This window comes from Puma concolor, chromosome A1 (genome assembly GCF_028749965.1).
Source record: "Puma concolor isolate L17-30 chromosome A1, mPumCon1.1.hap2, whole genome shotgun sequence".
Classification (NCBI taxonomy): Eukaryota; Metazoa; Chordata; class Mammalia; order Carnivora; family Felidae; genus Puma; species Puma concolor.
Window position 1 is genome coordinate 115,513,092 of NC_141667.1, and position 1,153,433 is coordinate 116,666,524.

General features: G+C 39.1%; 7 protein-coding genes, 2 long non-coding RNA genes, 1 other non-coding gene and 4 pseudogenes across 34 annotated transcripts; 6 read left to right on the forward strand and 8 right to left on the reverse strand.

The window, feature by feature from the left end:
* The first annotated feature begins 15,264 nt into the window (after positions 1-15,264).
* MIER3 (MIER family member 3) lies at positions 15,265-49,963 on the forward strand. 4 transcript variants are annotated; one of them, XM_086700604.1, is made up of 13 exons: positions 15,265-15,386; positions 16,829-16,853; positions 19,877-20,022; positions 29,176-29,310; positions 30,826-30,946; positions 32,538-32,623; positions 32,819-32,891; positions 34,871-35,022; positions 38,291-38,372; positions 39,847-39,941; positions 45,510-45,637; positions 45,715-45,857; positions 45,962-49,963. In XM_086700604.1, the coding sequence occupies exons 1-13, from the start codon at positions 15,378-15,380 to the stop codon at positions 46,417-46,419; spliced, it is 1,653 nt and encodes a 550-aa protein (XP_086556730.1). In that variant the 5' UTR covers positions 15,265-15,377; the 3' UTR covers positions 46,420-49,963. The 4 variants fall into 4 exon arrangements, with proteins under 4 accessions (XP_086556730.1, XP_086556734.1, XP_086556745.1 ...); XM_086700608.1 differs by having other exon boundaries at positions 39,850-39,941; XM_086700621.1 differs by lacking the exon at positions 15,265-15,386 and adding an exon at positions 15,458-15,995.
* Positions 49,964-54,256: 4,293 nt separating this feature from the next.
* Positions 54,257-61,516, reverse strand: SETD9 (SET domain containing 9). 4 transcript variants are annotated; one of them, XM_086700653.1, is made up of 6 exons: positions 61,382-61,516; positions 59,563-59,930; positions 58,069-58,192; positions 57,466-57,581; positions 56,647-56,748; positions 54,257-54,624 (listed from the first exon to the last, which is right to left on the reverse strand). In XM_086700653.1, exons 1-5 carry the CDS (start codon positions 61,477-61,479, stop codon positions 56,696-56,698), a joined length of 759 nt encoding a protein of 252 aa, XP_086556779.1. In that variant the 5' UTR covers positions 61,480-61,516; the 3' UTR covers positions 54,257-54,624; positions 56,647-56,695. The 4 variants fall into 4 exon arrangements, with proteins under 4 accessions (XP_086556779.1, XP_025780136.2, XP_086556788.1 ...); XM_025924351.2 differs by having other exon boundaries at positions 56,647-56,752; XM_086700662.1 differs by lacking the exon at positions 54,257-54,624 and adding an exon at positions 54,660-55,025.
* On the forward strand, positions 61,382-100,654 carry LOC147584381 (uncharacterized). The gene is made up of 3 exons (XR_015249076.1): positions 61,382-61,519; positions 87,870-87,966; positions 100,502-100,654. It is a non-coding gene; the product is annotated as an uncharacterized LOC147584381 (long non-coding RNA).
* LOC112861077 (homeobox protein NANOG-like) lies at positions 70,433-71,514 on the reverse strand (annotated as a pseudogene).
* On the reverse strand, positions 89,841-167,383 carry MAP3K1 (mitogen-activated protein kinase kinase kinase 1). 5 transcript variants are annotated; one of them, XM_086700569.1, is made up of 20 exons: positions 166,862-167,383; positions 122,090-122,240; positions 119,034-119,234; positions 114,944-115,144; positions 114,463-114,579; positions 113,994-114,142; positions 110,107-110,228; positions 109,421-109,502; positions 109,123-109,306; positions 106,307-106,585; positions 103,239-103,360; positions 101,564-101,655; positions 101,118-101,307; positions 99,528-100,812; positions 99,002-99,154; positions 98,091-98,253; positions 95,578-95,709; positions 94,598-94,740; positions 93,739-93,870; positions 89,841-92,504 (listed from the first exon to the last, which is right to left on the reverse strand). In XM_086700569.1, exons 1-20 carry the CDS (start codon positions 167,341-167,343, stop codon positions 92,355-92,357), a joined length of 4,530 nt encoding a protein of 1,509 aa, XP_086556695.1. In that variant the 5' UTR covers positions 167,344-167,383; the 3' UTR covers positions 89,841-92,354. The 5 variants fall into 5 exon arrangements, with proteins under 5 accessions (XP_086556695.1, XP_086556717.1, XP_086556703.1 ...); XM_086700591.1 differs by lacking the exon at positions 166,862-167,383 and adding an exon at positions 165,803-166,352; XM_086700577.1 differs by lacking the exon at positions 166,862-167,383 and adding an exon at positions 155,170-159,053.
* A 2,972-nt stretch (positions 167,384-170,355) lies between these two features.
* LOC147584382 (uncharacterized) lies at positions 170,356-186,553 on the forward strand. The gene is made up of 3 exons (XR_015249085.1): positions 170,356-170,544; positions 179,321-179,441; positions 185,491-186,553. It is a non-coding gene; the product is annotated as an uncharacterized LOC147584382 (long non-coding RNA).
* A 90,901-nt stretch (positions 186,554-277,454) lies between these two features.
* On the forward strand, positions 277,455-812,131 carry ANKRD55 (ankyrin repeat domain 55). Of its 4 annotated transcripts, XM_086700691.1 has the most exons (16): positions 277,455-277,561; positions 547,134-547,252; positions 548,516-548,605; positions 565,480-565,517; positions 635,142-635,251; positions 715,900-715,990; positions 744,128-744,250; positions 754,699-754,829; positions 759,012-759,121; positions 768,897-768,957; positions 780,259-780,387; positions 792,370-792,554; positions 796,696-796,863; positions 800,160-800,821; positions 809,056-809,148; positions 811,090-812,129. In XM_086700691.1, the coding sequence occupies exons 6-16, from the start codon at positions 715,933-715,935 to the stop codon at positions 811,209-811,211; spliced, it is 1,842 nt and encodes a 613-aa protein (XP_086556817.1). In that variant the 5' UTR covers positions 277,455-277,561; positions 547,134-547,252; positions 548,516-548,605; positions 565,480-565,517; positions 635,142-635,251; positions 715,900-715,932; the 3' UTR covers positions 811,212-812,129. The 4 variants fall into 4 exon arrangements, with proteins under 4 accessions (XP_086556817.1, XP_086556825.1, XP_086556836.1 ...); XM_086700699.1 differs by lacking the exons at positions 277,455-277,561; positions 547,134-547,252; positions 548,516-548,605; positions 565,480-565,517 and adding an exon at positions 614,139-614,376; XM_086700710.1 differs by lacking the exons at positions 277,455-277,561; positions 547,134-547,252; positions 548,516-548,605; positions 565,480-565,517; positions 796,696-796,863 and adding an exon at positions 614,243-614,376 and having other exon boundaries at positions 811,090-812,131.
* Positions 543,090-543,191, reverse strand: LOC112861857 (U6 spliceosomal RNA). Its single transcript, XR_003223736.1, has one exon. It is a non-coding gene; the product is annotated as a U6 spliceosomal RNA (small nuclear RNA).
* LOC112860933 (heterogeneous nuclear ribonucleoprotein F-like) lies at positions 612,923-614,267 on the reverse strand (annotated as a pseudogene).
* Positions 812,132-820,989: 8,858 nt separating the features above from the next.
* On the reverse strand, positions 820,990-824,497 carry LOC112860597 (succinate dehydrogenase [ubiquinone] cytochrome b small subunit, mitochondrial pseudogene; annotated as a pseudogene).
* Positions 824,498-884,949: 60,452 nt separating this feature from the next.
* Positions 884,950-886,600, forward strand: LOC112860599 (tubulin alpha-1A chain-like; annotated as a pseudogene).
* Positions 886,601-887,435: 835 nt separating this feature from the next.
* IL6ST (interleukin 6 cytokine family signal transducer) lies at positions 887,436-942,845 on the forward strand. Of its 5 annotated transcripts, XM_086700739.1 has the most exons (18): positions 887,436-887,577; positions 902,453-902,537; positions 906,808-906,902; positions 908,198-908,277; positions 912,760-913,065; positions 913,934-914,054; positions 920,783-920,949; positions 921,482-921,636; positions 923,363-923,522; positions 926,525-926,607; positions 927,260-927,470; positions 928,005-928,187; positions 930,516-930,617; positions 930,800-930,946; positions 931,259-931,399; positions 934,241-934,337; positions 938,028-938,109; positions 938,761-942,845. In XM_086700739.1, the coding sequence occupies exons 4-18, from the start codon at positions 908,214-908,216 to the stop codon at positions 939,496-939,498; spliced, it is 2,757 nt and encodes a 918-aa protein (XP_086556865.1). In that variant the 5' UTR covers positions 887,436-887,577; positions 902,453-902,537; positions 906,808-906,902; positions 908,198-908,213; the 3' UTR covers positions 939,499-942,845. The 5 variants fall into 5 exon arrangements, with proteins under 5 accessions (XP_086556865.1, XP_086556870.1, XP_025779875.1 ...); XM_086700744.1 differs by lacking the exon at positions 906,808-906,902; XM_086700747.1 differs by lacking the exons at positions 887,436-887,577; positions 902,453-902,537 and adding an exon at positions 905,442-905,652.
* A 23,710-nt stretch (positions 942,846-966,555) lies between these two features.
* Positions 966,556-1,028,165, reverse strand: IL31RA (interleukin 31 receptor A). Its single transcript, XM_086700775.1, has 15 exons — positions 1,028,154-1,028,165; positions 1,021,823-1,021,913; positions 1,006,611-1,006,728; positions 1,003,097-1,003,278; positions 1,000,450-1,000,601; positions 994,882-995,047; positions 986,323-986,402; positions 983,827-984,043; positions 976,764-976,946; positions 975,850-975,951; positions 974,878-975,024; positions 972,731-972,871; positions 970,762-970,855; positions 969,540-969,621; positions 966,556-968,343 (listed from the first exon to the last, which is right to left on the reverse strand). The coding sequence occupies exons 2-15, from the start codon at positions 1,021,878-1,021,880 to the stop codon at positions 967,894-967,896; spliced, it is 2,172 nt and encodes a 723-aa protein (XP_086556901.1). The 5' UTR covers positions 1,021,881-1,021,913; positions 1,028,154-1,028,165; the 3' UTR covers positions 966,556-967,893.
* Positions 1,028,166-1,057,335: 29,170 nt separating this feature from the next.
* On the reverse strand, positions 1,057,336-1,146,735 carry DDX4 (DEAD-box helicase 4). 8 transcript variants are annotated; one of them, XM_086700801.1, is made up of 22 exons: positions 1,146,585-1,146,735; positions 1,145,727-1,145,822; positions 1,131,153-1,131,213; positions 1,114,375-1,114,452; positions 1,110,140-1,110,190; positions 1,108,554-1,108,604; positions 1,104,360-1,104,419; positions 1,095,281-1,095,382; positions 1,094,044-1,094,124; positions 1,093,008-1,093,070; positions 1,085,192-1,085,239; positions 1,084,786-1,084,833; positions 1,084,420-1,084,562; positions 1,083,606-1,083,758; positions 1,082,188-1,082,342; positions 1,076,905-1,077,034; positions 1,075,468-1,075,634; positions 1,071,278-1,071,423; positions 1,060,457-1,060,556; positions 1,058,997-1,059,267; positions 1,058,737-1,058,847; positions 1,057,336-1,058,042 (listed from the first exon to the last, which is right to left on the reverse strand). In XM_086700801.1, the coding sequence occupies exons 2-22, from the start codon at positions 1,145,796-1,145,798 to the stop codon at positions 1,057,956-1,057,958; spliced, it is 2,178 nt and encodes a 725-aa protein (XP_086556927.1). In that variant the 5' UTR covers positions 1,145,799-1,145,822; positions 1,146,585-1,146,735; the 3' UTR covers positions 1,057,336-1,057,955. The 8 variants fall into 8 exon arrangements, with proteins under 8 accessions (XP_086556927.1, XP_086556921.1, XP_086556913.1 ...); XM_086700795.1 differs by lacking the exon at positions 1,110,140-1,110,190 and adding an exon at positions 1,110,260-1,110,337 and having other exon boundaries at positions 1,093,008-1,093,055; XM_086700787.1 differs by lacking the exon at positions 1,110,140-1,110,190 and adding an exon at positions 1,110,260-1,110,337.
* Between the last annotated feature and the right edge of the window lie 6,698 nt (positions 1,146,736-1,153,433).

Below are 1,153,433 nucleotides of genomic sequence, written 5' to 3' on the forward strand. Positions count from 1 at the left end.
CCAAATAGATAAAATCATGAATGAAAATGGAATTATTACAACCAATCCCTCAGAGATACAAGCAATTATCAGGGAATACTATGAAAAATTATATGCCAACAAACTGGACAACCTGGAAGAAACTGACAAATTCCTAAACACTCACACGCTTCCAAAACTCAATCAGGAGGAAATAGAAAGCTTGAACAGACCCATCACCAGCGAAGAAATTGAATCGGTTAACAAAAATCTCCCAACAAATAAGAGTCCAGGACCAGATGGCTTCCCAGGGGAGTTCTACCAGACGTCTAAAGCAGAGATAATACCTATCCTTCTCAAGCTATTCCAAGAAATAGAAAGGGAAGGAAAACTTCCAGACTCATTCTATGAAGCCAGTATTACTTTGATTCCTAAACCAGACAGAGACCCAGTAAAAAAAGAGAACTACAGGCCAATGTCCCTGATGAATATGGATGCAAAAATTCTCAATAAGATACTAGCAAATCGAATTCAACGGCATATAAAAAGAATTATTCACCATGATCAAGTGGGATTCATTCCTGGGATGCAGGGCTGGTTCAACATTCGCAAATCAATCAACGTGATACATCACATTAACAAAAAAAGAGAGAAAAACCATATGATCCTGTCAATCGATGCAGAAAAGGCCTTTGACAAAATCCAGCACCCTTTCTTAATAAAAACCCTTGAGAAAGTCGGGATAGAAGGGACATACTTACAGATCATAAAAGCCATTTATGAAAAGCCCACAGCTAACATCATCCTCAACGGGGAAAAACTGAGAGCTTTTTCCCTGAGATCAGGAACACGACAGGGATGCCCACTCTCACCGCTGCTGTTTAACATAGTGCTGGAAGTTCTAGCATCAGCAATCAGACAACAAAAGGAAATCAAAGGCATCAAAATTGGCAAAGATGAAGTCAAGCTTTCACTTTTTGCAGATGACATGATATTATACATGGAAAATCCGATAGACTCCACCAAAAGTCTGCTAGAACTGATACATGAATTCAGCAAAGTTGCAGGATACAAAATCAATGTACAGAAATCAGTTGCATTCTTATACACTAACAATGAAGCAACAGAAAGACAAATAAAGAAACTGATCCCATTCACAATTGCACCAAGAAGCATAAAATACCTAGGAATAAATCTAACCAAAGATGTAAATGATCTGTATGCTGAAAACTATAGAAAGCTTATGAAGGTAATTAAAGAAGATTTAAAGAAATGGAAAGACATTCCCTGCTCATGGATTGGAAGAATAAATACTGTCAAAATGTCAATACTACCCAAAGCTATCTACACATTCAATGCAATCCCAATCAAAATTGCACCAGCATTCTTCTCGAAACTAGAACAAGCAATGCTAAAATTCATATGGAACCACAAAAGGCCCCGAATAGCCAAAGTAATTTTGAAGAAGAAGACCAAAGCAGGAGGCATCACAATCCCAGACTTTAGCCTCTACTACAAAGCTGTCATCATCAAGACAGCATGGTATTAGCACAAAAACAGACACATAGACCAATGGAATAGAATAGAAACCCCAGAACTAGACCCACAAACGTATGGCCAACTCATCTTTGACAAAGCAGGAAAGAACATCCAATGGAAAAAAGACAGTCTCTTTAACAAGTGGTGCTGGGAGAACTGGACAGCAACATGCAGAAGGTTGAAACTAGACCACTTTCTCACACCATTCACAAAAATAAACTCAAAATGGATAAAGGACCTGAATGTGAGACAGGAAACCATCAAAACCTTAGAGGAGAAAGCAGGAAAAGACCTCTCTGACCTCAGCCGTAGCAATCTCTTACTCGACACATCCCCAAAGGCAAGGGAATTAAAAGCAAAAGTGAATTACTGGGACCTTATGAAGATAAAAAGCTTCTGCACAGCAAAGGAAACAACCAACAAAACTAAAAGGCAACCAACGGAATGGGAAAAGATATTTGCAAATGACATATCGGACAAAGGGCTAGTATCCAAAATCTATAAAGAGCTCACCAAACTCCACACCCGAAAAGCAAATAACCCAGTGAAGAAATGGGCAGAAAACATAAATAGACACTTCTCTAAAGAAGACATCCGGATGGTCAACAGGCACATGAAAAGATGTTCAGCGTCGCTCCTTATCAGGGAAATACAAATCAAAACCACACTCAGGTATCACCTCACGCCAGTCAGAGTGGCCAAAATGAACAAATCAGGAGACTATAGATGCTGGAGAGGATGTGGAGAAACGGGAACCCTCTTGCACTGTTGGTGGGAATGCAAATTGGTGCAGCCGCTCTGGAAAGCAGTGTGGAGGTTCCTCAGAAAATTAAAACTAGACCTACCCTATGACCCAGCAATAGCACTGCTAGGAATTTATCCAAGGGACACAGGAGTACTGATGCATAGGGGCACTTGTACCCCAATGTTCATAGCAGCACTCTCAACAATAGCCAAATTATGGAAAGAGCCTAAATGTCCATCAACTGATGAATGGATAAAGAAATTGTGGTTTATATACACAATGGAGTACTACGTGGCAATGAGAAAAAATGAAATATGGCCTTTTGTAGCAACGTGGATGGAACTGGAGAGTGTGATGCTAAGTGAAATAAGCCATACAGAGAAAGACAGATACCATATGGTTTCACTCTTATGTGGATCCTGAGAAACTTAACAGGAACTCATGGGGGAGGGGAAGGAAAAAAAAAAAAAAAGAGGTTAGAGTGGGAGAGAGCCAAAGCATAAGAGACTGTTGAGAACTGAGAACAAACTAAGGGTTGATGGGGGGTGGGAGGGAGGAGAGGGTGGGTGATGGGTATTGAGGAGGGCACCTTTTGGGATGAGCACTGGGTGTTGTATGGAAACCAATTTGACAATAAATTTCATATATAAATAAAAAAAAAAAAAGAAAACTTTTTTTTTTTTGCTTTAATAAAATATCAATCAACATACTGCTTCCTTCACTGAGAACGTCGTGCTATGAAAGAAATGTCAGCTGAATTTAGTGTTTAATGACTTTAGTGTATAGTGACATAGTTTATTTGCATTCTGGCTCCAGTTCCTTGTCATGGCAGCATTCCACACTTTGTGTGGCTAGGATATGAACCGAGGGTCTTTAGAGGGTCATGAAATCAATTCAAGACTTGCAACCTTGTTAAAGAAAAATAATGAAATGGAAAAAAAATCAGAGTATGTGCTATTTAGAATGAGTATAATTGTATGAATCTTTTGTTTCAGTTATATACATGTATATATACCTACACACGTGTACTGAGTCACAATGTCAAAATACCTTTCCAAGTGTGGGTATTGGTCAGAAAAGTGTAAAAAGCACTGGTATAGGAAAACGTCAAAGTGCAGCTGTGCTCATTTAAGGCTGGATTCTGGTCCATTATGATTTTCAGAGCTTTTTTAGCTATCCGTCAGCAGTAGATACTGCCATCGCTTGATCCATATTTTTCAGTCCACCTGGAGTCACCTTCAGACAGCACCTTATACACCTAGTTCCTGCGTTTCTCTGCCTATGAGAGTTATCTGGCTGAGACAGCAGGCTGGGCCTTCCCGAAGGTCAGGACGAAAGTGCCTGAGAGTTAATGCCAAGAATTAGATGCAAATGGGGATGGGAATTGGTGGATATAATTCCAACTTCCTTATCCCTCTGTGGAACGCTTCTAAAGAGTTACACACTATAAGAGGGGTACAACACAGACTAAAAAAGAGAAACTGAGGTACAGATACATTAAATGACTTATCCAAGTTCACATGCCAGTAACATTTAAATTCAGGTCTGTTTTATTCCAACGTTCACTGTTGTATCTGTGTTATATTTTTCCTCCCAAGATACACTTCCCTGGTCCATAAAGTTATTGACCTTATTTTTTCGTTTGTTTTTTTTTCAAAGTTTTTAAATTTATTTAAGTAATCTTTACATCCAACGTGGGGCTCAAACCCATAACCATGAGATCAAAAGTAGCATGTTCTTCCATGTTCAGCGAGGCACCCCTAAAGTTACTGACCTTCTAACAATTTCTCCAAGTTGACCAATCTTGTTTTCTGGGTCAGTCCTTAGCCTATGTCATTAATTCTCTTGAACCCCTCCATATGACAGGGGCAACAATTCCTACAAGCTCCATTTCCCAGGCTCCTGGGTTAGCTGGCTTCTTCTTGGGTTCAGGTAATGGAAGGCACTGGTAATAAATCACAGAGAGAAGGAGAGAAGCCAGGATATTTGTCCCTCTTTCTCTGTCTCTGGTTACATCTCCAATACAGCTCTAGCTAGGTAAGTATACCATAGTTCTGGCTTCCCCTACTGACTGGCCCCCGGGCTGTGGTAACATTGATTATGCTTTTTGTCCCTCCAGCTTAAGAGTGGTGGCACTTTCTGCAAATCTCTGAATAACTTCACAGTACTCTGTTTTGAATCTTAGATTTGTGTAACCCATTCATGGATTAATTTCCTCTGTTTATTTATTTGAATTTCTTCTGTTTTATTTATTTAAAAAATTTTTAATGTTTGTTTATTTTTAAGAGAGAGAGACAGAGAGACAAAATGCAAGTGGGGGAGGTACAGACAGAGAGGGAGACATAGAATCTGAAGCAGGCTCCAGGCTCCCAGCTGTCAGCACAGAGCCCGATGCGGGGCTCAAACCCACGTGAGATCATGACCTGAGCCAAAGTCAGACGCTTAACTGACTGAGCTACTCTCAGGCGCCCTGAATTTCTTCTGTTTTAAATCTTAGAATGGTTTTTCTCATTTTCTATTTGGAACTGGCTGATATACTTCCTAATCTTCTATTTCATTAAGAGTGATGATGAGTCCTCTGAGCTCAACATGTATAGTGTAGGGCCACATTATTGATTAAATGATACTCTACTCAGAATCATCCCCAAGATTCCTTGTCAGTGTTTGTCTCTAATTAACAGGATTTTTTTTTTCAGTCTCATTTTCTCTTTGTCAAGTATGCCAGTGTTCTAGCTCAGGTTTCCTAGAAAACAGAACCTGAGGCAAGGATTAAGTGATGATGTACTTGTGAGTATTTGGGAGATGGAAAACCATGGCAGCAAGAGGATGGAAAAAGGGAAATTAAACAGGGAAGAATGGAAAGCACTGCAAAGTGGTGCATAATCATGTTGCTCACTGCTCTGTGACAAAGCCACAGGAGGCCCAGCAGGTCACTCAGCAGATGCATCTTCTCAGTCACACTGGACATCTCAGGACAGGTTGCAGGAGGAACCAGCACCCCAGAGTCATCCATCCAAGGGAAGGAGGAGAGCAAATTTAACTGCCAGATACCCTTCAGTCTCTCATGTCCCCATTCATCAAAATTTGTCTCCCATGTCCCCATTCATGAAAGTTTGATATAGAATCAAAACTTCCATGTTTCTGCCTTACACCATCTAGCCCCTCCAGCAGTTACTCAAAAAGCCAGATTCTGTGCTCTGCAGCTGGTGTGTTGTCCAAGTGCAGAAGTGGCAAGAAGACTCCAGACACCAGAATGCAGTTCCTTGCGTGGAGTTGATCATCCAGGGCAGAAGCTACAAGTGTGAGAGGCAGATTGGGTTGAAAGAATCTGAGGGGACACCTGTTATGGATTGAATTGTGTCCCCTCAAGTTTCTATGTTGAAATCTGTAGTACCTCACAATGTGACTATACTTGAAGATAGGGCCTTTACAGGTGTGATTAAGTTAAAATGAGGCCATTAGGATAGGCCCGAATCCAGTCTGATTGATGTCCTCATAAGAGGACATTTGGATACACTGACGCCAGGGATATGTGCACACAGAAGGAAGGCCATGTGAGGAGAATCTAAAAGCCAAGGAGAAAGGCTTCAGGAGAAACCAGTCCTTCTGACACCCTGGTCTTGGACTTCCACTCTCCAGAACTGTGAGAAAATAAATTTCTGCTGTTGAACTCACCCAGTCTGTGGTACTTTATTATGGTGGCCCAGCAGACTAATACAGCACATAAATGCTTCTGATAGAAAGTTCTTTCTATGTCGAAAAGTCCTCCCCCAAATAGGCTTGTTCTTGCACAACTTTGACATGGTAATTTTGGATAGAAATCCACTCAGTGATGGGGGGTATTCATTTGTGTGTAAAATTAAGTGTTGGCATGTAAGTATTTCAAAAGCTGAAATACAAGTTGGTGAATGATTATAGTTTTGTGGTGAATCCACTTAGAGAGCCTAGCACAGGGAGCTCATTATGTCCCTTCCTCTCCGAGATAGAGGGCCAGGTAGAGCGCTGACGTGGCTTGTGTGGACCAGGAAAAACCTGCAGTTATGGGTGAGTGGAGGTCCCAGAGGGAACACAGTGGGTGAAAGCCAAGGGAACATGTTCCAGTGAGTCATACAAAAAAGGGGGCCCTTAGGAACATTACTCTGTGTGTGACATCAAGGGGAGTTAGTTATCTGAGGTGGGGGAGGGAGCTGGACTGCAACAAGTCAGAACAAGTGAACAATAGGGCTGCCTGACTGCACAGTGAAGTCAGACAGCTCCTGTCCCTGACTTGTCTTCCTGGTACACTTATTGCATGGGGAGGCCCTATCCAACCAAAGGCCAGGGATGGAAGTGATTTGTAAATGAATTAATAAGTGAATGACTGCTGCCTCTAAAATACCCTTCCAGTGATGCACTAGGACACATTGCCTGTTATCGTCATTACTGTATACCTTGGGTTATTTGGAAGTGGCTGTAGTCGAACTGGATCCTGATTTACTCATTCATCCAACTTATATTTACTGAGTGTGTGTGCTAGGCCAAGTGTATGCAAAGAGGGACTCAAATGGTCACAGTCTGTGTTCTCTCAGCTTATTATCTTTTAAGTACAATATAACTCAGATTATTTTACCTAATTGTATGAGCATTACAATAAGTTGATATGATACATATTTTTTTCTATTATCCAGTTTCATAGGTTATTTCTAAAGCTGGTCCCTTAGTTTAAGCATGTTTTTTCCTTCAACAGAGTTTGCTCAGTCTCTTAATTACCAAGGTTTCACCTAAATGCTTTTTGTTTTTTAATAGTTCTTGGTTTACTCATTAATATTTTGATATGAAGAAAACAGCTTAGGCAGATTTGGGCCCAAATTTAACTGTCATTCACAAGCTGGGTAAGTTTCAATTTCTCTATTAGTTTCTTTATCTATAATACAGAGACAATACCAACCTCCAAGGTGGTTGATACACACTGAATAGGTACTCAATAAATGCTTATCATGTGGAATCAACACTGTATTTACATTTAGTTTGTGCAAGCTAAATGAAGAGAAAGGAAGATAAAAAGCTATTTAAATGGCATACTTTTTGATATTCCTAAAACATTTCATAATAATTATTTTACCTTTTAAAGATTTTATTTTATTTTTAAGTTTATTTATTTATTTATTTATTTATTTATTTATTTATTTATTTATATAGAGACCAGGAGCAGAGGAGGAGCAAAGAGATATAGGGAGAGAGAGAATCCCAAGCAGGCTCTGGCATGGGGCTAGATCTCACAAAGTGTGAGAACATAACCTGAGCCGAAATTAAGAGCTGGAGACTAAACTGACTGAGCCACTTGAGGACCCCCAGATTTTATTTTTGTAAAGTAATTTCTATACCAAACATGGGGCTCCAACTCACAACCCTGAGATCAAGAGTTGCATGTTCCACCAAGTAAGCCAGCCAGGTGCCCTATAATAATAATTTGAAAAGAAATTGAAATGAAAAAAAAAAAAAAGTTAGGAAACTTCCACATTGAAGGTGGACATACAGCCTCTCAAAAAAATCCAGTGAAGTGAATTTTCCTTCTATATTAACTTGGTATCTCTTTAGTTTAACACCAGACAATGAAGGAGTGTTGTATTTACAGGCCATGCTGTACCAAAAAAAAAAAAAAAAAAAAAAAAAAGTATCTTTAAACACCAGAATTACAGTCAGTGCAGCAAGATGCTTACACTGTGAGAAGCCAACCAAGAGTATGGAAAATTCAAGTCTTTTCATCTCAAGATAAAACCAGAATATTTTCATCAGGGGGATGGAGAGCAAAGTCACTGGCATTCCTTGAATTTTTCATTCTTTCTTCAAGATAATTTATAAGTCTATTAAATAAGTCTAGTTCTGTTAATACCCTGCTAATGATCCTGCATCAGCAGAAGTCCCTGTTTTTCCATGCCCTGTGCATTCCATCACAAACCCAGTTCTCCAAACGGGTTGCCCGTTACTTAGTGCTAAAATTCTGAAATTGTCAGTTAAGCTTTTTTAATACTCTTTCTAGCTTCTATTCTAATACAGCACAACAGAATTATGAAGCACTTGTCAGTACTTGAACAGTTGTTTTGTTCAGCCTGTTTTGGTCAGTCTTAGAGAAGTGAATTTTTTTTTTACAATTAGAGTGACCAAGGTATAAGAAGATATCTTCACCGTATAGTTTTAGAAATGCACATTAAAATGAAGGATATATAATAAGCTTGAGGAAATTATTTAATGCATGTTAAATCTTCCTGTCTTATATACTTTTTAAGTTAAATATGGTGTGAAGAATGGAGTATTTTGGTCCTTGTTGGGATTTTCTGATAACAGAGACAGTATGTTGTGGAGTAGTGAGAGGCAGAATAATTTTCATTTAAAGACTTTCTTTTCTGACCACTGTCAAAAAAATAGAATGCTTTTGAAGGAGAGTTCTAGAAAGAACAAAGTACAGAAGCAAGCATTGATAGGAAATAGTAAACACTATTTAAGCAAGTATTTTCAATTTTTTTTTTTTTTTTTTAAATTTTTTTTTTCAACGTTTATTTATTTTTGGGACAGAGAGAGACGGAGCATGAACGGGGGAGGGGCAGAGAGAGAGGGAGACACAGAATCGGAAACAGGCTCCAGGCTCCGAGCCATCAGCCCAGAGCCCAACGCGGGGCTCGAACTCACGGACCGCGAGATCGTGACCTGGCTGAAGTCGGACGCTTAACCGACTGCGCCACCCAGGCGCCCCTTAAGCAAGTATTTTCAATTAGTCTCAATAAACATGACTCCAAGAGGAAACAAATTTTTTCAGATTTCTACATTTCTAGGAACACTAGATAAAAGTCACAGATAAAAATCCTTATATAATTTCATCTAAGATTTTCCCACTTTCTATTAAAAATAAAAAGAAAGGCTAACTCCTGGACTGATTATTTTTAGCAGCACATACCTTTGTATATCATCAAATATATAAGAAAAGTTTGAACACAAATGAAATTAGTGGAGTATTTCTGATTTTTTACTCATAATTCTTTATTTCCAAAGCAAATACCAAAGTTCAGTACACACACATGCACATTTGCCAAAGGATTACTGTGCCTTTTACCACATCCTTTGCAAAATAAATAACTTATCAATTTTAGCTACACATTACATTGAATGAAAACAAACTAAGTAATCAGGAACTGTGTATTGATTACTCTTGTTTTTATAACATGATAAAATGAATACATTCTATTAAATCTTACCTCATTTTAATTTTGAATTGCCTTTTAGTAATCTATTTTATAGCACATGGTTTGTAATTTATTTCTCAATGATTTTTAATATGCTTCAAAATAAGATTTAACATGCTCATTAGGATTGGCAGTGAAATTAGAAAGTGAAGTCAGATTTTCTTTGAAAGAAAGCAAATCTGACCTGGCAGTGTGGTTTGACAAAGGGGACAGTTTTTGCTGGTTGAGTTGTATGGCAAATATTTTCCACAATCTGAAAGGGCTGAATATGAAGCTCCATGGTTTTGACAAAAATGTATTTAAAATGTGTGATAAGATGTAAGCGTCCGATTCTTGATTTTGGCTCAGGTCATGGTCTCACGGTTCATGGGAGCACAGAGCCTGCTTGAGATTCTCCCTCTCCCTCTTTACTGCCCCTCCTCTGCTCAGGAGCGCACATGCTCTCCTCTCAAAATAAATAAACTTTAAAAATGTGACCAATATAAATAAAATAAAAGAAAAAGGTTTTATTTAAAAATACTATATTGACAAGAAAGTATTAAAATTAAGAATATGTCCATTTGCCCTCCCTTTTCTGAGGGTGTTGGCTTAAATGTGTGCCTCTAAGAGAAAAAAATAACCAGTACAATCGTTCATGTGATAAGTTTTGGCAGTCTTTTTTTGGTATTCATCAAGATTGATGTGAATTATAGTGAAGGATCGTGAGGACTGGGTAACAAATCCTTTTGTTAAGTCAGGTAGCTTTTAATTATTTGCTTTCAACACAAGTGAAGATGATCAAAATAACAGTGTAAGATTATAAACAATAACGTTTGAAGGAAGATCACTACATGATATATTACTAAGGAGTTCAAAGAATTCAGTGATGGTTTAGCAACAAAACCCTGTTGTGTGAATATGGTTTCTCAGAGTTTACTTCCATACACATAAAGAATAAGAATGGAACTGATGCTAAACTCATTCTCATTCTAGTGTTATATAAAATTTATCCACAGGTACAGGACCTAATTTTTTCAAGTCCCATCCATCTTATTAAGAGATTGATATCTAGTTCAATTTTGATTTTTGTTCAATAAGCTTTAATCAAAATTTGTAATACATGTATATTGTTTTGATCGAGAATTAATAATAATTGGACTGATAATGTAATCTAGAGGGAAATTATTAATTTTGAGTGTCAATTTATAGAGATCTTTTTGTTGCAGAAAAAGATAGTAGGGCATCACCAAAAGACTTTTGGGCTTAAACATATTACACTGGGATAAAGTTCTTTGGATGAAATAGAATGGGAATTTGAGATCAGAGAGAAAAAGAAATCATAAAATTTCCTGTTAAAGAAGAAACATATTCTTTATTTATAAAAAAAGAATGATGGACATATCAAATTGCTGTGGTATTTAGATTCCATTGCATGCATTTTAAAGTGTTAAATGAAGGCTTTCTTTTTAAAGGGCCACCATTACAATATTTTGGGAAGTATATCCTTTGCAACTCTTTAAACTTATAATGGAAAAATTAGATGTCAGCTTGGATATGTGGAAAGGGGTATAGGTATTCACAATTCTTTTGAGAAGATCCCTTAAATTTAAAGTTACTGAGTTTGAAGATCTAATTGTGTCACCTTACAAAGGTGTGTTAGCCTGATGCATCTATCATATTTTCTTTAATTTTTTTTAATGTTTATTTTTGAGAGAGCGTGGGGATGGGCAGAGAGAGAGAGAGGGAGACAGAGAACCTGAAGCAGGCTCTGCACTGACAGCAGAGAGCCTGATGTGGGGCTTGAACCTGCCAACCGTGAGATCATGACCTGAGCCAAAGTCAGGCACTTAACCAACTGAGCCACCTGGGTGCCCCAAATCTATCATATTTGAAGGATGGCCGTAACTCATGGGTCAGATAGATAGATTCTCATGTCTGTGGACCAGATTTTCTTCTTCTTTGTAATGAACTGAGGATTCGCTGTCTTTTTTCATCTCTGTGAATGTTCTTTTCTTTTTTTCTGAAGACCATCCCCCTTCCGTTAACAGTGTTTGTTTAGGCAAAACTTATAATGAATTAGTCTTCTCAGAGACTAGTCATTCATTCCAACAAAAAATATTTGAGTATCTCTCAGGAGAAGTGGATATATTTACAAAAAATGCAAGTAGTTCAATCCGATGGAGAGCTGAATTGCTGGCATTACAGTCTTATCTGAAGCCATACTGAGAACTAATACTAATTGGATGTTCTACTTTAGGGTCTGCAAACTGGAAGTTCACACCATGATTTACTTAATGTGATATATATGGCCTACCCTGTGTTTAAAAATTTAATTAGTTGGCAAGTTTAAAAAAACAGATTTCACATAAAAATCCAACTTTCTAGCTGTTTTTGGAAAATTCAAATATCTGGAAGCACTGGGCCTACATTCTTACAATGCAAAGGCCAGTCTGAGACTAAGTTAGTGGCTGCCCCTTTTAGGCAGGGTTATTATCTCTTGGTTTGCTATGGCCCCCACTTTTGTCTTCATATTAGCCTACTTCACCTATTCATCATACCTGCCTGACTACCATAGACTTTAACATTGGATAGCCTATTATTTTCCCTTGGGTTAGATGGAATCTGTAGAAAGCTAAATATTTGCATTGCATTGCTGTCTTCCCATTAAAACTGCTTTTGGTAGGTCATATACCCATAATGTCCCCTCAACTTTCATGGATGGTCACTAAAAGAAACAGTGTTGTAAAACAAGCTAGTGAATTTGAAGAGGTGGTAAAGGGTATTTCCCTCTACATTACTATGTTGCTGTGTAGTGCAGGCAAGACATTTCTTTTAAAGTGTCCTGAAAAGCTTTGTTGCCATTGAAGAATTTGTGTATTTCTCCTCCAAGACAATGAGAATCAAGCAACTGATAGCCATTATTTATTTGCTTTGTCTCCAGAAAGCTGCAAACCACATCTATGGCTTAACTTTCATATTGTATTACATCTCATTACTTGAATATTCTTGTTTTGTAACTTTTTCTCTGGTGTTGACCTCCTAGTGCATTTTGTTTTACTGGTCTTTTTTTATATTTACATTTTCTTTTTTTTTATGTATTTATTGTAAAACATCTCAAAGCACACATTTATAAAGTATTCTTGATTTATCTCATTTCTAAAGATGGCTAGAGCATCTATTACATTTTGGTTCTCTTTAGAGGGTTACCATCATTTTAGTTTTGAGTCTTCTTGCTCTTGGTCCCATCCACCACATATAAGAATTATTCAGTTACAAGGACTGAAATACCGGAGAGAAAAGGACTTTTGTGGTGATCCTGTATTGCCTAGTGTCCAGCATAGGACTTGTTCTCTATATAATGCCACCTGTTGTGTAGTGACAGGATAATAAAAACAACAGTAAAATATAATTTTTTATTCCATTCCCTGGAACAGGGGACTTTATATCTATACCAACTCCTGGAAGTCTTGTCGTCAAAGAGAATGAAAGATCCATGTACATAAGTAGACTTTACACACTTTATCATAAAAGGAATGTGTTATGTAAGACTGGGCAGTAAACTTTTTCTCTAGTGATTGGAAGGTGAGAAAGTAGCTGTGCTTCCTTACACTGCAAATTTATTTAGTTTCACTATTTTTCTGTGAATCCTTATTTAATATGTGGCAAAGGCTACATAAACAGTGTACTCTGATAGAGAGAATATAAGCAGTCAAAATTATAAATGCCTATATGTAATCTTTGCAGTTTAATGAAAAAAGAATTTGCAGACGCTCTACTAGGTTCATCCAAGTACATGAGTCTCTGTATTTCTCAGACATGGCAAAATGGAACCTAAGACCACAGGTAGTTTGGATTAGCCAAATTTTGCTATGAAGAAAACGTTTCTCCTAGTGTTAAGTACAAGGCAGGTTGTTGGAGACACTTCATGATTCAGATCCCTGACCTAGTCTATGGGGGCTCATGCTGTGGTCAAGCAGATCAGGGCACTGTTTAATGGCTCTGTCCACAGGGCGTGCTTGCTGCAACATTTCTGAAGTTAATCACTTGCACTTAATTTCAAGCAACTTTTTTTTTTTTTTACTTTGAAAACTCTAAACGCCTCATTGAGGACAGCACATACAACGTGTGCCAAGCCTCTGGTTTCAAAGTTCAGCTTTGACTGGACAAAAGGTCGAAAGATATCTTTCGCAGCAGGGAAAGTGTAATTTTCCATGTCTTTATGATGTTTTGAAACGGTTGAAGTGATTTTTCCCTAAAATTTCCATAAATAAATAACTTTTGCCAGGGGAGTAACTGTAATTCTAAGATGCCTTGGCAAAAATGTTAAAAGTAACCCTTTGCTCTCCTATCCATAATCATATCTTCAGCTTCATCGTCCGTGTATTCTCTTGGAGGGGAGAATCAAAGGTGATCCCAGCATAAAAGCAAACCTGTCATGTTTGGACTAAAAGTATGGCAAGTTTTAGAATTCAAAAAAGGCTTTCAATTTCTTAGCAAAAACCTCAACTCTATCATTTAATACTACATGTGTTAGTAACAACTGGGAGAAGAGCTCTATGTCTGAGATCACTCTCCTGTGCATGTCTCTCTGTGGGTGTCCTGCCATACTTTTGATTGTATTTATATCTGACTTACCCATGGATGTGCCAAAATTTTCTCTTCCACATTCTAAACTTTCTTTTCCATATGTATTGTTATTTCTCGCTTCCTGCTTTAAGACAATGGTGTGCCAAGGCAATTTGGCATGATGGCTTGAAGCTTGCAGGATTTACCTCTGTGGGCTACCCATGAACTGTTAATGAATATTTCTGTGTACTTTGCTTAAAGTTGTTCAGGTGGATATGAATCTGCCAGGAGTTAGATTTACCTCTTCCAATGAAGAGGAAGGCACGTGCAGGAGTATGTGTATCTGTTAAGCCTTGTCCTCCCTTCTCCATCCATCCACTTGCCCACAGCACTAGTTTTCTTTTTGACCTAGTTTTCATTTTAAGCAAATGTTTGGCTTTCTGGGATGGAGGTAGAATTTTTGAGACCCGACTCAGGGCCTTGATTCTACTATTTTCGCTTTTCCACTGTTCTATCAAGTGTGTGCCCTGGACTATTTGGTGACTCAAAACCTCTTAAGATCTAATTTTTGGGGGTACGTGCACAGTTTATATTTTGAGTGTCTTCTCTGAATTGTGCAAGTCTACTCATCATTCTTTGCCTTTTTGATCTTTTGCCTGTTCTGTTATTGTCACTACCTTCCAAAGCCTGTCTGGCAAACGATCACTTCCATCGTCCACTCCACGAGCCAGTGCATGTTGACCTGTATCCCCCATTTCTCAGGTCTCTTCGGGAAAACCGCAAGGTGCCCGGTCGCCGCCTCTCATTCTAGACTGACCCTGCCGTCCATCAGTCACTTCTCCCATTTCCCGGGGTTTTCTCGTGTCCATCAGTCTACTCCATCGGTCACCTTCTTTCTTTTTACTTAGGGAAGTCTGTCGAGTTGTCCCTCCACGTCTCCTGCCGGCCTCCCCCAACGTCCTACCGGACTAGAGTGTCGGTCAGTCGGTCGATTCTCCGCTGCCCCGGCCAGCTCTTCGGCCTCGGCTGCCTGGACGTGGGTCTGTCCCACGCCCGAGTTGCCATCCGTCCCCCACTTGCCTACAATTCGGCAGGAACTTTACTCCGACCAAGAAGGGGAGGGCGGGCGAGCGCGGGTGTGCAGCGGCCCGTCCGCAGCGAGCGCGGGGTGCGGCGTGGGGCGCCGGGCGGGGTGGGCGTGCGAGCGGGCCGGGGGCGTCGCGGGCCGCCCTGCCCTATAAGGGGCCGAGCCGCCTCCGCCGCCGGGCGGGTGCCGGGCGGACCGCGGCGGCGGCGGCGGCGGCTGCGATTGGCTCAGGCGCCCCATCCGGGGACTGGGCTCGGCGCTGCTCGTTCGCCCTAAAGGTACCAATATGGCGGAGGTGAGCAGGGAAACCGGGCAGGAGCGGCCGGGCTAGAGCGGGCGCCCGGCGGTGCCCCGCGGCCCCGGAGACGGCCTGGGGGATCCGGGGCCCTTCCCCCGGCCCAACGTGGGGGCGGCGCGGCGGTGCGGGGGCTACGGGGCGGCAACGGGCCGTGGCGGGGCCGGCCGGGGGGCGGGAGCGGGCGCGGGAGCGGTCTCCCTCCGGGACTAGGCCGCGGCGGCTCCGGCCCCGACCCGGCCGGGCGACGGGGCCGGACGGGAGGTGGCGACCGGCGGCAGCGAGCCCTGGCCTGGGGACAGCGCCGTGCCGTGCCCCCCAGGCAGCTGACGCGGGCCGCCGGAGCCTCGGCGCCGCTTTCTAGGGCCAGAGTGGGTGGAAACCGGCCGAGCCCCCCCCCTCCCCATCCCCGGCCGAATTGCAAAGCGGGGAGCGGGCTGCGCCACTGTCCTGCGGGAGGAGTGCTCTGTGCCCCCGGCCCAGCGGGTTAGGGCTGCGGCGCCAAGGAACCTCACGCTCCACTTTGCTCCGAGCTCGGAGGCAAGCGGGATGCGCGGCCGCGGGGCTTCGCGGGAGGCGAGCGGGACTCCTCGCCCCGCAGCCCTGGAGGTGCGGGAGCCCCTGGGTGTGAGGCGGCTGTCCAAGACTCTCGACGTTTTTTCCGGGGGGCTCTCGGTAGCCCCACTTTCTTCTGGCCTGGAGGAAGGAGGCAGGGCGAGCAAACCTGCCCTGGTCATGTCCCCCGGGACTGGTGAGCTGGGGGGAGGGGGTAGCGCAGCAGGAGCCCCTTGGACTGGAGCTCGCTAGGGCGAGGGGCTCTATGTAGGGCCTAAACACCCTGGAGGGAACTAGCATCTCTGGGACTGAGGGGCCGCGTTTCCAGTTTTGGGAGAGAGAATGGGGGGCTTGCGCTTTGGTTTGGGGGCGAGTGTCCTGTTTCGAGCTGGCCTACGCTCGGGTTAGAGGACAGCCTCAGAATTGGGGCTCCCGGGCCCCAGGGGGTAGACTAGGTGCTCCGAGGGCGATTCCCTTCCAGGAAACGGTGTTGCTTTGCGAGGTGGTGTTTGGTTCCGTGGGGAGCCAGGTGGGATTTGGGAGACCCCGAGATGTCGGAGACGGGACTGCGAGGCGACGGCTCTGGGTTTTGGTTCTTCGCTTTGTAACTTGCTGAGCTCCAAAGGACGGCTTGGGGGCTTGGAGTTGCCTGTTAGACTCTGGGCTTCGTCCCGGGTCTGCGAGTTTGCACACTGGGGACTCCGGGAGGAAGGCGAGGCAGCCAAGAGGGGCCCGAAAGGGGCTGGGAGCGATTGGAGCGAAGCTACGTCTTGTACTTTTGGCAGCTGCGGAGGAGCGCTGGGCTCCGCCTCCTCTGCGCCCTGTTGCCGGCGCTGCCTCTTCCCCGGGCTGCGCGATCTAACCTCACGTTTTCTTCTCTCTCCTAGGCTTCTTTTGGAAGTTCGAGCCCAGGTTTGTCCTATTTTCTTACCTCTTCAGTGGCTCCCACAGGGTAATGGGGGGCTCAGAGATCTATTGCTACAGGTTTTCCCACAAAAATTTGTCCTGCGAGTTTTTCATCACTTTGGTAATTGAGTTGTTCGAGGAAGGAACTGTTACACTTCTCTTTTTTTTTCTTGCGTGTTGAAAAAATAACTTGTTACAAAGCTGCTAACTGACAGGTGTTCTTTTTAAGTACTATATCTTTAATTCTCACATGTCTTTTTTTGTCCAAGCCCAAAACAGTTAATCCCAAACAACTTTCCACTAACTTTTGCAATTTAGTGTAGATAATAATTTTTTCCCCGAGAAACCGACTCTTTAATTTGTCGAAACTTTGGGATTACTTATATGGATTATTAACCATGACTCCCTATCTCCCCTTATTTTCTCTTCTAAATTTTTCATAATTGAGAAATGTCTATGGGCTCTATTAAAATTGGAATATGAGAGTTAGGTAAAGCTACCTTAAAAGAAACATAGAATTTCCAAGTTTGACACAGAAAAGTGCTAATACAGACTTTTTGAGGTCAGAGGACCCTAGATCATCTAGTACAGTGTTTAACCTTTTTGGAATCAGAAACTTCTGTCAGGATATGATGACAGCAAGAGACGGTCTCCAGAAGTCTGCACATATGCATAATTGCATACATTTTGGGGCTTTTGGAGCCCCTGAATCCCATCAGGGAGAGGACAGCTTTGTTTAATTTCTCACCCCCTTTCCAGCCCCATTTTGGCTGCCTCTTTCCCCTCTAATAGTCTCCAGGAAAAGTACCTCTGAACTACGCCAACTCTCTTATTTTACACTTGAGAAGACTTTTAAATAACTCCACTGAGAGTCACCTAGTTAATAGAGCCTGGAAAAGTTCGGAAATCTTCCCTTACAACATGTTGCCTTAGAGTGAAGAGCCTGTTTCCTTGTGTATTATTTTGTACAATATTTAGGTGTCTTTTAAGGTCTCACTTGATTATCATTGAAAGTATAAAATAATTGGTCACTGAGTAGAAGAAATTTGTGGTTGTTTTTAAAATAGCTATCTGTTTTTATGTTTAAAAATTGTTTTAAAAAGTTTTTCTAATTTTGAGACAAGCATTTCCTTGTCATAACTGATTTCAGGAAGGAATATTTATATACATGATGCCAAACATCTGGATGATAATGGAATTTTTCCATTTTGCATCACTGTCTGCCTTTAAGAAGTTGCAATCTAAATAGCAAGAAGATTGTGTAGTTTTGGTGTTTAAACAAACTTTTATAACCTGTTTTTAATCATTTACCCAATTTTAAAGAAGATTTTAAAGCTTAGAAGAGACTCTTGGTCATCTAAGCCAGCACTATGCATTTTACAAATGAAAAACTGGACTCGGCCCAGAAAGTTGAAATGACTTGCCTCAGGTCCTCAGCAAGCCAGGGACAAAGCCTAGAGTAGACCTCAGGCCCTTTGCTTTCTGGCCCTTATTGAATACCTTCTAGTTTAAGAAGGAAGAGTGCTGTGACAAGTGATATGGGGATTACAAAAGAGGACAGAGCTGTGCCTGAAAGAGGTGGAAAAGTTACCATCTATTTCAAACCTGACCCTTAGTAATATTACAGAGGTTTCCAGGAATTCCTCAAAATAGAAAATTCATAATGGTGGATGTTCTGCTTTTGAGCTCTTTAATAAATATTCATCTTTCTCCTTAAAATTAAGCTCTGTACTTAAAATCTGTACTTCGACAGGTTTTAAAATGCACAGATAATCTTTTAACATTAAAAACATAACATCATATAATGAATGTAAGCTTCCTAAAGAATTAAGTGCCATAGAAATTGTGTTATTTTTAGAACTGATGATTATAGTTCTCCAAACTCAGAATCAAAATCACTGAATTATGTCTGTGGTTTTTTTTTCATAGTGAAAAATCTTTGGTGTTGTTCAGCATTTTGGTAATGATTTCACACTGTCCTTAAATGTTTGAAATTTAAAATGTTAAATAGCTTGACGAAAAACAGACCAAACTTTTTATGTTGACTCTGCTTCCTTCCACTTCTCTTTCCCTCTACCCAAAGATTCTGGTACTTCTTTCCTTCTATGCTCTGAGAGTCACTGGTCTGATTGAATTAGATATGAGAGTAAAATGGAGAAAATTCCAGTTTTCATAAATTTGGTTTCATTCTCTTGGGATTGTGGATCTTATTCATTTCTCAACTTGGTTTTAAGAGTATCCTGTTGACTTCATATTTGCTATTAAAAAGCATTACAATTTTATAAACAAATATGAATTGGCCAAAACAGCTTGCAACTGGATACATCTCCCAGAAACTTTTAGATGTGATTTTCTGTTATTTCCTTCACATACCCTTAAAAACTAATTATTAGTAGTCCAAAGAAAAGTGTGCTCTTACAGTTTAATGCCTGTCTGGTTAATGCTGGGGAGCTTGAAATACAGGGGACATGAAAAGTGACAGTAGTTTTAGAGATTGATTTGCTGTATAGCTGCTTCAAAAAAACTTTTATTTGTTCTGGGAACCAGATTTCTATTGTTCCTATTGTTTTGTATCTTTGAGGGTTATAATTGGGCAGAATTTATATTCTCTTTGCCTGAAGTGTTGAGCTTTAGTGTATAATAGATTCTTGTGAAATCTTCCATTCATAGTCCTTGTAACATTTTTCTTTTGCTTTTAGACAAATGTATTAAACTGATAAACAGGTTCAACTTTTAGATCATTTTTTAAGGACTGCTCCATTTAAATCACTTTGCTACTATTATAAGTTGTGTTCTCATGGACTAGACTTCTTATTAAAGTGTTGTTAAATTACTCTGCCTTGTTCTTTTGCTGATTTAGATATCTTTTCAGAACTGTTGGTCTTTATAACCTGTTGAGTGTATGTAGTAAATGCATTTAATAAACCTTACTTATAAACATTAAAAGGGACTGGCAGAAGAACACAAATTATTTTCTTTTGTAAGTAGCATTGTGAATGTGTAAAGTGATGTAGTTTGTTTCATTCCAGTTGGGTCTTTGTCTTCTGAGGATCATGATTTTGACCCCACTGCTGAGATGTTGGTCCATGACTATGATGATGAAAGAACTCTTGAAGAAGAGGAAATGATGGATGAGGGTAAAAACTTCAGTTCTGAAATTGAAGACTTAGAAAAGGTAAAGGATTTTACTTTCATATCTTAATAACGTAAAGATTTTGAAACTGTACTATAAATTATTTTACAGTCTATCTGAAATAAAATTAGGTTCAGCATCCTTGTTTTTGACCTAACTTTTAAAGATTTTCACTGATTTTCTCATTATTTTGAGGGAGAGTCTAATAAATGAGTAAATTCTCATTTAATTTTTCAAAATTGTTTTATATGTCTTAATCTAGTTTTTAAGTTCTGGAAGCACAGTAAAATATGTACATCTGGTCACCTCACAGATGAGAATATTGGGATATAGAGAACTATCAGCCCTAAACTTGGTTCTGAGTCCTAGCCCAGCCCAGTGCATTATACCACACTATTCTACTTAGGGTCACACTTGAGTTTAACTAAACACTGCAGTAGATACAGGGAGAAGTACTATAGGAACATTGAAAGATAAAAAGTTTTAATTCTATTTTTAAATGTAATAGTGTCCCATTTTTCTACCCTTTTTAGTCATCTTTTTAAAAGTTGGCAAGAGTAAATGTAGTTTATAACTCTTTAAATCCCAAATCAGTATAATTTGAACTGAACTGGATTTTAAACAAGTATTTATACCTGGACTGCAGAGAGAGGTCTCCATAGGGGTCACTTGAAAAAAATAGGATTATGCTTACTAAAAGTTAACCTTATCTCTAATCAGACCAGAATAACAAAAGCTTTCAGGAATAATATTGAATAATAATAATCCTTTGAATTTTTATACTTCTTTTTCTTGAAGAAGACAAGACCCTTTCTTAAATAATCTCTTCTGCTATCTTTGTGAGACAGAGATGAGCTCTTATTGCATTTCTCCCTTTGCATTAATATACAGGGAAACTGAAGGCATTCTTCAGGGTCTCGACCCTAGGCTTACTCTGGTGGACCTGAAAATTTCTAAACGTGTTTATTTACTTGGCAGAGTAATCCAACTCAATTGTTATTAGATTTAATCATTAAACCCCCACCAACTTATAGCCAAACATTTGGGAATATAGAGATAAGATGGTTGTGAAATACTTAAGAAGAAAAGTTTTGCTATTGCTCCTTTCAGGGGTGATAATAAAATGTTGCCTTTTGATTAAAAAAAAGGTGCCCAGAAGTCTCGAGCTCTGCCTTGGCTTTTTGCAGGCATTTGCTTCCTACCTCTTATGAATGGGTCTAGAATAACAGAATTATAATTCAGCTACTGTTATCATTAAGTCAGGACTGTGGTAGGCTCTGGGAATGCAAAAATGAGCAATTTGACAGTGCCTCTGAACTCAAGCAGCTTACAGTTTAATGTGGAGTGACAAAGGGGAACAAAGAATTTTAATATGATATGCTAAGAACTATGGAGGTAGACAGGCGCCTGGGTGGCTCAGTTGGTTAAGCATCTGACTTTTGATTTCTGCTTAGGTGATGATCTTGTGGTTTGTGAGTTTGAGCCCCATGTCAGGTTCTGGATGACTGCGCAGAGCCTGCTTGGGATTCTGTGTTTCCCTGTCTGTTTCTGCCCCTCCCCTTCCCTTGCTCGCTCGCTCTCTCTCTCTCTCTCTCAAAAATAAGTAAATATTAAAAAAAACAAAAAACTAAAAAACTATGGAGGTAATAAGCATTGAGAGCTGTGGAAGAATGTGTATAGTAAATGGTGTTTAGCCTAATGTGGAAGTTCATGGAATGCTTGTTAGAATAGAGAGTTCTCTCTTGTACAGTTTTAAGTGAAGACACCGCTTTGGGCCTGTGGCAAAAGTTTCAGGTGGTCTCATAATGTGTCTTCCTTGTTCATGTGTTGTTAAACATGGGAAGACAGCATAGTTAACACCATGACATAGGAAAATGGTATAAATGAATTGGACTGCATTTTAGACATGCAAATAGTCTTTTTGTCAGTAAAGTAGTAAGAATTTAAAATTTCATTTAATGTGATAACTCAGTTACTACTTGAGTGTGAGTAATCTGGTAGAGATTTTTATGGGCTCTTAAGATTTTGTTTTTCAGATGTGTAGGTTTTATTCTTCTAGAGATTGTAGTAATAGCTGCTTTGATCTGTGTTTAGTGGGTTTTAAAAGGACATTGGGGAAGATATGGAGAAATAATGAACAGCAAAGAATTACGGAGCTATTCACAAAAATACCTAGTCCTTTTCCTATGATTTTCATTTTGTTTAATAAACACGGGTAATTAATTTTTTTGCTTTGTAATGATATCTGTCACTGAATTTGTAGATTGAGAAAAATTATAGGTCTTTAGATATTTCAACTTCTTTCTACTTGGACAGTTTGGCTTCTTGGTATTCTATCACATTCTTAGAAATTGGGACAGAAAAAAAAAAAGAAATTGGGACAGAAAGATAAAGGTTATCTTTAATTTATTTTTTTATTAAAACTGTTTTTAATGTTTATTTTGAGAGAGAGAGAGAGAGAGAGAGACAGAGCACAGGTGGTGGAGGGGTAGAGAGAGAGAGGGAGACACAGAGTCCATTGCAGGCTCCAGGCTCTGAGCTGTCAACACTGAGCCCGATTCAGAGGTCAAGCCCACACACCACAAGATCATGACCTGAACTGAAGTCAGACACTTAACTGACTGAGCCACCCATGTGCCCTGATACAGGTGATCTTGAAACAGCTTCTAGTGAAGACCAAAGAACTGTGTCTCCATCTAGAAGCCTAATCTTCTCTCATTGAACAATGGATAAGAGGAGCTATTTCTTTTTTTTTTTTAATTTTTTTAAATGTTTTTATTTATATTAGAGAGAGTTTGCGTGAGTGAGGGAGGGGCGGAGAGTCAGAGACAGAATCTGAAGCAGACTTCAGGCTCTGAGCCATCAACACAGAGCCTGACGTGGGGCTCGAACCCACGAACTGTGAGATCATGACCTGACCTGAAGTCAGACGCCCAACCAACTGAGCCACCCAGGTGCCCCAAGAGGAGCTATTTCTTTTTTTTTTTTTTTTTAATTTTTTTTTTTCAACGTTTATTTATTTTTGGGACAGAGAGAGACAGAGCATGAACGGGGGAGGGGCAGAGAGAGAGGGAGACACAGAATCGGAAACAGGCTCCAGGCTCTGAGCCATCAGCCCAGAGCCCGACGCGGGGCTCGAACCCACGGACCGCGAGATCGTGACCTGGCTGAAGTCGGACGCTTAACCGACTGCGCCACCCAGGCGCCCCAGAGGAGCTATTTCTAAGAGTGACTGACAGCCCAGTTTCTCTGAACTATAATTCTTATGTGTAGTAAAGCATAACTATGTAAATGTAGTCCCTGTTCTTTATTGATGTTTAATGAAACATGAAAATGAATAAAAGAAACAGTAGATAGAGATACCAGTGTAAAGAGTAAAGATTATTTTTAGAATAAATTTAAAATTATTTCTATATCATTTAATGTATTTTATTAGTCTTTTATTATTGGAACATTGTTTTAGCTATTATTACATGTTCACAGTCTTAGGGGCTTGATGTTAATGTTTGTTTTTAAAAATTACAGTAAGGGGCGCCTGGGTGGCTCAGCTGGTTAAGCATCCAACTCTGGATTTTGGTTCAGGTTATGATCTCACAGTTCGTGAGTTCAAGTCCCACATCAGCCTCCACACTGACAACGTAGTGCCTGCTTGGAATTCTTTCCCCCTGCTTTCTCTACCCTTCACCAGCTCTAGCTTGCACTCCCTCTCAAAATAAATAAACTTTTTTTAAAAAAATACAAAAATTACAGTAAATTTTTATTCTGCAAGTAAACAAACTCGGTAGCTTGTAGTCTGTAAATATGACCTGTATTTTAGTGCTTATAAATTTTTAGTTACATTAGATATTACGGAAAATAAGAGACAAAAAAAACCCCACTTTGTATAGTAGCACTTAGAAGTAGAGAATACATTATGTGACTACATTTATGTCTTTGAACATATAAGGTTTACATCATGTCTTTATATTTTAATTTATTCATGTTAATTTTTGCTAAGGTTTTAATAGTCTAGAACCATCACTTTTAGAAAAGTTCTATACATTATTATGTAGATTTCCCCCTTGATATTCACTGTGAAATGAGAAAGTGAAAATCACCTTTTCTACCACTTAAAGTGTGGTATAGATCCTTCCTGTTTTGTGGGGTTTTTTTTAATTATTTAAAAAAGCTATGTGTATTTTGCATGTTTTATGATATCAGACTGGTATTATATGAAAAGTGATCTACATTTCACTTAGACCATTTCTGTTGACCAATCTAGCAGCACCATGAGATGGATTGGATGAGTATTAGCATTATTTTCTTGGTTAAGAGGACTTGTTGATTGTGAAATGTACCATAGATTTAGAAATTATATAGATGGGGGCAGAGATGAACAGTACTATGGGAAATCTGTATGTTGGTAATGGAATGCATCCTGATTTGTGGTATGTGAAGTTATGTATCATAGGATCAAGGAAATTATGATACTCTTTATTTACAGATAAAGAAATGGAGGTGAGGGATTTTAGGTGATTTGTCTATGGTAATGACACTGAGTCCTCTGCCTCTAAATTTTATGTTCTTTCTGATATAAAACCTTTGCATTAAAAAACAGTTAGTTCCCTTAGGAGTAGACTCAATGTGCTCCTTAAAATTTAAATAGGGTCAACAAAATACCCGAGAAAAATCCTCCTACCTGGAATAAGGTGCTAGATCAAACTTTTAAGATGTTGATAGGCTCTAATAGAAACTTCATTTGTAAAGTGCTTCAGAGATTAGATTCACCTTTTCTGTATTTTAACATCAGCTCCCTTTTAGTACTAGTGCCATTCCTTGACTATATTAGTGAAGTTTCCACTAAGATACCCACCTTCTTTCTCAACAGATGATCATAATTATTTTTATAGAGAAAGTAGGGTTTTCATGAATGACTACCTAGAATCTCCTCTTTGCCCCACACATACAAATATAACTTTTGTACTCATTCTTTCTTCTTTCTTTACTGTCCCTAGAGTATATGCCACATCCCAGGCTAACTCTTAATTCTATCCCTCATGCTCTGAGTCTGTTCTTCCCACTTATTTTTTTTTTTTTATTTCAGCATAGCAAGTCCTACTCATATGTTTCCTACATTTGGAAGAACTTTTTTTAAAATGCCTTATTAAAATTTTTTTTCATGTTCATGTTTTTTGAGAATGAAAGTGAGTGAGACTGTGTGAGAGAGTGGGAGAGAGAATCCCAAGCAGGCTCCATGCTGTCAGCACAGAGCCTGATGCAGGGGTCAATCTCATGGTGAGATCATGGCCAGAGCCAAAATCAAGTCAGACACTTAACAGACTAAGTCACCCAGGAGCCCTAGAAGAAATTCTTTTTAACCTGTGTTATCTTTAGTGATTCTTTTTTTATAGTGTATGCACTTTTCCCCCCTCTATTCAGTCCTCAACTTTGTTTCTCCCAATAGTCTGTAGGGTCACCAATAATTCCTGATTGATAGGTACAGAGAATTCATGTCTCTCTATATCTCAATTGATTTCTCTTTGATATTTGACTTAAGTGACTATCTCTAGTCTCTCCATAGTTGTTTCTTCCTTAACTTATGTAATTCTGCTTTCACCTAGTTCTGCTCTCCAGTATCTCCCTCTGTTGTATTTATGAGCTTTTCTTCCTTTGCCCATGTTTTAACTGATGGCATTCCCCAGGCCTCTAGATTTTGTCTTCGCACTCTGTATGGCCTTTCTGGATGATCTCATTCAGGCCCACTGCTTCAACTTTTGCCTTGAATTATCATTTACCATCCTACCCTCCACCCTCAAGTTCATTTGTCTGATATTTCTGTTTCATAATGGTGCTATAAGTATTTAGCCTTTTTGGGCCAGAAACGGGCAGTTCATGTAGACTTCACTGTCACTTACTTTCACTTTATCATGTAGACCAAGAAACAGATTCTTTTTTCTTAATTTCACTCAGATAATTCCCTTCCTTAGTTGAGGTTCTCATTCTTGGACTCCCCCCAGAATGTTACTTTCAAAATGCATATTTTGTTTAAAATTTTTTAGATGTGTCCCATTGCCTTTAGGGTAATATATCTGAAAGTTCTTCTAATAAACTATATATTCCTTTCTCTTTTCTGTCTACCCTGTCAACTTCTGTGGCTTTAAATATCATCTAGATGCTAATGAATGCCAGATTTATATCTTTAGCCCAGCTTGATCCTCTAAGCACCAGGCTCCTGGCCAACTTGACTCTTTTGCTTAGATGTTTCATAGTCCTCTCAAATTTAACTCGTGTCTTCTGCAGGACTCTTAATTTTTTTCCTTCACAAACCTTTCCTTCAGTCCTTTCTATCTCAGTAAAAGTTATCACCATGCAGGCAGTTGCCCAAATAGAAATCTGGGGAATCCTCCTTGTCTCCCCCTTTCACTCTCACATCCCGGAACTCATTTGATTCCACCTCCGGATGTATATCATCTATTTACTTCTCTCCATGTCTGTATCACTACCTTAATCAGCATGAGGCTCTTAGGTGGTCTCCCTGCTTTTTTCTTACCTCTCCATCTTCTCACACTTTTCTTTATGTAGCTGCCCAGCATTGAAGAAGAAATGAAGTTATGGCACTCCCCACCTGCCTTTTTTTTTTTTTAAGTCTCCATTTACTTCCCACTGTCCTGGGAGTAAAGGACACTGTCTTTCCTTTGACCTGGTGAAAGTAGATTCTCTACATTATTCTGTATTTCAGGACCCTGTTTATTTCATTGCATTCATCATAATTGGCAATTCTGTATTTGTGTATTGTCACTATCTCTGCGCCCCCACCCCCCCCACCCCCACCCTTTGCACTGACTGTAAACTGTAGAAGGGCAAGACCTGTTTTCATACCAGCACTTGGCACACTGGCCTACTGGCACACAGTAACTGCTCAGTCAGTGTTTCTTATGATATACCACGAGTCCCTAGTATACAGCGCTCATCTGTCAAATCCCTCTTCATCTTTCAAGACTTAGCTCAGTCTTTCCATCCTATGTGGTACCTCCCTAACCTCATGTATTCCCATGAGGAAATGCCATTATTCCCAGACTGTAGTTCTTCCCTTCTCTGTACTCAACAGTGTATGGTGCTATTTCCAGAATTGATTAATGCAGCCAACACATTGTATTATAGTTGTTAACTTACCAGTTTCTTCCATCAGGAGTACAGTCATTGAGAGCAGGGATTTTTCTATAAATTTTCTTTTCTCTATCCATAGCTAGTAGCCTCTGCACAGTATCTAGAATGCAGTAAATTCTGTATTGATGGAAAAGTGGACCTGCCTGTGTATGATGAGTGAAAATTGACATCTCCTCAGGTCACGGAGAGAATCTGAAACTTCTGAGGTTTTGGAGAAATACTGATGACAGATGGTTTGCAAAGGCTGCAACCTAGTCTCCTCTTAAAACCAATATGAGCCAAAGGGAATAGGCTGCATGGAGTCTGCAAGGAGCAGGGCTAAGGAGACTCTAAATCTGGTTCTGGGCACATTTGAGGGGTTCTGTTCATCGATTCAGGAGAAGAATAATTCACGAGGTTTCCTCATGGCATGGGTGAACTTCTGTCCATCCTGACCATCCAACTCAATTTGTGCTGACTCCATGCTACCAAAGCAGCTTTTTAACTCATTTCAATCCCAAGCTGAAAGGATTTCATGAGTGACATGATTGGTATGGTCACTGCAAAAGGCACATGTCTCCTACAGCAAATTTACAAAGTAGCATTCTGTCCTAAACCTTATTCCAAATTCATTTCGCTTGAATCTGTTTTAATAAGGCACAGTGAAAAATAAGTTCTAGTAGACCTATAAAGGTGAAGGTCAGGTTCTTGGGCACCCCCAGAGCCTGAATTCCCTGTGGGGCCTGGTGGGCAATCAGTGGCTTTCCAGAATCATCACTGGCTTCTCTCAGCTCACTTTGTGATATGCTGAGGATATATTTTACATACTCTGCTTTAGCATTTCATGCTTTTTGCATCATGACTTAGGCATTTTGCCTTAAAAAGAAAACTAAACCCATAAGCAAGCTTAATGAATCTCTTAATAGATGGGCATAAACATCTTTACAATATTGAAAAAATTAGTCTATAGATACATTGTTTTGTGTTTATATATTTGAATAATTATAAATAGTTCTATACACTTTAGTAGTTGAATTAAGATATTTTAAAAAGGAAATACAATCCTTATTTTCTGATGGATTAGTTGGGGGAAGAGGGTGCCAGTATGTGGCACGGCATAGGTACTCATTACACAGGAAGCACTGCAGCCAAAGTATGTGGTTTTATCAAAGCAGTGCTGCCAGTAAGTGGTACTAGGATTTGAACCCAGAACTGCGCCTTCTGTTTTGTCACCTGTAAAATGGTGGTAATGATACAAACTTCAGTAGATGGTTATGGAAGAGAAACCTAAAACAACTGTACAGAATATAGCTATGATAGTAGTAATATAAAAGGATAATTTCTAACAGTAATATATAAATATTGTTCGTGTTAGTGAATGCTCAGCAGTGGTTTCCCTTCAGGTATCATTTCATTAATATGAAGAATAAACCAAGTGGTCAACTGTTAATTGTGAAGAAACAAGCTAAAAATTACATGAAGTTATTGATTGATTAATTGTGAATGCTTTCAAGGCAAATCATTATACCAATGTGAATGCTAAAAAAATAAAAGTCACTAAAGCAAATATTTGAGGAATTTTTTAAAGGGTGAAATGATAGGGGGGGCCTGTGTGGCTCAGTTGGTTAAGCATCTGACTTCATCTCAGGTCGTGATCTCCTGGTTCGTGGGTTCGAGCCCTGCACCAGGCTCTGTGCTGATAGCTCAGAGCCTGGAGCATGCTTTGGATTCTGTGTCTCCCTCTCTCTCTCTCTGCCTCTCCCCTGCTCACGCTCGCTCTCTCTCTCTCTCTCTCTCTCTCTCTCAAAAATAAATAAACATTAAAAAAAATAGTGAAATGATGCTGGAAAATAAAAATGAAGATGTTAATTTTTAAGGCTTTTTTTAATACGTTAATAAAAGCTCTAAGTCTTTAAGCCTATTTTCTAGCAGTAGTACAAAAAGAAAAACTAAAACTTGGCTTTGATTTGATACTGCTGTTTTGTTAATCTGTTTTATGAACATTAAGTTTATCTGTACTTCTGTATTGTGGCATTTACTGAGTTTATGTTTGTGCCTTGGCTTGACTAGGAAGGAAACATGCCTCTAGAAGATTTACTGGCATTCTATGGCTATGAACCTACAATTCCAGCAGTTGCAAATTCCAGTGCAAATAGCTCCCCAAGTGAACTTGCTGATGAACTACCAGACATGACACTAGACAAAGTAAGTAACAAACATTTAAAAGAAAAATTCCAGATCCAAAAATAGCCATTATCATTGGTTGTTTTTTATTAGTTTCCTTTTAATTGAAAGCATTTTATAATTCTGAAATGTAAACTTCTTATTGGCCCCCATTGCTCTTGTCATTTTGGTGACCCAATTTAAATATTGTTTGGATTTGATCACACTACTTTAAAAGTACTAATAGCTTCCTGCTGCTTTGTATGTTTGAATGTTCTCCCCCAGTTTTTTCTTCCCTATGTTGATATATTGTGTCTAAACTTAGATTTTGCCCTCACTTCTTTTGATGCTCTGACTACTTGAACGCATTGATTAATAAATCCCTCAGAAGCCTTCAAACCAAGCTGACTTAGATGTGGAGTGGTTAGAGAGAAGTTCTGTTTTGTTGGGCTCTGTGAGTGACAGCAGCCACAGTAGACAAGGCCATTGTGATGTATCTGTAACATTGTTGGTTGTTGGGAAGGCATAGTTCCTGCTGAGGAAAGTTCACACAACCATGGTCTCTGCTAACTTTCTTTGGTCTTTGGAAAGCTTTCCTTGCCTTTCAGATAACAGGCAGGGAGAGGAATCCACATCTTGGAACCTCTTCCTGTGAGTTTTGTTGTTCCCCCTTTCCAGTCAAATGTGATACTACTACTGTACCATACCTTAATGACTATAGTCACCTAGCGAATATTGAGTGCCTACTAGGTACCAGGCACAAGATAACTATATACTTAAATAATAAATTCAAATCTGTTCTTTTAAAGTTATATCACTAGTCAGAGCTTTTCATTAGTTAGATTTTTTAAATTATTGGAAGAGAAGAGTTTGGAGAAGTTTTTGGTTTTGTTTTATTTATGTTGGCAGAAAATTTAATTGTTAAAAAATTTTTTTTTAATGTTTATTTATTTTTGAGAGAGAGAGAGAACAAGCACTAGTGGGGAAGGGGCAGAGAGACAGAGCGGGGACACAGAATCTGAAGCAGGCTGTAGGTTCTGAGCTGTCAGCACAGAGCCCGACACGGGGCTCGAACTCACAAACTGCGAGATTGTGACCTGAGCTGAAGTCGGACACTTAACCGACTGAGCCACCCAGAAGCCCCGAGTTTAATTATTAATCATTTAGAAGTAAGATTATTTTTGTTGTAAAGTCACTAAAACTTAGCCTGCAGCTTCATATGAGCTTTCTGTTTATCCATAAGTTAAGCAAAATTGTTTGTTAAAAGTGTGTAAGCATTAAAGTTATTAAGTATTATATGTAATTAAATATTAAGTGTTACCACTATTTATGTATATGAAGTAAATTATAAGAGCATTTCAGACTTACTTCTCTCAAAACTAAGGGGGCTTCAACAGATTCTTACTTGTATCATAATACCATAGTAATACATTTATGAATAATATCATGAAGACTTTTTCTTAAATTCTTAAATTGATGAGTTGTAATAATTTTTTTTATTAAATTTTTTTTAATTCTTAAATATTTTTATCTAACACTGCATTCCTATTCTTATAGGAGGAAATTGCTAAAGACCTGCTGTCCGGTGATGATGAGGAAACTCAGTCTTCTGCAGATGACCTGACACCATCTGTGACATCCCATGAAACTTCCGATTTCTTTCCTAGGCCTTTACGATGTAAGAAACCCAATCGTTACTGATTAATAGTAGCATTGATACTCTAGCTCAGGTACACTTTTTTTTTTTTTTTTTTTTTTATTTAAAATTTTTTTTTTCAACGTTTATTTATTTTTGGGACAGAGAGAGACAGAGCATGAACGGGGGAGGGGCAGAGAGAGAGGGAGACACAGAATGTGAAACAGGCTCCAGGCTCTGAGCCATCAGCCCAGAGCCTGATGCGGGGCTCGAACTCACGGACCGCGAGATCGTGACCTAGCTCAGGTACACTTAATGGCATTCAATAGTTTGTCAGAATATTCTAAGTGTTTTCTTTAATTGACGTGCAGTCCTTTAATAATCCAAATAAGATTATCACTTTTTTGATTGGGATAGAGGTAAACTAATATGTCCTTTAAAAACCTGAAGTATTTGTATAGTTTTGCAAGGCTGTATATTTTCTTTCCCAAGATTCATCTGTTACTATGGGAAACAGTTCTTCAGCCATGAAATTTCATGGACATTTTTTGGACTCTCTTAAAAGGCTCTTTACTCTCCTGGTTTTGAAAACTATCAGATGCTCAAAAAGTATTTTTTAGCGATTTATTTCTTTATTTTTTCGTTTTAGTTCTTGGTGTTATCTCTTAATGTATATCAGTAATATTGAAAGGTTTTTGAAGTGAAGTAATTTCTTATCTGCATACTTGCTTATTTTTTAAGGTATTTTGATTGTAGAAGAACTGTTCACTTAACAAATGCAAATACATACACGCTTGTATGTGCACAAAAATATAATTTTGATGGACTTAATGTGCATCTTGGTCTATGTCCCATTCTGGGTTAGTATATAATAAGACCTCCAGTGCTTTCTGTTCTTTTTTTTTTTTTTAATTTTTTTTTTCATTGTTTATTTATTTTTGGGACAGAGAGAGACAGAGCATGAACAGGGGAGGGGCAGAGAGAGAGGGAGACACAGAATCGGAAACAGGCTCCAGGCTCTGAGCCATCAGCCCAGAGCCTGATGCGGGGCTCGAACTCACAGACCGCGAGATCGTGACCTGGCTGAAGTCGGACGCTTAACCGACTGCGCCACCCAGGCGCCCCTCTGTTCTTTTTTAAGGTGACCGTAGTGGTTTTCCTTTTACCTTCCCAAACTCTTTGACATGACCAAAAATTTTTAATCTTTATTTTTGAGAGAGAGAGAGAGAGAGAGAGAGACAGAGCACGAGCAGGGGAGGAGCAGAAAGAGAGAGAGGGAAACACAGATTCTGAAGCAAGCTCTAGGTTCTGAGCTGTCAGCACAGAGCCCAGTGGGGGGCTCGAACCCACAAAAGCAAGTTCATGACCTCAGCCGAAGTTGGACACTTAACTGACTGAGCCACCCAGGTGCCCCATGACTAGACGAAAAATTTTTAAGGATATATACACTTTCTTAGTATTTTCAGTGTCTTGTTTTGACTGGTGTTAAGATCTGAGAATAGTACAAGAAGTTGAGTATATTTGTGCTACTCTCATGTATTCAGACTTTTATAATGTACCATGTGCCAGCTGTTCTTCCGGGTGCTGCAAAAGTAGGCAAAAAAACCTTTTTAAAATTTACTTTTCTTTTAAGCAAATACTACATGTGATGGAGATAAGGAATCAGAAGCTGAAGATGTTGAAACAGACAGTGGTAACTCACCTGAAGATTTGAGGAAAGTAAGTTGAGTTACCATCAGAAGTTAATGGACTGTTTGGACTAACATAACTTTTAAAGACATTTCTGAAGTAACTTAAGATAATTTTGTTGTTACAAGATGAAATTTCTTTTGACTTGTAACTGATTAATAAGTTGGAACTTGTTTTTCAGAATTTATTTTTATAGGGTGTTTTTACTTCTGAATTTTCTTGTAGGAAATAATGATTGGTTTACAATATCAGGCAGAGATTCCTCCGTACCTTGGAGAGTACGATGGTGATGAGAAAGGTAAGGAGGCTTTTGATTTTGATATTGATAATATTTGGTAGGCTGTTACCCCTTAATGTGTTTGTTTAGTTATCTGATTATATACCAGCCTTGGCAGTATAAAGATAGATTTGGAGTCAGTGAAAGTTTGGGACTGACTTAGGAATAATATATCGAAATGAACTTCGGAGCTTGGAGAACCACTCTCTTCTCTGTACAGTGCTTCTTAGCCTTACAGGTATGCGAAGGCAACTGCTAAAGTAGTGGAATGTCTCTGAGGGTGCAGCTGCTTGGCCCACATCCCACTTTAGTAGAAGTGGGTAGAATCTTACCACTTGAGATAATGAGTATTTGAGAGATAAAATCCTCTTGGAAAGACAACTCTTAATGAATAAAGAATATAGATGAAATTTTGTGTGAGGCCTGAAAGAGAAGGTGGTAGAATACAAGGATTCTTCTTGTTTTGTACACCCCTACTTAAGTGTAATCAGTTTTTTCTTCACAATTTTGCTAGATCCTAGTTAACAGTTGGTTCTGAAAATGTGGTGGAAAATAAAGATACAGGTACATTTCTCTAGCCGAAATTGGGAAGCCTGTAGATTTGGCCATGTGCATTTGACCTTTTCCCTAATGAGTTTATTTGTTCTTATGACATGATGGGGCCAAAGTGTCACAGTGATACAACCCTTCCTGAGTCTTTCTTCCTTTTCTTTGTTAGCTCATCCTCTATTTAAAGGAAGGAAGGAAGGACTGGCTACTCTAGGGTTCTTAGCCTTTTCAGTCCCTACCAACAACATTTTCCTAAACTGCTTTCAAAGTGATATTCTCCCAGGGAAGCAAACAGTAGTTGATCACCTTCAGATGCCCCAGTTGCCCACCTAAATGCCACACAAACCCTGGAAGTCAAATACATGCTTAGCAGCTGTCAGTTCTTAGATTAGATGTAATGGAGGTAGTCATCTCTCAGTTCTACACATTCAGAAGGAAAGATATACCTTCTCTATACTTAGAGGGAATAAACCCAAACTATTTTACCTATTTCAGTTTTGACCGAAGAGGAAAGAAACTGGTTCCAGAAATTTACATGAAAAGTCAGTCTTATTATTTCACAGGCATATTTTATTTTTAACTTTCCTGCTCACTGGGAGTGGTGATTCCTGTGGTGATTGCCAACAGTTGTGAATGTAAAGCACTTATCACGGTCCTTGGTACATAGTGAGATTTCAGCAAATTATTTTATTACACACTTGAAGAATGCATTGCACTTGAAGCAATGGGATAAGTACTTGGGCCTCTGTGTTACTTAATTTTGTGAAGTAGAAGCTTTAATTATGGTGGCAATGTGGACATTGATAGAATATATACCTTATTTGAGTGACATGTCACTCATTAGTATATCAGCCTCTTGAAGAGATTTTGGAAAGTTTACGTCTCTTACTGTTAATCATTCATTTTTGATTAATTTGCTTCCTCCTTTAAATAAAATTCACCTTTTGGGAGGAAATCAGTAAAGTAAAAACCTACCTTTCTTAGGTATTTCATTATTGGCAGATATTTTGGTTTTTATTGATCTTTGTTTGCTTGTTTTATTTCTTTACAGTTTTTAACCTGTATATAATCATCATAAAGACAGGGAGTTCAGTGAGGTTATTAAAGAATTTTCACAGGTTATTTTTATTCCCTCATTAGGGAGAGTATAAAACCTCTCCTCTGAGTTTTACATTAGATTTTACAGGGCATAGAAAGCCTTCTGATTGGATAGTAAATCCAACCAGCGAGAAAGCTACTTGCTCTAGCCACTGGAACACTTGGCCCTTAATAAAGTTAAAAAAATTTTTTTTAAACCTTTACCAATGAAGGACTCACCTTGCCAGACAATCAAATTGCTTGTGTCCTCAAATAGTCCCAGTGTGTAGCATATCAAAGAAGAGGAAGAACAGTTTGTATACATCTATGAGCATGTTCATTATTTAGTATGTTAATGGGATTTTCTTTATCAGTGTATGAAAATGAAGACCAGCTACTTTGGCGTCCTGGTGTGGTTTTGGAGAGCAAAGTTAAGGAGTACCTTGTTGAGACCTCATTAAGAACTGGAAATGAAAAAATAATGGATAGGATATCTGCAGGAACACACACAAGGGACAATGAACAGGTATTCTTCAAATTTTGTCGAAATAGCAGCTAACTAGTCTCTGCTTGATTTTCTTATATTCGATTAAAATATTTCTTACGTGTGAACTGGATATCTCTTTTTCTGATAGATTTTAATTTTTTTAAAATGTTTTTATTTATTTTTGAAGGAGAGAGAGACAGAGCATGAGTGGGGGAGGAGCAGAGAGAGAGAGGGAGACACAGAATCTGAAGCAGGCTCCAGGCTCTGAGCCATCAGCACAGAGCCCGATGCGGGGCTCGAACCCACAAACTGTGAGATCATGACCTGAGCCGAAGCCGGACGCTCAACCGACTGAGCCACCCAGGCGCCCCAATTTGTTTTTTTTTTAATGTTTAGTTCTTGAGAGACAGAGAGAAACAGAGCACGAGTGGGGAAGGGGCAGGGAGAGAGAGGGAGACACAGAATGTGAAGCAGGCTTCAGGCTCTGGGCCGTCAGCACAGAGCCCAGCACGGGGCTTGAACTCATGAATCATGAGATCATGACCTAGGCCGAAATTGGACGCTTAACCAACTGAGCCACCCAGGTGCCCCCTGATAGATTTTTGAAACTTGGAAAATACTGGCTTATAAAAAGTCCCAAGAGCTGGTAGTGATAACCATTCCATATTGTTTGATGTCTTCTGGTCTTTTCTTCTATGTATATGTGCACATCTTAATTTGAGTCACTTACTTTCCTTTGCCATTGAAAATTCTTTAGTATCTCATTCCTGATGATTTTATATATTCCATCTGTAGCTATAATGTCACTTAACTTAAACATTCTCTATGCTTAGACTTGTAGGTTTTATAATAAAGATATTCTTTGGATTACTCTCGAACTTTATTCAGGAAATGTTTGAAAGTATTTTGTATTAAGGTTGTATAAATTTGCTTTAGGAGCATTTGTTAAGCACTGTGTACCTATAGATGCAGAATACTCCTGATTGTATGTGGGATGGGGCTGGGAGTAATACCTATTAGGGCTTTTTTTTTTTTTTTTTTGGATGCCCCTAGTTTTGCCCTCTGATACCATTTTGCCCCTCTTGTATTACTCTTCACCCTGTATCTTTAGCCTAGGTGATCCTAACTGAAATGAATATCCAGTGATAGTTGGACTCAGCCTTGAATTCCCAAGTAACATAGAGAAGTTATAGAAACTGAATTTCAGAGTATCTTTCACCTGTCAAAAAGAAATCCCATTGGGTTTTTGTACTGATAATCCATGAAACTATAAATTAATTTTGCAAGAATTAGTGCCTTTAAAACATTAAACCTTCCAGTTCAAGAACATGGTCTGACTTTCCATTTATTTTACTTTTTTAATCACTCAAATGTTTTTGTTTGTTTGGGTATCACATCCATCTAATTAACTTAATTCTTCAGTATTTGAAATACGTGATTTTAATACTTTTGTAAATGGGATCTCTATTATAATGGTATGTTGTTAATATAGAGAAATACCAATTTTTAAAAATTTATTTTTTCTCAAGCTGTTGAAACATAATTTTTCAGTTGTTTTTATCAGGCTTTCTAGTCTTTAAGTAGCCATAACTCAGAGATGTCTGGTAGTGATAGTGATTTGAGGCCTGCTTTTGATGGAAAGTAATCATCTAAGGTTTTTACATTAGGAATAATACCAGTGTGGGGCACCTGGGTGGCTCAGTCAGTTAAGCGACCGACTTTGGCTCAGGTCATGATCTCATGGTTTGTGAGTTCAAGTCCTGTGTTGGGCTGTCCGCTGTCAGCACAGAGCCGGCTTTGGATCATCTGTCTGTCTCTCTCACTACCCTTTGCACCCACGCCTGCTCTCTGTCTCTCTCCTTCTCTCCCTGTCTCTCAAAAATAAATAAACATTAAAAAAAAAAGAAGAATATTGGTGCTTGGTTTGATATAGGTTGTCTTTATTATAATAAGGTAGTAACATTCTGCTTACACATAAAATAGTTTTTGTCTTTGCGGCGCCTGGGTGGCTCAGTCAGTGATGCGTCTGACTTCGGCTCAGGTCATGATATCACAGTTCGTGAGTTCAGTCCCTGCGTCGCGCTCTGTGCTGACAGCTCAGAGCCTGGAGCCTGCTTCGTATTCTGTGTCTCTGTCTCTCTCTGCCCTTCCCCTGCTCACACTCTGTCTCTCTCTCTCTGTCTCAAAAATAAACATGAAGAAAAAAGTTTTTGTCTTTTTTTTTCCATGTTTTTTTTAAAATTTTTTTTTAATTTTTTTAAATGTTTTTGTTTATTTTTGAGACAGAGAGAGGCAGAGCATGAGCAGGGGAGGGGCAGAGAGAGGGGGAGACACGGAATCTGAAGCAGGCTCCAGACTCTGATCTGTCAGCACAGAGCCTGACGCGAGGCTTAAACTCACAGACTGTGAGATCATGACCTGAGCTGAAATCAGATGCTTAACTGACTCAGCCAGCCCCTTTTCATGTTTATTTTTGAGAGAGAGAGAGAGACAGACAGACACATACATAGTGTGAGCGGGGAAGGGGCAGAGAGAGGGAGACACAGAATCTGAAGCAGGCTCCAGGCTCCGAGCTGTCAGCACAGAGCCCGACACGGGGCTTGAACTCACAGACCATGAGATCATGACCTGAGCTGAAGTTGGACGCTTAACCAACTGAGCCACCCAAGTGCCCCTGTCTTTTTTAAATTAGAAATGGATATTGATTTACCAGATGCTCTTTTAGCAGCTAGATTGGTTTTTTTTTAAGGTTTTATTTATTTATTTTGAGAGCACGTGGGGGAGGGGCAGAGAGGGGAAGAATCTTAAACAGTATTAAAAAATGATATGTTTCATAGTAGACAATGAGACTGTTATAAACCCAAGTCACTAAAATACGCATCCTCTTCCAGGCTAGCTGCTGTTTCCTTATATTGACACTCTAAAAGGCAGGGAGTAGGTGATGTGAAGAACAAGACCATATTTATACTAATTTTTCCCAACTGGAAAAATCATCTAAAATAGGGAAATTTCCCCAGCTCAGATGGCCTGACAATAAAAAATAAAGTCAAGAGTGATACCAGTGGGTGACTTCTGAGAGGTAGAGTGAAAATGAACAAACTTCTAAGATACTTGAGTCTATCATCAGGATAGGTATGTATACTAAATGTTTGGACAAACATACCCTCAAATGTCTTACATATTTAGAGAGCATTTCAGACAGTATTTGTCAGGACTGTTACTGGTCCTGGTTGTTTGTCTGTTTTAATGCTATTAAGTATGAATTTCTGATAATTTTTATTGAATAGTTTTTTTCTTTCTCTTGTAGGCATTATATGAACTTCTCAAGTGTAACCATAATATAAAGGAAGCAATTGAAAGGTACTGCTGCAATGGAAAGGCATCTCAAGGTAAGCAAAGCTTGGGATCAAGAGAGGGAAATGACAGGGGATCCTCATTTGGGGAGTAGAATAAGCAAAGTATTATAAAGGAAGGAGCAGTCCTGTAACACTTTTGTAAGATCGGTGTTCATCTTCATAGCGAATAATTGTTTCCTTTTCTTGCCCTCTATTTTTAGACGTACCAGAGATTTTTCAAATACACATTAGTTACCCCCTGTCACCTCCACTTTCTTGAAGAAATAGTTACAGAACAAAGCAGACCCCAGAGATGACAATATATCCAAAGTAATTAAAAAGAATGATTTTTATGATTTCACTGAACAAAAAGTTGTTTTTTTAAACCAAACAGGAAATGGAAAGGAGATTAAAGATAAAAAAGAAACATGTATAAAATATTCCATTGAATTTATTACAAGAAGGGTGTTTTTAGTAATCATGTAATAAAATTTTTACAGCGCTTAGGTTTTGCTTTGTGTATGTCAAGGAAAATGGTTAACTTTAATTTCAGTAGTTTTGTTATTATATAAGTGAATTGCATGCACCATGGCTTTCATTAAGTAAGTAGGTAAAGAAATAATACTCTAATATTATATAAATGGCTTGGCAAAAACAGAAAAGCTGAAAAGAGTATGTTTAAACTTGTAGGTTGAGACAGTCTTTTGGAATGTTTCCTTATAAAAGTTGTTTTTTTAAAAAACTTATTTTAAGCTCTCCTAATGTTGAGAACTAAATACTGGGTTTTTTTCTTGAGTTCAAACTATGTTTTATCTTTATGGTGGACTATTCTTCATGGGGATGTAGTCTCCCATGTCTTTGAGGAAAAAACTCCCAAGTCTTTTCTGCCCCAAATAGATTTGAGTTTATTGTTAGTGTCTTCTGGGAAGTTGAATGGGATTTAGTGTTTTGAGAACATGGGCTGTTTCTTATTCCTGTTAGATTTCCAGAGTGTAGCACTCTGCAAAAAGACTTTAAATAAATGTATATTGATTACTCATGGTCTCTACTTAAAGCACTATGGTTTTGATATAATAGCAAAATAAGGAACTTTTTTTCCCATAAAGGAAATAACCTTTTTTTCTAATTAAAAAAAAATACATGCTTATAGTTTAAAAAAAATTAGAAAAACAATGAGCATAAGTTAAAAAAATTACATCCTTATCCTTTCATGCAGAGAAAAAAAACCTAGTTTTTATATTTTGGTATTGTAGATTTTTAAGTAATATTTATCATGTGTATACTTCAGGTAATCCTAACTGAAATCATTGGATTACAGAACTGTGTGTGTGTGTGTGTGTGTGTGTGAGAGAGAGAGAGAGAGAGAGGGAGGGAGGGAGGGAGGTACAGGGAGAGGGAGAGGGAAGGAGTTAGTTAATGGCCTTTTATAGGGGGAAACATACTGAAAGTAAACTAGCAATTCGCATAAAAGATGTGAGGTCAATCAATACATCTTTTTTTTTTTTTTTTTTTTTTAACATTTCTTTAGAAGGAATGACTGCATGGACAGAAGAAGAATGCCGGAGCTTTGAACATGCACTCATGCTTTTTGGAAAAGATTTTCATCTTATACAGAAGAATAAGGTAAATTAGGCAGATTAGTACAGATTGCTTAGTAATTACAATGAATATAAACAAATAAGTTTTAAGTCACTTAGGACAAAAGAAAGGAAGAACTTGTTAATGCTCTCCTGACATTAACATTTCTCATATTACTCTAAACATGACTGGGATTTGCCAACACCTACTCCTGGGAATGCTGATAGTGTACTCACCTATCTTTTGACACATATAGTTGTCATATTCATAGAATATGGATTCACTTGGGATGCCTGGGTGGCTCATTCCCGTTAAGTGTGTGCCTTTGGCTCAGGTCATGATCTCGTGATTCATGAGTTTGAGCCCTGCGTCGGACTCTGTGCTGACAGCTCAGAGCCTGGAGCCTGCTTCAGATTCTGTGTCTCCCTCTCTCTGCCCCTCCCCCACTTGCACTCTGTCTCTCTCTCTCTCTCTCTCTCTCAAAAATAAACATTAAAACAGAAAAGAAAATGGATTTACTGTATTTTCCAGGTAGTCTTAGTCTTTTACCATTTTCCTTGACTTTGATTTCTTTCTAAGCTATTCAGAGGTTTGTGGCCTCAGAAATGTTTCCCTTTAGTGGCCAGAACTGCAGTTGCTGAAAGAAGAAACATTGGTTACTAAAAGCAACTATAAATGTTACCACAGCATGAAATGCTGGTGAGGTTGTGGAGCAACAGGAATTCTCATTCATTGCTGATGAGAGTGTAAAATAGTATGGCCACCTTAAAAAGACAGTTGACAGTTTCTTGAAAGACAGTTTGGTGTTTTTTTACAAAGCTAACCATACTCTTCCCATATGATCCAGCAATTGTACTCAGTGGTCTTTACCTGAAGGAGTTGAAAACTTAAGTCCACACAGAAACCTCCACACAAATATTAATAGCAGCTTTAGTCATAATTGCCAGAACTTGGACATAATTAAGATGTCCTTTGAATAGATGAATTAACACACTTTGAGAGGAAGATGGATAAATACACTGACAGATCCATTCCATGGAATATTATTCAGTGCTAAAAAAGAATGAGCTATCAAGCCACAAAGACATGGGGGGACCTTTAAACGTGTATTGCTAAGGCAAAGAAACCAATCTGGAAAGACTATATACTGTATGATCTCAATTATATGACATTCTGGAAAAGGTAAAACTATGAGGGCAATAAATAGATTAGTGGTTTCAAAATTTTTCGTGGAGGGAGGAATGAATAGGTGCAGTACAGAGGATTTTTAAGGCAGTGAAATTATTTTGTATCATGTTATATTCGATAGATGTATGTCATTATATATTTTTCAATACCTATGTAATAAGTAATGACTGAGTGAACCCTAATGTAAATGATTTTGGGTAATAAACCCGTGCTGGTATAGATTCATTGATTGTATCAAGTGCCACTGAGGTGGGGAATTGATAGTGAAGGGAATTATGCATGTTTGGGAGCAGGAGATGTATGTGGGAACTTGGACTTTCTGCTCAAATCAGCTGTGAACTGAAAACTGCTCTAAAAAATAAAGTACTTTTAAAAAAGTGTATGTGTGTGTATATTCTAGTAGTTTGTAATAATTTTCATTAAAGTATGCTTTGTTTATTATTATCTCTCTTTATCCTAAAGGAACATAAGATTCTGAAGTGTTTAGATGGGTAGGTCAATATTTTCTGCCTTTTTCATTAATAGACTTTGTTTTTTCGGGCATTTTGGTTTACAGAAAAATTGATCAGAAAGTACACAGGGTTCCCGTGTATCCCCTTACCCCCACATACACAGCTTCCATTATTATTAATATCTTACATTAGTGTGATATATGTTATAATTAATGAATGAATATTGATATATTATTATTAACTGAAGTCCATGGTTTACATTTGGGTTCACTTTTTGTGTTGTATGGGTTCTGACAAATGTGTAATGACATGTACCATTACATGTATAATGATATCCACCATTATAGTGTCATACAGCATAGTTTCCCAGCCCTAAAAATCCGTGTAGTCTAACCTCTTCCACCCTATTCTTTCCCTCCCTGCAGCCCTACTCCTAACACCTGGCTTTTTACTGTCTGTATACTTTTGCCATTTCAGAATGTCATATGGTCGGAATCATATAGTATGTAGCCTTTTCGGATTGGCTTCTTTGACATAGTAATAACGCATTTAAGGGTTTCTCTATTTTTTTTCATGGCTTGAAAGTGCATTTCTTTTTATCACATTTCTTTCTATCCCATTGTATGGATATACCATCTTATGCATTCACCTATTGGAGCACATCTTGGTTGCATCCAAGTTTTGATAGTTATAAGCTGCTATAAACATCTGGTTGAAGGTTTTTGACTTCTTTGGCTAAATGCCAGTGAGTGGGATTATATGGTAAGAGTATGTTTGGTTTTGTAGAAAACCTTCCAAATGTCTGCTAAATTGGCTTTACCATTTTGTATTCCCAGCAGCAATGAGAGTTCCTGTTGCTCCACATCCTTGTCAGCATTTGTTGTTGTCAGTGTTTTAGATTTTGGGTGTTGTAATAGGTGTGTAATGTATCTTGTTTTCTGCATTTTTCTGATGACATATGATGTGGAGCGTCTTTTCATTTGCTTATTTGCCATCTGTATTTCTTTTTTGTAAGGAGGTGTCTTCTGTTAAGGTGTTTAGCCTTTTTTTTTTTTTTTTTAGCTTATTTTTTAACTGAGTGGTTTGTTGTCTTATCATTGAGTTGTAAGTGATCTTTACATAATTCCAATAACAGTCCTTTATCACATAGGTGTTTTACATATATTTTCTCCCAGTCTTTGGCTGTCTTTTCATGCTCTTTTGCAAAGTAGAAGTGTTTAAATTAATTTTTTTTTTTAATTTTTTTTTTTTCAACGTTTATTCATTTTTGGGACAGAGAGAGACAGAGCATGAACGGGGGAGGGGCAGGGAGAGAGGGAGACAAAGAATCGGAAACAGGCTCCAGGCTCCGAGCCATCAGCCCAGAGCCCGACGCGGGGCTCGAACTCACGGACCGCGAGATCGTGACCTGGCTGAAGTCGGACGCTCAACCGACTGCGCCACCCAGGCGCCCCTAGAAGTGTTTAATTTTAATGAACTTCAACCTAACAAATTTTTTTTTTTTTTAATTTTTTTTTTTCAACGTTTATTTATTTTTGGGACAGAGAGAGACAGAGCATGAACGGGGGAGGGGCAGAGAGAGGGAGACACAGAATCGGAAACAGGCTCCAGGCTCTGAGCCATCAGCCCAGAGCCTGACGCGGGGCTCGAACTCACGGACCGCGAGATCGTGACCTGGCTGAAGTCGGACGCTTAACCGACTGCGCCACCCAGGCGCCCCACAAATTTTCTTTTATAGATAATGCTGTTAGTATTACATCTTAAAAGTCATGTCATCCCCAAAGTCATCTAGATTTTCTCCTATGTTATGTTCTAGGAGCTTTATAGTTGTGCACATTACACATTTACATCTGTATTCCATTTTTAGTTAATTATTGTGAAAGTTTTTAAGAACTGTGTCTTTTCTTCCTTTCTTCCTTGTTTTTTTATTTGTTTTTACATGTGGCTATTCAGTTGTTCTAGCACCATTTGTTTAGAAGATGACTTCATTGTGTTGCCTTTACTCTTTGTTAAGGATTAGTTGACTGCATTTGTGTGTCTTTTTCTGGGCTCTCTATTCTGTTGCATTAATGTGGGTATCTGTTTTTTCACTAGTATCACACTGTCTTGACTCCTGTAGCTTTATAGTAAGCTTGAAGTTGGGTACTATCAGTCCTCCAGCTTTGTTTTCTTTCAGTATTGTGTTGGTTATTCTATTTTTGTTTTGTATTGTTTTGCTCTTCCCATATAAACTTTAGAATTAGTTTGTCAGTATTTACCAAATAACTTGCTGGGACTTTGATTAGAATTGCACTGAATCTATAGGTTAAGTTGGGAAGAGCTGACATCTTAACAGTAATGAGTCTTCTTATCCATGAATGTGGGATATCACTCCATTTATTTATAGTTCTCATTTCTTTAATCATATTACAATGTTCCTTACATAGGTCTTGCATGTATTTTGTTAGATTTATACCTAAATATTTCATTTTGGGTGTGCTAATGTAAATGTTGTGTTTTTAAATTTCAAATATCATTTGTTCATTGCTGGTATATAGGCAAGCAATTGACTTTTGTGTGTTAACTGTGTATGCTACAATCTTGCTATAATCGTTTATTAGTTCCATGAGTTTTTTGTGGATTCTTTGGATTTTTCTTTGTATGGTCATGTCATCTGTAAACAGAGACAGTTTTATTTCTTCTCAATGTGTATACCTTTTATTTTTCTTATTGCTTTTGCTAGATATTCCAGTATGATGTTGAATTGTTTAATGCCTTTTTGTATGTATGAAAATCTTATGTTTTCTCAAATATGAGATGAAGTATTTAGTGAATAGATAAAACTTTTTTAAAGAAGGCTGGGTTGTTGAAGTCAAAATAAAACATAAGTTTTACAGTGACTTAGGAAATTTATTCGTTTATTCCATAAATAATGAAGTTCTACAATTTACTGGACGTTGTTTTAAGCACTAGGAATACATCAGTGAATAAGACAGGAAAGTTTTCTGTTCCCAAGAAGCCTATGTTCTTGGGACCACAAAGACTTCTAGTTAATGATGTTTATTGAAATGTACACTTTATTTCTTGGCTTAGAAAGCTTGTTCCCTGGAAACCAATTTGACAATAAACTTCATATATTGAAAAAAAAAAAAAAAAAGAAAGAAAGCTTGTTCCTTATGTTATGCACTTATGTCATGATCAGTAATCAGGATAGAGATGCTAAAAGTTCCTCATAGGATACTGATTAAGCAGTGGAGAAAGTATTTATTAGAGAAGGACACAGAATTTTGTCTGTATGTTTGAACTCATACCTTTAGCTGCATATAGTTTGAACAGCCCTAGTCTGGATGTGGAGACACGTTGGTGAGGCTCAAATTTTATTGTTTTTGTTGTTGTTGTTACCAAAGTCCTGTAGCTGTGAACCAAACCCACGTTGAAGGAAAACACCCTGCCTTTAGCTAGAAAATCATCTTAAATTGCAGATGCAGTAGAGTGCTGATCCCTTTTCTAAGAGTTTTTAGTCTCTTTTGCATTATGGAACCCTTTGATAATCTGATGAAGCTGCAGCCCTTTACCCCAGAAAAGTGTACCTACATATAATTTTCGGATTTATTAGATGCCCATTAATCCCATTCATGGACCCCTCAGGGTTAAGGACTCCTGCTGCAGTCAGAATCACAATGAGTGTTCAGTGAGGGAAGAAGTAAAGGTTGCCAGTGTTTAAGGATTTTCAGCATCACATCTGGGTACACATTTATTTTATAAACTAATACATTCTGATTGAAATAACAAACCTTGGCCTTTTGAAGGTATCCTTATTATTAAATAGTATAAATATAAAGACATTTTTTTCTAATAAAATGTTCAGAATTTCATAATTCGGGAGATAGAAAATAAGACCCATGGATTAAAGCTATAGTTGTATTAAAAAAATTACTAAAAAATGGATTGGGTTTGTTGGTTTCTACTGAAAAATTCAACTGTCTTTTGTTAGGTGAGAACTAGAACAGTTGCTGAATGTGTAGCATTCTACTATATGTGGAAGAAATCTGAACGTTATGATTACTTTGCTCAACAGACAAGATTTGGAAAGAAACGATATAACCATCACCCTGGAGTTACGTAAGTACCGTGGGCTTTAGAGACTTTTGTTTTAACTCTGATATGCAGTCATGAAATTATTGGGGTATGTTTTTCAGGGACTATATGGATCGTTTGGTAGATGAAACAGAAGCTCTGGGAGGGACAGTAAATTCTTCAGCCTTAACTTCTAATCGACCTGAGCCTCTTCCTGATCAACAGCTGAACATTCTCAACTCTTTCACTGCCAGTGACTTGACAGGTAAAATGAGCATCTTTTTGTGTTCTTCAGCTTAGGGCAAAATTGTGTCTTCTTTGTTTCATGACACAGGACAACTTACTTAAACATTTTCCATTTCTTTTTAGCTTTGACCAACAGCGTAGCAACCGTCTGCAACCCCACGGATGTTAATTGTTTGGATGATAGCTTTCCTCCATTGGGCAACACACCCCGTGGACAAGTAAATCATGTGCCTGTCGTAACGGAAGAGTTACTCACCTTGCCTAGCAACGGGGAAAGTGATTGTTTTAATTTATTTGAGACTGGATTTTATCACTCGGAGCTAAACCCCATGAACATGTGCAGTGAAGAGTCAGAAAGACCAGCAAAGAGATTGAAAATGGGCATTGCTGTTCCTGAATCCTTTATGAATGAGGTTTCTGTAAATAATTTGGGTGTGGACTTTGAAAATCACACACATCACATCACCAGTGCCAAAATGGCTGTCTCTGTGGCTGACTTTGGCAGTCTGTCTGCCAGTGAGACCAATGGCTTCATCAGTGCCCATGCTCTACATCAGCATGCCGCCCTTCACTCTGAGTGACACGAGTGAGGAGCCCAGAAACAGTGGGTGTGCGGAACCAGTAAACTTGAGGAAAGGATCAGGTTTGCTTAGTCTTTCACTGGAAGTTTGAACCTTTTTCACTATGACATCAGTGATGTCAGTATGTATAGAACTATATCTTGATTTATCAAGAGTATTTTCATTTTTCAATCCATAAATGTGGAAATGAACTATGATCAGCAGAGTTGGGAACTAAGATTGAACTCTGTGGTGCAGCTTTAAGCTCTGCTTATCTCTTCCTCATCCCCCAGTACCTCTTCTCCACTCCCTTTTTTTCTATTCTTTTCTGTTCCCCACTGCCCTCACTCCCAATTTTAAAACCTGTAGACAGAGGCCACCGGCTCAAAACCAGCACAGATGTTCTGAACTGAATGGAGTGGCTTCTTTTCGTGTAAATTCCTTTTGCCGTAATGGATGCAGTGGAATAACAATGTTTACAGGTACCGATCCCAATCCCTGCTCAATGTAGCATTTTTTGGTTTTATTTTCTTAATTAAATAAAAGCAGGGGTAGGTTTCTTTAAACTGCACAAACATGCAAGGATTTTTTTAAAATGGAAACTTCTCTCATGTTATTCAACTAGAGCACTTCAGTTTACAAAACAGCAAGTCCATCTTTATGGAAGCCAGCACGAGGAACTGCGTGCAAATTATGAAGACACTTGCTTGGATCCTGTTTCAGAATTCTAGACCAGGGCTACCTTACACAGAATCTGTCATTTTACTGTGGGAAGAGTTCTGTGTACCTTCATTGATTGGCTAAAAATTTGGCTTTTGAAGATGTGGTATTTAGATGGGGTTTTGTCCACCATTGTCAAGATTATAATTCTAAAAATCATACTGGTATTGATAATTTAGTTTATCCTGAGGCAACTGACTTGCAGGACACAGTCTACAGAGCCTAGGATGTTGCCACTCAATGGTTTACATTTGGGACACTTCTTATGTTGTTTGTAGCACTGCAGTTCAAAGTGTTCATATTTTGGAGGGACTTCTAGATTTTACACTTAATGCAGTAGAACCTTGAAGTATATTTAAACTTTTTTTGTTTAGCTTGAACAGTTGGCAAGAAAAATGTGAGTTTCTGTCTATTGACATAGAATGGTACTTTACCACTTTAAGTTTTAAAAAGTGATAGACGTTCAGATGCATCTCACACTCAGTTTTATTTCTATTCCAGACATTGTGAATGAGAAGCCATTGTCATAAACTTTGGCCATTTTTGCTCTATAGATATGCATCTTTAAGTTAAAAGGTGAATTCACATGATACACAATACAGTATTAGGATGTAATAAGCTTTGCTTTTATAGTTCAGTTACAATGGAATTTTGCTTTTTTTTTTTTTTTTGCACCATCTTAGTTGAAATTTTCAATTTCTGCTAGTTGTTGTGCTTTGCAAAAAACTTAAATGTTTGGCTGCATTGCTGATATTTGTAAGTATAAGTCGCTTCAAGGTTGTGCTGATGAGTAGATAGGTTGTAGTGACCTTAGTAGTGATGGAAAGGGAGGGTATTTATTATACAAACTGTGAACTGCAATGACATCCTTAGTTTTGGATGATGTGTATTCTTATTTTTGTTTGCAGCATTTTAATGAAGATTGCTTTGAAGTGTTTACGCAGTAGCATATTTACTATAAAATTTAGTTTAGCACAGTGGACAAAAGTAGTTAAATTAATAACTTAAAATCAGTCTCTAATTTATACATCTAAAGTCTAGCATTCCTGTATGCACACAGTAAATAATGGGTAGCCTGGGCTCTATGTTGCTTTCAGATATTTTTATCCAAGTTATCAGCTTCTTATTGCTGTGGTGTTGTGCTAAACTTTGAACCTTATTTCTTTTGTTAAAAATCAGTATACCTTTTATAATTTAGTAAGATACTGGCCATAATCTTCCATTGTTATAACTTTAATTTTCACTCTGGGTTTACAGTGGCTGGTTTGTATAAAATAATTTACACAAAGATGACTGAATGCTAATACCAGTTGCACTTAAATGAACATGCCCATTCTCAGTAGCTGATGCAGTAACATAGTCAGTTTATCTATGCATTGCTGGGATCTTGATATAAGATGGAAACAGTGTTTCTTATCTAAAGTTTTGATTATCAGCAAGTTGAATGGACACTTTAGTTATTTAAATAAAGATTTTTGACCAAAATCCAGAAAATGATATGAGAGAAAAATAAATTCCAGCTAGTTTAATAGATTTTTAAATGTCAATCTGATTTTAGCCTCTTAGAGAGTGCTAACTAGCTGGTAACGTTTACTTTTAATTCCTTGTTAAAATGAGGCAATAATTTGCAAGATTTTTGTATATATATGTAAATTCTTCATATCTTTTTAGATCTAATTCAATATTTTCTGACTGCTTCCGCCATGTATAATACCATTTTTGTGCATGCTTGATGTGACATTCATAAATTGTACCACTATGACTTTATCCATGTAAAATAGCTATTTATTGAATTTTCTTTTAAAAGCTGGATTTACTGGGTTTTGTTTCCTCCAGTTAAGCATCTTAACAGAGAATTTGTTACTGTTTATTAGAAGAATTGCGTTTGAGAGCATGAAAATAACTGATTTGCAATTTTATGAAGAAACAATAATGCCTTTATTATCAAGTGTGAAGCACAATTCTTATAACAAACTGTGATAAATTCTTTTGTTTTCTTTTGCCGCATTATTTTCTTATGAACAAACCAAAAATCCATGGTGAGCAGTTGCATTGTTGGCTGATGTATCTTTTATGTACAGGGAATTTGAAGAGGACAACGGATCCATTTAGGAGTGTAACTGGTGCTGTGATTATAGCAATACTTTTGTTAGTCGTACGTCATCTTTTCCATGCTAGCATTTTAAATGTTTAGTTTTCCTCTTGTCACGGTCAACTGCTGAATTTACTTGAAGGATGTAGAATACTGTTTAAACAATACTAAAGTGTGTACAATTAGGTCAAAGAATTGTGCAATTGTTTCCTTTTTAATTTTTAAAATTGAGGGTCATAAATATTTGAGAACGTCAGATTTAATAGAGCATAGTGATACTATTTAATTTAACCAAAGTCTCTAGTGAATATTTCAACTTTGAATGTAAACTAATGAATAAACCTGACCACCAAGGAGATTGTTTGCCCAGAGTTTCAAAGCACATTGTCTACAAATGGAAATTGAAATAATTTATAAAAATATTGACATTACTATGTTTTTTAAAAAGTTCTTAATTTTTTCACTAAAAGGAGGAAACTATTAGTTTTATTGTTAAATATGGTAGATATTAAAATTCCTCTTAGATGACCAGTGATTCCAATTGTCCCACTTTGAAATAAGTATCCTGTGAATATGAGATTAATTAGTGACAATCACAACAAGTTTTAGTATCAGATGTTCAAGAGGAAGTTGCTATTGTTGCATTGATTTTAATATTTGTACATAAACACTGATTTTTTTGAGCATTATTTTGTATTTGTTGTACTTTAATACCTGGTGTACAGTTCCAGAAATAAACATCTGGAAATCTTTTTTTTTTCTTGGTTCGTGTGAGTATTTGCCACAATTAGATTTTTGTTTAATGAATCATAAGCTATAACTCATGGGACATGGGTAGATATTTAACCACTGTTCGGTTGGTTTTTGAGGCAGTAAATAAGATATTTGATAGTGACAAATGGCAGATAAAATACTTTTTCTTTAAATCCTCTATAACAAATTTCCATATGGAATAAAACAGCCATCCCAAAATGAGGCTAGCTTATACTTTCAATGTAATTCAGGAAATATTTGTTGAATGTCTGTTTTGTTTCAAACACTGTTCTAGGTAAGTATGTCTTTTAGGAAGACGTGATGTCTATTAATTGTGTTGTTATTTGACAATGTATTTATGGTAAACTAGTCTTTCTTATCCTAGTATACATAGTTTAGTAGCCTCGTAGAAATATCTTTTCAAAACCTTCATCTTTCAAGCTGAAGATCTCAGTCTAATTTCACAAATTTGTTCGCATATTTCATTTCCTCTGAGCAGAGCTTTATCTAGTTCTTTTTTTTTTTTTTTTTGAGAGAGAGAGAGAGAGAGAGAAGGGGGTGTTGGGGAGGGGAGGGCAGGGAGAGAGGGAGGGAGAGAGAATCCCAAGCAGGCTCCGCACTGCTAGTGGGGAGCCTGATGTGGGGCTTGATCCCACAAACTGCAAGGTCATGACCTGAGCCGACATCAAGAATCAGATGTTCAACTGACTGAGCCACCCAGGCGCCCCTAGTCCATTCTTAATATGCAGTGATCAGATAGCACATAGGGTCCAGATTTTGTACAAGGACACAAAGAGGATAAAATGAAAGCAAACGCTCTTGACTCCTCTGCTTTGGTTACTTTTCTAAAATCACATTCCTTGCACAGATGCCACAGAGCATAAATGTTCAGGGGTCTGTGGTGGACACAACACAGTAGTGCCTTCAGGTGGGGACAAGTACAGATGTTTTCAATCCAGCCAAGCACGTGGCCAAGTACCATGTGAGAGCTACAAAGTACTTAAGGCTTTTAGGGGAGAGAGGAGAGCCTTGTGGGAGCAGAATAATCTCTCCTGACTTGTAGACTTTATCTTTCTTGGCCATAATTTTCATCAATGATAGGCTTTGAGCCTGCAGCTTCTCTGACTTCTCAAAGGCCTCAGGGTATCTGTAAGTTACCTATTTCATTATGTACACTTTGAATTTATTTATTTTTAAATTTTTTTATGTTTGTTTATTTCTGAGACAGAGACAGAGCATGAGTGGGGGGAGGGGCAGAGAGAGAGGGAGACACAGAATCTGAAGCAGGCCCCAGGCTCTGAGCTGTCAGCACAGAGCCCGACGTAGGGTTTGAACTCACAAACCATGAGATCATGACCTGAGCCAAAGTCGGTCACTCAACCGACTGAGCCACCCAGGCGCCCCTACGCTTTGAATTTAAACTAGCCCCTGGTACATAGCACTGTTTACCATTTCCCATCCAGGTAGGCGTTCTTTAATCCTCACGGTCTATTTCTGTGTCTCTGTGGATTCTCTGGCAAAATTGTATACTAGGGGACTGAATTCATGGTTCTAGACCAGGAGTGCTCACGTTTTTCTACGTTTAATACATTAGTTGACATTCACTTTCGAGAGACACACAGGCTGTTGTGTAACTCAATTTTGATGAGATGCTTACGCAAAGGTAAAGGCAATACTGCTACAAAGTTGTTTTCTGGTATAGAACTCAAAAGCATTTTGTAAGCATGTCAGAAATGAAATTAGCCATTTATAAATCTAAAAAAATTTTTAGTAAGAAAAAAGATAACATGGTTTTTCTATGTTTTAAAATGTCAGTGTTACATTAAAAAATAAATTCACCCCTCCAGTGCAAACCAAGTCATGATACTAGGCAAGCTTTATACTCTCACCGTGAGCATTTTATGAGGAACCATGTTTTATTCTTTGTATATCCCAGGACCCTTCACCTAGTAGGTATCACTGAATGCTTGATGGCCTATATTACTCTTAAACTAATGGTGACTTGTCCCCTAGCTTTGAAAGAAAGACTTTTTAAGACAAAAATTAGAATAATATAATGAACAAACCAGATTGAACTGACATTTTGCCATATTTGATCTTTTTTCTATATAACATATTTTTTCCCTGCACTAGTTAAGTTATTGACATTTCAAGAGTTCACTCCTAAAAACTCCAGCCCATCCTACAGCCCCTCCTAATATGTCCACAGGAGTTAGTATTTCTGTATTTTATATAAGGTTCTGGGTAACAGGATCTTCTTGGTCAAGTAGATTGTTTTGGGTTTTTTTTCCAAATAAGATTAGTTTCTCCTGGTTTTAAGGATCTTACTGACACAAATAGAAGATAAAGGAGGCTAAGAAAAAGAATCAGCTGCTGTCGCAAATGTACATTTACTATTTATACATGATACATATGATAGAGAAAAAAAGTGTAATAGGAAGTTTCAGGGCTGGCACTTAGGGATTGTGAATTGTGATTGTACGATGGTTGGCAAGGTGACAAAAAAGGGGAAGACCTTTGCAGGCACAAAAAACTAGTGCAGAAGCCCTGAAAGTGTGCGTGTGTCCAACAGGTTCAAGGTGTGGGAAGGAGGCAGATGTGCCTGGGGTAGAACGAGCAAGAGGTGAGATCAGAGGTAGTGAATGGCTACATCATTTATGTGAAGGACTTTAGCATTTATTCCAGTATATGAGGAGTAATGAGAGGATTTTGAGCAGAGGTAGGTCAAGATCTGAGTTACATTTACAAGAACCTCTCTGGGTGATCAATTCTGTAAAAGTGGCAGGAGTGGAAACAAGGGAAGGCAATTACAATGCTATTGAAATTGCAATAAACTGAAGAAAGTTGTTGATGTAGCAGTTAAGGTGGTTAAAATGTGGTTCCATGTTAGGATTTGAGGTGTCCTCTCCACCCAAGATTGGAACTTCTTGAGAAATGTGGGAGTCAGGTTGATGGAGATCAAGTTAAGATTACGAATGAAACTCACTGGAGAATGTGGCTTCAGAGCTGTGGCCAGGTGAGCTCACTAATACTCCACCTCCGAACTACTAGACTCACTCTATCACTGGCTGAGCAGAGAGAAGACCAGGACACCCTCTCTGCTGGCAGAGTCCACAGAAAAAAAAAATACAGGGGTCTGGGCCATGGGTGCCTCGTTCTCCTCCAAAGATAATTTCAGAAAATCATTCTTCCTCCAATGGGTATAGAGAGAGGCCAGGAGCATCACTATTGGAAGTGCTCCCCCTTGGAATAAGAGAATGGGGAGGGGCACCTGAGTGGCTCAGTCGGTAAGTGTCTGATTCTTGGTTTCAGCTCAGGTCATGTACTCAAAAGTTTGTGAGTTTGAACCCTGCATTGGATTCTGTGCTGACAGCAAGGAGCCTGCTTGCTTGCTCGCTCGCTCTCTCTCAAAATAAATAAATAAACTTAAAAAAAAAAAAGAGAATGGGGAATACATGTTCCTCCCATCACCACTATCTTATGACTTTATTTCCATGCTAAAAGATAAAACAATCCTTAAATCACACACACACACACACACACACACACACACACACACACACACACACACACACACAGCTCATGGCAACAACATATATTTTTGGCTTTAGTTTATAATATAAAAATAGAGTATTTTTATTTTATTTTATTTTTTATGAAATTTATTGTCAAATGGTTTCCATACAACACCCAGTGCTCATCCCCAAAAAATGCCTTCTTCAATACCCATCACCCACCCTCCCACCCCCCATCAACCCTCAGTTTGTTCTCAATTTTTAACAGTCTCTTATGCTTTGGCTCTCTCCCACTCTAACCTCTTTTTTTTTTTTTTTTTCCTTCCCCTCCCCCATGGGTTTCTGTTAAGTTTCTCAGGATCCACATAAGAGTGAACACATATGGTATCTGTCTTTCTCTGCATGGCTTATTTCACTTAGCATCACACTCTCCAGTTGCATCCACGTTGCTACAAAGGGCCATATTTCATTCTTTCTCATTGCCACGTAGTACTCCATTGTGTATATAAACCACAATTTCTTTATCCATTCATCAGTTGATGGACATTTAGGCTCTTTGCATAATTTGGCTATTATTGAGAGTGCTGCTATAAACATTGGGGTACAAGTGTCCCTATGCATCAGTACTCCTGTATCCCTTGGGTAAATTCCTAGCAGTGCTACTGCTGGGTCATAGGGTAGGTCTAAAAATAGAGTTTTTAAAGAAGTTTGTACACATCAACAGTGCAAGAAATGGTGATGATTTGGTTAAAATTTTATAAACCACAGAGATACAAAATAAAAGAAAAATTGAAATTTTAATGTCAGGCAGTAGGTTTTAATTTAATAAGCTACTGTGTTTTTAGGTGAAAACCAATTAAAATTATAATTGCATTATAAATTTGAAATTGTAATGAAGGAAATAGCTTTTAATATAAACACATTAACATCAATAAAAAAAAAATTCCCACTCCAATTAGGCCTCAAAATATTTGTTCTATAGGTGGAACTCAGAGATACAATTAACAAAAACATTTAGAATAAATAGCTGAATAGAAAACCTAATTTCTAATTCATAGTTAGCTGACAATTGTATAGTAGTTTGAAAAAAGCTCTTCTCCTTGTTTGATGTCCCTGAGTGCTACAAGAATGACACATCGAAGTGGGCTGAGGACAAAAAGAATACACAAAAGTTAGAAGTATTAACAAATCCAAGCTCATATTTTTAATACAACCAATTTAGCTGTTATAGACATAATTTTATTCAAATTTTTTACTACTGTCTTAGCTATTTGATTTCCATGAAGAAATAGTTCTTATCCCTGATGGAGACCACAAATCAGTAAGTTTAAAAAAAACATTTTTTTTTAACATTTATTTTTGAGAGACAGAGCATGAGCAGGGGGGAGGCAGAGAGAGAAGGAGACACAATCCAAAGCAGGCTCCAGGCTTTGAGGTGTCAGCATTGAGCCCAATGCTGGGTTGGAACCCACGAACTGTGAGATCATGACCTGAGCCGACGTCAGACGCTTAACTGTCACTTAACCGACTGAGCCACCCAGTTGCCCCTGTGGTTTAACATTTTAAAATTAATTTGTATCTTTGTATTCTGCAAAGATGAAAACATTACTTAAAATTAATTGGGATTAAAAAAATACTTTTATGAACACCGTAAGACATAAGTAACCTTCAATGTTCCTACTCAGTTAACTTTTCCTGTACTTGTTGAACAGTAGTGATATTATGCTCCAGAGCATATAGCTAAAAAAAAAAACCCAAATGTTACATACACACACATAGAGACAGAGTATGTATCAAGTACAGAGAATAGTCAAAGTTTGTTGTGTTTTTAGACAGAGTAGGAGTCGGGGAGAAGGGAAGGGGGGAGGGGGGGGGGAAGAGAGAGAGAGAGAGAGAGAGAGAGAGAGAGAGAGAGAGAGAGAATCTTAAGCAGGCTCTATACTCAGTGTGAAGCCCAACGAGGGGCTTGATTCCATAACCCTGGGATCATGACCTGAGCTGAAACTGAAAGTTGGACGCTCAACCAACTGAGCCACCCAGGTGCCCCCAAAGAACAGTCTAAGTTTTAAATCTCTTTCATCTTAAAAGGACAATTTAATGGGGCCCATAAAAAATAAAGTTTGCTAGCACCTGGCAGCTCAGTGACATGACATAAAGATTATATTTTCCTATAGCACTGTTGATAAAGAACTCTACAGAATTACTTACATTTAGAAATTGTTACTTGAACACTTTCAGACTTTCCACTTATTGAATAGAAATGTTACATTAATAATATGTATTTTCTGAATATTTCCTCTTTTTTTTTAATGTTTATTTTTTTGAGAGAGAAAGAGAGAGAGACAGTGTGAGTCGGGGAGGAGCAGGGAGAGAGGTAGACACAGAATCCAAAGCAGGCTCCACGCTCTGAGCTGTCAGCACAGAGTCTAACACGGGGCCCAAACCCATGAACTGTGAGCCAAAAGTCAGGCACTTAACTGACTGAGCCACCCAGGTGCCCCTGAATATTTCATTTTTCATTAAGTTTCCAAACGGAATAGTGAAATGAGCAAAAGAAAGAATAGTGTAATTTAGCCTTTTTCTTCAACTGGGTGTTCTCAAGTGAGATGAAGAACATAATGCTTAAAATGATTAAAAAATGTATTTGAAGATTTTGTAAGTAGAAAAGTAACAATGAATCACTTGAAAAAAATTTTAAGGTTGATACTTATAAAGGACTACATAGAACGAAAATGGGTAATAAGAAGCAGAATGAGCTAAGTTAATGAAAAATATTAAACTTCAAATGAGCCTACATTAATACATTAAGGTATGATGAAAATCAAAATTTAAGTTATAATTTTTTCCTAAGAGAAATTATTCCAAGTTCTGTATAGCTTTTTCTTGGAATATATATATATTTAAAAAAAATTTTTTTTAAGTTTATGTATTTATTTTGAGAGAGGACACACAAGAGAGGCAGGGGTGGGGGGCGGTGAGAGAGAGAATCCCAAGCAGGTCCACATTGTCAGTGCAGAGCCCTATGTGGGGCTCGAACCCACAAACCGTGAGATCATGACCTGAGCTGAGATCAAGAGCCAGATGCTCAACCAACTGAGCCACCCAGGCACCCTCGAATATACATGTTTTTTGAGTACAGCAGAACACAAGGGATAGGAAAAGACTAACCTTTGTTTGTCACAGCTGTAGGCAATGTTTGGAAGATACTGTTTTAGCTCTATAGGAAAAACTGCAGGCACATCAAATTCCTGGTAACAGACATTAGCGGCTCTGTCTAGGAACAAGTATATAATTTTTAGAAATAGCCATTTTAAAAAAGGTCATGGAAAACAGAACTGAATTTTAACACTTGATGCATGTTTTTCTAAATTATTAGAACATTTTCAAATTAATAATCACTATTACCTTCCAGGCATTACTAGATTATGTATGTTTTATTATTTACTTTTTGAAGATCAGAAAACAGAGACCCAGAAAGATTGAAGGTTACGTAGAAAAGTCAGGTTTCAAGTTCATATCTCCCTAACACCAAAATCTATGCTAAATGTAGGCGAGATCAAACTTATATTTTTAGGAAAGTCAAGCCTTAGAGAAGGTAAGTGATTCACAAAAGTAGCAACAGAAAGGGGATACCAGTCTAGTTTAACCTACAAGGTTCTACTGAGGCTCTGACAAAATGATCTCTAATGCTCTCTTTTTTTAACTATTAAAAAATGCTAAAATAATAATGATCAAAGGAGCATTTATCAGTTACCTATATTTACTGAAAAACCAGAAGAAAAATAGTAAATTAAAGAATTCCAATTAATGTATATCATTATTTCCCCAACTTCTTTAATATCTGCCTTCTCAGCATTACAATTTACAGGCTTTGAAAAGCTGAGATGTTAAATTTAACTGCCTCTGGCACTCAGTCATATAGCAAAGGAGGAAAATTACTACTGCTATATTTATATCTTGTCTCACAGACCCATAATGTCAACTTACCATTTGAACAATTGTTGACATACTGTCCTACAGCAAGTGGATTACAAATTTCTGATGTTAGCCATGTACTGTCACTCATTTTTAAAGGACCAAGTTGATCCCTCCCATTGCAAGATCTGAAACAGGTGAAAGCATTAGGTAAGAGATTGTTCTTTTATGTCTTACAGTAAAATCCAAAAGTACAAAATTAATCCTAGAACTGAACAAATCCAATTTCTCTTAAAAAGTTTTGTCTAGTCTGGGATGCCTGGGTGGTTCAGTTAAGCGTCCAATTTCGGCTCAGGTCATGATCTCACAGTCCCTGAGTTCGAGCCCCGGGTCGGGCTCTGTGCTGACAGACAGCTTGGAGCCTGGAGCCTGCTTCAGATTCTGTGTCTCCCTCTCTCTGACCCTCCCCCGTTCATGCTCTGTCCTTCTCTGTCTCAAAAATAAATAAAAAAAAAAAAAATTAAAAAAAAGTTTTGTCTAGTCAATAGGGCAGCTGAGTTGCCACTTAGCAGCTGTCTAAAGAGATTTTTATTTAAAGTGAAAAGGCCAGGGTCATGGTCATTTTCCTGTGGCTCTGTGTCCTATCGTTATGTTTGAACATGGGCACTAACTTACCTGTATACGACTTTTGATATTCCTTTGTCATTTCCATCAATAAGTACCCCATCCAGGCATCTAAAAATAAATGGATTTCCAATGGATTGGAAAAAGATTGGCTCATACTTCTGATATACTGTACCTATTATATGATAAGGACATAGCAATATGTAAAAATTATTAACATCATGATAAGCACCTCTCTCTGGAAAATAAACATAACATGAAATGAACTATTTTATTTTCTCTACCTTTTTCTAATATTTTACTCCAGTCTAGATTATCACATTCTCTTTGGCTACTTCTTCCCTTTAAAGAGTGTCCAAAAGTAAATGGAGCAGAGAATCAACTTGTTCACATAGCCAAATAAAATGTGACTATTTTGATTAATTAAAATGTGAACACCATATTTGAGATTCAGCTTTACAAAATTATAGGGGCTTTTTGTTTTGTTTTGTTTTTGCTTTTTAAAGTAGAGTGTTATTTGACATCCATTAAAAAGTCTTTTGGGTTCCTGGGTGGCTCAGTGGTTAAGCATCGAGCTTCAGCCCAGGTCATGATCTCACAGTAGTGAGTTCGAGTTCCACATCGGTCAACTCGAGCCCTGCTTTGCCTCAGGGTGAGCTCGAGCCCTGCTTCAGGTGAGCTTGGTTTCTCTCTGCCCCTCACTGACTTGCGCCCTCTCTCTCTCAAAAAAAAAAAAAAAAAAAAGTCTTTTAAGAAATGTATTTGTTAATAACCAGTTAAATAATGTAGACAAAATGGGAATAAATGAATCTGATATTCAGGTTGTTTCCCCTTTCGCTAGCAGTAGAGGAAAGGAGAAAATTAGTATTTACTGAGTGTGTCCTATGTTACTGGCATCCTAATCTATTAAATTTATTCTAGTATTAATTTGTTGCCAGCTTGTTCTATTTAGCCTTTACAGAGGTTACTTGTGTAGGAGGAAACCAACTCTTTTGCTTAGGGATGTAAAATTAGAAAACAGAATGACTTTTTGAAAACATGTCTGAATTAAACATTTACAAATAATGTAATCTTAGTTTAACAAATAACATACCCTACTAAGCATTCTAGTCAATGATCTTTTTGCAAAGAAGCTGCTTTACTTTCAAAGTGTAGAAATGGCAGGAAGGTATTTATTGATTTACAGGTTTAAACTGTCATACCTGTTTTAACCCGTACTATTTTTACCTGCCAACTGACTTATTCTCTAGTGCTTTCTAAGTAATTCATCTTATCAAAGTAGGCCATACTATATTCTACATTTAAACACTGACTACAAAAATTTTCTTAAAAGAAAAGTGCTTTTATTCAAATAAATACTCAAGGATGCTTTCTAGCACATAAAATAATTTGTAGTTATTTTCGAAATCAGGATTTACAAATGTGTGGAAATCTCAATTTCTAATTCAACTCCTTACTCAAAGGATTATAAGAGTAAGTATTTTGTTGGACTTATATTAACTGATAAATAGGAAACTCTTGGCAAAGCACTAATTGTGTCATTACCAGGATACATAGCTACAACCGCGCCTTTTGGTACCAATCCTCTGGTAACGAAGACACCTTTTCCAGCAGAAATCAATGAGCTAGTTGCTTGGGCAACACTGAAACCCAGTGTCTTATAAAGAATTTCTTCTGGTTTAAAGATATTTTGCTGTTGATGTCTGTATTCAAGCAGTTTCACCCTTGGATGTTGAACTGACAGTAGGTCATGATATTTTGATTTAACGGTTTCTGGAAACATAGTCAAGATATCTGATTGCTTATTGAAATCATTAATGAACAGAGCCTGGAAAACTTTCAGTAATGTTCCTAGGACATCTTCATCTGAGATAACTTTGTCTTTGGATTCCTCTGGAACATATCGGACGGTCCTGAAAACAGGAAAAGTTTCCATTCACTACCCTTCAAGTGATAAAAGTCAGGCTTCATGCCTTCATGCCTTCTAAGTTACTGGGCTTAATGATGATTATTCTCATGTGTTTGAAGGGCATAAAACTAAAAAGTTCAAGAAAGAATTGTTTGGGGATAGTTCTAGTTCGCTAACTCCTGGCAATCCCTACCCAAGTTACAAATAGCCGGTTATCTGTGAAAAGTCTATCTGTACCAAATGCTGTTGGGTCCTTACATTCATTATCTCATCTTTGCAGACAGGGAAACTGAGGCTTGACGTTGGGGTGCTTGCCCAAGATCCTAAAGCTGTTAAGCTGGAAAGCCACAGCTCAAACAGAACTAGTTCTTCTTCCTACTACATCCATGGCCATTATGTGAATATCGCATAAGAATCCTCATATATTTTATAGGCATTTAATTACAAAGACAAATTTAACATATACTTTGTCACATTCTCTCCCGGGAATACTTACTTCTTTAATGGCTGCATCATTTTTACTCGCATAATGGTATTATTTTTTACTTCTTGACAAAAAGAAAGCCATTCCGCCTCACAATTCTATAGCAACGGTGGCCCTGAATTCACGTTTCCGCGGAATCAAACTTTGGAAAAGCTCTTCGGTTATTAACTGGCCTTCAGTGGAGCTAGCTTTGCCTATTTAAGTGAGCATTATTACGTGAGCTTCTTCACGATGGCTACTATGCCACTTACTAGAGCCGGAATTAACAGTGACTCCACCGCCACCCACTCAACTAGATCCCTTTCTTCAGGCATGGACTATTCTAAACCCCACATTCGGACGTGTTTTTAGTGACATTTTGCCCGTTTTTCTACGTCAGCAAGTTGTTATCCTCACATCCAAGCCGGGCTGCTTTCACCATATAAACTATGGAGCTATGAAAATAAACCTCAGTTTGGCTTTTCTAAGGAACTTTGAAGTATGCCCTGGCGGAGAGAAGGCCATGCACCCTCACGCTGTATACACTTTGCTCTTTTTCAAAAGTTTCTATTTTTTGCCCGGACAGAAACGCCCGTCAGCGAAGACCTCTAAAGAAGAGCACGAGCCGCACTGCCCGTGAGGGACGCCCGCCTCACAGACCTCACAGCGCGGGGTACTCTGGGAGAGTAGGCCTCAGGTCCCACCCTCCTAAGGCTCCCCACGGTCTTCGGTATCCCAGCTGTCCTCCGACTCCACCAGCCTCGGCTTCGCCCACTTCAGGCCCCGCCCCACCTCAGGTTCTGCTCGCTACGGGCCCGCCCACCTCGGGCCCCAGGGTCGCCTGAGGCTCCGCCCACCAGAGACCGCCGTTTAAAGCGCTTTTCGCCGGAGGTTCCGCCCACTTAGGGCCCACATGCCTCCAGTTCAGCGGCTCTGGTGGCGTCGTGGGGCTGAAAGAAGACGTCCCTGGTCTGTCGGCCTCGCCCTCTCACCTCGGGTTGTGGTTTAGGTTCAGCGCGATCCAAGGAACGAAGCGGTACTTGTAACGACGCCATCGCTGCCACAGGCCCCGCAGCAGGCGGCCCGGCATGGCCGTCCCGCGGCGCTGTAACGAGGACAGCGCCGGAGAGGTGGGTCACAGTCTCGGGCCCGCCCTGGTCCGGGGAGGAGCGGAGGCCACGCCGTCCCGCCCCTCTTGGGTCTCCGCCTTCAGTGCCTTGCTCCTTTGCCCTGGACTCCCTTGGATCTGGTGGCCTCAGTCCCTCTCCTTTATTGACCTCAGCTGGCTGAATCGTAGGTTCGTGTAGCTGAGAGAAGCCCTCTATTCCCCTTTTCTTTCTCCATTCGCTCGTGTATTTACACACACGCGCGCGCACACACACACACCCAATTCGGAGAAGTTCAGACCACGCTTAGTTCCAGTGGATGCAAACTACAAGAATCTCTGAAATCAGTACGTGTTTGTTAAGAATTTATGGGGTGCCTGGGTGGCTCAGTCGGTTAAGCTTGGTGGGTTCAAGCGCGATGTAGGGCTCTGCGCTGACGGCTCGCAGCCTGGAGCTTGCTTCGGATTGTGCGTCTCCCTCTATCTCTGCCCTTCCCCCGCTCACACTCTGTCTCTGTCTCTCTCAAAAATAAATAAATAAACATAAAAAAAGTTATCAGACTGATGTGTTTTCTACCAGTCTTATTTCTATGTGTTTGTCTTATTTCAGTCTTATTTCTATGTGTTCTGTATTCCTACAGAAAATCATAGATATATGTGTGAATGTTTTCAAGCTATTACAAATATCCACAACTTCTTTTATTTATTCAAAAATGTATTTTGGAGTTTCTCCATATTAGTTTGTATAATTACACTTTATTATTCTGTTTCTACGGTTTTAACATCGTTTATTACTATTTAATTTTCTGGTTAAGTGTACTTCGAATCTAAAAAGTTCTCTTCTAGTTTTGGTTTGTCAAGAATTTTTGTTTTAAGTTGATGAGTATCACATGCTTTTCTTTGCTATTTACTGAGGTGATCACATAATTTCTCTATGTTTTTTTGTTAATGTATGAATTATACATTCTCAGATGTTACACCATCCTTGGATTGAGATAGCTAGATAGTTATGAGTAACACATTGGTCATACTCTATAGGTTTTTATATGCTTTTGTTGTCTCAAATTTATTTCGAAGTGTGTTATAAAATTTTCAGTGTCGTGGCTTGTTTGTAGTTTTGTTTTCAGGTTTTGGTGTTAGACTTTAGCTGACCTCATAAAATGGATTGAGAAGTATTCTCTTTTCCTCTACTTATGAAAAAAGACCAAAACATTTGTATAGGAATGGTGTTATTCCTTCCTTGAATGTTGATAGAATTCACCAGTGAAATCATTTGGGTTTGTAGTTTTCTTTGATAATGAATTCAGTTTTTAAAATTGAAGTACAGTTGTCATACAATATTAGTTTCAGGTGTACATAGTGATTCAACATTTATATACATTAGTAAGTGATCTCCATCAGAAGTCTGGCTACCATCTGTCACCATACAAAGTTGTTACAGGTTTTGAAATAGCAAGAATTCTTTTTTTATGGCTGAGTAATATTCCATTGTATATATTTATACCACATATTCTTTTTAAAAAATTTTTTTGTAATGTTTGTTTATTTTTGAGACAGAGCATGAGCAGGGGAGGGGCAGAGAGAGAGGGAGACACAGAATCCGAAACAGGCTCCAGGCTCTGAGGTGTTAGCACAGAGCCCAGTGCGGGGCTTGGACCCATTAACTGTGAGATCATGACCTGAGCCGATGTTGGACGCTTAACTGACTGAGCCACCCAGGTGCCCCACCACATATTCTTTATTCATGTTTTGATAATGGACACTTAGGTTGTTTACATATCTTGGCTATTGTAAATAATGTTGCAGTGAACATGGCGGTGCATATATCTTTTCCAGTTAGTGATTTTGTTTGCTTCGCAGCTGTGAAATTGTTGAAATGTATGGTATTTCTATTTTTAATTTTTTGGGGTAACTCCAGACTATTTCCCATTGAAGCTGCACCATTTTGCATTCCCACCAACAGTACACAAGGTTTCCCTTTTCTCTGCATCTTTGCTGACACTTGTTATTCCTGGTCTTTTTGATACTAACCATTCTGACAGGTGTGAGGTGATATCTCATTGTGGTTTTGATTGGCATTTACTGAAGATTAGTAACGAGTATCTTTTCATGTGTCTCTTGGCCATCTGTATGTCTTTGGAGAAATGTCTATTCAGGTTCTCTACCCACTTTTTAATTGGATTTTTTTTTTTATTGAGTTGTATCAGTTCTTTATATATTTTGGATATTAACCCTTTATTGTTTTATTAGTTGCAAATGTCTTCTTCCATTTAGTAGGTTGCCTCTCATTTTGTTGATGTTTTCCTTCACTGTGCAAAAGTTTTTTAGTTTCATGTAGTCCCATTTATTTTTGCTCATGGTGTCCTTGCCTGAGGATGCAGATCCAAAAAAATACTGCTAACACTGATGTCCAGGAGCTTACTGCCTATGTTTTCTTCTAAGAGTTTTATGGTTTCACATTTAAGTCTTTAACCCATTTTAGTTTAATTTCGTATGTGGTGTAAGAAAGTGGTCTAGTTTCGTTGTTTTGCAAGTAGCTCTCCAGTTTTCTCAGGACCAAATTATTGAATAGAATGTCTCTTCCTCATTGTATATTCTTATTTTCTTTGTTGAAAATTAATTGACTGCATAAGTGTAAGGTTTTTCCTGGACTCTAGTCTATTCTGTTGATCTATATGTCTGGGTTTGTGCCAGATCACACTGTTTTGATTATTATAGCTTTATAGCATAGTTTGAGATCAGGGAGTATGATGCCTTCTTAAAAATTATTTATTTATTTTTTTAATGTACATCCAAGTTAGCATATAGTGCAACAGTGATTTCAGGAGTAGATTCCTTAATGCCCCTTACCCATTTAGCCCATCCCCCCACCCACAACCCCTCCAGCAAATCCTCTGTTTGTTCTCCATATTTAAGAGTCTCTTACGTTTTGTCCCCCTCCCTGTTTTTATATTATTTTTGCTTCCTTTCCCTTATGTTCATCTTTTTTGTACCTTAAGTTCCTCATGAGTGAAGTCATATGATATATTTGTCTTTCTCTGACTAATTTCGCTTAGCATAATATCCTCTAGTTCCATCCATGTAATTGCAAATGGCAAGATTTCAGTCTTCTTGATTGCTGAGTAATACTCCATTGTGTGTGTGTGTGTGTGTGTGTGTGTGTGTGTGTGTGTACACACACACACACAACATTTTCTTTATCCATTCATCCATCGATGGACATTTGGGCTCTTTCCATGCTTTGATGTTGTTGATAGCTCTGCTATAAACATTGGGGTGCATGTGTCCCTTTGAAACAGCACACCTGTATCCCTTGGATACATACCTAGTAGTGCAATTTCTGGGTCATTGGGTAGTTCTGGTTTTAATTTTTTGAGGAACCTCCATACTTGGCTGCACCAGTTTGCATTCCCACCAGCAGTGCGAAGGAGATCCTCTTTCTCCGCATCCTGGCCAGTGTCTGTTGTTGCCTGAGTTGTTAATGTTAGCCCATTCTGACAGGTGTGAGGTGGTATCTCAGTGTGGTTTTAATTTGTATTTCCCTGATGATGAGTGATGTGGAACATTTTTTCATGTGTTGGTTGTCATCTGGATGTCTTCTTTGGAGAAGTGTCTATTCATGTCTTTTGCTCGTTTCTTCACTGGATTATTTTTTTGGGGGGTGTTGAGTTTGATAAGTTCTTTATAGATTTTGGATACTAACCCTTTATCTGATATGTCATGGTCTTGGATTCTTGTGTATTGAGAGTTTTTTGATTACTGATTCAACTTCATTACTAGTTATAGGTTTGATCAGATTTTCTATTCTTGATTCAATCTTGGAAGATTGTATGTTTGTAATTTACCTATGTCTTCTGGTTTTTCCTATTTGTTAGCCTATAATTGCAGGATTTTTCTTATAATCCTTTATATTTCTGTGGTGTTCATTGTAACTTCTCTCTCATTTCTGATTTTATTTATTTGGGCCCTCTTTGTTTTTTTCTTGTAAGTCTGCATAATGATTTGTTGATTTTGTTTATGTTTTCAAACAACCAGCTCTGTATTTCATTAATATCCTCTGTGATCTTTATTTCCTTTCTTCTACAACATTAGTATTAGTTTGTTCTTTTTCTAGTTCTTTTAGGTGTAAGTTTATTTGAGATTTTTCTTGTTTCTTGAGATTGGCCTGTATTGCTATAAGCTTTCCTCTTAGAACTGTGTTGTCTGCATTCTGCAGGTTGTGGACCATTGTGTTTCCATTTTCATTTGTCTTAAGGTGTTTAAAAACATTTTTTTTAATGTTTTTAATTTATTTTTGAAAGACAGAGACAGAGAATGAGTGGGGGAGAGCAGAGAGAGAGACACACACAGAATCCAAAGCAGGCTCCAGGCTCTGAGCTGTCAGCACAGAGCCCAATGCGGGGCTCGAACTCATGAACCATGAGATCATAATCTGACCGAAGTCAGATGCTTAACTGACTGAGCCACTCAGGCACCCCTGTCTTAAGGTATTTTTTAAATTTCCCCTTTGATTTTTTTATTAGCCCATTGGTTATTAAGTAGAATGTTGTTTGGCCTTCATGTGTTTTTTGTTTGTTTGTTTGTTTTTTCCCCATTTTTTTTCTTGCAAGTGATTTCTAGTTTCATACTGTGTGGTCAGAAAAAATGTTTGATATTATTTAGTTCTTCTTAAATTTATTGAGACTTGTTTTGTGGCCTAACATGTGATCTATTGGGAGAGTATTCCCTGTACACTTGAAAAGAATGTGTAGTCTGCTGTTTGGGGATGGAATGCTCTGTATATCTATTAAGTCCACCTGGTGTAACGTGTCGTTTAAAACCACTGTTTCCTTGTTGATTTTCTGTCTGGATGATCTATCCACCAATGTCACTGCTATTATTTCATTTACTGTCAATTCTCACCTTTATGTCTGTTAATATTGCTTTATATGTTAGGTGCCCCTGTGTTGGGTGCATAGATGTTTATAGGTGTTATATTCTTTGGTTTGGTTGATCCTTTTATCTTTTGTAATGCCATTCTTTGTCTTCAGTTACAGTCTGTGTGTGACTGTGTTTTTGTCTGATATAAGTATTACTCCAGCTTTCTTTTTACTTCTATTTGCATGGGCTGTCTTTTTCCATCTCTTCACTTTCAGTCTGTGTATGTCTTTATATCTGAAGTGAGTCTCGTGTAGGCAGCTTATAGATGGGTCTTGTTTTTTATGTTTCTTTTTTTTCTTTTTTTTTTTTTTTTAACCCATTTATACACCTTACGCCTTTTCTTTGGAGCATTTGGTTCATTTAATTTAATGTAGTTATTGATAGATAGGTACTTACTGCTGTTTTGTCAGTTGTTTTCTGTTTGTTTTTGCTGTTCTTCTCTGTTCCTTCTCTTGCTCTCTTTCTTTGTGATTTGGTGACTTTCCTTTGTGTTATGTTTGTATTCCTTTTTTGTGTATCTGTTATTTATAGGATTTAGTTTTGTGGTTTATATATAACATGAGGTTCATTCTGTTTTAAGTTGATGGTCATTTAAGTTCAAGTTAAAAGCACCATAGTTTAACCACCCTTACCACATTTTATGTTGTTGATATTATATTTTACATATTAATATGTTGTGTATCCTTTAATTATTGTGGGTCTAGATGATTTTACTACTTTTGTCTTTCAGTCTTCATAACTCACTCTGGTTGATCATTTATCTTTACTATGTGTTTACCTTTACCAGTTACATTTTATTTTTTTTCACAATTTTCTTATTTCTAGTTATGGCCTTTTCTTTTTTCATGTAAAGAAGTTTCCTAAAGGTTTCTTGTAAGGCTGGTTTGATGTTAATGAACTCCATTAGCTTTTGCTTATCTGAGAAGCTCTGATCTGTTGTTCAATTCTGAGTGATAACTTTGTCAGGTAGAATATTCTTGTTTTAAATGTTTTCCTTTCAACACTTTGAATATATTGTACTGCTTCCTTCTGGCCTATGAAATCTGAAAAATCAGCTGATAGTTTTTTGAGGGTCCCCTTATACATAACTAGTTGCTTTTCTGTTGCTACCTTAAAGATTTTGCCTTTAACTGTTGACACTGATTATTATGTGTCTTGGTGTGGGTCTCTTTAGGTTCATCTTGTTTGAGACTCTGTGCTTCCTGGCATGGGATGTCTGTTTCCTTCACCACGTCAGGGAAATTTCTGTCAATATTTCTTCAGATAGGTCTTCGACCCCTTTATGTCTCTCTTCTTCTGGTACCCATTATGCAAATGTTTCTCTGCTTCCCACATGTTGCTGAGAATGTTGCCCCAGAGGTCCCTTAAGCTATCCTCATTGTGTTTGATTCTTTTTTCCTTTTGCTGTTCCAGTTGGGTAGTTTCCACTATTCTGTCATCCAGGTTTCTGATCCATTCTTGTGCATCATCTCATCGACTGGTATTTTCTTCTAGTGTGTTTTTTCGTTTCAGTTTTTCTTGGGCTCTCATTGATTCTTTTTATATGTTGTTTGTCTTTGTTGAAGTTCTCAGTGTGTTCATCCATTCTCCCGAGTTTGGTGAACATCTTATGAAAATTAATTTGAACCTTTATCAGGTATATTGCTTCTCTCTCTTTTCTTTAGTTCTTTTTCTGAGGTTTTGTCTTGTTCTCTTGTCTTGAGCATATTCCTCTGTCTCTTTCTTGTGCCTGTTTGTGTTTGTTTCTGTGTATTAGGTAAATCAATTATATCTTTCAGTTTTGAAAGATTGGCTTTATGCAGAAAGTGTCCTGTCAGGCCCAGTTGTGCAACCCCTCTCCCACCTCCTCATTCTTGAGCCAGGTGCCTTAGAGGGCTCTCCTGTGTGGTCTGCACGTACCCTTCTTTTATAGCTGGGTTGCACTTGGTGTGAACTCCCTGGTGTGCAGGGCAGTTGTGCAGCTTTTTGTGAGGGCTACCCATGTCGACTCTGGATGTCCTGGTGAGTGGGGCTGGTCCTTGGTCTGTCTGGCTGAGAGTACAAGCCATAACCACTATGGGTATGCTTGTGTCAGAGTTGGCTCCTTGTGCAGCTGGCTGTGAAGTCCTGCTGCAGCAGCTGTGGCCATGTGTGTGGGTGGAATAGGCTTCCACTGTGGCTGGCTGTGACCTCCAGGTGTGACTATTGCAGGTGCCCTAGTATTTGGCTCTTTTCCCCTGGGGTGGAGGTTGCTTGCTGGGGATGGGAGTAGTGGGAGGCCAGGGCTCCAGTACAGCTGCCTCCACCCCCAGGTGTGGCAGGGTGGGAGCTGCTTTGGAGGCGTGCTGGGCTGGGCTGGCACAATCTGCAGAGAAAGGCTGGGGCCAGGTGATTGGTGTTAGCACAGTAGGTAGAGTGTCAGAAATGGCTCCTGCCAGGCTGGACCAGCTAGGTAGAAGGGAAATGAAAAAAAAAAAAAAAAAAAAAGAAGAAGAAAAAGGTGTCTGGTAACACACCCGTCTCTGGAGAATGTTCTAACAGATCCCTGCCCCTCTGGCACATGTCCTGAAATTGGTCAGTGAATCTCTTTTCAGCACCCAGGTGCTTTTCCAACTGCTGCCTCTGCTCTGGAACTTGGGATGAATGAGGTTATGCACCTGCCCTAAAGCATGGAACATAGGTTTCCTATTGCCTTCTGGGTCTCCCACACATAAGTCCACTGGTTTTCAAAGCCAGATATTATGGGCACTCATCTTTCCCGTGCTTAGCATAATGCTCTCTAGCTCCCAGTCTCTTAACTGGGGATCCAGATGTGGTGCTTGGACTCCTTGTTTCTCTTGGAGGGCCTGTATGTTTGATACCCTCCTGCAGGGGATCATTGTGCAGGAGGTGTGGGTACTAATTAGATAATGTCTTCACCCCCTCCCACCCATGTTAATGTGGCTTTTTCTTTTTTTCCTTAGTTGTGTAGGACATGTTCTGGTAGTCTTCAGTTTGTTTTCAAAGATAGTTGTTCTTTACATAGTTGTAGGTTTTGGTATGTCCATGGGAGGAAGTGAGCTCAGGATCTTCTTACTTTGCCATCTTGATCCCTCCTCCTGAATTCAATTTCCTTGAAAGATGAAGCACTCTTGAAAATTTCTGTTTCATTTTGTTTCAAGTTTGATAAAAAGTTCTTCGTGAAATTTATTTATTTATGCTGTCAAACTTTTGACATAAAGTTGTTCATAAATATAGTCTTATATATGATCTGTAGTGAGAACCCCACTTTGATTCCTGGTTTTTGTGATTTTTTTTTTTTTTCCTTTTTCTTCATCTTTGTAACTCAGGTTTTTTCTCCAAAGAAACAGCTTTTGTCTTAATGTTCTCTTTTGTTTGTCTATTTTCCATTTTATTAATTTCTGTTCTCTATTATACATTCTACTTACTTTGGTTTTACTCTTCTTTTTCTAGCTTGATTAGTAGAACATCAATGATTTGAGACCTTCTGTTCTTTTTGTTTCTATGTATGTGTGTATGTATTTTAAAGATAAAGTGGGTATTTATTTGTACTTAAACCTATAAACCACCAGCCAAGCTGGCCCTCAGCTTTCTACAAATACTGGAATAATGAACAAGTTAGGAGTTGTAATTAAACCAGTACAGGGGGCAGAGTAAATCAGTGATGCACATTATAACTTAACCCATCATCATAACAGTTGAAGTTGTTAACAAGCCTCACAATCTCAGAAAATACAAATAATCCTTCATCACATTTCTTTGTATTTTTACTTCCCATTCTTGAGGTTGAATTCTGGAGCCGAAAGATGTCCAATTTAGTATTGTATCTAGTTATATATAGCCAGAAACATCTTTTAGCATGTTGTCTATAGCAGCCAAAGCTACGGAATCCTCTTTGATTAGACTGCAACCATACCCCCTTGATTGACAGAATAAGCATAATGAAAAACAATATCAAGGAAGAGATACAGACCGTAAAAGACAAATCCTAGGAGAAGTAATACAGCCATCACCCACATTGAGATTGATATATTCATCGTCACACATCTGTAGGCTGTATGTTCAGAGTAATTTGGGATTAAATCTATTGTTTCCTGAGTACTAAAATACTTAGTGGTTTGCTGTATTACACTATGGCTTTCCCTAGCAGTTAGTTTTTGTCTTTCTGTCTGTCTTAATGTTTATTTATTTTTGAGAGGGAGAGACAGAGTGTGAGTGGGGGAGGAGCAGAGAGAGAGGGAGACACAGAATCCGAAGCAGGCTCCAGGCTCCGAGCTGTCCGCACAGAACCCGACACAAGGCTCCAACCCATGAACTGTGAGATCATGATCTGAGCCGAAATTGGATGCTTAACCTACTGAACCACCCAGCTGCCCCTCTCCAGCAGTTTCTAAGATGGACTCCAAATTGCTGACAGAATTTTGCTGGAACTGGATCTGGGCTGCAGGGATTCCTCTCCACAGTTGTGGAGCTGATTGTTCCAGGCCTGGCTGTTGCAGGCTTGGGGGTACCACGTCTGACTGTTCCAGTAATGGTTGCTCCATATTGGAAGGTTTCCGGAAGTGTTCATCAGGTATCCCTGGTGATAGGAATAGAAGTCTGGGTATTCTGGAGAGCTGAGTCACCCTGTTGTTATTCTTTGGCCAGTTGTTTTTCTGCCATCTCTTACATTTCATTCTCTGGTTTTGGAACCAGGTCTTAAACTGCTTATAGCTAAGGTTCAGAATGTTGGAAAGTTCTTGCATCTGCTAGAGACTGAGGTATTTCTGTGTCTGAAATCTCTCATTGAGTACATACAGCTGGGTTTGAGATAAGATGGTTCTGATCTTCTGTTTGTTGCCCTGAGCTGTATCTTCCTTCTTCCCTGTGATCTTCTCTGTAAAAGTGGGTAGTACTTTTACTCTGGGACTGGTGGAAGTATTGGGCCTGTACTGAACAAGCAGATCCATGGAGGAAGGAAGAGGAGCGATGGTCTCTGTGTGTGGGGTCTCAGCAGATGACATTTGCAAGGATGCATAATTTCCTTCAGGCCCATAAACCTCATGCATTGGAGAAGAGTCCCTAGAATTGGGTGCTTTGGGGGCAAAGTGGGCATTGGGGCTGAGCTGGATCCACACTCATGTTGCTGAGTAGAGGGTAGAGAGAAAAAAAAGAGGGAGATACAGGCTTATGTATTTAGATGGAAGAACTTAGAGAAATATGAAGATCTCCAGAGGTAAGAGTATCAGAAAGAATGAAGTGGTGTCACCACTGAAATAGCTAAGCGTCAACCAACCCAATTTACCAAAACACTCAATTTTTTATTGAAATTCCATCTAGTTACCTTATAGTGTAATATTAGTTTCAGGCATAGAATTTAGTGATTCACCACTTCCCAGTGCTCATCACAAGTGCCCTGCTTAATACCTATCATCCATTTGACCCATACCCCCGCCTACCTCCCCTCCACCAACCCTCAGTTTGTTGTCTATAGTTAAGAATCTGTTTTATGATTCTTAAACAGAATCTTTGCCTCTCTCTCTTCTCCCCACCCCACATTCATCTGTTTCGTTTTTTAAATTACACATGAGTGAAATCGTATGGGATTTGTCTTTCTTTGATGGACTTATTTTGCTTAGCATAATACTCTGTAGCTCCATCCACGTTGTTGCAAATGGCAAGATTTCATTCTTTTTTAATGGCTGATAATCTTCCATTGCATATATATGACTTCTTTATCCATTCTTCTATCAATGGACACTTGGGCTCCTTCCATAATTTGGCTATTGTAAATAATGCTGCAATAAACATAGGGGTGCATATATCCTTTCAAATTAGTGTTTTCATTGTTTTTATAATATATTTTTATCACTATATTTTGCCATTTTTATTACAATATGTCTTGGTGTGCATCTGCTTTTGTAATTTTTGGGAGTTCTCTGTGTCTTCTGGATCTGGATGTCAATTTCCTTCCCCAGGTTAGGGAATTTTTCAGCTATTATTTCTTCAAATAAATTCTGTGCCCCCTTTTCCCTTTCTTCTTCTTTTCTCTTCTTCTGTAATATGAGTGCTACTCTGTTTGATGGAGTCACTGAGTTCCGTAAGTGAATTCTTGTTTTGCATAATTCTTCCTCTTTCTTTTGTTCAGCTTGATTACTTTAATTACTGTGTCTTTTAGGTCACTAATTTGTTTCTCTGCTTCTTCCAGCCTGCTGTTTATTCCGTCAAGCATGTTTCTCTTTTTTATTGAGCCCTTTATCTGTGCTATGTTATTCCATATCTGTATGTTAATGGTCTCGCTGGTGTCCTCCACTCTTTTCTCAAGTCAAGTGAGTATTCTTATGATCATTGCTTTAAATTCTCCATCAGGTGTGTACTTATATCTGTTTCGCTTAGATCCCTGGCCATGGCCTTGTCTTGTTCTTTGATTTAGGTGAAATTCTTCTGGTGCCTGAGTGGCTCAATCATTGAACATCGGATTTCAGCTCAGGTCATGATCTCACCATTTGTGAGTTCGAGTCTCACATTGGGTGAGCACAAGCCCCGCTTCAGGTGAACACGAGCCCTGGTTCTGGCAAGCCCCGCTTCTCTCTCTCTCTGTCTCTCTCTCTGTCTCTCTCTCTCGCTCTCTCTGCTTTTCCTGGGATTCCCTCTCTTTCTCTGCCCCTTGCTTACTTTCGCCCTCTCCCCCTGCCCCCCAAAAAAGAAATTCCTCTCTCTTCTCATTTTGTCTAAGTCTTTGTGCCTGCTTCTGTATGCTAGGAAAGTCAGCTATACCTCTTGTTCTTGAGAGTAATGGTTTTATGAAGAGGAGGTGCCTAAGTATAGTATCACCTATTCCCCGGGCCTGGTGGTTTCTAGACTATCTCCATTGTATGCAGCGTGTGCTTGCTTTGCTGTTGTGTCCTGGCTGCTTTATCTCTCAGGCCAGTAGTCTGCAGAGGCTCTCTTTGTTGTGGGCAGTGTTTGGTCCTTGGCCTGGATGTGGTGAGTTTTACCTAGGTGTCTTCTGGTCTGCTTGTGATGTGAGACCTGTCACCACTGTGCCACTGCTGCCAGAACCAAGGGTCCCCCAAACTCCCTTGTCAGGAGATGAGGTGTGAGCATGGGTTTGGGCTGGTCTGGGAAGGGCCTGCCATGTTGGGACTGAGGCAAGCGTGACAGGAAAGGCCACCTCCACCAGAGTGTGGGGGTGTGGGCCTTGGTGTAAGCAAGTTAGGTAGCAAATGTCTGTGCTGGTTCCTACAGGTGGTCCCATGCTTATGGTGAGGGACAGGGTGGGAAATGGTGCCTGTGAGTTCTTTTCTTCCAGAAGGGGACTGTGAATACTCCCTCTCTGTGACATGCTCTGAGATGAGCAGCTACTAACCTCACCATGTGTGCCCCAGGTTCTTTTCAGATAACTGTTTCCATGTCCTAAGTCTACAGAGTATTTGACCTGCCTTTTCTTCAAGAGTAGCCCGATATCCTCCAAGCTCTCCCAGAACCAAGCTGACCTTTAAAACTGTAGGCTTTAAGCACAACTGGGTGCAAGAACTCAAGCAATTTGGGCCCTCTTGCTTTCCTAGCCAGTTGCTCTGGGGATTTGTTTTCCCTGTGTGCTCCCCTCTGTGTTTGTCTCTTGCTTTTCTCTGTGGCCACAGCTCCCTCCTCACTGCAGTGGCCACAATGTTTTTCTCTCCCAGACCTGTCTCGGTACTTGCTGTGTTCTTCGATATGGCCTCTCCCTTTAGTTGTGGAGTTTGTTTTGCCAGTCTTCAGGTTGATTTCTGGGGTATTTAGGATCATTTGATAGTTATCTAGATTTGTTCGTGAGGAAAGGTGAGCTTAGGTCCCCCCTACTCTGCTAGCTTCCCCTGTCTCAAGAATCCAGTTCTTTTATTAAGCCAGAAAGAAAATACCTTTGCAAAAATAGAAAAAATGTCATTCTTCTCACTACTTATGGGGGAAATGGATTAACTGTTTTTTATAAAGGTATGTCATCCACATTAAGATGTAATAGATTTTGAATTTTTATTTTTAATTAATTAATAAGTAAATATTTTAAAACATCAGTTTTCATGTGATACAGGAAATATCAATGGATATATCCCATATAAACGAAAGCTCCTTGGGGACTCTTGGTAATTTTCAAAAGTGTAGTAGAGTCTGAAGACAAAAATGTTTTAGAATCGAGTGTTAGAACTACAAACTGTGATGCAAAATTTTGAGGAAGGACATTTCATTGGAGTTAATGCCCATTCTATGAATTACAGTAGTGTATGGCATATTGATAAAGTTAGACACAGAATATTTCGAAGTTATTTTGTGCCATAGGACCTAAAATATTTCATTAAAAGCGGAAGAAAAAAATGATCTCTGCTAGTCTTTGTGTGGATTAGCAAAAGCCACTTTTTTTTTAAGCAAAAGCCACTTCTTCCTTCAGCCACTTTACTGCCATCTAGTGGAAAGTAATTGTAATAAATACACAACTCTTTTAGGACTGTAGTGTGAATGATGCCCCATAGAATTGTGTAGTACACAGTTGGTTGTGGCAGCTTTGAATATTGGTTCTCAACCACTTCTCAGACAAAACTATGAGTTCAAGAAGTTTGAGAACCACTGGCATGAGCAAAGGTACAGAGATGGGATTGAACACAATGGGTTCACAGAGCAAGACTACAGTGATCTGAGTACAGCAAACAATTGCATTAGGAATGGTAGGAAGTAAAGTTTTTAGGCAGACTAAGATCATTGGAAATGTTGAGATTTGAGGCATTAGGTGGTTGGTGGTCATTGAAGGTTCAGAGCATTAGCATGTAGAAGTAGTTTAGGAAGCTAGATCGGTGGGTAAATAGATGGTGGATGGATGGGTGGGAGCTTGAATGGCCAGCTAGGAGCTGGGTGGTCTTCAGAACAGGAGATCAGCAAAGAAGTTACCAAGTGTCTTGATACACCTTCTCCTTGGTTGTAGCTGTCTGTCAGAATGGGAAAATAGGAATGTCCTGTCAGACAATAAACATTGACTCTAGATTTTAGATAGAAAAAATAGAAGTCCCAGTGATTGCCTTTTGAGCTTTTTAATTTTCTCAGAGGCACACTGACACAACTGCTTTATTCATGAGAGAGAGGTGACCTAGAGGCAAATGTTCAAATAATTGGTAAAGTTAACACCAAGATCATCCTTTATTAAAGAAAATTTTTACTTTGCTGCCCTCTTCTGGAAATTACATAATTGCTTAAATAATTCTTAACACTGTTGGTCAATTAGTGTGGGCTGAATTGCCATTGAAAGGCTGGAACGAACTGCAAAAGAAGGAAATCAAGGTAAAATATAAAAAAGAAATGAAGCCAAACCAAAAAATATACAAATTTAGAAATATTTTACCACCTTATATTTGAAAATTTCTAATCTGTGGAAAAGTACAATGAACAGCCATCTATCTTTTTTGTAGTTTCACCAATTGTTAATATTTTGCAGTATTGCCTCCCTTTCTCTTTTTTTTTCCTTTCCATTTGAACACGAATTCTCCATATCGGCTTTACAAGAACAACATTTTTCTAAGTAATCCCAATATCCTGTCTTTTAAAATGAACATTAATTCAGTATCATGACTATATAGTCCATACTCAAATTTCTGTCATCTCAAAAATGACTTTGCTAGCTATTTTTTCTTTTGTTATTTGTTTTTTAAATTGGATCAGAGTTTACGTATTGCTTTTAGTCTGTTTTAATCTGGTCTAATTTAGTCTACCCCTGCTTTTGTTTTTCATGACCTAAAACTTTTACGAAGAGATCAAACCTGCTGTCTTACATAACTGTTTTATGTTCACCATTTGGTGAGAGGGATATTTATGATGTATGTTATATATAATGTGTGCTTCTTACTGCATCACATCAGGAGGGACATCATTTCAGGCTGTCCTAGTATTGTTGATACTACATGTGATCACTTTTTTAAAAATGACAACAGACCTTCACTGGAAGATAATGGTTTCCCTTTGTATTTATGAGTAATCTCTAGAGTGATGCTCTGTGACCATGAGAGTATCCTTTTCCCCAACATTTCACAGTGGTTTCAGCATCAATGAGGATTTTTTGCCTGGTCTGTTATTACACTAGGGTTCATGAAGTGATGTGTTTTTAATTTTTTTTTAATGTTTACTGATTTTTGAGAGAGAGGGAGAGAGCATGAGTGGGGGAGGGGCAGAGAAAGAGGGAGACACAGAATCTGAAGCAGGCTCCAGGTTCTGAGATGCCAGCACAGAGCCTGACGCAGGGCTTGAACTCATGAATTGTGAGATCATGACCTGAGCTCAAGTTGGACCCTCAACCAACTGAACCACCCAGGTGTCCCAAAATGATGTGTTTTAATTGATCCCCATGTCTATATTTATTAGTTTATTAGCTGATATTCGTTTGTAAAAAGCAGCTTTCCTTTTCTCATTCTCTGCCCTCTTGTAATCACTGTGGATTCATGGGTCTTTTTTTATTCAGCATGATAACGTCGTTATCCCACTTACTGATCAAATTGCTCCAAATTTATTCTGTAGGAGCCCAGTTAAGCTGCATCCTTTATTTAATTAATTTATTTTATTTTGTTTTGTTTTGTTTTATTATTTATTTTATCTTTTTAATGTAATTTTTCTAAATTTACATCAAAATTAGCATATAGTGCAACAATGATTTCAGGAGCAGATTCCTTAGTGCCCTTACCCTTTTAGCCCATCCCCCCTCCCACACCGCTTCCAGTAACCCTCTGTTTGTTCTCCATATTTAAGAGTCTCTTATGTTCTGTCCTCCTCCCTGTTTTTATATTATTTTTGTTTCCCTTCCCTTGTGTTCATGTGTTTTGTCTCTTGAAGTCCTCATATGAGTAAAGTCATGTGATATTTGTCTCTCTCTGACTGACTAATTTCACTTAGCATAATACCCTCCAGTTCCATCCATGTAGTTGCAAATGGCAAGACTTCATTCTTTTTGATTGCTGAGTAATACTCCGTTGTATATATACACCACATCTTCTTTATCCATTCATCCAATGATGGACAGTTGGGCCCTTTCCATACTTTGGCTATTGTTGATAGTGATGCTATAAACATGGGGGTGCATGTGTCCCTTCGAAACAGCATACCTGTATCCCTTGGATAAATACCTAGTAGTATAATTTCTGGGTTGTAGGGTAGTTCTGTTTTTAGTTTTTTGAGTAACCTCCCTACTGTTTTCCAGAGTGGCTGCACCAGCTTGCATTCCCATAAGTTGCATCCTTTAAAAAAAAAAAAAAAAAGTTTACTTATTTATTTGGGGAGAGAGCACGAGTAGGGGAGGAGCAGAGAGAGGGGGAGAGAGAGAATCCCAAGCAGGCTCTGTGCTGTCATCTCAGAACCCAAAGCTGGACTCAATATCATGAACTGTGAGATCATGACCTGAGCCGAAATCAAGAGTCAGATGCTTAACTGACTGAGCCACCCTGGCACCTGAGCTGCATCCTTTTGACATGTCCCATTAGGCTTATATACTAGGCTCACTTCTTATTTTATTGTGCCAGATCTGAAAGTAGCTGTTTATATGAGGATCCCTGTTTTGTTTTGTTTTTCATTTAGGTTTTCAGCCTTAGAAACCAAGATTGAGAAGCTAGGTGTGCTCAGTGTTACTAAAAACTATATTTTAAAAACCATGCGTTCATATCCAGTTGAAATTTACTAACATTTGATTTTTCCCCACCTCCTCCATTCATATTTGTATCTTCCTTCTCGCACACTGAAAACCCTCTTCCTTGGTGGCATCAATATATTTGTTTTTTTTTTTTTTTAACATTTATTTATTATTGAGAGACAGAGAGAGACAGAGCGTGAACAGGGGAGGGGCAGAGAGAGAGGGAGACACAGAATCTGAATCAGGCTCCAGGCCCCGAGCTGTCAGCACAGAGCCCGATGCGGGTCTTGAACTCAGAAACCGCGAGATCATGACCTGAGCCGAAGCGGGACACTTAACCAACTGAGTCACCCAGGCGCCCCAATATTTCTTATTCACTGTATCCTATAAAATGCAAAATGCTTTGAGAATTACAACATCACTACTGAAACCAAATATGTATTTGCTTTCTTTGTTCTTGAATATATCCCACCAAGAATATACAGTCAGAAAACTGGTCTCATTAAACTATAAATATATTTTAAAAAATTTAAGTTTATTTATTATGAGAGAGAGAGAGAAGAGAGCGCATGCATAAGCAGGGGAGGGGCAGAGGGAAGGAGATAGAATCCCAAGTAGGCTCCACACCATCAGGGCAGAGCCTGATAATGGGGCTCCAACTCACTAACTGTGAGATCATGACCTGAACCAAGATCAAGTATCAGATGCTTAACCGACTGTGCCACCCAGGTGCCCCATTCAGCTATAAATATTTTAATTAAGTTAGAAATCAACTGTATTTTTTTAGTCAATAATTTCTCCTTGCCATTTAGTTCAACAAACCTGAGTCTGTTTCAGTCTCTGTATTAGTCAGTGAAGGCACAGTTATAAGATACTGTTCTTACAGCTGCAAAACTCACAGTCTCATACAGAAGAAAGGTAATTCAAAGAGTATAGGCAAGTAGGGAGAGGACCAAAAAGTTAAGTTAGGGATGCCAAAGCATTACAGAAGAGAATCATCTGACTCAGCATGGGTAGGGGTGACCTTTAGAGGAATTAAGAGTAAGTCTTGAAGGACAAGTTGGAGTGAATCAAGTGAAGAGAGGGGCAGGGGTAGAAGAGTGTGATGACAAGAGAGACCATATCATATGTTGGGAAATAGCAATAGCAGGGAAGGTATCTTGGTCATGAGAAGGTGATAGTTTAGAAGGTGATGGAGTAAAGCAGAGGTCAGACCATGAAAAGAACCTCTTAAGCATCTAGACTACTTCGCTTTGCTTTTACTCCTACATAAGTTTTTTTTTTTTTTTTTAATGACATACAGTATTGTATTAGTTTTACAGGTACAACAATGATATGTGTGTATTTTGCAAAATGATCACCACCACAATAAGTCAACATCCATCACCACACGGTTATAATTTTTTTCTTGTGATGATAATTTGTAAGATACTCTCTCGAATATACAATATAGCTGTCACCATGTTGTGCTCATTACTGTACATCCCTAGGACTTACAGCTGGAAGTTTGTACCCTTTAACCACCTTTACCCATTTTTTTTTTTCAACGTTTTTATTTATTTTTGGGACAGAGAGAGACAGAGCATGAACGGGGGAGGGGCAGAGAGAGAGGGAGACACAGAATCGGAAACAGGCTCCAGGCTCCGAGCCATCAGCCCAGAGCCTGACGCGGGGCTCGAACTCACGGACCGCGAGATTGTGACCTGGCTGAAGTCGGACGCTTAACCGACTGCGCCACCCAGGCGCCCCACCACCTTTACCCATTTTGACCTCCTACTAACCCCCCTGCCCTGCAAACTGGCAACCACCAATCTGTTCTCTGTATCTAGGTTTTTTTTTTTTTTTTTTTTTTTTTTAAGTTCTACATATTTGTGGATCATACGGTCTTTGTCTATTTCTGATGTAATTATTTCACTTAGCTTAACATCTTCAAGGTCCATCCATGTTGTTAAAAATGGTAGGATTTCTTTCTTTTTTACAGCTGAATAATATTTATACACACACACACACACTGACACACATGCATCTTTAACCATTCATCCATTCGATGGACGGTTAGGTTTTTTTCATGTCTTGGCTACTGAAAATAATGCTGCAGTGAACATAGGGATGCAGATATCTTGTTGAGAAACTAATTTCATTTCCTTTGGATAAATACCCAGCAGTGGAATTGATGGATCATGTGGAAGTTTTGTTTCTATTTTTTTGAGGAAACTTCATACTGTTTTCCATAGTGGCTGCCCCATTTTACATTCCCTGAGGTGATGTCTCATTGTGATTTTGATTTGCGTTTTCCTGATTAGTGATGTTGAGCACCTGTTCATATGTCTAGCCATTTGTATGTTACCTTTAGAAAACTATTCAGATCCTCTGTGCATCTTTTAATCAGATTGGTTTTTGCTACTGAGTTGTGAGTTCTTTGCATATTTGGGGTATTAACCCCTTATGAGACACATGATTTGCAAATATTTTCTACCATTTAGTAGGTTGACTTTTCATTTTGTTGATTTTTTTTTCTGTATAGAAGTTTTTAGTTTCGTATTCCACTTACTAATTTTTGCTTTTGTCGCTTCCACTTTGGTGTCCTATCCAGAAGATTGTTGCCAAGAATTTTTATCCCTGTGTTTTCTTCTAGGACTTTTACATTTTCAAGTCATATGTTTAAGTCTTTAATCCATTTTGAGTTAATTTTTATGAGTAATGTAAGATCAGGGTCAGTTTCATTATTCTGAATACAGTTATCCAGGTTTTCCCAGCACCATTTTGAAGAGACTTTTTTCCCCCTTACTGAATATTCTTGACTCCCTTGTCAAATATTAGTTGCCTCTATATGCGAGGTGTATGCCTAGACTCTTCATTTAGTTCCATTTGTCAATGTGTCTATTTTCATGCCAATACCATCCCATTTTGGTTACTATCGCTCTGTAGTATAGTTTGAAATCAGGAAGTGGGAACTCTCTAGCTTTGTCTTGTCAGGTTTGCTTTGGCTTTTAGGTGTCTTTAGTGGTTCCATACAAATTTTAGAATTGCCTTTTCTTTTTCTGTGATAATTATCGCTGGAATTCTGATAGAGACTGCATTGACTCTATGGCTTTGGGTAGTATGGACATTTTGACAGTATTCTTCCAGTCTATGAACACAGATTATCTTTTCATTCATTTGTGTTTAATTAAGTTTCTTTCATCATAGTTTTATAGTTTTCAGTGTCTAGATCTTACACCTCCATGGTTACAGTTATTCCTTTGTCTTTTATTGGTTTTGATGCACTTGTAAATGAGATTGTTTTCTTTTTTAAAAATTTTTTGTAATATTTTTAAGCTTTTAAAATTTATTTTGATAGAGATAGAGAGCAAGTGGGGGAGGGGCAGAGAGAGAGGGAGACAAAGAATCCCAAGCAGGCTCTGTGCTATCAGCCCAGAGCCTGATGTGGGGCTTGAACTCATGAACCCTGAGGTCATGACCCGAGCTGAAACCAAGAGTCGGAAGCCCAACTGATTGAGCCACCCAGGCTCCCCTCTTTATTCTTTATCTATTTTTTAGATATTTCATTGTTAGTGTAGAGAAACAGCTGATTTCTGTTCTTTTGTTGTTAGTTTTGTATCTACAACTTAAAAACTTTTTTTAAATTGAAGTATAGTTGACATGCAATCTTGTATTAGTTTGAAGTGTACCAAGTAATGATTCAATATTTAAATATATTATGAAATGGTGAACCAAACAGTTACTTTGGTATTATTTTGTTTTTAATTTTTTAAAGTGTTTACTTATTTTTGAGAGAGAGAGAGAGAGACAGAGCATGGGCAGGGGAAGGGCAGAGAGAGAGATAGAGAGGGAGGCACAGAATCTGAAGCAGGTTCCAGGCTCTGAGCTGTCAGCACAGAGCCTGATGTGGAGCTCGAACCCACAAATGGTGAGATTATGACCTGAGCTGAAGTCAGACGCTTAACTGACTGAGCCATCCGTGCACCCCTGTTTTGGTATTGACTGTATTCCTTATGCTGTACTTTTGATCCCATTACTTACTTTATAACTGGAAGTTTGTACCTCTTAGTCCCCTTCAGCTTTTTCCTCATCACCCCTCTCACCCTCTTGCCATTCCACTCCCCTCTGGCAACCACAAGTTCTTTGTATTTATGAGTCCATTTGTTCACGTGTTTTGTTTTTTACATTCTACACATAAGTGGAATCATGTGGTATTTGTCTTTCTCTGACGTTTTTCACTTAGCATAATATACCTGCTACGTCTATCCATGTTATGACAAGTGGTTAAGATTTCATTCTTTATTTTTTTATGGCTGAATAATATTTCATTATGGATGTATATATACACATACACATACCCCACACACACCACATCTTCTATTTCCATTCATCTATTGATGGACACTTGGGTTGTTTCTATATTTTAGCTTTTGAAAATAATGCTGCAGTAGACATAGGGGGAAGCATATATATTTGTGATTTAGTGTTTTTATTTTCTCTGGATAAATACTGAGAAGTGGAATCACTGGATCATATGGTAATTCTAATTTTAATTTTTTGAGGAACTTCCATACTGTTTTTCATAATGGCTGCGCCATTTTGCATTCCCTCCAGTAGTGCATAAGGGTTCTCTTTTCTCCACGTCTTTGCCAGCATTTGGCATTTCTTATCTTTTTAATAGTAGCCATTCTGATCAGTGTGAAGTGATTCTTCACTGTGGTCTTGATTTGCATTTCCCTGATGATTGGTGATGTTGAGCATCTTTTCATGTGTATGTTGGCTTTCTGTAGATGTCATTTGGAAAAATAACTATTCAGGTCCTCTGAATAGTTTTTTAATCACATTGTTTGCTTTTCAGTGTTCAGTTGTATGAGTTCTTTATATATTTGGATATTAACCCCTCATTGGATATATCATTTGCAGTTATCTTCTCCTATTCAGTAGGCTGCCTTATTGTTTTGTTGATGGCTTCTTTCTCTGTGCAAAAGGGTTTTTTTTGTTTGATGTAGTCTCAGTAGTTTATTTTTGCTCTTGTTGCCCTTGCCAAAGGAGAGAGAGCCAAAAAATATTGATAAGAATGATGGCTAAGAGTTTATTTCCTATGTTTTCTTTTAAGATTTTCATGATTTTGTCTCCTGTGTTTAGGTCTTTAATCCATTTTGAGCTTATTTTGGTAAGTGGTATGAGAAAATGGTTGTTTTAGTTTTTTTACTTGTAGCTGTCCAGTTTTTCTAACACCATTTATTGGAGACACTGTCTTTTCCCCATTGTATATCCTTGCTTCGTTTGTCATAGATTAATTGGCCATATACGTGTTGGCCTATTTCTGGGCTCTCTATTCTCTTACATTGATGTTTCTGTGTTTAGGCCAGTACCATAATGTTTTTATTATTACAGCTTTGTAGTATAGTTTAAAATCTGGGATTGTGATACCTCCAGCTTTGTTATTCTTTCTCAGGATTGCTTTGGCTACCTGGAATCTTTTGTGGTTTCAGAAAAAGGTTAGGATTCTTTGTTCTTGTTCTGTGAAATAGGCTGTTGGCATTTTGATAGGGATTGCCTTGAATCTACAGACTGCTTTGGATAGTATGGACATCTTAACAACATTAATTTTTCCAGAGGAGGAGCACGGTTTATCTTTTCATTTACTTGTGTCATCGTCCGTTTCTTTCATTAGTGTTTTACAGTTGACAGAGTCCAGGTCTTTCACCTCCGTGGTCAAATTTACTCCCAGGTATTTTATTCTTTTTAATGCAGTTGTAAATGGAATGATTTTCTTATTTTTCTCTTTCTGCTGGTTTGTTCTCAGTGAATAGAAATGCAACATATTTCTATATATTGATTTTTGTATCCTGCAGCTTCACTGAATTAATTTATTAGTTCTAACAGTTTTTGGTGGAGTCTTTGGTATTTTCTATATGTAAGATGATATCATCTGCAGACAAAGACATTTTACTTCCTCCTTTCTGATTTAGATGCCTTTTAGTTCTTTTTCTTATTAATTGATTAATTATTTTAGAGAGAGAGCATGCGAGCAGGGGAGAGGGGCAGAGGGAAAGGGAGGGAGGGTGAGAGAGAGAGAGAGAGAGAGAGAAAGAGAGAGAGAAAGAAAGAATATTAAGCAGGTTCCATGCTTAGCACCAAGCCCGATGTGGGACTTGTTCCACAACCCTGGGATTATGTCTTGAGTTGAAATCAAGAGTTAGATGCTCAACCGACTGAGCCACCCAGGTACCCCAGTTCTTTTTCTTATCTAATTGTTCTGGCCAGGAAATTCTAGTACTTTGTTGAATAAGATTGGTGAGAGAAGGCACCCCTGATTGTTCTGGGGGGAGGGATCTGATCTTGGAGGGAGAGCTTTCTACTTTTCATCTCCATAACAAAGTTATGTACAACCCTCATTCTGTCAGCATATTATGTAAATGTTGAGAAATCTCCTTGAATAAATTGACTTTAAGTTACAGATATGAAAACTTAGTTGAGTATGTTAGTGTGCTTGTCATATATAGCCTTTATTATGTTGACATATGTTCCTTCTGTACCCAAATTATTGAGCATTTGTATCATAAAATGATGTTGTCATTTTGTCAAAAGCTTTCTGCATCTATCTGGTGTATCACATTTATTGATTTGTAGATGTTGAACCGTGCTTGTATCCCAAGAATTAATTCCTCTTGTTCATGGTATATGATCCCTTTCCTGTGCTGTTGAATTGGTTTGATAATGTTTTGATTTTTTCCATCTCTATTTATCAGGGATTTTGGCCTATAGTTTTCTTACAGAGTCCTTAGGGCTATGTTATCAGGGTAATGGTGGCCTCATGAAATGAGTTTGGGACTGTTCCTTTGTCTTCATTTTTTGGGAAAAGTTTGAGAAGGATATTAACTCTTTAAATGTTTGATAGAATTCACCTGTGCAAAAATCTAGTCCTGGGCTTTTCTTTTTGGGGAGTTGATTACTGATTCAGTCCCCTTACTTTTATCAGTCTGTTCACTTTTGCTTTTTCCTCATGATTCAGTTTTTTTTTTTTTCAATTTTTTAAAATGTTTTTATTTATTTTTGAGAGAGACAGAGACAGAATGAGAGTGGGTTAGGGGCAGAGAGAGAGGGAGACACAGAATCCGAAGCAGGTTCCAGGCTCTGAGCTGTCAGCACAAAGCCCGATGCGGGGCTTGAACTCACAAACCATGAGATCGTGACCTGAGCTGAAGTGGGACGCTAAACCAACTGAGCCACCCAGGCTCCCCTCCTCATGATTCAGTTTTGATAGGGACCTTTTTATGCTGCCGTGATGTCACTCTCCCTTCTTAATTTCTTATCTGGACACTGCAGTTATCTTCTGACTTTGTACCTGCCTCTGCTACTAACTGGTTTGATTCTTTAAGATGCTACTAGAGTGATCTTTACAAAATACAAATGCAGTCATGCCACTTGGTGCCAAGGATTTTTCAGTATCTCTCATACCATGTTTTTTCTCCCTCTTCTCTTTCTCCCCCTTTCACCCTAGTCACACCCTCATCCTCAGTATGCCTTTATACGCGTTGAGAAATCTCCTTCAGCAAATTAACTTCAAGGGGAAATAGCATTTAGTAATCTCAAAAATAAATTGGGGCGCCTGGGTGGCGCAGTCGGTTAAGCGTCCGACTTCAGCCAGGTCACGATCTCGCGGTCCGTGAGTTCGAGCCCCGCGTCGGGCTCTGGGCTGATGGCTCGGAGCCTGGAGCCTGTTTCCAATTCTGTGTCTCTCTCTCTCTCTGCCCCTCCCCCGTTCATGCTCTGTCTCTCTCTGTCCCAAAAATAAATAAATGTTGAGGGAAAAAAAAAAATTTTTTTTTTAAATAAAAAAAAAAAAAAAAACTCTGACAGGAATTTCAGTACTGTGGGAAAAGGAACTTGGTGCATGATGCCTTTGCCTCTTACATCATCAGGTTAGCCCAAGTTTATTTCTACATGGCTGGCAAAGTAGGAGGGCCATGAGGCCTGGGCTATGGTGATTCTGGGTTAATTACAAAGTGGTAAGACTGGCTTCAGTCATGGATGGAGTCCTTTAGTCACAGATAATGCCTATCTATTGTCAAATAAATTCACAAAGTTATCTAGATCACAGTAATGGTATATTTGAATGCTCCATATGCAGAATTTGCTACCTGCTAATCACGCTTTAGTGGTAAACATTTCACATCAGCGCATATAATTAGACATTGATTTTCTCTTCAGAGGTTAGTTTTCTAGCATCTATAATCAGCATCTCCACTTTCTCCCCATCTCATAGCTCTTTGAAGACAAAAGTCCTAGACCCACTTTTCCAAAGTGGCGATTCTACTCCTGTTTTCTACCTTCTTTTGTTTTATAAGCCTGGACCAAAATCAGAGATTAATAAGTGGCTAGCCACAGGTCAAATCTAGCATATGAATTTTGGTTAGCCTACAGTTCCTAATCCAAATTTTAAATTAGTTTCTAATGTTTAAAAACCAGGAAATTACAGATAAAATCCAGATTTCCAGCTTCTTTTGAAAATTTAAAGGCTTTGGCAGTACTTTTTGTTTTGTTCTGTTTTTTTCCCCCATTTCAGTGTGGTGAGTTCTGACCCCTTTCTTGGATGTGAATTTGGCATGAACTCTCAGGTTGGCCACAAGCCCTGCTAAAGACCCTTCTAGCCACAAAGAAGTATTTGAGTCTATGCCCTTGGGGTCACTCATTCATTCATACAAACATATATTGTGTATCCAATGTACCTGGCAATTCTTGGTCACTTACATAGGTTCTTCTCCTTCAGATAACATTGTCACTTTGATTTCATAGAAGCAGAAATGGGGGTTCAGAGAGTCAAATGGCAATTGGCAGAGCCAGATGTGATCTAGGTTATGTTTCATGCTCTCTGGTTTCTAGGTCCATCCTAATGACCTACTTTAAAAGGCTCATACTTTCCTCCCTTACATCATTTTAACCTGAGATTTTTGCTTACAGCTTAAAATTAAGAAAGGACAAACCTAGGGGTAGCTTAGTCGGTTAAGCATCCAATTTCGGCTCTGGTCATGATCTTGTGGTTTATGAGTTCAAGCCCGAGTCAGGCTCTGTGCTGACAGCTTAGAGCCTGGAGCCTGTTTTGGATTGTGTCTCCCTCTCTCTCTGCCCCTCCCTCACTCATTCTCTGTCTCTGTCTCTCAAAAATGAATAAACGTTAAAAAAAATAAAGGACAAACCTAAAAATTGTCATGACACATAAAGATAGTTTGCAAAAGTTTCTGTTAGTCACTGTTTTCCCCAGTGGCTTCAGTATTTCCTGCATTTTATTCTGTAACAAGTGTATTACTGTATTAGTTCATGTATGCATTCATTGGCTTTTCTGTGTAAGCATGATACACCCAACATTTTTCTAGATTATCTCTAACCTGACAGTATCATCCTTTTACACAATTATTAACATCACTTAAGTAGAATCAAAGAACAATAGAATTAAAAAAATTTTTTTTTAACATTTATTCATTTTTTGAGAGACAGAACATGAGTATGGGAGGGGCAGAGAGAGAGGAAAGACACAGAATCCAAAGCTGGCTCTAGGCTGTGAGCTGTCAGCACAGAGCCCGACGCGAGGCTCGAACTCACAGACTGTGAGATCATGACCTGAGCTGAAGTCGGACGCTTCACCGACTGAGCCACCCAGGCGCCCCACAATAGAATTTATTTTAATTCCTGAGGCAAAAACCTGTTCTCAAAAGTAATGTTTTCTGAAAATGACACAAGTGTACCCTTCAGCAGTAATATCTAGAGGCTATATAAAAGACACACATTTTCAAATAATACAGAAGCTTTAAAAGAGATGTAGACACAAAATGCCCTCTGAACCCACACTTACTCAGTGACATTACCTGTTTTGCAGGGTTGATTCATCTTGTTTCTGATAAGTTTGGTCCTGTGAGAAATGACTGCTGGCAGAAAAATGAAGGATAAAAGTGGAAATGAGTACATAACCACAGGTACAATCTAAGACTAAAACTGTGGGGCAGGCCACGTGAGCTCACTGGCTGGTGTAGCTTGAATTGCAGAATGATTGAAATTGCCCCATTTCTGCATTTGTGAAATGGAGTATAATCACTGTGTTCCAGGGTGTGACTGACAAATACTAGCTGGTGAGTAAATCTTCATTCCCATTCTCAGCAGGTTAATGTAAGAGGACAGTTTTTGTTTTTTTTTTTTTAAACACCATACGATTTAAACAGTTGTGTGAACAGAATCAATTAACAGAATCAATTAAGTTTTATCTATGCTGCCTGGGAACAGTAGTAGTATTTATGTGAAAGTACATAACTTGTAAAGCCACATAAGGTAGATTATGTTAAAAAGAGTTAGAATTTTCACTTAAAATATATTAAAAAAAATTTTTTTAAAGAGTTCCTCTTCTTGTCAAAAAACCCTTAGATGTTGATAGTGGGGGGGGGGGCTGTGAATAAATGGGGCCAGGAGGAATATTGGAAATCTCATACACACACATACACACACACACACACACACACACGCTATAATATATATGACTTTTATGTATACATGTAAGATAGCTTAAAAAAAAAAATATATATATATATATATATAAAACATATATACTAAAGCCCATAGGTAAGCTGGAACAAAGGCAGTCCAGCAGGGGTTGGGCCCCAGGGAGAGAAGGTAGCCTCAAGGGGATTAGGAAGATTGGAGATTGGTTACATGGGTGGAGGACTTGAACAAGATATATTGAGGTAAATGGGAGTCAGAGTTTTTACTGTCCAGGAAAGGAGTTAAAAATATGTAAAGAGGGACCCTGTTTTTATTTATTGATTTATTTAAAGTTTATCCATTTATTTTGAGAGAGAGAGGGAGAAAGAGAGATTCCCAAGCTGGCTCTGTACTGCCAGTGCAGAACCCGACATGGGGCTTGAACTCATGACCTGCAAGATTATGACCTGAGCCAAAATCAAGAGTCAGACGCTTAAACAACTGAGCCACCCAGGCACCCCCCACTTTTTAAATAAAGTGTATTTTGAGAGAGAGAGGCAGAAAGAGAGAGAGAGTACCATCCTGTTTTTAAATACCAGTTTCCATCAAAGAAATCTTTGGAAAATGGCTTATCTCCAGGCTGAAGTGGAAGACACACAAGATAGGTCTGAAAGTATGGAAGTGTTCAGAGAAGAATGGTGGCTTGCCAGTGGACAGAGAAGCTAGCTTTCAGAGGCACCCAGTGGCTAAGGATGACAATTTGAACAAATACATGATGACAATAATGGATTTGCTCTCACTGAATAGGAATCTGCAAATCCATTTTGTTATAAATAATAAGTCATTATAGCAAAATGCCCATTAATAAAATACAGAAGGAATGCAGGAACTAGAAAATCACCATCTGGCAACTAACAGAGTAATAATTCAGAATTCAAGAAAGCAAAGAGCAGAGAGTTAATGGTGAATGAAGAACAAACTATGTAGGCTCAAAATATTACCTCTGCAAAATACTTAACATAAAGCTACATATTAATTATAAAGGGAAAGGATAACTTTATATTGGTGAAGCCTACTCAGATGATCAGTTAATTAATATCACCAGCATCCGGACAGACTGACTTCGTAAGCGCCTCCTGGTAAGACACACTAAGAAGAGCATAGCATCACCTCTGTGATATTCCTGTCACAAAGGCATACATGAATCCAGTCATGAAGAAGCATGAAATTCCCAATGGAAGGACCTCTATAAAACAGTCACCTTGTTCTGGATTTGAATGAGTCTTGACAACTACTAGGAACATGTGATGGTGGTTTGAATACTTCAACCATAAAAGACATAATGGGGCAGCTGGCAAAATAAATAAAATTACCAACCTTTGTTCAAAAACTTTTATTTACTATAAAGACAAAACACCAAAATAGGTACAAATACTATAAAATTGGTTCAATGGGGTAAAAATTTTAATTAAAATATCTCGATATATTTAAAATAACAAAGGATACATTTAAGCCAAATTTTCTTAACCCAGAGATTTTTTTTTTTTTTTTTTTTTTTTTTTTTTTTTGTAACATTTGCTTACATAGTAAGGTGCTAATAGAAGTTAGCCCTTAAGCCCTGGAAGTCTTAGGAATCATAGTCACACAGCAAATATAATTTCATTGTGAAAGTGAACTTTGGTAGAAGAAAAATCTATAGGACACCTGAGGTAGTAGAACCTGGAATAAACAGCAGTAGACATTATTTACAACTTGAGTACCAAATAACATTAAGAACACAAAAATAATTACACAATACAATTTTCAGTCCAGCTTTGATCCAAAGAAAATAAGAATATTATATCACATTTGCATTGAAAACAAAACAAAAAACAAAACACCACAATTACCAGCAAGCTGAGGGAACTGCAAACAAACTCAAACAATGGATTTGGACATCTAGAGGCAGTTTGAGTTTGAAATGTGGTGGGCATGTGATCTACAAAGTAATACTGATTAGCTGAGGTTCCTCAGTTTATACAGTTTACATTTCTGTCAGACACAGTATTGATCTGACCAGTGATCTTCCAGTACATCAAATGGCAAGAGTGCATCCGTTAAAGCTTGCACATGAGAAACTTGGAAACAATCTTATTAGAGTTGTGAAAATTCTAAGTAGTCACACACAAAAGATAGAAAATAAAAAAGAAAGTCAAGTACAACACATGTAGAGCTACCAAACTTCACATTTCGGTACTATTTTTAACTCTTCAAATATTGCCAATCTTCCAAAACAAAGGAATGTAAAATTTCACTAAGAGACACATTCACATAGAAAAAAAACCAAAAAAAACAAAAACCCAAAAAACCAAAACTGTCTTCTAAAAATTATATGCAATATATCCCTGTAAACTTAACTTGTAACTTATTTTACTTCCAATTTGTGTTGTACATTTAAAATGTACTCTATATAGCTTATTTAGTTTATCCTGAGTCTTTGAGAATAACCAATTCTGTTTCATTCTGCAACAATTCAACTGGCGTCTGAAGAGTTAAAATTTAACATCTCAAAAAGCTGTATTAAATATTTAATCAGTACTTGATTTTAAAAGACTCACAAAAAAAGGATAAAAGAGCTGCCATTTTCCTTCTAGATTCCATGTATCTGAATTCCACTCAGATGAAAACCATTAGATAATTGTGCAAAATTCAAGGATTAGTAAGTGGAATCCATTTGACTTTTCTTTCTGAACACATTTTCAAAGTCCCAAGCAGATTTATTTTGTACAAACGCTATTATTAATAGTTGGGTCATTAGTTAATTTTTCTTTAATGGTCAGCCAGGCCTAGTGGAAAGAGATGATGCATGGTAGAAGGAAAATAGCAGTTTCATGTTATTATTAGTAGTGATGACGAATGATGGATTGTTACATACAAAGTAAGACTTCAATGGTGTGAAGTTTCCTACAAAAGAAACCAATACATTAAAAGAACTCAAATAAATTTCAAGGTAATCTTGATCTTGGTTGTGAGCTGCATCACAGAGAATAGTTGATTTTCACTGAATTTATATTTAACCTGCATGAAAAGAGCAGTGACTGACTCAATGAAGGTAGTATTTTATTATATTCCAATTTAAAAAAACAAAATTAATCTGTATTAAAAAAAAACACTTGCAATAGCAAGATATTTAATAAACTCTAGTTCACATCTAGTTCTATTTTTTTTTTTCTGGTTTGAAAAGATCACCTTTCCCTGAATATTAAACAAAAGTGAAGGTGAAATGAAAATACAGAACCATAATTTCCAAAAACGAAATGAATGGGCCAACAGTAAAATGCACAGTGAACCACAACTGCCCAGGCATTTAAAAAATAAAGGTCAACTGTGGTTCATAAAGAAGTCATCAACTTTTAAAAATATATTTATTTACTGCTACTTATAGCATATTCCGATCTAAAAGAGGCAGATACTGATTTATAGCCAGTGACAAAAAACTGAACGGAATTGCAGAACCCCCTGCCTGTGATCATGATATGAAATGGAAGAATAATTGAAACATTAAAATAGATCCTGAGCCCCTCAGCTGCTAATATTGCTGAAAAAGTGCTCCAAAAAAACCCCAAAATATGCTGCTGTTCATTAGTCATGCAAACTTCATTGCTTTTCTGTTTACCTATGGCCAGTTCTTTGAAAGGCACAGTTTATAGTGTCTGCACAAACTGTGGACTTTTGCATACTAAGCTTAGGTACAGATCATGATTTGTCAATCACATACTTAGGTAAGGGTTCCCACTGGTCTTGTTCATAGCTGTTCGTTGGCATGAAGGCCAGCAGATTATCAACGTGGTTCCCCACAAAAGTTTTTTTCTCTTGATGAGCATCCTGTCCCCATTATAGTTTGTGTAAATGGCTACCATGTAGTACGGAAGACTGGATGCTTCAGTAGCTCTCTTGACGGAGGTCTATCCTGAGGTTGAAGTTCCAAACACCGAAGAGCCACATCCCGTAAACCAGGAGACAAATGTGAAGGGATCGATGGAGCAGTAGTTGCACTTGCAATCTGTAAGAAAACCACCTGTGCTGAAACTTGCCACGATTGGAACTTCTGATGTATTAGTACATGTGCATAGATTTCAAAGCCTCTGTATGTGCATCCTGTACACAGGGACTGAGGCTACAGTGGATGGACTTCCTTCTGACAATCTGTGCAAAAACTCACCCGCTGGATGGGAGGCTTCCTTCAAGAACCTTCAAATTTTACGATTTTAGATTGATCAACTACATCCGGATCAGGTCGATCTATGGTTTTCCTTACTGTCTCAAATGAACAAGACTAAGTGCATCAAAATGGTCAGACAGGAAGAGTATTCAGTTTACTATATGCTTTACTCATATTCATTCTCCAGTATGGCTTTTGTGATCTTTGCTTCATCATGCATTTTCTAATATTCAGCACAGCGAGCTATTCCAAGTGAGCAAGACCAAACCTGGCCAGTACATTAGAAACACACCTGCACTGAATGAGGAAGTTCTAGGAGTGTGAAAAGGGCTGGAAGAAGTTATGGCAGGTGTGAGGTGCTGGGGAGCCAGTGCACAGGACTGATACTAGTCACTGTGCCCACAGATAGCTGTGTGCTAAGGGCTTCACTAAGACCCAGAGGTAATTTTGTTTGTTCCCATAATAATCCCATGAAGTAGGTGCTGTTATTATACCTATTTTATAACCAAGAAAACAGAGGGTAGACAGAAATCATTTCCCTAGTCACACGGCTTTATGGAACCAGGGTTTGAAACCAGGTCTGTATGGCTGCAAAGCCCTAGCTTTTACCTAGCACATGTCTGGATCAAAAGCTAAAAATCTCAACTATTCTACTATTCTTTGATGGAAATGGACAGACAGGATTTGGCACCTGACTTGGGTGTACATTTTTTAAATACAGAAAATAGTAAATCAGATTGTAAAACTTTGTGGATTATATACAGGAAGGAAGAGCTTTACATTTTTACACTTGAAAGTCTGAGATATACACATATTTCACCTAGGAACAATGACTCATTATTTGCTAACTCATTGTTCACAATGACTTTATGGAGCCTAACTACTGTGAAAAATGAGAACCAACTGTACATGCTGCCAGCATTCACCGCACCATATGAATTCCTGCATATGTATACATACATATTTATTTCAAGGAAGATCTACCTGGACATTAGATTGAGAGTTAAGGAGAACCCATGAAAATCTTCCTCCTGCCAATTTTAGTGGAAAGAAGTAATTTTTATATCATAAATACCTTAAATATCAAAGCAAGATGATTGGAGTGTTTTTCTGCATTCCAGGGTGGTTTAGCACAAGCCATTTCTATAATAGCACAGCCAACACTCCATACATCACAGCTCCTACCATATTGCTGACCTCTTAGTACCTAAAATAAAAAAGAGAGTTAATTTGGAAAGAGGATCCATTAAAAAAAGACAAAGACATTCTGTAGTTACGGATTCTAGTTTTTTTATTTCAAACCAGAACAATGGTACAAACAGCAATTCCATGGACTAGTCTGATGTCTCATTTATTTCATCAACAAACTTAATCTGTGTGGTACAAAAAATATTTTGGAGAACTGGGAGATTCTGAAGAAGGATCACATCACAGAATTTCAAAGCAGCCCCAGTGCACTTAAAAGTTAACTATGGGGCCAAAGGACAACCAGTTATCATTACATATGAACACGAAGAGTTCTGAACACAAAAGAAGCCTAATTCAGAATTGTAATGTTTACTTAAACTTCTACTAAGTCCTGCTTCTGTGTCATCTGCCTTTTGAATAGAGAGAGAACAGTTGTTAAGATTTCTAATTATGTGCACTTTGGGCTTACTACAAAACAAGTAGTATAAATTACCCCAAAATTCTTTGTTAGAAATAGCTTTTAAGCAAATCTACGAAAACCCATCTTTTAAAATTTTGTCAAGACCAAGATAGAAAGGCAGGGATTAAGAGTCTGAAATCAAGGATACCATTAAAACCTTATTTTTAGACTCATGGACTTCTAAGTGGTAAGCATATACTGAATAACACCGCAAACTAATTTGCTATAATTCTGTCACATAGAACTCCAGATATTTTCTTTCATCACACTCAAAGCTGCTTCTCACCTCAGGTGCCATAAATGCAATTGTCCCCAATAACTGTCCCTGAAACTCTCCTGCACCAGTTCCTTTTGATGCCAACCTGGCTGCAGCTCCAAAATCTGCAATTCTCAGTCTCTGACCTGTGCTGTCAATTAGCAAATTGGCACCTGTCAACAAAAACAGCAAATAACCTTGTATGTTAAAAAACAAAAGGATTCAAATCTCAGTAAAATACTACTAATAGGACAATCACAGAAGAAATGGGTATGTCAGAGGTTCAGAGAACTCTCCCCTCTCAATTCAAAGGCACACAGATATCGACATGTAAAACAAATAAAATCCCAAATCCTCAAAGGGAAGATGAAAGTAAGAAGGCATAAAGAAATACAAAGGCAGACATTTAGTGAAATGTCACTAAGTGTTGAAAATCTTTAATATAATGAATCCCAACAAAAACCTTCCCTCAACATTAAAGTTTTAGTGTAGCTTACATTTTAAGACAAAATTTGTTGAAATATACCTAAGACCAATTCAAAATACACACTGTCAAATACTAGCCAAAGACTTTCATGTCAGGAAACCAAAGCTGCTCTTAAACAAAATAAACTGCAAAAGATCTGAAAGGCTTTTTCTCAAAAAAGTTCATAATATCCCAGTTATTTTAAATAAAACCAGGAATGGGAACTTTTGGGGAGGCAGTAGAAATCAGGAGACCAAGTAAGGTAATCAGAGACCTAAATTTTATACTTGGTTTGCCATTAGTTATCAGACTGAAAAAAAAAAAAAAAAAAGCAGTAAGAATGGAAAAGTCACAGCCTAAGGAAGGCAGATTATATGATTCCAAAGGTTCCTTTCGCTTAGAATAATTCTCGTGATTTGAGTTACTCAGGGGAAACAGTCCCATAGATAATCTCAAGTTAGAAATTATCAACAAAGGTCTGAGTTTTAAAACTACATTTGATGTCTACCTCTTGCTAATAGGTAGTAATGAAAAGAATTCTTACCTTTGACATCTCTGTGAATGATCTGGTTTTCATGGAGATATGAAAGGCCACGAAGTAATTGTTCAGTATAGTTAATAACTACTGATTCTTTGAAGGCTCCATATTTACTGAGCAAATGAGCCACAGATCCCCCTTTAAGACAAACATGTAATGATAGTTATCATAAATTTAAGCCAAATTAAAACCATTGATTACATTTTGGTTACATTAGCTTGCACCACATGAACTCACATTCATGTATGGAATGTTATATTTATACACTGCATCAGAAGTGAAACTGATTTAAAAACTAACACATTCCTAACAATTAGACATTTTCATCAAACTTTCATGAACTAGTTTTTTGGGAGGTCAAGATTTCAGAAAGCTTTAAAACTTAATAGTTTTACATGGAGCCATTTCTGAAATGTACCATTCACCTCTCTTTTTGATAGATACATAAAACACTTTTTTTTTTTTTTTTTTTGAGAGAGAGCATTAGGGGGGAGAGGGAGAGAGATTCTTAAGCAGGCTTCACCCCCCAGTGTGGAGCCCAATGTGGGGCCTGATCTCATGACCGTGAGATAAGCCAAAATCAAGAATCTAATGCTCAATCAACTGAGCCATCCAGGTACCCCCAAAATACCTTTAAAAAAACTTTTTTTTTTTTTTCAACGTTTTATTTATTTTTGGGACAGAGAGAGACAGAGCATGAACGGGGGAGGGGCAGAGAGAGAGGGAGACACAGAATCGGAAACAGGCTCCAGGCTCTGAGCCATCAGCCCAGAGCCCGATGCGGGGCTCGAACTCACGGAGCGCGAGATCGTGACCTGGCTGAAGTCGGACGCTTAACCGACTGCGCCACCCAGGCGCCCCTAAAAAAACTTTTTTAATGTTTGTTTGTTTTTGAGAGAGAGTACGCGAGCAGGGGAGGGGCAGAGAGGGAGATAGAGAATCTGAAGCAGCTCCAGGCTCTGAGCTGTCAGCACAGAGCCCGAGGTGGGGCTCAACTCACAAACTGCGACATCATGACCTGAGGACATCATGACCTGCGACATCATGTCCAAAGTCAGACACTTAACCAAATGAGCCACCCAGGCACCCCCAAAATACCTTTCTTAATAATAAGACTTAAATAAACAGTGCTAACATGTTACTTAGCAGAAGGTAAAGAGAATAGGAGGAGCCAGAAGATCGAGCATTAGGCTTCATGTTCTATTATCTACTAGTTGTGACCTGGTACAAGTCAAACTCAGTAAACCTCACTGAGAAGTATTTGTAATAGTCAACCTGAAAACAACCATCAACCTAGCTATGACCAACATCAGAGAACATATTAAAAATAAAAACTCTTCAAACACAAAAAATCTAAAAAGTTAAACCACTTATTCATTCATTACATCCCAAGTTACTTGTTTTACTGTATATATGGTATATTTTGTCATTATTTTTCACATAGATAAGGTTCAATTTTATGCTTCATTGCTTAATTTTTCCAAGTTGTATCTTGTTTCTTATTTATTTATTTATTTTTAACACTTATTCATTTTTGAGAGAGAGCACGAGCTGGGGAGGGGCAGAGAGAGAGGGAGACACAGCATCTGAAGCAGGCTCAAGGCTCTGAGCTGTCAGCACAGGGCCCAATGTGGGGCTTGAACTCAAGAACCATGAGATCGTGACCTGAGCCCAAGTCGGATGCCTAACCACCTGAGCCACCCAGGTGCCCCTCCAAGTTATATCTTAATTTCACTTTTATATTGTCATGTTAAAACATCTCAAATCTGTCCAACTAATGACAGCCACCTGGAAAAATATGGGTCTTATACATAGCAGTTTAAAAAAAATTATTCTTATAAAAGAATGCTGTATAATCATTTAAAAAGAAACACAGAGGGGCGCCTGGGTGGCTCAGTTGGTGAAGTGTCCGACTTGCGCTCAGGTCATGATCTCGAGGTTTGTAAGGTTCAGCCCCGTGTTGGGCTCTGTGCTGACAGCTCAGAGCCTGGAGCCTGCTTCGGATTCTGTGTTTGCCTCTTTCTCTGCCCCTCCCCTGCTCACACTCTGTCTCTGTCTCTCTCAAAAATAAACCACTGAAAAAGTTTAAAAGTTAGAGACAATATTTTATTTGTATTTAAAGACAAGTTATTTATAGTTTATATTATTAGGGTGATTTGCTTTTAGAAATTCAAGCTATTTAATAAAAATATGTATTCATCGGGGTGCCTGGGTGGCTCAGTCGGTTAAGCGGCCGACTTCGGCTCAGGTCACGATCTCACACTCCGTGAGTTCGAGCCCCGCGTTGGGCTCTGTGCTGACCGCTCAGAGCCTGGAGCCTGTTTCAGATTCTGTGTCTCCCTCTCTCTCTGACCCTCCCCCGTTCATGCTCTGTCTCTCTCTGTCTCAAAAATAAATAAACGTTAAAAAAAAAAATTAAAAAAAAAATATGTATTCATCAAAATGTTTTTCCTAAATTTAACGTCAACCAGAAAGTTAAATTCATGTACTACTATTGGTAATTTAAAACATGAACATACCTGCCATCCATTCGATGAAGAGATTATAATTGCTCTTCTCACATGTGGCTCCCAACATCCTAATGATGTTGGGATGATTCAAATGGCTCATCATTCTGATCTCTTCTCTTAATGCTTCCACTACTTCTTCTTGCTCAGAAGATGTATTTCTGACATATGTCACCTGTTTCAGTAACCACGTTTACAAGGTTTTTAATTCTGATGAATTTCTATTTACAGTTTTCACTGACAATCTGATCTAAAATGGGCAAATTCATATTAGCTTATATAATAGGAATTGGCATTTATGCTCATGGATGCAATGTAGATACTTCATGAAAAGCCAATTCAAACACTTTTAGACAGGGTGTGGCTTAAGCAGTGAAATATCAGAAAAGTGACAAAAAGATGGGACATAGCCAATCCTCCCAAACCGAAGACAGAAGGAGAAAAGCCAATTCATGGAAGAACCAATGTGATTTAAAAATGAAAACTTCATTATTTTCTTATCTTGATAAGCATGCTCATCATAAAAAGTAAACTACCAGAGCCCCCGAGATGATGGTACATTGGTAACATTGCTACAAGGAGTATGAAACCATACCTCTGTTAATAAAAAGCACAACCAAAAACCAAAAACAGCCACTATGAGGCCGACCTTGATGTTGCATCTTAGAATCGTCATGCATAGTCACACTTAAAGACTGTATTTTGAGGGATCGTTTCTATAATTTGTTAAAATAATCATGCTTCAGCTTTTCAATAGAATTCATGATGCTTTTGGTGCTTTGGCAGTATTTACTTTGAAATTTAGGTTTGTGATAATCAAAGAACAAAAGCATATACACAAAGGGACCTAGCCTTTACTTTTCTTATTTGCTCATGCTTCATTTTTATAATTTAAATCATTTATGTGCTCACCAGATATTTACCTGTTTAACAGCCATTAAAGTTCCAGTTCCCACATCTTGAGCCTGATAACAAGAAGAAAATGCTCCAAGGCCTATCTGCTGACCTTTTAGCCATTCAGTGTCTTCTCTGTAAGGTTGCTTTGCTTTGGTATGTCCTGGTAGAGTTTCGGGTGTCTACATATTAAATGAAAGCAATCTTTTTACTATTAAGTTAAAAGAGGAAGGATCTTTTAAAAGAGGAAATTAGCCTCGCAAAATATTATTCTTATTCAGTCTGGCTTCCCAAACTACCTATAAAGTTGACCTCTGAATGGGCAGTGTTGGTGACCAATGTCAAATGCAGAAGTGATCACCATTATAGAACAAACCAGAAATGCCTTTGAAATAGTCAAGGAGTGTGTGTTTAAGCAATGACACGATATTATATACAATGTGTAATTCTATGTGAAAAACTGCTTCTAATGATTAACTTGTGTAAAAAACATCATTTCTGAATTAGATTTTAGCGGTACAAAGAAACTCTAATCTCTTTAAGACTTGTACTTACATCCTGTTGAATAATGATGATATCCTCTCCATTTTCAACCTGTAGTTGAGGAACTATGGGGAGGGCATCCTGAGACGCTGACATTGCCATGGCAATTGCTAAAGCTTCTTCTTCTTCAGCTTCCATCTTTTCTTTGCACTTCTGATTATGATTCACATCATCTTTGTAGGTATCATCATTTTCATCCTTTTCAGGAGACAGGACAGCAACTTCTGACTTAAAAGTTACTGTTGTGTCACTTGAAGGCATAGATGCTTCAAGAAGGTCCTCAATGCTGGAATTGAGTTCTGTATTGACGTCTAATCTGCATTTCTCTTCTACTGGGGTGAATACTGTCTCATCACTGGGTATAACAGCACTACTGCTATTGCTGCTGCCACCAAAGCTGTCATCACATCTGGAAGTACTACTTTTCAGATCAAGTGTCATGCTATTCTTTGAGACATCTCCTTGTTTACTTGTGTTACCTGGGGTAGGTCGAGACGGCTTTGGCCTGTGTATAGTACTAGAAGGCAGGGGTCTTGACTGAGTAAAGATGGGGGAAAGTTTATCTGAGTCTCTGTTTTCAGAACAGTTTCTCTGGAACTGTAGAGAAAACTTACGCTGTGTTTGAGGAGATGCAGAAGGTATTTTGCAGGGAATGAATCCTTGAGGTCTATGCTTAGCGATATCTGTTCCGGTACCAACTGGTGCAGATGGGGCAGATGAAGAAGGAGTTGACAAGGATGGAAACACTAACTGGGAATGATGAGATAAAGGAGAGGAGTTCAAACACTGACTGTGGGGTCTGCCTTTAGTTTGAACCACTGGCTTTGGTTGCTCCATTGTTGTTGAACTAGGAAGTCCTACTGAAATGCTACCCAGTCTGTCAGTAATGTCTTCTGAATTGGCACTCAGTTTTGTGGCACACAGTACTTTTCCAGTTTTCTCCAAATGGTCTGTGTGCTCAAGGGAGCTGTTCTCTGTGGTTTCAGGAAAGCTGTTAGAGACAGATGCCTGCAAAAAGCTGCCATGTTGACCATCCAAATTGTCTTCTACGCCCAGCTGGATGGCCTCAGCGATTTCCACCTCATCTGCAATAGCCATCAGACGACGACGCATCCTGGTAAAATGAGTGGAACTGGAAACATTCAGCATTTCTAACAGTTTTGAAAATACATGGGGTACTGCAGTAACCATTCTTGCAGAACTCAAATAGATCCTTCGGGAGAGTTTGCCAACCATTGAGTGGGAATTATCAATGGACTGCAAAGCAAAGGTTAAAAGGGACAGCAGCTTTTTATACCTGAAAGAAAAAAACACATTCAATTACAAGTTAAAACTACTGCAAAATATACACAAATAAAAAGAAGCTTATACATTTAAAAACAGTCCTTTCAGTACAAAGGATCTATATATTTTCAATTAAATAGCCCAGGCTTGAGGTTTTTATGTCAATCAAATATTAAGGTATTAGTAGTAACCTGTATATGTTCTGTAGTTTCTAAGTCTTTCTAAAATGTGTCCTTCTTTGGGGAGGGGGGGGCGGGGTAAGGTAGGGATGGGGTAGGAGGGAAGAACAAAGTAATATATTTGCAGAAGAAAAATTACCTGACTTCAACAGGCTCAGCTTGTGAAACATCAGTACTGGCGATATGAGGGTAAAATTCAGCAGGAAATTCCAACAGCAGTCTGTCCATAAGACAAAGGCGGCCCAGAAGTTCTTGCCAGTTGTTTGATTCAGTTTGGTTTCCAAGAATACAACTTAAGACATAATCAACACCACCAATACCAATGGATCCTACAAAAAGGAAATAACAAATAACTGAAAAATAGTGATACTAAAATCTAAAACATGATCAAAATAGCATAAAGACCAAGAAAAATACTCTAATTATATTCATTTTAAGTATTGTTTAGATTAATTCCTATTTCTAATGTTAGCTGACTGAATCAATTTACACAATTACTTCAAAATCCTGTATACAGCTGCCCTATCAGAGATTATGGGATTATGATAAGACCTGCTACATTTATTTTAAGTAAAAAGATTTTACCAGCTTTAAGTATTTCTCTGCCAACTGCCAACTCTCCTGCTTGGCCTTTGCACAATTCCAACAGGGTTGATATAGACAGCTGACTTGTGCGACTAAAAATGAAAGAAGCAACATCAGACTTGGATCTTATCCTGGATAAAATACACATTAAAAGGACAAAAGGACAACAGTAATGTAATGCCATATGAAAAGGTGGCAAAAAATAGTTTCACAAGTGTTTGCTTTTCCACCACTAAAATCAATTTACAGTGTTGCTACAGATAATATTCATTATTTAAGGTCTAATTTCATAAGCTTTACCTCATCTATGTTAAGCACAGAATCTTTACTAGTGGCTCTTAGCAAATGTTGATTTAAATAGCAAACCAGATAAAAGGCATATTTTGATTACTTCATTAAAAAAGACAGAAGACTCACTTTGATTTCTGAATTTTCACTAAGAATCTCTTGAATTAAAAACAAAACCTTCCCCTCCAAAACCTTCATGTTCTCTTATATAGCCAGAGTGAGTTCCAAGTATCTTAAAACCTCTACTGTATTTTTTATAATGTCCATCATCTAAGCAACCAGGTAAACAATCTAACTTTAGAATTCTGGAAAGCACACAACTGCCACAAAAGCAATGAAGTTTTCAGAAAAATAATGATTCTCATACTGAAAAACCATGTGATTTTTCTGTGCATTTTGCTAATGATTTGTTAATTTGCCTGTTAATGTTCTTGAGATATTATAGGACTCTCCTTAATAAGAAAATCTCTAATACTTTCAATCCATAGGCTTGGGTAGAGAAAACAATGGAGGAAAAGACGTAATGAAATGTGAAGCAAATCAAATCTAAGCACCTAATTTTTGAGACCAGTTACAAATGACAGCATGCGATGGAAGGAGGAAGACAAAGGCTGGGCTGAAAGAGCTCCAAATGGGTGTAATGGCAGAGGCACAAGGGTGAGTCCATGCTTCCTTACCACCTGAGACCGGCTGGATGTGAAGAGGTGAGAACCACCAAACAACTCTTCCCAGCTATGCTCACTAAGTGAAAAGTCATCTTTTCCTCCCACTCCACAGAACGGGAAAATAAAAGTGAACCAGTGGTCTCATAAAGGCACAGCCTGAGCTTATTTTACTATGATCATGCCTCACTTCTCTACCTTACTATCTCTACTCTCCCAGTTAGCATTACTCTTGCTCCTTGTCAGTTTTTAGGGATATTGCAACGATATATGCAATTTGTTATTGTTGTTTTAAACATAAACTGTCAGAGTAAAATTCCATTACACAGCAAATATGGAATGGTTGGGTTTTTTCAACCAGGTATAATGATTTTATAGGTTATATCCTGTGTAACTCATTCTCTAAAGTGAGATTATATTTGTATCAGCTACTATTCTTACCAACTGGCCTTGAGATTAAGGACATTGCTTTATAATAAAAGAAAATCACAACACAATAATGTGGTTATCCATGCAGTTTGTTAGCCTGGTTTTTACTTGCCATTAGCCCTTCTCCCTAGTGCTGAAAATCTTTCAGTGTTACATTTTAATTTCAAATCTCATTTTAGAAAACAATATTCAAAGCCTCATTTAATAAATATGTATCAAATACTCACCAGGTATGAGGCTTGTTGCTAGGCTTTTAATATAAGAGGGTTTGAAGCAGTTCATCAATAGGGCCTTACCTATTGGCATCTGCACACTTGACTAGGATGGTGTCTACAACTGGCCGGAGAAGTCTCTGCAGTTTGATTCTTTCTGCCAAACTATGGCAAGGAGTATATACCAGCATGGCTCTCAATGTTTTCTGGGGGGGGGGGGAGGGGAAACCTGAAGGTCAGTTTAACTGCATTTGAAAAGCATCAGAGACTCTGGTATAATCTGAGACAATTTAATAAACAATACATAATGACAGGAATAGATTTATAACCCATAAATAAAATAATCCATGAATCCATATTGATACAAATAAAAAACTGAATAAATAAATATATGGGGTAGAAAGAAATGCTCTGAACTATTTCTATAATTTTTAAAGTATGTATTTCAAAATGAAAAGAGTTTCCAGTGCCCAAAACTGGAATAATATGAGCAACAATTTAAATGATGACAGGATTGCATTATAACCCACAGACTAAAATACTCATCAGCCTATATTGATAAAATTTAAAAACTGAATAAATACACAATGAGGCAGAAGAGACAGCTCCTCTTTATAGAAGAATTCCTATTAATGTAGAAGGAATGAGAGAAATAGGAAGTCACCATTAGAATACCACAATAATAACTGCTATAGACAAGATCCACTGAAAAATGCTAAACCAGTGAGCGAAATTCTGAAGAGAAACAGGGTCTTTGCATAGTCTCAAAGTATCTGCCTCAAAACATTTATTGTCATTTTATAGCAAGGAACCCCATAAACATCACCTTTACCAAGTGATGAAGGACAGCATCACCAGTACTTGGCACATCATGTACCCCTTGATACAGTGCACTAAGAATGCACATAAATCTCTGATATTCTTGTAAAAAATGCATAAACTGAACCTAATCATGAGGAAATATCATAAACCCAAAATGAGGGACATTGTTCAAAATAAGTGGTCAGCACACTTTCAAAGTGTCAAGATCTATGCGAGACAAGGAAAGACTGAGGAGCTGTCACAGATGGGAAGAGATTAAGGGAGCATGATAACTAAATGCTATGTGAGTTTCTGGACTGGATCCTAAAACAGAAAAAAAGACATTATGGAAAAACTGGTGAAAACTGAAGAAAGTCTGCAGCTTAGCTGTAAAGAACATTGCTGGAACAGAAGAATGTATTTGTTCTCAAGAGATATATGCTAAAGTATATGAGGTGAAATACCATGTCATGATGCCTACAAATTAACTCTCCAAAGGTTCAGCAAAGAATTAGGTATGGCGAGGGAGAGGAAGAAAAAAGAGGACAGAGGGGAGGGAGAGCTTTAAGGGAAGGAACCACTTCTGCCTGCCTTATGCTTGGTGCACTAAGTAATTATAGAGGAATCAGAATATAGTATGATTCTGAGTCCCTTCCCTCTACAGCTAACTAGATGGGAAACCATCTGAACTTAAGCAACAACCAGACAGGCAGTCTATTGAATAGTCAAGTATGTCTGAAGGTTTGTGTTAGATAACAGTAAGAAGAAGGAGGTTAAAAGTTGGGCCAAGAACATTGTTATGCTGGTCCCTGAATATTCTACTTGAAAAAATAGACCAAGGTAAGAAATATTTGGGAAATAATGCATCCTACTCCTTGATCTCATAGATTTCCAATGTACATTAGCTTACTGAAGGTTCCTAGAAGACTTCAGTGAACAACTCATTTAATTTGTGTAATTCATTGCTTATCAATTTTAACTGAACAAAGAACTCTGTCTTCAAGGGAAGTTTTCATAATCCTGCCAAACTTCCATGGAATATACTTTTGGAAATGCTGCTAAAGCAACAGAAACACCTAAAGGTTTCTAAGCTGGGGAGTAATCAAAGTGGTCTTTAAGGAATACCAATGGCTACTGTATAGTCAATGTTCAGTGTTCCAGACGTTATGATTAGAGGTTTTACATAATCTCATTTCAAACTTAAGAGGTAGTATTTTCCTTATAGGTGAGAAACCTGAAATTAAAGAGTCCTAAAATCACAATGCTAGCCAGTGGAAGAACCAGAATTTGAATCAAAGTCTCTATAATCTTAACCTTATGTCCAGATTACCTATGCTAGTCCCAGTTGAACTAGCAGATTATTTAAGTATCCTAGTTAGGATGATAAATTATGAGGTCACTCAGTTCTGACTTCAAATTCATGTTCATAACCATCAGGCTATACTACCTCTCAAAAAGAAGATTTATTAGGCATAGGTGTTATAGGATGATTAAAAAAAAGTGAAAGCAGAGGGATTAATGAGTTTTGAAACTGGCTAGGTAAGAATTATTCTGAAGCAGTGGTTGTGAATTGGGGCAACTGCATCCCTCCGGGGACACTCAGCAATGCCTGGAGACATTCTGGGTTGTCATGATGGGGAGGAGGGGTAAGAGAAGTGTGTTATGGGTATCCAGTAGAGAGAGGTCAGGGTTGCTCCTACACCTCCTACAGTGCACAAGACAGCACCCTTGCCCCCAACAAATAATTATCTGGCTCAGTGTCAATAGTGCTGAGGTTGAGAAACTGTTCTGAAGTTATGTATACTCAGAATGAAAAAAGTCAAATAGCCTCCAAAATTACAAATGAAACAAGCTCTTTATTCCATCTCATTTATGAAACACAACTTCCAATAGGTTAAATTAGAAAAACTGAATCATCTGTGTCCTAGAACCTTCCTCTGTGAAAAGAATCCTGAATTTACATACAACAATATTAACAATCAGTTCTCCTTAATGTGTAACTAATGGCAAAATAAGTAGCTTTGATCACTTGCTATCCATTAAGAACATTTTTAATCTGATCATATGTAAGGTGTAAGGAAAATGTAAAGATATGAAGAGCAAGACACTGTTGTCTTAGGGGAGAAAAGGCAACAGTATATAATAAAACTTGAATAGATTAAAACAAGTAAAATCCAAATGAAGAGATTAAATGGAAAATTGTAATTCCTGGGATTATGGAATAAAAACTTGAATTTTCCAAAATTAAATCAGGTAAAGTAGTTTTACTGGATTTTAAGGATGATACCTACAAGCTTAAAAAAAAAAACACCACAACCATAATGCTTTGGTTATATAATAAAGCTACTTACTAAAGCAGCAACGTACACTTTGTAGACAGGGTCAGCACAGACCATTGATAAAACGTTGCAGCATGCCTCTACCACGTCTCCTGAGATACTGGTCTGGGAAGACCCACTGGTGGCTCCAGCACTCGGGCTGCTTCTACCATTGCTCCCAGAATTTCCAGTGCTCTCCCCATTTGCCAATAGCAGAGCCCCACTAACATCATGGGAAAGACGCCTGAGAGCCATCTCTCTTACATTCCAGTTTCTAGAAAATAAGCAGCCAACGAGTTCCATTCCAAATACCTATAATCAAAAAAACACAATGAATTTAATGTGAAGAAAAACCAATAAACCTAAAGTATTTGGAAATAAGCATGATTTTTGAAAAATTGCGGACATTTCTTAAGTCTCTATCAATCTACGCAGGTTCAAATATGTCTAGCCACTTAAAAATCCTAAGGAGGAATTTAATACTCAAGTTTAACTGGTAATTATCAAAAGCCCTTAATATTTATTAGCTCAAATAAAATTAAGAGTGAACTCCATTAAGTAATTAGATGGAGGGGCGCCTGGGTGGCGCAGTCGGTTGAACGTCCGACTTCAGCCAGGTCACGATCTCGCGGTCCGTGAGTTCGAGCCCCGCGTCAGGCTCTGGGCTGATGGCTCAGAGCCTGGAGCCTGTTTCCGATTCTGTGTCTCCCTCTCTCTCTGCCCCTCCCCCGTTCATGCTCTGTCTCTCTCTGTCCCAAAAATAAATAAATGTTGAAAAAAAAAATTAAAAAAAAAAAAGTAATTAAATGGATAGTTATACATTTCTGTACTCTTATGCTTACCAAAGAAAAAAAACCTGTGAAGAACCCCAACTCTGAATTCTTATTATGGTAGTTACAGAGAAAAAACTGAAGATAAAGCCAAATCAAAACAGGCACTGGACTGTCCAAGGGATACAGAGTATTTCTCCTACAGATGACAGTGGTAAGTCAAAAGCTTTTAATGCGATTTCTGTCTTGTAGAAAAAGGTAAAAGAAAAAAAACACTCAGCAAAATTAGATGGAACTATAACGAATGGAGTGGAAAAATCTAAAGCTAAAAGAAAAAACAAAACTCTTGTGTTCAAATCAGCAAAGGATAATGATATGCCTATAATTAAAGTGCATGTTGGGGCGTCTGGGTGGCTCAGTCAATTAAGCTGCTGACTCTTGATATTGGCTCAGGTCATGATCTCACGGTGGTGAGATAGAGCCCCATGTCAGGCTCTGCACTGGGTGTGGAGCTCGCTTAGGATTCTCTGTCCTTCTTCCTCTGCCCCTTCCCTGCTTGCATTCTTGCTCTCTCTCTCTCTCAAAAAAAAAAAAAAAACAGCAACAACAACAACACATCATTACCATGTCTGTAAAGCCAGAGTCCCTAAATAACGGAAAGAGTACATGGTCTTGACATTATGGGACAATTAACTAAAAGTAAACTTAATACCTAAGAAAATTTATCATATGAAAATTTTTGAAATTTTAGAGATGAATAAACACCATTTTGGGGAAAACAAATGACTTATTTATAGATGTTTTAAGTTAATAAAGGAGAATAAATTAGAATATAGTTAAATTATTATATGCCTGGCACTCACTGTTAAAAAGCATACTATGATCAAAGTCTTAATTCTGTCTTATATTCTTAGTAAAAAACTAGGAATAGATAACATTAAGTGCAACCTAAAGCTTAAACAAAACACACTTGACCACTGCCTTGAAAGAATAGCATCCAATAGCTCAGTATCAATTTGAGAGTTCTCCTGAGGATTTATAGGTGAGGGCCTATGTTAAATATCATTAATGAACCAGTTAAAATAAGGTATGTGTATTAAGTTTGGAAATTTTATTAGATTCATGATAGGTTGATTATATGCTGAGAAGAGTTTCAAAAGCTGCAGGACTATAGTGGTCATAAAAAGAAAAAGGAAATAAATCCTAATGACATATAAACTGAATGAGTTAGTGTGTCCATTGACAAATTTAACAGTTAAACAGAACTTAACAGATTATTGAAAATATTTTACTTCACTTATCTACTGGAGATATTGGTTTGGGATTCATTCGTTCATTCATTCATTCATATTTTACAGAGAGAGTGAACGAGGTGGGGAGAGGGGCAGAGGGAAAGACAATCTTAAGCAGGCTCCATGCTTTGCGTGGAATTCAACATGGGGCCGGATCCCATGAACCATGAGGTCATGACCTGCGCCAAAATCAAGAGTTGGACACTTACCTGACTGAGCCACCCAGGCATCACTGGGATTCTACATTTTTAAATATCATGGACTAAAATAACAAAGAAAAATCACTAGAATCCAAGCAAACAACCAGTAGAAATTCTGATTAAGGAAGAAAAAAATATTTCATCCAAAGAGAAAATAAAGGACTAGGAACTGCCCTTACAAATAAAAATGACTAATATAAGGCAAATATCATACATTTTTTTTCAACCACTCAGCAATTATTAAGCAGCTATTATATATATGCCATGAAGATACAGAAATGAGAAATAGTAGGAATGGGATTAAACATTTGAATAAGTTAGCACTGAAGGGGTCTAGTGTCTATCCTTGGATAATCCTTAATGTCTGATGGTTCTAGAGATGGGCGGTGAGGCTCCAAAAATTTTTGAAATTTAAGCTTTATAATAAGCAGCATAGTATTAACACCAAAGGTAGAAATTTCCATCGAGTAAGAGTCATGATGGAGGCAAAGTAAAAGTATTTTCTTAAACTATCAACAACTGGGAGACAACTACATTAAGTGGTCTATAAAGGTTTATTTGAGAAATGAAGAACAAGAACCATTTACCTGAATCCATGGCTCAGCTAAATCTTTGTAAGCAGGAGGAATCTGCTGAGTTCCATAATGAGTAAGGTTAAAATTGCTCTCCTGACTCCTTCGTTGTGATCCAGCCAAAGGCTGCTGCTGTATGGTTTGCTGCTGTGCAGCTCGCAGGGAAGAAGGGGAATCCACAGGGCTTGACAACTCATGGCTAATTGAAAATTAACAAAATCTTGTTAAAAATAATTAACAGATTTAAATAACATTTAGGGAACATTTTAACTTTTTATTAGATACGTCCAAATCATTAATTCAAAACTGTTACCTGTAGAAATCGTGAGATCTCCATTTAGACCTACAAAGGGGACATATTAAAGGTTCTCTATTTCTTCTACATTCTTCTGCCCCTGAAAAATTAAAGGGAAGAACTTTACAAAAATATAAATGCTTAACATTAAGTAGTTATATATAATAATTGTTGCTAGTGGCTAGTATAGGTTTATATTGAAAGAACCTCAAAAAACAACCTGATCTATTTACCTAGAAGCAGGCAAACACAGTAGGTTAAATTTTATTCTGATGCACATACCTCTTGCAAATGCTGTTTTTTTAGTTACAACATGTATTTTGCTAACTATTTTTCAAAACATTCTGCCCACTGATTACCTGATAATGTTATTTCAAACCTGCTTTGATGTTACCCTGTCATGCCTGCCCAGGTCTTCTACCTCTTCACCTCCATGTACACTTCAAGACCAGAATCATGTTTCTAATTCTGTGCACTCCTTCCATTACTACATGTATCACACTATGTTACATTTCTTTGCTCACACAGCTCATCTCTTAAAGGATCCTAAACTCCAATTCATTGAAAACTTTACCTAAGGGCCTAGATATACTTGTTTTCTTCTCTCCCTAGTCTCCACAAAAGTCATGTTAAAATCCTAAATAATATAGTTGGATCATAGAGCAACTATTCTGAGTGAGCAGGGGGAGGAAAGAGCCACATACAGATTGACATGCAGTGGTGATGCAGCTTGTTCCTGCAGCCGTCTTCACACACAGTAAGACTTTCTTCATCAAGCATGCCCAACAAGCAAATAGGACACATCTGTTCCTCCTCATCTTTGATACTGTAAGGAAGGGGAAATGAAAGCATTAAACAGAAAAGAATATAATACAGAATTAATGGCATAGCTAAAAACAGTTTTGGATTCTTTGCAATATGAAAAAATAGAAATTCTTGTTAGGAAATCTTACATACAACTATTTGAGAAATTTATTTTTCCTATTAATTAGTAGAGTAACTTTAAATAAGATTTTGAGTTAAGCTTTCCTTGCTATGAGTACAATTCAGTATATAAACTATAATCTTAGAGACCCATATAGCCCCCAGATTCTGCTGTTCCTGAAAAACTGGTCTGAATGAGTGATAGTAAAGTAACAGTTTCCTAAAAAACGTTCCTGAAAGCTAAACAGGTCTAGCAAAGTCAGGATGCATGATTCCTCAGGTGAAGGCATACTTACTAGTCTCTCTCCCTCCTGACTATCTGCCCCTTTTCTTTATCTCTTTTCATAATTATGGAGCTACATGGAGTGGGGAAATGCTGTCAAAATATGCATGCAGCAATGACAAAAATTAACAAATACTGGAGAAATTATTTATACAACAATCTATAATAAAAATATTAATGGCAAAGATGATCCCAGCTCAAGTAACTTTTCAAATTACACCAAAATTAGCTTACTCAAAAGATTTAGAAAAAAAAAAATTCCACAATTCAGTCCCACTGCAAGTATAACTTACTACTGAAATGCTTTTCTGACTTAAAAAAAAATTCCATCCTGGAATTTTTCTGCTCATCTTTTTACAGTATATATTTTGTAAACATTATTTAGATCATTTATCTATAGAGATGTACAATTTCATATTCTACTTGTTACTAAACTCTTCATATACATAGTAAAAATTTAATGGTGGCATCATTTTCCACTGAGTAGATAGATCTAACTACATAAGCATTTATTTATTGTTGGACAAAAGTTGTTTCCGTATTTTCACATTTTAAGAAATAAGTAGAAACCTCTTTGTGCCCACTTCTACATTTCTGATTTTCTTTTCTTTAGCAGTTTTTTCAGGAGTCAAGTCATGTGAGTAGAGAGCAGATATTAGCATACTACAAGGGGATCAAATTAGCCTGTGCCAGCTTTTGTAAACAAAGTTTTTTTTTGAACACAGCCATCCCCATTCATTCACATATCTTCTATGGGTTTTTCAGCTACAAGGGCAGAGATGAGTAGTTGTGACAGAGACCCAGTGAACCTTAAAGCCCAAAGTATTTAAAGTATAAAAAAGTGTAATAATGCCACTTATTGATAACCATTAAACTTTCTGGTCATGTATGTATGTACCCATAATACCCTTTATATATATAAAAATTGGGTTCATGCATGACATACAGCATTACAACCTAGATTTTGTTTCATGCCATTCAGTATTCTTCAGAAGCATAATTTTAACGGCTGCATGAACTATTCCTAATATGGGTATACTTTAACCACTCCCTTGCTCCATGTTTAAGCTATTCTCAATTTTTCACAATACTGTGACAGTCATATATATAAATCTTGTGCATTTCTCAGATTAAACTTTTTTTCTTAAAAAAAGGTACATTTACCGGATCAACAAATACAAACATTTAAAAAAATCACATTTTTTTTTTTTTTTTTCCAGAAAGGCTATATAGCACTTGACATACAGTGATGCAAATCCTTACACAAGAACTGAATGGTCTTCATTACAAAGTCTCTAAATAAATTTGATACCTTTTTTTTTTAATGACCATTTTCTTAGTTATCAGGTTAACTAAACCATTTTCATGTTTGTTTCAATTTTTTTTTTAAGTTTATTTACTTATTTTGAAAAAAGAGAGAGAATCCCAAGCATGCTCCACACTGTCAGTGCAGATCCCAACATGGGGCCTGACCTCAAGAACTATGAGATCATGAACTGAGCTGAAATCAAGAGTCAGGACGCTTAACCAACTGAGCCACCCAGGCGCCCTATGGAATTCTTGTGTCAATACTGTCTTCATGCCCTTTGCCCACTTATGTACTGGGACCTTAGGTTCCTGTTTGCAGCTTTAATTTTTTTGGTAAAGTTTTTAAAGTATATTCCAATTGTCCTAATTGTTTTTTTACTCTTTCTTATATAATTTAAAATTAATACAATGCAATCAGGTTTCCAGATAAGTTTCTTTTTATTTTAGTCTTTAGATATAAAAATTTGTGATTACGTGAAACATAACCTACTTAGCAACACAGTATAATCTCAGTAAAATCTAGATTATAGCTTCTGTGGTTCCTCTCCATGTATACATTAATCCAAATGAATTAATATCCATAGTATAGCCAGCCCATATTTGGAAGGTACCTTTGTTTATTTTAGAGAGAAACTTTCTAACTTAACTTTGGCTACCTGGTTTTAAACATTTTTTATTTTTTCCAAAATAAAAAGCTACAGGAATGTCAACCAAAAGGAGAAAGGGTCCAGAATAAGTTTGGGTCAGGAAGCTTGAGAAATAAAATTCATTCTTTTCATCTATTTAGAAGAGATAAGTAGTAAGAGAAAGAGTTCTGAACTAAAAGTCAAGATGCTGAGGTTCTGGTTCTGCCTTTGCTCACCTGAGTGGCATGACCTCTTTTGGCTTCACTTATCATGGAACCACATAAACTAGAAATCTCTAATTCCCAAAAAGCTTGTAAAACTCTATGATTCTAAAACAAATTCATTTAACCAAAAATAAGGAAATTCAAACATTTACTTTTCCTATAGGTGAAAAAACTGGTCTCTCCATTTTTCACAAATCCCTTGATCTGATTACTTTCTATTTGTGAATTTTGAAGTAGTTTACAATACATAAAAAACTGATGGATGAAGATGGGATTTAATCACTTAGACCCGTGCTTCTCAAACAGGTGCCTCAGGAACACATAGGAGGTGCCCTTTTAAGAAAAGCAGCACTCTTTTCTGGAGTGATTTAAAAAACTCATTTTTACATTAAACCCAATAAGGAACTTGGAAAAGAAAGATAACTGACAATAATTTTTATAATACTAGAGACTTGAAAAATTTTTCACACTGGTCATTTTAGGCTATATCCTTCAGTATTGTATGTTCATTCTTATCAGCTAGGCAATGAAAAAGTTTGAGAAGTGCCGTAGATTTTAAATAATAATTGTGATTAATGGCTACTGCATCTCTTAATTACAATTGATTAGTCTGTTTCCAAGAGTATCCTTGGGCTCTCACAAGTAAAACAGCCTGTAATGAGGATTCCCTGAAAAGATCTATGAAAGAAGTAGTGATGTCATACAATTTAGAGATCCTGCATTTCAAAGTGATTTTGGAAAACCATTTGCCTTGTATATAATTTGTTAATAAAATTATAGACATATTTTTTACACACTGCTGCACCTTCATTATCTGCAAAAGAGTGATAAAACCTACCTAATGAGGTTGGCCTATGAACAGAATAAGACAACGTATTAGATGCTTGGCACAAAGTAATGACTGATAAACAGTAGCCACTTATATTTATACTTGCCACTTGATTTTTCTTGTGAAATGACTCTACTATATTCTGATATTTAAGGTGCCATTTTTCAACAGTGTGGTTTTTCAGGACGAGAAGTCCACATAAATATATGCATATATATGTGTGTATACACACACATGCTCAGATGATCTATGTTGTTTACCCTTGATTTTAACTTCAAAGCCAAGGTTCAATAGGTCAATTACTTTAGAGCAGCTTAACAAGTAGGTATAAAAAATTACCTCTAAAATTAAAAAGTAACACTAGATTAATGCTTTTAATTCCTTAAATAGTACTAACCTGTTTTCTGAACTAGATGTAGAAGTACTAGATGATGACAATGTATGAGAATTTGACATGCGTGAAACAAACTTCTGGATGGTGTTACGAGATGGAGCTTTGATCCTTGAGCTACGCCTACTGTGATATTTCTGGAACAAACTTTCAACCTAACATTGAAAAAAAAACAGTAACAATGATATTCATGCCATAATAACATATAAAGAATTCTATAGAGGTTGAATTATTTGTCTTTTATTTCATAAGTTTTTCACAAAGCCAATTTAAGAGCTTCAAAATAATAGCAGGTCAGTGTTCACATTCTTTTCAGTCTGGAGGAAAAAGTCAATAGATTATAAGAGATAAGGCTCAAATAATTCTTCTGTGTCTTTATAACTCTGTGTCAAAATGACTCCTCATGGAGAAGTGTCAGGAATGAGCCGTAAAAATTTATTAACAATTTTACTCTAAGGTACTTATTAAAAATTACCTCAAAATTCTTTAAAGTTTTTCTCCATAACATTGGGTCTGAAGGTTCTAGTTGAAACACCCGGAGCATAACAAATAACAGATGGATACAAAATGTTCCACGTCCACAGCTGCAGTTCTAGAGAGTTAAAAGAGAATTTATGGGTTAACAAATCTCTAGCTCTATTAGAATTCCTAAGATGATCACTTTTTTTTATATTTCCAAGTTTAACAAAGTTTCTATTTGCTTCATTATTCTTATGTAAGATATATAAGGATATGCAAGAAAAATCTATGTATGAACTAATCTCTTATTTTTGGTTAATTTATTAAATAGATCAAATCTGTATTCTCAAGTAGAAACCTTCACAAATACATTAAATAAAAATGTTTATCAGCCCAAAATATTTTTTAAACTCACTTTAGTTTACTGAAGAGAAATAAGTCATCTAAACTTAAGAAGAACAAATACTAATAAACTGTAGAATGGTGAAAGATCCTACCTGAGGCCCAATAAACACCCGGTATTTATTGTCTGGGCTGTCTCCTCCAATCAGGAAAGAGTTGGGTCCTATTTGTTGCAGTAAGTACAGCCTGGCCCGCATGACTTTGTTTACACGGCGGTTTGTCTCCTCAGGGCTGTATGGTGAGAAGCCATCCGGGGAAGGGGCTCTTCTAGGTGGTGTGATTCTCCCGCTCTGAAACTTCACAACATTGTTTTTGTATTAGGTAAATTGCTTACTTCTTGATAAGAAACACTTACCTTAAAAAAAAGGTCGTATCAGATGGCCATGTGGCATTTTATATTCTGAAAAAATGCCCCCAAATATAATGGGACAAAATGCATATTGCAAATGCTTTTATTTGACATACTCATCACAAAGAAACTTCTAAAATCACAGTCATCCCTATAAATAATGATAAATATCTGGCCAAGTGAGACAACCATGTGATAATTTTACAAATTGTAAATATTTTAGTTCTTTGAAGAGTATTATGTAAACCAAGATGGAAAGCATAAAAATTCACTTAGAAGCAAGCACAATGACTTGTTTCTAGTGATAAAAATTAAATATCCAGTTTCCTCACTTCCACTTAAGGTGTTACCAAATGCTCTTTTGCAAGAGCATATAAATGCTGCCATGCAATTCCTCCCATGGTGCAGTCTGTAGAGAACTAATGGCAAGTGACTTTCCCCAGATTAAGACATCTCACCAAAGGCTGATAAAACTTCTCCTGTGGTGAGGGTGACATATACCACTCTCATTCTACCTCACTGATTCCCCTAGAACTTGGTCTTTCCATCAGTGGTCAGTGGGAATTCTAATTCTTTTTGACACCTAATTTAATCGTTAAAGATAATAAATGTTGGTAAGAACACGAAGCATTAGAACCGTGCTGGTAGGGAAATAAAATGGTACAGCTCCTATGGAAAACATGACCCGGCAATTCCACTTCTAGGTATAAACCCAAGAGAAGTGAAAAGTTATGTCCACCCAAAGATTCATATACACATGTTCACAACAGCATTATATATAATAACCAAAGAGTGGAAATAACCCAAATGTCCATCAACTGATGAATGGTTAAGCCAAATGTGTATATCCACACAAAAGAATGTTATCTTCTATAACTTAAAAGTATAGTACTTCTGGGGTGCCTGGTGGCTCAGTTAAGCGTCTGACTCTTCATTTCAGCTCAGGTCATCATCTTGTAGTTCGTGAATTTGAGCCCTGTAACCACAGTGACAGTGTGGAGCCTGCTTGGGGTTCTCTCTCTTTCCTTCTCTCTCCGCCCTTTCCCAGCTCTTTCTTGCTCTTTCTCAAAATAAATAAACTTAAAAAAAAATGGAGTACTTTTAAACATAAAGAGAAGTGGGTGTATCAGAAATTAGTTTTGAATGTTAAACAACAAAAAAGAGGAAGAATGATATGGCACAACTAATACTTTGTGTTAAAATATGAATGCACATGGCAAAAATTCACACACTGATAATTTAAAAAAAAAATTTTAATGTTTATTTATTTTTGAGAGTGGTAGCAGGGGAGGGCAAGAGTGAGTGGGGAATAGAGGATCTGAAGCAGGCTCCATGCTGCTGACAGCAGAGAGACCAATGTGGGGCCTGAACTCATGAATAGTGAGATCATGGCCTGAGCTGAAGTCGGATGCTTAACTGACTGAGCCACCCAGGTGCCCAATGCACACACTGATAAGTAAACACAGTTTGTGGGGGAAAACAAAACTAAAACAAAGAGAGTATGGATACAACTTATATGATGCTGTGTGAAAGAAGCCAGTCACAAAAGACCACATATACTGCATGATTCCATTTACTGTATATGTAATGACCAGAAAAGGCAAATTATATATAGAGTCAGAAAGTACATTAATGGTTGCCTAGGGCTGAGGATAGACTGCTCTTTGGTCTGGGGTTTCTGGGGTGATGAAAATGTTTTAAAGTTGACTGCTGTGATGGCTATAACTCTGAGTAGACCAAAACCAAGGAACTATATAACTTAAACAGGTAAACTGTACTGTATAGGAATTATATCTCAATACAGCCATTATTTTTTAATAGGCAGTTATTAAAAAAAAACACAAGTACACGTATACATGTTATGTGACCTAAGTATTCATACTATGGATTTGCTCACAGATGTGCAAAATGATGTATAACTAAAAAGTATGTTTGCATACTTTTTCTTAGTCATGAAAGTGAAGAAGGAATATAAATGTCCATTAGTATGAAGTTCATTAAACTATGATTTATCCAGATAATGAAATGCTAAGTTGCTGTTAAATGAGGGGTAACTTTGACATCTATCCTAAAGTGGGAGAGGGCAAGGAAAATGTAATTTGTATGTACTCGTGGTAGACTTTTACTTTGATGGCTCCTATGAACCACACTGCCCAGTACTTGCACCCTTGTGGAGTCCCCCACCACACTGATTCTGGGTTTGCAACTGGCATGTAACTACTTTTGGGCAATAAGGCATTAGGAAATAAGGCAGCTTTATAAGAACTTCCACACTGGACTTGCCCTCCTGATACACTTTTTTTTTTGGCTTAACAGAAATTTGTTTCACAGTTTCAGAGGTTAGAAGTCCAAGAGCAGATGTCAGCAGGGTGGATTCCCTCTTAGGACTGTGAGAGAAAATATGTTTCATGTTCTCTCTTACCTTGCAACACTTGGTGTTGTGCTGTGAGAACGAAAGAGATGTCAGCAGCCCCCAACTGTTCTAGCATCCCAGCTGAAACACCAGATATGGGAGTAAGGAAGCATTTTGGATATTCTAACTTCCACAGATGCCATGAGGAACAGACAGAAGTCACTCTTGCCGAGCTCCACCTAATTTGCAGATTCATGATTGTTCTTATTTTAAGTTTTGTTTTTTTTTTAATAGCTCATTTAAAGGTGTGTCAACATAAAGCCAATAAATACTGGTAGGTAGCTTGGGCTTTAATGTGAAAAGATTCACTTAAAATTTACTTCTGGAAGGATTTATATGCAAATCTCCCCTTGGTAGGCATGACCTTAATCATTCTACCATTCACTCATTTGCTCTTCAAGTTTAGAAAGTCAATTTTAACTTGCATTTTGCCACTAGAGGTCTCATTCTTTCATTTTCTCTCTGGAAGTTAGCACCTATCATTTTGTAAATCTCTGATGTCTGATTTAAAATAGAAGACAGCTGGATTCTCATTGATGCTTCTGCATTCAGTCTGCTGTGATACTATGTTCTGGTTAAAGTACATGAAGAAAATGTGGCTTTACAAATATATGTAGCTGGGAAAGGTATTGTAAAAGACAATAATTATGAACACTCTTTTTTGATACTACTCCAAAGAAGTGGTTTCTTAAAGGAGACTGATATGGAATCTGAAACCACACCAACAAACTTTTCCTACTGTTACACATTAAAATCCAGATGGTATATCTCACACAATTTGAATGGATCATTTACCTAAGGATGGTTTTGTTTCATCATGCACTGGTCATCGGGAAAATACTGGTTCACTAAGTTATGCAGATCTCTCAAATGTTCACACATTTCACTGTGCGATATATATGGAAAAAAAAAATCACAGTTGATAAAATCACTGATCTCATTAGAAAATTCTTTTAAGGATTGGGAAACTGTCAAGCTGACAGTGGTAGATAGTTTTCCAAAATTCTAATTTTTGCTTGAAATCTCAAATTTTACCACTGGTGAAAAAACATTTCCGTTGCATTCCTTCAAGTTCCTTCCTTCACTTAACTAGTCTTAAAGAAAATGCCAAATACCCAAGTGAAGAATACATTTTCTATTGTCACAGTTTTAATTCAGGTGAATGCACCAGCAGCTTTACCCACCAATTTAAATGTTAATGCAGTGAAAGGGGCAAATAACATCTCAGTTTTATTACCGAATTTGCTTTGAATTAACGGATCCACAGAAAAGGTCCCAGGACCTTCCCTCTTCCCCCAACGTAGGGCTTGTGGACCACACTTTGAGAAGTGCTGCTTTATCAGATGTCTAGCAATATTTTCTGTGTTACAGATGAATCTAAAAATTGTAGAAACTTAACATGCTTGTTGAAACATTAACTTACAGGTACGGGGGAGACTCTCTTTCTCCTTACTCCTGGAGATTCAGATTTCACTGTGCGGCCCGCCGGGGAGCTGCCGGGAGAAGGACTGCGGCGGCCCTTGGGAGCTGGTGAAGCGGTGCTTGCCTGGCTTTCTCCTGGAGACTCAGCTGCCAAGCTGTGAGTTTCAGAACCGTCTCCTTTAATAGGGATTGGTTTTACCACCTAAATTAAAATTCCAATATTCTCATTACTTAAAAATATAAAAAATAAGTAAATTTGAACACAACAAAGAGATGAACTCGTTTTTCATCACACAATATTATACAAATATAACAGACAACATATCAACTTTTGTTTAGTCTTACTTCAAATGATATAAATGTAAGACTTTTTACCCACAGATTTCATTAACGTAGGCTTTATCATTACTTAAAATGTTATTATGTAATTTTAGAAATTTAGCGTTATCTGTTATTATGTGCCCTAAATCACTTAACATTAAAAATCAACAACCACAGGTTAGTAAACAAATGTGAAAAATAAGCACTTATACCTTCTACAGTTAACTTATTCAACTAGATTAAAGTAGATGTTTTTTCATTTCTATTGAGAAAATGCAGGATCTTGAAAACAATAATGGGAGTAATTTATGTGCCCAAATAGTCTAATCGATACAAAGCCATTTTGCCTTTTTTTTTTTTTGCAATGTTATGTTACAATAGTTTAGACATATATTTCAGAATCACCAAAAGAAGCTAGATATTTAAAAGATCAATCTCTCAAGCACAAATGCAGGCTATAAAACCTGCTATTTCTCAACAGACCTAATCTAGCTATGACCAAAAGGCCATACACTGTAGCCTTAGCCAACCATCCCCACCTTCCTTCCACTACTCTTCTACTGTTCTACTAGCCAGCTGCTGTGCCTACCACACACGCCTAACCTGGCCTTGTCCTGCACTCTCACTCCCACTCTCCCTTCTAATCCACATCTCTAGCCTGCAGCATACCAGGTAGCATACCTTCACCTGGTGAAAACACCCATCTTTTAAGGCTCGGTTAAAATCCTACCTTTAACAAAAGTGCCCTTAACTCTGTCAGCCTGACATTTTTCTTCTAAGTCATCATTGCTTTCTGCCCACTCCACACATCTGGTGTATACTCACAAACTGTTCTGTGGTATTTCATGCCTTTATTTTTATTTATAAGTTGCATTTTCACTACTGGAGATATTTATACCTCACTTATATTTCAAGAAGGATCTGATGTAATTTATATAAGTCACAATAAACACAATCAGATTTCCCAAGTAGACTATAAACTTCTTAAGGGTAATATGAAATCTGTAAACTGTAACATACAGGGTAGTATAATTGAGCTAAGGACTACGTGTCACATGTCTTACTCCACACATCTCTTCCCTCTTTAGCTCTGTCTTGTATTTAAGGATTTGCCAGAAAGGGGACAGTGAGAAAAACCAAAATTTCGTCTTAGAAAATGGAATGTCCTTAGTTTATATGTAATAAAGGATTGGCTTTATTGGCTTCTTTTTAAAAAGTTGTGGGGCGCCTGGGTGGCGCAGTCGGTTAAGCGGCCGACTTCAGCCAGGTCACGATCTCGCGGTCCGTGAGTTCGAGCCCCGCGTCGGGCTCTGGGCTGGTGGCTCGGAGCCTGGAGCCTGTTTCTGATTCTGTGTCTCCCTCTCTCTCTGCCCCTCCCCCGTTCATGCTCTGTCTCTCTCTGTCCCAAAAAAATAAATAAACGTTAAAAAAAAAAAAATTTAAAAAGTTGTAATTTCTGCTTTATGGTATTCTCAAAAGATTTAGACTCTCCACTAGCACAAGGAGCTCCAGAAAGCAACACATTCAAATGGCTTTACCTACTCAAAAGTTCTTTGTAGTAACTGGGTAGAAATTTACTCCCTTCTATAAGTTATTTCAATAGAACTTTCGCTTTTCTAAGATAAATTCCTGATTTCTTCATCTTTATCCTCTGACATGATTACTAAAACAGTGAGGGGTTCTCGCCATACTACTTCCTATGAAAAACAAATGGAAGAAATGTGGAAGCTCAGCTGGAAAGGAAAGGACTCATGAGTAACACAGCTTAAAAAGCTGGTAGATAAAGGAACAATTAAATATATTCTATATTGGCTCCATGGGTAAACACCAGTAGGTAGAACATGCAAGACAACACAATGATGAGGGATGTCTATGTGGCTATCAAGCACTTGAAATATGGCTATGTGGCTGAGGAACTAAATTTTTACTTTATTTACATTTAATTAATTTCAATCTGAACTTAAATAGGCAAGTGGGATGAATGGAGAGCTAGCTGGTCATTTGGCAAGGGTAAAGGTCAAGGGTTTCAAATGTCAGGTGAGTAGCTTGCCCAATAACTTTTATGATTATGTCCACCATCCCTTTGCCTACCCCAAACCTAATCAATCTTAACTTATCTTTGTTTATAAAGGACAAAAAACTTGCCGATACAAGCTGATACGGGATCACTTAACAACTGAGGTCTACCTCCTTTGTAAGAATGAGAAGCACATTTCATAGTATTTGTATACCTTAAAAGAGAATAACCACGGCAAAAGATGGGGTATGACGTTCTCTCCTAATCCTAGTAATCTAGGTTTCTTTCCTCAAACCCTGGGCATCTTTTAAATTTACCTCAAACTCTATGAGGCTATTCAGTTTTTGCTTTCCTGGATGATTTCTGGAACTCAGATCTTTGGATCCTATCTTAGAGAGAGAACATTAGAAAATTGCTTTTCTTTCTTAAAATACAGTATAAATCTCTACCAAAAGGATTTTAGACACTGACAGTAGGGGGCAGTGTTGCTTTAAGCATTAGCTACCCAATCCAACCAGTTCAGTTTCTAGAACAATTTAAGGTGCTTAATGAGCATAGTTTTAGCTATGTTTTATTCCAAGTGGCTAGAATGGTAAGCAAATCAAATAACTGCACTTAAAATCAAGAAGAAAAAAAAAGCTTACAAGAGGATCTACTTATGCTTAATTTCCCATCTCTTCCTATGCTTTCTTCCTTATGGCAGGTAAACAGACACTTACCACAGGGCCCCTCCTATTTCTTCTCTCCAGCCACTCGTGTTTCCAGGCTGGCATACAGGTTGCCTTCAGTTTCTCCCTGATCATTCGTTCTTCTGGGCGATCGTCCATCTTATGCAACCCCTTGAGAGTTTCTTTATTCTCCATCTCGCGACTAAAATGGAGGGAGCAATAAGAAGGAGATTAGTATATAAAAAATTTCCAAGAATAAATAGTATTTTATATTTTCAGTGGACATGTAACTAAAAAGGTAACTCCTAAAACCTCAAACGATTTAAGCCAAGTATGAAAGAAAGTGTCACTGTGAATCGTATATACTCTGTTTTTCAATGTTGTATGGTAATGTGAGTGTAATAATGCCTTTAAAAAGAAAAGTTCTATTTAGAAGGTGCAGGCTTACTAATACTACTAACACAGACCTTTGTTTACAGGTAGTTAACAAAATGGATCCCAAGACATTAAGTACTGCATTAAGAAACACATTCATGAAGACTGCACTGCTTCCATTTATACCACTCTCACATACTTGAAGTATTTAACAAATATTTAGAAGAGCATTTTACTACTCTAGGATTTCCAATAACTTAAGGATTTCCAATAATTTAAGTAAATATAGATAGAATCTGGTGGATATTCTCATTTTCCGAAAAAAGCTAAATCAATATTTAATAAGCTAAGTGAAACCTAACCACATCTTCTATGATCTCACAATATTTGTTCAAAGCCTAAATGATTAGATTTGTATTCTTGTAACATTATTTCCACATCAAAGTATTGGGGACACTCCATATATAAAATGTAAAAATTGGCAGAAACATGTGACCTTTACTCCATAATATACTGTGGAGTTATCAGAATAAAATAATCTGTAAGCTAGTAATTTTTGAAAATTAATCCTAAAAGCCTCCTAAAATTATTTAGCCTTTAGTAGGTAAAGCATCCACTAATTTCAAATACACTTATATCCACATGCAGATATACACAACAGATACAATATACATATGCATGGATTTTAAAACCTGATTCATAAGGAAACAGTTAAAGCATTTGCACTCTGGGAGAAGTAACAATTTAAAAAATACTAATAAGCTAAGTTCAATAACTATTTTGGAAATTCTATAAAGCTACAGAACTGATTTTTCTACATAGATAGGAAAAGGAAATACTCAAGGAAATACCAGAGATGATAACTGCAAGCTTACTAAAAAGTGAAATGCAAACTCCTCTAGGAATTTTCCAGATAATTACAACCAAAGAGCACCAGTATCTTCAGAGAACCACCAAAACTTAAAACTAAATATGCACTAGAAAGTAAATGGTTAACTGGTTTTCCTAAAGCATCAATTCTGGAGGGGAGTGAAAATCAACAAGTTAAACATCCCTGTGCAGAGATTGGTCTAGAGAGTTTTAGGAATGCAAAGAGTACAAAACGTTTGAAAACTTGCAAATCGGCATTAAGAGCATGTAGTAGAGTATTTCCATCACATGGTATAAAAAAGCTGTCAAAAAAAAAAAAAAAGAGGCTACCTGAGAAGAAAAAAGGCGAAGGAAGGAAGGAAAGGAAGGAGATTCTTTTATTTACTTAGAAGTGCCTGGCTGTTTTTCCTGCTCTGATTATAGTATAAAATATAACTTTTGGGGTATATAAGAGAAGACTAGAGAAGGAGGGAGGAGAGGGAAAGGAAGAGAGGAAAGAAAGGGAAGGAACAAGAAAGAAGAAAAGGAGAGGAGAGTGAGAGAGTAGGGGGTGGGGAGGGCTAAGGGAAGGAAAAGGCAGGGATAGAGAAACGTTTTCACAAAATTTCATCCTGTTCAGTTAGTACTTACCCAGGGAAGCTCAGATTTACAGGCAACTGAATTTATGGGCTGACTGCATACCAAAAATTCACTTACAATTCTCTAGTTTGAAAAGCAAACACTTTCCCCTCCAGTAACAACGTTGCAAGGCGTGGCTAGGTTCCCAGGCTAGTTCTCAAAAAATAAGTCACATGGCAGAACTGCAGTACATTTTACACCAGAAGCTCCTGCACTCCCAGACAAGAGAGCTTATCTTCCCTTTGGTCCTAAATATCTCTCCTCCCCCACATTTGTTTTAGGAGTATCTCTTCTCCATTCTGTATTTTCAGTGTCTCTCTCCCAGGAACCCACCAGAAGACTCTCCCTGTCTAAACACCTCTTCCGGGAAGATGTGGCCTCCTTAAAGTTGACATGAGTTGCCTCTTTCCTTTTTGCTTGTTTGAAAATACTGTAATTATTTACTTTTTTTTTTTTTTAACACTGCTGTTTTTTTTTTTTTTTTTTTCCCAACGTTTATTTATTTTTGGGACAGAGAGAGACAGAACATGAACGGGGGAGGGGCAGAGAGAGAGGGAGACACAGAATCGGAAACAGGCTCCAGGCTCTGAGCCATCAGCCCAGAGCCTGACGCGGGGCTCGAACTCACGGACCGCGAGATCGTGACCTGGCTGAAGTCGGACGCTTAACCGACTGCGCCACCCAGGCGCCCCGAAAATACTGTAATTATTTAAACCAATTTCTCAATAAATAATAGGGAATGAGCAAACTAGTAGTTCAACTTTTACATACATCTGTTTCTTCAGAACAAGGGAGTGAAATGGAAGTGCTGGGTCAGACCGTACACAAATTTAAGATTCCTGATAATACTGGCAAATTATCTTCAAGAAAATGTATCTTCCATTCACAATCCCTCAGGTCAAGTTGCCATCTTAGCTGGTCTGTACTAACAGACTCCTAAGGGGGCTTCTTCACTTTGAATCTTACTCCAGTCCAGGTTTCACAGAGCAGCCAGGGTCACTTCCTCTATTAAAACCCTCCAGTGGTTTGCCCCTGGGCTTAGACTAAAATGTTTAAAAGGTCCACTGTGGCTATGCACCATGTGGTCTTATCTCAACTGAAAATCACCTAGACCTCTACCCGACCCTTGTGTTTCTTTCACTGTCTAAAGAATTCCAACATCTTTCCTGCTCAAGACTTTTGCACAGACAGACTTTTGCAGAGCCGTTAGCACAAAGGCTGATGCAGGGCTTGAACCCATGAATCCGAGATCATGACCTGAGCCAAAGTTGGACACTCAACCCACTGAGCCACCCCGGCTGCCCCTTAATGTTTATTTAACTTTGAGACAAGAGAATGTGAGTGGGGAAAGGGCAAAAAGAGAGGGGGACAGAAGATCTGAAGCTGGGTCTGTGCTGACAGCAGAAAGCCCGATGTGGGGCTCAAACTCACCAATCAGGAGATCATGACCTAAGCCGAAGCTGGATGCTCAACTGACTAGGCCACCCAGGCACCGCCCCCACCTTGTTCCATTCTTTGACAGCACTGTACTTTTCCTTTAAAGTACTCATTGCAATTTGCAAACCTATTTCCCGACCCCCCATCAAGAACTATAAACTCTATGAAGGCAGGGACCAGTGTTTTATCCATCATTATATATACAACATCTAACAATGTCTGGCTTATGATAGGTATCAAAGCATATATTAAATGAATAATCATGTATTAACATCTTTGACAGCCCTAAGAACCTTCCTAGTTTTAAAATTTAATGACTACTCATGTTATTCTTTTTATAGTTCTGTTTTTAATTAAGACTACAGTTGCAGTTTAGATGTTATTTAGTAGAGCAATTTTTGTTGTTCCTAAATTAATCTGTAAATATAAACCAAAATATTCTAATGTCTTCATAAATAATAATCATATATCATTAATTATAAAATGTGTATTTTTCACATTTTAGTATCTCTGAAATCTGAATGCCTCTTACAATCAAATGTTGTAATTTATGGCAGGGTTTATATAAAATAATGGTTCCATTTACAACCAATGGGATCTTAGCTTCACTGAAATATACAGTAAATCCTAATGCTACTGACTAGGAAAAAAATCATGTGTGTATGGATAGAGAAGTCATGTGTCATCTTATCCAATTAACATTATAGCTATAATAATATTAATATTAAATCTTAATCTTAAACCCACAAACTAATCTAAACAGATAGTTGCTAAATCACCAGGAGATTAGAGGGCCTCTAATTCATTTTGGTTAAACAAGAGTGTTCTGGAGAGTTATTTTTGACCTAGTACCTACAACCAATACCTGTTATTTTATCTAAAGTAATAGCTTGTATATTTCTGACTCTTTGACAAAACAAACATAATGTATTTTGGGAAAGTATTTTGAAGACTTTAAAAATAAATGAAATTTTAGCCAGACAAATATGAGAAACTTAAACACTGCTACAGATTAAGCTTTATCTTCCTTTCCTGTTTATTTAGAAAACATGAGGTTTCTTGCTTTTTTTGGTTCTAAACATTCCTCAGAATAAATTTGTGATCAATCTAGAGTGTCAGAGAACCTTTCTCTTCTGAGGTTAGGCTTCTTGTTCTAGTCTCTTTCTAGAGACAGAATTTACCTGCTAACATATGAAATGGTTCAGTGGCCCCTTCTTAATGAAGCCATTTGGTCCTTTCTTTATCTGACCTCCCACGGTACCAGCTATTTTAAATGGACTGTCACTCTTATAGATGTCCTCTCCCTTAAATTCTAGATGATTTTTTCCTATTTCTGCTTCTGACTCTCTGACCTCACTGGTATCATATATAGACCCTCTTCCAGGAGCCCCTTAAATACTAGTCACTGCCCTCTTCTCAATACTCTCTTAAGTACACCAAGATATTTCATAACCTCTCTGCTACTGCAGATGTTTTTTTTCTCCTGACAGAACCACCCTATCATCTTACATGCCTTCATCAAGAACTTCCTACTCCCACTCTACAGCAGTTGCCACTCCCTCCCACCATGTTAATATTAATTATAATACAGCATAAAGTCCAGTATTGGTTTAAGTATCTGCTTCCCTCACCACACTAGGAGCTCTTCTGGGACAGACCGCAACATCATACTCATTTTTGTATCCAGGCAAATGTCCTGGACAAGCCACAAAAGGCACCCAACTCGAAGCCAGGGCACCTATCTAGTCATAGCCACCTCCCCTTCTGAAGGTAGTGTCTGATGCTCAGGGGCACTATGGTTTATAAACGTGAATCCCTCCAGCAGTCACAGTTGGCCAGTGCAATAATTTGCCCTCATCCAAAGACCCTCTATACTAGATGGTATTGTTATATTTTAACCAGATCTGCCCACTGTGGGAGTTTGCAAGATACATGGATGTGTCACTGTAGGAAGAATGGCACCAAAATAGAGAAAAAAAGCAGTAACTAGGAACAGTGAGACAAAATAAGGGAGAGCAAAGAGAAATTAGAAGGAAGATGAGGTCAGCGGTGGAAAGACAGAAAGAAGCAATGAAAATAAACATGAGAGTTGTACCTGGGTCCCCTGATATGCTGTTACCCGATAAGAGCTACTTTTACACTTCCCTGGGTGGTGAATAACCAAGTTCTCCAGAGACTGCATGTGTTCACTGCAATGGAGGAAACTTCATGGGTCCTTTTTACATTGTACTGAAATAAACCCCATAATCTCTCTCTTCCCTGCATCTCCAAAGAGTCTGACTACAGCACTAACACAGCTCATTGCTCTGGCACACAGAGGATATTCGAAAAACACTCAAAAATAGAATCCTACCAAGTTAACTATAATTTTTAAAAGCTATTTCTTAAATAGTTCATTTTTAGCATGGAAATATGTTAGTCAACTAGTAATATGGAGAAGTAATGGCCAGACTTACGTCATAATAGAAAAAGTTAATGTTACATGACAGGCAAGGTGTTAGGTGCTTTATATATATTTACAGGTACTTCACCCTCCCAATAACCACATGAGGTCATTACCATCTGAGGCTTGGAGAGGCAGGCTTACAAGCCTGGGGTCAGACAATATATAAGGAGCAGGACCAGGATTCAGACCTTGGTCAATCTAACTCTGACTGCTATGGCAGGTCACTGTCAATTCTGATTTTGTTTTTACAATGAGTCAACGCCAGGTATCTGTGCTATTTATCTATTTGATAAGAATACAAAGAAGTTTAAACAAGTTTTTACAATGGTGACTAATAATTTAAAAGCTCATTAATTCTCTTCATTAATAGAGCATTTCACTGTAATAGGAGTGTATAATGATCATATGAAACCTTTCTGGAAATTAAGTGGTTTAACTTTAGTATATATGAAGACTGTCAAACAGTTCACATTATGGATAACTTTATATAGAAAGAATCTTCATTCTTTCAGTATCCAAGGAATCTCACAGAACCCTGGAAATACACTGAATTATTTGGGACAGGCACAATTAAGAGCCACACAACTGAGGTCTGCTTGGGAAGTTCCCATAAGAGTAGGAATTCTTATGCTAAAACCCACAGATTTTGTTACCAAGGGGAGAGGAGAGTAAGGGAAGAACCCCCTTCCAAAACAAAACTAGTCTGTTGTGGGACCCTTAAAATTTAAGTTTCCAAGTAAAGGTCAAGAGAAGGAATGACTTAGGTAAGACTTGGGAGAGAGTCTGGTGAAGCATATGGCTAACAAAAGAGGCTAACAATCCCTTAACATCGACAGGGCACTGCGCTAACAGTTCCACATGGGTCACCTCAGTCAATTCCCAAGACATGGAACTTTTATTATCCCATTGGCAAAAAAACAAAAACAAAAACAAAAACAAAAGCCAAGGAGGTTAAGTAACATCTCCAAGGTGATAAAGTCTATATGTGAAGAATACAGGATTTAAAGCCACATATGAATGATTCCACAGTCTCTTATATCCTATAGGGCAAAAAGAAAGTGATTACAAGTGCTTAAAATTTGTTGACCAAGATATGAGGCCAAAATATCTGTAACAGCTCTATTTTCCCATGAGATAATTTCTAGAGAGATGTGGGCTGCTACTGAGCAGGAAAGATCAAAATCAATGGCCAGTCCAACCTTTCTTTTTTTTTTTTTCCATCTTCCAGCATTTATAACATATCTAATTTTACATAAGAAATAATATATAAAAATGGCTCATGTTATGAAAATTAGTCCCCAAAAGATTTTACTCAAGTTATGTTCAGTAATATATGAATGACGGCACAAGTCCTACTGATTTACAACAAGAAATAGGCAATTGCTTTTTTTTTTTCTATACAGAGTAAACCTTTGTCACAACAAAGGTCTACTGATTTATTTATTTTTTTTGGTTTATTTATTTATTTTGAGAGAGAGAGGGAGCAGGAGAGAGGCAGGGAGAGGGGGAGAGAGAGAATCCTAAATAGGCTCTGCATGGTCAATGCAGAGGCCAACGTGGGGCTGGAACTCATGAACCACAAGATCATGACCTGAGCCAAAATCAAGAGTTGGATGCTTGGGGCACTTGGGTGGCTCAGTCAGTTAAGTGTCTGACTTCGGCTCCAGTCATGACCTCATGATTCGTGAGTTCGAGCTCCATGTCCGGGCTCTGTGCTCACAGCTCAGAGCCTGGAGCCTGCTTCGGATTCTGTGTCTCCATCTCTCTCTGACCCTTCCCTACTCAGTTGCATGCACTCGCTCACTCTCTCTCTCAAAAATAAGTAAACATTAAAAAAAAAAGAGTTGGATGCTTAACCAACTGAGCCACCCAGGCACCAACCCCCCCTACTGATTTGTTAATGTGGGTATGGCCATGATATAACCAGTTTTATATTATGTAGACGTTCTATCAGAAGTCTTTGTGGGGGAGGGGGGCCCCACCTGGGTGGCTCAGTTAAGCATCTGACTCTGATTTCAGCTCAGGTCATGATCTCGCTGTTCGTGGGTTCAAGTCCCACAACAGGTTCTGTGCTGATAGCATGAAGCCTGCTTGGGATTCTCTCCTTCTCTCTCTGCCCCTCCCCTGCTTGTGCTCTTTCTCTCAAAATAAATAAATAAATATTAAAAAAGAAAGTCTTTATGGGGGGAGACAGCTATTTGTAGTATTGTAGAAATCTTATATAATCCTTTGAGTGATACAGGCACAGAATCTCACTTTCAAAAAGCCCGTATTCTGGTCAATAACATCAAGAGTTAAATAATATGGAGGCCAAAGATCAAAGACAGTAATACAACTTATTGTCAACAATGATTATAAGCAGTTTAATACCACCTTAGTGATTCTGATGGATTCATATTTATAAATTATTCCAAAAATGCTAAAAATATATGCTAAATATATGCTAAAAATAAACTAAAAATCAGTTTATCTGACCTCATGGATTAGTTTCAACCAAACTGTCACTCCATTTGAATTTTAAGATTAAATTTAATTAAGCAAAATTGACGAGATTTGGAAAAGTTGAAAGTGGTATAGACACATGAAGAGTATGTATGAAATTAACCAAAATTAAACCAATAGAATATATTAATGGGTAATCATACTGCAGTCATTTGTTCAGTAGCTAACTTAGGCCAACCTAGACAAGAAAAGTGCAAGTGCTTTGATGGCAGGGCCTTTCTCTGGCACCTCCTATAGCTACGAACAGAGCGCTCAGAGCAACGTATGTCATGGGCTCCATAAACAATTGCTGATTTAGAGTCAGAGTAGCTGGTTATCACTTCTAATAAACAAATACCTAGGAAATAACACTGTGCAGATATTGTACCCAGCAGATACACACAGCCTATTTAACTCATAACTTCTAGCATAAATTAGTGCCTCTGGGACATAAAAACAATTTCAAAGAGAACAAGAATATTCAAAAGCTTTTTTAAAAAACTTATTTACTGTTTAATTTCCATCCAAGTTAGTTAGCATATTTTGCAACAATGATTTCAGGAGTAGATTCCTTAATGCCCCTTACCCATTTAGATCATCCCCCCTCCCACAACCCTTCCAGTAACCCTCTGTTTGTTCTCCATATTTAAAGAGTATTTTATGTTTTGTCCCCCTCCCTGTTTTTATATTATTTTTGCTTCCCTTCCCTTATGTTCATCTGTTTTGTATCTTAAATTCCTCATGAGTGAAGTCATATGATATTTGTCTTTTTTTTTTTAATTTTTTTTAAACGTTTATTTATTTTTGAGACAGAGACAGAGCATGAATGGGGGAGGGGCAGAGAGAGAGGGAGACACAGAATCAGAAGCAGGCTCCAGGCTCTGAGCCATCAACCCAGAGGCCGATGCGGGGCTCGAACTCACGGACCACAAGATCGTGACCTGAGCTGAAGTTGGACGCTTAACCGACTGAGCCACCCAGGCACCCCAATATTTGTCTTTCTTTAACTAATTTCACTTAGCTTAATGCCCTCCAGTTCCATCCATATAGTTGCAAATGGCAAGATTTCATTCTTTTTGATTGCCAAGTAATACTCCATTGTGTGTGTGTGTGTGTGTGTGTGTGTGTGTGTCTGTATACCACATCTTCTTTATCCATTCATCCATCCATAGACATTTGGGCTCTTTCCATACTTTGGCTACTGTCAATAGCGCTGCTATAAACCTTGGGGTGCATGTGTCCCTTCGAAACAGCACACCTGTATCCCTTGGATAAATACCTAGTAGTGTGATTGCTGGGTTGTAGGGTAGCTCTATATTTAATTTTTTGAGGAACGTCCATACTGTTTTCCAGAGCGACTGCATCAGTTTTCATTACTACCAGCAGGCAAAAGAGATCCTCTTTCTCTACATCCTCACCAATAATGTTGGCGAGGTGTGAGGTAGTATCTCATTGTGGTTTTGATCAAAAGGTTTTCTGACTTCTAAATCAGTAATTTTTAAATACTGAATGAACAATCATTGTGCAAATATAACAATGGAGTTTACAAAAGGCAGAGAGCCACTAGACAGTATCAAAGCATTCTTCAAGGTAGCAACTCCATATGGAATTTTTTTGGCAGTCAATTACCCATGACCGAGTCTATGGAGTAAACTATATGCCTGAAGGTCTCCTTTTAGAGAATTCAAGTGAATCAAAAAGAAAAGCGTACTGTGGGGCATCTGACTGTCTCAGTCAGTGGAGCATGGGACTCTTGATCTTGAGGCTATAAGTTTGAACCCCATGTTGGGAGTACAGATTTACTTAAAATAAAATCTTAGGGGTGCCTGGATGGCTCAGTCAGTTGAGCACCTGATTCCTGATTTTGGCTCAGGTCATGATCTCATGGTTGTGAGATCAAATCTCACACAGAGCTCTGTGCTGGGTGTGGAGCCTGCTTACGATTCTCTCTCAAAAACAAATAAATAAAATTTAAAAAGTGTATTTTAGCTACATTGTTCTGTACCATATGTTCTTAGATATGTAGTAAAAATATATAAATATATTTAAAGCAAGACTACAGAATAATGAATAAACACTAACGGATTGATAAGTGAATTACTGGTAGTTGTAACTGTTATAAATTCAAACACCATTAAAATGTTTTTAAATGTAAATAACATATTGATAACTACCAACTAGGACAATATTATGATGAATGGAGAATATTCTTTTAATTTTTATTTATTTTGAGAAAGGTACAGAGAGCAAGTGGGGGTAGGGGTAGAGAGAGGAGACAGAATCCCAAGCAGGCTCCATGCTGTCAGTGCAGAGCCCGATGCAGGACTTGAATTCACAAACTGTGAAATCATAACCTGAGCTGAGACCAAGAGTTGGACGCTCAAACGACTGAGCCACCCAGGTGCCCCAAGTGAAGAAAGAAAAGATTCTAGATTGTTTTATGAGCTGCATTTTTATTTAACTCTACTCAACAGTATTTTATGATTAAAAGGCACCTTTCTTGGTCACATATTCATACCAATATTCAAATATGAGTCTGATAAAACTACTTTGCAGGAAAAGTAAATATTGTATAATTAACACATGAGGCTAATGGATGGACTTCAGGAGCTTCCAAAGTTACTGACACAATGAACGTAAAACACCAAGGCTAGTCTTTCAGGTAGACACACTTATACATGAGTAAATATCAAACTAAAGGGGCTGTTTTTCCTGTGCCTACATAAATCAAGAAAAAGATACAATGAAAAATGAATGTTCAAAAATACCTCTTAGTCCCAGGAATAATATAAAGCAGCAATGCAAAAACTTGATTAGTAAGTTTCCTTGGTACATCCCTATCTCTCAGCTGACACATTCCATTAAGAACTACTATGTTTAAGTTAATTAATTTACCACAAACAGATCAGTCTAAATGCATTACTGGTAACATCACACAGTAATGGAACTATGATATGCTATCCAAATCTGGGGTAAAAAAAATCACTCTGCCTTCTAAATGTGCTAATAGATGAATTTGAAAATCAATAAATGTGTATCAAACGAGAATAATTATATATACTTTATCAAGCCAGAGGACATATAACCGTCATATGTAATGACAAGTATGTGACGGACCAGTCAAGAAAATGTCTACAACAGAAGTTAAAACTTGCCAGGAGGCAATAAGAATTTATTTATTTTTGTTGTTTATTTTTAGAGAGAGAAAGAATACAAGCAGAGGAGGTACAGAAAGAGAGGACAGAGGGAATCCCAAGCTGGCTCTGTGCTATCAGCGCAAAGCCCGATGCAGGGCTTGATTTCACTAACTGTGAGATCATGACCTGAAGCTGAGATGAAGAATTGGACACAAACGACTGAGCCACGCAGGCTCAGAATTTAAAGAAAATTAAAGGAAGTAAGATGAATCAAGGTAGTAATCAAGTTAGGTTAGTAAGGAAATAAAAATCCTAGAAGAAGATTAGCGATTTGAAATCGAAAACGTTTTTAAAAAGGCACTCAGAGAAAAACAAGACGGTGAAGGCAGACATCTTTTCAAGGTCACACCCCTCATGTATGTGCATAAAAGAAAACAAATCAGACTAAAGTGAACCAACAATGATTCAAGTTCAGTGAAATTCACGGACTTGTCACAAATTATGAACTAAAATTAAATGGCAATATTTATGGTAGATGAGTGAAAACTATAAAAACTGTCGGAATTGAATAGAAATGAGTTTTGTGATTTAAAAAAAATTTTTTACTGTTTATTTATTTTTTGAGAGAGACAGAAAGGGAGGGAGGGAGAGAAAGTCTGACATAGGGCTCGAACTCACAAACTGTGAGATCATAACCTGAGCCAAAACAGTTAGATGCTTAACCGACTGAGCCACCCAGGCACCCTCAGTTTCATGATTTTGTAAGATTGATCAACTCACAAAATACATGAAAATCCTTGTGACAGAAAAACAATGCTATTCTGCTAACAATGACAGACAAATGGACTGAAAAGTTGCTGCCAAGGGAATGTTTATTACTTAAACTAAGTATTTTTCAAAAATACTTGTTTTACTCATCACAGTAATGACCTTTGTAACAATATTTCTAACTACTACTATTCTTCCACCCATCTTTCCAGAGAGAAGATTCATACTATTCTTTTCTTCACACCCACGAACTTGGGAGATCTACCAGGCCTAATGTAAACTAGTTTCTGAGAACCACTGTTTACAGAGGGAGTTTAAGACCAATATGGTCCCATTTCTCATTTCTTCTGCTCCAAAAAAAACCCACGGAAGCTTCAAAAACTTTTAATCCTGAGGCTTGTATTCTTTTGATAGTCACTGCTAAAAATTCCAGTTTATCCCCCACTTTGTTGTGTCCTTGATACCTGATGAAGAACCTTTAGAAACCTTTGAGAAAAATGGGACATATGAGCATCCTCTTCCTGAACTGTTGATCACAGATTAGTAAGCAAGGAAAAGGATACTAATACTTTATAGTATCGGGTAAATGTCTATTTCCTTTTAAGAATTCCCCTTTGTGCTACACGACAAATCTAGGGTTGTGTCTAAATGACAACCAATGGATAAGTATAGGGGGCTTTTACAATACGTTACAGAAGTAGACTGGAACTCCCTACACCACTACTGGGGACAGCTTCCCACAAAGCACTGTCTCCTGTCCTCAGTCTAAGAGCACTAGTACATAGTCCATGGCACAAAGCAGGTATTGGGGGGTGGGGGGAGGGATGGCTGTTCCTTAACCATTTTGCTTTTCATCAAAAAGATCCCAAATCAGTGTTATATGGAGGCTCTGGTGTATGCTTTTCTTTGGAACTTTCTCCAATGGGTGTGTTAACGACATTTTTACTAAGTCAATTATTTTTCAAAAAGCATGGCAGTTCAGTCTGAGTATTCTTTTAAGAGATCAAATGAGTACAGCTAGTAATTGGAAGACTGGACTGTTACTGTATATATTCCTCTCTTTTAAGAAAAGTTGGTTTACAGTTAAAAATGTAACAATTTGAGTGAATACCATCTATGTTGATAAAAAACCCTTGGGCTATTTTCACTGTTCCCAGATTAATGGAGGAGAGTATGATATAGCACCAAATTAGAGCACAAAGCCCTCTTACATCCTTTGCTAGGAGAATGATTTCTTTCAAATGCCGCAGAACAGCTGATACTATTTCTATAGTACTACTTCCTTCTAGCTGGTGGAAAGGCATGTTAACTGGGATGCTCAAAATGAGGAAAAATGACTTCCTAATAAATGTTACTTTTCTTCTTTATGCTTTTAATGCTAGAAACCCACTCTGTTCAATGAATGTTGGCATGTCTACTACATGTAAGCTCTGGTCTAAGCATCAGATATACAAAGTGGGATAAAGAAACAAAGGATAAATAAGACAGGACCTCTATCCCTCCAGGTGCTTAGTCTAGCACTTCTCTATGGTAAAGAAAATATGAGGCCATCTCTGCAACAATAGAAGTATTTTAACATACCATAAATAGTTGCAAGGATGGAGTGGATCTCCATCCCTTAAATTTATCTAGGGGAATCCTGAAAAGATCCACAGAGAAGGTAACACCTGAATAATTTTAAAGGAAAGAGAAGGACTGGCATGGAGTTGATTAAGGCTGAAAGATTTTCTAGACAAAAGATCTAACTTTGGTGAAAATAATGTTCTATAAAATACTAAACAGTTTATAACCCTACTGTTAGGAAATATTAGATAAAATGAAATTAAATGAGTTTATTTAAAGACCTGTGTGCATCTTAATTTTCTAAGAGGGGTGAAAAAAGAAGATACACAGCATTCCTCACATTGGCACAGAAGCCCCTTTTAGCAGAACACCTTTGGTAGAGTAGTGGTTCTTGGTATATATTGTGAGAAATCTGTACTGAATCATCTATATAGTCCCTTTTGGCTCAAATAAGTCAATATATCTAAGAAGAAAAATCTAGAGAAGAAACTAAAACTAGCTGTCTTACTATCTTAATGTAAGACTTCTCAAGCTATCATAAAATTCAGCATGTCTTTAGAGCAACTAAGGCTCTAAGATTTCAAAATATGGGGAAAAAGATTATTTGACAGCCAGCTAGAGAGATGGGTAAAATCACCTGATGTGAACCCATCCTAAGAGAAGTGGGTGTCAGACATGCAAACTTGGACTAATCTAACTACTAGCAGAGGCCAGAGTTTGTCACTAAGATTTGCCCCTGTCTACTCACTCTCTGCCAAGGACTTAGGTCTTGGGTAAACGTAAGACACCAGACAAAGGGGGAAAAAAAAAAAACAAAAAACAAAAACAAAACCTGGACAAGCCATTTTCTCTAATCTCTATATGCCTAAGGAAAGCCCCAGAATATGAAATAAAAAAGGCTCCTGGGGCACAGTCTTCACTTTACTGCAAACACCCAAAGCTCTGGCCCAGTGGTAGCACTCTCATGTTTTTGGCACTGATGGCCACATTCCTGGTTTTTATCTTGACGAAGTCCCAGTTGTTCGTTTTTGCTTTTGTTTCCCTTGCCTCTGGAGACACGTCTAGTAAGAAGTTGCTATGACTGAGGTCAAAGAGGTTGCTGCCTGTGTTCTCCTCTAGAATTTTTGATGTTTTCCTGTCTTACATTTAGGTCTTTTACCCGTTTTGCGTTTGTGTATGGTGTAAGAAAGTGATCCAGGTTCATTCTTCTGCATGTCACTATCCAGTTTTCCCAGCACCATATGCTGAAGAGATTGTCTTTTTCCACTGGATGCTCTTTCCTGCTTTGTCAAAGATTAGTTGGCCATACATCTGTGAGCCCATTCCTGGGTTCTCTATTCTGTTCCATTGACCTATGTGTCTGTTTTTGTGTCAGTACCATACAGTGTTGATGATTACAGCTTGGTAATACAGCTTGAAGTCTGGAATTGTGATGCCTCCAGCTTCGGTTTGCTTTTTCAGGACTGCTTTGGCTATTTGGGGTCTTTTCTGGTTCCATACAAATTTTAGAATTGTTTGTTCTAGCTCTGTGAAGAATGTTCTAGTTCTGTGTTTTGATAGGGATTGCATCAAATGTGTAGATTTGGGTAGTATTGACATTTTAACAGTATTTGTTCTTCCAACCCACGGGCATGGAATGTTTTTCCATTTCTTTGTGTTTGTTCAATTTATTTCAAAATCTTTCTATAACTTTCAGTGTATGAATCTCTTACCTCTTTGGTTAGGTTTATTCCTAGGTATTTTATGGTTTTGGGTGCAATTATAAATGCAATAGATTCCTTTATTTCTCTTTCTGCTGCTTCATTATTGGTGTACAGAAATGCAACCAATTTCTGTACATTGATTTTATATCCTGCAACTTGCTGAATTCATGTATCATTTCTAGCAGTTTTTTGGTGGAGTATTTCGGGTTTTCCATGTAGAATATCATGTCATCTGCGAAGAGTGAAAATCTGACTTTTTCCAGGCTGATTTAGATGTCTTTTATTTCTTTGTGTTATCTGATTGCTGAGGCTAGAGCTTCCAACACTATGCTGAACAACAGTGGTGAGTGGACATCCCTGTTGTGTTCCTGATCTCAGGGAGAAAGCTCTCTATTTTTCCCCACTGAGGATGATATTAGCTATAGGTCTTTCATAAATGGTCTTTATGATCTTGAGGTATGTTCCTTCTATCCCTGCTTGAGGGTTTTTATCAAGAAATGATGCTGTATTTGTCAAATGTTTTTTCTGCATCTATTAAGAGGATTGTCTGTTTATATATATATATACACACACATACATATACATACATACAGAGAGAGCACATGCATGTGAGTGGGGGAGGGGCAGAGAGCGAGGGAGAGAGAGAATCCCAAGCAGGCTCCATGCTCAGCATGGAGCCCAATAAGGGGTTCGATTTGTGCGAGACCATGACCTGAGCCGAAACCAAGAGTCATATGCTTAACTGACTGAGCCACCCAGGCACCCCTGATTCGTTTATTAATGCCACTATATAAATGCTTTAGTCCTACCAGGGAGATATAATATAAACAAAAATATAAAGCTCAACATGACCCATAAACTCCCTTATTTGTTAAATCTGGAGAGTACCTTCTAATAGTTTATTTGTGTAAAATATTCTTTGCTACTCCTATAATCCTGTGGCTCCCAGTATTTTAAAATCTGAGAAGCCTTTCTTACCATCAGCAAGTTACACATGTGAATCCATAGACCCTATGAAAACTCAGGCTAGGAAATACTAAACTTACAGACTCTGTACACTTGATAGTCATTACATAAAAGCAATTTAAACCTCATTACAAAAAGAGGTGAGTATTATATTTAAGAGTCTATCAAAGCTCTCTCGGAAATGTCAAACACCTATTAGGAAGAACATTCAAGAAAGGAGAGACCACGAAACATGGACTTTCAGTTGTTTTACATTAAAAACTCTTCTAGTTTTTTTTTTTTTTAATTAAACACAAATTTCTCTTTCTTAAAAGAACAGCCATTTTTGCATATTTAAGTGCTACAAGTCAAAAAGATGTAAAGTAGTACCTACCCTGAAATGAGAAATGAAGCATGGCTGGTTTCTGGTCAAGTCTTGGCTGCAATGGTGACAATGGTCCAATTTGAATTCTGACTCCCCTGGTCCAGAGCTCTCTGCAGACATACAGCCTGCTTTTATCCTAATCTGGTGTCATCATTTCAGAAATGCTTAATATGGAGGCATTTGGGTGGCTCAGTCAGTTGAGTGTCCATTTGGCTCAGGTCATGATCTCATGGTTGATGAGTTTGAGCCCCACATCAGGCTCACTACTGTCAGCCTGTTACCACAGAGCCTGCTTCAGATGCTCTGCCCCTTCTCTCTCTGCCCCTCCCCAACTTGTGCTCTCCTCCAAAATAAACGTTTAAAAAAAAAAAAAAAAGAAATGCTTAATCTGTGTCACAGAAGTGATGGTTTGCTTTTTGTAAATGAAGAAAAGCTGAGATGTTAATATTTAATGTGTCATTTTGAGTGCTAACCTGAAAACACAATTACTGTAAAATCTTTTTGATTCTGTATTATTAAATATTATGCTTTTTATATTTAGAATGCTTATCATTCATTCAGCCAATTATTACTGCTTATTTAAATAATAAAAGTAGATATCACTGCAACTTTTTTTTTAAGATCTGCTGTCTTAGATACAATTCATTCCTCAAACTGAAAAAGTGACTAACCTTTGGTTAATTACATCTGGTATTTAGGACACAAACTTGACATATTTGAATAAAAAACATAAACATTTTATATGGAATAAATTCTAATCCCTTACACAATGTATATATGATTTTTTAGTTCCAGATTTTAATACAAAATGTCATTCCTCTGTGAGCTGTACAATTACTCTGTCTATAACAGCAAGTATAAATCAATCTAGTGTACTGTCTAGCTCTTCTGGTAAGAAAAAAAATTCTCTACTTATATAGTCCAATAAACAAGTGGAAAAAGCTGCAAATGACTGACGCCTAACAATAAATTAAGCCAAAACACCACAAATGTGTCAATAAACTACAAGTAATGGCCATGTAAAATTCTCAAATAAAATATTTTAATTCTATTACTGCTGTGTTTGCTAGTGTTCACGTTCTCAACCTGTCACTGATGAGATAACATCTTGTTAATAACTATAAAAGTACCTTATGGATTATTGTGAAATAGGTATTTAGATTTCCAACTTGACTTCAGGAATCTCTCAAATGACCTACAGCCAAGTTGTGATCAAACTACTTCTGTACTAACATTCTAGGTGACTGAGGTCTCCCCCAGTAGATGTTGACCAATTTCGTATGTTCCTTATTCCCCTTCAGTTATTCCTTGGCATAATTTCTTCCCAGACATTTGCTCACCTATTCCTACTCAATGAGTGTCCACATACCCATCTTGAAACAAAACAAAAACTTTGGGCCAGTGAGTACATTACAATCATGGGAAGGTTTTGAAACTTGCAAAGTGCTGAATCGTGTTTAGGTTAAGGTTTTATTTTCCGCAACTGGTTTTGATGGCACAAACCTCCTCTAAGAATACTAGGCACACCTTATTTAATCCACTGGAAGATGAGATCAGGAGTGAACCTAACTTCTTTGTTCTTTGGCTGGCATAAGCTATCTATATACAGTTGAAAAAACTAAGAATTCAAAGTGAAACAGAACATTCTAGAATGGAATGAGAAGAAAAAAACTTCATTCAGCAGGTGGCACTCTTTCCTTAAAAATGTAACCTAAGTGATTATTACTATCAAAGATGTCATTTGCCCCACTAATCACTTTAAAGAGAAGGTACATTAATTCTGATATCCGGTCCCAAATATAGTCTGAATCATTACTGTCTGTCTACCTAAATAACGTCTTCCTTATTTCAACAGAATTCTGGAGGTTTTCCTGAATATGCCAATTCCTTTTCACTATAGCAAAAGGTACAATTTAGTAGAATCCAATAATTGCATTAATTTTAAAATGGCAGGTTTTGACTTATGACAGCCTAGTACATTCTTCAAAAGACAGTCATTTTAACCATCTCTAATTTTAATTAACTCAGTTATAAAAGAATGATCTGAATGAAAATGGTGCAAAAGATTATACATATATAAATTGTATTATTGTGTTATTCCTGTTTTATTATTTTTTTATTATTTATTTATTTTTAAAAAATATTTATTTATCTTTGAGAGACAGAGAGAGACAGAGCGTGAGTGGGGGAGGACAGAGAGAGAGGGAGACACAGAATCCGAAACAGGCTCCAGGCGCCGAGCCGTCAGCCCAGAGCCCGATGTGGGGCTCGAACCCACGGACTGTGAGATCATGACCTGAGTCGAAGCCTGACGCTCAACCGACTGAGCCACCCAGGTGCCCCATGTTATTCCTGTTTTAAATCATGGCAGGCACCAACTCTTTTTCCTAAGCATGTATATGAATATTCTTTTTACCTGGAATAACTTTGACTCAATTCATTACCATTCTGGCTGATATCCAACCTCGAAACTTTTAGGTTGAAAAATGGAAACAAAGCTGACAATAAAATGTGAGTTTATCTAGTACACAGAAGAAGGAAGAAATAAAAATAAAATTTGTCTAGTTTTCCTTGGCGTATCTCTTGGTCTCAATGCCCTGTAGTTGTCACCTTACCACTCAAGTTCTAGGGTCATCTCTACCTTAGAGAAACTGTCCCAAAGGCTGGCTTTCAGTCTGAGTTTGGAGGGATAGATTCTTCCATCCCCTCTCAGCAAATTGCACTATTAAAATGGACACTTATCTGTCTCCAACACTTGACTGTGCAATCCTTGAGGGCAGAAAGTGGGGGGGGGGGTGTCTCAACATTATGTCCCCACCCTAGCAAAAAGCTTGGCATATGGGAGATACTTAATAAATACACGCTGAATAAAGGAAAAGACTGATCTTTCCCCTTGTGCTATATTTTACTTGAGGGTAAGACCAGGTCTTACTCATTTTCCATTCTAACATTATGGACCTTCAAATGCTTGGTACCTATACACGGCAGGCTGGGAGGAAGGAATGCCTTTCCAATATGAGCCTCCAGACCATATCTCTATGACCACACTTTGTGGAAAGAATGAAAAGTGGAAGATTTCATCCCAGTAGAACACTAAGAGATGGCCGGTAAAAGAAGCCAAGAACCACAAATTTAGACATCTGTATTTCAGTGAAAAAAACTTTCCCAAAGTTTGGGAACTTGAGCATGACTCTCATTTTGTTAATGCCTGATGATTTTCCTGTGGTTAGTAAGAATAAAAAGTCTTGAAGGAGAACCCAACAGGATTTGTGCATGGGAGGGGAGAGGCAGAAGTCATGAGACTACTATCTTACTAGGAAGGAACCTCAGAGGGAATTAGCCAAGGGGGTTGATGAATGGGGGTATGTCCAGGGAAGCGGTAGTGTTGGAAGCCCAAATCTAGACTCCTCAAACATGGACTCTCCTAGTTTAGGGGAAAACAGCTGGTGGGATGCATTAGAAGCCATAGCATAAGCATGAAAAATAGACCATCAATTTCTAGAAGACCAATTTTATTCTAAGATTTGGGAGTGAGTTGCAATGAAAGTCTTTCATTGAATATACAAATGTGACTAGGGGCTCCTGAGTGTCTCTGTCGGTGAAGCATCCAACTTTGGCTCAGGTCATGATCTCACGGTCCGTGAGTTTGAGTCCCATGTCGGGCTCCGTGCTGATGGCTCAGAGCCTGGAGCCTGCTTCGGATTCTGTGTCTCCCTCTCTCTCTGCCCCTCCCCCACTCATGCTCTGTCTCTGTCTCTGTCTCTCTCTCTCTCAAAAATATAAAAAAAAAATTAATTAAAAAAAATACAAATATGACTAAAAAATAAAATTCAAATGAATTCAATGTTAGCCAATGACACAAAGATGTTCATTGTTCCAAACAAGCATTCTCAGGATGGCAGACTGCATGGGACACTCCTGGGTCCTTCAGCAGAACTGAATGGATGTCCAAAGTGTTCACAAATAAGCTAAAGCAGCTGTTCTCAACCGTGTTCCCATCAGTTTGATGTTTACATAAAGATATGACAAAACTTCAAAAAACTGTTCAGAGAACATAATTTATCAAGGCCACAGCAACTAGCCATATATAAGCAATAAGTCACCCTCTACCTGAGGCAGAGAGAAGATAAACTGCATAACTGCCAAGCATACACCATATCTCTACCACTTTCCACCCAAGAAAGCCTATCAGTTATATCTGTTATACAACAGAGTAAGTAATATTTATAGGGATATTTCTAAATATGTCCTAAACTATTTTTCTAAAAATATTTTAAATCTTTGATACTTTATTACCAAGAAAGTACTATGGGATCATACCCCTACATGCATCACCACACCACACCTTCGGCATCAAAATGTGACTGGCTACCAGTTAGGTATGCATGCTGACCAAGTTAAAACAGGACCAGGTTACTATTTCTAAGAGGCAACTGTTAAGTGACAATTAGGAAGAGGGTAGAGAACTATCAGAGCCACCAAGACGGCTTGGACAGAAAGCAATCTTCTGAACACTTGGGGCAGGGAAAGTCACTTAAAAAAAAAAGTGTTCCTTGTCACCCTCAGGGAAGTCTGTAAGACATGAACAAACTGTGCATGTAGAAACCATGAAATGGGTTCCAAGTACAATCACAACCGTGCTTTGTTAGAACATAATGTCTGTAAGAGCAGGGATTTTTGTCTGTTCCCTCACTGCTGTATTCCTAGCGCCTGGCACATAGCCAGTTCTTAATAAATTTGTTGAGTGAGCGAATGTTTTGTTACACCATGAGCTATAATAATTTAAACACAGAAAAAAATGCCTATCTACATATTTCATAACCATGGCAAACTTTTAATCACAGACTGGCTTCCTATTCACCATTCAGTCAAGTGCCCTCCTAGCCTCCTCCTCAAGAAACGTCTGTTTCAGAAAAGCACGCTCACTACTTGAACAACAAAACCTCCTCTCTTTGCTCCATCTTTTCAGTCTATAAGCATTCTCCCCTCTCCTAGCCTTAAAATAAAGACCAATCACATCAATCCTAAATGCTTCTTTGCCTTTGCTAACCCTTAGGCTTTCTCCTCTCTCCCCTTCCATCTTCTGCTCCTCACCGCCCTGTTACTCCTTAACGAAGCACAGGTGCTCCGATGCCCACCACCCCACTAAAACTGCTGGTCAGAAGACAGTCACTACCACCTTCACATTCCTTGCCCAATGGCACTGCCACTGCTGACCATTTTCTCCATGGACAATGTCCTCTCCCCTGCCTTTTGGGTGTCATCTGTCCTGTAACATCTCCTTTGCAGGTTCTCCTCTGCTCTCTTCCGTGAAATCCTGGCACTCCTCAGAAGGAGGAATCTGAGCTAGGATTTCCCCACTACTCTTTCAGAGGTCCGGAAATGAACCGGGGCTGATCTATCAAGGAATTAAAATTGCCCACAGCAACTCCCCATTCATTCTTCAATCTTCAGCAATTGTGAAAGATTCTGAGCAACCCAGGGTTCAAGTGAGCAAAGGTATCCTTACAAACATTCATAAGAAGCCATGAAACTTCAATCCCAAAGGAGGAATTATTATCACTGTAATAAGATATGTAAGATTAAGCATATCTTACTTTCCACAAGTTATTTTCTTAAAAGATGTATATAAGTAAAATACACATAATAAAATCATTTTCAGGAGTTTGGCACTGCATCATTTTTGATTGTTTTCTTAGGAGAGTGTGTGTGTGTCAGCTTACATTTTTTATTAAGAGGCCTTTCTTACAGCACAACGGTATTTCTTTCTTCATCTTTTTTCTTCAATGCCTACATCATCTGTACCCTAAAAAGATAATCAGTAGGCAGCATTTATGAAGTTGTCCTCATATCCAGTATATACATGAATACTGTCAAATCCAGGCAGAATGGACAACTACCCCTATTTTCTCCAAGAGTTTCTCCTGAACCTAGCTACCAGTAGTGCTATAACCAGTCAGAGGACACAAGAAGTCAATCATCTTTTTACCTCCCCAAATGAGTTCCTAGCACAGTAGTATGCACACAGTATGCCAGTAAACATGGCCTGAGTTGAGGTGACAGTTTAAGTTTCTACAAGGAGCACGTATGTAAGTTTTATAGGACAGCAAAAACATTACTATGATTTTTAAGAAAACAAAATAAGGGAATAAAAGACAGTTAAGGGCAAAGATATTTATCTTGCCCTGAAGGAGATTTCATTTTTACCTGAGTGGACTTTCTATAGTTAAAGATAATCGCCTTTGTTAGGGAGGCATAGGGTCAGGGAGATTACTGAATTTTCTCAAAGCCACTAAGCTCTTCTAATTATCAAAGAAGATGTCTGCTGAACACAAAATAAAGATTCCACATTTGGGAGGCAGGCATTTGTTAACTTACATTACTAGTAGAGAACAAACATCAATAAGAGAATAAATGGACTAGAATTCACTTAGGCATACTTCTATATTGGATGTTAGCCTTAGATATTAATATCTTTACTCAAATTAGTAAACAGGCATAACCAACAATTAAATTACACCAACCAAAAAAAATGCTGAAGTCTGAATTGAATCTTTATTTAAAACCACTGGACATGAAAAATATTTTTTTAAGACCCACTTACACAAAGAGTTCTAATAACTACATTTAGGTGTAAAGAAATAAATTTCAAAATGCCTGAAATACCCAAGGCAGCTACTTTGGAGCATGCACTAGGACACTCAGGTGCAAGATGAGGAGAGGCGGCACAGGAGGGAGTGGGTGTAAATACAGAACAGAGGATTACTACTCTGTCTCTTACTACTTCATTTGCCTGGAGAGGCTGCCTAACTCTTGCGAGGTATCTCCACCAACTATATAATGGGAATAATGGCAGTGTCACAGGGTGCAGGGGAGACCAAGTCTGTGCATGCACTCTGTGAAGGGTGAAGGCTCCACGGTGTTAACAATGACTACTTCTTTTTTTTTTTTTTTTTTTTTTAATTTTTTTTTTTTCAACGTTTATTTATTTTTGGGACAGAGAGAGACAGAGCATGAACGGGGGAGGGGCAGAGAGAGAGGGAGACACAGAATCGGAAACAGGCTCCAGGCTCTGAGCCATCAGCCCAGAGCCTGACGCGGGGCTCGAACTCACGGACCGCGAGATCGTGACCTGGCTGAAGTCGGACGCTTAACCGACTGCGCCACCCAGGCGCCCCAACAATGACTACTTCTAATGCACGTGCATTCCAAGCACATCTCCCATTCTGTTGGCAAAGGTCTGTGCATTAAGAATCCAACCATATTTTGGGAATGCAAACTGGTGCAGCCACTCTGGAAAACAGTATGGAGGTTCCTCAAAAAACTAAAAATAGAACTACCCTAAGACCCAGCAATTGCACTACTAAGTATTTATCCAAGGGATACAGGTGTGCTGTTTTGAAGGGACACATGCACCCCCATGTTTATAGCAGCACTATCAACAATAGCCAAAGTATGGAAAGAGCCCAAATGTCCACTGATGTATGAATGGATAAAGAAGATGTGGGGTGTATGTATATATATAAGATGATGTGGGGTGTATGTGTGTGTATATATATATATATATATATATATATAAAGAAGATGTAGGGTGTATACACACACACACACACACACACACTGGAGTATTTCTCGGCAATCCAAAAGAATGAAATCTTGCCGTGTGCAACTACATGGATGGAATTGGAGGGTATTATGCTAAGTGAAATTAGTCAGAGAAAGAAAAAAATCCTATGACTTCACTCCTATGAGGACTTTAAGAGACAAAACAGATGAACGTAAGAGAAGGGAAACAAAAATAATATAAAAACAGGGAGGGGGACAAAACAGAAGAGACTCATAAATATGGAGAACAAACTGAGGGCTACTGGAGGGATTGTGGGAGGGGGGATGGGCTAAATGGGTAAGGGGCACTAAGTGATCTCCTGAAATCATTGTTGCACTATATACTAATTTGGATGTAAATATAAAAAAATTAAAAAAAAAAAAAAGAATCCGACCATATTTGCACCCTAGAGCCTACTCTCTTCTCTGGCACAGTAAACACAATGAAGTCTAAATTTATTTGTGTTTACAATTGGCTTTATTTTATACCAACTTCACATCACAATGAAAAATGTTAACATGGTTCAGTGATGCTTCCTGTGTATTCTGGAAGACTTAACCATAATTTAAAAAGTCATAATCAGATATGATTTTTACTCCAATAAAAGGCAAGAAAAGGAAATAAATAAAAGATAATAAAATGTATGTGCTGGGGTGCCTGGGTGGCTCAGTTGGTTAAGTGTCCAAATCTTGCTTTCACTTCAGATCACGATCTCATGGTTTATGACATTAAGACCCGCATTGGCTCTGCCTGTCCTCCACTCATGCTCTCTAAAAATAAATAAACTTTAAAAAAATGTGCTGATGTAACTCAAACCTATCTCCTGATTTAAAATATATGTATAATGTATATAAACCATATATTTATATATATATTGTGTATATATATGTATACGTATATATATGTATATATATGTGTGTGTGTGTGTATATATATGTGTGTGTGTGTGTATATATATGTGTATGTGTGTATATATATGTGTATGTGTGTGTATATATATATGTATATATATATATATATAAATAAAAGATTATCAAAAAGGTTAAGAGCACACAGTCTTGGAGTCAGACTACCAGGGTTCACATCCAGGCTTCAAGGTCAACTAGCTGCCAAGTTACCTCAACTCTCAGAGTGTCTGCTTTCTCAGTTGTAAAATGGGAATAAAACTTCACAAGGATGGTGTAAGTCTTAAATGAGAGAAGCTATAGGATGCACCCAGTGGACCAGGCACAGAGGAAGTGAGCTATTACTGCTCTTTCCAATAAGAGCAGCACAGCAGGAGTACGCTGCTGAACTAGGATGAGCTGATGGGAACTCAGCACTGGCCAGCCCCAGCCGCCTCAGCCCAGGACTCCACTGCTCCAGATCTCTAATGCCACTGTGATACTTAGAGAGGCAGGTGCTTGCACTTTGGAATTCTGAAGTGCTGGGACCATAAATCCTAGTGCTGTATTGTTACCCTTTGAAAGCACTTTCATAGCCAGCATTTCATTCAATTTTCTCAAATGCTTCAAGTATGAAAGACATTATTTCCCATTCATAGATGAGGACAAACTCAAAGTGGTTCAAGTACTTTACTCAATGGTCTGCACAGGTGGGAAGACAGTACTGGGTACAGGCCTGTTGGTGTGAGCTGATGCTAACACGCCGTCTACCACAATCAGCTCCTGGAGAGCAGGTTTGATGTTTTTCAACTAAAGACACAGAAAATTCCCTATACAATAGCTGAAAGGGGAAAGAAGGAATCAGATGTGTCCATAAAGAACTCTTGAATTTGAAATGCAATTTGATTAGGCTTTTCATTTTAAATGAAACAGGAAAGAAAACTTCAATTTTCTATCAGAATAGTTTTAATTTTCAAAGTATTATCCACATTTTCTCACCTTTAAGTTGGGCTACTTGACTCTTCAGAGGTCAAAGAAAAATTCCTGTGGAATTCATTTGTTCCTAATTTTTTTCATTAGTCATACATAAGCAATAATAAACATCTTGAAATAGACTAAAATATTCACGTTTTTAAAGAATGTTTAAAGTTCTAAGAGAAAGTAACAGGTAATGATTCAAAATATCATTTAATAAGTGAAGTGAACATGCTACCAATTTTTTGAAAGGGCAGTCTAAAGGCCCCACTTGTAGTTAGTCTGATTAAACTTGAATCACAAAATGAATAATTAGAAACACATCAAGTTACAAATCAGAGGCTAAAAAAAATTTAGGCCTAGGTGTTTTGTGGTCCATCTGCCTCTGTCCAGAGTCTAGCTATCCCGTAAGAAGCTGATCAGGTTTTGCAGTTCACTGGCCGTAAAGATCGATTTCAGTTGCTCCTGCCACTGCCATCACTGCCACCACCAGCAGCCCCTCTGTTCTCCATCTCATTCCTGATCTAGTCGCCTCTAAAAGTCTCAATGGCTGCTTCTGTGCTCCAGCAAGGGAGAACAGGTCAATATCCTGAGCAAGTCTTATCCAGAAGCAGTTCTCTGGTACCTGAACTGATATAAGCCAGGGATTCCACCCTGGCTTCAGCTGCAGCATAGCAGTGGACCCCTCTGATGTCCAGGATACAGGGTGAGACCCAGTGATATTTTGCTTCTCAGACTTATACAGGGGAGACCACAAAATAACTACTAGGCAGCAGGGCAGAAACTGAAAGCCACAGCAGCCAAGAGCGCTAACTTCACCATTTCCTCACAACAATCACAGGTGACATAATCCTGGAGGGGAGGTGGTGATGGCTGTCATGTCTTCACAGTGACCACAGTGTCCAAACCCCAAATTCTTACACATCATCTTAAGAAAACAAGATCTTATCCCATTTTCACAGGTAAAAGAGCTGTGGAAGAAAGGGCTGAAATTCTGAAATTATAACATTTCCAGGATATTTTAACGGTTTATGGAAAAAAACACTGTATTTAGAAAGATTTGATGCACACGGCTAACTAAGCATATGGGGGAAAAATGAACACTTAAAATATATCCCTTAAGCAGAAACTTTTTATGAAATGTAAATACTTTTATCAATGTTTTTAATGCAATTTCTCACAGTACACTTAAAATCAGTCCCAGATTAGCTATTTAAAAAATCAATAATTGATAGCATATTATTTTTCTAGGTCTTTGGGCTAATATCTGTGACAGATTTAAAAACAATACGGCTTCAGCCAATATAAAATGTAGCTCCTGTGCTCTGTATTCCCATGAAATAATATATTGGGGCAAAAGTAACCCAAAGCATGAGAATAGAAATCAGCCTATGAAGAGAAGGATGGTATAACTATCCAAAGTGTACAGCAAATTGATCACAAGGGCAAACCCTATCAATGCTTAATAAATAATTTATAAAGTAATATTTATTTATTTATTTTTTTTTTAGTAATTTTTTTTTTCAACGTTTATTTATTTTTTTTGGGACAGAGAGAGACAGAGCATGAACGGGGGAGGGGCAGAGAGAGAGGGAGACACAGAATCGGAAACACGCTCCAGGCTCTGAGCCATCAGCCCAGAGCCTGACGCGGGGCTCGAACTCACGGACCGTGAGATCGTGACCTGGCTGAAGTCGGACGCTCAACCGACTGCGCCACCCAGGCGCCCCAGTAATATTTATTTTTAATAAAGGACTAAGAAATAGAGAAAAAATGTGATTGCAATGGCATTATAGGAAACTTGCTAAGGCAAAGAATTCAGTGCAGGTGGCTTACTAACAGCAAGTCTTAGAGCCACTGTCCAGCACAAGTGAAAAGTCAAGACCTGTCTGTGTTTTGGGGGGTCAGGGGGCAGGGGACAGGACATGTGTATGTGTTGTAGGCAGGGAATATTAAACAGAGAGAGAACTCAGAAACAAAAATTTCATCTTGGCTCGGTATATGGCCAACCATATTCTCTACTCATATAAGAAACTTCTACTCACTTGCTTTTAGTAATTAAAATCTGTGACATTCAGTATTTTGGGGAACCTTCAATAAGAATAAAGCATTATATTACACAATTTAATTCTTAGCAAGTTGCTGTATTTAGAGATAAGATGACTTTCAGACACTGATGGTTTTAGATTTTATCACCAAAACTTGGCCCAGGAAGTAAGAGGGAGAAGAGAAATCAAGAAGTTTGCAACATAAACCTTTTCTCTTGGATGCCCAAAGTGTCTTTATGGATCTAATCCCCAGAACGGAAGGCTCTGTTCTCACACATCTCTGGCATTATTTAAAACTCCTAGAGAATCCTCTTGCAGTGGAGGAAATGTTCTACCATGCATTTATAAAACTGCAGGATGATTTCAGTTTGCATTGTGCAAATTGACAGTCTACCTGCCTTATTCAGTGGTAACAAAAACTTTTGCTAGTTATCAGTCACAATAAGCTAAAGGAATAGTGCTAATTGCAACTGAGACTCAAAAGAACTTTGCTCTATTTCTCATCACAGCTGTGTCTGTGGATAAATCAGGTGCTAGCAGCATGTAGTAAGTGCTCCCAAATATCTGAATAGCTGATCCCAACATTCAAAATCCAGGAACTGTATGGGTTGTGATGGAAGCAGAAAAGGTCAAGTATTCTTCAGTACCAGGAATCCAAAGACAAACAGTGATTAGTACTGGATGTGCTCAGCAATGAATTAGAAGCAGCTTCAGTTCTGTACATGATGAATAGCAATGGGCAAGAGATTTTCTGTGACTATGCTTCAAGTTGGTACAATCACAGTGATTAAGTCAGTTAAAAAGCCTTATTCCAAACCTACCTGAAAGTCATATTCTTCTAGAACTTGAGCACCAAGCTATTAGATTAAAAAGAAAAAAAATTCATAATGAAATTCATACTTTCTAGGAATTGCCAACTCTGTCCAAATTATGTGAAAAGAACCCCCGCAATACAGTTAAATCTGAATTTTCAATATCAGGAAGCAATACAACTAAGTGTCACTGAACAATGCATTTTAAAGTTTTAAGTAAAAAAGAATGTATACATATGGGCATTTATGGAAAAACTTTACAAATTTAGGAAAAAGACAAAAGAGGGCTTTGTTCGTTAGAAGATATCCCTGGGGATATCCTTTCCTTATACAATTAAAGCTAAACCAAAAAAACCCAAAAAACAAAACAGCTTTTAACAGTATAGTTACCAAAAATTAGATTCAAAGTTACTTTCAAAACTCTTCTCTAACCATAGCTGTTAAACACGAACATGCTAATTACTCAGTCCTAATTTTTCTCCACTTTGCAAAATACTATACTCCCAGTACAGTTACAGGCTTTAAAAAAAAGTAAGGATTTTCTCATCATTTAATGTCAGTTAATAAACATGATTCCACTTTTCTAGGCCTTCATTGATTTTCATTTGTATGTCTTGTTAGGGCTGATATCCAGGTTTAAAATTTCAAGAGTATGTAAGTTCACAAAAGTAATCATTTCAGTAATTAGAACTAAATACAGCCACAAGCAGTAATTTTCAAATTAAATTTTTGTAAAGTTGTTAGATCTTTAAGGGAACCAAGAGATTATGTAAGTTACCTCTTCTTTTCACAGATGAGAAAACCAAACCCAGAAAACCAGCCCTATGTCCTCACAAAGTGATGAGAACCTTGATCTATGTACTACCAGTGATATGCTTAATCCCATATCACATAATTCTGAAAGTTGTGTTTTCCATTATTCTAGTAAATAATTTCAAAATAATAAAAAATAAATTCCTCTCAAGATGACACATAATCTATATACATTACCTTTCCTAAACTAATGGTAATTAGTAAGGTAACCTTAACCTTGAGTGTCTTAACCTCATCTTCATTTGTACAAAGTTTTAACTGGTCTTCATAGTTATTTGCAGCAATATTACTGACAGTTAATGAGTACTTAAAAAATTTTTTTTAATGTTTACTTTTATTTATTTTGAGAAAGACAGAGCACAAATGGGGAAGGGGCCGAAAGAGAGACAAGACAGACAGACAGACACAATCCGAAGCAGGCTCTACGCTCTGAGCGGTCAGAATTAAGCCTGACGTGGGCCTTGAGCTCACAGGCTGTGAGATCATGACCTGAGCCGAAGTCGGATTCTTAACTGACTGAGCCACCCAGGCGCCCCTACTGAGTACTTTACTGGGTCAAGAATCATGCTTTATTATTTCATCTCATCACCCCACTCACACCATTTTTGAGGTGAGAAATATGAGGGTCAGAGAAGTTAAGTGACTTTCCCTGAGTCCAACGGTATTAGGTGGCTAGCAAGTCTGACTCTTAGGGCCCAGGTTCCTAATCACTACAGCCCAGTGTAGTGCAGTTCCAAAACCACATTCAGGTTCAAAGTGGATGGAATTTGTTTTGCAGGTAAACACCTCCCAATCTGTGGACCTCTGCAACTGTGGGAGCTGCTGGCCATGCAAGAGTCGTAGCTTCCAGAAAGACTTGTGGCTGCAGACTACCTTGCACCAGCTCTGATGTAACTCCTTCTTTGGGCCTCCTGTTCCACTTCCTAGCACACTGTGGTTACCTGTAAAACTACAAAAGCTTTTTATTTTGCCCTAAGCACAGAGATCTAAGGATTGACCAGTGGGAGCAATAATGAAGCAGAGAGCTCTGCACGGCTCTCTGGGCAGAGACAGAAATCTTGTCCACAGGTTGGTTCCTGAGCCCGATGTACACTCTACTCTCCACCCATTTAGAGCTATTTGAACTATACTTGCAGTTCACTTATCAGCAGAGGGCCTGTGTCTGTTCCTCCTGCACCTCATGAAGTCTCCCTGTAAGCTCCTTTTACCTGTTTCACAACTCTGCATTCTTCAGAACTTGGCATGGACCTCCCATTTCCCTGAAAACCCTCCCTACACCAGTCTCACTCCCAGATGCCTAAGAGCTGCACAACCCTTGTCATCAGTAGACTGTTACCTTGTTAAACTCCTTTACACGCATCATCCCTCCTGGGTCCCTAGCACCTTGGAGCCTGGTTCACAGAAGTCACTCAGAGTGCTCTTGAAGACACGGATGGTGGCGGTGTAAGGGGAGATGACAGCACTGGTAATGGACATTCACCCTGGCATGTTTACTACTCTAGCCTTTGGTTTTTCTGGAAAGAGTATACAAAGACTAGACAAAAAGATATTTCAAATGACCCCACATCTGACAGGCCTGTCTTCCTACAGCCCATCAGCTTCCTGGGACCTTGCCTGAGGAGGCCAGGCAGCTGATATAAACCTTGTGATGATGTGCCCAGGACACAGTCAAGCCCTGTGATTGCAGCATTTCAGCATGTTTGTTCTCCTACGGGAGATGGTCTTGGATTATTCCCAAAGACAGCAATACATTGTGTGGCACCAAAATATTCTCCCAACATTGCACCTATGAAATTTTCACATAACCTGAAAAATCCGACTCACTTTATAATAACGTACACTTTACAAACAACTCTTCGTAAACACCATTGTTCAGTTAAGACGTGACTACATACGCAATCACAGAGGAAAAACTGAAGAGGTTTAAAAGCGGCAAATCTAATTCAGATACTGAGGAACTTTAAATCAGAGTTCAGCAGAATTCACAATACAGTATTGACTTCTGCAAAAAGCCACACTTATATTTAGTAGAATACCAGTAATTCATTATTGCAAAGGGAGTAAAAACATATTGAAAACCATTTCATAGTGGAGATGAGGAGTATTCCAGATGGAGGAAACAGCACATTGAAAATAAAGACGGTGTCCTGAAAGGGGGAGCTAAGAGGGGAGCAGACCTGGTCACCAGGGGCTTCTGAGCTAGATTAAGGAGTCTGGACTTTATTCTGAGGATGAAGGAAAGTTCCGTGGACAGAAGTGTCAGGGTCATACCCTCACTGTAGAAGCCTCACTCTAACTACAGTGTAGGGAAAAGACAGGAAGACATGTCTAAAAGCAGGAGGCTGGTTAGGAAGGAGGGTTTGCAAGATCGGGATGAGGTGACAATAATGTGACCCTGGATTAGCAGCCGTAGGGTGAATTCCAAGGCTAGCAGGGAACTGGCAACAGTACAACTGGAGCTTGCTTGGATGCTGAGGATAAGAAAGCCAGAAGAATAAGAGCGCAGCAATGAGGGAGATGATAGCAGGAGTTACCAACAGGCACCCAAAACAAGCAGGAGAACTGAGGGAGAGGATAGAGAAGCTGGGGGGCAGGGTGACAGGGATTCAGTGTGGACACAGGGCTACAGCACCTGCCGGAGCTGTACCTTCTAGAGAAACTATCCCAGAGGCAGTAGGATGCAGGGTTCTGTCAATGAAGCCAAGACATTTCAAGGACCAAAATCAATAAGAATGAGTCAGCAAAGATATAGTTAATAATCTCCTGATATATCCTTTCTCTCTAGTTAATGTCTTTCTTTTAATTTTGAAATGTGGCTATTTAGGAGTTTAGGCCCTTAGTGCAAGAAAAAGATCTGGAATAAAGAAATGTATCTGGGAACTTCCAAATATCTGAGAATTTAGTATGTGATAAAGGGAATACTTTTAATCAATAAACAGTGCTGGGACACCTAGTTAGTCATTTGTAGACAATGAAGTTAGACCCTGTACCATTCCTTACAACTTCAGATGGATCAGAAATTAAAGTTGTTTTTTTTTTTTTTAAATACATAAAAATATTAGAAAATGCTGGTGAATTTGTATAACTTTACAATAGGGAATAGTAAGAACCATTACTTATACGGTGTTTACTGTGCACCAAGCACTCACTGTCTGAAGAGCTATATAAACACTCAGTCCTCATTGTAACTATGAAATGGTATCTTCATCTTACAGTTAAGAAAAGTGAAATGCAAAGAAGGTAAGTAACTGCCCAGTTACACTACCTGGCAGTGGTGACACTCTGACTATAATTCATGCATCTGCACTCTTCAGTACTACACAGCACTGCATCTCTAGAAGGCCATGCTATAAGACCTAAATGCAAAAATAATGAAAAGAAAAAACTGAAATCTGAAAAGACAAACTTCCTTTGTGGAAAAACACTCTTAACTGAAATTCATAACATAACACAAAAGTGGAGAAAAACAATTGCAATACATGTCAGAGCTATTCTAACATACAAAGGGTGATCACAAACCAACAGGAAAAAATAAACAGTTCTTACCCATGTATGAAAGAAAATATACCAAAGAAATATGAAACTGTTAATAAATATGACAACTTGTCCAATAAATTATTATGACAGCTTGTCCATAATAAATATGGCAAGTTGTACAATGATGTTAAAAAGCTAAAAAATGCAAATTAAAATAAGAAACCATCTTTCATCCAGACTGGCAAAAAATGAAAGATGGATGATGTCCAATGATAGCCAAAATGTGGGGCCACGGGCACTCTCACATACTGTGAAATAAACAGAAATAAATATAAACTGGTACAATGTTTGATGATGCAATTCAGCTATACAATCAAATTTTAAATATCCATGTCCTTTGACTCAGCAATTCCACTTCTGAATATTTCTTTTATAGAAATAAATTCTCTAATACATAAAAATGCATATACGATGGCAGTCACTAAAGGTTAACATAACAATCCAAACACAAACAATATAAATGTCTAAAAACAGGAAACTGAGAAAAAAATAGAAAACTGGCTAATGAGACATTCATATAACAGAATATTATTCAGTCATTAAAAAGATAGCTCAGGGACGCCTGGGTGGCTCAGTCAGTTAAGTGACTGACTTCGGCTCAGGTCATGATCTCTCAGTTAGTGGGTTTGAGTCCTACATTGGGCTCTGTGCTGACAGCTTAGACCCTGCAGCCTGCTTCAGATTCTGTGTCTCCCTCTCTCTCTCTCTGCCCCTTCCCCGCTTACACTTGGTTTCTCTCAAAAATAAATAAACATTAAAAAAAACGAAAAAGATAGCTCCATGTTTATCAACACAACTAACAAAATACTGTCACGAAAAAGGCAAATTTATGGGGCGCCTGGGTGGCTCAGTCGGTTAAGCGTCTAACTTCGGCTCGGGTCATGATCTCACGGCTCGTGAGTTCAAGCCTCACGTCAGGCTCTGTGGTGACAGCTCAGAGCCTGGAGCCTGCTTTGGATTCTATGTCTCCCTCTCTCTCTGCCACTGCCCTGTTCACACCCTCTCAAAAATGAATGTTAAAAAAAATTTAAAAAAAAGAAAAAAGAAAATTTTGTAGTCTCCAATGTACAGTCCTTTTTGTTAAATGATAAAGATACACATTAAAAAAATAATTGTTCTATTGCTTTCAAAAGGGCTGTCCAATCATTTTAATAATGAAGTTTAATTCTATAAGTCCTGAATCCCAAAAACATTATTAGGACCTCATAAAACAGCACGGAGATGTCATTGTATCAGAAGATTGAAACATATTTTCATAATTCAAAATAAATTTAGATTAAAAAACCTAAAACTTTTTCAGGAATATTAATATCTACATTAGTCTGTCACATCTTTTATAAAATCTAAGTTTCAATTAAAATTATCTTATTTACTACCCAAGCAGAATTTAAGAATATTAATAGAAATCCAGAAGATAAAGAGATGCAGCCAATTAACCTCAAAGGAGAAAAAAGGAAGAAATGTAAATGTCTGTTTCAAAACACTTATCACCTTAAAGCATACAGACTTTTCCAAGTAATTAAACCAAAAACCTTGCAGTCATTAAGTAACTTGATCAGTGTTAAAAAGTCAGAGCTTACTGCTTCACTCTTCACAGTCTAACTAGGAGAAAGGTCAGGATATATCCCTAGTGGTAGTGATTAAGAAGTATCATAAAGAAACTGCAGGGTAGAATATGATTCAAGCCAACAAATAGAACAAAAAAGATTTTCCCACAGAGACAATCCACACGACATTTCTAATGAGTGGCATACAATTTTACAGAATTCTAACGGACTCTTCAATTATTTAGTATCATCAGGGCTATGTAACTACCTATTCTATATAATTTAGAAGCTTACCACTTTAAGGATCAAATACTTGCTACAACTATCTTGAATGAAAATCTTACTCAATATATTATAAACATTCTAATTTCCGTTCGCTGAATAGAAAGAAACACCACAACTTTGTTATGATGAGCCACACTCACCATTATAAAAAACAATCTTCTTCATAGTCATTCTACAAATAAGGAAATTGGTGCTCAAGAAGTAATGTGGAAAGTTTTGTCATTCAAAAAATTCATAATCTGAGAAGCTATCCAGGTATGTGGAACAGAATGTTCCCACACCAGGTGTCCCCCAACAGCAATGCTGTGACATCCTCCTCTCCCTCCCTCTCTCCTCTCTGGCTGTCAAATATCTCTGCCAGTATTGCTGCCATCAGGGAACCTGTCCCTCATACTCCTAGTCCTTCTAATTGGCTGCTTTTGATTGCTGTGTTTTAGGGACACCAAATGGACAAGAAAACAAGAATATCTTAAGTAAGTGTCTGTGAATCCTGAGCCAATGCCCTTGGAACTCTCATAAGTGTAAAATCAAAGAACTTCAAAGGACAGATTTTGTTACAGGCTCTTTGGCGGCTGAAAGCCTTTTTTCCCTACATCTTAGTGCTAAACCATGTTCTAGATAAGGGAGGCTGCTGGGTTTAGTTACCATCAGTAAACTTTAAAATGTTTTCTTTCTGTTACGTGGGCTCTTGGTTCCTGAAATCTCATACAGTATTTGCCTAGCAAATCTCTTTAGTGCAAATGTGAACTTCTATTTACAAGTTGAATTACTATCAAAAACAGTTTAATAAATTTTACATGAAGTAGGGTTATATTGGGACAAGAATCCTGGAAATGGTATTTTAAGTTTACATTACATTACTAGTTTGTGAAAAAGGAACAATTACATTAATGCATAACATCTTTATGAGTATATTTATTCATATGAATACATTGGCACAAGAACCTTAAAACGGTATCTTAAGTTTACATAACATTTTGAGAACTTGAAAAAAAAGGAATCATTATATTAATGCGTGGCACCTTTATGTGTATATTTATTCATATATACATAAATATACATACACACACATTTTCAGTACTCTAGTAAGTGCAAAAGAATTACATACACACAGTAAGCTCTTCTTACCTACAACAGATTACCATGCAGTAGAGCAGTCTCCCCTTATCCACTAGGAACACATTCCAAGACCCCCAGTGGATGTCTAAAACCAGAGATAGTACTGAACCCTACATAAATTATGGTTTTTCCTATATGTACATACCTACGATAAATTTATAAATTAGGCACTGTAAGAGTAACAGTAACTGATAGAATAGAACAATTATTACAATATAATTTTATAAAAGTTATGTGAACGTGGTCACTTTCTCTCCAAGTCTTATTGTACTGTACTCACCCTTCTTGTGATGATGTAACATGATAAAATGCCCATCTGATGAGATGAAGTGAGGTGAATGATATAGACTTGGCGACATAGTGTTAAGCTACTACTGAACTTTTTTTAAAAAAATTTTTAACGTTTTTTAGTTTTGAGAGAGGGAGCATGAGTGGAGGGTGGAGGGAGGAAGAGAGAGTGAGAAAGAGAGAAAGACAGACACACAGACACAGAATGTGAAGCAGGCTCCAGGCTCTGAGCTGTCAGCACAGAGCCCAACGCGGGACTTGAACGCATGAACCGTGAGATCATAACCTGAGCCAAGTTTGGATGCTTAACCCACTGACTGAACCATCCAAGGCCCGCCCCCCACCCTTTAAAAAAATTTTTTTAATGTTTTTCTTTATTTTTGAGAGAAAGAGAGAGAGAGACAGAGCATGAGTGGGGAAGGGGTAGCACTACTGAACTTGTGATGACAGTGTCAGAAGGAGGAAGGAGGATCATCAGACTGCGGCCGGCCGACTGAAACCTCGGAAAGTGAAACCATGGGAAAGGGGGTAAGGGACTACTATATAGCTATTTCCCCCACACCACATTAAGCTGTCCTACCTCAGTCAAGGCACTTGGCATGTCTAATAGTCCATATACCTCCCAATGAATCTATCACAAACTGAGAACTTGGAAACAACAATCATCTAGGCTTTTGCTGTTTATTCGTGTCTCAGCTAGGTCCAAGGGTACTGTGACCAAAGGCGACAAACAGATGATCCACTAGGTTAAACTTGCCATTATTATCCTTACTCATTTATTCCACAAATATTTACTCTGGGGGTCTACTCTGGGCCAGGCATTTGCTAGGTGCCGGGTCCCCATCCAGGCACAGGCACTGCCCACACAGGTCTTATAATCTTCCGGAGAAGGCAGCAATTCATCAAATGAGATAACAAATGTAAAATCACAACATTGACAGTAGAGAGACACAGTGCTACAAGCCAGTCTGAGAGACCAGGGAAGAAAAGCTTCCCTGAGGAAGTATCAGTGAGCTAAGGTTTGAACAAGGAAGTACTGACTTGGGACTGGGGAAGAGTGTTCCCGGCAGAGGGAGCATGCAGTACATGCCAAAGCCCTATGGCGAGAGGTGGAATGCTGAGTTTGAGGAAATGAAAGAAGGCAAGCCAGCAAAGAACAAGGGCAAGTGTGATCTGAGACAGCCTGGAGAGGCGCAGGGCCAGACAGGGCAGGGACTGGGTAGAGCATGTTAAGGATTCTCTGTTTTTAACCAAATAGAAAGCTTCTGAGAGTTTTTATATTTAATCTTATTTACTTTTCTAGAGGAAAATTGTTATAATCAGATTAACATTTTAAAGTCATCACTCTGTGGGCACCTGGGTGGCTCAGTCAGTTAAGGGCGTGAGTCTTGATCTCAGCCAGTCTTGACCTCAAGGTCCTGAGTTCAAGTTCTGCATTGGGCTCCACACTGGGCATGGAGCCTACTAACATAACATAACATAACATAACATAACATAACATAACATAACATAACATAAAAATAAAAATAAAAATAAAAATAAAATAATCACTCTGGCCATATAATAAGGAGAACAGATTAGAAGGGAGAAAGCAGGATACAGGGGCAAGTCAGGAAGCTACTACATTAGTCTAAATAAGGGATCATGGAAGCCTGGCTTAAGGATGTGGTAACAGTCAAATCCTCAGCCTCTGATGGTGGACTATACACAAGGAGCTGTCAAGGGTAACTCCTAGGTTCTGGTTCTGCCATTCCATAAGCTGAGAACGTATTAGTAGAACAAGGTATAGGGAAAGTCCTGAATTTGATTTTAGATATCTGAGTATGGCTCTGTTACACAGACAGTTAGATGATAAGTCTGGAGTTCAGGAGAGGTCATGGTTAGGAAATTCGGCAATCATTTGTGAACACTCAATAATTGATCTCAAGGCATTAATGAGGGTAGGGATGGAGAAGACAAAATGAAAGAAGCCCTGATCAACCTGAAGATCTTCTAATATTAATGTTCAAGAGAGTGATGATGGGCCACCAAGCAAGAACTGTCAGGGTGAAGAAGATAATCAGGAGGATTACCCATCAGTCCAAATAACTAGCCACCTGAAATATCAGAAACTCATTTTCTCACTATTTGATACTTTGAGCATGGCTCTAATTACTTTGCAACTACACTGAGCTATTAAACTAATTATTTTGTTATACATAATATGAAATCAATCAATATGGTCAGTAATTGCTAAACACCAGCTATTGCTACTAAATATCAAGCCTAAGAGACAGTTCTTGACTTCAAAACTTGCCTTAAGCTAGACCATGATTAAAATCACATCAAAGTAAATTATTGTAATCTTCAGATACACTAATTTAAAAATAACCACTTTGAGAAAATTAATCCATCCTAACATTTATGAGCACCTAACATTCATGGGTAGCAGACACTAGTCTAGGTACTGGGCAATGGTATAAATAATAAGACAGAGTTCCGCATTTGTTAACAACTGATATTTACTATTCAGAATGCTGTTAGACCAGTTTGAAGGTTAGTTGATAATATATCAGTTAAATGACTTATTTAGGCAACAACAAAAAAGTAACGATCAAGTCTATTTGTCAAGAGTAAAGTCTCCACCCAGTGTCTACTCTCTCCTTACTCCACATACACTCAATATATTTCATGTGATAAACTTAGTTAATGCACTAACTACAGCACTGTGGAAGCTCCAGGGACTTCCTCCATTCTTCAAGAGGTCTGATGGCCTCATTAATGATTTCCAGGTGACAGACTGTATTCTCAGAAATATATGCTTGGTGGTTATTAAGAACTTAACAGTTCTTGGCACTCTATGACATGTCAATCTATTAAACTAAACTAACCAGACTGGTATTCCAAAGGACTCTGTCACTAATAAAACTCCCTTCCATACCAAACATACCTAAACCAACTGTGATATGCCATAGAATATATAAAGACAAGGATATTTTCTTGATTATCTTATGCCATAGAGCATAATTTACATTTCCCAATATTGTTTTCTTAACTAGCAGAGTTGCTGTTACTAATAAGAGTAAAGTTTAAAAGCACCATTGGCATATATTGAGTTTCTTGTTCCCCATACCTCCATTTTCTCTTTCAAGAAAAAAAAATCACATCTGAACTTGCAGTTCTGTATATATTCCTCTTAAGAATATAGCCAGAAACAGTTTGAAACTCATCTGTATCTAGATTTCCTTTTTCCATTACTGTAGAAATGGAAAAACTACAGCATATACCTGTCCTAAGAAAGGGGAAAAAGACCAAATGCCCCGCAGAAAGTAAAACAAAGCTACCACCCTTAACTACTAATCTGGAAGGCCAACTAATTCCTGAGAAAGTTAGGGAGGTACCATCATATTCACTGCATGAATAAGGTGTGGAATGCTGTGGATGAGATTCAGAACACTAATTTTTAATCTGGGTGTCTCTCTGAATTCACATCTCTCTTAAAGCACTTAACATGGTACTGCTAACACATGCATACTAGAACCCACCAAGAGAAAGAGAGACCATGCATTAATGATCTTTTTCTCTAATACAAAGACTATCATCTTGTAGAGATTCTTAAATGTTGGATGAATGAAATAAAAAAAGAACAACAACAAAGGAGCAAGGTCCAGCTAGACAGGAAGTTTCTCTCCATGTATGATGATTTAGATAAATGAGTGATTTTAATTTCAGCTTCACTTCCCTCCACTTCCGATTTAATACAGCACAAATCAAGAAATCTAAGAAAAACTCAACATGAATCAATTATTTTTCGTGCCTAACACAATAAAGTGATCTAGTACAGTCTACTTATATTACATATACAAGGCCAGGTTACAGAAAACTATGCAGTATATACATATAAAGAGACAAATACATTGGCAATGGCACTCAGTGGAGACCTATTATGTTTACTATGACTCCTGCAGAGTAACTTCCTCCTTAAATTTATCAATTAATTTAATTATTAATTTGAAAAAATAAAAGCAGCATAGATGGTGGAAAGAAATGAACTGTGGAGTCAGACTGACGGAGCTCTGTCTTCTAGTTATGGGATCAAAGGGCTTTAGCATCACCTATAAGTTTCCACCTCTTGAAAACAAAAATTACAAAGCCTTGGAGGGCTGTAACTTGTCTGACCCGCAGAAGAGAAGAAAGGTGACTACATAAAATGAATCCAAACATATCTGTATGCTCAATGAACATGTTTTAGCCACAGCTAAAATCCTCTTACATATCACCTGACTAACCTCACTGTTTTGCAACAAACCATTTACTTTAATTCTGTTCCTGGTTACTTCTTTCATGTTAAAAATGTTCTTCAATTATTTGTTAGAGACAATGTGGATCTATTCCTAATACTGAACATTTGCTTACATTTATCTTCTACCCATTAACATTTTTAAGTAGCTCTAACTTTTGACTTAGGATATAAAAAGAGGCCAGGATTGAGGAAAACCACCAAGTCTAAGGACTATACTTGGTATGTGATATAATCAAAACATTACCAAGGTTAGAGGTGCAATATAGTATAGTTCGTAAGCAGCCTCTGGAGACTATTACTTTTCCATACCACGTTTTTCTACTGCCTTTATAGAGAAAGACCCCTCAACCCAAGAAAATGGGTTACAAATGCAAAATCGTGCTTTCTAACTCAGAGCACTTCTGAATGCCTCATATTTTCCCTCAGGGGAATCCATTCACCATTAACTGCCTTGCCACCCCATTATTTCTTCTTCTGGAATGTTCACAGCCAGTGTCAAGGACTGATGAGCAGACAGCCTAGGCAAGCTGTAGCTGGTTATTTTGCACTCGATGAAAACAAAGAACACTCCTTTCTTTCTATATTTTGAAATCTTCAAGTCAGTAAGTCAATGACCATTTTTCTAAGACAAGCAACATAGACTTGAGGCACTATGAGGAGGTGAAACAGTACCAATGAACAGGGCTACTTCCTGGTTTTTGTATCTAACAAAATGGAGTTATTAAAGAGTATTGGAAATCATACATTAAGGAATGTTGGTTAACCAGTTACCCCTGCCAAAATCAGATATGAAAAGAAAACAAAAGTTGGCAACAACTATAACTGATATTTTTCTTTCAGAATTGTATTTAATAAGGATAATCTTTGAAGAATGCATTAATTTTCTTACTTGATTTAATAGAGGATTTGGAGATAATTCATAACTACAAAACTTACAAATTCAAATATGTTAGCTTATGTAACTCCCTCTACTGTTTTGTAAAATCGTCAACTTAATTTTTTAAAACTTATTTTTAGGTAATAATGTTCCTGTATCTCCTCTAGTAAAAAAATCACTAAATTATATTTTTAACCCAGTAGCTTCTAAAAGGAAGTGAAAGCTGAGGGCTATATGAGGATATAAAAGCAGCCTATGAAATAGCTTTAGTTTTAACAAAAACTAACATTAACAAGTACAGCATATCTTGTTCTTTCATGGGGCCAGCAAATTGATAGTTAGGGTTTTTTCAGTTACAAAAATAGGATAGAGTAATTATAACTACCAAACTCACAATAGCCTGTTCAATGGAGGATAACACTGCAATTTTTCTTCAAAGACAATAAATAGGAAGAAAAAGTTCCTAATTCTGTAATGTAAGTTAAAATCCCAAACCTTTACGTGCCACTTTCAGGCACAAAACTTTCATGGTTTCAATTATTACCCTAAAGGAGAGGGTGAGACTTAAACTTTTCTATTTTTAATATGAGTATAACTTACATAATTTATACTGCACAAATATATTTTCTACATTTCCAGTTTCTACATCCAAAGGTCAAAAACCTGAAGGAAATTCTGAAATTAAAAATCATAGGATTCTCTTTAAAACATACAATAGGTCTTTAGACAGAAGGGGTCTCCAGACCCTTACTACTACTAAAACATAAAAATATTTCAAAATCTCAAGGCTAAATTTTCCTCCAGAAAGTACAAATGAAACTGTCAAAAAAGAGTTCAATGAACTCTTTATACTCAAAGTATTTATACCAACAAATGCAAATGAATTTCAATCCCACTGAGAAGGAAACTGAAAGGAAAAATCACTATATTTCAAAAGTTTAGGGAATCAACATTTTGGTGTAAATGAAATTTGCAGGGATGACTTAGGGTGAACAAACAGCATTCTGGCTAGTGAAATTCATTTTTAAAAAGTGATTATGCTGATTAGCCCATTATTTCACACATTGCACAATTATAATCCACTCCTTAAACAAAGAGGGGAAAAATACCTACGTTATGAAATGCAAAAATTAAGCATAAATTACCGTTTCTGAATTCTACCTGCCTCCATCTTAGTCCTCTTATTTTGTGTGGAGACAACACTAAACAACTTCTACACATTATTTTTTACAGTGGTTGCTCTTCTATATTCATGGCTCTTTAATGACCAGAATGCTGGTACTAAATTATTTACTGTATTCAAAAGTTGCTTTCGTCAGAACAGATAAAATTAACTTCTCAAACTTAAGGTTTAATATTTTTATCTGGAGCTCATTTGTAGTATCAACTGCCTTCAAAGAATTATCCTACTGAGTTTTTACTCCAATCTGCACGGAAGCAGGAAAGTGTAGAGGAACTTAATTCTCGTAAAACTAAGTTATATTTACAAGTGCACGCAGAAAACTATCACAGCCATCTCCTTTCCTTTCAAGACTGCCATGGCACAGTGTTGACCATAATTTTTACGGTAATTTTGGGGGGGGGGGGCGCGACTTCCTGGTAATAAATGAACTGTGGCTTTAAATAAATAATCAAGCTCAAAAAAGTGCCAAAGAACTTTAGATAACCGAAACCAAGGATTCCTACTGTCAGATTCGTCTCACAAGGAAAAAAATCTAAGACAGTCTTTAAAATACTCAGAATAAAGGTCAGGAAACTCTACAGGGCAATGGGTAACTATCACAAAAACATTTCCAGCAACTCAAAATACTCATCAAGACTGTGCTGTGCAAACACTAGTCAGATTTTCTAAAAACATGGATTACGGCTGTCACACTTAAAATAATTTCCTTTAACATAAAGATTTCCAGTAGCCAAAGAAAGGGTCAGGCCAAGAACGTCTAGTCTGTTACCTTACACATACCGTAATGCATTGGCACTACAGGACTATGTGAGCCGAAGCCCACCGCACTGTGACCCCTGGAATCCCTCAGTCAGGCGGGCGGCCCGCGCAGCTGCACCGAGCAGGAAGCACCGCACCCGAGCCGCGGTCCCCAGCCACGCCAGAGAGGCTGCGGGGAGCAGTCACCACTGCTTTGAAACTGAATGGCTGACACATCCGGTCCTGGCTCTTACACCACTCCGCCAAATGCAAACTTCAAAGGCCAATTTCAAACTCCAAACAGAAGTCACTCAAGTCTCAGTGGCGCTGTCCGCATTCCCAAGAACATGTGGAGCCCCTTGAGGGACGCAATGAGAAAAACCAACTCCAAAAATATTACAAGTCCCCGAATGTGCAGTCTGCCCGCCCACAACGCTTTGACAGGCGTTACAGCGCCTTCCACCAGGAGCCCCTGTGGTCGTTCTGCCTCCGTCCGGGCCGGGCCCCGGGTACCTGCTAAGGGTCTCTGCCTGTCAAGGCCGGGAGGACCTCACCGCGTTCTCCTCCGTCCCGGGCCCCCCACCCGGCCTCGGGCTGGGCTTCCCACCCACCCCGCCCCTTTTTTTGACCACCGCTTGTTTGCAGGCTCTGGCCTCACCCCAGAAATCCCGGGACTCTCGTCTGGGGGCGCCGCCAACAGGCTCCTGCCCTCCCCCCAGCCCCGAGGGCAACGCCAGGGTCCCACGCCGGGGGTCCTCCCAGAGTCCCGATTCCGGAGCCCCACAAAGCCAGCCCGGGGCCCCACACCTTATCTCAACGGGTCCCTGCAGCGCGGCTCGCACGCCTGTCACATGTCTACAAACAATAACAAACTCTCCGGCACGTCCCCGCCCCGGGCCCCCGTTTCGTCCCGCAGGCCAGGTCCGGGGCGCCGCCCGACGCCGGAGGGGTCAAAGGGGGTGCCCGAGGGCTCAGATCCCGGCGAGCGGCGCGCAGCTTAGCTGCGCTGAGCGCCGGGACGCAGTGCGCGGTGTCCGGGGTTCATTCATTGCCCTCGCCCGCCCCCCAAGTCCCCGCCGCATCCCCGGCCGCGCAGCTCACCCGGCTGGGGCCGCTGCAGGAGGCGGCTCGGCGGCGGTCGTCCGCTTCTCCCCGGACTCGGCCCCCGCGGGGCTCGGAGCGCCGCTGTCCGGTGCGGCCGCGGGCTCCGGAGGGTGGGCGCCGCCACGGCTCGCGGCTCCGTGGGGTTGCGGCACGGCCACAGGCTGGAAACCGCTCCCGCCCGCCGCTGTGTCCGAGGGCTCCGGCGACGGGGAAGTGGAGGAGGACGGCGGTGAGGCGGCGAGGAAGAGCTGCGGCTCCGGCAGCTGGTCTAGCTCCACACTCCGCACTTTGCGCAGCTGCCGCCGCCGCCAGTCAGCCCGCTCGCGGCCCCCGCTGCCCGCCTCCCGAAGTAGCCCCGCGGCTGCTGCGGGCGCGCTACTAGCCTTGAGAGCACCTCCACCGCCACCCGCCTCGGGGCTCGCCGCCCGGGCGCCCGGGAATCCCGACGACGAGGCGCGATTCCCCGCCGCCGCCGCCATTTTCTCTCGCGGGCTACATTCGCTCGGCCCCTGCGAGGGAGGGAGGGGGCGGGGAGAGTGCAGGGGGCGGGCGGACCGGCGGGCGCTGCGCCGCTAGCGTAGGGCCGCCTGCGCCAACTGCGTGAGCACGGCCCGCCGGGTGCTTGGCCTGGACGGTCTGGCAGGCTCACCGGGCACGGCCAGGGAAGGGGGAGGGTACGGCATGGAGCAGGTGGAAGGAATAGGCTGTGCGCCCGGCGTCCCGCGCTGGCCTGCGAAGTGGGCTGGAACGTTGCAGTCTCGATGGTGCCCTGAGCTTTGCGTGCTGCACCCAACCCCCGCCCCTGCCCGAGCCGCCAGGTAGTCGCGGGCTGCACCGGCGAGAGGAGGAGCCTCCGTGGCGGCAGCGCGCAGCTTCCTCTCCGCCGCAATCTCGGCCTGGCTCGGTGGGAGGTCGGCCAACGGGAGTTTCAATTCGAACTTAGGTGTGTGGTGCGTTGAAGGGAATGCCGGCGAGACAGTTTGCGGTTTGTCATTCTCGCTGCCCTTTGCAGTGGTCGTCGGGGAACCCGGGCGAGGACCAACCCCCTCCCCCACCCCGCGCGGGACGCGCAGGTGGCGGCCAGGGTTCTCGGCTTGATGGAAAGCGAAAGAAACTCAATTTTCAGCAGACGTGCAGCCGCGGACCAAAAAGAATAAGTTTTTTTTTTTTTTAAACGTTTTTCTCTTCTTTTGTCCTCCTCCCCCACCCCCCGCAACACGAACTACAAATAAAACTTCAGCGTTTTCCTGGAATATCTTGTTCACGACCTGACATAACCGATTTGGGATACCCCTCTCACCTAGAGAGAGACACGGAGGGCGGGTGTCCCCTTATACATCTTTATTTTTTCTTCCGCTGTTTTGGGGAAGGGCAGCGGTTTACGGGACCACATAGAGCGAGTTTGGGGAAGGAAGCTAGGCTGTGCAGGAAAGTGCTTGATAATATCATCCTCGGCCAGTCCCTCCTTCTCCCCCCCGCCCCCCCCCCCCCCCGGCCCTGCCCTGCCCCGCCCCGCCTCTAAATCCGATGCCTCTAGCCGCACGTCCTTCCAAGGAGGGTCTGGCCACGGTCTGGGTTCTCTCCGCTCCGACCCCTGCAGTCCCCAAGTTGCCTAACTTGGCGTTCCGAACCCTTCCAGTCCCTGGGGCAGTCTCGGCGTTAAGGTGACTTGGAATGGAAAAAGTACCATTTACATGTTAATGATTTTCGACCTTTCTTCTGGCGAGTAGATCTTCTGTGTGGCGTTTCTTTCTCCCCTCCCTTCTTTTCCTTGAGCATGTTTGTGAGGGGAAACGTCCCACAACCCGGGACCTGCACCTCTATATTTCTTTTGTGAAACGTTAATTAAAACATAGCGTGGGGGGATGGGAGGGAGAGGGTTCCTCACTAACACAAAGTAGAGCGCTGTCTTGTCAGTCTTCATAGAGTTACAAGTCTGAACTGTCTACAAAACAATTCATTTGACTTCTCCAAACTAGAAAAAATGAAAGCCCCATTCCCGAGTATAAACGTTAACTTAGGAGTGTGGTGATATTGGAGGGATTTTTAAAATGGCAGTGTAAATTAGCTCGGTTTTGAATACTACTGCAACATCTACCATAGGATGGTTTTAGATAGTTACATTTAACGGTACAAATTTTGAAAGTTTAGATAAATCTGTTAAAATTTAAAGTCTACATTTAGGCTATAATTATATGCTCTTTTAATGGTAGCCAGGTGTATCATCCAAACTAAACACTAGTTGTTTCCCAGATCTTCCCAGATTGCCACACCCACCAAATCCCAAATTGAAAGGATAAACTATCCTCTTTCCTATTTAGACAGAAAAACCTTAAAATTGTATACACACACACACACACACACACACACACACACACACACACACAGAGTTACCTGTAATTAGCCTTTCAAAATCGTTCCAATTTTAAAGTTTGGCCATAGTAGCAAAGTAGAAGAGGATTCCAGTAAAACTCTTTATTTGTAGCAAATGCAACACTATCAACTAGCCCCACTTCTCTGACCTCGTCCATTCACCACACACCACCACCGAGAAACCCAAGTACTGGTCTTTTGCCTAGTTTTTGGTGCTTTGAGGAATTTTGCCCTTGATCTTTTATGTAAATATTTGGGTTGTCATTATGCACTGACAAATGGATTTTTTTTTTTTTTTTTTTTAGAGAGGGGAGGAGAGAGAAATAAGCAAAGGACATGCTTGACTGCAAAGGATGTTCTTTGTCTGCAATATGTTAATACAAAGTCTTCTTTAAGGACAATTTAACCCATGGGATTGCTACCGTAGTTTCTCAATCTTAAACATGGTAGGACTCTAGCTCTGGTTTTGGTACTGTTGGATCCTGATGTTGAAGTGCCTTAATTTGATTACTTTAATGACATAAAGGAGTCTTGTGTCTCTTCGAAGTTTGCTTGTGCATTGAAAACTTCAGGTACTATTTCCAAGTCCTTTAGTTCTATGCTTTCCCAGATAGAAGTATTGCAATGATTTCACTCATCCCATGACAACTTTGGTAACCTTTATCACACTTTGGTTGCTACACACATTCATTTGGAGAATCTAGCTTAATATTGGTGTGTTTCTTGATTGTGCATAAATATCACTGACATCAGAATGAGCTGATTTAGTATGCACTGGCAGAAATATTTCAGCCTGTATGTCATTCATCACATATTTATTGAGCACCTAGCTTCTACTATGCATATGCAGGGAGTTTTCCTCTTCTCTGGAGATATTGTTTGTTATTTTTCTTATTTACAAAATTAAATAAAAAATTCCCATCTGCAAATATTTTTATTAGTTATTTTTCAGGCTGACTCTGAGAGAATTTTCAGATCTGTGTGTGTGTTTCCCTACTTTTTTTGTAAGATCTATTTTTATGTAGACATAAAGAGCAAGAATATAATGTGCAGCATAGAACGAAAAGCTTGTGTTCTATGAGGTTTATATATATTTATATATTTAGTACAGAGTACTTTCAGGAGAGCTGGGCTAGAATTTGGTTTCTCCATGTTCTTTCCAGATACCATACTTCCCAGTTGTTTCCAGATGTTCCAAGTGAGGAAATCTTGTCATTTATGGGATAACTGGCCCCCTAAAAGGACATTTTCAAAGGGATGCCAGAGCACAACGAATGCTCATGGTGCCTGTATGCTTCTCCTTCCAGGTGAGTTGTGGGCCCGAAGAAAATCTGTCATACTTGTTCCCAAACCTGATTATACTGTTATAAGTGTCCTTATGAAATTTAAATACTGTCAAATTGATTGTTAATAAAACATGGGTATGCAAATGCAAAAGGAACGTTGTTCCAATGAAAACTAAGTTAAATGCTTTGGAAAAATGCAAGAAGGTAAGACCCTGAAAAAAGTCTTTATGAAATTAGTACTGGATGTGTTAACTGTAAAAGATTGGAAAAGCAGGTATCTATCAGTTCTCACTCGGCTTTAAAAAAGTAAAAGTGAAAATTGTAGGCAGTGAGATAAGTGACATAGATAGATACATGGAACTCTAAATAGTGAACCCACACTCAACAAACCAGGGCTCCACAGCCACATACTGGTTAAGAAATCCCAAATCATACAAAACAAAATACTGTTATTTATGTTTAAGCTAAAATAAGATATTTAAGGGGTGCCTGGGTGGCTTAGTTAAGCATTTGACTCTTCAGGTCATGATCTTATGGTTTGTGAGTTCAAGTTCGGCATTGAGCTCTCTGCCAGCAGGGTGGAGCCTGCTTGGGATTCTCTTTCTCCCTCTCTCTCTGCCTCTCCCCAGCTCTCTCTCTCTCTCTCAAAATAAATAAATAAACTTTAAACAGTAAGATATTAAGATATATGTATCTTATAAAGATAAACATATACATTTTTATGATTCCTTTTTATTAACCAGCCATCTAAATGTTTTACATAAATTTGCATGTACTTAAAATCAGACACTAAATTTTGTAGTAAATAATGAAAAACAGATAATTTGGGTTTTCCTATTTAAAAATAAAACTACAACTTATGAAACTAATCTATCTCACAGTTAGGAAAATTATACTACATTTGCAACACAACTGATTCTTTGAATTCTTTGAATGAGCTATATTGGTTATTGTTTTTGATGTATGATGAGATATTCTTTTTTCATTTGACCTTTGTGGTTTATTTATGACTATTAGTTTTGCAAAAAATATTTGAAGACTTCATACATTTTCTCAAGGTCCTCCTGTAATATTCAGTTGCTTTCTTTGAATTGTTGTCCCTGTTCCTTTTCTCTTCCTTTGTGGTCTGCTGGTTCAACTCTGCTGAATCCTACACTGGTAAGGCTTCACATGTGAGCTAAGAAGTTCACTGCCACTTCCGATGGGTTAGTTAACTTCTGCATCTTTTGCAACATTTGCACCTTCACTTTGCAATTGATTTGCATTATTTTGGGACAAAAACTGCTAAATAGGTATACAAAATTGATATCTACTAGAGCAGTGCTGTCTAATAAAATATAACGCAAGCCACAAATGCCAAGTCATATATGTAATTTAATTTTCTAGTAGCCACATTAAAAAAAAATTAAAAGAAACAAGTGAAATTAATTACAATAATGTGTTATTTTACGTAATATATATAAGGTGTTACTCTTTCAATATTTAACCAATACATAGAATATTACTAATGATAACTTTTACCATTTGTTTTTGTACTAGATTTTTCAAATCTGATGTGTATTTTATACTTCAGAGCATCTTAAACATCATTTTGGACTAGCTATAATTCAAGTGCTCAAAAAGCCCGCGTAGCTAGCGGCTAGTGCATTGCACTGCACAGTCCCAGTGCCATTGTACCTAACACTTATGAGTTTTATGGATTATTAAATCCCTGGTGAGGCCAGGTTGGTGTATAATAAAAAAAAATTATGCTAAGTGATATTAGTTGGTCAGAGAAAGACAAATATGACTTCACTCATATGAGGACTTTAAGAGACAAAACAGATGAACATAAGGGAAGGGAAACAAAAATGATATAAAAACAGGGAGGGGGAGAAAACAGAAGAGACTCATAAATATGGAGAACAAACTGAGGGTTACTGGAGGGGTTGTGGGAGGGGGGATGGGCTAAATGGGTAAGGGACATTAAGGAATCTACTCCCGAAATCATTGTTTCACTATATGCTAACTAATTTGGATGTAAATTTTAAAAAAATAAAAAAATAGAATAAATCCACATTTATATGTTCTGTAAAGAAAAAGTCACAACAGATGGAAATTAGTAACATATAACTAAGTAAATTATTTTCTACTTCCAGTAGTTAACCTTTCAAATAAATTTCAGGTGCTATTGTCAGTTATCTTACTAAACTACAGTTCTGATTCTGTCCCTTCTCCTCAAACTCTTTAATGTTTCCACATTACATAGAGCATAGAATCCAAATTTCTTCTTTCATTCATTCAACAAATGTTAAGTGCATTAACTCCTTTTAAAAAAAAAGATTTGTAGTTTTAGTGTTTTATTTATTTTATTTATTTTTGAGAGACACAGAGACGTCGTGAGTGGGGGAGGGCAGAGAAACAAGGAGAGAGAATCCCAAGCAGCCTCCACACTGTCAGTGCAGAGCCCACGGCGTGGCTCAATTCACTAAACTGCAAGATCATGACCTGAGGTGAAACCAAGATCAACGCTTAACTGACTGAGCTACTTAGGCACCCCTAAGTGCATTAACTCCTATGCGTTAGATACCATGCAAGGCCCAAGAATATCATAGGATCAAAGTAGACATGCTTTCTACCCTCCTGGAACTCTCAATCTATCTCCTCCTTCATACTTTCCACCATTAATTATTTTGGTCTCACCATTTACTCTATCCTGAGGCCTGAGCTCCAGTGACAAATAACTGTTCCTCGCATCACCCTGTATAGCTGTAGCTGGGAAACAGCTGCCCAGTGAGGGACTCTTTCCCAGCCATCCCTGCAGTTACATATGGCCATGTGAGTTGTTTCTCCAATAGAATGGGAACCATGGCTTTAAAGAAATGGCCCTGGCTGGGTATTGATAACTACAATACCCCCATGGGATGTCAGAGTCACAGAATAAAAAGGGTCTTTAAGTGACTAGGTAGAGGACAGCCCTTCTAGAAAACCTGAATTCATTCCCAGGGATAACAATTTATCGTTTTATGCCATTACTTATTTAGATTTAGTTGTTATGGTAATTTAATCTACCATAAATAATACGATATAATTTTCTTTGTTCACTAATGCATTGTAGATACCACTTGCTTTAGGAGAAGCGGCAATACACAGATACAAGAGGGCTTCGGTATCAGCTAAGTTGGTGTTGGAATCTCAGTTCTTCCATTATTAGTGACATGACCTTTGACAAGTTGTACATACTTTAGTCATCATTAACATGGGGATTTTCTGTTGGAGCCTCCCCTTCTCCTCCTACCGTTACCACATTTCCATGCCACCAACTACATCTCTCTGGCCTCTAACGCTCACTTTGCTGACTATATAGCCTGGTGGAAGTGGACCCTGCTCCCTGATTCAGAGCAGTCTTTAACCAATGACAAGGGTTACAGTGGTGTACTACAGATGCTTTGCACACATTTGTAAGAACCTATAGTGCACATCCCAAATGCTACAAATCAGAACTTGGGGGGCATGGGTGGTCCAGTAGGTTGGGTGTCTGACTCTTGATCTTGGCTCAGGTCGTGAACCCACATGGGTTCTGTACTGACAGCTTGAAATTCTCACTCTCCCTCTCTCCCTGCCCCCCACCCCCACCATGCTCTCTTTCTTAAACTTAAAAAAAAAAAAAAGAACTCTCCCATCGTCTACCAGAGCTGTTTGTTAAACACTGACCAACATACCAGAATGTCTTACCCTTAGGGTGGGATCATTCAGGAGCGTGGTTGGCAATAATTTCCAGATTTTTTCCCCAGCAGGACTAATCTCCAGTTACCCATAGTGGTAGCTAGCTTGGAAATACAAACTTTATTAGCTGTCTTTCCTGTCCCAGGTCTCTACTCCCCTGCCTTCCCCTCTCAAACAACTATTTGCGTTAGAATCCTGTCTAAAGGTCTGGTTTTAGGGCAACTCAAACTAGGACAGGGACTAGCGATAAATAAAGTTGAAATTATGTAAAGTGCATAGAGCTTAGCAGGTGTTCCACAAATATTAGCAGTTCCCTGTACTGAAATAATATATGGGTAAACCCAACTCAGCAGAATTTAAGGGTTAATTAGCCATAATAGGAATTAAAAGTATGCATTTAAAACTCAATTGTCCTGGGGCGCCTGGGTGGCGCAGTTGGTTAAGCGTCCGACTTCAGCCAGGTCACGATCTCGCGGTCCGTGAGTTCGAGCCCCGCGTCAGGCTCTGGGCTGATGGCTCAGAGCCTGGAGCCTGCTTCCAATTCTGTGTCTCCCTCTCTCTCTGCCCCTCCCCCGTTCATGCTCTGTCTCTCTCTGTCCCAAAAATAAATAAACGTTGAAAAAAAAAATTAAAAAAAAAAACTCAATTGTCTAAATACATAAATCACCTCTGTGGACTTTTTAAAACTTTCATTATTTTAAATAAATTTTTATCATAAAAAATGCAAACTATACATATGAAAACTTAAGGTAAATCTCTAACATAACCAAAGAGACAAAATTAATTCAGGAATGTAGTCTTGTGAGATGTAGATCTCCAGGCTCTCTTCACACTGCTAGTAGCTGTAGCCTTCTAATAAATTTAAAGTCTCTAATGCCTTTATTCATTGATACTGATTTTTCACTAGCAACTGTCAGTTTTGTCTTATTTTGGTTTTAATTTTAGATTCTTGTCTTGACCTCATATTGTATGTCACCTTTGAATAGTGATGTATGCCAGGATCTGAATATTCTAGGATTTGCAGTTGTAATTGTGGAGCCATTAGAAAGCTCTTTCATGAGGTCACTATTAAAAAGCTATAACCTCCCTAGATATTTCTCTTTAAAAACATTGGTATCCCCAGCTTTTTGAAAGTTTTCCTCTTTGCTTTTATGAAAGACCTGCACTGGTTCCTGTTTTTGCTAACCAAAAGAAATATGAACTCAGGAACCACACTCAGCATCAAGCTGCCATAGCTTTGAACTCTGTCTGTGAGCATCTGTGCTTTATCTCGATTTATTTTGGCATCCGTTAGCAAGATATGTCCTATGGTATCAGAAAAGGCTGAGAGTTTTGTTTTGTTTTGTTTTGTTATTTTTTGCAGGGGGTCTGGGAATGCTCAAAAACTTTTCTATATAAATATATTTTTTTCATTTTCTCCATATTCTTGCCAACATTGTTGTTTCCTGTATTTTTTAATAATTTTTTTATTTAAAAATTTTTTAGTAATTTACATCCAAATTACTTGACATATAGTGCAACAATGATTTCAGGAGTAGATTCCTTAATGCCCCTTACCCATTTAGCCCATCCCCACTCCCACAACCCCTCCAGTAACCATCAGTTTGTTCTCCATATTTATGAGTCTCTTCTGTTTTGTCTCCTTCCTTGTTTTTATATTATTTTTGTTTCCCTTCCCTCATGTTCATCTGTTTTGTCTCTTAAAGTTCTCTTGTGAGTGAAGTCATATGATATTTGCCTTTATCTGACTGACTAATTTCATTTAGCATAATACCCTCCAGGTCCATCCACATAGTTGCAAATGGCAAGATTTCATTCTTTTGGATTGCCAAGTAATACTCCGTTTGTGTGTGTGTGTGTGTGTGTGTGTGTGTGTGCGCGTGTGTGTGGTATATATATATATATATATATATATATATATATATATATATATACCACATACCACATCTTCTTTATCCATTCATCCATTAATGGACGTTTGGGCTTTTTCCATACTTTGGCTATTGTTGATAGTGATGCTATAAACATTGGGGTGCATGTGTCCCTTCAAAACAGCACACCTGTATCCCTTGGATAAATGCCTAGTAGTGCAATTTCTGGGTCGTAGGGTAGTTCTATTTTTAGTTTTTGTTTGTTTTTTTTTTTAATTTTTTTTTAACATTTATTTATTTTTTTTTATTTTTTTTTTATTTTTTTTTCAACGTTTATTTATTTATGGGACAGAGAGAGACAGAGCATGAACAGGGGAGGGGCAGAGAGAGGGAGACATAGAATCGGAAACAGGCTCCAGGCTCTGAGCCATCAGCCCAGAGCCTGACGCGGGGCTCGAACTCACGGACCGCGAGACCGTGACCTGGCTGAAGTCGGACGCTTAACCGCCTGCGCCACCCAGGCGCCCCAACATTTATTTATTTTTGAGGCAGAGAGAGACAGAGCATGAACGGGGGAGGGTCAGAGAGAGGGAGACACAGAATCTGAAACAGGCTCTGGGCTCTGAGCTGTCAGCACAGGGGCCCGATGCGGGGCTCGAACTCACGGACCGCAAGATCGTGACCTGAGCCGAAGTTGGCGCTCAACCGACTGAGCCACCCAGGCGCCCCTATTTTTAGTTTTTTTGAGGAAACTCCATACTGTTTTCCAGAGACGCTGCACCAGCTTGCATTCCCACCCATATAAATTAATTTTAAGTGCTTCTTTGCTTTATGCCATTTTGGCTTACAAAGTTTTCATAGGAAAGCTCTACTTTTAGAGGGGAAACCTGTAGTCCTTTGTAATGTCTCTATGGTGAAATTATGAATAGCATTATTTACCTTATTATATTTCAAGAGTAAATGGGCTCTTACCAGACACAAGGGCTGAGGACATTTTGGAGAAGCCGAATTATTAGTTTCTGAAAGGAGAACATAATTTATTAAGAAAAACACCGAACCCAGAGTCAGGAGTCCCAGATTATTGCTCTCTCCGTCTGTGTCATATTGGGTGAGTCATTCAGTCACTTCCCTTCCCTGGGTTTTAGTGTCCCCATTTTCAAAGTAAGGACACTGAACAAGATGGAATTTAATGTCTATTTCAGCTCTAACATTTTATGGATGGATAGGTGTGTTTACACCATAGGAATTATTAACAAATAGCATTTTATCAGAGTGTGACACATGTGGACAAAGGACCCAGTTCAAATTATGTAGCCATCATTTGCTAGTCCTATCTTAATATGTCAAGGTCTGTAAGACAGTAAGAAAAGACTTCTGGTCATGTTGTATCCTTGTTATTATCTTTGTCGTGTCAGTTACTGTGTGAAAATCAGAAAGTACTACCTTCATCTGGGGGAAAAAGGCAACAAAGTATTTTTCCTTAGGGTTTTAATGTTGGAAGAAATGACAGACTCTTGATCATGGTTTACTTGCTGATGTTTTAAAGTTTGTTTGTTTTTTTTAAATATGTAACTTACTATTATTCAGACTTGCAAATTAAAACAGTGAGATTTTATTTATTTCCTATAAGACTGACAACATTTAAAAAGGTGGACAATGTCTGATGTGGCTGAGGATGAGAAGAAACAGTCACCTTTGGTCGGGTTTAATCTGTACCTGTCTTAACTGAGATCCCCCCAAAAGCAGAGCCTGAGACCATGGAATAGGAGTGGGGGAATGAAAAGGGAATGGTAAAGCCCATCCACGGGGAGCTTTTTCCAGTTGGTCACCACCCTTGTAGGCAGTCAAGGGCTGGATCTCTCAGGGACCTTCTGAAGGGTTGTGTGAATTGTGACTCATAATTGCCCACCTAAAGAATGGGAGAGGGCAGGGGAGCATTTACCCACCAGCTCCTGTCCTCATTGGATAAGAGTCACACCAAGAAGTGTTAGCCTTTCGTATTTCAAGGTGTACGCACTGGTGAAAGCTGATTAGTGTCCCCAGGCATTGGTCAGACAGCTTGATAGACCCTGAGGAGAAGTGAGAGATAATGAGGTCAGGCTGGAGTGAGATGCTGTCGTGCTGCAGACAGCAGCACAAAGCTGCAGCAATAATGGAAATAAAAGATGTGCAAGATGCAGGTGGACACAAGAGGTATCGAATACAGAACCAAAGAGGGCAATGTGAAATTGCTTTTAAAAATTTAAACAAAACTATGCTTTGATTTCTTTTTTTTATGTTTATTTATTTGTTTTGAGAGAGAACTAGTGAGCAGGGGAGGGGCAGAGAGAGAGAAAGGGAGAGAGAGAGAGAGAGAGAGACAGAGAGACAGAGAGAGAGAGACAGAGACAGAGACAGAGAATCCCAAGCAGGCTCCACACTGCCAGTGCACAGAGCCTGTTGTGGGGCTCGAACTCATGCACTGTGAGATCATGACCTGAGTCAAAATCAAGAGTCAGGTGCTTAACCAACTGAGCCAACCAGGTGCCCTTGCTTTGATTTCTATTCTACAGAGCAGTGTTGATAGTCATGAAAGAGTAACAGTTAACTTGATCCCATTGGTAGTGTTTAGATTGTTAAAAATTATGCTACTTAAATGAATATTTAGTCACAGGGAAGAGTGAAATAGCTTGTTCTACTTATTTCTTGTACTGACAAAGAAAGATGTCTAAAGTGTAGTAAAGTGGAAAAGCAAGTAGCACATTATAATACAATTACATTTTTGTAAAGTCTATACTTATTTTATATATGTTATATATAATGCTAATGTGACAAATTTTTATATATTTCAAATACATGTAAGATAGTTAATACTAACTCTTGGGAGTTGGGTGAAGGAACTTTCACTTTTTACTTCTATGTTGTTTATACACCTTATAACAGACATGGATCTTTCTTCAATAATAAATTTAAATAATACATACAAATATGAAGGAATAAATCTTTCCCAAAAAAGTATGCCTTATTACCAGTGATTTTGCTTTGGTTAAGTTTTCATTAGACTCCTATAACTTTCCTAACTTTTGAAAATAAAGATGTTTCTATAACAAGGGCACTAATTTATATACATTATGAAGTTTAAATTTTAGGTAGAGGAATAGTCAGGGTGAAATTAAATGCTAGAATGCCAGGTTTTCTTTTGGAAACATAAAATTTATTGACTTATTTTCCCCAAACTTTAGTGTTAAAACTGAGTTGGTTGGTTATGAAGCCTTTGCACTTCAGTCTGAAATTACAACACTGAAGAGTAATTCTCGCAATATATTCAGTGTATGCTGTGGACACAGCATATTTTTCAGCACAGTAAGTAACTAAATAAAGTGTTTTTTGCTAACTTAAAAAAAAGCAAAAAAGAAATACAACTCACGTGATGGGGGAAACAATCTTCACTTTTGGACTTAAGTTTAGTACCTCTCTGCATTTCTTAAGAGGACACCTATCACTGACTTCCAGCTTTAATTAAATTACAAAGAAAAATAATTTCTAAGATGAGAAAGTAAGTGTCATTGTATCAACAACTCTAAAACACAGCCCATCTCTCTAGAGCGCCCTCCCCTTCACACATATTTATTGGCAATTGCAGTATACATCTGTTGCTTCAGATGATTTTTGGCAGAGAATCTGCTGGGCCAACCTCTAGGAAAACATGGCAAGATGAGGAAGCTAAGCAGAAGCATTTACTCTCCTCAACTTGCAGACTATAAAGCAAGTCGGGTCATAACCCAGTCTGAGAGAGGCAAAGGTAAACTAACAACGGCTTTTCTTTGAGAAGTACTCCAAAGGGTGGCAAAAATCACGGAACTATCTTCTTTATCAGTGTAAAGTGGGTGGGCATTGTTGTTATAGCTTACCAGTATATATGAAAACATTGGAATGCCAACTTAAGATAAGAAAACACTGGACTAGGCAGGGTCAGACCATGGAAACAAACTTTTCATTTCATTTCATTTTGTTTTATTTATTAATTTTTAGATGTTTATTTTTGAGAGAGAGAGCGAGGGAGGGGCAGAGAAAGAAAGAGAGTGAGAATCTTTTTTAAAAAATATTTTTAAGGTTTATTCACTTTTGAGACAGAGAGACAGAGAGACAGAGAGATAGAGAGTGTGAGTGGGGGAGGGGCAGAGATAGAGAGGGACAGACAGAATCCAAAGAAGGCTCCAGGTTATGAGCTGTCAGTATAGAGCCCTACCTGCGGTTCAAACTCACAAGCCGTGAGATCATGACCTGATCCGAAGTCAGACCCTTGTCTGAGCCACCCAGGTGCCCCAAGAGAGTAAGAATCCCAAGCAGGCTCCTCACTGTCAGCACAGAGCTTGACTCAGGCCTCGAACTCATGAACCGTGAGACCATGACCTGAGCCGAAATCAACAGTTGGATTCTTAACTGACTGAGACATCCAGGTGCCCCTTTTTCATCTTATTTTAAACCACTTTTCATATTGCAGAGGGTCTCAAAATTACGTTTTAAGATTCATGTCCTTCTTTAGAAATAGGATATTGCAACGTGAATTGAAGAAATCCAAAGAGCTAGGTTTTTAAAAAATTTTTCAAATATTAAAATGATCAGTGATGAAAATTATACAGAAATATCATTGAGATCAAAAGCTTTTGAAATAGGGGTGCCTGGGTGGCTCAGTCAGTTAAGCATCCAACTCTTGATTTCCCCTCAGGTCATGATCTCCCGGTATGTTGGACTCTGTGCTGACAGCGTGGATCCTCTTGGGATCCTCTCTGTCCCTCCCTCTCTCTCTCCCTGCTCCTCCCCAGCTCTCTCTCTCTCTCTCTCAAAATAAATAAATAAACTTTAAAAAGCTTCTGAACTGTTAGAACTTTTCCAAGCTGATTTTCAAATGGCCAGATTTTCCTAAAAGCAATTCTTTACCTTTCTAAAACAGTTGACCATACGTTGCAACTTAGATTGTGTATTGAGGGTTGAGGAAACCCAGAACATTAGCATTTTTCTATTCTCCAACTGCTTTGCAGCCTTGTTGGCTGGGCCAGTGCTCCTCACTGCAGTTTCAGGGCCAGGCCCAGCTCTGCCTATTCATGTGACAGTTACTGATCATCACGTGTGGCAGAGGACAAGGGGCAGCTCCCGAACAGCCTGGCCTGTCTCATACTGGAGTTGTCAGCCTCCTTAGAAGCTGAGCATATGTTCAAAATGGCCTCTTCTAACTCAGGTGATTTTTGGCTCTTTCAGTTGTATCTTTTTCTCTTTCCTTGGATTCTATTTTCATTTTATTTGAAGCAAAGTACCCCAGCAGCTGTCATAACTCTTCATATTAGTCTAATCAACAACAATAACATCAGCTTAGGTAACTGCCAAGAGGCCATCATTGATCAGAGGATGGCATAAAATCATAATCGACTGAGTTCTGTCTGAAATGCTGCGGTTGTACTTAGCCAGGGAATTTACTATTGGATTCCCTGCCTTCTTTACCCACATACACTCAGGAGCCTGGCGGTACTCTGTGGTCTTACTAATACCTCAAAGTTGGTCTTAATCCCTTCTATTGGCATTGTAATATTTAATATTCCTATTATTTTTGCTTCCATCTGTACTTTGCCAAAAATGAGTTGATTATTTTTAAGGGAGGAAGAATACTACATAATCCAGAGAACAAAATAAATAGATTAAAATTATTGGTGGAAAGACTAAAATTGAAGACAAACTCATTCACGACAACAGAAAATTTAGGATTTGATTCATCCAACATTTGATAAGGGCCCCAGTCTGTCAGGTGTTCTTGCATACTGTTACCCACGTAATTCTTCCACAGGTCATTTTGGAGACAAAGTTTCCCCGTTCTACAGACTTGGAAATGGAGCCATAGGGAGTTTTTTTGTTCTTGTTTTGTTTGTTTGTTTGTTTGTTTGTTTTAATCCTGCTGCAAATCACTTAGCTGGAAAATTGGCAGGATAGGCTGCTAACTCTAAGTTTGGTCTTCTTCCCATTATACATCACTGCTTCCAGGAAGAATAAATGTATTCTTTGTGTAACAATCAGACATCTCTAATCAGTCAACAAATGTTTATCAAGTGCCTATCAGGTACCAGGCATTTGAAGGTTTTCTGAGTAACGATAGTATAATCACTCATGGTCCTCAACCAGTCCTATTTTGAGCAGTAGCAGAGAATTTTCCAGCAGGTCACTGGGGTTAGAAGTTTAGTGGGGGGTAAAAGTAACAAAATTTCTTTTAATGACTCCCAGTAACTCAAACAAGGACCATGATTGTCATCTCAGCTCATTAGCATTATGTTCTAACTCACTGAGTTATCAGCCTCTCCAATGTAGGCCTGGAATTCCAAAACAGATTCTTAGGCATTTCGGTAGAATTATCCAACACACACCCTAGGCTTTCAGAATCCTCAAATACTCATATAACACCCTCAGTTTTGTATTTTCTTAGTTTTTCAAATTGAGTGCTTCACATTTACCTTCTCAGTAAGTCCATTTCAAAGTTCAGTTCTTTCATCATCTTCTTCTAAAGATGCTCACATGGATAAGGAAGAAAATAAATCTAACAAAGATGCCAAGAAAACACTGTGCTTTGTAAAGGCCTCATAACTGAAGGAATGCTAATCAAACATTCTCCCTAAATTAAGTTTTGGGTTGACTTCAATATGGAAAGCTCCAGCGACAAAGGATGAGTCCCAGAAATTTGAAAAAACTGAAAATAGGTGAGGTTTTATTTATTCTTCATCTTTGATTCTAATCTTTCCTATCAGCATCCAGTATGGCTGATACAAGTCCATTGGGGATGGACATATGGAGATGGTTAAATACAAAAACAGACAAACAAATAGACTGGCTGGTCATCAGTGAACAATAGCAGATAAAAATATCATTGTTCTTCAACTCTTAATTTTACAAAAGCTTTTCGGTGAAATGTCACCTCTCTTTCCTGAAGTGCTTCCCTTTACCAAGTAATTAAAAATTTAATTGAACTCAAAAGGGCAGAAGAGGCCCTCAGCATTTTACACTTGAAGTATAATCAGCATGTAATTTGTTTAAATTCATGGCTAAATGATGAGACATTATACAATAGCACATGGCGTATGTTTTTATCATTTTCCCCTCTAATATTCATATGTCACCGAATTAGAAATAGTATCATAAAATATTGGTTTCAGGCAGATGACGTGAAGGCCCCATCAGAGCAACCCAAGTCTGTTTTTTCTTAAAATGATGGTAAATCAACGCTGCTGCACTTGAAAACTCACCACAAGAATCTATGTGCAATTCTGTTTTTTCTTACCCAGCACAAGAGAGAAAGAAAAGGCATGAGGTTTTTCTACCCAATAAGTGCATTCTCATTGCCAGCACTCTACCCTTTAGGAAACCTCATATGGTTGCTGACTTGATTGCAGGACAGAAGAAGTGAAAAGGTTGAGATGGTGTTTGTTTTAGCAGAGCAAGGGAAAGAGCAATTCCTGTGGACAGCAGATAGCCAGCCAGTTTTGGCAGTGCAAAGTGAAACAGGTTTGGTAGAGGAAAAGAAAGGGCTCCATTAGTGAGGCATCTGGTGACCAAGGCATTTCTCTGCCCTCAGCCTTTTAATTAGCTCCTCGGTGACCCATCAGGCCAGAGCAGCCACAACAGCAATGTGGAGCTTCAAGGTCTCCCTATGGTCCCACAATAGGATTTAGAGTAGATAGAATGTTCCTTTGCAGTGGGGAATTGTATCCTGGAACACTCAGTTGGAACCATATCCATTATTTTCTCCAAAACAGTATTAAACATGTTAGTTTGGTGCTATGGGACTATTAACCTTGTACTATAGATTCAAAATTACAACAGGTTTTCTGTTACAAGGTTTTCTAAACTGCAGGTCAAAACCAATTGAATGATTAAGAAATCACGTTATTGGGTTGTAACTATTATTTAAAAAAAATAAAATAAATAGGATAGAAAATATCAGAGTGCATTGCCTGGAGTGAAGGCAATGTGAATCTTTTGTGTGTGTTGTGTGTATGCATGTGTGTGCATGTAGTCTTGCTGCAAAGTGTATTCCTTACCACAGGTTGCAGTAAAGTAGGATTCAAGATCATTGTGGTGGAGACTGTAGGACCTAACCTACATTTATACATTCCAGTTCTACGTGTTGCATCAGGCCCATGCAGCAAAAGTCAATTCATTGATAATGAGTGAATTTGCCACAAGCTAGTTCACCAAAAATCGATTCCACAAATTATTTATTCACTGACCCATTACTTCATTGCTTTACTGGGGACTTTTCCCACATTCTAGTGTCCTTAAAGCTTTGCTATAGTCCTGTAGCTAGAGATTTGCTAGACTTGTCAAATTATCAATGTTGGTTATTACACATCTCACAATTTAGATACCTCTGTCCCTTATGCCCCTGGCCATGTGGGTGGCTCATATGGTGACATAGCTGCGATGAATTTTCTGATAAATTTCAGCACATTTGTGGGGCTCAGTTGGTTAAGCATCCAACTTTAGCTCAGGTCATGGTCTCATGGTCTGTGAGTTCAAGCCCTGCTTCAGGCTTTGTGCTGGAGCTTGGAGACTGCTTCAGATTCTGTGTCTGCCTCTATCTATGCCCCTCCCCTGCTCGTGATTTGTCTCTCTCTCTCTCTCAGAAGTAAATAAACATTAAAAAAAAAAAAGCCAACAGAGCTGGCTTAATGCCTGGTAAGGGAGGGTATTTTTTTTTTAAAGTGTTTATTTATGTTGAGAGAGAGAGAGAGAATGTGAGCAGGAAGAGGGACAGAGAGAGAGGAGAGAGAGAATCCCAAGCAGGTTCTGCCTACACAGGGCTAGATCCCAGGAATCATGTGATCATAACCTGAACTGAAATCAAGAGTCTGATGCTTAACTGACTTAGCCACCCAGGTGCCCCTGTTTGTTTGTTTTTAAATTAAAATTTATGGGGCATGTGGGTGGCACAGTTGGTTGATTTTCCGACTTTCGTTCAAGTCATGATCTCACAGTTTGTGAGTTCAAGCACCAAGCCTGCTTTGGATCCCCTATCTCTTTCTCTCTCTGCCCTTCTCCCACTCATTCTCTCTCTCTCAAAAATAAATAAAACATTAAAAAAACTTTTAAATTAAAATTTATACTCTATTCTGGTGAGGGAGTGAAACCATTTTGTTTACATTTTGTCAATTATGAAGGTTGTGTATAGAAACTTATGTGAAAAAAATAAGATATATCTCTATATTTCTACATCTATCACAATGTCATTTGCATAAATTAAAAATAAATGTACACTCCTGTACTATTATGACTTATGCTTATCTCTATGTGAATGCTTTATATACACGTGCTTTAAAAAATATACCCCCCAAAGCCTATTATTAAGACATTCACTCGGTTTCAATTTGAGCAGCTCAACTGGAATCATCAGAGATAGAGCAGTTGTTCAAAAAGTCTCAAGAGTTAAAAACAACAACAACAATACAAAGAGATGAGACCTGGTCTGAGGAACTTTGAGGAAGAAGGAAGAATTGCCAACCTCACAGAAGGGCTTTGTTTGGAAACTGCCTTAGTCAGTTTGAGCCAGAGGAGCCTTGACTTTTAACCAACCCAGAGAAGGGAAGGCCAGAGCACCTCCATAAAGAGGAAAAAGCAGTTTTACATGGAATTATCATTAGGACTTTGTTTCAAAATCAGCTATAAAAAGGATATGTGGATAAAAATGAAACATGCTATAAATTTAAAAATATATGCACCAAAACAATCTTGAAAAAGAACAAAATTGAAAGACTCCTGCCTTCTGGTTTCAAAACTAACCATAAAGCAACAATAATCAAGATATTATGGTACTGGTATATGGAACAGACATATAGGTCAGTGGAGATAATCCAGACAGCCACATGTGAAAGAATGAAGTTGGATCCAAACCTCACAGCAGATACAAAAATTACCCAAAATGGATCAAAGGCCAAGTGTAAAAGGTAGAATTATAAAACTTTTGGAAGATACCGTAGGAGTAAATCTTTGTGATCTTGTATTTCATAATCGTTTTCTTAGATATCACACCGAAAGCACAAGCAGCAAAAGAAGAAACAGACAAATTAGACTTTATAAAAATGAATAACCTTTTTGTTTCACAGGATACTATCAAGAAATTGAAGGGACAGCCCCGACAAGGAACTTGTATCTAGAATATGTAAAGAATTTTTACAGCACAATAATAAAAAGACAACCCAATTTGGAAAGAGGCTAAGGATTGGAATAAACATTTCTCCAAGGAAGATATACAAGTGGTTACTGAGCACATGAAAAGATGCCTAACAGTAACTATGAGGAAAAGACAAATCAAAAGCACAGTGAGGAGGTGTTTGTCTGGCTCAGACATTAGGGCATGCGATTCTTGACCTCGGGGTTGTGAGTGTGTGCCCCATGCTGGGTGTAGAGATTACTTAAAAATAAAATCTTTTTTTTTTTTTTTTTAAAAAGCACAATGAAATACCACTTATTACCTACTGATGGTTATAATAAAAAAGACAGAAAATGGCAAGTGTTGGTGAGGTTGTGGAGACATTGCTGTGCAAATGTAAAATGGAGCAGCCACCCTGAAAGTGTGGCAACTCCTCAAAATGTTACACATGGAGTTACCATACGACCCTGCAATTCCACTCCCAGCTGTATATCTGAAAGAACCAAAAACATAGTCTACAGAAAGACTTGTACATGGGTGATCTTAGCAGTATTATTTGTAAGAGCCCAAATGTTCATCAACTGATGAATGGCTAAAACAAAATATGACCATACAATGAAATATTAGCCAGCCATAAAAAGGAATGGAGTACTGATTTGTGTTACAACATGGGTAAACCTTGAAAACATTATGCTTAGTGACAGAAGCCAGACACAAACGGCCACACATTTTAATTCCACTTATATGAAATGTCTACACATTTTTATGATTCCACTTATATGAAATGTCTAGAAGAGGAAAATCTGTAGAGAAAGAAAGCTGATGAGTGGATGCCAGGGGCTGGGCAGAAGGGGATGAGGATTACTTCTTTAATGGGTGCAGAGTTTCTTTTGAGGATGATAAAACTGGTGTAAAATTGATTGTAGTGATGGTTGCACAACTCTATGAGGATACTAAAAACCATATAGCTGTACACTTTAAATGGGTGAATTCTATGGTATGTGAATTATATCTTGATAAAGCTGTAACAAATACATGCAGACAAAAGAATAATATCCATTTTGTAAGAACACCAGCAAATGTGACCATACACGTTAAACAGGTCAAATATGTCAAATATTTTCTATGAGGGAAAAGGGAAAAGGGAAAAGGGAGTGAAACATGGAGACAAGAGGGAAAAAATAAATAAACTAAAACAAAATGAGCAAGGGACATTGCCTGGTGCACGATATTGGGCATGAACCAAGGTGTGTGATGAACTCAGCCCTCTACAACTGTGTTTAAAAAAGAGAAAAGAGAATTTTAAGAATTGAGTTTAATGGCACCGTATTTCCAATATTTCAAGTGGTAGATGTTTTTGGTCTTCCTGAGATTGACCCACTAGCCCTCCCCTTTATCTGCAAATAGTTTTGACCTGACGGTTTGTTTCAACATTGGAGCAAGGGAACCAACCCTCTTGCCTAACTGATCTGTGACTTGCCTGTCCTTCAGTGTTTCTTGGCTAAATAACAACATGTTCACATACAAAATTTTGTTGTATAATGATTTCTTCCATTTACTAATGCATTACTTTTATTTGGAGTTTATACCACTGATTGGACCACTGGCCATAAACTGCCTCTGTCTGCTTTCATGTTATTTTCATATATTGTAATTTATGTTTCAATGTACTTAAATCTTTTCTTCCTGACCTAATTATAAATCTCTTAAAGGCAAAACTTACACTTCATGCTCTTTTATAGTTCATACAACAATATCATGATTCTTTTCATGTAATAGGTACTCAATAACACTGATTAATTGACAGATTGATAGTGTTCTTGGATTTACCAAACCATAGTCTTAAAAAGAAAAGAAAAGAAAAGAAAAGAAAAGAAAAGAAAAGAAAAGAAAAGAAAAGAAAAAGACAAAAAAGGTCCCAAGTGGTATTTCCTACTATACTATTGTGTATGATTCCTTTGGTGAATTTCTTTTTAAAAATCAGTATATTGACCTATTTAGATTTTTTTAAGTTTATTCATTTTGAGAGAGAGAGAGAGAGAGAGAGCAAGAAAGGGGAGGGGCAGAGAGAAAGGGACAGAGAGAGAATCCCAAGCAGCCTCCACACTGTCATCAGCACAGAGCCTGATGTGGGGCTCAAACTCACAAACCTTGAGATCATGACCTGAGCTGAAACCAAAAGTCAGATGCTTAACCAACTGAGCCACCCAAGCACCCCTGTTTAGAATTTTTGTGAATTTTAACATATATACTTTTTTATGTCTTTAGAAAACTGGAAAACAAGTGACTTACTATGATTTGCAATGTAACAAATGAACACTTCCTCCATCACCTAATTGGGAATTGTATAGAAAATCATAGAGTTCCTGACCTCATTGAGTTTGCTAAATAAGTTTATAAAAATGTAAAGCCCTTTGGCAAGATTGCATGGGCTTAAAATTAATTGGGTTAAAGCCATGCCCACTTCTTACAATTAACCTTATTTTTGAAACTTGGGTGTGCATATTCCTGAATGACCTTTATTTCCAGAGATCTGTAGCACTGGCTGGAAAGGCATTTCAGCCATCTTGTTTTAGTAATTGCACTGTAGCAAACACAACAAAAGCTGTCCAGAAGCTGAAGAGCATGGTCTCTTCAAAAAGTGTTCATGTAGCATATCCAGAAGGTTGTAAGTCCAAATTCCACCGATGTCTTACAGTCTAGTTTTGTGGGAGAGAATGAGAAATAGAAATTTCTATCTTAGGCTTCAGTCGCATGGTACTACTCATTCAATTATGTGAGCTTTTGCTGTGTCAGACTAGAATCTGAGTCCTGAAACCAGTGAGAAAACTTAAAACCTATAGTAGTTTTCCTAGTTACTTAGGAGGTTTGGAATAATGGGTTGCCATAAAGAACCCTTTAGTCTATTGGTAACTGAGACAGTACAGGACTAACCAACAGATTATGACGTGTTCAGGGCACCAGCAATGCAAGGGCACCTTCTCTTCTAAAAATAAACAAGTTAATTTCGACATTTTTGTCCAGAACTTCACATTCAAAAATGTAGAAAAGAATTCTTAATTTTTTTAATTTATTTTTTATCTTTAAAAAAATTTTTATTGAAGTATAGTTGACACACAGTTACATTAGTTTCAGGTATACAACACAGTGATTTGACAAGTTTATACATTATGCTGTGCTCACCAGAAAAGAATTTGTAATTTTGGCATGCATGGAAGTTTTGTGCCATAATGAAATTTTGAATTACCAGTGGAGTGGGATGGGAGGACTCCATAATCTTTTCAATGTTTAGAATCTCCAAAGGGCACTGGCTGTAAGAAGTCACACACTGTATGTACAAAGTCAAATAAAAATTCTCTAACACCTCATATGTAAATCAGATAATCTAATTTTTGCAGGTGAAATTGAGATAATGTTTTAGCAGCTGGGCATATGGCAACTTTACCTACCAAAGAAATATCTATTGGAATGAAGTCTAAATGTGCCTCCAAGTGTGCTATCTTGCTTCATATACCCAAGTAAGTCACTCAAGTCCTCTAAAAAAACCCCCCGAAGCACTGAACAATCATTTCTAGCTTCATTTAAGCAGTGCATTCTATCTAGATGGGTTCATGAGGATAAATTACAGTCCTCTTTTCTTCCTTATAGTCTTCATGTTTATTCTGGACACAGAAAATTCTCTTTGCCATTCATCCCACTTCAATAAAAACATTTTATTTATACATAATAAATACATTTATACATAATAAATTTATACAAAATAAAAACATTTTATTTACACATTTAAATATTTTTCTTCACAATTTTATAGATACCTGATATCATAGTGACAATTGAGAAAAATAAAGTTTGCTACTTTTTTGTCATTTTTTAGAGAAGAATACTTTTCTCATACATACTTGTAAATTTAGTTGTTGGTTACTATTTGGAACAAAATTTTAGGAATACAAATAAATGAAGCTTGTAGTATTTCATTTCTTAAATTATTAAACCATATAAGACTACAAAATTGGTGGCAATAGTAGAGTTAGATACTGTGTAATATGTGCTAATATTTTGTTACTTTTGCTTCAAAAATTTCTTTTTGAAGTAATAAAACCTAACAAATAGGGGCACCTGGGTGGCTCAGTCAGTTAAGCATCTCTTGATTTTGGTTCAGGTCATTATCTCACAGTTTGTGAATTCGAATGCCAGTTGGGCTCTGCACTGACAGCACAGGAGCCTGCTTGGGATTCTCTCTCTCTCTCCCTCTCTCTCCCTGTCCCTTCCCTGCTTGCGAGCATGCACACACACTCTCTCTGTCTCAAAATAAATAAGTGTTAAAAAACCCTAACAGATAAAGATAAAGGCCTGCTTTTCTTATTCCCTTCCCTGAACCCCAAAAGTAATCACCATCCTGCAGTTGGTCTATTTTTTTATGCTCTTAATACATGTGTTTGTATCCATAAACAAAATATAATATTGTTTCATGGTTTGTAAAAATTTCCGTACATGTGTCTTGAAATGTTTTGAGATTTGGTTTTTTTTTTTGAGATTTAAATATGTTGATGCATGTGGAAATATTCATAGGTTTTAAGACTCTATAGCATTCTGCTGTATAAATATACTTCAATTTTTTAACCTATTGATCTTTCAGTGAATATTTTCTTGAGATAAAGGATGCTAGCTGAAATATCCTCATATAGATTTCCAGTGAAGTCTTGAAAGAGGGACTCCAGATCAATTCTTAGAAGTAGAATTGCTAGTTTGTATAATATGTGCATTTTCAGTTTCACTAGATATTTACTAAAATTTAGTAGCAAATTTTATAGAGTGCATTGAGGGTGCTTGCGTCCCCTCATGCTCCTTATTTACATTATTAGACTTTTAATGTTCTGCTAATCTTTTGTATATAAAATATTTTTCTGTTTGCTGATTGAGAAAGATAATTTTTTTTTTACATATTTATTGATCATTCTTGTGTAAATTCTATTCCTATCCGTTGCCCATTTGAAAAAACTGGATAGCCCTTTTTAAGTTGATTTGTATGATTCTAAGAAATTTACTCTAGGGATATTGGATTTTAAATACATTGTATGTATCTTAGTGTGTGATTTGTCATTTAATTTTGGTGTGTGATATCCTTGTTGCCTAAACACCTAATTTTAATTTTTTTGAAGTTTTAAAAGTCTTATTTTTCATACGTATGCCTCTAATCAGCATAGATTTAAATATGTGGTTTTGTGAGGTGAGGCCTAATTTATTGATCCTAATTTATTGAGGCCTAATTTACTGTTCCATATGGAGAGCTAATTAGAATACTACACTATTTCTTCCACAGATTTGTAATCGTTCTCTGTCTACATAAAGTTCTCATAGACACGACTTGTTGATCTGCTCCATTAATGTATTTATCTGCCATAGTGGTTTATATTATCACAGAGGATCATCTTGCTCTTTTTGCTTCTTCAAAATCTTAGATATTCTTTTTTTTTTTAATGCTTATTTATTTTTGAGAGAGAGAGAGACAGAGTGCGAGTGGGGTAGGGGCAGAGAGACAGAGAGAGAGGGAGACACAGAATCCAAAGCAGGCTCCAGGCTCTGAGCTGTCAGCACAGAGCTGGATGCGGGGCTCCAACTCACAAACCATGAGATCATGACCTGAGCTGAAGTTGGATGCCCAACCGACTGAGCCACCCAGGTGCCCCCCAAATTTTAGATATTGTTTTTATTCTTGCTTATCCTCTTCTATATGTGTTTTAGGATCCGCTACGAGTTCGATGATTTTTCAATGGGGATTTTGATTGGAGTTTGCACTGAATTTGTAGATTAATTTTGGGGGAGGATTGACCTATTTTATTGGGTCTTTATATCCATGAGATGATGTATCCTTTCATTTACTTAGTTTGACTCACTCTCCTCATATGCAAAATGAAGATTAATAATACTTACCTCAGAGGTTTTTTTGGGGGGGTTGAGAGTGTTAATTCACAAAGTGTAACTTAGAATAGTGTGCAGCACATAGTAAGCACTCACAATTATGAAGTGCTGGGGTTTTAGGAGATAATTAAATAATTCTTTTTCCCTCCCAAATTGCTCTATTGCACATATAAATGGTGATCAAAATATCACCTTTACTATAGGTGAAATGGGTCAGGGAATGTTGCTTTAGATTAGTGAAGGCTTTTTTTTTTTTTAATGTTTATTTATTTTTGAGAGACAGAGTGCAAGTGAGGGAGGGGCGGAGAGAGAGGGAGACACAGAATCCAAAGCAGGGTCCAGGCTCTGAGCTGTCATAAGGATTGAACTCACGGACCATGAAATCATGACCTGAGCTGAAGTCAGATGCTTAACTGACTGAGCCACTCAGGATACCCTGGTGAAGGTATTTTTTACAATGCTATTAGGTGATGTTGAGGCTGCTCTCCTGGTCCACCAAACCACACTTAAGTAGGACTCTACTCGCTTTCTACTCATTAAAACGAATCATATCTTTGACAGATGTTACCTTTGCTAAGTAGTTTAATAGTGATCCAATTAAGCAAAGATTTAGCAACACTGTTGTGGACATTGTCCTGAAGAGGAAAAATAAAGACAAGACAGTCACAACTCTCAGAGTGAAGTAACAACTTTGAGAGGCAGTATTACAGAACAGTGGTAATTGCATTTGATTGCTAAAAGAAGCACCAAAGAACAACACTAATCAGCTCAAATAAAAAAATTATATATAATGTAATTATATATAGTTAATATTATTACATATGTAATTATAGCAAAGAAAGTCCAGAATTCAACTTCTATAAAATCATCTTTTATTTGAAAGAATATAAAGCAATGAAAAACAGACACAATTATATAGTATTTAGATGAGGCCCATTACATTACATTAAGTACATCATTAGATTTGTTAAACAGTCATTGTTTTATTAGAGGCTTTTGTATTTTAAGCTACATACAGTAGTAACTGGGGTGAAAATAGCACACATTTATTACAGTGTGTGTTTGGGTCAGAGTGCCTTGCAGTTTTTCCAGCTTCAAATACAGGAAGGAATATTTCAAGATTTGGTTAACATCCTGGTGCTGGTTTCTGTCACTCAAAATGAAGAAAAGGAAACATGAAATGTCATGTTTTGGGGATATCAGTCTTGCAGTCTGGGTAAATTGTGTTGTAGTGAATCATATTGCTAATGGAAGTGTAACCACATATGCTTGATTAAGACTGGAATGAGACCTGGATATCTGGATTCCACTTCATGGAAGGCAAGTCCACCATTCATTCATTCATCCATCTTTTTTTTTTTCCTGTAGGTATCCAGGCTAAGGTTGTAATGAAATAGATTTCCTGTTGACTCCAGAGCATGAGAGCAGATTCTCTTTTTGTTTTGTTTTAAATTTTTTAAATGTTTATTTACTTATTTGAGTGAGAGAGAGGGAGGAGAGAAAGTATACATATGTGGGGGAGGGGCAGAGAGCAAGAGAGAGAGAGAGGGGGAGAGAGAGAGAGAGAGAGAGAGAGAGAGAGAGAGAGAGAGAGAAATAGAATCCCAAGCAGGCTCCACACTGGCAGTAGAGAGCCTGACATGGGGCTCAAACCCACGAACTGTGAGATCATGACCTGAGCCTAAATCAAGAGTCTTAACTGACTGAGCCAACCAGGTACCTCTGGTTTTTGTTTTTCTTTTTTTATGAGATAAAATATGAATAAGGTTCCCAAGAGACATTATTTCTATAAACAATATTCCTATCTTTCTACTTTCACCTTTTTGGTTTCTCTAGGATCAAAAGATTGGAAGGCCCATGGGTAGGACAGTATTCCTACCTGAAAGATCTCGGATAACATCAAGTTATTTTTCTATGTGTTTGCTTAGCAGTGGAACAATATCCCATTAAGAAGAAAGTCTGTGTAGGGGTGCTTGGGTGGCTCAGGGGGTTGGGCATCTGACTTCAGCTCAGGTCATGATCTCATGGTCCATGAGTTCGAGCCCCGCGTTGGGCTTTGTGCTCGTAGCTCAGAACCTGGAGCCTGCTTCAGATTCTGTCTCCCTCTCTGTCTGCCCCTTCCCTGCTCATGCTCTGTCTCTCTCTGTATCAAAAATAAATAAAAACATTAAAAAAAGAAGAAGACAGTCTGGGTCAATCCATCCATATGCCCATTTTTAAAATCTGTTTTCTCCTTCATCTAGCCATTTATTCAACAGATGCTTTCCAGATACCAGGCACTGTGATTCAAATATAAAAGTACTCAGTCCTCGAGCTCAAGGAGTTTTCATTCTTGTGGGAGAGACAAATATTCAAAACAACAGTTATAATATGGTAAGATACATGCCATTGTGAAGGTGTTATGGAAACTAATGCATAGAAGCCCCTATTTCTTACTGGTATAGTATAATAATAATGTGCCAGGCATTCAGAGTTTCAGATTAGCTAAAGTCTAACTCTAAGTTGCCTGGATTTAAGTCCCATCCCTTCTCCTTTGTAATTGTGTGGCCACAGACAAGTTAGGTAACTAGTGTGTGACTTGATTTCATCATTTGTGAAGTGCAGATAATAATTATTGCTTCTTGCATAAGGCTGATACCAAGATAAAACAAGTTAATAAATGTAAAGCACTAGAATTAGTAATATTTAGCAGTATTTACGTATATTCTAAAAATTAATTATAATTGTCACTCCTTATTTTGAAAATAGATTTACATTCCATTACAGCAATAGTCTCGAAAGGTAATCTATTGGTAGGAGGAAGAAAATACTAGAAATTATTTTCTATTTATCTTTCTTAACCATTTTCAATTTCTATTTTTGTGTGTCTTATAATATGTATACTGTATTAGTAGAGAAGTACACATATATAGTTTATTAATGAATAAAATATATATACAGATATTGGGGTAAATGTTAATTTCTTTTAACTGATATTCATTCAAAAGCTTAGATATGATCACATTACCGAAATATATGACACTTTTGTATACAGAAGGGACTTATAATTTGTAATTTACCAAGCACCTTTACATACATCATCTCAAGTGTCAAGAATATACTGAGTATATTAGTAACTATGTATTTTTTCTTTTTTTTTTAAACTTTAAGTTTCTTAATGTTTATTTATTTTTGAGGGAGAGAAACAGTGTGTGGGGGGGAGGGGCAGAGAGATGGAGACACAGAATCCAAAGCAGGCTCCAGGCTCTGAGCTGTCAGCACAGAGCCCAATGTGGGACTCCCACTCACGAACTGAGATCATGACCTGAGCCTTAGTTGGATGCTTAATTGACTGAACTACCCTGGCACCCCAGTAACTATGTGCTTTTCATCAGCTCCTGATTCTTGCCACATCCAAGGGGACAAAAGTGAATGGTAAGGACAGGCATACCAGAGTAAAACACTTGAAAAGTCAATTCTTACACCCTTGATGAGGCATGTGCTAGGCTTTGCAGGGCCTCAGAGAAGCTCTTTTGTATTTGCTAGTCTATTTGCTTATCGCACACACTCAGCTATTGCATGTCAATCTATATGAAACATAAAAATCGATTGGAGTATAAGTTGAACATATCATTGGTTAACATTTTCTCCTGTGTGATGGTTAATGAATGATCTTTTCTGGTATTTACTTTCCTGAGACTTTAAAAATTCTAAGAGGCAAGCATACCAAAACATTTACCATGTAAAGCAATCTGGTCTTCCTGTCCACATGACTCATTTTCAGATTTTTTTTGTGTGTAAAAGAAACTGAAGATGCCACCAAAACAACAGCTGCTTAGCTATAAATTACAAAAACAAGCCTCTCCTACAAAATTATTATTGAAGGTCTTTATTTAAAGCAATTTAGAAATTCATGAAGGATTTCACTTACTATATTCACACTTGATATAGCTTTTGAAGGCATTTAGAGAAGGTGTAGGGATTACACTGGATTAACCCCTTTTTCTTTCACTGATAATTTGAAGATTAATTTATGTAAACAAAAAGAAAAACTATATTTGATAGAAATTCCATAAGTTCACTGCATATTTAACTACGGTTCCATAAGAGCCTGTTCATTAAAAGGTAAAGTTTCTCTGGTCAAAAGAGAGAGTTATCATCAACTTCTCACTTAGAAAGATAAAACAGAGGAGATGGTGGTAATTAGCGGGAAACTTTGGGACATACAAATTATTAGGTTTGGAAATTCTGTTCTTAGTTTAAAAAAACCCATTCCCTTTACTAAAACTCATTTTTCTAAACTGAATTATTTTCTCCTTTGGTTTTGTTTTGTTTTCTTGGTTTTTAAGAGACAAAAATCCAAAGCAATTGTCTCAACATAGAGTCTACTCTGCATTTGATGCTGACTCATGCTTGCCTTGGGCCAGTCATTACCTCCTCCTTCCTCAGTTTCTCCATCTGCAAAACAAGGATAATAACACCTACCTCACAAGCTTGTTGTGTGAGTTCATTAGCTAACGTTGGTGAAGCATTCTAAAGATGGAATGTGCTTATTATCGTTACTTGTGTTATATTTATTTATATAATTTTGCAAATATAGTCTGAATTTTTTTTTTTTGATGAGAGTAAACAAATGTCAAGTTTCTCTTCTTTTGATTGTATAGGTGTGCCAGTGTGATTTGGTCTTTTAAGAAAAACAAATTTTATGAACTGCTGGTTAATTTGTTAATGAAGTATGACTTACCATGAATGTTTAATTGACAGACTTTTCTTATGATATTCATAAAAGTGTTGGGATGCATAAAAAGGACTGTACTGTCTTCTTTTTTAATATCTATTTTTGAGAGAGAGGTGGGGGGAGGGGCAGAGAGAGAGGAGAGAGAGAGAGAGAGAAAGAATTCGAAGCAGGTTCCAGGCTCTGAGCTGTCAGCGCAGAGCCTGATGCGGGGCTCCAACTCACAGACCTCGAGATCATGACCTGAGCCAAAGTCAGATGCTTAACAGACAGAGCCACCCAGGTGCCCACACCCGTGCAGAAAGATAGTTGAAGGCTGTGAGGAAGGCAGCCCAGCTTCATAGCGCAAGCCTCATGTGGAGTGGTGGCCATAGGAAGCAGTGGCCCTTGGTTTGTTCTTGTGCTTTTGGCTCTCTTTTTTTCTCTTTTTACTTTTTTTGACTTTACACTATAAACAATAACAACAACAATAACCAGTAACCTATTGCTCTTCTTCATATTCATATGGATTTTAGGGAACTACTGTTTTTTTCTCTTGAAGAAATCTATAAAATTCCAGAAGTCAACAGCTTGAAGACAACCTCCAGGGGCAGGGAAGAAAACACATGTTGTAAAAGACGAGACAAGCACATACAAGGACAACTAGCTGGGGCAAATGGCTGTTTCAATGCCACCTGACCTAAACAGTAGGTATTCTTTTTCTCCTCCCATCTCCTGCCACCACCTCAAAGGCCTGATTTGGTCTAAGTTCTGCAGAACTCTTTTCAAATGACACAAGAGACAGTTTGTGGAGAGATGCAATAAGAAAAATTGAAGTATGAATAAGAATCATGCAAACTCAAAAGTCAGGGAAGAATACACAGGGGACAGGACACTCAGAAAGGTTGATGTCTCACTACTTCAACTAATTGCCTCCATTGGACTCATGACAGAATCTCAAAAAAAAAAAACAAAAAACAAATTGAGGTTTCAAATCAGCATATAGACTATGTCCTTACAAACCCTGTTGGGTTATTTTTCTGACTGGATGATGATAAGCTTATGTCCTGAAGGAACGGAGAGAGATTCTGAGATTGCCAATGTTAAAATAAGGTGGAAATTGTGCTTCCTTCAAAATGAATTGGCTTAACTGCTTTTTCTCTTGATCTAGCACCTACTTTCTTTCATTTTGCTATAGGTTATCTATTGCCTTAAGCTTGAAAGGAAAAGGCGAATTAGGAGGTGTACAGACTGTGCAGTCCTGAGAGGTCACCAGATCTGGAAGTACAGTAGTCAGATGCTGTTTTCTTAACGGCTTGAACTTCCTTTAGTTCCAAAAACCTATCCCTAAGTTTGGTCTGAAGTTCATTTGCAATCCCGGTGGCCATTTACTATCACCTACAGTGGGAAAGAGTGAGGTTTTTAGTATTGCACAGGTATGAAGTATCTGAGTTTAAAAAATAAAATCACAGGGGCGCTTGGGTGGCTCAGTCGGTTGGGCATCCGACTTCAGCTCAGGTCATGATCTCACAGTCCGTGAGTTCAAGCCCCACGTTGGACTCTGTGCTGACAGCTCTGAGCCTGGAGCATACTTTGGATTCTGTGTCTCCCTCTCCCTGTGCCCCTTCCCTGCTCGCACTGTGTCTCTGTCTCTCTCTCTGTCTCAAAAATAAAGATTAAAAAAATAAAAAAAAATTAAAATCATAGTTTTTTGGGGTTGGGCTGATTCTCCCAGCCATATTTGTAGGCTGTAGATATGGCCGTGGGGCTTCTACTGAGGTCTGAGACTGTTGAATGGGTGGGCACTGGAGCCAGCAGTGAGGTAGGAAATGTGCAGTAGGAACCCTACGTATCAGGGCTCAGTGTCTGCAAATGGGCTATGAATGAAGAGCTGGTTGCCTCTCATTGGAAGGAGGGAGTCTGGGTGTGTGGAAGGCAGGATCTCAGACTCCTATTGCAGGAGCTGCTAGCCCATGAAGCCAAAGCTGGGAGTGACCACCACACTCCTCCTCTGCCTGATGTAATTGAAGGCATCCTTCATGCAGAATTGCTTGCTTTTCATGAGGTAAACCATGCAGATGGTGGGTGAATGACAGATCCCAGCCTCACAGTAGACCAGGACCTTGCCTCCCCTTTCCCTGACATAGTCATTGAAGCCCATTTGCTTCTTGAAGTGAGAGCTAAGGTCAGCCACGTGGCTGTCTTACACAGGATCCATTTGTACTGCAGGTGGGTCATGCAGGACTCCAAGGTCCATTGTGAGGCATTTAGCAGAGCTGTGATGTGCAGATTGGCCAAGAACTCCCACTTGGAGGCACTTCCAAGGTGGAGCAGCTGAAGGATTTCAACTGGGCTGCTCTGGTCCTGGTCATAAGCTGGCACTGATTTCCCACACTGGCTCTTGAGGGCTTTTTTGGTTTCAAACATCTGTAGTGAAATGAATTTTACACCTATGCAACACTCAGGATATTCCCATTAGAAAGCCTCCCATCCTGGGGCACCTGGGTGGCTCAGTCGGTTAAGCGTCCGACTTTGGCTCAGGTCACGATCTCACAGTTCTTGAGTTCGAGCCCCATGTCGGCCTGTGGGCTGACAGCTTAAAGCCTGGGGCATGTTTTGGATTCAGTGTCTTCCTCTCTTTCTCTACCCCTCTCCCACTCATGCTCCGTCTCTCAAAAATAAATAAAAAATTAAAAAAAAAAAAAAGAAAGAAAGCCTCCCAAAGGAGGAGGTACACCGGCGGGCCGACGGGAAGCCAGGTGACAAGTGAGGAGCGCAGCACGCCCACATCGTCTCTCTCCTCAAGCAGGTCCTGGTCTAGCACAACGTTGGGCGCTGCAGCAGCCGCGCATGCGTAAGCCGCCTTCGCAGGCAGCACGCAGTGTCGCGTCTGCGCTGACGTGTCTGAAGCAGCAGCACGCAATGGAGGTTGACCGTGAGCGACTGACTCTGGGTTTTTGGTTATGCATTTTTGCTGGGTAGAGCCGTTGGATGATCCCAGCTGGAGTCTGCCTTCACACGTGAATGAGATCTTTTCTGTCAGGTGACATGGCTTTACTCTCAGGTGCACAAGTAAGTAGCTGGTGCTCTGGTTCCTGTCAGGGAAGGAATGTTCCAGAAGCGTTCTGGTAGCATTTCGTGAGGGTGGGGGTGGGAAATCGTGGAAACAAGCACCTAAGTCTACTGATGCCCGTAAGTATGGGCTGTGGCTATCAGTGTCCGCCCTCCTGGTCTGTGTTCCTTCAAGGGCTGCTTCTACCTGCTCCTGGCTCCTCCAGGCCTGTCATCCCTTAACTCAGACTTTTCTCCTTGATGGTCCAGGATGATAAACTCAAGATGTGTGTGTAACACGTGAACACATCCCTGATAGAAAAGTGTGGCTGCTTTGGAAATACTCTGGAGGCTCCTGCTGGCCCCGCAGCCACTCAAGTCTCAGGACTCCAGTGAGGGATCGGCATTAGTTCTGACAGTGACAAGAGAGCGTTGGAGGGAGGGTGAAATTTGGTTTCTGTTTCTCAAAGCAGTCAGAAGGATGGGTTTATGGGAGTGATGCTTGTCTCACACGATGGCGGCCCCTCTACCGCTATTCTCATCATCCTCCTCACGGAGGGGAGCTGGGCCTTGTTCTGTCTGAATGTCTGAATACTGCTGTGCCCTAGATTGTTTGTTGGCCAGGATTAGTGCCACCTTCGAGGTCACTTAAGTGAGGAAGGGGGAGCTGGAATGGGCGTATGTTTGCCCTTGGGCAAACTTGTATTGTTGAACAGGTCTCTGGTTGGGATACAACCTATTCCCCTGTTGTTGACCTTCTTTGTATCATCTGCCTTAGGGCTGTTCCAAAGCTGACCTGGACGTTGGGATGTCAGTTCATCACCCTTAGCATTCCCAGCCTCTTTGGAATATTCTGTCACCGGCTAGCTTGGGTATAGGACACTAAGGCCTTAGCTACTGGTCAGTGTCAGGTGAGAGCCTGGGAATCCCCAGGTTTGGAGGACATTGCTAGAGAATGACCACTGGTTGAGGGGTGGACCTTTGGTCTCACAGAAAGGTTAAGTTTCTCATCATTTAAGGAGCTTTCTGACTAATGACTGCTTAACTTCTATTATTAGCTATTTAATTATTTAATATTATTTATATTAGCTATTTTAATTTTATTTGTTGAATGAAACTGATGAGGTATGGAAAACATGTCAGCATCATTTACTAAGATTTTTAATTATCATTAATAACATTCTTTAACCGTAGTACCAAGGTTGTAGTCCCTTATGTTGGATATGTATCTCCTAGGCAAAACTGGCATAAATAATGTATTATTCCACTTATATGAGGTACCTAGAATAGTCAGATTCATAGACATGGAAAATATAATTGTCATTGATAGGGCCTGGGCAAGGAAGGGAGTGGGGAGAGACTGTTTAATTGGAAGTAGAGTTTCAGTTTGGGATGATGAAGAGTTCTGGAGATGGAAGCTGGTAGTATTAGCACAGTAATGTGAACATACTTCTGTGCCACAGAACTGTACACTTAAAAATGGTTAAGATGGTAAATTTACTTTGTCTATTTAGCAAAAATAAAAATATATATCTTCAAAAAAGCAAAACTGATACTATTAGGATAGTAGTTACTGTGAGCTGGCAGGTTGGTCAATAGTGACCACAGTGGAGCATGAAGGGAGCTCCTTTAGGTGTGCGGAATGTTCTTAATTTGGGTGGTGGTCCTATTGGTATGTTCAGTTCATGAAAATTCATCAAGCTGTATACTGACATGCACTTGTGTCTGTATACTACAGTGCAAAGTTACCGTGGAAGAAAAAGAAAGCAACGTCAAGTTATGAAGTGCTTTAATTTGTGCTAGAGTAAACTACTGAGTGCCATGTGTAAGGCAACTCCCACTCACTTAGCTCTATTACAACACTCTGAGGGAGGTGCTGCTTTATGAAAGGATATTGAGGAACAGCAGTTTCCAAGGAAAAAGTAATTATTTACAAGTTTGTAGTAGGAGATCTCAAATATCTCAAATCTTCTGGGTGTACATCTCTAAGGGTACATTTTCTTGTCTACTCAGTTTAAAGTGTTTCAGTCTTTAAAATAGAACTTGTAATTCTTAAATAAGACTCGGTGTTAAATTACATGTGTCTCAACCAGAAGGAAAAAAAAATCTCCAATTTAAACTAAACATAAACTTTCTCACTCATGTAAATTTCAGGGTGAGTTGGGATCATAGGATTATCTGCTAGCTCTGGATAGTTCAAAAGCAATCATGGTAGTCTTTATTATTATTTTTTTTAATCTAAGTGATTTTAGAAAATTATAATCCTCTTAAAATTTTTTAGAGGGTGGGGATCAAACTAGGAACCCATTTGGAAAGGAAAATCATCCTCAGAGCATATTTCAGAGATATTTGGGAAGATGTACATTTAAAAAAGTACACAGTATACTATTTTGTATTAAAATATCCTATTCTTTTTCATCCCTATTTATTTTAGTAGAGGGAGAAACATTCTGATATGTCTTTCCTTCTAGATTCTGGTTTCCTTTGTCTGTCTTTTGTCCTCACCCTTCTATTTCCATATTTCTCTGAGGCATGTTTGTCCTTCCCTGAGTTGTTTTACTGAGCTTTGCAACAGTAGCACATCTACCTTTAGTCTCAGCCACATCCAATTATCTCTGGCTGGCTGGTTAGAACTCACAGCAGCCGTGGGTGGGATCCTTCTGCAGTACAGAGAGGCATGTGCCCTGGCTGGCTGCTCTGGGCCTTGTTCTCTGTCATACCCCATCAGATTTTTGAGACTGCATCTTGCCCCAGGGATTGGATCTGGTTAAAATAAACTGTTCAAAACACTTGCTCATAGAGTCGTTATCTGGGGAGGTTGAGAAAGAAGGCAAGGAAGGAGAATTATTTTGAAAACGATAAAGAAAACAGTACAGGAAATGGGTAAGAGACAGGGACAGAGGTTAGTTCTTATCACAGCCAAACTGGTGCATCTTGCTCTGTATCTTCTAAAATATCTTCTCTGACCAGCACTTTGTAGGATGTCTGCTGGTAACTGCTACTTATTTCACAATCCTGAATTCAAGGGTGCCCATCAGAAAAGAATACAGTCTCTATTGAAAAGACTCCCACATGAAGCCCTTTGTGCTATCCCCTAATTTTAGTTTGAATTCAGGCATGCTAACATGTTTTAAATGGGGAATCTGTGTGCAACCTCACTCACTGCAGACAGGCTATTCTCCTGCTATGTGGAAACATCCCATTTCTCTTCCCAACTGTGTCTTTGGTCAACAGTTATAAACTTTCTGAGACAGCTGGTTGTATATTAAAGTCTATTTATAACAGTCAACGGACAACTGCTTATTTATGGGGAATCATGGCAATTTTTGCTTAGGAAGGACAATTGGGGCATTTCTTCTGTTGTGGAGCGGGTTCAGCCACTGGACTCCACAAACATTGCCTCACTTGTCTTCTTACATTCTGTGGACTGAGGTTACCCTGGGTGCTAATGATGAATTCAAACCCAGCACAGAATGCTGGTTCTTCAGTCAAGGTTCTTGGGGACTGGACAATGGAAAACATGAAACAATTATACTTTGTGAGGAATAAGGAAGTACAAAAGTACCCATAGTTGTGAGGAACAGCATACTATACTCAAAATCTGAGTACAGTTCATGAAAATGTAGATCCCCTCCCCCCCAAACCCTTGACACTTTCATGGCTCTACTTAAAATAAGACCATATAATAACTTGTTAGCATTGGAAACAAAAGAAAAGAAGATAAAAACTGTGTATTCTGGTGGGTCTTGGGGTGCTTTTTTCAGATTTTTTTTTAATAGAATATAATACAAAACTAAAATCTGGTCATGAATGAGTGGTGAAATAAATATGTGAACAGGAAAAAATCTGTTTGAATTCCTAGAGAATATCTTGCATAATGCTTTTTAAAACCAGCTCTAACTTTAATGTGATGACTTTGTCTCCTTCTCCAATTAAAAAAAAATTTTTTTAAATGTTTATTGTTGAGAGAGAGAGAAAGAGAGAGAGGATGAGCAGGGGAGGGGCAGTGAGCAAGGGAGACACAGAATCCAAAGCAGGCTCCAGGCTCTGAGCTGTCAGCACAGAGCCTGATGTGGGGCTCAAACTCATGAATTGCGAGATCATGACCTGAGCTGAAGTCAGATGCTTAACTGACTGAGCCTCCCAGGAGCCCCCCAATTTTTAAAAATAGAACAGGTAATGATATTTAATTTTAGAATAGCATATATTCAGTTTTTAATATAAGAAAACAGAAAAAAAATTAGAATGGGCTATATCCTCACTGCCCAGGTGACACTTGTTTTATTAAAAATAAACTTTCGTCGGGTGCCTGGGTCGCCAGTAGGTTGAGAGTCTGACTTGGGCTCAGGCCATGATCTCACAGTCTGTGGGTTCGGACCCCATGTCGGGCTGTGTGCTGACAGCTCAGAGCCTGGAGCCTGCTTTGGATTCTGTGTCTCCCTCTCTCTCTGCCTCTCCCCTGCTCACACTCTCTCTCTCTGTCTCTCTCTCTCTCTCAAAAATAAACATTAAAAAAAATTTTTAAAAAGAAACTGTCACTAGTATATGGTTAGAAACTCAATTGGACAGCTTTAAACTGAACGTGAAATTAAAACTAAGCATAATTGTTCATGATTATCAATCAGTCCAGGAAAAATTTGTGCATGTGTATCTTACACACATGCAGATTTTTAAACAAGTGTATTAAAATACTGAAACAGACCTTGTCTACCTTTTTATTGTCTGATTCTGATTTCACTTTATTCCACCTCATCTGTAAAACTGAGTACATCTCACTCATTTTATTGTATCTTTTCCAGAAGGTGATAATAATTATAATAAGCATCATTTTGATGACTTTTTATGGTTAATAATTTATATAACTTATAAATTAGGATTTCAGAATTCTCAGTCAGTAAGTTATCCCTAAATGACTAATTATCCCAGTTTAGATGCTTTTGTTTAATTTAGTAACTTTGTGAACTGTTTAACTCATTTTTATGTGTATATTTATTGATTTTTTTTGAAGACCACTTTGGATAAGAAGCAGCCTTGTGTTGCTGAAACAATTTGTTCTTAATTCTGTACTCTTCTGGGATTCCTTTTGAGAAACAGCAGGGTAAACCATGTCCATTTCATTCAGTAAGGCCTCTTTTTTTAGATTTGGTTCTTGTGCATTTTTCTTTCCATCTCGGCAGCAAAAGGTAAATTAATAATGAGGTGCTCATGAATCAAGCCAAAGTCCTTTCAAGAGGAGACTGTACAGCAATATCATGGTTTCAGTTCTTACATTCTGCTTAAAGTCTCAGATTCTTTTTGGGTGTAAAACTGCAAAAGTAGACGTTGGAATTGGTTTCAGGTAGTTCAGACAAGATCATTAGTCTCATTCTTGATTCTCACCAGAAACAGAGGTGAAGGTTGAGCTACTTAAAGCTTTTTCTTGTGGCCACATAATTGTTCAACTCAAATATGGGGAGAGAGAACAGTCATTTCATCTCAAAAGTCCTTTTCTGTGGATTTATCAGTGAAAACTAGTGCAAGTTTTACATTGACTCATGTCTCTGTGAACTATTTGCAGTGGAGATAAACAACTAACATGGAAAGATAAAGATTTAAATAGTTTAAAAGAAGTATTTTCAGAATTGTATTCCATATGTGAGTATACAACAAGAATAAGGGAGTAGTCAGTAGAAAGAACAGTGGTATATCATTTTAAGCAAAAACCCTAGATATGTCTGTTTGGGGCCATATGTTAATATGTTTTTGCTGGTGAACAAAATCAGTGTGGTTTTCCTTTTAGCAGTTAGAAGGTCTGAGATTTTTAAGAACTGAGCACTCTTTGAACAGTAAGATCCATGTAATAAAAGTCTTCCACAGACTATGTAATGTAACTTTTAGAAAACAGAAGCTGCAACTTCTTGTGGTCATTTGGTCCCCAAGATACAGATGACCCTGTATTCAGAAGAACACACTCAGCAAAATTCCTCTCAGGCAGTTTTGGGGCAGGAGGGGTCTGACAAGTCTTCCTTACTTTATTCTTTTTTTTTTTTTTTAATTTATTTTTGAGAGAAAGGAAATGTGAGTTGGGGATGGGCAGCAAGAGAGGGAAAGAGAGAGAATCCCAAGCGGGCTCCACACTGCTAGTGTGTGGAGCCTGATGTGGGGCTCAGACCCACAGACTGTGAGATCATGACCTAAGCTGAAGTCAGTCGCTTAACCAACTGAGCCACCAAGGTGCCCCTCATTTCTTAATTCTTAAAAATCAAAGGATTGGTTCCCAGGAACAATGAATGGTAATTTGTGAGCATCCTTTTTCTTGTTGTTTTTGTTTTTTGTTTGTTGTTGTTGTTGTTTATCCCCCTCCTCCCTTTTTTGTTGAAACCACAGAAAGAGTGGTTTCCCAGACTCACTGAAAGGAAAGAATAGATCATGCTTTCACCAAAGCTTTCTAGGAAACTTTGAAAGGGTGAGGGCAGGGGAGGTGGATCATCCAGGAGTGACTTAAGGTCTTTCGTGACAGAGCAGAGAATGAATGAGAGAGGGAGAAGAGCAAACCTAGGAAAAGAGCTGTAGGTGCTGCTGGATGGAGTAGAAATTCTGGGGAACTGAGAGGATGGAGAAACCACTTGAGAGTCCTTTCGGAAGCAGTGGGTGCTCCCAGCACCATTTAGTGCAATGCTTCTCCATGCTGGTTGAATTGGACTGAGTTGGGCTTGAAGCTGCTCAGATGCAGTACATTAGAATCTCTGTAGGGAGGTTTGCTGTATTTAAAAGCCTGTTCTGGTAATTTTAATGTGCAAACATGAAATCAGCTTCTGATCATGGAAATAACATGTAGGGTTTGAGGGAGTGACTATTCCAGAAAAGATTTTGTAAATTCCAGCATGGAAAGACTCTTAGGTGTTAACCTTGGGTAACACTTGAGGTAATGCCTACTTTGTGGAATTGTTGGGAAGATTATCCTTGTGGTTAAGCTCAGAAGTTTGTAATTAAATACACTGGATTCAAGTCTAATTACCAGGTGTGTATTCTTAGGCAAATTGTTTAATTTCCTTAAGCCTCAGTTTCCCTATTTGTAAAATGGGGACAAAAAATACTTGTTGGTAACATTTAGTTCTGTAACCACCCTGAGCATGCTACTTGACATATGGAAAGGGTGCAAAAATTGTAGCTATTCTTTTCCTTCCCTCCACCTCTTATTGTTACTCTTATTATATCTAATGCCTAACAAAATGTATAAAAACCTAAATGTTAAACTTTCTTTCCATTTCTAAACTCTATTAGTTAATGCTAATTATGGGATAGTAAAAGACTGTGGAACATTATTTTATTATGATATCCATATATGTGATATGCATATAAGGTATAATGTCTGCTGCCTATTGATTTTTTTTCTTTTTCTTGATGTGGACAGAATAGTGTAAGGACTAAATGCTGTTTGTCTGGGTGTGGTTTAAGCCAGATGAAGTGTGACAGCCTTTTCTGGGAAGAAAGAATAATGACATCACCACCACTTAGATAATAACTGACTATGCTAAGCACCTCACATGGACTGCCCAATTCAATCTTTACAGCATCCCTTTGAGGTCATTAATAGAATTGCCTCTGTTTTTTTTCGATAAGGAAATGAAGGTTTACAGAAGTCAAGTCATTTGCCCAAGGTCAGGGAGCCCGCGTGAGATGGAGGAGGAGGAATTTTAACTAACTCAGACATAACTCTGCCTGTAACTTCTTTGCTAAATAGGCCTCACTTGCTATGGGTCACTGTCAGGTTCAAGGTCCTCCAAGGCAACTCTAAGGGAAGGGGGAGTACCAAGAAGCCCTTTTCTCCAAGTTGCTAAATATAAATTTTCCTCATACATTAATTATTGGTACACTTTTTACACTGTTATTTTTGGGCATGGTATGTTATGTTCCTGTGGCTACATTATTTATGTATATCTTCACATTTCTGCAAACCTGTATGAAAGAAGAAGGATAAAAAGGCAGTGAGAAGTCCTGAGAAAAATAATATCAATTTTATGTTTTGAGATTTGTTTTCTTAGTATAAAACTGGCACAAAAATCAGAGTATAAGACACCATGTATAATATCATTGCCTATTTTAAAATGGACATTTATACATGGAAATGTACAGAGGAAAACAAATCCTAAATGTTAACACCAAAATGTTGACAGTGGTTATCTTCTATAAAGTGGGCTTGGGTTGACTATCACTTTATTTTGATGATTTTTTTGTATTGTTTACAAGATAGGCATTAGTTACTCTCATAATCATGTCCAACATAGAAAACTTGGAAAATCCAGAGAAGCATAAAGAAGAAAGTAACAATCATCCAATAGCTACCACTCAGCTAAAAATGCTAACATTTTGGCCAGTCATCTTTCTATATGTCTATTAAGTGAATATATATACATATATATATATATACATATACATATATATATATGTATATATATATATATATATATACACTATTTATAATTTGGGGCACTCAGTTTCTTTCCTTTTTTTTGGATAAATATATTTTAAGCATTTTGCGATACTAAAAACCCTTCTTAGGCATTATTTAAATGGCTACATAATAAATTGTATATATAGTTTACTTGACCATTGTATTATACTTTTTCTACTCTTTTATAGCAAGCATCAATGGCAAATTGAGAGAGAGAGAGAGAGAGAGGGAAAGAGAGAGAATCCCAAGTGGGCTCTGTGCTCTCAGTGCTGTTGTCAGCACAGAGCACAGTGCAGGGCCCAAATTCACAAATCGTGAGATCATGACTGAGCCGAAGTTGTATGTTTAACCGCTTAACCTACTGAGCCACCCAGGCTCTCTAGTTTGATACAGTTTTAAGCAAACTTGTGAAATGGTTGAATACTTTGAATACTTACAAAATTCCACAGAAAGAAATTTCTGTCAGAAAGAAATCTTAGTAATGCCCCTTCAGGAAGGATGAGGGAGAGAAACAGGCCTATCAAGATTGGCTCTCCTCAGCAGGCCTAAATATACAGGACAGTGAGGGCACAGCTGGGATGGAGTACTAACTAGTATGAGATTGTCTTGAATGACTTGTCATGCTTCAGGCAAACATGGAACTTTCTCATTATCTGAAGTTTGTTTCAGGCTGTTCCTGGCCAGTGTAGACCTCCAGGGCCAAACCACAACCTGAGCAGATTTGCCAGGAGAGAGGGTGGGGTAATGCTGGCAGGGCAGTGTCCTGGGGCAGCCCTAGAGGGACAAGGGCAAACTGTCACTGGGAAGAGATTTGAGATAGAGAGGGCTGTGAGGGGAGGGAGGAGGGAGGTATAGGGCAGGGTGACAGAGATACTTTACTCTGGCCTGAAGATGCAATTTATCTACAGTGCTTAGTAGTGCTGGGCATATATCCACTATGACTGTCTTTCTGGAAATGGTGGTCATTTTGCTTGGTGTGAACCCTCCACAGAAGGATCAGAAATCTAGCATTCTGCATTGGTGGAAATGCACCCACAAGATGTTCGGAGGCTCTGAAATACTTCAGGAACAGGAGAAATGAGGACTCCTTCATCTGCCTCAAATGTTCCTCTTCCCTGCTCGTATCCCTCTAGAGCTCCCCCGTTCCCTTCACCCCTGCCCTTCACCGAAGCAATCCTACCGTCCTTAGCTGTCTCAAACCTTCATGAAGACAGGGGACAATAGTGATTAGGAGCTTCTGGAGCTCACTGCTCAGATTCAAAGTCTGCCTCTGCCACTTAATAGCTATGAGTTTTGGTAACTTGGGTAGTGTCTCTGCACCTTGGCTCCCTCATCTATAAGAAGGCTATTTAAGGATAGTCTCATCAATTTAGTTATAGTGAGGACTGAACGAGGTAATTCATGTAGCTTCTTAGAACTATGTGTGGCACACAATAAATACCATGCCTTAGTTATTTTAACTTTGTATCAATTTTTCAAACTTATTTTTTTTTTTTAATTTTAAATAGACTTTATTGTTTTAGAGCAGTTTTAGGTTTCCAACAGAATTGAGCAGAAGGTACAGAGATTTCCAGGTATGTATGGCCTCCCTCACTATCACCCTCCCTCTCTGGAGTGGCACATTTGTTATAATTGATGAATCTACAATTGGTATATCATTATCACCCAGAGTTCATAGTTTACATTAGGGTTCATGCTTGGTATTGCACATTCTGAGGGTTTTAATAAATGTCTAGTATAGTATCATGCAGCCTAGTTTTGCTGCCTTAAAACCCTTGGTGCTTCATCACTTTTAATAACAACTTGCCTAAAATTGTAGATAACGGACATTTCTTAGGTATGTTTTGTTTCTTCTTGTAAACCAAAGCTGAGTTGGTTTATATGATGTGTATAATTGCTTCACAGAACCAGGTACAGCACAGTGCAAAAGTATACTGAATAATTGATAGGACACTTGGGCAGATGAACAAGATCTGTGGATGGGTATAAAAGACTCAAACTGACATGAGATTTTAATTAAAAAATTTTTTTTTAATGTTTATTTATTTCTGAGAGAGCATGAGCATGAGCATGAGCAGGGGAGGCGCAGAGAGAGAGGGAGACATAGAATCCCAAGCAGACTCCAGGCTCCAAGCTGTCAGCATAGAGCCTGATGTGGGACTTGAACTACCAAGGCATGAGATCATGACCTGAACCGAAGTTGGATGCTTAACCGATTGAGCCACCCAGGAGCCCTGAGATTTTAATTTTTTAAATACTTAATATTTCCCACATTTTCTCCTGTGAACATATTAATTTTATTTTTGTTTATTTTTCAAAGTTTATTTATTTTGAGAGAGAAAAAGACTGTGTGAGTGCACACACACAATCGGGGGAGGGGCAGAGAGCAAGACGGAGAGAGAGAATCCCAAGCAGGCTCCACACTGTCAGCGCAGAGCCCTACATGGGGCTTGAACTCATGAACCGTGAGGTCATGACCTGAGCTGAGGTCAAGAGTTGGACGTTTAACCGACTAAGCCATCCAGGCGCCCCAAACATATTATTTTTATAGTCAGTAAATACATTTTTTTAAAGTTTATTTTATTTTTGAGAGAAAGAAAGAGCATGGGCAGAGGAGGGGCAGAGAGAGAGGGAGACAGAATCTGGAACAGGCTCTAGGCTCTGAGCTGTCAGCACAGAGCCTAATGCAGGGCTTGAACTCATGACCCATGAGATCATGACCTGAGCTGAAGTCTGATGCTCAACCAACTGAGCCACCCAGACGCCCCTATAGTTAGTAAATAACACCAAAGGTAACTTGTGTGTGTGTGTGTGTGTGTGTGTGTGTGTGTGTGTGTGTGTGTGTCTTAAAGGCCTTAAATTTGTTCTTTGTTCATCGGCCCCTCACTAATTCTTAGCCCTGACTCATCTTTGGCAGTGAGCACCAACCATGTTATCTGTGGCGCGAAGTACTGAGTTTTTATTTAATATTCACTTGTATAATTGTTAAGGGCACAGACTCCAGACCCAAATGCTTAGGTCTGTATCTCAGTTCCTCACATCGTAGCTTGTGAATTTGTACAAGTTATTTACTTCTCTGTGCCTGCTTTGCCTCATCTGTAAAATGGGTGAAATGATGGTAACATACTCACTGGGATTTGTGAGGATTATCTGAGTTAGAGCATGTTAAGCGCTTAGACAGTGACCAGCTCGTAATATCTGCTTGTAAGTGATAACTCTACAGCTTGTTAGGGTACCCAGGATTATCCCAGAGAAGTTTCTCTTCCAGTTAAGCACTGTCAAGGATACCTTTGTGCCCTGTCCTACACACTGCCACAGCATACAGTGGCCTCAGGAAGTACATTTCTGACAAACGAAGCTGCATTTTCCATTTTAATACAAATTTAACTGTAGGCTTCTGTTACCTTTTGAACTAAATCTCTTAAAATATAATAAAGACGTTAAGTGTAATTATTTTATTAGAGTTACAGATTGCTCCTTCCATCCCCCCTTTGCCCTTTAATGGCAACAGCAAGATGTAATAAAACCAGAATGTGAGTTGAGCCATTGCTGAAATTGTCTAGTCAGAGAAGGTCCAGGCAGGTCTTATCAACCTATATCCCAGCTTATCTTGGCATGGTGTATGAGAATTTCTATGATTGGAGGTTATCACTCTCATAGCCAAAATGTCAGTCACTAGATCCTTCATTGTTAGAGAAATGTCCAGTGTTGTGACTTATTCCAATTGCAGTCAAACCTGAAGTTAAGTCCTCTTTGGTTATTATAATGCTTCTCTTAGCCTGGGGTTTCCTCTAAGTTCCTACACTGAGCAATGCTTAATTTGGTCAGGATAAAGCTCAAAACAAAATGGTCCTATTTGCAAATAATGACCGATGTGTTCCTTTACAAAAATGACTTCATTCAACAAACAGTTTTGAGTAGTTGCTGTCTCTAGGCACTAGGATAGGTCCAAGGGTACAGTGTTGAACAGGCCAATGAACATTTCTCTCTTCATGGAGCTTGCAGTCTGACCAAGAGTCAAAGACTGACCCTGAATCAATAATGTTCAGTGCCTCAACAGTAAGAGATAAAATAAAAGCCCCATACCCTAAATATTTTTTTGTAAAGCCCCTGGGTTATTTCCTATGATTCTAAGTCATATCTCAACTAAGAAGGTCTAATCAACTCTCTTTTCCTCCCCCTTCTCTTCATCAGTCCCTATTTCTGTATCCCTTCTTTGCCACATCCTTCTTTTGACATCCTGTTCAAAATCTGGGGATAGTGCCTTTGATTGGTGGATGTTTTAGTCTGGATTCTCCAGAGAAACAGAATTAGTAGGATATATAGGATTTATTGTAAGAATTACATAATAAGCAATAAGATTTATTATGAGGAATGTGTCATATAGTTGTAGAAGTTGAGAAGTCTCAAGATCTGCATTTGGCAAGTCTGGAGACCGAAGAATGCTGATGGTATAGTTTCATTCCAAGTCAAAGTCCTAAGAACCAGGAAAGCCAATGGCATAAGTTCCAGTCTGAGTCTAAAGGTGGGAGAAGACAGATATCTCAGCTTGAGGAAGGTTAGGCACAAAGAACACATTTTTTCTACTCTGCCTTTTTTTTTTTTTTTTTTATTTAGTCCTTCCATGGATTGTACAAGAGCCACCACATTGGAAAGGGCAATCTGTTTTACTCAGTTCATAGATTGAAATGTTAATCACATCTAGAAACATCCTCACAGGCACACTATCACACACATACCCAGAATATTGTTTAACCAAATATCTGGCAGCCTGTGACTCGGTAAGTTAACACATCAAATAAGCCATTACAGTGAGCCATCAAGTACCCAAATTCTAGCTGCAAGGGAGCCTGGAATAATAAATATCTGGCCTTTTAAGCTGATACAATGAAGGATGGGCTCTGTGTCTTAAAATGAGAGATTCCTCTAACCTGTAAAGGAAGGGTTAGATGCTGGGTCACTAAAAAGAATGGCATCTGTTTCCTAAAATCTAGAATCCAGTTTTCCTGATTCCAAGTCCAGTGCTTTCTTCACTACATCTTGGTTGTTTCTTTTTTTCCCTTATTTATTTTCAGAAAACAGACTGATACAGTGAGAGAGCATGGAGAATTCCATTCTTGAGTGTGTGTTTAATTATCTCTACACTGGAGCAAATGCCATCAATTGATTTTTTTTTTTTTTCATGGGAATTCAAACCCCACTCTCTTTGGCAGAAAGTCCTAACTATTTTTGGAAGTTGGAAAAAAATTCAGAGAATCTGGTTCACTTTTGGTCATGTACAGTAATGTTATTTTTATGTATCTAGGACAGTGACATGGTCAGTGCTTATTTTTAATTGGCTTTCTGGGGACACAAGGGTGGGGTATGAGGTCAGGAACAAGGCAGGGAAGTCACTCACAATTGGCTGGAATCCTATCCCTTTGGTCTGTACTCTATCACAAATCCTCTTGTCCCTGAGTGCCTGAGATTGCTTCCCCTCAGAGCCTACCAGGCCTCTCTCTGGTCTTCCTACTTCCTTTTGATTCCAACTAGAATGTTCTCCAAGGGTTGGCAGAAAGTGCTTTAGTCCAATAATCAGGACATCTGCATTTGAGTTGTAGCTCTTTCACTTAATCACTGTAAGTGTTGAACAAGTTACTTACTTGGACTCTCAGTTTCTTTATCTGTGAAACAAAGTTACTGGATTAGAAAATGCTTGAACACAGTACTTTTGGCTGAAAATCATAATATCCAAGTAAAAATGACCTTAAAAATAAGGGGCACATTATGTCAAAATAAAAATTTTGGACTTAAGGTTATTTCATGAATTGGTTCAACAGCTCCATGTTATTATCAAGGACACAAGCTCTTTTGTCTTACTCTGCTGTCATCTTTAGTTTGATGTGTCTCCTAATGGTTGCATATGGGTGCCATGGTTTGAGGCCTCAAGAGCATTACTTCCTTGTGAGGTTGGTTTTTTTTGTTTTGTTTTTTTTTTTTTTTTTTTTTTAAATCAGGTAGGAAACCTTTCATAGAAGACTTCAGCAGACTTCTCTTTAGGTTCCATGCCATAGTCCCAAAGGAAGGTAGGAAAGTGACTGTCAGACATTTGAAGCCTCCATAGAATGATGTCAGGCTCTATCAATGAGGGTAAAGACCTGAAAAATCCTTTCAATTTCCAACATTTCTTGATGTTATTCTTCAGTGAATACAAGGATCAGACTCTGACACTGCTACTTGAGTGTTGGGTCTTGCATGACTTTGGAAGGACAGTGGCCTCTTCCTCCTATGAAAGGTACATGGAGTGGATCTTGGCAGTACTCTTCAGAAAATTTTTCATGGAGGACATAATGAATTGCCTGTTTGGGGGGCTAATTTCCCTTTGTAAAAATATAGAAACATACAGATACACTCAGTATATGCTTCCCATGAAGTTCATATTTTTTCCTTATTTCCTTCTGTAATGCATCCTCATCATGTGGCAAAGTTGGAAATATCCAATTTACCCGATCATAGATTGGTTCTCTGGAAGCAGACACTGAGACAGGTACTAAAACCTGTAGTTTTCCATAGTATATAATTCTTTTACTGAGACTTGCAATCAATTCCAAATGGCATGTTTTCTTATTACTGATAGTTTAAAAACCATAGTGTCTGCAGATCATATGGCCTTAGTGGCAGGACTATTTTTACCATAACTTGGACCTGCTTTACAGTCTTTTCTATTCTAGGCCACCCAGAAATCTAGCAGCCTTTTTTTTTTTTTAATTTTAATTTTAATTTTTTTCAATATATGAAATTCATTGTCAAATTGGTTTCCATACAACACCCAGTGCTCATCCCAAAAGTGCCCTCCTCACTACCCGTCACCCACTCTCCCTCCTTCCCACCCCCCATCAACCCTCAGTTTGTTCTCAGTTTTTAAGAGTTTCTTATGCTTTGGCTCTCTTCCACTCTAACCTCTTTTCTTTTTTTTTTTTTTTTTTTTCCTTCCCCTCCCCCATGGGTTTCTGTTAAGTTTCTCAGGATCCACATAAGAGTGAATACATATGGTATCTGTCTTTCTCTGTATGGCTTATTTCACTTAGCATCACACTCTCCAGTTGCATCCACGTTGCTACACAGGGCCATATTTCATTCTTTCTCATTGCTATGTAGTACTCCATTGTGTATATAAACCAGAATTTCTTTATCCATTCATCAGTTGATGGACATTTAGGCTCTTTCCATAATTTGGCTATTGTTCAGAGTGCTGCTATAAACATTGGGGTACAAGTGCTCCTATGCATCAGTGCTCCTGTATCTCTTGGGTAAATTCCTAGCAGTGCTATTGTTGGGTCATAGGGTAGATCTATCTTAATTTTTTGAGGAACCTCCACACTGTTTTCCAGAGTGGCTCTAGCAGCCTTTTGTATCACCCAGTATGTGGGCTGGCAAAGTATCCTTGCATGTGGATATGTTGTCTCTAGAACCTCAAGAGGCTCACCAGGTTTGTGCTTCCTTATTAATGGTGTAGTATAGTCCTTTCTCCTAGGAATTTGTCTACATCTTCAGGCAATGGGTTTGGAGCCGAAAACTGGCTCAGGTCCAAAAATTGGGCAAGAACTATGACAATTTATTGGGAGGAGTGCTCTCAACCTGCCAGGTATCTGTAACTTTCTACTAGTACAAGTTGAATAGTATTTTTGTCTGCCATTTATTATTTTGGCAGCATCCTTTGGATGCTGTGCTTTGAGTTAGGCAGTCTAGACTGCCACATCAGTTCTGCTGATCCCTGTAATGACTGTAAACTGCTGGGTTTTGGACTGTGTGTTCTGGAGCCCTATTATTTCCTTTGCTGTCAGTCAGTCCAGTTCTGTAATGGTATCTCTTACCCTGGTCTGCCCTGGCCTACAAAGGGGAGCCAACACTGTGTTTGTTTGTTTATTTATTTATTTATTTACTCTTCTCACTGGTGTATACCTTCTGGCTTTACAAATGGTGCGTCCTTTGGGTTTCCTATGGAGCACTATCTTCTGATGGTCTTCTGGCCATAAATAGTATATCTATTCCAGTATGGCCACTTCCCTGAGCTCTTAATCCCTTTGTCCACTATCCACCATGGTAATTCTGTCATTTCAACTTCACTCAGCATGTCCATCCCTTTTTCCAAACTTCTGGGAGTTATTGGAGTAGTGAGTTTACCATTTCCTAGGATCTTCTCCAAGGTGTTAAATCCTAGATCTGAGAAAAACAACCCCAAGTGCACACACTATTTACTACCCATTTTTATGTTTCAGGCCCTTGATCAAGTACCCTCAGAATCCAGTCCTACATATCTTCCCCCAGACCTGTTGGTACATATAGCTAGTTTTTGGCAGTCTTTTGTGGTATGGTTCCTATAGTCCCTTTCCTCCTTTATTAGTTTGTCACCAAGGAATATTTGGATGGCACAACTACTTGTTTCCCATAATCCCTAACCTGTTGTTTGTTATCCTAAATATCAAACACAGTGATATCCCTGGGGGGAGGAAAATTTGCTGATATATACTAAGAGTCCTGGAGCTTCCACTCAGGGGTCATGTCAGTGAAGATAGATTAAGTCATGCCTAGGTAACATAACCCTCCAAATCTCCTTGCTTAACGGAACACAGATTTATTTGTTGCTCATATCAGTGTCTGACTCAGGTCAGGTAGTTTTTTTTTAGCAGCTCATCTTAAAGCTATGACTTAAGGATGCAGTTGGACTTTCCTCATCTAACTATGTTATCTGGATACATGATTTCCCAGGTCACCACGAAGTGGGAAGAGAATGCTAGACTATTGAGGGAGATGTTTTTTTTTTTAAAAAATTTTTTTTTCAATGTTTATTTATTTTGGGGACAGAGAGAGACAGAGCATGAACGGGGGAGGGGCAGAGAGAGAGGGAGACACAGATTCAGAAACAGGCTCCAGGCTCTGAGCCATCAGCCCAGAGCCCGACGCGGGGCTCGAACTCCCGGACCGCGAGATCGTGACCTGGCTGAAGTCGGACGCTCAACCGACTGCGCCACCCAGGCGCCCCGAGGGAGATGTTTTTGATGACCATTGTAACAAGTGGTTTCAGTACATTCATCTATATTCCACTAATTCCCAACCTATGTGCAGAGAAAGCTGGGCCATATATTCTGTGTGCTCACAAAAAATGGTGTAGTGAGCATATAATACTGTCTTTGTAACAGAAATCAAACCCCAAATTCCCTGTCCCCCTCTCCCAAAAGCGACTTCTTCAAGTCCACATTTGCATATGCTTGTTTTTGATTCAAGCTCCAGACATGACCCTTTGAATGCCCTTAATAATGACTGAGAGATTTGGGGGACCAGGTTCAATCTGTGAGTGTATATGTGGGTGACCATCTCTGAGGGATCCCAAAACTAAGTACAGATTAAAAGAATTATTTGTGTGTTCTCTAAACACCACTGTGGTAGCCAGTTGAGACTGTTTCCTCCATTCTACTTAGGGTAAGACTCTGTGTCTACAAAGTCTAGTGCTAACTCTTCATGTTCCATAAACCCTCACTTAGGTGCCTCCTGAGGACTGTAGCTGAAAAAATTGTTTGTGAGAACATATGAGACTGTACCTCCTTTGTGGTTTCCCCAAAATAACTGGAGAGGGATGTGTATTTCACAAAGGCAACCAAATACTCCATGGGAACAGATGAAGCAAAAGCAGGATTTGTGTATTATTCTTGACTTTTCTGTGACTTTTTTTTTGTATCAGTGGTTTGGTTAAGTGTAGTAACATTTGAACTACATTAAATTTTTTTTTGGTGTCTTGTTTTATCATTTTAAGTCTTTGTACTTTATAGTATTGTAGTTAACTGTTAAGATTTTGGAATCAAAGAGGCATGAGTTGAATCATAGCTCAGGCACTTAATGTCTTTCGGTAAATGATTTACCCTTCCTGAGCCTAGTTTCTTTGTTAGCAAAATGGGGATAATAATACCTACCTAAATGGTTGGGGAGAAAATAAGGTAATATATATACAGTACTTAGAACATTACCTTCAACGTAACTGTTTAATAATGACATACACATTATAATTACCTTCTCACCTCTATTTTAGGCTATAATAAGGTAGGGACAAGGCCTTTTTTTAATCACTCACCATGGCTAGCATAATGTCATGAACATTATAGACACTGAATCTTTGTTAAGATAATTTAAAGTAACTTCAGTAATACTTCAGTTTCCATTAGTCAAAATGCCTTGTACAAATTCAGGATGTAATAAGAATTACGTACGTACTAATTTAAATCATGCTTTTTATTCCCTATCAGTAGAATAAGCATTTTGAACGTTATTTGGCAGCATTGTTGGTTTTTTATTGACTCAACTCTTGACTGCTTGCTAAGTCTCCTTTGTGAACTTGGTAGAAAGCATGATGCAAGATAGTGAGCTGAGGTTGGGGCGAATGGAGTGAAACCAATGACAGCCACAGACACGCAGCTGCAATTTGGCCTCATTAGCACAGTGCCCTAATTAAGTGCCAAGTAGTTATTATCAATAATTCAAGTATCCATAATGAGCTAATTGCCTGAGCCAGAGATGGAGGGTCCAGTGACAAAAGTAGAAATACGCAATAGCAGAAACTATCACTGTTCTAATAAAATGGTTCACTCAATGTGAATGCTCTCTGTACTGCAGAAAGTTTTTAAATTTCATTTCTACCTATAATTGAATGAAGCCTTAATAACAGTGGGGCTTGCCCCATACTTCTGTCAGAGTATATTTAGTTCTATAAATCAAAATCCAACAGAAGTTTTTCTTATAGAACAAAGACAAGGAAAACAAGGCAACTGAGGTTACAAATCAATTCAAAGTAGCACATTTAAAAAAGTAAGTATTAAACTATAGAGTACTTTCTATAATATAAATACAGACCTAACAATCAAATTGAAAGAAGTTAAGAGTTCTACTTGCAGACATTAATTATAGGTGAAATGAGTATACTGCTGGGTAGGGTAAAATGGGCAAGTGAATCAGTATTCAAAATTTATTTTAAAAAACCAACCAAGTGGGGCACCTGGGTGGCTCAGGTGGTTAAGTGTCCGACTTTGGCTCAGATTATGATCTCATGGTTTGTGGGTTTGAGCCCCGCATCGGGGTCTGAGCTGACAGCTCGGAGCTTGGAGCCTGCTTCAGATTCTGTGTCTCCCCCTCTCTCTGGTCCTCCCCTGCTCATACTTTGTCTCTGTCTCTCTCAAAAATAAAAAAAAAAAAAAAATTTAAAAATTTAAAAAAGTAAAAAAGCAATGAAACACATGTTAAGAACATATTTTTATAAGTAAAAGCCACCATGGAAAAGCTTTTCTAGTAAACTTTTCTTGCTAGCTGCTGATATTTACTTAATATTCACTGTCACTTAATATTCACTTAATATTCACTGTCATTATCACTCTCCTAATTAACTCTTCAGATATATCAACAATATGGATAACAAATTGGAATGAAAAAAAAATTTTTTTTTGGTGGGGGTAGAGTGCAAGGTTAGTGGTGGGTACAGAGATGGAATATGAGCCTGGATCCTGAAATCCCCCAGAACCACTGGCCTAGAAAACACATCAGGTTAAGAGTATTCAAATCTTAAATTTGTCTACTGATTTAACTAAATTAGCTAAACCTTGGGTACCTCCATTTCTCCATCTGTAAAGTAGAATTACTTAGAGATATTACTAATACCACAGGAATTGCTGGTAGATAAATCATGTAGGGTATGTGGGGAAACTATTACAGTGCCTCTTCAGTATTTTCTGTACACAACAAGAAAAGACCTTGTGTATATACCCTTTACCCCAGTTGTTCCTTCTTATTACCCAAACAGCACCAATAATCTCATCAGCATCAGTGGAATGAGAGATGCCACTTCTGAGTAATAAGAACGAGGGTTTTAAAAATACAAGATAACAAAAAAAATTCATACCAAAAATGAAAAGTGCAAAGTTATATATACTACAAACATGAATTCTTGGAGCCATACCATGAGATATTTATTCAAGATATAGGGGTCCAATTTTGGAATGTGGGGAGGTAAGGAGCTACTCAGCTCCTCTCTTGAAACTTCCTTGTAAATATGGGACTAGAGCATGGAAATATGTGCTCCAAAGAAGTCTTGCCAAGTAAGCCACAGGGACAAGGAGGGGACCCCCTGTGATATCTGGCATTGCAGTGTCTTCATTGGAAAAACCTAACTCACAGATGCCAGCAATATTTTGCCCAAGTTCCCTTTCACCTGAGGCTATCTGGAATGCAAGATACCAGGCCTCTCTTTCTTCTTGGGGCTTCTGGCATTTCCACTGCCTGCCAGATGTGGTAATTGGGCGATTGGGTGATTAAGCACCGGCTGTGAATCAACTAGGTCAGGGTAGTCATTGGGATTCCTGGGTTCTTCCAGTCTCATTTTCCTAACCTTCTTCTGCAACTACCCCCTCTCCATTCTCATGGCTACTATCAACCACCATATGATGATGTACAAAGCGAAATATTTTCAAATGAAAATGGCATTTAAACACATAACATTTGATCCTCAGTCAAGAGTCTTCATTCTGGTAGGCCTTCTGCTCAGTAACCACACTACAGAATTGCATAGCTATTGTCTCCTAGAGAACACAGTTTACAGATGATGTTTTTATGTGAGCTGTAGTATCCTCCATTGGTTCTCAAGGTGTGAGCCACAGACTACTGGGGTCTCTAAGACTTTTTCTGCGGCCAGCAAGGTGAAAACAATGTTTATTATAGTAAGAGCTTACTTTTTATCTGTGTTGACATTTGCACAGATGGCACAAAAGCTGCTAGTGCCTCAACAGAAATAAAGGCAGTAGTACCAAATTGGACTAGTTGTAATGGTATTTATTCTTCACCACTCTGCAGTTGGCACAATTTTTAAATATTCTTTGTGATGAAATGGATGTCTGCTTCATGAAACCCTTCTGCTATAAATTGAAGTATGTCATCTTGAAAAGAGGAAGTTACATAAGTTTTAAAATTTTGAACCCTGTTTTTACCTAAGGAATGACTGGCAAATAATAGATATTTAAGTTTAGGTATTTGGCAGACATTTTCTTTCTTTGTTAATTAACCAAATTAACAAAAAGGAGGACTGCTACTTTCGGAAAAACAACTGGCAGTATCTTTGCCAGTGTTAAAACCTGAGATTTCAAACAAAAATTGAAATTCTAAAATACTTGTGTCTATCACTGTGAGTTTGATAGTTTCCCAATGTTTAATGGGATTTTTTTATGAGATTTTTTTGGAGATTTTTTATGAGATTAGTGTTACCTTAATAAATATTTTATGCTAGCATTATTATAATCAACAAACTTCCAAACAAACTTCTGTTGTTTGGAAGATTTTCATAACTAGTGAACTAACCGTTTCCAAATGATAGTGCATGGTTTTACATTATAACATGGGTAAAAGATCCATTAAAATGCAAAAAATCAATGGATTGTAGTGTAACTATGAAAAATTTGTTGTTAGGGTTTTGTTTTAGATTCCACATTGCAACTAATTTTTAAAAACCTATTTATTGTGTTTTGGTATAGCATCAAAAAAGAATATTCACAATTATCCGCAAAGTTTATTAAAATGCTCCTCTCTTTTCAACTGCATATGTGTCTGAGAGTGGATCTTTTTCATATACTTTAACCAAAACAACATATCAGAATAGATTGAATGCAAAAGGAAGACTCCGTTATCTTCTATTAAGGCAGACATTAAAAAGATTGACGAAATTTAAACAGTGCCACTCTTCTCACTAATTTTTGTTTGTTTTGGAAAATATAGTTACTTTTTGTTAAAATACATTAACATATGGTTTTTAATGAATAAATATTTTAAAATTTTCTCATTTTTTAAGTTTCCAATACAGTAAATATTGATAGATATAACCTACATAAAAAAAGTTATTTAAGGTCTTCATTAGTTTTTAACAGTGTGAAAATCTCCCAAGACTGAAATATTTCAAAGGCACTAGTTGAATTCTGTAGGGTAATCATAAAGTTGGACATATGTCAAGTATACATAATAAATGATGTTTGTATTATATTATGATACGTGATGTGTTCTTTGTGTTCTCGTCAGCAACACATAGTTTAGTGCTCTGTGCAAAATTAAAAAGAACCTATGCATTAACCAAATACTTACATAAATCTTTGCACATGCATCTCAGATAAGTAGTCTCAAATGATTTGTGACTCTGCTTTTCACTAAGTACACCTGTGCCTTTAGCACAACCCAAAAGAAGTAATCGAGGGGGTTCAACCTATGGGGGAAAGAAGTATGTTTCATACTTAATTGGCCATCCTGTAGTTCTGACCCCACTCATGATGCAACCTTTAGCTTTGCCATAACTCCCTATGTTTGTGAGGTGAAAGAAGATAAATAAAAGAAATGTATTTTAGGTCCTTTATAAGTAATCGCCTTGATTGATGTAATAATTGCTTTTCTTCTCTTCCATTCTTTGGTAGTTTGATTTGCAATTATTAATTTTGAAAGAACCATCACTCATTCTTCTGTATCTTTAGGAAGCCTCATGGTCTCTTGATTTCCTCTCTCAAGTTAAATATATCTTAAATGCCTTCAGGTCCTGAGGTAAATATGCTATGCCAATCTGGAAGAAAAAGATAGCCATTTGGCTTCTGGCAAACAAATTACCTTTGAATTATATTTTATTGAGAAATGTCTGTCTTAAATACTGACTTTGTCAGTAAAAGTCGTGATTTAAGACTGCAAATGGGATTGAAATAGATTGGGCTTTCTGTTTTCTGACTGATACTGTCAGTATCCTCAGCCTTTCCTTCATCTGACCCACCCAGAGTGTGAGCTCTCTGACACTGGCACAGTAAATAGATAATTCTTGAATCAATGTGACCTCCTTTGGGGCTATTAATATTTTGTACGTATATATAGTCTTTCTATCCCTGATGAAATATCAAGCCTAGGAATTAAGAGCCTAGTTTTTGTGGAGGGAAATAAGTCATTTGGGAGGGAATTCAATTGCGTTAGAAATGAAAATGTGCTGATATTTTCCCAAACGCAGCTTTTTATTTTTCAGGCTTGTATTACAACTAGCCATCCTTCAGAATGAAATCTCAGGACACCCCTAGGTTTTAGCTCTGCTGCTAACTACTCTAAGTGGGCAAACTGAACTGAGTGATTTATTAGAGGCATTAGTGATCTTCCACTTAAATATTGCAGACATTCTGCCAAGTATAATGATACCTTGTCTTGACAGTATTAGCCAGTAGGCCCATATGTTTCTAATGACTCCTCTAAATGAGATTGAGTAAAGACATAGAGGAGGATACTTGCTATAAGCAAGAGACATTCTTTGAATTTACTGTAGTTTTACGAAGCAGTTTGGAATAGCCCTGTTTGATGCCATTTACAATGGGGAGTAGTAGTAACAAAGTTAGCAAGTGAGCATCATGGTGAAGAACAGTATTCTGGAGTCAGAAACTGCCACTTACTTTGTGACTTTGGACCTGTTAATTTTCTGAGTCTGTTTTCTTAACTGTGAGTTGGAGATGATAATATGTGTCTCATAGGGTTGTTACAAGGATTCAAGGAGATAATCCATGTAAATACAGCATGTAGAATGGGCCTTGACACAGAGTTAAGGCACCATAAAAGTTAGCGCTATCTGTGTATGTATTATTGATGTAACTATTACTCTGGAAGAGTATTATACAGATTCTAAACAACCATTGACCTAGAAAATGTGTCAAAATTTTCTGTTTGGACTGAAGACAATTCATGCCTCTGAAATGATAGACTGGTGAAAGATTAGTGAATCATGTGAATTCTGTAGTATTATGTTATTTAAAACAAGCTCAGCAGTGGGATAATTATGCCTGAAGTCTGCTTATTCTTAATCAACTATACTTATTTAGGGAACCATACTGTTTGAGTCCAAGGAGGAATTTGATGATTTGGTGGTTAACTGGGGGATATAGAGGATTTCTTACTTTTTGGCAATGGGGTGGATCACATTTATACCAATTCTGGGAGCACTATATCTCCTGAAGCTTTTTTTTTTTTTTTAATTTATTTATTTTGAGACAGAGAGAGGGGCAGAGAGTGGATCCCAGGCAGGTTCCATGCTCAGTGAGGGGCTCGACCCCATGACCCTGGAATCATGACCTGAGCTGAAATCAAAAGTTGGATGCACAACTGACTGAGCCATCCAGATGCCCCTGTATCTCCTGAAGCTTTAATTCAGTTAACTAGAATGGCCCCTTGAGGCCCACCAGACAGACCAGATTCTAAACCATTCTGGCAAGAAATCTTGTCCTAGAGGCTTTTTTTAATTTTAGGCAATTAATCAGTGATTTTATAGTAGGTGAAATTATTAGCTCCCAACCTAGGATTATCCTGGAATTTACAAAGTAAAAAGAGACTATTTAAGGACTGTATAATTAAGTGAAATAACTTGCCATCAGTGGAAAATTGTGCTATAGCAATTCCTATTTCACAACTCATTTGGGGAAGAGGCATTAATATGTCTTAAACTAGGCATTTTTTATATTTTTTGATAGCTGAGTCAAAGTTTCTAATTTAGGATTTTCAAAAGAGGTGTAGTCTTTGTGAAATATTTTCTTTTTTTTTTTTTAACATTTATTTATTTATTTATTTATTTATTTATTTATTTATTTTTTAATTTTTTTTTAACGTTTATTTATTTTTGAGACAGAAGGAGACAGAGCATGAACAGGGGAGGAGCAGAGAGAGAGGGAGACACAGAATCTGAAACGGGCTCCAGGCTCTGAGCTGTCAGCACAGAGCCCGATGCGGGGCTCGAACTCACAGACCGTGAGATCATGACCTGAGCCGAAGTCGGACGCTTAACTGACCAAGCCACCCAGGTGCCCCAACATTTATTTATTTTTGAGACAGAGAGAGACAGAGCATGAATGGGGGAGGGTCAGAGAGAGGGAGACACAGAATCTGAAACAGGCTCCAGGCTCCGAGCTGTCAGCACAGAACCCGACACGGGGCTCGAACTCACGGACCGCGAGATCGTGACCTGAGCCGAAGTCGGCCGCTCAACCGACTGAGCCACCCAGGTGCCCCTTTGTGAAATATTTTCAATAATGGTTAGGCTTTAATTGTTATTTTGCTTTATGATAGTTTTTATCAAACAAATTGTAAGATGATGAATTTTTCATTTAAGAGTACTCAAGACTGGCTTTAGCCCTTTATCATCTAGAAATACACATTTAAGACAATTTCAGATGAAAGATAGTATATGTAGAATGCTGTCATTCTTCAGATCCTTGTTACTCAAAGTGTGTCTGTGGCCTGGCAGCATAGGCATCACCTGGGAGCCTGTTAGAAATGGAGACTCTCAGGCTCTCTCTAGACCAACTGAATCAGAATCTGCTTTTTAAATAAGATCTCTGGGTAATTTGTATTCACTTTATATTTGAGGAGCTCTGTTATAGAGCAGGAGAAACTAATCAAATAATGTGAAAGGTGCTTCAGCCTTCAGTATCTTATCCCAGAGTCTCATCATTCTGCTTGACAGGGTCAGAATAATTTTATGAAAACTTTTCTTCAAAACTTACCATAAATTAACAAAATTAAGCTGAGGTATTTCAAAAACACAAAAAAATGCAGAAACTAATAGACTATCTGTAAACCTACCACTGGGTTTAAAGAGATAGCAATTTTGGCATTTTGCCAATTTTGATTCACCTCCTTCTCCCCCTACTGAAGAAACATTTTTATTGAGATGGAAGCTACATAACGTAAAAATTACCATTTTAACTCCTTTTGAGTGTACAATTCAGTAAGATTAAATACACCCATGTTGTACAACACCACCACTATTCATCAGCAGAGCTTTTTCATCATTCCAAACTGAGATCCTGTATCCATTAAACAATAACTCTTTTTTTTTTTTTAATTTTTTTTTTTCAACGTTTTATTTATTTTTGGGACAGAGAGAGACAGAGCATGAACGGGGGAGGGGCAGAGAGAGAGGGAGACACAGAATCGGAAACAGGCTCCAGGCTCTGAGCCATCAGCCCAGAGCCCGACGCAGAGCTCCAACTCCCGGACCGCGAGATCGTGACCTGGCTGAAGTCGGACGCTTAACCGACTGCGCCACCCAGGCGCCCCTAAACAATAACTCTTAATTCCCCCTTTCACCAGACCTTGGTAACCACTATTCTACTTTATGATTTGGCTATTCTAGGTAACTTGTATAAGTGAAACCATACAATATTTGTCATTTTGTGTCTGGCTTATTTCACTTAGCATAAAGTTTTCAAGAGTCTGCCTTTAGCCATGACTGTAGCGTGCATCAGAATTTCATTCCTTTTTTAAGACTTACATTGCATGTATATATTACATTTTGTTTATTCATTTGTCTGTCAACAGACATGGGGTTGTTTCTGTCTTTTGGCTATTGTGAATAATGCTGCTATTTGTTGGTCTACAAATATCTGTTTAAGTCCCTCCTTTAACTTTTTTTGAGTATATACATAAAAGTGGAATTGCTGGATCAGATAGTAACTTCATGTTTAATTTTTTCAGAAACCATCATATTGTCTTCCACAGTGGCTGCACCATTTTATATTCCCAATAGCATTGCCCAAGAGTTCCAGTTTCTCCACATACTTAATAATACATATTTTTGTTTGTTTGTTTTATATAATAACCATCCTGATGGATGTGGTGTCTCATTGTGGTTTTGATTTGCATTTCTTTAACAATTAGTGATGTTGAACATCTTTTCATGTGATTGTTGCCCATTTGTGTATCTTCTTTGGGAAATTATCTGTTCAAGTCCTTTACCCATTTTTAAGTTTTTTTTTAAATATATTTATTTTTAAAGTTTATTTATTTTTTGAAAGAAAGAGAGAGAGAGAGCATACATGCCAGCAGGGGAGGGGCAGAGAGAGGGAGAGAGAGAATCCTAACCAGTCTCTGACTGTTAGCACAGAGCCTGATGTGGGGCTCAATCCCACAAACTGTGAGATCATGACCAGAATGGAGATCCAGAGTGGGATGCTTAACTGACTGAGCCAATCAGGTGCCCTGGGTTGTTTTTTTCTTTTTTTGTTTTTTGTTATTGAGTTATAGGTGTTCTGTATATATTTTGGATATTAATCCCTTATCAGATATATGACTTGCAAATATTTTCTTCCATTCTATGGGTTGTCTTTTTACTCTGTCAATAGTGTTAGATACACAAAATGTAAATTTTCTAATCTGATTTATCTATTTTTTCTTTTGTTGCCTATGTCTTTGGAGTCATATTTAAGAAATCCTTACCAAATCCAATGCCATGAAGCTTTTCCCTTATATTTTCTTCTGAGAGTTTTAGGATTTTAGTTTTTATGTTTATGTCTTTGGTCCATTTTGAACTAATTTTAATATGTGGTATAAGGTACGAGTCCAACTTTATGAGTCATTCCTTTCCATGTGGATATTCAGTTTTCCCAGCATTATTTGCTGAAAAGACTGTCTTTTCCCCTGTTGGGTGGTTTTGTCACCCTTGTCAAAAATCACTTGACAATGTATGCAAAGGTTGTTTCTGGGCTCCCTGTTCTACTCTACTGGTCTGTATGCCTGTTTTAATGTGAGTGCTATACTATTTTGATAACTGAAAGAAAACATAAATCTATCTAAAGGTTTAAAAGAATTACAGGTAGAGCAAAGCTCTTTTTTCTGTCTCTTTCCATCTCTAGAGGTAACCATTTGTGAAGTTGATATGTGTAATTTCCATGAATATTTTCATACGTTTATTTATTATATCTTTGTATGGACCCATTTATAACTTATTTTGTATGTTTAAAGTTTTTACTTAAATACTGGTGCTATGATTAGAATGTATGCGCCCCCCCTTCCATTTATATGTTGAAATTCTAACCCCTAGGGTGATTGTATTAGGAAGTGGGGCCTTTAGAGGTAATTAAGTCATGAGGGCTCTCATGAATGAGATTAGAAGAGACCCCGGAGAGATCACCTGCTCCTCTACCAAATGAGAACACAGCAAGAGGTTTGTAGTCTGTACTGGAAAGAATGCCTTCACCAGAACCTGACCATGATGTTGGGCTTTCCAGCTTCCAGAACTGCAAGAAATTTCTGTTTATAAGCTACCCAGTCTGTGGTAGCAGACCAAACAGACTTAGACAATTAGCGTACTAAATAAACTTTTGCAGTTTGCTTTTCTCTTTCAACAATATATTTTGAGATTTATCCATCTTAAAATATGTACATTCAATTCATTCATTTTATTTGTTGTATAGCATTTTGCTGTATTTACATTGATTGTAAGTACTTAAACCCATTTCTCCGGTGAGGGGCAGTTATTTGTAACTTTTGAAAAATGTCAAACAGCATTGCCACAAACATTTTTGTACATGTGTAAGAATTTTTCTAGGGTAAAGGGATACAGGAGTACTGATGCATAGGGGCACTTGTACCCCAATGTTTATAGCAGCACTCTGAACAATAGCCAAATTATGGAAAGAGCCTAAATGTCCATCAACTGATGAATGGATAAAGAAATTGTGGTTTATATACACAATGGAGTACTACGTGGCAATGAGAAAGAATGAAATATGGCCTTTTGTAGCAACGTGGATGGAACTGGAGAGTGTGATGCTAAGTGAAATAAGCCATACAGAGAAAGACAGATACCATATGGTTTCACTCTTATGTGGATCCTGAGAAACTTAACAGAAACCCATGGGGGAGGGGAAGGAAAAAAAAAAAGAAAAGAGGTTAGAGTGGAAGAGAGCCAAATCATAAGAGACTCTTAAAAACTGAGAACAAACTGAGGGTTGATGGGGGTGGGAGGGAGGGGAGGGTGGGTGATGGGTAGTGAGGAGGGCACCTTTTGGGATGAGCACTGGGTGTTGTATGGAAACCAATTTGACAATAAATTTCATATATTGAAAAAAAAAGAATTTTTCTAGGGTAGAAAACTAGAAGTAGAATTTTTGGTGTTATAGAATATGTTGGGAAATGATAACTTTTACCAGTATAACCTAAACATTTAGGACTTAGGTGGATATAAGCCATTAGAGGCTATTTTTTTAACTATCACTAGTTAATTGGTTAGATTATATGTGTTATTTCCAATAAGTTTATTCTAAGGGTTGCTGTTTTTATTGTAAAAATGTGATGATGGATGAGTTTGACCATCTGGTGTCATCACTTGGTCACATGGCTGAAGTCTTTTAGGAAGCAGGTCTTCTAATGGATCACTGCCAGCTTTGACCTTAAAACCTCCCAAATTATTTTGTCACTGTTAGACAACTTGAAAACCTGATACTCTGAAGCTAATCAAGTTGGTTTCAGAAACATACAATTATAAGTACAAAGACATCCTTAATTTTTAAAAATAGTTTCTCATTTTTAATCAGGAATCTGCATTAGAATTGAGAGAGAGTGTTATAAAAGCAGATAATGCAGAGGCTGTTATTAACTGAAATCAGTTAACATTCTAACTTCTCCAAAAATGTGTTTGGCAGAGGGAGTGCATGAAGAAAAAATCTTTTGAAAGTAAAATAGATATTAAAAAGCTAAGTCACTCAGATTGCTAGAATAAATAATGGCAGATCTCATCACCTCTCAGGCTGTTTGTCAACCTAGAAATAGGTAGACCTATCCATTATACAAAAAGCTATCAGGAGATGTCTCCATTTGAACCAGAGAACCAGTATACTAGTAAGGTCCTTGCTTTGAGCCAGAAGGCTTGGGATTGAGTCTTGGTTCTGTCACTTACTATTTTGGTTGGTCTTGAGTAAGTCTCTCAGCCTGTCTGATTTGCAATTTTTTCACCTACCCAAAGGTGATGACAAAACCATACTTACTTGTAAGGATTCTGAGGATTTGATGAGATGATGCATGTAACAGTTGTTGAAGAACTGTAAAACCTGTACATTGTTATAAATGTTAATTGTTCCCTCATAGTCACTGAATGCCCAGGTCCTGAGCAAAAGCAAGAGTGGTACCATTTCTTACATACTGGTTGTGTTTTAATAATAGGTATGTAATGTCATGTTTTACTCTTTCTTCTCTTGATTCTCTCTTTTCTGTGCGATTATGATTTTTGCCCATTTTAGTTTTGCTGACTGATGCAACTCATGGACCTAACTCAAGCAGATTGATAAAAGATTATATTACAAACTAAGGCCATGACCTTGAAAAAACAATCTGTCTGAGTGGTGGGGATTATTTTATTTTTTATTTTGGCTGAAGTTTAACGAGTTGTTTCAATAAAACATTCAAGAACTTTGAGATAAAGGCAATTAAGAATCCCCAATGGTTCATCCTATGAGCTGTGCTCAGATTATAACTAGTTCTAGAATTTTGTGTCTAGGCACAGATTGTGATCCTGACAAATATAGTGATGTGATGAACAAAAAGCTCTCTTAGGGGCGCCTGGGTGGCTCAGGTCATGATGTCAAGGTTCGTGGGTTCCAGCCCTGCATTGGGCTCTGTGGTGACAGGTCAGATCCTGGGGCCTGCTTCGAATTCTGTGTCTTACTTTCTCTCTGCCCCTCCTCTGCTTGCTCTCTCTCTCTTCCTCTCTCTCAAAAATAAATAAACATTAAAAAAAATTAAACCCCAAAAAACCCAAAAAGCTCTCATAAAATGAACAATACAGGGTGCCTGGATGGCTCAGTCAGTTGAGTGTCCACTCTTAATTTTGGCTCAGGTCATGATCTTGCGGTTCATGGGTTTGAGCCGCGTGTCAGGCTCCGTGCTGATGGTGTGGAACCTGCTTAGGATTCTGTGTCTCCCTCTCTCTGCCCTTCCCCTGTTTGCACTCTTTTTCTCTCTCAAAAATAAATAAATGTTTTTTAAAAAATGAACAAATACATGCATCATATGAAACATGACAAAAGATAAAATGTTCCATTGGGATGTTTTGATATAGCTAGTTTGGAGAAATAAATTTTTCCAGCTATCCTCCACCAACCTCAGTCACCAGCAAAATTCTTTGATTCAAAACAGGATTTCCTGTATGCTACCATAAGCATCTGTGACTTTTTTTTTTTGACAGTTTATCTAAAGTTCCCCATTTGAGACTTTCAGTCTCTTGCCTGCATTTTTCACAAACCCCAGGTGTGGTATGGTGTACGCTGTGCCTTGCAGAAGGGCATCTGATCAAAGGGAAGAGTGAGAGCTGAAATCAAGCCATGCACCTTCGCATCAGTTTGTGTGTGCTCACAAGGGGTGCCTTTTCCTTATTTGCATAAGGTGTTGCATGGCTAGAGGAGACTCTGCCATCTTCCTCAGTGTCTTGTTTCTCTCTGTTCTCCTTCATATCGTGTTTTCTATCCCTTGGCCTTTAAGCTGCTTATCACCACACATCTGCCAGATCTCCTTCTAGTAACCCTGTCAGCCTCTGTGCCTCTCCAGTTGTCCCACAGGCCTCTTTAAAGCATCCTCACTGTCTTGTTTCCAGAAAACCTCTTCTAACTCGAAAACCTTTTATAAGATAGATTCAAGTGTATATTTTATAGTGTCATAAAACAAATTTCACTGGTTTGGTGCATTGATTTTTGTGACTATAAAAAAATTAAAAGGATGAAACCCAGGTTGAGTTGAAATGTAAAATTGTCAAAAGCAAAACAGGAAACAAGTGTTTCTTGGTCAGCCATTTCCTACTGAGGCTCTCTGTGTAATGTGGTCTATGAAGAGTTCTCTGTTCAGCCTTAAACAGATTGAAGTGATCGTGGGGGGAAATCACACCAAACCCAGGGGCTGTGTGGAAGTGATGTGCAGCGCCAGGCCCCTGAGCCGCTGTAGAAAGGCGGGTTGTGAAGGCCCATGTGTCTGTGTTAAAGGGAAGTCTTTGAAAGCTATCTTTCTAACAGGATAAATGTGAAAGCCACTGGGGAGGGGGGAAAAAAAGAAGCACAAAACGGCCACTTGAGCATTGCTTCCTGCCCATGGAGCTCTAACTCTTTGCTGACAGTTATTCTTAGGCCTTCTTTGGCTTCAAAGGTTTCCTCTTTTCTATTTTTGGTAGCAGAATATGGATTTAGATCTGCATAGTCCCTCTCAACTGCTAATCCATGCCCTGAAGAGAGTAGGGCTGCTGTGTTCTGTTAGCTATCAGTTCTCTTTTCAGCACCTCCAAATGATTTTTAATATTAAGGACACAGATTTATGGGAAGGAGTCATTGAGTTTTCAAACTGATTTGTAGTCTCCTAATTTGCACATTCCTTTCTCCAGCAGGGGCATCTCAGAGATCATCTCAAGTAATGGGGCCTGACTTCTGTGATGAGTGAAAGAATCCAGGTTGGTAAAACAGATGGCCATCAAATGACCAAAAAGTAAGCAAAGATGATTTGCACTGGAGTAACATGTAACGGATTAAACACAGTTCCATTTTGGAAAGAAATAATGGATGCGTATGTAATCTAAGATTAGCTTAATCTGTATAAACTCCAACAAAAAGCTATAAACTATCCCAGACTGGAATGCTGAAGCCCTGGCCCCTGCAAAGGATAACCCATAGCTGAGAGCAAGCATTTTTAATTTTATAGGTGTTTAATTCCATGCTCTCTGATTCTATTTCTTGAGTCGCTTCTGTTTTGCCCAATCTCGTGACTGCCTAACTTTACTGGCCCACTAATAACAATTACCTTACAAAGACTGTCTTCTGTCTCCAAATACCTCAACATTTTTCAAAAAGAAATATTAAATGCTCAAGTCCTCCAGTAAAAATATGTGGCTACCCCCTTGGCTGAATGCAGAGCTGGAGATGAGAAATGCCACCCCCTCACACCAGCGGCCTCTGCCACGTGCTCTTAATTAGGGTCTCCCTCTGTGGCTTAAAAAAAAAAGTGACAGTTTTATGCTTGAGAAGGATTATTGAGGGAAGGTGTAAACTGAAGCATCAAGGGGTCACCACACCTCCTGGAGGTTACCCACACAGTTCTGTCTACCACAGCATCTAGTGTGAACTTCATAATTCTCTAGAAACCATGAACCCTCACTTCAAAAATATTATATGTATGCCATTGATTTTATTTTGTTTTGCAAAGAATAAAATGAACGGAAGCGTACTGGGATTGGAGGAGGGATGGAATTTTGAGAATTAATTCTAGGCACTTTGCAAATGGATAATTGGCAAGAAAAAACCCAAATCTAGGTCATATGTAGGGTTTTCAGCCCTGGGAAGGTGTCTTTAAATACATTTTACATAATGGTTTTGAGCAGCAGACAGCATTGTCTGCTAAGTGGAAGTATTGACAGTGAGCTAAAAAGCTACATAATAGAGTTAAAAAGAAAGCCTCCCTTAACTTTCCCCCAGAGCATTTGTACCCTGCTGAATTTTTTCGGGGTTATTTTAAATGTGTCCCAATGTCAGACTTGTTCAGAAAGAGAGCATTGTGTCTCCCAAGAGAATGATGATTTTCTTTCTTTTTCTTTTCTTTCTTTCTTTTTTTTAAAAGTGGAGCAGAATGCTAACTTATAATAGACTAGCTTTTTCCGTATAGAATATGTCCTCCCTCAGAATTCCTAGGCAAATATTCAAACTCCTGGGTTGGGAAAGGTTAAAAGGAACTGGAAAAGTCTATAGTGGTTCTTTCTGAGATGCACTCCAACACTTGGCAGGATGAGGTGTTCATAGCAGGTGCTGGATTTGCTATAAATGGACAATTTATAAACAGATCTGACAACTGGGAAAACAGAGCAGTGGGGAATGCTGGCATTCCAGGGGCCCATGGTTGATTTCCTATCAGATGGTCCTCAGCATGGAATTATTGATAGCTGCTGCTCTGAAAGAAGGCCAGTTGGCTGATGCATAAAAGGGCTGTACCTCAATTCATGCCTGATCTGCTGCTAGATATTTTAAATAGGTCAGTACAAATTAGCTTCTTCAGGTTGGTACTTCCTTAATTAGCAATTTAATTGCAAAGTCTTCTTCTCCCTCCTCAACATTGACTGAACTTAACTCTCTTGTCTGAAATGTAGGAGGACAGAGACCTGTGAGAAGTATGATCGAAACAAAAGAGGAGCCTGAGGGCAGTGGGGGAGGATTCAGAGCAGCATTTAGTGCCCATGGCCAACACAGAACCTAGCTAAAGCAAGTCTGGTGTGCCACTGAGACTAGCATTTTCGGCTGTGTGTCTTAGGGGAGAAAGGAGCAGGGTCTTTGTGCACTGAGCCCTGGGGGAGAATCCATAATATGCAGCAAATGAATCTCATTTTTCTTTTGCTGTTTGTCAAGGGCTGCCAGTACCCTAGGACATTTCTAAGACCCCTAGGCAAAGTCTACTTTTGGAGTAATCTCATGGTCCATTGTAATGATCACATCCATAGTTTTCATTGTTTTTATTTATTTTTTGGACAGGATTCCCCCCTCCCCCCCCACCCAGACTAGAAAAGTTTAATGGTTCCTGTATGGATGGTATTGGATAGCATTCCTTCATATGTATCTGCTGTCTTGCATTGGCATAGTTCTGCTCAGAGCTAGTGGAGTGGCCATACCTGTTTGTTGTAGCTATTACGAGTAGTTTTTCCAGGAGACAGTTTGGCTAGGTCTCTACTTTTCTCCTGACCACACCCTATTGTTTTTCTCTTCAGAGGAACAGACTGAGAGCCTGATCCTGAAAGGAATTTTGACTTCCATACAAGGACTGAAAACTGGACAGGCCTAAAGATTATGTTATGGAATTGAATGCTCACCCTAGCACAAGGGTTGGCTGGGTGTGAGGGCTCTTGGAGTATAAAGCATTGGGCTTTGCAGGAATCCAGAACAGGGACTGTTTGGTGCCACATAATGGCAAACATAACTGGAGTAGAAAGGGATCTGAGGCATTGAAGCAACTGACACTTTTGTTAGTTGTGGGAAGTCTTGTCTGTGAGTGGAAACTCCTGAGAATCTTGCCTCTGGGAATCTCAGTTTCATCAGCTGTGGTGAGCTCTCTGGTAAATGTGTGACAACTCTTGCTGTAGCATCTATTATTTACATAGAACCATACTGGGTACAGGAGGTACAAGAAAGTATAGGTATAGTACTGCCAGCTAAAAGTTTATGATGTGGTTAGAAAGACACACTATATTCTTGTGAAAAAATAGTAAGTCTGGGAGTAGCAGGGTAAGTAAAATTCATGGACTACAAGGGAAAGCTCTAGAAGTGCCCACGAAGGTGTGGTGGCTGGAGGGTGAGAGAAGCCTTGACGAGAAAGATAGGGCTGGAACTGGGCCTTGAGAAGAGCAGGAGAATTTCAGTAACAGGAAATGTGCAAAGGAGGGTATTCCAGGTGGGGAAATGTCATGCTGATAGCCCTGACGAAGAGATGGCCTCTGTGTTTGGGAGGAGAGAAAAGAAGAATGTCTTGGCAGGTAAGGCTGAGGAATTACACAGATTAGAGGTCACACAGAGTTTGGAGTTCATCTTGCTGGACATTTCTGATTAGGGAAGGGAGATGAGGAAAGCAGTATATCAGGAAAGTGAAGACAGAAGAGAGTGGCAGTCACTGCAAGAGGACCTCACAGGGTACAATCTCACAGTGACCAAAGCTTAGGTCTGTGGAATTTAGTGGACTGTGTGGTGTGTTCTGTTAAGCCACCCTGTGTAAACAGAGCCCTCCTTCCTTGATGTCTCTCTTCCTCCTTTACAGCCCCTGCTTGCCATGTGGCTAAAGTAGGGTCACATAAGCTTCTGCTTATGGAGTTTCCCTGCAAACACAGAGCCAAAGTGAAACAAAGGCAGATTCATTTTTTTAAAGTTCACTGCTTTGACTCCTATTTGCTCACTCTGGGATTCCCATTAGTGTTGTCCTGGTTGATTTGAGGCCTTTTCTGGACATTTGGATAATTGCTTATTTTCATAACTCAGAAGGTCATCTCTGAGCTCTGGGAACATCTGCTCAACTTGACGGTTAAGGCAGAGTGGGGGTGTGTTTTGCCTTGGTTAAGGAGGGCTCACCTACTAACACTCCTGGGAGGACACGAGTGTGGACTCTCTTTCCTCATACTTTTCCATCCGTTTTTTTAACATCTCAATGTGTGGCCTGCAAACACCTTAGGTATCACCTGGAAAGCTCCACACCAGACCTACTGGATCAAGATCTGCTGGTTTTGCCACATATTGTGGGATTCATATGCCCATTAGTTTGAGAAGAGCTGCTTTTAACCTTGCTGGATGGAAGGATCACCTTTGGAGCTTTTAAAACATTCCCTAGCATATTGTATAGCGAAGATAAATTAAGTCAGAATCTCTAGGGGTGGAGCCCTAGCACTGTTTTAGTTTTTGTTTTTGTTAAGTTTCTAGGAGCACCTGGGTAGCTCAGTTAAATGTCCGACTTTGGGTCAGGTCATGATCTTGTGGTTTGTGAGTTCAAGTGCCACATTGGGCTCTGTGCTGACAGCTCAGAGCTTGGAGCCTGCTTTTGATTCTGTGTCTCCCTTTCACTTTCTGCCCCACCCCTGTTCACGCTCTGTCTCTCTGTCTCTCTCTCTCTCTCTCAAAAATATATAAACATTAAAAAAAAAAAGTTTCCAGATGATTCTGTGTGCTGCCTGAGTTGAAAACCACTGGATTATGGTCTGGGTTAGCCATTCTGTTTCCAAGGCACCAAATTCCCCTCATGTTGTAAAACAAAACATGACTAACCTTTTAGCCACAGATGTAGACAAAGTTAAAATAATGTTAATTAAGCATTTATCCAGAAGCTGGTTAGAAATCCTGGCCAAGACCAGATGTAACCATTGGATTCACTTGTAAGTGTTAAGAAGACAGATTGTTAAAATTCCTAGTCGTAAGTATTTTTTTCTGGCTTTGGAGGGTGCCTCCAGGTAGAACTGGGAAGATGGTTGACCTTGCCCCTAATCTTTTTGATGTCCAAGTAGAGGTACCCAGGCCTGTACCCTGAAGAGTCATGTTCCTTGTATTTTAGAGCAGAAATGCACTGAGGAATTCATAGTATTGATTGTCACACAAATGCTCACTTTTAGGAAAGACAAAAGGGTTTAAAAGCAGTGTCCACCAATCCTTAGGCTAGGGTAGATGTCGGATTTTGATAACTATTTTATAGTTATTTCAACACATTTTTTTCCCCATTAGGGCCTTTTAAGTCAATACCAGAGTGCTGAGAAACTTCACCCATGAATTTAAGTGAGTCTCAAGATAGTCTCTGATTTCCCTTAGTCCTCCAACTCTGCTATAATACCAGGAAATTTCTATGAACAGATTCCAGTCTTGAGCCAATCTCGGTCAAGTCTTCGAGGGTATTCGCAACTAGGGTTCTTCTTGCCTTGCACCTGACTTACCCTGTCCTTGCTATGGCCATGAGCCTAAGCACTGCTGTATGAGTGTAGCCTTTCTTCCCATTCCTGATTTTTTGTCCTCTTAGAACTAGGTTTGAAGTGTAGCCTACTCAGCTGGAGTGTACACATGCTCCTTAACGCTTTCTAGTGACTTTTTTCCTGGACTGGATCCTGCTTTGAACTAAGGTATTCTAGATTTAGTGTGTTGATACTTGTCTGTCTGGGGTTTCCTGGTGCTCTGTCCACTCAGCATCTCAGACTGCCGTACATATTGCTCTGCACTGAGCTTGAGATCACCTGGTCCTTTTGCACACTGTGGTTTAGACTGCTGGCCACTCTCTTTAAGGGCTCACATCTTACTTGGTCATGTTCCCTAAGCATTGGCTCCCTCACTTTTTTGGTTTTCTTTCTTTTCCCTTTGGTTTGGCATTAGGGTCTCAGCACAACTCCCTACTTCTACCCTCGCTCAAGGTACTGTAGTAGCAGTACCCACTCAAATATGACTATGGAGACAGTGTTGCCAGGACCATCACCATTCTCAATAACAATAGTAACATTATTTTTTGATGATGAGGAAATGGATTTGGAGATGAACTAGACAGTGGTTGTGAGAAGGCCTAACTGTCTCACTTACAGCTTGAAACATCTAAGACTTTAGTTCTGTATCATAACTTTTCAAGTCAAGATGACCCACAGAAAAAAATCTGAATAACTAAATGGAAATTCAGCACTGATGCTAACCTGAAGTGACATTTATGTTGGCTTGCTCATTGGTTCATGTATTTGTATTTGTGTGTATTGTATGTATATACAGCATATATATAACATGTATATAATACATATATAAATTATATATATAAGTAAATACATATGTACGTAAATTATATATGTTTACTGAAAACACAACAGGGGTGTTTGTGAAGTGGGCGCCAACTCCAGAAATAAAATGTTGTTTTACTGAAGGTAAAAGACTATCTGCTAAGTGCCCTGTGAGTTTCCTAGGCTGCCAGTCCTGGCGGCTCTTTCAGGAACAGCAGACCACTTGCTTCTCTCTGGAATAAGATTCATGAGGAAGATCAGAGGATTTTCGAAATTGTTGCTGTCTGTAAAAGAATTTATAATTTGCACCTTCCTGTGCCCAGGTTGCTCCCAGGCACCCTCACTCTGGTTCTTGAAGTTGGTATGCTTTCTGTTCAGACAAGTAGCTTCTTGGGCTATTAATTATATAATTAAAAGTCTAAACCTTTTCATTTTAAATGATAATAAAATGTCTAAAGGTATGTTGCTTGTAAACCTATATTATTTTTTGTCTTTCCATTTTATTGCCTTTTATTGAGGGCTGCTAACTGGCCAAGCCAAGCTAATTACTGCCCTGTTGTTTGTGGAAGACTAGGTGACACCAAGACCATTAATGACTCAATAAATTGGGGCTACAGAAAAGCCTGACTACTTTCTTCTTGCTCCTTCTCTTGTTAGTCACATTGTTCTGCTTTGGCCAAATCTGAGAGGATGGGCACTGTGAAGTCAGCTGTTGATATGGCTGAGAGCACTGGTGGATAAAAAATAAAATATCAGAGTGAGCAGAGACTCCAGGGACTAGGAGAATGAGAAGGTCAGGGGGACCACCAAAATGTGAAAAAAGAAAGGGGAAAGATTCCAAACTGAGAATTTCACCCGATATTAGAAAGATGTCCACCTTCTGATTAAGATCCATGACTTTCTCTAGCACTGAATCAATATTAAGTTGATTCTTAACATGAATTAGATTCCATTGACTCACCTGAATTAGAATGAAACTTGAGGCAGTTCTAGGGTGTCTATGCAAAGGTAAATGTTAAAGGATCAGAGTAGGTGGCCAAGTCTCTCTTCTTCCTATCTTCTCATTAAATCTAACAGAGTGAAAAAAAAAAAATCTAACAAAATCTTTTTGTAAAGTGAAAAAAAAATCTAACAAAATCTTTTATCCTGGAATCTTGCTGTTACTAAACTTTATAAAATAAAGCCTGATAGTCATTTTTTGGAGGAATAATATATTGCCTATCCCATAATGGTACTTAATAAATTATGGAATAAATGAATTGTTACATCCTTGATAAAGCTACTTGTCTTACAAGTTATACTGGATATACCTTTATTTTGTTTTTAGATTTATTTTTAAAATAAGGTATATTAACTGCTGTTAATATTTTTTACATTTTCTTGTAGACTTTTCTATCAAGATTTTTTAAAAAAATTTGTTTATTTTTTGGCACAGAGGGGTTTGGGCAGGCAGAATGTGGATATAATACACACAGTTATTTTAAAATTTTAATTCAATAAAATTAATTTGGATTAGGAGGCTTCTGCCATCATTTGGAGTCACTGGGGATTCTTTAGCACATTGTAAGTATTTTATTCTAAGAATTTAGAATAATAGAGTTAGAGCTCAAGCAGAAAGAATACTCCTTGTTGATGAAGAAATGAGATATAGAAAGATTCAGTAACCAGTTAGCTGGGCAAAAACTGTCCTCTAGGACCCTCAGCCCATGTGTCCTCTTTCCTTCAAATAAATATCCTAATAGCATAGCCACAGTGAGGTGAGGGAGGTAACCAGAGAAAATTAAAGATGGCCTGGAACTCCTGCAAAATATCTTACTGTGAAGTAAGCTGATTGCTTAGAGTAAGAGCAAAATGGTTAAAAGTGTGTGCTTCAGAGTTACAGTTTTGGGCCCAAATTCTGGCTCTACTGGTTACTAGTTCTGTGGCCTTGGGCAGTTTTCTTTAATAACTTTTTACTCACCCATATTTATTGACTACCAACTATGTTCCAGGTACTCTCTGTGCTATGGATATAGCAGTGAACAAAGCAAAGCCTACTCCCAGTGAGGCTTAAGTTCTAGAAGGGCATATAGACAATTGAAAATGTAAATGTATTGGTTGGAAATAAGTGACAGGGAGAAAAATAAATCTGAGAGGGAGAGGGAGTGCCACAGAAAGATTGCTGTTTTACAAAAGGAGCGCTTCCCTGATAAGATGACACTTGAGTGGAAATCCAAAGGAAGCCCTTAGTTTTTCCCAGCCATAGTTTCCTCATCTACAAAGGGGTAATGATAGTATCTCTAGTCTCAGATAATGATATTCTCACAAGGTAGCATTGAAAATTCAATGAGAGAATGCACTAAAGCAAAATGCTCCACTGATGATAGCTATAGTTATTATAATTTGTTTCCTTCTTTGTCAAATGGAAAAAATTAGGTCGATCTGTAAGGACCTCTGCAGGAATAACACTCCTGTGATGAGCAGTCTGACTTGTATAATGACACATGCTTTTTTTTTTTTTTTTTTTAATTTTTTTTTTCAACGTTTATTTATTTTTGGGACAGAGAGAGACAGAGCATGAACGGGGGAGGGGCAGAGAGAGAGGGAGACACAGAATCGGAAACAGGCTCCAGGTTCTGAGCCATCAGCCCAGAGCCTGACGCGGGGCTCGAACTCACGGACTGCGAGATCGTGACCTGGCTGAAGTCGGACGCTTAACCGACTGCGCCACCCAGGCGCCCCAAATGACACATGCTTTTGATGGAATCTTGGACCTAATTTTTACTCCCTGTTTATACTTAGCTATATCTGCCAAAACTGCCAACCCATTTGACATCAGGTGGAGATCTTATGCACAACTGAGAACAGCTAAGCCATGTTGAAGGGATGAGAACTCAAGGTTGAAATCCCTATGCAATACAACTTTTCACCGTCACCTTTGAACCAAGATGCTCTCTAGTGGGCGGGCGAAAGTAAATGAGAGACTTCTGTTCAGATTCATAAGGATATTTCTGTGGATATAAGACTTGCCCTTGCTTGAAGGGATAGTATTAAAACTCATTAAAGTTTGAGTACAGTGGTGCTTAATATGGCAGAACTGTAAAAAACAGCTAAGAGCTTTGCCTTGTTGGCATTTCTACAGTTAATGCATCTTACTTAAAAAACAGGGATTTTGCATATCCATGGTCCTGCAAGGTTCTGAAGTCTGTGTTCATAGACACAGGTCTGAGAAATGACTTTGACTACATTTGCAAATTGAATAAAGTACTTAAATCTGTATGCAAATGTTTCATGTACCAGGAAATATGTTTTTTCTTTTTTTAAGTGATGGGAAATAATCTTCTAAAACAAGCATTTAGAGAATTGCTCCCATGATTTCTGAATGCGTTTCTTTCTTTTGATAAGAACTGCTTTCTCTAAATCCTGTGCGTTGGGGATTTGCTTAGAAACATGGATCTAAACCTCTCTGAAAGACATTGATATCCACGAATGTTTTGACTTGCCCATTGACATGATAGATCTGTTTTGTTTTGTTTTTTAGCGGGTTTGATTCAAAGTGAAGAGTGGTTCTCTGTGAGGCCTTGTCAGATAGGCCAGACTCTTGTATGCTTCTGAGTCCTCTTGATACTCTGGAGAGGAGCTGGCAGATCATTCCAAGAGTCAAATTTTACCCTAGTGCTTTAGCTTAGTGTTGCATAACTTCCTTCTGTCTAATTGCAGATCTATAAATGGATTTGTATTTATGGGAGAATTTGACCTTTCCATTTTAAAGACATTTCCCATTTTATTTTATTTTTTTAAGTTTATTTATTTTTGAGAGAGAGAGCGAGAGAGCACATGTGGGAGGGGCAGAGTGGGAGAGAGAAGGCATGAGAGAATCCCAAGCAGGCTCCACACTGTCAGCGAGGAGCTCCATGTAGGGCTCGAACTCATGAATCATGAGATCATGATCTGAGATGAGGCTTAATCAACTGAATCACCCAGACACTCTGGCATTTCCCATTTTAAAAGTATGTGTTGGCCAGGATTCCTTTTATACTCGTGACAAAGGTGCATTGATAGTGGTCTGAAAAACTTTATTGGAATGAGGGAGCCTGAACCCGTTTGTTAGCAGTGAGTATACATAGGCTCATGTATTGCTGTTTCACAGCAATGTCTGATTGTTTAAGGCTGTGCATTTCTTCTGTTGTGCTTTCTTGGGCCTCTTTACCATGAGCCCTCCTGGAGTATCAACGAATCTTTAGTAGCTACAAAATATTTGAAACTAAAGGTTTTCAACCTGTATTTGTAAGAATTTTTCCCAGAAGGAGAGCCAGATTTCAATAGGTTTGGGCTACCCACCCCTTTTTTAAACAAAAACTTCAAGAAGCTAAGGGAAAAACAAGATAGGTGCTGTGTTTTCAGTAGTAAGAGAAATACCCAGCATGCCTAACCCACATCAGGTAACAAGAATCTCCAAAGACATAAGAAATATATGTATTTTTTTGGTTGTTTGATCTTTGCAATTGGTCCATTTTATCGCTTGATGTGCAAGTAAACACAGCTTTCACAGTAAAGGCCTCTGATATATTACCTTTCTTACATTAGCATGTGTGGCAATGGCAGGTGCATATGACACTTTCTCACTTAATGTACACCTCATTGTCATCTACTGGCCTTAGTCATGGATTTGACACATCCAGGATTTACCGGTTCACAATAATGCCATATTCACAATAATGCATAATGCTATGCTACCAGCATAGCCATTATTACTTAAAAGAGGCATGTGGCTAAGGACAGATATCCCCAGTTATGTGATTGTGAGGCCCATCATACTTCAACAGTTTTCATTAACATATATCTTTTAGTGTCTGTTGATTGAGAAATTACAAAATGTAAATAAAAAAAAAAGCTATTGAGAAATGAGGTACATGGTATTTGTTTAAATGCATTTAAATATAACTTTATTAATTTTTAGTTATATAATTAACATATGTCTATATTTTCATTGAATAAATTAGATACAACCCACAAAACTGTACCTTCTTTCTCATTTCTTGACCTGAGCCCCAATTCCAGGCCTCTCCCTGGAGGAAACTGCTATTAGCTCTATAGTTTGTATTCATCCATGCCTTTTCTCTGCTATCTTATTAATATATAAAAATCTCTATATTTGGTGCTGCTTTTTATGTATGGTACATGTGTTCTCTAACACACACTGTACCGTACTGTATGTATTATGCTGCAACTCAACCCTATGTCTTGGAAGTTATTTCATGTCAGTTCATAAAGAACCCCACTTATTCTTTTTAACCCATGTGTACTACCATTGTTTTTTTTTTTAATTTTTAAAAAAGGTTTATTCATCTTTGAGAGACAGAGAGAGACAGAACATGAGTGGGGAAGGGGCAGAGAGAGGGAGACACAGAATCGGAAGCAGGCTCCAGGCTCAGAGCTGTCAGCACAGAACCTGACGCGGGGCTTGAACTCACGAACTGTGAGATCATTACCTGAGCCGAAGTCGGACGCTCAACTGACTGAGCCACCCAGGCGTCCCAATACCATTGTTTATTTATCCGTTCCCCAGCTGTTGATCATTTCTATCTTTCCTCACATTTTGTTACTATGAAAACTGTTGCAAAAAAAAATCCTTGTGTATATATGCCACCTTAGGACTGTGTAGTCCGCGGTTCTTTGGGGGTAGGTACCAAGAAATGGACTTGCTGGGAGTTTTCCTTTTAAATGAAGTTATATTTGGGGCGCCTGGGTGGCGCAGTCGGTTAAGCGTCCGACTTCAGCCAGGTCACGATCTCGCGGTCCGTGAGTTCGAGCCCCGCGTCAGGCTCTGGGCTGATGGTTCAGAGCCTGGAGCCTGTTTCCGATTCTGTGTCTCCCTCTCTCTCTGCCCCTCCCCCGTTCATGCTCTGTCTCTCTCTGTCCCAAAAATAAATAAACGTTAAAAAAAAAAATTAAAAAAAAAATGAATGAAGTTATATTTATTAATTACAAAATCTAGGTATATTTGAAGTGTAGTAGAATATATATGTTAGGCATTGTTTTTTCAGCCAGAAAACAATGCCTAGACCCAAAAGGATTGAAGGACCCCTGTTGAGGAATCTCTAGCAGAGTGGAAAGAATATAAGTCTAGCTGTAGTAGATTTTGATTCGTGCACTGGCTATGTGACTTAATAGATCTGAGTATCTTTTTATTCCCTCATGTGTAAAACTGTGAAAAAAAATTCTGTTAATCTCAGTGTCATGATGAGCAAATGAGAAAATTACATAAAAGTTCTTTGGATTTTTGGTCCCAGGATCATGACAGTCGATTGTAGCAGCCCTACATGCAAGAAACACATAAGAATAATTTAAAAAAACCTCATAAAATATTAAAAATAGAAAGTTGTGGGGCGCCTGGGTGGCTCGGTCGGTTAAGCATCCGACTTCGGCTCAGGTCATGATCTCACGGTCCGTGAGTTCGAGCCCCGCGTCGGGCTCTGTGCTGACAGCTCAGAGTCTGGAGCCTGTTTTGGATTCTGTGTCTCCCTCTCTCTCTGCCCCTCCCCTGTTCATGCTCTGTCTCTCTCTGTCTCAAAAATAAATAAACGTTTAAAAAAAATTTAAAAAAAATAATAAAAATAGAAAGTTGTACTCAAAAGGAAGAAAGTGAAATCTCCAAGTCCCAGAAACAAAGAGGGAACACAAACCCAGAATGGTAAGCTAATGAACAGATGTCTCCATGGCCCAGAAGAGAATTAGACTTTGATATATGCCTCAAATGCCTCGGTAGATGGTGGGGTTTTAATGCCCAAAGATCTGTCCTTGGCTTACTCAAGGCTCCTGAGATCCTAGCTTAAGGCTAGGACAATGTCTGCTCTTTCAATAAAAGGTGAACTTTAAAAACTCTCCACTGGTCCAGCAAAGCTCTGAAAAAGCTCATGAGTACCTGGGTTCTGGTGGAAAAAATAACATCACCATGAGTGTGCTGTGCATGGGTATAGAATCCAAATTTAGTTTACCTGCATCTTGAGGAATGTCAAACTGAATTAATATGGAAACTGATTGTGGAGTAATGAAATCTCTGGGGTTTCCTTTATAGAAGAACTCATTCTCTAAGTACATTTCTTCAGTTCACAGCATACAAAATTCACACACACTTAGACTGACACACAGACACCCCCCCCCCCCACCGCCTCGTGTGAAGATTTATATCCCCGGAACTTAAAGCAATATGAAATTTAGGATACTATAAAAGAAGTATGTTTAAAAGAGTGAAAGATTGAGCATGTGACTTTGGCTCAGGTCATGATCTTTTAGTTGGTGAGTTCGAGCCCCAGGTTGGGCTCTGTGCTGACAGCTTAGTGCTTGGAGCCTGCTTCTGATTCTATGTCTCCCTCCCTCTCTCTGCCCTTCCCCTGTTTGTTCTCTCTCTCTCTTTCTGTCAGAAATAAATAAACATTAAAAAAATGTAAAAGAATGAAAGAAATGGGAAGTGGGGGCTGGGTAACATGGGTGAAGGGCGGTGGAACATACAGACTTCCAGTTATGGAATGAGTAAGTCATGGGGATAAATGTACAGCATAGGGAATATAGTCAATGGTATTGTAATACCATTGTATGGTAACAGATGGTAGCTACACTTACTGTGGTGAACATAGCATATGCATAGACTTGTCAAATCACTATTTCAGGGGCGCCTGGGTGGCGCAGTCGGTTAAGCGTCCGACTTCAGCCAGGTAACGATCTCGCGGTCCGTGAGTTCGAGCCCCGCGTCAGGCTCTGGGCTGATGGCTCGGAGCCTGGAGCCTGTTTCCGATTCTGTGTCTCCCTCTCTCTCTGCCCCTCCCCCGTTCATGCTCTGTCTCTCTCTATCCCAAAAATAAATAAACGTTGAAAAAAAAAATCACTATTTCATACATCTGCAACTAATGTAACATTGTGTTTCAATATATTTCAATAAAAAAAGTTATCAAAAAATCTATGGCGTAAGAAAGAAATAAAATAATGAAAAATAAAATAAGGGGAAAATCATAAAAATGGAATGAACGCTAATAGAGAGCAGGTTCTTTTGAAAAATATCACATAAAACTTTAGAAGGGAAAACTATAGTTATTGAAATTGAAATTGTGCTTTGTAAATAACATACATGATGTAAGGTTGGATTTATTATTTTAAGATATAATTATTAGTGATTAAATAGTGAAACTAAAGCAATGGTCCATATTAGGCTATTACTAGTATGCTATAAATACTTGTAAGATTTCCTGTTCACCTAATTATTTATGTATTTTTTTATTGAAGTATAGTTAACATACAGTGTTCTGTTAGTTTCGGGTGTACAACATAGTGATTAAACAATTATGCACATTATGAAATGCTCACTGCATTAAGTATAGTTACCGTCTGGCACCATACAAAGTTATTACAATATTATTGCCTATATTCCTATGCTGTACATTTCATCACTACTTACTTATTTTATAACTAGAATTTTGTACCTCTTAATCTCCTTCACCTATTTTGCCATTCCCCCACTCCCTGTGCTCTGGTTTGTTCTCTATATTTATGTCTGTTTCTGTTTGCTTGTTCATTTTTTTTTTAATTCCACATATAAATGAAATCATAGGGTATTTGACAGGTAAATACAAACTAGTTCTGAAGGCAAAAGGGAAGTGCCTGTAAAAGTTGAACTCTAACCTCAGAAACATCTTGTGTCTCATCAGAACAATGAAGAAAATCTTGTTTTGCTTCTGAGATTTGGCATGGCTATTACCAGGGACCTAGATCCCGCTTCTCTTCAGCAGTAAAGTCGTCCACTGCACTTAGATTGCCAAGAACCTCTAACTGATGGTGGTGCTAATGAAGTACTTGCTTATATTCCACACCGAGCGGACTGTTAGGCACAAGAAGAGGCCCAAAAAATTTTTGCTTTATATTAGTCCAAGGACTCTTCTGAGGTATCCTTTGTTGTTGGCTTTGCTGCTGGTAATTCACCCTCCTCCTGTTTCACTGCTGAAGGCTCTAGACCTTTCCTGCTTGGTTGTCACATGTTTTCTTGTGCTTTTAAAATAGGATTCTCTTGGAGTCCCTGGGTGGCTCAGTTGGTTAAGCATCTGACTTTGGCTCAGGACATGATCTCACAGTTTGTGAGTTCAAGCCCCAGGTACAGCTTTGTGCTGACAGCTCAGAGTCTTGAGCCGGTTTCAGATTCTGTGCCTCCCTCTCTGTGCCCCTCCCCTGCTCATGCTCTGTCTCTCTCTCTCTCTCTCTTTCTCTCTCTCCTGCAAAAATAAATAAACATTAAGAAGAATTTTTTTTTTAAACAAGATTCTCCCAGGAATGCTTATGTATTCTGTGTCTCCCTCGCTCTGCCCCTTCCCCACTCATGTTCTGTCTCTCTCTCCTGCAAAAATAAATAAACATTAAAAAAAATTTTTTTTAAACAAGAGTCTCCCAGGAATGCTTATATTTTTGTTTCCACAACGTTTGCAATGCCACATTCTGAACTGAGCAGTCACATGAAATTTGCTAAGTATGAGAGGATATTATCAATTCTTGCCTGAAGTTTCTAATCCATCTCCTTTACTTAGGAATGGTTTTATGGTTGCTGTCTTTGTTGCTAATATTATTCGTCCCTGAGAATAACAACAAATGCTAAGAGATTTAGTAAAATGAAAAGATTAACTTCTAAATTACTGTGGGAAAGACTGCTTTTTCACAGATCATATAGAAAGTGTCTCTAACTTTGATTTATTGGAAAGCTTTAGGTTAAAACATTGAAATAGGTTAAAACATTGAAAAAACTGATATAACCGACTAAAGAGAAAAGAAAGAAGAAATTTAGAATTGAATGATCTGCAAAAAGGAAATAAAATCCTGTTCATGTAAGAACAGTTGAAAGTAAGCCAAGCACCATCCTATTTGAAAATGATAGAATTCATGCTTAAATTGCAATTTATTTTCAGCATTGAAGACTGTTAGACTAGAATAGGGTCTTGGAACCAAATTCAGAGCTTGACAGTGCAGGCTGGAAAGGGAGGCGTGGCTCTCTGGTTGGAAACATTAAACTGTAAATAATTTCTTCTGAGTCTCTTTTGTTTTGGTAGAAACTGAAACATGCCATGGTGGTGTGTACATGATGCCAGAACATCTAAATGAAAATTAGAATACAGATGCATGCCTTACATCCATATGTAGGAATAGTCTTCAGAGTGGCAGCCTCATTCCAGTCAGGGATCAGGAAATGGCACTCAGGGTACAGAGGGCTATTTTTCCCTCCCAGTTGACACTCTTTGGGACTTCCATTGGCCTTCCCTATCTTTTGTTGGCTTTGCTTCTGCTAAAAACTGCACCCTCTTCCTGCTTCCCTTTGTTCTTATTTCTCAAGTAACTTCCCTGAGTCTCAGTTTTCTCATTTGTAAAATTGTCCAGTGCCTGAACCCTGATAAGAATTTAAGAAATGCTCATTCCTTGTTTAATACACCCTATTCCCACACAAGTGGTGGAAATGAAAATAGCAAAAAGGAGGAAAAGAAGACTGGAAGCTGATTCTTTTGTAGGTGTTCTCCCTTTGCTATTCACATATAGGAATCCTTACCTCTACCTAATCCTCTAAGTCTCCCTCCTCACTCTGGTGGTGGGGGTGGGGGTGGGGGTGGGAAGAGGCAGGGGCAGTGATCAAGGGAGTCATTAGCATGGAATGTTACTCTGAAATGTAGATGTCTGTTTTTCTATTAGGCTTCTGTGTACTCTGATGCCACCCTATTCCCTATATAGTCTTTCACTATAGAATATAAAAATTATGGGGTAAATTTAGGAGAGAGCTTTTAACTTTCTTAGTAGCCCTAGCAACACATACTCTTAGAAAACCTCAAAAAGGATTTTGAACTTGCTATAGGAAAAGGAAGGCTTGAGAGAATTTGGGAAGTGGGCAAAACTTGAGGGTGTCAAAAGATGGTGATGGTAGAAAGTTGAAGCAGGTGCACAGTGCAGAGTGTCTGAAACCTGACACACACTGAGAAAGAGTGGAGGCCTCTTTCCCTGGAGCCCTTGAGCCTTCCTGTCACCACTCTGCTTCTTTGAGTGCCCCAAAGTTGCCCTTTGGAATCTTTACTCCTGCTTCTGGGTAGCGGAGGTGAAAGGTGAGAACAAAAGGCACTGATCCCACAACTGTAACCTGAATTCATCCTCCCCCAGTATCACTGTGATAGTGTTACCTGTGCTCCTGGCAGGGCCTACTGTGCCTCAGGTCCTTGTCAGCTATTTACCACTTAGAGCTTGTCTTTTTGGGAGAATATTTTCTGAGAGCTCCAGACAACCAGTTTGAAACCAGATGTTGGGAAGAATAGCTATTAAAACAAAGTTAAGTCCTACTGATAATACAGTCAGTTATCCAAATTTTTCTGAACAACTGGATGGTGTGATGCTAATAATGAGCCACCTAATGAGATAAAAGGGTTCAGATACTTGCAAATGAATAGCCGATAGCTGGGGATACAGTGCCATCACAAGTCACAACACAACTAAGCCAGCCATTGTAACACTTAAAATCAGAAGAAACAAACAGTTCATAGGAGATAAACTTTATTTGACTGTAAAATACAGAGCTGTTGTGAGAAATACTGATGGCTTAGGTATCTTTAGTATTATACTGTCAATAAATCTTTCCTGATGTTGTTAAGTGTTTTCAACTTAATTGGCTGCACTTAAAGTGTCTGATCTTGAAAAACAATGGAGAAGTGCGTTAAAAGTGAGTGCAATCAAATACAAATGGTTCAAAGTTACATTAAAAAGGGGGAAATCTATATATTATTCTACTTAATGTACTGCATTCAGAATGTCAAAGCCTGAAAAAGAGTAATAATTATGTAGTCATTAAAAAAAATGTGTTTTCAGAGAGTATTTAATGGCTTGAGAATAGGCTGCCCATTATAATTTGAAAAAAATACAAACTGTATTTTGGAATGATCCCAGTTTTGTAAATTAACTGAATATATGTACAAACATATATATGTATATACATACATATACAAACACGAAGAAAAATTAAAAGATTTGGAATTAATAAAGAAAAACCTTATGATCAGCCAGGTGATAGGATTAGATGTGATTTTTTTTTTTTGTATCTTTGTATTTTTCTGTATATCCTATAGTAGACAACTTTTAACTTACTTTCATAGAATTTTTTTTAAGAAAACATTAGAGGAGAAAACGAAATTAAAATGAATATAATCTAACTCTAAGGGAAAAAATACATTGCAATGGAGAAAAATACTTAGAATTAAGGAAAGCGCCTCCTGAACAGTGGGTAGGGGAAAAGAAAAAGGAAGATTGTAACTGGGTCAAGTACATGTACAACTTTCTCTCCAAAGCTTAGGCAATTCTCTTTCTATGACTCTCCAGAGCTGATTTCTTCTAATCTTCAGGCAAGTTTCTAAACTAATTGCAGGAAAGATCACATTTGTTCTTGGTGAAGTGGTCCGACTGGTATTGCATTTGTAAACAGTATTTGTTTCAGACTTGCTGACTGTACAGGTTGCTTTGTGGGCCACTTTTTGGGCAGCTGGTGTTGTGTGGTGCTGCCATAGGCTTTCCAGGTTTTCCCAGTACACCAGTGGGCATGTTGGAAAACCCTGGTGTGATTCCGTCATGATCCATGCTGTCATGCTATGATGCTCTTGCCTCCCTGCAGCCTGAACTGGCCTGCAGAATTGACAGTTGTTTCCCACTAACCTGTGGTCATGTTCCCTTTTTTGTTGTTCTGAGATGTTCTCTTATTCAGCTTATTCAGCACCTCAGCTTTCATCCTGAGATTTGGATGATAGCCAAGTAGTGACACTGCTCTGAGGTTGCCCCAAATGCTGATCCCCAAAGAGAAATGTGCACATCTCCTGTGTGGGCATGCCAGCCACACCCGCTGAAGTTGGCCTTTTATGTAAAGGCAGAGTTTGCAAAAAAGAGCATGAGATTGAGACAAGGACAACTTCAAGGTTGGGTTTAGGGTACTGTGTTTGTTATTTTGGCTTGTTTCTAAGCCAAGATTTAAAAAAAAAAATCGGGGCTTACAAAGTAACTGATAAAGTGGCTATAATTATTTTGGTGAAATAATTATAACCATAGATTCTGTGCTCTAGGTGTGAAAGTAACAAATTTTTGTTGCAAATACGATTTTCGAAAGAGATATCAGCAAAAATTTGTTGCAAATACGATTTTCGAAAGAGATAACGCTCAGCCTCTGTAGTGAACACTCAATAAATGTTAACTCCTTATGGTTAGCTGTAGCACTTAGGGCTGTAAGTTGGCAGCACAGGACCATGTTTCCTCTGTGTTAAAAAACAATTTTAATTACAGCAGTGGTGTTTTTGTTTCTAGATTAAAAATCTGTGTCAACTCCAAATGTTATTCACATTTTTAGGTCCTTACAAAGCACATTTTCTCTTGGAGGAATGGGGCATGGGGAAAGGATGGTGATGCATTACATGTCTCATCATTATAGCCTACTTTTTATGCTGTCCTCCTACCGCCATTATGGAATGACTCAGCTATGCACCTACCTCTCTATTAAGAGATAGGCTTAATTCAGATCTCTTCTGGATGGAGAGGGATGTGGCAAATGACCTGGTGAGATGGGTGTTTTATTTCAACAACAATCTTCTTTCCCACTCAGTGGGTTATTTATTCAACTTTTTTTTTTTTTTTTTTTTTTTTTTTTTTTTTTTTTTTTTTTTTTTTTTATATCTGGAGACTTGGATGTGATCCACTGTAGACAGGATCTGAGCACTGGGAAGATTTGGAGGATGCCTATCTCTTTTGGAAAAAAGACATTCATTCCATTCTGTGTTGGGTGGATGGGGGATTAACATGATTAAGTTTGGTAAATTCCTTCATTATTGTGGTTGTTATCTAGCAATTGAAAAGCAAAACTCAAAGAACCATATATCCTTGGCAAAGCTGCTTCTCAGGGCCGCTGCTTCTCAGAGCCTCTCCTTCAGAGCATGAGGAATCTGCTCAGGGAGCCTCTTCCAACCCATTAGAAGTAGAGAAATGAAAAGACTCTCCCTTTTTAGGTCTCCCATTATTATATCATGCTCTTTCTTGAAATCAATCCTCTTTCATCCTTTCCTCTTACAATGCTGTTCTCCAGTGAATGGAAGTAGAGACTTCTTTGTTACTCTTTTCTTCAACCTCTTTCCTTCTGTTTCTTTCTTCTATACTTTGTTTTCTATTTTCTTTTGAAGGAAAACACTTTTCATTTATTCATTGTCCCCCCCCTTTTTTAATATCCATTCTGTGATAGTACTTTATTTCTTATAGAACAAAAGCATTCTACCTCCTTTAAACCCCTTTAGTCTTGTATCTTAGAATAAGCTCACCTATTGCTGGAAAAGGCATGTGCAAGAGGCCAGTGAACATTCCACAGTATAAAGTTTCTTTTGGGAAGGTCTTCCCATCAAATTCTCTGCAAATTCTTTGGAATAGCATACCATCCAGGAGGAAAATCCACCTAAATGTCACTATTATTATAATTATCAAAGTATTTTTATTTTCACCAAAAAAGCTTATACTTGCCCATAACAGTATTTGTGTGATCACTTACATTTTTTTTAGAACACCCATCTTTTCAGTAAAACATGTTCTCCTTGGCATGAACTTTTTGTTCTCCATTAAATAAGGTGGTTTTGTTATTTCTAGTTCAGAGGAGAGCATTTTTCCATTGAGCAGAACCCTGGGTCCCATGGCTATAAGAGAGGCAGTCTTTATGGTGTCTCCCTTCTTTATAGGAAAGGCAGAAATTTGAGGTTTGGTAAAAGTAGTGGGAAATGTGGAAAGGAGGTGAGGGGTGAAGGGATATTGTTTTCTAAATATAAAATGTATATTAACTGCCCGGGACATAGAAAGAGATGATTGTGTTCACAAAGAAAAGCGTAGCGAAACCAGAGGATCAGGTAGTTATAGGTGGTAATAGACTTCTGAGTCAGAGCACAAGGTAGCAGGCTCAGGAATCAAGATGCTTCTTTTGGGCGGTAGATTCAAAGTAATCTTGTAACTTGGTGGAGCCTGAGCCTACTTAATTGCTTCTGCAGATCCTCACAGTCCAATCCTATTTGCCATTTAGTCTTAATTCGTGGGTCCTGAGTGGTGGTTCTTGTACTTGAGTATGTATAAGAATTGCCTGTGGGGTTTATGAAACATGCAGCTTTAGGGGCTCCACCTTTGGAGTCTTACTTCAGCAGGGCTGGAGGAAGGCCCAGGAAGTTGTATTTATGACAGACCCTCTGGTTAGTCCAGATTCAGGGGTCCATAGAATGAATTTTGAGAAATGATGATTTAGTGGTGCTTGGGATCCATGTAGTTTTGATGGGGGAAGAAATATATGAGGAACAACTGGGAAGGGGTTGGAATGGGTTGTCATAATCCCATAGAAAAAAATCACTTAAAAATTAATTCGCTGATTTATCATCTCACTAAAGCAAGATTATACACATCTTATCATTGTATTCAACAAATGTTAGATAAGTCGCCAAGGGTCTTATCCTAATTATTATTGAAATAGTTTTTAGTAATGGTTGGCAGATTGCTTCCTGGGAATTTCTAGAATAGTGATGACTCTGAAAACTTTGTTACAGCAATAGCATTCAAAATTTGCTTGGAGGCTTTGAAATGAATAGATCTGTAGAGAGACCCCTATCTCGCTTTAATGAACATTTACTACATTTTCACCATGTCCTGGGCCAGTATCCAGGTTAATACCTGGTCCAGGACATAATACCGTCATGTCTGGTGGTAGGAGACAGAAAGAAAACGTCCCTGCTAATTAGCAATGGGATGTAACTAGCTCTATAATAGATGAATTTGTAAAGAGCATGGGAAGCAAGATGAAGAAGCTAGTTTTAGAGGTAATTCTTCATCAAAAACTTCTTTCACAAGGAGAAAATTGGGACTCAGAATTAGAAAATTAGAAAATTAGAAAATTGGGACTCATGAAATGTTCATTTCATGAAAGGCCTTCAGAGTTTACATCATGCTTTCTGTCCCATGTACATGGACTCCATAAATGATACTCTAGGGTGTGTGTGTGTGTTTTGTATCCCCATGAAAGAAAACTGTAAATATCACTTTAATACATTGTTTTCCTTAATCATTTATCTTACATAGTCCTTTGGACCTTCCAAAATATCATGGTCACTGGGATTGTCATATCCATCTTGTTTTAACTTGGATTGTTTATATACTTGTGTTGATCAGCACACACGTGTTTCCCTAAAACATGATTTTCCAGCTACTGGGGACCAGCTCTGTAGAGCTATGGAGTTAGTGTCAGAGTTTAGATGTCAGATTTCACTTTCTGAAACTTCAATCCTTAATGAAAATAAATGCATTTAGAGAAAGGATTTGGTAATACTTTGACCTGTGTCATGTTTCAAACCTAAGTACCAAAAGCAAAATAACAAAAACAAACAAACAGAATGAACAAAAGAAAGAAATGTCTACACTTCCCATTTCTTATAAGTCTAGAAACAGGCCAGGAAAAGTCTTTTGAACTGCTTATTTCTACAGATAGAGCCCCAGGTGATTTGTGACTAGGAAGCTACCTGAATAAATTTACACTAGAGAGGGACAGAAGGCTTCCATTAGTGGCAAAGTTGGAGCAGTTACCAATTGTGAAATCTCTTTTCTGGCAAGCTTTAATCTGGGGCTGACAGGGGGAATAAAAGGCTTTAATGTTTTACAGCAGAGCCATTGGCCATATTGTTTTTAAAACACAGACCAGCTAACAAAATTTAGACAAGGTAAAATAGGCAACATCATGATTTTGCTTAATTTAAGTGTTAATGTTTAATTTGTGGCTTAATGACAGTGCAGAAATGTGATAAATATTGATAATTTACCTCCCCAGGAGCCTCTTTATTTAAGCTCAACAGAGACCAGCTAGCTTTGCCTCTATACTTTCAAAAGCAAAAAGGGGAAATGCTAATTTCCTAAATATTTTCTGAGAGATTCCCAACTTCATTTTGCAGCTAGGCCAATCATGAACTATTTAGAGAACATCTCATAGAACAGCAGATAGAATAAAACATCAGAATATTCCATCTATAATTTAGCAATTATGGAATGGGCCCAGGAGTTAGGAGGCCTGGGTTCAAATTCCTGCAGTATGAGGGTGGGTAAGGCTTCAACACAAAGCTTTTAGAATTAGATCTGGCTTTAACTAATACTTGTTACTTTCACCTGCATAAACTTGAAGTTACTTAGCTTTTGAAACTGCAGATTTCTTACTTACAGAATGGCAGGTAGAGAATATTTGGAAAGTATTTTTTGTGAGTGAATGCTTACCTGGTTAAGAGAATTAAAGGAATGAATTCACATGTAGCATTTAGGACATTGTTCAAAAGGTTAGTTATTTTTCCTGTTTGTAGCCACTGGTTTTGTACAAACCACCTGTTCTGTCTTTACCTCTTTTTCTTGTATCTGAATCCTATATTTCATGGATTTTTTGGTGAGAATGAGTGGAAAAAATTTTATGAAAGTGCCTGTCTCACAGTAACCCCTCAATACAGAAAAAGAAAGAGAGAGAAATGGAATCTGCCCCTGGGTGTCTGGGGTGCTCAGAGATTCTAATCATGGAACTTTGAATTACTCTTTGTGCAGTCCTTCAGTTGTCACTACTTGAAAATGGACAATGCACAGCATGAAACACTTTAAGATGCAACACAAGGATGTGACCAAGAAAAGGAAGATCAAATGTATTTGAAGAGAATAGGTGAAGCCACTTAGAGTGAGTAGATCAGGAAGGAGGCCTTAAAGCCTCTGGTTTAGTTACTTGGCAGGGCCTAACAGAAGTAGCCTTCACTCTAAAGATGCCAAGTAAACAGGACTTCAAGGGCAAAGAAAATATCATTTGTTCTTTTGATAGATCTTTCTTTCTTTCTTTCTTTCTTTCTTTCTTTCTTTCTTTCTTTCTTTCCCTCCCTCCCTCCCTCCCTCCCTCCCTCCCTCCCTCCCTCCCTTCCTTCCTTCCTTCCTTCCTTCCTTCCTTCCTTCCTTCCTTCCTTCCCACCCAGCATGGAGCCCAACACAGGGGTTGAACTCAAGACCCTGAGATCAAGACCTGAACTGAGATCGAAAGTCAGATGCTTAACTGACTAAGCCACCCAGGCACCCTCTGATGGTTCCTAGAGTTTTATTGGGAGCACTAGTTGAGCATATTGTAGGCAAAAAATGAATGCTTGTTGATGACACATAGTATTGTTTGCATACCCAAGTGACTCTTCTCTTCTTTTCCTTGGGGATAGAAACCTGGTTTTGTTCATGCAACTAAAGTCCCAGCCTCGGGGCGCCTGGGTGGCGCAGTCGGTTAAGGGTTCAACTTCAGCCAGGTCACGATCTCGCGGTCCGTGAGTTCGAGCCCCGCGTCGGGCTCTGGGCTGATGGCTCAGAGCCTGGAGCCTGTTTCCAATTCTGTGTCTCCCTCTCTCTCTGCCCCTCGCCCGTTCATGCTCTGTCTCTCTCTGTCCCCCAAAAAATAAATAAACGTTGAAAAAAAAAAAAAAAGTCCCCGCCTCAGAAAATGGCTCATGCTTGGTCTAAGTCAATCATAGTAATTCTGTTCTTTCTCAGTGATTGGTCTAGAAGTGGTCATGTGATCCAGTTCTGGACATTAAGACGTAAGATATTTCTTGACCATTTCTGGGAAATATTTTTCTTCTGAAAAGATGAATATTTATCCAAAGAAAGGTCTCCCCCCCACCCCTTTTTAGTTTTGCCCTCATCCCCTTACTTTACTGTTGTCAGAAGAACTTGTAGTTGAGTGGCCATCCTGTAACTCATGAGAAACTTTGCCAATACAATGGGAATGACAAAGCAGAGGGTGGGAGGAGCCTGAGTCTTTTATGACATCTTTGATTTTAATTTTTGTTTTATTTATTTTTTTTTTAATTTTTTTTTAACGTTTATTTATTTTTGAGACAAGGAGAGACAGAGCATGAACGGGGGAGGGTCAGAGAGAGAGGGAGACACAGAATCTGAAACAGGCTCCAGGCTCTGAGCTGTCAGCACAGAGACGGACGCGGGGCTCGAACTCATGGACCGCGAGATCATGACCTGAGCGGAAGTCAGACGCTTAACCGACTGAGCCACCCAGGAGCCCCTTAATTTTTGTTTTAAATCTTTATATATTTTTGAGAGACAGAGAGACAGAGTGTGAGTGGGAGAGGAGCAGAGGGAGAGGGAGACACAGAATCCAAAGCAGGTTCCAGGCTCTGACCTGTCAGCACAGGGCCAGATGTGGGGCTCAAACTCACGAACCACAAGTTCATGACCTGAGCTGAAATTGGACGCTCTACCGACTGAGCCACCCAGGTGCCCCTTTGATTTTAATTTTTTTAAGCTTTCTTTATTTTGAGATAGAGAGAGGAGTGGGGGAGGGGCAGAGAGAGAGGGAGAGAGAGAGAGAATCCCAAGTAGGCTCTGCAGTATGAGTGCAGAGCCCAATATGGGGCTTGAACTCACAAACCGTGAGATCTTGACCTGAGCCGAAGTCATATGGTTAACTGACTGAACCACCCAGGCTCGACCTTTATGACATCTTTGAGCTATGAACCAACCCTAGGGCCAACAAATGTTGTATTAAGTAAGCAACATATGTTCTCATGGTCTAAGCCACTGTTAATCAAGTTAATTACCAGCTAACCTTGGTAATAACAATAAGAATAATAATATTCAGACTTCTTAACTGAGTCCTGAGATCTTTTCAGGTGCTTCATATGTATTGGTTTATTTAATCCTCACAATAGCTGTAAAAGATAGTTATTAGTATTATCCCTATTTTACATGTGAGGAAACGGAGGCACAAATGCTAACTTGCCCAATGTTACAAAGATGATAAATTACAGTGGTAGCATTTACATATTGACATCTGGTTCTGCAACTGTATTAAACTACCTCACTATAACTGAATTATTTATAATAATATGTAAAATTGTTAAATTAATTTGCTTTATTTTTGGCCAGAGAGCACTAAGAAAATACCTGAATAGTAATTTAATATAATATTAAAACTGTAATGGCCAAGAGCCTCTGTAATGGCTATTTCAAAGAGCCTGGAGCCTGTTTCCGATTCTGTGTCTCCCTCTCTCTCTGCCCCTCCCCCGTTCATGCTCTGTCTCTCTCTGTCCCAAAAATAAATAAACGTTGAAAAAAAAAAAAAATTTTAATAAAAAAAAAAAAAATTTTCCCTACATTTCCAAAACTATGTAGGCATAAAACCAGGGTACCAGGAAGCATGGTTGAATAGTGAGCAATAATTTCAAATGGTCCAAAAGTTAAAATCATATAAATATAAATTATGATAGAACTAAAGATTGGATTTAATTTGATAACCATGCAGTCGCCAAGTCCTGGGATGAGAAATGGAGGATCTAAGATTGCTTCAGCAAATAATAGTCCTAAGTGAAATTATACAGGCTTGGAAAAGACTATTTATCCATCTTTCTGATAGGGCTTATACTGAAAACTTATTTTCATTTGTTACACTTATTTACAAGGTTGATTTTTCATGAATCAAACAAGATTATAGTAAGGTATTTTAATAATAAACCTAATAGATGAGAATGAGGAGTTTCCCCTTCTGCTTCCTTTTTTTAATTCATAGTAAAGGAGAAGAAAAACTCACAGGAACTAGGAAGGGAAGAACTGCAATAGTATGTATGGCAGTTATATACTCTTTTGCTGTCTTTGCATTCATGCTCAAATGTGGTTCTAAAGAGAAGAGGACAGATTAATTGGAGTATTGGTTCAGATGTTTGTAGTGACAGTTTGTAGTTCAGATGTTTGTAGAAAATCCAAATCAAAATGACTTAAAGCATGAAACAGATGAATTATCTTATATTTCAAGAAGACATGATGTAGGGACAACATTGATTGTACCTTGCAGAGTTGTAGTGAAGGAAAAAAAGGATGAGTTCTTGTAAAATCCTTAGAACATGGTACGTGGTTAGCTTTCAGTGATTAGCTACCATGATGGCATTGGCTAGATTTATGTCACATGTTCATGCCTCTACCAATCATTGACAAAGGGAATGACGTTGTCATGATTATCCTAAATTAATCTGGATTTTCTTCTGAGCTAATGAGCTGAGGATAGGGTCACTTTTCCTGAGAAATGGATAATCAGGGTTCTGTCAACAAAGAGTTAAGAGAATGGCTGCTGGTTGAAAATAATGGTAATACAATTGTGTTTAATGCTATTGGGAGAAGTCCTTTGAAAATGTTTTGTTGATTTAGGTATAGTGATTGTCTTGGGTCTATAGGAAACCAATAAAACCAGTAGTAAATTGGAAGAGTCCCTATTGAATTAAGGTTTTGACCTATCCCCAAAAGGTAGAAGTAGCAGAGAGCTCAGAAGGACTGTAAGTTTGTGATCAGAAGAGTAGCTTGTGGGAAAGGGAATATGCCCTTTCATGTTCCAAAATTAGGTTCCTTTGTTTCTCTGGTCTAGATCCACCATGGCAAGTCCAAAATAGGAGAGGGGACAGGAAACTTCTGATTCAAAACCCATACATTTATAATATCAAGGGACTGCTCCTAAATTGGCTTAAGAAGTTAGAGAGGGGGATCTTAGCCTCTTTTCCCCATACAATGACATTCTTTAACCACAGCTGGCATTTGACTAAACTTGTTCTTCTGCTTTATTCCAGTTCTTCATGCTGATTCCAATGGCTATTTTTATTATCCCATTATTCAACACCCATTTTCTTTTTATAGTTGCTTAGTTAATAACAAGAAGAGGCAAGAGTCTTCTCCCTAGACACTTTGGTTATAGGGAAGAGAAATCTACTTAAAGTAATTCAAGTGGATTGGTTGAGGGTTATTGCTTAAAAATATAAATAAGCTTCATGAGGCTTTAAATACTGCCAGGCCTTAGAAGAACTGTTCTGGGAGAGTGAGACTCAGGCTACTCTCTCTTGGGGGTTCTGTGGTGATTTACGTTATGTTATTGCATATACATAACGTGGCAGCCGATGTTAATTTTGTACTATTTAGCATGACCTCTCAGTTCAAGTACTCTTCCCTGACTTAGTCTCCCATTATCCTAATTCTAAAATCCTGAGACATAAATTTGATTAGTTTCACTTATCTGTTTCAAACCAGGTGTTGTTTATCATGGGGATGAACCAGTGACTCAATGTAGAAGGATACTTTATTGTGATTGGGGTGGAATGTGAATTATTCAGAATATGTTACAGATTATGGTAAACCAGCTAAGCTCTGAACTGAGAGTTAAGACACCTGGCTGTATTTCTCATTATATCGCTGCTTAGTTATAAAGTTTTATGCAAAAGATGAAATTGAAAGATGGGGACACCTGGGTGGCTCAGTTGGTTAAGTGTCCAACTCTTGATTTCAGTTCAGGTCATGATATCATGATTTTTCAGTTCAAGCCCCACTTGAACTGTCAATGCAGAGCCTGCGTTGGGTCCTCTGTGTCCCTCTCTCTGCCCCTCCCCTGGTTTTGCTTTCTTTCTCTCAAAAATAGAAACATAATAAACATTAAAAAAAGATGAAATTGAAAGATGAATTGTTCTCTAAGATGCCTCTTGCCCTAAAATTTTAAAAAGTTTTATTTCATAATCTATTTATAATAAGTTGCAGTTCCTGAGGTTATCAGTCATTTTACTTTGGATATGTTGTACCCCAATTGATTGTATACACCAATCAAGAACCTTAAACTCATCAACAATATGTTTTGCATATCTCATTGTGGAGTGACTTACTTCTGGGAATGTTTTCTTTAGACAATTTATGATCCTTGAAGTTTTATTTTATAGCGGACATAGAAGATTCTAGAGAAAGAAGTATGTTAGAGATACCTCTGGATGAGGGTATAATTGAGCGATGTAAGACGAGTCTATTAGAGTTTGTTATTTTGTTAATGAATACATAGTGGATGTTTAATATTTATATTTTGCTAAATTAATAAGCACTTACTAACAATTATTACTTATATTGTAATATTTAATAAGATTCATTGTAACCAATTCAATAAAATTTTTAATTTTGTGTATGGATGCTATTTTGAACAGAGAAATAATTCTAGGAATTTTTTTCATTAAAATAAGGTTAAAATTGAATAGCTTAGTATACTGTATTCTGAATTCTCTGCTTGTATAATGACACAAGATTAAGAAACAGATGGATGGAATTATGAAAGGTTTAAAGCAGAACAATTTCATATGTTTAGTTTTAAGTGGAAAATTAGAAGCTAGATAGAGTTCCTCAAGAGGGGGTGATGGGTATGGAAACCGTCATGGTAGAAGGAGTAGGAGATGCTTTGGCTGTCTTCATGTATTTGTGTGTAGAGGAAGGAGAAGATGGTATTTCTTACTCTAGTGGGAAAGCTGGATAAGGATATACTACAGGGTAGTGGAGATAAATATGGGCTCTGGGGTGGAGATACCACCCTGGGTATGTCCCTGTATTTCTGTGCCTTTGCTTCCTTGTCTTTGTTAGTTTTCTCTAGACAGAAATCCAGAGACCAGGTTTTAAGTGCAGATATTGGGAGGTGATGCCAGGAAACATTAGTGGGGAGGGAGGAAGTGAGCTGATGAAGAGCAGCCAATTAAGTGTGAGTTATCAAGCATGTTATAATTGTGGGCAATGGAAGCTCCACCTCACTGGGAACCTCTGGCACTTAGTGTAGGCCATATACCACAGATCCAACCTACTTGAGGGGAAGCTCTCTCAGTCATTGGTAGAGGTATGTTTCTAAGGAGTATTAATTCTCTGGCTCTTCTGGCTAACTGTACTGCAGAAAGGTGTGCTCTGGTACCAGAGAATGGTCTCTGGCCCAGAGAAGCAGGTACAGGCATTGGAGAGTCCTGCCCGCATGCACTAATATGGGGGACCTAAGGGGCGTTGGTGGGGGGGAGGCGGAAGGTCAGGGAACTGGCAGCATTTGCTATAGTCTTTACCTAGAAACTGGAGGTGATGATGATTGTATTTACCGTATAAATCACTTATGAAGATTGAATGGTATGTGCTGAACTCTTAATATAGTACTTGGCATATAATAAGCACTTGATAATATTATTTAAGTTTAAATAATATTATTAAAATCAGATCAATTTATCTTTGACAGAAATGCCAAGCAGCGAACTATGTAGTGATATCATTTGCCCATGTCAAGGGGTGGGTGGGTGGGGGATCTGTCAGTGATCTGTAAAAGCATCCTTGCATTGAGTGGGAAGTTGGACCAAAGGGCCTCTGAGGTGCTTCCCCACTCTGAATTCCCAGGGTTATTCAAATCTGTGAGCCTATAGCAGACACATTTTGTGCCCTAAGCTGCATCCCCTGAGCCCACCTAATTTCTGCTACCACTTTGGTTGACAGGTCTTGGTGTTGCTGCTGGAGGTGCATCTCAAGCACCTGTTACAACATCTTTCAGCTTTCTTCTTCGGGTTTTTATTTTTTTTCCAAGGCAAGGCTGACTGGGTGTGTAGTGGAGTTAATGCTCCCCAGTATGGTATATTAAAGATATATTAAAGGTATATTAAAGAGAGTGAAGACCTAGTTCTTATTCTCTAAGTGTTAGTGGGGCCTGTGAGGAGTTAAAAAAAACACACACACACACTGAGATACCACCTGACGCCAGTCAGAGTGGCTAAAATGAACAAATCTGGAGACTATAGATGCTGGTGAGGATGTGGAGAAACGGGAACCCTCTTGCACTGTTGGTGGGAATGCAAACTGGTGCAGCCACTCTGGAAAACAGGGTGGAGGTTCCTCAAAAAATTAAGAATAGATCTACCCTATGACCCAACAATAGCACTGCTAGGAATTTACCCAAGGGATACAGGCATGCTGATGCATAGGGACACTTGTACCCCAATGTTTATAGCAGCACTTTCAACAATAGCCAAATTATGGAAAGAGCCTAAATGTCCATCAACTGATGACTGGATAAAGAAATTGTGGTTTATATACACAATGGAATACTACTTGGCAATGAGAAAGAATGAAATATGGCCTTTTGTAGCAACGTAGATGGACCTGGAGAGTGTTATGCTAAGTGAAATAAGTCATACTGAGAAAGATACCATATGTTTTCACTCTTATGTGGATCCTGAGAAACTTAACAGAAGACCATGGGGGAGGCGAAGGAAAAAAAGAGTTAGAGAGGGAGAGAGCCAAAGCATAAGAGACTCTTAAAAACTGAGAATAAACTGAGGGTTGATGGGGGGTGGGAGGGAGGGGTGGGTAGGTGATGGGTATTGAGGAGGGCACCTTTTGGGATGAGCACCGGGTGTTGTATGGAAACCAATTTGACAATAAATTTCATATTCAAAAAAAGCCAAATAATTGAAATATACTTGCTAAATGTTTGAGAGAGGACAGCTTAATCATGAAGGAAAAATAGAAGTCATGCAGAGAGAAGGGAAAGCTTTTCCATTTGTAGATGCCAGCAGGTACACAGGCATGGTGAAGAAGAGCAAGGCCTAGAGTACAAGGGGCAGTGAATTACCAGGGAGAGAAAGGGAGGCTGAGAGTCTCCAAGACTTTTTAGTCAGGTGAGGGATGGGACCAGATCTGTGCTTTACTAAATTTGCTCTGATGGCAGTGGGAAGGATAGAGGGAGGAGATGCCAGAGGTAGGCAGATGAATTAGGAGGCCATTCCAGAAATGGAGGAGAAATAATGACAGCCTGACCTAGGCATTTGAACAAGTGGGCACTTGCAGAGTGATTCGCATAATCAGTACTTCTAAGAGACAGAATTAAGGAGGACAGAAGAGAAGGGAGGGAAATGGTGGCTTTTCCTCTCATAGACCACAACAGAGTGTTTAAAGGAGAACTACCCTGTCAGATGCTTCCTCAAATGGCTTGTACATGAAATGAGACTTTTTCCCCTCTCCCTTGACACGGGCCCTGGAAAGACAATCTGTATTCTTTTTTAAAGTCTCTTGCCAACTCACACCCAGATTTATTTCTAGAAGTATCTAGAAATAAGTATCTAGTATCTTTGGTTCATTATTTCCACAGAACTTTGGAGATTATTAGATTCCTTGGGTTTCTCTTCTTTTTTGTTGTGGAGCTTTTTTCCTACATGGTACATGAAAAGATGTCTTGGGACAACATGCGTTGGAATGTGAGGGAAATAGTGTGGACTCATGCCAGCCATTTGCAAGAGTGAGAAATGATTTGAGCAAAGATGCTTGCCAAGTTCATCCTTATCCTTAGAGATTGGTAAAATACCATGTGCAATATAAATATAGTTCCTTAGGGAAAAGTCATGGAAGAGAATCTCTCCATTATAGATGAGCCAAAAACTCATAAGTAGCCAACACTTGCAATTATATAAAGACTGAAAGGCAAGGCAAGGTAGAGTAAATTCACCCTGTAGATACCCCAGAAACGCATCTGTAACAGCTTATAATTAGAAGAGTACAGAGACACCAACCCTTGGAAACATCTATGTGATACATTCCTGTAACATTGTTATTTTTTATCCTTAATGAAATAATGAATTATTATGCAGTGAAGGAAAACTTGTCTTAGCAATTCACTGATTTGTGCCTAATGACTATAACTTTAATTTTGGATCTTACCATCCTTAGTTTTCTTGGATTGTGCTATTTTATCTACAGATGAGCACAACATCTTTCAAATTACACTAAAGTAAATAAAATGAATGACATTTGAACATCATTTTGTAATACATGCTGGCCTGTGTTTGAAATATAGAAAGTATTTTAATCACTTTTATATATCTCAGTAATTATGCATTTGATGTAGAATATTGTGGTCTGTCACACTGCTGTGTCTTTAATTCCATACTGGCTCTGGTTCTGGTAGTTTGCTAGTGAAATTCTGCAGACCTCTAGCATTTTTTTCAAAACTAGGGTACTCACTGCATTTGGAGGGATAGCAAGAAAACTTGGGCAATAGATGTAACACATCTTCCTTTAGTGTGTTTCTTTGATCAAAATTGAAAAAATACAGATATATTATGGAATAAATGTATGCAATTCAATATAACATAAAATCATGAATTTTTTTTTTATCGACAGCTGATTGCTTGGGAATATTTCTGGACTTCTAAACTTCAGTACTCCCTCACTTCCTTCTCCCAGGTTTGCTTTCACCTTTTCTTGTTGCAGGTGCTTCAGAAGAAGTTATTAAAGGACTACCTTGGAAAGACCCTAGGACTGGAGTCAGGATAGCTTTGTCTCATCTTTGCTACTTGATAGCCATATTGTTGTAAACAAGGACATAGCCATTCTGAGCTCTACTCGTCTATCTGTAGAATGGAAATTTTCTTACCTATCCCTTGAGGTCACTAATATTGAAATATAATTAGATTAACTTCATCTTTGCCAATTTTGATGCCTTTGATTTCCTTTTGTTGTCTGATTGCTGATGCTAGAACTTCCAACACTATGTTAAACAACAGCAGTGAGAGTGGACATCCCTGTTGTGTTCCTGATCTCAGGGAGAAAGCTCTCAGTTTTTCCCCATTGAGGATGATATTAGCTGTGGGCTTTTCATAAATGGCTTTTATGATGTTTAAGTATGTTCCTTCTATCCTGACTTTCACTTCTTGCAGATGACATGATATTATACATGGAAAATCTGATAGACTACACCAAAAGTCTGCTAGAACTGATACATGAATTCAGCAAAGTCACAGGATACAAAATCAATGTACAGAAATCAGTTGCATTCTTATACACCAATAATGAAGCAACAGAAAGACAAATAAAGAAACTGATCCCCTTCACAACTGCACCAAGAATCATAAAATACCTAGGAATAAACCTAACCAAAGATTTAAAAGATCTGTATGCTGAAAACTATAGAAAGCTTATGAAGGAAATTGAAGAAGATACAAAGAAATGGAAAAACATTCCGTGCTCATGGATTGGAAGAATAAATATTGCTAAAATGTCAATAGTACCCAAAGCTATCTACACATTCAGTGCAATCCCAATCAAAATTGCACCAGCATTCTTCTCGAAGCTAGAACAAGCAATCCTAAAATTTGTATGGAACCACAAAAGACCCCGAATAGCCAAAGTAATATTGAAGAAGAAGACCAAAGCGGGAGACATCACAATCCCAGACTTTAGCCTCTACTACAAAGCTGTAATCATCAAGAGAGCATGGTATTGGCACAAAAACAGACACATAGACCAATGGAATAGAATAGAGACTCCAGAATTGAACCCACAAAAGTATGGTCAACTCATCTTTGACAAAGCAGGAAAGAATATCCAATGGAAAAAAGACAATCTCTTTAACAAATGGTGCTGGGACAACTGGACAGCAACATGCAGAAGGTTGAAACTAGATCACTTTCTCACACCATTCACAAAAACAAACTCAAAATGGATAAAGGACCTGAACGTGAGACAGGCCACCATCAAAACCCTAGAGGCGAAAGCAGGAAAAAACCTCTCTGACCTCAGCCACAGCAATTTCTTACTTGACACATCTCCAAAGGCAAGGGAATTAAAAGCAAAACTGAACTATTGGGACCTCATGAAGATAAAAAGCTTCTGCACAGCAAAGGAAACAATCAATAAAACTAAAAGGCAACCAACAGAATGGGAAAAGATATTTGCAAATGACATATCAGACAAAGTCTGATGTCCCCATAGTATCCAAAATCTATAAAGAGCTCACCAAACTCCACACCCGAAAAACAAATAATGGGCAGAAAACATGAATAGACACTTCTCTCAAGAAGACATCCGGATGGCCAACAGGCACATGAAAAGATGCTCAATGTCGCTCCTCATCAGGGAAATACAAATCAAAACCACACTCAGATATCAACTCATGCCAGAATGGCTAAAATGAACAAATCAGGAGACTATAGATGCTGGTGAGGATGTGGAGAAACGGGAACCCTCTTGCACTGTTGGTGGGAATGCAAAGTGGTGCAGCTACTCTGGAAAACAGTGTGGAGGTTCCTCAAAAAATTAAAAATAGACCTACCCTATGACCCAGCAATAGCACTGCTAGGAATTTACCCAAGGGATACAGGAGCACTGATGCAGAGGGGCACTTGTACCCTAGTGTTTATAGCAGCACTCTCAACAATAGCCAAGTTATGGAAAGAGCCTAAATGTCCATCAACTGATGAATGGATAAAGAAATTGCGGTTTATATACACAATGGAATATGTGGCAATGAGAAAGAATGAAATATGGCCTTTTGTAGCAATGTGGATGGAACTGGAGAGTATTATACTAAGTGAAATAAGTCATACAGAGAAAGACAGATACCATATGTTTTCACTCTTATGTGGATCCTGAGAAGCTTAACAGAAGTCCATGGGGGGAGGGGAAGAAAAAAAAAAAGAGAGAGGGAGAGAGCCAAAGCATAAGAGACTCTTAAAAACTGAGAATAAACTGAGGGTTGATGGGGGGTGGGAGGGAGGGGAGGGTGGTGTGTGATGGGTATTGAGGAGGGCACCTTTTGGGATGAGCACTGGGTGTTGTATGGAAACCAATTTGACAATAAATTTCATATTAAAAAAATAAATAAAATAAATAAGAAACCAAATTGAAAAAAAAAGAAATATAATTAGATTGCTAATATTAAACTGGATTTTGGTCTTCTCTCCAGTGAAATGATTATACAAATATAAAATATAGATATTTAAAAGCTTCTTCAAGACTGGACCTCAATTTGTCTGTGTGCTGTTCCATAATTTTTACCTTGATTTATTTCATATTGGTGTCTTAGGTTCTTTTGACACAAATTCCCCTTGCATACTAAATATGTTGGAAGGAAAAAATATGTTTTTTCCTCCCACAAAGACATATACCTTCTCAGTGCTCACTCCTTCAGATCATTCAGGTTTCTGTTCAAATGCTGCCTCATCAGAGTGGCCTTCCCTGACCAATTTATGTGCCTCTTTACCCCATCTCTACACACTCTACCCTTAACCCTACCCTGCTTTTTTTTATTCTCATATTACATATAATTCCTTGAAGGTTTATTGTATATTTGTTTATTATCTATCTCTAAGAAACAGGAAAGAGCTTCACAAGGGTAGGAACATGCTTTCCCCTCCTCCCATCCCTGCTGTATCTGTAATGTTTAAAATAGTATGTGGCTCCTAGTAAGCTGTCAATTAAAACACATAGAATGAAGGAAAGAATGATTTTTTTCTTGAAAGGTATATAGTCCCTCAGGTCTTTCATGTCCCCATATTTAAAAATGACATGGGAAGAAGTTATTTCTTGACTATAAAATATCAACATTGTAATTGTCATAAAAACGTCAACTGGCCGGTATGTTTATATTAGGGTAGGCCACAGGAAGTGGTGAGGACTGTGCGTGTGTGGGTGTAAGGCCCATCTACTGAGAAGGGTGGGGTGGGGGTCAAAAAGCTCTCCAGCTCTGGCCTCTTACTATATTTCAGTAGTGTAGGCCAAGTGTTGCCATATCTTCTTTTTTCTTTTAAAGAAGCTGCAGATCACCATTTTAACATGGGATGTGTTTTGATATTTAAATGTTGGGTCAAAAAATTATTTTTTTCAAGTAATTTGCAGGCCAAACAAAATACTTCTTTGGGTTACTTTGTGACCTCTGAGGCACGTACTTTTCAGTCCTTAAGAAAGCCTGAAATACAGAGTGAGTCACAAACACATGTCTAAAATGTCCTGATAGCCTTTACACCCTACTTTTAGCCACTTGGACTCCGGACTTGATGGGTTATGGCCTTCAGTCAATGCTCTGATTGGGTCCAACAGGAATTTGTAGGTTATGACAGGGATCTGGTACTAAGAGCCCTAAATTCCTGATTCAAAAGTAGTTTAATCTTCCTGAGATGGCCTCACCTTACCATACTCCCTTCTGTAACTCCTTAGCACTTCCTAGTTTGGGCTAGTTTGGTTTTACTCATGCAAGTTTATTAGTCTCATACCACTTCACATGGATACATACTTCCTTTGAGCCCTGAGAGTATCCTTATAAAGCTCTTAATGTGGCATTGGTATCTCCCTCACTAGATGTGAGAGAAGTGAGGATTATTAGTGGCTGTGAATTATTGATCCTTGTGCCCCAACAATGCCTAGTGAGGAACTTTGCCTGTATGGCCAGTATAAGAAATGTCACTTGAATGTGAGCTCTACCAGGGCAAGGATCTGGTTTGTTTAATTCCTAGAACAATGTCTAACACTAGAATAGTGTCTTATAGTGGCATATAGATGGCATTCAATAAATAGCTCTTGGTTGATAGTTTTGATTGAATGACTGCTTTCCTCACTCACATTTTCTAGGTCTTCTGTCAACTGAACAGCATTTATTGGCACTGAATTTCCATCACCCGTTGCCTCTTCCACACAGTATCAACTTGTCCATAGTAATGTGGAGGACACCAGTTAACAGTGATAGATAAGAACAATGCCTTGAAATTCTTCCAGTAGGAGTTCAGCTCAAAGGACCAGTTTCTATTAGGATATGGTTTTTAATATTGATATTTATTAGATAGTATATAATTTTATGCAATGCTGATGTCTTATGAACCAAGTTAGAAGAAAGTCTTCAGAGAAGATGACATGTCTTTTTTTTTTTTTTTTTTTAATTTTTTTTTTTTCAACGTTTATTTATTTTTGGGACAGAGAGAGACAGAGCATGAACGGGGGAGGGGCAGAGAGAGAGGGAGACACAGAATCGGAAACAGGCTCCAGGCTCTGAGCCATCAGCCCAGAGCCTGACGCGGGGCTCGAACTCACGGACCGCGAGATCGTGACCTGGCTGAAGTCGGACGCTTAACCGACTGCGCCACCCAGGCGCCCCGAAGATGACATGTCTTAATTTAATACCATCCATTATCTCCAGGGGGATTCAACCCAACATTAAAGAAGAATTAATGCCTATTCTTTTGAAGCTGTTCCAAAAAATAGAAATGGAAGAAAAACTTCCAAACTTATTCTACAAGGGCTGCATTACCTTGATTCCAAAACCAGACAAAGACCCCAGTAAAAAGGAGAATTACAGACCAGTTTACCTGATGGACATGGATATAAAAATTCTCAATAAGATACTAGCAAACCAGATTCAACAATACATTAAAAGAATTATTCACCACAGTCAAGTGGGATTTATTCCTGGGATGCGATGCTGGTTCAATACCTGCAAATCAATCAATGTGATACATCCAACAGGAATTTGTAGGTTATGACAGGGATCTGACCTGATATGACAGGAACATTAATAAAAAAAAGGATAAGAACCACATGATCGTCTCATTAGATGCAGAGAAAGCATTTGACAAAATACAGCATCCTTTCTTGATAAAAACTCTCAAGAAAGTAGGGATAGGGGGATCATACCTCAAGATAATAAAGGCCATATTTGAAAGATCCATAGCTAATATCATCCTCAATGGAGAGAAAATGAGAACTTTCCCCCTTATGTCAGGAACACCATGGAATCTTGCCATTTGCAACAACATGGATGGAACTAGAGTGTATTATGTTAAGTGAAATAAGTCATTCAGAGAAAGACAAGTATATGATTTCACTCATATGTGGAATTTAAGATACAAAACAGATGAACATAAGGGAAGGGAAGCAAAAATAATATAAAAACAGGGAGACAAACTGTCAGAGACTCTTAAATACAAAGAATAAACTGAGGGTTGCTGGAGGGGTGTTGGGTGGGAGGATGGGCTAAATGGGCATGGGGCAGTAAGGACACTTGTTGGGATGAGCCCTGGATGTTATATGTAAGTGATGAATCAGTAAATTCCATTCCTGAAAAAAAAAATACCATCCATTCTCATGACAGGAAAGCATCAGCAGTTCCCAAACTTTGTTGGTGTGATGGCTTGATTGAGGTAGTCATACTCCTGAGTTACCATCTACGGTAGCAGGTCATACACAGCACCTGGAGGAGCCACAGAACAGTTGTGCATGTGAGGTGATTCACCCAGTAGTTTACTTAGCTTGTGGACACTTCCTCTGCCCTTAACAAGATTTCCTCGTTTTCTGCCTTTTCCTCCACAGCTTCCCACACAAATGCATTTAGCTGTGACTTTCAATATCAATTAAACTGGGGGGAAGGAAGTTTTCCCGTAATGAAAAATAATCAGTTTACATAGTTACAATGACCTGCCTCGATGAAGAAAGGCTACCTGGATGCCTACAACAGAACCCAGTTTTGCACAATAACTTTGTGCTGCAGTGTGAGGCTCTTGGTAATGTGATCTGTTTTCACATAGCCTAGTGTTGGGGTGCTGCTGCTACTTGCTGTAAAGGTTACTATCTCTCTTTTATTGTATTCACAAAAGCTAACTGCAAAACCCGAAACCTTGCTGGGAAATTGCCTACCTACACAAAGAACACGAAGACCCTATCGTTTCAGAGTTCAGTTCTTTCCGAGCTTCTTTATAAAGGAGTTTTTGTCTGCCTTGCAAGGCTCTAAATACGGAGGAACTCCAAATCCAGGTTAGCCAATGACTTGGAGTGTTTTAATGGAGGGAGAAGCTCTTTAGAGATTTGCATATAGGTGCTTTACAGTTAGCTCACAAAAGTTAAGTAAAACTGCAGCTCTGATACATCTTAGGTACGGGAAGGGGGAGGGAGTCAAAGAGAGACAGAGACACACAGATAGCCCCTCCCCCCCCACAACGGGGGGGGGGGGGAGGTGGTTGTGAAGAGGCTGAGAGAGAGAGAGAGAGAGAGGCTGAGAGAGTTTTCTATTAAATGTTGTCTCTAGTTTTTTTCAGACCCTATCAGCTTTCCTTCAGGGAGGTGTTACAGTGAGTTCATTTTCCTGCTGTTTGCTTTCACCACCCTTGCACTTAAGGTTTGAATACTATAATCACAATGTGGAGAGTTTTGGGAGGTATTTATTTTTATCCCAACTGCCAGCATCATCACAGTGTGTGTGATCCAGATTTACACTCTGCATATACACACCATGTGGCCCTGCTGTCTGGCCAGCTGCTTTCTCCAACCAAGGCTGAGATATGGTTAAGTTTCATGTTTTGCCTCATCAAAAATGTGATAGCAAAAATGTGTGAATAACGTCTACTCAAAGTAGCTTACTTAACACATATTGAAATGTATTCCAAACGTGTGCTTTGTTGTTCAGTGGGAGTCAAGAAAAAGGGGGTGTAGGGGATAGGGAGTGTGTGTGTGTGTGTGTGTGTGTGTGTGTGTGTGTGTGTGTGTGTTTGCGCGTGTAGTCCCTTGTTGGCAGACATAGATAATGCTCTTCCTCTCTCCTTAACCAACAGATGCTTGGTTTTCCCAGGACAACAATGTGCTCAGCAAAGATGGGGTTTCTCTTAAGATAGGTGTGGCCATGTGACCAGGCTTTGGCTGACTAGACGTGGGCAGTATTCTATGGGACTTCCAGAAAGGTGGCTTCCCCTTCTTTCTTCTTTCCTCTTCCTCTTCCTCTTCCTCTCCTCCTCCTCCTCCCCCTCCTCCTCCTCCTCCTTCTCTTCTTCTTCTTCTTCTTCTTCTTCTTCTTCTTCTTCTTCTTCTCTTTCTCCTTCTTCTTCTTCTTTAAGATTTTATTTTTAAGTAATCTTCATATCCAACATGGGGCTTGAACCCACAACCCCAAGATCAAGACTTTCATGCTCCACTGACTGAGCCAGCCAGGTACCCCTAGAAAGGATTTTTAATTTTTTTTTTTTCAACGTTTATTTATTTTTGGGACAGAGAGAGACAGAGCATGAACGGGGGAGGGGCAGAGAGAGAGGGACACAGAATCGGAAATAGGCTCCAGGCTCTGAGCCATCAGCCCAGAGCCCGACGCGGGGCTCGAACCCACGGACCGCGAGATCGCGACCTGGCTGAAGTCGGACGCTTAACCGACTGCGCCACCCAGGCGCCCCTTTTTTTTTTTTTTTTTAATTTTTTTTTTTCAACGTTTATTTATTTTTGGGACAGAGAGAGACAGAGCATGAACGGGGGAGGGGCAGAGAGAGAGGGACACAGAATCGGAAATAGGCTCCAGGCTCTGAGCCATCAGCCCAGAGCCCGTAGAAAGGATTTTTAAAAAGGAGGGAGGACACTTGTACCCTTAGTCCTTCCTGTCTCCTTGCTAGCTGGAAAGCTGATATGAGCTAGTACCCCAATTAGCCATCCTGGACATGGAGGTGACCTTGAAAACAGAGTTGTTTGTTGAGATATGAAGCAGGTAGAAGGACTCTTGGTCCTTGGAGACTTTGCTGAATCATCACACCGACCTTGACTTGCCTCCTCCATATTTCTTTTTCACATGACAGAAAATACCTTTGTGTCTTTAGGTCACTATTTTTGGATTCTCTATCATGAGTAGCCAAGTGCACCTTCTAACTGATAGATTAGCCTGAGGTTTAACACTAACTGAGGACTGATTCAGTGGGTGAGTACACAGCGCAGAGCCTGACACAGGGTTCAATCTCACAAACTGTGAGATCATGACCTGAGCTGAAATCAAGAGCTGGGTGCTTAACCAACTGAACCACCCTGGGCGCCCCTGCCCTAGATGTTTCATACACATTATTTAATACGATTGAGGGTGATGTAAAGAAAGAGAACTTCAGGCCCTGAAGGGAGTATAGAAGGAAATGGGCCCTAAAACTGAAGATGGGCTGAAAAACAAAGATGGAAGATGGCTTGGATTTATCTAAAGAGGATCTTATTTGGGGCAAGGGCAGATGGGCAGCAGGTATGGAACAGCATTGTTATGCAGTGACAGTGTTTATGAATTTTCTGTTTGTTTATCCACAATGCACGTCTCATAAAGGAGCTTCCTTCCAGAGGATTTGTAAACTGAGATAAGACTATTAATCGTTGAGATGTCAACTTCCAACCCTGTGTTGTATATAGCACTGTAGGGGACAAGAGGAAAGATTGATCAATTCTGTCTCTAGAATTTACATTTCTCCCCTGACAATTTTTTTCCTGCTCTATCTCAAATGTGATGGCAGTCTGAGGACTGGTGTGTTGGTGGATGCTGTGTGTAATGATGTGGCTTACCTAGAAGTCAAACTGGAGATTTCAGAATGGCTCTCTTATTTATTTTGTGAAAGTCAAATTAAGTTCATATTTGTGAGATAGAACCATAATAAAAGCACACGCACAAAAAATCATTAATGAACCCTTAAGCCCTCATATCGTACTGAAGATGTGACTGGCCCTTTAAGAATTTTTTTCATATCTTGATTCCAGATGGCAATGAACACATTTCTTTACCACCGCTGTGGGGAAGGCACTCAACTTCAATGAAAAGTTACTTAAGAAGAAAGGTGGGACTCAATCTACAGAATCAGAATTTCTTGTTCCTTGGCATCTAAAAAACAAAACACCTTTTTAAGCTGTATTTTAGGCCCATACTTTAAAAATGACAGCAAACATTTTTAACTCTTTCTCTGGGGAGATTTAGTGATGGGGAAATCATCAGATGCTATTTCGACAGTTTGACCTTCCCCTCTCCCATCCCAGGAACCAGACTGCTGGGCTTGGCCAAGAATAAATGGAACTTAAATTTCAAAACTTTACTAAAGTTCCAAATTTATAGCCTTTGAAGACTGAGAAGATATGAAATGTAGCAAATTAAATTGAACATTTACCAAGAGTTGTTTGGAAAGTTCTCTTGTCTTCTTGAGTAAGAAAGTACTCACAGCCATAGTTGCAAGAACCCTCTTTTTTATTCTTCTCAGTAACTGGGACTGCTCAGTATCTGAAGCTCTCTTATCTGCCTAGACATTCTTTGATCCACCCACCTTAAACAGAACAGGAAAAAGGTTTTGTTTGGTTTTGTTTTTAAGTATTGTTACACCCTAAATGGAAAATTTTAGGTTGCGTATTAGACCAGACAAATTAAAAACATCTAAAAATAACACCTCAGAATGTGTTGTTTATAATTCAATGTGGACACCAGTAAAAAGTGAATTCAGTCTGGATTTAAAAAAAGTTTCACAAGACTTGTCTTGATGAGGAAACTTTTTTTGGCAATTTGATGTTCTTCTTGTCAGGAGTTTAAAAAATGATATCACTCAGTTATTTTGATATTATAGTATTTTTTGGGAAGGAAGGATTTGGAAGTGACTTGTAGACAAAAAGAAACTTTATAAGAGATCACTTAAATTCATTTCCATCTGTATTATAATCATAAATGAAAGCAAAATGTGTCTCCTGAAGAAGTTATTGTGATATGTCCAGCCAGTTTCCTTGGAATAGAATAAACTAGGAAAGGAATCAGAACTTTTAATCAGTTCTTGAGCATTTCTCCAATGTAGCTGTCTAGTGGTATATTCTTAATAGAGGAGTTATGAGAATTTTTGGAGCTACGTTGTACTGAAAATATGATCAAACTTAAGTACATAACAGTAAGGGAATTGAAACTGAGTATGTACTAAGACTTCTGAAACCTAATCAGAGTTGAAATGAGGAAGAAAAATAAATTATTGTTACTAGGTGAGAACTCACATTGCCTTACTTTGAATTGGGGACATAAACTCTTGATACGATCTTCTTTGTATCACTTCAACAAATTAAAGAAATTCCCACCTTGATCACTCTTTGATTGACTGAAACCCAAGTTCAAGGTCATATAATGCTTGCAAATAATTGTTCTGGCCCAAAGTAAAGGTTAGTAGAATAGGGCATGTCCAGGCTATGATGTTAGAAGCATACTCTGATGTGCCAATGTTATTTTTCATATGTAGCTGTAAGAAAAGGTTTTATCTCTGCACCGTAACCTGTGTGACTGTTTCCAATGGAAAGGAAGCCATGACCTAGTTGTTAGATGGATTTTGGTGTCAATCCTGAAAAGGATCTTAGCTTTATTACATTTTAGTTTTTTGACTATAGGCAGGTTAACTTCTTTGAGACATAGTTTCTCATCTGTAACATGGGTGTAATAATAACCTCTCATGGGATTTTTGTGAGGATTGAATGGAGAATATGTAAACCACCTGCTTAACAAGTCATTTCCCCATTGTCCTTTCCATCTCTGACTTTAAGAATTCTCACGGTTTGCCATTCACAGTACTTTCTCAGGATTCTCTGGGGTGTTTCTTCTGTCCTGATCTCTCATATCCTTCCATGGATGTCCTTTTTCAGCCCAGTTCTTCCCTCCTCGATCTTGTACTCAATCTCAGTACTATTTAAACTTCTCATCTTGATTTTTTCCATCCCACTTGACTTTCTTCTTTTTTTTCTTTTCTGCAACGAAATGACTTGTTTTATCCTTAGTACTTTATCATTCTCTAAGAATAATTCAGGTATGTATGTTGTAAAAATATTATGACAATACAAATACTTTTCAAAGGAAAAATCCATTCTTATGTTTCAGTGCCTGTCATATGTTTACATTTAAAAAATGCATTTTGTAAATAGCCGAGATGGAGATGTTGATGGAATAGTGTGGTGCAATGGATACAGTACAGGAAGGGGGAAGCTACTTCCTGTTCTGTTCTGGTGACTGTTGGTGGGTCCATTTACTTCTCAAGATCTCAATCTCTTCATCTCTAGAATGAAGCAGTTAAAGAGATTATTCCTGACATCCCTGAAAATAGTCAAAGAGTTGGTATCTTTATAAAATAGGAATGTTTTTCCAGTACTGGCTAACCTGACAGTGCAGCTAACCACAATATCATCATTCAATTTTCTCCCTCAGTTCCTCTGCACAAGTGCAGCAAATAAGCAGAAGATAGTACCCTGTAGGCACAGATAGGATTACTTTCTGCCAAATGGATAATTACATCTTGGCCTTCTTCTACCAGGCCCTGCCACTTGGGCATGTTGATCTTTAGCCACACTGATGCCTGTGGATGGCTTCATGCCCTTGATTCCTCTTATGATAGATCTGTAACTAATCTATAACTGAGTTTATAAAATGTCTGGATAGGGTTAAAGTTTAAACTTTGGCCCTGGAAGGCAACAAATAATGTTTTCTGTGCTGGAAACAGATTCCAAATCTCTCTTTGCTGCAGTGAGAAACAGCAACAGAATTTCATGAGTGTTGGTCCAATCTGATGAGTTTATCAGCTTTATGGGGGTGGGGTTGGGGAGGGAAGATCAGAAACAAACACATTTAGAGAAATGTCCCTCTTTATCTGCTTCTCCATTTGGTTTCTTTTCAGGGTATGGTCAGATGCTTCCCTTCCCCCTATTGAGAGTGAGCTGAAATGCCAACAGGACAGAGGTTTCCGTGGTAAGATGTTAATGTGGAGTCTTACTGTATTTTCAGTGTTTGAGGAAAAGCTAATGAGAACTTTCCAGGGAAGATGGTGGGTGTTATTAACATAAAAATATGTATGAGAATTCTTAAATGAAGGCTTTATGGGATGGATTAGAGGCTAATAAGACCCTTGCTGATTGGTGGTGGGCAGAGTGTGGAGACCTGATGGGGTAGGGGAGAAAGGGTGGGGAAGAAAGACTTCTTTTGGACTCTGGGGACTCGGCCTAGAGTGAAGGCTGGAGGGGAGACTAAATAAAACAGGGGAAGTATGAGAGGAAACAAAGTGACTGAGGGTAGAGAACAGGTGGGAAGCCACTGGCCAGAGGAAGAATGGGGACCTGAAACTGGAGGTAAAAAATACTAGGAGTTATAAAAAAAAAAAAGTAATTTTTGAAGTAAGGGCCACACTGAGAAGAACCTGTTGAGTGCAAGGAAAGTGGACCCTTTGAATCCCAGGGATGAACTTGACTTTGAACCTGTGCCAGGCCAATCAGTGTAGTAGTTGGCTTGGTGCCCTCAGCCTCCAGGCCTCTAACCTTTGCAGCTAAGGCCACAGCTGCCCAGTTTGCCCAAGACTCTGGAGGTAAGCCTGTTGTTATAAAGAAACTAGAACCAAGAGTTCTGGTTCATTGGTGCATGTTGAACTGGGTTCTCAGCTCTGTTGGGCCTGCTTTGATGTGTAACTGGCCTTTTTGCCTTATTTCCTTTTGACTAAACCTCTGTTTAGATCCTGGGAACTACTTCTTTATCTCATAATAATATGGCTAACATTTGATTGAGCCCCAGGATTTGTACTGAGGCTGCTGTTTTGTTTGTTTTGTTTTGTTTTCCCTTGCTCCAAATCATAATCAGAGCCAGGGTTCATTTGTATTATGCCACACTGCTTCTCTGCCCTGCTTCTATATTCAGTCTCTGCCTTGGTTCTCTGTCTGAAGCTCTGACTGTACAGGGACAGGCCACTTGCATGTTCTTCTGTTTTCAGTCCTGCTATTGAATACCCTCAGCACATGTGCCTTTATCTGTTGTTGATGACACATAGCTCGTGGTCTGCCTGCTTTCTGGGTCTTGACAGTTTCACATTTACTGATCCTGCTGCTTAGAGGGAATGCTGCTGGTGGCCCCTGAGATCTCCTGTGGAGCCCTGACTGTATAGGGTTCCGTCCAACTTTGCTTACTCTGCAGTGTAGTTGAGTTGTGCATGTATAGTCTCTGCAGAAAGGCTAGGAGCACAGTTCAGCCAGATAAGATGAGCACTCAGGGTGTGATGTTGGCTAGAGTGGGGGAGCCGACACTCAGTAGCCCCAGGTAGAAATGGTTTTGCAGGTTTGATTTCTAGGTGTGCTGAGGAAGGACCTCTTTCCTTTTTAGTAGTGAATTGGGGTTACTAATTGGAATCTTCGGTGTGGCTGAAGGATTCTGCCAACCTTCATCCTTCATCTTGAGCAAGGCCTACTTGGAGTTCAGTTCCTGACAATGTGCTCTGACTTCCGACTTCCTGTTTTGGTTACAGCAGAGGTTCTCAACTTCACTATACATCAGAGTCACCTGCAGAGCTCCCAAGAACTGCTGAACTCTGTACTCTATCCTCAGAACTTCAGTTTCAGGTGCTCTGGAGTGACATGTAGGCATCCACAGTTTTATAAAAAGTGATCTGGTGATTATGATGCATAGCCAGCATTGCTTCCCACTCATGTGCAGGGTGGTTCTTGGGTTGAGTGTATCAACAGTGAGCAGGAGCAAAGCAGGGTGGCATGATATGAAAGGAAAATTGTTAATTCTGCTTTGCATTGTGAACCCTAGATATTGTGGACTATGTCTGATCAAAGGAGGAGGGCCATGTAGGTTCTTTAAATTGTCCAAGACTGCTAGAGGAAACGTACTGTGTACTTGACTGGTGCTATGGTCCAGAGGCTTAGAGAGGACACTGGAGCTAGGAAGCCTTTTTCTGGGACTGGAAGTTGTTCAGTGGCAGGGTGTTTGAAGGGCAAGTGTTTGGTGGGCAGGCTGATAGTTCTGCATTCTATCTGAATGTGGCCAGCTCCCAAGTTGCCTTGAAGCTTTGAACTGCCCAAAGGTGTTAAACTCTAAGTAAATCAGTATTGCAAAAGCAGAAATGCTGAGGTAAGAGATAAATAGCCTGTTAAAAGGCCAACATTGACGGATCCTTATTTAAAATGTAGTGGTCTTTGTGTGATGGCTGTGATGGCCCACATTTAATCGCAAAGCAGTAGAAAATCAAATTATTTTTGATGATTTAAGATACTTACAGGGTCAGGAATTTTCTTAGCAGAAACACATCTGTGAGGTTTACTTGATTTTGCTCAGATTTTATGTTTTAACATTTTCACTTCCCATTTCTTAACTCTTGTTTTTAAGCATGTAAGGCTGAAAAGGGTCAACCTTAGGTTAAGTGATATAATTTTTTAATCAAAGTTTGAAATAAACAAGACTTTTATGATTAAAAGATGGTAAATCCCTTATCACTGTGATTTTCATGTTAAACAAGGGGTCTCTGCCTGGATATCCAGAGCTCTTTGCCTATAATGGCAGGAGTGTGTGCTCATTCATCTTGTTGGGTCTGATTTGTAATTGAGGTAGTTGGAACTGGTGACCTATAACCATAGAATAAAAGCTAACAACCATTGGACACTTAACTCTCTGCCAGGCACTATGCTAAATTCTTTACATGGATTATTTCATTTGTTCCTTACTATGACTTTAGGATGTAAGAACTATTATTATCACCTCTTTTTTTAGAGATTAAGAGTTGAGGCTTAGAGGGTTAAGTAACTTTCTCAAGATCACACAGCTAGTAAGTGCTAGAACTAAATTCTGATCCCAGACCCATGTTTATAATTACTAAGCTTATATGGTTTCCCTAATTTGTCACTTTGTCACTACTTCATGAAATGGGTTTTCCAAGGCCAGCTTTTGGTGAGCCTATCCTCCTAGGCATATTGCCTTTTCCTCTGTGCTGAGATAAATGACTACACTTGGCCATGACTCTTTGGCCAATAGGCTAAGCTTATTCCCAAATGTGAATAACTGAATAAAAGGGACTGAGGTTAGCTTTTCTTAAGAACAGGAATCTAAGACTATGAGGTGGAAGGAACACTACTGAATATAATCAATTTATTTTAAATAGCAATTTGATAGTACACCCATGTTCACAGTGGTATTATTCACAGTAGCCAAGTGATAGAAGGAACCCAAGTGTCTATTGATGGGTGAATGGATTAACAAAATATGGTATATACACAAAATGGAATATTGTTCAACCTTAAACAGGAAAGAAATTCTGACTTGGGCTACAGCATGAATAAACCTGAGGACATTATGCTACATGAAATAAGCCAGTCACAAAAAGACAAATACTGTGTGACTCTGTTTATAAGAGATATCTAAAGTAGTTAGAGTCATAGGAACAGAAAGTAGAATAGTTGTTGCCAAGGGTTGGGGGAGGGGAAAGAAGGGAGGTGTTTAATGGGTACAGAGTTTCAGTTTTTCCAAGATGCAGTTCTAGAATTGGTTTGCACAACAATGTAAATATACTTAACACTACTTAACTGTACTCTTAGAAATGGTTAAGATGGTAAATTTTATATTATGTATATTTTACCACAACAAACAAGTAGATAAGTAACATTCCCCAACAATGATCAATGTACTGAAAATGTAAGCGAAAACAACATTGTTACAGAACTCTAAAGGAATATTTACATTGTCTTTTTATGTAGGGGATTGCAAACCTAGAAATTGTTATTTTTTTTAATGTTGTCATTACTCTGAGTTTATGGCACATTTATAGAAGCTAAAGGGGATGATAATTGTACCTACAATATAAGGAATATATGATACACATAAAGCAGTTAGTATAGTAATCACACAATCTTAATTATTATTGTTATTGCTCTCTGGAAAAAGAAAGTATTGGAGAAACTAAAAAAAAAAAAAAGCCATTTGCCAGTTCTTAGAAATACATGGTTTTTTCCAAATTAATGACACCTCACTGTGAACAACCATCAACTAGACTTCTTTTAGTTCTAAAGCTCTGCAAATCTTTGATTATTGTACAACTGTTATCTCTACCACTGACAGCATGGAATATTTCTGAGGAACTCCAGCTTTTTCATTACTATTCACACAGGCATGATGGGAGTCTTTATGATGTTTGCAAAAGGTGGTATACCATTTTGATACTAGAGCAACTGGAGACAGGGACTATGAAGAATTTTTTAGGCTGCATTTTCCACATTTGGCTTTCCATGGAGGAGGCAGCACAGGTGGAGAGGCCTAGGCTGTCCTTCCAGTTCTTACTGAATTGTGGGGCATTGTGCACACGTCAGCAATTTCCTGAGCAATTACCTTTTCTCATCTGTGAAAAGATAGGGCTGGACTAGTTGAATCTTGTGTCTCTTCTCATCCTGTCCCTACTCCTTCTTTATACTTACTCCTAGGGGTTTCTGGAGACTGTCCCTAGGGCCATCGTTATACCCTCAGGCTCAGATAATTAGAACGGGTTTGGCCTTAGAAAATTATACTTGGATGAGGAGAACCTGTTAATTGTGCTTTAAGATCTGTCTGTATTAGATACATGTCAATTAAAATATGAGCCCCAGAACTGCCTTTCTGGATAACTTAATACAGAATTATGCCATGCCTTCTGTACAGACTAGTGAGTAGAATGAGCCTTTCTAGATAAACAGCCACTTCTGTCCAAATCTAGGTGGAAATGTATATCCAGCTGTTCACATCCTGGTAAATTGTAACAAGGGGGAACTGTCCCACGATTGTGTCTCAACATTCCTACAATATTAGTAGCTTCTTCTGGAATGTTTGCCTTGATGGACTCCATTCAGGGCTGAGTGTAAGATTTTTGAAATTTTGTGTATGATTTAAAGCCACCGAGTAATAGATTAGGAAGGAGCTGTAAGAAACTGTCCAGTTAATCATGCCACAAAGGTGGGATGTTTTAGTTTAGTTCCCCCAAAAACAAGCCTGAGAGAAAACCTTGGGTGTAAGTAGTTTATTTGGGAAATGAACCTAAGAAGTATGAGTGAAGTAATGGAGAGAGAGTAACAGGAAAGGGAAAAAGCCAGTACAAGGGTGTATTGCTGTGGGCAACAGGAGCCCAATTATACTGGTTTTCTGAGAAGCATCTGGGATGTCTCTGGAATTGTTTTTTGGAAGGCTGGAAAGCTGAGACATTTTTCCTGTTTCCCATGCCCCAATGGTTGAAGACTTTGAAGCCATCTTGAATATGGGCTGAATGGGCTCTTGCACTTTCAGAAGAGATCCTGAGGCAGGAAAACAAAAAATCTACCTGAGATTAATGGAACTTTATGTTCTTAAGCCTTAGTTTCCTCATCTGTGAAATGAGGCTTTTGAAGTCTTTCTTGAAATGTTTTAAGGAAGGACTGTATCATTAGGTAGAGCCCTTAGAATCCAAGTTTGACTTTATTAGAGCCTCAGAAAAACTTCGAATGAGTTTATCAGAAAACTTGTATAAGCTTTGTAGTCAAAGTCCCCAGTGAACTCATACTGATGTCAGTTCTGGAAGGGATTAATGGTCTTAATTGGTGATATAGAAGTAAGACTTTTCACCCACTCATCCAGGATGGATTTGGTTGATTCTGTAGAAGAACCAGATGAGAATTTTAAGAGAGAGAAGAGGAAGATGGCGGCGTAGGAGGACGCTGGGCTCACCGCGCGTCCTGCTGATCACTTAGATTCCACCTACACCTGCCTAAATAACCCAGAAAACCACCAGAGGATTAGCAGAACGGAGTCGCCGGAGCCAAGCGCAGACGAGAGGCCCACGGAAGAGGGTAGGAAGGGCGGCGAGGCGGTGCGCGCTCCACGGACTGGCGGGAGGGAGCCGGGGCGGAGGGGCGGCTCGCCGGCCAAGCAGAGCCCCCGAGTCTGGCTTGCAAAAAGCGGAGGGGCCTGACGGACTGTGTTCCGACAGCAAGCGCGACTTAGCGTCTGGGAAGTCATAAGTTAACAGCTCTGCTCAGAAAGCGGGAAGGCTGGAGGACAAAGGGAAGGAGAGCTGCTGAGCCCCCGGACGACAGAGCTCAGTTTGGTGGGGAACAAAGGCGCTCGCCAGCGCCATCTTCCCCGCCCATCCCCCAGCCAAAATCCCAAAGAGAACCAGTTCCTGCCAGGGAACTTGCTCGCTCCGCGCAAACACCCAACGCTGCGCTTCTGCGGAGCCAAACCTCCGGCAGCGGATCTGACTCCCTCCTGCTGCCACAGGGCCCCTCCTGAAGTGGATCACCTAAGGAGAAGCAAGCTAAGCCTGCCCCTCCTGCCCCTGTGCACCTTGCCTACCCACCCCAGCTAAGACGCCAGATCCCCAGCATCACAAGCCTGGCAGTGTGCAAGTAGCCCAGACAGACCACCCCACCCCACAGTGAATCCCGCCCCTAGGAGAGGGGAAGAGAAGGCACGCACCAGTCTGACTGTGGCCCCAGCGGTGGGCTGGGAGCAGACATCAGGTCTGACTGCGGCTCCGCCCACCAACTCCAGTTATACACCACAGCACAGGGGAAGTGCCCTGCAGGTCCTCACCACGCCAGGGACTATCCAAAATGACCAAGCGGAAGAATTCCCCTCAGAAGAATCTCCAGGAAATAACAACAGCTAATGAGCTGATCAAAAAGGATTTAGATAATATAACAGAAAGTGAATTTAGAATAATAGTCATAAAATTAATCGCTGGGCTTGAAAACAGTATAGCTGACAGCAGAGAATCTCTTGCTACAGAGATCAAGGGACTAAGGAACAGTCACGAGGAGCTGAAAAACGCTTTAAACGAAATGCATAACAAAATGGAAACCACCACGGCTCGGATTGAAGAGGCAGAGGAGAGAATAGGTGAACTAGAAGATAAAGTTATGGAAAAAGAGGAAGCTGAGAAAAAGAGGGATAAAAAAATCCAGGAATATGAGGGGAAAATTAGAGAACTAAGTGATACACTAAAAAGAAATAATATACGCATCATTGGTATCCCAGAGGAGGAAGAGAGAGGGAAAGGTGCTGAAGGGGTACTTGAAGAAATAATAGCTGAGAACTTCCCTGAAGTGGGGAAGGAAAAAGGCATTGAAATCCAAGAGGCACAGAGAACTCCCTTCAGACGTAACTTGAATCGATCTTCTGCACGACATATCATAGTGAAACTGGCAAAATACAAGGATAAAGAGAAAATTCTGAAAGCAGCAAGGGGTAAACGTGCCCTCACATATAAAGGGAGACCTATAAGACTGGTGACTGATCTCTCTTTTGAAACTTGGCAGGCCAGAAAGAATTGGCACGAGATTTTCAGTGTGCTAGACAGAAAAAATATGCAGCCGAGAATCCTTTATCCAGCAAGTCTGTCATTTAGAATCGAAGGAGAGATAAAGGTCTTCCCAAACAAACAAAAACTGAAGGAATTTGTCACCACTAAACCAGCCCTACAAGAGATCCTAAGGGGGACCCTGTGAGACAAAGTACCAGAGACATCACTACAAGCATAAAACATACAGACATCACAATGACTCTAAACCCATATCTTTCTATAATAACACTGAATGTAAATGGATTAAATGCGCCAACCAAAAGACATAGGGTATCAGAATGGATAAAAAAACAAGACCCATCTATTTGCTGTCTACAAGAGACTCATTTTAGACCTGAGGACACCTTTAGATTGAGAGTGAGGGGATGGAGAACTATTTATCATGCTACTGGAAGCCAAAAGAAAGCTGGAGTAGCCATCCTTATATCAGACAAACTAGACTTTAAATTAAAGGCTGTAACAAGAGATGAAGAAGGACATTATATAATAGTGACAGGGTCTATCCATCAGGAAGAGCTAACAATTATAAATGTCTATGCGCCGAATACCGGAGCGCCCAAATATATAAAACAATTACTCATAAACACAAGCAACCTTATTGATAAGAATGTGGTAATTGCAGGGGACTTTAACACCCCACTTACAGAAATGGATAGATCATCTAGACACACGATCAATAAAGAAACAAGGGCCCTGAATGAGACATTGGATCAGATGGACTTGACAGATATATTTAGAACTCTGCATCCCAAAGCAACAGAATATACTTTCTTCTCGAGTGCACATGGAACATTCTCCAAGATAGATCATATACTGGGTCACAAAACAGCCCTTCATAAGTTTACAAGAATTGAAATCATACCATGCATACTTTCAGACCACAACGCTATGAAGCTTGAAATCAACCACAGAAAAAAGTCTGGAAAACCTCCAAAAGCATGGAGGTTAAAGAACACCCTACTCACGAATGAGTGGGTCAACCAGGCAATTAGAGAAGAAATTAAAAAATATATGGAAACAAACGAAAATGAAAATACAACAATCCAAACGCTTTGGGACGCAGCAAAGGCAGTCCTGAGAGGAAAATACATTGCAATCCAGGCCTATCTCCAGAAACAAGAAAAATCCCAAATACAAAATCTAACAGCACACCTAAAGGAAATAGAAGCAGAACAGCAAAGGCAGCCTAAACCCAGCAGAAGAAGAGAAATAATAAAGATCAGAGCAGAAATAAACAATATAGAATCTAAAAAAACTGTAGAGCAGATCAACGAAACCAAGAGTTGGTTTTTTGAAAAAATAAACAAAATTGACAAACCTCTAGCCAGGCTTCTCAAAAAGAAAAGGGAGATGACCCAAATAGATAAAATCATGAATGAAAATGGAATGATTACAACCAATCCCTCAGAGATACAAACAATTATCAGGGAATACTATGAAAAATTATACGCCAACAAATTGGACAACCTGGAAGAAATGGACAAATTCCTGAACACCCACACTCTTCCAAAACTCAATCAGGAGGAAATAGAAAGCTTGAACAGACCCATAACCAGCGAAGAAATTGAATCGGTTATCAAAAATCTCCCAACAAATAAGAGTCCAGGACCAGATGGCTTCCCAGGGGAGTTCTACCAGACGTTTAAAGCAGAGATAATACCTATCCTTCTCAAGCTATTCCAAGAAATAGAAAGGGAAGGAAAACTTCCAGACTCATTCTATGAAGCCAGTATTACTTTGATTCCTAAACCAGACAGAGACCCAGTAAAAAAAGAGAACTACAGGCCAATATCCCTGATGAATATGGATGCCAAAATTCTCAATAAGATACTAGCAAATCGAATTCAACGGCATATAAAAAGAATTATTCACCATGATCAAGTGGGATTCATTCCTGGGATGCAGGGCTGGTTCAACATTCGCAAATCAATCAACGTGATACATCACATTAACAAAAAAAAAGAGAAAAACCATATGATCCTGTCAATCGATGCAGAAAAGGCCTTTGACAAAATCCAGCACCCTTTCTTAATAAAAACCCTTGAGAAAGTCGGGATAGAAGGAACATACTTAAAGATCATAAAAGCCATTTATGAAAAGCCCACAGCTAACATCATCCTCAACGGGGAAAAACTGAGAGCTTTTTCCCTGAGATCAGGAACACGACAGGGATGCCCACTCTCACCGCTGTTGTTTAACATAGTGCTGGAAGTTCTAGCATCAGCAATCAGACAACAAAAGGAAATCAAAGGCGTCAAAATTGGCAAAGATGAAGTCAAGCTTTCGCTCTTTGCAGACGACATGATATTATACATGGAAAATCCGATAGACTCCACCAAAAGTCTGCTAGAACTGATACATGAATTCAGCAAAGTTGCAGGATACAAAATCAATGTACAGAAATCAGTTGCATTCTTATACACTAACAATGAAGCAACAGAAAGACAAATAAAGAAACTGATCCCATTCACAATTGCACCAAGAAGCATAAAATACCTAGGAATCAATCTAACCAAAGATGTAAAGGATCTGTATGCTGAAAACTATAGAAAGCTTATGAAGGTAATTGAAGAAGATTTAAAGAAATGGAAAGACATTCCCTGCTCATGGATTGGAAGAATAAATATTGTCAAAATGTCAATACTACCCAAAGCTATCTACACATTCAATGCAATCCCAATCAAAATTGCACCAGCATTCTTCTCGAAACTAGAACAAGCAATCCTAAAATTCATATGGAACCACAAAAGGCCCCGAATAGCCAAAGTAATTTTGAAGAAGAAGACCAAAGCAGGAGGCATCACAATCCCAGACTTTAGCCTCTACTACAAAGCTGTCATCATCAAGACAGCATGGTATTGGCACCAAAACAGACACATAGACCAGTGGAATAGAATAGAAACCCCAGAACTAGACCCACAAACGTACGGCCAACTCATCTTTGACAAAGCAGGAAAGAACATCCAATGGAAAAAAGACAGTCTCTTTAACAAATGGTGCTGGGAGAACTGGACAGCAACATGCAGAAGGTTGAAACTAGACCACTTTCTCACACCATTCACAAAAATAAACTCAGAATGGATAAAGGACCTGAATGTGAGACAGGAAACCATCAAAACCTTAGAGGAGAAAGCAGGAAAAGACCTCTCTGACCTCAGCCGTAGCAATCTCTTCCTCGACACATCCCCAAAGGCAAGGGAATTAAAAGCAAAAGTGAATTACTGGGACCTTATGAAGATAAAAAGCTTCTGCACAGCAAAGGAAACAACCAACAAAACTAAAAGGCAACCAACGGAATGGGAAAAGATATTTGCAAATGACATATCGGACAAAGGGCTAGTATCCAAAATCTATAAAGAGCTCACCAAACTCCACACCCGAAAAGCAAATAACCCAGTGAAGAAATGGGCAGAAAACATGAATAGACACTTCTCTAAAGAAGACATCCGGATGGCCAACAGGCACATGAAAAGATGTTCAGCGTCGCTCCTTATCAGGGAAATACAAATCAAAACCACACTCAGATATCACCTCACGCCAGTCAGAGTGGCCAAAATGAACAAATCAGGAGACTATAGATGCTGGAGAGGATGTGGAGAAACGGGAACCCTCTTGCACTGTTGGTGGGAATGCAAATTGGTGCAGCCACTCTGGAAAGCAGTGTGGAGGTTCCTCAGAAAATTAAAAATAGACCTACCCTATGACCCAGCAATAGCACTGCTAGGAATTTATCCAAGGGACACAGGAGTACTGATGCATAGGGGCACTTGTACCCCAATGTTCATAGCAGCACTCTCAACAATAGCCAAATTATGGAAAGAGCCTAAATGTCCATCAACTGATGAATGGATAAAGAAATTGTGGTTTATATACACAATGGAGTACTACGTGGCAATGAGAAAAAATGAAATATGGCCTTTTGTAGCAACGTGGATGGAACTGGAGAGTGTGATGCTAAGTGAAATAAGCCATACAGAGAAAGACAGATACCATATGGTTTCACTCTTATGTGGATCCTGAGAAACTTAAGAGAAACCCATGGGGGAGGGGAACAAAAAAAAAAAAAAAAAAAAAAAGAGGTTAGAGTGGGAGAGAGCCAAAGCATAAGAGACTGTTGAGAACTGAGAACAAACTAAGGGTTGATGGGGGGTGGGAGGGAGGAGAGGGTGGGTGATGGGTACTGAGGAGGGCACCTTTTGGGATGAGCACTGGGTGTTGTATGGAAACCAATTTGACAATAAATTTCATATATAAAAAAAAAAAAAAAAAAAAAAAAAAAAAAAAAAAAAAGAAGAACCAGATGATTTGTTTTTTGTCATATTTTCATTCTCAGTTTCCTTAAGAATCTGTTGATTTTCACTGTTGATGATACCTCAGTGAGAAATATGACATGAAGAGTTGTCTTGAAGATATGGCTACAGGGCTCTTCTCATCTCCAAAATCATTGTCCCTATGGAGAGGAGACTGTACCTTAAGAAGATGCACCTGAATTTCTCTACTGAGTTTTTGGTTTTGTTTCTTGGGCGGTAACCATTGTTCTGTATTGGTGGGGAAAAGTCAGTCTCGGGCTGGTTGGGAATGAGCAAAGTTAATGTCTCTGTGGCCGTAAACCCCTTGCAGAAACATCACAGATATGGCCCTAGGAAGTCAGTGATTGATATGAAAACTCAAATTTAGTTTTAAGCCTGGAGTTCAACCATTTTTCCTGCATTGGGAGTTTTCATAATGGAAAAGAAATATGAGATGTTCTATTAAGAAACACCTTTGCATTATGCAACTCCTTTTGATCACAATAAGTTTCTGAAGGACTAGGACTCCAAGAAGGAGGAGAAAAGTCACAGCTTTGCAAAGCCTGTGAATATGCCGCTGTGTGTATTCTTGGTGAGCTGTTCTGAAGATTGGTTTTTATTTTTTTATTCTTTGTTTTAAGGTTAGTGGTTCAGAAAACTGAATCATAAAATAAAAGCCAAAGGATTTGGAAAAGACTACAAAATTCCTGAGTTAATGGAATGAAACATTTGGGTTTGCTTTGTCCACTTTGATCGGTGAATCTATACATTTTATATTATGATAATATATACTTATAACTGAAATTCCTCTATTGTTGGTTATCATGTCTGAAATGCTCTCATAATAATCCCAAAATGTTCCCCTTTCACTAAAACAACTTTTTTAATATCACAATTATTGACAAACCAGGTTACTTTTTAAGAATCTACATACCCCATTATAGCAGAACAAACAGTATTGTTAAAATCTTTGAGAGTCCTATTCCAAATTACTATGAAAGCTTCAATCTGTTCCCTGCATTTGTATGTTATTCACAGTGATCCTGCCAATGTTTATCACCCATTTATGAACTTGGTTACCATCATGGCATATTAAAATTCAGTGGTAACCTGAACTGTATTCTGGAGTGGAGAGAGCCATTGTTTTCCATAAATACACACTCGCTGACCTGGATTTGTTTTTAGTTTATGTCCATCATCTGCTTAAAGAAAAATAAAGAAAAGGCACTGAAGTCACAGAGGTAGGGGAAGCTTTGGCTGCCATGATGCGTAATGGTGTAAGGGAGTTTATTTCTGGTGACAATCTTGAGCTCTGGAGAGGAAGGCAGCATGGATTGAATGAACCCCTCGGGAAGGTTTGAGCACCTCCTATGAGTATAGCACTGTGATAGAGGATGGATAAGAAAGTACTAGAGATCTGTCTTGCATGACCTTAGAATCTGAGTGGGGAAAGGAACCATGCAGTTTAAGCCCCTATGCAGTGCTCTATGAAATTTAGTCTGAATGAGCGATGCATTGCTGGTGCCCTCGGAATTCAAAGACCAGAGACTCTTGCTGTGGGCTGCTGTGCTTGACCAGCACCATGAAGGGTAGAGTACACCTAAACACAGATAGAAGACTAGAAAGCAAATTTTGGGGAATGAGTTGGAAAGAAGTGATGTGGTCTGGAATTTTAGCTAAATGAGTTCATGCCACTGATGATGCACACCAGAAGGCAAAACAAATCTTTGTGCATGGGATTGTTTCAAAGAAAAAAATAATCACCCTTCTTTCTTTTATAGGCTACTGGCATAATATCAGTATGACACAGAGGGTTTTTACTTCTTCAGGTGTTTTGGTTACATTGGCCTCCTACAGATAAGGTGGGAGATTGGGCATATTGCTGTTTTTCTGACAAAAGCATTTTCCCCCATGGCTAGTTCTTCTTGAAATGATACTTCTTTCTTATTTTTCCATGGCTGGAAAATTCATACATGGATATGGGCTTCTTTGAGAATGACAACAAGGTTATTTGGAGGGAAGTTGTTTGTGAGTTAAGAACTCTGTCCTTTTATTTGGATTTCCTTAAGTAATATTTTTCTTTTGTTTCCTACATTTTTACTTGTTCTTCCCTTTTGTTCTCTTGCTCTGCTTGGTAGTATAGGCTATCTTAGATTTTTGGCTTCTTTTATAATTTTATTTTTATGAGAATTATCTCAGAATTGCTTACAAATGGGACATAGATACACTTTTCTACCTTTCCCTTGTCAAGTCTGAAATTTCTGGTCCAATGCAAAAAGGTACAGCCACTCTGGAAGATAATTTGGTGGTTTCATTAAGAACTGAATATATTCTTAACATAAAATCAGCAGTCATGCTCCTTGGTGTTTACCCAACGGAGTTGACTTACGTCCACACAAAAATCTGCATGTGGACATTTATAGCAGCTTTATTCATAATTTCCCAAAGTTGGGAGCAACTAAGGTATCCTTTAGTAAGTGAATGGATAAATAAACCATGGCACATCTAGACAATAGAATATAATTCAGCATTAAAAAGAATTAAATATCAAGCTATGAAAAGACATGGAGGAAACTGAAATTAATATAACTAAGGGAAAGAAGCCAATCTGAGAAGGCTACATACTGTATGATTCCAACTGTATGGAATTCTGGAGAAGGCAAAAATATGAAGACAGTAAAAAGATCAGTAATTTCCAGGCACTGAAGAAGGGGGAAGAAATGAATAGGCAGAGCACAGAGGAGTTTTAGAGCAGTGAAAACACTCTGAATGATAAAATGATGATACGTGTCATTACACATTTTCTGGATCCATAGAATGTACAACACCAAGAGTGGACCACAATGTAAATCATGGATTTTGGATGATAATGATGTATCAACAGAGGTTCATCAGTGGTAACAGATGTGTACCATTTTGGAGGGGGATGTCCGTAATATGGAAAGCTGTGGATATGTGGGCATAGGGGGGAGGTGGGAATGGTGACTTTGTCTCCATTTTGCTGAAAGCCTAAAGTTGCTGCCCCAAATAAAGTTTTTAAATAGGAAAAAATCCAAGAATGCCCCTGAATTGGAGAAATCTAGTAAATAGACTGCTTTATAAACTTAGAAAATCATGCTGTGGTAGGGAAGATGGCGGCGTAGGAGGACGCTGGGCTCACCGCGCGTCCTGCTGATCACTTAGATTCCACCTACACCTGCCTAAATAACCCAGAAAACCGCCAGAGGATTAGCAGAACGGAGTCGCCGGAGCCAAGCGCAGACGAGAGGACCACGGAAGAGGGTAGGAAGGGCGGCGAGGCGGTGCGCGCTCCACGGACTGGCGGGAGGGAGCCGGGGCGGAGGGGCGGCTCGCCGGCCAAGCAGAGCCCCCGAGTCTGGCTTGCAAAAAAGCGGAGGGGCCTGACGGACTGTGTTCCGACAGCAAGCGGGACTTAGCGTCTGGGAAGTCATAAGCTAACAGCTCTGCTCAGAAAGCGGGAAGGCTGGAGGACAAAGGGAAGGAGAGCTGCTGAGCCCCCGGTCGACAGAGCTCAGTTTGGTGGGGAACAAAGGCGCTCGCCAACGCCATCTCCCCCGCCCATTCCCCAGCCAAAATCCCAAAGAGAACCAGTTCCTGCCAGGGAACTTGCTCGCTCAGTGCAAACACCCAACTCTGCGCTTCTGCGGAGCCAAACCTCCGGCAGCGGATCTGACTCCCTCCTGCTGCCACAGGGCCCCTCCTGAAGTGGATCACCTAAGGAGAAGCAAGCTAAGCCTGCCCCTCCTGCCCCTGTGCACCTTGCCTACCCACCCCAGCTAAGACGCCAGATCCCCAGCATCACAAGCCTGGCAGTGTGCAAGTAGCCCAGACAGGCCACCCCACCCCACAGTGAATCCCGCCCCTAGGAGAGGGGAAGAGAAGGCACGCACCAGTCTGACTGTGGCCCCAGCGGTGGGCTCGGGGCAGACATCAGGTCTGACTGCGGCTCCGCCCACCAACTCCAGTTATACACCACAGCACAGGGGAAGTGCCCTGCAGGTCCTCCCCACGCCAGGGACTATCCAAAATGACCAAGCGGAAGAATTCCCCTCAGAAGAATCTCCAGGAAATAACAACAGCTAATGAGCTGATCAAAAAGGATTTAAATAATATAACAGAAAGTGAATTTAGAATAATAGTCATAAAATTAATCGCTGGGCTTGAAAACAGTATAGCTGACAGCAGAGAATCTCTTGCTACAGAGATCAAGGGACTAAGGAACAGTCACGAGGAGCTGAAAAACGCTTTAAACGAAATGCATAACAAAATGGAAACCACCACGGCTCGGATTGAAGAGGCAGAGGAGAGAATAGGTGAACTAGAAGATAAAGTTATGGAAAAAGAGGAAGCTGAGAAAAAGAGAGATTAAAAAAATCCAGGAATATGAGGGGAAAATTAGAGAACTAAGTGATACACTAAGGAGAAATAATATACGCATAATTGGTATCCCAGAGGAGGAAGAGAGAGGGAAAGGTGCTGACGGGGTACTTGAAGAAATAATAGCTGAGAACTTCCCTGAACTGGGGAAGGAAAAAGGCATTGAAATCCAAGAGGCACAGAGAACTCCCTTCAGACGGAACTTGAATCGATCTTCTGCACGACGTATCATAGTGAAACTGGCAAAATACAAGGATAAAGAGAAAATTCTGAAAGCAGCAAGGGGTAAACGTGCCCTCACATATAAAGGGAGACCTATAAGACTCGTGACTGATCTCTCTTTTGAAACTTGGCAGGCCAGAAAGAATTGGCACGAGATTTTCAGTGTGCTCGACAGAAAAAATATGCAGCCGAGAATCCTTTATCCAGCAAGTCTGTCATTTAGAATAGAAGGAGAGATAAAGGTCTTCCCAAACAAACAAAAACTGAAGGAATTTGTCACCACTAAACCAGCCCTACAAGAGATCCTAAGGGGGACCCTGTGAGACAAAGTACCAGAGACATCACTACAAGCATAAAACATACAGACATCACAATGACTCTAAACCCATATCTTTCTATAATAACACTGAATGTAAATGGATTAAATGCGCCAACCAAAAGACATAGGGTATCAGAATGGATAAAAAAACAAGACCCATCTATTTGCTGTCTACAAGAGACTCATTTTAGACCTGAGGACACCTTTAGATTGAGAGTGAGGGGATGGAGATCTATTTATCATGCTACTGGAAGCCAAAAGAAAGCTGGAGTAGCCATACTTCTATCAGACAAACTAGACTTTAAATTAAAGGCTGTAACAAGAGATGAAGAAGGACATTATATAATAGTGACAGGGTCTATCCATCAGGAAGAGCTAACAATTATAAATGTCTATGCGCCGAATACCGGAGCGCCCAAATATATAAAACAATTACTCATAAACATAAGCAACCTTATTGATAAGAATGTGGTAATTGCAGGGGACTTTAACACCCCACTTACAGAAATGGATAGATCATCTAGACACACGGTCAATAAAGAAACAAGGGCCCTGAATGAGACATTGGATCAGATGGACTTGACAGATATATTTAGAACTCTGCATCCCAAAGCAACAGAATATACTTTCTTCTCGAGTGCACATGGAACATTCTCCAAGATAGATCATATACTGGGTCACAAAACAGCCCTTCATAAGTTTACAAGAATTGAAATCATACCATGCATACTTTCAGACCACAATGCTATGAAGCTTGAAATCAACCACAGAAAAAAGTCTGGAAAACCTCCAAAAGCGTGGAGGTTAAAGAACACCCTACTAACGAATGAGTGGGTCAACCAGGCAATTAGAGAAGAAATTAAAAAATATATGGAAACAAACGAAAATGAAAATACAACAATCCAAACGCTTTGGGACGCAGCAAAGGCAGTCCTGAGAGGAAAATACATTGCAATCCAGGCCTATCTCAAGAAACAAGAAAAATCCCAAATACAAAATCTAACAGCACACCTAAAGGAAATAGAAGCAGAACAGCAAAGACAGCCTAAACCCAGCAGAAGAAGAGAAATAATAAAGATCAGAGCAGAATTAAACAATATAGAATCTAAAAAAACTGTAGAGCAGATCAATGAAACCAAGAGTTGGTTTTTTGAAAAAATAAACAAAATTGATAAACCTTTAGCCAGGCTTCTCAAAAAGAAAAGGGAGATGACCCAAATAGATAAAATCATGAATGAAAATGGAATTATTACAACCAATCCCTCAGAGATACAAACAATTATCAGGGAATACTATGAAAAATTATATGCCAACAAATTGGACAACCTGGAAGAAATGGACAAATTCCTGAACACCCACACTCTTCCAAAACTCAATCAGGAGGAAATAGAAAGCTTGAACAGACCCATCACCAGCGAAGAAATTGAATCGGTTATCAAAAATCTCCCAACAAATAAGAGTCCAGGACCAGATGGCTTCCCAGGGGAGTTCTACCAGACGTTTAAAGCAGAGATAATACCTATCCTTCTCAAGCTATTCCAAGAAATAGAAAGGGAAGGAAAACTTCCAGACTCATTCTATGAAGCCAATATTACTTTGATTCCTAAACCAGACAGAGACCCAGTAAAAAAAGAGAACTACAGGCCAATCTCCCTGATGAATATGGATGCAAAAATTCTCAATAAGATACTAGCAAATCGAATTCAACAGCATATAAACAGAATTATTCACCATGATCAAGTGGGATTCATTCCTGGGATGCAGGGCTGGTTCAACATTCGCAAATCAATCAACGTGATACATCACATTAACAAAAAAAAAGAGAAGAACCATATGATCCTGTCAATCGATGCAGAAAAGGCCTTTGACAAAATCCAGCACCCTTTCTTAATAAAAACCCTTGAGAAAGTCGGGATAGAAGGAACATACTTAAAGATCATAAAAGCCATTTATGAAAAGCCCACAGCTAACATCATCCTCAACGGGGAAAAACTGAGAGCTTTTTCCCTGAGATCGGGAACACGACAGGGATGCCCACTCTCACCGCTGTTGTTTAACATAGTGCTGGAAGTTCTAGCATCAGCAATCAGACAACAAAAGGAAATCAAAGGCGTCAAAATTGGCAAAGATGAAGTCAAGCTTTCGCTCTTTGCAGATGACATGATATTATACATGGAAAATCCGATAGACTCCACCAAAAGTCTGCTAGAACTGATACATGAATTCAGCAAAGTTGCAGGATACAAAATCAATGTACAGAAATCAGTTGCATTCTTATACACTAACAATGAAGCAACAGAAAGACAAATAAAGAAACTGATCCCATTCACAATTGCACCAAGAAGCATAAAATACCTAGGAATAAATCTAACCAAAGATGTAAAGGATCTGTATGCTGAAAACTATAGAAAGCTTATGAAGGTAATTGAAGAAGATTTAAAGAAATGGAAAGACATTCCCTGCTCATGGATTGGAAGAATAAATATTATCAAAATGTCAATACTACCCAAAGCTATCTACACATTCAATGCAATCCCAATCAAAATTGCACCAGCATTCTTCTCGAAACTAGAACAAGCAATCCTAAAATTCATATGGAACCACAAAAGGCCCCGAATAGCCAAAGTAATTTTGAAGAAGAAGACCAAAGCAGGAGGCATCACAATCCCAGACTTTAGCCTCTACTACAAAGCTGTCATCATCAAGACAGCATGGTATTGGCACAAAAACAGACACATAGACCAATGGAATAGAATAGAAACCCCAGAACTAGACCCACAAACGTATGGCCAACTCATCTTTGACAAAGCAGGAAAGAACATCCAATGGAAAAAAGACAGTCTCTTTAACAAATGGTGCTGGGAGAACTGGACAGCAACATGCAGAAGGTTGAAACTAGACCACTTTCTCACACCATTCACAAAAATAAACTCAAAATGGATAAAGGACCTGAATGTGAGACAGGAAACCATCAAAACCTTAGAGGAGAAAGCAGGAAAAGACCTCTCTGACCTCAGCCGTAGCAATCTCTTCCTCGACACATCCCCAAAGGCAAGGGAATTAAAAGCAAAAGTGAATTACTGGGACCTTATGAAGATAAAAAGCTTCTGCACAGCAAAGGAAACAACCAACAAAACTAAAAGGCAACCAACGGAATGGGAAAGATATTTGCAAATGACATATCGGACAAAGGGCTAGTATCCAAAATCTATAAAGAGCTCACCAAACTCCACACCCGAAAAGCAAATAACCCAGTGAAGAAATGGGCAGAAGACATGAATAGACACTTCTCTAAAGAAGACATCCGGATGGCCAACAGGCACATGAAAAGATGTTCAGCGTCGCTCCTTATCAGGGAAATACAAATCAAAACCACACTCAGGTATCACCTCACGCCAGTCAGAGTGGCCAAAATGAACAAATCAGGAGACTATAGATGCTGGAGAGGATGTGGAGAAACGGGAACCCTCTTGCACTGTTGGTGGGAATGCAAATTGGTGCAGCCGCTCTGGAAAGCAGTGTGGAGGTTCCTCAGAAAATTAAAAATAGACCTACCCTATGACCCAGCAATAGCACTGCTAGGAATTTATCCAAGGGACACAGGAGTACTGATGCATAGGGGCACTTGTACCCCAATGTTCATAGCAGCACTCTCAACAATAGCCAAATTATGGAAAGAGCCTAAATGCCCATCAACTGATGAATGGATAAAGAAATTGTGGTTTATATACACAATGGAATACTACGTGGCAATGAGAAAAAATGAAATATGGCCTTTTGTAGCAACGTGGATGGAACTGGAGAGTGTGATGCTAAGTGAAATAAGCCATACAGAGAAAGACAGATACCATATGGTTTCACTCTTATGTGGATCCTGAGAAACTTAAGAGAAACCCATGTGGGAGGGGAACAAAAAAAAAAAAGAGGTTAGAGTGGGAGAGAGCCAAAGCATAAGAGACTGTTGAGAACTGAGAACAAACTAAGGGTTGATGGGGGGTGGGAGGGAGGAGAGGGTGGGTGATGGGTACTGAGGAGGGCACCTTTTGGGATGAGCACTGGGGGTTGTATGGAAACCAATTTGACAATAAATTTCATATATAAATAAAAAAAAAAAAAAAAGAAAATCATGCTGTTATTCATATCTGCCTGTGATGCCTTTCCCAAATGTCTCATGGAATTTCTTAAATCATACTTTTACTTTCTAAACAAAGTTCTGGTTAGATGTTGTCTCAGCAACTGATTTTTTAAAATTTATTTTATTTTATTTCATTTATTTTAAGTTTATTTATTTAATCCAGGAGACAGAGAGTGTGGGTGGAATAGGGGCAGAGAGAGAGGGAAGAGAGAATCCCAAGGAGGCTCTGCACTCAGCACAGAGTTTGAAGTGGGGCTCAAACTCATGAACCGAGAGATCATGGCCTGAGCTGAGATCAAGAGTCGGATGCTTTACTATCTTTACCCAGGGATGCTTTACCCAGGTGCTCCTGATTTTGTTTTTAAAGGAAGGGGATAGTAAAGATATTTTTTAAAAACTCCATTATAAAAGCAATATATTCTGTGCAGCTCAAAGAGTAGTAGTAGTTCGGGAAGAGACACCCTGTCCCCTCATGAGTGACAAGTCTATAATTCACACTGCTACCTCTACTTTTTATTGGAAGGATGGTTGAAAAGTGTCTGTAGAGCATTGGATTTAATATTTGCAGTTAATAAACTTAATTTTGGTTTTTAACATCTGTAAAATGCAAAACATAGTAGGTTTTAGGGTATAGATTAAATATTAGTTATTGTTTACCTAGGATTGGCAAGCCAGATAGACATGTGATCAAGAGAGGGTACAGGGTGCAAGTGTGCATGTGCAGTATGTGCATCTGTCCAAGGGTCCTCAAAGGAGGACCTTGGCTGCGAACCCGCAGGGAGACATACTGGGGGCTGGCCTGTGGGTGGGGATGGTGGGTGAAGGAGGGAGAGGAATGGGTCAGTTTGCAAGTTGGACTGAAGAGCCTTGTGGGAACAATGACAGGCATTCTGAGCCTCTAGACTTAGACCCCTTAGAAGAAGCTCTGTGATAACTCCAGACCCAGAAACTGCACATTAGGGTGATAGGAGAAATGGGCAATTGATGTAGTCTCCCTGCCCTCCAGTTCCTTGCCTTTACCATGAAGAAATTGAATTGAGGCAGTGAGTTTTCAAATTTTTCTTTTTTTAGGAATTTTTTTTGTTTGCAATTTTTAAAAATTTTTTATTTTTAAAAATTACATCCAAATTAGTTAGCATATAGTGCAACAATGATTTCAGGAGTAGATTCCTTAGTGCCCCTTACCCATTTAGCCCATCCCCCCTCCCACAACCCCTCCAGTAACCTTCAGTTTGTTCTCCATATTTATGTGTCTCTTCTGTTTTGCCCCCTCCCGGTTTTTGTATTATTTTTGTTTCCCTTCTCTTATGTTCATCTGTTTTGTCTCATAAAGTCCTCATATGAGTGAAGTCATATGATTTTTGTCTTTCTCTGACTGATTAATTTCACTTAGCATAATACCCTGCATTCCATCCATGTAGTTGCAAATGGCAAGATTTCATTCTTTTTGATTGCCAAGTAATACTGAATTGTATATATATGCCACATCTTCTTTATCCGTTCATCTGATGGACATTTGGATTCTTTCCATACTTTGGCTATTGTTGATAGTGCTGCTATTTTTTATTTCTTGTTTTTTTTTTCAATATGTGAAATTTATTGTCAAATTGGTTTCCAGACAACACCGAGTGCTCGTACCAAAAGGTGCCCTCCTCAATACCCATCACCCACCCACCCCTGCCTCACACTCCCCATCAACCCTCAGTTTGTTCTCAATTTTTAAGAGTCTCTTATGCTCTGGCTCTCTCCCACTCTAACCTCTTTTCTTTTTTTTTTTTTTTCCTTCCCCTCCCCCATGGGTTTCTGTTAAGTTTCTCAGGATCCACATAAGAGTGAAAACATATGGTATCTGTCTTTCTCTGTATGACTTATTTCACTTAGCATAACACTCTCCAGTTGCATCCACGTTGCTACAAAGGGCCATATTTCATTTTTCTCATTGCCATGTAGTACTCCATTGTGTATATAAACCAGAATTTCTTTATCCATTCATCAGTTGATGGACATTTAGGCTCTTTCCATAACTTGGCTATTGTTGAGAGTGCTGCTATAAACATTGGGGTACAAGTGCCCCTATGCATCAGTGCTCCTGTATCCCTTGGGTAAATTCCTAGCAGTGCTATTGCTGGGTCATAGGGTAGGTCTATTTTTAATTTTTTGAGGAACCTCCACACTGTTTTCCAGAGTGGCTGCACCAATTTGCATTCCCACCAACAGTGCAAGAGGGTTCCCGTTTCTCCACATCCTCTCCAGCATGTATAGTCTCCTGATTTGTTCATTTTGGCCACTCTGACTGGTGTGAGGTGATATCTGAGTGTAGTTTTGATTTGTATTTCCCTGATGAGGAGCGACATTGAGCATCTTTTCATGTGCCTGTTGGCCATCTGGATGTCTTCTTTAGAGAAGTGTCTATTCATGTTTTCTGCCCATTTCTTCACTGGATTGTTTTTCGGGTGTGGAGTTTGTTGAGCTCTTTATAGATTTTGGATACTAGCCCTTTGTCTGATATGTCATTTGCAAATATCGTTTTCCATTCCGTTGGTTGCCTTTTAGTTTTGTTGATTGTTTCCTTTGCTGTGCAGAAGCTTTTTATCTTCATGAGGTCCCAATAGTTCATTTTTGCTTTAATTCCCTTGCCTTTGGGGATGTGTCAAGTAAGAGATTGCTACGACTGAGGTCAGAGAGGTCTTTTCCTGCTTTCTCCTCTAGGGTTTTGATGGTTTCCTGTCTCACATTCAGGTCCTTTATCCATTTTGAATTTGTTTTTGTGAATGGTGTGAGAAACCGGTCTAGTTTCAATCTTCTGCATGTTGCTTTCCAGTTCTCCCAGCACCATTTGTTAAAGAGACTGTCTTTTTTTCCATTGGATGTTCTTTCCTGCTTTGTCAAAGATTTAGTTGGCCATACGTATTCCATTGGCCATACATATTCTATTCCATTGGTCTATGTGTCTGTTTTTGTGCCAATACCATGCTGTCTTGATGATGACAGCTTTGTAGTAGAGGCAAAAGTCTGGGATTGTGATGCCTCCTGCTTTGGTCTTCTTCTTCAAAACTACTTTGGCTATTCGGGGCCTTTTGTGGTTCCACAAGAATTTTAGGATTGCTTGTTCTCGTTTCGAGAAGAATGCTGGTGCAATTTTGATTGGGATTGCATCGAATGTGTAGATAGCTTTGGGTACTATTGACATTTTGACAATATTTATTCTTCCAATCCATGAGCATCAAATGTTTTTCCATTTCTTTATATCTTCTTCAATTTCCTTCATAAGCTTTCTATAGTTTTCAGCATACAGATCTTGTACATCTTTGGTTAGGTTTATTCCTAGGTATTTTATGCTTCTTGCTGCAATTGTGAATGGGATCAGTTTCTTCATTTGTCTTTCTGTTGCTTCATTATTAGTGTATAAGAATGCAACTGATTTCTGTACATTGATTTTGTATCCTGCAACTTTGCTGAATTCATGTATCAGTTCTAGCAGACATTTGGTGGAGTCTATTGGGTTTTCCATGTATAATATCATGTCATCTGCAAAAAGTGAAAGCTTAACTTCATCTTTGCCAATTTCGATGCCTTTGATTTCCTTTTGTTTGATTGCTGACGCTAGAACTTCCAACACTATGTTAAACAACAGCGGTGAAAGTGGACATCCCTGTCGTGTTCCTGATCTCAGGGAAATAGCTCTCAGTTTTTCCCCGTTGAGGATGATGTTAGCTGTGGGCTTTTCATAAATGGCTTTTATGATCTTTAAGTATGTTCCTTCTATCCCGACTTTCTCGAGGGTTTTTATTAAGAAAGGTTGCTGAATTTTGTCCGATGCCTTTTCTGCATCGATGGACAGGATCATATGGTTCTTATCTTTTCTTTTATTAATGTGATGTATCATGTTGATTGATTTGCGAATGTTGAACCAGCCCTGCATCCCAGGAATGAATCCCACTTGATCATGGTGAATAATTCTTTTTATATGCTGTTGAATTCGATTTGCTAGTATCTTATTGAGAATTTTTGCATCCATATTCATCAGGAATATTGGCCTGTAGTTCTCTTTTTTTACTGGGTCTCTGTCTGGTTTAGGAATCAAAATAATACTGGCTTCATAGAATGAGTCTGGAAGTTTTCCTTCCCTTTCTATTTCTTGGAATAGCTTGAGAAGGATAGGTATTATCTCTGCTTTAAACGTCTGGTAGAACTCCCCTGGGAAGCCATCTGGTCCTGGACTCTTATTTGTTGGGAGATTTTTAATAACTGATTCAATTTCTTCACTGGTTATGGGTCTGTTCAAGCTTTCTATTTCCTCCTGATTGAGTTTTGGAAGTGTGTGGGTGTTTAGGAATTTGTCCATTTGTTCCAGGTTGTCCAGTTTGTTGGCATATAATTTTTCACAGTATTCCCTGATAATTGCTTGTATCTCTGAGGGATTGGTTGTAATAATTCCATTTTCATTCATGATTTTATCTATTTGGGTCATCTCCCTTTTCTTTTTGAGAAGCCTGGCTAGAGGTTTATCAATTTTGTTTATTTTTTCAAAAAACCAACTCTTGGTTTCATTGATCTGCTCTACAGTTTTTTTAGATTCTCTATCATTTATTTCTGCTCTGATCTTTATTATTTCTCTTCTTCTGCTGGGTTTAGGCTGTCTTTGCTGTTCTGCTTCTATTTCCTTTAGGTGTGCTGTTAGATTTTGTATTTGGGATTTTTCTTGTTTCTTGAGATAGGCCTGGATTGCAATGTATTTTCCTCTCAGGACTGCCTTCGCTGCGTCCCAAAGCGTTTGGATTGTATTTTCCTTTTCGTTTGTTTCCATATATTTTTTAATTTCTGCTCTAATTACCTGGTTGATCCATTCATTCTTTAGTAGGGTGTTCTTTAACCTCCATGCTTTTGGAGGTTTTCCAGACTTTTTTCTGTGGTTGATTTCAAGCTTCATAGCATTGTGGTCCGAAAGTATGCATGGTATGATCTCAATTCTTGTATACTTATGAAGGGCTGTTTTGTGACCCAGTATGTGATCTATCTTGGAGAATGTTCCATGTGCCCTCGAGAAGAAAGTATATTCTGTTGCTTTGGGATGCAGAGTTCTAAATATATCTGTCAGGTCCATCTGATCCAATGTATCATTCAGGGACCTTGCTTCTCTATTGACCGTGTGGCTAGATGATCTATCCATTTCTGTAAGTGGAGTGTTAAAGTCCCCTGCAATTACCAGCAATTACCGCATTCTTGTCAATAAGGTTTTTTGTGTTTGTGAGTAATTGTTTTATATATTTGGGGGCTCCCGTATTCGGCACATAGACATTTATAATTGTTAGTTCTTCTTGATGGATAGACCCTGTAATTATTCTATAATGCCCTTCTTCATCTCTTGTTACAGCCTTTAATTTAAAGTCTAGTTTGTCTGATAGAAGTATGGCTACTCCAGCTTTCTTTTGACTTCCAGTGGCATGATAAATAGTTCTCCATGCCCTCACTTTCAATCTGAAGGTGTCCTCTGGTCTAAAAGGAGTCTCTTGTAGACAGCAAATAGATGGGTCTTGTTTTTTTTTTATCCATTTTGATACCCTATGTCTTTTGGTTGGCACATTTAGTCCATTTACGTTCAGTGTTATTATAGAAAGATATGGGTTTAGAGTCATTGTGATGTCTGTAGGTTTCATTCTTGTAGTGGTGTCTCTGGTATTTTGTGGTCCTTGCAACATTTCACTCACAGGATCCCCCTTAGGATCTCTTGTAGGGCTGGTTTAGTGGTGATGAATTCCTTCAGTTTTTGTTTGTTTGGGAAGACCTTTATCTCTCCTTCTATTCTGACAGACTTGCTGGATAAAGGATTCTCGGCTGCATATTTTTCTGTTCATCACATTGAAGATCTCCTGCCATTCCTTTCTGGCCTGCCAAGTTTCAGTAGAGAGATCGGTCACGAGTCTTATAGGTCTCCCTTTATATGTTAGAGCACGTTTATCCCTAGCTGCTTTCAGAATTTTCTCTTTATCCTTGTATTTTGCCAGTTTCACTATGATATGTCGTGCAGAAGGTCGATTCAAGTTACGTCTGAAGGGAGTTCTCTGTGCCTCTTGGATTTCAATGCCTTTTTCCTTCCCCAGATCAGGGAAGTTCTCAGCTATTATTTCTTCAAGTACCCCTTCAGCACCTTTCCCTCTCTCTTCCTCCTCTGGAATACCAATTATGCGTAGATTATTTCTCTTTAGTGCATCACTTAGTTCTCTAATTTTCCCCTCATACTTCTGGATTTTTTTATCTCTCTTTTTCTCAGCTTCCTCTTTTTCAATAATTTTATCTTCTAGTTCACCTATTCTCTCCTCTGCCTCTTCAATCCGAGCTGTGGTCATCTCCATTTTATTTTGCAGTTCATTTATAGCATTTTTTTTAGCTCCTCCTGACTGTTCCTTAGTCCCTTGATCTCTGTAGGAATAGATTCTCTGCTGTCCTCTATACTGTTTTCAAGCCCAGCAATTAATTTTATGACTATTATTCTAAATTCACTTTCTGTTATATTGTTTAAATCCTTTTTGATCAGTTAGTTAGCTGTTGTTATTTCCTGGAGATTCTTTTGAGGGGAATTCTTCCATTTCATAATTTTGTATAGAACTGCAGGGCACTTCCCCTGTGCTGCCTTGAATAACTTGCGTTGGTGGGTGGGGCCGCAGTCAGACCTGATGTCTCCCCCCAGCCCACTGCTGGGGCCACTGCAGACTGGTGTGTACCTTCTCTTCCCCTCTCCTAGGGGCGGGATTCACTGTGGGGTGGTGTGGCCCATCTGAGCTACTTGCACACTGCCAGGCTTGTGGTCCTGGGGATCTGGCATATTAGCTGGGGTGGATCAGCCAGGTGCACAGGGGCAGCATGGGCAGGCTCAGCTTGCTAATCCTTCGGTGATCTGCTTCGGGAGGGGCCCTGTGGCACCAGGAGGGAGTCAGACCCGCTGCCGGAGGGATGGATCCGCAGAAGCACAGTGTTGGGTGTTTGCGTGGTGCAAGCAAGTTCCCTGGCAGGAACTGGTTCCCTTTGGGATTTTGGCTGGAGGATGAGCAAGGGAGATGGCACTGGCGAACGCCTTTGTTCCCTGCCAAGCTGAGCTCTGTTGTCCGGGGCTCAACAACTCTCCCTCCTGTTGTCCCTCCAGCCCTCCCGCTCTCCAAGCAGAGCTGTACTTATAACCTTCCAGATGTTAAGTCCCGCTTGCTGTCAGAACACACTCCATCTGGCCCCTCCGCTTTTGCAAGCCAGGCTCGGGGGCTCTGCTTGGCTGGTGGGCTGCCCCTCCGTCCCGGCTCCCTCCTGCCAGTCTGTGTAGCGTGCACCGCCTCTCCGCCCTTCCTACCCTCTTCCGTGGGCCTCTCATCTGCGCTTGGCTGCAGAGAATCTGTTCTGCTAGTCTTCTGGCAGTTTTCTGGGTTATTTAGGCAGGTGTAGGTGGAATCTAAGTGATCAGCAGGACGCGGTGAGCCCAGAGTCCTCCTACGCTGCCATCTTCCTCCAGGACCAATAGTGCTGCTATAAACCTGGGGGTGCATGTGTCCCTTCGAAACAGCACACCTGTATCCCGTAGATAAATGCCTAGTAGTGCAATTGGTGGGTTGTAGGGTAGTTCTAGTTTTAGTTTTTTGAGGAACCTCCATACTGTTTTCCAGAGTGGCTGCACCAGCTTGCCTTCCCACCAGCAATGCAAAAGAGATCCTCTTTCTCCGCATCCTCATCAACATCTGTTGCCTGAGTTGTTAATGTTAGCCATTCTGACAGGTGTAAGGTGGTATCTCATGGTGGTTTAGATTTGTATTTTCCTGGTGATGAATGATGTGGAGCATTTTTTCATGTGTCAGTTGGCCATCTGGATGTCTTCTTTGGAGAAGTGTCTATTCATGTCTTTTGCCCATTTCTTCAGTGGATTATTTGTTTTTTGGGTGTTGAGTTTGATGAGTTCTTTATAGATTTTAGATACTAACCCTTTATCTGATATGTCATTTGCAAATATCTTCTCCCGTTCTGTCGGTTGCCTTTTAGTTTTGCCAATTTTTTCCTTCGCTGAGCAGAAGATTTTTATTTTGATGAGGTCCCAATAGTTCATTTTTGCTTTTGTTTCCCTTGCCTCCAGAGATGTGTTGAGTAAGAAGTTGCTGCAGCCAAGATCAAAAAGTTTTTTGCCTGCTTTCTCCTTGAGGATTTTGATGGCTTCCTGTCTTACATTGAGGTCTTTCATGCATTTTGAGTTTATTTTTGTCTATGGTGTAAGAAAGTGGTCCAGGTTCATTCTTCTGCATGTCGCTGTCCAGTTTTCCCAGCACCATTTGCTGAAGAGACTGTCTATTCCTTTGGATATTCTTTCCTGCTTTGTCAAAGGTTAGTTGGCCATATGTTTGTAGGTCCATTTCTGGGTTCTCTATTCTGTTCCATGTTTGTAATTTTTAAATAAAATATAAAATATTAGTTTAAAGGTTGGAAAAACAGAACATTAACAGTACCCCAGAAGTTTTGTCTAGTTTCCATCTTGATTATTGATTACAACCTTCTCTCACCCCGCAAAGGAAACATTCTTCAGGCTTTTGTGAAAATCATATACTTGCTTTCCTTCCTAGATTTATTGCCTATATGTGCATCTCTAAATAATATAGTTTAATGTTGCCTATTTTTAGGTTTATATAAATAGAATAATTCTGCTTTCTTTTGTGTCTTTCTTTTTATTTTTTTATTTTTTATTTTTATTTTTTCAACATTTATTTATTTTTGGGACAGAGAGAGACAGAGCATGAACGGGGGAGGGGCAGAGAGAGAGGGAGACACAGAATCGGAAACAGGCTCCAGGCTCTGAGCCATCAGCCCAGAGCCTGACGCGGGGCTTGAACTCACGGACCGCGAGATCGTGACCTGGCTGAAGTCGGACGCTCAACCGACTGCGCCACCCAGGCGCCCCTGTGTCTTTCTTTTTACATAAGATATTATGTTTGCAATATTCATCTATGTTGTGACACAAACCTCTGGTTTATTCATTTCTACTGTGATACAGTTTCCCATTGTATGAATTCACCACAATGTATAGATCCATTGTATTAAGGATGGGCATTGGGTTGCTTCTGGTTTGGAACCGTTATGGACAACAGTGCTGTGATTCATATACAATCAATCTTGGACACATATGTACAAATTACTCCAGGATACATATCTAGGAGCAGAATTGCTGGTTGCAGTGCATGCACACCTCAAACTGTTGTCCACTGTAGTTATAGTAATTCTTTTCCTCCATAAACAAAACCTGATACCAGGAAATAAAGTAGAGGACAGAGCTGCTCTGTTTGAAACAGAGGTGGTATTCCTAGTGTTGACTTGCTTTGTATCCTCTCTTGGTGCTTTTTGGTGGGTCTAACACACCTGTTCTCCAACATTCTGTTAGCTTCTCTCTTCTCTATGTTGCTTTGGAAGATAATGGGTTCCAGTAGTTTTCCATTTCAAGGGCAAAAAGAGATCTTGACCTTCCGACCCCCAAATAGTATCTCTACTTAGGATTACTTTCATTAGGAAACCCAAGATTCTACTTTTAAAGTAGGTATTTCCTTAGACCCTCCCTAAGGAAATTCCTATTCCATGAAGAGCTAGAAAAAATTTTTAAAAATGCACACTCCCTCTTGGGCCTATCTATCCTCATTATGATTCTGAATTAGCTTGACTTGAATCTTGGCTAGAAGTAGAAAAATTATATCCAATAGTTATGTTTAAAAAATAGCTGAAAGCAATTGGATGAAAATATTCAGTTTAAAGTGAGAGAGGATGAATCAAACTATTGAGTATTGCTGGAGGTATAAGGAGAATATTTGTACAGCATCTAGTATACTTGGATGTCACTTGTCTTGTTGTCATGAAACTGTGGTGGTGGTTTAAGGTTTAGAGGGAATTCATGCTGTTAAGAATTATTATTCCAATCAAAATGACAAAATATCGAAATGGAGACTTTCCCCATGTTGTCCTTTGCCAAAAAGCATAACAGTAAAGCAGGATTGATGCTGGAGCAGTCTGGGCAGTAGACAGGCCAATGCATGTAATGCATATCATTAAAAATAGTTAGCACAAAGAAATGGTTGTTATTGTGCTTCGTCCAAGTCGGACTTAGTAACTAATTAAGTATAAGCTCCTTTTTTATTCCCATGGCCATATGCAGTTTTTGAATTCTTACAACACAAACTGTTTTAAAGAAGAAGTTAAATACAGAATGCATTGAGTTTGGTAGAAAAAGTTTAAAGGTCTGCATTTTCCCACCAAAGCTATTTAATATCAGCTGCAGAGTGGGTGTGTGTGTGTGTGGAAAGGTTGTGACCTCCCTTATTTTTACAACCATTGCCATGATTTCATAATACTGGCAGCAGTCACCCAGAGTGAAGAAGTAGACTTTATTACAGTAATTATATGCCAGAATGTGGGTATTAAAACAGAAAACTTTTCTACTGATAATAAATGTCAAGGGAAAAATGACTCTACCCAACAAATAGCCTTTCATCAGTGTTTTTAATATATTAATGGCCTCAATGAAGACCAAGATGTGTCCATAAGGTAGAAGCTCAGACTCTATATACCCTTTTTGCCTCATTTGCGGAATGGTAAGTAGGGCAGTTGAAGAATAGAAGCGTGTCTTAGCAAGTTGGGTTTATTTTTCTCTGTGGCATAAAGTCACATGTATTTTCACTTGAGCAGATATACCTATTTTTTTTTTTTTTTTTTTTTTTTGCAGAGAGGTTACTTGTGACCATAACTGAGTTATTCTATTGTTTCTGGATCACTTCACTGCTTTTCTCTGATTTTTTGGGGGGTGGGGAGGTTGGGAGCTGGGAGAAGTAAAGCAGCATGAGAACTTTATCTTGAAATATGTTAGTTTTCTGACTATTAAAAAGAAAAAGCTCAAATAAGGACAATAAAAGACACAAATAAGTACCAGAAAGTGTAACTTTTTAAAATAGACATATTCTGAGCTATAGGCTTACAGGTACTAAATTATACTCATCAAGTATTAATTGTGGGATTTATCAGTACATCTCTGAAATAATAAATGTGGTCTAAATTTTGAACATTTACATCAGGAAAACATTTAATTCACTATGCAATTTGAATTTAGTGACAGGTTGATTCATCCCAAGAAATGCTAAAATTATAGACCTTTTTATTTTTGATTTCAGCAGACTTTGAAGTATACACCTGGACTTCTCTCCAAAGTGACCTGTTAGTATGCAGAAACTCAGTAGCAAAAATCAGAGCAAGATTTGGGTTCCCATTCTTCATTATATACAAATCTAGAGAACACACTTTTTCTTTTTGGATGTTTGGCTAGTTGCTAAAGCCATCCACATGATTTGAAGCTGACCTTAGACTTTTCACTGAAATCCAGTGTTTTACTCCTACATACAATTAGTGCTTAACAGATGCTTGGATAATGAAATTGATTTTCAGTTTAGGGCCTGCTCTGCTTTGTCACATAAAGGACTTGGGTTCAGAATCTCCTGAAGTGAGTTGACTAGTGATGGTGACCCAGCCAGCATCTCAGAGGAGACTTGCTCTGGAAGGCATCAATCACTGATTCATAACAGCCTTAGGTGCTTGCCACTCCCACTCAGTTTCATTGCTCAAAATCCAGACCAGTCCTCAGGACATGACACTGATTGCTCTTCTGTGTTTTCTCTGTTCTCTGCAGTGGGTTTGTCTTTAACAATGAGCCATTCATGGGCACCCAGGGAGCTACCCAGGACCAGGGAGACGGCTGCAGGCCCTGCAGGCAGCTGGCTATGCTCCAGTCTAGATATTCTTGGGAATGTGGAATTATTTGAATCAAAGGGAAATAAATCTTTTGCAAATGTTAATACAAATGACTCTGGGAAGGGCTTGGTGCTAAAAGAGAGACTGAGAATTCTTGGTGCCTACAGAGTTATTTTTTGGCAGGGATTAATACTTGGTTGCCATGGGAATGATGAAGACAAAATAGTAGTCATATTTTTAATGGTTGTTCTTACTGTGTCATCTTCAACTGCCCTAGGTTGAAAAAACTTTTGTTTGAATCATTTGACTACTCTTGTCTCATGTTCTGTTTCTTTTTCTCTTATATTTAAGTTTGCAAACATACCTCTCTAAATCAGTTTGTGAATCAGTTATATCATATTTTCTTTGAGCATAAAGCAACAATTACTTTTAAAGTTTATACTTTAATTATATGCTTTCTCTGTCACAGGTTTAAATTAGAAGCGGTATACCCTGGGGATCTGAAATTCTGTGCACTTTTTTGATGGGATGGGGAGAGAAACTGTACAGTATAGGGCACAGTCCAGTGGGCCTGTGTCGAGTCTCCCCTTCACCACATCTAGCTAATGCCGCTTTAGGGTGATTAGTAAACATCCCTGAACTAGGTTTCTCCATTTGTAAAATGAGGCTAATTAAATGACCACTGAGGTGCTATGAACCCTACAGAAAATGTATGTTCTATTACAGAGATGATGAATACCCAGCAAATATGAGGCCAGTTCTCATTCTGTGTCCTTAACAGAAATCACACACAACTCAATCATTTTCCTTAAGCTACAGACTCCTTCTCAACATAATGCTCCAGGTAGCCACTTTCAACCTATAAGAGTTAGCATGTGAGATTTGTCAAATCACAATCCTTGGGACTTGAAAGACACTCAGTAGGTGGTAGTTCTTAATTATTGCTATTCTTGCTAGTATTAACAGGAAGCTGTAGATAGAATAACAGGAGACACAGGAAGCTGTTTTTTGCTTTTGCCATTATAATTCAGTTTGTATCTAGAATTTTGAAGCTTATGTGCAGCAGTGGATATAGCTGATTACTTGCCTGACTTGGGAATACTGGTCTCTCATCTTCGTACATCTCTATGGTCCCTTACTCCACTTTCTTTGTTGGTTCCTTCTCCTCTCACTGACCTCCAAACATTGGAGTGTCTGAGGGTTCTTTTCTTTTATTTTCTAACTTACCTTTACTAGGTGACCTCATTTGGTCTCATGGCTTTTAATACCATCCATATGCTGACAATACCAACATTCATATCTCCAGACTGGATCTCTGTTCTGAATCTTGTTGTATATTCAGTTGCATTCTTGGGATACATCTCTAATACCATGTGTCTGTAACAGAATGTGTCTATTAATTGGATATCTAACATAGGCATCTTCAGCTCAACCATTAAGGGTTAAACCCCTGATTTATAACCTCTTCACCTGCAACCCAAATCTGCTCCTCCCATATTCTTCTTCATTCTTGCAAATGGCAATTCCACCCCATAGTCGCTCAAGTGGAAAACCTAGATGTCATCAATTCTTCTCTTTTCTTCACACCCCATGTCCAATTCACCAAAAAATCCTTTGGTTTCTGCCTCCAAGAATATTACTAATTCCTACCACTTCTACCACTGCTCTCATAATCCAAGCCACCATCATCTCTCATCTGTATTATTGAAATAGCCAGTAATAGGCTAAAATTCTTTTTCAGCACACAGGCAGTGTGATTCCTTATGTGGAAATGAGAACATGTTACTCCTCTGTTCCATACCACCCATTGCCTTTCCATTTCACCTTGAGTAGAAGTCACAGCCCCTACAATGCATTGTAAGACTCCACACAGTTGACTTCAGCCACCTTTGAGACATCATTTTCTTTTTCCTTCCACTGTCTCCTTGACTTGTTCTGCTCTAGCCACACTGGCCTTCTTGCCATTCCAAGAATATGCTACTCCTGATTCAGGCCTTTACCCTTGTTGGCTTTCTTTAGAAAGCACTTCCTCCAGGTGTACACAAAGCTTGCTTTCTCATTTCTTTTGTTTCTGTTTATCAGCAAGGCCATCTTAAATATAATACATAGCACCCAACCCTCCCTACCTCTTCTGCCTGGCACCCATTCTCCTACCTCCCTTGCTTTCTATTTCCTCCATGGCACGTATCAACATCTAACATATTATGGCTTTACTTGTTTGTTTATTAGAATGTAAGATTTAAGAGGGCAGGAACTTTGTTTTCTGTTGTATCTCTGGCACCTGAAAAATTCTAGGTACATGATAAGCAGTTTGTTTTTTTTTTTTTTTTTTGTCAATCTATTAAATGAATGAAACAAATGGATCTAAAGCATGAGTTTTTCTGCAGTATGAATAAAATAGTTGTCTACAGGGCCACGTAGAATTTATACAACTTGCTACATTTGATTAAGTTTTAGTAATCTTATTATCTCAGTATATTTAATACTGAGAGAAGAAAATCAACACAACCACTGTAACTGAGGATAAAAATATATTTGTTTACTGTAATTTTTTAGTACCCTAATTTGTTTACTGTAATTTTTTAGTACCCGAATTTGTTTATTTTGGTAAATAGAGATGGAATACAACATGGGAAAGTGTTGATCTCATAGTTGATCTCCTTGAGGCTGACCAACTTTGGGTGGCTGTAAAACATATTTAAAATTGCTTGGATGCCACCTGACCATGTTTGCCCTGGGCGGGGCTTAACTAGTGACTCTTGAATTTCTACAAGGGAGTGCTAACCTCGTTGGGAAGGAGATGTGGGTCTTTAAACCTTATTGTGTGAAAAATATCTGTTGTCCATCTCATAGAATGAAAGAGTGGGTGAAGGCTGTTGAATGAGGTTTGGGATAGGGAAGGGAAGGGAAGGTATCAAACCTCTCTCTCTGAGAAGCATAAACATAGGGGATTTGGTCCTACTAAGTAACCGTATGACCTCAAAGTAGTCATTTCATTTCTTTGGGCCTCAGTTTCCTCACCAGAGAAGTGAGGAACTTAGCATACATTATTTATCAAGTTAATTCCAACCCTGTCTTTGGGTGGTACCATGGAAGTTTCAGATTCAGACTCTCAGATGTAATTTCCATTTAAATTGGAAATCTTTCTGAGGTCCAGTTTATTTTCTATAAAATAAAGAAGTTTGGTTGAAACAGACTGTCAGATTTTTCCTAAGTCTAGCATTCTTTGCTCCCATTGTGCTTTTGGATTTTATTCCTCATTTTTACTTTCTTTTACTTTAAAACATTTTTTGGGGGGGAATTTTTTTATTTTTTGAGATTGTGGTCACACACACACACACACACACAATGTGGAGCTGTGTCATATACATTTGTATATGTAGTGTATGTATTTTGCTGTTTATGTACTCACTGCCTAGAGACAGAGTATGGAGCAGAAATGTATCCTTGTGGCTTGTTTTATGCTCTAAACTTGACAGTGAGAGGACAGGAAATGGCCCATTTTTTGTGACATAACATACTGAAATCTGTCTTTAACCTCATTTCTGGTCACTTCACATTGGAAACTGAAGTATTTGTATCTATCTATCTATCTATCTATCTATCTATCTATCTATTTATATTTTGAGAAAGACAGAGAGCGGGGGAGGGGCAGAGAGAGATTGAGGGACAGAAGATCTGAGGTGGGCTCCATGCTGACGGCAGAGAGCCTGATGCGGGGCTCGAACTCGTGAGTTGTGAAACCATGACCTGAGCCAAAGTCAGATGGTCAACCAACTGTGTCACTCAGGTGTCCTGAAAGTGCAGTATTTTTAAACTGCATTTACACTTCTCTTACTTCTCATTCCTGTGGCTTGTTTTTAAGGTATCTAGGTGAATGATTCTGGCCCAGAAGCAGTTCAGTCAGCTGAACTTCTCAAAAGGCCTGGTCACACCTGTATCTTAACTTTGTGCCTCAGTTTCTACAAGTACAGAGAAATGGAGGAAATAAAAACTACTACCTGCATTCAGCACCATGTTTGAGATTTCCTAATAAAAGTTTCACAAAAGGGGCTGAGTGTTTATTTTTAACAAACGTGTGTGTTGGGGTTGGGAGAGGGCTTTTGAAAGATTGCTTATCAAATCTGTAATCCTTTCTAACAAGCATCTATAGGTGGAAACTCCGAGAGGAATTACTGGAGTGGGAAAAACAATGGCATAGCTGATTAATTATGGGTTCAAATCCAATTTTTTACCGATTTATCTTGATTCTCTCTTCACAGAACAGGTTCTTCTAAATTCATTTTAACAGAATATATATAGAGCATCTGCTGTGGGTCAACATCCTCTCCCTGGGTCCTTTACACCCACTGTTCTCTTTCATTCTCACATCAACCCTTTGACGTAGCTATTTTTTTCCCCAACCTATGTCTGAAGAAATAGAGGCTCAGAGGGCACCTGAGTGGCTCAGTAGTTTAGCATCTGACTTTGGCTTCAGGTCATGATCTCACTGTGAGTTCGAGACCCACAGCAGGTGAGGTTGAGCCCCACAGTGGGTGAACTCAAGTCCCGCTTCGGGTGAGCATGAGCCCAGCTTTGGGTAAAAATACAAGTCCCGCTTTGGGTGAGCCCTGCTTCTCTCTCTCTTTCTCTCTTTCTCTCTCTCTGCTCCTCTCTCACTTGTGCCCTTTCTCTCTCTCTCTCTCTCTGTCTTCCCCTCCCCCTAAAAAGAAATAGAGGCTCAGAAATGTTGTGAGACTGTCCCAAAGTCACAGAGAACAAAGTTGGAAATGAAACGCCTGTGTTATGTCTCCATCTCCTTTGCTCATTCTCCAATATGAGAGTTGTATAGTGCAGTGGGGATATGGGGGGGAAGATATGAATTAAAAAATAACCCAATAATAACATTTTAATCATCATTTTGTATGCCCTAAACTTATACAATGTTAAATTTTAATTGTATCTCAATAAAGCTGGAAAAATTATTATATTTATTTGAATATATATTGACTTCTACCTATGCAGATTTAATTTGGCTTTTTATCCAAGTATAAATCATCTGCTGTCACAACAAAATTTGTGAGAAATCAAAGTAGTGGAAACTTTGTGATTGCTTAGAATGGTTTTATAATTTAATTTTTTGTGGTGTGGCTTGTGGAAGTCTAGTATTATTCTGAAGATAAGCATTAATGTAAAGGAATTGACCATGACTGTGAACAGTCCTAGGCCTCATCTTTCCTGGATATGACCTGGCTAAATGAAAAATGGCTCATAGGCCTCTTGTCAGTGCTGGATAAGGGCACATGTGTGTTTTTTGGGAGTACTCTTGCAATTGAGATGACCCTTCTGAGTGGTGAGATCCTGCTAATGTCTCAGTGGTCCAGTTTGTTGAAGTGATCTGTCTTCATTTGCTTTGAGACATTAAGGCAGACCGAGGTTGAGTTTTTAAAGAATAGTAGAGAATTTGTGCACCAGCTCCTTCAAAGAAATCAGAGTTACAGAGGCCTTTTACAAATGTAGTGCTGCTTTGCTGTTGAAACATTGTGAACAAAAGTACTTCTTTAACCACCTGGTTTTACCTGCCCAATGTGGTCTCTCCCCTTCTTGCATTCCTCAAATTCTGTATATTCTTCCAGACATAGCTGAAATCCCACCTTGTGAGGTCTCTACCCCCACTCCTTTTAGAGGTTATATGTCCTTTCTTAAGTGCTTAGAGCTCCCCCCATTCATCTGTCAGTCCATCGTTCATGGAGCTTGGACACCTCTTCCACTGACGTATGAAACAATTATCTGGATATTTTATTGTTTAACTTTGCATAAGCTTATATTTTATCTCCTTCACTAGATTAGATTATGTATTAGTTTAAAGAAACTAATCTAATTCTTTGAATAACTCAAGGCTTTGAAGATATTTGGAACTCAGTAAATGAGTGTTTCTATTAGATTTGATTAACTTACCATGAGAAAAATGGACAAGAGTCATGAATTCTACCCCCTAGGAAATCACTTTACTCTGCTTTCTTAGTAATTGCTTCTTCCCTTTTAATTTTTCCTCCAAAAGACGTTAGCTGTGAATTAGGTGTCTGCTAGTTCAGTGTAGACCATAGTAACATGTGCTTTTGTGTGTGTGTGTATGGCTTAAAGATTTTTAGGGAGAAGAAATCAACTTGGAGAGGAACAAAGAATATGTTTTTAGAGTCCTAAAGGAAAGTGGTTAAGAAAATCAATATTGTAGGGACATATTTATGATATTTATATTTGTCATGGGTAACAGGGTAGTGAGTCCAGTGAAAGATTCACTTGTAATCTGTCCCTGAGTAATTGATTTACTCCCAGAGGGGGTCCAAAAATGGATTTCCGATTATATTTGGGATTGGAATACTTGTCTTAATTGGAACCTTCTCATTGTAAAGCTATTAAGAATATTAACAATCAGAGAGCAGAGGTGTACACAGTGTGATGAGAGACCAACCCTCGAAGTGGGAAGGTAGCCAGCCTCCCAAGAAACTTGTTTCTGATAACTTTGTGGAGGACGATGAGGTCAAAGGGTGGGTTCTGGACGTGCAGAACTTGTGTCCTCTTCCCTTGAAGGCCTCAGTCAGTGATAAAGTAATTAGTCACCACAGAGCATCATTGACTTCTCTGCTCGAATCAATGAATATTCCCATTGACACTGACTTACTTAGTGGGAAAAAAGGTTACATGTCTAGAAAGAGGGAGGGAGTATTATTACAGTGTATTTTTCCTCCAATACTTGATTATGAAGGTATTTAAGTATAGAGGAAAGTAGAAAGAGTTACACAGAGAACACATATATACCCACTTAGTTTCTACAATGAATATTTTGCTGTAATTATTTTATTACCTATTTCTCCAGGCTTCTATCAATCCATCTAAAGAGTAGCATTTTATGAGTTTTGACAGGGGCTTTCACCTGTGTGATCCAAACTCCTATCTAGATACAAAATATAATATTTATCCCCTCAAGTTCCTTTATGCTCCTTTCCAAATAATCCCTGCTCCCCCCACCCCCAGAGACAGCCACTTTCTTATTTCTTTTATTGTAGATTAGCTTTGCCTATTTTAGAACTTCGTATGAGGTTTCTTTTGCTCGAATAATATTTTTGAGATTATCCATGTTGTTGTGTGTATCCATTTATTTTTAAACCAAAATAATATATGTTAGTATTTAGAAATTCTCAGGTTAGCAGCTTCTTTGTAAAGTGGTAGCGAAAATAAAGGATTTTGTTTTTTGGTTTGTCTCTTTGATATTTAAAAAATGCTAGTTGAGGGGCACCTGGGTGGCTCAGTCGGTTAAGTGTCCGACTTCGGTTCAGGTCATGATCTCACGGCTCGTGGGTTCCAGCCCCATGTGGAGCTCTGTGCTGACAGCTCAGAGCCTGGAGCCTGCTTCAGATTCTGTGTTTCCCTCTCTCTGTGCATCACCCCCCTCTCAAAAGTAAATAAATGTTAAAAAAATAAAAATAAAAAATGCAGGTTGAAATGGGTTCTAGTGACAGCTAGGTTGGCCCCTAATTTTCCCTAAGTAGTGGTTGAGGACCAGTGATTGTTCAGGTTCATGTAGACTAAGCTAAAACTGGAACCTAGATCTCCTGACTCACTGCTCAAAACAGTTTGAAAGGCAGCTGAGTGGGGTGGTTTGCCAAAGCCATGTGAGACTAGAGAGTTTCGACAGAGCTTTGCTTTAGAGGATGTGAAACTACACTAACCTCATGTGACAAGGAATCCTCGGAGGCCTTGGTGTGAAGCCAGGGGAAAAAGTTTGATGCAGCTTCTGGTTACAGCTCCAAATCAGATCTCACTGCCCCTGTGTGACTTATGGTGAGCTTTCTGATTTGCAGTAAAACAAGACATGGGTTGGGGAAGGCTTTTATACACCAGCATGCATAGACAGGATAACATTAAAGGAATAAAAAAAAGTCAAGAAAGGCACCTTCAACACGGCCCTCCCATAGGAAGAGACCTGGAGCTGAAAATAAAATATGGAGGGAACAGACAGAGCCTTTGTCTCCAATTCAGTCCAGGATGACAATGACCTGGCGGTGCCTGCTTGCCAGCTGTTGGCTGGCCTTTGTGAAAGTCCCTGATCTCTGGGCCAATGCTTAGTGGGCAGGTATCCATTTCATGAAGCCAACTGGCACTGCTGGCACCTTTGTTGGTGAAATGAGCCCAGTGACAGGGAACTAAGGCTGCTGGGCCACTTTTGCTACCAGCTGGCAGGTGCAAACTCCAAGGGCAGGTACCCTGCAGAGAGAGGGTTGGCGTTGTCTTGGTAACTAGTTAGAAAAGGACATTTCTTCTTCAAGGTCAGTTTGACCTCTTTTCTGCCAGGGGAATATTGTAAGAAGTGATTCTGTGACAGTTCTGACTTGTGTGTGAATGTGTACCTCGCCTGTTTTGAATGCATAACTCTTAATTGGTTCTTATTAATGTCATCTGTTAGACAAATCTGGGGTTGGTAGACTTGTTGGGGAAGTCGTCGTTGATGAAGATCAGGTCATCAGAGAAGTCCCAGAAATGAGAAGATCCAGTGTAAACCGAGGAGAACTGAACAAAGAATTCCAAAGGTGTTTCTAAAAGGCAGCCAGTCAGGTTAGACAGGTTTGTTGGGCTATTCCGGGATAAGAGATTAGTGCTGACTGAGGCATGTCACCCTAGATGTCATTTGGCCAAACTGTCCTGGGCACAAGGGTGAGAGACCCTTGTCAGCTTGCTGGGTGCCTTACAAGTTTGACACAATGAGTTCATTGTTAAGAAGCAAGCTTTCCTAATCACTGTTGTCCTCTCTGTAAATCTTGCACTCATGCCTTTACTTGAGCAAATACATTTTTTCTGGCTTTGATTTAAAACTGTAGTTTCTCCTTGGTGTTAGTGTTACTGTATCTGGCTGTGATAAAAGCTGTTCTGACTCAAGTCGTTGGTTGGGTGTCAGTATTTTTTTCCCTATTTTGCATCTCTTGTGTATGTTTACATGGTGAGTCTGAGATTTCTGTTGGGAGAAATAATAGCATTGTAACAATATGGGGAATTTTACTCCGTTTTGTCCACTGGGATGCTATCAAAATTATTCAGATGGGATAGCACCCTAACCATGGGAAATATTAATTATACTGGATAAATGCTGAGCAACTTGCTTGCAAATAATACCATGGAAATAGTCCTTAGTCTCCTAATGTGTAAAATGAAAAGATTGTAGATTAGACGAATTCTTCATTTCCTTGCTAGCTAGTTTTCTAGGACTTTAGATTTGAATTAAAAAAAAAGAAAGCTCTAAATAGATTCAATATTTACAAAATGACCTTATGAATTTTTACACTAGACCCTTATATTCAGCAAAGGTTTATAATTCATCCTCTAAGTCTAGGCACTTGGGGATATAGAAATAGATTAAGCATCATTTTCTATTCTGAAGGATCTCATGGTCCAATGGAGGATGGTTGGCAAGAAAAAATTCTCAAAATTGGCAAGAGTTTAAAGGCAAAATTCTGCTTGAAAAAAAGAAGTTATCTTTTGGTTTGGAAAAGCACCTCAATGGGCATATTTAATGTAGAGAGATGAGCCTCTGCCTCCTCCCCTCTAATCCCTCCTGCCCCCATTGGCAGGGCCAGGACTAGGGGGGTGTGAAGCACATGCCTTGGGTGCATGTGTGTGATCTTGCCTCACTTTCCTCACCCTAATTCTGGCCTGGTTCCAATAAAACAATAAAATTTGCCAATTTTGATTGTTTTAAATACTAATGCACTAAAATATCTAAAGGTTTAGACCAAAAATTGTATAACTGAGTTTAGGGTTTGGAGGGTTGTCATTGGAGAAAGACCTTGAGGGAGATGGAGTCCCTGGAAGATGATGGTGAGCACAGTCAAGAAATTCTTCATGGCAGAGAATGGTTAATAAATATTTATAAGAGAGATGACTAATAAAAGTTATGCTATGCTGCAGTTACCCCCTCTACCCTCCACCCTTCAGTTAAAAGTAAGATACATACAATAATCCTTGAATTTGTGCTGATGTGAGAAAAAGGAAGGAAGAAGGGTGGTGTCCAGCATGGGAGGAAGTGGTCTAGTGAGAGGAACCACGCACGATGTAGCAAGGCCTAGCTCAAGAGAAGCCTCACTCTCTGAAATCCTTTGGAAAGAAGATGGAAAGGGTGGTGGGTCTGGAGTTTGCAAGGCATGGGATGTAACCATGAGCTCAGGCAACAGACATTGAAGCCACACCTGTAAATCAATAATTATGTTCTTTAGTGGATCTTTGGTTTGTTCCTCCATTCACCATTCTCCCTGCTTTCCTCTTGGGAAGCTGCCCTCTATGGGCCATATCAAAGGGCTCTCTTGTCCCCTGGCTTCCAGCTGGAATGGCCAGTATTGAGCACCAGTAGGTAATTGGAAGGAAGGAGGAGAAAGCATTGACTTTTTTCCTGGGGGTTTGCTTTAGGCCAGTGGTATCCCTTTATTGATGGTTGCAGCTTTGTCTCATTCCTTATCCATGCTCAGGGAACCATTTTCTCGTGTTACCATTTTCAGGCTAAGGGTGGTAACAGAGCCCCCTGTTATTTTCTCTGGGGTATGCACTATCTTTTGTGATTTCCTTGTACTTTGCTTCTTTGTAAAGAGTCTCTGTAATAAACTCTCTCCAGTGTCAGAGTGCTATTTGTCACTATTAAGACCCTATTGATACAGACATGAGAAATACTAAGAAAGATTGTTCAGATTGTTATAGGTTGATAGTAGGGGAAGCAGCCAATTGCCCAATGGGATGGGAAGATGGGTGGATATATAGGGCTTCATGGGTGATATTTGGGCTGAATCTTGTAGAATAAGATATTTCTCTGGGAGTAGGGTGAGCTGCAGCATGATAACATCCAGGCAGGTACTCATGTAGGTAAGCTCAATGGTCTGATTACCTACATGGTCATACCTAAATGGTCATAAAAGACAGTGATTATCCAGTGGGCTTTAAGAAGCACAGGAAAGCTTAAACAATAAAATAGCAATCACCCATACTCCTGTAACCCCTGTCGATAATCTGGCATACTTTCCTCCAGAGTTTTTACAGTTGAGATCATACTCTGCCTATAATTTGGGATCCGTTTTTTTCTTTAACATTACACATAATAAGTGATTTTCCCATAACTGAAAGAAGCTACAAATATCTGCTCCTTTTAGAGGTAGCAGAATAACTTTAAGGAACCAAGTGCTGGGGCACCTGGGTGGCTCAGTCAGTTGAGCATCCGACTCCTGATATCCACTCAGGTCATGAGCTCATGGTCATGGGATTCAGCCCCACGTCACCTACGCTTTGGGCATGGAGCCTGCTTAAGGTTCTCTCTCTCCCTCTCCCTTTGCCCCTCCTCCCTCCCAAAAAAGAACCAGGTGCTATTACATCATGTAGAGGTACTATAATTTTGTGCTTGCTGAATTTAAAAAATTACTACTAAAAAACCTGAGTACAGATGTATTTGTGCTTCAGGATTGCTGAATTATTGTAGAGTTTTTGTTGTTTTGTTTTGTTTGTATTTTTTAATGTTAAGGAAGATTGAGTTTTCCCTTGCTGGGTGAGAAAAAGGAAATGGTGCCTGGGACTCCATTCTGAGGGCTGGCCTGGTAACTTGGCCAGGAAGGGACTCTTTATGGATGGACATTAGCAACAGTGATAGCTGAATTAAATTTTATCCTGTTCTGGAATTACTTTCCAAAGTTTCCAGTCCTTCAATGTAAGCCTGAGAAATAGGGCCTTATGTTGGTAGTGCCTTGTGTAAGGGAGGGGCAAGAATAGAGTATGTGTGAAGGACAAAGGGCTGTGAGGAGTGGACAAGAGGGGCACATGGATTCAGAGGGATCTGGGGAGAGAGGTGACTGGCACTCTCCCAGGAGAAGCATCCTGTGCTGATCCTCTGAAATACTGAGATGGGTATTAGACTTCTTGTGGTTCTAAGACTGCTATTTGGGTATTAATGTCAGAGGTAATCCTGAAGCTTGAAGGACTCAGGTTATAGTTCCTTCTAGTGGGAAGAAATAAGGGAAAACAAAGGAGGAAATGAATGAAGAGGCATTATGAAGGAAGGATTTGGTGACATTGTGTGGGAAGGTGCTAGGTATTAGCACTGGGTAATGGAAGTGATATTTCATCACAACAGAACTGCAAAATGATTGAGAAGAGTAAAAGATAATTTGCACAATGTTTTTGGACCTGGAGAGAGGTAAATTTCTGGAGAGAAGTAAACTTCCTTTTGTAGGGCTGAAATGTGGCAAGGTAAGCTATGATTCAACTTAGTATTTGTAATAGGACCTTGTAGGAAAGGGATTGCTATGACCTCAAAAAGTAACAGAATTACCTGGGTTTTCCTTCTGATTGTTCATCCTATGATGAGACAAGTTCAAAACCTGAACTTAGCTGTGACTTTTTTTTTCAGTGAAATTTTTTTTCCATTAGAATCCTGAAGTAAGTGACTTATTTATCCTCATGTTGTTACCCCGTTCATTTTTCAGCTCACGCTCTACCTCTGTGAGACATGAAGCTAGGGAATGGCTTAGGGAAAATATCTGATTTGAGACATGATTGCATTTTTCACATGACTTTGCCAGATGGGGTGTCTGCATTAAAACTGAGGTTTCCCACCCTACAGCTGCCTTAGCTGAGTATTCAGACCTGCTTTGCAAGAGTTTGGATATGATATTCATGCAATTATCTGCAAATAATTTATAGAATGGTTCTATTTTTCCCTGGGTAATGAAAATATAGTGCCTCTTTGGGGAGGCTTTGGAGAACCCCAGGACAATAAGGGGTAAGATTTTGGTGTCGCTTTTATTGTCATATTGATTAGATTAGCTTTGGTATAGAAATCTTAGAAAAGAAGACATAGGATTTTGGCAAGAAGGCTGTTTTAATAACAATCTTTTTAAAAGATCAGGGACCCATTACCTAATGCATAAGGTAGGTTAAAAGGCCACTGCTTCTGCTATCTCCATAGAATTTTGTATTTGTATAGTATGAAAAGCAATACTGACCACCCCTATCCAAAATCAATTTAAAGAAAACATAAAAATATTACCTTATGTCCAACAGTAAGATATTATTTTATGTGAGGTGTCTCTGGGCTAGAAAGAAAGACTGAGCTCTCAGGGTTCTGGCATCTGTTTTTGTTATATAGACATGGTTTTGAACATGGCATTGAAAGATCTCTAACATTAGGTTTCAGGGCTCTTTATCTGAGCTTCTCAGTTTTGCCTTCACTTATTTATTCTGAATGAAAATATAGAAGATATATTTGAGTATTTTTATAAATTTGAGAGGTTCTAATAACCGAGTTCATATTCTTAAAAGATCTCTATATGTTAAATTGATGGGTTGAAATGAAGGGGATAAAGTTTAATGAGAAATTAAGATTAGATCTTAGATTAAAAAAATGAATTGACTGGAGATGACTGGCTTAATAGAAGTTCATGTGAAAAGTCTCATGAGTTTTATCACTAGGAAGTTCAATGAGAGTCCTGTGTCCCATGACAAGCATCGACCCAAGAGTGCATTCGTGTAGGTAGGATCCTCCTATCAAGGATTGGTAATGGTCCTGTATTTTAATTTCGGCCAAATATCAGATAAGTTCCTTATCTTAAAGGGTCCAGGGAGTTTATCTAGACACAGTCAACCAGGTGGTAAAAATTAGGCAGCGGATCACATAGGAAACTTGCAGGATTCCCAGAAGCTACGATTTAGCCTGCAGAATAGCTCAGGAGGAGGCATGAGTGATTGCTGTGTAGAAATAGTTATTGGAAGGGTTGGGGATTTCACGGATTAGAGAATGTAGCATTGGGGCAAGACCTGGGTCAATGTCTGGACATTGTAAGGAAATTGTGTGATATTGGAAATTATCTGATGAGTAAGATTTGTTCAAAAGTGGAATGGACTGGCATGGGAAGAGAGGAGTCCCCTGACCCTGAAAAATGAGGCCAGATATCAGCCTTCTGGCTGGGAGGTTGTGGAGGGATTGAAGAGTAAAGCTGTACTAGATCACTCTTCAGATTCTGTTCATTGACAAGTAGTCAAAATTTGTCTCTGGAGCTGACTCTCTTCCTTTTATCCCAGCTATTCCTCTGGGAAAGGCACGATCACCTACATGCCATCATGGTATTTATCACTTATAGGGTTTAATGTCTAGAGCCCAGAGAAATTTATGCTTTGGTAAATTTCTTTTTTTTTTTAATGTTTATGTATTTTTGAGAGAGAGAGAGCGTGTGAGTGAGCGCACAAGTGGGGAAGGAGCAGAGAGGGGGATGGGACACAGAATCCAAAGCAGACTAGGCTCTGAGCTGTCAGCACAGAGCCTGATACAGGGCTTGAACCCATGAACTGTGAGATCATGACGCAAGCCGAAGTTGGATGCTCAACCAGCTGAGCCACCCAAGCGCCCCTATGCTTTGGTAAATTTCCACCAAATAGGCATGCTTCTATTCATGCAGACCACCACTTACATCACCCTACAAACAATAGGAATGTTATAAGGATGGGAAATTTTCGTGTGCAATAACAAGCTTCTAGAGGGAGAGATTTTTGTAGGGCTCAACATGTACCCCTTAAATGAAAACATATAGGCATGCTTCTATATCCTCTGGAAGTAGGAAGTCAGAGATAATAATGCATTCTCATCTGTCTCTTCTGGCCAGTATGCTTATCTCTTTCCCCAGGGCAGTAGCAATCATTACCTAACGGGCACAGAAAAATTAGAATCTGTCTGCTGTCCTTTGGCATTGTTGTGGGATTAAATCAATAAGAACAGAAGCTTGATCTTGGTATTTGATAAGAATTTTTAGCTACCACTTCCTATTCTACTTGAGGTCACTTTGTCTCAGCATTGGAAGTGGGCAGTAAAGATGTAGTATTTGAACATGGCTGCAGTCATAAACTCTCTGCTTATTTCTTCTCTGTATTCTCTCTCCCAGCTAGCAAGGAAGGTAGAACAGAGAAGGTATCTGTGCCATGAAAAAGGCAAGATAGCAAATATTTTTGGGGTACAGAACTGCCATCTCAGAAGATAAGAGAAAAGCCCGGAAAGGAGAAGAGAACTGGGGAGTATTTTTCTCTCTCATCCAGGAGGCTTTTGGGGACCCCTTTCTGAATCTGGCATTCCTCCTGTTAGTCTCTTTACAGACATGTACAGGGACCCTGTGGAGTTCCTGAGGATTCCTGCAGCTGCTGGGGTCTTGTAGGAGATGGGCAGTGTGTCTCCCGGTCCTTGTTAGTCCCACAAATAGCCCATTGAGGGGAGCAGGAGAAGGGAGAGGCATCCAGGGCTGTCCCTGGGGTACCTCAATGGGGGCACTGTTCAGGCTTGGGTGGAAGCCAGCCCTGACACCATGCTAGTTGTTAAAGCCTCATTCTTCCCAAGGAGACGGCTGGAAAGGCAGCAGAGCAGCTGAGGCTCCAGAAAAGGTACTTCTCTTGTTCTTCACAAGGCCCAACTGACACACGAGAGGAAGCCACTTCCTTTTCAATTATTTTCTGTTGTTCATTACATTTACATCCCAAGCATTTTTCCTCTTCCTTCTCACTCTGGTTTTATTACTCAAGACCCGAAACTGATGGGTTTTTCCTTTCTCTCCCCAGTCTCAACTGAAACTTAGAAATGATGTCAGATTTTTCTGTTTTGTACCAGTCTCCTCGGGCAGCCCATCACAGAAGCACCCTGAGAAAGGCTGCAGTTTTGCTGTTGCTCTTGATACCCTGAATAGTTCAAAGTCTCTTTTAAAATGAAGAGTGGGGCTTTGGAGATTGCAAAGTACTAGATGCCCACTGCAGGAAATGTGTTATTTTTCCTACCCACCGTTCATACTCTTTTTTTTCTCATAACACCACCTCAACTTTTTTTATAGGCCACCACTTTCCAAGCTCAGCCTATAGGCTTTTATGGGGTTAACCAGACCATAGAAGCCCCCTCATTTCAGGTTGGGCACAGCACCCTGGCCTACCTACACCTTCTGTCTTCCTAGCTTTTGGTCCAGGATAGTTGGGACCCGGACTGGGCTACATGAAAGATTTTGTGGAAGTATTGGGTAAGAGACTCTCTGTTTTCACTGAGGCTGCCTGCTGGGTACTGTATAAGTTGGGAGCTTTGCTATCACATGGGAAGAGTCAATGTTAGAATATAAGTCACAGCGGAAAACTGAGCCAGAGTGACAGTGATGATATAGGATGTAGACTGGATCCAACTATGCCTGAAGCTAGCACACTGACCTTTCAGTTATGCTGGTGAGTACATTCCCCCTCCCCTTTTTTAAATCTAATTTGAGCTGAGTTTCTGCTAGTTAAACCAGTTTCTGTTAGCTTAACTCTTTTAATTGCAATGAAAAGAATCCTAACAGATACTAAGTATTTTTCTGTTTCCTAGTCTCTGCTCAAGCCATCCCAGTGCCTTGCAATTGCCCCAAACTGTACCAGAGCTAAGATGTACTAACTTTGTTCAAAATTTTAGCATCTGTGAAAACAGGGGACTCACTCACTCAGTTCTCTGACCCAATAGGGGAACAGGTGGAATCACCACCTACATTTTGAGTTTGTGGTAAGGACCCCAGCCTTGGCTATTCATTCAGCAGTCATTAATTCTGTATCTGTTATGTGCCACAGAATTGCTTTAAAGAGCTGACAGTTAAGCAGAAAAACTGGTATGAGTGGAAATAAGTTTAGCAAACACCATGATGAAAGTCTGTGTCTGCTTCCATGGGAAAGAGAGAGTAGCCCAAGGAGAGAGTAGCCAGTTCTTATCTTAGCAGCATGAAGAAAGACCTCATGGAAGAGGTGGTGCTTGAGCTGTATCTTCAAAGATGAGTAGAGGTTTTTCAGCTAAAAAGAAGTGTAGGAACCATTTTATCCCAAGAGAGAAATGTGAAGTATTGTCTGAGTTAAAAATCTATCATCTGCAGAATGGAGTAGGCAGTTCAGTCTTGTGTGTTTAGTACTGACTGGTGTGCTGTACTGTCCAGAATACATCAGTCTGTGGCCACACTTGTCTTTCCCTTCTTCTCTTTCTAAAATTTGGAAGATATCTATAAAGTTCTTTTCCAGGTAACCAAGGCTCTGTAGACATTAGAGTTGATTGTGGTGGGTAGACTAAGCATTCCATGTCTAGCCCCCAGCTTTATGGGCAAATCACTTGTGGGGAGATAGCAGTGTCAGTAGCTGCAGAATCTGTCCTACTTCAAGGTCATAGAACTCTATGGTTTCAAAATAAGTTGTCCAGCAGTAGCCCCTTAACTTCCTCTTTAGCACGTCCAGTGGTTTTGTAAGCACTCCAATCCCTATGCTAACTGCCTTGCAGTTGGAAATAACTAGAGTGAGTTCTGTTGTCTGCACTGAATTCTGACTGATGATTCCCCACTGTGAGGTCTGGAAGGGCCAAGACCTGATTATCTTGTTCTCCATTGCATCCCCAGTCACAGCTTGGGTTTGGCAATAGTAGGTCCTCAGTAAACCAATTTTGAATAAGTGCATTAAAAGTTGTCTTATGTGTATGTATACACATGTGTATGTATATGCAAATAAAGCAACTCAAAAGATGCTGTAAGGCTTCACATGGTCAAAAGCCACCTTACTAGCAATAAGTGTAATGTTGTCATAGGCTAGTGGTTACCATGGAAGTAGAGTGTTCATAGAAGACTTACTAGAAGAGTCTTGGTGGAAAGGAACTGGATTCTGACAGATTAGCAGAAGTTGGATAAGAAAAAAAGAGAGGGACATTTCAGACATTAGTGCTTAGTGCTAATATTACTGCACACTAATGATACATGTGCACTTATTCCTGAAATAAGGACTGAATTCCCTTTGAAATGCATATGGGCTCAAAAGTGAAGGGAAAAGGTCTTGGCATGATGTTCTTGGGTTTTGCCAAACCCTAATGTTGTGTTTGGAACCCTTCTCTGCCCTGTAGGCCACAAGAATTCCCCTGTCCCCATCTCATACCCACATCAAGCATGTTTCTGAATCTTCTGGGAAGCCACACAATGAGCAGTCAGATGTTTGATCCAGCTTCAGAACAAGCAAGGCAAGTTCTAAGTTAGAGCAGCAGAAATTTCCATGGGGAGCCTTTGCCCAGGCTGACAGCCTCTGGTCCTCCTGAGCTCCAGGACTGGGTGAAAGGTTTGATGGACAAATCTCTCTTCATTATACTGTGATTACAAGGGAAGTAGTGTGATTGAAGACTTCTCTACCGGCCAGTCAAGTTGATCAGTATCAACAGAGGGCAATAGGCTTATGAGCCCTTCTTTACATGGGAACCAACCCAGCCAATGCTGGTGTTATGTATTGTAAGAAAGAGAGCAAATGTTCACAGAACCTTTGCAAGCCTGCAAAATCTCTTCTCACACTGCATTCAGGTTAATAAAAGGGGGTGGATGGGTAAGACAAAAGCTGTGTGGTGTCCATATATATTGTGTAAGAAGGGAAGTGAACACCTGCAAAGATGAATACCTGAAAGCTGGGCTGTTGCTCTGGACCTTCAGACTTCACCTGATTGATGTGAGTCCTCTTTCTCATATGTTTAAATGAAATACTTTGGGTATTAGGAGTTTAAAATTAGGAGACTCCTAATGATGATAGAGGAATATGGGCCTCTAAAGCTTCCATATTTGATATGCTCTGAGACGTTATTGTTTTTTATTTAACCTGACCTCCCATTCTATAGAGCTATTGATTAAATTTATTAATCTCTCTAAACTTCAGTTTCCTCATCTGTAAAGTACTTGTTGTGAGGGTTAAATGATAAAATGCATGTATACTCTTTAGCCCAGAGCCTGACACAAAGTAGACCTCAGTAGCCACACTAACTGTTATTTTCAGTGTATATAAGGCCATCAATTCAAAGATTGTGGACAGATTAATTGTTGAACCATGCTGTGTTAGAAATAATAAATCTTGAGATGTCTCCTGGTCTCTGCCCTTGGCTTGTTGGGTAGCTTCAGTGACTTGCATTAAGTCTGGGGTGGAGAGAGATGGGACTTAGCATGATATCAGGTCCTATGATAAAGACTTGAAGGGGGGCACCTGGGTGGTTCAGTTGGTTGGGCGACTGACTTTGGCTTAGGTCATGATCTCACAGTTTGTGAGTTCAAGCCCTGCATCGGGCTCTGTGCTGACAGCTCAGAGCCTGGAACCTATTTCAGATTCTGTGTCTCCCCCTCTCTCTGCCCCTCCCCTGCTCACACTCTGTGTCTCTCTGTTTCTCAATAATAAATAAACGTTAAAAAAAAAAAAAAAAGGACTTGGAGGGGGTGTGGTTGCCCAGAAGCTCATAGGACCTAGGTAGGTGGCTCACTTGAGTGACTCAGTCTGAGACTGTATAAGTTTGTAGGATCCATAATCAGGAAGGTGGTGGTGGTTAGACTCACATTTGAGCACTAGGCTTTGAGAAAAATAGGGATAAACTAGAGGATATTATGGGATGATGAATGTGTTCTGAACCACACCTCCTGAAGTCAAGTGAAGGGGCTGGAGAGATAAATTTGAAGAAGTGGTGGTGAGGGTGACTGACTCAAGCTTCCAGTAATTTGAACATTGTTCCACGGTAAAAGCTGTGACGGGTGGGTGGGAATTCTGGGGAGGCATTTTCAGTTCTCTTGCTGAAAGGATGAGTGGGGATGAAGTTGGGATGAAGATGGTAGAACCTTTTAGAAATTAGTGGAATGGGCTGCCTTGCAATGCACAGTCTCTAGAGCTGTTAAGCTAGATAGGTTGGGAAGATTTCTGTGCAAGGTTGAGGAAGGTTTCTGTACAGGAGTATTTGGGAGAGAGTTCAGCCTTGTGGGGGAGAAGTGATGGCCAAGGAAGATTTTCCTGAGGAAGAAGTAGACAAGATTGGAAGAATAAATGGGGAGAAGAGGAACAGGGAAAGATAGAATTTGATGGGTGCTGAGAACTGAAAGTGGTTTGGTATGGCAGGAGCATAGGTGTGATGGGGAGTGAGTGGTTTGGAGAACAGAGAGATTTTAAGGGCCTTTTGTATTATCCTTAGGAGACAGGATTTTATTCTAAGGGTTTATGGAGGAGCCACAGAAAGGCTTTAAGCAGGGGAGTAACATGGCCAGATGTTATTATAGAAGGATTACCGTCACTCCATCAAGAATTGAATGAAGGAAGAAGAGAGTCAGCATTTTCTGAGAACCCACTGTGAAGTGGATGCTTCAGGTAAATGAGAGCATCCTGGGATGCCTGGGTAGCTCAGTTGGTTAAGTGTTCAACTCTTGGTTTTGGCTCAGGTCATGATCCCATGGTTTGTGGGTTTGAACCCTACTCGGGCTCTGTGCTGACAGTGTGGAGCCTGCTTGAGATTCTCTGTGTCCCTCTCTCTGCCCCTCTCCTACTTGCTGTCTATCTCTTTGTCTCAAAATAAATAAATAAACATTTATTTTAAAAAATGAGAGTACCCCACACTCACAGCCACTCTCTCTGGATGGATAATTATCTTAATTTCATAGACAAGACAATTAAGGACCCAAGAGGTGCCTAGCCCTAATCCATCTTTCATGTGACCTAATGCTATAAGACCCTTTTCCTCCTGGCTGGAGATAATAGGCAAGGACCTTTCTGACACTTTTTCCCAGGAATTTGGGATTGGTGTTCTAAAGCAGCCAGTTTATTTTTCTATGTAGCTGGACACTTGGTAACTAGGGTGCAGCCACATACCCCTATGTGGATGGAGAAGCAGAGAAAAGGCATTATAGGGAGAGAAGAAAGCAGCACATAGATAAGCAGAGAGGAGAGATACAAAGACAGTCCTGCCCAGGGCTTTTTGGTTCTTCTTACAGCCCATCTGAATTTCCTGAGATTTCCTATATCCTTATCACACAGTTCTTTTGGTTTAAATTAGCTAGAACTCGTTTGTGTTAAAATGGAAAGAAATGGATTCATCAGTGTTCCTAAGGGGGACTGAGGAAGGCAGGCAGTGAGATAATGTGAACTCCACTCCCCAATGTGCTGAAAATGGTGGGGATCAGGTATTGGGAAATGGAACCATGCTATGCTTCTCATAACTCCCCAGAGAATTACTAAACTGACAAAGTGCTGAGTGAGCCTGGGTTTCTTGTGGGAACAGAGAAGGGGATGGACTCTGAGGACATCCTCATGTGGGTTCTATTGAGACAACACATGAGAAGGCAGCAGGGCAAAGGCAAAGAGGAAGATAAATGAAGGCAGGAAAATTGTGGGAAGGGGATAGAACTATATCAAGCCTCAGAAGGGGGATTCAGGCCAAATTTAACAAATCCAAGAGAGTAGAAAGGTTTGAGCACACATCTGCCTTACAACTGACATCAGAGGCTTAATTTATATAATACTACAAAGTTCTATTTATTTTATTTTTATAGAAGCAGTGCGTGATGATCTTCTTGTAAAATTCCAAGTTATAAATGTATGTGGAGTATGTAAAGTCCCCACTTTATCCCCAAATATTTACAAGTGAAATTATGGGTGAAACCTGGCCAAGCCCTGAAGAGTACAATCAAGGGTGAAAAGGGTCCTGGACTATGTAGGAAGTAGGTGAGAGATGAGAGCACAGCACTGTCCTTCATCCTAGTGGATGTGGTAACAATGCCTGGGGCAGGATTTGCTTTTATTTAGCCTATAACAAGCATACATTAAACAATATCTGTTCTGTAATTTTTTGTTTTGTTTTTTGAGAGGAAGGTACAGAGGTTTCCTATATACCAATTGTGCCCATACCTCCGTAGCCATCTCTGTTGTCAACACCCCCCACCAGAGCGGTACCTTTGTTACATTCCATGAACCTACATCCGTACTTCATAATTACCCATAGTCCATAGTTTACATTAAGTTTACTCTTGGTACTGTTGATTCTGTGGGTTTGTGAATGTATAATGACAACTAGCTACCATTATAGGGTCATACAAAATTATCCTAAAAACCCTTTGTGTTCTACCTATTCATCCCCCCCTACTCCCTCTTCTGGCAACCACTGATCTTTTTACTGTCCAGAATGTCATATAGTTGGAATCATACCCCGGGGCACGATTCTAAGCCTTCCTGAATGTTTCTGACAGTGGGTACAGTAGACAGAGCCGGGCCAGTTGGTGTCAAAGTGGTAGGTGCCCATGGGACTACCCACCTCCCTGAGCTGTTCCCAGTCCCCATCATGAAGAAGCAGGATGAAGCTAGAGTTGCTTGCTCCAAAATCTCACTTGATTGCCTGTGCTATATAGCCTTTGTCAACTGTTTCTGAACCAGTCATTGAGAAAGAGACCATCAATAAATTAATTTTTTTTGTCTTTTGTCAACTATCCTGATGCAGAGCATTTCAATCAAAGGTTTTGCTCAATTTGAAGTGTTGGTTAATTGGAACTGAGTAGGTGAATCATATGTTTGTCTTGGGGAATTATTGGGCACCAGCAAGGAGTTAGCGACCAGAAACAGCATGTATAGCTGGAGGGTTTTTTTGTTTGTTTTTTATTGATTTGAAAAGGAATTTTTTTAATACACTTGGTAAAAAATTAAGACAAACAGAAAAATTTTAGATAAAAAATAAAAAGCCTCTCTTCTTACCTTCATTCCTAATGGTTTGGTCTGAATATTTCTCGCCACCTCAAAACATATATTTTGAGGTCATAACGCCCAAAGATGATAGTATTAGATGATGATCTTTGAGTGCTGATTAGATCATGAGGGCAGAGGCCTCATGAATGGGATTAGTGCTTTGTAAAAGAGGCTCCAGAGAGACCCCGGTCTTTCACCATGTGAGGACACAGTGAGAAGTTGCTGTCCTATGAACCAGAAAAGGGGCTCTCACCAGAAGGTGATTATACTGGTACCTTCACCTTAGATTTTCCAGCCTCCAGAACTGTGAGCAATAAATTTCTTTTGTTTTAAGCATCCAGTCTGTAGTATTTTGTCATAGCAGTTTGAATGGACTAAGACACCTACCTTTACCATTTTCTTTCCTAGAATTAAAAAAAAAACACAATGTACTAATGGCCTATTTGTGGAAAATTTTAAAAATTTCAAATAAAGTTTCATTGACCACCTTTGTACATGTATTTTTGGGTACTTTAAAACATATTTATTTATTTTTGAGAGACAGAGACATAGTATGAGCAGGGGAGGGGCAGAAAGTGAGAGGGAGACAGAATGTGAAGCAGGCTCCAGGCACAGAGCCTGATGTGGGGCTCAAACCCACGAACTGCAAGATCATGACCTGAGCCAAGTTGGATGCTTAACTGATAGAGCCACCCAGGTACCCCTATTTTTGGGTACTTTTATATCTATAGAATACATTTCTCATAATGTAATTTCTGAGTCAAAATATATGTACATTGGGGCGCCTGTGTGGCGCAGTTGGTTGAGCGTCCGACTTCAGCCAGGTCACGATCTCGCGGTCCGGGAGTTTGAGCCCCGCGTCGGGCTCTGGGCTGATGGCTCAGAGCCTGGAGCCTGTTTCCGATTCTGTGTCTCCCTCTCTCTCTGCCCCTCCCCTGTTCATGCTCTGTCTCTCTCTGTCCCAAAAATAAATAAACGTTGAAAAAAAAAATTAAAAAAAAATATATGTACATTTTTTAACTTTGCTAGATGTTGCCAAATTTACTTTTGCAAAACTATACTTACGGAGACTTCTACCAACAGTATGTGACTGTTTCTCCACATTGTCACCAATATGGAGGATTACCAAACTTTTAGTAATTTCCAACCTGATAGGGAAAAACAGTGACTTGTTTTGATTTTTTTTACCTTTTTAATGTTGACTAATGTTGTACACCTATTATCTCTCTTTTTTTTTTACTGAGCAGTTAATTTCCTTTGTTCTTTTGTCTTACTGAATTATAAAGATTCTTTGTTTATTAAGAAACCATACCTTTCTCAGATATATTTCAAGAAATTTTCTTCAGTTTTTGTCTTTGGACTTCGTTTATGATGTCCACCATATTTGCCATATGGAGGTTAATTATTATTATTATTATTATTATTATTATTATTATTACTGAGAGAGAGAGTAAGCTGAGGAGGGGCAGAGAGAGGGGAGAGAGAGAATCTTAAGCAGGCTTCATGCCCAGCATGGCACCCAACTTAGTGCTTGAACCCACCACTGTGAGACCGTGACCTGAACTGAAATTAAGAGGCAAATGGTTAAACTACTGAGCCACCCAGATGCCACTGGAAGTTTATTTCTTAATCTAATTTTTATTTTTGGTAGATACATTCATCAGTCTTTTCCTTCTTGATGGCCTGAGTATAATGGCCCATGCTGGGAGAAAGAACACAAAGACAGCCTTCAAGAAGAGGGAGAGCTACAGCTGAGACACCATTCATTCTAATGGAAACACTGGATCATCTGAGATTTCTCTATAGTCATTAGGAAAAGCAGTGCAAAGAAACTTCTTTTTTCTGTATTGGGGTGAGAGTGAGGGTATGTTAGAATTAAGGAAGGTGAAGAGTTGAGAGGAAGAACATCTCCAAATGCAGCCTGGTAAAGAAACAGGAAAATAGAGGCTAAGTTACAAGTGAAAAAGGTAGCCTGTTTTTATGTTCTGAGGCTTATTTAGGGTGTGAAGATAACTGTGGGTGGGTGGGTGCAATAAGAAGGTAACTGCAGGTCTGGCTTAACCACCTCTTCTGGTTCCACTATCTCTGGTAAGTTGACCTTTCCTCTCTTCTCCATCTCCATCCCCTTTTCTCTGCAGCTTAACTCTAGTCTGGACAACAAAAATAATCACATCCCACAGAAGACACATTGCCTATGTCCTGGGGTGAATCTTATTCTGAGGACCAGTGACCTTGGGGTCCTTGGGGATGGAGGTTAATGATCCTTGAGGATGGAGGTTGATATTGCTGTGGCTCTTCCATTCTGGTCTTACCAGATGACACTTCTCACTGAAATGCCCAAAAAGGGAAGGAGAAATTTGTAAGGTATCAATACTGTGAGAAGGAGCCATTTGGAACCCTGACAATTTGACCCTTGTCCTTTCCTATTTAGAAATTGACTTCCTAAATTGGACATCCCCCTTTGCTGTTTGTTTTTTCCTAGATTTCTGATCTTTGGGCATTTTGTATCTCCGGCTCACTCTACTAGAGGAAAGAGAGAAGGTACATTTTACACCAAGCACACTTGCCACTTTATTAATCACTCAGCAAGACAAAGTGTGGCAACTAACCAATGCTAATGTCTCAATTGAGGTTTGGGATTGTGCTAATGTGAGGTCAAACTAACAACTGAGGATAGAGGGGGGAATAAAGGCAGAAGGGGAGGAGATGGGTGTGGCAAAGCTGTGGTGAACGTGGTGGATGAAAATGAACAGAGGAGGTTGGGAGGTGGCAGCCTTTCTTGTTTCAATCACTGGAATTTACACCCACCACAGCAGCAGTGAGGTTCCTTAAGTTGACTTGCACTTGACTTGCAGAGAACTTTGGGGGCAGTTCGTTATCCATGTTGGAAGTAGGGGTTAAAAAGTAAGGATGCAGTGAATGAGAGAAAATCCTGCCCTGCTGAAGGAGTGCTCAGCAGGTTCCAGGGATTGTTGTGAATACAGACTTTCTCCAGGCTGATTAAATGGAATTAACTCCATGGTCTGGGATTGTACAACCTCCCGTTGCTCTCATCACTCCAAACCCTTGTTTTACCTCTTCAGAGCCTCCTGGAACCCTGAGGAATTTATTAATGAGGTCCAATTACAGGAAATTTCAGGTTTTTAATCAACTCTGGATGCATGACTGTAGAGTTCAGCTCAACCCCCTTGAGAAAATGTATATTAAACAAGATTTCACTTGATTTCCCTGCTGTTTTTCCATGTCTCGCCTTCTCCCTCTTTCCAATCATCTGTAGCTTCCCCACCTCTGCTCCCCCATTTCTCTTCTGCCCTCATCGTTCCACCCCCCAGCTTTCACACAGAGGAGTGGACTTCAGCTGCACCCCCCCCCCCTTTTTAAAATGCAGGACAAGCAGAGCACAGCAGACTGGTAGACAGCTGGTTTCTGTCCAAGCCCTCCCCAAACCTAATTTGTGGCTTTCATCTAGGTGTGCTGGAAAGACTTTTCCTGGTCATTTCTACCCAGTCCACTGTTCGCAAACAACCTTTGTTTCCTCTTCAAGGATATTTTTGAAGACAGATCAGAGGCTTGAAAACACTTGGAATAACTCTTTAAACAGGTTTTCCAAACACTGGTGGCCGGAAACAAAGGAGGTGGGTGGGAGCATCAGCCCTGAATAATGTTCTATTTATCATCCAGTGTTGCCTCAGGCCCTGCACAGCTTTGGGTTCTCCTGGCAAGTCTGTGGAAATTTTGTAGACTTCCGGGGCTTGGTCTCTGCGGAGGCTGCTCCTTACCCTGGGAGAGATGGGCCCTCCACCAGCTGCTGTGGGAATGGCACATCTGGCATTTCAGCAGCCACTTCCTCCCCAGGGAAAAGCCAGGACTCCACCCTGTGCAGTTTCACAAAGTGATGCTGGGGCTCCTGGGAATGCAGGAGTGGTTGTGAGCTGTTAACATCCTCCCAACTGAGTCTGTGGGGCCTGCAGGCTCTGCTCAGCTGATTAAACATTCTTCATGTGGGGAAGACATTTAAAGTGACCATTGCATGGCATGCCCAGGCTTTTCATAGTTGGAAATTTTATTTAACAAGGTGGGAAGTCCAGTTAAAAAAAAAAATCTAAGTTGGCTGGAAGATTCTCCTTCATAAGTGTTAGCTGTAACCTTGCCTCTTAGATGAAGCCATCTTCATCTGCTTTAGCTGGCAGGGATCTCTTTAATAAGCCAAGATTCTTTTGGTTGAAGGTGACCAGAAAGCAACTGGATCTATATAGACTGGACAAATGAGGGCATTTGTCAGCTCCTGAAATCAGGATGGGAATATAGGTAGGTCTTAGGAATGAATGGAATCCATGTTGTGTTAGATCTGGCTCATACTGGTTCTTGAGAACTGATAGTTCAGTTTTTAGGAGTTATGTGAGCCCTGTTATATACAGCCATTATTAAAAGTTAAGTTGTATAAACTCATGACTAAAAAATTATATTAAACATGAAGATAATAGCATCCTAAAAACTCATCACTTCCTAATTATTTTACTGCATTTAGATATTTCTGTGTTCTTGAGATTGCTTATATCTATTGTATCTGTGTGTTAGAAACACTGTATAATGGTGGGCTGTTGTTCATCCCTTTCCAACTCTGTTTTCAGTAATGTTATATTGGAAGCTTGAAACTGACTATGGTGGAAGTATTTAAACCATAGACACTCACAAATGTTGCACATTGCGGCTTGATCCAATGTTGATTGTCTAGAGTCTAGACTTTAAAAAGTGATGGAGAAAACATTGATAATGCCAATCGAATGGAAAAGTATGTCATATTTGTGAATGTTACATTGTGAATGGCATCAAAGAAAATGAGAAAATATTCTTTCATTTTTTGGAGGACTGTTCTCTGCTATCTTTGATCTAGGACAGATTTGCAAATGGCCACTTACCTGGAATATATGTCACTAGTTGTATCTGGCTGGTAGGAACTTTATTGTTTTTATTGCCTGTGTTTTACTTGGGGGAGAAATAACCATTATCCTCTATTCACCCTACTGCATTGCTTTTCTTGTGGATGGGAAAGAGATTTAATTGGGGGTTATCTTGGTGCCCTTTAAATCCAGGCCAGCATCTGTCACCAAGTAATCAGGCAGCAAGTTTGGTGTGTGCACATTTGTTCTCCTTCAGATTCTTTGGCCCATGGTCTTTATCATCATTGTTGTCCACTGATGCTGGCAGATAGACTTGGCCCTTTTTGCCAACTTGGGGGTGAGTAGCAGTTCATGAAGTTCTTATTCAGAATCCTGATTACAGATTAAAATCTCTGTGAAACTCGTGAAGGAGAGCCATTTCTGCTGGGAAGGTGTCAGTGATCCTATGGATTGGCAGAGCTGGTAGAGTGGGGCAGGGGTGGATGACCTTACACAGGTCATGCAACCAGTACTACTGAATGGTCATTGCACCTATTACTCTGCCTCCATGCAGTTGCACTGAAACCGTTTATTTATTTGTTTAAAAAAAATTTTTTAAGGGGTACCTGGGTGGTGGCTCAGTTGGTTAAGCATCTGACTTCAGCTCAGGTCATGCTCTCACAATTCATGAGTTCAAGTCCCATGTTGAGCTCTGCACTGATAGCTCAGAGCCTGTAGCCTGCTTCGGGTTCTGTGTCTCCCAGTCTCTCTCTGCTCCTCCCTGGCTTGTTCTCTTTCTCTCTCAAAAATAAATAAATAAAAATTTTTTAAAAATAAATTAATTAATTAAATTTTTTTTTTTTTAAATTTATTTAAGCCATCTCCACACCCAACATGGGGCTCGAACTTTTGGCCCTGAGATCAAGAGTTGTGTGCTCTTCCGACTGAGCCAGCCAGGAGCCCCTCACTAAAACCAATGAAAGAGCAGTATATAAAAGGAAAACTTTAAAAAAACATGATTATATTTAAAAATACATTCCAATGCCTTAGTGCAGTCTTTGCTTCTGCACTGTAAGCTGATTTCTCCTTATTTGGTTTTCCAGATATACACAAAGAAATCACTGTATTTGATACTTGACGCTACCTAATTGTCCCTGTTCATTTTCTCTTCTGAGAAAAACTTTTTTTTAAACTTTTAAGTGTCTCCCACAATGATTATAAGGCATCACCCTTCACACATATGTTTTTTTTTAAGTCTTCAGACACAGGGCTTGCTCTAATATTTTGTTTGTATCCTTTTTTAAAAAATTAAAAAAAAAGATTTGGCCTCAATGAAATATTTTGTATTCTCTCCTATGCTGATTTCTCTTTTCTCTGAAGTTTTTAAAGCTATGGTCAGTGGTATGTAATTTATTTGTTTCTATTTGTTTCCTGTGTGGAGCTCTTTTGTATCCTCAACAGAAGTATTAAGCTATGGAGGGCAAGGATAATAACTTACACTTTTCTGTCCCTTAGTACCTACTAAAGTGCTAGAAAATAGTTACCATTCAAAAAGGGATTGTTAATTTGCTGGCTTATTGGATGACAGCTGTAAGAAGTCTTCTTCCTCCTAATGTCTACATACTTCTGATTTGCTGCTTTTAAACTACTGACAGTGGGAGAAATCAAATGAAAACTTGTTAGAATTGTGGACAAAGTAAGGGTAACTTAGCTCTGAGTGATATGCTAAAGTATCTCTTATGAATGAAATTCATGACTGTTAGACATAAATGTTCCTAATACCTATTTTGCCTACTCAGAAGCTCCTCCTAACTCTTGTCCTTACTGTTTGATCATTACCATGTTTTGAATTGATTGAGGTTGCTAAAACAGTTCTGGGTAAGTGATGTCACTGTCATGGCCTAACAAGTAAGTTAATAATTAAAACATTTTTAAATTAATTTTTAAAATTCAAGTATAATTAGCATACAGTGTTATGTTAGTTTTAGGTGTACAATATAATGGTTCAACAATTCTGTACATTACTTAGTGCTCATATGATAGTATACTCTTAATCCCCTTCACCTATTTCACCTATCCTCTGTCCCTCTCCCCTCTGGTGACAGTCTGTACTCTGTATTTAATAATCTGTTTTTTTGTTGTTGTTGTTGTTGTTGTTTATCTCTTTTTTCCCTTATTTATTTTGTTTCTTAAATTCCACATATGAGTGAAATCATATGGTATTTGTCTTTCTCTGATTTATTTCACTTAGCGTTATACCCTCTAGAATTTTTTTTAACACTTTCAAATCCAGGGAATAGGGACTCCTTTTGACTCTATAGCTCTTGGCTAATAAATGATTTGGCTGCATTTTTGGTGAACTATGAAAAATCTAATGAAAATGTGATATTTATAATGGGAGGTATACAATTTTGTCTTCAGATAGCTGAAAGGACTAAGTTTTTGCCTTCTAAAAATAACCCAAATGAATCCATAAACCATAGTAATACATTTAAGTTTATATAACATAAGATTTTCTTCAACAGATCTCTGTAACTAATAACTTATTATTTGGTATTTTAAAAAGGTAAAATTCGGGGCGCCTGGGTGGCGCAGTCGGTTAAGCGTCCGACTTCAGCCAGGTCACGATCTCGCGGTCCGTGAGTTCGAGCCCCGCGTCAGGCTCTGGGCTGATGGCTCAGAGCCTGGAGCCTGTTTCCGATTCTGTGTCTCCCTCTCTCTCTGCCCCTCCCCCGTTCATGCTCTGTCTCTCTCTGTCCCAAAAAAAATAAATAAACGTTGAAAAAAAAATTAAAAAAAAAAAGTGGTAAAATTCCTAACAATATTCACCTTTGTTTATAAATACAGGACATAAGGGATTTGGAAAATCACCTCAAGTATACTAAAAAGGGTTACAATTGTACTAGTATAAATCATTCATATCCAGGGGTTAGGAATTATTGAAAAAATATGGGACTTATTTTTATGGGTAACCCAAGATAGTATGGTTTTCGTGGGCATTGGATATACACTTCTTCTATACCAGTGCAACTTCACTAACATTTATTTAGTCCCTACCACGGTCAGTATTCCCATGCAGACTCTCAGCCAATATTAAACAGATAAAACATTGCTTGGTTTAAAAAATCTAGTGGGGGGGCGCCTGGATGGCGCAGTCGGTTAAGCGTCCGACTTCAACCAGGTCACGATCTCGCGGTCCGTGAGTTCGAGCCCCGCGTCAGGCTCTGGGCTGATGGCTCAGAGCCTGGAGCCTGTTTCCGATTCTGTGTCTCCCTCTCTCTCTGCCCCTCCCCCGTTCATGCTCTGTCTCTCTCTGTCCCAAAAATAAATAAAAAACGATGAAAAAAAAAATCTAGTGGGAAAAAAAAAAATCCAGTGAAATTAGTGATAGGAAGGATGATATGGTTTTATAGTCTCAAGCAGGTATTTATTGAGTGCCTACGGTGTGCCAAGAACTGTAGTATTATTTTATATTCTTGGTTATAAATGAGCAAATTGAAGCTCAGAGAGGTTAAGATGATTTGTTTAAAGCTATGTTGTGTAGTCAGGTCTAATTCCAAAGGCTGACCTCTTCTTTTCCTCCCATTGCCTCTAATGTGGCTAAAACCAGTATTTCTTGCCCTGATAGGATCCCTTCTCCCCTTAATTGGGCTGGGAGTGGGGCTGTGATCTGGGGAAAGAGTGTTACCCACAACAACATGGGATGGAGACAGAAGGGCTCAGATCCCAGCAATGACCAAAATGCCTTGTGGATGGAAATTCTAGCTCCCTGACTTACAAAAAGTTTGAGATAATTGGCACTGGTATTAGCAAGAAGTGCTTTGAGCTTTTCAGATGAAAGGCTCTAGGTGAGTATAAAGTATGGCTATTAAAGGCTGTCATGGAATTTTATATAAAGGAGAGTGCTTGCTAATTATAAGATGGCTACTCATTTGTAGATTTACTTTCTAGTTTAATCTCTCATTGGTGTTATTACAAGAGCTAGAAAAGTGCCTAAAGGTTTACGACCAAGACTCAAAAGCTAAGTTTGCATGTCCTGGATAAACCTATCTGCTTAAAATAATAAAAATAATAGTAGTCATTAAAATGAATTCTGTTTATACCTTGTTTTTGCTTGAATGGCTTTAGAGTCTCTGCAAACTTTAGCCTTTAGCAACTATATTAATTCACTGGCCTGTGACTTATCTGAGAATCTGAGAACATTTTAGCAATAATAGGAACTGATAGGACTACAGAATTAATTAGGCATCTCTCTGGAGCATACCTGTTGGGGAGGAGGAGAGGCGAAAGCTGAATATTATTTTTATGTAGCCTGGATGGCCACAAATTTTTAACTCCTTTTATCATCTTAGCCAATCCTAGATCAGCCCTGAAGGTTGTTATTATAAAGTCCCCCCACCCTCCCTGCAAGTTAATGTTTCCCTTTGTTTTGTCTATTGTTTAGTTTTAAATGACCCAGGCAGTGGCTCAGAAAGGAATGCAATTCCCATAAAACATTTTCCCACATTAAACAATTAAAAATTATTTGGAGGAAAAAGAGAGAGAGGGAAAGCAAGAGAAGGAACTTGGAGTTTTTTAAAAACCTGTATTGGAAACTTGGTTGATATTTTTTCTTGTGGCTATAAATAGAAAGCTTAGGACAGGGTATGTGCCATGGCCAAGGTCATAGAGTAGAGGAGAGCCAATAAATAGGGATGGATATGGACTGACTGGATCATGATGTGTAATAGCACATGCTTTATTAACAACATTTGTTAAAAGCCACATTTTGTTATTCTTTTTTTTCTTGTATCCTGGTTTCAAAGACTATCCATAGATACCCTCTGCCTTTATTTTCTTTCTCCCAGCCTTTTCCACTTTCTCTTCTTATAATTCTCACTTGATTGTTCAAAAATGCAGCCAGTGGGCTCCTTAGTCACCTCCCCAGCCTCCCCAGTTAATGATAACTCTTATAATGAATTCACCTCCAACTGTATATTGGCTTGGACACAATAGACTTGTTTTTTCTTGCTGATGTTATGTCTAAAATAGATGTCTTGATAGTTAAAATAGATGTCCTGATCGATACAGTTCTATCCTTCAAGCAGTGATGCAGGGGTCTGAACTCCTTTTGTCTTGCGGCTTCATTGTCTTCAACATGTGGCTTCCAAAGTTGCCCTGGCCATGAGCACCCACATTTCAGAAGGAAAACAGCATGGAGAAACACAGGTGGAAGATTTTTGTGTACCTGGTTTGTGGAAGTGGCCTACAACATTCTGTTAATGTTAGTTTGGCTAAAACTTGGCCACCTGGCCACACCCAACTGCAGAGGAATCTGGAAAATGTAGTGGGTTGCATTTCTAGGAAGAAGACAGCCTGGCTTGGACATTTTCTCCACTTTTGGTTTCTGTGGTCCCTTTTCCTTTCATCAATTCTTCAGGGATTCCTTTACTGCTCCTGTTCTTATATTCTCTTAGTAGAGAGTACAACTGACTCTTTTTAAGTTTCTTTCTTTCTTTCTTTCTTTCTTTCTTTCTTTCTTTCTTTCCTTCTTTCCTTCAAAAATTGTGGTAAGATATACGTAACATAAAACTTCCCATTTTAACCATTTTTAATTATACAGTTCAGTGGCATTAAGCACATTCACATTGTTGTACTGCTGTCACCACCATCCATATCCAGAACTTTTTTCATCTTGCAAAAACCCAAACTCTCCATATCTATTAAATACTTACTTCCTATTCCCTCCCTTCTCCCAGCCCTCAGCAACCACCATTTTCCTTTCCACCTCTATGAATTTATCTTTTTTATCTTATTCCACAAAACATCACACTGGCTTGCCATGTTATGTTGATTGGATCTGATAAGCAGGAAGTAGGTAGTCCTTTTTTTTTTTCCTCCCAAACTTTATTGAGATGTAATTGACATATCACATTGTGAAAGATTAAGATGTAGGGGTCTACTTTTTGTGGGAGCCCCTTGGCTCCCAGCCTTTTTCCATGATGCCAAATCTATGGGATCCTGGATTCCCTCTCTTCAATCTCTTCTCATTGTATGTTATCTTATATCTCATAGAAGAAATACTGAGGTCCCTGTCCTGTCCAGCTCTCCTCTTTCCTTGGGTGTCCCCCTTTTACCTTCTCCTAAGACTCTTTTAGTCTTACCCCCTGTGTACTTTATGCCTCATTCATATTCTGTGTAGTTGCTCTATCTGCCCCATCCCCCCACATTCCTTCCTCAAATTCTGACTACCTCCTCCTTATTTAACTTTTTAATTCCCATTTACTCTAGGGCCTTAAGGGTGATGGTCCTTTTACTCTCCTGATGAAACATAAGCTTCTGCTTTGTGGTCTCCTAGACCATCTGAGCTGTCTCACTCCAGTTCTTAGTCCTAACCACCATTTAGGTGATCCCAGTTACATAACCCTTTTGGGCTGATAAGAACAATTTCTCACTTTTTATTGTACGAATTACATAAACAATCTGAAATATAAGCATCATTTGTGTCATTTCACTCATGGGGAAACAGATTCAGGGAGAAAAGTGATTTTAGCAAGGTGACACAGTATATTCAGGATGAAGACCTTAGCTCAAGTTTATAAACAATAAAGGCTTAAGCTCAAAACCCGTCACTCTTTTGAGTTTCTTGAAGCATACATTTTTTTCCACCTAAATCATCTGTTGCAAATACTTATTCCTGCTCTCTTCATTTTCCTGCTGCTTCAGGCTCTTAACCTCCTCTGTTGTCTCTGGCCCAAAACTTAGAACTTCTTCATGCCCTGCCTTCACAGCTTTAAACTCAAGACTTCTCAGAACACAATGGAATGCCCCTGGAAGGAGCATATGCTACATACATAGTTAAAACTCTGAAATGCTGAAAAGATATGTCAACTGGTTATTTATTTATTTAACTTCTGTTGTAGGTAGGGTAGTGTGTTTGCCTAATGTGAGACTATAGACATTAAGCAAACAAGGGAATACATAAAAGATTTATCCATCATTCAGACAACAGGTTTTGAGTCCCATTTAGGTAACTTTTGTGATTAAAGTTGTGAATGATATAAAGAATGAATGAGAGTCCCTTCTGTCAAGGAGCCTTAGAATAACAGAGGAGATAAGACTAAGATCCTGATAATGCTGACAAAACATGGAGAATGATAGTGCCAGCATGAAGCACAAAGTTCACCTGCTACTTCAGATGATGACTAACAAGAATATACTCAGCTGGAAAAGTTGAAGGTCCATCTTATGAAGGAAGTGGAAATTTGAACTGGTGTTCATCACCATTAATATAGTTATTAACTTGACAATCTAAGCACCTATTACCAGTTTGCTGTTAGATATGTGTCACAGAACATAATACATGTTGTCCCTATCTTTAGAGATCTCATTGTGTAGTGAGGAAGAAAGTAGCCCCACTGATGACTATACATATAAGCATTTTATGGCCGTAGGGATAAGTGTTATGAAGGAAAAGGACAAGGTGTGTGAGAATGTATAATAGGGAGATACTACAAGGTTTGCAGCAGAGGAACATGATTTAAATGGAGAGGGAGTGAGTAGAAGGAGACATCTAGTTAGGCAGAAGAAAGGATGGAGCAACACAATAAAGCAGTGTTAAGTTGAAGTGGAAGGGAAGGTAGGGAAAGTAGTAGGAGAGCCTTCTCAGGTGTCAGGAATCTGAACTTGATTTATTGGACAATGAAGAAACCAATGAAAGTTAAGGTAATCAGGGAGAACACTTGTAACCCAGATCAGAACAAGACCACATGAGAATAAATTACACTTGTTTTTGTACATCAAACCATCTTGGTCCTTGCAAGAGGCAAGATGAGACAAGATCAGCACCATAGCAGTGGATTCATCGTACGTTTCCACGGAAATCCTTTCTATAGTTCATGACTGAAAGTCTTGGTCTGTTTGCCTATGTCACATTATGAAGAGCAAGAGGCAAGAACTTAGAAAGTGGATCAGGAAACAGTAAGGAGGAATGTCTTTTCACATCCCTGCAAATCTGAGACATGAAACAAACATGAAAGATGAGTACTTCCCAGCACATCCCAGGTCAGTGCAAGAACAGCCAAGGGAACACTCCACCACTACTACTACTACTACTACTACTACTACTACTTCTTCTTCTTCTTCTTCTTCTTCTTCTTCTTCTTCTTCTTCTTCTTCTTCTCCTTCTCCTTCTCCTCCTCCTCCTCCTCCTCCTCTTCCTCCTCCTCCTCCTCCTTCTTCTTCTTTTTTACAGCTTGGATAGGACAGAAATGAGAACTTTTTCTGGATCATGAGAGTTTTCCTTTCTTTGTCTTTTTCAAGTGGAGCCCAGCATAGCTCTGTTCTGCCACAACTCACATAGCAGTTTTGAAGTGAGACTATTTACCAAGAGCAGAGAGACACACCCCACCACTGGGAACATCACCAGGTCTCCCCATGCACTTCCTCCTGAACGTCTTCTTCAGCTAGGTTACACCTGGCATGTAGACCCTGGCATGCAGCTACTCACTGCATTCCTTACAAACTCAAAGCCCCTGGTGGGCAGAGTGATGACTGGCCACCATCCAGACAGTAAACAATAGAGGCAATTATTATGCAGTCATTAAGCTTGTCAATTACATAGTAACCCAGGCAGTGTGTAAATGGGAGCACTATCCACTATTTTTTCCTTCTCTTTCTCTGCCTTGTTTTCCCCTAGAAAATAAAAACAGACTGCATTCTACCACTTTCTCAACATCATCACTGCTTCCAGTATTTCATTTGTGGAAGCAATCATATCAATTTGGAAATTTCTTTTTTTTTTTTTTTTTTAATTTTTTTTTTTTAACGTTTATTTATTTTTTTTGGGACAGAGAGAGACAGAGCATGAACGGGGGAGGGGCAGAGAGAGAGGGAGACACAGAATCGGAAACAGGCTCCAGGCTCTGAGCCATCAGCCCAGAGCCTGACGCGGGGCTCTAACTCACGGACCGCGAGATCGTGACCTGGCTGAAGTCCGACGCTTAACCGACTGCGCCACCCAGGCGCCCCTGGAAATTTCTTTAACATGAATGTTTATCTTTCATTTTTTTTGTGACTTCTAATACAGACAACACTTTAATGGGAATACAGGGAGCTGATTTTTCTGCTTTCTATAAATCTGTGATTCCTTTTCCACTTTGAGTTCCTTATTTGAAAGGACCATGTTAATAGAAAATATCATCCTGATTAAGTAATACAATTAGGTATAAAAGGATATTATATGTTTTAAAATCTCTTTCTAGTACACCTATAAGACTCTATTTCCCACTCATCTTCATCTAGATAGATGCCACCCAAAGATATTCTTGTCCATTTGAAGACCAGTAACAGTTGCCTTTGTGGTCAAAGTTGATTTTAAAAAAAAAAAAATGAGGGGGCTCAGGTCACAATCTCACGGCTCGTGGGTTTGAGCCCTGCATCAGGCTCTGAGCTGTCAGCACAGCTGTCATACTTTCTGTCTTTCTGCTTGCTCTCTCTCTCAAATATAAATAAATATTAAAAATAAATAAATAAATAAATAAATAAATAAATAAATAAATAAATAAATAAAATGAGGAGTAGACCTGGAAGCAATTACACATAGCATTTTTCAGGGCAGATGGTGAAGTGGGCAGACTTTCTCTTCAATGCCTCCAGCCTTTCTTTTTTCCTGTGTTCACTGTCCCTTCAGTGCCCTTGACCTCTCCTTTTCCTCTTGTTTTCCAAAACTAGATCTAAGAATTGAGCCAAGTCAGTCTCTATCCCTTTATGTGCTTTAGTGAATCCAGGGAATGCTTAGTTCTGCTATGTTTACCCTGAAAGCCTTATCTTTAATTGTGGAATGAAAGGAATTTCAGGTATCAAATCACAACTCAAAGCTCAAGTTTTCAAGTTCTATTCACATAGAGGTCAGAAAAAACAATTTATTATTGGAAGGGAAGGCATTTTTTAGCAGGCTCCTTTCCTAGACTCTAGAAGTAACTGGTCTCTACTCTCTTTTTTGTGGAGCCATCCTTATGAGGCTGGAATGGGTAGGAAAAATAGCAGAGAGAGATTTCTTAATATTGCTTGATAAGATGTTTGAGACCTATTCCAGTTAATCCTAATAAAAGTAGGAATAAGAGGATATGTGGATCAGAAGTGTGAAAAGGATCTGTCAAAATAAGGCAATGACCCTCTCCTTTCTTGTAATTTAGCAGAAATTACCCAGGAGGCATCAATGTTCAGGGCAGCCCTGGTATTTCATTTTGGGGGAAATCTGGAGTGAGGTCTTGCTTGCTTAAATTATCACATTGCTTCTAGAGACTTGGGAACATTTTCATGTTGCTGGGCATGAACTCATGAGATCATTTTCTCAGATTTGGTTTATGCATAGAGGGTAGTACAGTGTCTTCACTAGAAAGACTGCAGACTTGATTTTTCATCTTGAATCTGTCTATAGATATAGGCTAATGCATTTATTCTGGAGCTCAATTTTAGTACAATGGAATTGACTAGTCAGTCATTGAGGTTCCTTCTAGCTCCAAAATTCTGATGATCTCTGAGATCTATGAAGTAAAATTAGTTGGTGCAACTTGATATAATGCCATTTAAGCCAAAATGCTTTGAGTCAGAGCACTGGTAAAAGGTAAAAACCAAGAATATAAGGAATGGTGGCCATTTTCCAAGGATCGTTGCCTCCCAAATTGGAACAATTTTAAGGTCAATACTAACTGCATCCCCAGTAAGATTGTTCAGGGAAATATGCTTATAAAAGGTGGGAAGGAACAGACTGGGTCTTGAAGAGTAAAGGGAGAGGCCAGTTTCTCCTAATGATCGTGTTTTGAGCTTACAAATGGCACAGCCTCTTCTTTGATATAATGATTAAACTGAGCCATAGGAGAGTTCCCTGAAAAACCAAGTCACAAGTCAGCTATCAGATGATCAAGAGTATTTATTTCACAATTGACTGACTGTTTCAAAAGTACTCTTAGCAGCCCAGATCTTCAGGTTAAAGGCATCCAGTAAGCACTGGGCCTCGTATATAAATGGAAGGACAATAGAAAATGTAAAGAAAGGTGATAATTTCAGAGATTTTTTAGGATTTCTATTTTGGCAGAGTATTTCTGTCTTCAGTGCCATTGTGGGTACTTTCTTCAGTAGCACACCTGGTTAAATAATGGTGTTAGTGAAGTCAAGGTCCAGTGTTGAGACACATGGGCCAGTCATATCTAATTCAATAATAATTGACCAGATCTCTTGTGTCCTTGGTACTTTGCCAGGAAAGACAGAACAAAAGACAAGACATATTCATAGACCTGGAGGAATGTAGAGTTTAGCAGAGAATGCAAAAACATTTTACATTAGTTGACAAACTTGGAAATTTTTCAGTCTTGCAGATAAAGACTATGTCACCAGTCTTTCAAGCCATCTCAAGAATGGGGGTCACAAGAGGAACTGAATGAGTTATTTGGAGCAGGGTAAACTCATCATTCCAGAGCTTGTGTATTTGGGGGGTTTTGGTGTCTTTATTCCATACGTGAAGATTAATGTATTTTCTAGTTACAATGTTGATGGCTATTTCTCATTAATAAATACAAGTACTGTATTTAGTGATGGAATGACTGGCAATTGGGGTCAAGCTCCTCCAACTTTTAAAGGAACAAGGAAAGATGAGGAAGATGTTCTGTGACACAAATTGATAAACATCTGTGAATCTGTCAATATTAAAGGCTTTATGCCAGTTTGTGGATTCCTTTTATATTCCCTACTCTCATAATCCTATGGGATTGATGAGCCACGTGTTTTGATCCTCAGAAAGGCTCTGCCTATGGGTTGCAGCATAGAGTTTTAATGGCTCTTCAAGCAAAAGCTGGTTTTAGAAGCCTGAAGATTGATGGGTACTTGCAGACCCTCTCATTCCACCCTTGCCTGCAGGCAGGACTCTTCCTTTTGCAGAGCTGGTACAGACTCCTTGAATAAGAAATGTGCCAGTATTCCTCATGCTGTTAGCAGCTTTGGAAGATTTAAATATATTTGGGTTTTCTCTTGCTGCTCCCTGCTTAGTCTCAATGAGTTTTTCTCCCTTTAATCTTTATGGAAGAACTCTTGTAAAAGAGAAAAAAAAGAAAAAGAAAATCTTGCTTTTTACAATTTGAAAAGTTTTAATAGATTAAGAAGTTATTTAAAAAAATTATGACCAAGTTACATTTATTCTAAGAATTCTGAATTACTATACAAAAGCTATTATATTAACCAAATAAAGGAGAAAAATCACGTGATCATATAAATAAATGTAGATTATTATTATTATTTTTTTTTTTTTACAGAAAATCGCATCCATTCTTGATATAAACTCCTAGGAAACAAGGTATAGAGGAAATTTCTTAATCTGAAAAACAACATGTAGAAAAACCTATGGCTAAGATCACTGTTTGTGGTAAAACGTTGAGTGTCTTTATCAGAGTCCTCAGAGATTGAGAAATCGAATCTTGAGGGAGAGCTCTCAGGTGAAATCTGTAATAAAGGGAAGGAAGCAGGCTAGGACAGGAGAAAAGGTAAGGCAAAGATGTAGATTCAGGGAACTCTAAAACATGAATAGTACTACAGAGTTACTCCCCATTGAGACAAGGCAGTGGGTCTTTATGGTACTCCATATCTGTTAGTTATTGGCTGGAGGCCTTCCTCAGGGGCAGGGCACAACATCCCATATATTCTATCTCCAAGTGGCTGCCACTGGCCAAGGGCAATTCTGAAGGGTGGAATGCATCTATGAGCTGATAGAAGCCCTCCCCACACCCCTTCCCTCTTGGGCAACCAGGAGAATCCTTGCACCAGTACAATAAAGGAGGGCTGGGCAGGGCACCAATAGAGTCGACTAGATTGAGTTTTTTATATTAAAAAGAATTTCATTCACCCAAAGCTAGGAAAATCTTTATTTTAATCATTTCTGGGGCTCTGACTGGTTCACATTCCAAGTTTTGATCTGGTATCATTTCCCTTCTACCTGTGGAGCCTCCTCTAACATTTTTTTTTTTTTTTTTTTTTTTTTGTAGTGTAAGTCGGCTAGTAACAAATTCTCTGTTTCTACTTGTCTGAAAAAGTCTTTTCTTTCTTTTTTGATATGTATTTTCACCAGGCATAAATTCTGGATTAATAGTTCCTCCCCACCCCAGCATTTTAAAGGTATCATTCTATCTTGTTTGATATGGTTTCACATGAGAAGCTTACTGTCAGTCTTAGCTTTGTTTCTCTGTATGTAATATTTCCTTTTTATTTGAGTGTCTTAAAGATTTTCTCTTTAAGTTTTAAGCCACTTAAGTATTATGGGTCTACTTATATGTTTGTCGTGTGAGTTTTGTTTCTCTCCCTTCTCCTCTTTTACTGTTATCTGTTTGGGGGTCCTCTGAGCTTCTTGGACCTGTGGCTTAATATATTTCATTATTTTTGTGGGGAAATACTCAGCTTTTATATCTTCAAATATTTATTCCACCCTACACATATGTTATACCCATAGTTCTAATGGTTCTATTTAGTATTTGCTTTTCTTCACTTGTCTTTCTCTGTTTCAGTTTGCATAATTTCTATTGACCTAGTTTCAAGTTCACGAATTTTTTCTCACTTATTTTTTTCCTGTTGGCTTGTTGAATCTTTTGATCAGCCAGTTGAAGGCATTCTTTATTTGTTATGATTTTTTAAAAATTTATATAGCATTTTTGTTTTTTTTCCCTAAAGTGTTTATTTCTTTGGTGAAATTTTCCATCTGGGTTTGCATGCTGTTCACCTTTTCCACTAGAGTGTTTAAGATATGTTATTTTATCTATTTTTTTTACTTGGTCATTTTATTTTATTAAATTTAAAAAAAATTTTTTTTTTTTCAATGTTTATTTATTTTTGGGACAGAGAGAGACAGAGCATGAATGGGCGAGGGGCAGAGAGAGAGGGAGACACAGCATCGGAAACAGGCTCCAGGCTCTGAGCCATCAGCCCAGAGCCTGACGCGGGGCTCGAACTCACGGACCGCGAGATCGTGACCTGGCTGAAGTCGGATGCTTAACCGACTGCGCCACCCAGGTGCCCCATTAAATTTTTTTAAATATTATTTTAATTCCAGTAGACTTAACATACAGTGTTGTATTGCTTTCAGGTATGCAATATAGTGACTCAACAATTCTATACATTATTCAGTGCTCATCATGATAAATTTACTCTCAATTCCCTCTCCTATTTCACCCATTTACCACCATAATAGTAAATGGTAGCCATTTACTATTAGTAAATAGTAAATGGTAGCCATTTACTATTAGTAAATAGTAAATGGTAGCCATAATAGTCTGTTTTTTGGTTTGTCTCTTTTTTTCTTTGTTCATTTGCTTTGTTTCTTAAATTACACATATGAGTGAAATCATATAGTATTTGTCTTTCTCTGACTGACTTATTTCACTAAGCATTATACTCTCTAGGTCTATCCATGTTGTTGAAAATGGCAAGATGTCACTCTATTTTAGTGGATGAGTAATATTCCATTGTGCATATGTATATCACATCTTCTTTATCTATTCATTTATTGGTGGACCCTTGAATTTCTTCCTTAGTTTGGCTATTGTAAATAATGCTGTTATAAACATAGGGGTGCATATATATCCCCCAGTGTGATTGCTGGATCATAGGGCAGTTCTATTTTTAACTTTTTTAAGAATCTCTGTTCTGTTTTCCACAGTGGCTGCACCATTTTGCAATCCCACCAATAGTGCGTGCAGTTTCCTTTTTCTCCATATTCTCGCCAGCACCTGTTGTTTGTTGTGTTTTAGATTTTAGCCATTCTGATGGGTATGAGGTGATATCTCATTGTGGTTTTAATTTGCATTTTTCTGATGATGAGTAATGTTGAGCATCTTTTCATGTATCTCTTGGCCATCTTTATGTCATCTTTAGAGAAATGTCTGTTTATGTCTTCTGCCCATATTTTAAATGGACTGTTTGGGTTTTTTTTTTTTTTTTTCATGTTCAGTTGTGTAAGGTCTTTATATGTTTTGGATACTAACCCTTTATCTGATAGGTCATTTGCAAATATCTTCTCCCATTCAGTAGGCTTTTAGCTTTATTGATTGTTTCCTTTGCCATGCAGAAGCTTTTTATTTTGATGTAATCCCAATAGTTCATTTTTGCTTTTATGTCCCTTGCCTCAGGAGACATATCTAGAAAAATGTTGCTAAGGCTAATGTCAGAAAAATTACTGCTTGTGCTCTCTTCTAGGATTTTTATGGTTTCAGGTCTTGAATTTAAGTCCTTAATTCATTTTGAGTTAATTTTTATGTGTGGTGTAAGAAGTGGTCCAGTGTAAAGGTGGTCCAGTTTCATTTTTTTGCCCATAGCTGTCCAGTTTTCCCAACACTATTTGCTGAAGAGACTATCTTTTTCTTATATATTCTTGTTGATGATTCATTGGCCATATAATTGTGGGTTCATTTCTGGGCTCTCTATTCTGTTCTGTTAATCTGTGTGTCTGTTTTGTGCAAGTACCATACTGTTTTGATTACAACAGCTTTGTAGTATACCTTGAAACCTGGGATTGTGATACCTTCAGTTTTGTTCTTCTTTTTCAAGATTGTTTTGGCTATTCAGGATCTTTTGTGGTTCCAAACAGATTTTAGGATTGTTTGTTCAAGCTCTATGAAAATGCTGTTGGTGTCATGATAGGAATTGCATTAAATCTGTAGATTGTTTTTGGTAGAAATGGATATTTCAATAGTATTAGTTCTTCCAGTTCATGAACATGGAATATCTTTTTATTTATTTGTGTCATCTTCAGTTTTTTCATTAGTGTTTCATATTTTTTAGAATACAGGTCTTTCACCTTCTTGTTTAAATTTATTCATAGGTATTTCATTATTTTTGGTGCAATTGTAAATGGGATTGTTTTCTTAATTTCTCCTTCTGTACTTCATTATTAGTGTAGAGAAATGTAACAGAGTTCTGTATATTGATTTTGTATCCTATAGCCTTACTGAATTCATTTATCAGTTCTAGTATTTTTTTGGTGGAGTCTTTTGGGTTTTCTATATGTAGTTATCATGTCACCTGCAAATAGTGCAAGTTTTACTTCTTCCTTAGCAATTTGGATGTCTTTTATTTCTATTTGTTGTCTGATTGCTGTGGCTAGGACTCCAGTATTATGTTGAATAAAAGTGGTGAGTGGACTCCTTGTCTTGTTCCTGATCTTAGGGGAAAAGCTTTCAGTTTTTCAGAGTAATGCCTCATGAATGAATTTGGAAGAGTTTGAGAAGAACAGGTATTAATATTTCTTTAAATGTTTGTTATAATTAACCTGTAAAGCCATCTGGTCCTCAACTTTTGTTTGTTGGGAGTTCTTTGATTACTGATTCAATTTAATTTTTGGTAATCAGTCTGTTCAAGTTTTCTATTTCTTCCTTATTCAGTTTTGGATTATATGTTTGTAGGAATTTATTCATTTCTTCCAGGTTGTCTAGTTTGTTGGTATATAATTTTTCATAATATTCTCTTATAGTCCTTTGTATTTCTGTGGTATTGGTTGTTATTGCTCCTCTTCACTTCTGATTTTGTTTGAGTCTCCATTCTCTCTCTCTCTCTTTGATGATTCTGGCTAAAGATTTATCAATTTTGTTGATCTATTCAAAGAACTAGCTCGTAGTTTGATTGCTGTGTTCTGTTGTGGTGTTTTTGGGGAGTGTTTCAATTTTGTTTATTTCTGCTTATATTTTTATTGTTTACTTCCTTTCACTGGTTTTGGGTTTTGTTTGTTCTTTTCCTAGCTCCTATAGATCTAGTATTAGGTTGTTTGTTTGAGATTTTCTTTCTTCTTGAGGTATGCTTCTTGAGGTATGTGTTTTCATTTTCTTTTTTTTAAATTTTTTTTTTTTCAACGTTTATTTATTTTTGGGACAGAGAGAGACAGAGCATGAACGGGGGAAGGGCAGAGAGAGAGGGAGACACAGAATCGGAAACAGGCTCCAGGCTCCGAGCCATCAGCCCAGAGCCTGACGCGGGGCTCGAACTCACGGAGCGCGAGATCGTGACCTGGCTGAAGTCGGACGCTTAACCGACTGCGCCACCCAGGCGCCCTGTGTTTTCATTTTTGTTTGTCGCTATGTATTTTTTTTTTTATTTCCTCTTTGATTTCTTAGTTGACCCACTCATTGTTTAGTAGCATATTTTTTAACTTCCATGTATTTGTGTTCTTCCAACATTTTCTTCTGTGATTGCTTTCTAGTTTCATAGTATTGTGGTCAGAAAAGATGCACGGTATGACTTCCATCTTTTGAAATTGTTGAGACTTGTTTTGTGGCCTAATATGTAATCTATTCTGGAGAATGTTCCATGTGCACTTGAAAAGAATGTATATTCTGCTGTTTTAGGATGGAATGTTCTGAAGGTATCTGTTAGATTTATCTGGTTCAATGTGTCATTCAAAGCCACTGTTTCCTTGTTGATTTTCTGTTTGGATAATCTATCCATTGATGTAATGGTATTAAAGCCTCCTACTGTATTATATTACTAATGATTACTTCCTTTATGTTTGTTATTACTTGCCTTATTTATTTGGGTGCTTTCTTGTTGGGTGCATACATATTTATAATTGTTATATCATTTGGTTGGATTATTCTCTCTATGATTGTATGGCGTTTTTCTTTGTCTCTTGTTACAGTCTTTGTTTTAAAGTATATTTTGCCCAATGTAAGTATTGCTACCCCATCTTTCTTTCACTTCCATGTGCATGATAAATGCTTTTCCATCCCTTCACTTTTAGTTTCCATGTGTATTTAGGTCTGAAATGAGTCTCTTGTAGGGAGCATATAGTTGGGTCTTGCTTTTTTTTTTTTTTCATCCATTCTATCACATGTCTTTTGACTGGAGCGTTTAGTCCATTTACATTCAAAATAATTATTTATAGGTATTTACTTACTGACATTTTGTTACTTGTTTTATGGTTGTTTTTGTAGTTCTTTGTTTTTTTCTTCTCTTGTTCTTGGCTTTCTTTAGTAATATACTTGGATTCCTTTCTCTTTAATCTTTGCATATCTATTACTGGTTTTTGATTTGTGGTTACCATTAGGTTTATTTTTATTTATATATTTATTTTTAAATGTTTACTTATTTTGAGAGAGAGAGGAAGAACACAAATGGGGAGTGGGCAGAGAGAGAGGGAGAGAGAGAATCCCAAGCAGGCTTTAAGCAGTCAGCACAGAGCCTGATGTGGTACTTGAATTCACGAATCATGAGATCATGACCTGAGCCAAAATCAAGAGTTGGGTGCTTGAGTGACTGAGCCACCTAGGCACCCCTCATTAGGTTTATATATAACATCTTAAGCATATAGCAGTTTGTGTTAAGTTGATGGTCAATGAAGTTTGAACCCATTCTTTACTCTTCTCCCCTCTACCCCCTTGTTTTAGATATATGGTGTCATCCTTTACATCTTTTCATTTTGTGAATCCTTTGAATGATTTTGTAGATATACTTAATTTTACTGCTTTTATGATTCCTATTTTTCTTATTCTTATGGTCTTTCCTTTCCACTCAAAGGGTCCCCTTTAACATTTCGTATTGGGCTGGTTAGATGGTGATAAATTCTTTTAGCTTTTGTTTACCTAGGAAACTCTTCATCTCTCCTTCTTTTCTGAGTGATAGCATTGCTACATAGAGTATTCTTGGCTATAGGGTCCCCTCTCCCCACCCCCGCACCCCCACCCAGCACTTTGAATATATTATTCCACTCCTTTATGGCCTGCAACTTTTTACTGGGAAAACAGCTGATAACTTTATGGGTTTTTCTTTATATATAATTGTTTTCTCTTGAATTTTAAAAATTCTTTAGCACTGCTTTTTGCCATCTTAATTACTTTGTGTCTTGGTGTGGACCCTCTGTGTTGATTTTGTTAGGAATTCCCTATGTCTTTTAGATCTGGATTTCTGTTTCCTTCCCCAGATTTGGGAAGTTTCTAGGTAATATTTCTTCAAAAAAATTTTCTGCCCCTTTTTCTCTCTCCTCTCCTGCAGGGATCCCTATAAGGCACATGTTATTATGCTTGATGGTATTGCTGAGTTCCCTTAGTTTTCATTTCTTGTTATTTCTCTCTCCTGTTCAGCTTGATTGCTTTCCATTACTCTGTCAGGAGTAATGCTTTCCAGGTTGCTAATCTGTTTTCTGCTTCCTCTAGTCCACTATCTATTTTATCTGGTGTATTTTTTTTAAGTAGGCTTTGCTCCCAGTGCCGATCCCAATGCGGGACTCAAACTCATGACCCCAAGATGAAGACCTGAGCTGAGATCTAGAGTCGCCTAACTAACTGAGTGACCCAGGTGCCCCTCCATCCAGTGTATTTTTAATTTCAGTTATTGAGTTCTTCATCTCTGATTGGTTCTTTTATTATTATTATTATTTATCTATTTTATCTATTATTTTTATCTATTTTACCCTTAAAATAGATAAAAATAGCTGATATCCTCTGCTCTTTTCTCAAGTCTAGTGGGTATTTTTATGATGATTACTTTAAATTCTCTATCAGGCATATTTCTTATCTCTGTTTCATTTAGCTCTCTTGTTGTGATTTTGTCCTGTGCTTTCATTTGGGACATATTCCTCTGTCTTCTCATTTTGTCTAACTCTCTGTGGCTGTTTCCTTGTGTTGGGAAAGTCATGTATGTCTCCTGTTGTTGAAAATAGTGGCCTTATAAATAAGAGGTCCTATAGTACTCAGCAGTGCAATGTCCCCTGTTCACCAGAACCTCGCATGTGACAGGTGTCTCCTGGGTGTGTTGCATAAGCCCTGCTGTTGTGGCTGAGCTGTGTTTGTCAGTCTAGTCATCTGCCATGGCTCTCTTTGCCTGTCATAGGCAGCATTTAGTCCCCATATTATTAGTGGGCCAGTCTGGGGCTGCCTTGGGCTCGAGTTGAGTTAGAACAATTGCTTATTAGAGATGCAGTAGAGATGCAGTAACACCAAACTGCTGGGTGCTTTTCCTGCATTGTCCCCTGAGAAGCTTTCTTTGGTAGGCAGGTCCTGAAGTTAGACCAGATGTCTGACCCCAGCCCATTGTAGGGGCTACATTTGGACTAGTATGTGTGGTTTTCTATATCTGTTTCCCTGGGTAGGAATTAAATTGGAGAGATGCTCTACCCTGGTTGTGGACTGCTCACACTCTGCCAGGTTTGTGACACTGCTTTGGATGGACTCCAGTCATGGATGTATTCGAGGGGATAGAGCCACTGGAGAATTGCGGGGAGAGTCCAGGGAGGGAGCACATGGTGTTAGCAAGATTTGCTAGGTCTGCTGTGGGAGGCCTGGCTGGAGGGGGTGTGTCCACAGGAGAATTCGGGGGTGGGATATGCTGTGGCAGGTTGTGTAAGGAGTGTCGGTGTGGTGCTAGTTCAGGAGGTGTCCATGTGTCTAGAGTGGAGGACAGTGGAGAGAAATGGCAGCCACCAGCTCCTTTGTTCCTGGAGAAGTTTCCCTACAATCCCTGCCCCTCCAGCACATGCTCTGGCATTGGTAAACAAATCTGCTTCTTGTATACCCCAGGCATTCCTCAAACTGCTGTTTCTATACTTTATCTCCGCAGGGCTATTTGTTAAGCTATTTCTTTAAGGTCAGGGGCTCAGTTTCCTGTTGGACTCCAGGCCACCCTGCTGACCTTCAAAGTTCGAGGTGTTAAGTCCTGCTGATTGTAAGAACAAGAGGAATTATGTCCCTTCAGTTTTCATGCAGGTTTCCCATGCTTGGAATGGTTGGTATAAGGATATGCTCTCCCTTCTCCACACCTGGAGCATCCTTCCCTCCCTCAGTCAGTCTCACAGTTCCTTTAAACTCCTGACTGCATCTCTGCCCTCTTCAGTGTGGCCTCTTCTCTCCATTTAGTAGTGGAAAGTCTGTCCTGACAGTCTTTGAGTCATTTTCTGGGTTACTTACACTGATGTGGGTGTTGCCTAGTTGTATCTGGGGGATGAGATACAACTCGGGTCCTCTTACTCTACCATCTTCTCTGTAAGATAGCTAATCAGTAATTTTAAATTTTCTGATAGTTATACATCTGGTTAATCTCTGAGTCTTTTTGTTCATTTCTCTGTCTTTTGAAAATGAATTGTTTTCCCTTGACTTTTTATGTATCTTCTAATTTTTGATTGAGTGCCTAATCTAATGTGTAAAACAGTAGAGACTAGTAAATAATATTTATGCCTACAAAAAGACATGTTCCTTCTTTTCCTAGGCCAGTAGTGGGGGGAAGAGGGTGGTAGTGTTGAGTCAGTCTAATCAAAAGTAAAATTGTGTTTGTTTTTTATTTTTGCTATAGTCACCTTCAGTATATCACTGGCTTCAAATTCCTCCAATATTACCTTGTGCATAGAGTGGAGGTTGAATAACTGGAGGGTTTTTTCAATGTTTTTGCTCCATCTTCAACTTCATATCTTTCTTGTGCTCCTGTGCCACAAATATGGTTTCTCTCTGAGCTCCTGACCCTCAACCAACAGTAGACTCCTGCTTCTTGTTACTTGGTGCTTGCCAGCGTGGTAGTGGGAGCAGGGGGTTTCTCTGTTGTCCTGGTTCAATTTTTGTTATAGAGAGGCCCTATGTCCTTATATCTGGAAGAGTCTTTATTTTTAATTTTTAAAAAATTTTAATTAATTTTTTTTGGGGGGGAGAATAACAAGTGGGGGAGGTGCAGAGAGAGAGGGAAACACAGGCTCTGAAGCAGGCTCCAGGTTCTGAGCTGTCAGCACAGGGCCCAAGGTGAGGCTTCAACCCGCAAACTTGGAGATCATGACTTGAGTCGAAGTCAGACACTCAACTGAGTGGGCCCCCTAGGTGCCTCATGAGAGAGTCTTTTAAAAAGACTTTCTGTGTGGAAAATATGTCCAAACTGATTGAACAAGTGGAGCCTTGGGCACTAAAGCTAAAGGATACTCTAACAGCATTGGGGTGAGATCAACAAAAGACTTAAGAAAAGCACGAGAGAATACCTCTGTCTTCTGTTTTTCATTTTGCTCTTGTATAAATGTGAAGAAACAGTCTGGGGCAATGCTGAAAAACTTGAGGGGAGAACTTTACACAGAAAATAATACGAATTTTACCTCTGGGGTTGTGCATCCCAGTAAGTCCTGGGCAAGCACATATTCTCTGTGTTGGGACTTCAGGGGAAGTTGATTGGTGGTTCTAGTACACAGAAATATTTCTGTATATTCAACAGACCTTTCTGGCTAGTAGACTTTGGATTTTCTTAGAGAGGTGGGAAATGATAGTTGATAGTGAAATGGGCAAAAAGAAGTACTTGACAACTTTCATGTTGCTCTGAGTTCTTCTACCCTGTTAATCAATATGCTGTACCTAGGGAGATTTCTCTGGTTTATCCTTTCAGTTGCTTTAGACCCAGATTGGGGGATAAAAGATTGGGAGAAGAATACCACTTCTGCTTGCTTATTCATGGCATAGGAGCTATTATACTTTTTTTTTTTTTAAGCTCTGTTGTGATATCATTAATATTACATTTTCAGTGCTTTTTTTTATAATAGGAAAAGGAAGCAGACTATTCCAAAACAGAGGCTTAGTTAGAAATGTAATATTTTATAACTCTTAATATTTATGAAGAATTTTTAATGACATAGGAAAATACTTAGTAGTATAAGTCTATGTGGAAAAAAGCAAGTTTAAAAAAGTATACATATCATTGTTTCTTAACTATGTAAAAATGTAAAGTTTGGGAAAAAAGCTGGAATGGAATCTCCAAAAAAAATATTAAGGCCATTAATTCTGGATAGTGGGATAATGGGTAATTTCTCTTTTTATCTTCTTAACCTTAATTTCCCAGATTTTCTTTAATGAACAAATTCTACTTTTAAAATCAGAAAAGAGAAAAGGTAATAATGTAAACGTGACATTTAACAGTTACTAAGGACTAGAGCAAGTGGCATTTTTTTTTTAAGATTACCTTCATGTGAAAACCCTTAATTTTTGTATAAATATTGAGAGAAAACATACTGTTGTTGCTTTGAATGTATTCATAGCTTCCTTACATAATAGCTTTGGCCACATGATTCATCAATTCTGGATCCTTGCTATGTTCAAAGTACACCATTAATCCCATTTACATATGCATAGAAGGAATTAAACGCTTTCTGTATTAATATATATATATATATATATATATTTTTTTTTTTTTTTCCTTGTCTTTTTTGATTAGAGGCCAAATCTATGTGACTTAAATGATATATGTGTTTTATTTTTTAATACTTTTGGCATTAGGAAGTTCTTCTTTCTATCCAGACTAAATGTCTCCACCTTTTTTTGGGTAGAGAAGTAGAAAAAAATCATTTTTTTTTAATATTTATAATTTTTTTCCTGGACTGTTTGTTTGTTTGTTTATTTTTAACATGAAATTTATTGTCAAATTGGTTTCCATACAACACCCAGTGCTCATCCCAACAGGTGTCCTCCTCAATGCCCATCACCCACTTTCCCCTCCCTCTCACCCCCTATCAACCCTCAGTTTATTCTTAGTCTTTAAGAGTCTCTTATGGTTTGTCTCCCTCCCTCTCTATTTTTTTTCCCCTTCCCCTCCCCCATGGTCTTTTGTCAAGTTTCTCAGGATCCACATAAGAGTGAAAACATACGGTATCTGTCTTCTTTCTATCCAGACTAAATGTCTTCAACTTTTTGTTGGGTAGAGAAGTAGAAAAAATCTTTTTTTGTTTAAATGTTTAAAAAACTTTTAATGTATATTTATTTCTGAGAGAGACAGAGTGTGAGCAGGTGAGGGGCAGAGACAGAGGGAGACAGAATCCAAGGCATACTCCAGGCTCTGAGCTGTCAGCACAGAGCCTGACACGGGGCTCGAACTCACGGACCGTGAGATCATGACCTGAGCTGAAGTTGGAAGCTTAACCGACTGAGCCACCCACCCAGGCGCCCTGAGAAGTAGAAAAAAATCTTAAGAACAATTTTTGTTTAACAAGTTTCCCAAATGGGAAAATATTTCTAGTGAGTTCCAAAGAATATTGCAGAAATTTCTTTCAGTTCTGGGGACACATGTCACCAGTAGATCTAGAAGCATCTTTATCTTTAGGAAAAGATCTGGAAGCAATTGATATGCATGCCTGATCTGTAGGATGCCCTCAACAAATATTGTTATTATTGTTGATATTTTTATTTTTTATTACTGACAAATCACTGTGTCTGCAGACCATAACGATGTCCTGTAGTAGATGTGATTTGGGCAGCCTATTTGTTGCAAGAAACGGATTAAGTATTTCTATATTCCTTTTTTTCTTTTTTAAGTCATTGAAGTTCAGGATTTTATTTACTTGTGTTTTTCTAGCATCTTGCAAATTACTTATCTCCAGTTCATTATGGTTCCCCACCCTGAGGTTTCATCTTGTTCTATCATTTGGAACATATTCCTCTGTTTCTTCCTTTTGCTTGACTCTCTTGTTAGTTTTATGCATTAGGTAAAACAGCCACCTGTCCCAGTCTTGAAGGTGTGGCCTCCTATAGATGAACCTTATTGTTTAATCCTGCCCTAGCTCTTGGTTGTCTCTCAAACCTTTGTGATTTTCTATACAGCATATTTTATTTTTAATAGCTCCCAATAGTTGAGGGTGTGTCCTCAGTGTCCTTGAGGGAAGGATCTTGGTCAGCACCTGGGTGCAGGCTGATTGGAAGCCAGATGCCCCCCCCCCCCCCCCCCCCCCGCCGGCAGCAGCTTTTAAAGTATGCAAATATATACAGTCCTGTGGGACCACAAGTGTAAGCCTCACAAGGATGAGCCCCATTAGCCACCAAATCAGGTTATCTAGAGATGTACCCTGGGCAGCATTCCCACAAATTGGGGCTTCAGACAAGTGTATAAGCTCCTTCCTGGGAGATATTGGTGAGCTGTAGTGAGGCAGAGGGAGAGCATGAAGATGGCATCCCTCGGCCTGTGTTCCCTGTGAGTACCTCCACATGCACCTCATTGTGTGCCAAATCTGAAGCCTGCCCTTCAAGCTGAAGCTCCAGCAGAAGTGAATAGGTCTCTTTCACAGAAAGATGGGGTATATTTGAGCTTTCTGTCTTTGTAGTTCCCTGGGGGTGGTAGATTGCCAAGAACTCTCTCTCCAGTTGTTACAATTATGTGTGACCCAAGAATGCAAGTGCTGTCTCCCCAATCCCCACTCCCTGGCCCAGCCCCAGCCAGACAATCAAGGGGCATCTCCTGGGTGGCAGTCACAAGAACGAAGCACCATAAACATGTAAAACCTCTCTTCTACTCTAGAAAAAAAGATGGCACACATTGGTTAGAGTGAGGGAGAGGAAGAGTATGAAGGTGGTATCCGCCAGCCAGCAGGTACTTAGCTGTGTGCTAATTTAGATACCTCCCTCTCAGGTCAGCACTTTTAAGATTAGAAAATGAGCCTCTTTCAAATAAATCTGGGTATCTCTCTATTGGCTGTCTCTATGGTGGGCCCTGGTACATGTGGGTTCCAGTGTGAGCCCTTTAGGAGGTGGTTCTCAGAGAGAACAAGAGAGTTGTTGTCTCTCTAACAAGAGAGTCAAGCAGATTATTATAGCTTTGTGGGTCTGGTGGACATGCGCCCCATTGGTTTATAAAGCTAGATGTTCTGGGAGCTTGTCCCTCATGTGCTTGTCTTAAAAATTGGGCTGTCTGATGTGAGGCTCAAGTCCTTTGCTCCTCAGGGAGCAGCTCCAGGTTTTGAGTTCCCTTTTGACTGTGGGTCACTGCACTAGGGGTGCTGTTTATGGCAAGACTGTGTCCCAGTCTCTACTACCTGCTTTAATGTGGGTTTCTCTTGTTTGCTCAGAAAGTTTTTCGTTTTTTTTTTTTTTTTTCAGAGGAAGTTGTTCCATATGTAGCTGTAGAATGGGTATGTCTATGGGAGAAAGTGAGCCCAAGATCCTCTTACATCACCCTCTTGAACTAGAATCTGTTTTTCTAATATCTGTTTCACATGTTGGCCATAGATATTAAACATCATTGATTTGACTTGAGCATATTGTAGAAGGAAGATGAGAGATGCATGTAGATGATTTCCTGATGGACACATCAATGTGCATGATTCCTTTGATCTTTTACCCTTCATCAAGGGACTAATAATATATGCCACATTGTTAATTTCCCATTATGTGATGAAATTTGAGGAATAACCTAATCAAAACATTTTTTAAAGTATCTTTTAAAAAGGTTTGTGTGTGTGTGTGTGTGTGTGTGTGTGTGTGTGTATGTGTGTTTATTTGCTTGTTTGTTTGTTTTTAGAGAGAGTGAGAATCTTAAGTAGGCTCCATGCTCAGTGCAGAGCCTGATGCAGGGCTCAATCCTACAACCCTGGGATGATGATCTGGACCAAAATCAAGAGTCAGATGCTCAACTAACTGAGCCACCCATGTGCCCCTACCTTTTTTTTTTTTTTTAACAATAACTTTGGCAGGCTGGATTTCCCCAGTATCATGAGGGAATTCCTGTACATTAATTCTTCTTGGATATACAATAAAGACAGGAAAAAGATTTTCTGGGTAGGGTCAGCCTTGCATTACAGATAAGAGTTGGCCCCAGTCAGTTATATTCCATTAAAGTCAGACACATTTTAGGACACTTCCACCTGACTAAAGACAGTAAAAAAAAAAAAAAAAAAAAAGGAATTTTTTTCACTTTGTTTGCCTTTTGGGGGTGGTAGGAATTATGTTGGTAGGTAAGTCAACTGCTGCAAAGACTTAAAAACAAGGAAGACAGTATCAGCTGGAAAGTTTTATAGCAGATTGGTGCTCTTATGACACTGTCTAACCACTGTAGAGTGGGAGAATTTAAAGTTTATTTATTTTGAGATAGAGAAAAATAGAACCAGCAGAGAAGGGGCAGAGAGAGAGGGAGACAGAGGATCTGCAGTGGGCTCTGTGCTGACAGAAGTGAGCCTGATATGGGGCTCCAGGTCACAAACCATGAGATCATGACCTGAGCTGAAGTTGGACGCTTAACCAACTGAGCCACCCAGACAACCCTGGAGTGGGAGAATTTAACAAGACTCTAGCTATGACCAAATTATAGAGCAGATAAGTGACCAGGTCCCCTCCTGCATCCATTTTCCTGGGAGAAGCTTTTCTCCACTTCCAAGGAAAGGCTTAATGATCTCTCTGCTTCCATTCTTGTCTTTCCACAGTCCATCTCTGTACAGAAGCCAGAATGATGCTTAAAAAAGATATCTAATTATTTCACTCTGATATATAAGACTCTCCCAGGACATCCCAAAATACTTGGAATAAAATCCAGAATCTTTACCTTAACCCTCAGTAAGCCCCACGACCTGTTCTCTAACCTTCCCTTGACTGTCTTCTTGTGCTGTTTTCCTGTTTCTGTTGTGCTCCAGTCATAGTGGCCTTTTATCTTCCACAAGTGGTTAAATTTGTTTCTGCCTTTGGTCCTTGTCTCTACTTGCTCTCTCTGTCACCAGTGTTCTTGCCACTTTCCTTTTCCTATCTGGCTCCTTCCTGTCAATCAGATCTTACCATCTCAGAGATACCTTCTCTGATTGCCTAATTTGCCCAGTGACTGTCTTACCCCTCTAGTTTTAATTCTCTGTGTAATAACTTTCCACCCTAAGTTACTTTTCTTATTTATTAATTTAATTTATTTATTTATTGTCATTCTCCTCCCCATTAGAATAAAAGCTTCATAAATCCAGGGACTTTGTCTAGACTTATGAACTTTTAATCCTGCAGCCTAAGGACAGTGGCCTAGAGGGCACTAGAAAGAATTGTTTAATAAATAAATGTTCAATGGATGTAACAATACTTATCATAGGATATTATTATGAGGGTTAAATAAGATAAAGTCTACAAAGTGCTTAACATATAAACTGACATAATATACTAAATAATTGATAAGTATTATTAGTGTTATTATTTTGTCATTTCTTTGGTGATTTTTTCTTCAATCATTGTAATTGGGAGGCTGTTGTTGTTGTTGTTGTTGTTGTTGTTGTTGTTTTGATGTAAGCCAACTTTCTGCCACAGTTATCTAATTTTCCTCTTTATGGGCTATAGAGAGTTGTACTTCTTCTGAGGTACTTGGAAATAATAAATTTAGCCCTTAGCATTCTCACTTCTTAAGTTGAATAATTCTTCCTTATTAAGTTAAAGAATTCTAATTCTGTTCACTTTTTTTATACTTGGAGAAATGACTTTAAAAAATTCTTGTGTTATCCTCATTGGAGCCTTTTGCCAGGGCTACTGAAAAGAGTCATCACCACATACTAATTAGAAAATTTCTGCACAGCTCTAATTTGTCCATACATAAAGGAAGCTGCCCACTTAATTTTCCCTAGAAAATGACAATGTTGCAATAGTAGTTCCACCTACTCTTAAGGTGCAGGAGTATCCTTGCATGCACATTTCCATATGCACTTTAAAAATACATTGACAAATAAGGAGTCTGGTCTTTATTCAACTCAGTTTGCTAGCTATTTTTAGAGCACTGCCTCCATTGCACTTTAGCTTCCCAATTCATAAAAAAGAACATAATAATTGAAATTAGAATCTGTGAAATTATTTCATATCTGAAGTGCTATTCTATTCCAAAGGAATGGGAAAAGTGATCTGGTCTGGTTGTTTGAGCCTATGTAGAAGGTACTTATTTCTGGGATAGAAAGACTGCCATATCTTTCTTTTGATATTTTGGACAGGATCCAATTGGGAGGTGCTCTTGACTTTAATAGAAAACAGTGGTTATTTCATTAAAAAAGAAAAAAATTATTTACAAATAACCTTGATATATCAGAGGAATTGATGAGACGTCTTAATCTGAACCGTGTATGTTACCGAATTGTAGAAAGGGAAGGGAGTTTGTCAGCTCACTCTGGGTGTGGCCAAACTTACTCATGTTTGGCTATTTTCCTAAATTCTTTGTCAAAATGGAATGTGTATTTGGAGAAAAACAAAATAAAAGCATGTAAAGACATTACACATTCCAAATTATCCTTTTATATTTACACTTCCCCTCCCACTTTTACAATAAAGCCAGTTATACTTCTTCTTTTCACTCCTCAAAGAAGTTTTTAAAAATTGTAAGGTTTTAGGGCATTTTATTTTATTTTTTAAAAATTTTTTTTTCAACGTTTTTATTTATTTTTTTCGGGGGGGGACAGAGAGAGACAGAGCATGAACAGGGGAGGGGCAGAGAGAGAGGGAGACACAGAATCGGAAACAGGCTCCAGGCTCTGAGCCATCAGCCCAGAGCCTGATGCGGGGCTCGAACTCACGGACCGCGAGATCGTGACCTGGCTGAAGTCGGAGGCTTAACCGACTGCGCCACCCAGGCGCCCCTGTGGGCATTTTAAATTTGAAATACTGTAGAGTATTCATGACTGTAGTTTGATGACCACTGCCATTTTGTTACAGAAATTTAAATTACATTAGAAGCAGTAAAAGAACAATATTGACACTGTGAAGCACCAAAATCAGTGAAATAAAGGATAGAGTTGAGAAAAACCACAAAAATGGCTAAGGAAAAGGACTGACAAGAGATTAGAAAGGAAATTATGGATACAAGGAATAGCCATTGGAGATCTGAGACACAGGAAATACCAATTCATGGACAAAAAAATAGAAAAAAAACCGTTCAGAGAAGTAATAGAAGAAAACTTAACTAAAATGAAAAAAGATCTGAATACTCAGATTGAAGGGGTTTATGGTGGCCCAAGAAAATTTAATAAATAACATCTCACACCGAGATACATTTTGGTGAAGTTAATAACATCAAAAAAGAAAACAAAATTCTACATCATCCACAAATAGAAACAGGTCACTCTCACTCCATTTCTCCCTCTACCTCCATGAACCTCTACTCATAAAAACAAAAATAGGTAAATAGTTCAGACTGATGTCAGACTCTTCAGAAGCATTTTTGAATAAAAGATGACAGAATAACATCTATAGGATACCAAGGGGGAAAGAGTGCCACTCAACTAAGTTGTCTTTCTTATGTGAGGCCAATAGTAAATTTTCAGGAAAGAGATTATTCATGAACTTTTCCTGGAAAATTTCTTGAAAACGTAACTCAGTCCATCAGAATAAAAGTGAAAGATAATAATAAGAATGTAAAAATACAGAAATACAGTTTGTTAGTGTAATCAATATTACTGGAAAAAAGCATAGAATTGATTTAGATTTAAAGTTAGGGGCGATATTTTATGGGGCACTTGAGTGGCTTAGTCCATTAAGCGTTTGACTCTTGGTTTCAGCTCAGGTTATGATCTCATGGTTTGTGGGTTTGAGCCCTGTGTTGGGCTCTGTGCTGGCAGCACAGAGCCTACTTAGGATTCTCTCTCTCCCCCTCTCTCTGCCCCTCCCCTGCTTGCTCTCCATCTCTCTTTCAAAATAAATAAACATTAAAAAATATAAAGGGTAACATTTTAAATTGAAGGTGTGGAGAAATCTGTTATACTGATACCTGAAACAAATATTTATAAAAGTATGACTGAGCTGGTAATAAAATAAGGAAAATAATTAGAGGCCATAAATAGAAGAAAGAGTGATTCTACAGGGGGATGTGACCTCAGAGTGGTGTCTGTCTTGTGCAACATCTGATGCTTTTCCCTGGTAGATTTTGCTTGGATTTTAATGGGCCAAGTGTTCTGAAGGGATAGGAGCAACAACTGGAGCTTAATCAAGGAGAGGGTGCGTTGAAGAGTTCTGCATAAATTTGAGATCCTAAAATGTCACTTTCATTGGGTACCAGATTAATGAGGCAAGGAAGGACTATTCAGTTAAAATTAGGGGGACAACTGGTTGTCTTTGTGAAGGATACAAAATGGAAAATACTTTCCTCTTCACGTCTAATACAAAAGTAAATTCCAGATGGGTTCATGACTTAAAAGTTGAAAGGCAAAATTTAAAACCTTTTAGAAAAAGTAGAGAGTATCTCTGGGACTTTGGGGTAGGGAAAGATTTACTACATAAGACACCAAAAGAAATTAATGATAAAGGAAAAGATTAATATATTTGACTACATTAAGATCAAGAATTTCAGCTCATTAGAAGATGCTATAAAGAAAGCAAATAAAATTCATAAAGAAAGGGAAGACATTTGCCACATGGAACCATTTGGCACTAACCAAAGATTAGTATCCAGAATACAAAAGTAACTCATTTGAATCATTAAGAAAAAGATGATTAAGCCAATAGAAAATTGGCAATTGTAATGAACAGTCATTTTTCAGAAGAGGAAAAAACAAATGGCCAATAAACACATGAAAATGTTAATTTCATTATGTGTCAAGACAGTGTAAATAAAAACCACAATGGCATTCTTTTCATATCTACCAGATTAACAAAAATTAAAAAGTTATTTAATATCAAGTGTGGCAAGGATGTGGAGTAATAAGAACTTTCAAAGACTGAGGGAATATAATTTGGTACACTTTGTAAAACAAACTATCATTAACTAGTAAAATTGAATATATGCATAACCTATGATCTAGCACTTTCTCTCCTGTATATAAATCTTAGAGAAACTTTCACATACAAACCAGAAGATGTTCAGGGAAACATTATTCCTATTAAAAAAAATCTGGAAGTAATACAAATATCCATCAATAACATAAAGGATTAAAAAATAGAACAGAATAGAATACTACAAAAAGTAAAAATGAAGTGACTACACTGTGCACATCAACATATGTAAACAAACACACATACAGACATACAATGTAGAACCACAAAAGGAAGTTACAGAAAAATACATATGAAATGATTCCGTTTAGAAAAAGTTAAAACCCAAGCAAAACTAAAAACCATATTGCTTAGGAAAATACACAGGTAGTAAAATAATAAAGAAAAGCAAGAGAATGCTTAATGCTAATTCAGGACAGGATTACCTCAAGAATGTGAAAGAGGGATAGTCTAGGAAAGGAGCACATGGGAGCTTCAAAGGTCAGAGCTTGGTGGTGTGTGCATACCATTTTATTATTTTTCATTCAGTGAAATATACTATGTAAATTCAGTACATATATTACGTTCACTTATAGCACAAATTTTTGAAAAATAATAAACATTTAAAAAGTTAAAATAAAAACTATGAAATATTATTACAAAGTGATTACAACCCCCCCTAGAATGACAATAATACAAGTGCATATCAAGAAAAATAATTTAGAGTAAAAAGCATCCATAGGAAAAAAAAGAATAGTCTTACATCTTGGCCCAGTATGAAATTAAAAGACCAATTATAAGGAGAATACCTATGAGACAAAAAGAGGCAGATGTGTAAAACAGGAAACAGGATATAGAACATAAAACCAGCTTCAAATACACATAGAAATCCAGTATGTAAAAATAATAGTTCAAATTTACATCATATTGCCTATGTACACTATTACTTGAACTTGAATGCATCAAAGAATTAGATATAAAATTAAACTATATATATATATATAGTTATATATATATATATATATATATATATAGTTATATATATATATATATATATATATATATATATGTACACACACATATATATTTTATACTTCTTATAGGAAACTTTTCTTGAGCTCCCTAGAAACCCTTGTTATTGGCTTCCATGGCGACCTATATCTTACCCATCATTACAGATAACATTCTTTTTTTTTTTTTTAAATGTTTGTTTATTTTTGAGAGTAAGAGCTTGAGCAGCGGAAGGGTAGAGAGAGAGGAGGACAGGGCAGTCTCTGCCCTGACAGCAGAAAGCCTGATGTGGACCCAAACTCCTGAACTGTGAGATCATGACCTGACGCTCAACTGACTGAGCCACCCAGGTGCCTCAGGATAACATTTTTTATAACAGTTCTATATTCAGATTCTTCTCCCCATCCCTTAGAAGACTGTGAGCTTAGAACAGGCATGGTCCTACTCTATTTTATTAATACTGTATACCTGGCAACACAGAGAGTGCCTGGCATAGGCTATGTGCTCAATGAATATTCATTAAATTAATATTTAAATAGCTAAATAATATAGTTTTGGTGTGTGAGGTAGGCCTATGAAATAGCATGTGGAAGCAGACATCATACGAGCAAATAATTGAAATATTTGACTAAATCAAAGTAAAAAACTAACCTCTGTGCAGCAGATGAAGGGCAAACAGCAAAAGGGGGAAATGATATTGAAATGTCAAGCAATGTCCTGAGTTAATATTGGAGTTAATATCCCTAATTTACGAAATCTCTTATACATTGATAAGCAAAAGATGAACAAAGGAATTTCACACTTGATACACACACGCACACCCACACACACAATTTATTGTTCTCTTTCACCAGTCTGTGGGTTAACTGGGCTCAACTAGGCAATTCTTGCTTAGGGTCCTTCATACAGTTGTAGGCAGATGTTGGCTACAGCTGCACCTCCAAGATGGCTCACTCTCATGGGCAGCAGGTGCAACTGACTATTGGTTGGCATTACAGCTGCATCTGTCCACCAGGGTGTCCACTAATGGCTTCTCATGATCTTTGAACTTCTGCTAGCATGGAGGCTGCATTCAAGAGGAAGCATCCCACCAGTGAGTGTCCCAAAATACCCAGGAGATGCTGCAAGGCTCTAATGAAGTGGCTTCAAAATCATGCAGCTTTATTTCTGCCATGTTTATTATTTAGCTAGTCACTAAGGCCAGCTCAAATTCAAAGATGGAATTAGACTGCATATCTTGATGGAAGAAGCAGCGTGAGTGTGTAGAAAGGGAAGGCATTGATGGTAGCCATCTTTGGAGAATACCTACCTGTTGCCTGTTTACTGAGCTTCTCCAGGGACAGCAGGGCTCAGATTTCAGATTGTGAAAGGTGCCCATCTGTTCTACTGGATCTTGGTTTTAAACTACTTGGTGTTTTGTGGCCATGTAATTTGTGCTCCTGATCATTTTTTAGATCATAATTCCTTTCTTAAAACCAGCTTACTTTTGGAAATCTATACTGATTTGCCTTTTGCAAATGACTGGTTTTGGTATTCATCCTTAAACTTATCTGGATAGTGGAGGTGGTGTGTGAGAAATGACAGCTAGTGCCCCCACCCCCAACCCCCTTTGAACCTTTCAGTTCTTCAATTACAGGAACTTGCATGGTGTGTGTATATGTATGTAGGGTTTGATACTGTGGTGGGAAAAACTCCTCAAATTTGACAGTTTTTGCATTTATTTGAAAGCTTGTATTTGTGAGTTTGAGCAGTCCAAAGTGCCCTTGTGTACACGCCCTACCTTTGCTTAACTCCTATTATTATCTTGCTACAGAAGGTCATGCCAACTGCTTAATTACATGGAGAGTTATGAAACAGCCAGGGCACCAGAACATTATTCAACTGTGGGTTCCTAAAGGAAAATAAACTCTTCTTGCACTGAGCACAGCTGCCAATAAACCAGGCATGTTTGTTTATTTGTGGCCACATGTATAGCTCCCTTGTAGGAAGGGATTCTATGGCTGGGCAAAAATCTTGGATTCCCTTTTCCTAACAGTACTAGCAGCTATAGTACAATAGAACCATTTTAATTCAGAGAGAGATTAAATCTGAGTACTTCAAGTCAGACTCTTCCTTTCACTGAATGTAAACAATAAAACCTCTCTATGAAAGCTTTCCTGCTTCACTTAGGAGTAGGGTAATATATTTCATGGTTTACCCGTAATCAAACATCAGGCTCAATACAAATGCATTTATTAAAGAGATGATTATGTAGCTTAAGGTTCCCACCTGCCCCTCAACTATCTGCCTTCAGGAGGGAAGAATTTGTGCTAAGAAAATTCATGTTCAGGGAGGTGAGGGCTTTGTTTAGTTCAACCTGTCAGGTTGTTTCAGTCTGGCTCCACCTTGAAAACCCGTAGACTTTAACATTTCATACATTACCTTCACTTTACCTTCCCTTATGCAGAAGAATGTGCTAATTTTAAACAAGCTCTTTGCAATTTAGATGCTAAAAGAGAAACAAAAACAGATGAGAAAGAGGTGCTTTCCTGAAGAAGTGTTTTTCATAAGGCAGTAACTGAGGTAGTCACTAAACTCTTCTATAGGAAACAATGTTGCCATCTTTTATTTCTCTAAAGACTTTGGAGAAAAAAAAATCAGACTCAAATGCCAAAAGACAACTTTAACCCTCAAATCCCAGAACCCGAGGTCAACCAAAGGTCACACATGCTGTGCCTAAACCAGAAGATTGACAGGTTCTCTCTCCAAGCAGTGTCTGTTCCTTCTGAAATCTATAGCAAGAACTGAAGCCATGGAAACACTGCTCACTTGTTGTAAGTCAGAGGTACCTGTGATTTATTAAGTGGTATGAGGTGCTGGTCAGGGCATGAAATTAAAAATTGAAAAAGACTCCCATGGCTGCCCTCCTTCTTGAAACCTAATTTAGACCATATCAAAGTTTTTATAAAGACATTCCTATTACCATTGTGCTATATAACCTGTCTGATCCAACCTTCAAATGTTTATGTAAACTGAAATATATCCGGAAAGAAGTCAAAACAAAACAAATATACCATACCATCTCTATCCAACAGTTCCCTTCTCATTTACATTCAAGCATAAACCTCTCCAAGTGGCTCCAGGTTGTTAGGGCTGGTTAATTAGTGATAATTGCAGAGACTATTTCTTTGAATGCACTGATGGCTTTATGCCTTGCAACCAATTTAGCCTGGAGCTTTAGCACTTGTGAAGTGTGTTGGTGGCTTTTTTTTTTTTTTTAAATCATAACAGATAAGTGCAGTTGGTTTAGTCTCCCTATGACCTGCTGTAGCAATAATGAATGCTTTTAAAACATCTACAGGTTGGTCATGATGTGTTCCTTAATCTGTGAACTCAGCCTTTATTGTCATTAGAGTAGGTGGTTTCTCCTGGGATCTTTTTGGGTGAAGTGCTCTCAGTTTCAGATGCAGTTTGCTAATGATAATTTGCGTCACTTGCAAGTTGTAGCAACATCAGGATCTCATGGTCTATCTTTTGGCTCATGATACCATGTAATTAGAGAGAGTGGAAATGGGAAAGAGTTTTAAAGTGACTGTGTACTCATATTACAATTCTGAAACCCAAAGGAAGAAAAGAGGAACCATTATTTGTGTTAATAATGGAAAAACTCTTATGCTCTGTGGAAGGTACTTTGTAACCTTTTCATTTTGGAATAGAAAATGGAAGTAAATGGGCTTTGCCCTCACAAAGTTGATGTGTTGATGTTATAGTGGTTTTTGGTTTCTCTTCATTCATCCAACATTTATTGGATACTTACCATGTGCTGCATTTAGAGAGATAAGAATGAAGAAGAGTGAAGGGGGCACAGGTCCTGCTGTAAGAGTTTTATATACCTTATCTTATTTGAGACTATTGTAATCTTGTGCAGCAGGCAGGGCAGTTGTTCATTATCCCATTTAACAAGTGAGGGAACTGAAGCTTGGAGAAATGATTGCTCTGGGTCAAGTAGCAGTGAGAGCCAGGGTGAGGAATCAAGACTCTAAGCTTAATCTTTCTTCCTAACATCTTGAGGTCTCAATGGGGGGGAAATGGGGCAAACACAAATGAGCTTGTAAAAACAAAATGGCAGCCATAGTCACAGTTCACCTACCTGTTCAGAGCTATACACACCAGAGCTATATCTTTTGGGCAGTGGGAAGTGCAAATAAATAGAACACTTGGATGATGGGAGTCCCTCAGGACAGGACCTGAAAGCTTCACCCATAAGCACATTCCATGCCTCTGCTACATCCTTATCTCACTTCACACCTCTAGTATCCTCTCATAAGCAGGAAGAGTAGCCCCTTCTGCCGTTGGCATGCTCCATCTAAGCTGCATTGAGCAGAACTTTGAAAAGAGTGAGGTTTAGGTGACCAGGACACTGGAGATAAAGTGAATGGCATGTGAGACTTTAGTGGAGGATGATGACAAAATAATTTTCTTGGCTTGAGCAAGCAGCACTGTAGTGAGAGATGGGAGCAGTTTTAGGAGTATTGGTCCAGGATGGTCATGGTGGTGGTGACAGCTCTGTGACCAGGAGCAGAACTGGCTTCATGAGCATGCAGCCTGTGCAGCCAGCACCTGGTTTAATGATCTGCTGTCACCGTTTTGAAATTATTAATGTTTGAAGAAGGGAACCCACGTTTTTATTTTACACTGAGCCCTGAAAATTATGTAGCCTGTCCTGACCAGATATTTTATGTTGTTGTTTATGCTGCTTCAGTATTTGAGTATTAGTATTAGTATTGAGTATTAGTAATAGAGAATAGTATTAAGTATTAGTATTATTGGGTGTTCAACCAGTTTAAGTATTGATTGGATCAGTGTTGAAAATTAGCATTAGACCTCTGATACTCTTGAAGCTGCATGTTGGGTTGACTGAAGCAGCCAAGGGCTGAAAGAAGAGAGATGTATTTTTCTTACATGTCAGTTGACATAAAATAACCTTAGCTTGGTGGAACAAGAGGAGGGAAAAAACAATAAAAACACTCCAATTTGAGGTTTGTTTAAAGCTAAGATGCAGAAGCAGTGAGTCTCTGTATAGGGAGAGAAGCACCGAAATGATTTATTTGACATATACTATCCTTATTGTGTGTTCAGTATCCAATATAAACTTTCTTACCCTGAATCTCTTGAATTTCTGGGGCATTAGAGGAGTTGCATAGTATGGCATGTAGGAGATATTTGTCTTCAGAGTTTTATAGAATAGACTTACAGACCAATATATATACATGTATACATACATATAGAGAAAATCTGTGAGGTATATTCACATATTGGAGAAGTAGAGGGTAGGGCAGATGTTTCTTTATGTTCAGTTGATAGACATTGCTTCAAATTTGTAACTTTGTCAGGAAAGGGTTGGCTGATGACAATGACAGTGACGATGGGTGATGATATAAATAACAGCAGCAATTGCAACAACAGTCATGGTATTTTTGGTGGGTATTTACCATGTGTTAGATACTTGTCTAAGTAGTTTTCAAGAATTAACTCCTTTAATGCTCACAGTAACCTTATGAGGTAGGTACTCTTATTGACATCCTCCTAATTTGACAAATGAGGAAATAGATGTAGTTGAAGAACTTCACTCAATGGGGCAGACATGGTGTGCACTGGTGTTGGACTTGAACTGGCTGTCTGTCTGGCTCCAGAATCTAACCTTTTAACTGAATTATTTTGCCTCCCAATAAATGTTCTTCCATTGATGCTTTTCCCAATAGATGAATACATTTAAAAGACATTTTCCTGTGGCTTTGACTCTTAGATCTGAAGTCTTCATCAGCACTTGTCCCCACCACTACTTTTAACTCAGATGGTGCAGGGAAGGAGTGAAAAAAGTAAATTTGGGTATTTCCTGGTATGGACTCTGGTCGTATACTCTCCCGAGCAATTTGGGAGAAAAAGGCCAGGGCTAAATGGAGAGCTGTGAGTTGTGGTTATCATTTTTTCTTTTTATTTCTTTTTTAATTTTTTAAAATGTTTATTTATTTTTGAGGCAGAGAGAGAGAGACAGAGCACAAGCAGGGGAGGGGCAGAGAGAAGAGAGATACAGATTCCGAGGCAGACTCCAGGCTTCACACTGTCAGCACAGAGCCAGATGTGGGGCTCGAACTCATGAACCATGAGCCGAAGTGTGATGCTTAACCAACTGAGCCACCCAGACACACAGGTCATCAATCTCTAATTGATGTTCTTCTTCTTACAAAGTTGTTTGGGGTGGTGAGGGTCGCATTGCCCTTCTGCAAAGTCAGAAGATAGTCATGGCTTACTTGTCCCAGATGGTCAAGGAGGGGCCTGTTGAAGTCTTTTTGACTCATCACTGTTCTTTAAGTGGGGCATCAGGAAGTAGCAGGTGCATTCAAATTGGTGAGGCCTACCTAGGAATCAGAGCCCTCCACTTCTAGATTTCTAAGAAGCTGCCCTTTCCCCTTTGTTTTAGGACCCCTTTGCTTTGCTTCATAGGTCTTTAAAAAGACCTATGTTCTTTAATGTTCTTTAAGTGGGTACAGTGGGTTAATGTTATTTAAGTGGGTACACTGTGTTCATCTATTGATTTTTCTGTTGAGGATTACTCTAACATCCAGTTCAATCAATTTAGCTTTGCACCATTCCATATAAAGAAACAAGTTTTGAATTTCACTGTGAGTTCCATTTTAGCCTCATCTTGAACTTTATCTGTATGGTCTCTTAACTTTGAATTCACCAATAAAATGCTTTTAAGTGAAATGTTTACTCAGTCTCCTCAGGTATTAAAGGAAAGATTGGCAATCAAAACAGAATTGAAAACAAAGAGGTAGAGTCAAAACAAATTCAGATAAATATTTGTTTGTGACTAACGTCTTTGAGTTTAGGCCTTGTGAAGAAGTCATTCTGACTTCTTAAGAGGTTTGCTGTTTGAGGTTGGGGGTGCTTGCAGGTAAAATGGTGCTCCAGCTCACCAACCTACTCCTACCTGGGACCTACTTTTTTGTCCTCTTCCAGCACTGTTTGGAGATCAGTTTGTTTGCAGTATTAAGTTAGTGGGTGTGTCAATCTGATTAAACTGAGTGGGTCTAGCCCCTTGTCTTATGTCAGTTGTTGAAGTAGATCGTGAGAAGTGGATTGAAGTGCAAATGGTTTAGTAATAAACTGTTCTGAGGAGAAACCAGGAAAGAAGGGCAGGAGGCGGGACAGGGAGGGGAAAAAAAGCAAATCTAGGACTTCAGGTTAGGTCCCATCCTTAGGCTGATCCCTAGAGGAGCCCTGAAGTGTAAATTATACTACGGTTTGTCCTAGTTTGGGGCAAGAGAGCTAGGCCTTCACCCTCTTGTACCATGTAGTCATTAGCCATGTGTGGTGGGAATGTAAACCTGCTCAGCCAATTCTGGCTCTGGCTGCTCCAGGCTATGTGACACTGACAGCTCAAAGTAGGCCTCTTGACAAGAGTGAGAATGAGGGCATTTAGGAGTGTAGCATGCAGAGCTGAGGAGGAGCATATAGATCTGTGTAGAGCAGAGCAGAATTTGTTACACACCTTATTCCTCCAAGTGCAGAACCTGGGAGAAGAGGGTAGGTTTGTCCCTAAGAGCTCATGGAGTGGACATCAGTGAGAGAGTTCTGGAAGGGGAAGAATAGGCAAGTGTGCTTGGAAGCAAGAAAGTAGGTAAAAGTTTCCTCAAACCATAAAGGCAACACAATTTGGGAAGCATCTCTGAAGTAGGAGGACCTGTGCTCTGGTGATTCCTGGCAGCTCAGAGAGTGGTAAGACCACTAAGGGAAATGGCTACTTGCTTTCATCAAGGCTTCCAGCCTTGGCATGGAAGCAGGATAGCCACTTGTTTTCAGTGGCTCATGAGTATCTCAGAACTGACCACAATGAGGAAAAACTAGAGGATCTTCCAACATTTTCTGTGAACAATTCAAACCCTTGATTGACCTGGATGGAGACTATAGATGGAGAGGGAGAGATCTAAAAGAGGGCTCCTGGTCTGTTTCTAGATCTGAGAATTTTTGATGAGCTCAGGATATGTCTTAGAGAATCTCAGTTGAACCCCTACAACTATTACCATTTCCTCTCAGCAAGTGAGACTCACAGAGTTTACACAGAACATAGCTAATTTAATTTTTTCCTACTGTTTCTTCAAGCCCATTCTGGAGGCTGGACCCTCTCATACAAGTACTGTGGTCACTCCTAGTTAGAAAATCAGTCTGAGTTTAATAATGGTCATGCCTAGTTCAATGTAATAATGAAAAATATATATTTACTTCAAAGTTAAAATTTTTCCTTATCACTGCCACCCCACTCCAAACTGAGACATACAGTGGAGAAGGGGGACACCTGGCTTCTTCGCGGTGCTGCCTTAGGTTTCTCATCCCGTCTCATCTACTCTCTAGACTGCCCCTGGCTCCTTCTGTGTTGAAGCAAGGGGAAGGAGAAGAGGGAAGGAAGTAGCAAAGTTCTTACTTAACTAATATTGCCAGGTGTATCAGAACCTGTGGGTGGTTAAAGCCAGCTCTTCTGGAGGGATCGTTTTGAGTTTTGCAGGGATAGTCTACACATGCTGATGATGGCTCATGCAGTTCTCTTGCTGGTAGCTTAGAGTTTCTCTCCTTGGGACTCTGGTGACCCACCTTCCTATGGCATCATTTTGTCCTACCAGACGGTCCTCTTGTTTAAGATGTAAGGTAATCTCGGTTCAGATGTCCTATGTGGCTGACACCTGACCCCCTGGAAATACTCAGGCTTCTTCTAATCTGTCTGCAAGCATTATCTTGTCATGATGTAGCCATCCCTCTTTTATTCTATTGTGATAGTAGCCACCTTAGTACTCTCCTTTTACATATCTCAACCAGAAGAAATACCAGTCCACTGTGGCTTCTATATTCAGGCCATGTATATCAGTCTCTTAGAGTGGACAGTTTATACCCCCTTAACTTGACTTCAGGTAAGGGAGAAGCAACCACAACCTCTCCTCCTTGGGGCAGGAATGGCACACCTGTAGTTCCCTCCAAAAACCCTCCTCTCTGAAATGCCCAATTCACCTTTTAATTTGGTAGAGTGTGCTCTTAATGTGGTAAGGGGCTAATACTTTTATTTATTTTTATTTTTATTTTGGGGGGAAGGCTAATGCTTTTTAAAAGGTGGTTTGTAGATAATGCCTTTGCAAACCAGGTATTGTAGTCTCACACCTCTTTTGAAGTGTGGTGTCAATTGTCTGGTTGCTCAGCCCAAATGAGACTGAAAGATTTCTGTCTTAACTGATGTGGGAAACAAAGGCAGAAGGAAATGGCAGAATTAAATTTCCTTATAACCTGCAGCCCATTGGCAAATACTTGAGGCAGGCAGAGTGAAACTTTTCTCCAGGAACTCCCTCCTGTCTTACCTCATGCTTTGCCAGAGGGAAAAACAACCTTAGCTTGATAATAGCTAGGCCTCCAGTATCCTGTGAATCTTCTTTAGCATATGAAAATCTCAATGGAAACTTCCCCTGGACTTTACCTCCCACAACTTCATACTATATAACCAGTGTCTCTTCAGGTCCTGGGCAGCTCTTCCTGGCCATGGATCCTGTCCTCGTGCTTTAATAAAATCACCTTTTTGCACCAAAGATGTCTTCAAGAATTCTTTCTTGGCTCCGGACCCCACGAACCCCACTATCACCCCAAAACCTCATCATTAATACTTGGTCACTAAATAAATAAATAAATAAATAAATAAATAAATAAATAAAGGGGCGGCTGTGTGGCTCAATTGGTAGAGAACACAACTCTCTTTTTATGTTTATTTATTTTTTTTTTAATTTTTTTTTCAACGTTTATTTATTTTTGGGACAGAGAGAGACAGAGCATGAACGGGGGAGGGGCAGAGAGAGAGGGAGACACAGAATCGGAAACAGGCTCCAGGCTCTGAGCCATCAGCCCAGAGCCTGATGCGGGGCTCGAACTCACGGACCGTGAGATCGTGACCTGGCTGAAGTCGGACCGACTGCGCCACCCAGGCGCCCCATATGTTTATTTTTAAGAGAGAGAGATACAGAGTGTGAGCAAGGGAGGGGCAGAGAGAGAGAGGGAGATACAGAATCCCAAGCAGGCTCCAGGATCTGAACTGTCAGCATTGACCCTGACACAGGGCTCGAACCCACAAACTGTGAGATCATGACCTGAGTCAAAGTCAGATGCTCAACCGACTGAGCTACCCAGGTGCCTGGAGAACACAACTCTTTTTTTTTTTTTTTTTAATTTTTTTTTCAACGTTTTATTTATTTTTGGGGGGACCGAGAGAGACAGAGCATGAACGGGGGAGGGGCAGAGAGAGAGGGAGACACAGAATTGGAAACAGGCTCCAGGCTCTGAGCCATCAGCCCAGAGCCTGACGCGGGGCTCGAACTCACGGACCGCGAGATCGTGACCTGGCTGAAGTTGGACGCTTAACCGACTGCGCCACCCAGGCGCCCCTGGAGAACACAACTCTTAATCCCAGGGTCACGAGTTTGAGCCCCATGTTTGGCGTGGAGCCTACTTAAAAATAAATAAATAAATAAATAAATAAATAAAATTAAAATATTTGGTTACCTTGTACAAAAGATAAGTGAAGAAATATTGCATGTATTGATTCTTTCATCTATTCAGTGAACGTCAAATACTTTCAATATGCTATTATGTTTAGAAGATGGTATGGAGTGTCTGTAAGGATACATATTGTATAAATATGAAATTCTTTGTATATATAAAATGTATGTTATTGTGAATGGTATAGTTCTCATGTTGAGTAGTAGCTTTGTGGGTATTTAGTATAAAATAAATACCTTAATTAATGAAGAGGGCCGTGCATGGATTAATGGTTTTAATGTACCATAAACCAAAGATTATAATTAATCTCATTTTGTGCATCCAAGTTGAAAATAAGTAAAAGTGCTCTTGGGGGTCCTCTGAGTCCAGACCTAAAAACAATAATTACTGATGATGTGGGAAACAAAGGCAGAAGGAAATAGCAGATAAAATTAAATTTTCTTATAACCTGCAGCCCATTGACAAATATTTGAGGCAGGCGGAGTAGAACATTTCTCCAGAACTCCCTACTGTCTTAATGTTAATGCTTTGCTAGAAAGGAAAACAACATTACCCTGACAATAACTAGGCTTCCAGTATCCTGTGAGTCTTCTTGAGTATATGAAAATCCCTTTGGAAACTTCCCCTTGACTTTACCTCTCTCAACTCTCTATTATATAACCAGTCTCTTCTCACGGGTTCCAGGCAGTCTTTCTGCCCATAGGTCCTGTCCCTGCACTTTAATAAAATCACCTTTTTCGTGCCGATGACATCTCAAGAATCCTTTCTTGGCTGTTGGCTCCAGATCCCACCAGGGCTCCAAAAACCCCATCAAATGACATTTATTAAGTACGGCTTAAATATTAGGCTAAGTATTTTATAAAAGAGTAAATTCTTTAAACCTTTTAACATATGAGGTAAGAAGTCATATTTTATTTCCTATTTAGAGATGAGAATACTGAGGTCTGAGGGCCCAAATTCCCATTGCAGACTATGGAAAGAGATGCCAGTCTGCCTGACAACTAGCCTTGGCTCTTCTCAGACATAAATGTCCAAATATCTGGTAGTGTGTGCTCCAAGTCAGGGAAGAGCTGGTGTGTTGGAGCAGGAAGAGCACAGGCTTTGCAGTCAGTCAGAACTTGCTTCAGAGCTGGCTCTACTATTTATTAGCTGTGTGGTTTGGGGTAAATTCATTATTCTTGATCTCTTGAGCCCACCTGTAAGGTAGAGGATGGTAATATTTACTTTTCAGAGTCTGTTGTGATCCCAGGTACTGACTTCGAAGAAGCTGGCACATTAGAGGTCCTCAAAAATCATACATATTATTGTTGTCATTCCTACTCTTTACCACAAAATATTTTGTAAGTGCAGAAAAGGAGACGGGTCAGGCTTGGATCATAAATTTCAGTAATCTAGAACTTTTCTGTTTTGGGAATCAAGCTCCGATGTCCTAGAACTTGTCTCCAGTGTAGATGATTCTGTTGTGGTTGTTAATAACAGTGGTCATTTAAGTCACACAACAACCTTGGGGAAGTGCTCAAGACCCCACATTTCTTTCTGACTTGGATTTCCCATATATGGCCTTCTTTTTCCCTCCAGAATACATACATTCCTTCCCAGGACCTCAGCACCCCTGGACAATACATGATGGTATTTGGCAAAATCTCCTTTTGGCAGTAGAGTGCTTGGTTGTGGCTGGTTTGGACATGATAATGCTATTAAGTCACTCTGCAGGGGATCAAAGGAGAGAAGCTCAAGTATCCCTCTGAATGTTCACAGCTGATAGCTGAAGGAGTAACAGTAAGTGATGGCGGTTTAAGTCTGCCATTTTCCCATAGACCCACACAACTCTATCCTACCTGTTGTCCACTGGCATCTCCGTTCTGGGCTAGTGGCAAGGGCATGTCACTTAGAACTTGAGTTGTGACTTGGAGGTATAGTTGCTGCTTTTAGCTCTGTCCCCAAACCTCCAGCTGCATGTCCAAATCTGTAGTTTGGAGCCAGGTGCCAGAAGAGTCAGGGAAGCAGGACGTGGGCAAAAAGAACAAGAAGGCCCTACCCTGCCCCTCCATTTCCATTCTTTTCTGTCTGTAGTCCTCCAGTATTGGAACGAGGCTGTGAAATCCCTGGAACCAAATCAGCTGGCAGCTTTCTCAGGCCCAAGATGCTCACTTCTCCTATTCCTTCTCCACAGTTCTCCCCTTCTTTCCATTTAAAAGTTGTTCATAGAACCCCTTCCAGGTCTAAGGAATTGTGAAATACCATCATGATGACAGTTTATACATTTAATTAGAAGGTGGGAATTAAGCTCACCATAACCACAAAATGAAAGCTTGAGATTCTCCCAATAAAATCCCGGCTTTCCATGAATGTGGGCTGACTCATCCATCTGTCTTCTACTCCCCACCCCTACCTCTTCTCCAGAGCCCTTGTCTTTCATGCTGAAGTCATCCACTTTCTTCACCTGGGTTTGGAAAACTGCTGAATTTTGTTTAGCCTCATTCCAAAGTTGTCCATCAAAAGCAGGGACATGGAAAGTAACTGCTTGTTGCCCAGGAAACAGGAGAAGAGCATACTGGTTGAGTTTGGGAGTCTCACAAAGACTGTTAATAACTCATTTGAGAACAGACTAAAAATTAACAATTAAACATTGCTCTTCTGATTTGATTTCAAATGTTACATCTGGAAGAATGGGGGATATTGAAATATGTGACTTATTTCCCTCTATGAGTTGAGATAAAGTGGTCCTAATTTTCTTGCTGTTTTCTGGCTTTAAAGCTGTGTGAAAGAATGTTTCTTCTTCTGCTTTTGGTGAGAATTAGATGTTTGTCGATTTAACATATGCTTAAAATATTTTGGCTTTGGAAAACTTCTTTGCTAGCCTTTTCCTTTTAGTCAAAATTAATCTCATCTTCCTCCAGCTCTCATGTCATGTGCCTCTAATACAGTGCTTAGTATATTCTGCTTTATTCTGTTGTGACTTTTATTTATGGTTGTCTTCTATATCAGATCTCAAGTTCTACATGGGGAAGAACTATGTCTTATATGTGTTTTTATTTACCTGAGTTTAGTCTAGTATGTTATATATTGTAAGCATTCAATACATGTTAAATTAGATTGAAATCAGAAAGATTACACTGGGGTGGGTGGACTCTGAGTGATAAGCAGCCACCACCTTTGCAAAAGGTGCCTCATTCAGGGTTCAACTGTAGATATAAACTGACACCCTCTTGCTTCTGAGAGCATTCTCTGACCATGCACATGAGCTTGGAAGCACACAGGTTAGACTTCAAGTGCCAGAGAGTTATTATCTGAGGAGCAACTTTTTGGCCAAGGAGGGACAGGCTTGGCTGGACAAATAACTCAGCCTCTTTGCCCTTACTCTGTTCTACACAGTTTCTTAGAGGGTTCCTATAGCGGTAAGTTCTAGTCTCCTGCAGCTTCTTTTTTTTTTTTTTTTTTTCTTTTAATTGGTACATAACAGACATACAACATTATATTTGTTTGAGGTATACAACATAATGATGTAATGTCTGTATATATTGTGAAATGATCACCATAATAAGTCTAGTTAACATCCATCGCCATAGACTCTTAAAAACTGAGAACAGACTGAGGGTTGATGGGGGGTGGGAGGGAGAGGAGGGTGAGTGATGGGTATTGAGGAGGGCACCTGTTGGGATGAGCACTGGGTGTTTTATGGAAACCAATTTGACAATAAATTTCATGTAAAAAAAAATCCATCACCATACATAGTTACAGAACTTTTTTCTGTGATTAGAACTTTTAAGATTTATTCTCTTAGCAACTTTCCCATATGCAATATAGTAGTAAGTATAATTGCTGTGCTATACATTACCTCCCCATGACTTATTTATTTTATAATTGGAAGTTTGTATTTGACTCCCTTCACTCATTTTGCCTACCCACTGACCTCCTGCCAGTGACAATCACCAATCTGTTCCCTTTATGTGTGAGCTTGGAATTTTGTTTTAGTTTTAGATCACACAAATAAGTGAAATCATATAGTTTTTGTTTTTCTCTGTCTGATTTACCTCACTTAGCATAGTACTCTTAAGGGCTATCCATGTAAATGCAAATGGCAAGATTTCATTCTTTTTTAGGGCCAAATAATATTCCACTGTATATATATACCATGTTTCTTTATCCACTCATCCATCTGTGGACACTTAAATTGTTTCCATATCTTAGATATTATAAATAATGCTGCAGCGAACATAGAAGTACATATATATTTTTGAGTTGGTGTTTACTTTTTTTTTGGCTTAAGTATCTAGAAGTGGAACTGCTAGATTGTATAGTAGTTCAGTTTTTATTTTTTTAAAGGAAACTCTGTACTGTTTTCCATAATGGCTGCACTAATTTACATTTCCACCGACAGTGCACTGGGGGTTCCATTTTCTCCACATCCTTGCCAACATTTATGTCTTCTCTTTTTGAGAATAGCCATTCTAACATGTGTGAGGTGGCATTTCATTGTGGTTTTGATTTGCATTTCCCTGATTAGTGATGATGACCATTTTTCATGTACCTGTTGGCCATCTGCCTTCTTCTTTGGAAAAATGTCCATCCATATATTCTGCACAATTTTTTATTAGATTTTTTTTTGCTATTGAGTTATAGGAGTTCTTTATATATTTTAGGTATTAACTCCTTATCAGAAGAGTGATTTGCATATTTTTATTCCATTCAGGAAGGTGCCTTTTTATCTTGTTGATTGTTCCTTTGTTGTATAGTAGTGTTTTAGTTTGATGTCATTTCACTTGTTTATTTTTACTTTTGTTGCTTTTGTTTCTGGTGTTAGATCCAAAAAATCATCGCCAAGATATAAAGGGACTCACTGCCTATATTTTCTAATAGGAGTTTTATGGTTTCAGTCTTATGTTCTTTAATCCATTTTGAGTTCATGTATATTTATGGTATAAGATAGTTATTCAGTTTCATTCTTTTGCATGTTGCTTTCCAATTTTCGCACCACCATTTATTGAAGAGACACCTTTCCTCATTGTATATTCTTGGTTCCTTTGTCATAAATTGACCATGTATACATGTTTTTTTGTTTGTTTTTTTCTGGGCTCTCTGTTCTGTTCCATTGATCTGTATGTCTGTTTTTGTGTCAATACCATACCATTTTGATTACTGTAGCTTTGTAATATAGTTTAAAATCAGGGAGCATGATTCTTCTAGCTTAGCTCCTTTTTCTCAAGATTTCTTTGGCTTTTGGGGAGTACCTACAGTTTCTTAACACTCTCTTTATTGGGTTTCCTCCCTTCCCTGTTTCACATTCCCTCTGTATGTTTTCTTGGGATCAACAGCCAAATAAACTACTTCACCCATATCCTTCCCTTAGAGAAGTGCTACAGGGGAACACAAACAATGACTCTGAAGCATTCAAAAGTGTAGGAGATGATGACTAGGCCACCAGTGAGAATGAGGATCAGTTAACAAAACCTGTCACCTCTCCTCTTCAAATGAATAATCTGGAGAGGTACATAAGAAATGAAACAGGATTCTGTGGGTGATCCAGAAGCTCTATGGAGTTTTGAATTGGGAGAGGGTGAGATTCTACTTCTGGCTAGGAAATGGAGCTGATGCCTTATAGAAAGGCTCAAAGTAGAGAAGTAGAAATGCAAGCTTAGACCCATAGGTAATGGAACTCATTGAGCACTAGAAATTGCCATGTTTCAGACAGGCCAAATTACCAGAGTAGGAATGTGGTGTTGCAGAAGAAAGGCCTTCCAGATTTACATCCACAGAAACCTTCAGGAGAGGGATGAGGAAGAGGCATTGATCACCTGGTACAGGAGGGTCTAAAGCCTGGATCTATTGGGGCATGTGGGCCATATCTGGGAAGGATCCAAAAGAGTTGAGGGGCAGAGTGTAGGAGAGGAGCTTGAGGCCTCAGGCCAATGTAGCCTGAGGAATACAATCTTAGGTTTGAATCTCAAGCCCTAGTGATCTAGAACTTGTCTGGTTTTAGCTGCTTTATATTCATTTCTTGTTTGAAGTGTGTGTGTGTGCGCGCGCGTGTGTGCGCATGCACATGTGCATTCATGTGCGTTAGTTGTCACAACAAACGCAGTGCAAAAACACTAGATGAAACTAGTGCTTTTCTACGTATCTGTCAACACAAAGTCTAAACACATCCTTAGTCTTATGACTGAGTGTGGCAGTCTCCCAGAGCCCGAGGGCTGGTGATAAAGAGAGGAGAGAAGGCAGATAGAAGGGATCTGCTATTTGCACACGTGTCCGTTTCTGAATAGGTTTTATTTGGTTATACAATCTATTCCTGGGATGAATTTTAAGGTATTCTGTTAGGTGCTGTAACAGAGATATTTTTGGTATACAGATATGAAAAATAATGGCAAATCCCTTTTCTGGGTTTGATAACTTGGTTATTGGAGAAATTTCTTTTGAAGATGAAGCCAGCTCCCTCAGCAGACAAAAATAAAATAAAACATTGTCTGCTGACTTTTGTCTGTAGGAGTAGGTAGAAGGTATTGGAAGATCTCCGCTCTAACTCACTAGCTCTGAGACCTTGGGCAAGTCATTTAACCGCTCACCTCTGTCCTCACCTATAAAACAAGGTCTGAAGCCATTTCAAATAGTCCTGGAATTCTGTCATTTAAGGTGAGATGATTGGGTTTGGGTGTGGAAGGCTGGATTCAGGAGCTAGTCAAGTGGGGCCTGCCTATATGATCATATTCTAGAAGGCAGAGCTTGGATTCAGCACATTTGGTTGTCTTGGCCTCCATAGAGGTGAGGATGTGAGAACTTTTCTGTAAATACATTTGATTGAAACTTTGGAGGTCTGAATTTATTTCTCTTTTCCTTTCCCTTCTCTTAAACCGTTTTTCTTCATACCCCAACCCCATGATCATCTTTGTTCAAGTCTAAATGAATGTGTTTGGTTTCAAGATAATCCCCCCTTTTTAAATAATTTCCCTCTTTTAAAGCAGTTTCCCAATACTCTGTCCTGTGGACAGTGGCAGAGGAGAAAAGTAAAAGCTGTTTTGTGTAAGGACAGTCAGGGGCCTATGTGGGCCAAGTGTTTTATTACCAATGTCCCAGTTTTCTGCACTTTGAGAGTTCTTCTCAGACACTGTCATCAATTTTAGTGCTAAGATGGCAGGGCAGAGAAAAAGGGGTTCAAGGTTGATCTGTTCACACAAGTAACTGGGTTTCTCTTTGGCGGTAGTAGTGTGGGAACATTTATTATAAGGAGCACTTTGTCTGTTCAGAGCTCAATCCCCTAATTACAGGTATATGTTTCACAGTTACATGGAGAACTGTTTCACAGTACTATTTCTCCAGGTCAGTAACTTACCCTTCCTCCTTGTCAATTTCAGTATCAACCTACATGATCTTTTTTTTAACCCTCACCCCCTCTTTTTTAATGGCCTCTAAGGATGTTTGCTATTGTTTTGTTTGTGGTATATTGAGAAAGGTGGTATGTGCATTTTACAGATTTAGAAAATGTAGATGAAAAGATTTAAGCTATTTGCCCAAGGATCAAAAGTGGAAGTATATTAACTACAACTCCACTTATCATTATCTTCTTCAGAAATCAGTGCCCCACCATTTGGTGTGTGTCTCAAGTCTTTTGCTAGATCCTATACCATCTAGACTCTGACACTGAATACCCTTCCTACTCACACTTCATACCTTCGAAGTTGGCTTCCAATGATTCCATAATTCATGGTTCCATAGCTTTGTCAAACATTTTCTCTAGGCTAACTACTGTGATTTTACAGTCTTCCTGAAATTCAAGCAACAATCAAAGCTCCACACAAGAAGTCTTGTGGTGGTGAGAAAGGAGGAGAGGAATCTCTTATGGTTGGTATATGGTAAACTATTACTACTGACATATTTGCATGATTACATAAGAAGAGAAGTTGATGAATTGGGACCATTAAGATGTATGGTTCTTGAGCCCAGTTTTCCTATTAGCAGTAGCCACATTAGCCCCTTTGGTTTCCTTTTCTTTAATCTGACTGTGGAGCCACATAGCAATAGCAATTCTGTTTTTTCAACATTTTTTGAGCACTTATTGTGCTCTTGGCACCAGGATGACACAAATGTCTATAATAAATCCTTGCCTTTGAAGGAAAGCAGACCTGCCTTTCTCATGTGCTGTTTTTTAGGGGATTTAGAAAATGGGAGTTTCTGGATAGGGTTATTGTTTATGCAGCTGGTGCCATTGTTTTTAGCATTCTAATAGCTCTTTCGCTGTAATCCATAATTATAATAATACTCATATTTGCATAATTATTGCACTTTATAAAGAGATTTCATGCTTAATTTCATAACAGTCCTGTGAGATAGATTGTCAGAATATCATTACCCTCAATTTATAGAGGAAAAAACTGAGGCATAGAAAAGTCAGTGACCTGCCCAAGGTCAATAGCTAGCAAGTTGTACAACCAAATCTCAAACTCTGATCCTGTGACTATGTATGTATGTATGTATGTATGTATGTATGTATGTATGTGTGTATTTAGTGAGCAGGAGAGAGAGAATGAGATCAAGTGTGTGGGAAGGGCAGAGAAAGAGGGAGAGAAAGAATCCCAAACAGGCTTTGCGTTGACAGGCTCTGCATTGAGCCCCAGTGCGGGGCTCAATCTCACAAACCATGAGATCATGACCTGAGCTGAAATCAAGAGTCAAATGCTTAACGGACCGAGCCACCCAGGTGCTCTGATCCTGTGACACTTCTAATTCAGAAGTCTTGTTGCAATTTGTCTCCTTTAGAAAAGAATTGGGATTACACTCAGAACTCATTGAGAGCAGAGAGTTTATCTTGGTTACCTCAGGTTCCTTCCTACCCACACAGCCCCTAGCACAATGTCTGGTACCCATCAAGCCTTAATGCATGTTTATTGGGTGAAATTAAAGGCTTTCAATGTGAGAAGATAAAGAAATGGCCACCTTCCCACCTTCACATTAACAGATTGTAAAGATTCGTATAGTCTATTCTGCCTTGTTCTTGCCCACTAACCTGTATAGGATTAATTGTCCATAAATATTTGTTTGTATGCAACATTTCATTTCTTAGCAGTGTAGGGAATTCCTGGGTAGACAGTATCCTGAAAGTGACACTATTAAATTTGTAGCATTCTACCCTGTCTTGTCTTCAGTTTTATGATAACTTTGAGGACTCCCTTGGAGAATTTGGACTTTGTGGCTGCTCCAGAGACCAGCCAAGTAAACGATTTTAAAAACTAACCTGTGAATGTCATAAAGGCAGAGAGCAGGAGGGTAGGAGTTGTTAGTGCTGTCTCTTTCATAACTGCCCTAGAGATAAGCCAAGTACTTGTGTCAAAGTTCAAGGCTCCAGAAAATGCTCTTCTTGTTTCCATCTTCTAAAAACATTGTCAGCAGAAAAGAATAATTTTAGGCTAAGATAAGCACTTATTCTAGTCTGAAACCACAGTTTCTCAACTTCAAGAAATCTGGTTAACCTTAAGCGGGTGACGTTTAATGCTTTTCCCTTTTGTATAAGATGAATTTTAATTTTTCTGTAAGGTCTACAGGCATGAGTTGAAATCCTTCAGTGGATGCCCACTGACCTGAGCTATCCAACTTGTAGTCAGCCAAGTACAGAATCTATTTTAGATGAGTCTCTGTTCCCTTTCTGCCCTGTCAGCAGGGAAGAAAGGGGACAATTATTTGGTGATAATTACTCTGATGGCAGTAATCTCTGGCAGCTGCTAGCGAAGAGACATAATTGCCTCCTACCACCCCCTAACCTTTTAAAGTAGAGCCTTGAAACCTTGATAAGAGGGGCTGAAGATATGTGAACAACCTCAAAATAACTTTCTTTCCACTTCTTTCACCCAGGCTTTAATTAAACACAATTCATAATTCTTCAGAATATTGGGATGATGCCTATTAAAAGAGCTTTATAAAGGGGAAAGGCCATAGAAATCGTGTATATTATTATACATTGTTCAGTTCCTTTTATCAAGTCAGGAACCTTTTGGGGCTGTTGCCCTAGGAGTCTGGCTTTTCTTCCTGTGGGGATGAGGCAGACTTGGAGAAATGAATTTTCTTTGGGAAATTTTGGGACAAGATTTTGAAGTGAAAGATATGTGAGTATATATGGACAATAAAATTTGGATAAGTACCACTGAAAGGCAATCTTAAACCTTAACATCATTTTTCCCATGTACATGGACTCCTCCAAAAGTAAGAAACCACCATCAGCCTTTCTAAAAGGTAGTTTTCAGTTCTTTCCCAGTTTTCTGTGAAGTTTAGTTATCTTTATTATTGTAGGGTTTGGAAGTAGAATGATGTTAATGCCGTTGACTATTGTAATTTTTCTGGCTGTTCTCAGAGAGACAGAAAAAAATGGTGGCAAACAAGCACAGTTGGAGGTGGGCTGTTGGTAACTCACACTGAGTTAGTTTGCTATCACATGAGTAAATATGCCTATTTTTATTTGTTACATATAGAACTTGGGTGCGCTTAAAAATATGATAATGTTCTGGTATAGACAATTTTTTGCTCAGTTTAAACTATTTTATCAAACATTCTGATCACAAATTGTGAGACATTTTCAGAAAGTCAAGGGGCCTTAAGAACACACTTAAATTTATTAAATAAAAACCAGAAACCAGTTTTTGTTGTGAACCCCTCTCTACTTTTCTCCATCCCCACTCCAAGCCCAAAACCACACATCATACTGGTCATGGCACAGTTCTTACAGAAATTATAAAATACTCCTCCTAATTCCCTCCTCGTTCTTTACCCCATGCTTCGTTCCATGAGGATAATCCGTTATCGTTCATTGTGTTTTCTAGCATGTCTGTGTTATGATATGGCTGCTGGTTGAAGGTTAATGAGTGTAGCTGTAAATAACAAGGAGAAGAATAAGACCAGCCTACCACCTAGGCCTTGTAAGCCCTTGAACACAATTGTAGACTTCTTGTAGGGGCCATGTGGATCCTTAGGTATATTGACATGTGAATTGATTGCTCCTGTCTCAGGAATCCACCACTGAGTTGGGACCATTAATTTATCTGAGTAGGAGTGTGTCAGGGGATCTCTAAACAGAAGTGCAATTCTCCTGCCCTGGTGAGTAATGCCACAAAAAAATACTGTCCCTTTATAGTTATGTCATGGCTGTGACAGAATGAATCTGCCTTCCCCTGAGTACCTGCAGAGAGTAACCTAATGGAATTACCCCTTACATTTTTGGTATTTTAAAACATCCCTTCTCAAACTGTAATGAGCACTTGGATCCTATGCAAATCTTATTAAAATGCAGATTCTGATTCTGTAGCTCTGGGCTGGGGCCTTAGATTCTGTATTTATGACAAGCTCTCCATGATGTCAACCTTTCCACTCCATGGGCCATACTTTGAGTAGCTCTATGAGATGCAGCTATGAGAGGTCCTCTTTCTGGGACCTCCATTAAATCCTTTGGTAGCCCATCCTTAGTCCTGGATGTAGAAATTGGGCTTCCTCCAAGTACTTTAGGAAACTGAGAATTGTTGCTAAATTTTAAAAATCATTTGTTGGCTATTTAAAGTATAGTTATTTTTAGAGCATATTTCAGAAAAGATCTTACTGTACATTTTGCCACTTAATGCATTTAAGCATGATTTGGTCTTTAGAAATACCAATTATCTTCAGCTTGTTAGTATTGCTAATTTGTGTGCTCTGTGTCCATAGAAAAAGTTATGTCATCTGGGAAACACTCATATCTGTGATGATTAACAATAATATTCCTTTGGTAGTGACAGTGAGCCCACAAGTGGATCTGGAAAAAGCATCAGTCAGTGACCTGTGGTCTTTTTTGACCTCAGTGCATATGTCACTTGGAATCTGGTTATCTAATGGTCATATCTCTGTCTCTTCCTTATAAGGGATGGGTAACTTACAAATAATTTTCCTTTTTCCTCCCTAAAAGGATTGCACTTTCTGTTGTGTGTGCATGTGTGTGTATGTGTGCATGTGTGTGTGTGTGTGTGGGGGGGGATTCCCCATACTACCAAGCAATTCTTAGACACCAGCTGGGTGTTCTGCCATTCAACTCAATTCTAACAGATTGTAATTGGAAATAGCATCAGATCCGTCAGATTAAGGGCTCAGTCCTGCAAGATTGTCCTTCACTCCAGTCACAATCCCAGCACAATCCCTGTGCTTCTAATTGACTATAGATTGGATATTCCAATGACCCTGCCTTGGGTTCAATTAATTTGGTAGAGTGGCTCACAGAACTCAGAGAAACAGCTAAATGGAAGAGATGCATAGGTCAAGGAATGAGGGAAAGGCACAGGGTTTCTGTTCCCTCTCAGAGTGCCACTCTCCCCGTATCTCCACCTGTTGGTCAACCCAGAAGGTCTCTGAACAATGTCCTTTTGGGTTTTTATAAAGGCTTCATTACAAGGCATGATTGATTAAATCATTGGCCCTTGGGAGATTGATTCAATCTCTAGCCCCTCTCCTCTCCCTAGAGCCCTGGTGGTAGGGGGACTGAAAGTTGTAACCCTCTATCATGTAATTGGTTCTCCTAGCAACCAGCTCCCATCCTTAGGTTACCTAGGGGGGCTTTCTGCCTAGCCTATGTTTGTTAACAAAAGATACCCTTGAGGCTCTTATCACCTAGAAAATTTCAAGGTTTTAAGAGCTCTGAACCAGTAACAGTGGAAGAAGAACAAATGTATTTTTCTTATTATAGATCACAATATACCCTGCAAAGATTGAATCTGTATCCATGTGTGGAAATTGGTTAATAGAATTGACTTGTACTAGCTCCAAGTTTAAACAGAAGAAAGCGGGCTCATTATTTACTTTATCCCTGTGGCTTAAGAAGAAAGCATGCCAAATTTTCCTTTTTCTTCTTTATTTCTCAGAAACAGGAGGGATGAACCCCAGATTGTAGGTCCTGGAGGAAGGAATCCCTCAGTGCTTCCTCTCCCATTTCCTCCCCTGCTCCCTTCCTTTGCCTCCCTCCCCAGACCTTTCCAAGGTTAGGAGAGACCCTCAAGGTTGCTGAGGAGATAAAAAGAAATTGCATTCTGTGGAGCTTGTGGTGTGTGGCAAGTGGGAAGGTAAAGGTGGGGTGTTAGGGGAGTGAGGGAGGATGTAGGTGGTCATTTCCTTAGCTTGCAGGGCTGGGAGGGTAGTCATCTGACTGGAGGCTGGAGGCCTGTGGGCTAGGAAGTTCTGAGCTGATGCTTGGCCTGGGCTTGGAGGGCATGTGAGGGTCTAATGGGGTTGGAGCTCTTACTGAAGCAAACCACTGTGCTGGTGCTTCTCACACCTACCTGATGGAATCCTCATTAGAACAGCTCTGGGAAGTTTGTCCTCACACTCCATTTGACATGGATGAATCCACAGCTAAGGGAGGTAAAGTAAAATGGTTGGTGCCACTAAATTAGTAAGTAGTAGAGCCAGTATTTGAACCTAGGTTTCTCTCACTCCAAATCCCTTGAAAGCCTATGGTGCAAAGCAGGGCATTATGGGAATTAGTAAGACCTTTTGTAACCTAAGGCACGTGAATGAGATGGCAGACAGACTGAGGTCCAGATGCTAAAACTGGTTTGTTTACAGTTTACATTTTTTAAAACTCTGTCATATTTAAAAAAAATCATTTTTAGCATTTATTCACTTTTGAGAGTGAGAGAGACAGAGCGCGAGCAAGGGAGGAGTGGAGAGGGAGACACAGAATCCGAAGCAGGCTCCAGGCTCCAAACTGTCAGCACCGAACCTGACACGGGGCTTGAACCCACGGACTGTGAGATCATGACCTGTGCCGAAGTTGGATGCCCAACCAACTGAGCCACCCAGGCACCCCAAAACTCTGCCATATTTTAACACACATGTTGGTGTTTGAGAGATTCTAGTTTTTGCAGAAAACTACTTAAGTTCCTCTTTAGAATTCCTTTTGTACTTGGCAGAATTGGGTTTCTAAATGCTACCAAGCTTAAAGGTAGTTAGGTAACCAAACTCCAGGAGCTCGCTGCTAGAGTAATTAAATTTGAATACAATCCAAGCAAGTGTTGAAAGCAAAAGACATTATTACTTGTGACAAGTAAGGAGATCGGAAGCACTGCTTCCCTATGGTGTTAGTACAAGAAGTGTTTATTTAGTGTACTGGGGGTGGAGGCAGAGAGCTCACATATACATTAAGGAACTTATATCTATTCTCTTTCTTAGGCACTGAGTTCTATTGTGCATGCCTAGCATGTCAATATGCTAGTGCATAGATCCCATGTTCAAAAATGGTGGAAAACCCTGCCAATAAGAGGAGATCTTAGTATTATAGTGAGCTAAAGGTAACCTCTGGGCAACTCAGGGGGGCTTCTGTACAGCTCTTCAGCTCCAGTGTGGCTCAAATTGGCTCATGTAAGGGGCTATCAGGTGAAACACCTAGTTGGCTAAAACTGTTGTTTCCGCAAAACAAAACACATTTCTTCCCTGCTTTTGTCTCTTCCCTTCTTCCCTTCTAACTGATAGCTTTTAGCTCTCTGATTTGAGTAACTTCCTTAGTTGCATCCTGTCTAACCAGTTATAGTAGTATCTCTTGGGTGTACAAGGAGACAGAGGTATAGACAACACATCCTTCAGTGCAGGGGGTCAGGGGCTTCCACAGGATGTTTTAAAGAAGATCATAGAATTCAGCTCAGCTTCTCTGTGGCCAAACCACAAAATGCTTAGGTTTCCTTAATGTTCCAGAATCCCAGAGGCCCTCCCCGTGAAGGAATGCTGAGCTCTGTAAAATCTTAAGGGGAAAGAGACCAAATCCCCTGGGAGTATAGACAAATTTATCTGGTTGAGGGAATTTGGGTGTGAATTGAATTCCTTAAATATTTATTACCGGGAATTGTAGTATGTAGGCATAGAAATTATCTATGCCAGTGTGGGTCAAACTCCATTGTGTCTAGGAATCACCTGGGGATCTTGGTAAAATGCAGATTTTGGTTTTCCGAGAACCAGAAAACCTGGGGTAGGGCCTGAGATCCTCCATTTTTCCTAAGTTCCTGGGTGATGGAACACACTTTGAATAGCAAGGATCTTGCGTTCTGCCTCCCCTGCATTGTTCTTGTTCCCCTTCTCCAAGCCCAGTCAAGATTCCCTTACTTTGGGATAATTTTATTTAGGGATGCAGGACAGAGAAGAAGAAGAGAGTATGAAAAATCTTTTGAGTAGATCTTGTGGAATCTCTTTTGTAGCATATTTTAGTTCTGAAAAGGTGTCAGTGTTATGAAGACAATCATAAAAATGTGGTAGTGTTTGTAGTCAAATAAGCTTTAGGGGTTTTTGGGTTGGAAAGTTCAGGTTTCTTTATTTCATTGACTTCTCAGAATCTTTCATTGGCTAATGTGCATTGTGTCTCTTATAAAGGAATTTTTTCTCAAATTTGACCAAAGAATACTTTTTTTTGAGGACCATATTAAGAACATAATGTTCACCAAAACTGGCCATTTCAGACATTGACAGAGGTGACCACACAAGAGAAAGAACTTTTCTCTAAAATACTATGTAAACATAAAATTTAGAGAATGAAAACAATTTCATATTTATTTTAGAGATATTTTAGATCAACTGGAATATGGGGCAGGAACGAGTCACCTAGAAAATGCTTGTATGTGGGGAGAGGTAGTTAGGGGGCTTAGTCCACAAGGCTAGCAAGGGTATGGTGTGGAGAAACCCAGGAGATAGGAATTTGCCTGGGCAAATTCAGGCAATTATCATTCCTTTTGGATCACAGTGACTGAGTCCTTCTCCTTTTTAGGGGAATTCCCTACCTGATTAGGCAAAGCCTCCTCTCATGGAGAAGCTGAACATGGCACATTTGTGTTTTCTCAGACTATTTTGCACCTAGGTTCTGGGCATATTGATCCAGGGTCCATCAGTCAGAATTGCCTTTCCTCAATTTTGAGTCAGAGCAAAAACAGACACCCTGTGGATACCGTTCTGGTGAGGGTGGGTAGCAGTGACACTACATTTAGTTTCTAGAGGCTACAGGGGCTGTGGTTTCATAGCCAACATCCAATGCCCAGTGCCAGCTATGCACATAGTACCTGTTACAGGGTCTGTGCTCAGTAGTGATGATAGCAGTGGCTCACTGGGACAGCCTCATGGCCTAATTTGGGGCATTGTTCTTGGTGGACAGACTCTGAGCCTGGTTCCTCACTATCCTAGGAACTCTTGAGTTTCTGTGCTTTTTATAACCACCTTTTCTGCTTAAATGAATAAGAGTTGGTTTCTGTTGCTTATAGCTTAGAATCCTGACAGACATAGAGAGTGAATGGAACCTCTTGACTCAGCTTCATATAGCCCCAGAGAGAATTTCTAATCTTTAATTATAGGGTGGGCTTTGGGGTTTATGAAGGAAGGTGTGTGTGACCCAAGGGTCAAGGTCAGATATACCCTAGGAGCCATGGTGTTCCGGTTCAGTTGTGATAAAGCAGGTGAAGAAATTAGTATCATTGTGTGAGCACTCACAAGGTTCTAACTAGATTCTCATATATATCTTTCTCATAATAATCATGTGAAATATGTGTTGTTGTCCTCATTTTGTAGAAGGGGAAGCTGAGACATGTGGAGCATAATTAATTGTCTAAATAGTAAGTGTTGGAGGTGGCATTCCAGCAAAGGTCTGTCTGACTTCATTTATCACTATGTCAGGTTGCCACTCAGTGGTTTGGTCCACAATTATTTTTTTATTATTTTTTTTTTAAATTTTTTTTTTCAACGTTTTTATTTATTTATGGGACAGACAGAGACAGAGCATGAACGGGGGAGGGGCAGAGAGAGAGGGAGACACAGAATTGGAAACAGGCTCCAGGCTCCGAGCCATCAGCCCAGAGCCTGACGCGGGGCTCGAACTCACGGACCGTGAGATCGTGACCTGGCTGAAGTCGGACGCTTAACCGACTGCGCCACCCAGGCGCCCCTGGTCCACAATTATTAGAAGAGTTCCTTCCATCTGTCCGACACGATGATAATCTTAGGTAATACTTGCCTTCATGGAGATTAAGATTTAATGTAAGAGACACACACTAACCTATAACTACAAAGTAGGAAAGAGGGCTAAAATGAGAAGATGTAACAGGGAAACCTGACCTAGACATAGATGTGTGGAGGGGAAATGGTTTTCCTGAAAGGGTACTCTTTCAGCTGGAGTTCAATGGCTGGGTAGGAGGTAATTAGGTTGAATGGAGAAAGGGAGAAGGGCTTTCGTAGGGAGAACTAAATACAAACCAGACACATCCCATGCTCAGTTGCTACCCTGAGATTTCCTCAAGTGTAGCAAACTGGTTTTCTGGATTAAATGGTCATCTGCTCTGTTAGTGACAGATACAGAACAATGAAAGAAAAAGAATCAGAGCTGCAAAGTCACAGTAGAAGATGAGACAAAAACCTTTCTCTTTGGGGTAAATGGTCCTGGAATCAATCACCTGTCTGTACAAGGCCTGTCTTACTCTATCTTAAGAAATGAGCACTCTGCTGGTTTCTAAATGGAGAATGAGAAACAGTGTTGAATATAGCCCTCTTCAGCAGTTCTAAGCTTTTTACTGGCTGCTGTAGGCAGGCAGACACCAGACAGTGAAGGAAGAGAGGATGGTACAACGTGAGGGGAAGCTTGTCACCCATGCAAAAATGGATAGAGACAGATGAAATGGGCTACTGGGTTGTGTTTTTCTGGGTACTGATACCTGTTTCTTCTGGGAGATGCTCCTTGTCAGGGGACATGTTGCAGAATGATATTGGAAATACTATTATTATTTATATCAAAATTTGGGGAGGTGGTGTAAAAATCTGAATGTAAGGTCCAATTTGATGATTTTTTAAAGTGAAAATCCTCAATCTCAATGAAAATTCCATGTGACAGTTAAAGCTCAGCTTCAAAGTCACCCCTCCAGGAATCCTTCCTTGATTATGTCAGACAGAATTGATGTCTCACTCCTTGGACCTCTCAGTACCCTAGAGGGCACCGTTCTCTCAGGGCTCAAACCATATCTGCTTGGTATAGTCTTCTTTGGGTCCATTTCTTGTCTTCCCAGCCTCACTGCAAGTTTGATGAGAAGAGGAGCTATGTATCATGGCATTGTAATGGCCAAAGTGTTCTGTATGTAATAGATGCTCTCTGCAAAAATTTGCAAGAATGGAAACTGAAAGTTGATTTTCAGTAAAAGCTGTCTTTTATTTTGTCACGCATGTAAATGCCTATTAAAGTGAAGAGCACATTATATAGAGAGCTGAAAAAAGAATTTAGAAGGTAGGGCTTAGCAGATATGCCTTAGTTTATTGTGTAGGATAATCAAGAAAAAGAGCTCCTTATTTAAGCCCTTCAGCAAACCTCTGGAGTATAATGTGGATTAGGAAATCTAGATTTAAGTCATGGTCCTGCTACTTGCTTGCTGTGATCTCAGGCAAGTCGCTTAATCTCTCTGAACTTTGTTTTTCTCATTTGTAATATGAAGGAAATGATATCTCTAACTTGTAGGATTTCAAAGAGAACTAAAGAAATAGCACAGAGGTACCCTTCTCCCTTACCCTCAAGGATAATTCCTGTGGTGGATCGTAATAGAATGGAGGGAAGAACTCTGGTATTCAGTCTTTTGATGCAGCATGAGATGCTCTGCTGCAGCCTGAGAGAGGAAATTCAAGCACACGGTACACTATGATTTTGAGGCTGGGGCTGTATACTTTGCTTCAGGGCAAGTATGTCTCTGGCTTATGATGCCCATTTGTGAATTAATGGGCAGGACAAGTTGTTCATTTCCTAGGCACTTTCAAAGCAATAGGTTGGTATCATAAATTACCATAAATCACTTGTCCTCTCAAAGTAGGACCTTTTTTGTATGGGATGAAGGCACTAATTCCCTCAATAAAGGGGTGGACCTACAGCCTCAGTGCCTCTCATGAGATGGGATTTGTTAATAAGGAAAGTAGCCAGACCCATGTATGTTGGGGTACAAACTCTGGGGTCTGCAGCCATGACCATACCTAAGGGGACTACACATTCTGCTTGGGTTTAGAATAAAGTAGCCTGTGCAACGGTTCCAAAGAGGAGCCTCCAGGGAGCCCTCCCCCAGATGGACATTCTGCTCCATGCCTGGATCCAGGCTTCCACCCTCTCCCTGGGGTCTGGGAATCAGAGAAAACCAAGAGTACCAGGAAGAGCACAGCTGATCAAGCTTTAAGAACAGTTTCAGCTCAGTGTAAGAACTGGGTAAGTTCTTGGTGTCAGAGCAGATACTTATCGGTGGGTGGAAGAACAAGGAAGGGACCAGGATGCAGAGTTGGCTTCCGTTGGTCAGGGTCAGCCTGAGCTGTGGTGTTAAGGGGGTTTCAGTAGCCACTGTTGTTTCTGTCACTCTGGCAACCAGAGGAGAAATACACTACGCCCAGTGCAGGTGCACTCAGATTGAGTGGGCCCATTTCCTCCAAACAGCCCTGGCTGGCCTTTAGACAGCCTCTGGGTTCCTCCCAGGATAGTTAGCTGAAAGTTTTTGGGGTGTGGAGACAGAAACGTGGAAAATCTGAATTTCAGGTCAGTTTGCCTACAGGGGCTGCTGGCAGCAGCCGGGTGGTGCCGTCCTAGGCTGCACAAGAAAGCTGTGCTTAGGTTTAGAAGGGTCACCAAGATCTCTTTCCTTTGCCCAGTAGGCTTTCCTGCTTCTGGCAACTGCAGCCTTAACAATCGCATCCTGGATCCTCTTGAGGAAGGTCAGGGCTGGGTCAGACCCTGGACTTGTATCTCCACCCTGGAGTTCTGATGAGAAGCTGTAGCAGCCATGGAGGATGTCAGTGCCTACCCCTGCTGAGCTCACGGACACTCACCAAGCCCTCTGCTCTGCACACCCTCAGGGGTTGTCTCTCTATAAGGAGCTCAGGGTGATGGGCTCTGGGTTTTGGCTTACAGTGGCTCAGATCTCTATCCCTTTCCTGATCTGTGAAATGGAAATAGTTAAACCTACTGTAGACTTAGAAGGAGGAAGTCTCTGTGAAAATAACTAAGACTGCATTTGGCACATAGCAGGTGCTCAGTAAATGGAGCCTTTTTTGCCCCTGGCCTAAGCTCCAGAATTCAAGAGGCCCCCATTTCTGATGTTTCAGTATCAAAAACATGCAGTCAACCCAGTACATCAGTAAATCCTGTAGCTCTGTCTTCTCAATATATCCAGAAACTCTCCTCTTTTGCCATCTCCACTATTACCACCTTTTCCCAGCACCATCACCTTTTGTCTGGATTACTGCAGTTGCCTCTGAACTTGGCTCACTGTTACTGTCCCTGAACACTCAGTCTCTCCCCACACAAAGAGATCTTTCTAGACCATTAATTATATGGTATCTATACTCTGCTCAGGACTTGCCAGAGTCTGCCAGTCTCGTTCTGAGCCTATGCCATCGTGGTTCCCTCATCTGTGACCTTGTTTCCTATTCATCTCTCCTTGTTCCTTCTACTCCAGCCATAAGGGCCCCATTACTGTTCTGTGAAAGTACCAAGCTCACTCCCACCCCAGGACATTTGTACTTGATTTCTCCTCTGCCTAGTGTGGTTTTCTCTCAGATATCTTTATGGCTCATGTCTCACTTCCTTGAGGTCTCTGCTCAGCTGTCACCTTCTCAAGTGGGCCTCCATGACTGCTTATCTAAAACACATTATTCCCAGTCCCCATCTCTTTATTTCCTCCTCCTTACTTACTTATTCTTCATATCCCTATCATAACCTGAAATATATATATGTGTGCGTGTGTGTGTGTGTGTGTGTGTGTGTGTGGTGTGTGTGTGTGTGTGTGTGTTTCACTCTACCACAATGTCTGCTCCACAGGGCAGGGAATTTAGTTTCTTTCCTGCTAAATCTCCAGTGCCTGGAATAGTGCTTGGCATATAGTATGCTCTAAATGGATATAAAATTAAGTGAATGAATTAATGGGTTGAAGGAAAGGATATGTACACATATATTTAAGTAGTCTGTCTTAAGTGGAAGATTTATATGTTTAGTCATCTTTTTAACAAACTTTCTCTAGAGATAATTTCTTTGCAGAGGATTTTTTTTCTTTACCTTTTTTTTTCTTTTTGCATGATCAGTGTGGGAGCGTCTGTACATCCTTGTAATATTTAAGGTACCCCCACCTTGGTCCTAGCCTCAGGTGATGATGAGAACACTCTCAGGGCAGTGGCCTAGCTGCAGGGATTGGAGTGTGGTTCGTGCAGACTGTTTATGGAGACCTGTCTTTTAGATGCAGGAACACCATTGAGAGCTATATTTGTATTTGTTGCTGATGGGTGGCTGAGGCAGAGCTGTGGGAGGAAGGGAAGGAGACATACAGGCTGTGGAAATAGGCAGGAAGATGGAAGGGAAGTAGTTGAAGTAATTTCCTCCATCAAGCCCCACCATGGTTATGAAAATTAATATCTGCCTATAGAGAGGTAAATTAGAGGCACCCAGTGGGGAAGGGACATGTTTCCAATTAGGAAACACTCGTGTGGTTTGGCAGCTTCCACCTAGATGCCAGCTGCCCCTGGTAACTCTCTGAGTCTTTTCTCCACTGCCTTATATTTTTTGTGAAGACCTGGTGTAAGATAAGGGTAAGATTTCCTTAAAGTAATATGAGAAAACTGTGAGGAAAGGAGGAGAGTGAAAATCCTGCCAATGGCAAGGAGGCTACAAACTTTAATCTTCTCAAACTAAATAGACTCAGGGTTGCATCTGGAATTGTGTGTGCTTGGCAAACCTAGGGTGGAACCCCTCTGAAAAACATCTGACAGGAATCGCCTCTTTGTCAAATGTGAAAAGAAGCTCCCACCCAATTATTAAGAGGCTGCATAAGAGGAAAGGAAAAGTTTGTGCAGCTAACATAACACGAGGCTTGCCAAAATCATCCTGCCCTAATTCTCTTGTTAACAGAACTGCTTTTCTAAAGAGCAAGTAACTCGTGATTAGGTTTCTTGATTCTGTCTGCCACTCCTGCTGTACACCCCCCACCCCACCCGGGACCCCTGGCCCAGAGCTCAGCCTTGCTCTGTGTTTTCACTGGTGGGGTATTCTTTAAAGCTTGAAACTCCAGATATTCCGTTGAGAGCACAGTGATGTACACTCAGGATGCAGTGTATATGGCCACAAATGTCATATTGCTTATCTTGGTCTGTGCAACACCCAGCAGCTGCTGGTGTTTAACGAGGAGGCTGTACAGGGGCTTTGAGAATCATACTGTGTGTGCTTTGTTCATGCATTTTGCAGCTGATTTAAGAGCAAGAAAGGAACAAAACCAATCCGATGTCTTTACTCCAGAGATCATCCACATCCTTCCTAGGGCAGGAAGAGCAGGTGACTGGGACACTGGACATTTGGCAAGCTGGTGGTTTTCCTGCATTGGCATGCTTTACCGGGGTTTTCATGAAAAGACAATGACCTTTACAGAAAACAATGACCTTTGCAGAGATCTCTAAACCCTGGCAACTTAGCAGCAAGCTCAGTTCTGAAAGCATTCCTTTTGCCTTTCCCAACAGAGTTGAACAACTGGAAAGAAAGTAAGGAACTTTAAAAAAAATCACCGAAGTTATTTGGCAAACTTTAGACGCTCTTTCCCCCCACCCTGTAATTAAGGCACAAGTAAACAGTAAGAGAATATCAAATTGCAGCTTGCTTCAGTAATAGGTACCCAGGTGGAGCTGCTGCTTGTATGGACCTGTGCCTTGACACAGAGGGCAGACTCTCTGGGGAGCACTCCAATGGGTCCCCAGATCTGACACATCAATATTAAGATTTGAGGATTTGAAGCTGAGTGATAGGAAAGGGTGAGTCCTCTGGGGACATTATCTGTAAAAAGAAAAAGTTTCTTCCTCCTTCACAGTTACCCTCTCCCCACAAACTCTGAACCCCTTCTAATTTTTGGAAGTCATCTCCTGGATGGTACAGCTTTACCTTGAAGAGGTTGGTGAGTCGAAGGAACCCAAAGCACTCTTCTGAGTAAAGTGTGTGTGAACAGTCTCTGGCCAAGTCAGACTGGCTTGCTTGGTCTGTGCCCACCTGTATGAGCCCAGACAAGTTGTTCACTTCCCTTAGCTTTAGTTTTCTCAACTCTAAAAAGAGAGTAGTACTTAGCTTATAGGGTCCGCATGAAGCTAAAATGAAACAATGTAAAGTGCCTGGCCTATAATAACCACTAACCACTGATACTGCATGTATTGATAGTTCCTTTCTATTTAGTGTTGAGGAGTACTCCATGGTATGACTCTACTGCAATTGGTTTATCCATTCAATTGTTGATTTGATGTCTGGGTTGCTCCCAGTTTTTAGCTATTACAAATAAAACTGCTACTGTTTGTGCATCAGTCTTTATGGATAGTTTCCCTTTGCTGTTGAGTGAATACTTAGGAGTAGAATGGATAGATCATATGGTAGGTATATGTATAATTTTTAAAGAAACTGTCAAATTGTCTTCTGAAGTGATTGCATCATTTTATAGTCTTACCAGGAATGTATGAGAGTTCCAATTCCTCCACACCCTTACCAGTACTTGGTATGGTCCAGTCTTTGTAATTTTATCCAGTCTAATAGAGGTGTAGTGGTAGGTGATTCACATTTGCTTTGGGTTGCAGTGAGGGTACTTAGGTGAATATTTTGTGCAACTGTACTATTCATTTGTTATGTAGTGCATAGGACTCAAAGTTCAAACATTATCTGAAGACAAATACTCATGAAATTAATTTTTTAAGTGTTTATTTATTTATTGAGAAACAGAGAGACAGACAGAGCATGAGTGGGGGAGGGGAAGAGAGAGAGGGAGACACAGAATCGGAAGCAGGCTCCAGGCTCTGAAGTGTCAGCACAGAGCCCAGTACAGCCCTTGAACTCATAAACTGCAAGATCGTGACCTGAGCCAAAAGTTGGACACTCAATCGACTGAACCACCCAGGTGCCCCATTGTGAAATTCAGTCTTTGGCACACGGTTGGCTGCATCCAAGTCAAAAGAGTAAGTGAATTTCAAGCAACGGCCTAATGATTCAGTGCTGTAGACTCCTTAGTTTTCTTCCTGTTGCTCCTACTAAAGCCAGATAATTGCTATGATTTCATTACTTCACCTATGAAGCCAGTAATGATCCCTGGTTCATATCACCTTTAGTTCTTATTACTAATAATAACTAATACCATAAGATTGGCAACTCTATGAAGTTTCCCCCTGTTTATAATAATGAGGTTAGTGAAAATGTTGACTCCTTTTTAGGATCCAAAAGAGAGGACCCATAGGAGAAATTTAGTTCTAATCTTAGTTGTAGGAATAGCATTGCTTTTCCTAAATAAATGGTTTGTTTTCCCCTGATGGATACTGGGAACTGTGGTGTTCCTTTCTTCATACTGGTAGCCAAGAACTTAGAGCCAAATTTGCCTTCATAGCAAGTTGATGAGACTGTGCGATACACTTTACAAACTAACTCATACCTGACTTCAGCTTACTTTCCTGTTTGATTTTGTTTGCTTTATTTTTCTTATTAGTTAAAGGATTTTAACTTTAAATGATTTAATTGTTAATTTTTTAATGTTTTATTTTTGAGAGAGAGACAGAAAGAGTGTGAGTGGAGAAGGGACAGAGAGGGAGACACAGAATCTGAAGCAGGCTCCAGACTCTGAGCTGTCAGCATAGAGCCCAAAGTGGGGTTCAGACCCACAAACAATGAGATCATGAACCAAGCTGAAGTCGGATGCTTAGTCGACTGAGCCACCCAGTTGCCCCTAAATGATTTTATTTTTAAATAAATTTTTAAGTGTTTATTTTTGAGAGAAAGAGCAAGTGTGAGCAGGGAAGGGGTAGAGGGAGACAGAGGATCTGAAGTGGCTCTGTGCTGACAGCAGAGAGCCCGATGTGGGGTTCAAACTCATGAACCATGAAGTCATAACTTGAGCTGAAGTTGGATGCTCAAGCGACTAAGCCACTCGGCGCCCTTTAAATAAATTTTTGACTGCTTCAAAGTCACCTGGTCCCCTTCCCCAGGGGCAACTGCTGTTACCAGTTTGTTGCCTCCCCTGCCCCCCACCCAGATCTAACCTATGTGAATATAATCAAATTAATGGGGTATGTAGCACATATATGTAAGCAGTTTGTTAAATGAGTTGGAGTTTATAAACAAGTAACTTTATTTCTGCTCATGACCAAATTTACTTAAAATTTACCTCTGTTGTTTCCTTGCCCACCCATGGATGAATTCTCTGGTACTTCCCTTAGTTTTTCTAGTCACTTTCAGTTATTTATGGAGAGTCTCATTTTCATTTAAAGAGTGTGAATTAATATAGAATCAAAATATCAATCTCTCTTCCCAGTGGAAACATCTCCCCTTACTTAGCTACCTGGGACCTGGCTCTGGCTCAGATGTGCTTTGGGGCTTAGCCTGCCTTCTGATGTTTCCCATCCTTGCTCGTTTGCTGCTCCTCTCCACTCCCTTTGTTTTCTCTGGCTCTTCCAGGTTTGGTGGGCTGCGGGAACTTGCCCCTGCCACTTTCTTTAGAGGAACTCCCTTGGGCTACTGCAACCTCTTCACTTATAAGTGTAGAGATCTAAGTGTGCCTGGTAGTCTGGGAGTTTATGTCTTCCTTCATTCCTTCATTCGAAGCAATGACTGACTGGAACAGGAAAATGAAAGCCTTATGCCTTTGCCACAAAAAGGGACGAACTCTTGAGGTGTAATTTATGCCCCAGAGCTCCCTTTGAGATCAGCCTGAGGCTGGAACTATGCTGGAAATCTCATCTTTCCTTGGCTTCTTCTCCTTCCTTGTCCTGTCTCCCACCTTCTTACCAGATTCTCTGAACATACTTCCTTAATAAGTCACTTATTACACATTAACCCTCATTTCAGAGTTTGCTTCTTAGTAACCCAACCTAAGACAGCAGATATCCAAATACTGACACTCTCCTGGGATACTGTTGAAGGTTCCTTAGAGTTCCTTCACTGAGGCCCTCTAACCACAGTTTTCTTGTCATGGCTGGGGTCTGCCGGGGAAAGGCCTATTTACAACTCTCCTCTTGTTTTTTTTTTTATTTATTTTTATTTTTTTAATGTTTATTTATTTCTGAGACAGACAGAGACAGAGCATGAGCAGGCGAGGGTCAGAGAGAGAGGGAGACACAGAATCTGACGTAGGCTCCAGGCTCTGAGCTGTCAGCAGAGAGCCCAATGTGGGGCTCAAACTCACAAACCGTGAGATTATGACCTGACCCGAAGTCGGTCGCTCAAATGACTGAGCCACCCAGGCGCCCCTACAACTCTCCTCTTGTGTCCTGGCTTCCAGGGTCCACCCTTTAGACTCAGGATTGGAGTCTTTAATTCTAACTGTACAGTAGTCAAACTCAGTTGTACTTAAGTCACCACACAGCTTCCCTCTCTTTCACTTTAAAAATGTTATTAATTATATATACATCCCCAGGATTTATAACATTTACCTTCTGTTGTATAAATAAATACCTATAGTTGTTCTACTTACTCTCCTTTGATTGAGTGGATGAAATACACAAAATAACCAGCAATTATTTTAAGGAGGCCTTTCAGTTGTTTTGTTTAGGTAATAATTTTAGTAGCTTCCACAAGTGAAAAACTATAGTCACTGAACTCTTGCATTTTCAGAATTATGTACCTATTGTTTTTACACTTCTGTTGGTAGATAATAAAATTCTTGGGTTACAGTTTTCATTTTATGTGGACTTTGTTAGCATTGCTTTACTGTTTATTTTTTTTCATTTTTTGTGGACTTTGTTAGTATGCTTTACTGCATGACTTTTTTCACCCTCTGTAAGTGACCTGATATTTTTTTTCAGTATACTAAAAGGATTCTTTTTTTTTTTTTTAATGTTTATTTATTTATTTTGAGAGAGAGAGAGAGAGAGTGATAGAGAGCAACCAGGGGAAGGGCAGAGAGAGAGAGAGAGAGAGAGAGAGAGAGAGAGACAGAATCCCAAGCAGGCTCTGTACTGCCATTTTGGAGTCTGATCTCAAACTCATGAACCATGAGATCATGACCTGAGCCAAAATCAAGAGCTGGACACTTAACCAGCTGAGCCACCCAGGAGCCCCTAAAAGGATTCTTTTTTTATCTTTGAAGTTGGACAATTATTCTGTGATTTTGTTTTCCTAGGGATGAGATGTATGTTTTAATTTTAATTTGTAGATCAGTCTTTCTTTCTTTTTGGAAAAAAAGTATAGCTTTTATATCTGAGAACTCAATTTTATTATTCAAAACATCACACTCCTGGGATTGGCTGGTAGAGCTGGAGTTGAAGAGCCTGATTTGATGTATGTAACTCTGTAGAGAATGTCAGAATGCCCTTGCAAGAACTAACTTGTCCTGGAGAGCTGCTACCTGAGATAGCAAGCAGAAGTCATTTTGAATTATATCTTGAAATATTTTACTGTTTCTTTATTTGGGTTTTCTTCAGAAATGTCACTTTGACTCATGTTGTCTTACTTAGTTTTTTCTGTATTTGTCATCTTTTGCTCTGATTTTTTTAACAGGTTTTTGTTTTTTTTTTTTTTTTTTTTGTACTTCCATCTTATTTTACTCACTTTTTAAACTACATCCTCCATGTCTTTTACTATATTTGTGTCAGGGTTTACTCTCCTTACTGCTCATTGAATGTAAACTTCATTTTTGTGGTGCCGTACTTTTCCCCCCTACTTCTTTTCTAAATTCTTGCAGTTCTTGTTTCATCTACTTCTGTCTGTTCATATTTCCTTTTTATATTTCATGTTTCATACAAGCACTTTCCTCAGTCCTTTTATCTGTACTCCATGTTGTTTTTAAGTTTATTTATTTATTTTGTGAGAGAGAGAGAGAGAGAGAGAGAGAGCACGAGCATAAGCACGGGAGGGGCAGAGAGAAGGAGAGACAGAATGCCAAGCAGGCTCTGCACTGTCAGCACAGAACCGGATATGGGGCTCAAACTCATGGACTATGAGATTATGACCTGAGCCAAGATCAAGAGTCAGACAGTTAACTGACTGCAACACTCAGGTGCCCTCCACGATTTTTGTTTACAGGGGCAACTTTGGACATTTTCTCTGCTAAGGAGCACATCACTGTATCATTTCTGCTCTCTGCCAGTTCCCAGGAACTCCCATAATAATTGAACTTTCCCAGGATATTGGAGTACATTTGTACTTGGGAGACAACAAAGACCAGTGGGCTTGGGGAATTAGATAGTTTAAAAAAAAATTTTTTTTAATATTTATTTATTTTTGAGAGAGAGACAGAGTGTGAGCAGCGGAGGAGCAGAGAGAGAGGGAGACACAGAATCTGAAGAAGGCTCCAGGCCCCAAGCTGTCAGCCCAGAGCCTGATGCAGGGCTCGAACTCATGAACCGTGAGATCATGACTTGAGCCAAAGTCGGACGCTCAACCGACTGAGCCACCCAGGCGCCCCTAAAGGTTTTTATTCAAATCCTGATTCTGCTACTTAAAAGATGGGTTATCTTAAAGAGATTGGTCTCTCTGAGCTTTAGTCACCTCATTTGTGAAGCAATTATGATGTCACTTCATTGTGTTTGTGTGAATTAGATGAAATACATAAAGCAAAGTGTCTAGCTCCATGGATGGCTTACAGAATGTGCTTAATACATTTTCCCTTTCTGTTTTATTTTTCCTAATTAAACTGATGGGTAGATGTAAGCAATTTTGCCATAGCAAGAAAAGACTTTGTTTTAAATGCTGTTTCACCTAACTGTGACTCTGAAGCACTCACCACAATAATCGTATTAGAAAATATTTATTGAAGATTTTCTATATTCTAGGAACTTTGCTGAAGTTATTAAATTTAATACTCATTTAATTGTTTGGGGTATGCCATATCATTATATCCATTTTATAGTTGAGGAAATTGAGCCATGAGTAACTTCTTGCTTAAGGTAGTAAGAGGCAAATCCACAATTTTGTCCAAACTCTAACTTCAGTGGGCATGTATTAATCACTAAAAAATATTATTTATGCAATGTGATCCTTCCCTTTGCTTGGAGCAGCAAAAAAGTGTGAGTTATCATGCTTGGCCTTAAGAAGCTCACAGCACATATGTATATACATATTATATAAACAGATTCATAAAAACACAATTGTGTTCACAGGCCTGGTGTTTAAAGTAAGGACCCTCATTCTCAGTTAGATAGAATGAGATTTGGAGATAGTACTTAGAGGTTGCTTTCTTCCTTAGGAATTAGAGCACTGAACTAGAATTTTTCATCCATGTCCCTCTATTTTTATGTGGCCTAGTAACAGTGAATGATTTCTAAAGCACTTAGGTTATTGGTTTTTTTCAGAATATGGATGTGTTAAAAATGTACCCAAGATTTGTTCTTATCAGGTATGGAAGACACACAAACACAGAAATGAATTGTCACAGAGGAAGAATTTTACACTTACAGATACCTGGAAACACATGGCATAGCATACCAGGATGTGCAGAGCCATACAGGGAAATAACAGGATGAATCAGGAGGCTGAAGAGGGGAGGGCAGAGCATGGCTTACCATAGCCTTTACTGGGATTTTTGTGGGAAGAAATGGGTGAGGCAGGGAAGATACACTGAGTAAGTTTAGGATTAAATACTTTGTATAATTTGGGTGGGCTCAGGAATATAGGGATGGTCCCTAGTTGTTTGGTATCTGAGCCTGAGGTGATTTAAGGCAAGGGGAATATTGGCTTGGTGTTTGAGAATTTGATAAAGAAGAATTTGATAAAGGACCCTGGATTGGTTGGCTTATTTATTAAAGGCTTACTCGCAGGGAAGTAATTTGTTATCTCTAGAAATTAGTTAGCCCTGGGAGGGGCAGTCTTTCTAGGATCAACACTCCAAATGCCGGAGTTTCAAGAATATGGAACATAAGAAAGTGTAGTCAGCACAGTGGGTATCTGTGCTTGTATGTGTGTATGTATGAATGCTGTAAAGAAATGGGTTGGTTTTTAATGCGTTTCTTGGAGGGGAGGGCCAGGAAGGTAAGTGGAGGGAAAATTGGACAGGTAATGAGGACTCCATAAAAAAGAATAGGCTATGCTATGCCATTTATGAAAATAAGTACCCAGAAAATTAATGTTGTATTCAGAAGGAACTGCAGAAAAGCAACACACTATTTTAATTAATTGTTTTGTATGGGCTGACTTTAGGTTGCTCTAGAAATGAGTTTTGTACTTTGACAGTTTTTGGTGTACGTAACATACACAAACAAAGCCAAAATGATAAAGTACAGAATCTTAAGAACTGTTCCAGGTATGGCTAGATAAAAAGATTTTTTTCTGAACTTCCCTATCCCTCACACCACCTTCCAATTAGAGAATCGAATTTGTAACACAGTGTGAGTGTTGGATCGAGGGTCTTAAATTATTTCTAATTCATAGTACATCTTTTGGTTTTGGGCAGAGTGTGAAAACTCAGCCATATCATGGAATAGGTTTGTTGGAATTCAGACAATGAGTGTTTCCTATAGATTACACTTGATTCTTTCCATAAAAAAAATATTTTTCTGGGAAAGTAGTTCTATAATTTATTAGCTTCAAGGACCTACAAAATCAAATGGAGATAAACTTTGGTTGGGAGAAAATAAATAAGAGTTTTTAGATGATGCAGACCACAGCCAGGTGGGGAGCTAGCATTTACCACCTTTGTGGAGAATTCACCATCAGGGCAGCAAGAATGCCTTGTGAACCAGCTCCATTCTGCCCTCCCTTTGTCACCTCACAGTCCTATCTCCTGCAAGCCAGTGTACCAGGATAAATGGAAAATTGTAAACACGTAATTATTTGGCTGCTACCAAGTCTTTTGTACGTTCTTTTTAGTATCGGGCCAGCTGAATTCCTAAGGTGTATTTTATTGCTTTTCCGTTCAGCAGCCTAAAGAACCAAGGAAGATGTCTTCACTTCAGAAGCCTTGACTTTACTAAGTTTCCATTATTTTTTTGTTGTTGTATATCCAGAAACATTGTGTACTCTGAATGGGAGTAAGGCTCCTCATCTCTGCTCTGGAGGCTGATCCCCTAGAGTTGACTTGAGTTTCCTCATCAGTGAATTCAAATGCATTCAAATGCTCCATATCCAAGCTTCTTGCCATGTTTCTTCCGGTTCAGAGCCTGACCTGGTCACCATAGTTCTAAGTTTATAACAAGCAGGCTGGGCAGGGAATCCTTGGGGAAGTATTACCTCTGGCTGGATATCTCCTTCCTGTCTTCCTAGTTCCACTTCCTCCATTCCATTTTTTCCTTCATCTCTACTTTTATAGTTTTCTTCTTTTCTCTCTTCTGTAGGTATCAGTTAAGCATCTGCTGGGTGCTAAAGAAGACCCAAAGATAAAAAAGACAAAGTTCTTGCCATTGAGATATTAAAAATAAAGGAGATTTTTATAAAAAATAATGATAATATAGTATGCATTCAAAATGCAGATACCATTGTGCATGCCTCTGTTCCTTGTCCCCTACTTTTTGTCAGTCACTGTGTCCTGCCAGACTTTAACAGTTCCTCAGATCTCCATCTTGGTCTTTTCCTCTTTTTACTCTACATACTCTTCATTGGATTGTGATCTAGTCCTATTACTTCAGCCTTCACTGTATGCTGGTATCTCTGAGGTCTGCCTCTCCAACCCATACTGGTCCTCACTTTGTTCCAGATTCATAGTGTCAGCCCTCAGCCCAATGACTGAGACACAGGGAAAGAGCATCACCATGGCCAAAGGAATACAGAAATATGATAAAGAGGAAATGCTCATTCAGTTGGTTTTATGTGGACTTATAGTAATATAGATGGAGGAATTCAGGTGCCATATACCTTTGTTGGCTTATAATTACAATAATTAATAGTAAACTTAGGTTTAGACTTGAGGGCTGTAGAAACTATTTGTTAAGAATGCTTTCTTCCTTACCTTGGTCCTCATAGGTAAACTTTGGGGCCCTTGGGAAGAGTAGAGCCTTTTGTTTCTGGAGTCCAGGTGTTGGCAGGATTGTTTGGATTTGACCATGGCCAGTGGATGAAAGGTTTCAGTGGCTCTAATTGTATTGGAAAAGCTAATAGTACTTCCTATTCTGTCTTACTGAACCCAATTTGCTTGGAAAGACAAACACCCCTTGGTTTGCTGCATTCTGTGGCACAAAACTCTCTGAGGTGGAAAAGGCACTACTGCTTCAGATAAAAGGCTAAGAATCTGTAACACCTAAGGCACTTATATGCTTTGCATTGATTAGTTGAGGTCTGACTTCTAGAGAGAATGTTGTAACTTGATTTTCTCCCCCAGTGTTCATTTTTTTACAAGATCAATGCAAATTTTCCTGAATATTATTTCTCAAACAGCTGGGTCATCTCAGCTTCATCATAATTCTTTTTAAGGTAATATAGAAAACTCACCTTTAAAATGATCAGTCTCTCATGGTGGAATAATAGGTGATTATATTTTCTTTATACTTTTCTCTCTTTCCCGAACTCTTTGCTAATTTATATTAATTTATTAATAGGAAAATTTTATATGAATTTTATTTAAAAAAACTAAAGAGGTTTATTCATAGAGTGATGGTGAGATACATGGTGTAAATGTTCTCATTGATAGAGGAATGGTAACACTAGAATGAGATTGGGTGGGTTTCTCTCTTTTTAAAAAAATTCACAAAAGGTCTTATTATCAAAAATGGCAGTTCCGTCTTTTAAAGAATGACTTGGGAGGCTTGTCACATATTTCTATAATACTGCCATTGCTTACCATACTTTTAAAAAATTATGCTTTTGAATTATGGATATTTTAAAATTGCCTCAGTTATGGGGTATCATCTTCTTTAAGGGTGGTTTTGATTTTTATTGTAAGCTGGGCCAACATCTTTCCTAGTTGAAGAAAATTGTAATTATAAAATAATGAGTTTCATTTTATCTGTCACTGTGTTATGTGCCACTGACAAACTAGTTCTAGGAACAAAGAGGAGTTTTTGTCAGAATAAGTATCTTCCTAGGTATTATTTTAAAGGAGTCAATGTTTATCTAAAATTTATATGAGTTTATTTAACCTCATACTTTTACATACTCTAGGGTGTTCTGTCTACATGCAGACTTCTAACAGTTTGTGTTGTAAGCTGATCAGAACAATTGTGTGTGTGTGTGTGTGTGTGTGTGTGTGTGTGTGTGTGTGTGTGTATGTGTGTGTGTTTGCTCCTAAAAGTCTTAAACAGCAAAGTGCATTATTATAAAATGCCACAAACATGTAATAGTTTAGAAGTCAGGGGCACCTGGGTGGCTCAGTTGGTTAAGCATCCAACTCTTGATTTTGGCTCAGGTCATGATCTTGTGATTCATGGGTTTGGGCCCTGAGTTGGGCTCTGTGCTGACAGTGTGGAGGGTGCTTGGGATTCTTTATCCCTCCCTCTCTCTCTGCCCCTCCTCTGCTTGCATATGCATGATCTCTCTCTCAAAATAAGTAAATAAGCATTACAAAAATAAAAGTCATTGGTATTTCTGGTGTAAGGTTATAAATGTTTAAGGTAAGAGCAGGTATCAACATCCTTAGAAGTTGAGGACAATGAGACAGTGAACAAGGAACAATAGAATAGGATTCACTCACCTTTTGTACATAACATTGCTTCTTTGCATTAAAGCTTGTAATTACTGAAAAAAAAACCTTAGTTGTTGGCTCATTTAGAAAAAATGAGTATAATCCATGTTGAACACCTATGAAATGCTGATTGTGCCTTTAGCAACAGAGCCTGGTCTAATTCTGTCTCAAAAAATAGGAACTTGGAAGATATTTAGGAGAATTTCCCTGAAGAATATGGTACCAGATACCCTCAGCTGGCATGGACTCTGGAAACATATCAAGCCACCTCCCCACCCCATGTTCCCATGTGTTTGGAAAGCCTATCTTACTAACCTCCTTCGCTTTATCTACAATGCTAGCTCTGACTCCACCCTTAACTAGACAACCACCTTAGATGCCATCAGTTCCTTGGTACTCCTCAGGGAACAAACAATTCCTGTTGAATTATCTCAGCTCTTTTGAAGGTGGTTTAGCAACCTTTTATTTGTCAAGATGAGCCCTCTCTCTTAATCCGCCATCATATGTTTTGTCAAGCAGGCTCCTGAGAAAAAGGACAAGGGATTAAATGGAGGCAAGGAGCTCCCATCTCTGTACTCAGTCACCTGTCTGTATGTGAGGCTCCTACCCCTGAATTTCTAGTTGAGCCAGAAATTTGTGTGTTTGGTTAGGAGTTGGCTGTCATCCTGTTCCACTCAGGAGCCCAGGCTGCCTGCCCTGAGCCAATCACTGGGGAAAATGTACTCTAGGATAAAGTAGTTGTTCCCTCATCTGTGGCTCCACAAATCCAGTTCTGCTCTTTAAGAAGATACAGTGAATACTGCATAAATAGGAGTTCACTAAAGGAATTACTTAGTAATTCCAAGCAGGGAAAGATGGGAGGATATACTTCTCCAAACAGGACATGGTAGAATATTAAAAATTTTCTGGGTGTTCTATGGAAGTGCAGTAGAAGGTGGTGCCTAATTAGAAAAACACATTTTCAGGGGTGCCTGGGTGGCTCAGTTGGTTAAGCATCCGACTTCGGCTCTGGTCATGATCTCATGGTTTGTGTGTTTGAGTCCCGTGTTGGGCTCTGTTCTGACAGCACAGAGCCTGGAGCCTGCTTCAGATTCTGTGTCTCCCTCTCACTTTCTGCTCCTCCCCTGCTCGTATTCTGTCTGTCTCTCTCTCTGAAAAATAAATAAACATAAAAAAAAGAAAAAAGCATTTTCAATATTTTAATTTTTTCAGTGTTTATTGAGGTATAATTTCCACATTATAAATTTCAGGCATCTTAAGTGTATAGGTCAAATATTTTTTTGCATATTTATATACTAATGTGGCTATCATCTAGATCAAGATCTAAAACATTTCCATCACTCCAGAAAGTTACCTCATGCCCATTTCCACTCTTTAGTATCCCACATCCCCTCCCATGGTATCAGTTATTCTATCTCCATGAACTAGTTTTGCCTATTCTTTTTTTTAATGTTTATTTATTTTGAGAGAGAGAGAGAGAGAGAGAGAGAGAGAGAGAGAGAGAATGTGAGCAGGGGAGGGACAGAGAGAGAGGAAGAGAGAATCCCAAGCAGGATTCATACTGTCAGCCCAAAGCCTGACATGGGGCTCCATCTCATGGACCATGACCTGAGCCGAAATCAAGAGTTAGGCATTTAACCAACTGAGCCATCCAGGTACTCCAACTTTTGCCTATTCTTGAAAGTCATATAAAATTCTAAAGTTGTACTCTTTAGTGGCTGTCTTCTTTCACTCAACATAATTTTTTTGAAAACATATCCATGTTGTTGCAGTCCATTGAGTTTCTTTTCACTGCTGTATATAGTATTCCACATATGGAAGGCCATCCCATTGTAATAGTACAATTTATTTATCCATTCTTCTCTTGAAAAACATTTGTATTATTTATAGCTTTTTACCTCCATGAGCATTTTTTTCTGCAATTTGTGAGCATATGTAGTCATTTCTTATCTGTATAAACCTAATAGTAGAATTTTCATGGGGTAGTTAATGTTTATTTTGGTTAGAAATTACCACTTTTCTAAAGTAGTTGTAACATTTTCATTTCCACTAGCCATGTATGAGATTTCCAGTTACTCTACATTTTTGACAACATTTGGTATTGTAGGTCTTTTTTCCCCTCTCACCATTATGATGAGTATATTGTGATATATTATTGTAATTTTAATTTGTATTTCATTCATGACTAATGATTTTGAGAATGTTTTTTTATGCTTATTGGCCATTTAGATGCTATTTTTTGTGAAATGCTGTGCTTGTTCAGGTATTTTGCACATTTTTAATTTGTGTTGTCTGTCTTTTTATTATTAATTGTTTATATATTCCAGATATGAGTACTTTGTTAGATATTATATTGCACATACTTTCTTACACTATGGTTTATCTTGTCACTTAACAGTATCTTTTGATAAGTAGAAATTTTATTTGTATGAAATACAATTTATCAATTTTTATTTTATAACTAATGCTTTTAGCATCTAAGAACTTTTTGCCTGTTTCAAGTCGTTGCGATATTTTCATGTTTTTTTATTTAGAAGCTTTATCATTCGTCATTTTTAGCTTCCATGCTAATGTCCATCTCAAATTAATTTTTGTTATTGTGTGAGGTAGAGGTCAAGGTTTATAGTTTTTCATTTGATATCCAGTTGTTCTTAACATCATTTGTAAGATCCTCCTATTTCTTACTTATCTTCATTGATGCCTTTGTTGAAAATAAGGTGTCTACAAATATGTGATTCTGTTTCTGGTCTCTATTCTTTTACACATATTCTTTAGTCTATCTTAGTGGCAATACTACATCATCTTAATTTTATTAAATGTATATTTATTATTTTTTAGAGAGAGAGAGACAGAGTGAAGGCAGGGAAAGGACAGAGAAGAGAGGCAGGCACAGAATCTGAAGCAGGCTCCAGGCTCTCAGCTGTCAGCACAGAGCCCCATGTGGGGCTTTAACCCATGAACCATGACCTGAGCCAAAGTTGGGTGCTTAACCAACTGAGCCACCCAGGGGCCTTAACACTACATCATCCTAATTACTACTTATTAACTTATAGTAAGTCCTGAAATCTGGATGTTCAAATTCTCCAACTTTCTCTTTCTTCTTTAAAGATTATCTTGATTATTCTAGTTTTTGTATTTCTCTCCATATATTTAGAATTATCTTGTCATTATCTCTTTTAGAAGAGCTTACTAAGTATTTAATTGACATTGCATTGAATCTAATAAATCAAATGAAAGAGAAATTAACTGTTCCTAACCCATAAATATTATATATATATATAATATATATATTATATATATATATATATCAATTTTTTTTAGGTCATTGTAAAAGGAAGAAAACTAATATAAAAATATAATTTGTATGATGAGAAAGAGCATCACACAATTTCAAAAGCTAGCTGTGTTTCTCAGAGAATAGAATTCCATTTAAGGAAAGGATTGCTTTGTTTTCAATTTTGTAATATACAGTATGATCTGGAAAGAGAATTGAAAGACCCAAGAAGAACTGCAGTGCTCTTTTAAGTCAAGTAACAAAGTCTCTTTGGTGCATTCAGGACTGAAGAAAATGGGTACTCCCAACCTGGGGTGAATTGTGAAGATAAAACTTCAGCTCCAGGACCATTAGGTACCAGAAGGCATAAGAGGTGGGCTGTGACTTAGATGGACTCTGAGTGTGGGAGCACCTTTCTTTGCTGTAAGAGGAAAGTGACCTCAAGAGCTGAGGTGGTGTCTAATCTCTTTAAAAGTTGTCAAGGAGTATCTTAGAGGGAAGAGAGCTGGGTTATATTTGGAAAACAAACAGAAAAAAGCTGTTTTGTTTTTGTAATCGATATACGTACTCTTTCCCTTATCATAGGAGCTGTCTGTGAACTACCCTATTGCTATGTTAACATAGATAAAAGCTCAGACAGAATGATTCATTAACTCTAATTGGATACTTTGAAATATGTCTGGGTTTGTAGAAGTCTACTAATATGCAATATACTTCTCAGAAGTTAGTATTTTCTTGGAAAAACTTGAAAAATGATGTGGTAGGCTATTTCTAAAATGATTCCCAATGATCCCCACCTCCTTGTTTTCACTACCTTGTATAACTCCTTCCCCTTGTTTGTAGGCTGGGACTAGTGACTTACTTATAAGGAATAGAAAATGACAAAAGTGATGGGCTGTCACATCCAATATTGGGTTATCAAAGGCTGTGAATTCCATCTTGCTTGCACTTTCCCTCATACTGGCACTCCCTCTTTCCCTTTCACTGATTCTCTCTGATGAAGCATCCTGTTCTTAGGTGGCCTACTGAGAGGCTTATGTGGCAAAGAATTGAGGGCCACCTCACAGAGAAATAGGACCTCAGTCCAGCATCCCACAAGGAGCTAAATCTTGCCAATTCAGTACCTTGAGTGAGTTTGGAAGTGAATCCTAACCCCCGTTTATCAGTAAGATGACTGCAGTTCCAGCTGACACTTGACTGCAGCCTTAGGCAAGATCCAGAGCCTGACACCCAGCCAAGTCTCCTTCAGATGCCTCACCCACAGAAACTGGATTAAGTACACAACAACAGAGAATTAGGACAAATGATGATATTAATGACCAGCATCCATGAGTGTTAACTACTTGTCAGGTACTGTGCTGAGTGTTACGCATGTGATTTCTCTTTTCATCTTCATGACCATCCTATGAAGAAGATATTCATAAACTCATTGTACAGGTGGGGATTCTGAGATTTAGCATAATTTGTCAAACTTACAGAGATAGTAAGTAAAATGAAAATTTAAATTTGTGAAACCTAGTTCTAGAACCACAGTATACCCCATTTGCTGTGCTATATCAACTAATCTCTAGTCCTGAATACATTTTTTTTTTCACTGAACTAGCTGATCTTTTAATACAACTATAAACTGAGGGTTGATGAGGGGTAGGAGGGAGGGGAAAGTGGGTGATGGGTATTGAGGAGGGCACCTGTTGGGATGAGCACTGGGTGTTGTATGGAAACCAATTTGGCAATAAATTTCATATTAAAAAATTAATTAATTAATTAATTAATTAATTAAAAAAAAGAACTACACTGCTATTCTTGAATAAAGTAATCCAGGCCTGGGCCCTTGGTCACTTCAGAGATAGGCAAGCAAAAGCCAGAGAAGGGACCAACAGCCTTGTGTGAATAGGCTATTCCATGCAGTTGGGTTCCTTGATTTGTCCTAGCAGTAGAAAAGTAGGAAAGGAGGAAACAATTACTCGTGGGGATTGGGGAGAAAGAGCCTGATTCATTATTTTAGCTTTTATGTCAGCATATCAAACTGTGAGGATGAAAAGAAATCATGCTCTCCTAGAGAGACTATTGTGTTGGAATGGTCTCAAATATGTCTCAGTTGGGACCTCCAAGAGGAAAGGAAGTCATACTTAAAATATTGTGATATAAAACAATTATTGTAAAAATAGGTTTATTGCTTTGTAAAAAAAAAACATTTTGGAAATAGCTTTTATCTCTTTTAATATAACAGTAGTTGTAATTACATGCTTGATATAATAAAAACATGAATGAAACAATTGAGAAAATTATAGACGGTAAATATGAACCCTGATTTCACTCAGTGACAATAACCAGATTGATAGTTCCCTAATTGCACCCACAGACAATAACCAGATTGATATTTTTTACTGTTTTGTCTCTTGATTACAGATATCTTTTTCACATCAATAACTAGATTGACATTATTGTTTGTAATATTCCACTATATGTATGTTTCATCATTTATTCAAAATAATTGCCTAGATATTTAAGTTGCTTCCAGTTTTATGTCATAAACAATTGTATGAAAGATAACTTTGTACAGACATCTTGTGCATTTGTCTTATGATTTCTTTAGAATAAATATTTAGATATGGAAGAGTTAGGTCAAAGGGTTTACATATTTTAGATTTTTATAGGCCTTGCCAAATTGCCCTTCAGTAAAGTTGTACTGAAATTAATTCCCACCGACAGTTGATGAGAGTGCCCACATCCTACACCCTGTCCAACAATGGATATTACCATTCTTTTAAGCCTTTGCCCATCTGATAAGTGAAAAATAGTATCTTGTTGTTTTACTTTATACTCCTTTAATTCCTAGGGAGATCAGGTATTCTTATTGGTCATTTGTGTTTCTTCCCTTATGAATTATCTTTCTATGCCATTTGGCAATTTTTTCCCATTGTATTGCTTGTAATTTTTGTATTAAAAATTTATAAATACACAAATTTAACACTTTCTATTTTCTGTATGCTATGTTTTACCCCACTCTGTAGACTTTCTGTCAACTGTGCTTTAATTTATTTGTTTGGTTTCTTGCTCTTTTGACATTTAGAATTTTTATGTCATCAATTCTATCAATTTTTGTGTTTATAGTTTCTGACCTTGTTATGCCTAGAAGGACCTTAATTTTCTGGCCAGATAAAATTTTACAGTGTGTGAATGGCCATAAGGAACAAATATTTTGAGGTGGATTTGGAAAGCAGAATATGAAAGACAGTGAATTACAAAAATACTCTTTACTCTTAGAGCCTTCCTGTTACTCCCAGGGTTCCTTTATTTATTTTATTTATTTTACCCCCCCCCCCCCTCCCAGGGGCTCCTTTATTTCCCAAAACTATGATTAATGACATTAAAGAAAATATCTCAAGAATTTTCATATATGTTGATTAGAATATACATACCTGCCTAAAATTTGTTGTCATTCCTTAGCTATATTATTTAGTTATAACAATAAAGTAAATAGGTTGTATATATACTGGTTCATCCCAATTATAATTGTAATAACAGAAATATATTCCAAAATGACATATTCATATTGAGTTCAGTACTTTACAAAGTTATTTCATATGCATCATTTTGTTTAGTCTTCACAGCAACACTACAAGTTAACTATTATTATCTTCCCTTTACCTGTGAGGATACCAAATTTCAGAATGGTTAAAGGATTCGGCCAGTGTCACACAGATGAATGAGGGCAGAGTCAGGACTCAAACTCATGTCTTTTAAACAACCCCAATGTTTTCCCCAGTTATTAAAACAGCAGTTGTGATCTTTTTAACTGCTGAATCAGAGTCAGTGGGAAGTTCAAAATTTTGTTGCCTTTCTGGAATTTCAGCAACTTTGGTCTTACACAAGAAACTTCTTGGGTTTTAACCTCAATTTAATCATGAGAAGCAGCAGATTACCATTTGTTAGGCTGTGATTGGTGTCTTCTTCCTGGGTTGCCCCTGTCCATAATGCAGGTCACAGCTACTTTATTTAACATAACTCATTCAATGGAAATACATATTCTTTAGTGGATGACTGTCTACTGGTGAATTGAGTTGTTTCTATAGGAGTGGAACAGCATGTCTTGTATAAATGATATAGGAAGACCTCTTGTCAAGATCAAAGTTGTATATGGTTTCACAGGTGAAGCACTTGCCTTTATAGACTCAAGAAAGTGTAGAAAGCACACAACTCTGGTCTGAACACATGCTTTCCCATATAGCCAATTTTGCCTGTCTTTCTCCCTCTTTCCCCTCCCCTCCTTCATCTCCTTTCTGCTTCCATATTTACCCACTCATCTGTATGTTCAGTGTACATCTATTGAGCATCCACTAAGTCCCAGGCACCTTGATAGTTGCAGGAGAAAATAGATGGATAACATGTCTTCTCTGTTCCAAAAGAATGAGGCAGAGAAGCTAAAAATGACATAACCTGTGAGCCTAGTCTTGCAGGTTTTGGGTGCTATTGATGTTATCCACATCAGTGGCCTAAAGTTAAACAATCCTAAACCTCTATTTGTCCCTCACAGTGGGAACTCCAATCTTCCCCAGTTTTCCTCCTCCATAGATGCCCAAGAATCTCCAAGGTATTTATTCTATCAAAAGGGTTAGAACATACTGGATACTCTCAAGTCTTTCCAATGAATCTAGTGCTTAGTTTCCCTACATACGAAAAAAAATTTGTGAATGTTGGATTAGAAGTTACACACCCAAGAAAAAGGCCACTTTATGTGCTTTATTACTGCTGTTGGGGGGGAAAAACAGCTGGAACAAACAGGCATCCAGTTCTGCTTTCTCTGTTTTGCTCATTGATAGAGTAATAGCCCTCCCCACAATCCTCACCTAGGGGAGCAGAAACTTTGTTCTTTTCACCAATTCACTCTAGCAGGACAGAACTTGCATACAAACTCAGATGCACCTTGGACCATGTTCCACACTAGAGTGGACTAGCCCAATTTCCCCAGTCCTTAAGAAACGCTTTCCCCTCTGATTTGTCTCTTCCTACCCCAGATGTGACTTCCTCTCTGATAAAGGACAGTAGGAGCACATCTTCCCTTCAGGGTGGCCTATCTCTTCTACCACAGTGGTGTGGTACCTCTGCCACCCAAGCAAGTAAGAATGTCATCTTTTGAAGTTGGTGTGTTTTCCCCCATCAAATCTGGATACTTAATTCTTATCCATGGTCACCTGTTCATATTCAAATACAGTGTAATCCATGTTAACAGAAACACAATGTATCCTTCACAGAAGAAATACTATCTAAGCTGACTCTTAAAGGGTGAGTGGGTGTTTCCTCAGGCATATGAGGTAGAGAATGTCACTTGTGGCAGAATAATGGGCACATTCTAAACATAGAGGCTTAACATAGTTGAGGAGGACACATAATTCGCTATGACAGGAGATTGGGGTGCATGTGGAAATAGCAGTTGATGGAAATGGGAATTTGGGCACAGGCCACATGTGCATGCAAGAGAGGGACCTGTGGCTAGTCAGGGTACTGATTTGATGAACCCAGAATTTCTCCAGATCCCAACAGTAGCAACTGGGTCATTCTAAAGAGAAGGGCAGAGGATAGGAGATTGTATCAAAGAATCCTCATGGTCTTGCTGTCATACCTGAGTTTTGATCACTGGAACAGCTGTGGCATTATGTCTTTTTCTTTTCCTCACTGGATGTATATTCTCCAGCTAGAACTTTGGTCCTCAGTCTTACTCTGTGATTGAGTGGGGCCACTGAGAGTCACAAAGTTTAGCAATAAAGATCATATCGCAGCCATGCTCAGATGACTTCCCTTTCCCCTAGAATGAAATGCAAAGTCTTTACCTGAGTCTTCATGTGATTACGCACTTGCCTTCCTCTGTGATACTGATACCATCTTTTGTTATTTCCCCCTTGCTTCTTGTATTCTAGCCATACTTGTCTGCTTGCTGTAGCTCCTGCATGCCAAGCATGTTTCCACCTTTGTACTTTCTATTCCTGTTACCATGCTATTCCTCGACCATGTTTCTTCCAGGAGTCCACATGGCTTGCTTACATCCTTAGGTTTCTACTCAAATGCCATCTCCTGACCACCCTATCTACAATAACTCTATGTCTCTTTGGCTTGCTTTTTTTCCCTGCATGCTGCTTATCACTGCCTAATATTAAATGATTCATTTACTTACTTTTTTGTCTTTCATCTTTTCTCTCATTAGAATATAATTTCTTTTAAGGGAGCATGTCTTAGATGTGGTGTATCCTCAGCACATAGAAAGTGCCTAACACAGAGTAGGTGCTCAACAAATACTTGAGGAATGAATTAATGAATAGAAGCATCAAGCTCCCAACCCCTTGAAGAAAAGAACAGGGTGCAGAGTAAAGAGATTTTGGCCATGGGAAGAGAAAACCAAGAGGATACTCCTTTAGAACACCATCTCTCAGCCAAAGAGGGAGAAATTATCATTTGCAGGCCCTGGAACTTCCCAACCAGTATTCAATTGCTACTTTACAAAGTAGCCTTGGGTGTGCTCCACATAGGCTAAAGATGAAGCATTAGTTTTTGCATTATGGTTTGTCAAGGCACAAGACTCAAGTGGGAAGATTGCCAGGTCCCATTGTATTCAAGCTAAAATCAATGCAAGGAGAGATTACAAGTTATGGATTTAGAAGTCCAAACATTTTCTGTTTGGAAGTGTGACTTTTCTCTTGTTCAGACTTTTCTTTGAATCAGAACTTCCTGAGCCATGCAGTGTAGAATTCTTTTCTTAATCCTGTCTGCTCCTCATTGGTACCACAAAGCTCCTGGGAGTCTGCCTGTTGCTCATTTATAGGAAAGAACCTGGGGCCATCCTTTCAGTTCATTGCACACTAGCTTCTCTCTCTGGACTTAGGTTTCACTGCAAGCTCTCTGCACATCCCCAATCAGCTTTTAGTGGTGGGATGTCCTGTTTACTGCTGACTCCCACTCACTGTTTATAATAAATAGACTGGGGCCCTCAGGGCCAGTCATATTCCATTAGCTGTGTGGATTTGATGCAAGGATGGGTAAGATTGGTTGGATAGCATGGAGTTGGATAACAGGAGATAATGCACCCCTTCTCCTCCCCCGAGATGCAATTTCAGTTGTTCCCACAGTATGTTTTCATTGTACAGTAGATGCAAGAGCTCCAGCTAGTGTGAGAACGGAGCTTGGATTAAAAAAAAAAAAAACAACAACACAGTGATGGCACAGTTCCTGCAGGGCTCCCATGCTATTTTCTCAGCATTAAGAAAACCCAACAGTGTCTAAACAGCTGACCTTGTGGTGTGTTGGTAGGTTTGCACAATTCCCCAGAGTCATATTAGCATATACATTTCAAGGGGGAGATCAAATTGACTTTGGAAAAAGGAAGACGGATGTGTTTAAGAGTCAACTTCCATGTACATTCTCCCTGAGCCAGAGGAGAACAGTGGCTGAAGTGTCCCCAGGCATACTTACACATGCCCAAGTCACAGCTCAACTCTTAGTAACACATGGAAACTGGTTTTTTGTTTCGTTTTGTTTTATTTTGTTTTAACTATCACTGGTCCTTTTGCGTGTGGATATCCTAGGATATGTTTGTTGGAAATACCCCTCTTCATTGTCTTGCATCAGCCCCTTTCTTGGTCTGGAAAATATTAGTGAGAGTTGCTCAGTTTCTTGTCATTGTAGAGCAATCATGCCTCATCAGCTGGAGTGGAATTCCCTGGTGCCCCCCCTTTTTTTTTTTCTGTTCACACAATATTCCCACATTTCTCATCTCATGTTGTAATCTCTCTGGTTACATTAAGCCTGCAGACTTTTCTTAGGTTTTTTCCTATAAAGACAGTATTTAGAAATTGTTTATAAAGTTATTTTTAGTGGGAAGCCATGCAATGAGCTCTAGTTGTCACCTTTCCAAAATTCCAGGAGGCTCGAAGGACATTCTGCTTGAATTCTAGGGACTAAAGCCAGGGAAACTCTTCTCTGAAGTGCTGGCACTACCATTGGCACTGCCACTGAGCCTGTCAGCTACTACTAAGGCCACTGAGTAAGCCGCTCTGTTCTAAATTGACTGTTAGTTGATGAGTTGGACCAAGGACTAAATGCTGTATGAGGCAGGACCCTATCTGTTTTGATCAGTGTTGAATACTTAGTGCTGACTTAGCCCAGTGCTTGCCATATAGTAGGTGCTCAAAAACAAAAACCAACCAACAAACAAAAAACCAAAAACCAAAACCAAAAAACCCCCATATTGAAGGAATGAGTGGCTTTCCTATGTGTGAATTGTCCATTTTACTACTGATGGATCTGAGATCACCAAGTAGCTATTGCTTTTGCTCTATGTGTGCGTGTGTGGTTTTTTCCTTGGTTTGATCTTTTAATACTGTATTCAGGGATAAACAAAGTCCTAGTTGAAGTATAAGTTCCACTTAACTAGTGTTAGAAATCAGCATAGTGGGTATCCTTAGCTCGGGTAGGGTGAGCAGTGACTGAATGGGACCGTGTTCTGAAAATGATCTGGGTATGCTTGCTTTGAGGAAATTTATCAAGTGTGTACTTTTTAAAAATTTTCATTCAAGTGTGAACTTTTGATTTGAACATTGTTCTGTATGCTATGCTGTTCTTCATTAAGAAGTTTGTTTTCATGGGGCACCTGGGTAGTTCACTTGGTTGAGTGTCCAGCTCTTGACTTTGACTCAGGTCATGATCTCACGGTTCGTGGGTTCAACCCCCATACTGGGCTCTGAGCTGGCATTGAGGAGCTTGCTTGGGATTCTCTCTCTTGGCCTCTCCACCACTTGTGCTCTCTCTCTCTCTCAAAATAAATAAATAAACTTAAAAAAAAAGGAAGTTTGTTTTCATTTTTACAAAGACAGGCTCTGGAGTTAATTGGGTTCATTTCCTGGTGCACCCATTTATTTCTAGCTGGATAGCTTGGGACAAGTCCCTTAATGTTTCTTTGCATCGCTTTCTTCATCTGTAAGTCAATAATAATAATAATAATAATAATAATAATAATGGTAATAATATATCTGTTTCACAGGCTTACAGCAAATTGTTTTTCAGTAAGACTTTCAAGCTGGGTACAAAGACTTGGAAAATATCCTGGAGGGTCATGAGAGTACTCCACTCTCCCCAGGCAGAACTACTCTTACTTTGTCAAAATCTGTATTCTTAAAGGTCCCTTTTTAGGGGCGCCTGGGTGGTTCAGTCAAGCGTCCAACTTTGGCTCAGGTCATGATCTCATGGCTCGTGGGTTAGAGACCCGCGTCGGGCTCTGTGTTGATTCTGTGTGTGTCTCTCTCTGCTCTTCCCCTGCTTGCACTCTCTCTTTCTCTCAAAAATAAGTAAACATTAACAAAATTTTTAAAAAAGGTCCCTTTTTATATATTTGCTTTTAGCCACCTTCCAAAGTATACAGACCCTAGAGACTGAATAAGTTTTAAGATCCACTATAATAATACTTACTCCCCCCACCTTTTTTTTTGTTTTTAGCTAAAGAAGTTCTATGAATCACAGAATGCTAGAACCAGAAAAGATCTTAGAAAATACACTATCTGTACTGTCTAATATGGTAGCCACTAGCCATATATGGCTGTGTAAAACTAAATATAAATTAATTGGAAATAAATAAAATGAAGATTAAAAATGCAGCTCCTCAGTTGCATCCACTACACTTTACGTGTTCAGTAGCCACATGTGGCGAGTGGCTACCATACCTGAAAGTGCAGTTACAGAACATTTTCATCACAGCAGAAAGTTCAACTGGATAGCACTGCTAGATCAGATTTCTCATTATATGTATGAAAGCATTTAAATACAGAGAGGTAACATGATTATACCAAAGTCACACAGGTAGTTAAGGATAGAACTATTCTACAATTTGAGTTTCTTTATTTATACATCAATGTATTTTCCATTTGGTCACCAAGACCTGCAGATCCGCAGGGCATCCCTTCTAGTGGTTAGATTGCAGGAGATATAACATATCTATTGATTATTTCTGAGGACACAACTTTGATGGTTCTAGATTATCCATGCTCAGATACAATGTCCTGAGTTTGAAGAAAGGCTGTGTCTCTATTACTGATTGAAAACTGCATTTCCATTCTAGAGTTTCTTCTTCTAGGAACTAATCAGTGGGTCATGGATTAACAGAGGTTAACCAGTTGTAGTTAGTTAATGATAATTGCCAGTATTTACTGAGCATTTACTATCACCAATCATTTCCTCTAAGTGCTTTACATTTAATTAAGGAATGTAAGACACAGAGAAGTTATTTGGTATGCCCATCTCACAGCTATCAAGTGTTAGGCTTGGGATTTGAACCGTGGGCAATCTGGCTTGCTCTTACCTTCTACACTATACTGCATTTACTAAGAAGCTGCCTGTGTAAAGTATTATATCAGTAAAGTCTCAGTGAAAAGTGAGCATGATGGCAAAGAATGAGAAGCAATGTCCTAGCTCTCAAATTAATAATCTAGTAATGGGCTGGGAGTGGATGAAGAGTAGCATATCTATGTACTTGATTTATGTATAGATTTTAGTATTTATAATCATGCAAATACTACACATTTGGCTTTCTGGATCTCTAAATCCACTCTCTTCCTTTTCTTTCTTTTTATGAGCAAACAACCCCCCAGTGCAAACATCTTTAATGATAAATGTAACTGACAGCTGTTTCCCAGGCAGTCTACCTTTACTTAGGTCTCCTTTCAGGGTCTCAGATTCATCTGAATGTGCTCCTCAGAATGTGTCTTGTTGGCTTGCCAGGGCTGTAGGTGAATGAAGGAAGGGGAGTGGAGAGATTACTTATTGTTTTGATTATAGTTCTAAGCTTCCCACCATGAGATTTCTCAGTAAGGCCCTGGAGTTAAGTGTGTTTGTGACAAGAATGATTTTTACACAGAATCACTATATATGAATAGAGGTGTTATTTTTGTTTATTTGTTTGTTCTAAGAGTTGATAGATTTAGCAGTTGTTCCATGGTTTGGCAGAAATCATTTTCAGTTTCTAAAAAATATCCTTGCCCATACTTGCTAGTGAAACCACATTGGCACCCAGCTAGCAACAGCAGTGTTTAAACATGCTGTGGCTGGCACTATTGAAACAACAGAAAGGGCTCCAGGCTTTCAAAGCCTCCTGACTGTGCTGTGCGGAGTCTTCCAAAATTTCAAATAGATGTACGAATAACATACCAAGTTGCAATTACTACTGTGAATTGGCCTAATCAAATGATGCTATTATTGGGTTCCTAGTGAAACATGATTTTTATTATTCATATTCCATCTGTGTTGAGATTTGAATTTGAATTGTTTGTACTTACTGTCTTCTACATTTGGCAGAAATTCTCAATCAGAGTGACTGACAATTTTTAGAAGATGTTCTGGGTCACAAGTAAGGGGAACAGAGATTGTGAAGAGGCCACTTACTTGGACCTGCAGCTTCAGGAAATGTCATAATAAGATTAAATTGTTTGTAGGTTTTTTTGTTTGTTTTTTTAGGTTAGGAGGTAAATTTTGGTGGGTATAATAGAGAAATTGAGGATTAAAGTGGTGGCTTTATCAACTGACCTCCATTTAATCAGCTCACTAGTTTACCTGCTACTTGTCATTCCCTCTATGTGATACTATCTCTTACTTTCTAGCAGCCAGATGCTCCGTACTTGTTTCCTCTGAGTTTTAATTGACAAATTACCTGATCCTGGTTGTGCTAAATAACAGAGCCCCAACTGTTCCTTTGTAACTTCATAATCCCTTAATTTTCTTCCTCTGTTTCATTTGCTATATCAGGGAGAAATATGTTGGACCTAGAAAGTGGGTCTAACCTAGGAAGGTACCAAGCTGCCCGGAGAAGCAAGCCAAACTGTGTGGCTGAGGAAAAACCAACCTAATTGTTGGGTTGAGCCAGTGTTATAGTTAAGAAGGTGGTACTGTGCATTAATTCTAAAGGATAGATGGAGGATACAAATAAGAACATGTGTAGAAAGGATGGTGGTTGCAAAAATCCAGAGAAAATAGAATGGATAACTAAAGTTGGCTTAAGGCAAGTGATTTGGAACTAAGCTTATAACTGAAGTGTCTAAGTTGGAATGCTCTTTGTGGGGACTGCTCCACATGGAAAAGACTGAGCAGTGTAAGCTAGCACATTGACTTCAAGGACCCATGTTAGGCTGTCATTTAGGCTGTGCTGGTTGGAATGTCTCTAACAGGCTTATGGTTTGGGGTGTGTCCACTGTTTTTGGAGTTAGGCCATAGAGAGTACTATGGTGGGGCGTGTGGTTGGCTCAGTTGGTTAAGTGTCCAACTTCGGCTCAGGTCATGATCTCATGGTTTGTGAGTTCAAGCCCCATATCCGGGTCTGTGCTGACAGCTCTGAGGCTGGAGCCTCTTGCGGATTCTGTATCTTCCTCTCTCTTTCCCCCACCCCCAACTTTGACTTTGTCTCTCTCTCTTTCAAAAATAAATAAACATTAACAAAATTATTTTTAAAAAAAGGAAGTACCATGGTGAAGGTGCATATAGTGTTCACAGTACAAATGTTCAGAAGAGACAGAATCTTCAAGAACATGGAGTACAGGAGTCATTGTTTCCAGGGAAGGAAATAGAGGGCAGGGAAAAATGATTATGTAGAGATAAAAGAACCAAAGTTTTGTTCTTCACCTTTGATAAGGTTTGGATTTAATAATAAGTCAGGAAGCACACACATAATGGAGAAATTGTTCCAGAAAGAAAATCTGTCCAAGGGTCTTGAAAAGACTTGAGTTAAAATCCCATAGATAAGTCTCCAGAGAGATAAGAAAGCCAGCAGTGCCTTTGGAAAGAGCATTAAGTAGAGGCCAGATGGAATTCAGCCCAAGGACATTCCCCTCTTCTTAGCCTCCCCAGTGAGAAAGCAGAGGCACCAATATGTGTTCAGTATCTTCTTCTGATCCACTTCTGCACTTCACCCACTATCAAAGTCATTGGTTATTCTCATTTGTATTTCTCTAGCTAACATTAAGCATTAGATAATCAAGCTTTATCAAAATCATTAGTTTCTCAAGTAAATAAAGTTTCTCAAGTAAACCTGGAGACCCAGGTTCAAAAAATGCTATTTCTCTACTGACGCCTGTAAAAAAGCATAATTTAAGTCAATGATTAGCTTTTTCAATACAAGTACAAACAAAGTTATTTATTATTTTATCAACTGTTTTTTGCCTTGGTTGTTAAGGAGTTCTCATGATTTTTCTGAGGACATGGAAAATCTGAAGAACTTGCTTTAGGACTTATCCATTAAAAATATAATTAAAATTTTGAAGACCCATCTCTACAGATGATTCTGGCCCTCTGCTGTTAGTCTTCTACCAGCCATATTGTTTAGCAAACTGGGTGCCTCTATTTGCTTATCATCTTATCTCATATATTATTAAAGAGGTAACCTATAGGGATGTTAAAGATTCATGTTTTAACCTCCAGTCTTTGATTGGAATAATGGAATTCTTCTGGAAGAGAGAACCACAAGGAAAACACTTATCTTAAGAGAATGGAAAACAAGACTTCAAGCTTGCAAGGTTGACCCATTACAGAAAAGAGCAGCCTTAACTGGAGTGAGAGTGGGAGAAACTGAAGGGGAAAGATGAAATAGGCCTGAAGGAGGAATGGACATGTTTTCCTTGCTCAGATGGAGGGTGTGATGAGGAAAAGCAGCAGAAATGTAGGTGAAGAAAAGAAGGCACTATATGGGCTCCTGAGCTGAAAATGAAGCCTAGAAGTAAAGCAGTTGCAGAAGCTGATGCTAATGCTGGTGCCTTGGCAGGATGTGAAAATCCTTGGCCCTCTCTGTTTTGCAGTGTTAATTAAGGATGACGTTTTTGTAGGCACAGTACAGGCTTGATGTTTGTTCATGGGATTTTCTGTTTATTAAACCTCTTTCCACAATGCTTTATTAGTTCCTGGGCTGACCTGGTAGAAGTGCTTTAGTGAATGAAGGTCCACCCATGGTTTTGAGGGAGAAAGGAGTGGTTTCAGCTCCTTTGCCTTGATGGCTTTCTGAGAACTGGGGCTTCATCAAATATTCCACTAATTGCTTCTGAGTCTTTCACATGACCTTTCCAAGGGCATAATTTTAACTAAACATGAGACTAAAGCTAATTGGACCGTTTTAAAGTAATTACTCTGCAATATCACTAAGGTTCATCTGGCCATTATGTCATTCATACAATATGGCTCATGAGCAACTGCTCAGAATCCTGAGAAATGGGAGAGGGACTGTGTCTTCACTGAGGCCACTTTATGAACTTAGACCACCCAGACACTCAAGCACACAGAGAATTAAAATATTTAAGGCAGATTTTGACATAGTAAACCACATTTAAGTATCACAGTCTTACTTGTGTTTTTATACTGACCAAAGACCTCTTTTTTATTTCATTTTCCCCTTATTTTCTAAAATGCATCATTAAAATGACAGAACTTGGCTTAGCTTGAAACCAAGGCTAGACCTTTAGAATCTTTGATTTTGAATCAAAGTTGAATAAAGCATTTTTAACTTCCACTTAATATAAACATGACGTTTAGCCTCTACTCAAACCCAGACCTTTTCTCCTTTTTAAAAGTCTTCGTGAACTAACTCTCATTAACCTTATCCACAAATATTGAACATGTGGGTATCTCAGAAAGCTGTGTCCTGTTGTATTTGTGGATACAGGCTTTTAAGGCATCATTGCACAAACTGAGATTTGTTTTGTTAGAATGTCACTCTGTAGAGGACTGGAGTCCTTCCTTTTTTGTGTGTGTCTACCAAAAGTTATCTTAATGAGAAAGGAGGGGGAAATGGAAAAAGAAAAAGGCAGTTGAGTATGATACTCCAGGTTTTTGACAGCTTTTATTGCTCTTCTGCTCCCTAGACAGATAAAGATCAACTTTCCCATGATTCTTCTCCTTCCATGCTTTCCAAGGTTGGAGATTGTCAGGGAACAGAGGGAGTCAGAGTTTCAAGATGGGGGTATGAGTTGGTTAGAAGAGCCTTCTGGTTCCTCCCCCACTATCCCAACTCTAGCTTTATTATTATTTTTTAAATCAAGACTGAAGAGTTGCTGTATAGATTTGGAGACTAATAATTCCCTCTGTATTTCTTGAATGAAAAGTGTTTGTTCAAACACTTTTGTCCCATCCTGGCTCAGATTGTTCCTATCACCACTTTCCAGATAAAACATACACCAGTGAGAAGGAAGATGATTCAGTAAAAACCTCCTTGTCTTTGTCCCTCCATTGGTGATGATGGTACAGGTTCCCACCCTTATTAAGAGGAGTCTGTTGAGGATATATATGAATATGTAGGTAAAGTAAGTCCTTTTAGAATCTCGAAAGGTATTCTAAATATATTGCAAAACACTGTAAAAGCAAAATATTCTCATGGCTACAGATTATTGTAGATCCCAGGTACTAGACAAAAATGTTTCCCTGAACAAAGTGGATTGTTTTTATGCAGATATCTAGGCATTGACAAAAAACATTGCCATCTAAAGGGTGTCTGAATTAGTTTCTTACTTCTCTACATTCTCACATCATTTTCCCAGTTACCTCCACTAGAGCCATTAGAATACCTGTGTTGAATTATGATCACTCATGTCTCACCCACATAATATTGAGGGCTAGAATCATGTCTACTTACTTCTATAGTCTCAGTAGCTGCTAGTCCAGTCCAATTTAGGTACAGTAGATGCTTGTCGAAGTTTACTAAACTAAAGCAATAACTTCTGCAATAATACTGTGGCTGGCTAACTCAGGTGGACAGTGTAGTCTGCTCCTGATGCCAAATAATCAGACTTGTTATTCCAGCCATGTTGATTCTGAAGAACAGATGTTCCCTTCACTCACACATTTTTCATGAATTCAATAAAATAAATGTAGAATCAAGAAGCAATAGCCCTGACCCAACATTGCATACTTTTATCATTCATTTGGGTTTACTCTTTTCTTTCATTTTTAAACTGAAAATTATTTTTATTTATAGGAATATAACACTCTAATGGTAGAATATTTAGAAAATATAGAAATTTATAAAGAAAATAAAGATTAAAGGAATCCTACCTATAAATATTTTTGTTTGTATTTTCTCTGTTGTATTTTCTTCAAGTCTCTTGATATGCCCATGCCATAGATTTTTTGCACTCTGCTCTTTTTACTTAATGTTTTATCAAAAACATTTTTACATGTCATTACAAATCTTGTAAACATCATGTTTAATGAAAACCATTGAGTGTTTTTACCATAATTTACTAGCATTTCCCTATTAGTGTAACATTGAGATTATTTATAATCTTTGTCTATTATAAATAATGCTGTCTTGAAAAGCTTTGTGCTTAAAACTACTTATATTTTGCTTAATTTCCTAAGGATAGTTTCTCAGAAGTAGAATTGCTGAGTCAGGTTACGTGAATATTTTTAGGGCACTTGATACTTAATTTCCAAAATGCTTTCAAAAATGTTTGTACCAGTTTTGTTGCTGCTAACTAGATTGTATTGTAAAACTCCCATAATACTTAGAGGTTTTTAAAAAATCATGTTAGACTTTTATTATGGAATTATACAGTGCAATTTCATATGCAGGAACTCTGTCCTGAATCCTTCAAATAAGGATCCTGTAATGGAGCTTTTTAGTTAGCTTTTTAAAAAAAAATTTTTTAATGTTTATTTATTTTTGAAACAGAGAGAGACACAGCATGAGCAGGGAAGGGGCAGAGAGAGAGGGAGACACAGAATGTGAAGCAGGCTCCAGGCTCTGAGCTGTCAGCATAGAGCCCAGTGCGGGGCTCGAACTCATGAACTGTGAGATCATGACCTTAGCCGAAGTCGGACGCTTAACCGACTGAGCCACCCAGGCGCCCCTAGTTAGCTATTTAGTAAATAATCCATCAACGTTTTTTTCATACATTGTATTGAATTTGAAAGGAAGGAGTTTCCCATATTGTATAAAGGTTTATAAAATACTTAAGTTTTAAAAGAAAAAATACTCTTTTAACGAAGCTGTTTCTTACACTATACAGTACTAGGCATGTTGCAGGCCTATTTGTTTCTCCCCCTTTAATCATTATGGAGATGCAATTAGCCCCTAAAATTAAAAGTCTAGAAAAAAATTCTCCCCTTAATAACATTCCACTTTGAGATCCTTGGAAGAACAATGCATTCACACAAATAATGGTTTTTATTTACTCTTGTTGTGATCAATTTAAGTGTTGAAACTTTCCCTCAGAGCATGAGAAAAGGCCTAGAATTTTTTTAATCTCCACATTTTTGCCAAAGTGGTTAAGTCCATTAAACATGAATAGCCAATTCCAAACATTCTCACCGGAGATTTTACTCAAGTTCCTTTCAGGAAGACTTCAGTATCATCATCTCTAAGATGAAGTTGATGGACAAGATGAATCTTTGGGTTCCTCCCAACTTAACAATATTCTAGATTTTTGATCACTTTTCTGAAGGAGATGTTTCTGGAGATTTCAGATTTGAGATTTAGACATATGATATCTAAGAGGACAGTGCAGTTCAAATCTGGAAAACACTTGGTTTAACTAGCATTTTGACCATCAAGAACAGGAGCATCTGGGCTCTGTGCTAGGGACCAAGCATTCAAAGTGGTAGAAGAACTGGACTGTTTTCTCTAAAGTTGGGAAGGTTGATTTATCTCTCCAGTCTGGTTGGAGATGGAGGACATCCATGCAAAAGACAAATGACAATACAAGGCATTATGAGGTCTGTGGTGTTTTGAACAGGACTGTAAAATCTATAACATTTATATCTATGCACAGCAAAGAGGCAGATGAGGGCAGAACATAGGAGCTCAGTATCAATGGCATTATCAAGACTGTTGAATAATGTCTTATTAGTCTTATTAGGTAAAAAATGGCCTTTGATACTCAAAGTGTCAGTAAAAGAGCATACTCTGAATACATAGTGAAAGAATAGTCTGTATCATCTGACAGGTTCAAATAGTGTGTACATGGACAGCTTCATCAATATTCTCTTGAAGCTTGAAAGAGAATTGACTCTGGACAGTTAAAGAAAGTGCTGTTTCATATATGAACCGCCAATTGTTGAGGTGTAACAGGGCAAAATTAATAGATTCAAAATAGGATGATAAAAACATACGGTACTCTAAAGAGAAATGAGGAAACTGAGTTTTTGTTCTTTCTCTGAGAATAACATCTCTAAGGTCATCCCTGCACATCCCTCAGCCCCACTCTTCACCCAACACCCTTTGTCCCTTTGGTGGTACCATTAGAGACAGAGAACTTGCTTATTAGAAAGACTTTTATCCCAAAAGATAAAATTTTGTTTTAAAACTCTAAGCAAAGGTCTCACACATACTAGGTGCCTAATATTGATGTAATCTGGGGAAGGAAAACACAAGGAAGGTCATTTATCATGGCTTAAACTCAAAACACAACAAAACACAACAAAATTGCCTATCAAAAATGAACATCAGGAGGCACCTTGGTGGCTCAGTCATTTAAGCATAGGACTTCGGCTCTCATGGTCTGTGGGTTCAAGCCCCGTGTCGGGCTCTGTGCTGACAGCTCAGAGCCTGGACCCTGCTTCCGATTCTGTGTCTCAACTCTCACTCTATCCCTATACCACTCATGCTCTGTCTGTCTCTCTCAAAAATAAATAAACATTAAAAAATTTATTTAAAATAAATGAACATTAGTAAAAATAACCTACAAGAACTTCAAGTCTGGTATTTAAAGAGTTTGGTTTCAGATCCAAAATGATATGCCTTCTCTTAAGGTTATGAAAATTCCATTAGCTAAAAGAACCAGCTCCCCTCCTTCCTGATGTGCCTCTTCCTTGTCTCCCAGAGAACACCTCTTTGAACACGATTTGAGAGAAAAACCCCAACGTTCACACTCCAGTAGAAATGATTTGAGTGGACTAGGAGCAGGGCCACTTTAGAGTCTTAGAGACCACTGCACGAGCTGACTTTTCACCGGATGACTCTGAATAGATCCCAAAAGGCTTTGACTTGAGTGAATGTGCTGTAACTGGAGGCAAGGCATAGAGTTCACATGCGATGGCTTGGTTCAGGTGTCAGTGCCAACTTCACTGAGTGCGTTGTGGATCTGGTAACAGAAATGGATTCATGCTACAAAGTTTGACAGCTGTGGCGCCAGAAGATAAAAACAAAACTACAAGATCATTTATGAAAGTTGGTCTTGCTGGAAAAACAGGAGAAGAACGTGTGGCTGGCCAAGATCTTTCAAGATCAGGCACGTACTGACAATGGCTTCATCTTCGATGTTCAGGCCCCTCCAAAATAGTAGTCAGGTACAATCACAGCAGCAGATGTCTGCATGCTTGATTTCTGGGTGCCTTTCAGGGCTAGCTCTTCAGAAAGCTGATGGCTCATCAGCAAGACAGCATACTCATGAGAAACAGATGCCACTGAGGGTAGTGAGACCTATTCTTGGTCTACTCTTTGAGAGAGGGGAGTGTTGGCAGTGAACTAGATTGAGAAATATGTTTGCTAATAGGAGGAAATTTGTTAAAGTAAGACTCATCCAACGTTGGCACAGTTACCAAGAAAGGCAATTCTGGGTCAACCTAAGAAAGGTTTAAATTGGACAGAATTTCATAAAAAAAGATTTAAATATTTGAAGCTTGAGAAAAAATCTTTCTTTTCTTCTGGATAATCTGTGCAGCTATTGCTTTTTCAGGTTTATGAAGCTATTAATTTCACATTTACACATGAGTAATTTGGTTCTCTTTTTTCTTTTGTTGCTATCAGTCTGTAAAGAAGAGTAATTATATGTGTGTGTTGGTGTCATAAATGTCTTTTTCTGATTAGTTTGAGAAGTCAGAATTTGAAAACCATTATTTTTTCTCTAGATTTGTTTATATGGAAATAGGAGGGCTCTAATTTCTGAAAACTTGGGTTCTTGGGTTTTCTTGACTATAGTTTTTTTTTTTAATTTTTAAATTTTAAAGTTTATTTACGTGAGAGAGTGAGAGAGGGACAGACAATCCAAAGCAGGCTCCACGCTGTCAGCACAGAGCCTGATGTGGGGCTTGAACCCATGAACTGCGAGCTCATGACCTGAGCCAAAGTCGGACACTGAAATGAATGAGCCACCCAGGCGCCCCGTGGGTTTTCTTGACAATAGTTGATCAACTTCATCCATGTAGTAGCTAATGAAGCCAAGGTCACATGGTCAGAACCACTTCTTCCTGACATCTCAGTGACCAGTTCAATGGCCCATGACCTGACTGTGTGCACAGTAAATCATGACCCCAGAAGAGCAAGACCGGACCGATGTGTGGAGCATCTCAGGCAAGTCTGCACTTAGGTTCCTTGTCCGCACTGCCCCTGCCCATCCCTGGGCAGCCTCTTGTCTATTCTCAGCGAGTGTATAGGCTCTTTTCTTACCTCTTTGTAAAGAGGTAGTCTAGGGGAATCAAAAGAGCAGAGGAACCAGGGCTCAAGTTTCAGCCAACACTGGCTCGATTATATGACTCTGAGCAAATCAGTTCTTGACTTGGAGGCTTATTTCTCTTGTATGTGAAACCAGAAGACCTAACACTATATTTTCTAAGGAGCTTCAAGTGCAAAATTTCTCTGATCTAACGCTTCCAAATTTGTCTATGTTCATGGAGTCTAGCCTGCTTCTTCTTCCTGTCCCTCTCCCTATTGTAGAACTGACTTAACTTCAAAGATGGGATTTTGGAGGCAGGAAAGGAAAAGGTGCGAAGCCGGTGAGGTGTGCCAGAGATGACTGGACATGTAGATGTAAAATTGATTAAAATTTCTGCCATTACACAGCTCAGAGGCTGGCAGGGATGCTCTGCCCTTTCACATCCATGGTGTATGCTTCCATTTGTGACTTCTCCCCTTATAAACTGTCCTCAATGGTCATTCTAATTTGATTCCACATGGATAAAAAAATGTTGCTAAGGGGCGCCTGGGTGGCTGAGTCGGTTAAGCGGCCGACTTCGGCTCAGGTCATGATCTCACAGTCCGTGAGTTCGAGCCCCGCGTTGGGCTCTGTGCTGACAGCTCAGAGCCTGGAGCCCGTTTGAGATTCTGTGTCTCCCTCTCTCTGACCCTCCCCCATTCGTGCTCTGTCTCTCTCTGACTCAAAAATAAATAAACGTTAAAAAATAAATGTTGCTAAAAGGCCAAGTTAACAGCAGGAGTTTACTCAGCCCTGGAACCCTTCTCAAGAATGACACATATTTCTGCTTAAGCTTGTTGATTAATGCAAGATGTATAATGCATAATTCTATTTTCAGGGGCATACAATCAAGTTAGGGAGATAAGATAGGTACATATGTGTTAGTTTTCCCTTCAGGTTTCAAAAAATTTATGAATCACTAAGTCTAGTTTTTTCAGGTTGATTAAAAAAATCCATAGCAATTTGGGGAGAAGGCTGCTCTTCCCTAGGTGGATTTATTCCTTACTATGGTTTGGAAGAAATCAGTAAGAGCTGTTAGGAATTATAGGGGTGATATGGATGCTAACTTCCAGCTCTTCTGCTTTTCTTCTAGAGGAAACAACTTTGTTCATAAGACATTAGGGTGTACCATAAGCCCAACACTTAAAAAAAATTTTTTTTTAATGTTTGTTTATTTTTGAGAGAGAGAGTACAAGCAGGGGAGGGGCAGAGAGAGAGGGAGACACAGAACTCAAAGCAGGCTCCAGGCTCTGAGTTGTCAGCACAGAACCCAGTGCAGGGCTCGAATTCATGAACTGTGGGATCATGACCTGAGCCAAAGTCAGACGCTCAACCAAGTGAGCGACCCAGATGCCCCTATGCCCAGTACTTTTTAAAGCCTGAGGTATAGGGGCGCCTGGGTGGTGCAGTCGGTTAAGCGTCCGACTTCAGCCAGGTCACGATCTCGCGGTCCGTGAGTTCGAGCCCCGCGTCGGGCTCTGGGCTGATGGCTCAGAGCCTGGAGCCTGTTTCTGATTCTGTGTCTCCCTCTCTCTCTGCCCCTCCCCCGTTCATGCTCTGTCTCTCTCTCTCTGTCCCAAAAATAAATAAAAAAAAATAAAAAAGCTATTAAAAAAAATAAAAAATAAAAAATAAAGCCTGAGGTATAATATCTTTAGAGCCAGACACGGACTCATATTAAAGTTGTCTGTTTTCAAGATTTATGTGAACATGGGCAAGTTACTCATCTTCTTAAGCCTTAGGTTTCTCCTTTTCATAGTGGGGGGCAGCAGTGCCTCTGTTAAATGTTGTGAATACTAAATATAATAAATTATATGTATATCTGTATATATATGCCTCGTACTTGGAAGGCTTTCAGTAAGGGGTAGCTATTATTTAAAAATTTTTTAAATGTTTATTTATTTTTGAGAGAGAGACTGAGTGCAAGCAGGGGAGGGGCATAGAGAGAGGGAGACACAGAATCCAAAGCAGTTTCCATGCCCTGAGAGCCCAATGTGGGGCTTGAACTCACAAGCTGTGAGATCATGACCTGAGCCAAAGTCGGATGCTCGACCTACTGAGCCACCCAGGTGTGCCAGGGGTAGCTGTTATTTAAAAAATACTGTCCCTCCCTGGTTCCCAGGGATCCTAAGTATGGTGGAGATAGACACACAAAGGTATAATCTCATGGAAATCCTAGCCTGTTGTCAGTGGCACCTCACTGGTGCTTGGTGCCAGGTGAATATTGGTCCTTCTTGCTTTTCTGTATCTTTCATGTCAGGAGTCACCTCCATGGCTGTTTACTGCCTGTAAAAATTTGTGACAGGCTGGCCAAGGTCCAGAGCAGAATGTGGTAGAACTTTCATCATCTTGTATAACTGCCAGTAGGGAGAAGAAAAGGAGAAGAAATTATTTTGCCTCAATGTGTAATTGTTTCTAATGCAGTCATTTAAAGTGGCTATTTCAGGACACTTGCTTTCTTCCAGGAATTCACAAACTCGTTTGATGGGCAAGATAGTAGAAAGTGGCACTTTCTCTTCCCAATGAATTTCCCCAGAACTCTGCTGTACCTACTGTTTTTTTCTGCCAGTGCAACCTCCCTCTGCAGAGGAATAAAGTGACAGTCCCATGTTAGGGAGGATGGACCTGACATGACCTATCAAGTTTTAGGCTAAGTTCTTTACATGCATCATTTAGTCTATTATACTATTGTAACCCCCTCTTTACAGAAAAGGAGACTGAGGCCTAGAGAGAAAATAATGTGTCCATGGTCACATAATTAAGATTTGGGAATTCAGGATTTAACTCTGGGCCTACTTCAGTGAATTCTCACCCCTGGACTTAGTTAGAAAAGCTTAGAAAACTCATATACACACGAATAAATACCTATCTACTTTCATATGCTTAATCCCAGTCCCAGAGATTCTGATTTAACTGTTACCTCGGGTAGGGTCCCTGGTATCAGCATTTTAGGCAAAACTTCTTGTATGATCCTACAGTTCAGCTGGGATAAGAACTTGGTCTTGACTCTAAAGTCATACTATACCACATTTCTACCCAAGTGGTAGATTTTCTCTTATTGAAGAGTCAGGAAGTACTTCCCAAATCACATTTTAAAAACAAAGTTTTTGGACAGGTTTGAACTTTGGGGAAATTTTTAATCACTTCCTTACTCCTTTCAGGGGACAAGCATTTTTATGCTTCTGTGGTCCATCAAGCTCAGAGGGAATAGTTGTTATTACAAATTCTAAGGGAAGAAAGAGAAAAGAACTTCCTGGACTCTCACTTTTCTGAATCTCAGTCAGTCAGAAATGTTCCCTGACTGCCTGTCACTTCTGGAGGAAATTTTGCCTGGCGGTTAGCCTCTTCTTACTCACGCTGCTTAGTGATTTCTTTTTGGGTCCCTGAACTTTCGTTAATTTCTGTGCCCCACTTGGTTACCACAGGACCCTTAGTGGATAAGAGCTACAACCTGTGTCCCGATGATCATTTGACTTAGTGTGACATTCTTTTCGAAACAGATCCATAAAATTGCTACAGTCCCATATAGTAAGTGCCACTCTGCTTCCACAAATACTGTAGAACTCAGTAATCCCCTATCAAAAACCCCCTGTCAGGGCAATCAGGCTCTGGCTCTTAATGTGCATGAGGGCAGGCTATGCTGGTTATTTATGTCCTTTGACATGTCTAAGTATGTTTTTTTTTTTTTTTCTTCTGCATTTAAAAGGAGGATTTTGAAAAGCCAAGTGTTTTTTTGCACTAAGGCAATATTTCCAAATCTTTGGGAGAGTATTAAGTGAAGCACACTTTTTGGGATTAGAGGTAATTTTCATCTGAGTTGGTAAATTACTATGGGCACTGATTTATCCATTAGGAAATCTCTTGGAATTGAAAAAAAGTATAGTATTTTATTTTTGTTTTTTTATTTTTTAAATTTCTTTTTAGTGTTTATTTATTTTTGAGAGAGACAGAGAGAGAGAGTGAGTGAAGGGAGAGCAGAGAGACAAGGAGAGACAGAATCCAAAGCAGGCTCCAAACTCTGAGCTGTCAGCACAGAGCCTAATGTGGTGCTCAAACCCATGAACCACTAGATCATGACCTGAGCCAAAGTCAGATAGATGCTTAACCTACTGAGCCACCCAGGTGCCCCTATTTTTGTTTTTTTAAAAAGTGACCTAAGGATATACTAGAAAGTATTAACCATTTTTTGTCACTACAGAAAAAAATGTGGAAATATTGGAGATATTTATTTTCACTTTATGTTCAATGATAATACCAATAATAATAATAATAATAATAATAATAATAATATACAACAATATTGAAAGTAGTATTTATTATTTTTTTGGTACTTGATTGTGTATACTATTTCTCTCACTGCATTTATCATTTACTATTCACAGTAACATATATCATAAGTACTACTGTGCCAATTTGGATGCATTCAACTATATAACACAAAACTGCTTAAACAACAAAGAAATTTATTACTTTATGTTGCAAGAACTTTCATTGTAGAATAGTCATAGGGTGATAAATACAGAGACATCAGGATCTGATATTTCATCTTTTTGCTCTGTCATTGTTAACATGGCAGGTGATCCTCAAGTAAGCTCCCCTCATGGTCCTTAGATGGTTGCTGCATCAGATCGACACGCGGCAAAAACTGGTTTCTTCCCTAATGGGAAAAATGGGCATCTTGTTATAAATCTTTGCCTGAAGCCCCTCACTTCCCAAGATAGTACACATAGTTGCTTTACATGCCCATGCCTAAACCAACCATCCATTGCAAGTAGAAAGGGACCACCATGGTTGGCTTCCAGGCCAGTCAAGCTTCATTGTTTCCCTGAAGCTTATGGAGGAAGAAGGTAAAAAACTAGAAAAAAAATCATTTAGTGTTATGAGAACAGTTTTGAGCCAGAGGAAAAACATTTTCAAAAACAACATGTACCCAGACACAGCTACTGACTGAGAGTATTTATGAGGAATTTGCATGGATACACGTCAAAATTGCCTCATCCCCCATTAAGGACATAGGTGGGGAATTGTCCCCCTTTTCTCAGCAGCAGGATCAGAGTTCTGTTACAAATAATGAAGGGATGGGTTATATTACTAATTGTGTGCTCTACTGTTTTTTTTTTTTTTATTTTTTTTAATTTTTTTTAAATTTTTTTTTTTCAACGTTTTTTATTTATTTTTGGGACAGAGAGAGACAGAGCATGAATGGGGTAGGGGCAGAGAGAGAGGGAGACACAGAATCGGAAACAGGCTCCAGGCTCCGAGCCATCAGCCCAGAGCCCGACGCGGGGCTCGAACTCACGGACCGCGAGATCGTGACCTGGCTGAAGTCGGACGCTTAACCGACTGCGCCACCCAGGCGCCCCTGCTCTACTGTTATCCAAATGTTTACAGATGAGGAAACAAGGTAAAAGAGGTTTGGTAAATTCCTCTAAGGAGATGTGGTTAATACATAGTAGAGCTGAGCCTCAAAATTATATCTGCTTACCCCCAAAGCCCATCTATGCTTTAACCATGGTTAAAAAATGAAATTCAACTGAGTAAATATTAAGGATCTTACCGGATTTATTCAGTGATTCATGAATTGGGCAGGATCCAATCTAGCAGATAGAAAGAGAAGCTACACAAAATGGAAGACTTTCATTGGTAGAAGGGAGCAGGAACAAGGAAGTTGTATTAGGTACAAAATGGGTTGGTTATTGCAAAGTTACTTCCATTTAGAGGATGGTAGTGGTCTACCAGTCAGATTACTTAATTAGTGGTGATCAGGAGATTCCTCATTGACTGACTGGTTTAAAATTCCATGTGTGGGACAGTGGAAACTGTTTAAGTCTTGGCTTGGTGACTTAGCATAAACATAAGGGATTTAGTATGAAGGACTCTATTTTGGGCTTGCTGTCTTGTTTTTAACACTGCTATGATATTCTGCCTTCATTGTATACTATCATTTATTACCTCTCTTTCAATATGTGTTGCCTTATTAATAATTAAAATGATTTTTTTTTTTTAAGTTGTGCTTTGTAAGTTAGTTGTAGTTAATTGTAACTACAGCTCCTCTAGTCTGGGAACTTGGGAAAACCATTTAAGCTTTTTGGATTTAGTTTCCCATATTGTTAAAATGCAAGTGCTCAGCTGGATGAGAGCTAACATCTTTAGTAGCCCTAAATTCTGTCAGTACATGGTTCTCACATAAAAGTCATTGAGAGTAGAGATTTAAAAAAAAAAAAAAAGCTTCACTTGTACAAATAATGTTGTCCTTGAAAAAACCAGTAGAATTTTTAGAAACAAATGTCACTCTTTCTGTAAAATGCACCTGCTTATTTGCCACCAGTGCAGATGGTGGTATGTAACCCTTTACCACTAGGGGTTTAGCCCTGATATCCTGGGGTGGTTTTTCTTTCCTCTCTTCTTTATCATGGTACCATCTCTTCCAAGGATTCTGCTCCTCAGGCATGAATATGCCAGAAAGCCCATCTGCTGGTGGCTGTGAGCTGACAGCTGCTCCACAATACCTACCAGAAACCTTGGTTTCCAGACTGCATAAGGAAGGGCAGACAGCCCAAGTGAGCAGACAAGGGTACTTGTATCTAGGAAATCTGTCCTATCGAGTAAATGTATACTGCTTGCCCTCCCTGAGACTTCCAGCTGGCATCAGCTTTCCCAAACTGCTTTCTAGGGACTTGGATTAAGAAGAGAGTAAAGACAGCTTGCCCACCTGGCATTAATGGGTAGAGTAATGGACACAGAAAGTAGGAGAGAAAAAGGAAGAGGGTTGAGATATGTGCATGTGTGTGTTTTATTTTTTTCTCTTTTGTAGAAAACAAGGAGGAATATTTATGTAAGAGGAGAGAAAGATTTTACAGTTTTATTCAGACCGATACGAGAATTCAAAATTGAAATGCTGGGCATCACCAAAGCAATAGTAGGATTTGCTAAGGAACTTTTGATGTTGAAATATCTGCAGACTTTACCATTAAACAAACAATAGTGTTCAATCTCTCGCCTCAAAATGTGGAAAATCTGAAGCACGTTAATTGATAGCAGAGATATTTTCAGAATTGCCATTAATTGCAGACTTAGATACACATTGCCTCTATCCCAAAATTAATCATAAAATTGAAGTTAATAGCAGATAACATGCAAGACTTAGTGTTATTTTAATTGAATTTATTTGCCTCCCTCCTGTTAGAACCAACAGGAGTCAGAGACATATTGCAGAATTAAAGAGGAAAATCATCCATGTTTGTTCATTATGCCAATTATTATTGTGGAGGAAGAAACCCTGTGTATGGAGAGAAGATTTTTAAAAATATATAAACAGTAGCAGCTAGCAATAAAATAAGTATTGAAAATTCAATTTAGGGAGATGGTTCTCTCACTGTCTCTGACAAAGAAGGGGCTGGGGGATTCTTTACTCTAGGCAACTGAGAAGGTTCTGGTTACATTGGGTGAGAGTTGCAGGTAGGCTTCCAAACTGGTACCCTGAGGCAAGCACAACTCCCATGAGATTCATTTCACAGTTACTGAATTGATTACTGAATAGTTATTCCAGGAGACTAAAGCAAGCATGTGCTTTTGGATTAAGTTATCCAGGTAGTGCTTTGATTTCCATTTTTCTTCCCCATAAAGTTAAAGACAAAATTCTGTAGGTGATGGAAGAAATAAGATATGCACCACATTGTCACCAAATCCTGTCTCAGATTTGTCCATGTTCCCATGGACTGGTCAAGACTTTGAATTTTGGCCCTCTTTGAAAGTCATGTCCCATGACACATGCAAAGTCTTCCTTCAGTCATACCAGGGTGGTCCTTCAAAGACTCTGAGAAGGCAGCTGCCACCCAGAAGGCCCTTTTGAATTGTAGAATTCCAGGCGCTCACACCTCTTAATACAACACCAAAGACAGCTTGGCTGCCTCATAGCCTCCGATGTGCTGGTACAGCTGTGAAGGAGCTAACTTTGGCAGCCATAGATCATGGACGCTTTGTCTCAGTTTCTCTCAGAATAGCTTTTCATCAGGAGACTCTTAACATCTCTCAAAACAAATCCGGGAAGAAAGGAAGCAAACATAAATAGGTACTTTAAAGGAAGATATTGCTTTGAATCTTTGGATTTTAATATATAGCTACAGTGTGTGGAATTGATCATTTTTGGTTTATGAACAGTTTGATATGGGAGAAATTTCAAGCAATATATTGGAGTCAGAGCAATTTGGATTCTAGGTCTGGCCTTGTCTACAGCCTTTCTACACTTAGTTTAGCTTCTTTGACCTTGGTTTCCTCATCTGTAAAATAAGAGCATTTGGCCAGATGATCTTTGACCTAATGATTCTATGAAAAGTGAATGTTGGAAGCACATGTTCACCTTCTCCAGTTACCAGCTGTGAGTGTGTGACTGGACCAAATGGCACTAACTGTCGAAACGTTTCAGGCTGAAGGGAAAGCATTCTGAAATGGGACAAGGGCACCTCGTGTTGAAACCTGGAGCTGGTTAACTCTCCATGGTGTGGACCAACCTTTGCTTCTGTCTCCCACCCCTACTTGTTTTAGGTGGACCAGGAGGCACTCATCTAAAAGTAAAAATATTTGAATCAATAGCTTTCAGTAAGTAGCCTTATATGGACAGCTATAAATCAGATGCTTGCCAAAAAATTTTAACATTCTTTCTTATAACTGATCTAAAATTGCTGTCTAGGTTACAGCCTCACAGATAACCCAATCTCTTCCACCAGTTTACAACTGTCTCTTTTGGGTAAATGTTGGATTGTGTCAGAGCTTAAACTCCCTATCAGGACAATATCTCTTTTCTCAAGGAAACCCCCTTTTAGCTTTCCTTCCCCCGAACAGCCTCTGGTAGAAGGAAGCTTACTTTTCTTGAATATGGCCCTTGGGAGATGGGTCCTTGGTTTGAGCAGTCCTCTGGGTCCTTTCTGACCTCTACTTAGATGTGCTTTGTCCTTCCTAGTCACCTGGCAACTGCATTGGTTTCTACCAGATGTGGTTCATTCCACTTGGACTTTTGAGACCTCATGTTAATATCTGTCTCTTTGTCATTAATTCTGGATTTTTGTGAATTCCAGGTACTGGAAATTTGTGAATTTATTTCTTTGAACTCCAGGCTTTGTTTGGTCCACCAGTTTTTCAGTGCATGTCCCCCCTTGAAGCAGTAGGAAATTTTGAATCTTCTACATGCCACCTAAGACCTGGGGAATCAGTGACACTCGGTTGGGTTCTTGTTCTCTGCCAAATTCTTCCATGTTACAATTTCTAATCTACTTTAGCCTTTCTCACCCAGTCTCATATTAGTAGAGGGTATCTGGTGAAACCGTCTCCTTCCAGATTTCTAAATAGGAAGACAAACCCAAGGTCCCTACTACCCTGACTCATTGTGAGAGTGCAGTCATTGATCAATGGTGACCGGCTTAGATGGGAAAGACAGAAATGGTTCCCACATGCTCCGTATTTGCCATAACTTCTGTATTCATAACTCTGCAGCTCTTGTCTTGAAATGACATGTTTACCAAGTGAGGCTGGTAAATATGCATAGGACATGATCTAGGGCAGTAGTTCTCAAACATTAACGTGTAAATAATCACTTGGAAGGCTTGTTAAAACATAATTTCTGGGCCCCACCCTTGGTTTCTGATTCTGTAAATCTAGAGTGAAGCCTAAGATTTTGTATTTCTAACAAGTTCTCAGGTGATACTAATGCTTCTAGTCCTAGGACCATAGTGACCTAGAATCTTCAGGTTTTGGTGCTGTATACAGATTGTGGTAAAAGCAATGCAATTTCTGTGTGCAATTTTCTGCTTGGAAACCTGAAGATACATAGGTTTTCAATCTGAGAAATGTTACTGGGATATGAATAGAGGATAAGTATTTAAAAATAATGGATAAGCCATTGATTTATATTATTACATTAATTATTTTCCAATGTTTTCTTTTTCCTTGATGCATTTCCAGATGACTACTTTGACCAACACTTCAGTGAAGGTAGTTATAAACAAGGTATGATTTGGGGTCATTAAAAGGACTTTATTTAGCTATGTGTGTGTCTAAAATACCAAGGTTACCTGTGAGCTCAGGTTCAAGTCCCTCCATACTTGCTACAAGACAGAGCAGAGGCCAGCCTGTCTGTGGGCACAGGCTTATCATATTAGTTTTTTCTTGTATTGTTTCTTGTCTGTTATCTTCTATGCTTCAAACACAAATTTCTCTATTAAAATTTTTTAAATTAATAGCTTTATTTGCATACCATAAAATTCACTTATTTTAAGACACAATTCAATTATTTTTAGTATTTTTACTAAGTTGTACAATTATCACCACTATCTAATTTTGGAACATTTTTATCAGCTGCTAATAAACCTCATGCCCATGTGCAGTCGTTTCTCTTCCACTCTTTGTCCTAGGCAATTACTAATTTACTCTCTGTCTCTATGTATTTGCTTTTACTGGACATTTCATATAAGTGGAATCATATAATATGTGTTCTTTTGTTTCTGGCTTCTTTTTGAACACAATTTTTGGGAGGTTCATCCATTTTGTAGCCTGTGTCAAATGCTAACATCTGTCAAAACTTCCTTTGATGTGTGCATCTCTTTCTCTCCATTTCTGCTGTGACTTTTCTAGTTTAGGTCCTGGTTACTCCAAATGTAGTCCCTAACCAGTCGTATCAGCATCTCCTGGGAGATACTCAATGCAAACATTCAATCAGGATCTTCATTTTTACCAGATCCCCAGGGAGTTTGAGTGCATGTTGCAGTTTGAGGAGCTCTGCCCTAGAAAAGTTCTTCACTTATGTTGAAAGGCATTTAAGAGCAGCCTCCCACTATCTCCTTGCCTCCAGCGTCCCCACCAGAGCACCCAGCATGCTGCTGACTAGTCCTAAGATTAGTCATCAAACAAGAATCCTCACCTGCCATGCTCTATTTCTTCTACAATATAAGTGGCTTCCTGTTAACTGTTTTATGTGCTGAGTTCCTTTCACTCAACTGTGATGCTCAAGACTTTCTAAAGCAGCCTCTCTTTACCTATAAAAGCTTCTCAACCCCAATGCTCCAACAAAGCCTTTAAGTTCTTGACTTGCCAGAGAATTATTGCTAGTGAATAAGAGATATTTTTTATATGTCATTGACATTGGTTACTAGGAGAGTCCTGGCCATATTGTAGGTATTCTGTAAATTCTGCATGAATGAGTACAAGGCCAGAGGCAGAATGATCAAGTTTTCCTAAAAGGGAAGAAGTGATTCCAGTAGATTTTACATATAGAAACTGTCAAAGGAAAATTTATAATAAAAATATAACTACCAGTACTAACTATATTGATATTTATTGACTACTTTATGAGATATTTTGTGTATGTTATATTGTGCAATTTTCAATAGAACTCTATGAAGTGAGCATTATTATTTAGTGAAGCACTCTTATTCATTCCTGTGGATGAGGAAAATGAGGCTCAAAGATGTTGTGTAAATTATGTAGGACATACAGCTAGTTAAATGCAGAGCTAAGATTGAAACCCAAGTTTCTGTCCCTGTCTATTACACTGTCCATATGGATAAAGGGGAGTTCCACCAACAGAGTACTGAGACATGATGGGGATAACTAAGGTCTTAGAGGTCATAACTATTTTTCCAAGTCAGGAAGTGTTTCCACAGGCAATATTCCTGTTTTCATTGGAACACCGATGAGATTTAAAGTCTCTCATGAATTTCCTCCTTTGCGTCAGAGAACATTCAAAGGGAACAACCCAACGGATACAGATGGACTCCACCAGCTTCCTAGGCCAAGTTTTTCCTCATTCTTGTTGTGAGTCGCCTAGGTGGGCCAACTCTTCTCTCTGAATGTAATACCTTCATGAGGTGACCAGGATAACAAAGGAAAAACTCCTCTGGCATTCTAAGATTAGAGATTTAAGTAGAAGGTAAACTATCTCATCCAGTCAGCTGCCTGCTCAGGTGTGATATGTAACTTGCTTGTGTGGAGTATCAATGTTTTCAATATCATCAGACTATACAAATCCTGAAAAATGTTTATTTCCCTGCTCCATGTTTATACAGTTACTGCTTAGCAATTCACATTTTCTAATGGCTCCTAAGTCACCAGACCAAAAAATACTAAGACTTCCCAAAGTTCACAGCTTCAGATGTGATTTCCATAAAACTGCCCTCAGAGTGAAGTAGAATGAGGTATTGTAGGAACTTGGAGTCAGGAGAGATGGCAGGGACAGTCCAGTTCAGAGGTCTCTAAGACTCCTAAAAAGATGGCCTTCTGTGGAGAAGCTAGCCACCACAGGCTAAGGGTAGTGTATAGAATTCTCTTGTCATGTGACACATTACCGTACATTTAGCAGCTAAAATAATGTCCTTTATATTAGCTCACAGTTCTGTAGGTCACAAGTCTGGCATAGCATGAGTGAGTTCTCTGTTTAGGGTATCAGAGGCTAAATGAAGGTGTTGACTGGGCTGAGTTCTGTAGAGGCTCTGGGAAAAAGTCTACTTCCAAATTCTCTCTGGTTATAGTCATAGGCTGAGCTCCCTGTTCCTTTGCTTGCAGGGTAGGGCTGGTCTTTGCTCCTAGAGGCACCAGTATTTCTTGCCATGTGGTCCCCTCCATCTTCAAGCCATCAGAGATGTGTTGAACTTTTCTTGTGCTTCAGGTCTCTGTCTTCCTCTTTGGGCATCAGCCAGAACAAACTCACACTTGAAGAGCTCATATCATTAGAGGTCAGGCCTACCCAAAGAATCTCCCTATCTTGAGTTCAGTGGATTTAGAATCTTAAATACATCTCCAAAATTCCTTTACAGCAGTAGTCAGATTAGTGTTTGACTGAATAACTAGGAGAAAGTATATGTACACGGGGGCTGGGAATCTTGGGGGCCAACTTAGAATTTTGCGCAACATAGAATTAATCTAGGTAAGGTTAGACTCCCATTTTTGTTTTAGTCAGAGTTGCCTCATTTTAATGGGTTTTCTATTCTGTGCCTTCATGTAAATTTTTCAGTGAATAAACAGTTAATTTGGGTTAAATAATGATTTGGCTGTGCCCTCTCTTCACTCTGGCCCATGACCTATATGAATTCCTTCATTTTACACATGAGGACACTGAAGCTCAGAGGGGTTATGGTGTGTCAGAGAGACCACGTTGGTTAGTGGTGGAGTTGGGACTGCATGGTAGGCCTTCTGACTTCTGGGCCATTGCTATTTCCACTGACCCCTACTGCGTTACCCTAAGAAAGCTACTTTCATCTTTTCTCATCATCAAACTACCCTGAATTTCACATCAACTTAATTAGTCTTCTTTATGATCCCAGAAAGGTGGGTATTATTATTTCCTTAGGTTCTGTCTAATGAAAACCAGCATGAATACTTATCTGTGAGCTAGGGTACTGCATGGAAGAGTTATGGACATTACCAGAAGAGGTAATTAATTCCCTCAAGGGGATGGGTAATCACCCGATGCTTGCATGCTTCCTAGCTCAGCCACAAGGTTCCTCTTCCTGCTCTGAGCCTTTCCTTGTGCACAGTGAGCACTCCTACATAGCACAGGAAATGCCAGGAGCTGAGTTAGAGATACGATTTACAGGGTAAGAAATGTAAGAGAACATTGTGTTCTGTGATCTTTCTCTGAAGGTCAACCTGTGCCATACATATGGGCAATGGCAGTGTTAACAAGCAGTCATTGACATATCTCCACTGACTTTAATTTCCCAGGCATCAGTCACTCAGTGGTTCCCCTAGTTAAAATGTACCATTAACTCTGCTCCCTGAAGAACAGATGTGGTAACTAACCTTGACAGGTAGCTTGAAAACATGAATCTTCCCCAAACTCTAGGTTCTCGTATTCACTCACACTCACTGTTGCTGTTTCCTCTTGTCAAAGTACACAATTAAAAAGTCAGGAAAACAGACAATCAGTAGTAACTATTTCTCTATGAAGATTGCACTAAGGTATGACCATACCAAAAATAGTCTCTCAAAGTTTTTAGATTACAACCCACAGTAGGAACTAAGTGGCATTAAATTCAGTATGTTCAGTATGCTATATGCATGCATGTATATGAACACACATAAATATACAAAAGTACATTAGAAGGAAACAAAATTTTCATAATGTAATATTATTACTACTGGTATTTTTTATTCAAAACTTTAAAAAAATTTTTTTGATGTTTATTTACTTTAGAGAGAGAAAGAGAGAGCAAGAGCGAGCATGAGTGGGGGAGGGAGAGAGAGAAGGAGACACAGAATCTAAAGCAGGATCCAAGCTCTGAGCTGTCAGCACAGAGCCTGATGTGGGGCTTTAACCCACGAACAGTGAGATCATGACCCGAGCCAAAGTTAGATGCTTAACCTACTGAGCGACCTAGGTGCCCCAAAACCATTTTTTTAATACTGATTTGTATCTATTAATGGTTGTAGCCTGGTCAGGAAAAGGCCTCCTGGATCCTCCTGGAGGCTTTGTGAGTCTGATTGCTAATCCACATTATCCCCACAGTTAGCATTATACCTGGGTCCTGAAGTTCAAAGTTATCCCTGAGAAAGGAGGGAAGAATGCCAGGACTTGAGTTCCAAACCTCTGGTTCATGTGTGCAATGTAGATTACATGACTTATCCTGACTTTACGTATCATTCATTTAATTATTGAACAAATATCTAGTGAGCATTACTATATTCAAGAATCGTGGGGATGATGAACTCAGTAATAACTCAGCTTTTTGAGAAACTGCTCTGAATTACACAATATCTTAACTAATCTTCCTTATGATCTCTGAAGGTGAATATTTTTATTATTCCAATCACGCAGATGAAAAAAATAAGGCCTTGGAAAGTTTTTGACCTGCCCAAGATGGTGTAGGGGTTGGAGCCTGTTGGTCAGAGAGCAGAGTTCATGCTCCCCTCTATGATCTGGGCATTGGAAACAGAAAACATAGCATTTGGCTACTGGCACAAGTTTTAAAGTTTACATTCAGGCACGCTTTAAAATGTTTTAGGAAAGCCTGTTCCATTGAAAACCTTGGAAGAAGAGCCTCTGTTCTTGCCTTCCACCCTTTGGCATTCCAGGGACTACCTGGGCAAGATTAATCAAAGGCCCTCAGAAGGGCTATCAGAACTGGGTGAGCATGGAAAAAAAGGTGGTTTCAAGAACAATTTTGCCCTTCCCATTTCCCAGTGGCCACAGCTGCTGCTTTCTGACCTCAGGGTCAGAGTGGGGAATCAGAGAGGAAGTAGGTAAACTGACAGGAAGGGAGCAGGGCACATATGGGCAGAAAGCAGTAGGTCAAGTAGGCTGGGATTCTCTGGGAAGTTCTCACCTTCTTATTTATGCCTCCTTCAGCCTACAATGATAAATGTATGTATATATGTGTGTGTATATATGTACACATATATATATAATTCGTTGTGTTTAGTTGTATTTAATTACCACCCAATTAACAACAGCAAGTTTGTGCTGATAATCTTTTTATGGACCTTTCTATTTGCTTGTGTCCTTTACAGTATGCCCTATCAACTTATCTTCAAGCCTCTAAGCTCAACACATAGAGGGAAGAACAGTTTGAGTGAGAAAGACTGGGTTCTGTCTTGGGACTGTCATTTAAAAGTGGTTTGACTTTCTTTTTTTTAGATCTCTCCCCATCTATAATGTGAAGATAATATTAACCACTTTCTGGCCACACACAGTGTGTTGGATAATGATGCAAAAGCAATTTTGCAAGATACATATTAGTGTTTGAAGGACAAAGACATTCTATTGGTCTCTAGCTACAACTTGAGTGGCTTAAAGGTATTAGTTTATATACATATATATTTTTAATTCTGTTAGGGGGCTGGTTGTTAAGATAAGATTTCTGTTTTCAAGGAAAGCCTATGCATTATAGAAACCACAACTGTAATGTGAATTGACTAATTGAGCCACTTGCAGACACGTGTTATCAGCAAGCAGTACCAGAAAAAACAGTGGCTGGCTCTGCTGAAATCATGAACATTCCCTTTTGTCAACCATGCCACTGTGGCTGGGACACAGTGGATGAGAGGGGAGTGGCATGAATTGAGGTGGGAAATGTGGGCAGAAGTTTCATCTTTCAGGGCTTTGTGTAGATCATGGAAGGAAACTGGACACTGTCCCAGTGCAATGGGACACTAAGCAGATAAAGCAAATAGGTGCTCTTTTTCCTGGTCAGAGTATGAGAGTGGAGGGCAGTTTGGAGGGAATGGGGCCTTCTCCTTGTGAGAAGTGTTACCAGGTTGACAAAGATAATATATCAAATCCTCAGGCCACCAGCTGCTTGATGATACTGACCTTGCACTCTCTGGCCACCTCCTCCCTAGGGGGAATGTGGTACACAGGGGCAATAAGAGGCCTGGGTGCAGTACTCACAGCCACTATACGAGGGCCTTTTCCTCTTATCCCCTCATGGCCCTTTGGATCTCTGTTCACTTGCTTCCCACCCAAGGGAAGGAGAAAAGGGCTGAGCAGAGTTGAAGGAGGAAACCCAAAAGTTCTTCCAGCAACTGTTTCCAGTTCTCAACGTAAATGAAGAATCCTCTGTGGTAGTGAATAAATCCCCCCCACCGAACATGTCCACATCTTAATCCCTAGAACCTGTGAATATGTTCCCTTATCTGACAAAAGAGACTTTGGAGATATGATTAAATTAAGGACTTTGATACAAAGAGATTATCTCAGATTATCTGAGTGACCCTTAAATGTAACCACAGGGGTCCTTATAAGAGGGCAGCAACATGGTCAAACAAGTAAGTAGGAGATGTTGAGGACTGAAGCATTAGGTTAGAGTGACGTAAGGAAGGAATGCGGGTGGTCTTTAGAATCTAGAAAAGGCAGAGAAATGGATTCTCCTCTCCAGCCTCCAGAAGAAACAACTCTGTTGATACCTTGACTTTATTTTTTTTAATTTTTTTTTAAATTTTTTTTTTCAACATTTATTTATTTTTGGGACAGAGAGAGACAGAGCATGAATGGGGTAGGGGCAGAGAGAGAGGGAGACACAGAATCGGAAACAGGCTCTAGGCTCTGAGCCATCAGCCCAGAGCCTGACGTGGGGCTCGAACTCACGGAGCGCGAGATCGTGACCTGGCTGAAGTCGGACGCTTAACCGACTGCGCCACCCAGACGCCCCGATACCTTGACTTTAATACAGCAAAACTGATTTCAGGCTTCTAGCTTCTAAAACTCTAAGGGAGGGGCGCCTGGGTGGCTCAGTTGGTTGAGCATCCGACTTCGGCTCAGGTCACGATCTCACGGTCCGTGAGTTCAAGCCCCGCGTCGGGCTCTGTGCTGACTGCTCAGAGCCTGGAACCTATTTTGGATTCTGTGTCTCCCTCTCTCTCTGACCTTCCCCCGTTCATGCTCTGTCTCTCTCTGTCTTAAAAATAAATAAACGTTAAAAAAAAATTAAAAAAAAAAACTCTAAGGGAATAAATTTGTATTAAGTCACTAAATTTGTATAATTCATTAAAACAGCCACAAGAGACTATTATATTCCTTTCCTAGGCTTTTCCTCAAACCTTCCAAAGGCTAGATATTACACTTATTTGTTCTTAGCAGGGCTCCAGTCTTTTGGGAACCAGATCATGGGTATTGAAGCCTCAGAACTGTCTCTAGTCTAAGCTCAGCCATTGTCTGCTTGAGTAGCCTTGGGCCAGTTATTGACCCTCATCTCATCTGTAAAGTAGGGAAGGTAATAATACCTACCTTGCGGGGCAGTTTATAGGCTTAGAGACAGTGTGGTAAGAAACCTAACATGACCCTGACACATAACTGGCCCTTACACCCGATACGGAGAAACACTCTCACCTTCATAATGGTCTCTTCTCAGAGAACATGAGCCTATTTATGGGAGGGAAGGGGACCCTAGCTTTGGTCCCTGAATCTGAGTGACTTTTTTGGTATTAGGAGTTGTGGCAGCTGGACCTGTCCAGAAAGAAACTTCCAGTGAAAAGGCTATTTGTGAAACAAAATAAAACAAGACAAAAATTTTCTGAATGTCACCTGAAGAACTGACTTAAAATAAGCTCCATGTCCAGGAACATGTCACCTGTCAGAAAAACAAGTACCATATAAGGAATTGCATTAACCAGACACGGCAGGCAGGCACCCAACACACCTTTTCCGCCATGTGACTCATCACCAGTAGGGAGCTCAACCAGAAACAAGGGCAGATTGTTCTGTTCTACTTAGCCTAAGGCTCAGGAAGGAGAATACCCCTCTTTTACCTCTCCCTATTTCTCCATGGGGAGAAATCCCCTAGCTAATCCCTCCAAAGGCCAATGCACACTTTTCCTCTTGCCTTCAAAATGGACCTTCCACACAGACCTGTTGTTCTTGTTTGGAAAATCTAATGCTATAGTCTAGAATCTTGGAGTCAGGAATGTCCTTGGAATCCATAGACTTATATAATGTTATACATAAGAAAATTGTGTCCTGTCGCATGACTTGCCAAAAGATACATAGACAGGCAGTGACAGATCAAGGGTTAGCTCTGAGCTCTGCTAAATACTGCCTTTTGCTCAGGCCCTGCAGCATGTGAGCAGTGACTTTGGACTCTTTAGGCATCAATGCTAAAATGCAGTGGTATTTAGTTGATCAGATTAGCCAGCTGTCTGTTAGCAGAGAGCAGACCCAAAGAGCTGCACTAATTTTTGAAGCTGAGGATGGGTTTGAGAGAGGTGCATAGCTGCAAGGCACTGTGCCAAAGCCAACTTCCCCACTTTCCCCAAATCTTACCCTGAGGTTGTTGGATGGTTAAACTTCTTTTGTCCTTATTCTCAGGCCATTTTTCTGTTTTATTCAGTAGTAAACCAGTTGCATTCCAGAGCTTTAAAGGAAACAGGCATAGATTCTAGACTTTCCAAAAATTTCAGAAGAAAGAACTCCAGGTGCCATCTAGTCTCACTGATTTACTACTCACAAATGAGCAAATTGAGGCACCAGAGAGGTTACATGACTTGTCTGTGGCAGTATTGTCCAATACAATCTTCAGCAACGTTGGAAACATTCTCATTGGTCTGTCCATTATGGAAACCACTAACCTCATGTGGCTATTGAGCACCGAAATGTGACTAGTGCTTCTGAGGAAGTAAATTTTTAATTTTCTCTAACTTTAATTAATTTACATTTGAATAATTACATGTATCTGGTGGCTGCCATATTGGGCAATTATAGGTCTAAGATCACAGAACTGGAATGCAACACTAGGTTGTTTTTATTTTAAATCTTTTTCTTTTTTCATTACCCCCATACAGAACTCTAGGTTGAGGTAGACTTTTTCTTGGAGCAGGAGCCTTATAATGTCAGGTCTCTGGACAAAGCTTCTGAGTGGGCTGTAGTGACTGCAGGTAGAGTGTCACTAATGGGGAAACAATAGATATCTTTCTATTATTAGAGTATATGGACTTCCCCAGGTGGGAGGTGAATAGAGAAGATCATTCATTCATTCCTTCTTCAAGGAAATATTGAGTGTCCACTATTTGTCAGGTGAGTGCTAGCCATTAGGGACTACAGTGGCTTACTTGACATGTACTTTGGTTAAGTTTCCTAAAGATGAATGGTAAAAAGAGCCACATGAGTTCAGAGGTGAGAGAACCAATTATTGCTGGTGAAAGTCCCCAGCTTCCTTTGGCAAACACTCCATGTCATGTTGCAGAAACACCTGCCTATTCAACCTCACTGGCTCAGTACTGATGAAGCCTATGCTCACTCAGGATTTGTATCTAACCTCTTAAGTAAACAGTGTGATTTCTTCTAGATCTAGACTGGTTTATTTCCATAAATTTTCATCCCAGGAGGATGTAGTAAAATCATTGTTTGGAGGGTGACTACATGGGCTTTTTAGTTTTAGTTTAGTTTAGTATTAGAGGTCTAAATTCTATAGAGAATAAGCCACAGCATTACTATGACATCTGTATAATGTAAACTTGCACCAGCCTTTTTTGTGTGACAAAAAGTTCTCTATAGACTATTTTAAGGACAGTTATTATTTACAGTTCTTATTAAGGATGCTTAACATACCTCCATATGTGTGTGTGTGTGTGTGTGTGTGTGTGTGTGTGTGCGCGCGCGCGCGCGCACATGTGCATTAGGGGAGTGATGGTGGTTAAGACATAGTTTTTTTTTTTAGTGATCATAAAATTTAAATACAGCCTGAAAGAGAGACAGGTATACAAATAACTAAAATGTACATAAAAGTGGCATAAAAGGTAGCCATGCTAGTCAGGAGGAGGAAGCAGTCACTCCTGCTGGACAGAAGCAGGAAAAAAATTGTTACTGACAAGGTAGCCTTGGATATGGCCTCTGAAATAGTCTGTCAGAGGAAGGTGGAGGAGGGCAATTCAGATGAAGAAAATGGGAGAAGCAAAGAATCAGAGGTGGGAGAGTTCAGGGACGGAATGAGAAATAGAAATGGGAAGCTACTCTATTTAATTAGTATAAGGAAACTGCAGATAAGGCAGTCATAGCTAGTGAGAAAGGGAACCTGGGGCCTAATTGTCAGCCTAAAGAGTTTGGACTTCACTGTAGTCAGTAGGGAGCCATTGAAAGTGTTTGAGCCTCAGAGTCATACAGTGAAGCTGAGTTCATGTTGATTAGTCCAGTGACAGAGGGATTAATCATAGTGGGGAGAAGCTGATGTTGGGAATCAATTCAGTGGTGATTTCTGTAGTCCAAGGAATAGGTGATATGGGTCTGAATAGTAGCAGTGGCAGAAATAAACGGGTATCTATTGTGTAGCTCTTTATCTGATTGAATGAAAGGAGAGGGTTAGAGTCAGAAACGATGCTGAGATTCCAAGCCTAATGACCAAAAAGATGGAGATAGCATGAAGGGAAATAAGGAAGTCAGGAGAAAAACTGGCTTAGGGAAAAAGCTGACCACCCTGATATAAATGTTCAGCACAACTACATAGAGACCTTGAGAGCTGGATGTCAGCCACTAGGGAGTAGTGAGATGGAGAAGTAGTTCTCAGAGCTAAAGAGGAGGTTTTTTATGAATGAACCAAGTTCCTGAGAAGAGTGGGGGCTGATAATAACTCTTAAGAAATTGTGAAGGAGATAAATGAAGGGAAGGAAATTTAGGGGAAGAGCAGAAAGACAAAACACCTCAGAGCCAAGGGAAAAGTGATAGAGTGGGCTAGTCAATAAGTCTATATATTCAGCTCCTATTGATAGATCCTCTTTGATGAACAAGACAGATATGTTCCTTACCCTCATGGAGCTCAGTATCCACTGGAAAAAATGGATGAAGCAAGTAGGCAAATAAACTAATCAGTAATTTCTTTTTTTTTTTTAATGTTTATTTTTGAGACAGAGAGAGACAGACCATGAACGGGGGAGGGGCAGAGAGAGAGGGAGACACAGAATCGGAAGCAGGCTCCAGGCTCTGAGCCATCAGCCCAGAGCCCGATGTGGGGCTCAAACTCACGGACCGTGAGATCGTGACCTGAGCTGAAGTCGGACGCTTAACCGACTGAGCCACCCAGGCCCCCCTAATCAGTAATTTCAAGTAATACAAGTGATGAAGAAAATAAGCTGGATGCTGTGATAGAGGATATTAAGACTGGATGACATGTCCATTTAGAGGGGTGGTTAGGGAAGACCTCTTTCACCACGTGTCATTTCAGCTGAGATGAGCAGTGAGAAGAACCTGGCCATGTTAGAAAGGGTGGGGTAAGCTTCCCAGCAGAGGGAAGAGCATTTCAGACTGGAGGTGTTGGCAGATGGCCAGGGAGACTGGAGACTGGGGACTGTGAGATAAAACCAGAAGGGTAGACAGAGACCAGATGATATAGGCCCTGGGAATGAAATTTGGACTTTATTGTAGAAGCAAAAGTCAATAGCATGAAACTGAAAACAGAAAGAGAATGCAGACAGATTCTGCAAAATAGATAATGGGTGTCAGCAACAAGGATGGGATTGGTGATTTTCAACGGAGTAGAGAAGAGGATGGTGGCTAAAGTTAGTCTACAGTGTTGTGGGATTTGAAGCATCTGGAGACCCTATCTTAAAGAGGTTTGGTGGTAATAGGGGGCTCAGAGATGAGATATTCTAAGGATGTCCGCCAAGACCATATTCATCCCAGACTCTTAGGTAGTCATGCTGAGAGTCACAAACAAAGGCTTGTTTTTATCACTGTAGCTGAAGTCATAAAGGAGAAATGGAACACCTGGCCACTGTTCAAAGCTATTCCTGAAGTCTGCCAGGAAGGCATAGTAGACAGCCAGCATTCCTGTCGGATATGAAGACTAGAGCAGAAGTCACAAGCAGAGCCAGCCCAATTTCTGATAGAGAGGCTGGCCTTAGCAGCTTGTAGTTGATGGCAAGGCCCTTGGGCTTTAGAGATGGATTAGGAAAGCCCTGAGCCTGGTTAGCTAGCTAAGGAACAGACTGTGCGATCCTGACTATCACTTCACATAGTGTGCTTGACTCATGGGTGTTGACAATTGCAGTGTAATTTTAATTACATGAGGCAGTATTTCATAATACCTCTGTCAACTGATATTTTGTAAAAGGCTATGAAGTTTTAATAGTTAGCTGCTTTAAGAGAGTTCTTAGCTTTTAAGCCCTAGCTGAAGAGACTGAGTGAGATCTGGGTTATAATTATAAGGGTTGAGAAGTGGCTGGGAATACTATAAATGCCAAATTAAAAAAATAAAACCTCACCAAGACACAAGACCTGTTTAGGGTAAAGCACTGAATCAACAAGGCCCATGCATGTGGTCCTGGGTCCTTATTTCCTGGGACAAAGGACAGGAATCTGGTTTCTAGTTGTGAAGGCCCCCTAAGAAAGAAGAATAATGAAAATTTGCCTTCCTTGCCCTTCCTTCCAGGCCCCAGTTTGGGTGCCAGGGTCTTTGAGTGGAAATCCAGGGAGAAATCAGTGACAAAGGGTGATGGGAGACCCAGCACCAGTGCAACCTCGTCTACCTTGAACAGTGTTTATCAAGACACCTGTGCATCACCTTCACCTTGGAACTTTAAGGGCTTATGCCCTGGCCTCATCCCTACACCAGAAACATGAGAATCTTTACTATGGGATCCACACTTCAAAATTAAAAAAAAAATTTGTGATAGGCTGAATAATGCCCTCACCCCCAAAAGATGACCACTACTAATCCCCGGAATCTGTGAATTTGTTTTTAATTTAATATAAAGTTTAGTTTAGTTTTTCTTTAAATTCCAGTTAGTTAATATACAATGTAATGTTAGTTTCATGTGTACAATATAGTGATTCAACAATTCTATACATCACCTGGTGCTCTTCACAAAAGTACTCTCCTTAATCCCCATCCCCCATGTAACCCATCCCCCATCCACCTTCCCCCCTGGTAACTACAAGTTTGTTCTCTATAGTTAGTCTGTTTCTTGGTTTGCCTCTCTTTTTTTCACTTTGCTCATTTGTTTTGCTTCTTAAATTCCATATATGAGTGAAATCATATGGTATTTGTATTTCTCTGACTTATTTCACTTAGCATAGTATTCTCTAGCTTCATCCATGTTGTTGCAAATGGCAAGATTTCATTCTTTTTTTATGGCTGAGTAATATTCCATTTTTCACCCATTCATCAGTTGATGGACACTTATGCTCTTCCCAAAATTTTTCTATTGTAGATAATGCTACTATAAACATTAGGGTGCATATATCCCTTCAAAGTAGTATTTTTGTATGCATTGAGTGAATACCTAGTAGTGTAATTGCTGGATTGAGGGTAGTTCTATTTTTAACTTTTTGAGGAACCTCCATACTGTTTTCCACAGTGGCTGCACCAGTTTGCAGTCCCACCAATAGTGTAAAAGGGTTCTTCTTTCTCCACATCCTCACCAACACCTCTTGTTTCTTGTGCTATTAATTTTAACCATTCTGACAGGTGTGAGGTGGTACCTCATTGTAGTTTTGATTTGTATTTCCCTGATGATCAGTGATGTTGAACACCTTTTCATGTATCTTTTGGTCATCTGGATGTCTTCTTTGCAAAAATGTCTCTTCACGTCTTCTGCCCATTTTTGAATTGGATTATTCAGTTTTTTGAGTGTTGAGTTTTATAAGTTCTTTATATATTTGGATACTAACCCTTTACCAGATGTGTCGTGTGCAAATATTTTCTCCCATTTCATATATGACCTTTTAGTTTTATTGTTTACTTCAGTATGCAGAAGATTATTATTTTGATGAAGTCCCAATAGTTCATTTTTGCTTTTATTTCCCTTGCCTCAGGAGACATATCTGGAAAGAAGTTGCTATGACTAATGTTAAAGTCATTACTACCTGTGTTCTCTTCTAGGATTTTTATTGTTTCATGTCTTACATTTAGGTCTTTAATCCATTTTGAATTTATTTTTGCATATGGTGTAAAAAAAGTGGTCCTGTTTCATTCTTTTGCCTGTGGCTGTCCATTTTCCCCAACACTGTTTGTTGAAGAGACTGTCTTTTTCCTCTTGGATATTCTTTACTGCTTTGTCAAAGATTAGTTGACCATATAGTTGTGGGTTCCTTTCTGGATTTTCTGTTCTGTTCTATGTGTCTATTTTTGTACTACCATACTGTTTTGATCACTTCAGCTTTGTAATATAACTTGAAATCCAGAATTGTGTTGCCTCCAGCTTTGCTTTTCTTTTTCAAGTTTGCTTTGGGTTACTGAGGGTCTTTTGTGGTTCCATACAAATTTTCGGATTGTCTGTTCTAGCTCTGTGAAAAATGGTATCGGTATTTTGATAGGGATTGCATTAAATCTGTAGATGACTTTGGGTAATATAGACATTTTAACAATATTTGTTCTTCCAATCCACAAGCATGGAATGTCTTTCCATTTGTGTGTGTCATCTTCAATTTCTTTCATCAGTGTTTTATAGTTTTCAGAGTACAGGTCTTTCACCTCTTTGATTAGGTTTATTCTTAGGTATCTTATGATTTTTGGTGCAATTGTAAATGGGATTGATTTCTTAATTTCTATTTTTACTATGTCATTTTTGGTGTTTAGAAATGCAACAGATTTCTGTATGTTGATTTTGTATCCTGAAACTTTACTGAATTTGTCTATCAGTTCTAGCAAACTTTTTTGTGGAGTCTTTCAGGCTTTCTATATAGAGTATCATGTCATCTGCAAATAGTGAAAGTTTTATTTATTCCTTGCTGATTTGGATATCTTTTTTAAATTTGTTTTTGTTGTCTGATTGCTGTGGATAGGACTTCCAGTACTAGGTTACATAACAGTGGTGAGAGTGGACATCCCTGTCTTGTTCCTGAACATAGAGGAAAAGCTCTCAGTTTTTTCCCATTGAGGATGATATTAGCTGTGGGTTTTTCATAGATGGCCTTTATTATGTTGAGGTATGTTCCATCTAAATCTACTTTGTTGGAAGGTTTTTGTTATGAATGGATGTTGTACCTTGTCAATGCTTTTTCTACATCTAATGACATGACCATATGGTTCTTATCCTTTATTATTGTTATTATTATTAATGTGGTATATCATGTTGAGTGATTTGTGAATATCAAACCAGTTTTGTGACAGAGTAATAAATCCCATTTGATCTTGGTGAATGTTTTTTTTTAATGTATTGTTGGCTTCAATTTGCTAGTATTTTATTGGGGATTTTTGCATCCATGTTCATCAGGGATCCACGTTCTCTTTTTTAGTGGAGTCTTCATCAGGTTTTCGTATCAAAGCTATGGTGGCCTCTAGAATGAGTTTGGAAGTTTCCTTCCTTTTCTAGTTTTGGCATAGTCTGAGAAGATAGGTATGTGAATGTTGTTTTATATGACAGAAGAGACCTTGCATTTGTGATCAAGAATCTTGAGATCAGGAGATTGCCCTGGATTATCTGATACAATAACAAAATTCCTTATAGGAGGAAATATCAGAGGCAGAGGGAATGGCAATGAAAACAGATTGAAAATGGAGGAAAGGGCCACAAGCTGAAGAAAACAGGCAGCCTCTAGAGGCTGGAAAAGGCAAGGAAACATATTTTTCCCTACAACCTCCAGGTGGAAAACAGCCCTGCAGATATTCATTTGACCAAGTGAAACTGATTTTGGACTTCTGACCTCCAGGACTATAAGAGAATAAATTTGTGTTGTTGTAAGCCAGCAAGTTTGTGACAATTTGTTACAGCAGTCATGGAACTTAATACAATCTGCAAAAGTGATGCTAATGATCAGCCAAAGTGAAGAGTCAGTAATGGAGAATTTTGGGTGTCGAGGACTAGCAGCATCTGCATCACCAGGGACTTTATTAGAAATGCAGAGTCTCAGGACCCCTCCAGACCTGCTGCAGCAAAAGCTGCATTTTAACAAGATTCCCAGATGCTTTGAATGCACACTCAAATTTGAGAAGTGTCAAATTTTAAAACAATGTTTTTTTTTTTTTTCCATCCTAGTTTTACTTTAGAATCTCCTGGGAAACTTAAAAAATGCAGATCCCTGGCCAGGGCATGCTATTTTGAAAAGTGCCCAGGTAATTTGAATGTGAAGGCAGGTAAGAACTAGCGATTTGAGGCAAAATGTTTTCAGACTGAGTGAGCAGGAGGGGTTGTTAAAAATTGAGGACTCTTGAGCTCCATCCCAGAGTTTCTGATTAGTAAGTCTGGATGGGGCCCAGGAGAATGCATTCTAACAAGTGTCTAAAGGAACTCTAAAAATAGAAGTGACCATCCAGAAGAATTTGCCAGCCCGGTGTCTGCCTGGACCCATGTGGTTCTTGTGTGATAGAAACTGCCTTTTCCCTCTGTCTCATCCAGCTTTTGTTCATTGCTTAAGTGTTCCTTTACTCACTCTAAGCAGAAAAACTATATTATGGGCCCTTGGGGACCTCTTCCTGAGGAAGTGGTTGGCTATCAGGCAGGAAGTACTCCTCCAGGAGTTAGGATCGATCTCAATTAGAGTATTCATCTCAGGTCCTTAGAAATAGGGGTGGTGGCAGAGGAGCTGAACCAGGGACACAACCAGGAGCAAGGAGGCAGCTAGAGATGGAGATTGTGTGAGCATACCTTGCCTTACCCAGCCCTATTAAGGCTTCTTGAGTCTGATATGCCAGTTCCCTTTGTGGCAGTATGCCCTAATGTCTGTTCCCTAAGCATTGCTCTCTCCATGCTTACTCATTTTCTGTCAAGTGTTATTTTATTTTTGACATGAGTTCTAAGTCCAATGCCTTTACCTAAAGGGTCAGGTTTAATGCTAGCAATTTTATGCACTGTGGAAAAAATCTTTCAAATCACATTGCTCCCAAAGCCAACCTACTCTTATCTAGCAAGATAGCTTCACATTTGTTTTCTAAATACTTATTGTTTTGCTAATAATATTATTGTATTTGAACCCTAGTTCTGCCACCAGTTGAGTGTCTCTGGACAAATCATCTAACCTCCCTGAGATGATTTCTTCAATGTCAAGAAGGGATAGTTCTTCTTACCTCAAGGGCTGGTGTGAAAATTGAGAGAGATAATGTACCCAAAACACGCAGACTGTGACCTCAGTAAATTGTAGATACTGGTATTAATGTAGATCATTTTATCTGGGAATGAGATCCAATCAGGTAAACTGGAGGAAGTTTCAGATCCTGGAGCAATTAGAAGTGGTTGAGATGAAGGGAGAGCTTCTCTCCCTTGTTAATTTTTGAAAGGCTGAGTATGCAATCAGAAATTTTATCTGAAACTTGAAAATAAGCAAAAGAGAATACCAAGGATTCTTTCAGAGCTGGGCTTGGCTTTATATTTTCTGAGCTATTTTACATCTTTAGAGTAGACGCTAAGTAGCAGGTTTTTATCTGCTGTAGATACAAGTAATTTCTGTATAATAGAACAAGTAACCTAAAATCTTACAGTTATTGGCTCTGTTGGACATTGACCAATTTTTTATCTGACCCAGAAATCTTATCCTAACATTGCTTATAAGTGCATAGCTTCTCAAATGCTTTTTGAGCAATGTTAATTTGCTAAGATATTTGAAAAATACTAATTTTGTATTTGCGAGACTTAAGATTTTGCCTTCTTGAAAATTACAGGTTTGAAAGTGTCTGCTTATATTCAGTTTGTTAAAATCTTGGCCACTTGGGAATATCATTCCCAAGGGTCTTATCTGGGTTTTATGTTACAGATCTGTTTCTCCTGTTGAATCGTGAAGAGGCAAAAAATAAAGGGAGATCCATGGAGATAGGAGCTATTTATGCATTGATTGTAGTCATAAGTTTATTTCTCACTCTCTTTGACTTCTGGAGTACTTTATTCATATTTTAACTATAACATATATCATAGCGAGATATTTATGTATTTGTCTCCTCCACTAAATCGTGAGTTCTTTGAGAAAGGTGATTGTGTCCCACACATCTTTGTGTTCCCAGTACAGAGCACAGAATTTGGCACTAAGAAGCAAATAAACATCTAATTGAAATGAAAAGAGCTCTCTAGGTCCTTTCTACTCTAAAAGTAGTTATAGACCAGGAATGTAGACATCAGCTAGGAGCAGTTAGAATGCAAAAATCTCAGGCCTCCTTCCAGACCCAATTAATAAGAATGAGCATTTCAATATGATCTCTAGGTGATTATGTGCACTGTTCCAAGCCATTGTCACTTCTAGAGTGGCAACTCTGCTATTAATGATGAATGAGATTCAGGCAAAGAAAGTTGAGATAACTGTCCCCAATTTCCAGCAGTTAACACAAAATTGAAATCATTGCTTCAAGAGTATTATTTTTGAGATTAAGATGGGGCAGATTGTGCCGTTAAGGTAGAATTCCAGTTGCGTCAGTAAAATCTGTGACTTCTGGATGGCAGAGCCATTAAACTTGGTTTGGTTTGGCAAGAAGGGTATTGAATTATTTGAGAGAAAACACTAGTGAAGACCTTTCTGACCTTCTTAGTTCTAGCTTGGGCACTCAAGCTTTTATTTGAAAGGAGGGTCTAGCTCACTTTCTGTTGGCTGTAAGGCCAAAGCAACTAGAAGCTCAGGTTATCCCTTTGTGGAATGAGGATGGTTAATCATACAATTTAAATCTCTACTTGTCAAATTCAGAGCTTAACTTGTCAGGGATATTTGTCCAATAGCCTTAATGAGACAGCCAAAGACAAAGGTAGAAAGACAAACAGAGACTTAGATACAAAATATTTAAAAGGAGAGGTAGTTGTTGCCTGGCCGAAATATAAGATACCTTGCAGATAAGAATATAGAGTTCTTATAGAGAAAGCATCTTCAAAAATATTTGCAAAGAGATTTAACTTCAATTTCCTATCAGAAAATTATGATTTTCCTTTTTGTCTGAGCCATGCTTCAATTGTTTCTGATAAATTCACAAGCATAACTATAAAAGAATGAGGATTTTATTTACTCTTTAGACAAAGAGATTAAACAATTCAGCAACTTGATAGAATCAGCATAGTAGAGTCTCATAGCTAGAGGAAGCCCTCTGGATCATCTCATCCAGGGTCTGCAGTCCACATGCTTTCAGGAGCTGATCAAGTGAAGCAAATGTGAAAAGGCAGTCAGCTGGACCATGTTAGGGGTGGTTTAAGCTGTGGGAACGGGAGAGTGAATGCTTAGAAAAGTCATTCACATGTCTAAAATAATGTTGGCCAAATAAAACACATCTGTGGATCTAAGTTGGTCTATTTATTTATATTTCGGAAACCTGATATCCAGAAAAGCTAAATTTTCTGCCTAAGATCACATACCTATAACTTGAGCATTAAAACAAATACTCGAACTGTGACAGCTTCTCCTGTTTACTCATGGAGGGACATTCAGATTATATTTGTATACACAACTCTATGTGCATGTGTAGTAAACCAGACAGGTTCAATTCTAATCCATGGAGGGACATTCAGATTGTATTTGTATACATGACTCTGTGTGCATGTGTATCAAACCAAACAGGTTCAATTCCAATAATTGGTTATTTGGAAAATACTTAGCTGCTAACAATAGAAAGTAAGCAAAAGCTCTAAACCACACAAGTTACCACAGTGAGAGTAAAACTAAACCAGCAGTCTTTTCCATTCATCTGGCACACGTTTTTACAAGACTATAAATAATTGTATTTATACATCTGGGATGTTTTTGAAAGTGTAATAAAATCTATATGTTTTAATAAAAAGACTCCCTGGTTTAAAATTTAATTGGCCAATTACTTAGAAAAAGTATATTCCTCTGAGGAGGTGACAATTAGTAGCTGGAGCCATTATCGTGGTCAGCTTGCTTTGCCCTAGTCAAGGCCAGAGTGCACCACCAAACTTGCCTCAAAGCAGAGTCTAGAGAATGTACAAGGATCACTGTTTCCAGCTTCTTGGTTGGTTGTGTCTAGAGGTCCTCTTTGACAGCTTTCTATAAGACTCACACTGCTTTTCTCTGAGAAGGTAGAGAAAGGCAGCAACAAAGCCAGTCAGAGCCCTTTGGAGTTAGCCTCACATAGTAAGTACCACATTCATTTGGTGGACACAGCAGTTCTCTGTTGAGCAGTGTTCTTTGTGTATGCAATATGGTTTTATTACTTTCCTTGTGGCAGGTACTTTCCATGCATTTTTTCCATTTAATCCTCACAACAAATCAAATATTAATGCAGTTGACTTCCCCATTTTTCAGGTGAGGACAATGAATTTTAAAGAGTTCAAGTAATTTGCTTATGTGTTCTATTTGGGATCTGAACACTGACCTGTCTCCCCCCAGAGCCCAATATTTTAGTAACTATATTTCCTTCTCTAGACCAGGTACCCAAAGGCAAACTTGACTTCCATGGTTTCTGCTTGTCTGTGTGCTTGCCTCTATGCCTTCTGTCAATGTGACCCTTATCCATGAATGAATCAGAACAGTCTTCAGCCAGGGCTTTGAGCTCCAAATATGTAAGGTGCCTTGGTTCTGGTTATGGAGGGGAGGTTAGGTGTATTTATTTACCAAGAACCCAGTAGTTTTTGTTTTTGTTTTTGTTTTTAAACAATATTTTAAGAGCTCCACTGAAATGTTTTGGGAGGCAGTAAAAATAGGTGTTTTTGCAGCACTGGTCTCTAAAAAGCAGATTTTCAAAAAGCAAATCCCATTGTTCTACTGACTTCTGTTATAAAATCAGAGTCGCATTGCCACAGGCTGGAACGGAAAAGGCCAGTCCTTGATTCATTGGGTTGAAAACATTTGGCAAGAACTGACCAGACCTGGCCAGGCAGGGCATGGCTCAGAAAGTTACACAGTTCTCTCTTGATCCTGGAATCTCTGTTGTAGGCTGAGCCCCCTTCCTTCTCTTTCCCTGTCCCTTGCCTTTCATCAAATTTATAAGGGTCTCTGATGATAGTAGCTCTTGGCACTTATTTCTGTGATTTCCTTTGCACAAGATCTAGGGCTACAACATTACACTTTAATGTGGGTATAATTGTCCAATACAGGTATATTCTGTCAGGAAGAGTTTAGATTCATGACTTAATGCCTTGTGTTATGAATTCTGTAATCTCAAACTCCTATATATCAAATTGGCCCCAAATATGTCTTTGAAACAAATGGAGAATTTTTAATAATGAGTTAGAATTTTTCATTTCATTAATTGCATTCAAAGGCCATTTTCCTCAATGAAAATTTTTTGGGATTAATTCTAAGCATGTTTTTGGGTCCCAGCAATTAATAGTAATCTAAATAGCAAACACCCAAAGATTTAGGGTATCTTTTCCTTAGTCTGTTATGTCCCCATAATTTCATTTGAACACTCCCACTCTTTCCACCATTTCACCTCCCAGGACAAATAATTACCTTTTTTTTTTTTTTTTTAAGGTGGGGGGGGGTAGAGATTTTGTCCTTGCCTGTTCTGCCTATAATGACAGTCATTATAATGAAGGGATTGTATGGAGGACTGAATCTCTCTGTTGTTCCAGAGGTCTGCAGAACAAAATTGGGAGAAATATTGTACAGTGTACAAGGTACAGGTTTCAAAGCTGACAGTCTCATCACTTACTCATCTCTGGGCCTTAGTGTCCATAGCTTAGAGTTAGGGCAGTAGTGCCTGTTTATAGGGTGACTGTGTACATTAGAAACTGTTGGCACACAGCAATTGCTTGGTGATTACTATATTTTTAGAAGTTAAGCAGGTAATAGGGATAAATCTCAAAGCTGACGTGGAGGCAAAAAACAGGGTGATGCATTAATGGTTATATTTGAGCTCTTCAGTGTATTTTTTACTTTTCCCTTCTGATCGTTGTCATGCTTCTAGGGCAAAGTGGGCCTGGTTCCTTTTTTTCTCTTTCACCCTACTCATAAGAGATTCATGTGGTGGGCTGGCTCAAGGCCGTGTGTGATGGTGAAATAAAAGGGCTGAGGGGAATTTCCTTTAAATGGTGATGCATTGTCAAATGCCAGAAGTATGTTCACACTCTCTAGCGCGTATCTGTAGACTGTCACAGCAATGCATGTGACTAAAGATCCTTTAGCATTCAATATGCTTATTAAAAGTGGAAAGAAGTTTTTATTTCTGTTGCCAGTCTCTGGAGAGTCAGCATTCCGACACTTGAACCCCATCATAAATGCTTGATTCTGAGAGCCACAGAGAGCTGTGGATCTGACCAGATGCAAGAGAAAGCCCTTCAAATACCAGAGCAGTAGCCATCCAGGGCTGCTAAGCATGGCCTTGCCTCATCTCAGAGTTGGCATGACCTCTTATAGGAAGGACAAGTGGCGGTTACCAAGATGGAGTGGGTGGGGTGTTGTAACCCAACGCCAAGAGTTTCTAAAACCCAAACAGTTGTCAAATAAAAATGACAAGCACCACAAAATGCAGCTGTCTCACCTTCCACCCACATCTAGCGTTGGTACCATGTCACAGCAGAGCTCCCTGGCAGAAGCAGCCAGGAGCAGTTCTTTGCCTTGGGCACTTCAGGCAGCAGAACACTGTTCTTCTTTCTCTCTCTTAGTGGCTAGATGCTCCTCTGGGTGAACCACAACAACAGACTGAGATGAGTAAAACACACTAAAATTAGGATAGACATCTCTATAGCTAAAGGCCTTATAACCACAGTCCATGGAGGAATTAGAATAAAGAATGAAGTTTCTTTCTTGGTCTCACTATTGCATCTCCCAAAGAAATGACTGATGCTATTTGGTGTATGTATTGGTAAACACACATCCAGTTAACTCCTTTTGTGCCTTTTTAGTCTCAAAAACATTTTGATTTGAATGATAAATTATACATTATTTATGGGTCATAAAACATGAAGTATATCCTCTGCTGGCTGGTGGGGAGATGGAAATAAGGTGGAAGTGGGCAGAACCTGAGATTAAGAGCTAAGACAACAGCTTAGGTGAGTAGTAACCAAGTCAAAAGTATACTCAAAGGATGCAGTAAGCTCACCTACAGTAGTAGTGTTAACATCTGCCTCCAAGCAGGGGCTGGTGTGATGGTGGAGATGGTGGATCCTCCAGTGGCAGGGTACAGTTGGTCATTGGCAGCATTGTGTTTTCAGGGGATCCCCTGAGTTTGGTGTAGGACAGTGGCTGGGGCTTGAGGGAACAGGATCTCCCTTGGAATGAAGAATATCAACAAGAACCAGACTGTGGTCAGAGCAAAGGAGTAAAGTACACTTCAAGTATGTAAAATGGGCAAGCTCAACTGGCATTACTTATAGGAAAGGCTGCAGTTGAAAGGACATAGGAATCCAGAGGGCTTAGTCCAAGAGGAGCCTGCTGTATTTATGCAGACACTTTCCTATGTTACTGCATTTAATATTCACAGTAGTCTTGGAAAATGAGTGTTATGTCCATAAAAGAGGCAAGGCAGCCAAGGCTCAGAGAATTTAAATGACCCGCCCAATATTGTGGAGTCAGGGAGTGGCTTTCTACCCTGATCAATCTGGATATAAAGTCTGTGTTCTTTTCTCGACACTTTGCCCCTGGAAAGATGAGCAGTTGTTCAGGCCAACAAGTTGGGGAAGGGCTTGGATGCAAAGTAATCAGAGATCTTGGTGCCTTCTGGATAGGGCAAGTCATTGGGTATATCTATGATAGAAGGAGCATGTAGGAAAGTGATGTGAGATTAGATTGGGAGGGCAGGCAGGGGTAGGACATAAAGGGCCTTGGAAACTGCCCTGAAGAGTTAGGACTCTAACCTATAGGCAATAGGAAGAAGCAGAAGAGTGACAGCATCCAAAATGTACTTTTTCCTTTTTGTTTTTGTTTTTGGTGTGTGTGTGTGTGTGTGTGTGTGTGTGTGTGTGTGTGTGTGTGTGTTCTCGTTGTTGTTGTTATTGTTTTGTTTTGTTTTGTTTTGTTTTGTTTTCGGAGAGAGAGTGTGAGTAGAGGTGAGGGGCAGAGGGAGAGTGAGAGAGAGAATCTCAAGTAGGCTCCACGCTCAGGGCAGAGCCCAAAGTGGGGCTCAATCCCACGACCCTAGGATCATGACCTGAACCGAAATCAAGAGTTGGATACTCAACCAACTGAGTCACGCAGGCGCCCTTCCAAAAAGTATTTTAGAAGGATCATTTTGGCAACAGGGTGGTAGATGAATTCTCAAGCAAGAGTAGAGGAGGGGGAGAAAAGGAAACACCATTAAGAGGCTGGTCTAGAGAATAAATCTTTCGAATGTGAGGACAGGACCATATCAGTCCCCTGCCTGAAATCCTTACATTCCCTTGTACCTTCTGGATAATGTAAAAAGCTCCTTGGTAAATACCTTTCGTGACACTCCTTGCTACCTTTCCAGGCATCTCCCCACCCTTGTTCCCAGCTCACTCAGTACACATTATTTCTTGAATACTTGCTGTTTTCTTTGCTGTAGTGGCTTCCTCAAGCTTGGAAAATTTATTCTCAAGCTTTGATTTCCCATTCAAATGTTATCCCAAGTGGGAAGGCTTCCCACATTATCTGGCAGGGTTTGACTATCTCTCCTCACACAACTCTTTAAATATGCTTTTAGTAAAATGGACTTCATCTAGTTTTATAATATCCCCCTTCTTTTATGTTTCTGAGCTTCTTGAAGGCAGTGATTATATTTGGTTCATCTTAGATTCTCATCATTTAGCTTGATATTTGGTATGTAAAACATGCTTCATAACCAGTACCCTCCTCCCAACATTTGTGGGACTGAGGTGAAAGTATAATTAGAGCCCTCAGGGTCCTATCCCACCACTATTCTCCCTTAGCCTAAGAAAGAAGCCTAAGGAAGGAAGTTCCTTTCTTAACAAGGAATTTTGCACATATGTGTATGTAGACAGTCCAGCCTCTATGTACAGCCTCTATCTACTCCTCTACCCCACTGTAGGCAGCTATGTCTTAACCACCTTCAAGTCTTCATATGTGTGGTATAGTGATACAATATATTCTTGGGAAGATGGGTCTACAGAAGAATCCTTCATGGGCAGGCTTGGGTCGTTTGCACAGGGAATCTACAGTCCTTGGTACAGAAACATGGCCTAGAATTAGGGTATGTGGACCCATGGTGGCAATGTCTCTTTGTCCCTATATACTCCTTGCATGTGGCTAGGGATGTGACCAGAGAAAGGATAAAGCAGAGCCATTTAAAGTGTGGAGCCTGGGCTTTGAAGCTTCCACATAGGTTCATCATTTTGTGAAATATGTGAGATAGTAAAGGTTTGAAATAAAATAACAAAATGGGAGAAACTGCTTTTAAGAATTCACTAAGAAAAAGAAACCAGTGATAAGCAGTGGCAGCATGGAATAGAAAGAAGAGTGGAGGATCATTACAGTCTCTGTTGGTGAGAAGAATGGTATTGTGCTATTAGCTCAGGAAGGAAGAACATGTGTAAGGGTGAGTTCATGTCAGAAAAGGCAAGAAATTCATGGAGAAATATACAGTAGCTGGAAATATGGAGTTTAGAGCACAAGACATAGGTAGAGTTTGGAAATATGGATTTGGGAATCATCAGCACATAGGTGGTAGCTGGAACTATGAGTATGATCAGATTGCCACAGGAGAGAGTACAGACTGAGAAGAGACTTCAGTCACTGACAGAGGAAGTCCGTGAAGAAGACTGAAAGGGAAAAGCCAAAGAGATACACAGATGTCCAGGGCAGAGGGAGTCATGGAGGATATTGGAGCTGGGCAATAGTTTCAAAAAAGGATGGAGAGGGTCACATTATCAACAGTCAAGTCAAGTATGGGAAGGCTGAAGAGTGCCCATGGTATTTTAATAAATAGGAAGTCACTGGTGACCTTAGTAAAATATATTTTAGAGGAAGAATGAAGCACATTGTGTTGTATAGAAAGCAAAGTGGAAACATGTCAATTTAGTTCTTCAAGAAGTTTGGATATAGGAAAAAAAAAAACAGCCATAACTTGAGGATGACACAGAATTTAGGAATGGTTATTATGTTTATTGGTTGTGTTTCCTTTTAAACATGGGAGAGCCCAGAATATGTATGTGATGAGGGGAAGGAGAGAAATGAAAATTCAAAGATGTAAGAAATAAAAGGGAACTCCAGGAAAAAGGTCCCTGTACAAGTGGGAAGTAGACAGGGATTGACAGGCTGGAGGTTATTAGGCAATGCTCTTGGAGTTGGTACCTAAGTAAGGGGGCTGGGGTGGAGGAAGAAGTTGTCTGTGATGCAGCTGCCCTGAAAGCCTCAACTAAGCGCATGGGTAGCTGTAAACTTGGGCAGCCCTTCAGGGTTATCCAGAGTCAGAGCAGGGGAACTAGGTTTTTATACCTGACATCAACCTATCATTAGATGCACCATTCCTTGGGAAGGGAATGTAACCTAGGGCAAGGTGGCTGTTTTCAGTCAAAGAATCCCTGAAGATGGCTGACAGCCAAGGGCTTCTACTAGCAGCTCTCCCAATAGCTGAAACAACAAATCCTTCAGTCTTGAACGGGCATCTAGGCTGCATACATATATCAGTCAGGGTTCAGCTAGAGAAGCAGAACCAGTAGGAGATATAAATTCAGAGGTTTATTGCAAGCAGTTGGCTTACACAATTATGACCACTGGCTAGGTGAGTCCGAAATACATAGAGCAGGCCATCAGGAAGGACAGGCTGGAAATCTTAGGGCTGAAACAGCAGTCTACAGGCAGAATTTCTTCTTTGGGGAAGCCTTAGTTCATCTCTTAAAGCCTTTCAAGTGATTGGGTCAAGACCACTAGATTATCTAGATTAATCACCCTTACTTAAAATAAACTGATTCTGGGCTTTAATCACATCTATAGAACACCTTCACAGTGACACTGATATTGCTGTTTGATTAAATAACTGGGGATAACAGGCTGGTCAAGTTGACATATTAAAAGACCATCACACCATTAAAGTATTTGCTACAGTTCCCAAAGGCAGAAGTGAGTAAATATAATTTTTTAAATATGAAATTTATTGTCAAATTGGTTTCCATACAACACCCAGTGCCCATCCCAACAGGTGCCCTCCTCAATACCCATCACCCATCCTCTCCCTCCCATCCCCCATAAACCCTCAGTTTGTTCTCAGTTTTTAAGAGTCTCTTATGTTTTGGCTCCCTCCCTCTCTAACCTCTTATTTTAATTTTCTTCCTCTCCCCCTTGGTCTTCTGTTAAGTTTCTCAGGATCCACATAAGAGTGAAAACATATGGTATCTGTCTTTCTCTGTATGACTTATTTCACTTAGCATAACACTCTCCAGTTCCATCCATGTTGCTACCAAAGGCCATATTTCATTCTTTCTCACTGCCACATAGTATTCCATTGTGTGTACAAACCACAATTTCTTTATCCATTCATCAGTTGATGGACATTTAGGCTCTTTCCATAATTTGGCTATTGTTGAAAGTGCTGCTATAAACATTGGGGTACAAGTGCCCCTATGCATCAGTACTCCTGTATCCCTTGGGTAAATTCCTAGCAGTGCTATTGCTGGGTCATAGGGTAGGTCTATTTTTAATTTTTTGAGGAACCTCTACACTGTTTTCCAGAGTGGCTGCACCAGTTTGCATTCCCACCAACAGTGCAAGAGGGTTCCCATTTCTCCACATCCTCACCAGCATGTATAGTCTCCTGATTTGTTCATTTTAGCCACTCTGGCTGGAGTGAGGTGGTATCTGAGTGTGGTTTTGATTTATATTTCCCTGATGAGAAGCGATGTTGAGCATCTTTTCATGTGCCTGTTGGCCATCTGAATGTCTTCTTGAGAGAAGTGTCTATTCATGTTTTCTGCCCATTTCTTCACTGGATTATTTGTTTTGCGGGTGTGGAGTTTGGTGAGCTCTTTATAGATTTTGGATACTAGCCCTTTGTCCGATATGTCATTTGCAAATGTCTTTTCCCATTCCGTTGGTTGCCTTTTAGTTTTGTTGGTTGTTTCCTTTGCTGTGGAGAAGCTTTTTATCTTCATGAGGTCCCAATAGTTCAGTTTTGCTTTTAATTCCCTTGCCTTTAGGGATGTGTCAGGTAAGAAATTGCTGCGGCTGAGGTCAGAGAGGTCTTTTCCTGCTTTCTCCTCTAGGGTTTTGATGGTTTCCGGTCTCACATTCAGGTCCTTTATCCGTTTTGAGTTTATTTTTGTGAGTGGTGTAAGAAAGTGGTCTAGTTTCATCCTTCTGCATGTTGCTGTCCAGTTCTCCCAGCACCATTTGTTAAAGAGACTGTCTTTTTTCCATTGGATATTCTTTCCTGCTTTGTCAAAGATTAGTTGGCCATACTTTTGTGGGTCTAATTCTGGGGTTTCTATTTTCTATTCCATTGGTCTATGTGTCTGTTTTTGTGCCAATATCATGCTGTCTTGATGATTACAGCTTTGTAGTAGAGGCTAAAGTCTGGGATTGTGATGCCTCCTGCTTTGGTCTTCTTCTTCAATATTACTTTGGCTATTCGGGGTCTTTCGCGATTCCATACAAATTTTAGGATTGCTTGTCCTAGCTTCGAGAACAATGCTGGTGCAATTTTGATTGGGATTGCATTGAATGTGTAGATAGCTTTGGGTACTATTGACATTTTGACAATATTTATTCTTCCAATCCATGAGCACTGAATGTTTTTCCATTTCTTTATATCTTCTTCAATTTCCTTCATAAGCTTTCTATAGTTTTCAGCATACAGATCTTGTACATCTTTGGTTAGGTTTATTCCTAGGTATTTTATGCTTCTTGCTGCAATTGTGAATGGGATCAGTTTCTTTATTTGTCTTTCTGTTGCTTCATTATTAGTGTATAAGAATGCAACTGATTTCTGTACATTGATTTTGTATCCTGCAACTTTGCTGAATTCATGTATCAGTTCTAGCAGACTTTTGGTGGAGTCTATCGGGTTTTCCATGTATAATATCATGTCATCTGCAAAAAGTGAAAGCTTGACTTCATCTTTGCCATTTTGATGCCTTTGATTTCCTTTTGTTGTCTGATTGCTGATGCTAGCACTTCCAACACCATGTTAAACAACAGCGGTGAGAGTGGACATCCCTGTCATGTTCCTGATCTCAGGGAAAAAGCTCTCAGTTTTTCCCCATTGAGGATGAAATTAGCTGTGGGCTTTTCATAAATGGCTTTTATGATGTTCAAGTATACTTGAACTTTCTTGAGGGTTTTTATTAAGAAAGAATGCTGAATTTTGTCAAATGCTTTTTCTGCATCGATTGATAGGATCCTATAGTTCTTATCTTTTCTTTTATTAATGTGATGTATCACATTGATTGATTTGTGAATGTTGAACCAGCCCTGCATCCCAGGAATGAATCCCACTTGATCATGGTGAATAATTCTTTTTATATGCTGTTGAATTCAATTTGCTAGTATCTTATTGAGAATTTTTGCATCCATATTCATCAGGGATATTGGTCTGTAGTTCTCTTTTTTAGCTGGGTCTTTGTCTGGTTTAGGAATCAAAGTAATGCTGGCTTCATAGAATGAGTCTGGAAGTTTTCCTTCCCTTTCTATTTTTTTGGAACAGCTTGAGAACGATAGGTATTATCTCTGCTTCAAATTTCTGGTAGAATTCCCCTGGGAAGCCATCTGGTCCTGGACTCTTATTTGTTGGGAGATTTTTGATAACTGATTCAATTTCTTTGCTGGTTATGGGTTTGTTCAAGTTTTCTATTTCCTCCTGATTGAGTTTTGGAAGCGTGTGGGTGCTTAGGAATTTTTCCATTTCTTCCAGGTTGTCCAGTTTGTTGGCATATAATTTTTCATAGTATTCCCTGATAATTGCTTGTATTTCTGAGGGATTGGTTGTAATAATTTCATTTTCACTCATGATTTTATCTATTTGGGTCATCTCCCTTTTCTTTTTGAGAAGCCTGGCTAGAGGTTTATCAACTTTGTTTATTTTTTCAAAAAACCAACTCTTGGTTTCATTGATCTGCTCTACAGTTTTTTTTTAGATTCTATATTGTTTATTTCTGCTCTGATCTTTATTATTTCTCTTCTTCTGCTGGGTTTAGGCTGTCTTTGCTGTTCTGCTTCTATTTCCTTTAGGTGTGCTGTTAGATTTTGTATTTGGGATTTTTCTTGTTTCTTGAGATAGGCCTGGATTGCAATGTATTTTCCTCTCAGGACTGCCTTCGCTGCATCCCAAAGCATTTGGATTGTTGTATTTTCATTTTCATTTGTTTCCGTATATTTTTAAATTTCTTCTCTAATTTCCTGGTTGTCCCATTCATTCTTTAGTAGGGTGTCCTTTAGCCTCCATGCTTTTGGAGGTTTTCCAGACTTTTTCCTATGGTTGATTTCAAGCTTCATAGCATTGTGGTCTGAAAGTGTGCATGGTATGATCTCAATTCTTGTATACTTATGAAGGGCTGTTTTGTGACCCCGTATGTGATCTATCTTGGAGAATGTTCCATGTGCACTTGAGAAGAAAGTATGTTCTGTTGCTTTGGGATGCAGAGTTCTAAATATATCTGTCAAGTCCATCTGATCCAATGTATCATTCAGGGCCCTTGCTTCTTTATTGATCCTGTGTCTAGATGATCTATCCATTGCTTTAAGTGGAGTATTAAAGTCCCCTGCAATTACCACATTCTTTGAGTAAATATAATTTAATTTCTCTTACACACATAAGTGTAGTTTAGTGGGACTTACTAATTTGTTTTGGTGTTTCTTTGAATTTGGTGTTTCTGTAACTAAGCACTGACTTTCAAATATGTGACAATCACCATTTATACATGAAATGACCAAAATATAAATACCATATCCTGATTTTTACATCTCAATGAGGTATGATATTCATAGTATTCAGCCACACGTGTTGCTCTAATCCTAACCAATGAGAACAGATACCAGCCATGAACAATTGCTGAAGTGACAAAATTACATACTGCAGAAATCAATCCCGCTCCCAACCACCTGGGAGCCAGCTCTGTCTGAATCCTTACTCCCACATGGTCAGTTCACCCTAGGTGGTGAGTGTATAGTATCAACAAGGCAACCAATCTTGGGTTCAAGTCCCTTCGCAGGCATGGGGTGACCTCAATCTGGGAAAACTGAGTGGTTTCTCAAACATCTGCTGGGTGAGAGGGAAAACCAAAGCTATGTTTTTCATACTTTTGGTGCCAAGGCTGTCTGGCAATTTTAGGAAATTTCTCTTTAAGTTTCATCAAAAAGTTAAAATCTTCTTTTTGTATCAGCAAGATACTATCTTTCACTAAAATGTCTCTATTTGGCCTCATGATTGTTGAAGCCATAGGTCAAACTCTGCATCTAGACTAAGCTTCTCTTCTCAGTGGCAGTGTTACTCCCCAAGCTCAAATGTGCAGTGCCTGTCTGCCCTCAAGGAGCGATGTCCTTTACTTCCACTTCTGTGTTTTCTCCTCCAGAGCAGAGGATACATTTAGTTGTTCTCATTCTGTCTCCTTCCAGTCCTCCTAACTTCCCTATGTCCACGGATCCCAGCCTGCTAGGCTTCCCTCCCCTGCTTAGGGTCATCTACCTCAACCACCCAGAACAAAAGGGTCCTATTCTCCTACTGGAACTGCTCTTCTAGAACTCCAGGCCCCTTTCCTTCTGCCCTCAGCCACCCTCAGAGCCTCTGAGGGGAAATGAGAGAGACCTGAGCTGCCAGCCAGCCTCCACTTAGTCTGAATGGCTGACACAGTGAGAATCCAGCTTTAACTGGAGATATATGAGGAACAGAGCAATGTTCATTTTACCTCCGGGGCAAATGTAATTAAGAGCCTATTGAATTTCTGCTTCAGACTTCATTTTAAGAGGTTTAAAATTTGTCAAACTGAATCTGCTACAGGCTTGGATTTGAAGTATCAGAAAAGGTCACTGTGTAGCAAAGTTTGCCCTGTTGTTGGGCAAAATCACAGATTTTGAGGTTCTATCTATTTTGCTGATTCTTAGATGAAAAAGTAAGCTGCTGGTACCACATGCTTAAGAGGCAAAGTGCTCCCCCAACCCTTAAGTATTAAAATGGCAAGCAAGCCAGACTGTGGATGATTTACTTACTTTGGGCAGTTTTCCAAGATCAAAAGTAAAAACTGCTGAGATGCCAAATTTTAAATGTCATCATCTTTATAAGCAACTTCCCATACAGATGATGATTCTGCATGCAGGAGCATGTTTGTATCATACGTGCTATCACTGGCATGAACATACTTGTGGCAGCTTCATGAAATGGGTCCTTTTTTCCTTCCTCATGACCCCTTTCCTGATTCTCCTTCCATCTAAGAAAAACCCGCCTCTAGCCCCAGAGTTTACAGAAAAGGGATTAAGCAAAATTAGCTCTAATGGATTAGGGATCAGGATTTGGGAAGCAAAGAGTGAAACCTAATCTTGATGATCTCTGGCTTGTTCTTGATTTTAAAACAATGTTTCCTTAGAGAGCCAAGTTCCCCAGAGTGGTTGAGGAGTTGGAAGTTTTCTCTCTACTGGTAGAGTTTCCTAGAGTCACATATTAACAGGACTTAAAAGTTCTTCTTTTAACAGGTAAATTATAACAAGTATAATGTGAAAAGAGCCAGTAGAATGGAACAAGTAAAAAATCTAGAGGTTATGTGGACAGATAACAAATTTAATTGTTAACATGGTTTGGACCGTCTTACTTTTTGAAGCTGTGCTCTTGTCTACCAGTATTTTCTTTCTTGGAGTAATGGTGATTTTTTTCTTAATTAAATACAAACTTGGCTACCCTTTTTCTCCATCTTTCTCCCCCACACCTCTCTTTCTTCATTTTTCTATATTAGTGCATCTGTGGTAAATAAGATACAGAGTCAAATGGAATCGGAGTAGGGGACTATTCCCTATCTAATCTACCAATTTGTCTGGGCTTGAAGTTAATATGTACTACTGTATCAAGGGCATAAATGCAACCAGCAGCTTCTCCATAGCAGCCTACTTCTGGAGGAGTGGCATGTGGGGACAGAGTCTCCGAAGCATAAACCCTAGAAGCTGGAGGAGGTGGCAAAGGGCGCCATCTAATAGGAGTACAGGCCTGTGAGTAAGCCACTTCCAGAAAGGGGATGATCTCTTGGTATCTTACATGTTGCTGGAGCCAGGAACAAGTGGGCGAGGAGGCCTGGCCCTGCCTTGAACAGCTTTAATAATTACTTAATTATATTCTTGCCTACACTATTCTGCCCATGAATCTAGTCTGCTTTAAAGGGCCCCAGCACTGAGGCACTTGCGGTGGAGCTGGATATGACACTGCTTCAGCCACAGGTAGGGGTGGAGGGGAATCTGGAGATAAGGGCTGCACCTGCCTCTGTTCCATTGAACTAGTTGTGGGACATGCAGGAGGTTATGGGCCCATTTTGAGCCTCTATTTCCTCCCAGTGAAATGGGCTGTTACAAGGACTAAGTGGGATAACACCTCACTCAAATGTTGTTTGAGAAAGTGCCATACTTAATGTTGTACCTCTTCCCCTGTCATGCTGACCTCCATGGTGGTCCTGGGCCGTGTGGAGCCTGGGCACATAAGAATATTTCAGGGACCACAGGGGAGGTCATCACTATGGAAACACAGACCTCAAACCTTATTCATAATTATGCTATGACAGTCTTACTCTATGTTCTTCTGCATACAGGAAGTTACAACTAAGTTGTTAAAGAAAAACCATCTGCAGAAGCTTGTCAGAACCAGAATAACCAAATGAGGGTTGGGAAATGCAGTTTTCCTGTGATACTGAATTATTTTTAAGAAACATTTTAGAACTTTTCTCTGGGGACTGTCTCCAGGGTCAATTTACCAGACACCTAAGAGCATTAACCACACCTTATTTTTAGTTCAAAACATTATGACCCAGTTGGGCCATTCACCTTAACAATAAATGACTTTTGAAAGATTCTGATAACTTATTTTTCAAAAGAAGTTTTTCCAGTGCTAAGGAAATTTGAAACAAGGTCATTGATCTCTGAAGGAAATTCCCAAAGAGGAATTCTGAGTATTTTCAGTAATGGTGGCAGCTCCCCAGGGGAGAGAAAACATGCAATGTTGGGGTTTAGGGACCAGAAGACCTGGGTTTGAATCTCAACTCCCTACTTTCTAGCTCTTGGACATCTTACTTAACCTTTCTGACTATCAGTCAGAGTAATAGTACCAAACTTGAAATTTAAGGACTCAGTAAAACCATGTTTATGTAGCTCCTGGCACACATGTACACAGTAACTTTTCCTTTTGTTTTTTTGATGTTTATTTTATTTGTGTGCGTGTGTGTGTGTGTGTGTGTGTGTGAGAGAGAGAGAGAGAGAGAGAGAGAGAAAGAGAGAGAGAGAGAGAGAGAGAGAGAGAGAGAGAGAGAACGATCAGGGGAGGGGCAGAGAGAGACAGAGGATTTGAAGCAGGCTGTGTGCTGACAGCAGAGAGCCTGATGCGGGGCTCAAACTCACGAACCATGAGATCATGACCTGAGGTGAAGTCAGACTCTTAACCGACTGAGCCACCCAGGTGCCCCTATATACAACTATGTTCATTTAGAACTATGTTCTAAAACTATGTTCATTTAAATATATGAACATAATAATATTAGGTAATGATGTAAAATAAAAGCTTTGTGCTGGGTCCTGTTCTATGTGCTTTATGTGTGTTAATTTATTTATTCCCACAATAGCCCTATATGTTAGATCTATTATGATTCTATTCTGTAGATGTTGGCACAACTGAGGCACTGAAAGTTCAAGTAATGTACGTTAGAATACTAGGTATTACTTAAAAAAATTTTTTTAATGTTTATTTATTATTGAAAGAGCATGAATAAGGGAGGAGCAGAGAGAGTGGGAGACACAGAATTGGAAGCAGGCTCCAGGCTCTGAGCTTTCAGCACAGAGCCCAACGTGGGGCTTGAACTCACAAACCACAAGATCATGACCTGAGCCGAAGTTGGTCACTTAACCGATTGAGCCACCCAGGCACCCCTATTAGGTATTACTTTATCAGCATATATCCCTCAGGGATGAGTGGGTGGGAGTGTGTGTGTGTGTGTGTGTGTGTGTGTGTGTGTGTGTGTGATGTGGAAAAGAGGGAATCCAAACATGTGGAGTAGAAGTGGAGACTATAGGATGGCTCCTTTTGCTGCCTGTGCTCTGGCTGTGCTCTGGCCACAACCTCTAACCTGAGCATAGAAGAACTTGTCCTTAAGAACTGTCAAGGGTACAAATAAAGCCAAGAGCCAGAGCAAAAGGCCATCAACTATTCAACACCAGCAGCTTAAGCTGCAATCACTCCCAAGTGTCGTTTAGTACAGAAGAACATAAATAGTATTTGAACTAACCTAGTTGTAGGTAGAGGGATAACTAGTGCTCTTTACATTTGGTTGTAATATTATACTAGTTGTCTCACATAATCCTGTTTTCCTGATGTTGCAATGGAGAAAGAGCAACTTGCCATATGTTACCCAGCTAGTAACTGGAGAAAGCTGTTGAGTCAATTTTCTTTCTGTCATATTGCACAAGCCTTCCCCTTTTGAAGGAGTGAAGGTGTCACCTAATTCCTTATCTCTGTTTTTGTTTTCACTTTCACCCTCTTTCTGAAAGCCAGATTGACTCCTAGGAAAGTGAAGGATGTGAGGTAGAGAGGGCTGCATGGCATCAAAAAGAAAAGTGGAAGAGCAGCAAGCCCTGGGGACTGGGTAGCTGCTGTGGGTGGAGGCCCTGACTACTGCTTTTGGATGTCCCATAAGCAGTTAAATGGCCCATTCCCCCTCACCCCCCAGTTCTGCCCACATGGCTTCCATTGTTAATTCGGAGTGGCCATTGGCTAACTGCTAGAACAGAGCTCCAAATGCTCTGTACAGCAGTGACCTTGACCCAGCACTAGAAAAACACTCAACTCTGGGCTCTGCATGGCAGTTTTTCCCCAGTGCAGCCTAGCACTGCCCTTCCTTAGGAAAGGAGGTAAAAGCACAATGCAGAAGAGTGCTGTTGGATTTCTCAGGACTCGAGGCACATTTTCATCCTGTCTAACTACAGGTCAAGAACCTACATCCATTTCCAAGTTTATGCCACTGTTTTCTTCTTCTTCTCCTTCTTCTTCTCCTCCCCCTCCTCGTCCTCCTCCTTCTCCTCCTCCTCTTGCTGTTTCTTCTTCTCCTTCTTCTTCTTCTTCTTCTTCTTCTCCTTCTTTTTAATGTTTATTTATTTATTTTGAGAGAGAGAGAGAGAGAGAGAGAGAGAGAGAGAGAAGGAGAGAGAGAGAATCCCAAGCAGACTCTGTGCTTTCAATGCAGACCCTGATGCAGGGCTCAATGTCATGGTTTGTGAGATCATGACCTGAGCTGAAATAAAGAGTCGGATGCTTAACCAATTGAGCCACCCAGGTGCTCCTCTGCCACTGTTTTCTGATTCATCAGCTTAAGGTCTGTCTTCTCAGGGGAGGGAAATAGAGTTGGTATTTCTGCTTAACCCAATATATATATTTATAAAGGGTTCAGTTATGAGAATCATGCATCCTGTTGGTGACCAAGGAGCTCGTCTTTGTGCAGATACACTTGGAAAATGGAGCTGGGAGGATGTGTGGAAATATTCCAGGTGGAAACAGAGCTTGTTTACATAAATTTTGCTCTAGAAAAATATCTGTTGGGAAAACAAGGGCCTGGAGCTATAAAGTACAAACATACGTTTCTCAAATTCTATTGGTTAATGTTCAGTATCATCTTAGTATTTCTTAATTAAGCAGTCCAATTTATTATGTTTTTTTAAATCATGTGATTTTCTGATCATCTCATATTTTTCTTGTCCACTTAGGTAAACTCCTTTAGAGCGTATGGGAAGAAACTCTTTCTTTGGTGTTTCCCAGTAATCCATCATATAACAATAGCTAAATTGTCATTGTTTTTGACCACCCAGCATCTACAGATTCTTCCTCTCTTTGGGGAATCCCTTATCTTATAAGGCAGAGCTCAGGTCCTCCTATTGAAGATGAAAATTCCAGACATCAGATTTTCCAGTCTTCTTTGCGGTTAGGACATGGACAAATGTCCAGGTTCCATTCATCAGATGGTCCTTGAATCTGCTGTTGGTTGGAAGAAGAGAACATGCAAAACCCATGCTGGCAATGGGTGTTGGACACAGAAGCAGCTACTCCAGTCCCCAGAGGTGGCAGAGTCATTGACTCTAGCATTGACATCCATCAACCAGTGCTGCTGGTGCTGGTAGTGCAAGCTGTAGTGTCTGGGCACAGGGTAGCAAGTATGCTATCTTCCCTGGATGTATTATGCAGTGGATTTACAGGAGTGTTCCTGGCTACACAGTTTCCAAGCCTTATTCCCTAGACCCCCTAGGAATTCTTTGAGTTACCCAATGTCCTTTCAATAAATTCTTCTTCTTAAATTAGCTAGGGCCTATTTCTGTTGCTTGCAACAAAGCATCCCAGGAGATACAATGTTAAAGCAAACAGTCAATAAATATTTGTTAAATGACTAATTAAGAACGTCTGACATCTCCTCCAGTTCTAATGAAATTCAAGACCCTCCTAAAGAATATGTATATAAATAGGGAGGCAGAATTGGACACAGACTATTTAGGGAACAAAGAATAAGAGAGTTTTGTTAGAGCGGAAAATTCATGTAGAGGCATAATGGGAAATGCGGTTGCAAAACTAGATGGGAAAATATTGTGGAGAATCTTAAAAAGCCAGACTAAGGGGTTTGGAATTAGACTCCAGGATTGGGTGTATGTGTGCAAAATTAGAGAAGTTGGAATTGTGGCTGTCAGTTACTCAAAAGTGCCTTTAGTATAATATTCCCAAAATATGATGTATAGAACCTGCATATACAGAATGTTAACAAAGAATAAAGGATCTATAATCATATATGTTTGGTAACTAGTAGGTCAATTGAAATTCAAAAGGTTTCTTTACTCTCTTAACAGGATGAATTTCTAAGAGGTGGTATTCAGTAAGCAGCACTTCTCAAACTTACTGGATATGAATTTCACCCAACTAAAAATGTTGGAAGGAAAGAGGCCTGGTTTCCATTCTGGATCAAATCACTTATTTGAATGAACTTTTAGTAAGTCCAGATGAAGAACATTTGAGCTGAATGGATAAAACTGTATAAGTCCTGATTATTGCTGCTCTTTGTGGCCACATCCTGGCCTCATGCTGAGTTCCTCTTTTGCTTTTATGTAAGTGTTCCCAAGCACTGTATGACCTTAAGGCTGACATCCTATTACAGTGACTATCTTAGGGATTTATAGTGGTCAGCTAATAGCTTTAACAAAGGAAGAAACTTGGCAAGGCTCTGAGTATTAATTATATATATTTTTAAAGGTTTATTTTTTGGTCAGTTTTTAGGTTTGTAAGATTGAGAAATGTACAGAGATTGCCATATATCCCTGTCCCCCAGGATGCATAATCTACCCTATTATGGATATCCCTTGCCAGAGTGGTATATTTGTTACAATTGATGAACCTACACTGGTACATCGTAATCAACCAAAGTCTGTAGTTTATATTGTATTTCCCTTTTGCCATTGTCATTCTATGGAATTGGATGTTTAATGACATGTATACATCTTTATAGTATCAAATAGATTATTTCCACAGTGCTAAAAATTCTTTGTGCTCTGTTCTTCTCTTCCCTCATTCCTATCCTCTGATCTTTTTACCATCTCCATGGTTTTGCCTTTTCCAGAATGTCATATAGTTGGAATCATATATTTGCCTTTTCTAATTGGCTTCTATTTAGTAATATGCACTTAAGTTTTCTCCATGTCTTCAGGGTTGATAGATAATTTCTTCTTATGCTGAATAATTCTCCATTTTCTGGATGTACCACAGTTATTTATCCATTTCCTTCCTGAAGGACATCTTGGTTGCTTTCAACTTTTGACCATTACTAATAAATATGCCATAAAAATCTGTGTGCAGATTTTGTGTGAACATAAATTTTCAACTTCCTTTAGGTAAATACCAAGGAGTGCAATTGCTGGATTGTATGGGAAGGGTCTGTTCAGTTTTCTTAGAAACTGGCAAACTGTCTTCCAAAGTAGCTATATCATTTGACATTCCCACAAGCAATGAATGAGACTTGAATTAATTTTTTTAAAGAGTTTAAGTTCTGTCTCTACATTAATTGTTTTTAACACGTGCATATTCACTTGTGCCAGCATCGTTTGTTGAAAAGACCTATCTTTTCTCCTTTATCAAAGATTAGTTGACTATATTTATGTAGGTCTATTTTTAGGCTCTCTATTATATTACAGTGATCTATTTGTCTAATCTTTTACCAGTACCACAGTATCTCGATTGCTGTTCCTTTATAATTTGTGTTGAAGTCAGGTAGTACCAATCTTCCAGTTTTGTTCCTCTTTTTCAATATTGTGTTGTCTATTATGGGTCTTTTGCCTCTCCATAGAAATCTTAGATTCACTTTTTCAATATTTATAAAAGAATTTTCTGGGATTTTGATTGTGATTGTATTGAATTTATAGATCAAGTTATGAACAAATGATATCTTGACAGTATTGAATCTTCCTGTCCATGAACATGGAATATATCTACATTTAGTTACTTATTTTATTTTTATTAGGTTTATATCTAAACATTTCATTTTGGGGGATGCTAATGTAAATGGTATCATGTTTTTCATTTTAATATCCACTTTTTCATTGGTGGTCTATAAGAAAGCATTCGACTTTTGTATATTAACCTTGTATCCTGCAACCTTGCTATCATTTCTTTTAGTTCCAGCAGGGTTTTATTTTATGTTTTTGTGGGGGTTTTTTTGTCAGTTCTTTCAGATTTTCTATATAGACTATTGTGTCACCTGTGTATAATTTTTTTCTGCCTTCCCAATCTGTACCTTTCAGTTCTTTTTATTGTGTTATTGCATTAGCTAGGACTTCTAGTTCAATATTGAAAAGCAGTGGTGAAAGGGGACATTCTTATCTTCATCCTAATGTTAGTGAGAAAGCTTTGAGTTTCTCACCATTAAGTATAATATTAGTTGAAGGGTTTTCTGTGAATATTCTTTATCAAGTTGAGAAAGTTACTCACTATTCCTAGTTTACTGAGAGTTTTTATCACGAATGGGTATTGGGTATTGTCAAGTGCTTTTTCTTTATCTATTGATATTATCATATGATTTTTCTTTTTTAGTCTGTTGACATTATGGATGATATTAATTGATTTTGTAATGTTGAATCAGTCCTGAATACTTGGGCTATGTCCTACTTGGTTGTGGTATATAATTCCTTTATATATTTTTTTGTATTTGATTAACTAACAATTTGTTGAGTATTTTTACATCTTTGTTCATGAGAAATAATGTTCTGTAATTTTTTTTCTTATAATGCCTTTGTCTGATTCTGGCATTAGGGTAATTGTGGCCTTATAGAATGAGTTCAGAAGTATTCTTTCTGCTTTTATCCTCTGAAAGAGATTGTAGAGAATTGGTATAATCTTTTCCTTAAATATGTGGTAGAATTTACTAGTGAATCCATCTTGTCCTAGTGCTTTCTGTGTTGGGAGTTGATTAATTATTGATTCAATTTCTTTAATAGATATAGGTTTATATGGATTGTCTCCTTCTTATGTGAGTTTTGGCAAATTGTGTCTTTCAAGGAATTGTTCAATTTCATCTAGGTTATCAAATCTGTTGACATAACTTGTTTTCTTATTAGTCTAGTAGAAAACCAAGGAACATGGATAGATTGGATCAGAGGGCCTGAGAAGGGTGTCAACCTTTGATCAGTTAACAAAATCTATAAAAAAGAAAGAAAGAAAGAAAGAAAGAAAGAAAGAAAGAAAGAAAGAAAGAAAGAAAGAAAGAGAGAACAGGAAGAAACACATTACAGTAGCAGTTTGTCAGTATAACACTTTAGTCACTTCTTTGAAATTTATTTTAGATGGCTCAAATAAGAAAATGACTATTCTTATTTCAGAAGAATAACTGGACATTAATCTTGGACAATTCAGGGCTCAATAGTGCCTGGATACTTGAAAAGAAAGGGGGAAAGTGACAGGGTGTCTCAAAAAGTACCTAATCTTGGCCCTGTGACTGACAGATATGACTGACCTATCAAGATGAGAGTGTGATCAAGGCACTAAGTGATGCATTAGAGAATATCTAATGTCAGCAAGGTTTTAGACAAGGATTTCTAGCATATGATTGTGGCTTAAATGTGAGGCATCTGAATGCAGAAGAACAGTTCTCCAAGTTAGAACATTATAGTCATGTTCTGATTTTGTCAATCCTGCAACTCTAACTTTGCTGAACCTCATTTTCCTTAACCAACCACATAGAGGATGTATAATGCATATCTCACAGGCTGATCTTATGAGGGATGATCGTATGAGGGATGATTGTTGACAAGAGCAAGACGAGGATGATTGTGGCCTCCATTTACTAATTATAAAATGGTGGTAATAATGTTACCTACCTTTGAAGGTTAGTATGAGAAATAAATGAGTGAATAAAGTGCTTAGAATAGTAAAAGGCACACATAAGTACTCAGAAATGTTAGCTTCATTCTTCTTCTTATTATTATTACCATGTATTTAAAAAAATTTTCTTTTGTTTATTTATTTTTGAGAGAGAGAGAGAGACAGAGCACAAGCGGGGGAGGGACAGAAAGACAGAGGGAAACACAGAATCCGAAGCAGGCTCCAGGCTCTGAGATGTCAGCACAGAGCCCAATGCGGAGCCAGAGCCCATGGACCACGAGATCATGATCTGAGCTGAAGTCAGATGCCCAACTGACCGAGCCACCCACGCACCCCTATTATTATCATGTATTAACTCATAATTTTTTTTTTTTTTTGATCAGGAGACATGTTTCTCCAGCATCTTTCTGGTAATCCCTCCAAATTTTTTTAAGATCCATAATTCAACATTCAGAACAGTATTACATTTAAAATTGTTTAGGTTTACATATTGATTAAATAGAAGATTGCTACCTCCTTCTATACCCATTTGTTAAATCTTTCCCGGGGCATATATTTGGAAAAATATTAGAAGAAAGCATAAACTCCCCCCTCAATGGAATTATACATATATTTCTCATAGTCACCCAAACATGGATATTAAGTGTGTAAATAGTGTAGTATATTGAAATCCAAGGATGGGTCTTGTCCTTTCCTGTGTAAGCAATAGCAAGTATTGGTTGTAACTACACCTACTGTGGACTCACTAGAGGCACCTTTGAAAGAATGCTCTGTTGCCCTTGCTTTTCTGTAATGGCTATAGTGCTAATCAGCCTTCATATATTACTGAACTATCTTTTATCCTTATTTTTGGTGATTTTGCCAGGATCAAAGATTACTTGTTCCACTTCACATATCAAAAAATAAGAGACAAAGATAGTAAGGTCATAAGTGATTTGTCTAAGGTCATACATTTTGGTTCAGTCGTGGAGTTTGGACTAAAGCCGATTCTAGTGACCAGTTCTCTCAAGTACACTGGACAGTCAACACGAAGGGACTCCTCTTTGAATTTTGTCCTCTTACGTTTCAGGAGGTAAATCTATAGTCTGCATTGAGGCTAGTCCAAGGGGGAGAGTCATGCTTTGCCTTAAAACAGGAGGTCTTTAGACCTATGCAAAAATGACACAGGCCATTCATACCTGGCTTAGAGTGTAATACACAGACTTTCAGAAGCATAGAAAAATTTTTTAGGTAAAAATCTTGGACGGAATGACAGTATATTAGAAGATTCCTTAGCATTTGGCATATGTGAGTTTTCATCTGAAATTATTTGGCACCTGCCATTTATTCTGTTTCCCATTAGTAAATGGTAACCTCATAGGGATGGCATTTTTCTCTGCTGCTGCTAGGAATGGCCAAGGTCACATTCCAGAAAAAGATGCTTGCCTTGCAAAGCATACCATTCCTGGGAGAGATAAAGAGAGAGTTAATGTTTGAAGATATTGTCAACGTCATTAACAGCTAACAAACTTACCTATCTTTTACTATTGCTGTAACTTTTTTCCTTTTCCCAGAAAGTGATAATAAGAAGTAGAATAAGTCTGCTCAGACAATTAAAGAACAATGGTTTTATAGAACTCAGTAGTGTTTTCAAGACTACTGTTTATATTTTGGAGCTTTATATGCCATCTATTGAGTGTCTATTTTTAAAATTCAGTGTGATTTATTCAAATCCTGGACATTCTTTGTGCTTGACAATGCTGGAGGCTAAGGGAGATGGTAAAAAAGAAAGAATGAGGAAGGATATCACTTTTGGATTCCTTCTAGTTTTGCTGGCACTGCTTAAGTCAAGGAATTCTTGAATTTCAGAACCAGATGGGAAGTTGAGATGCCGTCATCCAACCCACCCTCTCCTTTATGCAATCCATTGTACAACAATTATAACAGTTAGCTACATAACTTTGCTCAGATGTCTCCAATTATAAGGCACTCAATATTGCAGGTGACTATGATGTCATTATTAGACTAATGTAATTGTTAAAAACAGTTATGTTTTATGTTGATGCAACTTGACTCTGCAACACCTCCCCCACTGGCTCTTGTTCTTCCTGTTTATTATATATGATCAATTCAACCCAAGGTAGATGAACACTTTAAGAGATCAATGATCATGGGTCTGGAACCACATGGCCTGGGTTCAAATGCCAGTTCCTCACCATCTTCACTGAATGCCTGTGCTTCAGTGTCCTCATCTAAAAAATGTGAATTCTGTCAGTGCCTATCTCATAGGGTGGTTATCAGGAAGAAATGGGTTTATATGTGAAAAAATTTAGAGCAATGTCTGGTATTTGGTAGGCACTCAATGAATGTTAGCTGTTGGCAATGTTATTTTTACTATTTCACCTTACATACCAATTCTTTTTATTTTTATTTACCTATTTTTTTAATGTTCATTTATTTTTGAGAGAGGGAGAGAGAGAACAAATGAGGAGGGGAGGGGCAGAGAGGGGGAGACACCGAATCCGAAGCAGGCTCCAGGCCGTGTGCTGATGCAGGGCGTGAGATCATGACCAGAGCCAATGTCAGATGCTTAACTGACTGAGCCACCCAGGCACCCCTATACAAATTCTTTTTTGTTTTTAAAAGTGTTGATTGGGGGCGCCTGAGTGGCTCAGTTGGTTAAGTTTCCGACTCTTGATTTCGGCTAGGTCATGATCTCACAGTTCGTGGGATTGAGCCCTGCATTGGGCTCTGCATGGAAGGCATGGAGCCTACTTGGGATCTCTCTCTGCCTCTCTCTCTCTCTGTATATGTATATATAAATATATAAACCTTGAAAAAAACAAGTGCTGTTTGTACTGTGTGTATTCTGAGGCTTTGTTTGGTGAGTGCCATGATTGATAAGTAATGTCTGCCAAGGGTAGAAGAAGGGGAAATAATATCACATGCCAAATATTTGTGATTTGCAATCCAATTTTGATTTCTCATGACAGTGCTTAAAATATTTAATGAAATAGGGGTTTTTCTATCTTAGCCTCTTCTCTTCCAGGCTAAAGTAACTCATAGAAACATTGAAATCTATTAATTCTCTAAACTTCCAAAAGATGGGGCCCTGAGGCATCCTTAAGATGGACTTAAAACCAGAACAAGGGAGAATATTTTCATCTTTTCACTTATTACCTTTTGTTAAATGCTTCTGAATACTCAAGACTATCATAATTATTTGAAATCTCTACAAAAAGAATGATGCACCATTTTTCACAATTTAATAATGCAATTAGTTTTCTCTTCCCTACACTCACACCACTCTTGCATTGTTTTTGTTGTTGGCATGCAGTGTGTTGTTATGGAAGGAATCTTAGACTGAGAGTTAGAGTATCTCATGGACTGAATTGTGTCCAAATCTCTATGTTGAAGCCCTAATTTCCAATGTGACTGTATTTTGAGATAAGGCCTTAAAGAGGTAATTAGGTTAAATGAGTTCCTAAGGATAGGACCCTAATCCAATGGGACTGTGATCCCCAAGAGAATGCTAATTCCCCAGAGAATATAAGTTTTAAAAATGAGGGGGGAAAAAGAAAGAGAAACAAAGACAGTTTTCTTAAAGACCCTTAACCTTACCTTATTTACATTTTCCCTAGGAGAATACTGCGGTCATGGAGAATTTTGGTTAGAAAGAGCCTCAAAGATGACCTGATCCAACCATCCATTCAATTCATTGCCCATAACATTTACTGGGGTTCTATTGATAATAGGGTATTTATACCCACTGAGGGTTCAGTAAAGATTTAGGGTGGCTGTAATCACATTAACAATAGCTCCAAATTCATGATCTACTATTTAATTCTCTACAACATCTCCCAGTCCAGTGGTCTTATAGTCTAAACAAACACCTCAGCATTAAATCTCCTTCCATCTGGACCTCTCTGATTAGAGTCAGAACTTTGGACCTGGAGGATCTTTCCAAAATTATCCAGCCCATTGGTGCTACTCTGAAAGCGAGAAACTGTAGTCTAGAACAATGCATTTGTTGCATCAGGTGTCACAACTAGTGAGTAGCAGAGTTTGTATCTAAGCTCCCATCACCTGACATTCACCCTAGGGACCTGTGTAGGCTTCTACTTGGTCAGGTCAGCCAGCCCCTCATTACCCACAGGTTGCATCCACACATTCTCATCTGGTTTTCTCAGATCTTGTATTTGCAGCCATATTGAACAGCCTGAACTAGCCCATTTGCTCAAAGACACCCCAGTATAAGTGATAGAAAGTGTGTCCAGTTCATAATCTTTGGTCCTCTTATTAATGCAGGAAGTAGTTTGTTTCATGACTTTGTTCCCAGTCCCCTGATACTATAAAGGCCCCTCACCTGGCAGTCTTGGAAATGAATAGGACTCAGCCATCCATGAAAGGTTGGCTTAAGACGTAAGGAATGAGTTGGTGTGAGGAAAAAGCGATACCATCCTTCATCCACTGGCAGAATACTGAGTAACTTTTAGTCTAGGATTAGATCTGTTTTAATACACTCTCCACCTGTGTGTTCTCATAAACCACCAAAGCATTTCAAATCTAAAGATTATTCGGGGACTGATTGTCTACTTAACTAATTTATAAAAATATTTTCCCAAAAGAACAAGAGTGATTTTGATCCAAAATAAAAATGGACCTTATTTAGAAATCAGCCAGTTTCCAAAACAGGATTCATATCAAATAATGCCTCTAACTTTGAGACCTGGCTACTTCCTTGATTCTCTGACATTCTCCCCCCACCTCACCCCCACCCCACTAGGCACTCCCATTGGTTCTTCCTGCTGATAGCATCTTTAAAAGAATCAGCCACACTATTGTTACCAGCCCCATAGTTTCATTTCTCATTTGTGTCTATATTTAGATTGGAGGGGAAAACCTCTTTCCATTGCCCAGGAAAGAGACTGTTTTTAAGTGAGTTAATGAACCTCTTACAGGGAAATACCAAATGTAGTTGATATCTTGTTGCTATTAAGGAAAACGTGTTAGAGCTTAGGAAGTATGAAAGTTGTTAGCTGACAGAATGACCATGCCTTTGATGGTCAGGTCACAGGCATATGAACACTTACATACTCTTCTATGTATTAGGTCAAGCTGTAGGAGTGGGGCAGGAACAGGTGCTTGGGTGCTTGTATGTGGGAGCAGGCACCACTGTTGTGTGCTATTAAGAACACAGGTCCATTTTAGTCAGGAAGAGTGGTGATAAACGTAGTTCTAAAGAGCAGGTGCTAAAGAATTATCTTTTCTAGATAAAAATCGAAGTCTGATATCAGATATAGAAAAAGAAAAGTCCATGAATTAGGAAAAATCATGGATTCTAATAGATACCTAACCAAAATGTGTTATTTTTTATGTTTTTTCCTTTCTGGCTTTAAGGAATTCATTTTTTTCCTCTTTCTACCATTTTCACTGAGTAAGATTCCTCCAAGATCCTTCCAGTCTCACCCAGTCTTATGTAGAAGGGAAAGGACATCTCTTTGTCTAACCTTATGAATGGGAAGGTCCGTGTAATGATTCAGAGTAGAATAAAGCAAAATATAGGATAGGGAAGAAGCATCTATAAAATGTTTTCAGGGCCATTCATTAGCCAGCAGGCAAAGAATGGAATTTGTCCTTTCTTTTGTTCCCCACCCACCACCTCACCCCCAACTGAGGCCTCCATGCTCTTAATTTACCTAATGACTGTCCAAGGCTCTGTAGTGAGAGCCTTGTTAACCCTCCTCTTCCTAAACCTCCAGGACACCATAGTGTAACTGGAAGAACTCTGGAAAAGACTCCTTGTCCAGTCTCCACAAATTTCCCCCCCTTCAGTATTGGTGATACCTACAATCACTTCTTAGGGGAGGATTCCATTCAGTTGGGTTGTCTATTGTCAAAAAGTAATCTCTTAGAAGTCCAGAGCGTTGAGTCATAAGCAGTAAACTTTTTTTTAGATGACAAGGTGATAAGATCTAGAAAAAGTAGTGGGGCCTTTCTTAAAATGTATATGTATAGACCTTGCTTCAGACTTGAGCTACTGATTGCTGGTTCCTTGACCTGATTCACCTTTCAGATATTCTGGCTGTGAGGGTCTCTAATGCATCTTGATTCTCAGAGGCAATGAAGCTTATACTTTAATGCCCCTCACTTGCTAGGGCCCTTTCCACAGGCCCCAAAGGTTGCCCTGCTAGTGTGTTCCCATGTTTGTGTGCTTTACAAGATATCTTATGTGAGACATTTCTACTTCAGTTGGCTGATACGGCTTCTACGTCCACTCCAATATTCCCTCTCTTATAATTGTCCTCTGACAGAAGTTAAGGTAGGAATGAGGATAGGGAGCTTTAAATCAATATTCACTTGTAATTGAATTGACTTCTAAATACATATTTACTTTGGTACCTAGCTATATATTTGCAATTCGAAATTATTTTTCTCATTGGAAGCCACCATATTCATCAGGCCCTGCAAAACCTGGGCAGGTATCCCTGGATTCTAGGGCTCCTAAAATTACTTCTCACATAATTCTTAATCTCATTTAAAATTTCCCTTCTATCCAGATTTTCAGCAATTTCTAGGTTTCATACAAAAACCTAGTTTTCCTGGTGCTTCATCACAGCCTGACACAAATCCAATCCTGAAAAGGAATGGGAAATGGGGAAAATGATAAAATAATCAATTAAGTGAACAGGAAGAGAAAAGAGATTGAGAAGGTAGATAAATTGCCAAGTTATCTCATGCATCTTAGTACTGCTCTTCATGCCTAGGGGCTCACAGGAGCAGATCCCTAATTTGTTTGTTTTAACAGCTGAAATAAAGCATTGCCATGCTGGTTGGGAAGCTAAGTGATGTTCCATCCTGAGAGGAAAGTGGGGTAAAGTAAAGGGAGGTGACAGGATGGTGAGTTGAAATGAATTAAGGAAAACACATGGTCTTCCGAAAAGGAAATGGAGTTATGAAAAGAGATGGGAAAACCAGTTCTTCCAGGATAATGCCTTTTGTTGGGCCCTAGTGGGAAGCTCATTTGAGGAAGCTGGAAGCATACAATGGGTGCCCAGGTTACCTGACAAGAGGAAAGAGGGCAGAAGGGAAAGGCAACAGTGTGGGAGAAGGACCAGGGGTCACGTTTTTCTTGGCATTGAAATGTCAAATGAGTTATTTTTCAAAAGTTTCCAAGGAGGATCCTCTACCAGTTTCCAACCTCCATTTGGGATTTGAAACCTACAGGAAACTGGGTCCCTTCCCATGACCTCTTTATTCCTCCCTAAATTAAATTTGGATGCAGACAGCTAGTGAAGCAAAGGCTGGAGCCTTTTACTGTGCCTAGAAGTGTGGCCTTTCCCTCATGCAGTCTTAGGGGCTGGTTGTGCTCCCAATTAATTGTTACTTTGGCAAGTTCAAGGAAGTTGTTTTGGTTTTTGGCAGGTTGTTTAAAGATTGGCTTTCAAGTTCTTCCATCTGTAAAACAAAGAGTTTGGACTAGAATCATTGGTCCTTAACTTTGGTGGTGATGGGGGTGGTGGGCGCTGGTGAGGGCTTGGTGGTCAAAGTGCCTTGTCAGAATAGGATGAAAGCTAAAGAACCACCCTCCAGAAGTAGGCACATGTGCCTGTTCACCTATAATTACATGTATAATTTCAAAGGTTCATGGACACATCAGTAAACAGTTCTCCAAGGTAGTTTTACTCTTTGCAGGAGGATTACACTTCTTCACCCCAATTAACTCAGTCACGGATCAATCAAATGTGAATAGAAGTTCTGGGTGACATTTCTGGGCTAAGATTTGAGTGGTGTTTCTTTTCTTTGTGCACTAAAGCCAGCCATGATCCTGATAGTGTCTTCTCCATTGGGTCCAGGATTGACAATAGTAATGGTGCAGGAGTTAAGTCTCCAGCCAACCTTGGATTATCATGTGACGTGAGAGAAAATTAAACCTTTGTTGCTTTCAGCCACTGAGATTCTTGGAATTGTTTGTTGCCACAGCATTATTTAGCACATTCTGATTGATACAACCCCTGAATCCATCCATGGATGACCGAGCTTTCTGTGGATGCCAGATCATCAGTCCCAAATGTGAAAATACTAAAATCTTTCCATTTCTGAAAATTCATGAGTCTCTGAGGTGAACTTACTAATACAATTAATGAATCCTGAATCATAAGAATTCCTATCCTGGTTCATAGAGAATACCCATTTGGGCCAATAGAGTATTTTGTTTTGGGGTTCAGTTATAAAATCCATGACTGTGTGATGAAATGAAAGGCTCACCAGGCCCAGTTTCAAAAGGCAGTGAAAAGTTGACTGTAGTCTCACAGGGCATCTGCCTGCAGGAGGGAAGTAAGAGATTACTCCAGCCCTCAGTGTGCTGTGGACACTCCTTGGCTACAGTCTAATGTACAGAAGAAAAGAATCAAGAAAACAAATAAGAAACATACATCTGAAAGCTTCAAATGACTAAAGAAGTCAAGAGGCAGGATGTCTGCACTTTGTTTCTATTTATGGAATGCAGAGTTTAAACAGAGCTCTCCATTCAGAACTCATCTGGCTATGAAAATTGCTTTGCAAGTTATTATCTCAAGGAAATGGACAGCATTCAAATCTTTCCCTACAGTGGGTTTGTATTTAGAGATGTTTCACATGTGTTTAATTCAGTGATCAGTTTTACCTTGTCAAAACAGAATGGTCTGTCAAAAACAGGATGAAGCTCATTAGTGAGACACAGGAGATAGTACAATGGAGGAGAGAATAAACAGACTACCAGAAATAAGGAAACAAGAGTCTATTCAGGAAGCAAGGGGGGATAGTAGAAAATGATACAGTAGTCATAGTAGACCATAAACTAGTGCGATAGCTATATGGTACTGCTACTTAGTAAGTGATACTGCCAAGAAAAAAAAAGTGTGAGGAGAGTTTAGGGGATAAAGGTTTTTAGCCTGGAAAAGAGAGTAGGGATTTAACAACTTTTTATGTGTAAGAACCCCCTAGCATAGTTGTGAGAGTGCTGGATGAGGGGGAGTCAGGAAAGCCAGGTTCTAGACCTACGTCTTCTTTGTCCTCCTGCTCTGAGCCTCACTTCTGCTCTGAGCAGTTCAGATTAAGAAAACTGTTAAAGTCTTAGCCAGCTCTAGAATTTAGATCTGGGAAAATGTTGTTTCGTGACTCTACATCTTCAAAATCCAGAAAGTTCTAGTACCTGAAAAGCATCTTGATTAACATAAGGATGATTAATTATTTACTTAAATAAACTTCTAGTGGAATTTATGAAATTTTGGAAACCGCATCCTTGGAGGTTTTTAAAGTTCAGATAGAGCCCATCTCTTTGACATTTAAGAGCTAGGCCAGGAGACATGTTTGTGGTTTCTTCTAGCCATCAACAATATAAACATGGTTATTGTCTTTTAGAGGAGACTTTCCCAATGACCACCCCCCTCATAGGAAGAAAACCAAATCCAAACCCAAAATTGTTGATTTATTGGCCCTGTGACAAAAGGGAAAGGGTACTGTCAACCCTAAATAAAGAGGTAACCTGAAGCAAGCTCACATGACCAGAAATTGAAATTATTTGGGAGTATCAGTGGAATTTCAATTTGGAAAATATGCTGTAGCTAGCTGCGGGTGAGTCTGCTGAGAGTTTGGGGCAGGCTATATTTATGGACAAGGAGGGAAAAAAGAGGGAAGTCCAGTCAGAGTTCAAGCAGTAAAATACGGAAATATTCATGGCAGATGTTCATTGGTCAGGAGTCTTGGTCTTCTGTAAATCAGGCATTTATATGATATCAGTTTCTCACATCTTAATTTCTGTTCTTCTGAGGGCACATGCATGAGATTCTCCATTTACTATTCTTCAGTTTCATTTTGAATTGAAATCCTTTCACAGGACAAAGAGAAATCCAGCACAAAAAGTCTCTAAGGTTGAGCAGTGCTGTGTTGTCCCTTTGCAATGCATGGTCATGTCTTACAAGAACTTGTGAAGGTATGGCCAGTATCTCTGGTCCTCTTGTCTCACAGCTGAGCCTTGGTGATCAGAGGCTGGCCAGCAGAGGAGGCACCTCAGCTAGCATGTATTGCTGCCAGCATCAGCAGGGACCCGAGAGCAGCCCAGGTTTTATTTTTCTCCAAGTAAGATTTTTCTGACCTCTCTTGGAAGATGGTGCAAGCCCTGTTCTACATATCGGACAGGAATGTATCCAATTAGGAGTAGCTTGTAGGTATCTTACTCTGCAGCAATTAATTTTTTTTAAAAAAGCAACAGGAGAGGAGAATCCCTTGTTGCTGCCATATTTCAACAATGAGTAAAGTGCTGATTAGAAAATAATGTGCAGAGGACAAAGGGAAGATGGCGGCGTAGGAGGACGCTGGGCTCACCGCGCGTCCTGCTGATCACTTAGATTCCACCTACACCTGCCTAAATAACCCAGAAAACCACCAGAGGATTAGCAGAACGGAGTCGCCGGAGCCAAGCGCAGACGAGAGGCCCACGGAAGAGGGTAGGAAGGGCGGCGAGGCGGTGCGCGCTCCACGGACTGGCGGGAGGGAGCCGGGGCGGAGGGGCGGCTCGCCAGCCAAGCAGAGCCCCCGAGTCTGGCTTGCAAAAAGCGGAGGGGCCTGACGGACTGTGTTCCGACAGCAAGCGCGACTTAGCGGCTGGGAGGTCATAAGTTAACAGCTCTGCTCAGAAAGCGGGAAGGCTGGAGGACAAAGGGAAGGAGAGCTGCTGAGCCCCCGGACGACAGAGCTCAGTTTGGTGGGGAACAAAGGCGCTCGCCAGCGCCATCTTCCCCGCCCATCCCCCAGCGAAAATCCCAAAGAGAACCAGTTCCTGCCAGGGAACTTGCTCGCTCGGCGCAAACACCCAACTCTGCGCTTCTGCGGAGCCAAACCTCCGGCAGCGGATCTGACTCCCTCCTGCTGCCACAGGGCCCCTCCTGAAGTGGATCACCTAAGGAGAAGCAAGCTAAGCCTGCCCCTCCTGCCCCTGTGCACCTTGCCTACCCACCCCAGCTAAGACGCCAGATCCCCAGCATCACAAGCCTGGCAGTGTGCAAGTAGCCCAGACAGACCACCCCACCCCACAGTGAATCCCGCCCCTAGGAGAGGGGAAGAGAAGGCACGCACCAGTCTGACTGTGGCCCCAGCGGTGGGCTGGGAGCAGACATCAGGTCTGACTGCGGCTCCGCCCACCAACTCCAGTTATACACCACAGCACAGGGGAAGTGCCCTGCAGGTCCTCACCACGCCAGGGACTATCCAAAATGACCAAGCGGAAGAATTCCCCTCAGAAGAATCTCCAGGAAATAACAACAGCTAATGAGCTGATCAAAAAGGATTTAAATAATATAACAGAAAGTGAATTTAGAATAATAGTCATAAAATTAATCGCTGGGCTTGAAAACAGTATAGCTGACAGCAGAGAATCTCTTGCTACAGAGATCAAGGGACTAAGGAACAGTCATGAGGAGCTGAAAAACGCTTTAAACGAAATGCATAACAAAATGGAAACCACCACGGCTCGGATTGAAGAGGCAGAGGAGAGAATAGGTGAACTAGAAGATAAAGTTATGGAAAAAGAGGAAGCTGAGAAAAAGAGGGATAAAAAAATCCAGGAATATGAGGGGAAAATTAGAGAACTAAGTGATACACTAAAAAGAAATAATATACGCATCATTGGTATCCCAGAGGAGGAAGAGAGAGGGAAAGGTGCTGAAGGGGTACTTGAAGAAATAATAGCTGAGAACTTCCCTGAACTAGGGAAGGAAAAAGGCATTGAAATCCAAGAGGCACAGAGAACTCCCTTCAGACGTAACTTGAATCGATCTTCTGCACGACATATCATAGTGAAACTGGCAAAATACAAGGATAAAGAGAAAATTCTGAAAGCAGCAAGGGGTAAACGTGCCCTCACATATAAAGGGAGACCTATAAGACTGGTGACTGATCTGTCTTTTGAAACTTGGCAGGCCAGAAAGAATTGGCACGAGATTTTCAGTGTGCTAGACAGAAAAAATATGCAGCCGAGAATCCTTTATCCAGCAAGTCTGTCATTTAGAATCGAAGGAGAGATAAAGGTCTTCCCAAACAAACAAAAACTGAAGGAATTTGTCACCACTAAACCAGCCCTACAAGAGATCCTAAGGGGGACCCTGTGAGACAAAGTACCAGAGACATCACTACAAGCATAAAACATACAGACATCACAATGACTCTAAACCCATATCTCTCTATAATAACACTGAATGTAAATGGATTAAATGCGCCAACCAAAAGACATAGGGTATCAGAATGGATAAAAAAACAAGACCCATCTATTTGCTGTCTACAAGAGACTCATTTTAGACCTGAGGACACCTTTAGATTGAGAGTGAGGGGATGGAGAACTATTTATCATGCTACTGGAAGCCAAAAGAAAGCTGGAGTAGCCATCCTTATATCAGACAAACTAGACTTTAAATTAAAGGCTGTAACAAGAGATGAAGAAGGACATTATATAATAGTGACAGGGTCTATCCATCAGGAAGAGCTAACAATTATAAATGTCTATGCGCCGAATACCGGAGCGCCCAAATATATAAAACAATTACTCATAAACACAAGCAACCTTATTGATAAGAATGTGGTAATTGCAGGGGACTTTAACACCCCACTTACAGAAATGGATAGATCATCTAGACACACGATCAATAAAGAAACAAGGGCCCTGAATGAGACATTGGATCAGATGGACTTGACAGATCTATTTAGAACTCTGCATCCCAAAGCAACAGAATATACTTTCTTCTCGAGTGCACATGGAACATTCTCCAAGATAGATCATATACTGGGTCACAAAACAGCCCTTCATAAGTTTACAAGAATTGAAATCATACCATGCATACTTTCAGACCACAACGCTATGAAGCTTGAAATCAACCACAGAAAAAAGTCTGGAAAACCTCCAAAAGCATGGAGGTTAAAGAACACCCTACTCACGAATGAGTGGGTCAACCAGGCAATTAGAGAAGAAATTAAAAAATATATGGAAACAAACGAAAATGAAAATACAACAATCCAAACGCTTTGGGATGCAGCAAAGGCAGTCCTGAGAGGAAAATACATTGCAATCCAGGCCTATCTCCAGAAACAAGAAAAATCCCAAATACAAAATCTAACAGCACACCTAAAGGAAATAGAAGCAGAACAGCAAAGGCAGCCTAAACCCAGCAGAAGAAGAGAAATAATAAAGATCAGAGCAGAAATAAACAATATAGAATCTAAAAAAACTGTAGAGCAGATCAATGAAACCAAGAGTTGGTTTTTTGAAAAAATAAACAAAATTGACAAACCTCTAGCCAGGCTTCTCAAAAAGAAAAGGGAGATGACCCAAATAGATAAAATCATGAATGAAAATGGAATGATTACAACCAATCCCTCAGAGATACAAACAATTATCAGGGAATACTATGAAAAATTATATGCCAACAAATTGGACAACCTGGAAGAAATGGACAAATTCCTGAACACCCACACTCTTCCAAAACTCAATCAGGAGGAAATAGAAAGCTTGAACAAACCCATAACCAGCGAAGAAATTGAATCGGTTATCAAAAATCTCCCAACAAATAAGAGTCCAGGACCAGATGGCTTCCCAGGGGAGTTCTACCAGACGTTTAAAGCAGAGATAATACCTATCCTTCTCAAGCTATTCCAAGAAATAGAAAGGGAAGGAAAACTTCCAGACTCATTCTATGAAGCCAGTATTACTTTGATTCCTAAACCAGACAGAGACCCAGTAAAAAAAGAGAACTACAGGCCAATATCCCTGATGAATATGGATGCAAAAATTCTCAATAAGATACTAGCAAATCGAATTCAACGGCATATAAAAAGAATTATTCACCATGATCAAGTGGGATTCATTCCTGGGATGCAGGGCTGGTTCAACATTCGCAAATCAATCAACGTGATACATCACATTAACAAAAAAAAAGAGAAGAACCATATGATCCTGTCAATCGATGCAGAAAAGGCCTTTGACAAAATCCAGCACCCTTTCTTAATAAAAACTCTTGAGAAAGTCGGGATAGAAGGAACATACTTAAAGATCATAAAAGCCATTTATGAAAAGCCCACAGCTAACATCATCCTCAACGGGGAAAAACTGAGAGCTTTTTCCCTGAGATCAGGAACACGACAGGGATGCCCACTCTCACCGCTGTTGTTTAACATAGTGCTGGAAGTTCTAGCATCAGCAATCAGACAACAAAAGGAAATCAAAGGCGTCAAAATTGGCAAAGATGAAGTCAAGCTTTCGCTCTTTGCAGATGACATGATATTATACATGGAAAATCCGATAGACTCCACCAAAAGTCTGCTAGAACTGATACATGAATTCAGCAAAGTTGCAGGATACAAAATCAATGTACAGAAATCAGTTACATTCTTATACACTAACAATGAAGCAACAGAAAGACAAATAAAGAAACTGATCCCATTCACAATTGCACCAAGAAGCATAAAATACCTAGGAATAAATCTAACCAAAGATGTAAAGGATCTGTATGCTGAAAACTATAGAAAGCTTATGAAGGTAATTGAAGAAGATTTAAAGAAATGGAAAGACATTCCCTGCTCATGGATTGGAAGAATAAATATTGTCAAAATGTCAATACTACCCAAAGCTATCTACACATTCAATGCAATCCCAATCAAAATTGCACCAGCATTCTTCTCGAAACTAGAACAAGCAATCCTAAAATTCATATGGAACCACAAAAGGCCCCGAATAGCCAAAGTAATTTTGAAGAAGAAGACCAAAGCAGGAGGCATCACAATCCCAGACTTTAGCCTCTACTACAAAGCTGTCATCATCAAGACAGCATGGTATTGGCAGAAAAACAGACACATAGACCAATGGAATAGAATAGAAACCCCAGAACTAGACCCACAAACGTATGGCCAACTCATCTTTGACAAAGCAGGAAAGAACATCCAATGGAAAAAAGACAGTCTCTTTAACAAATGGTGCTGGGAGAACTGGACAGCAACATGCAGAAGGTTGAAACTAGACCACTTTCTCACACCATTCACAAAAATAAACTCAAAATGGATAAAGGACCTGAATGTGAGACAGGAAACCATCAAAACCTTAGAGGAGAGAGCAGGAAAAGACCTCTCTGACCTCAGCCGTAGCAATCTCTTACTCGACACATCCCCAAAGGCAAGGGAATTAAAAGCAAAAGTGAATTCCTGGGACCTTATGAAGATAAAAAGCTTCTGCACAGCAAAGGAAACAACCAACAAAACTAAAAGGCAACCAACGGAATGGGAAAAGATATTTGCAAATGACATATCGGACAAAGGGCTAGTATCCAAAATCTATAAAGAGCTCACCAAACTCCACACCCGAAAAGCAAATAACCCAGTGAAGAAATGGGCAGAAAACATGAATAGACACTTCTCTAAAGAAGACATCCGGATGGCCAACAGGCACATGAAAAGATGTTCAGCGTCGCTCCTTATCAGGGAAATACAAATCAAAACCACACTCAGATATCACCTCACGCCAGTCAGAGTGGCCAAAATGAACAAATCAGGAGACTATAGATGCTGGAGAGGATGTGGAGAAACGGGAACCCTCTTGCACTGTTGGTGGGAATGCAAATTGGTGCAGCCGCTCTGGAAAGCAGTGTGGAGGTTCCTCAGAAAATTAAAAATAGACCTACCCTATGACCCAGCAATAGCACTGCTAGGAATTTATCCAAGGGACACAGGAGTACTGATGCATAGGGGCACTTGTACCCCAATGTTCATAGCAGCACTCTCAACAATAGCCAAATTATGGAAAGAGCCTAAATGTCCATCAACTGATGAATGGATAAAGAAATTGTGGTTTATATACACAATGGAGTACTACGTGGCAATGAGAAAAAATGAAATATGGCCTTTTGTAGCAACGTGGATGGAACTGGAGAGTGTGATGCTAAGTGAAATAAGCCATACAGAGAAAGACAGATACCATATGGTCTCACTCTTATGTGGATCCTGAGAAACTTAAGAGAAACCCATGGGGGAGGGGAACAAAAAAAAAAAAAAAAAAAAAAAAAAAGAGGTTAGAGTGGGAGAGAGCCAAAGCATAAGAGACTGTTGAGAACTGAGAACAAACTAAGGGTTGATGGGGGGTGGGAGGGAGGAGAGGGTGGGTGATGGGTACTGAGGAGGGCACCTTTTGGGATGAGCACTGGGTGTTGTATGGAAACCAATTTGACAATAAATTTCATATATAAAAAAAAAAAAAATAAAATAAAATATAATCATTAATTTAAAGCAAAAATAATAACAATGAGTTGTGGGCTTTATAAAATTTGTAGAAGCAGAATGCCTGATATCATCACAAAGCCCTAGAGGGAAAAAAATGGAAGCACACACTTGTAATGTTTATATACTATATGTGAAGTAATAATAATCCTTGGAGGCTAAAGATGTGTATTTAAAACAGAAAACAACCATAAAAAAAAAAAAAAAAAAAAAAAAAAAAAAAAAAAAAGAAAATAATGTGCAGCCAAGGGTGGAGTTGGGCTGGGAAGTTGCCCTTTGAAATGCCTCTGCAGGGTTAACTCTAAACTGAGAGAAAAGAGCTCCTCTAAACTTTAAAGGCCCTATAATGGTTCCTTTAGTCCTATTTTAGGGAGTGGCTTCCTTAGCCTTCAGCCACAGTGGGACATTTGGGGTTCCCTCTTTATCTACCTTTCTGGTAGCTACTCCTCTCTGGAGCCAACTCTCATCCTCCCTTGGTTGTTCAACATCTGTCAGGTAGACTGCCCTTGCTGGAACTCATAAGCCATACTTGGTACTTCCTAATGCCTTTGAAAATGGCTGTACTTTTTTAATGTAAAAAAAATGTCAATGATTGTATTTTGATCATAGTTCATGGTCTGGGGCCTGATAAGTGAGTAGTTAGCAAAGCAGGTTAATTGTCTTCTTCCATCCTAGAAGGCATGCACTTTTCTCATGAGAACATTTCTGAAAGTCAAGGTGGGTCTTATAATAATGATGTATAGATCCACTGTGGTAGAATTGACCATATTCCCCATGGAGAAGTCATTGACTTGATGGGTTAGCTTACAACTGAAAGGGTGTAAGAGAGAGAAACTGTGGAAGTGGAATACAAGTAATAATTTAAGTCAATATATTACATACAGCAGAAAACACAGGCTTAGGATTTTAAATGTTATTTATTTTTTTCTAGATCATACTTTCATATAATACAAAATTCAAAAGGTACCAAAAGAATACATCATAAGTCTCATTCTGGATTCTGTCCCCCATCTTCCAAGTTCTCCTACCTGGAAGTTGTATTACCATTTTCTTTCATATTCTGACAGAGATGGCTTATTTATGTGTCAGCATGGATGAATGTAGTTACCCCCTTATTTATTCAAATGATAGAATTACTACCCACACTTTCCCATACTTTGCTTTTCTTTTTAGTCAACAATATGCTTACGAGATTATTCTGTTGTAGTACATTAAAAATTTCTAAGGGGCACATGGGTGGCTCAGTCAGTTAAGCATCCAGCTTCGGCTCAGGTCATGATCTCACAGTGTGTGGGTTTGAGACCCACACTGAGCTTTGTGCTGACAGCTTGGAGCCTGCTTCAGAGTCTCTGTCTCCCTCTCTTTATGACCCTCCCCTGCTTGGGCTCTGTCTCTTTCTCAAAAAATAAATAAACATATAAAAAGATTAAAAAAAAAAAAAGCCTTTCCAATATGTGTTTTATGATTGGCTAGTATGGTATTTTATAGGTGTACAATGATTTATTTAACATGTCTCCTAAAGTGAACATCTAGGTTATTTACTAATCTTTTGCTATTATAAACACTACTATAAAGACATTGTACCAATATCATCGTGTGCAGTGTGAGCAGGATAAATGGAATTGCTATGTAAAAGGGTATGTGCATTTGTATATTTAATGGTATTTGCCCTCCATAGATTCTTATCATTTTATATTTCTGTTATCAAGATGTGAGAATGTCTGTTTCTCTATATCTTGTCAACACAGTAGGTTATTGAACATTTTTTATCTTTGCTCACTCTATTATGTACAAACTGAAATCTCAGTGTAATTTTTAAAAACTTTAATTGAAATATGATATACTCATAAAAGTATATTTGTCATCAGTGTATAGCTCAATAGATCTTCACAAACTAAACACATTGTATAATGAACATCCGTTTCAAGAAAAAACACAGAACCTATAGCCCAGGAGTCCCTTTTATACTTCCTTCCATTTTGTGCAGTTTTTACTTTTCTGCTTTTATCTTACTATATGAAAAGTAACCATCTTTTTAAAACCATGCCTTTTTAGTTTGAAATAATTTTGAATTGGGTTAACAGAAGTTAAGCATCATTTCATGTGCTTAAAAGTCATGTATATTTCTTTGAACTATATGTTCATATTTATTGCCCATTTTTAGGTTAAACTGTTGATGATTTTTCCTTGATTTGTAGAAGTGATAAGGAAATTTGAGTCCAGAGTAGAAAAGATATGTGCAGTATGCTGGAATTTATCAACTCTTACTGACCTCTAAGAGTGGATATTCAGCATTTGGAACTAGTAATGAAGGAAGCAATTCAGTAACTGGTATACTCAACCCAGGGAGCACAGCCTGAGTAGCCCATTGCCTCGTCTTTTGTTTAACTTGCAAGCTTGGTGGTTCCCATCTCATCCTCCAAAAAAAAGCCTTGGTCACATAGGTTCTTCTATCAAGTGGGTGTTTTATTCTTAAACATCAAGGAAATGTTTTTCAGGTCACCAGTTGAAAACCCTACCTGGTCAAGGGAAAGACCTGTCAAACAGGAATATCTGAGAAGACTCTTGGGAAACATTTGAAAGAAGCCTCTTCCAAGACAGAGTTGCCCACTATGGATGATGACCTGACCAATGGGTTCCCAGAGTCCCTTGTCCCATTCAGTGCAGCCACCACATCAACAGCATCACTCTTGGCGTGGAGGCGCTGGTTCAGAAAGAACTTCACAGGAGGGGAGTTTCCCTTAAAAACAAAAGCAAGTAGGAGTTTTCTGTTTTGTTTTATTTTGTTTTGTTTTTCCTCTTCTCTCCCTCTGACTGGACAATAACCTCACACCACATGCCTTCCAGCAAACACTCATCACCCGATAAATCATGTGACCCATTCTGTTTACTTAGAGGTGCTTGCCCAGCTGGGCCTCTAATGCAGACCCTGGTCTGTAACCAACTTCAGAGTGGTTTTCACTGAAAAGGGAATTTCTGAGGACCAGATAAGGCAAGCTATTCATTTGCATAGAGGCGCTCCACTGGGTCATTCCCTGGGAGGCTGGGAGAACTGTGAAATGTGAGACAGGGTTTATGAAACTGCCAAAAAACATCTTTTAGAGAACACCAGCCCTGTTTAGTTTCTACACAATGTGGAGTAGCTATAGAAAGTCTCCTCTCAAAAGTAATGTTGGATTAGGGTTTGGACCTTCATTTTATGTTTCACATTCTGGAATCAACAGAATGCTAATCCAAATAAACATTTTTCGCTGAGTGCGTTGGCAAAACCACTGATTGAGCTATTTTAAATCTGATTATTTTAAAAAGGAAGGAAGACAGAGAAAAAGAGACAGGCTATTTAGAAGAAGAAGAAGGTGGAGGCTGCTTTTGATAAGATGAAATGCCTGGCTCTGAGTTCAGAACAGTGCACCTCATAGTGGACCTGTGGCTCTCCATGTCATAATTACCCAGGCTTAGTCCAAAGGAGGTGGTCCAGGCCTGAGGAACTGGAATTGCAAGAAATTGGGCTCCAGAAATATGCTAAAAACAAAAAACAAAACAAAACAAAACTACAACAACAACAACCACACACACACACACACACACACAACACTCTTCAGGGGAATGTTATGCTTATTGCCATGTGAAAACTCTGCTTCTAAAAACACCATTTTGAAGAACTAAAAATGGCCGTATTGGGCCATGGACAACAATGCTGTAACATGAAAAAACTTCTAGAAGGGACACAATCTTCACCCTGTGAGCCACCTTTACAGGTCTTTTGGCCTCTTTCAGTTAACCTGCTGGCTAGTTTTTCAAGATAAAATTAATGCACTTTATTCAATTTCTAAAAAAATTCTGGGCCACTCAGAGAGCCTTGGAGGGCAAGTGTCTTGTGCTAAGACAAGAGAGCACAGCAAATGCATCGATGGAACATTTTGTGCAGATCCTGAAAGGAATAGGGTTGGTGTGGGAACTGGAGAGGTGAACTGAGTCTTCTGGACATTTACTCAACCAAACAATTACTTTGTATTACCAGAAATCATTTTAAGGCCTGTCCTGCCCATTGTCTCAGGACCCAGTTTCTCTCCCTGAGTGAATGAATTGGGGCAACAGAATCCAGTTACAAGTCAGAGTTGCCTTTTACTAAAGACCTTGGGAAGGGTCTGGCAACATTAAAATGTACTTCATCAGATCCAGTCTTAGAATCAAGGTCACTGCAGCATTACTGCTCTTCAGGAGCTTCCTGTAGGCTCTTAGAGGCAGCTGGGGATGGTGACAAGCCTGTGGCCATGTGGTGCCCCAAGGACACTGAACATTAGGCTTTGAGGAGGCAATCTTCAGCAGAGCCCTGGTTTTCCCCCATGCACACACATAATGAAGTGTACTTTTGGCACTAAAACACTAAGCTATCTCATTATAAGGAACCATGGAGGCTCAGACAGTAACAGTGGTAACCAGTGTGGATGAAGTAACAGAAGGCTCTCCTCAATGTTCTGAACTCAAGAACTGTATAATATATTATGATTTCAGCTAGTAATAGAATACTCAAATAAAAGAGTTTTGGGAAATAGAGGTTTATTGTTGCACATGTCAAGAGGTTTCAAGGTAGGGAAGCTCAATGACATAGTGATTCAGAGGGCCAAGTGGCTTGGTGATAGTCTTTACTCCTCTCTCAGAACAAGATTGCTCTAGACCCATGCATCATGCCTCACATGGACAGGTTCAAAGGGAGGAAGGAATGGAGCTTTGCTTCACATGCCTTTATTCTGATCAAGGCGGAAACTGTTCCCCTAAAGATCCTAGAATTCATTGTCACCTGCCCATCCCATGCTATAAGTAGGCAGGAAGGGTAGGTTTGCTAGAATAGACTTAGACTAATCATTTTGATGCACCTGGGTTTGGGGAAGGATCCAACTTCCCTGAGTACATCACTGCCCCACCTTTGAATAAAATTAGGGTTCTGTCAGCAAAAAGGAAGCATGAAATAGCTGCTGAACAGGCCACAGACTGATGACAAGATCCCTACCACAGGGATTGTACATTATCTTTGGTAGGGAATTCCTTCCAAATGGCAAAATTAAATGTCCTGTCAGAGCAAAGGAGTTAATTGGATTTCAGAAAATAAAAACGTGATGAATGTTTTGTTTAATTTTCTGGTAATAAAATTCATATATGCCTGTCCTAGAGGTATAAATTAGGTATGCATGTTAGAAATTGGGACATGTGATTAAATCAAGGTTTGCCAGAAAGTTCCTTTCCTCTGGGAGTCTCCAGTAGGCTCTCCCTGCTTGTCTTTCTCCATCTGCCCCTCTAAAGCAAGAAGTGTATGTTTGGGCACACGCATGTGCATTGGCATTTTTCTCAAGCAGTTTCTGGTAATTTCTAAGTGAGTTCTGAAACCTTCAAGCCAAACCTCCTCCTCCTCCTCCCCCTCCTCCTCCTCTTCCTCCTCTTCCTCCTTCTACTTTTTTTTTCTTTTTCTCTGAAGCTAATAAAGCCTGAGTGGTGAGGTATCTTCAAAGAGTCGTGTGTACTCAGCAACTTTGGTGTGTTAGTTTGTCTTGCAATATGCCTTACTCAGGGTGCTTATCTCTTAGAAAGGGAGATTATTACCACACAGACTATGCTGGAAACCGCTTCGCTGACAGGTTTAAGAGTCTTAGCAAAATAAACAGTAGAAAAGGCAAAACTGTGTGCAAAATGGCAGGCTTCATTCTCCCTGCAAGGGTCAGCTGGGAAGGGAGGGAGCTAGAATAAAAAAGTGGAGAACATTTCAGCCATGCTCAGAGAGGCTGGGCTTCATGTGGAGAGAGGTTGAGGCGGGGAAGATGATTCACGTTTCTTTCTAACCAACCAATTGTCTTTTTGTATAAAAACAACTGTTCAACTGACAAGCCCTTCACTATACCTGTTGATCTGGTTTATAATTCATGCCTTAAAAGAACCCTAGACTTGTAGCAATTACTCTTCCTGTTTTTCATACCTGTAAAGTATACAGATAATAGAACTTTGCCACTGGCTTTCTCCTGATCTTGGTTTTGGGATCCAGTTGAAGAGTTTTTTTCTTTGGATTTGACAGAATCCAATCTATGAACAGTGCATGCAAATTTTCAAGCAATTTGAAGACAGGACAGTGTCATTTATTTTTCTCTCTTCCTTCTCAGCACCCCGTAGGACAATACTAGGAAAATACTAGGTGCATAAATGTTTGTCGTATAATAGAATGAGTAAATGGACAGATTAATTTGCAATCTCATTTTCATAGTACTCTGGTACTATTTTGGGTGGTAAAAATTTTGGGTGGTAAAAGTGCTTCCTTGCATATTATTATTCTTGTTTCTAAGACTGGTAGCAATATTTCAAACTAATTCAGACAAAAAAGCCAGTTAGAATACTTAACACTTAACCCAGGATTTATTAAGGTGCATGGGGGTTAGTTAGGTGTGACTTTTTTATTTATTGTTTGAAGAGCATTCAAGTACAACTAAAACAGCTACCTATAATTGAAGTCTTTTTGTTTTAAGTAATCTCTTTGCTCAACGTGGGGCTCAAGCTTATGATCCTGAGATCAAGAATTGCATGCTCTACCAAGTGAACTAGCCAGGCACCCCACCGATTGAAGCCTTATTCTTCCACTCTCAAAGGGGTTTGGGAGATCCAGAGAGAACCTGCCATCTCCACCACAGTTCAAGAATTCAAGGTAGAATTCGAGGGAATAGATAGCTCCATCTCCTTTTGGAAGGACTAGAGTCTGTCTTGTCCCTTTTGATCTAGATGAGAGACCCCTCTCACACCCAGCTTCTGGCAAATAGGTCCTGCAGTGGTCAATGGTCAAGCCCTTCCAAAAGAGCACAGAGGTCATATAGCCTATTGTTAGGATTTTAGAATGAGACTAAGGCAGGAATTGAATTCTGATTCCATGTCTTACTATGTTATCTTGAACAACGGATTCTGCTTTTCTTACTTTTTTTTTCTTATTCTGCTTTTCTAAATCTTAATTTCCTCACCCACGAAGGAGGGCTATAAAAGACTGTTGTGAGGGTTAAATGGGATAATATATTTAAAGCACTTAACACAGTGCTGAGCACTTCACAAGCTCTTATAACTATTTATTATTATTATTATTATTATTATTATTGTAACTATTTGTTATTATTATTATTGCCATCACCAGCTCCCTATACCACAACATTGTAGAACAAAGAGGTTTGAGTAAGGTCATTTGAACCTCTTTTCTGAGAGAGTGGGTCCTGAATCCATGAAAATGGATTTACTTGTTTATGGACCTCATTCCCCTTAATTACCATAGATGTGGGTTGAGGTTAGGTCAGTCAAGGATAATCTCACAACAAGAGGGTGTGCAGCCCGGCATGGCCACTCTTTGGGCTCAGCAGCTAGCAAATGACAATGTTTTTCTTCTTTAATTTTGTTTTCAAAGGGGCTTGTGAAGGTACATTTTCTCATACTCTGTTTAATTTTTACTACCAAGCTAACTCGCCCATTAAAAAATAAAAAAGGAAAGGAAAAATAATAAAAGATACTATGTTTAAAGATGGGTTTTTCTTGAAACTACCAACCCAATCTTAAGGAAACAGCTGAGCTGGTAGAAGGACCCAGTAGCTTAAATGACATAGACTGGGACACCACCTGGGCCACTTTCTGGTTGCGTGACCTGGTGCAAATCATTTGACCGTCTACAACTTTGTTTTCTCATTTGAAAAGTGGATATAATGATGCTTATCTAACAAGGTTTCCATAAGAGAAAGAGTATATATAAAGCATACCTAGTAAAGATATTAAGTACTCAATAAAAGTGGTAGCTGGTTCCTGGATTCTGGTTGTTATTCACTTCTACCCAAGACTTAGGGTAAATAGCTCCCCGAAGTATAATACCTAACACTTACATATGGTGTGCCAGGAAATGCTCTGTGTCTTTTATATATATTAACTAGTTTAGTTGTCTCAATAATCCTATGAGGCAGGTGACATTATTACCCCACTTTACAGATGAGGGAAATGAGGTATAGAAAGACTGAGTGTCTTGTCCAAGATTCCATATCTGGTAAATGACAACTGGTATTCATCTCTGCTAGTATGATGCCAGAATTCCTGCTCCTAGACATTCTACCAGGGTGTCTCTTTTGGATGACCCTTTCAGTGATGGAAGAGAGTATAAGCCCACCACCTTCCCCTCCAGAAGATCTGCTGAGTGGCTTAAGAACATAGACATTCCCCCAGGGTGTCTTTTTTTTTTTTTTTTTTATTAAATTTTTTTTTTTCAACGTTTATTTATTTTTGGGATAGAGAGAGACAGAGCATGAACGGGGGAGGGGCAGAGAGAGAGGGAGACACAGAATCGGAAACAGGCTCCAGGCTCTGAGCCATCAGCCCAGAGCCTGACACGGGGCTCGAACTCACGGACCGCGAGATCGTGACCTGGCTGAAGTCGGACGCTTAACCGACTGCGCCACCCAGGCACCCCTCCCCCAGGGTGTCTTAAATGAGGTCAGAGGAAAAGCCATACCTTCCCGTAAGGGTTTCTGGTGGGTCCTATTGGGACTAAATCTAGCAAAGTGGATACTATACCAATAAAAATTTAAAAATTCCTTTTGGGAGGGAGAGTCTACTGAAGAAGTTCAGGATTCTGAGATAAGAACCCCCAGGCTCATTTGGGGAAGGCCATATAGCTTAATGGAAAGTCTCCTAACCTTAGGGTCAAACGAACTCTATGGGTATATATTTGGGGGCTGTGTGACCTGTCTGTGAAAGGAGATTACTAAAACATACATCTTAGCATTGTTCTGGGAATTAAAAATGATGATACACAGAAAGCTCCCAGTCCAGTTTCAGAAATACTCTGGGTACTCACTGAAAAAATATCATACTTTGTACCTTCAGTCATCTTGCACAATGTCTAGAGCAATTATTTTCTTAAGAAACCACCAAGAATTTTGAGCCACCTGGCTTTGAAACTGATTACCTACTGGATTGAAGACCAGATACTTTGCTTTTTCACCCCTGCCTTGAACCTTGTTCCTGGCCCTTCTGACTTCTACCACCTCTGATATCTGCTGCTAACCTAACTTCTGCCAGGCAGACCTGGCATCCATGGATTCCTTTAACAGTGCTCTGCTGCTTTCAGGGACAGTTTAGAGAGGAAGGTGGCAAGGCAGGAAGAACTCTGGATATGGAACTAGAAGGCTGGCCAATGTGTAAGTTCTTTGTCTACTATGAGCTAGGAATGTGACCATCTTTTTGCCATTTGGGGCTCAAGTTTCTTATCTATCTACTGGGAAAGGGAATGTATTAGAGCAGATATTACTGAGGCCGCATCCAGCTCTTCCTCAGACTGGTAGCCTCTTTCCCTAACTAGGTTCCAAATACCCTGAATTCACTGGGGAGATTCACGGCTCTGTGGCACAGTATTACTGTTTTTGTGAGGCAATGTAGAGGGAGGAAGAGAAAAGCAAAATGGCACACTAAGATGAGATTCCCAGGCTTCTGTGAACTCACTAATAAAACAAAATAATGAATCAGTCTCCTGAATCCACTCCTTAAGAAAAAGAATGAATCTTTTTTAATAGAGAGATTCCTGCAGCAGCAAAGAAAAGCCTTTAATTTCAGAACCAAAGCTATTTGTTTACTGTCTCAATGTCCTTTCACCGAGAGCTCATCGCACAAACAATAGCAAAGGCAAACGAAAGACAAATGTAGGAAACATTTATATTTATATCCCAAATGTAGGAAACAGCATGAAAATATTGTTAAGGAAACTCAGTTAGTCTCTGCTCCAAGGGTATGTATATAGTTTTGGTGCCAAAGGCAGCATGGCCAGATGTTAGAGGACATGATCCTCCTGAAAGAACAAAGGAGAAATATGTTGGAATTCCACTAGGGAGTGGGAGAGCCAGGAGTAATCATTCAGTGCCCATGCAGCAAGCTCTTATAGAGGCCACGTAGTAAGCAGCCTTTTCTTTGAGTGTCAGTCCATACACCACTGCCTGATAATTCTGGGATCTTGGTCAGGCACGACTGTAATCTCTCTGTTCTTCAGTTTCTTCATCCATGAGATGGACGTAGTAAGAGTGCCTAGCTCACAATGCTACAATGGGAATTAACAACTTAATATATGCAAATCATATAGAATTGTGTTAGTATGTGCTAAATACTTACTGTTAGCTAATATTCTTATTACATTCAGGTCTAGGGAGAAGGTCTTCTAAAGATCCCATAACTGTCATTATAATTATCTACCATCACTTTAGGGAGATGCTGTAGTATATAGTCAAAGTAGTGTTGGCTCTTCTACTGGACAAAAACAGATGTGGATCCTGGTTTCATCACTTACCAGCCTTGACTCTGGGCAAGGCTGCAGTAAGGGCACAGTGGCTCAAGGTTTAGGACTGCTGAGGAATATGGTCCTGATCCAGGTAAGCTGTGAATACTGTATTGCCCTGACCTGCAGGACCCCTTTAAGCCTCCTTTCTTCATTTTCATCCTAAGTTACCATTATCATCACTGTCCTCATCATCACTGTGATCAACTAAATAGGGTAAAGTGGATACCTGTCATTTTCATCCTCCTAACTCCCCCCCCCCCCCATTCATTTTTCCATTACCCAAAGAATGACCATCTGGAAGAGAACAACTTGAATAAACTGAGCCTTCAAAGGTGAAGGGTTTTTTTTTAATTGAGGTAAAATTCACAAAACATAAAATTAACCATTTTAAAGTGATCAATTCAGTGCCATTTCGTACATTCATATGCTGTCCGACATCTCCTCTATATAGTTCCAAAACATTTTCATCCCCTCCAAAGGAGATCCATACCCATTAAGCAGTCACTACCCATTCCTTCCTTCCCCTCACCTCCTGGCAACCATTAATCTGCTTTCCATTTCTATGGATTTACCTGAATATTTCATATAAATGGTATCATATAATATATAGCCTTTTGTTTCTGTATTCCTTCACCTAGAATATTTTGGAGATTTTCTTATGTTGTTAGCATGTACTTCATTCCTTTTTAAGGCTGAGTAATATTCTACATTTTGTTTATCCATTCATCCATTGACAGACATTGGGTTGTTTGCTACTATGATTAGCACTGCTATGAACATTGATGTACAAGTATATGAATACCTGTTTTCAGTGGAATTGTTGGGTCATATGGTAATTCTGTGTTTATCTTTCTGAGGAGCTATCAGAATGTTTTCTATGCTGCTGTACTACTTTTATTTAGTAGGAGGACTTTGATGTTGAAAAATAGTCTTGGTGGCTGGAATTCTGTTCTTTCTGATGCAGACTGGCCAGTGGGGTGAAGAGACTGACCAGTGGGTTAGAGTGACAGTAGATTGGGACTGGACCTCTCTGCAACCTTTTTAATCCTTAGTTGTAGGAAGGCACTAACTCTGCTCTTTGCAAAGCTCATTCTACCAAAATCAGTGGAGAAATGGGAGGGAGAAGAGGAGAGTACTGTATTCCAGAGTGAATATGACCAAGTCTAAACAAGAGACCATTCTGGGACATATTTAATGTAGACAGTTTTGAATCCTAATCACTTCCTTGTAAGAGAACCATGGTATTCTTGTGCATTTATTCATGGTAGTAATTCACCACAATCTTGAGGTCTCTTAGGTATTTGCTGTCTGATGTTGTGTTATAAGCAACTTGAAGGGCAGTACGTGTCAGAATCCCATTGTGGGGAGCAGGAGAAAATCAGGCCTTCCAGGAGCATCTGTCATAGAGGCCAATGGGTATAGCATGGGAGTTACTGAGAAGAGCAGGACTTGAGGAAGGCTATGGAGAGTCAAAGCCAGGGAAGTCACATGTCTGTCATTAGATCTCAGGGCTGAGGGCAGACTGGAAGCAGGAGACAGAGCCATTTGGAGTAAAGGGCCAGGTCTGCAGTCCAATAAAGGCAGAGACAAGGGTTCTGGATGAGGCATTAGCCATGGATGGGGTTGGAAGGCTTAGAGCTCATTCTTTTCAGTGATTGTCCCATTGGGGGTATGGGGACAGCCACAGTCAAAGATAGAGTCTGGGAGAGAAAGACTAGCTTTTCTCAATAGGTTCCAGTGAGAGCTTATTAAACAAGTGTTCAGGGAATGATTTAATTTTACAAAAAGACATCTGTCTTTGCAAAGATATTGATATCAAGAATAGATCATAAAACTTGTGACCTGGCAAATGCAGAGTCTCCTTCATCTGAAAATAGTCACCACAGTTCATATTCTTTTCTATATTGTCTAAAACTATAATATGAATAACCGGATCTCACGCAGGATTCTCAATTTATTCCTAGGTAAGAGGTCCTTTTCATTTACCTGAAGCACTATAGCACACAATGCCTCATAGTGGATAGGTGGATATAAAAACCCCAAGAAGTTCATTTCAGGCCAAAGGTGACCACTGCTTGCTTCCCTCACATCTTTCTCTGCTGTGAACTCTACCAAAACCCCAAGATGTGGGAGATTGGGGGGGGGGGGGCAGGTAGGGAGGGTCCCTTTAGGCTCACTTTAGGAACTTTAGGTTCACTAGAAAGTAGTTCCTGGTAGGTCAGGAAAGCCTTACTTAGCAAGGGCTAATGAATTTAGGTCTCCAAAATGTCATAGAACATCAGGGATCTTTACTGCAACTTCTTTGTTCTTCTAAATCAAGAGACAGCTCTGTCCCTTGAAGGACAATGTTTATTGAAGAGTCAACTCAGAGACCTTGTGCCCTTAGACGTGGAATACCTTATCCTCTCCAAAGCACTTCCCTACAAGCACTAAATTGGAGGAAATTCCTTCCAGAGCTCAAGCCCAGAAGGCTGACAATACTGTTAATGGTAGTATATTGACAAAGAAAAGTTTAGGAGATGGAATGTGGGGGTCCAGGATCCTCCCTGAAGGGCCCTCTGGAGTAGGGCCCCAGTGAACTGATGATAAATAGTGCCTCCTGCTGCAGGGCATACAAACAGCTAAAGATCTGACCCCCTCATGCCTTTATTTCCCTGTGGGAGTTGTGTACAATTTGGAAAGTAGATCAAGGGCATCCTGGCTCCCAGCTGACCACCCCACTTGCAGCCTGGACGTCTGGAGGCCTGGAGACCCCCCCACCATAGGCCAGCAAGCAGAGGTCCCCAAGTTCACAGGGCTAGTTCCACTTCCCCTGGGTTTCTGCTCTCTGGGGGACTGCCCTTTCCAGAACTTTTCCTCTGTAGGCAGCTCTTTCCAAGGCTCTCAAGACTCCAAACCAAACTGTTTGGGGAGTGAAAAAGTGAAAGGACACATCTTAGAGCAGCAGGGACCAGCTGCTGGGTCAACTCTCCCCAAAACAGAACTTCCTGGGAGTGCCTGGAGCATTGTCTTTTAAAGCAATTGTCTTTTAAAAAATAACACACACACAAAAATATTTTCACTTGAAAGAAGGAGAGAGAGAAAAAGGAAAGAAATTAATTACTAAGGTTCTCCGTCTCCAAGGAAGTTCAGGGGGAAATTTTAGGAACTTTGCGTCTGCTTTTTATTGTATTTACCCGGCCACCCTGCCAAGGGGAGGATGAGAACTCTTTGCGCCTGGTGCACCATTCAAAGCCCTGTGTGCTTAATAGAGTGACACAAATGTCTGTGTTTCTTTTTGCTTTTAACCAAAAGCTGTAGGGAGGGGCCATCCTACAGTTGGAGAGGGCTCTGCCAGTTGGTTCCCGTCCCCCTCACCGAACTCGTTCCCAGCCGGGGCCAAACCAGCCCCGGCCGGAAGGGCCTACGGGCCGCAGCCTGGCGGCGGAGGGGCCGGGTACAGGGGTGGGGGTGGGGACGCGGACGCCGTTCCTACCGCCCGGCTTGAGGAGACTCGGAGCCGAGCGGGGCTAGCGTGGGCTCTGCCGAATCACGCCGCGTGACTGCTTTTGCCAAAGGAAACTTTGGGAAGCAGGAGGTCGGCGATTCCCTGCTTCTTCCCATCCCTACCCCCACCCCGCCGCTCTCCCTCCTCCCACCCCTCTCCCTCCTCGGCCAAGGGACAGCTTTGGCCGAGGTCAGCTGGCTGCCTTTGTGGCTGCTTCCCAGGAAGGAAGAAGCGTTGTCTGCAGATCAGTTTATCAGCTGGCTTTCCTGTGCCGGAGCGCCGCCGTTTTCCGGGGACGGCTGCCACCCCCGTGATTCCCAGCCTGGGCTGCGGGTGGTGCGTGAGAGCCAGATAAATAGGCCATTGTGAGGCCGCTCAGAATCCAGGTTTCTTATCAAATTATCCAGCAGCGAGAAAGAAATTCCGCCCCTGCTGCCTGTTATCTCAGCTTCTCTTTTCACTCTGCAATTACAGCCATTTCAGGTCCCTGCCCCTCCCCCCTCCCCAATTTTGAAGGGAATATTCAGAAAGCGATTTATTTATGCAGCTTACAGTGTGAGCAGACTTCGGGGGCTTGTCTCCTAACAGTGCTTCCCCTAGGATTTTGGTTTCCAATCTTGAATTTGGCCTCTTTGGCTTTGATGTGTGATGTTTCTACTTGACACTCCCACTCAGGAACATCAGTCAACACGGACTGCAAATTATCAGGGAAGTAATTCTGTGGGGCTTTAGATACGGTGTGGTTGTGTGTGTGTGTGTGTGTGTGTGTTTAATCTTTTAACTGCTTTATGAACACTGAAGACTTGCAAGGGGAAAACACTAGCGGAAACTGACCATCTGATGGAGGCCAGGAGGCAGTGTGATGGTTCTGGGGAGGGATGACTTTGAGGTATTAATGTTGTCTGGTTTTTGTTTTTCTGCTGCAGCGGCTGGCCTACTGTGGAGGAGTTGTGCATACCTGGTGCTTGACTTGCCAAAGTAGCCATTAGAAGGCAGCGCTGGTTTTAGAGCCTATGACCTGTGCAGTTGCACAGGACCCTTGCTCAGAAGGGGACCCGTGCTTGGGTTACTGTTCTGCTGCTCCCATCTTGACATGTTTAATAATGAGAGGATTCTGCATTTTCATTTTGCACCTGGTTTGAATAAGTTCATAAATTCCGATTTGAGGGAATGGCCTGCCATTAGTTGATAAACTGCTGAGGTTGCTTCTCTTACTTTTCAAAATATCTACTGCATTTTTTCTGATGGATTAGACAATGTTCTACAAACTAAACTGGGAACCCTGGCATCACATCTGTAGTGAGCTCCAGCAGCCTAATGCCAGAACAAGAACAAGCATCCAGACAAAACTTGCTTCACTCTGTACATAGTCCTTCCTTTAGAAAGCTTAGGATGTTCACTCCTAAAAGATCTAGAGATTTCCATAGTAAGATGCTCATTTGTGCAGGTATCACCTTTCTTTCCTCTCATGCATTTGAAATTCGTAGCTTCCACATCTGTAAGTCACAGCAGAGTTGAAAATGGGCTCATTCCATCAAAAATCTTTCATGGATTTGGAGACTGTGTTTAACACTTTTAGCACCTAAACAACTCTTGGGAAATTACTCTGAATCTGCGACTTGGCATTCCTGACAGAAGAGAGAAAGTGAAAACAGCTCATAGTAAATAAGCAAAGTGCTATTTTTTTAAAAAGAAATCATATGTGTAAGAAACAATTGTTTTGGCTAAATGAAACAAATATTCCCTTCCAAAGAGTATTCTTTCATTTGCTTACTTCTTCATTCATTAGTTCATGATTTTAATTTTCATTCACTCAACAATGATTCCATAAGACATGTACTAGAGAGATACTGTGATACAACAATGAAAGAGAGGAGGTTCAGAATAGTGGGGATATAAACAAGTGAACAAAGAGTACAATGACATGTTATAGATACTAAGATAGAAGTATCTGTTAAGATGCTTTAGGGCTAAAAGAGTTCATAGATTTGCTCATCACTCATGAGTTCCCTGGATATGACATTTTTTTTTTCCTTCATGAGCTTTAGTATTATTATTATTGTTAGTAGGTAACATAAAGTAATTGACACGTTCAGAGAGAAGAGCTAAAAGCATTTTATGGGCATTTTATCATTTGTCTTAAAATATGATCAATTAGGTTTGTTTAGAAGCTCCATTTTATAGAAGCAACTTAGAGTGGGATATGATATGTGTGCTCAAGGTCACACAGTGCCTAAGAGGTAAAGTCACTATTTGATTCAGCTGTTCTCCTCCAAAGTGTGTCTTCTCCAGGAAAGCCACACTGCCTCCAGAATCATAGCTGCAGCACCATGTGTAATCATGGTTTGTACAAAGTATTGGAAAAATGGCTTCTACTGTTTCTCATGATTGTTTTTCTTTTCACCTAATAAACCGGAACTAGCATCTTCAAAAGGGAATGTTTTTTCCTCCCCTCACTAGTAGGATCAGGCTTATTTGCTTCAACAATTTTTGGATGCCATTGCTACACATGACTCCCACAAGACCAGAGTAAACCCCTAAAATGGGGGGGCTGGGTACAGAGTGGTTTGCCATGGCTTCCTGTAGGAGGAAATTTTGTGGGTATTTTTGTGCCTCCCAGGTAAGGGGTGAATTCTACTCCCTTGGATAATTATGTATTCCCATGTCCCCAACTCCTAAGCAATCAGTTTTAGCTTTTAATGCCACAAGTGCTGGAAGCCAGACTTTTGAGCTCATTCTCATAAACCCCTTTAGGCTAGTTAATACTAGTGGCTCCTTGTAATAAACCACTTGGGTTTGAAGTTTTAGAGGATCTTCCTGAGTGTTACACATAACACTGCAGTAAGGAGAGAATGGTGGAGGGTGGCAGTTTAGAGAGCCAGGATGGGGCTGGGGTGGCACAAAGCTGAAGTGGCCAGGATATGGTTGCAGAGCACTGGAGTGAGTGTTAGAAATAGAATTTAGGTTTTAGTTCTTTCTCTTTTGCAGGGCACTTCTACCTGGAAACCTGAAACTGGATTAGCTTGGGGCAAAACAAAGCAAAATTGACATCTTCTTGAGGAAGGTTTTTTTGTTTTGTTTGTTTGTTTGTTTTTCTGTCCTGGAATCTAGAGACAAACTCTTTGACTGGGTGCTAAGTGTTTTCAATGGGGAGAGGCCCTGTATGGCCAAATTCAGTTCCTCCCACTCTGAAATAGTCCCTTGCTCTGACCTTGACCTGAATCTTTAACAAAGCTGTGAAATGAAAGGCAAGACTAGGAAAGACCAGCAAACAGAGAAAGAAAAGAATCATTCATTGCAACATTGTGAAGAGCTCAGGTGTCTGATTACCATGCTCTCCATTGTTGCTTGGGCCACAGCACACGGAAGGAGCAATCTTGGTTGGAGTTAAAAAAATATATGTATTATTATTATTTGAGTAGAAAAAATAACTAGTCATTCTGATGGAATCTGATAATGTTTTCATCCTACAGTTCTGATGAATATTAACCTCTAGTGATTAAGTGGAAAAGTCAGATTTGGAGAGATCAGAAACATAGTAAGTTGTATAAATAAAACCTCTATATGTATAAAAACAACTGTTTTGGAAACAATATGACAGCCTTCTACTACCTGTCTTAGATGGTTAGGTCACCAAGGAAATTATCGAGTGCATCTTTGTTCCTTTATTCATTCACTGTCAGGCAGTTAATAGCTGTGGTACTTTCTGTGCTAAGCACACAGAAGACACAAGCTCATGTGTCCTCAGAGAGCTTATGATGTCCAGAAAAGGTCAAAAACAAAAAGCACATGAACTTGAGACTCAGACATGTCAGAGGCTACATGAAGGACTGATGGGGCTGGAAGCATAGGGAACTTTCTCGCTGAGCTTCTTTGCTTTGGGGGAAGAGAGCCAACAAGGGTAAGGTTTGTGCTCAGTACTTAGGGGTTGCTGGGAGTGAAGGAGTTATAAAAAGATCAAGCCAGTGTCTGTTTTCCAGGCTCACCACATGTGATGGGTATTTGTCCTATGGAGAGAAGGCTCTCTAGCTTCTAGGAAATATGGAAGGGAGCCCTTTTCTGCATTTATGCCCAATTCACAGTCAGGCTTTGATCCCTGGGAAGAGCAGCCTCTCCATTAGGAAGAGTCACAGCCTGGGGAACATTTCCTAGGTGATGGCCCCCAGGTCATGGATCTTAGCATTGTCCATGGGACTGGGTAGCAACAGTGGAGGCAGTGGTGAGAACTTCAGAAGAGCCCACCTGAAGGAGGTCTATAGCAGGAGAACAGCGAACCTTCATGAGGCACTGTTGGCTGACTCCCTGTTGGGTGACACTTGGAGGTGAGCTGAAACATGGGACAAAGAGCCATTAGTTCAGATACTTGCAGTGAGAATAGTTTCACTGTACCCACAGGCTGGTGCAGCCCAGTAGAGGATTGTATACAGACTTGATTTCAAGGCAGTGTGAGAGAAACCACCACAGTGGTCTTTGCAGACACCCTTTCAATTCAAAGGGTTTATCATGTTATGAAACAAAACTATGGAAAGTCAGGGAAGAATTTATTCAAGTGTTGTATCAGACATCGATTTAATTATGGAGCTCTCTGCATCCTCTCCACTTTATGTACATCCTTTGGCCTCACCTGAGGCTAGTTCTAGAGTCATATATTTTATCAAAATTAAAAAACAAAAGAATAAGTAATATTCTTCGATTATGAACAGTATACCATAAATTGACATTAAACCAAAATAACAGTACTGTCATAGAACTTTTAAAAACTGTTTCAAGTCTTTATGTGGGTAATTGTAAACATAGATCTTACTAGTTTTCTTGAATATTAATTTATTACTCTGAAGTTATGTACAGAGCTTTTTAGATTAGTAACATGACAATGTAAATGTACTTAACACTTTCTGAGATGTACAATTAATAGATAAGATAGTAAATTTTATGTTATGTATATTTTACCACAATTAAAAAGGAAGGTTAATAAAAAAAAAAAATTCCAGGCTCAGAAGTTTCAGAACTGTAGAGTCATGGAGAGAAAAAGACCTAAATGTACTTGAGTAGTCTGTATTGTTAGTATATGCTTTTTAGGAAGCCACACATATTTCTTTGTCCCTGCCCTTTATTACATGATAAAACACATTTACAGATTCCATATTTGTCATGGAGGATTAGAAAGGTGCTTTGTTATCCTATATCAATGTGGTGGAGGCTGCTGGTGGCCAGTGGTATCCAAGGTCTCCTCTTCTTGGATTTCCCATTCATGGCACTTCTTAATCCTGTATATCAGGGCAAAAGACAGGGCTGGGAGATTAGACTAGTTCTCATCAGAGTGAATGTGCCTCTCTGAAGACCAGGCACTATTTCCATGAGCTCTTTTTGCTTCTCTGCTTTGCAAATGGAGATGAGTCCAAAGGCTCAGAGGAAGGCGCAACTCTAAAAAGGAATGAGTCTGGATCCCTAAGTGACTGTGTGGAACTTCACTGCAATCTTGCATGAGACTGTGACAGAAATGAGAATAAACTTGTTGCATTAAGCCACTGGCATTTTACTCTTGTTAAGCATCTAGCCTACTCTGAGTAACACAACCATAAAAGGTAGTACAGAGACAGGATGTATAGTACTGTACCTGTAAGCTAAGGAAAGGTCAGACAGGCAAGGGAAATGGAAATTACATGTCTAATGATTCCCAGGTGTAAGCATTTCATGTTGCTCATTAATCATGTGGCAAATATGTTTAAATAAACATAGACAAGCTATTCCTGTTCAACAAATATCTCAAGGGAAAGGGATTTTGTTGAAGCTTGGATCAGAATGTTAATGCCTCCCTTTGGGCCCAGCACAGCAGTTGCAGCAGGAATCAGAAAGAAAGACTTCTCTGGAGAGGATGAAAAGGCACCTCAAGGGGAGAGTCAGGAGCAGCCAGGACAAGAGTTCCATTCAGAATTCTTGTTCCCCCAGGTTTTGGAGACTTGAGTTTTTTTTTTTTTTCCCTAAAATGATGCTCAATGCTAACACCAGACAAAGGAAATTAAGGCACCCTGATGCATAGGAGTTTCCCAAACAGTGTTCATCCAGTCCTGCTCCTGGTCCCATCCCACCTTTGGTTCTAAGTTGTTCTCATGGACAATGTGTTGAAGACTGGATCTTGCCTGTTGAGCCTGGCTGTGCAGCCCAAGACAAATCATCACCCCTGCAACTTGGAAGAAAGTCTTTAGTTTTGGCCCCAGTATGGAGCTTTGCTCAGTGGTACTGTCAACCAGTTTGTACTTCCCAAAGTAGAATGACTTCTCAGCTTCATACCTGTAGTTCTTGGAGATTAGTAGCATTCGTTAAATGAGTTCATATTCACTTAGAATAAAATCTATACCATGCTCTCCAGGATTCTGCATGATCTGGCCTCTGTCCTTCTTACTATAACATCTTGGGCTGCCTTGCCCCCTTATTCACCATAGGTACCCTGATTTTTTAGTTCCTGAAAGATGCAAGCTCTTTCTCAGGGCCATTTAGCATGCTGTTTCCTGTACCTAGAAATGCTCTCCTCCCAGCTCTTGCTATTCTTAGTTCCTTCCGTTCCTTAGATCTCAGCCTTGAAGACTCTTCCACAGAAAGTCCTATTCCAACCCACCCACCTAAGCAGATCATCTCTTGCCTGCCTCAAACCCTCTCAAACCCTCTCAAATTCTAGCCATTGTGACAGAAATAGACCTGTTCAGCTGTCACCTGACAGCTTCAGCTGCACTTGGCTTCTTTCAGTTTCTGCTCCAGGATTTCAGAGACTCCAGGGTTTTTCTGATGCTGCACTAGGAGCTTTGCAGCTTAGCCTGGGAATGGGAGGAAGTTGAAAACCCAAAACCAATAGAAACTGATGGGCCAGTGCTTCTCTCTTCTGCCCCTTAGGTGGACAGTTTTGAGGAGCATTCTACACAATTCCTCAATGTCTGTACAGGATCATTGAACCACAGCAGTGACCAACTTGAGACTCTACCCTAGTTTCAGCTTTTCTTCTCTCCTTCTTTCCCTTTCCTTTTCCCTTTCCTTCTTTCCACTTCTGTTCCCTGGGGTCACTTCCCAAAATAAGCTACCTGCATACAATCCCTGGCCAAGTTTTCCATGGAGAAGTTAGGTGAAGAAAGCCCTCTCCTTCATTTAATATCTTAGGGTTTTAGTTTTTCTCATAGCACTTATTACAACTTACATTAATTTTATTTATTTATACAATTATTTTTTTCTTCTATGCAATCCTAATTCTATACAATTAGAATATAAACTCCGAAGGGCATGAACCTGGGCATTTTCAACTACTGTTGTTCCTCAGCAACTAGTGTGAATCGCTTGGCACAGACACACCATCACTAAATGTATATAAATGAACACATCTCTAAAATGCTACATTTTAAGAATGATGCTTGTATTCTAAGCATTGAGAGACAGTATAGCATACTGGTTGAGAGCATACAATCTGAAGTCAGACTTTCTTGGGTCACTTCCTGACTGTGCCATTTAAGTACCTCAGTGGCCTCAAGTCAGTTATCAAATCAGGCTGGACATCCCAGTTTGTAAAATTGGATTAATAATAGTACCTAAAGCATGGGTTTGTTATGATGCTCAAATCAGTTACATATAAAGCACTCAGTACAGTGCCTGGCACATAATAACCACCAAATATACTTTATTCCTTTAATCTTCCCCTTTTTATAGTCATTGAATAAAATTCAGACTTGCACAGATGTAGTATCCATTCTATATCTTTCATATTTGTTAGTCCTCTGGCTTAATTTTCCAAGTATGCCTGAGTTGAATAATATCAGTCTAATGACCCCTAGCTGAGAATCAGAGGATTTAAGGGTGTGGTACTGTAAATATTACATGTCTTTGATTCCCCCCTAAGAAGTGCTTTGAGAACATACTTAGATTAATCAAAAGTAGACAAAGACCTGGGGCACCTGGGTGGATCAGTCCGTGGGGTATCTGACTGTTGATTTCGGCTCAGGTCATGGTCTCATGGTTCGTGGGTTCAGGCCCCATGTTGGGCTCTGTGCTGACAGTGTGGAGCCTGCTGAGGATTCTCTATCTGCCCCTCTCCTACTCACACTTTCTCTCTTCCAAAATAAATAAGCAGCAACAACAACAACAACAACAACAACAAAAAGACAAAGACCAGTGCTAATGTGCAATATGTTAGTTTCCTCTGTTTCTTGTCTTTTTAGGGCTTACTTCCATGTGATTATATTTTAAAGTTGTAGGCTAGAACCACAGCTGAAAAAGCTGATCATGATCATATTTCCCTAAATGTTTTGTGAAATTATAATAATTTTTAAATAATCATTTAAAGCAATGATTAAATGTTACATTGAGAAATGCTGCTGGAATGAGGGTTGGAATAGATGACATTAGTGATATGAATATGTACTATGGGCTGTTTACTCTCCTATTCCCCTCCCTTTCTGGCCCATCAGGAGCAAGGCTCTTCTCTTCCAGGTAGAAAGAACTCATGTTCCATAATATTGGCATTGTGTGGGTCACTCTGATAAGACAGTTTGTGCCTACTTAGGGGCTGGAAAATGTCAGTGCCTTGGTTCTACAGCAAAACCTAGAAAGCATTCTGCTTGGTCACCAGCCTCCCTTCAGGTGGCTGTAAGAAAGAAGTCAGAGATGGTGGGTTTCAGTGCTGAAAACTTCAATCCAAGACAAAGAGACTGTGTGTCAGCATGTGGGAGGGTGGCAGAGAGGTAGATGCCTGGATGTTGCTCTTGGGCTGTGGAAGGGAAGCAGTGCTGGACCTCTCCTGTCATGTTACTTCAGCTTCCCAACTTGCAAAGAAGAGCATGCCCCACTCCTCTGACTTCCCTTTTAACTTCCTTTTCTTACTGATCCCAGCCTGCAAGGAAGACAGGTGGCTAGGCCCTGGGTCAGGGTTGGGTAAGGCAAGTGGCCAAGCAGAATGGCTAGGAAATAAGATGATGGTAGAGAGAGAGGGATTATGACTCAGGAGTTTCCCTCTGAGGTGGTGCTACAGTGTGCCGTCATAACATAAGAGTAGTAGAATAGGGAGGCAAGAAGGTGTGGTGAAATGTTGAAGAGAGGATATCTGGGCCCTGATTCTGCTGCTGGCTAGTTTCGTGATCTTCTCTTTGAGCCTATTTCCTGAAGAATGGACAAATGATTTTCTAACTTGGGCAGTTGGTGATTTTCCATCAGCAGATTTTTAGCCCTTCACTTTGTGTAGTCTGATTCTACCTACATCTCACATTTAGGTGGTCTTGACCTTACAAAAGTCAGCAGGAAGCTTAGGTGGTGGCTTTTGCAACAGGAATCTGATTTTATTTTTTTTATTTTTATTTTTTTTAACATTTTTTTTTATTTATATATGAAATTTATTGTCAAATTGGTTTCCATACAACACCCAGTGCTCATCCCAAAAGGTGCCCTCCTCAATACCCATCACCCACCCTCTCCTCCCTCCCACCCCCCATCAACCCTTAGTTTGTTCTCAGTTCTCAACAGTCTCTTATGCTTTGGCTCTCTCCCACTCTAACCTCTTTTTTTTTTTTTTTTTTTCCTTCCCCTCCCCCATGGGTTCCTGTTAAGTTTCTCAGGATCCACATAAGAGTGAAACCATATGGTATCTGTCTTTCTCTGTATGGCTTATTTCACTTAGCATCACACTCTCCAGTTCCATCCACGTTGCTACAAAAGGCCATATTTCATTTTTTCTCATTGCCACGTAGTATTCCATTGTGTATATAAACCACAATTTCTTTATCCATTCATCAGTTGATGGACATTTAGGCTCTTTCCATAATTTGGCTATTGTTGAGAGTGCTGCTATGAACATTGGGGTACAAGTGCCCCTATGCATCAGTACTCCTGTGTCCCTTGGATAAATTCCTAGCAGTGCTATTGCTGGGTCATAGGGTAGGTCTATTTTTAATTTTCTGAGGAACCTCCACACTGCTTTCCAGAGCGGCTGCACCAATTTGCATTCCCACCAACAGTGCAAGAGGGTTCCCGTTTCTCCACATCCTCTCCAGCATCTATAGTCTCCTGATTTGTTCATTTTGGCCACTCTGACTGGCGTGAGGTGATACCTGAGTGTGGTTTTGATTTGTATTTCCCTGATAAGGAGCGACGCTGAACATCTTTTCATGTGCCTGTTGGCCATCCGGATGTCTTCTTTAGAGAAGTGTCTATTCATGTTTTCTGCCCATTTCTTCACTGGGTTATTTGCTTTTCGGGTGTGGAGTTTGGTGAGCTCTTTATAGATTTTGGATACTAGCCCTTTGTCCGATATGTCATTTGCAAATATCTTTTCCCATTCCGTTGGTTGCCTTTTAGTTTTGTTGGTTGTTTCCTTTGCTGTGCAGAAGCTTTTGATCTTCATAAGGTCCCAGTAATTCACTTTTGCTTTTAATTCCCTTGCCTTTGGGGATGTGTCGAGTAAGAGATTGCTACGGCTGAGGTCAGAGAGGTCTTTTCCTGCTTTCTCCTCTAAGGTTTTGATGGTTTCCTGTCTCACATTCAGGTCCTTTATCCATTTGGAGTTTATTTTTGTGAATGGTGTGAGAAAGTGGTCTAGTTTCAACCTTCTGCATGTTGCTGTCCAGTTCTCCCAGCACCATTTGTTAAAGAGACTGTCTTTTTTCCATTGGATGTTCTTTCCTGCTTTGTCAAAGATGAGTTGGCCATACGTTTGTGGGTCTAGTTCTGGGGTTTCTATTCTATTCCATTGGTCTATGTGTCTGTTTTTGTGCCAATACCATGCTGTCTTGATGATGACAGCTTTGTAGTAGAGGCTAAAGTCTGGGATTGTGATGCCTCCTGCTTTGGTCTTCTTCTTCAAAATTACTTTGGCTATTCGGGGCCTTTTGTGGTTCCATATGAATTTTAGGATTGCTTGTTCTAGTTTCGAGAAGAATGCTGGTGCAATTTTGATTGGGATTGCATTGAATGTGTAGATAGCTTTGGGTAGTATTGACATTTTGACAATATTTATTCTTCCAATCCATGAGCAGGGAATGTCTTTCCATTTCTTTAAATCTTCTTCAGTTACCTTCATAAGCTTTCTATAGTTTTCAGCATACAGATCCTTTACATCTTTGGTTAGATTTATTCCTAGGTATTTTATGCTTCTTGGTGCAATTGTGAATGGGATCAGTTTCTTTATTTGTCTTTCTGTTGCTTCATTGTTAGTGTATAAGAATGCAACTGATTTCTGTACATTGATTTTGTATCCTGCAACTTTGCTGAATTCATGTATCAGTTCTAGCAGACTTTTGGTGGAGTCTATCGGATTTTCCATGTATAATATCATGTCATCTGCAAAAAGCGAAAGCTTGACTTCATCTTTGCCATTTTGATGCCTTTGATTTCCTTTTGTTGTCTGATTGCTGATGCTAGAACTTCCAGCACTATGTTAAACAGCAGCGGTGAGAGTGGGCATCCCTGTCGTGTTCCTGATCTCAGGGAAAAAGCTCTCAGTTTTTCCCCGTTGAGGATGATGTTAGCTGTGGGCTTTTCATAAATGGCTTTTATGATCTGTAAGTATGTTCCTTCTATCCCGACTTTCTCAAGGGTTTTTATTAAGAAAGGGTGCTGGATTTTGTCAAAGGCCTTTTCTGCATCGATTGACAGGATCATATGGTTCTTCTCTTTTTTTTTGTTAATGTGATGTATCACGTTGATTGATTTGCGAATGTTGAACCAGCCCTGCATCCTAGGAATGAATCCCACTTGATCATGTTGAATAATTCTTTTTATATGCCGTTGAATTCGATTTGCTAGTATCTTATTGAGAATTTTTGCATCCATATTCATCAGGGATATTGGCCTGTAGTTCTCTTTTTTTACTGGGTCTCTGTCTGGTTTAGGAATCAAAGTAATACTGGCTTCATAGAATGAGTCTGGAAGTTTTCCTTCCCTTTCTATTTCTTGGAATAGCTTGAGAAGGATAGGTATTATCTCTGCTTTAAACGTCTGGTAGAACTCCCCTGGGAAGCCATCTGGTCCTGGACTCTTATTTGTTGGGAGATTTTTGATAACCGATTCAATTTCTTCGCTGGTTATGGGTCTGTTCAAGCTTTCTATTTCCTCCTGATTGAGTTTTGGAAGAGTGTGGGTGTTCAGGAATTTGTCCATTTCTTCCAGGTTGTCCAATTTGTTGGCATATAATTTTTCATAGTATTCCCTGATAATTGTTTGTATCTCTGAGGGATTGGTTGTAATAATTCCATTTTCATTCATGATTTTATCTATTTGGGTCATCTCCCTTTTCTTTTTGAGAAGCCTGGCTAGAGGTTTGTCAATTTTGTTTATTTTTTCAAAAAACCAACTCTTGGTTTCGTTGATCTGCTCTACAGTTTTTTTAGATTCTATATTGTTTATTTCTGCTCTGATCTTTATTATTTCTCTTCTTCTGCTGGGATTAGGCTGCCTTTGCTGTTCTGCTTCTAGTTCCTTTAGGTGTGCTGTTAGATTTTGTATTTGGGATTTTTCTTGTTTCTTGAGATAGGCCTGGATTGCAATGTATTTTCCTCTCAGGACTGCCTTCGCTGCGTCCCAAAGCGTTTGGATTGTTGTATTTTCATTTTCGTTTGTTTCCATATATTTTTTAATTTCTTCTCTAATTGCCTGGTTGACCCACTCATTCATTAGTAGGGTGTTCTTTAACCTCCATGCTTTTGGAGGTTTTCCAGACTTTTTTCTGTGGTTGATTTCAAGCTTCATAGCATTGTGGTCTGAAAGTAGGCATGGTATGATTTCAATTCTTGTAAACTTATGAAGGGCTGTTTTGTGACCCAGTATATGATCTATCTTGGAGAATGTTCCATGTGCACTCGAGAAGAAAGTATATTCTGTTGCTTTGGGATGCAGAGTTCTAAATATATCTGTCAAGTCCATCTGATCCAATGTCTCATTCAGGGCCCTTGTTTCTTTATTGACCGTGTGTCTAGATGATCTATCCATTTCTGTAAGTGGGGTGTTAAAGTCCCCTGCAATTACCACATTCTTCTCAATAAGGTTGCTTATGTTTATGAGTAATTGTTTTATATATTTGGGTGCTCCGGTATTTGGCGCATAGACATTTATAATTGTTAGCTCTTCCTGATGGATAGACCCTGTCACTATTATATAATGTCCTTCTTCATCTCTTGTTACAGCCTTTAATTTAAAGTCTAGTTTGTCTGATAGAAGTATGGCTACTCCAGCTTTCTTTTGGCTTCCAGTAGCATGATAAATAGTTCTCCATCCCCTCACTCTCAATCTAAAGGTGTCCTCAGGTCTAAAATGAGTCTCTTGTAGACAGCAAATAGGTGGGTCTTGTTTTTTTATCCATTCTGATACCCTATGTCTTTTGGTTGGCACATTTAATCCATTTACATTCAGTGTTATTATAGAAAGATATGGGTTTAGAGTCATTGTGATGTCTGTATGTTTTATGCTTGTAGTGATGTCTCTGGTACTTTGTCTCACAGGGTCCCCCTTAGGATCTCTTGTAGGGCTGGTTTAGTGGTGACAAATTCCTTCAGTTTTTGTTTGTTTGGGAAGACCTTTATCTCTCCTTCTATTCTAAATGACAGACTTGCTGGATAAAGGATTCTCGGCTGCATATTTTTTCTGTCTAGCACACTGAAAATCTCGTGCCAATTCTTTCTGGCCTGCCAAGTTTCAAAAGAGAGATCAGTCACGAGTCTTATAGGTCTCCCTTTATATGTGAGGGCACGTTTACCCCTTGCTGCTTTCAGAATTTTCTCTTTATCCTTGTATTTTGCCAGTTTCACTATGATATGTCGTGCAGAAGATCGATTCAAGTTCCGTCTGAAGGGAGTTCTCTGTGCCTCTTGGATTTCAATGCCTTTTTCCTTCCCCACTTCAGGGAAGTTCTCAGCTATTATTTCTTCAAGTACCCCTTCAGCACCTTTCCCTCTCTCTTCCTCCTCTGGGATACCAATTATGCGTATATTATTTCTTTTTAGTGTATCACTTAGTTCTCTAATTTTCCCCTCATACTCCTGGATTTTTTTATCTCTCTTTTTCTCAGCTTCCTCTTTTTCCATAACTTTATCTTCTAGTTCACCTATTCTCTCCTCTGCCTCTTCAATCCGAGCCGTGGTGGTTCCCATTTTGTTACGCATTTCGTTTAAAGCGTTTTTCAGCTCCTCGTGACTGTTCCTTAGTCCCTTGATCTCTGTAGCAAGAGATTCTCTGCTGTCAGCTATACTGTTTTCAAGCCCAGCGCTTAATTTTATGACTATTATTCTAAATTCACTTTCTGTTATATTATTTAAATCCTTTTTGATCAGCTCATTAGCTGTTGTTATTTCCTGGAGATTCTTCTGAGGGGAATTCTTCCGCTTGGTCATTTTGGATAGTCCCTGGCGTGGTGTGAGGACCTGCAGGGCACTTCCCCTGTGCTGTGGTGTATAACTGGAGTTGGTGGGCGGAGCCGCAGTCAGACCTGATGTCTGCCCCCAGCCCACCGCTGGGGCCACAGTCAGACTGGTGTGTGCCTTCTCTTCCCCTCTCCTAGGGGCAGGATTCACTGTGGGGTGGGGTGGCCTGTCTGGGCTACTTGCACACTGCCAGGCTTGTGATGCTGGGGATCTGGCGTCTTAGCTGGGGTGGGTAGGCAAGGTGCACAGGGGCAGGAGGGGCAGGCTTAGCTTGCTTCTCCTTAGGTGATCCACTTCAGGAGGGGCCCTGTGGCAGCAGGAGGGAGTCAGATCCGCTGCCGGAGGTTTGGCTCCGCAGAAGCGCAGAGTTGGGTGTTTGCACTGAGCGAGCAAGTTCCCTGGCAGGAACTGGTTCTCTTTGGGATTTTGGCTGGGGAATGGGCAGGGGAGATGGCGTTGGCGAGCGCCTTTGTTCCCCACCAAACTGAGCTCTGTCGTCCGGGAGCTCAGCAGCTCTCCTTCCCTTTGTCCTCCAGCCTTCCCGCTTTCTGAGCAGAGCTGTTAACTTATGACCTCCCAGACGCTAAGTCGCGCTTGCTGTCGGAACACAGTCCGTCAGGCCCCTCCGCTTTTTGCAAGCCAGACTCGGGGGCTCTGCTTGGCCGGCGAGCTGCCCCTCCACCCCGGCTCCCTCCCGCCAGTCCGTGGAGCGCGCACCGCCTCGCTGCCCTTCCTACCCTCTTCCGTGGGCCTCTCGTCTGCGCTTGGCTCCGACGACTCCATTCTGCTAATCCTCTGGCGGTTTTCTGGGTTATTTGGGCAGGTGTAGGTGGAATCTAAGTGATCAGCAGGACGCGCGGTGAGCCCAGCGTCCTCCTACGCCGCCATCTTCCCTCCAATCTCGGAATCTGATTATAAATGCTATTATTTTTCAAGCACATTAAACTAGTTCTTGAAGTCTATTTTTTAGTTGTTGTTGTTGTTTTTTTTAATCTAGAAGACTATGCTTCAGAGTTGCATTTAGCCTATGGCATGGTGTGCAGTGTGGATGGCTGAGCTCCATAAAAATGATAAGATATCCTGAAATTATATATGTGTGTACGAATGCATATGTGTGTGTGTATGTGTATGTATACATATTCATGTGTGTATGTGATTGGGTTTAAATAGCATATCACTTTTTCAAAAGTTCCTTTATGGCATTCCGTGTGATTTCAACACAATTTTGTTATATTCTATTTTATCTCCATTATTTTCTTGCCTCATTGCCATTCCTGTCCATATTGCTGTGCAAAGCAGAATTTTAAGAACACCTCAAGGTGTTTTTAAATTAAGAGTAAACAGCTCTAGCCGACACCTCCAGCGTGGCACAGTGACACAAGCCAACACAAACAGGGAGTGGGAGGTGTGCTGACAGCTCTGAGCACTGAGACCTCAGGACTGGTTTGGTGAGGCAGACCCAGAATCAAGCAGTGACTTGTGGAGGAGCCAAAGAGGATGCAGTCATGTTGTCTCTTGTTCCAGCTCCCTGTACAAGGAAAGGAAATTCTAGAAGGGGCTGAGCCCTTCTTTTAGTCAAAGCAAGAGAAGATACATGCACAACTTGGGTGGGAAGGCAAGTCTACAGATGCTAATGCAGCACCTCCTATATAAGGTCTTAGTGTTGTGGCAGGACTTGTTCCACATATCTCCTTTTGTGTTTAGTGTCTGGAAGCAGTAACTAAAGCTCCAACATTATCCTGCGTATTAATTAGGATATAGGTTGGGTCATTGTAATGACAAGATTCCCAAATACAGTGGCTTCAATAAGAGAATACTGTTTCTCTCTTACACGGAAGCTCAGGTATCCTGTCCAGAGTTGGCTGGTAAATAATCATGTTGGTGACCCTTCTCATGTAAAGCACCTTGCTCCCCTAAATGTTCTTCAGTTATCCTATTTAAAAATGAAGCTACTCCATAGCCATACAATAAGTCTCAAACATCTAAGAGAGTTTGTAGAAAAACAAAGGAAGTAGAGAAGATCAAGCATGCATCTCAGTGGGTGTTCGCAGTGGCACCTAGAGGTTACATGGAGCCTTTACCACATGGTTTATAATATTTCCTCTGCCACTTGCTAGCCTGTGGGCTTGGGCAGGTTACTTAACCTCTTTGTGCCTATTTTGTACAAAGATGATAATAGTACCTCCCTTGTCGGCTTGTTGTAGGCTTACATGTATGACTGAGTTAATACATGCAAAGTGCTTAGAATAGCATCTAGACAATAACTTAACCCAATAGCAGACACTGTTGATTCCTTACCCATATCCATTGGTACTCACCTTCACCATTTTGTAAACTCCAGATGCTTTTATATTGTAAGAATTTGTGACTCTCCTTCCAGGCTCCCTCTGGCCTCTGGGGGTATGCTCTACTGCATGCAGGACAAACTGTATGTGCTGAGAAGTTAAAAGATAGCAAGTAGCCTGCAACCAGGAGGTTGAACAGTCCTCAACATCTTTCTTATTCCTTGAGTGAGACAATGCTAAGGCATTTTCTACATCAACCTGCAGAGATCCCCAGGACAACTGAACCCTGACTGTTCACATTAGCAACCTGCTTTTTGGCATATTCATATTGCTTCCTTGCTTTCCATGGTTCATTTCCATACCCTCCTGATCTTCCATCTTCCTGGCATCACCACCCAAATTAACTACCTGTATTCGTCATTAGCCTTTGGGAAACCTCAGCTAAGGTAATTTTCACTTACTATACACTTTTGCCCAACCGCGATGATCTTAGGATGAACTGTGATCCTGGCAGCCCTAACCCTTCCCTTTTCATACACCTCTACCTTCTGGTGTCCCTCTTCTCACTTTAACAGTTACATCTGCACCAGGATGAGACAAATGCAGACACCTCTACCTCTCAACACCCCCTCTCCCCTTGTCCCACACTGACGTATATAGAGTCCCATGAAAACCAGGCCACAAAGGAAATGGAATGTTGTGGCAGAGAATATTCAGTATCTTTGGAGGCTGGTTGCTCTGCCTTACTTCCTTCAGGCTTGTTCTGATTTCTCTTGGGGTCTGCACACATGGCATATTGCTTAGATCTGTGCCTGGGTTATGATTACACATTAAATCTGAGACATGGGGTGGACCCAGGTACACAGCTCTACATCCTGTTGTGATGGATAAGCATTCTCTTTCCATTTCCTCCCTGGGGCAGAGAGAGGATGGAAGTGTTTTTCATGAAGACAGGAAATATCTTCACTACTGCTTTGTGAACTAGATAGAATGATCTTTAAAAAGCAGGTCCATTGGAGTGAGGAGAGACGATATGTGGGCTGGATTTTCGACTGAATGATTAAACAATAGTGATCTCTGTGGCCACACCCTGCTATTTTACACAAGGTGATGGTGGGTGGGGGGACAACCTGGCAAGATAAAAATCAGTGTTTACCACTTTAAAATGTACTATCATTTCACTGTTACATTTATGCAAGACCAAGTTCCAAGGAGCCCAAAAATAATTCAGGTAATCCTCATTCTGCAGAATTCTAATATGTGTGAATTTCAGTCACTATGATTTCCTTAGTTTAGTTAAAGGAAAGCAGTCCCCTCCAACACCACAGTTAAAATTTCAGTTATTATGGCGAATGAACTGTGACTACTGGCATAGAGGATGAACTTTGCTGCTGTCAGTACACAAATCATTTCTGAAATATGTGCATCCTGATTAGTTATTTACCAGTCATGTTACTTCTTTCAGAACTCAGTTGACAATTGGTCACTGGGCATCTGTTATTCAGTTTACCCACAGACAGCAAAGTGTGTAGTTGTGTTGCCTCTTTGTCTTCAGTTATAACTCATGTGACAATTTACAGGATTATCAGTGGAATGAATTGTCCAACAAAAATGGAAGAGGAAAAAGAAACAAAAAATAATAACATAGAAAGTAAAATTCAAATTGAATGTAAATGGAGTTTAGGAAATACACCTGAGCCTAGGAAGGTTGACACTGGAGCCATTTTAGAGATTCAAGATAAGCAACAAAAGGAACTTAGTGGCGATGAACTTATCACCGTAAACAAGGGAATTACAAAAAGATGAAGATGTCCCAGGGGAAATGATGCCAGCCCCCCTCCCCCCAAAATATGTGTATGTATATATATGTATACATATATATATACATATACATACACACACACACACACACACACACACACACACACACACACATATATATATATCACACTAAAGACACTTACATATCTCACTGCCTGGAAAGTGCAAAGGATAAAATGGTGAAGCTGATCCAAATTTAGTAAGGACACTAACAATTTACCAAGGGATGGAAAAGATACTTGCTCTGTATTATAAATTATATGAAAGAAGGCAGGTACTGCTCTAATTATTCTAGGTAAGTTTTTACAAAGAAATAAAACACTTCAATTCTCAATATTTCTAATCAGCTTTTCTTCATTTCCCTATACATTTATAACTGACAGTGAGAGTGTTTTTAATATTTTAACAAAAATTTCTAAAGGTCATGAACCAATTGTAATTTCCCCAGTGATTATTAAAATCATTTTGCAGTTTCAGCCTGCACATCATTTTTACAATGTTGTGCTATAGTGCAAGGTCTGCCTGTACTTGAGGTTTTATCTTATTATTAGGAACATGAAAACACATGGGCTTTGGATCCTGTGTGCCTGGGTTCACATCCTTACTCTAACACTGAACTCCTTGCTGTCCACTGCTTGTCAAGTACACCAACTTGAGATTCAGTGTTCATATGTAAAGAACAGAAATAATAATATTTACCACATGGAGTTCTTGAGGCCCTGGATGAGAAGGCCTCTAGAAACCCACTTGACATTCAGGAAGCATTAAAAAAATAAGCTCCATGAAAGTGGAGACCCTGTCTCTTTTCTTTGTTGTAGTATCCCTGGCATTTAGAGCAAAGCCTGACTTAAAGTAGTTGCTCAATAAATTATTTGTTGAATAAAAGAATGAAGAGTCACATTTAGCGTTCAAAAAATGTTAGTGACTTGATTGTCTTCCTGTTTTGCTTACTTCTTGGATGCTGTACAGCTTCAGAGAGTTGAAGACATCATGGGATCCAGTTCTACTGAGAAGCCAGTTGGTTTATCATTGACCTGTAATATTGTCCATCTCTTACAGTCATGCCTTGTTGGTCCCTGCCCATTTGGTTGAGGCAGCAGGGCCACTCAGCAAGGTTAGCATTTTTCATATAAGTAGGGAACTCATAGAAATCTGGAGGAAACACATTAAGACTTCAAAAATGGGAGAAGAAAAGAATAATTGATTTGCAAATAAAAATATTTGGAAAAATTCAGCCTCACTAGTAACCAAGGAAATACAAATCAAAACCAGAAAGTTGTTTTCTTTGTGATCACATTGTCACAGACTTCCAGAGTGATGGAGACAGACTAGTAAGAGTGAGGTGGCGCAGACCTTTTCTCAACTGCTTTTTGCTTGTGAGCTTTGCTATCATCCTTTTGGAAAGCAGTTAGAACACAAGCATCATCAGCCTTTGACTTAGTAATTTTACTTCTGGAAATTGATCTTGAGAATTCAATACAGATGAAGCTTTAGTGTGAAGATTTTCATCACAGTGTTATTTTTAGAAGTGGAGATGGGAAACTACATATATGTCTGAAAATAGGGATTGTTTAGGTGGAAGATGGAATAAGCACTTTCTATTAGGTAGTGCATGTCTATAAAGAGTTTGTGCATAAAGAGTACATGTCTATAAATGTGGTAGAACATTGTATAAAATATATTTTTAATTACATCTAAAATCCAAGTACTGATGCCTTAATGCCACTCTTGAAAGAAAATACTCCAAAATGTGAATAATTACCATTTGTTATGGCTCCACCATATTCCAGGGGCTTTGAATATTTTATCTCTAATTGTCACAACAATCCTGCATGGTAGATATTATTATGCCAATATTACAGATGAGAAAATGAGGCTGAGAGACCCAGGTAGCTTTTCTGAAGCACCAGCTAATTATGTATATGTGCCTGACATTAAAACCTGCACTTTCCTGCCAAACAGGCTCTTTTCCTTGTTTGGTTGAAGTTTGTTCTTTTCTGTTTTGTTTTTTTAATTATGAAAACAATTTTCTAAAATTTTCTAAGTTTTTGTGTTTATTTAGAAACATAGACCATAACCATAAACCTGGTGAAAAGAAAACAGTGCAACCATTATAAGTTGTTTACTCACTCTGAACCTCAGTTTCTATCAAGTAAATAAGCCCTATCCCCACTCACTTTGTAGGGTTCTATACTGAAATTCATGTGAGATAGCAGACAACATGTATCAAACCTTTTGAAGTTATAAAAGGAAAAATGCTCAAGTCTTAAGTGTTCTTATTCTAACTTCTTAAATAAAAAATTTGATTTACTTTAGTTATGTATTAACTATCATTATTACTTTAAATAATACAAGAGCTAAAAACCTTCAATAGAATGAGTGCTTTCTCAGTCACAGATTTTAATGTCTATCTCAGTTAAGAAATGGGAGGGTCATTGTTTTTGCACAGTTGATATGGAAAATGAAGCACATGTCCAGCATTCTTTGGGAAAGGAAGTAGAAAGCTTCCCTATCAGATGTTTTGGAAAGAAGGTAGCTGTGGAATAGGCTGGGAGTGCCAGTCCGGAGCTTTCCAAAAGCATTTTCATTGATTCTTGTTGAATATTCATGGACTTGAAACTTTCTGCCTCTGATTGTCCATTCTCTGAGTCTGGCACACTGCAGCCAATGGTTTTCTGGTTGTTTTCCTGAGGGTTTCTTGGTGGTGTTTTTGCTGAACATTGCATTGTGTGAGTGAGTGAGTGAGTGAGTGAGTGAGTGAGTGAGTGAGTGAGAGGTGTGTGGGTATGTTAAAGCACAGCCAGATCCTGGGCATTTATAGAGCATTGCCTTCAGGGACTGTTTATTCTGGACTCTCTCCAGGATGCCAGACTCGTTCTAGATGATTCGTTCTGACAAAAGGACAAGGCTTGGCTCATCCTCAAAGATTATTCAGATTATGCACCTTGCCAGTTTATTTGTGTTTTGCCCCAGAGGGCATCCTGCAAGCCCCCGGAAAAACTTAAGAGATGTGAACATCTTGCTCTTTCTGCACCCAAAGAGAGCCTCCTGATCAGCTTCCAGGGAAGTAAGTAGAAATGTTTGGCTGGGGCAGCTACAGCTTGACTTTCCCACAAAGTTCAAAAGGTTATTTAGTCAGTGACTCCCTCCTGCCACCTGCTTGTGTGCAGCTACAATTTTAACTGCAGGATTGCCTGCCTCCCAGATCATTTAAGGATGGTGACTTCAGAGTGCAGTGCCATGTGGGGAACTTGCTAAAAAGAAGTGATTTTTTTTTTTCTTCTTCTTTAAGAGAGAGGGACAGAATGTGGCATGGAGTCAAAACATCAATTAAATATACAATTGGCTCCATTTACATGATAAGCTTTGAGTCCAGCCTTAGACACTGAATAGTAGCTTTCTCCCCGCACAGGATGCAACCATAAAGTGGGGTGCTTCAGGCTGGCTGGAGACTGCTCAGGCCCTTCTCTCTCAGCTGTAATAACATTCACTGTGATGTACATCCCACCAACAGCATTCAGCCTTGGAGGAAGTTTAGTTTGGCTGATTTAAACTTAAAAAAAGGAAAAGAAAAGCTTTTTTTCCTTGTTTTTTCCTCAGGATTAGGCTGCAGTTTTGAATTTGTTGTTGTACTCCCTAGTACTTATTTATATGTGGAAAAATGCAGTCCCATGTGTTGGTCACAACCTTTGGCAGACTCTGGTAAGATCACAGCTGAGGTGGGAGCTGATTGTAAATTGTTTCCATGAGTGTGTTAATTATTTTCTTATTGGACCCTTTTTTCTTTGTATAGCACTTGGGTGTATGGTCAAGTGATAGGTTTTAAAAATTTACATAGAGAAGACAAATAGAGAAGAAAATTTACATAGAGAAGACAAATTTACATAGAGAAGACAAATGTAAATAGAGTTTCTCTATTTACATAGAGAAACTAGAAAAACAATATGTAACAATAAAGGAATGGGTGTGTTCCAGAATAGCAAAAGTTTGCAAACTTTTTGTGACAGGGCCTGGTAGTGTAATTTTAGGCTTGTGGGCCATTCGAGCTCCATCACAACTACTCAACTTTATTATTGTAGTGCAAAAGACAACAGTGGTCTATGGATTAGACTGTGATCCAATAAAACTTTATTTACAAAGTCAGGCAGTTGTTTGCAGACCCACCATAATTATGGTGTAATCTATCTGGTATGTTGCTTTCAGCTGAAAATAAGGAAAAACCTAACTAAAGGTAGCCTGAAAATCACATTAATCTCACGTTAGAAGATCATCTCGTGGGGCGCCTGGGTGGTTCAGTCGGTTGAGCATCTGACTACAGCTCAGGTCATGATCTCACTGTTGGTGAGTTTGAGCCCCCTCATCGGACTCTCTGATGACATCTAGGAGCCTGGAGCCTGGAGCCTGGAGCCTGCTTCCAATTCTGTGCCTCCTTCTCTCTGCCCCTCCCCCACTCATGCTCTGTCTCTCTTTCAAAAATAAATAAACATTAACAAAAAATTTAAAAAGATCCTCTTGCATAAGAAGAAATCTAATAGGAAAGTCCCAGGGCTGGTTAATTAAAGCAGTTTGATGATGTCATCAAAGGTCCAAGTTTTCTTCAGTCTTTCTGCTCTCCCACCTTTAGCTCATTGGCTTGTTCTCAGGCTGACCTGCCTCATAGTTACAAGATGGCTGCCATGGTTTTAATGTTACAGGTAGATGCAACAACATTCAGCAGAAAAATTAGACTCCTGCCCACCTCCCACCCCCCACATTTCTTTTTCTAAGAGCAATAAAATCTTTCCAAGAAGAGCCTTCTGTTTCATAGACTATGTCTTATTGACCAGGACTGGGACAGAACGTTTCAAGAAGGATTTGGACTAGGTCAATGTATTAGCTGTCTACACCTCCTATGTGACATCAAACTCGGTGATATAAAACAATCAAAATTTCTTCGGTCACAGTTCTGGAGTCTAAAATCAGTATCACTGGGCTGAAATTAAGGTGTTGATAGGGTTGTGCTCCCTCTGGATATTCTAAGGGAGAATCCACTCCTTGCTTCTTCCACCTTCAGGGTGCTGCTAGTGTTTCTTGTCATGTGGCCACCTCAGTCCAGTCTTCAAACCTCTCTGCTCCATTTTTGTATCACCTCCTTTGTGTGCCCATGTGAAGTCTCCTTTTGCCTCTCTCCCTCTTTTAAATGTGGAGCTCTTCATGAATTTGTGTGTCATTCTTGGGCAGGACCATGCAGTTTTCTCTATAGTATTCCATTTTTAGTATGTGTATTGTGGAAGCTTCTCTCTTGTGATGACACTGATGATGGCCGTTAGGGCCACCCAGCTAATCCAGCAAGACCCTTAACTTAATCACATCTGGAAAGACCCATCTCCCAAATAAGGTGACCTTTATAGGTCCAACCATTAGGATGTGATAGCTTTGGGGGGCATTGTTCACATTGCTCATTTCTGTTAGAGTAACAGAAAACTTTGACTGTCAAAGTAAAAAACTTTGACATTTTCTGAAAGAAAGCCATTAAATCAGTTACTGGCAAGAGAGAACTACTTTGACTGCTTTATATTAGTGAAGATTTACTTAAGCCAAATAAAGGAGGTGTGGACCAAAAATCATTGGCTTCAGCCAGCAGGGAAAATCTGGAATAGGATGATTAGGTAGGCAAACAACAACTGCTGTAGCATTTGCATTTGGTGATTGTTGTGTTTAGCAAAAGCATATAGTAACTTAGGAAAATATTTTGTATAAAATAAGATAGGAAAAATTTTTTATCTATAGTGTGGTCACAAGTGAAATATTCTTGTCTATAAAAAAGATGAAGAGACAATAGGGACAATACACTAAAAAATTACTATTGGTTGAGGTGCCTGGCTGGCTCAGTTGGAAGAGCATGTGACTCTTGATCTCTGGGTGAGTTTGAAACCCACAGGTATAAAGATTACTAAAAATAAATAAATAAGATTAAAAAAATTACTAGTGGTTGTGTGGAGGTAATGGGAATATGAGTGATTGAGTTTTTTTCCTCTCCTTTTCTGTATTTTCTAAAATTTTAATGAAAATTATATACATATTACTTAAATTAAAAATATATTTTAAGAATAAATCAATAGCATTATATTGTTAGATTGTAATATTGGAGTTTAAAAAATTATTTCTGTTTATTTTGTATCCTTTCACTTAATTTCTCTCTCAGTTAACTGTATCATGAAATTATACAGATTCTGCCCAAAATTTTTGCTTTCAAAGAGACCCAAACTCCTCACATAGTCGCTAGTTATCTTTCTGAAACACAGGTTGTGACATACATGATGCTTCTCATCAAAAACATTTAATGTTTCTCTTACTTTAGAAAATCTTACCTTCCTCCCGTCTTTCTTTCTTTCTTTCTTTCTTTCTTTCTTTCTTTCTTTCTTTCTTTCTTTCTTTCTTTCTTTCTTTCTTTTCCTTCCTTCCTTCCTTCCTTCCTTCCTTCCTTCCTTCCTTCCTTCCTTCCTTCCTTCCTTCCATTCTTTTCTGGCTTTCAGAGTTCTCCACAACCTCATCCACATCCTTTTCAAAGTGTCCGGCACTGGACACCCACTACGTTCAGTCATGTGCCTCTTGCACCCATCTTTGCCCATTCCACAACCTTTAATGCTCTTCCTAAAGCTGATCTCTAACTCAGGATTCTCCATTTCTCCAGCTGGAAGGGCAGCATCAGTTTCACTTGGGAACTTACTAGAAATGCAAATTCTCAGGCCCCACCTCATATTTACTGAATCAGAAACTCTGGGGATGAGCCTATTTATTGATGCATGTTGTAACAAGCCTTCTAGGTAATTTTGATATGGGCTGGAGTTTGAAAGCCCAAGGGGTAGCTCTCTTTGTCCTACGTTCTTCATTATTGCATTCTTATATCTGTGGTGATCATCATTGACAGAATTAACCACCATATTATTCTTTCTAGAGAATTAGTTTGTAAATCAATTATACAAGCATGTATGGCCTTCCAAATGAATAACATACCTATAGTCTTATGATTTTCTTGCTGAATCAGTCATTTTTTCTTTTCTTTTTTTTTTTTTTTTTGAGGGGTGGAGGGACATAGAGAGAGACAGAGAGAGAGAGAGAGAGAGAGAGAGAGGAAGAGAGTGAGAGAGAGAGAGAGAGAGAGAGAGAGAGAGAGAGAGAGAATCTTAAGCAGGCTCCATGCCCAGTGGAGAACACAAGGCAGGGCTTGAACCCACAAACCATGAGATCATGACCTGAACAAAAACCAAGAGTTGGACACCCAACCAACAGAGCCACCCAGGCACCCCTCTAAGTCATTTTTTTTTTCATTAGGTAAACTGTTTTTCTCCGGTTTGTATGTATTTTATCCATACAAGTCAATGGCCCTGGGCAATAATGAACATTCCTTCTTAATGATCCTCCGGATCACTTATTCTAAAGTCATCAAATTCCTGCTTTTTTTTTGAGAGAGAGAGAGAGAGAGAGAGAGAGAGAGAGAGAGAGAATGAGTGATGGAGGGGCAGAGAGAGAAGTTGAGAGAGAATCCCCAAGCAGCCTCCAACTTCTCCATGCAGAGCCTGATATAGGGCTTGATCCCATGAACTCAGGTCAGATCATGACCTGAGCCCAGATCAAGAGTTGGATGCTTAACTGACTGAGCCACCCAGGAGACCCTAAAGTCATCAAATGCCTGCTCTGAGTCTGGCATTGTCTATGATTCAAAGCCATTCCTTCAGCTGTGGTCCACTGAATAGGCCTGGTAGCACATGACCTCTCTCTGTTTCTTCTTTCTTCCTGAGCTAAACCAAAAACATACACAGAAGAATCATAGCCTGTGTATCTGGAGGCCTAAGAGAGCTGTCCCGACCCTCCCCTGCAATTTCAATTGTAATTTTATAATCTTGGGTAGATCATCTTTCCTCAGAGTCTCAAATTAATCTTTGGTAGAAGTAGAGATGTTAAGATTTTATTCTTTTGGATACATAGACTCTGATGTACTGGAATTTATGTCATTCTATAAAGCTCTTTGGTGAGGGAGGACTCAGGTCCTTTTTTTTTTTTTTTTTTTGTCCACTAGCATCTGACAAAAGGGTATTTTGCCCTCTACTCAGCACCCAACCCCGTGCCTGGCACATAGTAAGGGCTTAATAAACAATTGTTGGATAAATGAAAGAAATAGTGGAAAGAACAATGGAAGGATGGAAGGATAGAAGGAGGAAAGAAAGAGAGAGCAGAAGGGAGAAAGAAAAGGAGTAGTGAAAGAAGGAAGGAGAGGGAGGAAGGTGTAGGGACGGAGCAGGGGAGATGGCAAAGTGTAGATCAGACATAGCTCCTGATATGGAGAAGTGCTTACCAGAAACAGGAGAATTGGAACTGTAATACCTAACCTGTGCTAGGGTGAGAGAGAAACAGAGAGAGAGAGAGACAGAGCGAGAGAGATGCTCTAACAGTAAATTAGCTATTCAGTTTGGTTCCCTCCCTAGAGGATATTTTCATCAGTTCCTCCCAGGTGCAAAGGGCAAGGCCTCTCTGAGAGTCTGAGCAAAAGGGCTTTGTGAACTGTAAAGCTGAATGCAAATGGTGATTCACTGACACCACAAGCAAGGGCAAGTCTCCTGAGCAGTCCCAGGAGAGACTCTTTTGCCTTCTTTTTGTCATTTAAGTTCTCAAAATCATCCCCAGTTTAGACTAAATCCACCTCAAATGTCTGTGATTAAAATTTCCACTCTGAAAATCTGAGCAATTTAGGAATTGTAGGAACTGGACCATCTGGAGATAATTTATAAATAACACTTGCATTTCAAATTGCCTCTGTCTTCCCAAAGAGTCCTCTGTCCTGTCAGTGGGACTTCCGCCAAGGCCCAAACTGCTAAATTGGGCCAGTAACACTGAAGTCGCTGGCGGGAGCTTCTTATCTCTGATTTGTCTAAGAATTTGGGACACTTCATTGAAACATTTGTTTTTCCTCATGTGAAATGTAGGCTAAAAGTTATTGGCTATCTTTAGGTTGGGAAAGGTTTTCAGGATTTTAATGCATGTGATTTACTCATTTGACTTTATCTACTGTTAAATAATTAAAACTCAAATCAAATACTAAATAGAATTCAAAATATCCTGGATATATAGGAAGATTTGGGGGCATTAAAAAATGACAAAGTCCTCTGTTTCTTTTTCACTAAATCCTGTTGACATGAGAGGGAGACATTAATACTATCTTTTTTCCTTCTTTTCTTTCAGGTCAGCACAGCCTTAGCCATGCAGTGTGTTTCTGAAGAGTCAGTCCAGCTGTGTTAAACTGTACAATGGTGCTTTATGGGGCCAAGGCAGATAGGACCGTGCAGAGTTGATCAGCCTGGGTAATGATCCCTTGTACCATATGTCTGTGGAGTTGTCATATTGGTATTCTCTCACTTCTGCTAGTAGGAGCAGTTGAAGTCTCATGCCTGTTCATACCCTGGGATTGTGTTGTGTCTCAGATGTCATTATTTCTCAAGGAAAGGCAAAGTTTAAAAATGATCAAGTTCAAAGAGAGCTCTGCAACCTGTGATCTCTGGGATTCCACCCGCTCCCACTCCCCACACCCAAAATACACACATATATCCCTTCCTTGTCCCTAGCTAGGGGCTCTGGATTCATACATATGTCTGCCGTTGGGCTTTGTGGACAGGAGGTCTTTGCATTGCTTCTCAAGCATCTACTAATGGCAAATGACAAAGTTGACGAGCTCGTATAGGAGAGGGTCATACTGAATGCATTGCGTGAGAAACAAGAAATTTATAAAGTAGGGCCCTTCTGGAGTTGGGGTGAAAACTTTTTCATTTGAGTAGTATACTGCATAACACACAGAGATGTGGTATTTCAAACCTAAAGGTTTGGTATACATGTTGAGAAAGAACATATACCCATTTCTGAGAACACTGTTTGGCCAGGTAGTTTCATGATGGTTCTCTTCTCTTTTTCTCTCTGGGTCCCACAGAGTCATTCTTTGTGTAGCCTTCACATCTTCCTTTTGTTCCGCTAACATTTTATAGCATTGGTTTTCAAACAGATAAAGAAAGTTCTTTTGGATATGTATCAACATTTCTAGAAGGAAATGTATGTGTACTTTGAAAAAAAGGGTGTTTAATATTATAGGAGAATTTCACAACTTGGGAACCAATGTAAGTCTACTGTTCCTGTAATATAAGCAAACAAAGTAGGTTTGATGAATTCTCTTAGCTGTAGGGAATCTGCACAAATGAGCCTTCTAAGGGAGCACCTGATGGGGCCAGGGTCTCATCTTGCTAGGTGGGTCATGTCAAGAGTTTGTTGGGTGGTTGAGCATAGCATTTAAAAAAAAATTTATTTTTAAGAGAGAGAGAGAGACAGAGCATGAGTAGGGGAGGAACAGAGAGAGAGGGAGACACAGAATCCAAAGCAGGCTCCAGGCTCTGAGCTGTCAGCACAGAGCCCCTTGTGGGGCTTGAACTCAAGAACCACGAGATCATGAGTCAGATGCTTAACTGACTGAGCCACCCAGGCACATTTTTCTTTATAAAAGAGGAAAAGTATTTTTTTTTAAGGTTCAAAACACTTCTGGGCAAAAATAATAACAGGAAATGCCTGTATCTCTCTTGTAGGATGAACTGAGACAGGAGTGCCCCTGCTGTGATAGAAGCAGCATATTCAGGGCACATGTTATAAGTCCAGAAGAGAAAGTTAAGTGTTGTGTGTGAAAACAGCTATGGCTTCAATGATACAGGCATTGCTTTCATTACATGAATGCAATTGCCCTAAAAAATGGAAACAGAAAGAGGATTGAGGACAGTGAATCCACAATGGGGCCTCAAAATGGGGGTCCTAGGACCTTCAGAACTGACAGCCATGAGGCTGCAGTATTTTTCCTCAAGAAACATTTATGATACATGTGGGGAGGGATGGGGGAACAGAGGCTGATTCCTAATCTCCAGTGATGGTGCCCTGGGCTGGGGGTGGGAACAGAGGCCCCACCTGAGCAAGCAAATAACAGAGGTCCTTCTTAAAACTCTTAGTAGGGAGAAGCTCTCTGTAGGTGACTTCATGGTGTCAATTCTGCAGGCCTTCTGAACCTACCCAGGCATGCTAGTCCCACAGTGTTCATGAGCAGAGGCTCTGGGGAACAAAAAGAGTGAGTTGGTTAGGAGTGGTGACACAGGAGACAGAATCATAGCAAGGCAGGTCTAACAAGTGAGTTTTGACAGTGAAAGGAGGAGAAAACCCAGTGAGCAGTGCCAAATCCAACAAAAGTCTCCATGTCCTCATAGGTGAAGATGAGAGGGGTGAGGACAACTGGACACAATTTTGGTGGAGAGCTGGAAGGACCTTGTGTTGATGAGAAGATATGACCTCCCTAACAGGCTATGCAGGGATAATAAGCAGGACCAAGGAACACCAAGAGGTAGAAAAGAAGGATAGGCACCGCATGACATTAGAGGTCATGCCTGGGCCATCCTGAGGCTTTGCAAGAGAGAAGGATTTTGGAGAATTGCAGTCCAGAGAGTTCCCTTGTGGGTTTTCAGCTCCTAGATTATGGTCTTGAAAGCTGATGACAGGAGCCTAGAGATGGGGCTAAGTACATGGAATGGAGGAGAAACCACAGGGAATCCTAAGACACTGGGGACATGTTGGGCAATGAAAGATGTGACTCACTGGTAAGGAGGTCTAACAAAAAGCATGATCTCCAAAAATTTAGGGTATTGCTAAGGTGGCACAGGGCAATTAGTCCTCTCAATTTTAAGGAAAACTGAGCCATAAATTAGAATGCAAATAAATATTTTAGAAACCTCTTCCCACTTCCCTTCAATATTGATATTTAATGCAAGGATTGCTCTGACCTCAACTAGACTGTCTACAGACCAAACCAGGCTGTCCCCAGAACTCTGATTCCTTACCAGCAGCCTGGATATGTTATCTAAAAGAGCAACCAGGAAAGAAGGACCCATGAAAATCTAGGCAGGAAGCACCTTCTTCAATTTTCTAAAATACAAGATAAAAAGTGACAACAGCCCAGGGAGATGATGTGACAGTGGAAGGAGCAGGAAGAAACAATAATCTCTGGCACAATTCTGGCCACAATGCTAACCAGAATTTTGAGAGAGTCTGGGACAAATGAAGAAGAGAAGCTGGATCACAAATAGTATTTTATTGGGAATCACAATAAATAGGATCTTCCTAAACTCTTACTAACCTAGCTTGGGACATTTGGAAAGTAATTTAATATCTCGAGACTTGATTTCTTCCTGCATGTGAGAGTTGAAACAGGTGGTCCTTCAGGTCCCCTCTAATCCTGGTATTCTATAAATCTGGGTTTCTGGGTAGTTTACAGACTAGAACACTCTCCCAGATTTTCCAGAGGGAATACTGTACCTCTGATAGGGCTTCAGCCAATTCTGTGATTTTTCCTATCATCCCAGAGAATATCTCCACCTAGAAAATGCTGGGGATTGATCCTTTATACTAGTAAAGAGATTACACCAATTAGTGCTAAGTTTCCCCATAGCCCTGAGTTTACCATGCATTTTACTCTCAGTATGGTCCAAGCCATTCCTACCTCATTAATTTACCAAGAAATACATTCAGTTGGAATGTGGTACTGTTGCAAAGCCAGATGAGCCAACCAATCATTAAGGAGACCTAAACCCATATACCAAGCCCAGTATCTCAAAGAAAGACCGTTGAGTTTTGCTTGGCTTTTCAGTCCAGCGATCAGGTAAAATGTGCTGGGTAGACTTTAACTATTATATGACCCTTATAATTATAGTGCTTTTACTTTGGAGCCCAGGGGAAATGTCACAGGTGCTCCAGCCTGAGCTCTGGGCCACCTGGACCTCCCCTAAGTCATGCCTGGACTCCTGTTCCAAAGCAGAACTGTTTTTACTCTATTCCCAGCAGTGGACTCTGTACCAGGACTTTTGGGGTGCATGTTATCTCCACTGGGAACCCAGTATTTGTTCATTCATGCTCTCTTGGAATACTTACTGTGATGAAGGCACTTTGTGGGTACAATGAAAATTACTCTTTTGGTGTTCCTATAACATTTGTTTATTTGATCCTCTAACTCAGGAATCAGCAAACCACAGCTCCTGCCCCACATCCAGCCCTCTGCTTGTTTAGAATAGTTTTTACATTTCATGAGGTTGAAAAATAAAGTATAATATTTGTTAAATGTGAACCTTTTACTCAATCCAGACTTTATTGTCTATAAATAAAGCTATAGTAGAGCAAAGCTATGGTAGGCGGAATCTAAAATGACCCCCAGTGACAATCCCTCTTGTATAATCTCCTCCCCTTGATTGTGGGCAAAACCTGTGAATATAATGAGATTTCACTACTGTGATTATGTTACATTATACGGTAGAAGGGATTATTGCAGGTGTAATTAAGGTTACTAATCAATTGACTTTGGCTAGTCAATGGGAAAGTTACTCAGGTGGGTCTAAGGTAATCATATGAGCCCTTTAAAAGTAAAGGGTTCTCCCTGGCTGGGAGGAGAAGAGGAAGTTAGGGAGATGTCCTTCCCCTGGGTTAGACGAGAACAAACATTCATATTATGAATGGCCTATGAGAGACCTGAGAGAGACCTCTAAGAACTGAGAATGGCTCTCACTGACATGCAGCAAGGAGGCTGGTGTATCGATCCTACAACCCCAAAGAGCTGGATTCTTCCAAACCCTGAGTAAGTTTGGAAGCAAATTCTTACCCAGAGCCTGCAGATGAGAGCTCTTCTGGCCAACACCTTCTTGTCAGGCTTGTCAGACCCTAAGTAGAGAATTCTAGGCCAATTAGACTTCTGACCTATAGAACTAGAATTAGTAAATAAGTGTTTTTTTTTTTTTTTTTTTTTTTTAATTTTTTTTCAACGTTTACTTATTTTTGGGACAGAGAGAGACAGAGCATGAACGGGGGAGGGGCAGAGAGAGAGGGAGACACAGAATCAGAAACAGGCTCCAGGCTCTGAGCCATCAGCCCAGAGCCTGACGCGGGGCTCGAACTCACGGACCGCGAGATCGTGACCTGGCTGAAGTCGGACGCTTAACCGATTGCGCCACCCAGGCGCCCCAAATAAGTGTTGTTTTAAGACACTAAATTTGTGGTCATTTGCTATGCAGTGATAAAATGATAATAAAAGAACTATGCTTATTCATGTGCATAGCATTTCTGACTGCGTTTGCACTATATTAGCAGAGTTTAGCTCCAACAGAGACCACATGGCCCACAAAAACTGAGATATTTACTAATCTGACGCTGAAAAAGTATATCAACCTGTGTTATAATAAAAAAATGTAATCTCACATGAGATGTATTTGGTCAGTTTTTTGTCTGACCCAAGGCTTTCAAGAAATAGGGCTTACATTTGGAACCACTCAGCAAACATTCCTTTCATTCAACTAAATTAGGCCAAAAAACTAGTAGACACCAGGCTGTCCTGCAGACCCTCTCTCCATTCCATTCTTACAAGGCTGGGGAAGGAGACAGAGTGTCCATGTATTTAGAGAGAAAAAAAAATTAGACGAAGGTGTTCTATATTGGAGGTTGTCATTTTCTACATTATGAGTTTCTGTAATGGTTGAATTTATGTAATAAATTTTTATTAAATTAGTAATAATTATAACATTATTTTTAAAGGCTACACTGTGCTTCACTTTGTTCTTTCTTGAGGCAGTGGCCTGGAGAAGATAATGTATGAAAACTCTTGCTTTGTGACTAGAATTCATTCCACTGCTTCTTGATTTTTCTTCTCTTCATGATGTCCCTTTGACCTTAACAGTGGAATAAGTCAGGACAATCCAATTTTTCATTCACTAATATTGGTGATCTAGGAGAGTAATTTTCAACGATTTTAGAATTTGTGTCTTCTAACACACACACACACACACACACACACACACACACACACACACACACACACACATGAAAAGATTTGTCATTGTATGTATTTAGCTTTGAATTGAGTTAAAACTCATGTGATTCTGAGGATGGGGAGAAGCTGAAGAGGATGTATTCGTGTCCTAGGGTTGCTGTTACAAATTACCACAAACTAGGAGGCTTAAAAACAGAAATTTATTCTTACAGTTTTGTAGGCCAGACACCTAAAATCAAGGCAGCACTGATTCTTCTGCGGGAAGTCTCTCAGGGAAGGTTCTAAGGTTCTTCTAAGCAGTTTCTAAAGGAGAATCCATTCCATGCCTTTCTCCTAGCTTCTGGTGGCTGCTGGCAACTCTGAATTCCCTTGGCTTTTAGCTGAGTAACTCCAGTTTCTGCCTCTGTCTTCACATGGCCTTCCCCTCTGTTTGTCTGTGTCTCAGATCTCTCTCTGCCTTTATCTTATGAGGACACCTGTCACTGGATTTAGGCCTACCCCAAATCCGGGATGATCTCATCTTGAGATCCTTAACTTAATTACATCTGCAAAGACCCATTTATTTGCCAAAAAGGTCACAGCTGTGGCTATGAGGGTTAGGACTTGGACATTTTTTTTTTTTTGAAAGCCACAATTCAACCCACTCTAGAGGTATTTAACATGTTCTCAGAGCTTATAGGGAAGACTCTCAATCTCATAAATAGCAATTGAAATCAACAAAGATGCCCTATATTGTAGTGAAAGTTATTTTTTCCCTCATAGAACTTTATGGATACTCAGAGTTTCCCTCTGTTATCCTGTGATTATAGGTTGGACAATTCTTCAGTGACAAGGCATATGAGAGATGGCAAGCCTTCACAGTATCTTATATGGGTACCCTTTTTTGTTTTTACCTTTTTACCCATATGGACAAAACCAAAGAATCATGCAACATTAGAAGTGTCAAAAGTCAGAGTAGTTATCCTCAAGTGTTAGATCCAGGATAGAACCCTGTGGAGCCTTTCTGTAAGTGGAAAATTGTTGGTGTTCTCTAGCAGAAGAGGATGGTTCTCTTTGGGAATGAGTCCATGCCCCTTATTGTCCATTTGGCCTTGGGAAAATCTGATGCTGTGATCTGGTTTCTCTCTCTGTAAAGAAGGTATAACAATGCCTTGCTACCTTACCACGGTGTTGTGTGAATTTGCTGACACCCATAAAGCTCCCTGAAAATGAAGAGGCTTACATAAGTCCCTGGTATTATTCGCACAGCAAATGTTTTCCCCTGAGAATAAAGTCATAAATGGTACCATTGTGCAGCCGGTGGAACGTGTTCAAAAGTTTCCGTTCACAACTAGTAGATCAAGTTGTGGGTGGCTGTATGGACTTTCTGTGCTCATGCCAAGCTGCATCCAAAACAGTCTGCACAATGGGCTATCCTGGAATGAAAAGCTGTACTGTAAGAGATGGCCAGATCATGGCATCGCATCACATGGGACAGTCCTATGTAGCCAGTGACTTCATATGCACCTTTTCTTTCTTGCACCTCTTCCAGCAGAAAGAAGTAATAGCAGAGACAGTGGTAACATGGCTGTCTAACATGGCAGCAATTGAAAGTCAATTCTCTTCTACCACATTGAAAAACTTTACAAGGCTAAGGATGTATGATTGTGAAGGATTATAATTATAACTTTTCTTTCTTTCTTTCTTTCTTTCTTTCTTTCTTTCTTTCTTTCTTTCTTTCTTTCTTTCTTCTCTCTCTCTCTTAATTTTGGGGCCAGTAAAGTCATGTTACAAACCAGATTAAGTGTTCAGGTTAAGAACCTATTCTCTTTAAATACAGTTCATTTTAGTGGGCATATGTGGGAACAGTCTGGACAGAATGCCACTGGCTGACATAGGAGATAGGAGAGGATCTTCTTTCTACCATCATGAGCCCTGGAAATACTCTGAGACATGATACAGGAAAATGCCGTCCCTCTTTTAAAAAGGTTTGGGATTCTCTGTGCTCAGATGTCACACCTGAGAAAATGACAGATACTTTAATTAAATGAGAGGAAGATTAGCTACTGAAGATATTATAATTATTTTTTAAAGGAAGTCATGTTTAATTAGAGATATTTGGGGATTATACTAATAGGCTTACTTGTATCAAGGTTACTCCTCTGAATGGAGAATATTCTTACATGAAAAATCAAAGGAGGAATCACAGAATAATGGAATTTTTGAGCTGTGAGTAACCTACCTTGATATTAAACTATTTGATAACTTTTCAAATGCCCTGGACAAACTGACATTTTTTCCCTTTCTTTTCAAAGGCAACCATGGGCAAAAAATCTTGATGTTAATGGAATTAGGTCAATAAAAGTAAAATCTTTTTATTTTAATGCAGAGGCTGTGGAGGAGTGCTGTGCATGGGTACATGGGATTCCCTTGAGCCCCTCACTCCCATACTCCAGACACATTCTGTTTTCAGATAATCTTTGATTCATTCATTCAGTGCCCATTTGTTGAACACCCACCATGTATTCACCAGTGCTGGAAGTACAAAAAAATAATAGGCACGTTCACTGTCTTCATGGAGCCCCTAACCCAGTAAAGAACAAAGTGACAAGTATTGTGATGGAATAACTGAAATAACTGAAAGGAATTTCATCATTATGTCTTGCTTCAGGCCTTAATATTCAAGGTCTTGGCACCTTCTATTGACTTGACTTTTCTCCCTTGAATTCCTTTTGCCATACATATCATGAGAACCATGGCCCATATAGCGTCACATGGTTCTCTTCTAGTTTAAGGGAGCTTCAGTCACCTCCTGGAGGATGTGGAGCAGCACAGGTGCAGTGGTCAGGGGAAGCCTCTTGTTTCCAGGGAAACCACACAGCCAGCCTGGAGGACGTTGCATGAATATTTCTATGTGACTAGACCCATCTTAGACACTTGAACTGTTGCCAGAGTTTTTTCATCAGTGTACAGTCTGGAGACCCAGAGGCTGGGTAGTGCTGATCATTGTGACCAAGTTAAGAGGTTCTGAAGGAGCTATATGCCTAAACAAGGCCAAGCATGCTTATGAGCCTGACAGACATAACAATTTCAGCACTGTGATATGCTGGCTTTTTGGCTTTCCCCAGGCCATCTGGGGAAAAGAAGGGATGAGATGGAGAGATGATTCAAGGAGAAGGCAGTACATTCTCCACTCTGTTCCTAAGGCTTGGGGTATTCCTTCAGCAGTTTCACAGCAGACTCTATTAGTTACTTATTCTATATCCAGTCCTCCACTTCTTTCAAGGTTTCTTAAGGGAAGCAATATGCCTAGTTATTGCTTTGCTTTCCTACCCTGTCTCACTGCTGACAGAAGCTTATGACATAACCTGAGCCATTGAGATATAAGCTGAAGTCAGGTTGGGACTTTTGAAAAAAGTTTTGTTTTCTTGCTAAAAAGGGACCCATGTATGTGGCACCATTCTTCCTGTCCCCTCTTCATTCTTCCTTGGACATGGACATGATGTCAGGAGAGCAACAGCCATTTTGTAGCCAAGACGCAGTAAAGATGAAGACAAAGCAAAGATTCTAGGCAAAGTGGAATAGGAAGATCCATGTATGAATGTATATATTTTTTAAATTTAATTCCAGTTGGTTAACAGAGAATTATATTAGTTTCAGACGTACAATATAGTGATTCAACAATTCCACATATCACCCTGTGCTAAATATGAGAAGTACATTCCTTAATATCCATCATCTATTTTACGCATTCCACAACCCACCTCCCCTCTGGTAATGATCAGTTTGTTCTCTATAGTTAAGAGTCTGTTTCTTGATTTGTCTCTCTCTCTCTTTTATTCCCTTTGCTCATTTGTTTTGTTTCTTAAATTCCACATGTGAGTGAAATCATATGGTATTTGTCTTTCTCTGATTGCCTTATTTCACTTAGCATTGTTCTAACTCCATCCACGTGTTGCAAATGGCAAGATTTCATTTTTTTTTTTTTGTGGCTGAATAAGAATCCATTATGTATATATATCACATCTTCTTTATCCATTCATCTATAGATGGACACTTGTTGTTATAAACATCGGAGTGCATGAAATAGTGATTTTGTATTCCTTGGGTAAATACCCATTAGTGAAATTGCTGGATCATTGGGTAGTTCTGTTTTTAACTTTTTAAGGAATCTCTATACTATTTTCCACATTAGCTGCACCAGTTTGTATTCCCGCCAACAGTGCATGAGGGATTCTTTTTCTCCACATCCTCATCAACACCTGTTATTTCTTGTGTTCTTGACTTTGGCCATTCTGACAAGTATGAGGTGATATCTCATTGTAGTTTTGATTTGAATTCCCCTGACAATGAGTGATGTTGAGTATCTTTTTATTATGTCTGTTGGCCATCTGCATTATTTGTTTTTTAGGTGTTGAGTTGTATCAGTTCTTTGTATATTTATCTCTTTTGGATACTAACCTTTTATTGGATACGTGCTTTGCAAATATCTTCTCCCATTCCATATATTGCCTTTTAGTTTTATTGATTGTTTACTTTGCTGTGCAGAGGCTTTTTATTTTGATGTAGTCCCAACAGTTTATTTTTAATTTTGTTTTTCTTGCCTTAGGGCCCTATCTAGAAAAAAGTTGCTATCACCCATGTCAGAGAAGTTACTGCCTATGTTGCCCGTTTTCTCCTCTAGGATTTTTATGGTTTCATGTCTCACATTTAGGTCTTTTTTTTTTTAATTTTTTTAAATGTTTATTTATTTTTGAGAGAGAGACAGAGTGTGAGCGGGGGAGGAGCAGAGAGAGAGGGAGACACAGAATCGGAAGCAGGGTCCGGGCTCTGAGCCGTCAGCACATAGCCTGACACGGGGCTCGAACTCACAGACCACGAGATCATGACCTGAGCCGAAGTCGGACGCTCAACCGACTGAGCCACCCAGGTGCCCCGTACTTCCCTCATTTGTGAGAGAGAAGGGTTGGTAGAAATCCTGCATGAGTGAGGATGAAGGGAAGAGTATGGAGTTGTTGGGTGGTGTCCAGAAACAGCCTCCCAACATGAACACTGCATTCTTGGTAACTCTGATCTCTCATTCTCTTTCCTCCTCCATTGTTGTGTATAGAGTGGGAAGAGTGGAGTTAGGATGATGGTTGGGATAGAAGATTCAGTTTCAGCCTCTTGAAAAATCCCGAGAGGTCTCTAGAAATTCTCCTTACGACATACCCTTCGTTCTCAAGTCTGGGTCTTTTTGACCAGATATATCCTATCAGGGAAAATTTAACTCATTTTCCTAATAATTTCTGGATCTAATTTTTTATGGGACAAATAGCCAGTTTTTTTTTTTTTTTTTTTTTAATCATAGAAACTGACCACTTAAGTCATTCATTCTCTCAGTTAAGATAGGGGCATATGGTCCAGCCAGTCTAATCCATAAGCTTTGGACTGTGAAGATGGAGTTGATGATCCTAAAAAGTAGAAATAAAGAACAAGAAACATTCTCATTATTGGTGGAAGCAGCTGGGGTGATGAGAGCCAATTTCCAGAGCCAGTAGAGACTTTCAGGCAGCCTGGCATGGTCAGTGGCCTATAGTTGATGTAGTGGCATTCTCACAGGATTAGTGGGAGGTGTGACATTGGCTGAGGGCCTAGTTACTGCTTTCTCCTTTGTTTTTGCATGTTGTGACTCTGTGTCTTCAGTCTTCCTTTCAATTTTTATTTTCCCAGTAACCTTTCTAATATAATGCTGTACATTTAATGCCATACATTTCCCCCTAAGCCCTGCCTTAGCTACATTTATAAATTTTGATATATTGTTTTTTCATTTTCTTTAAATTCCAGATACTTTCCATTTGTCCTTATGACTTCCTCTTTCACTCATGGGTTATTTAGTACATATTGTTCAATTGTCAAAAATTTGGGGATCTTAAAGATATTTTTCTGTTATTGATTTCTTCTTTAATACTATTATGGACAGAGAGCATCTTGGATGATTTAAACCTTTTAACATTTTTGAGATACTGCTCTTGTTGGGCCAAGTGTCCTATAAATGTCAATTAGGTCAAGTTGGTTGATAGTGTTGTTTAAGTCATCTACATCCTTACCAATTCTCTCTCTATTTACTCTATTGGTTACTGAGAGAAAAATGCTTAAGACTTTAACTATAATTGTGGATGTGCCTTTTTCTCCTTTCAGTTTTGTTAATTTTTGCTTCCTGTAGTTTGAAGTTGTCTTGTTAAATGCATATACATTTAGGATTGTTATATCTTTTTTATGAACCAACCTCTTTATCAAAATGGAATGTCCATTCATCACTGGTAATAATTCTTTGTTCTTAAGTCTACTTTGATATTAATATAGGTACTTTGGCTTTCTTTTTATTAGTGTTTCTCTCCCTTCACTTTTAATTTATCTCTTTAAATTTAAAGTGGGTTTCATATAGGTAACATATAGTTGAACCTTCCTTTGTTCTTTTAACCCAAACAGACGATCTGTTGTTTAATTGGTGTGTTTAAATCGTTCACATACAATGTGATTATTGATATGATTGAATTAAAATCCACATTTTTTAATGCCTGCTTTTTGATTTATGATTACTCTTTATCATGACTTTGAATTTTTTAAACTATAGGCCTTTATTACCTATTTAGATAGATAGATAGATAGATAGATAGATAGATAGATAGATATAGGTAGATGGATAATAGAATATTTGTGCCCCACCCCCCCACTCATATTTTGAAGCTCAACTCCACAAAGTTATGGTATTTGGAGGTGAAGCCTTTGAGAGGTAGTTAGGTTAGATGAGTCATGGGAGTGGGGCCTCCCTGGTGGAATTAGTATCCTTGTAAGAAGAGGAAGAGAGTCCGGAACTCAATCTCTTTCCATTATGTAAGGACACGGTCAGAAGATGAAAATCTGCAAGCCAGGAAGAGGGCTTTCAATAGGAATTGAATCTATCAGCTCCTTAATTTTAGACTTTCCAGCCTCCAGAACTGTGAGAAATAAATATCTGTTTTTAAACCACTCAGTATAGTATTTTGTTATGGCAGTCCAAGCTAAATAGATTAGATAGATTTTATTGCTGCTTTAAAGAAGTAACTGTTACCCTTATGCCCCCAATTTTCACTTCTCAGAACCTATGCTAGACAAAACATTAGCACAGTTACCCAGCAATTCATCATAACACTGTTCAAGGGCATTCATCATAGCATTCTTTGTAATAGTGAAAAATTTTTAAATAATCCACATTTCCATCTTTTAGAAATAATCAAATAAACTACTATATATCAATTCTGCAGAAGATTATGCTTCCATTAAAAAGAATGAAATCAATAAATGGGTACTGATAAGAAAAATACATTCAACTTAAGTAATAAAAACTAATTGGAGTACACTATACAGAGTTTGGCACAATTTAAACAAACAGAAACTCTTACCAAACAAAATGTATCCTTTCTTATATTTGAACATACATGTGAATGTATATGGTTGGAAAAATTCCAAAAGGATACAGAGTGGATGGGTGATAAGGATACACAATTGGGGGACAATGTGGGATTGGGTGAGTAGGCACAGAGAAGTTTTTCTTTATCTGTATTTTAATTTTATCAATGAGAATCTATCATGTAATTAAAAATTAATTCATTGTGATGAATGGTAACTAGGATCATAGGAAAGAAAAATACACATAAATCAGGGAATTTTTTTTCCCTTTAAGACTGATGTTTTATTCATTTCAGTAAAATGGGGTAAGAGATTTGGGAGTGGGGAAGCAAAAGTTGTCTGCTGCCTTTTGTGATACAACAGCAACAACAAAAAGCACAGTGAGTGTCCAGGGAGTGCATGTGCCTGGGGTGTGTCCCAGTACGTTTAGTTATGCTCATTCATGCTGAGACATTACTTTTGCCCATAAAAGGAGGAATTACAACATCAAACCTGGATTATTCTCATTTCCAAACAGTCCCAAAATGTCAACACATGGCTGTCAATCTTTTGTTCTGTTCCTCTCTCACAAACACTCCCTGGAACCCATGCCAATGGTTGAAAACAGATGCAGGCAGGAACTGTTTTGACAACACTGGAAATGCCTGTGATTAGGAGGCAGGAGAGAGTAAAAGTAATTATTAATATGCTCCTAAAAGAACAGGGAGTGCACCTTTAGAAGAGATTGTTGCATGGGTCCCTACTTGTATATATTCTCATACCTAAACAAGGGCACATGTTCTTACCCAGGTTTCTCCTAAGGAACCTCTAGGTAAGTATTCCCTGCAGCATTTTCATCATGGTAAGGCAGATGTATGGAAAGTTCTTGGAGGATGGCAGAAAGGTTGGAGGATGGCAAAAGAAGGGAAAAAGTTTCCCTTCCACCATAAAGTAACCTTCACCCAGTGAAGTGGATTTGGGTATCTTTTTAAAGCCAACCGACAAGGGCTCTCTGAATTTAGCAGCAAGCCATGGGATGCAGCACTTGACAATACAATTACTAGTTCTTAATTTATAAGACAGAAAACCTTTGTTTAGTTTAGCTCATTGCACATAAAGTAAGGTTGCCCTTAAGTAACTTTAATTATGGACTCTTCTCTTTACCAAGTGGTTGTGTTTTTCCTGTAAATATCCTCAGTTGTGTGTAGTTTGAACTCTAAATGGCTCCACCTCTGTGAAAAATGAACCAGGAAAAAAACAACCCCACTGACCAGCACAGGGAAGCTGTCTGTGTCTCTAAGAGCTATATGTAGAAACAAAAGTTTCCCTGATAATTTGTATTCACAAGCTTCCACTTCATGAGTTTGAGGTTAACTATATTTATATCTGTATGGTCTTAGAAACTCTTGATGGGAAATTATGTTAAAGATTGGTCTTGGGTCTGTGGTACACCAGGGTTACCTTATAGAAGTACAGACATACTTTGGAGATATTGTGGGTTTTGTTCCAAACCACCACAATAAAGCGAATATCATAATAAAGTAAGTCAAATGAATTTTTTTGTTTCCCAGTGCATATATATATTTACACTAGACTCTTTTTAATTAAGTGTGCAATAGCATTATGTCTTTAAAAAACAACATACATATCTGGGGGTGCCTGGGTGGCTCAGTCAGTTAAGCGTCTGACTTTTGGTTTCAGCTTAGGTAATGATCTCATGGTTTGTGGGTTTGAGCCCCACATCAGGCTCTGCACTGACAGTGTAGAGCCTGCTCAGGGTTCTCTCTCTCTCTCTCTCTCTCTCTCTCTCTCTCTCAGTCTCTCTATATCTCTGCCCGTCTCTCGTTTGCATGCTCTCTTTCTCTCTAAATAAACTAAAAGAATGTACATATATTTTTAAAAAAAATTTATGTTTATTTTTGAGGGAGAGAGACAGACGGTGACCAAGGGAGGGAAGAGGGAAAAGGAGACACAGAATCCAGAGTAGGTGCTAGGCTCTGAGCTATAAGAACAGAGCCTGATGTGGGGCTTGAACCCACAATCCACAAGATCATGTCCTGAGCCAGTTGGATGCTTAACTGACTGAGCCACCCAGGCGCTCTAAAAAATGTACATATCTTAATTTAAAAATGCTTTATTGCCAGGATGCCTGGGTGACTCAGTCAGTTAAGCATCTGACTCTTTATTTCAGCTCACATTCTATGATCTCATGGTTCATGGGACCGAACCCCATGTTGAGCTCTGCACTGACAGTGTGGAGTCTACTTAGGATTCTCTCTCTCTGTCTCTCTGCCCCTCCCCTGCCAAGATAAAAAATAAACATTAAAAAATAGTTTAAAAATTGCTTTATTGCTAAAAAATGCTAATCATCACCTGAGCTTTTAGAGAGTCATAATCTTTTTTTTTTTAATTTTTTTTTAACGTTTATTTATTTTTGAGACAGAGAGAGAGCATGAACAGGGGAGGGTCAGAGAGAGAGGGAGACACAGAATCTGAAACAGGCTCCAGGCTCTGAGCAGTCAGCACAGAGCCCGATGCGGGGCTCGAACTCCCGGACCGTGAGATCATGACCTGAGCCGAAGTCGGCCACCTAACCGACTGAGCCACCCAGGCGCCCCAGAGAGTCATAATCTTTTTGCTGGTGGAAGGTCTTTGCTGATGGGAGGACTGATCAGGGAGATGGCTGCTGAAGTTGGAGGTAGCTGTGGCAATTTCTTAAAATAAGACAACAGTGAATTTTGCTGCATCAATGGATTCTTGTTTTCACAAATGATTTCTCTGTAGCATGTGATGCTGTTTGTTAGCATTTTACCCACAGTAGAACTTATTGCAAAATTGGAGTCAGTCCTCTAAAATGCTGCCACTGCTCCATCAACTGAGTTGATGTAATATTCTAAATCCTTTGTTGTCATTTCAACAATCTTCAAGGCATCTTCACCACGAGTAGATTCCAGCTCAGGAAACCATTTTCTTTTTTTTTTTTTTTTCTTTTTTTTTTTTTTTTTAGCGTTTATTTATTTTTGAGACAGAGAGAGACAAAGCATGAACGGGGGAGGGTCAGAGAGAGGGAGACACAGAATCTGAAACAGGCTCCAGGCTCTGAGCTGTCAGCACAGAGCCCAACGCGGGGCTCGAACTCACGGACTGCGAGATCATGACCTGGGCCGAAGTCGGCCACCCAACCGACTGAGCCACCCAGGCACCCCAGGAAACCACTTTCTTGCATTTATCCATAAGAAACAACTTTTCCATTCAAGTTTTATCATGAGATTGCAGCAATTGGGTCACATCTTGAGGTTCTGCTTCCAATTCTAGTTCTCTTGGTATTTCTTAGCATGTCTGCAATTACTTCTTCCACTGAAGTTCTGAACCCCTCAGAGTCATCCAAGATGGCTGGAATCAAGCTCTTCCCACAAATCGAAAATGTTCCTTAATGGCATCTGGAATGGTGAATCCTTTCCAGAGGTGTTTAATTTACACTGCCCAGATCCATCAGAAGAATCACTATTTATGGCAGCTATAGCCTATGAAATGTATTTCTTTTAAATTTTTTTTTTCAACGTTTTTATTTATTTTTGGGACAGAGAGAGACAGAGCATGAACGGGGGAGGGGCAGAGAGAGAGGGAGACACAGAATCGGAAACAGGCTCCAGGCTCCGAGCCATCAGCCCAGAGCCTGACGCGGGGCTCGAACTCATGGACCGCGAGATCGTGACCTGGCTGAAGTCGGACGCTTAACCGACTGCGCCACCCAGGCGCCCCGAAATGTATTTCTTTAATAAGAAGACTTGAAAGTAGAAATTATCCCTTGATCTGAGAGTTACAGAATAATTGTTATGTGAGCAGGCATGGAAACAATATTCGTCTGATTGTGCATCTCCATCAGGGCTCTCAGGTAACCAGGTGCGTTGAGCAATAATATTTTGAAAGGGATCTTTTGCCTAAATGTCCATCAACTGATGAATGGATAAAGAAATTCTGGTTTATATACACAATGGAGTACTACGTGGCAATGAGAAAGAATGAAATATGGCCCTTTGTAGCAACATGGATGGAACTGGAGAGTCTTACGCTAAGTGAAATAAGCCATACAGAGAAAGACAAATACTATATGTTTTCACTCTTATGTGGATCCTGAGAAACTTAGCAGAAACCCATGGGGGAGGGGAAGGAAAAAAAAAAAAAAGGAGGTTAGAGTGGGAGAGAGCCAAAGCATAAGAGACTCTTAAAAACTGAGAACAAACTGAGGGTCGATGAGGGGGGGGGGGGGGAGGGAGGAGAGCGTGGGTGATGTGTATTGAGGAGGGCACCTTTTGGGATGAGCACTGGGTGTTGTATGGAAACCAATTTGACAATAAACTTCATATATTAAAAAGAAAAGGGGGGGATCTTTTTTTTCTGAGCAGCAGGTCTCCACAGTGGGCTTAAAATATTCAGTCGACCATGTTGTAAAGAGATATGTTATCATCCAGGCTTTGTTGTTCCACTTATAGAGCACAGACAGAGTAGTCTTAGCATAATTCTTAAGGGCATTAAGATTTTCAGAATGATAGATGAGCATTGGTTTTAACTTAAAGTCACCAGCTGCATTATCCCTTAAGAAAAAAGAGTCAGCCTGTGCTTTCCAGCCTTGAAGCCAGGCATTGTCCTCTCTTCTGTAGGCATGAAAGCTCTAGATGGTATCTTCTTCTAATAGAAGGCTGTTTCATCTACATTGGAAATATGTTGTTCAGTGTAGCCACTTTCATGATTTATCTTAGTTAGATCTTCCAGAGAACTTGCTGCAGCTTCTACATGAGTGCTTGCTTCTTCGCCTTGCATGTTTATGTTGTGGAGATGGCTTCTTTATTTAAACCTCATGAACCAACCTCTACTAGGTTCAACTTTTTCTTCTGTAGCTTACTCATCTCTCTTAACCTTCATAGAATTGTGAAGAGTTGGAGCCTTGCTCTGGGTTAGGCTTTGGTTTAAGGGAATGTTGTGGCTGGTTTGATTTTCTATCCAGACCACTACAACTTTATTCATGTCAGCAATAGGGCTGTGTTGCTTTCTTCTCATTCATGTATCTACTGGAATAGTGCGTTTAATTTTCTTCGTGAACTCTTAGCATTCACACTTTGGTTAACTGGAGCAAGAGGCCTAGCTTTCAGCCTCTCTTGGCTTTCATCATGCCTTCCTCACTAAGCATAATCATTTCTAGCTTTTGACTTAAAGTGAGAGACATATAACTCTTCATCTGACTTGAAGACTTAGAGGCCATTGTAGGGTGGTTAATTGGCCTAATTTCAGTATTGTTGTGTTATAAGAAATGGGGAGTTTCTGAGAAGAGGGAGAGAGAGATGCGGGAATGGCTGGTAAGTGGAGCAGTCAGAACATACTTAACATTTATTCATTAAGTTTGCCAACTTATATGGTCATAGTTTGTGGCACTGCACAAACAATTAGAATAGTAACATCAAAGGTCAGTGATCAAAGACACCATAGCAAATGTAATACTAATGAAAAAGTTTGAAATATGAGAATTACCCAAATGTGATACAGATACACAAAGTAAGCAAATGCTCTTGAAAAAATGGTGCCAATAGACTTTTTCAATGCAAGATAGCCATAAGCCTTCCATTTATTAAAAAAAAAAAAACAAAAAAAACAACACACAATTACCTGTAAAAGGTACTAAAATGAAGCCCAATAAAACAAAGTATGCCTGCAAAGTCCTGCTGAAGATGAGCTCACACTCTAAAATTACAAATTGTCAGGCAACAGTCCTCCAAGAGATAGAATTAGGCACAAAACATGCAACAGGATTAGAACCTAGGAACTAAAATAACTTAGTAATTTAAATAACAACTTATTAACATGAATCATTTCGTGATTAAGGACATACAAAGAAAAAAACCCCAGCTATAAGAAAAGAAATAACACTTAAAATAAGAAAGAGTGAGCATGATGGAGAAGATAAAACTAGATCCCTGCCTCACTCTGTATACAAGATAAATTCCAAATATATTAGGATTTAAGTGTGAAAAGCAAAGTTTAAAACTTTTGGAAGAAAACATAGAATATTATGACATTGGAATAGGAGAAGTTTTCTTGTACAGGACACATAAATCAGAAACCATAGAGGAAAGTTGGATAAATTTGAGCTTTATTAAAATGAAAAACTTCTTTGGGAAAAAGGATATCATAAAGAAGAAACAAATAGTCTGAGGAAGATATTTGCACCCTATATAAAAAGGAATCCCATAACTTAATAAGAAAATGATAGTCAATCCGGTTGAAAAAGATATTAATGGTTCACATAAGAGGCAATATAAATGGTTGATAAATGTATGAAAAGATTCTCCAGTTCACAAGTAATGAGGAAGTTGCAAATAACAACAAAAGTTGGCAAGGATGTGAGGAAACAGGAACACTTATGCATGTAGGGGCATATGTTGGAACCACCATTGTGGAGAGAAATTTGGCTGGATCTAATAAAAATGAAGATGTACATACCATCTCTCTCACCTGTCCACAGAAGGCAGGTAGTTGGTGAATACCAAGTGACCAACTGACTTAATCTGAGAAATAAAGAAAAAAAAAAGATATTTTCATTGATACAAGTGGAGACGATTGCATTTTGAATAACTTTTAAGTACCTGCTATGCCTGCCAACAAGCAAAGAAAGGCGACTAGTTAAAATTATGTATTTCAAAATAAATGGGCACAAGAAGAACTTCTTGGGAAGTGAAGGCACTGCTAATATAGCCATATGAATTTAACAACTGAAGACGAAAAAATTTAGAAGCACAAGGAGAGGAGCCAAATAGCTTATGAGCTTGCTATGGAAAGGCAAAATTAGCCAGCTCCAAAACTGTCTTACTCAGCAATACAATTTATTCAAAAGTGCAATATTGAAGTCAGATTCTGCAGTGGAAACTAATCATATGGTTCTTGGGCTTTTAGCTATAAGATGAAACTTTAAAATGCTTAAATACACTTGCACAGATTGAATTTCCTGATTAAAAAAACTTCTGTTTCTGTTGTAGTTTTTAAAATAATTGACTCCTAAGCATCTTATTTTTCTTGAATTGGCCCTTGTGCAAAAAGTTTGTTCATTGCTGCCCTAAGTGTAGCTGTGTGTAATAGAAACAAAGGTTTAAAAGGAGGGGATTCACCTAACTGAGCAATGTCGGAGACAGTGGGAGATATTTTTAAAAGCACTGGCCTTTTTCCCATTGGAAAGCATCCACCCAGTACTATCATGCAGCTGCCACTGATTTGTCTCTTTATAAGACCAATCATTATAGGCACATAGAAAATAAAAACTTGAAAAAAAGCTCATCACTCACCATCAGGGAAATACAAATCAAAACCACCATGAGATACCACCTCACACCTGTCAGAATGGCTCACATGAACAACTCAGGAAACACCAGATGTTGGCGAGGATGCGGAGAAAGAGGATCTCTTTTGCAATGTTGGTGGGAATGCAAGCTGGTGCAACCACTCTGGAAAACAGTATGGAGGCTCCTCAAAAAGTTAAAAATAGAACTATCCCACGACCCAGCAATTGCACTACTAGGTATTTATCCAAAGGATATAGGTGTGCTGTTTTGAAGGGACACACGCACCCCAATGTTTTTAGTAGCACTATCAACAATAGCCAAAGTATGGAAATAGCCCAAATGTCCATCTATGGATGAATAGATAAAGAAGATGTGGTACATATATACAATGGAGTATTACTCAGCAATCAAAAAGAATGAAATCTTGCCATTTGCTACTACATAGATGGAATGGAGAGTACTATGCTAAGGGAAATTAGTCAAAGACAATTATCATATGACTTCACTCATATAAGGACTTTAAGACACAAAACAGATGAACACAAGGGAAGGGAAGCAAAAAGAATATAAAAACAGGGAGGGGGACGGAACGTAAGAGACTCTTAAGTACAGAGAGGAAACAGAGGGTTACTGGAGGGGTTGTGGGAGAGGGGATGGATTAAATGGGTAAGGGCATCAAAGAATCTACCCCTGAAATCATTGTTGCACAATATGCTAACTTAGATCCAAATTAAAAAAAAATAATTAATTAACTAATTAAAAAAAAAATTTGCTCCTGTGATTTTGAGAAATGACCAAAGGGAAACTATTTGTTCTGCCACTCCCAAACCTGTGCATTTATATACCTTTGAATGAATGTATGTTTGGTCGTGTGACTAACTAGAGATCCTTCAGTAGGTTTCACACTCAAGGAACAAACACACAGTCCCAAGGGTAAGAGCAAATACCTTCTCTACCCCAGACATTGATGACTGGGCCTTAAGGCCTTATTTGATCAGGTAAGCAGGTTTAAAGGATTAAATAAGGAAATAATGAGTGAGGTGGGAGAGGTTGCCAAGATTTATGACTTAATTCATCTACCTGCACTGCTCCTTTGCAATGGAGTGGGGGGAGCAGTGTCATTTTTCACTCAGACTGGTGACTGTTGAAAATGATTGCCCTATTCTAGTCTAAGCTAAGTGGGTTGAAGTCTTAAAGTGACAGCAAGATGACAACTGCCCTTTCAGACTTGGGTTTTCAGTGTTTCCTTGGTTTTCAGAGAGGACAAGGGGGGATAATTAGGAAAAGGAAGTCTTATTGTAATAATGTCAGGCTTAGGGAGAGGGAGGTAGATGTTTGTGGACCTTCAAAAAGAAAGTACTTATTAAGTCAAGCTCTTCAGGCTGATAGAAAACAGAGGCATGTTTTCAGGATACTGAAGGAGCCCCAGTGCTCCAGAAGGCACCGTTGATGATCGCTTCATCAGGGGTGGCTACTTTGGACCCTGGATTTGCACAGGTGGGCCTTAGCATAAAAGGGCACCTGGTGGGCATTCTAAGGGAGGAGAGTACTGTGTCCTCTTAAGCCTCCACCATCTGGTAATATTTTACAAATCCTTCATACCTTATCCACTCCTGCTGCCTCAGAGTGCCTTTCCATCAGAAATACCACTTATTCTGAGTCCTGTGAACACATTCGCAGTGGATATTGACTGCTCCTTCGCCCCAGTAGCTCTAGGATTTGCCTCCAGGTCATTGTATCAGAGCATGTAAGAACTGCATTGTTTGGTCAGAAGAGGAATTTTGCAAATAAGGAAGTAAGACCCAGATTGGTGAAGTGACTTGCTAAACTAGTCACTGGAAGAACCAGCTCCTAGACTAGCTGTAGTCTTGTGCTGGGTGCCTTATCCTTCAATGTCTAGGGATAGAGGGTGTCCTGGATCTGGGAGAAATCTTTCAAGAAAAGGGCATTTTCCTGTCTTCCCTGTCACGTCTTCATATCCTCCACTGTCCCCACCCCCTTGCACTGCCCCAAGCCACTTCCAACTCATTGGAGAGTACTACTCACTTTAAACCCCACACAGCAAGAGACCTGGAAAATCCCTGGGCCATGAAGAAGTCCTGGAACAAAACCAAGTATCTGCAGACCTAGCACAGCAGGTGGTGAAGTTACATCTCTATGCAATTTAATTACAAAATTCTCTTTGTGACTGAAGCGTAGGGAGAGGTTATTTTTTTTTTAAAGACCCAGTTTCCCCCTCTTGCTTGGTAACCCCCAGGCATTTCAGCTCATGAACACAACGGACCTCTAAGTGTAGGGCAGGAAAATGCACTTGTACTTCTCAAACATTTCCACTGGCGAGTCTGGGAATTTTTAGAAAGGCAGCCTAGCACTGGGTTTCAGTAGAATTGCTTAGAGTTCTGGTTCTCATCATGTTTTTCTCAGTGTTTGTTTATAAAATTTGCAGATTTTATGTGCTTTCAGCTTTTGAAAAATGCATTAATAGCCTTTAGAGTCTTTTGGTAGCGTTTTTTGTGTTCCTTTAAGAGGCATATCTCCAAAAGATAGGGTTTCACTAATTAAAGCCAGAGAGCAGACTGGAGGGAGTGGCCGCAGGGCTCCATGCAAGGGGTGAGGAATTGGTTCTTTATTCCTAGGACCTTCCATCTCCCCTCCCTCTGCTGTCCAGATGAGGAAGCCTATGTGTGAGATTATGTACCTATTTGCATGATAAAGAGGTACACATTGCATGTGGGAAGGAATGAAATCATCAATAGATACCATTAGTCATTTTAAGTAAAAAGCTAATACCTCTGTGTCCAATAACTGAGATATTGTGGTTAGAAGAAAGATACAATTTTTACAGGTAATTGAATTAGAAACATTTTTATAGGTTGCACTTGCTCAAGCTACTTTATTTCCCACTGCTTCCTAGTGTTGGCCCTGGGGTTCTTTCCAGCAGAACCCTTCACTGTCCATCACTGCAATGTGCTTGTTCCTCTCTCTGCCTTCCTTCCAGAGGCCCTTTTCCTCTGGCCCAGCCAAGCCCTGCCTTGGTTCCAGCCCACTTCCCAGCTCACTTCCCCCATTGGATGCCCTCTTAGGTAAGTCTATCCATGTGTATGGTCTGAATGCCTCATTACAGTAAACAGCTACTGGCTGCTGTTTTATTCATCTGATGTCTTTTCCCCTCTTTGCCTCATGGTGCACCTCCTTCTCCTTTGGGAGAACTGTGTATCACTCACTCTGTATGGTTTCTCTGGTGTACATTCTAAGAATCCTTCTTTCTAACACTTGTTACACTTTTTCAGGGTCTTCTCAACAGAGTGGAAGCTATTCAAGAAGGGAGACTGCCTGTAGGGCTTAATCACTGGGCCCTCCCTGCCTACCTTGCTGCCTAGCTCACAGGAGGGGCCTAAGGAATGCTTAGAGAAGGAAATGAATAATCAGGAGCCAGAGCATCTTGATCCGCAGAAGGAAAATGTCTTATTCAGATAAGGGAAAACTTCACTTTTGCTTAGAAAAGTCAGTGCTCTTCTCATACATACATGTCAGAATTTTTCTTCTCTATTTATGCTTCAGTTTCACTACAATGGTTAGGTCAGAATGAGGCCTTCAGGGCTGAAGCCCATTGTAGACCGATCGGACTTTCTAGGAGGAAGTCAAAGTACAGTCACTAGACAGAGATTCTTTGGGCAACAGGGAAATGTAAGGACATAAGGGTTGCTGACAAGGGGAGAAAGTGTAGGTAGGGGGAGGAAGTGTACCTAGGGGGGCAATCTTGTAGTGCTCTGCAAGCGTAGTCTTGAGACATTTGGAAATGTCTACTCTGAACCTTCAAGCTCAATGAAACCACTCTCTGGCCTCCTTCTCAGTTGGGGCATTTTTTTTTTTTTTAATTTTTTTTTTTCAACGTTTATTTATTTTTGGGACAGAGAGAGACAGAGCATGAATGGGGGAGGGGCACAGAGAGAGGGAGACACAGAATCGGAAACAGGCTCCAGGCTCTGAGCCATCAGCCCAGAGCCTGACGCGGGGCTGGAACTCACAGACCGTGAGATCGTGACCTGGCTGAAGTCGGACGCTTAACCGACTGCGCCACCCAGGCGCCCCTCAGTTGGGGCATTTTTTGTTTACATTTTTGCATAATTATACATTTCCAGGTTAGAGGCTGGAATACCAGGGGCTTCACCCCATTGTTTCACTGGGGAGTATTTGGAAGAGCTGTGAATAGCAGAATAGACTCTCTCTCTCTCTCTCTCTCTCTCTCTCTCTCTCTCTCTCTCTCCTAACCCTCTTCTACTTGATTTATACACTAGAGTGACCAATTGGATCTTTATCTGAAAACTTCTATACCTTTTGGGATGAAGTCTTAATTTAGCATAAACCGAAGAAAAGCCAAGCCAAAAAAAGGAAAAGCAGAAAAATTACAGATCACATGCCCTTTTAGGGATTACTGACCCTGAGCTAAAATGTGAATCACCTCAGTATCCTCCAGACTCCTTATGGGTCCCTATTTCTTCTCCTTCCACTTCTACCCACCTTTCTTCAGGTCCTCAGAACTTTCATGATGGCTCTAATTTTCCTCTTAAGTGATGCAAAAAAAATAATATATTGCCTTTCAGGGATCCTCAGAGTTTAGCAAAGGACAAATCCATAAGCCAAAGGAATGAATCTCAAGGTATTGGATTTAGTTGTTGGGGGTTGGGGGGCATGGGATTTGTCTGGGGTAAAAAAACTTTTCTAGAGTTTCTGAAGTTATGCCATTTAGGTGCCTGCCAGTCAGCCTATTCTTAAGGCAACGCTTCCTTATGGGATATTGTTATATGTGATTTTTATTATTTCTAGCTTCTCATACATCTTTCCCAACCCTAGCACACTAAACTCAGCAGTTTGGTCAGAACAATCCTATTTCAACAAGAAAATTCAATATCCCCTAGAAGTTTCAGGCCTTTCCTTTAAATTTTACTGCACAGGACTTTTTTAGATAAGAGACTATTTGTTTTCATGTTCAAGTTCCCAGTACATAGTACGAAGCCTGGCACATAGTAGATGATTAGTAAAATGAATGTAAGTGACTCTAACCACATTGGTATAACTAGCTTTTGTTCACTTTAGAACAGATACTGTATTTGCTGGGAATCTGGATAAGCAAACAGACTGGTGTTGATTCTTTACTAGTTTGTTTTCTCTTGAAAGCTTACATAAAAGTTGCTTAAAATAGAGGGTTTTTTTTTTTCTCTCTACCCAACAAGAAGCCCAGAAATAGGGCCTATTCTGGAGCCTGATGAGGATATCAAGGAGCCAGACCTTTCCATTTTTCCGAGGCTCATTCCTCATTTGGTCAGAGTTGTCTTCTTCTCTTATGGTCACAATATGGCCGCCACGGTTCCAAGCACTACCTTCTCAGCAGCTGCATTTGGTCAGGGTCCCTCGTAATCTTTTTCTGTAATTAGGGAGGAAGTCTTCCCCAGAAACCTCAGTACACTTCCTCTATACCTGAATGCCCCAAAGTAGATCACATGGTTCCTTTACATCAGTCACAATATAGGGGAATGGAATCACCTTCAGGGGCTTCCACGTTCTCAGTCATTCTGACCCAGGGGAGCAGTTGCTTTTCTCTGACCTCCTTGGCTCCACTTCCTGAGCCCAGTGGACAGAGGGGGAATGCTTGTCTGGTAAACAACCAAGAGTGTCAGCCCAGATTCCATCATATCAATATTCCTCTCAGGCTTTTTTTCTGCAGATATAAATCCAAGTTGGCTCCTTCTCAAGGCAGATATCGAAGGAGGAGACTTTAAGAGTCACAAGACTGTATTATTATTTTTAATTAATAGAAGTTTTTAGAAGTTACAGGAAGAGTTGAACCATCCTGCCACAAAGCAATTTTAAAGGAAATTATCTTAAAATGTTTTCATAAGGTTAAAGATGCTACCCAAATTTACTTCTCCTCTTAAGAGAGAAACATCACAAACTTTACCATGAACTATACTTAATCCATTTGCATGGGAATACTTGAAATTTTGACTGATATCAGATCTTTAATATTAGAGCTTATAGTTTTTTACAGTATAATTTTTTTAACCCATTCTAAATTCAATCATCCTTGAGGTCAAAGGTAGATGCTGGAATCCTGGTTTACTTTGTTTTCCTATTTTCTTGTCATTTATGTGGCACACAGAGTCACTTATCAAATCCCACATTTTCCAGGTTAATCCAGTCAAATCCACCTTTAGGACAATGCTTCACTGTACCTATGCAGCCAGGTGTGTGTGTGTGTGTGTGTGTGTGTGTGTGTGTGTGTGTGTGTGTACACTCTATCTACTCTTAAAAATATGGAAATGGTTTCTAGATTCTAAGACAACAGACTTAGAATGGAATGGAGATCTCAGAGAGAGAGAGAGAGAGAGATTTCAGACCCTGTATCAGGGAACTTGACCTAAGAAAATGGTGCTAATCCAGATCAATAGTTTAGTGATGATGTGAGGAAATCTGGGTCACTACATAAAAAACAAAACAAAACAACAGGATCAATACTTTATACCTATATAAAAGAAGACTTTAGCTGGATCAAAGATCTAAATATGAAGGTAAAACCATACAGCTAGTAGAATAAACCATAAAAGAATATTTTTGTGGCTCAAAATGAAGAAGGGGATTCTAAAAAGACGAAAGTCTTTGACCATAATGGTCAGAGAGGATAGCAAATTGGAAGAAGGATTATCATCATCAACTAAATATTTACAATGACTTAATTGACAATGGGTTTATATGGATAGTATACAAAGATTCTTGCAAATCAGTAAGAAAAAGACAAAAAAAATCATTGCAAAAAATGGGCAAGGTAAAAAAGGAAAGTCATGTAAGAAGAAATCCAAATGGCTAGTACATATGTGAAGACATGATAAAATGAATAATAATTGGGGAAATGCATTAAAATTCACTTAAAATGCATTAAAGCAGCCATGATATACTACTTTATTCCTATAAAATCATAAGTTAGAAATTTGATAATGTGAAGTGTAGGGGAAAATACACGATTACACAAACTTTTATGTATTGCTGGTGGGAATACAGCCCAGTTCAGACATTCCAGAGAAAAATGTGGCAGTGCCTAGCCAACTAATGTGTATGTATCTTACTTTTTGTTTTTTCAAATGTTTATTTATTTTTGAGAGAGAGATAGAGAGCACAGGCAGGGGAGGGTCAGAGAGAGAGGAAGAGAGAGAAAATCCCAAGCAGGCTCTACACTGTCAGCACAGAACCCAGTGCGGGGCTTTAACTCATGAACTGTGAGATCATGACCTGAACCAAAGGCAGATGCTTGACCAAATGAGCCACCCAGGTGCTCCATCTTATGTTTTTTAGTAACACCATTCTTGAGAAATTCTCACGCAGGTCCCTAAGAGTATAGATACACATGTGTATCAGTGCAGTTGCTGGGCCAGTGGAGAATTGAGTAGCAAATTAAAAGTCCATAACCAAGGCAGTTGATTATCGAAGGGTGGTGAATTTTGGAATACAATATGTAGTTAGAAGCAAAAAATTAGATACACAAAGAAATCTTAAAAACATGATGGGTGCAAAAAATAAGGAAAAGAACCGAGTTTTTCTAAGCACAATATAATTTAAGTAGAGTGAAAACACAGACATGCAAAAAATACTGGACAATTTATAAGGAAACACACAATTCCAAAGATAGGTATCAAACCCATTCAGGGTATAGCTTAATGTGGGAATGGGGAAGGGGGCAGTTATTAAGGACTACCCAGAAAGCAACAAGAAATGAAGCAAGAGCAGGGCATGGCGTGAGTAATGAGGATAATATGTCATGATTCAGCCAGCCCTCAGTATCTGAGGTCCAATACAAATAAGTAAAATAAAAAGACACAGTAAAAATAACCAGGGAAAGATCTCAAATGCTCAGTTTAATTTTAAGTACTGCAGAAAAGGTATATGTTTGATGATTTAACACTCCCTCTCCTTCCTGGTTGTTTGCTTCTTAGTAGTAATTTGAAAAAAACATTCTAATATGGGAGACGGCACTTTCTGGCTCTCTTCTAGTATGGTTTATTCCTTGCTTCTATGGTAAAAGTGCCCTTATTATAGCTGAACATATGGTTATCTGAAATAAAGATGACTTCAAATATCCCCTTGCAGTTAGGGGGCCATGAGACTAAGTTGTGGTCGGTGAGATGTTAGGAGAACATTATCTCTCATCAACTATACAGGAGGATTTTTTAAATCTCCACATCCCATTTGCTAACATCCAGCATTACCTATCTGTCTGGCTTTCAAGTCCTAGGATGTATAGAACCTGACAGACCAGTTCTTTACTTTCAATCAGTAGTAAACCTTTGTCAGCCTCATACAGAACACATCCACACTTCACAACATCAAAAGTACCATAAACAGAGCAAAACCAATAGGAATGTATTCTTAGTGTGGGGTCCCTCTACAGAGACAGGGCAGGGGGAGAAAAGAGCTGCAACAGACTTGTCCTAAGTGGCCATTGTGGAGGACAAGGTCTAAAGGCACCAAAGTTGTAATTCCAGTTTGTATGCTAATTCCCACTAGTCCCTAAGCAGGTCAGTTCATTCCATCAGTAAAGTGGACAGACTAATAATGGCCTCTCCTTGGAGCAATAAGAAGTAAAGTCTGTGAAACACTTTGAAAGAATCACTGTTGTTACAGTTCACAGAGAGGGAAACACTCAGAAACAGAGGCCTTGGGCTTAGCAGGGACAGAAAAGGTCAGCATGTCCCAGCCTGTGCACTGATCTAATTAATCACTGGGCAACCCTCCCACCGGCCAAATTCAGATGTCTGTCTCTCTGTATAATGTCTAGAATGTACAGATGAATATGAAAGAGTCAAAGTTTCTACTGAGAGATTAAAATGCCACTTTGAGTCTGTGCGTCTGTGTGCATGTGCGTGTACGTGCACATGTGCATATACAAATGCTGCTGTAGATTTGTAATATAGGTCAATATGCATCTCTTTTAGAAAATCTTCTGGATTTTTGCCTACACTTGAAATGCACTCAGGGCAGCAGGTAGCATTGTGTTTGGCCACAATAATAATAAGCACTAATAAAACATAACCATTTCAACTCTATGTATAACCCCCTGCCAGAGGCATCAGTGCCTTCAAGCTTATGTAAGAGTCCAGTGCTTTGTGGAAAATGTACATTCCTGTTTTTCTTATTATACTATTCCATAGCCTTGCCTTATTATTTTGTCTGGTCCAGAAACAATGAATTATTGGATACTTTTTCACTTCCACTTTTTAAAAAAAGTTGTAACTGTTAAATTCTGGGTTTCCTACAACTCTAGTGTCTGTTCTTTGCAGGATAGACTTCGAGGGTTTTCTTCTCCAGGTGGAAAGCATATCTCCCTTTTACCTGTGCACATGGAGAGACTTGCCAAAGCTGTTCTCTAGACAAAAAGAATTTAAGTCATGTGCAATCTATTCCAAGTAGCATATTCTGTAACTTGATAGAATGACTTTTCTTTATTCCACAGAAAATCTGAACCCAATGATATTCTGGGTTTATTCAAAGTATTTGCAAAAGGGAGACATTTATTATGGTTGCTGTAGTTATGCACTATCGAGCAAAGTGCTTTAGCATTCATAGGCTGGTGGGTGTAATCCTGTCAGCTTCCAGAGGAAACTAAGGATAAAAATACCAATAATATGAAAGTGAATTGTAACATTAGTCCCCCAAGTAAGGTTAAATTTGCAAAGTATGCAAATGAGGATGGTTATCTCCTGGTTATGGCAGGAGTTACTGAATCTTAGTGGAAGAGACATAATTTTGTGAAAAACTCAATGTTCTAAATATGATTTTTTATATATTTTAAAAATACTTTTCTTATTGACAGAGCATCAAAACCAATTCATTCATTCAGCAAACATTTTTTAGAAAAGTACTTTTTGCCAAATGGGGAACTTCAGCATAGAAATACAAACTTTATGAAAAGATTAAGTAGAAATTATAGATCTGTAAACTGCTATATCAGAAATAAAGAATTCATTCAATGTGTTTAACTACAAGACTGGACACAAAAGAAGGAATCAATGAATTTGAAGACAGATCAACAGAATGATCCAAACTGAACCACAAAGAGAAAAAAGAATGAAAAAAAACCCACCACTAAATAGAATGTTATAGGTATCTGAGACACTACCAAATGGTGTCAAAGAAGGATAGGAAAGAGAGATATGGGGCAGCAGAAACACTTTAGGTATAATGGCTAAAAATTGTCCAGAAAGACATTGACTCACAAATTAGTCTCTCAAAACCCTCTGGGAGATTTCTACTACCCCTGGAATAAAACCCAAGTTCATAGAGTAAACCTCTATGTGTATGACCTGGCTCTTTCCTACTCTCCCAACCTAATTTTTCTGCAGATTTTTTTCATCTAGGTTACTTCAGCTGATTTTTTAGTTCTTATTCCAAAATGTTTTTTCCTGGCTGGGACCTCTGGATATTCAGATTTTAGTTCAAACATCAAATTCTCCAGAAAGATATTGTCTCTAAATTATACAACCCCATCTTCCATTCCCCCCCCCTGCCTATTGCTCCCTATTTAATTCTTTTATGGTTATTCTATAGCATTTATAATTATTTGGATTTGTTTTAATTTTTTCTGACTTCACTATTTTATTTCTTACACTAGAAGGTAAACATTCTGAAAGTATGAAGTATGTATTTCTCATACAACAACATAATCTCATTGTTTGGGGCACATAGAAGTTCAACATATATATACACATTATAGGGGCACCTGGGTGGCTCAGTCGGTTAAGCGTCCGACTTCGGCTCGGGTCATGATCTTGTGGTTTGTGGGTTCCAGCCCCGCATCAGGCTCTGTGCTGACAGCTCAGAGCCTGGAGCCTGTTTCAGATTCTGTGTCTCCTTCTCTCTCTGCCCCTCCCCCACTCGCACTGTGTCTCCCTCTGTCTCAAAAATAAACATTAAAAATTTTGGGGGCGCCTGGGTGGCTCAGTCGGTTAAGCGGCGGACTTCGGTTCAGGTCACGATCTCGCAGTCCGTGAGTTCGAGCCCCGCGTCGGGCTCTGGGCTGATGGCTCAGAGCCTGGAGCCTGCTTCCGATTCTGTGTCTCCCTCTCTCTCTGCCCCTCCCCCGTTCATGCTCTGTCTCTCTCTGTCTCAAAAATAAATAAAAAAAGTTAAAAAAATTTTTTTTTTAATTTAAAAATATATATGTACACATTATATATAAAATTGTGTGTGTGTGTGTGTGTGTGTGTGTGTGTGTGTGTGTGTGTGTAAAGCAACACAGAAGATTTCAGGAATTACAGGGCTCTGCTAAGATTCTGAGTAGCTCAGCTTACATTCACTGATGCAACTCACTCTTCCAGCTCATCTTCACTTCCTCCTTCTGCTTCTCACGTTAGTAGGGTAAAAGAGCACATATTTTCACAATATTTTTACCAAAGAAGACACATAAGTTTGCTTCATCCACACAGATGCCAATGAAAATCAAGCAGAAAAGGGAATAGGAAACTGACGCTATGTGGTTAATTTATTTTAGACTTGCTGCCTAACTGATGACTAACTCAGGCTTCTGTTAGATTTGGAGCTGACTTTTCCAGAATTGACTTTTTCAGTCTTTCCTTATTGGCCACTTTCTCTACTCAGAACTGAGCTTTCACAAAAAAAAAAAAAAAAAAAGGGGGGAAACAAACTATTTAATTAAAATAATATACATTTGAATAGGTCTCTTAATTTTTACAAGTATTTTATCTGTATTAACTTTTCCTGAAGCAACACTGTAACAAAACATAAATGGGCCAATTTTAAAATATTTCTATCAAAGTTAGAAAACTTAGGTTAGAGAGATTAGGTGACTTCCAAGATCAACAGGAAAATATCTAAGTTGCAAGTACCTAAAATTATCTCTTAACATTTTTTTTCTGCCAGTGTTTATCCTATTGACAAGATACATTTTCAATCTCTAAGTCTTGGGTTATCTACTATTAATGTTTTATTTTCATAGATAGGGCCTTTGAAAATCAGGCTATTAAAGTCTCTAATGGGGAAAGATAGAAATAGCAAGAAATAGTCTTACCACGAGGTCAGAACTAAGACCTTAACACACTCTCAAAATTTGTATCTGTTCCTTGCTTCTAATGTGGTTAACTTACAATCTTGTCCTGCTTTCTTCCAGAAACCAAAATGCCAGACAGTTATCCCTATTGTATCTTACGTTATGCTCATCAGATTATTAGTGTTTTTAACCAGCAGCCATGCATTTGGCATATATAAGAGAAAATAATTCCCAAGTCCTCTATGAAAAGGCAGAGTTGAAGAAGGCATGTTGATGAAGTACTTGCTTCAGATGCCATCTTAGTGTCTCTGTTTAAATATGTCTTAATATTTCTGAAACCATCATTTTCATTATGAAACTACCACCCCCAACATGAAACTTAATTCTCCAATTTGCCCCACCTAGCAACTTTGTGTCTTCACTAAGCTTTCATTTTATAAAGGATGACAGGAAACCTCCTTGGTTATGGCTTCAAGGAGTAATGATGTGGTAAAATAACATGGCATTGTCCCAGTTCATGCTCTAAATCCTAACTTTCTCTGGGTTGAGATTCAGCCAAGTGCCTTGTCTAATGAGAGCAGTGCTGGGAACATGAAAAAGAAATAGTATGAACAGCCTCCAATTACAAACCAGCAGGAGAAATAATGTACATACATGTAATGTAAAGATATTCATTCAAAAATTACTTACTGATTCCCAATTCCCCTATCCCTGAGCCAGATTCTAGAGGCATAAATATTAATAAAAAAAACAGTCTCTATTCAAGGAGTTCATAGTGAGGAAGACCTTTTCAAACTACCCAAACTCTGTAAGTAGACCTTTAATTACAGAGTACTTATGAAAGTCCTTTGAAACCTGTAAAAATGCTAGGCAAATATTAAGGCATTTAAAATTCTATAGTAAATGGAAAATAACCATGATACATTTTTAAAATTCTCTTTATTGGGCCGCCTGGGTGGCTTAGCCAGTTAAGTGTCCGACTTTGGCTCAGGTCATGATCTCGCAGTTCCTGAGTTTGAGCTCTGCATCAGGCTCTGTGCTGACAGCTCAGAGCCTAAAGACTGCTTCAGATTCTGTGTCTCCCTCTCTCTGTACCTCCCCTGTTCACTCTCTCTCTCAAAAATAAAAATAAACATTAAAAAAAATTTTAATATCTTTATTAATCAAAAGCTTATCTTGTCGTCTTTTTTTCTTAATCCTTTTTTCCCTTAATCCTTTAAAAAATTTTTTAGTTTTATTTATTTATTTTTAGAGCGAGAGAGAGCACAAGTGGGGGAGGGGAAGAGAGAGAGGAAGAGAGAGAATCCCAAGCAGGCTCTACACTGTCAGTGCAGTGTCCCATGTGGGGATCAAACTCATGAACCTTTGACCTGAGCCAAACTGACTGAGTCCCCCAGGTACCCCTCCCTTAATCCTTTTAAAAGGATTTTTTTAAGGGGTTCAGATTTCTAAGATTCTAATAGGTTCTACCCAGTGGAGGAATGCCCAGTTTACATGGTTAGAGTAGTACCAGAGACTAACATACAGTTTCTGGATCATAATACACACACAGTTTTTATTGAATGCCTAAAGGAAGGGATAATTTGAGTCATAAACAGATGGGATGGGATAAAGGAAGGCAGCATATGGCAGTGGAATTTTGTTGAGTGTAAATAGCAGCAGAGCTATTCCTGCTTTCTTTGGGCCATAATCTCATGAGACTAAATGAAGCTCCATTATGATTACTCCAAATGTTTTATGTGTCAAGCAGAGACTTTATGGTACACAGTGGAAGCTTAGTAAACCTTCAGGACTGGTAAAAGACAACTTTTTCATTTGACCTGCTTTTAAGGGAAACACCTTAATTTTTTCTTTCTTGTTGTTCAATCTTAGATGCCTAATTCAATGTGTTTTCCATTCACTGTGCAAAGAGATATTTAACTAGTTCAATAAATAATTCTAGAGAAATAGCATCTTATTTTGGCAAAAGTAGAAGGGTGAGAATGACAGTGATCCCTAGGGATGATGATACTAAGAGGAGGCCTCAAGAAAGGCTGGATTTGCCAAGTGATGTCCCTATCTGAGGAAATTTAGCTACTAGGACAGAGATCTTTCTTTGGGCACAGTTGCTGGAGTCTCTACTAGAATAGTTGTAGTCATTACTGGGCATCAGTCCCCCAAATTATAGAGATACATGGAAAGATTACATGACTTCAGAAAACACCCACTAAAGCAGTGGAATCCTAGGAGGATTTCTAGCTGTACAAGTTTAGATCATCAAGGACAAAGAAAGGACAAAAATATTTTAAAGATCGGAAAAAGTTAAATGCTCTGAAAAAAGGGTTAAGCTATATTTTAAGATTTAAAAGTCCCCTGAAGCTAGTAGATTATAAAGAGAAGAGCGAGGTGACAGTGATAATCAAGGCAAACTTCAGCCTTGAATTGCAATATCTAGGTCCCAGGAATAGGCGTCACAGAAACTCCATTGCTTTTTGGTTTCGAAATGTTGCAAGCAAGGGCCTAGAAAGACATTCCTAAGAAGTAGACGATAACTGGCTGTCCGATAAGAAGTGGGACTCAAGGCCCAGGCCAGTGTTCTAGTTGTGCAATCTATTTCTCTGTAGAAGTGAATTGGGGGTGAGAAGGTTAGAGACAACAGTTGGAAGAACTCTCTGTCTACAGAGAGGCAACCTGCCCAGACTCTCCCATTGGATTGCCAAGGTCCAATTACTACTTCCTTCTTCATGACTATGGGCAAATTTCATCAATCTCAGAGCCTTGCTATTCTCTTTGGTAAATTTGGGTAACAATTACAGTCTTGTCTCAGTCTTGTTGGGTGATTACATTCTATCAGTAACCTAGGACATGGTGAGTGCTCAGTAAACAGTAATTATTTAATATTGATTTACCTGCTGCCACAATTCAATAATATACTGGTAATCAACATGTCATTACTGTAGATTTGAGGAGAGTCAGTTTTAAAAGCAGGAGAATTCTTGCAATTCGAGAGTGGCCCAGTGACTGAAAAGCATCAAAGGCTTTCTAATATCATGGCTGTCAAAGATCCGCAGTGACCAGCCATGGACAAAAAGCAATTCACCTTCATAAATGAAGAACCACTTCTGTTTAGAGAACCTAGTATAAGGATTTACACTAGAGGTGAAGTTTCTCATCTACTGAAAGACTAGAAATGATGATTCACACCCATATATTTTATAGCAGCAATTTTCTTGGAAGAGTAAGTTGTAGATCCCTTTTGAGCAGAGCATTATGAAGCCGGGAATCCGGTGAGTCAAAGGTGATTCTAAGTGAATGGAGACGCCATAGGATTCTAAGACATGGTTATTCCAAAATAAACCAATATAACCAAACATACTGAGATTTCTTACAGGGATGCTTAAAGACATTCAACATAGAATACAAACTTTTTCTCTGTTAGGAACAGCAGCCTATTACATAAAGCTGGAAAACAATCTTCAGTAGTGTTTTTTTGTCTGAAGCTCTGGGTTCAAACTCTGTATAGTGTTAGGGGCTGTCAGTATTTGAACCTACTATAGATTTTCCAGTTCTTTTTCTGCCAATTCTCTTAATTTCCAAAGTGAGCTTTCCCATTCATGTCCCATATTGTTTGATCTCTGAGGCTTGGCTCATGTTTTTATGCTCCCCACAGAGTCTTTCCCTTTATCACCACAAGTCGACATCCAACCCATCTCTCCATGTCCAACTCACATATCTTTTTGTCCCCAGAGTGTAGCCTGATTCCCCAACTGGAAGCAATGTTGGCTATCCCTATGCTCACCAAGCTATCTGTATATATCTCTTTCATGGAATCCACTTTCTCCTTTGTATTATAATTATTTGACCAAATAATTTGACTAAATAGAGCCTCTCTCATAGATTATAAGCTCTCTGAAGTCAAGGTTCACTTCTGATATATCTTTAACTCAATTTAGTGAATGTTTATTAAATACATGTTGTGTACTAGGCACTTAGTTGGTGTTCTGCCTCCTTTACAAGACCCATTATTTGCTGGGATATGGTTACTAAGTGAATCAACAAGTGAGATAAGTGAGATAAGTGATCTCAATCTGTTCCTTTGGTTCTTTTTCAGTCTGTCTTCCAAATGGTCCCTGTAAAAAATAAATTCAAATCTAGAACACACACACGTGCACACACACACACACACACACACACACACACACACACAGAGGCACTATTATCCTATGCCTTATCCTAGATAAGAGAAGCTTTACCATAGTGCATCTGGCTACAGCCCGAAGATGATCAAGATCTGCTAAAACAAAAACTAAATTCTAACCACATCAAAAATATATCTTTATGTCCTTTACACAGGGATTTTATTTGGTTATTTCCTCTCCAATTAAATTGTAACCTCCTTTTGGGTGGAAGCTGATTTGTACCTTTTTATCTGGAGTCTTATATATAGTAGAAACTCAATAATTTTGGGGGGGATGTATGGAAAATTCAAATTTGTATTATGCAGTAATTTAAAACTATAAGAGATGTACCATGTTCTATAAAGAAAGAATAACTGGATATAGGTAAAGATTGAGAGGCTTCATTCATTGTTGTCATAGATCTTTTAAAGTAATTGGAGTTCGTGCATTGGCTGACTTTAGGTTAATTTTAAGAAAAAAATTAATTCAGATGTTTCAAGATTCCCACAAAATATTGTTGGCTAATAATATCTTGTTTGCCTTAAACACTGAAGGTTAGACAAACCTCACCAAAAGAAAATCACATTTGCTTCTATAGTTGATGCCTCTCCATAAGATCTCAACTTTCCTTTTTTTTTTAAAAAAAATGATGCCATTAAAATATAAAGTAGCTGAAATGAATTATGAGTCTTTTTGGAGCAGGGGGAGGGAAAAAAATCTTTCTTCTGGGATACATTTTTTTAAGTTCCTCTTTCTATTTGAAATGCTTCCTGACTTAACAGCTTGCAAGAATTTCATAATCCCATGAGTGCAGGGAAGACTAGTTCTGCAGAATAGTAGAAAAATATTTCTTGCAAATTAGAAAATTAATTGTTTCTTTTGCTAACCCTATTCAAGACTTGTTCAGTGGTTTACAAATGCCACTTCCTTGTGGTTATCTTTTCCAAGGTTACTGTGCATGGACATAGATAAAATATCCTGTATAAAATTATTGATGCTATCAAAAGATTCAAGAGTCCTTAATATCACCAGAGATATATCACCCCCAAGCTGTTTGCTAATGAGTACATTAAACCTATTACACCAAGTCAGACTGCTAAGAGTTGTCAAGTTACAATTTTCAAAAAGTTGGAAATGCATCTTATACAAATATACAAATAGCTAGCATGTGTCAAAGAATTATTAAACTTGTTAATGATACAACTAGAAGGATGACAAAGCTGACTCAAAGGGGAATATGGGAACTGATACCAGGAAAGAAAAATTGGGGTATAAATTGCAAATTTAGACATCAAACTGGTTAATGGTATATAGGCAATAAAGCCATAACTGTTCTTTTTTTCCAAATAGAAATCATTTTTTCCAGATAGAAATCACTTGCGATATATCGATTGATTGATTGATTTTAATTTCATTTTTTAGTTTTTTTAAATTTACATGCAAATTAGCATATAGTGCAGCAATGATTTCAGGAGTAGATTCCTTAGTGCCCCTTACGCATTTAGCCCATCCCCCCTCCCACAACCCCTCCAGTAACCCTCAGTTTGTTCTCCACATTTATGAGTTTCTTCTGTTTTGTCCCCCTCCCTGTTTTTATATTATTTTTGTTTCCCTTCCCTTATGTTCATTTTTTTCTGTCTCTTAAATTCCTCATATGAGTGAAGTCATATGATTTTTGTCTTTCTCTGACTAATTTCACTTAGCATAATACCCTCCAGTTCCATCCACGTAGTTGCAAATGGCAAGATTTCATTCTTTTTGATTGCTGAGTAATACTCCATTGTGTATATATACAACATCTTCTTTATCCATTCATCCATCGATGGACATTTGGGCTCTTTCCATACTTTGGCTATTGTCAGTAGTGCTGCTATAAACATGGGGGTGCATGTGTCCCTTTGAAACAGCACACCTGTATCCTGTGGATAAATGCCTAGTAGTGCAGTTGCTGCATCATAGGGTAGTTCTAGTTTTAATTTTTTGAGGAACCTCCATACTGTTTTCCAAAGTGGCTGCACCAGCTTGGATTGTCACCAACGATGTAAAAGAGATCCTCTTTCTCCACATCCTCACCAACATCTGTTGTGTCGGTTGGCCATCTGGATGTCTTCTTTGGAGAAGTGTCTATTCATGTCTATTGCCCATTTCTTCACTGGATCATTTGTTTTTTGGGTGTTGAGTTTGATAAGTTCTTTATAGATTTTGGATACTAACCCTTTATCTGATATGTCATTTGCAAATATCTTCTCCCATTCTGTCGGTTGCCTTTTAGTTTTGCTGATTGTTTCCTTCGCTGTGCAGAAGCTTTTTATTTTGATGAGGTCCCAGTAGTTCGTTTTTGCTTTTGTTTCCCTTGCCTCCAGAGACATGTTGAGTAAGAAGTTGCTGTGGCCAAGATCAAAGAGGTTTTTGCCTGCTTTCTCCTTGAGGATTTTGATGTCTTCCTGTCTTACGTTTAAGTCTTTCATCCATTTTCAGTTTATTTTTGTGCATGGTGTAAGAAAGTGATCCAGGTTCATTTTCCTGCATGTCGCTGTCCAGTTTTCCCAGCACCACTTGCTGAAGATACTGTCTTTATTCCTTTGGATATTCTTTCCTGCTTTGTCAAAGATTAGTTGCCATACATTTGTGGGTCCATTTCTGTGTTCTCTGTTCTGTTCCATTGATCTGAGTGTCTGTTTTTGTGCCAGTACCATACTGTCTTGATGATTACAGCTTTGTAGTATAGCTTGAAGTCTGGGATTGTGATGCCTCCTGCTTTGGTTTTCTTTTTCAAGATTGCTTTGGCTATTCGGTGTCTTTTCTGGTTCCATACAAATTTTAGGATTATTTGTTCTAGCTCTGTGAAGAATGCTGGTTTTATTTTGATAAGGATTGTATTGAATATGTAGATTGCTTTGGGTAGTATCAACATTTTAACAATATTTGTTCTTCCTATCCAGGAGCATGGAATCTTTTTCCATTTTTTTGTGTCTTCTTCCCTTTCTTTCATAAGCTTTCTACAGTTTTCAGTGTATATATTTTTCACCTCTTTGGTTAGATTTATTCCTAGGTATTTTATGGTTTTTGGTGCAACTATAAATGGGATGGATTCCTTGATTTCTCTTTCTATCGCTTCATTGTTGGTGTATAGGAATGCAACCGATTTCTGTGTGTTGATTTTGTATCCTGCAACTTTGCTGAATTCATGAATCAATTCTAGCAGTATTTTGGTGGAATCTTTTGGGTTTTCTATATAGAGTATCATGTCATCTGCGAAGAGTGAAAGTTTTACCTCCTCCTGGCTGATTTAGAGACCTTTTTTTTCTTTTTGTTGTCTAATTGTAGAACCTAAGACTTCCAATACTAGTTGAATAACAGTGGCGAGAGTGGACATCCCTGTCTTATTCCTGACCTTAGGGGGAGAGCTCTCTTTTTTTCCCCATTGAGGATGATATTAGCATTGGGTCGTTCATATATGGCTTTTATGATTTCGAGGTATACTCCTTCTATCCCTACTTTCTTGAGGGTTTTTATCAGGAAACGATGCTGTATTTTGTCAAATGCATTCTCTGCATCTATTGAGAGGATCATATGGTTCTTGTCCTTTCTTTTATTGATGTGATAAATCACATTAATTGTTTTGTGGATATTGAACCAGCCCTGCATCTTAGGTATAAATCCCACTTGGTCATGGTGAATAATTTTTTTAATGTATTGTTGGGTCAAGTTGGCTAATATCTTGTTGAGGATTTTTGCATCCATGTTCATCAGGGAAATTGGTCTATAGTTCTTTTTAGTGGGGTCTCTGTCTGGTTTTGGAATCAAGGTAATGTTGGCTTCATAGAAAGAGTTTGGAAGTTTTCCTTCCATTTCTATTTTTTGGAACACCTTCAAAAGAATAGGTGTTAACTCTTCCTTAAATGTTTGGTAGAATTCCTCTGGAAAGCCATCTGGCTCTGGACTCTTGTTTTTTGTCACATTTTTGATTACTAATTCGGTTTCCTTCCTGGTTATGGGTCTGTTCAAATTTTCTATCTTCCTGTTTCAGTTTCGGTAGTGTCTATGTTTCTAGGAATTTGTCCATTTCTTCCAGATTTCCCATTTTATTGGCTTATAATTGCTCACAATATTCTCTTACTATTGTTTTTATTTCTGGTGGGTTGGTTGTGATCTCTCCTCTTTCATTCTTGATTTTATTTATTTGGGTTCTTTCCTTTTTCTTTTTGATCAAACTGGCTAGTGGTTTATCAATTTTCTTAATTCTTTCAAAGAACCAGCTTCTGGTTTCATTGATCTGTTCTACTGTTTTTTTTGGTTTCGATAGCATTAATTTCTGCTTTAATCTTTATTATTTCCTGTCTTCTTCTGGTTTGGGGTTTTATTTGCTGTTCTTTTTCCAGCTCCTTAAGGCATAAGGTTAAGTTGTGTATCTGAGATCTTTCTTCCTTCTTTAGGAAGGCCTGGATTGCTATATACTTTCCTCTTATAACCACCTTTGCTGTGTCCCAGAAGTTTTGGGTTGTGGTGTTATCATTTTCATTGACTTCCATATACTTTTTAATTTCCTCTTTAACTGCTTGGTTAGCCCATTCATTCTTTAGTAGGATGTTCTTCAGTCTCCAAGTATTTGTTACCTTTCCACATTTTTTCTTGTGGTTGATTTCAAGTTTCATAGCATTGTGGTCTGAAAATATGCACGGTATGATCTTGATCTTTTTGAACTTACTTAGAGCTGATTTGTATCCCAGTATATGGTCTATTCTGGAGAATGCTCAATGTGCACTGGAGAAGAATGTATATTCTGCTGCTTTAGGATGAAATGTTCTGAATATATCTGTTAAGTCCATCTGGTCTAGTGTGTCATTCAAAGCCATTGTTTCCTTGTTGCTTTTTTATTAGATGATCTGTCCATTGCTGTGAGTGGGGTGTTGAAGTCTCCTACTCTTATGATATTACTGTCAATGAGTTTCTTTATGTTTGTGATTAACTGATTTATATATTTGGGTGCTACCACATTTGGCGCATAAATGTTTACAATTGTTAGGTCTTCTTGGTGGATAGACCCCTTGATTATGATATAATGCCCTTCTGCATCTCTTGATACAGTCTTTATTTTAAAGTCTAGATTGTCTGATATAAGTATGGCTACTCTGGCTTTCTTTTGTTGGCCATTAGCATGATAGATGGTTCTCCATTCCCTTATTTTCAACTGAAGGTGTTTTTAGGTCTAAAGTGGGTCTCTTGTAAACAGCATATAGATGGATCTTGTTTTCTTATCCATTCTGTTATCCTATGTCTTTTGATTGGAGCATTGAGTCCATTGATGTTTAGAGTGAGTACTGAAAGATATGAATTTATTGCCATTATGATGCTTGTAGAGTTGGAGTTTCTGGTGGTATTCTCTGGTCCTTTCTAATCTTTGTTACTTTTGGTATTTATATATATATATTTTTTTTTCATCTTTTCTCCCCTCAGAGAGTCCCCCTTAAAATTTTTTGCAGGGCTGGTTTAGTGGTCACAAACTCCTTTAGTTTTTGTTTATCTGGGAAACTTTTTATCTCTCCTTCTATTTTGAATGACAGCCTTGCTGAATAAAGAATTCTTGGCTGCATATTTTTCTGATTTAGCACATTGAATGTATCCTGCCACTCCTTTCTGGCCTGCCAAGTTTCTGTGGATAGGTCTGCTGCAAACCTGATCTGTCTTCCCTTTTAGGTTAGGGACTTTTTTTCCCTTGCTGCTTTCATGATTCTGTCCTTGCCTGAGTATTTTGTGAATTTGACTATGATATGCCTTGTTGATGGTTGGTTTTTGTTGAATCTAATGGGGATCCTCTGTGCTTCCTGGATTTGATATCTGTGTCTTTCTCCAGGTTAGGAAAACTTTCCACGATGATTTGCTCACATAACACTTCTACCCCTATTTCTCTCTCTTCGTCTTCTGGGACCCCTATGATTCTGATGTTCCTTTTTAATGAGTCACTGATTTCTCTAATTCTTAAATCATGCTCTTTTGCCTTAATCTCCCTCTTTTTTTCTGCTTCATTAATCTCTTTAAGTTTCTCCTCTATATTGCTGATTCTCTGTTCTGCTGCATCCATCCTTGCTGCCATAGCATCCATCCATGATTGCAGCTCAGTTATAGCATTTTTAATTTCATTCTGACTATTTTTTACTTCTTTTATCTCTTCAGAAAGGGATTCTAATCTATTTTCAACTCCAACTAATATTCTTATTATCGTGATTCTGAATTCTGGTTCAGACGTCTTGCTTGTATCTGTGTTGGTTAAATCCCTGGCTGTTGTTCCTTCATGCTCTTTCTTTTGGGATGAATTCCTGCTGAATTCTGTGGTTCAGGTTGTGCAGATTGTTGTGTTAATCCTGCAATCAGTTTTCTAGGTGTGCAGGATGGTTTAGCGTTGGTCTGGCTGTATTTCATGGACACAAGACACACAAAAAACTTCCATGCTGTGCCGTCATCTTGGCTCCTCCTCCTCGATTTTTAATAAGATAACATCTAGCTTTATAGCATCTAGGCCCTAATTATTAAGACAGGCAATGTTACTTTCCCTTTGAGTGTCAGATGACCCTTTCTGCAAGTATATAAAAAAGATACACATTAGTCTTCTTTCCATTATTTTTAAAGTTTGTATCATTTTTCTTAATGAATCTGAGAGAAAGATGCAGGAAAGCCCAGAATTTTCTAGCAAGAGTACTGTGTTCCTATTTTTATTAGTCTGGCTTTGTTAGCATTTTCATTTTTATGATAGAGACTCAAGATAAAGATAACAGAAACAGGAAAACTTTGTTGAGAATTCCCTTGCTTCACAGTAGGTGTTTTACATGTAGATATCAATACTTAAAGTCACCCTATGCAAGATTAAGCAAGAACTTGAACCCAGCCACCCTCACAGCCAGGTGCTCTCTGGGGATCTCCTGCCAGACACAGTGGACAGTGCTTATGTTACCAGAGTCTGGAAGTCTTGCCTCCTGCAGGTCCCTTCCTTCCCCAGGGCTTCTCCCATCCACTCACACCTCCTTCCAGCACCCAGTCAGCCTGCTTCCTCTGACTTACCTGACTTATCCTCACTGCATACTCTGGCCTTATTTTGCTGTTTCCCTCTGATGTTATGCTTGCATTATACTGCAGTGTAACCAGTATAAATCAATACTTATTGACTTGGTCATGTTTTGGAAACTTTCTTTGTACAAGCCCATTCATCTTTTTTTTTTTTCATCTCAATTCACACAGGGCCCTGACTTGATTGTCACAGATAATATTCATGAGACTTAATTTCTTGTAAATTGCTAGCCCTTTTCAGTCTATGTGAGGCAGAGCATGCTGGTCCCTTCCAACTAAAGATCAGATATGAACCTCTTTTCAAGGGGCTTAAAATAAATAGAATGAAGAGAAATGGAAAAGCCAGAGAGACACACTGACCCATCTTTGTTTTTTTTAAGCCTGTGCTAAAGAACATGCATTCAAGTCGCTGACAGGGAGAATGTTAAGTCCAGGATGTGCTGGAGAATGTTTAAGCCCAAGATGTGCTCATAGAACTGCAAGTAATCGACAGCCACTGGGGTGGGTAGCTTTTCGCATTCACCAGGAATGTCTCTGCTGTCTTTTACAACTGCCCAAGTCTTAGTCTCATGACTTAAATCTCAGTTCCTTAAAAAAAGCTCCTGTGGTTTTTCATCCCACAAACTCTTATAGTGCCCATTGCATGGATCAGCCCACTGGTACTGTGCAAGTGTGATGTGTTGTCCAGATTCCCTATGTTGTAAGCATGAATCGTAGCTCCTGGTTGCACCTTAGACTTCTTTTTATACAGAAGCCATCGTAGCTGTATGTGAGCTCAATACAAACCACTTGAGGCTAGGGTAGGAAAAGAAGGATGAGGTTTGGAAAAATGAATTGAAAATAATAAAGGGAAGGCAGAGAGGTAGCATGTGTGGAGGAGGTTAGGAGCAATGTGGAGCTTTGAGGAGGAGATCACCTTTGAAGGAGAGAGCCAGCTGCAGTGGAGAGGATGGAAGTGTAGCTTGAAAGGGATCACATGAGCTTTGGGAGAAATGTTAGGCTTAACTTGATCATACACTGTCTGGGTCTGTGTTAATGAGCCCTTACTGGCGTTTAATGAAGAAGCAAAGAAATGAGTGAGTGAATAAATGAATGAGTAAAATGTTTTTTTTAATCTAGCCTTCCCCCAAGCTCGCTAGATTTCCACCCTGAGATATAACATTGTGTCTATCATCTCTTTTTCTCCTCTCTCCCAACCCCTTCTCTGTCGGCTTTAATTCATTTCAGTCTTGCTTTAGACGTTATAGTGTCTTTCCAAAATATCACGAAAGTCTTCATGACTTGCTTGTAAATGTCATAATAAACAAATTTCACCATATAAAATTGCATAAGTGTATGGTTTTAACTAACAGATTGATTGCTTATCTTTTGGTCTAATATATAATGTGTGTACAGAGTCCTTAGAAAATATGCTCTGAGTCTCTCAAGCTGTCACACTGGCTGCCCAGAGTTCAGGTGACCTAAAATAGCTATCTGATTAATTACATTGCCTTGAAGAAAAGACAGGGCAAAACATTGGTTCATTCCCTTTATTCCAAAGATTAGTTTAAAATTTAAAAATTAGATGAAATTAACTAAGTAAGAAAATATTCTTAATATTATGAGGAAAAGACTTTTTAAAAAAAAATCTGTAGTTTTTTTAAATACAAGAATGTGATCATCAATTTTTTATTTTTTTCCAGTTTTACTTTAGAACTCACATGTCTAACTTCTAGGACAAGACCTATACTTTCAGGAAAGATCCCCAAATCTTTTTAAATGGGAGTTAAACCACATAAAAATGTGCAAGTGTGAAAATGCCCATGTGATTGTCTGAAAGTACAGTTCAAAATTTGTGATTCATGGCATGGTGATTTTTTAAAATGGCACAGATGAAGCACATTATTCAGTCAATTAAGGATGTAAAGAGGCCTGCTCCAGATCCTTTGAGCTCCTGTCTATAAAGTTTATGTTTTAATTGGTCAAAGTCAGCCTTGTGCACACTTCCAGGCAGCCTAGCTGGTGAATGGTCTTTGGGGAAACGTATCCCTAGACACCTGGAACAATGCAGACAATGTAGGACGCCCTCAATAAAAATCATTGGAAAACTGTGTAAATGTGATTCAAATACGGAAAAGTAGTAGAAATAAGATTTCCAGACACTGTATGCGAAGTTGGGCAGCCAATCCCACGCCCTTGCTATGCTGGTGCCCTCTGTGTGTATGCATGTGTACTCTGCCATAAATAGTTAGCAAACATTTCACATGTGCAAACCATTTCCTACTTCTCCAACTTTCACCCCCAGCCCGTTTCAGGATCCTGTTTTCAGGGATCCTCCCATTTCCAGCCATGCCCAGCATGCCGGGACAAGAATTGGCACCCCCTGCATACCAATTTCAGATCTGCCCCCTGCCAAGCCATTAGCCACCCATCCCCTGACTCTCTCCATGGTCCTGTGGTGGAAGCTGAAAGGAGCAAAGAGTCCAGGAAAATTTTTAGAAAGGAGGGTTGTGGTAAAGTGAGGGTGTGGTGTAAATTGAGAGGAAGCAAACAGGGCAGGATAAAGTGGTCTCTGGAGGACAAAGTCATTTGGGCCATTAAAATATAGCAAAATGTAAGTCTTTCTTTTTTTCAGCAATTCACAAAACATGTTTTGGGAGCAACTGTTCTTCCAGAGGTGAGAGGGGCAACTCACACTAGAAGAATCTTTGGTAGTAGGATGAGGTTGCATGTCTTTTTAAACAAATCAGGCTAACATGTGTTAGGAATGTAATCTTGCAGCTAGAAAACAATAGTCACAACAACACCCTCCCACCCACCCACCCCCAGCCCTCCCCCAAAAAACCCCAGCAGCATTGATAGATTTCCATCCAGCCATCCTTTTAGCCCCCTTGCGTGATAGAGTACGGGCTGCTTGGGAGAGAAAACTAGGGGAGTGGGTAAGGTTCTTCCCTTATTGCTGAGGACAGCATCGCATGGGAGGAGGCAGGACGTGAAGGCGCTTGCTTTATTTTCAAGCTCTGCACTGCTCATCTGGTCCAGCTTTTTGGCAAAGAGAAGGACACCAGCCGGGACCTTGCAGTCCCTCCACTCAGCACAAAGCTTCCTTAGATTAGTGCCCAAACTAATTTTTATGACATGTCATTCCAGTAAGGGCACTGCTGCATTTCACAGATGGGCTTCCCCTAGATAGCGACTGTTGATTGGCCGAGTTGGGATCTGGCTGGATTAGGGAAATTTAAACTGACAGCTGGTCTTTTTTGCATGGAGCATAAAGCCCTTGTTGTTGGAGGAAGCAATGGGGGCCAGTCAGACCCCCGGCCAAATAGGAGGGCTGCTCTTGGCCGTGACCAACACTTCCCAAGATAAGATGACTTTTTAAAAACAAGAATTGTGCAAATACCGTTACACTGTACAGCCCAAGTGATCTCAGGCCCTACCTAAAAGATCAGAGCAGACAAGAAAACAGCCCAGTGGAACATGATGTGGGAATGCAGAAGCAATTTAAAGAAGCCCGCTTCTGTGTGGAAATCCCAGAAGTCCTAATAACAGGGAACCTGAATTCCCTGGAGCAAGCAATAGTATCTAAGTCTCTGCTGGAAGTTTAGTTTACATGATCAGTAGGTACAGAGCAGGGATTTAAAAGGTTTATTTGCCTGAGGAAAGAGCTGCAAGTATTTAGAAATAAAACTACTAATGAAAGCATGTATGTAAACATGTGCCAGGGATTGTGCTAAGTGCTTAATGTACATTAACTCATCCGATCCTCACAGCTACCCGTGAGATGGATACCATTATTATCCTTGATTTACAGAGGAGGAAACTGAAGCTTGCAGAAATTAGGAGGCCTCTGGGCTAGTCTGAGAGCCTCGCCCACATTAATAACAGTGTTTTCTAAACTATAGGTCACAATCCATTAAAGATTATAAAATCCATCTAGTGAGTAGCTACTAGGCTTTAAAAAACAGAATAGAAAAATATCAGAGTACACTACATATATTAGGAATAAGAATTGTTTCTTTATCCTTTCAATTCATTTCTGTATACTATATGTGTTGTTGATTGCAACATAAAATGTAGGCTCTTTTCGAACTTTGTATAAATGAAATGATGTCATATATGTTCTTTTGTGTCTTTGGTGTCTGGCTTCTTTTACTCAGACTATTTTTGAGAACTAATATAATGTATAATATAATACAACACAATATAATAAATACAATATGGCTATAATTTGCTCATTCTCAGTATCAAATTATGTACAGCATACATACTGTGTATTGCATGACCACACATAGTTTAAACCAGTTTCTTGTGGATGATATTTGGGTCATGTCCATGTTTTTTTGTTTGTTTGTTTGTTTGTTTGTTTGTTTGTTTTTAACTAATACAGAGAGTGCTGCTATGGACTTTCTACTGTGTGTCTTTTGGTAAACATATATACACACATCCCTGTTGGCTAGGGGATATAGCTAGGAATGTAATTACTGGATCACTGGGTATGTGGAAGTTCACCATTAGTAGACACCACCGAATAGTTTCTTCAAAATATTAGTACCAATTTAAATAACGTTTCTTACAGTCAATTATGGTCAAATAAGTTTGAAAAATACTGAGTTGTGACTTCTGTGGGGAATGCTTTTTGAGATACCAATACAGAAATGATTGTGTGTTCATCTACCCCTGACTCTCTTTTCCTTCCTGCTTGCACCCTCCATCTATAACTCTGAGCAGGGCTGAGAAGGTAGAGGGCCAGGGGAGAGACTGCAGAGTCTAAAACAGCTTTAGGGCAGAACAGAAGGAATGTGCACCTGTTGGGTGAAATAGCTGGCTTCCCAGTAGCAGGTTCTGTTCAATTCTTGGCCTCCCTAGGATACTAGGGAGACAAGCCTGGTCCCCTGGCCACTACCTAGCTTCCTGTCCTTGGAAACCTACCTGGTCTATCAGAGCATTCACTTTTCTGCAGCCCTGTCCTTTCAGAGGTAAGATGTGCGGTCATAGAGACAGCCGCCTGAAGGCAGACCAATGAGTGAGTTTTTCATGATCAAAAAGGTAATGACATAAAAGAGAGACTAAGCCCGCAGCTCCAGAGAGGACTATCTTCAGAGAGAGGGGAGAAACAGAGGAAAAATAGAACACAAACCATCCAGGGAGCAAAGGACTGGAGACTGCCTCTCTGCCTTTTTTATGCTGCCAATGATAAGCACATGGAACATCATTCTCTGTCCAGAACAGTCTCCTGCTGGCACAGGGCCACCCAAGACACATGTTCTGAAAGTCTTGCTCTCACTTCTATCCTGACAGAAACACCCAGGGTGGGCCCCCCTAACCTCGCTGAGTGCACACAACCAAGAACTGCCTGTAGGGGAGTGCTCTCCTTTTTGCCCTGTCCTCCCAGCCCAGTCTCCACAGGGAACCCACAGAGAGCTTGAGAAGGAAATGCAGGGCCATGGCATGTGGGTGTGGAGCTTGTGGCCTGAGAAATGAGGGGGGATGCCTTTGTCAACCAGAGGGGCTCTGTCATCCCAGAGCCAGGCCTTATTCTAATATCCCCAGATCCTCCAAATGAAGTGGAAGGGGTGTGATTCTTGCAGTTCTCCCAGAAACCACAGCAATCCCCTTCTCCACTACATTTCTGCATTTAGAAGCTGCCTCCACCCCAAGAGAAGAGTGATAGATACTGCAGGGTAAGACACATCACTTCTAGTAACATGAGGATATTTAGAAAGTTGACTCAAGATCAGTAGACCCTAGCCATGTGTGGCATTAAGCACTTGAAACATGGCTAGTCCAAACTGAGATGTAAAATACGCAGAGGATTTCAAGAAATTAGTTAAAAAATATAAAACATCTCATTAATAATTTTTATTCTGTTACATGTTGAAATGATACTATTTGGGATACATTGAACTAAAGAAAATATATTATTAAAATTAATTTCGGGGCGCCTGGGTGGCGCAGTCGGTTAAGCGTCCGACTTCAGCCAGGTCACGATCTCGCGCTCCGTGAGTTCGAGCCCCGCATCGGGCTCTGGGCTGATGGCTCAGAGCCTGGAGCCTGTTTCCGATTCTGTGTCTCCCTCTCTCTCTGCCCCTCCCCCGTTCATGCTCTGTCTCTCTCTGTCCGCAAAATAAATAAACGTTGAAAAAAAAATTAAAAAAAAAATTAATTTCATCTATGTTTGTTTACTTTTTTTAAAAAATGTGCCTTTGGATCATTTAAAATTACATATGTGCCTCACATATACCTTTTGAATAACACTGCTCTAAAATCAGACCACTTGGTCTGTTGCTAATTGCTTGTCTTTGGGAAACAGTCTCACTTCTTTGTGTCTCAGTTCCCTTTTCCAGAAAATAGGAATATTCATGCACCTCCCTGATATTGTTGTTAGGAATAAATGTGTTCATATACATAAAGTGTTGAAAGCAGTGCCTAGCATGAAATAAGTATTCCCTAAATGTTAGATATATTAGTCTTAACATCATCCCAGGTTCTCTGTGAGAGCAAAACTTGACAGCTTCATTAGGTCTTCTACCCTTGTCTCTAGGGGAAGCCAAGTGTAGCCACTTCAGTCAACACAGATGGAATCAATCATTTGCACTCCTGAGATGCCTACAAGATTAATGATTATATGTCTGGGAATGCCTGTCTTTTCATATAGATGCCATATATAGATAGGATTCATGCTGCACTTTATGGTAAACTACTTCCTGATCCTTTGATGAAACCAGATTGTGTCCTGCTCTCCCCAACCCAGAGGATGCTGGGAAGAATTTTCCATACAGTGCCAATTGGGCCACAGATGAATAGCTGTTGTGGAAATATGCCCTTATTTCTGGTTTAAATGATTACTCCCAATGTTTTTAATTTATCAGAATACTAAGGTCTTAAAAAAAAGTCATGAATAATTTTGGAAATAGATATACACATTAAGAAAGAAATTGGAATCCATCTGGAATTTAGGAATATTTAATCTAAATCTTGAGCTTACATATAATAGTTCGTTATGGATTTTTTTCCCCCTGAACTGAATATAAGACCCTTGCTTTGGGCTACAATGGTGCCTGTTGTTCTCAACTCATTGAAAAACAAGTTCTGATCTTTTCCTTTTAAAGTATTCTGTTTCCAAATGCTTGTCTTGTTTAAAAAAAAAAAAAAAGAAAGAAAGAGAGAAAGAAAGAAAGAAAGAAAAAAAGCATATCCTGGTGCCACGAATTAGAGGCTACATTTTTTTTTTCCCAGTTAATGGCACATTATTTACTTTCTAGATGTGTAAACGAGTAATGAGTCCCTTGAGGGAAAGATAGTATTGAAGAGCAAATAAATTCCATGGATGAGATCCACAGAATTTTAAAAAATGATTATAAACTCATGCTTTCAGCTAATAATAGTCAGGGTTTTGTTGAAGGGTAAGAACACTGAATTGAATTACACAACTGAAGAAAGAGAAATACATTTCCATAATTCACTTTGAATTATAGAGGTTTGATTTCTATGCTCTGTTGTTCTGGTTTAAAAAAAAATCTAAATTATAAGGAGAATGATTTTGTAGAGAAGGCAAAGTTCTTTTTTAAGAGATTCATAAAGCCAGGGTTTTGTTTTTCCCTCCCACTCTGGGCATCACAAATTGCTTCTGTGATCCCGTAAAATATCTCCAGAGACTTATTAGCAACAGGCATGGCTAGTTAACACAGCCCGGGAATGTGGCGCCTTCCCTGGATTCCTAAACCCTTTAATCCGGAGCAGGACCCACACTTCTTTGCATGTCCCCAAGGCCATTAAATACTTATCAGAGATCCAATTACTTTAGATCCAGGTCAAAAGGCAAAGCCAGACAAGGAATACTGAATTGGACACTATTCTTAAAACTTTAAATTTTAGACTATGACCACTCAGAAAATGGTGTCATTTACACAGAATTCTGAAGGAGACATAAAAAGAAAGTCCTGAGGGAAATGAAGACAGACTTGGGGACTGACTTAATTGAGGCACAGGGATGATGAAACGACCTGTTGAAGTCCTATCCAATTCTATACCATGAGTGGTGTAGTGCTATTATCTTTACTGATCCTTTGGTGTCACATAAATTTAACTTCATTGTGCTAGACTCAGACGTTTTGTCTCTATAAATAAATGTAATAATGAGTTAGTACTTATGAGTTCTGGGTCATATAATGTTAAAATGATATGTGACATACAATATTAAACTGAAAATAGAAACTACAGAAGCAGTATTCTTGCTTGGATGGTTTTGAAAATCAGAATGTTGTTATTTCAGTAAAGCGTTTAAAGAAATAATTTGTGATATCTCCATTGCCAAAATAGAGAATTGTACCATTGCTGAATTTTGTAGCTGATGGAACAAGCAACTCCCAGGGACCAACATTATTTTTAGGTGATCCCTAGGGTGAAGTCCCTTATTCTGTACTTGATCATTTCTGTCTTATCCAATATAGAGGGCAAATTTATCAAACTTAAGCGGGCACAAAGCTGAGAGGGAGAATAACTATGCCAGATAACGAAATCAAGGTTTGTTTTTTTGAGGGGAAGGGAATTACAAAACTACATTTAGAAAACATTTAGAAAGCCACCTTCACAAATACCTATGAGGATAATCTGCTTGGCACTACTGATATGAAAAGGACCTGGGGGCTGTTCTGTTTTGGTTGAGGACAGGTATCCATGCAAAACACAATGCAGCTGAATTAAAGTAAGAATAAAACTCTAGTGAGGTGGCAAGACTCCCACATACTTTGTACTTATTTTCACCACATCTGGAGTGTGGTTTTCCCTTTTTGGCACCAAATTATATGAGACACAAGCTGAGGTATGATCAAGAAGAAGTGACCAGAATGATATTATATAAGGAAGAGAAAGAAGCAGAAAAGAAAGTCCTTTTGCATTGGCATGAGAAGTGTCTTCAAATATCCCAAAAAGCATCAAGCTATTGAGACAATACTAGGACCTCAAGTGGAGCACATCCTTTGCATTTCCTTTACTAGCCATGCTTGTCCACCCGGGGATTGTAAACTTCTGAATGGCAGAGGCCTCTTTTTTGACACCCATGAACCTCTCATCTGTTCTCACTGGGCTGCTTTAAAGCCTTCAGAGGCTTTTATCATAGTAAACGTCTTGATACTTATACATCTCACAGTGACTATAATTTTTTTTTTAATTTGAAAGTTTTTAAAATAAATAAAATAAAGGTGCTTATGAAATTATTTGGCTCTGAAAAACTAGTTTTCCTTACAAATAGAATATTTGGGGCACCTGGGTGGCTTAGTCAGTTGAACCTCTGACTTCAGCTCAGATCAGTCTGTGAGTTTGAGCCTTCTGTCTCCCTCTCTTTGTGCCCCTCCTCCACTTGCTCGCACTCTCTCTCTTTCTCTCTCTCCTCTCTCTTTAAAAAATAAACATAAAAAAAGGAGAATATTTGGGAATCTTTGAAAAGTGAGAAAAATCTACCCATAAACTGCTGTTGAATGGAATGGTATTTTTAAATGTCTGCAGTTTTAGGTTGATATCATGTTGCTGGTTGACATTTAATTAATTGTGTATTCGTTTTGTAATATATATGTATATAAATAATTGCTATATATATTATAATATAAATATACTAAGCCTAGTATTTTCGTAATCCTTTTCAAAAGTCAGAGGTCCCAGGGCACAGTAAGCCGGTGACAAGTGGATAAAAGATCACTGCCTGCCACAGTGTCTGTTACATTGTAAGCACTCAGTAAGTATTTGCCAAATCACTTAAAATACACTGATTTATCAAATAGAAAACAAAAATTTCTGGTTCATTTCTCTGCTAAGAGATTGAGAGAGGGCATTAAAAGGAGAGTGGGAATGGGAGGCAGGGCAGCAGCTGTCCTCAAATTTCTGGTGGATCTGCTCCCCAAGAAAAGATACATCCTAATTTGGTTGTTAATTGCAGGTGGGATTGTCTCCAGTACTGCACCAGGGCCATTTCATGTTAATAGCAGGAAGTGTAGTGCGATCAAACTCTTATTTAGTTCAGGAGTTGAGTCACTGCTCTTCTAAAAAGGGAGGATTCTAAATATACTGAAAGGGGGAGCTGGTCACTGGATATTGGGAAGGGTGTCTTTTTGCAGGTCTTTTTGAAAAAAGGCAACAGATTAAGCAGGGGATCAAAATATAAGTGAAAGACTTGCCTACCAAGTTAAAAAGCAAAAAAGAACTGAACTAAAATAAAAATAGCTCCAACCCAGAGATCAAGAGGACTATTTTGTCCAAGGAAAGAATAGAAGTAGTCCGCTTACACTCTGCCAAGCCACTAGCTTCAAGTGCATCTTTGTGCGGATAGTCGAGGGTCTGAAAGGCTTTATTATTAAGAAGTTAATGCTTGACAGCGGCCGACTCCACCACAGCAAAATTACCCGCCTTCGAAAGACGGCCTCCTATGAGTCTTGGGTTAATTACTCAAACCTCCAAATTATCCTTCAGAGAACAAAATGAAGCATGAAAAATCAAAAGCAGATCTGTAGCTGAGATTATGAAAAGGGAGTGGGTTCCTTTCCATTTTAAAAAATGTTTATTTCTATTGTAGGAACCACAAGAGGGGAAAGGGAAAAAAAAAAAAAAAAAAAAACCTGCCCGTGGACCAAGCAGGCAATAAATGGCTGGCAGCTGTACAGCCCAAAGGGAAAACAAAATCTGCTCATATAAATATTCACAAGGCAGTTTTCTTTAAATTTCCAAAACAAGTCACCCCAAATCAAATTGCTTGAGAACAGAGGTGCTGAGATGGAGACACCCCAAGTCTTGTTGCTAAAGAATATTTTCACTAGGCACCATTTTGTAAAATAGCTGATATGCTAAATCAAGCCACCTACAATCTACTGAAGATAAAATAACTACTTAAAATTATTTCCCCCTCATATCTGTTAACTCACCCTACTTCCCATATCAGGAAGTAAACTCATTTTTGAAATAATTTGTTTTTGTTGAGACTCACCACCACTAAAACCTTTCATTTGTTTCTCTTCTTTTTTTCCCCATCAGAAATGGCTGTCATATACTCCCAAAACCATCTAAGAGAATCATTTCTCAAACAGAGGTATATCCCTACAGATGTTCTTGAAAGGGGGTGGCTGAGAGAATCTGGGTGATGTACTGAGGAAGTATATAAGGTTTGCCAGATGCTAAAACCAATATTGACCTATAATTTTCTCTAAACAAATTAGGGCCAACAGCTAATTAACTCACTGTATTTTTTTTCTTTCTTTCTTAAGGTTGTGGTAAAATATACATACATAAAATTTATCTTCTTAACCATTTTGAAAGGTACAGTTCAGTGGCGTTAAGTACATTTGCATTGTTGCCCACCTGTCACCCCCAACCATGTCCAGAACTTTTTTCATCTTCCCACACTAAATCTCCATCCCCACTAAATAATAACTCGCCATTTTCTTTGCCCTTGAGTCCTTGGCAACCATCATTCTACTTCCTGTCTTTATGAATTTGGCTGCTCTATCATAGTCCTTTTTGAATTATGCTCTAATTCTTTTTTTTTAATATGAAATTTATTGTCAAATTGGTTTCCATACAACACCCAGTGCTCATCCCAAAAGGTGCCTCCTCAATACCCATCACCCACCCTCCCTCCCACCCCCCATCAGCCCTCAGTTTCTTCTCAGTTTTTAAAAGTCTCTTATGCTTTGGCTCTCTCCCACTCTAACCTCTTTTTTTTTTTCTTCCCCTCCCCCATGGGTTCCTGTTAAGTTTCTCTAATTCTTAAATCAAGGTGAACCTAGAACTTTCTTTAGTCTTTTCCCATTATCTTGTATGGGCATATCCATTGTCTCAGCTCCAGTTTTTAGGTGCAGTTCATTGACACATTTGAAATATTCCTTGCACCCCCCCCCCCCGCCATTGCCTTCTAAATTCTTATATTGGCCCAACTAGAAGGACTTATCTGTCTGCAAGGCTGCGCTGCCTCTAAATGACCTACATAGGAAGTGTGCTGTATGCCAATACAGAAATGGAGCTGTTTTCTCTCAAGTTTGTGGAGCAGCTATTAAACAGTTGTTCTGTCCTGGAAGCCCTGGTTATGTCAAGGTGCAATTTGATATGGGTGGGTTAGAAATCCCTGTAGCCTTTTCTTACAGCCTAGGTTTCAGAAGATTCCTCTTGGACCGTGCAAAGCTGAGAACTAATAAGAGTGGCTCTACCATGTTCTTTATCTTGGAAATGGGCTATTGGATGGAGTGCTCTTTGCTAATGGACAGGCAGAGAGCATTTGGAATAGCAGCAGGGATGGAATAAATTTCACTTTTACTCACATTTTGCCATTGATTACTGAAGGTCATCCTGTTCTATGCTAAACTCTGACTTGATGAGACAGGATGCCATAGTCCCTATCATAGTCAAGATACAGTAGATGCAAACCAAGAGGTGAAAAGTGAAACATGGACACAATTTTCCTATTCTTTATGGGCTTTCATTACTTTTCACAGAATCTGTTTGAATACCCCTCTAAAGACCCTGTGCTTAATCTCTCCTATCCCTACATTTCTTTTCTTCATTTGTTCTTGATTGACATGAGAAGCGATAACCAGACTTAGTGTGGGGAGGTAAATTGCTTGGAGAGAAACTAAACAGAGAAGGGAGATGGAAAGGAAACAGAACGGTGCATGTTTCTTTTTCTTTTATAAATTTTATGAATAATATTCCAGCCATAGGGGAAGAAGAGGAATCTTAGATAAGTAAAATGAGCCATTATGGAGACAAACCTTGTAGACTAAGAAATAAGATTCATTTAGTTATGTAGAGCCTTGGATTAACCATCATGCATCCATGCTTAATCCCAATTTTGCTTTGAAAGCAATAGCCTAGAGTCTGCAAACCTGGTTTCTACACTAGGGTTGGCCACTAACTCTCTTTATTACCTTGGTCAAGTCAAACATCCTCTTTGAGCCTCAGCTTTCTTATATATGTAATAGAAAAAAATAACATCTGCCTCTCTCTCTGCCTTGAATTAGTATTATGCTACTTTGCATATAAAAATTTACAACAGTGTACTTCCACTTATTCCTTCCCATTTTTTGTTATTCTTGTCATATATTTAACTTCTACATATTTTATAAACCCCACAATGCATTTTTAAAAAGTTTTTCTTTCTAAGACAGTTGTTTTTCAAGTAAATTAAGAAAAGAGAAAAAACATCATTTATATTTACTCATGTAATCATCATTTCTGGCATTTCCCATTCCTTCCTGTAAATCTGAATTTTCATCTGGTATCATTTCCCTTTGACCTAAAGACCTTCCTTTAGTATTTTTTATAGTGCAGATATGCTATGGCAAATCATCTCAGATTTCATTTATCCAAAAACACCTTCAATTTCACTGTTATGTTTAAATCATATATTCATGGATGTAAAAGCCTGGGTTGACAGGTTTTGTTTTATTTTTTCTTTTTAGCACTCTAAAGATATTATTTTATTGTATTCTGAGTTGCATTGTTTGTAATGAGAAGTTAACTGTCATTTACATTTACATCCACGGGGCTAGAGGGAGGAAATGCTTTCTACATGTTCTCTCTCCATGGTTTTCAGAAATTTGACTATAATATGCCTAGGTGTGTTTTTCTATGCATCATCCCATTAGAGATTTGTTGAGTTTCTCAGACTCCATTCTTCAATCTGTGGGTTGATAATTTTTAAAAATTTAAAAATCTTCAGCCATTATTTCTTCCAAAATTTTTTCTGCTCAATTCTTGCAGGGACTCTAATTGCTTGTAGATCTCTCGGTATTATCCCAAAGATAATTGGCATTCTTTTTCTTTTCCTTAATTTTTTCCTTTTTCATTTTTATTTTGAATAATTTCTTTTTTTTAAGTTTTTAAGTTTACTGATCCTTTTTTGAGCAGTTTTCCATGTAGCGTTAATTTCACCTGGTGATTTTTTAACACTCAGAGATTGCAGAATTTTTGGCTCTAGAATTCTACTTGGTTCTTTTTTAGAGTGTTTATTTTTATTCATTTTTTTCTACTCAATATAATCACATTTTCAGTTAGTTATTTAATATATTTATAATAGTTGTTTTAAAGTCTTTGTCTGCTTATTCCAGTAACTGTCATCTGCAAATCTGTTTCTAATGACTGTTTTTCTTACATTTAGTTTTTGTTGTTGTTTTGTTTTGTTTTTGCTCTCTTGTATGTAATACAATTTTAATTTTTGGACATTGTATATAAATGTACTTGTGTTTGCTCACTGCTTTAACTGTATCAAATTCACCTGTGTTTAACCCCACCATCCTCATCCCAAATCGCTATTTGATCATGTCAGTAGTTGAACTGGGTGAGGATTGGCTGAAGTTTAAGATATATTTAGATTGCTTACCTTTGGATTAAACTCTGTCAGGGCTCAAGAATGTGCAGAGTTGTACAGTTTCTCTCTGCTTATCAGTCACTCCCCCAATGCTATTTTTCTCAGCAAACTTCATGGTGGATTATTATGATATAAGAAGAAGAATTGTTGGTCCATGTGTTCTGTCCCTGTGTGGGGTTCTTCTAGACTACAGTCCTAGCCAGAACACATTGTTTTACAAAGCTGGCCAATTTCCCTCCATCCTGAAAAGTCTCTCCATCCCAGTTTCTGTCTGTACTTAAACCATGTGCCCCTACACGTGGAAGCTGTCACAGCTCTCTACTCACCTATAAAAAGCTTATTTCTCTTGGAGTTAAGTTCATCAAGTCTTCATTATATTCATCCCTCTTCCTCTGCCTTGTAGAAAAATATAATTTTTATTTTGTCTGGGACTTTTTCATTGTTAGCTAAAGGAGGGACAGACTTTGGCATCCTTCTATATTGTAACCAGTAGCAGAAGTCTCAAAGAAGTAGATCGTTATTAAAACAGATTTCTCTGGACTGATGTATCACTATGTAACCCAAGTGTCTGAGAGGCACTCATTTGGGAAGACCATCTTCTTTCAGCAGGAAGCTATTATGTCTGTGTACAGATCAGAGTATTACTGCCAGTTTTCTACTGTCTTGTTTGCATCTCTGGCCAAAGTTACTCCTTATATCTTTCCATATTTTTCCATCATCTAGCCATTTTCTGATTTTAAGAGCAATACGATTTATGGTTAAATACATAGGTTTTTCTTAACTATAAAAAACCATTGGGAAATATATGGAGCTGTGTTCTCCTATCAGAAACATGTTTATTGCTATAGTGGAAAAACACATTCCATGCCTGCTTCTCAGAGATACTGTACTTTGATCCAGGAGCCATGTTTAGGATATCTTACAAAACCTTTCTAGGCCTCAGTCTCCTAGTTTCTTATATGAGGGTTTGTACTAAATGATCTTTAAATATCTTCCAGTCCTAAATTTCAGATATAGGTAGCTCTAGATCCTCTTAAAGGAAGATGATACCCACCTTGACTAGGTATGCATGCCATTGCTCTTTAAGTTGCCAGTTCTGATTCAGCTGGAGTTATGGCTAGAATTGGCCTGATCTGCTTAGACTGGTGAGTTGTCCCATCCTTCTGTTACCTTTTTCCTCCCTCTAGCCCCGAGGATGTAAAATATAGCCTCTAGGTCCTGCCTGTAAAAAGCCTTGCCAGACCAGGGTCTAATCAGGAGGCATCCATTATTCTCTTCTAATTTTCACCTCTTTATACCAGAAAACATCAACCTTAATATTTTAGCATCCCTTAAAGACTTAATAGCATCATTTTTGTACAAATAAGCAGAATATTTTTTTTTAACATTTGGTAGTAACAGTGTACTATCCCTGAGAAGTGGTGCAAAAACTTAGGTGAATTCCTGGGTGGTAGATTCATAAGGGGTTCTTTAGGGAAGTCAGGAAATAAGAGTTCCACTCTTAATATTTCAAGGAACTTGTCACCGTGGCAACTGCTCTGCTTTCCCACAGACTTCTCTTTCTCCCATGAATCCTCAGTTTTTCTGGGGCTTGAAACTCTTAATAATCAAATAACAAGAACTCTTCTGAGGTGGTTTTATAACCTTTAGAGTTTAACAAGCTCATATGTGCACCTTATCTCCTACACCAATGACAGCCTTGTGTGATAGGATACTAGAACTGACTATGGATCTGGTCCAAAGTGACATCAGTCATGGAATTCAACCAACTCAACAAAATCAAGGCTCTGATTTATGCTAAAGTGAGTATGAATAACTGAAACAGGCTTTCGATTAAAATTTGACTGTGACTTGATTCCTTGGAGAATGTGAGATTTTTAGAGATATTCTGAATTAAAAAAATCTTCCAAGGTCAAATATCCTTGGAAGATGATCATCTACTCTTGAAGAAACACAGTGGACACTAGCATATTTATTAATGACTCTTCAATAAAGATAATTATTTGCCATTTTGTTCAGCCTAATTTTTCCCCAAATTATTTGATTATAAACATATTTTTTTCCTACTTTGGAAGCCCTGGAATCCTCTGAGGTTAAGTTAACCTGACGAACTCTGAGCAGGAAATCTGTGTGAAAGTGAAGACAAGTGTGTTCTTAAAAGGCTCCATCCCACACGTGAAGGTATTTTTCCTTCAAGCACAGGAGTAGACTTGGAATAGCAGAATAGCTCTGTTAGATGGATATATGGCCAAGAGAGGCTGTGGTCCCTAAGCTTGCTCCCATCTCTCTCTTCTACAGTTAATCTTGGTAACATAAGCTGGGGGCTGCTTTCTTCTCAGATGTATGAATTGATAGAGCCAAAATAAACCAAATTCCAAATGCAAATGAAAAAGCTCAGGAGTCTACTGTTGCTCTGTGCTTAAAGCTAGTTTTACACTTAATCGCTTCTCTAAGTAGCTATTCCTACCTGGGCTTCCCCAGGGAATAGGAAGCCATTTTGTTAACTGTTTTATGCTATAATTCAGGAGATACAATTTATGAGCTGTTCCAGAGGCCAAGAACAGAATCATCCCCAGCAGAAGTTGCAGTGCTTTTAGAACAATGAAATCCCTTCCCTGTGGCAAAAGGATAAAACAGACATTAAGAGTCTTAGAATCTATTAACAAAATATACTAAGTGCAAATGTACTGAGGTGATAGCTAATGTTAACATTGATATAAGTTGCCTATTGAAGTTTTAATGTTTGACTGGTTGGATTCTTTCCCATGTCACTCTCTTCACTCTCTCACAGTTAACCTTGACTCTGTTGTTGACCTAACCTGAGCCTTGCATATTTTCTGCTACATCAGGAAAAGGTTAGGAATTTATAAAGCAAACCAAACAAAACTCTGAGATTCGTTACTGTAATGGTTACTTTCCTGTTGGGAATTTTGAATCTAAAACAAAATGAGGAGATCAAGCCTGTATATGGCAGGCAGCTTGTCAGTCTACAACACAGTTTATGCATAAGACACTGAAAGGAAAGATTTGCAGAAACGAGGCCAATTTGTGGTATTCAAGGCCCAATATGCTTCTAACACACACATTTCTGGACACATATTTTGAAATGCATTAAGCGTATATTGACAGTGTATTAAGTCACTTAGTACAAGCAATTTAAAGAGACGGGAAATGTATCCATGAACATGGAAATATGGAACATGGAGAATATATCCATAATATTATTAGCACTATTCTAAAAAGTACCAGTGGAATTGTTGAATCATTATCTTATACACCTGAAACTAATATAACACTGTATGTTAATTATACCTCAGTTTTAAAAAGTACTAATGATCTTTTTGATCTTCAAAGGAAATTATTTAATGGAAATATCAATGAGAACACATCCCAAGGATTATTGTCAAAGTATAGAACTTATTATATTGACTATCAGAAAGAATCTACTTAATCCCATGAATGCGGAATGGTTATTTTTATTTCAACAGACAGAAGTAAACTTTGCATCTTTGTAAACCTAGATTGATATTTGAATACCTGGTTTAGCTTAAGTCCTGAGCAAGCTGCTGCAAGATTTTCAGGGTGAAATTCATTGTTACATTAGAGATTTCCATCCCCTTGTTTGTGCTAGCCATTCTTAATATGTAACATGGCCAAAATACTACTGAATGATCAAGTACTGGGTCTTAAATAAAAATAGTTGAGGTAAACAGTATATTTCTGCTAGAAAGTATTTTTTTCTTTTAGAAAATCACTTGCTTCCATCTAACTGATGTTTTTAATTCTACACTTAGACATACATTACCTTGGGTTGAGACATTAAACCCTATTGGACTGGCTGGCTCAATGGGTAGAGCTCTCAACTCTTGATCTCGGGATTTTGAGGTCAAGCCACAAAGTGAGTGTAGAAATTACTTAAATAAATAAATAAACTTTAAAAAGTGGGGGGCACCTGGGTGGTTCAGTCAGTTAAGTGTCTGACTCTTGATTTTGGCTCAAGTCATGATCTCACAACGTATGAGTTTGAGGCCCATATGGGGCTCTGCACAGACAGTGTGGAGCCTGCTTGGGACTGACTCTCTCTCTCTCTCTCTCTCTCTCTCTCTCTCACCTGCTTGTGTTCTCTCTCTCAAAATAAATAAACTTTAAAAAAAGGACATTAAACCTTTTTAAAAAGTAAACAGAGGAGCTATTACAGTATGAGGAGCTCCCAGCAACAGGAGATGAGACCATCCTAACTCATAGTCTTTTTCCAACAGAGATTACTATAAATGCTCATTTCCTTCCATTTAAAAAGTTGACTCTAAAAAATCTCTGGGGTTGTGTTTACATTTTTAGAACCCTTATACTCTCAAGTCTTCACAAATATCAGCAGTATTCTCACCTAAGAAACTCTTTAGTTTTCCTTAGCATCACTCAGTGCCTAAGGTGTTCTGTACTGCTAGACACTTTCATTCATTGAACAAACACCTAAGGATGATAAGATACTTCTGTAGTCTTCCTGCTTGGTGTGGGAAGACTGGGAAAGACAAACTCATTAGCAGTGTGTCGCTGTCTTTATGGATTCCATATCTAGTCCTCTCTGAAATCATTATACATGACCCTTTAAATATTTTATTTGTTTTGCTTTGAAAATTCATCCTTTTAAATTAATTACATTTTCCTAGGATCCATTGAGCTTTCTTGTTGACCATTAAATAAACAAAAAGCAAATAAATGTGATTCTAAGGAATGTATTTTGAGATTTTTTTAATTAACTTACTTATTTTTTAATTTACATCCAAGTTACTTAGCATATAGTGCAACAGTAATTTCAGGAGTAGATTTCTTAATGCCCCTTACCCATTTAGCCCATCCCTCCTCCCAGGAACCCTCTGTTTGTTCTTTCTATATAAAAGTCTTTTATGTTTTGTCCCCCTCCCTGTTTTTATTTTGTTTTTGCTTCTCTTCCCTTATGTTCTTCTGTTTTGTATCTTAAATTCCTCATATGAGTTAAGTGATATCATATTTGTCTTTCTCTGACTAATTTCACTTAGCATAATCCCAACAGATCCATCCACGTAGTTGCAAATGGCAAGATTTCATTCTTCTTGCTTGCCGAGTAATACTCCATTGTACATATATACCATTTCTTCTTTATCCATTCATGCATCTATGGACATTTGGGCTCTTTCTATGCTTTGATGTTGTTGATAGCTCTGCTATAAACATTTGGGTGCATGTGCCCCTTCGAAACAGCACACCTGTATCCCTTGGATAAATGCTTAGTAGTGCAATTGGTGGGTCATAGGGTAGTTCTATTTTTAATTTTTTGAGGAACCTCCATACTATTTTCCAGAGTGGCTGCACCAGTTTGCATTCCCACCAGCAGTGCAAAAGAGATTCTCTTTCTCTGCATCCTCACCAACATCTGTTGTTGCTTGGGTTGTTAATGTTAGCCATTCTGACTGGTGTGAGGTGGTATCTCATTGTAGTTTTGATTTGTGTTTCCCTGATGATGAGTGATGTGGAGCATTTTTTCATGTGTCTGTTAGCATCTGAATGTCTTCTTTGGAGAAGTGTCTATTCATGTCTTTTGCCCATTTCTTCACTGGATTATTTCTTTTTTGGGTATTGAGTTTGATAAGTTCTTTATAGATTTTGGATACTAACCCTTTATCTGATATGTCCTTTGCAAATATCTTCTCCCATTCTGTCAGTTGCCTTTTGTTTGTTTCCTTCGCTGTGCAGAAGCTTTTTATTTTTATGAGGTCCTAATAGTTCATTTTTGCTTTTGTTTCCCTTGCCTCCAGAGACATGTTGAGTTAAGAAGTTGTTGTGGCTGAGGTCAAAGAGGTTTTTGCCTGCTTTCTCCTTGAGGATTTTGATGGCTTCCTGTCTTACATTTAGGTCTTTCATCCATTTTCAGTTTATTTTTGTGCATGGTGTAAGAAAGTGATCCAGGTTCATTTTCCTGCATGTCGCTGTCCAGTTTTCCCAGCACCACTTGCTGAAGATACTGTCTTTATTCCTTTGGATATTCTTTCCTGCTTTGTCAAAGATTAGTTGGCCATACATTTGTGGGTCCGTTTCTAGGTTCTCTATTCTGTTCCATTGATCTGAGTGTCTGTTTTTGTGCCAGTACCATACTGTCTTAATGATTTCAGCTTTGTAATACATCTTGAAGTCCAGGATTACGATGCCTCCAACTTCGGCTTTCTTTTTCAAGATTGCTTTGACTATTTGGGGTCTTTTCTGGTTCCATACAAATTTTAGGATTTTTTTTCTAGCTCTGTGATGATGTATTTGGAGATTTAATTGATATTTGAGATTAACTTATACAAACTGAATTTCACAATGAGTTGTCCTATGTGTATTGTCTGGGGAAAAGTTTTGGAAAGACCTTGCCCTTTGACTGGACTTAGCCTCCTCTGGGAGGAAGCCACAGCCTTGGATTCTTCATGTGTGATGCCAGCTAGCCTGGATACAGGGAACACCCAGGAGTCCTCTTGCTAAGTTTCCTGATTTAGAACTCATTTGACAAAGGTAATTCCTGTTTTTGTAAATAATTCACAACCATGCTGTATTTTTTATTTTTGAAAATATCAAAAATAACAAAATTGAGAAGGAAGAATAAATTTGAAGCCTGTTTGATTGATGAGAAAAGTAGAGTTTAGGTAATCTGGTAAGAACCAGATCTACTGGGCCCAGAGCTAAAACAACTTGCCACAGGTATAATGGAAACCAATATCAGCAGAACTCAGAACCACACAGCTTCCCTCCCAGGTTTCTGGTTCAAGTCCAAGAAAGAGGCCTTTGTCCCTGTAAGTTATAGGCTGATGAATTCCAATAAGAGCAAGACATCTTAAGGCTAAGTAAATCTAATTGGTGAAAAATGAAGTGCCTTAATCATTTTTGAAAAATAGATCTTGTGCTATTGTAATACCCCAAATAACCTGGGATCACCTGGTTAAGGGTGATTCTTAGAGATAGGTCTTAAGGTATTTTAAAAATTGTGTCATGAGTTGGAATTCCTTTATCTTTATTTGTGAAATTAGGTTATATACCTAAATATTACACCCACACATATATTATACATATCTTATTCTTCCTTTCTTTGTGGAGACAAGGTACTTTTTTTTCAGTATGAAAAAATCTTTATTTTGAGAAAAAAAACTAGTTAACAAAAAACTTTAACAAGTTTCACTTAGCAAAATATACCCAGAAAGAAATCAGTGTACAAAGAGAGTTTTAAGTCAAGACGTCACTAACTCCTAGGGTATTAGTAATATGACTCAATTTTCAAAACTAACTTATTTTAAAAGCTTAAACTTAACCTAAAAGATTTTAAATGAAAATAAACTAGAATGAAAAAAAAAATGAGAAATGTTCCTCTTTGAATTAGGGATCTGGCACCTTGAGTTTTCAAAAAAAAAAAGCACATCTCCCCAATGTGTTCATGGTGATGTGGTGTAAAAAATCCATTTAATGTACTCAAAACTACTTTAACTCAGATAACATTATGCTGAAGTGCAGTACCAAAATGTTAATAGAAAAACACTGAAAACAGTTTTAGTTTACTCCGTATCACATGCTAGAAGAAAATTTTGCCTGAGAAAACACTAAAGAGGTCATTTTTTTTCTTTAATTTACATCCAACTTAGTTAGCATATAGTGCAACAATTATTTCAGGAGTAGATTTCCTTAATGGGTAAGATGTCTGTTACTCATTTAGCCCATCCCCCCTCCCACAACCCCTCCAGTAACCCTCTGTTTGTACTTCATATTTAAGAGTCTCTTACATTTTGTCCCCCTCCCTGTTTTTATATGATTTTTGCTTCCTGAAGAGGTCATTTTTTAATGTAAATTTCACAAACTCATGGTGCAAAATGTGTCCCAGCTTTTCGCTGTTTGTTGGCAGCCTGTGAAAATTTAATTGCAATAACTCAAACGCTCCTACAAAACTAGTCGTATCCACCCATGGTGTTCTGGCCTCAATAGCCAGCCGTATAATAGCCACTCACAGACAGGCTCTCAAGGCCAATATAAGTGGACTGGGCCGACACCCTATTTCTTGCATCATCTGGCTGCTCTATGCCCCATTGCTGGCCCCAGTAGTGGAATTCAGGAAAAGTTCTGTGTCTGTGTTGCATGTTGGCACAGTCCTTGAACATAGCTTGTGTTCGGGAGAGGCAAACTCAACATTGACTTCTCCAATCAGTCTTCCATCAGGACCAATCTCAATATGGACTCTCTTAGGGTTGAGTGGAGAAAAAAAGTTATAAATGTCGTTCTCTACGGCTCTGTATGGCATCCCTCTCATGTGGATTCAGTGCCCAGTGGTACTCTGGACAGTGAACTAGCAGCCTCCATATCTGTGGTCATACATGCCTGAGAGAGTAAGTAACTGAGGTTTTTCCCAAGAGAGAGATTGATGAAGGAATAGCCATCGCTGAGGCTGCCGTACTCCTCATATCCCCCATAACCTGCACTGTAAGCACCCTACCCTTTCTTTCTAGGCCCACTTGCTTGACAGTCCAATATACCTCCTGGCTGTCCCAGGGTAGTCATAAAACCCTGACTTCTGTACAGACATGAACTTCAGAGGGAGATCTGAGTATGCCTAACTTCTTCCTGACTGCTCTTGAACACTTCATTTTATCTGTGCCCCATTCTCTCCTGCTTCCCTAGGGGCTTCTCAGCCAACTCCTGTGAGGCAAACTGCCCAAAAGCTTCCCCTGTAATCTTGCCCTCTGAGTCCATGAGCAATGTGATCCTATTTGCCACAATTTCCAACCCTGAGAAGAACTGAAGAATTTCTTTCTTGGTGCATCCAAATGGGAGTCCCTGAAGCCTCACAAAGCTATCACTGGTGGTGTTGGCACTGTTTGGATTGCTGTGTTTCAGCACACAATCTATCTTGGTTCTGTGGGACTTGAAGACCTCAATGTACTGGTGTCCCATGCTTTCCCATGTCTTTTTTAGGGCCATTTTTACATCATCTTCTGATTCAAGTTCAACAAAAGCCTCACCACTCTTCCTGCCTTTCCTAGTGTAGATAAAATGAATGCCTGCATCCCCATCATGAATTGTGCAGTGAGAAAGGAAGTTCTGCACATCCTCAACCAAGAAGCAGCAGGAAGACCATGGAGCGTGACCATGAAGCCTTCACCTCTCTCAAGGCCCACCATCATGACACTTGAGAGAAACAGATATCAAGCAAGCTTGGGTGCAGTTTTGCAGCTTAAAGAACAAACCAGGGTGGAAAGTGGAGGGGCATGCCCACAGCTGGAGAGACTCCAGGTGGGTAACAGATTGTCCACTGAGAGGAACAGGATTGATTTATATTTTCATCACAGAAGTATGGTTTACAGACAAAAGACCCCTAATTCTACCTGACACTTAAAAATGCAGAGGGCTCCAGGGAAAGAGCAGGTGCATCTCCTTTTGTTATTATCCTTGGGCTCCTAGTCTCCATGCTCTTGCTCTTCCTCACATCCAGCACCTCAGTTGTCCCTCTGAGTACCTTCTTCTCCAGGAAGACACAGTGTAGTCCAAGATATTTTTAATTGTCCTTTGGACTAGCCCCATTTGTGGGGGAAGTTTTCTCAGCATAAATAAACTTTTAAACCAGTGTTTTCATGCCATTTTTTTCAACTTCCATCAGATTCTAGTGGAGAACTTGCAACATCCCCTTCCAACATCCTTCATCCTGTCTTCACAGCCTGAATTGTTCATCTCACAACTATGTTGAGTACCTAACATTTGCTTCCTAGAAATTTATGCTTTTCTTAATATATAAGGATGACAGACAGTTGTTAGTCTGTCATCAAGATCTAAAATGTATTTTCTTCCAGACCCAATAGTAAACTTACCTGGTGTTTTTTTCAAGATGGCAGCTTGAGGCCATGAAAGAGAGAAAAGACTGATCCGTACAACCACTGGACCTGACCCTTTGACTCATCATGGTCCAACGAATGAGTTTTCATGTAAAAAGCGCAACCTTTTTATGCAATGCCTTTAACTGTGGTTTGTCGGTAGAGATTAAATTGTGGAACCACTAGCTGCATCACCAAATTTAGTCAAATCACTTGCAATGGACATTCTTTCTGATTCAGCAGTACTGAATTTTATTTTGTTTTCCCAGTTAATCAAAATGTCTCAACCATGACTAGAAAAGGAGAGAGGGGGGGAAATCAACCACTGAACCTTTCCAATATCTAGACAAACCTCATCTTTTCATATTATAAACTATATATACATAGTTTGTAACATATAATAATAAATATATTGTTTGCAAATCTGTAACATACCATTCTCTGTGGCCTGTTTCTCCTGGAAGAAAAAAATCAGTTTTGGCAGGTCATTTTTTTTGTACTTAAAAGTAGCCTTAAGGGGCGCCTGGGTGGCTCGGTCGGTTAAGACTCCGACTTCAGCTCAGGTCATGATCTCACTGTCAGTGAGTTCGAGCCCCGCGTCGGGCTCTGTGCTGACCGCTCAGAGCCTGGAGCCTGTTTCAGATTCTGTTTCTCCCTTTCTCTCTGCCCCTCCCCTGTTCATGCTCTGTCTCTCTCTGTCTCAAAAATAAATAAACGTTAAAATTAAAAAAAAAAAGTAGCCCTAAGAACAGTAATAAAGTGTTAAATCATGTGTGTGTGTGTGTGTGTGTGTGTGTGTGTGTGTGTGTGTAAGTAGTTGTGTGTATGCATTAACACCTGAGGACTTGGAGGAGGAGATTACGGAAAAGAAAGCATTTGTTTCAGAGGTGGTCAAAAAGGCCCTCTCTGCTTATCCTGTATTGAGGTCTGGTTCCTGGCACTTCCCTCAACTATGACAAATTCTGATGGCTCAGGTTTTGATTCCACTTCAGCACTTTTACATTTCTTGTGTTGCACATCTGTTTTCCCTGCCCATCTTCCTTCTATCTGGTTCTAATTCCTGTGTTGCAGCTTGACAGTCAGTACATCAGGAAGGATAAAAAGAGTTAAACTTTTGAAGCTCTGCTAACGAGGCTTCTCAGAAGCCTGGCTGGTGGTGTGTTCTCTAGATATCACTCATAATACAGGATTGTCTTGCTGTGAATGGACACTTGAGAAGATGAGGTTTGCGTAGAATTAGCCAAAAGTTCATGGAGTTTCTATATAGCTTTTTTTTTAGGTAAAATTCATATACATAAAATTCACCATCTAAATTTTAACCATCTGTAAGTGTGTGATGCAGTGGCTTTTAGTACATTCATAATATTGTACAACCATCCCCACTATCTAGTTCCAGAATATTTTCATCACTCCAGAAGGAAAGTCCAAGGCTCTTAAGCTGTAACTCTCCGTTTCACCTTCCCCCAGCCCCCGGCAGTCTGCTTTCTGTCTCTACAGACTTGCCTATTCTATATATTTCATATAAATGGAGTATAAAATGTGTGGCCTTTTGTCTGGATTCTTTCACTTCCCATAATGTTTTCAAGGTGAATTTATGTTGTAACATTTAGTGGCTCTTCATTCCTTTTCATAGCTGAATAATACTACATTGTATGGATATCCCACATTTTATTTATCCATTCCTTAATTGATGAACATTTGGGCTGTTTAGACCTTTTGAGTACTGTGACTGGTGCTGCTGTGAACATTCATGTACAAGTTTCTCTTTGTACATCTGTTTTCATTTCTTTTGTATATATACCTAGAAGTAGAATTGTTGTGTCATATGGTAATTCTATGTTTAACTCTCTGAGGAACCTCCAAACTGTTTTCAACAGCAGCTGCACTGGTTTACATTCCTATAAGCAATGTATGAGGGTTCCATTTTCTCTACATCCTTGCCAGCACTTTGTTAATGTCCAATTTTCTCACTATAGCCATCCTAGTGGATGTAAAGTGGTATTTTTTCTGCTTTTGACTTGCATTTCTTTAGTGATTAACAATGTTAATTTTTTTTTCATGTGCTTATTTACCATGTGTTTATCTTCTTTAGAGAAATGTCTATTCAAGTCCTTTTTCCATTTTTAAATGGAGTTTTTGTTCTTCTGTTGTTGAGTTGTAAGAGCTCTTTATATATTCCAGATACTAGACCCTTATCAGATATATGATTTGCAGACCTTTTATCCTTTTCTTTGCATTGTCTTTTCACTTTCTGGACAGTATCCTTTGATACTTCTGTGTGAGTTTTACCAAGCTGGCCCCATTTGAAATTTGAAAGAGTATCAATCAGTCAGTCAGTCTCTCTCATGCCTTTGCCCCCTTTCACTTTTCTTCACTCACTTCCAGTTTTTTTTTTTATTTCTTTTGTACTATACTCTCCAAGGACGAGAAAAAAAAATGTTTTCTGATAAATGCATTCACACTGGGGTATAAATGACTGATAAAGCCTAATGACTTACTCTCCCACCAAAGTTGTCATCATCTCAGTAGTTGAAAAGAAAGCAAAGGAATTCATGAAATGTCAGACATTGATGAGCATAGTGTGCTAGGATCATGAGACACATTTCTCTTGCTTCTGAAATCACAGTGAGTTAATACCTCCAGTTCTACTTAAAATAAGGATTCTAGTCCTAGGTCTGAGGTTTTTACAAGGCCAATAAAGCTCTCTGTGAAACTTTACTAAGCCTGTGGGGCTTCTGTGGGCAGTTCTGTGCCAAGCACATTAGTGATTAAGTCTCAGTGTGTTCTGTTCTTAAATAGTCTGTGGTTCAGATGCTTTTATAAAGTAGATCCTTTCCTTGAGACTTACATATAGGACTCCTAAGATCACCTCTGAGTTCTCATTCTTATATATCTTCAGAGCACCATGAACTCTACTGAACATGGTTGCATTTTCTTATTCCCAAATCATGTTGTCTTGGGGTTGAAATGAATCTATTGCCTCTTAGCCTTCTATGCCTGTTTGAGCACCCATTGGGTCTTCTCCATCATTCTCTGGATGTGATTCTTCATTTTAGCATCACAGAGGCTGTTGACAGCTCTAATAATTATGCTTGAAGACAAAACCTAAATTACCCTAATCAGCCTGCTCTGGGGCTGGCAGGTATGTGGTGCTGTCACAGCGAGTTGGTGATATACAATCTGCCATGAATAGAGCTTTTTTTCAGCTGCTCTGGCAGGGCCACCTGCCGTCTGTGCCCTACTTCCTGCCAGGAAGCTCTGTGACCTTCAGTGACCAATGCCAAGTGATTAGAAAACTGGTAGCATTTGTGCCAGGACCTTGGTCTCTGTGGGTTTTGTTTGCTGCAACAGAAAATCAGGAAGCTCCAGAAAAGAACTGCAGAGAAGTGTTCTTATCCAAAGATGCAGGGTAAGGATTCTGCCTATACGAAGGTAATGAGAAGTATCTTACGGGGAATGTTTCCTTTCCCAGACCTGTGTGAGTAAGATTTGGCCAACAAATCTCTCAAAATAAGCAAGTACCTTTAAGCTGCCTACCCATTCAGCAATGAGAACAGAGACAGGAGAATCTAATGAGATAAATGTAAAAGCTAAAAACCAGACAAGCTAAACAATGAATAATTGGAAATTGAAATTTTAAAAAATACCGTTCCAAAAATATAAAAAAATAGGGATAAGTCTGACAAAATATGTGCAAGAGCTGAGCAATAAAAACTAAATAAAAATAAAAACTGAGAGAAATTAAAGAAGACTGAAATATATGGAGAAATATATCATGTTCATGAATCGGATGATTCAGTATTGTAAAGATGTGAATTCTCTGTAAAATGATCTGTGGATTCAAAGCAATCCTAATCAAAATCCCAGTGGACTTCTTTGTCAAAATTAATGAGTTAATTCTAAAATTCTTACGAGAGTGCAAAAGACCTGGGATAACGAAAGCAACTTTGAAAAAGAAGAACAAAGTTGGAGCATTAATGCTACCCAATTTCAAAATTTAGAGCGCTATGATATGAAGATATTTTGGTAATGGTTTAAAGATAGAGCAATAGAAGAGAATAGATTCTAGAAATAGACCCACTTATGTATGGATACCCAATTTTCAACAAAGATACAAAGACAGTTCACTGAAGAAAGTGTAGGTTTTTTTCAACAAAAAAAGTGCTGGAATAATTGGATATCCAGATGCAAAAATAAGAATCTTGATCCACATTTTGCACACGATACAAAAGTTAACGCAAACGGATCATGGACTTAAAGCTTAAACCTACAAGAGTACAAAACTTCTAGAAGAAAACACAGGAAAAAAGGTTTATGATCTTGGGTTATGCAAAGATTTCTTGGATATGATACCAAAGATCTGATCAATAAAAGCAAACACTGCTAACTTAAACTTCATAAAAATGAAAACTTGTACTTTTTATGGTTATCATTAACAGAATGATCAGATTAGACACAAACTGGGAGAAAATATTTAAAATATGTTTCTTATAAAGGATTTGGATCAAAAACATGTAAAGAACTCTCACACTCAATAATAAGAAAATAAACAAAATGCACAAAAGATATGAATAGATGATGAAGTCCAGAACACTAAAAGAGAAGACCATTATCACAATCAGTGTCAAGAAGGAATACGCCCACACGCAGCCCTTTAGTACCATTGTCTAGAACAGCTGCAGCAGGAATAGCAACAAATAGCTCTGGTTTGGGGAGAGTTTCCACCCAAAACCAGAAACAGTTTCCATTGTTTTATCTTAAGGTTCTCAACCTTTCCAAAGAAGATACAAAGATAGAAATAAGCACATGGGAAAATGTTCAGCAATCATCAATCATTAGGAAAGTGCAAATTAAAACCACAGTGAGATACCACTGCATACCTATAAGAATAGCTAAAATTAATAAGACTGACCATACCAAACGTTGATGAGAAGGTGGGAGAACTGAAATTTTCATACACTGTTGGTTAGAATGTCATTTGGTACAACCATTCTAGGAAACACTTTGGCAGTTTCTTAAAAAGCTAAAACATATTGAAAGATATTTTCACACTCACATTCATAGCATCACTAATCACAGTAGCCAAAAGCAGAAGCAACCCAAATGTCCATGGGCAGATGAACAGATTACCAAAGTGTGGTCTACACATCCAATGGAATATGACTCAAACTTAAAAGGGAAGAGAGTCCTGTCACATGCTACAACATGAAAGAAACTTGAGGACATCGTGCTTAGTGAGATAAGCCAGTCAGAAAAAGACAAATACTCCTTGATTTCGTTTATATGAGGTATCTAAAATAGTCAAATTCACAGAAACAGAAAGTGGAATGGTAGTTACCAGGGGTTGGAGAGGGGGGAAGGGGAGTTATCTAAAGGATATAGAGTTTGAGATTTACAAGATGAGGTTCTGGAGATACGTTTCACAACATGTGAATATACTTAACACTGCTAAACTTTGCACTTAAAAATGGTTAATATGGTAAATTTTATGTTGTGTCTATAATAAGAAGAATGAAGAAAAAATTGTGTTTGCGCACCAGCACCAGTGTGTGCACTCTCTCTCTCTCACACTCATTCTCACTCTCTCTCAGAAATAAATGAAAACATAAAAAAATAAAATAAAATTGGGAAATGTGAGTCCTCCAAACTTGTTCTTCTTTTCCAAGATTGTTACCTCTTCTGAGATTGCATTAAATCAACATATATCAGTATATCACCAAAGATGGAAATCCAGCAGTCTTTCACAGAAACTTCTATAAATATTGAACATGCCCTTTCACATTTGATCATTTTACTAATACAAGCCATTTTCTTTTTACTTTGTTCCTAAACTCTGGATAATCCCGTTCATGAACTTAAAGAACATTCCTAAATAGACTTTTGTCATTTGTTAATGATGTTTGACATTATCTTAGTTACTTTTGTTTTTCATTAAAAACCTAGCCCTTCACTTTTAGTCACTTTGGGTTTCCCTTGAAATCTGCCACAATAGGTCCAAAAAGAAGATGGTAATATATGGCTCTGAAGCCCACTATCAGCATTTATTCTTCGTTGCTGTGATGTCTTCATTTGAGACCCTTGAAGACACAGATACTGTGGAAAGAGCTATAGCAAATCCAGCTCAAATACTGTTATGTTACTAAAGAACATCCTGAGAATGCCAAATTTATGTGGGCCAATTCTGGCATTGCACTGCCTTGCTTTGGCTTCCTAGAGAAGCCTCTTGATGGCTTTGGACCTTGAAAGTCTTTGGGCTGCAAAACGGAATGGTGAGAAAAAGAGACCTGGACACATGGAGACACTCTCTTAACAAAGCCTTGACTGTCCCTCCTCCATGAGGCCTCAGTGTCCTTACTGTCTGTTCTGTGGCAGCAGAGAACCCAGGACAAAGCAGTATGCCTGACCAGGAAGATGGAGGGGCAGAGAGGCAAGACCACAGGAAAGGACTGAAGGGAGCTTCAAGGACAGAAAGTAAGCCCCATGAAGCAAATCTTCTTCCCTGACTCTGCTATGTTGGATTCCAACCAAAACCAAGAAGCAACTGTGCAGAAGTGGGAGGGCTTATTGTTGGCTGGAGGTCACCCAAAATAGAAGATTCAAGAATGCTAATGTGCAAGGAGTGATGATGAAGTCCATAACATTTAAAAGGAGGGCCAGTATCAGAGTCAGTGTCAAGAAAGAACACGCCCACACTCAGCCCTTTAGTACCATTGTCTAGAACATCTGCAGCAAGAACAGTAACAACAAGCAGCTCTGACTTTGGGAGGGATTCCACCCAATCCATTGTTTCACCTAAAAGGTCTCCAGCCTTCCCACTCCAGAATCTTACCATCATGTACTCATTCTTACTCTCTGCCTTGAGGAGGGGACCTACAGCACAGGATGTGGCTGGCAGCTTCACTTGGGGAAGACTTACTCAGGGCCCTCCAAAATATGTGGTCTTTTCTTTTCCTAAAGTGGTTTGCCTGAAAGGCGTCTGTAGTCCTACCACAGTACCATCTGCTATTCCTATATTCACCTAAGGGGGCAGGTTGTCTCTATTCTGGACCAGTTGGTTCTGAGCAAAACTCATAAGACAGTTTATTTTAGTGCCTGTCCTGCCTCCCACATACCTCCCCCTTTTTACGGCCTCAGTTTCCTCAGTGAAGAGGTTGGCCTAAGTTGGATGTTAAGTTCTTTGTACATCCTGTGTTCCTTTACATTCAGAAAGTGCTTGGCTTGGGATCAAGTGCCAACTATTGCCTCCTCCTACCAGAGCTTTCCTCACCTCAGCTGCTCAGAAAAGAGACCTTGAGGCCATCCTTTATTCTTCTCTCTCTCCGTCACACACCCCTTGTCTAATCCAGCTGCTGATGCTCTCAGCTCTACCTCAAGTCACTATCATCTCTCACCTGCGGTATTGCACCAGCCTCACCATTGGTCTTTCTATTCCTGCTCCCTTCGGTCAACTCTCAACTTTGCAGCCAGAGTGATCCCAAAAGGTGTCAGATCGTATCCCTCCTCCACTTAAAACCCACTGAAGCCCCCTATTTCACTCAGAGTAGAGGCCAAACACCTTCCAGAGCTTTTAAGATTCCTGCCTCAGGGCTTTGCACTTGCTGTTTTCTCTGCCTCTACACTTCATGCCAAATGTCCACACAACTCACTCCATCAACTCTCTTGGGAATTTACTCAGCTGTCACCTTCTCCACTTGGGCCTATGCTTGGCAACCCTACTGAAAATGGCAATGCCCCCTATATTTCCTATCCCTTTTCCCTACTGTACCTCCTCCATAGTACTTTCATCACACCGTGTGTTGTGTTTGTTTTCTACCTACCTCGGTTAGAATGTTTCATCAATGAGAAGAGGGATTTTTGGTTGGTTGGTTGGTTGGTTGTTTTTTTGTTTTTGTTTTTTTAATGCTTATTTGAGAGAGACAGAGAGGGAGAGAGAGAGAGAGCGAGCAAGAGAGCATGAGCAGTGGAAGGGCAGAGAGAGAGAGGGAGACATAGAATCGGAAGCAGGCTCTAGGCTCTGAGCTGTCAGCACAGGCCAGATGTGGGGCTTGAACTCATGAACCACGAGATCATGACCTGAGCCAAACTCCGGAGGCTTAACCGACTGAGCCACCCAGGCGCCCTGGTTGGTGTTTTTTTCTTGTTGTTGTTGCTGTATCTCTAATGCTTAGAACATAGTTTGACATTTGGAAGTGTCTGAGAACTATCTAACTAGATTAATGAAATGAAGAATGGCAAGTTCTTTCTTGCCTGGAAATACAGAGGTATTGAACAGTATATGCTTTCCTTCCCTCATTACTCAGTTTCCTTCCCATCTTAGCTTACATTTGCTACTTATTTCTTAAACCTGATATTTCTTGGAAGTGGCATGAGGAGGGACCACATTCCAGTGGCAGTCTGCAGGGCTAGTTCTTAGACTGGAAGTGTACCTCATATTACATAACACTGCATTTCTCTAGTGGCAAATCCACTCCAGTCTCTTTTCTGTGTCTTGAGCATATCATTGGCATTCTTAGCTCATGTTAGAACTTGCCTGTTTGAGAAGACAAAATTGAGATTTTGGATTCGGTATTTTGAAAGTCCATGACAAATACCCAAATAAATCCTTCCAAAACTGAGCTTCCAATCCTCCTTAGTTTTGGACATCAAATCTAAAACATCTTTTAAACTTCCAAGGGGGATTTATGTGCCAATGCCTGTGAGGAATGAAAAAAAAAAAAGTGGTCTGTTAAAAGAGTCTTCATAATGAAAGCCTATAAGTGGAAATTTGAGGTTGAATCAGATGTAAAAAGTATTTCTCAGTTACTCCCTCAGTCACTTACCCATTCATTTATTCACTCAATATCCATGTGACATGGTCTCTTCATGGAGTAACTGTCAAACAAACACAGTTAGCAACCAAAACTAAACTTAAAAATGATCTTTACTTTTGATTAGAGAAGTGGACCCAGAAGATCCATGAATCACCCCCATCCACCACCTTCCCTCTCTTGCTCCTGGGGAAGGGACCACACACCTGGAAAATGAATTCTTCTTTCTCTCACATTGAGATTCCTTGGTAAACAAAATTCCCCACTTCATTATATGATATAATGACAAAGAGAGACAGTGAACCAATATTTGCAAGTAGCTCAGAACTCCTATGGAGATATGAAGAAAGTTATGCTCATAACCACCTAGGGCTATTTTTTTTTTTAAAGTACTGCTATCTATACCCATCCTAGATAGTAAGATTTAATTGATCCATGGTAGGCCTGGTAATAAATAGTTTTTAGAAGCACCCCCAGGTAGTTCTAATGCATAGCTAAAGTTAAGAATGGATGGTCTAAATAAAAACTATAGCCTAGTTTATTTGTTAGGCCACCAAAGAGCAGTGATTTTTTTTTAATATTTATTTTTATTTTGGAGGGAGGAGGGCACCACAAGTGGGGGAGGGGTTGAGGGATGGAAACAGAGGATCTGAAGCAGGCGCTGCTCTGACAGCCCCAATGTAGGGCTCAAACTCCCAAACCATGAGATCATGACCTGAGCCCAAGTCAGACTCTCAACCGACTAAGCCACGCAGGCGCCCCCGAAGTGCAGTGATTTTAAGGTGAGATTGAAGCAATAATGAACTAGATGAAGTGAGAAGTAGAAAGGTGTGAGGGAGCATTCTAGGCAAGGGGAATAGCCATGAAAAAACATGCTAGTATGAAAGTCCTAGTTTTAGAAAGCCAAGAGCAGCCTCAGCAGCCATTTTAAACTGTTCTTTAGGGTGGAGGAATTATGCCCCAAAGAAGAACACTTACTTCCTGATTTCCCACAAAGTCATATAGGAAATCACCTAAAGAAAACCCACCATCATATGGAGCTGACACTGCCATGGGACTGTTTGGGTATGTGAATAACAAAAGGAATAGGTCTTTTCACTTTCCTGAGTAAATACAGATTAAGTTTGCAATTTTTGCACACGTAACTGCTATACACGGGATTAACGCCTCGGGATCATACCTCAGGACCCCTCAAAAGGAGTGCTAATGAATATAATTCTACATTGACTTTATGGGTTTTCAGAGACAAAGCTAAGACCCTCTGGGGACAGGATACTGGAACTATCCCATTAAAAATGTGTTCATGCTGAATAGTTATCCTATTTGGTGAGGAAAAAAAGATAGAAAATGTCATTTTAACAAAGAAAATGCAGGATTTGATTCTCATATTACCAGAAGCTAAAGGAAAGAATGACCTTTTATTATACTTTTCCCCATCTGAGGAACAGGGGTCATATCTCAATAATCATTTTAACTCTCACAGCCTCTGAACATTTTTTTGTTTATCTTCATTTTTTTGTCCTTGTCTTCCAATTGCTAATGGTTTGGGAGAATTAATGGACCAGGGGATAATCAGGTTTTGTTTCTGAGCATAAAGACCTTATGGTCTTGCCAAAGGATTTTTTTTCTACACTATATATTTATTTCCCTCTTTTGCTGATGACAAAGAAGATGCTTGCAGGAAATGTTTGTCTTCTCATTTGCCTTATGCTATTCATGAGAGAAATAGAAATTAGAATGACCTTAAATCCTTGCACCATATTGTGTCTTTACTTCAACGACTCATGGTGTCAGGGGACAGAGGAGAGGGAGAGGAAAGTAGTTAAAGTAATGTGAACGTGGGGTAGACTTTCCAATGTAAACATCTTTTGAATTTCTTCTTCACTCTGAGATGAATTATTTGAAACAAATCACTCTTAAAGCAATTTTTTTTTTTAGTTCTAGTAGGCCAAAGATAAGAGACTTATTTTCAACTTGAAGCAGAAATTTTGGATCATAAACAAACCTTAAAAGTGTTTAGCGCTCTTCAGAACATTTGACACCACCTCTTTGAATTTAATATATAGTCATTACTATATATTGAATTATATATATATTCAATACTATATATTGAATATATATGATTTGAATATATATTCAATACTATAGTATATTCAATGTATATTGAATATATATAATATTATTGGATATATATATTCAACTCATATAATCAATATATTTTAAAGAAGCTCACCTTTGTATATACTTATATACAAGCATTAACTTCTAATTAGTTGCCTTGAGGAAGAAATGGGATATTGATGGAGCCGTTTTCACTGGAAAATATTTGCAAAGTAACTTCACATTGGAAGTAGTAGAAAGAGAAAGTAATTTTCTTTTATTCTGTAAAAATTTGGGTACCTGTTATGAAACAGATACAGGGCTAGAGACTGAAAATATGGATAAGATATGATACCTGGCCTTGAAGAGCTTTTATTTATTTATTTATTTTTTTTTTTTTTTTATATGAAATTTATTGTCAAATTGGTTTCCATACAACACCCAGTGCTCATCCCAAAAGGTGCCCTCCTCAGTACCCATCACCCACCCTCTCCTCCCTCCCACCCCCCATCAACCCTTAGTTTGTTCTCAGTTCTCAACAGTCTCTTATGCTTTGGCTCTCTCCCACTCTAACCTCTTTTTTTTTTTTTTTTTTTGTTCCCCTCCCCCATGGGTTTCTCTTAAGTTTCTCAGGATCCACATAAGAGTGAAACCATATGGTATCTGTCTTTCTCTGTATGGCTTATTTCACTTAGCATCACACTCTCCAGTTCCATCCACGTTGCTACAAAAGGCCATATTTCATTTTTTCTCATTGCCACGTAGTACTCCATTGTGTATATAAACCACAATTTCTTTATCCATTCATCAGTTGATGGACATTTAGGCTCTTTCCATAATTTGGCTATTGTTGAGAGTGCTGCTATGAACATTGGGGTACAAGTGCCCCTATGCATCAGTACTCCTGTGTCCCTTGGATAAATTCCTAGCAGTGCTATTGCTGGGTCATAGGGTAGGTCTATTTTTAATTTTCTGAGGAACCTCCACACTGCTTTCCAGAGCGGCTGCACCAATTTGCATTCCCACCAACAGTGCAAGAGGGTTCCCGTTTCTCCACATCCTCTCCAGCATCTATAGTCTCCTGATTTGTTCATTTTGGCCACTCTGACTGGCGTGAGGTGATATCTGAGTGTGGTTTTGATTTGTATTTCCCTGATAAGGAGCGACGCTGAACATCTTTTCATGTGCCTGTTGGCCATCCGGATGTCTTCTTTAGAGAAGTGTCTATTCATGTTTTCTGCCCATTTCTTCACTGGGTTATTTGCTTTTCGGGTGTGGAGTTTGGTGAGCTCTTTATAGATTTTGGATACTAGCCCTTTGTCCGATATGTCATTTGCAAATATCTTTTCCCATTCCGTTGGTTGCCTTTTAGTTTTGTTGGTTGTTTCCTTTGCTGTGCAGAAGCTTTTTATCTTCATAAGGTCCCAGCAATTCACTTTTGCTTTTAATTCCCTTGCCTTTGGGGATGTGTCGAGTAAGAGATTGCTACGGCTGAGGTCAGAGAGGTCTTTTCCTGCTTTCTCCTCTAAGGTTTTGATGGTTTCCTGTCTCACATTCAGGTCCTTTATCCATTTGGAGTTTATTTTTGTGAATGGTGTGAGAAAGTGGTCTAGTTTCAACCTTCTGCATGTTGCTGTCCAGTTCTCCCAGCACCATTTGTTAAAGAGACTGTCTTTTTTCCATTGGATGTTCTTGAAGAGCTTTTATCTGAACTGGCCCTTGGATCATGGCTAGGAGCTAGCCAGAATGAGGGAAGAAAGGGTGTTCCAGATGAGGGAAGCATCATTTTCAATGACACAAAAATGTGAAAAGCTCTAGAAAGATCCAAGAGTCGGGAGATGTTCAGAGTAATTGGAACATTTGATTCATGTAGGAAAGGATAGAAGTCAAGTCTAAGATAATGAATTGGGAAGTAGCAGAGTGTAGTGGTTGACAGCACAGAGTCTGGCCTGAGGTCAACCCCTGCCTCTTCATTGAGTAGCCACTTACTCTCTGCACCATGTTTTCCTCATCTGTAAAATAAAGAGGATAATAATAACTCATGGGTTCTGAGGATACTGCCTACATGATTTGCCAAATTAAGGCAACAATTTATCCTGAAATGACGAGGACTAATGCTAAAATGATGTCAGTGTGAAGGAAAGGAAAGGCCAGTTGCAAGAGATGTTTCTCAGATGTATTTGAAAGACCTGTCAAATGATTGGATTGGGGTGAGTGAGGAATAGAAGAGGAAGGAAGAGGTCAAGAATGGCAATCATGCTTTTAACTTGAGAAACCCTAGATGGTAGGGTTTTTGATCAAGAACAAAATTGGGGTGCCTGGTGGCTCAGTCGGTTAAGCATCTGACTCAGATATGGCTCAGGCCATGATTTCACAGTTCATGGGTTTAGTCCCCGCATTGGGCTCTGCGTTGATAGTGTGGAGTCTGCTTGGGATCCTCTCCCCCTCTCTCTGCCCCTCCCCTATTAGCTCTCTCTCTCTCTTAAAAGTAAATAAAAACATTAAAAAAAAAACCTTTTTTTTTTAAATATCAGAATATAGGAGGTGAAGAAGATCTATTTTTGTCATATTGTGTTTAAGCTTCCCACATAACAACCAGGCAGAGGCCTCTGTTAGGAAATTAGTAAAAAGAGTATGGAATTTAGGAAATAATAAAAATAATGGATTTGACAGTTGTCAGTATAGAAATGGTCACTGAAGTCAAAAAGGAACTTTAAAATGAGCCTATGTAGAGCAGGTTTTCTTAACTTTGGTGTTATTTACATTTGGGATGGATAATTCTTCATAATATTGGGGGTTGGGGGCTATCTTGTATGTTCTAGGGTATTGAGCAACACCCCTGGCCTCCACCCACTAGATGCCAATGGCTCTTTCCCCCTTTGTCAACAAACAAGGATGTCTCCAGATATCACCAAAAGCTATTCCCCATTCCCAGGGTAGGGAAGGTGGTAGAGATTGGTCCCTTGTTGAGAACCTCAGGAGTAGAGTAATGATGATGGAGGAGGAAACTTTGGCAAATTATATACATGCTGAGCCCAAGTTTCTGAATACATTAATTGCAAAAAATTATAACACTGGCACAGATATCGTTGTAAGAAGCATTCTAAAGCAGTCAAGTGCTGAGCAAATGATACTTATTCTGATTAGCCAAAGTTTAAAAATCCATGTGTGTTATAGGTGAAATTGTGGGATTTTTGAGAGCCCTTCTTGTTAGAAGAGTGATTTTGATCACTACAAAGGATATTTATCCATCTTCACTAGAGTCAGCAATTATTCTTCACACGCAAATGATCGATTTCAGATGGCAAAGCCAAGGTCCCAAATCCTAGACTGCTTTTACTCAAGGCTGCACTGGCTGTTCAACTGGATGAAGTATTTCAATTCCCTCTTGTTTTCTCAGTTTCTCAATTTCTCTGCTCTTCCTCTATCCCCAAAAGGAGAAACTGATGCTAATGTCAGACAACATGTTTGTGGCTGTTCATGAATCTTGGTTGTCACAGTTGCTGAACATGGGATTTGTGATAATATATCTTGGTGTTACTAGGAAACATTTTTAAAGAGGCAAACAAAAACAAAGTCAGACCCTGGGTCCTGGTTTTCAACAGCAATAAATAATTCTCTGTATACTCTTTCACACTAGGCCCTTTTCCACATATAGTGGAGCTATATCTCAAAGGAAGTGCCTGAAGACCAAATGACTCCTGTAAATCAAGGAACTAGCTGTAGAAAATGGCATAATCTCTGTCTAGAAACTATTCCTTATAGCCTCTTGTCTTGGGGAGTAATCATTCATGAAACTTCTCATTGTAAATGTTTCCCATCTTGGATGTACCTGAGAGTAGTTGGTCTTTCTGAAGTGTGTTTTTTTGTTTGTCTCTATTATTCTCTCCCCACTCCCCAACGAAATAATCTCAAGAAGCAAAGATTTACTGCCTGGAACTGAGAGTCACTGTTCACTCAGCCAACAAAATTTGGTCTCTAGCTAAAGTCAAAGACAACTGTCTGTGAGTGCCTCAACCTGCTGAACCTGCAAAGGCCCCACCTCCCACACCACTGGCCATCGCATGGAAAATTCCTGGGCACAGAAGGGTCAGCCCACGGACAAGAAATCAGCCAGCCATGCTCCTCTGGGCACAAGGACTTTGGCATCTGGCCAACCACTGTCATTAAAAGTGGGGGCTTTTGTGTTCGTTTTTCTTAAGTTCATGTTTCGGGCAGCTTTTTATTATGATGTGATTTTTTTTCCCCAAGGCCAGGCCTCCACCCTCACATCTTTGGTGGAATGTGTTAATAATTTGCTCTAGGAAGATAAAAGCCTCTTTGATACAAGTAGAATAAACACACGGAACACTGCTCAAAGGTCTAATTTCCACAATAGGAGCCCAGTTTGGGGACTGAGAGTTGGATGGAGAGAATGGTCTTATTTCTGAGTCACTCCTGGTTTCTCCTGCAGTGTCCGTCCTTTGCCTCTGCAGCTCTTTCCTGACTTGTCCAGCTTAGGACAATGCCCACATGTACTCTGGGGCTCTCCAGACAGTTGGCAACCGACAAAGGCAATCACTAACTGTTGTGCTAAGTCCCTATACAAGTCCTGAAACAGATTGTAAAGGCAGTTTCCTTCTGGATGGAGTAACTTTGTGTGAGCCAAGGATCTTTCTAAGTGCTAAATTAAGACTTGCTTCATGAAATCATAATAGAGTAGAAAAAACCTCACTGAGTCTAACCTCTTCATTTTATAGATGAGGATGACTTGTCTAAAATCACACAGATATTCCACATCCCAGTGTAGATTGTCCTCAAGACCTGTGCTGTTATATTTCCATGATTCCCAAAGGCTGGAAAAGGTCAAAACAAACAGACAAACAAAAATACTTTTCAGGATTTCTCCAACTGCCTCTTTCTGTGCCCATCCTCATTTTGAGGTGCTTCTCTCCACCAAACTCTAGGCACCACCTCAGGAGCCTGTGAGCTCTCTAGAGTCTCACTCAGTTGCTTGGTCTCAGTGGTCTGTCATGCTGGGATATCTTACCCACAGTTTTCCAAAGCCTTCAACCTACATTATCAAGGACCTGCTTTCTGAAGCCAAAGGAATTATCAACCAGGCATTCTAGCAGACAGTGGGTAAATGTATTACCTTTTTATGTCTCAGACATAAAAAAAATTCCTCTCCATTCATAGAAATTCGTATGAATGTCCTGAAGCTGGCCTGGAGCATGGCTGTGATTAGTATTTCTTGGTGACCTTGGTATTTGAGGCCCTTTCAAGTTTTGTTTTGGTGTTTATTCATTGGTAGGTTTGAGTACTTCAGAGGAGTTGGTTACAGGGCAGCTCATGGTCTGGTGGAGAGTCCCAGTTAAGGTATCCAAAGGCCAAATTCAGGGAAATGCTCGCAACTATGTTTGACCTTATGAAGCTACGTAACCTCCCTGTGCTCTGCCTTCCCAACTATAAAACCTGCTAAAACCTGCTCTAAGTAGTTTCTCAGGATTGATGTGAATGTAATTAAACAATATATAGTAAAGTAGTTCTTTAAGTAAGTGGATGGAAAAGAGTGTTATTATTTATGGTAGTATATTTTTCACCAATTAATCTTATGGATTTATAAACAGTGGATAAATAATCCTACTTACACGTGGCTATTTCACTAATGACAGACTCCTACTGTAACCTTCACTCCATGCAGCATGCATTCATGTGTTTTTCTACATTATTATGATGAATTTTCTATGTAAATGTTTGCAAGATTTTTTTTTGAGGCACCCAAATATCCACTTTTTAGCCACTTTGATCCAAAGATTATTCCATTGTTTTTTTTCTAAAGCTTCAAACATGACAGTAATCCTCTTTTCATCCAAAATTTCTGGCTTTGATCTTCATTATCTTAATACTCAAAATACATAGTTTTTTGGTTTTTTTGTTTTTGTTTTTGTTTTATCATCAAAGTCATAAGATGTGTTTTGGCCCAGACACCTCAAGAGATTGAGTTCACTTCTTCAGTTCTCTGTCAGAGAACTCTGACAGAACTTCTCTGTCAGATTTTTCCTTTGTAGAAATTTCCCTGAGTATCCTAAGGTCACATTCCTCAGACATGTCCTCCTCCTCAGCTGCTATCCTCCTTATCCCTCTCTCACTATGCTGTACACATAGTCCTTTCTAGAACACACAGTTCAAGGATTATTTGAGAAAAATCCCACTTAGTGGCCAATTGTTTAATTCCTTATGGCTTCATTTCATCTCAAAGATAGCATTTAATTTGTGTTTTTAAATTGATACCCTTTTCAAAGTTGAAATGTCCCTGAGAAAAATTAGCAGTACTTTTAATCCCCTGGAATTAGTGGCATCTTGCCCCTTAATACTTGACAGCCATTACAGTTTGAAATTTCTGCCTGAAGCTTCTTACCGAAATCAGCTCCTTGGCCATTTATGTTCAACAAAATATTAATACTTCTTATTCTGTCCCCAAATCATACCCTTGCTTCATGTGTTTTGAGAGTAAACTTCCTTCCTTCCTCAGTTTACACCTGTGGAGAAATGACCCAAAACATGCTGCTCTTCAGAGCCTCAGAAACTTAGTGTGCCAAGATGCCAAATAGGGCAGGAAGAACAAAAGAAAGTCACCAAAAGGGCACCAGAAAGAGTGTTAGGTAGCTTCTCTTAACCCAACTGTGGAGTTTCCTTTCAATTAGTAGGAGAACCAGTCATTTTTATGTGTGTTCCACCTCTACCTACAGCTGTCTCCTCCAAGCTGCTAAGCAAAATGTGCCTGATTTCTAAATCCAACTTGGTGAGCCTCAAGGTACAAATTAGTTTGTGATTAGTGATCTCCCACAGAAACAGAGAAATCCCACTGATCTCCAAAGAGGTTGTGTGAATTCCTTCTTGCTTTGTAGCTTGCTTAAAAGAGACAAAGAATTCTGTAAAATGTTAACAAGGTCTAGCCTTGAGGATTTACAACTGTTTACCCAGCACTGTTGCTCCCACTGCTACTATGTCTTGTCACTTGCCCAAGTCCTGCCCTTGTCTCATCCTCCCCTGACCTGATTCAATATGAGAATGCCAATATGATGACCCTAATAATAGTTCCTTTGTGTTTATATCATTGATTTTCACCCAGATATCCTTCAGCACATAAACTCACAAAGCCAGGAGCCCAGTGACATCTGCATCATCCTGCTGTGCTTCTGGAACATGGAACATAGTCTTGTTAATTCATACAAGGCTGATGACAGAACACATTTTCCATGTGTGGCATTTCAGGAGTTAAGTGATTAGTCTGAGACCAGAGAAGGAATACACTGTGGCAGAATTCACCCTGTTTCACAATAGGCTCTGTGTATGGAGTTATCTTCAGAAGTCACCCTCTGTTAAGCACCAGATAAATTGTGTTGATACTCATTATTAATTGGTAACTGGCTGGGACTTTCCACTACGAGAAAATGGCAAAACAATAAGCATTCTTTTGACCTGTACTTTTTTTCTGGATCAAATTAACTCTGGGGCCAACCCTTCAAGGCAGTCAGGTGCCTTCATTTGTTCAATATGAATTTTTTTTTAAGTTTATTTATTTATTTATTTTTCCTTTTTTATGAATATAATTTATTATCAAATTGGCTTACATACAACACCCGGTGCTCATTCCAACAAGTGCCCTCCTCAATGACCATCACCCATTTTCCCCTCTCCACCTCCCCCATCCACCCTCAGTTTGTTCTCTGTATTTAAGAGTCTCTTGTGGTTTGCCTCCCTCCCTCTCTATTTATTTATTTTGAGAGAGAGACAGAGAGAGAGACAGAGAGAAGACACAAGTGACACAGGGGCAGAGAAAAAGGAAGAGAGAGAATCCCAAGAGAGAGAATCTCTGACAGCACAGAACCTGATGTGGGGCTCTATCGCACAACACCACAGAGGGCCCCAGGAGACTCACAGGCTTTTCACACAGAAATAGAGGCACAAAACCTTAGGGCCTCCACTGCCTGAACACTCTATCCTGCAGACTGGTTTAGTCTGCAGCTGGAAATTTAGTTTCTTCCTGGGATCGTATGAAAGTGGGAGCCAGCCTTCTTTGCCATCAGTGTTCCCTTTACCTATTCAAATAACTCCTAGGCCATGAAGGTCTTTTTAACCGGCTCTTCTTTGGCCACCATACCCTATGAGAAGCAAGATTCTAACATGTGGTCACTGCATCCTATAAACTTTCCACCATAAAACAGCAAATCTTGGCCTTATTGTCCTGAAAGTGATTCTTTGCTACCCTGTGGGAAGAACCAATAGGGTCTCCAAATCTTGATTTCTTAAAGAAAGATTAAAATTTTTTTTTCTTGAAAATCTGTTCTCAAGACAATAGCCTTAAAAATAGGTCCTATTTTGAACACCAGGATCTGACTGTTTTCTGGGTTTTTACAATTGAAAAAGCCTACTTTTTAAAATCCAACCTTTCCCATTTCCCCATTCCTCCATTTTGACCCACATACAAAGGTATCCCCAGTGTCTGAGCATGCCTATGGTCAAAGAGAGAAAGTAAAGAAGTCCACAAGCAAGAAAAGCCCAAAAGCACATTCATATTTTCCAAAGTTTTAAATGACATAAGGAAGGAAAGTTAACAATACTTCTTAAACTAATCCCGCCCCAGTGAATTTTTAGAGACATGGAAACTTTGTCCACATAGTCATCCAAAATGCCTAAGTGTTTGTTTTCTGTAACATGAAAGCTACATAGGAAATTATGCAAACCATTTGGAAAAAACATGTTCCTTCTGCAGAATGGGCTCTTTCCTTTCCAGATCTAACTTTTGCTTTTGGGCAACTTGTTTATGTTCCCAAATATCTTCAGTTATCAGGAGCACAATAGCCATCAAGACTTATTTTTAGAAAGAACACCACCACCCTATATTCTGAGACCCTTTTCACTCTGCTTTACCAAGAGATCTTATCTATTTTACATCTCATCTGTTCATGGACTACACAAGCACCTGATTCACAGCCCTTCAGCAATTACTGGTCTAGTGATGATCACAATCTATAGAAAATTTTAATAAATCATGAATGAGTTTCAGAAATATGTAGGCCTCTGTGTAAAATTCAATTTAGACTAACCAACTGCCATGGACTGAATTGTGTCCCCCACAAAATTCATATGTTGAAGCCCTAATTCCTAATGTGACTGTAATTGGAGCTAGAATGTTTAGGAGGTGATTAAGGTTAAATGAGGTCATGAAGGTCGGGTCCTAACCTGTTAGGACTGGTAGCTTTATAAAGCTCTCTTCCTCTCTTTCACATGCACCAAGGAAAGGCCTGGGAAAACATGGTGAGAAGGTGGCCATCTACAAGCCAGGAAGAAAACCCGCACCAGAAGCCAAACCCTGCTGGAACCTTGATTTTGAACCTTCCAGCCTCTGTGAGTAAATAATTTCTGTTGCTTACATCTAGCCTGTGGTATTTTGTGGCAGCCAAACGGACTAATACACCAATCAACATGCAGGGTAAGAAAGTTTTACTCAGCATCATCTTCAAAATAGTCTTGAACACCAATTAGAGTTGCACATGTATGTGTAGAGAAGATATTTTATTTTGTTCTGGAGTATGATCCAGGATTTGTGAGCATGTTTACTGAGAGTAAATTTTCAGTGATTTCTGCATGTTTAATTTGACTGATTGGCAGAACACAGTGGTTTCTTGAACAGAGCTGGGGAATACATACTAGCTTAGTATGAAGTGTTGCACACAGCTTTTGTGCAAATGATGTCTACGAAATTTAGATAGTTTGGATTAAAACATAAGAAATACTGTGGGTTACCCTTACATAGGATCTTGACAGTAGAGAGACTCATTTATTTTAAAAAGAAAGAGATAACAATTGGGACAATTAGAAAGGGAGTTTCCCCTTCCTTGTTTTTAGTTTTAAAAAAGCATGTATATGTTGTACATTTAGTGTAAATTAATACCTTTACTTTAACTGCTTTACTTCTAGTAAACCTCATAACAACCTGAGGAGGCAGATATTCTGCTGCCTGTGCCACTATCTAATCACATGATCGGGCAAGTCCTTTCAGGTTCCACACCTGGAAAATGGGGACAATATTAATACCGTTATCTAGGGCTGTGAAGATTACACGGGATAGTATGTGTAAAGTCCATAGAACAATATCTGGTATGGAGTAAGAAGCTCAATCAATGATAGACTTGTTAGCATTACCATTACTATTATTTTTCTTATAATAGTGATTTTATAGATCTGAAAGCTAAGTCTCAGAGCTGTCAAGGATCCTGCCTGAGACATAGCTAGTAATAAGTGACAAAGCCAGATCCATCTGATGTCAAAGTCCCTGCTCTACATTGGCCACCCACCACATTACCCTATCTCCAGCCATCTAGACATGGGCACCATGCTCTTACAAACACAGAGCTGAATACTCAGTTGACTAGAATGCCTGTCTTATTCAGGAGAGGAGTCCTTGCTTATTGGAAAAGAGCTTGACCTTTCTTTTCAGGGGTCGGGAGCTTGGGTCACTGCCTCAGACCAGAAGTGCAGAGCTGCCTTAATCTTACTCTGTCTTGATTACATCCTCCTTTCTCCTTACCCCACCTCCTGGATGCTGATAAAGCAAAGAAATAGCAACAAATGGAAAGCCTAAATAAACATTTCTTTACAGATCATACGAGAGGGGATTTTTCTTTTCCATTAAATGTTTGATAACAACATCTTAGACAAGCTTTTTGATGTTATTTTCCCATATTTTGGACTGGATGAAAGTGTATGACTCATAGAAATGACCATGGGAGGAAAACCAAATGAGTCACCTTGCCCAGCCCATCTGGATCTTCCCTCCGCTGTGCCCCTGGGAGCAACATCCCTGAGGACCAACCCAGCCTGCATTCCTTGTGCAGCAGTGGGGGCTGCATAGGACAGGGGTTCCTTCAGGAGACACTGGAATCTCAGAAAAAAAAAGTGAGTCAGGGAAAGTGAAACATCAGAGCCTGAAGGAGTTATCCTGAAGCTTTTCCAAAAAACATTTACTGCTATCAGCTCAGAGGTTTCTTGTCCACATTTCATCACTTCTAACTCCCAGGTACACCCCCATGGCAGAACACTGTCTCCTCAGTGCTGTGCACACTTCAAAGAGTTGCCGTCCATGGTACCCTCCTCCCCTTTCAAGCAAGCTTGAGGCACTTAGATTTGTGTATCTTTCCAACAGATAAATCTCTGTTCCCTTCACTGTTTTTATTGCTCTGTTGGAATCTATCCAGTATGTATCCTTCTGGTACCAAAGTGCCCTGGTTAAGCCCACGCTCTGGCCTTGGTTTCTGGGAGTTGGAGGGAGAATTGCTACATCCTTCAGCCCACTTTGCCTCAGGTCTTTTGAAACTTCCTCCTTTTAGTCATCTAGTCAGTGAACCACATTTAAAACCTAAGCTGCTGTCCATTTCTGTGCGACCTGAGTCTCTCTTGGTATGCTGTTTCTCTATATTCACTCTTTGGTGTTCTCATTTCAGACTTGGGTGCCTGGGGGCCTTGAACTTGAATGCCTACAGCCTTAATTATTTAGCTTATGGACTTTGGGCAAGGTGATCAATCTGTCTGAGCCTCAGTTTCCTCATCTGGGGCAAGAGGATAATAATTACTATTTCCTAGCATTGGGTGAAGATTTATAGCTGAGTGAGTTGGAATCATTCTGGTTGCCTTCAGTGGGCCTCTTGCAGCCCACATCATCCAATAACCTCTTTTTGTCCAGTGACAATTCCCCTTGATGGTCATTCAAGGTGACTTTTAAAAATTTTTCCATTCATATTTTCTCTCAAAGGAGATTTTTTTTTCTGTCTTCGCCAGAATTTGTAATTCTGCTATTTCTTTATTCTCTGATACCAGGGGCTGACTTAAGTCTAAAATTGCAGTAGTATCTTATTACCCTTATCCAAATCATTAATAAAAATTGAAAACGATGTCAGTTTTTCCACTGGTGCTTTTACAAATTCATTGAAAACTTCTTGGGGCAGCTGGGTGGCTCAGTCGGTTGAGCGCTTGATTTCGGCTCAAGTCATGATCTCGTGGTTTGTGGGTTCAAGCCCTGCATCAGGGTCTGTGCTGACAGCTCAGAGCCTGGAGCCTGCTTCGGATTCTGTGTCTCCTTCTCTCTCTGTCCCTCCCCTGCTCGTGCTCTGTCTCTCTCTCTCTCTCTCTTTCAAAAATAAATACACATTAAACAACAAAAAAAAAAATTTTTAATTACTACTCCAAGGGTCACCTGAGTGTCTCAGTCGGTTAAACATCTGACTTCAGCTCAGGTCATGATCTCACGGTTTGTGGGTTCAAGCCCTGCATTGGGCTCTTTGCTGACCGCTCAGAGCCTAGACCTTCTTTTGGATTCTGTGCCCCTCCCCCACTTGTTCTCTATCTCTCTCAAAAATAAATTAACACTTAAAAAAATTAAAAAACAAAACAAAACTTCTCTCACACAGAATTCATATAACTTCTAAATAAATCCAGACGTGAACTGAAAAGCAATAGAAAGACTGCCTTTACATGCATAAGCAAATTCACCAGGAACATTAAAATACCCTCAGGTGAGGGGCGCCTGGGTGGCGCAGTCGGTTGGGCGTCCGACTTCAGCCAGGTCACGATCTCGCGGTCCGTGAGTTCGAGCCCCGCGTCAGGCTCTGGGCTGATGGCTCAGAGCCTGGAGCCTGCTTCCGATTCTGTGTCTCCCTCTCTCTCTGCCCCTCCCCCGTTCATGCTCTGTCTCTGTCTGTCCCATAAATAAATAAAAAAAAACGTTGAAAAAAAAATTAAAAAAAAAAAAATACCCTCAGGTGACTTTTAAAAATAACACTTTAATCTCTGCTCAGTTAAGAAAAAGGCAAACAAAAGAGATAAAGCTCTCAATATAATGTGGTGCTTTCATTTTGTGTTAATTGGCCTTAGGTATGTTTATATATATTTTTTCACCTGTCCAGGTTGTTAAGAGATAATTTCTTTGCAGATAATTTGATTTTAAATTTGATAATCTATTTCCTTCTTTTTAGAATGACATACGGACTTCTAACACTCAACTCTTAGATATCTGTGCAGAGTTCTTCAAAGAAACAAAGCAGTTATAACTGTCGTTTAAAATGTTGGGGTGCCTGTGTGGCTCAGTCGGTTGAGCGTCCGACTTCAGCTCAGGTCACGATCTCACGGTCCGTGAGTTCGAGCCCCGCGTCAGGCTCTGGGCTGATGGCTCAGAGCCTGGAGCCTGCTTCCGATTCTGTGTCTCCCTCTCTCTCTGCCCCTCCCCCATTCATGCTCTGTCTCTCTGTCTCAAAAATAAATAAACATTAAAAATAAAATAAAATAAAATGCACCCAAAAGCCTCCCCTTCAATGTAGGTTAATATTCCAAATGTCAATTGTGGAACAATTTCAAGTTAAACTAAAAGAGACACAAAGGGATCTATCTTTTATTTAAGGTGTATTTTTTTTATAGCTACATCAAATCTACCCTACCTCACTCATCTCCCCCAAATAGCCAATAATCAACAGCCATGAATTAAGTTACATTTCTGTAAACTGTTCTGCTACCAACCTAAGGACCATTCTGTTGCTTGAGGCCTGCTTTTCTGTAAAGAGTGCTTAGTCCATAAAGGATTTTAAGATTATAAGCCCAGCAAACATTAATCCTAGGCAGAAATAGGAAAGCAAAGTTTTCACATTCAACAGTGTTCCTGATAGATTATCATTCCTATTCAGAATGTGAATTATGACTAAACTAGTGATTAAGCTAAAAATAAAATATGTATCTCAGTTCTTTCATAATTAGAGCATTACTTCTATGGAGAAAGGGAGTTTCAGAAAGAGTTGGCTAGTAGTTTTCACCATGATTAAAGCATAATCTAACAACTGCAGACCCAAATCAATCTATTCAAGTCACTTGTTGTTATTAGCATATTAGTGACAAGATATAAAATATAGAAAAGATTAAGTCATTATGGAGACCCGAGAATGCAAGTGTAAGCTCCTTCAGAGGCCAGGCAGGTCACAGTGAGTGAAGCAGGCTCAAGGGTTAACTGGAGAGCTGGCCTCTGGATAAGGGGATAGCTGCTACTTCATTCCAGCCATTTAATATCAAGTGGAAAAGCAGGTCCAAAAGATCTGTTAGATCTTCTGAGTTTTGGAGAGAACCCCAAAATAATAGTTTTTTTTTGTTTGTTTGTTTGTTTTTTTTTTTTTTTTAATTTTTTTTTTTTTCAATGTTTATTTATTTTTGGGACAGAGAGAGACAGAGCATGAACGGGCGAGGGGCAGAGAGAGAGGGAGACACAGAATCGGAAACAGGCTCCAGGCTCTGAGCCATCAGCCCAGAGCCCGACGCGGGGCTCGAACTCACGGACCGTGAGATCGTGACCTGGTTGAAGTCGGACGCTTAACCGACTGCGCCACCCAGGCGCCCCAATAATAGTTTTTTTTTAATGTGAACTCTGCTCATATTCAAATTTTTAAAGTAATTTGAGTTTTATTTATTTTTAAGAGACAGAGAGTGAGGGAGAGGGGGAGCAGAGAGAGAGGGAGACACAGAATATGAAGCAGGCTCCAGGCTCTGAGCTGTCAGCACAGAGTCTGACGCTAGACTCAAACTCACAGACTGTGAGATCATGACCTGAGCTGAAGTCACACATCTAACAAACTGAGCCACTCAGGTGCCCCTAAAGTAATTTGAATTTTTAAAGCATTCACTGCAAGCCCAAAGGAACCCCAACTGGGGGCAACATTAAGCTTCCCTGATGCTAATGTGTGATCTTTAATTTAAATTATATGGTAGCCACTAGCTGGATGATCACCAAACTTATTTCCTCTTCTTTCTGAGCACACAGCTAAATTATATTTCTCAGTCTCCCTTACAGTTAGCCCAAAAGAATGTGGGTGGAAGCAATGGCCATCACTACCAGGCTCTACCCTCCACTCCCTCCCTCTCCTCTCTTCTCTGCCAGCCCAATGCAGAGAATCCAGAAGGGCCTTATGGTCCTGGAAGATGGCATAACCTCCACATGTGAGAAGCCCAAATGCCCTCTTGGAGGAGACCCTCCCTCACTGCTCCTCCACCTCCAAGAGACTTGCATTATACTGTGAAAGCAAGAAATAAACCTTTTTAAAAGCCCTTGAGATATTGGGGTTTTTACAACATTTAGCTGATCTTGATCATATAGTTTAAGAATTTCTCCATTGCACGTCAATAAGGGAGGTTCGTTAACCCAATTTGATCTTTAAGCCCTGAAACCTCAAAAATAATGAAACTATTTTTCATACTACATACTGAAGTAGTACATGAAGAAATAATGCTAATATTTTAAGTCCACTTTGTTTTTGTGAGATCACAAATGGGAGTATGTTTCCATAACTAAACTGTGTTCATGAAGAAGCTTTACTGCTAGAGATAATAAGCCTTCTTTCTGTATAAAATGATCTAAAGGCAAAGACAGGGGTGAGTTAGAGAGGACTACATTCCATAACCATATCCTCAAGTCCTTTTCTCCTTCAGGTTATCTTTCACAAATTTGGCTGACCTAAAATCCCATCACTTCTTGAATAGCCTGAATAGTTGTGTGTTGAGTAGAAATTAGAGTGCTTCCTCCCTCTTCCTCCTACTTTTAGTTTTTCTGTATCCACCTACATAACTCCTATTTTTAACATTCACCCCAGAGAGAAGTACTAGTGCATTAGAATGTTTTAACTATTCCTATTTAAAATCATTTCTTCTTTTGAAAACTTGAATAATTTCTAAATCAGTAAGGAATGCACACATAGAAAATAGGGAAAATATGCAGAATGTAGTTTTATGACCCCTCTGCTTCATTCTCAGAATGAAGAATTCCATTCCCAACAATGAACAAGTTCATTGGAACATAGGAAAAAAAAATAGCAAAGTGGCCTTTGTAATAATGATAGACATTTTCAAGTGAATTAGTAAACTAGGTAAGCACATATATATTTAAATGAAATATTTGCAGAATCAGAAAGTAAAGTAGTGATATAGTCTTGTGACTAGATTGGGCACCAAATGCGATATTAAGAGAGTAGCATAGAACAGTAATAATCTTCTTATAATCACCGTAAGTCAGACCTTTGGTAGACTATCACTTGCAGCTGTAGTTCATAGTGCAGAAGAAAATGCAGTACTTGGTGAAAATTTAGAGAAGAACCACAAATCTGGTTAAGAGAATGATAACAAGATCTACCTGGAGAAAGTAAACTTAAGCCACAGTTTCTAAGTATATGAAGGGCTTTGCTTCCTTTCTTTGGAGAGAGGGAAAAACAAGAAAAGATGGACACAGAAGATACACAGATGGACAACAGACACATGAAAAGATGCTTGCCGTAACTAATCATCAGGGAAATGCAAATCAAAACCACAGTGAGGTATCACCTCACACCTGTCAGAAGTGACCCAAGGATGACAAAGATCCAGAGACAAAGCATGGGACCAAACAGAAATTGAATATCTTATACATAATTTTGGTACTATTAGATCGATAAGCCAAACTCTATAAGTTAGACACTTGTGGATTTCATTATTTCCTTGATTATTCTGCTTTTGGTTTTCATAGCCTTTAGAAGTCTTTTGCCAATTAGGGGTGCCTGGGTGGCTCAGTCAGTTAAGCATCTGACTGTGGCTCAGGTCATGATTTCACAGTTCATGAGTTCAAGCCCTGCATCGGGCTCTGTGCTGGCAGCCCAGAGCATGAAGCCTGGAGCCTGTTTTAGATTCTGTGTCTCCCTCTCTCTGTCCCTCCCCCACTTTCACTCTCTCTCTCTCTGTTGCTCAAAAATAAATAAACATTAACAAAAATATGTTAGAAGTCTTTTGCCAATTAAAAATAAGAAGGTTCATCAGTTAACTGGCTTGTTTTGAGGTTAAGAGGTAGAGGATACTAGATGATGCAAGAGGTAAAAAGAACAAGAAAAAGAAGAGGATTTAGATTTTCCCCACACTTGAACTCAAGAAGGATAAGAGAAACAGTGGAATCATAAGTGGTTATAGCAGAAGTGGCCAAGGTGGAAGAATCCCAGGGAGTGGGAGACACTCAAGTCAGGGACTGCTTGATGCAGAAATCCTTCCATGAAAGTCTTTCCCCTTGGAGTGGCACTCATATGTACCAACCTTGGAAGGAAGGCATCGAGTTCGTTTATTCATCAGAACTGAATAAAAGCTATGGAATGAAAATCTGTCTCCTTTCCCTATACAAACCCATCAAAGAAATGGTTCCTCCCAAGCAGTGACTTCCTTAAAAGTCAAGATCAAGAAGGAAGAGGTTCAAGAAGGAAGGAAGAGGTTGGCATTTAGGAAAAATGCCAACTGGGTGGCAGAGCCCTAAGCAGTACAAATTAACTTTAAAATCAGGTGCTATCAGCCCTCCAACATTGTCACTTTTCAAGATTTTTAACTTAGGTCTTTTGAATATCCATGCAAATTTTAGAGTTAGCTTGTCAGTTTTTACATGCCAAAAATGTCTGTTGGATTTTAACTGAAATTATGCTACATCTGTAGCTCAGGAGTGGGCAAACTTTTTCTCTAAGGGGTCAGATAGTAAAACCTTGGTTTGCAAGCATAATTCATTCTGGAAACATGCGTGTAATCCAAAGCACTTGTATACCAAAGTGAATTTCAAGAACCAGTGGCTCAGTTGTGATCATGTGACATTCGGCCTCATGTACAACTCATATTGCAAGACATCATTCATTTATCAAGTGAAAATTTATTAGAAATGTATGCTTGTCATGTGGAACACTTGCATAACGAGTTATTTGCAATCCAAGGTTTTACTGTATTTTAGATTGATGGGGGTGGCACAAAGACCCATGCAATAGATAAATGAAAATAGGTATGGCCATGTTCCAATAAAACTTTACTTACAAAAGTAGGCAGCTTTGGCCCATGAACCATAGTTTGGCCCATGAGCCATAGTTTTTTGACCCTATAGTGGAGGAAAAACTTTTCCTTCTACTCTCCTGGATTCTGTATCTGTGGCACTGAAAAGTAAACTGACAAAAGATAGATTAACAACAGAAAAACAGCCAAGTTTATTAACATGAGTGGTGCATATACATATAGGAGAAACTCAGTGTTGAATAAATGGAAGGAGTGGTTAGAACGTGGATTTAAAAAAAATTTTTTTTTTCAACGTTTATTTATTTTTGGGACAGAGAGAGACAGAGCATGAACGGGGGAGGGGCAGAGAGAGAGGGAGACACAGAATCGGAAACAGGCTCCAGGCTCTGAGCCATCAGCCCAGAGCCCGACGCAGGGCTCGAACTCATGGACCGCGAGATCGTGACCTGGCTGAAGTCGGACGCTTAACCAACTGCGCCACCCAGGCGCCCCTAGAACGTGGATTTTAGATAGCATTTTGACAAAGGAAGATAAATTTGTAGAGAAGTGACAATAAAGGAAAAGGGGTTTAGGCTTTTAGGGGTCACAAACTGTGGGATGGTAAATATATAGAGAAGCTAATGGATGATGAGGTCTAATTAGTGCGTTTTGTTTGTTATAGACTGGCAGTGCCATCTCACCTCAAAGGATAAGGTAGGCCCCCCTTCCTGGTAAGGAAATAGGAGGAGGACAACTCAACAGTAGGAGTTTGTGTTTTGGTTTCATACAGATAGGGGGAGGGCAGAGAGCTTGTCCTGTGGCTTTTTCTTTTCTTTTCTTTTCTTTTCTTTTCTTTTCTTTTCTTTTCTTTTCCTTTCTTTTTTTATTTCTTTATTTTTGTATTACATAAAGATTTTGGGGTTTTTTTTAATGTTTATTTATTTTTGAGAGAGAGAAAGGGGAGCCCAAGTGGGGCAGGGGCAGAGAGAAGAGGGGGACAGATGATCCCAAGCAGGCTCTGCCCTGACAACAAAGAGCCTGATGTAGGGCTCCAACCCATGAACCATGAGATCATGACCCATGTGGCTGCTTTTTCTTAACTGCCTTCAGCTCAAAATAATCCTTATTCCAAAGTGGCATATTTTGGAGTGGCATGCTCTGAACCTCTTTATTCTTTGTTATAGATCAATTGACATTGAACAATGTTACGTTTTCCAGTCCATAAGCATAGTATATCTCTCCCAGTGAATTCTGCTATTTTAATTCAGCAATGTTTTGTTGCTTTCAGTGTACAAGTATTGTACATTCTTGTTAAATATATGCATACTTGATGAATTTTTTGTAAATGGATTCAAATTAACTTCATATCAGTGAAGTTTATTTCTGTAAAGTCTATTTTAGGGAATATGGGAATTTATAATTTATTCCTTATAGTCAAGAAGATTGCTACTGTTTTGCTTACTAAGTGATATTCAAATACAGAACTGGAATAAAACTAAAAATCAATATAAACTAATCTGCTCTTAAATTCACATTAAGTTTCCCTCTTTGATTTAATGCTTCCAAATAAAGGCTTTTTAGAAAAGCAACTCAGGAACAGAAAATATAGAATTAAGATTACAAAGAATCAGCTCTCCACAAATTACACTTAGTGAGGGTAAGAACTGCTACATGTTTTATTTTGAATGGCCACTTTAAAAAGAAAAAAAAAAGATTTACCATTGTAATTATATTCTGCTCAGAACAGCCTTAAGATGAGTTGGTAGGATATGTATATGCCTCTAGGTGGCCATGAAATTAGGCCTGGGATTAAGGTGTTGCCACAAAAAATTCTAAAGTAAAAAGCCATAAACAATGAAGAGTACTTGTCTTATGTGCATATGTATGGTACAGTGGTAAAGATCATGGGGTTTGCAATCAGAGAGCCCTGGTTTCAGTCCTGGCTCTGCTACTTTCACCCTCTGAGACGTTGGTCAAGTCATTTAAACTTCCAAGTTCCAACTTCCTCATACATGAAATGAAAACAATATTACTACGTACTGCATGAAGTTGTGGTGAGTATTGAATGAGATAATAATGTATGAAAAATTCTTGCACAGTTCCAGGAATGTAGTAAATGATCAATATGAAATAGACACTATAATAATGTTCTTATTTATGAAGATGTTGAAATCGGTGTTGGTGATGATGATTGTATAAAGCTTATGTATATGACAAGTTTGTTCTGACTTCATCCACCAAAACCCTTAATACAAGCAAGAGAAATATCTGATAAACATCTTTAGATTTCAGTAGTCAGCTGGGGAGAGTTGGGGGTGTGGAGAGATGGAGAGATTGATGGTATAGAAACAAACAGTAATTCTTTCTTATTGGGAAGAATTACTGAGAAAGGAAGGCCTAGAAAAGAGCAATGAAGGCCAGTCCTGACACCCTTTTTGTTCCATAACAATAGGAAGAAACAGAATCTCTCTTAAGGGTCTTTGCTTCTGGTCTTTTGGATCCCAAATCCTCTATTCTCTGTTTTATGTCAAGGCCAAAAATGAATACTAATGGTTTTTTATTAAAAAAAAAAAAAAGAGCTCTGTGGGCTTCTCATGAATTAGCATTCCCCCAGAGAGAAGCGGTTCACCTTCAGATAAAACCAACAATAAGCCATTTGTTACTAACCAGTGTCCAATATACAAAGACTAGAGGTTAAACCTGGAAGAGTTTAGAGAAGACAACGCATTTTCAGTTAAATCTTTACAGGAGAAAGCACTGAACATGATCATGATTTATGCAGAGAAATTTAGCCACTTGTAGTATGAAAAATGGTCTGCCATGCAACATAAACAATCTTTTGCACAGCTACTTTTTAAATACATCCATTTATCTTTCATCATTTTTATTACTGCTGCGCCTTATTATAAACATTATGAGCAGGATCATTTACAAGGGATAAAAGAGTCAAGAAAGTAGCACTTACTCATGAGAGTGATGAAATGCTGATACAGTCGTGTGTGTGTGTGTGCGCGCAGATTTCCACATCTTTTTTGTCTGCCTTTGCATGTTCTAGGCTAAGGGGTTTCCTTGTGTAGAATTTCTATCAGAAATGGCTTGCTACTTTATTCAGCACTCTCAGAGTCCTCTCCTGAATCCAGTAGTATGCCAAGCACAGGGCCCAGCCTTGTACACATTTATTTATATTTTCTTTCATTTAATCACACTTTTCTTGCTATCCTCATGGTCACTGTCTTAGGTCAAATCTTCAAACATCTTACCTGTTTTTAGGACCCTCCAACTGGTCTCCTTACCTTATTTCCTGGCTGTTCTAATTTATACTCCATACATTCAATTATGTTCTCTTGAGCATCTTTCTAGGACTCTGGGGAAAACATCCTTTTAAAATCATTTAATCTCACATCATACTCAGGTTCAAGTCAACAAAAATCTTGGGAATGGCCATGAAAGTCTAGCTCTTTCCACACCTCCATCCCCAATTCAAAACCTAAAAAAAAAAAAAAAATAGGTAACATTTTTGAAGTTTTGACCCAAGAGAGTAGCCATGAAGATAGCGAGAAAAGGTTGATTATGAACAACATCTAAAGGGTAGCATCTGTAGGACCTGTGACTGAGTTGATTGGTCAGCGTTCAAGGGTGATGCCAAGTCACTCATTTGAGGAACTAGTTCAGTGGTGGTTGTGCAGCCACAGGCAACTGCTGATCTGCTTTCTTTCACAAAAGATGGGTTTTCACTTTGTAGATTTAATGTTTTCTTGATTGCCAATCATCCTAGAGCGTCCCTTCCTTGCTGATTTGCTCCCTGGTGTGTGCCCACACAAAATTTATTCTCCCCTCACCTACCCACTTCCCTACCATATCAAAATCTGCAGCTTCCCCAAGTCCTCTTGTCACTATTTGATGGGCAATGATACTAGTGAATTTCCTTATAGATTGCAAAATGTTGCATTAACAAAATATTAAATGAGCAGTATTCGTATTCTCAAGGGGGTTGGATGAGGTAATCCTCAAAGCCCCATTCTCAAAAATTCTCTGATTTGCTGCATTTCTGCTTAGTTCATGGAATCACAAATGAACTGTCATTTCTAATGTGGATTTGCTAAAGACACAAAGATAGCCAGGACTAGTGAGATAAGACTAAATGAACACCCCAGTTACCATGATGGAGTTGTCCCCAAATCCATCTTTTGTTTGGCCTATGTGGAAAATAAACAACAAACAAATTAATAAGCAAATGCTAGCAGAGTAAGTTCCACATAGTTATCATTTCCTGATTCCCAGAGCTCCCACACGGATTAAATTCAGTTGGTATCCCGAGGACTCCAGTGCTGCCTTACAAAAACAATTAGTCTGGTAAAGCAACATCCAGGCAGTCTGCTGAAGCCTGATTCCAGGAAATAGACACTTTGACAAAGTAACAAGCATGGATGCCCAAGGGAAAGAGAAACCCTGAAAGAGAATTGTTTTAAGTAGCTGTTTAATGATTGAGCACCTTGAAATGCTTTCACTTGGTGGGGAGAAATTATACTACCTAGGGATATGTGGGTGGCTTTTAAAGTTGACAGACAGTAACGAGTTCTGGTTTAAAAAAAGAGGTATTTTATTGCTCTAGCAATTTTTACACCTCCTGAGACATCTCCATTGTATATTTACACCTGTATTAAGAAAAAAGAACAAAGCAAAGAAGGAAGAAAGAAAGGAAGGCAGGAAGGCAAGAAGGAAGAGTGTTTCTACCTCGTTTCCAAAGACTCTTGTAACATTTTAAAAGCTAATAGTAATTGATCTCTTAGAACTCCTCAGGCTTTGTGCTCGGGGCTTTACAAATATTAGCTTATTTAACCTTCACAATTATGTAAGAAGCATTATTTCCCCCTTCTTTTTTAATGTTTGTTTGTTTGTTTGTTTGTTTGTTTTTGAGAAAGAACAGGGAAGGGGCAGAAAGAGAGAGGGAGACAGAGGATCCGAAGCAGGCTGTGGGCTGACAGCAGAGAGCCCAATTATTCGGGGCTTGAACCCACAAACCATGAAATCAGGACCTGAGCCAAAGTCAGACACTCAACTGATGGAGCCATGCAGGTGCCTCCATTTCCCCCTTCTGATAGCACTAAAACCAGAGAAATCCTATGCAAACAGGTACGAGTTAATTATTTTGCCAGAATGCAAAAAAATTGAAAGGAATCTTTCTCTATCCTTTTCACAAATCTTCTCCAAGTTAAGTAAAGGAACATTATAGTGTATAAAAAGGCAAGGCTCCACTGAGTCCTCATTTCCACTGCTAATAGCTGCTTGAAGACTTTGAATAAGTCAATGACCTCTCTGGGCCTTCGTTCCTTCCTTATTGAAAGGATGGATAAACAGTCCCCAACCCAGCTGCACACTAGAATCACCTGAAGAACTTTGAAAAACTGCCAATGCCCCAACCCTGCCCCCACCCTAATTCCTGACTAACTGAATATCAGAATATCTGGAGTTGGGGTAAAGTATGTGGCTTTATTGCAGGAAACAGAGCATATATGTCCCTACCTCTTTGAGCAAACAACTTAGTAGGAGAGCCAAAAGGCAAACAACACTTATATGTATGTTAATATATTAATATACACTTATATTTCATGTATATATAACAGTTGTGGTAAGTGCTATCAAGGAAAAAGAGAAAGAGCAGTGTTAGAGTGAGTAATAAAGAGAACATGATCAAAAGTGAGGAGCAGGGGCTTGGGAAGACCTTACTGTGTGTCAGAGGGATAGGAAGTAGGAATTGGTCAGGCACAGGGCAGAGGCAAGAGCTTCCCAGGCTAAGGGAATATATATCTTTCTTGGTTAGATACGTATCAAACTTGATTGTCTGTTTCCATAATACATGCATACATATACACACACATACAGATATATTCCCATATGTACATATAAAGTAACTTGTTTGAAGGCCTCCAAGCCAGCAAAGAAAGGTGCAAAGGACAGGACAAAGTGATAAGGGGAGCTGCATGAGGTTGGCCTTGGGGAGGTCAGCAGCAGCCAGAAAGTGTTATTTGTTGTATTGAGGATCTTAGATTTTGTCATAAGTAAAATAGCAATAGTAAGCCAGTGATGGTTTGGGGCATGAGAGTTAGACATTCAGATTTGTCTTTTAAAATATCGCTTGTAATTAAGTGTGGACAAAGGTATGGGCTAAAGAAAAAGAGGAGAAAGTTAGAAGGTACTGTAATAACTGGAGTGAAGCTTTTGTTCCTTAATGAAGCCAAGTTTTAGTAGAATTCTAGGTACCTGTGGAGACTGAATAAAGAGTGGAAGAACATGAGGCAAGAAGTTTGACAGAATGCAAGTGACATAATTCATTAAAAATCAGTAAATTGCTTTGTACTGAATTTAGAGTAGTGCCTTTGACTTTAATACATGCTAGTCTCTTCCGCCTGGGTTTATTCTGTTCCCGTGTAAGCACACTGACTTACCCTGCCCCCATTCCTATTCTCTCTCCCATTGTGTTTCTTCTTCCTTGTCATTGTTTATATTGCTATTCCAAGGCTTATGGTGCCATTCAACCCTGTAGCTCCCATTTTCCATCCTTGCAAGGGTTTCCACTGTGCACTAGAGCATGGTTGGAGGAAGACACTAATTGTGCAAGGTTTGGCCAAGCATTGATTATTTAGCTTTTTGTGCCCTGCTTGAGTGGCTGGTCCACTGGCTTCGGTCCATTTCCTAATGGAGAGGTGTCAGCTTCACAAAAACATCACCTCGATTGGCACTAATTACCACCTTTCAGAGCCATCATCACCCAAAGGCTTAGGAATGAAAGGTCAGCAGGAAAATGAACTTCCACTCACACCTTCTGGGGTGGTCCCTGGCTTCTGATCATGCAGAGAGCATGGGCTTTTGGGCAACAAGCCTCTCTGCTTTTCTGCTCTTACACCAGATGTTTCTTGAGAAGCCAGCCTTATGACACCAATCTTCAGCTCATGCAATCACTGGACCCACAGCAGAGCTTTGCCTTGTTAAATTTTTGTCCCTGTCCTAGTTTCCCAATGATTCCCAGTGGAGAGACTGGGTTCAAACAACAAATGGTCCTGGAGAAGGTGGCAGTAGCATGCCCATGCCCCAGCAGGTGTATGTTCACAGTGCCCACATCCTTATCCGGGCAGTGAATTAGTTGTCACCCGAGACTTCCTGCATAAAAATAGCTCCAGGTCAAAGACAACTTTTCACATGAATTCTTTACCTTTGATCCTCCTGCCATCTTTTTGAAGGGCACAGGGCAGGCATTGTTATTAGACCCATTTTACAAATAAAGGGATAGAGACCAGAGAGACTTATGACTCGCACAAGGTCCAGTAGTCATTTTATGGTGGAGCTGGATCCCCAAAGTGAACTATTATGAGGTGCAGGGGTATGTGGATCAAATGAGATCACATATACTAAAGCACCTTGAAACCTGGAAAGCACTAGGTATTAGTTTCCTGAGGCTAAAGTAATAAATTACCACAAAATATATTCTTTCACAACTCTGGAGTCCAGAAGTCTGAAATCTAGCAGGACCTCTCCTCCCCTGGGAGGCTCTAGGGGAAATCTATTGTTTGCCTCTTCCAGATTCCAATGGTTGTCACCATTTCTTCACCTGAGGCCACTTTACTCCAATCTCTGCCTGCATGGTTATGTTCTCTCTTTCGCCTCTCTGTGTTCTCTTCTGTCTCAAATCTTCCTCTGCCTTTCTCTTAGAAGAATACTTACTTGTTATTGAATTTAGAGTCTACCCTCTAATCCATGGTAATTTACTCATCTCAAGATCCATAATTTAATTCCATCTGCAAATACTCTTTTTCCAAACAAGGTTACATTCATAGTTCAGGGATTAGGCCATGAGTATATATACAGTATTTACGGTTGTTGCTGGTGATGACGGTGGTGGTGATGCTGCTGGGGATGCTGACAGAGGCCAAGAACTGTCCAGTAGTCCACATGACACCCCTTTTTCTATGTCTGACAATCAAGTTGAAGCTGCATAACCCGGTAGTTAAGAACGTGGACTCTGGAGCCAACCTGCCCAAGGTTCAAATCCTAATTCTACACTCGATGATTATGTGACATTGAACCACTTCCTTTATCTCTCTGGGTCTTTGTTTCTTCCCTTGTAACACGAAGGTAACAAAGTCTTTCCTCACAAGGTTGTTACAAGAATCAAATGATTTAATTATGTGTAAAATGCTTAGACCAGTGTCTACATTACAGAAACGTTGACTGTAATTATTCCTTAAGTGGCACCACATCACCTGTTTATTATTGAAGTAATGATTTGGGTAAATAATGGACTTGTTCCCCTAGAGAAGCATTTTTTTAATCAGTCACTAATTCTAAGACTTTCTGGGTGTATTTTCTAAAAAGGAATATTCCAAATTATGTGTAGAAAAAAACTAAATGCAATGAGAAGGATTTTTTTTTTTTTTAATCTTCCATTAGCGTCTCATTTGATTGTGAAGTTTCTGGTGTCTTTTGAGTTCATTTTTCAGTCTAAAAGTTCAGTTTGTCTTACAAGGATTTGGAAGAGTTCTGCAGGCTGACAAGTCCGTAAAATATTAGATAGAGACATTTAATAGAATGCAGGAGTTTTTAGGAAGGATTAAGTGTTTGAGCAAAATGTTACAAATTAGGATGATGTCAGATAGACTGACTTGTGGAGCTTCAGCCCAAACAAGTAATGTTAGGCTTCCTGGTCTAGAGCTGAGTACTCCTGTACTCTTTTTTTGGGTTTTATTTACAATAAACTCTGTTGTTTTTCCTAGAATCTGTCCAATTTACCCTGCTTTAGTCTCAGCCAGAGGCACACTGTCAGAAGAGAAGTTAAGAATGAGGTTTTTGCTCCTGAAATGAGGCTTACTAAGATAAACATTAATTTTGGCATCTCATTAGTATATCCAAAAGAAAATGATGGGGGAACCTAAGGGCTGTCGTAAAAATAAATGTTGACAGAAAATAGACCAACTAGAAGGAACCTTGGGTGTCAATTTATACAATTCCTGTAACTTTATTTTTTTTAACTTTTTTATTGTGGAAGTAAAGTATACTCATCAAATATTTTGGAAGTTATAGAGAAGTGCCCCCCAAAACTAAATAAAACTGTTTATAGTAGTCTTAATATCCAGAGATAACTACTACTAATATTTTTATTTATTTTCTTCTAATATAAGATGCAGTTTTCTTTCCATGGCTGGAGTCATGCTGCTGACATTAGAAATGAGTTTCCTCTTGGGGCACCTGGGTGGCTTCATCAGTTAAGGGTCTGACTCTTGGTTTTTGGCTCAGGTCATGATCTTGTGGTTTCATTGTTCAAGCCCCACATTGGGCTCTGCACTGTCAGTGCAGAGCCTGCTTGGGATTTTCTCTCTCTCCCTCTTTATACCTACCCCCAACTCATGCTGTCTCTGTCTCTCTCAAAAAATGAATAAATAAAAACAAAAGAAATGCTTCTCCTCTCTAGAAAGACTGCGTTTTGATCCTTTTTTATTATAACAAGATGATACCTTATACTATAAAAGACAGAGCTGGATCAAAAGAGTCTCCCTCTCCTTTGAGTGCAGTCTCATATTACACTGCCAAGGAGTACCCAGTTGTCCACACTAATTCTGTCCTTTGCCCAAACGTGGGACTGTGCCACTGTTCTCCCAGGTCCACGTAGCCCTTCAAGTTGATGAAGCAGTGTTGTCTTCTACTGCCAGCTGAATAGCAATACTAGAAAGTAGTCAAGGATACATCTCTTTTTTTAGGACAGCTGAAGACATTATTGATAATAATAGTTAAAATTAACTGAGATCTTTCTGTCTAAATACTTTGAATCTAGTAACTCATTTAATCCTTACAATAATCCAATTAGATGATTCACTTTCAATAGGTGCAAAGACAGGCTTTGACTTTTACAGTTGTCTTGCTTCTAATCACTTTAGAAGAACCCTTATAGAGATGCTGGCAGTGTGATGGTGATACCAAAGCTGCAGAACTTTCTAGTGATTAAGGGAAACTGGAGACGTTTCAAAACTGAAAATCTGAGAGTGAGTTAGAAATTCAGGATTTATTCAAGTGTGAGATGTTACCATACTTCAATAAATAGAATGAATTAATTACATTGGGAAGTGTTTAGTTTTGCCTTAAAATTAGTCATCCATTGAAGTGACATCGTAATAGTACGTAATACTTAGATTTATCTTCTTTCATATTTTGTGATTGAAAAAGGATAATCAAATAGAGAAGCATGCTGTCTTTGCCTCGGCTAACTCCCCCAAGGGAAGGCTGTAGCTCAGGTGAGAAGCCACCACCTACTAGGAAGAGTCAAGCAGTGGGAAGACAGTGGGACTTCAGATTCAAATTCCTGCTCCACCATTTGCTAGCTAAGCTACTTACTAGGTGCTCCTTAATCATCCTTTTTTAAAATTTCTTTTTTTAATTAAAAATAATTTTTTAAATTGCAATATAGTTAACATACAGTGTTATATTAGTTTCAGGTGTACAATATAGTGGTTCAACAATTCCATACATCACCCAGTGCTCATCACAGAAAGTGCACTCCTTAATCCCCATCACCTATTTCACCCATCGCCCCACCCACCTGCCCTCAGTTTGTTCTCTATAGTTAGGAGTCTATTTCTTGGTTTGTCTCTTTCTCTCTTTTTTTCCCCTTGTTCATTTGTTTCTTAAATTATACACATGAGTGAAATAATATTGTATTTGTCTTTCTCTGACTGACTTACTTTGCTTAGTATTATACTCTCTAGCTCCATCCACACAATGTTGCAAATAGCAAGATTACATTCTTTTTTATGGGTGAATAATATTTCATTGTGTGTGTGTGTGTATATATATATATATATACACACACATATATACATATACATATATATAATCATATAACATAATCCATATATATAATATACATACTAATTATATATTATATATGCATATATACTATAATATATATACATACATATATACTAATAATATATGTATATATACATATATACAATGGAATATTATTTACACACATATACATGTATACAATGGAATATTATTCACTCATAAATATACCCATATATATAAACATCTTTTTTATCCATTCATCTATTGATGGACACTAGGGCTATATCTATAATCTGGCTATTGCAAATAATGCTGCTATAAACATAGGGGTGTATGTATCCCTTTGAACTAGTGTTTTTGCATTTGGGGAGTAAATACCCAATAGTGTAATTACTGGATCATTGAGTAGTTCTATTTTAACTTTTTGAGGGACCTCCATACTGTTCCACCATGGTTGTACCAGTTTGTATTCCCACCAGCAGTGGAAGAGGGTTCTTTTTTCTCCACATCCTCATCAACAATTGTTTTTTCTTGCATTTTTGATTTTAGCCATTCTGACAGGTGTGAGGTGATATCTCATTATGGTTTTTATTTACATTTCCCTGATGATAAGTGATGTTGAGCATCTTTTCATGTATCTGTTGGCCATCTGTGTATCTTCTTTGGAGAAATGTCTGTTCATGTTTCCTGCCCACTTTTTAAATTGGATTATTTGTTTTGGGGGTGTTGAGTTGTATCAGTTCTTTATATATCAGTTGAATTGTATCAGTTCTTTATCCTTTTATTGGATAACCCTTTCTGATTTTGTAGGTTGCCTTTTAGTTTTGTAGATTATTTCCTTCACTGTGCAGAAACTTTTTATTTTGACGTGATCTCAATAGTTTATTTTTGCTTTTATTTCCCTTGCCTCAGGAGACATATCTAGAAAAAAAGTTACTATGGCCCATGATCCTTGTTCATCTTTAATTTCCTAAAGAAATGGAATAAAATCCCCTTTGCAGTGTTTTTGTGAAGATTAAATAAGACACTGTATGTAAAATGCCTGGCAACAGAAGTTAATTAAGAAATAAATAACTTTTATTGTCTGTGCCTCCTCCTGACAGTGTATTATGTTCAAAACATAGAATACCCAAAGGGGAAGGAACATCCTCATACATTCTGGCCTTGGCAATGCAAAACCTATCATGGTGTATGTGGTAATCAAGCAGGATGAATACAGAGGTTAAAGAGAAATAGTACATACCCCTCCCCCACACAATGCCCCTACTTATCCAGCCAAGGGCAGCAGCTGGGCCAGGAGGCTGGGAGCTGGCTGGCACCAACTGAGATCAGATGAAAGAAGAGCAGAAAAAGGAAGAGAATCTCTCCCAAATGTACGCTCATCGGCTCTTTTTAAAGCCCCTGAACCTTCCCAGGCTCATCCTGAATCTTTGGTCTATGCTCCCTATGTCCCTTGGGGATGCAGTTGAAGATAAAATACTTAGAAATATGACTCAGCTACATTATAATATTACATATGAGAGGTCTGGTACAGAAAGGCTGCAAGATGGTTGAGAATAAAATAATTACAACCCCCACAGGATCCTGCCTTTGACATTTCTCCTTTGAAGAGTCCAAACAGCCTTGCCAATAATAGACTCATCCTTGCTCCAAACATTGCTAAGAAAAGGAAAAGGGAAAAAAGGAAGACATAGACTGTTCCAGGGCCCTAGTCAGTGAACACCAATTATTGGGCTCTGAGGAGTACTAACAGCCTTGGATGGGTTCACAAACTTTAGGTTGCTTGTGGGACCAAAATTAATCTAAGAGCTAAGTGGTAGAAGCAAAGGAGCAGTGAAGTAGTTAGGCTTCCCCTGAGAACTGAGTTCTGATTGTAGCAGGGTGAGGTGAAACTTGATTTTTTTTTACTTTTTTTTTAAGTTTATTTATTTTGAGAGAGAGAGAGAGAATGCATGCAAGTGGGGGGAGGGGCAGAGAGAGAAGGAAAGAGAGAGAGAATCCCAAGCAGGCTCCGTGCTGTTAGTGCAGATCCCACGGCGAGGCTTGTACCCACTAACCATGAGATCACATTCTGAGCTGAAACCAAGTCATTCGCTCAACCGACTGAGCCACCCAGATGCCCCAGTAAAGTTTGATTTTTTTTTAAGATATTGAAAAGCACTTGAACTTGTCTGACAGTGGTGGGAGCAAATTAGCATGAGAACTTTAGGGATCTTCTGTGAGGGAAGGAACTAAAGCCCCAACCCCTCTTCCCTGTGATTCAAAGTTACTGAAATCTCTTGAGGTGAACTAAGGGGCAGTGGGTGACCACAACCACCACCCAAAACCAAAAAAGGCAAGGAAGTCTCTGAAACAAAACTACTTTGAGGGAAGAATGAGACAAGAGGGAGGGGCTGGTCCTGCTGTGTATGAGCCAGCTGGTTGAAAGGAGAACAGCAGAGGAACCTGTTCCCCACAGGATAGACTGGAGCCTCAGGATGTGACCAAGTGAATCTAAGCCGGTTTCACTTCGAGTCAGGCCAGGGTTGGTGTGGAAATCTCTTGACTAAGAGGAGCACCAAAGGGTGGAGGGTAAGGGATTATCTTCGTTTCCTCTCGAAGAACTGTTGCAGCAGATCCCTGGAGAGGGCTCTGCATTGAATCTTGGGGAATGGGAAACAGAGCCACCAGCCTTCAAGCCAAGGCCAGGACGCACTCCTGGCCATGCAAAGTGAGACTCTCTGCAGATCCCCTGGGTTTCAGCTGCCTCCCTCTTCCAGTGTCTGGCAGCTGGAAAGGGTTAGTGTCTGCTAAAAAAAAAAAGAGAAAGAGAGAGAGAGATTGGTTTTCCTGCTGATCTGAACAGCAGTGGGCTTGGGAGTTGTATTTTCCAAGGCCAACAGAGTGATGGTCATTTCTGTCCCAAATTTCAAAGTAGTTTAAACTTTAAACTCATTAAACATTAAATTCATTGAGCAAAGGAGGAGCCAATGAGGGAGAGTGCTGTGGTTCAGAGCTTGAGCTCTCTGGTCAGACCTACCTTAGGTCAGAATGCTGTTCTTGTCACTCAGTCCTTGAGCCAATGGCTTCAACTTCCTCAGCTCGTTTCCTCATGTGTCCTTATTTTCAAATGGGGACAGTAAGATGCCTATCTCACAGGGTTGTTATGAAAATTAAATGAGATAACGCATGTAACATGCTTGGCACCTAGTAAGCCTCAATAAGTGTTCAATTAGACAAACAAAAACTAAATTGGTGCCAGGCCTGTTCCATGGGAAGAAAACTATGCTTGGCAAGTGTTTCGGGTGGATACAGCAAGTTGTGTTTGAGCAACAGCAGCGAGCAGTATACTTTGCTGATGCAGAGAGATCGTGCTGAGAAATAACGAGCAATTTGGGAAGAAAAAGGCAAGTGCGTTTGGGACAGGCCCAGAGTGTTCAGAAGAAGGGCTTAGATGACAAGTGGATTCAGACAAGAGTCAAGGCCTCCTGAATCTTAAACAACTACACCTTTTTGGGTGTAGTTTTTGATTCTCCCTAAAGATTTTCAGTTTTGTACAAGGACATTCTCTGTTTTATAGTCTCACTTCCTCTTGTTTCTCCCTTTCCCCTAAATTTCTCTTGAGGATTCTGTTTCCATCGTTTTGTCACATCATTTGATTTTAATTCTCATTTGAAAATAATTATGTGCGCTATTATTCATTTGGAATTTCAGTCAAATGTGCTCTATGTAAGACACAAGAATGCACTCCTCTGAAACACACAGAGGTGAAGAACAAGGGGTGCCTCTCAGGATGGTGGTGGAAGAGTCATAAAACTTCGTACGTCAGGAATCTTCTTGACAGGCCTTCCTAGGCCTGAGTCCAAGATGAAGCTGAGAAAAATGAAAAGGGTTTTGGCTGACAAAGCAGATGACAGGCAGGGAGAGCCAGTGAAAGGGAATTGGCCAATGGCAAAAGGGGCATTGGCAAGGTTTTGTGAAACCCCTTGCTGGAAAACCATAAACCTCAGATTGTCCGTCTGGAGAATCAGTCCTCAGAGGCAAATCATTTTTGCCTGTGGAAGGTGCCTGCCAGGAAGCTGCACCTCAGGGGGCGCCTTTGGAGAAGGGATCGTGTCTGGATTGGTGCCCAACATTAAGTGGATGGGGATGAGAAGAAAGGGCTCACAATGAGATCTCTGAGGGCTGCGAAATGGAGAGCTGCTCCAGTGGCTGACACTCGTGAGTCACAACGATGGGAAAAGAAGTTGAGAAATGAGGGAAGAGGACAGGATGCTGGGGAGGGAGGAGGTGGGAAGCAGCTTTGTTTTTTCAGTCGGAGGCTGTCAGGGCCTGTCTTCTTCTGTGATGGGTCTCCACTGGGAATTACTCATTGACCCTTTCAAAACTCAAGTCTGCCTTCCTCCAGGTGAACGAACCACTTACATGGGTCTCCCAAATGAGCACTTCCACTGTGAAAATCTCTCAGAAATAAAGTATGTGTTTGAGTGCATGATCTCAACATAGGCTGAGCTGACACTGGGGAGCAGGGCTTATCCTCACCAGGTAGCAAAGTAAGGCCTTCACGGCAGACCCTCTCCATTCCTCAGTGTCCTTTTCCCTTGTCTTCGTGTCATACCTTTGGCTTCCAGGTCATCCAGAAGCCTGCTTCCAGCATTCTTCTATGGCCTCCTACTCAATTCTTTCTTTCCTAAGAGTGCTGGTTTTCCTTCATCTCCCTAATTTCCTTGATATATATTTTCTTTACATTGAGAATTTGAGGGAGGGAGGGAAGGTCCATGCTAAAGTGTTAATAACCAGCACTAATATAGTTTTATAACCTCTCTTGGAGCACACTGTCTTTGCCTAGATCTCCCCAACCTGTTTTCATGTCCAGTGCACATACAATATTTTTTCCACACACTGGGATAAATGAAAGTGAGAGACAGTGGGCCACGGAGGGCTCAAAGGGATCAATAATGTTCAACTTCTATAACTCTTCTGTGCACATCAGTTGGGAAACTCTGTCTTAACCCATTGGTTTTTCAAATGTGCTTCAGTGAGTTGTAGCAGTGTGCAGATGTGTCTCAGGAGTGTGGGCCTGATCCGATGGGTCTTCTCCTTCAACTACAGCATCTGTGCTTTTATGTTTTGTTTATGAGACCTCTGAATAAAATCACTGGATAAGAAGAGTTTTGGCAGCTTAAAGGAGTTAGAAAATAACTATCTTAAATACAACAAATAAAATGTTTAATGGTAGAAGCTTGGGTACCCATTACAGGGTAATAAGGGAGATATTTTGAAGATGGGGATTTTGTGGGGCCCTTTTGCCATATCATTCGGGCAATAGTTTACTCCACACAGACCTCCCTATAGGCAGGCCGTGCACATCAAATGTGGATATCTTGACCATCTGGCTCTTGGGGTTTTGTTTCTTTAAAAACCCTGATGCTTGAAAAAGCTATCCTGGCACCAGCGGGTAGATTAATGCCAAAACCTACTAATGTCTTAGCTCAGTGAAACCAAAAATACGATCACTGTTCTTGCCCTTGGTACCTTTTGAATTGCGTTTTGATTTATTTCTGCGATTTTTCAGAGGCCATACAACATCTAGGAGATCAAAGCTGCTGAAAGAAAGCCGAGCAAAATGAAGTCTTGTAGGTTGGCTGAGCTATTTCATAAGATTGAGGCATTGATTTGTTTGCTATTATAATTATGTGATTTTGTTGTTTTTATTGTATGTATTTCCACCCTATCTTCTTCCAAAAAGGAGTCAAAATGGGAAAAACTCATTGAATTGTATTCTATAAAAGAGATTTAATCTCAAAAGTTTAGGTCACTTGGTGTTTGGTGAATACATAATTTCAAAACTAACAGGGTTTAATTTGAAATTATTTTAAGACTTTCATTGCCTGATTTTCATTTTAAACCTTGTATTAAAATAAAGTATCAGTGATGTTGACTGTATAAGAGATATTTAGAAGAGTGTGTGTGTGTGTGCACACATGTGCCTATGTATGTTTTTTATTTATACTCCACGTTCTATAAGGGATTTGAGGCACTGTACAAAGGATTTGAGGCAGCAAGAACAATTGTTTACAACTTGGGTGAATGTCTTAAAATACTGATAAAGTTTTACCCTTCAGCCCGGATCAACCAATAACATTTTCCTGTTAATCAGTGGAATTTTGATAACACACTTGAAATATGCTTCTTCACCTTTAGATGTTTCTCTACTAGAATTTTTTAGATTGCTTTTCAGAAGCACCAGAGGAGAGTGGAGATACAGAATTGGTTCAAACAGACTCATTTCTGTGACCCTTGCCTCGAATTCTCTTTCTTTCTTTTTTTTTCTTTTAATATTTATTTTTAAGAGAGCGTCAGCGAGGGAGGGGCAGAGACGGGGCGGGGGGAGGGGGCAGTACCAAGGATCCAAATGGGGCTCTGTGCTGACAGCAGCAAGCCTGATGTGGGGCTGAAACTCACAGACCCTGAGATCATGACCTGAGCTGAAGTCAGAATGCTCAACTGGTGCCACCCAGGCATCCCTCAAATTCTCTTTCTAAATCTCTGAGTACAGTTGTCTGATTTATTCTGGATACTTCTGGGCCAGTGAAATTCTAATCTTTAAAATAAAAAAGTTCTAGGAAGAGGCCAATTAAGATTTATTTCATATAAAATAAACCAATCTCCAACAAAGAGAGCCTGTCCTTCCATGGAACTCAGCATCCTATTGAAGTAGGATTCATGCTCTCATAAACAAAGGAGAAAGTCAGTTAGTCAAGACTGCTTCCCTTGCTTCCAACTCTCATTTACCTTCCCTTGCCTTTTTACTGTTCTCATGTGTTATGTTGTCTGTGTGGCATTTTACCTTAAAATATTTCAATATGGGGGTGCCTCGGTGGCTCAGTTAAACGTCTGACTTTGGCTCAGGTCATGATCTTACAGTTGGGGGTTTGAGCCCCACGTCAAGCTCTGTGTTGACAGTGTGGAGCCTGGAGCCAACTTCAGACTCTGTGTCTCCCTCTCTCTCCCTCCCCTGCTCTCTCTCTCTCAAAAATAAAAAATAAACATTAAAAAGATGTTTAGTATTTCAATATGAACATTGTGTCATATTGTATTTACCAGTTAACTCTAACTTAACTGCAGTTAGCTAGCCTTTAAAATACCATATCTAGGGGCGCCTGGGCGGCGCAGTCGGTTAAGCGTCCGACTTCAGCCAGGTCATGATCTCGCGGTCTGTGAGTTCGAGCCCCGCGTCAGGCTCTGGGCTGATGGCTCAGAGCCTGGAGCCTGTTTCCGATTCTGTGTCTCCCTCTCTCTCTGCCCCTCCCCCGTTCATGCTCTGTCTCTCTCTGTCCCAAAAATAAATAAAAAACGTTGAAAAAAATTAAAAAAAAAATACCATATCTTGGGGAGCTACCCTGTAGAAGTGGTTAAGCAGCATATGAAGTACCCTAGCCAGAATCAACATCTTCCAAGATGGTTACTTGGCATTGTAAATACAATTAACCAAACCTGCACGAGAAGCCTTACCAATTAGCATTAGGGATGTTTAAAATAGTTTTTTAATTGGTGAAATGAGTAGTATTCAAAACAGGTGGTTGGCTAGTAGTGTCAGGAAGGAACCACCACCCTTCTGTGGATGAAGTAGAAGCACATAGCAAGCCCAGCTTGCTGACTACAAATGGTTCAGACTTGAGATCTAGACCTCTTAATTGGCCCTCAATTCTTCCACTCTGCCACAGAGTGCCCTGTGCCTGACACAGCACCAAGCTGGCCACACCTGCCATCAGAATATGTTTGCCTCAAATTCAGTTAAGCCTTTTTATTGGAAATACTGAACAGCAGATCCAGGTAAGAGAGGGCCCAAGGGTAAAGGGTGGGACTTCTCAGCTACAGAGAAGTTTTAAGACTATTTTTAAACCTAATGTCTAGGTGTTGTCAGAATATTGTCTAAAAGTTGTTTTCATTATAATACAACTCCTGGTGGTAAGGCTGTGGGGAAAGGAACACATAAGCGCCCCCATTCTCACTTCTAATGGTTGGAGGCTATTAACATTTACCAGAAAAACTTCATATTTGCCAAAAGGCCAGTTTGGCTTGGGTGGATTGCTGTGCCATGCATATTCCAAATCCATGCTTCAGAGTCCAGAAAGGACTCACTTATGGACTTCGAGGGTTTATTTAGATAAAGATGTTAGGTTAAGGTTGTATTTTTTTTCTTGGTATTTTGGGACTCTGACAGCATTCTGTAAATACCCCGTTCTCAATTGTTATAACTGTGTGGGGGCCTTGTCTCTAAACACTTGTCTCTAAATACCATGTTACTGTGATTTCTGGGATATTTTCTGAACCCCTTTAAATTCTGGGAACCTGAGAATTTCATTTTTGAGCAATAATTGTGCTCCTTTTCTGTATATTTCCTTATAAGCCACTGGATCCTGAACAGGTTGCAAATCCAGAGCCACCGAGGAAAGGGTGGAAGCTGGGTCGAGTGTTCCCTCATTCTGTGCTGGCTGTGATAGGCAAGCACTGCCCAGGAATCAGAGAGAGACCCACTGAGGACCCTAGGCTTCATGCCTGAAGGATTTCTTTTGAGATTTCATGCCTATCAAGTTCATCTTCAAAGAACACAATGCCCGTCTGATTTTTTTTATTATTATTTGAATGAGAGTCAAACACTGACTAATTGTGTCTGGAATATGTCAGGCCAAACCTTGCCTTGGTGGAAGAGGTTAGACAAGATGATTGGGACCACAAGGTTTTGAGAGGATTTGAGAGACCCCCTCTGGAAACCTCAGGGTAGAAAAAAGTAACGAAATTTGGCACTAGTAATGGATTTTCTTTTATTCCACTCTCTGAACTTTTTGGACCACTGGGGACCTTGAGGTGGTGCCTATTGGCCTGGAGTGGATGAGCACGCTCCCAATGGCTGCAGAGCTATACGGCAGAGATCCCCTGGGGGGCAGCACTCAGGTGCAAAGCTCACTGAGACTCCTGGCTGCAGCACTGGGCAGGCAACCAGGGGCCACCCTCTCCTGCTTCTCACATAAAGATTACTGAACATGCAAAGATAAAGAACCTTTTCTAAGCAGTAATAAGGTCTTGAATACAAGAAAGCAGCGAGCCAGAGCAGATCAGCATGCAACAAGAACAGACTGGTATGTCCAAAGGAATACAAGCCAGGTTTCACCACATTTTTATTGAGAACAAACTGGATGTTTATACGAGAATCCTAAGGTATAATAATCCTAACTGGATAATTATGCTTAACTTTGGTCCTCATTCCATATATGGATTTAATCACTTTCTGTGGTTTTATTATTTTAGTGAAATCTGGAGTTATATAACCACCTTGTCTTTATTACAGATAACAACCTGAAATGGTTGGCTTCTCCCTGCTTCTAGAAGTGACAGTTCTGGGGCCACTAGCTGAATATGGCTTTAAGCCATTTATTTCTGAGTCTCCATCACATCCCAAACTCACCATTTTTAATTCTATTCAGAGAATTGCTGTTATGATCCTATTATGATCAGTTACTTCAAATATTATGCGGATCTTAAATAAGGAGACAAATCTTTAGATTACCTTTGAGAGAGCTTCAAGCTGGGTTATCTCTGACACAAATTGATTCTCCTCCCTGCAATACCTGAAAACTATTCTAGAACCCAGCAATGTTTCTGCCCTCACTCGAGGTACCTATGCTTCAGATGTCAACTGGTGCCCCCCTGGTGTCAGTTGCCTGGGTAAATGCTCTAGTTCCACATCTGTGAAAAGCCCAAACCTTGCCCTTGAGTTCTGCTGATTCAGAGAGGAGCTTACACTCTCATGGACTTTTCTACCTCTGACTTCTGGGACCATGTATGCTGTCTCTGAATCAGTCTCTGTCAACCCAGGTGTAATTGACATTTTATATCAAGGCTTGGGACTTGTGGGTCCGAGTACATGAATGTGTCATGTCACATAACTCAACCTCGCAAGTTCCCAATGCCTCTCTCTCCTGTTCCCCAACCTTCTTTATTGTCCCTGAGAGATCCATGATCCTTTCCCTCTGTTAAGCAAACGAACCCATTTCCCTTAATTCCTACCTATACCCTTCTCTCAGTGACCTCATGGAACCAAGTGTCCTCTATGTAACAAGATCCATGCTCCTGAGAAGACAGTTAGAAATATGAATAACAACAACAGCAATTCAGTAGCATGCATTTAGTATAATAGTTGATTGAAATCAAGTCTGAGTCTCCACCTCCATTAAAAGGCAGCACGATATTTTAGAAAAGGACCTGAATTTAGAGTCAGTCCACTGGGGTTTAGAGCCAGCAGCACCCCTCACTAGCCACGTGAAAAACCAGCAATCCATTTGGAGTCTCAGTTCATCATCTGAAAAGTGAAGATGTTACTAATATTTTGAATGTTTATATGGACCCAAGGAAATTATTTTTGCAATGCACCTGAAATTTGCAGCAGTGGTTCTCAGGACATTTTTAGCTTGAACCACAACTGAGGTGTGCTGCTGACATTTAGGAACACTGGCTTTCCTCCAGCCTAGGGAGATTCTGCATAACACAAAACAATGGAATCCCTAGGGGGAAACACTGTTTCTGAGCACAGTAAAAGCGAAAGGTATGTTACTTCTGACCTTCTGCCTTTCATACAAAATGCTGATGGATTTATATATACATGACGTAGTTAGTTCTTTAAAAAGATTTTCCTCATTCTGGGTTATTTTACCCCAATATTTGTTGCAAGGTGATAGTTTCTCTGGCATGTGTATTCTGCCAATGTTTTAATTACAATATTAAGTCCCCTATGAGTGTTTCCATTTAGGATGTCTTTGTTTAATCTTTCAGTGGAAACTATATTTTATCCTCCAGAAGACAAACAGGAGAACAAATGTTGAGATAACAGCTGGGGGAATTTTGCAAATGGTGAAGGTACACAAAAGCAGGTGATAAGGGCCTTGGGCATCTGCCCAGGCCACAGAAGTTGTCCTCCCAAGGCTAGTGTTAACTGGTATAAATAACTGTTGAGCTAAAGGCAGTGACGGTTTCAAATGTTTGCTGTCCTTCCCCCTCAGCTTGCAGTATGCATGGCATCCCTTGATAGGACCTAGGCCCCCAGCCCCCAGCCCTCCAAGAAGAACATGGTTCTGAGTATCTGGCTCTCCATCTGCTCATGAAGCTGTTGAGAGGCCCAGTATCTGTAGAGCAGACCCCAGATGTGCTGTTCTGGCCATGGGGAAGCACTGTGGTGACCCCTCCACACTCTCCCTGTATGCTCAATTGTAGACTTGGGGCTGCTGCCTGTACCATGGGGCAGACTGGAAGAGTGGGGTGGGGGTGGGGGATTGGTGTGTATTGTCCTTGAGTCAGGAGCTAGATGAATATTTGCATTCCTCCCACTGACTCTGCATCCTGGGGTTTAATGAGCTGCTTTGGAAGATGCTTGATGAAATGATATCTCCTCATGGATGTTTTATCATTTGTGTAAGCAGAAAACAAAACCCTGCTTTTATGAGCTTAAAAGGAATGTGCTTCAGATGAGGGTGAGAGGACCTAGCTGGCTGGGAAGATTCAGAACCTGGCAGCCAGTTGTAATTCCACTTTCAGTCAGTAGGCTGAACCATAAGTTTTTGTTCTTAGGTCACGTCTGATTACTTTGACCACGTCACTTCTCCCTCTGAAGCTTTCAATGGCTTTGTATGCTGGTAGGAATCTTTTAATTTCCTTAGACTTTCATCCAATCTATCCATAATCTTGAGTTCAACCTACTTTTCTAGTCTTTTCTCTTGTAACTCCCTTCACAAATCTTACACCTCAGGTCCCTTTAAAAAAAAAAACAAAAAACAAAAAAAACCCAAAACTTGTTCTTCCCTGAAAACAGGTTCTCCAGCTGGTCCAACTGCTGTGTGACCCTGGTTAATCATGAACACCTCCAAGTCCTGGGAGCCTAGCTCGTAAAATCCAAGGGTGAGGCTTAGGCTATTGAATTTTTCACAGGCTGCCCAGGTGGATTTAACACACATCAAAGTTTGTGAACATCTGGGCCTAAAATCCCCTCCAACTCTGATTTTCCCACATATTACCCATGCACTGCAATTCTGTATCTCCAGATACAGAATTTTAAAATATCTTTTCCTGGAGGGGAGCCTGGGTGGCTCAGTCAGTTAGCTCAGTCTGACTTCGGCTCAGGTCATGATCTTGCGGTCTGTGGGTTTAAGCCCCGCATCAGGCTCTGCACTGACAGCTCAGAGCCTGGAGCCTGCTTCAGACTCTGTGTCTACCTCTCTCTCTGCCCCTCCCCTGCTCATGCTCTGTCTCTCTCAAAAATAAATAAATGTGAAAAAAATTTAAAAAGAATCTTTTCCTGGAATGTTTCACTTTCCTCCTAGTTAACCCTGTACACCTGTGCACAACACACACACACACACACACACACACACACACACACACACACACACACATCAAGGCCCTTCAAGATCAGCTCCAATACTATCTCCTCCAGAAAGTCTTGCCTGAGGTCCAAGCTTGCCTTTCAAAGCTCCCTTTCTTCAAACACCTCTACCACAACAGTTACCACAACCAGTCTTAGTTCTAGGTGGTTTTTGTTAAATTCACCATATAGACTATAAAATTCCTGAGCATAAGTATTCCTTCTTGTTCATCTTTTATATTCCACATTATTCATGGGAGTAGCCTGTGAGAGTTGGGAGAGTTGGGAGAGTTGAGTTAAATTGATGTGACATGAATTAACTGAGAGACATCTTGGTGAAGGTGACAAGTTAGAGGGTCTTGGGAAGATTACTGATAGGTTAGAAGGCTCGTATAACTCTTACTATCATGGAACATTTCCTATCTGTCTCTATCCACAAGTGATTGTAGACTCAAAATAATACAAAAAGCTGCAGCTGTTTTTTGTCAAAATCAGATGATTTTATATCTGTAATCTTGCAGCCAGAGCAGTTGAACTGATATATTTAATGACTCACTCCAGACAGACAAAAGTCTGTTCTTGAGAAATGAGGAGGGGGAACTATTAATCTTTTCTAAAATAAACAGAGTTGTAATGACTTTAATCTGAAGAATAGAGATCCTGAGCTGGAACACAACACCCAAGTACCCGCCAAATTCCCTGACTAGTACAGAGTGCCGCAATGATAATTGACTGTGGGACCATTTTCCCTGTGGTCTCTGAGGGACATTCACAGTATCACCAGCATTTAAAGGGGCCTTATCAACGTAGCTCCTCTAGCTTCATGACAAAGAACAGTTTGTCATCATCTGTGGCCTTTAGAGCACTTGCTTTTCTAAGCTTGCTGCAAAGCTTTGGGGTGCCCAATCAGTCAGTATTTTGCTTTTGATTGCCTACCCCTGTGTCCTATCCATGCCCCTCCCTTCCAATCAACTCCATCCACAGGAGTTCCTGCTTCTCCCTGAGGCATGGGGGAGAGAGATTCTCTTCTCTGCTCTCCCAGGACTTACTCCCTCATCTCTGAAATTGGGCCAATGTGCCTCTCAACGTCAGGAAGCACTGCCTTTCTTTGATGCCAACCAGGCTCAGTCATCTTTCCCCTGGGTACCCTGCTTGACTTCCCAACAGCATGCCAGACTGCTGGATTCGCTTTGCTGCCTTGGTTTCCAAACTGATCCATCTCCGCTTCTCTTCTCTAGCTTTTTCACATGCTTCTTCCTTGCCTGTCGCTTAACTATTGGCATCTTCAGACTTCTTTCTCAAGTCAGCCTCTCTTCTTCCTTTGCATTCCCTTCCCTGATGGCATTTATTGCCATAGGACCTTGATGCCAGGAGCTCTCAAGCCCACAGACTTCTCTCAAGCTATAATCACTTTTCTTAAATGTCCTGATAGACATCATTTGGATTTTTTATTGGTCTTTCACTCACGATTTCCAAATCTAATGGATTCTGTCTTGTGCCCAGCTCCTGTTCAAATAAACTTCAAGGCCCATTTTCCATTTTCTCTATTTTCTATAGTAGCCCCACAATCATCCCAGCCACCTTGTTTCTAAATCATGGAATGTGTATGACTTCTAACCTCTTTTCCATTCCTTTCTCTGTGGCATGTCACTATTTACAAAATTTTTAGAGTTCGTCCTTATAGATTCTTCATCTGAATTGTTTCTGCTAGATCTCTTCTTTCTACATCCACAACCACAGTTTAGGCTTTCAATTTTGTCTCACAATAGCCTTGTTACTGGTGACCCTACTTCAAACACCATTCATACCTAGACACCAAGGCTCAGGGAGCTTCCCTGGCTGGTAGTACTTGGCATATGTTCTCACACATCAGTGCTGGAAAGTGAAGCTCTTCTCCATTGACTCCCCCTGGGATCAGACATCTGGCAGCTTGTACCTGGTTTCTCCTGGACTTTCACCCATGTACCCTTCCCTTTGCTGATTTTAATCTTTGTCCTCTCACTTTAATAAACCCTAGCTGTGAGCATAACATTTTCTGAGTTTTGTGTGTTCTAGCAGATCACAAAGCCTTAGGGTGATCTTGGGGACCCCTGGCACAATACATCATTCACAAACTTTGAAACTTTAATTCTGAAGTTATCAATTGCTAGTGATGACTACACAACTGATTACAACCCACCAGTAAATCATAACACAAGGATTGTATTTTGCGAGGGGAGGGAATGTGTCTTTCTCATCATTTCACCTCCTGCTATGCTTTATACAGACTAGCTCACAGTAGGTGCTCAGGTAACACTGAATTGTAAATGTTAGGAGCAAGATGTTCAGCAAATATTGGAAGGTGTCTCCCTAGTTTGTGTGTCATTCACAAGTCCAAGAAGCACAATATAAAGCTAAACTGCATAACAAAGGGACTCAAAAATACAGTGGCTTAAATAAATCACACCATTTGCTTTCCTCAAAAACAAGGCTTGAGATAAAAGTCCAGGTTGTGGTTTTTCCCCATATGGTCATTCAGAAACTCAAGTTCCTTTTCTATGTCACTTAGCTATCTCTTAAGGCAGAGATCAGCAACCTATAGCCCACAGGTCAAATCTGTCCTACCAACTACTTTAGTAAACAAAGTCTTATTGGAATACAGCCACGCTTATTTCTTTACGTGTTATCTACAGCTGCTTTTGTGCCCCAAGCGCAGAGCTGAATAGTTGCAACAGAGACTCTATGGCCTGCAGTCTAAAATATTTACTGTCTGGCCCTTCACAGAAAAAAAATTTGCTAAGCTGACAGGAAGAGGGAAGAGTATTGGAAGAATACACAGCTAATATTTTAAAGACAAGCATATCAGTGGTATGTGTCATTTGCACCCCTATTTCCTTGGACCACAGATAGTCATGTGACCTTGTGTAGCTGCAGGGGAGACTGTAGAATACCATCTTCAGCTCAGGAGTCAGGAAGCTTTTTCTGTAAAGAGCCAGGTAGGAAATATTTTCAGCTTTGAAGCCTGAATGATTTCTGTCACAATTACCTGTTGCTGCCTGTGTAGTGTAAAAGCAGCCATAGACAGTTTGGAAATAAGTGAGTGGCTATGTTCCAATAAAACTGTATTTACAAAATGAGTCAGTGTCTGGTTTGGCCCACAGGCCATCATCTGCCAGTTCCTTCACTAGCTGGATGGCCATGTGTCTATGTTTATGTATTTATGTTTAATGATAGGTGTTTCTATTATTAAAAAGAAGGGGAAAGGAAAATGGATGGGAAGGGGGAAGGGTGTCAGTCTCTGACATAAATATTTTTTGTGCCCAGGCAAGTCTTGAAAATAGTCACCCTTGGTTTATTTGTTGGTATGTATTGCATGCTGATTCTTGTTGCAAAAGTCACATGTGTTGGAAAAATTGATCCCCTTACCCTTTTACAAAAATAGTGTCCCATGGACCTGAGTTCAGCTCCATACTAAAGAAACCTGACAGTATGCTCTGTTCAGTGTTCCCAGTAGTCTTCAATTAGTTCACTCTACTGGTTAAAATCATAGGCATAACTGTGCTGGATATGCCTGATTGGCACTCTGCATGGATTCCACCTCTTTCTATGTGCCTTCCTATACTGGAGAGGCTGGAAAACTAAAAACTGTATTTCCCAGACTCTTGCATCTAGGCTTCTAGATGCAAACTAGTTTTCACCAACTGGATGCATGTGGACAAAATCTGAACAACAGGGGTGAGACAGAAGCTATCTCTCTGCTGCTGATGCTGCCAGGAAGCAGGTTGTGGCGACGCGTCAGAATAGTTGAGGCAGCTGGATTCAGCATTCTGTGATTTTGTCACCAACTTCTAAGTACTCAGAGGCAGTTGTGGCTGTCATGCTAGGACCCAGAATCCAAGATCAGGAAATTGCTACTGGCCCTGGGGCAGAGAGATCTCAGCAGATAGCCACATCAGTGCCAAAAATGTAGGCTGGGAATATACTAGATGGGAGCTCCAGGATTCAAGGAAAGAAGTCACCAGAGGCAAATGACCAGTTTGCAGGACCATAAATAGATCTTCTTTCATAAGTATATTTTCTGGCCATAAGGCAGATTTTATTCTGATTTTATATGCAAGAATATGTACACAAAATCATTTATTTCTGACAAAGGTCTGACCATAAGCCTCACCCTCAGTTTATTATTTTGTCTCACAACTGTATAGGTCTGGGGATGTCATATCACACCTTTGGGCCTCAGTTTCTTAATCTGTTAAATGACAGTATTTTAACTTCCTAAAGGCCTATCCTATTCTAAAATCCTGTGTGCTATTTGTGTTTTTAAATCTTGTGAACTACATCCTTTTTTCTTTTTCTTCCCTATAGCTCTCAGCCAGCCACAGATTTGTCTTAGTGCTATTGGTGACTGTTGTGGGCTGAATTATGTCCCTAACTCCCAAATTTATATGTAGAAGCCCTAGTATCCAATACCTTGGAATGTCACTGTATTTGGAGATAGGACCTTTGGAGATGTGAGTAAGGTAAAGTAAGGTCATATGGGTGGCTGCAATTCCCTATAGTAGGTTTCCTTAGAGGAGGAGAAGAGATAGGAAACACACAAATACATAGACTGGAAGGATAAGGATGTATGGACACATTGAGAAGATGGCCATCTGCAAGCCAAGGACAGAGGCCTCAGAAGAAACCAATTTTTTTTTTAATTTTTTAATGTTTATTTATTTTTTATAGAGACAGAGACAGAGCAAGATCAGGGGAGAGGCAGAGAGAGAGAGGGAGACACAGAATCCAAAGCAGGTCCAGGCTCTAAGCTGTCAGCACAGAGCCTGACGTGGGACTCAAACACACAAACCGCGAGATCATGACCTGAGCCAAAGTCAGACTCTTAACTGACTGAGCCACCCAGGTACCCCTTGGTCACAGAGGTCTAGCCTACAGAATCGTGAGAAAATAAATGGATAAATAAATGTCTGTTGTTTAAGCCACACTATGTATGATACTTTGTTATGGCAGCCTTAGCAAACCAATATAGTTATATTTCCAGAAAGTTTTTGAGAACAAGATAGGAAAGCACTGAGTAATTTCATAAGCCACCCACATTGTAACCCAACAGGCCTTGGCCTCTGCCTTTGCAGCCAGCAAGGCCACAGCTGGAACCACTTGGCTTCCACCTGCAGACTCAGCAGTGCCCTCACTCAAGGGTGCAGCTTATTTTTGGCCTAGGTGCCCTGGTCTGACTATCAACTCCATATGTTGAAACCCAACACACCTATTTGTTGAAACCTAATGCCCAATCTGATGTTATTAGGAGGTGGGGCCTTTGGAAGGTGATTAAGTCATGAGGGTGGCGCCTTCATGAATGAGATTAGTGCTCTTCTAAAAAGACCCCACAGATCTCCCTAATTCCCTTCCCCTTTATGAGGTTACAGTGAAAAAAATCACTGTCTTTAAACCAAGAACAAGAACCCAGGTCTGCCAGAAACCTTGATCTTGGTCTTCCAAGCCTCCAGAACTGTGAGAAGCAAGCTTCTGTTGTTTATAAGCCACTCATTTTATGGGTTTTTTTTAAAGTTTATTTATTTATTTGAGAGAGAGAGAGAGTGAGCAGGGGAGGTTAAGAGAGAGGGGGAGAAAGAGAATCCCAAGCAGGCCCTGCACTGTCAACACATAATCTATTGCAGGACTTGATCCCTTGAACCGTGAGATAATGACCTGAACTGAGATCAAGTGTTGGGCACTTAACTGACCAAGCTACCCAGACACCCCTGGTATTTTTGTTAAAATAGCCTGAACAGACTAAGACACCAAGGAAATGTAAGTAACCTTATTAGTTTAGCATCGAGTAAACTTTGGTCCACCTGTCTCAGATATTGGGCTACCAAGAGAGGTTAGTGGGTAGTGGATACTGACCTGCCCAAGGCTGCTCACATGGCCTGGTGCTGTTAGTACGCATTTATCTAAATCTTAACTTGATTCCATGCACACAAAGCATCCTTCTCATTTTAATTTTGTCTTCCATGTAAGTGTTTTTTAGGGGGTGGTGGGAAATGAACTTATTTTAGGGACTTTCCAATGTTGTGGTCCCTGAGATAGGGATGTCTTCTGATAAATCAGTGAGAGAACTTCTGATTATGACTTGGGTTCCAGGAAGCTTCTTACAGGGAGAACTTTCTTTGGACCAAGCCAAGGAGAGCCTTCTTATCCATATGATGACTATATATTAATGTAAATTAATTTTTTGACATCTTTGAATCTCCTGCAAAATAGTGTTTATTTTTATTGGCATGGATAACTTTTAAAAGCCTGATCACCAGGCACTGCCAATAATGAGATTCTGAGTCTTCAAGGAAACAGATGAACCCCCACATGAAGTGACCTAACTGAAGGCTGTACCATGAGGAAGTATCTAACTCCAGTGTGCCCTTCCTTAGACCTTACCACTAGCTCTGTTATATCTCTCAATTTCTGTGTAACTCATGTTTCTTTTTGAAATAAGATACAATCTTGGGGCATCTGGCTGGCTCAGTCAGTGGAGCATGTGACCCTTGATCATGAGTTAGAGGCTCACGTTGGGTGTAAAGATTACTGAAAAATATATATATATAATCTTGAAAGTGAGTTGTGCTGAATGGTTCTGATCTTCATTTTCAGATGACTTTAAAATAATTATATTTATTTACTCAATAAATCTGGTCTACCCCAATTCTGTACTGCCAGATAAAAAGACAGTATGAGAAATTTTCCTTGTAACATTGTGCCTTGCTAACTATTCATCTGACAGGAGAAGACTGAGCTTTTTATAACTCTAGCAATTCTGTCCTCTGGAGTGATGAGTTTCACACCTGAGTGTATGTATGAATCACTTGGAGATCTTTGTTAAAATTAAGATTCTGGGGGCGCCTGGGTGGCGCAGTCGGTTAAGCGTCCGACTTCAGCCAGGTCACGATCTCGCAGTCCGTGAGTTCGAGCCCCGCGTCGGGCTCTGGGCTGATGGCTCAGAGCCTGGAGCCTGTTTCCGATTCTGTGTCTCCCTCTCTCTCTGCCCCTCCCCTGTTCATGCTCTGTCTCTCTCTGTCCCAAAAATAAATAAAAAAGGTTGAAAAAGAAAAAATTTAAAAAAAAAAAATTAAGATTCTGACTGAGTAGGTTTGAGTCAGGGCATAAGATTTTGCACTTTTCCAAGTCCTCAAGTGATACCAGTACTGTCGGTAGACCACATTTTGAGTTGCAAGCCTCTAAGAATAGCATAGGTAGACCAGGTGGCCACTTACACCCTGGGCTTGAAGAAGTAGAAATCAACACCACCAGTCCTCTGCAAAGTATTAATCCCACAACGTGTCATTCCACCATTGTGGTTTTATGCCTTTGTCTCAGGAAATTTTTCTCATCTCAGGAATCTTTTGTTAAAATGAAAATATCCTTTAATTAAATCATGCCTTAAGTCCCACTAATACCATGATCTGCTGGAATACCTTAGCAGTGATCCCTTAGAAGCCATTTGGAAAAAAAAGATGGCAGTTGGGCTATAAGGAAGGTTGCAGTATGACCCTTCCGAAAGGAATGCTGTTCAAAAGGAAGGAATATCAAATATGAATGTTTTCAATTGCAAGTAGCAGAAAGCCCAATTAAGAGTGACTTAAGCAATAAAAACATTTATTCATATCACCTAATAAGAAGTTTACCAGTTCAAGACTCTATCGTATCATCGAGAACCCAGGTTTTTTTCTGTCCTCTATCCCCCAGACTCTCCATCTTTGGTTATTGGCATTTTATTCTTGTGCTTATTTCCTCATGGCCCCAAACTGGCTGCTGCAATTTCAGATATCATTTCCACTTTGAAAATTGAAGGAAAAGGAAGGAGCTTCACAAGCCTCATCTGTGTCTTTTACTAAGAAAGTGACATTCTTAGCAGTAGCTTCAAGAAGACCTCTCCTTGCATCTTATTGTTGGAACTTGTTAACTTGGCTTCCCCTAAACCAATCACTAGCAAAGGGGAGTAGGGTTACCCTAGGTTTAGAGTAACCATGACTCACTCTTCTGAGGTTAAGCGAGAGGTCTACCCTTCCCAATAACAAGGCAAATCCACCTACTAGAAAAACCAGGGAGTGAAATGTGGGGCAAATGGCATTGAGTAGACTATTAACACCTTCCCTGGGAAGAAACAAGTTCATACTTGTAAGAGAGACGGCAGAATGCCAAAGACCAGTTCCACTTGTGCCTCAGTTTGAGTCAGGTACAGCCCTATTACCCATCTTCTGATAGCTTCCCATGACTTCTTCACTTTAGAAAGAAACACTGATTTGTTTGCCTTGAGTACAGGAAGGCTGGGGGGAAGACTGTATGGTGGGTGTTTGGTCAATATTTACTGATTGATCCAAAAGGGAATGTTAGAAGAGTGATTTGAGGTGTTGAGAGAGATATGGAGAAAGATGTTCGGAAGTAATGGGTCTAATTCTTTGAATAAAGCAAAGGTTCTAATAAAAACATTATTTTATTTGTATCTCAAAACAATCCTATAAAGTCAGGATTATTTTCCATATTTTACAGATCAGAATGAGAGAGACTAAGAATCTTGCCCAAATCCACATGGTTTGTCTTTGGAAGATTTGGGATTCTTGTGGGCTTTCTGATACCAAAGCTCTGAACTCTCTCACCACAACTTATACATTCAGGTGAGGGTCTCACTCAGAGTGGCTTTTATACTCTTGCTCAAGAGCTCTGCTTTGCTGAAAAAGTCTTTACACCTGTGCTACATGTACAAACACACATTGGCCATATATACAAACACTCATGGAGAAGAAACTGTGTTACTTTAACACAGTTACATGTGTAACATACATAGTTACATACATGGAACTATGAAGTTCCAGATCTACATTATTAAATGTATAGCTTTACCCTCTCAACCTCTGTCTCTGCTCCACCAGTCGTTGTTATTGTTTTCCTGTTTCAGAATTATTACAGGTTTATTGAAGAAAACACAGAATTTTGGAACAGAAACAAAAATATTCACTCTCAGACTGCATTAAAACTTTCAGCATTTTATTTGCCTTCCTTAGTTTTCTAGTAATTTTCCTACATTGGAACCCTATTCACTCCAGATATAAAAAGCTTTCCACTCTCTTATTGGGTATCTTGTCTGATGGAAATCCAACTCAGGCAATTAAAGAATTCTGGTGGAGGGTGTCTCATTTGGGCCAACTTGTCTATTGATTTGTTTCTGCCTCCATTGATTAAATTTCTTTTGAGTTGCCTCCAGCAATTAGGCATTCAGACCCTCAACGCAAAGATCAGCACTGTGAACTCCAAGAGAAACAGATGTCTAGGAAACATACCCTGCTCTTTTAACTCAGGGCCGCTTGGTTCTGCCTGATGAGGAACTTATGTGGCTTCTGTTAGTGTCTTTGGTCTTCCTTGGACTGCATATACCTGAGTCTGGCTGTGTGTCTCCTTTTCTGAGCTGCAAGTGTTTGGATAGGAAGAGGCTGTCCTATTCCTTGGTACAGTTCTCATGAGCGTTTATCTCCTAAGCATCATCAAACTGAGATGCTAAATTTGCACAGCCTTTCCAGGAGAAATAAAAAGCAGATAATGCTTTTTTTTTTTTTTTTTTTTTTTTTTTTTTTTTTTACAGTGCTAATATGAGCTATAGCAAAAGGGAAAAAAGAAGGAATGAGTATGAGGGGGGTAGAGAGAGGGGAAGGAAACCAACTCTCACCCTGTGCTAGAAACAAGCCTGGGCTTTGGCATACATTATATAATTTCATCCTCATGAGCCTGGGAAGGAGGCATTATTTTTCACATTTTACAAGATAAGGATGTCGAGACTCAGAGAGGCTGTGAAATTTGGCCAAGGTCAGATTGTAAAAGGAAAATATGGGATTTGAATAGACTTTCTGAGTCCTGAGCCTCTTGCCATAACAATTTGATATTTTGTTCACATAGGACACTGTTTTGGAAGAGGCATGGAAAATGGAGACTCCATCCTGTTATTTATGCTGTAGATTTCAAATTGTCCCAGTGTCTCTCCAGCAATAACATGTAGATGATGATCACTGGGATAAAACCACTGCCCAAACATGTTGTAGAAAGCTAAGACATGGCATTTTAATCCTTTGGCTGCAAAAATTAGCACATAGGAATATAGTGTCCAGGAAGACACGGGCCTAAGATAAATGAAGATAGCCCTGGAGATACCTTTCATATACTAAAGTCTATCTAAATTAACTTCCCAGGCTCCAAAGCTCCAAACTCTAAGAGTCCCTTTCCCTTAGCAGTTGAGAGGGGCAGTCTTTACTCTGGACAGACCTCTGGCTCAGCTTCAGGCTCCCTCCTCCCACATACAGGCCAAAAGCTGGAGCTCTACTGGGCTGAGAGTCACAAAGCTGGGAACAGAGGCAGGCCTTTCTCTTCCAGTTGCCTCTTGCATACTTGGGAGCACCTTTCTCTTTTCTTATGTTACCTCCCTTTCAATTCCATCTTCTGACTCTATGTGGGTATAACCTGGAAATCACCAATAGCTGAAGCTATTCAGTAGACCTGGCTCTAAAAATGAGTTATTGGAGAAAAGTATTAGTGCTAGGAACAATTTTTACTGTGTTTTGCCTTTTCTACCCTCATTCTATCATCTAGATTCATTAATATAAGATTTGTACCTATATTACACACCCATACCCACACACATTACATGCAAAGGTTTGTATCATTTACTGAGCCCTCACCATGTGTTAAGCACTCTCCTGAATTTATACACACACACACACACACACACACACACACACGATTCCACCACACACAGACACACACGTACACATACATGTACACACACACACTCCCATTTAATATGAAAATATATATTTCTTTATATCTGTATCAACAGTGCTAGACCAAGTGAGTGCTCTGTTCTCTGAAGAAGCCCTTTGGCTGTAAAGTCTTACTTGATATAATTAGGTTGGAGGTAGTAAAGAGATCAGCTACAGAAATGATAGAAAACTCGTTATGACCTTGAAGTCAGCAGAGCAAAGCTCCTTGAGGAAGTAATAGGGAGCAGTGATAGAAGCAGCTCCTTCCTCTTTTTTAAAATACTGCCAAATTGTTGGGTTTTTAAATTTTTTTTTAATTTATTCTTTGTTTTTAGAGAGAGAGCATGAGTTGGGGAGAGGGGCAGAAGCAGAGAGAGAGAGCAAGAGAGAATATTAATAAGCAGGTTCCATGCTTAGTGTGGAGCCCGATGCGGGGCTCGATCCCACCCTCCTGGGATCATGACCTGAGCCAAAATCCAGAGTCAGGTGCTCAACCAACTGAGCCACCCAGGTGCCCCTGAAGCAGCTCCTTCTAAACTGAAGAAAACTTGGTCACATTCCTACCCCACCCTGACCATCTGAATCACTGTGGACAAGCTCCTTCACCTCTTTGAGCTTTAATGCTGTCACATTCTTTATGAGAACTGCAGTCTTTACTTGACATTGTGTTGGGAGAACTTATTAGAATAACCCGCTATAATCATTATAATGATGAATATTTCATGCCAGGTCACTAGGGGTAGCAGGTCGCTATTGTCCTGCACCTATTGTTCTTTTCCATTTCCCCTATAAAACTCTGAAAAACATAAACAGTACAGATTTGCCTTTGGGCCCCATGGCAGGTGTCCAGTTTTCTTTTCTGGGGAGCAAAGCCCTACCTGCATAGCTGTCTGTCAAAGTCTGGCATGGGATGATACTTGAGCGAGAGTGGATGGGAAGGTGGGATCTCCTAAGAATTCAAAACTGTTCAACTTTGATGCTACCAGAGGGCATTTTTTCCTACCCCAACCTCCTCCTTCCCATATTACTCCACTAAATGGCCTGAAAGGTGAGGTACAGTTCTGTGGACAAGAAACAAAGGGACTTGTAGTAGGTACTGAGCTTGAGGCACCATCTGCACTCTTCCAACCCAGCACCAGCAGTCTCCTTGGTGATGGGGACAGAGGGGTCCGACAGCATCCACATCCATGGTAAAGAAAGGAAAGAGTCTGCTGTCATGGACACAGAGGCCCATGTGGAGATGGCAGACCTTACCAGGCAGGGTGTGCCATGCTGCCCATCACTAATGCTGTTTTAGGGACTCCTAATTCACTATCTGCTGAGCAGCTCTAGGACATCTGGCCAGAAAATAACAGCAAGCTCCTCCATGGTTCATGCACACAAGCCATATGTAACTACCAGGGACCAGCACAAGCCAGTTTCCTTGGCTAGGGCAAGGTTTACACCAGACACCAGAGGACACGTGCAGAAATAGACAGCACTGCTGGCTGGAAGTCCATGCAGAATCGATGTGCCTTCTGTCCTCACATCGTAGGAAGTATGGAAAGCTCCAGGTTTCCAGGTGGGAAAGGCTAGGCTATGTTTCAAGGAGAGACAGTAACGTCTGGTGCCTACCTCCTGTCCTTTCCATACTGCAGTTAGGACACATTTCTGCTGTTCTGTGAATTGAAAAAAGAGAGAATCTCAAGAGGAAGACAAAGAATAAATGCTTCAGATACATCCTTCAGATCACGCAGAAGCCCCTAAAAATAAATTCCAGTCTTAATCCACTTAAGGACATAAAAATTACAAGACCTAAATGCTACTCTGAGGACAAACATTTCCCAAGTCAAATAGTGAGTAGGGAATGCAAAATAGTAAGAGAACAAACAAACTCAGCCTCAACATGTGGAAATTTTGCTCTAAATTAAAATGAAGTATGCTAGTTGTAGAGTTGTTTCATCAGTTCTTTTAAGAATTGAAAATAGGAACAATCAGGCAAACCAAACTAAGAATCATTTTTCCCAATAATTAGCCAAAATGCCTAAAAATGTTAACATCATGAAAGACAGCTGAAGAGTACACTAGATTAAAGGAACCAAAGGGACATGACAAATAAATGCAATGTTTGATTCTGTACTCACTCCTAGATTTAAAAAAATAATAATAAGCTCCAATATTACTAGGGCAGTATTAGTACAGTATTAGGACAGGTGGAGAAATCTGAATATAGAATGAATAATAGATAATATTGTGTGGTGTTAAATTTCCTCCATGTGATATTTATAATGTAACTTTGTAGGAGAATGCCTTTGTTCTTAGGGGAAATGCATTGAAATATTTAAGGGTAAAATGTCACAATGTGTGCAACTAATTCTCTAATGGTTCAGCAAAAAAAAATTAATGATGATGCTAAGACACACAGAGAGAAAGAATTAAGCAAATGTATAAAACATGAAGGTAAATAAGTGCTCATTGTTTTTGTTTGCAACTTTTCTTTGTTTCAAATATTTCCAAATAGAATAAGCAGGGAGAGGAAAGGGGAATTGTTATAGATTAAAACATACTTAAGAAACATAAACAAATGTAATGTCTGGCCTATATCTGAATCTTAATTAGAACAGACCAAATTTAAAAAAGGATATTTTAAAAATAATCTTGGCAAACTGAACGTGGATTAGGTAACAGATAATATTAAGGAATTGTTAATTCTCTAGGAGTTGATAATGGTATACTGTGGTAATGAGGGAAACAAAGCCTTCATCCTTTAACAAAAGTAAACCTATCATCTTTTACAAATGAGATGATATGTTCTCTGGGATTTTCTCTCACATAGTCCAGAAAAGAAAAAGAGAGAGAGAGAGAGAGAGAGAGAGAGATAAGTGAGATAAAACAACAAAGACAGAATGTGGATAATGGTTGAGGCTAGGTAATGTATATATGAACGTTCTTTTACACTATTGGCATCTCAGCTTTGTGTCCCAAAATCTTCATAATAAAAAGTTGTTTTAAAAAATGAAAATACATGCAAAGTGGTCCTATAAAATAAAATAATCATTTCTAAAAGATAGGGACAAATGGTTTATATAGATTTGTAAATTGTAGCTTTTATATCTTAGCTTTAAGAATTTGAGGGTTGGCATGCACATGCATGCGCGCGCGCGCACACACACACACACACACACACACACACACACACACGCTTTTTTTAAATACCCAAGACACTGTTGCCCACATCCCAGCCCCAGAGATGATGCTGTGATATGTAGACACTTCCCATTTGCCAAGTTAGCTTTCCAAGTTCAATATTTTCTTAAATTTACTTTATGTTAGAATCTCTCTCTCTCCCTCATTCCCAAATCTTCTATCTCACCCACTCCTAAAAACAAAATATAGACTATTACTCCCCACAGGACTCCAGCAAAGGTATTTTTCCTTTCTACTTAGTTAAGGCAGGATTGTAGCACAGGGAGTGAGTTAGACAGGCTCACAGTAAGTCTGTGGTTGGGCTAAGACTAGGACCTTGGACCTTAGACCTCTGCTCTAACCATTAGTCAACATGTCCTCTCTTGACCATCCATAATTAAGGTGGCTCTAGTCTCTATAGTAACCAATCTGCCTAAAATAGGAATTATGTGAGGAACAAAACATTTAAAGCCAGTTGGATCCATTCATACTCAAACAATGTCTATTTAAGGGCTGTTACCCAAGTTTGTTGGCTTTTTTGAATGTTCTCCCACCATGGGCTCAACCAAAGGAGGTGGAGGGGGGCTCTGTATGGTCCATTCCATACAGAATCTCACATGCTGTTATCCCCTTTCCTTCTTTAAACATTTCTTTATGTCCCCAAGTCATAAGCCCTTAAAACAAACTTTTTGTCAAGGCAGTTTTATGACCACAAGACTGAAACAAAAGTGGAAGTCTGAGAATCCTTTATGGGCAAAGAAAGCTTCCCAAAGAAGAAATGGGACTGAGTCCAAATCCCTCACAGAAACCTGGCAACTTCACACGTTATTTTCCGTTTACAAGGTGGGGCTTTGAACACTTCTCCTACTGTGTCAGCTCCCCTGGGGGTCTTTGGGAAGGAAGCAGAATAGTGTTTGGAACCGGAGCTAACAGAGCACAAAACTGGAGAATCAAAAGAGTCCAGCCCCTTGCAGTGAGCACCTGCCTCATAGGGTTTGTGAGGATTCAATGGGAATGCCCTGAGAGTGTACTGGTGTGTGTTCCATATACTAATACTGTTTCATCATCATCATCATCATCATCATCATCATCATCATCATTATTACTACTACTTCTGTGTGTATGTTAGGTACATCTTTTGGCTTTCACACTAGAAAGTATCTCTCCATCCTGTCCCTACTCATGCCTCATTTTGGAACAGGTTTTGACTTCTGAAACACTGCTAGGTACAGAAAGCACTATGACCTGTAGTAATTAAGTCACCCAAAGGTTTGTTATTGTTGTTAATGCTGTTGTTATTTTCTTAATTTTCCCAAGTGGAAAAAGACAAGCAATGACGTTTCTTTTTTTTACCTTTCTTCTTCTTATTTATTCAAGAAGCATTTATCGAATGGGAGTTTGATGCCAGGCCTGGAGTCTAGCTGCTCACTTAGATACAAGTGCCTTCAAAAAGCTTACAAGGCAAAGTAAGGAATAGACTTTTACCCAGTTGAATTATAGTACAGCTAGTCTTGCCAGACTTTGCAAACCAACATCAGGATGCTCCACTGACTTTGAAATTCCGATAAGTAACAAATAATTGTTATGGACTATTGTATTGAACCTACATATAATAAAAATTATTCATTATTTATCTGAAATTCAAATGTAACTGGGCATCCTGTCTTGTATCTGATAATCCCAGTATACACAACAGTTGTTGTCAATGAATACAATCAGAAAAGGCTATGGGAGCAAAAAGGCCTGTCCCCTTCATAAAGGAGGTGACGTAAACGAGACTTTAAAATAAGGAAAAATTTTTTCAGGTACCAAAACCAGGGAGGACCTGAATCTACCAATGGCATGAAGGATAAATCAGGTCAAATGTATAGGAAAATATGAGAAGTTTATAAAAACTGGATCACAGGAGTCCCTATGGATAAGTGGCTTGAGGTCTGCTAGGTAGGCCATGGGGGTCCTCGGAAAATTTTGTGGTGGGGAGTGACAGGGCCAAACTTGATTTTAGGGTGGGAAAGGATGAACCGTAGGAAAAGAAAAAGGTTAAAATGAGCAGTAAGACGGCTGTTACAGTCATTCAAGGAGAGTTCCCAGTAAGGACTGAAACTAAGCCAGTGCTTCTGCACATAAGAGAAGAAGGCAAATTGGAGAGATGATTAATCAGTGAAGCTTGTCAGAATCTGTTGATGGGCAAGGCAGTTGGCCGTGACAAGCATGCCTCTGTGGGGTCTAGCTTGGGAGATGGGGAGAATAACAATGCTGTATTTGGCTACAGATTGATGTAAAAATGCAAGTTAATTCCAGTCTAGCAATTTAGTAGCAGTTGGTTAACATTCAAAGTATCTAATGAGAACTCTGCCCTTCAGAGGTAGTTAAAACATTTGAGAACACCAATCAGGAATCAATACCATCCAGAACTGATACCTAGCAGTTCCTGCAGTTTGTCTTAATCTACCCCAGTGGGTTTGTTACTTAGCATAAGGGAGAGGAGATCAGTTAGGAGTAAGAATCTGGCATGCTCAGTGTCAGATATCAAGCCCCACTATCTTTTAACTTCGTGAAGAGCATGACCCTATTACAAGGCTGGCCCATTCTGCCTTTGAAATATCTCTGTATTTGTTTTTCATGCTTATGAATAAATATTAATATATCTGCCAAAATTTGATCCAAGACTTGCTATCATTTTAACATACTGTACTCTCTGGTAGTGTGACTGTCAATAAGGGATTATATACTTTTCCCTATACCTACCTCTTGTCACTAGATGATATAATAGCATTAATATATATCAAAAGAACATTAGATAATTTGCTGATGGCCAAACTGGCTTAAGTCCATTCAAAATAGATGCCATTGGAAATTGACTTTATGTAGAAGTGAGGAGTTTCCTTTAAAAATCATGTATCTACACTTGCACCCCACACTGCAGGTTTTAGACTCATCCAGAGCATACTGTTTACTTCACACCTTGTGTGAGGATGCCCCTTATCCAACTCTCATGGAGTCAGATTTAATTGATGAACTTCAGCTAAAGAAACATGATCACACATGATGACTTTCACAAAAGTCTGGAAAGACTTAAAAAATAAAATAAAATATACTCAGGCATCCCATCACAAATGTGGGCTCCAAATAGAAGATTTTATTGTAAACCTTCCAGACGTTCAGACTCCACTGTTATTTTTGAAAAAGCATTCCAATAACATATGCCCCTTCAATTGGGGCATGGTTTGATACAAAGCAGCAGGCATTATTTAAAAGAAAAAAAATAGGTCTCTAGAGACGTCAAAACAAATTAGCTGTTATGCTAAAATTATTTCCTGTTGGGTTTAATAAAGTTAACAAGATAAGTAAAATGAAAAACAGCATTAGGAAGCAGGGAATAATTTCCTGCCAAGGATGGAGCTCTTGCAGACGTTGATAACAATAGATAAGAGACTTCATTTGTCTATTTTTATTTACCACAATGCCCTCATTCCATTTCTATTTTTCAAAATTTCCTTTAAGATTTCTTTTGAGATGAAGTTATTTGTGATGCCATGGCTATTTTTAAACCTAGTTAGAAACCCATGGTTCAAGAAGAATATTGCTGTTTTTTTCATGTTCTGTTTCTACAATGAATGTAGTACTTCCAAAAAACTGATAGACAATAATTGAGGAAAAGGTTGAAGCTGTTATTTAAATGGCCTTTGGGCATTATGTGTGCCTTTCCTTTAGCCAAGTCTCCTTGGTCCCAATTAGCATAAATAATTAAGATTTGACAGCAAGCTAAAGAGGGTGCCTTCCCCCAGTAATGATCTAAAAATAGGTTCCTCCAAAGACAGTTTTCTTACTGTTTGTAACCATTATTCCCTTTGACTTATGTGTAAAAGCCTTAAAATTTAGGAAGACACAAGGGTCTTGAAGTCATCAGACTGGTTTCTAGTCAACACTTTCACTATTATTTCATCACTTTATGTCTCTGGTCCTTAGCATTACTATCTGAGAAATTAACTGGTGGAATCCTTGCTAATGTTTAGCATTCACTGAGCATTTAATAAGTGCTAAGCCCTTGACTAAGAACATTACACACATCATTTAATTGTTGCTGACAGTAACTTTTAAAAGTATTACCTCAATTTTATACATGTGAAACTAAGGCACAAAAAAGTTAAATAACTTCCCAAAGGTCACTCAGCAAGCAAGAGACTAAGCCAGTATTCACATCCAGTTCCACTCAAGTCCAAAGACCATGTGCCTGTTCTTAGCCACAATGCCTCCAATTATGAGATACCACCTCTAGATCCATTCCTCATCAAATGCCCAAGGTCCTATGATTCTTTTAGTAAGGAAGAGAAAATACCTTTAGCAACATTGAGTATGATGGTCAAGTTGACAGAAATACAGAACATGATGGCATAAAAAGGAAAATTTTGCATTCTATATTGATGTGAATTTGATATGTTGGCAGATATGTCCAACAGGCCTTTGGAAATTTAGACTAGGGCAAAGGACAAAAGTCAGAGCTGAAGATAAAGAACTAAATCCCCTGCAAGAAGGTACTATGCAAAAGAAGGAGACTATGCAAAAGAAGGAGAGTACCAAGGGAGAAAGTGTGCAAAGAGAAAGGGAAGACTGCTAAGACCAGATCCTTGGGGTCAACCACATGTGTGTGAAAAAGAAAGAGGGGGAGCCAGAGAAGGAAATATAGAGAAAGAGTAGGGGAACCTCAAAAGTAGTGTTTCTGAAGGCTAAGTCTGGAAGGGATGGCCCACCATACTGGGTGCCATCTTCCTGAAGTCAAGAAGGTTAAGAACAGGGGCATCTGGGTGGCTCAGTCAGTTAAGCATCCAACTGCTGATCACAGCTCAGGCCTTGATCTCAGGGTTATGAGTTCAAGCCCATTTTGGGCTCTGTGCTGGGCAAGAAGTCTACTTAAAAAAAAAAAAGAATAGATAAGAAGCTGCTCAATTGGGCTGTTTAGTGATTCATTTGGTGGTGGAGAATCTAGAGTCAGGAAATACATGATTACATTAATTCTGGGCCCATACTTTTTTTCTACCACACTCAGTGCATGTGAGTAAAACCTTTTTTCAACTTTTTTTCAAGTAATTAACCCATTAGGGTTTGTGATAGGTATGGAGGAAGGGAGGACTTGTATTCGTCTGACTTTGTGAAACGAATATTTCCATTTTCCTCATACACATGCTGCTCATCATAATTTGCTTCACTATCACCTTGATAAGGCCTTAAAGCCACAGGTAAGAAGCTGATTTAGGAAACATCTTGCTAAAATAATACAAGATGAGCTGGATCACTGGTCTTACAATCCCTGGATCTCCTTAAGCTAAAGAAGGTCTACTGACCTTCAGCTGCAACACTGAGCAACACTATGGGCTTAGTCATAACCTAGAGCTTCCCTCCTGCACCTTTGACCTTGCTCACTCATATCCTTATCCTGTCATACTTGCTCTTCCACTTCATGGGGACCACAAATCCTTCATCTTCTGTCTTTTCCCATCCATCAGCCTGCTCCAGTCTGAACTCTTTTTGCATAGGTTCCTAAGCTACCTTGCTCTGTAGTCCTTCCACTGCACTTGCCCACCAAAACCCAAGAGCTGACCTGAAACACAACAGCCTGCCTTGACTGTTCTTTTTACCCTGACTGCTAATGCCACTGCAGTATCATGGTCTCCAATGTTGCTCTATCCATCAGTCCTTGAATTTGTCTGGCATAAACTCCTTCACCATCTCTAAGCCCCAGCTCAGTCTTCAAATGCCTTCCCTCCCCTTCCCTGACATCCTACCTGGCCTCCTGCTGGACAGAGAGAAATCAAGGTAATTAGGAAGGATCTCCTTTAACTTCCTGCCCCCTTCACTATGAATATATTCATATCCACACACATCCTTTTTCCCTTTTCCAAAGTTTGTAAGGCCAAGATCTCCCTCTTCTTGTTCAGAGTTTGACCTCTACCATGAACCACATACTGTTCTTTCCACCTCATTCTGCTATACCCTCAACTGCCTCCTCTCTCTGGGCTACTTCCCCTGAGCTTCTAACCATGGGATCACTTCTCCAGTCCTGAAAGACCCACCCCTGCAGCAGAGGCTCCTCTAGCTTCTGTCGAATCTCTTTCTTCCCCTTTTCACCTGAACTTCTAAAAAATGTAGCCAACCCCCTTCTTCATGGCCAGTTATTCAGCCATTGAAATACGCCTTTTGTCCTCCTTCCACAACTGAAACAGGTCTCCCAGGCCACGAATGACCTCCTTCCTGCCAACCCAATGGATACTTGCCCCTCTCTGCCCCACCAAACCCTCTGCTTTGGCTACATGGATGATTACTCACTCCTCAAAACTCTTTTGTGATTCTACACTTTCGTGATTCTCTTCCTAAATTTCACTCAGCCGTTCATTCATTCCAGAAAGCATTTATTTGATACCTGCCATAGGAGGATTAATCCAGGGGATTTCAAGGATCTAGAAGTAAGGAAAACATGATATCTACACTAATGGAGTGTACTGTCTGGTGAGAGAGACAATACAAACAGGCAAAAAAAGCAAACATGGAGTCAGTTCTCATGATTCATGGTCATCGTGTTCTATAAAATCACTGTAAACACTGAACTAGCAACTATTAAGCCATTGCTCCTAGGGGAAATGCAGGGTCAGATTCCTATAAGCCTCTGGTCACATGTTTGCCAGCTGATCAATACATAGTCTTGTTTTATGTGTGTTTCTTTTTAAAGATGCCTTATTCAATAATTCAATGTATGTTTCTTACTAATAATAAATTCTATACTGTATTTCTTTAGAATAAAACACAAATTGAGAAGACTTTAAGGCTTTCTTGAGTTTAAGGCTTTCTTAATTCTGGGTATTCCCTCCAGGCCATAGTCTCTGTTCATTAAAATCATTTCCTAAGCTGCTGTCTCATTGTGCTCCAGCATTGAGGACACTGATGCTTTTATTAATGTGCTGAATTTGTTTATTTCTCTCTCTGTCTCTCTCTCTGTCTCTCTCTCTCTCATTCACACACACAAACACACACACACACACACACACACACACACACACAGACTTAACATCTTTCAACTCAGATCAAATTATCAGAGTTTATGTCTCATCCTACAAATCATCTTGACACATTTATTTCTGCTTCTCTAACTATAATTTATAGGATGTTGTGATTAAATTTGAACCTGACACATCAGATTTCCCTGAGCATCAAGATGACATTGCATCAGCCAGAGATGGTGATGAAGATTACTCTGGAGTCAGTGAAGTGCTGAAGTGTGGAAACAAGAGAGAGCTCCAGACTCAGACAGACCTAGAGTAGGTTATGACTGTCATTTGCCAACTGAGACTTCAGCTTAGGTACTTAACTCCTCTGAGCCTCCGTTTGCTCATCCATAAAATAGGAGTAAAAGTATCTCAGGAGAAAACTGTGAGGGCTAAATATATATTACATGTAAATATCCTGGCCCATAGTCAGGGCTCAATTTATGCCATTTTTTATTTCTTGAGATTTGTTCAGTTTTCAGAACCATCTTGATGTCCACTCACCTGGGGTGATTCCCCGGGCTCACTGGAGTACAATCTGGTGTTAAGAACATCCTATGGCACTGCAGAGGAGGAAATACTCATGGCTTAACTATAGAGGAAGGCTTAGAAGAGGAGGCAAGGATCTTGGGAAAGGATGATACAGGTGTAGAGGTGCAACAAAACTGTCTTTAGCATCTTAGAAAGGACAAGAGGAGATGATGAAAAGCACAGTGATTGGGAAGAAGGGGCTGGGAAAAAAAGGAGTAGGCCTAGTAAGGCAATCAGCTAAAGTGGAGTAAATAAATGGACTGTCAACATGGGAATAACCATCCTTTGGCACCAGGAGAAGCCAAGTGCTCCTGAGATTCAACACCCAAGAAGATGAACACGGAGGGGGAAGGCCCAAGCAGGCCTTATCAGGAGGCCCCTGTCTATGTGGTTTATTACCATGGCTGGGCTGCTGAATCCCAAGTGTGGAGAGAGATGAGGCAAAAGAGAGTATCTGGAGAAATGGGGACTCCAGCTATCAGGCCTGGCTGCAGGGGTTCTGAATCCAACTAATTTGAATACAAGGACCCAGATATAAGTCAAATGGACATCTCTTCCAGGAAAGCACTTGAACTTATAGTTATTTGGTACACAAATAGTGCTTGGTTCAAATGTAGATTTTGAGGGCCCCTTTCAATGATGTCAGCAGTCTACCCAAGGATCTAGAGCCCCTGGTTCAGCATAAGGTGCAACTCCAAGAAAACCCCACACATCTTTTATAGCCCTCTCTTCTTCAGTTTTCCAGAGGGGGAATTGGGATCACATCAGCTCTTCTAAGGGCGAAGACCATCTCCTCCTCCCCTCTTCCTCTGTGCCCCAAAATGGTGGAATCTGACCCTCATAATTACATTCTGGCCTCACCCAGTTTCATCTCATTCATTCTCCACCCCCATTCTCCCTTTTGCCAAATTCCTCTTCCTGATGAGTCAGGGATTAAAAATGCTTGGCATCCTTGCTGAGTAAATAGTATTTGTCCACAGTGATACTGGTCAGTGGCGAACTGCCTTTGCTCTGTGATGAGGAGGTATAAGCACACAATTAGCAAGCTGGCTCTTTAATAGGACATGGCCAGGACAAGGAGCAGGATTGTGGTCTTCTATGAGCATCACACTCATTATGTCCTCAGACTTGCTTGTACTCTGCTCTAACTGGGCTGACTGGTACAGAAGAGAAGAAAGAAGGAAGGAAGGAGGACAAGGTACAAGGGGAAACAAATATACTGGTTTCATAAATCTTCTACCATTTGATCATACCTGCAATGCTGTTCTTATCATTCCCATTTTATAGGTCCAGAGAAATCAAATCATTTGTTAAATTTGCAAGTGTCAGAAAAGCTAGAATTTGAACTCTTGTATTCTTAGTGGGAGCCTATTGTCCTTTCTACCACATCAGGCCACTGATGGAAGTGAGCAGGCAATTGACTGAAATTGATTCTGCCTGCCTCGGGGCCTTTTGGAGATGGTCTGCCCTAGATATAATGGAAGTTGCACTGAACATCAGACAGCATTTGCCTCTTACCCCCTGGCCTGGCGTCAGGCTGCCCCAGAGTGGATTGTTTGTGTTTGGGGGCATCTGCTTTGTTTTAGGCAGCTGTGGAAGAGGCACTTCCCCTGGAGTGATGGACACAACAGCCCCCTGCTGCCCCAAGAGATCCCCCTGGGGTGGGGATGGGGTGGGAGGGGTAGCCATGGCAGGAATTGTTTACTTCCTTCCTTTAGCAGGTTCTGACCATCTCAGGTGGTTATGTTAGCTCAGTGTTCTCTGCCAAATAGGTTTTTTGTATTTTTCTTCTTTTTACATCTTCAGGCACCTCTTTGAATGTTCCTTAAGACTTAGGAGCTAATGGGTCATTCACTCCTGAAGATTCCATTTGTATTCATGCCTGACAGTTAATGCACAAGGTGACCAAAGTTCAAAGAAGGAAATTCCTCAGGGTCGCACAGCCAATGAATGACAGAACCAGGGCCAGAACCAAGAAAACTGACTATGATTTAGTGACTCATTCAACAGAAATTCCTTCAGTGCTGATTATCCACTAGTATTAGACACTGAGCTGGGTGCTGGGTACTCAGGGTTTTAGCACATGCTGTGCTACTGTCACTGGTGCTTCCCTGCTCCTCCCTTTGAGATGTTTTCCATTCCCAGCCCCAGTCTAACCCCAAGACTCCCAGGGCCACTCACGACGGCATTCCTAAAGACTTAGAAGAGGTGCCTTTGTGTGCAGACTTTTCCTCCAAGTCCCTGGAATGCGCGTTACAGGACTTGCTGATTTATAGCCATGTTGCCTTTCAAAGAATTCCCTGGCCTGCGTTAAGTCAACAGATATGAGAAAAGGCTTGTTAAAAGTTCTGTCACGGGAGCCAGTTGCTCCTTGTATTAGCAGGATGCTTTCTTTAACCCTGGGCCCCTCGGGCCTGCAACAGCACACCCTGGTCCTACAATAAACTTCTCACAATCTAAGTGGAAGACTTGGAATCTCCTTGAAATATAAATGTACTCAATGCCATATCCAACCTTGCCACTATTTCCAAAAGCCCCATGCCTCTCTTCTCTCATTTGCTGCTTTTTGATATTCGACTATCTTAAAGTTTGTCTGTTCACATTGACCTATTTTCTATTTTTACACTCTTGTCAATTTGCTTGTCAACTGAGACTCGTGGCCACATCCTGTCTGTGTGCATGCTGACCTTTTGGAAAAGGAATTCATTCATTCATTTGCTCGTTCATTCATGTGCCCACCCATCCAGTCAATAATTCTGACCCCCTTCTGGAAGCTGGGCACACACCAATAGACAAAGATCCTGCTCTAGTGGCTGCTGCTGGGGTGCACCACCCAGATCCCCCATTCAGGATCACTCTGCCCATTCCCCAGCTGCCAGGAGTGTTGCTGGCTGCTGACCTATGACTGACTCTTCCTGGGATCTGCCCTTGGCCACAAGGAGCTGTGTTACCCAAGGTAATGCCTCTTCCCTGGTGCACCCTGTGTCCAATGACTGGCTGCTGTGGGGATACAGAGGCCTTTTGTCTCAATTCAGGACAGGCCGAGGCACTACCCCATCTTCAGAGCTCCCCTTGGGATCAGCTGAGACCTGTGTTCAGCTGCACTACACACTCTGCCCAGTCCTGTTTCCTCAGTCCCTTATGGCTGCTGTTCCTGGGAGCATTACCCACCCCCATAAGCATCCTGTGCACAAATCTCCACCTCAGAGTTTTTCCCAGGGAACTTTTCCCACAACACCTGCCATTGTGAAGTTTATACACTGGATAAGGGAGATAGAAAATAAACATGATAGTAACACAGTATGTGAAAAGTGACATTGCTATGGGAGAAAATAGAGTGGGGTCAGGGGATCAGGAATATGGAATACAGAGATAATTAATTTTCATCTTTTAATGTTTATTTATTTACCTTGAGAGAGAGAGAGAGAGAGAGAGAGAACACAAGCAGGGAAGGGGTAAAGAGGGAGAGAGAGAATCCAAAGCAGACTCCACACTGAGCACAGAGCCCAATGTGGGGCTTGAACCCACAAACTATGAGATCACGACCTGAGCCAAAACCAGCAGTCGGACACTTAACCAACTGAGCAACCCACGTGCCTCTAATTTTCATTTTTAATATGGTGATCAGAATAGGCCTCTCTGAGAATGTGATATTTGAGCAAAGACTTAAAATTAGCAACCTGAATTATCAAAAGCTTCTGAATCCAAAATTGTTACTGTTATCAGACAGGATTTTCCAGAGAAACAGAACCAATAGAATGTGTGTGTGTGTGTGTGTGTGTGTGTGTGTGTGTGTGTGTGTGTGCTCATGCGCCTGCATGCACAAATACCCTTTGAGGAGATTTGTTTCAAGGAAATGGCTCAATTCGGATTTGTTTTCTGCTTCCTCATGATTAAATTAAAGTGAGATTATGCATTTGGGGCAGGAATATCACAGATGTGATGATGTATTTTCATGGCATCCCATAATATGACACATGATCTTGGTTTATCCTATTAGTGGTGAAGTAAACTTTGAGCTCTTGAGTAGCATGGTGTCTACAAAGGTTCTCTACTATAAGATTACTCTTTTTTTCCTTTGCAATTAATAAGGGTTTTGTGGGAAATATTTTAAGGCTATGTAAATGCTCCATTCTTCACCCAACTTTTACCCACTAGTTTTAGAATATTTTTGATAATTTTTGCCTAAAATAATGATCACTATGGGTCTCAAACTGTGCTTTTCTAATTCCATAGTTTCTTGAACATTATTAGTTGGTATTGTACTACAGGGAAGATTATTCTTTTCCCCTTACATGTTCATTTACATATTAATATTAGGAAAAACTAATGGATGCCCATTTTAGTTAATGGGACTTAATCTGATGCTATGATTTCATTTATATCAAATCATCCCAAATTGGACCATTTGGCACCCCTTCTGTCTTCTGTGTCCCTTGGACATGTCTCCATTACTCTTTGATTATTTTCTGGAATTATGAGATGTTCTAAACATGTCATATTTTTCCTGTTCCAGCCCTGGCATCAAAGCTGTTCCCTTTTAGTGGAGGCTGGTGTTTGGAAACCAGGATCTGGGCTCTAGGTAGACTCTTCATTATTGGGGTTTTCCTACCCCCAAGCTCTCAGGGATAGAGCTAGGAAATACATGTATTTATGTATGTGGTATACATGTGCATGCATATGCATACATATGGAGATATAGAGGTGTTTGCATACATACATAGAATGTACATCACTATTTCTTTCTGCATTTAATTCTACATATTGAGAACTCTAAGTTTGCACTGAACTTCCAATTCTAACTCTATGCAACGTGACTCATTCCAGCTTTCTCCCTTTCTATATTTATTACTCCCTTCTCTAGTGAGAAACTTCGTTTTCATCACTTTATTACATTCACTTATTTTCTAAAATCCTCTTTATCCCCTACTTTTAATCTATCTCCCAAACCCAGTGAGCTGCCACCCCTGTTAGGCCATCTTCATTAAGTTGCCAGGACCCTATCAGGCCAATACTCTCATTTAGACATTTGATTACTATGATAAAAATACAGACTATGAACTAATAGCCTGGACATAAGTCTTTTGTAGAAAATGCTACAAAATTATGGCACAACAGACGTTTTGAATGTGTTTCTTCAGGCAATTTTGATGATTGGCGAAGGTGAAAGTTAGTCCATGCCTGTGAAAGTGTGTTTTCTCTAAGAAAAGCTGACTACTTTGTGGGTTTAAATCTATAAGTTGTACAATACATGTATAACATGAGCCATTGTTCTATGGCTCCTCGTGTGCCACAAAAGAGAAAGGTGACCCCTGTTGTCTTCCAGATTGAAACCATAAAATGTATGTTATAGACTTTCTAAGGAGGCTTACATTTTCCCCAAGGCCCAAAGTTAGAAAGGGAAAAAGCATACATGGGGTCATGGGTCTTAGTATTGCAATTCAACAGTTAAAAATTATTTAGGAATATGTTATTTAATTTCTTGCTAGTCCTCGAGAGGAATTCTCTATGGAATTGTTGACTGTAGTTTCAGGAATGGTTCATACTGGAAGATCTTCTAGGCTAATCAGATATCGTTCCTTTTTCTCTTTACTAGATGCTTTCTGGTCCGTGCGTGATAGATGATAGTGCTAAATGATTTACTCTTAAACCTCCCCTGGAATCATTGGTGTGCTTACATGTTTAACAAAGTCAGCTTTCTAGGAGAAAGAGCCCTGATTTGCAGCATTTGCTCATTTCTGTAAATACTCTCACCATGACCAATGTTAAGCTACCAACACACACCACTCAACTAGGTGGTAGAGGGATGTACACAATTGGCTCTCCTGAGGTTGCATAAGCACCTCCATCATGGATGCCTGTGCAACCTACAAACCAGTTAGACCTACCCATCCACTTAAGCATTGTCTTCAAACTGCCACTGACTTACAAGGAAAAGTTATTAGAAGGGAAGTCCTGTGCTCTGAAGAGATAGGGTGAGGGATGTAGAATAGAGTCCTTGCTTCAGTGTGTCTACATGCTTGACTCTGAGAACAATGACCACCCTGCATCTACTAAGCAGCAGGAGGGTTATTGCTGCAAGAAAATGTAAAATAAGCAAATTGCTTTGAAGTCAGAATTAATCTTTATGGTAAAGCATCTGAGATCAGCTGCCTCCTATGTTTTCATGGTCCTGCTCTTCCTGAAGAGAAGTGTGGACACACAGGGACTTCCTGCTGAGTTCCTATTAGCAGGATTTGTCCATCTTGAGGTTAAAGGTGCCAAGCAGTAGAAGGACTCAGCCTGGGGCTCTCTCTCTTTCTCAGACATAGAGTACCTCTGACCCCCACTGGCTGCTGGCATGTGTTGCATCTTGGGGATGGCCAAGGCTTTTCCAAACACTGCCCTGTCCCTAACTGCACGTGACTTTTCAGGGGTGGCCTGACCGATTTATTTTCTGCCGTGTTGTCAGTATTTCCTACATGGTGACATCTATCTCTCATTGGTTTTCTTTAAATTGTTCAAACTCTTCATCTATTTCTCCTCTGGAGTGGTAGAAATGTCTACTAACATTATTCTGTATATGGATTGTATTTCATTTGATCAGAAAGTGAGCCAAGAGAAGGTTTGAGGTTGTCACATTTGCAGTTGGTTTTGGTTTCTCTTGCTCTGGCCCTTTGGGTGACAAACACCAGGTGTTGCTTCTTTGTTTATGAGAAGCCCTTCAGCTGGGTTGGCACCTGGGCCCATGTTCTCCTATGGTGGTGCCTGTGGTAGAGCAAAAGCACTGGCCACAGCAACAAAACAGGCATAGGCCAGGTTGTAAATTTCTGTAGGGAGCCAGGGCAAGGGCTGTTAATGAAAGCTTGGGCCAGTGGGCCACAAAGCCCATTCTGTAATCAGAAAGCCCTGCCTATTGAACGTATTTGAGTGTCTGATTCCGTCCATTCATTTTGGTATTTCTATGACATCTGTCACCATGATACCTTGGTAATCTGGTGCATGAGTTAAAATAAGCCCAGGGAAAAGCAGCGTGTTACTGGGTAAGGAACATGCTTTCCAGTGGGTTTGCTCAAGCCAATTTAGCAATCTCTACTAATTACTGAGCCTGCACTGAAAACAAAACATTTGTACATTACAGGTATTCCCTGTAGGAGATATTTTTTAGCACTGTGTATTAAATTAATTTCAACTTTTGAACTGAGACCCGAATCCAGTTGTTAATCCTCTTTTTAGAAGGCGATTTGTATTGCTATTTCTAGCTTACTCTTCTCCCACCATTTTATTTTCATAACCCGAGTTGTGATGGCCCTGATGAACAGGAAAATTCTTGGCTCTCTCTGTATTACTTTCAATACAAAATTCAGGGTTCCTTGTCCTAAAGAATTGCTGTTTGCTCTTGTTTCTCATGGCCAGCAGAGGGCCCCAGGGTAAGGCTCACACCCAATGTGAGATTAGGCTTCTCTAAAGTGGTGAAAGATTCCCTAACTCTCCAGAGAAGTGACATTTCACCCGAGGGTTTCCCAGCACACATACAAAAGGCTTGAGAAATAGAGGTAAATCTCCTAGGACCACAGGTAAAATAATCTTTATTTGGAACTGAGAAGAGCTTTGCAACTACATCCACCCCTGGCAAGGAGAGAGAAAGCAGGTTAGCCCTTCTTTTGAGAATCATAAAAACGAAAGGAGAAAGCAGCAGAATCCTGGATCTGGGCCATTACTCATCATCATCATCATCATCATCATCAAACAACACAGAGTTGGGGTGTGGAGCAGAGATATTTGGGAGATCAGAGACTGGCTCAAGCTCATTATAGTTGATAAACTTTATAAATGTCCTATTCTTTATGGGTATTATTTTGTCACCTGTCATATTTCTCTGTTCCGTTTCTTCCTATCCTGTAGATAATCCCCAAACTGTATAAAAAGTAATCTTGGGGCGCCTGGATGGCTTAGTTGGTTAAGCATCCCACTCTTGATTTTGGTTCAGGTCATTATCTCACGGTCATGGGATCAAGCCCACGTCAAGCTCCATGCTGCATATGGAGTCTGCCTAAGATTCTCTTGGGGCACCTGGATGGCTCAGTCAGTTAAGCATCTGACTTTGGCTCAGGTCATGATCTTGTCGTTTGTGGGTTCAAGCCCCGCATTGGGCTCTGTGCTGATAAGCCTGGAGCCTGCTTCAGATTCTGTGTCTTCCTCTCTCTCTGCCTCTCCCCTGCTCACCCTCTGTTTCTCTCTGTCTTTCAAAAATAAATGTTAAAAAAATTATGAAAAGAAAAGATTCTCTCTCTCCCTCTGCCTCTGCTCATTCCCTGCATGCATGTGCACACATTGACTGTCTTTCTCTTTCTCTCTCAAAAAAGTAATCTCTTTGACTTAATAAAATGTATGTTATAGTCATACATACTACTCTCTGAATTTTGAATGGCCAATGTCTAATGATAAGAAAACTTTGTAAAGATTCCTGGCATGTTTCAATGGAATCTTCAACCAGTGTCTATGTGGCTTTGCTAAAAATTAACTTGAGGGTAAGTTTTATTGCTTAATACTAGGGAAAACTGACCAATAAAAAGCTGTGGCATATTTATCAGGTTCAGGGAGTTCACAAGGCAATGCAAGGGTTACAAATAAACACAAAATATGGTCCTTGAATAGAGGAGGCTGACTGACCTACTATGAAGAGGTGACATGATCCAAAAATGCAATAAGGAATATCAAGTAATCTATGTAATGGTAATAGTGGTAATAATAATAAAATACTATGTATTGAATGCTTACACTTTTCCAAACACTGCGCTAAATGCTTTGTATACATTTTCTCATTAAATCCCCAAAACATCTTTATGAGGTAGATATTATTATTATTTTCATTTTGAGAATAAAGAAACTGAGGCACACAAAGTTTAAATAACTTGCCCGGATTTGATTGCAGGCTGTGTGACAACCAAGACTATGTCCTCCAGTATCCAGTGATCTGTACTGTCTCATGAGAACATTCAGGGTTCTAAGGTAGGAGATCAGTGTGGGCTAGAGGAAACCTTCTTGGAAGAAGGGTCGAGGGATGAGTGTGGTTCAGGGGATAATGTGGAGAAGAAGAGGGAGTGAGAGCATTCACACAGGTAGAGAACAGAAGATGCTCAAGGCAGGGTGGGCTTCCAGTAATGAACTTGCTGCCTGCTGTGGACAATTTGTGCATGTACATGAATGAGTGGAAAATGGTCGCTTGGGAAAAGCAGATGGAAGGCAGGTCACGGAAGGACCTCCTTGAATAACACCTTTAGAAACTAGTGTTGGAAAAGGTAGAATTGGAATCAAGACAGACAATAAGTAAAGCAGTTCAGTGATTCTCCATGTGAGGTGACAAAGGTAATACTGGAGCTGTGGGCAGGAAATGACAACTGGAGATAAGATGTCCCCAGTGGGATCTGTCTAAATTCTGGCCCCGGGCATTTTATATTCTAACCCCTATCAGGGAGTGACAACCACTAGTATATTGTGCAACTTTGGCACATTCACCTAAAAGCCAAAAACTATCTCTGTCAGGTACTTTATTAAGTCCTTTTCATAAACCTGTCACTGTCATACCAAGTGGGCTTAGGAATTATCATCATCACCACCAATATCATTGTCATCAACATCATCACCGTCTGTTACCAATGGGAAAACTGAGGCTCAGAGAGCACATGACTTACTAAGGACATCCCAAATAACTCAAACCCAGATCACCCCACTCCAAGACATTCACAAACACTCTGCGAATGTTGACTGAGTAGTCACTATACACCTGTGTATCTGATGTTGGGTGTCCAAAGACAAGGAACTCTACCCACCACTTTAGGGAGCTCACAGCATTTAAGTGATAAAACAATACAGTCGATAATGATAGGTGAAAAATCTGTTCTAAGCTTTTTCTAAGATTTTTCTAAGAAAAATCTGTTGGAAGTGGGATTAATGTGCATATAAAAATGAGAGCACTTTTTCAAAGTAAAAAGGTTGATTCACATGCAGTTTATTTCATCTCTTGCTTCATGCCCAAGAGTAGCTGACAAGAGCCAGCTGTCCTTCCTAGAGAGTGGGACCAAAAAGTGATGAGTCTGATTTTTACAGTTTGCCAAGAAAGTCATTCTCACTTCAGTTGCTTGTGTAGAAGTAGAGGAGGCAAGTGTTGACTGATACCAACCTGCCACCTGCTGGAACCAAACAGAATTACCTGAAGCTCCAGGGAAGGGCTGGTGTGGGATCTAACAAGACTGTGTTCTCTTCTTTGTACCTTAGAGTGTGAGTTGACAACCTGCAGTTAGTTGCTCCCAGCCACCCTTTTTTAATGGGTTAAACTTGGAGAAATGGGACCCTGAGGAGGCTTTCAGGAAAGGAAGTCATAAAGGATCTGCAAGCTGTGGAGTGAGATCTAAGCACGTATCTAACTTGGCCACTCACTTGCTAGGTCACTTTAAAGATATTAGTCAGCCTCTCCAAACCTGTTTCATTGTCTGTAAAGTGAGATTACTGGCAATCAAATATATGTTGAATGAATGAAAAGAATGCATGAATACATTTTTGGTGGTTGGCATACACATACACACACACACACACACACACACACATACATATGGCACCTATTGTAGCATATGACATCAAGATCAAAATAGGGGTGCCTGGGTGGCTCAGTCAGTTAAGCATCCAACTCTTGGTTTCAGCCCCCGTCATGATCTCATGGTTCATGGGATTGAGCCCCACATTGGGCTCTGTGCTGACAGTGAGAAGCCTGCTTGGGATTTTCTCTCCCTCTATCTTTGCCCTTCCCCTGCTCTCTCTGTCTCTGTCTCTGTCTCTGTCTCTGTCTCTGTCTCTCTCTCTCTCAAAAATAAATAAATAAAAACAGGGACACTTGGGTGGCTCAGTCGTTAAGCATCCAACTTCAGCTCAGGTCGTGATCTCATAGCACATGGGTTTGGGCCCCATGTCAGACTCTGTGCTAACAGCTATATATATTTTTTTATTTTATTTATAAATGAATTTATAATAAATTTATTTTATTTATTTCTTATTTATAAATAAATAAAAATGTTTTTTTATAAAGACAAAAATAAATGGTAGCTGTAACCAAACCCAAGTTAGTATGCCTGACATGCAGCTAAGCCAAACACTGAGGCATGTATGCAGCAAGGAAAGGGTTTATCTGAGAGGCAGCTGAATGAGGAGATGGAAGGGCAGGCCTCAAATCCACCTCCCCTAAGGTTAGAACAAGTTTTATAGTCATAGGGTTTGGGATTATATACAAAGGGTGTGGAAATTTAAGACTATTCATGAGGAAAGTAGAGCATCTGCACTGAGCAAACATATGTAACATACATCCCATGTTCACTTTGGGTTAGAGACTTAACATTAAAATGGGGCAAAATTTGGCCCCTGACATCAGGAGGTGATCTGTTAGGAGAAGACTATGTACATGTTAAAAAAAAAAAAGTTGGGGGCGCCTGGGTGGCGCAGTCGGTTAAGCGTCCGACTTCAGCCAGGTCACGATCTCGCGGTCCGTGAGTTCGAGCCCCACGTCAGGCTCTGGGCTGATGGCTCGGAGCCTGGAGCCTGTTTCCGATTCTGTGTCTCCCTCTCTCTCTGCCCCTCCCCCGTTCATGCTCTGTCTCTCTCTGTCCCAAAAAAAAAAAAAGTTGTTATAAACTGGATGGAGTCTGGGACTCTTTATCTTTGGGAAGGAATGCAGAGCCTAGCTTATTCATAGGCTAGAATCATATCAGTGACCTTCATGTGTGTCAGTCCAGGTCTCTTTGGAGACAGCTAGTGGATTTGTTAGTGGGCTCCAAAAAGAAACAATAACTGATTAAGGAGAAACAAGTCTCTGAAAAACCATCTTTAAATTTTCTGTTAGTCTCAATCTTTAACCCTATGGCGCATGGTTTCAGAAGTTATATGGGAATACAAGCCTAGCAGGAATTTTTGGAGGAATAACCCATGGGTTTTTGCATTTAATCCTTTATAACAATCTTATAAGCCAAATACTATTATTTCTTCATGTTGCAGATAAAGAAAATAAGGCTCAGCAAATTCAAGTGTAGTAGATACCAGTGGTTATCTACCAATAACCTTCTTCCTTGTGAGCAGAATTCACTTTTATTCAAATGCTCATCTCTCCCCAGGTGGCTCTGGCTTATATACAGATTGAGGAGTTGGTCACAGGAATTCCACTTTCCTTACTGGAGATTGGCTTAGGCAGGAACAAGAGACCTAGTTATGTTCAATAAATCATGAGATGAGGTTTCTTCCTTCAGGTATTGTGTCTGGATATGACTCAGGGAACCAAAAGGCTAAAGACAATACCAGTACATAAGATGGCGGAATGGCAATATGGAAATAACCTAGATTCTTGGTGATGTTATCAAGCTATTGAATCTACCAATCCTAAAGAAGTTCTACCTCAGACTCTAAGATAGATTTGAGATAATGAATTCTTCTTAAGCCTTTGAGGCTTAGTTTCTATTACTTGGAATCAAAAGCTCTTTAACAGATGGATTAAGTAACTTGGTAAAATTCATACATCCAGCAAATAGCAGATCTACCTCTTAATTTCCTCACCCCCAGTTGAGGTCCTCTGGACACACATAGGAGTTCAGGGGCAGCCTCAGGACTCTGGTGCCTCTGACTAGAAGGGGAGGTGACAGAGAAAGCTGGACTGGATCATCCCTGGGATGACTCTTGTAGCCATTCCAGTTCCTTATACCAGTGCTCTTCCAGATCTGAGAAACCCACCTCCTTAGGAATATCCTATCTAGTCTTTTCCTCTCTGCTTCACCCTTCCTACATTGCTTTTAAAACTTTCTTGCCATGAGGCACTTGGGTGGCTCAGTAGGTTAAGCGTCTGACTTCGACTTAGGTCATGATCTCACCATTCCCCAGTTTGAGTCCTGTGTCAGGCTCTGTGCTAACAGCTCAGAGCCTGGAGCCTGCTTCAGTTTCTGTGCTCCCCTCTCTCTGCCTCTCACCCACTCACACTCTGTCTCTCTCTCTTAAAAATAAATAAACATTGGGGTGCCTGGGTGGCTCAGTCGGTTAAGCGTCCGACTTCAGCTCAGGTCACGATCTCGCGGTTTGTGAGTTTGAGCCCCGTGTCGGGCTCTGTGCTGACCGCTCAAAGCCTGGAGCCTGTTCCGGATTCTGTGTCTCCCTCTCTCTCTGCCCCTCCCCCGTTCATGCTCTGTCTCTCTCTGTGTCAAAAATAAATAAACGCTAAAATATATATATATAAATAAATAAATAAACATAAAAAAACTTTGTTGCCATAAATTCTTAAGAGTTGGCTACTCTAAATTACTTTCATCACAAAGTTCTAGGACAATTATGGTTACAAATGCTTTTACTTTTGACCACTGTTAAACACTGCGGATATGCCCAACTAAAAACATGACAAACTTATTTTTAAAAACAATTTTCAGAGGAAAGTTACAGAACCATATGTGGTTTCATCTTTTTTCCTTTGAAAATGAGTATGAAGCAGTATGAGTTTTGATTCATTAAGTTATCAGGGTTAATCTTTTAAATATAATTTTCACCATGTTTTCAAAGGTTAGGTAGTCATTTATGCATTGTCTAAGCCTCATTTTCCAGCACGGTTCATCCTTCATGAATAATGATTGATCTTCTCTCATTTCTCCTTACATCCCACCCTGACCTCCAATCTTAGATGAGTTGATGCTATCTGAGAAACGTAGTACAAGTTTTGTTTCGTTTTCCCACAAAAATAGTTCTGCCTGACCCAGACACCATGGAATATTGACATCATACTAACACTGTCTTTGAAAACAACCTAAACATTGCACAAAATACTTAAAGCAATTGTTTGAAGGCACAAAAACAGACCATACTTGAAGAAAAGCCCATGACATGAGTTCCACATTCTTCCCAGATATTTTTCTAAAGACATTTACAAGTTGCAGAACAAGGATATACAACAGTAGTCTTATTGGGCTAAAGAGGCAGAAGTCAGAGTTTGGAGTAGCTTGAAGCTTGCTACTCCTAGCAAGCAAAGTCCTAGAGGAGGAAGGCCAGCAGAGAAGGAGACTGAAATTCTGCATACACATTTCCCTAAAGCTGGGTAGCTAAAGTGCTGATCAGAGAATTCAATACTATTGGGGAGGCAGAAGTCATAATTAAAGCCTTACTAAGATGGAGAAAGCTTGGTACAAATCCCAGGCTTCGAATTGAAACCTTAGCATCATGCCTTAAGAATAAGAGCCATACCATAGGAATAAGGACCAATCCATAGGAATAGGAAAAAAACAAACTAGACTAGCCCCCCAAAAAGCATAAAATCAAGTTTTCTCAAGATCTTGACTACCAACCTACAGAAGAAAACTTAACCTTGGAAGAAGATAACATCATTTCAAGTCTTTATAATTTTTCATTGATGACATCTGGCATTTAACCAAAAATGTTGGTGTTGGTGAAAATATAATAAAAATTAAAAGGATCAAAGTACTGAAATCCAAGTGAAAAATATGGGTAATAGGAAAAGATTTATAGGTGATTCAAATACTGACATTAACCCACAGGTAGTTTAAAATAATCATGATAAATATATTCAAGAAAATGTAGGAAGTGGTAGCCAGCATAGAAGATAAGTTGGAGAATTTCAACAAAGAAATAAATCTATTTTTAAAAAGAAGCAAACGATTAGAGAGTAAAATTTTAAAAGCACCAAAAACATCAATTATGCAGAAGAGATCTAATGAAAGATACACAGTACTTCTACACTTAAAACCACAGGTATGGGGACATCTGGGTGGCTCAGTCGGTTGACCATCCAACTTCAGCTCAGGTCATGATCTCATTGTGTGTAGGTTTGAGCCCCGTGTCAGGCTCTGTGCTGACAGCTCAGAGCCTGGAGCCTGCTTCGGATTCTGTGTCTCCATCTCTCTCTGCCCCTCCCCTGCTGGTGCTCTGTCTCTCTCTTTCTCAAAGATAAATGTTAAAAAGAAATTAAAAATATATATGTACTGAGAAAAGTAAAAGAAGACCTAAATAAATGAAAGACTATACTATGAACATGGGATTCAAGGATGTAACATTAAGATATGAGTTCTCTCCATGTTCATCTCTAGACTCAGTGCAATCCCAATGAAAATCTTAGCATTATTTTTAATTGGTGGAAATTGACAAGCTATTTGTAATATGTACACAGAAATACAAAGGATCTAGAATAATCAAGGCAATCTTTAAGGAGAAAACTAAAAACAGATATCAAAGCTAGTGTAAATAAAAGTGTGGTATTAATATAAGAATAGACAGTAGATGATGGAATAGACTAGTAGAACAGAGTTTAACAGATCCACACCCATATGATGAATCAATTCATTCATGACAATGACACCACAGCAATTCAGTGGAAGAAGGATGGACAGTCTTTTCAATAAATAGTGCTGGCTCAAATGGGAAAAAAAATACCTCAAACAATACACAAAAATTAATGCAAGATGGATCATATACCCAAAGGTGCAAAGTAAAACAACAAAACATGTAGAAGAAAACACAAGAAATATCTTCAGGACCTCAGGGGAGGTCACACGTTTTTAAACAGGACAAAGGCAATACTGATAATTTGGATTTAGTTAAATTCAGATATTTAAATTCAGAAATTTAATTTTAATTTAATTCAGATAGTAAATTCAGAAATTCCATTTAATAAATGACACTATTAAGACAATGGAAAAGCAAACCTTAGACTGGCATGCACAGACATACAGACACACACACACACACACACACACACACACACACACATCTAGAAAGGATTTATATCAAGAATATCTTTTTAAAAATTCTCTAAGTGTATAAGAAAACAATAGCGCAATTTTTAAAATTGGACAAGAATCCTGTGCGGGCACTTCGCAAAAGAGGTTATCAAAATGGTCAAATAGCAAATGAAAAGTGCTTGGCATCATTACTCATGGGAAAAATGCAAATTAAAACCACATCTTGATAACATATGTTGCTCATAGTCCAGAAACACCACTGTTTCTCCTTGAAAAGACAATTGCAAAACCACAGTTCTGAATACCATAAAGTGAATTAAAATAGGTGTCAATAATTATAAACAGCCTAGTTTAATTCAGAGTGAAGTTTCTGATAAAAGTAAGTTGCAGTGAAATGAATTTTAATTCCCCATTGTAATTACATAAGAAACTCTTGTCACCCTAGTACAAAAAGCACAAAAGCTGTAACAGAAACTTCACTCTTGGAATTAAATGTGACTGTTTGCAATTATTGAAATCTATCCAAATTCATTTCTTGATATTTAAAACTGTGGTTTTAAAATTGCTTTCTGAGGAAGAAACGTCAGAGAAATGTGGCTGCGCTATCTTTTAAAATCCCTCTCAGTGGGGACCTGAGTGGCTCAGTTAGTTTAGCATCCAACTTTGGCTCAGGTCATGATCTCATGGTTCATGGGTTCAAACCCTGCATTGGACTCAATGCTGACAGCTGGGGGCCTGGAGCCTGCTTCGGATTCTGTGTCGCCACTCTCTGCCCCTCCCCCACTCATGCTATGTCTCTCTCTGTGTCTTAAAAATAAATAAACGTTAAAAAAAATTTTTTTAAATCCCTCTCTGAGATGTGGGAGTTTAGTGTCAATAGATGTGATAGCAGTGCAGGAATGTATCTATTCAGAGAGCCGTGAGCAAACCAATTTATTATGGAGCAATGAGAAAAACCAGTACATGGAAATGCACAGCACGATGAAAATACATATACAGTTTACACTCTCTGGGAATGAAGCATGGGCTTGGGTGAGCTGGGAAGATATGAGAAGCAGTTTGAGCTACACATCCACTTGGTTTCCCATCCCTCTGGCCCCTCAGTACCCACTGCTTTTCCTCTCCATCTCACTGGTTCTCAAAATGGTGATGTTTATGATGTGTTAATATAAAAGCTTATATACCACTATATTGCAACATTTAGAAACTTTTTTTACTATGTTGCTATGTAATTGGCTTCCTTTGCAATTCCATGCTTTTTATTTTATGCACTTATCCTGATAAGGAGTCCATAGGTTTTATCAGACTGCCAAAGAAGTCCCTGACACACACAAAAAGATTAAACTCCCACCCTAGCCTATTATTAACTTATTATTTACCATGTGTTATTCCATAATGTGTTTCTAAACATGTCTTCGGATGTCCAGACACCTCATCTAGGCTAGAAGCCTTGCTGAATGGCTTGCATATGGTCAATGCTCCAAGTGTTTTTGTTGGTTTATTGATAATATGAGTCAGTGCTTAGGACTGAAGTTAGACTACCTCTGTTAGAAAACCTAGCTCAGGGACCTTGGGCAAGTGACTTAACCTCTTAATTTTCTTATCTGTAAGTAGAGCTATTAATACTGCCTATCTCATAGGGCTCCTGTGAGAATTAAATGAAAAAAAATATACATAAAGAGCCTGGCAGAGCATCGGCCCCATAATAAACTCTTAATGCACATCATCTCTTAATTATGAGCATATTATTATCCATGAAAGTTTTGAGTGAAATACTGTTGCCAGATAGCAACTAGGGATCCTGGGAGTTAAAGGGAATTGAAAAGATGGGGCAAGAGACAAGAATTCAGGTTAGCTCCTTCAGAGTGAATTCAGACTTAGCCACCCAATGGGGAAATCAAGGCTAATAGAGCTGACTCACAGCTAGTAGTAGACATATGTCTGTGTTGAAAAGTGTGATAAATTATTCCTACCCCTCACTTTGCCCAGTTCTCAAAGTTGCAGGTCCTGGGCTAGGAGATCATCCCCAGAAGGCAATAGTAAAGATACTAAACCAATGTTAATTTCCGCTCACAGAGCAAGAGTCAGCATGGAACAGTGGAGAAAGTGCTGGCCTAGGTCAACACATGTCTGTGGCCTTGGTTTTCTCCTTTGTAAAATCAGGGTGCTGGACTGGATGTCCTCCTGATGTCAGGATGTCTGAAGGAATCTGCTTATTTGAGAGGGTGATTATGTTGTAACCAAAGAGCTGGGTCTTAGAATAGCTCACCATTGGCACCTAACTCACAGACACTAGCCTTGAAGAGTAAGTGTAACTGACCAATGGGCAGGAAAGGTTCTCAACACAAAGGACTTGCTCTGGAAAGTGGTCTAGAGGGGTCATAATGTAAGACTCATGAGCCAGCAGAAGGGACAAGATGTATACTTAGTTTATACCTATCTGTGCAGAGAAAATTGGACTAAAACACACTTCTCCTTTCTGATTACTGGGGGAACAGTAGGTCTGAGAGTAGGCAGCTGATTTATGAAGCATGTTGGGATAGTGAATAAGGGCACCAAATATTAGTCCAGGCATTCAATGAGTATGTTATACATACTTCTTCATCAGTAGTCAATAGTGATCTCCTCTAATACATCATTCTAACTCAACTATTTGGTTTTTCTCTCAGAAAAATTTAAGAATTCTGATTTGGATCTCTATTTGTGCATGGTAAGCATAGAATTTAATACACAGGAGTATGTTCCATGCAAACAGAATTACACGAATAGTATTTCAACAGGCTGATTTCGTCTTGTGGAGTCTATCATTGCCAGAAGGGGATTCAGAGATCATCATCTTTTTCCATCAATTATTAATTGCCTGATAATGAAAATCACTTCTCTCATATTTCAGTCTATCAAGCAAATAGCTAAAGCCTCTCCCTGTATGTTCTTTGTATCTTAAATTATAACAAAGAGAATATTAAAATAAAATGACAACTATATTCCTCTGCCCATAGAATTTCAGTTTGTTTGTTTAGCTGGATGAAGGAAAGCTTAAGCTTGTTATTGGAGATACAGAGATTAATTTAGGTTTTTGTTTCTTTAAACCTTATCATGCCTAAAGTCTCATGCTGCAAATTAATATCTCTTTTCCTCCTCTATTTCACAATTGGATTGCAATAGAATTTCTTTCCCTGAGGGAAAGAAAGGGAAATGTCAGAATATATGCTTTGGAAGCTTAAATCCTGCAAATAGATGAAATGTTCCATCAAGCAAAAGTTGCCTAAAGGCTGGTATGTTGCTGCATGTATAACTTCTTCAGTACATCTCTTATTAACACATGGGATAAATTGGTCCAAAGAAGGACTCAGGCATTGTTTTACCCAGAAACATGCACCCTAGGTCTATATGATACCAAAAAGATGGTTACTTTAGGGACTCAAAGCCTACCATACCAGTTTAGTGTAATTTAGAGCTAACAAGATACATGACAGTTTGGTTAAAATTTTAATTTTCCGCTTTGTAAGCTTAATATAAATCTGTTTGCTCCAACACCACTTTCAGTGGAGAAGAAAATAGAGATGTTTTAAATTGTGTCTTACAAAAAGATTGGGAAATCAAACAAGGGATTGCTGGATGTCACTTAGCATTTCAAAACCCTTATCTGGCACAAGCTCATATGAAAACATCCTTTTGGATGATGTGTAAAGGAAACCCTCAAACCCTTGATGTCATTAAATTGTTGATGCTGTATTCATGCAATGGGAGTGTCGCCTCAACCGGCTGAGCAATAATCCAAACTTCCTTATTTTTCTTCCTACAAATGAAAGAAAATTATTTTCTCTGATGATTATTGGTTTAGTTATCAACTGTCTGGGTCTGGTTGTAAGATGAAGGTAGGTAAGATAATTTTTTGTTCTAATATGTTTTATGATTCTCTTAACATTGGGAATTTTTTTTTCAACACATATGACAGGAGGACTTGAGGGGTTAAGATTCTCTTGAGAGGAAAAAGAGATTAGAGGCAGAACTAGAAAGAGACACTATATATTATAGATGATACCAGAGAAAAACCAGACTGACTTCAAGCAGGAGAGGATTTCATCTGAGCCCCATTTAAAGGGTCAGGTCTGAGTCCTGTGACCAATTTCATCTTCCTGCCTTCATCTTCCTTCAGAGAGAAAAATCCTTTCAAAGCCCTTGGGTTATTCACTCTTGTGCCTAAGGGCCTGAGTTACAGGCTCAAACAAGTAACCTCCACTCAGACTCTGCTGTAGTCAGACTCAACCGGGATTACTAATACATTAGCATAAAAATAAGAAGGCAAGGGTTCTGAGTGATTTGCTGGGAAATAATTCACTGCAGTTAAACAAGTATTGGTGAAGCATCTACAATGATCTACAATGTAGAACAGAATGAGAACTTGAGCCCAGGTCTTGTGGTAACAAAGTTCACCATTTTTTTCCACCATACCACATTGCCTAGGCTCAACTGCCAAGGGTCTGCCTCTACCCCCCCAAATAATACTGGATGCCCAAGTGGTAGAAGCCCTGAGATGTGTGGAAAATACTATTTGAGCCTGTATGTTTTTCAAAGCAGGCATTACCAATCAGTTCCACCAGCCAAACGTGCAGTGAATCCTAACATTTCCATCAGAACAGGTGTCCATCAGAGTATCTGCACAATAGTGCCCATACTGAGCTGAACTGAAATTCTAATGGACAAGGGAAAGATTGGGTGGTCAGGAAAGAAAGAGAAAATGTAGACTTTTTTCTCCCCCAAAAGCATGCTGGGAAAGAAAAGGCAAACCTGTCTGAAGAAACATCACAGTTTTGTCTTATATTATTTTGGTTTGTTTTTTAAGGATTGAAAGATGTGAGCATGCATGTAGGCTAAGGAAAAGGATCTTGAAGGAATAGGATGAAGTTGCAAAAGAGATAAAATAATTGATGGCATTAATAGTAAACGTATATAAGAATTACTCTGTATAAGGCATTGCTTTTAAGAGCTTGACATATTTAAATCAATTTGATGCACTGAAAAACCTTATGGGAAGTCATTAATATGATTCTGACTTTACAGATGAGGAAAATAAGGCATAGCTTAAACAGCATCAAGTTGCAAGACTGGGGTTTGAACCTAGCTAGTCAGGCTTAGTCATTGCTCTTAATGGTTGTGCAAATCTGCCTCTCTGGGCAGATTTTGTGTAGAATGAGATGCACTAATGGTGGCCTAGCATTCTCAAGGAAAAAAGACACTTCTTTCTTTGCAGCAGAAGAGATTGGGGCTAGGGGAAGGAACAGAAAAATTTAGAAGAAAAGGAGAAGAGAGTTGAGGGCGTTCACATTAGATGACTATACTCATTCTTAGATCTAGTTGTCAGCATAAGTACACAGAGGGACATTACCTCCCTACCTGCTGTGTCAGGTGCCATTTCCAAATTAATCTACCAACTACAGTTATTTTGAGAAATGTGTGAAAGCTTATGACTGGGACACAGACCTATCTTATAGCACTTGTATATATTCTCTTTCTCCCTGTTCCAATGTTCACATTATCATTGAAAAAATTTTGGAGAGGCATTATTATCTTGGAATCTGTCCTGAGATTATTCAGGTTGGACTCTGATTCTTCCTGTGAAAGGAATCAAGGGCTTTTGGAGTAATGGACTCCAAAGATTTTGAAATTATGCTCAGTAGTCTCCTTGGAGAGGCAAAAAATAAGGCATGATCAATCATGGTGTATGGCAGAATATGTAATACCTCTGCAGCCTCCAGTTTCAAGAGACCCACTCTTGAGAAGAACCCTATTATAGAATTTATTGAAAAGGAAGCTGCTATACAATGTCTAGTGCTAAATGATGTGTTTCAAACCACAAGTGCTGGAATAATTCAGATAAGGTAGCTAAGGTAGTATTCACAAGGTCTTTAGTCACTAAGTACTTTATTTTTTTTTAATTTTTTTTTTAACATTTATTTTTGAGACAGAGAGAGAGCATTAACAAGGGAGGGTCAGAGAAAGAGGGAGACACAGAATCTTAAACAGGCTCCAGACTCTGAGCTGTCAGCACAGAGCCCGATGCGGGGCTCAAACCCACGGACCGCGAGATCATGACCTGAGCCAAAGTCGGACGCTTAACTGACTGAGCCACCCAGGCGCCCCGTGGCACTAAGTACTTTATAAAAACTGGTATGCTGGTAAAACAGCTCTCAGAAGAACAAGAAAGAGCCCTTACCAGTAGCATTTGCTGTTTTCCATAGGGTAAATATTCCCACCATTGCTAATTTCAAGCTACCAAGCACCTCACAAAATTCCTCAATATTTAACAGTCAGCTTCAGAGGGCCAGTCGGTGCTGGCTTCAGCACACCGCTGTTTTGTTATCCTTTTTCATCCTTACAGCTGCCTTTTAAGGTGAAGACCACCATTATCTCCAGTGTGCTAATTAGGAGAAAAAGAATTTGCCCAAATGCACAGAAGTAGAATGGGGGCAGAACTTGAGGGAAGCTCAGGGTATATGACCCTAATAACATCCAACTATAGGCCTGTACTCCTTCTTTAACCTAAAAACAGCCACAGATATTCAAGGTGGTAATGTTGTCAATAACCATTCCCCACCTCTGGCTCACTTCTGTTACAAATACATTTTCTGTGGCCCCTTGGGGACTTAGTTAATATTTCTAGATCTTTACTATTCCATAGAGAACCTTGGGTGTAAAAGCCCAGTAAGTGTATATTTTACTTAGTATTTGAAAAATATTCTGGCTCCTTGCTACATAAAGAATGGACCAACTATCAGCATCATCTGAGAATGTTGTAGAAATCTAGAATCTTTCTTACCCCGAACTACTAAATCAGAATCTTCCCCGTAAGATTATCCCAAGGTGATATGTATGTCCATTAAAATTTAAGAAGCATTGCTTTAGGGGCGCCTGGGTGGCTCAGTCGGTTAAGTGTCCGACTTCGGCTCAGGGCATGATCTCACGGTTTGTGAGTTCGAGCCCCACATCGGGCTCTGTGCTAACAGCTCAGAGCCTGGAGCCTGCTTCAGATTCTGTGTCTCCCTCTCTGTCTCTGCCCCTCCCCTGCTCATGCTCTGTCTTTCTCTGTCTCTCAATATAAATAAACGTTAAAAAAAAATTTTTTTAAAGAAGAAGCATTGCTTTAGCCTACAACAATCATATTGGGGCTTTCATGTGTCACGTTGTATGTTGTTTTTGCAGTTGGCAGTGACTGGCACTGATACAATATAGTCTATCATATCCCATCCTCTTTGTAGCTGATAGTGGTACAGTCTGTGGTCACAAAACACAGCAGCTTTACAGAGTGAGACTTGGCCTCGTTAGCAACTATTCTGAGCAAAGAACCACAGGCTTCTCTCCCATTAACCTGCTTCATAACCTCAAATTTTGTTTTTCTAATTCTACAAGAAACTTTGGAGAGCCAAGTCCAACTAGATTCCTCACAAGGATTTCCTCTCAGAAAAAATAATGCAAAGAAAAGTAAGTTCTAAACACTTGAGAGTCTGTCAGGAAGTGGTGGGGAGGAGTGAGCTTGCCGGAGCCAGACCTCTCTGACATGCTAACTTAATTCAAACCACAGGACTTCGTTTGAACTTGGCCAATCATTCCTGAGTTGAAAATAGAAGGAAAGGATCTGTGGCCAAAGTTAGAACTTTTAAAAAGAGTTTTGAGGGGCGCCTGGGTGGCGCAGTCGGTTAAGCGTCCGACTTCAGCCAGGTCACGATCTCGCGGTCCGTGAGTTCGAGCCCCGCGTCAGGCTCTGGGCTGATGGCTCAGAGCCTGGAGCCTGTTTCCGATTCTGAGTCTCCCTCTCTCTCTGCCCCTCTCCCGTTCATGCTCTGTCTCTCTCTGTCCCAAAAATAAATAAACGTTGAAAAAAAAAAAAAAACTTTAAAAAGAGTTTTGAGGTGTTCAGTAAATTTACCATCCACACATTTAAAAAGCATCGTGGATTGAGTTTCTATTATGTTTTGTTTTCTGTGTTTTCCCAAACCATCAGGTTACTGAGGAAATGGCCACAACCCAGATGCATTTAAAGGTAAATCCCCACAATTTCCAGTTGATATGGAAGTCTAGAAATGAAACAAATACAATTCGGAGAAAGAAAATTTCAAAAAATATCTATTTGGGATTTTAAAATAAAGACAAAAATTATTCTAATCTGTGGACATCTATTGTAATATTAGTGCTCATGGTGAGAGGCAGAGTAAAAAACCCTTAGCATTTTTCATCTGGCCAAAGTAGGGTAGCAAACCTGCCTATTATAGAGCCGAAGAGCAGCATTATTCATCAGCATAGGATAGAAGGAAGAACATTCTGTCTGCCCAGATATGGGGAGGGTTACTGTGTTCTTACAGAAGATGGTCATTCAGAGATATTCTTCAGGCTTCTAGTGATCCAAGGACTCTGAAGTGCCAGGAGGCCACAAAAGGTAGTCTCCTAAATCATCCCTAAACTGAAAGATTCTTATAAATGGGGACCACATACCTAATTTGGTCAGCACCATGCCCCCAGCACCAACACTATTGCCTGGGACATAATTAGTATTCATTAAATACGTATCATGTGATGGATGGATGGATGGATGAATGAATGAAGCCATTGCTCCAGATTAAAGTCAGCATGTTAGAAATGCCTGATAAATACTCACCAAGTTGCTATCATGATATGCATGAAGGTAAAAGTTTACAGTATCCTGGAAAACTAAGATAAAAGGAAAACATAGGGCAAAGTCAGAAATGGGGATGTCTGCACTAAGTAGGAATGGGACTGTGCAGACTGGGAAGGGGACAGGAGGAGCACCCACTGTTGGAAGTCTCCATTGTCTAATTCACCATTTTACCAAAGGTTGGATTTGTCCATTTGGGCATTTAACATTTAACATTTAACAAAAATCAGTATCTGTTACTGGCAGCTCTGAGTGTAGCACTCTTTTGGCACTGCGGGAGACAAAAGACCTATCCTTCAGCTCAAACCTTCTGGGAACTTAGAATTGAGTTGTGAATGTAAGTCTAACATGATCATATAACAAATTTTTAAAAACACATTGCAAAATATCAGTAATTTATGATTAAGTTCCAGATAAGGTAATGAATGTTAAATGGTCAGACGTCTTTGTGAAAGGAGATCTATTTCAAGTTCTAAGAGTCCCTGTACACACTAATCACTAAATGTTTATGTAAGTGGATGCGTGTTAAAACGTACAAGTTATAAGATCAAAGCAACATGAAAACTGTTTTAAGAATAATGTGTATAGGGGTGTCTGGGTGGCTCAGTCGGTTAGGTGTCCAACTTTGGCTCAGGTCATGATCTTACAGTCTGTGGGTTCGAGCCCCACATTGGGCTCTGTGCTGACAGCTCTGAACCTGGAGCCTGCTTTGGATTCTGTGTCCCCCTCTCTTTCTGCCCCTTCCCCGCTCATTCTCTGTCTCAAAAATAAATAAACATTAAAAAAATTGTTTTTAAGAATAATGTGTATATATATATATACAAAGTATATACCATATTTTATACGGAGAAAGTTCATATTGCTGCTTCATGAAATGAGTGGATACAATATAATGCACCCAAGAGTGTTAAGTTGTTTGAGTGTGGAGACCTTGCTCATGCCTGCATCATCAGAACCTACAGAGATGACCAGAGTGCGCTAATCCTTCCATAGGAATTGATGAATCAATGAGCAAATGAATAAAAAGGAAGTTAATCTAAATTTGAGGTAGGTCATTTAGGCAAGCTTGAGCCAGCTTTCCTTAGCTAGTATGAGTCACTGTCTTCACCAGTCCACTGAGCCTTCTCACTTTGGCTTTCATGGCTAATGCAAAAAAAAAAAAAACAAAACAAAAAAAAACAACAACCAACAAAAACAAAAAAAAAAAAAACAACCCCACAGCATTGGGAAATTTGAGAGACTTATCTATGGAGCACATTTTGCATAATGACTTATAAGAAGTAGTTCCTGCCTGTGTTTTAAATAAAAAGAACACAGGGCATCTTGGGGAGAGGGACTGACATAGGAAAGGTAAATGAGTAGCAATATTGTCACAGGGAATTGAGACCAGACAATATGTTTAATGGAAAATGAATGATGAGGCAGTGAGAAAATATAAGAAGGAAGAGATAAGAAAGAACCTTTTCTATTGGGGCGCTTGGGTGACTCAGTCAGTTAAGCATCGAACTCTTGATTTTAGTTCATGTCATGATCTTATAGTTCGTGGGATCGAGCCTTGTGTAACGGCCCCTTGCCTGCTTGGGATTCTCACTCCCTCTCTCTGCCTCTCCCCCATCCCCTTGCTCTCTCTCAAAAACAAACAAACAAACAAACAAACAAACAAACAAACAAAAATTTTAAAAACAAAGTAGTTTTTCTATGAAAGAACACATATCATAAATTATATGTCCTTATCAAAACAAGTTGTGGTCATATATGAAGAAAAATGGCTTCTATTTTCATTTCCACATTCACACAAAGTTAAAAAGAAAACAGTTATTACCATTTTCAACAGCCTTGATGACAGCATTTGCTATATGGCTGGTTAACTTGAGTGTAGAGCTTTGTTAGTTTGCTTTGAATTATATCAAATTTATAATGACAAATATAAAATAATAGACATTAATTATAATATGACTAAAAATACAAAGGTAGATGGAGTTAGAAACCTGCTACTTTAATTGCAATCCCCTGAGGTAACCAGTATTAATGGTTTGTTGTGTATCTTTCTACATCTTCCTTGATGTTCCCTAGAATATATATATATATTTACATACACAGTGGGTAGTTATTGTATTTATAAAAATATGAACAAATGAAATATATAAGCTTTTTCTTCATTTAACAATAGATTAGAGACCTCCTACCAGATGAATATATAGAGAGATTTTCTCACGTTTTTAAATGTAGAGTATGAATTTACTACCATTTGTTCAACTATTCCTCAATGGTGTACATTCTGGTATTTTCAGGGTTTTTTCAACCACATTAATACTGCACTGAATGCCCTTGTGATTGCAGACTGTTTTAATTTCATTGTCATGGGTGTCTGAGCCTTGAAATCTCACCTTTCAAACGCCACTTGCTTCCCCTCATCCTCCCTGTCATTTGGAGCATGAAGCCGAAGAGAGACTGCAGATGAGCTATGAAAGCCGATAACCACTCCATACAGCACATGGCCAGCAGCTTCCTGCTACACTATTTACGTCCTATTCCATTGAGATGGCACTCTCCGCTCACATGACCCAAATGCAGCTCTCACTCCACCAAGAACACAGCTGAATCCAACTGCATTGGCAGCTCTGCACATGCTCCGTCTGGCCCTGTGAATCCTCACTCACCCATTGAGATTTCTTTTGGTTTAAAGCAACATTCCAGCTGCTGAAGCTCCGTTGACCTCCAGTGTTTTCCTGGCTCAGATCCAAGGCAGGTGGCCCCCTGCAAATTGTATTTTTTTTAGAGTTTGAGCTTTTTCGTTTTTTTTGTTGGATGTTGGAAGGTGTATAATAATTACCCACAAGCAAAGCTGATGAATGAAGCCACAAGAAGTAACTCTTTTCCTGGCAGGTATCACAGGAATAACATTCGCCTATTGCCATCATTTGCCTCGACAACAACCTGCAGCTCTAATGCACGTTTAATTCTCAAACAGGAGTTTTGGCAAGTGATGCTGTATCTGACTGATGTGTTGACTGTAACATGTGAGATGGTGGGTTTTTTTTTTTCTCTCTCTAGAAACCTGGATGCTTTTTGCCATTCTGATGGTAAATGATGAGACAGGCAACCATGGATTTCAGCACTCCATCTGTGTTTGACCAGCAAAAAGGTAAAAATGCTGCTTTAATACCTCCTTTGGTTCTTCATATCTTTAGTTCAGGGGTAGAGATTCTGCAATTCTGAGGGGGAAAAGAGTAGTGTGTGTGTGTGTGTGTGTGTGTGTGTGTGTGTGTGTGTGTAATATGAAAGAGGATTTCACATAGAAAACAAATCTGTTTTACATGTTCACTTCTTGTTTGATAAGCATTTGGAAATGAAAAATAAGCTTATGGTCTGTTTGTCTTGTTAAAGTATTCCTATGTACAAATTTTAAAAATTGGGTTTCAAACACAACCAGCTATTTCAGATACAATCATCTTTATTCTCATTAGTTTATTTTCAAGTCTTTAAAAACTATATTATAGTAACTAATGTAAAAAGAACAAATCACATGTCTCTTTTCATTCTATTACCTCAATATCTCATTGCCACAGTTCCATAGATACTTCTTGATTTCCTTTTAGGAATAGATGTTACCTAGATTTATACTATAGTTGATAGAATATCTCATCCGTGGTTGTGGTGTGATTTAACACTATGTTATTTGTAATGACAGGATATAGCTTTCCTACTCATAATTTGCCGAGTGGAGGTCATTTTCCACATGAAAAGATTGCTATGGAATCAGCCCCATCCTCATAAAAAGCATGTATTCAGCAGTACAGTTTATGTGTATACATTTTGCATTTGAATTGTGTACATATACATAATACCTTTGTGTAATTATGCATCTTTCCTATATATGCACAGGAAATTTCCACTCTGTAAATGTAATAAATATTTTTTAGAATATTTAAAAAAAACTGACATCTAAACCATTTTTTGTAGCCTGTGAATATTCTTCAGGACCCTAAAGTTCTTTGGTCATTTGCTCCTAGTTTTGGCTCCAACATGAAAAAGATGATTTGTAAAAGCTCATTAAGAAAATCCATTGCTTCTTTCTTTTTCCCTTGTCCTGCTCTAGGCCGTAGTGTGTTTATTACCCTTCAAGCTGTATCTGTTTCATGGGTGAATTATTTTAGCTCAGTGCTTTCTCAAATATTAGATTTACTTTTAGATCTCTGAGTCACTATATGTACAGATGTATATATAAAGAGAGATAGTTCTCCACTTCTTAACTCATTTTGAATTGTATGTGTGTGTCCCTTCAGAATATGCTGGTTCACATGGTGTTTGATGATGAACACCATAGGGAAAATGATTGTTAAAGCTGTGCCTACCACCATCCCCTCCCCTTGGTACATTTTGTATCACTGAAGACAATCAGCAAAAATGAAAGTCTGCCTAAATCCAAAGACCTCATACTAGCTAAAAAATGACATTGTTGAGCTATGCAATCCAAAGGGGAACACAAAGAGTTTATTTTTTTTGAGACTAATCTGAGGAAGCTGGAATTGACTGTGAAGAGGTGGCCCTTCATAATGAATTCATCTATTCCAGTGTTGTGTTCCCTTACAGGCTTGAGCCCAAAACGTAGTTAACTAGTTAACATATTAATTTGTCATATTTATTTTCTTACAGCACCTTTCATGTGAGCAATTCACAGCATTTCGTCCACCCCACACCTGACTCCCTCATGAAAGTTCACCTTCTCCCTGCCATCTCTATCTCTATTTCTCAATCCTTTCTAGAGGTGCTGAAATATGGTTGAAATAGCGTAGGTTGGAACGGCAGATCTACTTCTTAGCTGTGTGACCTTAGAAAGCTACCTAACCTCTCTGGGCCTTACTTTCCTCAGCAATAAAATGGAGGAAATAATGTTTGCTTCGCAAGGCTGTTGTGAGAATATAAAATAATACATAAAAAGCACCAATCACAATGCCTAATGTGCCATAAGTACTTTAAAATTGTGGCTGCCTTTGTTATTCCTGTTTTAATTGCTACCTTGGACTATGAGTTCCTCAAATGTGAAAGGCTCTTCCCTTCTCTACCTCCAGCTTGAATTTAGCAGTCCTCAGAACAAACAAGAGCTTAGTTAATACTAGTTGACTAGAAAACATTAATTTTTTTTTCAGTATTCCAGGGTACTATTTAGAGCAATCCCCTAAAATAAAAATTAATTAGATGATACCTGAGTAGTTCTATTATCACATTAACCCTTCCATCCTCTTAAAAGCATGAAAGGCCATAATGGTTTAGACCATTACATAGCTTTTAAATGCCATTATGGTATATTGTTGGGCAAACCACAGAAGAGTGATTTTCTCCCCAAATGTGGGCTTTATTCAAAGGCTTTCCATGAATTCTGAATATTTGGGAAATCAAAATTCTAGTAGCCCTGGATTTCTGTGGAAATGTTGAGAAAAGAAATGATCTGGAAGGATCTCAGAAGTCATGTAATCTATTGGTTCTCACACTCAGCCACACATAAGAATCACATGGAGAGGTTTGGAAAATGCTGATGCCTAGTTCTCCAGTATAATTAGTGTTGGGGGGAGGCCTGGAAGCTCCCCAGGAAGATCTCACGTACAACAAGGATTGAGAATCATTCATCCAACCCATTGGCCTAACATCTCAGATGGGAAGAGGGAAGCACAGAGAGGTGAAAAGGTGGGGCATGTTTGTACTAATAACACCCAGCTAGTGAGTCATAGAAGGGCCTGAGACCCAGATATTCTCTATCCAGACACCAGAACATTGAGAAACTTCTTTTCATGGGTGGTCTGTGGCCCCAATAGCTGCTATGGAATGGTTGCAGGGCTCAGACAGCTCTGGTTTATGGTTTCACAGGGAATGGTTAGCATTGTGCACTTGAAAAAAATATGACACAGAATGACCTTCAGGGGTCAAATGATGTGGATGTGTTAAGTCTGAATCCCTTCAGTGGCATTTTTCTAGATTTCTCTTTAGTAGAGGTAACAAGGCATCCTTATGCTAGGGGCTCAGGGATATATATATGGCCCTTACTCATGTTATGTCTCAGTTTTCTTCCCATTTGCATGAACCTGGACAAATCAATCTCCTAGTCTGTGAAATGTGCAGGGTTGCTGGGAGGCTTAAACACCCAGTTATCTGGCTACGGGAACGAGAGTCGTTTCTGGTTTGCTTTCTGAAATTGTGACGCAGGAAGCCTAGGTCTTCAGAGCTCTCCACTCCTGCTTTGTGCTTTTTGCTTTCACCATAGCAACACTGTTTCTGGTTCCACGTGTTCCTCCTGGCTGTCTTCCCTGTCAGAGCCCACATGCAGGAAAGGACCTGTAGTAAAATCATTTACTACGGAACACAAAGCTTCCTACTGCAGTGGAGATGTTATATAACAGAAGATATTTGCATTTTAAGCTTTGTCTCTAATTGTGGAAAGAAAAGGTTTGCTATGCCCAAAGGAGGAACCTAAGGCCTCAGAGAGGATGGGAGCTGGATGAGTGGTCCCAAGGGTCTCTCCACACCCTGCCCTGCCCAGGGTCTAGACGAAATTGTGTTTCATGAGCATTGTGTTTGTGGGCACCTGAGGGGGCATGGCCCACCCTGCAGGCTCTTTACTGATAGAGTTGCTGAGAGAACAAGAGGAGGGCCAAACTCTCCAGAGCAGATTGAATCACTGCAGTAGTGTCCTAGGGCTGCATGACAAAGCACCACAAGCTAGGTGGCTTAAAACAACAGAAATGTATTGTCTCACAGTTCTGGAGGCCTGTGTATGAGATCAAAATGTCAGCACCTGCTCCTTCTGGACTCTCCAGGGAAGAATTCTCCCTTGCCTCTTCCAGCTTCTCGCTGCTTGTGGCCTCCACTCCAGTCTACACCCCTGTCTTCACATCACCTTGTTCTCTGTGTGTGTCTGTCTCAGAAATGCCTCTGCCTCTCCCTCATAGTTACAATGCATGGATTACCCACATAATCTAGGATAAATCTCTACTCTCAACGTCTTTTAACTTGATCACATCTTTTGACATACGAGGTGATATCCACCCTTTTGTCATACACGGTAAAATTCACAGGTTTCAGGGATTTACGATATGGATGTATCTTCAGGGACACCATTCAGCCTGTTACGTGGCATGAACAGATATCAAATCTCAAGTCCCTTGTCAGAAAGTATTATGACTGGGGTTTTGGGAAAACCCATTCTTATTGAAACTAGAGAGAAATTTGGCATTTGGAAGGGAAGATAGAAAGGGCATCTACTTGGAGCAGACTCTGTGCAGGCATTTTACATGGATTACATTTGATGAGAACAAATGTCAATTGAGCACTTAGCAAAGCCAGGCTCTGTGCCATGGACTGTACATAGACTAGCTCGTTTAATCCTCACATCTATCCCACTCTCATGTTCCCATCTTTTACCAATGAGGGAATTTTAAAAGGTTATGACTGACCCAAGGTTACCACATATAAAATGGCAATGCTGAGATTCAAGCTGCTTGACTTCAAAACCCATGTTCTATCTACAACTGTAATCTTCCTTCATCAACCACAAATTTTAATGAAGAAGTAAGAGATTAATGAAAATGCAAATTAATGAGGCACCTAGGTGGCTAAGTCAGTTAAGCATCTGGCTCTTAACTTCGGCTCAAGCCATGATCTTGCAGTTTGTGGGGTCCACAGACTACAAACCCCACATCGGGGTCTGCGCTGACAGTGTAGATCCTACTTAGGATTCTTTCTCTCTCCCACTCTCTCTGCCCCTCCCTGGCTCACGTGCTCTATCTCCCTCTCTCAAAATAAATAAATAAACTTTAAAAAATTAAAATTAATGAAGCGTGTATTTTCACAATCAAGCTGTTCTTCCATTGTGTTGTGGATTTTTAAAGCTCCCACACACAGATGTGAGGGTTTTAATTTCCAACATTTCATCCAAAATGGAAGCAGTAAACAAAAAGAATTTAGAGTGTAACAAATTTGCACTTTGCTGAAAAAGCAAAAGTGAAAATTCTGCATGACAACCAGATGCCTCCAAAGGAAGAATAAGCACATTTTTAAAGAGGTTTGGGAAGAGAGCAGAGAGAGGCAGGCAAAGGAGACAAGACAGAGAGGGAAAGATTTCGGCCCAATTGATGATTTTAGGGTAAAAAACCTAAATGCGTACCTAGAATGAAACCCAGGAACACTGAGGGGGAATTCTGTGATTAATTTTCAGATTAATTGTCCAGATAAAGTAAGATTAGCTGGAACTCACCAGTCCACAGGTTTAGAAGCAGACTGCTGTTGCCTCTGGGAAATGTTTAGCCTTCTCCCTCATTTGGTGAAGAAAGAGGAGCAGAGGGAAACAGAGATGAAAGACTTTTTTCTGGTCTTGTGGCCCACTCAAGACCAAGTTTTCTGGAAGTCTGTCCCTCACCCTTCTCTGCTTCACTGCTGTCAATTTGGCACAGGAACCTCCCTCCCATCAACCAACTCCTGGGAAAGGTTGTGACAAACCCATCCACTCCTGGCTCCTCTTGTGAACCTAGCTAGAGGAAAGCCTTGACTAGTCTTACCCAAATAATTACCATTCACAGCCTTTGAGAGCCATGAAAATGCAAGTGATTCAGTGAGTTGGGGATTAGGAGAGTGGTGTCCTCAGTATTCTCCGTCACAGGACAGCCCTACTGTTCTAGGGAATGGGGCCTTTTACCCTAGTATGCATCCCAAGAGGGAGCATCCAGGAGTGGTAGCCACAGAGAATGAAGGTACACTGGTCCCTTAGGTCTCCTGCATCAACCCTTATGTTATGTCCACAGCTTAGCCAGATCAACTTCAGGAGGCAAACCCTCTTTTCAGCCCCTTGTCCAAAAGTCAGCTGGGTCACTACAGTGAGCTTTTCCTACCATCTCTATCCATTAACTCCACATTTCCTTAGCAACTATTAAGCAATTGTGTTGGGTAATGATATTCATGTATTTTCTCTTTGATGCAATTATTTGGATGCAAGGATATTTTAATGGAATCTGAAAGAAAATTTACTAAGCATGTAGCTATTTTTATTGCCAAACAAGTATGAAACAAACATCTTACCCATCCCCAAATTTGAGACAAGGTGAGAAGAGGGTCTAGAGGCACTTACATACAATATTGGTGTAAAAGATATGTAGAGATATATACCATCTTGCAGAAAGACCCCATCCTACCAGAAGTCATGTTTAGCACTTGTAACTATGAGGAAGGAAGCCTGTCAGTCAGTGCAAAATGTTTGCTGATTCTGAGAATCCACTTATATCAAGAATGATCTACATCTCAGCTTTTCTGATTTATCTCTGAAAATCATGGTGGTTTTAACTAACACTAACTTTGAACTAATATATAGATTTGTGTGCTTAATAAGGGTCTTTAGTTTGTTTTCTCTTTGTAAAATTTAAAAAATGTAATTTGTGCATTGATAATCTTGTTTTATTGGCTCTATTGGGGAGGAAGAAAAGGGAAGATTCCTTTCACACAGGAAGTATTTCTATCTCTAAATGTTCCTCAGAGTTTTAAAATACACATGTAAAATATTTAATAGCATGCTAATCCTTTTTAAACTTTTTATTTGAAAATAATTTCAAACTTAAATCTTGTAAAAATGGCATAAAAGAACACTTGACTATCTTTTACTCAGATTCATCTGACATTAATATTTTGCCCCTTTTGCCTTTTTGTTGGCTTTCTTCTTTCTGTGTCTCTATGTCCCACATCGCTCTCTCTGCCTCTATGTATATGTTTATATATGCATGTGTGTGTGTGTGTATGTACTTTTATCTAATCTGTCTGCATTCCAATTTTGTCTAGTGAGCTAGTAACATCTTTCATAGCATTTCTTCCAGTACTTGATCCAGTCTAGGATGACGTATTATATTTAGTTGTCATGTGTCTTTATTCACTTTTCTTCTGGAACATTTCTGCACAGTTTTTTTTGTCTTTTATGGCATCGACATTTTGAAATTACAGCCTCTCTCTGTCTCTTTTAATACTGAGTTCCTCCTTTTGGGTTTGTCTGTTGCTCCCTCATGACTAGATTTAGATATATACATTCCCAGACAGAGTACCACATGGGTGATGTCTTCATCTCAGGTTATCACAATATCATTTAAATCTTTTCAAATTCATTTCAAATCTTTCAAATCATTTCAAATCTTTTCAAATTTGAGATGAATGGTGTTGCCTTATTAGTTATCAACCAGTCCTTACAATGTTTTTTTTTAACATACTGTTTTCTTTCTTATTGTGAAATCAATACCACCTTTTTCAAAATAGTCAAACAATACAAAAAGGATTTGAGCATAAAAAATGTATTCTAGCAATACGCATGTTGTATAACTAGCAAATGGCTCTGTTCTTCAGTCTATGAGCCCAGCCTGTCTCCAGCTTCTCAGCCACCAAGATGGACTCATCGTAACTCACCCCCCATGCCAGGGCTGGGGAGTAGATTACAAAGGGAAATAGAGGAGATCAGGCCAAGAATATTAACCAGTATCATTAACTGGTCACAAGAAGAGCAGTAACTGGGGGCGCCTGGGTGGCGCAGTCGGTTAAGCATCCAACTTCAGCCAGGTCACGATCTCGCAGTCCGTGAGTTCGAGCCCCGCGTCAGGCGCCTGGAACCTGTTTCCGATTCTGTGTCTCCCTCTCTCTCTGCCCCTCCCTTGTTCATGCTCTGTCTCTCTCTGTCCCCCAAAAAATAAATAAACGTTGAAAAAAAAATTTAAAAAAAAAAAAAAAAAGAAGAGCAGTAACTGGTTTATTAAGCAGCTCCCACATGCCAGGCACTGTGCTAAACTCTTCACTCCTATTATGTCACTTGATCCTCAACACAGCCTATGAGATATGTTCCATCTCTAGACTGTCTGAGGTTACATGACTTGCCCAAGGCCACATAGGGCAAGGGCAAAACTGTCATTTTAACTCCAGCTTCTGACACCCAAGCCCCCTCACACTCCTTTTTACCAAAAGTTATACTTTGCAGGTTCTGATAGCCCACCCACCTACCCCTTCATGACTCCTAGCACGAGAAGGAAAAGAAAGGCAATGGCACCTCAAGCAGGACTGTTGGGAGCTGACAGCCACTGAGGTGGTTCCCCAGGCTGAACTTCCAGTTGCAGTGAACTGTGCCCAGTGGGCTCGACTCACTGTGGCAGCCTGACCTCTTCTAAGGTAGCGATGGATTCAGTCTCCATGGCAGACTTCCTTTGGAGGAGAGAAGAGCACCAGCATCCTAGAAGGAGGGGTCAGTGGCGAAAAGGTTGGGGTCACACTGGAATGTGACCTGTGAAGCTGATGTGATAGAAGCTGAGCATTTGCAAAGTCAGGGCTTGGGTTCCATCACAGAAGCTTCAGAAGCCAGATTCTTTATCATATTCCTATTCAGCACATTTGTTCTGTGCAGCAACCTGATGTTTCTCCAAAAGACAGTTCAGGGAGGCCAGCCCTATAAACAAGGTCACACATAAACAGCATTTGATAAAAAGAAAAAAAGAATTATTTTAACATGGATATCCTATGCTGTGATAATAACCTTGACACCATTTCTTTGTTCTCTAACTCACCACAGTAAATCAAAACACAGTCTGCGGTTTTATTTTTTTAAGTTTATTATTTATTTTGAGAGAGAGTGCAAGCAAGAGGGGGAGCAAGAGAGGTAGAGATAGAGAGACTCCCAAGCAGGCTCAATACCGTCAGCGCAGAGCTCAGATCTCAGGAACCATGAGATCATGTCCTGAGCCGAAATCAAGAATCGGATGCTTAACTGACTGAGCTACCCAGGTACCCCAAGTCTGCTGTTAAAAAAAAAAAAAAATCTTATTTTTAAGAACTGTGAGAGGGACACCTGAAATTCATCTGAATTGATGCTTTTATCCTTCTGATTACTTAGTGCCATCCAAAAATGGTGTTCTAGAGTTTTGGCCATAACTTGGCTGACTCAGCATGACCACTGAATATAGAGAGGAGCAGAGATAGGCTCACAGGCATCTGGTTTCAGGCAGTCAGAGCAGAAACCAATTTCAGGATGGATCCTGGAAGTGTTATGACTGAGAATAGTAGTACTTTTTGGAATTGGAAGGAACATCAGTGAGTGTTGAATCCAACTCCCTTACTTTTTATATGTGAAAACTGAGACATCGAGGTATTGATGGGGATACAGTATAATGTTGTAATGGCCACTGGAGCCAAACTGAATGGTTCAAGGCCAGTGCCACCACTTAGTGTGTGACCCAGCTAACATCTCTACAGCTCGCTTTCCTTGTAAAGCCTTGTAAACTAAGATGAGGCTACTACAAAGGATTGCTTATATAGATTGACTTAATACATACAAAGCACCTGCAACCATGCCTGGCTCATAGTAATCATTCAGTGAGTGCTAGTGTTGGTTATAGGACTGTTTTAAAGATGATTGCAACAAGGATTGTTATAAAGATTTAATGAAGTAATACATACAAAGCAGTTGGAACTACTAATGGCCCGGAGTAATCAGTCAGTGAGTGCTAATGGTTCTTACAAATGACTCACATAAGGTTACACGGACAACTGGTCTTCCCAGGTCAAGAGAACCTCTTACCCTTCAAGTTGACTCCTCCTTGGTAATGAATATGTGGCAGAGCACCACTGTTTTTGGTGGAAATTGAAAGGGACAAGATTTTCTCAGGCAGGAAAACCAAGAAGGAAATGAATTCTCCAGGAAAGCTCACATAGCTTGGAATACTTCTACTTTCCCTGTCCTCTGTTTCTGGTGTTCTGTCCTCTAAGACTTGCCTTCCAGATAAAACTCTTCTCTTTGCTCAAAAGCCACTCTGTCAGATTCACTCTCTATGCTGGTGCCAGGCAGGTTTCTGGGCTCTCTACCCGGTTCTAGAAAATCTATCTGGGTTTGAGGCAGAGCCTCATTTGTTTAATAGTTTCATAATGTTTTACTCTTTGATAGAGCAAAACTCCCTCAGTACTCTTCTTTTTTTTCAGTTTTATTGGATAATCTTACTCATTTTTGTTGACTTTTTTAAAAAAAATGTTTATTTGTTGAGAGAGTGAGAGAGAGTGGGGGAGCAGAGACAGAGAAAGAGGGATAGAGAGAATCCCAAACAGGCTCCGTGTTGTCAGCACACAGCCAGACGCAGGGCTGGATTCATGAACCGTGCGATCATGACATGAGCCAAAATCAAGAGTCAGACACTTAACCGACTGAGCCACCCTTTATTTTGTTTGTTTTTGCTTTTGGAAGATATTACATTCATACATGTTTAAGGTATAAAACAATATCCAATGAAAAATCTCCCACCCCTGCCAAACTCTCTAGCCATCCAATTCCCCTTGCTGGAAGCAAATCAATTTAAGCAGTTTCTTAAGTATTTTTCCAGAGAGATTCTAGGTATAGATAAGCAAATAGTTAAATATATTCTCTTTTTCTTCTTTAAAGCATAAACTTACCCATTTGTTTTCACAAATGAAAAGTAGTAGTATTTCCCTGAACCCCATCCCCTAAAAACCTATTGAAACTTAAAAAAAAATTTTTTTTAAGGGGTGCCTGGGCAGCTCAGTTGGTTGAGTGCCTGACTTGGGCTCAGGTCATGTTCTCATGGTTCATGAGTTCAAGCCCTACGATGGGCTCTGTGCTGACAGCTCAGAGCCTGGAGCCTGCTTCAGATTCTGTGTCTCCCTCTCTCTCTGCCCCTCCCCTGCTTGTGTGCTCTCTCTCTCTGACTCTCAAAAACAAATAAATGTAAAAAAAATTTTTTTTTAATTTTTTAAGTTTATTTATTTATTTTGAGAGAGATAAAGACGGTACAAATGGAGGAGGGGCTGATAGAGAGAGGGAGAGAGACAGAATCCCAAGCAGGTTGCCATACTGCCAGCACAGAGCCTGATGTGGTGCTCGAACCCACAAAGCCCTAATATCATGACCTGAACCAAAACTAAGAGTCAGACGCTTAACTGACTGAGACACCCAGTGCCCCAAAAAACTATTGAAACTTTTACTGAAGTGACTTTAAATTTACAAATGAATCTGTGTAATAATTAAAATTTATTATACTATTTAGTTGTCCTATCTGGGAATATGGCATGTATCTCTATCAATTCAATTCTTCTGTTACATCATTCAGCAAAATTCTGTAAGTTCTCCTCAATTGGATTCTGAATATTTACTCCTGGGAATTTTTTTGTTTTCAGTGTAAGGAGGAGTCATTTCCTGCTTATATTATTTTATTATAAATTTTTATTTGTAAATTATTTGTAAATTATTACAAATTATTTTATTATAAATTTATTACAAATTTATATTTATTTTTAAACCTCACTAATTTAATCAAATCTTATTACTTCTGTTGTTTTGTCACTAATTTTCTTGTGCCATCCTTGTGCAGAGGTTGAAACTAGATGGACTGTTTTCAAATCCTGCTCTGCCACTTAACAGCTTTGCAACTGTGGGTAAATTATTAAACTCTTCTCTATGCTTCTATTTCTTCATCTGTAAATTGGGATAAATATACTATCTACTTCATAGAATTGTTGAAGCAAATAAATACCTGAATTCAAATGAAACTCTTAGGACAGTAAGGGTGGCTGTGTGGTTCAGTCGGTTAAGCTCTGACTTCAGCTCAGGTCGTGATGTCACAGTTCATGGGTTCAAGCACCACGTGGCACTCTGTGCTGACAGCTCAGAGCCTGGAGCCTGCTTCGGATTCCGTGTCTCTCTCTCTCTCCCTGGCCTTTCTCCACTCGTGCTCTCTCTCTCTCTCTCTCTCTCAAAATTAAATAAACATTAAAAATTAAAAAAAAAAGAAAGTCTTAGAACAGTATATGGAACATTAGTCATCTGTAAAAGTTAGCTGTTATTAAAATTATGATAATTTTGCTCTCCCTTTGTGATTATTGTATCTTTTTTTTTGTTGTTTCCTACTTACTGCATTAGGTAAAATTTGTCTTCTTTCTTTCTCTATTGTTTTGCTATTATATATGATGTTTGGAGTTGATTAGAAATAAATGTACTTAATTTAGAATGTAAACTTTTACTCTTAGATATTAAGCATTTTTTAAGTAACAGATATATCAAATTTTGTTAAATGCCTGTCTATTCTTTACTTGCATTATCATGTATTTCCCCTTTGTTCTAATGGTGTGATATATTTTACTAATTGATAACAAAAATCAAAACATCTTTATAAATGATAAACTGTTTCATTATGATGTATTATTCTTTAAATATCCAATTGAATTTGATTTGGTAGAATTTAAAACCTAGAATTTTGTACTCACAAATTAAATTATTCTGTAGGTGCTTCTGTGTGTGTGTGTGTGTGTGTGTGTGTGTGTGTGTCTGTGTGTCTGTGTATTTTAGCAGTTTATGCTGGCCTTAAAAAATAAATCAGGGGGGTACCTGACTGGTCCAGTTGATAGAGCATCCAACTCTTGATCTTGGGTTTGTAAATTCGAGCCCCACATTGAGTGTAGAGACTACTTAAAAAATAAATGTTGCTAAAAAAGAAAAGCGATTAGAAAACTTTCAATCACTTTTCTGTGCATCAGTATGAGAATTATTTGTTCCTTTGTCATATTTATCTTAATATATTAAAAGAATTCAGTCAACCTCACTTTAGAATCTTTATACTATTACCTAACTTTAATTGTCTCCCTGGTGTACAAACAGCTCTTCATAGATAACATTTCCAATTTTCAGCAAATGTGTAAATTGTACTTTTGCTACAAATGAGTATAAACTGCAGAATGGTGGCATCTGTCAGGCACAATGCTGAGGCACACAGCTTGTGCAGCAGAGTGGAGAGCCAGGCGCAGGCTCTGTTAGAAAGAATGGAATGTGGAATGACCATCCAGCACCAGAGAAAGGTCACAAGTTCACTGGAATATGTGAGAGCTCTGCCTCCTGAGTGAAAGGGCAGTTATATATAATAGTCCACATGGGTCACAGGGTGGAATCTGAGGCCTGATAGCCTGCAGCCTTTTCTGAGTTTCACCAGCTACCTAGGTGCCTTTGGGTAAGTCACTTTCCTGCCCTAAGCCTCGGTTTCCCCATCTGTAAATGGGAATAATTTGTAGTACCTAGTTCATAAGGTGAAAATTAAATGAGTTGATTTACAGAAAGGTTTTAGTGCAGTGCCTGGTGAATAAGCATAATGTTACTGTTAACCATCATTATGATTGTTCTTCACAGGGTGACAGAGACATGAAGAGCACAATAACATTGGATAGTATCATAGTGACTGGAGACATTGTTGTGCTGTAGAAGTGGTCGTATAATAGTTTTCACTAATTCTAGGGTTGTTCTGAGCTTTTCAGTTCCTCTGAATAAGCTACCAAAAATTCTAGAATTCAAAACTCTGCTAGAAACATAAAAAAGCTAAGAACCTTGACTGCAGACTGACCACAGGACTCTTTGGAATGTGCCTGAGGTGCACTTTGGCTATCTCCCCAAGTTCATGTGTGCACCACTGCAGAGAGGGCAGTTCTAGGGTTCTGCTTTCCAAGCCACAGTTTCAGTGAACGGAAGGTAGGAAGAGCTTCCTGTAAGGAGTTAATAATGATGTAGTATATGATAAGGTTGCCATTACAAATTACGAAGGAAACAGAAAATTATCCAATAATTGACTCTTTGGGAAAACATTGTAGTATACAAAAATAAAGTTTAGAAATTCTATATTAATTATAGTTAAGTGTTAACTGTTAACATACTTATAAGTCTAAGGTCCCACAACTTCTGACCTCTCTAATCATAAAAGCAATAAAATAAATTTTTAAAATGCAATATCCATGAATTTTGAAGATGTATTTTTCAAGAACCAACAAAGCACCTGGGAACTTAAGTGGCAAACAGGGAAAATAACTGAAGCCTAGGTAACAGGTGAAAAGCTAGTGTACTTACTGTATATAAAAGTATTGCAAATTAATTAGATAAAGATAAATGCCTTGAAATAATAAGATATAAGGACACCATTAAATGATAAGATGGCCATAAACATATGAAAAAACTTCCTCTCAGGAAGAATAAATAATGGCCATTGAAAATTATATATTATTTTCCATCTTTCACATCAACATTCATTTTTTTTAAATAATAATGTACACTATCATTAAGAAAGATGAAGTGGGGCGCCTGGGTGGCTCAGTTGGTTAAGCGTCTGACTTCAGTGCATATAATAACTGAAGTCTCAGGCGCCTGGGTGGCTCAGTCGGTTGAGCGTCCGACTTCTGCTCAGGTCACGAGCTCGCGGTCCGTGAGTTCGAGCCCCGCGTCGGGCTCTGGGCTGATGGCTCAGAGCCTGGAGCCTGCTTCCGATTCTGTGTCTCCCTCTCTCTCTGCCCCTCCCTCGTTCATGCTCTGTCTCTCTCTGTCTCAAAAAATAAATAAACGTTAAAAGAAAATTTTTTAAAAAGAAAGATGAAGTGGTGTGCTGTCAAAGCCTGTTTGGGGAGGCCAATTTAACAAAGAGTCAATGAATTGACTCCCATGTTCACTTCTAGGAATATGTCCACAGCAAATAATCAAAGACATGGAAAAAGATATATATGCAAGAATATTATGGCATTGTTTGGAATAGCTACAGAGCCTTCAATTCTCCAAAAAGAAAAAATTTAAATGTCCTATGATAATAAAAGGATCAAATCAATTATGGCTAAGTTCAGTCAATGGGATTTATGCCACATTTTATAAATAACATTTTAAAATCTTACCTTAGGACATGGGAAAACATTTATGATCAAATATTAAATGAAAAGGGGCAAAAATAAAAATTACGTGTATAGCGTAATCTCATTTAATAATGAATAAATAGATATGTGTAAGTGCAGGACTATGCTCAGAACTGTTAGTCATTGATTTTGTTACAATATTAAAATACCTCTGTGCCCTCTGATCAATAGGGACCATCCATCCTTCTGTACCAATCATTCCCTAGGAACACAAACACATTACCCACAATTTAGCAGCTAAAAAGTTATAGATCCCACTCCAGCTGTTAGGTCTGCTTCCATTCTGATGGAGGCTCTGATAAACCAGTTGTTAGATACTCTTAATACAGACCTCTTAAAATAGACCCTTGACCTGGTGCCTTATTGCGGAAGGGGAATTGGGGTGGGGAAGGGGAGACAGAGATTCACTTAGTAAATAAGTAACAAAATGCCCTTATTGTTAGCCAAACTCACACTGTCTTAGAAGATCTTTTAGTCATTTTTTTTTTTCAGGTTCTATCATTCTATTCCAACCGTGGAAAGATCACAGTGTGAGAGATTAAAGAGTTGTATGGCTAGCTTGGCCAGCTAGTCCTGTCCCACCAGCAGCCACAGGCATGAAGTCACTGTCCTTATCCCTGAGGCTTAGTACCTCAGGGTGCTATAGCACCTTCTAGGACTTTGTCCCTCCTAGGTTTTTTTTTTTTTGCCTCCTGGCCTCACAACTTTTTGGATGTTTTATCCCCTTTGCTTGCTCCTCAGGAGTCTGCCCTCTCATTTATATAGCCTGTGAGTTGGGTTACCACTCATTTTCAGTCATACCCATTTTGAGTGCAGAATGGGAAGCAAGAGACAGTTGAGATTTTGAAGGAGAAGATGGAAAGGGCAGAGGCTCTCACAATTTCTCATTCTGAAGCAACCAGATCCTTCAGGCTCACAGGCTTCTGCTCTTGCTAGCATTTCTCCATACCCCCTCATTACATCATACAGGCAGGTAGAGGAACAGAGGTTCCAGGAAGGAAGAGGTGGGAAGGAAGCCCATTGCGTCACATAAGTTAACTACATACAACACATCAACATCTTTTTTTTTTTTTTTTTTTTTTTTTATTTTATTTTTGGGACAGAGAGAGACAGAGCATGAACGGGGGAGGGGCAGAGAGAGAGGGAGACACAGAATCGGAAACAGGCTCCAGGCTCCGAGCCATCAGCCCAGAGCCCGACGCGGGGCTCGAACTCACGGACCGCGAGATCGTGACCTGGCTGAAGTCGGACGCTTAACCGACTGCGCCACCCAGGCGCCCCAACACATCAACATCTTAATGGTGATTATCTTTGAGGATGTATTTTCTTCTTTTCATCTGTATTTTGTAGTTTTTATAAAGCAAGAGAATATTATAAATAAAATAACATAAAATGATAGATCAATTGAATCAAAATATCTGGGGATAGCATTTGAACATCAGTTTTTTTTTTTAAGCTCCCAAGGTGACTCTAATGTTTAGCCAGTGTTGAGATCCAAGGATATAGTCAACCTCTAATTTCACAAAATAGGCAGCTGAACCCAAATAGGTTCACAGTAACACACTTGGATAATATGCTCATTGTTCAAAAAGAGGATTCTTTATGAGATTCAGATTTAAGTGAGAATTCACATCTCTTAGTTACTGAGAAGTCATTTCTGTTGCCACTGTTTTAGATCTCATAATATTAAATGTATAAAGTTCTGATAATACAGTATAAACCAGCCTTACTTTAACCATACATCTATATTTGATAGTTGACAGAAGCTGTTCATTTAACTCCACTTAAAATCCTAGTGATAAGCCTTACAAAATTATTTAAAGGAGAAGACTCCTTCTTTCACTACTTTTCATAACTCTTTTCCCAAGGATTATGAAAAATGAGACTTCAGTTCTTTTCTTTTTTTTTATAAATTTTTTTTAAAGACAGAGAGAGACAGAGCATGAACGGGGGAGGGGCAGAGAGAGAGCGAGACACAGAATCGGAAGCAGGCTCCAGGCTCTGAGCCATCAGCCCAGAGCCCGACGCGGGGCTCGAACTCACGAACCACGAGATCGTGACCTGAGCCGAAGTGGGACGCTCAACCAACTGAGCCACCCAGGCGCCCGAGACTTCAGTTATTATATGCACTCTGTTCAACTTGCCAAATGGAAAAGAATATGCTGATGCAATCATATAAACACATAATTATCAAGTATCTACAATACATCCAACACTACTCTAACTTCTACTATCTAATGTTAGAGATTTTTTTCTCCTGTAATAAAGGCAAAACTATACTACCAAAATTCTAGTACAGACATATAAAGAGTGATTATTCACTAGGTTTGGCTTCATGCTCTGCCTTTTATTACACAACAACGAAACCAGGGCAGGAACAGACATCTTTAAAAACACATGGAGACAGCCATTCAGGAACTTATTGTCAATTTGTGACTGTGGACAGAAAGCAAGTGTAGAAATTTTCAGGGTCAGTTCAAATTTAAAGAAAATTTAAATAAGTAAGAGATCATGTCCAATCTGAATTAACTATTGATAAAGAGGGAGAAAGAGAAGTCAAGACAACAAGGACATCCATGGAAGACCAGCTGACAGAATGTGTCTGCAACAAGGCTTCAGGAACAATGCAAAGCAAAGGGACTACAGAGTGACAGACTTGTTCAATCTCTAACGCTGCAACAGACAAACTAAATTTGTTTTCTTAAACTGTTTTCAGGAAATCAAGGCACTAGGAGCATTTTTTAAGTGGCTACAGTAGAGGGCCACTTGAAAAATGTCTTTTGGAGGACCCAAGGAAGACCTCCTTCTCCAAACCCCTTCCAGCCCAATAGTCATTAGTCATCAACAATAGGTGATTTGTTATTTGGTTCTCCACAGAAGTGAGAAAGACATGTAGAACCTCAATCATGAAAGGAACCTTAGCGGCCAACATTCTATTCAGCACAGATATCTAATTAACAGCATCCCAAGCTTTGTTGGTCAGAACCCACTTAAACTTGGGTAGTGATGAGAAGCACACTAGCTCGCAAGATAAGCTCTTCTAGTTTTGAATAACTCTAGTTATTTGAAGTCTCAATTAGGTCAATTTCTACTCACCAGAAACCACCCACGACTAGTTCTCCCTGTGCATCTACAGAAAACAAATCTAAATCCTCTTCCAGTTTTCCAGTATTTGAAAATGGTGCTCATGTCTTCCCTCAGCTAACAAACTCTGACTTTTCACCAATTCCTCACCTCCCAGAGTCCCCAGGTAAAATGACAAATACTTGATGTATACACCTCCCATTTTTGGAAAGTGAAAAAGATAGGTTGAGGGATGTATTTGATCTACAAAAGAGTTAGGGGTATTGAAGGAAGGGTGGTTGAATAACAACACTTGGCTTCCTTTGCAATTTCCAAAGGCCAACTAAGCTAGCACAGTCCTTCATAAAATTCATTTAAAATTTATACCTGCCTAATTGCCAGAGAACTTACTGACACAGTATTTTAACATCAAGATGTCCACAAGACTCCAATGGCTGAGAAACCCCATTGAAAATGTGTGCTAAATCACTCAATCAATCCATTCATTGAACGGATACTCAAAGCCCTATGCTTTGAAAATTCAGTTCTTCTTAAGAATTAGTATTATTAAAATGAAAGTTCATTCTATGAAAATACATTCTAGAGAGGCATCACTATTGAAGTTCAACACAGACATGCTTCTTAAAATAGTAAATTCCATTTTCCAGTGCCCCCAGACCGCACCTCACCACCACCCCAGGTTCAATAGAGATGCCAACTGTGGAATGACATTCACAGGTCAGAAGAAGCACCCCGAGGAACACAGTGCAGCTGAGATTCAAAGAAACACAACATGTGCTACATCACAAATCTAGTTATTAAGAAAGGTCTGATGGTGGCCAGATATTTACCCTAGAGATAATATTGTTGCAGGACTTCCTCCCCACAGAATGAAATCTCCTTTTCTACTCCCAGGGCATGAAAGTTGCTTTGAGTACTTGTTCTCTCAGCTGGCATATGCAGAAAATTTGGAGCTATTTTTCTCTTTAAAATGTTAGAAAGAAACTTTTTCCTCCTTTCATATGACTGGTACTTTATAAAACACTCTTAAAGCTTCAGCCAATACACCCTGAGGGACTGGAGGAAAAAACAGGAGAAATACCAAAATGTTTCAGCTCACAAGATCTCTGTAGCCTGCCCAGCAATACAAAGGGTGTCATTAAGGACATAGAAGACAGAGAGTACTATCTACACTAAAGAAGTAATATTAATAATAATTGACATGGTTTCAGTGCTTACTCTGTGCAGGCATTGCTATAAGCACCTTACATGGATTAACATTTAGCTCTCCAGACAGCCTTACCAGGTAATTACTATTCTCACGCATTTGACAAATGAAGAATATGAATAGAGAGGTTTAGCACTGCACCCAAGGTCACACAGCCAGCAGGTAAGTGGCAGCGCTAGGGTTCAAACTCTGGAGGTTGGGTCTATGACCTTATGGTTTTTCTATGTTGCCTCCAAATAAGTATGCAGTGTGTCACATGACATATATAATGAGTCGGATGAAACTACTTTTGTTTCAATTCCATGTATCAATGATTTTAAACTTGTTTCTGTACTTCCAAAGACTTCCAGACTGACTTTTAATTCTGTCCAGCAGGACTGACACCATTCTAGTTCAGGGACCAGGTCAAGGCCCACAGAGACTCTTCATCACCAGTGGGTGGCAACATTGTCACATGGAGCCATCAGGATACAGTGTAGGCCTGGCATCCTTCCTAAAATTACAAAGGCCTCACCACCTTATGGATAAGTCATTCCAGGCAGCTCCCAAAATGCAATTTCTCTACTATCCCTAAAACACCCAGGATAATCCTGCAGGAGGAGAGAGGGATCTGAATTAGGAGAATGCCCAAGAAACTATTCATTTAAGTGATTCTTCATCTTGCCATAGCACTGGTATATTTCTGTTGTCAATTGCACATTTGTATTCCCACTAGGGTGTGTCTTTCTTAAACACAGAGACTCTACAACCTTTGTCCCAGCAATTTCACTAGCCTAAGGGTAGATGTTGAGTAAATGGATGAGTGATTAAACTTCAATTCCTCACAGGCAATCAATTCCACTGCAAGGAACAGTTTAAGAAAGATCTACAAAATCCTCTGTTGGATCTAGACTTAATGGTGATTCTAGAGTGGGTGATCCACCCAAGCATAATCAGGATAGAATGAACTGAAGAAAGCCTCTCAAGACCATTCTTTAGACTCTTGAAACTGCAATACCTAATCTATTTTCACATTGACCCGACTCTTTCACAAAACGGTCACAGCTTAAGCAGAACAAGTGTCAAGCTGACCTCTAGGTAAATTTCAATAAAATAAGCCAGTAACTGATGCAGGCAATGGCTTTCCCAAGAAACTCCTCCATAATAACTCAAGGACAGAACTAGAAAAGGGGCCTACATTTGTGTAAATCTGAGAAATTCTGAGGAAGGTCCTCTAAGCTCATACATTTCCACTGGCCTGTCATATGTCTGAGATTCAAAGAAACACAACAAGTGCCACTATTAAAGAGGTAGGCACTTAAGGTTAGGTAGACAATTTGTGATACCTCCAGAAAACTTTCAGGGTTTTTAACCATGAAAAATGAGGGAAATAGATGATTATAAGAATGCCTATCCTTCCAGTTTTTAGGTGAAAATTGATACAATTTTAAAATATGTATCTGGTTTTATTTATTTATTTATTTATTTATTTATTTATTTATTTATTTATTTTGAGAGAGAGATTGAGCACACGCAGGGAAGGGACCGAGAGAGAGGAGAGAGCAAGAATCCCAAGCATTCTCCGCACTGCCAGTGTGGAGTCCCATTTGGGGCTCAAACTCACAAACTATGAGATCATGACCTGAGCCGAATTCAGACGCTTAACCAACTGCACCCAGGTGCCCCGTACCTGTTTTTTTAATCTAGGGTATTTGTAAAGGACAGAATTAGAAAAAGACATATATATTTTTTCTTTTTCAGTACTTTGTCGAATATCCAGGACTTGTTTTCTCAGTTATAGACATAACTAGGCTCTGTTTACCCATTTAGTAATATCATGTTATTAAAGTATTTTTTTTTTTAATTTTTTTTTTTCAACGTTTATTTATTTTTGGGACAGAGAGAGACAGAGCATGAACGGGCGAGGGGCAGAGCGAGAGGGAGACACAGAATCGGAAACAGGCTCCAGGCTCTGAGCCATCAGCCCAGAGCCCGACGCGGGGCTCGAACTCACGGACCGCGAGATCGTGACCTGGCTGAAGTCGGACGCTTAACCGACTGCGCCACCCAGGCGCCCCTTAAAGTATTTTTTTAATGTTTGTTTATATTTGAGAGAGAGAGAACACATGAGCAAGTGAGTGGGGAGAGGCAGAGATACAGAATCCAAAGCAGGCTCAGAGCTGCAAGCTGTAAGCACAGAGCCCAACACGGAGCTCGAACTCACGAGCAGTGATATACTGACCTAAGCCAAAGTCAGATGCTTAACTGACTGAGCCACCCAGGTGCCCCAGTAGTAGCACGCGTAAAGCTTATAAGACATACCCCTCAGCAGTTAAGGAAAAGACTTGACTTACTTCAATAATTTTTAAAAACATAAACTCATCTAGAGAATTTGGAAAATATAGAAATTTCTAAAGAACATCCAAGAGATGATCTCTGTTGTCTTTTTGATGCATATTCTTCCAATCTTCCATATTTCATGTTTATACATATACAACAATATCATTTTTATAAAACATAATCTACATCTATTCACATGCTTCTTTCTTCCTATTTGTCTCTTTTCCATTTTATCTACTTTCAGTCTCTCCCCCTCTGTGTGAATTCTGGAATTTCTCTTTATGCACCCATACATAAGTCTGTCTGTTTTACTTTCACACAATTAGAGATGCAAGACCCATTCAAACCATGTGCTGGATGTAGTTAGATGATACTAGGTAGACAAATAGGTAGATGATAGATACATCAATAGACAGGTAAGCCAAGAAGGAAGGAAAGAAGAAAGAGTTCATGTATTGCTGGTTTATTTAGATCTTCTGCATATAAATGGTTTTGTGACCTTCAGTAGAAAAAAAATTCCTTCTCTTTTAGATTCATTAAGGACCATCATTCATCCTTCTCCTTATACTTACTATTTTATTTCTACATCACCCTTTCTCATTTTCACAGGAATTCTTTGTATAGTCTTAAGTTTACAGCTAATTATTTTCATTGACCACAACTTAAATTGACTATTTCTACACATCCTCTGCAGAAACCCTTTCATTTCCTGTTTCTTAATGGCTCAGTGGTTGAGTATGACAACTCAAGGCTAGAAGGAACTCTGAAATAGGTTTTCTTCTGCCTCATACATCTTCCTGTTCCCTTGTGCTATGCCTCATGCTGCTGAATTCCTTCTACAGTACACTTCTTTGGTGGCTATCTAGCCAGCATTGGCCATCTTCAGTGTCAGGAAACTCACTACCTCTTGAGGTGGCCCATAATATTTTTACAGTGCTTTAACATTTAAAATACCCTTTTCTCTGTCATTGTCACTCACTGCTATTTCTAACTGCTGGGGTTCCATGAAACAATTTAACCATAAAATTCTTTGCTTAAAAACTTGTTTGATGGGAATGCAAGCTGGTGCAGCCACTCTGGAAAACAGTATGGAGGTTCCTCAAAAAATTAAAAATAGAACTACCCTACGACCTAGCAATTGCACTATGAGGTATTTATCCAAGGGATACAGGTGTGCTGTTTCAAAGGGGCAAATGCACCCCAATGTTTATAACAGCACTATCAACCATAGCCAAAATATGGAAAGAGCCCAAATGTCCATCGATGGATGAATGGATAAAGAAGATGTGAGATAGATATATATATATGTATATATATATATATATATATACATATATATATATATATACACACACACAATGGAGTGTTAGTAGGCAATCAAAAAGAATGAAATCTTGCCATTTGCAACTACGTGGATGGAACTGGAGGGTATTATGCTAAGTGAAATTAGTCAGAGAAAGATAAATATCATATGACTTCACTCAAATGAGGACTTTAAGAGACAAAACAGATGAACATAAGGGAAGGGAAACAAAAATAATATACGAACAGGGAGGGGGACAAATCGTAAGAGACTCATAAATATGGAGAACAAACAGAGGGTTACTGGAGGGGTTGTGGGAGGGGGGAAGGGCTAAATGGATAAGGGGCATTAAGGAATCTACTCCTGAAATCATTGCTGCACTATATGCTAACTAATTTGGATGTAAATTAAAAAAAAAAAAAAAAAAAACTTGTTTGAAAAACAACTCTATTTACAACAGCATCAAAAAATAAAATAAAATATTTAGGAATACACTTAACCAAGGATGCTAAAGACTTACACACTGAAAACTACAAAACATTGCAGAAAGGAATTAAAGAAGACACTAATAAATGGGAAGACATCTTGCTTTCATGGATTAGAAGATAATATTGTTGAGATGTCAGTGCTACCCAAAGAAATCCACAGATTCAATGTAATCTTGATCAAAATTCCAATTATACTAGATAGAAAAATAAATATTAGATAAGGAAAGAAGAGAAAGAAGAATTTATTGTTTACATAGATTTGCATATAAATGGTTTTGTGACCTTCAGTCAAAAATTTTTTTCTATTTTTGTAGAAACAGAAAAATCAATCCTAAAAAGCCATGTGGAATCTCAAGGAATCCCAAACAGCCAAAATAATCTTACAAAAGAAAAATAAAGTTGGAGGTTTCAACACTTCCAGATTTCAAAATATACTACAAAGCTACAGTAATCAAAACTCTGTAGTACTAACATAAAGTCAGGCATATAGATCCATGTAACAGAACTGTGAGCCTAAAAATAATCCCAGACATATAAATCAACTGATTTTCAACAAGGGTGCCATGACCATTCAATGGGGAAGAATAGTGCTGGAACAATTGGATAGTCATATGTAAAAGAAGAAAAATCTGACCCTTACCTTAACACCATGTACAAAAATTAACTCAAAATCGATGAAAGATACAAACATAAGACCTAAAACTATAAAAATCTTAGAAGAAGTTATAGGGGAAAAGCTCTGTGACATTAAATTTGACAGTGATTTCTTGGATATGATGACAAATGTATAGACAACAGAAGAAAAAGTAGACAGTTGAACTACATCAGAGTTAAAAGGTTTTGCGCATCAAGGGATATGATCGGCAGAATGAAAAGGCAATCCACAGAATGAGAGAAAATATATGTAAATCATAAATTGATAAGGGGTTAATATCCAGAATGTACAAAGAATTTTTACAACTTAACGCCAAAACACAAACAACCTGATTAAAAAATGGACAAAGGACTTAAGGAGATATTTCTCCAAGGAAGATATACAGATAGCCAATAAGTACATGAAAAGATATTCAAAATGACTAATAATTGGGATATGCAAATCAAAATCATGAGATATCACCTCACAACGATTAGACTATGTACTATTAAAACAAACACATCAAACGATAACAGGAAATAACAAGTGTCAGTAAGATCATAGGAATATTAGAAACCTTCTGTGGTGTTGGCAGGAATATAAAATGGTGCAGCCACTGTGGTAAACATTATGATGGTTCTTAAAAATTGTTTAATAAAATTATCATATGATCCAGCAACTCCACTTTTAAGTTTATACCCAAAAGAATTGAAATCAGGGTTTCAAAGAGATATTTGAATAAGCATATTCATGATAACATTATTTGCAATAGCCAAAAGGTACAAACAGCCCAAATATCCATCAGTGGATAAATTAATAAACTACATGTGGTCTAAACATAGAATATTATTCAACCTTGAAAAAGAAGGAAATTATGACACATGCTACAACATGGATCAACCTTGGGACATTATGCTAAGTAAAATAAGCGAGTCACAAAAGCACAAACACTGTCAATTCCACTTGTATGAGATTCCTAGAGTAGTCACATTCACAGAAAGTGAATGGTAAAAGTGGAATGGTAGTTTACAGGGTCTGGTATGAGAGATGAGTCAGGAGTTACTATTTTAATGGGTACAGAGTTTGAATTCTGGAAGATGAAAAGAGTTCTGGAAATGATTGATGGTGATGGTTGCACAACACTGTGAATGTACATAATGCCCCTGAATTGCACACTTAAAAAGGGTTGAAATGGAGGGTACCTGGGTGGCTCCGTCAGTTGAGCATCTGATATTGACTCAGTCATGATTTCACTGTTCTGAATTCGAGTCCCACATCAGGTGAGCTCCGCTTCTCTCCTTCTCTCTCTCCCTCTCTCGCTCTCTCTCTCTCTCTCTCAAAAGAAACAAACAAAAAACATTGAAATGGTAAATTTTTTGTTACATATTTTTCACCACAATTTTTTACTTAAAAAAAATCTTCAAATATCTGAAGGCTGCTATCATGACCCAATGGAATAATCTCTGGTGTAAAGACATCTATTTCTTCAATTGTTCCTCAAGTGACATGAATGAAATCCATACATACCCCATTCTGGTCACTCTGAATGTTCTCCAACCACCAATAGCCCATTTAATCCACACACAGGCCATAGACCTCAACATAACACTGACCAGTTAAGAACAGAAAAGCCTATCACCTCCTTCAATCTGTTTGCTAAACGATTAATAATACAGCCAAAGCTCCTACTAGTTCATCACACTGTTCATTCCTACAAAGCAAACTACAAAGCTAAACCCCTAAGTTCTTAACTGATGTGCCACTGCTAAAACCTTTTTAGCGCTTAGAACTCTTTCAGTAATTAAAAGGAAAAAGCAAATACACAAACTATGCAAACTGACAAACAAAAAAAGAATTTATTGGCACATTTAAATTTAATGGTGGGGACTTGAAGTGTGGCTTGATTCAGGAGTTCAAATGATGTCACCAGGTCTCAATTATTTCCTTCTTTTTGTAGAACTCTGCTTTGCTCCTTGTGTTTTCTTTATTCTTAGATAGTCTCTACACCCATAAGATGCCTCCCAGTCTCTCCCAAGTTCATGGGTGGTGGAATAAAGCAACAGTATTGCTCCCAGCAATTCTGATCAAAGCATATTGCCATTCATGGCCTCTGATTGGGTCACGTTCCTGAACCAATCTCTGTGGCCAGATAATGCTGGTGCTGAGTGACTTATTTCCAGGTCATGTGTTCTGCCCCTGACCAGGGATGTTGTCAACTCCACTGAATCAGCCCATGGTCCAAAAGTGGAGAAGAGCTGATCCCTAGAGAATGCTCAGGTTAAGGTCACCTGTATGCTGAGGGGGTTTTGAACAATAATACTATAAAGTCAGCCACCCTTCAATTAAGTCCAACTGAGTGTTTTAAAACTAGGATACATTGCCCTGTATTTATTCCTATTAAATACAATCTTATTAGAATCCTCTTGGAAAATTATTTTGGGGATTCTAATTCTATCAAGCAGTGAATTCCTTGTTTCTCTCAACTGTGTATGCTCAACAGTGTGATGAATGTGCCTTACAGATTTGATTGAACTCAATATTGAACAGATTATAATCATGTGTATATATGTATTATAAACATGTTATATAAGATGTAAACATGCTGTTAACACAGAGCTTCACAGCCCAACACCAAGATCTTCTTTCTGAGGTGACATTACCAGCATCTTTGGATGTGGTCATATAACCAGATACCAGGCCCATCATTGTCCTTAAGTGTGAGACCTATTTTGGGGCCCAAAGACATCATTATCAACCTTTAAAAAATTCCTAGACTCCTAGGAGGGCTTCCAGCAGAGTAAATTTCTGTGCAAAGTATGAATTCTTGATCTAGCCCTCATCAAAAAGAGGCCTTCTTCTCTATTTGCTCCAGATTTCTCATATTTCCTAAACACAAACACACACATGCACAAAACAAAAGTAGTAGTAGCAAAGTGTATATAGTGTCTACTACATGCTATTCTCTGTTCTAAAAGCACATAGGATTAAGTATTAATTCACTTATTCCTGACAACAACTTTATGACATAGGTGGTTGTTGTCGTCATCATCATCATCATCTCCATTTTAGAAACAAGGAAACAGGCCCAGAGTAGGTAATTTCCCAAATTCATAGAGCTAGTTAGTAAAAACCAGGACTTGAACCCAAGCTGTGTGGCTGCAGAGTTCTTATGGCAGAGGGGACATTTGACCCTGACATCTCTCATCTCCTATTTCCAGCCCCCAGGCAAATGCGCAGGTGAGCCTGCTTTAAAAACACCACCACCTACAACAAATTTACTATGGATAAATTAGGGAACCACTCACTTTACAAAGCAGCTTGTTGTCGTAAGTGAACCATTTGCAATAACAAGCTCCATCTGGGACAGGTCAACTGGTTAAAAAATCACTAATCACTTCCCAGAAGTACTGGGGCAGAGAAACCCAGCCAATAGGTTAGGATCACTGCCAACTAAAGTTATATTAGAACTGTAAAGCATTTCTGGTGCAATGTCCACATTCATAGAAAAAACACAATTTAAAAAACTTTTCTTACATATATTTTCCCTGAATAATGGCTATGTATGGGGGGAAATTGTAAAAGTAGAAGGACTCTGCATAGCACCTCACTAAAGCTCCCAGCCCTTACGGTGCTCCCCTAGGGTCACTTGACCCACAGTTCTGTTGTCACTTTTGGCAGTGCTGTTAGTTGGTTCAATTGGTTTAGTCTTGCACAAAGGTATAGTACAGGTGGCTACCAAATTCAAAGCAATTGCATACAGGTCTCTTCTTTCTGGAAACAGCATGTCATGTAACCCCAGCTGGTTCAAATGAAGAAGTTTGCAGCAGAGATGCGGCAGGGTGGCGAGAATGGTGTTTGTTACCAAAGGGAGCCCAGTAAGAGCTGGTTCTGGGGAGGAGGAACATCCTGGTGGGAGAGCAGCAGCTACTATTAGACACTACACCAGGGAAAGGCAGAAAGAAATTCCCTACCTCTTTCCCGTCTCCCTACCAGTCTCTTGCCAGTGTCTCCTATGGGCAAGCCAAAGAGGGAGGGTACCTGGGTGAAGTAGTCAGCAAGCATCAGCCCTCAGGGAACACAGCTGAGGGGAATAGAGTGGAGAGGATGTCAGAAGAACAGAAAATAATGCAATATCTCTATCAGAGGTAGGTAAACTGATTCACTGAGTTTAACAAATTTATCATGTTTCAGATCAGAGGGGAGCCTAGAACCAACATGAGGGTCCCATTTTCCTTTCTAGTCTCACTGATTTTGAGAAGCCTGAAGGCCTAGAAAGAGTCACAAAATCTCAGAGGACATCTAATCCCTCATACTCCTTCCCAATATATGGTAATGTTACAACATGACCCACAGGGGTCCACCTTTCTTCAGAAGCATTGAGGTTGCTTATAAGAGGATGACTCAGCCTCCTGCTCAGATTCATTAAAGAAGTTTTCATGAATCACTTGTATGTGCGATGTTGTGGGTGTTGTTATTCTTTCAGTGAATTTGCTGCACACACTAAGTGTATCTCTTTTTGATTCATGAAGGTGACTCATCTGAGGAAGTTGACCTGACCATGGTTTATCAGGCAGCTTCTAATGGAGATGTCAATGCTCTGACCTCAGTAATTCGTGAAGACCCTTCCATCCTAGAATGCTGTGACAGTGAAGGTGAGCTATTTATTCATTTTTGAAGCCTGCAGAATGTTCTTCTCTATTCTTTTAGAGATGGTCTTCAGAGGTGAGCACTGTTAAAATTACATCTAACAGGCCATTTGGTACTGGAGGGACAAGGAGTGGCTTGTCTTTAAATGATAGTCTTAGACACAAATCTTTCAATTTTTTTTACACCACTTCATGTAATGAATCTGGTTGATTTAGATTTATTTGCAACTTATTTGTATGAATGACTAAAGTAGATACACCAAGTAGTTAAAAAAGGAATATAGAAAGAGGGCTATTTTTGGTAGCAGTGGATGTTGGGAAAGTATGACTATTAAAGCCAGAAGCAAAGACCTGCTTCTCATAAGATGGAGTAGATGTACTTGTTTCTCTATTCCTCCTGCTAAATATAACTAAAAATCCTGGATGTTGTATATAATATAAACATAAGAACACTCCCGAAGGTGGAGAGAAAATGACAGACCGGCTGGGACCATGTGACCCAAGGAATAACACTGTGGTAAGTTTCTTGGGTTTTCTTTTTTGCCTCTTATATCCCAACTTGGAGTTGAAGAATCCAACAGCTCAGAAGGGCCAACAGTCACAGACCAAAAAAAAAAAAAAAAAAAACAAAGCCCCAAAAAAAGCCTGCCCTCTAGCCAAAGAACCAGGAAAGGGACCACATAGCAACACAGAAAACTTGTAGACAGTAATGAGTCTACTCCAACCAAACATCACACAAAAAACAGACAAATGAGAACCTGTGGCTTTAGGCTCATTATTCCAGCAAAGACCTAGTAGAGATCTTGGATCTCCACCCCAACTAGTGAGCGTCCCTCCCCCTAGTTGCCAGTACTCCCACCGAGTAATGAAGAATCTTCTCCCTCAAATATCAATGGAAGCTAAATAGGGAACTTGGACCTGGCAATAATGAGGTCACAAGTACATACCTTCTCCCCCTTCGGAGCATTGTCAGGGAAAGCCAGCTAAAATAGAGGGTTTAAGTAAAATTAAGCAACTCAACACAATATCCCAAATGTCCAGATTTCAATAAAAAACAATTTGTTATATCAAGAAACAGGAAGATCTCAAACTGAATGAAAAAAGATAACCAATAGATACAAAACTGAGATAATAGATGTTAGAATTACCTGACAGATTTTGAAGAGGTCATGAAAAAAAAAAAACTTCAATGAACAATTACAAACATGCTTGAAACAAATGAAGAAATCGGAAGCTCAAAGAAATAGATGATATAAAGAAGAACTAAATGGAAAATTTTTAAACTGAAAAATACAATAATCACAATTAAAAACTCCGTAAATAAACTCAGCAGCAGAGTGAGGAAGCAGAGGGAAAGGATCAACAAACTTAAAAATAGAATGATAGAAATGAGCCAATCTGAACAACTGAAAGAAAATAGGCCAAAAAAAAAAAAAAAAGAGCATCAGGGACTTGTGGGACTATAACAAAAGTGTTTGGGTTTTTTTTTTTTTTTTTTTTAATGTTTATTTATTTTTGAGAGAGAGTGCAAGTGGGGAAGGAGCAGAGAGAGAGGGAGACAGAGGATCCAAAGTGGGCTCTGTGCTGACAGCAGAGAGCCCAGTGCAGGGCTCCAACTCATAAACCGTGAGATCATGACCTGAGCCAAAGACAGATGCTCAACCGACTGCCACCCAGGCACCCCATAATAAAAAGTTCTATCATTGTTTTTTCTGTCTTAGTACTTGTGTCATTAATGATTTTTAACCAGTGTACCTGTCCCATGAAGAGCTTGAGAATCCCTTATCATGACAGCAAAATGTTTTGTAAAGTGAGTAGTTGTCCCTAACTTATCAATAGTAGTTTTTTTGTTTATTTGTTTGCTTGTTTCTTTTTAAAGGAGATTTACTTGTACATCTGCTTCATGGCTAATAATGGGAAATGAGGAGAGACAAATGTTTGATACTACTTGTGTGATAAGTGCAAGAGCCAGACTGGGTTCAATCCTAGCTTGTCCTGCCTATGAGTGGAAGTGAAAATATATCTTAGAATTTGTGTGACACAGGCAAAGCAATGCTGAAGGAAATGTATGACACTAAATACATTCATTAGAAAAGAGGAAAAATATCAGTCAATAATGTAAGTTCTTACCCCAAGAACTTAAAAAAAGAACAAAATAAACCCAAAGGAAAGAACTAATAAAGAAAGAATAGAAATAAGGATAATTGAAAATAGACAACAGTAAAGAAAATCACTGAAGCAAGGAACTGATTCTTTGAAAAGATCAATAAAATTGACAAAATTCTAACAATAAAAAACAGACAAAAAATGAAAGAAGTCACAAATGACCACTGTCAGGAGTGAAACCAAAGATATCACTATAGACCCTGCAGACATCTAACCAATAAAAAGGAATTACAAAAAACAAACAAACAAACAAAACCTCTACACCCATATATTTAACTATTTAGATTAAATGGGTCGATTCCTCCATAAAGATAAACTGCCACAACTTATCCAATAGGAAATAGACTATTTGAATGCCTCTACAAATCTTAAGGAAAGTACATTCATTATTTTTAAATTCCCAGAAAAAGAAATGTTTGGGCCTAGATAGTTTCCCTAGAAACTCCTACAAAGTTTTAAATAATAGTTAACACCAATTGTAAATAATCTCTCCCAGAAAATATGGGAAGGAAACTCTTTTCAGTTATATTTATAAAGCTAGTATTACCCTGATATTAAAACCAGATGATATAAAAGATGATGTAAAAAATTAACCTAAAGACCAATCCTCCTCATGAATGTCGATAAAGAAAGCCTTAGTAAAATATTAGCAAATATAATTCAGTAATATATAACAAGATTTATATACCATTACCAAGTGGCATTTGTTGTAGGGATGTGTGGTTCAATATTTCAAAATCAATCAATGTAATCCACCATATTAACCAGCTAAAGAAGAAAAATCACACAATTATACCCATGAATGCAGAAAAGTATTTGACAAAATTTTACATACATTCATGATTAAAAACTCTCAGAAAAATAGGAATAGAGGGGAAATTCCTCAATTTGATAGAGTATCTATAAAACAAAAACAAAAAAACCAAAAACCTAGAGCTAACATTTTACCTAATGGTAAAAAAGTCTGAATGCTTTACACCTAAGATCAGGAACAAAGCAAAAATGTCCACTCTTACTTATATTCAGCATAGTGGTGAAAGTTCTAGCCAGTACAAAAAGGCAAGAAAAGATAATAAAGGCATATGTATTTAAAATGAAAAACTAATAATGTCTCTTTTTGCACAGCTTGATTTTACACATAGAAAATACTAAGGAGGCTACCAAGAAAAACTTCTACAACTGAGTTCAGGATACAGGTCACAGGATATAAAATCAATCCAGAAAAACAAATTATATTCCTGTATACCAGAAATGACACATGGAATCCACAATTAAAATTAAAATGCTATTTAAAATCACTCAACAAAGAATAGTTAGGTGTGAATATAACAAAATACATGTAAGAGTTGTATACTGGAAATTATAAAATGCCAATGAAAGAAATCAAAGGAGATCTAAATAAATGGAGAGATATGCCATGCTCATGGATTAAAAGACTGAAGATAGCAAATATGCAGTGCTTTTCAAATTCATGTGCAGATTTAATGCAATTTCTATCAAACCCCAGCAAGATTTTTTGTAGATATATACAAAATTACCTAAAATTTATATAAAAAGGCAAAGGAAGTAGTATAGTTAAATCAATTTTGAAAAAGAATAAAGCAAGCAGGAGAGCTTGGGAAGATGGAGGAGTATGAGGAAACTGAGCTCACCCCATCCCACATTTACAACTAGATATCATCCATATCCAAGTCAATAAACTGGAGAATGATCCAAAGACTGGCAGAACAAATTTAAAAACTAAATATAGAGAAGAAACTGCACCTGAAAGTTTAGGAAGATCAGAAAGGGGGAAGGAAGCTACCTGCAGGAGGGAGGGAGTTGTGCACTGCAGGGAGAGGGCAGAGAAACAGGCCCTTGCACCAAGGTGATCACATGAGGAAGACTGATACCCATAATGTTTTTTCTTCAAAAACTAGAAGGGCTGAATTCTGTGAGTTTTTAAAAACAGTGGGACTTGGAGCCTGGAGCTTTAAAAGTCAGCTGACTCAGCTCTGGGTGAGCTGGGAGAGTGAATGATAGCTGGGTCTCTGCCCTTAAAGAGATAGTGGACTACATGGAGAGACAACAAAAAAACTGGAATTTACATAACACCAGGACACATGGGAGACAGATGTGTTCATACTGATTTCTGAGCACAATGGGGGACTTCTCTGAAAATAAGGGACTTGCAGGCACCATTTTCCTCCCCTGCCCCCCAGCATAAACACAGAGCCACCTGGGGTAGGTGGGGCTGCACAGACATTTATAGCTTTGGCCCAGGCTCAAGGCAAATTTTGTTAAAAGTACACACATGCCCCACCCAGCCACCAGGTGAACAACTGCTATCTAGAGCCCCGCCCAGCAACAGCACAGCACCCAGCCACACGCCCCCTGCCATGTAGTGCAGAGCTTGCAGCCACCACAGCAGTTGAGGTGATCCAGCATAGGCCTAGTGGCCCAACACAAATTTTGCTAATACTGCCACCCTGCTCCCAAGTTTCCAGGGGTCATGCACCCTCAGAGCTGCTCTGCCTCGGTCCACTAACATCACAGAGAGCTAGCACAGTCCACAGCAGGCAGAGTCAGTGCAGACAACTGTACTGAAAAGAAAAGTGACTCAGATGCAATAGCAAGGCATAAGCAGCACACATAGGATACTCTCCTGAAGTGCCAGGTCTTGATGAACGGGGGGCACTACACTGCAGGGCACTCCAGGACCTCCTTTTCATAAAGTTACTACTTTCAATAACAAAAGACATAGCTGACATTCTTAAGACACAGAAACAGACACAGAGAGCTAGACAAAATGAGGAGACAGAGCAATTCATCCCAACTGAAAGAATAGAACAGGGCCAGAGCCAGAGATCTAAATGAAACATTTTTAAGTAACAATGCCTGATAGAGAATTTAAAGCAATAATCATAAGAATACTCAGTGACTCCATTAAAGATAGTAACATTTGTATTACAGGAGCCCCAGAAGAAGAAGAGAGAAAAGGGGGCAGAAATTTTCTTTGAAGAAATAATAGCTGAAAACTTTCCTTATCAGTGAAGAAAGGAGACATTTATATCTAGGAAGCATAGAGAATTCCCATCAAAATCAACAAACTAAGATGTATGATAACATTTAGAAAATATAGTGATAAAGAAAAAATCTTAAAAGCAGCAAGACAGAGAAGTCAGTAACTTACATGGAAAAGCCCAAAAGGCTCATGGGAGATTTCTCAACAGAAACTTTGTAAGACAGAAGGGAATGGCATAATATGTTCAAAGTGCTGAATGGGAAAAATCTGCAGCCAACAATACTCTATCCAGCAAGGCTATCATTGAGAACAGAAGAAGAGATAAAGCATTTCCGAGACAAATAAAACCTTTCATGATCACTAAACCAGCCCTGCAAGAAATATTAAAGGTGACTCTAAATGAAAAAGAGACCAAAAGTGACAGTATAAAGGCAGGAAACACAAAAGCAGTAAGTGAATATTTCTGTAAAAAAAAAAAAGTCAAAAAACTCACAAAAACAAAGGATGTAAAATATAGTAACATATATCTAAAAGGGGGAGGAGAGGGGAAAAGAATGGATTTAAACTTAAATGACCATCAAATTAATATAGACTCCTATATGATATGCGTAAGAGGTTATAAACAAACCTATATATCAAACCATATATCAAAAGCCACTAATAAACATACAAAGTATAAAGAGAAACAAATCCAAATATATCACTAAAGAAAATGAGCAAAACACGAGAGAAAGACAAGAAAAGATCAGAGAAAATCTTCAGAAACAACTACAAAACAAGAAATAAAAAGGCAATAAATACATATCTATCAGTAATTACTTTGAATGTAAATGGACTAAACACTGCAATCAAAAGACATAGGGCAACAGAATGGATAAAAAGACCACACAAGACCCATCTATATGTTGCCTACAAGAGACTCTTTTCAGACGTAAAGACACCTGCAGAGTGAAAAATGAGGGGATGGAGAAACATCTATCATGCAAATAGATCTGAAAAGAAAGCCAAAGTAGCAGTACATATATCAGACAAACTAGACCTTAAAACAACGATTGGGGGCACCTGAGTGTCTCAGTCAGTTAAGCGTCCAACTTCAGCTCAGGACATGATCTCACAATTCATGGGTTCGAACCCCAGCTCTGTGCTGACAGCTCTGTGCTGACAGCTCAGGGCCTAGAATCTGCTTTGGATTCTGTGTCTCCTTCTCTCTCTGCTGCTCCCCCACTCACACACTGTCTCTCTCTGTCTCTCAAAAATAAATATTAAATAAATAAATAAATAACTGTAACAACAGATAAAGGACACTATATAATAATAAAAGGGACAAGCCAACAAGAAGATGAAACAATTATAAGTATTTACACACCCAACATAGGAGCAACCAAATACATAAGACAGTTACTAACAAACAGAAAGGAACTGATTGATAATAATACAATAATACTAGGGTATGTTAACCCCACTTACATCAATGGACAGATCATCTAAACAGAAAATAGGAAATAACGGCTTTGAATGACACACTGGACCAGATGGATTTAACAGATATATTTAGAACATTACATTCTAAAACAGCAGAATACCCATTCTTTTCAAGTGCACATGTAACATTCTCCAGAAAAGATCACATATTAGGCCAAAAAACAAGTCTTAACAAATTCAAGAAAATCAAAGTCATACCATATGTCTTTTCTGACCCCAATGCTATGAAACTAGAAATCAACCACTAGAAAAAATCTGGAAGGACCAGAAATACATGGCAGTTAAATAACATGCTATTTTTTTAAATAACATGCTATTAAACAATGAATGGGTCAACCAGGAAATATAAGAAGAAATTAAACAGTACATGGAAACAAATGAAAATTAAAACACAGTGGTACAAAGCCTTTGGGATGCAGCAAAAATGGTTGCTATAAGTAGCAACACAGGTCTACCTCAAGAAGCAAGAAAAATCTCAAATAAACAACCTAGCCCTACATCAAAGGGAGCTAGAAAAAGAATAATAAACAAAACCTAAAGCCACTAGAAGGAAGGAGAGGACAATAATAAAGATTAGAGAAGAAATAAATGATATAGAAACTAAAAAAAAAAAAAAAAAGGACAATAGAACAAATCAATAAAACCAGGAACTGATTCTTTGAAAAATAAATAAATAAATTGATAAACCTCTAACCAGACTTACCAAGAAAGAATGTGAAAATAGTCAAGTAAAATAATAAATGAGAGAGGAGAAATAACAACAAACACCTCAGAAATACAAATAATTGTAAGAGAATATTATGAAAAACTATATGCCAACAATTTGAACAACACAGAAGAAATAGATAAATTCCTAGAAACATATAAACTACCAAAACTATAACATAAAGAAACAGAAAATTTGACCAAACCAATAACAAGCAAAGAAATGGAATCAGTAATCAAAAAACTCCCAACAAACAAATATCTAGGACCAGAGGGCTTCACAGGCAAATTCTACCAAACATTTAAAGAAAAGTTAATACCTATTCTTCTCAAACTGTTCCCAAAAATAGTAAAGGAAAGAAAACTTCCAAATTAATTCTATGAAGCCAGCATTATACTGATACCAAAACTGGATAAAGATACCATTAAAAAAAAGAGAACTACTGGGGCGCCTGGGTGGCGCAGTTGGTTAAGCGTCCGACTTCAGCCAGGTCACGATCTCGCGGTCCGTGAGTTCGAGCCCCGCGTCAGGCTCTGGGCTGATGGCTCAGAGCCTGGAGCCTGTTTCCGATTCTGTGTCTCCCTCTCTCTCTGCCCCTCCCCCGTTCATGCTCTGTCTCTCTCTGTCCCAAAAATAAATAAACGTTGGAAAAAAAAAAAAAAAAAAAAAAGAACCATTTAAAAAAAAAAAAAAAAAAAAGAGAACTACAGGCCAGTATCCCTTATGAACATAGATGCAAAAATCTTTAATAAAATACTAGCAAACCTAATTCAATAATATGTTAAAAAAAATCATCCACAATCAAGTAGATTTATTCCTGGGTTGCAAGGATGGTTCAATATTCACAAATTAATCAACATGACACATCACATCCAATAAGAGAAAGAATAAGAACCATATGATCATTTCAGTAAGATTCAGGAAAAGCATTTGACAAAGTACAATACCCATTCATGATAAAAACCCTCAACAAAGTAGGTTGAGAGGGAACATACCTCAACATAATGAAGGCCATCTGTGAAAAACCCACAGCTAACATTGTCCTCAATGGGGGAAAACTGAGACCTTTTCCCCTAAGGTTAGGAATAAGACAAGGATGTCCATTCTCACCACTTCTATTCAACATACTACTGGAAGTCCCAGCTACAATGATCAGAAGAGTAAAAGAAGTAAGGTATCCAAATCAGTAAGGAAGAAGTAAAACTTATTATTTGCAGATGACGCAATACTATATATAGAGAGAAAACCCAATAGACTCCACCAAAAAACTTCTAGAACTGATACATGATTCAGTAAAGTCACAGGATACAAAATCAATGTGCAGAAGTCTATTGAATTTCTCTACGACAATAATGAACAGCAGAAAGAGAAATTAAAATAGCAATCCCACTTACAATTGCATCAAAAACCATAAAATACCTAGGAATAAACCTAACCAAAGAGGTGAAAGACCTATACTCTGAAAATTATAAAACACTGATGAAAGAAATTAAAGATGACACAAAGAAATGGAAAGACATTCCATGCTCATGGACTAGAAGAACAAACATTGTTAAATGTCCATACTATCCAATGTAATTGACACATTTAATGCAATCCCTATCAAAACACCAACAGCATTTTTCAGAGAACTAGAACAAACAACTGTAAAATTTGTATGGAACCGCAAAAGACCCTAAATAACCAAAGCAATCTTGAAAAAGAAAAGCATAGTTGGGGGCATCACAATTCTGGAGATGGAGATTAAAGAGTGCACTCCTCATGATGAGCACCAGGTCGTATACAGAAGTGTTGAATCACTATATCGTACACCTGAAACTAATATACTGTATGTTAACTAACTGGAATTAAAAATGTTAAAAAAAAAAAAAAAAAAAAGAATAAACTGGGAGGAACCAGTCTTCCAAAATTCAAGACCTATTATGTGGCTACAGAAATCAAGACTATGTGGTAATGGCTGAGGGACAGACATAGATTAATGGAAAAGAACAAAGAATTCAGAAATAGACTCACACAAATATACTCAACTGATCTCTGACAAAGGGGCAAATGTAATTCAGTGGAAGAAAGCCTCTTCAACAAATGGTGCTAGAGCAATTCAACACCCTCGAAAACAAAGAAAGAAAGAGGGAGGGAGGGAGGGAGAGATGGAAGGAGGGAAGGAAGGAGAGAAGAGAGAGAGGAAGAAATAAAGAAGGAACTGTTGCCACTATTCAAGACATAGTGCTTCATTGCTGCTTTTACCCAACGAGTTTTAGAAAGGAGAGATTTGTAGAGAAACTGGGTTGCCAGCTGTAATCTTGCAATGAGAACAGCAGCCCCACAATTTGTCCATTTCGAGTACCTTGCAGTGCACTCTAAGAATATGTTATCAATGAAAATCATGTAAACAAGTCTCAGCTTGGCAAAGAATTGTGTCCGAGGTTTCATTTCTTCACCTGAAGAGTGTGAAGCACCTGGATTCTGCCTCACCAGGCTGGCTTGTTCCAACAGGTCTACGAGTTAATCAGAATGTGTAATTTCATCTGTTTTTCTTCAGAAAGAAAACCCACAAAGAACTAGATGCCTTGGCCTATATTACTAACCAAAACAGAGATGTGTTTCAATTAAGGTGGACCCTTTTCTTAAGAATGTGTGTAACCCAAGGCTAGGCAACCATCACTGCCCTTTATCATCTACCATCTCTAATAAAAATATGCTGCACCTGTCTGCCTGGCTGGAGTTGCCTTCCAGACACTTCCAGATTCTACATTGTTCAAACCAGGTTAGGAAAAACCTGTCATGTCCTAAATGGTGCTGATTCTCATGGTAGTAATGAGGATTTTTTAATCATTGGCACAAATTGTTTTAATCAATGAATTACTGCAAAATTACAGAAGATTTAATACAGCCAGAAAGAAAATACATAGTTTACATAAATGTAGCAACAATCATCTTCATTTCTCTTCAGTCTCATATAGTTCAACAGCTGAATTTGTGTTGTGGCCAGTTCCTTTATTTGCAAAGAGCATAATAAGTGAACAGGCAAATAAAGCCTGCTGATAAATTTCAGAAGTCAAAGATTTTTATAAAGACTGTTGAAATGTCTCATTCCAGGATGTACACCCTTGATGCATGCAGTTTCTGGACGTCAAGTGGACACAGTGAAGCTGTTGTTGAAGATGGGGGCCAATATTAACATGCAGGATGCTTATGGCCGCACAAGTCTATGCCTGGCAACCTATCTGGTACTGATTATGTCTGTGGTGTCTGTCAAGGAGTGGGGAGGGCTTAGTGTGTTGTTATGGTGTCCCCTTGCAGAAAAGTATTCTTGGACTTATGCTAATGGAAATAAAACTTGAAGCTTTGCTCCCATCATCTCTGACACTTGTAGCACTACTAAGAGCTATTTTTGTGGATCTAAGACATTTTGGATCTTCCTAACAATCTTCTAAGATAGAGGTGATTTTGCCATTAGAAAAATATTATTGAGGTACCTGGATGGCCCAGTCAGTTAGGCATGTGACTCTTGATTTCAGCTCAGGTCAAGATCTCACAGTTCGTGGGATCAAGCCCCACATCTGGCTTCACGCTGACAGTGCAGAGTCTGCTTGGGATTCTCTCTCCCCTCTCTCTCTGCCCCTTCCCCCATTCTTTCTCCCCCCATCTCTCTCAAAATAAGTAAATAAACATTTTTTTAAAAGAAAAATTATTATTTTCCATTTTAACAGCAGAATTTGCCTTGCAGCATTTCTGGACTTACTTGGTACTCTTTTTAAGAACCCACTCCATTAATACCCTGAGTGGGTGGTAGCATTTGAAGCTGCAGGTAACATTGTGGGGTAGGATCAGCTAAGTGGAAGCTAGAGGATGAGAAATATGGGGAATGCTGGGAAATGTCAGGGGTAGGAGTAGGGGAGAAATACCAGATTATTCAGGGGCAATACCAAGCATAGGACTCAACCCACAATCAGTACTCAATTTAAAAATTGTTGGGGCACCTGGGTGGCTCAGTCGGTTAAGCGTCTGACTCTTGATTTCAGCTCAGGTCATGTTCTCATGGTTTGTGAGTTAAAGCCCTGTGTCAGACTCTGTGCTGACAGCATTGAGCCTGCTTGGGATCCTCTCTCTCCCTCTCTCTGTGCCCCTCCCCCTACCTCCTCTCTGTCTCTCTAAATAAATAAACAAACAAATAAACAAACAAACAAATAAATAAATAAATAAATAAATAAATAAATAAATAAAAATTGTATAGAGCCAGTCCTCATTAAGAGATTTCAGTTTAGCATTTCCCAACATTGGGTAAGCTTGGTAAGCCTTACTGAAAACGTTCAAGCCCCTCTCTTTTCAAATCCTCCCTGCATTCCTTCTAGGAAACCCCAGAGCTACTTTGAGTCTATGTCAAGCAAGTTCTTCTTAGTGCCACATGTGGGTCATCATTCTCCTTCACCTCTAATGAGGCTCCCAGAAATCTTCACCATAACTACTGTTGCAGCCAAAGCAGATTCTTGGATTTGCTCTTGCTGCCCACTGACAGTGGTGGATTCATCCTGGGCAAGCCCCGCGGTGTCCTGAAACTGCCTTGCTGAAATAGGACTCTTCCCTTTCCCAAATACCACACCTTCCTGCCACAATCTAACATAGATTGCATGAGGCATTGCCCAATTATCACAGAGATTTTTTTTTTTTTTTTTTAGCAACTACTTTTCCTATTTCTATTTGCATGCCCTCTTTCTCTAGGACTTAGATTTAAACTGGAAAGAATTTTTTTGAAGTGTTGGAATACTTGTTTCAAATGTACTTTCCAGGAATACACACTAGCCCTCCTGAGTCACACACTGGGAGCAGACAGGGTAGTGGATGGGAAGGAGATGTCTATGCAGACAAACCTCCTGGGCAATTTTTATACCCACCCAAGTTTGAAAACCATTGGTCTATGACTAGTAGGTGAAGTGTCATATCTCTGAGAGACACAGGAATGCCCTCCCAGGCCCCTTCCCTTTTGCACATGTCTTAATAATTGCTCCTGCTATGGCTTTTTACAGCAAGTATCCTGTAGATCACAGTGAATAGTGAGCCTAGAGAGGTGCCACCTTTGCAGACAAGTCTTTCTAGGAATGCATTCAAAGGAGCTACATGAAGGAAGCATGCTTGCATGACAGCATGTGGCATCACCCTCTTATTGATGCCCCCACTTCTTTGTGGCAACCCAAGCAAGGACCCCTCCCTATTCCTTCTGAGGTTCCCTGAGAAGGGGGTGGGTGGTCCTGGGGATTGCACTGTGGAGCCCACCAACCCCTTCTGGCAATGTTTGAATTCAAGTATTGAAGAGAAACTTGGCAAAGGGCGTACTTAGCAACTTAGTGTCCATCACAGCTCCAAACTCAGTATACACATACACTTACCATGGATGTGTAACCTTAGACACATCACCTCACCATTTTGTGTCTCCTTCCTCATTTGTAAAATGTAGTGGAAATAATATCCTACACTTATCACAATTGAAGGAGAAACACATGCGGAATCATCCAGCCCATAGTAAATAAAAAAATGTGCTTGTTGATTCTGAATAGTGACCACTGGTTTCAAGTGTATTCAGTGATTTTTCTGATTTCTTTTCTGAAGAAAAAAAGAAAACCACATACGCATAGTTCCAGGAAATGTTGCAAGATGATAAAAATGTTTCAAACCCTCCCCCATCAGGAGATTTGTTTTTCAATAAGTGTAAAACTTAGGCAACTCTAAAATTTGTTCAGCATGCCTTTCTTTTGGGTTTCTTTGTCATATTTTTTCCTTTTAATCAGAGATCTTGATGACTTGGACATTAGAAACTAAAACCAGATTTAATACATTAGTAAATTATAACTTAAGACTGAAAAACATTTGCTTCTACTTAAGACTTATATATTATTGGTCAATTCAAAACCATATTCAATATTATAACCTACGAATGTGCTTTTATTAAAAGATTTTTTCCAGACTTTCCAGAACCAAAAAGTTCTTTTGTTATTATCTTTCTTCTCCATTCATTTAGTAACATTTTGATTTTCATTGCTTTCAGTATTTTTTTATTTTTTATTTTTTAATGTGTATTCATTTTTGAGAGAAAGAGACAGAGTGTGATTGAGGGAGGGGCAAACAGAGAAGGGAGACACAGAATCCCAAGCAGGCTTCAGGCTCAGAGCTGTCAGCACAGAGCCCAACACGGGGCTTGAATTCACAAACGGTGAGATCATGACCTGAGCTGAAGCTGGACACTTAACTGACTGAGCCACCCAGGAGCCCCCCATTGCTTCCAGTATTGTGAGAGGAAATCTTCAGTCATTTTTCTCTTCTGATGGGGTAGTCTTGAAGTTTAGCTATAAAGGAATGAAGGCAGGACAGAGAGTTATCATATATATTATTCTTTGTAATAATTGTTTCATCTACTTATATATCTAATTATAACTGAAGGAGTAACCCCAATGGTTCTGGATGAATGTAGGAAGCATTCTGCTTGGCCAAACTTGGTTATCAGTAGGGCTGGGTCAGTTACTTAAAGGAGCAGAGAACAGAAAGGGAGGGAGGACTAGCCTGTGATTATATCTGCCCTTTGAAATGAGAGATAGTGGGGAAATGACCCAGCTGTAAGTGCTAACCAAGAAGGGGACAAGCATGAGATGTAGCAATGCCACTCTCAATCTGGAGAATTAGTGGGCAGCAGGGAGTTCACACAAAGTTTCTTAGGGAATTCATAGTGGGTGAAGCCCAGCAACAGGGAACACTTAGAGGGTCCTGGTGATACCCCCATATTCAGCATCAGACATATCAGTCAACAAGATGGCAGGGTCCCAGCCATTGGATTATGGCTTAGACTAGGATTCTAGACATTGGGAGGGAGACTGACTAGAATAAGAAAAATATTATACTTGTGGTTACTAGAAAGAGAACTTGGAAAAGAGGACCAAAGCCTGTTTATCAGATATAGATAAACTGAGGCACAGAGTGGAGGCTGGGGCTCAAGAATGATATAGGAGTACAGTTTTTGGAATTGGACCATGGCACCCACGTCAGACCACTGACAAGCATGATTTGAAGCTAAGCCTACAGAATGCGAGGTTAGAACTACCACATGCCATATTGATCCCTAGGAACTGCGTATAAAAGTGGAATATCAGCAAGTAAGAAATGGGGAATGGGAGACAGAAGAGAGAGTCTAGGAATCCATCTATACCCAACAGGGTAAAGGTCCTCCAGAATACTCAGGAACCCATATGTCAAGGTCTGCAGCTTTCCGCTGAAGTTGAGGTTGTAATCCTTAACCACTTCAAATCAAACAAAACATATTTATAGCCACACCAAAGAAAAAAGAGAAAGAAAACTGGAGAGAGTTTGTTGGTCTGTTATACCAGGCTGTGTTATATAATGACACAGTTGCTCTTATATTTCAGGGTTGGCTAGAAGGTTGTGTGAGTCTGCTCAGGAATGGTGCCAAGCACAATATCCCGGATAAAAATGGCCGTCTGCCACTGCATGCTGCCACTGCTGAGCCCGATGTGAGGTAAGTAGCCAGGTTCACACAATCCTCACATTTGGAGAGACTTAACTTGGATTAGAAGGTCACCTAATTAACCCTCTGAGGTGAATAAAGGAAGAGCCCATCCATTTTTTTTTACATTGCAGCAGATAGGACCTCATCTCAGTGAATCAAAATCCTAGAAGAATCTTAAAGTCTAATCTCATTCCTCTCCTGTTTAATAAATTAAAAAGAAAAACCCTTTCTCCTACACTCTGATTTAAGAAATGCTATTTTTCGGGGCGCCTGGGTGGAGCAGTCGGTTAAGCGTCCGACTTCAGCCAGGTCACGATCTCGCGGTCCGGGAGTTCGAGCCCCGCGTCGGGCTCTGGGCTGATGGCTCAGAGCCTGGAGCCTGTTTCCAATTCTGTGTCTCCCTCTCTCTCTGCCCCTCCCCCGTTCATGCTCTGTCTCTCTCTGTCCCAAAAATAAATAAACGTTGAAAAAAAAAAATTAAAAAAAAAAAAAAAAAGAAATGCTATTTTTCATCATCTGAATTCATATATTCATCCATTCAATTAGTCATTTATTGATTCAGTCACTGTCGAGTGCTTATCATGGACCAAGTGCTCCTCTAGGCCCCAGTGGTTGCCAGTAAGCACAACAGCGTCTCTGACCTCACAGAGGTTACATTCTAGTGAAGGAGCTAAGCAGCACTCTAGTAAACAAATAAATAGGGTAATTTTAAAATAAATAGGATAATTTCAAATAGTGGGGAGGGGAGGGGAAGAGCACTGACTGGGCAGAAAGATTAATGTCTCAAGTCAGAGTCACGCCAACATTTATGGGTTGGAAGGAGGCAAGGGACTCAGTAAAGGAGTGAGACAGGGGAACCAGTGGGTTAGAAGGAAAACCAGGCAGGTCTGTGAGCTTCTGGGAGCTGTGTGAAGAAATATACACAAATAAGTTGGATGATCAAGAAGGTCACATTTTTGTAAGACAATTGAGCAACAAAGGAAAAAGTTTTGTCCAGACCAAGTGTAGCTTCCCCAATCCTCTGTGTCTAAAAGTCCTTGGTGTCCAATCTTTTGAAAGCCCCTTGGAGCAGCCAATAATAGCATTTCCCAGTGTGGTATCAGCAACATTCTGGGCACTTCCTTAACCTCCCTAGCACAGAACATGCCTCTGACAGGAATTTAGCATTCCCCAGAGCTAGGCACAGGCCAGCGCCACAGGGTGTGCCTCATCATCTGGGAGCCTCATCCTCTAGACCCTGAATTCAGAACTAACATGAGGGGCTCTGAGGGGGTTCATGAGACCAAGGCCTCTTCCAGGTTGAGAGGTAACAGGATTTCTTCATTTCATTCTGTTTTACACCAAAAGGGTTTGGGAAATTCCAGAACTATTCCCAACCAAGCATTGCCTCTTATTATCATTGGATTATATCCAGGAATAATAGAAAACTAGGATTTACTCAAAGCCCAACAAAACAAGGAAGTTTAGAGAAGAAACAGCAAGCTCAGAGCTAACAATCAATAGACATCATAAAGAGATGACTCCCTTTTGATGAATTGGGATAAAGAAAGAATGACTTTTCTAGACAACCCACAAAAATATTTAGTCACAAAATCATACTGTTATCCCAAGAATAATGTTCCAAATATATGTTTAAAATGTACCTTTAAGACTATTCTACCTTGATTTACTCTACTTGGTTTACCAGCCTCACTGAGTGGTCATTTCAAAATCTGCCTGATTCTGGAAGGTAAATACCGGCTTTTATTATGGTGATTATAACTTTTGTAACAAATAAAACCCAAAGCTTCAGTTTTTTAACACAATAAAAGCTTTGTCCCACTTAGGTGTTCCTGGATTGGAGGGTGGCTCCCCTCCATATGGTAACTCAGAGACCTAAGTTTCTTCCATCTTGTGGCTTCTCTTTGTTCAGTCTGGGGATGGGGAAAGAGTAGTATGAAGAAGTCTCCCCACCTTATTTCTTTAAAATCTCAGCTTTTGATTCAATTCACTTCTGCTCACATTCTTTTAATAAGGACTAGTCATTTACCACACTGGTCATGTACCACCTTGTGTTTAAGGAGTACTTGGGAATATGGAATCCACCTCCCAACCATGACTCCAACCTAAGAAAAGGGTTCATGAATTTTGCTGAAAAGCTGTCTCTGTCATCAGGCCATTGCACCTGAGGGGTGAACTAAGACTTCTCAGTCAAAAGCATGCTTGATGTTAATTTGGCCAATTGATTAGGCTCATCATTTCAAATCACTACAGTGATAAATTAAAAACCAATCCAACTGTATTTCCTCTTCTGTGGACATATTAGTCTATTTCATATTATGCCCAGCAGTGTCCCTAGACTCTGTAGGATGTACATTACATCACTATAACTGAGATAACACAGAGTTGTGGTTTCCCCTTTTCTTGAAATTATACCTAGTGACCCAGCCACCACCTTCAGAAAAGCTAAAGCCAGAAAAATAAACATCCTTCTGTGTCCTGATGATATGGTTTTATTGTCCTAAATGGACATTTAGCTGATTCTGGAAGATAAAATCCTCCTTTATTTATGATAATACTAGCTGTGGCAACTAGGAAAACCCAAAGATTAAGATTAACTATTCCAAAACCAAAATCATTTCTGGTAAATGTTCTCCAAAAATGAATCGTGTGAAACCTTAACAACCCATGTAGCAAAGCAACTGGCTTTGTTACCTAGAGAACATTTAGAAACTAGCTTGCCTTAAAAAATTCCCTATGGCATTACATTGCTTAAAATTAGATATTTTATCATTGGTTTATGAGAAATTTTATGACCATGGCAGTGTTTGATAGCATCTGCATTCAGTGTTTCAAGCAGAAAGTAGCCAAGCGATGTCCTATGGCACAAAAGTTGGCCTTCTATCATCCATTTGTTTATGTATCAGCATGAAGTCATAATTGTTTTCTGAAAAAAAAAAATATATATATATATAGTTTGGCTTGTGGGTACTTCCTAATCCTACAACCATAATGCAGGAGCGACCTTCCATTAGGCCATGCAAACCTGTTTGCTTAATTTTCCTAAGTGGACACAACTGTAAGCCGATTTGGCTAACCACTGAAGCCTATAGGTCTGCATTTACAATGATAAGGAAAAGAAAGACAAAGAGCACTGATTATTTACCATGTTCTGAGCAAAGTTCTGAGTGCTTTCCATGTACTATCTCATCTAATCTTGACCACACCTTTATGTGATAGGTAATATTTCTCTCCCCATTTTATGGATAAGAAAGCTGAGGCACTAAGAAGATAATTAATTGCCTAGTGCATGTGCGAGGCTAAGTAACCTGCCCGTGTGCCTACTCTGTTCCTAGGATCCACTACTGTGGACCCTGTAGGATGTACTTTAATGGCCACAGTCTGTCATTAAGCCCTACCCTAAGAAGCTTTACAAAACTCCTTATTGTTTCATTGTCAGGAAATACTTTGTTATAGCATCTAAAAAATGAGAAACCACACACAAAAAAATTCTACTAAAGGAAGAATTGCTGTGTTTCTCCTGATAAATTATTTATTTTTACTCTGTGGACCCTGTGACCTATGATTTCTCTCTGTATGTTTAAAAAACCCAAACCCCAGTTTGTGTCCCACCTCTGGCACACGTGTAGGACCATAACTGCATCTTATTTACCCTGCCCTTATTTTCTCTTGGACTAGTTTCTTCACTTGTAATCTTGTTTTACTATATGTATCTAAAAACCACCTAATATCCCTTTTGGATTGAGGTAAAGGATGGTCAGGACTGCCAGCTCTGGAGTCAGACTGACCAGGTTTGAATCTGGTCCATCTCTTAGTAACCATATTATCTTGGACAAAGTTAACTTGTCAAGACTCAGCTAGCTTTCTTTCCTAGAAAGTAGGAATAATACAGTATTTATTTCATGGTAAATCGGCAGAAATAAATGAGAAAATATGTAAAAAAACACTGACCACTGTCCATTGTCAGTGTTCGGTAAGTATTGATGATGGTGATGACGGGGTGATAATCACAATAGGAGATAGACAGAAATAAAGAAATACCATAGATCAGTGCTAAAGAATGAATCCCTGCTGCTGCCACCCCACCAGCTCTCACTCCAGCCTTCTTCACCTTAGCACACACAGGTCCACAAAACATATATTCACATACAGGTGTGTGGGGGAGGAAGAATTTCTTCCATCCTTCAAGATCCTTCTAACTGGACTAAGAATCAAACTGACATGAGACAGATTAACAGAAAAAAAAATCAAATTTAGTAGCCTATGTACAGGGAATCCACACAGACATGGAAATTCCAAAGACAGGCAACTGACTAAGGGAATATAGAAGAGCTAAGGAGAGGTGTTGGGGTCTGAGGATACAAAGGGGAGAATTCCATTAGGAGGAAGTTAAGAGGAAATGTTTGGAAAACAAAGATTGCCCTATTAGGCAGGTAAGTTTGTTAAGTGAAAGGGAATCTCTATTAATAGCTCTCTTTCTGGTACAGGCAAGCAATTGAGGGGGAGCTAAAGAGTGTTCTCTGAATCTACTGGCTTTTTTTTTTTTTAATTTTTTTTTTTAATGTTTATGTTTGAAAGAGACAGAGCATGAACAGGGGAGGGGCAGAGAGAGAGAGACAGGATCTGAAGCAGGCTCAGATGTGGGGCTCAAACCCACAAATATTGAGATAATGACCTGAGCTGAAGTCAGATGCTTAACCAAATGAGCCACCCAGGCGCCCCTGAATCAACTGGGTTTTGATTGCTTTTAACTCAAAGTAATGTCCTTGCCAAAGTGGCCCATCTTAGGGTGGCCTGCCCTTGGCCCCTATAAGAGCATTACTAGGCTTTAGAATCCAATGAGCATCAAATTCAACCATTCAGCTTCCCTGAAACTCCCTTCCTTACCTTTGTTAGTGTACATTCATCTCTATTTGTCCCCTAATCCTAAACACATATATGGGCCACATTATGTCCTTGTACTCAGGTATTCATACTCACTTTAAAATCTACTAATACTTAGATTTCCAAATCTAAGCATGCTCCTTCCACTCAGTGCTCAACTAGAGGTTACTTAGAATGAAGCCTCAAATTGTAGCTGCTTGTAAACAAGCCAAGGGGACACCTCAATTAGCCCTCCAGCAAGGTTCTGTGATGCAAACAACTCATGAACAAACCAGCCAGTTCCAGTGTACAGCCTTAGCTAAGCTGCAGCTCAGTGGGGATTTAAGCTGATGCAAGAATAAGGGATTTATAATCATGAACACGATAGCAAGTTGGATGGACAAAAGCAAAGAAATGCAGGTTTCATCTCACGAGTCCCTTTCCTGCTTTGAACCCTGAGCTTCTCAGCAGGTCCAAGTTTTCTCCCTTTCAGCTCCCTAGGGCTTTTCTTGCTTCTAGGACATTCAGAGGGCGCCAGTGTGAAAGAGGGGGCATGATCATTAAGAGGAAGCTCCAAAGAGAAAGGAGTTGTGTTTGTACAACGCTACACATGCAAGCATTGGAAGGCAAACAGCGATTTCCTCTGAAAGCAGCCACAGGGCTCTCTGGAGGTCTTTTTCATGGTCTCCATGGTTACTGGCAGATTCTTTTTTTCCCTGCCAGAGTGCCAGCAGCTCTGCCTCTTTTCATGACTCTTGATGACAGATAGAGGGAGGAAGGAAATTATTTCTTTGGGGTCCTGTTCTCGCATTACCAGGTGATGCATTCTAACCTGTGGGGGGATGATATACTTCAGGATACTCTCACATCAGCAGCTTCAGGAACAGGAGGGCAGACAGGTGGCTTAGGGACCCTTTTCCCCAACCATCACTGTGCTGGACAGATTCAGAGCTGTGAGTCCAAGGGGTCAGCAAAATAAAGCCCACAGAAACAAGGTACCCCCCCAGTATACATCTAGCTGATCTCTCCCTGATCTTTGAGATCAGGGGATCCCAAAATATAAAGAGCAAGAGCTTTTAAAAACTTTATTAAATTATACAGAATATTCATTGGCATGTAAATGTCATTCTAAGTGTTTCATATGCACTGAGTCATTTAAAATCACAACAGATCTTTAAGAAGGAGGTGTTAATATCATTTCTATTTCACAGATAAGAAAATATGGGTACTGAGAGTTTTATAGCCTGTGTAGGGTTACTGGCTGGTTGGTAATGGAGCAGGGATTCTAATGGAGGCAGTCTGGCCCCAGCACCTGTTTTCTTACCACTCATCATGCTGCCTATCTGAGAATGTTCCTTCTGGGCCTCTGTGCCTGGTATCCTGCTACCTGGGATAAGGTGGGCTTTGTGTGGCTTCTTAGAGAGCTGAGAACAGGACAGAGCTGGTGCTAATAAGAGACTGGGCTGGGGATCTTGGGAGGAATACTTCTAAGCTACCTTAGCACAGAACGAGGGCTCTGAGAAAACAAAACTAAGGGGTCTTCAAATCCTCTGGTAATTAAGACAGATGTGAGACAAGCACCTGGCAGATTCCCCTGTACCATGGAACAGCATGGAAGCCCCAGGCTTGAAACCAAACACCTGCTCTCTAGTCCAGTCTTAATTACCACCAAGGCAATGTATGATGGCCCTGAGAGCAAGATCGTTTGCTCTCACAAAGGGAGAGAGAGAGAGAGAGAGAGAGAGAATACTTATCTATAAATTTGTTTCCATCTTTGGAGATTATTGAATCTGAGACACTTAGGAATCAAATGGAATCAAGCAATATAGGTTGGCATGTATCAATCAGGGTCACAATAAGGAGGTCACAGAATATTAAAAGGTAACTGAACAAAGTTTAATGGAAGACTATTTAAAATTAACTAGCAAGAGATGGTGACATAATTCCCCACCTCCACTTTCCCCAAAAAAGCAGGAAAGTATTCCACAACTAGGCCAAAAGGATCAAGGAATGAAGCTGTTACTGGAACCTCTTCAGGGTTCTGGCTGTAGAAGAGGACCCACTAGGCAGGAGCTGTGGCCTTTGGTAAGGGGGAAAAGTCATTGACAGAAAGGGAAGTGGCTTCTCTCCTTTCTCCTGCCAGTTCTCCTGGCCAAACCCAGAAAGCAGTCAGAGGGCAAAGGAAGTTGGATGATAAAGTTATTGCAGGTCAACCTCGGAGCAGGACATTGCAGGGCAGCAAATGGATTTGAGGGGCAAATAGAAAAATATCCAGAGACAGGATTCATCCCATGACCTTTGGAATACCCCCACCACCAGGATGTGACAGGAGGTCATGCTCTCCCCTCCCTCATTCCCATCAAGTCAAAGCCTGACTTCCTTCAGTGTGATCACTGCTCTGGAGCAGTCCCAGAAGATCCTGTCTGGCTATGTATGATCTCAGTCTCCTTCGGGTTGGCCAAGGATAACCAGATTGGACCACAGCTGACCTCTTGCCTTTCTTTCCCACTCTCTCCCCACAACTCAGACCAAATGAACCCTAGAGACTAAGCAATGGCCAGTAAAGAGAAAAGAAAGTCACCAGTTGCCCTCCAGCCTTCTAAAGCAATTACAAGGGGAAAATCCAGTAGTGAAATATAGTTACAAAGATAAAAAGTGTTATCCAAAAATGCAATTATTATAGCCTCTTCCCACTAGGTGGAGAAATTTTAGAATTCAGGAAGCTTGCATTCAGTGCCACTGTTCTTTTAAAGTCTGTGTACTAGGAGCTTTATACCTACTAAGTTATTCAGTCTTTACACCACCACTGTTATTATCCCGATGATAAACGTGAGGATACAGAAGCTCAGAGAGGTCATGCAGCAGGGAGGGCAGAATTAAATCACAGCATTATCCTGGCTCCCCAAAAGAGGTAAGACTAGATTTAAACCTTAGGCTTCCTGGCTATTTCATCTCCACAGCAAATAACCAGAAATGCATCCCTATTTAAGCTCTCTCTGTGTTACATTTACCACTAATGCAACATGATGAGTCCCACTTTCTTTTATTCGATTGTAGGTAGCAATTTAAGACTCAAGACTAAATGTCATCTAAAATAAAAGACAATGAAAATCTGACTGGGGAAAAGGCTAAACCATTTGATTTTTTTCAAGTAATTCTTCCAAAAATAGTTTCTGCATTTCCTTCAGAAATTGTCTGAATTATCTGAATGGTCTCCCCATTGACAATCCTTTGTCATCTTCATGACTGTATTAGTTTGCTAGGGCTGCTGTAACAAAATACCCACATAATGGATGGCTTAAGCAACAGAAATTTATTTTTTCGAATTTCTGAAGGGTAGAAGTTCACAAGCAAGGTGGCAGCAGGTGGTTTCTTCTGAGGCTTCTGTCCTTGGTTGGCAGATGGCCAGCCACTTGCTGCCTTTTTACGTGGTCTCTCCTCTGCAATCCATGCTGCTGGTGGGCCCTAATCTCTTCTGAGAACATCAGTCAGATTGGATTAGGGCCTGGCCTAATGGCTTCATTTTAACTTAATTACCTCTTTAAAGGCTCAATCTCCAAATATAGTCACGTTCTGAGGAACTGGAGGTTAGAACCGAATGAATTTGCGGCAGGAGGAACACAGTCAGTTCACAGCAATGAGTATCAATTGGTTAATTTATTCAGTACCTGTCTCAGTGGTTTTCAGACCTGTTTGCCAGAATTTCCTGAGCAACCCTTTTAAACTGTGAAAGCTGAGCTTCTCTCCAGACCTACGAAGTCAGAAATACTGAATACAGAATCCAGGTATTTGTGGTTTTAAAAAATTTCCCCTGGGGATTCTGAGATTTGAGCCAGGGTTTAAAACTTCTAGCGTTAAGTGTTCTAGAAATAACACTTGCTGTGTTCCAGTCATGCTATAAGTGCTGTATGCATTAACTCATTTAACCTCACACTGAGCTGTAAGGTAGGCACTTTTTTTACCCCCATTTTATAGATGAGGAAGCTTAGGCACAGAGAGGTTGTTACTTGCCTTCAGTCATAAAGCTGGCGAGCAGCTGGGCTGGGATGTGAACCCAGGTGGTCTGGCTCCAGATTCTGGGTCCCTACCAACTACAATCAACTGCTTCTCTCCCACAATGTAGACCTCAGTCAACCAAGTGTGGGACCCAAGTGAGATAAAAACTTGAGCTTGAGAATCACTGATAGTTTTTTCACACTGATTACTGTCATTTCATGCCTAGACATTTGCATGTTTTCAAAAAAATAAGCAAAGTCGTAAATGCTGTCTCCTAGCATAATCTATATACACTTACAAGGTGTGACACATGTACCAAGTGGTGAAGCAATTTGAAACCACTGCATATGTTCATGTAAAAGAATGAAGAATAAGTGCTAGAGGAATTTAGTTCTTTTTTTTTTTTTTTAACGTTTACTCATTTTTGAGAGATAGAGACTGTGTGAGTGGGGGAGTGGCAGAGAGAGAGGGAAACACAGAATCTGAAGCAGGCTCCAGGCTCCGAGCTGTCAGCACAGGGCCCGACGCGGGGCTCAAACCCACAAACTGTGAGATCATGACCTGAGCCGAAGGCAGACTGAGCCACCCAGGCACCCCTAGAGGAATTTAGTTCTTAAAGTGCACACATAAGAACACAGGTCTGGTGAAGAAGATGAGCCTACAGATTCACTTTCTCCATTCCCTTTGTCCCTGTCCCCATCTCCAGAGCACCAAGATGGAGAGGAGGTGGGACGAGAAGAGACAGAGGAATCCCCTCAGGTGCCTTATTACCAATCACACTGTCTTCTTTTCTATGGATCTTTCCCCCTCAATAAACAGAAAGGGCTCATCTTCACTTGGAGGCCTTCGGTGGACTGTACTTATAATGTTATGTTCTCATACACATTCTGTTCTTTTGAGCCTCTTCTTCCATTTTTCTTCACAGGCTCCTAACAGTGTTGGTGCAACAGTCAAATCTCAGCGAGATTAATCACCAGGACAATGAGGTGAGCCTTCTTTAAACATCTCAAGGAACAGTTGGCCATTGTGCATTTTAGGACAGCAGGAAGGGCTTTTCTGAACCAGTGCTTCCTATCATAAAGGTCAAGGAGGGGATGGAGCACATTTTGGGGATCCTACCCTGAGGGGGTAGCCTGTGTCTTTACTATTAACCCTCAAGCAGAAATTTATCCCCACCATGGGTATGGGTATCTTCTACTAGGGAAGAATTTCTTGCATTAAGTACTTAAGCTTAATTAAGTACTTAATTAATTTCATACCGCTGAAATTTTGTAATTTCCCTCTGGACATTGAGAAATAAATATTGCTCTTTCCTGTCTTCTTGAGTCCCAGAAACTTCAATGGCAAGCTGTGGCTGCCAGTTTTCTCTCTTTGAGTGAAAGATGACAGATAGATGATAATTCCAGGCTCTGGAGGCCACATTATTAATGCCGGTGATCACAATTGCTGTTTCCTTTATGTTGCAGAGACAGTATAAGGCTTCCAAGAAGACAGTATAGCACTCTCAAGCAAAATTCCTGCTGGAGTGTTATCAGATACCAGGCAGAGCTGCCCCAGAGTAGCTTAGGATCTTATTCTAACTGCTTAAATCTTTGAAAAAGCAGGACTGATTTTTCATTACCCAGCCTGTTTTCTTTAACAAGCTTCTTTAAACTGATTTAAATACCTGGTTTCCATTTTATTTTTCTTTAATATAATATGTGCTTGGTTTGGCTGTGCTTTACTAAGAATGTCTGATAACTTTTAAGAAAGTCTGATAGCATTGAAAGTGCATATGCCTCCAAATACCAAATTACACTGTTTTCAAGGAAGCCAGGTGGCCAGCAACAACAGTGTGGGAGGAAGTGCCCTAACAGAGGCTGGGCCCCTTGTCTTTCTTGAACTTTCTGATTACAGGCTTCTTCCCTGCTGGGTTGGCATTAATGACCACACCAGAAAGCCCCTGCTTCACAGCCTAGTTCTGAGTTTGGACACCACCCTGACTCAGTGGTCACACGCCACTTTTACCCTCCGTGTCTTTAGGGGTTTAAAGCAAAATCCTAAGAGAGGATTTCATTGTTTTAAACTTCTGCTTTAAAAATGAGAACCAGAGATTAGAAAGCACACTTTGATCACTCTGCCTATGGTATGAAAGCAGGGAACTTGAGTGGTGCAGTTTATGTCGGCTGATCTAGAGCTTGGGAAAGTTGATGACCACTTCCCCCACCTCCAGCTGTTACCCTCACTCACCAAAACTGGGGCGCCTTAAAAAGGAGGGAAATTCAGTCATTCATACCCTAAAGTTTAACTCCTCTTATAGACCTCCCCCTCTGTCCAGCCTTCAGCTGAAAGAACATCCTGAAACAACAGCTGAAAGCAAAGTGTTATTTCTGTACTCTTCCCCACCCTGGGAGGCCCCTGCCTGGTGGAGACAGTTAAAGTAGACCCAGCTCCTTCTAACAGTGGTAATTGTTATACTTTCTGAATAATGTGTACTAAATATTAAAATGCCTCCAGTTCCTTCTCACACAAAGTGACCTCTCAGAGGAGATTTTTCCCACTGTTACACCAGCGTTGTGACTCAGTGGCTTTTGTGTGCAGGGAGAAGGGACCTCATAAAGGACACTTACATCCAGTGTTGCAGCTTTCTCTTTGGACCATGTCACAGCATGTCTGAAACCTATGTAAGCCAACTGCTAATGCTTGCCTGTGTTTTGTTGCCAGTATGGTCAATCCATATAAATTTATAAGGACTAGAAGCTCTTTAGCACTGGGAAGTAAGGACAGCTGTGAAATGGAAGGAACATTACCTTGGTAGATTTCCTGCATTTGGTTTCTCAGTGTTCTGAACAAGTAGTGTTCCCTCCTTTTTAAGAGTAGTAGCCTACTCTTCCTCTCCCTAAATCACTTTGCCAGTGAGCTCCAAGCTTAATCAGTCTCCATTAGGTTTGAGGGGATAACAAAGTGTAAGTGCACACATACCATATATCTGCTAAATAACAGGAAGGAAAAAAGATGGAAGGCAAAAAAAAAAAAAAAAAAAATGAGGGAAAAGGTAAGTTAATGCTACTACTGAAGTATTATGGTTTTCTAATACAAGAGGAAAGAGCAAGGCATACCTCTACAGAATCCAAATGAAATTATATTCCAAGAATAACTGTAGGATTAACAAGCTTATCACAATAAATTATTAAAGATTGAAGAATCAATTAGTAGAAATTTAACTTCATTAAGAGATGATTTAGATTATAAACTGAAACTAAAGAACTGAGAGAAGAAGAAAGAAAACCTCTCTCCTATAACTGTTCAAGTAAAACAAAATATGATAGTACTTTATATCAGGGAAGTGATTATCACTTTAGCGGCTGTCCTGATCTGAGCTCAATGACTTAAAACAGTTTTTTATATTATTAGTTTTTACTTGCATAAGTAATACATGAACACATTTGCTTTTGAAAAATTTAAATATTACAAGTAACCATAGGAAGTCCTTGATTACTTCCACCCTACCATCTTAGCCTCCAGGTAATCTTTCCCAATGTCTTCTATATATTCACAAATGTGGACTGTAACATAAAAAGTATCACACTCTGTATATTGTTCTACAACTTTATTTTCTTTCTTTCTTTTTTTTTAATGTTTATTTATTTTTGAGAGAGAGACAGAGTGTGAGTGGGGTAGGAGCAGAGGGAGAGGGAGACACAGAATCAGAAACAGGCTCCAGGCTCTGAGCTGTCAGCACAGAGCCTGATACAGGGCTTGAACTGAAGAACCATGAGATCATGACCTGAACTGAAGTCCTACCGACAGGGCCACCTAGGTGCCCCTACAACTTTATTTTCTTCATGTAACAATATCTTAGAGCTCTATCCATGTTGATACATATAGATCTGTCTCTCCTTTTAATGGCTTCATGATGTTCCACACTAGGAAAATACTTCTTTTATTTTACTATTTCCCTATGAATGTATATTTAGGCTGTCTCCAATTTTTCGCCATAAGAAACACTCTTCCAGAGTATTCTTGTACAAGCCTCCTTGAGTATTTTACACAATCATTTCTCTGGGAGAATAATTGTTGGTCACTAGGGCGTACATTTTTATTTTTAATACACATGACTGGTGCTTCTCCAAGATGGCTGTGTCAACATATCGTTCCACCTGCAGTTTAATAGCGTGCTTGTCACGTTTTCTTGTTGTCTTAATTTTCATTTCCCTGATAACTAATGAGATTGAGTACTATTTCATAGGTATAATGGTCATTTTTATAACTTCTTTTGTGACTTGCCTGTTTAGATCTTTTGTCCATTCATCTGTTGGGTTACTTTGTCATTTTTTATATGGATTCATAGTTTATTTTCTATTCTGAACAGTAATCCTTTGCTGTTGGACTGCAAATAGTTTTTCATAGTCTGTTGCTCATTTTAGAACTGTTTGTTCTAAACAGTATTTCTTTTCTAGTACAGAAATTTTAAAATATGACATAATCAAAGTGATCATTCTTGTTCATTACTGCTTTTGCTTTTGATGTCTTTTTAAAGAAGGCCCTCCCTAACCCCACAAGACATAACTACATTATGCTAACTTTGCGTTTAATTGTTCTGTGCTAATGATCTATTTGTTTTTCATGTTTCATTAACCACAGAGCTTAATTGTAAAGTGACTTATTTAGAAGCTATCCACACTGCAGAGTTTCACACTGTAGGAAAGGTGAAATGGGCCAGATTGTCCTTTGTGCCTTTGTCTTTTTGTACCTCAGAGGAATCTTTGCATAGAGGGAGGCTGTCTAATGTAGTTACCGGGAGCTAACAAGTTGCTAAACTCCTGGAATCTAACCTCTCTTGCTCTCATTTTAGCTTTGACAAGAGCACCCCATTAAAAGGGGCTGTGAACTAATGGCATCTGGGTTAGAACCGAAATGCATTTATCCAGAGAAGGACTGTTTTGCATTGTATTTAGGATACAATGTTGTTGATCCTACATTGCATGCAAATTCGGGTCTAAGTAGATTTTTGTGAGGGGTCTGACAATCCAAACTTCCATTATAACCACACTCTGAAAAAATAAATCCAAGTTGCAAAAACAGATGTGAACCTTTGGATATAATTCTTAGTCCTAAATTCACTTACAGCTTTCCTAAGGCATAATCACAAGCAGAAACTGTGCATTATAATGGCAAAATAAAACAAAAACAAAAACAAAAACGAAACAGTGCCTGACTCTAGAAATCACTTTACTTTACAGTTAGCAAAAGGTAAAATAATAAAGTAAATTTTTTAAATGCTCTAGAATTTTTATTCTGAAAATGACCTGCTTATAAAAATAAGAGTAGAGTCACTGCTACTTACAAACCCTCACTTGCCCCTTCCCCATAAGAGTCTAAAGGCAGGCCATGTCTTTTTTATTTTTGGATCCCTAGATCTAGCTCAGTAACTTGTACATAGTAGAGCCCCAACCCCAAATATATATTTATGTATAGATGTATGTATATATTACAGATAGAGAATTATTCACTTTAAGGGAAAGTCATATTTTATTTTATTGGCCCTTTCTCTTTGTTTTGTTGACCCAACTTGGTTACCAATTTTATTTACCACACTTAACTCTCCAGGTGACTTTTAATCATTTCCAAAATCTACTCTCAGAAAAATAAGATTTTATTTCATTTAGGATCTTCAAAAAATGTACTCTAGACTCTAGGCCAGGAGTCCTTGTTCATGTGTGCCGGTGTGCTGGTGAAGCCTATGGATCCCTCTTCAGAAAAATGTTTGAAATTATATAAAATAAAATATAGAGGATTACAAAAGAAACCAATTATATTGAAAAAGTTGCCAAAATATTATAAAGATCAAATTTGTAACGGTAATATGTAAGCTTGCTTGTTAATGCATTTATTAAGATTTAGTGGTAGAACCAATAACTACTGTACTAGGGATACATACAAAACATATTTTGAGATATCTGCACTAACTAATGCAATACAAAAGTATCTGTGATTTGTATTTTTGGCCAAGTCACAGGTATTGTGTTAACAGTACTGTGGCTTGTTGCCTATATTCATATTTAAATAAGATGGTGAATTTCAATTTGAAGTTAATGCCAGTAAAGATGTAATTTATTTCTCTGATCTAAGCCTGATTCCTATCCATGGATAGAACCCCTGTTATGGTGGTAATTCCAAAAAAAAAAAAAAAATCTCCCAAAAACATTTTGATCAACAAGTGGAATAATTATAGGCCTCCCAAGGTGATCTGCTTAGAATGGGAAAATGGTCATTTTATTCGCTCAAAAATATTTAAGTTCCTACCTTGTCTCATATAGGCTTGATTCCTGCTCTAATAGGTCACAATTTAGTGCAGAATGTAGATGCTCTGTTTATTTGAAAAAATAAATATAACAACTTAGGTCTCTGTTCTCAAGGCTTTGTTTTGTTTTGCTTTTGAAAAATTTTTTGAATGTTTAGTTTTGGAGACAGACAGAGTGCAAGCAGGGGAGGGGCAGAGAGGAAGACACAGAATCTGAAGCAGGCTCCAGGCTCTGAGCTGTCAGCACAGAGCCCCATATGAGGCTCGAACCCACAAAGCACAAGATCATGACCTTGGCTGAAGTCGGAAGCCCAACCGACTGAGCCACCCAGGCACCCCTAAAGGCTTTGTTTTATAAGTTTGCTCTTGTTGGAATTTGCTCTTTATTTCCATGACTTAAATTAATCTATGTTGCTTCTCTTGTGTTAATGCCTCATTTAAATTATAAAAACTTCCATCCTGAAGGTTTTTGTATTTTTATTGGAAACATTTTGTCATTATTAAAGGGAAAAAGTGACTGTTTTTGAAGAATATCACTAGTAGCCATTCCTACTGTCCTGAAACCCAACATCTAATTATTTTTAGTTATCACTTATAATCTGTGGCTATTATGATGTGCACTACTTATCCAGATTAGAAAATTCTAGAGGCACCTTGGTGGCTCAGTGGGTTAATTGTCTGACTTTGGCTCAGGTAACCATCTCAGTTTTGAGTTTGAGCCCAGCATTGGGCTCTGTGCTGACAGCTTGGAGCCTGAATCCTGCCTCAGATTCTGTGTCTCCTTCTCTCTCTGCACCTCCCCCCCCCCCGACTCATGCTCTCTCTCTCAAAAATAAATAAACCTTTAAAAAATTAAAAAAAAAAGAAAACTCTAAAACAAAGACAATGAAATAATTTACTAATCTTTGTGAACTATAATTATAAAATGTTTTCAAAATAAAAATTGAAGAAAATGACTTTCATTCCTGTACTTACAACCATCTATTTTTTTTTTTAATCTTTTAAAGTACACAAAAGTTATTGTTGTCTCCTATAGACAAAAAGTAGGAATGATTGATGCATTTATTCCTATTTTTTTGTCTACAGGAAACAACTTTTGTGAGGAGTAGTCATATGTGATTGGGAAATTAATAGTACGTGAATTTTAAAATGTCACCCCGAGCCAAGCTGGACTTCTGTGAAATTCTAGATCCTTTGGAAGATCTAGATCCCCTGAAGGATCTAGAATTGTTTGGCTGACTCCTCAGCACTTGCTATAATTTTACCCCCCCCAGGGCACCAAGATGAGGGATATGGCAAGCACCGGGTCACATCACACATTTCTCTCTCTGTGCCTTTCAATGTCTGCTAGACTCAGTCTAAAGGTGCAATCCTGAGTACTTAATCAGATTTCTGGTTCAGAAAACACAGAAGTTATGGTGGTTTTGGAAAAAAAAAAAAAAAAAGTTCTGAGACACTGTTAGGACTTGTAAGCCCTTAAATAAAATTTCAGTGATACAGGCTCAAGGCACAGAATTACTCATCTTCATAACAGCACTGCTCCAAAGCAACCCTGCTACCATCCAACAGTTAGGACATTCATTCAATCCTATCAGCAGTCTCAGAATGGATTCTAAGCCAACTAAAACTTAACATTTCCCTTCAAAGCATTCTGGAGAGCTGTGCTCATGACTGAATATGAGTTACTTTTCAGCCATTGAGCCAAGACTTTCTGTTTTCCAAGAAAGTGGGGTTCTCCTGTCGCCAGGGCCATCTGGGCATTTGTTGCAACATGTCTACAAGTGACTCCTAGCTTTTCAGCTCCTAGATGCTTCCAAGGCCCCATTGAGTCCTCAGTGAAATTCCAGAAAGCAGCTGGTAGAAAAGGTCTCCATAGTTTGGACACAAATGGCTGGCTTGCATTCAACAGACCCTGGTGTTTTATGCTTTCCATGAGTCCAAGGGAGCCTTGATAACCAGTAATCCACTAATTCTTCCTGTGGATATTTCTTGAACACTTACTGTGTGCTTGGTGCTATGGGCATACCACATCAAATAAGCCACGGCCTCTGCCTTTAAGTGCATTACAGCTGAACCATGACCTGTCACCACTCAGTGCGGACACCAACCTCTGAGACTGAAGTCAACCCCTTAAATGGCCACCAGTCTTAACATAACACAACTCTGATGCCTGCTGGCTCAACAGAAGCTGGAGGAAAGAGAAGGAGGCAGTTGTAAGAAAAAAGTATACTTTCCTAAACGAAGTATGTTGTGCAATACCAGTGGCTGCACTGAAGCTGATTTTGAAAGTTTTGGTTTTCTTATTACTATGAGAGGATTTACTTTTATTTCTCATTAGCCCAGTTGAAAAAAATAGCAACAGAAAAGTTCCCTTGACTTAACCGAATGTTATATACTGTGATATAAACAGTGTGTGTGTGTGTGTGTGTGTGTGTGTGTGTGTGTGTAATTGTTATTTCAAGAGGGAATGGAATGATTAAAGTCTTGATTTAGAGTCATTCAGATGATCACCAAATTCTAGGGTGGGGGAAGGGGGTGGGAGAAAATACATAGTTCAATACCTTACAAAAATAAATCCTTGCCAGCTGTGTATTTAGTAAGAGCCTAGGGGCAATGCCAAATGAAACAAATAATATAGGATGGCAACATGTACTCTAATGAAAACCACCATTCCAGAAAATTAGAAGACCCTGAATGGTGTTAAAATCACAAAGAAAAGAATTTCCAACATTTGACCTCATTTCCAAAATGAAAGCCTACCTGCATGATGTGTGTAAAGAATGTTATTCTGCAGTGTTGGAGAGACCTGGATTTGAATCCCAACTATGGCATGTGCCCATGGCCTTAGGCAAATTACTTAACCGGTGTTTTGGGTTCCTCAAATGTAAACTGGGCCTAAAAATACCTACCTCTTAGGATTACATATGTATATAAATATTCAATGAGGTAATATATATATATACATTTCTTGACAGGAAGTAGGTATATAAAAAATGGTAATGCTCCTCCCCACCCCATTCACTCTACCAAAACATGCAGAAGTTGGGCTTTTAAGGGTTTTTTGGCAGGGGGGTGGTGTTGTTTTAAGGAAATAACTCTTGAAGCTTAGCAGTTCTGTTTAGGAGATAATGATTAGCAGTGCATGATCACAATTTAATTCATAACCACATTTCACACAGAGTTCTCATATACACACAGTGATTGCCATCTACCTTTTGGAGAACTCATCAAAAATTCTACCAGGTTTCAGTCGAAGAGTTAGTAACAATGACCATATCAGAAAAGTTCATTTTCTGTAAAGGAGAAGTGTTTTGCCTTTTTAAAAATGTATATAATTTTTAAAAGCAAAGCTAGATATTACAAAAGCAAAAAATTCAATCAAGGACTGTTAAGATATCCATTTTAAGTAACTACTGACTACTTACAATCTACACTGTTCCTGACACTGTTCTAAGCTCCAGGTATTGAGACATTGGATAAGGACCTACCCTAATGAAGTTTACACTCGAGTGACTTAAAATTTCCTTTGATGTCTTTTAACGCTGGATACTGATAGCCCTTCATGATGAAGCCAATGACTCTGAAGCAAAAAGGAATCAGCACTGGGAAGGGGAAATCCATGCATAATAAGAATAATCTGATTCCCTTGAGTCCAGATTTCTGGTTCCAGTGGGTCAATTTTATAATGAAGAGGGCTTTTTGAAATGCATTGAGTTATTCTAAATCCCAAGCAAATATTCAGCTGTCAGAATAATAACAAGAAGTTCCACTGCTTTAGTATCAGCATTCTTTTCCATATGGAACCAATTTCTTAAAATATCCTCAAGAATATACCGGGAGACTCACTTGTATGTCACCTATAGCTTGAAAGCAAACTGTAATATAATGATTTAGAATTTTCAACCTGGTCAAGGAGATTAACATTTTTTTTTAATTTTTTTTAACTTTTATTCATTTTTGAGAGACAGAGCATGAGCAGAGAAGGGGCAGAGAGAGGGAGGCACAGAATCTGAAGCAGGCTCCAGCCTCTGAGCGGTCAGAACAGAGCCCGACACGGGGCTCGAACTCATGAACTGTGAGATCATGACCTGAGCCAAAGTCAGACGCTCAACCAACTGAGCCACCCAGGTGCCCCAAGGGGATTAACATTCTAATCCCAGCTCCCCACAAACCTCAAACCCTAGATTCAGTTCCGTGTTCATTCACAGACTTGGGAACTTCTCTAGAGCTGGGCTTCCTCTTCTATAAAATGAGAAGGACAGTGGTACCTGTTAACGTTGGTCAACTGCTATAGCAATTAACTCAAAAATTCAGTGGCCTAATACAGTAAAATCTTACTTCTTTTTTTTTTTTAAGTTTACTTATTTATTTTGAGAGGGAGAGAGAGAGAGAATGAGTGGACGGGCAGAGAGAGAGGGGAACAGAGGATACGAAGCATGCTCTGTGCTGACAGCAGAGAGGCCCTACCTGGGGCTCATGTGAGATCATGACCTGAGCCGAAGATGGGCGCTTAACCAACTGAGCCACTCAGTTGCCACAAAAGCTTATTTATTTAGAATCATAGTCCAATACTGGTCAACAAGGTAGGCTTATTCCCCCTCAACAGTCAGGGTTCTGGGCTTCATAATTAAATGTGGTTCTAGCATCTTCTTTAGCATTGTCCTCTGCATTTGTTGAATGAGGAAAGAGAGAAGGTATGGAAGACCACGTGGGTTTTGTTTTCTATGCAGGCCACCCCTTTTGTCCACATTGCAATGATTAGGACTCAGTCTTATGGCTATATCCATCTGCTGGAAGGCTGGGGAATGTACCCAGTGTGGTGGCTTGGAGGGAGAGGAAATAGAGTTTGGTGAACACATGGCAGATTTCCCCATAGTACTTAGTTCAGAATGTTGTTTGGAGAATTAAGGGAAATAATATACATAAGAATTCATAAAGGTCTTTGGATCAATAAATATTAGACTCATAGCTTTATTTATATGCAGAGATGACTATAAAAAGAACTTTAAAGATGCCCATACCCTTTATCTCCTTTACCAGTCATCTTAATCTAGAGTCATTTTAGATATATTTTGTGTAATTGAGAGGTGTGGGGAAGGAGAAGAGGCTATCTTTTCACAGTACACTCCCAAATAATACTGGTTCCTCTTGGTTACCATTTCCAAGCATAAGCTCATTTTATTATTAAATGATGACTAAAGTGTGTGACCTTAAACTCTAAAAGAAGTTGGGATTCACCATATAGGTTCATCCAAGCTACCACAGAGTGGTTTCTTCTAAACAATGTAGGTCAGATCATGTCAACATTGGTTTAAAACCCTTTAGTGTCTTTGCAGTGACTTTAGAATAAACTGTGAATGCTTTATTCAGAGTTGGTATCCCCAACCCATATTCCCAGGATCAGCCTTGCCTCCCTCTCCAGACTCATCTCACATGGATATCTCTCCCACTCCATTCCTTCTTTTATTCAACAGCTATTTATCTAGTCTCTGTTGTAGCCACTGGAGATATTGCAGTAAAATTCCTTGTGGTGGGATATGGCAGGTTAGCGTGACCCCAGTTACAAGTGGTTGCCTCTGTGGCTTGGTGCTTGCTGTTCTGTTTTCCCCAGCCTAGCTCATAGAGGCCCATGTAGAATAGTCACTAACTCCACAATTACTCTCTCACAGTACCCCATTTGCAGTCTTGATAGCATTGCACAATCTGGAAAATCCTTTTGCTCATTTGCATTTGTTGTCTGTCTTCCTCTACCACACTGCAATTCCCATGAGGGCAAGGATCTTCTTTATCTAATTCACTACAGTATCTTCAACACTTATTTTCCTGGCAAAAAGCAGAAACTCAGTAAATATCTGTTGATTGAATGGCTTAAGGAATGAATGAACTGACAGGCAGCAACCAACTTATGTGGTGATGGCCCTTGGCCTGAGGAGACAATGTGAGTTACATTTTCCTTCCTGATAGCCTCTGCTCACCTCTCCCCTTTCTGACTGTGGTTTTATAGGGAATGACACCACTTCACTGGGCAGCTTTCCATAACCGGCCTCAACACACCCAAATGCTGCTGAAGAAAGGAGCAGACCCTACTCTTGTGGATAAAGACTTTAAAACAGCTTTGCACTGGGCAGTCCAGGTGAGAAATTGGCCAGCAAACTTGTCTAAAGTTTAGATGGTGTGAAGCAATGTTAACAGTTCTCTGAGTATGTGAGAACTGAAAGATGGAATTATCAAAGGTGCAGCCACTGCAGTGATATGGAGGTTATTAGTGTGCTAGAGCAAGTAAGGTTCTCTGCACTCCTCCCATCCCTCATATCCAGAGGGGCAACAGCAAACCTGTCCATTTGGAAGATGTGAGTGCATCACTTGTGGAGAAGAAACCACGCCAAGATACAGAGGAGGAAGACAGCCTGCTTTGGATGTTATATACAGACACACACACACACACACACACACACACACACACACACACACGCACACACACACATGCACACATACATGTAAACAGACACATAACACTTCTCTCCCTTGCTCCCTTGCTCTCTCCATCCACATGCTTTCTTAGTAGCTCACAGCACACCAGGAAAAACCTTCAAAGATATACTAGGAAAATCTCTTCAAAGTCTTTGAACCATAACTCTCTTCTTCCTTCCAAATCCTCCAAAGCAGAGTTATTCCAGATGACCCTGAATTCTGTCCTGAGCAATGAAAATCATGCCTTATAATGCTACCTCATGATCACAAAAGGCCGTCTATATCAGTACACATGACTGAAGAAATCAGAATAGGCCCAAGAAATCTATAGCCCAATGAGGGGGAAAGTGAGACTAAGATCACAAAAGGCCGTCTATATCAGTACACATGACTGAAGAAATCAGAATAGGCCCAAGAAATCTATAGCCCAATGAGGGGGAGAGTGAGACTAAGGTGAAAGAATGATCATGGCTAACATTTAGTGACGTGCTTTCTATTTGCAAGAGGAATGATCAACTAAGAGTCATTTCCTCCATCCTTCAGAGGAGAGCAGTAGTATGCATCATTTCAACAAACTTGCTAGCCTTTTCTGTCTTATGATACCCAAGCATAGACACCTCCACTGTTTATCTTCATCAGCTCAATAAGGCACTCTTGCCACACTGCTGCCAGGATCCTTGTAAGAGGAGTTTCTGCCTGCCTTGATGGCGGTTACATTCAGTTGTTTCACATGCCAAGCATACCAGAGATGGGCACCTGGCACTTTCAGGCCTGAGGGAAGGGGCAAACAGAAGTGATTTGGAAACTGCTCTGGTTTTGTCCCTCCAACTCTGGCTTCAGTTACTCTGTACCAGCACCAGCCCTGGGCAAAACTGTGAAGTGAGCAAAACTTATTTTGTCATCCCCACCTGCCTGTAGCATCCACCTACATACTTTCAGTATCTAATCTCCCACCCTGACCCCCGGGGTGCTGTCCTCTGGTTGGGCAACCATGTGTGCTGATGCTCAACTGATGTGAAAGTGGTATCCAAATCAAGCATTTCCTGTATTCATCCTCATCACACTTGAGTTTTAATCCCACAGATTTCTGATGGGGTTCACATCTCTGCTCCCACTTCCTCCACCCCACCCCCAATTTAGAGTTGCTGCTCTAGTCCTGCACGTGCAATGGAATCATCAGCAATGCTTGTAAAATTATAGGTCCCCAGACCCCCTCTCCACATCTTCTAATTTGGACTCTTCAGGGGTGGGAACCCTTGCTTTCACCCTCTAAGAGGCAGTTTGGCAAAATGAAAAGTCAGAAAATCTGTTTGTATTGACAGACATGGTTTTGATCTGAGGAAAATCACCAATACCTTCTTGGTTTAACTATCAGTGTATCTTCGGGGTATGAATGAGATTGTGCATATGACAGCACTATGTAATGTGCTAGGTGATTGGAATAGATAACCATTTTTATTATGGTTCCTGATTTCTTCCACAACAGCTTAGTTATCATACCCACATCATCATATTATTTCTCCCTACTAGATGATATAGCTTTTAACCTGCTACATTGATTGCAGTCCTGTCTGCACTTTAAAATCATCTGAAGAGCTTTTAAGCAATATTGGATACCCAAGCCCCACATCCTTAGATTTTCAGTCAGTTTTTCTGGAGTAGAGCCCAGGCATCCATATTTTTTAAAGCTTTGCTTCATCCCAGCAGACTGCAATATGCACGTAGGGTTGAAAACTGATGAGGGAGCATAAGGCAAGCTGACACCTCACAAACCCTCTCTCCTCCCCCCACCCCCACAGGTGGAATATGTGTGATATTCCTCAGGCACTGCTGGCTGACCAAGAACAAAGGAAAGGACTGAGAACAAATGGTTGAACTGATAGAGATCAAAGGACCTGAGTCTCCATCAGTTTGCAAATATCTTAGTAAATTACAAGAAGAAAGGCAATCTTATCAGTAGCCTAATCTCCAGGAACTCGCTATTATTATTGATAATGATTTGCTAGAGGGAAAAACAACCTTAGCCTGACAATAGCTAAACCTTCAGTAATCTGTGAGTCTTCTTTAGCACAAGGAAATCCCTTTAAGAAACTTCCTCTTGACTTTATCCTCCCAACTCCAGAGCATATAACCAGTCACTCTTCACAACCCCAGTGCAGCTCTTTCTGCCCACAGGTCCTGTCCCTGTGCTTTAATAACTTTTTTGCACCAAAGACATCTCAGGAATTCTGGTCGGCTCCAGACCCCCATCACTCCAAAACCCCATCAAAAACACTACAATAAATGAATTCATATTAATGGGTACTAAAACCTTATCTACTCCTATATAAGATATTTGCATTTTTGACCATGATTTTGTATAAGCATAACGTGTCACTCATTTATTGACTCCACTGCTTAATATATATTTCTTGAGCACATACCGTGTATCTGGCATTGGGTGTAAAAAGATTAACAAGGCAGGTTCCTTCTAAAAGCCTTAAAATTGTATGAAATATGCTATGTGTGAGTGTGAGTGTATGTTAGCATACTTTTTTCTGAGGAAGGCATCCATGACTTTCTTCACTTCCTCAGTGAGGATCAGTGACTACCCCCCAAAAGGTTAAGAATCACAGTTGTGGGAAAACCGTGCACCCTCTGTCTCCTTGTGGTTAGCAGTGGAATTCAGAAGTGGTGCGTCCTGGCCTTTACTCTGCAAAGAAGGCTAAGGGTAATTCCAAATGTCAGCTGAAACCACGATGACACTTGCCTACTTTAGACTTCTTGTTAATTTATAGTACAGGACCAGCATTGTGCTCCATTTACAGTTTTTCCACATGAATGAGTCTATTTCCCTTTGTCATTTATTCCTTTCCCTGAACTTCCTGCTCTTCTCTTGGACCACATGAGACCACATTTAAAGCTATAGCACTCTGAAATAATAAAGCCTCTGTATTCGACCCAGATTAACCAAGGCAGGAAAGATTGGAAACATTAGGTCCATGAAGTCATCTGGAATTGGGCTTCTGCCCCATCTCTAAGGTCTCTTGGTAACTGGTGGTGCCCTCCTGTGGGCCCACTGCCCTCATTCGCCCCTCCTGTCTTCCCAGGAGACCCTGCTGCTTGCCTTTGTCTTGGTTAGCACTGAGCAGGGCCCTGACCCCATCCAGTCTCTCTTGATGGCATCTCAGTCCCTTCAGGGCATGTGAGGACACCGATTTATCAGGAGTCCACACGGGTGTCTCTCCTCTACAAGGCAGAAATTCAGTTCCCAGTCTTTTTCTCACTCTGTTCCTCAGAAAGCCTGTTGCTTCAGCTAACATTCCCATCAGAAGATTCTCACCAGTTTCAGTATTTCTACTTTCAGCCCTTTTTTTCTCCATTCTGTTCTCACATTGCCACCAAGTGCTCTTTCTACAAATCCCAAAGGAATGTATGAATACAACTGTTATCCCACCAAAACAGTTATGGTCCCTGTTGGTCCTTGGTTTAAAAACCTTCAGTGAGTTCCATCTGACATCTGTCTTGAACTCTAGACTCATATTTCTAGCTCTCCTGGGCCTCTCTACATCATTTCCCAGACACTTCAAACTGGTCATGTCCAAACTTAACCCGTAATCTCTCCTCTCTGCCACACTCCCATCTTCCTGGTAGCCCAAGCCAAAAGGCCTCTGCATGGTCCATGAACCCTCCTTTCTTATCTCCCTTCACTGTCCCTTCATTATCAAGACTCCTCAATTCTACCTCCTCTCTTCCCACATCTCTGTTACCTACTTTCTATCCCCACTGTATAGGTCATGGTTATACCAGGAAACAGCCCATTTGCATGGGATAAATTGGGTAGAGAGTCATGAAGAGGCTATTTCCATACCACAGTACATTGCTATTAGGGCATCTGGGCCTAAGAGGGCATGGAAGGGAGCGGTTACTAAGACAGAAAAAGCTAGAGCTGTAGGAGAGGTCCCAGGACAGTACAGGTAGCCTTTGATGGAATGAACAAACTGTGGCCTGGCAGGGAGAGAACTGAATGATAAACACCTCAGTCTCTGTCCTCCTACACCCATCTCCTGTCAGTGCCACTCATTGGCCAAACCCAACAGGAAAACAAAGGAGTCCATTTGATGCAATTCATACAGGCTAAAAAGTAAAGAGCAGGATGGAAAAAGTTTGGAGGGTAAGCCTGGAAGAGCAAGTAGAGACAATTTTGTACACCTGCCATCACTTCCTTAGCTCAGGTTTCTACCATCTTTCACCTGAACAGTTTCAGTATTTGTATTCCTACTTTCAGCCCTTTTCTTCTCCATTCTGTTCTCACATTGCCACCAAGTGCTCTTTCAACAAATCCCAAAGGAATGTATGAATACAACTGTTATCCCACCAAAACAGTTATGGTCACTGTTGGTCTTTGGCTTAAAAATCTTCAAAGAGTTCCATTTTTTGGTGCAGAACAAACTCCCTGGGCTAACACATACTGTTGTGAACAACCACTCCCCACCCCCTACCCACTCCCAGAGATTCATGCTGTCTCCACCTTAATCACGTTCTTCTCTTTTGGTGAAATCCTTCTTGCACTCCCCACATCATCCCTTCCACTTGAAGAATTTCTACATATTCTTTCTTATTCCTGAAGGCCTAACTAAATGCCACCTTCTTTATTAAGCTCCCTTCCAGAATTGTTCCCTCCAAGTTGCACATCTAGTGCTTTCTTAAACATCTAGGACTGGTGGCGTAGGCAATGGGATGCCTGATTCTTTCCTTCTAGACTGTGTGCTTAAAGGTATTGTGCCTTATTCAGGTAGATGTGTCTCAAGACCCAGAACAGATCTTTGTGAATCTTAGGTCCTCCAAGAGGTTTCACTGAATTCTGTCCAATAAACTTACCCATCTCAAATCAATGAGATTAATGGCTTATTGGGTTCTTTCTTTAGAACACCATTTGTTACCTTAACTGAGTCTTGCAGGAGTGTAAAAGTCTTAATACCAGGGAGGTTTTTCTAATCGTAGGATTTCTAGCATAGATATGATGGCTGGTCAGTGAAGGTGGCAAGTATCTACTGTCCCTCAAATCTTGCCACTAGCTCCCTCCTCTGCTTACTAGAAAATGTGTTTATTTGGAATCTTCCTCAGAATTACTTTTCTTTCAGTGCATTTTTCAAGGGAGGGTAGAAAGAAAAGAATTATGATAATAAAAACAACTATTTCATGTTTGTTCATTCAGTATGTAGTTATGTGGCTAAGGAAATTAAATACACACACACACACACACACACACACACACACACACACACACACACACACCCTAATAGCTCTTTAATATAACCTGTAAGCCTCTAGTGCTTGAGACTGGTTTGGTTCAGTTGGTCCAATATGGAATCCTCCTCCTTCCTGTAGTGAAGACCTGTGGTCAGCCTTCTGGATTGAATCAAAGTCTTATAAATATACTTTTACCCTAAATATATTCAGAATAACAATGGATAAGTGTCATATAACAGTGGGGTCTAATTCCTAAGGTGAGAGAATCTCAGCGCTGCAAGGGACCAAAGTAAATCATGTAATCCCACTATTCAATTCAAGAGTAAAGAAACTAGTGCACAAGGAGGTTGTCATTTGACCAGATACACCCAGTGCCCACGTAGGCACCCAGGCCATATGACTCCCGGGAAGACTACAAAGCCACTAAGCCCAAAGTAAGCAAAGAAAATATTTGCAAAATCCATCATTCTGGGAGCAAAGGCCAACCTGCTTAGGAAACTGAAGTCTTGAAGGGGAACCTAAGTTTAAGTGGCCACATGTGTCAGCTCCCCAGTGCTTGGTTATAGTGAGGAAGGGATGCAGTAAAAGGAGAAAATAACAGGGACTTACCTAGGAGTGAACACAAGTGAAATAGTAAAAGAAAGACAATGAGGAGAAGACAGAGAAGCTAAAAAGGATGGGTATTCTGTTTGGCTTTGCTTGTAGCTTGTAAGGCTTGTTTTACTCATTTATTTATCTGTTGCTCAGTAAATATTTATTGAGTATTACTCTCTGCTAGGCTTCATTTCAGCAGAAAGATCCCTAGTCATAACATTTAGCAAGGACAGGGTAGAGATATCCTGGAGACCTTCATCTTATCAGACAAAAGTGGGATTTAACCCCTTTCTATACACTAACGGAGCAAGAAAGGAGTTTTGTTTTTTGTTTTTTGTTTGTTTCTTTGCTTCCTATACTATAGTAGTTTGTTTTCCTATAGTTTTTTGGTGTGTGTGTTTTGTGTTTTGTGTTTTGTGTTTGTTTGTTTGTTTGTTTGTTTGTTTGTTTGTTTTCCAAAGTATCAGAAAACCTATGAAATGAAGTAGTTCAGCAGCTGAGGGTCACCATGCCTCATGCCCCATCCCTCCAATTTCTGTCTTGTACTAGCTCTCCAGGAGAGTCAGCCCCAGGCTTTGGCGTATAGTGGCCTCTGGAGTCAGGCCAAGCAGTAAAGCCTGGGTCCAAAGGGGCTAACCATGAAAAGAGTTCCAGACTTTAAGCTAGGCTGTTAGGCACCTTTTTTTTTTTTTTTAATCTGGTTAGCCCTAGACTCTCAACTCTCAAATGTTCACCTCATGTAGATGAGTAGATCTTTCCTTGGAGCTTCATTCTCAGCCTGACATATCTGGCTCTAGCTTAACTGATGGGCTAGTTCTTCTCACCTTTAAGAGGGCTGTATGATCTACAACCCTAGCGATGATTTATCTAATCACCATCATGGGATAAGTGATGCAAATATGCCACTGCTTCCAAAAGAAGGAAGGTGGTTGGAGTGCCCTCCAAGAAGAAGCCACCATAGAGCTTATTCCCCAGACATGTGGTAATAAAAACTAGTCCAAAATCTTCCACAAAGACTCTTTGGAAGGTCACCTAGAATAAAAAGGGTCTACAGTAAGAATATTGTAATGTTTTTTAGAAATCTGCCTATAGCAAAATTCTTTTTTTAATGTTTATTTATTTTTGTGAGAGAGACAGACAGACAGACAGACAGATATCTCTGGATATAGCATCAGACTCCAAAGGTTAAGTGTTCAGTCCCACAAGGCTGCCCCTCAGATGCCAATCTCAAGCCCCAGGCTGTTACCTGTGCCTCTGATCTACCAGCTAAAGACTGGAAGTTCCACTGACCTCCTCAGATTTGATTAATTTTCTAGAGCAGCTCACAGAACTCAGGGAAACACTAACATTTACCATTTTATTAAAGGATGTGATAAAGCATAGGAGTCAGTAGCCAGTTGAAGGGATACATAGGGTAAGGTCCAAAAGAAAGGAACTTCTATCCTCATGGACCTTGAGGCCTGGCTTGGTAGCACATGGAAGCCTTCTGGTTCCCCAAGCATGGAAGCTCTGAAAAAGAACTAAAAAAGTTTTTGAGGCATTATTACATTGTCATGATTTAACTAAGTCGTGGGCCGTTCAGCTGATTCTACTTCTAGCCCCTCTCCCCTCTCTGGAGGTTTTAGGGTGGGGATAATGGCAGTTCCAACCCTCTAATCACATGGTTGGTCCTCTTGGCTATCAGCCCCACCCTTGGGTGGGGTCGAAAAGTCACCTTCATTAATAACAAGACACTCATTTCACCTTTATGGTTCTGAAGCATTTTCAGGAATCTGAGAAATATATTTTGGTTATCTGAATGACTATATATACATTTCTTATAAATAATTATATCACACAAAGCCTCTTATGAACCCTCCCTCACGAGGTGTAAAGTGAAAATGACTAGCACTTGGTAGTTCCCAGCAGTTTTCAGAGCACATGAAGGCAACTGTATGGATTATCCATGGACAGAAACAAAACAAATACAACAGAAAACAAATAAATCCACAATCCACATCTGGCCACTCAATGCAGAATTCCAGAGCTCCGTAAGAAAAGGATCTGTACAGTTTGTTACTTCCCCTGTTTAATGAAAGGAGTCCCACTCTCCATTCTTCCTGAGGGCTCTTCTAAGCACCACCCCATTCCTTCTATCCTGGTGCTCCTTGGTCATTGTAACCCTCTCTGGCCTCCCAGGCCTGGAGCCTACCATTGGCTGACATGGCCAGCTTGCCAAGAAGGAAATGCTGTCACCAGGAAACCACTGAGCCTGAGGCCCCAGCTCATAGACTAGTGCTCTCTTGAGCCCCTCAAATTCCTGTGGGGGTGCACCATGGCAACCCTCTGAGCAAAGGCTTTTAAAGCACCTCATGTTTCACTTTGTAAAAGGTCTCATTTGGCCAGGCACACATCATTGCTTCTGACATTGCAGTCTAAGCAGGCATTTTTACTTCTGTTTCCCCAGTATGAACATGCAGGATCAAATAAACAGACTGTTCCTTTTCTCAGGGACAGAATGGTGTAGTGGTGAAGTGCAAGGGCTCTGCAGACTTGCTGTCCATCCTGGCCATGTCCCTTCTTGACTGTCACCCTGGCCAAGTTACTTGATTCCCACATGCTTCCATATTCTGCTCTGCAATATGGGGATCATAGGAGTACCTACTTCACAGGGTTCTTACCAGGATTAAATGAGCTGGCATGTGACAATGCTTAGAATAGTGCCAGGCACACAAAGTCTACACAAAGTAAAGGTAGCTATCGCCCTTATTCCTGGGAGCACCTTCTTCTTAAAGAAAAGGAAATACAGTGACAATGTTGTAGAAGTGAGATCTAGGTATAGAGGCAAAGGCCTTGCCTGGAAAATTCAGGATACAAGATATTTTGGAGGAAAAGGATAAGGTTGGAGTTCTCATCTAGAGAAGCTGTGTGACACTTTAGTCCTCAGGGGCACTGCTGACTGGGCCTGCCTGGTCAGGGTCCAGAATAGGCTGGTGCAGAGTCCTGGGAAGCAACACAATTTCAGTGTGACTTCCAAAAATGACTGCTCTGAGGGTCAGGCGAGGAGGGAGGAAGACACAGGGTGAGGAGATGGGTATTGTTTTTTCTATCTGCGCTTGACACTCCCCCTTTCACACAAAGAATTGTGACAGGGCACTTTGCCCTTTGAATCACCTTGGCAACCTGAATTCTTTTGCTGTTCTAGGAAATTATAAACAAAATAAATATATTGAACTGACGTTCTTTGCTTCTGTTTTCTCCCTCAAATGGTACTTTTTAAAAAGGTGTGCATGTTGGGGGTGGGGTGCTCTTGATTGTTTTAAATGTATTTTAGACTCCTTCAAAATATGTTTAAGTAACATCAGGTGAAGGAATCTTAGAAAAGTTGATAAAGCAGGCACAGAAGCTTGGATGTGTTCAGTGTAAACAACTTCTGGTAACAGGCATGCCATAGAACTTCATCAATTGATCCAAATAAGGTAAAAGTTGTTGTAGACAAAGGAAGGATGGAAGGAGCAAGAGGATATAAGAGGGAAGATGAGAGGAAGAGAAGGAAGAAGCTTGAGGGTAGGAACCACTTTATGGGCCTGTGACCAGTATAGCCAAAGCGGGTCCCATGCTCAAAAGGGATCCTTGTGCTTGGGGTATAATGCTCTGTGGCCGCCATCTGAAAATTTTCATTAATTTTATCTTTCAATTTTTGTTTTGTAAGTGAAGTCAGAAAGGACAATGGTACCATGGCTCACACAGTACTGCTTCCCCACCTCTCTAGGACAAACTCTCAGCCTCCTGGCAAGGGATCTGGACACAGACCTGAGGAGGGTCAGGATCAAGCATGTGCCAGGTTATAAGAGGAAGGCCCAGGCACCTGTGAGGGTTTGCTCTAGTAGTAAGACTCTCCAGCCCAAAGGAGCACAATAATAAATAGCAAATAAAAATCACTGTGCCATGTCAAGAAAGACACCAAGAAGAAAGGACTGAGCTTCTTTCCTGCCATATCAACAGGGGACTCCACATTTTCATTTTGCCCTGAGCCTCACACATTATGTATCTGGCCCTGGTTGCAGCATTTAACACCGACTCAGCTCTCTTCCTGCACCTCAGAGTTGAGAGTTGTGAGGACCCCTGGCCCTCGTCCTGCAAGAGGTTGTAGAACTCATGTCAGCTGCCCTCTCTCATACAGTGGAAGCACATTTCCAGGGTTCACAGTGTAATTGCCCATTGTGAGCCAGCAACAAGCTGAGTAATGGGAAATCCGGAGAGCCGAGAATGCAGAGACAAGGGAGGGAAAGGAAGAGCAAAGGTGAAATGAATGAGTGCTGTTCCATGGAATTGTGCAAGCTGACTCCAGCCGTGGGGTCAAATAAACAGGATAACACAGCGCGAAGAAGACCAACAGGAAATTTTACACTGAAAAATGTATCAGGAGGTAGCTGTTGAACAGCATTTGAAGTATATCAAAATTGCAGCTTTTTAAAAATCCAACTCTATTTCTTGCCCAGGTCTCTGACCCTAGCTTGTGGTCCAGCTCTGGGCTTCCAGAACTATACCTTGCTCCTCTATTTCCTTAACCTGCTCTTAATCCTCCTAGGGACCTCCATTCTACCCATAAGCCCTAGTGCATGGAGTTACAGTGTCTTTCTGTGGACTCAATCAGAAAATTAAAATGCTAATGAATTATTTGGATTGTTTTATAATCTTTCCAGAGATATCAGGAGGATCTGAAGGATTAGAGTTTCTATTGTATGATATAAAATGAGAATCTCTTTCATTGGCCAATGAAAATTTATTGTCATTTGAAATTGTAAATGCTCATGCAGTTTTTTTTTTTTCAGGTCAATGAAAGGTATTCAACACCAGTAATATGCACAGATTTTACTTACCTATTTGTGCAAGCTGAGGAGATATAGGACACTATCAAGGAAGACTTGGTAACTTTTAAGACTTGGACGGGCTACTTAAAAAAGTGTAGAATAGCCTCCTTTCAAAGATAGGATGAAAAGTTTATTATAGATCTACACAGAGATGGACCCAATTTAGATGGTTGCCTGAAGTTCTTTCTTTCTCATATTTGTTGATTTCTTATTGACTAACTACTTAATTATGATCCATTTACTTTCACCAAGGATTTTTGGAGATTAAATTTCATGCAGTTTGTAGCAATCTGATCATTACTGGATCATCTTGGTCATCATTTTGCCACCAGTGAGTACTCATCCTGGTCATTTTGTTAACATTAAAATTCACTCTGGGGTACCTGGGTGGTTCAGTCAGTTAAGGTCCAGTCTCGGCCCAGGTCATGATCTCAGGGTTCGTGGGTTTGAGCCCCTCGTTGGGCTCTGTGCTGACAATGTGGAGCCTGCTTCGGATTCTCTGCCTCCCTCTCTGCCTCCCCTCTCTTTTTCTCTCTCTCTCAAAAATGAATAAACATTAAAAAAATCATTGTTTAAACATTTTTTTGACTCTTCTGGTTTCTCAGGGGCCAACCTCTGCCCTAGGTGGGGAAAAAAAAAACAACAAATAGATTTGATGAACCAGTTGTTGTCTAGGTAACCCCCCCCCAGCATGTCAGTCACACCTGTATTTAATTTAAGTCCTTGTTAGTTGGCTAATGATGGAAGACAATTTAGCTCTTATGGGAAACAAAAATCCTTCCAGTGACAAGAGGCAAGTGGGAGTTTGTTGGAGGGTTTGTTAAAATGTGTTTACTCCCCTTTTTAGTTTTCCTTTCCTTTCTTTTTCTTTTTGCATTTTTTTCTTTGTATTTTATCTTAACATTCATAGACCGGGAAGAGCACTGGATGATACATAATGAGCTTCCTTTGACTCTCTCCTCCAGAGTGGAAATAGAATTCTGTGTTCCATCATCCTGAGCCACCACCAGGGTCCATCCATAATCAACTACGATGATGAGAGTGGGAAGACATGTGTGCACATCGCCGCAGCAGCAGGCTTCAGCGACATTATTAACGAACTGGCGAGAGTGCCTGAGTGCAACCTGCAGGCTCTGGATGTGGACGACAGGTATTGGTAGCAACTCAAAGTGTTGGGAACTAACAGCCATCTTCTCTTTATCTTAAAATAAAGAACATGGTTAAGGGGTTATCCTATATGACTATATCCTTGACTGCCAGTAATATTCACACATGTGCTTGTGACAATAAAAACTGCTCTATTTTAGTCAGGGCAGGAAAAATCATTGTTATGGAAAGAAATGCTGTGACTGTACAGTATTGTCAGACTTTCCACTTTTTGCTAAATGTTCTCAGAAGGCTTTCTGTATGTCAGCTTCCTGCTATATATGCACTTTTTATTTCTTAACAGTAAGTCTTATTTTTTTCATCATTCCTGGATTATGTCATAAAGTCTATAAGTTCTTGTTATCCAGACAAGAGCATAAGAGAAGTTTTGTATTCAGAACTAGATGTGACATTTTTCAGGTTTTTCTTTTTTTCCCAACCATTAAAAATACATTGGCAAGGAAAAAGAAGCCTGGATCCAGAAAGGGGAAGAGACTTATCCCAGAGGTTGTTAGCAATGAAAGAAGACTTGTACCCTCCTCTTCTAAACGAAGAACTTTTCATCCATAATCAACTATTAGAGCTTTTCAATTACACTGCTTATCTAATCTTGGTTTGGTTAGGCATTGATTCAATGGAAATACAAGAATAATATAACAACAAACAAGACTATTGAAAATAAGTAAAAGGCTTACATGCTATGTATGGGTTTTTTGCCCTCTTCTGTTGAAGTGCAAAATTAGCCACCTACTTATCTTAACTTCAGGTAAATACCAAGAAGCACCTCCTACTCTGCTATATCTGAAATTCTTATAACACCTGGGAAAAATTCTTAGGTTGCACATGAGTCTCAGGACTTGGAGATGGTTAACATGATGACTTTAATTAAAATTGAAGTGTAGATCATTGAAAGTAGACCTTTTCCCAAGGTCAGATATTGATCTTGAGCAGGTAAGACAGTAACAGGACTGAAGTTACATGAAGAGAAAAGGTTAATGAGCCAAAAAAAAAAAAAAAAAAAAAAGAAGAAGAAGAAGAAGAAAGCAACACATTTAAGAAAGGAGGGCTGGAGAAAAGTTTACCGACTTTAAAATACTTTCACAACCAGTTCCAAATAGGATATTTCCCAGTTTGCATTATCATACACTTAGCAAAGGAAATCCAGTTCCCCAAGCCTCAGGGAAGAAAGTAAAACCAAGGTAGGAAAAAAAAGTACAAAAGATAAGATCGTACAAGAGTTCAAAGTGAAGTAAAATCTCCGGGAGAATCTAGTTCCTGCTCCAAAGCTCAACTCACTTGTTGCCAATTGAGGCAAATTGAGGCCAAATTGTTGCCAATTGAGGCCAATAGAGGCCAAATCCTGCCCTCCGTTTTGTTTTGTTTTCTGCAACCTGCAGCTGTACCTTCACACTGAAACTGTGAGCTTGTCTTAGTAGAATTTTTCAGAAGTTTCATAGGTATAAATGCTTTAACCATTTGTAGGAACTGTGACTTCCTTATGCTTCTTCTCCTAGTGGAGAGAAAGTGTTTGAAGCAAAGGGAAGAAAAATAAGGCAGTGGTTTAAAAAAAAGAGAGAGAGGGAATATATGCAGGCACTAGTCCTCCTAGATATTAAAGTACTTTCTAGATCTGTGATATTTATTTATTTTTTAAAAGTTTACTTATTTATTTTAAGAGAGAGAGAGAAAGAGAAAGAGAGAGCAGGGGAAGAGGAGAGAGAGAGAGAGGTGAGAGATAGAGAATCCCAAGCAGGCTCTGTGCTGTCAGCATGGAGCCTGTTTTGGGGCATGGTCTCAGGAACTGTGAGATTATGACTGAAGCCAAAATCAAGAGTGGGAAGCTTAACCATCTGAGCCCCCAGGTGCCCCAGATGTATGATATTTAAAACATGGTGTAATTAGCCTAAGATCCATGGCACAGAACACATAACTCAGAAGTAGCTCATGTAGCATAAATGTCTCAAGTTTCATCAACCTGTGAGGTCATACTTTACTTTAATAACCAACCCATTTATCTTCAGGAAAGACAGTCTTTTATCAAGTTCTCCCTACATGCTTCTGGGAATTCTCTCGGGAATGTTTACATGTCCTATAAATCATTCCTTACTGACATCTCAACCAATGCTGCATGCTTATATCAATCATTTCCTGCTCTTCAGACACTACCTCATCAACCACCTCTAATGAATTTTTTCTGAGTCATGGGCCCTGGCCCTCCACCTTCACATTTTGATAGTTTCAGCTATCACAGTGTAAAGGTGTGTTTGTGTGCTGTGTTTGTCGGAAATTTAGAGATAAGAAAGGAATTACAGGTCAGATAACCTGAAATTGGATACTACAGATTGCCCACAAAGGCTCTGTGTGTATTAGTTAGGAGTTTTCTATATACTCCGTTTCTCTGCAAAATAATTTATGTTTTCCCCTTGTTCTTCCGGATCTCTTTTTCCATGTTGGCAGTCAGAAGAATTAAAACACTCGGTCTTCACAATTGTTGTAAAGAAGTATTTCACACTGCTCCAAAGTGAGTTGTCATGTGTCCGTGAACCTGATGAGATTGATGCCCAACCCTTCATCTATTGAATTTATTGGCAATATATCCTCTAAACAGGATGGCATAATCTGGCTGGAGCCTCATCCTGTTTCATAATAGATATTGTGTGGAGACCTCTCTCAAGTAGAATAGAATCAGTCACATCTGCCACTTATTCAAATAAGCAGGGTGATTGATCACTGTATTGAAAAGAAACACAGTCCTATGACGTGTTCTCAAATTGCGGGAAGTAGTATAACCTGAGGAGGAGGATGCTTGATTGACAGAAGACACAATCCACGCATGGGGATCCTGACCACACTGAGGACAAGACTACTCTCCCAAGTACTAAGGCCCATGCACCTTAATAGATAGCTCCAACTGAGCCCTTCTCTGTCTAGCCCCTTGGCTGCCTCCATGTCTGAGAGACTGCTTGGCCACCCTTCTGCCCAGGGTTCAGGCCCCACCAGAAAGCCAAGAAGTTTTCCATGCCTTCCTTCCCTGCCTCAGGATTGAGCCTTTCCCAGGGCAGTTTAAAAATGACAATATTTTCTCCTAGCCTCCTGCTTTTTTTTTTTTTTTACCTAAGAGAATACTGCTTTTATAATTAAATAAAGGCTTAACTATTGAGGAATATGTATCTACCTTCTGGCTGATGAAGGACTTTCTAAGTATAAAATGCTGAAAGAAACAAAAGCAAAGAGATAATTAAATGTGGTTATTTTAATTTTTTATGGAAAATCACTATAAAAATTAAAAGTCAAGTAACAAATTAGAGAAAATGTTTGCAAAAGTAATGATATCTTTAATATATAAGGAGCCTACATAAATTAGTAAGAAAAACTAACAATATAACAGAAAAAAAAAAATGGCCAAAAGGCATTAAGAGTCATTTCAGTCAGAAGACTCAAATGACAAATAAAAATGTATTTCAAAACTTCCACCTCACTATTAAAGAAATGCAAAAGAAAATAACACTGTGGTATCATTTTGCCTACCAAATTGGCAAAGATTTTTAAAGGTGATGATAACACTCAGTTTAGGGAAGGAATAGGGACACAGCTGGTAGGGGGAGAAATTGAGTCAATGTTCTTAGAAGACAGTTTGCACTATGTATAAAGAGCCTTAAAATTGCCCATAGCTTGGGGTCGCCTGCGTGGCACAGTAGGTTAAGCAGCTGGCTTTGGCTCAGGTCATGATCTCACAATTTGTGAGATCGGACTCTGTGCTGACAGCTTGGAGCCTGTTTTGGATTTTGTGTCTCCCTCTCTCTCTGCTCTTCCCCTGCTTGTGCTCGCTCTCTCTCTCTCTCTCTCTCTCAAAAATAAATAAATAAACTTAAAAAAAAATTGCCCATAGCTTTTGATGCACTACTTCCTCTTCTAGGACATCGTCAAGAAGGCCAGAGAAGGGTACAAGGCTCCAGAATGCTTATAGCTGGAGGACAGTTTGCATCATCCTGAAGCCCCATCTGATACTTAACTTACCATTTCCACACTGCAAATAGCCACACATTTTTCGTGCCACACCCAGACTTTAAACAACTGTTGCCAGCTGAGCACCCTGTGCCATTTCTGTGCTCTGACCCTTGTGCCATTCCCATGTGGTCCCCCAGGACACCGCTGCACTGGGCTGCAGCTGCAGGGAAGGCAGACTGTGTGCAGTCACTGCTGGAGCTGGGCATGGACAGCAACCTGCGAGACACCAAGGAGAGCACACCCCTGGCCTACGCCCTGTACTGTGGCCACACAGCCTGTGTCCAACTCCTCTCCCAAGAGAGTAGGTGAGTGCACTGGAGAGGAGAGGCACTCATTGTTTTCTTCCTCTCAAACATTTATGAAATTGGATGAAACTTTTTCGCTTGCCTATGCCCAAATCCAGCTCTAACTTAATATTGTGCTTGCCACCGTCTAATATATCGTGACATGTTCTCTACTCTATGGAGTAAAATTATAGTAGTGAGCCCAAATCCATCACCCTAACATCCACTGGACTTTCATTTCTTCTTTCCTTTTTCTCCCTTTCTTCTTCCCTGCATGCCATGTTCTCTTAATCTTCTTTTTTTCCGTAATCAACAATTCTCAAACTTTTTGTTCTCAGCACCCTTTTCCACTTTCAAAAATTGGGAACCCCGAGGGGTTTTCTTTATGGGAGTTACACCTTTCTGTATTTATAGCACTAAAAACTAAAACTAATTTTTAATAAAATATGTAGTTATTCATTTAAAGCAATAATAACCTCATTACATTTACATGTTGACATAAATACCATATTTGTAGCTAAAAATAACCTTGTTGTCCAAAACCAAAAAAAAGTTGTAATGAGAAGAACAGCAGAGCTTTGCAATGTTTTGCAAATCTCTTAGATATCTTAATAGAAGCATAGTAGAATACAGCTATATTCCCACATCTGTTCCTGTATTCAGTCTCTTGCAATATGTTATTTTGATTGAAGTGTCTGAAAAAAATCTGGCTTTGCATAAATATGCAGTTGGAGAAGGGAATATTTCAGTAGCATTTTCAGATATTGTGGATACTTTTCCTTTGCTATTACATCCAAACTTGACAAATGTTAGTTACAACGTGAACTATTGGCATATCGATGAACTTTTTATACTCTGTTGTGTTAAAATCCATTAGTCTGTCTTGCACTTTAAATGGGTCTTATACCCATACAGGATATTATAATATCTTGCTTTGGTCATTTGGAAAATATTGGTTCACTTAATTAGGAATATCATCCAGATGACACGTTGCATTATACAATATTAAAAAATCACATTTGTTAATATCACCACTGATCTTATTGGAAGAGCCTTTATGTATCAGGAAGCTGTCAAGCTTACAGTATGCACACAAGTTTTTCAAAATTCTAATTTTTGCTTGAAAACTGGACCTTTGTCATTGGCAGTAATTGCTGTCAGTTGTTTACCTTGAAATTACAGGCTTATTTTATTCATTTTTTTTTTTTAAACGTTTATTTTTGGGACAGAGAGAGACAGAGCATGAACGGGGGAGGGGCAGAGAGAGGGAGACACAGAATTGGAAACAGGCTCCAGGCTCTGAGCCATCAGCCCAGAGCCTGACGCGGGGCTCAAACTCACGGACCGCGAGATCGTGACCTGGCTGAAGTCGGACGCTTAACCGACTGCGCCACCCAGGCGCCCCTTATTTTATTCATTTTTGAGAAGCTTTCTGAAAATACCCAATTGCAAATAACCATAGTTTGTCTGTAGGTCATAAAAATGGTGTTCTGTGAAAAAACAGTATCTAGGTTAGCTGGCAACTCAAACAATTATACAAGTGCTTTACCTCAAGACAACCGTCATATTTTGTTATATAGTTGAATTGCTTATGGGTACTTCCTGTTTTGTCAAAAAGTGTATACTGAAAGGTCATTTTTAAAATTTTTTTTAATGTTTATTTTATTTTTGAGAGAGGGAGAGAGAAAGAGTGAGTGGGGGAGGGACAGAGAGAGAGGGAGACACAGAATCCGAAGCAGGCTCCAGGCTGTGAGCTGTCAGCACAGAGTCCAACCTGGGGCTTGAACTCACGAACCGTGAGATCATGACCTGAGCTGAAGCCAGGACTTAACCTACTGATCCATCCAGACACCCCGCAAAGGTCAATATTTAATAAAATTAATAACTTTTAACAGACATTAATAAGTTAAATGACAATTTTTTAACATAAGTCCATTGATGATACTGTCTTGATTTGTATCCAGGAGCCCATACTTTGACCCACTATCTCTATTGTACAAAAGCACATGAATATTGTACAAAAGCAACTAAAGACTGTTGGGGACCCCACCACAGGGTTTAGGGGACCACACTTTAAGACCCCACTGGCCTAAATCACAATCTATAACCGAAGGAGGAAAGATTATAGAAGATACTAAAGTAGCATTAATTTGCACAGGGCTATATTCTATTGAGGTCAACTTGGAAGAATGTTAGAGATCCCCTGAGGTAATATTAGGGGTCTAGAAGGGGTATTCAATAGTTCACAAAGCCTATTGGAAGGTGAAAGAATGAAGATAAAAATACATCGTGGAAATAAAGATTCAATTACACACTGTGTGACCTGTAAAGAAAAACACTAATTATATACAGTCAAGTGGTGATGTTTTTCAAATTACAAATTACAGTATCTCACTCTGAAGAGTAATGTTGCAATCTGGCTTTTAGGGCACACACATGGGTCAGATTTCATCATTAACTTGTACCACAGAAAGCACTAAGTCAATTGTGGCCTCAAAAGAGAGTAACAGAATTTTCCAAGCAAGAAAAACAGAATCGTGCCTCAGGGAAACTGTCCACATAAGAGGAGCCCATCAGACAACTGCTGACCTTTTTTTCTTTAGAATTTGCCTGCCCATTGGGCATTGCTCACTTTTCTTCTGCTGCCACACCCGATCTCTGGGACAAACACTTCCTCCTGGGCAGCTAAAGCCTAGACTAAAGCTTCTTCCCTCAGTTTCCTTTTTTAAAAAGTATTTTCCAATAGGAAATTTAGTAAAAACTGAAAGGGAAACAAAGAACATTCAAATAGCATAAAACGGGCAGGCCTCCTGAGGTAGGTAATGTCTGAGCTATGCCTAGATCTTATGAGATCTCTTTCAGAGAAAACCTGAAACCACATTTCCCCTGCCTCTACAAGCTCCCCTTGCCTCTACCACTTGAAGCCTGAACTCACCCTTAGCCTTCATCTCTGTGACTTAAAACTTATACCCCTACTGACTGTGCTTGAGAAGTGAGAACAGTAATGCTTTAAGCTATTTTCAACTTAGTTTATCCCTTGGTGAAAATAGATGATCTAGAGGTAGATTTTGAAAGGACAGTTCCTGAGGGACTAAGAGGACTCTAAGAAATAGTCTAACTATGGCAAGGAGTGGAGTAACAAAGGGTTTTGCGAGTTCTTCCACCTGACCTTTGACTTGAAAATGCTTTGGGGTGTCCTTGGATTACCTAAGACAACCTTCTCAAGCAGATGAAATAGAGGGAGGCAGTGTTTGGTTGGGGGATTGTGACCACTTCCTAGCTTCTTACAGAGTCCTTGTTATTTTACATTCCCATAGAACAGAGCCTACTCGACCCTTTCCTTCCCAGAGCAGTAGACCCCAGAAGAAGGAGGGACGATTCAGCATGCTCAACCAAATCTTCTGCAAAAACAAAAAAGAAGAGCAGAAAGCCTATCAGAAGGATCACAGCAGGGATCGACACAGGGGGGAGCACACCTCGGAAGTCGATGACATCATCACCACCTTTGACGGCATCGTGGATACCAACTGCCAAGAAGGGCCAGGCGATCAGGTGGCTATGATTGACCTTAGGAAGCGGACCTCAGAGAATTCAAAATATCTCTTGCCAGAAAAGAAGCCTCTGGGCCCCAAGGGGCTTCCACCAATCAGAACGCAGAGTCTCCCACCCATCACCGTGGGCAGTCACTTCCTGACAGCTTCCCAGGGGGCCACTTCCCATACTGGCCTGAGCTCTGGTAGTCATCATATGGCCCAGCGATCTCAGAAAAGCCGCAGTGAGCAGGACTTACTGCATAACAGAACTGGTTGCCAAGCGTTGCTAGATAACCCCTGGAGAGGTGATTCTAACCAGGTGTTCTGTAAGGCTGGGACTGTGTCTTCTTCTGATAAACTGCTGGACAGATTGCTCACCAGTGGCTCTGGTCACCAGGAGGTCTTTGGGCTGCCACATCTTCCTCATCTACATAATCCTTCATCAGGTATTACCCTTGCTTCCCTCTTCCTCATTCCTGGCAGGCTCTCTCCAAGAAATGTTTCCTATAGTTCTGGGCTAGGAACTGGGGTGACAGTAGCCTAGAAGGCAGGGCCAGAACAAAATGGATGATTAAGGCCAACATTTTTCCTTGAGTCTCCTGGACTCAAGATCTCTAGGCTATTGAAACATTCTGCTTTTCCACCCTGAGGGCAATCATCAAGTTAAAGTATGTGCCTTCTTATATTCCCAGCAGATATGTGTAGTGATTGGAAGATTAAAGCAGAAATATTACTATTTCCAGTAGCTAAGATTCTTAACCAGAGATAGTGGCAATATCAATTATGAGGGGTTGATTTGTTTGTGTGATGGCTTGCTTTTAAATCAGGTGTTCAATCCCTACTTCAGACCTACAGAAGCAAAATTTTGGTGAGGGAGGAGAGGAAATGGCAATACCTTCTAGGTAACATTCACACATTAATGGTTCAAGTTTCCACACATACCAAAGGCTTACATTGTAATTCTCCCTGCTGTCTATTCCCCAAACCAACCAATGCCACTTATCCAAAGCTACTAATATTATTTGTTGTTTATTCTTCCAGAGATATTTTATACACGTGTATACACACACACACACACACACACACACACACACAAAATAGGTATAAGTAAGTATATATCCCCCTTTAAATAAGTATATCACACTAAAGAATTTGGTTTTATACACATATAAGCAATATATATATATATATATTTTTTTTTAATGGTCCACAGGTGATTCTGATGCACACTAGAGAAAGAGAAACATTGTTTTAAAGCAGAGGCTGCAAAACAGCTTCCAAAATTAGTTCATTGCCACAGAATCTTGTTTTGTTTTCAAGTGAATTAATTGCCAATATTTAAAAATCATCAAGTATTATATAAAAAATAGAAAATTCTAGCCTTTTCTGAAAAATTAAAAAGCCTGGCAACACTGAACCCAAATTCCACTTGGTAATAATAGGCCAGATATGAATACCCACTGTCCCCTTGAACACCAGCTAGACATCACTGTCCCCAGTTCAACCCAGTCCACAACAGTCTCTAGTATCTCTCCAAGGAGTGTCAGATTTTCTTCATTAATGTGTCTCTGTTGTTTTTCTCATAGTAGGGTTAAGAGAAAAAAATGATGTATCTTGAACCTGCATTTCTGTCAAACATAGAAGAATGAAAGACTGAGAGGGCTATGTGTATTGTAAGAAGTGGAGGAGGGATGAGGCACCTGGGTGGCTCAGTCAGTTGAACATCTGACTCTTGGTTTCGGCTCAGGTCATGATCTCACAGTTTGTGGGTTTGAACTCTGTGTCGGGCTCTAAACTGACAGCTTGGGATTCTCTTTCTCCCTCTCTCTCTCTGCCTCTCCCCCACTCACACTCACTCTTCACTTTCCTTCTCTCTCTGAAAATAAAGAAATAAAATCTTTTAAAAAAAGAAATGGAGGAATATATATATTTGGAAATAAGAAATATTCCTTCCTAAAAAAAAAAAGAAAGAAATATTCCTTCCTGTTTAATATGCAGCATGAGCCTGGCTCTCTTCCCTCATTTATGTGTGCCTGGTCTGGTGTCTGAAACAGGTAGAGGTAGAGTATGACTCCCCTCATAGATATTTACATGTATGTGTGAGAAACAGACATCCTGGTGTCTGAGAAAAACTCCACGCAACATTTTACTTCCTCCACAAAGCACTAAAGTATGTGGTTAGTGCCATAGGTAATGTTTTTGCTTTTGTTCTACAGAAGGATCAGGAAGGAAAGATATTAGTCTTCTTTTGATACTTTAGTGGTCTCCAGGGCCTCAACCCGTCCTCCTTTCTGGAGTTGGTCCTGTCCTGGCTAATATCTCCTCTTTTGAAAATCTTTTGAAATTTGTGAAAATCTCGTTCTTTTTCTGTTCCCAAGAGAGCCTGTCTTTTTCTATCAGTTAGGAATGGGCTCAGCCGCCTGTAAAAGAAACCAAAGTAACAATGGCTTAAACAACATAGAAATGTATTGCTCTCATAGGAAACAAGTCTGAAGTAGGTAGTTCCCAGGTGTTTGGTAGCTCCATGATCACCAAAAACCTAGGCTCCTTCCTCCTGGGTGCTCCACAGCTTACCGTATGACTTCCATTCTTCAGGTTATTTCACGGTCCATTAAGGCTAACAGAGAAGGAGGAAAGAAACAGAGAGAAGGGAAACATGGATTTTCCCAGCTGAATCAGCTCTTGTTAAGACATCATTGCCCTTAAGTCCACACATCTGTTTACATCTCATTGGCCAGAACTTTAATCACATGGTCACGCCTATTGGCACGGGAGAGTGGGAATTGCAGTCTTTTATCTCAGCATGCGGCTGTCCCTCAAAAGTTGCATTTTTGTTTCTAAGAGAGAAGAGAGATTTGATAGTGGATAAAGAACTAGTAGATTATGGCATTTGTACTATCTAAAAGTTTCTGTATTATTGGAAATAAAATGAAATTCAATAAACTTGGTTTGAAAATTAGCTTCATTTGCCAGTGAAGTGACTTGAAAAGTCCTGGAGTGGCAGAATAGTAGAAAAGAAGCAAAATTCTCCAAGAGAATCTTAAATAATTAGCTGTGGCTACATCAAAGCATTTATTTTTTAACCAATGTTTTTAAGTTTATTTATTTTTGAGAGAGAGGGAGACAGAGTGAAATCAGGGGAGGGGCAGAGAGAGAGAGGGAGACACAGAATCTGAAGCAGGCACCAGGCTCTGAGCTGTCAGCATAGAGCCCAACGCAGGGGTCACACTCACAAACCGGGAGATCATGACCTGAGCCGAAGTCAGATGCTTCACTGACTGAGCCACCCAGGTGCCCCTGCAACCAAAGTTTTTAAGCACTGGTAATAGCTAGGAGCCATTCTAGGCAACTGAGTTGTGGTAAGATAAATCTCCCAAGAATCTTCAGCCTATAAATGAGTTTTAAAAGATATGGATTTGCTAAAATGATTATGGAACTGACTTCAAGGTACTTTTCTTATCATGTTTAGTTACAAGATCATAGGGTTTTGAAATGGAAAGGACCTTATTCATTAAATGGTTAGAGGGTCTGCCATTCTAATTTGTCAAGAGGTGGACTACTACAAGGGCTAAGACATCTGGGTTCAAATTCTGGTTCTGTCACTTAGGTGCTGTTACTTAATCTCTCTGGGCTTTTGTTTCTTCACCTGAAAAATATGGGAGGAAATACCTAACCATACCTAACTATAGCGTTGTGAGTTGCTGTTAAATTAAAAGAGGTGATACAGGTAAAATACTTAGAACAGTGATTTGAACAAAGTGTTATACCCACACGAACGTATTTGGTTTTTTAAAACTATGTGCCAGGCCCTATACTAAGCACTATGGTTTAGTTACAAGCTAGGAATCACCTTGTTTTAAAGATGATGAAACTTAAGTAAATGTGCTAGTCAACTGCCTGATTGCCCTCACGTCTAGTTTTTCCCTCCAGCCCTATTCTGTCTCTCAGGGAATGACACTTCCCAAGTTCCCTTGCAGCTGCTCCCAGGTACTTTTGGCCAAGTATCAGGAGGCACTGGCAGATGAAGAAGAGCAGAAGAAGGAGGGAAAACAGTGTAGTTGTCCACAATGGCCCTGTGCTTTTTCTGGAAGCTCCCACAGTTGTTCCATCTCCTTCATGCTCCCTCCACACAGCTGCTCACTCTGTAGCTCTGGCCCCCACTAGCTTTAACACCATCCTTTCCCCTTATCTCTCCAGCCTAGAGATGGTTGCTTTTTTTTTTTTTTTTTTTTTTTTTTTTTGCAGTGGCTGATCTCTGGATTGTCCTCTACCCTCTCTTCTGTTTGGCTTCTTAGTTTTTCTAACACCAATAGAAACAAGTTTCTGTATGAAATTCCCTCTGTTCCAAAAACCAAGAGAGGTCTCTTTTTTCCTGGGTGAGCCCCAACTGATAAAACAAGACATATCTCTCTGAGCCACAGTTTCTTACTCACCCAGAGGCTGGGACCATTATACCTCATCAGGCTCTTTTCAGTTATAATTCACATGGCCTAGAAAAGTTAAAACAGTTTGCTCCAAGTTTTACAACTAATTGATGACATAATCTGTACTTGAACCCAGATCTCCAAAATAGGAAGGTATCACCATGGCAATGTATTTCTCTGAAAGTCCAGTTTGGTAGTAAGCTTACCAATTACCCACAGTGTACTTGTCTGAGAAATGACGTTGTCCTCCCCAAAACAAAAAAGATTTTCCTGCCTTACAGATTTTATTTTTGCGGACATTTTTAACTCAGCTTGAAATGTTTTGGCAACTACCGAGGCTCTGGACTACGATTAGGAGGCTCACTTGGGTGGTTTTAGTGTTAGTCTAGGCAGGTTGAAACAGTAGATTTCTACACTGAGCTGCCATATTTGATATGAAAGCCTATCGCTTCTCAGCCTTTTGGCTAAGATCATGTGTGATATGAAAGCCTAATACAGTAAAGTAGTTGGATAATCTAAGTCATACCATTGCACCACTGATTTGAACTTGGATAGTAGCTTTAGCATAGGATTTTCTCTTTTCCTGACCTGGATTTAGTAGAAATAATAAGGGCTAGCTAGCACTGCCACTGTTTGAATTCCTGGCAGCCATTAACCTGTGCTTGCATCAGCAACCCTGAACATTGAGCTGTAATGATTATTGCTTAACATTCATTGAGACCTGTCAGTGGGCTAGATGGAGAGAGATGGGGGGTGAGGCACTTAGCCTAATGAGGAAATTTGGAGCACATCAGCTTAATTCATTGCAAACAGCTTTCAGAGAAAATGGAACAGAAAGCTCTGAGGTGTTTGTTACCAGCCTGGTTATTTACAAGCCATCACACAGAAAGCAAGAAAGCTCTCACTTCCCTTCTCCCTTAAGAGAGAACTTCCTTCTCCCTAATTTTCTAACATATCCTAGCAACAATGCAGCCTCCTCCCTGTGTATGGCTGATCTAGTGATCGCTCGGTTGAAACCCATCACAGGTGCTACATCTTTTCCAGGACAAAAGCCAGATTCTTGAGCTGGTAAACAAAATCCTCCCAGCATGGCAGGGCCTCACTTTCTGTTGTCAGCTTCTGTGACTCACATCTCTAATCCTTTCCCCCATCCCCCTGAACAGTTCCTTGAATATCTCTCAGTTCCCTGACAACCCATACCTTTCACTCTATGACGTCAGTGCCCATGTTATTTTTAGCTTCTGTCCACTGTCGGCTTAACAGACTTGTACAGACTTTTAAGAACCACCTCAAAACTTCTTTGAAACTCACCCTGACCTCTATAGGAAGTGTGGCTCTTTCTTACTGTGAATCATAGAAGAATAGCTCTACCTTGTTGAGCCTCCTGGGGGGCAGATGGCAAACTGAACTGCGTACTTCCCCTTCAATAATACTGCAGAAGAGGAGTCTTTAATCCCTATTCTGGAAATGAGGAAATTGAGGCATAAGAGGTTAGCCCACCGCTCAGTAGGTCACAGAGCTAGGTAGGAAGTGACAGAGCAGACATTCAAGTGAGCTCTGTGGGAGTTAAGACACCTCCACCTGTCTGGACCCCTCTTTTCTGTGTGATGCCCTCACGGCACTGCTCATGGGCTCCAAAAGTATCCGTTAACCTGTTTTTCTTCCAACATACACTGTAATCACCTCCTGAGCATCTTGCCTTCTCCTCTTTGTACTCTAGGCTCAGGAATATGATGAGCACACAACAGAGGAGTGCTGAATTTATTTACTTGTTGAACAAAGGGATTTAGTTGAAAACCTTTTCTGCCTTTGAAGTCTAGGACAGTAGTCCTCAACCCTGTCCCCACAGGCTGGAGGTCCCTTTCAGTGCCTGCAGCACAGATGGACTGCACACAGCTCTACCTCCTCCTTCAAAACTGAGCCAAATGCCAGTGCAGAATGAAGTTGAGCTCTGCTTTCACTTCCCAAATCACTGCCATAACCTGTTTCTGCCCACTTCTCTCATCCTGCCAAAATTGCTTTGGCTGCTAGGGAGGCAGGATAGGTTCTAGGTCAGACAGACCTAAATTGGAGCCCAGCCTCTGTCACTTTCCATTATATGACCTTGAGCACTTTTGAGAACTCCTCCAAGCCACAGTATCCTCAGGGATGATAATAGTATCTATCTTACAAGGGAAAGTGATTGTTAGGATTAAATGAGATTATGCATATAGGATTGAGCCCAGTCCCCGACAATAGCCCAATAAACATTATCCATAATTACCATTATCTCATTTCTTGGTTTTGCAAATTTCTGCTCAATTCATGGATAAATAAGGTATGAGTTGATAAGGGTGCTTACTTACTTACTGTAATTACTCACTATTATTCTACTGAGGAATGTTTTCTTTTTAAATAATAGTTTGTGAAGTTATTTGACCTTTAGGATACAAAGGAATGAAAATATAATATCCACCAGAGAGACTGGAAGTTTTGCTCAGTCTTCATCAAATGGCAGCGCTCAGATTACTGCTCCTATAATATGCCTTTGGACTCACCTAAGCAGATGGACAGTGGATCTTGGCTAATGCTTTTTCTGTTTCCCCTTATCTAAGGACGACTTGGTCCAAACAGAAGAATTAAACCTATGAGCAGTACTGTAGTTGTTCTGATTCTTTCAAGACTACGAGGCAACAAATTAAGTGAATACATTCCCTACTCTCCCAGAGATCGTGTTAAACACACTACAGAATAAAAATGTAATAATTGCTAATGCTTATTGAGTGTTAACCTTGTAAGCTACATGTTTTAATTTGTTCTCCTACTTAATTTTTAGGACAATTGAAAAAAACAGACACAATTATTTTCACCATGTTGTACATAAGGAAATTTTAGAGAGGGAGAATCTCTTGTCCAAGTTGGCAAAAAGTCTAATCCTGTCCCATTTGGTCAACTATGTATAAGGACCTGAATAACTTGGGTATTTTTTCTATTTTCATATATTTAGATCTATCTCCTGTAATCAGTAGTCTGTTGATAAATGTTTAACAGCTGGCTCTCTGGGAGAAAAATCAGTGCTTGCTGATTTTCATGGTATAAATACTTCCACTATGGCCAATGTTGAGCCACCACTGTGATGTCAACCAGCTCACTAAATTCCTAAAATTTTAACCATCGGTTCCCAAGAGCCAGTATACATGGTTCCAGCACAGCACTACTTATGGCCTAAATTAGAGAATAGCAATCTCCCAGGTGACTTCACCCAGATCCATCTTCTAGGTCAGTGACGCTCAATCCTACCACACAATAGAATCCTTTGGGAACCAGTAAAAATCTGATGCCCTATCCTAGTCCCAGAGATTCTTTTTTAATTGATCTGGGATTTGGCTAGGGCAGCAAAACTCCTCAGACAATTCTTATGTGCAGCCAGCATTGAGAAACCCTGGTCTGGAAGAATATCCCCTACTTATCTGTATCATTTAGCACGGATTTGACTGATGGGTTGTACTTTATGCCCTATTTTTTTTTTTCAAGCTTTTAAGTTTTATAGAGTGGGTGGCCAACTGTGCTTGTTTATGAAGTTATATTTAAACTGATTTATTCAAGAAATGATTTCTGATGTTCTTTTCTTTCATTTAAAAAAATTTTTTAAATGTTTTTATTTATTTTTGAGACCGAGAGAGACAGAGCATGAGTGGGGAAGGGGCAGAGAGAGAGGGAGACACAGAATTGGAAGCAGGCTCCAGGCTCTGAGCTGTCAGCACAGAGCCCGACGCAGGGCTCGAACTCACAGACTGTAAGATCGTGACCTGAGCTGAAGTCGGACGCTTAACCAACTGAGCCACCCAGGCACCCCTCTTTTCTTTCATTTAACTAGTGATTGGCATATAATAAAAACCAGTAAGGTGTAGCTACTATTATTTTTGTTGTTATTAGCATCTGTTTTTTAATTTTTTTAAATGTTTATTTATTTTTGAGAGATAGACAAAGCACAAGCAGGGGAGGGGCAGAGAGACAGGGCACAGAATATGAAGCAGGTTCCAGGCTCTGAGCTGTCAGTGCAGAGCCCAATGTGGGTCTCGAACTCACGAACCTTGAGATCATGACCTGATCTGAAGTCAGACACTTAACCGACTAAGCTACCCAGGTGCCCCTGTTGTTATTAGTATCTTAAATTTAGTGATCACTAACAATTTTATGATTATCTTATCCATTGGATTTTACAATTTGCACTTGGTTGCATCTCAAATTATTGATACAATTATGTTTGTCCCCAGGACAAAATTTTCAGCATCTGTCCCCAAACAGACCCCAAATCAGGGATCATCCTTTCACCCGGAACAACCTAGCTCCCTTACCAGACCAAAAATGTAAGTATTATGAATCTTCTTCAGCTACCTTTGCAAGTGTTAACATGTCTAAACACAACTAACTGTTATTTCAGTTTACTTTCATTTTTCAAGGGAACATCAGGTGCCAAAACTTGTAAATTACAGGAAAATAGAATAGAGACAGTTCTTTAAAGCTTCATCCAACTTGGTAATGCTTATTTAAAAAAAAAAAAGAATACTTCCCTCCCTTGAGGAATTTTTATGTTTGGATTATAAAAACAACAACAGAAGTTTATTTTGCTATGTACTATTTAATGTGTTTAAGAAGGTGCTTTAAAAATTCTTAAGATTGGTCTCTTGACATTGGTTTCCCTATTACAATGAACAGATGGAAATATGTATCATCTTTGTACTCAGAGGCTACACATCCCTAAACAGAAAGGAATAATCAAGTAGATGTTGTTCACCTATATAACTCCTGACATTGTTGATCTATTTTATAATATTTTGTACAAAAATTTCTCACAATATAAAATACTAAAAATATTCTATTCAGCCAGTGATCTTCAAGTTTGAGTGTACTTAAGTATTACCTGGGGTACTTGTTATAGAGTAGATTTCTGATCCCCACACCCAGAAATTCTGAATTTGTATATTTTCATATCTATACTATGAGGCAGGTTCTGTTATTATTCCTATTGTACAGATGAGACAACTTGAGTTCAGAAAGGTTGCATGATTTTCCCAACATTATTTAGGTAGTAAGTAGCAGAGCCAGGAGCAAAACTATAGGACTATGAGTCAGCTGCCTCATGAAAACAAGCAATACTCACTGGATTCTAATTTCCTTCCTTCCTTTTCTTTCTATCCCAGCCCACATTTATAACATGTATGCAGACACGCAATGTATTATCTTCCCCATCCCTTGCCATAACCTCTTAATTGCAGAGGTTGAAAGATTTAGGAACTGCCCTGTTCAAACAAGTTTCTTAACCTTCAATTTCCTTCCTTGGCCTGTAAGAGTAGTGCCAGCCTGATAAGGTTGTTGGGAGGGTTACACAAGATAACATATGGAAAATACTGGCAACTATTTGAAAAATTAATATCCAATACATCTTTTCCTGCCCCAGGCTGTAGTTTGGATGGTACCAATCGAGAACTCTAGGATTCCTTAGGTAAAATCAGTAATCCACGGGGTCTTAGTATTATCCTGTCTTTATGCAGATAAGGAAAGGGAGAGGTGGAGATACATGTCCAAATTCACACAGAGTTAGTAGCAGAAACCAAAATGCATTCCTCAGCTTTTTCTGATTTATGTAAAGTGAGAGTTTTGGATGGTGTGAATTCAATCACTGGATGAAATTCAAGCCTGACCTTGTCTTTAAACAGAAATGTACTCACAAAGACATCTAATTAAGTAGCCGGTCAGCCTCGAATCCTGGTGAGGCTTGGAGAAGCCAGAGAGGGGATTTTCTTTGGCAGAGCCCAGGAGCTTTGGCCTTCACAATTAAATTTAAGGAAGGAAGAGAAGATAAAGACTTTGATCAAGTTTAGCTCTGCGAAAAAGAAATGGAAAGCTACACAGTGCTTTTCCTAAAAGAAACCGAGAACCTTTTGAGGCTTGCATAGAAGTGCAGTACAAATGTCTTGGGGCTCATTTAGAGCATTGTGCTGACTTGGCCATCAACAGCTGCTCCACCCCAGGAAAAGAGAGCTCTGCCAGGAACGTACAGCCCAATCATGTTTTGATCAAACTTGGCTCTGTCCTGTATTTGTACATATTTGACATCCCTGATGGCACGTGGTGAGCCTGAATAGATACAGATATACAGCTTTCTCCTGCAGCCAGGCTCTCACCAGACAAGCTTCTTAGAAATGCCTCCACTCCTTAAGACATAACATTGTTTCCCCCCACCATTTCTCCTGAGACTCTCACAGAAGTAAACCCTGAAAGTCTCTCCTTCTATTCTTTCTCCTCAGTTCTATCTGGAGAATCTCTGAGGACAAACCGAGTGCTACCTGCTATTCCAAGCCAACGGGGACACAACACAGCAGGCAAAGAAAGTGAAAACTTTGTCAATCCCACCAATGATGAGAATTAGCTGTGGCTCACTGACTGTAAAAATAGGGATTATATATATTTTCAACTGTCAAGGGATGAGATTACTCTAGTTTGTGAGAACAAAGACTGATTCAGTAAATTGCATTCTAGAAGCCATTCACAGTTTTACAACTCCTTCCTAATGACATTTCCCAAACAAGCACTTGGAATCTTTGATTATATATATATTTTAAGTCTGTGAGTTGCTCTGACCTCTACATGCCAAAACTAAAAGTCAGAATATGTTATCAGCAGGGAAACAGCTATGTTTGGCTTGCACTGTGGTATCAGCAGAGATTTTTTTTTCCTGAACGATTTTATGTTCTAAAAATGTATGCTTTGCTGAATAAAAAAAAAAAAAAAAAAAAAAAAAAGCATATTCCATAGTTTTCTTCACATTCATTGTAACTCTACCCTTGGTTGATGAAACTTAATTAAAATTAAAGTAGCAAATTCCTTTAATCACAGTTTAGTCACAGTTTTTGGCTTTTAAATGTACAAGCTTCTGTAAAATATTTTCTAACATCTGATCCTGGTAACAGCCCAAATCATTTGCCAATGTTTATGTATCTTCTTTGTTATTTGATTATTTCCACCTATTGTCACTTTCAGATGTGATTAATAGTGAGAAGATCATGTGAGTTGGAAGGGTCTACATCCTGGCCTAACAGAATGAAATCGGCACTTCTCATACATTCCTCAAATACTCTATGTATTTAATCATTCTTTTTTATGTTTCAAAATAATGGTCTCTGCCCACTCAAAATGTTTCCAAAGTTATGACTTAGTAAAGTTTGAAAGGCTACTACTAACTGTAGATCTTACTTAAGATGTTTATGTGTTGTTGAGACTGATTTAAATGTCAAGCCCCAGCCATATAAGATTATAGTCATTCCATGTTATTTCTAAGCCCACATGTTATCTGTAAATATCTCAAGTACAATGCTTACCATTTGATATTAGCATTATTTGTTTAGAGAGGTCAGACTATGCCATTAACTAAATAGAAGCTCCTCTGAAGCCAAAACATAGTTCTTTGGCTTTGTGCTTATAGAAGTGTGTACAGTGCCTGGCACATAGTAGGCACTCAGTTTTGTTTTGTTTTTTTCCATAAAAGAAGGAAGGGAAGGAAGTCAGAATGTAGAGGGGGAGGTGGCAAGATCGAGAGATGTAGAAAGTGATAAAAAAGAGGTCATTATTTCCACAATCTCGTTTTGACAATGATAGTAGTCTGAATTAGCGATTATATAAGAAAAAGCCTGTGACCAATCACCCAAGTTAGACAGTAGTTGATAAGGAGGGCAAATCCTGGTGCAAATGGAAGAGCTCCCAGGACATCGATACTGAAGAGTTTTCTATTCTGTTTTGTTTTGTTTGTGGGCTGCATCTTTGAAGAATCATTCTCTGTTAAGTATCAGTTAGGTAGTTCTATTGTGTCACCTGGTTACTTCAGAATCTGTGTTCATCCACAGTAGACATAGTAGACACCTGGCCCTGTCCTGCTTAGCTTAGTCAGCATAGGCTCACCTCTTCTTCAATAATAACACCAAAATCTCATTGGCTGACAATTTTGTTTTCTCATTCACAACACGTGCTCCATACCAGCTGGCAGAGTTGGCTCATGTAGATTCCACTTCAACATGCACCTCCTTGGTGACAAAAACAGCAGAAATGCGATGTGAGTCTTATCACCACCTATCCTATTTCATTTACCAGATCAAGCATATGGACATGTCTAACTCCAAATGGGATAAGGAAATAAAGTCCTCCCATGGGTCAGAAAAGGGGAGAATTGGAATATTTATGAACTATCCAAAAGATTACCACACTAACCAAAGCTCAGTCCCTAAGTGATCATTTAAGTTCTCTTTACCACATGGATAGCTAAGAGGCCAAAACAATTTAAAAAACAAAAACAAAAACAAAACAATACCTGTGTACAGCTATGGAATAAGCCACCACCTCCCAACACATATATACACACATAGCATTCTCTAATGCTAGGCCTTTCTATCGAAGTTGATTTAAGGATCTTTTGCTAGCTATGAAGAAGTAATATGCTTCCCAATACCACCTTTTTAAATAGAGCAGATATCCTTGGGGTTCCTGGGTGTTTCAGTCAGTTAAGCATTGGACTTAAGGCTCAGGTCATGATCTTGCAGTTCATGAATTAGAGGTCCACATCAGGCTTTCTGCTGTCAGCGCAGAACCTGCTTCAGATCCTCTCTCTCTCTCTCTCTCTCTCAAAAATAAATAAAAAAATATAAATAAATCAGTAGAGGAGCTATCGTTTTGCCACCAAGTAAAGTTGCTTGTTTGAGGTAGATTTATCCTCAGCCAATATTTTACTGACCAAATCAGATATTAGGTAGGTATTCACCAACTTGTGCCCAACTTTAAAAATGTTGAGAAAAATTTTTTTTTCTAAAATGACTATTTTCTTGTTTTGCCACTTATATTTCCCTTCATTGCTAAGGACTCATTTATTTACACACATAAACATCATAACTTTGCATACATTATTTCATTGGAATCATTATATCAAATCAACCTATATTGTCCAAGTACAGACAAGGAATCCAAGGCAAAGAAAGAACTAATTTTCCCAAAGTCACACAACTAATGGCAGAACAGGCCTTAGCAGTGAAGTCTTTCTAGTCCCATAGTCCCATACATAATTCCCAAATCATCATTTTCCTGTTCCAGAAATTTCATTGGTGTGATACATCTTTGGCAAAGCTTCCCTTTCTGAATTTACTTATTTAGCTTATATGCTGTACAGGCATAGTGTAGCTAAGGTTAATATTTGTGGAAAGAGCAGACCAATTCAGTAATTTGTGCTAACCAATTACAATTGTTGGAAGCCAGGGTTTCCCCCAATTTTTCCTTTTCTCCTTCAGTAATCACTTGGTTTAACACAGGTGTCCTTTCTCCCAGTAAACACTAAATTCTAATGCTCTTATCTTCATAGAATTCAGCCAATATAAATAGCTTTCTGTGACTCCAGATTATTATCCTTTCTAAGTCTGTTAAATCACAGCTTGATACACAATTTTAGAAAATCTCACTAAGTGACTGGTTAGAAATATTGTGCCTCCTTCCCACAAAGGCAAACATAACCATTGATTTTGCTTTGGCCCTTACTCTTTGAAATTTTCCAATGCATGTCTCTAAGCATCCTGGCATTTTTAAAGTGGTTTTTGAAAAGAACCATTTGGAATCCACCCTAGGGATTAAATGGGGGTAATTAGGAAGGAGCATATTTGACCTTAGCATGATATATAACACTCAAGTTAAAAACTAAATAAGGGGTGCCTGGGTGGCTCAGTCCGTTGAGCGTCTGACTTTAGCTCAGGTCATGATCTCACAGTTTGTGAGTTCAAGCTTCACATCAGGCTCGCTGCTGTCAGCACAGAGCCCACCTTGGATCCTCTGTCCCCAACCTCTCTCTGTCCCTCCCCTGCTCATGCTCTGTCTCTCAAACACACACACAAAATAACAAAACAAACAAAAAACGAAATTAATTAATTAAAAAAAAAAAAAAAACATGGTAGCAGCTCTCACATGTAGTAGCTAGCCTTTCTTATTGCCTTCAGGGAAAATGATGTATTTTTTAAAATGCTTACTATTTGAAAATGATCTTTGAAATCAGGAAATTCAATTCCCTAGACATTGGCATAGAAACATTAATACTGATAGATGAAGACTATCAATAAATGGTATGTTTCTATCAAACTATTATGTTTTCAAAGAAAATGCCTTCTGATTCTGATCTCTATTTTGTCCAATCTTGGTCTTTTAAGCAGATAAGTTCCAAGAAATCCCCAAAGGCCAAATATGAAAAGTCAATGAACGAATTGTATCAAAATCTCAATAGGCATCTGGTGGCTTGGTTGGCTAAGCATCTGACTCTTGATTTCAGCTCAGGTCATGATCTCACAGTGTGTGAGTTTGAGCCCCATATTGGGCTCTGTTATGACAGTGTGGAGCTTGCTTGGGATTCTCTCTCTCCCTCTCTCTCTCAAAGTAAATAAATAAACTTAAAAAAAAGCTCAAAAGTTTTCAGTCAGCATGCACAACTGTCATCAGAAGGACAAAGGTAGTTTTCACACTAATGTGTGAAAAATAGGAAATAGCTTGTTAATTAAGTCCCTAGTAAAAATTTTATTTACATTGAATGTAAATTACCTTGCAATTGCTAGTGGTCCACAACTAGGAAAAAGGAGAGCAAAAGAAAGACTGCCAGTTCCCTTAGGGGGACAAGGTAGAATCTAACATGTTGACTTCAATGATGGGAAGCTGGAGTTTGGAGATGTGGAGATGTGGGGCCAGCTATAAGGTGAGAAGGTGGAGTGGATGGTATAGGAGACTGTAGTTGGCTGTGCATTGGCAATGAAACCAAGTGCTGAGCCCAGATACAGATGACCATGAACAATATCTTTGGTGCACTGAAAGTGAATAACAGTGAGTGACATAAAGGAATGAAGGAAGGAAATTATCTCCATCATTTCCATTAATGTGATATATAAAAGTACTCCAAGAAAGCTTTTAAAAAGAAACCAATTATATTCACTATTACTGATAATAAAAAGACAGTTTATGAGGAAGCAAAGCCACATCTTAGAGCCCAAAGAATTGTTCCCTGCAATAGACAAATCAAGGACTGGTCTCACTCTCACAAGATGACACCCACTTGCCTTACTAACACTTAAGACATTGTTCCATGATGTCCCAGGACATAATGGTATCTCCTCTACTTCATCAGGGCTCAAACACTAGAATTGATTGAATCATACCTATCTATGAGATACAGAGCTACAAGCATTATGCTCCAACAGGCTAAAAAGGAAGCTTAAGGGCCTAAAAAAGGACTTCAGGGAGATCACCACTGAGCCAAACACTAACCATATTTGAAAGTATAAGCTATTCATTCAAGCTGCAGAGTTAGATGAGAAGTTTCTGGAAGTATGTTAGAGAACAACAATAAACAGAAGGCTAGGCCAGTCAGCATCGTTGTTTACAGGTAGCAGGAGGCTATCAGACTTTTCTCAAATCTCTATGACAAAGCCAAGAAAGCCTTTGAATGCAAGAAAAGGTAAAAACCAAGGCAATGTTCAGGCACCTGGGTGTCTCAGTCAGTTAAGCATCTGACTTCGGCTCAGGTCATGGTCTCACAGTTTCTGAGTTCGAGGCCCGTGTCAGCCTCTGTGCTGACAGCCTGGAGCCTACTTTGGATTCTGTGTGTGTGCGTCTGTCTCTCAAAATAAACATTAAAAAAAATTAAAAAATTTAAAAAACACAAGGCAATGTTCTCATGTGTCAACGCAGCTAACTCTAAGATATCTACCCCAGTGGTCTCTGAACACGTGACTTTGGGGAAGGAAAAAATATAAATGCAAATAAAAAAAAAGAAAAGATTTAAAGAATTTCCCCTCCTTTGACTTTCTAGTTCCTGAGAGCTAGCCCATTCAGTTTCCATAGCAGTGAGATTGGGGAGCATCACCTCCCGTTGCCACATTCTACCCGGGCAGGATGAAGAGTCAAAGTTCCATAAAGCCTTTTGTACTATTCTAACAAAGGCTTATACAGTGAGTAAGATTTTGCTTCCTTGGATGTGCTAGAGCCAGTTCTTGTCAGCCACCATTGGTGGCTTGAAATTGGCCCTGGTGGAAACATTTACACCATGGAAACTGGAAAACACTACAAATCAGGGCTTTCTTTTTTTTTTTTTTTTTTAATTTTTTTAATGTTTTTATTTATTTTTGACACAGAGACAGAGCATGAGCAGGGGAGAGGCAGAGAGAGGGGGGAGACACAGAATCTGAAGCAGGCTCCGGGCTCTGAGCTGTCAGCACAGAGCCCGACGCGGGGCTCGAACTCACGGACCGCGAGATCATGACCTGAGCCGAAATCGGACGCTCAATTGACTGAGCCACCCAGGCGCCCCAATCAGGGCTTTCTTTTATTTGAGATCTGGTTTACCACCATACCACTGGGTATAACATTTTGGGGGCGGGGGGGGGGGGTAATCTTTCAGATTTAAGAGCTCTTTGAATTAATTTTATCTGCTGCAAAAGCTTTATTGTTTCCATTTGGTCTATGGCTTGGGAGAGGGCTCCAGGGTGGTTGAAGGGCTGCCTGGTGGCCTCAGGAAGAGGCTCAGGCAGAAGCTCTGACACCAGGGAAGAGCCAGGGGGCCCCTCGGAGAAAGGCGGTGCCTGAGGGGGGAGTCAGGTGAGGAGGTGCCCCCTGCCCCGCCGGCGGGCCGGCCCACGGGGTCAGGCAGGTGATGTCCATCTTCGCGATGGGCGGCACCTGCGCAGCTGGCCGAGGTCCCGCAGGTGGCCCGCAGACGCGGGTGGGTGGGTGGGGGCAGAGGCCACGTCCCCGGACGCACAGGACGGGATTCGGGATCCTCCCGGCCGGGGCCGCTGCCTTGGCGTCCCGAGGTCGATCCCGCTCACGTGCGTGGCTCCTGCACGTCCTGGAAGAAGCGCTGCGGCCCCGCCTGGCTGGCCTGTTCCAGCGACGCGGGGACCCTGGAGCTTCTCAGCTCGCAACGTGGCCTGCGTCCACAGAGCCACGTCCTCCCCGTGGAAACAGCGGCCCAGACAGAGGTGAGTGCGGGAGACGCGCAGAGGCAGGTGGGCCAGGCGGTGGACGCGGCTGCCACCCGGGTGGCATAATTCTGACGCACGTGGGAGCTCGTGCTGGTGCACAGGAAAGGGGCCAAGTGCGGAAATCGGTGTTGGCTCTTCGGGGAGGCACAGGATGGCTGAGAAGGTGGTTCCGAACGTTGCGACTGCAAAAGAGGTTGCGGGGTGGTGGGAGACTTGAGGAAGCGGCCTCCTGGGGTCTGTCTGTTCCTTCCAAGCAGGGTTGAAGCAAGAGACAGATACCCGAAACTGTGCAGCAGATTGCAATATTGTTAAGACATATCCTTTTGCAAGCACTGATGCTGGGGCACAGGAATCATACCTAGGTTGTACTGTATTAAATTGTGATGTTTCATGGGATAGAATATAATCCAAGGGTTAAGGAAACCCATATAATACGTGTATGCATGACTCAGCACTGTACTCAGAATGGGATTTCCCCTTAGAGCACATCATGAGCCACATCACACCTTAATGAGTATTCATGGATGAACACTGTTTCTTCGTGTTACCTTGTGAGCCTATTAACAGCTCACAGCTCAGTTTAATCAGTTTTTCTGTTCAAGGTAGGTATCCTGGTGGTAATGTGGGCAGTACACTCTAATTTCACACCTGATCTTGCAGTTACCCCAACACCCTCTAATACTCAAGAAATGTATGTTTTCCCCCTTAACTGCCCTCCTCGTCAAAAGATAGATACTAGTCATGGTAGGTAGGAAATGGATGTGACAGTGCCTTTCCTTAGGTCAACTCTCCTGGAATCAAGGAGGTATTCTCATATTTATAAGCCAGGCAAATCATACATCTTTTGTACAGAAATGGATGTGTATGGGTCTGAATTCCTTGGCTGGTTATATAACCAATCACTGTTTGTTGGTAAAGAAAAAGGTTAGTTTAAATCATGTGACCCAAGAGCTCTGACATCACTCGGGCAGGAAGACTTCTTAAGTATTCTAATGTCCAGATCTGGAAATTATTTCCATTTCTAGCACGTATTCTCTGTTCTTAGTGCATTCTGGCTCTGAAGCATTTGATTGTAATGCTTTCATGCTGTCGTTCATTGTGTCAGCAAACATGTTTTAACTGCCCTGTGGTAGATGCTGTAGGAAAAATAATGTTTAAAATATTAAGGGTACAACAAATTTATATGAGGTTAAGTTGTGAGGATTTTCCTGTATTTATTAGAAGAAAAAAAGTCATTTAAACTGTATGCTCTCTGTTTTGGTCATTTGAAACCAATAGATTATCCCTTAATATGTGAAACTTAAAAATAAACTAGCCAGTTAACCAGCAAAATGAGTTTATTTGGGGAATAGAAGAATTACAATTCCTGACATGCAAACCACAGCAACCATAGGCAAGTCCAGAGAACTAAGGAGAGGAGTGGCCTTTTGTAGGGGAAAGAAGGGTGTTGGCAAGGGCTGCTGGGAACTGAAGTCTTTTGGAAGAAAACAAGAGTTTGGGGTTGTGACAACTTCTCATTGGCTGAGTTGCTGCAGTTGTCATTGGCTGGATCGTTCCTGGGCAAGGAGAAAACTTGCTACCTGCTGCGGGTAGTAAAGTAAACCTCTTCCTACTGGGACATTTGAGCTGTGCTGCTTCTTGGTGGGCTCTGCAAACAAGGGCAAGTGGTAGAGTGTGACAGCTCCCCCTTCAGGGTTTCCTGACTACACTTGAAATCAAGTTTCCTTTAAGGATTTTCACAAGTAAAACCAAATGTTAACTCTTAAATTATTTCTCTACTTTTATTCTTTTTTATTGTATAGTATTTTATTGTTTTAAAAAACTTGATTTTCATAAACTATGTTTTCACACTAGAGATTCCCACAGTGGGAAAAATAATGCTTTATTACTTACAGTGTTATATTTGTGGACAGAGATTTTAGGACAGGTAAAATAAATACATAAGGATACATTTAGGGTAAGTACAATAAATATATTAGGAGGATTAAGTCCCCAGTAGAATCTGTAATTTTTTTGAGACATCTCTAAGGGGGACTCTTCCCTACACGGGATTTCTCTACACTTCAGAAGCTCTTCAGGCTCTTCTTCCCAGGAGTTAGAAGTGAGTAATGTGTGGGCCCCCGGGTGGCTCAGTCAGTTAAGCATCTGACTTCAGCTCAGGTAATGATCTCACAGTTCATGAGTTTGAGTTTGGGTGAACATGAGCCCCACCTCAGGTGAGTCCCCTTTCTTTCCTTGTCTCTCCCTCCCACTCTCTCTCTCTTTGCCTTTCCTCACTTGTACCCTCTGCCTCTCAAAAATAAAAAAAGAAAGAAATTAGTAATGTGAAATAACAGTATGTCCTATTTTTTAATTTTTATTTAAAAAAATTTTTTTAGGTTTCTTTATTTTTGAGAAACAGAGACAGAGCTCAAGCAAGGAGAGGGAAGGTCAGAGAGAGGGAGACACAGAATCTGAAGCAGGCTCCAGGCTCTGAGCTGTTATCACAGAACCCAATGTGGGGCTGGAACCCAGGAATTGTGAGAAAGTGACCTGAACCTAAGTCAGATGCTTAACTGACTGAGCCACCCAGGTACCCCAGTATATCCTGATTTTTTAAAGTTTCCATAGAACATGTAACCATCAGTTACTGGTATTGAATGAACAGAGAGGCAAGTTTTCAAAAATTGAACACTAATTTTGGGGAAGTCTTTACTTAAGAAGTAACAGTCTTTGGGGTGCCTGGGTGGCTCAGTTGGTAAACATCTGACTCTTGATTTTGGTTCAGGTCATGATCTCACGGTTTGTGAGATCAAGCCCTGCATTGGGCTCTGCAATGACAGCATGGAGCTTGCTTAGGATTGTCTCTCTCCTCCCTGTCCTCCCAACCCCTCAAAATAAATAAAAAAAAAACTTTTAAAGAAAGTAACAATCTTTCCCTTTCTCCATCATTCCCAGGACAAATACAGAAATTTGATCAGGTATTGATAGAACAAAGCGGAATTCCCTTTAGGATAAACTAAAAGGGAAAAGCTCATATATAATGCTTAGTTATACAATGGAACTCAGTCTCCAGATTTCTTGGATACAATTCCTCTCACGCTTTTTCCTCGAAGACTAAATTCTAAAAATAACCAGGTGTTGAGAAGAGATTTGTCTCACCAGTGGGCTTAACTGTTATTTCCTCCTTATTGTGAGTTAAATGGCTTAACAGAGCAGAGGAAAAGAGGTGTACAGTCCATTTTCAAGGTATTAGGTCAAAGAGGTCAGAGCTTCCACATCATGGCAACAGATTTGCAGATGCCCATAGGATAAAAGCTGAAATAACAAAGCCCAGCAAAGGTTAAAGCCAAGAATGCCAAAACACCTGCCTTGGCAGCCTTCTGCCAAGCATCCCCTCGAACATAGTCAGTAACCACTTGTCCAAGGCCCCAGTAACTATGAAAAGTGAGGGCTGCAGCCAGGGAGTAGTCCGTCACAGAGCCATGGTCCAAATCAGCAGCTGGAACTAGGCCCAGGAGCAAAACACTGCCAACCCTCTCACCAGTCAAGCTGAGAGATGAAGCCTAGGAACCACAATGGTGGTTGGGTGACAGGTGAATGTGCTGTGTTTTCCACCATCCTGAGGCAGGTCGGACCTGGAGAAATGCTAACACGTGAGCACGAGCATGTCTGACCACTGGCATCTGTAGAAACAGAGCTCTGCCTCTTTGGGCACTACACAAGACAGCCTCCGGAGACTCGTCCCTCTCTCTACTGAAGCTACTTTTATTCTTCCATGCTAAATTACAGAGTCCCCAGAGTCACAGTCTCAGAACTTAAAAAAAATCAAAAACAAAACTCTAGACATGAACAAACTTGAATTCAAATTGAAATGATAATCCAGAGTGTTGACATTGGACCTCTTAAAGATCCTGAAGATGAAAGCCAGGGTCTTTTTGTAGCTGGTACAGGGTCAGAGTATGAGGAAATCTGGACTAGTTCTTATAAAGTGGTAACCTCACTGGTTCAGCAGAAGAAAAAACCAATTTACGTATTTGACAAAGTTGCCCCATTCTCAAAAGCGTTGGCATTGCTGAGTATTTCTTTCTCAAAATGATACTTCTTGCTAATTTGACCGTATTTCCTCATCAGTAGCTCTATTCAGGAAAAGAGAGCCAACTTCTGTGACTCTGTAGGAAGTGTGAAGATGATGGGGGGGGGGGTGGGGACACTGAAACTAATGCTTTCACCAGTCCCAGCCCCTGCCATTCTCAGCCCAACCCAGGGGCCAAGATGAGAGTTTCTCAGGGTGGAGGGACAGGAGGATCAGACAGAGGTACTTAATGCAGCAAAAAGTAGAGAGGTGTTTCTGGTATTCCTGAGGCACAGCTCTTTTAATGGATTATCTATTACCTTCTCTCTCTTCACACAAACCTTTTCAACACAGCTGCACACAAGAAGCAAAACAAACCCATTTCCCTGATTCCATTTTTCTTAACCTCTTAGCCCATCTGTGGGTATGCTTATGAACTCTGGAAGAGTGAGAAGGAGGGAAAGAGGCCTGCAGGATCTTTCAACTTTCAAAGCAGTCCCCTGATGATAGAGAATTGGCTTTGAGTAGCATAGACCTAAATATGTGCACGTGCAGACATTAAAGCATAAAGTTAAAAATCATCTGTCTCTTCTGTGTTTTCAGTGTAATACTGGTTCTTACAAGAAAAGAAGCTTAGAACAAAATGTCAGGAAGCTTCTATGTGTGTTTTATCTTGAACAATTGAAAGGTATCTGTGCAAACCATTTTAAAATAAGGCTTAACAGGACATAATGCTTTGCTCTGAGTTTTTTAATTACCTTAAAATTTCACTGTCAAGAACATAGGGGTAAATGCCTTCTTTCACTTAAACTGAATCTGGAAAGGGTGTCTTATTAACAGTTTTTAAAAAAATTTTTTAGTGTTTATTTATTTTTGAGAGAGAGAGAGAGAGAGAGAGAGAATCTGAAGCAGGCTCCAAGCTATCAGCACAGAGCCCCACTGCGGGGCTAAAACCCATGAACAGTAAGATCAGACCTGAGCTGAAGTCAGACGCTTAATGGACTGAGCCACCCAGGGGCTCCATCTTATTAACAGTTTCTAAGAGAAAATAATGTGATGAAGAATGGCCACTTAGATCCTAAGACCAACATTTTTATGAAATGTGCTAGCCCTTCTAACACTGTAAATATACTTTTTGATTCTAAGAAGAATACTTCTTCATAATGACTTTAATCTTATAATTAAAAATTCCTTAAAAAGTTGTGGTAGAGAATATCAGAAGAAACTAAGTAGTTTTTAATAAATATTACCTTGTTTTCATGTACCACTTTCTGCTGTTAACTCTCCCTTCTCCAATTGAAGATTATTTTAGCAAAAAAGTTGTGAATACCCATTATGTACATTGTTCAAGGGTGAGGAAGCTACAGTTGGAATAAAACAAAATGCCTCCTTTTGTAAAGCTCATTGTCGATGAGGATGCCAACCAAAATTCTCCAGGTTGGATTACATGGGTAAAGCAGTGACATAGATGGGTTCTATTTTCTGACTTTGTTCCATCAGTATCCAAGAAACTCCATAAAATCTGATTGCCAATTACTGGTATTGCTGCTGCTAATAGCTCTGTTTCTCCTGGGTTTTATTTCCTGTGAGAATTGATAAAATATACAGGGAGAAAAGTAGAAAACCAGAAGGGAGCACTCCACTTAATTTAGAAACAATCTTTAAATGGGCAATAAAGAGAAGGTTTCATTAAGAGGAAGTTTTCAGGAGGTATTCGATGGTGGGGAAGGAACTGGAGGCCACAGGACAGAGCATAAGCAAAGGAGACTTTTACAGCCAGAGGGTGCGTGATGGAGGAAATAAAAATCCGGAAGGGAAACAGCCATCCAAAGCTGCAGCAAAGAAGAAAGCTGGAAAGAAAAGGAGAAGCAGGCGGAAAGCATTGAAGGACCTCAAACATTAGAAAACAACATTTTTAGTTGAAGCCATAAATAAGAGAAAGGAGAAACAATAGCCTCTAATGTTCTTTTGTCAGACCTGATGAGGTGCTTTCCATTCAAAAATAGCTATTATTCCTCAGTTGTTTACTAAGAGCAGCCATTGTTCTAAATTTAGAACTCTGAAGAGTCCTCTTGTGTAACCTCACAACAGTCCTACGAGGTCGGTACAATCACTGTGCCTTACAGCTCCATGTGGCAGGGCCAGGCTCCCTGCCTAGCCATTTGGGGCATAGTCCATGCACACATTGATCCCCCACAGAGATATCAGGCACAGAGATATCAGGCTGCTGCTGAGACCACTGATGGCCACCAACACCATCATGTCCTTTTTTCCTGGGCACATGTCAAAACTACATTTCCCAGGCTCTTGCAGCAGGTGAGGCATGGGCTGATTCTGAATGTGAGTGGCTGTGATGTGTCTGACTTCCCTAACAGGTCTAGAGCCATTCATGCTCTCTCTGTTCCTTCACCACAAATAAGATGCAGAGACCCCAGTGGAGAACTCTGAGGTCCTAGAAGATGGCGGGACCACTCCCTTGAGGTTCACATGGTAGGCTCATGAGTGGTACAAGAACTCAGAAGGAATGAGATTAATGGACTGTGATCATTGCCTACTCTTCTGTTTTCCTGCCTGAAGATCTTTGAAACTTCCTTCTACCTTTGCCTCTGCCATCGGGGTAGGGGGAAAGCTCAGGGGCACAGAACCAAGGTTTTTTGGAAAGACTGACATCTTGTAAGCCTATATGCATAAATCTCTGGACAGGTAGGACTGAAAGGTTCTCTGAAGGTGAATAGAAATTATTTCATCTAAAACAAGGGCAAATTTGGACTCTGTTTTTGGACTTGGAGGCTTGGCTCTTAGTCAAATATTGCAGTTATTTAGGTTGACATATCCCCCATCTATTAAAAAAAAAAAAAGGCAAGCTTCCTGCAGAAGCAATGAACCAACTGGTATTCAGAGTGCCTTTCTGACATCACAGGTTACTTGGCTCTGTTTTAAAAGTCGAGTGCAGGGGCACCTGGGTGGCTCAGTCGGTTGGACATCCGACTTCGGCTCAGGTCATGATCTTGCGTTCTGTGAGTTCGAGCCCCGCGTCGGGCTCTGTGCTGACAGCTCAGAGCCTGGAGCCTGTTTCGGATTCTGTGTCTCCCTCTCTTTCTGACCTTCCCCCGTTCATGCTCTGTCTCTCTCTCTCTCTCAAAAATGAATAAATGTTAAAAAAAAAATTAAAAAATAAAAGTTGAGTGCATATCTGTTAGAGAAAAGTGTGGTTTATTTCAATATCTTCTATGAGCAGCTGTCAATATTGCAAAATCACAGAACTTTGGGACTGAAAGAGATTTTAAAGAAACTGAATTTTCCTCATTTGTGAAATGAGCATGTTGGACTAGAACATCTTTAAGTATCCTTCCAACTGTAAAAGTCCACGATTCTGTATATATGTTATATGTGTATGTACATACCCATATACACAAAAAAGAAGTCAGGACGCTTGGGTGGCTCAGTTGGTTGAGCGTCTGACTTTGGCTCAGGTCATGATCTCACCGTTCATGAGTTCAGACCCCACGTGGGGTTCTGTGCTGACAGCTTGGAGCCTGGAGCCTGCTTCGGATTATGTTTCCCTCTCTCTCTGCACCTCCCTGCTCACGCTCTCTATCTCTTGAAAATAAATAAACTTAAAAAAATTTTTTTTAATTAAAAAAAAGAAGCCATAGAATTTTTTTAGCAAACATTCCAAAATGTATATGTGACTCATTTCTTTTCAGAAGTCAGTCTCAATAAACCGTGCACATGAAAGCAGTTTTAGTTTTGCCCACCACTCCGTACTAAGCAGAGACCATTTTTCCAGGTCCTAGATAAAATCTCAGGCAGGTCCCATAGAACCTGGGGCCTTTTCAGGCCCAAGAACAGTCTTTCATTTTAAAAGTGCAGAACAGTTTAACATCTCAACTCCAATATAATTCTCCTCTAAACTTGTAGCTTACATTGGCTTCAGGCTTGGAGCCTGCCATGATGTGTTGTTAGCTTCCTCTTTCCTTCTTTATCTACCTCTTCTCCAATTTCCTGGCACATGTGTTAGACCCCTCAGGGCCACCCTGTGGAGAGAGGGGCTGAGGGAGCAAAGATGCATCCTCAAGGCTGTGCTCTGGCCTCTGCCCTCCTCCTCCCTCCCTGGGGTGCTAGCTGTGACATAGCTGCCTCTCTCCAGTGGGACTGCTTCTAGCTTATCTAACTTGGTCTCTCTTGGTGAGAACAGCTCTCCTCTGGCCAGCAGCTTATGTCTTCCTACCAGCCCCATGATACTGACTGCCCACCATTCTTTTGGGGTCCCCTCTCTAGGAAGTTCTCTTGGGCAAGATCCATTTGTCTTAGTCTATTCAGACTGAGAAAGTGTAAGAAATAGAAGCCACCCAGTCTATGATATTTGGTATAGCAGCCCAAGTGGACTAAGGCAGCACCTTTCCTGCCCAGTCACATGAAAATGCTACAATTTCTTCTCTGTGAAGATGAAATGGAATAATTTAATCCAGGAATGTCTGGCTCTTCCTGTTAGGTCTTTGCAAACTGATAACAAATGTGGGCAGAGTCTCTGGAGATGGCAATGCCAAATGTCAGATACATAAGTTGCAATATTATTTATAGCCTCTGCCAGATATGCTCAAAATGTCAGACATATAAACATTTGTTTGCTCTAGGAAATCATCAAAAATTCCACTAACTAGAAATAGTGACTTTGTTGTGCCCTCCTTTTCCTCATATTAGCAATTAATTGCTAATATTAGCCATTAATATCAACATATATTAACAATTGCATTTCTATAAGCAAACCAAAAGATGGCTTTAGTTTGTCAATTATTTAATTATGGGAATTAATTAGAGATGATAAACATGTGGTCCAGTTCAACCAGTTGGAAAACAATCCCTGAACAAGTAAGTATGTTTTTAAATGGTGATGATTTGACCTTAAACATTTTTAGGCTTCTAATGAATGGTTAGATGCATATGGTCAAAATATATCATGGATAACTAAGAAACCTACCCCCTGAAGTCAGTGTTGCTTAAGGCCAATGATTAGTTCTTCGGGCTTTTATACAGCAGCCCCTACAAGAATGATCTCAGTTTTAATCACCACTGAAATAAAAGAAAAATGAAAGTGACTTTATTTAAATACCATTTCAATGGAATAAATAAGGAAGTGGTCTGGCTTTTTTCCCCTGCTCTTGGAAAATAGCATGACACACAGTGAGCACTCAATGAATATTATTCTTGATGACGAAAGGAATGTGAGGACAATAATGTTAGTGTGCTCAGAACAGGCCATGTCACTGAACCACTCTTGCCCACAAACATTGGTTGGAATTACTGTCATTTATTCAACAAGTATTTATGCCAGCACTGTGTAGGACGCTGGAAATTGTGTAGTTGACCAGAGATGGTCTTGCCCTCAAGGTGCTTATAACTACCAGGGAAACAGGCAAGGAGAAGGCACTGACTATAGTGTATTAAGACTTTTGAGGGCGGTATTCTATTGGCTCTAGAGGCACCTAAAAATCAGAAAAGGCTTTAATGCAGGATTCATATCTCTAACCTGGGATCTAATTATGAGCTAGAGTTGGCCAGGAACAGGAGAAGGAAAGAGAGTTCATGGAACTGCACAGACAGAACACTGCAATAGTTTAGTATGATGGGGTCGTAGTAAGGATGATCAGAGACAAGAGAAGCAAGCAGGGAACTCAAGATCAAAGTCCTTGAAGGCCATGTGGAAAAATTTGGACCTTGTCTTAAGGGCAGTGAGGCACAAGCAAAGGAGTGTTAAGTGGGGAAAAGTAGTTGTTTGCTCTGATGTGAATGCTTAGAAAGAGCACTGGCTGCAATGAGAAGAATGGAAAGAAAGGGACAAAGATGGAGGCAGGGAGTAGTTAGGAAACTGTTGGATTCACCAGGTGAGAGGTAAAATAACTTGAACTAAATGTCGGAACAATTGAAATAGAAAGAAATCGATTTGAAATAAAAGTAATAAGTAGAAGTAAAAGTCATAGGCCTTACTGACTGGATGTGGGGAATGTGGCAGAGAGGGGCTGGGGATGCCATCAGTGTTTTGACTAGGGCAACTACAGGGATGGCAATGCCATTCATTGAGAAAGAAAATACAGTAGGAGAGTGGGCTTGGGATGGAGATGTGATCTTGATTTAGGATGTCCCCATTCTAGCCTGGGTGGCTCAGTTGGTTAAGCACCTGACTTCCATTCAGGTCATGATCTCACAGTTTGTGAGTTTGAGCCCCACATTGGGCTCTGTGCTGACAGCTCAGAGCCTGGAGCCTGCTTCAGATGCTGTGTCTCCCTCTCTCTCTCTCTATCTCTCTCTCTCTCTCTGCGCCCCTCCCCCACTCACATTCTGTCTGTCTCTCTCAAAAATAAATATTTTAAAAAAATTTAGGATGTCCCCATTCTAAAATGCTGGTGGATGTCCAAGTGGAAATGACAAGTATACTGTTGAGTTTTCTATGGATTCTGCAGTGAACAAATAAACCAAAATGGAACCCACAAAAGATTATCAGACATTGTGGTGAAAAAGATAGATATCATTAAAGCCCAAGGAAGTCATTTTCACGAGCACAGGGGTTACCAAGTATGAGATGCTGCTTAGAGCTTAAATCAAGTAATGCCGGAAAAGCCACCTTAAATTTCAGCAATAAGATCATTTGTGATCTTGACAGAAGCAGTGTTAGGGGAATATTGGGAGAGAAGTCAAATTTTAGGAGAATTTCAGAATGGAGGGTGGTAGGGAAGTGGTGATGGAGAGTGTAAATACCTATTTCAATATGCTTGACTGAAACCAAAGGAACCAGATAAGGACGTGAGCAGATGGTCTAAAATTAGGTTTCATTATTATTCCAATAATAGGAAGCTCACAGATCAGGAGACCCCTGCCACTGAAAACATAGTTTATTACAATTCAATAGAAGAGGGGTACACCAGGCCACACAGGGCCACATGGGGGAAGTACCAGGGTCAGTCATGAAACAGAGGGAGATGGGGAGAAACATGGGCAGAAGGCTTTATTTTGGTTTTTATAGGAAGGCAGGGCAGCGTGGACAGGTTTAGGACCGGCTAGCAGGAATAACCAGCAGGCTCTGGAAGCAGTGGGCCTGTCTCTAGCTGTCTGCTACCCAGCCCTGTGGTAGTTAGAGTAGGAGGATAGTGGGCCAAGTGTAACAGCCCTGTGAGAACCACAGAAAAGAGGTGGTTAGGGTACAGATTCCGAATTTGTTAGTTTGCATGGGACAGATTCACTGCCGGGTGAGTTGTTTCGTGTTTCTAGGAATTAGCTAACCTGGAGAGAGGCAACAGGAAGCAGAAGGAATGTAGAATGGAGCTAAGTCTATCAGACTGCAAGGGAAAGCCTTAGAATTGACTGTGGCAGTGAGCAATCTCTTCAACTATGGTGGAGGGAGCAGAAGAAAGGTATGTGGCAAGAATTTGAGAGAGTTTCTATCCACTGGCTTTTATTTTCTCTTAAAAAATAGAAGAAAAATTCCCCAACAGAAGACTGACTAAAAATATAGATAGATAGATAGATAGATAGATAGATAGATAGATAGATGCCAACTTTATGGTCACAAATTTTCTCTGAATGTGGTTTCACTTATAAATAGAAAACATGACAAAACAAACCTTGTCATTCAGTCATTCTCTTTCTTTCCTTTAAAAAGTAGGTCTTGGAGCACCTGGATGGCTCAGTTGGTTAAGCATCTGATTTCAGTACAGGTCATGATGTCATGGCTCATGAATTCGAGCCCCGCTTCTGGTGCACACAAGCCCTGCACCGGGTGAGCTTGAGCCCCACTTGGAGTGAATCCCATTTCTCCCTCTCTCGCTCTCTCTCGCTCTCTCTCGCTCTCTCTCGCTCTCTCTCTCTCCCTCTCTCCCTCCCTCTCTCCCTCTTTGTTTCTCTGCCCCTTGTGAGATTCTTGTATTCTCTCTCCCTCTCTCTCTGCCCCTTGCTCATTTGTGCCCTCTCTCTCAGAACTGAATCGAATAGAACGTAGGTCTTACTCTCAGGCACTAAATGTAGGGTCAGGGCAGACCTCAGCCAAGTTCACTGAGCATTGTGGGGACCATCACAGCTATCAACAAATCCTGGGCACCCCCTTGGATCATCAGTGTGATTGCTGTGTACCTAGGGAGCCTCCAATCACTGGAACGTTGGAGAAGGGCAGAGAAGGGAGGGTTTTGTGAAGCCCAAGAGGATCTGGTGGCCCAAGGAAAGGATTACTGAAGAAGTGGGGCTGACCTCAGGAAAGCAGAGGGCAAGGAAAAGGAAAATTGAGTAGAGGTAGAAGTCCGGAAGGGGCACATGCAGTCCACTCGTAGACTACCACAGTCAAACAGTGTACCGTATCCAGACTTGAAGATGCACACTTGTCTTTTCTCTCTCCCTCCTCTCTCAGGTTGATGTTAGTTTCGTGATTCTTAAGACCATTTTCTGTATTCACTGGCTTCAATAAAGCACCAATGTGCTTTACAGCCCAAGCGATGGTTTCCTGTTTCTTAGTTGCTTTCATGACATGTTCTCAGAAAGCCAAAACTGCCTCAGAACCAGTGTGGCTTTGCACAGGAAGGGGACTGTCCACCCCACATAGCGGACACCAAAAGGCTGCAAATACCCCTCCATTCACAGGTGACATAGACCCATCCCAGAGTGTGCATCAGGAGGGCCCTTGCTTAAAAGCAGTTTTCAAGGTTCTGCCTTTCCTTGCAGTTCTGAGCAATCTGCTTTCCAAATCAACCACATAATAAAGTGGTGGCCAAGTTATGTGCCAAAATGGCCAGGCTTCCCACTGGATCCTGAGGAGGAAACAGAGAAGCTTTTCCTACTTCTGTGCTCTGCCCCTACTCTAGGGATCAGACTTTTCCGTACCACAAGGAGGTACACCAGCACCAGCCCCTCTCCCAGCATACACGTGCATACACACACGTGAGCATGCATACTCTCCCTAAGCTATTTCAAAAAAGAGAAGCTAATGCCTGTCTTAGTAAAACCTCTGGATAAAAAGATTTCATAAACTTCCACAGTGACTATTTCAAAGTCAAATAACGTTCTGGTTTTGTCAGCCACTGAAGTGAAAGTAGAGAAAGAGAGTGGAAGTGGGTGGGAAATGGGGGCAGGGGAGATGCAAAGAGGAGAGCCCCAAGGACAAAAGGGAAAACAGGAAACAATTATTTAGAGGAAGAAACAAAAAATAAAAAACATTTAACTGACCCCTAATTTAAGAATTTTGTATGAAAGTATTAAGTTCTCTCTTTTCTTCCCTTTATTACCTATCAGACATTTTACCATGTTTGGGAAGAATGAAATGGGACCAACTGCAGCACTAGAAATGTAGGTATTGGATTTTTCCTTGTTTAAAACACACACACACACACACACACACACACACACACACACACACACACGGAAATCCATTGTACCAAAGTCAACATTCATATCGGAATGGAGGAAACTATCCCTCAGGATTTCTAGCTCACACCCCCTGCTTTCATCACTACTCCTCCAGTTCTCTCTTTGCCTAAAGAGGGGTTGACCCTTTTAGGAATCCTCTCTGTGCCTGGAATTTTCATGTTCTCTGACTGCCCTTGGCCCAGGGCCTCTGATTTAAACACACAGCTGTTCCACAATGTGCCACCAACTCCATTCTCTCCCTGCCCCAAGCTGCCCACCTCTTCCCCTCCCTCTGAAATGAGAAGTAGCTCCCACTCTTCCTCACTGATTGGCTGGAGTGTCTCAGCCAAGACAATTCCCTATAGACATTATGGCAGAGACTGTGGCCAAAATCCCACCTATTTCTCAGTTGAATCAATGGAAATGACTTCTTTCTTTTCTTCTACTTTGTTTGTTTGCTGGCAGGAGCAGTCGGGGTGAACGATTTACTGCCTGGAGACAGACTGTCTGTCTGAGGCAAGAGGGTTGGGGGCTGGTGCTGCTGGACCTTCCATCACTTGGAACACAGGTTGTTTTTCTGGGATAAATCTGACAGGCTGTTGAGTTCATGGAAGTTAGGAGAGTGTTTTAATTGCATTAAAAACGGTGGCTTCTGGTTGCTTACCACCCATAATGAAGAGTCAGAACCCCAACATTCATATTGGACTAGAGGAAACTATACCTCAGGATTTCTAGCTCACACCCCCTGCTTTCATCACTATGTTTCCTCGGTATGTTTTATGGGCTCCGGGCTTCATGTGGTTGTGCTGGCAGCTATAGGGGGAACCATGCAGGTTCCCTGCTTTACTGGAAGATTCACAGCACCCAGCGGCATGCCCACATGGAGGCCAGAGTGCCGGGAGAGCAGTGGAAGGCAATATCACCACACCATTTAATTGCCCTTTTCCTCTTTCATTTTTCCTAGTGCACATATATTTGATTTTTCAGAAGTTAAATATGCTGATGACATAATTCCAGACAGAAGTTTAAAGAGTTCGATTTTCATTAGTCCAGTTTCTTGTTCCACTTTGTAAAGTCTCGCTAGGATTTCTGCAAATGCTCACATGGAGCTAAAAAATTTTTTTTACAGTAAGCCAATTGTTTATTGCACACTTCATGTTTGCCAAGCAGTTACAAAGCATTAGGACCAAGCATTAAAAATAGAGTCTTTGCTTTCTGAGAGTGACAGCAAAGTTGGAAGAATCTAGAATGCTGAATTGCCAGGATGAATTGCAAGCAGATAGATGCCACCTTGGTTGGTGAGAAGTGTGAAGGCTGTCCCCAGAGGAGTGAAATCCCTGCAAGCTGGGGGGTCTGGGAGGGCTTTGCAGAGTGGGTGTGTCCCAGCTGGGAGGCAGGGGCCTCAGATGAGACTGTCCTGGCTGAGTGTTGCCTCTGTTGTGTGACTTTTGAAGTCTCGGTTTCACTTCTGTTAATGAGGATAATAATAGCAACATACCTTGTAGAACTTCTGTCAGGATTAAGTAAGACCACGTGTGCAAGTGCCTGGCACACAGCAAGCACTCAATGAATGCTAATAGTAGTATCCTGAGCAAGGCCCTGGAGAATGGGTAGGGTTTAGACAAACAAATGGGGGAGAGAATAGAGTCCAGGCATGGAGGCCATCTGGAGTGAGGATAATGGGAAGGAAGTACAGCAGTGATAAAACGGATGTGAGTTCTGATCCCGGTTCTCTTATTATCTTGTGATTTAGGGCAAGGACACTCTGTGCTGCAGTTTCCTCAGCTGTTAACAAAAATAATAATAGTAGTCACCATGTAGGGTTGTAGTGAGGAGTAAATGAGGTGATGTGTGTGTTTTTTTAAAATTTTCTTAATGTTTACTTTTGAGAGAGAGCGGGGGAGGGACAGCTAGAGAGGTAGACACAGAATCTGAAAGAGAGGGGGAGGGGAGGGGCAGCTAGAGAAGGAGACACAGAATCTGAATGAAGCAGGCTCTAGGTTCTGAGCTGTCAGCACAGAGCCCGATGCGGGGCTCAAACTCATGAACTACTAGATCATAACCTGAGCTGAAGTCAGATGCTTGACTGACTGAGCCACCCAGCCATCCCATGAGGTGAGCATTTTTTAATGCTCAGCACACTGTCTTAGAAGGCAAGCATATGAAACTAGTGAACGGTGGTGACTCTGGTCTGAATGTTTAGGGAACCAGAATTGAAGACTTAACCTTATGTACATCTCACTCTGTGTCCTTAAATTTCTTTAAAAATTTTTAGTGGGTGGAGGTTATCAATTTAAAAAATTCTCAGGGACACCTGTGTGGCTCAGTCGGTTAAGTGTCTGACTTTGACTCAAGTCATAATCTTGTGGTTCTTGAGTTTGAGGCCCACATCAGGCTCCCCACTCAGAGCCTGCTTGGGATTCTCTCTTTCTTCCTTTCTCTCTGCCCCTCCCCTGCTCATGCACACTCTCTCTCTCTCTCTCTCTCTCTCTCTCTCTCAGTCTCTCACTCTTTCACTCTCTTGCTCTCAAAACAAATAAAGAAATTTAAAAGAATTTTAAAATAAAATTTCAAAAAGCACATGCAGAAAGAGATCTGTAGAGAGCATGGTATATAGTATATACAAAATAAATTGTTATATTATTATTGCTGCAATACACTAATGTATTCCACCCAGGATAAGACCACATTCTTTCTCACCTGCTGAAGAGTATAGAATAAGTTCAAGAGATAGACTCCATCAAAGCAATATTTTGAAAAACAGGATTTGTGAAACACTGAAATCATGTTTAGCCTTCTGAAGGAAACAAACCGTGTTCAAGTACTTTAATCTTAGCAACATCTGTTTAATAACAATTAATTGACCCAGTTACTCTTTTCCCCCCCTTTAAGCATGTAAACACTCCCAGGAGGATTTCTGCCTGCCTCCTCAGCTATTTAACTATGAAACAATATGCCTTAAAATCATAAATTTCTGTTTCCTTTAAAAATTAACTTATACTTTCTTTTCATCCACATCAGACCCCTTTGACACTATTCTTGTCACTGAGAGTTCGTTGTAGTCATATGCCTCAGAACAGTCTGTCAGTGTTTGTTCTCCATACAGGAGGCTTGAACTTATATTTGCTTTCTTTTCTTGCCTTTGTTTCTTCTTATGCATCATTTCCCATTCCTTTCCTGTGCACAGGGATCCTGTGGGTCAACTTGATAGGTTCTCACTGGCTCTACAGCCTCCTACGCAAAGACATCAATTCTAAAAGGCTTCCCTAATTTCTCCAGAGCCCCCTGGGCAAGGAGGTTGAATAATTGCTCTGAGAACCCCAGGCTTTGCTTTCCAGGCCTGGCTCAGAGTCCGGCCTCCCCCTGGGCACTCCCACTCACCCAGTTTCCCATCACATACCACCTTCCAGGGACCTGGAGGAAATCACTGCCATTAAGCAACTGCCTGGAGTTCAGTTAGTCAAAAGCACCTTAGCATGCATGTAAGGGAATCTTGCTGTGTTAAACCATTTGTTGACTTTTTAAAAATTTGACCACTTTACATCTTGTGTTAATCATCAAAGGGCCTTGCCTTCCTTCAGTTAAACTCAACCTATGACTCTTTCCTCTCACTACAGGAAATCCATTGTGTACCAAAAATGCTAACACTGCTCAAATTCCAGAGTAAAATTACAATAAGCAAAGAGGAAACACTCTCAGCAAAACCTGTGTCCTTGAGGTTTCTTTTTTTTTTTTTTAATTTTTTTTTCAACGTTTATTTATTTTTGGGACAGAGAGAGACAGAGCATGAACGGGGGAGGGGCAGAGAGAGAGGGAGACACAGAATCGGAAACAGGCTCCAGGCTCTGAGCCATCAGCCCAGAGCCTGACGCGGGGCTCGAACTCACGGACCGCAAGATCGTGACCTGGCTGAAGTCGGACGCTTAACCGACTGCGCCACCCAGGTGCCCCGAGGTTTCATTTTTAAATAATACTAATTTTTCTGAGTCACATGCAATATTTTTCTAGAAGTAAATTTTTCTTTTTAGATTGGAGATGGTTTTTCCATCTGGCTTTTCTACTTTCAAATTCATTAGTTATAAAGCTGAAGTCAAAATTGTCCCAGATCTTCATCCAAGCAAGCAAAGTAAAATTAATTTGAGTAAAGGACAAGATGTACAGAAAATACATTCAGAAATATCAGACTTTCCCAACTTCCTGCTGTTTGCTTCTCAGAGAACAGATCTCACATTCCTTCTCTTTGGCCCCAAACACTTCTCTGGAAATTCTCTTGCATGACGGCCAAGGATACCCCTTATTTAGAGCCTGACATATGAGTGAGGGCAAACGATCATTTTAAAAAGAACAAGACTAGAAGCTATTATTTCTTCCAGATGGGTAGGGAGTCATTTTCAAAGAAATAAAGACATTGATTTCTTTGGGGTCTTGTCAATAACAGTTCAAATTTTGCATTATCAAAGGAAGAGAGAAGCTTCCTCTTCTAGGAAAAGCTGGTAGACTTAGTGACGGGAACTCAGATGATTTTCTATAAAGCCATGAATTAATGAAGGTTAAGCTGCAGGGCCCCTCACTAGCCCAGGCCCCTGTGAGATCTGGGAGTTCATTGCTGGTGGGAAGGAGAGGGCAGGTTGCAATCAGGAAGCTTTTCTTTGTAAGCATTTCTGGTAAATTGCCTAATCTCAGAAGAAAAGGACTCAAATCTCCATGGCGCCAGTAATTTGTTGTGATTTATTTTGTCTTTATGTTCATACAATTTTTATATTCATAATTTTCTATTATTGTCCTTAAAGAGAGGGCCTCAAATTGTATAAGCTTCAGGGCCCTCAAAATCTGGTTCTACTACTATTATATAAGAATCAATAATTTTTCACTCTAATTTATTGCCTGGTTTCTTAAATTTGTGGCTTCCTAATTTTAAAACAGTTATTATAGTATAATCTTTCCTTTATTCAGCGAAGCCATGGAATAAGAATTAAAAGAAGTGTGTGTGTGTCTGTCTGTCTGTCTGTCTGTGGAGAAAGGGAACAGTGATAGGAGGGCTTCCAAAGATAGGACTTTGTTTTTCTTGAAGATGAATTCTTATTAGTGTTTTTTCTCTCTGAAACATTGAAATGTCCTAAACTGGCAATACTTTTCTGACTTTCCAATGTTAAGAACACATGTTATTTCAAAGTAACTACCACCACCACCCATCCTTCCCCTCAGTAGAATTTGCTGTAATGAAGGATGCTATTAGAAAGAGCTTATCATTGGATCTCCTATAGATGTGGTTGACCACATTGTTCAGCATTTCACCTTGTCCTATTCCAAGGGACTCTCCAAAGCATTTGTCTGGTCTTAGTACTGTTACAGAATCAGGCTGGAACACTGGCAGAAAAACCAAGTGGCACTCGGAGACCTTGGTGGATTGGAGATTTATTTAACACCGGCGGGCTCAGAGGAGACCGTTTCTCCAAAGATGTGAGCCCCGAATGTGAGCGGAAAGGGTAATTTATAGTTATCAGCCTCCAAATTTGTGGGAGGGAAGGTGGTTTTCTTGCACGTAGCAAACACAGGAAGAAGAACCTGGAGGAGGGGGTCTCTAAGCTAGAGTTTGTTTTAGTCCAATCAGCCATCTTTGGTGTACTTTATCCATTTCTCCAACAGTACCAAGAATGATTGACTTATTTTTGGCCGCTGGCCTTTTTATCTTAACAGCTATGTGAACACCTGTGAGTGGTACTCTCCACTTTGAGCTGGCTGCTGGTAAGCCTGGGGTTCAGCATGCAGCTGAGTCATGCCTAGTGCTCAGGGCGTGCTCTTATAGTTACGTTCCTGGCTCCATTTTAGATTGTCTTTTTTCCCCTTTATTTCTAGTAATTATTCATGCTATACTATTGGATTTTATGTCTCCTTTCTTGAGAGAATAGGAGTATGAATTCATAAAACATTCTTTCCAGAGCATTCTGGTTATAGTTTTATCTTAGGTATATGAATTAGAAGCAAAAATTCTCTACTTACCACACCAAACAAAAGATTTTGAAGGGAAAGTAATTGAGTTACGAAGCATCCTTCTTGTTTGTTCCCACCTTCCTGTCTTCGCGCTCATACTTGTGCTTTCTCACCAAGAGTGTTAGGTGTGCCTTTTGCATCATCCCAGTGTTCTGTTCCTTAATGTCAAGGGGCACTAATGGTGGCCTTTCCTTCTGACTCCTCATAGCCACACTCCAAATTTGTCCTTCCCCCATCTCTCTGCACCCTCGTTTCTGAAAAGTCCCTGATGCTCTGAGAGTAGTTACCAAGATTGAAATTGTACTCAGGATTTCAATCAAAGGCACTCAGGACAGATGGATACAAAAGAAGTTTCAGGGAAGGTTCTCAGAAGTCTGCAAAAGAGGATGAGGGCATTCTGGCACTACGAATGCCATCACAAGTAAATTTAGACAGAAAAGAAATCTGTGGGAGCAGTAGGCCCAACCTCCCAGAACCCTTGGCAAGACTTGAGCTATCATCTCAGCGACACTGGGCCTCCTAGAAGAAGCAGGCAAGGGCTGATAGGCCCACATGGCCTGAAGATGGGGACAACCTTACCCTGCTTACCAGGAACAAGGGTCAACTTGGCTAGGATGAACCCTAGCCGGGAAAGTCTTCCTCTGGACTTGTCTGAATTTAATAACCCCCATTTTAAGTTTCTAATCACTCAGGATTTCAGATTCAGGTCAGAATGACAACTGATTCTAGAGGAGAAACACTTACCATTACTCCAAATTTCTAGTTCTAATGTCCTTTTTCCCCCCGATGTCCCTACCATTAGGTGTGTGGCTCCCAGATTGCCCTCCTATAGCATTCCCCACCCTTCATACTTCCCTTTCCTAGAAGCCCTCTCATTGATACTGCTGACCTCTGTACTCAATTTCAATCAGAGATACCTTTCTCATACTTTTCCTCCTATTTGTAAAAAGAGGGTGTGGGTTGACTGTGGGTAAATTTGAAATCCTACATGAATCAGGATGATGTGAGTGTTTTATTTCCACCCACAAATTGAGAGGACTACTATTGAGTTTTGTCATCTAAGAAAGGAAAGTCAGCATTCAGAAATACTCTAAGACTCAGATGAAGAGCAACAGAGAATGGTGTCTTAGTCAGTTTGGGCTACTATAACAAAGTTTCATAGACACAATGGCTTATAAACAATGGAAATTCATTTCTCACAGTTCTGAAGGCTGGGAAGTCCAAGATCAAGGTGTTGGCAGGTTTGATGCCTGGTGAAAGCCCACTTTCTGGTTCATCCACTCCACAATTAAGGTTGCAGCCATCCAAACTGTGTCTATGACACACTTATTTTTTACCTTCCAGTATTCATTCCCCCACATTTTTCTTTGCTAACAAAGTCCCAGTTTTGTTCACGTTAGATGACCATCTGTTTCAGAACATAGTGCTCTTCCCTATTCCAGGGACAGATCCTGATTAGATTAGTTTGGTCATGGTATTCTTTTCCTCTTATCAAGGCTAGTATAGGATTTGGAAGCAATTCAGGAAGAGAGTCTTTCAGGGGGCTTCTGGAAGAGTTTTGATCATTTTCACCATGACACATGAGGAAGGGACATGCCTCTTTCCCTCTTCCAACCTTAGGACACAGTGAGCTGTGGAAGCCATTTGAGAACATGAGGGGGTGTGCCTGAGAATAAATTGAGGATGGCCCAGCAGAAAAGTGGAAAGAACCTGGGTCCTTGATTACATCTTTGAGCAACTGAACTAGTCAACTCTGGAGTACCCTTGCTTCTCAAATTTTAATGAAAGGTAATACAATTTTCCTATTATTTAGATGACATTCAGTTCTATTTTCTGTTTCTTAAATCAAAAGCATATTCATTGGTATAATGACCAAAAATATAAGAACCAAAAAATCAGTACTCATCCTGGTGAGAAGAGGTAAGAGTATGCTTGTTGGGAACAATTCAGATTCCCAGCAAAGCCAAGTAGTACCTATTTATTTTTTATAAATGCCACCCTTGACAGTCTACCATTTTCATTATGCTTCATTTGTCTAAAGTGATACATATTTTTCAGTAGTTTTCCCCAAGTTATTTTATGATCACTGCTTTTTGCAGGGGGGGGGGGGAGGGAGGGTTAAGGGGCATCTAATTATACTGTAGAACAGAGGTCAGTAAACTTTTTCTGTGAAGGGCCAGATAGTAAACATTTTATGCCTTTTAGGCCATATGTCTCTGTCACAACTTCTTAACTGCCACCAGAGCTACAAAAGTAGACATTACACAAATTAAGGAGTGTGGCTATATTCCAATCAAACTTTATTTATGAATGCTGAAATTTGAATTTCATATAATTTTCACTTGTCACACAATATTATTCTTTTGATTGTTTTCGAACATTAAAAAATATAAAAAACACACAAATGAGTGCATGTAAAACTGGGGAAATCTGAACACAATCAGTGGATTATATCAATGTCAACTTCCTGGTTATATAATGTAGAATTTAGTAAGATGTTACCACTGGGGGAAACTGGAGTATACATGGGATATCTTTGAATTCCTTTTTTTTTTTTTTTATCTTGATAAAATACACATAATATAAAATGTATCATTTTCACCATTTTTAGGTTTATAATTGAATGACATTTAGTATGTCACAATGTTGTACAATTATCACCAGTATCCATCTCCAAAACTTCATCGTTCCAAAATGAAACTATATCCACTTAAAAAAATTCCTCATTCCTCCCTTCCTGCAGCTCCTTTTTAGACCTTATCAATTTCACTATTCTAAATATCCTAGAATAAGTGGAGTCATGCAATTTGTGTCCTTTTGTGTCTGATTTATTTAAATGAAATGTTTTTTTAGGTTTATCCATGTTCTAACATATATCAGAATTTCACTCCTTTTTAAAGCTGAATAATGTTCCATTATATGTATATACCACATTTTGTTTATTTTTTCATTCACTGATGGACTTTTGAGTTGTCTTGGCTATTGTGAATAAAACTGCTATGATACTAAGTGTGCTAATATATGTTCAAGTCCTTGTTTCCCATTCTTTTGGATATCAAAGTGCAATTGTTGGATCATGTGGTAACTATATTTTTAATTTTTAGAAGAACCACCATGGGGTGCCTGGGTGGCTCAGTCGGTTAAGTGTCTGACTCTTGATTTATGCTCAGGCTATGATCTCACAGTTTGTGACTTAGAGCCTTGAGTCGGGCCCTGTGCTGCAGCATAGAATCTGCTTCTGATTCTCTCTCTCTCTCTCTCTCTCTCTCTCTCTCTCTCTCTCTCTCGCCCTCCTCAGCTCTCTTCTATTGGCTCAAACAAATAAACATTAAAGAAAGCCACCATAAGGTTTTTCATAGCAGCTACACTATTCTACATTCCCACCAGTAGTGCACAAGAGTTTAAATTTCTTCATATCCTTGGAAACACTTGTTATATTCTGATTTTTTTCCTCAGTAGCCATCCAAATGAGTGTAAGAGGGTCTCTTGCTGTGGATTAGATTTGTATTTCCCTAATTATTATGGATGTTGGGCATCTTTTCAAGTACTTATTGGCCACTTTTATATCTTTTCTGGAGAAATGTCCATTCAAATCCTTTGCCCATTTTTTAATAGGATTGTTTGGGGAGTTTTGTTGTTGGTTAAAAATATATTTTTTGGATGTTAATAACTTATCAAGTATATGATTTGCAAATATTTTCTCCATTTCTGTGAGTTGCCTTTTCACTCTCTTTATAGTCCTTTGATGCACAAAAGTTTTTAATTTTAATAAAACCAGTTTATTAACTTTTTTCTGTATTCTTCTAACTGCGTGTGACTCTACAGTTAACTCAGATTTAAAAGTTGAGTCAATTGGGGGTCCCTGGGTGGCTCTGGCTTGGTTGGTTGAATATCAAACTGTTGATTTTGGCTCAAGACATGATCCATTGCTCAGAGTCAAGCCCAAGGTCATAGGATTGAGTCCCAGAACATCAAATCACGCCCCATGTCAGGCTCCATGCTGAGTGCAGAGCCTGCTTAAGATTCTCTCTCTTTCCCTCTCTCTTTCTCCCTCTTTCCCTGTGCCCTTTTTCATCTCTCTGTCTAAAATAAGAAATTAAAATTAAAAAAAAACATTTACAAAATTAAAAAATAATAAAAATAAATAAAAGTTGAGTCAGTCAGACAAAATGGGCCAATTAGACCCATTCTTAGCTCATGGGTCATAGAAAAACAAGCAGTTTTTGGCTCAAAAGCAGTTGCCTGCCAGTCTGTGCTACAGAATAGAAATTGGAGTTACTCCAACTGTTTCTTTAAATTCAAAAAGACCATGTAACTCCTCATCTTGCTCCTAATCCACTGCTTTGAGAGCTCAGGAACTCAAAATACATCAGCCATATGTATTGCTATGTATATGAATGTATGTATGCACACAGTTCCATCTTATTCCAAATATCAAAGGATTACCAAAAAAGTAGCTCCGGTTCCACATTTAACTTTAAGAAGCCAACACCCCAGGGTTTTAAATGCCCCTGGAAAGCTTTGCTCTTAATGTATTTATTCTATTTGTTGCATTGTGGCAGAAAATTTGGGGATGGGCATCTTTGCCAAGTCACTACCAATTTTCCTCCCCTTCTGGGATTTCTTCCTCCACACCCTTAAACAGACAGCATTCTGGCCTCCCGTGGCCTCCAGAGGCAGCCTCTCCTATTGTGTAAAAGCTCTGATTGTTAGAAAGTCCTGATATCACTGCATTCCAAGGAGAGTTCTCAATTGCTTTTTAAAATTGAGCAGAGTCCTGTGTAAAGGTTTTCAAAATGATAACATTATAGTCTTGAAATAAGGAGATGACTGAATACTTTGTCTTATGTCATCTACCTTAATGTTAACATGAATTCTTTTTAATGAGCATTTTTATAATAACAAATTTTAAGAGGAACAACTCATCATTTTTGTTTCTATTAGAAATATTATGTTATAAAAGGCATAAGTGCAAACTATCTCAAGGGTGTTTGGGGATAAACGAGAACATCACCAAGGCCACAAGCCAGCCCATGGCCCATTGAGAATCCTCTCTGGCAATACATCAGCCTCCCCACAGTCATACATGCCTGCCTCCAGTCTCTTCTCCACACTGCAGCCAGACTCATCTTTTTGAAAGTCCTGATTATGTCTCCCTCCTGCACAAAACGTTTTAATAGTCTTTATCAATCTCAGAATAAAGACCAAACTGCCTACCACAGCCCACAAAGCCCCACACTGACTAGGTCTCTGGCTTCACTACTGTCACCTGCCCTAGCCCTCCATCCGGCACGTCCTTAGTTCCTCCAACTTGTCATGTTCTCAAAGGTGCCACTTCCTCTGTCGGAAAGCTCTGTTTCCACCACATACACCACTCCCTGCCAGGGTTATATGTTATCATTTCTCTTGGGTAAATACGTAGGAGTGAGATTGTTACTTTATATGTTAAGTGTATGTTTAACTTTATAAGAAACTGCCCAGTTGTTTTCCATAGTAGCTGTACCAATACTATACGGCAGTGTATGAAAGTCCCAGTTTCTTCAAGTCCTTGCTAGCACTTGGCATTGGTAGTCTTCATTATGTGCTGTAGTTTTAACAAAGCATAAAGTGATAGCTAATTATGAGGTTATGCTAAAATGCATAGAAGAACAAAACATAAGAGACTCTTAGAGACAAACTGAGGGTTCCTGGAGGGAGGGAGGTGGGAGATGATCTAAATAAGTGATGGGGGTTAAGAAGGACACTTGTTGTGATGAGCCTTGGGTGTTTTATGTAGGTGATAAATCACTCACTTCTACACCTGAAATCAGTTTTACCATATATGAAGAATTTAAGTAATTATTTGAAATCAATCAATCAATGCACAGAATATAAGTAACTCCTTTGAATTCATTTCCGTGAGAGTGCCTGGTCTCCCCCTGCAAGCCTTCCTAGCAACAACCTTCCGCCAGCTCCTATGAAAGCAAAGGGGGATTTAACATAATAAACCACAGAGATTGTTTTTCAAACTGAATTGATGAAGTACAGCAGCTTCAAAGCCTACCTTAACGTCTCTATAAAGCCCTGACCACGACTTGTCTGTTGGAATCAAAGTGGTGAGTTGTGAAGGTCACATGTGTGGAAATGTCACAAAGGGCATAGTCACAAAGGGTGTGAAGACTTCCGGGAACGGAAATACTTTTGAAGGTTGGTTGACATATTTTCCAGATTAACTACTGGTTTAACTCCTCAGAAGACTACCAGTGAATTCTTTTTTTTTTTTTTTTTTTTTCTCTTAACACAAAATCTACATGTTGGTAAACACTGGGAGATGCAGGTAACTTTGACAGCTGTAGTTTTGCAGTAGTGAGTCTAAGTGTGGCTAATATTATACCAATTAAAAAGCTGACATGCAAATTGCTTCGGGTGTTTTACAGACAATTTGTTTTTTATGTCATCAGAATATTCCAGTGAGAATATTTTTGACTCAAGAAGCCTGGCTCTGGAGCTAGCCTTTGCTAAGGTAACATATTAATGAGTCATCAGAAGCTATAAATAGAACTCAGCATGAACTTCTGTCCACAAGTACACCACTGTTCCCACAAAAAAAGCTTTTACTAATGACACAACATGGCCTGCTCGCCACTCTTACAACTAAGGGGTGTGTGGACCCAGATAACCACAACCTTGTGGGAAATGTGCCTTGAGGTACAATTTGCCAAGATGTCATTATTTACTTTCTTGGTCTCCCTTACAGCTGGTGAAGCACTTGTATTGTTTTCCTTAGGGATCATCATTGTATATGCCAAGATTTTCAAAATTCTCTCTCACATGATAAATCCCAGACAATAACTGCCTTAAGGCAGTCGTTTATCTTTCTTATCTTTGTCTCTTCCCCCTCTCCTCCCCAGCATATAATATAGTAATCATATAGAACAATAGTATGTGCATAGGAGGGCTACATAATTATTTTGAATGGATGGATAAGCATGTTAACTTTCTGCTTCCATATATTGCTCTGGAATTTTGACCTTTCGTATATGCAAGTCAGTACAGTCAAGTCAATTTCCTATGTATTATGCATTATGTTCTCCCATCCAAAAATACATCTCCGCCAACCACTCTACCATGTTTCCTCACACTTCAGGTGATAGCAAGGATAGAGAGAGAGTGAGCATGTTAAGATTCTGCCATTCACCATACTTTACGCCCAATTTCACACTAGTTCTAAAGGGAAGATAGGATACCAGAAAAGTAAGATTAGGGACAGAGGAGTAGTCAAAAAAGGTCAAGTACATAAAGTCTTGCTGAGGTAGACAGCCACAAAACTCTCCACCCTGGGAGTCTATAAAGACACCAAGTTCTGGGGCACCTGGTGGCTCAGTCATTAAAGCATCTGACTTTGGTTCAGGTCATGATCTCACAGTTTGTGAGTTCAAGTCCTGCATCAGGCTCTCTGCTCTCTGTGCAGAGCCTGCTTCAGATCCTCTGTCTCCCTCTCTATCTGTCCCTTCCCCGCCCTCAAAAATAAATAAACATTAAAAAAAAAAAAAAAAAAAAGGACAAGTTCTGAGGGAGGACATCCAGAAAGGAAGATAAAGAGGCAGGCGAACAAGTTACCTTTCCTGTAAGTTTGCCTGGTTGTCTGTCAAGGTTGTAAGTCTGTAGGAATTACTCCTGAGCCGGCGGGAAAGGCAAGGTGTATGCAGAGGGCTATAAATTCCTTTTTGTTCATTGTCACATGCAGTCTAGGAGGACAGGAAGTTTAGTCATTGATCCCTTCTCACTGGTTTAGGTCTAACATGTAACCTGCATGTCATCTCACACGTCTCCTTACCCCTCCCCCACATCTTACAAAATACCCTTCCTCTGGGCCTTCTGCCTCTGCTTTATTTTGAATGCAGTCTTGTCTGCCTTTCTCCTCTTCATGTTTCAGTTCATGAAACCTAATGAGTAAAAGGCACCAATGGCCAGGCAAGTGGAGAAGACAAGTGTCAAAAATTCTGTAATACTCATACCAATCTATCTAAAGAGGCTTCCATTCCAGGGAGAAAGGAGAAGGTAGAGAAAAGACTCCCCTGGAATACTAGGACAGGGTCCTCTGGAGCAAGTAATAAGAAGGCCAAAGTGTGTCTCTTTCAGATAATAAGACTCAGTTGTTCCTTGAGATGCCTGGAGCTTGGGATGATGCCTGCCTTTCAGAGGGACTTCCCATAGCCCACTGCAGTGGTAGCTTAGGGAAACCATCAGCGACTGAGCTTGACTCTGAGCTCCAGTTCGCAGCTATCTTCTTTTGTTGGCTTGTTCCCTCATTCACAAAGCAGCCAGGAACACAAATCCCACAAGAAGGTGTTCATGTAGGATCTTCTGGTTTCAAAGGTAGCTAGAAATACAAGTTATACAGGAAAGACAAAAGCAGGAAGCATAAGGATATAGGGATATCTAGGGAAACAGTCTAAAGCAAGATTTGAGTAAGGGATGGGTTACTGGACAGACCCAGAAGAGACTTCTCTCTGTGCCTCTGCTTTAATCTTTACAGAGAACAGTAATTCCAGAACTAAGGTCACTCAGTGCATTGTCCTATGGTTTTTTAAATCTCACAACCCTGTCTGGCTGGTTTGGCTCACATCTGCAGTGCTAGTCATACTCAGGTACAGTCAGGGTTATGAATATAGTCATGTATGGCATATCTTGTGCCAAAGTAATGTGTGATCTATTCAAATGTTGCAGTAAACAGGTGTCTCTCTACTGGTGAAAAGTAAAAACCCCAGAGTAATGGGAACTGATAGCCAGCCAATCCCAAGCATCCAAAATGGTTATGTAAAATGTCTCCATAGACTCTAGGGCTGGCATGTCCTTGGTAATCCCACGTAAGAAGAATCTCAGCCACAATGCTCTATTCCAGAAGCCGGACGCAGGCTTAATGCTGATTCCTTAGAGCTCGGGTTAGACCAGAGCAGAATTGTGATGACCTAGAATTCTGGGTTTGCTCAAGCCAGAAGCAACCTCCAAGAGGGTGCTTAAAATACAGGTTTACCTTTTAACCACTAAGAATTGTTAAGACTTCCAAAACTTTCTAAAGAAAATTCAGTTTGTTACAGATTCATGAGTTGAAGATAGGTCCCAAGACCAAGTCCATTATCCTGAGACCAGCCGCCAACAAGTACAGACATCATGAACATGAAACCCACCTAGATACAACCTCCCAAGATCTGGACTTCCAAACATCAGAATCACCTGGGGAACATTTTTTTTTAAGTTGAGGTAAACCATTAATAATTTTAAAGTGTACAATTCAATGGCATTTCATACATTCACAGTGTTGTGTATCCATACTAAGACATTTTAATTACTCTAAAAGGATACTCTGTACCCATTAAGAAGTCATACTTGAGGAGCATTTTAAAAGTACATATTTTGGGGCACCTGGGTGGCTCAGTCAGTTAAGCATCCGACTCTTGATGTTGACTCAGGTCATGATCTCGCAGTTCATGAGATTGAGCCCCACCTGTATCAGGCTCTATGCCAACATCTATTGGAATACTCTGTCTCCTTCTCTCTGCCCCTCTCCCCACTCCTCAAAATAAATAAATAACCATTTTTTAAAAGTAGTGCCTGGGTAGCTCCGTATGTTAAGTGTCCGACTTTGGTTCAGGTCATGGTCTCACATTTCATGGCTTTGAGCCCCACATTAGGCTCTATACTGACAGCTCAGCACCTTGAGCCTGCTTCAGATTCTGTATCTTCCTCTCTGTGCCTCCCCCGCTCACGCTGTGTCTCCCTGTCTCTCAAAAATAAATACACTTAAAAAAATAATAACAAAGTACATATTCCAAGGTCCTACACCCGAGATATTGTAATTCAGTGAACATACAAAAGTTTTCCACAAGTTTCCAAGTATCCCTTTCCTTGCTGTTCTTGTCCCCAAAGAAATGAAAATGTATGTCCACCAGAGATATATATGAATGATTATAGCAACTTTATTCATCATCATCCAGACTTAGGAATAACTTAATATCTCTCAATTATACATATAAACACCAACTGTGGTATATCCCTATAATGGAATAGTACTCAACTAAAAGGAATAAATTTTTGATACAAAAACAAGGATGAGTCTTTAGTCCGTTACACAAAGTGAAGGAATCCACTTTCCATACGTTATTCCATTTATATTACATTATGGAAAATGCAGATTAGTGATTTTTCGAGTTTAAGGGTGGGGGCAGGTTGGGGGTGAAAAGAGGTCACACAAGGGATTTGGGGAGGGATGAGGAAACGGGTTTGCATCTTGCCTGTGATGTTGGTAACAGGCATCTGTCCAAGTGCATAGAACTTGACACCTAAAAGTGAATTTTAATCTACTTAAATTTAAAAATAAATTGGGAAACATTTTAAACCCCTTTGGGTGTTTATGATGTGTGGCCTGTTTGAGAGACCAGTACATAGATAATGCTGGACAACCAACCTAGTTACTCTATAACCCATTTGAGTTGCACTTTGGACACCTGGGACTAGCCAACTTACCATTACTATTTCCCTGGTTTTCGTCACAGCATATGGACATTTCTGCAGACTAGAAGTACAAGGAATCCGCTGTGCCCTGGAACATGTGACAGATCCCAGGACACGGGCCGTGTGGTAGTGGTGTTCAGGGTTTGTCAGACTAAAACCACCACTTCAAATGTGGCGACTTTAGGACTTTCTTTAAAAATATGAGTTATACTTCATCTCTTAGATTAATTGTAATCAGAATAATATGGAAATCATTTCCAGTAATGGGGATTAGAATACAACCTATGGATTTCCCAAAAACGTCATGTTTAATAGCTGAAACATCATGTTCGACAAAACGTCACATTTAACAAATTATTGTGTTTTTTTTTAACGTTTATTTATTTTTGAGACAGAGATAGAGCATGAACAGGGGAGGGTCAGAGAGAGAGGGAGACACAGAATCTGAAACAGGCTCCAGGCTCTAAGCTGTCAGCACAGAGCCCGACGCGGGGCTCGAACTCACAGACCGTGAGATCATGACCTGAGCCGAAGTCGGACGCTTAACCGACCAAGCCACCCAGGTGCCCCTTAACAAATTATTTTTAAAATCAACCCCAAATCAGAAATCAAAAACAAGTTTTGTTATGATAAATCCATTGATCCTAACCAACTCCAGGATAGGTCATTTTGGTTATTTTCCTAAAATTTGGTACCTGTTGTACATAAAGGAAAACAAGATCCAAAGTGAATGAATGACATACTTGACAGTTAGCTCCTCACAGAGTCTGGATCCCTTTATTGTGAAAAACTACGGAAAACAAATGAAAATCACAGGGAGATGTTTCTGTTGGAAACCAGACCCATTAGTTGCGGGGCTAGCCTTGAGCTCAATCACACTTAAAAAAAAAAAAAAAAAAAAAAGCTATATCCTGCTGTGGCTGATCATCTACTCAAGGTGGGTAAAATACAAATAGAAACTCCCAGGTATAAGAAGAAGCGAGAAGAAGTAGGTATTGGTTAGATTTGAAGATAATGCTAATTTCAACCGTGAGACAAAGGCGGGAAAAACACCACAAAACAAAACATGTAGTGAGGTAGATCATATCTGATGTTTCTGTCCCTGTAGAGTTTATTTTCTAGGTTGCACTTTTCTTTGCTTGCCCTAATCTCAAACTACTTCTAACACTATTTCTTCCTCATCATTTTGCAAACCATCGCTACAGCTCTCTCTGAGGCGTTCTGTTCACATTGCTTCTTTTTTTAGAGCTGCTTGTGCCCGAGAGGGAGGAAATGGAGCTACAAGTGTTTCCTTTCCACTCAAAACTGGCCCTTTTTTGTAGTGGGGGAGGTAGCTGAGGACTAGCAGCTTGCTTCCAACAGCTTGAGATAGCACTGAGTTTTCTTTCCTATAAGCCTCTCTTGAAATCCTTGTGTTATAAATTATTTATAAATTTTATCACAACCTCCAGGAAGCAAGCTGGACAAATTCTCCTGATGCCAGATGGCTTAGCAGACTTTTCAGATGTTGCTACTCTATTGCACGTCCCTGCTTCTATTGCCCCAAATCCCAAAAGGACATCCAGCTAGGAGGTGCATAAAAAACTCATTATTTCACGGGTCCCCAGGGGGACCTTCTCCCTCCATGGAGAAGGACTTTGATCCTTCCTCTAAGTAAGAATAGGGAGTGTTTCTTTATCTTTGCCACCTAAGCTCCTCTAAGTAGGGAGGAGTATGTACAGATCTGGGGACCTAGCTGCAGGCAGGTGTTCTATTCAATTTATGTGTGTGGGCATGTGTATGATTTTAAAATGATGTTGGGAGTTGCACAAATTTGATAGTAAACAATGATTCTTCAGGAAAATTGCCATGTATGCTATATAAGTCAGAATTCTTTTGTGTGTAAGAAGTGACAGACCATAAGTGAACTAGGTCAGAGAGAGAAAGGCATCTATTGGCTCATATAACCAGGATGGATGAGGGAAAGAGTGACTCAAGGGCCTGAGACCCCTCGTACACTTTTCCTCTCTGCCTTTTGCTTCTGCTTTTCTCTGCAAGTGAAGGACATGGCAGAATTTGGGGACCCACAGTTCAGTTTGACCAGAAAAGAGGAAAGAAAGAAGGTAACATTCACGCACACATACACACCAATTGTATTTGGAAGATTTAGACGACATATTGGAGCAATGGGGCATAAAGGAACTCTTCTCCCAAAAGAAGATGGAGAGCACAGACGTGTCTCCTGTGGGAATTGTTCTGAGCCAGAAACATATTATTTTTATCTTGAGACTTCATATTCTTCGGAATACATTTACGTCAGTTTGAGAAGCACAGACATATGTCATATGGTATCTCAGACAGCCTCAAATTTGATGGCGTGTGAAGAATTCCCTAGTGAAAGACTATCTTTGTTCTCTGATAGGACTATTGATGGACAGTGAGAGCCTTAGGAATCTGTGGGATACAAGACAATGAGAGAGAGTTAAAAACCCTTTTTAGAAAAAATAACCAGAGTGTTGGGTTACAGAAAGAGGAAAAAGGATGGAAGGAGTAAAGTGAGAGAGAAGAAAGGGTCGTTGTGAGCCTGGACATTACATTAAAAATCCTCAGTAGTGAGAAGGCCAAAGGGTTCCTAAAATTAGGAGATGTAACATTAAAGTTGAAGTTGTTGGTGTTGCTGTGGTTTAGATCCTATGACAGAGACAGATTAGGTGTTCTACAAAACCCATCTTCTTTGCCTCCTGGGGTCACAACTAAACTATGTTTCCCAGCCTCCCTTGCAGTTAGGTACATTCATATGTGACTGGTTCTTACCAATGGAAAGTTGGCAGGAATGACACCACCACCTCCAGGCCTGGCTTATCCAGCTCCCACACTCTTCCCTCTCCTGCAGGCTGGCTGCATAGGGTCAGGTGAAGGACTCCATGACCCCAGCAGATGATGGAGCCACTAGATGAAAGAAGCCTCTGTCTATGAAGGACTGTATGGATCAAGCCCCTTGCTACTTCCATTGGACTATGATATGAGTAAGAAAATATCCTTTTGCTTTTGTTAAGTTATTACAGGAGAGGGTTGTTTGTTATAGCACTTGATTTATCCTGACCAATGCAAACTTCTTCCCCCACTCCCTTCTCAGACTTTCAAAAATGTCTACTATACATACAAATGTGCTATGAGAGTGGGAATTCTGTGGCAATCATAAAGGACACCGACTTTCATGTCTGGGTTAGCATGGCATGGAACAGTAGCTGTTGGTGGGAATGCAAACTGGTGCAGCCACTCTGGAAAACAGTGTGGAGGTTCCTCAAAAAATTAAAAATAGAAATACCCTATGACCCAGCAATAGCACTGCTAGGAATTTACCCAAGGGATACAGGAGTGCCGATGCATAGGGGCACTTGTACCCCAATGTTTATAGCAGCACTTTCAACAATAGCCAAATTATGGAAATAGCCTAAATGTCCATCAACTGATGAACGGATAAAGAAATTGTGGTTTATATACACAATGGAATACTACTGGGCAATGAGAAAGAATGAAATATGGCCATTTGTAGCAACATGGAAGGAACTGGAGAGTATTATGCTAAGTAAAATAAGTCAGGCAGAGAAAGACAGATACCATATGTTTTCACTCATATGTGGATCCTGAGAAACTTAACAGAAAACCATGGGGGAGGGGAACAGGGGGAAAAAAAGTTACAGAGAGGGAAGTAGGCAAATCATAGAGACTCTTAAATGCTGAGAACAAACTGAGGGTTGATCGGGGGTGGGGGTGAGGGGAAAGTGGGTGATGGCCATTGAGGAGGGCACCTGTTGGGATGAGCACTGGGTGTTGTATGGAAACCAAATTGACAATAATATACATATATATATATATATATATATATATATGTATATATATATGTGTATATATATGTATATATACATATACATATGTATATATACATATACATATACATATACATATACATATACATATACATATGTATATATACATATACATATACATATGTATATATACATATACATATACATATGTATATATACATATACATATACATATGTATATATACATATATATATATTAAAAAAAAAAAGAAACCACATTTGCAGGAAGCAACATATTCCATAATCTAAACCTGTTTGCAAAACAGGAGTTCAAGGCCAGAGATGACCATGCGACCATAAACCCCTTAGGAATTTACAGAAGTATTGGAATGGGCTTTGACTTCTGCAGAGCATGGAATGAGGGAGGTTTTAGGAACCTTATCTAGATCTGAAGGGAATGACATGTGGGTTATGTTGTTATTTTTATGCGGTTCGGGAGTAAAAAAAGTTTTTGACTCACATGTCAAGTGTGGAAGTTTAATAATACTTCTGACCACAAAAGCCTGCAATAATACTTATTTTATTTTATTTAGAGAAATCCCTGGCAGACAGTTGAATGGGGTCTGTTTAACTGGAAATGAAAGAGCAGCCAGAATCTATACTTCCCTGGCTGTTAAACCCAAATTAGATTCTCTCATTTTTGTCTCCTATAACATGCTGTTGTTTTCCTTTAAGACAGTAATTAGATATTTATTATAGTATTTATTTTTTGGGTGTGGTTCCCCACTAGACTCTAAGCACAATGAGTATAAGGACTGTGTCTCTTTCGTCCCCCAGTGTACATCTGGCACCGTGCCTGACACTCACGGTATTTGATGAGTATTTGTTGCAATGAAATGAAACCTGTACATGTAAGAGCCTCAAATACGTACCTGTTAGCCCCAGAGAATTCATTTCCTAACTTAGGCTTTGACAAATCAGATATTTTTTAGCTATTTGATAATTAGAAAATGTGTTATTACCTTTTATGTAAAGAAAATGTCATTTATCATATATGAATATGATAAGAGTTCTCATACATGAATTTTTAAATAGTGATAACTATGCAGGGTTGTTGTTATTATTTTTATTATTATTATTGTTAACATATACTTCTCCCTAGAAAATGTGGGAATCCTTTTCCCGTGGGTTATAGCCTAGTCTGAGTTTGAAACTAAGAGTGTCTCTTTCCCTTCAATCCCAGCAGCACAATGTTAAGTAAATAGCCTTCCTGGCTGAACCTCAGCTGACCTGCCTACTGGAACCTTTCTTATCAGAGTTCCAGGAATGATCACTTATGTTTTTTAAGAACAAGATATGAAAGAGCACAGTGGCTCCTTTTTTTCTGATGGCTTTGTGTAAGTCTTGCAGTTCTCCCTCAAGCAGTACAGCTTAAATTCATAATTATGCTTTTTCTCACCAAGTCTGACCCTCCCCCAGCCTTTTGAATTCACAGGTGTAAACTTGGCACCTTCATACCTTTTTAGCAGATTTTAATCATTTTGTGCAAATGTATGTTGAATATATACTTATCTCTTTTCCTTTGTATGCTTATAAACTTACTGGGGCAGATTCAGTAAATACCACTGATCTTTGTTATTCATTCTGAGAATAAGTCCCTACAGTACTTAATGTTTCTTAGAGTAGTGGAAAAAATGAGGAGGAACATCTTGGTTCCTGACACAAAGAAAAAGGTGCAGATCTGTGGTTGGAATGATCAGGATTTAATCCTGAGTGACCTGTGATAAACTGTTCAGTGCATAGTAGGCCCTCAGTAAGTATTAGCTTATTGTTAACTTCTCTCAATGACTAATGGCTTTCCAGAGCCTAATAGTGAGAAAGATTATAAAGCTCCTTCTGAGCTCAGAGGCAAAAAATGCCATGTTCCATGTCACCTTGGGTACAAGATAGAGAAATGGAACTTCTTGTTGTGGATCTAGAGTCTAATGCCTTAAACTTAAGCAAGCTTGTAATAACTTAGTCAATGAAGTTCATAGAGAAGCTGAAGTGAAGTTTTGATGACTTTAACATTGGTAGAATATCCAAATGTCATTTACTGTCAGTCACTGCATTGCAATAGAGGAGCCACTAGCAACATGTAGCAGTTTGAATTCATCACAACTAAATGGAATTTGGGGCACTTGGCTGGATCAATCAGTAGAGCATGCAACTCTTGATCTCAGGTTGTAATTTTGAGCCCCACGTTGAGATTACTAATAAATAAACAAACAAACTTGAAAACTAAATGAAGTGTATAATACAGTTCCTCATATTTTAAGTGCTTGGTAGCCACATGTGCTGTTGGCTACCCTAATGGACAGCACAGACCTAGACCATTATCATCATCTTGGAAAGTTCTGTTGGACAGAGTGCCATCTAGGAATCAGAAAATTGTGCTAATGCTTATTAAAGTACTTACACTTATATGTAATCCACAGTACTGGTTATTTTGAAAATTTGTTCATTTAGTGGCCCACTGTTTTTGTTTTGTTTTGTGTTTTTGTGCACACTTTTTCTTTTTTTGGTTTAGTTATTTATTTTGAGAGAGAACGTACACAAGCAGGGAAGGGGCAGAGAGGAGTGACAGAATCCTAAGCAGGCTCCGCACCATCAGCACAGAGCCTGATGCAGAGCTTGAACCCACTAACTGAGATTATGACCTGAGCTGAGATCAAGAGTCTTACGCCTAACCAACTGTGCCACCCAGGTGCCCCTTGTGCGCATGCTTTTTAATCCTTGAAGAATAATGTGTTGAACTGTCTCTGTGCTAGCCAATTGATATTTAAAGCAGGCTCAATGGTTGACCACACTATGGTTGGTTTCACGCCCTGGGGAATAAAGCTCAGAAAGAGGAAAATCAGAAGATTAACTCTCTTATCTTCTTGCAAGCATTAAAAAGAAGCAGTCATTTGAGGCTGAGTAGGTGTTTGGGGTTTGAGAGCTAAAAACTGACACATGACCAATAGCACTAACCAATGCTATAGAGGCATTTTTCTAAAGATTGAAAAGTCTCTCATTTACCTCATAATGAACTCACTGGAACCATTAACTCCCCTTTCTCTTTAAAATGTATGTATAAGTGAGTGAGGCTGATAAGCAAGTATTTGTTGAGCTCTGTGCCTAACTCCAAGAAAATACTAAGAGTTTTTTAAAACAATTATAAGTCTTGCCTAAATAGACTTTCATCCAAATTTCAATAATTAGAAAAATTGTGTTATACAGCCTATTCTGCTTATTAAGATTTAAAATAATAATAATAGCAGGTTCAGTACTCATTATGTGCACCGTGCTATGTACTTTCCGTGCATTCATGTAACCCTGAAAACAACCCTGTAAGGTGCTGTTATCCTTCTTTTATAAATAAGGCAACAGCATGCAGAGGAGTTAACTTGTTTTCTGGAGTGGCACAGCTGGTCAAGGGCAAGCTGGCACTTGAGTCCAGATGTGCTTAACTCCATAACCTGGACCTTTATCTATTGCTGAATGCTATCCTTCCTTAAGACATTTTGCAGAAACTAGGTCTAAAAACAGAAGCATTCTAGCTAATTCTCAGTTGGTCAGAAAAGTAAACCAGCCCTTCCTGCCATGCACTTTGCTCTGGGATTGCTATATAGTAGACTTCCTCTCTCTTTGATCTTCTTAGGGGCTCATCTCCCTTGTCTAAGCTGAGGAATTGCTACCATGTATACTGTAGACTTTGATACATCTACAGTATATGTAGGAATGATGAAAACAGTGTTGCTGCATTTAGAAAGAAAAAACAGATGCCCAGTCACATTGGCTTTCAGATAAGCAACAAATAGTTTTTTAGTATAAATACATCTCATGTAATATTTGTGTTTTATCTGACAACCCTAACTAAAGATACCAGTAGTTCCACACTAAAGGGATCAGTCATCCTATCTTGTGACTTATAGGAAATTTTAATAGGAGTATGCTAAATTAAAAATGGCCACAAATTCTTTGCTTTTCCTCCCGTTAAGAATTTCCCTCCTTTTGAATCTAGGCTGGCCTAAGTGACTCCCTTGACAAATAGAATGTGTCAAAGTTACATTCTATAATTTTTTTTTTTTTAAGTTTATTTGTTTTGAGAGAGAGAGAGAGAGAGAGGGAGATGGAGCATATGAGTGGGGGAGGGGCAGAGAGATTGGGAGAGAATCCCAAGCAGGCTCCATACTGCCAGCATACAGCCCAATGTGGGGCTTGAGCCCACAAACCGTGAGATCATAACCTGAGCCGAAGTCAAGAGCTAGATGCTCAGCCGACTGAGCCACCCAGGTGCCCCTCATTCTGTAATTTCTGAAGCTAGGTCACAAAAAGTCCTGCAGCTGCCACCTGGGTTCCTTTGAACCCTCTCTCTAGAAGCTCTGAATCACCATGTAAGAGATTCAGCTACCCTGTGACCACTGTGCTAGAAAGCACATGTGTAGATTCTCTGGTTAACAGTCCCTGATGAGCCCAGACTTCTAGTCAACCCTGCCAAGACACCAGACATGGAAGCAAACCCTAGGTTCTCCCCCTACCAGCCTACACAACAGGTGAATAGCATCAAGTGACTCCATTGATACCTCATAGAGGAGAAGAAAGACCTAACCAAGCCCTGCCCAAATTCCTGACCACAAGATCATGAACTACAGTAAAAGGGAGTTGTTTGACACCACTAAATTTTGGGTCCTTTTGTAACATAGCAATAAGTAACCAGAACAGAAGAGAAAAACACTATTTTATTATTTAATATTTTAACAATGAATTGCACAGAATGCTACAAATAGGGTGTTTTCTCCCATTGAGCATAATCTCATTTAAACCAATGCCAAGATCATATTTAATAGTGAAGTAAAAGAGACATATCCATTACCATCAAAAATAAAAGAATTCTTAATGTCCAAATTATCATTTAGGTTTTCTGGAACTTTAGACATATTTCAGTGAGCAGCATCAACAATGAACTCATTGACTCTTTCGCAGACCTGATATGTCTGGTGGCCCAGCCTGACACTGTCTTTGCCTACCGTTTGCCCCAGGCTCTGCTGAGCAACCTGCTTGCATAAGAAACCTGTGCAAGGTCCTGCTTCAGCTGTAACTCATCATGAGCTCATCCACTCCTGGATCTTCTCCATAGCCTGACACACAGCGGGATGCCTGCAGGCAACTGCTTGGCCCCCAAGGCTTGGTACTGAAGGCTTGCGGGCTTGGTCATGAGACCTGTGCAATGGCACAGGGCCTGTGCTCAAAATGGCCCCACACTTGGTTTAAGGCTCTGCTATCACTGTCTGGAATTTCTTAATACTTTTTTTTAAATGTTTATTTATTTATTTATTTATTTATTTATTTATTTGAGAAAGAGAGAGTACAAGCAGGGGAGGGACAGAAAGAGGGAGAGAGAGAATCCCAAGCAGGCTCCATCCTGTCAGTGCAGAGCCCGACATGGGGCTTGAACTCACCAAATGCGAGATCATGACCAGAGCTGAAACCAAGAGTTGGACGCTTAACTGACTGAGCCACCCAAGTGCCCCTCTTAATACTTTTTTAAAACAAGGGTCTGTTGTTTTATTTTGCACTGGGGCTCCCAGTTTGTATATTTGATCCTGCCTGTGCCCATGGAAAGGTGAGCTCTTGACTAGAGCTGCAGAACAAATCTGGTGGGTAGGTACCTGCTTCCTCTGTCCCTTAAATGGACAGTTCTGAGATGGAGTCTACATAGTTGCACAGAAGATGCCTGGCACCATGACCCCCCATCTTGAGTGGTCCACTGTAGTGACCACATAAGAATGGATATTAGTATCTCCATTCCTCCTCCATGGGGCTCATTTCCCAAAATGCATGCAAACCCTGGAAGCAGACTCCATTTTCTAGGAGGAACTCAGGCTAAAGCAGTGTTTTTCTAGTCCCTTCCGTGCCACAGTTGTAGATAGCAGGGATTCAGATATAAACACAACAGAATCTCCTGCTATTGTAGAGTTTATTTTCCGGGTGGCAAACACAGCAAATAAGGAAACAACTAAATTTTTAGATTGTGATGAGTGCCATGAAGAGCACAAATGAGATGCTCTGGCTTGGGGAGAGTAGGGATTTGGAACTTGGATACAAGGCCTGAATAATGAGGAAGTGAACACGTGCCAGGGTTGGAGTAAGAATCTTAGGCAGATTGCTCTTGATGTGTGTTAGGGACACAAATGAAGGCAGAGTGGTGGGAGCCCAGAGAATCAGAGAAAGAGACATGGTATAATGTATTGGGGACAGTACGTGACCAAACCATGTTAAGGAGTTTGTTGTTTTTTTTTTTTTTTTTTTTTTTTCCTAAGTGGTACAGGAAGCGACTGAAAGGGGTTTAATAAGGGAGTGCATTCCGATTTTGGTTTTTAAAATATCAGCCTGGGTGCCTGAGTGGCTCAGTCGGTTAAGCATCCACCTCTTCATCTCAACTAGGGTCATGATCTCACAGTTTGTGAGTATGAGCACCACATGGGGGGTGGGGGGACTCTGTGCTGATGGTGTGGAGCCTGCTTGGGGTTCTGTCTCTTCTCTCTGCCCCTCCCCTGCTCGTGCGTTCATTCACTCGCCCCCCACCCCGTCTCAAAATAAGTACACTTAAAAAAAAAAACAAAAAAATAAAATATCAGCCTATGAGGAGAAGGGATTGGTGGGGAGCCATTTAGAAACCTCTTGTAGGAATCAAAGTGGGAGTTGCTAGCTCCTCAGAGGAAGGTGCGAGTAGGGAAGGGAGGGAGTAAGGATGGAGAGGAGGGAGGACATGCATGAGGGCAGGTGCACAAAGGCCCCTTGCATGTGACCTGGAGTCCAATCTTCCGGCCGAAGATGAACAAGTTCCTGCTGTTAGCAACTTCTGTCCTCAGTGCAGAGCACTGGTCAGTGCTGCCAGATCGTCACAGAGGGAGGAGGGGGAGAGAGGAGTGGGCTCAGGCAGAGGGAAGGGAGAGTAGGAAGGTGGCAGATGACTGATCACAGTCCATCTGGAGCCACAGCTCGGAGCCACAGAAACTGCTCCCCAGGGGTCTCCTTTACCTGTTCTCAGATAAGCACTGTCTCTCCCCACTCTCTCCTGCTGGCCCCCACTCATCCTCCACTCTCGTTGTTGTGGGCGTGGAGAGAAAAAGGAAGGAGAGATCACTTTAGACATTACATCTTCCACACATTTTCAGCAACTGATAATATCCATGAAATAGAAATAGGAGATAAGATTATTTGAAAAAAATTAGCATTATTTCCATATGGTCCGATTATGTATTTAGAATACCCAACTGACTCAACAATCAACCTTTTAGATTCCTAAGAAAGTTCTTCAGAGTTGTCAAATACAAAGTATCCAGAAATTTGTATATGCCCGATATACTGGGAATGTTAGATAATATAGAGTGGGAAACCAGTCCATTTATAATACAAAAATATCACACACTATAGAAATAATCCTGGCAAGAAATGCATAGGCCTTTATGAAAACGATCACAAAAACCAAAACAGCAAATGTGTAAAATTTTAAAAATAAAATTGTAATCAATGAAATATTCCATGTTCCTAAAATAGAATTAACTCATAGGCTTAATACAAATTTAATTAAAAGGATTTTTTTATACATGGGAACTTGACAACACAATGTTAAACTAAAAGAATAAGCATTCAAAAATTCCTTAAAACATTTTGAAAGAGAAAAGCTATCAAGTATTAAAACGTATTATAAAGCTAGAATAGTTAAAACACGTGTTCATGCAAAAAAATGAAATCTTTTAGTGAATCTCAAAACAGACCTTAGAACATATAAAAACTCAATTTATGAATGATAAATATGTATTACAAACCAATGTGGGAGGAGAGCTGGATTTCTAAGCACAAAAGCAGTAGAATAAAATACCAAAGAAAAGATTGTATTTGGCCACATAGAAATGTAAGCACAAATCATACACAGTGAGTAATATTTGCAGTATAGATGACATGCATAAGGTTAATACTCTTAATATACAAAGGTCTCTAACAAGTTTAGAACAAGAAAACACCAACCACAATTGAGAGTAGTCAATAGGCAGGAATAGATAATTTACATATACACATACAAATTGGCCATTAAGCATAAAAAACCTTTATCATCCCTAGTAAAAGCATGTAGTGTCATGCAACACCAAGATAGTTTTTCTTCTATCAAATTGGAAGAGAAGTTTATTTATGATAATAAACCAGCACTTACAACACCAAGTACTTACTGTATGATAGGCACTTCTAAGTATTTACTTGTAAAATATATTTATATATTTACAAGTAAATAATATATTTACTTGTAAAATATATTTGTAATATTTACTTGTAATTTAATTCTACAAATTAAGTAGTATTGTTATGCCCATGTAATAGAAGGGAAACCACGTTGCAGAGCAGCTAAGCAAGTTCTCCTGGTCCACACAGCTAGGAAGTGGTCCGGTTGGGATTCAGTTATAAACAGTTTAGTTCCGGAGCCTGATACCAGGGATGAACCATCAGGCAGGAATCACTGTCGAGAGGAGGTAATGAAAGGCACTTTTTGCACCACCAGTGGTAGAATAAATGGGTAATGCCTCTTTGAAAAGCAATTTGACTCCAAGTATCAAAAATCTTAAAAAGATTTGTAGTCTTTGATCCAGTAACTCTACTTCCATGATTCAACTCTAAGGATAGTAAAGATAGAAATAAAAAATCATGTTAAGAGTATTTATAACAGAATTATTTATAAAATTGAACAATTGGGAGCAAACCCAAGTGTCCAAGAACAGAAAATCATTTAAATTAAGTGATTTTATTTAATATGCCATTAAATGGTAGTACAACCATAAAATAGACATGTCTTTTAAAATTCCAAATGAGGGGCGCCTGGGTGGCGCAGTCGGTTAAGCGTCCGGCTTCAGCCAGGTCACGATCTCGCGGTCCGTGAGTTCGAGCCCCGCATCAGGCTCTGGGCTGATGGCTCAGAGCCTGGAGCCAGTTTCCGATTCTGTGTCTCCCTCTCTCTCTGCCCCTCCCCCGTTCGTGCTCTGTCTCTCTCTGTCCCCAAAATAAATAAAAACGTTGAAAAAAAAATAAAAAAAAAATAAAAAAAAAATAAAATTCCAAATGACATGGGAAAATGCAATAAAATATGCTAAATGACAAAAAAAAGCAAGCTATAAAATATTGTATCTGTAGTATGATCAAAGTGTTCTAAATATAGGACAGAAAGACTTGAGGAAACACATCAAGATTCTTCCAGTGATTATCTCAGAGAGGTAAAATTACAGGTAAACCTGGTTTTCTCTTTACACTTTTCTTCACTGTATACATTTTCCACATAGAAATCTCTAAGATTTTTTTTACAACCAGGAAAAAGGCAATGGACATTAAATAAAAGCAGAATTACTTAGCAGAATTACAAGAATTACTTGTTTTAGCAGGATTATTTGGGATGACTTTTATTACTTTCAAGAGATAAGCTGGATACTGGTTGAGGTACGCCCCCAGTCTCATCTGTTCAAACCTAAGAGCATCAGCTGCAGCCCTTGATCATTTCCGTGAAAGGCAGAGCTTCACAGGGAAAGGGGTCACTACTCTCTCCTTCTGGAAATCAAAGAGAGAGAGCTGGGAACCACCTGGACTGCCCAAGCTCTGAGCAAAGGATGTTCACACTTAGAGCCCTACTGAGAGAAAATAATTTTATTCCGTAAGTACAGCCAATGTCTTAATAAGATAGATTCATATTCTGACTGTTTTATTTTTAAAGCATAATACAGAGGAATTGTAGCCAGAAGACATGAATTCAACTCTTGTTTTATCAGCTGTATGACTTTGGGCCAATAGTTTAATTAGGCTCTCTGAATCTTAATATTGTCACTTCTCACATAGGAACAATAAAAGTGCATGGCCAGTCAGCTCAAGTGTGTTCAAATGCGTAGGAGTCATTTGAAATTGAAAATACCCAGATAAAGGGAAATTATATTATAATTAGATCTTTGTCCCTGCCTGGAAGAACTGTCATTGTAGAATAGATCCTCTATTGTCAAAGGAAGCACAGAAGCTGCAGAGAACGACAGGTGTGTTAGATACCAACACTACTAAGTAGTCTAAGTCTACTGCCTTACACTGTGATCTTTTGAAGCCTGCCATCCCTTCTCCCAGTACCCTAGGCCCCCAGGAATGTGAGAAAATATGAGCTCCATTACTGAACTACAGCTTGGCCACCTCTGCCCCATTTCAGAGTGCTTCCTTCATGTGACCTGAATACACTTTTAATACAAACAAACATTACGTTTGAACCTCATAGGACTGTATTTGCTGTTAGTCATATGTTTGTTTGGGGTAAATAACAGTCTGTAAATATTCAAAGCCTCACCCAAAAAATGTTATTATCCACTTTTTCTTTAGTTAATAAGTGTGAGAGAACATACTTATGAGGCACCAATGTATGTTTTTGACCAAATGGTTTTGCTTTATCAAGCCCAGGCAAAACAGGTTCTAGGCTGCAATAAGGCAAGAATTCTTAAAGCATTCTCCATAGTTGTCCTAGCAAATTCAGGAGGACTCTGGCAGTTAATGCACAAATTGGAAAGCTTAACCTAACAAAGAAAATATATGCCTAAGATTCCAGACAGCCAAAGTCTTAGCAAGGTTTTATGTAAACTGAAGAAAGTCTGTAGACCTCAGTTTCCCCATCTGTAAAATGAGGGCTAGATGACCCTTAGGGTAATTTCTAGCAGAATAGACCATAACCATAACTGTCAAGGGCCACTTATTTTTTGGCCTAAATTCCCACACTGAGTCTATCTAGACCAGTACAATAAAATTCAGTCTCTCTACTTTTCCCTGAGCTCCTTTGGGGAAAGGTACCATCCTTGGAGCCCAAGGGGATCCCTGCCCTAAGGCTGTCTCTTTAGAGGGCCTTTAGCTTTTCTCTGGTTGCCTTTCCTCCACACAGATCAAGGAGCCTGCAGGCCAAGCCACGGATGCACCCTACACAACCCCTCCACCCTGCCACAGGAGTCCATACCACACCCCCTGTGTTAGTCAGCTTGGACTATCATAACAAAACACCACAGACTCAGTGTTGCTTAAACAACAGAAATTTATTTTTTCATAGTTCTGGAGACTAGCAGTCTGAGATCAGTGATGTGCCAGTGTGGATGGTTTTGGGTGAGAACTCTATTTCTGGCTTGCAGTTGGCCACCTTCCATCTGTGTCTTCACATGGCCTTTCCTCCATGCAGAGAGGGAGAGAGCAAGTTTTCTGTTGTCTCTTTTCATAAGGACACTAATCCCATCAGATCAGGGCCCCACCTCAGTACCTTATTCAACACTACTTATTTCTTTTTTTTTTTTTTTAATTTTTTTTTTTTCAACGTTTTTTATTTTTGGGACAGAGAGAGACAGAGCATGAACGGGGGAGGGGCAGAGAGAGAGGGAGACACAGAATCGGAAACAGGCTCCAGGCTCTGAGCCATCAGCCCAGAGCCCGACGCGGGGCTCGAACCCACAGACCGCGAGATCGTGACCTTGCTGAAGTCGGACGCTTAACCGACTGCGCCACCCAGGCGCCCCAACACTACTTATTTCTTAGAGGCCCTATTTCTTTTTTTTTTTTTTTTTTAATTTAAATGTTTATTTATTTTAGAGAGAGACAGAGAGCCTGGGGAGGCGGAGAGAGAGAGGGAGAGAGAGAGAATCCCAGGCAGGCTCTACGCTGCCCAAACTCACAAACCATAAGATCATGACCTGAGCCAAAATCAAGAGTCTGATGCTTAACCTACTGAGCCACCCAGGTGTCCCTGGACTCCTTTTCAAACTCCAGCTCTGATGAATTAGCCAGTGTTAACCAGGTAGTGAAGTTAAGGACTGTAATATTAGTCTGATTCTACCTGCAATCAGGTTCTTGACTCACTACTATTCCTGACAGGAATTCTATGTCATGATTGTTATATCACAATAATAACTAATACTTAATCCAGGCTTGCCATGTGCCAATTACTGTTCTAAGCACTTTACACAGATTACCTCATTTGATCCAGCAACCTGTGTAATAATATTACTATCTTCATTTTACACACAAGGACAGAGAAACACAGATTAGGAAACTTGTCTAAGTATTTGAACCAGACAAATCCTGCTCATGACCATTATGCTATAGCCTCCTCAAATAAGAGCTAGTATTTATTGAGCACTCCCTGTATATCAAATCCTGTACTTTTGCTAATACTATGAGGTTGGTAGAGTTATTTCCCCATTTTACAGGTGGAGAAACAGTACTTTAGGAAGGTGAAGAAATCCATCCAAATATACACCCCTAACAAGCTATGCTGGCAGAGTTGAACACAGGTAGTCTGGTCCCAAGCACATGCTCTTAACCAGATTTATTCTGCTTCCTTGATGACTTTTCCTTAAAAGAGAACACACAGGTGGAGAGGAGAGCATGGACATATCAGTGGGTCAAATGGTGACAGTTGCCACAGAAGAAATTCATCTGTGTTCAATGAAGAAATAGGCTGTTTTGAGTAATACAGCAATATGAGGAAGTAACATGGATTAAGATTGCAGGCCACGTTTCACATTGGGAAATATACTTGCATTTTTAGTTCCTGTGGCTTTGATATGAAATCTCAGAGTGAATCATTACTATCACATTCTTACTTTAAGCATGTTTTCAGTCCCAGTAAGAGTGATTTATCCCTCAGGAATGTATGAGATCTTTGAAACAAGTGAGCTCTGAAGCAATCTAACCCTTGAGTCTCTGATATTATAATGGATTCTTCCATAAGAAAGAATTGTGAACCTGCATTTGCGTTTGCCAACCAGGAGGCTTTTCTTACGATGCCACAGTTCTCCTACTTTTGGACATTGCTCACATCCTCATCGATGTGATTGAAAGCTGGAAATAAGATGATATGAGGGATATCCAAAACCACATGTCATCCCTCCCCCACAGCCTCATATCTAAAGGTTCTCTCAAAGCCACAGGGGTCACTGAGGGGCATGGTAGATGACACCACCTCACTCTTCTGCCCTGACTCTCATGACCACAGGATTCTGGCATGACATCATCTATGTTATTGTTGTAGTAAAAAACCAAACAGATTCCCATGAGACATCTTGGGTGAGGTGGCTTTGGGTGTTTGCCAGTCCCTTTGTCTAGTGTTGGGCCTTGTTTGCTGATCTTCATTGCCTTTGAAAACACTATTTGATTATGGGGAAGAGCCTGCCCAGGTTAGGTTAAAATATAAACTCATAGTCAATGCAAAAAGAGCTTTAGCTCAAGGTGAAAAGATGGCTGCCCATATGATGTGATTTCCTGAGAAGGAGCTAATATCTCAAAACAAACAAACTGTGTATGTGTATGTATGTGTATATATATATATACACACACACACACACACACAACCTCTGCCTTTATACCCAGAGTCCTCCCTAGTTAATGTCTGACATTTCTGTGCTACACTTAATATCTTTAGCTAAACAAAGCCCTATCTATGCTCATGTTTATAACTAGAATTTTCTCTTTATCATAAAGGACAAGTATTTAACTTGGTTATATTCAAGTTACAAGTTCAGAATGCTCTAGGTTAAGTTAGGACAATGGATCACAAATTTTACTATGGGTCAGAATCACCTGGATGGCCTTTTAAAAGATTTGTGGACTATACCCTTGAGAATATGTCTGGAGTGAAGCCTGAGAATTTAAATTTCTAAGAAGTTCCCAGGTGATGCTGATGCTGGTGGTGTGTGAAACACTTTGAGCATGACTGGCTGGATCGCTCTCATGCTTTCTTCTCCACATTAACACTCTAGGTGGCAAGATGCTGGGGATGGGACCCTCTCCTGTCAGTTACAGGGGATCACCAGGCAGTGATCCTAGCTGCATATTAAAAGCACATGGAGGAATGCCTGGGTGGCTCAGTTGGTTAAGTGTCCGACTTTGGCACAGGTCATGATCTCACAGTTTGTGGGTTTGAGACCCGTGTCAGGCTCTGTACTGACAGTTTGGAGCTGGAGCCTGCTTCAGATTTTGTCTCCCTCTCTCTCTGCCCCTGCCCCACTCATGCTCTTTCTCTCTCTCTCTCTCAAAAAAAAATAAGCATTAAAAACAAATAATTTTAAAAATAAAAGAATTAAAGCACATGGAGATTTAAGGAGTGCCTGGGTGGCTCAGTCGGTTAAGCATCCAACTCTTGATCTCTGTTCAGGTCATGATCTCATGGTTTGGTTTCTTGAGATCATGGAGCTTTCTTGGATTCTCTCCCTACCGCTCTCTCTTTGCTCCTCCCCTGCTCACATTCTCTCTATCTCAAACTTTTTTAAAAAGACAAAACACGTAGAGCTTTAAAAAAATATATCAAGATTGTACCTCAGACCAAAGACCTCAGAGTGCCTGGAGGTGGGACCCAGGGCTGGGTAATTTTTTTTAATTCCACAAGTAATTTTAACATGTAGCCAGGTTTAAGAAACTGCCTGCATGAGATCCTTTTGCGGGGGTGGATGTGAGGTGGGGGGCAGGGGTAAGAGGCAGAAAATCATGTTTCCACACCCTTCCCTCACATATTTATGATAAATTTCCATGGAGTAATACTCCTTCTGCCCATTTTGTAACTAGGCTGAAAATCCCCAGATAAAAATGTCCTAAAGTTAAAGCCTGGACATGGCATTCCCAAAAGCGAAATGGTCAGGGTCACATATCTAGAATTCTTTTGTGATTATCATTTTTCTTTTTTCTCCCACCTCTAACTGCATGGGACAAGGCTACATAGAAAGTCGGGAGCTGCAGTAAGATAAAGGAGCTGAAATAAACATGGTTGATTCCTTCTTTTGGCCTCTTCCCCTGCCCCAACTTTTACCCACACACCTTCTTCTGTGCTTGCTGATACCTGGACCAGAAGGAGGCCTGAACCCTACTGGCTAAGACAGATAGCCTATAGCACCCTGAGAACTTCTCAGACCTGAGGCCTTTTGACACCAAGGATGTGGACCCCCAAAATAAGCAAGGTCTGAGTGAGTTATTACAGTTAAGGCCCCCTGGATCACAGAGAGGTCTGGAGCCAAAGGTGTGCAACCTCTTACACTAATTGGATCAAGATTAGATGTTGCTAGACAATGACACTTAAATCTAAGGTTTCCGTTCCAATGTTAACACTCCCTAAGTGACTAAGGGTAAGCCATCTATCTTCCTGGAATCTCAAGTTTCCCCACATATACGGTTAGGAAAACATGCTAATTTATCTACTAGAGAGGTATTATAAAATCAACTAACATGTTCTTACGTAATCATAAAGCAAGAAAAGAAAAATGTTCATACCACAGTTGTATTCTTTTGATTAGAAAATACTGCCTTTTTAAATTTAATATTTCTGGAGCACCTGGGTGGCTCAGTCATTTGTGTCCGACTTTGGCTCAGGTCATGATCTCACAGGTTGTGAGTTCAAGCCCTGCATCAGCTCTGTGCTGACAGCTCAGAGCCTGGAGCCTGCTTCAGATTCTGTGTCTCCCTCTCTCTCTGCCCCTCCCCTGCTAGTGCTCTGTCTTTCTCTCTCTCTCTCAAAAATAAATAAACATTAAATAAATAAATAAATAAATAAATAAATAAATAAATAAATAAATTTAATAATATTTCTAGGTGTCTCATTCAAACTTTATAAACACCCAGGAATTCTAGAACTAGTAATTCTGTAACACTCATTTTAATATATGTACATATGATCCACACTTCTGCATAACAAGCAGTCCATAAAAATTTGTTGACGAGATGATGGGTGATTAATCAGTTGATTAAATGAAGGCACTTTCAAAATCATATATACCACTAATAAATAAAATCACAGGCTAGTATTCTAAATTCTAACTCGGTGAATACTTCCTAAGCTGAATTAATTACCATAATCTCCAACAACTCTACATTAGAGATATTAAATATGTAAAATATGTAATAAATTTTCAAGTTAATCAATTTACTCATGGCTTGGGTGTATGGTCAGGGTCACATATCTAGAACTGAGGCAGCAGAAACTGAAAAAGCAACAACCATGTTGATGAGATCCAGTGATTCCTCCTCTGTGGATACCAGAAGAATGTAGGCCCAACACCCCCTACCAAGTGCTACTTTTTCATGTTTTTCACAGCATTTAGCACCTGCCAACGTAGTGTATAACTGACTTTACATTCCGTCAATGAACCAGTCCTTGGAGTTCACATTTGTATAGTGAAATATCAGTTTTCCTTAATCTTCTACATTTTTCTGTATGATCTCATACTCGGTAAACTAAAAGCCTCCTGGATTACAGGGCCCAGAAAGAAGCTCATCTAAAAAGAAAAAAAAAATGCAATTTTAGGTGACCTCAAGTTAAACTGGCATATGATGTGTTTCTGAAAAACCAAAACCAACATTATATTATATACAGCCCATAAGAACCTATGGAATCTAGCTCATAGAAAATAATGTTTCAGTGTATACTACTTGGGCAGAATGAATGTAGAATACTCTATGTTCCATTCTAGACAACATTGTTTTGACAAGACAGACACAAGCTGGAGTGATCTCAAAATGGGCAGTCTAGATGCAATCTGGAAATTTTATCAGGTAAAGAAAATTGGAACTCACATGAATTTTCATTTTAAAGACTGTTAAGTGTTAAATGGGCATGATAGCTGAGAGCTCTGGTATAGAAAAGGCAGTACACATAGTCTTAGCTCAGGCTTCTAGAAAATGCCACAGATGAGGTGGTTTAATTAACAGGAATTTATGTCTCATGGTTCCAGGGGCTAGGAGGCCAATATGAAGGTGCCAGCCTATTTGGTTTCTGGGGAGAGTTCTCTCTCTGGCTTGCAGATGACCATATGCTCACTGTGTGCTCACGTGGCCTTTTTTTCTCACTGCTTGGAATGGAGAGAGCTCTTTCTCTCCCTTTTCTTATAAGGACACCAACCCTATCAGATTAGGACCCCACCTACATCACATCATTTAATGTTAATTACCTCCTAAAATCCCTGTCTCCAAATACAATCACTTTGGGGGTTAGGGCTCTAACATACAAATTTTGGGAGGACACGGTTTAGTCCACAGAACAGTCTGTAGCCCTCTAAAGGAAATACTTTAGGAGGTATGCTGTAACCCATTGTGAGAAAACTTTCTAGCTGAAGCTGTTCAACCATGAAACCAATTGCCCACCCCCTGAAGCTGTGGCCTTTCTATCCCTGGAAGTCACAATTCAGTTAAAAGGACCATTCTCTGAGTGATGTTGGGGAGGAGATTACTACAGTGAATGGAAGTTTAGAACAGAAGACTGCTAGGGTCTCAGCAACTCAAAGATTCTACCATATTTAAACTTTTTAAATGTTGCTTTTCCACCAGATTCACCCAAAACTGTCCTCTCGAAGGATTAAAACCATATGTGGTTATTTTGGCATAAGTAAAGTTTAGTAAAAGGCTTAAAACAACAGAATTCAAACAATTTTGGATTAAGTAAAATTTCACAATTCTTGGTTTTGCAGAGAGCAATGATATGTCTATGATTCTCATCTGGATTTGCTTGGGTTTATGACTTTGTGTGGGCTTGGGAGGAAGTGGTTTAAGTAAATTCTTAAACTGCATCCCAAACACTGTGTGTTATCAGTTTCTTAAGAATATTGAAGAGGCCACACTGGATTCCATGAATAAGATTGGAGGTGTCTCATATGTAATATCATTCCATACCTAGTGTTTGATAACCTCTAGGTAGAAAAAGCCAACAGAGAGAAACTAGATTAAGAAAGAAAAATAGGAATATTCTTTCACTACTTTTATTCCAGAAATTACATGGCCTCCTGGTATGACTGCCAGATGTAGTAAATTTTCAGTAAAAAACTTTAGTTCTGGATGAACCAAAATACTTGGCAACCAACACTATTTATTAATTCTGAACTCTGTTTTACTGTGAGCTGCATTATGGTCAAAGTTTTAAAAATACGATAGTTTAGCTTCATATAAAATATGTTTCATATTTCCCTAAAAATTATGTTAACATAAGACAAAATGAGTTAGTTTCTGTTGATGCCTTACTATTAAGTAAAATGAGTTACATTGTTAAGAATGTTCAGCAAAAAGGATATCAGCAGCTGTATTTATGATGAGTAGAGAATAGTTTCCATACAAATTAAGAGCAAAGCTTCCAACACAGATCAGTCAGGATCCAAAAGCATAAAATATAGTTCATAATCATGGCTTTTCTCTCTCTCTCTCTCTCTCTCTCTCTCTCTCTCTCTCTGTCTCTCTTACATCATTGGACACAGGGCAAAGAAGAGATCTTCAAATTGGAACACACTTTATTGATGAATCCCAGTCCATCAGCCTGTGCTGACTTATAAATAAGGGTCTTTGACTTGAACTTGAACTCATAGCTCCCTACAGTAAGGCAATCATGTGATTTATATGTGAAAATGATCACTTTTGAAAGTGAAAGGGGACATAATTACACTGGCTTAACAGACATAAGCAGAAACTGTGCCATGCAAACCAGGATATTTGGTGGACATATCACAGAAGACATTGTGGTTGATGCCCCAACCTCTATTCCACCCCAAATGACTGTTCTAAGATAGTAGTCCTCAAAGTGTGGTCCCAGACCAGCAGTACTTGTTAGAATTGCAAATTCTAATTGGCAGCTTGTTAGAATTGCAAATTCTGGCCCCAGACCTATGGCATCAGAAACTCTAAAGTAGGCTGGGCAGCAATATGTGTTTTTTAGAAGGCTTCCAGTTGATTCCAAGGAAGGTTAAAGTTTGAGATCCACTGCTGTAAGCCAATCATAATATTCATTTCCTTCATCAGTGATGGGTTTAGGATCAGGCAGACCTAAAGGCAGTTTGAGCCAATGAAATATAAAATGAGGCTAGCTGGGAATTTCTGGGAAAGATAAATCAATCTCTCTCTTGTTGAACAAGGGAATATATTGCCTTACTGAAGACAAATGACTCTGTGAACTATAGACAGAGTTCACTTGAAAGACACTAGCACTGTTTGGCTGCTGGATCAGCCAAACCTCTGCAGAAGTCCATCCAACCTCTGCACTATGTGCAAGGATCCATTTGTTGAAGCCATTTCTGTTTCAACCAGCTGAAAGCATCCTTCCACACCAGCACCCATTCCCACTTGTCTTGAACCTACCTTTGCACTATTATCTTCTGCATCTTCTCTCACTTTTCTCCCTTCCCTCCCTACCCCTTTTCTCATAGTCGGATCTCACCCCTCTTTCAGTCCATTTCACTCCTTCCCTCATAAAGGCCATTCTGACTGCTCTACCCCAACTTGTCTCTTTGTCAGAATTCAGTTTCCCTTGCTTTCTGAACCACTGATCTGTTTTCATCATATAATGCCTCCTACTGCTTTGTCTCCTGAGGGTACAAGTACACATACAAGTACCTGGTGCCTGGCATTGGCACTGGGTGTGGCACTCTAAGATGCTCAGGAAATATTTGCTGTAGATGGAGATTAGGGATCTTGTTGTAGATGTGGTAGATCACGGAGGTGAGGGATTTGGTGTGGCACCACTTGCTGCCACTGTTAGCAACGGCCCCCATCCCCAGGTCACAGGTGTTCCTCAGCTATGACCCCGATGTCAAACCATGCCTTAATTACAACTCTAATCCTCCCTTGGTCCAAAACTAGAGTTAGACACCTTTTTGGCATCTATGAGCCAGAAACTCCAGGAGCAAAAAGAGACAGGCTAACAGGTCAAAGCTTGACCCCTGCACAGAACAGGACTTCACAGCACTGAACTGGGTCTATGCAATAAGTAGGGAACGGAGTTGCCAGACCATCATTAGTACCCCTCTCCATGTTTACTCTCTTCAAAAGCTGGATACCACCAATGGAGTTATGTTGGTGGCAGGAAGCTGAATGAGGATGGATGTGAGCCAGAGATTACTCTGGCTCCTAAGAAGGCAGCATAGCTTAGGGTTAGAGGATGTGGGTTTTAGAATCAGACCACCTGGATTTGATCCTTGATGGAGTGTTCCGTCTCCTTACAATCTTGAGCATGTTATTTGACTTCTCTGACTCCCAGTGTCCTCATCTGTAAAATGGGGATACTAATCGTGTCATTTTCTTATAGGAGAAATAAATAAGATCATGTATGTAAAACACTCAGCATCATGCCTGGAACATAGTAAACACTCAGTAAATAGTAGTGATTGTTAGTGACTCAACCTCTCTGTGGCTCAGGGCTGGTTTCCTTCCTTCCTGTGGATGTGGGAGGAGGAGGGCCTGATACTTGCCTATTCACAGACAGGTCAGTGAATGAAGAGAGAAGGGAGGAAATTAGAATCTCAAGTGCAGCTCTAGAGAGCAGGCTTTGCCCTGGCTTTCTGCCTGCCCAGCAGCTGTGGTTTAGCATATGAATGGAAAATGTCCTCCTTAGCACAACACTTTTTTCACCCCACCTTTCCTAGCCACCGCCCTCAGGGAAGCAGGGAAGTTTTGTGGTTGATATTAACTCCTTGCATTTGCCCAGCACCTTTACAGTTTAGAAAGCCCTGTCCCATCTTTTGTCTCATTTGGCCCTCATACCTTGCTTGTTCTGTAACCAAGGGTAACCCCTATAAGCCCCATTTTACCCAATAGGAATCAGAGTGATTGATTATGTGACTTGCCAAAGGCTGCACAGTCAGAAGTTACAGAGCCAGGACTGAAAGATGTTCTGACTCCATCTTAGTCATCTGCCCTCCCTCTTCATGGCCCCTATGCCCAGCTCATGGAAAAATGTTTTCCAAAGAAAAGCATAATTTGTATGTTCTACATGTAAGTTTATTTCAGCCAAAGTGTCAAATGGTGAAAAACTTCTTCACCTCTTTCTTCAGGATCCTTTGCTTCATGTTCAAGTATGTGTATGGTTCCCAGGAAAAAGAGAGGAAAGGTCTGTTTTCTGTTAGTTATGCAGAAAGTATTTACTGTCATGCCTGAACCCTAAGCAGTAACCAAATCCTATGTCACTTGAGTGTTTGCCCAAATCTCTACCTCTTATGCTAATTCAAACCAAAGTTCCCATATTTGTCCATATATCATGATCCTCTTCCTTCCTTTCAACATTCAGGGAAGGAACCTGAAGTGTTTATGGAAATTGCAAAAAGAGGACAAAATCGAATGAAAAGATCTGGAGACCTGGGGTCAAAATAGTGGGAATTCACTGCAAAAGGGAAGGATTCTAAGCACTTGTGTGAAATAGGAATTTTTTTTAACATTGATTTATTTAGTTTGACAGAATGTGCATGCACACGTGAGTAGAAAGGCAGGGAGAGAGCAGGAGAGAGAGAATCCCAAGCAGGCCCCATGCTGCCAGCACAGAGCCCAACATGGGAGAGGGGGAAGCTTGATCTCATGAACCATGAGATCATGACCTGAGTTGATGTCAAGAGTCAGGTGCCACCCAGGCACCCCTGAAACAGAGAATCTTAGTGTGAATCATGTTAAGCAAGCAATTCTGGTTTGGGGCAGCTAATTTTGTGCAGAAGTCTTATTCTCAGACTGGCTAGGAACTGAAGATACTGCCACCATTGGAACAACCAGTCTTAGTCTCTGAGCCATCCATACCCACTACTGTAAGTATAAAGAGTATAAAGAGCCTGGGCTTCACGATCTTACAGACCTAGCTTAGAATCCTGCCTCTGACATTTACCAGTTCTGTGACCTTAGGTAACTTCCCTAGCCTCTCTGAAGTTAGGTGTCATCTGTAAAATCCTAGAGTAGTACCAACTTTCCAAGTTGGTGGGAGGATTAAGTTATCCAATTTAAATAGAATATCTGGCACGTAATGGACGATTAATAAATGGTAGGTATGAGTTCGTTTTTTAAGCAATTAAGAATTATGCCATGGCCGTGTTTTCTAAACAGTATCCTTATAGATAATACAATTTAATGAAAATAGCAATATGACAAAAATCCATTGGTGATTCTCAGCCTGAACAGTCCCTCTCTGGCCTCCCAGGGGTTCAACTAGTTACTCAAGAGCCTCAATTATTTGTAGAGGAAAGATTCTGTATCTCTGTATGAGGAGATCAATGGGTTTTAACATCAGATCCAGGTTGTTCCAAGTCATTAAGTGCTGTATCACCTTTACTTGAGACAGTGGAAAAGCCTGATGCCATCCCAATTCTGCCATGAACTATTTGTTTGAACCAAGGACTAATTGGAACTCATTGGCAGGTCCCAATTTCCTCATTTGCAAAGAAGTTTGGACATATAGTCAATTTTCTGGAGTCTCTACCAATTCTTTAAAGCTGTGACTCTGGAATCTAGAACAAATCCTACCTTGACTACTGGGCAAATGGGTAGCAAGAATTAGAAAAATGAAAAAAATCTACCTCATCTTCACCAAGGGGTTATCTACTAAACAAATTGGTGTGTGTGTGTGTGTGTGTGTGTGTGTGTGTGTGTGTAAAGATCTGACATTTATGTTTTTGTTATTTTGAAACCCTAAACTATAGACTGCTACTAAGCTATCACAGTTTACTAGTCAGCATGTAAGTCTTTCCATGTAATAATCATAGTAACAATAATCATAAAGCAATAATAACATACCTTTACATTTATAAATATTTTTGCACATAAAGCAACTATATATATAATATACATATATGATATAATATAATATACATATATATAATATACTATACATATATATATATAATTTTGATTTCATAATGACTTGCTGAAATAGGCTATATTCCTATTTTACAGATAAGGAAATGGAGGTTCAGATGAGACAAGTAACCTGCCTAAGGTTATAGAGCTAGTGAGTGGCAGAACCATGTGGTCTTCTGTCCCCTCACCTTATGATTCCTCTCCAACCCATCATCTTACACAGTAAACCATGACCAATTGTGCAGTTTGTAAAAGGTGTTGTGCCTGCCTCAATTTGCCTAACTGGTTGCTCCCACCAAGGCCTGGCAGAACAGAAACCTGAACCAGCAGTGCCCTACCCCATGAACAGTGCTTTGCACCCTTATACATAATGTGACACCTGGGAACTTCGCTGAGAGACTAACACAAAACGTGAAGTCATCAGAAGGCACGAAACAGCAACTAATAATTCTCTATATTGGTGTTGTTCCTTTTCTTCTAGAATGTTAGTTTTACAAATGCTATCATAGATTTTCCTTTAAGGCAGCTTTAATGATGTGACCCATTTCCTTATGTGAGAAAGGCTCAAGAATATTGGAACTCATTACTTGTCTCAAAGAAGAAAATATTTTGTTTGGCACAATGTGGACTGTTGATCCACAAGTTCAACCTGACTGTTCTACTTAGAATAAGCACAAATGAGTTTAGATCCACAAATTCAGGATCTAAATATTCTGGCCAAATTCTAAAGAAATTGGCCGTCTTACAAGTGAAAATTCCAACCAAAATGAAAAACACCTTGCACAGAGGCAATACTGTATACTTTCAGAGACAGGGCCAAGGCCATGCTGAGGGTTTTCAGAGTCATGCAATGGTAACTCTTTCTACCCAGGATCTGTCATACTTCTAATCAGTTTTTTCCCCACTGTTTGGTCTTTTTGCCCTATGTAGCAAGTTTCTCAGGTCATGATGGAGTATGTGTTGGTGTCTAAAATTTTTCTCATAGAGAATATGAGGATAGGGCCAAGTGGGCCAGAGGCTTCTAGGAAGTTCGAGCCTCCCTTCCCCTCTTCCTCTCCCTTATAAGCCATATCCCAGAAACCATGCCAAGAGGAGCTTGAGGTGTGGCTGTAGGAGAGGCAAGAGTTATGGAGCAGTATGTTATATGCTCCCTTCCAAGACCAGACCCAGGCTAATTTGAAGTCCCATACCCTCTAGCTATGTCTGCTGTCAAGATGTGTATCTGTGGAATCTACTGGAAGATTTCATTGAGCTAATAAAAGCATTAGGAGTATAGTCAATAAAATGAGCTTTTAACAACATGGAAAATTGCTTAGGCCATAAGAAACAAAACCAAGGGCATATACAAGTAAAAAAAAATGCTTAGAAAATAAGATTTGAAAAAAATACACCAAAATATTGACACTTCTAGGCTGGAAGTACTCAGGACTACTGCTCTATCCTGCCCAGTGAACATTCTCCCTTCAGGAAATAATCCCCTATATTTGCTTTGGTGAACCACGCTCCCCTCATTCTCAGACAAGTGTCCTGGGTGAAGCTACAGATGTGGAACCCAGTGCACTAAAGCTAATCATCTTATCTCATTCCCCTGCCATAATCTGTGCATGGACATGTAGCCTATTTAGAGCCAATGAGACATGAGGAAATGTTTACTACTAGACTTTGGTGGAAAGGAAGCTTTCACTCTTCTATTGAAATGGTGTATGATGCTAAGTTTCAAACTGCTACAGTCATTTGTCACCATAGAGTGAAAGCATGGTAATGACTCAGGTGACCACAGAGTAGAGTCCAAGGCTCCAGACATACTGTCCAATCCAAGTAAAGAGATAGAGAGAAGCCAGGTCCTTTGTGACATCATTTGAGCCATTGGATCAAAGCTTGCCTAGAGCCTCTGGACTTGTCAGAAGTGGTATTCGGTTATTTTGTCACTTGCAGTGTAAGGAGCCCTATAACTGATACAGAAATTGATACTGTATTTTAAATTATGAAAGTCATTTTTCACTCTGTAATTTATGAATAGACATTCCCATTGTGTTTAAGAACACAGTCTCTGGATTCAAATCCCAGAGTCTCTATTTAATAGCAATGAGACCTTGGGATAGTAGCTTTACCACTCTGGACTCAGTTTTTCCATCTTTAAAAGGTGTATAATAATACTTAATGCACAGAATTTTTATGAGGATTGATAATTAAGATATAAAGCACTTAGAAAAATGTCCGGCACATGGTAAACACTAAGTGTTTGTTATCACTTTGATTTCCACACAAAGTGATCCCCAAAGGAAGCTGCATGGCAGAGCATTGGGGATAGAAAAGATTTTTCTTCCAAACGTCTCTATCCCATTACATTTTTGACAAGCTCAAAATAATCAAAATCACTAGAAGGTATTTGTGAAATATGTGGTGAGGTGACAAGGTGGCATCGTGGATATAACTTGGATAGTTATTTAAATTTTCAGAGCTTTTGCTTCCCCTTATGTAAAATGTGAATGAGAACACCTTCCACATTGGAAAGATTATTTGGGATATTAAGTGCCTAGTAGAGTCAGTTGGCTGGCACTCGAAGGGTAGTTAAGATGACTAGTTATTCAGGCATTGAAAATTTGTCTCTGATCAGTTAGAGAAAACAGTATAACTTATTCCTACTTGGAAAAAATAACTTTCTCTTCTTTTAAAATCAAAATCATAGTTTAAATGGTTTAGAATCATGTGGATATAAGGTTGGATAAGTTGGATCAGTTAGTCCATGAGTGGCTAGGTGCTAGAGGTTTAAAGATATACTGGGTTTCCCTTCTCCCTCCTCCTATCATTACAGATAAACACATGGGATGTATTGTCCATTCTTTCATTTCTTGCTCTGCCTTCATGTGTGCAGAAAAAGGTGGTGTAGGGGCGCCTGGGTGGCGCAGTCGGTTAAGCGTCCGACTTCAGCCAGGTCACGATCTCGCGGTCCGTGAGTTCGAGCCCCGCGTCAGGCTCTGGGCTGATGGCTCAGAGCCTGGAGCCTGTTTCCGATTCTGTGTCTCCCTCTCTCTCTGCCCCTCCCCCGTTCATGCTCTGTCTCTCTCTGTCCCAAAAATAAATAAACATTGAAAAAAAAAAATTAAAAAAAAAAAAAAAAAGAAAAAGGTGGTGTGTGAAAAAACATCCATGATAATGATGTTAAGAGGTAAAAGGGGAGAAAGGAAGGTATGCAGAAAGAGCCAGGGAAGGGAGATGTGTGATGGCACATTGGGGCATTGGCGGTCCTCTTTCACAGAGCTCCATAGACAGAATCAGAGCTGGACACAAAAAGTTCAGTTCCAGGCGGGTTTTTTTTAGTTTTTCCCTTTATTTACCACAATCAAGAGTGTGAGCTGCCTTGAATGTCCCTGGAAATTTTCTACGTGACCTCTGAGGCTCAGTTCCCAAGTCAGTCAACCCTTGGGAAAATGCCTCATTTTAAGCTCTGGCCCTGGGTACTTGAAAGCAAGTTTTCATATGGTTGATCTCACTCCTCATCTCATTCCCTACACAGCAAAAATCACATTAAGGACAGCAGATATGCTGTATTCTAATTTGGGGTGTTTTACCTATGACTGTCATGGCAGATGTGAGAAGAGGGAGCATAGACTTGGAAAAGCTAAAAATTTTCTTCTGATATGTCAAGATATTTTAGTAAAATTCATTCCAGATTATGTTTTTTCTCTTTGTACTCCCCATTTACTAACTCTCCCCATTGCTTTAGAAAACTCATCACAGCATTAATAGGGAATAAAGGTGTCAAACTCTTGGCTTTCAAGTTCAAAAGCCTTGGTCCAGTATAAGACAGAAGGGTTTGGGAAGAGGGTTTGCTGCCCAGTTTTAATTCTCCCTTCTGCTGTGATAACAAACATTTAGCATCAACCTCCCACCCACACCCACTTCCAGGCCGATAAAGACTTCCCAAGTTGGGGAGAACAAAAGTAGAGAAATGAGTGTAAGCAAGAGAAATAGAGGTATTAGAGTTATAAGAAAGGCTCTTTTACCATGCCCTTTACCTTGAGGTTAGCTCTATGGTGGGGAAAGATCATGGAGGCTCATGATGATGTTGGGGATCTGTTACCATGTAAAATCCTGGGAGGCAACAGCCTAACGGTGTTTCCTAGCACACAATGCTGTGACAGTAGTAAGGTAAAAATGGTCACATAGAGTGCTATGGATAGGGAAAGCTTAAGGCAGCCCCTCTGAATCTCTAGCAGCCCAAGAGAGGCACAGATGAAGAGCTAAATTGCTCCTAGACTCTCAATAAGGGCACAACATTTAGCTGACAAAGGGCCCAAGGGGTCCAATAGCCATAACAGTGCATCACAAAAGTGGAAAGTGGCATACGACGTGCACATCATGAGTCCAGGTGTGTCAAAATTATCTCCACACGTACCTAATGTAGCACCCAAGAACCACATGGGGCTATTGGTCATCTCAACAGATGCCAGGCCATGTCAAGACTAAGGACAGAAGCCCTTTCCTGCTGACCCAGAAGTTAGGTAACACTGGAGAAAAGGAAGTAGAAGAGATCATCTGGAGTCATTTGCATTCTTTCTTGTAAGTTTCTCATGGCCTAGAGCAGGGAAAAGTCAGATATATTTCTGGGAGGAGGCAGTAACTCCTAGGATGAATATTGAAAGATGGTAATCAAGTTAGGCAAAGAAAATGAAGCAGGCAATGATAGGGCAAGGGAACAGCATACGCTGTCTTTTCTTGGCATGGAAGCAGGAAACAGTGTATTGGAAGTTGGCCCAGGAACCATTAGCAAATTGGTAATATGACAGCCTGGTGTTGGAGGTTATATTAAAGATAAGGCTGGAGAAGTAAGGAGAGGTCAGGCAATGGAAGACTTTTAAGACACACAAAAGTGGCTTCGTGATGAAAAGGCTTTGGAAGAGATGGTCACATTTTCAGCATTGTGCATGATGGATCTGAGGGTTTCATTCTGGTTGTTTATTCCTCCCTAAGAAAACTTAGTAATTTAAAATAACATTTTATTACATGTCACAGTTTTGGAGGTCAGGAATTGGGCAGGACTAGCTAGGCAATTCTTCTGCTCTCTGTGGCACTGATTGGCATCATGGTAGTATGCATCTGGCAGCTAATCTGGTATGGATGTTACAAGATGGTTTTACTTTTGGTAACTGGGCAGGTGGGCCACTGTCCCTCTCCATGTCATCTCAGCCCTCTTCATATGGTCTAAGAAGGAAATTAGACTTCTGACATAGGGGCTCAAGATTTCCAGATACCAAGGTGAAAGCTTTTCTTAAAGGTTAGCCCCTGGGTGCCTAGGTGGCTCAGTTGCCTAAGTGTCTTACACTTGATGTGGCTCAGGTCTTGATCTCAGGGTTGTGATGTTGGGCTTCTTAATTAAAAGGAAAAGAAGGAGAAGAAAAAGAAGAAGAAAGAGGAAGGAGAAGGAGAAGAAGAAGGGGAGGGAGAGGGAGGAGGAGGAGGAAGAGGAAGGAGAAGAAGGAGAAGGAGAAGAGGAGGAAGAGGAAGAGGAAGAAGAGGAAGAGGAAAAAGAAAAGAAGGAGGAGGAGGAGGAGGAGAAGGAGAAGAAGAGGAAGAAGAGGAAGAGGAAGAATAAGGAGAGGAAGAAGAAGGAGAAGGAGGAGAAGAAGAAGCTGCCTCTGAACTGGCATAGAGGCACTTTTTCTGTATTGTATTGATCCATGCCATACTCAAGCTTCCCTAAATTCAATAGGAAGAAAAATAGACCTCACCCTTCCACAAGGGATATCATGGAATTTGTAACCATCTTTAAGCCACCACAGAGTCTGAGGAGGTGAGATTGGAGGTAGAGAGAAGTACAGAGTTATTATAATCCCCAGTTCATTAAGTATTCTTGCATGAGCACTTCCAGATGTTGCCTATTTCTTTATTTTATTTAAATTCAAGTTAGTTAACATACAGTGTAGTCTGTTTCAGGAACAGAACCCAGTGATTCATCTCTTACATTTGACACCCAGTATTCATCCCAAAAAGTGCCCAAATGTTCTCTTAACACCTTTCTCACAGCACTATGACGTAGCTGTAATTGCTGGTTTGTTTACCTTTCTCATTAGACTTTGAGAGTCTCAAGAACAACACGTCTCTTATTCAGATCCATATCTCAGTGCCTGTCACATAGTGAATGTTCAGTAAATGTTTATGGAATAAATGAATTGAATAAACTGGAACAGTTGGTATCCCCTTAATTCCTGGGTCTTTGGAATACCAGAGCAAGCTCCTATTTAATATAATTCCCTTCTCTCGATCCAGCTCTTTTTATTGACTTAAGAAATGCCAGATTTGAATATGTAAAAATAACATTCAGTGTATACATATATGTAAATAGCTTTAAACTTTTGCCTGCTATGTTAGTTTTCTATTGCTGCACAAATTACTATAAACTTATCTTAAACAACACACATTTATTATCTCACAGTTATGGGTCAAGAGTCTGAGCACAACTTGACTGAATTCTCTGCTTTGGGTCTCACAAGGCTGCAGTCAGTTTGGTGGCTGAGGATGCTGTCTTATCCAAGGCTTCACTTGGGCAGGATCTGCTTTTGTTGGCAGAATTAAGTTCCTTGAGGTTGTAAGACTGAAGGCTTCAGTTACTTACTAGCTGTTGGCCAGAGGCCATCTTCCATTCCTTGATACATGGATCTCTCCATATGACTGCCCACAGAATGGCAGTTTGCTTCATCAAAGCCAGCAAGAAAGAGTCTCCTCACAAGACAAATATTTCAGTTTCATATAACATAGAGGCCACAATATGGCAGTTTGAGTTTTTAAAGCCACAACAGAGAGACACTAGCAAGATGGTCACTGTAATCTTACATAGCATAGTTCTTTACAGCCCTTCTCTCACGGAGAGGAAATCACACAAAGAACACTGGGAAGCAAGAGATCATACATAGAATTTACACTAAGTGTCTGTGTATCATGCCCGCCTACAGCAAAATAGTGATTCTCATAATTTGAAATACGAGCTAGATTAGCTTTGTTCCCATTCTTATTTGACTCAACACTAAATTCCATTTATTTGTCAATCCCAGAAAATGATCAATCCCTAAAATTCTAAAGAAAATCAGGACCATTTTCAAAACATTCCAGCTATTCCTACAAGTATATTCATTTAATTTTTGCCTTTTCAGTAGGCACCAGTGCGCCAGCTTCCCTTGAGGAGACAGACACACATTTGCCTCAGCCATTATTTAATACAGTTAGTACTGAAACTTTATCCAAATTCTAGGCAAAGGCCTGGAAATTCTTGGCCATACAAACCCATAAAATAAAATATTTTTTTTAAAACATTCATGTTGGTACTTTCTTATTTATCTGGTTTTAGTACTAAGTATCAAACTTCTAGCCAAGGAATCTGTTTTGTAACTGAAAAGTATTCTTGCATATGAGGGTCAACAGCGGAAAAACCTTTGCTTCTCCAAGTGTTGTGTCAACGTTAACAAAAGCAAAGTATGGTGAAAATCCTTAAGGTGATATTTTAAAGCTAGTCTGGGCCACTGCAAAGCTGTAGTCCTAATAACGGACTTCCTTATCCTGTGTATTTGTCTGGGAATAGGATACACCTGACTGTTGCTCACACTTCTGCACTGGCCTTTCATTCTCCCTGTGAAAGAGGGTAGTGCAAGATCATTGACAAACCCAGAACTATTTGATAGTTATCCAGAGGTCTAGAGTAACAAGATGCTAGACTCCCTCTGTTTCGATTTGCATTTGTGTTTAACCTTTATACAGAGCAGTATTTATTTCATTTCTTTTTTTTTTAACTATTTATTCATTTTGGGGACAGCACAAGCAGGGGAGGGGGAAAGAGGATCCAAAGGGGGCTCTGCACTGACAGGCTGACAGCAGGGAGCCCAGTGTGACTCCAACTCATAGACTGCAAGATCATGACCTGAGCCAAAGGTGGACACTCAACCGATTCAGCCACCCTGGTGCCCCTATTTATTTCATTTCTAACTCTCTTGATCTACTATAGTTATTCATTAAAATGAAATAAAATAAGCAAATACTAATAAATTAAGAAGTTTCTGCTAAATTCTCAATTTTAAAACGATAGCCATAAAACTGTGGTGTTAGAAGTTAGAATAGTGGTCACCAGTGACTTTCCAATAACCAGAAGGGTCCTTTTGTGGGTGTTGGTCATGTTCTTTTTCTTGATCTACATGCACATTATATGGCTCTGCTCAATTTGTGAAAAACTATCAAGTTGTGCTCTTACAGAATGCCCAGTGATTATATATTATTCTTCAGTAAAATTTTTGAAATGAAGTCACATTCATGCTTAGTTTTGTTGCTATGAAACGAATTTGTCATGTTTTTGAGCTTGCAAATTTGGTTGCAACTTGATTTAAGTTCATATTTCATCCCAGACTTATTAAGTAGATTACAGTGTGGCTGAAACTGCAAACTGCTCCATTTTTAAACTTATTTTGAATTACTTTTCATTTTTCTTGGTGAATCACATGCTATTAGGTTACAAAGATTTGGAGTCCCCAAGATGTCCCCAACTCACCATTGATTAAATATTTAATTTTTTTTAATTTAATAATTTAATAAAAATTTTTAATTTAATAGTTTGAATTAAATATTTAATTTTTAAACTTTCTAAAGTATTTTATGCTAATAATGAAAAACATTAAACTAGGGGACTGAAATTGGTAAGAGTAGGACCCAGAACACAGAAGGAGGAAACCTTTTAAAGGAATAAGGCAGTGGGAAAAGAAGAAAAGGATATACAGTTGCCTCCTAAATTGGGGAAAAGATAAGATTGCTCACAAATGATGGTATTGGTTTTTCCCAGGGAATAATGAAATAAGATTCCGTGCTAGGAATAAATGTCAGGATGGGGCTGGTAGTTCAAGCACAAGGGATAGTTAGGAAATAGTATTGATAAGGTAAATATGGCTGAAGGTCAAGGGGATTGAAGATACTAGTAAGAATGCGGTTAAGAAAGTTGCTAAAAGGGCTCCCACAGTTTAGGGAGATAAAGTGAAGGTAGGAAATAACTAATAAACTTTGAGAATCAAGACTAGAGGTCATGCTGAGGACAAATCACAGAGTAAGTGGGAGTGAGGGAGTAAGAGAGGTCCAAGAGTAGGTGGCTGTGGGTAGAAAGAAACTTAACAATTGAAAATTTTGCAGGTGGAGTAATTTCATCTGATGACTGGATTCAAGGAGTGGCTACATCTGTGGGTTTCTGATAGAATGAAGTTGAAGATGATTGGAACAGAGAAAGATGAGAAATTGTGAGGTCAGGGTGCTAACTGAGTCATTATCATGTTTGCTGAAATCATTAGGCTGGGGCAGGACATGGGGATAGTTCCAAGGCTGACACAGAGTTTCGGAAACACACTTGGGCACAGGCAAGGAAGTAAATGGCTATCTTGATGAGGGCCAACTGTATGCAAATAGCAAGCAGGCAAAATTTCTCTCAGACATATATTACCTTTGTCACATAGCATTTTTTCCTAGCTTTGTTCACCTACTCTCAAGTCACCTCATTGTCCTCGTGTTGCTCTCTCACTGTACACTTCCCAACTCTCCACTTTTGATACATGTGAAATCCCACATGATCCTAAGGCATACTTGGAAAGTTCTTAATTGATATGTCACTTTATCCCACTTATTATTGAATTTTTACAGGGCTTTCTCATGACAAATCCTTAATGTAAAAGTGGTCATTTTGGGCCACTACCCTGAGGAGATGTTTGCAAAGTCCTAGAATTCCAGCCAAGGCAGAAGGGCTCTTCCTGTTCTGAAAAATATTTCTCCAATATTGATTCATTCTTTTAGCCCAGGAGTTTATCCCCACAAAATGTGAGTTTCTTAGAGGTTAGGGCTGGACTAAGGCAGTACAGAGATACCACAAAGGGACTAACTCAGTCTTTTGCTTTTTTGACCAGTGCACAAGGCAGACTACTGTGCTGTGAGATATTTTTTCCTTCTGACTTTATTCCCTGTGCCAGAGAAATATCATTTTCAATATATGCTGTGATGTGAAAGATTTAGGAAGCATTGACATAACAGACATTTAATGACTACAAATTTATTTAGCACCTACTATATACAAAGCACCTCATCTATTTTAACTCACTTAACCTCTACAGCAACCCTATTAGGTTGGTACCTTTATTCTCATTTTTCAGATAAAGAAACCAAGATGACCTGCCAGAGGTTACAGACATGGTAAGGGACAGGACCAGGATGCAACCTCAGGTCATCTGGAAGCAGAAGGTACACTTAACCACTACACATTGCCTCTAAATAAATGTTTGCTAGATCTAAATAAAAATTTTAACTTAACTAGATGTTATATGTTTGTTTTAAACACCCCTATAAATGGCAGAACTAGAATACAATCCAGCCACACTCTGTAAATTAGCCAGGGGATGATGAGGAGCAGCAAGCTGAACACACTGAAGCCTTGTCTATGTCAGAGCGCCATCTCCAAGTTTGCTTGGGACTCCCTTAACACTAGACTTACTTCTCTGCTTTTAAAAATTATCTGAACAACAAAAAGATCATAGTATATCCTGCGTTTTACTCTGGATCTTCAATGTAATGAAAAACTTTATAATTGTTAATTTATAGGTATATTGCCCTCCTACAGATTGTCATTTTTCCGCAAAAGGCCCTGGCCTCTCATGTGTTTCTTTACACACACACACACAGCTTATCTTTTAAGTTCCTCATCTTGCTTTAGGGAAAAAAAAAATCTGAAGGTTCTCTTACATCGACTGCCTAAGAGTCGCGCTATAAGAAGCAACAACCTCTCCTCCTCTCTGCCATCTGCTCGGCAGCCGCAAAGCAGCAACATGCGTGAATGCATCTCCATCCACGCTGGCCAGGCTGGTGTTCAGATCGGCAATGCCTGCTGGGAGCTCTATTGCCTGGAACACGGCTTCCAGCCTGATGGCCAGATGCCAAGTGACAAGACCGTTGGGGGAGGAAATGACTCCTTCAACACCTTCTTCAGTGAGACGGGTGCTGGCAAGCATGTGCCCAGGGCAGTGTTTGTAGACCTGGAACCCACAGTCATTGATGAAGTTCGCACTGGCATCTACCGCCAGCTCTTCCATCCTGAGCAGCTCATCACAGGCAAGGAAGATGCTGCCAATAACTATGCCTGAGGGCACTACACCGTTGGCAAGGAGATCATTGACCTTGTCTTGGACTGAATTCAAAACTGGCCAACCAGTGCATGGGTCTTCAGGGCTTCTTGTTTTTCCACAGCTTTGGAGGGGGAACTGGTTCCGGGTTCACCTCCCTGCTGATGGAACGTTTCTTTGTCGATTATGGCAAGAAGTCCAAGCTGGAGTTCTCCATTTACCCAGCTCCCCAGGTTTCCACTGTAGTTGAGCCCTACAACTCCATCCTCACTACCCACACCACCCTGGAGCACTCTGATTGTGCCTTCATGGTAGACAATGAGGCCATCTATGACATCCGTCGTAGAAACCTCGATATTGAACGCCCAGCCTACACTAACCTAAATAGGTTGATAGGTCAAATTGTGTCTTCCATTACTGCTTCCCTCAGATTTGATGGAGCCCTGAATGTTGATTTGACAGAATCCAGACCAACCTGGTACCCTATCCCTGCATCCACTTCCCTCTGGCCACATATGCCCCTGTCATCTCTGCTGAGAAAGCCTACCATGAACAGCTTTCTGTAGCAGAGATCACCAATGCATCCTTTGAGCCAGCCAACCAGATGGTGAAATGTGACCCTTGCCATGGTAAATACATGGCTTGCTGCCTGTTGTACTGTGGTGATGTGGTTCCCAAAGATGTCAGTGCTGCCATTGCCACCATCAAGACCAACCGTACCATCCAGTTTGTGGACTGGTGTCCCACTGGCTTCAAAGTTGGTATTAATTACCAGCCTCCCACTGTGGTACCTGGTGGAGACCTGGCCAAAGTGCAGCGAGCTGTGTGCATGCTGAGCAACACCACAGCCATTGCTGAGGCCTGGGCTCGCCTGGACCACAAGTTTGACCTGATGTATGCCAAGCGTGCCTTTGTTCACTGGTATGTGAGTGAGGGCATGCAGGAAAAGAAAGCTTTCTGAGGCCCATGAGGACATGGCTGCCCTTGAGGATTATGAGGAGGTTAGTGTGGATTCTGTTGAAGGAGAGGGTGAAGAGGAAGGAGAGGAAAACTAAAGGTAAAAATGTCACAACGGCGCTGCTTTTACAGGGAAGCTTATTCTTTTTTGAATACTGAAAAGTTGTGCTCTGATCAGTTACTTTGTATGTAGCAGTGTATACTCTCATATACAATTACTGACCTATGCTTTAAAACACAACTCTTTGTTATAGATCCAAGCTGTCCATTTCTCTGATGGGTTTGAATAAAGTATTCCCTGTCTTAAATGAAAAAAAAAAAAAAAAAATCACGGTGAGCCTGAAGGCCCATTTCCCAGGCGGGGGAGGAATGTAATGAAATTAGTTTTTGCTAGGTATTTTTATCACAGATTAGGAGGTGCAAACCGCAAAGAAAAACTAGTTTCTTGGTGTGTCACCAGCTCTGGGGTTCACTGATCAATCACAACCAACTCAGTAAGTTAAAAATATATATCATGGCAAGGTTCGTTTGTGTAAGAGTTGGACCAAGGCCGGCGCCCCCACGATCTGCGGTAATCTGGTGTCCAGTCACGACCATCGGACTCTTCATTTTCCCCGGGGAGTTCCCACACCTCCTCTGTCCCTAAGGGTGGCCGGCGGTCCCTCGCGGCACAGAGTCCCTCAGGGAAGGCTGAGAAGGAAGGCCGAAGAAACCGCGGCGAGAAGGGATGGCGGCAGGCATAAAAAGCACCCGGGCTTCAGTTCACGACCCCGTTATTCCACGGAAAAATGGAACATTCCGCTCTTTCCGCCCGCAGAGGGGAGGTGGGGGGAACCCTTCGATCTGGTCTAGGAGAGGCGACGCGGGCGCAGCCACCGGAATCCCGGACGCCGGCAGCCTCGTTACGGGAATCGCAGCTGCCTGGTGTCCCGCCCCTTCGCCGTCGGGCTGCAGCCGACCCAATGCCCGGGCGCGCAGGGTATGTCTGGGGCCAATCAGCATACAGTCCCTAAGTCCGGAGGCGGGGCGCGGCGAGGGCGCTGCGGGGCGGGGTCAGGGGGCGCAGCGCCCCGCCGTGGGAGGAGGGCCGCGTGCCGCGTCTGCGGGAAGGAGCCGGGAGCGAGCCGGAGCCGAGGCGAGGAACCGAGAGGCCCGTGGAGCCGCGCGGGGAACGCCCGGGCGTAGCTGAGCCGGAGGCCGCGGCTGCGCGGCCCACGGGCCCGGCCTGGCACCGACGGAGTCGTGCGCTGTACAGAAGCTGAGGAGCGAGGCGCCGCGGCCTGAGGTGAGGAGGTTCCGTGGCCAAGTGAAGGGCCGTGTAGCGGGAGGGTGAGGGCTATAGGTCCGGGCGTTCGGGCCCGGAGACCTGGCATTGGAGAGGGCCACCCTCCCTCGCGAGAGGGGCGCCCCAACAGCGCGCGAGCCCTAAATTTGTTAATCCCAGTCTGGAAATCCCCACATTCCTCGTTCCTTTCCCTATTCGCACACCTCCGAATTTGATCTCTACAACTTTGTCACCTACATTTCTCAACCCTAAGTGCATACCTTACCTCCAGCGCGCGGACACACACACACACACACACACATACACACACACACGTACCCTTCTCAGGCCCTCGCCCCCAAATCCCCACTTTTTGCCCCTTTAATTCCTCTAGCCCCGCATTTGACTCTTCATTTTCTACCTGGAGGTTAATGTCTCTTCCCCAAAGCCGTCTTTTCATCCTGAAATTGTAATGTTTCAACACTGTTGGAAGTTCATCTTAAAACATTTTAAACTGACGTCTTTATTCTTTTTATCTCTAACGTGTACCAGTTCTAACGAAGCCCACCTAACGCTGTATCTGAAAAAGCACCAAATTCATCTTTAAAATTTCACCCCTCCTCACCAAGCTTAAAGGTTATTCCACGCAGCAAGGTTCTGTTTTTTAGGAGATGGACAGCATTTTATTCATAACTATTTTTTCTTTGAAAAAAATATCAGGTTAGAAGTAAGACTTGCCACTTTTGTTCTTTTTACCTTAAGAAAGGACACCCATTTCGGTTTAATTTGTGTAGTTGGTATGGGGTCATTTCACCGATTACACTGCTTTAAAATAAGTAGTGATTAGAATGCCAGGGTGACTCTTCTAAAAGATTGAAGCCTTTGGTTAAGACAGTGCTGTAAACAAACCCTTTAGACTGTGTGAGTGCCAGCTTCAAGTTGGACAACTCTTAATTTGAAATTCCTGACTCAGATCATCATATGAGCTGTTCGCCATTATCTTAATTTCTTAAATTCATGATAATTCCCATTTGGAAGTATTTTTGGACTGTAAATGGAATTTTACATTTATAGAACCAACTTGATATTAAGTTAAATCATGCTTTCCAGCTTTTTTTTGGGGGGGCGATAATTTTGAACACTTGTTTTTAATCACAAGTGGAAGAAAAAAATTACAGGATGGAGAAAGTGTGAGAAAAGGAGAATAAGTTTTGTAGTGGAATTTTTCACTCTTTGCATGTCTGTATTAATTGACAATATTATGCACGTTTAATTTTCTCAGAGGTAATTTAGAATATTACAGTACTGCTGCCAGCTAACTTAAGATATTTTCTTATGTAATGAAAAATGTGTACAGTGTTCTCATTTTTATTTATGAGTTGCAGTGTTTTCACTTTATTTCAACATTTTCCTAAGGGAATTTGCACTGGAGTTAAATGTTAGGGCAATTTCGATTATTGTATACCTATGAAGGAGATGTTGCAGTACCCACTTTATAAAGAAGGAAACTGAGGCTCAGTGTCCGTTGAAACCTAGATCTATGTAATTGCAAGTCCTGTACTCGCTGTTGGTCATTTTTTCATGCTGACACATTTCTCATGGAGGGTCCACTACTACAGTTTGAGAACTTTAGACTCCCCCATAACTGTTCTGCAGAGAGGGTTCCCCATCCTCCCCCCCCCCCAAAAAAAAACTTATTTGAGTGCTTCTTATTTTAACAGGAGTCAGGATTCCCTGGCCCTAATACAGCTTGGCTCCTAGAGAAATGTGTGGAATGTTCTCATAGCCTTCTCCATTTCTTTGATTGCAAAGGCATTATGATCAGAGTTGAAGTTTCTAGTCTATTTATTATTTTACACAACAAATACTAAACACAACTGGCTCCAGGAATTCACAAAGATGCAGGAAATATCGTCAGGACATTGATAGAATTTACAGAAATTGTGCTGACAAATGTATGAAAAATTGCAAGGGTGCAAGGCAGTTTTAATTAGATGCAGAATGATACAGAAAATGCCGTAGATATATAAATTCGGGAGTGATTATTTAAGGTTTGGAATGATCACAAAAGACTGAGCAGAGGTCAGACTTGAAAACTTTGTAAAATTTGGATAAGGAGAAAAATGAAGGAAACCCATTCCAAATAGAGGTCTGTGTAGAAAGGGTCAGAAATAACCAAGCTATATTATATCCAGCACATATGTAATCCTTACTTTACGCCAGTCACTTTTCTGAGCTCTTTGCCCATATTAATTCTTTTATTCCTTATAGCCTTGGGAGGTAAATGTTATTATCTTCCTTTTACAAGGAGGGCAGCTAAAGCAAAGAGAGGTTAATTTGTCTAATGCCACAGAGTTAATAAGAGGTAGATCCAAAATTCATACCTAGACAGCCTGACTTCGGAATCTGAGCTCTTAACCGTGATGCGTATACTGTCTCTTCATGTAGTATACTTGAATGTCAGTGACTAGAATAATATGACCATACCAGAAAGTCTTTTAAAACCCACTCTTAATTGTTCTCTATGTGCCTCAAAGTATCTTAGATTCTGAGAATATCAAGGCATACGAAGTACAGTGTTATTGGTCCTGTTACCGAACGGTACTCGAGTGCATTGGGAGCAAAGATGTTTGTGGGAGTGGGGGGAAATTCCACAGGAGAGATGGTGTTTCATCTGAGTTATACACAGTACAAAGCAGAGTCTGGAAAAGACATTCTAGAGGCAGGGAATAGGATATGTAGATGTAAAAACTCTGAAATAACTGTGTTAGAGAAAGTCTAGTAGTTTGCAGTGGCTTGAACTTAGTGGCTAGGAGTGGCTAGTCGGGAGTGATAAAATGTAGATCAGATTGTGAATGGCAAGATGAGGTCAAGTAAAATGAAAGCTTCATTAGATTGTTTGCTCTTCTCTTTAGGTCTATCATGGTGGGATAGCTTGAGGAAAGTCTGAGTAGAGGGGGTTTTTAGAAGAGACTTTACTATTTATTTATTTATTCTTTAATCTCTACATCCAACATGGAGTTTGAACTCACAACCCCTAGATCAAGAGTCACATGCTCTATGGCTGAGTCAGCCAGGCCTCTCCAGAATAGATTTTAAATATTGGAGAAGATAAGTGAGACAGGCACATGAAGCCAAATATTTAGACTCTTAAATAGCTAAAATATTTGGCATTAATATTCGCCATTCAAGTTTCCTCTTTTAAGGAAAAGAATGACAAGTTTAAAGTAATGTCATAAATAGATTCATCCACCTTTAATGTTAGAATGATTTGGAGGATGGAAAGAGACTGGAAGCAGGAAGGCAGTGATAAGTACTAAGATGGTCAGTGCCTAGATTACATGGGTCATGGCAGTGGGTAGGTAAGAAGAGACAAATGAGAAAGACATCATGAAAGAAGACTGGACAAGCTAGAATTTAATAGATAAGGGACAACAATGGACCCCATTGACTTAGGCAGTTCAAGGAGGGTGGTCTTAGATGGGGTAAAAAGATGAGTACTGTGACTTTTGTAAAAAGCAGGTGCATTTATGTATGTATGTATGTATGTATACAATATGTGTGTATTGTTTTTAGACCTTTCTATTTGAGTCAGAAGCAGAATATCCAAGACAGTGATATATAACTGGAATCAAAAGAAAGTTTCCAGCCAGAATTCTTGAAATTACTTTGTTTGAAGATGATAGTTCAAGTCATACATCTTCAAAGAAGTTAGTATTTTTTAAAAATAGTAGATCCTAGGGCTTCCTGGGTGGCTCAGTCAGTTCAGTGACTGTGTCTTGATTTCCGCTCAGGTCATGATCTCATAGTTCGTGGGTTCAAGGCCTGCGTTGGGGCACTGACAGGGTGGGACCCCTGCTTGGGATTCTCTCTCCCTCTCTGCCCCCCCCCCCCACAAATAGATAAATAAACTTAAAAAATAAGTACTAGATCCTAAATAGTCTTGGCTCCATTCATAGCCAGGAGATAAAACCTAGCAGAGAATTCAATGAAGGAGACAGTAAAATAGACAAAGGAAAGATTTCAACAACATAATATTGTTACATAGAAACCAGGAGATAAAAGAAATTCAGGAAGCAAAGATAGTCAACAATATGGAATGTTTCAGAAACACTTTTGATATTGTCACAATGGTTACAGTCTCTTTTATTCTGTCTGACTAGTATATCTTAATGAGATTTAATGAGAAGTTAGCTACTTGATCATGACTTGAGAGCTTCATCTGTTGAAATGTGCCTATAGTATAGATTATCATTTCAAAGCTGTGTATGTAAACATACCCAGAGCAGGAGCTTTATTCCTTTCAGCACAATAAATCTGTTGTCCGGTTAAAATTTGGGTGTTCTACCTCCAAATTTTCATTTTCTGTTTACTCAGTTTCATCCTCTGCTTTGAGGTAGATTTGTATATTTACTTCTGAATAGTGCATTTCATATAGGTTGTCTGCACAATCTGTTTTTTGTTGGATGTTCTCTAGTATATATTCCCTCACCTCTATTCCCTAACACAAAGTAAACTCATCACAGCTATGTTTCAGATAGTACAGCTCTGGTTTGTACACTGGCATGTGCTGGAATTTTGCCATTGATAATCTTCATTTGACATTTAGAGTCAAAGATGGCATAGCTAATGTGTATGCTGTTTTCTCTGTTTAGAAAAACCTTTACTCATATTTCATATTTGGGCCTTCCTGGGCCCTTTCTGAATTGAGTTCTTCTATATGCTTCTGTAGCATTGGGTGCATAGTCTACCCTGTAAACTTTGAACTTCTTAAGGTTGTTTATTTGTCTTCAGCTATTATTTGTTAAGTTTTATTTCTTAGGCTGTAGTGAGAGCATGGATGGTTGTCACAATACTCTTTAGGCCTTTTCATATGTCTAAAACAGTGGTAATTTGTAAGAGGCCTTCTTCTCTAAGGTCATAAACATACTCTGTATTTTCTTCCAGTACTCTTAAATTTTGCTTTTGCATTTGGGTCCGTAATCAATTTGAAGTGTATGTATCTGTGATGAAGTAGAGCTCTTTATCTTTTTGCTTGTGGAGCCAGCTGTCCCAATACTATTTATTAAATAGTCCTTTATTTCCCCAGTGATAAGAGATGCTTTTTTTTTAATCAGATAATTAAATTCTTTAAAAAAAATTTTTTTTTTCAACGTTTATTTATTTTTGGGACAGAGAGAGACAGAGCATGAACGGGGGAGGGGCAGAGAGAGAGGGAGACACAGAATCGGAAACAGGCTCCAGGCTCTGAGCCATCAGCCCAGAGCCTGACGCGGGGCTCGAACTCACGGACCGCGAGATCGTGACCTGGCTGAAGTCGGACGCTTAACCGACTGCACCACCCAGGTGCCCCAAGATAATTAAATTCTTAAATGTACATGGGTTATTTCTGGATTTTTTGTTTTGTACCATTGGTAGAATTATTCATATGCCAATGCCGTGCTTTGATTACTATAACATAGTATGTCTTAACAGATGATACAGCAATATTCTGTTTATTTTTCCTTTTGAAAGTAGGTTTTTGGCTATTATCTAATATTTCATATGAAATTTTAAATTGGTTTGTAAATTTTTGTAATAAACCACTTTGCGATTTGGATTAAAATTGTATTGCATTAATATGTTAATTTGTGAAGAACTGATGTCTCTATTATATATATTTTGTTTTTCATTCCATGATATTTAAGTCTTCCTAATGAGCTGTTTAGTAAGGTTTTATACTTTTCTGTATAAAGTTATTACATAGTTTTTTTTTTTTTTACATAGTTCTTATTAGATTTTTTTTTCTTAGATATAGTTTTTGATGGTGTTGTGAATAGGATTTTTTCTTTTACATTTCTAATTGGTTATTAGTGATGTATAGGAGAGCTGTCTATGTTTTTTGATGATCTTTTGTTTATTAAACTCTCAGTAGTTGTGGTAGTTTGTCATTTGGTTCTCATTCTTTTTCTTAATAGATGGTATTTATATGTTTTTCTTTTTCCATTTTTATATCATATTTATTTGTTCTATTTTTAGTTAAGCCCTCTAGAACAGTATTGAATAAGTGATGACTCCAAGCATCTTGTTTGAATTCTGACTTTGACAGGAATGCAACTAATTTTTTTTTAAGTTTATTTAATTTGAGAGCATGTGAGGGGCAGAGAGAGAGAGAGAATCCCAAGAAGGCTCCCTTATGCGAGCACAGAGCCAATGCATAGCTCAATCTCATGAACCCTGAGATCATGACCTAAGAGGAAATCAGGAGTCAGATGCTTAACCATGTGAGCCACCCAGGCAGCCCTCTAATTCTTATTTTTAAATATGATGTTTATTGTAGGCTTCTGATAAAGTACTGTGCTACCACAGATGACCATTTATTGAGTACATACTTGTCAGCCAGGTAAGTTTTAAGCACTTCACATTTATTGACTTGCTTAGTCTTCCCAAAAGTCCTAGGTAGTATGCAGGTAGGTGGTAGTGTTATCCTTATTTTACAGGTAAGGAAAATGAAAGTGAGGGATATCAAATAACTTGGCTAAGATGTTATACAAAATTAAGGAGCTGGAATTTGAACATAGGTGGTCGGATTCCAGAATCCATCCTCTTCTTTATTATACTTCATCAAGTGGATGGTCTCTTTCAGTCTTAGTTTTCTGACACTTTGTTGTTATTTTTAAATTTTAAGTGAAGCTTTTGAATATTATCAGATGCTTTTCAAGCATCTATTGGAATGATTATATAGTTTTCTTCTTTTAATAAATATGGATAGCATTGTTATCTTTTTGCATATTGGACTATACTTATATTTTTAGGCTAAATACTTGTTAGTATTTATGGTTTTTGTTTTGTTTTGTGTTCATGTACATTGCTAGAATAAACTTGCAATGCTTTAATTAGGATTTTTCACACCAGTACTCATCATAGTTTGATAATAGTTTTATTATGTAATCCTTGTTTGATTTGTTATCCAAGTGACTGTGCACCTTGGACTTATGGCCAAAGTAGGATAATAAGGATAAGATTTACCCTCCTGCCTGAAACAGCCATAGAATAGGAGAAACACATGAAGCAATGATAAGACACTTGACACTGGATAATGAAAGGCAGTGATCTTGATAGATTGGAAACAAATAAAATGAACCCTATGACTGCACTATCCTAGTACGTTGAGAAACTTTCCAGGCCATGGCATAGGTAGGAATGCAGGGTAAGTCCCATGGATGTGGATTCTCTTGGATTTCCAGAAATGGCCTGGAATAACAAAGGTGCTAGAGTTGACAGAACAGAATACTAGAGAACTCTTGAAAGCTTCAGATGTCCCATTCAGCTGTTCAGCTGAGTACTGACCAGTGCATGCATGTAAAGAAACATGCCAGGGAAAAAACCTCCTGGAGACGGTAAAGATAACAGGGTTGATCCTTCCATAGAGACAGGAATGGTACCTGTCCTCACCAGCCAGGTTGGGAACCAACCCTAATTCCTGGGACATTGGAGAGTACACAGAAGGATCCTGCCTCAGTAGTAGGGAATAAATCGCCCTAGAATAAGCACTGCTCCCATCCTACCCAGTGTATTTTTTTTTTTATTTTTATTTAAATTCCAGTTAGTTAAAATACAGTATAATATTACTTTCAGGTGTACAATATAGTGATTCAACACTTACATACAACACCTGGAAGTCATCACAGGTACACTTCTTAATCCCCATTTTCACTTGTCTCCACACCTACCTCCCTTCTAGTAATTGTCAATTTATTAGCTAGAGTCTATTTCTTGGTTTACCTCTCTTTTTCTCCCCTTTTCTCATTTGTTTTCTTTCTTAAATTCCACATGAGTGAAATCACATAGTATTTGTCTTTCTCTGACTGACTTAATCTTGCTTAGCATAATACTCTCTAGCTCCATCCATGCTGTTGCAAATGGCAAGATTTCATTCTTTTTGATGGCTGAGTAATATTCTGATGTGTATATATATCACATCTTCTTTATTCATCAGTTAGTGGACCCTTAAGCCATTTCATAATTTGGGTATTATAGATAATGCTGCTATAAACATTGGGGTGCATGTATTCCTTTGTATTAATCTTTTTTTTTTTTTTTATTGTTTGGGTAAATACGTAGATACCTGTGCATCTTAAAAGCAAGATGTGAAAGGACCAAACTGTTTCCAAGTAACTTAACTGTGTCATGGAACAAAGCTCAAGAGTATAGAAGTACAGGGGGTACCTAGGTGGCTCAGTCGTTTAAGCATCTGACTTCTGCTCAGGTCATGATCTCACAGTTCATTGGTTCGAGCCCCACCTTGAGTTCTGTGCTGACAGCTCAGAGCCTGGGGCCTGCTTTGGATTCTGTGTCTCCCTCTCTTTGTCTGCCCCACCTCTGGCTTGTGCTCATTCTCTGTCTCTCTCAAAAAATAAATAAACATTAAAAAATTTTTTTCTAGGGGCACCAGGGTGGCTCAGTCAATTGATCATCCGACTTCGGCTCAGGTCATGATCTCGCGGTCTGTGAGTTTGAGCCCTGTGTTGGGCTCTGTGCTGACAGCTCAGAGCCTGGAGCCTGCTTTGGATTCTCTGTCTCCCTCTCTCTCTGCCCCTTTCCCGCTCATGCTCTGTCTCTCTCTCTGTCAAAAATAAATGTTAAAAAAAATTTTTTTTCTAAACACTGTAGAAATACAAAAACATCCAATAGCAAATAAGGTGAAATTCAGTGGCATACAGTCAAAAATTATTAGGCATGCAAAGAAGCATGAAAGTACATTATATAATAAGAAAAGTTAAAGCTCACCCAGGGCTCACACAGATAAAATTACCAAAGAAATTAGAATAATTATATGACTATGTTCTGTATGTTTAAAAATCTAAGTAAGGTTATAGAAAATATGAAAAAGACCCTATTGAACTTCTAGAGATGACAAATAACATTGTGTAAGATGGAAAATACATAAGTTAGGATTAATGGCAGATTGGACATTGCAGAGGAAGAAATTAGTAAACTTAAAGACATAGCGGTAGAAATTATAAAACCTAGAAAGAAAGAAAAAAATGGACTTACAGCTCACATCACTGAGCTGTGGGACTACTTCAAGCATCCTGATAATACATGTTATTAGAATCCTTAAGGATGGGGGTGCCTGGGTGGCTTGGTTGGTTGGGCATCCAGCGTCAGCTCAGGTAATGATCTCGTGTTTTGTGGGTTCCATCCCTGTGTCAGGCTCTGTGCTGACAGCTCAGAGTCTGGAGCCTGCTTCAGATTCTGTGTCTCCTTCCTCTCTCTGCCCCTCCCATGCTCATGCCGTCTTTGTCTGTCTCTCAATAATAAATAAAAAACGTTAGAATCCTTAAGGATGGAAGCAGGAGGGTCAGAGATAAATATCTTCAAAGAAGTAATGGCCACAATTTTTCTAGATTTGATGAAAACTATAAACCAGCAGAAATAATAAGCTTAGCCAACTCTAAGCATAAGAAACACGATGAAAACTATACCAAGGTATGTTATAGTCCAGTTGCTCAAAGTTAGTGATAAACTAGTTACAAAAAACTTAGATTCATCCAGCGGAAAATAAGATTTCTCATCCAAAAGAAGAAAGACAAGGATGATAGTAGATTTCTCATTAGAAACAGTGCATGCAAGAAGTTAATAGCTACATTTTTAAGTACTGAAAGAAAAAACTGTCAATTGAGAATCTATACCCAGTGAAAATATCTATGAAAAATAATAATGCAATGCTTTTTAGATATATAAAGACTTAATCACCAGGAGACCCACACTACAAGTGTGACTACAAGCAGACTCACACTACAAGACCCACTACAAGTGGGGGTCTGCTGCCATATATATATACACACATATATATATGCGTATATATATATATACATACATATATATGTGTGTATATATATATATATATATACACCTACATACATATATATACTTAGTCTTTCAGGCAGAATGAAAGTATCAGATGAAATGTGGACCCAGACAAAGGATGAAAAACTCTGGAAATGGTAGTGATATGGATAAATATACAAGATTTTTATATTATTTAGTCTTCTCTTACAATAATTATTTTAAAAAATAGTGACAGCATGGTTTATAATATTTATAAACTACATGTGAAGTTTATAAAATATACAAAAGTAAGTTGTATGGCAAAAATAGTATAAAGATCAAGAGGAGAGAAATGGATGTATGCTGTTTTATACTTTACTGTGCATGAGGTGCTGTAACATCACTTGTAGACTACTAAGTTGTCTATACTATACTGTGTGTACTATAAACCTTAAAGTAACCACTAAGATAACAAAACAAAGATTTAATAGCTTATAAGCTAACAAGGAAGACAAAATGGAAATGATAAAAAAAAAAAGTAATTAAGTGAACACATGACAGTAAAAGAAGAAAAGGGAAACAAGAGGTTAAATAAGTAAAAAACAAATACAAAGGTGATAGCTTTCAGCCCAACTGTTTCAATAATGATATTAAATGTAAGTGGCCTAGATACCCAGTAAAAGCAGAGGTTGTCAGATTAGATACAACTGTATCCTGGTTACCAAAACAAATAAAATGCAACAAAAGACAAACAGTGCTCTTTATTTATTTATTTTTTTTTAATTTTTTTTTTCAACGTTTATTTATTTTGGGGACAGAGAGAGACAGAGCATGAACGGGGGAGGGGCAGAGAGAGAGGGAGACACAGAATCGGAAACAGGCTCCAGGCTCTGAGCCATCAGCCCAGAGCCCGACGCGGGGCTCGAACTCACGGACCGCGAGATCGTGACCTGGCTGAAGTCGGACGCTTAACCGACTGCGCCACCCAGGCGCCCCCAAACAGTGCTCTTTAAATATGAAGAAACAAACAGGTTAAATATAAAAGAATGGGGAAAGATATACCATAACACTAATGAAGAGAAGGTTAGATTGTCTATAATGTCAAGGTAGATTTCAAAGCAAAGAATATTACCATTGGTAAAGAACATCATTGCACAATGATGGAAGAGTCAATTCATCAGGAAGACCTTATATTTATGTGCCTAATAATGTAGCTTCAAAATATATAGGACAAAATCTGAAAGAACTGCAAGAAGAAATAAAGTCAGAGTTCTATTTGGGGATATCAATACCCCCTTTTCAATAATTGATAGAGGAAGTAGAAAATTACTAAAGATATAGAAGATTTGAATAATACTGTCAATGAGATTGACGTTTATATAACACTCCATCCAGCAAAAGCATTGCTTTTTAAGTACACCCAGAACACTGATATCAAGACTTAAAGCTACGGTCATCAAGACTGGAATAGTTGTATAAAGATAAGCAAATACATCATGCCACAGAATAGAGCAGGAATTGGATAATTAGCGCTCACAGGGGAAATCTAGGCTGCCTCCTTTTTTTAATAAAGTATTATTAGAATACAGCCACACCCATTTGTTTATGTATTACCTATGGCTGCTTTTGTGCCACAAAAACAGATTGGGTAGTTCCAGCAGATATCTTGTGATCTACAAACCCTAAAACATTTATTCTCTCTGGCCCTTTACATAAAATGTTTACCCAGCCATGGAATAAAGATTACCGAAACAGACTCACACATATATTGACAGTTGATTTTTGATGAAGGTATAAAGGTAATTCACTTGAGAAAGGATAGTTTTTCTACATACAGTTTGGAAACAAATGGCTATTCATATGTAAAGAAAATAACTTGAATACCTACTTTATACCATATATAGAAATTATTTTGAAATAGTTGATAGACCTGAATATAAAACCTAAAACTATAAAACTTTTAGCTAGAAAACATAGGAAAAAACCTTTGGGACTTTGAGGTAGGCAAAGATTTCTTAGATACAGTAATTAGATACCAAAAGATTAGTGCTTAGATACCAAAAACACTAATTCATAAATTGGACTTCATTAGAATGAATATTTCTGCTCTTTAAAAAGAATTAATAGAATGGAAAGATAAGCCACAGATTGGGAGAATATACTTAAAAGAATTTTCTAATAAAGACCTTATATGTAGAATATGTATATATTTTTTAATTTCTTTAACATTTATTTATTTTTGAGAGACAGAACTTGAGCAGAGGAGGGGCAGAGGGAGGGAGACAGAATCCGAAGCAGACTCCAGGCTCTGAGCTGTCAGCACAGAGCCCAACGTGGTGCTCAAACCCATGAACTGTGAGATCATGACCTAGTCAAAGTCAGACACTTAACTGACTGAGCCACCCAGTCATCTATATATATATACATATATATAGATGGGGTTTTTTTTGTAATGTTGATTTTTGAAAGAGTGTGAGTGGGGGAGGGGCAGAGAGCCGGAGACACAGAATCTGAAGTAGGCTCCAGGCTCTGAGCCGTCAACACACGGCCCAATGCTGGGCTTGAACCCGTGAACTGTGAGATGGTGACCTGAGCTGAAGTCAGATGCTTAACCGACTGAGCCACCAAGGCACCCCTAGAATATATTTTTAAAACTTTGTAAACATAGTAATGAAAAAACAACAAATGCAATTTAAAAATGAGCAAAATATTTGGACACATCACCAAAGAAGAATATGAATAAATATATACCTACCATATATATGACCTAGCTATTAAACTAGCTATTTTCCAAAGAGAAATGAAAGCTTTATCCCACCAGACTTGGGACTCGTTATATTATAGTATATTTTTTCCACTAATATATCATGTACCAGCTTACAACAAGGAAGTCAGTTTATCCATCCAACAAATATATTGAGGTACTTACCATTCTAGGTATGATTCTTGTTGCTAGGAGCATAGTTGAGAACAAAACACACAGAATTTCTTGCCTAATTTGCTTGCTTTCTATTTTAGGTGCACAGTGTATTAGTTTCCCAGGGCTGCTGTAACAAAATGGCACAAGCTGGATGACTTAAAAAACAATAAAAGTTTATTCTATTAAGTTATTCTAGTAAGAGAAGTTTATTCTCTTACAGTTCTGGAGGCCAGAAGTCCTTCTGAAACTCTCGATAAAATCTTTGCCTCTTCCCTCTTCGTAGCTTCTGGTGGTAGCCAATCCCTGCCTGTGTTGTCACATGGCATTGTGCTTGTGTGTTTTATCTTATAATGACAAGCAACCAGTATTAAGGGCCACTCCATTATGATATCTTAACTAATTATATCTGCCACAGCCCTATTTCTTTTTTTTTTTTTTTTTTTTGGGACAGAGAGAGACAGAGCATGAACGGGGGAGGGGCAGAGAGAGAGGGAGACACAGAATCGGAAACAGGCTCCAGGCTCTGAGCCATCAGCCCAGAGCCCGACGCAGGGCTCGAACTCACAGACCGCGAGATCGTGACCTGGCTGAAGTCGGACGCTTAACCGACTGCGCCACCCAGGCGCCCCTGCCACAGCCCTATTTCTAAATAGGGTCATATTATGAGATACTGGGGGTTAGGAGATCAACATGTCGTTCAGGAGGAAAACACAATTCAACCCATAACAGCCAATAAACAAAATAAGTAAATTAAATACTATTTTGGCACACTTTCTGAAGTGTTGGCATACTATGGTCCACAGACCTAGTCTAACCTGCATCCTATTTTATTAAATAAGGTTTTATTAGAATTCAGCCATCCCTTGTTTTTTTAATTTAAATCCAAGTTAGTTAACATATAGTGTGCCCATTTGTTTACATATTATCTATAACAGAGTTAACTAGTTGCAACAAAGACCTTAACACACACAAAACCTAAAATAATTATTATTTGGTTCTTTATAAGAAATATTTGCCAAGCTGTTTTAAAAAGTATTAAGTGCCATTGAGGAAAAAAAAAAAAAAACAGGAAAGGAGGATAAGCAATACTGGGTGGCCAGGGAAAACCTGTATGAGAAGGTGAATTTGAGCAAATGTAATAATCTTTATGTATTGACTTTAGTAAGGGAAAAAAGCAAGTTATAGAACATTTTTGTGAAATAAAGTGTATTTATACAGTATAATTTTAGAATATACAAATAAAAATTTTGCAAGAGTTTCCATCAAATTCCATCAAACTACTCTGGGGATTATAGAGGACTTGTACATGACATTTTCAACTGCTGTTCACTTGAAAATTTAAAAATAATTATTTCCTTTATATTTTAATATATCATTGTTATAAATTCAGTTTCTTATATATTATTAAATTATATCAAAGTGTTAATATTTGTGAAACAATAATGGAAGATTCAACTCCTTTCCTAAGTTTGAAGTTATCTTTTACATTTCAAAGAAGAACTGCCATTACTTTTACACCAGATTTAACCTAGCTTTGGATTTTAAACTGAGTTTTTATTTGTGTGCATAAAATAGTTTGGCAGTTGAAGAGTTAGTAGTCTTAACTGTTAGTGAAAGGTTAAAAGGTATGATTCTGTTAAAGATTTGTTTTAACTGCTTTTGTCAAATTCAACAAAATGTCCCTTTCATGTTTCTGTGACATTACATGAAAATCAGGGAAGTTTGGACTAGGCACAGAGGGGCTGATAATGTTTCCAAGTATGTATTAAAACAGTAGGATGGGGGAGCCTGAGTGGCCCAGTTGGTTAAGTGTCTGACTTTGGCTCAGGTCATGGTTTTGCAGTTTGTGAGTTTGAGCCCACCATCAGGCTCTGTGCTGACAGCTCAGAGCCTGAAGCCTGCTTAGGATTCTGTCTCCCTCTCTCTGCCCCTCCCCTACTCACGCTCTGTCTCTGTCTCTCAAAAATGAATAAACGTGAAAAAAAAGGGATGTTTAAATATTGTTATACAGGTGTTTATGGGATTGGTCTATTCTGAAAGTCAGAAGGTATCTACAATGGAATACTTTCAGAAAGCCTTATACTAGGCAAGGATTTAAGAAGTAAGCATATAATAAATATTATCAAAGCCAGCTTTCTCTATAAGGCTTTCCTCTCTTTATAGTGAGAATCAATGAAAAGAACATGACTTTTGGAGGCAGAAGACTTAGTTTCACATCCCTACTTCACTTCCTAATTTTGTGATTTGGGTAAGTAACTTAGCCTGTCTTGTTTTTCTTTTGTGAAGTTCCAGTAGTTAATCCTTGCCATTTGAAACCCATTGAATTCAATATCATGAGTGAACCCTAAGGTAAACTATAGACTTAAGTTGCTTATAGTGTGTCATGTAGGTTCAACTTTGGTAGAATGCACCATTCTGGTGAGTGACGTTGATAATGAGAGAGGCTATACCTGTGTGGGGGCCAAGGGTATGTGGGAATTCTTTGTACCTTCCTCTCAATTTTGGTTTAAATGTAAACCTGTTCTAAAAATATAAACTCATAAAAAAATAAAAAAATAGTAACCCCTGCCCTACCTACCTGCTTCTCTAGGATATTAGGAGAGTCAAGTGAAATAATTTACATAAAAGCACTTGTTATAATGTAAAACAGTAGTATAAAAATGTTAGTTATGAATTAGTAATTAGTTATGGAAACCAATTTGACAATTTCATAAAAATATAAATGAATAAAATAAAATAAAATAAAAAATTAAAAAAAAGGAATTAGTAATTAGTACTAATGGAATAGAGCAGAGCCGGATAATTTTTAAAATAATAATTAGTTAGGGGTGCCTAGGTGTTTCAGTCAGTTAAGCTTCCGACTTCTGCTTAGGTCATGATCTCATGGTTTGTGAGTTTGAGCCCCTCATTGGGCTCTGTGCTGACAGCTCAGAGCCTGGAGTCTGCTTCCTGTCCCCCGTTTGCTTGCATGTGCTCTCTTTCTCTTTCTCTCAAAAATAAACTTTAAAAAATAAATAAAATAATAATTAGCTAATATAAGTTTGATGGTTTTTTGCAGACTTTTCAGGGTAACACTGTACTATGTATACATGATACCATGCTGAAATTTTTCCCATCTTCATCCCTGCCCAGCTTACTCAACAAACATTACTTTGCCTTCTATTTGGCAACTGTAGTTCATCTATTCTGCAATTATAGTAGTAATGTTACTGTAGTAATTAACTTTATATTGACATTCTTCCTCCCATGAAATCTATATCTATACATATTATTCATGCTTCTTTATTCTGTCCTTGGTTCAAAGTGAAATGAACAAGAGACTCAAAAATCACAATCCACAAATAACATAATTATAAAAAATAGTTATAAAGAGCAAAGCTATTAAATATTTATCCATTATAATTCCCATGCATTTTCACACTTGAGAAAATCCATGGGAATCAAAGTAAGAACAATCAACTATAGAGACAGTGTTGAATTTATTTTATTTTTTACATCATTTATTAACTTTATTACTTTAATAGTTGTGAATTACTTGTGATGCGTCTTATAGCACCTTTCAACGCATTACTGTGTTGAACCACCACAGTTGAGGAATTGCCACTGCAGAAGAACCACCCATTGCTTGGAATAAACATTCCCTGTATCTGTGGTTAGTAGTTATGTTTTAGCTCCATAAAATCTTCCAAAATAACATGCAAATATCAAGGAAAATCATTGTTTGCAATGTGGTTATAATATATGTATGGAAAATTCTGCAAGAGATGAAGGAGGATAATGCTAATAATAGAACTGTAAATTGAATATGTCTTGTCAACAAACTGAAAGGACAGGAACAATAAGCAGGATACTGTCAATTCTATCCATTTTAAAACAAGATAAGCCCCAAAATTAAGTTGGCGGTATTGCATTTAATATTTTAGCTAGTGCTACTGTGTTTCCATCTCTTAGGTTTGAATTATGAAATTAAGTTCCGTAATGCATATATCTTCATCACATCTCAATGACAATCCTTTAAAAATTAGGAAACATTGTTTTCTAACTAAAAAATGTGAAACCTAACTTTGCCTGTTTTCCTTTACTTAATGTGTTTGTGGCCCCGCTTAGATAAATCTAATTGCTTTGTGGTAACTATAAATACCTTCATGGGATCTCTTCTTTTGGAGTTTTGTTGTAAGAATATAGTGCAAAAGTAGAAAGATTGCCAGTTTCCAGGAACCATAGAGAATCCTCTGCACAGTGTGAACAAGGTACTTGGTGGGGGTGGTCAGGATGGCATGACCACATATCGCTCTCCTAACATGCCTTGATATTTTATTTTGTTTTGATCAACACTTGAGTGATGTGGAGTTTTCTCATATGGGACTATTTAAAGTTGGCAAATAAGAGATACAACAGGTGGAGGAAAATGGTTCCTGCGCCTTAACTTTTTTTATACCTTTACCTTGGGAGAATCTAAATAGTTCATGAACATATTGTTTATGGAGTGACTGTTACATGGTAAGGGAGTGCATAAAATCAAGTTAGTATTACTATTTAATGAAAGAATACTTTGTTCCAAATATAGTACTGTGAAGCCCTCACCAAGAAGTTGATAGTGTTATTTGGGAGAGTTTATGCATCAAGAATTTTTTAATTTAATTTTAGTTTTTTGGGGGCGCCTGGTGGCTCAGTCAGCTGAGCGTCCAACTTTGGCTCAGGTCACGATCTCGCTGTTTGTGAGTTTGAGCCCCGCGTCAGGCTCTGTGCTGACAGCTCAGAGCCTGAAGCCTGCTTGGGAGTCTGTGTCTCCCTCTCTCTCTGCCCCTCCCCTGCTCACGCTCTGTCTCTCCCTCTCTCTCAAAAATAAACAAACATAAAAAAAATTTTTAATTTAGTTTTTTTGATTAAGTACTAAAGTCACATAGAAGGTGCAACTAGTATATGCTAGAGAGTCTCCCTCCTACCTAGGTGTCTTACCTCGTGGCAGCCAGTATTTGAATTTTTATCCTTCTAGAGGTGTTTTGTGCATATATAAGGAAATGATTGTGTGTTTTACCTTTTTGTGGTTTCTTCCCACAAATACCAAAAATATACTGTTCTCTACATTAACAGTATTTAAAAATTTTTTTTAATGTTTATTTTTGACAGAGCATGAGCAGGGGAGGGGCAGAGAGAGAGGGAGACACAGAATCCCAAGCAGGCTCCAGGCTCTGAGCTGTCAGCACAGAGCCCGACGCGGGGCTCGAACCCACAGACTGCGAAATCATGACCTGAGCGGAAGTCGGGTGCTCAACTGACTGAGCCACCCAGGCACCCCTACATTAACAGTATTTTAGATATCATTACATACCTGTGGATCTAGAGCTTTCTCATTTTTGTAGGTACATGTATGCTCTATTTGGATGTGCTATAATTTAACTGCTCCCCGATTCACGAACATTTAGGTTGCTTCAGCCTTTTACTATGCTGTAGTTGATAATCTTCTATATGTGTCATTTTGCTCATATCTGTAGTATAAAATACTAGAAATATAATCATTACATTCAAACATAGGTGTTTTAATTTTGATGGATAATGCAAAACTGAGCATATGCCTTTTGTGCATAGGTTCTTTTCTTGGTTTATAACTGAGTTCTACTTTACAAATAATAAAATTCACAGATTTAAGTGTACAGTTTATTGGGAAGGTTATGCCATTTTATACTGTAATGTGCAGTGTATGAGACGGCCTTTATGTCGTAGTCTCATAGTCTCAACGTCTCAACAGTCATAACACTGTTGATAATTTTTTAGTTTTTATTTTTTGACCAAAACTAGAAATGATATTGGGTAGTTCTTGTTTTATTTTTTTACTATTTTTACTGTGCAACTTACATGCAATGAAGTCCACAGACCATAACCATAGTCCAAAATATAGAACATGTCTAGCATCCCAGATTGCTCTCTACTGTCCTCTTCTCCACCACCCAAAAAAATAACTTCTATTCTGATCTCTATCACCACATATTACATTTGCCTGATTTTGAGCTTTGTATAAAGGGAATCATGTATACTTTTTGTGTCTGATTGCTTTCTTCTCTATTGTATGTGAGATTCAGTCATTTTGTTTTGAGTACCTGTAATTCTTTTTCATTACTGTGATTTAGTTACTTGAATTTTTCTGTTCCACCATTTCTCTGGTTTTCAGCTTCTACTTTTCACTATTTATGATTAACACTTGTATGAACATTCCTGTACGTGTCTTTTAGAGGAGTGAGGCACTGATGTCTTTTGGGTATACACCTTGTCCAAGTAGATTTTGCTGGGTTTTTTAAATTGAGTTTTAATTTATAAAGAATAAAATTGATCAATTTTTACTGTACAGTTTGTTAGGATACAATTCCTCATAGGTCTCTTGAAGGTTTGCTTACAACCTTGAAAAATAGGGGTAATGTTTTCCTCCAGAGTAAAAGGCAAGCATGCTTACTGACGTTTGAAAAGATCTGGGTTTTTAAGCTCAGTCTTCTCTCCTGTAACATAACCCACTGTGTGTACAGGTGTTACCTGACTCTCTTCACAATGCTGTGTCGGAATTGGGGCTCAGGCAACTGGCGCAAGAAAATGCTGATAATCTGAAAATGCTGCTCCTGGTGTGAGTAATCAGGTCTTTTGTCTCTGACAACAGGAGTTTCAGGTCTTCTGCCAGTATCCATAGAACTGGCAAGCTAACTTGTTAGCTTGCAAGTAGGGTAAAATCTTAGAGCTTTCACTATTCTTAACACAATTCAGTGAATTTTGACTACTGACTATTTGAATATTAAATGTGTAGTCTTGTCACCACCACACTCAGGTCATAGAACATTCCCATCACCCCAGAAAGTTCCTTTGTGCCTCTTTACATTTATTCCCCTTCCCCACTTCAGCCCCAGTTAGCCCTTTATCTGCCTTCTGTCACCTTAATTTTGCCATTTGTTGAATATCCTGTAAATGGAATTATACAGTACATAGCCTGTTGTGTCTGGCTTCCTTCGTTCCACATGTTTTGAGATTCATTCATTCTATTGCATGTATCACTAGTTCATTCCCTTGTATTGCTGAGTGGTATGCTATTGTATGGATATACGATTGTTTGGGTATTTGTGTATCCATTCACCAGTTGATAGACATTTTTTTTAGTTGGGGACTATTATGACTAAAGCTGCTATGAACATTTGAGTAAAAGTCTTCATGTTGACATGTATTTTTAGTTCTCTTGGATACATTCTTAGGAGTGGAAATGCCCAGTGTTATTATGTGCTTTTAACTTGGTAAAGAACTGCCAAATTGTTTTCCAGCGTGTCTCTTTTATCTTGTATTTCTGTCTGGGGTAGTTTTAATTTGCATCTCTCATTATGAGTGAAGTTGAGAGTATCATTTCATATGTTTAAATTACTTGTATTTCCTTTTCTATAAATTGTCTGTTCAGCTCATCTTGCTTGTTTTTCTTCTAGGTGTTGGAATTTTTTAGTGATTTGTAGGCATTCTTCATATATCAGGGGATATTTTTGGTCATGGTATGAATTACAAACTTTTTTTTTTTTCCATTCTGGCGAGTATCTTTTGAGGTTGGTTTTGGTGGGTTTTGCCATGAAGAAATTTGTCTCTCTGAAGTATTGTCTCACATAGTGTTTACTAATAGTACAAGTCTACACATCAAAAGAAACAGGATTGCTTTTTTAATTGATCTTAAAGTGTAAGTTGTTTTCCATCACTATTTTATTAGCCATAACTCCAGTGGGAATAAAGAAAAATGTTTTGAAGACTTAAATTTGTTTTCTGCATCCTCATAAAATTTTATCACCGTTTAGAAGATGATTATACAGTGGAAGCAAGAGCTTCAGAAATTGTGTTATTATGTGTTGTAAGAGAAAAAATATTGAAGATAATACCATTGTATGTCTTTTACAGAAATATCTAATGCAAGATGTTGACATTGAAAACTTGGATAGTGCAAGCGTTGTTTATTTTCTTCACCACTGAATCTGTAGGTAAGATTCATGAAATACCCTTCCTCCCAGCATCACAAATTAGGTTTATATATTTTTATATAATTTTATAATTAATCTTATGTTTCATAATTATATAATTATTTTTATTTTTTTTCTAGGATCATTATTGAGAGAATAATGCTGTTAAAAATGATTTTGAAATGTAAAAATACTCCTGGTAAATTATAATTTGAGTTGAAACAGTCACCCAGTAATCCTAAATGCTGTTTCTGTATACTGGCAATAACTTTAAGGTGGGGAGGGGAAAAAATATATTTTTGGTTTTGTTGGGTTTTGGTTTTGTTTTTTTTTTTTCAATTGATACATAGGGGAAAGTCTGTTACATTTAGTGGCCAAAGGTATCACTGAGCAGGAGTGTTATTGTGATACCAGTATAAAGAGGTCACTTGAAGCAGTACTGCTCAAACTAGACCACAACGTGATGCCCATCTGAGAACTGGTTGTTGTTACTGGTCCACTTAAGTACAGAAATTAAGAATAAATGTTAGAAGTTCTTAACAATTTGACATAGCCATGATACCCAAGCATGTGATCCCTGGACTTGTCTCATCAAAAATGGTACAGAGCAAAGATTGTGAAAGACTGGGGGGAAGAAAAAGCCATACTGATCTTTTCACCACAGATAGTTTGAGAAGCACTGCTATAAATCATCCCCTTTCTAAATCTAGGAATGCAGCTCTTTTTGAACACTTTAAGTGACATAAAGCTTATTTTGAAAATTGTTGCTATTTGAGAAATCTTTCCTTATTCTGAAGCCCAAATTTTTCTCCTTGAAATGTTTTCCCATTAACCCTAGTTCTAGACTACTCCCACTTTCTCTTCCCACTGTTCAACTCTTCACATATTGAAGAACTGTGTTTATGTGTCTCTTGAGGCCTCTCTTCCCCAAATTGAACTTACGCAGTTATCCTAATTATTTTTTACAGCCTTGGCTTCTAACCCTGTACATGCTGATTACACTTCTCATTCTTCCTTTGGTTGCCCATAGCACCTTCAAAATACTAGACCATCCCACCTCTCACACTTACCAGCTGTAGGACTTTGGCCAGTTGCTTAATCTGTGCCTCAGTTTCCTGATCTATGAGATGGGAATAATAATGGTTCCTAACTCCTAGGGTTATTATGGAGATTAAATGAATTATTATACAGAAGGCATCTGGACGGTGCCTGGCCCATAGTAAACATTATAAAAAGGATAGTAATTATATAATTATTATTGAGGTTCGAATAAAATACACTTAAAAAAGTGAATTTAATGTACCAAAACTGGACTTGGTCTGAGTATAGTAATTTTATAATTTACTTTGATCTAAACATCATTTTTATTCAATCAACATAGTTTTTTCCAGCTAAGATGGACTGTAGTTTCATATTAAGCTACTAGCCAGTGAAAATTCTTAAGTTATTTTCACATGAATTACTTTTAAGCCATTTCTCCCTTACCCTGTATTTATTTCATATCAGCCTGAATGGGAGGTATTTTCCTCTCTGGCATAGTTCATTATCTTGGTTTTAGCCTACTGGTCTATTTTTTCAATATAATTTTAATCCTAACATTATGATCCAAAGCGTTGTCAATCCTTCATAGTCTTGTCCTTTGCTAATTTGATAAGTGTGGATGTCTCTCTGTTTTCTGCCAAGTTATCAATAAATATGTTCAGAATAACAGGACCACGTTATTGCTGTTTCACAAATTACTCTAAAACTTTAGGCTTAAAATGGCAATCATTATTATTTCTCACGGTTTGTGTGTCATGAATAAAATAGCTGGACTGTTCATCTTTGCTGTATGATATCTGGGACCTCAGTTGGAGTATTCTAAGATTGGGAACTAGAATCATGTGAAGGCACATTCATTTATATGTCTGGTGTTGATGCTGGCTGTAGTTTGAGGACTTTGCTGGGCTTGTTGGCCAGAACAGTGCATGTAGTCTCCCCATGTGACCTTGGCTCACCCGCAACATGTGGCTGGGTTCCAAGGACAAATGTTCTAAAAGAGAAAAAGAGAGCTAGTCAAAAGTTGTATTCATTTAATGATCTAGCCTTGGAAGTCACATAGTACACTCCATTAGCTGAGGCAGATCGGAGGGCCATTAGTACCCACACAGATCCGAGGGCAGGAGTTGACCCCATTTCTTTGTGGAAGGAGTATCAGTCACATTGTAAGAAGAGCACGTGGGATGGGATAAATATATAGGTGTGACCATGTTTGGAAAATACAATCTGGCACAAGGGCTAAGAGCAGGCACTTGAGCCTACTCAAGACCTTTCTCACGCTGACTTTTCTTGTAGTATTTTTTATATTTGAGTAATCAACCAATTAAGATTCAATTTAGTTTGAACCAATGGAATTTCTGTTTTTGTAACTCAGGAACAACCAAATAACAGTTTTGTAATGTTCATGCTATATTACATGTTATAGTATATTCTAATCCACATTTCTTCATCTTGTCTATGTAATTACCCCAACTAACTTTCTCAGTTGCTTAAAAATTAAAATGCTTTCTTTCTAAACAATTTAATCTCAGATAACCTGGTAGCCCTGTAAAAATGGTATTAATTTAGCATAGGATGATTTTAATGAACCTGTATTTCACTTTGGAACATTTGTTCATTTCTGGTATTTCTCTTATTTTGTGTGTTTAAAAAGTATTAATACTGAGCCTGTAGTTGTGTCTCATGTAGTTCTGTAAAGTGTATTGTGTACTTACTGTTCCTTATAATTACTTTAGAGAAAGTAAAATAGGAGTGATTTTACCAAGGAATAAAGTGAGGTCTAGGGATTTGTAAGGACTGGCCCACTATCAGAGTAACTTGTTAGTACCCCACAAGATGAAGTTCCATACAATTGGAAGTTTAGAGTAATGCACTGGGACTTACTGTAAACATAAATAAATAATAGCAAGGTCATGTAAACATCCCACATTATGAGTTTTGAAACAAAGAAATACACATTCCTACTCTGGGCATTATAGGCTTTATGAGAGTCCAGGATTCCATTTTGGAGTACAGTTTTGACTGCAAAAAAACTGTTTTTAATTCTTCCTGATGACTTTGAGAGAACCTTCCAGACCCTATCAGTGTGACTTGATTGTCTCTGGAGATTAATAATAATGATGATAGGCTGCCATTTATTGGTGGACTGTTGAATATCAGGCATTGAGATAGATGTTTTATATAAGTAATTTTTAATCTCAGAAACACTTGTTTAGTAACTTCATTTTCCAAGTGAAAAAAACTGAAGCTCAGTTAGGATAGGTAACCACCCAAGAACCCATTGGCAAATGGGATTTTCTAGGGAAAGCTGCCTTACATTTCTAGGCAGTGAGGCTAGAATCATGCCAAGTAGTTGGGAATTTTATGTTGATGGTAGCAGGAAACCATTAAATAATTTAAAATAGGGAAATAGCATGATCATTTTGAATAGTAACTCGGGTAGTAGTATGCAGGATAAACTGGAAGGAGGTCAGGCCGTGGTGTAATGGCCTGAGCTTCAGCAGACAAAATAGGGCTGGTAAGAAAGTAGTTGATAAACATATTAAGAATCTGGAACCAACAAGACTCAATGCAGTGTTGTTAAGTTGGAAGTTGGAGGAATCTAATTAGAGACATTGAAGGTGACTGCAGGGTATCTGGCCTAGATCACTGGATGCACATGGTGCTCTGAGCAGAGATAGAGAAATAATAAGTTTAAAGGGAACTGTGGTACATATATCTTTAGATATGTTCACCTTAGAGTACTTACAGAAAATCTCACATGGGTATGTATTTCAAGCTATTGAAAACAGTAGGAAGTTAGAGCTGGAGATAGGGATTTAGTTGTCATCCGCGTGGAATTGAGTATAGTTAAAGCATATAGTTGTGGTATAGTTATTTTTTCATGCAGTCTGATTTTTTTGTTTTTTAATATGGGATTTTATCCCATATACTTACTGCTAAAACATATATTTGGTCATCTTGTTTTAGTCTCCATGGTTTTTTTGTTCCCTTGCTGTTTACTTTGTTGTCTGAATTTTGTTAAATGAACATGCATACTATCTTCCCTGCCCCCATCTACCCGCCCAACACCATCAGGACTGGAGAGCAGAACCTACCACTGCCTCTTTTCTGGAGGGTTTAATTTAGACCTTGGGTCTGAATCAAGGAACAGGATTGGTGGTGGAATAAGTCTGAATCATGCTGCAGGCAGTCTGTGTTTCCTAAAGTAAAGTTGGAATAACTATCAAAAGGGCTGAAGCTTACATACATTTTTCTTTTCATTAGCCTTATAATTTGTGTATTTCTTTACAAATTTAGGCATTGAATTCTGGCCATGTTTTGTTTTTTTTTTTTACTGTATGTTCCTTTTTTCCTGTCTTTAGAGATAATTTATTCAATATTGAGGGACTGCTTTGATATAAAATACCATTTTGTACCAGAATGATTCAGTCCATTTTTATATTTTCTGTTGTTCCTTTTCAGGTGAACTTCTAGAGCCATGTGGTCATATCAAACCTGAATCTCCAGTTGTACAACTTGGTTCTAATTTCACTGCAGTTTGTGTGCTAAAGGAAAAATGCATGGATTATTTTCATGTAAATGCTAATTACATTTTCTGGAAAACAAACCATGTTACTGTTCCTAAAGAACAATATACCATCATAAACAGAACAGCATCTAGTGTCACATTTACAGATATATCGTTATTAAATATTCAACTCACTTGCAACATTCGTACATTTGGACAGATTGATCAGAATGTTTATGGAATCAGAATAATTTCAGGCTGTAAGTTTTGTTTTTGCCTTATTTCAGACTTTGTTATGACTGTTGAATTACATTTGTAATGTCTGTTGGATTTTATGAAATGTGGCAGTCTGTTGGCTTAGTGACTTTTGGACATAATTAATTAAAAAAAATAAGTTTTGAAGCGGAACTATATTTGCATTAATAATATACAAAAAGCCTGAAGAGTAACATAAGTTTTCTCTTTTATGAAAGTCAGGTATCCATCAGTTTTCTAAAAAAATGTTTTGACATGAGACCCACAAAACATTGTTGAAGTTTATGAATGTAGTCATAGTAACTTTCAGTATCCCTTAATTGCCGAGAAGATGCACATATAAAGCAACTAACTGGCGAAAGTGAAGAAATACTGGAGAAAGTCCTATGTCAGAGTAAATAAACTTAGTGTGACCCAAGAGTGGATTATCAAATTTATGGATACCCAAAACCATAATTTTGGGATTTGCTTTTCCTCCAGCAGAGTTTTAGAAAGTAATAGGAAGAGAAATATAATTAATTTTGTTTCCATTTAATTGCCTTTAATAACATATGCAGTATTATTAAAATAAACTTCATGGAGAAATCAGTTAATATGGATATCCAGTTATAAATGAAAATTGCTTTTGTGTAGACAATTAATTTGAAACATATGAGTTATGACAGTTATTATAGAAAATATGTATTATTTAATCTAAAAAGTATGAGTGCAAATAGAAAAGATTCGTTTTTTAGTCATCAGTCTTCTATACTTTTTGCTTAGGTTTGTTAATTTATCATCTCATTTAGGTTTTAAATATCTTGGGTAATATATAAATTGTATGTTATTTCTGGTCAAAAAGCTTTTTGAAATTTGCTGATTTTTCCCTATTAGTGCCTCCAGAAAAACCTAAAAACTTGAGTTGCATTGTAAATGAAGGAAAGAAAATGATGTGTCAATGGGATCCTGGAAGGGAAACATACCTGGAAACAAACTTCACTTTAAAATCTGAATGGCAAGTTGTTCTTGTTTTTTGTATGTTAAATTTAGTAAACTAGTCATTTGTGCTGGAGTTTTTATTTCTTCAAGTAGAAATATTAAATGCAAAATTCTAAACATTTTTTCATTTTAATGCTTGTTTGTTTATTTGTTTGTTTGTTTTGAGAGTCAGCAAGCGAGAGCACAAGCAGGGAAGGGGCAGAGAAAGAGGGAGAGCCAAGCAGGCTTTATATTGTCAGCATAGAGCCCTATGTGAGACTCGAACTTCTCACCTGAGCCAAAGTCAAGAGTTGGACACTTAACCCACTGAGCCACCCAGGTGTCTCAGATTTTTAGACATTTGTTTAAGCTTTTATTTTAGAACATCTGAAACATTTAAAAGTGGAAAGAATAGTATAATAAATCCCCATTGTGTTTATCATCCAGCTTTAGTAATGATCACCTCATAACCAATCTTATATATATCCCACCCCAGATTATCTTAAAATCTCAGACATCATATCATCTCATCCATAAATATTTCAGTACATATCTCTAAAAAAGATAAGGACCCTTTTTTAAGACCCATAACTACCGGGGCACCTGGGTAGCCCAGTCAGTTTAAGCAGCCAACTTCAGCTCAGGTTATGATCTCACTGTTCATGAGTTTGAGCCCCGTGTTGGGCTCTGCACTGACAGCTCAGAGCCTGGAGCCTGCTTCCAATTCTGTGTCTCCCTCTCCCTTTCTCCCTTTCCCCTGTTCACGCTCTGTCTCTCAAAACTGAGTAAACTTTTTTTTTTAAAGTACCCATAACTACATACCATTATTATACTGCAATAGAATTGAAAATACTTCAGTATATCATTGCATTTTCAGTTAGTATCATGTCTCATGATATATAAGTATATACATCTTTTTAATACTTTTTTAGTATAGTTGACACAGTTTTAAAATAGTTTGAGCTGTACAATATAGTGATTCAAATTCTGTATACCTTGTGCAGTGCTCACCATAAGCATAGCTACCATCTGTCATACACTATGACATTATCTTTGACTGTATCACCTGTGCTCTGTCATGAATATACGTATATATTTTTACATGTGTTCAAATCACAATCTAAATAATCTCTATGCATTGCAAATTAATAACGTTTTATAAGTTTGTCTTTACCATAGGTTCCACCTGGTTTTCTCTTCTTTCTTCTTCTTTGCAATTCAGTTGTTAAAGTTGCAGTTACACATTGTTTAACATGTTCCTTTGTGCCATCCTAAAAATTGCTGTTACATCTAGACAATCAGATTTGTGTGTGGTATCTTTTTCTTTCTTTTTTTTTTTTTTCCAAAGTAATTTGTAAGGGTGGTGTATACCTCCAGTCAGGAACCACCACATAGTGTTTGACTCTTTTTCTCTTTTTCCTCTTTGCTTTTTTTTCCTAAAGGTACACACCACCTTTTATCTTGATTTAAACTGGAGTAATAAGCAGTTAGACAATTTATGTCTACTATTTCTGACAGTCATTTTTATCTTTTCCAGTCCTATTGTGAAATAATTGATATACATCACTGTGTAAGTTTAAGGCGCATAGCGTGGTGGTTTGATTTACATGTACTGTGAAATGATTACCACAATAGGTTTATCTAACATCCAACTTTTCATATTGGTATAATTTTTTTAAAGAGGAAAAAAAATTTCTCCTTGTGGTAACTTATAAGATTTATTCAACATCTTCCTTGTGTATCATACAGTAGTGTTGGCTATGGTCATGTTGTACATTATATCCCTAGTACTTAGTATCTTAAAACTAGAAGTTTGTACCTTTTGATTACCTTCCTCCAATTTCCCCTCGCTCCTCCCACCGCCTTTGGTAACCACAGATTTGATCTCTTTTTTGGGTGAGTTTTATCTTGTTGTTTGTTTGTTTTAGATTCCACAAATAAGTGAGATAATAAGTATTTTTCTTTCTCTTATGTCACTTAGCATAATGCCTTCAAGGTCTATCCCTGTTGTTGCAAACAAGGAAAAGATTAATTTTTTAGTCACCAGTCTTTTATTATGTCCATGTCCATACTTTTTGCTTGGGTTTGTTATTTGTCATCTAATTTAGATTGTAAATGTCTTGGATAGTATGCAAATTATATGTTATTTGTGGTTACAAAAGTTTTTGAAAATTGCTGATTTTTCCCTTTTATTGCATCCAGAAAAAAACTTTAAAATTTGAGTTGCATTGTGAATAAAGGAAAGAAAATGATGTATCAGTGGGATCCTTGTTTTTCATGGCTGAATAATATTCCATTGTGTATATAAACCACACTTTCTTTATTCATTCATCCATTGATGGACCCGTACATTGTTTCCATACTTTGGCTGTTACAAATAATGCTGCTGTGAACAGTGTGTGCAGATATCTTTTCAAGTTAGCAGTTTTTATTCATTTGGATGTATTCCCAGAAGTGAAATTGCTGGATCATGTGTGGTAGTTTTATTTTTAATTTTTTTAGGATCCTACATAATGTTTTTCATAGTGGCTGTAGCAATTTTCAGTTTCACCAACAGTGCATATGAGTTCCCTTTTCTCCACATGCAGGCCAGCATTTATTATCTCTTACCTTTTTGAAGATGGCCCTTCTAATAGGCATGTGGTGATATCTTATTATGGTTTTAGTTAAAATTCTTCTCATAACAAGTGATGTTGAGCATCTTTTCATGTACCTGCCGCCCTTCCATTTATCATCTTTTAGAAAAATCTAGTCAGGTCTTTTGTCAATTTTTTATTTGGGTTATTTGGTTTTTTGCTGTTGAGTTGGATGAGTTCTTTATATATTAAGAATATTAACCCCTTATCAGATCTGTGGTTTCCACATATTTTTTTCCTGTTCTTTAGGTTGTCTTTTCACTCTGTTGATGGTTTCTGTGCAGAAGATTTTTAGTTTATGTAGTTCCGCCTACCTATTTTTTATTTTTGCTTGGGCTTTGAGTGTCGTATCCAAAAAAATCTTTTCCAAGATCCATGTCAGGCAGCTTCATTCTTGTGTTTTCTTTTAAGAGTTTCATGGTTTGAGGTCATACATTTAAGTCTTCAATTTTTTGAGTTAATTTTTGTGAATGGTATAGGATAAGGGTATAATTTCATTCTTTTGTATGTGAATATCCAGTTATTCCAGCACTATTTATTGTGAAGAGGGTCTTCTCTGTCAGGTATTCTTGGCTTCCTACTCAAATATTAGTTAGCATAATTAGTTGATTTTGACAATCTATGATATTAGCTCTGTCTTGTCTTTTCTACCTTGATACCTGTAATTTGAGAGGAATCCTGTAGTTTGCATTTGAATGACTTAAATATACTTTAGTTTCACTTTTTGATATGACCCAAGGAAGCACTAATAGGTTTTGAGTGTTGCTTATGTGTTTGAGAAGCCTGAAGTCATTAAGATAGGTTAATCTAACATGGGGCTCCGGGGTGGCTCATTTGGGTTCGGAATCAGACTAGAGCTTTCTAGAATAGGACTCTGTGCTGGCAGCTGGGAGCTGCTTCGGATTGTGTGTGTGTGTGTGCGTGTGTGTGTGTGTGCCCTTCCCCTGCTCACACACACTCTCTCAAAAATAAAAACATTTAAAGAAAAAAAAAAAAAAACAAGAAAACCTAACATCAAATTGGAAGCCAAGTAACTTGCACAGGAGGAATATATAGAGAATATTGGGTGGTTTGGCTAGAGCATAATTATAATTAGGGCAGGGTGCATAGGCTAGATTTTCTGGTTTTCAAAAATTGGAATTACAATAAAAACTTTTTGTGGTAGTTCAGTTTTCAGTAGCATATGTGTATGTAGAGGATCTTATTAAAATTGAGACTTACTTGAAAAAAAAAGTCGATTTCTTTGACTATTCAAAGTCTTTTCTGTTTCCACATAAATTTTAGGAGTGTTTTCCTCTACTTTTGTATAAAGAAAAAAGCCATTGGAATTTTGATAATGGTTGCGTTGAATCTACAGATGGCTTTTGGTAGTGATAACATTTTAACAATATTCTTTGAATTCATAAACACAGAATACCTTTCTTATTGTGTCTTCTTTGATTTCTTTCATTAGTATCTTGTAGTTTTCAGAGTAGAGATCTTTCACCTCCCTAGTTAAATTTATTTCTATTTTATTTTTTTGATGCTATTGTAAATGGGGTAAATTTATTTCTTTTTCAGAAAATTCTTTGTAAGTGTAAAAATACCGCTACTGATTTTTGTATTTTAATTTTGAATCCTACAACTTTACTGAATTCCTTGATTAGATCTAACAGATGTTTTGGTTGAGGATTTTTGCTTTTCTGATACCAAGATTGAACAGTGGTTTCAGGTGTGTTGTCAGCTCAATCCATTGATTATAAAATTTCCCATTCTTTTTTTCTTTTTCTTTTTTTTTTTTTTCTTTTTTTTGCAAAGACAGGTTTTGTGTACTGGACCTGGCTTTGACATGACTGACACACTCTGCAGACACAAGTAAAAATTGATTATAAACAAACTGTTCTTGACAGCAGTTTTTATCAAAGCTGGAAGAACTTTGCAGTGAACATTTATACAGACCCATCACCTAAATCCTGCAATTAGCATTTTACTGTATTTGTTTTATCACACAGATGTGTATCTATGCATCCTTCTTTTCACCTTTTTTAATGCATTTCAAAGTGAGTTGCAGAAATTAGTATACTTCACCCTTACACGCTTCAGTGTTTACATCATTAATTAAATGTAATTAACTAGACAGTCACCCATAGCTTTTGTGTTTTCATAAAATTTATGTGCATCTTAAAAATACATTCTTTATTATTAGTCAGTGAGTTTTGGCTACTACATACAGCTATGTAACTCAGACTCATATCAAGATTTAAAACATAATCATACCCCCAAAAAGTTCACTTATGCTCCTTCCCAGTCAGTCCTAACCACCACCCTGTCTCACCCCATCCCACAGGGCAGCTACCTGTCAGATTTTCTTCACTGTAGATTTTTGCTTGTTCTGAATGTCATGTAATCATACAGTATGTACTCTTCTGTGAATGGTTTTTATGACTCAGCAGGTTGTTTTGGGAATTAAACCGTGTTGCTTCCCGTTAGTGTTTCACTTAAAGGTTTGAGCCATCATCAGTGATCATTATTTGTACATGAGGTACAAAATAGTGGTATTCCATCTTTTTTTTAAAGTGGATATACTCAAAACTTCCTTTGATCAATCATTGGTTACCCTTAGGTACACAGTTCTTAGAAGGAAAATGGTATTGGTATTTTTCCCTTTACAACTAGTTTTATGATGACTTAGTTCCCTGGCATCCTCCAAAGGTAAATAATGAAGGGTTTATCGCTTCATTATGAATTCATATTTAAATATATTTGATGTGTTTCGGTCCATTACCATTTTTCTTGGTACTCACATTGTCCCATTTTGGTTCAGAGGAACTTCCTCAGGTTGGCTCTTCCTTTGACTTTACTCATTAGTCTTTGACAGCTTTCTTCATTTCTGATATGATGTGATTTTCCAAGTTCATTTTCTAAGTTCATATGTCGTGCCTCAGACCTAGAATCAGCCATTTCCCAAGTAGCCATGTTTCCATTTAGTGGGAAATACCATTTCGGGACTACATTCTGGGTGCTAGGGGAACTTACTGGTACTGGGTTGTTGTTTCTTGGCTTTTTTGGCAGAAAGAACTGGGAAGTGTCTTTAAGGTAAAATACATCATGAACTAATACCAATGTTTCCGATTTAAAATCTGGACTGTTTTTACTTAATTTCATTCATCTGACATCTACATCTTTCTTCGCTGCTGAAAACCTTAGTTTCCAACAACACCAATATAATTATTCATTTGCTTTAACTCACAGTAAACACAAGAGCTGCAGAATAACAATGCCAATATCAGCATCAACAATAGGAATACTAAGCATTATAAGATTATTTTTCTTTCATTAAGGATATAGTTAAATTGCTGTCTTAAAGTTACTTAAAATAATTTTCTCTGTGTTATAGCACCAACTCAACATCATAGTTCATGTATTTCATTTTGCTTTTGATTTTTAGGAATTTTTTTAACTGACATAATATACAGTATCCTGTTGGAGGTATACCTCAGTAATTCATGGAAGTTACCTGTTTTGTTTTGGATTTCACTTACCCTTCTATTTAAAAAAAAAAAAGTGTGTGTGTGTGTGTGTGTGTGTGTGTGTGTGTGTGTGTGTTTAATTGATGTATAACTTAAACATAGGTGAGTAAATATTATAGTATCATTTAAACTTTGGTGATAAAAATTAGGAAGTGGTTGCCTGGGTTTGACCGTAAAGAGGCTAAGGGAATTTTCTGGGGTGACAGAAATTCTTATCCCTATCTTCCTGTCACCTCATAACGTACTGTGCTTAGAAAAGGCATACTGTGCTTGAAGAAAGACATCACAGGTACAGTAAGGATCCTGTTTCAGAAATGGAAAGAAACGGTAGTAAGATTACAAGAAATAGATTTTTAGAGACAGGTCACTGAAGATAGAGCATGGTATTATAAATGTAATGTCCTTGGAGTAAAAATTTGAAAATAATTTTGTGTTGTAAGGTATAAATCAAACTCAAGTTTTAGAGAAAATTTATTTGTTTTTAATGATCAACAATTTATTTCATACTTATAATTCATTTATTTTAAGCAGTAATAATCTGGGTCTCATCAAATAACATTTTTCACTCTAATGTTTTGAAATCTATTTTTAATGACCGGTTCTTCCATTTTTGTATTTAGGGCAACGGAGAAGTTTGCTGATTGTAAAACAAAACGTGACACCCCCACCTCATGCACTGTTGATTATTCTCCTGTGTATTTTGTCAACATTGAAGTCTGGGTAGAAGCAGAGAATGCCCTTGGGAAGGTTACATCAGATCATATAAATTTTGATCCTGTAGATAAAGGTAGTTATAACACTGAATTTGAGAATTTATTAGATTTAATGGCTTATTAATTAGTTTTTCAATTTTAATGTAGAAACAACCACTTATTATTTTAGTGACTTTTACAAATTCATTTTATCAACATTAAAAATAATTTGGAAAAAGAAAAATATCCATAATCCAACTGCACTCATAGCAGTTTTTATTTTGAATGTTATCTGCTGGTATTTGTGCAGTTACCAAACAGTATTTATAGCATAGTAATCATGGTACGTGGGGTCCATTTTTATTGTGTTTTTCTTTGCCTATAAATATTTGTCTTTTGATATTGGAACCTGAAAAAATTAACAAGCATAATAAATTGACAAAGAAAACTAAAATTTCTTCAGAAACGTTATCTTTTCATTATAATAGTATGACATAAGTACTGTTTTCAGAAAAATTAGTTCATATGGTATGAGTAAATCAATATAGTGAAATATAAGAAGTATATTTTGAGTCTGTATAAGAAGTTGTAAAAATGATAAAAATTCGGATTTATTTTATTCTTCAGTGAAGCCCAATCCACCACATAATTTATCAGTCAGCAACTCAGAGGAACTGTCTAGTATCTTAAAATTGACATGGATCAACTCAAGTATTCAGAGTTTTATAAGACTGAAATATAACATTCAATATAGGACCAGAGATGCCTCAACCTGGAGCCAGGTAACTTGCAAGTTACTGTTTATGCAGATAGTCTTAGAACCCTCTAACCTAAAAGTCTCAATATACTAAGGTTGTGAATATATGTAATATTTTGTTTCACACCTCTTCTTGATCTGTATTTCATGCAAGGGCAAACAGGAAGACATTCGGATAGAAAATATAGTCTTGCTGAGTACAGTAGCCCTTAAATGAAGTATGGAAGGGATGTAGGGTGGCAAGAAATAGTATTTTTGGTGGGAGGTGAAAGGAACACAAAAAAGAAGAATTAAGTGGGGGAGTATATGAAGAGATTATATAGCAAAGGTAGAGAGCAGGGTTTAACTAAATCTGGAGGCCAATTTCATCCTGCCATCTGTTCTTATAAACAAAGCCACACTCATTTTTTTTAATATTGTCTTTGGCTACTTTGTGCCACAGTGGACGAGTTGAGTTGGAACAGAGAGTATCTGGCCCACAACCTAAAATATTTACTATCTAGTCCTTTTTAGAAAGCTTGTCAACCTCTTAGTAGAGGAAGGAATATTGGGGAACTTCTAAGCCTGAAAAGGAAAAGAATAGTGTACCCAGAGATGATGCTATCACCAAAAGAAGTACTTAGAACTTTTTAAAAGGATGTCTGTCACCATAGCTTTGTGTTCCCCATAATATTCTTTGTTGTAATTTCATTTATCACTAACAGTATGCTTTTGCTTTCTCTTATTGCAGTAATGAGTTCATAAGGGATTTGAGCCCATGACCTTACTACTTCTGCTCTCCATTCCACTTAAAGGGCTCAAAATAAAACCAGAAAAAGCAACAAACAAAAATGGATTAATGCTTTATGTTGTACAGAGAGGATACATACCTAAACTTCAAAATATTTTTAATAACATAGAATCTTAATTCACTGATAGAAAAAAAGGCCCCTATTTTTGTATTCAATATTGGAATCCCATAGTAGTAGAAAGAATCATTTATCTTTATTCTCTCGTTTCCTGAAAACCAAGTTTATATGCAATGATAGTTTTTATTTTTCTTGATTGGGCTTCATTTTGCCTATCCAGAGTTACACTCTGTTCTTCTCTACCCTACTCTTTGTCTTGGAATGCTGACCTGTATGAATTTCATCTGTGGGTTCACATTGTCTCTGGTTTCCTAGTGAATGTGATTAATGGGAGGAGGGGGAAGAGGGCCTAGCACAAGAGAGGAGAGAAGTGAAGTGAGCATATTTATTTTCCCTGCTTCCTCCCTGGAGCTGCTGTCTCTCAGCCTAAGGTCACTGGTCCTGTCAAGTTAACCCTGTCTCACCCTCCTCTCCCAGTTTCTGCTACTTCCCCTCGTCCCTTTGGGGCTAGGGGTGGTAACAGTGACAAGCCCCAGAGTACTGACCACTGCCTAAGTTTTCCCTACACTCTACCCATATTTCCTTTAGTAAACCCTTCATGAATTAAAGTCTAATTGGAATACGCCATCTCTTTCCTGCTGAGACCCTATGTGTTACAGGCTTCATGGAAGGAAGATATAAAAATCAAGAAAAGGAAGGACGGATTAATAATAGATAGTTCCATACTTCCCAAATCTGTTAACTTACTGACTCTGACTGCTTTTTGACTTGCATTTATTTCTTTCCAGCGTTTGTTTGTTAGTTCTCTTTTATTAAATCAGTTTCTAAGATCTTAATGGAATTTAGGACACTTATAATAAATTCCATGGGGTTTTTTTGTTGGTTGGTTTGCTTTGATTTCAGATTCCTCCTGAAGATACAGCATCCAGTAGAACTTCTTTCACTGTCCAGGATCTTAAGCCTTTCACAGAATATGTGTTTAGGATTCGTTGTATGAAGGAAGATGGTAAAGGATTCTGGAGTGACTGGAGTGAAGAAGCCAGTGGGATCACATATGAAGACAGTAAGTAATTAAGATCCATGAAGAAGTAAAGGTTTGGAATTATGGCTATGACTTGTGTCAGGTCTTAATAGTATAAACCTCATTGCTTCTTACTTTGTGATCATTCTGTTCAAACTTATATTTTACACTTTTATTTTTAAGGACATAAAGATATAAAATGTGCATTATTGATTGTATAACTCTATTTGATTACTAATGAAAGAAGATTACCATGGAATTTTTTTTAGATACCTTGAGAAAACCATTGACATAACAGTTAAATCCAAAACATTTTATTTAAAAAGGAATGTTTCACAGTATCCCTAACTAGAAAATCATCCTGAGTCAATAACGTTAACAAAATATACCGTAGACTCTCACTATCAGAAATATATTTGTACTATATTTTTATTCATTTTTTTCCCTACCATCACTTAATAAACCCCTAGAAAAGGATCCTAAAGTTTAGGTTGGTTAGTTTATTATCATTTTCCCTTTTTCCTCTCCATGATCATATAGGGCATATAGTGCACAATCCAAAAGTTATAAAGGGGTGTATGTTATAAGGTAAGATCCCCTCCCCAAAACACCTAACATTACTTATTTATTGTATAGCAATCAAGAAGTAGTCCTGTGGCATAGAGATTTTTCTTTCTGAACATTTTTCATTCTAGTTTCACCCTTTAGATGTCAATAGCAACAACTATGGCTTTAAAACCTTCTGTACCACCTATATCCCTTCACTTCCAGCTCTACTAGCAGTTTATTTTTTTTTTTTTATTTTATTTTTTTTCAACGTTTATTTATTTTTGGGACAGAGAGAGACAGAGCATGAACGGGGGAGGGGCAGAGAGAGAGGAAGACACAGAATCGGAAGCAGGCTCCAGGCTCTGAGCCATCAGCCCAGAGCCTGACGCGGGGCTCGAACTCATGGACCGCAAGATCGTGACCTGGCTGAAGTCGGACGCTTAACCGACTGCGCCACCCAGGCGCCCCTCTACTAGCAGTTTAGATAGGTGAAGTGACAATCTCAAAAGGCAGAATAGTAAACTACCCCTCTCCACTAAGAATTTTCTCTTATTCTCATAAATGACATGAAAGAAAGCAATCCTGCTGTTGCTGAATTGGGTCCTGAGTTGGGTCCTCAACCAGATTCCTCTGTCTTGGCTGGGAATTCTTTTTTTTTTTTTTTTTTTTTAATTTAAGTTTATTTATTTATTTAGAGAGAGACCGAGACAGCGCAAGTAGGGGAGAGGCAGAGAGAGAATCCCAAGCAGACTCCACACTGTCAGCACAGAGCCCAATGTGGGGCCCGAACTCACAAAACCGTGAGATCATTACCTGAGCCGAAACCGAGAGTCAGATACTTAACCAACTGAGCCACCCAGGTGCCCCCAGGAATTCTTAAACTGGCATCATAGAGGTCTTGAAAACTGGTTGGGTCAGTTTGGGGGGCAGGGGTTGCTGAACTACTTTAAAATGTGGACAAAATATTGTAGTTAGTGCCTGTATGCATTTTCTGGGGAGATGGTACATAACCTTTGTCAAATCAAACAGACACCCAGAAAATTATGAGCCATTTAGATAAGCATTTCTTCAACTTAATGAATGATGCCTCCAGGTTCTTTTCATGTTAGGAAATCTTTCTGGCCTATAACATTTTTTTTATAATTTCTTGTATACTGATGCGTGTGTATCTATTTGAACCCCTTATACTGGCAGTCTTTTCCCCAGCCTCCCTTGTCTGTCTTTCCTCTTTGTTTTGTCCTCTGTAATTACCTCTTTATAATGAGCACATCACAGTTTTGCTGTTACTCAGATCCTTTTTTGAAAAATCAGTTGATCCTATAGGAATTTTGAAAACCTAATTACTGGCATTTGATATTTGGTTTTATAAGTTTATTTATTTATTTTGAGGTAGAGCACACACATGCACATATAAGCAGGGGAGAGGTAGTGAGAGAGGGAGGGAGAGAATCCCTAGCAGCCTCCGTACTGTCAGCACAGAGCCAGACGTTGGACTTGATCTCATGAACCCTTGAGATCATGACCTGAGCCGAAATCAAGAATCAGGTGCTCAAACGACTGAGCCACCCACGCGCCCTGATCCTGTAAAGTGCTTTTTCATTTTTCACATGTTTGGTGATTATCACAACAGTACTATGAATTCATTTTTATTATACCCTGTTAACAGTCATCCCACCGTAAGATAATAAACTTAGCCCATATTTATTCAATTTATTATTTTTTGTATTCTCATATATACATTTAGGGTTTTTTTTTTCTTAATGTGTATTTATTTTTGAGAGAGAGAGAGAGAGGGAGAGAATGTGATTGGTGGGGGGAGGGTGCAGAGAGGGAGACAAAGAATCCAAAGACTTGTGCTGTCTATGAAAAGCCCAGCATGAGGCTTAAACCCATGACCTGAGTCGAAGTCAGAGTCTCAACCGACTGAGGCACCCAGGTGCCCCACATTTAGGGGTTTTAAGTGTATATTTAAATACGGTTTTTCGGTTTAATTTTTAGCAGCAAGAAATGGTGATGCATTTTTGGTATACCTTAGGATATATTTGTAGCTTTACAATTTTAACATAAAAAACGCATTCTAATCTATATCATCAAGCTATCTTTCTCTATAAAGGAAGACCCAGGCATGGTGTGCTGCAATGGGAAAAATGCTAGTTTAGGGGTTCCTGGGTGGAGCTGTCGGTTGAGCTTCTGACTCTTGATTTCAGCTCAGGTCGTGATCTCACGGTTCATGGGTTCAAGCCCTGCATCCGGCTCCATGCTAACCACACAGGACCTGCTTGGGATTTTCTCTCCCACTCTCTCTGCCCCTCCCCCATTCTCCCTTTGTCTCTCTTCTCTCTCTCAAAATACATAAACATGTAAAAAAAGATACATCATGTGATTGAATGGCAAGAATAAGAACAAAGTAAGAGAATAAGAGAATAATTTCCAGGATTATATTTTACTGCTATGATAAAAACTTTTATTTTAAAAAGTTTATATCATTTCTTTAGGACCATCCAAGGCACCAAGTTTCTGGTATAAGATAGAGCCATCCCATACTCATGGCTATAGATCTGTGCAACTCATATGGAAGGTAAAGAAAAAAAATGCATGTTTATATTCTTTTATTGCTTACATAGTACATTTTTATGGCATTATGAGTGTGGTTTTTTTAACTTACATTTTTATTCATCTTAATATCAGCAAAGCGTTTAATAGAAACAGAGTTTTATATATACTACATAAAAGGATCATGAACTGCAGTTCACAGATACTTCACAGTTCTATGAAAGTTTGTAAGAAGGATCCTGTCTGTCCTTGAACTTTCCTGAGTGCCTCATAGAAAATAGTTAATAAAGGTTTTGGGTAATCAAACTGTATGCCAATAATAGGAATTATACAATGACTGTCAAGTCCATAAGTGTTAAGGTGTACCATACTAAGAAATGGTAGAGAGAAAAGTACTCCAGCATAAGATGATTTAGGGCCAGATAGTCACAGTGCACAATAGTTTACAGAACTAAAAGCTAACAGAATGGTGCTACTTTACTTTCCCTGTTAGTCAAAGTCATGTGTTTACTCTTCATTCACTATATAGTAGTTATACTTAAGGTTGTGAGTTGAAAGTGAGGTTGCCAGTGCCTTTCAGTTAAACATGGAGGTTTGACGTAACAGCAGAATTTGTGAACATGAAAAAAAATGATTAAAGATTTGTTAAATACATTTTTAAAATTATTTTATTATAGACATTGCCTCCTTTTGAAGCCAATGGAAAAATTTTGGATTATGAAGTGACTCTCATAAGATGGAAATCACGTTTACAGAATTATACAGTGAATGACACAAAATGGACAGTAAACCTCACGAATGATCGTTACATAGCAACTCTGACAGCAAGAAATCTGGTTGGCAAATCAGATGCAGCTGTTTTAACTATCCCTGCCTATAACTTTCAAGGTTTGTATCTATGAGATGGGAAAAGTGGTTCATAATACATATACATAATACATATTCTAATACCTGATACATAATTATTCTGAGACTGCCTCTTCAGTATCGATTATAATAGTTTTAGAAATCAGTCAGCAATGAAATAATTCATTCCATTATCATGTGGCTCACTTAAACTTTGAAGTAATCTACTTATTTATTTACTCATTTTCTAATTATCTCGTTTTCTTAAATATTATTTAAATCTTTGGGAGCCATATATGAATATGACTTAAATATATTGTTTATGGCTTTCAAAGAAGAAAATATTTCCATTTACATACACAAAACATTTGAAGAATTTGGGGAAAGGAAGAATTTTAGTTTCAAAATAAATTTACTATCTATTTGTAAATTATAATAAAGTGTTTTTGTTAAGGGAAATACATATTAATATTATATACTACAAAAACTGATAGCAAGTTTGGAAATGTAAAACATCAAAATTTGAAATTTTTTAATGTTCATTTATCACACCAGTTTTCAAATTTTGTTTTAAAGCTACTCGCCCAGTCACGGATCTTAAAGCATTTCCCAAAGATAATATGCTTTGGGTAGAATGGACTGCTCCAAATGAATCTGTAAACAAGTATATACTTGAGTGGTGTGTATTATCAGATAAATCGCCGTGCATCCCAGACTGGCAACAAGAAGATGGCACTGTACACCGCACCTTTCTAAGAGGTATTCCTAGCTAGAAAAAACTTAAGTTGAAATCCTTTGTGTAACTCTTCAGATTTTTCTTTTACGTATTTTTGTCTGTTTTACAGATATTGTGGTCTATTGAAGAGTTTCAGTTTATGATAGTTAAAAGTTACATATAGTTTTCTCGATGTGTGACTCTCATCAAGTCACATTTAATCTCACTGAATGAACTACAGGATCTGTTTATGGACAAAGCAGAGTTAATAGTATCTTCTGTTTATGGTTCAGTGTTTTGATCATCAAAGGAGCACTAACAAAACTGTAAAGTAGACAAATCTAAGATAATCTGATCGCTGCTGGTAATTAGTTGAATGGTTCTTTACCTGATTTAACTTCCTCATCCTTCAGTGAGAAGATATTTTCCTATAGCATATGAATGACTTGTTAACCTCTTAAAGTTGTTGAATAGGGGAAGCAGAACTAGAATTCAGATTTCCTTACATCTTTTAACTGGAAGTTCTAATGATACCGTAGAGCTCCAAAGTGGTAGATTGCTCTGCATTTTAAGGTACAACTTTTTATGTGGCTTTGAAGAGAACACCTTTAAAGACAAAACACTCAGCTTTTATGTGTTTTATTTAGTAAAGAAGGATAACCGTTAGAATTCAATTATGAATAATATGATTGCTGAAAGAAAAGCTCCAAGCAAAGACATATCTGCCATAAAATTTTGTGAGCTTTATTTATGAAATAGGCTGTTTGGCCCTCATTAACCTATCATTTAAAAAAACAATAGGGGCACTTGGGTGGCTCACTCAGTTAAATGTCTGACTCATGGTTTCAGCTCAGGTCATGATCTCACTGCTTCCTGAGTTTGAGCCCTGCATTGGGCTCTGTGCTGACAATGCAGAGCCTGCTTGGAATTCTTTCTCTCCCTCTCTATGCCCCTCCCACCTCACGCTGTTTTCTTTCTCTCTCAAAAATACATAAATAAACTTAAAAAAAAAAGTTTTAATAAATTTGGTTGTCTAGTCTACTAGCCTTATCAAATTAAAAGAAAGGTGGAGCTAGAGAGAAGACACGTTGGTAGTAAGTGGACAATAGAAATGTTTTTAATAAAGCCTCGCATAATCTCTAGAGACCTTCAGGTTGCACAGGTAGATCCAGTGGCTCAGTAGTCCTGATAACATCACTGTATTACAACAGAGTCTAAAAATTCTTTATCTTCTTGATAATATTGAGTCATCAAGAAAAAGTAAAATTATTCTGTTTAAGAAAGCAAAGGAGCTGTCGTATATAACTTTGCGAATTAAGTTAAGGAAATAAAAGTTCTTGTTGAAAGTATAAACTTTGGTATAACAAATACCTTATTTTCTGTTGTGGGCAGATAAAGTGGCTGTATAAAAAAGATTTAATATGGAGAGATTATAAATAAAAGAGGTATTCAAGATGGCTTTTTAATATTACTTTCTTAGCCTAAATGTCCATCAACTGATGAATAGATAAAGAAATTGTGGTTTATATACACAATGGAGTACTATGTGGCAATGAGAAAGAATGAAATATGGCCCTTTGTAGCAACGTGGATGGAACTGGAGAGTGTGATGCTAAGTGGAATAAGCCATACAGAAAAAGACAGATACCATATGTTTTCACTCTTATGTGGATCCTGAGAAACTTAACAGAAACCCATGGGGGAGGGGAAGGAAAAAAAAAAAAAAAAAGAGGTTAGAGTGGGAGAGAGAGCCAAAGCATAAGAGACTGTTAAAAACTGAGAACAAACTGAGGGTTGATGGGGGGTGGGAGCAAGGGGAGGGTAGGTGATGGGTATCGAAGAGGGCATCTTTTGGGATGAGCACTGAGTGTTGTATGGAAACCAATTTGACAATAAATTTCATATAGTAAATAAAAAAAAATAATACTACTTTCTGGGGGAAATGGCACTAATTCTTTTTTTCCCTGGTTTGACAAACCAGGGCCATTAATGCTTTCCCTGGCTCTTATAAATGGGTCATTAGGCAGTTCTCAGAGAATTAGTTAAGATGTACAATGTCAAACTATAAGACCAATGATAATTTGAGATCAGAGTTTTATAAGTCCTGAATATAAATATAATAAGTACTTTTACTAACAATATATTTTTTAATCTACTGTATTGGCAATAAAAGTAAGCTTTTACTTTAATGAAAAGCTTTATTCAATTAAGCTTGAATCCAGTACACAAAAGGCAATGCTTGCTTAAAAAGCTGTAGTTTTAAAAGAAAAGAAAGTTCAATAGTCATGAAATTTATAATGTAAAGTTAATAATGGAATGTAGACTTTTTTGTTATGTGGGGAAAAATGCTTACTCTCCCATTATTTCTTTAGGGAACCTAGCAGAGAGCAAATGTTATTTGATAACAGTTACTCCAGTATATACTGATGGACCAGGAAGCCCTGAGTCTATAAAGGCATACCTTAAACAAGCTCGTAAGTCCAAATTCATTTTCTTTGAAATATGTTGAGTTTTGTATTAACAAAGACATTTTTTTCTTTTTAAAATAAGGGTATGTTTCATAATGTTCAAATAATATAATTAAATTTTAGTAAATCCTAATGACTTACTAAATCATAGTAATTTTTAGTTATCAAATACTTTTATTCTGTTTTAGCACCTTCCAAAGGACCTACTGTTCGGACGAAAAAAGTGGGGAAAAATGAAGCTGTCTTAGAGTGGGACCAACTTCCTGTTGATGTTCAGAACGGATTTATCCGAAATTATACTATATTTTATAGAACCATCATTGGAAATGAAACTGGTAATAAATTCTATCAGTTATTAAGAATCATTGGTTTTTTTCTTAAGCTTTTAAATGTTGTCTCACCTTTTTATGTTATACATCTTAAGTGTAGTATATTCTCAGAAAAGAGACACCTGAGAATATGCCTATTAAAAAAATACTGTGGAAAAAAAAAATACTGTGTTGTGCTTATAGAAGAATATTCTGGCAGAGATAAGAAAATTATTTTCTGGAAAATATGTTCCTTTTTAATACTTTTGCAGTGTCAAAAGCCAAATCAAGCAGAAACATTGAGTAGTTAAATAAAGCAGACTTATTGATTTCTTCCAGCTGTGAATGTGGATTCCTCCCACACAGAATATACACTGTCCTCTTTGACCAGTGACACCTTGTACATGGTACGAATGGCAGCATACACAGACGAAGGTGGAAAGGATGGCCCAGAATTCACTTTTACTACACCAAAGTTTGGTAAGAAATAATGACATTTGCTCTTTTCTGCTTTTTTTTAATCAGACTAAATATGGACTTAGTTAATAAGCTAAAATTTTGTTAAAAGTGCATCTTTGGATCCATAGAAATGAATTGTTGGTATTGTATTGTTTATCTGATTTGGATTGTTTCTTTAAACTATCAAAACTCAGCTCTGTTATTAACTGCTTCTGACTGATTTCATCTGTACTCTATAAATGCCAAAAGAATTTGTGTATCTTTCTAAATGGGTTCATCTTTTCACTGGCAAAAGTCAAATGTGGTCTCTTACCTTCTTGTCTTACTCCTTCTTTTGTAGGCAGGTTATTGGAAAGACTAGTTCACCTTCTCAAGCTCCACTTCCCTTCCTCCAGCTTAGTCTTTAACCCACTGAAATCAGGCTTCCAACCCACCAATCCACTGAAACCTCCCTAATGTCACTCAGGGAAGGCCTTTTAGTTATCATATCCAGTACATGCTTTTTAGTCTCCTTATTTTTATACTTCTCAGCATTTGACTCGGCTTCTCCATCCTTGAAACTGCCTTTTCCATTGGTTCTTCTCACGTGTGTGTGTGTGTGTGTATAATAACAACACTCTCCTGAGTCTTCTCCCTTTCTCATACTTCCTTCTTGATCTCTTTTTCTTTTTTCACTTTTTTAAAAAATGGTTTGTATTTTCCATATCACTCTTCTCAGCCCTGTATTTTATCTGCCTATTTAAACTCTCTGTCCGTGACTTCAGTCATCCTCTTTCCCAAATACATTTCTCTTTGTTCCCTGCCACAGCCATCCAACTCTTTGCCAAACCCACAAATTTAGATAAGGATGTGATAAATTTTTTGTTTTCATGAGTCTTTTTTGCTTACATGAGCCAAGTGTAAAATCCTATTGATCATGCCTTCTAATTACTGCTTTTGCATGCCCTTTTGTAATCTCTTTCTTTGGTCATATGCTTCTCATTATTTTCTCCATCTTTTCCCAGTGTGTAGCTCTACATTAAGTCCTCACTTTTTCTAGTTCCTCTAACCTCCCTAAAGCATTCTTAAGCTGCATTCTTTCTTGTTCTTCCTACATTTTGAATCATAATAGAAATTACCTTATTTTATCATTTATTTGTAACCCCCACCCCCAGGTACCAACACAGTGAATGCTAAATAGTAAGCTATATTCCTTGTTATTCAATGATGGGTGAATGAGAAAATGAATGAGTGACTACCTAAAATAGATAATAAAAGATCCTGAACTTTGCTGTGATTGCCAAAAATGAATATAGTTTTTAGAATAAGATTTTGTGGTGACATGTTAGTAAAATAAATATCTAACAAGTAATACTTGAAATTGATCTTTAGAAAAAAATAAACCTTTAAAATATTCAACTAATGAAAGTGATATTCGTTATAAGAGTAGATTGTGTACTATATAGGCCTTTAGACTATACAGTACAGAGCAGAAGAAAAACCACTCCTAATCCCTCATCCAGAATAATCTCTTAACATATTTGTATATCCTTCTATTTTCTATACATAGATTTTTCCCCCCAAATTAGATCATACTTGTTAGGATTACTTAATTATCTGCTTTTTTCACTGATCTGTTTATTGTTTTATGGACATATTATGGCTTCTTCATATGGCATGGGCCTTGTTCCCAAAGGACTTTATTTGAAGAAATACAACATAAGTAAAGTAATTAAATGGAAAGGCATTTGGGCCATGTAGACAGTAAATAGAGTAGGAATTTAAAGATAATTTATAGGGGGGAATTTCATCTTCATAGATTATATAGAGGAGTCAGTACTTGAGTCCCCAAAAGTTAGGATGTGGATAAAAAGGAAGAAGAAGGCATCTTAGGACAGATAAGCAAAGGCCCAAGACTTGAAAACATAGTAAGTTTGGCAACAGTAATAACAGGGTCTGCCTGAATTTGATTTGGCACCTATATGAAAACCTCAGTGTTCAAGAGTGAATATTTGCCAGCCTCCAGTTTATTTCCGAACATTGATCTGATTTACTGATTTCTATTAGGCTTTGTAGAATATAAAGTTACTTATAAAGGGATATATGTGGTGCAAAGATTAGACTGAGTAAATAGTATATGACTGCAGTATTACTTTTATAAATTTTTCCCATAAAAGACTATTTCTACTTATAAGGAGGCTGGAGGAGTTAAGTAGAGACAGCCATAAGGTAAATCATTAAAAAATATCTCCAATATAAACTGTCCAATTAGTGATTCATTTGCTCAAGTAAGCCCTCTTTTAAATGCAGGTTGGGAATTATCTAGAAATCTTAGGCTTGTTGATTTTAGGTGATAATATTCCTATTTCTGCCACTCCTTGTACTTAAGATTCTTACAAATTCTTAGCTGTATACCAGATATGCTATCTTTTTGAAAATCTATTAAAAATTTTGCTTGAACCTTTTATTTTTATTCCTTATACAGGATTCCATATTTCCACTTGTGCCCAGCACTCACAGATCGCAAAGATAAGCATTTGTTAAGATTCTGCTGGGTGCAAATCATAAATGTAATAAATGGTTAGGTTTGAAATTTCTAACTTATTGGATAGATTGTCCAGAAAACTGAACTAGTCATTTTATTCCCCTAACCAACATAGAGTTTATCCTTTCTCTGTGGCCAGGTTACTGTGTCAGGTATAAGCAGCTAGGATATGATTTACCAAGGGGCGCAGGGGTGGCAGAAAACAATCTTTAAGTTTGAAAAGGCTATAAAAACGGGATGGTATTTCATCTTTTCAACAGCCATTTGGTTGGGAAGTTTCATTATTTCTCTTAGCACATGAGTTGACATTTATTTTACTTCTTACCCCTGATTTTTAGCTCAAGGAGAAATTGAAGCCATAGTTGTTCCTGTTTGCCTAGCATTTCTATTGACAACCCTTTTGGGAGTATTGTTCTGCTTTAATAAGCGAGACCTGTAAGTACCCATATTTGTGTTTTTGCAGTTCTTCCCTCCAGGTTTATTGAGCTATAATTTACATGCAGTGAAATTCATTCATTTTAAGTGTATGGTTTGATGAATTTTAATAGCTGCATATGGATATATAACTACCACCACAATCAAGTTAGATACTATTTCTCTTGCCCTAAAAAGTTTCCATGGGGCGCCTGGGTGGCGCAGTCGGTTAAGCGTCCGACTTCAGCCAGGTCACGATCTCGCGGTCCGTGAGTTCGAGCCCCGCGTCAGGCTCTGGGCTGATGGCTCAGAGCCTGGAGCCTGTTTCCAATTCTGTGTCTCCCTCTCTCTCTGCCCCTCCCCCGTTCATGCTCTGTGTCTCTCTGTCCCAAAAATAAATAAACGTTGAAAAAAAAAAAATTAAAAAAAAAAAAGTTTCCTCATTCTATTTTATCGTCTCTCCTCTCCCTCAACCCCTGGCCCCAAGGTAATCACTGATATGCTTTCTGTGACTGTAGTTTTGCCTTTTCTGAGATTTCATATAAATAGATAATATGTAGTCTTTTTATAGGATGTCTTTCATTTAGCATGTTTTTGAGACTCATCCATGTTGCATATACTAATATTTTTCTATCTATTGAATAGTAGTCTGCAGTGTAGATACATCAAAATTTGTTCATCTGTTATGGAAATTCAGGTTGTGTCTTTAATTTGGGGCTATTATGAATAATGTTGCCATGAACATTCATCTACAGATCTTTGTGTAGGTATATGTTATCATTTATCTTGTGTAAGTACATACCTAGTGTTGGTATTGCTGGGTAACCTAGGAAGCACATATATAACTTTATAAGAAACTGTTTTTCAAAGCAGGTGTACCATCATGTATTCTCCCCAGCACCGTGAGAGTTCCAGTTGTTACATGGCACTGTTACTTGGCACTGTCAGGGTTTTTATTTTAGCCCCTTGTTATCAGTGTGTAATTTTATCTCACTGTGGTTTTAATTTCTATTTCCCTAGTAAATAGTAATGGATCCTTCCATGTGCCATTTATCTATATTCTTTTGTGATGTTCTGAAATCTTTTGCCCGTTTTTAAATTGAATTGTTTGCTGTAATATTGAGCTGTAAGAGTTCTTTATATATTCTAGTGACAAAATTTTTGTCAAATATGTTGTGGAAAGTCTGGTCTTGTGGCTTTGGCTTCTCGTTTTCTTCACTGTGACTTTAGAAAATGCACGTTTTTAATTTTGATGAGGTGCATGTTATCAGTTTGTGATTCTTGCCTAAGTCATTGTCACAATTGTGTTCTCCTTTATTTTCCTCTGTAACTTAATCATTTTAGCTCTATGTCTATGATCTATTCAGAATTAATTTTTGTGCATGGTGTGAGGTCAGGGAATTTTTTTTTCCATAGATAACTAGTTGTTCGAGCATTATTTACTGAAAATACTTTTTTTCCCATTGTATTGCCTAGATATCTTTGTCAAAATCAATTGTCCATATAAGTCTGGATTTATTTGTGGACTCTCAATTCTGTTCTATATGTCTATTCGTGCCAGTACCACACAGTCTTGGTTTTTATAGCTCTGTAAGTTTTGAGAGCAGTTAGAATTCTTTTAATAAGTTGTTTTTCAAAATTATTTTGACTAGATTATTTGGTAAGCTGATATTATTTATATGAAAAGGAAAGTCTTTTTTAAAAAACTGAGTACAGTGCTAATTGAGATTTTATCGACTCAATAAAATTAGGGCAAAAAATACAATCTGAACATGAGTTCACAACATTTATGTCACATGGGTCAGTCCATGAACATGTTAATCTCTTTTGTTTTTAAGTTTATTTATTTATTTTGAGGGGGGAAGGGGCCGAAAGAGGGAGAGAGAGAATCTTAAGCAGGCTCCATCCTGTCAGCATGGAGCCCTGTGTAGGGCTCAAACTCACAACTCCGAGATCATGACCTGAGCTGAAATCAAAAGTCAGATGATGCTTAACCAGCTGAGCCATGCAGTCACCCTTGTTAATTTCTCTTTGTCTAGGTTTTCTTTTTCTTTTGCACTGTTATATGGTTTTCAGTGGGTAGGCCTTGTACTATGTTAAATTTATTCCTAAATGTTTTTTATACAACTGTAAATGGCATTTTTAGAAATTTTTATTTTCTAATTGTTCATTGCTAGAAATAGAAATGCAATTAATTTTGTTTTAATATAATGACCTTGTATACTAAGACCTTGGTAAGTTCATTTACTCTAGTACCTTTTTGGGTCCCTAAGCATTTTCCACATACATAGTCATACTGCTTAGTAAAGATGGTTATTCTGATGTTTATCCTTTCAGTTATTTTTCTTACTATACTGGTTAAGTATTAACTTTGCATTATTCCCAATTTTAAGGGAGAAAGCATTCAGTCTCTGACCATTGCATGTGATGTTGATTTTAAGTTGAGGAAGTTCTCTTATATTTTTTTCCTGAGAGTTTTTTGTCATGATTGGGTCAATTTTGTCAGATGCTTTTTTGTCATCTGTTGAGATGATCATACGATTTTTCTCTTTCCTACATGTATATGGTGAATTGTATTCATTGGTTTTTTTCCACATGTTAAACTGTCCTTGCATTTCTTAGACTGTCTGGATTCAGTATGTTAATTTTTGCATTTATGCTTCATGAGTGATATTGGTTCTTTTTGGTGGTGTGTTCATTTACTTTTGAAATCAAGGGGATACTGATTACCTCATAAAATGAACGGTCTCCTCAAATTAATGGGGACACCTTACCTTCTCTATTTTCTAGGAGAGTTTATATAGTATTCATAGTATTTCTGTTGAAGTGTTTGCTAGAATTCACAAAGCCAGTTTGAGCCTGAGATTTTCTTTGTGGGAAGAATGTTAATTTAAAAATTCAGTTTTTTGCAGTGCCTGGGTGGCTTAGTCAGTTAAGCTTCTGACTTTGGCTTAGGTCGTGATCTCAAGGCTCGTGGGTTCAAGCCCCTCCCTCATCGGGCTCTGTGCTGATAGCTGAGAGCCTGGAGACTGTTTCAGATTCTGTGGCTCCCTCTCTCTGCCCCTACCCTGCTCTCTCTCTCTCTCTCTCTCAAAAATAAACATTAAAAAAATTTTAACTCAATTTCTTTATGTAAAACAACTGAAATTTTTTTTAAGTCTCTTTCATGGAATTCATCCATTAGTTGGTCTTTTGTTTAGGTTGTTAACTTCATTATTTTTTACATTACACGTAGATTTTATAGTTGTTTGCACAGGAGAGTCAGTCTGTTAGGATCTTATTACTCCGTTTTGTTTTTGTATTTGAACTTACTCTCAAGATGACTCACTTCCTGTATACTTATACACACTTAGGGACCTCTAACTTTGGACTAGGAACTATACTGAGGTAAATATTCTTGTGAAAAAATCAAATTTATCATATTTTACCTGGTGGCTATGTGAAAATGTGTTATGTGGTTTTAGTTGGCAATTGAACGTATTTGCTTCTTTTGTTGTTGCGAGGGGGGTGTACTTTAAGGTTTTGTGACTTTATTCCACTTTCTGATTGGTTTCTATTGTAGAATTTTATTTCAGTTTTTTAAATTGAATGCTGATTACTAGCCTTAGTAGTTTTTCATTATGACTAGATTAAGCTCATGTTTGGAATTAGGGACTGTTCATTATTTATTACATGTGGTTCCACAGATACTTTATTTCTTTTTCTCTCCAGAATTAAAAAACATATCTGGCCTAATGTTCCAGATCCTTCAAAGAGTCATATCGCCCAGTGGTCACCTCATACACCTCCTAGGGTAAGATAAAGTGTTTCTGACTTGTTTATACATGGACATTTCAGGGTATTTTTATAGAGTTGAACCAAATGATAAGACCAAATTGAAAACTAAATGATAAAATATTATCATAGCATATTCTTATATTCCTTATTCTATTCAGTAAACATGAAAAATACTTCATTGAACTTGCAAATTGAAAACTTAATATGTAAATACTCCTATATGGTAAATGTTGTAAGGCAAGCATTTTGTATTGGATATTAAAATCAAATTTAACAGCCTACCAGTTTCATACTGTTGCAGTGATTTCTAGAAACCTAGACTAAATTCTTTGAACTTTCCATGTTTTCTACTTTTTAGTCAATCCTCAACTCTGTAGTCTAGTAATGAAATACTGTATATACACCAGTAGCTTATCAAAATTTAACAGTTGATTGGGAATTCTGAGGAAGTCCACTCTGATTCATACTTCTTAGAATCATTTCACAGTATCTGTAGTTGAGCTAGTTGACAGTGCTTAGTGATACAGATTATGTCCGCACCAAATTACTGAGAAGTTTCAGAGATGCATTTCTCTGTGGCTCTAACTAGAATTTGCCATATATATTTCATAGTTTCTAAATGAACCTATGCCATAGGTAATAATAGATTTTTTTCTTTCTTTCTTAGCATAATTTTAATTCAAAAGATCAGATTTACTCAGATGGCAATTTCACTGATGTAAGTGTCGTGGAGATAGAAGCAGCAAATGACAAAAAGCCTTTTCCAGAAGATCTGAAATCACTGGACTTATTCAAGAAGGAAAAAATCAGTACTGAAGGACACAGCAGTGGTATTGGAGGTTCATCGTGCATGTCCTCCTCTAGGCCAAGCATTTCTAGCAGTGATGAAAATGAGTCTGCCCAGAACACTTCAGGCACCGTCCAGTATTCCACAGTGGTGCACAGTGGCTACAGACACCAGGTTCCATCGGTCCAAGTCTTCTCAAGATCCGAGTCCACCCAGCCCTTGTTAGATTCTGAAGAGCGGCCAGAAGATCTACAGCTGGTAGATAACACAGATAGCAGTGTTGGCAATTTGCCCAGGCAACAGTATTTCAAACAAAACTGCAGTCAACGTGAAACCAGTCCAGATATTTCACATTTTGAAAGGTCAAAGCAAGTTTCGTCAGTCAATGAAGAAGATTTTGTTAGACTCAAACAGCAGATTTCAGATATTTCACAGTCCTGTGGATCTGGGCAAATGAAAATGTTTCAAGAAATTTCTGTAGCAGATGCTTTTGGTCTACATACTGAGGGACAGGTAGAGAGATTTGAAACAGTTGGGATGGAGGCTGCAGTTGATGAAGGAATGTCTAAAAGCTACTTACCGCAAACTGTCAGACGAGGTGGCTACATGCCTCAGTGAAAGACTGGTTCCTGTTAAAACTTCACCAGTACCTGTAAACTAAAGCTAACTTTAACTGTTATTTCAGAGAAAAATAATCTTCGCTCACTGAAGATGATCATTTGCCCTTAAGGACAACAGTAAACTGTCCTCCCACATGGGCTGTTTCCCTTCCAGAATATCTGGGATTCTTCTTTCAAGCACTACATAAACTGACTTCATCCTCTAAATAGCTGAATGATTTTGTGCTGTTTCAGGATGTTTGCACTGAAGAAAAACAGAAAGCTTGTCTGAAATTTATAAAGTAAAATTTTCTGTAGCTAGACAACAGATGGTCTTTAAATAATAAGCAGTGATGTATTTAGCACAGCTCTACTGATTTTAATGAGAATAGTCACCAAATAAAGTAGCTGAGATGGACTTAAGATAAAAAATTAGATGAGCAAGGTCTAGACCCTCTACTTTAGCTGACAGCGTAAGGAGAGTATTAGGTAGCAAAAACCCAGTTTTTGTTGTCTGACCAAAAGCAAAAAAAACAGTGGGTTGAATTACAATCTTGCCAACATGAAATATTAGACATTCTCTTCTGTTGGTGTAATGATGCCAGCTACTAGATAAATGGAATTCTAGAGTTTTAATTTTGCAGATTAAAAAATGTATTTTTGAACATTTATATCATAAGTAACTAAATTTTCAAAAATTTGCTTTATGTTGTTATTCACAATCTGTTTGAAGATCCATTTCACAAATTCAGCAGTTAAGAGTGCCCAGTTAAAAAACTAGCAATGAATGCCAAAGTAGCTTAACCATTTTAAAAATTCTTTGCCATTTATAGACTCACCATTTTTCTGTATGTATAAACATTGACCTTTTTGGTAAAACTTTAGAGAATTTGGTTGATGAAGCACTTTATACAATATATCTTCAACTTAAAATGTGTTTTAATATGCTTTGTTTTTAAGTAGGCCAAGATTGGAAGGTTTTTTTTTCTAGATGTTCGAAGCAAACTGAGAACACATGGGCACTACTTACCAAAATAAAACCCTATCCAAAAACGTACATATTGATGTTAGTTAATATCACAGGGAACACCCTGTTGTGGAGGCACTTAATGATGAGATAGTATTTTAACACCTGCTAGGTCTGAGGTAGGTGGAACTTAGTTCCACATTGTGATTTAAAGAGACTTTAAACCTCTTCCCACAAGTTCTCTTCTTCCCAGAGAGAAGTGAGCCAGGGCTCCAGAGTTTAGCACTAACCACACTTTCACATTTATGCCCTACCCTACCCACCACATTTGATAGGAGGCAAGGGCTAAAGACAGGGGCTAAGTGAAAATTTTTGATACGTCATTAGTAGTTGACTAGTGTTATCAAGTAGTTTTGCAGAAAGTATGTTACAGTTTTTTGTCATATTTAAGTCACAAAAACCAGGCCCACTTAAAATGGTTTATAGAGGTTATTCAAGAATAAAAGGCTAAAAGAAGTTGCTCTACATTTACAGTTGAAATCTAATTCTGCTCATTATATATGATTCTGTACATATTAGACTTCCTGTTAACAGTTTATACTTTGTAGTCTTCCTTGATGTGTTTCAGAGTTCTTTCATACACAGGGTCTTTGTGATACAGGGCAGGTGCAACATGAGATTGGTAGAAAGGATGAGAAGTAGATGAGGAAGACTGGGCACAGAGAAATCTACAGAGAAGTCACACTATAAGATAATGTCACCGCCACCATTTAAGTTGGTCAAAGCCTGATCCAAATCAGGATTAGATTTATCTTGCTAAGAATCTGTCAAGAAGTTTTTATCAGTTATATTTTTCATTTCCTCCAAGTAAGTAGTCATGTTATTGTCATCATGTTCAGCTATAACTTTCCTCATGATAAACAGCAGTGTTACAAAGAATTCGAGTGTGAAGTTTGTACATGGGGAGCACTTAGAATATGCAGACTCCTAATCTAAGGGGGAGGAGAATGAAGTCATTTAAGAAAGAACATTATATAAGCAACCCTATTGGTGGAAAACTTGTATAGAAAATGGTACCCTGAGTGAATGCCCCCCAGCTGCAAGAGCACTTTACACATACTAGATTGTTACTATACAGATAATCCAATCAGAAAATGTAGATTGGATTACCAGTATGTGATGTACATCTTTTGCCCAGATAAAGACAAGCATTCATGAAACTTGTTTCAAGTACAAAATTACCTTCCTGAGCCATGTCTTAGGATAATTTGTTTTGAGGCATGTAAATTGTATTTTAGGTAAGCAGAGAAGTGGATCTGGTTTATGTGAAAATTAGTCTATATATAAGCAGTGGATGGGTTACTCAGATGTTTAGTATCCCAAAATTTCCTTTAAAGTAACACTGGCACATCAGAAAAAAAGCCTCTCTGTAGACAAAACTAATAAACTGCTTCTGATGCGCTCATACAGGATTAAAAAATAAGCATATATGCCACATGTATTGTTATAATTTGACTATTAGTTACTGGTATGTTGGTACCCTACTTCAAGCCAGCAGTGATCAGTCATGGCACTCAAGAACATACTGTGTAAGTAGAAGCAGGGTAAAAAGCAAAACCATTCATATATTCTGTGTTCACATCTACCTAGCTGTTCATTTAATTGCAACTTTACACATGAAGTTACCTGGCCTTCCTAGCTTACTGTGAAGTTAAAGGTTAATGAAGTAGAAATATACTTGTAAAACATTAATTTATGAAAGCTCATCCTTAAAGTAGAACAGCTAAAATAGCTTTGTAAGTAGAAATCAAATTTTTAAAAATGGTTAGTTTCTATCCACATAGTTAACTAATTAAAATCATGACCAATGTAGAAGTAGAATAATCCTGTTGTACAATTCCCTAAAATATTTCTTTTAACTGGCACATATTGACCAAGCATAAATCAAGTGGAGGAGCTCTTCCTCCGTTCTGTTATATTCCACATCATTCTCCTATGTTTGGTTTAAGAACAAATTTTTAAACCATACACTTCTGTTGTTTTGTTGAAATGGGTCAAATGTCAATACAATAAGCTACATAAAAATTTTAAAGTTCAGTTGTTAAAAATTACTGGGATAGCTTTCTGTTGCAGGTCGTGTTCAATTCTACTGCCCAAGATTGCTTTAAAAAAAATTATTGCACTTTTCTATAAAAGGAGAGTATGGAGCCATAAAATGGCAAGCTATTTATGTTTAACCTAAAATTGGTCATGGTCGGGATGCCTGGCTGGCTCAGAAAAGCATGTGACTCTTGATCTTGGGGTTATAGGTTCAAGCAAGCCCTATGCTGAGAGAAGACATAACTAAAAAAAAAAAAAAAAAACTTTGAAATCCATGACAATGACCCAATTTATTATTTTTTTTTTAAATTTTTTTTTTCAACGTTTATTTATTTTTGGGACAGAGAGAGACAGAGCATGAACGGGGGAGGGGCAGAGAGAGAGGGAGACACAGAATCGGAAACAGGCTCCAGGCTCCGAGCCATCAGCCCAGAGCCCGACGCGGGGCTCGAACTCACGGACCGCGAGATCGTGACCTGGCTGAAGTCAGACGCTTAACCGACTGCGCCACCCAGGCGCCCCTGACCCAATTTATTTTTTTTTTTTTTTTTTTTTTTAAATTTTTTTTTTTCAACGTTTATTTATTTTTGGGACAGAGAGAGACAGAGCATGAACAGGGGAGGGGCAGAGAGAGAGGGAGACACAGAATCAGAAACAGGCTCCAGGCTCTGAGCCATCAGCCCAGAGCCCGACGCGGGGCTCGAACTCACAGACTGTGAGATCGTGACCTGGCTGAAGTCGGACGCTTAACCGACTGCGCCACCCAGGCGCCCCAATTTTTAAAAGAAGGTATAAAGTAGCAACTGGTCTTTGACAGCAGTTCCTTTTCAGAATATTTATAAACAGAATTCGGATGCAAGTCAGAACAACTTTCTAGAGTCAAATGTACGGTCTTTTGGATTAATCTTTTTTTTATGTGCTACTATTATGCAGTAGTGTGATATTATACTATACATTTCGTTAAAAAGAAAAAGAAGACCACCTGGGATGAGCTCTTGTGTTGTCCACTTGTTCCTAAATTTTTAAGAGCTTTTTGCCATCAGTAGCTCCTTCAGGTGGGCTAGTTTTAACTTCATTACCAAGTGCTTTAAAGTTAATGATGAAAATGCATTGAAGACCATGGAGAGAAATGTTCTACATCTTTTATCCCTTAAAAACCAGTTTTGTCTGAATGGTAACTACATGTTTCAAGTGGTGTAACATGAATACCAAAATGTGATGTCAGATGGTTACTTTAAAGGCAGTTATTTGAAAATCCTTTAGTCTTAACATGTTTATTGAATATACTCTAAATAAGTGTGCAATTTGCTAGTACTACAATACAGTGATTAGCATTAGGTATGTATCCTCTTTATATCTTAGCTATGTCCCTTTTACTTGTAAGTGCAATCCTCTCAAGTTCACTTGCTCTTTTACCCCTACGTAGTCTACCTTCGTGTAGAAGGCTTGTCTAGAGAGAGTAAGTATTTTTACCTCTACAGTGAATTGCATGTGCTAATTGTTACCATAGCTATCGGTCTTATGTTGACATAACTCTAAATGTTATTGTAAACGTTGCCTATGTATCCGCTCTAATCCTTTAAGTAAATTTAAGAAATAAATTCTTGTTTAAATTTTTTTTTCTGTGTATGATCACTATAATTGGATGTCATTACACATAATGTTTGAGATACCAGTATTTGTCACTATTGCTCTAGGGTCTTAGTGTAAACTAGATGCCTTCAGAGGGTTCTGTGGCTTTTTAAATGTTCATTTAGCATAATGGAATAGGTTTTAGAAGAAAATTGATACACTGTCTTGGTCTTAGTAACAAAGTATGGACTGAGAGATTGTAAATTTGGAAAACTGGTAAATGAATTTTCCAAGATGAGTTCTGGAATCCCAATATCCTGCCACCTCCCAGTGGTTGTTTTTTGTTTTGTTTTGTTTTCTATTAGGGTGCCAGGGACCAACCAAGTACAGAGGTAATGTGCCATCTAGTGGCCAGTCTGTAGCCACACTGCTGGAGTCTCCTTATTAACAATGAGGCCTGAAGCCAGCAGACATACATCACACTGCCATCCCAAGATTGCTGAGTAGTAGTATGTGAAACTAAGTGAACAGTTCCACTTGGAAGAAAATCTGGACAATTAGATTTGTACATCTTCACCCCTTAACTTCATCCTTTCATGTGTGTACTATAGGTTACAGAAATAATATCTTGGCTTTGAGCTAAGTGTTCCTTTGTTTAAAATCCTTCATTTGGCTCTACCAGGCTCAGCCTGACTTCTTTGTGGTACCTTTTGTCTTATCCTAATTTATATTAAGCATCCAACACATCCTGCTTCCAGAAAGAGTTACCTCAAAGCATTGTTTCCCTAGCCCAGGGGCAGAAAACAACTTTAACTTTTGGTTTAAGCTTTTTTCTCTTTAAAGTTAATATAAAACACGCCTTCCAGTTTCAAAATACAAATCTAAAACTTAGTACAACTATGAATGCACTTTTACATACACATTTAAGTCCTATGCTTTGGCTAGTTAGTCCAAGTAAGCAGAAGAGCAGGATGAAAGCTGAACAGAGGTAGAAAAAGAAGAGAGTGCAGGGAAGCAGAGGGAAGTGCAAGCCACCAAATCCAGGCCCTTGTTCCTGTTGCTGCTTGGAGTCTCAATAGCTTAAAATGGTTCTATGTCCACTGAGGAGAAAAATAGGTCTTTAAATTCAAAGTTCAACATTTTTTTTTATAATTATTCTCTCCCAACTGTTACTGATTTTAAACAAATGATGTGGCAGAGCTTGGTTTCAGAAATCTGTGGACATTCAAAATCTGATTCTTTTACATTTATCCTTTGTCACTATGGTTATGTCAACATGCCAGAAAGGTCTAACTAGAAGGGTATTATTCCTGAACGTGTTTTAGTGAGAATTCTCTCCCACTTAATGGTATTTCTGTATCCACTTATGCATTTGTATGAAACTGGAATCTTACTGGTATAACATGATGGAATATATAGTAGGAATCCTCACACACAAAAGTAACGGGAAAAAAAAAACTACCTCAGATGAAGTGTCTCTCCCACCGCCTTATCCAGGGTTGTATACAATCCTTTAGAGACAGAGTAGGCAGAGTAACCCAGCCATCAATTTTTCCCCAAGAGACCTACCTTTGGACTCAGACTGGACACCCTTTGCTAGGAAAATCTTAATGAATTGTCCGTGCTGCAACCAGTAAGTACATTTGAATCCTGTCCGTATAGGAAACTTTTCCATGCAGTTTTGGCTAAATTCAGGAGAAGCCTATTGTTCAGTGATAGCTTTTAAATGAATGAATACAAATTTCTCTGGAATTTGGTTCTGTAAGCTTCCACGAAGGGGATCATGTCTTTAAATTAATGGCTTAAAGCAATATTTAAGTAAAAAGGCACTCAAAGGCACTGAGATTCTCACAACAGAAAACCTAATTCAGCATGAGCATTCAAAGAATGAAAAGGGCAGTCACTCTTTAGTCACTGTGGATTTGGCCCCTTCTTCAATCTAGACTTACAAACACCTAGGCTACCCAGCTGAAATCAGAGCCTAGAAAACGACCCATGAAAAATTCAAACTTCCAAATTTACAATTTTGACTAGAAATCGTTGGCTCCTCATGTTGCTGGGGTGCACATTCCCTGCACACCCAAGACATTTCTCATTACCTACTGTGCCACAGGCTGCTGCGGGCATATAAACTCGATCAAATACATACCATCTATAAAATACTCATTTGGGGTCATTAAATCCTTAAAAACTCTCACAAGGTAAGGAGCACCTGGGTGGCTAAGTGGGTTAAGCATCTGACTGCAGCTCAGGTCATGAACTCACAGTTTATGGGTTCGGGCCCCACATCGGGCTCATGGCTGACAGTTCAGAGCCTGGAGCCTGCTTCAGATTCTGTGTCTCCTTCTGTCTCTGCTCTTCCCCCCTTTCAGGCATGCGTGCTCTCTCAAAAGTAAACATTAAAAAAAAAAAGGTAAGTATCAACATTATTGACAGACACAGTCTCAAGTTTAACAACTTGCTCAGGGTTGTATGCTAGACAAAAAGCAGAATGGGGTCCCAACTCTAACTGACCCCAAAGCCCAGATTCTTTGCTGTGTATACCAACTGTCCCCAAATGCTTTTAGTGAAAACCTTGATGATCAGCATGCCCGTGGCTGGCTTGCACAGTGACTCACTTGCTTCTTAAACCTTGCTAACTCTTCTGAGTTTCTCTCCCTTTTCCTCATCCCTGCCTTCTCATCACCAGCTATCGCCCTCAAGCTTCCCCCTCCCCAGCCCTTAGCCCAGAGCAATGTTTCTCAATCAGGATCCCTTTAAGTCCTCATCTGAGTTAGCTCTGAAGCCAGCCTTCCCCCACTCCCTGGTCATGCATTTGCTCTAAGCCCATAAAGCAATACCTAAAAGGGAGATCAATGTACTGGAATTTAAATAAAAACTTATGAAAGGAAATGAAATGAAACGAAACAAATGGGAGGGACATGTGTCCCTCTTTCCTCAGCAGAATGCATTTTAACAAAACTCCTACAGTTTCATGTGGCCAAAGAAAAAGTCATCCAATGGTGGAATCTGGCCCCCTGCAGCTAGTGACAAAAGGAGGCAGGACACCTTTCCTGGGTGCTCAGTTCACACTCCTCCTATCCCATGCCATTCTGCTATAGACTGCCCATATCAGCCACCATGTGCACATAACCATCCGCATTTGTCTACCTCTGGGGCCTCTCCTTCAGGGTGGCTTCCAGCTGCTCCCATCCATCTCCTGCCGATCCACTAGGGGGCATCACTGGCAACATGAAAGGCTTGCTGCTGTCCAACTATTCTGACCCAATGGCCAACATTGGTTTTTCTGGCTCCATCGTCTTACCTGGTCTGCCGTGCCTCTATTTCCAGCTTCATGTAGGCTCTTCTCTAGATATACACTCTCCAGTTGCTGGAACACACTGTTTTCTCTTACCTTCCACCTGTGATTTCTTCTCAAATGTTCTAGTTCCAGTCCTTTGCTTAGTGAGAAAATTCTTCTTAATGAAGAAGAGACTCAAACGGATCCTCCTGAGTGAGACCATTTGTTCATCTCCTCCTTCTTCCCAGACTTAAGGGCCTTCTGTTTCCTGAGACCACACTGATGGCCAGTTTTTGTCTCTCTCTGACCTAGGATCCACATCCCCTGGAGGAAGGTTCCCTGTTTTTTTGTTTGTTTTCATCTCTGAGTCTCTGGCACCTAGTATGCTAGGGAGATATAGGTGCTTGGTAAATCTTCTTAGAAGAAGAAATGAGGGCATGAGTAGAAGAGATTTCCAAATTTGTTAATGATTTTTTTTTTTTTTTACCACCTGTCTCGGGTTGAGATTTGCCCTCTTCTCCACCTCCAACATGAAAGCATCTCCTAATTCCCATTCTTATCCACCAAGGGCTTAAAAACTTTTTTAAAGTAACATATACACTCAGCGAGTTGAAAAACAAAAACTCAAGATGGATCCTTATAAACATCTTGTTCTATCTCCTCATTCCACAGACGAGGACCATGAGAAAACAGACAAGTGAATGTTTCCACACCACAAGAGGGAAAAACTCAATTTGGAAGGGTTATAGCAGAAAAAGACAATAGCCCTGTCCTAAGAAATTATTTTCTGGAGAGGAAGATGAAATAAACACTTAGGATTAGCCTTAGCCTTAAAAAAGAGTAAGTGGGGGTTGAGTAAACCAGGTTCTTAGTTACCTCAGGGCTTGAATATAGTGCAGCCCCAAATACGGAGTGATCTCCCTATTTTTCAGTGAGATCTAAAGAAAATTTTTGAACATGAATGTATAAATTTTATAAATGTTGATTAAAGAGCTGGATGTCTACCTATAGTTGCTGTTTTAAATTAGACAATATCCAAAACAGGAATATAAAATATTGACTTTTTCACTCATAAAATAACTCTATCCACGTCTTTGCATGCTCATGGATAATAGTTTTCCTTGTCATCACCAGTAACTCTTTTTGAATCATCAGCATGGTTTTCCAGGGCTCTTCCTTGTCACTTCCACTTAGTTGTCTGAGACACAGCGTGATGAAGCTGTCATTGGAAACAGTTTGCTAAGTCTTAAGTTTCCACTTGTGTTAATATTAACAGTTACCCAATTATCTCAGATGTGCATATGTATCATCTCCGTAAGGTAACTGCTTATGATTTGCTTTTTTTTTTTTTTTTAATTTTTTTTTTTCAACGTTTATTTATTTTTGGGACAGAGAGACACAGAGCATGAACGGGGGAGGGGCAGAGAGAGAGGGAGACACAGAATCGGAAACAGGCTCCAGGCTCTGAGCCATCAGCCCAGAGCGGGGCTCGAACTCACGGACCGCGAGATCGTGACCTGGCTGAAGTCGGACGCTTAACCAACTGCGCCACCCAGGCGCCCCATGATTTGCTTTTTAAAAGGGTCTTTAATAAACTTGTTTAAATTTAAATCAAATATATTTAATAGTGATATCATACCAAAGGAGTAATTACTCAATCTTTGGGGTTTGCTTCTGGCTCCTTTCATGGCAATTCTTCCAGTGATCTCCACCAAAACTCCCGAACTAAGCATGATTGAGGTCATTTTGGTGAATGGGTCTTTCCCAAACACTCTTATTTTCAAAGTAATTGAGAGATAATCTGTAATAAGAGACACTTTTCTGGGAAATTATTTTCAGGAAAACACTCATTTTATATTCAGGCAAAAATCTGTTCATCAGGCATGCCTTCCTGGAAGAAAAAAACTTCCTATAAAACTCTGAAGAAGTTATGGGCATGGACGAGTTAGAGAGGGACACGTATATGCACACTGTTCTTAAGGTAATGCTGCCTCACTGCTACAGTCAGACTCGACTATAACTCTTTCTGTCATATAAGATTTAAATTTCAAAGCTGGACAAAAGGAATTTTGTTGACCTCTCTAGCATGCAGGTATTATTGTGGGCCCTTCTTCCTGCTGACAGCCAAAGTGTGATTTTCTCAAGCAATCAAAGACCCTTATTGTCATATCTCCATTACTCCCAAGCTGGCCACAGTCAAACTGATCTTCAGTCCAGAGTCACTGGGAGGGAGAGATTATCCTGCACTTTTTCTACTCCCAGGACAGAAACAGGAATGCCTTGTAATCACAGATCTCTAACCTCAATGGAGGAAGGTTCAAGACTGGTACCTACCTGCAAAATTTTTTACTGAATTTGAAGCAAAATTTGAACAGGATTCTCTCTTCTCCAACAGAATCATAGAAAGCAAACCAGTCCCATTTCCAAGCAACAAGGCTCTGTGCAAATAATTCTGCAGGTGAGAGTCTCTCCTGATGCCATAATCCAAGTGTCAGGATTTCAAGATATCAGGCAGCCTCCCTAAGGCCTCCCACAGCACAAAGAGTTAGAAATAAACTGAGTAGGAAAGACAGGAGTTGGTGACAGGCCTGGGGCTAAAAGGAGGCCATCGTGACATGTAAGTAAAAGAGGCATTCAGTGCACGTACATGATCCTGGGCTTGAACAGGTGTCTCCCTTGTCACTGCCCTGCTTGATAGCTCTGGGTTTTCTGTCATCACATGAGAGTGGGAGCATTTCAGGCTCCCCAACTGGTAAAGTGGAATTACTGTGAGGAGATTATTCTAGCATTTGACCAAGGAATGGACAAGAGAGGGTAAAGCTTGGGATGGGAAACTTTTATGGAAAATTTCATTGATGTTGATGAAGACTGACAGGGGCTTAGTCATGGAGAACAACAAGAAGGCAAAGACAGCTCATGAAACATCCCAGAAGCCACATTGCCTAGCAGAAAAAAGGGAAAGGAAGTACATCTGGGTAAATGAGCCAAGGAGGTGGACAGGTTACAGTCCTTTTAACGCTATGGATGATGTGTCTAAAGGGAAACATACTGAAGATAATGAGGGAAGCCTAAGGCTCTAGGTCCCTGGCTTATGACACCAAGCCCTGTCTCCCCTCGTTAGTACCAGCAGGTTTCTGTCTTGGGGAGTCAATTTTTTTTTATTTCAGGGGTTTTATGTCTATGCCATAGCTCTGGCTGTTCCCACTAGTTGGGGAGGATGAAGCCAACAGGCAGGAAGGGTTTCCTGGGTGTGACTAGGTAGGGAACCTCACAAAGGTGAGAGGACACCTCACTTTCACCCAAAGGTGTCTACAGGCAACCACTAATGGCAAAGAGCTAATAAAGAGCTCATTTCCTTTTTTAAGACAATTGTATTCAATACCCCTGCCCAATCACTATCTGCCTTTATCCCTCCTTCCTATGTTCCAGTGTTAACTGCATAACCTTCAAGAACACTGCTCTGAGACTTGAGGCCTCATCTGAAGTTGTTTGTGGAAAGCATCAAGGAAGATGGTAGTGATAGGAGACAGGAAAATGTGGGACGCCTGCCTAGCTGCTCCCCAGGCTTTCAGTAACAGCCAGGTTCACACCACACCCAAATTTAGCCATCCCCAGTTACACAGATAGACCCACACAGAAATGAACAAATGATGCAAGATCCATTAGAATCAGCATGGGCTTCAGAGGCACACTAACTTTGTACCACTTCTACAACCCTCATTTACCTTATCTATAATAACAATAAGCATACACCAACCAATTGGACAACATATAAGACATGGATAAATTCCTAGAAACATAAAACCTACCAAGACCAAATCATGAAGAGAAAATCTTAACAGACTGATTCGTAGTAAGAAGATTGAGTCCGTAATCAAAAACCTCCCCAAAACACTCAAGTCCAGGACAAGATGGCTTCCCTAATAAATCTTATAAATCATTCAAAGAATACCAATCCTTCTCAGAAGAGGAGGGAGCACTTCCAAACTTATTTCACTAGGCCAGTATTACCCTGAAACCAAAACCACATGACAACATTACAAGAAAATTACAGGCCAATATCCCTGATGAACATAGATACAAAAATCCCCCACAAGTCTGTAGCTATGCCACCTTGAATGAGCCCAATCTTGTCTGATCTCAGAAGCTAAACAGGGTCCGGCCTGGGTAGTCCTTGAATGGGAGAGATGGTGAATTAGCATATTAAGTTGAATTTAAATAAAATTTTTAAAAATATCTTCAATAAAATATTACCAAATTGAATTTAATAATACATTAAAAAATCATACACCATGATTGAGTGGGATTGAGTGGGCATCCAGAGATGCCAGAAGGATCAATATTTTGACAAAAGTCAACATCTACTTAAAAGAAACTCTCAACAAATGGGAATAGAGGGAACATACCTCAAAATAATTAAGGCCATATATGACAAGTCCCCAGCTAATATCATACTCAACAGTGAAAATGTGAAAGTTTTTTTTTCTTCAGGAGTAAGACAAGGATGTCCACTCTTGCCATTTTTATTCAAAAGGTATTGGAAGTCCTAGCCAGAACAATTAGGCAAGAAAAAGAAATCAAAGGCATTCAAATAAAAAAGTAAGAAGTAAAACCATCACTATTTGAGATGACATAAATCTATATAAAGAAAACCCTAAAGACTATCAAAAAACTCTTAAACAAATTGAGCAAAGCTACAGTATACAAAAATCAATCTAAAAAATCTGTTGCATGCCTACACACTAATAACAAACTAGAAGAAATTAAGAAAATAATTCCATTTACAATTGCTATAAATAAATTTAACCAAAGAGCTGTAAGACCTGTGCTATGAAAACTGTAACACACTGATGAAAGATACAGAAGACACAAATAAATGGAAAGATATTCTACACTCATGGATTGGAAGAATATTGTTAAAGTGTCCATATTAAGAAGGGTCCAGGATGCCAGTGTAACAAGACCTTGACCTCCTCCAACAGACTCGCCAAATATACACATATATAGAGCAACTTCTCCCTAAGAACTCAGGGCTGAATGAACAGCTTCTGTATAACAAAGGACAGAGAGACTACACAGAGAGCAAGAGGAGACATGGGGACACAATAATGACAGTACCCCCAGCCCCAATGCCACAAAATGCAGTAGGGAGAGATATCACTGAGGGGTTCACACACAGATTAATCTGACCTGGGGCACAACAAACAAACAAACAAACAAACAAACAAACGTGTTTAAAGGGCAAGTACAGTATAAGTGAAGGAAACCAGTTTACAATCCTGGATCATCCTCTAAATAGTGTGAGAGCTGCTGCAACTTTCTTCAGAGTTGGAGGTGCTGGTGAGCATACTGTTTACATTTCCCCTCCGCCTTGACAATGCAGATGGAAGTAAGGTCCAAGCACTCTAGCTAGCTTTCTGCCTCAGTGAGCTCCAGTCGCTTAGCCCATACCAGCCCCAGCCATCTACTCAAGGCAACACCCTCACCCATGCCACCAAGCTGTAGCCATCCCACTAAGGCTGCCCTGGTGCAGGTACACAGTGGGAAATCTTCAGCCTACACCCACTAGAACTCCATCCATCCTTCCAGGTGTCTCGCAAAAAGGGCCTTGGCCAGTGCCTGCCGTGTCCCCAGCCATCCTTCTAGGGTGGGCCTGGCATGGAGCACCCTAGGATCTGCCAGGTCACACCCATTTCAGCTCCAGCCATCCCAACATAACAGCCCCTATGAGGAATGCCTCAGCCCATGCTTGCTTATAGCTCTTGTCATCCTAGCAGGGTGGTCCCAGCATGAAGAGACCCAGGACCCTGGCCCACATTTGCCTAGATCCAGCCAATCAACCAAAGCTGCCAGGCATATGCAGTCTACACAAGGTAATTCCTACACAAGCCCAATCCTTCAAGACAAAGAGGCAGATGTTTCACCTATTTCATAGGAACAAAGTCAAACAAAATGAAGAGACAGAGAAATAAGCTACAAACAAAAGAACAACAAAAAACTTCAGAAAAAGAACTCAATGAAATGGAGATAAACAATCTACCTGACAAAGAGTTGAAAGTATGGTCATAAAGATACTTGCTCAACTTGAGAGAAGAGTGGATGATCTCAGTGAGAACTTCAAAAAATGGATAGAAAATATAAAAAAGAACCATCCAGTGTTAAAGAATATAATAACTGAAATGAAGAATGCACTAAAAGGAACCAACAGCAGATTATAAAATGCAGAACAGATGAGTAACCTGAAAAATAGGGAATAGTAGAAAGCACCTAAGCTAAATGGAAAAAAAAAAAAAAAAAGAATTTTAAAAAATGATGACAGAGTAAAGGAACTCTGGGACAGTATCAAGCAAGTAAACATTCACATTATAGGGGTCCCAGAGGGAGAAGAAAAAGACAAAGGGGCAGAAAACTTATTTGAAAAAAATAATAGCTGAAAACTTCCCTAATCTAGGGAAGGAAACAGACATTCAGATACAAGAAGGACAGTGAGCCCCAAACAAGATGAACCCAAGAAGAGTGACACCAAGACACATTAGCATTAAAATGGTACAAATTAAAGAAAGAAAATCTTAAAATCAAGAGAAAAGCAACTGGTCATGTACAAGGGAAGCCCCAGAAGGCTGTCTGCTGATTTTTCAGCAGAAATTTTTCAGTCCAGAACAGAGTAGCATGATATATTCAAAATGCAAAAGGCAAAAACCAACAACCAAGAATAGTCTAACTGGCAAGAGGGTCATTCAAAATTGAAGGACAGATAGTTTCCCAGACAAACAAAAGTTAAAGGAGTTCATTCATCACCACTAGACAAGCCTTCTAAAAACTATAAATGGACTACTTTAACCAAAAAGAAACAACCCTAATTAGAATTAAGAAAATTATGAAAGGAAAAAACTTTACTGGGAAATACAAATATATGATAAAGGTAGAAGACTGATTACTAATAAAGCTAGTATGAAGGTTAAAATATAAAAATAGTAAAATCAATTTTTCAAAAAAAAATCAGGAGATTCAACAAAAGTATGTAATGTAATATTCTACACAAATAGTGTGGAGAGAGAGGAGTAAAAATGTATTGCTTTCATAATGTGTTCAAATTTAAGTGACCATCAACTTAATATAGACATCTTATACACTTAGGACGTAATATATGAACATGGTTAACTACAAAACAAACCTGTAAACAGATACACAAAATAAAAAGAAAGCCAAGAATAACACTGCAGATAGTTATCAATCACAAATTAAGAGAGAAAAGAGGGACATTGAACAGAACTACAAAAACAACCAGAAAACAACGAAATGGCAGTAACTGCATAACAATTAATGATTATGTTAAACGTAAATGGTGTAAATACTCCAGTCACAGTCAAAAGACATAGATTGATAGAATGGATTTTAAAAAAAAAAGCCCACCGATATGCTGCCTACAAGAAACTCACTTTAGACCTAAAGACAAATAAAGACTAAAAGTGAAGGAAAGGAAAAAGATATTTTATTCAAATTGAAAAAAAAAATGCTGGGGTATCAAGACTTATATCAGACAAATGGACTTTAAAACAAAGACTATAAAAATAGACAATAAAGGGCATTGCATAATGATAAGGGGATCAATCCAACAAGAGGATGTAATACTTTTAAGTGTCTATAAACCCAACAGAGGAGCACTTAAATACAGAAAAGGAGAAGTAGACATAAAGGGAGAAAGTGACAGTAGTACAGAAGTGGATTTTTACTCACTAACATTCAGATAGAAAAATCAATAAGAAAACAGTGGCTTTGAATGACAAGTTATACTAGATGGATCTAACACATATACAGAACAATGCATCCAAAAACAGCATAGTACACATTCTGATCAAAAGCATATGGAACATTTTCCAGGATAAATCATATGTTAGGCCATATAACAAGTCTCAATAAATTTAAGCAGACTGAAATGATATCAAGCATTTTTTTTCCAACCACAATGGTATGAACCAACTAGAAATAATTACAAGAAAAACAAAGAAAAAAACACAAGTATATGGAAGCTAAATAATATGCTACTAAATAACCAATGGTCAATGAAAAAATTAAAAAGGAAATAAAAAATTATCTGGAGACAAATAGATAGGGAACTATCTTCCTTCCCAAAGGAGGGAACCAGGGTCACAGAGAAGGGCAAGAGCTAGAGGAGCACACATAGGAACACACAAGGAGAATGTGTCTCCAAAGCCATTGGCTTGGAAAAAGAGAGGGGCTGAATTTCTTGAGTTATAACCATCAGGGCTTAAAGCCTAGAGTTTTAAAGGTCAGCTGGCTTGGCTAGAATAAACCTAGAAGGGCATTGCGCTCCTCCTGGAGAGAAGGCAGGCAAACAATCCTGGGGCAGACAGCCTGGAATCAGCGATCTGAAGAATACCTGGTACAGAATGGGGAGATTATTAGCTCTTCTCTGAGCATGTCTCTGAGGACCAGAGTTCACAGAGACACCTCTCCAGGGGCAAAGGAGTTGGCAAGCACCATTTCTTTCCTCTGCCCCTCAATACAAACACAGAGTCACCTGCATGCACCAGACCGTGTGCTCTGCTGGGACTGCCCTTCTCAGTCATGCTTGCCTCAGTCACAATACAGCAGCCCCGCCCCCAGAAGACCAGCAAAAACCCCTGTTCACACCACATTTCCCAGAGATTTCAAAACAAAGATTGCAATAAGAGACAAAGCAGGACACTATATAATTATAAAGTGACAGTCCAACAAGAAGATATAACAACTGTAAATATTAAGTACCCAACATGGAAGCAGCCAAATACATTAAAGTAGGTAACAAACATAAAGGAAATAATCCATAATAATAAAATAATAGTAAGGACTTTTAACACCCCACTTATATCAATGGATAGATCATCTAAAAAGAAAATCAACAGAAACAATGGCTTTGAATGATACATTAGACCAGATGGATTTAAAGATATATTCAGAACATTCCATCCTGAAACAGTGGAATACATACTCTTTGCAAGTACACATGGAACATTATCCAGAACAGATCTCATATTAGGCCACAAAACAGGCCTCAACACATTAAAAAAGATTGAAGTCATAGTAGGCATCTTTTCTGACCACAACACTATGAAACTACAAGTCAAGAACAAGAAAAAAATCTAGCAAGACCACAAATACATGGAAGTTAAAGAACATGCTACTAAACAATGAATAGGTCAACCAGGAAATAAAAGAAGAAATAAAAAAGTACATGGAAACAAATGAAAATACAATGGCTCAAAACCTGTGAACAAAATACAGCAAAAGCAAATCAAGAGGCAAGGTTATAGTAACACTGGCCTAGCACAAGAAGAAAAATCTCAAATAAACAACCTAACTTTACACCTAAAGGAGCTAGAAAAAAGAACTAAACAAAACCTAAAGCCAGCAGAAGGAAGGAAATAATAAAGATTCAAGCAGAAATAAATACTATAGAAAATTAAAAAAAAAATAACAGACCAATGAAACCAGGAGCTGGTTCTTTGTAAAATAAATAAAACCACAAATAAAAGAGGAGAGACCACAACCAACACCACAGAAATACAAAACTTGTCATAGAATATTATTAAAAACTATATGCCAACAAATTGGACAGCCTAGAAGAAATAGAAAAATTCCTAGAAACCTATAACCTACCAAAACTGAAACAAGCATAAATAAAAAAAATTTTAACAGACTGATAACAAGCAAAGAAATTAAGCCAGTAAACAAACAAACAAACAAACAAACAAAAACTCCCAACAAACAAAAGCCCAGGACCAAATGGCTTCATGGGAGAATTCTATCAAATATTTAAATAAGAGTTAATACCTATTTTTCTTAAACTATTATAAAAAATAGAAAAGGAAGAAAACCTTCCAAATTCATTCTATGAAGCTATCCTTACCTTGATAACAAAACCAGACAGAGACACCACAAAAAAAAAGAAAAAACTATAGGCCAGTATCTCTGATGAATATAGATGTAAAAATCCTCAACAAAATATTAGCAAACTGAATCCAACTATACATTAAAAAAAATCATTCACCACAATCAAGTGCCTTTTATTCCTGGGTTACAAGTGTGGTTCGGTACTCGCAAATGAACATGACACATCACATCAGTAAGACAAAGGATAAAAACCATATGATCATTTCAATAGATGCAGAAAAAGCATTTAACAAAGTGTAACCCATTCATGATAAAAACCCTCAACAAAGTAGGTTTAGAGAGAATATACACAATACAATGAAGTCCATATATGAAAAACCCAGTTAACATCATACTCAATGGAGAAAAACTGAGAGTATTTCCCCTAAGGTTAGGAATAAGGCAGCAATGTCCATTCTCACCACTATTATTTAACATACTATTAGAAGTCCTACCAATGGCAACCAGAAAAGATGAAGGAATAAAGACATCAAAATCAGTATGAAAGAAGTAAAACTTTTACTATTTTCAGATGACATGATACTACATATAGAAAACCCGAAAGACTCCACCAAAAAACTGCAAAAACTGATCAATGAATTCAGTAAAGTCATAAGATATAAAATCAATGTACAGACATCTGTTGCATTTCTATACACCAATAATGGAGCAGCAGAAAGAAAGTAAGAAAGTAACCTCATTTACAACTGCACCAAAGATAGTAAGATACCTAGGAATAAACCTAAACAAAGAGGTGAAATACCTGTACTTTGAAAACTATAAAACACTAATGAAAGAAACTGAAGATGACACAAAGAAATGGAAAGACATTCCATGCTCATGGACTGGAAGCACAAATACTATTTAATGTCTGTACTACCCAAAGTAATCTACAAACTTAATGCAATCTGTATCAAAAGACCAACATTTTTCTAGAACTAAAACAAACAATCCTACAATTTGTATGGAGCCACAAAAGACCCCAAATAGCCAAAGCAACCTTGAAAAAGAAAAGCAAAGCTGGAGGCATCACAATTCCAGACTTCAAGTTATATTACAAAGCTGTTATAATCAAAACAGTATGTTAATGGCACAAAAACAGACACACAGATCAACAGAACAGCTTAGAAAATCCAGAAATATACTCAAAATTATATGGCCACTTATTGTTCGACAAAGAAGGAATGAATATCCAATGGGCAAAATACAGCCTCTTCAACAAATGGTGTTGGGAAAACTGGACAGCAACATGCAAAAGAATGAATCTGGACCACTTTCTTACACCATACACAAAAATAAATTCAAAATGGATTAAACGCCTAAATGTGAGACATTGTAAAAATCCTAGAAAAGAGCACAGGGAATAATCTCTCTGACACAAGCCATATCAGCTTTTTACTAGATAGGTCCCCTAAGGCAAGGGAAACGAAAGCAAAAATAAACTATTGGAACTCCATCAAGACAAAAAGCTTCTGCACAGTGAAGTAAACAATCAACAAAACTAAAAGGCAACCTATGCAACAGGAGAAGATATTTGCAAATGACATACCCCATAAAGGGTTAGTGTCCAAAATATATCAAGAAGTGATACAACTTAACACCCAAAAAATAAATAATCCAATTTAAAAATGGGCAGAAGACATGAAGAGACATTGCTCCAAAGAAGACATCCAGATGGCCAATAGACACATGGAAAGATACCGTCATGACTTATCATCAGAGAAATGCAAATCAAAACTACAATGATCTATCACCTCACACCTGTCAGTGTCTACAAAAAAACCATAAGAAACAGCAAATATTGGTGAATATATGTAGAAAAAGAAACCCTCTTGCAAAGCTGAAGGGAATACAAATTGATGCAGCTACTGTGGAAAATGATCCAGCCATCATACTACTTGGTATTTATCCAAAGAATACACAAATTCAAAGGTATACATGTTCCTGCATGTTTATAGCAATATTACTTACTATAGCCAACAAATGGAAGCAACCCAAATATCCATCCATTGAGGAATAAAGATGTGGTATAGGGGCTTCTGGGTGGCTCAGTCGGTTGGGCGGCCAACTTCGGCTCAAGTCATGACCTCATGGTTCGTGGGTTCAAGCCCCACATCAGGCTCTATGCTGACAGCTCGGAGCCTGGAACCTGCTTCAGAATCTGTGACTCCCCCTCTCTCTCTGTCCCCTTCCCAGCTCATGCTCTGTCTCTGTCTCTCAAAAAAATAAATAAATGTTAAAAAAAATTTTTTTTAAAAGATGTGGTATGTGTGTATATATTTATATTTATATTCATATTCATATTTATAAATATACATGCACATATATTTATATATTCATACATTTATATACACACATACATACAACGAAATATTATTCAGTCATACAAAGAATGAAATCTTGCCATTAGTAACAACATGTCTGGAGCTGAAGTATAATGCTAAACAAAATATGTCAATCAGAGAAAGACAAATACTGTATGATTTCATTCATAAGTGGAATTTAAGAAAGAAAACAAATGAGCAAAAGGAAAAAAGGAGTAAAGCAAACCAAGAAACAAACAGGCTCTTCAGTACAGAGAACAAACTGATGGTTAGCAGAGGGGAAGTGGGTGGAGGGTTGGGTAAAATAGGTGATGAGGATTAAGGAGTGCACTTGTTGTGACAAGCACCAGTGATATATGGAATTGTTGAATCACTACATTGTACACCTGAAACTAATATAATACTGTATGTTAACTAACTGGAAAAAAGATAAAAACTTAAAAAAAATCAATTCCAAAAAATATATGTTGGTAAAAAATCTGCAAATTAGATTAGAATAGATGAATTTTCTCAAGTCACAAGAATCCCTAAATATACAGGCTGACTGCTGAGAAGTTAAATCATAAAGTTACAATAGTCAAATAATTTCAAAAAACAAAACATAAAAACCCTTACAAAATTTTTATGTAAAGATACTATAATTAATGTGAAATGTGGAAATTTCAATATATTTGACAGTATGTAGGCTCTCTAGGGTCTATGAAAGCTCTCAGGGGGTCCAGCTTTTAGCACATATATCATCCCAATCAACATTCTCCAACTCCTGAACCACAGTTCTGGCAGTTGACCAGCCAGAAATCACCCTATTCTTCATTGTATTACAGGGGAGGGGACATTACACCAATTTCATTTGAGGGGGCTGGTCAGAGCCTCCAAGTGAGAACAAGGTTGTACACAGAAGGCTTTGCCAAAGGCTTGGCAGGGCTCTGGTCCTTTGGGAGGAGCAAATGCTTCTGTGATACGAGTGCCCTTCAGAGAGGATGTGGGGCCCAGGTCATCCTAGGAGATGGAACAGAGCAAACACTGAGGTCTGTGGTCCCACACCCAGGTGGCTTAATGACAAAAATAGGTCAAAATGGACACTGGCTACAGGGGTGAAGCCAGAAGACAGCTCATTTCACTGCTGTTGTAATAATTTTAAAAAAGGAATCAATGTGTCAGGGGGCAATTTTCTATGACATGACCAGGTATACTGAAGGGGGCAGCTGGGGTCACAAGGAGCATTATGGAAATGGGCCGGGGAGTCGGAGACACTGGAGCCTTACTGGAGGGTGATGAACGTCAGGAGCAAGCCTGCCAAGGAATGGGGAGGAATGGCCACTCATATACCACCAGCTTATGTTCCAGTTAGAGGATGGGCTCCCTGAGGGTATTGTCAAAGAGCACAAGCTGGGTGAGAGTCTGGGGGCAAGTGGACCCATCAAAATGAAGATAAACACCAGCACAAGTACATAACTTTAAAAGAAGGAACAGGCCCAGAGCTGCAATATAGGATCACACTATTCTGGTTTACCTGAGACTCTGCGGTTTTATCACAGCAGGGCCCATGTCCTGGAAAATGCCTCAGTCCCACACAATTGGGCACTCTAACCACAACTGTGGCTCCACACAGCCCCTCAGGAGCTGGGGACACAGCAGATGGCAGGAGGGAGAACCAGGTAGCCACATAACCCTAGAAAAGAGAGCTTTGCTGCCTGGGTTCTGGAGTCTCGATGGTGAGAATAAACCAGAGAATGCCTGCTTTGTTACTGGGCCTTTGTCCTAATCCAACAAGAATGTGACCTGGGGAAATGAGGCTTCCAGTCTTCGAATGTCCTAGAGGTTTCAGCATTGGTCATTTCCTCCCTACTGCTACAAGGGATATGGCCCACTCTACCCTGAAACCACAGGCAGATCCATGGGGACAGCCAGCAGGCAGCCAGAGGGAGAGGATGATCAAGGAGAATACTTGGTTCTCTTTTAACATGGAAGTGACCTGAGCGTGTTTAGAAGATGATGGGAAGGAATCTCTCAGGATGGAGAAGTTGAAAGAACAAGAGAGCCAGTGGGGAGGGATGTATAATATAAGAGCAGGGCCACCTCTGCCTCAGAGACCTTCTCCAAGTCTGACCTGAAGAGAAGAGAGATGGGCGGGTGGTGCATCCTCCATGAAGGGGGGGCCACCTCATCTGCTGAGAGTACTCTGAAGGAGTTTGAGGAGCTGGGAGTTTGAAACTGCTGCCATGAGAGGCACCTGGGTGGCTCAGTGAGTTAAGCGAATGACTCTTGGTTTCAGATCAGGTCATATCTCACGGTTCGTGAGGTCAAACCCCACATCTGGCTCTGCACTGACAGCACGGAACCTGCTTAGGATTCTCCCTCCCTACTTGCCTCCCTGTCTCTATCTCTCTCTCTGTCCCTCCCTTACTCATGCTGTCTCTGTCTCTTTCAAAAATAAATAAACTTCAAAACAAAAAATTCTGCCATGAGAGATCGAAGAAAACTCAGGTGTGAGGCCCAGCTGCATCCCTAGTGGAAGCTATGTTGGCAAAAATAACTCCCTAAGTCTGATTCCTGGTCACCTGTAGCTGTTCTGTGTGTCCCATAACCAAGAGACTCCCTCAATCTCTAACAAAGTTGGATATTTGCATTTTGAAGTCTCATTTTAAATACCTGAGTGGGTACAACTTTAGAAGAGAAGTATAGCTTTACATGAAAATGGTATTACAGCTTTATTACCTGAAAGACAAAAATACCAATGCATTTATGGTAAAGCGTTTTAAAGGCTATTCTCACTATAGTAACCCTGCTTTCATACTCTGCTTAGGAGGCCAGAACTGCCATGCACATGCATTATATACTGTATGGCTTTATGAACAATATGTGGAAGAGACAGCATGCACAGTATACAGAGAGATGGTTCTCTTGGTACACAAGTCCAGTCTTCTGCATTATTATAATCATTCAGAGTTTTCTGCGCATCTGTTCTGCTTTGCACATTTTGACTTCCATTTCAAAGTCCAGGCCTCGGGTTATTTTACCCCACATATGTAGTGAAGGTGGACAGAAAAGAGAATCCCGCTCCTAAAAACGAAATCAGCAGTAGGTGCGCCTAGACTGCCTTGACTAACCATCTGAGGCTTGCTGACTGCTGGCTTCATGCTTTTGAGGACTTCCTCCCTCCCTTGGCATTTCTCCCACACCTTTCTCAGCAGCCAGATGCAGGCATCTCCAGGTTTTCGCCAACATGGACTGGGGATGTTTCTGCTTTTGAGCCAATGCTCTCTCTGCTGACTCCAGTGTCCAGTAAAAGCTGCAGAGGGACAAGAACTGCTAATGACATTGTCATAATCAGTCCAGGCACCCTCCTTCCAAGAGTGCAAGACACCAATAGTGCCACATACTGTGATTACAAATAGGCCTTGTCACTAATTCAGGAAAGACATCTATGTGGTGTTTCTTTTAAAATGTCCTACAAAACCCACATATTTTCAATAGTCAGCCAAATGACGAAGTCAATCAATTTTGTAAAGTCCTGCTAAGTGCCTCTCATGTCTAGCAGCTCAGCTGGTCTCTCAGTGCCCCAGTGGCTTGGATGTAGAACACTATATAATGTCAACAGGTAGACATGCAGACTATAAATATACATGGGACAAGCTTACCTTCACAATGACTTAAGCAAAACAAATAACTATGAAGTGTCAGTAACCATATCCATTAAATTGACAAAACCAAGCTTACAGCAATAAACAGTTGATTATCAATAGCAAGGACAAAGGATGCCCCAGATACCCCTGGATATATTGAAAATATCAGTGCAGCCTTTAAGGGGGTCACAGATGTGCAATATATGACAATAACCATAAAACTGTGACCCAGAAATTCCACCCTTAGGAAGAGTCCCCAAGGAGTTAGGACAAAGGTAGGAAAAGAAAATGTAAAAAGAACATAATTTAGTGAAGTTGGTCTCTATACAAAGAAGACATTTAAAACAATCCTAACAAGAAAGGGTCCTTGGCAAACCATAATATTCAGGCACACCATGGAGTTCTGAGTGTCCATTCAAAATACTACCACAATGAACCATGTTCATGCATGAAATTTTAAACATGAAATAGTACATGAAACTAAAGGAAAATACAATAGAATCAATGTATGACATTCAATTAGATGAACACGTATATAAGTATATGCAGATCGTATCAGGAAGGAATTAAGAATGACACAAATAATTGGTATTAAGAGATTTTTGTTGTTGTTGATGTTGGCATAGTAGAGTCCAAAACAAAATTTAAATTTACAAAAAAAAAAAAAGGTGGGAACACCTATGAATGTTGAGTGGGAAGAGGTAGCTCACTTCTATCCACTAGATGCCAGCATCACCCTCCCAAAATACCTCCAGGCCATATGTCTGAAGTAGGGGCACAGAATAAGCTGTATGAAGAACCACTGGAATAGGTGATGACCAACCAACTAATGCTCCACCTTAGCTATGGGCAGCTGAGAGGGCTGGGGTGGGGAGCCAGAGAGTATGTGCCCTTCTAAAAGAGGCAGTCCCTACTCAGTTAGAAATCCAGAATGACCATAACCTGAAATTTTGTTTAATTAGCAGCTAATTCAAAGTTAAAACACTCTGTGGGCCAACACTATGCAGTCTGAGCCTCGTGTTGGTGGGCTACCCATAGGTGAGCCAACTTTTTCTGCACACGGCAAGGTGGTGAACACTTTAGGCTTTGTGGGAGAAATTCTCTGTCACAACTACTCAGTTCTGCCTTTGTGGGAGGAAAGAAAACAGATGATATGTAAATGATGGGTGTGGCTCTTTACCAATTTAAGCTTTATTTATGGACACAATGTGCATTCCATATAGTCTTCATGTCATTAAACATGATTTTTTCCTTTGATTTTGTTATCCAGCAGATTTTTAAAATGTCAACATCATTCCTGAGTCATGGGCTCTAGAAGCACAAGTCCCAGATTTAGCCTGAAGGCCAGTTTGCAACCAGTAGGTAGTAACTAGGGACATGATGGAGAAGGCACCAGAACCCCTCAGGGTGGCTGGGCATCCAGGCACAGGCTTCCTTCACACAAAGGAGCAGCCTCAGTGGGCATCCTGGGACCCACTCAGGACATCTTTCCTTTCCCAACTCCCTTTCCCCATCTCCTGCCTCCTTTCAAAACTCACCTCACCCCTACAGAGTTTGCACTGTATGTGGTTTACTGTTGCCTCCTGAGAAGCCACAGTGAAAGTATGACCTTCTTTTCTTAAGCCCAGAGTTGGCTTTTCTGCCATTATTTTAAATTCTTCTGGTATCAGTGTAGAAGGCCATTAATAAGGCACTAACATAGCTGTTTACATGGTTCTGAACCCCAGAAAACCCGATTGAGAATGTTTTCAGTTTTTCATGATCTTGCTAAAATACAAGTTTCCCTGTTCGTGTTCTCTTTGATCTAACAGAGAAAAAATGGAGATTGCTTTTTTTTGGGCCACAGAGGCAGCACAGGGTACTGGGAGTGGGGACAGTTTTTGACTGGACCCCAGGGAAGAAAGGCCACCGTGGCTTCTTAGCTTTTAGACCTATGTCCTGGGAATCTGCTCTGGAGAGCAGTGTGCAGCCTGCTGAAGGAGATTCTGAGGTTCCCACACCCCTTATTGGCAGGCAACACTGACTCCTAGGACCTACCTCGGGTCACCTAGAACACAACACAGGGCCCCTACTTCCCTAGCCCTCAAGGCAACAAAAGTAAGTGTGGAAAATTATAAAAGGAGGTTAGTGGGAAAAGAAGAAGAAAAGAAAAGAAGGAAGAAAAAGCAAGCGTTAAAAAGAGAAGCTTCTGGGAAAGGCAGGAAAGCAGAAGATGGGAGGGAGGAAGGGATGAAGCAGAGGAGGGGCCAGGAGTGTGGCATTTTCCAACTGTTCACCAGAAGACATTTCAGGCTTTAATGAATGATTAAGGGAGGAGAAGTAGAGGGGAAGGTCTTCATCTCTGAAACCCACTCACAGGAGCCAGCTGGGACTCCTCCTCTCTCCCCAGACATCTAATTCTTGGGTTTTAGGTTCAAAAGCCTCATCCAGGTGTGAAACAAACAAGATGGGGGCAGGAGGCAGGGGACTCATTCCCTTCCTCCTTCCCCTCATACAGAATTTGAGAAGATCCCTCAGTGAGAGGTGGGCAGATGGCCACAGAAAAGAGAACAGTTGTGGAGTATGAAGCTAGCATGTCCCTAAGGTTCACAAATGCAGAGAAACAGGTAGAAAGGACCCCATCTGGAACCCTGGGGGACAAGGGGCTCATAGAAATGCCTGAGTCACAACAAGATGGGGTGGGGGAGACAGGGCAGAGAGAGACTACTACAGATGGATCCAGTGTATCCCTTGCATTTGGTCCCTATCTACTCTCAGTACAAAGGTGCAGATTCCCCAGCCTGCTGCCCCAGACCTCCTGCATTCCTCGCCTTGTCAGCAGACACTATTCTGTACACGAGGCATGAAGAATTGGCGGGGGAGGGGTGGAAAGGTGCTGCAGACACTGGAAATTTCATGAGGAGAAAGTTCCGGAAGAGCTGCACCACCTGCTTGTGCCCAAGGTAAGGACACAGCAATTGGCCGAGAAAAGTGGTAGATGACCCAACAGGTGGGGTCATAGGCACATCCCTGGACCAGCATTAGGCAGACACCAAATGGGAGACAGAACCTGCTGCTCCACTGAATATCCTGTGGCACTCAGAATCAGTCCCAGACTGGATGGGGGTGGTGGGGAAGGGAGGGAAGGCCGGTCAAAATCCTGACTGTGACTGAGCTATAAACCCAAAGCCACTCACAAATCACCAAATTGGGCTGTGGTTACTTTAAAATGTCATAGGCTTGTGTCAGAAATTAAGTTTAGTTATAGGAAAGTAAAGTGATATTTTTGCACATCTGAATTGTTGGCTTGTGAAGTTCATGCCTGCTACTCAAGTACTGACTTCTCAAATTCTCCTATAAAAACGGACATGAGCCTTTCTGGCTGGCAAATGCTACGTTCAAGGCACCTTGGCTGCTCACTCATTGCCTGGCCTTCCCAGATCTCACCAGGTTGTCAGAGACCTCCCCTAATAGCCAGATGAGTCAAAGCCACATATTAGGAAATCATCTGCCATCACTGCGGTTGAGGTGCCAGCCCAGGGCCAGCCATTAGTCCCCAATTCTCAGCAACTGAATCCTGCCATTAGCTAATCCTGCCATTAGCACTTGGGCTAAAGGCTCCCCTGATGTGTCATAAGCTCTGTGCATGGCCAAGGTGAAGGAAAAGGAGTCCCGGGTCGGGGCAGCAAAGTTACAGTAGCATGTTTCCACACCCTGCTCAGGTCCTTCAGGAAAGAGGCCTTTGAAGGAAGCTTTGTAAGCATTCCTAGGCTGTGAGCTAGCATAAGGGGCCAGAGATCCTATACAAAAGCAGTGCAGTATTTGGTGCCTTTCTACTCCCAGGTTTGAGTGCAAGATAAAGGGCCAGCAAAGGCCTCTGGGAGCTTTTCAGAGCTGGGCAATGACCTGAAGATTGGGGCAGACCTGCTGGCCCAGGCTGGAGTCCACTCCCTAGTGCCCTGCTGAGATCAATTTACTAGAGGCCAATGTGCTGTGAACTAGGGGCAAGAGTCCTGGGTGGAGGTGTTGCTGCAGACACTTGAGATTTTATGAGGTTAATGAGAAGCACACCATCAGGAAGGCCACTCTACCTCCCCTGCCCCTATACTGAGGGAGAAACAAAATCTCATAAGTGAGATCTCAGGACTTCCTTGGAGGTAGAACCCAGAACCCAAGGGAAATCAATGTAAAGGGAGAGATTCCCACCTCCTACCAGACCACTGTCCTCTGGCAATGGGGAAAGTCTGCTGGATCTCTGAGGAGAAGCTCGAGCAAAAGTTGTGGCAAAGACCTAATTCCTAGGGAAGGCAAGATATATCCACCTTAGGGGCTCCATTGTCCCTTAAAATCATTATGTCAGAGACCTCAGTGAGAGCTTGTTACCTGAACAAAAGAAAATAAACACTTTTCCTCTGCAAAATGCTCAGACATACCACTATCCCTTCTTCTCAAGCAAGTTACACATCTGTGCCAACCAAGTTCAACAAGCCACTCAGGGATGTGTGACAATTTCTCTAACACAAAGCAAGGATGGGGAGACAGCCAAGGAAGCTCTTCTGGCTAAGTCCTAATACATTCTGTCTATAAGAGTTGCCCACACTACGACCCAGAGAGATTCAAGTCACAGTAACAATTAGACTTCCCTTTTGGTTTGCTCTGGACGTTTTTCAGACGTGAGAAATTCTCTGGTTGTCACTGAATTTTTCAAGTATGGATTAGGTTCTCCTTCTTCACAGATACGGTCTGGCCCTAAATTCGGAACAGAAGAAAGAAGCTGCTCTGTGGTTTCTAAGCAGATCCCCTCTGGTATTCTAGAACACAGTTGTTGGGATTTTCTCTGTGGAATCTCAGTTGAAATGGGAGGACAGTAAGGCCGATATGGAGAAGTCACATATTCATTTTTTTCCTCTCTCAAAATGTTTTCCTGACCCTTTCCAAGTTCCTCTGTGGAAACGTCTTCCAGAAAATTCTCAAAGTTCACCACCAACTTGTCAATAAGGTCTCTGGGGGAAGAATATGGTTTTAGAACTCTGTCTTCTTCCATATTCACAGGGTCATCAGATTCCTTCAAATTTATCTTATCCTGAAAAAGAGAAAAGGATACCCCCAATGATCATTTTGGAGCTACACATGAGGTAGTCAATAGGCTTGGGACAACCAATGTCTCACCTCTTGACCAGCCCCCACATTCCTTCCAGAGACCAGAAGTGATGGCCAATCACCTCCATATGCCCTTCCATAAGAGCATGGCAACACTGGCCCATTTCCTGAGAATGGCACGAAGTATTCCATTTTTTTCTTATAGAGAGCTCGAGACTATTTGCCACACAATCTTAAGTTCACAAAACTACAGTTCAGATGGGAACATCAAAATTAGAACTCTTACAGATGCAAAAACTACAATCGTGAAGACAAATGACTTGCCCAACATCATCAGAAAAATCAAAGGTGGCCTCCTAGGCAGAGGCAGTGTCTTTAACATCTTTGTATACAAAGAGTCTAGCTCAATGCCTGGCATTCAGTGAGTAATATATGCCTGCCATGGAGGCCAGCCCTATGTTACTCAAAAAGCATTTTCGAGGCACCTGGATGGCTTAGTTGGTTAAGCGTCCAACTCTTGATCTCAGCTCAGGCAATGATCCCAGCATTGTGGGATCGAGCCCCTTACTGGAGCCTGCTTGGGATTCCTCCTCTCTCTCCCTCTGCCTCTTCCTCTATCTCTCTCTCTCTCAAAATAAATAACTTTTTTTAAATAAATGAACACTTTAGACATCTGACAATACTGCCTATAAATCTGTTTACTCTCTTCATAACTTTTAATAAGTAGCAAATAAGGTAATACATAGCTGATACAGGAGAGAAGAAAACAGAAATAACACAAATAACAAAAATTTAAATAAGTAAATAAAAATGTCCATGTTTAAAAAAGATTTCTGAGTTGAAACAAGTGCTAATACTAAAAATTCCAGCATCAAGCAATACTAGAAACAGTCTTTAATACAAATTTAAAGGTGATATTTGACACGGCTTGTTTTTACTTAACTAAGAAATTACACCTTAAAACTTTCAAAAGAGTTTTCGATTTAAAAACTTATGAAACTTGGGGCACCTGGGTGGCTCGGTCAGTTAAGTATCCCACCTCAGCTCAGGTCATGATCTCATAGTTCATGTAAACCCTGTAAAATCTCAGCCCAGGACTCCTCCTAACCTCCATCACTCTTCGTTGTCTTTTACAACCAGCCTCCGCAATGATTGCTTAACAAAGACAGGACTGTTTACCTTGAAATCATCTCCACGCCATGTGGCTATGCTGCTTTCAGCAGGGTTGGGGACATCGGGCCAACAGAGGTGCTTCAATCTGCTAATAATATTTTAAAACAGGAAGTGAGTTAAAGAAGTATATTACTCACACTGCATGGCTATGCCAAAAGGATGGAGCTTTGCTATAGGGAGTTGTGTGTCTCCCTAATAAATAAGGTCAAGCTTCTGACCTCCTGACAGAAACTGGGAAAACAAAGTAACCTGGGGAGTGAAACTTCAAGTCATCAATGGGATGTGATGGAAAGACACCTTTCTTACCCTCTCCTGCCCTTCATCTCCACCCCGGATCTTGATGCTGAAAATCACACCATCACAGAACCATGTCTTTGAGATATATTCTCCAGGAAAGGTAACACTCAAAGCCTTATAAGGTACCCATACTTTAGTACAGTGATTCTCAAAGTGGGGTACCATCCAGCAGCAGCAGCAGCGGCAGCAGCAGCATTACCTGGGAGCTTGTTACACATGCAACACATACAAGAATTTGGCTGCTGACCTGGTTTCTACCTATGGTTGGAAAATGAGGTTGACATTCACTTAACCATAACTAAGCATGGCTGCTTGGCAGAGAAGGCCCCAAATTGCACAATTCTGGAGAGAGAGGTCTACGAGGGAGGGAGCTCTTGACCAGCATGACAGTATGAGGCTGTCTGTGGAGAGAAAGCCTATGACCCTAAGGATGAGTTTCCTTTCCCATAGTGGCCAGGACAAGCAGGACAAATGCCCCTGTAGCCAGCCCTCCAACACTGCACCATGAGCAAGGAACAAGTCTGTGCTGGGCACACTACTAGGTAGTAATCTAATTCTATGGGTACACTCCCTGGTCTGCCTGGGAGAGAAGCTAGTGGCCTTCAGCCCTCTTGCTGCTGCCAGATGCTGAGAGAAAGGACCTTCTCCCTAATTTTAGTCTCAGATGCCAAATACAGAAGATAAAGCCTGTGGGGCAACTGGCAATCCCTTGGCCTAAGCCTGGTGTATGGGGCTGTGGGGGTGAGAGTCCTCTTGTTTGGTCAGAATTCTGATGAGCTATAGGGTGTAACATATAATAAACTCCATAAATATATGCCAAATTAATAAATGAAACAACACCCCCTTAATGACAGAGAACCCTCTTCCACCCATGATGCCTTCCACCCCTTTCTGTTGCCTATAACGCCCATGCTGTTGCCTATAAACTCACTTGGGCTTTTTGAGACCATATGCCACTGACAAGATGATGAGAATAAGAAGGCCACCTCCAACCAGAGAAGTTATAAGGAAAATCTCAAGGATACCTTTGGGAATAGGAGAACAAATGTCAGTTAAAGTCCTCACTTTCTTAACAAATACCAAAGAGTAACTTTTTATTCCAGTAGCTTAAGCAACACATTACTTATGAGTTTTCTTTCAATTCAATTGAATTTTAATTTATTCATTAAAAAAAACCCTGGTATTTATGGCTCCTCATCCAGTTCTCTTCTGCCGGAATAATAGTGACAGATATTATGTTCACAAGGTTCAGTCTCCAACCTTTTTAATTCAGTACATATTTATGAGCACTTACCATTTGCCAAACACTGTTCTGGGTAATAAAATAAACAGCAATAAGCAAGAAATACAAGATCTCTACTCTCATGGAGCCTACGTTCTGGTAGGAGGATTCAGACAATAAAAAAAGATTATTTCAGATATAATAGGATATTAGACTGTATCCAAGGTAAGGTTGAAGAAAAGTTAGTAACTTTAGATAGGGTGGCAAAGGAAGACTTCTCTGAGAGGTGAAATTTGAGCTAATGTTAATAATGAGAAGAAACTGGCCATGCAACAATATGGAGAAAGCATTTCTGGCAAAAGGAACAGTAGATGCAAAAGCCGCAAAGCAGAAAGAAGTTAACACAGACAGAAGCAGAAAGTTGTAGGAGATGAGGTCAGTAAACAACAGATTGTGAAGGATCCTGAAAGCTATGGGTAGGAGTTTGAATTTTACTTAAAATACAACAGAAGCCACAGGTGGGTTTCAAGCAGGAGTCTAGGGTTTTAAACTCTGGCTGGTGTGTGGAGAGTAGACTGTACAGGAACAGAGACAGAAGGAAGGAGATTTGTAATGTGTAGACAAGTGTCTACACTCCAAGGCAGGCTCTTGCCTTAAATTTGACTCAGGGAGAAAATTCTAGCGGATAATGCAATTTGTGCCCAGTGTTGTGAAAATAAAACAGCATTTTTAAAAGACTCTAAAGAACAATATCAAAAACCTCCAAAAAGGCAGTGTTAGTCCATAAAAATAGAACGTGTTGTGTAAAAAACACAATCCCATATTCGTATTTTCCAGAGGCATAAATATATTTTTATTCTTTTAACCATGTAATGAGCAAGAGGTTTTCAAGAGTACTTAAACCAGACTATTTTTCACTTTTACTGTAAAAATTGGCAATATCCTTTCACTTTTAATGTAAATAATTCTTAAAACAATTCGAATATATCAAATCAAATCTCTTTCCCTCAAAGACTTGAGAAAATTAAAATATTTCTGTTTCTCCCATTCCCCTTTCTTCTTGATCTCTCTTCTCATTTCATCTTCTTTTCCTCTTGAATATTTCCCATAACCATCATACAACACTATATAGCGTTTTATATTTTGTTATTTATTACATTTTTCTTGCTATTTTTCTAATCTAAAAACTAATAAGTAGAACATGTCATGTATGTTTTTACTCAAAAATCTTCACAAAGGATAGAGGTTAAGTTACTTCCTGTGGGCCAGTGGTGCTTGTTCAACCAAGGTTTTCCCTCTAAGGCCCCATTGTGCAGTAACCTGTGACACAGAGAAACTGGTGACTACGAACTTGGGGACAGCCTTGAAGCAGGAGCTTGTTTGGACTGAGAGTAAAGTTGGCATTAACTTGATCTCTTCACCTCAAGATAATAGGGGGCTATCCATTAGGAAGGAGCAAAATGACCACTCTTTTTCAATTCAGCTCTCAATGTGCCTGCTCTCCCTATTCTCTCCTCACACATACACCTTCCAGGAAGGCCAGTGAGCCACAGGGTAGATGGTTCTTCTATGTACCACCCTTTCATTTGGCTTCCCCCTGCCTTTGGAAAACATCATCACTAACTGGCCTAAGGGAAATGCCAAGGGGAATTATCCAAGACTTGAAGGAAATACTCACTAATTGACAATGTCTTGAAGTTTATTGTGGTGCCGTTGATTCCCCCAGCACTGGTGCTGGCCATGACTTGAAGACTATAAGAGGTCTTTCGTGTTAGGGACTCCAGATCGTACTGCAGGATGTTGGAGTTAACTGTCTTGGCTAAAGGAAAAAGATGGAAGTCAAATGCCAGAGCCAAGGCCAAGTATAAAAAATGCCAGATCCAAGGCCAAGCAGTGAAATAAGAGCACTGGAACCTGTACCTCTAAGCCAGCCCATCTCATACCCCAATCCCTCTATCCATGTTGTGCTTAAAATTAGCCTATAAAGATAGATCAAGGACCTAAACATAAGAGCTAATATTATAAAACTCTTAGAAGACAAACACAGGGTAAATGGTGGCCTTGAATTTGCCCTTGGTTTCTTAGATATGATACCAAACACATAAACAACAAAAGAAAATAGATTAATCTGGACTTCACCAAAATAAAAGCTTTTGTGCATCAAAAGACATTATCAAGAAAGTGAAAAGACAACCCACAGAATGGGAATATATGCAAATCACAGATTTTATAAGGAACTTCTATTGAGAATATATATTTAAAAACTCTTAGGACTCAACAACTGAAAGGCAAACAACCCAATTTAAAAATGGTCTGGGGCGCCTGGGTGGCTCAGTCGGTTAAGCGTCCAACTTCAGCTCAGGTTGTGATCTCGCGGTCTGTGGGTTCGAGCTTCACGTCGGGCTCTGTGCTGACAGCTCAGAGCCTGAAGCCTGTTTCAGATTCTGTGTCTCCCTCTCTCTGACCCTCCCCTGTTCATGCTCTGTCTCTCCCTGTCTCAAAAATAAAGGTTAAAAAATAAATAAATAAATAATAAAAATGGTCAAAAAAAATTGAAGACTTTCTCAAAGAAGATCCTCAAATGACCAATTAGCACATGCAAAGATGCTCAGCATCATTAGGTATTAGGGAAATGCAAATCAAAATCACACTGAGAAACCATTTCATGCCCACAAGGATAGCCATAATAATCTTTTTTAACATAAAATAAGTGTTGGTAAGAATGTGGAAAAATTGGAATTATCAGACTTTGCTGGTGGGCACGTAAAATGGGGCAGCCTCTATGGAAAACAGTTCAGTGGTTTCTCAAAATGTTAAGCCCAAATTACCATATGACCCAGAAATTCCACTCCTAGGTATATGCCCCAAAGAATTAAAAGCAGAGAACTCAAACAGGTATTTGCACACAGATATTCATAGTAGCATTAATTACAGTGGCCAAAAGGTGGAAACAACCCAAATGCCCATCAACTGATGAATGGATAAATAAAATGTGGGATATCCACATAATAGAATATTCTTTAGCTATAAAAAGGAATGAGATACTAATACAAGCTACAGGATGGATAAACTTTGAAAACAATATGCTAAGTAAAAGAAGCCAGGTAAAAGAAGCCTCATACTCTATGATCCCATTTGTATGAAATAGCCAGAATAGGTAAATAAAAAAGACAGAAAACAATTTTGTGGTTTCCAGAGACTGTGGAAAGAAGACAATGCCAAGACACTGATTAATGGCTACCAGGTTTCTTTTTGGCATGGAAACAGGTAGAGATGATGGTCACACATCATTATCAGCATACTCAATGCCACTAAACTGTGCATTTTCAAATGTTTTAAGTGGTGACTTTTATGTTGTATGTATTTTGCCATAATAAAAAAATTTGCCTAATTTTAGGAATCCATGCCCATCCCTAGGAAATCAGGAGATAGTCTGGATTCAAGGAAAAAAGTATGACTTGGCAGTGGGCAGTAGGAGTCAGGATAAAGGGTCCTGCACCGAGCTAAGTGTCACTACTCTACTCTTTGATCCAAGCACACAAGTCCATTCCAGACTAATGATGGTGAAGCTCCCAGGAGGCCCACTTGTTCACAGCCTAACGAGGACATATTATATCAACTCCTGTGGTTCCTACAAGACTGTCACTTCACTCTCATTTGACTCCAAAAAACTCAAGAGATAGGTACTCTTGGCCTCATTATCAGAGATTCTCAAAGAAGCTAAGTGACTCATGCAAGATTATAGGGCACCAACCCCTAAGGCAGGTCTATCCATAGCATGTTTGGGTTTTAGGGAGTTTCCAACTTGGCTACAAGCACACTTACAGAATTCTTTTCCATCTTCAGCTTGGTAAAATATGGTGTAGTTGGTGATGAAACCATTTCTTTGACTCTTGGGAATCTCTTTCCATGTGATTGTGACTGTCTTCACACCAATGTTGTCCGCCTGGGTCACAGGACCTGCTGACGGAACTTTACAGGACAGGGATAAAAACAATAAACACTGAATCACAGTGGAGTAGATCCTTTCCCCACAAAGGCTCTGGCTAGTACTGAAAGCGAAATCAGTGCTGGAGGTGGGAGGTAGGAGCAAAGTAGGTAAATGATGAATCATCTTGTTTGGGAACACTGTTTTCTGGAATTATCCATCTCGAACAGAAGAAAAGCAGAGTCAGAGGCCTGCAAAACCAGTACTTTCTTATGGCTCTCACTCTCATTTTGCATTCAGTTTCTACTCATATCTGTAATAGCTATCATCAAATATAGGTGAAGGATATGCCCCCATGGGCTACCTTTGAGTGACAGGATGTGTTTTCTAACGTGGAGGAGGTTAACTTCCAAAAGATAAAGTCTGAGAAGTTCACCAGTAAAACCCTTGATTACAATTACACAATTAAAAGTAATTTTTTAGCATCTCCAACTTATGATTAACTCTGCAAAGTCCCTAACCCGGTCTTAGCTAAATGTTATTCTGCCTACAGGGCTATTTACACAAAGTTTCTTTGTGAATTTGCACAAATTATTTCAACTCTCTGGGCCTTGATTTTCCATTTATTAAATGAGGGGCCTGGACTTGATGATCTCTAACTTCTAGTCCAGCTTTGAAATTCAGTGGATCTACAACTTGACCACATTGTGTCAAGCATATATAGCTTACCAGAAGCTGAATGAAGGTGCAGCACAGCTAAACACTAAGGCAACTGTGAATGAGCTACAGACATCCACAGCCTTGTCTGGATGTTGGATAGCATCCCCCACTCAGTGTTTCCTTGCCCCACAGGGCCTTTTCATACATACTGCCTTCTCTGACATAAGCCTGGATGGAAAATGGCTTGCCCACTCGATCTTGCAACACTGGATACACAGAGATGTTATAGCACCAGAAAGGTTTTAATTCATCTGTAAATAAGAAAGAAAGACAGAAAACAAGCCTTACTTCAGGGCATGGCAAAGGAGAAGAAGAACCACTAAACCAACTTACCACTACAACTTACTAAAGATGCTCTATTTCTGTACAGTTTCCACATCTGGAAAATAAGGAGGTTAGGTTGGATGGTCTCTAATGTCTATGCTAGTTCTAAAATAGAACTTTTAAAATTAATTCTAAGAACCAAGTCTGCACCAGTGTGATAAAATGACAGAGACATCCAGGAAGGGAAAAGAAATCCGTCCCTCCTCCATCATGGATTTTGATACCTGATTTGGTAGCAATGCAGAAAAAAACTGAATCCTTCTGTTAACAGCACATCACCTGGTGAACTCAGATACCATTAATTCTAGCTCCTCTGTCTTCCTGCATCCCTGCATGAGTATAAATCCTTATATGAGTGCTATTAAGTATTAATAAATGGCTGTACTGACAGGATTAGGAGGGTAAAGCCTCACTTATCTGTGATCAGTGTTTGTTGGGATGGGATATAAACTCTAATGTTATCCCCATGATCGAGACATCAGGAAGGGCTCTCTGATGGTGGTGTTAACATGGTGTTTTCCACCTGGAAACAGGCCAGATACCTGGTGTGATACCCATGACTTCCCAACACAGCCTCACTGGGAAATGGCAAGAATGTCACTTCACTAAGCTTGCACTAGCTTTGTCAAATGCTATTAACCACACCTACAGCTTTGACGTCAAAGTTAAAGATTTTAAAACTGATGGAAATGAAACTGAATCCCACAAAGAGGGAACTTATACGGTTCATAATTGCTACCTTGCTTAATTGTCCAGTTTGTAGCCTGAGACACAGATTCCCAGGAAAAAGTGGAGGGCTCTGAGTCCAAATCTGGAAACCACTCAACCATCCATGTGTCTACCTCTGGAGCAGAGCTTCGCCACTCCACCACCAGCTGGTCCTGAGTGAGGCAGGCCTGCATGGCCTCAATGCACTGAAATGCTAAGAGAGGAGAAAAAGAAGAAAGAAAGCTGCCCAACTCATTCTCCAAATGCACCACCCACACTGGCATCCATTCACTGTCCAAATTGTAAAGAAGATCAAAGTTCAGGATCTCCACTGTAGCCTCCCTTAATGGTGCTGTTTCCACCCTTTTTATTGTATCTCTTTTCTTTACCCCCAACTTTGATGTAAGTACCTTCTTAATTTTTCCTTATCTCTGACAAAATTTACCTGTTTCCAAGAAAGGATCTCACTAGAGAGTTGCTGACTCAAAAGACTCACCTTCCACAGGTGCCTCTGCAAATAAAAGGAAAGCAAGCCTGAGACAAAGAATGAATCTCTAAAGACAGAATTTCAGGCACCAGGAATTCTATGGCTGGGAGCTGGGGACCCTAATATCATACCAGGGAGGTGGCTTCAAATTTCAACTGTCTAGGCTAGCCCCACACAACCTGCCTATGGATTCCTCTCCATAGGGCAGTAAGAATTGTATCTGTACCAGAAAGATGCAGACACACTCATTCAAAGCCCCTAGGTACGGACCGATATGCCAATGACAACATTTTCTGCAAGCCCAACAAAAAACTCATGTCTGGATAAGGGCAAGGAGGATTCCTTTAATAGAAAAGTTGAACATGTGACTTCAAATACAATAGCTAGGATTTCATTAGAATCAGAGAGCTATCTTATTGAAAATTTTCTAAATAAGCAAAGAGAGGAGAACTACTAGAGGTACAGTATGGCAGAGAAGGGGTGGGGCTCAGAAGATCACAGGATGTGGCTCTCCCCTCTCCTCCACTTCTTATCACCCACAACACACCTGAAGCTTCAAAACTGGAACAGAAAATATGCTTAAATGAACACCAAAGACAATCTTGGATAAAGGCAGAAAAGGAGGCAGTGTCCCTTAAAAAAAATAAATAAATAAAAGAGCCTTCTGAAGCTAGAAGCCTAGGCCAAATGTAGGAATTTGATGTGGCATCTGGGGTATTGAATCCTGCTATTTCTAGGCAACAAGCCCCATGAGGCTGTGTTCATATTTAGGAACCTCTGTTCTTGAAGGCCAAAGTTCATGAATCCTTTTCCCAAACTGGGCCTTTATGAGACACTCCAGCTGCTAGTCCCATAAGCAAGGCCAGGTAATTTGTCACCCTGAAAGGGTCAGGAAGGGCAAATGAGGCATGAAGAAAATGTGAAGCTGGAGTGAGGACAGGGGCCTGAGCATTAAGCCCTCGTGACCCCTAGAGCTCCTGTCACTCCCACCTCCTACCCCCTCACCCCCGCTCATAGCCTGTACGCATCCTCAGTTACCATTGAAGTCAGGCCAAAAGGCATTCCTAGAGCATCTGGAACCCTCCCCAGCCTCTTGTAGCAGATAATGTTCATGCTCTCTGATCTTCTCAATTCCTTCTTACTGTTTTTGTGTATTTTTCTTGGTTGGAAGAACTTTGTAATATAACTCATACTCCAGAGTCCCCTTGCAAGGTCATGCTGGAACCGCCCTCCCCAAGATGTTTATTACAGATTTTACCTGTTATGGCTTGAACTGTGTCCCCCAAAAAAGATATCCTCAGAATGCAACCGCAGAATGCAAGTACTGCAGAATGCAACCTTATCAAGAAATCAGGTTGTTGCAGATGTTAATAGTTAAGATGGTAGGTCCTTAACCCAGTATGACTGGTGTCCTCATAAGAAAAGTGGAATTTGGACACACAGAGACAGAGGAAGCTGGCCCTGTGAAGACCAGGCAGAGAGTGAAGTTATGCTGTCACAAGCCAAGGAATGCCTAGAGCTTACCAAAAGCAGGAAGAAGGAAGGAAGGAACTCCCCTAGATGGTTCTGAAAAAGCATAGCTCCATCAACACCTTGGTTTCAGATTTCTAGCCCCCAGAACAATGGGATAATAAATTTCTGTTGTTTGAAGCCACTCAGTCTGGTACATTTCTATAGCAGCCCTGGGAAGAACACACTGCACCTTTGGCCTGGCCTTCCCTTCCCTGACATTGCTTCCTTCACTGCCTTTTCTGGTCTCCCTGGAGGCAGTTTCTCAGTAATTACTTGCACACAAATCTTAACCTGAAGACAGGAGTGAGTGTTGATTCCTAAGCCCACACCTTTCTTTACCAACACTGGCTATCAGAGGAACAGGAGTCAGGTCGAAAGAGCCAAATATGCTGCAGGGAAGAAGAGAACAGCCCAGGCTCTGGGCCACAAGAGTGTGGAAAAGGTTCAATTAAGCCATAAGTCAACCTTCAAAGGGCCTGGGTAGTGTCAAAGGGTGCTGAAAGAGAAGTTTCCTAATCATCACTCTGCTGTATATATACTAATTGCTGAATCCTTCCATTATTCACCAAGAACTTTTGAGCACTTTCTCCAAATACACCATACCCCCAGGAGCAGGAGAAAATCCATATTCTTCTGGGGAGAGGGGGAAGGGGCTTTGACCACTAATACCTTTAAGTTCTTGCCGTTTGCATGAAAGCAGTCACTGTGGGCCATCACATATAGTCCTCAGGTGCTATGGTGCCTCGACTTAGCCAGCTGTCCTAGCCTATCCTCAGCTCTTCCCCAAGAGTTCAACCTCCTTCTGACTCCCCACCACAAAATGGCTGTGCTCTTCTGGGCCCTGCCTCAGATCACTCCAGAGCCACCTGCTGGCTAAGGTCTTTTAAAACCCAGAGGATGATCAGACCAGATGGAACCTGAAGGTGTATCTATTCCAAACCCTTATTTTAAACATGGTAAAATGGAGTCCCACAGAGGTAAATAACCAGTTCAGTGTCAAACAGCATCAAATCCAAGGTTCTGAATAAAGCATATTATATAAATTTGGATCGTGGAGACCTGTGTTTGAATTCCACCTGAGAAACCATGGGCAGATTCCTAAACTCTCCCGAATCTCAGCTTCATCGTCTATGAAATGATTCCACAGCATCTACCTGATGGGTCATTTCAAGGCTAACATTAAACTGACCTATGTCATCTTATCACAATGCCTAAAATATACTAACAGTATATGATAATTATACTTAAAGATTGTTATAGTTATTACAATTAAAACTATTCTCTACTTGACTCCATTTTATTAAATAAAATTCTGTAAAGCATTACTTTCTTATATGTCTAAAACAGGGATCTTTATACTTTCTCTGTAAGAAGCCCAATAGTAAATATTTTAGGTTTTATAGTACACATGGTCTTTGTCACAACTATTCTACTCTATCACTGTTTCTTTTTTTTTTTTTTTAATTTTTTTTAACATTTATTTATTTTTTGAGACAGAGAGAGACAGAGCATGAACGGAGGAGGGTCAGAGAGAGAGGGAAACACAGAATCCGAAACAGGCTCCAGGCTCTGAGCTGTCAGCACAGAGCCTGATGCAGGGCTTGAACTCACCAACCGCGAGATCATGACCTGAGCTGAAGTCGGACGCTTAACCGACTGAGCCACCCAGGCGCCCCGTATCACTGTTTCACAAAAGGTGATACAAGGAAATGTAAACAAATAGGTGTGGCTGTGCTCCCATAAAACTTTATTTACAAAAACAGGTGCCAGGCCAAGTTTGGTCCACAAGCTGTAGCTTGCCTACATCTGGTCTAGGATCATTATAACTAACGATCACACCAATGCTTCTGACACAAATCAAGTACCTTCAGAATTGGGAAAAATAAACAACAAACCCTATGGGAATTTAGCTAAAATATATTTCATAGTATTTGTGAAGTTGATAATCCATGTCTAATAAAAATTTAATGAGGGGCGCCTGGGTGGCGCAGTCGGTTAAGCGTCCGACTTCAGCCAGGTCACGATCTCGCGGTCCGTGAGTTCGAGCCCCGCGTCAGGCTCTGGGCTGATGGCTCGGAGCCTGGAGCCTGTTTCCGATTCTGTGTCTCCCTCTCTCTCTGCCCCTCCCCCGTTCATGTTCTGTCTCTCTCTGTCCCAAAAATAAATAAACGTTGAAAAAAAAAATTTTTTTTTAAAAATTTAATGAGAAATTGTATTAACAATGACAATAGTAGTAATTAGCATTAAATAAAGCATTTTACTTTTTAAAATGTTTATTTTGGGGCGCCTGGGTGGCTCAGTCGGTTATGCATCCAACTTCGGCTCGGGTCACGATCTCACGGCTCTTGAGTTTGAGCCCCGCGTCGGGCTCTGTGCTGACAGCTCAGAGCCTGGAGCCTGCTTTGGGTTCTGGGTCTCCCTCTCTCTCTGCTCTTGCCCTGCTCACACTCTGTCTCTCAAAAAGTGAATAAACATTAAAAAATATTTAAAAAAATAAAAATAAATAAAATGTTTATTTATTTTTTAGGGAGAGAGAGCAGAGGACAGGCAGAGGAGAGAGAGAGAGAGAAAGAGAGAGAGAGAGAGAGAATATCCCAAGAAGGTTCCTCGCTGTCAGCTTGAACCGTGAGATCATGACCTGAGCCAAAACCAAGAGTTGCATGCTTAACTGACTGAGTACCCAGGTGCCCCTAGGCAAAGCATTTTATTTTATTTTAAATATTTATCTTTTTTATGAATATAATTTATTGTCAAATTGGCTTACATACAACACCCAGTGCTCATCCCAACAAGTGCCCTCCTCAATGCCCATTACCCATTTTCTCTCTTCTCCACACCCCCATCCACTCTTAGTTTGTTCTCTGTATTTAATAGTCTCTTGTGGTTTGCCTTCCTCCTTCTCTGTTTGTACCTATTTTTTTTCCCCTTCCTTTCCCCCATGGTCTTCTGTTCAGTTTCTCAAGATCCACATACGAGTGAAAACATATATCTGTCCTTCTCTGACTGAATTTGCAGCAGCGTAGATGGAACTGGAAGGTATAATGTTTATTTATCTTTGAGACACAGAGAGACACACAGACAGAGTGGGGGGGGGGGAAGGGCAGAGATAGAGGGAGACACAGAATCCGAAGCAGGCTCCAGGCTCTGAGCTGTCAGCACAGAGCCCAACGTGGGGCTCAAACTCACGAACTGTGAGATCATGACCTGAGCCAAAGTCAGACACTTAACTGACTGAGCCACCCAGGCACCCCTAGGCAAAGCATTTTAAATATACAATCTCATTTCATCATCACAATAGCTCTATGAAGTAGGTGTTACAATAAAATAACTCCATTTTACAAGCAGCTAAGGTTTAGAGTTTAGATAACATGCGCAAGGTTTGCAGTGCCTAGATACTGTAGTGAAAAAGTAAAGATATAACTAAAGGGCTGTTGGACTCCCAAGCCTAGGTTTGTATCCCCTATTCTTTACTGCCTTCCACTCCAGGGCAACACCAAGAAATTGGGATTACTATGCAGCAGTGCCTCTATTAACAAAGAATGTTTACTCAATGACACATGCATTTGTCAGAAACCTCATCACTAGGGGTATTAGATAGGTAGTAGATAGATAGTATCTTGGAAACTAGGATTCCAGGAACTAAGAATGGTGGGGAATGATATTAAATACTAAAATAATGTCAAGTGTAGCTCAAATGTCATGTGTACAACTGACCCTTGAACAACATGGGGGATCAGGGGCACCAACCCCCTGAGAAGTTGAAAATCTATGTATAACTTTTGACTCTCTCAAAACTTAACTACTAATAGTCTACTGTTGACTGGAAGCCTTACTGATAACATAGTTGATTAACACATATTCTGTATGTTACATGTATTACATATTGTATTTTTACAGTAAAGCATGCTAGAGAAAAGAAAATGTTATTTAGAGAGTGATAAGGGAAAATACATTTATAGCAGTGTACTGTAAAAAATTTGCATGTAAGTGGACCCACCCAGCTCAAACTCATGTTGTTCAAGGGTCAACTGTATATAGGAGTTCTAACATGAAGCAAGGCAAGAAATGGGTTAAGTTTAAGGAGAAGAGAAAGAAAGGAATATAGGCAAACAATTCTAGAGCTAGTAGTACAATGCCGGAGCCAGTCTAGGTCTAAGTAAAGAGAAGTGGAAAAGTGGAAAAGTGCATTATCTGACTATGATGTGTTTCAACAAAGAGTTACTGAGCACCTTTTGTATGCAAAATACTCTATGCCTGTTCTAGCTGTTGCAGATGAGGGAAGTGGTGTGAGGAAGAGGAAAAGTAGGAAAAGAAAACAAAATTCTCTGCACTCATGGAACTTGTATCCAAATGAGGGAAAGATAGGCAACAACATAAATGAGAAAATCTATAGACTGAGAAACATATTTATAGAGAAAAATAAAGTAGGGGAGAGGAAACCCCTTGCCTGCAATTCCTTGCATAAGAATCAAAGAAGATATTTTATTCCAAAATGGAATATAAAATATGAGTTTGCCTAGGAGCAAAACCACTTAATCAAAAGTGTAATGAGTGGCTCCTGGATGGCTCAGTCAGTTAACTGTTCAACCCTTGATTTCAGCTCAGGTCATGATCTCACAAGTTCTTAACATTGGGCTCCGTGCTGACAGCATGGAACTTGCTTGGGATTCTCTCTCTCCCTCTCTCTCTCTGCCCCTTCCCCCCTCCACACCCCCCAGTGCACATACACTCTCTCTCTTGCTCTCTGCGAAAAATAAATAAACATTAAAAAAAAGAGGAAAAGGAAGAACACAGAAGAATGAGCAAATGAAGGCTGAGACATAGTCAACACTGTGAGGAGAAAATCCCAAATACAGAACTTCTAGGTGTGTGACTTTGTCTCATATGACTTTATGAAGTCTCTGATTTTCAATACAGGCTTTGTTCCAGGCTCATTAATTACCACAAGAGTTTGCTATCCTCACCATAACCTAAAAAGTTCCCACTTCATTTTCATTTTGACTTGAGAGAAACACAACCCTTGAGAGCAGAGGCATTACTTCCTGGCCAACTAGATGGGGCCAGACATCTAAGGAGAAGTTTACACTGTACTTACACTTTTCATCAATAGCTGGAATCCTCAGGGTGGCCACCGGAGATTCCCCAAGAGAATTATAAGAAACCACACAAACCCAATAGGTCTTGCCTCCCAGATACAGTTCAAGCTTCTCGTTAGTGGTGTTCAATGTCTTTGTGAGGTTAGTACTGTTTTCTGGAAAGTACCATATGTTGTAGCCAAGTGCCTTCTCCAGGACTGGGGCTCCACTTGCCTTCTGAACCCAAAGGAAACAAAATTTATTGCCAAAAACAAGAAAAGACAGGACAGGCAGTGAGACTGTGATAAATGGTGAGGATGAGGGGTGAAGGGTAATGTTAATTATTAAGTGCTAAACTACAATTTAGGCAATTACCCTTCTGGGATTAATAACACACCCTGTGCTGTGATATTAACCCTTCAAGGGCCAAAAGAGATTTGCTAAGTGGCCCCTTGGTATCAACCCTTAACATAAGTCTAATTCCATGAGGCTGAACTAGGAGAATGCCAAGCCAATGTAAGGAAGTCACCCCCATATTCTTTGGATGCTTATCTTTCTTTCTATCTCGCAGGCACAGGACAGTATAAATTAAAAATCTGAGGAATTCCCTCCAAGAACCCCAATTCTGTTCTGGCCCTGGGTAATCTCTTGTCTGGAAGCTTCCAAGGGTTGGAAAGTATTTATATTGCTGCATAAAAAGCAGCATGCCTCCTCCTTTGAGGAGGGAGCTAGTTTCCCTAGACCAGGCAGGCACATCAGGTATCCTAGCGAAGAGGCCTGAAACATTTAGGTCCTAAATCTGTAGTGAGAAGCCTAAGGTGACCCCAGGGGCTCTAAGCCAAACTCTTATTTGCAGCCTTGAACTTGAACCTACTATCCATATGTTTTGCCTAGGAATCAGCACGCTGAGTATTCCCCAGGAATTATAGGGCTTTTCAGTTGTTCACTTTATGTTACTGATAACACACCTAGATAGAGTAGAATGACTGAATGTAAGGTCAGACAGGACTTCAGAAGTCACTTTGTCCCACTGACATTTCAGTTCAGGAACTGACATAGAGGCTTCCATGACATAAAAGGTCAGAAACTCCCTGATGACTCGGAGTCTTTTACCTCTTGGGATAATTCATTCTCTTTTTTAAGTAACAGCTTTATTGATATATAATTCACATAACACAAAATTCACTATTTTAAGGTATGCAATTAAGGATTTTTGGTTTTTTTTTTTTTTTAGTATATTTGCAGAGTTGTGCAATCTTCACCACCATTCAGTTTTAACCAATCTTTGCTAACCAACTTTAATTCTTAGAAGACTCTCCTGCTGAGGCAAAAGAAAGACCAGTCTCCAGGTGAGGAGGAGAAGGAGAAAGGCATTCAAGTCCATTTCATCTATTTCACATGTTGGCCTACTTGGCCCAACACATGTGGCTGCCCACATGTGGAAATGGGCCACTGTTTGCTTTCCCTCCCCCAAAATCATGTTGACAGAGTGATTTGTTTCCACACTTAATCACTGAGAAAGATACCACGACATCTAGGATTGATTCTTAAAGATTTCCCAGTGACACTGGTTGTGCCCTCCCTGGCCTGTTGCCTCTACAACCCGAGGGTGCCCATGGCCCTGGGGTGTGAAGGGAGCAAGGAAAGGTAAAGGATGCTCCAGTCTTGACATAACTGGGATCAGAATATCATTTGGTAAAGCAGGTGGTTTCTCCATTTTCAGAAGTATTTTAAACTTGCCTGGACTTGAGCAAGCATGAAATAATATGATGACTTATGCCCTGAGAACTCTGGACACTAATAAAGAGTTCTGATATTTCACTGCTCTATTCTCTTTTTTCTCCCTACTAACTCCCCAGTCTTTTCTCTCCTGGTTCCTGGCTGCATTTTTCTTTTCTATTTGCCCTTTTCCTTTCCTGTTTATTCCCTTTTCCCCTCCTTTTCTGTCCTTTTTCCTACCTGCTCTCTTCTTTATTTCTCCTCTTCTCTGCATGCTGCCTCCACCTTCTCCTTTTGTCCTCAATCCCAGGCCTCCATCCTAGGAAAGACCATTTGGCCCCTGCTCTGTCCTTGCACCCCAGTGTACCCTACTTGCCCTATGTGCAATATATGTTTTCAATCACCTCAGGACACATTAGTGAGCTGATCCCAAATCAGTGTTCTTCTCCAATGTGGGGGTGGGTGCTATGCAATTTTACACTGCCTTCTAATGCTGCTAGCCAGGGGTAGGTGGGGTCCCCAGAAGGTCAAGGTGCCCTCTGCACTTGCACTTTGTACCTGTCTTATATGTTAATGTTTCAGTCCAAGGAAGAGAGGATGCAGGGTCTGCAATTCACGTTTAGGCCATCTGTAAGATAACCTAGAAGGCTTTGTGAGCTGGGAAACCATTGTGAGATGTGAGGCATTATAAAGCCTCTAGGAAAGGAAATTCAGGAGGTAAAAGTTGAAGAATTATTCTTCTTGGAGGTATAAGAGACCAAGGGTTTGAGACAGAAAAAACAACATAAGGAAATCACCTTCCACATCAACTGCACTAGCCTTCTTCCATCTACTGTGGCGGGTCTCAGGACTCTCCACAGATCCAAGCCATGTGGAGCTGTAAGGAAACAAGAGTGAGGTACTCAACACAAGATGGAAGCTGCAACTGAAAATGGTGAGATTAGCTGGGCTGTCTGTTAAAAATGCAGTTAGGAAGCATTTGCTGGAGGAAGCCAGTAGGGGGAAGGTGGTCGGTGGAGCAGCATTGCAACAACCAATGCTGTCTTCATTTTGTGGCCAAAGGAGTGGCATCAACTAAAAGTAAAAATTTAAACTGCTCTTGGATCTGATGACTTAATGTAAGGCAAAAGAAAAGTACAATAGACCCTATTATAATATTATTTGTCATTGAAATCCGGATTGAAATGTAACATCTCATGTCCTATCATATATAACGTCTACATACCTTACAGCTGGGAATGACACAGATAACTGACAAGGAGATAGACACATAGGGGCACCTGGATGACTCAGTCGGCTGTGACTCTCAGTTTTGGCTCAGGTCACAATCTCATGGTTTCTTGAGAGTCCCGCATCAGGCTCTGCACTGGCAATGTGGAGTCGGCTTGGGATTCTCTCTCTCCCTCTCGCCCTCTCTCTCTTCCCTTCCCCCATTGTCTCTGTCTCTCCAAAAATCAATACACTTTAAAAACAATTTTTTAAAGGAGATACATAGAGATATATTATGATATTATATACACTATTATATATACTATATGGGAGTGGGGATGAGAGAGACAGAGCACAAAAGATCTTCTCCCAAAAAGGATGAAACTGTATACTTAAAATGTTATAAAATCTAAGAAAGAATTAAAGAATAAAGGGACAGAGAAATCATCTTCACTAGTTCACTTGAGCTTTAAACTGAATGATCTTCATGGCAGAAGAAGGAAAAAAAGATCATATTGAATTGTATATTTCTCATAGCCTATTAAAAAGCAAACATATGAAGGGGTAACTATTTCTGATTATGGGTACTGAATTAATAAATGGAATTTATCATATGGATCCTCTTAAAAAGATATAGGGTAACCTAAAGGCCAACGTCTGCAATCGGAGTTGAGCAAAAGTACAGAAATATGGCATGTGTACCTTATATTTATCTTCTATAAAATGCAAGGGCATAATGTTAAACCTGATTTATACATTTCTGTGGTGAATAACATAATCCAAGACAACACAGTTTAAGTGTATTAACTTTGGATGATCTAACCATACAGGGATAATTTCAAAATGCTGAATGTCTGATTTAAGAATGATCTACACACTTTAGCCATGAGAAGAGAGCAGAGAATTGTAAGGAACTGTACCAAAGCCTCTAATCTGGAGAAGGAATGTCTCTACTTGAACATGCAGTTGATGAACTCTGAATTTTTTCTTGAGGAATAACATAGCTGAAGATACTGTAAGCAGGTCTGCAGAGAATGGGGTCAACCACTCAGGCTAAGATCTAAACTATTTTAGCGCTGACAGACTGTTTTCAGGTATCTGAAATCACACTTCAAGTGATTGGGTGTCTTAAAGTGAAATTACTGAACTCCAACTGAAGACAACTCCGTAATGCAGAAAAATGATCCAAAGGGCAATTAAATCTTGTCACCAATGGAGAATCATATTTCTACAACTACTCCTGTCTACAAGCCAATGAGATGTCAGCAAAGGCAGAGTTCAAGTTCAGAGTCAGTTAACCAAATGAGCCAACCAACAGCCCCATAAACTGATTATTAAATAACCAATCATTCCAGACACTTGGTTAGAAATATGAGTGAAATTCTCCTTAGATTTATCCCATTTAGTTTAGATTTAGTTGTAGTACGAAGTGATAGTAAATGAATTTAATTAGGCATTTTCTCCTTTCACTGAGGCCACTATTTCCTGCAGATAAAGTTCAAAGAGGAACAGTCTTACTAATATAGATTTCCCACAGATGCAGCTTTTAGTAAAACCACTACCTAAGTAGCATGTATATCTTCTGCAATTAACAGCCAAGTTTCCGTTCACCATGAGCTAGTAATGGACTTGCAGTATAATCAAAGTTAGAAAAGTGATAGTTCTGGGGGTACCTGGGTGGCTCAGTTGATTAAGTGTCCAACTCTTGGTTTCAGCTCAGGTCATGATCTCAAGGCTCGTGAGTTTGAGCTCCACAATATGGCCCATGCTGAGAGCACAGGGCCTGCTTAGGATTCTGTCTGTCTCCCTCTCTCTCTGCCCTTCCCCTGCTTGTGGTTCCTCTCTCTCAAAATAAATAAATCAATTTTTAAAAAAGTAGTAATTCTGTATTCACAAAAGAGCAAAATTAAATTTTTCCAAATCCATAAAAATATCTACATATTCAAAGACATCAATTCTTTGGACCCATTAGCAACAACTTGATGCTATGTTGTTTCCATTACAATCTGATAATACCTACAACCACCACCAGTTAGACACTTCACATTCTTACTGGTGCCTTGCTGAAGACCAACAATAAGAATGTTTAACTTTTGGGGCACCTGGGTGATTCAGTCAAACTCCTGACTCTTGATTTTGGCTCAGATGATGATCTCAAAAGATCTAGCCCAAGTTGGGCTTTGTGTTGACAGTGTAGAATCCCCTATTTGGGATTCTCTCTCTCCCTCTCCCTGCTCTTCCCCCTCTCCAATCAAAATAAATAAACTTTTAAAGAAACAGAAGAGTTAACTTTTAGCAAGTGTCACTATACTAAGCATTTTACCTGAATTATCTCATTTAATCTCTAAAGCCCTATAATTAGGTACAGCAGTATTATTATCTCCATTTCTGAAATACAGAGAAGTGAAGCTTCTAACTGGGCAGTGTTACAAACTTTTAGGAAATAAAGCCAGGATCAAAATATAACTACATCTGTGGCATATAGTAGAAATTAGGATTTGCTGGGGGCTGGGTTGTACATTTCATCAATTTTCTCTAGGATCCTTTAAAAATGAAGAAAAACAAAAGTAAAAGTTCTATAGTGATGACTGTGATTTATAAGTGTTGGTTTGATTCAATTAGCCAAAGGCAGAGAACACCAGCATCTAGTGTTATGCTAATTAATAATAGCCAAACTAGCCGAAATAATACATCAGCTGAAATGGTAAATCTTGTTTCTGGCAGCAAAACAAGTGGATAAAATGGACATTAGAGAGTTGGCTGGGCTGTCATGAGTTAAATTAAGACACGAGCCATAATGGTACCAGGAGGTCACTGGAAAGAAGACTACCAGCTACAAAGAGGAGAAGGGCAGTGCAAAACATGATTACACCTGAAGTGGAACTTAATCCCCCAGACCACCTGCCAAAAGGTGTAGCAAAGGCAGAGGATGCTTTGCTCAAAGACAGTGCATGCATTGCATTTGAATTTTTTAAAAGGGAGGGCCCAGTTAAGACAACAACTGAGTAGTCCCAGTGATTATAAGCAATGGGCCATTTTTTGCTGTGCAATTTACACGCTGTTTGATATTTGTAAACTGTTCTATTTGTATTCATTTGACACTCTGAGGTGATGTTGTAGAGTGTAAATGTGTTGCCAAATATTGTATGTAATTTTAACCAAAAGTTACACTAGATCCACAACCTGACTTGTTTCAGTCATGTCTGCATTCTTATTTATGTAGGATTTATTGAGCCCTTACCATTTGTAAGGCGCTATTCTAAGTACTTAAAGACATATGACTTGGGATTTTCTATGACTTTTTCTTTACTGCTAGAGCCTGGCATAGAAGACTAGATGCCTGAATAGCATAGAAGAATGGAATCTTAGGGTGACAAGAGCTTTCAGAAGTCATCTAGTACAATTTACTATGTACTGCATGAACCCCTGTATTGTAACCACATCCACCAAGGGGTAGTTCAGACTAAGCATGAACATCTTCAGGTGGGGCTACAAAATTCAGAACATGGGATTATTTCCAGACATCTGACCATATCTGTGAATGTGCTAAACATCTATTAATACCAACTTGGTCTCGTAGGAAACTCAACCAAGATCCACAGGAATAAGCTGTTGTCATATGAACCAGGGAACATAGAAATTGACTGCAGATGTTACCTGATACCAGTGTGGTACTTGGCTATAAAGGAGAAGAAGAAGGGCCTGAAATCATGGCCGGGTGTGTGGTTTTGGGAAATGTATGGGCTAGAACCCCATGTGTCTTACATACAAATGAGAGTAAAGCCTCAGAAAGTTTTAGAAGGATCAGAATTTTGCATTTAATCTCCTTATTTCAAAAGATGTGTGACCATCACCAAATATTCATCTAGTCATTCATTCATCCATTCATTCATCATTCATTGTGTCAGACTGAAAAATGGGCCCCAAAGACTTAAGTCCTAAACCCTGCAGTTTGTAAATGTTACCTTATATAGCCAAAGGGACTTTCAGATGTGATTAAGTTGGCATCTTGAGTTGGGAAGATTATTCTGAATTATCCGAGTTGGCCCTAAATGTTTTCATGAAGGTCATTAGAAGAAAGAGGCAGAGACTTAATACAAAAAGGGAGAAAAAAGTAATGTGATGATGGAAGCAGACATTAGATTGATGTTCAATATATGGGGGAAGGGGTCATCAGCCAAGGAATACAGGTAACCATGAGAAGTTGGAAATGGTAAGAAAACATAATACCCTCAGAGTCTCCAAAAGAAAACAACCCTGCCCACACCTTGACTCCTGGACCTCTGATTCCAGAACTATAATAGAAAAAACTGTGTTAAACCAGACAGACACCCAGTAAAAAAAGAGAACTACAGGCCAATATCCCTGATTAATATGGATGCAAAAATTCTCAGTAAGATACTAGCAAATCGAATTCAACAGCATATAAAAAGAATTATTCACCATGATCAAGTGGGATTCATTCCTGGACTGCAGGACTGGTTCAACATTCACAAATCAATCAATGTGATACATCACATTAATAAAAGAAAAGATAAGAACCATATGCTCCTGTCAATCGATGCAGAAAAAGCATTTGACAAAATTCGGCATCCTTTCTTAATAAAAGCCCTCGAGAAAGTCGGGGTAGAAGGAACATACTTAAACATCATAAAATCCATTTATGAAAAGCCCACAGCTAATATCATCCTCAATGGGGAAAAACTGAGAGCTTTCGCTCTGAGATCAGGAACACAAAAGGGATGTTCACTCTCACCACTGTTGTTTAACATAGTGTTGGAAGTGCTAGCATCAGCAATTAGAAAACAAAAAGAAATCAAAGGCATCAAAATTGGCAAAGATGAAGTCAAGCTTTCACTTTTTGCAGATGACATTATACATGGAAAATCCGACAGACTCTACCAAAAGTCTGCTAGAACTGATACATGAATTCACCAAAGTTTCAGGATACAAAATCAATGTACAGAAATCAGTTGCATTCTTATACACTAATAATGAAGCAACAGAAAGACAAATAAAGAAACTGATCCCATTCACAATTGCACCAAGAAGCATAAAATACCTAGGGATAAATCTTACCAAAGATGTACAAGATCTGTATGCTGAAAACTGTAGAAAGCTTATGAAGGAAAATGAAAAAGATATAAAGAAATGGAAAAACATTCCGTGTTCATGGGTTGGAAGAATAAATATTGTTAAAATGTCAATACTACCCAAAGCTATCTACACATTCAATGCAATCCCAATCAAAATTGCAGCAGCATTCTTCCCGAAGCTAGAACGAGCAATCCTAAAACTCATATGGAACCACAAAAGGCCCCAAATAGCCAAAGTAATTTTGAAGAAGAAGAGCAAAGCAGGAGGCATCACAATCCCAGACTTTAGCCTCTACTACAAAGCTGTCATCATCAAGACAGCTTGGTATTGGCACAAAAACAGACACATAGACCAATGGAATACAGTAGAGACCCCAGAATTGGACCCACAAAGTATGGCCAACTCATCTTTGACAAAGCAGGAAAGAATATCCAATGGAAAAAAGACAGTCTCTTTAACAAATGGTGCTGGGAGAACTGGACAGCAACATGCAGAAGAATGAAACTAGACCACTTTCTTACACCACTCACAGAAATAAATTCAAAATGGATAAAGGACTTGAATGTGAGACAGGAAACCATCAAAACCCTAGAGGAGAAAGCAGGAAAAAACCTCTCTGACCTCAGCCCTAGCAATTTCTTACTTGACACATCCCCAAAAGCAAGGGAATTAAAAGCAAAAATGAACTATTGGGACCTCATGAAGATAAAGAGCTTCTGCACAGCAAAGGAAACAACCAACAAAACTAAAAGGCAACCAACAGAATGGGAAAAGATATTTGCAAATGACATATCGGACAAAGGGCTAGTATCCAAAATCTATAAAGAGCTCACCAAACTCCACACCCGAAAAACAAATAATCCAGTGAAGAAATGGGCAGAAAACATGAATAGACACTTCTCTAAAGAAGACATGCAGGTGGCCAACAGGCACATGAAAAGATGCTCAACATCACTCCTTATCAGGGAAATACAAATCAAAACCACACTCACATATCACCTCACGCCAGTCAGAGTGGCCAAAATGAACAAATCAGGAGACTATAGATGCTGGAGAGGATGTGGAGAAACGGGAACCCTCTTGCACTGTTGGTGGGAATGCAAACTGGTGCAGCCACTCTGGAAAACAGTGTGGAGGTTCCTCAAAAAATTAAAAATAGACCTCCCCTATGACCCAGCAGTAGCACTGCTAGGAATTTATCCAAGGGATACAGGAGTACTGATGCATAGGGGCACTTGTACCCCAATGTTTATAGCAGCACTCTCAACAATAGCCAAATTGTGGAAAAAGCCTAAATGTCCATCAACTGATGAATGGATAAAGAAATTGTGGTTTATATACACAATGGAGTACTACAGGGCAATGAGAAAGAATGAAATATGGCCCTTTGTAGCAATGTGGATGGAACTGGAGAGTGTTATGCTAAGTGAAATAAGCCATACAGAGAAAGACAGATACCATATGTTTTCACTCTTATGTGGATCCTGAGAAACTTAACAGAAACCCATGGGGGAGGGGAAGGAAAAAAAGAAAAAAGAGGTTAGAGTGGGAGAGAGAGCCAAAGCATAAGAGACTCTTAAAAACTGAAAACAAACTGAGGGTTGATGGGGGGTGGAGGGAGGGATGGGCATTGAAGAGGGCATCTTTGGGATGAGCACTGGGTGTTGTATGGAAACTAATTTGACCATAAATTTCATATAACAAAAAAAATAAAAAGAAAAAAGAAAATTAAAAAAAAAGAAAAAACTGTGTTGTAAGTCACTAAATTTGTGATAATTTGTCACAGTGGCCAAAGGAAACTGATACATTCATCAGACATTTATTGACTATCTACTACAGAACAGGCACTGGGAAAGATTCTTGATTTATAAAGAATGGTAACACATGCTGAGTAACCTTAAGTGATTTACTAATATTTCTGAAACTTGGCTCCTTCACTTCCAAATGGGGGTGATTCCACATATCTTATAGGGCTCTTGGAAGAGTTAATAAAAATAGTAGATAACTTGGCATTTATTGAATGTTTACTATGAGCTAAATAGATTATTTAATTTTTAAAGTAACACTAAAATGTAGGTACTGCTTTTAACTCAAATTTATAAATGATATTCCATTATGGAAAAGGGGATAAATATTGAGGAAACTGTTCCCCTTTGCAGTCAGTCCCCTGCCTCTATTCCTACCCATTGACAACCATTCATCTGCTATTTGTCACTATTTTTGCCTTTTCTAGAATTTCCAATAAATTGAAAATCATATTTAGTCTTTTGTGTCCAGTTTCTTTTACTTAACATAATGCTTCTGAGATATTCATGTTGTTGCATGTATCATTAGTTTGTTCCTTTTTTATTGTTTAATTGTATTGCCTTGTATGGTTATACCATAGTTTGTTTATTCTTTGACTAGTTGATGGACCTTTCCGTTATTTTTTTTATTATTTTAAATAAAGCTGCTATGAACATTTGTATACAAAAAAAATATTGAGAAAACTGAGGCTTAGACATTAGTTATCTAGCCCCAAATCACTCCAGAGCCAGGCTGGAATCTAAGCCAAGCCTATAGATTTAAAGTACTGTTCTGAATGACCATCCTGACTCATGGTAAGCACTCATTCACTGTATAGTCCCTTTCTCTTTCTCTCTCACTGTCATTAAGAATCTGACCTTTTTTTCCCTCAGTAATTAAACCTTTTTTAATTTTTTAGTGGTGGCTGCAGGGTTTACAATATATATCTTTAATGTATCATAAGATACCTTTAAATAGTATTATGCTGTTTCATGTATAATATAAGAACTTAATAAGAGTAGTAAAGATGTGATCTTTTGCCTTTGGGGCAAAAAGATGCTAACTCAGCCCATCTGAGGAGGGCTGGTTTATCCTGTGGGCTCAGGTAAGTGCCTTATAGAGAGGGAACATACAGATTCTCAATGCTCTAGGACTGTGAGATTCCATGATTTCCAAGTACAACACTGGACAAAACCCACTAAGGCTAGGCCCAGGCCACCTTATACCAGAGCAGGCAGAAAAGGAATTGCAAGGGACCAGCTTGCCTTCTTCCTCAGTTGTTCCCATTTTTTCTTGGCTCCAACCACTCCAGAACATGGACTCCTTAGTGGCACATCGCAGAGCTATAACATACTCTGTAAAGGCCTGCAGTCCTGTGAGGTTGTAGGTTTCATCTCTATCAATATCTTCTTTGGTGAAGTTGACTTCCATCTAAAAGACAAAGATGACTCTGAGCTGGATGGGAGATCACCTGTTATCTTTCCATTTTTCTTCTTCACGCCCCAACTCTCTCTTACATTTTTGGAACTTGAAGCATTATATCTCAGGTTGCAAAAAATATCATTTTCATAGATAAACCTCACACATGCCTGGGGATCACTTGCACCTAAACAGATGTGAGTCACCCCATGAACCACCACCCTCCCCATTTCCTGTCTCTAAGCTTGTAAGGCAGAGATTCATGCCCACACACCCACCCCCCACCCCATCCTGGCTGATGTGAGTGTGCAAAGTCTTATTCTGGAAAATACAAGGTGGAGTCATGGGACTGAGGGCAACCTGGGCCTCAGTGTAAATACTGCAGGTGACTCCAATACCTAGATATGAGGCCTCATAGAACAGTAACTAACAAAGACCTCAGTGGCATTAAGTTCAATCTCATGTCATGGACAAGAGCCCAAAAGTTAAGTGACTGTGGACTACTTCAGTGTTTGTTATAGGCATAACTGGGATCAGAATACAGCTTTCCTAACTCCTACATACTTCCCCTTTACCCAAATCTTCCATTGCAACTATTGGTCTTTAGGTAACCAGTAGGGCTGCTAAGGATCTCAGCAGCCTGGATGCATAAATTCATTTTGACATTCTGTGGGGAAGTGGAGGGGGAGAGGTAAATAAATCACTTCTCCTTTCTAGACTTCAGTTTCCTCATTAGTAAAATGAGCACACTGCTTTATATAATCTCTCAAGCCCCTTTTGGACCCAACTCTCCAAGAGACACTAAAAATTCAGCTATTTATTTTTGAGCATGGTCACTGTTGCTGCAAGATGAACTTTTAGCTGTTGGTTTATATGAACTTACATTGAGTTGATTAATAAACTGCACTAATAGGCATGTCTATTTTGTGAATATGCACACTAGTCCCATAAAACCCTGTGAGAGAAGAAAGTATATATAACAGCTGTGAAAATAACTACATAACTACAGGTCGTGGGCCTAAGGGAAATTGAACAAAATGAGAATGTATGTATGTAGCAAAAACCTGAGCATCTCAGCCGCAGATGGAAACTTCTAAACTCTGAATCTAGGAAGATGGTGTTGGGAAAAGGATGTAGGAACCAGAGGCAAGGGCAGTTTCACTGTTGAATCCAAAGTTCCCTGAGCGCCCACCTCTAACAGCCCCTGGAGATGTTGTAATGGCAGAATAGGGTCACTGGGACAATCCCACATCTCAGAGAAAGTAGCCTTCCCCAACTTAGCTTAGTTATGGGGCTCATTTGGGGCGATATTAAGACCTTTATAAGACAGACAACCACATGGTATCTTCCATACACAAATCAAAATAAAACTATATTAATCCACAAAGAAGTCTAATAAAGTTTTGTTGTCCTTTTAAGCTCTTTTAAATATGTAATATTCTTTTATAACAATCTTTCAAAATTTTCTTCCTGCTTTGCGAGTACCCTCAAGCACATGCTTGGTCTACAAGTTGGGGCTCTTCACATTCATGTTCAGTAAGCTTTGCCTAATGTAACTAGCCAAGCATGTTCTTTACAGCCCTTTCCCATAGGTGGGAAAAAAGCTGCTCAGCCTTTCAAACTACGTATCTGCCTGAAAGGCTTCTTTCAGTTTGGCTTTTTGTCCAGGCAAGTACCTGTGGCCCTCATACAGTCCAGGACCAACTGATCCTCCATATATAGACTCAACTACGATTTCCCCAGCTCAACACAAAGGACTCCTAACAAAACACTAATTAACTTCATCGGGTTTATTTCTAACAACCTATACTTTGTGCCAAATCCTAGCTCGCCCAAAGTGTTTATGTTTTAAGAGATGAGTCAGAAGTGTTGGTGCAAAGCCTAAATCAAACTTTTAAAACCTTCTTGAGATTCTTTGGCAGAGTTCTCACGTAGCTCTATTTTTAAAGGCAGAAACTCCTTAGACTAGGCAACAGGAAGATGGTCTGGAGGTTGCTAAAATATGGTCAAATGAATGGCAACTTGGAGTCAGAAAACTTGGGCTCAGGTTTGCAACTTACAAACCCTGGGATCTTAGACAGGTGATTTAAGCTCTGTACATCATGATTTCCTAATCTGTAAAAATAATAATAGTGATGCCTCATTTATAGATATATGCAAAGATTAAATAGTCTGGAGTGTAAGAAAGCACTTTGCAATACACACAGCATTATACAAACGTAAGTCCTGCTCTATGGACATATTGGGACTTTTTTACAGTCTAATGCAGGGAGATAGGACTTTAAATGACTGTGTTGAGTGTTAAGTGTGGTGATGGAGGAGGAGCACCTAGTTCAGATGCTCAGAAGGAAATATGTCAGAACTGAGTTCTGAGACATGAACAGGTTTAACGAAGTTTAGTGAGGGAGTAGAGGTACAAAAGCAAAGACACAGAATAGTGAAACAACATGACACAAGGGAAAGTAGCAATCCACAACTAGTTAGTAGAGAACCAAGGGCAGGATGAAAAATGAGGTTGGAGGGGTTGATAGGGTTCAAGTGTTGGAGGATTAAGGATTTGGACCTTTTTCCATAGAAAAATTGGGTTGGTATAATTGAGTTTAAAAATTATTGTGTTTGAATGCTCAAAGGAGGGAGATACTGACTGCACATTCCACTTGCCTTCTCACTTCCTTCAGCAGAGCAGGAGAAATGACTTCTTAGCTCAAGGACTGGAAGGAATAATGCAAACATGGGGGCAGATGCAGGTGAGTTTCTCAAAGAGGTGGGTACAGGATGCTGAAATCTGGGGTAATTTACACGTGCTTCCCTCACTTAGTGTTCTACATGGCTTGCTCATTTTCCAGAGGAACAGAAATCCTGGTTTATTTTTCTTATTGAATCCTATCTCAATGGCCAGAGGACTCTGGGCTCAGACAAGCAGGGTAAATCAAGGATCGCTAGACAGTACCAATTCCTAGCAATTCCTCAGGTTTACTTAGACCATAACTGATGATGTGAAGGAAGATGGACTTATGTTGTACCAGGAACTTCCTTGCTTAGGTATTCTGTTCTGGGTTCCAGAAACTACAAATTAATTAGTCTTGTGGTACATGTAGGCAGGTACTAGGAGAATGGTTCCAGAGCTGGCTTAGAAAAGAAGCTGAGAGGAAGAGTGGACATCATTATTTCTCTTATCTTAAACATGTAATAAGTGAAACTTTACCAATTTTCTTTTCTGAAAGAGCTCTAGACTAGGAGAGAATGCAATAAAGTATCTATGAATTTCAGCAAAGTCTAGTAATAGTGTCATGGTCAAGACAGTAAGAGTAGGCTGAATGATTATGACAGTAATTATGCATATTCACAGAAACATAGTAAATGACCACACTCAGAGAAAAAAAGGTTGATATCTCTGAATAGTCTCTAATGGTTTACCACAGGGCTCTGACATAGTTACTATTTTTATTAATGATTTGATAAAGGTATACAAGTTAAGAGTTATAAAATCTGAGGATATTGAAAAGTCAGAAAGTTAAAAGTTAACTGTAAGTTTTGGTGGTAAAATAAAGATTCTAAATGGGCTGAAATGCTGATAATGCCTCCACTTATCTTAAAAACCAATAAACTTTAAGACAGTGGACATGTGTTTTACTAGAAAATCTTGTGTGTGGGAAAAAAATATTAAAGGTTTAACTGATTTAATTGGCTAGGATCTGATTAAGAGTCAACAATATGTAGTGTTTACAGGGGCACCTGGGTGGCTCAGTCGTTTAAGCTTCCGACTTTGGCTCAGGTCATGATCTCACGGTTCATGCATTCAGGTCCCACATCAGGCTCTGTGCTGTCAGGTCAGGGCTTAGAGCCTGCTTTGGAATCTGTGTCTCCCTCTCTCTCTGTCCCTCCCTCACCCTCTCTCTCTATCTCTCTCTCTCAAAAATAAATAAACATTAAAAATATATATATGTTACCAAAAAATTGTTGATATCTCTCTCTCTCTCAAAAATAAATAAACATTAAAAATATATATATAGTAGTTACCAAAAAAAGGTTGATATAATTTCATGTTGCATTGATGGAAATAGAAGAATATCCTCTGAACTTTGAAGTAAGAAAGGATTGTTGAAAATTGTTAAAAATGTTAAAAATTAAGAAGTTATGCTCCTCCAAAGTCACCATTAAGACAGTGAAATGGCAAACCACATAGTGATAAATGTCTGTAACACACATAGCAGATTTAAAAAACTCATAAATAAAATGTATAAGAAACTCCTACAAGTCAATTTAAAACTCAGACCACCCATTAGAAAAAATGTGCAAAAGGCTTAAATCAACATTTCACAAAGAACTCCAAATAGCCAAAAAACACATAAAAAGGTATACAACCTCATTAAAAGTCAGGTAAATGCAAATTAAATTAATTAATGCAATAAATTAATGCAATTAAAAGTCAGGTAAATGCAAATTAATTAGTACACAATGGAATACTATAAAACAATTAAAATGTATAAATTCCAGCATTACATAACATAGATGAATCTTAAGAGTACAATACTGAAGGAAGTCAAATATTTTTTAAAAAATACAAAATGTAAGGATTTCTATTACATAATGTGTCAAACTGTGTTGTTCAGAGATGCAGGTTTATTTTTTTTTTTTCAACGTTTATTTATTTTTGGGACAGAGAGAGACAGAGCATGAACGGGGGAGGGGCAGAGAGAGAGGGAGACACAGAATCGGAAACAGGCTCCAGGCTCCGAGCCATCAGCCCAGAGCCTGACGCGGGGCTCGAACTCACGGACCGCGAGATCGTGACCTGGCTGAAGTCGGACGATTAACCGACTGCGCCACCCAGGCGCCCCAGAGATGCAGGTTTAAACGGTAAACCCATAATAAAAACCAAAGAAGCATTTACCGTGAAAATCAAGATAACAGCTCTAAGGCAGTGTGGGGGTTGTCATCGGAAAGGATAAGCAGGGGACCTTGGCATGCTTTTTTTGACCTCACTGGTTTTAACATGAGTGCTAACTTAATAATAATTTATTAAATACAACAGCTATGATTTGTTCATTTTTCTAAATACAAGTTATATATCACAATTTCATAAAGAGTTGGAAAAATAAAAAAGGAAATGGACAAGCCACAGAATCTCAGCCATTGACATAGCTATACACAAACCAGAGTGGAATGCAAAAGTAAACTTCTCACTTTTTAATATGTCCCTGTGCTTTGAATGCAAGATGCCTATAGTGAAATACTTGTCCAATCCAAAAGGCCCTAATGAGAAACTAGGAAGAAAAGTACTCATTATTATCTGTCTTCTATTTTTAAGGTAGAAAATTGAAAAAAAAAATGATTCCCAGTTTAAAAAAAAAAGTTATCAATAATTCTTTTCTTTGGGCCCTCTAATAGAAACATTGTAATAGGATACTTACCCAGTAGGCACTATTTACTGTTTTGAATCGAAGTGTGTATTTTAAAGTAGACGAAACAGGAGCCAACACAGGCCGTATCCATTTTATTTGAACCATTCGTTTGACGCCCAAAACTGGTTTCACACTGAAAATCTCAGGTGGTTCAATTTTCGCTGAAAATAAAAATCCTAAATTTCTCATATTTGCCAAAAGATCAGAAGATGTTAATAGCATCCACCTAAAACTGGAAAAAGGCAAAGTAGAGGGGTACCTGGGTGATTCAGTCGGTTAAGCCTCCGACTTTGGCTCAGGTCATTATCTTGTGGTTCGCAGGTTTGAGAACCTGCATCAGACTGTGCTGACAGCTCAGAGCCTGGAGCCTGCTTCAGATTCTGTGTCCCCCCCCCCCCCCCCCCCCCGCCCCGTGCTCTTCCCTAACTCGCACTCTTTCTCTCTCTCAAAAATAAATAATAAAAAATAAAAATAAATTAAAAAAAAAAAGAAAAGTAGAAATGAAATGGTAGGGCTTATTTTGTAATCTGCTATATGCAGATGGCATTAGGAAGGCAGTGCAAAAGGAATACTGCCATCCCCACTTCTCCCACCGTCTCACCCCCACCAAAAAAAGGGATGGCCTCTGAGGAGAGGATAGATTCCTACGATTTTTCCGCAAATATACATTTTACTAAATGGGTCAGATCTTACGCCAAGGAGAAAGGAGGTAAAACAACCAGAAAATAGGCTGTTTACCTTATCTACTCTACACTCCCCTCAACCCAGAAGTGTCCAGTAGAAAGCATCTTTCATTTTCCTTGAATACTACAAACATTCTCATCCTAAGTCTCTCTCTCTGAAGATATGCAATTTTTTTTCTGGTTTTAAAAGTAGTATATGCTCATTCTAAAAAAATCTTTTTAATATAGAAAAATACAAAGAAAAACTTTAAATCATCCATAATGCCATCAACCTCAGAGATAGCCATTATAACTTTCTGGTGTATTTCCAGGCTTTTTTCTATGTAAGTATTTGTATATTTTTAAGCAAATTTTCTATTATGCTAAATAAAACTTTGATCTTTTTAAATCACACTGTGCAATCAGCGTATACCCACTTGATTTAAAAATTCTTCTAAACAATGACTTCAATAAGGTTGTAGGATATAAAATTAATATACAGAAATCTGTTGCATTTCTATACACGAGTAATGAAGGAGGAAATACACTTGCATCAATAAGAATAAAATGCCTAGGAATAAATTTAAACAAGGACATGAAAGACCTGTACTCTGAAAACTATAAGACATTAATAAAAGAAATTGAGATAACACAAACAAATGAAAAGATATATACCATGCTCATGGATTGGAAGAATTAAAAATTTAAAAAAATTTTTTTTATGTTTAATTATTTTTGACAGGGAGAGAGAGAGACAGAGCATGAGTGAGAGAGGGGCAGAGGCAGAGGGAGACAAAGAATCTGATACAGGCTCCAGGCTCTAGGCTCTGAGCTGTCAGCACAGAGCCTGACACGGGGCTTGAACTCACAGACCATGAGATTATGACCTGAGCTGAAGTCGGATGCTCAACCCAGCCACCCAGGCGCCCCAAGAACTAAAAATTTGTAAATGTCTACACCACCCAAAGCAATTTACAGATTCCAGAATTAAAAAGATAATAATACTAAAATGTGTATGGAACCACAAAAGACCCCAAATAATGAAAGTAATCTTGAGAAACAAAAATAAAGCTGAAGGTATCACAATCCAAGATTTCAAGCTGTGCTGACATAAAAATAGACACAAAGATCAGTGGAACAGGACTGAGAGTCCAGAAATAAGCATAAACTTATATCATCAATTAATATAAGACAAAGGAGGCAAGAATATACAATGGGGATAAAAGAGTCTCTTCAATAAATGGTGTTGAGAAAACTTGACAGTTTTATGTAAAAGAATGAAAATGAACCACTTTCTCAAACCATGTACAAAAATAAGCTCAAAATGGATTAAAAACTTAAATGTGAGGCCTGAAACCATAAAACTCCTAAAGAAAATATAGTCAGCAATCTCTTTGACATCAGCCTTAGAAACATTTTTTTGGATAGGTCTCCTCAGGCAAGTAAAACAAAAGCAAAAATACACTATTGGGACCTCATCAAAATAAAAAGCTTTTGCACAGTGAAGGAAATCATCAGCAAAATGAAAAGGAAATTTACTGAATGGGAGAAGGTATCTGCAAATGATATATTCAATAAGGGGTTAAAATCCAAAATATATAAAGAACTCATACAATTCAACACCAAGAAAATCACAGTGTGAATTTTAAAATGGACAGAGGACCTGAATAGACATTTTCCAAAGACAAATAGATAGCTAAGAGGTACATGTAGAGATGCTCAACATCACTAATAAGCAGAGAAAACCACAATGAGATATTACCTCATACCAATCACAATGGCTAGTAACAAAAAGACAACAAACAGTAAGCATGGGTAAAGATGTGGAGAATAAGGAACTCTTATGCATACTCATAACCCTTGGTATATTCATGACACATATGTACTATATCCTTAAGCTTTGAGTCTACTTTTGTGTCTGTATCTCTTTCAAGAAAAAAAAAAGGGGGTATCTTTTAATAAAAGAGTATATAAGAATAAAAAATAATACTTACTTATAGCATCTAAGCTCCAATGTGTTATATCAGATTTAATTATACCATCTGCATTTTGAGCTTCCACTTGAATGGTGTAATTATCTGGGTTTGTTATTGTTGGAGGAAGAAAGGAGCACAAAGTATGATTTCCTCTTGTAGAATTATCACTTGGACAAATATCACTTTTATATCCATAAGAGCTTTGAAGGAAAAAGCAATTCAACATGAGTTTAGTACAGCAGTTTGGAAACAAAGCCATACTTAATATATTAAGCATGTATTTGTTAGTTTTACTTTGGGTTTCTCTTGAAGACTATATCGTTCAGAACAGAGTGCTCCTCTCCAAATACCTTCCTCATCACTTCCAAGGAGAGTTCCAAGTTACCCGCTTCTTGTCTGAGATGTTATGAGACATGGAGACTTGCTTGAAACTCTTTACATACATCAAAAACTATACTTGTATTTCCTATTGGTAAGAAATACTGAATAGGCCCTTGAAAACCCCAAATTCTAGTCTTGGGAAGTTATTCTAAAAAGAAAATTAAAATCAAAGAGGATTTATTAACTAAAGTATGGTGGATACATAAGTAGAATTTTAAATAGTTTTTAATATATCTATAGTTATTGATATGGAAAGATGGCCATACTCTATCGGTGGTAAAAATAATATGCATATTATATGCAGAATAATCAAATTTATATAAACTTATATATTTATATAACTGTTCTTACAGATGTCTGGAAAGGTGCTCAGCACCTTTGGTGATGAAATTTCAAGCGATTTTTTTTTTACATTCTTTACATTTTTCAAATTGAATTTTCTACCATTGGCATACACTATTTTCAGAAAACCCATGAAAATTATTTTCCTGATAGAAAGATATCTATCTATCCCAGATAGATAACTTAAATCCTATCAAACTATAACTTAATGAAGACAAGTACAAAGACTGATAGGTATCAGATGGGTAGGTATAGATATAGTCCCACAGCTCTAGGGATTATGTAGGAGTTGAAGTCAGCAGAAAACAGAAAAACCCCCACCTTACACGGTCCCAGTGTTGGCTGGGGCTGGGAGCAAAGGAGCTTAGATGTATAGAATCGTGGAATTTTGAAAATAGAAAGGACTTTAAAGTTTTTCTATAGTTGTACAGTGCAAAAAAAAAATGGCCTCCAGAATAATGTTGAGTCATGGTTACATCACAAACTCTGGAAAAAAATCAGGTTTGAATTCTGTGCCTTGGGCAAGTTTCCTAGCCTCTCCTTGCCTGAGTTTTCCCATCTAAAATCAGAATAGTAATATACCTATAGTATAGCACTGTTATGAGGATGAAATGAGCTAATATGCATTAAGTGCTTTTAAAAGTTCAGTCACTTATTCTAAAGATGAGATGTTACTATCATTGTTATTAGTACTATCACTGTAGTTGAATATTTTGCATTTATTCATGCTGTAACCTTGGAGACATATCCTTTTCTTCCCTTTCCTGCATCTTTAGAGCTCCTTCACATCTCAGTTCAAAAGTCACTACCTCCATAAAGGCATCCCAACTCCTTATTCTTCCCCAGGGAAAAATCTATTCCTATCATTCCTGAGCATCAGTAAGGTTTTTTTCTTCATACCACTGACCCACCATCGTCTGCTCTCAGAGTTGATCACCCACAAGAAACCTTCCCATTCTACCCGGAAAAAAGATTTTTGGTGATAAACTTACAAAGGTACAAGCTAGTATGGGAGTCCTGGAGAGCCCAGAAGACCTGAGACCATGGACAGAGACTGTACACAGGCCTAAGGACACCCAGGCATTTACTCTTTCTACATGACCAGCTCATGAACATAATGACAATCCATAGGGAGTGATAGAAGGGGGTGGGAGGAGTGACTCCTTATAACAAAAAAATAGGAGTACACTTATTGAGGTTTCCAGATTTTCATTATACTGATACTTTCTATTCAACACTGGACCTAGAACTACAGTCTAGGAGAATATAAGTCATTTGTACCATGGATTATTGGGTCTTTATCATTCTTATTTTCAGAAGCAGGGCTCAGCAAACTAGGCCTATAGGCCCAATACAGCCCGCCACCTATTCTTGATTGGCCCAAAGGCTAAGAACAGGTTTGACATTGTTAAATGGTTGGGGAAAATATATAAAAAGAAAAATACTTTGTGGCATGTGAAAAGTATATGAAATTCAAATTTCAGGATCCATAAATAAGGTTTAATTGGACAACAGTGAGGTCCGTTGGTTTACATATTGTCTATGGCAACTTTCCTGCTACAGAAATAGTGTTAAATAGTTTGACAGAGATCCACCTCCCTCTAAGCCTAAAATATCTACTATCTGTCCCTTTATAGAAAAAGTTTGCTGACCTCTGTGTTAAATCATCTCTCTGATATACTCATTGATATATGAGTACTGCAAGGAATAGTGCTTGCTTTTTTCAAGTTCTTCTACTGTAAAGCATTAAGTGGATTTCCCCTACAACACTAGTTACCAATTTCCAAGGAGTGGGGAAAAAAGAGTATAAATGAGATCTTGTATTTAAAAACAAAACAAAACAAAACAAAAACTTGGAAGTATAGACTCTTTTTGGAATGGAAAAGATAATCTTTCAATATTTCCCAATGTGGGCATCCTTATTCTTAGGGGAACATGAAGTCCACAAAGGGTTTCATGAACTATTTTCAAAATTTCAAAAAAGAACCCCTGCATAAACTTGCTAAAACATCTAGCTTTTGGCTAGAATAATAATAAAAATTTTATAATTTTTATTCTAATAGGATTAGGATAAAAAGGGATGCTTGAGGTAGTAAGAAATTGGGGAAGCACTGTCCTGGTGGAATACTGTTTAACAGAGGTCACATAGCAAATTAGTGTAAATCTCCCTCTTAGTTCTGGGTTTACGACCCTACTTATTAACATTGCATCCATGAAAAAGGAACAGTTTTAGGACACATTCTTTTTTTTTCTTTTTTTTTTTTTTTTAACATTTATTTATTTTTGGGACAGAGAGAGACAGAGCATGAACGGGGGAGGGGCAGAGAGAGAGGGAGACACAGAATTGGAAACAGGCTCCAGGCTCTGAGCCATCAGCCCAGAGCCCGACGCGGGGCTCGAACTCACGGACCGCAAGATCGTGACCTGGCTGAAGTCGGATGCTTAACCGACTGTGCCACCCAGGCGCACCTAGGACACTTTCTGGAAAGAGGAAGAACATAGCTGAATATAGTAAATAAGCAGATTTTTCCACTCTGCTTATAACTGGTGACTGCTCTGAGCCAATCCAGTGCCTCTGAGAAGAGGCCATCATGTGGCTATAGCTCCCCTCCCTCCATAGTTGCCGCTCCTGTCAGTATGGCTGCAAGCAGCCAAGGTGTCATCCCAGCCATCAGAGGCTATGGGAGTCACCCAGAAGCTATAATGAGGAGAACATTTCACTTCAGAAGTGACTTGAATCATGAGAGAACCAGGAGCCTCTGCCTCCTACCCTTACTCCCACTGATAGCACACAAGCTCCGGTACTTACTAAGTTCTCTTTACTTTGTACCATGTATAACTGGCTTCTTTCTCTGGACTCCAGGTGCAAGTAAAATTCTCTTCATAGTAGAAGACACAGGAAATGTTCTCAGGCTTAGCTGGCAAAACTAAATAAATAAACACATATATGCATACATACATACACACAATCATTTCATGAAACTAGGTGGATCAAAAACTGGACTGTTATGGTTAGTTGATACATAATATAGATTCTCCTAATCAAGGCAAAGGAAAGAATCTAACTCCATCTCTTCAATTACTCCTTTATCTTAAAGAACTAGATTTATACTTTTCAAAAAGCACTTTTTACATTCTTACTCAAAAGCAACATTTAAGAAGCAAAAATTGTATTAAGACACCAGGCAAATATAAAGTGTTAGTGAAGTGCTAAGTAAAGCATCAAATGATGGAACCAGTTTGGGTAACTGGGAAATGGAAGATATGTGGAGAAGAGAAAAACACAAAATGTTCAACTATGCCACACTTCAACTTTATGTATCAATAGTTTTTCATCAGAAGATTACATTAATAGAGAAAATTTCTGAAATATTTTACATGTATTTCCATAGTTTATAAATTCTGCTCCCTGTAGTTTCTCACCCAATAACACCTATCCTTCCATAGAGAAAGAAGATACCATCTAGAATACAGATCTAGACCCTGAAAAGGTCCAGAGACAGAATCCATGGGTACATGAACCTAAATGGGAAAAAGTTTTTATCTTGATTTTTCACTAACCTTTTGTTGAAATTAATAATTTTCTTCCCCCATGAATGTGGTCAACAACCTACTTGTGAATTTGTCACCATTAAAAGTCAGGGTATTTTCATTTATATTTCAGTTGTTGCAAATATCTTGAAACATCAAATACTATTGTTACTATTACTACACTAAAGTAATTATTAGGCCTTCCCATTTAATGTATTGATAAAGAAGGACAGGGGCACCTGGGTGGCTCAGTCAGTTAAATGTCCAACTTCAGGTCAGGTTATGATCTCATAGTTTCTGAGTTCAAGCCCCACTTCAGACTCTGTGCTGACAGCTCAGATCCCTAAGCCTGCTTCAGATTCTGTGTTTCCCTCTCTCTGCCTCTCCCCTACTCATGCTCTGTCTCTCTCTGAAAAATAAACATTAAAAAAATTTAAGAAACACACATATTACTGTCACAAATTTGTTTCCTTAATACTTTGATAACATCATTTCAGTATATTTGAGTTTCTTTGTAATCACATGTATATTATTTATACACTTACAAATATTATTTTGAGAAGTGGTCCAGAGGTTTCACCAGAAGACCAAGGGGTTAATCATACACACTCATGCATGCACATATACACACCCATAATTAAGAACTAAAGGCAATTTTCAACTAAGGGCAATGTTCAGTTCTGAGATTCAAACTAACTTCCTTTTGAGACTTTGGCAAAACCATAGTCTTAAGAAGCAGGCATTTTTGAGAAAGGAAGACAACTTAGGTTACCTTTGTGTATCAAAGTAAAGCTACAGTGCATCTAGAAAGGAAGTCTCTACCAGACAAGAAATGGGAAAAAGCCCATCACTTCTGGCAAGTAAAATATTGAAGGGGAATATGTGGGGAGATAATGGAAGTAAGGTAGAGCAAAGAGCTCAGATGTCAGTGTTCTTGGTGGAACAGTACAAACACACAGATGGGTCTGTAAAACAGGTCAATGGGGCTGTGACATACTTCATCAGACACAGCCTGGTGCAGGTCACAAGGCTTTAGTCTAAAAGAAGCCTCATGTTCCACTCAGCATCAACTCCAGCATAATGCAGAACACTACACTGGCAGAGTGTGGGCTGAGGGTAGCTCTTTAGATAAGCTCCATACAGGCAAGTACAGCAGGCAGGAATCCAGAAATCCCTGGTGCCTCAGGTGGAGGGTGGGTATAGATGTGTGACACTGGTCCAGGCCTGGGATTCAGTGGAAGTTCTGTGCACAGGGGACTTCAGGACCACAGGAAAGCAAATAGAACATGAACTTCAGGAATAGGTGTGAGTATGATGTCCCAAAGTGCAGGCAAAGCCAGCTATCTTGCAGCAAATAGCAGACGATGCATGAGACCAAAGCAGAAAGTCCAGAGAAGACCAGAAGGCAACACAAAGGTTTGCTTACATGGATGCACAAGCCCTTGCCCACGGCTCTGCATTCATATAAACCCTGCTCATATACCTAGATACTATCTTATAGAGGAGCAGGAGAAAGGTAGGAACTCTGAAACATGGGCATTTACCCCAGAGAGTGGATTAGCTAAAGGATTGTAAACCAGAAGAAAAGCCAATGTTAACAAATAAGAGTGCTACCCAGCCCCACCCCTTCCTCAACCCTGCCTGGCTTTCCAGGGGAGAAGGAACTTTTTAGAACTGATCAGATTGATCATAGACTATAAGGATATTATATTTTCTCTGTACACCTAACTAATACTGTATTTACTGTATTAGTATTACCTAATTCTGTATCTCTGTCAAAGGTATTACCTTCTAACAAAAAGGCAGTGGTAAAGGGTTCCAGAATGCAGGACATTCACTGTTCTGTTTAGGTTTAGGAGTTTTGAATTTGTGTATATATTCATATATTTTTTCTATGAAATGAGCATTGCCCACATGGTAAAGTAGCCCCTAGGAATGATAAACAAGAATGAGGGAGAGCTAAATGCCTACACATTGTGTCAATGCTTCCAGCTCTTTCTTGAGAAGCTGCCTTCCTCTGAATCCTGCACGTGAACCCAATCCCTGAAGCACCCATTAGTCAGCAGTGACATCAAAGATTTTCTATCTCGTGCTGCTGGGAAGATGGCAGCATAGGAGTACCCTAAGCTCACCTCTTTCCATGGATAAAACTAGATAAAACACCTAGAAAAAGACCCAAAGATTTATAGAACAAACCCCACAACCAAAGGTAGAGAAGAGACCACATTGAAGAAGGTGGACATGCGATTTGAGACCTACAGGGACTGTGGCCATCAGACAGAAGCAAGCTGGAAGCATGGTGAAAGGCAAGAAAAAGACAATCAAGTCAGGGACCCAAAATTGGAAGATGAACCCCCATATCATTTGGCTTTGAAACAAGAGGAGCCTAATTTCATGAGTTTTTGCAAATAGTGGGACTTAAAGCCTAGAATTCTTAAAATAAGGTGTTCAGCTCTGGAAGAGCTCTGCTGGCATTAGGAAGCTGAGTCCCCACCCTTGAAGATGCAATTTGACTAGCAGCCTGAGCAGATACAGTATAGAACCAAAAGTTTGAAAAACACTGGGTGGCAAAGAGGAGGGAGAATGATTTACTCATTACAGAGCATGTTCTGAAGAGATAGGGATCTCAGAAAGACTCCTCCAGGAACAAAGGAGCTGGAAGACACCATTTCCCATCCCCACCCCCAGCATAAACACATAGGCACATGTGGGAACCAGCTTTGCCCACACTTGCTACCTAACGTGCTACTGCCAACACCCCCCGGTCCCATCCTTCACTGGATCTGGCATTTCCAGTCACGCTTGCCTCAGTCTCAGCACCGCAGAGCCTCTCTCCCAGATGATCAGTGCAGATCTCACCAACATTGCAACTCTTGACCTGTGCCTTTTTAGAGCCTTGGTCTTGGTAGCAGCAGACTCTGCAGAAGTCTGAGGTGCACTTTGTTAAAAGTGCAAGACCCACCCATGCACCATTTGTCCATTTACTTAGGCTAGCCAGTACTAACAGCAGAAGCTCCACGTCTCAATTAGCAAGTAAACCAGCATTTACCTTGAATAAATGCAGGCCACAACTGCCAGGGACCAAGTACTTCCCACAGTAGGCAAAAAGAGCCACTACAGACAACTAAACTAAAGGGAAAAGATACAAGAACACAGCAAAGCACATACCACACACAAGAGAAACTATCTGAAGTGACAGGCCCTGGGAAGCAGGGGACACTGCACTACAGGATACTTAAGGACTTCTTCTTTTTAAGTCCACTACCTTCAAGAGCAGAAGACATAGTTGACTTACCTAACACAGAGAAACATATACAGAGAATTACAAAAAAAATCAGGAGACAGAGAAATATATCCCAAGCACAGGAATAGGACCAAATCACAGCAAGAGACCTAAGCAAAACAGACATGAGTAATAAGCCTGACAGAGAATTTAAATTTAAAGTAAGGATCATAAAGATATTCACTGGACTGGAGAAAAGAGTAGAGGACATCAGTGAGACACTTGACAAAGAGATAAAAAAGAATCAGAGATGAAGGACACAATAAATAAATTAAAAATACACTTGATGGAATAAAAAGGCAGGCTAAATGAAACAGAGGAACAAATTAATGACCTGGAAGACAAAGTAATGGAAAGTAACCAAGCTGAGCAAACGAGAGGAAAAAAAATCATACATATTGAGAGTAGTCTTAGGGAACTCAGTGACTACATTGTATCTGATAACACAGACATTATGGCAATCCCAGAGAAAGAAGAGAGGAAAAAGGGGGCAAAAGCTTACTTGAAGAAATAATAGCTGAAAATATTCCTAACCTCAGGAAGGAAATATATATCCAGATACAGGAGTCAGAGACCCCCAAAAAATCAACCCAAGGAGGTCTACACAAAGACACATTCTAATTAAAATGGTAAAAATTAGTGATGAAGAAAAAAATCTTAAAAGCAGCAAGAGAAAAGAAGACAGTTACATACAAGGGAAACCCTATCAGGATATCAGCAGATTTTTCATCAGAAACTTTGCAGACCAGAAGGGCATGGCATTATATATTCAAAGTGCTGAAAGGGAAAAATTTGCAGCCAACAATACTCTAGCCAGCAAGACTATCATTCAGAATATAAGGAGAGATAAAGAGTTTCAGTTTCAGACACAAAAACCAAGGCGTTCATGACTACTAAACCAGCCCTGCAAGAAATATTAAGGGGGACTCTGTGAGTAGAAAGGAAAGACCATAAATGAGAGTGTGAAAAAGAAGTACATCTGTAAAAACCACTGAAAGGTTTTTTTCACAAAGGATTCACAAAATAAAAGGATGTAAAATATGACACCATATACCTAAAACATGGGGGAAAGGAGTAAAAAATGGGTTCAAACTTAAGCAACCATCAACTTAATACAGACTGCTATATGCATTAGATGTTATGTACAAATCTATGATAACTACAAATTTAAAAAACAGTAATATATATGCCCAGAATAAAGAGGAAGGTATACAAGTATATCACCAAGAAAACCAGCAAACTACGAAAAAGAGCAAGAGACAAAAGGATCAGAGAAAAACCATAGAAACAACCACAAAACAAGTAACAAAATAGCAATAAATAACATACAGATCAATAATTACTTTGAATGTAAATAGACTAAATGCTCCAATCAAAAGACACAGAGTGACAGAATGGATTAATAAAAACAAGATCCATCTATATGCTGCCTACTAGAGACTAATTTCAGACCTGAAGATATCTACAGACTGCAAGTGAGGGAATAGAGAAACATTTATCATGCAGATGGGTGTCAAAAGAAAGGTGGGGTAGCAATACTTATATCAGACAAAATAGACTTTATTTTTTTTAATGTTTACTTATTTTTGAGACAGAGAGAAACAGAGCATGAACAGGGGAGGGTCAGAGAGAGGGGGAGACACAGAATCTGAAGCAGGCTCCAGGCTCCAAGCTGTCAGCACAGAGCCTGATGTGGGGCTCGAACTCACAGACCATGAGATCATGACCTGAGCTGGAGTCAGAAGCTCAGTCGACTGAGCCACCCAGGCACCTCCAGACAAAATAGACTTTAAAACAAAGACTGTAACAAAGGACAAAGACGGACACTATATAATTACAAAGGGGACAATCTAATAAGAATATATAACAGTTGTAAGTATTTATGCACTCAATATGGTAGCAACCAAATACATAAAACAGTTAACAACAAACATAAAGAAAATAATCAATAGTAATACAGTAATAGTAAGGGACTTTAAAGTCCCATGTACATCAATAAAGAGATCATCTACACAGAAAATCAACAAGGGAACATCAGCTTTGAATGACACATTGGACCAGCTGAATCTGACACATATATTCAGAACGCCCATCCTAAAACATCAGTATACACATTCTTTTCAAATTCACATGGAACATTCTCCAGACTAGATCCCATATTAGGTCACAAGGCAAGTCACGACAAATTCAAAAAGATCAAAGTCATAGCATGTATCTTTTCTGACCGCAACACTATAAAACTAGAAATCAACCACAGGAAAAAATCTGGAAAGACCACAAATGCATAGAGGTTAGATAACATGCTACTAAACAATGAATGCATCAAACAAGAAATCAAAGAAGAAATAAAATTTAGATGGAAACAAATGAAAATGAAAACAGAATAGTCTAAATCTTTGGGATTCAGCAAAATGGGTTCTAAGAGGAAAATTTATAGCAATATAGGCCTATATCAAGAAGCAAGAAAAGTCTCAAGTAAACAACCTAACCTTACATGTAAAGGAGTTAGAAAAAAACAACAAACAAAACTTAAAACCAGCAGAAGGAAGGAAATAATAAAGATTAAAGCAGAAATAAATGTTACAGAAACTACAAAAAATAATAGAACAGATCAATGAGCAGGAGTTGGTTCTTTGAAAAAAAATCAATAAAATTGATAAGCCTCTAGGTCATCAAAAAAAAAAAAAACTCATGAGAGAGAGAACTCAAATAAACAAAATCAAAAATGAAAGAGGAGAAATAACAACCAACACTACAGAAATACAAACAACTGTAAGAGAATGTTACAAAAAATTATATGCCAAGAAACTGGACAACCTAGAAGAAATGGATAAATTACTAGAAACATATAACCTACCAAAACTGAAACAGGGAGAAATAGAAACTTTGAACAGATCCATTACTAGAAAGGAACTTGAATCAGTAATCAAAACACTCCCAACAGAGGCGCCTGAGGTAAGTTAAGCATCCCACTCAATTTCAGCTCAGGTCATGAGGTCATGATTTCATGGTTCATACAATGGTGACTTGCATCAAGGTCAGGAAGCCTGCTTGAGATTCATATTCATTCTCTCTCTCTCTCTCTCTCTCTCTCTCTTCCTCCCCCCCTTCCTGCCCCCAACTCATGCTCTCTTTCTCTAAAATAATAAATAAAATAAAATAAAGTAAAATAAAATAGTTAACACCCATTCTTCTCAAACTATTCCAAAAAACAGAAGAGGAAGGAAACTTCCAAATTCATTCTATGAAGCCAGCATTACCCAGATACCAAAACCAGTTCAAGACTGCACCAAAAAAAAGAGAAGTATAGGCCAATACCTCTGATGAACATAGATGCAAAAAACCTCAACAAAGTACCAGTAAACTGAATCCAATGATAAATTTTTAAAAAGTCATTCATCATGATACAGTGAGATTCCTGGATTGCAAAGGTGGTTCAACATTTGTAAATCAATCAATGTGATACATCAGATCATTAAGAGAAAGGATAAAAACCATATGATTATTTCAGTAGATGCAAAAAAGCATTTGACAAAATACAACACCCATTAATGATAGAAATCTTCAACAGAGTAGATCTAGAGGGAACATCGTTCAACTTAATAAGAGCCATATATGAAAAACCCACAGCTAACATCATACTCAAGGGGAAGAAATGAGAGCTTTTCCCTAACATCAGGAACAAGATAAGAATGTCCACTCTAACCACTTCTATTCATCACAGGGCCGAAAGTCCTAGCCACAGCAATCAGACAACAAAAAGAAATAAAAGGCATCCATATTGGTAAGGAAGAAGTAAAACTTTCACATTTGCAGATGACATCACACAGAAAACCCTCAAGACTCCACCAAAAAACTACTAGAATTGATAGTAAACACTTAGGATACAAAATCAACATATAAAATGTGTTACATTTCTATATACTAAATAATGAACCAACAGATTAACAGAGTAAGAAAGCAACCCTATTAACCAGTGCTCAAAAAAATAATAAAGTACCTAATAATAAACTTAACCAAAGGGGTGAAAGACCTGAACTCTGAAAGCTATAAAACAATGATGAAAGAAATTGAAGATGACACAAAGAAGCAGAAAGATATTCAATATTTGTGGATCAAAGAACAAATATTGTTAAAATGTCTATAGTACCCAAAGCAATCTACACATTTAATGCAATCCCTATCAAAATACCAACAAATTTTTTCACAGAACTAGAACAAATAATCCTAGAATTTATATGGAACCACAAAAACAAACAAACAAACAGCCAAAGCAATCTTGAAAAAGAAAAGCAAAGCAGGAGGCATCACAATATCAGACTACAAGTTACATTACAAAGTTGCAGTAATCAAAACAGTATGGTACTGACACAAAAAAAGACATATAGATTAACAAAACAGAAAAGAAAACCCAGAAATAAACCCACAATTATATGGTCAATTATTCGTTGATGAAGCAGAAATGAATATCCAGTAGAAAAAAGACAGCCTCTTCAATAAATGGTGCTGGGAACACTGGACAGCAACATGCAAAAGAATGAAACTGGACCACCTTCTTACACCATACACACACAAAAAAATTCAAAGTGGTTAGGGGCACCTGGGTGGCTCAGTCAGTTAAGCATCCAACCTTGATTTTGGCTCAGGTTCATCTCACAATTCATAAGTTCGAACCCTGAGTCAGGCTCTGCACTGATAATGTGGAGCCTGCTTGGGATTCTCTCTCCTTTTCTTTCTGGTCCTCTCCTGCTTGTGCTTTCCCTCTTTCAAAATAAATAAATAAACTTTAAAAAATGGATTAAAGACCGGGGCGCCTGGGTGGCACAATCATTTAAGCATCTGACTCTTGATCTCAGCTCAGGTCATGATCACACAGTTTGTGAATTTGAGCCCCACATCAGGCTCTGTACTGAAGGTGTGGAGCCTGCTTGGAATTCTGTCTCTCCTTCTATCTGCATCTCCCCAACTTGTGCTCGCTCACTCACGCTCTCTCTCTCTCTAAAAACAAGTAAATAAACTTTTAAAAAATGGATTAAAGACCTAAATGTGACACTTGAAATCATAAAAATCCTAGAAGAGAGCACAGGCAGTAATTTCTTTGACATCAGCTGTAGCAACATTTTTCTAGATATATCTCCTGAAGGGAAATAAAAGCAAAAATAACTATGGGAACTGCATCAAAATAAAAAGCTTCTTCCCAGTGAAGAAAACAATCAACAAAACTCAACCCACTGAATGGGAGAAGATATTTGCAAATGACATTTCTGATAAAGGGTTAGTACCCAAAATATATAAAGAACTTATAAAACTCAACAACCAAAACCCAAATAATTAAACTAAAAAATGGTCAGAAGACATGAACAGATATTTCTCCAAAGAAGACATCTAAATGGCTAGCCAACACACAAAATGTTCCTCAACTTCACTCATCATCACACACATCAGAATGGCTAAAAATCAACAGCACAAGAAACAACAGGTGCTGGGGAGGATGTAGAGAAAATGGAACCTTCTTACACCATTGGTGGGAATGCAAACTGGTGCAGCCAGTGTGGAAAACAGTATGGAGGTTCTTCAAAATGTTAAAAACTGAACTATACTACAATCCAGTAATCATACTACTTGGTATTTACCCAAAAAATATAACAACACTAATTCAAAAGGACACATACATCCCTATGTTTATAGCAGCATTATTTACAATAGCCAAGATGTGAAAGCAGCCCAAATGTCCATCGATAGATGAATAAAGAAGATGAATTTTATATATATATAAATATATATATATAAATATTCCACTATATATATAGATATATATGTATATATAGATATATACAGATACAGATATAATGGGATAGATAATGGAATAATATTCAGCCATAAAAAACAATGAAATCTTACCATTTGCAACAATATGGATGGAGCTAGAGAGTATTATGTTAAGCAAAATAAATCAATCAGAGAAAGACAAATACAATATGATCTCATTCATATGTGGAATTTGAAGAACAAAACAAACGAGCAAAGGGAAAAGAGAAAGAGAGAGAGATACAAAGAAATAGACCCTTAGAGAACAAACTGATGATTACCAGAAGGGAGGTGAGGTGGGGGATGGGTGAAAGAGGTGAAGAAGATTAAGGAGTTCATTTGTTTTGACGAATACCAGGTGATGTATGGAATTGTTGAATCACTATATTGTACACCTGAAACTAATTTAACACTGTATGCTAATTACATTGGAATTAACATAAAACTTAATTTAGAAAAGATTTTCCATCTTTACTATTTTCATGCTGAAAACCATGACAAAGATGGTGATCTCCAAGTCCAAGGGCTTAAAAAGACCAGCATAACTAGACCTGAACCAAATGCTTCATGGTAAATGGAAATTAGAAGCTAGACCAGTAACACATTCTTCTAAGAGCCCACGCAGCTTGAAAACCTCCATGGAGAATTTCTTGGGTGAGCAATCAGAATACAAACAGATTCACAACTGTCAGTGGAAACAAGCAAAAGCCTACGAGGCAGTGAACCAAAGGTCATCCCATAATATCCCGAGAGGAACAACTTTCACACTGACCAATTCGCTCTGCCTCCGTGACTCAGAGATGATGGCAGGATACACATGTGTGCATTTGTGTATACATGTGGGTCGGTCTTCAATTCTTTGGACAAGTTTGCTTGAAATATTCATTAAATATTAGCTTGCCCTTCACCCTCCATTTCACTTACACCCATTACACTCACTTTTAGCAGGATTTCAAAGTTGAGCCTTTGCTGGAGAACAAGGAAACAAGAAGTTTTTCTCTGTATCCCCAGGATATTCTTTGGTCTTGTGCTAGTCTCATTTTGGCTTCTTATAGTCCTATTTTATTTCCTTCTCATTCTTACTTTGCCTTGCACTGGCTGAATCCAAAGCCAGCCACAAAATCTCATGTAGGAAGAAGTCCTTATGATTCAAAACCAACCATGTCAAAACTCAATATCTTTACTTTCCTGGTCATCTTTGAATACCTCTCCTTCATTCCTTCAGAAGCTTTAATTAATATATATAAAAGGCATGGGTCAAAAGGGGAGTCAAACAGCTTGTTCCCATAACCAGAACCATTTGGTTCCCCAGGTATCAGGATAGTAGAAAGTGGTTTTAAAAATGATTTTCCATTCCATGTGAGCTTTTTAAAGGAGCTACATTTGTCTTGTCCTTACTGCTTGAAATATGGCAAGAAAGCAATATTCTTATATAAATATTGGTATATGAGAAGAAAAAATCCTGTTCCTCCTACCCTCCTATGTTCTGCAGCTGGGTTCTTATAAAATGAGACTAACAAAAGACAGATTAAAAGAGAAAACAGTTGGGGCGCCTGGGTGGCTTGGTCGGTTAAGCGTCCGACTTCGGCTCAGGTCATGATCTCACAGTCCGTGAGTTCGAGCCCCACGTCGGGCTCTGGGCTGACGGCTCAGAGCCTGGAGCCTGTTTCAGATTCTGTGTCTCCCTCTCTCTCTGCCCCTCCCCTGTTCATTCTCTGTCTCTCTCTGTCTCAAAAATAAATAAACGTTTAAAAAAATTAAAAAAAAAAAGAGAAAACAGTTTATTAACATATGCAGTGCACATGATGCAGGATAAACCTCAGTAAGAATAACTCAAAAAGGTGGTTAAATCTTGGGCTCACATAGTATCTTAAAAATACAATAAATTTGTGAAGAGACCAGACAAAGGAAAAGGAATTTAGGTTTTCAAGGGTAGCAAACTGCAGGAAGGTAAATACATGTGGGAAACTAATGGAGTAGGCTTCATTACTGCATTTGTTGATTCTCGTCTACCTCCACATCAAAATAATCCCAATGGCATATTTTGGAATGGAGTATTCTGGTCTCCTACTCTAGTATTAGAGAAGAGATTTGTGATGAATAAAATATAAGTTCAGTAGTATCTTCAGTGTTCATCAATATCTCCCCTTCTTGGACTTATGGTAAGATTTTATTTTCTTGCTCCCTTGAAATTAGCCATGGCCACATGACTTGCTGTGGCCAATGACATGAGAGGAGCATTTAAGTTTTTTGTTTTTTTGTTTGTTTTTTTTTTTTTATTTATTTTTGGGACAGAGAGAGACAGAGCATGAACGGGCGAGGGGCAGAGAGAGAGGGAGACACAGAATCGGAAACAGGCTCCAGGCTCCGAGCCATCAGCCCAGAGCCTGATGCGGGGCTCGAACTCACGGACCGCGAGATCGTGACCTGGCTGAAGTCGGACGCTTAACCGACTGCGCCACCCAGGCGCCCCGAGGAGCATTTAAGTTTTGGTGTACAATTGTCCTTTCTCTCTTTCCTCTGTTCCTGCACACACTGAAAATCCACATTGATATGACAGTGTCTTAGGATGGTAGAGCCTTCATCACCCTGGGATCCTACTTACCTCTGATGGACATACACAGTTTGCTGTTCTGAATACTAAGATTTGAGGCTTGTTTATTTTTGCAGCATAAACAAGTTTCCCTGACTAATGTAAAAAAATGGTCTGCTGTGAAAATCCAGGATTCTAAGACTTGGGGGTAGAATTCATTTTATCAGTTTTCTCTCCTCTTTTCATATATCCTCATAACATTCTATCTATGTATTTTAGGTCATTTGAGATTTGTTTTATCACAAATAGGAGGCTGGAAAGAACTGGAAGAAGAAGGAACCAAATCAACAAACAATATTAGGCTTCACTTTTACTTGCTTGCTTTACTTACATTTCCAGCCTCAGTTATCTGGTGTGACCCTGCACATGTCAACTGCTTTTACTTTATGTAACGGAACCACCATGATTCACAGAGCCTATACATCTATCATCCTCCCGTTTCCACATGTTGGCAAACAGGATGCTGATTTTAGGTCTTATTCATGATCTCTAATTAGGATATCAACTCTTCATCTGAAGGCTGCCACAACCTGTGATAGAATAACAAGGGCACTTCACCTCCCTTGTACTTATTACAAAACCCAGGAGCACTGGCAAGTACTCAAGAGTGTTAAGACCTTGAGAAACCAGGAAAGACTAACAAACTGTCACAGACCAGAAGAGACTAGGGAGTTCTGACAATGCAATGCAATATGGTACCCTAAATTCAATCCTGGAACAGAGAGAATACATTAATAAAAAAACTAGTGAAATCTAAATAAAGTCTGGAATTTAGTCAGTACTAATGTGTCAGTATCGGTTTCTGAGTTTTGGCAAATGCACTATGGTATAATAAGATATTAATAATGGGGATAGCTGGATGAGGGTTATGTAAGAGCTCTCTGCACTATCTTCACAAGCTTCCTATAAATCTAAATTATTCAAAAACAGAATTTTTATTTTTTAAAAATGGACATCTGAAAGCTAGATTTACCATTGGTACATATCTATCCTTGCCCCACACCTTCAAAAACAATCCACAACTATATTCCTATTTCTCAAAATAACTATTTTCCCTATGTGTATAAAAAGGGAAATATTCATTAACTTCCTCTAAGGGGAATATTCTTGCTTATCAGAGAACTGTCCACATGCAAAAAGAACATTTTTCAAAATTAAAATGTTCCCGATCTCCCTTCTTTCCTATATGCTTATATCACTTAGGTGCTGTTGCAAAGTTAGTTTTTTTTTAAATTTTTTTTAATGTTTTATTTATTTTTGAGACAGGGAGAGACAGAGCATGAACAGAGGAGGGTGAGAGAGATGGAGACACAGAATCTGAAACAGGCTCCAGGCTCTGAGCTGTCAGCACAGAGCCCGACGCGGGGCTCGAACTCACGGACGGCGAGATCATGACCTGAGCCAAAGACAGCCGCTTAACTGACTGAGCCACCCAGTTGCCCCCAAAGCTAGTGTTTTGAAAAGTGTCTTGTAATAGAAGAAAGGCAGGGCTGATTGGAGATCAAAGGAAGGATAGTCTAGAAGGGAAGTCTGGTGGAAACTGGAGCCAGTTACATAAGACATGGTACAAGTAAAAGGTAATAAGAGAAGAAGCCACAGATAGGAGACAGAAAAAGGTACGTTGAGGGGAAGGGTGAGTTGATAGGAGCCATGATGCACATAATTTGAACTGTAAATTGGGTAACTGGGACCAATTTTTGGTTTCTGAATGGGCCAAAAGAGGTTAGATGACACAGAGAGATAAAGGCCTACGTGTCTATATTGTCTATAAAACTCCTAAGTACCACGGGAATACCCTAGGGGGCAACAAGGCAGGCCATGGCAAAAGAGAGGTCTGGAAGACATTATCTGCCTCTTGGTCACCTCCAATTACTACGTGTGACGGTATTTATTGTATATGCCTAAATTCATATGTTGAAGCCTAACCCCCAGTACCTCAGAAAGTGACTGTATTTGTAGACAGGGCCTTAAGGAGCTATTAGTTAACAGGAGGCCATTAGGGTAGGCCTTAATCCAATCCAACTGGTGTACTTATAAGAAAAGGAAATTAGGACAAACAAGAGGGATGACCATATGAAGAGGCACCAAGAAGAATGCCATTTATGCCCCAAAGAGAGAGGTGTCAGGACATCAACCCTACGGGCACCTTGATCTTGGACTTTTAGCCTACAAAACTATAAGAAAAAAAAATTTTGTCATTTAAGCCACCCAGTTTGTAGCTATGACAGCCCTAGCAAAGCGGTACATGACATGATGCCTTCTCTATGTTCCCAGTACCCAATCCCCACTTTTCCTCTCTGGTCTTAATTTTTTTAACATAAGATGCAATCAAACTAACGGATATTACATCTGCAAGGTAGTTTATGAATATCAGGCACATAGTCTTGAGATGGGCCCTTGTAAAAATGCGGTATTTCATCATTTCCCTTTATATCCTTGGAAATTACTGAAAATACTGTGAAAATATATTTTTTTATTTTTGTGTGTGTTTATATGCAACCACTGCTCCTCACACAAAAACTATTGATACAAGAATTTACTACCACTCTAAAACAGTGGATGTTGGCCTTTTGGGAGGTCTTATCTCCCTTTGAAAATGTGATAGGCCATCTTGCCAAATTTGCACACACATATGTGTACATCAACATCTACACACCCAACCACACAAATTCAGGGAGGTCACGAATCCCTTGTTCACCCACATGCGCTCATGGTCCAGGAGGCCCTTTGCACTCAAATTAACAGTTCTTATCCAAAGAAGCTAAAAATAACTACACAATCCATAAAAGGGCACAGGTCAACCTACCTGCCAGGCTGAATTTGCAGAGTAGGAGGAGTGTCCACAGTGCATGGGCCCACATCATCCCCAAGTCAATGCAGGCAGGCTGAGGAGAGAACTGAAAACGTCATCAGTCAAAAGTTAGTTTCCTATCTCTTAAACAACTCCATTTCCAATGACAGATTCTGGGGGGTTTCAGGCAGAATCTTTTTTTCATCTTACTATATTTTTGGCCATCATCATATAGATCCTTTCATAGTTACTGCATCAACCCCAGTCAACATTTAATTTGTCCATAATTCATTCTACTATGTAATGTGAAAAGTACACCAGCTACGAAAAATATACTCCAGAAGTAAGTACTCTCGGTTGTATAGATCTGAGACCATCATCTGGTGTCTGCCTCAGGCCCTAAACACAGCAGCCAAATAGAACAACTCACAATTTCCCCAAATTGTCATGGTATTTTACATCCCCACGCTTTGTTCATGTGGTTCCTTCTGCCTACAATGTCCTTTTAGCCTCATTTTTGGCAAACTAATCCCACCTTCCAGACTCATCTCAAGGCTAACCTTCCCTGAACACCTCCCTGAAGCCTCAGATGGAATTGGCTAGCCATTTCCTCCCTGGACACCAACTCTTCTCCATGCCACTTATACCTTAGCATGTGTCACACAGATTGGTGTTTAACAGTTTACCTGTTGGCTTCTCTACATAGTGCTTTTGAATAGTGAAGCTTCTCTTATTTCTCTTTGAAGCCTAACTACTTAAGTACCTACTTAAGGTAGGCATGGTAGGCATACAATACTGGTAATGGAATTGATTAGGACAAAAAGGCTGCTTCCTTCTTATCTCATCCCACGTGAGATGGTGGAATAATCTAAGGGTCAAGCAAATGTAAAAGCAAGAACTCATTTCAGGAAGAGATAAAGGATGCCACATTTTCATTTGACAGATTATAAGAAAAAAAAAGGAGTTCTCAACAAATCATTTGAGAAAAGTTCACAAGCATCATTTCTGGAGAAAACCACAAGGAATAAGATTTTCTCTTACACGAATCAAGTGAAATATCTTACTAATTGAAAATGCCTATGGCAATAAAGCAGAAAGAATTTGGGTCTATAATAATAAAAATACCATCAGGAAACAATGTTTGCTGATTCCACAAGAGCAAATAGTAAACACGTGTTACTCAACAGCAGTAGCTATTCTCTCAGGAAATAAATGTTTTGATTTAATGAGCACAAAACAAAGAGAAATTTTACAATTTTTAAATAAAGAATAAATGTGTTCTTTAAAATTAAATGTAATACTAATGGCATTTTTAGTGCCTAATTATTCAGAACATTGTCTTAATTTTCTCCATTTCTTAGCTAGAAGTCACACCTTTATATTAGATCTAAAAGCATTCTGGAAATGGAGGGAGGCCCAACCATGAAAACTGTATTAAAGCTCAAATTCTCAGTAATTGAGTAAATGAATAATTATAGATATTAAAGGTAAAATTGTTATTCTAACATGGGGTTTTATGTTTTTAAAATCTCATCAATGTTAACTGTTGAATATTTTAAAAACAATGGGAATGTTTTTAATGGGAATGAGAACACGCATCTATTATTTGTGAATTTAAAAAGACCCTTTCTGAAAAAAATCAACAGTACTAAATCATGCTCAGAGACAAAGATAGAAAAACTGCAGTAGTTGAAGAGAGGAGCATTCTAGAAGTTGACACTGCCTGCGTTCTAGCTCTGACTCTCCCTTGAATCAGCTGGTGGCCTCTGGCATTGTGTTGTTCATTCAGCAATGTCCCAGACACACATCAGATGCTTGGAATAAAAGATCATCCTGCCCCCAATTTCACTCTAGTTCAGTGGCTTTTTTTTTAATGTTTATTTATTTCTGAGAGAGACAGAGACAAAGAACATGAGTGGAGGGGCAGAGAGAGAGACAAAGACACAGAAGCCGAAGCAGGTTCCAGGATTTGAGCTGTCAGCACAGAGCCGGATGTGGGGCTCGAACTTGTGAAATGCAAAATCAAGATCTGAGCCGAAGTTGGATGCTTAACCGACTGAGCCACCCAGGTGTCCCTAGTTCAGTGATTTTTTTTTTTTTTAACAAGGAAAGGGAGTCAGAGGGTGGAGAGGATGCCACAGTCCAGAGTGAGCTACTATTACTGATGTCTCCAAATCATATCCCTCCAAATGGGTCTGAGAAGAAAAAAAGAATTGAGAACCATAGATCTACTTGCAGAGACAGAATCATGGATAGTAATAGCAAATACCACATGGTAAGTGCTGTAATTCTAATAGTGCAACGAGAGCAGAGCATCTAAAGAGAGAAATGAGCCAATGACTCATTTGACTCTAATGACTGCAGAAAGCCAACAATTGGTGCAATATGGTGAGTGCCCCTCATTCTACCATTTGCCTATCCTCCAGTGCCTTTTCCACATTCTCTCCAATACCAGAGGCCCACCACAAAGAGATTACTTGTGGGTAGTAGATATGAACAAATGTGAGGTGCCTCCCAGGGACTTAGAAATAAGTTCAGTTGGGAGTTCAAGTAGCAAAATCTGTGTACAAAGCCATCGTAGTTATCTGTGAGAGTAAACCAGTGGGTAAATATGCAGTTGAAGAGCTTGAGTACACTCTAAACTCCAGCCAAGAAAAATCTGGGTGTAACCTCAGGTGGACCTGGAAAACCATCATTGTCATTTAGTTGCAGGAAACTACTTGACTAATTATATCTTAAATGGAAGGAGACTTTGAGAACAAAAAGGAGAGCTCACCTCAGACCTTAAAACATTGACGGTTAAAAAAGGTAGAAGTTGGTAGAGTACTATCTCCTGGATGAAATGATGAAACTTCTTGGTACTGCAGTGGTATACTCCAAAAAAGGCAACTGCTAGACCTAACCACAATCTTGATGAAAGAAAACTCAAAACTACAAATCTCCACCACTGCTGTGATTCTGTGAATACTTCTCTGATGAATGATTTAGAGGAGGAGAGCCTGAACAAGGGATATGAGTCATTACAAAGACTATCCTCTCCTTCTTTGGGCACACAGTACAGGTGTCACCTGTCTAAACTCTTCTTATCATAGGAGTCATATCCTTAGTGCCTCTTTTGACCAATTAGAATTCTTGGTTTAAAATCTGGGATGTAGCACCTGGATGACTCAGTTAAGCGTCCAGCTTCGGTTCAGGTCATGATCTCATGGTTCATGGATTCAAGCCCTGCACTGGGCTCTGTGCTGACAGCTCAGAACCTGGAGCTTGCTTCAGATTCTGTGTCTCCCTCTCTCTCTGCCCTTCCCCCACTCGTGCTCTCTCTCAAAATTAAACATTTAAAAAAATTTTTTTTAATGTTAAAATCTGGGAAAACCCTGAAGGAATTTCATGGCTATTCTTCCTTTGTTAGTGAAACAACTTTTACACAAGATGACATTATTGGTGCATCCTGCACCAATGATGGCACTGCAAAGATATGAAGACCACATAATGTTCAAATACCTTTAAATCTCTAGGCAGTACTACAGGGACAGATATCACTGTCAATAGTGTGATACTGCTTCCTAAAAACCCAGAGCACTTTGTGGTGTCCAACAGATCAAACACAGTTGTCCTCATGAACATGCAGGTAACAAAAGCTTTAGTTCCAGTAACAGAGAAGGTGGTGACTTTGTTAGCTGTGCTATCTCCCCATGGCGAATGGATCTACTATGTAGGGGAGGACTTTGTGCTCTGCTGTTTTAGCACATTCCCTGGCAAATTGGAGAGAACTTTGACAGTTCAGGAGGAGGGTGTGATTGGTATCACATATCACCTTCATCAGAACCGGTAGGCGGTAAAGATAGATTCCTAAGGCTCTGGAAACTTTTCTTTTAAAACTTACTTGAAAGCATGTGCTTACATGAAGACATGCATAAATTATTTTTTTTTTTAGGCTACCTTTTCGAAGCTGTTGTCTGAATTTAGGCACAAGAATAATTTCATGAAAATCTGTATTAAAAAAAAAAAAACCCACATCAGTCTCTTGAAGTCTTAAATGAGGTAAATTAGCCTTCCTAAATCTAAGCAATTCCAGGTGTACCAACACTCTGGGCCACAGAAAATTCAGAAAGATTATGCCTTGCTCTGGAGGAAAGCAAATCATTTCCTGTACTCCCTGGTCATCAGCCCTAACTTCTAAAATGCAGCAGCTTTGAACAACTGTCTTCAATAAAAGGTCACTTCCTAGGAATATACATCTCATTATGGGACCTCAGATGAATACAGCATTTAATGGAGACCCAGAATTCTCAAACAACGCTATGGATATTCCATGTTGGACTAAAGGACTCTGAGAATATATAGTGATGCCACTTAAGTAACCTGTGGTGTCTTATCCTTAAAGGTATAAACACAGTAATAGCTACTTTTAGAAGGACTGGAAACAAATCCAAGGAATTATTACTGGCTATGCACACTGACTGGGGACAAGAAGCAAGAAACAAAGGAGGAGATACTTCCTCTGCCAGTTTCTGCTAAAAATGCTAACATGTTAAATTATCTCTGCCTTACTGCATCTTATCTCATATGACCAAAGCAAAAGAAATAGTGTGTGTGGGGGGGGGGGGGGTTTACTGTCTAGCATTCCATTATACACACACACACACATAGACACACACACACACACACACACACACACACACACACACAAAGGTGTCCTTTGGCAACTCAAAAGTTCCCACTCAAGGGTGCATCCTAGATGCAAACTTTCATCTGAATACACTTGTACAAAAATGTATGTGTTTTCCCAGCGCTGGTCCTACTTTCATTCATTCATTTATTCATACATTCACTTAATGTATGTTGATATCCATTCTGTCAGAAACCATGCATAGCATGGAATTGGGTTTTTTTTTTTTTTTTTTAATTTTTTTTTTCAACGTTTATTTATTTTTGGGACAGAAAGAGACAGAGCATGAACGGGGGAGGGGCAGAGAGAGAGGGAGACACAGAATCGGAAACAGGCTCCAGGCTCTGAGCCATCAGCCCAGAGCCCGACGCGGGGCTCGAACTCACGGACCGTGAGATCGTGACCTGGCTGAAGTCAGACGCTTAACCGACCGCGCCACCCAGGCACCCCTGGAATTGGGTTTTTAAAGGATGGGAAAAGAAGGAATAAATTCTAGGGACAACACTCTGGCTGCAGGTTTAATTAAGAACTTGTGAACTCTACTGATGGGAGAGAGGAAGCAAGCAGCAAGCTGCCCAGCCTCATTCAGTCCCACCAAATTCCTTAACTATGTATAATAATGGTTGTTAACTAGACTTATTGTGGTGATCATTTCACAATATATACAAATATACATCATTATTTTGTACACCTAAAACTAATGTTATGTGCCATTGCATCTAAATGTAAAAAGAAAAAGCTGTCAAAATACCACATTCAGTTTCAAAATCTATAAATCCACTCAAGGTGCCTTCATACAAAGAACATTTTGAGATGCTAGCAGCAAGATTGGCAAAAACATAATTGTGATGTGATAGTGAGAGTCTCCAATGTGCTAATTATATTACACAAATTATATCTTGGTCTACTAAAAATCCCTATGGAGAAGATATTATTATCTCCGCTTTATAGATATGGAAGTTGTGGCTCAGTGATATTATGTAACCAGTCCAAAAATCATTTAGTTTATAAGTGGCATCGCTGAGATTCAAACCCATGACTGTCTTATTCCAAAGCTTAGAGTCTTTCTACCAAAAACAGTAGCTGTTAGTGATTTACTGTCCCTCAACCCTGCTGCCACAAAACACCAATACACAAAAGAATCTTCCTTTGAACCTTTCTTCCTAGGTTTAATTTTCTCTAGCCTAGAGTTTCAGAAAGATAAATCCATTATATTCACATACTTTCACCAGCCCCTGACCTCTGGCCCCCATGATTTCCACCCCTGCTGCAGCATTTTAAAACATTAACTGCCAAAAGGGGCACCTGGATGACTCAGTCAGTTAAGTGTCCCACTCTTGGTTTCAGCTCAGGTCATGATCTCACAGTTTGTCAGTTCGAGCCCCACATAAGGCTCTGCAGTGAAAGCATAGAGCCTGCTTGGGATCTCTCTCTCCCTCTCTGCCCTTCCCCAGCTTGCTTTCTCTCTCTCAAAAAATAAACAAACATTAAAACATTAGCTGCCAAAAGATGAGATTCCCTGTAATTACCAAAGAGCAGTCTAACTAAGGAGTAATTTATGTGCTGGGTTCTGACCCATAATTTCACTGAAGAAAGCAGAAAAAGACGCTCACATAATAGAAAAAGAGGCCCAATTTGCAAGGATTGGAGTTATTAGACTCTGAATGTGGCACTCACCTCTCTGTGGTATCCAGAAGATGTCCTGCCGGTTCAAAGGATCCCCATCAAAAGTGCTCTGTCCCCTACAGACCATGTTAGGACAGGGAGTGGAATTTGGAATTTATCTACATAGAGATGTTTGACTATTTCCTCTCTGGTTGTCTGGGAGCTTTCTCTTTGCTTTTAAGCAAAGCCCAAGCCAGTGTGGCACTTAACCCATTTATGCTGGGAAGTGAAGTACATTATTGTAACTGGAAAAAAATGTGCTTCTGTGAGAGTACTCAACTTTACAGGAAAAATACCATCTGAAAGTGTCATAAACAATTAAAAGGAATGACTAAATTTTAAATTTTCTCTTCAGGAAGTGATTAAAAATGTGGTAATGGGTGAAATGCTGAGAATATCTTTAGCTAGAAAAGAGAAATAGAAATATGCATCATGTGATCATCTTTAAATGAAAGAGATGAAGGGAAGAAAATAATAGTAGCTAACTCAGAAAAGAGGTTTATAATTTTAATTTATATCTAAAAGAAAACATGTTAAACTGAGAGTCAGGAACCCAAACTAAACCACTTATTTACCTAAGCTGCTTATTTAGCAGGTTATTATGATAGTTATATGTGGAGATCTTACCACTTGTCAGGCACAGTACTAAGAACTTTATCTCCTTTGATCTTCACAACAATCTTAAAATTATCAATAGTATGTTTATTTCCATTTTACAGGTGAGGAAACTGAGGCCAAAACAATTGAGAAACTTGTCCAAACTTAGTGGTGGGGCAAAGAATTGAGCTAAGGTAGCCTAACCCTCAGTTTCCTACAAATCAAAAGTTTAAATTAGATTATTTCTGGGATTCATGTGAGCACTATAATTTTACCTTATTTTGCAACTGACAAAACTGTAAAGGAAGTAAACAGATTAAGGAAGAGATTATGATGCAAAGGGAAAGAAAACTTATTTTTAAAACAAAGAATGCCTTCCAGCCTGTTTTATTTTAAACCCATTCCCCATCATCTTCAGGCAATGTTTCCCTAAGTCAAAGAATTTATCAGAAATAAGGAGACAAAGAGGTAGTCTCTTACCTACATATGATATTAAAAACTCCATTTATTGTTTACCATCACTAAACTTATGCATAAAAATAGCACTTCTTTGGGGCACCTGGGGGGCTCTGTTGGTTGAGGGTCTGAGTTCAGCTCAGGTCATGATCTCACAGCTTGTGGGTTCTAGCCCCATGTCAGGCTTTGCACTGACAGCTCAGAGCCTGGAGCCTGCTTCAGATTCCATGTCTTCCTCTCTCTCTGCCCCTCACCCCTGCTTGTGTTCTCTCTAAAAAATAAACATTAAAAAAATAGCACTTCTTTAATTTGTTCAACAAGTACTTAGTAAACACCCAGTATATGTGTAACACCTGACTGAAAGTGCTGGGTATGACATAAAATCCTGGGTAAGAATTTTTTGATTAATTCATCTGTATTCTCTCAGCAAACTCCACAAAAATTATGGGAAAGGTATAGAAACAACACAAAATAAACGGGAGCAGAGAAAATAACACATGAAATAAAGGATGGCAGCAAGTTTGGGGAAAATGAGAAGTGAATCAAGTGGTAACTGAATTGGTAAAAATAAGAAAAGCTGGAACCTAAAAATGCCTCAGAGAGGTGCCAAGACGAAGAATTGGGTGGTGGAATCACACAATGGCTCAGGAATTTGAGACACCAGGTGGATACAATCTATCTTCATTATTCATGGATTCCATGTTTGCAAATCCACCCTCTAAAATTTAATTTGTACCCCCGAAATCAATACTCTAGATGTTTTCACAGTCATTTGCAAACATGTGTATTGGCAAAAACAGAGTCACCTGATGTTCACGGTCCCAGCTGTGGTGAAACAAGATGACACTTTAATCTCATACTATATACAAATATCCTTTTCATCATCTATTTAGAGCCATGTTTTCTGCATTTTTGTTGGTGGTTTTGCTGTTTAAAATGGCCCTCGAGAACAGGTCTAAGGTGCTGGCTAGTGTTCCCAAGTGGAAGAAGTGATGTGCCTTACAGAGAAAATATGTATATTAGCTAAGTTTCATTTAGGCATGGATTACACAACTATATATATTAAATAAGGTGACTGTAAGCCAAAACACACATAAAACAAGGTTATATATTGATCAACTAATGAAATAATTGTAACCAGAGGCTTGCAGGAACTCAATCTTGTTATTTGCCTAGAGAGAATGGTGTCTTATTCAATAATTTAGTGTTCTCAGCAACTTTATAGGTCATAAACACCACAGGGGTGCCTGGGTGGCTCAGTTGGTTAAGCATCTGACTCCTTGATTTTGGCTAAGGTCATGATCTTACGGTTCATGAGTTCGAGCCCCACATTGGGCTCTGCACTGATAGCATGGAGCCTATTTGGGATTCTCTCTCTCTCTGCTCCTCCACCATTAGCTTTTTCTCTCAAAATAACAAATATTAAACATTAAAAGAGAGAGAGAGAACAGAATTACCACAAATAACATCTGTGCAACAGAGAAGATTAATGTGAACTGGTGGAGGAGAGCAACTTGAATCATGATCTCATGATTCATGAGTTTGAGTCCTGCATCGGGCTCTGTGCTGACAGCTCAGAGCCTGGAACCTGCTTCGGATTATGTCTCCCTCTCTCTGCCCCTCCCCCTGCTTGCACGTGCATGCTCTCTCAAAAATAAACATTTAAAACAATTTGTTTTAAGTTCACAATTTAAGCGGGGAAAAGAGACATGTAAACACAATGTTATAAACTAATATGGCAAGGGCTGCCAAAGAGGCGTGTACAAAGTGCTACAAAAAAATGACAAAAGGGAGTCATTAATTCCACCCCCAAAATAAGAGAAAGGGACTTTTTAGTGGAACACTAAGATGTACGAAATTATGTTCTGTGTAGAGAAGCGTAATAGCCAGACATTTGCTGGCACCTGGGACGGATTCGTAGAAGCCATACTAGTATCCCTTCAGTATACTTCCTGAAGTAGGATGAATGCTGGACCTCCAGAAGACAGATCTAACCAGAACCTGAAAATATAATCTTATTTGGAGTAAGGTTCTTGGCAGATGTAATTAAGGTACAGATCTCTAGATGTGATCATCATAGATTAGTGCAGGTCCTAAAGCCAGCGACTAGTGTCCTTGTAAGAGAAAGAAAACACAGAGACACAGAGGAAAGCTATGCGACTAGGAAACCAGAGATCAGAGCAACGTGTGTGCAAGTAAAGGAAGCCAAGAACGGCTACAGTCACCAGAAGCAAGGAGAGATGCGTGGTACAGATTCTCCCCTAGACCCTCCAGAAGGAACCAACCCCATGGATAACTTGATTTTGGACTTTGGACTTTCAGAAGTGAGAAAATAAATGCCTGTTTTTAGCCACCCAGTTTGTGGTACCTTGTTACATAGTCCAAGAAAACCAAATTGCATGTGATTCACAGGCAAGGCTAACCCATCAAATTCTTTCATCTAGTAATGTGGGAGTGAATCAGCTGGACTGTGGTGGACAATGAGGCTCAGGTTGTGAGTGCTGTCAGGTTCTAGACATGCAAGAAAATGAAGAAGACAGTGAAGAAAAGCAAAGAGATAAGCAAAGGAGAGAGTCCAGGTGAGGAAAGTTCAATACCCAACTTCCTAGTTGTTTGCGTGGAACACATGAAACTCTGGTGCATTCTCTGCCTGTGGATATCCATGACATTATCTGCTATGTCACTCCAATATTCTGTTAAGTACATTGAATCCGTTTTTGTTCCTTGCAACCAAATGATCCTCAATTTAACAATGATTCCTGGCAGTAACTTGGTTTTAAAAATATATAAGGAGGTTGAAATAAAATGGTAATTGCTAAACACATGAGTAATTTCAAAGAGTAAGCTGTTAAGAAAAGAAAAGGTTAACAGGTGTGAAATTTTACCAATAAAAAGGGTCACTGAACAGAAAGCAGTTAAGCTTTCTTTTGTAACTACCACACTGATGGTTTCAGGCTCCAGACTAAATATTCACATCAGGGGAGAGGATGGAAAAATTGAGAGTATCAAATGGTCCAGAGACCGAAACAAGCACAGTTCTACTAACCACCACTTACAACCCTCTGCAGGGTAGGTCTTGTGGTCCCTCTACCTTGGATTAGGTCTCTTCGTCTTATATGCCAATTGCATAATTCCTTCAGTCTCTGAACATCTATTAGTATCTACTACGTGCCAAGGACTGTGGTAGGTCCAATGTGGTAGCCACTAGCCAATAGTCAGGTGGCTATTGAGGTGTAATTCCAAACTGAGATGTGCTGGAAGTGTACTATACACACCAGATTTTGAAGACTTAATACAAAAAGAAGGTAGAATTCTTTATTACTAATTTTTCTACTGATTTTATGTTGAAATAACATTTTAAGTACACTAGGTTAAATATATCATAATTTCACATTTTTTACTTTTTAAAATGAAGCTTGCATGACATTTGTTGGAGAACAGCTCTAGTTTTAATCAAACTTACCCTGACCTCTCTTCTCCCCTATTCCTCTTCTGAAAATCTTCAGCTATAGTTTTATACTCTCAAAGTTTTGTAAATTTTACATTATTTTAATTAGGTCATCCATGCTTTTCCTATACCTTGATTCTTAAACTTAAATGTTAATAAATAGCATTTATAGTATGATTAATCTGTAATCACAGCAGAATCAAGTAGTGTTTTGCATATATAGAAAAAGAAATGCAATCCCATGTCCCTCAAATTGTCACACTAGATTGAGTATACTTCAAAAAAAAAAAAAAGGGGGGAGGAGAAGTCAACTGGATTATCTTTTCCTAAACTCTACTCTAATCCTCAAAATCATGCCCCATTTATTCCTCCTAATTGGACAATGACTTTCTAGTAGACCTTTTTGTTTTTCCTCAAGTTTTTGTTTTCTATTCTTTTGTTGATATGAGAAGCCTATACCTTCCACCTAATACATAATCATCCCAACTCTTAATCACATGTTTTGTTAAAATAAATCCATTTTCTTCTTGAAGAGTATTCTTGGAGCCAGCTACAATGAGGTTTTGGCAGCAGGAAGTGGATGCAACAGGAGGGGTGCACAGTGAGGAAGCAGCATGTCCTCTGAAAGAAGCTTAAGTCTGATAAGAACACTGTAAAAAAGGACACATTGGTGGAATGGAAGGTAGAGTGTATGTATTTGTCCTCTCAGAATTAAGAATGGGCTTGAATTAGGGCGCTTGGGTCGCTCAGTTGGTTAAGCATCTGACTTCAGCTCAGGTCGTGATTTCATGGTTCATGAGTTTGAGCCCCCCCATCAGGCTCTCTGCTATCAGTACAGAGTTCACTTCAGATCTTCTGTTTCCCTCTCTACCCCTCCCCAACTGGTGCATGCTCCCTCTCTAGCTCTCTCTCTCAAATAAATAAGAATGGGCTTGAATGAATGTATATGTAGATTAGAGTCCTTTCCACCTAATAGCCTCAGTTTCCCCCACTAAAATAGGAGAAATGGCCATCTGCTAAGAAAAGGATCTAAGGACAGCAGTGACATTTACCTAATGAGAAAAGCACACTAGGGACCAGATCCTGCTTAGGACAAGGTAACTGAGTGACACCATGGATCCTACACAGCTAAAAACGAAACATTCTTATTCTCAGAGGCTGACTGGTGAAAAATATCCTCATGTTTCTGTGGCACTCATATGAAGACTTAATTCTTTATTATTTCAGGACAAAACAACTATAGGGGAAAATCAAGGAATATCCTCTAGGCACAGGTCAGAGGGATGTTTCTGTTTCCATTACTGTTAACTAAACTCGTGATTCCATCTTCCTGTTTTAATAATTATAGCAGGAGATAATTACACAGCTATCTGTAAATTAACTGTATTAAAACTGCAAGAATCTCTGGCAGCCCTTCTCATCTAGGCTTCTCATCTAAACTACAAACAAGAACTTAAATGACAATTCCATTTCACAAAGAATGGAACATAATTAGTACCAATCCAGATGCTGAGTGGTCCATTTATGAATCTTGAAAAGAAAAACAAAGCTGGAGGCATCACAATTCCAGATATGAAGTTATATTACAAAACTGCAGAAATCAAAATATTTTGGTACTGGCACAAAAATAGGCACATAGATCAATGGAATGGAACAGGCAGCTCAGAAATAAACCCATGTTTATATGGCCAATTAATCTTTGACAAAGGAGGCAAGAATATTCAATGGGAAAAAGACAACCTCTTCAACAGATGGTGCTGGGAAAACTGGACAGCTATATGCAAAAGAATGAAACTGGACCACATTCTTACACCTTACACAAAAATAAATTCAAAAATGGATTAAGGACCTAAATATGAGACCTGAAACTATACAAATCCTAGAAAAGAACCCAAGTAGTAATTTCTTTGACATGAGTTGTAGCAAGTTTTTTTCTACATGTGTCTCCTAAGGCAAGGAAAACAAAAGCAAAAAATAAACTACTGGGACTTCATCAAAATAAAAAGCCTGGGCACACTGAAGGCAACAATCAACAAAACTCAAAGACAACCCACTGAATGGGAGAAGGTATTCATAAATGACATCTCTAATAAAGGGTTAGTATTCAAAATATATAAAGAACTTATCAAAGTTAACATCCAAAAAACAAATAATCCAATTAAAGAGTGGGCAGAAGACATGAACAGATATTTCTTCAAAGACATATAGAAGGCCAACGGACACATGAGAAGATGCTCATTATCACTCATCATCAGGAAATACAAATCAAAACTATGTAAGATATCACCTCACACCTGTCAAAATGGCTAAAATCAAAAACACAAGAAACAAGTGTTGGACAGTATGTAGAGAAATAGGAACCCTCACATACTCTTGGTGGGAATGAACTGGTACAGCCACTATGGAAAACAGTAGGAAGTTTCCTCAAAAAGTTAAAAAAGGAACTATCCTATGATCCAGTAATCACACTGGGTATTTACACAAAAAATACAAAAAAGCTAATTCACAGGGATACATGCACCCCTATATTTATTGCCACATTATTTATAATAGCTAAACTATGGAAGCGGCCCAAGTATCCACTGATAGATGAATGGATAAAGAAGATGTGGTGTGTTTACACACACACACACACACACACACACACACACACACACACACACACGAAAAGGATGAAATCTTGCCATTTGCAACAACATAGATGGAGCTAGAGAGTATAATGCTAAGAGTATTAAGCCAGTCAGAGAAAGACAAATATCATATGATCTCATTCAAATGTGGAATTTAACAAACAAACAAGCAAAGGGAGGGGGAGGGGAAGGGAGAAACAAATCCAGAAACAGACTCCTAACTATAGAGAAAAAACAGATGGTTATCCAGAGGGGAGGTGGGTGGGGTGAAGGAGATTAAGAGTATACTCTCCTGATGAGCACTGAGTAATGTATAGAATTGTTGAATCACTATACTGTACACCTGAAACTGTACATTAACTATGTTGTACACACAACACTGTATGTTAACTACAGTAGAATTAAAACAAAAAAAAACCTTAAAATTGAAAAGTAAAGTGGGTTTTTGAAGTCTATTTTTCTGAAATATAATAGAATCATATAACTTTCCAAGGAAACTCTTACAAATGGATCCATTATGTTATCATGCCAAGAGCTAATGGAGTATTGTGCTTTCTGGGAAACTCTACAAGCCTTTCAAGAATTTACCTCACTAATTATTCTTCAAGAATGTTTAAGACCCATGAATGGAAAACATTATTTGCATTTTCATATAACCACAAATAGCAAATGGTTTTTCCACATCATTACATCTAAACCATTATAAATAAAAAGGATATACACAGATAATAGTCAAGCTTCTCTCATTGTGTTAATACTAGCTGAGAACTAGTCAATGTGCCCTAGAACTTGACTTTTCAAAGTAGAGTCTATGGCTCGGGTGCAGAAGTATTAACTAGGAGCTTTTGTTTAGAATTATTTTTCTTTTTTTTTTAAATACCAGTATAATTATGACAAAGTGTTATATTTATTTCAGGTGAAATAACAATTCAGCAATTCTATACATTATTAAGTGCTCATCATAAATGTACTCTTAATCCCCTTCACCGTTCAATTTTTCTTTTATAGCTTCTTTTTTACAATCTTGATTTATAAGTTTTGAGATTTTTTTCATTCTACATTTAAATCTTTTACATTTAAATACCTAATCTATATGGAATTTACTTTTCATTCATCAAGGATTTCTTATTCTACTGAATCAAAGTATTATTCCTATCACAAATTAGATTAATTTCTGGATTTTTCTGTCAATTCTAGGGATCTATGTTCTGGTAGTCAGAGGATATATGAAGGGAAACGGAAGAAAGAATAAATTTAGTACAAAAAAAAACCCGTCATAAAGTGGAAATGAGTGGGGTGCCTGGGTGACTCAGTTGGTTAAGCATCCAACTTTGGCTCAGGTTATGATCTCACAGTTCATGAGTTAGAGCCCCACATTGGGCTCTGCACTCTCAATGCAAAGCCTGCTTTGGACGCTCTGTCTGCTTCTCTCTGTCCCTCCCTTGCTCACATTTTCTCACAAAAATAAACATTAAAAAAAATAAAGTGGAAATGAGAGCTGATTTACAATATGCACACACACATTTATTTGAAGGGCCCAGAGGAGCAGATAAAAAATAAAGGTCTAGGTACTAAAGAAGCATAGGATCCAAATGAGTTCTGGGAAATATAGAGCTGAAATCAGAGACCACAGGATTCAAACTCCAATTTAATAAAGAATTTTGAAAGAAGGGAAAAACAGTTGACACAGGTAGCATTTTGTACTATGGATAAACTAAAAAACTGAAAGATATTTATGCAAATAACAGGTATCTTGAAGACACTAAGAACATAAGCATTAACCAAGTTGGGATAAAGGTTCCTTTCCCAGCAGATGGATGTACACTCCTCCTCTAATTACAGTGTGCATGTTGCTGCTGTTGCTTTTGTTCCAGTAAGAAGCACTCTAGGAGATTCTACATTAACTAAGAGTAGGGACTTTTGTGTTCTGTTTTTGTAATACAACCTTTACCTTTGAGATTACTTAAATTTGTGTTTGTGGGAAATACCATTGCTGATTTATTGTTACAGAAAATTGAACTTAGACTTCTGCTTACAATATAGAAAACTCCAAGAAAATTTAACTTCCACCTTAACAACAACAAACACAGCCAGCTAATACACAAAGATTTTTCTTGAGCCCATCAAAGAGCTGAGATCCTAAGGCAACCAATAAAAGGAATTCTAAAGATGGGCAAGTTCCTGCAAAGAGAGACAGATCATACCAACTGTTTCACCTTAAACAAGAAAAGGAGAAAGAAGTGACCATCATACAAATAGATAACAGGTCACCAAGACTTATAATGAATCATTAATGCCAAGTGTGGACTAGCATTTCTTTTTCAAGTAGTTGGGAGAACCCAGTCACAAACAAGCTCTTTACCAGACTCCTCCATTGACTTTCACAAGAAATACTGGGATGGGCCAAGAGACTGCACTCACCCACCCCCACCGGACCTCCTCAGTGAAGCAAACGGCAAGATGAAATCAACTGATTACAACAGTATCAAAGCACAAAGAATCCCCTCGCCACTAGGGCACAGACAAAACTCCACTTCTTCTATAAGGAGATAAAAGCAAACCTCACTGCCTCTGGAAGATGACAGGAAAATCTTCTAACTTCAGGACACAGGAGAAGATCCATTAGCCACTGGGAAACAGGTAAAAACAAAACCTCTCTACTCATTGGGCAGGGGCAGGAAAGCAGCTCAGGCTCAGTATCTGGCACTTCTATCCCAAAATCTGCTACCACTGGAATACAGAGTAAACCCTCTCTTGCCCTAGACCAACTACAGATCTCAGGCACAGGCTAGCTGCCAAGGGGAGGAAAGGTAGAAACGCTGAGAAAGTCTCACCCCCAAGGCTTAGGAGTACAAGTCTTCCATAGGACAACTTCTGTTATGCCAGGACAGCCATAAGTATAGCATCAGGTAATCAGCACCCACGGTCTTCTGATGGGGGAGGGAGACCCCTGCTGTGGTAGACCCGGGTCTGGTAGACCCCAGACCTCACTCTAAGCAAAAGGTAATAGCAACCCACTGTTAAATAAAAAAAAAAAAAATGCAGCCTAGGATACACTGAAGCTCAAACCAAGCTCAAAATCTGGCTAGGCTGCATCAAGTCCCCACACTGATGGCCTGCCAGAAGAAGTACACCTATTTCCAGGTATAAAAATTATTTACCTGATTCTTTACCCATGAATGGAATTTGAGTAAAATTTGTCAAGATATAGTTAGCAGAACCAAACTAAGACATGACTCAGATAGTGGAACCAACAAACAGAAACCCTAAGATAATAACCATATTGAACAGCTTGGTGAAAAATCTTTAAATGGTATCTAAGAAGTTTTTCTCTTTATATGTTGTGCAACAGGATAGTTTTGAGATATTAACATTCCACTATTTTTCCTTTCTTCCCCATTATGAGCAAGAAACAGGATCATTGTTGTTTTTGACTCAGGAAGGTGAACAAACTGGAAATGTCTACGTGAAGTACATGACTCGTTCAGTGGTTAGGGAAAGCCCAGATTAATGGAAAAAGTAACTCAGGGAAGGGAGACGAAGTGCCTAGAAGGGAAACAGAGAGTAACAGTAAAAAATCTCTGACCCAACTTCAGATTGGGGACAGATTAAGGATTTGGAGGTTCCATGAGCTTGATCTGAAGGGCCTGCCCACAGCTTTGGTGGTTGGTGTTCATGACCTAAAATCCCAGACAACTCCATGTGTTGGGGTTAGAGTGATCCCCATAATGACTGAGATAAATTCCCTACTATTTCAATCAGATAGAAGATTCCAAATGAACTTTTAATTTGTGGTATTATATTTAAGCATATAGAACAGGATTCACATCCAGACTCTTGTTTTTAATTTTATATCATTTATGTAATAATTTATGTTCTGTGGTTACAAAGCTTCTGACACAAGGTCTCCCAGTGATCTTGTCTTTTGTTATTCACACTCTGTATAATGCTGTCTTGCATGTAGATTGGAACTAGTAATGTACATTTAGTTTATTTATTTATTTAGAGAGAGAGAGAGAGAGAGAGAGTGCATGCACACATGGGTTGGGGGGGCAGACAGACAGGGAGAGACAGAATCCCAAGCATGCTCCACTCAGCACAGAGCCTGACATGGGGCTTGATCCCACAACAACAAGATCATGATCTGAGCCAGTATCAGGAGTCAGACCCTCAAGCAAGCGACCCAGATGCCCCAGTAACTCACTTCTAATTAAAAGAATACAGCAAAAGTTAAGGGATGTCACTTAAGGTTTTTAAATTTTAACTTCAGGGGCACGAGGGTGGCTCAGTCGGTTGGGCATCCTACTCCGGCTCAGGTCAGGATCTCACAATTCCTGAGTTTAGGTCCCGCATCAGGCTGTGTGCTGACAGCTGGGTGCCTGGAGCCTGCTTTGGATTCTGTGTCCCTCTCTCTCTCTCTGCTACTCCCGTTTGCTTGCTCCTCTCTCTCTAAAAAGTGAATAAACATTTAAAATAACATTAAAAATATTGAAATATTTAACAACATGGAGGCAGCCATAGCACGGATTTAAGAGGCAGAGGAGAGAATAGGTGAATTAGAAGATAAAAGTATAGAAAAAGGGGAAGCTGAGAAAAAGAGAAATAAAATCCAGGAGTATCAGGAGAGAATTAGAGAACTAAGTAATGCAATCAAAGAGAACAATATCTGTATCATAGGAATTCCAGAAGAAGAAGACACAGAGAAAGGTGCTGAAGGTGTACTTGAACAAATCATAGCTAAAACTTCCCTGATCTGGGGAAGGAAAAAGGCATTGAAATCTAAGAGGCACAGAGAACTCCCTTCATATGAAACTTGAATCCATCTTCTGCACGACATATAGTGAAACTGGCAAAATACAAGGATAAAGAGAAAATTCTGAAAGCAGCTAGAGATAAACAGGCTCTAACTTACAAAGGTAGACACATAAGAATAGTAGCAGACCTATCTACTGAAACTTGGCAGGTCAGGAAGGAATGGCAGGAAATCTTCAATGTGATGAACAGAAAAAATATGCAGCTGAGAATCCTTTACCCAGAAAGTCTGTCATTCAGAATAGAAGGAGAGAGAAAGGCTTTCCCAAACAAACAAAAACTAAAGGAATTCATCACCACTAAACCAGCCCTACAAGAGATCCTAAGGGGGATTCTGTGAATGAAATGTTGCAAGGACTACAAAGTACCAGAGACACCACTACAAGAATGAAACCTACAGACACCACCATGATTCTAAACCCGTATCTTTCCATAACACTGAATGTAAATGGACTAAATGCTCCAACCAAAAGACATAGGGTATTAGAACTGATTTAAAAAAAAAACAAAAAACAAGACCCATCTATTTGCTGTCTACAAGAGACTCATTTTAGACCTGAGGACACCTTCAGATTGAAAGTGAGGGGATGGAGAACTATCTACCATGCTACTGGAAGTCAAAAAAAATCTGGAGTAACCATACTTAGACAAACTAGACTTTAAATTAAGGCTGTAACAAGAGATGAAGAAGGGCATTAAATAATAATTACAGGATCTATACATCAGGAAGAGCTAACAATTATAAATGTCTATGCACCAAATACGAGAGCCCCCAAGTATATAAAACACTTAATCACAAACATAAGCAACCTTATTGATAAGAATGTGGTAATTGCAGAGGACTTTAATACCCCACTTACAACAATGGATAGATCATCTAGACACAGGATCAATAAATAAACAAGGGCCCTGAATGATACACTGGATCAGATGGACTTGACAGATACATTTAGAACTCTGCATCCCAAAGCAACAGAATATACATTCTTCTCGAGTGCACATGGAACATTCTCCAAGATAGATCACATATTGGGTCACAAAACAGCCCTTCATAGGTACAAAAGAATTGAGATCATACCATGCACACTTTCAGACCACAATGCTATGAAGCTTGAAATCAACCACAGGAAAAAGTCTGGAAAACCTCCAAAAGCATGGAGGTTAAAGAACACCCTACTAAAGAATGAATGGGTCAACCAGGCAATTAGAGAAGAAATTAAAAAACATATGGAAACAAATTAAAATGAAAATACAATAATCCAAACGCTTTGGGATGCAGCGAAGGCAGTCCTGAGAGGAAAATACATTGCAATCCAGGCCTATCTCAAGAAACAAGAAAAATCCCAAATACAAAATCTAACAGAACACCTAAAGGAAATAGAGGCAGAACAGCAAAGACACTCCAAACCCAGCAGAAGAAGAGAAATAATAAAGATCAGAGCAGAAAATAAACCATATAGAATCTAAAAAAACTGTAGAGCAGATCAACGAAACCAAGAGTTGGTTTTTTGAAAAAATAAACAAAATTGATAAACCTCTAGCCAGGCTTCTCAAAAAGAAAAGGGAGAGGACCCAAACAGATAAAACCATGAATGAAAATGGAATTATTACAACCAATCCCTCAGAGATACAATCAATTATCAGGGAATACTATGAAAAAGTATATGCGAACAAACTGGACAACCTGGAAGAAATGGACAAATTCCTAAGCACACACACACTTCCAAAACTCAAACAGGAATAAATTGAAAACTTGCACAGACCCATAACCAGCAAAGAAATTGAATCAGTTATCAAAAAATCTCCCAACAAATAAGAGTCCAGGACCAGATGGCTTCCCTGGGGAATTCTACCAGACATTCAAAGCAGAGATAATACCTATCCTTCTCAAGATATTCCAAAAAATATAAAGGGAAGGAAAACTTCCAGACTCATTCTATGAAGCCAGCATTACTTTGATTCCCAAACCACACAGAGATCCAGCAAAAAAAAGAAAACTATAGGCCAATACCCCTGATGAGTATGGATGCAAAAATTCTCAACAAGATACTAACAAATTGCATTCATGAGCATATAAAAAGAATTATTCAGCATGTTCCAGTGGGATTCATTCCTGGACTGCAGGGCTTTTTGCATTTGCAAATCAATCAATGTGATACATCACATTAATAAATGAAAAGATAAGGGGCGCCTGGGTGGCGCAGTCGGTTAAGCGTCCGACTTCAGCCAGGTCACGATCTTGCGGTCCGTGAGTTCGAGCCCCGCGTCGGGCTCTGGGCTGATGGCTCAGAGCCTGGAGCCTGTTTCCGATTCTGTGTCTCCCTCTCTCTCTGCCCCTCCCCCGTTCGTGCTCTGTCTCTCTCTGTCCCAAAAATAAATAAACGTTGAAAAAAAAATTTTTTTTTTAAAATAAATAAATGAAAAGATAAGAACCATATGATCCTGTCCATCGATGCAGAAAAAGCATTTGACAAAACCCAGCATCCTTTCTTAATAAAAACCCTCGAGAAAGTCAGAATAAAAGGAATATACTTAAACATCATAAAAAGCCATTTATGAAAAGCCCACAACTAGTATCATCCTCAATGGGGAAAAACTGAGAGCTTTCCCCCTGAGATCAGGAACACGACAGGGATGTCCACTCTCACCGCTGTTGTTTAACATAGTGTTGGAAGTGCTAGTATCAGCAATCAGACAACAAAAGGAAAACAAGGGCATCAAAATTGGCAAAGATGGAGTCAAGCTTTCACTTTTTGCAGATGACATGATATTATACATGGAAAACCCGATAGACTCCACCAAAAGTCTGCTAGAACTGATACATGAATTCAGCAAAGTTGCAGGATACAAAATCAATGTGCAGAAATCAGCTGCATTCTTATACACTAATAATGAAGCAACAGAAAGACAAATAAAGAAACTGATCCCATTCACAATTGCATCAAGAATCATGAAATACCTAGAATAAACCTAACCAAAGATTTAAAAGATGTGTATGCTGAAAACTATAGAAAGCTTATGAAGGAAATTGAAGAAGATACAAAGAAGGGAAAAACATTCCATGTTCATGGATTGGAAGAATATTGTTAAAATGTCAATACTACCCAAAGCTATCTACACATTCAATGCAATCCCAATCAAAATTGCACCAGTATTCTTCTCGAAGCTAGAACAAGCAATCCTAAAATTTGTATGGAACCACAAAAGACCCCGAATAGCCAAAGTAACATTGAACAAGAAAACCAAAGCCAGAAGCATCACAATCCCAGACTTTAGCCTCTACTACAAAGCTGTAATCACCAAGACAGCATGGTATTGGCACAGAAACAGACACATAAACCAATGGAATAGAATACATACCCCAGAACTGGCTACAAATGTATGGCCAACTAATCTTTGACAAAGCAGGAAAGAATATCCAATGGAAAAAAGACAGTCTCTTTAACAAATGGTGCTGGGAGAACTGGACAGCAACATGCAGAAGAATGAACCTGGACCACTTTCTTACACCATTCACAAAAATAAATTCAAAATGGAAAAGGACCTGAATGTGAGACAGGAAACCATCAAAACCCTAGAGGAGAAAGCAGGAAAAAACCTCTCTGACCTCAGCCCTAGCAATTTCTTACTTGACACATCTCCAAAGGCAAGGGAATTAAAAGCAAAAATGAACTACTGAGACCTCATGAAGATAAAGAATTTCTGCACTGCAAAGGAAACAATCAACAAAACCAAAAGGCAACCAAGGTAATGGTTTTTGCAAATGACATAGCGGACAAAGGGCTAGTATCCAAAATCTATAAAGAGCTCACCAAACTCCACACCCGAAAAACAAATAATCCAGTGAAGAAATGGGCAGAAAACATGAACAGACACTTCTCTAAAGAAGACATCCAGATGGCCAACAGGCACATGAAAAGATGCTCAACGTCGCTCCTCATCAGGGAAATACAAATCAAAACCACACTGAGTCATGCCAGTCAGAGTGGCTAAAATGAAAAATCAGGAGACTATAGATGCTGGAGAGGATGTGGAGAAACAGGAACCCTGTTGCACTGTTGGTGGGAATGCAAACTGGTGCAGCCACTCTGGACAACAGTGTGGAAGTTCCTTAAAACATTAAAAATAGAACTACCCTATGACCCAGCAATAGCACTGCTAGGAATTTACCCAAGGGATACAGGAGTACTGATGCATAGGGGCACTTGTACCCCAATGTTTATAGCAACACTTTCAACAATAGCCAAATTATGGAAAGAGCCTAAATGTTCATCAACTGATGAATGGATAAAGAAATTATGGTTTATATACACAATGGAATACTACTTGGCAATGAGAAATAATGAAATATGGCCTTTTGTAGCAACATGGATGGAACTGGAGAGTGTTATGCTAAGTGAAATAAGCCATACAAAGACAGATACCGTATGTTTTCACTCTTATGTGGATCCTGAGAAACTTAAGAACATGGAGGAGGGGAAGGAAAAAAAAAAAAAAAAAAAGAGAAGGAGGGAGCCAAACCATAAGAGACTTAAAAACTGAGAATAAACTGAGGGTTGATGGGGGGAGGGAGGGAGGGGAAAGTGGGTAATGGGCATTGAGGACAGCTCCTGTTGGGATGAGCACTGGGTGTCGTATGGAAACCAATTTGACAATAAATTTCATATTAAAAAATAAGGTAAAATATATTTGATAAATAAATAAATAAACTTTAACTTCTGTCTTTCTCATACTCTTTTGCCCTCTCACTTGCCCTGACAAAGCTAGCAGCCATGTTGTGAACTGTGCTACAGAGAGCCATACATGGCAAGGAACTCACAGGACAGCCTTTGATCAATAGGCTGTAAGAAACTGAGGTCTTCAGTCCAACAACCTGATATGAACTAAATCTTGTGAAAAATTTGAGTGAGCTTTGTAGCACATCTTTGCCCAATCCAGCCCTGAGATGACTACATCCCAGGTAACACCTTGACAGCAGCTTTGTTAAAGACCCAGAAACAGAGGACTTAGCTCAGCTACATGCAGAAACCTAACCAACAGAAACGGTGAAATAATATGGTTTTATGTCACTTAATTTGGAGGTAATTTATTATGCAGTGATAATTCAAACAGATTTCAAGAGAGAAAACAGGAAAGTTATTAATATACATCTATCTATATGTGATATTTCTTTATAAAGTAAGTATGACCAGTGGTTCTTAAGCAAGGGTGTTTATCAGAATAACCCAGGGCTAAGGTGAGTGCTAGAAGGGAGAAATATATGGGAAAAGTAAAGTGGGGTAACAAAAATGAAGGAAGACAAAGTCCATTTTGTTCCAGTGGGATTCCAATGACTCTGGTTCAGGACATGGCAGGTGAGGCTGTTGAGGCCATTGTCCCAGGATTTGATCTCCCTGTTACAGAAGGGTCCTGGCTCACCATGTTCTTCATGTGGTCCCTCAGGATCCTTTGGTTTCCTGCTTCTATGTACCATTTGGATTTGGTTTCCAAATTGCACTGAAGACAAACTAGAGTCAAGAGGAACACCACTGTGGTATCATCAGAATCATCCCCAGACCTTATCCTGGAACAGGCTTAGCAGTCCTATTTTAGGAAATGGATCCAGATGATCCTACAAAAGCCCATGAAAACATTCCATGCTTTAATTCATTTATTCTGCCCTGGCAAAGCTTATGAAACAGCAATCCTGACAAAGAGTACATGTCCTTTTCACATGTATAGTCTCTTCACATCTCCCTCAGGATCATGAAATAGCCAAATGGGTCAAGTTTCATTTTCAGTCATGTCTCATTTTCCAAAACTACAAAGCAAGATTTCAAGTCATATCCAGAAAGGGTTGGCAGAGTTAGAGGTTTAAAAAATCCCTAGAAAAGATAAACATGAGAGAGTAAAAAATAAATAAAAATTAAAAAAAATCAAACAAACAAAGGACAGAGATTTGACAAGTGTTTTTAGACTATGTTGACCTTAACAGGATAAGGGCCTTTGGTCAGAAAAATATAACAGAATACTTAGTCCTGTCAGGGGGCTGAGAAATAACTTACTTAGTAATGGGAAGCTCTCATAATAAAATATGGGGTAATAACCACTAAAGATTAATTAGACATTAGCCTCTTTGCTTGAGAATGTTCCATTATATTCCCTTCCTATTCTATACCCTATACCTCAATCTAACTGATCAGAACATATTAAAAAGGTCTAAAATGGAGACATAAGGTGCCCAATTCAAGACCTATAAAGGTAGTTTATGAGGATAAAATGATGTAAACGGATACTACATCTCATCAAACAATCCCATTTACAATTGCACCAAAAAGAATGAAATACCTAGGAACAAACTTAATCAAGGAGGTGAAAGACCTGTACTTTGAAAATTAAAAAACACTGATGAAAGAAACTCAAGAAGACACAAACTAATGGAGAAATACTCCATGCTCATAGACTGGAAGGCTTACAACCACTAAACCGTCTATACTACCCAGAGCAATCTACGGATTCAATGCCCTGTCAAAACACCAATAGCTCTTTTCATGGAACTAAAACAAATAATACTGAAATTTATGTGGAATAACGAAAGACCCTGAAAAGCCCAAGCAATCTTGAGAAAGAAGGACAAAACTGAAGGTATCACAATCCCATATTTCAAGATATACTACAAAGCTGTAATAATCAAAACAGGATTGTACTGGCACAAAAACAGAGACATAGGTCAATGGAATGGGACAGAGAGCCCAGAAATAAACCCACACTTACATGATCAATTCATCTGTAACACAGCAGGCAAGAATACACAATGGGGAAAAGATACTTTTGATTTTATTCAAAGGTGTCAATGGAAGGTTTCACACAATTAGATCACAACTATTACCTGGCTAGCATCAACTGTAAAATGCATCCTGATACTAAAAAGTAAGAACATGTACATCCTGCAATAGATGAAAATAGTTTAAAATCTTTAGAAGTGATTTTCCATTTGAGGAGTACAGCTTCTAGACAAAAAAACCTGTATGACATTTCAGGACCAGCCACAGGCAATTACACAGGATTTACCTGGCAGGCCTCACAGGAGAAAGCTGTCCTCCCCATATCCAGTTTGGGGTACAACCAGTACACTGTAATCTCTGAAAGCTGTTGCAGTAAAGGACTCTGGCCCAGGTGACTCCATTTGGAGGTCTCCCTATATGGGAAAACTGTAAGGCAAACTCCTTCATTCTGACTGAATACTTTTTCACTCCTAGCCCTTCTTCCTCCTTCCTCCAACAGTCCATAAATCTGCAGAAGGCTTTTGTTTGTGGCTCACTCAACACCACTCAATATCCATGCTGATGCATCTGATCCTCACTCTGTAGGCCATTCCATAGGGAGAAGTGGAACTGGGAAGTCTTTTCTCTGGTTTAGACTCCTATTTATTTAACTGCAATAAGTGACTAAAAGCTTGACTGTCACTTTCATTTTGGCTCGTTTAATTCACTACTCCAATACCTGGCAGCTCAGCTGAGTTTCTGCCATCAGTCAAGTACAGCAGAATGCAGTCAAGAAATCTCAACACAAAGCATGGCCATAGTCAGAGGTTCTTAAGAAGCTCATCAGCCACGATTTCAGGATTGTTCTCTTTTTCTGTGTATTCAAGTAAATATTGAGCAACTGCCGCTTATGAGAACACTGACTTGGCTGTGCTAGACATGACAAAACTTATCCAATGGAAACAATTCACAGCACTGTAGATATGTATTTGGATGATAAAAATATTTTATTTTCATGAGAAAGGACTTGAAGGAAAGAAGGAAGCAACTCAACTATGGTAATCAAGGAAGGTTTTGTGAAAGGAAACCATCTTCAGAACACTGAACTAGTACAATTTGGGTAATTAGTGGACAAAACATATGCCTATTAGAGTATAATATTCCCACTATCAAAGAATATAAAGAGTCCTTTTCTAACACTGAGGAACATTTTCCAGGTTAGGGTTTTGTGGGATTTTGGTTTTGTTTTTGTTTTTGTGGTTTTTTGTTTTGTTTTGTTTTTTGGTAAATTAGAGGTGCATGCCTCTATAACAAGAACCTATTTTCCTCTGCAGAGTAACATGGAATGGGATGCAGGATTATTTTCCATACTTTCAACCTTAATTGTTTCGACTACATTTTCCTTTGGTTTATATTCCCCAAATCCTAACTAGTGGGTTATAGAAAGGGCACTTGAGTATTTTCCCTCATAACTGTTTACCTGTGACAAGTAATAGGCCATTTGGCCAGTTAATAGCCATTGGGCTGGATAGAGGCATCCTCCAAAAAGTGTAACCATTCTGGTCTAAATAGTTGCACTCTGAAAGCTAATTTAAGGAGCAATTAAGTTTTGAAAAAGAAGCCTGGCTTCGCTCCAGCTGTTCAATTAATTTATTTATTATGCCTCACTTTCTAACTCCACTAACATTAAAATAGGTTGATAATATCTTCAAACCACAAATATTTAAGTACTCTTCAATGCCAGGGAGAAGTTCATGCTTTCCTAGAGCTTTCAGTTCAAACTGAGTCTATACTCTAGAGCTAAACTGTTGACCAAGAAGCCAGTAGTCACATGTGGCTATTGAGTACTTAAAACATGGCTAGTACAACTGAAAAACTGAATTCTTAATCTAATTAAAATCTGAGAATTGTCTCACCTACTGGAAACTTTTCTAAGTATGTTTGGAACAACTTGGGTATCTATAGTACATATGTGAATCCTAATACATTAAGTCTATTTTACAAAGACTAAATAATTTCCAATGAAAACCACATCTAAAATGAGTTGTGGGGGTATCTGGGTGGCTCAGTTGGTTAAGCATCCAACTTCGGCTCAGGTCATGATCTAACGGCTCATGAGTTTGAGCCTCGCATCAGACTCTGTGTTAACACCTCAGAGCCAGGACCCCGCTTCGGATTCTGGATCTCCCTCTCTCTGTGCCCTTCTCCCACTTGCACTCTATCTCACTCTCTCAAAAATAAATAAACATTAAAAAAAAAATTAATGAGATATGAGGTAATTATAATATGGTGTAGTGGATTTCAAAGATTTAGTACAAAGAAAATTTATAATATCTAATTCTTATAAAGATAAAATGTTGAAATGATATTTGGGATATACTGATTACATATATGGCTCACGTTGTATTTCTAAAGTACAGGACTGCTGTAGAGCAATACTTTGCCCATAAAAGCTTAAACACGGAACAACTTAAGAAACTCTACTGCATACACGCATTTTCTTTCTGTTCCCTTCTTTCTTCCCTTGTTTTCTTCTCCCTACTCCTTCTAACAATGAGGTGCACTGGACTCTTAAGAGCTAGAAAGACTGCTGACCCAGGGCTTAGATGATTCAAGGCAATCTATGTCTTACTGGTTTAGAACTTAATAAAAGAAGAACAGGGCAATGACTCAGTAACTCCAACATATTAGGAACATCTTAGAAACTTAAGGGAAAGTGTCAAAGAGCTTTGCATTTCTGCAAGGACAGTATCAGGAGTCATTTTCTATTAAGTCTCAAAAAAAATGGTTTAAGGGGTTTTTAAAGTTTTAAAATCACAAAGTCCTGAAATACTACTAAAGGACAAAGTAATTACCTTATTCTAAATTACATTTATTTTATAAATATGACATATTAAATAAATAAAATGGAAAAGAGCTTTCAACAAAGTATTTTAACCATCACATAATGGACTCATTAAGTTATCATTATCTGTACTTCTAATGGTCATTCTCCAACTCCTACAGCACTGTGAGGGTACACAAAAAGAATGAGAAATGCCTTATTTATAAGTTTACATAGATTCATTGCTATTTGAAGGATATTAAGAAGTTAGTTTTTGTCCTGACTCCGTTTAATACAGAAATCAGTTGACTATTCCTGAGAACATATCATTTCATCAGTATTGGCAGAGACTGCTGGCTGATTCCCAGCTTCCTGGGCACACAGAAGAAGACTACTTTTCCGAGCTCCCTTACAGTTACATTCAATTAAGTTCTCAACAGTAGAATGTGAAAAGAGATGTATATGCCATTTCCTTGCCTGACCCATCAAAATCTTCCATATGTCCTTGTCCTCCTTCCTCTGCCTCCACTCTCTTCCGTTCTCTAGCTTGATGAAGAGAAGCATAAAGACCTCGTAAGCCATGTATCAAAGATTACAGATCTACATGATGGAAGAATCCTGGAATTCTAAGTAAATAGTTGAGAGGCAACCTACCTACTGGGAATACACTCCTTACACAGTCAAGGTGGGCAAAAAAAAAGTAAATCTATCATAAGTCACTGAAGTTTTAGGGGTTAGCAACAGGTAGGGTCACCCTAATAGATATAGTCAGTGACCCAAAGAACAAAACACTTCCAAATATCTTGCTGTCACTATTGAGCAAGATAGCACCCCATCTCTCTTAATTCCATTTTTTCTCCACTCTCTTATACCACTCATGGTATATGGTTTGCAAAACCTGACTAGGTAGAAATGTAAACAGGTGTAGAGACACAAATATACCCAAGAGGCATATGAAAAGGCACTCAACATCACTAACCACCAGGTAAATATGAATTAAAACCACATTAATAGCTAGAAATAGTAATACTGGCAATACTAAGTGATAGTGAGGATGTTGAGCAAATGAAATAGTCTTAAAATGCTGGTGGCCACGTTAAATAGTACAACCACTTTAGAAAACTCTTTGGCTGTTTCTAATAAAGTTAAACACATACCTACTTTATGACCCAGCAATTCCACCCCTAGGAGAATTGAGTGCTTATGTACCAAAAGACTTGCACAATATTCATAGGCACTTTATTCATAAAAAATCATGAACAATTGAAATGCCCATCAACAAGAAACTGGAAAAACAATTTGTAATGTATTCATATGACAGAATAAAAAAAATGAACAAACTAGTGATACACAAACCAACATGGATAAATTTCCCAGGTTTTACGTTGGACAAAAAGCCAGACACAAAACAGGGCAAGCTCTATGATTCCATTTATATCAAGTTCAAGAACAGGCAAATCTAACTATGGTAACAAAAATCAGAATAGTTATAACCTCTGGGCAGAAATTCAACTGGAAAGGGGCAAGAAGGTCATAGAAGTGATAGATATCTTGATTTGGGTGATGTTTAGAAATATATGCAGTAAAGATTTAAGCCATATACTTAAGATTTGTGTCTTTGATTATATGTAAATTTTGTTTCAAGTTCAAAAATTAAAAAGTTAACTTGTTTCAGAGCACACAATTATTAGTAAGTTGTTGAGCTGGGTTTGAACTTAGGTCAGTTTGAGTCTTTTCACTACAGTAGGGTTCATTTTCCTACCAAATTATATACACAGATGAGAAAACTACAAGGTCTCTTTAGAACTTTGTTTAAATAGGCAATCAGCATCACTCTATGTATTTTATATCTAATACCCACACTATGATAAACTGTACTTGTTTTGGTACTGCATTCTATATCAAATGGTGGTATTAACTTTGTGACACTATATCAACAATACTTCTGTTTCAGAATTGAAAAAAAATTACTGGAACCAAACTTTCTACAAACACAGATGACTGGTAACCCAGTAATATAATTCAGAAAAACAACAAACATTTTAAGATGAAACTGTCAGAACCTGCATTACATTTACCTGGCAAGAACACACTGGCTCATTACCACGTGTGAATTATCATGAATAAACCTTCAGTGGTGGAACATCTAAAGGACGATGAAAAAATGAAAAGATGAAGTATAAAGATGCCAGAACAGTCAATTAACAAGCATCACTCATGCCCATGTAATATTTATAAAGAGATTCAACCACTATAGCTGCAGATGTGATCTGACTTGTTTCTCAACTATACATTTAACACTGATAAAGCAGCTAGTGCAATACTAGAATAAGACTTGAACATCAAAATACAACTATACCAACATTTAGCTGATACTCTGCATTCTTACACAGTCTTCAGACTGCCTCTGTTAAAAAACACTTTAATGCATGCATTGTGTGACTTCTTCATTGATTAGAGATGAACATGGAAAAAAAAACAGTTATTGTCTTATTTTTATATATAAGCAAACCAAGGCCTAAAGCAGATCACTGATAGCACTAGGCACCACATGTCAACAAATAAAGCCAATGTTAAGGTTACTCCAACTAGTTCTTTATTTTGAAGCATCATGCCTACCTTGCTATATAAGAAAGAGCTTCTCCTCCAACACATGTAAGCTTTTAAATAAAGTGTTTGGATTTCTGTTGAAAATGTTTTAATCCCCTACATTGTAACCCCCCTTCCAAAACGAAGACAAAAATCAAATTAAAATGGACATATCCAAGACTTTGGGATAATTAATAAGCTCATATATTCAGGAGAAGAAAAGGTGGTTTTGTCCCTGGAATAGTGAAAAAGAATCCCACAAACACATTAGACTCCAGCTCCAGAACACACTAAGTGATGGAGACAAAAAATCCTTTTACGAATTCTCACACTCAAAATCCCCCACAGAAAAGTAAATTCCAATACCCCACTTTGATGATTTGAAAATTATTCCCTAAATTACAGCAAAACAATCAATCATTTAAAGGATTAAGGAATTTACCTGAATCTCCAGCCCCCAAACTTGAGGCCACATCATTTGCTCACTTCTATTTCAGCGTCTTGACATGAATTCCTCATGGCACTACCGTATATTCTCTAGAGTAGGAGTCTTAAATCTGCTGTTCTGAACCCTTTGGGTGGGGGGTATAAGTGGATTTGAGAGAGGCTGATAAGAGCCCTGAGATTTAATGTACAATTGGGCTCTGTAGATGTGATCCAGAAAGTTTAGGAATGCTAAAGGGAAAGTCCAAGGACAGCCTACAGTGCCATCCCACCTCCAGTGCACCCGTCGCCCATGCAGGCACCCTTCCGCTGCGGTTCAGCCCCCTGGGTCCCTTCAGGCCAGCCTCCTACTCCACCCGAAGGCTCCCTTTGCCCCCACGCCCTCGCTAGCTGTCATTTCCGGGCCTCGGAATGAGCTCCGCCAGGTCCTGGAAAGCGGAAGAACCACAGGTTGGGGCCGCACCTGGGAGCCGCCTCCAGAAGCCCGGACGCAGGCGGAAACTGCTTCGCAGCACCGGCAGCTTCACAGTGGCCACCGCCGCCTGCGTGCCCAGGCTCGGCTCTCTCCTGGTTGGATGCTGAGAGCTCCTTTCCTCAGGATCTCGGGGCACAATGCTGGGCTAATATTTACAAAAGATGTATTAGGCGCGCAGTTAGGCAAGGGGTGCGAAAGGGCAGGGAGCGGCGCGGGGCGTGGGGAGGGGGCAGGAGGGGATCATGCCGATAGCAAGCAAGAGCAACGTCTGCCCACCACAGATAGCAGCCGCATGCTGGCGAACGACTGAAAAAGGGCTCTCAGAACTTAAAGACTAGATAGGTACCCTATCTTCAACACATTTAAAAATCTGTGAAGAGCACACAAACCAACCAAAATGAAAAGCTGCCTTCTCCCAAATTAATCGGATAAATAAAGCCGTTAACTATGCAAAATGGGTAAGTGTAAAGTTATGGGCAGGGTTGGAAGAGTAAACGTCCCACCAAGGCATCTGCTCTATATAGAAAAGTTATCAATGCTGAAAAACGTAAATCAGAAAAGCCATAGCTACTCCACTTCAAGAACAGAGGGACAGATGAAGTAGGTAAGTTTACCCTAACTGTAATCAGGACCACTCTTCACCTTTATTTGCTACTGCATCACCATTATTCCCAAACTTTCACATTATGCTTCATATTCCACATTTTGAGCTTCCTACTTTGGTTTAGGCCAGAGCCTTTGGCTCATTAAAAATGCACAAGCCTCTAGGAAAGAAAAGCTAAGCTTTATTGTTCACATCCCAACCTATGCCTTCTCTAGAGAACAGGCTGTGATTGTAGAATTAAAGAGACACAAGGACTCCTGGGTGGCTCAGTCGGTTGGGCACCAAATTCAGCTCAGGTCATGATCTCACGGCTTCTAAGTTACAGCCCTGCATTGTGCCCTGTTCTGACAGCTCAGAGCCTGGAGCCTGCTTCGGATTCTGAGTCCCTTTGTGACTCTGCCCCTCCCCCATTCATCCATTCATTCGTTCTCTCTCAAGAATAAAACATGTAAAAAAATTTAGAGAGACAGAAGAGCACTTAACCTGTAGGCCCTGCTGGGAAAGGTAGACATCGCTGTATCTGAGTAAAGCTAGCATTCAATAAACATACAACTTACAAACTGATCAAGGCTTAAGATTTCTGATGCCAAGCAGCAGAACAACTGGTGAATGTAAAAAAAAAAAAGGAAAAAACAAAGATTTTCAGGTTAAATTCCTAAGTGAAGCAGAAAATTCACTATTAAGCAACATTTCAAAAAACAGAAGAGGGGTGCCTGGCTGGCTCAGTTGGAAGAGCACTGCAACTCTTGATCTCAGGGTTGTGGGTTTGAACCCATTCTGGGTGTACAGATTAAATAAATAAAAACTTGGGGCGCCTGGGTGGTTCAGTCGTTAAGCGTCCAACTTCAGCTCAGGTCATGATCTCACGGTTCATGAGTTCAAGCCCTGCGTCAGGCTCTGTGCTGACGGCTCAGAGCCTGGAGCCTGTTTCAGATTCTGTGCCTCCCTCTCTCTCTCTCTGAACCTCCCCTGTTCATGCTCTGTCTCTGTCTCAAAAAAAAAAAAAAAACGTTAAAAAAATTTTTAAAAAATAAATAAAAACTTAAAAAATAAGAAAAACAGAGGAAAATAAGATTGCGCTTGGAAATAAGAAATTGCTTTTAAAAATCAGAGGGTTAAAAAATAGTAAAAATTCTACCAGAACATAACAAGCCAAAAGACAAAAAACATGAGAGATAGGATATAGACAGAAGAAAGAAAACTTAGGAAAAATTATGAGACAATGTACAAAACACTTTCAGGTCCAGAAAAGAATGATCTGCTAAACACACCAACTACTAGCCAGAATTAAAAAGCCCACTCAAAAAATTTAGAAAACTCAGTATCTTTTGGAGTCAATACAGTAACCCAGAAAGGTAATGATATGGTGAAAAGAGCATGTTTCTTCTCCCAGAAAGAAAAAACAAAGACAAACCGAAGGGTAAAATTGCTCAAAGGTAAAACTGCTCAAAGACACTATGATTCAATTTTAAAGCAAATTAGTATGTGGAATGGTTTTGATCAATTTTCATTTGACCCTGACATTTAGAATTCTTCCTGGAAACACAACAGAGATCATAAAATTGGAAAAATAAATTAAAAAAAAGGAAATCAAACTGTGTTAACTGGTCCATTCAGCAAACAATATTTTCCTCTGTTTTTCTTATTTTTTAAGTTTTTATTTATGTAAACCCTGCCTGTTGATTTCCAATTTTAGAACCAACCTATAAATATAAAAGAGAAACTTTATGGTTATTAGAATAGAGTGGAAATGTTAACTCTGGAAATGTTAATGTACAGTTTGAAGTTGATACACTGTAAAAGCCCTAACAGAAGAGAAAGGGTGACTTTACCATCACCTCACAAAGTATACTTATAACTATATTAAAATTACCCAAGAAGGAAGACTGAGGTCAGTTAAATCTTTACCTATTATACAGAAAGCCAAGAGAAATTTCAGCTTGGTGAGATAAAAATAAAACATAAGATACCAACTACCAGAAATGGTGAAAGACCATTGAACATGGGATGTGGAATAGCAATTTGAAAGAAAGAGGCAGAATACTTCTTCCTATTATAAACTCTTCAATAGCATTTTATTTTCTAATCATACCTGTACCTGTTACTTTGATGTATTTTAAAGAAATCATTCAAATGTATACCTAGAAATGCAGAAAGTAATTGAACATGGGGACATTAACAGTGGGTTTGTAATGATACTGTAACTGGTACAATTTTATTTCCTTTTTTATACTGATTCAGTAATGCTATTATGGTAATTTGACAAATCATGCAAATTCAAAAATATTTTTAAAGCAATCAGGCCAGGTATGACCAAAAGCTCTTTCAAGAAACAGAAAAAAGGGGCGCCTGGGTGGCTCAATCGGTTGGGTGTCCAGATTCAGCCCAGGTCATGATCTCACGGTTTGTGGGTTCCAGTCCTGCATCAGGCTCTGTGATCCTGGAGCCTGCTTCAGATTCTGTGTCTCGCTCTCTCTCTCTGCCCCTCCCCTGCTTGCACACACTCTCTCTCTCAGAAATAAATAAAACATTTAAAAAAGAAACAAACAAAAAAGACAAATGGCCTGTAAACACCCTTTGTAAACAAAACAAACTGGAGGAGAAAATTAAGACACACAGGTACTATGAGTAATGACACCAACGCTTTCCTTAATTTAACCTTTCCCAGAAATGAGATTACACAGTACATGTTAAATATTTCCCATATTTTCATTACTTGAACTTCCCTTGAGTTGTCTGTTCTCTGTGCATTCCTCTAATGGTATTCCTACATATCCACACTATCATGAACTACTCACTGATAATCCATTGTAGTCACTGTAATCATTGTAATCATTGTAGTCGTATTTTTCTTTGTTGTTTACTCGTTAAATAAGCAACTCATCCTTTTGTGCACAAATCCTTTGGGATTTCTGACTTCTGAGTTTTAACTCAACTCTCATCCCCAATTCAAAGCTTTCATACTTAACTGTATTCTTTGTAGTTCTAACTTTTAGTAATGCACATGGAACTGATATTGAATATGGCATGGGGTAGGTATCTAACTAATCCTAAAAACATGTGTTAAACAGACCTTCTCTTTTCATGTGTGATGCCTTCATTATAAACCAAATTCATGTAACAAGATATATGTTGAGGACATGTTGCTTTGGATATTTTAAGTTAATGATAACAAACATTTGTAATGGTTAATTTTTTGTCTCCCTAATTCTTACTTGTTCCATGTCTTAATGTTTTGGTTCATTTACTTAATGATTTATTAAGAACTACTTACATTCTAGACATATTTAAGATATATATTAGTAAATGAAAAAAAGATTCTTTCCCTCATTATTCTTAAAGTATCAAAAAATTAATTGTGGCAAAAGTGAACAGTATTGTTTTTTGTTGATATAGTTTGATTTCAAATAATGATTTTCACTATTACATTTGTGTATGAATGTATATCATACATTAATATTTAATTTATGTAATACCTTGTTCACTTCATTGATTTTACAAGGCTCAAAATTTCAAAATACAGGAGAACTCTGATATGCAACAAAGAAAAATTTTAAATGCTGTTAGAAAACTAAGGGGGCAAAGTGTTTCATCCTTTATTTTCAAGGAAAGTCTGTATAGAATAAAAACAAACATTTGTTACGTCATTGTGTACAGAGTTCACATTGCATTTAACAATTTTCATCACATATGTGATGACCTAAAGTCAAAATCACCTTAAAAGGCTTATGTCTTTCACTGTCTGTTACATGAAAATCATGTTACCATATTTCAGTGACACACTATTGCTTTAAAGGCTCCTTTTTAAGCAAAAAAGGGAGACTCAGGTTCTAAACAAAAGTTTGTCATAAATCCTACTGCTTGTTTTAGGATCAATAAACACCACACTAAGACTATGTATTTAGACATGAAACATGTTTAAAACCCCTGAAGAATACACTAGAAATAAGCAAGACATTCAGAACGCTTTAATCTTTCCAGTTAACACCATTTATATCAGTAACTGCAATGTTGTTAATTTTTAGTATTTCACATAACTAATCAGCAAGAATTTTTTTTTAAGGGTAGGAATAAGAACAGAAGGACAGAGATACTAGAGTGTCAGGTTTTCCACTTCTGTTAAACTCAAAAATCAAAACTATTTTCTTCTCTGCATCAAAACTGTACCACAAACTTGAAGGATGTTTTAGCTTTAATCCCATGACTCATCGTCTACTGGATTGGGAGCTTGTGAAGAAGAAAACCCTGCTGTGTTCAAAGTATTCTTGCCCTGGTAATTCTTTAAAAAGAAACAAAGAAAGAAAGAAAGAAAGATTTAATTTTATGATCTCTCTCAAATTACATTCCCAGACTCAGAGAAGGTACTCAAGCTTCCCACCATGTTTTCCCCAAAAATATAAAAGACTGGATTCTCACTAAATTTAATCCATTTGATAAAGGCCCATATGAGCCTGGGTAGTCTAAATTACACAAAATATTTCAAGAAAATCTTTCTTTAATCAGTAGTTTTGGCAGATGGAAAAACTGAAAGCTCTATACCTTAATAGATAAGCATAAATATTTAATGGTTAGTGCATTCACTGTTGCTGTATAAAAGTGGTGCTGCCTATAAACAGACACATCAAAAAGGACATGCAACTCACTATCTCTAGTATTCTGTCTTACTTAATAATACTGTCAGAACTCTAAAAATAAGGAATTCTTACAGGAAATTCAGAAGAATGCAAAGGAGAACTGTAAATGCCAGCAAATTTGAGAAAGGAGGGATGTTTGAGCGTGAATTGAAAGGTTATATTATTCCTCACTTTTAAGACCAAAAATACATACATACATAAAACTTTAAGAAATATTAAACTTTTCAGTATAAAAAATGACAAGATAATTATTAAATGTTATTGTTACTTCACAATATTAACTACAACATTCACAAAGAGTAACTGGAAGCCAAGTTCTAAATTTTTCCCTCAACTAACCTTTCTAGTATCAACTGATGCAAATACATTTCCTCTGGCACTACCACTGAAGCCAGGAACATATGTACTAAAGGCAATTTCTTCCAACCATGCAGGAACATCCTGTTGAGCCTAAAAAAAGAAATTATTAACTTCATATTCAATATGCATCTAGTCTCAAAGATTACAGCAGTTTACTTTTCCTCAATATACATAGATATACAAGGTCTACTTTCAATGATAGAATAATATCCATTCAGTTTTAAACATTTAAAACTTACATCTGACAGTACTTTCACTAAAGGCTGTGCCAAATGGTTATCTGATTCAGGATCAAAAAAGGAAATAGCTCTGCCAGTATTTCCACAACGACCAGTACGTCCAATTCGATGAACATATTCATCAATGGTAGAAGGAAGATCAAAATTGATAACATGTTGAACATTTTCAATATCCAGCCCCCTGGCAGCTACTGAAGTAGCAACAAGAACTGGGCACTTTCCACAGCGAAAATCTCCCAGAGCTTGCTCTCTCTCTCTCTGTTCTCGGTCACTAGAAATCAAAGAAAGCATGTGTCAGGACAGCTCTTAAAAAATTATTACAGTGGGGTGTCTAGGTGTCTGAGTCGGTTAAGTGTTTGACTCTGGATTTCTGCTCAGGTCATAATCTCACGGTTCATGATTTTGAGCCCCACATCAGGCTCTGCACTGACAGTACAGAGCCTGCTTGGGATTCTCTCTACCCTCCTCTCTCCCTGGCCCTTTCCTGCTCACATGTGCTCTCTCTCTCTAAAATTAATAAACATTAAAAAAATTACTACAGTGAACCATTCAAGTTCAACATGTTTTCAGTAACAGTAAAAATAGCAGCAATCAACATTGCTATCTACTTCTTACATACCAGGTATTATACTAATTTTTTTCAAGCCATCATTTTATTTAATTCTCACAGTAATACTTTGAGGGTGGAACAATTATCCTCATTTGCACATGAAGTAAGGTAACAAAGGTAGTACAGAGTGTTACAACACAAATTTAGGTCGGACAAACAAACATCAGGGTATCTGAGCGGCTCTGTCAGTTAAGCATCTGACTTCAGCTCAGGTCATGATCTCACATTTCTTGAGTCTGAGCTCCACATTGGACTCTCTGCTGTCAATGTGGAGCCTGCTTTGGATCCTCTGTCCTCCTCCCTCTCTGTCCCTCCCCCACTTGTGCGCTCTCTCTCTCTCTCAAAAAATAAACTTTAAAAAAAAATTTTAACAAGTGTGACAAACATTAAATCTCACCCATTAATCTTGTACTTGTCTTGACAATACACAACTATTTGATTAGAATGTTTTCTCAAAAAAATTGTTTAAGTATAATCTCAGAATTCTGTATATTCATTAGTATTTCAGATCCATGAGTAAAGTGTCAATGAAGTTGTGCTCATATGACATTTTTATGCACTTCGATAAAAAATTTCAACCAAGAGAAAGATTGGATTCAGCAGAAGAGAAAAACTTATTGAGATCTCTTGAGAAGTTACCACTCCTCATGATGAGGAGTCCAAGACAAACCTTTAACTCACCCATCCCCACCTCTTAGTTCTTATAAAAACTTAAAATGACTAACAGTTTAGATCTTGAGAATTCTGAATCTTAGGATTATGTCATGTCAGTTACATGCACTGCTATTTCTTAGCAAATGACAAATACAAGTGTCACCTCCCTACTATGAAATCGTATTAATCTACTCACCCATGAATACTTGTTGTTGATATTTTTTCTTGACAAAGGAAAGTAGCAATAAAATCTGCTTTTTTCTTAGTCTCAACAAAAACCATAGTTCTTTCATCACCTACAAGACAATGAAACAGTGATAAACACAGAAACTATAAAATTAGGAAAAGGAAAAAAAAGCCAGGAGGTATTAGTAGGAAATAGTCTCATCCATCACTGTATTCCCAAGACCAAGACCAGGCCTGGTAGGTAACAGCAGCCCAAATATTTCCTGAATGAATGAATGTCAAAGATAAAGTATCAGAACTGTTTCCTACTTTAGGGACTAAAAAAATGAGCTTGACCTTTGCCCTCCCAGGCCAACACCAAAAACCTGACTAGGGGCAAGATAAATGGTATCTACCTGCCAACTCTTAGCAGTTCCAAATTCATCTCAGGACCTTCATTTCCCACTCATTAAATTAATGCCTTTGCTCCTTACCTCCCGAGATAATCCAATCTTGCATTCTGCCTTGATTGCCCAAAATATTTATAAGGCATCCAACCCAAGGCTGACAAATTCTGCAACATTCTGTGTTTCAACATTATCTGTTAATTCAAACCCTTTTATTTCCAAGGTATTATTTATCAAAAAAACTAAGTGACTTTATCCTAGGATTTTATGAGTCAAAAATATTTACCAGTTAGCTTAAAGAATTTAATTGGTAGAACTTCAAGCATGAGCCAGAGATTTTTTCACACAAGGAATCTCCCTATGTTGGAGAGGAAAGAAGGTAATTTATAGCCTTAATGGAAAGAAGACTGTATTACTGTTCATAATTCCTCTCCCTCATTTCCCTATTAGTTGGCTTCATTTATTCAACAAATATTTAGTGCCTAAGAGATGCCAGTCACTATTCCAGGTGTTGGAAATACTGCAAAGAAAACAAAGCCCTTGCTCTCATTGTGGAGATGCAAATAATAAATATTATGCAATAAGCCCTAAAATGGAAAAAAAAAAAAAACCCACAAGGATAAATAGAGTCCCAAGAGGGCTACTTTAGATGTACCCTTTCTAATTAGATGACATCTAAGTAGAACTAAGAATAAAATAATGAACTACTGAGATACTTGGGGAAGAACATCAAGGCACAGGGAAGGACAAATATAAAGGAAAGGCTAAGAGACATGGGAGTTACGTGCTCACACACACACACACACACACACACAGGGGCCCTCATGTGACCCCTACATTTTGGGTAGAGGGAACAGCAAGTAACAAGGCCATGACGGAGAAACGTGCTTGGCACGTGTGAGGAACAGCAATGAGGAGTCTGGCTGGAGTAGGGTGAGCAAGAGACAGAACATGAAGACAGAGAAGTAATGGCAGCTGTGTCACACAGAGTCGTGAAGACCATTGAAAAAAAACTTCTTCATTTTGAGAAGGGAAGCCACTACGTTTTGAACAAAGAAGTGACAAGATCTGGTCTTTGTTTTAACTAAGGACTTAATGGATTCTGAATAAATTCTGCTGTTAGAGCCAAAACGATTTTGCTAACAGAAATGATATATGCAGTTAAAGAAAGAAATGAAGGACTCCCCCGAAGACTGTGTCTGAGTAACTGGAAAAACAGAACTAACATTAACTGAAATAGGAGATCTATAAGAAAAAAAAGGCTCAGAGGTAGTGTTTCATTAACTCTCAGACCTGTGAACAAGCAAGCAGAAAAATCAAAGGGCAAGTGATTCCTACAGGAATAAATCAGTTAAATCTTTAAGATATAGTCATTTTCATATTATTAGAATAGTGATTTTTTATCAATTATTTTTCCACAGTTTTGGAAGTCATCCAGTAAGATGCCCAAAGCCAAAACTGATACAACTGATAGTATCAAGTACTTAACACTCTTGAGCAACTTAAGCCCTGATCTCTTTTCTTGGTTTTCAGTATGAATCCCAGTGGCAATAAGAATTTAACTCTGACTTTCTCTAGAATTCTTCCTCTCTAATGATTTTGTATTTGTTCTAGTTCAGACAATAGGTCATACTACCACTGGTGATAGCAATAATTGCAAATTTAGCTTTATGATCAGACCATTCAGTGATCTCTATAAACAGATGAATTATAAATCTCTATTCTGTTGAGTGAGAAGTGATGGAGTATCCATTTTGTTAGTCCATTGTGAGCTAAGTAAAAATCAACTAAGAATCTAAAAATAATTCTAATAGATTCTACTACTCTCCTAATAGAATAGTAGCTAGATTGCAATTCTCTGTATTTCTGGAGTCATTCTTAACCCCAGAAAGTTAAGCGGTAGAACTGTGGCTTAAAGCAGAACTAAAGCACTTTATGTGTAATTCAGAAAGGATTTTTTTATTATATGTAATAATTATGTTAATACCTTGTGGAGATATTAAAAAATTAAATTACAACAGCTCTTAAAGCCTCTTTAAAAAGCCTCACACCTGTAGGAATGGCTAAAATCAAAACCAAAAGAAACAACAGGTATTGGTAAAGATGTGGAGAAAAAGGAACCTTCTTCCACCATTGGTGGGAATGCAAACTCGTGCAGCCACTGTGAAAAACAGTATGGAGTATGGAGGTTGCTCAAAAAATTAAAAATAGGACTACCCTACGATCCATTAATTGTACTACTGGGTATTTACCCACAAATTACAGAAATGCTAATTCAAAAGGATACATGTACCCCTATGCTTACTGCAGCATTATTTACAATATCCAAACTATGGAAGCAGCTCAAGTGTCCATTGATTAATGGATAAAGAAGATGTGGTATATACATACCATGGAATACTATTCATCCATAAAAAAGAAATCTTGCCATTTGCAATGACGTGGAAGGAGCTAATGATTAGTATAATGCTAAGCCAAATAAGACAGAGAAAGACTAATACTATGTGATCTCACTCATATGTGGAATTTAAGAAACAAAACAAACAAGCTAAGGGGGAAAAAAAAAGAGAAAAAAAAAATCAAGGAGGACTCTTAACTACAGAGAACAGAATGATGGTTACCAGAGGGGAAGTAGGTGGGGAATGAATGGGTGAAATAGATGACTGGGATTAAAGAATACACGTACTATTATGGAAAGAAAAAAGTAAATAAATAAATAAGGGAGGATAAAGGAACACAAAGGGAGATAAGGTATCTACACTTCACTCAAACTGACACAATACAGACAACAGTACTGACACACTGTAATTATTTATGTGCAGTGTAATGCCTTGAGAGCAGCCACTAACAAAGGTATGCTAAGATATACTTAAAAACTCAAAAAACTAGGAAAATCAAAACTGAATTCTAAAAAACATTCAAGGAAGACAACAACAGAGAAATGAGAAACAGAAGGAACAAAAAGAAGACAGAAATGGTTAAATAATAGACTCTTAAATATGGAGAACAAACAGAGCTACTGGAAGGGTTGTGGGCTGGGGGATGGGCTAACTGGGTAAGGGACATTAAGGAAGACACTTGCTGGGATGAGCATTGGGTGTTATATGTAGGGGATGAATCACTGGATTCTACTTCTGAAATTATTGCTCTATATGCTAAGTAACTTGGACAAAAATTTAAAAATAACTAAAAATAAGAAATAAAAAAGAAAAAAAAAAGAAGAATAGGCAAATGTCATGGACGAATCTGAACTTAGTCCTTTTCAGAGTCTTGTAAAATCAAACCTAACTTCTTCATGTTTACTGGCACACATAAAAATAAATGTTCTATGGCACAAACATTAAAAAAAATGAAATGATTAAGCCCTAACCTCTAATAATTGCAATGAACCTAAATGGTATAAATTTAACAATTAAAAGGAATAAAATTGACAGAAGGGCTAAGAACCAAAAATACAAGTATATCCATACCATGGAATACTCCTCAGCAATACAAAGAAATCAACCACTGACACAGCAACTTGATGATCTTAAGGGCATTACAGCGAAAGGAAAAAACGATTTCAAAGGTCACATACACATTATTCCATTTACATAGTATTTTCGAAATTATAATATTATAAAGATGGAAAACAGATTAGTGGTTGTGAGGACATAGGGATAGGCAGTGAGGGTAGGAGTGGTGGGTATGCTATAAAAACAGCACAAGGGATATCTTTGTGGTGAGGTAGTAGCTCTGGATCTTGATGTTGGTGGTAATTACACAAATACACCCAGGTAGCAAAATGGCAGAGAACTATACATATACACTGTACCAGTACCAGTTTCTGCAAAAGTGATGGTAAATCTGAATAACTACCCAGACTATCTAGAATACAACCCAGAACAAGTAGAAAATATGAAAATGAGGTTACAAAATATGGAGGACAGAACAAGAAGATCTAATATTATCTAATTACTGTTGCAGGAGAAAATAGGAAGAGGGGAGAAGCAAAACTAGAAAAAAAATTATAAAAGTCTATTAAAGCATCTTTTAAAAAGTGTCTTATAGGTCTATCAAATTAATTCTGATTTGGTTTACTGAGTTAAATAAAACAAAAATAATTTATAGAAGCAAACATTCCTAAAATTCCCAGAGAATAACAAAACTGAATTTCTAAAACTGAACTGTTTTTGAAAAAAAAATCTTCCTTAAATCTGAAACATTTAAGATTACAAGTACACATAAGTGAAATCTTTGATAAACTCAAGACTAATAACTTCAGTTTAAAAAAACACACATCTTTTCTCTGATTTATCAGTTTTAAGCATAATACAAACACCTTATTTTAGTTGGGTTTTCCTTAGCCTATGTAGGTTAGCCACTCAAATAAGCTAATATTCTCCATAATGTTTAAGAGCATTACAACATAGGGGCTCAGTCGATTAAGGTCCAGCTTTGACTCAGGTTATGATCTCATGGTTTGTGGGTTCTAGCCCCACGTCAGGTTCTGTGCTGACAGATCTAAGCATGAAGCCTACTTCAAATTCTGTCTCCCTTTCTCTCTGTACCCACATTCTTACACTCTCTCAAAAATTAAAAAAAAATTTTTTTAAAGACTTAAAAGTATAAAAACAAACTTGTGTTCAGTAAATTGATTCATTATTCAACAGTATTTATATTTTGGATAATGTCATCCTGAAAATAATATCCAACATCTTCAGCTTTAGGTAACTTAAACGAATAGATTATATTGAGTAAATTAGTGATCACTAGAATTCTCACATATTAATTACTAAACCTAAGTTCATGTTCTTTTGCTTATTTTTCATATGCAGTATCTTTGAGGCATGTTAATAAACATGTTCATTTTTGCCACTTAAAAATTTGCAGCACTTTCATACTTTAACAAAGTGTGCCGTAAAAAAGTAGTATATGTAGTTCATGAGGGGCACCTGGGTGGCTCTGTCAGTTAAGCATCCGACTTTGGCCCAGGTCATGATCTCACTGTTGGTGACTTTGGCCCAGGTCATGATCTCACTGTTGGTGAGTCCGAGCCCTGCGTCAAGCTCTGTGCTGACAGCTCAGAGCCTGGAGCCTGTTGCGGATTCTGTGCCTCCCTCTCTCTCTGCCCCTCCTCTGCTTGCCCATGCTCGCTCGCACTGCCTGTCAAAAATAAACACTAAAAAAAAAAAAAAAGTGAAAAAAAAGTTCATGAGCTCTGGTAGTCAGCTACAACACTTATGTCTGACATTCCTGCCTCCAGTTTCCTCTATGAAACAGAAGTTACTATGGTTAAAAGTTATAATTAACATAAGTTAAGTGAGACTATAGGAGGAGCAATAAAAACAGAGATAGAAACTGTATGTGCTTCTGTTTTGAAGGAAAAAAAAAAGAGTAGTTTTTCCCTACTGTAGTAGCTCTCAAAATTTTGGTCTGTGGCCCCATTAAATTCTTAAATTCTTATATTATTGACAATCCCAAACACTTTCAGTTATTAAATTTACCATATTAAAACTTAAAACCAAGAAAAAATTGAAATACTTATTGGCATGTATATTATGTTAAAATAAATAATTCTCAGTATAATAATGAAAACTGTTTTACCTCAGAGATCCTACGAGAAGGTCTTAGGGGACCCAGGGAACACTCATTTTGTCCTAAACTGAAGTGTCAGTTTACTCCACAAAATAACTTACAGCTATTTTCAGTAATTACAGTATTAAAGTTTATTCTTTCTTTTCCTTAATCAGCTTATATAGCAGAGACTGTGCTGACTTTATTATGTTTTTTGGTTATTTAAAGGAAAAAAAAGCAGCAAAAGTACTATATTTATGAAAGAGCTATGGTTCTTAACAATCATGTTACCTTCTATATTTAAAGGTTTTATTGTCATTTAATTAAACTGGCAACCAAGTACTGTTTCTCAGCCACCAATGATCCTACACTAATCCAATGTTCAACTCTCCTCTGACAACTCTTGATTCTGCCTTTCTAAAAATGAACCATAAATTAAGAAAAAAAAATCCATCTAAACTATCATTGTGATTTCTCAGAAAACACCAGGAAAAGCACAAAAGTTTGTTATCTCACCTTAAAAAATAAAAGAGAGGCTAAAAATAATTAGGCTTGTTTGATGTGTTACTATTTTTAAGAGTTGAATGGCAACAGTTGTCAAGTCAGAACAGATATTAAACTTCCTCTAGGTTAAAAAGCATAGGTAAGATGTAGACTTTATGGAAATACTTTCAAAATGTATACCTTCTGGGAAGTCCCTGGAGATGTATAAATGCCCTACAGGAGAAACACTGACTAAAATACTTAGGAAATAACTCTCTAGAGTTTTTCTATATTGATCAGAGGGCTAGAGGCACAGTGCCTAATACAACAGCATAGTGTTGCCAATCATAATTTCACTTATTATTTAAAATGTTTATATGTAGGGGTGCCTGAGTGGCTCAGTCAGTTGACGCTCCAACTCCTGATTTCAGCTCAGGTCTTGATCCCAGGGTCGTGGGATTGAGCCCTGCATGGGACTCTGCACTGAGTGTGGATGGAGCCTGCCTAAGAATCTCTCTCCCCCCACTCTGCCCCTCTCCCCTGGCGCACGTGCTCTTTCTCGAGGGCACTTGTCGGGATGACCATTGCGTATTGTATGTAAGCCAGTTGGACAATAAATTATATTTATTAAATAAGTAAGTATATATAAAATAATTTTTTAATCAAAAGAAATAGTTCACTTCTTAATTTTAATATAGCACCTTCTAGGCTAGTGGTTCTCAAATGGGATGTACACCAGACTCGCATGTGGCATTCTGTATAAATATAGAAAAGCAGATCCTATTTGCACTTACTCAATCTTTTTACCAGATGTTCTTGGTATGAAAAATTAGACCCAACCCATTTTTATAAATCAGATGTAACATTTACATAGTTCTTTGAAAATAGGCTTATCATTATCATTAGAGACATTTCATTAGAGACATCATCATTTAGACATTCATCTAAAATTTCTTAGAAATGACTTTATTACCTTTATTTTGCAATGCCACAGAAACAACCAAATTTCCTTACTACTAGCATTATTCTTATTATAAACCCTCATTAAATCTTTCATTTTCAATAATGATCACTAATAAATTAACCAGGATCATTAAGTCTTTGTTAACTATATGGTTTTGTTTTCTCTTGATACTTTCCCAAAGGCTATACTATAAGCCAGATAGCAGAGTTTGTATATTTGTGCCTCTATCAAGCACTTCTAACTACTGATATTAAAAAAAATAGTCTAGGGTAGAAGGTTCTAAGTTGACATTGTTTTAATAACTTTTAGACCCTATCACTGGACAAGCAGAATTTACAGGACTAGTTCAGAAGCAGAAAGAATCATGAAAGTCTAACAGATGCAATGGAACAAGAATTAATTACATGAAAAATCAGGGGAAACTTTAGAAGATAGGAACTCACTTAAGCTGCTATGTATTACAGTTGTAATATGACTCAGAGAGTTTCCCAGACTTAATTTCCTATCTAAGCAAATAATGGAGGCTTTTAAAAGTTCAATGTCAGATTTCTTATGAAAACTTCCAGATAGAAGTTAATTTTGTGATCTTATTATTCAATATCGTTTGGCTCTTGATGTGCAAAACAAACTCAAAGAGGCCTATATTGTTAATAGTCTTGCTGCATCTATGCAAATAAGCCTAACAGAATGAGACCAGCCTTTCTGTGACCAAGAATAATCTCTGAGATTGTTGTGATCATGAGAGGATATAGCTGTCAGGAAAAACTGTGAAAGACTTTGAAATAACCAAGAAAAATTACCATCTAGCACACCCTTCATGGTTATGTGACTTTTACTCTATTTTTTCTGTTATACCTCTATTGCAACTGATAGCAATGCAAATGATTTTTATCAATAAAAATAAAAATGAAGTTGCCCCTCAAATGTAACTGATTACTGCTTTGTGGATATTGACCAGTTTCACATTTTTTTGTAAATTTATTTGGGCTTTCCTAATATCCTACACATACGTGTTCTTTGAATTGCTCAAAGTAGCTATAACATCTTACTAGTTCTCCTAATAATTAATGAGCTCAATAAAATGTTTGATACATGTTCAACTAAAATTAAATTATGAGGGGACCTAGGTGGCTTAGTCGGTTAACCATCTGTCTCCTGATTTCGGCTCAGGTCATGATCTCATGGTTCATGAGATCAAGCCCCGCACAGGGCTTTGCATTGAAAGTGCTGTCTCTTACTCTCTCTCTCAAAATAAATACACATTTAAAAAATTAAATTATGAAAAAGGCAGCTGGTTATACTACTATAAAATAATTATACCTATACATTTTAAAGGCACAGGGGAGGGGCGCCTGGATGGCGCAGTTGGTTAAGCGTCCGACTTCAGCCAGGTCACGATCTCGCGGTCCGTGAGTTCGAGCCCCGCGTCAGGCTCTGGGCTGATGGCTCGGAGCCTGGAGCCTGTTTCCGATTCTGTGTCTCCCTCTCTCTCTGCCCCTCCCCCGTTCATGCTCTGACTCTCTCTGTCCCAAAAATAAATAAACGTTGAAAAAAAAAAAAAAATTTAAAGGCACAGGGGATAGGCTAGCAGATTTACCTTAAAAAGTAGAAAAAAAATTATATGAACAAATATATGTAAAACTTGAGGATATACTGAATGGATATTCCATGCAGATTAAAAAAAATACATACATACATAAATTATCAAAACAATTAACTCTAAACTGCAGAACATTTAACAGTTTAAATAATACAGAAGTATACAATAGTGCTCATACAGTGACTTCAAAGATTTCTCAAAGGCAAACCAGCACTTCTGAAAACTCTCATTAGAATTATTCTCAAATAATCTTTATTGCACAAATTCATATATAAAAAATCTTAAGGTTTTATAAATCTTAACATTTATACTAAAAATGTTCTAACTTCAGCAAAACTACATATTGTTTATCTCTTCTGCATATGGAACTTCAATTTATACCTGACAAGTTACTTGACCTCTCTGTATTTCAGTGTCCTCAATGTTAAAATGCGGTTAACAAAACTTACTTCAGAAAGTTGTTTTGAGCATTAAATGAGTTAATACACGTAAAACAGTCAGAATAGTATGTGGCCCACAGAAGTTATTATTTTAACTTAATATGCCATATACAGTAATTTATGAAACACTGGATGAAGCAAACCAGTAAAATTTCTCCAACTCATGATGAGCATTTGGTTTTAAAAGTTTTGTGTTTTTTTAAGACTCAGCAGAAACTAAAGAATAGAAGCCTTTAAAAGTGTTTTCTAGGGGCGCCTGGGTGGCTCAGTCGGTTAAGCGTCCGACTTTGGCTCAGGTCACAATCTCACAGTTCGTGAGTTTGAGCCCCGTGTCGGGCTCTGGGCTGACAGCTCAGAGCCTGGAGCCTGCTTCACATTCTGTGTCTCCCTCTCTCTCTCTGCCCCTTCCCTGCTCATGCTGTGTCTCTGTCTCAAAAATAAATAAACATTAAAAAAAAATTTTTTTAAGTGTTTTCTAAGTCAACTTTTTTTTCTCCTCATTGTTGGAAATTAGATGGTTTCCTGTCCTCTCCTCATTCCTCCATCCCAACAGTGACATTCAAATTGAAACAATTACTAAAATGAAGAAGGGGACGGGGAATATATAGCATGTAAGTACACTTAGCCTGTGAGGTAATAAGAAGAAATTAAAATATAATTACTGGGTACTAAGCAGGGCACTTGCTGTGATGAATCACTGAATTCTACTCCTGAAACCAATATTGCACTATATGTTAAAACTAAGATTTTTTAAAAAAGGAAAAATAAATTTTGCTACATATGGTGGAAAAAATAAAACATTTTTTCTCAGTAATAAAGTAGGTCCTATAATAAAAAAAATTATAAATAAAATAGCAATATTAAAAAGTTTTATTTTTCGGCACAAACTAAGCCCAACTCAATCAAAGAAATACGACTTTCTATAAAAATTATTTGGGGGGGTGAGAAATTTCTCATCACTATTGTAAAAACCAGAACTAGATGTTTAAAGTTCCCTTCACCTCTAAAATTTTTTGAATCTACAATTATAGAAATATTTTGGAAGCAAAAACTATGAAGTAAAAATAACTCAGGGTGAAGAAAATAGAGTTTAATGTAAAGGAGGCTTTTTTATTTCTTACAATGAAAAACATATGTATTTCTCCTGGAATAGCTTTTAGTCACATATTTCAAGTCTCAAATCCTTTTTTTTAATCTTTATGAAGAAAAGATTAAACTGCTATATAATTTACAGAGGAAACTAAATCATAAAACCTTTTATAAAGAAAGCTTTAAAGAAAGAGGAAATAATGAAAAAACTTATTTAAAAACCCATAACAAACAATTTTTAGAGTAATTTAAAAAAACAAGCATTTTTTAAAAATCAAAATTATAACAAAAAAATAATATCAATGTAAGATACCTATGTTTCGCAGAATTTCGACAAGTTTTTCTCTTTTTGAGTACTGGCCAACTTGGAGAATGGTCTGCTGAACATCTCTACATGCTCCACCCACTTGTCCAACAGCAACAAACAAATAATCCGACTTTAAAAACTCCCCAGCCAACCTTCAAAGACAAAAAATTACTCCTTAACTTATCCTCTTCCATTAACACTCACAGTATTCACTGAATTATTCCAAGTGTTATTTAATGTTAATTAGACAGATTATAACAACTATAACAAGGTAAATAACTTACATCATGCAAGTACTAATTCCAAAGATCAGTATAAAACATTAAGATTTTGTAAAATACTAAATAACTTAGTGAAACGTGGCCATGCAAAACTATTTAAAATGTGTATATAACAATAGAAAAGTATGCTAAAGTATCAGACTACAACAAATAGGAACTTTTGTTACAAACTGAAATGCAAGCCTAGGGCAAAAATTCTGTCCTTCACTAATGCTTTTATGTATGTTATTGCTAAAAGTTGTTTTCTGAAAATATTACTTGTTAAACTACTATGCTTTGAACAATTATCAGCAAACCAGACCTTAGGTCAGTGCTTTTCATGTCATGACACATACAAAAAATTGTAGCATTTATACAGCATGTCTGAGCAAAAAAATGAGACAGAAGGTGAAGGGCCTAGAGGCTAGCTCACATCAGGCTGTGTATGGTGACCCCAAACGCTGAGGATATCAGCATGTGGACACACACATAACTCACAGACAGCATACAATTAAGAAGGCCTGCTTTAAATCATCCAGCAACAGAGGAAGAGGAGAAAGGGAACTGGCAAAGAACTGAGTTTTTCTGTGATTAAGGAGGAGGGCCAAATCTATCATCAGTCCTCCTCTGTCCCATTTAGCAGTCCCTACTTCTTAGCTGTCTCATGAAAATCTCATGAGCAAAGCATATCCAGAATCTTAATAAATCATTACTGCTTCTTTCTCTTCACCTGCTGCTACCACAAAAGAAAAAGGAAAGCTTCTTTTTGAAGTCCTTCCTTCAATAATCAAGCACCCTCTCAAGCACAAATCTTAAAACCATCTACAGTTCATTACTTTCCATCATATTTTTTTCATTCACTAAAACATTAATTGTGTGTCTGTGTCAGGCATACATGATACAAGGTACTGGGAATACAAAGATGAATATGATAGTTTCTGCCACTGAGATGCTCACATCAAGTAAGATATAGTTATATAAAAAATAATTACTACATTTTTAAGTATATAACAATTTTTAATATTGCATAATCATATATAAAACATTTTAGTATTTCAGAGAACAAAGTGAGGATTGATGGGGGAGGGGGAGAGGGGAAAATGGGTGATGGGCACTGAGGAGGGCCCTTGTTGGGATAAGCACTGGGTGTTGTATGTAAGTAATTACCCATGAAAATCTACCCCAAAACCAACAGCACACTGTACACACTGTATGTTAGCCAATTTGACAAAATTTGACAGTAAATATTTTTAAAATTTTTTGAAAATTAAAAAAATAAACGTTTTAGCATTTAATATATTTTCATATTCCAGTTTTAACAGTTAACATCTACTAAACATTTACCATATTCAAAAAAATGTGCCAAGTGTTTAAAATGGTTTCTTGACAAATACAATGGCAAGAAATGGATGAAGTGATGTGTATTTCCAAGAGTCTTCAAGTACTGAGCTAGATCTAAGCAGCAGCAAGCAAGAATGTATAATAGTGATGACTAGGGAAAGACATTCTAAGAAGAAAGGAGAAACAAGAAAAACTAATGAGGAAGGATGGAATTTGGCTTGCTCAGCCAACAAGAAATAGTTTTAATAGAAAAGAAATATACAATCCCAGGTAATAAAGTAGCAGAAAAAGCAAAGATTTGATCATATGTACACTTTGAAATCTTGTTAGTCTGTGGAAATGGGAAGACACAGGAGGGCTTATTTTGTTTTTTAAAAAAAATTTTTTTTAACGTTTATTTATTTTTGAGACAGAGAGAGACAGAGCATGAACAGGGTAGGGGCAGAGAGAGAGGGAGACACAGAATCTGAAACAGGCTCCAGGCTCTGAGCTGTCAGCACAGAGCCCGACGCGGGGCTCGAACTCACGGACCGCGAGATCATGACCTGAGCCGAAGTCGGACGCTTAACCGACCAAGCCACCCAGGCGCCCCAGGAGGGCTTATTTTGAATAAATGTCTAAAAAAAACCTAAAACTTTATTTTGGAATTATTACTGACACAAAATTGAGATTAGAGTCAGGGAGGACAGGTTACAAAGCTACTGACAATGAGTAGAGAGAGAAGTGAAAAGGACTTAAATTAAGGTGGGAAACAGAAGAAACTGATTTGAAATATTTTAGAGATAACTGCCAAAATGACTGTTTTTGAAGGGCATAAAGTTAAAAGAATATATTAAAGCAATCAAGATGATTGAAAGGATTTGGGCTTGGAAAGACAACACTGCCAGTAAGGAAAACTGAACAGGAAAGAGGGCATTGAAGAAGAGCTTCCATTTTGGACATAGTGAACTTTACAGGTAATTCATCTAAGAATAAAATACTCCTGAAGAGTTAAATCCTCAAGTCTGGCAATCCGAAGAGAGATTAAGGATACAGGTAATAAATTGGGGACAGTTACAGAAAGAAACATCAGCCAAGGAAATTGATGCTGCAATAGTTCAGTGAATATGTAGAATGATAACACTGGACTTCAGACAGAATAATGGGCAAGGTCCCTCAAGGTGAGGGACTCTACTGTTTACCCTACATACCCAGGACTTATACTCAAATATGGCTCATAAAAAGCCCTCAACAAATATTACTGATGACAGTACACATTAGTCATTCTGGCTAGCCAACATTCAAATACCTTCCTATTTCAGGGTGAATAAAAAAACATATAGGCAGCAGAATATTACCTGCTATTTAGGTAGGTAATTATCTACTTATTATTAATTGCAAAGGTGATAAGGGAAATACAGATACCACCTTTCAAGTTTTAAGACACCAGTTATTATAAGAAACTATTATTTTATGTACCACTAAGAAAGAAAAAATCCTAACTGGTCAAATGCTCTCTTATGATTTAGATTTTTTCCCCCAATAAAGAGCTCGTTTTAACTTTATACAAAGACTTTTTAAATCATCTATTAAGTAAAACAAATCAATAGCCAGCACCACTAACTTGTGGCTTGTGAAGTATTTCATCCCATGTAAGACTCAATCAGACCAGGAGACCCACTTTACAGAAAAATAAGTGACAGAGCAGGCCCATAACCGTAACGTCTACAGGTCATATCACATGACAACAGTGAGATGCTGCCAGGCTACAGAAAGTGGAACATCCACTTAAACAAGTGCTTGGAAGTGTTTCTTTCTGAATATGGCACATGATTCAACAGGGCACGGTAACTTTCAACCAGAAATCCTTATATGGTACATTGGGTCTGAGAGCAAGGCATGCAAAGCAAGAGTAGTCCACTTACCATTGCTCCCTGTGACTCATATTTGAAACTGTGTTTCCTGTCCCACCCACAGCCACAGATTCTGCAGGTGTGGAGGTCTTGGTTCCCAAAGAAAGAAAAGTTCTATCAGAGTAAATACGCAGGAGTCTAACTAAATGACAAGCTAAGAAGTTGCTGTTGAAACACTTCAGGCTCCCTAGAGCCAAGGGATCAGCAAGCAGGAAGAAGAGTTAGAACTCTAGAAGGGACACATCATCTACAAGGGATGTGTTATCCTCATCTCAGAATTCACCAAACCATATACAGTAAGATACTCAATATATGTCAACAGTTGGTATGTGAATTTTCTACAAAAGGCCCAATTTTTGCAAGCTCTACAATTTTGGTTTCAAGACACAAAAAATAACTTCATTGAGTAAGCACTTATTAAATCCTATCTAGGTGCTGTGTACTCACACACACAGACACACACACACACACACACACATTTAATAAAATGTTACAAATTTTATAAAGTGTGGCAAAGCCAGGGATAAAGGTTACAAACAATGAAAAATGCAGTTAAGTTTTTAGGAATACATCCACTTCTTAAACTACCTGTGTTACCTTAAATTTTAAAAAAACTCTTAAAAATCATAGAGTCACATTGCTTTTCCTTTCATAAAGCCATTTATGTACATAACAATTATTTTTAAGAAGAAAAAAATTTTACTTTTGAATTTCCTCTGGAAAAGTCGCACTAAACATAAGGGTTTGACGCTGTTCCTTTGATGGCATTCCTGGGCAGGAAATTAACTTCCTCATTTCTGGTCCAAAACCCATATCCAGCATGCGATCAGCTTCATCCAAAACTAAATATTTGACTTGTCTGAGACCAATCTTTCAGGATATTTTCAAGGGTTAGAGCAGAAAATGCATATTAGTCAATATATTAAACTAAAATGTGTCCACAATTCCAACTACTGATTTATTCTTAAGAATGTAAAGTAGAAATCAATGCATAAAATGATGAGAATTGTTTTGGTTCGTAACACTAGTACTGTTTATTTAAATGTTTATTAACAATTCTTGATCTTCACTAACATGTTAGCTACTAGCCTCATACGGCTATTAAGCACTTGAACTGTGGCTAGTATGCCTAAAGAACAAAATTTTTCATTTTATATCCTTTTTAAATGTTTACAGCCACATGTGGCTAACTACCATAGTGGACCTCACAGATCTACATCTTATTATCTGATAAAGTCAGATTCTTAAATGTAAGGAAACATTTCCTAACATCATGACATATTCAAATGTCTTATAACTGGTAAATTTATTTCTAATGCTTTTAACTCTTAATAAATTCTCCATTCTGTAATCACTTGGGAACAACTGAGAAACTTCTCTCACCTTCTTCGCATGAACACTTATCACTACAAAGAGAAACAGACATTTGCAAGAAAAACAAATGAATGTCGCACAACCATGTAAGATGTTAAGTGAGAAATCAAAGTGGATTTCTCTGGGTAGTCTGAATAAGTATCGTATTTTTATGCAGAAAGACCGTATTTTGAGTAACCCCTTTAGAGAAGAGCCTAAAAAAAGCAAAAGAGGTTCATGAACGTGAATTTAAAGCAATGATTTAGTGATTTAATAATGTGGTATGTGAATACCTACACTAAATATATAACTCTAAAATGTCTTTTTAAAGACTTGGAAATTTAATAATCCTGGTTAATATTACTCCTATGCTTCAACAGGAAACAAAATTGCTAGTACACAATTCAGGAAGAAAATATGTCATCATAACTTATATGAAACTATGGGAGCATGTAATGCATTTCTCCCAGTGTAGTGGAGTACAGGATATAGACTCTAGTCAGATCCAGGTTCTAACCCTAGCTCTATCACTAGAGCTAAGTGAGGGATTTTAAATAAACTGCATAATAACACTTACTGCTTTCTCAAACACAAAATAGTAAATACTTTTTATCTCATGTTGGAATTATTTTAAGAATTATGTAATAGTCCATTCAAAGATTCTGATGGGGGCCTAACATATAAAGCGTACTCTAATAAATATATATCCCTCTATATACCATTCTTCCCCTTTCCCATACAAAAAAAAATTATTAATCCACAATTTTGTCATCCCTCGAGAGCCTACCTTTTCTTTACCTATGATATCCATCAGTCTCCCAGGAGTAGCACATAATATATTACAGCCTTGTACTATTTGTCGAATTGAATGACCCAACTGGGTTCCCCCATATATAACAACAGCTCTTACACAGGTCCTATTTACAAGAAAAATAAATGTTATTTTCTAGTTTTGTGAAAATTATACATCTGTTTCTAATAAACTATAAAAACAAATCCATAAAGAAAAAAACTAATACATTCTCATTATCTAAAAAAATTAAATTCTTCCCAAGAAGTTGAAAAAGAAATTAAAAACTATGAAAAAAAATCTGCAATCTATCCAAGCAACAGTTCTTCAAAAACAATGGTAAACACCAATACCACCCACAAAAATATTGACCAAAAACATGAACATGTGGTTCATAAGAAATACAACTGGCTTTTAAACATTTTTTTTAAGGTCAACATTACTTTAAAAAGGAAGACAAATTACGACAAACATAACATTTTCCTTGAAGTGTAATAATACCATGTTAGCCATGGTGTCGGGAAACTGACACTTAATAGGATAAAATAAGACAGGTTCTTTCACAATTAGTCTCTATTAAAATTGTAAAAACTTCTCTCTTGTCCCAATAAATTCACATATATGAATTTACCCTTTAAGTATGTCCCCACAAATGGGCAAAGATGAATTTACATAAATATTCACTGCCAACTATTTAGCATCAAAACAGAAGAGTTATAATTACAGTCCACTCATCCCAAGAGATACTTGTGCATTCCCATAGAAAGGGCAACAGTTCCAGATTAACATTTACCATTAAAAAAAGAGAGTGACAACAGCTTAGTGTACTACCCACTTATTGGAAGAAGGATTAAAGTGCATATGTGTGCACCAGCTGTTTTTACACTAATTCATGTGAAACTGTTAACAGTGGTTAACTCTGAAGAGGAGAATTAAATAAGTTGGGGGGGAGGGTTGTCAAGAGTGCAGGACAGTTTTATGTTGTAGGGTTTTTTTTAAGTTTACTTATTTAAGTAATCTCTACACACCACATGAGGCTCAAACTCCCAACACTGAGATCAAGAGTTTCATGCTCTACCACTGAGCCACCCAGGTACCCCCAAAATTTTATGTTTATTAAACAAACTCATTGCTTTAAACAGATTCTATTTTCTGCTATTGCTAGGCCTAAATAAAATAACACATTTAATATTTATAACTCAGCAAATGCTAAGTATTCAATAACTTCATTATTACCATTAGTACTCTAAGTGTACTATAACTTAACCAGTCCTTGACTGATAGGTATTTACTTTTCAGTTTTGCCATAACGTTGCAACAAATTTCCAGGTACAAAGATTCAATTTGTGCATGACTATTATCTGAATTTGCCATGCATATGTTTTTGTTTTTAAAATAGTATTTGTTCAAGGGGCACAAAGGAGGAGACTTGTTGGGATGAGTACTGGGTGTTATATGTAGGTGATGAATCACTAGATTCTACTCCTGAAAACATTACTACACTATGTGTTAAATAACTTGGATGTAAATTTTAAAAAATTAATAAAGTTAATAAATAAAATGTTATTTTTTACTACTTGATTTAAGAGCCTAAAAGCAACACAGTACATGGGGATTATCAAGAAAAAACACTGTTATAAGCAATATATATCCACTTTCTTCAGGCTTTAAAGGATTTTTAGTAACTTTAGTTTTTCTTCTCATTTTAAAATAAACTGATTCATAGAAAATAAAATATAACCATTTCTACATAAAAATCTGTATAAAAAAAAAAACCCTATAAAAACAAAACTAACACCCCATTAGATAAAGTGGTATACACCAATGTGTAATTAACAAAGGAAAATTTATTAAGCATTCCAAAAGTAGTTTCGCCTTTTAAATAAAAAAGTAAAGATACTTGTCCCTTTCCTCAAATATAGATCCTAACTCCCTTTCCCCTTAAGCGTGTGTGAAGGCTGGCTTCATAGGAGTGCAACCTGTGCAGTCACATAGGGTCCCAAGATAGGAAGAGTCTTTAGCTTCGTTTAATGCTCTGCTATATGCAGTCTTAAAATTCTTAATAATTTCTATTATTTTACTTTTATTTTTTTTAATGTTTATTTATTATTGAGAGACAGAGAGAAACAGAGCATGAGCAGGGGAGGGGCAGAGACAGGAGGAGACACAGAATCCGAAGCAGGTATCAGGCTCTGAGCTGTCAGCACAGAGGCCGATGCGGGGCTTGAACTCACAAACCGTGAGATCATGACCTGAGCCGAAGTCAGATGCTTTACAGACTGAGCCACTCAGGCGCTCCCATTTCTATTATTTTAGAGACAGAGAGTACATGCAGGGGAGAGGGGCAAAGGGACAGAGAGAGAACCCCAAGCAGGCTCCACACTTAACGTGGAGCCCAATGTAGAGCTCAATCCCATGACCCTGGGATCATGACCCGAGTGAAAATCAAGAGTCAGAAAGCAGCTCAAACCGAATGAGCCACCCAAGTGACCCCATAATAATTATTGAAAAAAGGACCCTGCATTTCCATTTTGCACTGTTCAAGCAAATGACATGGCAGTCCTGGGGTACGGGGTAGACTTATAACTTGCTGAGTGATGAACACAATATGGCAGAAGTGACTCAGACTATTTTATACGAGACATTGTAGCCTCCTCCTTGCTCTTCCTCATTCATTGTCTAAGCAAGCCAGTTGTCATTTCCTAAGGACGATCAAGCATCCTTATGGGACAGGTATAAACAAGTCTTCAGAAAACTACAATTCTGGCTGGTATCTTGTCTGCAATCTCCTACTCCTGAGAGAGACCTCAAGCAAGAAGCACTCACCTAAACTCTTCCCCAACTCTTAATCCCCAGAAACTATTACACAGTATTTATCATTTTAAGCAACTATGTTTTAGGTAATTTGTTAGGAACAGATAATACCAAATGTTGGCAAAGTGTAGAGTGAACTGGCGTTCTCATACACTGCTAACAGAACTATCGGTACTGGCTTGAAGTTCATACCCTTTAACATTAAACTTATAAAAACCTACTTTAAGGAAAACTTAAAACATAAAAATAGAAAAAGTTTATTTAGCAATCTGCTCATTATGATTTTATTTATAGTAGTCCCAAACTAGAAACAACTGAAATGTGCCAAAATACAGAAATAAGATACAATCTGAAAATGATTAAAAATTAAGTCTAATTATGAAATAAGCATCTTTTATATTATTAAATTATATTAAACAGTTTATTAAGAACACCCTAAGTGCATTAAACATGCACTAAAAACTACTAGAAAATATACCACCAATGTTTATTATGTATCTATTATCATCTGATTTGTAAGCATGCTTCTCTAAAAAATTTTTTTAATCTTTATTTTAGAGAGAGAGAGAGAGAGAGCACGCACATGCACGTGAGTGTGGGAGAGGCAGTGAGAGAGGGAGACACAGAATCCAAAGCAGGCTCCAGGCTCCCAGCTTTCAGCACAGAGCCTGATGCGGGGCTTGAACTCACGAATCGAGATATCCTGACCTGAGTGGAAGTCAGATGCTTAATTGACTGAGCCACTCAGGCGCCCCATGTTTCTTTTAAAAATAAAAATGAACTGGGATTCCAGGGCTCCCCATGTTTCTTTTAAAAATAAAAAAAAAACCTGGGATTCCAGGGTGCCTGGGTGGCTCAGCAGCAAGGAATACCACAGAAAATGGTGGAAGAAAGCAGAATAAAAATAAAGCTCTGACTTTAAAAAAAAAAAAAAAAAAGCAAGATTCAATCCATATGGAAAAAATAAGTTCTCCACTTGCAGAATTTGTAAAAGTTCTGTGCACCAGCCAGGTGCTCATTACTGCTAGGGCTATGCCTACAAAAAGGCCATCTGTGCAATGTGTGGAAAAAAGGTTTTGGATATCAAAAACTACAAGCAAACATCTGTGTAGACGTGTCAATGACATTTCTGGCTTTTCGATTTTACTTTTTGCTTTGAATTTCCAAGGCATAACACAGATATTCAAGTTAAAAATAACACGTTTTAAAACAATTAAAATCAAACCATTGATTAGTTGACTAGGATTCTTTTTGCTTTCAAGAAGTTCTTAACAACAGTGTAACTCGTATTCTGCCTTAGTTCTTTTCCTCACAAGCTTGTTGAACTAGCATAATTGGCCAACTTAATGAAAAATACTTTCTCAGTTCTGTATACACTTTTTATTTGTCATATTCATATAAGTCTTATCCTCACCCTCTACTTTATATATATCAGAGAACTGAGAAGGATATTACGACTGATATTTTGCTCTGAACATGAGACTTCTAACTCTTCCCTTATTCCCTTCTTGCTTGCATGGTTCTTAGAATGAGCAGTCTCTTTGTTAATTGTAGGTTCACAGGGCATTGAAGTATCCAAGACCACTATTGCTGAATTATTTGTTCTTGATGCCAAAGTGCCAGTCCCTTTCCTACAAAAATATAGAGTCAGCCCATGTCTGTCCAAATGAACACACTGAATTTCAGAAAAATACAGGTTATGCACATTACCTTGAATTCAAACGGTCATGAAAGCCAAAACAACAGTGTTCATCCATGGTAATGTGTAACAAATGAGTTACTACTCTTTAGGAAGTCTCCTTGAAACAAAAACCAAATTTTTCTTTTTTACCTTCCCTCCCTACCCCCCAAAAATAAATAGAACAAAACCAAAATAAATAGGTAAAACAAAACAAAACAACTTGGGGGCGCCTGGGTAGCCAGTCAATTAAGTGTCCGACTTCAGCTTAGGTCATGATCTCACGGTCCATGGGTTCAAGTCCTACATTGGGCTCTGCACTGACAGCTCAGAGCCTGAAGCCTGCTTCAGATTCTGTCTCCCTCTCTCTCTGCCCCTCCCTGGCTCACACTCTGTATCTCTCTCTGTCTCAAAAAAAAAATTGAAAAAAATTTTTAAATAAACTGGGATTCCATAAAGATTATAAAAAAAAGCACATTTCAATCAAGTAATACTAATTACATGGCTGCACTGAGTTCTTCTGAGAACTCCACTGAGACTTTAAGAAAAATCTCTAAAGAAAACCTTGTTTTGAATGGCATTCCAGGGTCCCTGGGGGGCTCAGTCTCTTCTTGATTTCGGCTCAGGCTGTGATCTCATGGTTGTGAGATCAAGCCCCACACTGGGCTCTGTGCTGAGCATGGAGCCTGCTTCAGATTCTCTCTCTCCCTCTCTCACTGCCCTCCCGCCCTCAAAATAAATAAATACACATTAAAAAAAAAAATGGATGGCATTCCAGATGTACATACCCAAAAGAAAATTTTCGGGCTTCCAAATAGATCTGATTGATCAACTCTCGAGTTGGTGCTACAATAATACACTCTGGTTCCTGCAGATCTTTGAAACGACTGGCTGTTATTCCATCACGCATCATATGTGCCAAAATTGGCAAGAGAAAAGCTGCCTAAAAGTTAAATTACATAGTATACGAATTTATAATACATCATCCTTCTCCCTGTAGAAATAAATCTATTCCTTATTTCCTTACAGTCTCTAGATTCTTCCTCCATCTTGCTGGTAAATTTAAGATGACAGAAGAAAACAGTTTTAGTTCAGTGAGGTTTTATCACCTCAATCTTTATGCTCATATTACACAATATAAAATTTTGGATATTTTTCAGTTTTTTAAAAAGCACACCCATTGATTCTAAATAAATTAACATTAACTTATTTATAGAGGGGAATGTACATATAACTTGATGTAAATCACTGCATTTAGCAATTATTCTAAATCTGTCCTTTTGGAGTAGTGATAAAATTATCACTCCGAAATCATGACAAAAGTGTTACACAGAGCAAAAATTGGGAAATCATTCATTTGGATTACTCACCCTTACTGAAGTTAATGGGGCAAAAGAAATGTTTTGTAATAGTTTTCTCATTAAGATACCAAAATCTACCTCCAAAGTAAGGTTTAAGTAACACATCAGCTGCTATATTATATAACTCACTTATTATCCCCTCAACTCTACTATGGAGGCTGATTAAGGTTAAAACAGCATGAACCAAAATTGCATGATTCAGAAAGCATAGTCTTTAAGACTCATCTCACGGAACCCTATTTAACAGACAGATCCCAGAGGTAAGTCTTAAGACCAGCCCGATCTCATCCGAGTTCTTTTGGATAGCATAACCTGAGGTTATATTTATAACCTCTAGTGCTTTGACCCTCTATCATTTTATTTCAGATATTAACATGTGCCAGAAGGAGTTGAGCACTCTTAAAAAAATGAATTAAACATTCATTTTGCTTCATTCAGAAGTAAAAAACATGAGTATTTATGACAGTTCATTGAAATTATCGATCTACCATTCAACCGAAAAGATTCAAACTACTTGAAAAAAAAATTAGGGGCGCCTGGGTGGCGCAGTCGGTTAAGCGTCTGACTTCAGCCAGGTCACGATCTCGCGGTCCGTGAGTTCGAGCCCCGCGTCAGGCTCTGGGCTGATGGCTCAGAGCCTGGAGCCTGTTTCCGATTCTGTGTCTCCCTCTCTCTCCCCCCTCCCCCGTTCATGCTCTGTCTCTCTCTGTCCCAGAAATAAATAAATAAACGTTGAAAAAAAAAAAATTTAAAAAAAAAGAAAAAAAAAAAAAAAAGAAAAAAAATTAAGTTCAAAAACTATTAATAGTTTGATTATGGAGAATACATGTTAGAAAAGGACTTACAGTCTTTCCAGATCCTGTCTGAGCACATGCCATCAAATCTCGCCCTGCTAGTATAATAGGAATACTGTATTTTTGCACAGGAGTAAGCTTAGTATAACCAGCTTTAGCAATGTTGTTATTCAGTGTCTGACAGAGATTAGCTTCCTCAAAAGTCTAAAAAAAAAAAAAAAAAAAACAAGGCAGGGGAGTGGGGGGGGCAGTGATTAAATTCCATATATCACACGCAGATCATTCCATAAACATATCCCATTTGAGTTATTCTTAAGTTTTGGTTAATTCCATTCTATATACTAAACTTACTTTACCAAGATGCCCCTACTCAAAAGTAATAAACAGAGCCTATATATTATTACTTCATAGAATTAAAGAATATTCCCTATAGATACTAGTTCTAAAAACAGTTTCTCTGATCTCTCAAAACCTGTGAAATACAAATACTCTGATCAGTAATAATGGCTCATTAATCAACAGGGGACTGTAAGCTCCCCTACTCCTTAGAAAATCATTCTCCTAAAACAGACTTTCTCAAATATTTAGGAAGCAGACATCTTGAATCTCTAGAAAAATATCCTTTTTAGATTTAAATGAAGTTCTCATCCTGGTTTGGGAATGTGGAGATGAAATTTAATACTCTTTCAACATAGTTATTAATTCTACTGTACATGGTAGATGTGGTTCTTAATTTCTAACCTAAGCCATTAAGTGCTAAAAATGAGATTTTTATATTCTTTTGTATCAACCTATGGAAATGTACCAACTATTTTAAAAACAAAGTTTGCTACACAGTCAATAAAGATATAATTATCACACTGACCAGAATTGCTGGTGGTGCATCATGTCCAGATACTTCTACAAGAATAGTATCATATTTGTCAAAGTTTATGCCTGTCTGATAATGTGCAAAGATGGAATCCTCATCTTCAGGTGGCGGAGGTGGTATGTAGGTCACCTTTGGTCCTTAGAATTCAAATAAAAGAAAGAGCTTACATCACAAGGACCAGAAGAAAAGTAAGAGGGAAAACAAGAACTGAATATCAAATTTTAAATGCTGTAGAACTTCCCAATGTTTACCATTCAACTTTTCACTTCAAATAAAAAAAAGTCAACTCTGCTTTTAAGTATTTTTCATTTTTATTAAAATACAATAGAAATTCATGGGATCACACAAAAATTAGTATACCTTGAGTATCACCACTTTCTCCTCCTTCAGCTTCTGACTTCCAAGAATCTTAAAGGCAATCACACCAAAACAAGATATAAATGGTTATTTTTTTTTTTTTTAATTTTTTTCTTTTTTTTTTTTTTTTCAACGTTTATTTATTTTTGGGACAGAGAGAGACAGAGTATGAACGGGCGAGGGGCAGAGAGAGAGGGAGACACAGAATCGGAAACAGGCTCCAGGCCCTGAGCCATCAGCCCAGGGCCTGAAGCGGGGCTCGAACTCACGGACCGCGAGATCGTGACCTGGCTGAAGTCGGACGCTTAACCGACTGCGCCACCCAGGCGCCTAAATGGTTATTTTTTAATTGAAGGGTAAAAGAACTTTGACCATAAAAATCAAATACTTTATATAAAGTAAAACTTACTTTTTCCAGAGCCTGTTATTACTTCTTCATTTAAACCTTTGTAACCACCTAATTTAAAAAAATCCATACGGACAATTAGTCAAGATAAAAGGCTGTGCACATCTTTATTTTCATTGCTTGTTTTCAAAGAAAATAAGTTCTAAAAATGGACAGACATCTTTAAAGTCCCTTCACACAAACAAGACAATTTTGATAAATAAAATCCTTAACAATTTTAGGTTTAACAATTAGGTTAACAATTAGGTTAACCTTAACAATTAGGTTTCCTTAATACTCAAAATGCAGCTGATACTGTTATATATTATTAGTTTTTGTTTCAGCTGTTCTGTCCCTTTCCTAATTCCTATACTCCTCAGCAAAGGAATCTATTTTGTAAAATGAACTAAAAGTCCATCTGTATTGGGGTATCCCCACTACCATTCCCAGGTTGTATGATTCAGTAGGACTCAGAATATAGTCATACTCACAATTATGATTTATTACAAAGGACAGAAAGTAACATCAGCAAAGGAAAAAGGTGTATGGGGCAAAATCCAAAGATAACCAGACATAAGCTTCCAAGAGTCTGCTCCCAGTGGTGTCACACAGGACTAATTTCCCTAGCCCCAAGTTGTAACAACACCTTGGAAACACTGCCTACCAGAGAAGCTCATTAGAGACTCAGTACTCACGGTTTTTATTAGGGGCTGATAATGTAGCCACTTTCTGCCTCGCAAATACCAGGCAGAAATTTCAGACTCTCAAAAGAAAAGAAGGTATTGAAACTACATTGTTGGGGCGTCTGGGTGGCTCTGTTGGCTGGGTGGCTCAGTTCATGAGAACTCATGATCTCATGGCTCATGAGTTCAAGCCCGGTGTGGGGCTCCATGCTGACAGCTCAGAGACTGGAGCCTGCCTCAGATTCTGTGTCTCCCTCTCTCTGCCCCTACCCTGTTTGCGCTTTGTCTCTCTCAAAAATAAACATTAAAAAAAAAATCAAAAACCCTACATTGTTGTACAAACAATTCAGGCACAGTGAGCCATTCTTACACTACTCAGGGTGGTGAGAACCCTCCCCAAATCCAATTTCCCGAATACTAGACAAAGAACAACCTTGTAAGCAGGACATTCAAAGAACAACAGTCAGGACTGTTGCGTTAACTCTTTTCCATATAATACCCTATGGTTTTTAGACAATAGTTAACTATTGTGCCACTTTCAGGTATTGTCAGAAAAAAAGAATAAGGACTGCACTAGATTTAAAAATCTAACAAGATACATTTTTACATGTAAGCTAATTTTGTCCTGAATATCCTTGTCCAGACAAGATTTGAGCATTTGTAAATATGGTTTAACTAGCCATTAGTAACCTCTCTCTATAAGGAAGAATCTAAGAATCAAGAGGGTAAAACAGAGGCAGCTCAAAGGAATTGTCTCTTTGAATGCTCTGAGAGTACTAATGATCACTGAGGACTTTTCAGAGAAATAAAACAAGCTTTATTATTTTCCTGGTCAGGAAAGCATTTTAACTTTTATTTTTTTTTTTAAATTTTTTTTTTCAATGTTTATTTATTTTTGGGACAGAGAGAGACAGAGCATGAACGGGGGAGGGTCAGAGAGAGGGGGAGACACAGAATCGGAAACAGGCTCCAGGCTCTGAGCCATCAGCCCAGAGCCTGACGCGGGGCTCGAACTCACAGACTGCGAGATCGTGACCTGGCTGAAGTCGGACGCTTAACCGACTGCGCCACCCAGGCGCCCCGCATTTTAACTTTTATATGACATTTAAATATTTCTAACTCTAAAAAAATTTTTCATAGTACAAAATCATGTATACTCGACACCATTTATCTCTTTTACCAAATCAAATCAAATAACTATCTCATAAGAAAACACAGTTTTGTTTTTTTTTTTATTTATTTTGAGAGAGGGGGCAGCGAGGGCAGGAGTGCTGTCAGGGCAGAGCCCAAACAAGGCTGGAACTCAAAAACCATGAGATAATGACCTGAGCTGAAATCAGGAGTCAGATGTTTAACCAACTAAGCCACCCAGACGCCCCCCAAAACATACTGTCTTAAGAACTTATACATACATATTTCAATCTTCAACATCTGCACAGTATACCATTTTATGGTTATATTATTTAGTAAACCATTATTTATTGATGAATTCTGGTTGACTTTCAGTTTTTACTTATTATAAATGAAGCTTCAGTGAACACCCTTGTGCATACACTGAGCAAATACATCTATGATATATAATCTATGATATATAATTCCTATAATGGAACTGCTATACTGAGGAGTTTTAAGTAACTCCCAAAACAGGCAGAGCAAATGTATATTCCTCAAAGTGTATAAAAGTACTAACAGTTACTTTTAACATCAAAAATTAAATTTGGTTATTATATAATGCCCTTCTTCATCTCTTGTTACAGCCTTTAATTTAAAGTCTAGTTTGTCTGATATAAGTATGGCTACTCCAGCTGAAACAGCTAACAATTATAAATGTCTATGCGCCGAATACCGGAGCCCCCAGATATATAAAACAATTACTCACAAACATAAGCAACCTTATTGATAAGAATGTGGTAATTGCAGGGGACTTTAACACTCCACTTACAGAAATAAATAGATCATCTAGACACAGGATCAATAAAGAAACAAGGGCCCTGAATGATACATTGGATCAGATGGACCTGACAGATATATTTAGAACTCTGCATCCCAAAGCAACAGATATACTTTCTTCTCGAGTGCACATGGAACCTTCTCCAAGATAGATCACATACTGGGTCACAAAACAGCCATTCATAAGTATACAAGAATTGAAATCATTCCATGCACACTTTCAGACCACAGTGCTATGAAGCCTGAAATCAACCACAGGAAAAAATCTGGAAAACCTCCAAAAGCATGGAGGTTAAAGAACACCCTACTCACGAATGAGTGGGTCAACCAGGCAATTAGAGAAGAAATTAAAAAATATATGGAAACAAATGAAAATGAAAATACAACAATCCAAACGCTTTGGGACGCAGCGAAGGCAGTCCTGAGAGGAAAATACATTGCAATCCAGGCCTATCTCAAGAAACAAGAAAAATCCCAAATACAAAATCTAACAGCACACCTAAAGGAAATAGAAGCAGAACAGCAAAGGCAGCCTAAACCCAGCAGAAGAAGAGAAATAATAAAGATCAGAGCAGAAATAAACAATATAGAATCTAAAAAAACTGTAGAGCAGATCAATGAAACCAAGAGTTGGTTTTTTGAAAAAATAAACAAAAGTGATAAACCTCTAGCCAGACTTCCCAAAAACAAAAGGGAGAGGACCCAAATAGATAAAATCATGAATGAAAATGGAATTATTACAACCAATCCCTCAGAGATACAAGCAATTATCAGGGAATACTATGAAAAATTATATGCCAACAAACTGGACAACCTGGAAGAAACTGACAAATTCCTAAACACCCACACGCTTCCAAAACTCAATCAGGAGGAAATAGAAAGCTTGAACAGACCCATAACCAGCGAAGAAATTGAATCAGTCATCAAATATCTCCCAACAAATAAGAGTCCAGGACCAGATGGCTTCCCAGGGGAGTTCTACCAGACGTTTAAAGCAGAGATAATACCTATCCTTCTCAAGCTATTCCAAGAAATAGAAAGGGAAGGAAAACTTCCAGACTCATTCTATGAAGCCAGTATTACTTTGATTCCTAAACCAGAGAGACCCAGTAAAAAAAGAGAACGACAGGCCAATATCCCTGATGAATATGGATGCAAAAATTCTCAGGAAGACACTAGCAAATCGAATTCAACAGCATATAAAAAGAATTATTCACCATGATCAACTGGGATTCATTCCTGGGCTGCAGGGCTGGTTCAACATTCGCAAATCGATCAACGTGATACATCACATTAATAAAAGAAAAGATAAGAACCATAAGATCCTGTCAATCGAAGCAGAAAAAGCATTTGACAAAATTCAGCATCCTTTCTTAATAAAAACCCTCGAGAAAGTCGGGATAGAAGGAACATACTTAAAGATCATAAAAGCCATTTATGAAAAGCCCACAGCTAACATCATCCTCAACGGGGAAAAACTGAGAGCTTTTTCCCTGAGATCAGAAACACAAAAGGGATATACACTCTCACCGCTGTTGTTTAACATAGTGCTGGAAGTTCTAGCATCAGCAATCAGACAACAAAGGCATCAAAATTGGCAAAGATGAAGTTAAGCTTTCACTTTTTGCAGATGACGTGATATTATACATGGAAAATCCGACAGACTCCACTAAAAGTCTGCTACAACTGATACATGAATTCAACAAAGTTGCAGGATACAAAATCAATGTACAGAAATCAGTTGCATTCTTATACACTAATAATGAAGCAACAGAAAGACAAATAAAGAAGCTGATCCCATTCACAATTGCACCAAGAAGCATAAAATACCTAGGGATAAACCTAACCAAAGATGTACAAGATCTGTATGCTGAAAACTATAGAAAGCTTATGAAGGAAATTGAAGAAGATATAAAGAAATGGAAAAACATTTCGTGCTCATGGGTTGGAAGAATAAATATTGTCAAAATGTCAATACTACCCAAAGCTATCTACACATTCAATGCAATCCCAATCAAAATTGCACCAGCATTCTTCCCAAAGCTATAACAAGCAATCCTAAAATTCATATGGAACCACAAAAGGCCCCAAATAGCCAAAGTAATTTTGAAGAAGAAGACCAAAGCAGGAGGCATCACAATCCCAGACTTTAGCCTCTACTACAAAGCTGTCATCAAGACAGCATGGTATTGGCACAAAAACAGACACATAGACCAATGGAATAGAATAGAAACCCCAGAACTAGACCCACAAACGTATGGCCAACTCATCTTTGACAAAGCAGGAAAGAACATCCAATGGAAAAAAGACAGTCTCTTTAACAAATGGTGCTGGGAGAACTGGACAGCAACATGCAGAAGGTTGAAACTAGACCACTTTCTCACAGCATTCACAAAAATAAACTCAAAATGGATAAAGGACCTGAATGTGAGACAGGAAACCACCAAAACCCTAGAGGAGAAAGCAGGAAAAGACCTCTCTGACCTCAGCCGTAGCAATCTCTTACTCGATACATCCCCAAAGGCAAGGGAATTAAAAGCAAAAGTGAATTACTGGGACCTTATGAAGATAAAAAGCTTCTGCACAGCAAAGGAAACAACCAACAAAACTAAAAGGCAACCAACGGAATGGGAAAAGATATTTGCAAATGACCTATCGGACAAAGGGCTAGTATCCAAAATCTATAAAGAGCTCACCAAACTCCACACCCGAAAAACAAATAACCCAGTGAAGAAATGGGCAGAAAACATGAAAAGACACTTCTCTAAAGAAGACATCCGGATGGCCAACAGGCACATGAAAAGATGTTCAACGTCGCTCCTCATCAGGGAAATACAAATCAAAACCACACTCAGATATCACCTCACGCCAGTCAGAGTGGCCAAAATGAACAAATCAGGAGACTATAGATGCTGGAGAGGATGTGGAGAAACGGGAACCCTCTTGCACTGTTGGTGGGAATGCAAATTGGTGCAGCCGCTCTGGAAAGCAGTGTGGAGGTTCCTCAGAAAATTAAAAATAGACCTACCCTATGACCCAGCAATAGCACTGCTAGGAATTACCCAAGAGATACAGGAGTACTGATGCATAGGGGTACTTGTACCCCAATGTTTATAGCAGCACTCTCAACAATAGCCAAATTATGGAAAGAGCCTAAATGTCCATCAACTGATGAATGGATACAGAAATTGTGGTTTATATACACAAAGGAATACTACTTGGCAATGAGAAATAATGAAATATGGCCTTTTGTAGCAACGTGGATGCAACTGGAGAGTGTGATGCTAAGTGAAATAAGCCATACAGAGAAAGACAGATACCATATGGTTTCACTCTTATGTGGATCCTGAGAAACTTAACAGAAACCTATGGGGAAGGGAAGGAAAAAAAAAAAAAAAAAAGAGGTTAGAGTGGGAGAGAGCCAAAACATAAGAGACTGTTAAAAACTGAGAACAAACTGAGGGTTGATGGGGGGTGGGAGGGAGGGGAGGGTGCGTGATGGGTATTGAGGAGGGCACCTTTTGGGATGAGCACTGGGTGTTGTATGGAAACCAATTTGACAATAAATTTCATATATTAAAAAAAAAAAAATTGCACCAGCATTCTTCTCGAAGCTAGAACAAGCAATCCTAAAATTCATATGGAACCACAAAAGGCCCCGAATAGCCAAAGTAATTTTGAAGAAGAAGACCAAAGCAGGAGGCATCACAATCCCAGACTTTAGCCTCTACTACAAAGCTGTAATCATCAAGACAGCATGGTATTGGCACAAAAACAGACACATAGACCAATGATTGAATACAGACCCCATAACTGGACCCACAAATGTATGGCCAACTAACCTTTGACAAAGCAGGAAAAAAGACAGTCTCTTTAACAAATGGTGCTGGGAGAACTGGACAGCAACATGCAGAAGATTGAAACTAGATCACTTTCTCACACCATTCACAAAAACAAATTCAAAATGGATAAAGGACCTGAATGTGAGACAGGAAACCATCAAAACCCTAGAGAAGAAAGCAGTAAAAAAACCTCTCTGACCTCAGCCCTAGCAATTTCTTACTTGACACATCCCCAAAGGCAAGGGAATTAAAAGCAAAAATGAATTACTGGGACCTTATGAAGATAAAAAGCTTCTGCACAGCAAAGGAAACAACCAACAAAACTAAAAGGCAACCAACAGAATGGGAAAAGATATTTGCAAATGACATATCGGACAAAGGGCTAGTATCCAAAATCTATAAAGAGCTCACCAAACTCCACACCCAAAAACAAATAATCCAGTGAAGAAAAGGGCAGAAAACATGAATAGACACTTCTCTCAAGAAGACATCCAGATGGCCAACAGGCACATGAAAAGATGCTCAACATCGCTCATCAGGGAAATACAAATCAAAACCACACTCAGATATCACCTCCGCCAGTCAGAGTGGCCAAAATGAACAAATCAGGAGACTATACATGCTGGAGAGGATATGGAGAAACAGGAACCCTCTTGCACTGTTGGTGGGAATGAAAACTGGTGCAGCCACTCTGGAAAACAGGGTGGAGGTTCCTCAAAAAATTAAAAATAGACCTACCCTATGACCCAGCAATAGTACTGCTAGGAATTTACCCAAGGGACACAGGAGTACTGATGCATAGGGGCACTTGTACCCCAATGTTTATAGCAGCACTCTCAACAATAGCCAAATTATGGAAAGAGCCTAAATGTCCATCAACTGATGAATGGATAAAGAAATTGTGGTTTATATACACAATGGAGTACTACGTGGCAACGAGAAAGAATGAAATATGGCCCTTTGTAGCAATGTGGATGGAACTGGAGAGTGTCATGCTAAGTGAAATAAGCCATACAGAGAAAGACCAATACCATATGTTTTCACTCTTATGTGGATCCTGAGAAACTTAATAGAAACCCATGGGGGAGGGGAAGGAAAAAAAAAAAAAGAGGTAGAGTGGGAGAGAGCCAAAGCATAAGAGACTGTTAAAAACTGAGAACAAACTGAGGGTTGATGGGGGGTGGGAGGGAGGGGAGGGTGGGTGATGGGTATTGAGGAGGGCACCTTTTGGGATGAGCACTGGGTGTTTTATGGAAACCAATTTGGCAATAAATTTCATATATTGGAAAAAAATTAGATTAAAAAAAATTAAATTTGGATTACAATAATGTTAACCCCTTGTAGGTAAACCAAGTAAAAACTCACCTCGTCCACTTCCACTGCCACTTCTGCTTTGGTAAGTGTCACCATTACCTGTAAGGAATTGTTCTGCAGATTACTTAGACATATAGCTATTTCTATTCAAATACTGAGTACTGAGGATACCTGGTCCCTTTGTCCATCCATCTCTTAATTCTACATTTAATTTAAATCTTTTCCTCATGTGAACACTTTAAAGCCTTCATTTTTTTTTAGAGAGTTTTAAGTTCACAGAAAAATTGAGAGAAAGGAACAGAGATTTCTCTGATACCTCCCTCCTGCCCTCACATTTTAACAGCCTCCCCCATTATCAACATTAGAAGTTTATCATATTAAAAGTTTACAGTAGGGCTCACGTTCGGTGTTATACATTCTATGGGTTTGAAAAAACATAAAATGACTTGTATCCACCATTGATGTATCATACAAAGTATTTTCACTGTTCTAAAAATCCTTCATACTATTCTTTCCTGCCCCCAACCCCTGGCAACCACTATTCTTTTTACCCTTCTCCAAAGTTGTTCCTTTTCCAGAGTGTCTTAAAGTTGGAAAGTATTTAGTAAGTAGCCTTTTCAGATTGGCTTCTTTCACTTAGTAACATGCATTTAGGGTTTCTACAGGTTTTTTCATAGTTTGATGGCTCATTTCCTTTTAGTACTGAATAACAGTCTATGGTTTGGATGTACCAGTATATACACATTTGCACATTTTTATCAACAATTGTGTTGCTGTGTTTTTTCATTTTCTCCTCAAATCACCTAAAGAGTTCTTTCTTTGAAACCACTGCAAACTTCATTTTCCTTCCTCCAATTCAAGCTATATTTACACATCAAATTAACTGGTAAGTAAGAGAAAAGAAATAATTCACAGTGCACAAGTTTTATAAGGAAGGCAAAACTGCCCATGTATAAAAAGCAGATCTAAAAATCATAGAAAATTATGAGCTAACCAAGTATACTTAAATACATCTATTAGTTTACTAATTGTAGAGCTAAAAACATATATGAATGTTTAACATTCAATAAGAAATTCTATTTCTCACCTGCACCACTTAAAGTTGGTCTTCTAGAACCAAAAAGGCCACCAGCACGCTGCATCCCCTCATCTTGCTCATATTCACTATCTGTATTTGTACATAATGAGATTATATTACTTTTAAGAGGTTTTAAAATGATAAAGAAAATCTAAAAGAGTGACAAGAAAATCAAGTGATAGTGCCAGAAGTTAAAGATATGAGGCAAAATAGTTTAAATTGTAAAGCAATCACAATGAGCATTTTTCTAAGAATCACACAAAGGATTTCTCCATAAATTATTTCTTTGAATTACAAACGACTTCCTCAAAACTTTTATTAAAATTATTTTTTTAAAAAGTTAGGGCCAGTACTATGTTAAAATATCATATAAACAAAAGTTAAATAACCTCCAAAAAACAGCACTGCTACTGCCCCAGAAACTTCACATTGCATAGCCTTTTTGCTTATTCTCCAGAACAGTACCCGCTTGCTCCCACTGTTGCTAAATCAAACCTTACAAGTCCTGAACAACCCCTAGACCCTTACACTTTTTTAAAAGTGACAATTCACTAATCTCCTATACATCTATTAAATTATTACAGATTTAGTTTTGACTTCCAAAACCACGCATCTTTCCTCCTCCATTAAGAGACACACGCAATCCAGCAGTGACTTCTGAAGTCAATACCCCTAGCTCTAAGAAACGATGGCTGAAGTTGTTAGAAAGCCAAATTGGTAAAAGAGGGTATAAAGGAGGGTACAGTCTTAGAGAAGGCTACCTATTTCTAAGGTTGGCTTTTATGATGAAGGCTTTAAAACAGTAATATTAGGCACTTGGGTGGCTCAGCTGGCTGAGCACCCTACTCTTGGTTTTGGCTCAGGTCATGATCTCACAGTTTGTGAGTTTGAGCCCTGCATTGGGCTCTGTGTGGACAGAGCAGAGTCCACTTGGAATTCTTTCTTCACCCCCACCCCTTTCCCGCTCTCTCCCTCTCTCAAAATAAATAAATAAACTCTAAAAAAAAAAAAAAAAGTAAGATTAAAGAGCTGAGTCACACAAACTTCTATAAAGACTCATCTATTCCAACAGGTATGCAATTAAATATGTGTCTAAAAATGTCATATATAATGTAAGCAATTATATACCAGCTACAGTGTAAGCTCTTCTCATATAATCCTCTCAACAAGCTTAACTGATAGGTTTTATTTTTTTATCATTTCCTTCTTAACAGATAAAGCACACCATTTGCAATTCACTACTAACTTGAACTTCCTAGACCAAATCCTCCACGGCGACCTCGGAAACCACCTCTTCCACCTCTTCTGGATGACCCTGAAGCTTCTGAATCATTTCCATCTTGATAGCCTATAATATGAAAACACACACAAGAACAACACAAAATAACAACAAAGAAATCTTGGAGAAATGGTGTCCAAATTTATTTTAAGCCTTGCATAATTCAGTAACTTTACATATTTTAAGGCATTAATAGTTACTAAAAAGAAATGCCATATTTGACCTATAAATGTTCAACTTTGGGGCACCTGGGTGGCTCAGTTGGTTGAACATCCGACTTTGGCTTAGGTCATGATCTCGCAATCTGTGAGTTCGAGCCCCGTGTCCGGCTCTGTGCTGACAGCTCGGAGCCTGGAGCCTGCTTCAGATTCTGTGTCTCCCTCTTTCTCTCCCCCTTCCCCCACTCATGCTCTGTCCCTGAATCTGTCTGTCTCTCTCTGTTAAAAATAAACATTAAATGTTCAACTTCACTACCATAAACAGATATAGCTACAATTTAAAAAAAGAAAAAACCCACTGCTTTCTGAGAATCAAAACGAAAAATAACCAGAGGTAGTTAGTTGCCTGGCTCAGTCAGTAGAGCTTGTGACTCTATTCCAGAGTCTTGAGTTCAAGCCCCACATCGAGATGAAGAGTTTATTTGAAAAAAAAAATTTTTTTGACGAAAAAACTGTCACTTGCAAAACACTAAAAATTACCACAAATGTATCATTAACAACATTTCTACAATGCACAGAAGCATTAGATAAATCTAGGCTTACATTTGTTCTTTACAGAAAACAGTAAAACATCTTACTCAAAGCAGAGACATATAGACATATATAAAGCCTGATTTCCTACTATACACTTTAAATTCAATTAAATACCAAAAATCAGTATAAATATTTCAAGTAACATATGATCCCACCTAAGGCAGAACGAGGTCAATTCAAAACCAAAACGTCAACTGGACAGAAAATAAAGTGAGATTCAGTTTATGAACTTGCCACTATTTACAAACAAACTTCTCAATAAAGGTAAAAATTCTACCTGTATTTCTTGATACTGAATTATATGTGTTTTTAAAGCCTATTTATAAAATAGGGCAGACTTAATTCAAGGTAGATTCATGGTGATACATCTACAACCTCAAACTTAGATTCCTCAATCTAGCAACAATCTCTTTATCAATACTTATATCCACCTTTTCTAAATAATTTATTTGTGCCTCTTTATCTTTGAATAAACCTTGTTAGAGTTTATCTCTTCTCAAGAAACAGTTTATTTTTTTGACCCACTTCTTTTTAAGGTATGTTACTTCGGTGTGAGCACATGAATAATAAAATGAAAACCTATAGACCTACTAGCCAGCTTAAAACTAAAAACATTCCCAGGGCACCAGGGTAGCTCAGCTGGTCCGGCCCAGTCCAGCTTCAGCTCAGGTCATGCTAAGTTCATGGGTTCAAGGCCCAAGTCGGGGTGTGTGCTGACAAGCGTGGAACCTGCTTCAGATCTGTCTCCCTCTCTCTCTGCCCCTCTCCAGCTTATGCTGTCTCTCAAAAATAAATATAGTAAAAAAAAAAAAAAAACTAGCTAAAAATATTCCCAAGACCTAGGGAGACCATTTATAGTCTTTCACCCTATGTTTCCCCCTTCCTCAACCAATATCCTGAATTGTTTCTCATTTCCTTGCTCCTATTTTAATTTTACCAACTATGTGCATATCTTTATGCAACATATTGTTCAGTTTGTGTTTGAGCTTTATATAATGGAATCTTATAGAATATGTATTTTTTATCTTGCTTCCTTTTATTCAACTTTTTGTTGATGCATACTTCATTCACTTTTAGTGCTGAATAACACTCCACTGTATCTGTTTCATTCATGTCTATTATCTTTTTAACTTCCTTCTACTGAGTTTTTTAATTACTTAAGTTGAATACATTAATTTCTTTTCTACTCAATGCATTTAAGACTACAAACATTCTTCAAAAAGTCAGCTGCTTTAGCTGTATCCCTTAAGTTTTGATGTTTTTACTGTCCATTCAGTTCTAAATACTTTATTATTTCCATATGAATTTTCAGAAATTGAGAAATTCAGTTTCCAAACCACAAGGGTTAGGCTTTTCATTATGGATTTCTGTTTTCAGAATACTTTAACAAGTATTAACAGTATATTTTGAGACTTGCTTTTGGCCTTAATTTATGGCAAAATTATATCTATTTTCTAGATGCTGTAAAAGAATGTGTAAAAGAAGGGTGTGTATTATTCCAAACAGAAATATTAAATCAGGCTTAATAACTAGTATTCAAATCTACTGTAGTCTCTATAGTCTTACTCATTTCTGGTCTGCTCATTCTATCAGTTTGTAACGGAAAAATGGTTTAAACCTAAGATTAATGGTTTAACTAGAATTTGCAATTTTTTTCCATGTAATTATGTCTACTTTTGCTTTATATACATAAGAATATATTGTTAGATTTCAAACCATGTTCCAAACTGTAATATTTTCCCAGTGAACATGCCTTTTATCATTAGGTAATTATTTCTTTATCCCTAATAGGTCTGCTTTAGTCTATTTTGTCTCCTATTTCTATACCAGCTTTTGGGGGTTCATATTGGACTGACATTTTGCTCTTTATTTGCAACTCTGCACTGAAATACATGTAACTATACACATATTATGATTACTGACATTGATTTCTTACTTCTTTCATCCTCTTTTGTGTTTTCTCTTTCCTTAGTTTTTTTCAACTTTTTTTGTTCTTTCTGTCCTTCTATTAGATTTCCCAAATGCTACATTTTATGCCTTTACTGATATCCTTCAATCTCACCATGAATATTTTATAAATATTTAAATTAGGGGAATCTGGGTGGCTTAGTCAGTTAAGCATCCAACTTCAGCTCAGGTCATGATCTCACAGTTCGTGGGTTTGAGTGCCGCATCAGGCTCTGGGCTGACAGCTCAAAGCCTGGAGCCTGCTTCAGATTCTGGGTCTCCCTCTCTCTCTGTCCCTCCCCCTGCTTGTGCTCTCTCTCTCTCTCAAAAATAAATATCAAAAACAAATTTTTTAATAAAAAATTAAAAAATAAATTATCTTCAACCTTGTCTATTTACTACAAAGTCTTGCCCTTCTACTGGATTTCCTCCACTAGTGAGTTATACATTATGTACTTTTTCTTATTATCTTTCAGTTTTACCATTTTTAAGAAATCCTGAAATTAGTTTCAATCCATTTTCTTTCCTACTGAGGTGACAAAGAACTAAAGTCTTTTCATTTGTTAGTATGTTGGTTCTTTGTTTCTAAAACACCTAAATTAATTACCATCATTTATTACTATCTTCTACAAGCAATACTTACTTAGGCTTACCAAGATGCTTACCATTTTTAAAATGTGTATTTATTTAGTTTTGTTCATCATTGCTTCCTACTTCTTGTTGCAGTTTCCTCTTACTAGTAAATATGATTTAGTAGTTGTTTCCTCAGTGGTATGACAGTACTAAACACTGTCTTTATCTCAATGGTATTATTTCTCTCTGATAACTAAATTTTCTGGATATAACAGTTCAGATTCAGAATTATTCTCCTCAGAATTCTACATACTCCTCTATTCTGATCTCTAACTTTATTGGAAAAAAAAACCGCACAAAAGTTCTGCTATCAATCTAATGTTCTTTTACAGGTGGATCAGTATTTTTTCTGATAGTTCAAAATATTTCTATCTTCATAATTTTGCAATTTCAATACACATATAGGGGTGTAAGTTTTTTTTTAATTCTCTCTGTAATCTTGTGCCTCCTTAACTCTAGAAAAGTCTCTGAACTATTCTTTGAATAGTATTCTTCCCGTCCCTCTTTCATCTTCTGTGTTCTTTCCTCAGGAGATATAGAGACATATGTTAGAGTAACAGAGCTTCTTATTTTACCTTCCCTAGAAGATATCTTCATGTTTTCCATTCCCAAATTTAGAGAATTTCTTCAGATCTCTATATGGACTCATTTATTCTACTCATCTTTAATCTGTTTAATCCATTCATTATGCTCCCAATCACTACTGCTTTCTGTAAATTCAATTTGGTTCCTTTTCAAAACTATCTTCTCTGCTGAGCCAACGATTATAAAATGACTCAGTACTTCCAGTACCAAAGCTTAATAATTCTGTACACAAGAGAAACACAAACATTTAAATGAAGATGCTTTCCTTTTCCTGTAACTAATGCCAATTTCCAGTTATGTAAGAAGTCTAATAACTTGAGGTAAAAATAGCATGGATGTTACATAACAATTAAAAATCTGCATGACCTTCTTGTTTGAAGGTAGGGACACTATGTATCCCACATGGTCATAAAAATAATTTGTTTTTAAATAAAGAGGTTAAAAGGTAAGTAAAGCACTACAGAAGTTACAATGAATGAACTAGATCTACACTTTCAACATATAAATCTTTAAAAACAAGGAATAAAAAAAGTCACAAAAAGAGGGAGAGTGCTTGGCTAGCTCAGTCAGTAGAGCATGCAACTCTTGATCTCAGGGTTTTAAGTTCAATTCCCACGTTGGGTGTAGAGATTACCTAAAAATAAAATCTTAAAAATAAGTCACAAAAAGGTATAATAAATTTTTATCAAAGTATGAATAGGAATATATACACACACCAATGTTAAATTAACTCTGGGAAGAAGAAGATATAAAATATTAAGGGAAGATGAATCTTCCAACAATTATGTATCTTTTTATATACAAAATATACATGACAAAATGTTCCTGTTAAATCCAGGTAGTGGTATTCAAGTGTTTGTAACAGAATATTCTGTGCTTTTCTGAGTTATTGAAATATTTCAAAATTTACCACTTTAAAAGTCACTTTTCATAAATAACATTAATTTTTTTAATGTTTATTTTTGAGAGAGAGAGACAGAGACAGAGAGCAAGTGGGGGAGGGGCAGAGAGCGAGAGACAAAGAATCCAAAGCAGGCTCCAAACTCTGAGCTGTCAGCACAGAGCCCAACGCAGGGCTTCAACTCACAAACCATGAGATCATGACCTGAGCCTGAAGCCGGACGCTTAACGAACTGAGCCACTCAGGCGCCCCAACATTAATGTATTTTTAAAGGTGACACATTAGTCCTTCCGTGAGGTGCGTTCTGCATTTCGTAAGGGACAGGTGACAAACTCTTACAGCTCTTAATGATGTCTGGTAACAATCCTCAAAAAGGCGTAACTTTATAAATCATTTAAACTTCGGGTAAAAGAAATATAAACATCTTTTCTTCATTTAAAAAAGTACTTACCATAAATTTAGTGAGGTCACTCAACCTTCAATATATAAAATTCAATTATATTTCTATATACCAGGAAACAAAATGAAAATTTTTAAATGATATTGATCAATGACATCAGCAAAAATGGCAAAGTAACAAACTCCATATTCTGCTACTCCAAAAAAAGAAAAAAAATGGACAAAAACTGTCAGAATAAAAATTTTCCAAAATGAAAGTTAATCAGACTTGCAGTAACCCAGAGAATATTTTAAGCTGATTCTCAGAACGGTGAACTCTGTGGCATATTTCAACTTACTTCAGTCCCATCTCCTGGCAATTCCACTTCTAGGCATATATTCCAAAGATGCAAAAACAACGACTCCAACAGATAAACATATATGAATGTTCATACGAGCTTAAGAGCATTTTATATATACAATGGATAATTATTCAACCATAAAAAGAAAAGTTCTTTGTTCTGATATATACTACAACATGAACATTGAAAACGTTATGCTAAGTGAATTAAGCCAGACAGAAAAGGGCAAATGTCTTATGACAGTTATCAGGACATGCCAATCAAAACCATAATGAGATACCATTTTACACCCACAAGGATCACTACTACTGAAATGACACACAATAACAAAGACTGGTGAGGATACAGAGAAGTTGGGACACTCCTACATTGTTGGAAGGAATGTAAATTGGTGCAGCTGCTGTAGGAAACAATTTTTCAGTTTCACTCCTAAGTATGTACACCATAAAAATGAAAACACATGTTCACATAAAACTTGTACGCAAATATTTATAGTAGCATTAGTCATAATAGCTCAAAAGTGGAAACAACCCAATAATCCATCAGGTGATGAACAAACAGAACATGGTACACTGTGAATTATTAATTAGCCATTAAAAGGAATTAAGTACCATCACATGCTACAACATGGACAAACCTTGAAAACATCATGGTAAGTAAAGAAGACACAAAAAAACCACATATTATATCATTTCATTTACATAAAGTCCAGAATTGGTAAATCCATAGCTACAGAAAGTCAGTTAGTGGTTGGGTTGCTGAAGGATGGAGATAAAAGGGAAATGGGATGAATTGCTAATAGGCACAAGGTATTTGGGGAGTGGGGAGAAGGAAATGTTCAGGAATTAAAGAGTGATGATTTGACATACAACACAGTGAATATACTTAAAACTACTGAATTATATACCTCAAAATGGTGAAGCTTATGTTATATGACAAATTAGATAAATAAACATAAGTATCACAAAATATCAAATACTAAAGTAAAGAAAGACGTATAGGAAAGACTGCAAAACATAGGAAAAACTCAAGATTTACGATGGGGATATTCAGGAATTGGAAGCACTAATATTTGCAAAGATGGCCATTCTCTTCAAACTAATCTACAGATTCAGTGCAATCCCCAAAATATCCCATTAAGTTTTTTCCTGGAAATTGATAAACTGAATCTGAAAGTCACATGGAAATGCAAAAGACTAACAATAACCCAAGTAATACTGAAGAACAATAAACTTGGAAGACTTACACTACCAGATATTAGGACATATTATGAAATTACACTAATTTAGGCTATATGGCAAAGGTGTGAAAATACAGAAACTGACCAATGGAAAGGAACCAAGTCCAGGAATAGTTCCACATAAATACTGGCACGTGATTTAGGACAAAGGCAGCCTAGCAGTGGAGAGTGGAAGGGAAAGTCTTTCAGAAAGTGATACCGGATCAACTGCACACCCTTATGGGGAATATAAATGGACCTTGATCCCTATCTTACACCATATAAAAAATGAAGTCCAGATGAATCACAATCTGAATGTGGAAGCTAAAAAAATAAAATTTAACAAGAAAAAGAGAAGACAGTATCTCCATTACTTTAAAGGGAGCAAAGAGTCTCCAAATATAAATGTTATCCAAGAGTTATTTTTATTGTTCTTGCAAATTTTCTGTGTTAATTTGCAAATAAAAAGGTAAAAATAGACACCCCAAAAGAAGGTGGCAAAAAACTTCAATCACCACTACACAAAAGATGATGTGCAAATCGCCAGTAAACATACGATGCATTGCACATTAGCCCATCAAGAAAAGGCAAGTTAAAACCACAATGAAATATATTACCACAGACTTAACAGAATGGTTAAAATTAAGACGAAAATACCAAGTGAGGTGAGGATGTGGGAGTGTACCTCAGTATATTTATCTTGAAAACATTTGACAGTAAAAAAAATATACAAAATCTATGAGCCAACAATTCTATTTCTGAATATATAACAGTATCACCAAAAGCAATGGACTGGAATATCCACAGCAGCAGTTTCAAAATAGTCCAAAATTGGAAGACATCCCAACAGCCATGTACTGTTCTGTACAGCACAACAGTAAAACAAAAGAATCTATATAGTAATGATAATGATTACAACTGCAACCAACACTATGATTGCATCTCACAAACACATTAAGCAGAAAGAAGCTGGAGACAAAACAGCATGTTGTATGATTCCATTTATATTAGGTACAAAAACAGAGAAAATTAATCTGTCCCGCCAAAAGTCAGAATACAAATTACCCCTGTGGGGGGCAACTTGCTACTGAGTGAATATGATCATAAAAGGCGCTCTTGAGGTGCTAGTAATTTCTACTTCTTGATCTGGATGCCTATGAACATGTATGATGCATGCACACGTCTGGTACTTTATGTCATATTTCAATATAAATTTAAATACACTTCTATTTATGCACACATACTTGTATTTACTCACCACCATGTGCACGCTTTCCCTACCTTCAAATGTATACAACTCCAAAGAACAGCGATCAGGAATACCCAAAAATGACTGTTTCCCTGTGAGTCACCCTGTATTAGTCAATAGGCCAGGATCAAGCACATAGAGCTTTTGGCTTCTGACTGCATCCCATAAGTATGAGTTAAGTAGATTTAAAGAGAATAGTGAGGAAGATACTCACTGTTCTGCAGAAAACAACCAAAAATTTAAAACTAAGAGCAATACTTTAGGAATATTAAGTGTTAAAATTGCTTGTTAAAGGAAAAGCAATTCTAAAAGGGGAGTCTGGCTTTTACTTAAATATCCTTGCCATTATTACATGTCCCCCTGCAATTATCATTAAAAAATTCAATTTATGAGATAAATAGCCATCCCTCATTCACCACCAAATTCCTCCCTACCTCACAGCCCTAAGAAGGTTATACTGAAGTCCACAAGTCCTAGCTTCACTAGGGAGCGTGGGCTAACTATTCAATAGGGAAGGAAAAAGCCGTTCCCAAGTTATGGTGAAAATACTAATGTATCTGATTATTATATAGTTCCTAAGGATAAACTCTTTTAATATAAGGAGATTTAATATCTTTTAATGTAAGGATTTTCAGTAATTTTTATCCATTTTATAAGTTCACTATGTGTTGTTGAAATATCAAAAATAAAACCCACATGTCTACCCATAAATGGATTATCAAGAATTAAGCATGGTAATGTTTATACCATCTCACCTCAACTTCATCAGAGGCAGGATTAGCAGAGTATGATAGAGCACCGCCAGACTTGAACAAAGAATAATCTACAATTTCTTCCCTTTCCCCCATCTCCAAATACTCTATTCAGAGACAATGACATCCCAGTTCATATATATTGTGAATGGCCAGAACTCATAGTCCCGATTCTGTACTTCATAGCACATTCTGGAGATCTTCAGGGAAAGAAACCCAATGACATTAGAAAGTATAAGTACAAACTGTTCCAAAATATGGTCCTTACCGCCTCTCTTGGAAAATCCTCTGTTCCGTGTTTGATTATCTTCACAGTCATTACTAGATTCTTGAATAAAAATTTAACATGTGAATAGTATCTAAATAATTAAGTTTAAAGGTGAAATATCTAAATAGCACTGTCACAGGACAAATTAGTGAAAAAATATTTTCTTAAAATAACATTTTAATTCTTGAAACAATTTTAGCAACAAATAAAAAGACATTATTCAGTTAACTCCCTATACAAATCATTTAATATATCTAAATGTTAAATGTTAAGCATACAATTGAGAACTCACTTTTTGTCAAGTGCCACACACAAGCCAAAAAATAGGAATTGCAAAATGTCAGTATGACTAAAAATGGTTTCAGAAACATCTAAACTATTAAGTAGTCAAGTGGTTCCGAAATGTAGGCCATAGGTCACTAGAAATACATGGCTATTTTTTTTATAATGCTATCAATATTTCTGTAATTTGCCTTTCTTAATAAACCTCAGACATTAGAGGCTTTTTTTAATGCTAACTTTTCCCTAATCATCCTAATGAAAGAATTTGCAGATATCCCATCTTTTCTGTTTTTAGTGACATTATCAAATAACACTACCACAGTTTTTAAATAGAGAATAACTACACTGAAGGCTAAGAATAAGCTAGAAAGTGGTTAAAAGGAAATTCCTAGAACCCACCCCCAGAGATGTTTATTTTGAAAGAATAGGTAAGAGCAACAAAAGATTAATTTTTCAAAATTTAAAAATGTTACTAATATGACCTTTAGTAATAACTTTACAAAACTCTTTCTAGAAAACTCCAACAAAGCCACATTTGGGAAATAAAGAAATGGCTTCAAGAGATCTTTATACATGTCATGAAATGTTTAAAATCTGAGAAGTTTAAGTCACAGTAATGTCATCAAGTGGCTAGACAGCTTAGAAGCTATCAGTTAAGTTCCTTGCAAAAATGCTAATTTAACAATTAATATTGTTCTATAATAAATAACCCAGAGCTCTTGCTGCAGGCTCCTACTTGAAATGAAGTCAACAACTACCAAACATTCCTTAAGAACAATCTAACTACCAGACAACTTTCTAGAAAGCAGGATTTAATACTACAAGGGAACTTAACAAGAAGGAAAAAATTGGGGAAAGGTTAGCACACCCTGGAATAATGATGACAGCTAACACTTATTGCCTTATATGAAAAAAAAAACAACCTATGAATTAATTTGAGAAGTGAGGAGAAAGAAGTCTCACATTATTTTTGTCCAATTATTTCCCTAAAATAAACCTATATTTTGACCACACTGGGAATTAAAATAGGCTAATGGCATTAGGAGAAGTTGGGTGAAGGGCACAATTATATTAGCAGAGGGGTGAAGGAAACACTCTAACTTGTTAACTCTAACTTTCTAACTTGTTGTAAGTCTTAGACTATTTCAAAATAACAACTTATTTTAAAAAATCACTGTATGGGAATGCAAGCTGGTACAGCCACTCTGGAAAACAGTATGGAGGTTCCTCAAAAAACTAAAAATAGAACTACCCTATGACCCAGCAATTGCACTACTAGGTATTTATCCAAGGGATACAGGTGTGCTGTTTTTAAGGGACACATGCACCCCAAGGTTTATAGCAGCACTACCAACAATAGCCAAAGTATGGAAAGAGCCCAAATGTCCATTGATGGATGAATGGATAAAGAAGATGTGGTATGTATGGTATGTATGTGTGTGTGTGTGTGTATATATATATATATATATATATATATATATATATATGTATGGTATGTATGTGTGTGTATGTGTGTATATATATATGTATATATATGTATATATATATGTATATATGTATATATACATATATACATATATACACATATATATACATATATATGTGTATATATATATATACACATATATATGTATATATATATGTATATGTATATATACACACATACACACACACATACATACCATACATACATACATACAAGGGAGTACTACTCAGCAATCAAAAAGAATGAAATCTTGCCATTTGCAACTACGTGGATGTAACTGGAGGGTATTATGCTAAGTGAAATTAGTCAGAGAAAGATAAATATATGACTTCGCTCATATGAGGACTTTAAGAGACAGAACAGAAGAACATAAGGGAAGGGAAACAAAAATAATATAAAAACAGGGAGGGGGACAAAACATAAGAGACTCATAAATATGGAGAACAGAGGTTTACTGGAGGGGGTGTGGGGGGGGATGGGCTAAATGGGTAAGGGGCATTAAGGAATCTACTCCTGAAATCACTGCTGCAGTATACGCTAATTTGGATGTAAATTTTAAAAAGTTAAAAAATAAAATCACTGTAGAGTTAGAAGATAAAGCCAAGGATAAAAAAGAGAGATTATCCCAACATCAGCTATGACCACATTATATTATTAATTACATAAAAATCACTAAAACTGTATAAAATATGTAACTTAAATAAAATATAAAGACACTTTAAACATATAAACATAAATAACACATAATACATTGATTATATAAAACATATAAAATATATATTATTAGTATGCAAAAATGTCACATATAGCATTTTATATAAATATCACATAAAATTATTAAAAATTAATAGTAATAACAGAATTCAGTATAGTTTAGCACTGTTCTAAATGAATAATATGTACTAACTTTTTAAATCTTCACAAAAACCTTATGAAATGGGTATTATCATCTTTTATCAATAGATAAAAGCTATACCAGCTAGAGGAAACAAGACTGCAGGGCAAATAACAACCACAAAAGATGCTATTCATTTGCATGCAGAGTAATAGCTTCTATCATGATATTAAAATCTGTTCCTGGGCTTGCCAACAACAACTGTAAGAACAAAAGATTTCAATCCATATATATGTGGGGTTTTTTTGGTTTTTCTTTTTTTTTGTTTTTTTTAAGGGGACATAAGCTTGAGAACAGAAGAAAGAAGACCATTTTAGAGGAAACAAGTTCTCTCAGGTGCCAGGAGAAACTGGACTTTGTGCTCAAAAGCACAAATTGGTTAGGTGAACATGATCTTGAAATATTAACTGATTTAAAAATGGGAGATTAGGTAGAACAAAAATGGAAAAGAATAAAAATTGGTTTTTTTTCTTCTGTCAAATATTACTTCTATGTTATGTACATTTTCATCTGAATAAGATATGAAAAAATGCAGAGACAATTAGGCAGGATGAGACTGACGACAGTTTAGGGAAACAGTCTTATTAGAGATATTAAAACCCCATCTAACTCCAAACAGGTTTTAAGGTGATCATTCTAGGCTTGGTATTGATTTTGAGAATCACTGTTAAGAGTATAAAAAGATTAGGTCTCAAATAAATCATGAAGATGGATGGCATTTACTGTTTACCATGAATGTGTGTGGTATTAAACTTCATATTTTCACACACATTTTCATTAAGTTTGCCTAACAACCTTTTAATATGATGGCCTCCACTCTGCAGAATAGCAAATTGTGGCTCTGACAAATTAAGCAACTTGCTCTAAGTCATTTAACTAGGTCACAAAGCAGGGCCAGGAAACAAAGTTGCAAATCCAAAATGTATTATGTCATTATGTTTCCATAGATAAGTGATTACCAAACAAAATGACATCAGGATCACCAGGCAGGCTTTTTAAATACAGGTTCCAAGGCCTCATCCAAATCTACTTAATCAGTAGAAAGCACTATTAATTTTTATAATCTATCTTCTGATAACACTACTCTACTCTCATCATTCTCTTTACTCCTCCAAACCAGTGTGTCAGTACTTTTGATAGAAATGCCTTGATAGCAGCAGTCATCTACATACTCATGAATCTTTTTCCACTGTCAAGAATTATGTAAGTCTGAATAGGGATCTGCATGTCCCAAACTCTATGTGTATATGGACATGGAGTTTTGATTCTTAACTTGTTCTTTCTATTATCCCCTTTTTCTTAAGGTAGCAAACCATTCAGAAGTTGTACCTCATAGACTAAGTCAAATGGCAATAGGCCAAACTAGGATGCCTTGAATTCTTGGTCAGGGCTCTGGTTATAATTGCTGTATGAAAGTGGGTTTGAATAAATTAGAACTGAAAACCACTGTGACACTTAATCCTAGTCTTCCCTTTAGAATGTACTCTGAACATTCAATTTTAAAAGCCACTACAAAAAACATTAAACTTACGTCTCCAGAAACCAGAGCTATCACCTTCTTCAAACTTGTTATTTGAAAAACCTATACAAAATAGAAAATTAAACTTGCAAATTTCTGAAAACAATTACCTGTATCTCTGTGGTAAACAAACCAAAAGACAAAGGGCAAAAAACAGCAAAACAAGTGCTACTTGTTATGATGCCCCTTTAATACAGGATAAACTACACAGAACTATAAATATAAATACTGAATAAAAACTCACACAGGTTGGGGGGCACCTGGATGGCTCAGTTGGTTAGGCAACCGACTTTGGCTCAGGTCATGATCTCACAGTTTGTGAGTTCGAGCCCCACATCAGTCTCTGTGCTGACAGCCCAGAGCCTGGAGCCTACTTCAGATTCTGTCTCCCCCTCTCTCTACCCCTCCCCTGCTCATGCTCTGTGTCTCTCTGTCTCTCAATAATAAATAAATGTTAAAAAAAAAAAAAAAATTTTTTTTTAAAACTCACATGGGTTGGGTAACAATTTCTGCCTTGTGTCAATTAACTAAGGTAAAATGTCAGCCAATGTTATAGCATCTCAGATGTCATATATTCTTCTATATTATATGGTCAAACTAGGGCTATATATCAACATAACACACTACATACTTTCTATTCAAAATATCGAATGTTTTAAAACCTTCAATCTCTTCATTTGCCAGAGGACAATATTACTCAATTATAATCCAATAATCAGTAATTTTTCCCATCTCAGTAATAAGGAAATTTTTCTAACATTTTTTATTTTCAGCAAGTTTTTTTTACATCTTTCATTTAACTCTACTTTCAGATTTCTCATATAATAAAAACCTGTACGTAGATTTACATGTCTCTGGAACATACAGATATGTCTCTAAAATTAATTTTAAAAGGATCTATCAGTAATATTTCATAAAATTTTTAAATGTTGAATCTTACTAAAATTATCTTTAGTGCAAAGATATTCATGGAATAATATACCTTAAAATTAAATGTCAATATAAGATGCCTGTCAATCAGTATTTAAGCAAAATTATAAAATATGTTTATATTAAATGATGGCTTCTGCAATACAGAGACTAATCACTTTGACAGGTATTAAATTTATATGCAGAATGTATATATAAAGTCACTTAATATCTCACGTACAAAATAATCTAACATCCCTTTTAACACAGAAATCTAATACACAATTATGATATAAAAGTAAGTACCCTATGGCTTCAATGTGTAATTAGATGAAAAGAGTTTTTCCTTGAAAAGATACATAATTTCCAAATAAAGATAATCTATACAGAAATAGCATATTCCATAAAACCTAAGTTTTCAGTTATTTAGTTCATGTCAGTATTTGCAATCTTTTAAGTTGGTTCAGAAAGGATTATAATCTATCTACTACCCTCCACAACTGACCTTTCCCAACATTCAACCCTCTTCAACTGTCTGGTTTCCAAAATGCTTGGTAAAGTCGTCCATCTTCACATTATCAGTCTTGATCTTAAGTTATGCTCCAGTTCTGATATACAGTTTTTAGTTTTTAAGAAAAAAAAATGTAACTTCAAAGCTACTACTGGTTCTTTGCTCAACTCAAATTTACCTTTTGAAGTATATAAGATGGATCTCTTGCTGGGGGCCACAGGGGAAGAGTCTTGAGTACAGGAAAAAAAAACTAGGGCTCACTCAAATTGTGATTATAAGATTATCGTCAGCAGTTTACCTCTGTTTCCAAAACTCTTTCCAACTCCAAAGCCACCCATTGTGGATGTATTCTCCCTTTTACTAGACTCGCCAGCATCTGAAAATTCAGACAGAGTTAAAACTCTTTAAAACACATAACTAACTGTGCCATCAAAGACTAGAAATTAAAGGACTCCTTGAGATTGCTTAAAAATAAAATCTTTTTTAAAAAAAAAAAGGAGGGAACCTTGCTGGGTCTCTTGACCTCAGAGTTGTAAATTCAAGTCCCATGTTGCATGTAAAAATTACTTAAAAATAAAGTCTTCAGGTGGTGCCTTGATTGTGCAGTTGGTTGAATGTCCCACTCTTGAACTTGGCTCAGGTCATGATCTCATGGTTTGTGGGTTTAAGCCCTGTGTGGGGCTTTGCGCTGATGGTGCCAAGCCTAATTGGGATTCTGTATCCCCTTTTCTCTGCCCCTCCCCTGCTTATGCTCTTTCTCTCTCTCTCAAAAAAAACAAAAAAAAAAAAAAAAAAAAAGAAAACCTTTAAGTAAATTATTTAATTTTATTTTAAATAATTTTTATTTTTATTTTTTTAATGTTTACTTATTTTTGAGAGAGACACAGAATGCCAGCAGGGGAGGGGCAGAGAGGGAGGGAGACACAGAATCTGAAGCAGGCTCCAGGCTCTGAGCTGTCAGCACAGAGCCCGACGCGGAGCTCGAACTCACAGACTGTGAGACCATGACCTGAGCCAAAGTTGGATGCTTAACCAACTGAGCTATCCAGGTGTCCCTATTTTAAATGAATCTTTAGGGTAAAGGTACCTCCAAGGATAGAGAGAAACAAGTATAAGAACTTATAAAGATATAATATGCTTCAACTTTTTATAAAAAATTCGTAAGTTTTAATACTAAGGTAAAACCATAAATATACTACTGGTGAAATACAGCTTTCTATTAGTTGTTATTTCATGAATGACTTTTCCTGACTTTTAATGAGGAAATTCAACTGTGATTTTCTGTATATTGAAACCTCACCCTGTATAGAGCCAGCTACTTAAACTTATGCCCCTGTATGAAGGTTACATGCTACTGAACATGTTACATTCTTGTACGATTTTTTAATTATTTATTACTTATTTATTCTGTTAACATTTAAACTTCTCAATCTTTCCACTTTTAAAATTCAAATTAGGAAGGAACTAGGCAATAAAGAAATAAAAGCTGTGACTGCCACTCCCCTTATCACCTCTCCACTCTTCCAGCGTCTTTACTCATATTATCTTTGAACTTTATCTCCTACCACATAACACTGAGCTCTCAACATTTTATTTTATTTATTTTTTTTTTTTAATTTTTTTTTTCAACATTTATTTATTTTTGGGACAGAGAGAGACAGAGCATGAACGGGGGAGGGGCAGAGAGAGAGAGAGACACAGAATCGGAAACAGGCTCCAGGCTCTGAGCCATCAGCCCAGAACCTGACGCGGGGCTCGAACTCACGGACCGCGAGATCGTGACCTGGCTGAAGTTGGACGCTTAACCGACTGCGCCACCCAGGCGCCCCTCAACATTTTAATTCACACCAAACAATGTCCCATGTTCCACACTGTGAACTTCTAATACTTTGTACCTTCCTGTATACTTCAGCAAGGCATTCCCTGCTTTCCTATTTTTTCCTACCAAAATTCCTTTCACACTTCAAAACCCCAGTTCAAAAGCAACCTCATCTGAAGAAGTCTTCTTTCAGACTTCCCGTCATCATCAATCATTTCTCCACATTCCCACAGCACACTACCACTTTATTTCTTTCCATGTGTTTCTCTATCACTACATTAATCTTTCTGAGGGCAGAGGTGCTAAGGCAAGAAGCATGGTTATTTAGAACAAAACACTAGAACAAAAGACATCTGAAACAACATAAACTGCCACTTCACACTATCACTAGAAAAATTAAAGTGTTATCTTATGGTCTTCATAAATTGTGTCTTACCTATCTGTGTAATATCTTAATACAACTAAGTTAAAGGACCTGCAAAACTTCTAAAGCCACGTGCAAAACTGCGTAAGAGCAATTATCCATATTTTCATCAGATTCTAAAGATGTGTGTGATTCAAGAAGTTAAAGCTATTTATGTTATACTTTATAGAACATAAAAAGGGGATCAATGCTGTATTATAAGCAATTAAGAGACAATTTCAAAAACAAATTACTAGCTATGCAAGTTCTAAGAAAAAAATATCACAGAGGTTGAAACTAAAATAACGGGTTAACAATAACGAAAAGGAGTTATATTAATGGGTCTATGAATTCCCAAGATTGTATGTGGTACAATGGTAACTTTTTTAAGTATTAACATTCAACCAAGAGTTTTGATAAGTTTGTTTTTCAACCTAACCCATATGAAATTAACAACGTGTAGTAAAAACAGTCTAAGTGGTGTTTTTCTCATTTAAAAAGCTTTTATTCAGAGATACAAGCTTCCAGTTATGGAATGAGTAAGTCACACAGATGAAAAGTACAGCATAGGGAATATAATCAATGATACTGTTAATAGTGTTGTATGGTAACAGATGGTAGCTACATTTGTGGTGAGCATAGCACAACCCACACAGGTGATGAATTACTTCATTGTACACCTGAAACTAATTCAATATTTTAGGTCAACTATACTTCAATTAAAAAAAAAGAGAAAAAAAGTACATTCAATTAATGTAAAACTTTAACAAGATATATAAGTATACTTTCTGAACTTGAAAATTTAAAAATAGTTAATTCAAAACATTTCTGGCTTTGATAAAAATAAAGTATTTAAACTTTTAAAAAGATTTTTTTCAATAATATTTTGAAATCTACATCAAAAAGTATCACCTCATCTATTCTAAAATGGGATTTAAAAACATCTACTCAAAAATAAAGTTTTAAAATAAATCCAATATTAAATATTTCTCTAAGTGTAATATTAAGATATTATCTCTAATGTTAGTAATAACTAACAAAACCCACACCTGAACCTCTTGGCAAGATTACATGATTTTTATTCATCAATGCTTCTTACTATGAAGGTTTTAAAAACAGAATATATGTGCATATTTAAGGAATAAATTGGGGCACCTAGGTGGCTCAGTTGGTTAAGCATCCAACTCTTGATTCTGGCTTGCGTGATAATCTCACAGTTCATGGGTTTGAGCCCCATACTGGGTTCTGTGCTGATGGCGCCAAGCCTGCTTGGGGTTCTCTCTCCCTCCTCTCTCTCTCTCTGCCCCTACCCTACTCATGCTCTCTCTCAAAATAAATAAACTTAATTTTTTTAAATAATTATTTCCAAATTATATCAAAATATAGATCCACATGTTAACTATGTTAACTGAATCCAAACAAGAAATTAAGTTTTCCAAATATCAAATGAAATGCCACACCTTTAGTTTCCAATGAATAAAAATCCTTACAAGAATTTTCAACATCTAATGAATTCAAGATTAAATGTTTTGTGTATTTAAAACTACCAATTAGCCCTTATTTATGGCATCTTGTAAAAGAAATAAATGGTCATAAAGATATTTAAATAAATTGGAGGTTCTCATATTTTATCACACTATACTAAAACATAAAGAATACTTTCAGCATTTTAATAACAATTCTAAAAATGAGCCATAGTAAGGTGTTCTGCTGTGTCATTATCAGATCACACGGTTGATCTAAAAATAACAATGAAAAGTTTCAACACTGGGAAAATAACCTCTTAATATTAATGACCTAAGAGAAATCCTTCTGTGCTGTCTTTCTTGAGAAATTTAAAAAAAAACAGGTTCTTCTCACCCTCATCTGTGAAGTTTTTACCAACATTCCTCCCATGCCAATTGTTGGAAATCAATAATCAACACATTAAGTAGCAGCTCTGTAAAGCAACTATCTTTAATCAATCTAACCAATCTATTTTTATCAATTGAACTATCTCCTACTATCCCAGAAAAGGAAAAAAAAAGCAAAAAGAACACTCATAGTTGAAAAAATGATAAACTCATTACCTCAAAGTCTACTCTGCAGAGAGTTATAACAGATTTAGCTTTGCGCTCAACAGCCATAATAGTTTCTATTCATTCTACCATTCAACAGTTGAGAAGTTTTAATGAAAGACAAAGATACTTACCTCTGTTTCCCAAACTCCTCCCAGAAGCAAATCCACTTCTCATGAAATGATCTCTTCTAGAAGGTCCATCATCCATTTCTAAAGCAATTAACATTTTGAAGCAAATCCAAATTAGCATCTGGTGGTACACAAATTTTAAGCCATTCCAATGTACCACCCACAGGACAAAGGAGAATTATATAAATCAATAAGAAAAACAGCCTAGTAGCCTATCTAAGGGAGTTTTCCAAAAGAAAAATAAATGGTAACTAAAGCTTACTCAACTAAACAGAATGGAAATCAAAGGAAGGAAATAGCTTTTTTCAACCACATGACTGAATGGAAAACAGTTTTAAGTTTGCTAATAACAAAACCAGTCAAAGACATAGGGAAACAAGAACAAATCGTATACTATAGTGAAGCTATAAATCAATCTTAATCCTAATTTTAAAAGAGTATACTTTTTGAAAGTATATTAACTTCTCCTCTGGATAAACAAACTGTCATATAGAAATTGAATCAATACTTAAATCTCTACATCATGCCTAAACAGTTTTACAGGTGAGCTCTACCAAATCTCAAAGAACAAATTATTTCAATTTTCTACAACCATTCCCGGAAATAGAGGAATTATTCCCCAACCCATTCTACCAAGTGAACATAATTTTGACATGACAAGGAAAACTCTCACAAGTAGATGCAATATCTCCAAAACAATTATTAGCAAAACGACCCCAAAGGAAACTGAACAGACAAAACATTATGACCAACTTGGGTTTTTCCCCATATGCAAGGGCATTTTAACATCACAATGTCTTCAAAAGGTAATTAACAACGTCAACATATTAAAAAGAAAAAACTACCTCCATAGGTCTATGATATAACTCAACACAATTTATGACTTAAAAACATATACTTAGCAATTTAAGGGATGTTCATGGCAGCTTTGTTCGTACCAGCAAAAAGGAAACAACTCATATGTGCATCAGTAAGAGAATAAAAATATGTGGCACAGTCACACAAGAGTATTACATATGTAAATATGTTCTATAATTTATTATACAGAATTATATATATTGTATATGTGTAGTGTATTCATGTAAGAGTATGATTATAAATGGACCAAAACAACTGTCAACATGGATAAAACTTAAAAAGAAAACTGAGTGAAAAATTCAAATTGCAGAAAAAGACTATATATAGTAAGTTACCATTTTTGTAAAACTCAAGCAATCTTAAATATAGTATACAGTGTACATATGTAATAAGTTTCTTTAAAAAAAAAAAAAAACAGGTGCCTGGTGGTTCCATCAGTTGAGGGTCTGACCCTTGCTTTCAGCTCAGGTCATGATCCCAGGATGGTGGGATTGAGCCCCATGTGGGGTTCCATGCTGAACATGGAGCCTGCTGGAGATTCTTTCTCTCTCTACCACTGTCCCTCTCCCCCACTCATACTGTCTTCATGTTTAATTTTTCTTTAGTAATTTTAGGGATTACTGCTCTCACTTTCAGAAATTTAACTAAGTGCCATCACTGAATTTTATCCAGTTCAATCCCCAACAAAATACATAGGAAGAAAAACATCAGTACAGAAGTCCATAATATAAATAAATGATGAAGCATAGCTATTTTTCTATAGTGCTCTGAACCCTATCAAAACAAATCAAAAGAAATAAAAATAAACTCCATTTAAAATGAAATCAGATTAATGAAAGCAATTCCCACCCAGTGACCAAAGAATATATCTCATATATAGTCACATTTGGACCAGATCCAGGAAGGAGGAGCAAATTTTGAACTTAAAAAAACAACAACAACTCACATACTGAACCAAGCAAAAGTACCAACAACTATGGGACTTCAGTATGAGTTCTAGTCCTCTATGATCTTCCAACCTTCCTCTGAAATGATCTGCTTAATGCAAGGTGAAAAGGTTAAGGGAAGATGAGAAAGACTTTGTGGCAAAGAGTTCTAAAACAACTTCTCATTTTTTAGGGCTACCAGCTGTCCTAACTTCTAATCCCCTTCATTATCCTAAGTAGCTCAAAGACTAAACATTTATAAATCACCAATGTTGGAAGGAAAAAAAAAAAAAAAAGAGGTTAGAGTACAAGAGAGCCAAAGCATAAGAGACTCTTAAAAACTGAGAACAAACTGAGGGTTGATGGGGGGTGGGAGGGAGGGGAGGGTGGGTGATGGGTATTGAGGAGGGCACCTTTTGGGATGAGCACTGGGTGTTGTATGGAAACCAATTTGACAATAAACTTCATATATTGAAAAATAAATAAATAAATCACCAATGTTGAGTCTTCCATCTAGAGATCACGCAATTATAAAGGTAATGTGCACTGGGGATCTTGTTAAAGTGTAGATTCTGATGCAGTACTTTTGGTTGGAGCATTAGATTCTGTATTTTAAGAAGTTTGCAGGTAACATCAATGCTACTAGTCTGGTAACCACATTCGGAGTAACACGATTTTTATATCCACCAAAAGACAAACCAGAAAATATTCACAGCAGAAATATTCAAAACAGGAAATACTGTAAACTATCCACATGCCCATTAATACAGTTTACAGCACAGTTACAAAGTACAAAACATATATCCAAGAATAACTCACAACTACTTGTGACAACATGGAGAGAACCTTGAACACAAGAGAATATACAATTCCATTGTAAATGATTCCAATTTACAGGAAAAACTGATCTGTGCTGCCAGAAATCACTATAGCAGTTACTCCTGGTCAGAATGATGGTGCTTCGAAGGAAGACATAGAAGGATTTTAGAGCTCCACTAATGTTCTATTTTTTGATTTGGGTACTCAACACAGCAGTATGTTTAGTTTATTCAAATCCAGCAAGCTGTACATTTATGATATGAATCTTACTTTAAAATAGTGAATCTGTGTGTACACTGTGCTTCCACAAAAAAAAATTCTTTTTAAAAAAAGAACTTGGTCTACATAGATCTGAGGACAAAGGCAACTAACCTTGTAATTAGCAGGTAATTTCCATGTTCCAGAGGTTATTTTTTTTAAAAGATGAAAAGCATAAAATCAAAATTAAATTAGGACATGAGAAAACTAGAGGCCAATCTTAATAAATTAATCTTAAAGTGCTAAATAAAAAAATTAACATCTCGTTTCACTGAAAACTACAATAAAATAGCTATGCAGGGTTTATACTAGGAATACAAATTTTGTTCAAGTGTAAAGAACTCCATTTACAACACTACATTAAGAGATTTAAAGGAGACAACAGATACAAGTAATTTTTTTAAAAAAGCATTTATTAACATTCAACTGCCTTTTCTAAACAAAACTAATATTTGACCAGAAGTGGAAAAAAACTTCCTTGGCATGATTTAAAAAACAACTAATGTAAGCCTAAAGCAAACATCATACTTTAATTATAAAAATTCGGGAGCATTAACTGAAATTGAGAAGTCTAAATGATTATTATTTTTATTACTATTTAGTGAATGATATGCTTTATTCATTACTTTAAGACAACAAAAGGACAAAATCTGTGTTAAGAGATGAAATCTGCATCACACATCACTAGGGAAAAGAGAGCATGTTTAACAGATGTTGCAGAGAAAACTTTATGCAGAAAAAAAATGGATCTCTAATTTACATCATATTCAAAATAAAGGATTCAACTGTACACTTTAAAATGGTTAAGCAGCTTAAGCTTCTTCAACTTCATAAAGACTATCTACAAAAAACCCAGAGGTAACATCACACTTAATACTGAGAATCTCAAAGCTTTTCCACGAAGATCATGTACAAGTCAAGGATGTGCCCTCTAATCACTCCATTTCAATATCATACTGGAAGTTCTAACTAATGTAATAAGGCAAAAAAAGAAAATGAAAGGTATACATATTGGGAAAGAAGAAATAAAACTCTTTTTTCACAAATGACATTATCATTAATGTAGAAAATCTAAAATACAGACAAAAAATGCCAGGAACTAATATGCAATTATAGCAAAGGATAAGGATACCAGGTTAATATACAAAACCAACTGCTTTACTATATAACAGTAATGAACAAGTTGAATTTGAAAATAAAATACATTACCATTTACATTAGCACTTAAAAAAAGTGAATAGGTATAAATCTAACAAAATATACAGATCTCTGTGAGGATAACTACAAAACCCTCATGAACAAAAACCAAAGAACCAAATAAATGGAAAGATATTTCACATTCATAGATACAAAAACTATTGTCAAGATGTCAGTTCTTCACAACTTGATCTATAGATTCAATGCTAACCCAATCAAAATCCCAGCAAGTTATTTCATGGATATTGACAAACCAATTCTAAATTTTTATATGGAGACTTTACATTCTATACCTAGAATAGCCAACATAGTATTGAAGGAGAAGAACAAAGTTGGATGAATGACACTATCCAACTTCAATAGTGTACTATATACTATATTATAAACCTATAGTGATCAAGACAGTGAGGTATTGGGGCGCCTGGGTGGCTCAGTTGGTTAAGGGTCCAACTTCAGCTCAGGTCATGATCTCACAGTTCATGGGTTCAAGCCCCATGTCAGGCTCTGAGCTGACAGCTTGGAGCCTGGAGCCTGCTTCAGATTCTGTGTCTCCCTCTCTCTGTGTGTCCCTCCCCTCCTTGTGCTCTTTCTCTCTTAAAAATAAGTAAATAAAATATTCAAAAAAAGATTTAAAAAAAAGTGTAGTATTGGCAAAAGAATCAATCAATGGAACAGAACAGAGAACCAAGAAACATCCACATAAATAGGGTCAAAAGGCAATACAATGGAGCAAAGACAGTCTTCAAAGAATGGTGCTAGAACCAAACACCCACAGGGAGGGAAAAAAAAAGAACACAGATCCAACCTTACACCCTTCACAAAAATTAACTCAAAATGGATCACAGATCTAAATGTACATGCAAAACTATACAACATCTGGAAGAAAACATAGGAGAAAACATAGATGACCTTGGGTATGGAGATGACTTATTAGACACAACACCAAATGCATGATCCATTAAAGAAATAATTGATAAGCTGAACTTCACTGAAGTTAAAAACTTCTGCTCTGCAAAACGCAATGTCAAAAAAATGAGAAAACAAGCCACACACTGGGAGAAAATATCTAAGAACACATCTGATAAAGGACTGTTAGCCAAAACAAAGAACTCTTAAAATTCAACAAGAAAACAAATCCAATTAAAAAATGGGTCCAAGACCGTAACAGAGACCTCAACAAAAGAGATACACAGATGGCAAACAGGCATATGGAAAGATACTCCACATGATAGGACATCAGAGAAATGCAAATTAAAACATTAAGATACCACCATATACCTATATGGAAGGCCCAAATCCATTAACACTGAAAATATCAAATGCTAGCAAGGATATATAGCAACAGGAACTCATTTATTTGATGGGAAGGTAAAAGGGTATTGATATTTAGCAAGACAGTTTGGTAGTTTCTTACAAAACTAAACATACTCCTACCATATCATCTAGCAAGAGCGCTCCCTGGTATTTACCCAAAGGAGCTGAAAACTCATATCCACACAAAAACCTGCACATGGTTGTGTTTATAGCAGCTTTATAGCCAAAACTTGGAAGCAATCAATACATCCATCAGCAGGTGAATAAATTTAAAATTGTGCTACATCCAGACAACAGCATATTATTCATTGCTTAAAAAAAAAAAAACAAAAAACTGAGCTATCAAGCCATGAAAAGACATGGAGGAAGCTTAAATGCATATTACTAAGTGAAAGAACCCAATGTAAAAAGCCTACATACTGTATGATTCCAACTGTGTGACACTCTAGAAAAGGTAAAACTATGTAGACAGTAAAAACAGCATTGGTTGCTAGGGGATAGGGGAGGAAGAGAGATGAATAGGCAGCACACAGAGGATTTTTAGGGCACTGAAAATGCTCTTTTTGATACATGATGGATACATGTCATTATACATTCATCCAAACCCACAGAACATACAACACCAAGAGTGAGCTATAATGTGAACTATGGACTTTAGGTGATTATAAAGTGTCAGTGTAGGTTCAACTGTAATAAATGTACAAATCTGGTTGGGAATGTTGATAATGGGGGAGGCTACGCAGGTGTGGAATAGGTCACATGGGAAATATCTACGCCTTCCCCTCAATTTTGCTATGAACTAAAACCGCTCTAAAAAATCTAGTCTTAAAAAATTTTTTTTAATTTAAAAATATCATAGTTAAAATGACAAATTTTACGTTGTATGTTTATTGCACCACAATTAAAAAAAAAAAAAACACTTCATTTTAACTGCTATAGACCCATGGTCTGGGTTGACCACAAAAGCCCAAATGCAAAGATCTTTTGTGAATCCTGTATTCACTCATACTGAATACACAATGTTCTGATTTGTCACTGAAATAGTTACCATGAATTTTTTTTCTAAAGGACAGAGTCAGATAATTAAAAGCTAAATGTGTGAAAAGTAAAAAACTCTAACAGTAACAGGTGGTTACTCCTAACGCAGAGGTGACAGAGTTTAATCAAAACTGCAAAAGCATATCAGAAAGTAAAAAAAATTAGTTCAATGACCTCACAACAAAATTTTTCAACAGTAAGACGCATCACGGACAAAGATGACAGATTACAGTATGGAAGGAAATATTGGCCATGTATAAATCAGAAGAGCACAAAATCTAAAATACAGGAGGAATACCTGCCAATCAATAAGAGAAACAGTGCATGCATAATAGAAAAATGGGCTAAAAACATGAAGAGGCAACTTACAGGAGAAACCTAAAATATTACCAAACATATGAAGAGATACTTCAGCTGTTAATCAGATAAATGTATTTAAAACGATGAGATTTTACTCTATACCCAATAGGCTGGCTAAATTTAGAAGACTGAATAGTATCAAATATCAATGGAGATATAAAAACCTTTATATCCAACTGATGGGAGTATACACTGGCATAGTTATTCTAGAGAGCAATTATTAAGTATTCAGTCAAATTAAGTACACATACACCCATGACCCTCTAATTCCTCTCCTGTGTCCATTACCCAAAGACATTCTCACTCCAGTCTATGAAGGGATATGTACAGAAATGTTCACCTTTGTGGTAGTGGAGGGTGATAAGATGTATTCTCAGGGTCCATTATGGGAGTGGGGGTGGGGTGTAAATAAAACTTGGAGACAAAGGGTATTAAATACCTTGCAGTAGTTACAAACAATGAAATCAATGATCCATTACAAGTAAGTCTTAAGCATAGTGGTAGGGTGGGAAAGAATGAGATCTTTACCTCAATTACATTTTTCTAAGTTAAAAATACACGCATAGAAAAAACAGGCACACAAAACAGCATGTTTTAAAACACACATAAAGAAGAAGAGTTCCTTTGGGGGAAAAGAGCACCTGATACTCCCTTACATAAATAGCTCATCTAGGACTAATTCAAATCATTCAAAAAAGGGAAATGAAAAAAATCAGCAAAGGCAACATAAGATCTGTGCCATACTGGGGTGCCTGGGTGGCTCAGTCAGTTAAGCGACAGACTTAACTGACTCAGGTCATGATCTCAGTATGTGAGTTTGAGCCCCACATGAGGCTCTGTATTGACAGGTCAGTGCCTGGAGGCTGCTTCAGATTCTGTGTCTCTTCCTGTCTCTGCCCCATTGTGTCATACAATGAGATAAAGAGGAGGGAATGACAAAAGAGGAAAATTAAATAGGAAACAGAGTTTAAAAAACTTAAATCTTAGGGGCGCCTGGGTGGGTCAATTAAGTGTCTGATTCTTGGTTTCAGCTCAGGTCATGATCTCGTGGTTCATTAAGTTCAAGCCCCACATCAGACTCCATGCTGTCAGCGAGGAGCCTGCTTGGGATTTTCTCTCTCTCTCTCTCTCTCTCTCTCTCTCTCTCCTCCTCCTCCTCCTCCTCCTCCTCCACTGCTTGTCCTCTCAAAATAAATAAACTTAAAAAAATAATAATAATAAAAATAAATAAAAACATAAATCCTCTTGACAAACACTAGCTAATTCCTCTCTAGGGAAACTGCTCTCCCCAACAAAACAGCCTGGCCCTGGCCCCATTACTTGATAGAGGAGCCAAGCACTCAACATGCTGTGTCCATGCACATAAAGTTGATTTCCTACCAGCATTTTTAATGGCCCAAATACAAAAAAAGCAGGCAAGGACAACCAGACTTTGGCCCAGCCGGCTCCGGTAAGAAAGGCTCCCCAGGCAGACACCTAGATTTGGTGCTCGGCACAGGTCGTCAGGCTCTGGCTTGGTGGCCAACATCCAGGATCTTCGTGGGGCAGCACTCCTTTCCTTCATGGAAAGGAGTCTGGGGGTCACACTAAACTCCAAGTTTAAGTTCTGGACCCTGACATGAAGCAGTGATGCCACTTCTGGGGCTTGTCCATGGCTGTACTCCTGAACAAACTAAGCATGGACCAGGCCAACTCAAAAGTGAGCCCAGCCTGGGCCAGGGGCACCCAAGCGTGGCAGGGGCAGACAAGGGAAAGGAGAGAAATTGGTCTGCTGCCTGCGATGGGTCTTAGAGCTCAGCCAGTTTTACATCATAGTTACTGAATCCATAATAAGTGTTGTAAAAAAATTTAAGATTCTGAGTGGTTGAAATGATGTCTGGCAGCAGCTTAAATGTAATTCAGCCTGCTAAGGTGTTACTGTTTGTGTTGAGTATAACAAGCAAGGAAGACAAGTTAGAAGGAATAGGATATGAAAACATAAGCAGAGTAAATATTATTTAATTATTTACTGTTCTGTTGTAATTGTGGTTTAGAGGGACTTGCCATTTATTTTTTTTAAATATCTTATAGACTTTCATATTGACCGTATTTCCTGATTACTTAACAAATTCATCAGATTATTAATTTCAAAACAGCGTCAGAGCACTTGGGTGGCTCAGTCCATTAAGCATCTGACTTCAGCTCAGGTCATGGTCTCGTGCTCCCTAAATTCAAGCCCTGTATCAGGCTCTTGTGCTGACAGCTTGGAGCCTGCTTTGGATTCGGTCTCTTTCTCTCTCTCTCTCTCTCTCTCTCTCTGCCCCTCCCCCCTCACACTCTGTCTCCGTCTCTCAAAAATAAACAAACATTAAAACAAAAACTTTCCAAACAGCGTTAATAGTCTCAACCAAGAAAACATAATTACTAGAGTTAAATATTCAAAAGATATGTGACACCTTTATGGAAAAATTATAAACAGGAGACAACCAGGCCCATATATGGAAAAACTAACTACAGTAAAGATACTTTTTTAAAAAGTTTAGACAGAGAGTGAACTTGTGAGTGGGTGAGGGGCAGAGAGAGAAGGGGAAAAAGAGAATTCCAAACAAGCTCCCTGTTGTCAGAGCAGAGCCTGATGCCAGGCTCAATCTCATAAACTGTGAGAACATGACGTGACCCAAAACCAAGAGCCAGATGTTCAACTGACTGAGCTACCTATGTGCCCCAAAGACACATTCCTTCCAAGTTAATACATAAATTTACTGCAGTTTTATCAAAATGGCAGTAAGATTTTTCTGAATGTAAATACAAATACTAGGGGCACCTGGGGGATCAGTCAGTTAAATGTCTGACTTTGGCTCAGTTCATGATCTCGCAGTTCGTGGGTTCAATCCCCTCATCGGGCTCTGGGCTGACAGCTCAGAGCCTGGAGCCTGCTTCAGATTCTGTGTCTCCCTCTCTCTCTCTGCCCCTCCCCGACTCGCACTCAGTTTCTCTCTCAAAAATAAATAATTTTTTTTTTAATTTGTTAAATAATAAAAAAAAAAAGTTTAAGGGGCACCTGGGTGTCTCTGTAGGTTAAGTGTCCCAACTTCGGCTCAGGTCATGATATCACAGTTTGTGAGTTTGAGCCCCACCTCAGGCTGTGAAAGCTCAGAGCCTGGAGCCTACTTCAGATTCTGTGTCTCCATCTCTCTCTGCCCACACTGCAGTGCCACCCCTGTTCACGCTGTCTCTCTCTCTCTCTCAAATATAAATAAACATTAAAAAAAAATTTTTTTTTAAATTTTTTTTTCCAACGTTTATTTATTTTTGGGACAGAGAGAGACAGAGCATGAACGGGGGAGGGTCAGAGAGAGAGGGAGACACAGAATCGGAAACAGGCTCCAGGCTCTGAGCCATCAGCCCAGAGCCCGACGCGGGGCTCGAACTCACGGACCGCGAGATCATGACCTGGCTGAAGTCGGACGCTTAACCGACTGCGCCACCCAGGCGCCCCTTAAAAAATTTTTTTAATTAATACAGATACTAAATTTTTATCTGGAAAAATAAGGTCAAGTATATGATTCTGAAAGAATAACAATGAAGAGGGAATCATCCTAGCAGATAATAAAATTTACAATAAGCCATAGAATTAATAGAGCTCTATTTGTGCATGGATAGACATACAGAGCAGTGGAAACCAAAAGAGAACACAGATGCAGACTCTACTGGGTTGAACAGTGTCTACCCAAAATTCATGTCCTTCCTAGAACTTCAGATTATGACCTGATTTAGAAGTAAGGTTGTTGCAGATATAACTGGTTGAGTTATCATACTGGAGTAGGGTGGGATCTTAATCCAATATGACTGGTATCTTTATAAGAGTAGACGCAGAGACCCAGACACACAAAGGGAGAAAACTTTGTTACAGTGGAGGCAGAGATTAGAATTAAAGAGCTTTCAGTCAAGAAATACCAGGGATCAACTGCCACCACCAGAAGCTAAGGGAAAGGCATGGAACAGATTCTCCGCTAGAGGCTTCAGAGACCGTGTGGCTCTGCTAACACCTTGATTTCAGACTTGTAGCCACTAAAACTCTAAGAGAATCAATTTTTATTGTTTTAAACCACCCAGCTGTGGTGCTTTGTTACAGCAGCATTAGGAAACTAATACAGAAACCTTCAAAAGAAGTGTTGGGACAAATGACCTTTCTTTTTGGAAGCAAACATTAAGGTAGACCACCAATATACACCATTACATTCCAGATAAATTTAAAATCTAAACAGAACAAGTAAAACTTAAGGATTTTGGAAGAAAATTTTGAATATCTTTGTAAACTAGATATAGAAAGTTTTCTTACAACACAGAAAGTAAAATAACCTAAGAAAAGATTGATACATTTTCTCAAAACTGAAAATTTATATACAATATAAGCATAAAAGAGAAGACATACAACACAAAATATTTATAACCTAATGTAGCCAACAATTAATCAATACACAAATTATGTAATGAAATCCTAGAAATGAAGGACAAGTGATCCAGTTAAAAAAAAAAAAATAGGCAAAGGATATAAACAGGCAGTTCACAGTGCTCAACACAAATGGTCAATGAATAAAATGGAGTAAAAATTGTGACATATTCAGATAATGGAACATGATACAAAATTAAATCAGTTCTGTATATATCAACATGGACAGATCTCAAAATGTCAAATAAAAACTGCAAGCACAGTAAAACAAAGCATTTGTGCATAAAATACAAAGTAGGGGGCGCCTGGGTGGCACAGTCGGTTAAGCGTCCGACTTCAACCAGGTCACGATCTCGCGGTCTGTGAGTTCGAGCCCCGCGTCAGGCTCTGGGCTGATGGCTCAGAGCCTGGAGCCTGTTTCCGATTCTGTGTCTCCCTCTCTCTCTGCCCCTCCCCCGTTCATGCTCTGTCTCTCTCTGTCCCAAAAATAAATAAACGTTGAAAAAAAAAAAAAATTTTAAAATACAAAGTAGACTTATTTATAAGTACTTATGTGTATTTAAAAATTAAAAACTGAAAAGTTACTACATACATTATATTTGTTTCTTGAAAGAGAGAACAGATACAAAGAACAATATTCAAGAGAGACTAAAGAGGATTTCAGTTTCATCTGTCATATTCTACTTCATTAAAAGGAAATCTGAAGAAAAATGCTAAATCAGTGGTAAATACTAGGATACATGTTATAATGTTCCCTAATTTTTTGACTCTTAAACTTCTGAAAATTAAAGTAATAAACAATGAAAAATAAAAATCAAAAACACAGAAAACACAGGAAAGAAAAAACTCTAAGTAACAACAGAAATAACCTTCAAATAAAACTAACAATCCTCAGAGAAAAAAATAACACAAGGAAATTTCTCAAAAGTGCAGAATATGTATTTCAGATTTAACAGGCTCATTAGGTGTCTTACACAATAAATAAAAAGTCCCACATCAAGGTACATAATCATTAAATTTTCAGTATTCAGAAGACAAAATGAGATCCTAAAACTTTAGAAGAATTCAGAAAAATAGTCATACACAACGGACCAGAACTCATTAGAATTTCATGTACAATAAGGCAATATGAAGTCTGTGGAGGAAATTATTTCCAACCTGAAATTTTATTCTTAAACTATTAAGCATGAAGGTAAAGACACTTGTAATATCTCAAATTTATGTCCTATTCTTCCTTTCTCAAGATGAAAGAAAACTGACTCTACCCAAGTGAGGGGGGGGTGAAAAAAAATTAAGACAGAGAAAACATGGGATCCATGGAAAACTGAACAGGAATGAAGAAGAGGTGAAGTTATTAATTCTTGGGATGCGAGCCAAGAGAGCAGCAAGTGTACTAAAAACAAAACAGAAGAGAACATAACAGAGCATACTGTATAAAATAACAAAGAAATGTAACCATAACATATTTTATGTCTCAAATGAGAATGATACATACATAGCCATGCAGATATAAAAAACGAATTTAGATTTTTAAGCAAAAAGTGTAACTATTAGGAGAATGGGAAGGGAAGAAGTGTGAGGGAGGTTGCACGAGGGAAGGGGAAAGGCTAAATACTCATGATAGATACTGAGTTAAATGATGAATGAGAAAGGGAACTAAATGTTTTCAATTGTAAGGTGTGAAGTTACCAAGTGACATTTTAAAATCAGTTAACATGAATTTTTTCCACTGAATTTTGCAAAGAATAAGATTATAATAGTTGACTTAGGAGGGTTTCTATGACTATCATTAAAAGCAACATGCATTTTTTTTTTTTTTTTGACAGAGAAAGACAGAGAAACCATGAGCTGGGAAGGGGCAGAGAGAGAGAGAGAGAGAGAGAGAGAGAGAGAGAGAGAGAGACTGAGAGGATCCCAAGCTGGCTCCACACTGTCAGCAGAGAGCCAGAGGCTGGGCTTGATCTCATGAATCATGAGATCATGACCTGGGGCAAAACCAAGTCTGCCACTTAACCGAGTGATTCACCCAGGCACGCCAAAAGCGATATGCATTTTAACAAGATTCTATTTAAGATTGTTAAAAGGATGTGGACGGTAGGTAAACAAAGGAAAAGCAAGACACATAGCTGTGATAAAAAGGAACATGTACAAGCTTTCCAGTTATGGAATGAATAAGTCACAGTAATAAAAGGTACAGCATAGGGAATATAGTAAATTGTATTGCAATAGCATTGTATGGTGACAGATGTGAACATAACAATGTATAAACTTGTAGAATCACTATGGTGTATATGTGAAACTAATTTAACATTGTATGTCAACTATACTTCAATAAAAAATTTTTAAAAACATGTATATAATATGCCATTGGAATACAGTTATGTATGTAAGAATATATGCAGAAATCTAAAACATCTCAGTCAACATACTCCCAATGGTGGCTTAATCTGGGGCCAAAATTTCAGATCATTTCTTTCTTCCTTTTTACCTGCATTTAAGGGTTTTTTTTTTTTTTTTTTTTTCTCCAAGCACATATTTAGGTATTGGCATAGATACATTCATTAGCTTCATATGCATTTCTATAATAAAAAGTCCATTTCTATGAAAAAAAAAAAAAAAAAAAAGAGCTACGGGGCGCCTGGGTGGCTCAGTCGGTTGAGCGTCCGACTTCAGCTCAGGTCACGATCTCACGGTCCGTGAGTTCAAGCCCCACATCAGGCTCTGGGTTGATGGCTCAGAGCCTGGAGCCTGCTTCCGATTCTGTGTCTCCCTCTCTCTCTGCCCCTCCCCCGTTCATGCTCTGTCTCTGTCTCAAAAATAAATAAATGTTAAAAAAAAAAATTAAAAAAAAAGAAAAAAAAAGAGCTACAAAAAATACTTGTAAATTGCATGCTTACCTTCTTGTAGATAGCATTTTTCATTACCTGATTTCATTTCATTTGCCTAAACATTCAGAGATCTAATGCTAAAGTTGGTGGCTGTTTCAATCTAGCTTCTTCAAGATTTCACCACAAAACAATGTTCTACTTTGATATACATCTAAATTTTAATTCCTTTACAAAAATTGGTTTTCAGCACCTGAAAGAACAAGGTTTCTCCTGATGATATAGTAATCTATGCAAATAAACACAGAATCTTTTACCTGTTTGTCTTTTCTGGATATTTCAAGTACACATGCATGTAAGTAGTTCATAGGATGGAAGCAAAGTTAGCCTTCTGCTGGGGTTTCAGCAGGCAGCAATTTCATCAACTTTTCTTAATCTGAATATTCTATATTAAACCACTACATTTAAAAGTTTATGTAAAATAAATACATCTTGACAACAGCAAAAGCATCTCTTAACTTCTGTCAAGATAATTACTTTGAACTTAAGGTGAACATGGGAATTAAATTTTGCTTTTAATTTTTATTTTTTTATTTGAGAGAGAGAGTGCAGGCAAGCAGGGGAAAGGGAAAGAGGGAGAGAGAGAGAAAATCTTTTTTTTAAGTCTTTTCATTTACTTATGAGACAGAGACAGCATGAGTGGTGGAGGGGCAGAGAGCGAGGGAGTGAGAGAGAATCCCAAGCAGGCTCTGCACCCCAACTTGGGGCTGGAACTCACAAACCATGATACCATGACCTGAGCCAAAACCAACTGTCGGACGCTTAACTAACTAAGCCACCCAGGTGCCTCAGGAAAGAGAGAATCTTAAGCATCATCCACACTCAGTACACAGCTTGACCTAGGCTGAAATCCAGTCAGACACTTAACTGACTGAGCCACCCAGACACCCCAAAACTCATGATATCTTGATGGCTTCCCAGGATTAAACAATTACCCTGACAGGTCACTACTACTGCAACTTACTTCAACAACCTTATAGCCTACAAGATACTCATTTTATTTTTTTTAGCGTTTATTTATTCTGAGAGACAGAGCATGAGGAGGGAGGGGCAGAGAGAGAGGGAGAGTCCCAAACAAGCTCCATGCTGTCAGCGCAGATTATGGTAGGGGGGATTGATCTCATCAATTGTGAGATCATGACCGGAACCAAAATCAAGAGTCTAGCACTTAATAAACTGAGCCAACCAGGTGCCCTGAGACTCATTTTAGACCTAAAGACATCTGCAGGTCAAAGTGAGGGAATGGAGGAACATTTATCACGCAAACGGATGTCAAAGGAAAGAAAGCTGGAGTACCAATACTGACATGGGACAAACTAGATTTTGTTCTTGTATTGTTTTTATCCTGTTTTGGTATCAGGGTAGTACTGGTTTCATGGAATGATTCTGAAAGTGTTCCCTCTATTCCATTATTTGTAAAACTTTGATAAAGAGTATCATTAATTTTTTTTAATATTTGGTAGAATTCACCAATATAACTATAAGGTCTTGGGCTTTTCCATGCTGGAGTTTTGATTCTTAATTCAGCTTCATTCTTTTTATTGGTCTAAGAAGATTTCCTATTTCTTGGATTCAAGATTCATGATTCAATCATGGTAACTGGTGTGTTTTTAGGAATTATATGTTTTATTTTCCTAAATTATCTGATTTGTATTTAAATGTATATAATAATCTGTTATCACACTATGTATTTCTGTGGTTATCTACCATCTTCTCTTCCATTTCTTTTCAATTTTGAGTCTTTTTTTCCTAGTTAATAGAATTAAAACATTGCCAATTTTGCAGGGATTTTTTTTGAAAAACTGGTCATTACTTTTAATGTTATGTAACTGTTTATTCTAGTCTGTGTTTTTTGTTATTTCCTTCCTCTACTAAGTTTCAGCTAAGTTTATTCTTTTTCTAGCTCTCTGCAGTGTCATGTTAAGTTGTTTAACTTTTTTTTTTTTTAATGTGTATTTATTTTTGAGACAGAGACAAAGCATGAACGGGGAAGGGTCAGAGAGAGGGAGACACAGAATCTGAAGCAGGCTCCAGCCTCCGAGCTATCAGCACAGAGCCCGACACAGGGCTCAAACTCATGGACCGTGAAATCATGACCTGAGCCGAGGTTGGATGCTCAACCTACTGAGCCATCCAGGCACCCCAAGTTTTTTTCTTAATACAAGCATTTATAACTTAAGTTTCACCCTAACATCTGCTTTTGGTGCATCCCATAGGTTTTGGAATATTATGTTTTCTTTTTCTTTTCTTTTGAAACATATTTTGATTTGCCATTTGATTTCTTAACTGACCCATTGCTTGTGTAGTGTTAATATTACATATTAAATATTTAATATTTACAATGTAAAAACAAACAACAACCTAATAATCCCATATCCTACTTCCATATGTCAGGAACCCTGACAATTCTCTAGTGGTATGAAAGACAAATATACAACTTCCAAGTTGGGCAAAGGATTTACAGGAAACCTACAAAACCAAATAATATTAAAGCACTATGGTCTGTATCACTATACTCTCTCCTCTCTTGCTTCCTCTAGCTGGAAGTGGCCCTCATTAAAAACATCCCAACAGAATGAATTCTCACAGAAATCTAACAAACACTATTTATAAGATGTCTACTAGTCTGCTCCTTATTCACTAGGTGAAGCCTTTAACCTAGAAAAGGATCCATCTTTTTGCCTCAACACATACCTGATGATGAAGCCGGAGTCCTGTTAAAAGTGTCTCCATTTGCTCCAGAAGAATACCTCTCCTGTTAACAGGAAGAAAAGACTCATTTTCTACTTTGAAAATAAGAATGTGTCATCACAAATGCTAGAAAATTTTAACAACTGGACTTTGTTCCAAACAAAACAGTAACAGGCTCTAAGATTTTCTACGCCACTCATTCCTTAATTATTCCAAAACCTCTTCACTTTAATACTGAACGTATAGCGTATTAATGTATCACTTAAAACATTGATCAGCAAACTATAGCTATGAGCCAAAACCGGTCAGCCACTTGTTTTTGTAAATAAAGTTATATTGGAACATAGCGATCCTCATTCATCTAGAAATGTCTATGGCTGCTTTCCCACCATGATACCAAAGTTGCAACAGAGATCCTAAATTCTGTGAAGTCTAAACTATTTACTATCTAACCCTTTATGGAAAGAGTTTGCTGACATCTGACTTAAAAGTTTACTCACTCATATATTTGAAAAGTATAATTAAGTACTATTATTATATAAATAAAATCTGAACAAAATAACACATGAATAAATCAATGCCTGACAATATACATTTTTAAAAGTTCTGTATTTTACACTATACTCATTAACAACGCACAGAATAAAGTAGAGCACAGAGGAGAGCAGTGGACAATAGTTTCTACAGTAAAGTACTACAGGAATTTATCTTTAAAACTTCAACTTTGTTTCTATAAAGGGAAACAAATTAGCATGTTCACAATTTTTTAAAATAAATTCACTCTAAAATAAAAGGTCACTGATGCACTAAAAACAATATACCTATATATTTACAATGTAAATGCAGTATAAATACAATGAAGTGGTTCATGTTAGCTACTGGATCAGAATATGCATCATTAACTTTAATCAAACTTTTCACAGCAACAGCTGAAATGTCGATGATGTTCTCAAATACTACCTATCCCATTTTCCCTACCTTAGTCTCAAAAACTATGTATTTGCAATTAATATATATGTATTACATTTCCAGGGATGTATTTCTATTGGGCTCAGAAATTTCGACTTTTGTTATAAAACCAATAGTTAAATGTCAAGTTAATTTGGGAAACTTCCAATATTTCTTAGTGTATCTCTGGGTTAACAAAAACTTGAGTAACCTTTTTCTCACCTTAACTCCTAGGGTGCTCTTATAATCATTAACTGACACCTTAATTTCCCCTCATATAAGCTACCTCTACTTAGGACAAAACTTACAGAAGAGAGGTCTCAAATTCTTGCACATGAAAAGCAGAATTCAATACTTTAAAAATGAAAGGTGTCCTAAAACTTAAGATGATACCTTAATTAACTGGTTACTTTAGAACAGACACAATATTTCTTTACCTAAGTTCCTTTAAATAAGTCAAAAGAGTGCAAAAGTAGTACTTCTTTTCTTTTTTTTTTTTTTTTTTAATTTTTCAATGTTTACTTACTCTTTTTTTCTTGAGAGGGAGAGACAAAGCATGAGCAGGGTAGGGGCAGAGAGAGAGGGAGACACATAATGTGAAGCAGGCTCCAGGCTCTGAGGTGTCAGCACAGAGCCTTATGCTGGGCTTGAACTCATGAACGGTGAGATCAGGACCTGAGCTGAAGTCAGCCACTTAACTGACCACCCAGGTGCCTCAGTAATACTTATTTTCTAAGATTTATTTCACAAAAGACACTAAATGATTTTTAAAACTACTTTTATAAAGCCCAAAAGCCACCCAATTATTCTCTGAGTTATTAAGAACAGAAAGGCAAATACTTTTGGGATTTTGGTAATTACTACAGTATAAAGTTCCAATTTACAATTACCATAGACATTAAAACAAGAATGATCTAGTTTTCTATCTTTAAAGTGCAATTTTGAAGACTTTTTTTTCCTAGTGGCCAAAGTATTATCAAGTGACTAGAATCCAAAAAAGTTCTGGTTTTATTTAAGTGATATAAAGCTAATAAAGGTAATGAGACACTTTGGCAGTCAAGAACTTAAAAATTATTATTAGATGACCTTCAGGCTGTGGAATTTAACATTCCACATACACGAAATTTAAAAATTCCAAGGCAAATTCTGAAACAAAACATCATTAAAAATTCTTACCCTTTTTCATTACCTTAAAAATAAATTACCTTCATATTCCCTTCTGCTACTGCAGCACTTCGCTCTCTTAAAACAAAATGTCTACAGTTAGTTGCTGCCTCTACTTTTTCATATCCCTTTTTTCCTTAAATCTACTCCAGTTTAGCTTCCATCTCATTCTACAATGAAAATGCTTTTAATAAGGAAATTATGTAATAAAATTACTACTTTTATCTTTCATTCTACCAGAGCTCTCAGCAGCATTTGAAATGACAGACTATTTCCTTCCTCTTTATAACATTCTCCTCTTGGCTTAAGGAACCCACAATTCTCTTGTTTTCTTTCTTGCTCCAGTGGCTACTTCCTCCTCAGTCTCCTTTTGCCAGCTCCTCTTATACTGGACCTCTCAAGTTGGACTATCCAGGGTCAAGCCCTCTAAATCTGTTTTACACTGTGAACTTTACCTAGTCTCGTAGCTTTAAATCCCATTAACACACAGGGACACCTGGGCGGCTCAATCAGTTAACTGTCCAACTCTTGGTTTCAGCTCAGGTCACGATCTCATGGTTAGTGCACAGAACCCGCTTGGGATCCTCTGTGTCTGTCTCTCTCTGCTCCTCCTCTGCTCACAGCTGTCTTGCTCTCTCTCAAAAATAGACATTAAAAAAAATTTTTTTAATAAATTTAAAAAATCCCATTAATATACAGATAATTACCACATTTATTTTAATGTTTATTTTTGACAGAGAGAGAGAGAGAGACAGAGCATAAGCGGGGGAGGGCCAGAGAGAAAGGGAGACACAGAATCCGAAGCAGGCTCCAGGCTCTGAGCTGTCAGCACAGAGCCCGACGCAGGGCTCTAAGTCACAGACTGCGAGATAATGACCTGAGCTGAAGTCGGACGCTCAACCGACTGAGCCACCCAGGCGCCCTGATAATTACCACATTTATATCTATATCCCTGATCCCTCTTCTAAGCAACTAATGCATAAAAGCTATTTTACTTTTATGTTTTCATAGCCATCCCAAATTGAACACAACAAAGCTAGCATTCTTTGTTTTTACCCCTCCCAAGCTTATACATTTTTCGGAGATTCCCCATTTCAGCAAATGGAACCATCTTCTATCCAGTTGCTTAAACTTAAAAGAAGTCTATGGTACAACACAAGCAATATAGTCAATGATACTGAAACAGCATTGTATGGTTTACAGATGGTAGCTACACTATCATCAGCATACCTTAACATACAAACTTGTCAAATCACTATACACCCAAAACTAATATTGTGTATCAATTATACTTAAATTAAATAAAATAATAAAATTTAAAAAAACTAGACATCAACCTTGATTACTCTCTTTCACTCCCCACACCCAGTCAAGCCAGTCCTACTAACTCTAAGCTCACAACTACCTTCAGGCCCCTCTCCCTTTGCTTTTCCCTTTCCCTCTCTGACTTCATTTTCTACCACTCTTGTTTCATCTTACAGTGCTTTAGCCACACTACATGTAGTAGGATGAAATATGGCCACCCACATTACCTTATTTGGAAAAAGAATGCAGATATAATTACAGATTCTGAAAAAGAAGAGATTACTCGATTATCTGTGTAGGCCTTAAATGTCACTACAAATGTCCTTATGAGACACAAAAGAAGTTAACCAAGGCCATGGGAAGACAGAGCAGAGAAATTAGAAATTTCAAAATATTTTACACATAAGGTTCTCACACGCAGCTACAAATAATTCATTCTCATTCTGGTAAACACATTTCTTTTGACCTTCTATGTACTCTTAATATTTTCAATTATGAAATATCACACCCTTTAAAGGTCTTTTTCTTTTAAAAGTCTTTTTCAAGGAAATGAATATTTCCACCAACATAGTAAGGTTTTGATCTCAATGACTTGTCAGAGCTGCTATTCAAATGAATTTATAGCTGGACAATTCATGAACCTTGGAGATGCCTCCTCCCTGTCCAATTTGGGGTCCAATACAGACAATTTCATGTTTTCTTCCCCCAGCCCCTTAAATTCCTTAGCAAAGATATCTTTCATTTTATATTCGGAATCCCCTGAAATGCCTAAGAATATATCAATGTATACAAAGTACCAAGATCTCATTTCCTATTTTAGGTTCCATGTCAAATAGAGCTGAGATAGGTTGTCCAAATAAAATGACCAGACAGGTTATATCAGACAGTGTCACATAAAATTTAAATTTCAAACAAATTATTTCTCCTTCTTTGATCTCATACAGAAATTAAAGTCCCAAAATACAGACAATATTATCCTCCATCCCTTCTTCTGATTGATCAGTCCCGGCCAGATCAGCCCCATTCATATCCACAGTTGAAGCCTGGTCCTTTCTTTGACAACTGCTACATGGAGACACCTAAAATTACTGCAGTTACTTCAGTACCTCCAGGGCTGAAAAACTCCAACTCTTGAGTCTCCTGTATCACACACAGATCTAAGGTTCTAGAGAGCTAGCATGTCACACAACAAAAAGCAAACACCTCAAAATTTAGAAAAAACAACCAAAGCCAGGAACAAATGTGACTGTTCTAGGAGCTTACAATGTAGGCCCTAATTTCTGTATCTGAGAGCATTTTCCAAATAAAATTTCTCTCCCTCAAACATTTCACAATCAAAACTTATAGTGAAAACATCTCCCACACACTATGAGAGAAACCTACTATAAATGATAATAGTGTATAGACAGAGAATAAAGAAAACAAAAGGCTCTCTAGTTTCAGTTTCTCTCTGGTGTCACCCAATCTCTATCAGTTGACTAGAATCTGTTGGCTGTAAATTGACGATTCTTCTTCAAGAGGATTCAGTTTTCTCTATTCTCCAGACCTGTTCCACCAACATCTCTGCCACCTTTGCAATCTTTAGCCTTCTCCTCAGCTTTCTCATATCTTTTCATCACTCTACTCTAGACTTAATTGTTTAGATTGGGGCTGGAAGAAGATGGCGGCGTAAGAGGACGCTGGGCTCACTGCGGTCCTGCTGATCACTTAGATTCCACCTACACCTGCCTAAATAACCCAGAAAACCGCCAGAGGATTAGCAGAACAGAGTCTACGGAGCCAAGCGCAGAAGAGAGGCCCACGGAAGAGGGTAGGAAGGGCGGCGAGGCGGTGCGCGCTCCACTGACTGGCAGGAGGGAGCTGGGGCGGAGGGGCAGCCTGCCGGCCAAGCAGAGCCCCCGAGTCTGGCTGGCAAAAGCGGAGGGGCTGGACGGATGGAGTGTGTTCCCACAGCAAGCGCGACTTAGCGTCTGGGAGGTCATAAGTTAACAGCTCTGCTCAGAAAGCGGGAAGGCTGGAGGACAAAGGGAGGGAGAGCTGCTGAGCCCCCGGATGACAGAGCTCAGTTTGGTGGGGAACAAAGGTGCTCGCCAGAGCCATCTCCCCGGCCCATTACCCAGCCAAAATCCCAAAGGGAACCAGTTCCTGCCAGAGAACTTGCTCGCTCCACGCAAACACCCAACTCTGTGCTTCTGCGGAGCCAAACCTCCGGCAACGGATCTGACTCCCTCCCGCTGCCACAGGGCCCCTCCTGAAGTGGATCACCTAAGGAGAAGCGAGCTAAGCCTGCCCCTCCTGCCCCCGTGCACCTTGCCTACCCACCCCACCTAATACGCCAGATCCCCAGCACCACAAGCCTGGCAGTGTGCAAGTAGCCCAGACGGGCCACGCCACCCCACAGTGAATCCCGCCCCTAGGAGAGGGGAAGAGAAGGCACACACCAGTCTGACTGTGGCCCCAGCGGTGGGCTGGGGACAGACATCAGGACTGACTGCGGCCCCACCCACCAACTCCAGTTATACACCACAGCACAGGGGAAGTGCCCTGCAGGTCCTCACCACTCCAGGGACTATCCAAAATGACCAAGCGGAAGAATTCCCTCAGAAGAATCTCCAGGAAATAACAACAGCTAATGAACTGATCAAAAAGGATTTAAATAATATAACAGAAAGTGAATTTAGAATAATAGTCATAAAATTAATCGCTGGGCTTGAAAACAGTATAGAGGACAGCAGAGAATCTCTTGCTGCAGAGATCAAGGGACTAAGGAACAGTCACGAGGAGCTGAAAAGAGCTTTAAACAAAATGCAAAACAAAATGGAAACGACGACAGCTCGGATTGATGAGGCAGAGGAGAGAATAGGTGAACTAGAAGATAAAGTTATGGAAAAAGAGGAAGCTGAGAGAAATAGAGATAAAAAAAATCCAGGAGTATGAGGGGAAAATTAGAGAACTAAGTGATACACTAAAAAGAAATAATATACGCATAATTGGTATCCCAGAGGAGGAAGAGAGAGGGAAAGGTGCTGAAGGGGTACTTGAAGAAATTATAGCTGAGAACTTCCCTGAACTGGGGAAGGAAAAAGGCATTGATATCCAAGAGGCACAAAGAACTCCCTTCAGACGTAACTTGAATCGATCTTCTGCATGACATATCATAGTGAAACTGGCAAAATACAAGGATAAAGAGAAAATTCTGAAAGCAGCAAGGGGTAAACGTGCCCTCACATATAAAGGGAGACCTATAAGACTCGTGACTGATCTCTCTTTTGAAACCTGGCAGGCCAGAAAGGATTGGCATGATATTTTCAGTGTGATGAACAGGAAAAATATGCAGCCGAGAATCCTTTATCCAGCAAGTCTGTCATTTAGAAGAGAAGGAGAGATAAAGGTCTTCCCAAACAAACAAAAACTGAAGGAATTTGTCACCACTAAACCAGCCCTACAAGAGATCCTAAGGGGGATCCTGTGAGACAAAGTACAAGAGACATCACTACAAGCATAAACCATACAGACATCACAATGACTCTAAACCCGTATCTTTCTATAATAACACTGAATGTAAATGGATTAAATGACCAACCAAAAGACATAGGGTATCAGAAAGGATAAAAAAAACAAGACCCATCTATTTGCTGTCTACAAGGGACTCATTTTAGATCTGAGGACACCTTTAGATTGAGAGTGAGGGGATGGAGAACTATTTATCATGCTACTGGAAGCCAAAAGAAAGCTAGAGTAGCCATACTTATATCAGACAAACTAGACTTTAAATTAAAGGCTGTAACAAGAGATGAAGAAGAGCATTATATAATAATTACAGGGTCTATCCATCAGGAAGAGCTAACAATTATAAATGTCTATGCGCCGAATACCAGAGCCCCCAAATATATAAAACAATTACTCATAAACATAAGCAACCTTATTGAGAAGAATGTGGTAATTGCAGGGGACTTTAACACCCCACTTACAGAAATGGAAAGATCATCTAGACACACGGTCAATAAAGAAACAAGGGCCCTGAATGATACATTGGATCAGATGGACCTGACAGATATATTTAGAACTCTGCATCCCAAAGCAACAGAATATACTTTCTTCTCGAGTGCACATGGAACATTCTCCAAGATAGATCATATACTGGGTCACAAAACAGCCCTTCATAAGTTCACAAGAATTGAAATTATACCATGCATACTTTCAGACCACAATGCTATGAAGCTTGAAATCAACCACAGGAAAAAGTCTGGAAAACCTCCAAAAGCATGGAGGTTAAAGAACACCCTACTCACGAATGAGTGGGTCAACCAGGCAATTAGAGAAGAAATTAAAAAATATATGGAAACAAATGAAAATGAAAATACAACAATCCAAACGCTTTGGGACGCAGCGAAGGCAGTCCTGAGAGGAAAATACATTGCAATCCAGGCCTATCTCAAGAAACAAGAAAAATCCCAAATACAAAATCTAACAGCACACCTAAAGGAAATAGAAGCAGAACAGCAAAGGCAGCCTAAACCCAGCAGAAGAAGAGAAATAATAAAGATCAGAGCAGAAATAAACAATATAGAATCTAAAAAAACTGTAGAGCAGATCAATGAAACCAAGAGTTGGTTTTTTGAAAAAATAAACAAAAGTGATAAACCTCTAGCCAGACTTCCCAAAAACAAAAGGGAGAGGACCCAAATAGATAAAATCATGAATGAAAATGGAATTATTACAACCAATCCCTCAGAGATACAAGCAATTATCAGGGAATACTATGAAAAATTATATGCCAACAAACTGGACAACCTGGAAGAAACTGACAAATTCCTAAACACTCACACGCTTCCAAAACTCAATCAGGAGGAAATAGAAAGCTTGAACAGACCCATCACCAGCGAAGAAATTGAATCAGTCATCAAATATCTCCCAACAAATAAGAGTCCAGGACCAGATGGCTTCCCAGGGGAGTTCTACCAGACGTTTAAAGCAGAGATAATACCTATCCTTCTCAAGCTATTCCAAGAAATAGAAAGGGAAGGAAAACTTCCAGACTCATTCTATGAAGCCAGTATTACTTTGATTCCTAAAGCAGACAGAGACCCAGTAAAAAAAAGAGAACTACAGGCCAATATCCCTGATGAATATGGATGCAAAAATTCTCAGGAAGACACTAGCAAATCGAATTCAACAGCATATAAAAAGAATTATTCACCATGATATAGTGGGATTCATTCCCAGGATGCAGGGCTGGTTCAACATTCGCAAATCAATCAACATGATACATCACATTAACAAAAAAAAGAAGAACCATATGATCCTGTCAATCGATGCAGAAAAGGCCTTTGACAAAATCCAGCACCCTTTCTTAATAAAAACCCTTGAGAAAGTCGGGATAGAAGGAACATACTTAAAGATCATAAAAGCCATTTATGAAAAGCCCACAGCTAACATCATCCTCAACGGGGAAAAACTGAGAGCTTTTTCCCTGAGATCAGGAACACGACAGGGATGCCCACTCTCACCGCTGTTGTTTAACATAGTGCTGGAAGTTCTAGCATCAGCAATCAGACAACAAAAGGAAATCAAAGGCATCAAAATTGGCAAAGATGAAGTCAAGCTTTCGCTTTTTGCAGATGACATGATATTATACATGGAAAATCCGATAGACTCCACCAAAAGTCTGCTACAACTGATACATGAATTCAGCAAAGTTGCAGGATACAAAATTCATGTACAGAAATCAGCTGCATTCTTATACACTAACAATGAAGCAACAGAAAGACAAATAAAGAAACTGATCCCATTCACAATTGCACCAAGAAGCATAAAACACCTAGGGATAAACCTAACCAAAGATGTACAAGATCTGTATGCTGAAAACTATAGAAAGCTTACGAAGGAAATTGAAGAAGATATAAAGAAATGGAAAGACATTCCCTGCTCATGGATTGGAAGAATAAATATTGTCAAAATGTCAATACTACCCACAGCTATCTACACATTCAATGCAATCCCAATCAAAATTGCACCAGCATTCTTCCCGAAGCTAGAACAAGCAATCCTAAAATTCATATGGAACCACAAAAGGCCCCAAATAGCCAAAGTAATTTTGAAGAAGAAGACCAAAGTGGGAGGCATCACAATCCCAGACTTTAGCCTCTACTACAAAGCTGTCATCATCAAGACAGCATGGTATTGGCACAAAAACAGACACATAGACCAATGGAATAGAATAGAAACCCCAGAACTAGACCCACAAATGTACGGCCAACTCATCTTTGACAAAGAAGGAAAGAACATCCAATGGAAAAAAGACAGTCTCTTTAACAAATGGTGCTGGGAGAACTGGACAGCAACATGCAGAAGGTTGAAACTAGACCACTTTCTCACAGCATTCACAAAAATAAACTCAAAATGGATAAAGGACCTGAATGTGAGACAGGAAACCATCAAAACCTTAGAGGAGAAAGCAGGAAAAGACCTCTCTGACCTCAGCCGTAGCAATTTCTTACTCAACACATCCCCAAAGGCAAGGGAATTAAAAGCAAAAGTGAATTACTGGGACCTTATGAAGATAAAAAGCTTCTGCACAGCAAAGGAAACAACCAACAAAACTAAAAGGCAACCAACGGAATGGGAAAAGATATTTGCAAATGACCTATCGGACAAAGGGCTAGTATCCAAAATCTATAAAGAGCTCACCAAACTCCACACCCGAAAAACAAATAACCCAGTGAAGAAATGGGCAGAAAACATGAAAAGACACTTCTCTAAAGAAGACATCCGGATGGCCAACAGGCACATGAAAAGATGTTCAACATCGCTCCTTATCAGGGAAATACAAATCAAAACCACACTCAGATATCACCTCACGCCAGTCAGAGTGGCCAAAATGAACAAATCAGGAGACTATAGATGCTGGAGAGGATGTGGAGAAACGGGAACCCTCTTGCACTGTTGGTGGGAATGCAAACTGGTGCAGCCGCTCTGGAAAGCAGTGTGGAGGTTCCTCAGAAAATTAAAAATAGACCTACCCTATGACCCAGCAATAGCACTGCTAGGAATTACCCAAGAGATACAGGAGTACTGATGCATAGGGGCACTTGTACCCCAATGTTTATAGCAGCACTCTCAACAATAGCCAAATTATGGAAAGAGCCTAAATGTCCATCAACTGATGAATGGATAAAGAAATTGTGGTTTATATACACAATGGAATACTACGTGGCAATGAGAAAGAATGAAATATGGCCTTTTGTAGCAACATGGATGGAACTGGAGAGTGTGATGCTAAGTGAAATAAGCCATACAGAGAAAGACAGATACCATATGGTTTCACTCTTATGTGGATCCTAAGAAACTTAACAGAAACCCATGGGGGAAGAGAAGGAAAAAAAAAAAAAAAAAAAGAGGTTAGAGTGGGAGAGAGCCAAAACATAAGAGACTGTTAAAAACTGAGAACAAACTGAGGGTTGATGGGGGGTGGGAGGGAGGGGAGGGTGGGTGATGGGTATTGAGGAGGGCACCTTTTGGGATGAGCACTGGGTGTTGTATGGAAACCAATTTGACAATAAATTTCATATATAAATAAAAAAAAATAAATAAAATAAAATAAAATAAAAAAAGAAACCAATTTGACAATAAATTTCATATATTAAAAAAAAATCGGAAAAAAAAAATTGTTTAGATTTTGATTATGAGTCATCAGAGCTCCTTCCTCCAAGCCTGCCACTTTTATCTGGATGGCCATTTCATTTGGATGACCATTTTGATCAGCTTCCACAAGTTGCTCTTATTTACCATATAATAATATCCCGGCTTTCTAGTAGAAGACACAATATCCTCCTACATCTCAGTGATAATTATAGGCAGAAATTGCTCAAAATCTTCTTAAGGTTCTAGCAGTTCAGCTTCCTTAGGTCTGCAAATACAATGATGTTCAAGGGCCATATTTTTTCTCGCTACTTCAGAATCATAGTATGAACAGAGAAGCCCCGAACTTTATTTTCTTACCTAATTATTACAAACTTTGCTACTACTACTTAACAAAATTTTATTGTGGATGGGCCAATTATCTCACGCTATTTCTACTTTAATCACAAGAGTATTTGACTTCTGAAATGTGCCACCAAAAAGGCAGATAGATGGAAGCAATCACTATGTAGACCTACTCCCATGGTCCTCTAACAAGAAGCATTCATTACACAGCTAGTAAGCAAATCCAATACCCTGTTACATTCACCATACTCACCACTCCAAAACTCATTCCAACAAGCTTACATGAAATATGCAAATGCCTAACAATTAAGATGACTGGACTACATAATTGCTGCATTATCAAATTCTTCCTAACCTCACATCTTTCACTGGTCTATACCCAAGTAGTACACTTCCCAGTGGCCTATCAGTACAAAATCATGTAAGAATGGGTAAATATTAAATCTCCAAATAAAAATCCTAGAAAGTTTTCATAAAAGGCTGATCACATATTGTTTAAGATGAGATTAAGCCAAGACAGCTGCAGGGTGAAGACAAATTCTAAAAAACAAAAAGCCCAGCTGTCACTTAAAATAGAAATTCAGGGGGCCACCTGAGTGGCTCAGTTAAGCATCTGACTCTTGATTTCGGCTCAGTACATAATCTCAGCAGTATGTAAGTTTGAACCCCTTATCAGGCTCTGCACTGACAGTATGGAGCCTGCTTGGGATTCTCTCTCCAGACCTCCCCACTCACGCTCTCTCTCTCTCAACATCAATAAACTTAAAAAAAATTAAAATAGAAATTCAGAACCACCAATCAAAATGGTGCCTTTAAATGAAACTAGGCAAAATAAAAGACTTCAGATCTCTCCCACATGTATATATCATGTAATCATCCTCACTTTCTGCACTTTTTATTCAACCAAAGCAGACAAAGGCATTGATTGCACCACGTTCCTCCAAGTCAACTAGGCCAGATAGCTAATTGCTCAACAGCATCAGGAATTAAGTTTGCAGACAGATACAAAAAATTTACAAATTGGCCCCACATAAATATTAAGAATCATAAGGTAAAGTTAGTATTAACATTTAATTTAGTATTCTTAATATTAAACAAGGTATGTTACTAAATAGCACAAATATTTCCAAAAAGGTAAGTCTGAAAGATCTGACAGTCAACCACCCTCAATTTCAGACAGCCTATGCAATAAACAAGTACAACATGATTGAGTCTAATGTACTATTTAAAGAATGCTTAATGAAGAAAAAAATCTCAGACTAAGAAGAAACAAAATTAAATGACTAAGTTCAAGTGAAAAAGTCTGTATCTGTGAACTAAACTTTGTAATATAATAAATTTACTGAGAACTGCGGTAAAAAGAACCATAAAATATCCTTTAAGTAATTCCATTTTTTAAAAAATACTCCCAAATTAAAATATATATATATTTAAGCTGTAGATATTCATGACAACATTACAGTGAAAAGCTAACATCTTAAATTCCCACCAACAGAAAATCAATTATATTACAGTAGATCCATTCCTTGAAGTACTATGCAACCTTAAGAAATTATTTTTAGGAAGTTAGTAGTAATATGGAATAGTGCTCAAGAGTGAAAAGGCTGGAATCAAAAATATTATTATGTACTGTCATTTGGGGGGGAAAGAAAATTTAATAAAAATTTATAAGAGTGTGCTAATAAACATGATTGTTAAGTACTTTTTCCTCCTCTTTTCCCAATATTGTAAAAAAAAATTTTTTTTTTATGATAGGCACAGGACTATAAAAAAAAGTATCACACAAAAGATGTCTTTCTCAAGTAAGCTCCAAAAAAAAAAAAAAAAAAAAAAACACGATAAATTCAGATTAAGATCTTGAGTATTTTGACACCCTCACCCAAAAATCTTCAGTATTTTGAAATAAAGTTTATATATAAATCAAATCCAACTAAGATAAATAAAGGATTACATATATTTTTATGTGATAGAACTTCCATTAAGATATCTCTTGAAATAACGAAGTGTTTGTAAAAAGTGACCAACATAAATGCAAACTGGAAATTCCAGAAAAAAAGAATATAGTGGTGCCTAAGTGGCTCAGTCATTTAAGCAACTGACTATTGGTTTTGGCTCAGGTCATGATCTCAAGGTTTCGTGGGTTTGAGCCGCTCAGCGGGCTCCATGCTGACAGCGCAGTCTGCTTGGAATTCTGATTCCCTCTCTCTCTGCCCCTTCCCTGCTCATGATGTTTCTGTCTCTCTCAAAGTGAACACATGAACTTCAAAAAAAAAAAAGAAAAGAAAAGAAAAGAATACCAACTTTTGAGACATTTTCAAATAAATAACACTTGTGCAAAAACAATCCTTTAAAATATATTAACTTCTAGGGGCACATGGGTAGCTCAGTCAAACATCCGACTTCGACTCAGGTCATGATCTTAGCTTAGGCCATGATCTCATGGTTCGTGAGTTCGAGCCCCATGTTGGCAACTCAAAGCCTGGAGCCTGCTTCGGATTCTATTTCCCGCCCTCTCTCCCTCTGTCCTTCCCCCGCTCACACTATGTCTCTCTCTCTCTCTCTCAAAAATGAACATTAAAAATATATATATTAACTTCTAAAGTAGAGTGTTTTTTTTTAAGTCAACTTTCAAATCAGAACTGAAACCCAAAAAGCTATTCCAAGTCCTGTTCTTTTGAATTACAATATAACTCTCCAAATGCCACTAAGGAAAAAGATCTGATGATTTGCACATTTGAAGAGCCAAGTGATGACACCATCTCAACCAGCCTAACATACTCATCCTACTTGTAGGAAACCAATTTATAGAATTCAAAATATCACCCAACACCAAACTGTATTTTTCAGTTTTCAATACAAGTGTCTGTCAAACATGTTCAACCATATTTGTACCAGCCTGCTTCCACCCACAGTAGGTCCTCAATCACTGACATTTAAATTGTCAATATCACTACACATATTTTAGTTAATTATCAAATTACCTCATACTATTTTATTCCATTTGAGGCTTAGAGTGCCTCCTCTTCATTGCCCCTACGGCAGTTAATAACAATCAGATGGAGGTAAGCACAGCACACTCCACCGGACTGTAATCTAGAACTTTCCTACCACAGTGATTTTCAACTTCAATAAAATCTGTAGTGTTTAATAACCACAAACTTTAAATTTTACTACCTTCTCAAATACAGGAACATAGGAAGACATATGAGGTTTGATTATTTCCGCTTCCCAATCTTCATCTCCCATGGTGGCTTCCAGTTCTATTTTTATCTAAATTTTTTTAAAAAAACGTACATGTGGCCTCTATTAGATCAGAATCATATACTTAACAACATGAACTGTCACAATTTCACATACACCTCCCAAAACTACTGAACTAGCTGCTGATCTTCCCCAAAGATCCCCTTATTTTTTATCTTTAAAAACGAGTTGAACTACTTAACCACTCTTGCAACCACAATGTCCCTACTGGGCCTTTCTCCAAAATCTGTTTACTGACTTTATCCTCTCCTTTCAAGGGTCTCCCAAACAGCTTACTGGATATTAAGGGTAAGGGAAATTTCTCAACTACTACTCCATGTTTCTCTCTTTGCACACCTCCCTTCAAAAGTAAAGATGTTTGGTTTGTAGGTTTTGATAGTTTACTGGGAGAGAGGGAGCCAGGGCCAAGGCCTTCAAGCTTGGCGGGGTAGGGGTCACTAGTTAGGTGGCCCAAATCCTTTCAACAATGGACAACTAGTTACTCTAAGGGGCATTTGTACACAAATGGTACTACAGCCACTCTTGTTCGGATAAAACGCCACACACAAGCTGGGCAAAGATGCTTCTTTACCTCCTCTACAGGCCTCTTCGCCCTACAGGCGTCAGCCGGGCTTTAAGACCTACACTGGCAAGTAAAGAAAAAGCCCCAAAGGACGGCTCCAACGCCCACCTGCCCCATCCGTTCTTCCTCTAGCCTAAACTCCCACTACCGGGAAACCCACAGGGGCCAGCAGAGACCCGCGCCAGGAAGAAAGTCGCCAGGCCACTCACCTCTCCGCTGCTTGCTCTCCCGGGGTCCTCTCAGGCGGCGACGCCGCTTAAACGGCTGCACGTGCAGGACGCTGCTGATTGCGTCAGGTGCGCAGCTTCAACAACAAATGGCACCAGGCGACGAGTGCCTCCAGCCAATCAGCGCTCAGACCACCGGCGTTACCCCGCCCCATCTCCAGCCGTGCGTTCCCTATTTGCTCGCATTTGAGGTCGCTAAAGCCAGACCCGCTCTCTTCTTCACACAGTGGCCCGTTAGGCCTGGGGGTATAAGGCTGGCCGTGAACCACTTGTCTCTAGATTCTTGGGGCGGGGGTGATCCTCAATGTGGAGATGCCCTAGATTTTCTCTGTGCAAGCCAAAGATGCACAGCCCCTTTTTACAATACCAAATATGTCCACCCCCCTTTTTATAATACCAAAAATAAAAGGGAAGATGAGTAATGCCCTGCCTCCAACCTCTTTGACTTGATCTTCCTGTTTTCTTGCTGTAGTCCCTGGCCGTTGGTCCCTCGGTTCTTTATTTCTGAGGTGCTTGCTTCACAACTGGGGATTCCTGCTGCCTCAGCATGTGGCTAAGGACTGTGGAGCTGGCACGTTTCCGTTTCCTCCCCATGACAGCTAGGATGAGGCTCTGTCCTGCCTCATCCAGGATGCTGTAAAAAAAAAAAAAAAAAAAAAAAAAAAAAAAAAAAAAAAAGTTAACCTTTCCTATAGAGTTGAAGGTGCTTCTCTTCAGGAAAGAGATGCCCTCTGATGCAGAAGGAAGGAAATTGTGCTGGATAGGTTCATTCATCAAGGCTTGGATTTGTGGCCCACCAATTCGTATCCCTACGGGTACTAGCCAAACCTAAGAGTGACCAAGGATCATTCCCATGCTTAATGCTCTGACCAATCAGATATTCTTGTTTTGCCTCACAAAAAAGTAAAGGAAATTTCTCAATATTTTCCCTTCAACCAAAAAGTATAACAACCAACTGCTTTAGAAGTATTGTTTCCATTTTTTATTTTCGTGATAGTCTGACACTCGGGCATAGAGGATTAGGCACTTTGCGGGTTGAACTTCTTTCATCTTTAGAACCACCATTATTGTTTCTGTGTCTTCATCAAGAATATGTCATTATTTATCTAGTTAGCACTATTTTCAACGTGAATTGTTTTTAAAAGATTATTGTTAACAAAGATCAGGGGCACCTGGGTGGCTCAGTCAGTTAAGCATCCAGCTTCAGCACAGGTCATGATCTCATGGTTTCTGGGTTTGAGACTTCTATCAGGCTCTGTGCTGACAGCTCAGATCCTGGAGCCTGCTTCAAAACACAAAGCACAAAGATCAAGCCAGAATATATTTTAACTGTCATTTTTAATAATCTCTATTTTTTAATGTTTATCTATTTATTTTGAGAGGGGGAGGGCAGAGAGAGAAGGAGAGAGAAAATCCCAAGCAAGCTCCACACTCAGCATGGAGCCTGACTCAGTGCTTGATCTCACAACCACAAGATCATGACCTGAGCAGAAATCAAGAGTCAGACACTTAAACAACTGAGCGACTCAGGCACCCCAACAATTTCTAATTTTAAACTGGATTTTCACACCATGCCCTTTAAGAGGCAAGTACCTTAAATTGCTGCACGTGTATGGGAGAGCCACCAATACTCCTGGCATTCTGAATCTGTAAACAGGGGTCCTTGAGGTATTTTAACTCACTTTGAATTGAATGTTATTCTTTCAAAACTTTTTGTGTCATGGGAAAATATTAAGTGAAAAGAGTAAGGTATTAAATTGTGTAGATGAATGATAACCAAGTAGATTCTGTTTTACATATAGAAAACTTGGACATATTTTCTAAAATAATTTTTTTCAGAACAGAGTTAAAGAAAATAACTTTTTAAAATTTGTATGTTGTTGGCACACACTGTTACATTAGTTTCAGATGTACAGCATAGTGATTCAACAAGTTTATACATTATGCTATGTTCACCACATAGCTATTCTCTGTCACCATAGGTCCCTATTACTATATCATTGACTATATTCCTTATCCTGTGCCTTTAATTCCTGTGACTTATTCATTCCATAGCTGGAAACCTGTTATAGCCCATTTCCTTTTACCCCTTTGGCTCATCTCCCTAACCCCTTCCTTTATGGCAACCATCAGTTTCTTCTCTGTATTTATAGATCTGATATTGCTTTTTTTTTCTTTTTAAAGTCTACATAGGACTGAAATCAAATGTAGATGACATGTAGATGATACATAATGACCAATACGATATTTGTCTTTCTCAATCTGACTTATTTCACTTACCATAATACTATCTAGGTCTATCCATGTTGGGTCAGATGCCACAATCTCATCCTTTTTCGTAGCTAGGTAATATTCCATTGTGCATCTATACCATATCTTTCTTATCCATTTGTCTATCATTGGACACTTAGGTTGTTTCCATATCTTGGCTACTTTAATAATGCTGCAATAAACAGAGAGGTGCATACATCTTTATGAATTAGTGTTTTCATTTTCTCTGGGTTAAAGAAAACACTTAGTCAACAATCTCTGCCATTCAGTCCTAGAACAGATTGTTATTGCTTTCAGGTATTGCAATGAAACACATCTATATGAAACATTCTATATAATTTTTGAGAGCTAGCTTTGGTTAAGAAAAAGTAAATTATAATGAAAACTAAAGTTTAATATTAAGGAAAGAAAAAATAAGCAATGGATGAAAATAATATAATTCAAAAACTGAACAGAAACAGTGAAAAAAAGACAAACACAATTAAGTAAATACTTGCTCTGTGATGTGTGTGCCAAGAAAGTAAAGCCAGTATGGGTATCTCCCATGTTTTGAAAGCTCACGTTCTGCCACTTTGCTTTTATAAAAGACTTACATTAGGGCCTTTTTTCACTAACAGAAAAATCCAAGGAGGATTTCTGCTTTTACAAAAAGGCAAAAGCAAAAATAGCATTCAGTGTTTTTCTGCAGTGATGCCTTATAGAAGTAGCATGACCTGGAGCAGCGAGTGACACTAAGCTCCTTCCCCAAGAACTAAGCATGTCAGCATCAAGCCACTATAGCTTTGAAGTGTGTCTATGAGCAACTCAATTTGTTTTGGTATCTGTTAGCAAGATGTGTCCTCAAGTATCAGAAAAGTCTAAGAGAGGTCATATATTTGGTCTGAGAAGTCTCAAAAACTTTTTCATATAAATTAATGGTAATTGTTTCTTCATTTGACACCATTGTGACTTATGAAAGGTTTCATAAGAACACTGCACTTTCAAATAGTGGAGGAGACCTGTATGTTTTATATTCAGGTTCTCTCTGACAAATCTTAAATTAGTGATGGTAATAAATTGCAACATAGGGAAAATGCAGGAATTCATTTAGTGATTAAATAGGCTTTAACTGAATACCTAGTGTGTGCCAGGTATTATGCTAAGTGCTACAAATACAATTAGCCAATTTCTCAAGAAGTCTAGGGAAGAGAATGGCATGGCTAATGGAATATAAAACCTTAAGATTTGTGGGAGTGCCTGTGTAGCTCAGTTGATTGGGCATCCAACTCTTAATCTCAGCTCAGGTCTTGATCTCAGAATCATGAGTTCAAGCCCCGCTTTGGACTTAAAAAAATCTAAAATCTTAAGATTTCTGTCATAGAAGATTCACTGTAAAGTTTATATAGAGTTTATCCAAATTCTGTACATCCCATATAATAAGGTAGGATGAGTTTCCTCAAAAATGTTTCATAGTTTAGAATCAAAGTTTGCAGTTAAGATCCTTTACACTTCAGAAAGAGGCATTACATTTTCCAAAGTAATGTAGATAAAGAGAATTGATATCTTAGACTTTTTATGTTTTCAATATTGTCTCCACATTACTCAAATAATGATTTTTCAATTGATGTAAACTGTGCCTAATATCATGTCAAGACTGTTAAATTTTTCTTTTAATCTTCCAGTAGGCTAAAAATTGGTCACCTCAAATGTTGGAGAATAGATGTTCATTCATAGGTACTAAGAATACTTGAGAATCTCTTACTATGCACATAACCATAAAAAAGATTCTTTTTTTAATTAATGTTATGGTTGGAGCTCTGTAAATCAACACAAAATAGATGGGGGGGGGGGGAGGTTTATAGTGTCTCCAAGATACTATGGTGCTAGTAACACATCTAAGGAAAAAAGTCACCAAAGAGGGGTTTCCAGCATACCCCAGCAGAGTTCAAAGACATGAAAATCTCTATTTTTCTCTATCAAAAATCTCTATGATTAAGGGACTATTTACCAATGTGTGGTACACATACCACTGATTTTAGGCAATTCATAGACAATTTTCATTTTAAAGTAATATTTATTTTAATATTTTAGATAACTAAGAATCATAACAAACCCAGGATTTCAGAACTATAATTGCTTAGAATGACACTAAATAGTTAAGTTCAAAAAAGTTTATTCAATTAAAGAAAAAGTAAATATAAATGGTATGCAGGAACAGCAAAAATCATGAAGGTGGTATTCAAAGGACTGAAGTTTGGGAAACATTGGTGCAAATGGGAAAGACTTTGGATATGGGGACTGGTAACTAGACAGATTTTCTCTATTGTGAGGTAAATATATTTCATCATAACCTGTTCTGATTCTATGCTCACTTAGCAACTTCCTAAATAATAGTTCAACTTCCCCAAGTATTTCAATACTAAGAAAGGAGGTGCAGTGGATAAGACATATAAGCCTTAATTGCTCCCCATTACAAATGAATACATTTTAAGATTCTGGTTTAGAAACCAGTCTTATTTAAATAGCATTCCTGAAAGTTCCTGACTGCAATCAACCAGACCTCCTAGATGACATACCAGTAGTCCCTAAGTAGTTTTACAAGTGTGTTTAATGAGAGCTAAAAGTGAGTGAATAATACAAGCCAAGTACTGTGTACCTTGTGCAATCCTTCCTAAGACAAAGGGGTCTTCTTGGCCCTTCACTGCAAAACAGTGTTTCACCAGTGAATAATGGAAGTTGGTAAACAGTTACGAGGAAAGCATAGTATTACCAAAGTCTAGCCCTTTCCATTCCCAATAGATGTTAGCTGTACTTAACAAAGAAAGTTGGCTTTTCTGTATCCCAAATGGCAAAGGAAACACAATTTGTGAATGTCATCACTGTAAATCTTCCTCGATATAAAAGAGAGAAGTATTTCACCTCAAGAGAAGTAGTGACAACTTGTGAGATGAGCACTGAGTGTTGTACAGAAGCTAATTTGACAATAAATTATATTTTAAAAAAAAGAGAGAGAAGTAGTGACCAGGTCCAATCAATGAAACTCGATCAGGGATAAATCTCTTTCTACCTACCCTTACTAAGACTAAAGACTTTGAGATTTCAAGCAGGGAGGAAGAAATTAATAACAGTTGACTATGAAGTCACTATTGATAATTTCTACTTGTCCATTTAATAACTATGTGAACTTGGGCAAGTTATTTAATCACTCTGTAAAATGGGGCTAACCAGCTATAGTTGAGATGATTAGGCCCTACACAAAGGCCCCAAGCCAAGAGGCAAGAAGGAGCTGACCTCAGCCTACATACTACTTACCACGCCATGCACTGCAGAGCTGCATACATCCACATAAGGTACAATTTTCTAATTCCTTCTATTTAAATATTTGTAATGGTTTCTGTTGTCCTACTTGGTCACTGACTTACAAAAAGATTTTACTGAAAATATTTTTCCCTGAAATCTATGTTTTAGAATTGTGAATCTTTTATATGGTGCCTAATGAAAAGACTTTATTAATTCAGGACCTACAGTAATTGTCTGTACTTGATTTTTCTACTTCCCCGCCTTTCATTCCTGAACCCATTGGATTCTGGCTTTTACCCCATTGCTTTACCAATATTGCCAAGGTCAATAGCAACACTGACCTCCTTGTTTCTAAAACTGACTGACAGTTTTCAATTCTTAACTTAACAGGTCTTTTATTAGTCTTTGACACTGTTGACTACTTCTTTACAAAAATTTTCTTAATATAACTGGATAACCATATAGAAAGATATAAAATTGGATCTGTTCTTCATACGATATAACAGGATAAGAAATTCAAATGTAAAAACAATAAAACCAGAGTTGGCTAACCTGGCTGAGAAGTAGGGGAAATCCATACTTCCCACATCTCTCAAACAAAGAAATGCAGAAGCCAAAGGACTTTGAACACCAGAGCCTGGGAGGAAAACAAACTGCATCTACTAGGAAGAAAATGGGAAAGCTGGGAAAAAGATAGGTGGGTAACTGCAAACTGGGGGAGATAAAAAAAAAAAAGGTCACATGGGCACGGAGGGGAGTGACCCCCTTCTGTGGAGAGACAAAGGGAAGAGAAAGGGCAGCTAGGGAAGTGTAGGACCATAGCTGGACAGGAGAAAGACCTCAGACTGAGACTGAGAGGGATCCAATCTCTAACTGCAGGGCTTTCTTTGGGCTGGAGCTGGCTCCCTTTTCACGCACATGGGGAGGAGGGGAGCCAGCCCTGGGTGGGGTGGTAGGTCAGGGGCTCAGTCCGTAGTTGGAGAAAGTGGTTCCTTCCCTGGAGGGCTGCACATTAGTACAGAACCTGCCTGCGTCTGCCACCCCAGGGCGCAGTGGCTGGGCTAAGGGCGCAGTCTGCAGGAGGAAAAGGCAGCTGTCTCCCTGGAGTGCTATGGGAAAAGTCAAAGCCTGCCTGGGTCTGCCACCCCAGGACTCACTGCAAGGGCGGTGGCTCTCAGTATGCAGTAGGAGACCTGCAGGAAACAGACTGGTGTCCTCCCTGAAGTGCGGCAGCACAGACAAGACCAGTCCAGACCACATATCACCACACTGAGAGGCACT

Excerpts from the sequence above, each read along its gene's own strand:
- MIER3 (XM_086700621.1), top strand. The coding sequence starts at position 15,936 with ATGCGCGGCCGCGGGGCTTCGCGGGAGGCGAGCGGGACTCCTCGCCCC. Across the intron at positions 32,624-32,818 it reads CACCTGAAGATTTGAGGAAA|GAAATAATGATTGGTTTACA; the intron begins GTAAGTTGAGTT and ends ATTTTCTTGTAG. Across the intron at positions 45,638-45,714 it reads AACCATCACCCTGGAGTTAC|GGACTATATGGATCGTTTGG; the intron begins GTAAGTACCGTG and ends TATGTTTTTCAG.
- SETD9 (XM_025924351.2), bottom strand. The coding sequence starts at position 61,479 with ATGCCGGGCCGCCTGCTGCGGGGCCTGTGGCAGCGATGGCGTCGTTAC. Across the intron at positions 59,931-61,381 it reads AACCTAAACCACAACCCGAG|GACCGTCCGATATGTTCCAG; the intron begins GTGAGAGGGCGA and ends TCCTGTTTTCAG. Across the intron at positions 57,582-58,068 it reads ATATCAAAAGTCGTATACAG|ATCTTGCAATGGGAGGGATC; the intron begins GTAAGTTAGTGC and ends CACCTGTTTCAG.
- MAP3K1 (XM_086700569.1), bottom strand. The coding sequence starts at position 167,343 with ATGGCGGCGGCGGCGGGGAATCGCGCCTCGTCGTCGGGATTCCCGGGC. Across the intron at positions 101,308-101,563 it reads CAGAGAAATACTTAAAGCTG|GATCCATTGGTATTGGTGGT; the intron begins GTAAAATCTTTT and ends TCCTTTTTGTAG. Across the intron at positions 98,254-99,001 it reads CTTTAATGGCTGTTAAACAG|GTGACATATGTCAGAAATAC; the intron begins GTAAATATCTGG and ends TTACTGAAACAG.
- ANKRD55 (XM_086700691.1), top strand. The coding sequence starts at position 715,933 with ATGATGAGACAGGCAACCATGGATTTCAGCACTCCATCTGTGTTTGAC. Across the intron at positions 715,991-744,127 it reads TGTGTTTGACCAGCAAAAAG|GTGACTCATCTGAGGAAGTT; the intron begins GTAAAAATGCTG and ends TGATTCATGAAG. Across the intron at positions 809,149-811,089 it reads TCCCTTACCAGACCAAAAAT|TTCTATCTGGAGAATCTCTG; the intron begins GTAAGTATTATG and ends CTTTCTCCTCAG.
- IL6ST (XM_086700739.1), top strand. The coding sequence starts at position 908,214 with ATGTTGACATTGAAAACTTGGATAGTGCAAGCGTTGTTTATTTTCTTC. Across the intron at positions 913,066-913,933 it reads AATCAGAATAATTTCAGGCT|TGCCTCCAGAAAAACCTAAA; the intron begins GTAAGTTTTGTT and ends TTTCCCTATTAG. Across the intron at positions 923,523-926,524 it reads TGGGATCACATATGAAGACA|GACCATCCAAGGCACCAAGT; the intron begins GTAAGTAATTAA and ends TCATTTCTTTAG.
- IL31RA (XM_086700775.1), bottom strand. The coding sequence starts at position 1,021,880 with ATGATGTGGGCCCATGCACTGTGGACACTCCTCCTACTCTGCAAATTC. Across the intron at positions 976,947-983,826 it reads TCCAGCTATTGATGAAAAGT|CATTTCAGTGCATTGAGGCC; the intron begins GTAAGTACAGTG and ends CTCCTCTCTTAG. Across the intron at positions 975,025-975,849 it reads GGCTTATGTCAGAGAAGGCA|TTCCGTCAGCAGGTCCTGTG; the intron begins GTATGTATGAAA and ends TGTCCTGTAAAG.
- DDX4 (XM_086700787.1), bottom strand. The coding sequence starts at position 1,145,798 with ATGGGAGATGAAGATTGGGAAGCGGAAATAATCAAACCTCATATGTCT. Across the intron at positions 1,084,834-1,085,191 it reads AATAACAGGCTCTGGAAAAA|ATTCTTGGAAGTCAGAAGCT; the intron begins GTAAGTTTTACT and ends ATTGCCTTTAAG. Across the intron at positions 1,075,635-1,076,904 it reads ATATCATAGGTAAAGAAAAG|ATTGGTCTCAGACAAGTCAA; the intron begins GTAGGCTCTCGA and ends ATATCCTGAAAG.